Source organism: Pleurodeles waltl, chromosome 1_1, assembly GCF_031143425.1.
Source record: "Pleurodeles waltl isolate 20211129_DDA chromosome 1_1, aPleWal1.hap1.20221129, whole genome shotgun sequence".
Classification (NCBI taxonomy): Eukaryota; Metazoa; Chordata; class Amphibia; order Caudata; family Salamandridae; genus Pleurodeles; species Pleurodeles waltl.
The window spans coordinates 982,065,258-983,064,968 of record NC_090436.1 but is presented as its reverse complement, the minus strand read 5'-3'; the positions used below and the strand labels follow the sequence as shown (position 1 = coordinate 983,064,968).

Here is a 999,711-nt window from a genome sequence, read left to right as displayed (position 1 = left end):
GCATTTTCATTTTAAGTCCTTTGTGCCATTACAAATGAAAAACAAATCAATGGAAAGGAATCCGACCTTGCCCCAAAAGGTGTAGTTAGGCCCCAATCGTTATGCTCTGACACCTCTACTTAATAACATCTGATACATTCCAGCCTCATGGTCGGTATGTGGCTTGCACACTGGCATAGCAGTGAAAAGTGGAACTGCTGAACAAACTCACTTCACTTAGGTAGACTCAAAGCTTACAAGAATTGAGGAAAAGCTTAAGTTAACACTTCTAACGTAAATGGGACTACAGCAGGGCATCATTCCTTTCATTTTAGATTATCTGTGCAGCAAATTTCACATTGATAAAACAGCAGTCAGTATAAAGTGTCTTCTAGGTGGGGAGGATTCAGGGCAGCACCTCTTCTTTTGGAAATATTGTTCTAAGTGCATGACACACCTTTATATAGCACCAGATCGCGGTGGGGCTAAGTGGTAGTCGTGGTGGAGGTTCGCCCAAGGGATGGGGTCTCCATGTGACCAATGGTCCCTTATATGGGAGAGGCTAATGGGGTCCCATTTATCAATTTGGCAACTGTCTCAGGGCCCCTAGTATTTCAGTGGCCCATCGGAAGGTAGCTTGAGTGATTTTACCCCACCACTCCAGGGAATTCAGAACCTTGGGCCAAAGAGTAACCACAACTGCCCTCAGACCAATGAGGGAGATATTCTTGTGTTTGCCAAAAAGTGCCAGGTGGCTGCATAATAAATCTTCCTATTTGTAACACTGGTTCCTCCAGGAGAAGATGCACCCAGCTGTTGATAGTGGTAAACTGCACTGCCCAATAATACTTCTGAATGTCAGGCAGAGCTATCTCCCATTCGTACAATCCCATGGTAAATGTGTGAAGTGCAATCCTCGTCGGTCCACATCTCAGAGTAGTGTTCTGAGTTCTCTATCAATAGTTTTGAAGTAGGAATCATGTATCTGATAGGGTGTGTTTTGTAGGATATAAAGAAAACAGGGAAGGGACATCATTTTATAAAGAGCTACTCTACCTAGGAGAAACAGGGGCAGGGACCTCCAGTGACTGACGTTCCGCCTCAGCCCATCCAGTGGAAGCAACATGTTTTTAATATAGAAGAGATTGGGATCTGTGGTAATGCATATGCCCATGTATCGAAATCCCTCCCAAAATATTGTAGCCTCATAATCCCGGGGCAACCGCAGCTCTCGGCTGCTCAGGAGGTAGATCGGGGATCTGTTTCCAAAATATAGTGTAGCCCGAGTAGTTGCCGAAGGTGACATAATATGCATAAGCCTACTGAGTGTGTTAACGGGGTCTGTAACATACAAGAGGATGTTGTCCACATACAGTGAAGGTTTGTCCTCCCAGTGATCATCCCGGTATAATCCACGGACCAGTGGATCTCATCTGATCCAAGCCACCAAGAGCTCCAGTATTAGGGTAAAGATTAATGGTGACAGGGGGCAACCCTGGCAGGTGCCAAGCTGAAAGGGAAAAATCTGGAAACGACACTTGTTGACGTTCACCTGGGCCATGAGGCCCTTGCAAAACAGTCTAATCCAGCTGATTAAGCGTGGGCCCAAACTCATTCTGGTCAGGACCTCGAACATGTAGAGCCATTCAGCTGTGTTGAACGTCATTTTAGCATCTAGGGAAAGTACAAGTGCACTTTCCTGGGGTTGACTGACTGACTCAGCACACAATGAAGGCACCACAGGTTCAGAGTGGTACTTCAGCATGGCATGAAGCCCTATTGGCCTGGGTGGACCAGTGTTGAAACTACCCTGAGTAAATGGGAGGCCAACACTTTTGCCAGGATCTTGATTTCAGTTTTGAAGATTGATATAGGCCGATATGAAGAACAATTATCTGGTGGCTTCCCCTCTCTGGGGATTACCACAATTGTAGCTAGGCATTGGTCTCTGGGCAAGAAGCAGAGTTGTTGACTCTCAAACATGCACAGCAAGTAATGAGCTAGTTCGAGGCCATCATCTTATACAGATGAATTGGCACCCCAATGGGGCCAATGTCCTTACCTGGGTTAAGATCATATATGGCTTGAATTATTTCAGCTGGGGTTAGCTCTTCCTTCAGAAGAGCCCTGTTGAACTGGTCAAGGGTTGAAAAGCGAAGGTCGACAAGAAGTTCCTTAGAGTCTTCCGCCATGGTGATAGCCACCGGGGAATAGATCTGGGTGTTGTAAGTGGCAAAGGTGTTAGCTATATCTTGGGGCTCTCTCACTGGCGCTCTGGGATCTGTTTGTATCTCCAGCATCCAGCAGCGCATCCTCTCCCTTTTATCCAACCAGGCTAGGAGTTTACCTGCCTTATTATCCACCTCATAGAGGCAATGTTGTGATGCTTTGTGACTTGCTCTGGCAGCGTCAGTGGCCTCATCTTTATATTCTTTTTGCTTTAAGTATAAAACATAATGACATCAGTTGAGTCACAGGCAAGAAGATCCCTCTCCATCTCCTGCAGCTCTTTTTCAAGGGTCTCAAGTCTAGCCCGCTTGTCCCTTTTGTAACCCAGCAACTACAATTCTTCTCAGTGTGAAACACAAGCAAATCCCAAATTAACCTGTACCTGTGATAGCTTGGCATAAAAGCAGTCAGGACTAACTTAGAGCAACGTCTATAGAATTTATGCAGCACACAAACAATAATAAAGTGAAAATATAACACAAGAAAAATCCCAAACCAATTTAGAAAACTGGTGTAAAATGTAATAAATTACTTGACAACAAAATGACAAAAATCCAATTAGTAGAACTGGAGAGATGCATTTTAAAGATTTAGGTAAAAAAAATAGTGCTTAAAAGCAGAAAGCATCAACTGTGGTTATCCTGTCGCACCGGACCAGGATAAAGTCACAAGTTCAGGTTGACTACGGTGGAGCTTGGGCCAGATACAGGGACCACGTTTGTCCCACTGCCAAATGTACCTTAAATCCTGGTTGTAGAGCACTGCACCATGCAGCGGTGGTCTCGAACAGCGATGTAAGGCTTGCATCGGGGGTCTCCCAGCGGCAGATCCAATGTTATGTTACGTTATGTCTATTTGTATAGCGCACTAATCACCCATGAAGGATACAGGCGCTAGAGCAGGTGCGTAGGTGAGTGTCCTCTCAGAGCAATTCAAAGAGCCAGGTCTTCAGCTTCTTCTGTAACTCAAGAAGTGAGGAGGAGGCTCTAATGTGTTGTGGGAGGCCATTCATGTTTTTGGTGTGATGTATGAGAACTAACGACCTCCAATTTTGCTCTTGTGAATGCAGAGCATATGTACAAGTGAGAGTAAGGCTGACCATAGGAGTCTGTTAGGCTGGTGAAAGTGTATGCAGTTATTGAGGTATGGTGGACCAGAGCGCTACTATGCAGGCTTGTGTCAAGGCTGCATCACGCTATATTGGTTCCGATAAGGAGCTGCATGATCCACGTCAAGGATGAGTCACGCTCCCCTGAGCTGTGGGGGCTGTGATGCAGTCTTGCATTGAAGCTACATAACACTGCATTGGTTCCAATGAGGTGCTGCAAAGAGCTGCATCGTGTTGCATTGCGCTGTGTCGCTCCTGGTAGAGACCACAGCCTGGCTGTTGGAGCACCTTTAGCCCCACTTCCAAGGGCCCAGGACTGGAGGGGAACCACATAGGGGATAGGAGTCACAGCAGGCAGAGTTCAGGTGCAGGGTTCAAGATGGTTGGAGCCTTTTCTGTCCCTGAGTATCTGATCAGGAGGCCGGCCAATTAGCCCTTGGAGTACTCTGGTGGTCCATTGTTCAAGATGCAGGTCCAGTCCTTTTCACTCAGACAGCAGGGCAGCAGAGTAGCAGTCCTTCTTGAAGAAGAGCAGCACAACAGCCCTTCTTCTGAGTCCTGCACAGGTCGAGAAGTGTACTGAAGAGTTGGGTCTGAGGGTCCACTATATCCGGTGCCCACTTTGAAGTGGGAGAAGCTTCGAGGGTGAGGACTCTACAGAGATGTCTGGAACTGTCTGCTTCCCTGTCCTGGCCCCAACGTTTCTGGGGCACAAAATACAAGTGTGAAACACTATGTGAGTGTGCTGAGACAGAGGTGGTCATTACAACCCTGGCGGTCGGTGCTAAAGCGGCGGTAAAACCGCCAACAAGCCGGCGGGAAAAAAAATGGAATCACGACCGTGGCGGAAACCGCCAACAAAGACAGCCACTTTAACACTGCGACCGCCACGGCGGTACAAACAAACAGCGCGGCGTCACTGCCAAGAGACAGGCAGGAGTCAAAGTACCGCCCACAGTATCACAACAGTCCAATCAGCCACCTTTTCAGGGGCGGATTCACCGCTGATAAAAACACGGAGGAAACAGGCATTTCGAAGGGAAAACGCTCACCTCTACACACCCCACGAGGAACGAGGACACCATGGACCCGGAACTCCAAATCCTCCCAGCCATAGTCTTCCTGCTCCTCTACCAGGAGCATGTACGCCGGCGCAGAAGACAACGGTGAATACTGCACCTACGACACAGGGAAGGGGGGAGGGAAAAAACAGTGACACACACACGCAACACCCCCACCCCCACCCTCACCCACTACAACACACACACTAATACATATCTATACATCACAGTTACACCCCCAGGCCCCCTGGAAGAATGCAAAGACAAAAGGAAATGACTGTAACCATTGAAATATATTGAAATACAGCAATCAAAAATATATACACACTAAAAACTATTATATACACCAAATTTACAAGTCCAGGCATTGTACCAGGCATTGTCCGTGGACCACTGGGCCCAAAAAACATGGGCAAAGCCCACACCGGATACCTGACCTAAACGGAGAGAACACTGCAGGAGTGCAAAGCCACAGTCTCTCAAGTCTCTACAGTGGGTGGGTTGCCCACTGTTCCATCCTGGGGAGTGCAAAGCCACAGTCTCTCAAGTCTCTACAGTGGGTGGGTTTCCCACTGTACCATCCTGGGGAGTGCAAAGCCACAGTCTCTCAAGTCTCTACAGTGGGTGGGTTTCCCACTGTTCCATCCTGGGGAGTGCAAAGCCACAGTCTCTCAAGTGGATAACAGTCTCCACTGGTTCTGGAGGGTGCCTGTTGGCCAGAGTGCTTCTTCCTGTGCAGCAATGAGGTAGTGGATGCATGTCTCCACTGCTTCTGGAGGGGGCCTGGTGCCCAGAGTGCATCGTGCAGCCCTGTCCGACACAAATGCGGCACTGCCCCTGCCGCTCATGGGCCAGTGGTGCTTGGGATGGCGGTACCCTGTTCAGCGGTGCTTGGGATAGCCGTTCCCTGTTCAGCGGTGCTTCAGATGGCGGTCCCCTGTTCAGCGGTGCTTGAGATAGCCGTGCCCTGTTCAGCGGTGCTTCAGATGGTGGTCCCCTGTTCAGCGGTGCTTCAGATGGCGGTCCCCTGTTCAGCGGTGCTTGAGATAGCCGTGCCCTGTTCAGCTGTGCTTCAGATGGCGGTCCTCTGTTCAGCGGTGCTTGAGATAGCAGTGCCCTGTTCAGGGGTGCTTGAGATGGCGGTCCCCTGTTCAGCGGTACTTGGGATAGCCGTGCCCTGTTCAGCGGTGCTTCAGATGGCGGTCCCCTGTTCAGCGGTGCTGGCCATGCCGGGGTGCTCATGTGCCATCTGGCCTGGGCCTGGCGGGGCCCTCCTGCCCACCTGTCCTGTGGGTGCCGGGGCCCTCCTGGGCAGCTGTGCTGGGGCTTTTGGTGGCCTCCTGGCCAGCTGGGATGGGGCTTTTGGTGGCCTCCTGACCAGCTGGGCTGATGGCGGTGTTGTCGGGCGTGCTGCCCTTCCCAGCCTTTCCTGCTCTCCTGTGGCCCTTCCCCACCTTGGCCGGTGTCCCAGCTGCCTCGACACTCCCGCTGCGAGCCCTTGTAGGGGTTTTTGTCCCTGGTGTCTTGACCCTCTGCCGCTGTGCACTGTAAATTTTTGGATGTTTCTGAGGGGGTGGCTGGCTGTGCTGTGGCTCCGTACCAGACTGGCTGCCCTGGTGGGCGGTGCACTCCAGTGACCATGTACGACATGCACCACCGGGCCCGGTGATGTAGTGGCTGAGGTGCTAGCTCTGGGCCTATGACATGGACGGGGTGGGGAAGTTGAGGGAAAGAGGTTAAGTTTGGACAGGAAAAACTTTTGGGGGGCAGTGGGATGGGTAGGTGTAGTGGGTATGGGAGTGGAGGAAGAGGTTGTGGTTGTAGGAGGTGTAAGTGGGGTGGCTTTGGGTGCAGGTGCCTGGGCTGTAGGCTGTCGTGAGGTGGATGGCTGTTGGGTGGGTGGCTGCCTGCGTTTGTGTATCTTGGGAGGGGGCGGCACAGACACACTGGGAGAGGACACAGGGGACGTGTAAATGGCAGTGGGGGTGGTGAGTGCACGTGTGCGGGGTGTTCTGGTGTGTGTGCTGCTGAGGGACGTAGTGGCTGAAGATGCTGTGCATGCAGGTGTGAGTGGAGACAAGACTGGCAGGGAGGAGGGAGACGTGGAGGAGGGGGACACAGTGGAGGCAGTGGATGTTGGTATGTCTGTATGTGGATGTTGCTTGTGTGACTGCCTGTGGGATGTGTGGTGCTTATGTCTGCGTGAGCTGCCCTTGGGTGTTGAGGTGTGTGCAGGCTGGTCTGATGTTGTGCTTGGGATAGGCAGAGGTACAGGGGATTGGGTCTGGGTGGAGGAAGTTGGAGGGGGGAGGCTAGACACAGGGACAATGGCTGCCATCAGTGCTGAGGCCAGAGTCTGAAAGGCTCGCTGAAGGGCCGCCTGACCAGAATGAATGCCCTCCAGGTATGCATTACTTTGGTGCACTTCCCTTTCTACACCCTCGATGGCATTCAAAATGGTAGACTGCCCAACAGTGAGCGACCTGAGGAGGTCAATGACCTCCTCACTGAGGGCAGCAGGGGTGACTGGGGCAGGGCCTTAGGTGCCTGGGGCGAAGGAGATGCCCACCTTCCTGGGTGAGCAGGCACGGGGCAAACGCTGAGGGGCTGCTGGGAGGGGGGTGCTGGTGCGGGGGGTGGCGGCTGTACCTGTTGTTGCGGGGGGCAGAGATGTTGCCGCCACCACAAGGGAGCTCCCATCAGAGGACGAGTCTGATCCACTAATGTCCGCTCGTGTCCCCGCCGTGGAGCTCCCCTCGCCCTCCGTCCCACTGGCGATTTCAGAGTCGGTAGTGTGGCCCTCCATGGCCATGTGGGATGCAGCTCCCTCGTGCTCCGGTGCCACTGCTCCTCCGCCTGATGATGCTAATGCACACATGAACAGGAATACCACAAAAAGAGGGGGGAAACAGAAGAAAGACATGTTGAGTGCATGCATTCCCGCTACCGTTGGCGGACAGCACAGACACAGAAGCCCCCTGCACTACGCTGCGCACTTGGGGTCCACTTTGCAATCCCTGGGACATGGCCTACAAGGCTATGGACGACATCTGCACACATAGGTGACACAGGGCCATGAATAGCTGTACTTGGCACCCTACAGAGGTGGGGAGCGGGGGCACAGGGCCGTGCCTTACGGAGGGGCCTAGCTTACGAAACTCGCCCTGGCCTAGGGATACCCACAGCCCTCCTCCCCCACCCAGACACCTCCTCAGCACGCAAAGTTAGCAGAATGTGAGTGTACTCACCCCCTTGTGTCTGCTGTGATGCCCTCACGCGCCCATCCAACTCGGGGTAGGCCACCGCCAGGATCCGGAACATCAGGGGGGTCAAGGTCCGACGGGCACCCCTCCCACGTTGGGAGGCCATCCCCAGCTGAGCCTCCGCCATCTTCCTGCTCCAGCGGCGAATGTCCTCCCATCTCTTCCGGCAGTGGGTGCCCCGTCTGTGGTGGACCCCCAGGGTCCGGACGTCCTTGGCGATGGCACGCCATATATCCGTCTTCTGGTGGGCGCTGACCTATATGAAATGTACAGGGGGAGAAGAAAAGTAATTACCTTCTGCACCATCAATGTGAGTGGGCCCCCATCCCTACCCTTGCCATGTGGCACATGCACTCACCGTCGTTTCAAGCATGCCTCAATCTCTCCCCCCCCATCTTTCATCCACCCCACTCAACACAGGCATAGCCCATACAACATACTCCCAGTGTATTTACCTGTTTGTCTGGAGGACCGTAGAGTAGCTCATACTGGGGGAGGACCCCATCCACAAGCTTCTCCAACTCCTCCGATGTGAAGGCAGGGGCCCTTTCCCCAGTCGCATGAGCCATTGTCCCTTCCAGACCGAGGTCACAGCAGCACTTGCAGTGTAGGTCCTCTCCTGTCGAAGATCAGGTATCAAGTGAATTAACAGAGAGAAAATGGCGGTCACGTCCGTGGCGGTGCATACCGCGACCGCCGGCGCACATCGTCATTGGCTCCTGAGACCCATAGGGTCCATTGTTAACCAATGCAGCATTGCGCCGTGGTCTTCGACCGCCTACCGCCACGGTGCGCAACGCCAGCGCAGTTACCTCACATACCATTGTCACACTTTACAGGTCAGGCAGCAGCCATTTCAGGGGCCCACATGCCTTACTTTTTTTCCTGCGTCACACATACCTAGGCCTTGCATCCACACTCATACAAGCCATTTGATGGGTTAAGATCGTGTTTTTTTAAAGCTGGGGTTACGTACCTCTGGATGTTTGACTCTGTGTTCACTGTTGTCCTTCATAGGCACCGTCCGCTGGGACATGTGAGGAGATGGCGGCATCCTCCGGTGTACAGACCGCTGGTGGACCTGTCGACAATGGAGGAGAGACATCTCATCCTGACATACAGGCTTGACCGTGCCACTATTCTGGAACTGTGTGCCCAGCTGGAGCCAGACCTGATGTCACCTATCCGCCATCCCACAGGAATCCCCCCTCAAGTGCAGGTGCTGTCAGTACTCCATTTCCTAGCAAGTGGGTCATTTCAAACAACAGTGGCCATAGCATCAGGGATGTCCCAGCCTATGTTTTCCAACGTGTTGTCCAGAGTGTTGTCTGCCCTGCTGAAACACATGCAGAGCTACATCGTTTTCCCTGAGGTGGAGGATTTGGCTACAGTGAAAGGTGACTTTTATGCCCTTGGACAAATTCCCAACATCATAGGTGCCATTGATGAGTGCCATGTGGCTTTGGTCCCCCCCCCCCACAGGAGTGAACAGGTGTACAGAAACCGGAAGAATTCTCATTCCATGAATGTCCAGATGGTATGTTTGGCAGACCAGTACATCTGCCATGTGAATGCCATGTTCCCTGGCTCAGTGCATGACGCCTACATCCTGCGGAATTGCAGCATCCCTTATGTGATGGGTCAGCTCCAGAGGCACCATGTGTGGCTAATTGGTGACTCTGGTTACCCCAACCTGTCATGGCTACTGACCCCAGTGAGGAATCCCAGGACTAGGGAAGAGGAACGCTACAATGAGGCCCATGGGCGAACTAGGAGGGTGATCGAGCGGACCTTCGGCCTCCTGAAGGCCAGGTTTAGGTGCCTCCATATGACAGGTGGATCCCTATTCTACTCACCAAAGAGGGTGTGCCAGATCATCGTGGCCTGCTGTATGCTTCACAACCTGGGTTTGCGTCGCCAGGTGCCTTTTCTGCAGGGGGATGGTCCAGATGGTGGTGTTGTAGCAGCTGTGGAGCCTGTGGAGAGTGAAGAGGAGGAAGACGAAGAAGACGACATAGACAACAGGAACACGGTGATACTGCAATATTTCCAATGAACAGAGGTAAGAATACAAACCGGCCTACTACATGTACTTAAACACTACTACCTCTGTACTGTCTGTCCTTTTCACCCAGTGTATGGTAACTGAGTTGTCACTTTCCCTTACGATTTCAGAGATCTGGGTCCCACAGTGTGACATCTGCTTTGTTTCCCCATGGACTACAGCTGTGTGAGGCATCACAATGTAAATAAGCATTTTGGCACTGTAATTACCGATAACTATATTCACATTCACAGACAGACTCCTGATTGTTATGTGCAATAACGGTGTTTATTAAGGTGCTAATTATTGGACGTGGGTTGTAAATTGGTGAGGGGTGATGGTGGAGGAATGTCCATGGCAGAGTCCAGTCTATTAGTCTCACAAGTGCATTGTCCAAATGGGTCTGGGAAGTGGAGCTGGGGCAGTTTAAGGATGGACAGGGTGACAAAGTGGGACAGTGGGATGATTATCAGGGTGGTATCCTTTCTTGGCGGGGGTCTTGGCATATTACTTTGTCCTCTTCCTGGATCTCTGGGACCGCTTGCGGGGTGGTTCTCCTTCTGCAGGGGGTGGGGTGCTGGTGGCCTGTTGGTCCTGTGGCGGCACCTCCTGTCCACTAGCGCCGGCGGAGGTGGTGTGCAGTTCTTGGTCCATGCTAGTGTCAGGGGCCACAGTGTCCCTCAACGTGGTCACTACCAGATTCAGCACCCCTACGATGGTGCCCAGGGCAGAGCTGATGGTTCTGAGTTCCTCCCTGAAGCCCAAACACTGTTACTCCTGCATGCGCTGGGTCTCCTGAAACTTGGCCAGTACCGTAGCCATCGTCTCCTAGGAGTGGTGGTATGCTCCCATGATGGAAGAGAGGGCCTCGTGGAGAGTGGGTTCCCTTGGCCTGTGCCCACCCTGTCGCACAGCAGCCCTCCCAGTTCCCCTGTTTTCCTGGGCCTCTGTCCCCTGGACCGTGTGCCCACTGCCCCCAGGTCCCTGTTGTTGTTGGGGTGGTGGGTTAACCTGGGTGCCCTGTAGTGGTGAACACACTGCTGCTTGACGTGTCCTGGAGACAGAGGTGTGGGCCCGCTGGGTGGGTGCTGTGCTGGTGTTTCCAGAGGGGGGTAGGTCTGCAGTGGCCTGTGGCTGTGTGAGGGGAACCGACTGTACCGAGGTCCCCGATGGGCTGGGCTGGTCATCTAGATCCAGGTCGACAGAGCTGCAGTCATCACTGTGGGCCTCTTCTGGGGGGGGGTGGACATTTGTGGACCCTCCTGTGCGGTGACTTTGCGTAGGGGTCCTGCAGGGGTATAAAAGCATGATTATTGCATCTGTGTGTGGAATGGTGTGCAATGGGTGGGTGCCGGGGCCCCCAGTGCTTGCATTCCTGTGTGGGGGCTTTTGTGTCGGTGGTTTGGGGGGGTATGGGTATGTGCAATGGGCATGCTTTGGTGATGGGTGTCCATGCTTTGTGGTTGCATGCAGGGCTTGGTGTTGGGATGTGTGGGTTGTGATGGTGGGACATTTGCAAGGAGTAGGAGTGATGGGGGTGAGGCTGAGGGTGGGGGTATGGGTTGGCATGCAGGTGGGGTGGGTGGGATGAAGTAGTGAAGATGTGACTTACCAGAGTCCATTCCTCCAGATACTCCGCCGAGGCCCTCAGGATGCAGGATCGCCAAGACCTGCTCCTCCCATGTCGTAAATTCTGGGGGAGGAGGTGGGGGTCCACCGCCAGTCTTCTGCACTGCAATCTGGTGTCTGGATACCACGGAACGCACCTTCCCCCGTAGGTCGTTCCACCTCTTCCTGATGTCATCCCGATTTCTTGGGGGCTGTCCCACTGCTTTGACCCTGTCGACTATTCTGCTCCATAGCTCCATCTTCCTTGCAATGGACGTCTGCTGCACCTGTGCTCCGAATAGCAGTGGCTCTACCCGGGTGATTTCCTCCACCATGACCCTGAGTTCCTCGTCCGAAAAACTGGGGTGTCTTTGCAGTGCCATGGGATGGTGTAGGTGATGTGTGGGGTGGAATGTGTGGTGATAAGTGTGGTGATGTGTATTGGTGTGTTGTGTGAAGTGCGTGGTATTTGTGTGGGTGATGGTAATATGTGCGTCTGGGTGCTCGATTCTTCTATATGGTCTCTCTCTCTGTGCGTCGTCCTGATTTTTTTGTGGTGGGGGTTTGTGGGTGATGTGGGTGTGTGTTTTATATTGTATTGGGTGTGTGGGAGTGGTGTTTGTATGTGTATCAGGTGTGTGTATTTGGATTTTTCCAATGTGGCTGTGTTTTGTAGGAGTGTGTGTATTTTGAGCGCGGATTCGTGTGTTGTGATAGTGTGGGCGTATTTCTGTTGGCGTGACGGTGTCGGTTTGGTTATCGCCAGTTTATCGCTGGCCTTTGGTGTGGCGGACTTCTGTGGGTGTCTGTATTTTGGCGGTTTCCGAGTTGTGGGTCATAATGACTGTGGCGGTTTGCCGCGGCGGTGTGTTGGCGGTCTTCTGCACGGCGGTAAGTGGCTTTTACCGCCAGGATTGTAATGAGGGCCAGAGTCTTTATGATGTGCAAGTGTGGTAGATGACAGGTCTGCCCCCCAGTCATGTCTGAAAGTCAGAGGTGGTCCATCCTGCCAACACCTATTCCCCCTTTGTTTCACTGTCTGGGAGTAATATACAAAGAGCAACTGCCAGCTGCACCTAGGCATTTGACTCTTGATACAGGCTGCAGGCACCAAATGGTTAGGACAAAAAAAGGCCAACTTTATATAACAGTGCCATTTTCAGCATTGTCACTTAAATTCCCAACCTTACCATTAAAGAGGGTTTTAAATTATACTTCTTTAGAGACCAAACTTGAATTCCCGACTTGCTTCCAGTTGAAAGTTAGCACCTATTATATGTAATAAGGTAACCCAATGTTATCTTATGAAAGAGGTAGGCTTCACAGTCGTGAAAATGAATTTAAGAGTTTTTCACTATCATGACATGTAAAATGTAAAACATACATGTCCACCTTTTTAAATACAGTTCACCCTCTCCTGTGTGCTGTTTTTTAGACCTACCCTTAAGATGACTTACGTGTATTAAAAATTAAGGTTTCAGCATGGAAAAAGTTTTATTCTGCCAGCTTGAAATGGCAGTTTAAAACTTCTCACACAGCTTGCAATGGCAGGCCTGAGACATGTTGAAAATTGCTACTTAAGTGAGTGGCACACTAGTAGCATTTAATTTACAGAACCTGGGTTAATGTAGTACTGCTTTACTAGGGACTTACAAATATGTTAAATGTGCCAACTGGGTGTAAGCCAAATTCACCATGTTTAATCATTTTAGCACTGGTTACCAGTGGTGAAATGAACAGAGTCCTGAAACCCCACAAAAACAGATATAAGAAACAAGAGAGTTAGAGTGTTGTCCAAAGAAAAATCCAGTGGTTGAAGTTAATTCAAGCATTCTTTTGATCACTTTGTTGTCTGTTGCTGTGCGAAGAGAGGATAAACAGAGCACACTCTACTGGTTGCTCTACTGGTTTCTATCCCACCGAAGTGTTCTGAGTATATCAGACATTGCACAAGGCAATGGTACTAGCCACACAACTTTGTTGCACCAGTATGAGGGAAAAGATCAAATGAGCTCACTACGCTTCCCACCACAAAACCACACATCAATTTGAACTTTGGTCCATGCTCTGTAAGGTTCTTTTGTATCTGGCCATGGGGATGTGTCCACAGAGAGCAGGCAAACCTCATATTAATAATGATACACCCATTGTGTAAATAATTCATATTGAATCAATCAATAATTAAAAGAAAGGAACAGAATGGTAATCACTTCTATCTTTATAATATTTATTATTTCATATGAAAAATCAGAATAAATCTATTAAAAAACAATAGATCTTATTATCCATATAAATACAAAGATACATTGCATATCTATAGAATTACTAATTTTTAAAGACTAAAAACATTCCTACCCAGGCATAAATACACATTCACATGAACTATTTTTCCCAGCAGAGGGAGATTTACACATCACAATGCCATGAGACATTGCCCATTTTGTTCAATACACACGATGTGCGGTCATGTCTTGGCTTCTGTAAGATGTGCATGTGGATGCATGTTGAGAACATAACATCCCTCCCAATAAAAACCAAAAGAAAATAATGAATAGAGGCAAGGCAAAATCCACTTCAATGTCACCACATTTTTGTTGCTGCACACAACACAGGTGACAAGGGGTTAGGAGTGAGGTCAAAGCATACTTACCCAGGAGTATGAGTTCCATGCCAAATGAAAGCCCACCCCTATTTTTCTCAAAATCACTGCAGAGTGAAGCCCAGACCCTATGATGAAGCACATCCAGTCTAAAGTATGTGAGGGCCTAGTATCTTATAAAATAGGTGTCTCACTATAAAATGGAAATTGGAGGAAGGTACTTTCGGAAGACCAATGCTGTCAGACACAACTTGTCAATGTTGTCTGATTTTTCTGCGTATAGTGTGAGTTATTGATCTTGTAGGGTGAACATTGACTATTAAAATTGCCTCTTGTTTGTCTTTGTGGTTTATATAGTGTCTGTGATGGACAGGGTTAGTGGAGGAAATTGCATTCTCCATAGACCCTTACATGGATATAATACCTCTTCCATCAGGGGAAATAAAGCTACAAGCATGGAAGTCAATAGAGGAATCACACATGCATAAAAGAAATCATACACACCTGACAGCCATTCCCTTCCAACATAATACTGCCCACACCATAAGATCTAGGTGTTTCCTCTTTGTCTTGCTGATCCTTCAGCCAACATATTCAGCCAGAAGCATAAAGGCCACCAAGCTCCAGAGGAAAGTAAATTCCACTGATGAGAGAGCCCTTGCAGTTAAATCTGTGCTAAAATATTACAAATATCTACATGTGCTGTCTTCAGTCACCTACAATGGAAACCAGAAGGCAGCCTCATGGAAGAAAGTGGCAAACTTTGTCAATGATTTAGGGATGAGGCCAGCACCATGGGGGGTGTATTAAAAAGAAATGGCAGAATGAGATGGGGCAGGTGAAGGAGAAATTCTCCAGGATTCAGCTGGCTGGAATTCTTCCTGGAGGGCCAACTAGATCCAGTCTCTGTTTAATCCCCCACAAGAAGGCTTCCCTCTCCATGATGCACCCTCATCTGCTCTATGGACTTCCTCTTCCCGACAACACTAATGTGGTAACAAGTATGCGTCTAAACTACCCCCAATCTCTCCCTATATATAATTGCAAATCAACAATCACTAATCAATATCTGTCATTCACTCATACCTGCATACATCACATATGTAGCCCTCCAAAACACCCTCTAACACAAGCCCTGCAACTTCCTACATGTTGGATAAATATTTAAATACTCTTTTCATATTGCAACTCTTTTGAATATATTAGTTGCTTCTAATGGGGTAACAGCCATTGTAACTGCAGCAGGGCAACAAATGATAACACATCTGTAGGAGGCTGGACTGGCTTGTAGTGAGTACCAAGGGGTACTTGCACCTTGCACCAGGCCCAGTTATCCCTTATTAGTGTATAGGGTGTCTAGCAGCTTAGGCTGATAGATAATGGTAGCTTAGCAGAGCAGCTTAGGCTGAACTAGGAGACGTGTGAAGCTACTACAGTACCACTTAGTGTCATATGCACAATATCATAAGAAAACACAATACACAGTTATACTAAAAATAAAGGTACTTTATTTTTATGACAATATGCCAAAGTATCTTAGAGTGTACCCTCAGTGAGAGGATAGGAAATATACACAAGATATATATACACAATAGCAAAAATATGCAGTATAGTCTTAGAAAACAGTGCAAACAATGTATAGTTACAATAGGATGCAATGGGGAAACATAGGGATAGGGGCAACACAAACCATATACTCCAAAAGTGGAATGCGAACCACGAATGGACCCCAAACCTATGTGACCTTGTAGAGGGTCGCTGGGACTATGAGAAAATAGTGAGAGTTAGAAAAATAACCCTCCCCAAGACCCTGAAAAGTGAGTGCAAAGTGCACTAAAGTTCCCCTAAGGACAAAATAGTTGTGTTAGAGGGAAAATGCAAGGAAAACACAAATCAGCAATGCAACAACGATGGATTCCTGACTGAGGGTACCTGTGGAACAAGGGGACCAAGTCCAAAAGTCACAAGCAAGTCGGAGATGGGCAGATGCCCAAGAAATGCCAGCGGTTGGTGCAAAGAAGCTCTTACTAGGCTGAAGAACTGTGAATACTGCAGGAACGACAAGGGCTAGAGACTTCCCCTTTGGAGGATGGATCCCCCACGCCTTGGAGAGTCGTGCAGAAGTGTTTTCCCGCCGGATGGACGCCAACAAGCCTTGCTACACGCAAATCGTGCGTTTGGCGTTTTTGGACGCTGCTGGGGCCCAGGAGGGACCAGGAGGTCGCAAATTGGACCTGCAGAGAGAAGGGACGTCGAGCAAGACAAAGAGCCCTCACTGAAGCAGGTAGCACCCGGAGAAGTGCCAGAAACAGGCACTACGAGGATGCGTGAAACGGTGCTCGCCGAAGTTGCACAAAGGAGTCCCACGTCGCCGGAGACCAACTTAGAAAGTCGTGCAATGCAGGTTAGAGTGCCGTGGACCCAGGCTTGGCTGTGCACGAAGGATTTCCGCCGGAAGTGCACAGGGGCCGGAGTAGCTTGCAAAGTCGCGGTTCCCAGCAATGCAGCCCAGTCAGGTGAGGCAAGGACTTACCTCCACCAAACTTGGGCTGAAGAGTCACTGGACTGTGGGGGTCACTTGGACGGTGTCGCTGGATTCGAGGGACCTCGCTCGTCTTGCTGAGAGGAGACCCAAGGGACCGGTAATGCAGCTTTTTGGTGCCTGCGGTTGCAGGGGGAAGATTCCGTCGACCCACGGGAGATTTCTTCGGAGCTTCTGGTGCAGAGAGGAGGCAGACTACCCCCAAAGCATGCACAAGCAGGAAAACAGTCGAGAAGGCGGCAGGATCAGCGTTACAGAGTTGCAGTAGTCGTCTTTGCTACTATGTTGCAGGTTTGCAGGCTTCCAGCGCGGTCAGCGGTCGATTCCTTATCAGAAGGTGAAGAGGGAGATGCAGAGGAACTCGGCTGAGCTCATGCATTCGTTATCTAAAGTTTCCCCAGAGACAGAGACCCTAAATAGCCAGAAAAGAGGGTTTGGCTACCTAGGAGAGAGGAGAGGCTACTAACACCTGAAGGAGCCTATCACAAGGAGTCTCTGACGTCACCTGGTGGCACTGGCCACTCAGAGCAGTCCAGTGTGCCAGCAGCACCTCTGTTTCCAAGATGGCAGAGGTCTGGAGCACACTGGAGGAGCTCTGGACACCTCCCAGGGGAGGTGCAGGTCAGGGGAGTGGTCACTCCCCTTTCCTTTGTCCAGTTTCGCGCCAGAGCAGGGGCTAAGGGGTCCCTGAACCGGTGTAGACTGGCTTATGCAGAATTGGGCACATCTGTGCCCAACAAAGCATTTCCAGAGGCTGGGGGAGGCTACTCCTCCCCTGCCTTCACACCATTTTCCAAAGGGAGAGGGTGTTACACCCTCTCTCAGAGGAAGTTCTTTGTTCTGCCATCCTGGGCCAGGCCTGGCTGGACCCCAGGAGGGCAGATGCCTGTCTGAGGGGTTGGCAGCAGCAGCAGCTGCAGTGAAACCCCAGGAAGGGCGGTTTGGCAGTACCAGGGTCTGTGCTACAGACCACTGGGATCATGGAATTGTACCAACAATGCCAGGATGGCATAGAGGGGGCAATTCCATGATCATAGACATGTTACATGGCCATATTCGGAGTTACCATGGTGAAGCTACATATAGGTAGTGACCTATATGTAGTGCACGCGTGTAATGGTGTCCCCGCACTCACAAAGTTCAGGGAATTGGCTCTGAACAATGTGGGGGCACCTTGGCTAGTGCCAGGGTGCCCTCACACTAAGTAACTTTGCACCTAACCTTTACCAGGTAAAGGTTAGACATATAGGTGACTTATAAGTTACTTAAGTGCAGTGTAAAATGGCTGTGAAATAACGTGGACGTTATTTCACTCAGGCTGCAGTGGCAGGCCTGTGTAAGAATTGTCAGAGCTCCCTATGGGTGGCAAAAGAAATGCTGCAGCCCATAGGGATCTCCTGGAACCCCAATACCCTGGGTACCTCAGTACCATATACTAGGGAATTATAAGGGTGTTCCAGTAAGCCAATGTAAATTGGTAAAATTGGTCACTAGCCTGTTAGTGACAATTTAAAAGTAATGAGAGAGCATAACCACTGAGGTTCTGGTTAGCAGAGCCTCAGTGAGACAGTTAGGCACCACACAGGGAACATATACATGCACACCTATGAGCACTGGGGCCCTGTGTGACAGGGTCCCAGTGACACATACATATAGGCCACAAACTTATGAGCACTGGGGTCCTGACCAGCAGGATCCCAGTGACACATAACAAACATACTGAAAACATAGTGTTTTCACTATGAGCACTGAGGCCTGGCTATCAGGATCCCAGTGAGACAGTGAAAACAGTGACAAACACTCTGACATACACTCACAAACAGGCCAAAAGTGGGGGTAACAAGGCTAGAAAGAGGCTACCTTCTCACAACATCTCACCTACACACACATGTTAAGCTAACAATCTAATTCATTATAGAGAATATATATCACTTGTTTTGTTAAATCCTAACACTATATTTGAAAATGTGTTTTGGAATGGCATTTAAGTGTAGCCTTTTAAAGCCCGTGTTGTTGCCCAATCCACCACCTGCCACAACCTTGACTTCACTCTTAGAAGTGCACCGAAATTAAGCATGGCACCACACAGCAGATGGATGGCAGACACTGGTAAGTTAAAGGTCTACTCCTTTGCCTACGGATTTAACCTCTTTAATTATTACTGACAGGGTAGCTGTGTGTCTTTTGACATACTTCCCCATTGGCAGCATGCTCAGTACTTAATTCTATTGTTTTGGATAATACTTATTGTCTTATAAGATGTACCTTAGAGAATTTCATATGTTCCTTTATCCTCACATGAAACTTGAATTATTATTTATTTGTAAAACAATGCTTATTAACGTTCAGTGACAGTATGATGAGACTTTTCCTGTGTTTCACTTTCCTTGTCACCATTTTGATTCTAGTGTGTTTCATCATTCTAATTATTGTATTTCATGCCATTTTATCTAAGACGCAGCTGATTCAATAAATCTTATTGAACCATTTCCTACCTCTGATTGTCTTTGCATGTGTGAGACTAATGTAACTGAGAGAAAAGGATGAGATCTGATCCACCATGATTTCCCTGAGATGTCATCATGTCATGAGCCTGGTTGCCACAAATCATCACTGCTCTTGGGCAGAGATGAGGTGCTGCTAGGTGGCCAGAAATGGATTAGACCGACAGTTGTCAAATGGTGTGGGGCTTGATTCAGTTCCCCACAATTCAGGTGATGCTGCTGCCCAAATCCAGCAGTCTCATTAGTACAATGAGAGCCAATGCGACATGGTGCTGCCAATGTTTGGTCAAGAACTGATCTTTGGATCTTCCTGAGTATCTCTGTCTTGCTACGTTCTTAAGGCACCTCAATACTATATACAGAGGCATCCTTGATATTGAGGACTTCCTTATCAACTAGGTGGGTAGTACCTAACCGATGCTGTAGTTTTTTTCAAGCTTGACCCTTAAAAGGATTAATCCCCATTTGGTGTCCTTATCTCTGAACAGGCATATCCGCAGTGGCGAACCTGCAACAGGTAGCTATTGCAGTAAACATGCAACCTCCCCTCACTGTTGATTTGCTAGCTAATGACCTCACAGCCCAGGGGGGTCCTGTAACATTTGTAGTTGAGGCTCACCCAGCCTATAGAACAGAAAGAGTCTGTTCTTGGGTCAACTTTACAGCAGTCGATGGGAACTCTATTACATTTCATCATTACACACCTTCTAACATACCTGCACAAAACAGAGCATATGCATACTTAGAGATACCTCTAGCTTATCAAGACTTTAATAACTGGCTTGATGGCACCCTACCTAACACAATACTACATGTTAGGTTAGGTCCTCTGAGCAATGATGGTCCGACCTGGCCTTTATTGGTCACATATACACCGCATCCTGATGCAGCCAACTTGGCGGTAGCTGAGGTTCGCCGTTATATAGTGAGCTTACAGCAATATATAGACTGTTAGTACAGTTTGTAATGTAAACATAAAATACTAACCCAGTGCAAGCTGCCCTGTGCAACCACATGCAGTCACACCAGGCATTAACCCTGCAACTGTACATTCGATTACGGGTAAAATACCCGCCAAAGTGGAAGAAATTCCGTTTTGATTAGCTCAAAAAATAAATGCTCTGGAAGCAGTTTTTCCCTATACAGGACCTCAAGATAAACATAGAATTCTCACTATGTGCTTGCCATTTGGGATGGTTCCCACGTAGATAACTGCAATACATGGGGCACAGTATTTACCACGCTCTATACTACCATACACGGTATACCAACAGTTGACAATCTTCTGGAAGTGTTAAAACAAATTCAAGATGAACATGGGGCTGCCCAAGCACTGGATTTGGGGATGCAATTAATGAGCAATTTGCCACTGTATCTTCAATAATATTAAGCAATCTTAAAGGGGAAGCAGTTGCAGTAGTAGTACACATGCGGCTGCAGGACATTACTGTACAGGATCAAGAACGCGGGTTGCCAAAGATTATCGCCAAGACCTACTCTAGTATTGATTAAGATAGTCTGGGAACCAGACCTATTAAACCACAATTACACATTAAATCCAACAAGGATTCTACCAAGCAAGTCCCCAAGGGTTCTAAGAAACACTAGGATAAACAAAAACAAACACCTAAAAAAGAAAGGGGAGAATCTCCGCATTTGGCTACCCCTCAAAATTGCGATAATCTTAGAAATAGGGATAATAGAAAAACTCCTGATAGATATCAATATACTTATACACACCAATCTTGTTCCTTTCAGGACTCACCAGATAAATGCAGTGAGAGAGGTGGGCGGTCAGAACAGCGAACTGAGTATGTGAAACCGAGAAAGGAGTCACAATGCTCGACAGAAGTTTCTGTTAAGAAAGAAGAGAAACTCCCCCAACAAAAACCTCAATTAAAATTTTTAAAAGTGGCAGTGATTTCAGAGCTTTACTGAAGAACAGGAAGTGGGCACTGGCACGCTATACAGGGCGGCATAGGTCACAATAGTTTGCCGAAATCGTCAAGAGCATCTGGAGGTGAAAGCAACTGATAACTTTTTACAAGTCGAGACTGCGGACATGCGTGTCTCCACTTCCGATAGGGTGTATAAACAAAAAATACAATTAGAGGGAGACATTGAGCGCACAATAGACGATATCTTTTGGGATCGCGTAGTTACCATTTATGATATTCTATTGGTCGAAAGAGATTGGCCACCAGAATTTGTCCATATTCTCCCATGTGGGAAAGAGGTAATTGAACCCTCTTTCTCACCCCGTGTTCCAAGAGAGCTCAGGGAGTCTTGCACTATTGATTGGGCATTGGCGCACGCACCCACATTATAGTGCACCCATGAATGGGGGGTTATAGACTCTCCCTACCATATAATACCAATTAGATCCTAACCAAAATCTCAACCCCAATATTCAATAAAGCATGACCCTAGAGTATCCATGAGGGAAATCCTCACACAACTAGAGTAACAGAGCTTAATTGAACCCTGTGTCTCACCAATGTAGCTCCCTGTAGCTAAACCAGACCATTCATATAGAATAGTCTTAGACTACAGACTTTTAATTAGTCACACAAGCACATTTGCCATTCAAAATGCACAGAGTAAAGCAATTATTAGCAACATAGTGCACGAAAAGTACAAAACAATCTTGTATATTTCCAGCAGCTATTTTTTGCCAAAATATAGCACCTGAAAGTAGGGATTTAACAAGTTTGAGGGTTTTATGTTCATACAAAAATTTTGCCGACTCCCACAAGGGTATAAAAACAGTCCAGGGTTGTTTTCCGCTCGTGTTATTTCAATTTTACACAACATCGACCCTGAGGCATTGTCCTATGTAGATGACATCTACCTTATGGTTGATGATCTCATTCAACATGTAAAACGGTTGTGGTGCATTGTTGTGGGATTTGTTGAATTAGGCTACAAATTCAAAATAAAAAAAACAAAAATAGCATTCCTTAGTGTCCTATTATTTTAATACAAACTATCAGATGAAGGTAAGAGCCTAGCGCTCCAATTTGTAGAAATATGTGCACAAATGCAACCACCAAACACCATCAAAAAGCTCTAATCAATGTTGGGCTTTTTACAATTTGGCAGAATTTACATTCCAGATTATACACAATGCATTAAACCATTATATGACATCCTGCCTTTTCAAGTAAATATTGGACAGTCAAACACAAAAGCATTCTTAGAGCATTGCAGCAAGACATGCTTGCAGCTAAACACTTACACACAACATACAACAAAACACATTTGGTCATCAGAGTAATTGCTGGTGCCATTGGTTTCACCTATGAAATGTTCAATGAGGGTGATACCATCCCTATTGCATACAAATCACATTTGTATTCCAGAGCTGAACAATGCTTTTCTCCCACAGAAACAATTCTGACTGCTCTTCAGATGGCTGTCATTAAAGAAAGACCTCTGGCCCAAGGGAAACGCATCATTGTTGTATCTCCAATCACAGCCCTTGAGGCTGTCACCAAAGCCAGTGTTCCCAGTGCTAAGGCCCTACATCCACTTTGGATTCAATGGACACAGGCTCTAATGGCCACTGATGTATGTTTTTGACCCAAAATTACAAACTCAAGAATGTCTACAACAATATGAACCTGAATACAGTGCTTATTGAATAATATCAAACAATTATGTACACTGATGGCTCAGCCCAACCTGCAGTAGGCACCAAACACCAATATTCTGCCACCTGTGCAGTTGTGAGTGGCTACATAAAGGATGGTGAACTCCATCCACAACACACTTACACTCAGACCTTAGGGGAGTGCACTGCACAATTAGCAGAACTCAAGGCTCTGTAGATGGCACTGGAACAAACATATCCAGGACAGTTAACACTAATCGTCTGTGATTCATATTACAGTGTCCAGTCCTTCAATGAATACCTGCATTACTGGCACCAGAATGGGTTCAGAGATTCAAAAGGCAACACCATGAAACACAAAATACTGTAGGGGAAATTAGCAGATCTGAAAGAAACGCTACCCAATGTCCATGTAGTTTATACACTGGGACATCATCCTGGTGGAATACACGTTACCAGCAACACCTTGGCTGATGAAGTGGCCAAGTCGGCAGTAGCCACAGCTTCTGTTGCTCAATAACTCGTTCACAGACGAGATTGGATGATGAAACACTGGCTCCTGTGAAAGCTTCCGTTGAAGGCAAACCCATGCCAAAGACATACCCTGCCAAATATTCATACCGCATATCTAGCCTCAATACTGCCCTAGTAACAATTCCAGGGGTGGGTGATCATGTGATCCCCAGATCAAAGACCTGAGTTGATTAAAGCAGCATATGAGGGAGTTGCTTCTGCCCATGTTGGTGTGGCGGCGACTATTTCACTGCTACAAGCACGCTATGGTGGCCAGGTCTACACAAACAGACCAAGCAGTATGCCCTTTGCTGTGACATCTGTCAGCAAATAAAAGGTTCCACCTTCAAACGCCCACCACAGACACCCCTCTCAATATCCAACAAACCTCTACAATGTGTGTACTTGGACCATTGTGGTCCCCTGACACCTGATGGTGCATACAAATAAATTTTAGTCGCTGTTGACTCATGCTCCAGATTTCTATGGGTATGGCAACAACGCACGGATGATGCTCAAACTGTTATTAAAGATTTGCAAGACTTTATCAGCACATTTGCAGTTGTCGCTTTCCACTCGGACCAGGGCCCTACTTTTGCCTAAAGGGCATTCAGGGACACCATGGCTTAGTTAGGAGTCCAACTGTATTAATCGTCTCTGTAACATCCCGAGGGAAACAGTGTTGTGGAGCAATCCTTAACAACTAGAGTATTAGGCATGGGTCGGAGTTGGCTTAATCACCTGTATGGAGTCCAGAGAGCACTTAATAATCTGCGCAGAAGGTCCCTAGGAGGGCGTATCCCACATGAATGCCTGTTCAGAACACAAATGTATGTTCCACATCTTGATGGTCCTGGCGCTGAGGCGGCAGCTAAACCTTTTGACATAAATAAACGTGTCACTGTCTTGAGGACTTTCAACAGTTCCATGACGACAACACATCTACAAGTGCCGCCTCCTTGGGAATAAGGGATGCACTAATAACACCTACCGGCTGGATTCCAAAAGTTGGGGACCTAGTGTACGAAAAGAATTCTGTGAAAAAGAAGTTTGGTCCTTCTTATCATGCACCAGTTCCAGTCCTGGGAATACACAATACCAGAACTGTTACTCTACCATTGCTGCCTGGTTCTAAAGAAAATCGCTTTGTCGCCATTGACAATGTCAAGCTACACCATGGGGCCAATCCTGCACAGCAGACCTAGAAGACTCCTGGGTAGTACCCGACTCCCTCTCACTACAGACCAGGATGTTCCTCTGCAGGTTTTGAGAAGCAACACTGACACCTCTCCGAGCTTGGGGAGGGTGGAAAGTTTTCTTTCATTAGTCCCATTAACGTCTTCTGCGACAAGCAATGTCAACAATATTGAGCGATTTTACTCAAATTCAGCTCAAATGGACGGAATAGTCTATTATGAACCACCAAGGGAGACTTCTGCCAGTTCTCTTCTAAACACTCAAGTTTTTGCACGAACTGCTTCTGGATATTTTGCCAACGTCAACAACACTTTTACCCGCTCTTCTGCCTCTTCTGCAGCAAGACTGTCAGGAGCATGTAAGCTGATAAATTGGCTTAAAAATACCTATTTCATTCTTCCATGGAACTATCAGTGGCTTTTGTTTACTGTACTTGCCTTTCTTCTTTGGACTGGGTTTGTCATCGTCTTTTTCTTACTAATACATGGCCATTACCTTCCTGAGTGCTCTACAGTTGAACTGGTGGATGAGGTCCTAAAACTACATTTTTCCTCCCATAAAGTCTGCAGAGACTTGTCCCTAGTGAACATTTCAGCTATACCAGTTCCTGATGGGATTGTTTGGGATAAAGGTGGTCATTACAACTCTGGCGGTCGGTGTTAAAGCGGTGGTAAAACCGCCAACAGGCCAGCAGTAAAAGAAATGGAACCACGACCGTAGCGGAAACCGCCAACATAGACAGCCACTTTAACACTCCGACTGCCACGGCGGTACAAACAAACACCACGGCGGTAACTGCCATCAGACAGGCGGAGGACAATGTACCGCCCACACTATTACAACCCACCAATACGCCAACTTTTCCGGGGCGGATTCACCGCGAACTAAAACACGGCGGAAACAGGACTTCGAAGAGAAAACGCTCACCTCTACACACACCACGAGGAACCAGGACGCCATGGAGCCGGAACTCCAAATACTACCTGCCATTCTCTTCCTGCTCCTCTACCAGGAGCATGAACGCCGGCGGCGAAGACCACGGTAAGTACTGCACCTACGACACAGGGGAGGGGGGAGGGAAAAAACAGTGACACACACACGCAACAGGCAACACACTAATACATGTTGATACATTACAGTTATACCCCCCATCCCCCCTGGAAGAATGCAAGGACAAAAGGAAATGAGTCGAATAATTGTTATATATTCAATTACATAAATCAAAAATATTTACAAATATATACATTTATACTATATACAATTATATACACCAAGAACACAAGTCCAAGGGATTCCACCATCACAGTCCATAGATCACTGGGCCCAAAAGGCATGGGCGAGGCCCACACTCAATACCCGAACAAGACAGAGAGAACACTGCAGGGGCATCAGATAGAAATAAAACAGGCACCTCAGGGGGAAGGGAAGGGGGGGCACCTCAGCCGGTTGAGTGCATGACGCCAGATCCACGAGGGGGCTCCAGGCCCATTGATGTATCCTGGGGAGTGCAAAGCCACAGTCTCTCAAGTCTCTACAGTGGGTGGTCTGCCCACTGTTTAATCCTGGGGAGTGCAAAGCCACAGTCTCTCAAGTCTCTACAGTGGGTGGTTTGCCCACTGTTCAATCCTGGGGAGTGCAAAGCCACAGTCTCTCAAGTGGATGCCTTTCTCCACTGGTTCTGGAGGGGGCTTGGTGCCCAGAGTGCTTCATCCTGCCAAGGGCTGAGGTAGTGGATGCAACTCTCCACTGGTTCTGGAGGGGGCTTTGTGCACAGAGTGCTTCATCCTGCCAAAAACTGAGGTAGTGGATGTGAATCTCCACTGGTTCTGGAGGGGGCTTGGTGCCCAGAGTGCTTCATCCTGCCAAGGACTGAGGTAGTGGATGTGAATCTCCACTGGTTCTGGAGGGGGCTTGGTGCCCAGAGTGCTTCATCCTGCCAAGGACTGAGGTAGTGGATGCAACTCTCCACTGGTTCTGGAGGGGGCTTTGTGTCCAGAGTGCTTCATCCTGCCAAGGACTGAGGTAGCGGATGTGAATCTCCACTGGTTCTGGAGGGGACTTGGTGCCCAGAGTGCTTCATTCTGCCTGTGGCGGCCTCAGTAGCGTGGGAATGATTGGCGCTCACTGGCCTGCGATGCTGCTGGCGGCGGTGTCCTGGCCAGCGGTTCTGCTGGTGGCGGTCTTGTCCTGGCCTGCTCTGCTGCTGGCGGCGGTGTCCTGGGCAGCGGTTCTGCTGGTGGCGGTCTTGTCCTGGTCTGCAGTGCTGCTGGCGGCGCTGTCCTGGGCAGCGGTCTTGTACTGGCCTGCGGTGCTGCTGGCGGCGGTGTCCTGGGCAGCGGTTCTGCTAGTGGCGGTCTTGTCCTGGCCTGCGGTGTCCTGGGCAGCGGTTCTGCTAGTGGCGGTCTTGTCCTGGCCTGCGGTGCTGCTGGTGGCGCTGTCCTGGGCAGCGGTTCTGCTGGTGGCAGTCTTGTCCTGGCCTGCAGTGCTGCTGGCGGTGGTGTCCTGGGCAGCGGTTCTGCTGGTGGCGGTCTTGTCCTGACCTGCGGTGCTGCTGGCGGTGGTGTCCTGGGCAGCGGTTCAGCTGGTGGTGGTCTTTTCCTGGCCTGCGGTGCTGCTGGCGGTCTTCTCCTGGGCAGCAGGGCTGCTGCTGGCGGTTCTGTCTTGGGCAGCGGGGCTGCTGCTGGCGGTTCTGTCTTGGGCAGCGGAGCTGCTGCTGGCGGTTCTGTCTTGGGCAGTGGGGCTGCTGCTGGCGGTCTTCTCCTGGGCAGCGGGGCTGCTGGCGGTTTTGTCCGCCGTGCTGATCTTCCCAGACTTGCCGGTTTTAATGTGCCCCTTCCCTACCTTGGATGGTGTCGCAGCTGTCTCCACACTCCCAACTGTACCCCTGAGAGCGGCTTTGGTGGCTGATTTCTTTCCCCTCTCCCGCCGGGCACTGTCCAACTTTTTATGCTTGACAGGTGGGGGACTGTCCGTGCTGTGGCTCCTTGCCACACTGGCTGCCCTGCTGCCTGGTGCACTCCATAATCCGGTGACAACTGGCACCACTGGTCCCGCCTATGTTGTGGCTGAGGTGCTAGGTTGGGACCTGGAGAGTCGGGATCTAGGAGACTGAAGGGGTGGGGGAGGTGTGGGAAAGAGGTCAAGGCTGGCCAGGAAAAGTTTCTTAGGAACACTGGGACGGGTAGCTGGGGGGGTTTGGGAGTGGAGGAAGAGGTAGTGGTTGTAGGAGGTGTAAGTTTGGTGACTTTGGGTGAAGGTGCATGGGCTGTAGGCTGTCGTGAGGTGGATGTCTGTTGGGTGGGTGTGTGGCTGCGTTTGTGTACCTTGGGAGGTGGCCTCACAGACACACTGGGAGAGGACACAGGGGATGTGTGAATGGTAGTGGGGGTGGTGAATGCACGTGAGCGGGGTGTGGTGGTGGGAGTGCTGGTGATGGAGGTAGTGGCTGACGATGTAGTGCATGCAGGTGTGAGTGGAGACAAGACTGGGAGGGAGGAGGGAGACAAGGAGGAGGGGGACACAGTGGAGGCAGTAGATGTTGGTGTGTCTGCATGTGTGTGATACTTGCGTGAGTGCCTGTGGGATGTGTGGTGCTTATGTTTGCCAGAGCTTCCCTTGTGTGTTGAGGTGTGTGCATGCTGGTCTGATGGTGTGCTTGGGATAGGCTGAGGTACAGGGGTGTGGGTCTGGGTGGAGGAAGTTGGAGGGGGGAGGCTGGAGACAGGGACAATGGCTGCCATCAGTGCTGAGGCCAGAGTCTGAAAAGCTCGCTGAAGGGCTGCCTGACCAGAGTGAATGCCCTCCAGGTATGCATTGGTCTGTTGCAACTGCCTCTCTACACCCTGGATGGCATTCATAATGGTAGACTGCCCAACAGTGAGGGACCTGAGAAGGTCAATGGCCTCCTCACTGAGGACAGCAGGGGTGACTGGGGCAGGGGCTGAGGTGCCTGGGGCGAAGGTGATGCCCACCCTCCTGGGTAAGCGGGCACGGGGCAAACACTGAGGGGCTGTTGGGAGGGCGGTGCTGGTAGGGGGGGTGGCGGCTGTACCTGTAGATGCGGGGGCACAGATGGGGCAGCCACCGCAAGGGAGCTCCCATCAGAGGAGGAGTCCGTATCGCTGGTGTCAGCTCCTGTCCCCGCCGTGGAGCTCCCCTCGCCCTCTGTCCCACTGGTGACTTCAGAGTCCGTAGTGTCGCCTTCCAGGGCCATGTGGGATGCAGCTCCCTCCTGCTCCAGTGTCACTGCTCCTCCGCCTGATGATGCTAATGCACACAAGAACAGGGAGACCACATAAAGGGGGGGGGAGACAGAAGAAAGACATTTTGAGTGCATGCAATACCGCTACCGTTGGCGGACATGACAGACACAGAAGCCCCCTGCACTATGCCACGCACTTGGAGTCCACTATTCAAACCTTGGGACATGGCTTACAAGGCTGTGGCCGATTTCTGCACACATGGATGTCACAGGAGCCTGACTAGGTGTAGTTGGCACTGTACATAGGTGGGGTGGGGTGCCACAGGGCCTGCCTGAATAAGGGACCTTAACTACTAAACTCGCCCTGGCCTAGGGGAACCCACAGCCCACCTCCCCCACCTAGACACCTCCAATGTGCGCTGAATCAGCAGAATGAGAGTGTACTCACCCCCTTGTTGCTGCTGTGATGCCCTCAAGCGCCCATCCAACTCCGGGTACGCCACCGCCAGGATCCTGAACATCAGGGGGGTCATGGTGCGACGGGCACCCCTCCCACGTTGGGAGGCCATCCCCAGCTGGGCCTCCGCCGTCTTCTTGCTCCAGCGGTGAATGTCCTCCCATCTTTTCCGGCAGTGGGTGCGCTGTCTGTGGTAGACCCCCAGGGTCCGGACTTCCTTGGCGATGGCACGCCAAATGTCCTTCTTCTGGTGGGCGCTGACCTACAGGAATTGTACAGGGGAAAAAGAGAAGTAATTACCAACTGCAACGTCACAGTCATTCGCCCCCATCCCTACCCTTGCCATGACGCACATGCACTCACCGTTGTTTCATGCACGCATCATTCTCACCCCTCCCATCTTTCATCCACCCCACTCCACACAGGCATTGCTCATACAGCATGCTCACAGTGTACTTACCTGTTTGTCTGGAGGACCGTAGAGTAGCGTGTACTGGGGGAGGACCCCATCCACGAGTTTCTCCAACTCCTCCGTGCTGAAGGCAGGGGCCCTTTCCCCAGACACACGAGCCATTGTCTCTTCCAGACTGAGGTCACAGCAGTACTTGCAGTGTAGGTCCTCTCCTGTCGAATATCAGGTATCGAGTGATTGAACAGATAGAAAATGTCAGTCACGTCCGCGGAGGTGTGTACTGTCACCGCGGGCGTACATCGTCATTGGCTCCTGGGACCCATAGGGTCCAATGTTAACCAATGCAGAATTGTGCCGCGGTCTTCGACCGCCTACCGCGACGGTGTACAACGCCAGGTCAGGCAGCCGCCATTTCATGGGCCCACATGGCATTATTTTTGACTGCGTCACACAGACCTAGGCCTTGCCTAAACACTCATTCAGGCAAATGTCGAATTGCTAATATTTTCTGAGTAAGCTGTGTTTACGTACCTCAGAGTTGATTGAGTCTCTGCTCGATCTTCTCCTCCATAGGCACCGTCCACTGGGGCATGTGAGGAGATGGCGGCATCCTCCGGTGTACAGACCGCTGGTGGACCTGTCGACAATGGAGGAGCGACATGTGATCATCACCTACAGGCTTGATCATGCAACAATCCTAGAATTGTGTGCCCAGTTGGAGCCAGAACTGATGTCAGCTATCCACCAACCCACAGGAATCCCCCCTCAAGTGCAGGTGCTGTCAGTACTCCATTTCCTTACAAGTGGGTCTTTTCAAACTACAGTGACCACAGCATCAGGGATGTCCCAGCCTATGTTTTCCAACGTGTTGTCAAGAGTGTTGTCTACCCTGCTGAAACACATGCGGAGCTACATCGTTTTTCCTCAGGTGGAGGATTTGCCTACAGTGAAAGGTGATTTCTATGCCCTGGGACATATCCCCAACATCATAGGTGCCATTGATGGGACACATGTGGCCTTGGTACCCCCCGCAGGAGTGAACAGGTGTCAGAAACTGGAAGAGTTACCATTTTATGAATGTGCAGATGGTATGTTTGGCAGACCAGTACATCTCCCATGTTAATGCCAAATTCCCTGGCTCAGTGCATGACGCTTACATCCTGCGGAATAGCAGCATCCCTTATGTGATGGGGCAACTCCAGAGGCACCTGGTGTGGCTATTAGGTGAGCACATGGACCCAATACAGTGGGAATAGTTGCCTGGGTCTGTGGATGTCCCTATGAGTTAGTGTGTGTCTAGCAGTTGTCCCTCGCCATTTGCAGGTGACTCTGGTTACCCCAACCTGTCATGGCTACTGACCCCAGTGAGGAATCCCAGGACAAGGGCAGAGGAACGCTACAATGAGGCCCAAGGGCGAACTAGGAGGATTATAGAGCGGACATACAGCCTCTTGAAGGCCAGGTTCCGGTGCCTGCATATGACTGGTGGTTCCTTATTCTACTAACCAAAGAAGGTATGCCAGATCATCGTGGCCTGCAGTATGCTTCACAACTTGGCTTTGCGATGACAGGTGCCTTTTCTGCAGGAGGATGGTCCAGATGAAGGTGTTGTGGCAGCTGTGGAGCCTGTGGATAGTGAAGAAGAGGAGGCAGAAGAAGAGGACATCGACAACAGGAACACAGTGATCCTGCAATACTTCCAGTGAGACACAGGTAAGAAGACAATACTGCCTGCTACATCTAATTTAAATCTACTACCTCTCTACTGTCTGTCATGTTCACCTAGTATATGGTCACTGAGTTTTCACTTTCCCATACGATTTCACAGATTTGGGTCCCACTGTGTGACATCTGCTTTTTTTCCTCATGGACTTGAGCTGTGTGACATAGGTATGTTGACATTACATTTGAAAGAGCATTTAGCCACTGTAATTGCTAATACACTATTTCGAAATCACAGACAGACTCCTGATTGTTTGGTGCTTTAAGGGTGTTTATTTCAGTGCTCAATATTGGAGGGGGTTGTAAAATTGGTCAGGGGTGATGGTGGAGGAATGTCCATGGCAGAGGCCAGTCTATTAGTCTCACAGGTGCATTGTCCAGAGGGGCATAGGAAGTGGAGCTAGGGCAGTTTAAGGATGGACAGGGTGATAAAGTGGGACAAATGGATGACAATCAGGGAGGTCTCATTTCTTGGCGGGGGTCTTGGCATCGTTGTCTGTCTTTGTTTTGGATCTCAGGGACCGTTTGCGGGATGGTTCTCCATCTGCAGGGGGTGGGGTGCTGGTGTGGTGGTCCTGTGGCGGTGCCTCCTGTCCACTAGTGCCGGCGGAGTTGGTGGGCAGTTCATCGTCCAGGCTAGTGTCAGGGGCCCCTTGTTGTGCCACAGTGTCCCTCCTGGTGTTGACGAGTTCCTTCAGCACCCCTACAATGGTGCCCAGGGTGGAATTGATGGATTTGAGTTCCTCCCTAAAGCCCAAATACTGTTCCTCCTGCAGCCTCTGGGTCAGTACTGTTGCCATTGTCTCCTGGGAATGGTGGTAGGCTCCCATGATGTTGGAGAGGGCCTCGTGGAGAGTGGGTTCCTTGGGCCTGTCCTCCCACTGTCGCACAGCGGCCCTCACAGTTCCCCTGTGTTCCTGTGCCTCTGTCCCCTGAACCGTGTGCCCACTGCCACTGCCCCCAGGTCCCTGGTGTTGTTGGGGTGGTGGGTTAGCCTGGGTTCCCTGTAGTGGTGGACACACTGCTGATTGACGTGTCCTGGGGACACAGTTATGGACCCGCTGGGTGGGTGCCTTGCTGGTGTTTCCAGAGGGGGGAGGCTCTGTAGTGGCTTGTGCCAGTGTGAGGGGAACTGACTGTCCCAAGGTCCCAGATGGGCTGGGTTGGTCGTCTAGATCCAGTTGGACAGAGCTGCTGTCATCACTGTGGGCCTCTTCTGTGGGTGGATTGGACATGTCTGGACCCTCCTGTCCAGTGACATTGGGTAGGGGTCCTGCAGGGGTGTAAAGGCATGATTATTGCGTCTGTGTGTGCCATGGTGTGCAATGGGTGGGTGACCCTGTACCCCAGTGCTTGCATTCCTGTGTAGGACCTTGTGTGATGATGGTTTAGGGGGGTGTATGGGTATGTGCAGTGGCCATGCATTGGTGATGGGTGTCCATGCTTTGGTGTTGCATGCAGGGCTTGGGTTTGGGATGTGTGGTTTGTGATATTGTGACATGTGTGAGGAGTTGGAGTGATGAGGGTGAGGGCGAGGGTGGGGGTATGTGATGGCATGCAGGTAGGGTGGGGGATGTAATAGTTAAGATTTGACTTACCAGAGTCCATTCCTCCAACTACTCCTGCGAGGCCCTTAGGATGCAGTATAGCCAAGACATGCTCCTCCCATGTTGTTAGTTGTCGGGGAGGAAGTGGGGGTCCGCCGTCAGTCCTCTGTACCGCGATGTGGTGTCTTGAGACCACGGAACGCACCTTCCCCCATAGGTCGTTCCACCTCTTCCTGATGTCGTCCCGTGTTCTTGGGTGCTGTCCCACTGCGTTGACCCGGTCTACGATTCTTCGCCATAGCTCCATCTTCCTAGCTATGGAGGTGTGCTGTACCTGTGATCCGAATAGCTGTGGCTCTACCCGGATGATTTCCTCCACCATGACCCTGAGCTCCTCCTCAGAGAACCTGCTGTGTCTTTGCGGGGCCATGGGATGGTGTGGGTGATGTGTGGGGTGGTGTGTGTTGTGATGTGTGAGGTGATATTTTGAGGTGTGTTGTGTGAGGTGCGTGGATGTTATGTGAGTGATAATGTTGAGTGCCTGTGGATGCTAGTGTTGTTGATGGTGGTGTCTCTCTCTGGGCTTCTTTCTCAAATTTTTTCGTAGGGGTTTGTGGGTGATGTGGGTGTGTGTTTTATATTGTATTGAGTGTGTGGGAATGGTGTGTGTATGTGTATCAGGTGAGTGTATTTCGAATTGTCCAATGTGGTAGTGTTTTGTAAATGTGTGTGTATTTTGAGCGCGGCGGTGTGTACCGCCAATGGAATACCGCGGTTGAAAGACCGCTGCGTGGATTCGTGGGTCGTGATAGTGTGGGCGTATTCCTGTTGGCGTGTTGGTTTTGTTATCACCAGTTTATCACTGACCTTTGGTGTGGCGGACTTGTGTGGGTGTCTAAATTTTGGCGGATTCCGGCCTTTGGGTCATAATGACTGTGACGGAATTCCGCGGCCGCGTGTTGGCGGTCTTCTGCACGGCGGTAAGCAGCTTTTACCGCCAATGTTGTAATGACCCCCAAAGTATCTTTTGATATATATGGCCCGACGTATACTTTGACAGAACTTACATTGCTTCCATATGTATTTAAACTTTCAAAGCATGACGTAATAACACCTGGAGTTGTTTCTGATGATTGGGATGTAAAAACTGTTGATTCTATGTTATCTGAAATCGAACATTTTACAGTATTTGAAAGTGAAGATGTTTATCAATCGAAAGGAAATTATGGAGATATGTTCTGTTATAATTATTATGGACATCGTTACATTTACTAAGCAAGTACCCCAAAGATTATTTTTAATGACACACAATAGGAACATTGTCCAACTCCGCCAATGGGGAGTTCGAAAACATACTCTGAAAAGTTTGCATATTTTTCTGGGCACGATGTTAAAAATGCTGAGTTGTAATATTTTAAATTGCCAGTGATGGAAATGCAATATATCTTATTAACTGATACAAAATGGAATATGTCCTAAATTCCACTCTCCAGAAAGGCTGCCGCTCTTACTATGAGTGGCCCTACAATACTGAAAGCTTACCCTCAAATACACTACCGACACAATTCCTTAAGCCTCAAATATCCCATTACTGGGACTCCCCACGAATGTAGAATACAGGTGTGGACACAAGAAGGAGTGGATACTATTGGGGCGCTCTTCAAGGACAACCTATTACTCACACATACAGACTTCACTCATGCACACAACCTGCCCACCTCATTATTTCTATTATAGGTGAATATCAGATGCTATGTCAGGGATCACTGGGCACCGGATGGAATCGAACCCCCCCACACATGATTTCATATTCGCAATGTACATCATGGGACATAGGAGACACTTAATTAGAAGGCTTTATAGCGGTCTCAGGGTGCATTTAGTGAAACCCCTCACACCTCTTGAGAAACAAATGGGGGGAGGATACAGGTAGAGAACTCTCATAAAAGAGTGGTCCTACATATTCACATACCCAAAACAAGTATCCTGTAATACTCAATTTAGATTCATACAATACACCATATTACATAGCGCATATCTTACACCACATAGACTGCACATCTTATTCCCAAAGTTGTCACCAACATGTCCAAAATGCAAAGCAGAAGAAGCAGAACTACTCTATATGCTGTGGACCTGCCCTAGCATCACTCAATACTGGCACTACATTGGTACCATACTGGATAATGTGACGGGGAGGGACGACTGGCGGACAGCAGAGGCGTGTCTGCTCGGTCTCTTCCCACATACAAAGAAGGGGAAGGTGACGTCACGCTTTGTGGACTTGGCCTAGATACTGGCAAAGCGCCTTTTAATTAGACGTTGGAAGGCAACAACCGCACCCTCAGTGATGCTGTGGAGTACAGAGGTAAGGGAGAGGGGCACGGCAGAGGGCGCAACCCTCCAACGGAAGAACAGAGGTTTACGATGGTGCCCCATAGCATTAGAATGGGATGCACTCATAGAAGTCTTTAAGAACACCTGCGAAAACGACACGGGGAATAGGTAAGGACGTGGCTGCTGTCAACCACATAGTGCTGGGCCTTTTATAATTCACAAGTATGGAATAGAGATAGCAGACACAGGACATGACGGGAAGAAGAGAGTAGTTCCATAAGATATCAGCAGAGAAGTTACTAGACCAACATCCGACACTGATCCACGTCATAAACACATGACACATAACGAAGACCTAACGCTAACCAGTATTGCAGCAGTGCCTGCCACACAAGACCTCGATGTCAAGTTCATGGGGGCTGGGGGAAGGGGAATGTTAATGGTTATTAGAGGAAACATAAGCAGTTATAGAAGTTGTGCATGTTATGGACAAATGACTAACCTGTATGGTGGATCGAAAAAGACCACACAGGTATATGATATATGATGGTAACGTCGAGCGTATATATACAATGACTGTACTTTGCCTTGATAGTGATCTAGTACAGAAGACATGCTTTCCTGTGAGGTGTAACATGTAAATTGTTATCTCAACTGTGACGAAAAACAAAAAAAAGGTGTTAAAAAAAACAAAAACTGATGCAAAATGGTTTTATTCTGATTCCTTTGTTTCCCCACTGGCTATAGAAGGCTATCAATATTGGCTAAAGTTGATTGATTTAGAAAGTGTATGGAGAACTAAAAATTTGCAAATAATGGGAAAGGAAGCTTTATTTAGAGCATACCTGATACCTGTCCGAATGATATTTTTAAATGAAACTGTACCACAGACAAGTTGTTTAGGATTGGCAAGAATTCAGGATTTGAATGTGCCCCATATCCACGCCCCTGCAAACTTTTATAAATGGCAAAAATACATTAATGCAACTGAAGATCAGCTTGATGGGTGGGTCCAGAATGGAACATTTAACACATCACTTTCATGTCCTAGTGGGTGGTTATTGTGGCCAGTGGACACAAATGGTTGTCATACACATTTGGTTAACTTCACAGGGGGTTTTAGAACGAATAGACCAGACCCTCACTATGTGTCATCAGAACATTTGGGTATAGAAACAACATACACTGTATGGAAATTATGCCAGCAATGGTTTAAAAGTTCCTCACTAGACGCTGTTAAAGAACACTTCAGTCTCCTGTCTAATAACACAGACTTTCAGGATTTCCTGGTAGGCCCAAGAAGACAACGTAAAAAGCACTGCTTATATGCAGTCTATAATGAAATGTGAAAACTTTTTTAACAAGAAGCTGCTGCCTGGTTAAGACAAATGGATCAGGAAAACTTACATAAAGTTTTGGCCATTGTAGATAATGGGATTAACACCTTGTCCGACCACATATACACTTTAAACAACAGAATTTCATCTGCAATAGACATTGTACAAAGTGAAATGTCATTTTTAGTACATGGACAGAGTCAGCTAAGGTCCATTATGCAGCTGGGTTCAACACCGCAAGCACTGAAATCTGGTTGCATTCCCTGGCAACATATCAGTGCTAGGGATATGTATTCTGCATTTAATCTGACGTGACAGCAACAAATAATGGCTAGGAAGGAAGTGGCTTATGTTATGTTAAACATCGAAAAATTGGAAAAGTTGCCTTTTACTGTGGCTGAAATACCATATGCTGAATGGTTAATACAGAGGGTTATTAATTTGCCTATTTCAACACTGCAATTCACATCCTGCTTGAAACACATTCCAGTGGGCAGATATGAAAGGCTAGGAGATAGTTACATTCATGAGGTGTGGGAGCTTCCCTTTTTCGCACAAATGTTTCAATGGCATGAAAAAGGTCTTTCTTAGCGGCAGTAAAAGCATGACTTCTGATAGCCATTCCATGGTTTGTAAGCAGCTGCCCTTGCATGGGCGTCTAACGCTTTGGCAGTGAATTTAGCTTGCTATCTGAAGGGAGTTCCAGTCCCCTTGATTAGACCTGCGTTCCAGATGCTCTCTAATGGAAGCTATGTGCTTCTTAACAGTGAGAACTGTGGTGGAATGTGAGCCGGAATAGCTTATGTCGTTTCGGTCTCCCAAATTGTCACCTGTTGCAGGAATGCTCTTTTTCTTCCTACACAACAGACGAAAGTAGCAGATATTTGGCCTCACATTGCTACTTCAAATGTGAAAATTGACAAGTTAAGCAGACTAAAGGCTTTATTGTTTCAAAAACATGTGGCGCTGACATCTGCATGCGAGACCCATGTGCTCCAAGTGGCGAGGTCAACTGTAGAAATACAGTCCCTTTTAAATACAAACTTTCCAAGACACATTGGTGAGCTTGTGGGGTGAATTTTTAATGCGTTTAGTACTACTGAGATTGTACATTTTTTTTAGGCTGTTGGTTCTGGTTTTGTTAACACCTTCTCTTCCATATTTGGCTTAATACCTTCAGCCATACACTTGATCTTTTCGAGTATTTTCAGGGGATTTCTGATTACTTAAATAGGTGACATCTTGCTGTTGCTGTTTTTACTCACAATGGCTGTCCCATCGCAAAAAGGAGGGCTGAAAGCGCTTCCACCGTCGCAACTGTGTTGTGAACGTATGATGCAGTACTTCAGAGCACCACTCCTGGAAGAACTGTAGTGCAACTGGCCTCTGTCATTCAGACTGGTTTTGGATTGTGTGCAGCGCGTGTTTCGATGCCTCTGGTGCCTTTTCAAATGTGCACTGAAAGTTTGTCTTTTCTATGCAGCGCTTACTTTCATTGGTCACTGATCTGTTGATGTTCTCGCTGAGGGCTAATTACCAGACATTTGCGTTGAGGGTGTGTTTGCTTTGAGAAGCCGTTTATGAGCTGCTCTTCGTTGATCATGCAGCTCTTGACTCAACATCAGGCACAACATGGAATGCTGCTGCCTTGGCTGGAGCTCAGGCTTTGGAACATGAGTGCTCCTTGGTCTTCCTTGGAACCTATTTGGTCACATTACCACCTGCTGAAGTGGAACATTTCCTTGCTTCAATTGTCCCAGCTATACTTGGAGATTTTAAAAATTACATTGACTTTTAAATTTGGTTTCATTGGTGCCACTGCTAAACTTCTAAATTGAACTTTTCTAACATTTCACATGCTCAAGTGTGTTTTAACTTGTCACAATTGACGTTCATGTATATATGTTTTAAAGCATTGCATTTTAGTTGCTTTTTAATTAGGAACTAGGATGCTTTACCACTTCGGAACAGACAAGAGGAGGGTGCTGTGTAGCCATTTTAGTGATGACTCTGGGCACATTATTTTAGCAAATAGGTCTGCTGCTTGTGACCTTTAGCCTAGTGATATTTTATTCTGCTTTGTTTTATTATTTCAGAATGGGACACATATATGGTGGTGTTTTATTTTCTTTATCTAGTTTTTCTTCCGCCTAAGAAAACATTGCATTTCTTAGCACAACATTCTTTTCACTTTGTGCTTTCCTCAAGGATGCAGTGAGATAGGATTTTCGGCACAAGTTGTACACTGCGTCTCTAGCATTCACAGAAACATACGTATCTTCATGTAGGGACATTTTCTCAGAATATCAGCTGTTTCATCATAAAAAGGACTTCCCTGTCCCATGAATGTTAGAGGGAGGGTCCAGCCAGATGACCACGACTGCATGCTGTCTGACTTTTTTACAATTGCTTGCTGAGACCACCAGTTCCCTAGCCTACATGGGGATGGTGTTTCTGCAGATACAGGCATTTTCACCTCTGTCTTATTTAGGTATGGGAGATAATGTCTTCCCAGGGGGGAATCCTGAAGGGCATATTAGGGCTTATCCTGTTGTGCGCTAACATACCTTAGATAGGAATCGCATATATTTTGTATAAGTGATAGTTGGGTGGGACTTTTCCTGTGTTTCACTTTCCTTGTCACCATTTTGCTTCTACAATGCCCCATGACAAGACTGCCACATCCTCAAATAAATTAATCTCCTATAGTCCTTCCTGAAAATGGACAAAGAGATGATAAGGAAACTATTATAATCTTGTTTATGGGGAGAAAATACCAAATAAAAACAAACACAACCAAGATGTGAGATATAGAACTAAGGCCTCACTGTTACAGTGACTCAAAGGCATCCGTGAACATAATTTACAAATACCAATAACTACAGATGAAGCTGAGGCTTAAACTGACTTCTATAAAGACTAGAGGTTCGCAGGGCATTGTGGGTAAGAAAATGGTGTGCGATGGATGCGATGCACAGCACACTGGACTATAGGTATCAGAACTGTCTGGGTCTGGTAGTTTTTTTCCAGGTGGCAGCCTACCCAAGCCCAAAAACTGCATCTGTTCACAATTGCAAGTGGGATGATACTGGGAGTTAGCCAAACTCTCCTGGCCCATTTGTAAAAACAACACCCAAGAGAATCAAATATCTTCTTGCTTGCCATTGGAATGAGATGCTTTAGTCCGGAGTGGAGCAGAAAGACTGTTTCCCCATTTTTGATGGAGTGAGGCATGGCCATGCCCATGCAGGGCAATCCCCACCCCTACAAAAAAAGTAATCCCTAGTGTTTCTGCTTCCTCCACCCACTCCCCCCCCCAGGGAGGGACAAATGAAGGTCATTGTCCCCATCTACCCTCCCCCGCAGGGAGCCAGAAGGACTGTTTCCTTTCTTGGGGGGCACTGGGAGCATGGCCATTTCCATGCTGGGCAGTCCCACCACTAAAAATAAAAAAAATAAAGCCCTGGTGTCTAGTGGGCTTTCTGTCCACCCCTCCCTACCCCCCTTCCGGGGAGGGGCAGATGGGGATAATTGCCCCCATCTTCCCCCTGGAGGGGCAGAAAGACTATTTCATAGGTCTACATTTGTTATGGTCAACCTAAACATGTATAATACACAGTTTAATAGCATTTGCATGCTTACGTTAATGACCATAAAATGCAAAAAACTTAACCTGAAAAACTCCCTTTCAACATTTATCTATTACTGTACTATGCGCAGTGGCCGATGTGCATTTAAATAAGTATGGGAACTGTGATGCTCTGAGCAATGGGGTTGGGGTGCGCGAGAGTCAGGGCGTCATCAAAGGCGTGGCTAAAAATAGAAACATTCTGTATTTTTGTTCGGTCTTTCACCATCAGGTAGCTACACACACAAAAATAACAGCATAATAAAAATTAAATGCAAATTATGTTAATCAGTAGGAATTGACTATTGTATATTATGAAACCTGTTAGTTAATGCACTTTACCAGGAGCCACAGAATTGATCCTGGTTGGTGTGGTGGAGAATAATGGCTTGTGTATGTTTAATGCTAGAAAGCACTGTGAACATCCAAGTCGTTATTTTAAACAGTATAAGAAAGGCTGCTGCAAAACATGCAAAAAGTATTAAGATAAAAAAGTGCTCCCAATTTTTTAAAGGTCCTAAAATTAAAAAAAAAAGTATGGGCAAGCCGTGCCCCTCCGATCCATCCCACTTAAACCAATGCGGTTTCCTTGGGCTTGGAAAATAGAAATACAAAGGATAAGCTGCGCTGGGATACATTTTCTATAACGAATTTAACTTCTCAATGGAAAGTTTGCGTACTTGTAGTAAAAACAATAATCATTGAGTTTTATTTGCAGCCATAACAAAACACCTGACGAAACTGTTACCAACCACTCTAGCTTCAATATTCTTTACAGACGGTTGCGCAGCACATTAAGCTTTCCATATCAAGATGGCTGACTCACGCGCAGTGCTTTCGTTCTCCCTACTGCGGCCCGAGGCCAGTCTAAATAAAGGTGCGAATCTCCTACAAAAATGGCGTAAAGCCGTTCGTGAATAAGAGGAGAAGCAGTGCGCACGTGGAAAGTGTTTACAAACAGAGCGCGGCTGGAGGGTTAGGGGCGGGGCAGGAGCACCGCGAGGACCGCAGCAACCGCTGACCACGAGGAGCGCTCAGCACCGGGACAACCTTCCCTCCCTGCAGGTACTGGAGACGTGGTTGACGGGTGAGGTTCTTCAGGGGGTTACTATGAGTATGTCTTGGAGGCTTGTGGTGACGGAGACTTAGCGCATGTTTAGGATGCAAAGTCCACCTGTCGGGCTGTGCGATTAGTGGTTTTGTATAGCGCCTGATGTTATGTTTCATTAATATTTCAGATTTTGTCAACAGTTACCGACTCTCCACTAAGTATCTGATTTAATTTTGTGGTCCGGTCTCATGTCTTTTAATAGACTGATTTTATGAGTCTTAGTATTTTTTCTCCAGGGTTTCGTGGATTTTGTTTCATGAATGGGTATTTTCGCCATATGGGGTCTCGTAGTTGTATTCTGTTTTCTTGATTTGTCTTCTGCTTTTCTGTTCTTCGGATGTTATGGTTTAAAGAGTTATGATGTATAGTGGTGCGTGGGTGCGTTTGTGCAACAAGAGACGAAGTTGATGTGTCAGAAGCACAGCTCCAAACCTCGACTGTCCCTGTCCACCGCATTCTGTTACATGCCCTTCAAAAGTCCATCCAACCCAAACATAGGTACGAATCTCACTCCATTTCATCCACACGGTGCAGATTCTATTTTTCTTTCAAGACAACATAATCTGTACCCCGGCTTTTAAGAACAATAATGAAGATTCAAAATCTCTCCAGTATGACCGGCTGCACAGTCGCCGAAACAGTCCCAGCCGCAGAACGTGGTTCCAGGATTAGCCTGTGCTCCCTATCTCCTTTTCTGATTTGTGCAATCCACTGTCTGCTGTCACCCATTTGTTTATAAGCAGTCACCGAATTGACAGATGTGGAAACTAAAGGACAGGCCAGGAAGTGAAGCAAGTGAAACTGAGATATAAAGCGCAATATAACAACTCCGCACCTGGTTTACTCCAATTCGTGCAATTCAACATGTACCTTCGTGAATCATAATTATTAGACAGGTCATTAATCACGGTCCATAGGTGTTGACAGGTCATATCATCTCTGCCATGCATAAATCATTTTGACAGGATCATAAAACTTTGCTGCAAAACAAGGTCATAAACATCAATTGTTGACATATCCTTAATCATCTCTACCTTATATCAATCAAGTTCTTGTCATTTGCTTGTCATATTTCTGACACCTTTGTTGTTGAGGCCATCCACCATGCTGCTTTTTGGGGGTCATAAAGTTTTGTTGGTCTCTTGGTTCTTTCTCTGATCATGAGGGGGGTAGCCTCTTTCTGTTGTTAGGCTCAACTTGCTACCTTGTCTGTCCATTTTGTGCCCAGCCAACTGGCAGGTCTGGGCTGCGAGTGCTGTGCTCCGGTTACTTCCTCATCGGCCTACTTACCCTGCTGTAAGGCATCCTACGGTAAGTGACCTTCCTCCAGCACATCTCCCTCCGGTGTGCCTTCTTTACCATCCAACGTGGTACGTTTTCTGCCGTGCTGCTTGGGGGGCTCACGTCCCCAGGTGGCTCCTCTTTGCATACTTTGCTCCTTCTTCCTCTTTTCAGTACAGCCCTCAGCTATCCATACGGCTCTCAACAGTGCCCTTCACTGTCTCAGTCGTCAAGCCTCCCAAGAATCACTGTTATGGCAACACACCCCTTTCTGACGGGCTACCGGCTGTTTTTCTGCTTTAATGAAACCATTTAAAAGTACTGTCTCTGCTACCCCGGCTGTGGTCTCCCGACCTTTGCCTTCTCTTGTGATAGAGTACTCAATATATTCAGCCCAGATTAACTCATGCCTCCAGGATCCTTGGAGCTGGGGTACTTTGTCCCAGTCTCAATTAAGACTTTTGTATACTGTCTAGTGACTGGTACTTGTTGAGCAGCAGGCCCTTACGTGCCCGGCTAAGCTGCCTAACCAAGGGCCCCAGGCCCATTGTAACCCCGCCTGTCAACATGGAGGAATACCACACTGCTGAATGAAGCATCAGGGACTCTTCCTTTGTCCCCCCTCCCCCCCCCCCAAGTGTCATATCCCTGACAAGCCAGAGGAGATATCCAACAGTAGCTGTCCTCATCACCCTGATCTGTGACCCTGATATTCTGTTTTTGTTGCCTCTCACCAGCTGAGCCCTGATGGCCAGCTGTCTGCTTATCGGAACAGCTGTCTTCCATACTCCACTCAGCTATTTCTCCCAACCTACTTTGCCTCACACCTATTAGATTTATTCAGGATATTTCTCCTCTGCCCAGGCGTATCAATATCAGAGGGTTGGACCACTCCTGGTTATGCTTCCGGAGCCGAGTGAAGGACTTGGCTCTCCAGGCCTTTGCTAATATTGCATTACCACAGACATGGGAAATACCTTTTATACTGCTTACCATTTTTCCTTGTTACTCCCTTACCTTCAGTTGCTAGGTCACTCCCGTTAATATGGTTAGTCATTTTGGGAGTGTTACATATTGGATCTGATATAATATTTCCATTTTAATTTGTAATGACTTTTGTGCCGGTTTTAATATTAAGCCATGGCTTGGATTTATAGAATGCTGCCAGGGCTGGCTTCAGCAATGTTGGCGCCTCCCACTCCCAGTGATCTGTTTCCTTGATTCCACTGCTCGTAATCCAGTAGGGTGTCAGAGCCCTACATGTCACACACATATTGTATAGAGACAATGGATTCTGTATCTATAAATCTGTGTATAAGAAATGTTACATAAGCTAAAGAAGGACTCCAATGTGTAGTATGCCTTTCTCATCCGTATTACCTGCCAGGCGAAGCACTAGCTCGTGATTTTGTGAGTTGGCTGTACCCAAAAGGATGTATTTATACATCCCCACCTTTTTTTTTTTTTTTAGCAACCTTAAGGTCATAGACTGAGGAAGTCCTAACGTTCTAACATATTCCCTTGCAGTGCACATGTTGCCCTTTCATGCTGCCTATATTACCCTACTCTGGGTATCCACTATAGGATGACTGATGGATCCCTGTCGAGTTGTCAGCAGTTACTCATCCGTTATCAAGGGGAAGCCATGAAATACACTCAAGCACTAGATTAGCGGTGACTGAGGGAGGGTGAAGTATGTTGGGCTCCCTTGGTTATCTCCCATACGATCCGACTGTGCTCTGCTCTGTCCTCACAGTAATGCGTGGGCATGATCGGGTCCTCTTTGGCCTCTCAGTGTGTGGTTTCCACTCCAGATGTTATAAATGAAAGAGAAACAGGGGGGTGGTCAGACTCATGTTTTCAAGGGGCAATGCACTATGCTGTCATCAAACCAAAAACCATCTGCTCAACTAATGCCCATACCAGCTTGCACAGGCAAGTATAAATGTTTGTTTCCGTTAACTTCACCAAGGTGGCCTGTGGGCATGTGAACATGAGTGCAGATGTTCCGCTGAAGAGAATAGTGTGGCTGAAAGTATACCATGCATGCCTGCAGATCACCTTGACATGTTACCTGGTACTTCGAAGCCCACCAATTTACATTTATTGTGTTTAATGCCCTTAGGTATTTATTATCCTTCTAAATATTACACAGCATACTAACTACCAACCAGCACAGCAGTGTTACATACAAACTCAGGATATATAAGGCTGTTCTAGTTAATATCCCATCCCTCACATGCTGGTGTTTGCATTGACACACCAATCAAACTGCTGCTATAATATGGCCGGATGATGTCAAATGTCTCTTGCAAAGACACCTTTGCCTGTCTACCTGGCTTCCAACCAGGAAGTGAAGGCCTACCAGAACTTAACACCCTTCCCCTGCTCAGAACTTCCACAGAGGTACACAGATGCACGAAGTAGTTTTTTTTTGTTGGCCACCCAAAGAAAGTGGTGTCTTTTGCACCTTGTTTAAGATGACCTGCCGGTAGGTTTGTGGTAGGTTCTGTTGCTTAGCTATTCCAATAGTTAATGGCGTTTTCATGAAACATTTCAAAGATGCAGTACCAAATTCTTGTTGCATGTAAAGTATATTTGTCCCTTCGCTTCACTTCCCATCTAATGTGCCCGATACGTTATCTGAACATGCACATGCGCCTAAAAGCATTCACCTCATTTATTTGATTTATTGCAGTCTTATGTTCCCAGCAGGCCACCATCCATGCGTTATTGCCCATTTCCAATGGGTCGCAAATTGCGACCTGCCTCATAACTATTGATGAGGCAGGTCAATTGTGACCCCGTTGGGAGTCACTAAATGTGTCTATGACACATTAGTGCATTTCCTTTTACATCTCGCAAATTGTAAGTCTCAATAATTCACGATTTGCAAGTCTCAAAAGGAAATGATTGTACATCTGGCCTCATGTTATTGCCACAGATTATTGTTTGTGCGCTGTATAGTATTATTGATAAAACTGTATGTCTGTGCAAATTTAACGGTCATTTCAGTTGTACATGTGTATGCTACCACACCATGCATTGTCCACTATACGCCATTACACTCCAGTCTGCACCACTCTATGCCACTGCACTTTACTCTGCACCACTCAACTTAACACCACTCCATTTCACACCACAGCATTCTACTCCATTCCTCTCTACTCCATGCTGCACCACTCTACTTTGTGCTGGAGCACTTTACCCTTCTCTACTCTACACCACTGCACTCTTCGCAACTGCACTCTACTGCACTCTTCTTTGCTGAACTTCACTCAATGCCACTCTGCACCACTGCACTCTGTGCCAGTATATTCTATGCTAATGCACTCTACTCTGTACCACTCCACTCTACAGCCCTGCACTCTACGCCACTCTAATCAACTGTGTGCCACTGCAGTCGATGTCACTATACTCTACGCCAGTGCACTCTACCCTGCACCATTCCACTCTGAAACAATCTACTGAATGCCACTCTAATCCACTCTGGACCACTGCACTGTACTCTGTGCCTCTTGACTCTACTCTGTGCCACTCTACACCACTGCCCTCTATGGTACTTTACTGTGCACCACTGCACTCTGTGCCAATGCACTCACCACTCTACTCTTGATCACTGTTCTCTATGACACTGCACCTTGCAACAGTCCACTCTATGCCACTGCACTCTACGCCACTCCACCCTGCACCATTGCACTCTGCTACTCTACACCACTGTACTCAACACCACTGCACTCCTTGCCACTGCAGTCTGTAACACCGCACTCTATTATGCCCCACTCTAATCTACATCACTGCATTCTATAACATTGCATTGTACACCGCTGAATTCCATGCGGCTGCACTTATGCCACTGCACTCTGTAAAACTCTACGTCAATGCAATGTAAATCAGTCCACTCTACACACTACCACTCCACACCACAGCACTCCACACCACAGCACTCTACTCTGCATCACTCTAATCTGCTGCACTCTACACTGCACCACTGTGCTCAGCGCCACTGCACTCTGTGACACTGTATTCTGCAGTACTGCACTCTGCACCACCAAACTCTATGCTGTTCTACCCTGCATCACTCCACTCTATGCCACTGCACTCTGCAGCACTCCACCCTATGCCACTGCACTCTATGCCCCTGTACTCTACTGCACTACACTGTACTCTAAACCACTCTATGCCACTGCACTCTATGCCACTCACTGTACACTGTACTCTACACCACTGTACTCTATGCAACTTCAGTCTGCACCACTGCACACTACAATGCAGCACTAATCTATGCGTCTGCATTCAAACACACTGCATTGTATGCTGCTGAATTCTATGCTGCTGTACTCTACACCACCATACTCTGCAACACGCTACACCAGTCCACTCTTCTATGCCACTCCACTGTAAGCCACTCTACACAACTGCACTCTATGCTACTCCAATACACAGCACTCTGTCCTACTCCACGCTGTGACACTCTACTCTACTCTTCGCCATTCTACTCTTTGACACTCCATGCCACTCTCCTCAACGCCACTAACTTTTAACTGTGCTGAACAGCCACATTGGAGTACTACATAGCTAAAATCTTGCATATGTGAAACCTCTTGGCTTTGTAAATGCTTATTTTAAATGCTGCCTGCCACCACCAGTTTCTTGGATTCTATCCTGTGGACTTGTCTAGAGATTGACTGCTCTCTTAGTCTCAAATTGAGTTCACTGCTCATTCTGTGTCTGGATCGCTTGCCCTATCATTAGTTCAATTGTAGTGTGGTTAGTTTTACGTGTTCATTGCGCTTTAGCTTCAGGCTTTAGGCCTTTGTGCATTTTGCCCTGAATATATTTTATTCATTTGCTAATAGCTTAGAGCCTCTGTGCACTTTGCTTTACATGCTTTCTATTAGGCTTCGTACTGTTATTTTTCAAATAGCCAGTTCTACGGTGTTGTTTTTTATTCATATCACACTGTTTTGCCTACTTCAGAACTGGAGTTCTCCATAACATATTTACTCTGTGCTTCAGTCAAGGATACAGTCTGGTACATTGCCGATAGACGTGGTAAGAGTTTAGAATTGGCATTCCTGCGTAGGGACATTTTGTGATCACGCTGACATGTTAGTTATAAAATCACTTCCTTGTCCCAGTACACGCAAGAGGGAGATTCCGACCAGGGAACCACAACTTGACGCTGACTGCCTCGTTGCAGATGCTGAACCAAGATCACAGGTCTTTGCTCAGGTATGAGGGCTGATATCCCCATAATGATTCTAATAGGCAAACTAGAAGCTTAACATGCTGTGCTCTAGATAGAACAAGCAGAGGGAGAGTAGAAACTGTTTGACAATATGATAGCTTTGTTTTTATGTTTTACTCTCCTGGTAACTATCACAATCCTACTGTGTTGTATCGTTCTGGTTATTGCGGCTCACGCCTTAATATCTAAAATACAGTCGTTTTATTAAAAACATTATATAAAACTTATACTGTCTTTGTCATCTGTATATGAGATCATATTGGAAATAAGAGAGTTGGTTTGGATCTGAGTAACCACGACTTCCCTGAGAAGTTCCGAAGATGTCATGCGCTCGGCTGCCAAATCATTCCTTCCACAGGGGAGAAATGAGGCACTGCTAGTTAGCCGGAGCAAAAAACGGATTTAGGGTGACAGAGTTCTTTACACGTGGGTCAGACTCAGTCCCCCACACCGTTATCGATCCTGCTACCTAGAAATCCAGTAGTCTCATTTAGAATAATGAGAGCCCACGCGACATGGCGCCGCCAACGTTTGGTCTGGCTGTAATGATTAGGTCCGACTGACTCTCTTGGTCTCATATATATTTTGACTCCTCGGTTCCGTATACGGAGACGTCCGTGGGGCTGAGGGTTTCCGCCGCCACGGCATAGGTGCTTCCTTTGCTTAGTGGTTGGTTGTTCAAACTTGAACTTTGAAAGGAAAAAACCCCGATATTGGTGTGCCTTCTCTAACCTGCAGCTGTTTTTTAATAAAATGGTGAATCCTAATGTAGTGAACATAGCAATTAATATGCGACATCCGCTCACGGGACATCTATTGACACATGGACTGACAGTCCAGGGGGGTCCAGTCACTTTTGTGGTGGACGCCCATGCAGCCTATAGAACAGAACTTTTTTATTCTTGGGTCGCTTTTCCAGCAGTGGATGGGGGAACACATACTTTTCACGAATACACAGTTGCGAATGTTCCTGGACAATACAGGGCTTACGCTTATTTAGAAATACCTCTATCTTATCAAGAACACCATAATTGGCTTGATGGCGCCCTCCCACACACAATAGCACAAGTACGGTTAGGGCCACTGAGTAATGATGGTCCTACCTGGCCTTTATTGGCTACATATACACCACATCCTGCGGTTGCTCAATTGGCAGTGGTTGAAGTTCGTCGTTTATATACAGAATTAACGGCTACATATAGACGATTAGTTCAGTTTGTGATGCAGACATTAAATACGAATGCAGCGCGTGCTGCTCCAGCGCACCCACAGGCGGTGGTTCCGGGTCTTAATCCGGCCACTGTACACTCCGTTATGGGTAAAGTACCGGCTAAACGGGAGGAGACTCCGTTTTGGCTGGCGCAAAAAATTAATACGCTGGAAGCAGTATTTCCCCATACGGGACCTCAGGATAAACATAGAATTTTGACAATGTGTTTGCCGTACGGGATGGTTCCTCCGGTGGACCTTTGTACTACCTGGGGCACGGTGTTTGCCGCGCTCTACACTACGGCACACGGTACACCGACATTAGCTAATTTACCGGACGTACTTAAACAGATTCAGGATGAATATGGGGCTGCCCCTGCCTTGGATTTGGGCATGCAGTTGCTGGGCAATTTTGCCACAGTTTCTTCTATTATTTTGAGTAATCTCAAAGGAGAGGCAGTAGCACTAGCAGTGCGTATGCGTCTTCGGGATGTTCCGCTGCTTCAACAGGAGCGGGAGCTTCCGAGAATAATAGCGGAAACGTATTCTAGTATTGGTTGTGATAGCCTAGGGGCTAGACCACAAAAACCCCAGTTACAGGGTAAAAATAATAAAGATAATGCTAAACAGCAACAACCTGAGGGTTCGAAAAAGCGCTGGGAAAAGAAACAGCAAACATCTAAGAAGGATGATGGGCAGTCTCCGCAACCGGAGACCCCACAGAATAAGTATAATCTCAGGAATAGGGATACTTTGAAGACGCCTGATAGATATCAATATACTGATACACGCCAATCTCGTTCCTTTCAGGACTCCTCGGAAAAGAGAAGTGAGAGAGGTGGGCGGTCAGAGCGGAGGACGGAGTACGTGAAACCGAGACAGGATTCACAACGCTCAGCGGAGGTTTCTATTAAACAAGAAGAGAAACCGCTGCAACAGAAACAGCAATTCAAAAAGAAGAAGGTGGCAGCAGTCTCAGTTAGACATGCCGCTCAAGAAGAGAGTTCTCTTGACGAACAAGACATGGGCGTTAGCACTGTTAGACAGCGCGGCAGAGGTCACAATAGTTCGCTGGAGTCTTCTAGAGCTTCTGGAGGTGAAAGCAACTGATGACTTCATACAAGTCGAAACGGCGGATATGCGAGTCTCTGATCCTGATAGAGTATATGAAGTAACTCTGCGATTGGAAGGGGACATTGACCGTATTATAAACGCCATTTTTTGGGACCATGTGGTAAAATCATATGATGTTCTGTTGGCCGAACAAGATTGGCCACCTGACTTTGTTCGCGACTGTCCAGTTGGGGAGGAGGTTATTACACCTTCCTTCTCACCACTTGTTCCGAGAGTACTCTCGGAGTCCTATAGTAAATCATGGGCTCTAGCACAGGCTCCCGCCTTGTATAGAAATAACGTGGGGTGGGACAGACAATCACCTTATCATGTAATACCGATAAAGGGCGAACCTCAGCCACAACCGCAATATCCTATCAAATTTGAAGCTAGGGCATCGGTTAGACAAATTCTTACAGAATTGGAGTATCAGGGTGTAATTGAGCCCTGTGTCTCGCCGATGAATAATCCCTTGTTTCCGGTTGCTAAACCGGACCATTCATATAGGATAGTGGTGGATTACCGACATTTAAATAGTCATACACGCACATATGCAATACAGAATTCACACAGCGCAGCGCTTATGAATAATATAGTGCGTAAAAAATACAAGACAACATTAGATATCTCGAATGGATTTTTCTGCCAGAATATAGCGCCCGAGAGTCTGGACTATACCTGTTTCAGTGCGTTTGGCTCTCAGAAAATTTTTTGTCGTTTGCCTCAGGGGTATAAGAATAGCCCAGGACTGTTTTCGGCTCGTGTAACTGAACTGCTGCATGAGTTCGACCCTGAAGCATTATCATATGTTGATGACATATATCTGACAGATGATGAGATTCTGCAACATCTAAGGCGCGTATCGCGCATTGTTGTGGGGTTTGCTAATATTGGCTATAAGTTTAATTTTAAGAAATCAAAGATTGCCTTCCTCAGCGTCATTTTCCTGGGATATGAGTTGTCGAGTGAGGGCAAGAGCTTAGCGCCACATTTTTTGGAGAAATGTGCTTTATTGCAGCCTCCTAATACGGTTCGGAAGCTCCAGTCATTGTTGGGGTTTCTGAATTTTGGCAGAACTTACATTCCTGATTATGCTACGCGTATAAAACCCTTATACGAGTTGATTCGCCCGAATTTTTCGAGTAAACTTTGGACGATTGAACATACACACATACTGCGAGAATTGTGGAGTGATCTCTTAGCAGTTAAACACTTACACACACGGGACAATAAGACACATTTAGTGATCAGGGTGATACCTGGGGCTGTTGGGTTTACTTATGTCACCTTTAATGAAGGGGAGACTGTCCCGATTGCATACAAATCTCACTTGTATTCTGCTGCAGAGCAACGTTTTACACAAACTGAGAAAATTCTCACTGCAGTACAGATGGCTGTTATTAAAGAAAGACCGCTGGCCCAGGGTCAACGCATTGTTGTCGTTTCCCCGGTTCCGGCCTTAGAGGATGTTACAAAAGCGAGTGTTCCTAATTCGAAAGCTTTACACCCGTGATGGATACAATGGGCTACGTCTTTGACAGCCACTGATGTAGATTATGTATTTGACCCTAAACTGCAGACTCAAGAATTTCTTCAATACAAAATAGAATACCCTGTTCCTGCTGGTACATTGCCTATTGACCAATATGAAGTGGTCATGTATACCGATGGCTCTGCGCAACCGGCGGTTGGGACTAAACAACAGTATTCTGCTGCATGTGCGGTGGTGAGCGGCACTATGGAGGGGGAAGTGTTCTGCCCCCGACATACTTATACTAAAACCTTGGGAGATTGCACGGCACAGCTGGCTGAGCTCAAAGCTCTATTGTTAGCGTTGGAGCATGCGGATCCGGCACTTTTAACCTTGCTGGTCTGTGACTCCTACTACTGTGTGCAGTCTTTCAACGAATATTTACACTATTGGAAGACGAATGGGTTCAGAGATTCTAAAGGCAACACCATTAAGCATAAAATGTTGTGGGGTAAGGTTGCGGATCTGAAGGAAACGCTTCCTAAAGTCCATGTTGTGCATACACTTGGACACCAGCGCGTTGGAATACACGTTGCTGGGAATACTTTGGCTGATGAAGCCGCGAAATCGGCAGTGGCTGTCGCCACTGTGGCCGCAGTGACTCGTTCGAGTTCCAAACCAGACACAGAAATATCGGCTGCCATAAAAGCTACTGCTGATGGCACACCCTTTCCTAAAGGATTTCCTTCAAAATATAGTTGCTGCTTGAATGGTGCGCTACATGCTACTGTTACAATTCCAGGCATTGGTGTACGTGAAATTCCGAATAAAATAGAGAGACCTCAATTGATTTCTGCATCCCATGAAGGGGTGGCTTCTGCACATGCTGGGGTGGCTGCCACAATTTCGCTTTTACAGGCTCGTTACTGGTGGCCTGGTCTCTATAAAGAGACGAAGCAGTATGTCCTTTGTTGTGACATTTGTCAACAAATTAAGGCATCGTCGGCTAGACGCCTGCAGCAGACGCCCCTTCTGATTTCGAACAAACCATTACAGTGTGTGTACTTGGATCATTGTGGTCCGCTGACACCAGATAGTGCATACAAGTATATATTGGTTGCTGTAGATTCGTGCTCCAGATTTGTATGGGTATGGCCACAACGCTCGGCTGACGCTCGCACTGTTATTAAAGATTTGCGCATCTTTGTCGATATATTTGCAGTTGCGGCTTTTCATTCGGACCAGGGCCCTGCTTTTGCCTCTAAGGCATTCAGGGACGCCATGGCTTCGTTGGGGGTCCAACTCCAATTCTCGTCTCCATTTCATCCCGAGGGAAATTCTGTCGTGGAGCGTTTAAATCGTGATTTAAAGCAGTCCTTAACGGCCAGAGTTATAGGTACGGGTCGTGGTTGGCTAGCCCACCTATATGGAGTACAGAGAGCACTTAATAACTTGCCTAGAAGGTCACTGGGGGGTCGTACTTCATATGAGTGCCTGTTTGGAACACGAATGTATGTTCCTGATCTAGATGGTCCTGGTGTGGAGGCGGCAGATACGCCCTTTGACATAAATGATCGTGTCACTGTTTTACAGGATTTACAACAATTCCGTGAAGTTAACTCTTCTGCCAGTGCTGCCTCCTCAGGAATTAAGGATGAGCCAGTAACACCTACTGGTTGGATACCCAGGATTGGGGATCTGGTGCGTGAAAAGGTCGCAGTTAAAAAATAATTTGGTCCTTCTTATCGAGAACCTGTCCCTGTGTTGGGGGTGAGCGGCACGCGAACTGTGATTTTACCGCCGCTGCGAGGGGCCAAAGGAAATCGCTTTGTTTCCATTGATAATGTCAAATTACAACATGTGGCCGATTCTGCACAGCAGACCAAGAGGGACACCCAGTAGTTCCGGAATCCCTCTCACTACTGGGGAAGAAGTCCCGCTGCAGGTGATTTTCACCGACACTGTTTCCTCTCCGAGATTGGGGAGGGTGGATGATGATCTTGCGATTGTTCCACCGACGGCGATTAATATGGAATCTTGTGATCAAATTGCTGTACGTTCTACTGACGTTTCTGAACATGTGGTTTATAGCGTGCCACGGCGAGAGCCTCTGTCTGCTTCTTCGTTCACAGTTGCACCTTTTGCTAGAACTGCTTCTGGCTGCTTCAACGACGCTGATAATGATGGGTCCGGCTCCTCGTCTTCGATGTCTTCTGTCCACGGTCCACGACGGCTGCTGGGATGGCTTAAACGAACATATTTTGTTTTTCCTTGGAACTATTTTTGGCTGTTTTTGGCCGCGATAACTATTTTATTATGGTTGAGATTTGTGGTTACTTTTTTTCTGATAATACATGGTCATTTTCTTCCTGATCGATCTGACATTGAGCACGTGGAGACTGTGTTAAAACCACATTTTTCGTCTCATATGGTTCGAAGAGACTTGTCCACAGTGAACATTTCTGCTATACCAGTTCCGGATGGAATTGTGTGGGATAAAGTAATGTTTGATATATATGGTCCCACTGAATTGATTCAAATACCGTATGTCCTCAAATTATCAATGAATGATATTGTTATACCTGGCATTGTTTCTGATGATTGGGATGTGAAGACAGTAGATTCTATGCTAACGGATTTGCAATATTATACTGTCTATGACGATGAAGATGCTTACCAGTTTAGAGATAATCATGGTGACATGTTTTGTTACAACTATTATGGACACCACTTTATTCAAAAAGCTAGTAGCCCTAAGTCCATGTTTAATTATGTGCAATGGGAACATTGCTCGACTCCTCCCCAAGGGAGTTCAAAAACGTATTATGACAAATTTGCATATTTTACTGGGCATGATCCACGTAATGCTAGGTCCTACTATTTTAAAGTTACACCGTATTCTAATAAGCAAATGTTATTGACCAATACTAAATTACTGTATTCCAATTTGTTTGTATCTAAACTGTCGGTCGAGGGATATGAATACTGGTTTAAAACTGTTGACTTGCAAAGTGTTTGGGGTACGAAAAATTGGCAAATGCAAGGCAGGGACACGTTATTTAGGGCATGTGTTTTCCCTGTGCAGATGATTTTCCTCAATGACACAGTACAACAGACTAGCTGTTTGGGCTTAGCGACGATTAGGGAGTTAACTTTGCCTAGTATACCTGTCCCTTCTAAATTGAAAAATTGGCAGCACTATGTGAATGCCACTTTCAGTGACTTTACACATTGGGTCCAGAATGGTACACTTAACACTTCATTGTTACATCCAGGCGGGTGGTTATTATGGCCTGTAGACACTAATAAGTGTCATCAACGTTTTGTCACCTCTTCAGGGGGGTTCAGGACTAGTAGGGCAGACCCTCGTTATGTTTCACCAGAACATGCTGATATAATAACTACATACAGTGTGGGGAAGCTTTGTCAGCAATGGTTGAAGTCATCCACGCTGGATGCTGTTAAGTCACATCTCATGTTACTGTCTAATAATACTGATTTACAAGATTTTTTGTCAGGTCCCAGAGTACCACGGAAGAAAAGGTTCTTATACGAGGTTTATAATGAGATTTGGAAGCTTTCACAACAAGAAGCTGCAGCCCGGTTGAGGCAGATTGATCAAACAAATCTGATGCAGACTTTGTCTGTTGTAGATAATGGCATGCATACCCTTTCTGAACGTGTTTACACGATTGACAGCATTATTTCCTCTGCCATTGACATTATTAAATCGGACATGTCTTCTTTATATCATGGGCAGAGTCAGACGCGGTTCATCATGCAGCTGGGTTGGACTCTTCAGACCTTGAAGGCGGGTCGCGTTCCATGGCAGCACGTTCGTGCCAGGGAGATCTTTATCTCTTTTAATTTGACACGTCAACAACAACTGATGGCTAAAAAGGAAGCGACATATGTTATGTTAAATATTGAAAAATTAGAGAAACTGCCTTTCACGGTAGCTGAGATTCCGTCAGCTAAATGGTTGATCCATGGGGTTATTAATTTGCCTATCTCTACTTTGCAATTTACTTCGTGTTTGAAGCACATTCCGGTGGGTAGATATGAACTATTGGGAGACAGTTACATACACGAGGTGTGGGACCTTCCCTTTCAGTACAGATGTGTTAATGGTTTGAAGGAGGTTTTTCTTAGCGGCAGCGAATGCGAAGCTTCTGTCAGCCATTCAATGGTTTGTAAACAGCTGTCCTTGCACGGGGCGTGTAACGCTTCGATTGCTAACTTAGCTTGTTATCTGAAGGGAGTTCCAGTCCCGGTTATTAAAAACACTTTCCAGGTGCTTTCTAACAGCAGTTACATTGTTCTCAACAGCGAACGCTGCTGTGGCATGCGTGCCGGAATAGTTTACATCGCCGTTGTCAACAAGGCCGTTACGTGCTGCGGGAATGTGTTGTTTCCCCCCACTCAATTTAGGGAGGTAGCAGACATCTGGCCTCATATTGCTACTTCCAAGGTTGATTTCGACAAGTTGAGTCGGCTAAAAGCTTTATTGTTTCAAAAGCATGTGGCCCTTACATCTGCTAGCGAGACCTACGCACTTTAGGTGGCAAGGTCATCGGCGGAGATACAGTCCCTTTTGAATACTAACTTTCCGAATCACTTCAGTGAACTTGTGGGACGTATATTTAATGCATCCAGCACCGCTGGTATTGCACATTTTTTCAAAGTCGTTGGTGTTGGTTTTGCTCATACCTTCTCTTCCATATTCGGTTTGATACCTTCGGCTATACATTCTATTTTCTGAAGCATTTTTGGGGGTTTCCCGATTGCTTTGGCTTTATTGGCTGGAGTCTTGCTGTTGTTGCTATTTTTTCGCAATGGCTGTCCCGTCACGACGAGATCCTGTACTGCTGCTCCCATCAGCGCAGCTGTGTCGTGAACGCATGATGCAGCATTTTGGAGCGACACTCCTGGGACATTTGGAGTGCGACTGGTCTCTGTCATTCAGACCGGTTTTGGATTGTGTGCAACCCGTGTTTCGATGCCTTTGGTGCTCGTTTGAACATGCACTGGCTCTCTGTCTCTCATTGCAGCGCCCTCCAATGGTCGATACTGATCTGTTGATGTTCCCGATTAGGGCTCATTCCCAGACTTGTGCACTACGGATGCGCTTGCTTCGTGAGGCAGTTTATGAGATTCCCTTCCTGGAGGAAGATGGTATTGTCTCTTTCATAGGCCCTGCACGGGGTGCCGCCCTGACTGGTTTTGGGGCTTTGGATCACACCTGCTCCATGATACTTTGTGGCGTGGATCTTCCGATATTGACATATATCGAAGTGGAGGAACTCCTGCGTTCTATTGCTTCTATCTGACGATTGGGTTTTTACCAAAATTGACACTATATTGAATTTGGTTATGCTCACATGTTACCTAAATTTATGACTTTGTTGTCTTCTCACCTTGTCGAAATACTTGTTTTAGATATTGTTTATATTTAGGGCATCCTTTTATGTTATTGGAACCACTTGCTACCGTCAAGGGGAGGGTGTAGTGTGGTTAGTTTTACGTGTTCATTGCGCTTTAGCTTCAGGCTTTAGGCCTTTGTGCATTTTGCCCTGAATATATTTTATTAATTTGCTAATAGCTTAGAGCCTCTGTGCACTTTGCTTTACATGCTTTCTATTAGGCTTCGTACTGTTATTTTTCAAATAGCCAGTTCTACGGTGTTGTTTTTTATTCATATCACACTGTTTTGCCTACTTCAGCACTGGAGTTCTCCATAACATATTTACTCTGTGCTTCAGTCAAGGATACAGTCTGGTACATTGCCGATAGACGTGGTAAGAGTTTAGACTTGGCATTCCTGCGTAGGGACATTTTGTGATCACGCTGACATGTTAGTTATAAAATCACTTCCTTGTCCCAGTACACGCAAGAGGGAGATTCCGACCAGGGAACCACAACTTGACGCTGACTGCCTCGTTGCAGATGCTGAACCAAGATCACAGGTCTTTGCTCAGGTATGAGGGCTGATATCCCCATAATGATTCTAATAGGCAAACTAGAAGCTTAACATGCTGTGCTCTAGATAGAACAAGCAGAGGGAGAGTAGAAACTGTTTGACAATATGATAGCTTTGTTTTTATGTTTTACTCTCCTGGTAACTATCACAATCCTACTGTGTTGTATCGTTCTGGTTATTGTGGCTCACGCCTTAATATCTAAAATACAGTCGTTTTATTAAAAACATTATATAAAACTTATACTGTCTTTGTCATCTGTATATGAGATCATATTGGAAATAAGAGAGTTGGTTTGGATCTGAGTAACCACGACTTCCCTGAGAAGTTCCGAAGATGTCATGCGCTCGGCTGCCAAATCATTCCTTCCACAGGGGAGAAATGAGGCACTGCTAGTTAGCCGGAGCAAAAACCGGATTTAGGGTGACAGAGTTCTTTACACGTGGGTCAGACTCAGTCCCCCACACCGTTATCGATCCTGCTACCTAGAAATCCAGTAGTCTCATTTAGAATAATGAGAGCCCACGCGACACAATGGTAATTTGTGACTCCCCACTGAGTTTTTCAGTCCTTTCTTTAAATCATTTTTTGTAAAGGCTGGGGTTGGATGGGCAGCCACTGTCTCAAGTTCAGTCTCTATACAGTTGAAAGAATTAAGGGCCAGATGTAGCAAGTCGGCAATTTGCGACTTGCAAATTGCGAGTCCCTGCGACTCGCAATTTGCAAGTCGCAAATTGCTATGCAGTACGGTGTCTCAGACACCGACTGCGACTCGCAATGGGGTCGCAATGACCCACCTCATGAATATTCATGAGGTGGGTCGCAAATTGCGGCCCCATTGCGAGTATAGGCACTCGCTAACATGGAGGCCTGCTGTCGTCAGCAGACCTCCATGTTTGCGACCTGCTTTTCAATAAAGCAGTTTTTTTTTTTTGAAGTGTAGCCCGTTTTCCTAACAGGAAAACGAGCTGCACTTCAAAAAAACCGAAACCTTTTGTTTCGGTTTTTTTTCAGGGCAGGGAGTGGTCCCTTGGACCACTCCCTGCCCTGAAAAAATATTTTGGGGTCCAGTCACAAACTGGAAGGGGTCCCATAGGGACCCCTTCCAATTTGCGATTGGGTTACCATCCACTTGAAGTGGATGGTAACTGCGATGCCATTTGTGACCGCATATGCGGTCGCAAATGGTATTGCATCCCAATGCGACTCGCAAATAGGAAGGGAACACCCCTTCCTATTTGCGAGTCTGAAATGCATTTTGCGAGTCGGTAACGACTCGCAAAATGCATTTCTGCATTGGGATACGCGTTTAGTGAGTCGCAAACGGCAAATTTTGCCGTTTGCGACTCGCTAAACGTTTGCTACATCTGGCCCTAAGTTTGGCACTAATGTGGACATCAGTAATAATACTGCGATTTCTAAAGCGCATAGCTACCTCATTTGATGTGTCCCAGCGCTAGGTAAAGGTGTCCACTAGCCTCAATGCAGTTATGAACCCCCCTATATCCTCATATTAAAAAAACAGGTTTTACGTTTTTTTCCTGAACAGTTCTTCTGACTGGGTCTGACGCACTGCTAAGGGCAGAGCATTCCACAGTTTGGGCGCCAAGTAGCCAAATGATTTCCTGCCTATATGCACTTTCTTGAACCTGGGAACAATTGTCAGTATCTCCCGCTGATTTAACGTTCCTTGGTGGTATATAAAGTCTAACAAATGATTGCAAATAACGTGGACCTTTGTTATTCAGGGCTTTGTAGCAGTAGCACAAGGCTTTAAATGAGGCTCCCTGTCTCACTGTGAGCCAATATAGCTGCTTCAGCGCAGCCCCTGTAGATGCACGCTTTGGCAGATTCAGTATGAGCTGGACCGCAGCATTCAGCACTCTTTGTAGTTTGTTGATCCTGCCCTGTGCCACTCCGAAATATAGAACATTATAGTATTCCAACCTTGACACTATCCAGACCTGAACTACTGTCTTTCTTGCCGCTTCAGTAAGAAGCACAGTATTTTCCTCAGCATTTTAAGAAGCCTGAAGCATTTTCCTGTTACTGCAGTAATTTGGGGTCCAAATTCTGGCAAAAAAGGTGAGCATCTGTCCTAAGCTTGTAAATTCAGTCAAGAACTTGGACTTTAAAACTGATGTTGAACTGAAAATTACGCCTTAGATCTCTGACAGTTCTGTTTATTTCCTCTAAAGCTTTTAGTAGAATCCTGTCAGGCATCACTTTTCAGGGGAAGCATTCTACAGTCACTTCTTATTGCCTTCTGGATCGATTAAAGTATTGGGGCTAACCATGGTCTCATTTGGTCCTTCAGATGCTACAGACCTCTGCAGCTAACATTGTAGGAGGTGTTCACAAAGGTGGTTTGGCAACTCTTATTTTAAGGTCCCTCCACTGACATTGGGGATCATGGCATGCATTTACTTTAATGTATTATGGGGTGCGTATATGTGCTTTGAAAAGTACGCTTAGAAGTTATCCATCAGGTGCATCTTGTGCTCAGCTAACTAGGGTTAAGTGTCCTTTTGCAACTCTGAGAAACCGTTACCAATGCCACAAAGAGCCACCAGGGACAGTACATGGACTGTCCATTTTGTCACATCCACTTTGTTGAGCTCTTGCCCTAAACAAACTGTAGAATCACTAGCCATTTTCCACATCTTGTGCCAGGCCACATGAGGTGTCCCTTGGCAGCACCACCCGTATATGGCCTGCCCACGGCCATGTCTAATTCTCTTTCTTTTGTTAGACATTGTAGTTTGCGCATATGGTTGCTAGCTGCCACACCATTTCATACCATAGGATGTCCCGTTTATGGGTCGTCCTCCAGCAGCAACTCTGGACTTTCAGTGGAGCGTTTGGTCTAATTTCTCCTCTAATGTAGTCTAGAAACCTTTTTTGCCTTTGCCATGGGCAAAGGCTACTGACTTTATAGACTAAATTATACCTTCACCCTTGTCTTGTTAATTCATGATGTTGGTGGACACATGTTATCTATCATCTGTATTGATGAAGGTTTTGGTGTGATTGAGTGACTTTATGAAGCCTGTAACATTGAAATAATTCATCTAAACATGTAAGGTCTCCTTAGCCTGGGTGTTACCTTTGGCTGTCTGAATCTTTAGGATCAACAACAGGGAAGTGGAGCGGTCAGACCGGGCAAGCAACAATGCAGGAGGAGGGATGGTAGTGCACAGGAAAGGGGAAAAAAAGTACCCTTGAAAGCGGCAAGCAGTGGAAAGACTGTGTGAATGGAAAGCAGTATTTAGGCCAGGGTAGGGACAAACAGGTTAGGGACAAACACATGAAGAGGAAGTGAATCTGGCATTCGCTGACCAAGAGAAGCAAGGAAATGAGAGTGATGATGAAGCCGACGAGTGGCAAGCAATGGGTGTGCTTAATCCCCTGTAATTACACAAAATGTCTTGCAAGCATCAGTGAGTGCGCTGTCTCAGGCGAGACCTAAAGTATAAGGTGTGTGACTGGGAAACGAGAGGGGGGGGCGGGCAAACTGTCACAGGCAAAAGTGCCCCCCAAGCTTACTGAAGGACATAAAATGACTGTCAGTGCCCCCAAAACATTTAGGGGTACTAAGTTGAGGGCAGGAGAATGTTTAAGGAAATGTATGTATCCTGCGAGAGTGGAAACAGTCTTTACCTCCAAGCCATTACCATGCATGTTCTTCACCATGCAGTCTTTACCAAGCAAGTAAGTATTTGTACCTTTCGCACACAGCAATGTACTACACAGGTAAGTGTTTTTATTTTAAAAACAGGGGTGTGGAATTTATTAAAATATCTACTTGTCCAGGGGACAGGTTGTTTCTCAAATCTACTTGTCCTGTAAAAAGATCTACTTGTCCCTCTGGTGCCATGTAGTGTGGCGACAAATTATGGCAGCAATCTCATTATGTAAGAGCTCTGATAATAGCCTCTCTGATTATGCCAGGGCTACTACCATAGTAGGGCTTGAATACTTGCAGTTTCAATCCCTAGTGTAGCAATTTCCTTATTTTGCCACCTTTCTGCAGATCTGCATACTTGGGCTGGAGGAAGCAGTAAGCAATAGTTCCAGGGCTGGAATGCCTTTGAGTCTGCAAACCTACTAACCTGCATGTTTTAAAGATTTTCACCAGCTTCTCTCTAATATTTTCCCATAATAAGAAAGGTTGGAAATTTACTCCTGACAATGGCAGAATTAGAACTTCTTCCAGGGTTGGGAAGAAAGTGGCTGGAGGGAAAATGAACTTGCAAATGCTCAATATATTTTCACATGAGCAAATCTACACATGCATATTTACCCATGCTAAAATACAGTTCACAAATATTTTATAGGGGTACGATTTCCTGGTATACTTCTCTTGAAAGCCACTAATTCAAATACATATACCATGGGTGCACTTTTGTGACTTTCTTTAAGAATTTGGGGCCACATGTAGGTAGGTTCAGATTTGCGACTCGCAATTTGCGAGTCGCAAATCCGAATGTAGGATGGTGTCCCTGACACCATCTGCGATTCGCAAGGGGGTCGCAAATGCCCACCTCCAGAATAATCATGAGGTGGGTTGCAATTTGCGACCCCCTTGCGAATGGCGGCCCTCACAGGGATGGTGGCCTGCTGGAGACAGCAGACCACCATGTCTGTGACTGCTTTTCAATAAAGCAGTTTTTTTGTTTGTTTTTGTAATGCAGCCCGTTTTCCTTAAAGGAAAACGAGATGCATTACAAAAACGAAAAATGAAATGTTTTCGTTTCATTTTTTCAGAGCAGGCAGTGGTCCACAGGAACACTGCCTGCTCTGAAAAAATGTTTACAGTGACATTCACAACGGGGAAGGGGTCCCGTTGGGACCCCTTCCCTTTTAAGAATGGGCTAGCACCCATTTGAAATGGGTGCAAACTGCGATTGTTTTGCGCCTGCGGTCACAAAACAATTCTACATTGCACTGCGAGTCTCAATTAGGAAGGGAACACCCCTTCCTAATTGCGAGTCGCAAACCCGTTTTGCGATTCGGTAACCAGGTTACCGAATCGCAAAACTGGGTTTGTGAATCGCGAAGTGCTTTTTGCACGTCGCAAACAGCGAAATTCGCTGTTTGCGACATGCAAAAAGCTACCTACATGTTGGTCTTGGTCCCTAATTAGGTCTGGTATTAACAAAGACATTTTGTTTTTATTAAACTTCTATTTCTCTCTATTGGCTGGCTTTACTGTGAGTGATCGCATTCTGCTCTTCCACAAGGAGCATATTGGCACACAAAGTAGTTTTGTTCAGTGTCAGGAACTACAGTGGCAATCAGTGACGTAACAAAACTGGAGGGTGCCCCTTTGCAAAGAACATGGAGGAGCCCCCTCTTCAGACTCCCTCAGGGCAGGTGCTGTGCTGAAGGGGTCCCCTGGAGGGCGGCTGCGGGGCCTTTGTTATGCCACTGGTGGCAACGTGTGCTTTTAGAGTTCAAAAACTTTTGGGGGGGGGTTTGCCAGTGTTTGTTACAATGTTGAGGGCCTGGTAGCTCCCACAACAATAAAGTGTTACAAAAGCCATGTCAAAACAAGACACGCATTGATGAAACTAAAAGACATAAAAATATGTCGAATCAGTTGACTTTTTTCAATGTTTGTTTATTTTCATGCTTCCCATAATCGTGTTGAAAATGGTTACACTGATTTTCCATTAGAAATATTTTTGGGAAATACTAGCATGCATCAACACATTTTACTAAATGACACTTCAAAGATTAAGCACCTAAAATTTCTTGGTAGCGAAACTTTTTCCCTACTTGCATTTTTTCTGAACATTTTATTTTAAAAGCAAAGACTCTTCTCTCTTGCTTACAAGCTTCTGCAAACATTTGCATCTAATCAGAGAGCATTCTGGGAGCATTATACTTAGCCTCATAGCCTAAACTTTTCAAACATGTGTGTACACATTTTTTTTTTGGACTGGACCCAACGTCAGTAGTGAAGTGTGACATTAAAACATTTATTTACAGCACTCACCCTAATAATGAAGGCTTTCAAATAATGAACCATAAATACGAGTTCAAAGAGCATTATCTTTTGGAAACACATTACCTCAACTGCAGAGAGTTCCACTCTTTGTAAACTGGCAACCAAAGGGTTTGTGCTGCAGAGGGTTGGGCCTGCTTGTCCCAAGGACAAAGTAAACATGAAAACTTGTTGCCCTTGACCCGTGGACGTTATTTCACTCAGGCTGCAGTGGCAGTCCTGTGTAAGAATTGTCAGAGCTCCCTATGGGGGCAAAAGAAATGCTGCAGCCCATAGGGATCTCTTGGAACCCCAACACCCTGGGTACCTAACTACCATATACAAGGGAATTATATGGGTGTACCAGTGTGCCAGTGAGAATTGGTAAAATTAGTCAGTAGCCTGCAGTGACAATTTTAGAAAGCAGAGATAGCATAAACACTGAGGTTCTGGTTAGCAGAGCCTCAGAGATACAGTTAGGCACCACACAGGGAACATATATAGGCCACAAACTTATGAGCACTGGGGTCCTGGCTAGCAGGATCCCAGTGACACATATCAAACATACTAACAACATAGAGTTTTCACTATGAGCACTGGGCCCTGGCTAGCAGGAGCCCAGTGACAGAGTAAAAACACCCTGACATATGCTCACAAACCGGCCAAAAGTGGGGATAACAAGGCTAGAAAGAGGCTACCATCCTACAGGCCGTCATTGAGCATGCGGGCGTCAATGAAGGTGAAGTTTTTTTGTAACAAGGACAGTTCTCGCTTTTCAGCAGCGCAGGTAATGAGGGTTTTGCAAAAGGTGCTTTGGTTTTTAGGCTATGGGGCGTGGGATTTCAGGACCCACTCGTTTCATATCACGATGGCAACAGAAGCAGAGGCCTAGGGGCTAGTCGACGGGTGGGGCACATGCATTCGAACAGCTGTCAGCGCTATTTGCTTTTGGGTTTGTTGTTTCAAGGTCAGCATTAACATGAACTTGTTTTCTCCTAGGTTGAGTTGTGGGCCCAGCAGAGGGTTACATTGAGGTTTGGATATGCGGCATTTGTTTGTAAAGTGTGCACCGAGGCAGGTTAACTCAAGAAAAGGTGCTCATCAACTGGAACTGCCGGACATGATGGTTCAATTAAAGTGGTTTGGAAAAGGTGGCATGTACTGTAACATAAGATATGAAACTGTAGAGTTTTTCAGGGAGGATGGGGTACATGGTTCGGTTTTGGGGATGGAACTGTACCTTATGCAGATAAGGAATGTTTTAGCTGAGATCTTGCATATACCAGTGGGTATTGTTGGGGGTGGTTTGGGGGTCAGAAAAAAACTGTGGTTTTCCTGGTGGTGGGTTTTGATAAGTTTAAGAAGTTATTGCAATACAAATGTTAGACGGTTTAAGAAGTAGTTGAGATTTTGGGGGCGTTGGGAGGGGTAGGGGTAAAGGATTTGAGGAACGGAATAAAATCAAGGGCGAGTGGATTGACCAATTTTCCCAGGGGTGGGTGAGGGGTTAATTTTTATTGAATGTAAAGTGGTCCGTTAGCTGGTGCCATTTTATAAGGTAACTGCCAGCTAACAGAGTCAGTGGTTGAAAAGTGCCCACCTTACCTCCCTCGTTACAGGCTTTGATGAGGCAGGTTTGATGTAGTTTGGTGGTGGTGGGGTTGCTCAACGTTTTTCTTGGATTGTTGGCGTTCAGGGTAAGTTTGTCGCTGGCGGTGAGCAGGTGCAGGTTGGGTGTTTTGGTAAGAAGTTATTGAAACACAAAATTTGGACAGTTTAGAAACTAGTTGAGATTTTGAAGGGGAGGAGGGGTAGGGTAATGGATTTGAGGAACGGAATAAAGTCAACAACAAATTCTTAATGCAAGAGGTGGGGTGCAGAGAGCTGAGTGGCGAGAGTGCTGATTGGAGGTTTGACTGATTGGTTTGTGAAGGGCTCTTTAGGGGATGGGAGAAGCAGTTTGGGATAGTTATGATAATGTATAGTGAGGCCAGAGAAATATTAGGATGTGAGACGCTAGAGCAAGGTTTATTGGTATAAAGAAGAATGCACCTGGCTCATTAAAGCGGCTTATTACACACTGAGCTCCAGTTGTTCTTAGATGTACTGTCCCACCCGAATGGGGAACATGGCTTTTTCACTGGCTTTTCAAGTGCGACAGCGCAGCTGCTGTACAGCAGCTCGCCTTTGGAGCTGTGACGGTAGAGATGCGACTGCCATCTTGAAATGTGGCCTGTTCCAGTAACCAAGACATCCAGCACGACTCACGTACAGTCTGTTAATTTCAAACCACCCATTTAGTATGGTACATTTTTGGCAGTCTGCTCGTAAAGATTACGATACCAAAGCTCGGGACAGTTTCCCCACACTCGCTTCTCGGGCTGCTCATTTTGTAAACCGTGCACCCGGCAGGTGGGAGTTTGTCACGTATCTGTTTTGGAAGACAGCAGTGGGAATTGGTGCTTCTAACTTTATAGCATATTACGATTCTCTGGGTATAATCTGCAAGAGAGCTCAGGGGCTACTATAATGAGAAGTCTCAGCCCACCCACGCATACTGATATATAATCTTCTGGAACTGGAGTTATATAAGGCTATATGGACCACCATGCTCCTGCTACCGGACTAGCAGATCGTTTTGGGAATTTTGGATTGTGAGTTGGACAGAAGGATGTGCAAAATAAAAATTAATGGTTTCTATCCCATATGCTAATTGCAATACCGTTGTTGCAGATAGAACTGTCACCGCAGAGTGCGGTTGGAAGGGCTGACTACGCAGGTGCTTTTCGAAGGATGCTGCACCTAGTTTCTTAATAAACACCTGTGGTCGCATCTTGATTTCACATTCAAAAGACTAAATGTCATGAACGACAAAACGGGTTATAATAATATAAAAACGAACTTATAAAAATGTAAGCACTGATATTGCCAAAACCCAGTGCTAGTTTGTCTACTTAGTGTTGCGTTTGTGGTTTCACACTCATCTTCAACCTCTTGGGGGGAAAAAATGCATTTTGGTTATTTTCATTCTAAAACAATTGTTGTGGGCACGTGCATCGGTAATTACACTTTGCATTCTCCTTCCGAGCATCTATGACAGACATGCAGAGACGGCATACCACCTTCGTTCAGATAATGCGCTATGAAGATGCGGTGCCATGATCCATTACTTACGGCCCCTGGTAAATTGAAAGGTTATATAAAGACAAGTTATCACTATTTATTTTGCAAAGAAAGCAGTCATTTTCTTCAAATTCATGCAGCTACCAAATCAGGTGAGCTCCATGCACTTTGTGAAAATGCTGAGGTTTTAAGGACTTTACTGAAAATGAACACAAACTCTCAATTCAAGCTGCTCTCAAGAATTTCCCATGCTGCATCATCCACGGATTCCTAGTCTGGAATTCTTCAAAAAACTCTGACTGCCGAGGATCCCTTTTCCCAAAAGGGTTGCGGTGTCTATCTGTTCAAATCTCCTTTACAAAAATACTAGGCAGTATTCATAATTTTAATTTCTCAAATACGTAGCAAGTTTGCAATTGGTGAAAATCAGCAGATTTTGTGCTATAACAAAGTGAACCTTTACCCAAAAAAGAATTATTTTCATTTTGTTTGTCTTTATCAGACACATCCGTATACGCATATTTCAGGGCACTGAAAGATTGTTTACATTACAGCTGATTAGGTTTGCGGCATTTACCTTGAGCACATGTGTGCATCTGCCTAAAAAGAAGGCAAGGGCTGGTGGACCAACACTTTACTTTGACGATGCCTTTTTTTCTTTTCATTCTTTATCCTTTATTTTTTTTTGTTATCCATATGTGTTTAAAATATGGCTTCAGGTGACAGTAACTCAAAGCCAATGGTAACTTCTGTGTACCAACAAGAATTCTACTTTCCTACGATGTATATTAAATCTAAAAAAAAGGCTTCTATATATTTTTAAGTACCCATACCCAAGAGAAAGCACCTGTCATGTTCTATTAAAATTGCATGCAATAGTTAATGTTTCTTACATTTACGATATTATTATAACCATATATGTCTGCCACGTTTAGGCAGTGGCATGTTTCTTTGTTTTTCCCTTTTCATTTCTTTGGCATATGTTTGCAATAAAAATAAAAAAGCAAAGTACGATCACAGCCACCATCCACAGTCAGACACATTCGATTCGCCATTGCTTATTTTAAATTGTGTAGTTAGTTTAGCTTTCTCTTAATGATATGCTCCCCATTTAAAGGTGTGTATTAAAGATGACTAGTTCAGGTTTTACCCGTGATAATAAGTAAAACATATTCTGCCTTGCTGAACAGCCAGAAAGTACCTAAAGCTGGACCATCTTAGCACACAGTGAAGACAGCTTGTAAAATATCTGTGGCATACATCTGACATGTGTACAGGCAAGCGGGCTATGGAAGCACTCTGCGAATGACCGTGTCTTCCGGAAAATGCTATGGGGATTTCTGTGTGCCTGATGAACGGTCTTTTAACTAGTTAAAATGCTTTCCAATGCATCGGTTTGCTCACATTATGGGGATTTAGACAGGTACTGACTGCACTGTTAATGTACGGAGAACGTTCCAGTGGATTATTATATATTGTTAATAATGTAGCTTCCTGTGCTTTTCAGTTCTTGTTCTAATGTTTGGCTGTCAGACCTTGTTGGGTGCGGGAGACTGACCCCGCTGGGTGGGAGAGCACTTTTCAGAGTTATGCTATGCGCAGATCATAGGCGCACCGTGGCAAAGGAGTAGCCACAAAATGGAACGCCCCCCTCCCCCTCCTCACTACGATCCATACCTCCAAATGCATCGAAGAGGTGCTCAGTACCTGGCAGTACCAGCTCATTTAAAGCACCGGTTCCATTCATCCCTTTCACCCTTCTGTCCACTCGTCTGTTGTCTACCATCCAGCCAGTCGTTTGTAAACAAACCACTGATGCGAGGCCGGGCATGTGTGCGCTTGTCCTTATTCTCTGAAACAACGCTGTCTGACGTGACTCATCCTGACATCAATCTAAAAGGAGCCTGTACTCTCAGGAGAGAGAAGGACCCCCCAGCCCGTGTAAAGTGGGAGGGGGAGAAAGGACAGGCCCGCAGGTGTGTTGGGGAATGGAGGTGTGCGCAGGGGGAGGGGCGAGAGTCGTGGGTGTTCCCCTGGGAGTTAGTGCTTTCAGCAGGGAGTCATTGGTGTGCTCTTGCAAACTGCGGGCACTTCCTCGCCACGCATCCTGTGGGACCCGAGAGCGAGATTAAAGAAATATGCTAATGTGTTTAAATCTACAATCACGTGGTCCCTGGAGAGGGGATGACCAATAGACCGCTGCTGCTCAGATTACACCCCTTTGCTGTGATCCCTACCACGTGCGACCGGATCGCGCCCGCGAATCTCTGGTGACCGCCCTTCGCAAAACCCTGCGGATTATTTGCGATTTTGAGGAGAAGTTTTCGGCTTTGAGCTGTATTTGACAAGCGCAGTGGTTGGGATTGATTGCACCGTCTGCTTGGACTATTTTTCTTTTTAATGCTTTTTTATTCAGAAGCTCCTGTCGGCATACAAAACCTCTTGAGAAATGGGAGCAGGGGCGCTAACCGTCTGTGTAAGTAGCTCTTTGTGTTTGTATACGCGTTTAGGTGACTTTTATAGAACTAGTAATGCCGAGTGACATGCATTTTACAATGTTCGCCTAAATTTGTGTTGTTTCATCGTTGTACTGTTTAATGTTGTTTGCTTAACCGTGAGATTTGGAAACCACAACTCAGATGCCGCTTTGCCAACAGTTGCGTAGTGACGGTATCTGATTGTGGGCTTGTTTCTAAAGCGGGAGGGAGGGAGGAACTGTGTTGACGGTTTATTTAGCTTTCGTCATTTGCAGTTGTACTGCCCCCGTGGCCGTAGCTCCCACCTGCGCAGACACATGGGATGGGTGGGCTTACTGCTCCTCGGATTCGAGTAACAACACGGAGAAAGTAGTGAAGTAGAAACGGCCGGGTTTAAACCTTTGTGCCGTCTCATCCGCCGACTGTCTTTGGTCAACTCAATTTAAGATTCTTTCCTCGCTTTAGTCATCCACCTGACCCAACAACCTGTATTCCATACCCACTAGCCAGCTGACCAGGATAGCACACAAACCCCAGCATGGCAGCTTGGAGTGCTCCGCTGGCAACATGTGCCCATCACATGCCACCTCCGCAGCAGACTGGTGAACAGTTGTATCCATCATCGTAGACGAGGAAGCTAGGCAGATTTCAGTTTCACAAAATACTGTGGAATGTATCTTAGTTCTACATGTACCTTCGTTTTTAGTTATGTGTTTTTTTTTTTTTTTTACATTCGTGTGGCGTTCTCATTTCTGTGTAATGTATTATTTATCAGCGACTGGTGTTTATGCTCTGTCCATCTTGCGTCTCATGATGATCACATGTGTGCAACAAGTTTACTGTATTAACTTGTATATAGTGCAGCCTTTGGAGTAAATTGCCCCTAGGCATTTGTGCCCACGTGTGCGTTAAATGTGATTGTTTCGGTGCGTTGGAGGCTCGTTTCCTCTCTAGCACTGTAAGCAACCCCCCACCCACCGTGCTGTGCCGAAGGAATCATTGCTAGCATACTGGGAAAGAGTGGGCCTTGGAAGAATCTGAGAAGCCACTCGTACTCCTTTCCAAGAGGAGAGCAGTAGCTGGACTCTCTCCTCCATCATCGAGTACCTGAAGCCTCGCTAACCGGTCCCAAGAATAAACGTGTAGATTCCTTCTGACCAAGGAGAGTTTTGGGGCAGATCAAGACTAGGTGGATGTCTACACTGGCAGGCGATGACACATTGTGCCTACATGTAGCGGCAGTTGTTCCCAAGCTGGGGCAGAAACTAGAGCAGCACTCTTTTCTTTAGCTCTTGTATTGTGCTCCGTTCCAGAAAAGGAGATAGAATTGAAGGCCACCACTCTTTGAAGAGAAGGAAGATGTAGGAAACGCCCTACTCTTTCGCTTGTCCACCATCTGAATGGCGTTTGGTTTCTTTCTTACTGACTGCAATGTGTCCTGTATTTGAGATAGTAGTTTTCAAACTTTTTCCTGTTGGTAACACACTTACGCCGTGGTACATTGATTTTATTGTAAGATTGCCATAGAGTTTATACCTCTATGCTGTTCGTGTGGTGGAACCTTTTTACTTGGAGGCATTTTGTTCGAAGGCTACAGACCTCTTGTAGACCCACTTGAGTCTCGTAATGGTAGAAGAGGGTATGGTCATCTTTGGGGTGGGCAGCATCATTATGCATCATTCTGTGGATTCAAAGTATTTCTTAAGATGCTGTGTACAGAATTCAGCCAAGCCCTAAGGACAGATGTGCATAGCAAATCTATTGGAAATGGCCTTTTCTGCAGGGTTGCCCCCAAACCTTTTGCCTTTCTCCTCCTATTTTTCTGACCCTCTTTTTGTTGACTTTAGGACTCTGGGCACTCAACCACTACTAATCAGTACTAAAGTGCATGTGCTCTCTTCTCCTAAAACTTGGTATAATTGGTTCACACCTGTTTAGCATATTTAATTTACCTGTAAGTCCTGTGTAGAGTGGTATACCATTGATCCAGGGACCATAAATTAAATGCTGCTAATGGGCTTACAGCACAGATTGCGCCACACACAGAACTAGCCTTTCAACCTTGTCTCAGGCCTGTCACTGCTGTGCCTGCATGCACAGTTACTGCCACATTGACTTGGCAAGTCAAACAACTTGCCAAGGCCATAACTCCCTTTATGCTACACCTAAGTCACCTCTAAGGTAGGCCCTATATAGCCATCTGGGCAGGGTGCTATGTATGTAAAAGGTAGGGCATATATCTTTATATCTTTGTGTTACATGTCCTAGTAGTGACAAACAGCCTATTTAGTTCTTCACTACTGTGAGTGCTGCTCCTCTCACAGGTTTGTTTTGGAAATGCTCTCACATATGACTAAGTGGTATCTTCTGATCTATGAGGAGTAGCGTGGGCATGTTTGAAATGGTAGGGAGAAATCCTGCTAATGGGTGTAGGTGGATTATTTTTTACCATTGTAGAAATGCCACTTTTACAAAGTAGGCATTTCTCTGTGCTTATAACTCAATTGCTTTACAGCCTGACTCCAATACACATCTGGGGCAAAGTGACAGCTCCACTTGGTGCATACTTTCCAGACAGCCACCTCACAGGAGGGGCTAGATGTGACAGAAGAGGCATTTGCATACTGATAGTATTCCCAGGCTTGGGAGAGGGAGGGCCGTTCACACCTCACGTGTGAATAGGCTGTCTTTTGCCCTCACACAATGGTCTTATTACCTCCTACTGATGTCTGAAGACCGGGCCGGGTTGAGAGGGTGTTGTGCTTCACTTGAATGGGCTGTCTTGAAGTTACCCCCGATAGAGGCATTTCTGAGTATTAGAGGGGCTGTAGCCTCCTGATTTTTAGATCACTTTTGGAACTGGGACTGAACCTCTGCTGGACTGCATAAATGTCTCATCTAGACTGTTCTTCTGTTGTTGCCCTGCTGCCTGGTGTCTGCTGGGTGGAGAAAAAAGTCAACACTATAGGTTTTCTGCATGTTGCCCGTCGACCAGCTGCTCCCTGACTCCGTCCCAGTTGGAACACTACATGGACCTGGAAGCAGATGCTGCACCTGAGGACTGTGGTGCTGCCAGGAAGGAACCACTGTCTGGACTGCTAGACTTGTAGCCCTGGACTGCTGCCTGTACTTGTTGGTCTGCAGAGGGTACTACTACTTAGTCTGGCTGCCTAATGTGCTGGCCTTCTGCTGCCTTTCATGCATCTGATGCCCCCCACCCCAGTGTCTCCAGGGGCTGGGTGGTGTGTCCCCATTTCCCCTTGTTTTGCCTACTGGCTTGCGCCGAATAAAGCGCATGGTCAGCGCTGGGGAGGCACCGGAGGTCGTCTTGCATACTGCAGGGTGACCCTTCCCTGAATCGTGAGCCGCGTGTGGGGAGCGATGTGATCCGAGCAGCTAGGAGTGCTGCTTTGTTTTCCCACACTGGTAAGAGGTAGCCCCGATGGAAGACGAAGTGCGGCAGAGACGACCAACAGTCCCAGACGTGCAGATGAGGCACGCGCTGCGTGGTGTCCTTGGGGAACAAGCAGGCACCTACTATTGGTGTCTTCGCCGCCGCAACCTGGCAGAAGTGGAAGGAGGAGCACTGCAGCTCTCCGATGCGTCACAGGAGACTGCCGTCAAAGACCAGTGCCAAGTAAGTGGTGGTGCCTGGCAGGAGTGTGGAACTATGTGTCCCGGAGCCTGGCAGCGCTCCGGGCGCACTACAAAGGAGGTGCGCGGCTTGGGAGGTGAGTGGCTGTAGGACACTGCTGCCAGGAGGGCCGTACTGGAGCAGTACGAACTGCACCGCACTCTCGCGAGCAGCCACTCCACAAACCACAGAGTCATATACCGTAATTCCCCTAGTAGGAGAGCCCATTGTTTCCTACGTGGGGAGACTAGGAGTGGTCTCCCTACCAGTGTAGAGGGTGTGTGGGCTTTCTCCCCCTGCTTGCGCATATCTATGCAGGGGTGTTACAAACACGGCTCTCAGAATGGGAGGGAAACCCTCAACGGAGCCCCTTTAGTGCCACAGGCATGACAATAGGAACACAGGAGCTCCTGACTTAGTTGGGGTGGACTTTTGCACCATATATTTTCTAAAAGGAGCACAGATGGGCAAAGGCTTTTTTGTAGAGGGTGTTGTTGGTGGATGATCTACAGTTTACCACTGTGTGCTCTTTCCTCCGTGTTTCAGGCTCTGATATCTGATTACATGTCTTTTTCACCTTGTTGGGGATATCATATATGTGCCAGGATCTGCCTGTGGCACACAGGGATGGTAATGCTTTGTAACATATGCAATATGGAAAGGCTTCTCCTTATTTTGCATTGATGATGATGGTGGTCCGACAAGTGCTTGTTTGGTACAGTATTACTGATTCATGTCGTTATGATCGATGTTTATGTGCAATACAGTTAATTTATTTATACATAATCTAGTGTGAAGTCTTTTTTTTGTAGTGTATTTATTGCGCCACTGGGTTGTGTGTGTTATGCAAATGCTTTACACATTGCCTCTGGGATAAGCTTGACTGCTCTCGCCAAGCTATTAAGGGGGTGATCAGGGGTTATCTTAGGTGTGTAGATCCCTTGCCCTGTCTAGAGTGGTGGTTACTGCCTGGCTGAGGTGCCTACCTTAGTAGCCATCCAGGTACCCCATTTCTAACAGAGGTCAAGAAAGACTGGCTAAAGCAGGAGCTTTTTTTTCTTTCTGAAGGGAAGTTTTGGGCCTTTCTAGTTAATTTTAGCGTGGAACCTAGATTAAGAATTACCTTTTAACCATGAGTGAGGCGTAACTTCAATTTATCATCATTAACTTTGTTTTATTCCACGTACTAAGGCTGTGCTTAGTGCTGCCAGACTAAGAAATGCTAGCCTACGTTTGAGCTTCATCTTGAAATGCCTTGGGCAGAATAAAATGCTTTGACGGAACAGTGTACTTTTGACTGAAAAATATGGTAAAATGGGGATTGACTGTCCAAAATGGGGCAGTTTAAGAGATGTGCCCAACGCCGATCCATTTACATATGTGCCTCAATATAGTAGGCAGCAAGTATGGCACCTGTGCACAGGAGGAAAGACAGGATTTTAGAGCCTCTTTGTTCTAGGAATAATGGACAGCCTGTTCGGATTTAATTATCTTCAAAGTCCTCGATTCCAGTGCCCGTTAACTAGATCACTTCGTGAACGACTCGTGATCTCTTCCTTATAATGAGATTAGAAGTGTCTCTTTGCATAGGCTTTAATGTTCACATCTATTTTCTATTCCGTACAGACAACTCTTATTTGCTTTTTAAGTTGAGCCCAAAAATTTGATCTATGTACTCTGGATCACAACCTAAGCAAAATATTTCTGTTACTCAGCAAGTGCAACACTTCTTACTTCAGGGAGTGTCGGAGGGTTGGAGACACAGTACTGTATGATGCGTGCTATTGCATACAGTAATCTTAATGTCCAGGCAAAGTTCGATCTTTTAAGAAGAATAGGGCTTTTCTTCTTGGAGGGCAGAGTATGGCAGTTAAAGAACACCACAGTATATTCTGGGGCAGAGAACTACCCTAAACAATGTTCTTACAAAAACCATGAATGCAACTGGGTAGTAGAGTTTTCCCAAGCCATGCTTGAACTTTTGCCCTCTGTTGTGTCACCTGCTGTAAGGCTCAGAGTAACTTGTGTACCATTCAGGAGATAGGGGGATTTGTCAGAAAAGTGTTAGATATTCACTTTGCCACCCAGACAGTTTCTTTTCTGGAGCACTAAAGGCAGCTTCAAGGAGGTTATGTCTACATGAAGGATAAGGACACATTTCAATCTGTGGTTAAATTATGATGTACAGTACTTGGCAGTAAGGTCTTAACACAGGCACATATTTATGATGACCCACCACTCTGCGGTGCTATATGTATACAGAGCTCATAAGTAGGGTGTTCAAAAATGTATTATACATTAGAAAAATACAGGCGCGTCTTGGACATTATTACAGTTTTAGCTGACCTGAAAAGTTCAAATCAAGTTGCGTTAGTAGGTAGCATTGCTTCTGTGTCATTTTGCAATAGTACTTTAGTAAGTAGTATTGATTCTGGCATTTGGCATTTCTGGCAGGCAGTGCTTGAAGTGGAAAAATTAAAGTGCAGGTACTCTGTGCCAGAGTACCTGCTTGTTTCTGGGAAGTGCCGATACTCTCCAATTAAAAGTATTACGTTTTTGATGAGATGTGCCAGTACTCTTCCCTCCCAAAATAAAAAAGTGCCAGTACTCAGTACCGGACAGTACAGGTCTATTTAAAGCACTGCTGGGAGGGACAGCAGGTATCTTTGATGCCTTCTCAGATATCTTGATCTTTCTGATAGATATATATCCAAAACAATCCGGCCAGACGAGGCATCTTATCTCTCTGCTGACATGAATAATGAGTCTCCGTCACATATCATAGTTAAAGTGAAGATTCGCGGGCCCCCTGAGCAAGGAAACTTTGTTTCCGAAATGCGTTGGGTTTGCTTTTGCCCATTATAGGGGGTCGCAACCTCGTCTCTGCTATGTTGCTTGTGAAGGACACAGCGATTTTCTTCTTTCTTCCATATATAATAATATACATAATTCACACCAAACATGATCACCTATCCACATCTAGCTAACATTTATGCAACTTGCTGCATACAGCAAACTATATGCCAAGGAGTTTAGACAAAATATTGTGTTAAAAATATTGTGTCAAGGATATTGAGGACAAAAATGATGTGACGGTAAGTTTCTATGGGTAAGCAACATTTTACTATACTTAACTCCACATCTATGTACCTTGAAGATATATATATATATATATATATATGTTCGGTGGTATGTGTAGCTGCAGATACCCATGCTGTGCATTACTTCTACCATTTAGTGTTGGGCTCGGAGTGTTACAAGTTGTTTTTCTTCGAAGAAGTGTTTTCGAGTCATGAGATCGAGTGCCTCCTCCTCTTCGGTTCCATTGCGCATGGGCATCGACTCCATTGTTAGATTGTTTTCTTTCCGCCGTCGGGTTCAGATATGTTTCACCTCGCTCCGAGATTTCGATTCGGAAAACTTTGAAAACACTTTCTTTTCTTCGGTATTGTATCAATCGGGTTTACATCTTCCATCGACACATTGGTACCGTCGGAGAAGTCAACTTTACTCGCCCTTTGGGGCGCGCACGCCCAACTCGGGCCAACCGCGTGGAAGCCTCATGGATCGGACTCCATTCCGGTTCTGTCCTCGGTGCCACGCAAAATATCCGTATACGGAACAGTATCTTGTTTGCAATCTTTGCCTTTCCCTGGATCATCGGGAAGAAAATTGTGAGGCCTGTCGATCCTTCCGTTCCAAAAAGACTCTTCGAGACAGGAGGGCATGGAGACTCGAAATGGCGTTGAGAAGCAGCGAACATCTCGACGTGGAGGAGGAAGAAATCATGCAAACAGTGGTCTTGGTTCGAGGTTCTGACTCCGTACAGGAATCAGAAGAAGACAGACCGGTCACAGCAGGATAACATGTGAGTACGCCCACCCCTGTACCCTCACAAAAGCAAAAACATAAGGCCTTGGGTACGGCACTGCCGGAAGGCCATGGCTCAGCCCAAAAAAAGACTACCGGTGACCAATTTACCAGTTCGGCACCGAAAAAGGCTACTCCTCCCAAAACATCGGAGGCAACAAAAGGCTCCGTGCCGACTCCAGCAAACATCATTTTTCGGAGTTGAAAATTTTAAAATCGCTTTCGGAGCCGAGAGCATCAACCGCGTCATCTTTTTCGATCCTGAAAAAGCCTGCTTCGGAGCCGAGAAGGCCAGCATACACAGAGGAACATGGACTTTCAAAAAGACTTAAAGAAAGCCACAAAACCTCTGAAGAGGAGTAACAAGTACAAGCAATACTTGAAGTTATGGATGAAAGGCAATCCAGGATTCACATCCATAAGGAAACAGGCAGAATTCAGACAACACCTCCTCTAAAACCAAAGAGAAAGCTAGCCTTTCAGGAGGAATTGGACACTATGCAGCATCCAGCAAAAGTGCCAAAGCACAAGGAGAAACCACCACCTCCTCAGTCTTCTCCTCCTCATTCTCTTCCTCACTCTCCACACCTGCCTACCTCGCCTACTAGTCCTACACCAGTGCAGTCACCCACTCACTCTTTTGACTCACAACAGGACATTGTGGATCCATGGGACCTTTTAAGATCCAGATCCCATTCCTAGCAATGACCCAGACAGCTATCCCTCTAAACCTTCACCACCTGAGGATAGCTCTGTGTACAATCAAGTTTTAGCTAGGGCTGCAGCATACCATGGGGTCACCATGTATACGGAATCACTGGAAGAGGATTTCTTGCTTAACACCCTATCCTCAACACACTCAAAATACCAATGCCTTCCCATGCTCCCAGGCATGTTAAAACACGTCAATCAAATATTTAGTGAGCCTGTTAAGGCACGTATAACACCCAGGATAGAGAAAAAGTATAAACCTCCTCCCTCTGATCCTGATTACATAACCCATCAAGTTCCTCCAGATTCTGTGGTAGTTAGTGCTGCCAGAAAAAGAGCGAACAGTCCGTCATCAGGCAATGCGCCCCCACCTGACAGAGAGCAGAAAATGTGATGCTGCAGAGAAGCGAGTTGCATCCCAGGCAGCGAATCAGTGGAGGATAGCGAACTCACAAGCACTGTTAGTTCGAAATGACAGGGCCCATTGGGACGTGATACAAGACATAATCCAGCATCCTCCCAAAGAACACCAAAAGAGGGCACAATAAGTAGTGGAAGAAGGGCAAGCCATTACTAATAATTAAATTCGAACTGCCCTGGATGCAGCAGACACCGCTACTAGAAGTGTCAATACTGCAGTGACAATACATAGGCATGCATGGCTCAGATCTTCAGGTTTTAAACCTGAAATACAGCAGGCTGTGTTGAATATACTATTCAATAAGAAACAACTTTTTGGGCCAGAGGTTGACACAGCCATAGAAAAATTAAGGAAAGATTCAGAAACGGCACAGGTAATGGGTGCACTATACTCGAAACCATACAGGGGATCCTTTCGGAAACCTCAGTTTCGAGGTGGGTTCAGACAACAGAGGCATCCACATAACAGGCAAAACCAACCTACCAGCCACAATACAAACAAGGTGGTTTTAGGGACACATATAGAGGACAGAATCCCAGAAATAGAGGGAAATTTCAGACCTCTAAGCAATCTCCACAGCATCCTAAACAGTGTCTTGTCTCATTCCCTTCCGCTCCACACCTCTCCTGTGGGGGGAAGACTACAACATTTCCACACAAATTGGCAAAACATTACCACAGACAAGTGGGTACTATCAATTATCCGCAATGGCTATTGCCTAGAATTGATACACACGCCTCCAAATATACCACCAAGGTCACACAAACTATCCACAGAACACATCAGTCTGTTACAGGAAGATGTCCAATCTCTACTACTCAAACAAACAATAGCATTGGTACCACAATCTCAAATAGGGACAGGAGTTTACTCACTATATTTCCTAATTCACAAAAAAGATGGCACCCTCAGACTAATATTAGATCTCAGGATCCTCAGTCTTTACATCCTGTCAGAACATTTTCACATGGTAACTCTGCAGGATGTTATCCCATTGCTCCAAAAACATGATTGCATGTCAGCATTAGACCTCAAAGATGCGTATTTTCATATACCCATCCATCCTGCGCACAGAAAATATCTCCGGTTTGTCATTCAAGGAAAGCACTACCAGTACAAAGTGTTACCCTTTGGAATAACAACAGCTCCAAGGGTATTCACAAAGTGCCTAGCGGTAGTCGCAGCCTACCTAAGAAGACAACATACACATCTTTCCATATCTAGACGATTGGCTAATAAAATCAAACAGTCATATGCAATGCCAAAACCATATGAATTACGTAATACAAACCTTGCACACACTAGGGTTCTCAATAAGCTACCAAAAGTCACATCTACAACCGGCACAAATACAACAGTATTTGGGTGCAATACTAAGTGCTCAGAAAGTGATAGCATGTCCAAATACACAAAGAATACAAGCATTCCAAAATGTAATCACACAAATACAAACAAATCAACAGTACTCTGTCAGATTTGTCATGAAGATTTTAGGGATGATGGCATCATGTGTTGCAATTTTTCCACACGCAAGACTAAACATGCGGCCCTTACAACAGTGCCTTGCACAACAATGGTCACAGGCACACGGTCAGCTTAAAGATCTAGTGTTGATAGACACTACATGCATGTCCCTTCAGTGGTGGAATTCCACAAATCTAAGCAAAGTGCGGCCATTTCAAGACCCTGTGCCTCAGACCATAATTACAACAGATGCATCAATGATTGGTTGGGGAGCTCACCTAAACAATCACAACATTCAAAGACAATGGGATGCCAAACATAAACAGCTACACTTAAATCACTTGGAGTTATTAGCTGTATTCCTAGCACTCAAAGCTTTTCAACCTCTTCTCACACAGAAGAATGTTCTTATCAAAACAGGCAACATGACAACCATGTATTACCTAAACAAACCGGTAGGGACACATTCGTCTCAACTCTCCTTTCTAGCCTAAAAAATTTGGAAATGGGCAATCCACAACCAAATTCACCTGTTACCACAATACATTCCAGGGATAGACAATCAATTGGTGGATATCCTCAGCAGAAATCATTAACAAACACATGAATGGGAGATTCATCCTCAAGTACTTCAAAAATACTTTCAACAATGGGGAACACCAAACATTAGATCTGTTAGCCACAAACGAAAACACAAAATGCCAAAACTTTGCATCCAGACACCCACATCCCCTATCCAAGGGCAATGCTCTGTGGATCAATTGGTCAGGGATGTTTGCTTATGCTTTTCCCCCCTCCCACTCATTCCGTTTCTAGTCAACAAGTTGCATTAAACTTCACTCAACATGATACTCCTAGCCCCAACATGAACACGTCAACCATGGTACACAACAATATTAGACCTGTCAGTAGCACCACACTCCAAACTCCCAGACCGACCAGATCTGTTGACACAAAACAAAGGCCAAATCAGGTACCCGAATCCCAAGACACTCAATCTAGCAATTTGGCTCCTGAGGTCATAGAGTTTGGATATTTACAACTCCCATCAGAATATATGGAAGTTTATTAAACAAGCAAGAAAACCCACTACTAGACAGTGCTATGCAAACAAATGGAAAAGATTTATATATTACTGTCAATCTAAACATATTGACCCTCTTACAGCATCAATACAAGACATTGTATGCTATTTACTTCATTTACAAAAATCAAATTTAACATTCTCTTCCATTAAAATTCATCTTACTGCGATTTCAGCATATTTACAAAATTTACAGCACAGCTCCTTATTTAGAGTTCCTGTCATTAAAGCTTTCATGCAAGGTTTAAAACGCAACATTTTACCCAGGACACCTCCAGTCCTCTCTTGGAATTTAAACATAGTGCTTACACGACTTATGGGCCCACCATTTGAACCCATGCACTCCTGCCAAATGCAATTTCTAACATGGAAGGTTGCCTTCCTAGTATCATTTACGTCTTTAAGAAGAGTAAGTGAAATTCAAGCCTTTACTATTGAAGAACCATTCTTCCAGGTACACAAGCATAAAGTTGTACTAAGAACAAACCCAAAGTTTCTTTCAAAGGTCGTATCACCATTTCATATAAATCAAACAGTGGAACTACCAGTCTTATTCCCACAGCCAGATTCTGTGGCAGAAAGAGCTCTACATACATTAGACATCAAAAGAGCTTTAATGTACTATATAGACAGAACGAAACCGTTCAGAAAGACTAAACAACTGTTTGTAGCCTTCCAAAAACCTCATACAGGAAACCCCATATCAAAACAAGGTTTAGCAAGATGGATTGTAAGATGCATCCAAATGTGCTACGTTAAAGCCAAAAGACAACTCTTAGTTACCCCTAAAGCCCATTCTACAAGGAAAGAAGGTGCTACAATGGCTTTTGTAGGCATTATACCAATGGCTGAAATATGTAAAGCAGCTACTTGGTCAACACCACAAACATTCACTAAACACTACTGTGTAGATGTTTTATCACGACAACAAGCCACTTGTAGGTCAAACTGCTTTGTAGTCTATGCACAGCATGTGTATCTGCAGCTACACATGCCACCAAACGGAAGATGTCATTTACCCAGTGTACATCTGTTAGTGGCATGTGTGGCTGCAGATTCACATGCACCCTCCCACCTCCCTGGGAGCCTGTAGTTGTTTAAGTTGCAAACATTTGTACAGATATATATATATATATATATATATATATATATATATATATATATATATATATATATATATATATATATATATATATAAAAAATTGCATTAGCATGGACATCTCTTTTCTTTTACCTATATACTCTATCACTCCTACCTTACCCTCTGCGGTAAAACAATCTAACAATGGAGTCGATGCCCATGCGCAATGGAACCGAAGAGGAGGAGTCACTCGATCTTGTGACTCAGAAACACTTCTTCGAAGAAAAACAACTTGTACTACTCCGAGCCCAACACTAGATGGCAGAAGTAATGCACAGCATGTGAATCTGCAGGGAAACATGCCACAAACAGATGTACACTGGGTAAGTGACATTATATATATATATATATATATATATATATATATATATATATATATATATATATACACACACACACCTTGAATGTACTTAGATGTGGAGTTAAGATCAGTAAATCTAGACTCCACTGTTTTCACTTACCTTCTCTATATTTTGGGCCTCGATATTGTTGGTATGATATTCTCGCCACACAATATTTCTGTTATTGATATTCTGTAAGATAACCTCTACCTGCCAGCAGTGTAGCTGAAAAACCATTTGTCGCGAATTGACTGCCAGCAACAAACCTGGTACAGCAATTATTGTTGACTGTTGTGTCAAAGGCTTTGGCCAGCGCCTCCCCCACCAAGCAGCGCATGTCTGGTGGGGAACATGGTAACATTAGCAAGACACCGTGCACCTACAGCAGACAGTCCTAATGGAAAACTCAGTGCAAGCCAGAAAAAAATCACACAGGGGCATGGCGGCATACCCTCACTTGCCATGCATGCAGAGACGTTCTTCTTTACAAAGAGCAGCGGGGTGGTGTTAATGAAGGAATCTCTTCTCTGACATGTTTGGTGTAATATCAGTGAGAATTCTTCCAACAGTTCAGTAAAGTGTTGCTGGTCCTCCTCTTAGATGTTATGGTTGTGTGCCAGCACTGCCTGCTTCCACCGGTGTTATCACCTTCTTTTGAAGGGCTACTACCAAGTAAAATAGTCTGATGTACAGTCATCGCCACTGCACCCAGAACATGTGCGGATATTGCTGTATTTGCACGTGTTCTGCTGGCAGCGCTGTGCAGATCGGTGCACTAATCCGTGATAATGTATGTGTTAGTGGGGCACGTGCAAAACCTGCTCAAATAATTATACTGATGACAAGCCATTACTATGACAGGATAACCTGTCACTGGCCGATTTACATATTTCCCTTTAGAAAGTTGGCTTAAGAGCATGCCCAACAGCATTTCGGTGTATAATCGTGTCGAAAAAAACAGACGTTGACATAGAACTATTTTTAAATTCAAAACATGTACAGCCACATGAGTTGTGTTTTTTGCGGACAAAAGAATGTTTGTATTGTTTGTATTTCTGGTGTCGCCATATGATTTGATGTTTTGGGGTATCTTGATTTATTTATTTTGTTGTTTAGGTGGGCCCAACAAGTAGCCTGGCGGTTACTTAGTAGCACTTTTAGTTAAATGCTTGCTCCTGTCTACACCATTAGTTTCAGGGGTTGCAGAAAAACGTTTAAACAACGTGCAATAATGCACATTTGGGTATTATTGTCTGGAGTATTACCACCCAATATCATTGCAAAATTCTAAAATATGAGGTTGAGGTAATTTTCTACGGTAATTCTGCTTCTGATGATTTTTGGATTTCCCTTTATACTTTAAACGAGAGCCTCCGTGTTCCGACCTTGTGATAAATTGATACCTTAAGTCAGGGATCTTTAATCTAGGAGGCGGCCCCCCCCTAGGTGAGTCAAGTGATCTCAGGGAGGGTGCCAGGCACTGGAAAGGAGAACTGTGCTGATAACAGTACTTTGTTTTAAGGAGGGAAAAATTGAGCAGCAGTAAACCTTTCAGGAATGGACCATCACTAACATATTTTGTCATTTATATCCAAGCTAGGTGTTTGTGTCAAAAGAGAAGTGATTCCAAATATTCTTCAAAAAACCCACCCCCATTTCTAATAATCATGCTGTGGATACTGTTACACATGAATAGTATGTTTGTCAAACATGTATTTAATTGCATTTTATAAAAAGATAACAGAACTTAACTGCAGTGTTTAAATATGCATAGACATATTTAAACATTTCCAACTTAATAGAATAATTGTGAAAATTCTGAAGTGGGGCTGTCATTTTTTTTTCCACTGGGAGAGCGTGGCATTAAAAAGTTTGAAGACCACTGCCATAAGTCTTTGCACAACCAGAACTCTTCAGTGCCACATAGTACTGTGAGGTTATGCAGAAGTATTGGAGAATTTTTGACTGGAGAAGGGTGACACATGCTAACGTGGTGATTCGTAAACTCATCAAATGTAGTAGCTGAATAACCCACTTCTTAAACTTTCTTAGCCTCCTGATTTATACATGTGAATTATGTTCCACGTTTGATTGCAAATAAATTGGGTGCTGAACTAATTTGCTTCAAAGAGAAGATAATGGCGGACAAAAATGTGGTCTTTGGGTATGAGGTACCATTCCCCTTACGTCTTAAAGTATTGTTTTCTATTGAGCATGGCATTTGCCACACAAGCACCCATTGTGTAGCCACTTGACTCCCTGCCAGAAACCATCAAAGTCTGAGAAAGGCACCCTTTTCTAGCCACAGCATCATCCTGTACTACAGAAGTCAAAGGATGTTCTTCTTAACCACTGCACGAGGATAACTTCTGTTTTCTCCCTTTAGGACTCGGACAAGGCTAAATGCTAGAACTAATGCCTCCAGTGCGCTGGGAATGCAACAACATGCATATGCTGTTTTACGCCTCCCTAAACAATCATCACCTATACGTGCAAATATCAATCACATACAATATAACTGCACCTCAAACCCCAATAACCTCATCCAAGTGTCACATGCGCACCAGGCATTACACCTCATGCTTATTGGTGCATACTTGGAAGGTATAACCACACATGAGCAAGATTCAGTAGTCGTTGAAACTTGACTCATTGCCAGTTGCCCAAACCATCTACAATTTTTTGACCTTAAAGATAACAGGAAACAGCACGATCAGCCAGTTGCACATTACCAGTGAAGGAAGTACGAATGTTCACAGATCTACATGACCTAGCACAAACCCTTCCTGGATGCCTCAACTTAATACCAGTAATCCTATTTTGTCTTCATTTGTGCCAGCATCGGACAAGCACAAATATAACACTGACTCTGCAAGTTAATGTTGGAAGGGGTTATCGCCCCACCTCACTCTTTGCGCTTTATTATATGTATTGTAATGTCTTCCTTAAAACGCACATTGCCGAAAACTGACGTTTCACCCCGGTGTAATAAAACCGTGGGTATCATCTGGACAGTGCCATCATCTTGTCTCCTTTGGTGAAATAACTTTCCTGTGCACCAAGCTTGTTCATGTCCTAATGGGCTGCGCCCAAGTCTTGGATCTCCAGGTGTTGTCAAAGGCCTCTTTGCTATCAGAGGCTGATCACTGCATTTTACAGTGTATCAATGCACTCTACAGTGGGTTAATTATTATGTACGGTCTTTACAATGCTTGGAAACCCGAGATTTGAAAGCGTTTCATTTGGCTAGACAGACGGCATTGTCCTGATGAGACTTGTAGTTTTATTCCACAGGATTGGATCGTCGATGCAATCTCGGGGTGGTTACCCTGTGAATTTATACCAAACTTTGATTCAAATACTTAGTTTTTAATTTGGTACTTTCTACATCTCTAGGACACTGAGTGCTGTTCTGTTTTGTTTTGTCCCGTCTGCACTAGATTGTACGACGTACAGTATTATGTTTTTGTTGAAAACAAAGGCCTTTTCTTGTACACGGATTGTTCTGCTATTGTACTTAGTTAAAAGTGACGACACAGGGTATATAGATCATTCTGACTTAAATGTTTGTCATTTAAGGACGCTAACACAACACTCACAGCTATGACATTGCCAAGAAAGGAAGAAGTGTAGAAAAAGAAAATAGAAAACAAGCCCTCTTGTGTTACACACAAGACTTTCACAAAAAGGGCAAGGATTCTCCTTCCTGTTTCCATGACTAAAAGTAGCTGAAATGGAAAGTCCACATCCTTCTGGTCCCTGGGGTCAAGGTGGAAGAGAGCGCCCCCACCCCACATAGGTACAGTCCTGAGACATTCATTCTTACTGCTGCACACCTTGTGTCTTTGATTGCCCACTGATTTTGCGCTACATAAATCCTAAGCTATGCATATATCTATACTGAATACAAGCAAAGTGAAATTGACCTTTAACCACTTCGCTGCCAGGCCTTTTCCCCCTCCTGTGCCAGGCCTTTTTTTGCCTATTTGGGGCAGTTCGCGCTTAGGCCCTCATAACTTTTTGTTCACATAAGCTAACCAAGCCAAATTTGCGTCCTTTTTTTCCAACATCCTAGGGATTCTAGAGGTACCCAGACTTTGTGGGTTCCCTTGAAGGAGGCCAAGAAATTGGCCAAAATACAGTGAAAATTTCTTTTTCTTTTTTTAAAAATGGAAAAAGTGGCTGCAGAAGAAGGCTTGTGGATTTCCCCCCGAAAATGGCATCAACAAAGGGTTTGCGGTGCTAAACTCAGCAGCTTCCCAGCTTTCAGGAACAGGCAGACTTGAATCCGAAAAACCAATTTTTCAACACAATTTTGGCATTTTACTGGGGCATACCCCATTTGTGCAATTTTTTGTGCTTTCAGCCTCCTTCCAGTCAGTGACCGGAATGGTCATGAAACCAATGCTGGATCCCAGAAACCTAAACATTTCTGAAAAGTAGACAAAATTCTGAATTCAGCAAGGGGTCATTTGTGTAGATCCTACAAGGGTTTCCTACAGAAGATAACAGCTGAAAAAGAAAAATATTGAAATTGAGGTGCAAAAAAACATCAATTTTTCTCTACTTTTTACTCTGTAACTTTTCCCTGCAATGTCAGATTATCGAAAGCAATATACCGTTACGTCTGCTGGACTCCTCTGGTTGCGGGGATATATAGGGTTTGTAGGTTCATCAAGAACCCGAGGAACCCAGAGCCAATAAATGAGCTGCACCCTGCAGTGCGTTTTCATTCTATACCGGGTATACAGTAATTCATTTGCTGAAATATAAGGAGTAAAAAATAGCTATCAAGAAAACCTTTGCATTTCCAAAAAGGGCACAAGATAAGGTGTTGAGGAGCAGTGGTTATTTGCACATCTCTGAATTCCGGGGTGACCATAGTAGCACGTGAATTACATGGAATTTCTCAAATAGATGTCTTTTTTACACACACCCCTATATTTGGAAGGAATAAATGTAGAGAAAGACAAGGGGCAATAACACTTGTTTTGCTATTCTATGTTCCCCCAAGTCTCCCGATAAAAATGATACCTCCCTTGTTTGGGTAGGCCTAGCGCCCGCGACAGGATATGCCCCAAAACACAACGTGGACACATCACAGAAAACAGAGCTGTTTTTAGCAAAGTGACTACCTGTAGATTTTGGCCTCTAGCTCTGCCGCCACCTAGGGAAACCTACCAAACCTGTGCATTTCTGAAAACTAGAGACCTAGGGGAATCCAAGGAGGGGTGACTTGTGTGGCTCGGACCAGGTTCTGTTACCCAGAATCCTTTGCAAACCTCAAAATTTGGCTAAAAAAACACATGTTCCTCACATTTCTGTGGCAGAAAGTTCTGGAATCTGAGAGGAGCGACAAATTTCCTTCCACCCAGCATTCCCCCACGTCTCCCGATAAAAATGATACCTCACTTGTGTGGGTAGGCCTAGCGCCCGCGACAGGATATGCCCCAAAACACAACCTGGACACATCACAGAAAACAGAGCTGTTTTTAGCAAAGTGACTACCTGTAGATTTTGGCCTCTAGCTCAGCCGGCACCTAGGGAAACCTAACAAACCTGTGCATTTCTGAAAACTAGAGACCTAGGGGAATCCAAGGAGGGGTGACTTGTGTGGCTCGGACCAGGTTCGGTTACCCAGAATCCTTTGCAAACCTCAAAATTTGGCTAAAAAAACACATGTTCCTCACATTTCTGTGGCAGAAAGTTCTGGAATCTGAGAGGAGCCACAAATTTCCTTCCACCCAGCGTTCCCCCACGTCTCCCGATAAAAATGATACCTCACTTGTGTGGGTAGGCCTAGCGCCCGCGACAGGATATGCCCCAAAACACAACGTGGACATATCACAGAAAACAGAGCTGTTTTTAGCAAAGTGACTACCTGTAGATTTTGGCCTCTAGCTCAGCCGCCACCTAGGGAAACCTACCAAACCTATGCATTTCTGAAAACTAGAGACCTAGGGGAATCCAAGGAGGGGTGACTTGTGTGGCTCGGACCAGGTTCTGTTACCCAGAATCCTTTGCAAACCTCAAAATTTGGCTAAAAAAACACATGTTCCTCACATTTCTGTGGCAGAAAGTTCTGGAATCTGAGAGGAGCTACAAATTTCCTTCCACCCAGCGTTCCCCCAAGTCTCCCGATAAAAATGATACCTCACTTGCGTGGGTAGGCCTAGCGCCGGCGACAGGAAACACCCCAAAGCGCAACGTGGACACATCCAAAATTTTGGGAGAAAACAGTGCCTACCTGTGGATTTTGGCCTGTAGCTCACCCGGCGCCTAGGGAAACTTACCAAACCTGTGCTTTTCTGAAAACTAGAGACCTAGGGGAATCCAAGGAGGGGTGACTTGCGGGGCTCGGACCAGGTTCTGTTACCCAGAATCCTTTGCAAACCTCAAAATTTGGCTAAAAAAACACATGTTCCTCACATTTCTGTGGCAGAAAGTTCTGGAATCTGATAGGAGCCACAAATTTCCTTCCACCCAGCGTTCCCCCAAGTCTCCCGATAAAAATGATACCTCACTTGTGTGGGTGGCCCAGGTGCCTGCAACATAATAAGGCCCAAAACCTGAAGGGATAGAAGGGATAGCACAGCAAGTTTATAAGGGCATATTCTTTTATACATCTTTAGACGGACTCTGCTTTGGGGACCCACATAAGTGAGGTGTCATTTTACTTGGGAGACTGAGGGGAAAACTGGGGAGTAGGAATTTTGTGCTGGAGCGGTGATCCTACTAAGAAAAATCAGGAAAATATGCTTTTTTATGCAAATTGTGAGGTTTACAGAGGAGTCTGGGTAAGAAAATGTTGGGGGAGCCACACAAGCCACACCTCCCTAGACTCCTTGGGGTGCCTAGTTTTAAAAAGTTTCTGGGTTTTGTAGGTTTCCCTACATGACGGCCGCACCCAGGACCAAAAACATAGGTGGGCCCTCCCCCCCCCCAAACACAGGTATTTTTGGAATATATCACTTTGATGTGTGCACATACGTCCGTGATGTGCCAAACACTAAAATTGTGAAAAGAAACACACTTAGGTTATGTGAAGAAGACCCCTCACCCACCAACCAAGTTGGTGGCATGCTTCATCATCGGGGTCCCACCTGAGGCACCTAGCGTGTCTCAAGTGTGCTGCGACGCCTGATTACAGCGGAGCAGGTTTTGTCATTTGTACCACACATACTGGTTGGATTTGGCACGAGGGTGAGTGATGGTTCAGTAGATCAAATTTTATTAACAAGAGATTTCACAAAAGTGAAATGCACTGGTAATAACTGAAAGGCCAAAAAACTGAACCAATGACTCACAGCTCGTGAGCTGTAAAGCCACGACAAGGCACCAACCGCTTTACAGTCCATTCACACACCTTTCATACATGACATGCACTAGACCATTCACGCCGCCAGCCACGGGCCCAGCACATTACAAGACTCGCATCCACAGACAGCGCCAGTCAAGGGCCCATCACTTTCATACGCCCACATGCCTGATACAGCAATCACACCAGCTGATGAGTGTGTGGACTGGCGTTTGGCCGGCACTGCCAGCCAAGCGCCACACCACCAGCCAAGCGCCACCCCACCCACACCACCAGCCCAGCGCCACCCCACACACACCGCCAGCCCAGCGCCACCCCACACACACCGCCAGCCAAGCGCCACCCCACACACACCGCCAGCCAAGCGCCACCCCACACACACCGCCAGCCAAGCGCCACCACACCCACGCCGCCAGCCAAGCGCCACTCTACACATGCCATCCCCTTTTTTTTGTTTTTAAACAACAAAGAAACCACTAATCATAAATTAGTACAAAACTACAAACACAAAAGCTCTAACTGAATACATGACTAATGCCAACCGTGAAACCGAACATATAAAAATATAAAACACCAGTTTACGCTCACGGAATTTCCCAATAATTCTTCTGTGTGTGGTAGCTCCTGAAACAGCCACCCACACACAGCCCAGGCTTTGAAGGACAATCCGGGCAGTACATCCTAGTCTCCTTCCTGATACCTCTTCGAGCACAGACTCTACATCTCTTAGCAGGAAAGTTTTTTTTGGCCGTGGGAGGAATGTGCTCAGCAAAGTGACGATCTTTCAATCTAGCCACATCCTCCACCACTGCTTCTCTAGGAACTCTTGCCTCTTCCAGCACAACAAGGCTAGCTATGATAGACTCCTGAAATTTCACAAATGTCATCCTTGACTCTGGAGAACTATCCTTAAACACAACAAAAGCATTAAAAGTTGCCAAGTGGAACAAGTGAAGCGCTAATTTCTTATACCACACATAAGACTTACGAGCAGCAGTGTAAGGTTCTAACCTCTGATCTACTCTATCAACACCACCCATGTGCTTATTATAGTCTAAGATGCACACAGGTTTGCGCACTTCGGCAACCTGACCCCAAACAGCCACAGGTGAAGTACTCTCATCATGGATGGTGCTTAGCATGTATACATCCCTCTTGTCTACAAATTTCAGAGCTAGCAGCTCATCATTCCGCAAGGCACTGCACTGTCCCTTCTCAAGTTTTTTACAGACAAGCTCTTTTGGATAGCCTTTCCGATTAGAGCGGATTGTGCCACAAGCAACAGTGTCCACTCTGAACAACTCCTTGAACAACCGAACTCCAGTGTAGAAGTTATCTACATATAAATGGTGACCTTTGTTAAACAGTCGTCTACCAAGTTCCCACACAATTTTCTCACTAACTCCAAAAGTGGGAGGACAACCAGGGGGGTCAATATTGGAATCCCTACCAGTGTAGACCCGGAAATTATAAACATATCCTGTACTACTTTCTGACAGCATATACAATTTAATTCCATACCGTGCCCTCTTGCTAGGAATGTACTGCCTAAAAACCAAACGACCCTTGAACAGGACCAAAGACTCATCTACAGATATTTCTTTCCCTGGAACATAGATCTCTGAAAACCGATCTACCAAATGATCAAGGACAGGTCTAATCTTAAAAAGACGGTCAGAATCAGGATGATCTCGTGGCAAGGCTAAAGCATTATCTACAAAATGCAACATCCGAAGAAGAAGCTCATACCGGTTACGACTCATGATGGCAGGAAATATAGCAGTTGCCATCAAGGGACTAGTAGACCAATATGAAGACAGCGACGGCTTCCTTATCAGCCCCATCAAAAAAGTTAAACCCAAGAACTTTTTCAACTCTTCCAGATTTGTGGGAATCCTCCGGCTAGCTCTAGAGTGTGGCCTAAGTCTGGCAGCGTTGTCCCTCAAAAACTGCTCTGCATACAAATTAGTCTGCTCAACAATCTCTTCCAAAAATATATCGTCCATAAACAACTCAAAAAAGTTGACGGGCAAAAAGTTTTCCGTATTAACTCGACACCCTGGAAAACCAGTAAACGCAGGCAACTGTGGCTGCTCCATGTTTGGTGCAACCCATGCGTCAGGTCTTCCAATGGGAAGCCTTTCAGCCGCTGGCTCCTGCACCATTGGCACATCACTGTCGTCCTCTAAAACAGGCCCTTCATCAGCACTGAGAGTGGCTTCATCATCAGATGATTCATCTCTGACAGAAAATTCACTTCCAGAATCCTGCACTTCCTCCTCTGCCTCAGATGCAGAGTCAGTCTCATATTCATGGTCAGAAGATGACTCAAAAAGCACACTAACAACCTGCTGAGCGGTCATCCTACGGCTGGCCATGATCCTTCCTACTAAAATTAACTGGACAAATACACCACCAACAACCAGCACTGTGTAAGATAAGTAACAAAGTATAGGTTTATCACTAAGAATTATAAACTCAAAAACTATACTGCTCACTTGCCTGAAAAAGCTTGACTCACCAGCAACTACTCTGCACAGCCACAGCAATCACCAACGATATCCCACTAAAAAGAGAAAAAAAAAAGCAAATTAGACATAAGACAACACAATAATCATTGTGCATAACTCTAAGGACAATTTCACACACAATCCTGCATTCAGTACACCACCTACAAACATGTCATTCATGCATTGCAACAATACTCACTTGGAGTAAATTTATTTACTTACCTAAAACATGCAACTACGCAAACCGCAGGACAACTACTGCCAAAACTGCAACAAGCCACAGCAAAGTCAGCAAAAGCTTTGAACTAAAACAAAAAGGAGAAAAACTGTTATTATCATAAAAGCAAATACTTCGCCAGTTGACAAACACTCCGCCACTAACAATTTTTTCATTTTCCCCTGTGTCTAGTCTTCTCTGCTTGGGGGAAGATGGGCCTAAAAAAAAATAGGCCAATCTACCCCCAAGGGGAGGGGGCAGAAATCGCCCAGATTACATTGCACCCTTTGGGGGGGGCGACCCTTGCCCAAGGGGCCACACCCCCACACAAAGCACACACACACACATAGTATCCCTGGCGCTATGGGGATTCTGCCCCCCTTGGGGACAGAAAGGCCTAAAAAATAGGCATATCTGCCCCCTAGGGGGCAGAACTGCCCAAAAATACATGTGGGCCCCTGGGGGCGACCCTTGCCCAAGGGGCCGCCCCCCAACACAAAAAATAAAAACCAACAATAAAATCCCTGGTGTCTAGTGGCTTTCTGCCCCCCTTGGGGGCAGATCGGCATAAAAATAGGGCCAATCTGCCCCCAAGGGGGGCAGAAACGACGATAAATACATTGCGCCCCCGGGGGGAGCGACCCTTGCCCAAGGGGCCACCCCCCAACACAAAGCACACATACAAACATATCTTTCTGGCGCTATTGGGATTCTGCCCCCCTTGGGGGCAGAAAGGCCTAAAAAAAATAGGCCTCACTGCCCCCAAGGGGGGCAGAACTGCCCAAAAATACATGAGGGCCCCTGGGGGCGACCCTTGCCCAAGGGGCCGCCCCCCAACACAAAAAAAACACATCAACAATAAAATCCCTAGTGGCTTTCTGCCCCCCTTGGGGGCAGATCGGCCTAAAAATAGGGCCAATCTGCCCCCAGGGGGGGCAGAAACGACGTAAAATACATGTGCCCCCAAAGGGGAGCGACCCTTGCCCAAGGGGCCGCCCCCCAACACAAAAAATACAAAGCAACAATAAAATCCCTGGTGTCTAGTGGCTTTCTGCCCCCCTTGGGGGCAGATCGGCCTAAAAATAGGGCCAATCTGCCCCCAGGGGGGGCAGAAACGACGTAAAATACATGTGCCCCCAAAGGGGAGCGACCCTTGCCCAAGGGGTTGCTCCCCTACACTAATAAGCACACACACACACACACACACACATACTGAAATCCCTGGTGTCTAGTGGGCATTCCTGCTGCCCGATCGCATCGCGATCGGGCAGCAGGAATGCTCAAAGAGACATCGAGGGAAAGGAAAACCCTTTCCTTTCCCTCGATGCCTCTCTGAGAGCACCCCCACCCCGCACGAAGGTGAAAAACTTACCTTCTCCCTTAGACGCGCTGGAAGCAAATGGCTTCCAGCGCGTCTTTCCCCCTTTCCCTGAAATCAGCGCGCGATCGCGCGATGACGTCATGGGGGGGGGTGGGGGGGGTGGGCGTGAAAGGGGAAGGGATTCCCCTTTCAGCCCTGGCCTGGGGGTGTTGGGGGGCGGCCATTACGTCCGTGGCGGGGAAGGGGTTAATCTGCCCCTTGTTTATTTACACTAAAAGTTGGTGCTGGAAACTGATGTTCTGATTAAGCATGTGAAACGTCATCAAATTCTGGTTTCTGAAACTTTTTCTCATGCAAACCCATAACCCCAAATCGGGGACACACCATAAAGTTCACTTTTTTGTAAACAGTAAGTCATGAGTTACACAGTTCTGCTAGAGTAAAACAATATATTTGGAGCTAGGTCCCTACTAAATGAAATAACACCTAAAACATATTAATATATGTAAAGGGAAGAACTTGGTTTTAGAGCCATATTGTTGAAGATTAAAGTTGGGTCTATGAAGTATTTTTGGTCCAATAAGTAATTACACCCAGTGAGGTTAAAGGCGGCGTTTGCGTATAAACTTGGAAGCGTTGTACCTTATAGGCAACCTATCATGTTGGAAATAGAGGAACGTAACTGGCCACAACACCACTGAGCATGTCACAAAAGGGAAACGGCTAACCGTTTCGAGAAAACCTGTCGTACAGCAGCATGTAGAATTCTTTTGTAGACTCAGGTGGCCAGAGTTATGTTTTCCGTGGGGAAATGGAACCATATGTGTCAAGTGAATGCTTACGTTAATGGACACAGAATATTTATAGGTGGTATGGCAGGTGTGATGTTTGAAGTCTTCTTTGAGTGGTATCGGCTAAAAATAAAATAATGGTCTGTCAACAGGAGAGTGAACAGTTTGATGTGAATAGCTGATGTAGGAAGTTGGCTCTGTATGTGCTATTTCAAAGTAAGGAATAGCATGCACAGAGTCCAAGGGTTCCCCTTAGAGGTAAAATAGTGGTAAAAATAGATAATACTAATGCTCTATTTTGTGGTAGTGTGGTCGAGCAGTAGGCTTATCCAAGGAGTAGTGTTAAGCATTTGTTGTACATACACATAGACAATAAATGAGGTACACACACTCAGAGACAAATCCAGCCAATAGGTTTTTGTATAGAAAAATATCTTTTCTTAGTTTATTTTAAGAACCACAGGTTCAAATTCTACATGTAATATCTCATTCGAAAGGTATTGCAGGTAAGTACTTTAGGAACTTTAAATCATCAAAATTGCATGTATACTTTTCAAGTTATTGACAAATAGCTGTTTCAAAAGTGGACACTTAGTGCAATTTTCACAGTTCCTAGGGGAGGTAAGTTTTGGTTAGTTTTACCAGGTAAGTAGGACACTTACAGGGTTCAGTTCTTGGTCCAAGGTAGCCCACCGTTGGGGGTTCAGAGCAACCCCAAAGTCACCACACCAGCAGCTCAGGGCCGGTCAGGTGCAGAGTTCAAAGTGGTGCCCAAAACACATAGGCTAGAATGGAGAGAAGGGGGTGCCCCGGTTCCGGTCTGCTTGCAGGTAAGTACCCGCGTCTTCGGAGGGCAGACCAGAGGGGTTTTGTAGGGCACCGGGGGGGACACAAGCCCACACAGAAATTTCACCCTCAGCGGCGCGGGGGCGGCCGGGTGCAGTGTAGAAACAGGCGTCGGGTTCGCGATGTTAGTCTATGAGAGATCTCGGGATCTCTTCAGCGCTGCAGGCAGGCAAGCGGGGGGTTCCTCGGGGAAACCTCCACTTGGACAAGGGAGAGGGACTCCTGGGGGTCACTTATCCAGTGAAAGTCCGGTCCTTCAGGTCCTGGGGGCTGCGGGTGCAGGGTCTCTCCCAGGCGTCGGGACTTTGGATTCAAAGAGTCGCGGTCAGGGGAAGCCTCGGGATTCCCTCTGCAGGCGGCGCTGTGGGGGCTCAGGGGGGACAGGTTTTGGTACTCACAGTATCAGAGTAGTCCTGGGGTCCCTCCTGAGGTGTCGGATCTCCACCAGCCGAGTCGGGGTCGCCGGGTGCAGTGTTGCAAGTCTCACGCTTCTTGCGGGGAGCTTGCAGGGTTCTTTCAAGGCTGCTGGAAACAAAGTTGCAGCCTTTCTTGGAGCAGGTCCGCTGTCCTCGGGAGTTTCTTGTCTTTTCGAAGCAGGGGCAGTCCTCAGAGGATGTCGAGGTCGCTGGTCCCTTTGGAAGGCGTCGCTGGAGCAGGATCTTTGGAAGGCAGGAGACAGGCCGGTGAGTTTCTGGAGCCAAGGCAGTTGTCGTCTTCTGGTCTTCCTCTGCAGGGGTTTTCAGCTAGGCAGTCCTTCTTCTTGTAGTTGCAGGAATCTAATTTTTCTAGGGTTCAGGGTAGCCCTTAAATACTAAATTTAAGGGCGTGTTTAGGTCTGGGGGGTTAGTAGCCAATGGCTACTAGCCCTGAGGGTGGGTACACCCTCTTTGTGCCTCCTCCCAAGGGGAGGGGGTCACAATCCTAACCCTATTGGGGGAATCCTCCATCTGCAAGATGGAGGATTTCTAAAAGTTAGTCACTTCAGCTCAGGACACCTTAGGGGCTGTCCTGACTGGCCAGTGACTCCTCCTTGTTTTTCTCATTATCTTCTCCGGCCTTGCCGCCAAAAGTGGGGCCTGGCCGGAGGGGGCGGGCAACTCCACTAGCTGGAGTGTCCTGCTGGGTTGGCACAAAGGAGGTGAGCCTTTGAGGCTCACCGCCAGGTGTGACAATTCCTGCCTGGGGGAGGTGTTAGCATCTCCACCCAGTGCAGGCTTTGTTACTGGCCTCAGAGTGACAAAGGCACTCTCCCCATGGGGCCAGCAACATGTCTCGGTTTGTGGCAGGCTGCTAAAACTAGTCAGCCTACACAGATAGTCGGTTAAGTTTCAGGGGGCACCTCTAAGGTGCCCTCTGGGGTGTATTTTACAATAAAATGTACACTGGCATCAGTGTGCATTTATTGTGCTGAGAAGTTTGATACCAAACTTCCCAGTTTTCAGTGTAGCCATTATGGTGCTGTGGAGTTCGTGTTTGACAGACTCCCAGACCATATACTCTTATGGCTACCCTGCACTTACAATGTCTAAGGTTTTGTTTAGACACTGTAGGGGTACCATGCTCATGCACTGGTACCCTCACCTATGGTATAGTGCACCCTGCCTTAGGGCTGTAAGGCCTGCTAGAGGGGTGTCTTACCTATACTGCATAGGCAGTGAGAGGCTGGCATGGCACCCTGAGGGGAGTGCCATGTCGACTTACTCGTTTTGTCCTCACTAGCACACACAAGCTGGCAAGCAGTGTGTCTGTGCTGAGTGAGAGGTCTCCAGGGTGGCATAAGACATGCTGCAGCCCTTAGAGACCTTCCTTGGCATGAGGGCCCTTGGTACTAGAGGTACCAGTTACAAGGGACTTATCTGGATGCCAGGGTCTGCCAATTGTGGATACAAAAGTACAGGTTAGGGAAAGAACACTGGTGCTGGGGCCTGGTTAGCAGGCCTCAGCACACTTTCAATTGTAAACATAGCATCAGCAAAGGCAAAAAGTCAGGGGGCAACCATGCCAAGGAGGCATTTCCTTACACAACCCCCCCCCAAACGACAGAGGATGAGACTAACCTTTCCCAAGAGAGTCTTCATTTTCTAAGTGGAAGAACCTGGAAAGGCCATCTGCATTGGCATGGGCAGTCCCAGGTCTGTGTTCCACTATAAAGTCCATTCCCTGTAGGGAGATGGACCACCTCAACAGTTTAGGATTTTCACCTTTCATTTGCATCAGCCATTTGAGAGGTCTGTGGTCAGTTTGAACTAGGAAGTGAGTCCCAAAGAGGTATGGTCTCAGCTTCTTCAGGGACCAAACCACAGCAAAGGCCTCCCTCTCAATGGCACTCCAACGCTGCTCCCTGGGGAGTAACCTCCTGCTAATGAAAGCAACAGGCTGGTCAAGGCCATCATCATTTGTTTGGGACAAAACTGCCCCTATCCCATGTTCAGAGGCATCAGTCTGCACAATGAACTGCTTAGAATAATCTGGAGCTTTTAGAACTGGTGCTGAGCACATTGCTTGTTTCAGGGTGTCAAAGGCCTGTTGGCATTCCACAGTCCAGTTCACTTTCTTGGGCATTTTCTTGGAGGTGAGTTCAGTGAGGGCTGTCACAATGGATCCATATCCCTTCACAAACCTCCTGTAATACCCAGTCAAGCCAAGGAATGCCCTGACTTGAGTCTGGGTTTTTGGAGCTACCCAGTCCAGAATAGTCTGGATCTTGGGTTGGAGTGGCTGAACTTGGCCTCCACCTACAAGGTGGCCCAAGTAAACCACAGTCCCCTGCCCTATCTGGCATTTGGATGCCTTGATAGAGAGGCCTGCAGATTGCAGAGCCTTCAAAACCTTCTTCAGGTGGACCAGGTGATCCTGCCAGGTGGAGCTAAAGACAGCAATATCATCAAGATAAGCTGTGCTAAAGGACTCCAAGCCAGCAAGGACTTGATTCACCAACCTTTGGAAGGTGGCAGGGGCATTCTTTAAACCAAAGGGCATAACAGTAAACTGATAATGCCCATCAGGTGTGGAGAATGCTGTTTTCTCTTTTGCTCCAGGTGCCATTTTTATTTGCCAGTACCCTGCTGTCAAGTCAAAGGTACTTAAGAATTTGGCAGCACCTAATTTATCTATGAGCTCATCAGCTCTTGGAATTGGATGAGCATCTGTCTTGGTGACAGAATTGAGCCCTCTGTAGTCCACACAAAACCTCATCTCTTTCTTTCCATCTTTGGTGTGAGGTTTGGGGACTAAGACCACTGGGCTAGCCCAGGGGCTGTCAGAGCGCTCAATTACTCCCAATTCCAGCATCTTGTGGACTTCCACCTTGATGCTTTCCTTAACATGGTCAGATTGTCTAAAGATTTTGTTCTTGACAGGCATGCTGTCTCCTGTGTCCACATCATGGGTACACAGGTGTGTCTGACCAGGGGTTAAGGAGAAGAGTTCAGGAAACTGTTGTAGGACTCTCCTACAATCAGCTTGCTGTTGGCCAGAGAGGGTGTCTGAGTAGATCACTCCATCTACTGTGCCATCTTTTGGGTCTGATGACAGAAGATCAGGGAGAGGTTCACTCTCTGCCTCCTGATCCTCATCTGTTACCATCAACAGATTGACATCAGCCCTGTCATGGAAGAGCTTAAGGCGGTTCACATGGATCACCCTCTTGGGGCTCCTGCTTGTGCCCAGGTCCACCAGGTAGGTGACCTGACTCTTCCTTTCTAGTACTGGGTAAGGGCCACTCCATTTGTCCTGGAGTGCCCGGGGAGCCACAGGCTCCAGAACCCAGACTTTCTGCCCTGGTTGGAACTCAACCAGTGCAGCCTTTTGGTCATACCAAAACTTCTGGAGCTGTTGGCTGGCCTCAAGGTTTTTGGTTGCTTTTTCCATGTACTCTGCCATTCTAGAGCGAAGGCCAAGTACATAGTCCACTATGTCCTGTTTAGGCTCATGGAGAGGTCTCTCCCAGCCTTCTTTAACAAGGGCAAGTGGTCCCCTTACAGGATGACCAAACAGAAGTTCAAAGGGTGAGAATCCTACTCCCTTCTGTGGCACCTCTCTGTAAGCGAAAAGCAGACATGGCAAGAGGACATCCCATCTCCTTTTGAGTTTTTCTGGGAGCCCCATGATCATGCCCTTTAATGTCTTGTTGAATCTCTCAACTAAGCCATTAGTTTGTGGATGGTATGGTGTAGTGAATTTATAAGTCACCCCACACTCATTCCACATGTGCTTTAGGTATGCTGACATGAAGTTGGTACCTCTGTCAGACACCACCTCCTTAGGGAAACCCACTCTGGTAAAGATACCAATGAGGGCCTTGGCTACTGCAGGGGCAGTAGTCGACCTAAGGGGAATAGCTTCAGGATACCTGGTAGCATGATCCACTACTACCAGGATATACATATTTCCTGAGGCTGTGGGAGGTTCTAGTGGACCAACTATGTCCACACCCACTCTTTCAAAGGGAACCCCCACCACTGGAAGTGGAATGAGGGGGGCCTTTGGATGCCCACCTGTCTTACCACTGGCTTGACAGGTGGGGCAGGAGAGGCAAAACTCCTTAACCATGTTGGACATATTGGGCCAGTAGAAGTGGTTGACTAACCTCTCCCACGTCTTGGTTTGTCCCAAATGTCCAGCAAGGGGAATGTCATGGGCCAATGTTAGGATGAACTTCCTGAACAGCTGAGGCACTACCACTCTCCTAGTGGCACCAGGTTTGGGGTCTCTGGCCTCAGTGTACAGGAGTCCATCTTCCCAATAGACCCTATGTGTTCCATTTTTCTTGCCTTTGGACTCTTCAGCAGCTTGCTGCCTAAGGCCTTCAAGAGAGGGACAGGTTTCTTGTCCCTTACACAGCTCCTCCCTTGATGGTCCCCCTGGGCCTAAGAGCTCAACCTGATAAGGTTCAAGCTCCAAAGGCTCAGTTCCCTCAGAGGGCAGAACTTCTTCCTGAGAAGAGAGGTTCCCTTTCTTTTGCTGTGTTGCAGTTGGTTTCCCAACTGACTTTCCTGTTCTCTTGGTAGGCTGGGCCATTCTTCCAGACTCCAGCTCTACTTGTTCACCCTGTGCCTTGCACTGTGCTCTTGTTTAGTTTTCACACACACCAGTTCAGGGATACCCAGCATTGCTGCATGGGTTTTTAGTTCTACCTCAGCCCATGCTGAGGACTCCAGGTCATTTCCAAGCAGACAGTCCACTGGGATATTTGAGGAGACCACCACCTGTTTCAGGCCATTGACCCCTCCCCATTCTAAAGTAACCATTGCCATGGGATGTACTTTTCTCTGATTGTCAGCGTTGGTGACTGTGTAAGTTTTTCCAGTCAGGTATTGGCCAGGGGAAACCAGTTTCTCTGTCACCATGGTGACACTGGCACCTGTATCCCTCAGGCCCTCTATTCTAGTCCCATTAATTAAGAGTTGCTGTCTGTATTTTTGCATGTTAGGCGGCCAGACAGCTAGTGTGGCTAAATCCACCCCACCCTCAGAAACTAGAGTAGCTTCAGTGTGGACCCTGATTTGCTCTGGGCACACTGTTGATCCCACTTGGAGACTAGCCATACCAGTGTTACCTGGATGGGAGTTTGGAGTGGAACCTTTCTTGGGACAGGCCTTGTCTCCAGTTTGGTGTCCATGCTGTTTACAGCTATGACACCAGGCCTTTTTGGGATCAAAGTTTTTACCCTTGTACCCATTGTTTTGTGAAGAGGCTCTGGGCCCACCCTCCTGTGCAGGTTTTTGGGGGCCTGTAGAAGACTCTTTATTATTTTTAGTTTTGGTTGTCTCATCACCCTTCCCCTGGGGAGTCTTTGTGACCCCTTTCTTTTGGTCACCCCCTGTTGAAGTCTTGGACACCCTTGTCTTGACCCAATGGTCCGCCTTCTTTCCCAATTCTTGGGGAGAAATTGGTCCTAGGTCTACCAGATGCTGATGCAGTTTATCATTGAAACAATTACTTAACAGGTGTTCTTTCACAAATAAATTGTACAGCCCATCATAATTACTTACACCACTGCCTTGAATCCAACCATCTAGTGTTTTCACTGAGTAGTCTACAAAGTCAACCCAGGTCTGGCTCGAGGATTTTTGAGCCCCCCTGAATCTAATCCTATACTCCTCAGTGGAGAATCCAAAGCCCTCAATCAGGGTACCCTTCATGAGGTCATAAGATTCTGCATCTTGTCCAGAGAGTGTGAGGAGTCTATCCCTACACTTTCCTGTGAACATTTCCCAAAGGAGAGCACCCCAGTGAGATCTGTTCACTTTTCTGGTTACACAAGCCCTCTCAAAAGCTGTGAACCATTTGGTGATGTCATCACCATCTTCATATGTAGTTACAATCCCTTTAGGGATTTTCAACATGTCAGGAGAATCTCTGACCCTATTTATGTTGCTGCCACCATTGATGGGTCCTAGGCCCATCTCTTGTCTTTCCCTCTCTATGGCTAGGATCTGTCTTTCCAAAGCCAATCTTTTGGCCATCCTGGCTAACTGGATGTCCTCTTCACTGGGGTTATCCTCAGTGATTTCAGAGGTGTTGGTCTCTCCTGTGAGGGAACCAGCATCTCTGACTATTATTTTTGGAGTCAGGGTTTGAGGGACCCTGTTCTCCCTAGATAGGACTGGTAGGGGGGAATTTTCCTCCAAGTCACTATCCTCTTCCTCTGAGTTGCCACCCTCAGAGGGGTTGGCCTTTTCAAACTCTGCCAAAAGCTCCTGGAGCTGTATTTTGGTAGGTTTGGGGCCCATTGTTATTTTCTTTATTTTACAGAGTGACCTTAGCTCCCTCATCTTAAGATGGAGGTAAGGTGTGGTGTCGAGTTCCACCACAGTCACATCTGTGCTAGACATTTTGCTTCTAAAAGTTGGAATACTTTTTAAGAATCTACAACTGGTTCTAGAATCTAATTCAAACTTTTACAAACTTTTAAACTCTAAAAGAAATGCTAAACAGGATCTAACACAAGGCCCTAGCAGGTCTTTTAAGAATTTAGAAAACTTTTCAAATTGCAAAAATCAATTTCTAATGACAATTTTGGAATTTGTCGTGTGATCAGGTATTGGCTGAGTAGTCCAGCAAATGCAAAGTCTTGTACCCCACCGCTGATCCACCAATGTAGGAAGTTGGCTCTGTATGTGCTATTTCAAAGTAAGGAATAGCATGCACAGAGTCCAAGGGTTCCCCTTAGAGGTAAAATAGTGGTAAAAATAGATAATACTAATGCTCTATTTTGTGGTAGTGTGGTCGAGCAGTAGGCTTATCCAAGGAGTAGTGTTAAGCATTTGTTGTACATACACATAGACAATAAATGAGGTACACACACTCAGAGACAAATCCAGCCAATAGGTTTTTGTATAGAAAAATATCTTTTCTTAGTTTATTTTAAGAACCACAGGTTCAAATTCTACATGTAATATCTCATTCGAAAGGTATTGCAGGTAAGTACTTTAGGAACTTTAAATCATCAAAATTGCATGTATACTTTTCAAGTTATTGACAAATAGCTGTTTTAAAAGTGGACACTTAGTGCAATTTTCACAGTTCCTAGGGGAGGTAAGTTTTGGTTAGTTTTACCAGGTAAGTAGGACACTTACAGGGTTCAGTTCTTGGTCCAAGGTAGCCCACCGTTGGGGGTTCAGAGCAACCCCAAAGTCACCACACCAGCAGCTCAGGGCCGGTCAGGTGCAGAGTTCAAAGTGGTGCCCAAAACACATAGGCTAGAATGGAGAGAAGGGGGTGCCCCGGTTCCGGTCTGCTTGCAGGTAAGTACCCGCGTCTTCGGAGGGCAGACCAGAGGGGTTTTGTAGGGCACCGGGGGGGACACAAGCCCACACAGAAATTTCACCCTCAGCGGCGCGGGGGCGGCCGGGTGCAGTGTAGAAACAGGCGTCGGGTTCGCAATGTTAGTCTATGAGAGATCTCGGGATCTCTTCAGCGCTGCAGGCAGGCAAGGGGGGGGTTCCTCGGGGAAACCTCCACTTGGACAAGGGAGAGGGACTCCTGGGGGTCACTTATCCAGTGAAAGTCCGGTCCTTCAGGTCCTGGGGGCTGCGGGTGCAGGGTCTCTCCCAGGCGTCGGGACTTTGGATTCAAAGAGTCGCGGTCAGGGGAAGCCTCGGGATTCCCTCTGCAGGCGGCGCTGTGGGGGCTCAGGGGGGACAGGTTTTGGTACTCACAGTATCAGAGTAGTCCTGGGGTCCCTCCTGAGGTGTCGGATCTCCACCAGCCGAGTCGGGGTCGCCGGGTGCAGTGTTGCAAGTCTCACGCTTCTTGCGGGGAGCTTGCAGGGTTCTTTCAAGGCTGCTGGAAACAAAGTTGCAGCCTTTCTTGGAGCAGGTCCGCTGTCCTCGGGAGTTTCTTGTCTTTTCGAAGCAGGGGCAGTCCTCAGAGGATGTCGAGGTCACTGGTCCCTTTGGAAGGCGTCGCTGGAGCAGGATCTTTGGAAGGCAGGAGACAGGCCGGTGAGTTTCTGGAGCCAAGGCAGTTGTCGTCTTCTGGTCTTCCTCTGCAGGGGTTTTCAGCTAGGCAGTCCTTCTTCTTGTAGTTGCAGGAATCTAATTTTTCTAGGGTTCAGGGTAGCCCTTAAATACTAAATTTAAGGGCGTGTTTAGGTCTGGGGGGTTAGTAGCCAATGGCTACTAGCCCTGAGGGTGGGTACACCCTCTTTGTGCCTCCTCCCAAGGGGAGGGGGTCACAATCCTAACCCTATTGGGGGAATCCTCCATCTGCAAGATGGAGGATTTCTAAAAGTTAGAGTCACTTCAGCTCAGGACACCTTGGGGGCTGTCCTGACGGGCCAGTGACTCCTCCTTGTTTTTCTCATTATCTTCTCCGGCCTTGCCGCCAAAAGTGGGGCCTGGCCGGAGGGGGCGGGCAACTCCACTAGCTGGAGTGTCCTGCTGGGTTGGCACAAAGGAGGTGAGCCTTTGAGGCTCACCGCCAGGTGTGACAATTCCTGCCTGGGGGAGGTGTTAGCATCTCCACCCAGTGCAGGCTTTGTTACTGGCCTCAGAGTGACAAAGGCACTCTCCCCATGGGGCCAGCAACATGTCTCGGTTTGTGGCAGGCTGCTAAAACTAGTCAGCCTACACAGATAGTCGGTTAAGTTTCAGGGGGCACCTCTAAGGTGCCCTCTGGGGTGTATTTTACAATAAAATGTACACTGGCATCAGTGTGCATTTATTGTGCTGAGAAGTTTGATACCAAACTTCCCAGTTTTCAGTGTAGCCATTATGGTGCTGTGGAGTTCGTGTTTGACAGACTCCCAGACCATATACTCTTATGGCTACCCTGCACTTACAATGTCTAAGGTTTTGTTTAGACACTGTAGGGGTACCATGCTCATGCACTGGTACCCTCACCTATGGTATAGTGCACCCTGCCTTAGGGCTGTAAGGCCTGCTAGAGGGGTGTCTTACCTATACTGCATAGGCAGTGAGAGGCTGGCATGGCACCCTGAGGGGAGTGCCATGTCGACTTACTCGTTTTGTCCTCACTAGCACACACAAGCTGGCAAGCAGTGTGTCTGTGCTGAGTGAGAGGTCTCCAGGGTGGCATAAGACATGCTGCAGCCCTTAGAGACCTTCCTTGGCATCAGGGCCCTTGGTACTAGAGGTACCAGTTACAAGGGACTTATCTGGATGCCAGGGTCTGCCAATTGTGGATACAAAAGTACAGGTTAGGGAAAGAACACTGGTGCTGGGGCCTGGTTAGCAGGCCTCAGCACACTTTCAATTGTAAACATAGCATCAGCAAAGGCAAAAAGTCAGGGGGCAACCATGCCAAGGAGGCATTTCCTTACAGCTGACTCAACAGTTTATCGTATTTGGCAAATTGGCTACGGTTTGGGACGTCATGTAGCAGGGGTATTTTGATCGAACTGTTAACGCGTCCCTTTATGATAATTTATTACACATCAGGACTCGTTTTAGGCCAATGAATCTTTCGACCCAGTTGAGAGACACCTTGGGACGAGTTAGCTAATCAATATGTCAATCAATACGTCAATAATGTCATCAATATTTATCACAACAATACACTTCACATTGGTCGAAGTCATTAATCAATTCAAGATTCTACCATGACCTTCTAGCCATGAATAACCACACCAGTTTAATAGAATTGTATAAGGTTTATTCCCTATTAATTACAATCTAAAAGCAGATGCATTAATCTCAACATCAAGAAACATAATAGCATAGTCACAATATGGGAACTTTGGTAAGATTTCATTAAAGCGAGAACCACAAACATCAGAACATAACACGGCGTGAACATAGATCAAATTTAGCAGTGTGTCAATAACGCATCAATTCAACAAAGCATAGTCTCGGTAGTTTGTCTATTTGCGTCAGTTTTGGTGAACACCTGTCCTAACCACTGATTAGCATTCGCATGTTGGGCTTCATGCAAAACAATTTAGAACACTAATTTGGTAAACATCTAACTAAGGTCTCTGTCAAAAATAAGCAGTTGGTACCTAGAAAGGAAAAGCAATCAGACAAATCACAATTGCATTGTCATAATTACCCTCCAAAGTTTAGGTCAGCGCACAGGTTCAGTCTTCGTCTTCAGAACATCAGCCAATTTGCCATCAGTCAGAACTCCGCTCCGGACGAAAAGGGCACTTCCCTCATAAGGAGGTAAAGTGTAAAATGGACAATTCTAAGGGCGAGGATGGTTTTAAGTAAACCAACAAGTCACCAAACAGAGTGACAGTTTCTGGATAAAATCAATAGCATTCCCTAACCCACCTAAATGACTCCCTGTGACATGGGTTTTTATCCCTTTTCCAGAGTACATTTCCCCCAAAATTGTATTGGACATTTGTTATACCCCACTATCTTTAACCTATCAGAAAATACATTAGGTCACCTAACTCTTCACCCCATATTATTTTACAAGTCTTTGATTGGTCTCCATAATTGACGTCTTCAGAGGTGGCAGGCACCTCTGGTATGATTTCATCTTTCTGTAATTCTTTGCACATCTTTTGGTCAGTAACTTCATTGTCTTCACCGGTTTGAATGACCTTGTACATTACATTAATCTACACTGTTTCATTTTGTTTTAAACATTTATTCTGCAAGCAAGGAAAAGCTATGAGAACGGATCTAACATGGTTATATTCGTCTTTTAGTTTGAAGAAAAAATAAACATACGGGGTCATGTCCTTTTGTGAGTCAGCACACTGCAGAATAGAAAAATACATTTAATATGAAAGCCAAACAGCTAAGCTTCGGCTCATGCTAACTTAAGGCCTATAAGGATTTTAGCACAGATTCAATAATGCAATCATTAGTACAAACTCATTTAAACGTAATATAAACATTTTGGTCATCATTATTAGTCCGCGTATACATTGGCGGCCACTCCCCGCGGTCACATTTCAAGTACATGTTTAAGCAAAATTATCAATACAGTTTTATGCGGCAGTATCACACTAATTCATAAACATTTTATGTTAATATAAATTATATAAGCTACGCTCTCTCAGTCCCTCCTCTGATAACGTTCGTCATCACACAAACCTTTCCCTTTGACCTTTCATTTTAATTTTTTACCTTACGCATAATGCGCATTTCAACATCTTGTCCTTTATGTGAGCTTTCCCTAATTTCATTAAACATTTTCTCCCTTTTATTTTCTTTGTTTTTCTTATTTCTCTTTGTCCAATTTCTTTTAATTTTGTCATTAATTTTGCATGCTCACCATAAACCTAATAGACAGGCCAGAACAATTAATAGACCCCCTAATATTTTTGCAAGTACCCCATTCCAAATATTGCTAAACCAGCTCCCCACTCTGGCAATTTCTTTTCCTAATTTCTCCCACACTCCAGGTGCCTTCAAATCCTTCAAGTCTGCACTATCTTTAGTTAGGTTAGTAAGCATACCTCTAATCTTTTTATTATCAGGTACATATGAGCAACAATGATGCTCGTTGAGCATCTTGCAGACTCCGCCGCTCTTTGCTAAAAGAATGTCTAAAGCAAGCCGATTTTGAAGAGTCATAGCTCTTTCTGCAGCAAGTTCAGTATCCATCAGGAGTATAGCCCCTGTAAAATTTGTCAGCATGTTATCCACAATAGTAGACAACTTTCGAATCTTTATGGAGTTTAAGATAACCCCTACCGAAGGAATTATGGCTCCAAATATGTCACCAACGACAGCAGCCGCTGTCTCTCGTTTTTGTCTAGCATGTTGTAATTCAGACGTTTTAGGTAATTGCTTTAAGTCATCAATCTGGTAAATCTTTGGGAAAACTATTCCCAAATAACATGTCCCATACCATCCCTTTGGGAGACGGTAATAAGCATTAAATCCACAGATATAATAGATCCCAGGGATCGCTGGGTCCTGTCCATTTAACATGAATGTCCATTTACTCTGAAACAAAAACACATGCCTGCATTCACTCGTTCCCACAAATAAAGTGTCGTGTTCAGATTTCGGCCTATATATACAAAGCCTTCCTACATGCAAAGCATCTATAGCTATCTTGCCTTGTGTTTTTATTGCAGTGTAAGCATAATCATTTGCATATGTGCGTTTCTCTAGCCCCTTTTCTAATCTTTCTTTCAATGCTTTGCGTCTATCATCGGTGTGATCTAAGAAGCTTTTCTCTACAGGTGTCAATAAGCAAGTCAGATTATTGCGGTGTGCATAAGCTGTCCCAAATATAAGTGTCGGTTCAAAGAAACCTCTAACTAATTTTATACTATGTTCCTTAGCTAACTTATTCAGGAACTCAATCACAGGCACAAAAGAAAACACTACATCCAAATTTGAATAAAAATATTGCACATGCTCTTGATTATAGAATCTTGTTAATAGCAAGCTACAACATATCCCGTAAGTTAAAGGAAGACTATGATAGGTGACCCTTTCTTGTACTGATGGAGGAATCTTTGTGCACACATAACAGTTTTTCGCATCCATGGTCTCAACATATTCATTCAGCAAGCGATAGAAGACATTAGTGGAAAGTTCCCCCTTTGAGTTAGTTCCCTCATGCAAGTGTTTTGTGTCCTGCTCAAACTTTTCCCACGGTGTTAGTGTTGTAGTCTCAGGTTTTGAAGCATTGTTAGTTGCTTTCTTATCCAACAATGGCATTCCCACAATCACTCCTACAATTATTATTGCACACACAATACCTATTACAAGACTCAACCAACCACACACTTTACCCTTTTTGTTACTACCTCTATTATAAGCCATGTCTGTAAAGAATCAGATAGCAGAACAATATTCAACTTGAGGACAATGTAAAAATTCTTTTTTTTTCTCTTGATGCAAAAGTCTCTTTCTTTCTGCGTGTATTTACAGCGTTTCACTCACTCCAGGACCCTTTTGTCAAATCAGGTTAGCAGCTTGTCATAATCGTGTTTTCAAAGTCAATTCAGGTTATCAGTGTCACATCCGGTAAGTTATAAGTCTCTTTCTTAGTTTTTCAGCTTTCAACTTCAATATTTTAGTTTCAACACAGTCTCTTTCCCTGGTTGTTTTCAGGTACCGTAGTATTGGCCTGGTACTTCCCGATCAAAACAGAATGCTAGGAATTCTTGTTGCCATTCAGATGTCGTGGCATATGCCCATTCAGGACCTGCGTACCTTCTATTTGCGATTCTCTTTCTTTTCAACCTACGTTCACTTTGTAGTTCTCCTTCACTCAGATCTTCTGTTCTTGTGGTGTCGGTTTCTTCTGTTATTGTTTCACCTGGTACGATCCTTTCTTTCGCAGCCTGTTTCTCTGGCCAGCTATCTCCCTTATGCGTCTTTTTCCTGTTTGTCCTTTCAGGACGCTGAACAGCACCCTCCTCTTGTGCTATGGTGTTTTCTCTTGATGGACCTGCGACTGGCTCAGGGGATGCCGGTGTACTTTGATCTCTTTCTACTATTTCCCCTTCTTCTTCTGGATCTGTAACCGGTTCAAGCTCTAACCCGTATCCGTCTGCTTCTGGGAGAACCTCTCCTTGATTTAGTTCTCTGGCTGCCTCTACTGAGATAGGCACATTGTCACCTCTCTCAAACTCGTTTACTGTTTGAGGGACTAGGCTGTTCTCAGTGGGCTCTCCTGCAGTCTCAGTTCCCTCTTGGCTATTTTCGGGCCCTGAGACTTCCCTCTCTGGAACTGTTGAGTCAGAAACTTCAAGTTCCTCATCGGTTGGACACGTTACCTTCTTTGTGTGACTGGCATGTATCCAGTTTGGTACGCCTGCACATTTCACAGCAGTGATTGTTGTCCATATTACTTGATATGGCCCCTTCCAGCGCGGCTCCAAACACGACTTTCTCACGTGCTTCTTGACAACCACCCAGTCACCGGCTTGCAGGGTGTGACCTGGATCACTGATCGGTGGCAGTGTATTGGCTTCCACCTGGTGAGAAAAAGAGCGAACCACATCAGCCAAACCTTTGCAGTAGTCCAACACCATATCATCCGTGATATTCACAAGAGCATTTGCAGGTACTGCGGGCAGGCTCATAGCTCTACCCATAAGGATCTCGTGGGGGATAGTCCTGTCTTCTTATCAGGGGTGTTCCTCATCAACATCAGCACTAAGGGCAATGCATCTGGCCATTTCATATTGGTAGCTGCGCACATCTTCGCCATTCTCGACTTCAAGGTACCGTTCATTTGTTCTACTAGTCCTGATTCTTCAGGACGGTAGCTACAATGCAGCTTCTGTTCAATGTCTAATGCAGCACACAAGAGCTTAATCACCTCATTGTCGAAGTGTCTGCCTCTATCTGATTCTATAGAGACTGGAAACCCAAACCTGGGTATTAATTCCCTAAGCAGCAGCTTTGCAACTGTGAGACTGTCATTTCTACATGTGGGGTAAGCTTCAATCCAGTGGCTGAAAACACACACAATCACCAACACGTACTTCAATCCTCCACAAACAGGCATCTCAATGAAATCCATTTGCATAGCTCTCCCTATGTGGCTCAAAGTTACCACAGTCCCCTTTCCGGCATTCATCTGTTGACAGATGATGCACCTGTGACGAATAACTTCGGCCTCATGTCTGAATTTTGGGTTAAACCAATCAATCTTGAATGACCTGATCATTGCATCTCTCCCAAGATGTGCCTGTCCATGGTAAAGCCTCGCAAATTGTGACAGAAGACTGTTTGGCAAAACCAGTTTCCCCTCCTCTGAGACCCATAAGTCATCAGCTCTTTGTACACATTGCATTCTCTGCCAGGAGCGTTTCTCCTCTTTGCTAGCACGACCATGTAGTGTTTTTAGCTCATCTAGTGTATCAACCACCCTTAATGCAAGGTTCAAACGTGTCATTTTCGGTTTGTGGTAGCAATTCCCACTGATCCTTGAACGATATACAGTTCAATGCGCAAAACCTTGCGACTTGATCTGCATAGCCGTTTCCCATGGACACAAAGTCTTGTGATTTAACATGAGCATTGCATTTCACCACAGCGATTACGAGAGGTAACTGAATCCCATGTAACAAATCCTTAATTTGTTCACCATTTTTTACAGGAGAACCAGAAGAGGTCATGAAACCTCTCTGTGACCACAATTGGCCAAAATCATGTACAATTCTAAATCCGTATCTGCTGTCAGTATAGATAGTGACTTTCAGATTTTCAGCTGCGTGGCATGCCTTAGTAAGGGCAATTAGCTTCGCCACTTGTGCGGAATACACTCTCTCGAGCCAGGAAGCTTCAATGATACCAGCTATGGTACATACAGCGTAACGGGCTCTCAGCATTCCGACTGAGTCTCTCAAACAGGATCCATCGACAAACATAATGTAGTCATTTTCTTTTAACTGTGTATCTTGAATATCAGGTCGGGGCTTGGTACATAGTTCTGTTACCTCAAGACAATCATGCTCCACTTCCTCTTCATTATTAATCTTGGTACTTTCAACAGGAAGTAGAGTTGCCGGGTTTAATACAGTACATCGCTTCAGTGAAACATTAGGCGACCCCAAAATAATTGTCTCATATCTGGTAAGTCGGGCATTTGTCATGTGCTGAGTTTTGGTTCGAGTCAACAAAATTTCAACTGAATGCGGAACCATTACTGTTAGGGGATGTCCCATCACTATGCCTTCACACTGCGTGAGGCTTTGACCAACTGCTGCAACTGCATGCAAACAACCCGGTAAGGCTGCTGCGACGGGGTCCAAGGTAGCTGAAAAATATGCTACAGGGCGGTTTGCACCTCCATGGACCTGTGTTAAGACAGACAAAGAACAAGCATCACGTTCATGACAAAACAGTAGAAAAGGTTTCATGTAATCAGGCATACCCAAAGCTGGTGCCCTGCACATGCACTCTCTCAATTCCATGAATGACTCAAACTCTTCCTTGGATAAAGCTATGGTATACGGCTCATCCTTAATCTCTTTACCTGTCAGCTTTATCAATGGTTTTGAGATAATTGAAAAGTTGGGTATCCACTGGCAACAGTAACCCACCATTCCCAAAAACATCCTGACATCTCTCTTTGTTGTCGGGGGGTTCACTTGCAAAATAGCTGTTACCCTTTCCTTTGATATTCTCCTGGACCCTCTCTCAATCAAGTGTCCGAAGTACTTCACCTCTTTCTGACAGTACTGCAGCTTCTTTGGCGACACTTTATGTCTGTTCTTTCCCAAATTATTCAGTAAGGCAATTGTATCATACCTACAGTCATCTTTTGTCCTGGACACAATTAGCAAGTTGTCAATGTACTGTACTAGAGTCGAATTGAAAGGCAGTTCTAAGGATTCTAAGTCCTTTTTCAATATCTGATTGAAGATGGACGGTGACTCGGAAAACCCTTGAGGAATTCTGCACCAACTGTATACCTTGTCCAGGAATTTGAAACTGAATAAAAACTGGCTGTCCTCATGAAGAGGCACTGAAAAGAAGGCTTGTGACAAGTCTACAACGGTGAACCATTCAGCATCACACGGAACCTGGAACATGATCACTGCTGGATTTGGCACTATGGGGCAACACTTTACCACAATCTCGTTTATTTTCCTCAAGTCCTGCACAATTCGAACCTTCCCACAAGGCTTTTTCAGACCCATTATCGGTGAATTACATGGGCTGCTCAATACCTCCTTCAGGACTCCTTGTTTTACAAAGTCCGCAATTATTTGTGACACCTGAATAAAAACATCTTGTGCCATGTGATATTGTGGCACCTGGGGAAACACTGCATTTGGCTTCACTTGAACTTTAACTGGCTCCACTCCTTTTATTAGTCCCACTTCTTTTCCTGTCAAATCCCACACTTTCTCTGTCACCGTTCACTGTAACTCGGCAGGTAAGTCAGTCACTGTAAGCATCGGGAACAATGTTATCAAAGGGTAATCTTCATTCGCAGCTTCTGTCTCTGACTCTAAGAACTGACCATCATCCCCTTCATCATCACTGTTTGTCTGCACCTCAATTCCATCATTGGAACAGGTAATCGAGCATTTCGTCTTGCACAGTAAGTCTCTTCCCAGTAGAGATACCGGACTTGAATCGCAGACTAGAAACTTATGCAGTCCCTGGAAGTTGCCAATCTCAACTTGCACTGGATCTGTAATTGGATTTGTCAAGTACTGGTTTGCTACTCCGACCACTCTTATGGTACGCCCTGAAAGTGGTAATTTTGGAACTTCTGCACTTCTGACTGTGGAGCGTGTAGCTCCAGTATCAACCAAGAATGAAACATTGTGACCCATTACCTTTCCCTCTACATAGAGTCCCCTCTGATCTACCTCTTGGGACGCTGCAAGCCTGCACTCTTCGCTGTCTGAACTGTCATCCGACCACTCCTCATTCATTCCATCTTCACCACGCAATGGGAATTGCTGTACGGTAATATTGTGGCTCACCACTTGACCTATGACCTGCTGAGGAAGCATCACCTGTTGCTGTCCCATTGGAGCCATTGGTAGTTGCATTCGCTGTCTAGGTACCCTGGGACCTGCTGTTGTACTTGCTGCATTTGCGCTGGCTGAACACGTGGCATTTGCATTTGCTGCATGGGCTGTTACCCTTGCATCTGAACCATATTATTTTGAAAGTTCGGGTTTTGATTTCTCCACTTTGGACCTCTCATATCTTGCAATGTACCGACATTAGTGCTTTGTTGAATGCCACCATCCTGCACCACATTTGGGCATTCCCGCTTCCAATGCCCCACACCCCCGCACGCGTGACATGGTGACCTCTTTTTCATCCCTTGTGCGTCATTTTGAACCACAACTGTATTCAAGTCTGGACCACGATTCACAAAACCTCGACCTCTCGGTTGTGCCTGAAACACACCACTCCCTTGCGGTTGCTGCTGTATCATCTGCTGAATTCCATTTCCCTGCATTCCTGCCTGCGCAGCCCTTATCTGCATCACCATCACTTTCTCCTTCAACTTTTTCTGCTTCAGCTCAATCTCATCACTACAGTATTTTGCATACTGCAGCACCTCATCAATCGGCTTCGCTTGCCAACAGATCAAATGATTCTTAATCATCTGGCTAACCTCTGGTCTCAGCCCTTCAACAAATCTGAACACAAGTTGGTTCATATCTTTCGGCTCAATGGTCTCAGTACCACTATAATGTTTGAATGCCTTCAACAACCTCTCATAATAAGCATGGATCGATTCTTTAACCTCCTGTGAGGTCCGGTCGATTTTCTGCCAATCAGTCACTTTCGGCGATACTTTCTGCTTCAAAAACTCAATCACCTTCTGATAATACTTCATCACCCCCTCAGAGGGTGCTCCAGTCACCTTATCCCTTGCCGGTCCTGTGTCGGCCAGTCTACCCCTCTTTTGCACTCAAGCCATAAGTCGGGGGGAACAATGATCTCAAACAAGGTATTCAGGTCTTCTCAGAGACACTTCGCAAACTTCACAAACCTATCTGTTTGCTGATACCATTCGATCGGTTTCTCCCTCAACCTGGGATCATCATTTGTGAAAGATAGGATGTCTCCCCTGGACCACGGTACATGAATTAAAACCCCACCAGCTGTTTCTCTCATGGGTAACATCTTTACTGATTCCGTATCTGGTGAAGTTTTTGCTTTACTCGATCCCGGACTGTCACTTTTCTCCTTGTCTCTTTTCTTTGCCCATCTGCCTTCCCACTTTTCTAAAGCTCCCCAGATTTGCGCACTTTGCAGTATTTCCTTTAAATGCGCTTTCATTCCGGCAGACCTCATATGCTCGAAGTCTTTTGAATCAAAGTCTAACCTGTAACTTCTTTTCAAATGTTTAGTATTCTCGATATCCGTATTGTATTTGTCTGCCAGGTTCGCTAATTTCTGATGTACCTTGCCTACTTCTTTAGTAATCTTAGGGCACAGATATCTCAATTCTGCTTCTGTGTATGATTCTAATCTGTTTACCCCCAGTGTTCCGTCCACTAGTTCTGCAGCTTCCACACCCAGTCTCACAAAGTTCAGGTACTCATCTCTCCCCAACCTTTCCGGTTCTACTGCAGTTATTGTAGTCTTCTGTGAAGCATAGGTCTTCTCTAACCACTCATTCAACTGTTGTACCGTAAAACCTTGCAGTGAAATGTTCCCTGCATGCATCATTGGCGACTGTGAAGCATTCGTACTTATCGTTTGTGGGGTTAACACTCCTAGCCCTGCCTGTCTCATTGCCTCCAATGGTGCTTCAGCTGGGCTAAGGTTTAACAAAGACCCCGGTTTTTCAACTGCTTGCTCTCCTGGGGCCATTAACTGGGGAGTTCCTATGGACCCTCCTCTTATTGCTTCTTGGGTCATTATTCCCTGATCACATACACCAGGCTTATCTTGTGCATACAGTGGCACCGGTGGACAGTAAATCAGTAATCGGCAATGATATGGCCGCAGGTATCTGACCTGGTCCAAAACTCTGTGGAGCAGCGACTCCAAAGGTCTGATTCTCTGAAGCTGGGGCAGGTATTAATGGAGGTCCTGCTGCTGGATTATACCCTGGTATCAGTTGTGGCTGCGGCTGGGGCAGCAATTGTGGAGTAGGCTCAATCTGCACTAACCTCGATTTTGTATATATCGGGTCTGGCGGCACTATCAGATTCGTAGTAGTCTCTAGTACTGGGACGTCTGTATACATTCTCTGTATCTGCGGTGGAGGTTGCAACTGTATCTGCATGTCTGGCGCAGTGGGTACACCGACACCATTCTGTATCGAACTCGTATCACTAGTCTGTACTGTATCAGTAACTCCCGTCTCCTGCGTCTGGTTCCCAGGACGCGCACTAGTGGTTGGGACATTGTCGCTTACCGCATAAGGTGGCGGGCGATCATGTAATATCTGATTTAGAAATTCTTCGTTATCTGAATCATCTTCTTCCCAAGATCTCTTAGTTTCCTTAGGCTTACTAGAGTCTTTGTCTGTTTTACATGTGGCTTTCTTTCTCTGTGCCTCATCTCCCTGTGTTATTGCTGGGAACAATTTTAATCCATCAACTATTCCCTGTCTCCACATTTTGCTTTCATTATCCCACCTAGCTTCCGCTAAAGTTTTTTCTGCCCTTTTTAGGGTCGAGCCTGCGTTGCATGCGCTTGCGCATGCGTATCGCAGCGAGACGCTTTAGTTATTAGAAAAGGGCTCGGAGCCCTGTTGACGTCACGTCAGTGTGTTTGATTGGTTTGTGGGCTTGCCTATTAAAATCTGCTTGCTTTCATTAGTGGAAGGCATGCACACATCATGCCTTTTCCTATGGTTAGCCCTCCTCGAGCGCAGCGACCAAGTTCAGAAAACATGCGAGGCTCGCTGTTTTCTGTCGGATCGTGGACTACTTTTTCTCTATTTTCCTAGCCCGATTTCGCTTGGCAGAAGTTGAGCGCTTTACACAGTTAATTTCACTTTTTCGGGTTACGTACATAAAAGCACTTTTGCAGACAGATGAAAAGTCGGGTTAGGAGTTTACAACGCGAGCAGCTCTAACATGAGCAAACGCGAGACCCGTTGCCTTGCAAATGCTTATTCTTCTTTGGAATTTTTCTTGTCTCTGTTTAAGAGCCATTAAATCCCAAATTGCTAAAGCCTCATACTGAGCTGGCCTCGGAGGTGGCTTCTGTACACTTAACATCCACCTTAAATTCTTCAGAACTCTCGTATTGAACGTCCCGTGTTCTGGGAATGTCAAACATCCCTCTTTTTCTGTCAATTTGCACCACTGTTTCATCCATAAACAAGGCGCCACACCTTTTTCCTCCATGACTATGTAAGCTGGAGTTCCCTCAGGCGGTGTAGGCTCCCCTTCACTCGCCATAATGTATGTGTCTCCTTTCAGAGTACTCTTAAAAGCTTTGACAAAGTTCATTTTTATGTCTTTTCTTTTGTTTGTATATAATCAAGAAGTGACTTTAATTCCCAGAACACTCTTCACCCACCTTTCTTAATCTATTGCCTCTCACGGACGGCAGCCAATCTCTGCGCGACCCCTCTCGACAACTGACCTATCTCAGCGCTGCACCACTGACGTCACACTCACACACTGCAGCTGACAAAGTCTTGCGGTTCGTCCGGCCCTCACTGGATTCACACCAAACTAATGCAAAAAATTACTGCGAGCACTTTAACATCAACAACTCAAATTTGCCGGTTTACTACAGGAAGGGTAACACATTCGCTTCATAACTTTACAGAGATTTCACTTGAAGCCTCGGCAGCTACTCTCTCCTTCTCAGTTCCCGCACCTGCAAGCAGAATTTGACCCGCAAATCCTACTCTCCACTTGTCAATGGTTTGTTCAGGTGCACTTTAGAAATTGCCAAATCTCTATCGAAGGTTTCACACATACAATTAGACTCAAACTCGAATTGTCAACCACGCCCGATTGACCTATTAAACCGCACAAATTACAACATAAACCCAAGTGTCTCCCACACTTGTCAATATACTCCGGAGTCTTAGACCACGACAGGTCCGTACATGAACAACCAACCACGTGGATGATTTTGAGCACAAAGCGCCACACTCATATGAAGTACGCCGACTTCCCTACTCTCATACTGCGGAGTATGCCCACTCCTACTTAAACAACATTTACCTGGCCTAAATACACACAAACCTCACAAATCACCTGCAAAATGCATAAGCTGAGCAAGCGCAAAACCTACACCACACATGCTATGATGCCGAGAACATCCCAAACTCACTTAGGCAGGCTCTGCGATCCCGGGAAAGTCATGGGGAATTTAGAAACACATCATACCTCCAATTTGCATTATCTCAGAAAAAACAATTTAAAACAATGATTCTCCGTTCTAGGGCCCCAAAGGGCCAAACCGTCGCTCTGCTACCAGAACTGTTAATGCGTCCCTTTATGATAATTTATTACACATCAGGACTCGTTTTAGGCCAATGAATCTTTTGACCCAGTTGAGAGACACCTTAGGACGAGATAGCTAATCAATATGTCAATCAATACGTCAATAATGTCATCAATAATTATCACAACAACACACTTCACCTTGGTCAAAGTCATTAATCAATTCAAGACTCTACCATGACCTTGTAGCCATGAATAACCACACCAGTTTAATATAATTTTATAAGTTTTATTCCCTATTAATTACAATCTAAAAGCAGATGTGTTAATCTCAACATCAAGAAACATAATAGCATAGTCATGATATGGCAACTTTGGTAAGATTTCTTTAAAGCGAGAACCACAAACCTCAGAACATAACACTGCGTGAACATAGATCAAATTTAGCAGAGTGTCAATAACGCGTCAATTCAACAAAGCATAGTCTTGGTCATTTGTCTATTTCCGTCAGTTTTGGTGAACACCTGTCCTAACCACTGATTAGCATTCGCATGTTGGGCCTCATGCAAAACAATTTAGAACACTAATTTGGAAAACATCTAACTAAGGTCTCTTTAAAAAATAAGCAGTTGGTACCTAGAAAGGAAAAGCAAACAGACAAATCACAATTGTATTGTCATAATTACCCTCCAAAGTTTAGGTCAGCGCACAGGTTCATTCTTCGTCTTCAGGACATCAGTCAATTCACCATCAGTCAGAACTCAGCTCCGGACGAAAAGGGCACTTCCCTCATAAGGAGGTAAAGTGTAAAATGGACAATTCTAAGGGCGAGGATGGTTTTAAGTAAACCAACAAGTCACCAAACAGAGTGACAGAGTTTCTGGATAAAATCAATAGCATTCCCTAACCCACCTAAATGACTCCCCGTGACATGGGTTTTTATCCCTTTTCCAGAGTACATTCCCCCAAAATTCTATTGGACATTTGTTATACCCCACTATCTTTAACCTATCAGAAAATACATTAGGTTACCTAACTCTTCACCCCATATTATTTTACAAGTCTTTGATTGGTCTCCATAATTGACGTCTTCAGAGGTGGCACGTCCGGTATGATTTCATCTTTCTGTAATTCTTTGCACATCTTTTGGTCAGTAACTTAATTGTCTTCACCAGTTTGAATGACCTTGTACATTACATTAATCTACACTGTTTCATTTTGTTTTAAACATTTATTCTGCAAGCAAGGAAAAGCTATGAAAACAGATCTAACATGGTTACATTCGTCTTTTAGTTTGAAGAAAAAAAGAACATACGGGGTCATGTCCTTTTGTGAGTCAGCACACTACAGAATAGAAAAATACATTTAATATGAGAGCCAAACAGCTAAGCTTCGGCTCATGCTAACTTAAGGCCTATAAGGATTTTAGCACAGATTCAATAATGCAATCATCAGTACAAACTCATTTAAACGTAATACAAACATTTTGGTCATCATTATTAGTCCACGTATACATTGGCGGCCACTCCACGTGGTCATATTTCAAGTACATGTTGAAGCAAAATTACTAATAGAGTTTTATGCTGCAATATCACAAATTAATTCATAAACATTTTATGTTAATATAAATTATATAAGCTATGCTCTCTCACTAATAAGTATTCTTATGTGAAGTTTGATTTTGTTTATTGCTGTTGTGGACATAGGTATTCACTTTGACCAGAAGTATTTCACGCAGGTAATGTTATTGGCATCATGTTTAGCAACGCGGCTCCAAGGGCATGAAGTCAAATATCCAACAGGGTGTTTCTTTACCAGTCCTGCCAAGCTTCCCATACGCGACGTGCTGACCCATTCCATGTGTTTTCTTGAATTCTGGGACTTAGTTTGTTTATTCCATTACAAAACGGGACTACAAGCACCAAAATTAAAAGTAAAAACCTGGACCGGAGCAGCACATCACGCGCGGACCTGGGAAAATTGCCATTTACATTTGAGACTTCACCAAGGAAAAGCAACTCCGTGTTGATTCTTGACACCAGAGCTGTCAGACAAGAAAAAACAAAGTGACGTTTTAATGTGTATAGCCAGCGCCTAGTGTGTGAAACGCATCAGTTAACTCCTCGCCGGAAGGAAGCAGGGAGAGAGAGGCTCTCTCAGTTGTCTGAATGTCCTATGCGATGCCTGCAGAGTGTGAATTCCTTCCCAAGCATGCTGTTTGCACAAACCCGATAACACCAGGAATCTGCTCTTCCGTCTCTTTTTGTAGCTTCGCTACACTGTAGTCAGTGTATTTCAAAGTATCATAATCAAAAGCGTTAGTCTGAAATAAAGGAGGCAACTCTAGTTTTGACAGTATTTCGTTTTTTATAACACAGAATGATGTTAACTAGCAGGCGATTTGGGCAGACGGCGATAAAATGGCCTAAACTGATTCTCCACCTGAGTTCATATAAACCTTCAGGTATAATTTTGCATCTCATAATTTTTGGGTTTCCTTCGCGCCATAGTCCACACACTTGTGCTTCCGTGTTAGATGGAACAATAACAGGCTTGTCGACTGTGCGGAGGGAATATGGAGCTCCTTCCCGTTAGTCTCGACGCTCTGGGTAGGGTCTTCCGAGGTAAACCAGTGCTTTAAGATTGAAATTGGAATCCGACCGTTTCATTCCTTTTTGCTGAACGTTTAGTTGCAATGAGCCCATGGAAGGAAGCACGAGGGTACCGGCAGCTGAATGTATCTATCAGAACTTGTTTCTCATTTAACCATCGAAATACTTCTAAAAACGTTTGCCACAAAACATGTTTGCACAAGTAAGAACTTCAAATAGCGTAAGAATGAGACACACAAGTGACACTTGTTGTTAGTAACTCCTACGACAGTCATCAAAAGAGGAAAAAAACATGTTTGATAAAATTCTATACCAGTAAGTTGGCATGTGCCTTCCTAAACAAAGTATTTAAAAAATCACAACACAGAATCAACAAAAAAATATATAAGTGGCAATAGAGCTTGGTTCACAATTTGAATACAGGCAGTAGTGAAACTATGCTTTTATAAGAGAGGTTCTAGCGTAGAAGTTCAGGGGGTCACTTTTTGTCTTTGAACAGTGGGTGTTCTGCCACTCTTTTCTTATTTTACATTTTTTTGCTGTTCAACCCTTTGTCTTCAGGGTGAATTTAATTTTTTTAGAAATCAATTGATGATTAGACGAGCATGTGTGAACGTCTGAATTTTGTCACAGTACGAACTGATTTGGAGGTCCAGAGACCCTAAGGGTCTACTAGTCCTCGAACAAGGGAGTTGAGTCAGTTTACTACTGATGTCCCAGTAATATCCTACCGGGGCATTTATAATACCACAAAGTACACTGCTTTGGCCTCCATCAGTCTCTGAAAGATCCACAAAGCTTCAGCACATCACTCAAAGCTGTGGGGGTGGAGGTATCAAGGATCAGAAAACCATTGAGGTAGTAGAGCACCCATTGGTGTCCAGACTTCTCCCTAAAACCTATTCAATAAACGTACTAAACTTCTCAAAATAGGAACAGGACACAGAGCAACCCATCGGCATACACTTATCAATACGCCCCTTCAAACAGGAAACCCAGGAGATGGAAATCTTTGGGGCAAACAGGCAGCAGCCAGAAAGCAGACTCAATATCAGATTTTGCTGTCACATCCTCAGGCCCCAACTCCTGAAGCATCTGGATTGCTTGATCCAGGAACGTGTACTTTACTGAGCATAAAGCCCTGTCAGTAGTTTCATTTACAGAACTGGCCTTCAGAGCCAACAGATTATGAATCCATCTGAATTCCCCTGTTTTTTTCTCAGGAACCACCCGTAGTGGGGCGGGGGACAAACAAAGCCATCCATGGGGACTAGGTCAAAGGGGCCAGCCACGCGGCCCAGACTCCACTCTCTTGGGATCTTTGCCCTTGCCACACCCAGATTGGATCTGAGAGACTGCTGGTTCTCACCATGAGGAGAGCCCACATAGTCTTTTGCCGGGATCCTAAATCCTTCCTTAAAACCCTCATACAATATCTGAGCAGCTGCCTGGTTAGTATAAGTATTGAGCCAAGGGACAATTGCCATTAAGTTAACTGGGGAGGGAGCTTTGCCAAATTCCAAATTGCTACTCCTTCTTCTTGGTGCCCTTATCTCTGGACTCTTTATAACACTTAGATTCCGGATGGGAGGCCTGACCACAGAACGAACAGCAATGTTCGAATCTACAGGTCCCAAGAGGTCGGGTACAGCCACCGGTGGACTCTGCTCCGAAAGGGCAGACCAGTAGTACCTTATGGCTGATTCATATATCAGAACCAAGGGATTATATCAATCTGGTCCCACCCTAGGGTGGGCCTATTGGGTTTAATTCTCCTAAACTCTTTATCATAATCCTTCCGGGCTGTACAACCATATTCATCATGAGCACCTACAGTTCTGATAACAAGCCAGCTGTGCCCCCAGATCATTAAAACGCTCCTCCAAAATGGCCTGCTAGGTGGAGAAACCCTGCTACATTCCCCAGAGGGCGCACATTCTTTACAATGCTTAACTTTCTCTTTCTCAGACTTATCCACAATCAGATCTAAACTGTCCTTGTACGCCCCTTTCCATATTTTTCTTTCACCTCTGTTGGCACATGAAAACTCAATCACTCGTACTTAGAGCGAATATCACCCAAACCCTTAAGGGATAAAGAGGGCCCAGTACCTGAACTTGGTGTCCCCTGGACAGGGCCAGACACCACCGTAGCTGCGGCTCCCCCTGAAAAGGTTACACTCATTGCTGTTCTTGATGCAGCCGGCTTTTGACTCAGTAGCTGCGCATGAACCACACCCGCTTGTGGGGACGGACTCTCTCCCGATGCTGAAGAGGTAGCGAGGACAGACCCCCTCTAATTGAGCCTGTGCCCAGTTGCGTTTCTCTGTGCTTCCTGACCGTCCTTTCCTCTACCCAGGTGAGTCACTAGGCATTGTGCTTTCTCCATAACATCACCCCACCAGTTCCTGCCAGGGTGCCCCACATAAGAGGGGCAGACAGCATTCCCACCTCCGAGAGCCATGGCAACACAGTTGCTAAATTAGCCACAGGGTTCTGCTGTATATGTCCCCCTGCAGGGGTCGCCTCTATAGGCATACTAGAACCCAAATTCTGCACAACACCATCAGCCGCCGCTGTCCCAGTGACCATCACAGAGGTACCCTGCACGACCACCTGGCCAGAAGCACCCGCACCAGGGGTCGAGGCTCTTGGCATGACCCCCAAGGATGGGACCGGTGCATTTGCGGTAACTGGCTGCACTGTCGCCTGAATAGGAGCATCCAGGGCTGGAATCAGACCCTCCGGCGCTACCGACAAATGGCTAGAGTCCTGGTTCCCTTGAATGCCCTCGTAAATTTCATCCGGCCCCAGTAGATTCCTCTTATGCCGCCCCTGCCCACGAGCTCTCTTCAGGACTGGGAGGAATGCCTCCCTGGGAGGCCCTCCTGCCCTCCTAGGCCTCTCCACCTGCTCCCTAGGCACCTCAGGTGGCTGTGACTTCAATGTTACAATGGCCTGATCCATTCAGAGCATCAGGGCCTCCAACAGCGCCTTAGTCTGGGATTGCTTAACACCACATTGCCCACTTGCTACCATTCTGATCTATCCCTGGCCCTGATTAGCCAACCTACACCAACGAAGGCAACACTAATGTGAACAATAAAAAACACTATAGCCACACTAGCGTAAAAGTCACAATAGCCACAAACCACGCTGTTATCAAAGGCACCAGAGAACCAGAGCAAATATTAGTAGCAGATAGTACGCTAGCTCCAAGTGAAGTTGCCCTGCAGCTCCAAGCAAGAAGGGAACGGGAGGAAATGAACTTCTAAACAAGTGATGTAACGGCTAGTTGTAGGAGGCTGGCCTGGTTTGTAGTGGGTACCTAAGGTACTTACACCTTATTCTAGGTCCAGTTATCCCTTGTTAGTGAAATGTAGGCATTGTCTAGCAGCTTAGGATGTCTAGGGGTAGCTGTAGCTGAGCAGCCAAGGCTGAACTAGGAGACATGCAAAGCTCTTTCAGTATCACTGTAGTCACACAGTACTTACACACAAGAAAGACAATACTCAGTGTTACCAAAAATAAAGGTACTTCATTTAGTTACACAATGCCAAAACTATCTTAGAGGCTATACTCCCTTAGGAGGTAAGTATTATACACAAAATATACACTAGTAACCAAAATCAGGTAAGTAAACAGTCATAAAATAGTACAAACTGAAAATCACAATAGGTTGCAATGGGCCTTGGGGGGAACACAAAACCATATACTAAAGTAGTGGAATGCAAATGTCGGTTTCCCACCTAGGCAAGTGTGTGTAGAGGGGCACTGGGAGTGTAAGAAAACACCAAAGGTAAGTAAAATAACCCCCCCCCCGCCAGTAAAACAGGAGAAAAGTGCAGCAAGTTTCCTCAGAACACACTAGTAGTCGTGATAAAGAACTATGGAAAAACCAAGCAAGATTGGAAGACACCAACAATGGCTTCCTGGACCTGAAGACCTATGGAGAGAGGAGACCAAGTCCAGAAGTCGATGAAGAGTCCAGGAAAAACAGGAGCCCCAGCTAACCCGGATGAAGGTGCAAAAGTGAATTCTCGGGTTGGAAGAAAAAGTCAGAAATGCACCAAAGAAGACAGCTGCGAGTTCTAGCATGGTGCAAGAGATGTCCCACGTCAAGTAGAAGAATACAGGCTGGTTTTTGTAGTTGCATTCCGCCAACAAGCCTTGGCTGATGCAAGAAACGTGTTTGGCGGGAAAAGGCTCTGACCGGGACCTAGGGGTCTCAACTCAGGATAAGGAGAGAGAGGGTCAGAGAGCCCTCAGAAGACCAGGCAGCACCCGCTGGAGTTCCAGAACGCGGGGACAAAGGAGTTGCAAATGGCGGTCATCGCAGCACTACACAAAGGGATCCCACGCCGACGGAGAACAACTCAGGGAGCTGAGCATCGCAAGATAGAGTACTGGGGACCTGGGTTACGCTGTGACCGAAGGATTTCAGGAAGAAGTGCACAGAAGTCCTAGGAGCTGCAAAACATGTGACTGGGGTACTGTCTGGCACAGGGAGGCAAGCTCTTATCTCCACCAAATTTGGACAGCTGGACCTTTGGACAGTCAGGGTCACTTGGGTCCACCACCTGTGTTCTAGGAATCACGCTCGTTGAGAAGAGAGGGGACCCAGAGTACTGGTTGTCGCTGCAGAGAGGTGCCTGCTGAAGCAGAGAAGTGACTCTGTCACTCCACTGGAGATTGCTTCGGTTCTTCTGGTGCAGGATGAAGATAGGCAGTTGTCGGAGCATGCACAACGTGGAAACTGTTGCAGTTGCTGGCAGGAGCTGAAGTTACAGAGTTGCAGTAGCCTTCTTGGATACTTTGTGGTAGTTACAGGGTTCCTGGAGCAGTTCAGCGGTTGATCCAACAGTAGAAGCTGGAGCAGAGGAGTCCTGCTGGAGTCTTGCAATCCGAATCTGAGGAAACACCCACAGGAGAGACCCTAAATAGCCCTCAGGGGGGGATTGGTCACCTAACCAGGTATGGACCTATCAGGAGGGGTCTCTGACGTCACCTGCTGGCACTGGCCAATCAGATTCTCCCAGAGTATCCCAACACCTTGGACTCCAAGATGGCAAAACCCAGGGACACTATGGCGGAGCTCTGGGCACCACCCCTGGGGTGGTGATGGACCGGGAAGTGGTCACTCCCCTCTCCTTTGTCCAGTTTCTTGCCAGAGCAGGGGCCGGGGTGTCTCTGAACCGGTGTAGACTGGATTATGCAAGGAGGGCACCACCTGTGCCCTTCAAAGCACTTCTAGAGGCTCTGGGAGGAAACCCCTCCCATCCTGTAACACCTATTTCCAAAGGGAGAGAGTTTAAAACCCCTTTCCCAAAGGAAATGCATTGTTCTGCCTTCCCGGGATTGGGCTGTCCAAGCGCCAGGAGGGCAGAAGCCTGTCTTTGAGGTGGCAGCAGCTGGGGCTGCAGTGAAAACCTCAGAAGGATGGCAGTACTGAGGCTCCATGGTGGAGCCCCCAGGGTGCATGGAATTGCCCCCCCAATACCAGAATCAGATTGGGGGTACAATTTCCGGTTCCTAGACACCTCACATGGCCATATTCGGAGTTACCACTGTGAAGCTACATATATGTATTGGCCTATATGTAGTGCACACTTATAATGGCTTCACCGCACTCCTGAAGTCTGGGGAAATGGGCCTGGACGACGTGGGGGCACCTCTGCTAGTGCAGGGGTTCCCTCACACACAGGCACTATGCACCTAGCCTTCAGGGTCTGGAAGTTAGACATATATGTGACTTATAAGTTACCTGGTGCAGTGAAAATGGCTGTGAAATAGTGCTTGCACTATATCATTCAGGCTGCAATGGCATTCCTGAAGAAGTGTTTGTATGATCTTATGGGTGGCAAAAGAAATGCTGCAGCCCATAAGGATCTCCTGGAACCCCAATGCCCTGGGTACCTAGGTACCATATACTAGGGACTTATAAGGGGTGTCCAGTATGCCAATTTGAAGTGGAATACTGGGTTGCCAGCATGTAAGTACAAATTTGGAATCCAAGAGCACATAATCACTGGAGTTCTGATTAGCAGGACTCCAGTGACAGAGTCAAGCATACTGACAAAACAGTAAAACATACTAACATATAGGCCACAAAACTATGAGCACTGGAGTCCTGACTAGCAGGATCCCAGTGAGACAGTAAAAACACGCTGACAAACAGGCTAAAAAATGGGGGTAACCATGCTAGAAGAAAGCCACCTTCCTAAATTAGTGAACCAGGAATACACAAGGAAGGAATAAAATAGCACCAGCGGCACCAACTAAATCAGCCCCAGTGCTGATAATGCCCACCAATGCTGTTAATGCCCCCTCGCAAAGAAACCCCCAACCAGCGCCAGGAGATGGATACCAACAAAAACCTACTTTCCAGGGTGAGCACACTCAAAATTGCTGAACAGTTCCTCCCAGTCAGGCCCCCTTCACCTGCAGCAACAGGACCACTGCTGGAGCTGCCACCGAGTCACACTTGGGTCAGGTGAACGGAGCTCAAACCCGTGCAGCTCCCAGCAAGGTGCGGCTGGGCTGCTGCTGTGGTCCCATGAGCTGCAGAGCTCAAAGAGGAGTGTGCCTGAACCTGAAACAAAAAACAGAAGAAAAGAACACAAAGCAAGACTTGTTGAGTGCTGAGCAAGCGTGGTCCAAAACTTGCAGCACACGAAGTGTAGAGCCTTCCTGCGGTCGGCAAGCAGGAGAGATAGACCAGCTCGCCGACGGCGACCCCTTTTACAGGCGGGGTCGACTTGCGACATGCGTTCGCGCAACCTGGAAGCACTTGAAGTGCTTCCAGGCCCAAGCTGGTGCTCAAACCAATCCCCTTGCACCATGTTAGGGGGTTGGAGGAGCATTGCGTCCCCGCTACCCAACCAGGTGCCACGGCCCGGCGTGGTACCCACCATATGTGAGGCATCTCTGATGTGGGGAGCCCAGTGCAGACACTGAAGTGAGGAGGCTGGAGAATAAGTTACCTTTAGAATGCCATGCACACTTTATTAACAAGGGGGTTGCTGATTAGTTCTTTCTAAGCACTGCCATTTGGTGGGATATAACATATAGAGTGGAACTGCAGTTTTTGTTATTCTAGGTGAGGAAGTTTCTATATTAGGTATACATTTTAGATTTTCCCTGATTATTGCTTCAGAGCGGCTCATGCTATCCCGGTGCAGAGAACTCATACTAAATTGTGCCCATGTTGTTAGTGCTCTAGTTTGGAGAAAATACTTATCTAGAAAATATGTATAAAACTGAGATCCAGCCCACCCTGCTTTGTTAGTTTCATTTTCTTCATGACCAAAGAAGAAAGTCATCTGCAGAGTGCTTGAAAGAATGCTCTGGGTCCAGAACTGGTATATGTTGGGCTGCCATTCTCTTAAGGGAGAGGGAATATCACCTAAGATCTGCACATTCTGCTGGAGTGCTGAGGATCTAGGATCTGTGTAGAAGCATTGTCTGTTTCCTTAGAGTTGGAATGATTCTGCCTGGCTAGGAGGAGAAGCCAAGCTTGCTCAAGGTCCAAAGAACACTCTGGACTGCCTTAGCAAAGCCATGAGCGACCTGTGCTGCAGAGGGTCTACCAGTCTCTCCTGTGGATCCCAGCGAGAACTGTGGAAAGTCTGCATGCTTCCTCACATCGATCTAGCCAGGGCTGCCACTGCCAAGGTGTTCGCATGGGCCAAGTTTGAGGCCGAAACTGCTGTAGTGTTCATCATCTCGGTCTGGCTCAACCACATCGCCAGCCGGGACAGGACAGCGGCTGCTGAACCAGTGCCTCAACAGATGTCCCAGGACCGCAGATCAACACCAGACTAAACTGGACTGCGGTGTACAGACAGACATCGATTGTATCCAGCCTCCTCATAACTGGACCTGATCACAGCAGGCTTTAACCTGCCTTGGGATCAAGCCACAGACTTGATACTAGTCTAATGTGAAGGACTAAGACAGAATTCCTACCTGCTACACCACCAAGGGTAATAAATTGGGCAAATGAGTATACTGGTTGTGCATTGGACTTGTAGCGCACTCAAATCTGCACCTGGGCCTTATTCACGATTCTACTATAAATTGCTGGGGGACAGTTTCATCTGAGGTCACCCGGGTGAGAGATAGCACTGAAGGGGGATGAGAGCTGTAGCACCATAAAAGTTGCACTCAGGATGTATATGTACTGTGTATATTGGATCAAATTGTGTAGTATTGAGAACTGCAGTGAGATTAAAAAGTACTTTGTTTTCTTAAAAGACATACACTGGGCTGGACATTGAAGTCATTGTCAGTTAGCTGATTGAGTTTGGATCTTTTGCACTCTACACTGTCTTACTGAGACGCCAACTACTCGCCTTTGCTACCCTTGGAGTCCAGAGTGAAAAGGGTTATACTTGGCCTGGTTTGCAGATCTTTAATTGGATGGGCCTCAGGACACCAGTAAAAAAACTACCTCAGTCATAACGGTGGGAGCCTTGTAGCTTCTGTCTTGTGTCCTGTGTGCCTTAACTTCCCCATACCCATCCTCAACCAAAGGGGTGGTCTGACATCCTGGGATAGTCTAGTTAAAGTTCAGTGGGCTACAAAATTAGTACTGCCAAATGGCAAGAGCAGGTTTAGCTGGGTGCAGTGAAGTACGGGTCTGGTGCTGTTGCCTTCAAGCCTGGAAGGCAACCTAACTTAAGCAACCCACACATGTACACAAAATGTGATTGACAGCCTGGAGAAGGCAGCGCTAGCCGCAACAGGTCAATGATCCTGCATTTTCTTTTTTTTTTTTATACATTTTTTTTTTTTAAACAAAGCCACAGTGTCATTGTAAAACTCTGTGTGGGCTCTCAATAGGCTTAATTATAAGAGAGATGGCAAGCAAAAACAAAGTGATGGACTTCAAAGTAGACAGGCCTTCTAAAGGGATTAAATTGCTCGAACAGTTCTGACACTAAAAGAATATTGAATATCTAGATAACCTTAAATACTTAAAGTATGAGTATAACAAAACCAACAATAACCAGCAATTATTAATGCAATGGGTCTTGCATTTGCTCGTGTTAGCTGTTGATGTTGTAAATTCCTATCTGGACTTTTCTTGCCACCTAAATTGAAAATGAAGTGTAAAACATTAGTTGGCATTAGCAAGCTGATTCAAAGTGCCAGGGCCTCCATGAGCATGAGTGCAAAGGACAGACACAAAAGGAAAAAGAATTTTGCTCACAGTCAAACGTATCGTCAGTCGTGCAATTATCCATGTAATAGGGTCAGTCTGCGGGGCCCTAACAAAACTGCCCCAAGGTGGGACAAACGTAAAGCATTTATCAGTGATAAAAAGTGTTTTTTGAAAGGCAAGCCCATGAATGAGTGAAAGTGCTTGGTGTGAGGTGGGCGTGGTTAAAAGCCTACAATTCTTACAACCGGTCAAAGTTCAGGCTCACCTTGGAGTCCAGGCTCAAATAACAAAAAAATAGTGCTACCTAAACAAAGCATGGAAACACCACCATCCTGCCTAAAATATGAAAGAAACAAATTGTTCATTCCTAGTATCAATGACATCTGTGGCTGAACTCAAACTAAACACAGAGATCACCATAAATCTTTATGCCTGACTTTATGAAGCTAACAAATCCACCACAGCAAGAAAACGGTGCCACTTTTGTAAGCAATTTCACGATTAATAAAGTCCCTGAATCTGAAAGACTCCCTCTAAACATTCCGCTAGAGTAAAAAGAGATCTTGGATGCAGTGTTCGTAGTTCTGAGCGGCAAAGTCCTGGGCCCAGGTGGTTTTTTGAGCATCATCTATAAAACATTCTCTAAAGCAATCATCAGCCCTGTAGAAGCAACACTGAAACATTTTGCTCTCAGATGCAAAGTGACGAGAACAGCCAAATAAGTGACGATTGTAGTGATATTCACAGGGGGCAAAGGCCCATTGAACCAAAAGAACTGTAGGCTGATTTCACTAATCAAGGCAGAAGCAAAAATCCATGCCAAAGTCTTTGCTGCAAGACTGGAAAAAACATTGCAGAAATAATTCATCCTTTGCAATCTGATTTTGTTAAAGCCAGACTGTCCAGTGACAAAACATGTGCCTTTTGCCACATCATTGAGAATGCCTACCTCTCTGACTCGCCCTCAACAGAAATTGCCCTAGATACTGATAAGACCTTTGATATGGTTTCCTGACCTTATCCGTGTGGCTTACTTCAGCAGTAGGGACTTGGCAAGCATTTTATCAAAATGATACTGACCTTACCCACATGCCCAAAAAGTGTGGGTTAGAGTAAATATGTATAAGCATTCTCCCAAATCTCTACAACTTACAGCAGGGCACTTGGCATGGATGCACATGGTCCCCTTTGCTCTTTGTTCAAGCCTTTGACCCCCTCTTAAAACTTATAGCTTTGAAGCAATTAAGTTTAGATTTGAGTCCCTTAAACCAAAAGCATGTGCTGATGATACCCTAGTCTTTACCGAGGAGGTGGACAGATCAATCTGGCTGGTTATCAATTGTGAATGCTCTAACGTGTTTGGCTGCAGTCTAAACAAAGAAAAAAGTGAAATTCTTTCCCTGAACACTTGGTGCCTACATACCCGCATCGATTAGCAACAAAAATACATTAAATACCTAGGTTTTTTTGTTCTCAAACAATCTTCAGGAATCCATGAAATACATGATGAAAAAAAAACCTGTGTACATTTGAGACTTTCTAAATGCTTGGTCATCCAAACACATATAATGGTGGGGCAGGATTGAAACCTTGTAAATGATGATCACCCTGAGTGCCACTTTCTTGTCGAGTATGATCCCTTTCAGAACACTTTTTCACCTCAGTAGATAGACTCACATCAGAATTCCTCTGGAACAAAAAAGAGACAAGATATTACAGGGGAAACATCAGCTGGAGTTTAAGAGAGGTATCTGGTCCCAAAATTGATATAATTATTAAAGAGCATACATGCCGATTCATGGCTCTTGCGTTCTCAGAACGCACTGATGGCCAGATATCCTGGTACCAAATCCAACATGACCGCAACTACCCCTACCATATCCTCTCAACTTAACAATGAATCCAATCAATGCTCCTCTAAACAAAATATCTTGGATACCACTACGGCGATTATGCAAGTAGGCAGAAAAATGACTAATCAAAACATACTTCCACCTTAATATCCCTCTGAAATAATTAAGGAAAAAAATTAAAACAGGGAGTTCTTTCAAAAGTGGAGCAGAATGGTCCAAGAACAGAATATTTCATTGAAGACCATTATTCCTCCCACAGACCACTGTGTTTTGCAGAATTCCAATCCACCTATTTTTTTGTTCAGTGTGGACCTGTATAGTTTTTTAAAAGTGAAATCCAAAAGATTCAAACTAGGAACATTCAAAAACATTTATCAGCTGAACCGCTTTAGAAAACTGTTAGTTTTTGAAGCCAAGGCACCCAGTTTATTCAAATTGATCAACACATATACTGTTAAATCTCCCTCCTCACATCAATGTACAGGGAGTGCAGAATTATTAGGCAAATGAGTATTTTGACCACATCATCCTCTTTATGCATGTTGTCTTACTCCAAGCTGTATAGGCTCGAAAGCCTACTACCAATTAAGCATATTATGTGATGTGCATCTCTGTAATGAGAAGGGGTGTGGTCTAATGACATCAACACCCTATATCAGGTGTGCATAATTATTAGGCAACTTTCTTTCCTTTGGCAAAATGGGTCAAAAGAAGGACTTGACAGGCTCAGAAAAGTCAAAAATAGTGAGATATCTTGCAGAGGGATGCAGCACTCTTAAAATTGCAAAGCTTCTGAAGCGTGATCATCGAACAATCAAGCGTTTCATTCAAAATAGTCAACAGGGTCGCAAGAAGCGTGTGGAAAAACCAAGGCGCAAAATAACTGCCCATGAACTGAGAAAAGTCAAGCGTGCAGCTGCCACGATGCCACTTGCCACCAGTTTGGCCATATTTCAGAGCTGCAACATCACTGGAGTGCCCAAAAGCACAAGGTGTGCAATACTCAGAGACATGGCCAAGGTAAGAAAGGCTGAAAGACGACCACCACTGAACAAGACACACAAGCTGAAACGTCAAGACTGGGCCAAGAAATATCTCAAGACTGATTTTTCTAAGGTTTTATGGACTGATGAAATGAGAGTGAGTCTTGATGGGCCAGATGGATGGGCCCGTGGCTGGATTGGTAAAGGGCAGAGAGCTCCAGTCCGACTCAGACGCCAGCAAGGTGGAGGTGGAGTACTGGTTTGGGCTGGTATCATCAAAGATGAGCTTGTGGGGCCTTTTCGGGTTGAGGATGGAGTCAAGCTCAACTCCCAGTCCTACTGCCAGTTCCTGGAAGACACCTTCTTCAAGCAGTGGTACAGGAAGAAGTCTGCATCCTTCAAGAAAAACATGATTTTCATGCAGGACAATGCTCCATCACACGCGTCCAAGTACTCCACAGCGTGGCTGGCAAGAAAGGGTATAAAAGAAGGAAATCTAATGACATGGCCTCCTTGTTCACCTGATCTGAACCCCATTGAGAACCTGTGGTCCATCATCAAATGTGAGATTTACAAGGAGGGAAAACAGTACACCTCTCTGAACAGTGTCTGGGAGGCTGTGGTTGCTGCTGCACACAATGTTGATGGTGAACAGATCAAAACACTGTCAGAATCCATGGATGGCAGGCTTTTGAGTGTCCTTGCAAAGAAAGGTGGCTATATTGGTCACTGATTTGTTTTTGTTTTGTTTTTGAATGTCAGAAATGTATATTTGTGAATGTTGAGATGTTATATTGGTTTCACTGGTAATGATAAATAATTGAAATGGGTATATATTTTTTTTTGTTAAGTTGCCTAATAATTATGCACAGTGATAGTCACCTGCACACACAGATATCCCCCTAACATAGCTAAAACTAAAAACAAACTAAAAACTACTTCCAAAAATATTCAGTTTTGATATTAATGAGTTTTTTGGGTTCATTGAGAACATGGTTGTTGTTCAATAATAAAATTAATCCTCAAAAATACAACTTGCCTAATAATTCTGCACTCCCTGTATATGGGAAGTGGAGCTCAAAAATACAAATCGAGATTCCCCTTCCGGATGACATCTGGAATAAATTCTTTGATAACACATTACAATGCAAACTCATTCTAATTTTCTCAGTGCAGTTTCTTCACCTAACACAATTTGTACTGGAATCTCAACAACCTTGCTAAACTCAGCCTTGTTAATTCCAACATTTTGCTGGAATTGTGATGAAGCAACTGGGGAAACTGAGCACATGCTCCCGAGCTGTAAATTGGTCAAACCTTTTGGGGGAAAAAGGTTCCAAACATCTTTAAAACGCATATAGAACCGGACTGTGATATTGGGCTCATTAGCTGTTTCAGTACCGCCCACCTCACAAAATCAGACAGGAATGCATTGGACCTACTACTTAAAATTGCAATTAAGCTAATTTGGATTGAATGGAAATCAGCCAATCAGATCTATATAAATACTTGTTGCTTTGGGTTACCTATACTCAAGGTGTGCACAGTTCATATCACAGCTTAATTGACAATCCTAAGAACTCTGCCAGTCTAAAGTCAGATTCCGACAAAAGCTTGACGCTTCTTTCTCTCTTGCTTAGCAGCAGAGATTCACTTTAGGTCGTCGGCCTCCCACATTTCCACCAAGAATGTATAGCAATGGCTTCATTCACTTTTCCAGTCTGCTGACGGAATCTCCTCCTCCTTCCCTTTCCTATCGATTCACAGTGGCATCGGTATCTTCTCTTACTGCTCTATACTTTCTCTCTTTTTCTCTTCTTCCCAGTGCTTTAAATGGGCAGGTACTATCCTGTACCGAGTACCTGCACTTCTTTAATTTGAAAATGAGACTACCTGAACTTTTCGGCACTGCTTCAGTACGTTTAATGGCAGAGTACCAGCACTTCTCAGGCGATCAGAATCCTGGGGAAGGTCCAGCTATACAATGTCAGTCGCAGTGCACTGGTCTCAACTGTATAGCGTACACAATAGTATACCAGCCTCTTCGGTTACTGAGCTGTGTAATCCTTTGTACTTTGCGCCTTTGCATTACATGTTACTCTACACCATTCAGTAATCCTTTTGTGTACCTTGCTGCTTGTCATTACGTTATTCCACACATTTTATTAATATTGTATGTTGCCGTACCCCTTACCACCACAACTTTTTATATAGAAACAGGGATGTGGAATTCCTATCGCCATCTTGTTTGGGGTCAAGGGCAACAGGTATCCATATTTATTTTGTCATTGGGACAAGTAGGCCAAACCCTCTGCAGCACAAACCCTTTGGCTGCCAGTTTACAGAGAGGGGAAATGTCTGCAGTTGAGGTAATGTGTGTCCATATGTTAATACTGTTCGAACTAGTATTTATGGTTCATTAATTCAATGCCTTCATTTTTAGGGTGAGCGGTGTAAATAAATGTTTTAAGGTCACACTGCACTAGTGACAGAGATGCCAGTGAAAAAAAAAGAGAAAAAAGCATACACACGTCTGAAAAGTTTAACAATATGCTGCTAAGTATAATACTCCCAGAATGCTCTCTGATTAGATGCAGATGTTTGCAGAAGCTTGTAAGCAAGAGTGAGGATTCTTTGCTTTTAAAATAAAACGTTCAGAAAAAAATGCAATTAGGGAAAAAAGGTTTCCCTGCTATGAAATTTTAGGTGCTATTTCTTTGAAGCATCATTTAGTAAAATGTGTTGATGCATGCTAGTACTTCCCAAAAATATTCCTAATCGAAAATCAGTGTAACCATTTTCAACAAGATTATGGGAAGCATGAAAATAAACAAGCACTGGCAAAGCCAAGCGATCCGACATTTTTGTGAGTCTTTTAGTTTCATCATTGCGTGTCTTGTTTTGACATGCCTTTTTATAACACTTTTATGTGGGAGCTGCCAGGCCCTCACCATTGTAACAAACACTGGCAAAAACAAAACAAAAAATGTTTTGATCTCTAAAAGCACACGTTGCCACCAGTGGTATAACAAAGGTCCCGGAGCCCCCTCATGGGGTCCCTTCAGCACAGCACCTGCCCTGAGTTAGTCTGGAGAGGGGGCCCCTCTGTGTTCTTTGCAAAGGGCCCCCCTCCAGTTTTGTTATGCCACTGATTTCCACTGTCGTTCCTGACGCTGAAGAAAACTACTTTGTGTGCCAATATGCTCCTTGTGGAAGAGCAGAATGCGATCACCCACAGTAAAGCCAGCGGATAGAGAGAGAAATAGAAGTTCAATAAAAACAAAATTTCTTTGTTAACACCAGACCTAATTAGGGACCCTATTCTTAAATAAAGTCACAGAATTGTGCCCATGGTATATGTCTTTGAATTAGTGGCTTTCATTAATTCACAAGAAGTATGCAAGGAAATTGTACCCCTATAAAATATTTGTGAACTGTATTTTAGCATGGGCAGATATGCATGTGTAGATTTGCTCATGTGAAAATCTATTGAACGTTTACAAGTTCACTTTCCCTCCAACCATTTTTTCCCCAACCCTGGAAGAAGTTCCACTTCTGCCATTGTCAGAAGTTCATTTCCAACCTTTCTTATTGTGGAAAAAGATTAGAGAACAGCTGGAGAAAATCCTTAAAACATGCAAGTTAGTAGGTCTGCAGACTCAAAGGCATTCCAGCCCTGGAACTATTGCTTACTGCTTCCTCCAGCCCCAGTATGTAGATCTGCGGAAAGGTGGCAAAATAAGGAAATTGCTTCAGTAGGGATTAAAATTGCAAGTATTCAAGCCCTACTATGGTAATAGCCCTGGCATAATCAGAGAGGCTATTATCATAGCTCTTACTTAATGAGATTGCTGCCATAATTTGTCGCCGCACTACATGGCACCAAAGGGACAAGGTGATATTTTTACAGGACAAGTAGATTTAAGAAGCAGCCTGTCCCATGGACAGGCAGATATGTTAATAAATTCCACACCCCTGTAGAAAAAACTGAAATTGAAAGCTGTGTGAGTGGGTGTGTACTGCCCTTTGAATGAACTGTGGCCTAGTGAATGCTTCCTGTAGTCTCTGGGGCTTTCTTAGTGAGGAGGAACGTTTTTAGGTTCCCGGTGCTTAACCCCTGGACTCATCCTGGAATCATCAATGTCTGGGGCTCTTGCTGCCTATTCATACAGTGACAGTTGTCAGTCTTGAAGTCAAAGATAAATAATAGCCGGAAAAATGGTGCTTCGTTGAAGGGCAACTCTATGATTAAAAAGAATGTCTTCGGAGGACATTCTTTCCATTTTGTAAGTGATTTCATGGTCACCTAATATAATAGCAAGTTGGGATTCCCAGCTCAGCTTTAGAATTGCTCCAGTACTGCTTGCCCCCTCTCTTTCACTTGTCATTTGTACAAGCGTTAAACAAACACTATAATGACCCCCCCCCCTCAAAAAAAAAAAAGTGCAACATACATGCGGACTTGGGGTTGCGCCTTTCTTTACTTGGAAAACAGACCAAGGTAAGTTAGTGTAAAATGAGCTGCCTCTCTTGGTTACAGTTAGAAAGACTTCCTTTAGCAGTGTGTGCATTTACACACTAGCATCATTCCCCTTATTGTAATTTACACATGATGTTAGCAGTAAAACACAAAAAAACAGATGCACCTTTCACGAGTCTCTGAGCATTGGAGTGCCTCAAGTTCTGTAAGAAAAAAAAAATATTTATATAAATATCTAAAAGCCCTCGGTGAGTGTATAAGGCAGTCTAGGTCTGTGCCATTACCGCAAATGTTTGCCTCCATAATCCTAACCAGGCGGTTTATTGCAAAAGATTGCAATCTGCAAATGTGGACTTCTTTTTTTTGTTTTTTTTTGGCTGCCCTGCCTAAATGTGGCCCCAGTCCTACGCTGGCACTGTCCTGTATTTCACGTTCAGTTATGATTACTATTTGTACATATGATTGTGTTACTCTTTTCCTCCATTCTGTAAGTATTAAGTACCTTTCTATAAGAAGAGCACGATAGGCAGCATACTTTTTCTGATCTCTTGACTGCCCCTGGAGTGAAACTGGAAGAGTTTTGTGCAGGTCTTTAAGTGGGATGAAAAAACTGTGGGGTCTCTCAAAGGGGCGTGGTAGATATAATTAGGACGTGACTTAAATACATGTAAGCCAAAAACCTGTGTTTAGCATAGTGTGCCGCCCAACTGGTATTTTGCTGCTTCTTTCTGTTGGTACATCCAGATATTAAATACAAGTAACATTACACTTACAACATGCCCGAACTATTGGCTCTGTAAATGGTTTTAGTTGCATAAGATAAATAAGGAACAACAATGGTTTCTTTGTATAAACCTATTCAAAATGCTTCAGTTTTAAATGAGGGCACTGTGAAACGTCTGTAACAAGTCACTTTGAAGTTATATGAGGCAGTGAAGGGTGGTACTGCTTCCGAGTTAAGATTTTTTTTTTTTCCACCCTGACCATGAGGGCAAGAATAGAGAGCCCGATAGGGCACCTGCTTTTAAGAACTGCCGGTGCTGAGTACCGGCAGGACCCGGCCCACTTAAAGCCCTGGTTTTGTGCCTCCGACATCCATGCTTCCCAAGCGTTCCCAAACGACTCCCACCTTTGTGTGGCATAGTACTCAGGTCGGAGCCCACGTGGGCTACTATAGAGTGCGAGGCCGATTCTTTGGCACCTACCAGAAGCCGGAGCCGCAGGGCAGTGCTTGGGTATGCTCTCGTAGGCTAGTTATGCCGTTTCTACCTCTATGCTGCGTTTCTGTTTCTCCCGCTCTTAACATTCTTAATTCTTCCACGCTTCTACTCCAAACCCTTCGCCGCCGCCGAAAAAATCGCGCTACTTGTAGTGCTATAATTACATTTATATAACGGTTACTACCTCTGATGAGGGTTTGAAGCGCTTTACTGCGAATAGCACGCTACTCCGGATTAGTGGTTAATTGGTTATTAGGTTTAGTCTTGTGCGCTCAAAAAAAAATCATGCATTTACTGCGGCTTATCTAGTGATAACTCCCTAAAATTACAAAAGCAACAAGGCTGAAATCAATTATTTAAAGTTTAGCTGATTGATCGCTCCTTGTGAGTAGGAGGGAAACAGAACGAAAACTGCTATCCGACCTGTCGAGCTCTTGCTCAGTGGTAATTTACTTCCAAGCAGATTGGTCTGCGGAGCGGTCTGTTATAGCTGCGAATTCGCAACCGTTAAAGAAGCTGGAGGAGACTGAGTACACAGTGTAAAAATGAAGTCTGCCTGCAGGCGTTACAAGTGAGGACACTGAAGACGTGATAGTCAGCAGATTATATCCACGCAACAGCATGCAAATTAGTTCTCTGCCGTGGACTACAGAGATTCTCCCCGCTGCAGCCTGGAAGGGAACCCCCTCCTTTTCATCTTAATAGTGTGAGCTGCAGCCGAGGCCCTTGCCTCAGCTTGCCTTGTGCAGTGGCGTAACGAAACTTGAGGGGGGCTCCTGCAAAGTACCTGGAGGGGCCCCCCTTCCAACTGGGCGGCAGGCCTCTGACTGGGTCCTTGCAAACTGCTCTCCAACCACTGTTGTATGCTGCCACAGGGCCAGTGGCGTAACAGAGGCCCCCGCAGCCCAACAAGAGTGATTCTTCCCTGCCTCAGCTTTAAACAGTCTCCCTGCTGCTACATTGTGATCCGCCAGAAAGGCCTCTGCCCAGGTCTGGTGCTGGGATGTTTCAGGCTCTTAGCGGAAAGGGAAAAGGCGAGCCCACATAATTTGCATTTGCCGTGACATAGCGCAGTGTGACATCAGAGGACGTGAGGTCACCCCACAGTTCGTCCTCTGTGACACCAGGGTAGTAGCTTTACAAGAAGTAACTTTCCTGGTAAAACAATATCTGTAATACCCTAAATTCTTCTTTATTCTTAACCTAATGCCCCTAAACACATTTTCTCATCCACACCAGCTTTATATGCTATTTGTAAGACCTCCTGCAAAATGACCTCCAGATAGGAATGATGCAGATCATTGGAACTCCAGGTTAATATCCGTATATATATCTTTTTACCACCCCACCCCACCCCATCCCATCTACCCTCAACAATGCACATTCAGTCTTTCACTCTTTACCACCCTGTCTTGCAGCCTACCACCCACTTCTTATCCATGGCAAGGTACAGGTTCACTAGACACGCATATGTAAGTCTGGATCCCTCCACACTGCCATCCCGCTTCTAGTTTTCAGCAACCCTACCGAGGATGCACGAGCACTGAGTGGTAGGGCAGACTGCAGAGTCTGCTCCAAGATCCAGTCTTGCCTGTGAGAGGCGCACATCACGTAGGTCACCTCAGAGCCCTACTTCTGCCAATGTAGGTGCTAATGTATCCCCTTTGCCGCTGCTCTCTAGGTTTCAGCACCTGAGCAGGTGATGAATAAGTTGCAGAAGTAGATTGAAGGATGCAGGGGTACTTGCATATTAGGACTGAGGTGCTTTTTCAATGTTGTGTGACAGTCCCTTGTCTGGTTTAGCTATAGCAGTGTTAATCAGCATTGAGACACGTTGACAGAGCAGTATGCTGATCCTGATTTTGGAATAGGAAGAGGGGTACTGAAACAACTGAGGCACTTGCTGCAGTTCAAGATTCAAAGTTGTTGTCTGAACTGTGGTTCCCTTTGCTGGAAGACTGGTGAATAATGCAGAGGGGCCACAGAAAGATGTCAACTAGAATGTGGGGTCAAAGGCAGACATAAACACACTGGGGCATGTCGAGGTGCGAATTGCACACCCAGTAAACACTCCCGTGGGATGTGGCATTTACCAGTTGTGCAATTCAACTCCATTCCATGTTTCATTCCTCAGAAACTGATAACACACCCATTGTGCATCTTCTGTCCTATCTGCGGAGGGCATGCCCTGATTTTTGTGTAGTTTGCTCACTTGGTTTGCACCATGTTTTACCTGGTGAAAACATAGCACATACATTTCGGATTGCTCTATTAGCCTCAAGGTTAGAATCCCTACTCCTACACAAATGGCAGTTTTGGCCAATGCTTGTTTTTCCCCAGTTCGTTTCTATGTTTGGCAGTGTTCACCAAAGCAGGGTGCCTGATGTATATGTGACATGTGCCCCCATGAATCCACAGCATGTTTATCCATCATGATTTCTGAATTCCAGGGATTCAAATGTCTATCCATTTTTATCTACTAACCTGCATGGTATTACTTGTATATATTGTCTATGGTGATTTCCCTCATTGGTTATAGATCTTTATGTCTTCAATGAAATCCTCGGCACACTTCCTTCCCAGAGCTATTATCTCATAATATCACCCAGCTTGTGTTAAAAGGTCTCTTGTTTACAGGAGCCTAATCATTTTGAACAGAGCTGCTAGAGCTAACATGGACAAGGGAAGCGAACGCCAATGTAAGGCATCCGATCCTCTTTAGCAGCAATAAAATATTTGTGGGCTAGTGGACACCAAGATTACTAGGTGTTCATAGTCCACCTGTAGGGATATGGGGGTGGGTCTTGCCATCTGCTTCCATCCCCCTTTTTTGGATCAGTAGAGATTCTCCCAGTTCAGGAGTCATTTCCCTGTTTGTCAGATATACATTTTAGCCTGCTCATGGTTTGCGTAGGATCCGCTTTAAAGAGTAATAGGTCATCCTCATAGTAAACACCTTCAGGGTTATCATTAGAGAGGAATGGTCACAGACTCCTCTGGTTAGGACTGGACTGTGGTAAGTCTATGTATCAGTGTAGTTGCTCAAAGAGATAATCTATTCTGGAGTATGCATTATAGGCTTGTAATAAAGAGCAACTATGGTCTGTATTATTGAGTTTCCTCCAGATACCTATGAAGCCCATCAGCTGTGTGAAGTTCTCCAGTCTGGTGTTGTGAGGACCTATATGTGAAGCCCTATGGGACCTGTCTTCCTGTTCATTACGAGATTGAAGTTCCCTTCAAACTACAGCAGTCTCCTAGACAATTAGTGTCCTATGAGTTCATAGTGTGTTAACCTGCAGGCCAGAGGCTACTGAATACTCTTTCAGATGATCTGTTCAAGTTTGTTCTTAGTGGGATCTTAATGATTTCTTTTAGTACTATTTTAGCACTTCTGGATCATTTTGTCTTAGCCAGTGTGGCATAACTCCTTATGTCCCTTGCTCAATAAATGGACAGAGTTCCCAATAGGTGGGTTTCTTGGAGGTATACTATTTCCACTCTTTGAGCAGTATTTTTTTGTACCACCCCATTTTCATTTTTATTAATTAGCTATCCCCTTGACTTTCCCTGTCATAGATGTGAGAGTTTAGTAGTGTATCTAGAAGTCTGGTTGTCACCCCTTTCGTCCTTCACTAGACTAGAAGGCTTTCCCACCATACTTGTTATACCGCATTCATGGCCAAGTGGTGAACATTAACAAATTCCCCCTCCCACACAGAATCACCGTGTGTGCTCTTCACCTATCACAACCCCAATTTGCAATGTGCCCTTCACCCCAAATGTATAATATTTAACCCCCTTAATAAGCATAAGTCAAGGTATCACAACATATGCACCCAATGAGTACCAGTAGCAATTGGTATTTTATTTTTGAGGTCTGGATTTTCACTGTGTTCCCCCCCCCCCCTTCCCAAAGATGCAACCATGTTTGAGATTTTTGGAGATCTCATTTCTCCCTTCTTAAATATTTACTAGACATTTTTTCTCAAGCCTGTGGTTAACTATGAGTGGTCTTACATCATTATATGCATTCTCTTTAAGTTGCAGTGTCCTAGTGTGTTCATGCCATCAGTCTGGTTGTCTTTATATTACACACATTTTGCAGAGGAGAGAGCTTAGACGTGTACGTCTTCAGTTTTGTGGAAGCAGCTGGATTGATTCAGGGTTGTTTTGAGACGCATCACCAGTGTTTTAACAAATTTGATTCTGGGTTTGTAGGAGATTCCAGTGTCAGGTGAGCTGAGCTATATTTATTGTCTTTTGTGGCCTTCTGTTCTTTCCTCTTACAGCTAATCCCTTGTCTTCTATGCAGTAGTAATATATACCTTATGTCCTTATTTTGTTCTAGCTCACTGTATGCCACCCTTCCATCCAGATCCGTGCCTCTGCAGGATTCAAGAATTGCCATATTTTGTCCTCAATCACCATGCGCAATTTGACGTGAATCTCATCATGTATTTTAGTCCTTTCTCTCTTGATGGCAACCGAGTATCAGAGCTGTGTCATTGTTACCAAACTGCCAAGATACACTTTACCACCAGTAGGGTCTCTATGAGCTCTGGGTTAATCTTTTCCTGCAAGGTGTTGTCCACTGGGTATTCACCCCATGGTTCTACTTTCTCATCGTGTGTTCCATTGAGCGAAATGCATGTTTACCTAGTTTGTGATTTTGCGGCAGGCTTAGGGCCTGCACTTAAATGAAGTTGTCCAGTACCCCATGAGATTGTTTGGGTCTTTTCCAGTATGTTCTGGGCCTTCATTGCTGGACACTGTTTCCAATCAGGGTCAGCTTCTTCCTTCCAGGAAGTGTCTCTGGCTCTACCATCAGCCTTTCCTGCCCTCCCGGAGGACCTGCTTCCTCCTTACGCCAGGGACAGTTACTGCCAACTCACCCGCTCTTTTACCTGATCCTGCAGTCCATTAGTCGGGGATCCTGATACTATTTTCTTCTCTCTTGTCCCTCCTTTCTTTAATTCTCTTCTGTTTCCCCATTGAGTCGGAGCAGTACGTTGGTCTGCTTTCGCAATTTCTGTGTGCTTCCACAGCTTCTGCCACTGTGAGACCAGCTTTCAGGATATCGGGTGCAGAAAGACCACATTAGGCCCATAATCTGGGCAAGTGGGACAGTGTCTTGTGACATAACCAGTTGTGGGACTAACAATGATTATCACGGGCGGGATGGCATTGCGAGCATTTGTAGGATATTAGTGGGATGTTTAGGGATAAATGCAGAGCTCCAGAAAGCTATTTATATCTTGCCTGATGCATACCCATGAAGCCCAATCGATTTTTATTTTAGCAAACTGGGGCTTGTTAGTCCTCACACAAAATGTGAATAGTGAATCCATAAGTCCCAGAGTTTAAAGCTGCAGGATGAAAAAGTACCATAAACCATTACAATCCCTCTCTGTGTGTGCTAATGTACTGTTTCCTCTATTACCTAGATATATTCCTCTTTACACTTAAAGATCCTCTAGAAGAAATGTTGACCTAACAACTTTCATAACAGTTTCTTCCCTTTAGTGTTCATCTTTCATATGTTTTAAGGCCAACTCAAGCAACACCAAGTTTTAGTTGTAAAACCCCACCAAATCTTCACAATTTCAGTAACTTCATAGTATCTTATTAATGATATCAAATGTCCAAGGCAGTTTACTTGATTGTACGGTTTTAAATTTGTAAAAGTTAAGATTAATTTTTCAATATTAAATCCCTAATCTTAATTGAAAAAACTGATCCCATTCATAAAAGCAGCATGTTTACAACACAACTGTGGAAAAAAAGTTAAGTGAAGGAAATACTGTATATCTAAAACATTGTTTCAGTCATTGCTATTACAAAAATGCCTTATTTAGGATTTGACTGGTTTCTTTGGCATATTTTCCTCTTTTAATATTATTTTCATTATTTCACTGTAGTTCACCAACGTCTATACCTTCCTGGAAACATTAATTATTTCTAGAAGCCCTGCTTCACAACATGTGATGTTTAACGTGCAGTGGGCATTTGTTGCTTCATTCAATGACTCTCGTAGTCTTGCCCTTCTTTCTTTTTCTTTCTTTCATTCTCGGTTCTATTTCACCAGTTTTTTCCTTTACTGGGCAGATAGAAATAACAAAGGGGCAGGACTGCCAGATCTTGGCATATTCCTTTTGTTTCAAATGATTATTTTTGATTTGTGTATGGTTTTAATACGTCCTTATGCTCCAGAAGTCCATGGTGATGCCAGGCCTTCTTTTCAGTACAGGATTGAAATTGTGAAATACATGCTGCTACTCATGCGGCTACACCTTAATTTGCCATGGTGGCTAGGATTCTGAATCAGTTTAGGGTACTGCCACTGAGTTGACTGTGCTCCAAGTGAAACATGGATGAAACACCTCATCCAGCTGAGAAAAGCTAGCTGTGTTTAGAAACATGATAACAAATAGACCGTTTTAAAAATAGATTCTTCAAAAATGCCAAATAACAATAGTGTTTCTGAGTCCCTTAATGATCTAACGTTAGATTTATTAACAAACACTGACAGGTCTCGGATTTTGGTTACTTGTGCAGGCCTATTGGCTTTGACAGTGCCGTTTCCAGATGCTGTTCATCTTCAGGGGGTCCTGTTCAGCAGATAATCCACCAGACACAGGCACTGACAGCAGGTCAGAGAACCTAGGTCATTAAAACTGAGGGCCACAGCCTTGTCGTTAAAACGCCGGGTTTTATTTTTGATTTTTAGGGCGGTTGCATTCTAATGGTTGCACAGATATGTAAGTGTACGGCAAAGCAGTGATCGTGTGGCCACAGAATTTTGCAAGATTGTTATGCACCAGGTGCTGGGAAAATTGTGTTTTCTGATTGGGGTGAAGAGAACTGCACTGACGTGCTCGCTAGTGTGACACACTCAAGGAATCCTATTGTTGCTTAGGCACATGTGGGAACTACACAGCCTCACATTATTGTATGCATCACATCATATTCTTATGCAATCCCTTTTGCACAGTGTGCAAATTACTCCTGTATAACAAGTGCATTATTTTTTTAGGCAATCATCCCAGACCAGCAGGTCCTTGTCCCACCCAACAGCTATCCGTCATAAGCACAAGCAATGATTTCTTACTAGAGTGGCATTATTTCAATATGAAACATTACCTGGGTAAATGGTGTTGAATTATGCCTCAGAGAATGTGTACATTGATAGAATTGATACAATGTTCTACACCTGCACTAGTGATGTGTGTTCAGATGTCATCAGGGGAGCCTAGTTGCAACACGGACTACGGAACAATTGGGAAAATGGGTACCAGAGTAGAATGCTGCAGTGTATGCACTATTGCAATGTCGCCTCCATTGAATTGTTTACACGATGTATGTTTCTACACCATGTGGCTTGAAGGGATGCTTTTGTTGTTCTACATTTTCAAGCCAGGCACTTGTAGGGACTGGTAAAACTTTGCATTTGGCAAATCTCTAATTTTCTCTTGCTAGTGAACTGACGTACAAAAAGTAAATTTATCACCTTCTGTCTTCCTTTATCGAAGATCTGAGTTTATCATGATAGTCTCCTTGCGTAATTTGATTTCACTAAGATGTTTTGCTTTGTGTAGTATGTATATGTATGTTAATGGGTATTTATAGAGCGCGTTCCGGCCTTGGCATCGAATTGCTAAAAGAGGCATGAAGGGAAGAACCCCCTCAGACGGCATACCAGGATTACTGTGGAAACAACCACGTCTTCACCCGCTTCCTAAATGTCAAAAAATTCTGTTCTTTCCTAGCATCCAAAGGTAGAGAGTTCCAATACCTGGCTGCAGCTACCGTAAAGGCTCTATCTCCCCATCTGACTCTGCGAGTACGGCAAACCTGAATCCGGTAGGAAGTATTGGGTCTGAGAATCCGGCCAGGACAGTACCACCTCAGTCTCTCAGCCAAATATTCTGCTCCGCCCCCATGTAGCGCTTTATAAGTTAGGCAGAGGGTTTTAAAAATAATCCTCTTACCCACCGGGAGCCAGTGTAGCCGTTTAAGACTAAGACCGGGTGAGGCCAAAGGTGGAAGGTTCAAAATCAGCCTAGCAGCGTTGTTCTGGATTAGCTGAAGTTTCCCCAAGGATAACATATCAATATCCAGCAGCAATGAGTTGCAATAGTCCAGTCTGGACATAATCAAAGCTAAAATCACAGTGATTCTTTCCTCCTGTTTCAGGAAAGGTAAAATTTTCCTCAGGATTTTTAATGTCCAATAGCAAAATTTGACTATTGCATTAACTTGTGGCTTAAAGCTCAAAGTGTCATCAAAGATCACTCCCAAATTTTTGGTAGCCACAGTGGGGACTGGTAACTTCCCACATTCATCAGGCCACCAGCCTTTCTCATTTATTGGCTGCCTCACAAATATTCAATTTCTTTGGATGAATTGCACAACGACCTACTGGTTGAGGCCCGAATATGTGATTGTGTGTTTTGGCAGTGTTGCACCGCTTTTTTATAAACACATTTTTATTGATTTTTATGAAAAACATACAAAACACGGAAAGAACACACTCAATAAAGCCCTCACTTGTGCCGAAGGGGTTACCAAATCTGTTCTGCCTCTCCTTAATAATGAACACATGAGATTCTGCTGAAGTTATATATCGGAAAAACACCTGAAAAAAACAGGTACACACAATCGCAGATTAAATTTTAACCAATTAGACCCGTCCATTTCCCCCAGATCTTCTCATGCTTGTGGGGGCACCCCCTTGATTCATACACCACTTTTTCTTGGGCTGCACACCAGTCCACTCCCCGCCTCCACTTCTGGAGGGAAGGGCCTCTGGCTGTGTTCCATGCGGTTGCAATGTCCCTCTTTGCCACCAGTATAGCCCTTCCAACGAATGCCCGTTCCGCTCTAGAAACCTCCAGCTCCTCCAACGAGCCCAGAAGCACCATTTTTGGGGTCCGTAACTGCGTCTTCCCCATAGCTTTGTTCAGTTCCTGATTTATTTTATCCCAATACACTTGGATCACAGGGCAGAACCATACCATGTGAAAGAAATCAGCTGGGCCCCTATCGCACCTCGGGCATTGGGCGGAGTTCCGGATGCCCATCTTCTACAGTCTGTCCGGAGATAAATATGCTTTGTGTAGGAAGTAGAATTGTATCGCCCTCAACCTCGCCGAGACTGCCAACAATCGGGGAGCAATCAAATCCTCCGCCGATTCGGTGTTGTCAAGCGGCCCCACCCACCTCTCCCATCCACTCCTAAGGCGGCTGAGGTCCCTGGGTGCATTGTTCACTAACATTCTGTAGATTTGGGAGACACCTTTCTTCCCCAAATTCCCCATGAGTAGCTTAGCCTCGAGTGGGCTAAACTCCGGTATTGGGTCCGCACTAGTCAGGTGCATACCTAAGGCATGCCGGAGCTGCAGATATCTAAGGAATTGGTTCGGGGACAGCCGAAACTCACACTGTAACTCCTGGAATGACTTAATTGTGTTCCCTTTCCATATGTCTCCGACTAGGGAGATGCCCAGCGTATCCCACTTCGTGAAGCCCCCCAGTGTAGCTGATTCCTTCAGCCACTTGCCATGCCACAACGGAGTCTGCAGGGTGACTGTTATTCCATCCAGTGTACTGCAGTGCAGCGCGCCACGCCAGAAAAACCACCTTGGTGATTGGCTCTAATTCTCTGGGGATCGGAGTGCCGTAGAGGAGATCTAGAATACTAGCAAACCCCAGAGCATCCAATTGAACCTGGTAGGCTGGGTCCGTCCATCCCCCATTAAACCAGTCATGGGTGACCAGGAGTTGAGTCGCCAGATAGTACAGGTATGGATCGGCCATGCCAAATCCTCTATCATACACCCCTCTACGACAGCTTTGGGATGCTAACTGATGCCGCGCACCGCCCCACAGAAAGGAGACAGTGTCTCTCTCTAACTTTCTGAACCACGAGCGGGGAATCGTAAACGGCAAGTTTTGGAGCACATATAGGAGACGCAGCAGGACCATCATCTTATATAGGGCTACACGACCCAAGATGTTTAAAGGCAATGTTTGCCACCGCTGGAGGTCCTCCCGTGTGGGAGATTCAAGTGGTCTCCGGTTCAGAGCCCAGGATAGCTCCGGAAGCAGTGCAACCCATATTCTGAGGTATTTCAAACTCAGCCTACGCAGGGGGACCATCTCTTGCCAGTCAAAGCACTCCCGTGACCGTGCTACGGGTCCAGCACCGATTTGGCAGGGTTCATCTTGAGCCCAGATGCCTCTTCAAAACACCGAAGGAGATAAAAACTTTGGGGTCCAGTCACCCCAGGGCTCTCCATGTATAGCAGGACATCGTCCCCGTATAGGGCCACTCGGTCTTCACATGAGGTGCTCCACTTCCACCCACGATATATTTGGTCTTCCCTTATCATTCGTGCCAAGGGCTCAATGGCCAGAGCAAAGAGGAGAGGAGAAAGGGGGCATCCCTGTCGCGTTCCCCGGTGGATAGGGAAGGCTGAGGATAAGATTCCATTCACCTGTACACGCGCAGTGGGGTTTGCATACAAGGCCCGAACCATTCGGCAAAACCTTGGTCCGAAGCCAGCCTGCCGAAGCACCGAGAAGAGGAACCCCCAATCAACAGAATCAAAGGCCTTCTCGAAGTCTATAGATAAAAGAGCCAAATTCTGGGGCAGTCGGTGATGCCTCGCAAGGGCCACGAGGAGTCGTCTTATGCAGTAGCGAGTGCTGCGGCCGGTCATGAAGCCGCATTGATCACAGTGTATCAGCAGGGGCATCACCCTTTTAAGGCGGGAGGCTAGGATCGCGGCGTAGATTTTTACTTCGCTGTTAATCAGGGATATAGCACTGTAATCCGCACAGTGAGGAGACTGGGTTGAGTCTTGGGCAAAACGACAACTGTGGCTACGTCCAACCCCTCCGTGAAGGAGCCAACCTGGACCACCTCTGTATACAGATTCACAAGCCGTGGCACCAGGTCATCCCTGAATACCTTATAATATTCTGGTGGAAACCCATCTGGCCCAGGGGTCTTTCCCACCCCCATCGCCGCAATGGCCTCACCGATTTCCGTTTCCGTGAACGGCTCTTCCAGCATCCGGACCTCCACCTCGGGCAGCGCCGGGAGCGGAATGTCCGCCAGGAATTGTTCGGAGACGTCCGCCCTCCCTGGACTGGCCTCTCAATACAGGACCCTGTAGTAGGCAGCAAACGCCTCGGCCACCTCCTGGAGCTTGAACACATGCTCTGCGCGCTCGTTACAGATTTCGGGGACGATTCTAGAGGTCCGCTGTTGGGATACCAACCAGTACAGCAGTTTCCCAGTCTTGTTCCCCTATCCGTAGACCCGGGCCGTGGAAGCGCGCCACATGTGTTTACCCGCTTCTAAAGACTGGTTACGGATCTCCTCTTGTATTAGCAAGAGTTGTCTGGCTATCCTTTCGTTGGGATGGGCCTCCTGCTCCGCCTCCAGATGGAGGACACGAGCCTCCAGCTGGGCAACGTGGGAAGCCAGGAAGTGCTCCCGCTCACGGACAAGGCTTCTAGCCGCCCCCCCCTCAGTACCGCCTTACTTGCCGCCCACAGGGTCCCAGGCGATGCCACCGAGCCCTCATTGATACTAAAGTACTCCTGCACTGACCCTTTTAGGCGATTGACATAGTCTTCATCCTGCAGATACCATGTGTTCATCCGCCACTTGGGACGGACCAGCGGGTTCGCATGTCCCACCCAGAACTGGATTGGCGCAGCATGGTTGGAGATCCCCCTTGGTAGAATCTCAATGTGTGCAAGTTGACAACAATCCGAGGCCGGCATGAACACGAGGTTGATTCTAGATTGCGTACTGTGTGCCGCGGAGATGTGTGTAAATTGTCTGCGCCTCGGATGCCATGTTCTCCAAGCATCACAGAGCCCCGCCGACGACATCCACCCGGATAGACTAGAGGACATTGCCTGCGTATGGGCAGATGACCCCCCCGCTTGTGTCCAGCCCAGGGTTTGGAACTGCATTAAAGTCTCCCCCCAGTACTGTGACTCCGGAGGGTAACTCCATCAGCAGTCGAGTCAGATCCCCTAAGGTCCCGCGCACCACAGATGGAGGAGCATATACGCTAACAACATTCAGTGTTCGACCCTCTATTGTCCCTGATATCGCCACATACCGCCCCTGCGAGTCCCGCCATACCTGCATCACCACCATGGGCAGTGAGCGGTGAAGCAGTATCGCCACACCCCTTGAGCCCCACACAAACCCCGCGTGAAATACCCTGTTGAATCCTTTACGTGCCAAAAAGGGACAATGATTGCCTATGAGGTGCGTCTCCTGCATCAGGAGCATATCAGGTTTGTATCTGTGAGCATGTGTACGCACTGCTGACCGCTTAATCTTATCGAGGAGGCCGTTAACATTGCAAGATATATTAGTCGATCACATTCATTTGATTTGTTTGTGAACCCTCATCTTGCCCCTGTCCTTCAGCTCCCCATGTGCATCACGGGATTTGTACAGTGTCTCCTGCGATGAGTGTGTTCCCCGCCATGGCTTCTTTATTCTACTACTCCCTCTCAGCAAGTGAGGTACTAAATCGGCATTAACTTCAAACAGCATTAACAGCCATGTGGCCGGGCTAAAACTCCCACACACCCCTAACTCCCACCCCTCACCATACTTCCCCCAAGAAGCATCTGTCGCCCTTTTCAAGCAGCCCACTCCCGAACATAGTGAGCTGAAACCGCTTATTGTCTGAGCTGTGGTGGACCCCTCCATTCCTACGGATTAAGAAGTGTGAAGTTATAAACAGATACACTGCGACCACATTGTGTTTGTGCGTCATACTGGCCTCGCCCTCTCCTCCCCAGAGGGGAATCACAGCACCGGACTCCGGGACAGGTCGGTATCGTCCATCGTTGTGGGGCACAGTTCGCCCAAGTCTTCCGCTTGTGAGCCTCCTTCTGCGCCCCCCGTTTCGGCCACCGCCGATGGTCCCAGGGACGTCCCCTTTGTAGGCCCCACTGGAGAGCTTGAGTGCGAGTATTGTCTTTTCTTGCGCCTCCTGGAGCGCGTTCTCCGGCGGGGTACCTGCTGCCGCTGCGTTTGACAAACTGTCTGTTGCCCAACGTGGGTGTGCCGCTGTTCCCCTCCGGTACAACCCAGCGGAACCTCCTCCGTTAACCATGTCTAGGCCGCCCCAGGGCTCTCAAATTAGTAAGTCTTGTTGTTCTGAACCACCCTTAGCCTAGCAGGGAAGAGAAGACGGTAGCGCACCTCCATCGCTCTCAGTTTCTGTTTGACCTCTGTAAAAGAGCGGCGCTGCACCTGTACATCCCTTGTGTAGTCTGGGAACACCATGACTTTTGTTCCCTCATAATATAAGTCTCCTTTTGAGCGCGCCGCCTGGAGTATTGCATCCCTGTCTTTGAAGTTGAAAAGGCGTAGAATCACTGGTCGCTGCGGAGAGCCCGGCGCAGCCTGGCCTGTAGGGCCCTGTGAGCTCGTTCAGTCGCAAACCACGGTGTTAGGCGATCCTGGGGCATCCAGGATTGGAGCCATTCCTCCAGGAATGTGGCCAACGAGGAGGCCGCGTCATTCTCCATAAGTTCCACGATCCAAAGGTTGTTGTGTCAGGATCTGTTTTCGGCGTCCTCGGCCCTGCGGTACAGTTCTGCTTTGCGGGTTGTTAGTGTTGACACCTGCGTTTTAAGGGCCGTCAGCTCGTCTTCCATTGTGGAGATTCTGGACTCCGCTTCTGTGATCCTTGCTGTTGCATTGCGGAGGTCTTGGCGTACTAAAGCCACATCTACCCTTACTTCTCCGATCATAGCCTCTACTGCTGCCTGGGACGTCTGAATAGCCTCAAGGATGGCAGCCAGATCACCGGTCCAGGTCTGCTTCCCCTCACATCCTTCCACCGCCCGCTCTTCTCTCCATGCTCCACTGGGACACGTGGCAAATTGATCTATGCGCGTCTGCACGGGTGCCAGACGGTTCTGTCTGTCCTTGCCCATTATTTCTGAGGTGACCGTGCTTGCCTGCCAATCTGTTCCTGTCTTTCAGTTCATGTGTCCCCCTCGTAAGTCTATGGGGCCCGGACCTTGTCATACCCTCGCTAGTGGCCACTGCTCTGAGCCCGCAGATGTTTTGTAAATGGGTCCTCTTCTTTGCAGGTAAGCACCGCAGGGATCGTCTTTCAGGTCCCGCTGTCCCAATCTCGTCTTCCATGGCGCAGACTGCCAACTATGGTCTTTGGTGCCCCGGGGACTGAGGTCTGACGTCTCCATCCTGGCCACGAGGGGTCCCCTATGGGCCCCACTCCACCACCGGCACCCCGTCCTCGTGTCCTCAAGCTTCGGGCTTCACCCTCTCACCTCCAGGCCGTCCAGTTCCATGGCCTCCCGGCATCAAGTGGGACAAAGGGCCGTTGGAGAGAGACGCCCCTCGCCTCCCCTCCGGTGCTTTCCGCCCACCCCCGCCGGGGGGGGCAAGACTTCTTATCCGCTCTGTCTCCCCTCCGTCTTCCAGCAGAAACCTCCCGGCATGGAACCAGAACCCGAGGGGGAAGGGGGGGACGCCAGTCACGCGACCCCACCAATGCTTTCCGGATCCAGGGATCCAGGGAGGGGGGGGAGGGGGCCCCTGGTCCCACCACGGACTGTCTGCTCCCGCCCGCCGGGGTGCGCTGTGTTCCTTCTTCTTCTTTACCGTTCGTTCCACTTCGGTGTGCCGGCCCGGCGCTCCGTGCCCCTCTCTTCCTCAGGACCGCCGCCGGCTGTAGGCCTCATTGGATCAGTACCTCTCCGTTGCTCCTCCGGTCGGCGGGGGGAGGGGGAGAGGGGGCCCTCAGCCCCACCGCTCAGCCTCCGCACCTGCAGGGCGTCCCTAGTCCAGCGCAGCTCGATGGGGCCGCCAACAGCTGCTCGACTCGGCGGGAACGTCCGCCATTTTGCGCGTGGGATTCTTCCCTTGAAGAGCTGCGGGGCCCGGGGCGCGGCCCAGGCACGCCAGGAACCTCCCACAGCCGCCCAAAGCCTCCGTCCCTCGTCGGGGAGGGCCAACAATGGGCGCTTCTTGAGCGGATGTCGGAGGGGTCCGCAGCACTACGAAAGTGCGACCGCCATCTTGACGCTCAAGCCACGCCCTCACCGCTTTAAACATTTAATACTTATAGGTACACATCTGAATGTGCTCACCTGCACGTTCTTTGAAAACATGCCTAACTGAACTTTAACCTTGCGTAAAACACAGCTCATCGTTTCAGCATTATCCAGGAAATCTCCACAGTTTAGCTGTACCGCGGAAATGGTGCACAAAGACCGAGGGCCAGAATACAGCAGGAGCTTGGTTGGCGTTCTTCGTGGATTGATGCCTCATTCTCCATTAGTTCACACATTCACCATGGTGTCCAAGAGATGATGCGGAGGAACTTTACTGCTATTGACGGATCAAATGTGAATGTCTGGGCCGTCGATTCTGGATGCGAGCTGTGAGTTTTGAGGCTAGGGTTTTGTGTCAAAACAGTGGTAAAGTATCTAAACCCCAAGGGAGGGACAAACACAAGCAGAGGAGGGAAAGCCATCAAATAAGAACCAAGCAAATTAGATTGACAACGCCAACCAGGCATAACTAATAGTCTGACCCAAAGCCCACGGTAAAAAAAAAAAAGATTTTCGAAAATAGTTCTTTGCCAGCAAAAGATACCTGCAGGTGAGACCAAAATAGGGGTTTAATTTGTGCATTTACGAATTCCTTCCTGTGCTGTGCGTTGCAGATAAAATGTACGCCTCCACAACGTTGCCCACAGCGTTCATATTTGTTAGATTCAAAACCAAACCTTGCTTTTTATAAATTCTACCTTGAGCGTAATTGACCCATTTTATTTACCAATCTATGTAAACCCATATTCTATCATTGTACATAACTTTATGGCACCGATTTTTACCACTTGGTGCATGTATTTTGTGTGTGATATATATATATATGGATATTTGTATTTGTGTTTTATACTCGAAATATAACTTCTGGGTGATAACCTCTACTTTGGCCATGCCAGTTGCTGCAGCTCTTTCGAATTGCTCGATTTTATTTCGTAATTCTGTGAATCCCAGTTGTGGTGAAAAAAATGCTCTCTGCCCAAACTGCGTGCAGATTTGGGCGTCGTGCTTTAAGTTTTGAACTATGACCGGAAAGAAACCGCGGACATGCTAATTGGCTTGTAGCAAAATTCTTACAAATTGTTTACAGTTGCGCCAGGACGCACCGTCACAGAATGTAAAGCCCCCGTGTTTCAGGCGCTGTATCCCGCTTCCTGGCTGAAAACGCTGCATGCTCATCACCGTGACGCTCTCGCCTTGGCTTGCAGCTCTGAGATGCCGCAAAGTTTCACGTCTTGACAGCAACATTATTTCGCCCCAGAGCGCTCCCGTGGCAGGTTTCCTTGTCGCCACTGTCTGCCGTGCGTTGCGCAATGTCTGCTGAGTCACACCCTCGGTTGCCGTAGCGCTCATTCCTTGGATACAGTCCTGTGCCAGCTGTGACCGCACTCTATCGCTTAGCTACACGGAGACTCTTCCGAGAGCTCCTGCGCACGCTCGCCTGTCCTCTAAATAAAAGCTCACACCCCTTTGAACAGCAGCCAGCGGGCTTGTGCACTAAACCTCACTGAATTCCCATAGGATTTAAGGATACATGAGAGACGCGTGGGTTGTTTGTGGAACGCTGTGGTGTTGCAGCATGCAGCCGCCTGTTGTGAGTGCGACTGACTGCTCTCTCTTCCTGTGTTCCTTCAAGCAAAGCAAGGCGGCCGTGAAGCTGAGAGAAGACATGAAGAAGATGGTGAACCAGCCAATAAGCAGGCAAGCCGTCACGTCCCAGAGGAAGATATTTGGAGTGCACCTCCTGGAGCTGCAGCAGCAGGGCCTCCTCACCAATGGCGTCCCCCACGTGGTCTGGAATATTGTGGAGTACTTGAGGAAGGGGGGTAAGTTCGACTTTCTCTTCTCGTGGATGACTAGTTTTGTTTCAGTGTTGGAGCCAGGGCGAAATGTTTGAGCGAGGTTTATCTCAAGTTACGTCCGCGCTGTGCACATAACATTCATAAAATGAAAACATTGAGCCATCTTCAGCCGAATAAATATAGTTGCAGTAGTTCTCCTTTTTGACGTTGTGTAAGCTCCCAGAAGTAGTTGCTGTGCAGAGTGTTACAACATTTACCCAGTAGTTGTGAAATGCCGAAGTTGAGCTGAACACTAAGGGCCAGATGTAGCAAAGGTTTTTACCCATTCTGTGTCTATGGGAAAAAGTGTTGGTATGTTAAGGCGTCCTTTTATGATTTTTTTATTACACATCAGGTCTCGTTTTAGGCCAATTAATCTTTTGACCCAGTTGAGAGACACCGTAGGACGAGATAGCTAATCAATACATCAATAATATCATCAATATTTATCACGACAATGCATTTCACTTTAGTCAAAGTCATTAATCAATTCAAAAAAACGCTACCATGACCTTTCAGCCATGAATAACCACACCTTGTTTTAGTAGATTTTTATGAATTTTATTCCCTATTAATTACAATCTAATAGCAAATGCGTTAATTTCAACACCAAGAAACATAATAGCATAGTCACGATATGGCGATAAGATTTCATTAAAGCGAGAATCACAAACATCAGAACATAACACGGCGTGAACAGATCAAAGTTTAGCAGAGTGTCAATGTTGCATCAGTTCAACAAAGCATAGTCTCGGTCGTTTGTCTATTTACGTCAGTTTTGGTGAACACCTGTCCTAACCACTGATGGCCATTAGCATGTTGGGCTTCATACAAAACTATTTAATCACCAATTTGGAAAACATCTAGCTATGGTCTCTATCAAAAGCAAGCAGTTGGTACCTAGAAAGGAAAAGCAAACAGACAAGTTACAAAATGCATTGTCATAATTACCCTCAAAGGATTAGGTCAGCGCACAGGTTCAGTCTTTGTCTTCAGGACATCAGTCAAATCGCCATCAGTCAGAACTCAGCTTCTGGGGAAAAGGGCACTTCCCTCATAAGGAGGTAAAGTGTAAATGAACAAACTAAGGGCAAGGAAGGTTTTAATAAAATCTCAAGTCACCAAACAGAGTGACAGAGTTTCTGGATAAAATCAATAGCATTCCCTAACCCACCTAAATGACCTTTCTGATGGGTTTTTATCCCTTTTTCGTAGTACATTCCCCCAAGATTCTATTGGACATTCGCTATACCCCACTATCTTTAACCTATCAAATTAAACATTAGGTAATCCTAATCTTCACCCCATATTGGTTTACAAGTCTTTGATTGGTCTTCTTAATTGACGTCTTCAGAAATGGCACGTCCGGTGTGATCTCATCCTCCTGTAATTCTTTGCACATCTTTTGGTCAGCAGTTCCATTGTCTTCACCGGTTTGAATGACCTTGTACATTACATTAATCTACACTGTTTCAATTCATTTAAAACATTTAGTTTTCAAGACGATGAGAAGCAGTGGGAAACGAATCTACATGGTTACATTCATCTTCTAAGTTCGAAGGAAAAGAACAAGCAGGGTCATGGCCCCTTGTCAGTCAGTACACTGAAAAATAGAAAAATGCATTTAATATGAGAGCCAAACAGCTAAGCTGCAGCTCATGCTAACTTAAGGCCTATGAGGTTTTCAATACAGATTTAATAACGCAGATGTTAGTATAAGCTCATTTGAACGTAACATAGACATTTTGATCATTATTAGTTTGCTAATACATTGGTGGCCACTCTTCGTGATCATAATTCAAGTGCACGTTTAAGCAAAATTGCTATTATAGTTTTCTATGCGGCAGTATCACACCTTAATTCATAAACATTTCATGTTAATATAGATTATATAAGCTACGTTCTCTCAGGTACATATGGCCCCAAGTGCACTGCAGTTTGTCCAAGTTGTGAGGCATTAATGGCAGCTGGTATGAGACCAGTTTAGCGCCTGGTCTCACAGTGCTGTTTTCCTAGTTGGGCAATGTCATTGAATATTGCTGGAAATGTCATTTGCACATAATTACTTTGGTTCACTAAAGGAATTCAAACGTGCTAGTCTCTATTAGATTTGGAATCATTTTTGTCAATAATGGAGTTTAAATAACTTCTTACTGGTATCGCATGCTAAAATCTGTTTTTCGAAGTAATTGAAGTGCTTGTGGTTAAACATTTGAGCATCATTGAGCATGAATAGATACTTTTTGGATGTTGTCTCTGTGCATCCTTAATCATCAAATAGTATTTGCATGGGTTGATCACTGAACGTACTTAGCATTGGCTCTTTTGATTAGTCATTGGTTATCTAAACCGTGTCCATGGTCTGATGACAAGGTACTCTCCATGTCTGCTAGTAAAGTCTGTGTGATTGAAGCTTAGTGCAACTGTTAAAGTAAATAGAGTGACTTTGAAGTGGAACACAAGCAACAGAGAATAGCTTGTGTAAAAATATGTTGGAGAACTTAAGTAGTTATCACATCTTGTTTAGCAAATCTGTGATACATTAATGTGATTAGTCTGTATAAGGGTAAAGATGAAGCCAAATATGAAACTCTTGAAAATACCATGTATGTTTTCTCTTCCTATAAATCAAATTTTCTTTGTGATAATCAAGAAGCTGTACAGCTGTTTGAATTCTTCGCAATTAATACGGAGCTACACAAGTGAGTTGCTGGCTGGTAGGTGCAGCTCATTGCCAGGAAAAGCTTACAGACTGCTGGGAGCTGATGTCTGCAAAGTCCAATCCGAAATATATCTGGAGTCCATTTAGCACGTACATGGCATCACAACCAACCGAAGTACACAGCACTGACTGAAGAGGAAAATGAGCCAAGACCTGCAAAGCATTAACTAGGGCGATGATGTCATAGTGAGCTGAACTCTCAATTTACCAATCAGATGAACGTTCTACTTGAGCAGCCAAAACTGAGCAACGTGATGAGTGCACCTAGTACAGTATGAATCTGTGAAGTGCAGGAAGTGATGTGATTGCTGCAGAATGTGTTTTTTTTTTTTTGTTTCTGTTCATTTCTTTACCGTGACAATAAAAAGCCTTCAGTACTTTAAAAAAAAAAACAGCAAAGTTTCAGTGAATTGAACTTAGCTGGAGGTTATGGGACCTATTGGACTACGAGGTTGAGGGGTAGGTGCCACCTCTTGGTGGTTATACAACACACAGCTGCAGGTGGTCCCCATGCCACCCCATATTCCCAGCAAGTGCAGAGAACTAGCAACTACGGATAGGCGCCACCACTCAACTGTAGAGAAGGCGCAGGTACAAACGGAGACAACATTGCAGCAGATGCTAACCCCTGAGACACCTGATGCTTTGGACACATCTTATGCTGAACTGAAACACATGATTCTTGACAGGAATAAAGAAATAACCAAAAAGATAGAATCTTTTGCCGTCACGGTCACACTTTCAGATAAGACATCAATAAGCTGAGAGATCTACTTCTGAAGACAAAGGTCACAAGCGTTAAAGATAGAAAAACTGAACATTGCAGACACTAATGACAATAGGTGCCATTCTGTAAAGATCTAAGTAATAGATGGCAGATTTGGAAGACAGATCGCGGTGCATTAATGTGTAACTGCTGCCATTACCTGAAGGGAAAGAGAAGTACACTATGGAATCAATCGTAGTAGAGCTCATCACATTCCTGTTCATGATGCAGAGTCAGTTCGGGAATTGCCTCCGGAGGCACTACCTCAGATGATGATGATAATATGAGTGCGGAGATAGCAAGGCAAGGTGCACCTCCTAATGGTTGCAAAGAAGCAAGAAAATGTCAATTTCAAAGGAAGAAGTCTGTTTTTTTTTTTTTACCTAGGTTACAATTTTGAGAGACAAAGAGAGGCACTCACTTGACAAAGTCAAGAGTAAACCTGTAGAGTAACATTTCCTATGCTCTGCTTCCTCAGGCGCAGTTGTGTATTCATGTGAAATTAACAAAGCAGTTTTTTGACTGTACTATGTTCATACACTGAACCTGCCAGAAGTGGGATGGCACCTCACTCCTTTTCCTGGCTAAAGTTCAGTATGAAACAATATGTAAACTGTATAAGATTAGAAGGTACTGAAAGGCCTATACATAAATAGAGTTTTACAACATATGCATGATATCGTGGTGGACACAGAATAAGTACTAACATACCCTTTCCCTTTGTAGGCTACAACTTAATTGGCAGTACAAACCACTAGATATAATGGGGAAGATACGTAGACCTGCTCACTCCTTGTTTGTTTGCCAGAGCATGGCCTCTGAACCGTCACTTAGCTGGGAGTAAAAAGACAATTTTAGGCACTCAGCCATTTCCTGTCCAAATTTTCCTTTTTTTCGTTTAACTCGGTTCATTATACTTATTTGTTTGTATGTTGATTCGGTACAGTTGATGCGGTTGTGCACATGGCTAACACTACTACAGCATCATTTAGGGATTGTTGGGGCTTTGTGGGAGGGAGGTAGAACTAAAAATTGCATTGAAGACAGGGTGACACACTGATTTTGCTGCAAGAAAAACCCTTGACACAGAGTGAGCATGTATTTAGTCGACAGATGACTGAGACAAGTCTGATAATCTTGTTTCCTTCTGGGGAAGCGGAGTGGGAGAGGCGTGGGGGGGGGGGTTAGTGTTGTGGATATTCTGTTTAGGCAAGGGATGTACTGTGATGACAAGAAAGATACATGGGAGTCACTGACACAGTCTATGGGAAGTCGCTCATACTGTTAAATATATGTACCTAAGATAGATAGTGAAGTCTTCTTTACTGAGAATGAGTTGATAATTGTGCATATATGCAGATTATAACGTAATTTGGTTGGGTGACTTTCTCATTGTGCTTGACCCACTCTAAGACAGCTTTTGGAGAAATAACAGACTGCTCAGTAGAGCTCATGTAAACTACAAGCTGTAATCGAGGAAGTGGGTTTGATTGAGGTATCATGTGCACATCATACCAGACAGGAGATATTGTATTTTTGCAGCCCACACAACTCTTATTCCCATAATGAGTACATATTCAGTGCCTATTCAGAACGTAGAAGTTTGGTGAAAAGCTTATTTAGATAGGATACTGCCAGCAGAGGCTGTTCTGTCTTTTAATGTGTGAAATTCTCCACAGTTGTAAAGATACTACAAGAAAAAGTACACTTATAGTTTCTGAATACCAAAAAAATAGTAAACTTGTACCAAACGTTTGCTTACCTTTATGAATAAGGCCCATAATGTTTGAAATCGGTTGACAAGAGGGCACATTTTTAACCTTATTTCAACTGTTTGCACTATGTGCCTGAGCTTGTACTTTGACTGTGTCTCTAAACGGGAGAGAAGGCTCTATGCCTGGCCTTATCATTACCTCCTTTGATTCCAAAAGTCATTATTTCATTCTTATCAAGTCCTATTTTGTTCACATATAGACCTTTTTCATGTTGGTTACCTATGACCAAGAGGGGTCTAGAACATCCACCGCAGGAAACTCCCCAACGCACTCTTTGCATAAATGAGACTCCCCACGATATGCATGCCGCTTCCTTAATCCGTATCTCTCCTTACCAACCATACCTTGTTTCTTTTTGTTTCTTTGTTTGCACCTCCCATCACTGGTACATGTTTTTAAGTCGCAGCCTACCAGACAGCGCAGCTTTCTGGTTTGCTAAGACATTTTGGGGACATTCCGAAAATTAATCTAGGAATGCGTTCTGCTTGTTGCTTACTATGGCTCTGTGGTTTGTAACTCCCATTTTCTGGCTTCCTATTTGCTTGCTTTATTTGCTTTAGGCTTCCAAGCTTGAGTTTGTCCCTTCCGTTGCCTAGACCTAGTTTACTGTATTCTTCCACAAACTCACTCTGTAAACAGGCCTTTAACTCTATTCTTATCTGGGAGTTCAAAGACAGAGCTCAAGTGTCAAGCTGTGTTTTCCAAGGGAGCTTTGCGTTTTTCTTTGCTTTCACTGACTTCAAAGTGAGAGCCTTTATAGTGTGGTAGGACTCTTACCATGGGGGTAAGACTGCTTGGTTTCAGGCAGCACCATCACCACATGTGGATGACTGAGTCACATTGACTGGAAGCTGTTGGTCTGACCTTCTCGACTAGCACCAGCAGCTCACCGAAACCTAGAAAGTAAAGGTGATTTGTGGCAGCCTAAAAACATGACACTTGAAGAGAGAAATAGTGGTGGAACAGATCTTACCCTTTCTCTCATTTGCACAAAGTCTCACACATGTGAAAGCAGACCAAGGAATACAGGATACGTTTCAATGCATTTATTTAAAGAACAACATTATATGATAAAAGGCATGAGCTGCAATTATTAGGAAGATGAAACATAACACAGTGATGATTGTGATCATTAGAGTAAAACATAGAAACTGTCCCAGCATCGTAGCATAATCATTAGTCTAAGAATCCCTATCTACACTTCTAGCATTTAACATGAGAGCATAGCAGTGTTCGCCTTTCTGCCCGTACTAGTCTATGGAAGGAGCCCCTGACACCATACCTGGAAAGGCAGGGGTCTGCCTGTTGTTCTGCTAGCAGTCCTTTCTGTTGGCTGGAGACAAGGCCAAGATCAGTGCAGCTGTCGGCGAAGTGGCACACAGTTTAAGACGGTTGGCTGAATTGTTCCCTCTACCCGTCTTTGGCCTGTGCTATGTTTATATAACAAAACGTGTTGTGTTCTGTGAACAAGCCTGACTTGGTCTTGGTTGGGGATCACACAATCACCCACCCATGGTGTTGTTGCAGAGGCAATGTTTTGGGCACGTAAGTGATAGGAATATTTTGCAGAATACGCTTTTGGTTAGGACTTGCCATTAGCCGAAGTTTTCACGATAGCCAGTGTTTCATCATCTAGTCTTGTATGAGAACAAGTAATCACAGCAACAGAAGCTGTATCTATTGCATGTTTGGCAGCCTCGTCAGCCAAGGTGTTTCCTACAACATGTATAACAACACACTGGTGATCCAGTGTATATACTACATGAGCCTGTGACAGCTTCTCTTTGAGATCTGCTACCTTCCTCCAAAGAATTTGTGTTTTATGGTGTTTAATTTAGAGTCTCAATTCATTTAGGCACCACCTTCCCTCACAAGAATTTATATTTTGTTTCCTTTGGAGTCTCTGGACCCATTTAGGCACCAACAGTGTAAAAATTCCTTGAAGGAATGGTCACAGCAATATGAATGACACACAGAGTTGAATGTTCAGGATCCATGTGTTCCAGTGCCAAGGTTAGAGCCTTAAACTCTGCAAGTTATACTGTGCAGTTCCCTAGGGACTGTGTGTAGGTTTGTTGAGGCTGTAATTGACCACTCCTTATTACCCTGCAAACAGTTGCACAAGCAGCCGAGTAGTGATGTTTGGTACCTACAGCTGGTTGAGCTGAACCATCGGTGTAAAAGATGATTCAATATTGTTTAAGAGGCAAATTGTTGATAGGCATAGGATATTCAGATTCATATTGAAGGAATTCTTGGGTCTGGAGTTTTGGATAAAAAACATAATCAACATCAGTTGCAGTAAGGGTGGTAGCCCAGTAAGTCCAGCGTGGATGTAATGCTTTCGGATTTGAAACACTTGCTTTGGTGACAGCCTCCAGGGCTAGTATTAGTGTAACAACAGTAATACGTTTCCCTTGGGCTAATGGTCTCTCCTTTAAGACGGCCACTTGCACAGCAGTCAGGATTTGTTCTGTGAGTGCAAAATGCTGTTCAGAGTTGGAGTAAAAGTTTTATTTATATGATATGGGTACAGTGTCACCTTCATTGAATGTAACGTAGATGAATCCGAAGGCACCAGGAATTACCCGGATGACCGAACTTGTTTTTATTGTCACGTGTGTGCCAGTGTTTTGCTTCAATCATGTCTGTTTGTAATGCTCTGAGAATGCATGTGAATTTGAGTGTCCAATGTTTGCTTGAGAAATATGGATGAATTAAATCATAGAGTGGTTTTATGCGTTGTGCATATTCTGGAATGTAGGTTCTGCCAAAATTGAAGAAACCCAGCAATGACTGTAGTTTCTTGATGGTATTTGGAAGTTTTAATTGCACGCATTTCTCTGGGAATTGTGATTCCAGGCTCTTTCATTACTTGATAGTTGATATCCTAGAAATACCACACTTAGAAAAGCAATTTTTGTTTTCTTGAAATTGAATTTGTAGCCCTGTGCTGCGAATCCCAAAACATTGCGATCCACCCTGGCTAAATGTGCATTGAGATCGTCGTCTGTCAGATAGATGTCATCGATGTAAGACAACGCCTTAGCATCAATATTGTGCAATGTTGATGTTACAGGGGATGAAAACAGTCCAGGATGGTTCTTATACCCTTGAAGTAGTCTACAAAAGTTTCTTTGAGAGTCGAGCTCCGTGAAGGCGCTTAAATCCCTACTTTCAGATGCTAGATTTTGGCAGAAAAACCATTGAAAATATCCAAAGTTGTTTTGTATTTTTGAGCACTGTGTTGTTCATAAGTGCTGTGGTATGTGAATTTTGTATTGCACATGTGCGAGTATGACTATTTAGATGTCTGTAGTCTAAGACTATTCTGTATGAATGGTCTGACTTAACTATAGGAAACAAAGCATTATCCTTTGGAGATACGTAGGGTTCAGTTACTCCCTGGTACTCAATGTGTGAGAGAATTTCCCTCACTAGTGCTTTAGCCACATGTTTAATGGATTATTAAGGTTGTATTTGTGGAGTGTGCCTTAGTGGTATGACGTGGTAAGGGGAATCCCTATCCAACTCCACATAGTTACGGTACAGTGCTGGTGCTTGCTCCAGTGTCCAGTCTGCAGTGTAAACTTATTTTTACTGTGTCTGGAACAAGGATTGAGAAAGAAGGCAAAATGATATATTCCACTTGTGGGAGCATACGTACAAATTCAGGTGGCCAATCTATTCCTGCCTAGAGGATGTCATAACTTAGTGTTAATCTTCCCCAGAAGATCACTATGATGATTCGCTCAATCTCCCCCTCAATTTGAATTCTTAATTTGTGAACCATGTCGGGTGGGGAGACGCTCCTGTCCACTGTTTCGACTTCAAAGAAGTTGTTAGTTGGTGTTACTTCAAGAAGTTTTAGAAGATTCTGACGTACTATTGTGACATCCGCTGCACTGTCTAGGAGAGTCACTACCCATGCCCTGTTCTTCAATAAAGCTCTCAATATGTGTGGCATGTTTAGCCAAAATTGCCGTAACCTTTTTGTTTTTTAATTGGGGTTTTTGTTTTGGAAGTTCCTCTTCCTTTTTAACCAAAATTTCAGATGAGCACTGTGACTCATTTCTTTGTTTCTCATACTCTTTTTGGTGATCTGACCACCCTCCTCACTCATTGTGTTTGTCGGGTGTGTCCTGAAAGGAATGAGATGGGTGAGTGCCAGTATAATGGTATCTGTCAGGAGTTTTTAAAGTTTCTCTAGTTCTAAGATTGTAACGCTTTTCTGAGGTCTCAGAACACTGAGATTCTCTTCTTTGTTTTTATCTTTATTATTTTTCTGCTTATCCCAGCGATTTTTAGAAACCTCTTGTGCTTGTTTGATATTATCCTTATTAGATTTACCTTGCAATTGTGGTTTACCTGGTCTGGCTCCCAGACTATCGTGACCTATACTAATTTAAGTCTTGGTGATAATCTTAGGCAGCTCCTGTTACTGATCTTGAGGTGGGACGTCTCAGAGCTGCTGGTGTACTGCCAGTCCTACTGCTTCCCTTTTAGGATTAATTAATATAATTGATATATATATATATAATTAATATAAATGTGGCAAAATTGGCCATTAATTTCATCCCCAAATCCAGGGCTGGAACAGGTCCGTATTTGTCTTGAATTTGTTTTTAACACTTCCGGAATTTTCAAGTGTTGGTGTACCATGTGCGGTAGTATATGCAGGAGTATAAATTGCAACAAATACTGTTTCCTAAGTGGCACAGTTATCTACTGAGGGAACTATCCAAAGGGCAAGCACATTGTGAGAATTCTATGTTTGTCTTGGGGTCGCATATGGGGAAACAATGCAGGATATATCCCGTTTGTAGCCAAATGTGGTGCTGCTGGAGCAGCCCTCGCTGGGGCGATGTTTAAAGTATGTATGTATATATATATCTATATATCTCTCTCTCTCTCTCTCTCTCTCATATATATATATATCGTAAATCCGCTACTGGCATATTTGCTACATTGGAATGTTGTGTATATGTGGCTAATTCTGTCCAAATAGGTCCTTCATTAATTAGGGGACCAAGTCCAACGTTTTGTACAATGTGTGATAGTGAGCCTTCAAACCAATTTTGGTGTTCTTGATAAGATAATGGTATTTCTAAATATGCTTAAGCCCTGTATTGTGGAGGTGCATTTGCTATTGTGCAATTGTGAAACCAGTGTGTGTTTCTATCTGCTGCTGTAAAAGTGACCCAGCAATAGAACATTTCTGTTCTGTATGCATTGTGCACCTCTACCACGAATGTCGCATCCCACCCTCTTCAGTGAGTCCATGAGCTAATAGATGTTTTGTGAGAGGTTGTTTCATATTTATTGGTATTTTTACACGTTGAGTGTCCGCCATATTTTGGAATGATAAGTTCAGAGATAGATACACCAATTTGATAAAATCCTTTTAAGGTTCAAGCTTGAACAACTTATGGCCTAGGATAGGTACTACCTATTCAGCTGAGGCGGATAGTACCCTAACACCATGGACGTCTCCGTATAAGGTAATTAGCTCAGGAGAGCCATTAAGTTAGTGCTTTGCCAACGTTGGTGATGCCATATCGTAGGACTTTTACCATGGGGGTAAGACTGCTTGGTTTTGGGTGGCAGCACCACCTCATGTGGGTGACTGAGTCAGTCACACGCCAGTGGGAAGCTGTCGGTCTGACCTTCTCGGCTAGCTAGCAGCACCTCACCCAAAGTAAAGTAACTTTCACCCCTAGAAAGTAAAGGTGATTAATGGCAACCTAGCTACATGACACTCGGACTCCTCAGGAAGTCGTGGTGGAACAGATCTTACCCCTTTCTCTCATTTGCACAAAGTCTCACATGTGAGTGCAGACAAGGGAATGCAGGGTAAGTTTCAATGCATTTATTGAAAAGACTGCATTCTAAGATAAAAGGTATGTGCTGCAATTATTAGGAAGATGAAACCACACAGTGATGATTGTGACTATCAGAGTAAAACATATAAACAGTTCCAACATCATGGCATAATCATTAGTCAAAGAATACCTACCTACACTTCTAGCATCTAACATGAGAGCATAGCATGTTAGCCCTTCTGCCAGTACTAGTCTGTGGAAGGAGCCCCTGACCCCATACCTGCAAATTCAGCGGTCTGCCTGTTGTTCTGCTGGCAGTCCTCTCGTTTGGTTGGAGAAGCAAGGCCAAGATGAGTGCACCTGTCGACGACGTGGCACAGATCATAAAGATGGCTGACTGGAATGTCCTTGCTACCCTTCTGTGCCCTGTGTGGTGTTTATATAACAAAACATGTTGTGTTCTGAGACAGGCCTGATGCCATAGCATGTCTGTGGTGAGAAGGATTATTCTGTAACTCTTGTACTGGTAATACCAAGTAAGCTATAGTGTGCAATGACAGTCTTGAGCAGGGTACTGAGCGACATGTCACGCAAAAAAACACAACATTGCTTTCGCAAAAAGGCAGCTGATTAGAATATAAAAAGAACACTACTGAAAAGCAAGCTGTGCTAAAATATACTGAAATTAATAATACGAGTACATTTATATATAGGTGTGAGGACACAGGCCGCAGACCTGGAGCTAAAATAAAGATGCCCTGTTTAAGTGCTAAAAGGAACCCACAACAATAGTAGTTAGGAAAGCAGATTGCTCTCCCCATGGAGCCCGCTCATGCCCCTCCTATGCTTCCATTTACGAGGCTTTGACACAACCCTTAAAAAGGACATCGTGTAACACGCAGATTACTAATTTTTATTTTAGGTAGATAGGTAAGTTGGTTACTGATTTTTAACATCTTAGATCCTTTTACTTGGCAGTAAATAAATTGTAATCCTTTTTATGTAGCACAGTGAGTACATGTCACTACTACACTTTGTAATCCTCACTGTTTTATGCAACAACCATCTTAGACATTGATTTACATATTTAACATGATTTATTGTCAATGTATAATATGTATTTTATATAAATCGCTCTGACAGCCTGCTCTGGGATGAGAAGCACAATAAAATAAATAAAATAGTGGTATTTACTGTGTTATTAGTGCAAATACTGGGATAGACCAACACATCCAACATTCTTGCATTGCATGCATTTCCCTTATAAACAGGGACTGAACAAAGTAAAAAGCATGTCTCTCTTAAGCACCTGTGAATTGTTAACAAGCTGTGAACCTTTTTTTTCCAGTTGCATCTAAGTGTGAGCCTCCAAACCGCATCTAGCCAGGATCAGATAGGAACATAAGGAGGCCTGATGGGCCCCTTAACTTAGGCCTTTATCTTTGGCCCAACTGGAGGTGAAAATAAAATTTAAAAAATCCTCCCCACCTGCATTTAGCTGCACAGTATGAAAGCAGACAGCAGTGCAGGCTATGCTAAACTTGTCCCGGTGTCTGAAAATTACACCAGGAGAAGTTCAGCATAGGCAAACCGGCAAAGCTGTTCTTCACAAACAACATCCCTGTTGTACAGCATGCCTTAAAAAATAAAATTGAAAATAATAGTGAGATTTGGATTTATTTTACACGTTTGACCATATGGCACAGCAAACACACAGCTGTATAACTTGGCTTAAAACATTATAAATCCAAATAGTAGAGAGGTGTAACAACATTAACTGAATTATAGCACTTTAAAAAAAATCGTAATGCTGAGCTGCTGTGCAACATGGCTAAAAAAAATGAACAAGCCAAATCTCGCATAGGCAAGACCTACCAATGCTTGTATTATTTTAGGAAACCCTTCCACGTGCTGATTGATGACACCTACAGGTGAAAGGCGTATTTCCAGCCGGCCTGTTAATCATCCTTTTGGGAAATAATGAAATTGACATAGTGATGCTTGATTGCAGTTATTGTTTGCAGTCATGGTTTCGCCCCAAGTGGTTTACATTTTACAGTGTTCCACATTTCCCTGGAAGATAAATTGTTTTTATGTAGCTTGTGTGAATGAATAGCAGTCCGACTAAGCAACTATTAAAAGAGGTGGTTAAGTTGGAAACAACATTATTATTTATAAAGTGTTATGACTTCCTCTTCTAGGTGGAAAGTGATATTAAGGACAATTAAAGGGAAATTGTGAGGTTCAGATGTCCCTTTTGCAGAAGTTGTGCCATCCTCTTTTTACCTCATGGATGGATGTAAAGTCTCAGCTTGGGGCGCACTTGTCTTGTCCATGGCAGGTGGGGTGATTACTGACATTTTGCTGTTTTCAGAGATTGCTGAGCTATGCCTTGCTTTTGTAGTGTGAATAGAAAGAGTACACTGTTCCAACACATGTATAGACCGGTGCTGCAATGCCTGGCGGACCATCCCCAAAATTGGTAGTGGTACTCTACCAAAAATTGTGTTGCAAAAGTAAGGTCTGAAGTGAATCCTGACTCTGAGAAAGCAAGAAGGAGAGACAAGTGAGTTAAAATTGGCTATGAACCTTAAGCATCTTAATTTAATGGATCAGGGAAAGGTTCAAGCCAAGATTAACAATAAAATAAGGGGAGTGAATGCGGGGAATAATGTCCCTCTGCACTCCGTACAAAGGAAAAAGGTAGTGTACCTAGTCCTAAAGTATTCTGGTCAACATGTTTCGCGTCTCCACGGTAAAAAAATGATCCAATGACGCTTCATCAGGACCCTAACAGCTACTTCTCCTGTTTAAATATGTAGTAAATAAGTGCTGGGAAGTCACTTACTGCACGAGGACTATTCGTCAATGTCCATTGGTCAATCAGTCACCCATCCCTTAGTGAAGAATAGGCATCATAGGAACGCGCAAGCCTCAAGCCACAGAAGAATTAAGTCTTCCGCTGGTCTTTCGTTTTAACCTGCCCTGAGACGCGCGCCTGAAAGACCCTTTCCTTTGTACGGAGTGCAGAGGGACATTATTCCCCGCATTCACTCCCCTTATTTTCTTTTTAATCTTGGCTTGAACCTTTCCCTGATCCATTAAACTATAATGCTTAAGGTTCAGAGCCAATTTTAACTCACTTGTCTCTCCTTCTTGCTTTCTCACAGTCAGTATTTACTTCAGACCTTACTTTTGCAACACAATTTTTGGTAGAGTACCACTACCAATTTTGGGGGTGGTCCGCCAGACATGGCAGCACCGGTCTGACGAGGAGATTGCCCAGTGATGAAACTTGGCATCCTAGTATATGGTTGAGGGCTCTCCTGAATTTACTGACTCTGTCCACCCTGCATATACATGTGTTGGAACAGTGTACTCTTTCTATTTATACGTTCAGGCCTTGGGAGACCGTACACTGGACCAGAATTCTCCCAGTCCCTCTCTTTTCTGGTTGCTTTTGTTGTGGTCTTTAAATCTATCCGTTTTGAGGAAACAGCATATCACGTATATTTTACGCTTTCTTGGCCTTAACGTTATTTTTTTAGATCGAGCAGCACTCTGACCTGTTGTAATCTATCTGTGGGCTTTTAACCACGCACACCGCATGCCCATCACTATAACTTGTTCATGGACTTGCCTTTCCAAAATCCTTTGTTATAATTGATAAATGCTTTACGTCTGTTCCTCCTTGGGGCAGTTTTGTTACCGCCTTGGCCATTGACCATGTTACATAGATAATTGCACGTTTGCCGATATGTTTGACTGCGAGCGAACTTTGAATCGGCTTGCTTAGGTCAACTGTTTTACTTTTCATTTTCCATTTATGTGGCAAGAAAAGTCCAGTTAGGAATTTACAACGCTAATAGCTTTAAATCGGGCAAACGCGAGACCCATTGCATTGCAAATGCTTGTTTTCTTTTGGTTTATGTAACCGCTATAGCCTCGGATTGCCTCATACACGTGCTGCAGCTCTGAATTAAGCAGCCATGTTAAAACATTGCCACAGGCTGCAATGATTACACCTCTTTGTGGAATCTAAAAAGAAAGAACAACTGACATATTAATGTGGTCAGAGTATGTCTGACCCTAACCTTGGAGTTCGATTCGGTATTTGATTCTTACCGTGCAGTACATGTATGTGTCACATATGTGATTCTCTGTACATAAGCAGTCTGGCTTTCTTTTTTTGTCACTGATTTGCCATGAAGGCGTCAAAGCACAGGACTAGATGGCAGAGGTGTAAGTTATGCGTTAGCTGCAAAGTAATACGATAGAGGCAAGCCATAGAGCCGAAGGAAGGGAAGACTACATTATGAATGACAAATTAAAATACACAGAAAGCTGGTGACCAAATACCGACTCATTGATGTTGTATCTAGGTTGTAAATGATTTGGGTAAGAAATGCTGTGGCAACTTCACTACTTCCAGTTCACTCATTTACAGAAGCTCATACTAATACTAACCTTTTCAGCTCAGTCAGTGACTGTGTGCTTGATATTCTCAAAAATATGCCTTGAAAAAGAAATAATTTGTGGCCAGATTTAACCTGTCATCTAGGATTTCCCACGTAGGTCATGTCCACAGTCAATTGCCCTTCTTTTAAATAAGGAGATTAATGGTTTAACTAGAAGCCATATCCTCTTTTTGTTCTGAAAGGCGCAAGCCTATTGCTTTATTGAAAAGGAGAAGAGTTAGATTCAAAGCCAGTTTAAAAAACAAGAGAGTGATCGTAAATGGATAACTCTAAGCAAAACTGCTAATAACAAAGACTACCAGAAATTTATGATGGTTATCTCCGAGTGCTGTAGGAATAGAGTTAGATCTGTCCCAATTCCAATCAGGGACATTCAGTGGGGTAATTAAATCTCTGAGCTCCATGCCGCTAATTACGTGGAAAAGATGTCTTAACGACATATTGTTCCATCCTTAGGCTCACAGTTAAATATGGCCCACTATTATGGTAAAAATAGAAACTCTCATTCGGGAAATGAGATCCTTTAGAGCGATGAGCCCGAATGAGATCCAAATATCTGTTATAAAGAGGCAACTGGTGCTTTGGTACATTTTTTTTTAACCCAATTTTTGACTACTGTTCCCAACATTGTTTAATCCATTCATCTTATAGACGGAGTGTCATGGTTCTACTACATAAAAAAGGATCAAGAAATCAGCATAATAAGTATAGACAAATGGATCTTTTAAAATCGGTTGTAAATATTCTTTAGAAAAGTATCTTCACAGCTGGGTGAAAGATGAAAAGATAATCCTAACCAAACAAGATGACTTGAGGAAACATTACTGTATGCTTGATAATATTGCAATGCTTCAACTGATTATGGAAAAATACAACACCACTCGGGGTCAACTGGTCGGTGCACCATTCATAGCTTTATCTGTGGCGTCAATGATTGCCCAATGCTTTGGAGAAAAATTGCATAGGCTAGGCATTCTAGGGAACCTGTTGTGCTTAATTTACTTGTCAGGTCTCATCAGTGTCATCTGACTAACATATATAACTTGTGCTCCTCCTCCCCTTGTTTCCCAGATCTCACTCAGGATCTGACTTAATCTACAACCAATGTTTGCAATTGCATTTTCTCTCTATGCCACAGCTATCAGTGCAAGGACAGGGACTGACAAGTTAATTTGGACAATTTGTATTGATGGTCTGGAACATTCAGGTGGTGACCATTGTGAGTTTGTTTATGCGTGCACAGCGTGTGGTACGTTGGTTAAATGACTTTGGTCCTGATGAGACCCAACAAGTAAGTACTGGTTAAAACATCAGCACACCTCACTGGGTTGTTTTAGCATTGAATCTTTGAGGTGATATTGTTTACAGACAAGATATTTTTTACAACCTGGGGCTTTGTACAATGTCTTTGCATATGTTTTGTTTATATATGTTCATCATTTAAGCACTGTGTTGTCTGCTCTATTGTTACATTGTATATAATGCACTGAGTTCCTATAAAGCATATATAGAATCTTAAAAGAAGAGATAATTGTTATGTACCCGTCTATTATTATTCAATAAGAAATAAATGGCTCAATTATTGTGCATACCTCCGATTCATATGAGAGGTGTTTGATAAATGAGTCTAACAGGACAGTTGTTGCATAGTTTATTTGCATGACTGACACGAGGCTGGACAGGCCCAGGCCTCCATGGCTTTGTTCTGGCAGGTGTTAATGGATTTGGATTCAGTAGAGGTGTGGAAGCCAGAGGGAGTTGTCCTTTTAACTGTTACCTACATGACATACGTTTTAGAATTGAGTATGTAAATTCAGAATGAGAAAATTTAACAGGGTTTTGAGAGGTGCAATATCAAGGAGAACCCTCAGAAATCATGCCACAATAGTAAGAGGATTAATTACGGTAGTCTGACTAACATTCCCACGTGAGCTGAAGTAACTGCCGCATGCAACTTTTACTGAAAAACATTTGCAGGGAATCGGTGGCCTAGATGCAATTCAAAAATTAGAAATGCTGCAGTTCCATTAGCCCATCGAAGAGCCTGCAACAAAAGAAGATGAAACAAAATATAACGCGATCTGTACTGAACTAGGGGCCATATGTACGAAAGCTTTTTCCCATAGACACAGAATGGGGAAAATCCTTTCGTACATCTGGCCCTAGGTCCCCGATTACAAGGATTATGCCATTCATTTATCATACTTTATTTGGCTGTCCTGAGCTATCATTAAAAGAATAAAATAGATAAAATGATGTACAATAATAGTTACAATAAAAAAGAATTAATATGATCTGTCCAGGTCAATATCAGTATCAATTTATAATTGACAAGGAGGAGATGATAGAAATGTATCATGGCATAACACAGCGGGGGACTCCCTAGTTGCTGTAAAAAGGCAAAAGTCATCTTGTGGAATCTTCGATTTAAGTAAAATCGGGAGAAGCGTACGTTTCCTGTGTAAAGTGTACAGAATAATATAAAGTGCATTGTGCCTTGCATAAAACTACCATCGCAGAGAGTGATCAAACCATGTCTTTGGGATGGAGAAGGCCAACAAAAAGTGAAGTAAGTTACGACATCACCTAGTAAGAAGAAATCTAATCACTCATTAGGAATGAGTTGGAGGTAAAATGCTGGGGCCAGTCTCGTAGTGGCTTTCAGAGAAGTTGTACTTAAACCCTTGCCCAAGGATCCGCCCTGTGTACAGTGTGACACTGCTTATAAAACAAAGGCTTTACCAAAGTCTTGGCCAGATGCAGTGTTCTCTGGATGTAAAACAAATCTGAGTCCCCAGCTCGTTGAAACTTTTCTTAATGTATGACGACCATGGTATACCCACTTCATTGTCTAAAGCCAGGCAATCCAATATTATGGTTTGTACCTTAAGGTTCTTCCAGATTCTTAACCATAATAACAGGGGTTGTAGTTTAATATAATCCTCTGCATAACCAAGATCCACCTCAGTGTGACATAATGTAGTGGGTCAGGATTGGGGGACTGCCAAAAGTCTATGTACAAATGTGTTTTCTACCTTTTGTATGGAACAGACATTGGCATATCCCAACACTCCCGCCCCAAAAAGTGCCAGTAGATAGGCACTCACTTTTAAGAATCTGAACTGATTCCTTCACCGATTGGTGCTCTAGCTTTTTGGCAAAACGGAAAATAGAATCAACAGTCCCTTGAAATTTTAACACAGTAATGTTTAGCAAAAACGTCTTTCAGTTGAGTGTGGCAATAAACGGGATTTCCAAGTATGTAAAACTTTAGACTTTGGTGATCTCTGCTCCAGAAAGACAAAATTTCATAGATTTGGAAAACCTTGGTTGACACTTCATTATAAATGATTTAGAAAGGTTTGTCTTTATCCCAAGATCATCCCTAAAGGTGCCAAAGGCATCCAGAAGAGTCTGGTGGCCATTGCCAGGTCTAGCTTTAAGGACTGTTTCATCTGCGCACAAAAGTACGGGTACACGACGAGAGCCGACCTTAGGCAAATCTCTGCCTTTAGATCTAAGGAATTCAAGGCCATTGATATAGAGGCAAAAAAGGAAGGGAGATAATGCACAGCCCTGGTGTACCCCTACTGTGGAGTTAAATTTGGATGATAGGTTGCCCTATGGTGGAATGTATCTTGGCTGAGGTTTGTACATGTAGCCGGCGAAGTAAGTTAACTAAGGCCCTGCTAATCCACATGCCTTCCATGAAGTCTCAAAGTTTGGGCCGTTGGAAAGTATTGAATGTGCTTGTGAGGTCCACATATATAGGTGTATAGAACTTTTCTTAGCCTTGACATATTTCTAGGTAATGAGATAGAGGTGAAGACTCTGTTCCACTGTACACAGGCCTGGACGGAATTCATAACGCGTCCCTTTATGATATTTTATTACACATCAGGACTCGTTTTAGGCCAATGAATCTTTTGACCCAGTTGAGAGACACCGTAGGACGAAATAGCTAATCAATATATCAGTCAATACATCAATAATGCCATCAATATTTATCACGACAATGCATTTCACTTTAGTCAAAGTCATTAGTCAATTCAAATACGCTCCCATGACCTTCCAGCCATTAATAACCACACCCGTTTAGTAGAATTTTATGAGTTTTATTCCCTATTAGTTACAATCTAAGAGCAAATGAGTTAATCTCAATGCCAAGAAACATAATAGCATAGTCACGATATGGCAACTTTGATAAGATTTCAATAAAGCGAGAATCACAAACATCAGAACATAACACGGCGTGAACATAGACCAAGTTTAGCAGAGTGTCAATATCGCGTCAGTTCAACAAAGCATAGTCTCGGTCGTTTGTCTATTTGCGTCAGTTTAGGTGAACCCCTATCCTAACCACTGATTAGCATTCGCATGTTGGGCTTCATGCAAAACAATTTAGAACACCAATTTGGAAAACATTTAGCTAAGGTCTCTGTCAAAAGTAAGCAGTTGGTACCTAGAAAGGAAAAGCAAACAGACAAATTACAAACGCATTGTCATAATTACCCTCCAAAGATTAGGTCAGCGCACAGGGTCAGTCTTCGTCTTCAGGACATCAGTCAAATCGCGATCAGTCAGAACTCCGCTCTGGGGCAAAAAGTGCACTTCCCTCATAAGGAGGTAAAGTGTAATTGGACAGTCTAAGGGTGAGGATGGTTTTAACTAAAATATCAAGTCACCAAACAGAGTGACAGAGTTTCTGGATAAAATCAATAGCATTCCCTACCTAATTCTCCAATGACTTCCTGTGACATGGGTTTTTATCCCTTTTCGTAGTACATTCCCCCAAAATTCTATTGGACACTTGCTATACCCCACTATCTTTAACCTATCGTATAACACATTAAGTAATCCTAATCTTCACCCCCATATTGGTTTACAAGTTTTTAATTGGTCTTTGTAATTGACGTCTTCAGAGGTGGCACGTCCGGTGTGACTTCATCCCTTGGTAATTCTTTGCACATCTTTTGGTCAGCAGTTCCATTGTCTTCACTGGTTTGAATGACCTTGTACATTACATTAATCTACCTTGTTTCAATTAATTTATAACATTTAGTTTTCAAGACGATGAGAAGCAGTGGGAAACGGATCTACATGGTTACATTCATCTTCCAAGTTTGAAGAAAAAGAACAAAACAGGGTCATGGCCCCTTGTGAGTCAGCACACTGGAAAAATAGGAAAATGCATTTTATATGAGAGCCAAACAGCTAAGCTGCAGCTCATGCTAACTTAAGGCCTATGAGGTTTTCAATACAGATTCAATAACGCAAATGTTAGTATAAGCTCATTTGAACGTAACATAAACATTTTGATCATCATTATTAGTTTGCTAATACATTGGTGGCCACTCTTCGTGGTAACAATTCAAGTGCACGTTTAAGCAAAATTGCTATTATTATAGTTTTCTATGCGGCAGTATCACACCTTAATTCATAAACATTTCATGTTAATATAGATTATATAAGCTACGCTCTCTCAGTCCCTCCTCTGATGACGTTTGTCATAACACAAACCTTTCCCTTTGACCTTTCACTTTAATTTCTCACCTTACGCATAATGCGCATTTCAACATCTTGTCCCTTGTGTGAACTTTCCCAAATTTCGTTGAACATTTTCTCCCTTTCACTTTCTTCATTCTTCCTGGTTCTTTTTGTCCAATTTCTTTTAATTTTATCATTAATTTTGCATGCTCCCCATAATCCTAATAGACAGGCCAAAACTATTAATAGATCCCCTAATATTTTTGCAAGTACCCCATTCTAAATATTACTAAACCAGCTCCCTACTCTGGCAATTCCCTTTCCAAATTTCTCCCACACTCCAGGTTCCTTCAAATCTTTAAAATCTGCACCATCTCTAGTTAGGTTAGTAAGCATAGCTCTAATCTTTTTACTATTGTCCGGTATAAATGAGCAACAATGACGCTCATTGAGCATCTTGCAGACCCCGCCACTCTTTGCTAAAAGAATGTCTAAAGCAAGCCGATTTTGAAGAGTCATAGCTCTTTCCGCAGCAAGTTCAGTATCCATCAGGAGTATAGCCCCTGTAAAATTTGTCAGCATGTTATCCACAATAGTAGACAACTTTTGAATCTTTATGGAGTTTAAGATAACCCCTACTGAAGGAATTATGGCTCCAAATATGTCCCCAATGACAGCAGCCGCCGTCTCTCGTTTTTGTCTTGGATGTTGTAATTCAGACGTTTTAGGTAATTGCTTTAAGTCATCAATCTGGTAAATCTTTGGGAAAACTATTCCCAAATAACATGTCCCATACCATCCCTTAGGGAGACGGTAATAAGCATTAAGTCCACAAATATAATAGATCCCAGGGATCGCTGGATCCTGTCCATTTAACATGAATGTCCATTTACTCTGAAACAAACACACATGTCTGCATTCACTCGTTCCCACAAATAGTGTCATGCTCAGATTTTGGCCTATATATACAAAGCCTCCCTACATGTAATGCATCTATAGCTAGTTTGCCTGGCGTCTTAATTGCAGTGTAAGCATAATCATTTGCATATGTGCGTTTTTCTAACCTCTTTTCTAATCTCTCCTTCAATGCTTTGCGTCTATCATCAGTGTGATCTAAAAAGCTTTTCTCTACAGGTGTCAATAAGCAGGTCAGATTGTTGCGGTGTGCATAAGCTGTCCCAAATGTAAGCGTCGGTTCAAAGAAGCCTCTAACTATTTTTATACTATGCTCCCTAGCTAACTTATTCAGAAACTCAATCACAGGCACAAAAGAAAACACAACATCCAGATTTGAATAAAAGTATTGCACATGCTCTTGATTATAGAATCTTGTTAATAGCAAGCTACAGCTTATCCCGTAAGTTAGTGGAAGGCTATGATAGGTGACCCCTTCTTGTACTGATGAAGGAATCTTTGTGCACACATAACAGTCTTTCGCATCCATGGTCTCAACATACTCATTCAGCAAGCGATAGAAAACATTAGTAGAAAGTTCCCCCTTTGAGTTAGTTCCCTCATGCAAGTGTCTTGCATCCTGCTCAAACTTTTCCCACGGTGTTAGTGTTGTAGTCTCAGGTTTTGAAGCAGTGTTAGTTGCTTTCTTATCCAACCATGGCATTCCCACAATTATTATTGCACACACAATACCTATTATAAAACTCAACCAACCACACACCTTACCCTTCTTGTTACTACCTCTATTATAAGCCATGTCTATAAAGAATCAGATAGCAGAATAACAATCAACTTGAGGACGATATAAAACTCCTTTTTTCTTTTCTCTTCTTCTTCTTCTTCTTTTTTTTTTTTTCTTCTTTGATGCAAAAGTCTCTTTCTCTTTAGTTTTTCAGTTTTTGATTTTAACAATGTCTCTTTTTTTTGTTTTTGAATCACTTCAGGTACTGTAGTATTGGCCTGGTACTTCTCGATCAAAACAGAACGCTAAGAATTCTTGTTGCCATTCATATGTCGTTGCATATGCCCATTCAGGACCTGCGTACCTTCTATTTGTCGTTCTCTTTCTTTCCAGTCTGCGTTCACCTTGCAATTCTCCTTCACTCAGATCTTCTACTCGGGATGTATCAGTCTCTTCTGTTATTGTTTCTCCTGGTACGCTTCTTGCTCTTACAGCCTGTTTCTCTGGCCAGTTATCTCCCTTATGCGTCTTCTTCCGATTTGTCTTTTCAGGACGCTGAACAGCACCCTCCTCTTGTACTATGTGTTTTCTCTTGACGGACCTGCAACTGGCTCAGGGGGTGCTGGAGTACTGTGGTCTCTTTCTATTATTTCCCCTTCTTCTTCTTCTGGATCTGTAACGGGTTCAAGTTCTAACCCGTATCCATCTACTTCTGGGAGAACCTCTCCTTGATTTAGTTCTCCTGCTGCCTCTACTGAGATAGGCACACTGTCACCTCTCTCGAATTCATTTACTGTTTGAGGGACTAGGCTGTTCTCAGTGGGCTCTCCTGCAGTTTCAGTTCTCTCTTGGCCGTTCTCTAGCCCTGAGACTTCCCTCTCTGGCACTGTTGTGCCGGAAACTTCAAGTTCCTCATCAGTTGGACACATTACCTTCTTTGTGTGACTGGCATGTATCCAGTTTGGAACGCCTGCACATTTCACAGCAGTGGTCGTTGTCAATATTACTTGATATGGCCCCTTCCAACGTGGCTCCAAACACGACTTTGTCACATGCTTCTTGACAACCACCCAGTCACCGGCTTGTAGAGTGTGACCTGGATCACTGATCGGTGGCAATGTGTTAGCTTCTACCTGGTGAGAGAAAGAGCGAATCACATCAGCCAAGCCTTTGCAGTAGTCCAACACCATATCATCCGTGATATTCACTAGAGCATTTGCAGGTACTGCGGGTAACCTCATAGCTCTACCCATTAGGAGCTCGTGTGGAGATAGTCCTGTCTTCTTATCAGGGGTATTCCTCATTGACATCAGCCCTAAGGGTAATGCATCTGGCCATTTCATATTGGTAGCTGCGCACATCTTCGCCATTCTTGATTTCAAGGTACCATTCATTTGCTCTACTAATCCTGATGCTTCAGGGCGGTAGCTACAGTGCAGCTTCTGTTCAATATCTAATGCGGCACACAAGAGTTTATTCACCTCATTGTCAAAGTGTCTGCCCCTATATGATTCTATAGAGACCGGAAACCCGAACCTGGGTATTAGTTCCCTAAGCAGCAGCTTTGCAACTGTGAGACTGTCATTTCTATGTGTGGGGTAGGCTTCAATCCAGTGACTGAAAACACACACAATCACCAACACGTACTTCAATCCTCCGCAAACAGGCATTTCAATTAAATCTATTTGCATCTTGCTAAATGGACCACCAGCTCTCCCTATGTGGCTCACAGTTACCACAGTCCCTTATCCGGCATTCATCTGTTGACAGATAATGCACCTGTGACAGGTAACCTCTGCGGCATGTCTGAACTTTGGGTTAAACCAATCGATTTTGAATGACCTGATCATTGCATCACTCCAGAGGTGAGCTTGTCCATGGTAGAGCCTAGCGAATTGCGACAGAAGACTGTTTGGCAAAACTAATTCCCCTCCTCTGAGACCCACAAGTCGTCAGCCCTCAGTACACATTGCATTCTTTGCCAAGAGCGTTTTTCCTCTTTGCTAGCACGACCCTGTAGTGTCTTTAGCTCATCTAGGGTATCAACCACCCTTAATGCAAGGTTCAAGCATGTGTTATTTTCAGTTTGCAGTAACAATTCCCACTGATCCTTGAACGATATACAGTTCAATGCGCAAAACCTTGCGACTTGATCTGCATAGCCGTTTCCCATGGACACAAAGTCTTGTGACTTAACGTGAGCATTGCATTTCACCACGGCAATTTCAAGAGGTAACTGAATCGCATGTAACAAATCCTTAATTTGTTCACCATTTTTCACAGGAGAACCAGAAGAGGTCATGAAACCTCTCTGCGACCACAGTTGGCCAAAACCATGTACAATTCCAAATCCGTATCTGCTGTCAGTATAGATAGTGACTCTCAGTTTTCCAGCTGCGTGGCATGCCTTAGTAAGGGCAATTAGCTCTGCCACTTGTGCGGAATACACTCTCTCGATCCAGGAAGCTTCGATGATACCAGCTATGATGATATACAGCGTAACCAGCTCTCAGCGTTCCGATTGAATCTCTCAAACAAGATCCATCAACAAACATAATACAGTCATTTTCTTTTAACTGTGTATCTTGAATATCAGGTCGTGGCTTGGTACATAGTTCTGTTACCTCAAGACAATCGTGCTCAACTTCCTCTTCATTATTGACTTCAGTATTCTCAGGAGGAAGTAGAGTTGCCGGGTTCAACACAGTACATCGTTTCAGTGAAACATTAGGTGACCCCAGTATAATTGTCTCATATTTGGTAAGACAAGCATTTGTCATGTGCTGAGTTTTGGTTTGAGTCAACAAAATTTCAACTGAATGCAGAACCATTACTTTTAGGGGGTATCCCATTACTATGCCTTCACACTGCGTGAGGCTCTGACCAACTGCACACAAACAACCCGGTAAGGCTGCTGCAACGGGGTCCAAGGTAGCTGAAAAATATGCTACAGGGCGATTTGCACCTCCATGGACTTGTGTTAAGACAGACAAAGAACAAGCATCACGTTCATGACAAAACAGTAGAAAAGGCTTCGTGTAATCAGGCATACCTAAAGCTGGTGCCCTGCACATGCACTCTCTCAATTCCATAAATGACTCAAGCTCTTCCTTGGACAAAGCTATGGTATACGGCTCATCCTTGATCTCTTTGCCTGTCAGCTTTATCAATGGTTTTGAGATAATCGAGAACTTGGGTATCCAGTGGCGACAGTAGCCCACCATTCCCAGAAACATCCTGACATCTCTCTTTGTTGTTGGGGGGTTCATTTGCAAAATGGCGGTTATTCTTTCTTTCGATATTCTCCTGGACCCTCTTTCAATTAAGTGTCCTAAGTACTTCACTTCTTTCTGGCAGTACTGCAGCTTCTTGGGTGACACTTTATGTCCATTCTTTCCCAAATGATTCAGTAAAGCAATTGTGTCATACCTACAGTCATCCCTTGTCCTGGATGCAATTAGCAAGTCATCAATGTACTGCACTAGAGTCGAGTTAAAAGGCAGTATTAAGGATTCCAAGTCCTTTTTCAATGTCTGATTGAAGATGGACCGTGACTCAGAAAACCCTTGAGGAATTCTGCACCAACTGTACACCTTGTCCAGGAATTTGAAACTGAATAAAAACTGGCTGTCCTCGTGAAGAGGTATCGAAAAGAAAGCTTGTGACAGGTCTACAACTGGGAACCATTCAGCATCACTTGGAACCTGAAACATGATCACTGCTGGATTGGGTACCATGGGTCAACATTTGACCACAATCTCGTTTATTTTTCTTAAGTCCTGCACAATTCGAACCTTCCCACAGGGCTTTTTCAGACCCATTATCGGTGAATTACATGGGCTGCTCAACACTTCCTTCAGGACTCCTTGTTTCACAAAGTCTGCAATTATTTGTGACACTTGAATAAGAACATCTTGTGCCATGTGATATTGTGACACCTGGGGAAACACTACATTTGGTTTCACTTGTACTTTAACTGGTTCTACTCCTTTTATCAAGCCCACTTCTTTTCCTGTCAAATCCCACACTTTCTCTGTCACCGTTCCCTGTAACTCGGCGGGTAGGTCAATCACTGTAAGCATCGGGAACAATGTAATCAAGGGGTAATCTTCATTTGCAGTTCCTGTCTCTAACTCTGAGAACTGACCATCATCCCCTTCATCATCACTGTTTGTCTGTACTTCGATTCCATCATTGGAACAGGTAATTGAACATTTCGTCTTGCACAGTAAGTCTCTTCCCAGTAGGGATACCGGACTTAAATCGCAGACTACAAACTTATGCAGTCCCTGGAAGTTGCCGATCTCAACTTGCACTGGATCTGTAATCGGATTTGTTAAGTACTGGTTTGCTACTCCGACCACCCTTATGGTACGCCCCGAAAGTGGTAATTTCGGAACCTCTGCACTTCTAACTGTAGAGCGTGTAGCTCCGGTATCAACCAAGAAGGAAACTTTGTGATCCATTACCTTTCCTTCTACTGAGGGTCCCCTCTGATCTACCTCTAGGGATGCTGCAAGCCTGCACTCTTCGCTATCTGAGCTGTCATCCGACCACTCCTCATTCATTCCACCTTCACCACACAATGGGAATTGCTGTACTGTATTATTTTGACTCAACACCTGACCTGTGACCTGCTGAGGAAGCATCACCTGTTGCTGTCCCGTCGGAGCCATTGGTAATTGCATTTGCTGTCTAGGTACCATGGGAACCTGCTGTTGTACTTGCTTCATTTGTGCTGGCTGAATGCGCAGTATTTGCATTTGTTGCATAGGCTGTAGCCCCTGCATCTGAACCATATTATTTTGAAAATTCGGGTTTTGAATTTTCAGTCTTGGACCTCTCATATTTTGCAATGTATCGACATTAGTGCTTTGTTGAACGACACCATCCTGCACCACATTTGGGCATTCCCGCTTCCAATGCCCCACGCCCCCGCACGCGTGACATGGTGACATCCTCTTCATCCCTTGTACATCATTTTGAACCACAACGGTGTTCAAGTCTGGACCGCGATTCACAAAACCTCGATCTCTCGGCTGTGCCTGAAACACACCATTCACTTGCGGTTGCTGCTGTATCATCTGTTGAACTCCATTTCCCTGTATTCCTGCCTGTGCAGCCCTTATCTGCATCACCATCACTTTCTCCTTTAACTTTTTCTGCTTCAGCTCAATTTCGTCACTACAGTATTTTGCATACTGCAACACCTCATCAATCGGCTTCGCTTGCCAACAAATCAAATGATTCTTAATCATCTGGCTAACCTCTGGTCTCAGCCCTTCAACAAATCTGAACACAAGATGGTTCATGTCTTTCGGCTCAATGGTCTCAGTACCACTATAATGTTTGAATGCCTTTAACAACCTCTCATAGTAAGCATGTATTGATTCCTTAACCTCCTGTGAGGTCCGGTCGATTTTCTGCCAATCAGTCACCTTCGGCGACACTTTCTGCTTCAAAAATTCCATCACCTTATGATAGTACTTCATCACCTCCTCAGAGGGAGCTACGGTCACCTTATCCCTTGCCGGCTCCTTCGTTGGCCAGTCTACCCCTCTCTTGCACTCGAGCCACAAATCAGGCAGAACAATGATCTCAAACAAGGTATTCAAGTCTTCACAGAGACACTTTGCGAGCTTCACAAACCTATCTGTTTGTTGGTACCACTCGATCGGTTTCTCCCTCAATCTGGGATAATCATTAGTAAAAGATAGGATGTCTCCTCTGGACCACAGCACATGAATTAAAACTCCACCATCTGTTTCTCTCATGGGTAGTATTTTTACTGATTCCGTATCGGGTGAAGCTTTAGCCTGACTTGACCCTGGACTGTCACCTTTCTCCTTATCTCTTTTCTTTGCCCATCTGCCTTCTCCACTTTTCTAACGCTCCCAGATTTGCACACTTTGCAGTATTTCTTTTAAATGCGCTTTCATTCCAGCAGACCTCATATGCTCAAAGTCTTTTGAATCAAAGTCTAACCTGTTACTTCTTTTCAAGTGTTTAGTGTTCTCAATATCAATGTTGTACTTGTCTCAATATCAATGTTGTACTTGTCTGCTAGGTTCTCTAGTCTGATGTACCTTGTCTACCTCTTTAGTAATTTTTGGGCACAGGTATCTCAGTTCTGCTTCTGTGTATGACTCTAATCTGTTTACCCCCATTGTTCCGTCCACTAGTTCAGCACCTTCCACACCTAGTCTTACGAAATTCAGGTATTCATCTCTCCCTACCTTTTCCGGTTCTACTGCAGTCACTATAGTCTTTTGTGAAGCATAGGTCTTTTCTAGCCACTCATTCAACTGTTGTACTGTAAAACCCTGCAGTGAAATGTTCCATACATGCATCATTGGCGATTGTGGAGCGTTCGTACTTATTGTCTGTGGGGTTAACACCCCTAGCCCTGCCAGTCTCATTGCTTCCAATGGTGCTTCAACTGGGCTAAGGTCTATCAAAGACCTGGGTTTTTCAACCGCGTGTTCTCCTGGGGCCATTAACTGAGGGGTTCCTATGGACTCTCCTCTTAGCACATCTTGGGCCATTACTCCCTGATCACATACACCAGGCTTACCTTGTGCATACAGTGGCACCGGTGGACCAACAGTAATTGGCAATGATATTGCAGCTGGTGTCTGACCTGGTCCCTAACCTCGTGGAGCAGCGACTCCAAAGGTCTGATCCAGCGAAGCCGGGGCAGGTATCAACGGAGGACCTGCTCCTGGCTTATACCCTGGTATCAGTTGTGGCTGCGGCTGGGGCAGCAATTGTGGAGTTGACTCAATCTGTACTAACCTCGATTTTGTATATATCTGGTCTGGCGGCACTATCAGATTTGTAGTAGTCTCTAGTACCAGGACGTCTGGATAGATTCTCTGTATCTGCGGTGGAGGTTGCAACTGTATCTGCATGTCTGGCGCAGTGGTACACTGACACCATTCTGTATCAAAGCCGTATCACTAGTCTGTGCTGTATCAGTAACTCCCTTCTCCTGCATCTGGTTCCCAGGGCCCGTACTAGTACTCAGGACATTATTGCTTGCCACATAAGGTGGCGGGCGATCATGTAATATCCGATCCATGAATTCTTCATCGTCTGAATCGTCTTCCTCATCCCAAGGTCTCTTAGTTTCTTTAGGCTTACTAGAGTCTTTGTCTGTTTTACAGGTGGCTTTCTTTCCCTGAGTCTTTTCTCCCTGTGTTATTGCTGGGAACAATTTAAATCCATCAACTATTCCCCGTCTCCACATTTTGTTCTCATTATCCCACCTAGCTTCTGCATACGTTTTTTCTGCTCTTTTTATTCTTCTTTGGAATTTTTCTTGTCTATGTTTAAGGGCCATTAAATCCCAGATCGCTAAAGCCTCATACTGAGCTGGCCTCGGAGGTGGTTTTTGTGTACTTAACATCCACCTTAAATTCTCTAGCACCTTCGTATTGAACGTCCCATGTTCTGGAAACGCTAAACTTCCCTCTTTCTCTGTTAATTTGCGCCACTGTTTCATCCATAAACAAGGCGCGACACCTTTTTCCCCCATAACTATGTAAGCTGGAGTACCCTCAGGCGGTGTAGGCTCCCCTTCACTCGCCATAATGTATACATCTCCTTTCAGAGCACTCTTAAAAGCTTTGACAAAATTAATATTTGCGTTTTCTCTTATTTGTATTTAATCAGAAGTGCCTTTAGTTCCCAGGACACTCTTCACCCACCTTTCTCAACCTATTGCCCCTCACGGACGGCAGCCAATCCGTGCGCGACCCCTATCGACAACTGACCTATCTCAGCGCGGCACCACTGATGTCACACTCTCACACTGCAGCTGACAAAGTCTTGCGGGTCGTCCGCCCCTCACTAGATTCACACCAAACTAATGCAAAGTTTTACTGCGAGCACCTTTAACAACAGCACAAATCTGCCGGTTTACTACAGGAAGGGTAACACATTTGCTTCAGAATTTTACAGAGATTTCACTTGAAGCCTCGGCCGCTACTCTCTCCTTCTCAATTCCTGCATACGCAAGCAGAATTCGACCTGTAAACCCTACTCTCGACTTGTCAATGGTTCGTCCTAGTGCACTTTAGAACTTGCTAAATCTCCATCGAAGGTTTCACACATACAATTTGACTCGAACTCGACTTGTCAACTACGCCCGATTGACCTATTAAACCGCACAGATTACAACATAAACCCAAGCGTCTCCTACACTTGTCAATATACTCCGGAGTCTTAGACCACGATGGGTCCGTACATGAACAACTAACCACGCGCATAATTTTGAGCACAAAGCGCCACACTCGTATGAAGTACGCCAACTTCCCTACTCTCATACTGCGGAGTATGCCTACTCCTACTAAAACAACATTTACCTGGCCTAAATACACACAGATCTCACAATCACCTGCAAAAAGGCATAAGCTGAGCGAGCACAAAACACTATACAACACATGCTATGACGCAGAGAACATTCCCAGCTCCGAGATCCCGGGAAAGTCATGGTGAATTTAGAAACACATCATACCTCCAATTTGCATTATCTCAGAAAAACAATTTAAACAATGATTCTCCGTCCTAGGGCCCCAAAGGGCCAAACCGTTGCTCTGCTACCAGAACTGATAACGCGTCCCTTTATGATATTTTATTACACATCAGGGCTCGTTTAAGGCCAATGAATCTTTTGACCCAGTTGAGAGACACCGTAGGACGAGATAGCTAATCAATACATCAATAATGTCATCAGTATTTATCACGACAATGCATTTCACTTTAGTCAGTCATTAATCAATTCAAAGACGCTAATATGACCTTTCAGCCATGAATAACCATACCCGTTTAGTAGAATTTTATGAGTTTTATTCCCTATTAGTTACAATCTAAGAGCAAATTAGTTAATCTCAACGCCAAGAAACATAATAGCATAGTCACGATATGGCAACTTTGATAAGATTTCAATAAAGCGAGAATCACAAACATCAGAACATAACACAGCGTGAACATAGACCAAGTTTAGCAGAGTGTCAATATCACGTCAGTTCAACAAAGCATAGTCTTGGTCATTTGTCTATTTGCGTCAGTTTAGGTGAACACCTATTCTAACCACTGATTAGCATTCGCATGTTGGGCTTCATGCAAAACAATTTAGAACACCAATTTGGAAAACATTTAGCTAAGGTCTCTGTCAAAAGTAAGCAGTTGGTACCTAGAAAGGAAAAGCAAACAGACAAATTACAAACGCATTGTGATAATTACCCTCCAAAGATTAGGTCAGCACACAGGTTCAGTCTTCGTCTTCAGGACATCAGTCAAATCGCCATCAGTCAGAACTCAGCTCTGGGGCAAAAAGGGCACTTCCCTCATAAGGAGGTAAAGTGTAATTGGACAGTCTAAGGGTGAGGATGGTTTTAAGTAAAATATCAAGTCACCAAACAGAGTGCCAGAGTTTCTGGATAAAATCAATAGCATTCCCTACCTAATTCTCCAATGACTTCCTGTGACATGGGTTTTTATCCCTTTTTGTAGTACATTCCACTAAAATTCTATTGGACACTTGCCATACCCCACTATCTTTAACCTATTGTATAACACATTAGGTAATCCTAATCTTCACCCCATATTGGTTTACAAGTCTTTGATTGGTCTTCGTAATTGACGTCTTCAGAGGTGGCACGTCCGGTGTGACTTCATCCCTTGGTAATTCTTTGCACATCTTTTGGTCAGCAGTTCCATTGTCTTCACCGGTTTGAATGACCTTGTACATTACATTAATCTACACTGTTTCAGTTCATTTATAACATTTAGTTTTCAAGACAATGAGAAGCAGTGGGAAACGGATCTACATGGTTACATTCATCTTCCAAGTTTGAAGGAAAAGAACAAAACAGGGTCATGGCCCCTTGTGAGTCAGCACACTGAAAAATAGGAAAATGCATTTAATATGAGAGCCAAACAGATAAGCTGCAGCTCATGCTAACTTAAGGCCTATGAGGTTTTCAATACAGATTTAATAACGCAAATGTTAGTATAAGCTCATTTGAACGTAACATAAACATTTTGATCATCATTATTAGTTTGCATATACATTGGTGGCCACTCTTCGTGGTCACAATTCAAGTGCACGTTTAAGCAAAATTGCTATTATTATAGTTTTCTAAGCGGCAGTATCACACCTTAATTCATAAACATTTCATGTTAATATAGATTATATAAGCTACACTCTCTCAAAACCTTAGTTGTATGTCGGACAATACCTGGTTCTCTGTGGCCCAGTCTTCGAGTTTGGACAATATTACCCTGTCTAGGATTTTAACAATGCTGTCCAGCAAATGGGATGATAGCAGCAAAGTTGTTTTTTAATCAGTTTTTTTAAAATATAGGTACAATTACTGCCTCATGCCAGGTTGGAACCAGAGGGCCTACAACAGCTGCTCTGAAAACATTTGCAACCAGAGGCCCTCAAAATAAAACATGCTCATATTTAAATAAATGTGAGGGAATTCATCAGGACCAGGCGCCTTTCCCGGGGGACTGCTTTTGATAGCATAGATGACATTTGCAACTTCAATTGATTGACTCAAGCGAGCCACGGCTTTACAATCCTAAGGGATTCCTTCACCAAGGGAAGTGCCTGTTTAAGGTTATTAAGGTGAAAGATCATGCAGAAATGCATGACCCAAGTATCGGCTGTTATAACAGTGTCCATCTGTGGTCTCTCATAACTGGTGAAGAAGGGATGGTTTACTACTTTCCAGAAGGCACTAGGATCATTTAAATTATTTGCTATTTCCAGGTCTTCTCATGCTCCAGCCCTAATTTCTGCTTTCATAGCTAAAATGGCAGCCTTGTAGGCTTCCCTAGCTGAAGCTATTTCAGACCTTACCTGTGGGCAGTTCCCCAGAGCTAGCTTCAAATTGTTGTGCTCTTTGGAACATATTTGATTAAAACAGCTCTGTTTATTCATGTAGGGTGCTTTTACTTTTAGTTAGCAATGTATAAATATAGACACTTAAGGAGGTGGATGCCTTAACAATATCTTTGGAAGCTCCCTCCTGCTGTAGACTTTGGTTAATTAATGCCTGATTATTCGCCACTAGGTCCTGCATAAATTGTTCACTTTCCACCTCGTTCCACTTTTTGTTAGCAAGATTAATTGACAGCTGTAGAGTCAGCAGATTATGATCACTAAAACAGGTCATCACCACCTTGTGGTTCAGAAAAAAAGGTACTTAGTCTGGTGAAAACAGCATGTGATCAATTTTGCTACAGCAGCCATTGCCATTAACCTCTTAAGTGCGGGCGTCGGCCACTGGCCGACGCCCACACACCCTCCCTGGTGCGGGTCACGACCAGTGGCCGACACCAGGAAGGGCATTAATAAATCCTCGGGTGCATCGCACCCGAGGATTTATTTATTTATTTATTTTTTTCCCCCCCGGGAGACACGGAAGCTACCGTGTCTCCCCCCGCCCCCCACCCGCCCCTTTGTGACGTCAGCGCGCCGCGAGGCGCGCTGACGTTGCAAAGGTGTTTTTCCCATGAAAGCAGGAAGCAGCCTTGCGGCCGCTTCCTGCTTTCATGGGGAAAACGGCCTTTTACACGTTCGTGAAGGTGCTGCGATCGGGGGCCAGGAAACACTTTCAGGAAGGCCTCGTAAGAAAGGGGAGACTCTCCCCTTTCTTACGAGGCCTTCCTGAAAGTGTTTCCTGGCCCCCGGTCGCAGCTGTGCTGCGATCGGGGGCCAGGAAACACTTTCAGGTTTCCTGGCTCCCCCGATCGCAGCACAGCTGCGATCGGGTGGGTCAGGAAACATTTTGAAAAGGCCTCGTAAGAAAGGGGAGACTCTCCCCTTTCTTACGAGGCCTTCTGAAACTGTTTCTGGCCCCCGATCGCAGCTGTGCTGCGATCGGGGGCCAGAAACAGTTTCAGAAGGCCTCGTAAGAAAGGGGAGAGTCTCCCCTTTCTTATGAGGCCTTCTGAAACGGTTTCCTGGCCCCCGATCGCAGCACAGCTCCACTAGACACCAGGGATTTCACTTTTGGGGGGCGGCCCCCCCCCGGAAAACGGGCCACCCCCCCCCCTCCCCCCCCCCCCCCCCCCGGCATAATTTTCATAAAAAAAAAAAAAAAAGTAGGTGCCCCCTGGGGGTGGGGGGGGGGGGGGGCGCGATCGCGCCCCCCCCCCCCCCCCCCCCCCCAGGGGATTTTTTTTCAAAAATAAAATAATAAAAAAAAATAATGAAATGACAGGGGTTCGCCCGTGGGCAGGGTGACCCCCTGTGGGGGCAATTTTTTTTTTAGATGTTGTAGGGTTTCCCTGGGGGCCATTTTTACAAAAAAATATATGTATATCTATATATATATATCTATGTAGATAGATATATCTAGGTACATGGATATATCTATAGATATATCTATGTAGATATATATTTATATATATATATATATATATATATATATATAGGTAGATCTGTATCAAAGAGATTTATAAAGCGCGCTACTCACCTGTGAGGGTCTCAAGGCGCTGGGGGGGGGAACGGGGGGGAGGGAAAGGGGCTAGGAGGTTCACTGTTCAAAAAGCCAGGTTTTGAGGCCCTTCCTGAAAAGAAGTAGGTTTTGGGTCTTGCGAATGTGGGTTGTGAGTGCGTTCCATGTTTTGGGTGCAATGTAGGAGAAGGATCTGCCCCCGGTGGTGGTGTGTTTGATGCGGGGGTCAGAGGCGAGAGAGAGGTCAGCTGAACGGATGTTTCGTGTGGGGGTGTGGAAGGTGACTCTCGTTGAGGTAGGCAGGGCCTGTGTTGTGGAGTGATTTGTGTGTGAGGATGAGGATCTTGAAGGTGATCCTTTTGTCAATGGGGAGCCAGTGGAGGGATTTGAGGTGTGGAGAGATGTGTTCGTGTCGGTGGAGGTCGAGGATGAGTCGTGCTGCTGAGTTCTGGATGCGTGTAGTTTGCACTTGAGTTTTAGAGTGGTGCCGGCGTAGAGGGCGTTTCTGTAATCAAGCCTGCTGCTGATGAGTGCGTGAGTGACAGTTTTTCTGGTCTCTGTGGGGATCCATTTGAATGTTTTTCAGTATACGGAGTTTGTTGAAGCATGAGGAGGTAAGAGCGTTGATTTGTTGGGTCATAGAGAGGGAGGAGTCTAGGATGATGCTGAGGTTGCGTGCGTAGTTGGCGGGGGTGGGTGCAGGGCCTAGCGTGGTGGGCCACCATGGGGGGTCCCAGGTTTTTTTGGTGAGGGCCAAAGAGGATTATTTCGGTTTTGCTTGAGTTGAGTTTCAGGTGGTTGGCTGTCATATATACATCACTTTTGTCAATATGTGTGTGGTTTCCCTGGGGGGAAAAGGGTCCGACTTGTCTAGTGGCAGTTTTAGTGCCATAAAGAAGCGCAGAAGGTTTATATGCCTACTGCAAAGAGCACATCTGTATTTTATGTAAATAGCTGAGTACATTAGTAAAGTCTATGGAGAGATGAAGGGCACTTTTGCTGGGTGGTAATGAGGGAATCCGAGGAGGAGGGAGTGGGAGCACCAATAATGATTGTTGGACTGGGCGCAGGAGGTGCTAAAGACTGTGACGAATGGTATGTGACAAGGTGTTTTTTGAGTGTCTTGAAAGTACGTGCTGATTGAGGGAAGAAGCGCAGGTAAGGTGGCCTCTACTGTTGCACGTATCTCACACACACCATCGATTTTGTGACTGTCTACGTAGGCTAGTGTTTTAGAGCAACAGTTTAGCCAATAGCAGAGATGGCATCTTGATGGATGACTGCTGCCTGCACTCGGGTTATAGAGGACCGCTCTGACATAGGATCAGAGACTGAGACATCAGATACTGAGACAGCATCTGAGGGATAGGACAATGGCGCAGACTCTGGGAGTGATTTTTCAGTCAGAGGAGTCCCATTCGAAAACTCCTCTTCCAGTACATTATGAGGGAGGTGATGAGGACAGTCCTGCTGTCCCTTCGCAAGCTGTTCGTGCAACTGGGTAATAGTGGGTTAGGCCAACCCAGAGAGCAGGTGAATGCGGCGGCAAGCAGAGAGAGAGTGCTCTCTTGGGAGCTCACCAATTTAGTTCAGCCCCAAATTCCACCACCCAAATCATATTGTGGAGACATCAAAATTGTCTATGGCAAAACAAACTGGTTTTGTAAGGCAGGCACCTGTGTTTTTGGTCCTGGATTCGGCGGCCATATAGAGAAACACACTAAACCCAAACATTTCTGGAAACTAGACATTTGGGGGAGTCCACAGAGGTGTGACTTGTGTGGATTCCCCAAAGTTTTCTTACCCAGAATACCCTGCAAAGCTGAAATGTTGAAAAAAAAACTCAATTTTTCTCGCATTTCTGTCACACAAACTACAGGAATATGCTGGGATCCACAACATTCCTACCACCCAGTGACTCCTCACCTGTTCTGATAAAAACATTACCCCACTTGAGTGCCTACACCTAGTGCCTGTGTCAGGAATGGATCACCCCAGGGTCAACAGCTGCCTCACGTAAGGACCAACATTGACCGTTGTGTGATCTATTCCTGTCGCAGGCACCAGGCCTAACCACACAAGTGAGGTATCATATTTATCGGGAGACTTGGGGGAACGCTGGGTGGAAGGAAATTTGTGGCTCCCCTCAGATTCCAGGACTTTCTGTCACCAAAATGTGTGGAAAAAGTGGTATTTTAGCCACATTTTGAGGTTTGCAAAGGATTCTGGGTAACAGAACCTGGTCCGAGCCCCACAAGTCACCTCATCTTGGATTCCCCTGGGTTTCTAGTTTTCAAAAATGTGCTGGTTTGCTAGGTTTCCCCAGGTGCCGGCTGAGCTAGAGGCCAAAATCCACAGGTAGGCACTGTTTTCTATGAAAAAATGTGATGTGTCCACGTTCTGTTTTGGGGCATTTCCTGTCGCGGGCGCTAGGCCTACCCACACAAGTGAGGTATCATTTTTATCGGGAGACTTAGGGGAACGCCGGGTGGAAGGAAATTTGTGGCTCCTCTCAGATTCCAGAACTTTCTGTCACCGAAATGTGAGGAAAACTTGTTTTTTTGGCCACTTTTTGAGGTTTGCAAAGGATTCTGGGTAACAGAACCTGGTCCGAGCCCCGCGAGTCACCCCTCCTTGGATTGCCCTAGGTCTCTAGTTTATAGAAATGCACAGGTTTGGTAGGTTTCCCTAGGTGCCGGCTGAGCTAGAGGCCAAAATCTACAGGTAGGCACTTCTCAAAAAACACCTCTGTTTTCTGTTGCGCTTTGGGGCGTTTCCTGTCGCGGGCGCTAGGCCTACCCACACAAGTGAGGTATCATTTTTATCGGGAGACTTGGGGGAATGCCGGGTGGAAGGAAATTTGTGGCTCCTCTCAGATTCCAGAACTTTCTGTCACCGAAATGTGAGGAAAACTTGTTTTTTTAGCCACTTTTTGAGGTTTGCAAAGGATTCTGGGTAACAGAACCTGGTCCGAGCCCCGCGAGTCACCCCTCCTTGGATTGCCCTAGGTCTCTAGTTTTCAGAAATGCACAGGTTTGGTAGGTTTCCCTAGGTGCCGGCTGAGCTAGAGGCCAAAATCTACAGGTAGGCACTTCTCAAAAAACACCTCTGTTTTCTTCCAAAAATTTGGATGTGTCCACGTTGCGCTTTGGGGCGTTTCCTGTCGCGGGCGCTAGGCCTACCCACACAAGTGAGGTATCATTTTTATCGGGAGACTTGGGGGAACGCCAGGTGGAAGGAAATTTGTGGCTCCTCTCAGATTCCAGAACTTTCTGTCACCGAAATGTGAGGAAAACTTGGTTTTTTAGCCACTTTTTGAGGTTTGCAAAGGATTCTGGGTAACAGAACCTGGTCCGAGCCCCGCAAGTCACCCCTCCTTGGATTCCCCTAGGTCTCTAGTTTTCAGAAATGCACAGGTTTGGTAGGTTTCCCTATGTGCCGGCTGAGCTAGAGGCCAAAATCTACAGGTAGGCACTTTGGAAAAAACAGCTGTGTTTTCTATAAAAAAAAATAGGATGTGTCCATGTTGTGTTTTGGGGCATTTCCTGTCGCCGGCACTAGGCCTACCCACACAAGTGAGGTATCATTTTTATCGGGAGACTTGGGGGAACACAGAATAGCAAAACAAGTGTTATTGCCCCTTATCTTTCTCTACATTTTTTCCTTCCAAATATAAGAGAGTGTGTAAAAAAGACGTCTATTTGAGAAATGCCCTGCAATTCACATGCTAGTATGGGCACCTCGGAATTCAGCGATGTGCAAATAACCACTGCTCCTCAAAACCTTATCTTGATCCCATTTTGGAAATGCAAAGGTTTTCTTGATACCTCTTTTTCACTCTTTATATTTCAGCAAATGAATTGCTGTATACCCAGTATAGAATGAAAACCAACTGCAGGGTGCAGCTCATTTATTGGCTCTGGGTACCTAGGATTCTTGATGAACCTACAAGCCCTTTATATCCCCGCAACCAGAAGAGTCCAGCAGACAAAACGGTATATTGCTTTCAGAAATCTGACATCGCAGGAAAAAGTTACAGAGTAAAACATAAAGAAAAATGGCTGTTGTTTTCAGCTCAATTTCAATATTTTTTTATTTCAGCTGTTATTTTCTGTAGGAAAACCTTGTAGGATCTACACAAATGACCCCTTGCTGAATTCAGAATTTTGTCTAGTTTTCAGAAATGTTTAGCATTCCGGGATCCAGCATTGGTTTCACACCCATTCCTGTCACTAACTGGAAGGAGGCTGAAAGCACCAAATATAGTAGAAATGGGGTATGTCCCAGTAAAATGCCAAATTTGTGTTAAAAAATTTGGTTTTCTGATTCAAGTCTGCCCGTTCCTGAAAGGTGGGAAGATAGTGATTTCAGCACCAGAAACCCTTTGTTGATGGCATTTTCAGGGAAAAAACCACAAGCCTTCTTCGGCAGCCCTTTTTTCCCATTTTTTTGGAAAAAACAAAATTTTCACTGTATTTTGGCTATTTTCTTGGTCTCCTCCAGGGGAAACCACCAACTCTGGGTACCATTAGAATCCCTAGGATGTTGGAAAAAAAAGGACGCAAATTTGGCGTGGTTAGCTTATGTGGACAAAAAGTTATGAAGCCCTAAGCGCGAACTACCCCAAATAGCCAAAAAAGGGCTCAGCACTGGGGGGGGAAAGGCCCAGCAGCTAAGGGGTTAAAGGCTGGGGCTGGTTTGAAAAAACGAGGATTAAATTCTGTGCAAAAACTAAATTATTTGATAAAATTATTCTAATCATGGCATCCCCGTAGGGTAAAAGTCTTAAATGAGTAAGGGGTACATTCAAATCGCCCTGAAGCACACAATATTCCATTAATTTAGGATCACATGTGCAAACATTAAAATTTGATAATGTGCAAATATTACCCGCATTATACAAGTCTCCCTTTTTCTGTGTACTCTGCTAATTTTACAGAAATTAATGTTAACAGACCACCTTTAGCCCTTTACGCTGGTGACAGAATTGCAGGACTACAGAAGGTGGAATACCCAATAATGTGCTGAGGTTCTAGTTCCTATGTCTCCTAGTAACAGATATCATCATACTGACAGGCTAAGTGTAGCCAGTCAGTATTGTGCAATTTAGACTGCAAACCCTCCACGTTCCAAGAAATTACATTAAGGCACGGCAAGACAGCAGGGCCCGCAGTAGAAGAGGAGGATTGTCCACGTGGGGAAGGCAGGCTCCTGGGTCCGTGGGAACAGTCCGAACTGGGCTAGGTTGTTAATCCATTTGGTCCAGGGATAAAAGGGCTTCATACCTGTGAGGTACCTAGAGGTTGCGCAATAAGGTTGCATTAGAGTCACAATGTCAGGAGATTGAGTCTTGTACGGGTAATAGTCTAAAAGGGCTGCTTGCGGGGGTCATAGAAATAGCCTAAGGCTTTTGCTTTAATGTTCCCATGCGAGGTTGTTAGGGGATGTAAACAGTGTAACTTTGCCTGCATAAATGTTTATTTTTTGTATTGATTATTATGCAGTTCTCTGTCAAGGTTTTGACTCGCTGACCAATCAAGGAGACTCTTACGGATATAATCACAGCATACAAATTACTGGTCTAGCCTGAGTGCTTCCTGAGCAAAGTGAACCACTTTGTTTAATAAAGCATAGGTTTCAGGATTGGAATTCACCTACTTAGTAATATTTTCCAAAGCGATTATGTAAAGGGTACATTCTGATGGAATGAGGGGGCGGATGTCAGTGTCCTTGGATTGAGTGTTATGTTGAATACTTTTGTTGCTGTAAACTCTTCCTCTTATCTCTACAGTCTTTAAAATTACCCCCTGGTATAGTTTCATTTCCTTTATGTCTACAATGGGGGGGGGGCAGTTCATATGCCCCTGACACATCATTGCCCCCTTGCAAATCTGCATCAGCATGCAAATTAGTATTAACCGTATGCGCCATGCTGACTGATGCTTCAGGCTGCAACAAGCTACCAAGGTATCTTAATTGATCATTGCCAACTGGGGTCTGATTGTTTAAAACTGAATGAAATAATTAGAAAGATTAACCAGTGTCTTGTGAAAATCTTTTAACTTGGCCAATCCTGAGGAGCAAAAGTTATCAAACTCATTTTCCAGCTTGTCCAATTTATTAAGGCTTGTCAAACTAAAGTCATTAAAATTGTTTTCCAAATCCATGGAATCTGGAGGAACTTTGCTGCCAGATGTACTAGTTTGCCTTTTCGCTCGAGCACTTGGAGTAGGACACAAAATTGGGGTGCAGAGCGATGATGGTAGGTTCTCCCCTTTGGATCTTACAGGCTTCTTCCTGCTTCTTGTCAGAGGTGAGCTGTTTGGTGCAGAAGTGGAAACACATGAGTTAGATGGATTTGACAGGTGTGGATTTGCCGGGGCCTCCACTCTAGTTTGGGTGCCGCTATGATTTGAGGTTGGAGAGTGAGGAAAAAAGGGGGAGAAAGGGAATCAACAGTAGCTCCCTGACAAATAGCCGAGGCTGCCTTGTTTGGCTTTCACAACACTATCACCGTTTCCCTCACTGTGCATCCAACCTGGCTTTAACTCTGCCAATCTCATTGGCATTAGCTCCCATTACTGTCTATAAATAATTAGTTGTGGACTTGTGGTCCGTGTTCATGTTTTTTGGATCATGAATTCTAACACCAGGGACACCCCCATCCCTTACCAGGAGAGTTCCCGATCTCTGTACACTAATTGTGAATACCTGTACATGTTTTGGATGGTTTTCTGCAGGGCAATACATTGATGCACAATTTCTTAAACCTCTTCGTCTTTTTGCGTCTTGTGGATCTGTATAGTTCTGAATGATGACCATATCTGAAACTTGTTTAAGAATACAGCCCTTGAAATTTACTTAGAAGCCCTGAGGAAATTGTGGATTCGATTAAACTTGTGTTTGCTGTGCTTGAACTTAAACAACCTATATTTAATATCTACTTTTCAGATGTGAGGTTTATTTGGCGTACTATGAATGCAGTTTAAAGGCTTGACGTTGGATTAATTAGACACATATAGTTCAAATGAAGTTTTATATGACAAATGAAATCAATGTTTTTGTACAACTTATGATTGTGGTATGTGATAATTGGTGTTATATCAACTGATTGTTGTGCTCCAGACTTATGTTGAATTTGTTGTTTGGTATTGCCATTGGGAAGCGTCCATGATTGCACTTTATGCAGCAGAGGTGCTGTCTGTTGTAGCACTAGATAGTTTCACTCACTGTCCCCTCTTATTGGGGGGGGGGGGAGGAGGGGGAAGGGTTTCAGTGTGGGTTTGTTGTTCCTCTGCTGCTACATGTAATAGTTAGTGCTGGACTTAGATGGTGTGCTTTTCTTCTTAGCACAGTCTATGGGTTGATGACTCTTTTGTTTCCCCATTCACGGAAGCTTACAAATATCGATAATGTCTAAAAAATGCGCAAAGGGTTTTTACCTCACGTTTCCTGGATAAATCCGACGTAAGAAGTCTGAGAAGGGGCCCAGCCTGGCCTGTTCTGGCCATGGACAGACGAGGGCAGGCCTGCTTTTGGCCCAAGCTTGTGACACTGTGGGGTATGTGGGCGTGCTATAAGCGCGATCAGAAAACCCTCTTCCTCCACCATGGCCAGTCGGGTGCAGGGCAGCCTGGGTGATGTAGTCCCTTACATTAGCAGTAGTTTGTAGCGTAGGCATGTTTAACTGTTCATAACTGGGTAACTAATAGTACCTTTAATGTTGCATTTATCGTCGTTTGTTTTATTTCCTCATGCATGCGTCTGTGCACGAGAGCATTCCTTTCTATTCCATTTGGAATGCATTGTTTGATTAATTTGCCAGTCGCTTCTCAGTGCTTGTTCCTGTCAGCCAGCCGCTCCGTTGCTGGGAACTTTACTGAAAATAAACCAAACATTTTCCATCTTACTTATGGAACTTCATTACTACAATGGATATTACCATCATGCTGGGAAGGTTGCAACCTTCAAACATTGGAAATTTCGGCATCATTAGAATAACTTGAGCAGATTTATTTTTTACACCAAACAGGGTGCAAGTGAAATCAAAGAAAGTAATAATGTAACCTGGGAAATAGAGAAGAACCGAGCACCCACTTTTACAACTCTTATTGCATTGATCATTGAACTCAGCAATCAGGTGACGTTGTTTTGTGCAGATTGCCAATAACTGGCTCTGGTTTGGTCAAGGGAAGAACTTACTCCAGTGAGTGTAGACTGGCAACATTGCCAAGTTAAGTACTTTGAAATTAGAATATTACTTAGGACGTAGGATACGTGTTGGCAGCTCCTGAGCAGAGCCCTGAAATTATCAAGTCACTACTACTTCTGGTAGAATTACATTAAGCTCAATCTTAATATTACTGAAAATGCAGGCAAGAACAATGCCAAGCTCTTCAGAATTTCTGCTGCTCTCACATTATTCAGACATGAAGCAAGCACTGTGGGACGCACTGATCTGTTCCGTTCAGGGGAGAGGCTGCTCTCCCACACATGGTACCTACCAGGTAGTTTTACAAACTGCTATAATGACTGTGTCTCCGCTTACTTTTTAATCAAGATCTGAGAACAAGGCCACTCATTTCCATGTGTGTCTGTGTTAAGATTTTCCTTTTTTACTGAAACCACATTGAATAAAAGTTTTATAGAAGCTGAATAAAAGGGGTTCGTTTGTTACAAAATTAAACAAACTGGTAGTAAAATTATTGTAATTTTGTAAGGGAAAGCTGAAAGGCTAACTGGGGAGAAGCTTCCATCCTCTTATAGAGCAGGAGTCCGAGTTAGTTTATTAAAACAAGGAAGGTTCCCTGGGAAATGTTTTATTTTCCTATAAAGATGTTAAATAATGACTATAAAATCTTTGCCAATCTCCTTATACATTTTCAGTGATTTTACACAATCTAACTCACCAAGGTGAAAACGGGTTTATTTACAAAAGAAATATTGCTACAATCTCACCCTATCTCATAGAAGTTGTTGACCTACTTCAGACACAAAAAATCCCTGCTCCTGTAACATTACTTGATACAGAAAAGGCATGTTATCTCATGGTATGGAGATATTAGTGCACTACATAGACAAAGATGTGTCTTCAATTTCCCTCCCCAACTAATTAACAAAGGAAAGAGTGCTCTGTAGCATATGCTTCAAGTTCATAAATTGTTAAGCAGATCTATTCTGAATTCAAGCAAAGGAATCTACAAAGGTGTCCCTTACTATCATTGCTTTTTGACTTTCTTATAGAGCCACTCACAATAACCCTCCTCTCAGCCCTGGAAATCCAAGCTTCATTGGAAGGGATGGATAAGCTAAAACTATATTCATATAATATGGTATCTTTCAAAGCAAAGCAGAAGAGAAAAATATCACTCCTGCACATGAGCTAGATAGATACATTTTATTGTGTGATTCTTTACAATTGATGCTAGCCTCTATGGTTGCAAGAAAAATTGTGATATGCACTTGAGTTAATTTGCCAAGTTCTAAATTTGGCAGGCAACTATATCAACACTAACAAGACAGACATTACTGATTCATACTTCTATGCATGGTCGCTAAAATATTGTTATTATAGAAATCAGAAGAAATATCTATGGAAACTAGATTACTGGGATACTGGAAGAGATATATGACAATTGCAAGCCGTTACTTTGTAAGGGGATTAGAATGATGGAGAGATGTGAGTAGCTTCGTATTCCAATTTCATTGCTTTGGTGAAAATGTCTGGTCGTCTCCAAGGGTGTATATTTGCCTTTTCCTCAATACAAAAACAAGGCTCAGTAATGCTAAATTCCAAAAGAACTTAATGTAAAGAGAACTGACTTTATCTTATTTAAGAGGCTATTATGAAACAGCTTAGACACAATGTGTCATCAGACTCTCTTCCTTCAAATCAATTTTCTTTTATCAACCTCGTTATAAAAATCTAGAAGAAATCAATATTGATTCCACCCTTCTGACTCCACCCTCCCCCAGAGACAGAGCCTAACGTTAGTAGAGCATAAGACATTAGGATGAGATACAGCAAATATACTAAGTTTTGCACAAGTCTAGAAAAAACCACCAAACATGCAGAAATGACGCTTTGACAATGCAGAGAATGTGGCCTTCCAGAGAAAAGTATCCTTAAAAGATAAGACGAAGCAAATATGGGCTCAATTAAATATTTTCTTCTAACAGATACAATTGTTTCAATGGAATATGTGAAGAATAAAGTGGCAGAAGAGCAAGGTTGGTTTTTCCATATGTGCATATTAGGATTTGTTAAAAACCTGCCTACATGGCAGTCACTCAAATGTGCCTCTAAATGATGTCCTGAAAAGCTCACAAAGTGGAATCGTAGAATAGTGTGAATAATAAGCACCTGGTTGAAAAATGATCTTCCGGTATGGAGAAACAGTCCCAACTTTAACATGGTCAGACATCCTTCATTTTACTTCTTCCACCTACAGAGGACCAATTTTAGACAACTATAAATGTTCTTGATTATGCTGTTATACTTAACTCCTGAAAAACTGCACACATTTAAAACTTTGATCTCGGGCAAATGTCCAAAGTGCTTAAGTGACACTATCAGGACATGGGCATAGGTGATCTGATCCTGAGTATGTTGGTGGATAGTGTAATACTATGTTTCTAACATGATAGGGTATAATACTCAGCCCTGCTCAGTAACATCTATGCTGTGGTATATGCCTTTAGAAACTAATCTGTCTAAACAAGATTGCAAATTAATCTTTATAGGGATGATATTGACTTCATTGGACAAGATGGCCACCAGGACGTGGTCACCGAGCTCTCCCCCAGCACGGAGGATTTTACTCCCTAAATCCTGGATACTCCTAACACCCAGCGCACCCTGTTACAAGCACAAAAGGTATAGACATTTGGGAACACAGCGCACCCATAAAATATCCGCCTGCAGCCGCGGAAGGCAATGGAGGTCTTGTGATGGCCTGGGCGGATCTTGGAACTAGCTTTGAAACTCGGAGGCCTGGAGGCTGGGGGAGAAGACCTGGGGGCCGCCACCTCTTGGGGCGCTGGTAACCCTAAGAGTCTTGCTGCAGGGAGACCGGCAGTGACGAGAGTAGGGGGTCCAGGCGGGCCCCCTTGCACAGCTCCCGATGGAGGGGGTTCTCGCTCCTTAATGCGGGCCCTCTTGGAAGGTGTATCCTGGCATTAGGGTACCGGAGGGAGACCCGAGGGAGAAGCCGGCAGAAAGAACAGCACAGGCCGGGACTGCGGGCCTGCTCTAGCATCTGGCTTGCAGCGCCCTCTGCGGGTCGTGTAACCTGCCCCCGTCTAGGAGGCCTGGTGGGGGAAGAAGTGGACCAGCAGGCCGCTGAACTCCCAGAGACCTTGCAGCTCTTGGCGTTGTGCTGTGGGGGAGCCAGCGGTGCGGAAGAGCTCTGCTTGGTCGCAGATGGAGGGGGCTCTGGATGAGCACTGCGGACCCCCTTGAAAGGTGAGGACTGGCAGCGGAGGATCGGGGAGGAAACGAGAGGGAGACACAGAGAGAAAGAGGAGCATGAGCCGGAGTGGTGGGGCAAGCCCTGGAGTTAACCATGGGAAATTAGCAGGCGCCTGCAGGAGTGATTCATCAGGTGCTGCTCGGGCCTTGTGCAAGCGGAGCGCGTTTTGGCCATCTGGTGGCCTCTTGGACTGGCCAATAGTGGAGGCCGAGGTCTGGGGTGGAGGAGGGCCCCTGAGTTAACAGTGTGGCAGCTTCGGGGAGCACCCTGCCTGCCAGCCGACCGGGACCCCACTTGGGTAACCAGAAGACAGCGGACTTGTGCCAGGTGCCATGGAGAAGTGGCAATATCTAGGCCTTCTGCCTCTCTTGATGGTGTGGCACCTTGGGACGCTGATCGGTGACTCCGTCCGGGTGGCCACTGGGCTCCAATGAATGGGCACATTCTGCTGAGCAGAGGGCTTACTTGCTCGTGGAAGATATACCCCTGCCTGCCAGCGGAGACACCCTGGGCCTCCTAGGGAACGGACTGAGCGGACTGGGGGAAAGACAGGGTGGCGCGGGCGATAGGCTTGCACTCCATAACTCAGTATAGCACCCAAAGACAGCCTACACAGTGGCTCATCGTGAGGGCGACAGATCCGGGAGGCTTCTGGCACTCCTTAGTACTCCATCTTACAAACCCCCGGGGGGGGGGGGAGAGGCGAGAACACAGCACAGTATAGTCACAGTCATCAGGGATTACCTGGAGAGAGTATATGAGAACCCAGGGGACCCTGATCCAGAAAGTTTAATAGCATACCTTACTCTCTCGACTGAGTGAGACATGGGTACAGGCGCTGGAATCTGACGTCACACTTAAAGAGGTTTAAGTGGCCATTCTGTCTCTCCCACTGGCTAAAAGTCCGGGTAGTGATGGCTTTATGGCCGAGCTCTATCAGACATTTGCGACCGCACACGCTCCACGGCTCTTAGACGTACATAATGAGGCGCTAACTGCTAATGTATTACCAGACTCAATGCGTGTAGGCCTCATTGCTATGATCCCCAAGTCAGGGACAACCTCATCCGACCCAGTGTTTTACCGCCCTATCACTATGATTCACCTGGATGTAAAGATCTTATGTAAGATCTTTGCAACACTGCTTGCTCCTGAGGTGACCCACCTGGTGCATCCTGACCAATGTGGGTTGGTACCAGGACGAAATCTGATGCATGACCTCCATGGGGTTGAAGATAGGGAGGAGGCAATGGCATTGGTCTCGATAGATTTTGCTAAAGCGTTTGATACTGTCAACTGGGTTTATCTCCTCAGGGTCCTGGACGTCATGGGGTTTGGGCCACAATTTCAGAAGTGGGTCAAAATTCTCTACATGGAAGCTTCAGCTAGGGTCAGAATGGGGGGACGCTTCTCCGACGTACTGAAGATACGGAGGGTGACATGGAAGGGGTGTCCCTTGTCGCCCTTGCTTTTTGCAGTAGCCCTGGAACCATTGGCGCAGAGACTTAGGTGTGACATGGAGGGGCGGGTGGGACATGCCACCTACTGTCACTGTATGCAGATGATATTCTCTTTTACCTGAGACCCAAGATTTTCCCTCCCTATATTGCTGAAAGGGCTGTAAACCTTCAGTCAATTGTCTGGCCTACACATTAATGTAAATAAATCATTGATATTCCCTTTGGGGACCCTGGCGCGGCTCCCACTAGGGGGTTTACCGGTCATGTCCCTGCCCTGGGAGACTGACCATTTCCGATATCTCAGAATCATGGTGGTCCACACAGTCAAGCGCCGTAATCAGCTGAACATCGAGAGGGTACTCTCTGGATTAGAGGGGTCAGTGTATTTTCTGAACACCCTCCCATTATCAATAACTGGGCAAGTAGCGGTTGCAAAAATTGTATTTTTGCCTCGATGCTTGTATATGTTACAGAATTCACTTGACACACTTCCTTGCTCAGTCTTCAAGCGTCTGCATTCCTGGCTGGTGTCCCTGGTATGAGCGGGGGGCTGTAGCAGGGTGAAATGGAAAATCCTTCAACTCTCAACTCCCACTGACTGAGGGGGGATTAGCATTACCCAATTTAGAGTACTACTACTTAGCCTTCCAGTTACAACATGTGGCGCTGTGGTTAGCAGAGGGTGATAATTTGGAGAAAACCCTTCTTCTAGATGATGCCCGACACAAACGTTATCACAGCTGCTACACACTGGGGGTAGAGGGGAACAAACACTCCCATCCATAGTAAAACATACAGCAACACTGTGAATGCGGGCGATGAGAGTGGTCTTACACCGAGCACCATTCGCTCGGGACTTTGATTTTTGGGATCTTCCAGCATTTTGACACTTGACCTCTACAGTAGATGTTCGACCTTGGCAAGAGGATGGGTGCCTAACACTCGCAGACCTCTATCCCAATGAGACCTTTGTAACCTTCGAGGCTGCACAGGACACATTCGGGTTGAATCCGGGACAGTTCTTAACATATGCCAGTATATCCAATCTAGCCCGAGAGATATGGCCCACTTATCCAGAGGCCCCAGCCTCATCAGTATTGTTTAGGGCACTCCTGTAATATTGGGGGGAGGGGGGTAAACAAATTATATCCCATATTTATAAGGCCATGGTAGGAGATACGCCTAGGCCTACCTTGCGGGCTCAAGGGGCTTTGGACACTGAACTGAATACCCCTCTTGAGGAAACACAGTGGAAGGCAATATGTGCCTTGCTCCGACAGGGGACCTGCAATGCTAGATTTAAACTAATACATTTTAATGACATACATCGCACAAATGTCACCCTAGTTTTCCTCCATAGAATTGATCCTAGCAGGGATGATGGTTGCCAACGATGTCGTGCTCGGCTGGAAGCCTTCATACACTTAGCATGGAATTGTCTCACAGTACAAACATTTTGGGACTTTGTGGTCCGAACTTTAAGAGGAGTGGGGGGGTGAAACTGGAACGGACCCCCGTTCAGTGTCTATATGGGGGTGTTAAAAACAAAAAAACTAAAAAGAAAGGTAAAAAAAATGGAATGGAAATTTCATGCAGCTAGCCCTAGTATTGACCAAGCATCGGGTGGCGATTGCTTGGATGAACATGCAGGGACAGGCTCAGGGATGTCAAGGAATGGGCAATGGCAGAAGAAATACAGCTACAACAGGTTAGAAGGGACGAACACCTTGAGGAAGATATACAAACTTGGCAGGAGATACTTACACAAATTGAGGAGGTTGAAGAACCCAGGCATGATGTCTCTATGGGCACTCAGGGATAGATGATGTGCAAGCTATGTTATAAGGAACAGTACTTACACCACTGCAGGGAACGCAATGTCTGTATGTATGATGCAAACGCACTGTAACTCCAGAATTTGGTGTGGGGACTACTTCTGTGATGGATTGTCGCAAAGGAGAACGGGGGGACTGGCCTATATGTGCAAACGTGTTAATAGTGCAATGTTCAGAATGTACAGAGAGTTGAATAAAATGAAAATAAAGTTTTAGAAAAAAATCTTTATAGGGATGATAGTCATATGCTGTTTATTTACCCAAAGGCGGGAAAAAGGACCCTCTCTTCTCCCACTGACATGAAAATGGTAAGAACGGAAAGATTATAATACAGCTATGCCAAATGCATTAGAGTAATATATAAATTAATAATTTGTACAGGTGTGGGATAAAATGGATGAGTACATAAGAAACCTATCTCAGATTAGTTTAAGTGAAGATAAATGTTTTTTCTCCATCTTAGCAAAAGTATGGCGTTGCCCTTCCATCTGTCTCATATTTACCTTTTCCATTTTCAAAAGCAGGCCCTGTGAAATAAATGCTTGAGATAAAAGCTCAATCTTGCTGAAAAGTGAGGTGCTGTGTATTTCCTGCTCTTCATCTCCTGGGAATGTTTAAAAGTGTAGAAGAAACAACTAGGCCTAATAACAAAGGTATTTTGGAGTACATAAAGCAGTTAGTCTGTAGTGAATTAGCCTCAAAACATCTAAAATGGGAAGAAACAAGATAGCCATAGAGATTTAAAATAGAAATTACTTCCCTCTTTGCAGTTTTGCTAATATGGTGTTGGGTGGTTCAAGGCTGTTTCACAAAGCCATGTAAGAGTGCGTAAAAGGGTGTTACTTCCAGGACCCGAAATGTGTCCTCCTTCTAGCAAAGCTTCAGACATGCTTGAACATGTTTTATTTGGTTGTCTAATTTTTTACAGGATTGTATTTATGAGCCTGACTTTACCAGGGAAATCAATGCACCTACTTCTATTATGTGCCTCAGCGTATCGCTTGACAACTGCACTGATGTTGGCTAAAATTATACACTGATCTGAATGGAAATGTTGGAGAGAGAAACAGATTAATTTTATTTTTATGTAAATTATTCTGTTAATGATGTATTGAATATTGCTACTTGTGAAGTAAGATGTCATTTTATGAAAACATTTTAAAGGTTTGTCTTAGACCCGACAGGCTTAGGGCGGTCTTCCAATCAGACATTTTGCCTTTTACCTTCTGTTTATGCTGTATCTTTTAGTTGGCCTTAGGACTCTGAGCACTTTACCACTGCTGACCAGTGCGAAAGTGCATTTGCTTCTCCCCTAAACATGGTAACATTGGTGTATCCACATTTGGCATATTTAATTTACTTGCAGGTCCCTTGTAAATGGTATACCATATACCTAGGGCCTATAAATTAAATGCTACTAGTGGGCCTGCAGAGGGGATTGTGCTACCCACACAAGTAGCCTTTCAAACCTGTCTCAGGCCTGTCATTGCAGAGCCTTTTTGTGCAGTTTCACTGCCTCTTCGTCTTAACATTTAAAACCTCTTCCCAAGCCTTAAGCGCCTCTTTTATTAGTTATACACCTCTGAGGTAGGCCTTAGGTGACCCATAGGGCAAGGTGCTATGTAAATAAAAGGCAGCACATGCACTTTTAAGTTTTACATGTTCTGGTGGTGAAAAACTCCCAAAGTCGTTTTTCACTACTGTGAGGCCTTCTGCTCTTTTAGGCCAGCATTTGGAATTCCTTGATACACTTTTAAGCTGTAATTCTTGATCAGAAAGGAGTTGCTTGGTCATGTTTCACATCTTTGGAAGGGTAATGGTAAATCAGCTTCAATAGTAAAGTCGAATTTAGCATTGCTATTTTTTAAATGCCACTTTTAGATATTGGGCATTTCTCTGCTATTACTGCTCAGTGTGCCTTGCAGCCTGTCTCTAGTACACATCTGGGCTAGGTGACAGCTACACTTTCTCACACCCACCCTTCCTGTGTTTGTGGCTGTCTAAAGGGAATGCACAAAGCACTCATCTGCAGTCTGATGGGCCTTCCTAGGCTGGAAGGGTGGAGGGGATCTAACACTTACACTTCAATAGGGAAGTGCCTGCCCCCACACAAAGGGCTGATTTCATCCTATTGGTAGTCTGGAGCCAGGGCAGGGGTGAAAGGAGGACCTGCGTACTTCAAGGAGCTTGTTTGAAGTCACCCCCACTTCAGAGGCACATTTGGGTATAAGTACTGGGTCTCTAGCCCTACCAAATCAGTACACTTCTGGATTTGGGAAGAACTCTTCTTGAGCAAAGACTGCTGTACTGTAAGGATTGCCACTTTGCCTGAACTGAGTGTTCCATGGAACTGCTTCTCTGCTTTGCTGAGCTGCCCTGCTGTTTGCTGATCTCTGACCTGCTGAATACCAGGACTGGACCCATCCTCTTGAACCCAGAGTGACTCCCACGGGTTGCTGGCTTTCTCCCTGTTCTTCTGCAGTCTCAGGGACATTGACGACTGCCTGCAACCCTTCTGGTACTGCTGGACTCTGCCATCTCTGAGTCCTGTCCTTGTCTAATGTGCTCCCTCCAGTCCTGGACCTCAGAAGTGGGTTCTGCAGCTGATTTCTGCAAAAATCGACATATCCTCGAGTGCATGAAAAATTCCACCTCATCGCTCTTTCGACCTTGACGCAGTCTGTTTGACAACGGATTCACACCATGCGTGGCCTGGCACTGACGCTTTGTGCTGCTTGACGACGACGCATCACATTCAGTCCAAGGGAGTTCGATGTGGGATGCAACTTCTGGAATTGGAACCGACACATCGTGCCCTCCAAGTCGACACTTTGCTGCATCAAAGGTATTTTTGCAGCAGACCCTGCTTGGGTTCTGTAGCTGGCCGACTCTCCATCGTGGTCAGCCTGAACTTTGTGTGTGCACTGATCCCTCGTGACCTTTTGACCCGTAGTGACTTCTAAGCACTATTTTGTTTTGGTCTTGTTCTACTCAAATAAATATTCTGCAATTTACTAAACCTGTGTGGAGTCTTTTTGTAGTGTTTCCATTGTATTACTATGTGTGTGTTGCACAAATACTTTACGCATTGCCTCTTAACTTAACCCTGCCTGCTCTGTCAAACTACCTGAGGGTGAGCACAGGTTAATTTAGGGTCTATCTGACTTATCCTGACTAGTTTTCTGGTCCCCACTTGGACAGGGTGATACCTCTGCCCACTAGAGACCCAATTTCCAACATTGGTGATCAGCGGTGAGGATAGGACTTGTGTTTGTGCAATACCGTACAGTAATTCAGTGTACACTACTACTCACACATAGACCAATTTGAATCACTTGTCTCTGATTGCTATTGGCATATTTTCTACTCTCTTCAATTGCCAATTTAAATTTTTCAATTCTCCCTGATTGACATTTTTGCTTTTACTGTAAATCATGTCTGTGGTTGGAAGTTCTGCGTTGCAAGAATGGAGTTTGGGCTGGCCAAACTTGTGGGTTGTACTATGGCCCAGCTCAAGGATTTCTGCAAGGATTTTGGGCTTCCTGTAAGGAGCAGCACCAAGAAGGTGGAGCTGCAAAAGGCACAGAGCCTTTTTTAGAAGCCCAGGCTGCATTAAATGAAACCTCCCCAAGCCTTAACCTCCCCTTTTATTACTAATAAGTCACTCCTGAGGTAGGCCTTGGGTGAGCCATAGCGCAGGGTGCTATGTAAGTAAAAGCCAGGACATGCACTTTTACGTTTTACATGTCCTGGTAGAGAAAAACTCCCAGAGTCATTTTTTCTCTACTGTGAGGCCTACTCCTCTCATAGGCCAGCATTGGGAATTTCTAATACACTTTTAAGATGTAATTCTAGATCAGTAAGGGGTAGCTTGGTCATGTTTCATATCTTTGGAATGGTAATGATACATCCTCTTTCATGGTAAAGTCGGATTTATCCTTACTATTATAGAAATGCAGCTTTTAGCAATTGGGCATTTCTCTGTTCTTACTGCTATGTGTGCCTTGCAACCTGTCTCTAAAACACAATTGGGCTAGGTGACAGCTACACTTTGTTCATTCCCTTTACACCGCCACAAACACAAAAAAGGGTGGTTGTGAAAAAGGACTCATCTGCCTTCTGATGGGCCTTCCAGGGTGGGCAGAGTGGAGGGGACCTAACACTTACACTTCAATAGGGACGTGCCTGCCACCACACTAGGGACTGATTACCCCCTTCCTGGTAGTCTGGAACCAGGGCTGGGATGAAAGGGGGGCCTGTGCACTTCAAGGAGCTGCTTTGAAGTCACCCCCTCTTCAAAAACACATTTGGGTATAGGTGCTATGCTGGACTAAAGACTACTGTGCTGTAAGGATTGCCACTTTAGCCTGAACTGACTGTTCCAAGGAACTGCTTCCCTGTTTCGCTGAGCTGCCCTGCTGCCTGCTGATCTGTGCTCTACTGAGTACAAGCCTGGAACTGTCCTGCTGAACCTAGAGTGACTCCAAGGACTTGCTGGCTTGCCCCCTGTTTTTCTACAGTCTCTGGGACATCAGTGTCTGCCTGCAGCTCTCCTGGTCCTACTGGACTCTGCCATCTGAGAGTTCTGTTCCTGCCTGAGGTGCCCCCACTCTGCCTCCAGTCCTGGGCCTCAGAAGTGGGTTCTGCAGCTGATTTCTTCAAGAACTGACGCATCACCTCGAGTGTGTGAGAAAGTCCGCTGCATCACTGCTTCGACGCAGAAGCTGTTCGACAGCAGATTCCTGTCTTTGCATTTGTGCAGAATTATGGCTTTCAAGAATTTACAGAAGTAGACCAGGAAATCCTACCTCTAGAAAATATTTGTGAACTGTATTTTAGCTCGTGCAAATACCCATGTGTAGATTTGCTCAAACGAAAATCTGTTGAGCATTTACCAGTTCACTTTCCTTCCAACCACCTTTTTCCCAACCATGTAAGAACTTTTACTTCTATCAGGATAACATTTCTAACCTTTATCTGTATTGGAAACGTTTAGAGAAGAGCTGTTGGAAATCCTTAAAGTAGGTTTATGAAGCAGCCTGTCCTATGGACAAGTAGATATTTTATTAAATTCCACGCTCCCAAGAGTGTTTCAAACTAGGGGGCTCAGTCGAATAGCTTTTTCTTCAGGTTTCTTTGGTGGTCCAACTACTGAGGTAGAGTGTTGCACACTTTGAGAGTGATTATTGAGAACTCTTGACCGCTTTTTTTGCTGTATTGAATGGAAGAATCAAGAGGAGTCACTGGTCAGAAGAGTAAAGTGAGCTCTGTGGGTGTATTTGATAAGTTATGCTTCAAACCTGCAGGTGGGTGCCACATGAACACTGTGGTGAGCAATAGAAAGAACCTGAAAAGTGCCTTAAATGTCAGTCAGTGCCAGGACTCTCCAACAGATCAATAGGGAGCTACCAGTAGCTTGTAGGCTGCTACTGAGAAGCTTGTAGATGATAAATACCTGTCGGCAGCCTTGAGAATATACAGCTGCCCACGTGATAAGGCACTGAGCAGGTTTCTGTGAGGGCTCTAAAGCTGACCGTGCAATGATGATTTAGCCTAGCCTCTTCTGAAAAAAATTTCATTTACTTTTTTTCTCTTTTCTTTCCTGCCTCTCCTTCCTTCCTTCTCCTTCCTTTTCCTTGCTTTCATGTCTTTCATTTCTCAATTTCTTTAATCCCCTCTTCTGTTGCCTTTCGTCATCTTGCTATCTTTTTACAGTATTGTTCTGCTACTTTTTGTTTTCCTCTTTGCTGTCCACTCCTTTCCGTTTTTTCCCTTTCGTTTATTTTACTCTTGCTATTTTGAATTTTCGTTACTTATTTCTACTTTTACCTTTCCCCTATTCCTCCATTTGTCTTTTTTTCTTTTTCATTCGTCTCCTTTTCCATTCTCTTTATTTCTCCTCTGTTGTCTCCCTAATTCTCTCCTTTCTCACAATTATTTCTTTTGTTCTTTCATTCTTTTTCTTTTCTTTCAATCCTTTCTTGATTTCTCTCCTGTTCTACTTTCTTTTTGCTTTGTCTTTCTGTTTTTCTCTTCTTTCCCTTCTCTTTTCTTTGTCTCCTCTTTCTTCTGTCTTTCTTTCCTTCTCTCTGTTATTCTTTGTCTATTCATTTTCTTGTTACATTTACTTATTTTACTTTTCCTTTCTTTTCTCCCTTTTTATACAGTATGGGTTTTTTCTCCGTCTTTGTTTCTTTCATTTTTTTCTTTCTCTTTTGTCTCATTTTTTCTCTTCCCTACTTTCCATCCTTTTCTTGTCCTTTTTTCGTTCAATAGCTTTCTCTCCTATTTCTCTGCTGTTCTCTATTTTATTTTTCTGCTAATTCCTTAGTTGTTGTTTTTCTTCTCCTTTTCTTCATCCCTTTCACTTTTTTCTTTCTTTTGTTTTCTCCCTAATTTATTTCTTCCGTCATCGCCTGTATTCTTTAGCTCCTTTCTCTATTTAATTTTCCCCATTCTTCTCTCCTTTCCTTTGTTCTTTCTTTGTCTGTCTTTCTCTGCTTCTTTCCTTCTTCGTTTCTTGTCTTTCTCTCTTGCATTTTCCACAGGATGTCTTTGTTCCTTTATTTGCTTTTCTCTTTGTCTTCTCTCTTCCTCTGCACTTTGTCTCATGTTTGGTCTCTTTCTCCCTCTCTCTTTCTCTCTTTCACCCGCTCACTGTCTAAAGAGCAAAGGGACAAAACTGACTCTTAGGGACCCCAAATATAAACCTTTTGTGATAAAATTCCTGTGCCATAATGTTTTATGATTTTTGTTTAAGTGTTTTTGTGTACATTTATCTTGTCTCTATATTAGGCAGTAGCTCACAACACTTTCAGAAATAAGAAGTAGCTCTCACTAGAGGAAAGATTGGAGACCCCTATTCATTACAGTCTCTTTAATGGGGTTTTGACCAGCTAAATTTTTTTATATTGTGCTACATTACACAAGTTTCCTAAAGTGGATATTAATATTAACAAACTCCATAGTCTTTGTTTTAAATAGCAATGGGCAGGATGTCAGGCCTGCAAATTGCACAGATTTTCTCCCATAAAAATGTACCAGTTTACAGAACATTGCTCTTGTGGCTAATAGTTCTTACAATTCTATGACGATATGTTCCTCATTTTTAAGTTTCTGCAAAGGGTGATGCTGTAGATAGTAGTTGGCCTTGGGTTCATGAACCTTGAATGGGTGTGTTTAAGTGACACCAGCACCCATTGAACTTGGGAACTGGCACTGCTGTACTAGAAAACCCAACTGTGTTCTTGCTCTCTTCCAACCCATGCTGCCCTATTCCCTTCCCCTGTTACCCGCCTCCCCTAATCTGTTGCCCACCCCCACACCACCATCGTAGAAAGGTGCATTAGTGGCAAGCTGTTCTGCACCGTACAAGGCCTTGAAAGAAATGGCTGTCCCTCCTTATACAGCAGCCCTTTATGACGGTACTATTGGTTGCTGCTCATTTGAAGAGGGGGAAGTGACAGACTCTAAAATCAAGTGCATTTAATGACGCTCCTTTTTTATTAAATATTCATTTAAACGTAATAGCCTACAAAACCCAGGGCATGGCCAAGCAAGATGGCCGAGCCACCCCAATTAATCCTGCAAGGCAGGAGCTGGGGGGTAACATGGGCCTATTGGTGGCGGGTGGTGTCCCACCTGAGAACGTGACAGGTGAGTCTGTGGGGCCAGGGACCTGGACTAGACTGTCATCCTGGAGGGGGTCTTGGTGGTGGACCTAGCCTGATGTCCCCTCCTTTTCTTATAAGCTGAGCAGAGCGCAAGGGCCATCCATACAGCGCTGCAGCTGTTGTTTACCGGGGCCCAAGGAGACTGGAACCAGCGTTTGCGGACTGTTGGTTGGGGCCTCAAAAGTGAGGTCTGTTGCAGGACAGAGGGTACCCCTCCGAGGGGTCCTGTGCGGAAGATGCAGAGGGGAGGTCTTGCCAAACCAATCTTCACCTGCTGGGGAGTTCCTTGAGCGAGCAGAGGGGGCACAGACAGAAAAAATTGTGAAACACTGGATCCAGGATTGAGATAGTATTCTTTGAGCAGCCTGGGAGGCGGAAGGACCTTGTTTAGAAAATCATAGAATTTCAGTGTATCCTGATTACACTTGCAAATTTCATGACACCCGGAAAGGCTTCCTAGAGGTTGAACAAAAGTTACCATCAATGGGGCTTAAATATATGTTGCTCTACCCTGCTCATCTTCATGTGATATCGGTGGGCAAACCTCACTTTTTCAACTTGTCAGGTGTGGCAGTGGTTGGGGATGTGGGAAAATCTTCCCCTGGACAAGATGGCCACTCGAAGGGTGACCGTGCACCCCGACCGGAGACCACATGCCTCGAACTCGAGGTCCCATGAAGGGTCGGGGAAAGGAGGTGCCCAAGATCTGGAAACCCAGGACAGTGGGCGCATTGTGGTGAAAGATGAGGTCACCCTGACATGGACCTCCAAAGAGCTGATGTGCGGACCGGAAGATATTGAGCAGAATTCTGAGAGGTCAACTTTAACAGAACCTTCTGCTATGTGATGCTAGGAAACGGGGGGATTCATGTCAACCTTTGGTATTTATAACCGCTGGATATGCCTTTGTCTCCCTCAGTTTCATTATTATCTATGTCAATTTCCATTACGGGGGAAGGTGGACCAACATTCGGCTGAGATGCTGTGCCTATCCACTTCTATTGTGTAATGATGATGTTGCAACACCAAGTTAATTATGATGCAGCCAGTTCTAGGATGAAATGGTGTGGCGGGGGCGATTCCCACGTCAGTTGTAATAAAGGTTGGGGATGGGTGGGTTTAGGCTGCGAGTCTTGGCAGTGGTGAGATTTATGGATTGAACTGTTAAACTTGTTTTTGAATCGCAATGATATTCGTAGTTATGCTTGAAGGGGTAGAAACTCCGATGTATCCTTTGTTAGAGCAGCCTTCTTAAACTACCTGCCTGGGGGGGGGCGGGTTCAAGCTCAGAAAGAGGTGAAACGCTGTCATGATCGAAGGAGTATGTATACTTACCTGGAAAGGCCAATGCTTGCGTGATTACACGAAATGCTAGAGTCCACTTGTACCTCAGATGCCACAAAAATCAAATAGCCTGTCTCCACGAAACTCACCTTGTGACACAGACATGCAGAAGTGGATCAAGAAATGAAGGGGGCAGTTATGTTCCGCAACCTACTCCTCATATGCTAGGGGAGTGGTGGTCTGGGTGGCCCTGGAGTTACAATTTTGTTATACTTGGGGTGAAGCTGATGTTGAGGCCGCTATGTCCTCCTACAAGGCACGCTGGACATTAAAGCCATAACTGTCCTGAGCACTTATGGCCCCATTGTTGACTGCGGGAATTCTACCTCACAATGCAGGGATTGCCACAAGATAGCATTGGGTTTCCCATTGTCTGGACTGGGGACTTATAACTGTGTTTTGAATGGGGATTGGGACTGGCACACGACGAAACAGGGCACTATACCTAAAATGACAGACTCCTTAACTCAAGTTATGTAAAACCTGGGGCTTCTTGATAGGATCCTTCTCACAGGCCTTAATATCAGGACATTGCAGAGGCAGAGCTTCTGGGCAGGTACATGTCTCATCATGCTACAGTATTGATTTAATTGAAATAGAGAGAGGATATACATGCCACCAAACGCTGGTGTATGTCACCGGACATGTTAACAGATACAACTTGTTGGGAAACGTTGGGAGAAGCACTCCAGACCTATATTGAAGGCAACTGGGGATCAGCTGGCTCCAGGGCGACCATGTGGGAGGCTGTTCTGAGGGGCACCTGTATTGTGAGGATATGTGGGATGAAGACAACTTATTGCTGATATTGACAAGCAAGAACTGAAACTGGCGACGATACAGAGAGACGAGGCAACTCTGCCCACTGCTAGAGCTGAGGTAATGCAAACTCAAAGAGCTCTTGAAGGGCTATGGGCCTCGCTGGATAAATATACTCTCACCTTCTACAGACAAAGACTACATAGCGAGGGGGACAAGCCAGGTCGGTTATTGCCATAGATTTTAAAATGGGAACAAGAAACTTCACCTATTCTGCAGATACGTGACCCGAGCACTACTGTCCTGACTGAACACACTAACAGCCCTGATTCCCATTACCACACGGTGTATAGAGAAAGCGGGAAGACAAACCTCAATGAAATGAATAGGTTCTTTATAAGGGTGACACTACTCCGTTTTATGCCTGATGAGGCTCAGGATCTTGATGAGGATCTTGTAGTGGAGGAGAGCTGCAGGCAGCAATCCGAGACCTCAACAGGGCGAAGGCACCCGGAGGCGATGGATTCCCTGCTTAATTTTATCAGATGGACTCTGGGGTTCTGGGAGGAAAAACTGCTGCAGGTTTTCATGGAGGTGGTTGCCCTTGGTGTCCTACCACTGACTATGTGTGAAGAGATTATTAACATTCTATTGAAAGCCAAAGGGGGGACCTGGAGGATCCCTCCTCGTATAGACCTATTACCATGATCAACACTGACATAAAAATCCTTTGTAAAGTGCTGGCGACAAGGCTGCAAGGAGTAATCCTTACCTTGGTCCATGAGGACAACTGTGGGTTCATTCCCTCCCGGAGCACCTCATTTAGTCTGAGGCACCTAACACGTATTTTGCATGAGACTGAAAATTTGGGCCAAGTCCTGGCATTGGTGTCCTTAGACATACGAAAAAACATTTGATATGGTGAGATGGGGTTATCTTATGAGGGTCCTCCAGGAGATGGGGTTTGGACCGGCCTTCCAGAAATGAGAGTGCCTCTTGTACGCAGGACCTGTGGCTGGAGTAAGGGTGGGAGGCAGTATATTTGAACCTGGTCGGTGAAGCAGGGCATTCTTCAGGGCTGTCTTTTCTTGCCTCTGCTGTTTGCCTTGGCGATAGAACCTACGGCCATTCGGTTGCATAGGGAACTTGAGGCTTGGGGCATAGGAGTGCATGGGACTACTCGCCTCCACTCACTATACGCCAGTGATGCCCTGGTATACATTCACCCCCCTACAGAGGCAGTGCCTGTATTGATGCAGCAACTTGAGGCCTTCGGCCGGGCATTAGGTTTACAGATCAATGTGTGGAAAACATTACTTTTTCCCCTGGGGGTTGGAGGGGGGGCTGGCAGGGGTGCCCTGTGATCAATTACCAGCACTGGGGATTAAATGGGAGCAGGAGAGCCTCCGATACCTGGGTACTATGGTCCCTGGAACACAGATGGAACATCAGTGGGTTAAGGTTGACCGACTAATACACGACTTGCTAACTAGATCACCTTCTGGAATGCTTTCCCCCTGTCGATAATTGGCTGGACAGCAGTGGCCAAGAATGTATTTCTCCCCAGGTGGCCAGGGGAGATGGACAATGGTGAACCTTTAGTGGACCCAGACTGGGAACATAGTTGTGGTTTAGTGAAATCAGTCTCCTGTAATAACAGATGCAAACTACTTTACTTCAACTTCCTGCGTTGCACATATATAACACCGGCAAAAATTAACCAGATTGACCCTACCAGGAAGGCAAGATGTGCCCGTTGTGGGTCAGCGGGGGTCGCTTTCATCAATTTGGCGTGGTCATGCTGGAGGGTTTCTGAGTTCTGGGCAATAATTATACCCCACAATACTGAAACAATGGGATAGCTATTCCGCTAACACCTGTTGCATGCTTGCTGGGAGGAGTCTGACGACCCAAGGGATGCAAGATTGCATCAGATGTCTGCAACTAGCATTACTCCTTGCGGAATGTAAAGTATCGGTGTGATAGATGGGGGCATGGACTACTAGCGAGGCCCTATTAGTAAGGGACATCCTGGATTGGAGGGTGGCCGACGAACAACACGTGAGATTCTTCCGCACAGAAAGTAAGGTTGAGGGAGACATGATGGTCTGGGGTACGACTTTGGCCTCTTTTGATACACATGAGGACACTGACTCGGACAAAGAGGACTCTGAAACAGGGGACATGTCACCTCCTTAGACCGGAGAGAAATGCTTCTACCGAGCGAGATTTAATTGAATAACTGTCAGCTACTTGTATAGTCGCTGTCTTGGTATCTGTATTGTTTATAGATATCTTACACATTAATGATTGCATCTAAAAGTATGTGCCGTTAGAAGATGCCATGTCCATGTACTTGATGGGTTGCTATGTTAAAATGCAAAAATAAAGGTTTTTCTAAAATAACCTAAAAAACTCCAAAAACATGCAGGTATGGTGGCACGACAGTAGGTGTCGTGGCAGCCTTTTTATTCCGTGCATTATTGCCACTTTTCCGGAGCTACACTCTGGGCATGTGTTTCGGGACTTATTTAAAAAATACTGTTGTATACTTGTAAGCATTTAAGGTGTTTAAAAATGCATACATTTTTTCAGGAAAAGTCCATGAAAATTCCATGAAATAGCGCAAAATTGCCCTTTTCAAGCTAAATGTGGTTTGCAGGCATCTCGTGAAACCTTGTGTTACAAAATAAAAAAAGGTGTGGCCAGGTACCATTAGGAAGTTCGGTTGAGTAGAAAATGTTTTTAGCGAGATATTTTTTGTGCAACTAAGCGTCCTGCTGGTATTTTACGAAACGTATTTATCCGAGATGTGCGCCCCCTTAAAATTACTCAAAATTGCATAATGTGAAATTTGCGCATTTTGCTAGTGCAATCAGTTTTGATCTTTCTTCATCCAGGCAGTTACATATAATTATTACTTCTTTGTCACCAGAAAGAAAGTTATTTTCTTTGCAAACTGAGCCTTATTTTAGAGTCCGTATAGGATTGCCGTCTGGCCATTTTTCATACCCAGGCTGGTAAATATAATCGGAAATGCAGGGTAATCCGTTAATTTTATCCTTCTGAAACATTAACCTAAAACAGAAAACACATAAATAAATAATTTAAAAAGTATTTGAAAACTGTGTAAGTCCTTTCGGAATTATTATTAGAGCCAACAGCGATGGTTACATGTTACAATAGAATCCGTACATTTTTTTGTACAAATTCCTTTTCACCTAACAGCCCGTAACAGAAAAACTCAAACAAATTTCCAGTACATTTTTCTGGAAAATGTGGCATCCCTAACAAATCTTTACTTTATTTATGTTTTTTTGGAATTATGGGCCAGATGTAGGTAGCCTTTTGCTCCTCGCAAACGGCGAAAAACGCTGTTTGCGAGGCGCAAAAGGCCTCACGCGATGCAGAAACACATTTTGCGAGTCGGTACCGACTCGCAAAATGTGTTTCCGACTCGCAAATAGGAAGGGGTGTGCCCTTCCTATTTGCGACCGCAGCGTGATGTAGAGTTGATTTGTGACGCGAAAGCGGTCGCAAATCAACTCGCAGTTACCATCCACTTGAAGTGGATGGTAACTCATTCGCAAACGGGAAGGGGTCCCTATGGGACCCCTTCCCCTTTGTAAATGCAAACAAAAATATTTTTGCAGAGCAGGCAGTATAGGACCACTGCCTACTCTGAAAAAAACCGAAACAAAAAGGTTTCGGTATTTTTTATATTTGCAGCTCGTTTTCCTTTAAGGAAAACGGGCTGCAAAAAAAACTGCTTTATTCAAAAGCAGTCACGGACATGGTGGTCTGCTGTCTCCAGCAGGCCACCATCCCCGTGAGTGCCTAGACTCGCTATGGGGTCGCCAACTGCGACCCACCTCATAAATATTTATGAGGTTGGTCTTTGCGACCTCATAGCGAGTCGCAGAAGGTGTCTGAGACACCTCTCTGCATAACATTTTGCAAGGTGCAAATTGCGAGTCGCTGGTACTCGCAATTTGCACCTCGCAAAATGTTTTCTTCCTACATCTGGCCCTTTGTTCCTGACTGATCTCTTCCATAGAGCCTAGCGTTTCATGCAGAAGGTCTGCAGCTCCGTGTACACAAATACATACAGACTATTGATTGGCCTGCGAAATCCAAAAGATTACTTCTTGACCATTTATTTTATCACATTTAATTTGGACACACTTCCCCTTCTAGATTTCAACATGGATAGGCACTTAACATTCTGTGTGCCTCTTAATCGCAAAGTGTGTCAGCACAGGTCTAAGAAAAAGGAAGTTAGTGAAAGTTGTACCGGTTTGAACGTTGGGGTGCAAGTGTGCCTTCTGAGTGTGAACGCAGCCATAGCTAGAAGAACAAGACTAGAACTGGAGGCATCAAACGGCCCGGCTAGTTGTAGCAGGGGGGGTTGGTGTGGAATATGTGCACTCGTGTGTTTGTGCACATTAATGTGCCTTTGTACTGTTTAGTGTCGTGTGTGTCTGTATGGGCCTGAGGGGACACTCTGTATGTCTACTTGCCTGACTGTCTGTGTGTCTGCCTGTTTTGGAAGCCCTTCCTGGCAGACAGTGTGTCTCTGTATTGGCAGACCCTTGCATTTTGAGACAGCGGTGGGCATCTCGGTTATAATTGTGGCTATTCTTGATACATTTTGTGCATCGTTAGCATATTGGTGTCCAGCTAAGCACAGTGGTGGCTCTTTCATTGTGATAGTAATTGATAGCATACTGTGGTCTTTCTTTACATTATGATGACCATCCATGGCAAGTTATAGTGGTGCTTGGGCTTGCAGAGTAGAAACTTCACATGTGAGGCACACATACATATGAGTAATTAATGAAAATGACACGCTGATGTTTGAAGACAAACACGGTTATATTGGAAAATGAAAAGTGGTATCTTGAAGCAAACGTATTTTTTCCAGAAAATTACAACCTTCTTTGGGGGTGGGAATTTTCAAGGGTGTGTATTTTAAGAAATTGATTAGCTGTTTTTTGAAAACCAATGATAATGCATGTTGGATAGACATTTTGCTGATGTTTTTTCCTTGATAGAAACTTTCTGATATGTTATGTATTACTCATTTAGATGCATTTCATATTTAATCAACCTCTTATGTCATTACTGATGCTCAGCAGTGGTCACTACTGGTAAACCTGTGTGGTATGATGATCATTCTTATAACCTTGTCTAATGTAGCCACTGTTTGTTAGGAGCTCAGGATGGTTTTGCTGATTAGAAGTATCGCTTATGGAAAGGTTGGAGTAACCTAGATCTTAGTCAGCACACTTGCATTCCACATGCATATGTCAGCCTTGCCGCGGGTTGAACGTTGGCACACATACCATAACTGTCCATTAGATGGCGATATCATCATAATTTGTGAATGAGCTAGGGCCTTACAAAATTGCACCTGTATCTACAACATGCGTTTATCTAAATCTGGTGTGAATTAGCAGCCAATAATTGGAGCTCAAGGGAGGTGGATGCTATACTTAAGATTTTCAAAGGCTTTCGGACGCTGCAGAACCGGTGTCAAGAAAGATAGTCAGCTCTGCACTTGTTTCTAATACCTTTGCTGTTTTACATTGCTGATTAACAGTGACTTAGCCGCCGACTGTGGTGCACCATATTTGTTAAATTAGACTACCATGAGGTGAGGTTCAGGTTAGCTTTACATAGATACTTTGTTTCAGCTAACACCATTGCAGGTTGCTAATTACCACGTTACAGAAAAGGCACATTGCCTATTGTTATGGGGTCTGTATCTTCACATTTTAGGTACACAGACCAGAGAAAACATTGGGTCTGAATCGCTGGGCCCAGCAATGAGACTTGGATGCTTTAATGAAGAAGACTCTCCTCTTTGAAAGATGAGCAGTCTCCGTGCATCGAGGTTGTGCTGTCGTCTGTTTTTATTTAATAATGAAAGTTATTACATTGTGTAGAAATTCTGTAATAGTGGAGCAAAGGACAATGTGTATGTCTAAATGACAAAGGATATGAGAATGCATTTGATGCAGTATATGTTATATATATATATATTCAGCAAAACTAGAGTAAGCAATAGATAAACGTGATTTGAAGTTGGAAGATATGTGAGTGTCTTGTATTAGATCCAAGGGCACCCAACAAGAGTTTAAACAGGTCAGATTTCATGGTAGCTTTGCGTGCAGATGCATTATACTTATTTGTCAGGACAGCCATCACTTGTGTTATGTGTTTTGAAATGAGAATAAGTGTTCTTTTATCTAAGTTGTTTAGTTTAGTTCCTAGTTTAAACACATGCTTTATTCGATCAATCAATCATCAAAGCGAATATACAATAATAATAAGAATAAGGATAAGACCAATAATGATAATAGTAATATAAAACATAGATAACAATTATTATGGAACATGGATAAAAGCATAGTCTAATTAAAATTCTCAGTACACATAATACACATAATACGATTTCAACCCCCCTCCTACAGTTCTTATAAGAGTAAAAGTAGGGCTCTAGATTAAAACACAGTCTTTACAATGGAATTACGTATTCGCCATGCTACTAATAAATATTTACTAACAGCAAGTATTAAAACCGTAGAATGGTGACTTTTTAGAATCCTCAAAGCAGAGGCACAGTCTCTTATCCCCATTTCACGGCAAATATGACAGATCCACTTAGACCTGGGAAGGGAGTAAGCAGGGCAAAAAAACATAAAATGTTCAACCGTTTCCGATTTTGCACCACAAACTGGGCATGTACTTGTATCTGTTTTTGTACCCCATCTGCACATCAATGACTTCAACGGCAGCGACCAGAAACGGAATCTGGCATATAAGCTTTTACAGAGGATGTCAGGAATATTGTCTAAATATGGTTCAAATTGTGGATACCACTTAAAATCTGTGAAGCGATTTGTTAAAGTGCCATAAGTTCTGTGGGTAATATAATCATTGCATACATAGGACCAATATATGCGTTTCAGCACAATGGAGTGAGCCTTTTCTAGTTTATGGGGTTCCTCCCAAAAGTGACTGAGGCCGAGTTTGTTAAACTAACTGGATACATGTTTGACCCAGGGAATAGAGGTTGAGTTAGAACACATTAGCAGGTCGTGGAGTGAGGTCTTATAAACGTCTAATTCGGGGTTAGTCCATAGTCGTATCCAATATAATAATGGTCTTAAGATAATTAGATCGGCTATGCGTCTCAGGCCCAAGTCTAAGAACAGTGGTATCAGTGGAGTACTAGGAGGACAAGCACACAAGGACCTCGCAAAACTGTTCTCACTAATAGTGAGCCTGTTGCAGTCAGAAAAACCGCAGACCTCTGCTCCATATGCGGCGGCACCCTGTGCTCTGGCGATGTAGATCTTAATTGCCGGGGAGACAGTTTTTGTTGTCGTACCACTGTAGAAGCGCAGGATTGACGCCGCACCATGCTGCAGGCGACCCACACTTTTATTGATCTGTTCTCCCCAGTTCAGATTATCAGCAATCCTTACGCCCAAATAATCAATGGAAGAAACCTTATCCAGGAGGTTCCCTTCTAAATGGATAGTACATTTCTTCCGCACTCCTGAGCGGAACGCCATTAGCTTGGTCTTTTTATGGTTCAGCTCTAGGCCGTAATCTCGACAAAAGGAGTTAAATCTATTGATAAGAGTTTGAAGGCCCATGGGAGATTTAGAAATAAGAAGAGAGTCGTCGGCAAAAAGAAGGATTGGAATTTTTTGAGCGCATAGGGTGGGGGCATCATTCTGGCACGTCATTAAAACCTGTACAACCTCGTTAATAAAAATAGAGAATAAAAATGGTGCCAACACACAACCCTGGCGAACACCCCTATTTATGGGGATTTTGTCCGTTAGTTCGCCTAGGTTCCCCCATCTCACCTGCGCATATGTGTCCTCATGCAACCGCTTTAAAAGTTGGATTAGATTGGCCGGAGTCCCTATTTTTTGTAGCACCTCCCACAATTTTTCCCTCGGGACCAGATCAAATGCTGATCTCAAATCGAAGAAGGCGATGTATAATGGTTGTTTAGCCAGGGCTGTATACTTCCAGTACAGAATGGCCAGTCTAAAGACCTGGTCTACTGTACTGGTCCTTGGTCGAAATCCAGCTTGAAGAGGGGAAAGAATGTTCTGATCTTTGGCCCAATTGGTTAATCTACCTAGGAGTTGCTTGGCAAATATTTTTTGGATGTTATCAATTAAACTGATTGGTCTGTAGTTTGTCGGAAGGTTTACGTTACCCTTTTTATGGATGGGGATAATTTCTGCACCCTTCCATGTCATGGGGATCTGCCCCCCTTCGGCAATTTTATTGGAGAGTGTATTGATATACCAAGTCCAGACTATTGGTTCAGACGAGTAGAGATCCCCCGGAATTTTGTCTGGGCCTGGAGCTTTCCCAAGTTTTAAAGAACTAATAGCATTGGCTGTTTCTTTGGTAGTAAAGCAGATGTGGCTCTTAAAATCCTGTGAGCCCCCTACAAGAGGAGCTGGTCCATAATGCTCATCAGGGGTAGAAAGAAAATCTTGGCCTGCTTCCCCTGTAACTAAGATTGTGGGGGTCTCAATTTTCCTGTATAAGCCCGAGAAATGCTCAACCAATTTTTCTGGCTGTATATGGCTTCTCACACCAATCCTGCCCTCTTTCTTTCATTTACCTAACAATTCCCAAAACAATGTATTATTGTTGGATTGAGTAGCATCCAATAATCCCTGCCAAGTTGTATCTTCCCAGGTTTTTTTTGCTCAGGTGATGGATTCTTTGTAAGTACGTCTAGCTAATAGTATTTCCCCATGGGATCCGTTCATGAGGGCACCTTTTAATCCTTTCTTGGCCGTGTGGCAGGACTCGTCAAACCATGTGTTAGAAGTAGCTCCTTGGTGTCTTGTCCCAACCTTCCTATAGAATATACGTTGTAATCTTATGATCATATTTTCGTGTATGGATAAGAAGGGGATATCATTGGAATCGTGGTCACTGTATGGAGCAAGGATATCTATAAAAGCCTGATAAATCTTGCGTAACAGGTAGGGGTTTGACTGGACCTTTGGCCACCTGACCTTCGTAGATGTGATGTTCATGGTAGGAATAGGGACCAAAGTAGTTTGTTTGTTCAAAGTCCTACCAAAAACATCACCTGACATAGAGAGTAGCAAGGGATAGTGGTCACTTTCGGTTCTAACGTCCACCTTCATATCATTCAGAAAGGGCCACAGTCTCACATCCACTAGAAAATAATCGATTACGCTTGTAATTGAACCACGTTTAAAAGTGGGTGCAGTATCCAGGTCAGAGAGCATGCAGCCATTACATGCCCTGAGACCATGTTTCAAACAAAGGGATGCCAATTGGATAGCTACACGAGAGTCAACACAGTTATTATCACTAGTCAGCTGTGCAATCCCCCATGTTTGATCTTCATCCTCTGTGAGACCAGTTAGTATCACAGAGGGTTCAAAGGTGCAGTTTACATCCCCAGCTATTATTAGGTAGGAGGTTGATTGCAAGGTGTCTAGAAAATCAAGAAGCTGTTTTAAAACTTGGGACTCAGCCCCTCGCGAAACCGAGCGGGCGTAAATATTGACAAACGTTATGGTGAAATCCTGTTGGAACGTAATTTGTAGCCCCATCAGATCTGGGCTATCAAACTTTAGAGTCTTATATGTGCACTGCACAGTTTTGTTTATTAACATCAGAAGTCCTCCTTTAGCTCGACCCGTCAGTTTTGTGGAGGGTTGAGCAGCCACATTAAAAGAAAGAAACCCATCTAGGGTAGTCAGCTCTTCAGTCCATGTTTCTTGAAAAAGACATATGTCTTGGGTGTTGATATACGAGCACCAGTCAGTGTCGTCTAATTTCCTCCCAAGGCCTGCTAAATTCCATGTCATGATTGATATGCCTTTTTCCTCAAGGACCGGGGTTGGTGGCTGTGGGTTGAGCCTCTCGGGAATCAACTCTGTATCAGTAGGTCCATCAGAAATCGTCGGACTGGGTTCCGCTAAACTAATCCCGAGAATTGGTCCCTGGGCTATTGCCAGTCATACTGGGTTAGGCCGGATAGAATCGACATGCCTGGACTGAATACTAGTTGCATTGTTACGTGAGTAATCAGAAATTTGTAGTTGGCCTTCCATCTCCAGTGCTGTCTCTAAGGTGATATACCCCCTTCTTTGTTCCATAAGATGGAGAGTTCGGTCATTGAACAGAACAAGGTTTTCTACCAGGGATCTATTATGGAACTCGATTGAAATTACGTCGTATGTTGATCCTAAGGGACACCACTGCTTAGTGTTACAGATATCTGAATGTATCACTGATAGACAGTTTCTTTGGTGTCGTAGCCAGTGGATTACTTTGTTGACCCTAGACTCATGATCCTCACTGAGTCCAGGAAGCAGTTTCGGGACTTGTTTTAAAAAGAGAGTATTAGTTCCAGGCTTGAGGCATTGGGGTTTTTACAATAAAACTGGATCGTGAGGAGTCCTCTGAAGGGAAGGGACATTAAAACAACCGGGAGCGTGTTTGGGAGCAAATAGGTCACTGTCATTAGGAATGACATAGGACCTCCTGAGTGGGATATTGTCAATCTATTTATGGCTCTTTGATGGCAGGTAATTTGAGGGCCCTGAGGGGAATTTATTAATGGCACTATGGTTTCCCATAGTATCCGCCTCATCTAATGGTCTTTTACAATATTGGCTCGCCTGTGTGGTGTTGGATTCTGGGCGTATTACGTTCCCATCTGAGCCAACCCGATATATCTTCTCCTTTTGATGATCAGTAACCTTGCCCCCCTGTGCAAGCTGGATTGATAGTGTTGGATCAGGCATTGTATGGCCTATATTCGCCTCTTCATCCCTATGATTGCACTTGCATCCACACTCTAAGCTCTCCCGGAAGCATTTGGCCAGTTGTAAAACCAGGGTCCTAACTTCTTCTATTCTCTGAAGTATAAGGGCATTGCTGGGCTCAGTGGCAGGGTGCATTGAAAGGGAGACAGGGACTGGTTTTGGGGTGCAATGGATAGCTTCTTTGCTGATATCGTCTGTTGTTGTATCAAGAACTCTGGGAGTTTCGTCATCCTCGGCTAGGGCCTCAAACCGGTTTCTACAAGGTATATTTGAGATCAGATTGATCGCAGGACTCATTGATATGGCAGGATTAGGGATGTTGCCCTCTGTTTCCACATGGGGAGATCCACACCTGTGCACCAATGTATTTGTTGTATCATTTGAGGGGGGGACGGATAGCAGGTGCGTTGTTAATAAAGTTGCACTGTTTTTGGTCAACCCTGGGTCCAGACCTTGATCCTTTGACCTTTTCTTAAAATAGTCTTGTATCTTCCCAGGTGGGACTAGGGCATTTTTTCCGAGGGAGGCACCATTATGATTGGGTGAACAGTTTAAAATTGCCTCAACCTCATCAAACAACTGGTCTATCTCCTCAAAGGGTTTTTTGGGCTTGGTGACCAATTTAGCAGTGCACTTCCTCTGTTTTTTACTGTCTGACAAGGGGTCTAGAGAATCAGCAGCTTTCCTTTTCCCCATGGTGCCTGTAAGGTTGTGGAATACCAGAAAATATATAAGTTAAAGCTTACTTGGTGTATTTAGACAGTGGATGAAAGAGAGTAGGCCCAGCCCAGCCTCATCCGGACGAAGACGGGCGCAGGACGGGCCCGCCCTTGGCCCGGGCTTCGCCCGGGCGGGAGCGCGATAATAGCTTTTTAAAGGGCTCCTGCCCTTGGATCTGGCCGCCGCTGCCTCCCGGGTAAATGCGCTTCCCGCTGGGCGGGAGCGCGATAGTAGATTTTTAAAGGGCTCCTGCCCTTGGATCTGGCCGCCGCTGCCTCCCGGGTAAATGCGCTTCCCGCTGGGCGGGAGCGCGATAGTAGCTGTTTAAAGGGCTCCTGCCCTTGGATCTGGCCGCCGCTGCCTCCCATAAATGCGCTTCCCGCTGGGCGGGAGCGCGATAGTAGCTTTTTAAAGGGCTCCTGCCCTTGGATCTGGCCGCCGCTGCCTCCCGGGTAAATGCGCTTCCCGCTGAGCGGGAGCGCGATAGTAGCTTTTTAAAGGGCTCCTGCCCTAAGATCTGGCCGCCGCTGCCTCCCGATTAAATGCGCTTATCTAAGTTGTATAATGTGCTAAGAAGGGAAGATGTTTTGTAAATGGTTATTCGGCGTACTTATCTCTGTGGTGTAGATTCGCAATTTATAATGTACCTATTCAGTGTATAGAGCGGTTGTCATTCAATCTGAAGTTCTTCCATCCATGATTTGCTGCTTCTCAGAAGAACCTCTGCTGGAATAAACTTTATTTTGCCCACATCCTTAGAGCCATTAATTATTTCAATAACAAGGGCTTTGCCTAGTACTGTATATGTACATCCAATGCTCAGAAGGCAAGTGTCCGCATGCTGTCCGATGAATCTCTTTAAGTGGGAGGTCTGTGCCAAGACTAGAGTTCTGACCTTGTTGTACTGTAAATACTAAAGAGTCCCCGACCTCCGCTGCCCAACAAGGGTGAAACGTGTGGAGTTTGTTTTGTCTCACTCAGTTTGGGCTGAAATTCTCCTTTTTGATGGAAGGCAAAGAGATGCTAAAATATTGGATTTGAATGAATCTCAGAATTCACTATGTTTGAGGTTGATTAACTCTTTTCCATCCATTGTGTTTTTGTTTCCCATTCACACCTCTTCAGATCTGCTTTCCTGTGTGGATGGGACTGTTAAGATGTATACACTGGACAATCACTCTTTTGCATCAGTGCATGTTGTAGGTGCTCGAACAGTTTGTTACAGTTACAGTGTGCTCACTCTTCTCACACTTTGTTTATGTGCAGGGCTGACACAAGAAGGCCTCTTCAGAGTGAATGGTAATGTAAAAGTCGTGGAGCAGTTGCGAGTGAAGTACGAGAGTGGAGAAGACGTAGACCTAAGCGCAGATGGAGATGTGTACTCTGCTGCCAGTCTTCTGAAGCTGTTTCTGCGCGAGCTACCTGACGGGGTGGTCACCTCTGATCTACACCCCAAATTTATTCATCTTTACCAGGGTGAGTACGACTGAGTTCTTCCCTTTAGGTCTCCACTGCAGTGTTCTAACTTACAAAGTTATTCACTTACAGACTCATTGTAGAATTGTTTTGAACATTGAACCTTTAAAGAAAATTACATGAAAGTAACTGTCCACTTCCAGCCTGTGAAGTCAGCTTTATCGCCAATCACTCTGTACCTCTTGCTGTGCTTTTGAGCCTGTACATTTTCCGCTGTCTTTTGACTAGGTTTCTGCTTTACAAATATCATGTACATGTATACAATATTGTAACACAACAAAAATGTTAAGTTCTGCCATCATCACACAGAAGACTGTATGCAATCCTTTATGGACCAAACCTGGTTTATTGTAATATAGGTAAGTAAAATAAGGAATCATAGAGGGAAAGGGCCTGCAGATCTGAGGACCATCTTACAACTAACCCTAACCAACTCACCACTCAAACAACTTTATTTCACTTCCACATTCACTCACAGAAAACGCCTACATCACACATTCAAGCACTCATCTTTCCACATACCACACATAAGCTGCATACAGCACAAATAGAATTATTGCATGTAATTTAGTTATAGAGATGCATAAACTTGAGTAGTAGAAAGATTGCTATCCGCACGCGGTTCGTATGGCCCTTTATCTGCGAAGTAAACCAGATTTAGAAATCATGCTTACTGTCTATTTTCTGCCATTTGATTCATAGTGTGTTTAAGCATATGGGATTACAACTGATGTGCCACTCGTATTTGTTTTCACAGGCACATTATTGGCAGCAATGTTTTTCTAGTTGTAGAACTGCTTAGGTACAATACCAATAGGAGTTTTAAGGAACATGTCATTTTAAGTACACTTAGTGAAATCGGAGGGTGTAAGGCACTTTGATGTACTTCAAGCAGCTTCAGAGCGCAATATGTTAGATGAGTTAGAGGTTGGAGAGATCACCAGTAAAACATCACTTCAGTGGGCAAAATGTCAATATTTGGAAATCAACCTTAGACATCCGGTCCCATGGTATGATATGAACACTTTTGGGCGGTAGCCAGGGATGGTACAATGCAAAGCTTTGTGCTTATGGTTTTGAGGTTTGCCATGGCAGGTTTCTGCTCTCCCTGCAGTACCTTGTGGGCTTTCCTTCACATTGTAGATGTTGACGACAACTTCCTCATCCTGCTAGGTCACTGCTGCATTTAAAGTTGCCAACTAGCTCCAGGTCATCTAGAAACCATGTTTCAAGGCTTGCCTTTGTTGTCATGTGTTGCTTCCGTTGGACTGACCTACCAGATGAGATGATTTGTATAACACCGAAGAACTAGAAACATGGAGTTCTGGCAAGAACCTTAGCAGCATTTGATAGTCAACTATGGGCTGTTATCCAGGGGCGATGCCTCCATTAGGGCGTTGGGGGATTGCCCCGCTCATAATTTGGCCCCACTGGCTCCTCTATTACATGTAAATAGATATTTAATAATAAAACGTTAACTTTCAATTTGTTGATCTTAGTCAGCCCTCAGCAGTCAGCCTTCAGCCGGGGCATCGGGCGTCGGCAGCTCTGAAGGGGGTGGGGCTTCAGTTTACATGTTAGCAGCATACCAGTGGAGCAAGCCCACGGCACGGCTGCCTTTCTCCGGCCAGCCCGACATGCACAGTAGAGATTTCTTTCCACCTGCACATTAGGAGAGCAGGGGTTGATGAAAGCTGCAGCGCCCGGTCTCCTAATGGGCAGTGATTTTGCCTGCTCAAGCCAATCCTGGTGCTGCTCTTACGGTGTGTAACAGCAAGGGAGCAGCATTGCCAGGCCTAGTCTACGGCTATGGTGCAGTTTGTGGATATGAGAGGCACTGCGGGGGTTGGAGGCTCTGCCCACGGAGAATTATTGTGAAGCCATGCAGTGTTTGGCCATTTCTGCCATTGCTGAGCAGGGCAGTTCAGCCTGTCTGTTCCTCACCTCCCGGAGTCAGCTAGTGAGACGGAGTCAGAAGTTGCACACCCGACGTCGTGTTGCTGTTGCCAGGCTGGAGTCTGTCCTAAATTACTCCTCCGAGCCTGGTCAGTGAGGTCGAGTGGCCAGTGGTCTCGACGACACTTAAGAGAGCCCGCCACTTTAGGCAAAAGTAGGTTGCACGATATGGAACTGGGGAAAGGAAGGGCCCAGCTCAGTGAAGGCGAGGGTTTAGTGTAAAGGGGGGTAGGGGGTGGGGGGGGGGGCATAATGACGAGGTGAGTTTGGTGATTGTATTTTGTCTTCCTATGATTATTTTGCTGCGCGTCACTTGCATTAGTGACTACCTTTCTGTGAGGTCTTTTTTCCGGGGCTAAGAAGATCCAGTTTACTGCCAAATCTGAGTACGTCTGCCAAGTTTAACTATTTCCTCTCTGACATTCCACCTAGCCAGAGCTGAAATAAATAGTAGTCTGCACATTAATTGTATGGATGGCCACATTGTGCACTGCGTTCCAGCAGGCCCAATTTCAGCAATCTGAAACTGACCAGAGATTAACCCATTCATTACCGCTAGAACCCATTACACAAACACACTTGTTGGAACACACCTGAGTCGTGCTGAATAAATGAGGGACACGTTTAAGGAGCTCCACTTAATGCGCTTGGTTGTGGGGTCCTAGCTGTCTGAGTGGCAACCTTTTATGGATATTTTTGAGTTGACACCTATTTTGAACACAGTCCTATTGCCTGAGCTAGAACCTTTTATTCTGCCGTTGGTGGCGAGGTGGGTAAACGTGTGCCCCCGGACCAGCTAAAGCTGTACCCATAGTACTTGCATCCGAAACCCATGCTCGCTTTGCATCCTATGTTACAACCCCAAGACCTTAGCGATTTTCAAGGTCCCCGAGCCTTGGTGGTAATAAAACAACTCTAGTGGCTAGTGCTAAGTTGTGTTTCACGCCAAGCACTAGCCTTTCTGCAGGGCATTACTTCAGTCGGCAGGTTTCACACTACCAGAGTCTTCAGCTTCTTTACTTGTTAGGTGGAGCATAGCAGCGGGCAAGCGCTGCTTTTCCGACGTGTTGGTATGTATCTGGGTTTTTAACCACTCCCACCGCACGCCCATCACTATCACTCGTTCATGGGCTTGCCCTTCAAAAATGCTTTATTTTCGTTGATAAATGCTTTACGTTTGTCTCTCCTTGGGGCGGTTTTGTTACGGCCTTGGACATCGCCTTCCTTACATGGCTAATTGCACTTTTGCCGATAGGTTTGACTCTAAGCTAACTTTTTCCTTTTGTATGTTGCTTTACGCTGATGTCATTGCGCTTTGAATCGGCTCGCTTATGTGAAACTGTTTTACTTTTCATTTTCAATTTATGTGGCAAGAAAAGTCCGGTTAGAAGTTTCCAACACTAATAGCTCTAACTCGAGCAAATGTGAGACCCATTGGATTGAAAATGGTTGTTCACTTTTATTTTTAGTTAAAATGCGCCACCTTGTGGATGTTACAAATTAGCAATGTTAATAAGCATTACTCCTCAAAGATGTTACACACTACCTCATAAGCATCATCGGTGTCCAAATTGTCTGGTTCTCATTAGTAAGTCTGTTAGCCGCATTATTAATCCCACTGGAGATGGGGACAAGGACAATACCAATTTATTAGGGCTTAATTTGAGCCTGTGGTTGCAGGTGGGGCCCACCGGCGCTCACTTTTGGGACCAGCACTTATTTTGCCCCATCAGCAGACTTTGGGGAACAGAAAGAAACAAACACAAATGGGGAAATAAGGATGAACAAAAAGAAGAGAAACGGTTACAAAGAAGGTATAGATTAAAAAAAACGGAAGAGAGAGATAAAGAGGGAGAGAGTGTAGGGTAGAGGATAAAAGAGACACAGGGTGCAATCAGTACTGGACAACCCTGTTATTCCGCCTTCCCTGCCCCTTCAACATGTGAGAGCGCCGGACACGGGCTTAAGCGGTGTTCTTGTGCTTCTGTGCAAGAGAGAATCGTTATGTGTAAGTCTCCTCAGCCCTGCGCTCCCACCAGTCTCAGTAAACGTGAGCAGTGTCCATTACCACTGGGGCTAGGGAAGCTTGTTATGGAACAAAGACCCCACCTCATCCAGCAGTCTGGGGCAGAACAGCAGTAGGTGCAGTGTAGCCTCCTTAGCCCTGCATCCTTCAGCAGTCTCAGCGATGCTTCAGCAGCGACCGCTGCAGAGGGAGAGGAAATGCACTGTGTAGCACTGCGGGGAAAGCGCTCCCCTCCACCAACAGTTCGGGGCAGAACAGCAGTTTAGGAATGTGTAGTCTCCTCAGCCCTGCATCCTGAACAGTTTCAGCAGGCTTCGGCACCATCACCTAATTGCTGCCAAGTTCACAGATTGCTTATGTGTGACATTTCCTTGGTTTCAAGGTCATTATGAGTGACATTCTATTGTCCAGTGTATGACCCTCGGCGTCACGCTTTCTCATGTGACAGACAAAGCAAGAAAGTCTCAAAAGTATTTTCAAAGCTTCAAGTGGTATCGCACAGAGACTTACAGACAGCACAGTTTCCGTAGGAGTGGCCACTACATTTCCACAAACCGTTTTACCGATCAACCTATGTAGTGTGCAAACGATAATGTGTGGAAATAGGGTATTGTTATCTCGAAGTCTGTTATGAATTTCTGTATACTGAATAAGCAGCGAACTGCGGCATTATCACACGAAATCTCTTTATTGATGCCCCATCTACGCTTTCACAATTGCTTTATTAACCTTCTTGCTTTCCAAAGTTTACTTGAAAATGCACTAGTGGTCCAGTCTTTTTTCAGATTTTTATTGGTGGAGGAGAACCCCCCGCCCCCCGTTGTCTCACTTCTCTTAATGGTAACTCAGTTTGTTAAACTGAAGTCCTCCGTTTCTTCTTTCATTCTTGTATTCAGTGATGTGTACTAAGGTTCGGGTTTTAGCCCACGATTGTTTAACCTCTTCGTGTAACAGCTGAGAGATCTGCTGGAGGGCTTATGCATCCCTGGGCACCGGTATGTGAGTTACAACTGTCTCTGCCCTGAGAGGTTTTCCCCGGAAGGCATAGCACTCTTGGTTGGCAATGGAAGCTGGATAGTTGCTTCCTCCATGAAGCAGAGTCTATCAAAGATTTAATGCTTGCTATTTTCCCGCCCAATAAATACCTTTGGTGTAGCCCTGTGTTTGTCTTAGCTCTAAACTACATTGCCTCCTTTCTCTTCTCTTTCATATTTTTAGGCTTTTTTCATTGTAGTCTTGCTTTTGCACAGCGTATTTGGATCAGATATTTGAAGAAAGGTATTCATGAGTCCGAATTTCATGTTGCAATTCAGTCTTCTTTTCTTCTTTACATTGGTGGTAAGAGTTCACTTCTAGGTGGGGGTGGGCCAGTCCTTTATGAACTGTGTTCCACCGCACAGTCTGTTTAATTAAGGAAGCCTGGATATTTGTGGGGTCTTGGCTGTCCTGCAACAGATTTGATTCTAGACTGTCACCTGGGTTTCAGTTTAGAATTTACTTTGTTGTATACATGCTATTCGCATTTTTTGTATATCTTTGAAAGGCTTAGACCTTCCTAGATCAGCGTTGTACCATTTGCTCATTCTGATCTTCTTTGCCATTCTGATGTCTGATGTTTAACTTAAGTGCACTTATAGCATGTTAACAAGTCCATTGTTCCAATGGGGAACTCTGTGCAAAGTAGGTGTTAAGTTTGTGAATAGTCACAGGCTTTTTCAAAGCATATTTGCAACACTGGCTAATGTTAGGGATTTAGGGCCAGATGTAGCAAACCAAAAAATTGCGACTCGCAATTTGCGAGTTTGTGTGACTCGCAAAATGCGAGTTGCAAATCGAAATGCAGGCAAAACAACAGTGCCGAAATTGCGACTCGCACCCGGACTCGCAACGCAGTGTGCGAGTCCGCCGATTGCGAGGTCGCTTTTTGCGACTGTGCAAAAAACGAACTCGCAATTAGCGAGTGGGTGTCGCAAATTGCGATTAGCTTGTTAATTGATTACAGGTGCTGCAGAACACTCCAGAAACCACTCCAGAACACTCTGGAAACACTTCCTGGCACATGATGATGACATCACAGCCAGGAAGTTTACTAATACACCTGGGAGGAGGGAGGACCACACCCTTTTATAACTGCTGAACTACACACAGGAGAAACAGCAGCTGTCATGGAAGGAACTCCAAGGAAGAGAAAGCTGAAGTTCTCTGAGAGGGAGCTGGAGGTGCTGACAGACGAATGCTGTCAGCACTATGACGAATTGTTTGGAAAATCAGCCCTAAATGTGCCTGAAGCCACCAAGAAACAGCTGTGGCAGGACATCCAGGACAAAATAAATTCCCTGGGGGTGAGCCACAGGAGCATTGATGACATAAAAAAAAGGTGGTATGACCTCTGCTCCCGGACCAAGGAGAGGGTGGCTGAAAGGCTCCGGGAGATGAGAGGCACAGGAGGGGGACCATCGTCTGTGCCACCACCCACACCCCTGGAAGAAAGGGTGGAGGAAACCCTGGAGCAGGAGGCAGTCTCCGGATTTGGGGACCTGGACACCTCACAGCCCAGCACATCAACCGGTGAGTACCATGTGACATGCCTATACTCCTATCAATGCCATACCCCCTCCCACCATGTACACAGGGGCATGCTCAACCAAGTTAGCTCTATTTCAGGGTAGCAAATGCCAGAATGATGCATTATGGGAAATGTAGTCAAGTAGGCAGTTCATAGTCAAATGTTTATTAGGAAGTGTGCAACAGATAGTAGACACTGACAGTCTGTTCCCCATGTCCCACAGGTCTCCAACAAGACACCACCACTACTCAAATCAGCCAGCCCCATGAGGACACCTCAGGACCCGCCAGCACTCCCACCTGCACGGCCAACAGCATCCCTGCAGTATCCACAACTGCTGCAACTGTATCCCAAGAGGCTGCGCCAGCAAGAGGCAGGAGTGAGACAGTGGAACTCACAGGGCAGCCACCGCTGCGCAGGCGACGTAGATCCAGGACAACAGGGCTGCAGTCCGGCCAACAACCTCCCTGCATGGTCAGCGCCTACAAAATAGAATTTTAGGGAGGATTAGTGGTGTGCTGCACCGCTTCGTGCGCAATAACCAGGCCAGCATGCAGCAACTGAACTCCAGGATGGACATGATATGCACGAACACTGGGGACCTTGCCCTAGCCATGAGGGAACTGGCGGGAGGACTACTAGCCCAGGCCGAGGGTGGGCGGCGCAGGGACCGTCAGCTCCTGCACAGACTAGACAGGATGGCCACATCCATCGGCAGGCTCGCCATGAACACCACAGGCCTGTTGAGGGGGACAGTTGGGCTGCAGGTGGAAATGGGCCATTTCGCTGGGGATGTGGCTAGGGGCCTGGGACGTCTCACCCACATCATTGCCTTGATGGAGGCACGGAATCTGTCTAGGGGCACAGGGGAAACACCCCAGGACAGTGAGGAGGGCTCGACAGTGAGCAGTGTCTCTGCCACTGACAGTAGGGTGCTCAGGAGTACCAGGCAGTACACAGCAGAAGCACCAGGGACCAGCCAGGCTGGAAGGAGGGGCAGAAGGTCATAGAGATTACCCTGGTCCTGTAGAAGTGGTACATGACGTCAATGTGCCACATGCCTGGTTTGCACTTTCATACCCATGGACATTCATTACTTGTATATAGTTCAATTTCTGCAATAATAAAATAGTTATTTTTGTTCCACTTAACGAATGGTGTTATTGGTCAATAGGTGAGTATGGTTGGAGTTGACACGTACCTTCCAAAGTATTGGTTTGCGATGTGTTCCCGTCTCAGTCTGCCTTGATTAGCTATACTCCGATCCCCATGATGGCGATGTGGTTGTTCTTGCTCTTCATCATCAGGATCTGGGTCTGCAGGGGTGAGAGGTAGCCCACGTCGGGTGGCTATGTTGTGGAGGATGGCGCATGCGACCACAATTTTGAATGCTGTAATGCGGGTATACTGGAGGGCACCTCCACTGCGGTGGAGGCATCTGAATCTTGCTTTCAGGAGTCCGAAGGTGCGCTCTATCATGTTCCTGGTCCTCTTATGTGCATTGTTGTATCGCCTCTCACATTCATTGCTGAGTGTTAAAAACGGAGTCAGAATCCATGGCCTTAGAGCATATGCACTGTCACCTGTTGGGCACAAAAAGTACACTGTTAGGAAGTCCTGATTGTTGTGCACAGTGACCTGTGTGTATGTCTGCAAGGTGTATGTAGCTCTACCTAGAAGGTATCCGTCTCCAAATTCCCCACGTTCCAGGCATTGATGTATCCCACTATGCCTAAAAATGTATGAGTCATGGGTACAGCCTGGAAACTTAGCTACAATGTCAGTGATGACATAATGGGCGTCACAAACAACCTGAATATTCAGTGAGTGGGTACACTTTCTGTTGCGGAAAATATGTTCCTTGTTTGCAGGGGGGCATATTTGAATGTGTGTCCCATCTACACATCCTATGACATGGGGAAAGTTGGCAATGCGGTTAAAGTCCAGCTTGGTGCTGTTAATTTCTGCCTCATTCCTTGGTAGGTATATGAAGTGAGACATGTGTGTGACTAAGGCATCTAGGAAGGCCCTGAGGAACCTTGACACTGCACTTTGGGATACCCCACCTGCCACAGCAATGATCCCCTGATAGCTCCCTGAGGCCAAGAGGTACAGTGAGCATAGCACTTGCACATGCGTAGGGATGGCGCAGCCACGCAGAGTCTGGTGTTCTAGCTGTGGTTTCAGTAAATCAATTAATTCTAGTATGGCTGCGCTGCTAAGGCGGTATTTATCGTATATCTCATCCTCTGTTTGCTGGAAAAGAGTCTGCCTTGTTCTATATATCTTCTCCTGTCTGTGGCCCCTCCTCCTCCTCTGCTGTGCGGCGTGGACTCTCCTCCTCACTGCTATCAGGTATATCTCCGCCATCTTGAGTAACCCAGATACTTTCTGGGTCTCCTTTTATGCTTTGGTTATGGTTACCACCTGCTCTGAGTTAGTGGTAAATGGGACATGCAAACTGGGCTTTTTGCGACTAGTCGCAATTTGCGAGTTGCAATTGCATAAGATTTGTGACTTGCTATTTGCAGGTCGCAAATGTTGCGACTCGCAAACAGCTCCCATCGCTTTTTGCAAGTCGGAAATGGGGTTTTTGAATCCCATTTCCGATTTTGCATTTTCGCAAATAGCGAATTCGGCCCATTTGCGACTCGCAATTTTTTGCTACATCTGGCCCTATGTCTTATCTTGGGCATTAGTAACTACAATCTGTGTAGGAATAGAGAGTGCACCACCCTCTATAATTTGGTGGTGGTGGGGGTTGGGTGTAAAGTGTTTCTTCAGTAGGAAATAGAGTTAGCTAGTGAATTTGCATTGGGCCGGGGATTTTTGTATCGCAACTATATGCATGCATGTTTGCTCAGTGGTCATGCAAACATGGATTTCATAAAAAAAAAATCACAGGAGTACTTTTGTGAAAACTACACCTGACATAGCTTGCTAAAGTTCTCCTGAAAACCTTTATTAATTCATAAAAAGATGGAAATTTACTTCAGCAGGAGTAGTCCTGCACGAGTACATTTTCGACTGATATTTGCCAATATTGTCCTGTCGTTTTAGATTATGTCACAGCTCTTTGTATGCATTCGATTTAGTGTCCTACACTCTGTCACTCTACTCCTGCCGTTTTATATTCATGATCCAGAAATGAGTGCTCAATTGGTTTATTTCGACCCAGTGCCTCCTTTGATTGAACATGAACACTTGGAACTGTGGCATTGATTGATTACTATCTGTACACTGTGTCTCAGCACTATCACTGCTACTTCTGGCTTTTTTTATGAAATGTCTAATTTGCTGTACTTTTGTTTGGCATTCATCCTATTTTGTTTTTACAAGTTAAGTTTTGTAATGCAGCACACAAGTAAAGTTTGTGATGAAGGTGAAGGGAAGTAATTACATACCTCACAACATTAATGAGTTAAAACTGGAAGGCTGGGCGCTCCATTTGAGAGTCATAACGGGCAGCATTGAGAGCAGATCACTAGCAATTGTTAAGTATGTTTCTCCAGCGTTGCATCTTAAATCATTCACCATGATCAGCCTGAGAATCCCTGCTAACTTTAGATGGCTGTAAATGTGTTAAAATGGTATTCAGCCTCAAAGAGTTTGTTTAGTAGCACCCCCCCCCCTCATTTGAAACAACCCACCCTTTAGTCAATGAGATAGAAGTGATGGGATCTCTCCCCCCCCCCCCCCCCCCCCCCAACAAATCTACCATAGCTCATAATTCATGAAACAAGTGTGAGGAGTACATATGATAGAACTGAGCCTCTGATGGCGGGGGGGGGGTCGCAGGTGAATATATGAAAATATCAGTGCTGGATAGCTGAATTCACAGTTAAGTAACTAATTTCTCCTGCAATACTGGATCCTTTATATAGCCTCATGTTTGAATCAGAAAAGCAAGCATAACATTTGAATAAAGCAGGAAGCAGGCTCACTTTTACAGAAACATGAGGGGTAGAATTGCTTACACCTTCCTGAATTGGCTGCCACATCCAGACAGTAATGCCGGTAAACGTGTGCCTGCTGTTCCACTTTGGTGCTCTGCAAGTGTGTTGTTAAGGCACTCTGGCATAGGGTTCAGCAGTTGTCGCCATTCTTCCGGTTGAATGAATGTTTACTTTAACCAGCAGTGGACACTTTGTCTTATTGTGGCAGACAGCAATGAAGGCTGACAACCATTGTGCTATGTCCTGTTGGGACAGTTGGGAGCCTCTATCTAGATGTCCAAAAGACACAAAAAGCTGGTCTGATATGTGCAAGACTTTTATCTTGTCCAAGTAAAATCTGATGCACAAGTTAATTCAATTAGATGAACCACTGTAGGGCTTTATGGTATACATTTTAAGCAGAATGGCACATAACTTTGTCTTTGGTAAATTGAATAAAAGGTCTTTTATGGTAAATGCGTACAACTCCTTATCTCTTTACTGGTGTGAGGGGAAGTAATAAATAGCTCTGCCTTCCACTAGATGAATTTCAGGTGTACCTTATGGACTGGTTTGAAGGAAGCAGCATGAGCTGGCTCAGGTATATGGGTAGTTCATAGAGCACTGTGGTGGTTGTTGAGCAGATTGGAAATCTCTGGAAAAACCCTTTCATGATTTCCTTTGAGTCTTTGTGAAAACAGATTGAATCAATGTCTCCTGAACCTTGAAATTGCTACGAGGTGGGTGGACTCTCACTGAACAGTATTTTAGGTTGCTGTGGGCCAGACCCAACAAGTATGGATACACTTGATGGAGTTGCATGGTGATTAGGTTAAGGCTCCTACCTTTACACCATGTGCAAGAATGCTTCCTTTTGCCTTTGTAAGTCCTTGTAGTTGCTGGTACGTGTGTCTGTCCCTGAATGTTCCTGCAGTCATGTAGAATGTCCAAATGGCCAAAATCTTCGTGGTCAGATACCAAGCTGCCAGGCTCAATGATTTGAGGTTGTGTTTGAAAGATCTCTCCTGTGTGCTCGGTATATGAACAGTCTTATGAAGGTGGTATACCTGTGTTGGTAAGGCCTTGCTGGGACAATGAGAATAGTGATCCATCTTTGCCTTCCTCAGTACTCTGGGGCTCAGGGGAGATGGAGGTACATATGAAGATGTTCGACCATGGCATGGAAAAGGCATTGCCCTTGCATCTTGACTACCAGAACATGTTGGCTTGCTACCTACATTTCTTGTTATGCAGAGTGACAAACCAGTCTAATGTAGGTCGACCCCCATCTGTGACATCCACTCTGATGAGCATCACCATGTCCCAGAGCATCTGTGCCTCTTCTGATAAATAACAGGACCTCATTCCTTCTTGTTTTAAGAAGTTATCCATTGAGGTTATGTCGTTCTGATCAACACAGCTTGAATGGCTGACTGTGAGAGGAACCATTGAAGTCCCACCCTCCTGGCCTATAGCTGCAGGATGTTGATGTGGAGTTTCTTCTCCAAGTCTGAAAAGAGGCCTTCTAAGCTACTGCATGTGGGATCCTTAACACTTCACAGACACATCCATTGCTATTACTATCCTACCTGTCGAAGGTCAGAATTGGATGCCTGCACTAAGGTGTGATGGAAACCTCCACCTTAGCAATAGCTGTTTGTGCTTTTTGTCAGCCTAACTGTGTCATCCCATGAGCCATTTATTTCCTGGCCATTAATGGTCCAGGTCCTACTGTATAGGTCTTCTCCTGAGTCTGCAAAAGAGTATACACACTATAAAGGATGATTTCAGGTCCAGGAGGAATTTTTACAGTCTGACTGGAACTGTTTGCCTAAAGCAAAAGGTTTTTGCCATCATTGGACATTTCATCATCCTTTCTGTCAAAGGGAAGGCTTTCCCTCATTGAATATTAGAATTGCTCTCAAGAACTCGAATCTTTTCACTGGGTCAAGGAAAGATTTCTCACTGCTCAGCATCTGAGTCAATCTGTGGACCAGGGAGATGCAGGCAATTATAGAAGTCTTTGCCTCTTCTTTTGATTAAGCTTTCGTGAGCCAGTCATCTATTTACTGGTATACCTGCTGTCCCTCATATGCAAGAAGTTAGCAACCAATACCAACTACTTTGTAAGAATCCTGGGTGCACAGCTGAGTCTGAATGGGCACACTCTGAATTTGTATTGCTTCTCTGCCACTGAAAGTGAAAGTATTTCCTGTGGTTTTGATGTCTGAGGGTGTGAAAATGTGTATCCTGAAGATGGAGGAAGGTGAGGTATTCTGTGTCCTGAAGCATCAGAATGACTCACTGGAGGGCCACTACTTAAAACAATTGTTTTTTCAAGAGCTTGTTTAATTATCTGAGGTTCAGATTTGGTCTCCATTGTCCAGCTTTCTCCTTGCTGAAAAGAACCTTTAATAGAACCCCTGGACTCTTGGAGATTTTAGTAAGTCTCCATTGCTCCTCTTCGGAGTAGGAGTCTCTCCAGTTGGATAGCCATATGTGTTGTATGACCGCAGCTTCTACCAGTTGTCAGAAGCCTGTGTTGGACTTGTTCCTTGCCACAGCTGTGATGGCCATCGATGCATTAGCCCCTCCTTAACTGTGACCTTGGCAAGATGTCTTGTCACGTCTGTTGGTCATAATGGCCAAAGATCGCTAAGGCATTAGCAGCTTTTATAGAAGTTGCTGCTATAGAACATACTCTGGGGACCAGGTTATCTGTTTTTTTGCCCTGTGTCAGGTGGTGGTGAAGTTGGTGTGAGATGTTTTTTTCATTAGCCTTTGTGCTACTGTCACAATGAATTCCTGCATAGGATGGCATGCCTGACAGGTTGGGGACGAATCTGTGGCCCTAAACTTCTCTAATTGGAATACCGTTGACTGCACTATTACCCAGGTCTTCATTATTTCAAGTCCTCTGACTGTTGAAAATCCAGGCAGGGGATTGACTTCATAGCCCTGAGGTGTTTCTCTTTACAATTATACAGAGAGCATCATTGCTGCACTGGCACCATAGGGAGATAAAACATTTTGTCTGCTTGTTTCAGTAGTGCATGAAAGCAGGCCATATCTTCTGGGGGGGAGTCAGGTTGTGCAAGCAACTGGCTTCCCACTTTTGGTAAGATTCCTGCTTGTAGACTTCTTGATCTCCTTCCTGCACTTCACTTTCTTCTTCGAGTTCCGATACCTTGATAGAATCGAAAGTATCCTGTTCTCCCATTTCCCTGGTTGGGGGTGGAACAGGTTGTGAGGTTTTTGTGAAGGCACTGAGTGAGAGTGCAAAGGTATATACAACTTTGGGAGACTTACAGGCAGCGGAGGAGGTGGGCTGCCTTCGACTGGGTCATGGTCAATAGTTGGTTGACAGGCATTCGTTGTGTGGCCGCCAAAGGTGCCATCGGCGATGGCTTTGTAGCTGGACAGTATTCCGAAAGGTATAGAAAACTCCCAGATTCTCCTTATTCTTCAACCCCAATTATATAAAATTAAAAATTTCAGTATCCTCTGATAAGATATGTCTTTCATCTCATTCGCGAGGCCACGTACTCCTCCGTCCCTTCTGTCAGTTTTTGCTGATTATAGTCGGAATATATTGAACAACATACAGAATTGGAATGTGATTTGTGACCAGTGTCATGTATGATACATGTTGGATACAGATTTGAACTACAGATATTGAGAACATAATTTTATGACCTGAAGAAGGTGGTGAAAGAATTTTGATTAGACCACCGAAACGCGTCAACGCTAATTGGATTGCTGGACCTATTGGAACATGCCTCAATTCAAACAGAGACTGTGTGTAGCGATTGATTGGCCTAGATATACCAAATTTCAGACAGCCTCTAGACATCAGATGATAACTGATGCTCTTCTGTTTCTCTTCTATAAGTGGTGTTTTTAAATGTTGGGCTTTTATATTTATTTTTGTTTAACAATTTTTGTATTCATATGCTGTAGATTGATGGGGATTTTATGGATTGATTCATGAATGGGGTATGATTTTATTTCATTTATTAAATTACAATTTTCACTGATTCTTTTGTTGGAGATTCATCACTGCAGTTTTGAGTGGATGTGAGTGTTTGTTGTGTATTTAAGATTTTATTATTGGAGTAAAGGTTGAATTGTTTGATTATTCTAGATTTTGGGGATTTTCTCTTTCCCCTGTGTGCAGTTCAGGTATGAATTCAGGTCAGGGCCATAGGCAACAAAAGCTGCCAGGCCTATTGTGCACCAGCCTGCCCAGTGTGCACTACACTTGGGACAGGCCCGTGCACAAGAGGCCTGAAACTGCAGCTTTCACTGCCTACGGCCCTACCCTGAATTCAGGCCAGGGCAGTAGGCAGCAAAAGCTTCTGTATCATTCCTAGTTTGTGCATCCTTGTGCACAAACAATGACAAAAGAAAAAGACAAGGACTTACCTGGGTCTTCCAGGGGGTCCTCCTCTCCTCTTTATCTGACGGCGACTAGTCTGCAGTGGCTGTCTCCCTCTGTCCTCTGCTCCCGGGCTTGGGTGCGTGCTGCAGCCCAGTGAATGTCAGCGCTTGCGCTGTGCAGCCTCAACTGGGCTACAGACACTGGGTGAGGTCCGCTCCGCCGGCGGGGCTAGCGGAGTTTTTGAAGTAACTGCGCTCCAAGTGGAGCACAGAGTTCCAAAAACTCTGTTAGCTCTGCCAGTGGAGCAAAGCTCCCTGCACACCCCTAGTCAGATGCCACTTAACCCAGAGTTCCAGTAATGATTTGTCAATGAAAGTTAAAAGCAGCTTCTCCAGTATTGGCTCTTTCATAGCTCTTTCATATATTTTCAATCCCCGTTGTCGAAGTGGGAGTCCCACAGTAACCAAGAAAGCAATAGAGTACAATCTGCATTGAAGTCAGTGCTATAGGCATTAACTTTTATAGCTCATTAGTATCATTTAAAACAACCCAAAGTCCAGCCAGTCAGGTGACAGCATCCTTTAGAACCCTCACCACCGAGGCTCCAGTCCCTCAGATTTTCTACTGCACGTCGTGTGATAGGAGTCTCCCTGAGCTCTGCTCAGTTTATCTCCCAAAACAGCTACTTTCAAGAAGATTCTTCTTGGATCAGATATATTTTTCATCTTATGTCAGCCTAGGATTGCCTGACTATGTCAGAATATCCCAAAAGGGATTTATTTAAGCCATGCAAAACTTGTGGCAAGAAAAAACTATAGTCAGAGGACCCCATGATGAGTATATTTATTGTCTCTATCTTGATCACTTTCAGAGACTGTCAGATCTGCTGCACTTTCTCAGAGAAAACCCTGAAGGATATGGAGGGAAGACTACTTTTGTGGTTACAGAGACTTGAATCAAAAGATCACCTAGTCCTTGAGGAAGAGAGTGATGGGTCCTCAAAAACTGAAAACTCTCCTAAGAGAGACAGGTTCCAGGATAGCAAACCTTCAGAACAGGTCAGAAAGGCCCTTAAAAATGTCACCATGAACATGGTAAAGAATCTGAGGCGATTTTGCCAAAGAAAAGATTCTTCTAAGGTTCATTCAGAACCAACAAGGCCATCTGTTAAAGAAATTTCTCTCAGACGATAACCAAAATCACTTCCATTGACAAAAGACTGCCACCACTATGGCGTTGACATTTACTACGGCGGCTTCGCCAATGATAATTTTATCTTCTCCGATTGCATCAACGACCATAATGTCCTGCAAGTTACTGTCGATGGCACCATCAACAAAGAAGGCTCCTGTCTCTCCGACCCTGATATTGGAGTAGCTATCTAAACAATAGTTGATGACCTCATTGTTGATTAAACCACTGTCGTCAACTGACTCATCGACGGACACACAGATGACAGCAGCACCGTCACTGACGACAACATAGCTGACAGCATCGTCGAAGAGAATACCATTGACTCTAGTCCTGTCGACGAGAACACCGTTGACAACAACAATTTCCTCATTTTTAAAAATGCCTAGAAATTCTGAAAACCCTAAAAAAAAACATTGTCAACGACAAAGTCAGCAAACCCACAGTCGACAAAGACACTAGAGGCACCACCTCGCCTTTAATGCCTACTTCCATTGTGTCACTGAATGGGACTCCTCCAGTTGACGTCATTCTCCCCACCCACATGTCTCCTAGTAAAATTTTGCCATTCCCACTGGCTTACTTACTAGATGAGGAATCATACGACGAAGGCCTCTTTTGAGTGGCTCATAGCCCCTCATAATTGCATATCAAGTATCGGGATGATGATCTCAATGATGACCAATACTACCAAGATGAAAACTATGTGGATGAATTATCACAATAACAATAACTCGTCTGGTCTCCCTTACTGTCAGCAGGTGCAAACAATTCAAATACCACAGGAAATAATTTCCAATCTGCAGGACATGCTCCAAGATTATTACAAACACTTCCTAGAACCTACAGCATCTAAGCCTAAATTGTACCTACAAACACATATGAGGTCTATGTGACCACAGATGCCACTGACTCGACCTTGCACATTTCTTCTATCGGTACTCCCCCTTATCAACACCACCATTGGCAGATCCGCCAGCACATGACACCAACACTTCAGAAGGAGATCAAGAGGAAGAAGAGAATGTATTGTGCCTCGGCCACTACTATGTGGGCTGACTGTGTAATTCACACAGGTGGTTTCCATATTATCATGGAAAGGGCACTGAAATGGTTCGAACTACCTCTGACCACCAGACAGACGTTTTGTTTTGTTTACGACTTTAAGGAACCCATGAAGAAGTCTGTCAAGGCGAATCCCATAGTAGATATACATCTGGCAAAAGGGCATTTGCACAGTGAAGAACCCAGTCACTGTCTGCAGTCATGCCCAGGCTAGACAAAAAATATAAGGCACCAGATAATGCACCAGCATGCCTAGTAGGTCACCCGGAGCCAGACTTGTTTCATTCAAGCAGCTCAGATGCACTTAAAGAACCCTTCCACCTCTTTCAGTATGCCAGTGGATAGAAATGGGCAACATTGGCAGACGTTTTTCTAGCATGTCAGTCTTCACTGCGTGAGTAGCCAATTCCCTAGCAATACTAGGAAGATTCGACAGGCAGATGTGGTTGAATATGGCACAATTTATAGACCTCCTATGACTCTAAAGCGGATGCCAAAAAGACCCTCCAAGTGGGAGAACAAGCCTCTGTGGAGATAATAGACTACGCCATTGATATCTTCTCAACCAGATTCCAACAGCAGGAGCAGCAGTGCTCAGAAGGTAAGCCTGACTGAAAGCAACATAATTCAGACCAGAAGTCAAGAGTAAGATCCTGGATATGCCTTACAATGGAGAAGCATTGTTCAGAAAACATATTGATGGCGCTTCCCAAGCTATCAAGACTGATACAGACACTTCCATGTCCTTGGGAATATTACAAATGAAGAGGCAGCCCTTTTGAGGAGCTACGGGCAGAAGTTCTTTATCCTATCGGAGGATTCCAATCCTTTAAGCAACAATATCAGCCTAATACGGACAATATTGTCCACAATATTCACAGCAGTACAGACAACCACATTCAGCAGCATATAAACAGCTGACAAGAGGGAAGCAGCCCACCAGAGGGCGAGACACCACAAGAAAACAGTGACCTTACACAGGTGCTGGCTGCCCTGCACAATCAGATAAAACACCTTGGGAGTTGTATTTCCTGCTACCTCCACCAGTGGTCCCGTATAACAACAGACATGGGTCCTGGATATCATAGCTCAGGGACATACCCTCAAATTCATTAACAAACTACCAAATGTCCCACCCAGAGGAGCATCACCTCCTCATTTAAAGCAACTACTGATGCAAGTTTCTATCATGTTGGGAAAGCGGGAGATTGAGAAGGTCCCGAAGTCTCAGAAGGGAATCGGTTTCTACTCCCTTTTCTTTCTCATCAGGAAAAAATTAGGAGACTAGCGCCCCATCTTAGATCTTTAGAAGCTAAACAAATATTTGAAGAAGTAGTCATTTCGATGGTCACCCTACAGGACATTTTACACCTTCTCAATCATTGGGACTATATGACAGTTCTTGACTTCCAGGACTCATACTTCCATGTTCCAATTCATCCCAAACACCAAAAGTACTTATGACTCCAGGTAGCCGGCCCCTACCAGTTCAAGGTTCTCCCTTTCAGCTTAAAGTCAGCCCCACATATAGTCGCCAGATGTCTAGCTCAAAGAGGAGTGCAAGTATTCCTATACTTTGATGTTTGGTTAATAAAGGCTCCAACATCTCAATAGGCCACAGCGGATATGAAATTATGCCTCATTATCCAGGAAACTAGGTCTCGCAACGAATATGCAGAAGTCGTCTCTCAGTCCAAAGACAAGGCTAACCTTCCTCAGCTCACACCTAGATATCAAAACGGAGAAATCATTTGTCTCTCCGGAACAACAGAAAAAGATTCAGCAGTTAGCATAAAGGTTCGTCAAAGTCCATTTTAGTTCACTTGTACAAGTCACTCGTAGGAATGCTATCCTCCTGTATTCCACTGATCCCAAATTGCAGACTGCACATGCATCCATTGCAGGAAGAACTTGAGAAACAGTGGACACAAGTTTGTGGATCGATTTAAAGATATCATTCGAATTACCCCAGTAATAGTCTCATCCATGTAATGGTGGACTCTGAAATAAAATATAGCAGGGGGGGCTGATATTTCTCTCACAGGTAGCAGACTTTGTCGTCACTACAGATGGGTCCCTAAAGGGATGAGGCGCTCAGCTCCAGGATCTCTCAGTCAGGGGGAAATAGTCCATCTCCGAAAAGAGACTGCACATAAACCTTCTGGAACTAAGGGCCAGATGTACCAAACTTTTTGCACGTCGCAAACAGCGAATTTCGCTGTTTGCAACGTGCAAAAAGCACATCGCGATGCCCAATCCCCATTTTGTGAGTTGGTAACCTGGTTACCGGCTCGCAAAAAGGGACTGCGAGTCGCAATTAGGAAGGGGTTTTCCCCTTCCTAATTGCGAGTCGCAGCACGATGTTGTATTGCTTTGTGACTGCGAACGCGGTCGCAAAGCAATTGCAGTTACCACCAGTGTCACACTGGTGGTAACCCATTCGCAAAATGGAAGGGGTCCCCACGGGACCCCTTCCCCTTTGTGAATGGCATGGAAAACATTTTTTCAGAGCAGGCAGTGGTCCTATGGACCACTGCCTGCTCTGAAAAAATGAAACGAAAACATTTCATTTTTTCCTTCTGTAATGCATCTCATTTTCCTTTAAGGAAAACGGGCTGCATTGCAAAAAAAAAAAAATGCTTTATTTAAAAGCAGTCACAGACATGGTGGTCTGCTGTCTCCAGCAGGCCACCATCCCTGTGAATGCCGCCACTCGCAAGGGGGTCGCAAATTGCGACCCACCTCATTAATATTAAAGAGGTGGGCATTTGCGACCCCCTCTTGCGAGTCGCAGATAGTGTCAGGAACACCATCCCATATTCCGGATTGCGACTCGCAAATCCAGAATTTTGCTACATCTGGCCCCTAAATTCCTTCTTGTTCCTTCCCAGAGTTGCAGGATCATCCATACTGATCTGTACGGACATTACCACCAGCCAGCATGTACTACTTCAACAAGCAGGGAGGAGCATGATTGACAGCCCTATTGCAACAGGCTCAAGCAATTTGGAAGTGGGCTCTATAGAACCAGATATCGCTGAGAGCAGAGCATCTGCCTGGGGCCATCGTGTTAGCAGACACGTTAAGCAGGTTAACTACCAATTGTCACAAGTGGGAACATGATCAGCAAGTTCTGCAAAGCATTTTCCCTCACTGGGGTAAACCACATATAGACCTATTTGCGACCAAGGACAACCAGGAAGGGTCGTGGGGAAATGGATTTTTTATTAGATGGTCAAAAATCTTTTCATACGCTTTACTCCTGAGAATACTCAGGAAAATGAAGAGAGAACCATGCTGACTCATCCTCATCACTCCAAAATGGCCCAGGGAGTTTTGGTACTCCGAGCTCTTTCTTCTTTCAGAACAACCACACATTCAACCAAATGCCCAGTTACTAACAATGAACAAGGGCCAGCTACTCCATCTCAATCTGACTTCTCTGCATTTATCGGCCTGGCTCCTAAGATCCAGGAACTTAAAAAATTTGAAATTCAGACTGTAGAAAATTTTTCGCTAAAGCTAGAGTGGACTCCACCAACAAAACATATAAACTCAATTAGAAACATTTCTGTGTTTGGTGCCAACAAAAAAGTTTACATCCATTCTCTTCAACCCCAGAACAGGTTTCGCCATATCTCTTACACCTAGCAAATTCTGGCCTTGCACATTCATCCATAAAGTTGCATCTAGTGACAGCATCTCACTTTACGAGATTTGACAAGTCACCTTCGCTTTGTTGGGTGATGATCATTAAACAGTTCCTCAAGAGACTTTTCAGAGTTTTTCCTCCTGTGAAAGAACCTCTTCCTGCTTGGCAGCTCAATACCATTTTAAGCCAGTTAATGAAAGCCCCGTTTGAACCAGTCCACAAAGCAGACTTAAAATATCTCACTTGGAAGACAACGTTACTCCTAGCAAAAACATCAGCTAGAAGAGTTGGTGAGCAGCTTGCATTCACCATAAAAGAGCCTTTCATCCAATTCACAAGTGTATTGAGAACTAACCCGAAATTCATGCCTAAAATATCTTTGGATTTTCATCTGAACAAGCCCATTGTTTAAAAGATATTTTTTCCAAACCTTCAGACAATGGCGGAAAGATCTCTCCACACCTTGGACTTTAAAATGTGAATTAAGTTTTAATTACACAGAACAAAGCAATTTCGCAATTCAGACCGGTTATTAGTGGCCTGTGGAAATTTAAGAAAGGAATTTTTAGCTTCCAAACCAACTATTGCAAAGTGGTTTGCAGTCGCCATTCAATTTTGCCACATTAAAGCAGGAAAGCCCTTGAGACGCAGAGGAAGGCCCATTTTACAAGAGCTGTTTCTACACGGCTCTGTTTGCTGGTGTGCCGATCTGCAGATCAGCAACATGGTACAGCAGACACACCTTTACCCAGCATTACTGTCTGGGTGCTTCTGACAGGACTGATGCTGCTGTGGGACAACCTGTATTACGCCATCTATTTCAGTAAAGTGAGCCAATTCTAACTCATTCTTTTCCACCAATCGCTTTATTTTGGTAATATTGTTATTTACATATGCCAACTGCTAACTATTCTGATTCAAGTATGTGAATCTATGAAAGATCCGTTACTGGAGAAGAAAATAAGTTACTTACCTGTAACCGTACTTCTCCATTATTGGTATTTTTGATAGATTCACATGCGACCCACCCTCCTCCCCATAGAGGCTCCCCTTATTTCTCTTTACTCTTATCTCACTCTTGTGCGGGAAAATCTGAGGGACTGGAGCCTTTGTGGTGAGGGTTGAAAAGGGTGCTGTCACCTGGCTGGCCGGACTTTGAGTCGTTTTTAATGATACTTACAAGCTATAAAAGTCCATGTCTCTAGCATTGTCTTTTATGCAGATTGTACTCTACTGCTTTCTAGGTTACTGTGGGACTCCAAATTCAACGACGAGGAATGATTCATGCATGTGAATATTTGAAAGATACCAATAATGGACTACAGTAACAGGTAAGTAAATTATTTTCTTACCCTCTCAAGAATTGTCACCTTTTTAGATGGGATTGTGCTTATGTTGCACTCACATTGCATTGATGAGCTTGCGGACAATGCCTTCAGGAGGACTTTATCCACAGGTTACAGAAAGCAAGTAATGGGCTCTTGATGCCAGGTATGAAGTTTCCAAGTCCCTTTGGTAGTGATCAGAAGCTTCAATCCTTCATTCCTGAGCCTTCTTTCAGTCTTTTAACTCAGAATTCCTAGGGACCCACAACCTTTCACAACTACCGAAATACTAGGGCATTTATTGTCCTTCACGTAATGGGTCTAGCATTGCCAGATACTCAGTTTTAACTCGTATAGCGGTCTGGTTCCTGCGAAGCTGTCCACTGTACTGGCAATCCAGCATAGGCTAAACCTCCAACAGTGTGACACAGGGCTTGGCCAAAACCTATTAAATGAATCCCCATACGCACAGTATGCTATTTGTGTAGGGAGTAGAGCCCAGGTTCTTCAGGTGTACCCTTGCAGAACGTAAGCACCAGGTGCTTCTGAGGTCTACAATGTTTTCGTCAAATTCCTCCAAACATGCAAGGCAGATAGCTTGAAGAATGAGTTAAATAGCCAAGTATGTGATTATTCTTGGTCTAAGATAGACTGTCATAATTAAATGTGAGGTTGTTTTTTGCAACATCTAATAAAGAAAAGTCCAAATCTACAGACACAGTAAACTTCAGCTGCCAGTGCAGACGCCCACATGCTATCGTAGACTATCATTGTAAAAATAAATAAGTAAATAGAAGAGGAAAAGGAGGTGCATAGAGTGGGTGTATATAAACTTTCAGGGAATCTGAACCAGCATGTTTATAACGGGCCTAATCCAGAGGCCATCATATATAGCACAAGCTAAGCCAAAGTACATTCCTACAGATTTCACTAGCAATGATGGTAGGTATGACAGGAGGGGATTTGGGGAGAAGATGAGTCCCAGCACTATGAGGAGACTGGATAGAAGATTCTGTACACAGTTAAATATTCCTTTATTTAGGGATAGTGTAACTGCAAGTCTAGTAGTGGGAATGGGCGAAGTGAGGAAATCGGGGTAGCTGGTGTACAGTACTTAAGAAAGAGGATACTCAACCCTGGCCCTCGTTGTGCAGGAAGGAACAAGGTGAGGTTTTCTTGTAAACAACATCAAGCCGATGTCTTCAGCTGCCAAGAGTCAGACCAGTTTTATCTGTACAAATAAAGTTTTCTTTAAGTTAAAATTGCACAAGGGAAGTAATTTTGAGCCACACTCGAAGACTCTGAGTTTCTCACAAATATTTCTAATGCACAAGATGAGTATACGGTACAGGGGTGGCGAGGAGAAGACCCTAGTAGTTTGCAAAGATTATAAACCACAGAACACTTTCCACTTAATGGTTTCTGGATAAGGAATCAATAACCTGTACTCTTTCTGTATGTGACCACCGGAGAAGGAGTACAAATACAACTGATGTGCGATCCAAATGAAAATAAATAACAACTCTTCTTATTTTGTTTTCTTATTTTGTTTTCCGGGGCACCAGTCACTTTTAGCTCTAGACTCACCAGACACCATATTAAAGGGTTCTACATTAACTAAAATAGGGCAGCACGTGGGCTGTGTTGCTAAATCTGAAGGCAGTAGTTTAAAATATGGGTTTGTGTTGGAGGCAGCCTTTATTTCCTCACAGTTCTTTAAAACTGACATGAAGGATGCAATTAGAGTTAGATGAGATGAGTGTTTCCTGAGGATAGCTTTTAAATCAGCATGTGACTTCCATTTGTAAACCAAATACTCAAAACATTGAGGAGCATAAACTCAGAATCAGGCTCCTGTCCTTCGAAATTACAATTAAAGCAGTGACTGGGTTGTGGAAACTTCGTTACCCAGTATAACCAAACATAGTTCGCCGTGTTTTGTGAATAAGCTATTTATATATCATGTTGTGATTCTGAGGTTTCATTGACTTCACTTAGTTGATGGATAACTTTTGAAAAGAACATATGAAGTGACAAGCGCTTATAACTTTGTGCACGTGGATGGATGCCAAAATGCTATTCCAGACAACCTCTGTACTGCCGAATTGCTGTGGTGTACGTGATTTTTTAACAGGAAAAGGGAGCAGCATCCCCGACCTCATGTACACTTGTTATCCCAGAAGGCCTTTATGGTTTGATATTGAGTTTTTAATTGAATCTCTTCACTTGCGCTCCGCTAGTTCCCCTCTTCTTGTAAAATATTTGGGTGCTGCCTGATAACTTGCCAGTCCTGCTTTATCAAGTCCCATTTAAAGTGGAGCGCAACCCTCACCCCAAAGACATCGGTGCACTGTACCAGTAGAAACATTTTAAAAAGATACAAATGCTGAAAATGCATTAGAAAAGTAATTAAAATAGAATTCGAATATACAACGGTGCATAAAAGTAAAACATCATTAAAAAAATCATTATTGAGGTAAAGTTTAACAGATTGATGCCAGTAAAATACTACAGTACAGGCAAGGCTATGTTACCAAATACGTCTTGTTAGCTTTGAGGAAAGGTAAACAATAAAATAAAGTGTGAATTTCAGTGGGCAGAGTATTAACAGAAGAGGTGTATGAAAGTTGCGTATCTTGCTCTTATGTAATTATACAAAATGCCATCAAAGTTGCAATAAGTTACGCTTAATTTTGTGAAATCCATATTTGTCTTTTCATGCTAGATTTTAGCGCAAAATGAAACATTGTATCAATTTTTAACGCAAGGTGAAATAAAACAAAAACACAAAGCTGGGGGGGGGGGGGGGGGGCAGCCAACATGGTGGACCGGTTGTGAAGCCTGGAGGCTCTGCGACCACCTGCGCCTGCAGACCCCCTTTCAGGGTGTCTGGGGGGAGCCGTTCGCTGGTGTGGCTTCCCGGACGATGCCGTGAGTCCGGGGGAGCCGGTGGAGATTGCCAGGGCGGCTTGGAGGCGATTAACACCCGAGCCTGTGCTGGCAGCATAGTTCCCAGGAGCCAGACACAGGTGGAAGCCTGGAGGCCCGTACTTTGGGGGGAGCCGCCGAGTGAGGTGAGCCCCCACCCCCCCTTAGGTTTGGGAGCACGGAGGTGGCAGCGTGAGCGGGTGGAGGAGGCGGGAGGGCCCCTTTGTTGTTTTCAGGCGGTCGTGCAAGTGGAGAGAGGCGCGGCTGCTTCAGTACTGCTGAGTGCATCGGTCGGCCCCTGCGAGGACCATTGTCCGGGGACCGCGGAATAGGGCTTTTTGGCTTGTTGGGCATCACCCCCTCCCCCCCACACCCACACACACACATATTGAGGTCCAGGGGGTAGAGGGTAGGCCCCTAGAGGCCCTTCTTTTTTGTGGGGCCTGCCTCACCTGGATGCCTGACCTTAAGATGGCGCTCAGTGCCAGGCCTTGTGGAGCTTTCCTGAGGTGGCTAAACAGAGAGCCATTATAGGAGGGTCACTTCTCTTGTCCCTACATAGGGATCTGTTTTTTTTTGTGTGCCCACCAGCATTTTTTACTGTGGGAGTCATACTTCAGAATGCAAGGCGACAAGACGTGGTGTCTTTTCAAGGTGTTCAATGTGCGCTGTTCCAGGACATTGCCCCAGCTACACTGCTGCGGCGGCAGCGATTCCACCTGATCACGGATGAGTTGAAAGCGCAAAATATTAGGTACAGATGGACCTTCCCATTTGACATTGCTTTTGAACTTAACAACAAGTCGTATCACTTTGTGGTGTGTGGGGAGGTGGCAGCTGCGCTGGGCCTTCCGGAGACGAATGTGGACAATGGTCTTGCTGGACGAAGGGAGTCGCGCTATCAAGAGGAGTCTGTCGGGTCTCCCGTTGGGGACCGTTGGAGATTGCCGCGGAGGGGGAGGCAGGCCCTCAAGGAGTAGTATGTGATCTTCTCTGCCGCCAGCTGGGGAAACCCCTGGGGTCGGAGTCAGAGGCTTTTTGAGAGGGGCTATGTGGGGTTCTGCATCCCGGGGGAGAGTGTGGAGGCTCTGGACAGACTGGCGAACTGCTGGTGGCTTGAATGCTTTCGGGACAGATCTCTAATCATTCCTCCAGGGGCAGCAAAGGTAGTCTCTACACCAGACACTATATGTGCTTCTGTCAGGGGTCTGTAGGGGGTGGAGGCGGATGAACACCCCCTCCAGGTCATGAGGACTCATGGAGTTTCTTGTTTCAATGTCGGAGACTTAGTCGTTATGCTGTTATGTTCTGTGTTCTCATTCTTGATGTTTGATTACAGTTTTTCGTCCCCATTTCTGTTGGGAGGACAGTTTGGGGGAGGAGGCGGATAGGGGGGCATGAGATGGAGGGGGTGCACCGGGCTTTCAGGGCCACACATTTGGCCAGAAGTAATCATGAGAGAATACCTCCTAGACACCTTGGTATGATGGTACACTTTTTAACATGGAATGTTAAGGGGTTGAACTCGCCTAATAAGCAGTCACAACTGCGGAAATTCTTTGATCACCAATACGATATAGTAGCATTGCAGGAAACAGATCTCAAGAAGGGTGATAGCCATAGACTTGCAGCACAAACACTACCTGCAGACCTATACTCCATTTGCGACAACAAAGCATTGTGGGGTAGCCTTGCTGTTTCATAGATCCATGCACTTTCAGCTTTCGGGGTCACATCTAGAAGATAAGGAGGGCAGATTTTTGTTGGTTAAGGGATCCCTGGGCGGACGGGTTTGTACGATAGCCACACTCTATGCGCCTAATAGTGACCAAACACAGTTTCTATTGCACTTTCTGGATGTGGTGGGGGGCTTTGCGGAGGGTGAGATAGTGCTGTTGGGAGATTTCAACCTGATTTGGGATACCACTCAGGACACAACACATCCTCATAGACCGCTTACTAGTGTCTTTGAAAAATCCGTTAAGAAGGTATTTCACAGTTTTGGGCTTCTTGACTCTTGGCGCGCTTCACCCCACTGTAAAAGACTACACCTTTTTCTCCCACTCTCACAGGTCCAATTCTCGGATCGATTTATATTTTCATAAGCAAGCCCCTTCGACAGCTCCGAAGAATGGTCACTATCCACCCGATAATCATCTCATGTCACGCGCCGGTGGAGGTGAGTTTGGAGTGGAACTTCCCTAAATCCCAGAGGGGGCGCTGGTATTTTCCACACGTGTTAACTAGATACCCAACGACTCGAGGTACGCTGAGGAGAGCTATCAGGGAGTTCTTTCAGAGCAATGAACCTGGGGACACCCCTCTCACTACTATTTGGGACGCGTTCAAAGCGGTCATCCGGGGCACATGTATCTCTTTAGCGACCTCATTTTATCGGTTGAAAGCAGAAGAGAGACTAGGTTTGGAGAATGCATTGCAGGAGGCTGAACGGGTACACAAGCTCTCCCCTACTTGGCAGAATCAGAGGAAGGTAACCTCCATAAAGGGCAAACTCCAGTCTGTCTATATGAATAGGGCAGAGGTGGCATTGTTACGACTCCAGAGGTCTTATTATGAGCGGGGGAACAACATTGGCCCTCTGTAAGCCAGGGAATTGCGGGTTAAGCAATCTAAGGGCTATATCGCGCAAGTGCGGGATGAATCTAGGGAACACCATTTGAAAGAGGAGAAAGCGCATGCTTTCAGAAATGTGTATGCTCGCTTGTATACCTCAGATAACCAGAGTGCTACTGCCCAGGAGAGATATGTTCGATGGCATCTGTCGCTGTAGATACGCATGTTCTGCAATAGCTCGCCATCTGGTGTTGGGCCGGAGTGTTACAAGTTGTTTTTCTTCGAAGAAGTCTTTCGAGTCACGGGACCGAGTGACTCCTCCTTTTGTCTCCATTGCGCATGGGCGTCGACTCCATCCTCGATTGTTTTTTTTCCGCCATCGGGTTCGGACGTGTTCCTGTCGCTCCGAGTTTCGGAACAGAAAAAATAGTTAATTTCAGAAGATTTTCGTCGGTATTGTTGCGTTCGGGATCGGCATACTTACATTCAACACCGCATCGAAGATCGAAGAGCTCCGGTGCCCTTCGGGGTAATTTTTCGATCCTCCGTCGGGGCCTGGTCGGCCCGACCGCGTGCTGAAGAACGCCGATGGAACGGACCCCGTTCCGTTTCTGCCCCAAATGCCACAATAAATACCCCTACACAGACCAACACTTGGTCTGCAACCTGTGCCTGTAACCTGAGCACAGCGAAGACACCTGCGAGGCCTGTCGTGCGTTCCGGTCCCGAAAAACACTCCGAGACCGTCGAGCCAGAAGACTTCAAATGGCGTCCGCACCGACAGCCCGACGGGAGTTCGAGGAACAGGAAGAGGAAGGTACCTTCTCGATCCAAGACTCAGACTCCGAAGGATTCGACGATACACAAACCGTGAGTAAGACGTCGAAAACCACACAAAGAAACATTTACAAGGCCCAGGGGACGCCACTGCCACCAGGCCATGGCTCAACCCATAAAATCGGTGACCGACCGTCGGCACCGAAAAAGGCCCAAAAAGTGCCGAGATCGTCCGACTCCGGTCGAGACACCGGCACGCAGCCTTCTCGGGACCGAGAAAGTGCTGGAGACAAGCCTCGACACCGAGATGCCGGTGTGGACACGGCTCGACGCCGAGACAGCGGCACCGACACAGATCGACGCCGAGAGGTTTCGGCCCCGAAAAGGAAAAAAGTCACCTCGGAGCCGAAAAAACACGCAGACAAAGTTTTGACGCCGAAACAAACTGCAAGCGACCCAGCTTCAGGCTCTTATACAGAAGAGCACTCGCTAACCTCCCAAATGCAGAAGCATAGGTTTGAGGAAGAGCTACAAGCAACTGATGCGGACCATACGCAAAAGCGTATCTTCATTCAGCAGGGGACAGGAAAAATAAGCACCCTTCCCCCCATTAGGAGAAAGAGAAGGTTGGAGTTCCAGACGGAACAAGCACCACAACCAAAAGTGGTGAAAAGAGTTACACCACCACCCTCTCCTCCGCCCGTGATTAACGTTTCACCAGCACAAACGCCATCACACTCCCCAGCTCACACCACCATGAGCCAGGGTGACCAAGACCAGGACGCATGGGACCTATACGACGCCCCAGTGTCAGATAACAGCCCAGAGGCATACCCTACAAAACCATCTCCACCAGAAGACAGCACCGCGTACTCTCAGGTGGTGGCTAGAGCAGCACAATTTCACAACGTAAGCCTCCACTCAGAACAGGTCGAGGATGATTTCTTGTTCAACACACTCTCCTCCACCCACAGCTCCTACCAAAGCCTGCCTATGCTCCCTGGTATGCTCCGGCACGCAAAAGACATATTTAAGGACCCGGTCAAAAGTAGGGCAATCACACCAAGGGTGGAAAAAAAGTATAAGCCGCCTCCTACAGACCCGGCTTTCATCACAACACAGCTGCCACCAGACTCTGTTGTTGTAGGAGCAGCTAGGAAAAGGGCCAACTCTCACACATCTGGAGATGCACCACCCCCAGATAAAGAAAGCCGCAAGTTTGATGCAGCTGGTAAAAGAGTCGCAGCACAAGCTGCAAACCAGTGGCGCATCGCGAACTCCCAGGCACTACTTGCGCGCTATGACAGAGCCCACTGGGACGAGATGCAACATCTCATTGAACATCTGCCCAAAGACTTCCAAAATAGGGCAAAACAAGTGGTTGAGGAGGGACAGGCCATCTCCAACAACCAGATCCGCTCCTCCATGGACGCTGCAGATACAGCTGCACGGACAATTAATACATCTGTAACTATCAGAAGGCATGCATGGCTCCGAACGTCTGGATTTAAACCAGAGATTCAACAAGCAGTTCTCAATATGCCTTTTAATGAAAAAGAACTGTTCGGTCCAGAAGTGGACACAGCGATTGAGAAACTCAAAAAAGATACGGACACTGCCAAAGCCATGGGCGCACTCTACTCCCCGCAGAGCAGAGGGAATTACAGCTCATTCCGTAAAACGCCCTTTCGAGGGGGGTTTCGGGGTCAAAGCACACAAGCCAGCACCTCACAAGCCACACCGTCCAGTTACCAAGGACAGTATAGAGGAGGTTTTCGGGGACAATATAGAGGAGGGCAATTCCCTAGAAATAGAGGAAGATTCCAAAGCCCCAAAACCCCTACTACTAAACAGTGACTCACATGTCACTCACCCCCTCCACACAACACCAGTGGGGGGACGAATAGGTCATTATTACAGAGCATGGGAGAAAATCACTACAGACACTTGGGTCCTAGCAATTATCCAACATGGTTACTGCATAGAATTTCTACAGTTCCCTCCAAACATACCACCAAAAGCACAAAATTTAACAACACACCATTCCAATCTCCTAGAGATAGAAGTGCAGGCACTACTGCAAAAGAATGCAATCGAATTAGTGCCAAACACACAAATAAACACAGGAGTTTACTCACTGTACTTTCTGATACCAAAGAAGGACAAAACACTGAGACCAATCCTAAACCTCATAGTAGTCAACACTTTCATCAAATCAGACCACTTCCACATGGTCACACTACAAGAAGTATTGCCATTGCTAAAGCTGCACGACTACATGGCAACTTTAGACCTCAAGGATGCTTATTTCCATATACCAATTCACCCATCGCACAGGAAATACCTAAGGTTTGTATTCAAAGGAATACATTACCAATTCAAGGTACTGCCTTTCGGATTAACAACCGCACCAAGAGTCTTTACCAAATGTCTAGCGGTAGTCGCTGCACACATCAGAAGGCAGCAAATACATGTGTTCCCATATCTAGACGACTGGCTAATCAAGGCCCATTCGTTAATAGAGTGCTCAAATCACACAAATCATATCATACAAACCCTCTTCAAACTAGGGTTCACCGTCAATTTCACAAAATCCAAAATTCGGCCACGCAAGGTACAACAATACCTGGGAGCCATAATAGACACATCAAAAGGAGTAGCCACTCCAAGTCCACAAAGAATTCAAAATTTCAACACCATCATACAACGCATGTATCCAACACAAAAGATACAAGCAAAGATGGTATTACAACTCCTAGGCATGATGTCATCATGCATAGCCATTGTCCCAAACGCAAGACTGCACATGAGGCCCTTACAACAATGCCTAGCATCACAGTGGTCTCAAGCACAGGGTCACCTTCTAGATCTGGTGTTAATAGACCGCCAAACTTACCTCTCGCTTCTGTGGTGGAACAACATAAATTTAAACAAGGGGCGGCCTTTCCAAGACCCAGTGCCACAATACGTAATAACAACAGATGCTTCCATGACAGGGTGGGGAGCACACCTCGATCAACACAGCATACAAGGACAATGGAACGTACATCAAACAAAACTGCATATCAATCACCTAGAACTTCTTGCAGTTTTTCAAGCACTAAAAGCTTTCCAACCAATAATAGTTCACAAATACATTCTCGTCAAAACAGACAACATGACAACAATGTATTATCTAAACAAGCAGGGAGGGACGCACTCCACGCAGTTAAGCATGTTAGCACAAAAAATTTGGCATTGGGCAATTCACAACCAAATTCGCCTAATTGCACAGTTTATACCAGGGATACAAAATCAACTCGCAGACAATCTCTCTCGAGATCACCAACAGGTCCACGAATGGGAAATTCACCCCCAAATACTGAACACTTATTTCAAACTCTGGGGAACACCTCAGATAGACTTGTTTGCGACAAGGGAGAACGCAAAATGCCAAAACTTCGCATCCAGATACCCACACAAACAATCCCAAGGCAATGCCCTATGGATGAACTGGTCAGGGATATTTGCTTACGCTTTTCCTCCTCTCCCTCTCCTTCCTTACCTGGTAAACAAACTCAGTCAAAGCAAACTCAAACTCATACTGATAGCACCAACTTGGGCAAGGCAACCCTGGTACACAACGCTGCTAGACCTATCAGTGGTACCCTGCATCAAATTGCCCAACAGGCCAGATCTGTTGACACAGCACAACCAAAAGATCAGACACCCAGATCCAGCATCGCTGAATCTAGCAATCTGGCTCCTGAAATCCTAGAATTCGGGCACTTACAACTTACCCAAGAATGTATGGAAGTCATAAAACAAGCAAGAAGGCCATCCACCAGGCACTGCTATGCAAGTAAATGGAAGAGGTTTGTTTGCTACTGCCATATTAATCAAATACAACCATTACACACAACTCCAGAACATGTAGTGGGTTACTTGCTTCACTTACAAAAATCTAACCTAGCTTTCTCTTCCATTAAGATTCACCTTGCAGCAATATCTGCATACCTGCAGACTACCTATTCAACTTCCCTATATAAAATACCAGTCATTAAAGCATTCATGGAGGGCCTTAGGAGAATTATACCACCAAGAACACTACCTGTTCCTTCATGGAACCTAAATGTTGTCCTAACTAGACTTATGGGTCCACCTTTTGAACCCATGCACTCCTGCGACATACAGTTCCTAACCTGGAAGGTGGCATTTCTCATCGCCATTACTTCCCTGAGAAGAGTAAGCGAGATTCAGGCGTTTACTATACAGGAACCTTTTATACAACTACACAAAAATAAAGTCGTCCTAAGGACCAATCCTAAATTTTTGCCAAAGGTTATTTCACCGTTCCATCTAAATCAAACAGTGGAACTTCCGGTGTTCTTTCCACAGCCAGATACCGTAGCTGAAAGGGCACTACATACATTAGATGTAAAAAGAGCATTAATGTATTACATTGACAGAACAAAGAACATCAGAAAGACTAAACAACTCTTTATTGCATTTCAAAAACCTCATGCAGGAAACCCAATTTCAAAACAAGGTATAGCCAGATGGATAGTTAAATGCATCCAAATCTGCTACCTTAAAGCTAAACGACAGCTGCCCATTACACCAAGGGCACACTCAACCAGAAAGAAAGGTGCTACCATGGCCTTTCTAGGAAACATCCCAATGCAAGAAATATGTAAGGCAGCCACATGGTCTACGCCTCACACATTCACCAAGCACTACTGTGTAGACGTGTTATCCGCACAACAAGCCACAGTAGGTCAAGCTGTATTAAGGACATTATTTCAGACTACTTCCACTCCTACAGGCTGATCCACCGCTTTTGGGGAAATAACTGCTTACTAGTCTATTGCAGAACATGCGTATCTACAGCGACAGATGCCATCGAACTGAAAATGTCACTTACCCAGTGTACATCTGTTCGTGGCATCAGTCGCAGTAGATTCGCATGTGCCCACCCGCCTCCCCGGGAGCCTGTAGCAGTTTGGAAGTTACCTTCAATTATTTATATATGTATCATCTCAACCTTAAATAAGTGCATACTTAGTCACTCCATTGCATGGGCACTATTACTACAATTCAACTCCTACCTCACCCTCTGCGGGGAAAAACAATCGAGGATGGAGTCGACGCCCATGCGCAATGGAGACAAAAGGAGGAGTCACTCGGTCCCGTGACTCGAAAGACTTCTTCGAAGAAAAACAACTTGTAACACTCCGGCCCAACACCAGATGGCGAGCTATTGCAGAACATGCGAATCTACTGCGACTGATGCCACGAACAGATGTACACTGGGTAAGTGACATTTTCATTACGACACATTCAGCTTCCGCAGGTCTCCAGGGATACCAATGAGTTTTTAGAGGCCCCATTCACCTTAGACGAAGTACGGGAGGCCATTGACTCCCTTCCTCTGCACAAAGCCCCGGGTCCTGATGGTTTCACTGCGCATTTCTATAGGACTTTTGGGGCCGAGCTCATCCACCACTTAGCTGCACTGTTCAATTTCATACGATCCAAGCACGCACTCTCTCCTACTATGGGGGAAGCCCTTATCTCACTCATTCCTAAGGAGGGGAAGGATCCTCAGCTTTGTGCTTCCTATAGGCCCATTACCCTGCTCAATCTCGATGCAAAACTGTACACCAAAATACCGCCACTGAGACTTGAAAGGGTGATGCTGGATTTGGTTCATCCGGATCAGTCGGGTTTTATAAAAGGTTGGCAAACACATGCTAACCTTTAAAGGGTCATCCACCTGATGGAAAAGGTGGCAAAGAAGCAGGTTCCGGCAACGCTGTTAGCACTGGATGCTGAGAAAGCTTTTGACTTGGTGGAATGGTCCTTTTTGGTGGCGACCCTCTGGCGCTTTGGGTTTGGGGAACAGTTTATAGCTATGGTGATGAGCAGTTATTTGGGCCCCAGGTCACGGATATGCGTTAATGGGGTGATATCGGATTTTTTTTTACTTGTCCCGTGGAACCAGACAGGGATGTTCCCTTTCCCCGCTGCTTTTTGCGCTTAGTGTGGAGCTACTAGCGGCCCGGATAAGGGCAGATCCGAATTTTCATGGCATTCAATTTGGCTCCGATCAGTATAGGATTTCATTGTTTGCTGACGACATTCTGTTTTTTGTCACACATCCCCGCACGACCTTTTGGACTGTTTTGGAGGAGTTGCGTCTCTTCGAGCAGGTAGCAGGCTTCAAAGTGAATAAGGGGAAATCCTATATCCTCAATTCTTTCTGCAGAGATGAGTGTTTTGGCCTATACTTCTCCATTTGTCTTGGCCAAGAAAGAAATTTTATACTTGGGAATACGGCTCACCCCTAGGGTGACCGACCTATTTAAGGCAAATTTTCTGCCCCTCCTTAGGACATTGCGAGCTGATTTTAAGAGATGGTCAATACTTTTGCACTTTTGGTTAGGCCGCATTAATACTATTAAGATGACGGTCCTTCCGCGGTTGTTATATTTGTTCCAAAGCCTGCCCATTGACATTCCTCCAGACTTTTTTACCGAGCTTCGTAGGTTGTTTACTCAATTTATTTGGCAGAACGCAAGAGCTCGGCTCTCCAAACAATTGCTTATGAGCCCCGGAGACAGGGGTTAGCCCTCCCGGACCCTCTTATATATTATAGAGCAGCACAACTCCGGGTTATTGTGGAGTGGTCCCTTCGAGAATCAGGCAAGCTGTGGTTGCACATGGATAAGGCAGTGAAGGGGTGGACATTATAGGATGTGCTGTGGAAATTTAGGGGTGACCGCCAGAAAAATGCTTACCTTAGTACTCCCACGGCTACTACTCTCAAGGTGTGGGACACAGTGACAAGCACCCTCAGACTTGCAACCTTCCCCTCACCCCATACCCCAGGCCATTATTACATGGCCTTCCCTCCGGAAGCCACACTGGGACCTTTGGATAAGTGGAGAGAGAGGGGTTGTCTGACGATTGCTGATCTTTTTCATGGGGACCAGGTACGCACCTTCGAAAATTGTTGTAGGGATTCCCATCTACCCATTTCTGAGCACTTTCATTATAATCAATTACTCCATAGGGTTACTCAACCTCATATGAGAGCTGCGGCCGTTAGGGAGCTTCTTCCTATTGAGACATTTGTTCAGCAGGGTGGATTGGCTTGGGGGAACATCTCCACACTATACAGATTATTGATATCAGCACAACACACTTATACTCCTTGTCATGTAGCGTTTTGGGAGCGGACGTTGGAATCTCCGGTGGAGGAGAGTCTCTGGTCCCGCCTGTTTCATGATATAGTCAAATATAACCACTGCATGGGTACTAGAGAAGCTCATTATAAACTACTCTAAAATTGGTATCTCTATCCGGAGAAGCTTAAAAAACTCTTTCCTCTGATCTCTGATAGGTGTTATTGGGGATGTGGGATGTTGAGAGATTTTAGGCATATCTGGTGGGACTGTCCCTTTATTCGCCTGTACTGGAATGAAATTCTGTCACATCTAAAAGAGATTCTGGGCTATCCTATTCCGGCATCACCAGCACATATTCTATTGGGCCTGCGCGCTCCCGAATTGCAACATCAGACACAGGGTGATCGGTCTGTCCTTTGACTGGCATTGGGGGCAGCAAAGACGGTTTTAGCGTCATACTGGAAGAAAAAAGAACCACCCCCAATGGCGCTGTGGTACGGGCTTGCTATGGAGCGCTTAGCTGATAAACTGGATAATTCTAGAAGGAGCTTTGACTATATTTGGGACCCCCTAGTGAGGTTCCTTTCCAGGGGTTTACCCCTTACTGCCTGTAGCCCGCGTCTTAGGGCTTTACACCTTTTTCATGTATAAGGCTCAGTCCAGGTGGGGAACACCGGGAAAGGAGAGGGGAGGTCGCATCCTGGGGGCAGCTGAGGCCGTTATCTTCTCACGCTCCAGCCTCTGACTGTATAGAATACACTGTAGGAAATGGAACATAGAGTTTTGTTGTTAGGATTATGTTTTTTTTTTTGTTTCTTTTTTTCCTTTGTTATTGTTCAATTTTCTTGTTCCTTCTTCTTTGGAAGTGCTAATGCAGAAGTTATCGAGGTGGTGCATACTCCGGGAAGGGGGGGGGATGTTTAGAGATATGCTTACCCTTCTAGCGAGGGGGGACTGACGAATTTGGCACATTGCCGGAGTATATGTGTGGTCTGTAGTTTTTTAAATGATAAATGTCAATAAAAACAGTTTCACAAAACAAAAAACACAAAGCTTTGCAAACACACGCTTGTGTTCTGTTTTGCGGTGTGTTTGAGGTAAATGGCACACAAAATTACGCAAAGTGACATAAGGAGTGTAATGCAAAATTCTCCAAATTATGCATATTACTCCAACGTAAATTACATTTCACTGAGGCCTAATTCCAAATTCAAAAGTCCTCTGCAGAAAAAGCTTCCCTGCAAAATTTGAGGAAAGCATGTTATATGCAGATTCAAAGTATCATTTCTTTGAATACATCTGGAGAAAGGGAATGGAAAGTGAAGTGACAAATTTGAAATTGGTTCCTGAATTGTACCTGAAGCCAATAACGTCTAATTAGAAACTTAGTGTTATGATCACATTTTCAGGCAACAGTCTCTAAATGACGTAAAGATAGAAATAAAAGCTTTTAGAGGAGTTAAAGGAGACTGTAGACTAATAAGAAATGAGAAAAATATTTTCACGATCCAACCTTGCGAGAGGAAATGCCTGAAAAACAGAAAATAATTGCAAGAAGAAAAGCCTACATTCTAAACTAAAGAAGTTGAAAAGAACGTCTATTGAGTTTGAAAAAAGAAAATGAAACATGAATACAACTCTAGAAAAGCACAAGAGGAAAATACAGCCATGATGGCTTGATGAGAGCAAACACCTAGTGAAGACAATAGAGAGACACAATATTGCATTTGATGAAGAAAAGTATGGAAAGTGTCTTTGTTTGCTTTAACCTCAGCAACTGTTTTAACTCCCAGTCTTTAATAGCTTGCAGACAAGCACTCAATCAGTGAATCTCTTCCACAGACAACATCTCAGGTAAGCTGGGTATAGTCAGTGCACTGGTGGTTATATTCTTGTAGTTCCATAACACTAAATCTTTCATAGATTTAAAAGTTTAAACCTCCAAAATGCTTACTTCTCTATCCCTATGCTACAGAACCACATGAAATATCTAAGATTTTCTGTCGACGGACAGAACTGTCAATTCAAAGCCCTCACATTCAGCCTCATGCTATCCCCAGAAGTCTTTACAAAGTATCTAGCGCAGGTTGCACAAGGGCTGTCAGGTTTATCCATATCTAGATGACTGGCTCATAAGAGTTAACAGCAAGAAGTAGACGACTCAGTGGCAAACTATATGCCATTATTCCATTGCCTACAGCTCAAACTGAACATATTTAAGTCATCCCTATCACCAACAACTGCCTTGACTTACCTTAAGTATGCCTCAACACTTAACAGGGGGAAAGTACTTCCTTCACCAGAAGAAGTGACAAAGCTGGAGTCTCTTTTGGTCATGATTTTGTCCTGAATACTGCTAATCTGAAACTGCAGACTATAAATGAGATCAGTCCAGCCAGAGTTTGACAGGCAAGGGAAGCAGAGTACAGTATCAAGGCTTGACAAGGTGTCAGGTAGTTGCTGCTGAAAGCAAGAATTAGTTTGACGGTGAATGGTAGACAATCTTTCAAAAAGACCTTCAACAGATGTGTTGCGGAGAGGGTGGGGTTGACACATTCAATAACTAACAATTCAAGACAGGCTGTCGGAGACCAAGAAAAGTCTGCAGATAAATGTCTTGAAGTTCGAGCTATTTATCTAGATCTTCAAGCATTCCTTTCTCGCCTTCTGAATGCAACAGTCAATATTTGAATAGACAGCACAGCATCAGTGCATTATATGTGGAAGCAGGGGTGAAACAAAATCTACGCTCCTGTCAAAATGCTCAGCAGGTGTCAGTCATGGCCATAGTCAACAACATTGAGCTCAAAGTATTTGCATATTTATTAAATCTTGCTAAAGTTCGGTTTCAAATACACTTCCTTCAAAATCCATCTGGCTTCAGGTCCATCTTTCTTCTCCCATCAAACTATTAAGCAACTTATGAAAGGTCCACTAGTACCTTGAGAGCTTAACACTGCTCTTGGACCTCTCACGGCACCGCCATTTGAACTACTCATAAGGCAGAGTTTAAGTTCCAATCTTGGAAATTTGCACTACTTTTTGCCTCAAATTCTCACCAGAATGAGGGAGCTGCATGCACTAACTGTCAAGAAACCAGTCATTCACTTCTGAAAGGCTAAGGTGGTACTAGTTGGAATTTATGGCATTCTGCTAGAAGTACCTTTAGATATCCACCTCAATGAGCCAGTAGTTCCCTCCTCCGTTCGAAGTCATGCGTCTAGTGCTGAAAACTGTCTGCACATTCTTGACCTTTGCCAGTACCTTGTATTTTTCTTTGACAAAATTAGGTATCTAAGATAAACCAACCAGATATTGATGTCCTTCAGTAAGTCTGAGTGGGGCTGTCCCGTCGCTAAACAAGGACTATTGAGATAGCTCCCAGCTTGTCTTCTGTCACAGAAAGGCAAAAGGACATTTGATGGGAAGATTGACAGCACACTCTACCAGAGGTGTTTCAGCAACAACAACCTTATATGAATAGTGCCTTGGCACATGTGTTGAGCTGCAAACTGGAAGAACAAGCATATATTCACCAATCACCACTGCCTGTATATGGATGCCTCAACAGATGCTTCAGTGTGGTACGCAGCTCTCCTTAACCTCTTTAGAGAATGTGAGCCTGCTTCCTGATTTACGGTAGACTGATAACTGTTATAAGTAAAGCATATTAATTTATGAGAGAGCCAGAGTTTCTGTAGAAGAAACAAATTACCTGGAGCTAAGTTTATCCAGCATCGATATATTTCGTGAACTTGCACATGACCCACTTATCTCCCTGTTCAGGGGGTGGTCTCTGTCCTTGCACTCATGTTCTTTCAAAATCTTTGGTTAGCTCACGAGGGAGTCAGAGTGCTGGTCCATTTACTTGATTGACCAAAGATTGAGTGTTTTTCTGTGATGTGAGTGCCCTACTGAAAACACTCTTCATAGGCCTTTGACTATATTATTTGCCATTTTAAATTAGTGGTGATTCCAGCCTTGATGACAGATGACACTGCATCTGACTGTTAAAGATGGCAAGCCTAGATAACTGTTCTTACAGGTATGTAACTTATATCTTTCTTACAGAGTCACTTTCTGCAGTTACTCATTTAAGGTATCCGTATTTCATGGGCGAAATAGAATTTCAAACACAAGTGTTTCTGATTACGTAGAGTTAAAATGGAGTGTGTCACCAACCAGATTTCATATGCAAAGGCTTGATCCCTGCTTGCAGAAGGTGATTAAGACCAATGGTTTGTACTACAGCTGGCATTAATACATGTTTTATGGGTCAAAATATTAATTTGTTATCCAGTCTGACTATATTTGTTACTGAAATGAATTTTGCTAGACCGCAGCAAAAGCACACCACACAATGAGCATTATATCTATTGTGAGAATAGTGAGCATCCCTCATGGCTTGATTAATAATTAATTTTAGATTTTCTTTTGATGGCAGTAAATAATGTGGTGCATTGAAGCTGTTTATCTTAAAAGGAATAGCAAAATAAAGACTATAATAGAGCATTGATTCTTTGCTGTTAAGTTATAAAAAATAAATCCTGTCACGGGTTCTGACTATAGAGTACACTAATATTTTGCTTTCCGATTCCTACTTCTAACCGATGATTCCTCACTTTTCAAAAATAAGTCCGAGGCACCAGAGTGCCTCCAGAAAATATTTTTTCAGCAGGGCTCCCACACATTGGTATGTGGCCTGTGCAGCTCCGCACTGGCTCCATACCACCACAGACGTGGCAGAGCAGCGCTGCATATAAATGCCACCCCTTCAAGATGACATCAGTTCCTTTCTTTCTGCCCTTTCAAAGTAGATCCAGAGCTCCGCTTCGAATTTTGTCAGTCTTCCAATGGTTATGAAGTTCGACATAGCATAAGTAGTGGCGGTTGTCCCGCACGTTCTCCTATTCTAAGTCTCTAGGCTAGTTCTGGGTTCAAGGCCAATTGCCGCAGCAGCTCCACTTCCATTTCAAAGTCTTCAGGTAAGTCATAGTCCAAATGATAGCACAAGAAAGTAAAGCAGATGTCCGATAGAGACATCTAGTTGCAGATTTCTTACCTTAGAATTTCCCCAGGCCTCAGACTGGATCCAGAGAGTTTTCTTCGAGCAGTACTCCTGCGCGCCATTAGGTGGTGTCGGTCGAATCCGTGGACGTCGTGGCCACCGTGATGATGTCGCGGTTGTATATAGGGCACCACCCCGGTGCACTGACGTCAGTTTCTTTTCACGACTTTCCACGCCAGTAGCGCGGAGCTATGAAGAACACTGAGAATGGTGTGCCAAAACTAGGGCCCTTAAAGGGGAGTACCTGTCCCTAGAAATCAGTTTGCAGTGTGCGGAGGATGGGCAGGTCGGTAAGGAATCTCCAACTAGAATATGTCTCTACCAAATATATCGTTACTGAAGGTAAGTAACTTGTACGTCTGATAGAGACTTCTAGTTGCAGATTCCTTACCTTAGAATAGATACCCGAGCAATACCATCCCTGGTGGTAGGATGCTAGCTAAGATCACACCAAAAAGTCCTGCAGGACCGAACGGTCAAAATAGCCGTCTCTGTGAACATGGCTGTCCAGGCAGTAATGCTTGGTGAACGTATGCAAGGACGCCCACGTTGCGGCCTGGCAGATATCCAGGACTGGAGCACCGCATGATAACACTGTGGTAGCAGCAGTTGCTCTGGTTAAATGAGCGTGCAAACCCTCCAGGGTTTGCTTTTTCGCCAAAGCGTAGCACATCTTGATGCAGAGGACTACCCATCACGAGATGATCCTCTTCTGCACCGCCTTCCCTTTCTTCGCACCCACATAACCCACAAAGAGTTGAACTTCCACTCTGGATCCAAAGAGAAATTACGTGGTACCAAGATCCGAGAGCTACACTCATGTAACCGGCCATGGAACAGCTATCCCAGCTACTTTCAATGTGCCCAGAGTTCCCCGGCCCATTGTCAAACCCACTGCAGATTGAGGCCTTCGAAAAGGCCATGCTACAAATCTTTAGAGCGCTTCCAATTCCTTTTGGTGTGCCTTTGAGCCCCAAGAAATTCCTGGGGTTCTCCAGTCTGATTTTCACCAGTGGGTCCTCCCCAGATGCAGTCTGTGTCCGGGACTGATAACTGGGCTTCCACCGACTCCCATACTTGTGTCAAGATCTATGACAGTTACTGACACAGACTGCATTTGCAACAATAAAAGGCACCAGTGTTGTACACTGAACTGACATCGACCTGAACTCCCCCCTCAATATGCTGATGATTTTTTTACCTTGACTTACAAAATGCCAGTGGGTTTTGAACCTTCCCTGGAGTAGAGCATGACAGGGACACCACTGGAGGAAAGTGCCTCATTTGCAGTGGAGGGCAGCTGAGGGACTAGAATTGCAGATGTCCCTACAGATGCCTTGATGGCTACGTGATTGAAATCATGTTCTTGTTTGCACGGTAGTCTGCAAGTATCCAAGCATTTGGACTACCTTACCAAGAGTTCCACTGCAGAATGTCTTATTGTGCTGGCTTTGACCATTGAGGTTAATCTTACCTTGTTTCTGACCAATATCCCAGACACAAAATACAAACGGATTGATACTTTTGCTAAACAGATTTTTCCTTTTGCCAACCTGGTACTACAGACCATCGACACAGCTTGCCTGTTAGGCTACTATACGCATGCCTTATGGGACATGGCTAATGAGATCTTAGGGGTGGCCACGTAGGACTATATGGCCTCTCTGGCTCAGAGTATCCATGATGAGAAGGATGTGAAGAAAGGCTGACAAGGATGAAATGAAATAAGACATTTTTGTAAGTCTGGACACTAAGGATTGCATTAGCAGAGCTCTTCGTACTTATTCTATCTTTCACTGGGTTGTCTGATTTAAGGTTCAAAAGATTTTCTGCAAACTGCAAACATTGCTTATTCACCGGTATTTCGATGGTTCTAGACTCTTTGGAGAGAAGGTGGACTTTGCACTGGTTCAAAATCGGTAGGGCCACAGGGTTTTCCTTGGGACTTTTGACTCCTTCAAAACAAATCCCCCATCAGTTCAGGAAGTATGGGTGCTATTTGAAGGGGGTTGGTCCATAGACAGTGGCAGTCTCCACAGCTAGTGATGCAGCAGACAGAGCAGTCGTGCAGATGTCTCTAGCAGACATGGCATAGACAGCAAGGCCATCCAGCCCATCGCCTGCTAACACAGCCTATAGCTGCTTGAGTTTGTCCTTCACGACTTGCACCTAAGTGTTAGGGGGCAACATTTGTTATTAACTGGGTAGCCAGGATTGTTACGATTTTGAGGAACATATACAGTGTTTCTTAAGTTTCTTGTCTGGTATTAGTGAGTTGAATTGTCTGTTGGTTGGTATTTATTTCAAGGTTTGAGTTGATGCTTTCTTGTACTTTGTTATTGGGCCCTTAAGTAGTTCCTGGTAAAAATGTCTAGTTGCCTAATGTTTGTTTTTTCGTTTTAAGCCTCCATCCATTGCTGCTACTGCTTCTCCCTTGTCAGATGTTTGTATTGTGATATGTGTGTTCATGTTAAGTGGTTTACGTTTTTTGTCACAGGGGTGGGTGGTTCTATCCTAGTTTGTGTTGTCTGTTGAGAGTTGTGGAATTGTCTGTTTTCCTGAGTTTTGAGGAAGACAACAAACAGTACAGAAACATGTGTATCAGTCATGACATCGGCTAGTCATAGTAAGACCTTTGGCTAGGTCCTGCTGTACTCTGAGTCTTTGACTGCACCAGGGAACATTTGTGTCTCCATTGAACATTTGCTGTCACTTGTGAAAGACTGGAATTTACAAATACTTGGTGTTAATCTGTCTGCTGATAACCGTCTCCTGCCAGCACAGTAGTAATTTCCACAAAAAGTAAAGAGGCAGCTAACATTTTTATTACATTTATGGGCGTAGCTTTGACCCCAATTATGCCAGACCCTTTAGGTTTGTTGTGTATGCTTTCACTTATGCTGTCATATCAATTGGCGTTGTGAATAACGTCCTGTTCCTCTGTATAAAAAACACAGAAATGTATGCCCATGCATAAATGGTGTTTATCTGTATCTGAGTTGCCCTTCCACCCACCACCAGATTTAAGGAGACCTTGACTACTTTACCTCCCTACCACCTGATTGTAAAATTTCAAAACTGGATCCTTGTTACTTCTGAGATAAATCATAGTAGGTAGGTAATGCTTTTTATTGTGTATGATAAAAATCACAGTATGATAAATACGTTACGAAAGAAAGAATAAATAAACAAGATTAAATACAGCACATCATTCATTATTGACTTACTATGTACAGGAAATTCAAACTCTCGGAAAAAAAAGACTAAATTTGAAATAGTATTCACATCGTTGTACAAGTTTGTGTTAGGGAGTGTGAATATTCTAGTATGCCAGTTTTTTTTTTTTTTTTTTTTAAACATACGAATGTCCTATTCAGTCACGAATCAGACTCCTGTAATCACGCTTTGCCAAGTCTCTCTGCATAGTAGTCTGCCAGAACCTCATGAAGCTGCTGATTATTCCATCAGTTTTTCCCAAAAGACCGCTTCATGTGTGGGCCTATAGAGTTCTTCACTGAAGATTAGGTGCATGTATTTTTTTGCGCAGCTCTAGCATTTCAGGCTATACACAGATTAGGTGGTTGATGGATTCTGATTACTAGGCCCAGAAACGAGACACACAAGTTTGCCCCAATATAGCAATTGGTCTATATTTGCTTGCGCCGGATTTACTGCCTCTTTATGATTTTGTTACAAGCTTGAGGCCTCCCATGATAGTGGAAGGTCGCTATGTATAAAGACGTTGATGTTCTGTGTTTCTAATGTCACTGCCCATCCATTTGGAAACTATTTTGGAATTTTGACTCGTATCCCGGTAGAGCCAGCTCCTTTCAAAGTTTTAGTTGTGAGAATTAGTGAAATGTTCAAGATTTATGGAGTAAATGTAATTGGCTCATCGTGGCTGGATAATCTGGAGGGCAGAGGCAATTTACCACCACTGAGACTAATATCACCCAGTACAGCCTGGGCACAGGAGAGCACATATAATAAGGAAAATATTAGTGTATTTACTGAAGATGGAAAAGTGATTTTTATTAACTTGATAATCGCAGTATTTTCAGAAAGTGTTACTCTTAAGTTTGGGTAAAGTACTGCTAAAATGAAGAGCCTGTATTTGAGGGCTACGTCATAATGCAGTTTTAAAAAATGGCATGTTGATATTTTGGAGAAAATGTGGCTTTGAAGGTAAAGTTGTTAATAGAGGGCAAAGTAAGCATATTTGCACGAAGTACCAAATAAATGTTTGGTGAAATTGGTGCATCTACCAATTATGACAGGCTAGCATTGACTAACAAGCATTTGTAATGCAGTGGGTCTCGTGTTTGCTCGAGTTAGCTATTAGCATTGTAAATTCCTAACTGGACTTTTCATGTCACTTAAATTGAAAATTTGACCTAAGCAAGCCGATTCAAAGTGCCAAGGGCGCCAGGGGCATGAGCGCAAAGGAGAGACACAAAAGGAAAAAGAAGTTCGCTTGCAGTCAAACGTATCGGGAAACGTGCAATTATCCATGTAACTGGGTCGATGTCCAAGGCGGTAACAAAACTGCCCCAAGGAGGGAGTAACGTAAAGCATTTACCAGTGAAAACAAAGGAGTTTTGAAAGGCAAGCCCGTGAACGAGTGACAGTGATGGGTGTGCGTAGAGTGGTTAAAAGCCCACAATACTTACAACAGGTCAAAGCGCTTGTGCGCTCACCTAAAAAGGGCAAGAATCTATTTCCAAAGTGAAGTTAGAGCTGCTCTTTCAGTGATAGGTCGTACTAAGATGGAAATACTTTTTTTTTTTTTTTTTTTTTAAACAATTTTATTTGAATTTAAAGAAAAATATCATATCATGACAAAATGTTTTCAAGATATTAATGGCAGGCAAGTCATCACATAGCAAAAGCACTTCATTAGTACTGTCTGCCAAGACGTATAAGTCATACAATCACACCACGACCTTCATAGAGTATCTCCTGAAATAGTCATCCATTCCTAATCAGTCCTTTATACCCTTTCCCCAATATTATGCACTAGTCCATACTATTCTGCACTGCGAGACGGAGTGAATAGCTCCGGTGCAGTCTGGGGAGAGAATAGCTTCTGTACAATGTTGCAACCTTTCTTAACTATCATCATACCAATATTATAAAACAGCCCATCTTATTTCATGTAGGAGGAATTATCTGACATGCTGGGGGACAGTATGGAGCTGATTTATATATTGGCGGACAGAGTGATTGCCATGGTAGAGTACTTTACTCCTGCCATGAAGAGGGCACTTTCCCCACCGTACTTAGTTGTCCACTGCTCCTGTTGACATCTGTTGCATTTTCAGGCACCACCATCATAGCAATTCCTGGAAATATATTGGCAGTTTGACTGACTGCTCCGTCATACTTATCACTGTTATTATTTTCAAAAAGAAAACCCCAAATCCTGATATTCTTAAAAAAAAAAAAAAAAATGCCCCCTGCCATTCGAGTTTTCTTACATGGCATGAGATACTTGAGCACTTTTTAATGCCCCTTACTGCCACTTGTTCCTTTATGGTGATGGATATTGAAAATTGACTGTATGTCCACCCAACTATAGTAGATGGGCGGACATGGAGCTAAACCTCCGACAGTCCTTATCATCAAAGAAGTTTGACATGGCAGTGGACTGAGTAGTGATTGCCATTGTCAAACCTATGGTCCGTCCGACTCTAAATCTGGTGGGAAGACAATTATGTTGGCAGGTAGGGAATTCCATTGCAACGGAGATCCCTCTCTATCAGCATATAAATCAGGCCCTTAATATTGATGGATTAACACAATTATACCCTAATCTTTCAATGATGTTATTTCTAAATAGAATAGTTCTCCGAAGGCTGCAGTTGTGTAGTATTTCATTTCCTCGTTCTTCTTCTTTCAAGTTGATTCCCAGTCATACAACATGACTAAGATTAGGCAGGATGGTGCAATTTATAGAAGTTTTAAACTAGGAATGGAAAAGCCAATAGATTTTGCCTTCAAAGTGTGAGCTCTCGGCTTTGCCAGTGTTTGCCTGTAAAGTAGTTTTTTTTAAAAAGTACAATTTCAGAATACTGGAGGAAAACCAAACATATCTTACGGCATCTCAAAACCTGTACTTTGAATTCAGTGTGTTTAATCTTTATAAATGGAATGTTTTATTTTTCAAACACTTTTCACTCAAGAAACTGAGGAGGAATTAAAAAGAATAAGTGACAGAATGCAAAGGTAAACTCATGCTAAGACCTAATTTACTTTCCTCATGAATCAACTATTTAGTCCTCTGGTAGCACATGGAGCACACTTATTGGCCTCCAGGAGAAGTGTCAATTACATCTGCTTCAGATGCCAAGTGAGAGCGTATAGTATATTGCCCTTCCCTTAGCACCACAAAAGACCTTGTGCGCCAAAGCTTGTATTGTACTTCAATTTGTAGAATGCAGGTGAGAAAACAAAAGGAACTCCGAACGACTGCTCTTCATCTGCACTTTAGTGAAAATATCCTTGCTGCTGTGCTTTTACAGACAGGCTGGGAGAGGTGAGGAACAGCACAGGAGGTGGCCTGGTTCTTTATTGGGAACAGCACATGAATGAAAGAGCTAGAAAACACATGCACTCTCTTGGAGTGCTACATGAAATATTCAAATATTAAAAATAGTTTTCTAGATTTCAGCTGTGGAAGGATACAAGCCAACCAATCAAAAGGGTTGCAAGGTGACTATGCTCCAGACACAAGACAAACACAAGAAGCGGAAGGCAAGCCAATGAATAAGAAGCGAGGAAATGCGTGACAATAAAGCCAGCCACTGGTAAGCAGTGAGCAGGTCTTAAGCCCACTGTAAGTTTACAAATGTGTCTTGTGCTGTCTGGTAGGTAGGAACCTAAAAATATCTCTCTTACACCCAGCGAGAATGAGCATTTTAATTTACTTATCCATTGCACATACTCCCAATATTAACCCCTTAACCCCTACCACAAAGAGTGCAATGGGGCACACCTCATTCTGTCCCTTTATAGGGCTTGCCTAATTTCCTACAGGAGTCTCTCAAAAAGAGTTAAGGAGACACCGCACCCATCATTTGACAACTTGCTTCATCATGGGCTCGACCAGAACAAATTCAGGACCTTGAGATAAATTATCATTCCTGGAAAATGCAGGGTCCAAGTTAAAAATCACTATGAATAAACCTAAGTTATCTCTTTATTTTATTGGTATCCTTGACATTGTTAAATTATAAAATAGTGGATGTAACATGAAACTTAAAGGTTTTTTCTTTCAGAAATTATGCCTTCATGTTTCAGCCAAAATAATCCTTCCCTCATGGGTAAGATGGCTTTCTTCAGGGTTAGGCCTCCCTGCCTGTTTATCCTTAATGTTAAAGGAGGAAACATAAATTATGAGGCATAAAGGTCTCCTACATGTCTCTTCAGATGCTTAGGACCTGTATGGAAACAAATGCAACATTGTATGAATTTATTACTTGAATGTAAAATTAATTTACATGAATCACCCATCTCTGTGATCACTGCAAGAGGCACTTCTTAGAGTTATATAGAGTATCTGTTGCCCCATTCCAGGTGTAGTATGAACAGTCATACATAATAGTAAGTTGGAAAACCACTTGACACTCTTCACATGCATATGTTACATTGTCACAAATGCATGAAATTATAAAATAACAGTGCTGCATTGATTGTTGTAGTAGCCTGACTCACATTGAATTGGTTCCTAGGTCACCCAATTTGACCAAAAGGAAGAGGGCATTTCCCTGTAGGCACATTCCTTGTAGCTAGTTAGAGGAAAGTATCATCTGTCACATTTTATGTCTTTTTATTCACTTTTCTACTACCTAATTGTTTCAAGTCAGAGTAGTGTTAGGATCTTTTTAATGTCACGTCAATGCTCCTTGACAAATAGTATTGGTATATAGATAAATTATTTAAATAATCTGTGAGAGGTGTCCCATTGTACGCTTTCTTATATGAAAAGTACCAGGCGTAACTCGCATCAATTTATTGGCCTCTCCATTTATCATACTCATCAGTCAAGACTATACCAACATTTCAGTGGCTACCATCATTCACCAAAGTCCCTAGTTTTAATTTGTAGCATATGGGACTTATGACTTTGTCTCCTGTCATTCATTCTCTTTTCAACATTCCAAGTGGCTACTACATCAAGGGCACACTCCTTGTTTGTCACATATAGTATCGTGTACCTATATATATATATATATATATATATATATATATATATATATATATATATATATATATATAAACACTCCTGCTTGCGGATGCCGGTGTGCTTCCAAATCGCTGGTGCTGCTCGGAATGGCGTTCCGCCTTTGCCTTTTACATAAACACTTCTTCCTCGAGTACAGAGAAAGCCAGCACTCCAGTTTGAGGATCATAGCTTTAATTAATTAGTTAATCCACTTCAGGACGCGTTTCGGCTATTAAGTTAGCCTTTATCAACTGTTTGAAACGCCGTGGCACAATGACTTTAAATAGTTGGCACATGTGATAATGAAACCAAAATGGTAAAAATACTCCCGTCTGTTTTTCCTTAAATAGGTACGATCTCCATTTCATGTGCACTAAAACTTTAATTAGAATTCAACCAGCATTTCATAAGTGGTTTTGCAGTTCTTTAAAATATATAAGTCATTAAATCACCTTCATTGTTCAATCATTCCCAAGTGGGATATTCGTCTTTTGTTGGTGCATACTTAACATTCGTTTCTTAGCACTGCAAAATGAAATCTCTTGTTGCGGCATCCGCAAGCAGGAGTGTCTGTTTAAAGGTCGGAGTGCCCCCGGGGGCCTGTTTCAGACCTTCGGAGCTGGGCATCACGCAGATCTCTGCAACAGTGGTGGAGTGAGAGGAACTATGCTTTTCAAGCAACAAGAGATTTCATTTTGCAGTGCTAAGAAACGAATGTTAAGTATGCACCAACAAAAGACGAATATCCCACTTGGGAATGATTGAACAATGAAGGTGATTTAATGACTTATATATTTTAAAGAACTGCAAAACCACTTATGAAATGCTGGTTGAATTCTAATTAAAGTTTTAGTGCACATGAAATGGAGATCGTACCCATTTAAGGAAAAACAGACGGGAGTATTTTTACCATTTTGGTTTCATTATCACATGTGCCAACTATTTAAAGTCATTGTGCCACGGCGTTTCAAACAGTTGATAAAGGCTAACTTAATAGCCGAAACGCGTCCTGAAGTGGATTAACTGTAATTAATTAAAGCTATGATCCTCAAACTGGAGTGCTGGCTTTCTCTGTACTCGAGGAAGAAGTGTTTATTTATATATATATATATATATATATATATATATATATATATATATATATATATATATATATATATCATAGACTGGTGCCTCTTGCACACAATCTCTTGCTTTGATCAACTGGCTGCTCTGTTCATCCTGCCCAGCAACCCATAAAGCACCTCATTTAATGCTGAAACTTGTCCTTTTTTTATCCAAGCCCCCATATTGTTTCTCAAGCATATTTCCTTTTCTATATGTGACCCAATCTTCATTATGTACAGAACGTATCACTCTCATTCTCTACCATCCAGTACTTACTACGCCAGGGGTACAACGCCTCTTTTTCACCTAAGGTACCTTTTCTCTACAGCGCAGGACCACTAGCATGTGGTGCCTGTTAATCCCTCCTCCTGGGGTCAGGACGCATCACTCAATGTGCGCAGCTTGTCTCGTGCTCTGTCTCATTGGGGATTTAGTCAGTTGCCGCTTCTTGTATTCGAGACCAGTAGTTTTTAGGTCGAGCGCGCAAGTGCTCTGACGTGTTGTAATCTATCTGTGGGCTTTTAACCACGCCCACAGTACGCCCATCACTATCGCTCCTTAATGGACTTGCCTTTCAATAATCCTTTGTTATCATTGGTAAATGCTTTACGTTTGTCCCGCCTTGGGGCAGTTTTGTTACCACCTAGGCCTTCGACCCTGTTGCATTGATAATTGCACACTTGCCGATACGTCTGACTGCGAGCAAACTTCTATATTCTTTTGTGTGTCTCCTTTGCACTCACGCTCATGATGGCCGTGGCACTTTGTATCGGCATGTTTATGTGAACTGTTTTACTTTTCATTTTCAATTTTATGTGGCAAGAAAAGTCCAGTTAGGAATTTACAACGCTAATATCTCTAACTTGAGCAATCAAAAGAACCATTGCATTGCAAATGCTTGTTTTAGATGGAGCTTTCGTCAGTGGTCTCACCATGGTAGTGGATTAATGTACCCGTTGCACCTAATACGTCCTTGGCCCAAATAACTTTAGGTTATGTGCCCTTTAGGCACCATACGTACTCTTGGTACTCTCATATTATGCTCCAATGTAGCCACCCTTTCCTTGACTCCCTGCATCATGGGTTGTGTAGTCTAATCCCTGTTTAATAATTAATGCTTGCAAGTGGATTTCATTTACAACTCAACCCTTTTTCCTTGCATTTACACTTCTTGAATTTCCTGATATCTAACAGTTTCTCTTTCGAATACTTTTTAAAAGAGAATACTCTCCAATACCATCCCTATGCTCATTGTCATTTGGTCCTATGATAGTTTGTATATGCCCACTGTTTAGGGGATCTACTATGCTCCATATCATGTCATCTCAGATTTGTTGTTGTTTATTGCTGTCTCCATAAAACGTTGTTGAGTCCATGTCTGCCTGTCCCTAATCGATATATCCATCTTTGTTTATAGAAAAATAAACGTTCCTCCATTTTAACCGGGTTCCTGCTGATTTCATCCAGCACTCCTCATTGTAAAGCATTCTCAGCATGTTTTTATTCTAGGTTGTATCTTGTTAGCTTTCTGTTCTTTCTGCAACACCTAATGGTGCTCCTGTGCTCATTTATCCTAATTTTTAGGTTGAGCCTGGCAGCGTGCAAGCGCTGCTTTTCAGACGTATTGGTATGAATTTGGGGTTTTAACAACGCCCACCACTACCATTTGTTAGTGGGCTTGCCCTTCAAAAATCCTTTGATGACATTGGTAAATGGTTTACCTTTGTCCTTCCTTGGGGAGGTTTTGTTACCATCTTGGCCATCACCCCTGTTACATGACTAATTGCACTTTTGCCGATAAATTTGACTGCAAGTGAACTTCTTTTTCCTTTTGTGTGTCTCTTGACGCTGATGCTCTTGGCGGCCGTGGTGCTGTGAATCGACTCGCTTATGTGAAACTGTTTTACTTTTATTTTTCAGTTTGTGTCAACAAAAGTCCGGTTAGGAGTTTACAACGCTAATAGCTCCAACCCAAGCAAATGCAAGACCCATTGCATTGCAAATGCTTGTTACTTTTCCCGTGGTCATGCCTACATAATGTAGGCCACAAGGACATGTAAGACTGTACACCAGTAATGGTAATGTTTTTTCATTATGTTGGAAAGAGGGTTGTATGTTGTTGAACAGAACACCCTAGTCTGCTGTTCTTTGTTCTTATGTGTCAGTAATACTTCCCTGGGAGTATGTAATGCCCTTTTGCTGGCCTGCTTTACATATCGCATAGGGTATTCTTGTTCTCTTAGTTTGGATGTCAATTTTTTGTCATGTATTGGATAATCTCCTTTTTCTGTGCAGTTGCTTCGTAATTGTAAAAACTGCCCTACCCGGAGATTTTCTCTCTCTGATCTTGGGGTCAACTGTCGAACATTAGTAAGTTTTTGCAATCTGTTGATTTGTAATATACCTTACATATTAGTGTGTTTCTTCTCGCCATGATCTTCAGGTCTAAAATTACTGTTCCTCCCTACTAGAAGACATAGTGAATCTCAGATACTCATTTACATTATTTAGCCATTCATTTCAGGACACCAGAAGGCCCTCTTCATCTTATGGACTGCATTCCATAAGGGGTATTTGATCCTTTGGGCACAGACATTTTTCCCCTAAGCTGTTGAATCGAGTCTCCTAATATCACAGTATATTTTACTTCTAGTTCTCTGTGCCTGATTCACTTCCCTGGGTGAGGAAGTAGCATATGAATTTGGACAAAAATGCCTTAAGTTTCTTCTTGGATAAAACCAAGGCCCTGTAATGCACTGGCCAACTCATGTTGCTCTTTGAAGGCAGCAATGTCAGCAGTTAAAATAATTCCTTCCTCTCTTCCAAGGATTGATCCTTAATCCACTCTCTAGGCCCACTCAACAGTAATAATCAGGCCTTCTCCAGACTTGTACCTATCATCAGAGAAATATGTAAAATGGTTAAGTGGGCTAACACTGCAGGCATTAGACGTTTCCTTCCAAAACTACGCAAATGTCTAACAGGATTTTCTATATATCCTTTTTGATGCCCTATGCTACCTTCTTCTTTTCCTGTCTCTGTTCACAATGCCATGGAACCTACCCATGGGTTGGGAATGGGAGAAAGAACATAAGTGTGATAAAGTTGTCTTTGTGATATCTCCAACTATAGTCCAAAGGGTCTCTCCAATTATCAATATCCTCTGTCTGTCTTCTCAGCTGTTGGACAAAAATATAACCAAGATTGTGGTTTTTTGTTCATAAAAACAAAAGTGGCATGGAAGTTAAACCACATGACTAAAGGAGGGGTACACCCAATTTTGTGGTACTGGTGTGTAAAGCTGTTGTGCAACTGTGGAATTAAGGAAGCCATTTCCAGCCTTGCCGCTAGGTGGTTCCTTTGGTCACAGGTAGTTAATGAAGTGTATATAGATTACATAAGGATGGTTTGTAGTTAATATGCTTGTTCATCAAAATATACACTTTAAGTGCTCTGAGAAGTTAATATTGATTATCACCTATGTATTTTGAAATTCTGATTTTTATCAGAAAGAAATGGAGTGCCTAAGTTTAGTTGCAGGATCTCTTTCGAAATATTGAGGGAATAGAAAACGCCTTACAGTGTTTTAGGGTGATTTAGTACAGACTTCCCAAAGTCTTTAGTTTGAACTACGTTTGTGCAATGTGCTTCTCAATTGAATGGGGACTGAGATGGTTGGCAAAAGCTGAATACTTCTCAGTTGAAAGCAAGGTGACTTAAGCCCTTGCACCTTCCTTCCAAGCCCTCTCCAATGCCACTGTTTTACTGCCAGTATGTGTCCGAGTCAACAATACGCCAGACTATGCTACGTTCTCTCAGTAGACATTTGAAAAAGTCCAGTGCAAGGTCCACCTGGTAGCAGTATAGGCCAGGCTAATGATGGAGTTCTGTTGTCTCTGCTTTGGCAACGAGGGTAATTACCAGCCCACTTCGGTTCTTCAGGAGTCACTGGGCCATATGATAATACTCATTCTGATTTGAAAATACTTTCCAGGAATGTAACAGATTTGCAGATCTTTGAGAAGGATCAACATTGTTTGGAGTACCTATTAACTAATGATGTGTAGTTTTTGTCAGTCTTACCTTCTATGTTCTTTACACTTTTTTGGGCTTCAAGAAATCATGATCCTGACCAGATGAATGAGCACAAAGGGACATCCTTTAGGCAGCCTCTCCCTCTGTTTGCACAGTGTTTCCTTTAGGGGAGACACCATTATCCTAGAGTTTTAAGAGCATTTAAGCTGTACTAATAAAAAAAAAGTCTCCCTTTACACAAACATATTTTTTATTCTTATAATTAACATATTTTATTTTTTAAGAAAACCAAGAAGAATATTTTGGAGGCATATTTGATGGAATTAGATTTGTTACTGTCATCATGCTGAAGTTATAATAAGAGGACATTTTAATTTAAACCTGGTGAGATCTATGATGGGAGATCAGTCATTAGATTAACTTATTTACCATTATGGCATTCACCCTTGCATTCCAGTAGCTGGAGGGTCTGAAAGAGTAGGCTGTTTTCTTTTGGACTACCTGCCCGTTCTGGCCAAATCTCACTTGTTATGTAACTCATCTTGTATGTAATTATTGTTGTGTTTTATCACAATGATGGTCCACATTAGGCTATACCATTATCTTGTTGTTACTTTTTGAATTTTTTGTACGTTTCTCAATTCAACATCAGACTGAAATTGATAATTTCCCATCTGTCACCGTAGCTTTTTTGAGCTCATGTGTGGTTAGTAAAGCAACAGTGGCTGGAGACTTTTTGAGGTGTCTCAGAGGAACATCAAGTGAATGGTTACTGTAGAAAGTGTGTTGCTTGATTGGAGAACAGTGCTCGCAATAGATAGATGGTGTGTACAGTTGATGTTAGGATACTATGCTGGTCATCAGGAGGTGTTATGAGTGATGGTCAATATGAGCTGATCACGTTTTGGGATCGCATACAGGGCAATTACATGGTTTATTCCCACTATAAGACTAGAGAAAAAAACGTTCTGTAACATGCATAAAGCAGTCAACAAGTCCAAAAAAGAGAACGCCATATTGAATATTTGTTTGTTTAGTCATGTCTATTGTAGAAAGGTGTTCGATGCAGATAGAGGCTTACTATGAGAAATAGTGCCTCTATAGGCATGTCACTGAATATAATGGCCGGGGAGGCTTGTGGAAGTTTCTTAATACATTAGATAGGCTTAAGGAATCTTGGATATGGTGAATAAACCATCAGCCCTGCGCACCTGGAAGTTGGCCACAGTGGACTTGCAGACATCCAACCCACATTTTGTTTTTTATTTTTAAATGTATTTTTCAGGCACTGCGATCTTGCTGTGGTGACCGCTGCTCAAGTGTCACCCCCCATAGTACCTTGGTAGCAAGGGGTTGAAGCTGTCCTTTAGTAGCAGATGCAACATTTTCTTTTTACTTGAGGCCACCCTATCAGATCACTCAATACCCCTGGACAGGGGAATAGGCTCCTTCAGTCAATTGGAGAGAAAACTATTTTTTTAAAAAATTTCAGTACCTCAGGACTCCTGCTGGACCAGCCGTCCAGATATACCTAACTTTTTACTCCCCTCAGGCGAAGCCAAGCACCTCTTTAAACACAGATTGCTCAGAAACAGCTGAGCAGATTTACACCAAATCAGAAAAGGCACACTTTGTGGGTAAAGTTCTGACTTATTGTCAGAATTGGTGCAATTCCTTCAGCCATTTTTTCTGTATTGGTGAGCAAAGTTCCATAAGAAATTAACAGGAGGAATCAATGTTTTGGGCCCCCACAGACCCACTTTCAAAACTGTTCGTAAGGCAATCGAGTGATGCAAATTATGCAAGTTGGTGTTCTCTTTTCTTTTTTATAAAGTTTTGAGCAGATTTATCAAGAGGATTCAATGTTAATTACAAAATGCACTTCCTTTGGAAATTCCTACTTAACTTCAGCGACCTCCACTGTGTAATGTGCTCTCTCAATCTCTCTCTCGTGCACGCTCGCTCTCTTGTTGAGCAGTGTTTTAGAGTGTCATCGATTGGAATGGAGTAGAGTGTTATAGAGTGTTACAGAGTAGAGTGCCATGGAGTGTCCTCAAGAGGAATGGAGTGACTTAAAGTGGAGGAGAGTGAAGTGGTCTAGGGAGTCATGGAGTGGAGGGGCTTGAGTGGAGTGGCGTAAAGTGGAGTGGAGTAGTGCAATGGAGTTGAGTGGAGAGTCTTAGATAGGAGTAGGATATAGAGTGCAGTAGAGTGTGTGCTAGAGTGGAGTGGCATAGAGTAGAGTGGAGTGGCATAGCGCGGAGTAAAGTGGGGTTGAGTGGCATAGAGTGGAGTTGTGTCGTAGAGTAGAGGGTGCATATAGTGGTAGCATATAGTGGTAGCGCACTGCCATTACAACAAACACATTTTCCATTGAAACCACACACACACACACACACACACAAACGATAGATAATGTGTGAAAATCAGCATCACTTAGTGTATTAATTTCTTTTGAACCTGCTAAAATATTTGTTTTCACCACACTTTAGAATTACCAACAAATGTGCTTCAGTTGTGATTTCCTAATTCTGATATATTCTGAAATATTTGTACAGTTCATTTAACAATATTTACATTTTGTTGTGTGCTAGAAAATAACATCCTAAGGCCTTTGTACAGTCCCATACCTAGTAAGATTGCCACATAAATACTCTCATTTTACAGTTAGAAAAAGAAAAGTAAACACCAAGCTCCCTGGAAGATGGACTCTTAACATTTGACTGCACAGCAAATGGGAAAAGATCAAAACAAAATATAAAAGTATGTTTTGCTCATTCACTTCTGAAATCCAGCATGGTAATTTTGGGGTTGTTTCATTCCCCCCTTTCTACTTCCAGTGCGTATGGCATGGGCGTGAAATTGAGGAAGAGGATTGCTCAAGTTATGTTAAGAGTAAAGAGCACTGACCAAAATAAACAAGCTTCTAGACAGAACATTGTTTCTCACAGGCATCTGGTAGTGGCAAAGATAAGTAGAATCAGTTAAACAGAAAGATAAGATGTAGGAGACCTTATCAAAGAAGTAAAGCAGAGTTACTGTTTCCTCTAGTATCATACAAGAGAGACAGCTGAAACCACATCTACTCTCCTGGAGTGCCTCGCAAAAAAGAAAAAAACAGAGTTCCCTTAAAGTAGATACTTGTGGAAGAATACAAGGAGCCAGTCAAAAAGGTTGTATACAGTCTATGCCCAACGGGAGGACAAAGCCATACTGGACAGCCTAAAGCAAAAAAAAGCCGTCCAATAGAAAGTAAGAAAATGTGAGTTCCAAACCACAAAGCCAGTGGTAAGCAGTGGGCAGAATGGATTCCCAGGGAAGCTTTCAGAATGTCCCCAAGATATTGTCAGCAAACCAGAGATCTAGTGAGCCTCGACCTTAAAACTGGATATTGGGGCATATAAATATGGTGTCAGGGTGATGGTACATGTATAATATAGAAACCAGTAACATTTATTATGATATTGTTGTGATGTATTATGATTTCTTTCATTTATGAATTATGTACTTTTTTGGTCTATGGAGAATGTTCAATTTGGCAGTAGTGTTTATAACTTTGACGTTCTGTGGTTTTTAAGCGAAATGACTTCTGAGATTATGATCTTGTTGCTTTTAATTTTTGTTTTGCTTATGATTGATTAATATTTATAAAAAATCCTTCAGTAGAAATGTATTTAGTTGAGTTCCAGAGCAAGTTGTACATTTCATCTCTAACCAACAATGAACCATTTTTGAAACTACAATCACGCAGCGCACCTTTCAAGTGCAGAGGATTTACTGTGTTTCAGTACTGGATTCAGTGGCACTGAAAGTGCTCCTTTTTATAACTCTCTTCACATATATGTGAAGATTATCTTCATATTATACTAGCAAAGGGGAATCTGTCTGTGTTGCCTCTGTACTAATGCAGGTCAGATAATGCAACAGAACGTGGATGGAGAACAGGGCGCTAAAGTGGCAGGACTAGAATGTGTCAGAGAGTGGATTGACTGAAGAGGAAAACCATAATCGTGGTACCTTTGTTAGATTGTGAGAAAAAGGGTCCGATGTTCCTGAGATCTAGAGGTGAGAGGTGGTTGATATTGCACACTGCCAATATCGTGTCCACTGAATCGACCCACTACATTGCAGGCTGAGTATATAATTCCTATTCCTAACTCCACCTACTTTTGCCTTTGGAGCTAATAGGTGGAGTTAAGAATACAAATATATACTTAACCTAGTGATGTAGTGGATACGATTATATTGTACGCCTATGGCTTAGCCTCGATAGAGTGAGTGGCTAACTGTTGATTCAGTAAAGCCTACCTGGACATGGGACAGTGTGAGGAACTATACTTAATGTTTGGTTGTAGTTAGGAAGAAAGCCGAGTGAAGGGATCGAGTGAGATGTGGTGTTAGCGTTTTTAATTTTATCTGACACAATATTATTTCATGAACCACTGTCTTTCTACCTAGAAAATGGAAGTGAAACCGAGAGAGAGAAAGGACTAAAGGAATTACTGCTGGAACTGCCCGACATTCACTATTGCCTGCTGAAGTATCTCTGTCAGTTTTTGATGCAAGTAGCCAAGCACCACACACAGAACCGAATGAATATTTTCAATCTTGCGACTGTCTTCGGACCAAACTGTTTTCTGTAAGTCAATGTCATTATTCTTTATGTTTGCAGGTAAGGGCATTCTGTCATTCCATAGCATTCCATTTTGTACGATATTTAAAAACCTTACTTATTGTTCTACTTCATGTTTGTGCAATCAGATCAAGTCTTCTAGGCATCACGTTCAGGCTTCTGTAAAACAATAATCTTAGCTATGTCAGTGTTCCAAGACATATCTTGATTTCACAGAATGTACTTCAGTGGCCTTTGTACCACTTCATTCATGATTGCGTATGGTGGCTTTTTTTAGCCTGACTAGAGGGAAATGAGAGACTGGAATGAATTGTTGAGCAAAGGTTAAACTTTAACATACACACATGACTGTGGCACATTACTCATTTCACTTACAATTTCTTTTATATGAGTGTTAAAACTGAGGTTGCAGACATAACGTGGCAAACGGAAGCAAATAAAATGAAATAATTAAAGCAACAGAAACACATTCAACAAATGGACAAAGCTGAACATATTATTTTCGTTTGCCACCAGCAACATTTGGTATGTGCGGAGCAGGCCCAGACAGTTGGATGTGCATGTCTTGGCTCTTTCCGTGGCTTGGAAGACCTTGCCAATCCTGAGGACCTTCTGTTGTGTTGAAGGAAAGCATAGTTGTTAAAACAAGCTGGGCATAGTTGGAGTTTCACACTATATGCTTTTAGCTCCATCAGTAACTGGATCTGGAACCTCATATAAAGCAGTAGCCGATTTTGAGAGATATATTGTACACGGCCACATTAACTTGCCATAGTAGTTGATTAGTGAAGTTATGAACTTTAAAGAGTTTTCAGTTGTCCTTCACAATCCTATCTACAGATAGCATTTTTACAGAGTGCCTGTAGGACACAGAGTCCTTTGTTAAATTATTACCCCTGGATGTGCAACCTCTGTGTTCATTGTACCTACGATCATGTCTTGGCTCATTAATTGTCAGATACTATACTATATATATATATCTATATATCAAGGTACCTTTTATTCAGATGTATTCAGAAAGCTGTTTAATGCGTGAATTTTGCCACGTGACAACACACTTTCTGATCTTCTCTTAAAGAACTATAACTACTAATTCCCGGGGAAAGTGTGTGCTGTTTCAGTTGCATCCTAATATACTGCATAGTATTTCTGACTATTGTATATTAGAGGGTTGTTCTCTTATAACATATACAACATCGAATAGTTATAGAGATCTTAATTTGTCCAGATCCAGACAGATTTTCAGGCTAACCAATGATTATTGGCTAGAAATTACAAATGGGACACCAAGGAAATTGCTTTTTCCATTGCACTCAGGGATTCAACTTACTAATGTTTTCGTTGTAGAATTATTAGAACTGCATAGCAAATACACGAAAACAGTTATCTGTCATTTGCTGTCGAAATGTTTAAATCAAGCCTTGGAAGGAATTTGCATTCTTCTTTATGTATAAATTGCACTTTTTCTGCCACAGAGCTAGTCCTCAATTCTGAAAGTAATGAAGGTATGTGCAGTCTTCAGAGAAGGGATTTCGTTTAGGATTTCCTGTAGACCTTTTACTTCAGTAGTATTCAGTTTCTGTGTGATGCCTTGTCTACAGATCCTAGCAGTGTGCAATGAAATAAAAGTAGCTATGTCAACCCGGAGCAAGAAAGTGACCTTCTTAAACTGACCTTCTGTGGTGGTCAAACTCTGTATCAGAAAGCGGACTCTGCATTTTTATGACCTGGGGAGGGAATATGGAAAGGTATTGATCTAGAACATTGGAAGAATGGGGATCCATGTGGAGTTGGGAGGTGGTGGGGTTCAGGTAAGGTATGGGCTGGATGTGTTGCCCAGAGGAGAGTGCTGAAGAGTTGGCATGCACTATTCTCTCTTCTGTTCCCTATTCAGTTTTATCCAAAATCATTCACAACTCTAAAGGTGAAATAAATTGCCTTTATGCATCCAGAGAAGTGAAATGACATGATGCTCAGGTGTGAAGCAGAAATTTGTTTCTGCTCAGTGTCCCATTCCTCATAATCCATGCTTAGTTTGTAAAAAATAAAATAAAAGTGCCAGGGCCATTCCCAGGTGGCCCCTGCAGCCTGTATCCCACTGCCCCTGCCAGTGCTGCCAATTACAGTACAAACACAACTACTAACCATCATACTTCTACAAATGTGACCATTTAGACCATGGGTACTCTCAAACATTTGCCCAGGGGTCACAATGTATGGTCTGTGGTGTGACGGAGGGCCGCACTGATGACAGTAGGGGGTCCTGGTGGGTCAGGGATTGTGTAAGGTGGTCGTAGGGGAAATGCAGCAAGTACATCTAGTGGCTGAATTGCAGACTATGAAACAGGAAAACCTGAGCTAAATCCCTGCTTTCCCCCTTGACCAAACTGTGTGTCCTTGGCAGTTTTCCCCACTTTGCCTCCTTTTTCTTCTCATGGCATATAAGAGGACCTCAAAAGATATACGTTCAGAACGTGAATTGTACAAAACATTCTGCTGTGTTTGTTTATAATGCTGCCCACATATATTAGCAACCTTGGCCACCCAAAGGGCGCACATGACAACTGATTTTCCTCTTAGTTCACTATTTGCATGTCAGGGTGGGGTGGGAAATCATGAATGTTTCTAAATTTAAGTATGAAAACTAGCACACAAAAAATACCTCTCAATGCAGTGGTATGGTAAAACATGCATGTTAATCAAACACACTTTTTTGAACTTTGAAGAAACATAAGCCTATTTTTGCACATTTGTTGCAAGACGTTTTAAAAAATAAAGGTGTTCCTAAAGTTGAGTGGTACAGGACACCACCTTAGTTACTTCATAATTTAATATAAACTGCAAATAAATGCTTGTCCATTTACTTAAAAATGTTTTCCTGAATATTAGTGCTCAGCAAGTAAACAGCAGCCCGCGCTGCTGCTCACCAAGGGGCATGTAAAGGTCAAGAGGGCCGCAAGTGGCCCCCGGGCCGTACTTTGAGTATCACTGATTTAGACTATTCATGGCCACCCAACGCTATAACAGTGGAGTAGTGTACTATGAATTGTCATTTTAAATATATATTTTAAAAATATATTAAACACTGTGGATTTGCCCATATCAAATAAACATCTAGCTCCACCATGTTGACTGTTGTTAGTGCTGGTTTTGTAAAACCACCAGAACAAATTAAGCACTGCTAACGATCCCATGGGGCACATAATTAAAGAGACCAATCCAGTAGTTATAATACAGCGTGGCACAACATGTTCTTGGGTCCTGCCTGTTTACCCACCATCTTTTGCTTTCATTATTTACAAGTCAGTTTTGTCGAACTCTACTGACCAAACGTGTGACCACCAACTTTTTTTACACCCTAGGAGGTACTAGACACATTTCCCTCTCAATCACACAAGCATTTGCCTTTCATATTGATTGTTTGAACACTTTGCTGCATCACTTCAAATCGGCTCAAATGTAATTTCCAGCTCAGTTGCCTTTTGAAGACTGCAGGGGAGGTATCGGGTACTTTCAGTGGGGAGGGGCATACAGAGTAAAGGGGAAACAAAAGTATTTAGTGTGGGAGACAATAGGAGATAAAAAGATATTTAACGTTTTGTCCTGTACGTACTTCTTTGGGAGGAAGGGGCCTATATTGAGACCATTTTTTATGACTGTGGACCTCCAGTAATCAAACCTGGTGCCATGATGCTCAGTATCTTGGCCGTTGCAACTAGGTTATCTGGTTAGAGGAACACCAGAAGGTCTGAAAGTGAAGCAAAGTCCTAGGCTTAGGATAGTTGTTGATCAGCCTTGTGTGGAGGTGCAACAGTGGTCCTATGAGGAGGGAATAGGAACCTTTACGCAAAGTGATCTGACATTGGATATAGAGGAGGAGCTCTGAGGCAAATAGACTTGCTTGGGACACAAAATGAGACACAAACATGAGAAAGGCTCCATATGTTATATTGTTATGCTAGCCTTATTAACTATGTCAGTACTAATAAATAATTACTTACAATTTGATGTGTGCAAAGTCATTCCTGGAAATACATGGCATAGATGTGGACCTAGTGGGTCTATTTTTACCCACCACAGAGTCCTTCATAAGGACACCTCTTTGTTACATGTTATATATTTTCACCTACAGGAAAAATAAGAAATTATACTAGACTTTGAATCACTGTAGCATGCCATATGTAGCATACTTTTTATGTACTGTATTAAAGATAAGGAAATCTATCGGGACGGTAATGTAATTGTAATTCACTTTTCATCTCCAAAATCATTGTTTCGTTCAGTGAAAATGATGATCCCTGTCTAGCCCACATTAATGTTATGACTATGTAGAAAAATGTTGGTCTTGTTGTTGAAATATATATAGTCTCATTGCTATCTCATGAATGTATTCTTTGTCCCCCCTTCTAATACCCTATGTCCGAAGCTCACGTGCCAACATTACGGTTTTTTTCAACATGTTTTTGTGGCACGCCTGTTTGACCTTGTGTATCTTTACCTGTGTCTCACCTCCTTCATTCAACCTGAAGTGAAGATTGTATGTCTTTCTGACTGGCTTGGCACCAGGTTGCTTCAGTTTCTCTTCTGGAACATGAGCCTCTGTTTTGCCGGTAATTTTTTCACTGTAGTCTGTTTTTCATGCAGTAGCAAAGGGAATCTTTCTGTTATTTGTTTTGTCATCACCCACTGTTGATTTTGGCTTCCATCATCTACTATCTGGAAACACATTTGTGATAATAAATGCCCCTTTAGATTCAGATGTCGGCAAGTCGCAAACGTTCACCTTTTTAAAATACATTTTGACTTGTGTTCCATCCACCTATATTTTGACCTTTCTTATGGTTTCCCTTACATAGTACAAACCACACAGGAACTGTTCGGTACACATTTACTTATGCAGCGAGTCTATTTTATCTTGATCTGTTTTCCTATTTGCGGATGGGAAATGCTTATGGTAAACTTTGCTAATGGTATGGGGTTATTATATTTCTAAAGTGTGTATTCGCTGAAGCACATTGGCATGAGGTACAGCCAAAGAAAAGAGAAAACAAAGACACTAAAAAGACAAACCAAAAACAACCAGACACAATACATCACAGCATAACACTATTCGAGCTTTTCGGGAATAGAACTGCAATAGATTTATTTGTGAAAGATCTTTGTTGACAAGCACATTTGTCCAGCTTTAATTTGTTTTTCAAATGTTTACTTCATTCATGTACAAAGAGCAGAGGTGATGTTCTTGCCTTTAACCCCTATGGCTACCCAAGCCTACATAACCCCATACTTCCTCCTACGATCCCACCAATTAAATGTTTTTGTCTATAGAGAGCCAAGAGTCAAAACATAACTCATGTCAAAATATTGAAAATAGTATCTTTGGGCCACAATTAGAAAACATTTTCTGGATAAGTGTAACCCAAGCATAGAAAGTTGCAGTCTTCGTAACTTTGTGAAGAATCGCAATAGAACACATACATTGTTTGTGGTGATTCACTGATGAATGCCAAACTAGCGAAAGTTGATTTGAAGTGGCTTACAGAGACAGTGGCACGGTGAGGCAATGCAAGTTAGGTTAAAGTCCACACGAAAATAAGCTTATGCAAACTTGCAATATTTGTAATGTATTTATATGCGTATCTGCCCTTCTAAACTTAAGCCTGAATGATCCTGGGAAGACTGATGCAGAAATTGTGCAAAAGTGCACGAATATTCCCCATATTTCAAAGTTTTGTGAAGGAAGGGAATATTTCATGGAAACAAATTCTTGAACATTTCACAGAAGCGTAGCTAGGGAAACTGTCAGTATGCCAGGAATGTATGTAAATCATATATCAAAATGATCGCAACCTAACACAAACGTACCTTTATATGTTGTTCTTTGGCTTATTGCCATTACAGTAAGCTGACATATAACCCCTGACCTGCTTATTTAGGCACCGCACATTGTCGTTTTTAGAACATCCTTTATATCTCGTCTCAGTTGCACTACCTTTCACTCGTCTATTCATTCCTAGAAATTACTGTATTTTACAACCCCTGTAAGTCGTGTATATTATGATTAGGGTTTCCATTTTTCATTTGAAAACTGATTATAGCCAATAAAATGCCGCCAAATAGACCAAAGGCTCTTTCCTGTGATGATTACTCCCACTATCAACCTCTCAGGCTATGGTTAGCTACTTAATATGCCCATGTGAGTATCTGCAAGGTCTCTGGATCCCCAGGAACTATTTTGGGAGCCTGGCTCAGCTCTTGTTGCCTCAGCGCACTGTTCACTGCATTTTGCTGTGTAGTGGCCAGTAGGTCTGCAGCTGATCTCGGTCCAGGGCAGGTGGCACCTCCATGATGTCACCCTCCATCGCTGAGAGCATTACAGAGTTCTGCCGTAATGTCTAGTTCTAAGATTTTAGCAACAAAGATCACAATGTATAAAGATGTCTGGACACCTGATATGCCATTAACACTGCATCCAGCACTCGTATTCCTAGATTTAGTTCATGATGGTGTGAAAAGCATGTCTAAATGAGCCCCTTCCCCTCAAGCAAAAGGATCAGAGGCCATATTTAGTGCCCATGCCTCATCTCAGAAGAGGGTCATCACCTGTTTTGCTGAAATTGTGCTGCTTCTATCACCTATATTAACTTAGAAAAACTACAATTTAATGTTCGAGCTGTAGACAGTACAGCGCAGAATCACGAAGAGGCAATGACCGCATTGGGATTCTTAGTTTTTGCTTCAGACAGTGCAATTTCAGGAAAACGTGCATAGACCCATTCTTAGCCTGCACAACTTTCATTTCTACTTCCTCCATGTCAAATTGAAGCTTGGAAATGTTTGAATTCAAACAAGGCTTTATACATAGCAGCAGTACTTGAACAAACCTGGTCTGTATTTGCATTTGGTTGAGGCTTATTGAGCTTTGCTTATTCCCCCCCCCCCCCCCCCCCCCCCCCCCCAAGATGGAAGATGCACCAGAACAAAGGTAAAGTGCCTTGTGCATTTCTCATACAATGCCAATGTGACCATCATCCCCCACCGCTTTCAAATAAACAAAGGTCTGTATGTTTTTTAACAATCAATGCTAAGATGTCTTTGTGCTGGTTTTCAAATAAATACAACGTCCCAGAAATAAACTTCATTGCCAGCGTGAACTGCTCAGACAAATGCCCAAGGTATCCTGCAGTGAATTCGAAACACTTGAATTGTGATAATACACAAGCTGTGTGGTGAGTTGTATTACATGTCAATTGAATGCAAAGGGCAAACTATTTACAAGCCTTACCTTTGCTTTATGTACATGTACGTCTTAATGCATGCAGTGAAAAGCACAAATGAAGATATAATTTAAGATTGAATGATTTGTTAAAGTTTTTGCACTGTTGCTTTAACATCACATTACATGTTTTCTGCTTCTTCAGTGCTTCTGCTTAGCCTGGAAAGGCTTGTTGCTCTTGATTCTCAGTCCTTCCCCCTGGAACTCCGCTTCTCTTTTACTGGTACGAGAAGCACTAATGGTTTTAAAGACATAGCTATTCACTTAATATTACTTTAGACTATTTGACAAGTTTTTTTTCTGTTTCTGGTGCCCTGAGACCACCCTTATTGGCATGCTGGGCACCACGCAGATTTTTACAGAATAACCCAGCATCAACACGTTTGCAGTCTGCAGTGTTTTATTTTCAGTGTGCCATAGGATTGGCAAGCATTATTCTTAGCTTCAAATGTTGCTTTTGTAACAAGGCCTCAATTGTAGTGATGGATGTTATTAGTTACTGTTGGAAAGTGCCCCCTCTTCAGAGTCACTCCCAAAATTTTACCTTCCTCCTCCTATTTTTTTGCTCGAAATTTGCTTTTGCTGGCCTTAGGACTCTGTGCCATTTACCACTGTTAACCAGTGCCAAAGTGCTTGTGCTCGCTCCCTAAAACATTGTTTAATTGGTGTATACCCAACTGGCACATTTAATTTACTAATAAGTCCCTTGTAGAGCGGTTTACCATATACCCAAGGCCTGTAAAGTAAATGCTACCAATGGGCCTGCAGCACCTATTGTGCCACCTACCTAAGTAGCAGTCTATAACGTGACCCAGGCCTGCCATTGAGCCTGAATGCAGTGCCCCACGGCCATGTCTACTTGGCATTCAAAATCCATTGCTAAGCCTTAAACTCCTCTTTTATTACATATAAGTCACCCCTAAGGTAGGCCCTAGGTAGCTCATAGGGCAGGGTGCTGTGTAATTCAAAAGTAGGACATGTACTTTTAATGTTTTACATGCCCTGGTAGTAAAAAACTCCCAGATTCGTTTTTCACTTCTGTGAGACCTACCCCTTCCATATCAGGGACTCCATATTACTTTTAATAAGCTGTAATTCCTAAAGGAGAGGAGGTAGATATGCCAGGTGTGGTGCCTATGAGCAGGTAATTTTAAACCCTCTTTAATGGTAAAGTCAAATTTATCTTGCAAGTTTGAAAATGCCACTTTTAATAAGTTGGCATGTTCCTGCCCTTAACCTGCAGCCTGTTTTAGGTCACATGACTGGGTACAACTGACAGGACTTTGTTAATTCCTCCTAGACGGTGAAACGATAGTGGGATTCCCGGATCTTGACAACTAAGTCCAAAGGTAAAAATCTTCACTGTTGCCTGACTCCTCTGCTGTCCGATGATGACACTCCTACCCCGCTGAACTTCTACTTTCTCAGACATTTTCTTTTCAAAGTTTTTTTAAGTTAGAAGGTAAGCGCTGACCAGACCCAATCCACTTCTTGTATCCGAAATGCGCTCCATCATGGTCAGCCTTAACTTCTGACTTTGTCCTGGTCTAGTGTGGCGAGATCTCCACGGTTCCTGCTTTTCTCCGTTAGGTGCTATTTTCAATCTAAGACTTTAAAGATTCATAACTCCGGTTCTACTGATTGGATGTTTGTCCTTTAGGTGTCAGATATATTTTTTAATGAACTCTATTTGTCTAAATTGGTTTGGGATTTTTATTGTGTTGTATGTTCACCTGTATTACTGTTTGTGTGCTGCATAAATACTTTACACATTGCCTCTAAGCTAAACCTGACTGTTTTTTGTGCCAAGCTACCCAGGGTTAAGCACAGGTTAAATTAGTGACTTTTTATGGTTCGCCCTGAAAGGGATTGTGGCTATTGCTTGTACAGAGCTCACATCCCAGTCAACCAACAACCCAGTATCTCACAATACTCTGTGGTGTCCAGTCTGCATATCTGTGTTTAGTATCACTGCAGTTGAGGAATGTTGATGCACATCTACAGTGCGGCGCTTGCCAACTAAATCCTGCCCATTAGGAAACAAGCACTTGCCTTAAAGTTCTTCATTTTATTTATTACATAAGCATTACTTAAATGTATGGACATTTAAATTGGGAAAACTTCTTGTTATGAAGCAAGACACAAACTTGTACAAATATGCTTGTATTATAAAGCCACTCCATATATGCTTGTGTTATTGAGCCACTCCCACACCTAGTCTGCAGACAACAGGACTCATGATCTACATTACAGTTGCTCCAAAATATAAATCAATGTGGATGAACTATTTAACCTTCTACACGTAATGGCAATTTGTGTTTCCTGTCCAAGTATAGCTGATGGCTAGCTTCATGCAGAGGCTTGTGGATGCAAAGCTCTGGGCTAGTTAGTAAAAGAAGTAAAGAATATCATTAGGCGCCACAGATTCAGTTATAATTCAGTGATTGATGTAGACTGTCTGGAGTCAGTAAATTGTGCTGAACATCCTGCAGTTGAACATGCTGGCTAATTATACATCACCTTCATTTCCACAGTGAATAAGGTGCCTAACACATGTTACATGTTGCTGAAGATTGCAGTCCTACCCAGACTGAGGGCCCGGTTATGAGTTTGGCAGACGGGAGCACCCGTCTGCCCAATTCCTGACGGTGTGGTTGCCACCATGCTGGCTACCTCCCTGCTGGCCCCGTTAAGACTTTCCCCCGGTCTGATTTCCGCTGATCATCCCAGAGGAAAGGTGGCGACAGCATTGTTGCCGTATCGTAATAGAACCGGCGGAAATGGTGCCACCTGCAGGGGGCACCAGCACCCTCGTAATGCGCTCTGTCTGTACAGTAGACAGTGCGCATTACAATGGCATGGGCAGTGCAGGGGCTCCCCTGTGGCCCCCGTACCTGTTCTCCACCAGCTTTTTAATGGCGGTGAAACTGCCATGAAAAGGCTGGCGGAGAACCAGGTTGTAATTAGTTCAGTGCCGCCCTGGCTGAGTCCAAACTGCACTGCCATCAGCCTGTCGGGATCTCCAATCATGGCGGAGACAGTGGTAGGTTGGCAGGGCTGCCCAATAACCTCGTAATGTGGCGGTCGGACTGCTACAAACGTGGCGGTCTGAGAACCGCCACACTCGTGATTAGGTCATAAGTATGTGTTGGTATAGTCGTTGTGAGATCCAGGTATCATTATTTTCTCAGCATTTTGGCATGCATATCATACCACCTGTTTATCTGCAGCTAGTCTCATATAGTTTAATTCTGAGATAATGTCCACAAATTTTGAGTCATATTTATACCTAGTTTGCAAAGACAACCATGCAGAAAATATATTAATTTAAATACAGTTGCCATCCAACACTCCTGTTTTAGAAAATATTTGCAATAAAAAATAATAAGTGTTTTAAACCTTTACCTTTTAATTTGTGGAAACTTTTTATTTTTTTATTTTTTTTAGAGAAGAGCACAATGGCCTTTCTACCACTGGACTTCAGCTAAGGCAGGGAGAGATTGGCTGCAGTGAGAGGGGCTGGAGGGTGTCTAAAGGACAAAGATGCAAAGGTCCCTTAGATAAAAGGATATAGATTTAAATACCACATAGAATCACAATGAAATCTATGGAAAACATGCATTAAACCAGTATTTTTATTCCAAACGAAAGTAAGAAAATAGTGTAGTGGGAAAACAAAAACATCTTGGAAACCATAAATCATAATTGCTCAGGCATACCACATGTAACAGAAAGCACAGAGTCACAATTTTACAGTATGCTTGATTATGTCAAAACATATATTATTGTTCAGAGTCCAAGTACTAAATGTCGACGACGTTTTGATCCCTTATTTGATTGTTGGGATCATTATCAGGACATAAAAATTACGCCCGAGATGCACATAAGTAGTCGCTGACTATATAACCAAGACCTGTGAAAAGCTAGGGAAGAAAAAAAAGGCTAAGAGAAAGAAAAAAGGACTAGATTAGATATTGCTTCCCTTTGTGTTTTTTTTTTTTTTTTTTTTAATTTCTTGCTTTGAAATGTTCTATATGGGCTATGTCGTCCTACTCTTTGACTAGGATTCTAAGGCATTGTTAATTCGATATTTACTTTTATGTATGTATGCTATTACCTGACATGAAGAAATACTCCCTTCTAAGATGGCCCCCATGCTTTCACCAACTTTTTATTCAATTTTCTTCAAAATGTCCGCCATTCTAGCTTAAAAGCACTTCCTGGTTTATAATTTCTGAGCACTCTATGAGTGTCGGCTTTGGACACCAGGCATTTTTTTTCCTTGCATGCTGGCACATGTGCACACTTGTATATTTTTTTAGCTGAGAGATAGTGTTGGTATTATTTGGCTATCTAATGCTGATTCTGTTACAATTAGTAACTGGTTTGACCCGGCATAGAGGAAACTTCCTTTCCAAGATAGCCTCCACGTTTTCTTAACTTTTTAATCAAGTTCTGCTCAATATGGCTGTCATTTTTACTTAAAGGCAGTAACTTGCCTACAAACACTGGGCGCATAAGGCGTGACTGCTTTTGGCTCCAGGCTTTCTTTGCAAATAATTTGCTTGCATGCTGGCACATGCATACACCTTATACTGTTGAGGTGAGTGATATAGCTGGTAACATGGGTTACAAAATGTTGATTTTATCGGATGTAATAATTGGTTTGCCCCGCTATTTTTAGACTCCGTTGGTTCCAATGGGTACATCCGGTAACTTGTTTTGCCCTAAGGTCAGTTGGTAACTCCCATGCTGCACAATTGGTTCTGTTACTGATAATTTGGTACTAATTTGTTTTTTTGGGTTCCAGTAATTACTGCTAATTGCCCATTGACGTCCTTGATTGCGGATCATAACTATGGTCGATTATTGAGGCCCTCTTAATTGACAGATGTCCCTACAAAAGGTTTATTCTGATGGATACAACTACCTGTGGATTCCTCACCTGATGAATACTCCCATGGCGCCAGCATTTGACGGAAATCTTCTTACTAGTCTCTGCACGTTGACGAGGACGTCACTCTAGCCCACGCGACGCCGTCTGACGTCATACAGGCAATAAGAAGTCCTCGCCGACGTGCCGATGACAGTTCCCTTTTTTCCGTGCATTCGAAACGGTTATCTTCGAGGGAGTTACTGTTACCTTCGTGGTTACAGTGTATTGTCTGCTGCGTAGTCTTCTCTGCGGTAACAATGTCTCAGAGGAAGTCGGGTTTCAAGCCCTGTCGAGAGTGTGGGGGCAAGATGTCAGTTACAGATCCTCACTCCGACTGTCTATGGTGTTTGAGCTCCGACCACGACGTCTCGACTTGCGATTCATGTCAACACATGAATCCGAAGGCCCTCAAAGAGCGCGAGGCCAAGTTATTCATGGCAAAATCAAAGAAGAAGGAGAAACATCATAAGAAGTCTTCTTCGCCAAGGTCTCACCGGCGTCATCGAGACTCCCGGCGCCGTAGAGACTCACGACGTCACTCCAGCAAGGAGTCTCGTTCGAGGTCACCTTCGGCTCGGCGTCGGAGGACTTGGGAGGTCAGCCCCACGGTCACGCCGCATCCATCGACGCCGTTGCCCTCTCCGGCGTCACCGACTTCACCTGGTCAGGCGTCAGTGATTGAGGTGGTGCAGCCTCTTGTGTTTTCTCCGGCGTCGCAGACGTCGAGGCCGGCGTCGGGGTCGCCCTCGATCCAGGCACCCCAGTATCCGGCTTTTCCCACTCCTGGAGCCGATAGTACCGCGTTTCTTAATGCGATGTATACCATCTTTCAGCAGATGGCTCCAGGAGCTGCTCCGGCTGGTCCTTCGGGGCCCTTGGCCTTTTCGTTGGGTGATCCTGCGCCTCTTCGGCCGGCACCCTTTATGCCCTTTCTCCCTTTTGGGAATGTGGGCTCGGCGCCGGTGCCGGCGTCGGTGGCCGCTCCGGTGGCTTCGGATGTTTCGGCCCCGGAGGTTGCCCCTCCGTCGAAGTCAGGATTTTGCCCTGTGACTCCGGTTGGTCCATCGGCTCCAAGACCTCGTCCTCCGGCTCCTGCCTCGGCGCCGAAGCTGCCTGTGGCGCCGGACGCGGCGTCAGATGCTTCTGGAGATCGGCGCCGTTCTTCGACGTCGGCGGAGGCCATGTCGACTCCGCGTATCGAGGAGAGACTTCATTCGAGGAGGCGTGCTCTCCGTCTTTTAGAAGAGCAAGAGTACCAGCGAGTCCTAGAGGAGGGAGAGATTGAGGACTCTGGAGACGGACTGCATGGTCTGGATACAGCCAGTGGGCTGGACACTTCCCCTGAGTGGGACCTTTCATCTCCAGGGGAATATACGGAGGAGGCGGCTTCCTTTCATGCTGTGGTGAGGAAGGCAGCGAGCTTTTTGGACCTGCCTTTGCCGGTGGCAGAGGCAAAGCAGAATTTGCTGACAGAGGTATTGCATCCGGCCTCTGCTGCAGCTGAGCCTCTCTTGCCATTTAATGAGGCTTTGCTGGATCCGGTGTTGGAGGTGTGGAAGAAGCCGGTGTCTTCCTCGGCCGTTCATAGGGCTGTGGCCAGGAGGTATCGAGCTGCACCATCTGACCCTGGCTTTCTCTCTAGACACCCTACGCCGGAGAGCTTGGTGGTGCAAGCCTCCTGTTCCTCAAAGTCAGCGCCTGGTTCCTTCCCGACGGTGCCAGAAGACAGGCCTGGCTCCGAAACTCAGGGTTCTCTGCGGATGTGCAGTCGACCCTGCTGGACCTCCCGTTTGATGGGGACAGACTGTTTGGAGCCAAGGCAGATTCAGCCTTGGAACGATTTAAGGAGAGCAGAGCCACAGCCAAATTGTTAGGACTGCAAGCTCCTTCTTCCTCTGCCTCTTCTAGAATTTTCAGGAGGTTTCGGGGATTTGGGCGTGGCTCTTATTCCTCTTCCTTTCGGGGGAGGTTCCAGCAACCCGCCTCTTCCCTCCCCTATAGGTCATTTAGAGGGAGGGGGAGGGGTGGGGTCCGTACCAGAGGAGCCTCTCAACAGCACTCTGCCTCTTCCTCGTCCTCTGGAGGGGTGCAGCAGGGGAAGCAGCCTTAGGCTTCCACCGTTTCCCACTCACTCCTCTCCTGTAGGGGGAAGATTACAGCGTTTTCTCCACAAGTGGAAGTCTATCACAACGGACACTTGGGTTCTCGGCATTGTGGGAAAAGGCTACGCCCTTCCCTTTCGGGAGTTCCCGCCCCTCATCCCGCCCCGCCCATCTTATTGTTCAGAAGAACACCTCCTGTTGCTAGAACAGGAGGTTCAAGTCCTCCTTTCAAAGGGCGCGGTAGAGTTGGTCCCAGAGCAGGAAAAGGGTCGAGGTTGTTACTCAAGATACTTCCTGATTCCCAAAAAGGATGGTCAGTTGAGACCAATCCTGGATCTGAGGATCTTGAATTGGTTCCTCAAACAGGAAAAGTTCAAGATGCTGACCCTAGCACAGGTGCTTTGGGCGTTGAACAAGGAAGATTGGATGGTGTCTGTCGACTTGCAGGATGCTTACTTTCATGTCCCGATACTCAAGTCGCACAGGAAGTATCTCCGGTTTGTTGTAGGGTCGCAGCACTATCAGTTTGCGGTCCTCCCGTTTGGTCTTACTTCAGCACCTCGAGTCTTCACAAAGGTGATGTCAGTGGTTGCGGCGGAGCTCAGAAGGAAGGGGATAGCAGTATTCCCTTACTTGGACGACTGGTTGATCAAAGCCAAGTCCCCGGAGCTTGTGTCGCATCATCTGCAGTCAACAACCCAGTTGTTGTTCGACCTGGGCTTTTCGGTGAACGTGCCCAAATCTCACCTGGAGCCCTCTCAGCGCCTCCTGTTCATAGGGGCAGTACTGGATACAACATTGAGTCGAGCCTTTCCTCCGCCTCAGCGGATTCAAGATATTCAGGAATTGGTTCCAATGTTTCGAAATGGAGCGGTAGTTCCAGTCCTCAAGGTCCTTCGTCTGCTCGGTCTGTTCGCCTCCTGCATTCTGTTGGTCACGCATGCTCGCTGGCACATGAGGGCTCTTCAGTGGTGCCTCCGAAGGCAGTGGTCTCAACACAAGGGAGATTTAGAAGGTACTGTCAAGATCTCCAGAGATGCTGCTGTGGAATTGAAGTGGTGGATTGCGGGCAACAATCTTTCACAGGGGAAGCCGTTCGCGCAGTCGCCACCAGTGGCCACGGTAATAACGGATGCCTCCACCCTAGGATGGGGAGCTCATCTGGGGGATCTGGAGATCAAAGGGCTTTGGTCTCCAGAGGAACAGGTGTTTCATATCAATCTGTTGGAGTTACGGGCTGTACGTTTGGCTCTCAAGGCCTTCCTCCCATCCCTTCGTGGTCAGTCGGTACAGGTCCTGACGGACAATACTACCACGATGTGGTACATAAACAAACAGGGAGGAGTAGGGTCGTACCTTCTCTGCAGAGAAGCTCTTCGGCTATGGTCCTGGGCAAAGGACCATCAGATTTGCTTGGTGGCAAATCATCTGGCCGGGGTCTTGAATGTACGTGCGGACAGTCTCAGTCGCCAATTCTCGGCAGACCACGAGTGGCGTCTCCATCCAGATCAAGTCTGTTTAATCTTCCAGATGTGGGGGTTTCCTCGGATAGATCTGTTTGCCACTCGGGAGAACGCGCATTGCCCGTTATTCTGCAGCCTCCAGTATCCGATGCAGGGAGCGTTGGGGGACGCGTTTCAGATAACCTGGTGCGACCAGTTGCTTTACGCGTTTCCCCCCATACCCTTGATTCCTCGAGTGTTGATGAAAATTCGCCAAGACCGGGCCCAAGTCATCTTAATAGCTCCGGATTGGCCAAGGAGGGTATGGTACTCCGACCTTCTCCAACTCTCACTGTGCCCTCCGCTCCGTCTCCCTCTCAGGGCAGACCTCCTCTCGCAGTCGCAGGGGCAGGTTTTACACCCCAACCTCCAGAGTCTGCACCTACATGCTTGGAGATTGAACGGGGCAACCTGAGTTCCTTCTCTCTCCCGCCTGATGTAGTGGATGTTATCTTAGCGGCCAGGCGACACTCCACTAAATCTATCTACGCTAATAGGTGGTCTAAATTTGTTATGTGGTGTGGAGAGAGACAGATTGATCCCTTACATGCTCATCTGTCACATGTTTTGTCTTTTGCACTGTCTCTAGCGCAGAAAGGTTGTGCAGTAGCTACCATTAAGGGTTATTTGTCGGCCTTGTCAGCCTTCATTTGTCTTCCAGACCAACCATCGTTATTTAAATCCCCTATTGTTCTCAGATTCTTGAAAGGTCTTCTGAATCAATATCCTCCAAAACCATTCGTTATGCCTCAATGGGATTTGTCCTTGGTCCTGACTTTCCTTATGGGGTCCCCTTTTGAGCCTATGCATTCTTGCCCCTTAAGATATTTGGTTATTAAAACAGTATTCCTGGTAGCTATAACATCTGCAAGGAGAGTGAGTGAGTTGCAGGCCTTATCGGTTAAACCCCCTTATATAACGTTTTATGGGGATAAGGTGGTGTTGAGGACCAAGGCTGCTTTCCTTCCGAAGGTTGTTTCACCCTTCCATTTGGCTCAGACAATCACTTTGTCCACGTTTTATCCTCCGCCTCATCCTTCAAAGGAGGAAGAAAGACTACATCGCCTGGACCCAAAAAGGGCGTTGAGCTTCTATATCGACAGAATGAAGGATATCAGGCTGGAGGATCAGCTGTTTGTCGGATACGTGGGCAAGAGGAGAGGAAAGGCAGTCCACAAGAGAACACTCTCCAGGTGGGTTGTTCTTTGCATTAAAATCTGTTACTCTTTGGCAAAGAAGGATCCGCCTGAGGGCATTAGAGCTCACTCCACCAGAGCTAAGTCGGCCTCTTCGGCCTTGGCCAGGGGTGTTCCTGTGGTTGACATCTGCAAGGCCGCAACTTGGTCGTCCCTTCACACTTTTGTGAAACATTACTGTTTGGACTCTGAGGTCAGAAGGGACGGTCATTTTGCACGGTCAGTGCTGCAGGATTTCTTGGTTTGACCATTTAGGCACCCACCGCCGGGCGTGGTACTGCTTTGGGACTCTATTCATCAGGTGAGGAATCCACAGGTAGTTGTATCCATCAGAAGAACGAGTTACTTACCTTCGGTAACGACTTTTCTGGTGGATACATTAGCTACCTGTGGATTCCTCACGGTCCCACCCGCCTCCCCGTTGCCTTTTTGGTCTCTCCAAGCAATCCTTGAGTGTGCTCCTTTTGGTCTTCAAAGTTGCAATACATTTTGCATGTATGATATTTGTATATATGTGTATATTTATATATAAATCTATATATATATTGGGTATATACATGATTCGTATGTATAAATATATTTATTTGTTTAAAAAAAAAAAAAAAAAAAAGTTATATTAAATCTACAGCTATTTTATTGCAATGTTGTGTGATTTACAATATTAAGAGATGTTGATTTGCTCTTTCATTGCATTGGGTTATTATTATTATTCTCATGCACGTAAAAAATGTTGGTACTGTCATCGGCACGTCGGCGAGGACTTCTTATTGCCTGTATGACGTCAGACGGCGTCGCGTGGGCTAGAGTGACGTCCTCGTCGACGTGCAGAGACTAGTAAGAAGATTTCCGTCAAATGCTGGCGCCATGGGAGTATTCATCAGGTGAGGAATCCACAGGTAGCTAATGTATCCACCAGAAAAGTCGTTACCGAAGGTAAGTAACTCGTTCTTCTGGTGGTTTGTAACATTAGAACCCTTCTGCTGCGCTACTCACTGAGTGATTAGTTTGCTTAACCCCTCCCATGCTGGGGATAAGCTTGTCCTGCACTCGGCCCTCACCCCCCAGTCGGGGATGGAAGGGGAATCGCTTCCCCTTCCACCTGTGACCCCCACACCCCCAGTGACGTCTGATGTCAGCGTGAAAATCGCACTGTGACCTCATCAGAGGTCACCTCGGATCACGCTGGAAGCATGCTAGAAACCTCTAGACACCAGGGATAGATATATATATATATATATATATATATATATATATATATATATATATATATATATATATATTATTTACTTTGTTTTTATGTATGGGTAGCGACCCCTTGGGGGGCAAATTGTATTTAGGCCATTTCTGCCCCTCTTGGGGGCAGATCGGTCTATTTTTGTTAGGCCAATCTACCCCCAAGGGGGGCAGAAACCACTCAACACCAGGGGTTGGTGTGTGTGTTTTGTTTGGGGGGGGCAGCCCCTTGGGCAAGGGTGTATCCCCATGGGGACACATTACTGTTGGCCATATGGCCTATTTTTGGAAGGCCTATTTGCCCCAAAGGGTGGCAGAAAGCTCATCTTTTTCAAAATAAGAGGCTTGGGTTATGGCCATACCCCCACCCCAAATAAATGGGCAAAAGTTGTACTGCCCACCAGTGGGCAGATGGAGAAAATGCCCCCTCGATCCACACCCCGGAGGGCTGAAAGTCTACTAGATGCCATGGAATTAAAAAAAAAAAAAACAATTGTGGGGTGGTGGCTACCAACCAGTATGGGCCTGGTTATGCCCCCACCCCAACTGAAGAGGGTAACAGTCTTTCAGCTCTCCCCGCACACTAAAACAACTTATCCCATGGGCAAGCAAGAAGACATTTGATTATTTTAAATTTTGGTTTTACATTTGGACCATGAGAGCTTGGTAACTCTCATAATCGTCCCACTAGGAATGGTGAGGGCTGCACTTTTTTGGCTTTGGGACGCTGCCATGTAGAAAAATCCACAAGACCTAGACAAATCTGAAAACTAAACATCTGGTTTGATTCCAGGGTGCTGTGCTTCACATGCACCCTGCACCATTTTCTCACCCACAATGCCCTGCAAACCTCCAACTTTGCTGGAAATCGCACATTTTTCCCACATTTTTGTGATGGAACGTTTCGGAATCTGCAGGAATCCACAAAATTCCTACCACCCAACATTGTCTCATCTATACTGATAAAAATTCTGCTGCACTTGTCAGCCTAAACATTTATTTTTTTCAAACTGCCCTTTTGGACCCGCATTGGATCCCCCTCAATTTCGACATGTTTTTGGCTCTTCCCTTTCACAGGTACTTGGCCCACCTACACAAGTGAGGTATCATTTTTACAGTGAACGTTAGGTGGTAGGAAATTTGTCCCGATGCGGTGATCCCATACAGAAATGTGGGAAAAAAGTGATTTTTTTTTTAGCTAAATTTGAAGTTTGCTGAGGATTCTGGGTATGTAAACATTGGAGGATCCACACACGTCACACCTCCCTGGACTCCCTTGGGTGTCTAGTTTTCAGAAATGTCTGGGTTTGATAGGTTTCCCTAGATGGCAGCTGAGCCTAGGACTAAACTCAGGTGCTCCTCCTCCCCTCCCCCGCAAAAACAGGTAGTTTTCTATTTGATAATTTTGATGTGTCCAGATTTTGTTTTGGGGCATTGCCTTTCGCGAGCACTAGTCCTAACCACACAAGTGAGGTACCATTTTTATCGGGAGACTTGGGGGAACGTTGGGTGGAAGGAAATTTGTGGCTCCTCTCAGATTCCAGAACTTACTGTCACCGGAATGAGAGGAAAACTTGTTTTTGGGGCCAGATTTTGAGGTTTGCAAAGGATTCTGGGTAACAGAACCTGGTGAGAGCCCCACAAGTCACCCCATCTTTGATTCCCCTAGGTGTATAGTTTTCCAAAATGCGCAGGTTTCCCTAGGTGCCGGCTGAGCTAGAGGCCAAAATCCACAGCTAGGCACTTTGCAAAAAACATGTCAGTTTTCAGTGTAAGAATGTGATGTGTCCATGTTGTGTTTCCTGTCTCGTTCATTAGGCCTACCCACGCAAGTGATGTACCATTTTTATCAGGATACTTGGGGGGGAACACAGAGTAGCAAAACAAGTGTTATTGCCCCTTGTCTTTCTCTACTTTTTTTCCTTCCAAATGTAAGACCGTGTGTAAAAAAGACGTCTATTTGAGAAATGCCCTGTAATTCACATGCTAGTATGGGCACCACGGAATTAAGAGATGTGCAAATAACTACTGCTTCTCAACACCTTATCTTGTGCCCATTTTGAAAATACAAAGGTTTTCTTGGTACCTGTTTTTCCACTCTTTATATTTCAGCAAATGAATTGCTGTATACCCGGTATAGAATGAAAACCCACTGCAAGGTGCAGCTCATTTATTGGCTCTGGGTACCTAGGGTTCTTGATGAACCTAGAAGCCCTATATATCCCTGCAACCAGAAGAGTCCAGCTGACGTAACAGTATATTGCTTTCAAAAATCTGGCATCGCAGGAAAAGGTTACAGAGTAAAACTGGAGACAAATGGCTGTTTTTAACCTCAATTTCAATATCTTTTTATTTCAGCTGTTATTTTCTGTAGGAAACCCTTGTAGGATCTACACAAATTACCCAGCTGATGTTTGGGCACTAATGATTTGTTTTAATGAACACATGAAAAGCAGGTACCTTTGTACAAGATAGTTTTTCATGAAAAAGACAGTCTTGAACTTTGTGTCTAGGGGAATTTAGTTTATTTATCTTTAATGATGAGTACTTTTAGAAAAAGTCAAACTAATGTTTGGCAAAAAAAAATTGTATTTTCAAAATCTATTTAAAGCCACTATTTTGATGATAATTTAGGTTGAGTTTGGGAACAATGTTGCTGATGTTTTTCATTGATACCAGAAGGCATTTAATGGCACGCTTGTTAGTTCATGACAGCATTTCATCATCTGTATTGATAGGCTTTTATTGTATTACAACTACTGCTGTCTTGAGACCTGAACCTCTAGCTTTGGTGTAACCATAAGATTGCTTTAACTTGAGCCTTGGCATTGTGGTATGAGACTGTAAGATCTCTCTAGCCCCACTTATAGCATGGGATTGTTATACTCGAGTAACTGATTTTTCGCACTGCCCCATTCATGCAGATTTTATGTCAGAATATTTGACTGGCAATCTACTTAGAAATGTAAAGATGGTAAATGCAAGGTAACAGGATTAAGACGTGAAGAAATATTTTGAACTGCCTCTAATCCCAGTGACTTTTGGGCCTTTTTTTGGTGGTAGTATTTTTAACAAAAAAATAAAAGGTTTCTTCTGGCAGCTGACCTTCCAAAACCCTGGAAAAAGATTTGCTTGGCACACCATTGAAGCACTGAAATATGGCATTGGTGCCCTTTCATTATTTCCCACAGTTTGTAAATGATGCTGTATAATAAACAGTTAGGTCTAATTATGACAGCATTTTTCTGAGGGAAGACGGACAGAAGACATCCCTGTAGCATGTGCTACCCAAGTGGATTCCCTGGCACTTACATTAAGGGACCTGTCTAATCAAACTAACTAGTCTTCAGCTTTTTCGTGAAGCTAAAATGTGAGGCTGACAGTCTCATATCCATTGGAAGGACATTCCATACCATGGGAGTCTCTACTGAAAAGAACGACATGCAGAATTTGAGAGCTATAAACAGGGCCTTATTTTTGCTCTGAAGTTTGCTGGAGCTGACATACAGCCTGAGGTTATGTGATCACTAGCTCCTGGACAGGGGATTTGAGTCATTTGAAAGATAAGTAAAGTATGCTAAACCTAATGCAAGCTGTCACTTGTCATTGGTTAATGTCCATTGGGCAACAGAACGCTGATCTTGTATCCTAAGAACAGTAACAGCTCTGATAATCGCATTCTGTGCTCTGACGTTGATCAATTAGAGAGGTTAGAAGTCCTGCATATAAGGCATTGACGTTGTGCAGTCGCAAGTTAATATGTTCACTACTAGTGCTTGTGTTTCTTAACTGGGAAAACTACTACTCACAAAGGTTCTTAGCTGTGGCGTCACTATGGCATCCACATTCAAGAGAATGCCCTAATTTGTAACCTTTCCTGGGAGAGGCAAAATTAGATTAAAAGTCTTAGCAGCACTAGAGGTAATTTAGAGGATATCCCTTTCTGCCCAAAAAAGATTCACTCAGTTTCACCAGTACTAAGGGCCTAATTATGATTCTGGAGGTTTCATGACAGACGGACAGACTCACTGTGGCAGTCGGACCGCTGCACACTAGGCAGTCCGACCACCTAATTACGACCCTGGCATTTGGACTGCCAGGGGACAGCTGTCACCGCCAGGATCGTCAGTTCCTGACCACGTGACAGTGGTCGGAGTCGTGCTCAGCCACAGCGGTGCTTAAAGCAGCGTTGCTGTGCTGATCACGACTTCACTTTCCGCCAGCCTTTGGAGAACCTACCATGAAAAGACTGGCAGAAAGCCAGTGCCGTGGGCCACAGGGGAGCCCCTGCACTGCCCATAACCATGTTGTGGTCAGTGCAGCGGTCCCCCTGCCCAGCACCCTTAGAATGCACACTGTCTGTTACAGCAAAGAGTGTGTATTCTGTGGGTGGTGTGAGCACCCTCTGTTTGACGGCATTGGCCTCGGCTCCATGAGGAGTTGAGACCAATGCCGCCACACGGTTTTCACTGGGCTGACCGGTGGAAACCTCAGATTTCTGAGGTTTCCGTTGGTCAGCCCAACGGAAACCTTGTAATGGGGCTGGGGTGGGGGTGGGAGGGTCAGCTCTGTGGTGGTCTCCTCTCCACGAAGATGGCAGGCTGACGGTCGGCCTGCCAGCCTCATAAGGCATAGTGGCTATGCAATCTTTGAAATAGGGGTGGCCCCTATTTTGAAGACTTCAAAGAGGTGGAGAAGCACAAATGTTAAAACTGCCCTTTTGTCTGTGAAGCCCATATAGTCTCCTCAAAAGCCTAGTGCTGGAGCCATTGTTCCTGTGACTGGCAACAGAACTGAACTACACAGGTGAGAGAATATGGTGATCATTCTAGAAAGCATGGAGCTGGTAGATGACTGATCGTTCCAGTACCATGGCCGGAAAGATGAGGTTCCTGATTGGATAGAAATGATATGACAAATTACAAGGCTTTTTTCTTTGGCCAAAAACATGGTATTCTTCAGTGGATAAGTTAATACGGTGTGTACCAACTGGAGTGGGAAATGTGGCATGTTGGTTCAGCAACAAGGCTGGCGCTCAACCACTTAATGAATCAGTAGGATTTGAGTTTTGTTAAAGAAGCACAGATCTTCCGAAATGTAATTTTCCTCAGAATGAAAACGTCTATGTTGTAAGTGCACATGTCTCTGACCAAAGTAGACTCTGTTTGGTTTTAGCTGTTTATTAGGTGTGGGGGCTGGAGTTCAAAACGACACCTTTTACGCTGTTTATTGAAAAAATAAACAAAGCATTTAGGGTCTAATTACGAGTTTGGCAGTCATGAGACCGCCAAAAACTCAGTGGCAGTCGGACCGCTATGACTTTGGCAGTCTGGCCGCCAAATTACGACTTTGGCAGGTGGACCCGTCTGATGACAGCCATCCCCGCCAGAATCATAGACCCCGACAAGGTTATGGCGGTCGGGCTAGTAATCAGCCATGGCTGCGCTGAACTCAGCACCACCTGGCTGATTACAACCCTGCTTTCCGCCAGCCTTTTCATTATGGGGACCCCGCTATGAAAAGACTGGTGGAAAGCCAGTGCCGGGGGGGGCCTGCACTACCCATGGATTGGATAATGCAGGGGCCCCCTGCCCAGCACCATTCGGAATGCGCACTCTCAGCTTTGCAGACAGTGCACATTCTGAGGGTGCTGGACCGTTACGATATATGCCTCAGCTCCCTTAAGAGTCAATGCCAATATCCTAACACTGTTCCCGATGGGCAGTCCAGCGGGAATGCTTATTGCAGTGTTTTTGCCAGTCAGCCCGGTGGGAACATTGTAATACGCTGAGGGCTATGTCACCCCCAGGGCGGTGGCGTTTTCCTCATGAGTTTGGCAGGCCCATGAGGGGACTGGCAAACTCATAATGAGGCCCTTAGTTTGTTGCACAGTTCCATTGAAGTGTCCTGAAGGGCACATTTTGTATTGTCTTTGGCAGAGGAACTATTTTAAAAATGACATATGATTTGTTCTTGTAATTAATAATTGTGGAATTCCAATTGCAAGCCCTCAGTTCTGCTTCATGATATTTTCTAAAGTTTACTGTCAGTGGTCTATACCAATTTCTTTATTGTGCACCCCAGTGATGGAGTATTTCCCTAGACTTCTGATTACAGCCAGACACTTCCTGAACAGATGTCCTAATAGTACAGCATTCCTGGTGCAAACAGACCACTTCACAGCATGTAAGGACCTATTCTGCAAGCACTGTACTTAATCAGTTTAAAGTAAGACTGTGCAATAGGATCTAGACAACTTAAGCTTCCACCATTTTAAAATAAAGTCCTTTGTGTTTCCTGATCACGCTAATGTGAATTTGGGTATGTCATAGCAAATATTGCAGGTATAATGTCAGTATAACTATCATTCATCTGGGGTCTTGTCCCACTTTAGCATTAAGATAAATTAAACCTTTGCTCTTTTCTTTTTCTAAAAAAAGAACTGGGATATGCACCGTTTTATGAGCACCCATAGTACCAGAGCTCATAGACCCAGGCGTAAACTATATTTCTCTTAAATATATGGAGCAGAATTTAGTTTAATTAAGCTACGTTCTTAGAACTCCTTTGAGGAACATGCACCCCTGCTGCTTTGATTTTATGCACACAGTTTTTTAATCTTGGAAGTATTTAACAAATAGAATATTAGTTCTAAACCTCATCTTGGTAACTTTCCAGATCCACCCTGAGCTGTCTACCCTTTTAAATGATCACTCCATTTTCTTATTTCTCTTCTTTTGTGGCAGCTTTTTTTTATTAGTATATGTCCATTTTACCACCAGCATATTGATGGTGAAATGGAGTTGAGGATATGCATGGTGTTTAGACAAAATCTCAAGTTCAAAATATTGGAACACATTAATATCAGGAAAAACATTGTGATGCAAAAATATTGTGGTATTGAATACCGTTGTCAAGATTATCGTTTTTTGGGGTAAGTAATATTGTTTTGAGCAAATCATGTTTAACATCGATTTCAGTAATATAGTTGTAAAAAATATAGTTCTGTAATTATTTGCTTGCATTTTCGTTAATATATTAATTTGTGTTACTATTTTTGCTATATATTTTTTATTATTTTTTTATTTTATTAGCAATGGGCTGTTGGGTTTGTAAGGTCGTAGGGTGAGAAGTTATTTAAATTAGAAATTTGTATTTATTATTAATTTGTTTTGCATTAATTATAATTTGAATTGATATGTAATTTATTTGTTACAATTTCAATTGTAAAATCAAAATAAATTATATTTTTTATTGTTGTTGGTAAAGTATATTTTAGTAGCTGTTTTTTGGATGTGTAGAGGTATTGGAGTGGAAGTCAATTTAGTAATAATTAAAAATTAATTATTAGTAACCAATTATAAAATTGAGTATTAATGATGTAAACTGTTTCATACTGATGTATTATGGTTATATTTTAGGTATGGGTTGTTGTAGGGGTGTGGGGAAGGCCCTCAAATTAAATGTAGTTTAATTTTGATTTTAAAATTATTTGATTAGTAATTATATAAATTAATTTATTAATGATTGTGTAAGTGTTCTGTTTATTTGTATGTGCTTTAGTAGTTATATGATTATTGCACATGTGTTTTTAAATGTGTTTTCTTTGGATGAGTTGGTTGGGAAGAAAATAAATATATGTTTTATAATTGTGTAATATATGAATTGGTAATTATGTATATTTGTTGAATAGTTATAATTTTTCAATTTTGTTTAAATTGATTTAGCGGTGTTTGTAAAAGCTTGTGTTATGCTGTTTGTTATTTAAAAAGCTGTTTAGGTATTAATTTGAACTATACATCATACTAATGGTTTTATTTTTGGTAGTTCGGGAAGTTGATTTTTTAATATGTAATTTTATATTTTCATTTTTTCGTTCATATTTTTGATTGTTAGTTTTTAATAATTATATATATTTTAATGTAATAATTTTTATATTTGTAAAAGTGTTTCTACATTAATAGGGTTGATCATATATGTAATCCTTTTGCAGTGAAGTCTTTCCCTACTGTTGCGTAGATGCGATTGGGATTAGTAAATGTAACCCCTCCAAAGCCAACACTTTCCCTGCTGTTAGTTTAACTGGAGTGGGGATAGTACATGTTATATTTTTGAAATAGAAGGTATTTTAATATTATTTTATATTTAATGTTTGTTTTTATTTGTAATCTTTATAACATATTTACTACACTTTTTTTGCTTTCTCATATTTTAATATTTTGTATATTGCTGAAATTGATTCATATATTTTGTCTGTATATTTTTATGTATTTTTCTATATTTGTGTTTGATAATGGTATGTTTTTATAGCAGCAAATGGAAAATAAAATTGAAATAATGCACAATAAATATTTGATATATATATATATATATACATTCATTTATATGTCTTCATAATAATGTATTTTTATATATAGTATTACAAAATTAATGGAATTTATTTTTCATGATATTAACATTTATTAAAATGTTTGATTTTCTACTTTAAAGTCTAAATACTGTAGGAAAACTACATGTTTCTATGTTTTTAACAATGCTAATGCCAGCAATATTTTTTCAGATATTTTGTAATTTCCTTCATAATCATAAGATCACAATATTGTGGTAAACAATATTTTTTACACAATATTTTTGTCAACGATATTGTTTACCACAAAAGTGTTTGATTGATCCCTCAGCATGTTTTCTTTGCTTTGCTTAGGGGTCCCAATTTAAGAATATTGAACTTGCAGAATAGGTCTGTAAAAATCAAGTTTTTATTTCCAGGACTTTGGCTGAAGCCTGTGTTTGTGCACTGAGAACATTGAACTGTGGTGGGACAACGTAAGACTGACAGTGTAATCAATTTATATGCCTAGTATTCGCACCACGCAGGGCTGTGGTGCTAAGGAGCGTTCATGCTTTTTCCATCCACCACTAACTTTTGTGATTGATAGGGTAATGCATTTAAAGTCTCCCTTACTGACAGTTTTTACCTGTCTGTTGTCGAACACCTATTGTGGGCAATAGCAAATCTAACGGTGGACTTTAGGACGGCACATAGCTTACCATTGGTTAAATTTGGGAGTGGCTTTCTTGTCACTCCCATTTGCTTGATTTTTAATTGATGACTTTCCTTTCTGTTCTTATGTTTGTCTCCCCTGGAGCATAGCTTTACCATCCTTTCGATTGGATGACTTGCATCTTCCTCCCCTCAAATCTCCGCACCTGCTCCCTCCCCTTTAGGCTTCTTGGGTTCCTCATGCCCTCACACGAGCTCCTCGACTCTCACCACTGCCTGCTGCTTAATGAAGTGCTCTGCTTGGCCTCCCACATACGTCTCTATTGCTCCCCATTACTCCCTGGTTTGTGTTTTTCATACAATAATTTGCTTTTTGGTCTGCTCTAGAGGTGAAAATTGCTGTTGCGCTGTTCATTTCTTAAGATTTACTTTTGGACACATAGAACTCTTTTCTTATCTTCACATCTGCCAGAAACGTGGACTTAATGGCCTGCACCTATCGAAACGTTCATATAGAATCAACAAGGATCAGAGAATTCTATTCCAGTGCCATCTGTTTTGTGTTGGTCTTTCCTGGTCATGTATTGTATGTTTACTTGCCTAATGTAGGTCTTCTCGTTGTTCTCTTCCTCTTTCCTTATTGTTTAACTTTTTGTCAAATATCTCCTTAAGAAATATGTAATTATTATGTGGTAAAATTATAATTCGGTGTCTCGCAGCCTTAAAATAGCTGAGTAACGTATTCTTTATCAGTTCCGTTGAGGGCCTTGGAATCACGCAGCAAGGAAGGACCGAATTATGCGGCATGGGTGACTAAATTATGCGGAAAGAAAAGGCAATTTAGGCAGTGAATGGGAACATTTTGTGATAATATTACTTAGTTATTTGGTAATTGTTAATCATGGGAACACTGTCTGGGCCGATAATTCACCTCGGTACCAGTTTAAAACTAAATACAGCAATAAGCAACTAAAAGATGACTTGTCAACTTTTACAAAGGTTTTTCCACTGCATGGGAACACGTTGCATCATTTTGGTAATTTTTGATCCGTTAGAGCTAGAAACTATTTTTCTTTAAAATCTGCATACTATGTAGCAGGTGATGGGTTATATGGCAAATGTGGCAACCCCATCGTTATGCGGGAAAACACGTGTCCACATAATCGCATAATTCCGGTGGCCCTGGCTATTACTCCTGGAAGGTGGCATACTCTGGGAGTCATTTTTGTTACTATTCTGGAACTGACGTCAGAAGGCGAGCTGTTTTTTTCTGCAGTGGGTGTATAGGGTTGCTCCTTCAAGAGTGTGGCCCACCGCAACCCAATAAGTGGTAAAAGATACTTAAGTGACCTACCCTATTTGCCTACGCGAATGTGATGAGAAAAAGCTGCTACAGTAGTAAAATTGTAAACTTGATTTGTAGTTCGATGTGCTGGTTTACGTTGACTTTTTAATTTTTTTAACTTATCGAATGGGGCCAGCGGTGTTTAGTGGCACTTTATATTCCACAGACGCTGTGGGATTTTGTGGTCGTACTTAAATATGTGAATGCGCTAAATTGTTGTTCTTCAATGACGTTTTAGAAAACATTGACCAGTGGTTGTATTGCGTAGTCATGGCAGTGGAAAACTCATATGTTGAACGATCAGATAGGCGACCTGCTTTTAACACCCTTATTAAGATCAGGCATACAAAGAGCCCCACTCACACCGAGTCTCTGCAGGCAAGATCCAGGTGACAGGCCTAGAAAGCCCGAGGACACGGTCCTCGTGACCTCCCTGCTCATGTGGGGTTGAGTGTATCGACACCTCCCCATGACAAGTGTATCCGGAGACTTTTTCGCCACCACCCCTGAGGTGACATGTCACATAGCTAAGAATTCAGACTTATAAATATTGCATTAAGCAACCCGGTCGCTGGCGCTGAACAGTAGCACAGCCATTAAATGTTTATAGCATTTCCCGTTTGGATATTTTTAAGGAGCGACTGTAATGATGGGTATCCGGCGAGTGATTGTGTTCCCACATGGAGCTGCTGAAAACAGAGAGGGAGCAGGACGCCTTAGATAAGTGGCCCACCGTATACACATTCAGTGCTGACGCAGCTCTGAAAGAGAACAATGGCTGCAGCATTCGTACTTTGCGTAATTGTTTTTGTATTGCCAAGTACCGTGTAATGTCTGTATTTGTCCAGTGGCGGTGATTGGTTGATCTGCAGTGCATTGTCACGGCAGGAGCTTTGTGAATGCGGTAATTGCGTATCTTTGTTCAGTCAGCGTATGCAGCGTATTGGAGAGCCAGCAGGAGTGGCTCACCTTGTCCACCCAGGAGCTTAAGCTCTTTAGTGGGACCTTATAATTTCTTATTTGTTTGTTTGCTTCCCCCCCTCTATTTTACTTCATTTTGTGATGCTACCTATACTTGCTGGATGGATTTCACAAGCGTTTGCCATTCGGAATGCATTTTTCTGCTCCGAGAGCAGTTTAGAGAACTGATTGAATGCCCTTTTTTGCTATACATTAAATTACATCGAGAAAAGAAAAGATGCATAAACCTCACTGGTATAATACGTCATAGGATATTTGACAGTGAAATGCCTCTTCTACCGTTGTACACCATGATAAAACTCACTGGTAACGCAGTACATTAAGACAAATATTTCAAAAACTGTAATCTGCCGTTTCTTTCTAAGGTGTCACCATTTATGGAGTAAAGATACTGAGGGCTTAATTTACAGTTTAGTGGATGGGTTGGATATTGCAATAATAACTAATAATCCATCCCCCTTATTACAAATGTATTATGTCCCACTGCAGCACTTGCAATAAGATGGATGGGCTACCTGTCCCTTTTGTGACAGAATAACCCGTCCGCCAAACTGTAAATTAAGTCTTTAGTTATAAATAATTAACAGAAACTCGGAGGAGTAACCCTCGGATCTGAGGCACCTTGCCAGACAAACAGCAGCAATGAGTATGCAGGCTCTGTTGGACGGGTCATGAAGGGAACAAAATATTAGTTTTACAAAAACATCATGCACGAATACCTCTGGTGTTACAAAACCCCTTGCCCATTGAATGGATTGGTCATTGAACACTAATATTTGTTCCATTGCTGTGATAATTTCTGTCCGTGATTGCCAGTTGCAGATATTTCAAGGTCTGGCCCTTTTGAAAGGGGGAGGGAAGGATGAAGAATTTAGCGGTGTCCTCTGGTCTTTATGATCAGCTTTTACCCACCTCACTACTAACTCCCTTCATCCTAGATTGCTGAGCCCATTTTTATGGTCTGACTTAACAGTGCGGCTGTCGCCAGACAATCATGTGAGCGTCACTAGAGGGGCTTTGGCTCTGCCTTCATGTTGGGAGCCAGGAGTATATGTTTTGACGGGGCAGAAGTTGTGTGCTTCCACAAAAAATGCTTGCCCTCTATCAGCTGCGATCATTTTGTTCATTTATCCATCTGCCTTAGCTTGAACGTTAAGAGCCACACACATGCCATGCTATGAATGTGTCTTAGAGAGCCAGATAATTTATGTTTTTTTTCCCTCTAACAGCAGCACAGATGGGAGTAGGGCAGTCATCAACATACATGGAGTTTTAGGCCTGCCTTGGCAGTGCATCTGTCACTTGACCTTTAAGCCTACATCAGTATTATTCTACAGTTCTTTTCTTCCACAAAAATACATATGTATTCTCATGCTATTTACTTATAATGCATAGCGTACAGATTGGGATCTCCTTCTCTAAGAGCACTGCTGCTCCCCTCGAACCTCAAATGAAGTGTGAGTGTGCAGGACGGGCATATTTTCCCTTGTCCTGGAAGCCACAGCTTGCCCCCATCATGTGTTTTTCTTGGAGTAAGGCCAGATTAGGGTTGTGCCTGCCTAGATATGGTTCCACTACTCTCTCATAATCTTGTCACCCAGCCATTAACGTTCCAAGTCCTTATGGCTTATGTGGCTACAGTTCCAGGTGATGGTTTCACTTTTTGTCTGTCTTTGTTTTCATTGAAAGCAGGGAGATCAGGGATGTAACATCCGGTCTGTCTCGCTCTCTGTGTCCCCGTGCTGTTCCCTCCTACCAGAGTTCATAACTCTAATGTCTTCAAAACGAGCAACAACAACATAAACTTCCCATACTGCTTTGTCCTCCCCTAAACCCCCGTCCAACACTTCCAGCCAGTGGGCCTAGAACTGGTCCTCTGGTAACTCTAGATGCATATACTGTCCCTCACTTCAAAAACAATAAAGCTGGGCATGTTGGTATGTTAGAGCCATGTGTGTGCCCCTATCAATGTTCACTTCTGCTCGGGGGTATCCCTCAGTCAGATAGGACCAGAGTATGTTGCATTCCTGCCTCTCTCCTCCAACTGAGCACCTCATGTCATCATCTCCCCCGTCCTCACCTAATGATTTGGATCAAATTTTGCTTTGAGTCTGTTTGTCAGTTAATTAGCTCTTCTCGATGGGCGGGTCTTTGTGCTGGCTATTCTTCTGTCTTGCTCCCACACTCACTGTGGCCTCTCCATCTTTCCCTCATGCTGTATTTTGTTCTTGCTCTCTCTCTCTCTCTCTCTCCCACGACTCCCGTGGTGACTTGAAGTAGGTTCTGTTGCTAAGGATTACCTTGAGATTTGCCAGGAAGAGAAGCGTGTATTGAAAGCACAAGATTTTTTGCAGCACTTTTGGGAAACAGGCTGGAAATAACATTATATTGTCAGATTTCTCTGTCACTGTGCCAGATTTTATGAAAACCCTCAGGATCATGTCTCAGTCTCTGTAGTAGGACATTTTGAGGATAATCAGCACAAGGGCTATATGGGCTCTTTCTACTGCAAAACAGTAGGACAGCTCTTCTGGTGACATTAGAAACCTGCAGAGTCTGCCCTTGCCAAGATAGCAACCTGGGCAGAGATACATTTGCTGCCCTTGCTCATGATAGTGGATACAGTGAGGCAGCAGGAGGCCCCATTTGTGTTCACTGGTCAGTTACTGGCTGGAGAGTGAGTGGTCCTCCATCACAAACCTCTCTTGATCTGTCCCAGCTCACCTAAAGCACCTGTAGCTTAGCTGCTGAGGAGGGTATTATTGGTGGGAAAGGGGTGAGTGAGGTGTGAACTCACCAAAGTCCTCAACTCCTCGATCACTACAGCCCACTTTCCCCATAAATGGAAACCTGTTGACTTGAAGCCGTTACTAGATGAACCATCCGCGTACCCAGGAGAACTGCTGACCCATCTCCCTGCTACTTTTCCCAGCCAAGGTCATAGAAAAAGCTATCAACATCTAGTCAACCAGACTCCTGGAGAACCACAACCTTTTGGACTCCTCTCAAGCTGGCTTAAGAGCAAAGCATAAAACTGAGACAGCTCTAGTTGCAGCCACGTATGACATCAGAATGATGCTAGACCATGGAGAAGCAGCAGCCCTCATCCTTCTCGACCTCTCAGCAATCTTCAACTCTGTATTCCATCACACACTGATCAACAGACTCCACCAGATTGGAATCCAAGGAGCAGCCCTCATGTCGATCGTTTCCTACCTCAAAGGGAGAATGCAGAAGATCATCATCCCCCCTCCCTACTCCTCGACCCCTAAGAACATTAGCTGCGGAGTTCCTCAAGGCACATCCCTCAGGCCTACCCCTTTCAACATATACATGACACACTTGGCCAACATTGTCAGGAGTCACAGACTCAACATAATCTCCTACGCCGACGACACTCAACTTAACCTCTCCCTGACAAATGACCCAACAACCATCAAACACAGGTTTCAAAGATGCATGAAGGAGGTGGCCATCTGGATGAACAGCAACTGTTTCACATTCAGCACCGACAAGACAGAAGTACTCATTTTCAGGAAAGGCAAGGACATCCTATGGAACAACAAATGGTGGCCACCTGAACTAGGCCACACCCCCAAACCTTCCGAACACACCCGCAACCTCGGCATCATCCTCGACAGCCAGCTATCCATGAATAAACAGGTCAGCACGGTATCCTCTGCCGGTTTCCTCACCCTCCAAAAGCTCAAGGAGGTCTTCAGATGGCTCCCACCCAACATCAGGCGAACTGTCACGCATGCTCTCGTCACCAGCAGACTCAACTCGGGCTACTCCCTCTACGTAGGAATCACCGCCCAACTCATGAGGAAACTCCAGACCATCCAGAACACAGCAACCAGACTCATCCTCGACCTCCCCAGACAGACGCACATCTCTGTTCACCTCAGGAAACTCCATTGGCTACCAGTCGCAAAGAAATGCCAGTTCAAGCTGCTCACCCACGCTTACAAGGCACTACATAACGAAGAAGCGGCATACCTCAACAATTGAGTGACTTTCCACCAAACAACCCGAGAACTCTGTTCCAGATTCCTCTCCCTGGCAGCTACCCAGTGCATCTGCCGGGCTAAGAGTCGAGGTCGCTCCTTCTCCCACGTGGCGGCTTAGACCAGGAACATCCTCCCCCTGCACTGCAGAGCCTCACCATCTCTCCAAGAGTTCAGGAAGGACCTCAAGACCTGGATGTTCAACCAAAAGAAACAGACAGCGTGATCCCGCAACACGACCCCTCAGCACCTCGAGACCCATCACTGGTGAAGCAGCCACGCTATAGAATCCCTGTTTTATTGATTTATTGAAAAACATTGCCTATGGTATGACAATGAATGACCACTTTAAGCTGTCAAATCTTAGAGCGAAAAAGGTTGTAGGGGCATGGACAAGGCTTGAGCAAGATGAGTGGTGCTGCTGTTTGGATAATCTGAATGCACACACCTCAGTGTGCCTCTCAGAAGATTAGAGCCCTGGTCTGCGCACAGCTTGCCCATGTGAAAAACTGGCCCTGCCTGTGCCATTTCTCCAAGGTCTTCTCCCTCTATTCCCTTCAAGAGAAGCACCACTCAGAGATTACTCTATCTGTCTCTTCCTTTCACCGCCTCAATTCTGTCCTCATGTGTATTGGCCACAGCTTGGAATGTTATGATCTTTAACTCTGCTCCACCCATGTAATCTTCCAGGTTTAGCAGTATCTCTTTCTACAACTTTCCTTAAGTCCTAGTGGATCAGGTTTACATCGACAACCCCCATCCCCCTCATCCTATTTTGTCTTCCAGTCCTTATCTGATTTCTTGGATTGCATGTCACACTGTTCACATACCTGTGGCCCTCTGCTACGGACAGTGGGGCAGCAGTGTGGCTCACGTTTTGGCCTAAGTAATTATTTCTGTCCCCGATTGGGTGCTTTTTTTCATGGTCCTTTCCCTCCCTCCACCTTATTCCATTCTTCTTTTGTTCCTGATGTGTTCTAATTTGTTCCAGTGCGCCAGTCCTTCACCTGGTGAGGCCCTTCAAAAGGTGGCGTCAAGTTTCACTGTGGTCCGGGAGCCTCCTCACGCTGCCACCATACTGCAGGCCCCTCCTCTGTCTCTGGGTTGGTCCTCCAACTCCCCACCACCACCTCTTGCTTCCACGTGCTTAGGACCACCGTGTAGCCCCCAGAGCAGCCCCAGAATGTAGATTTTGGAGGTCAGGGGATTTGTCTGACCGCTGCTTTCTTTTGCCTTCTCTACGCTGCCTCAAGGAGAGGGCATGGCATGTGGATGCAGTTTGTAGGTACATCTGATCAATTCCTGGCCTACCTCCCACTCGTTTCAGTCCCCCAGTGATCTCAGCAGCCTAGGATCTTTCAGCAGTGAGTAGAAGGGAGGGCTTTGCTCGCAGCCTCCATCTAATTTCTCCTTAACACTGTACCAGGGGACATTATTGAGATGTGGATACGGCCCTTTGCTAAGCCTCAGATCGGTCATGTCACCCCATCAGCTTCACCTGCTTCATCAGAGGCTTCCAGACCACAGGTTTGTGTGGTTCTGCGAAACCAAGGATTATTATATGGTTTGGTTGTGCAACCTCACTGTTTAATGACGCAATTTCGTATCAGGTCCAGTTGGGCTCATTTGTAAAACTTTAGCTCAGTCCTGGATAGCTGTGGCACAGAGCAGTGAGATTTTATCAAAGGAATAAGTATAAAGTATTAAGAAGTCGAACAGTGAATAAGAAGAAAAGACAACACAATAAAAGTTCACCACCAGTTTATAAAAATAGGGTATATTTTTTCTTTAGACTCCTGAACAACAAAAATCCACCAGTGGGATCCGGAGGTATGATTTTAAATTAAACAATATAGAAAGTCTTTTTCATTCAATGCAGTAAATCATAGAAATCAACCATGTTAACAGTTTAGGTTTATCCACAACAAGCAAATTGAACTTGTTGAAGTTTGCCACCCTTGGACAAGCCAACTCATATAGTGGGCCAGTCACAGGGACCAAACGGGTCCAGGGGAAGAGCTGCCTGTCTCTTTTAGAAGTCTCCATTCTGGTTCTGAATTTTTAGATAGGACCGCTATAGAAGTCAATGGACGTGGTCTTGACACAAGGATTACGGAATGCTGGGCTGGTGCCTTGGGTTTTCCTGTGGCCATCCTTTGGTCCTCAAACTTGGGACGGCATCTTTGGCCCAAGACATTGATCTTTCACAATATCCAGGTGAAGTCCAGCACAGGTCCAGTTGCCACTAGTCAGCTGGTCTCCGGTTAAAGTAAACTCTGTGGTTTCCTTTGATAATTTTCTTGCAGGGCGGTCAAAATGCACTGGGCAGTCGTCTTGGGTCCAGTGAACTCTGGCTGCTAGGGGTAAGGGGTAGTGGTGATCAACCAACTAATAGGCTGCTAGCTCCCCCTAGCCATCACCCCCATTTGGTGACCATTTCCTGTGAGGTGTGGCATCCAGTTATCCTAATGCGCACTACTCTCAACGTGGCCAGACCCTTCTCTTGGTCTGTAGAGCTCCCTGGCAAAACCCAGTGGTGTTCAATATATTACTAAAGCATGGCACACTGTCATTTACAGACAGCACATTTTCGTTGAAATAGCTGCCAGACGTAGCTTTACTGATTATCATTCTTATGCCACATAGTATAATGTGTGCACATCGAGTTTTAGTGAATATCATTTGTGCATCACTAAGTGTTGTGATTTGTTTTGATCCTATTAAAATCTTAGTTTGTATCACACTTCAAAATTACAAAAGAAAATGCTTCATTTTTGCTTTCCTAATTGCTGATAGATTTTAGGATATTTGTACAGTGCACATGTTATTGTGTGTTATAAAAAAAATATCATCCTGCACCCTTTCCTTCCACACTCAGCGAGATGGTCACACAGTTTGTTACAAAATGCTCTCACTTTGCAGCCAAAAAAGAAAAGTAAACACCAATCTCTGTGTTAAAAATAAATAAATAACAATTTGTCAGAAGACAGAGACCTCTATGACAAAATAAAATGTAAAGATATTTTTATTGCTCATTCACCTTCTAAACTCACATGTTCAGCGCCAATAGTGGTGTAGCTGCTTTTGGGGGCTACACTTCCCTTAGAAAACAAGTTTGGCACAGGCTTTCCCTCTCTGTCTGAGATGCAAGCCTGTCTGCCTAAACAAAAGAGCAGTACTTACCAAGTGTGACTAGTATTTGCCTTTTAAAGGTGGCTTCCCTTTTAAGCCTCACCACCTGGGCTCCCACCCACTCCGACCATCCTGTCAGGATAAGGATGTCACATCTCATCCCTCCTGTTAGTCTTCCCAAGAGTTATTCTCACCTCTCCTGAGGAAGGCATCAGGCTGTCGCGAGGACAGCAGGTGTTTGCAACAGAAAACGGCTACTGTCAGATTTGGGCAACAGAGTGGCAACTTTCTGAAGTTACTATTTGTATAATAGTTACATTAAATTGGACTTGGGCCAAATCTGGTCTAATGCAATGATCTGGAAGTTAGGACTGCTCACCTACAGGGCTACTGCCTCACTACTACAACAACAACAGCATTGCAGGATTTTTACCATCAGGACATGTAAAGTCATCAATACACATGTTTATCTTTTTAACATAATGCACCCTGCATTTAGGGTGTGTTAGACCTAAATTAGGGGTGACTTAAAAATATTAAAATTGAAGGTTCAGACTCTGCGCAGGGTTTAAATGGGATAGTTGAGGTAGGAGTTTAAAAACTCTCCTAGCCTGCAATGGGAGGCTGAAATTCAGGCTTTGCATTGTCACACTTGCGGTAGCACAATAAGTGCCTCAGTCCTGAAGGGACACAACTTACAGGCCCTTGGTACATCTGGTACCATATATTGGAGACGTATAAGTAAGTTAACTTATGCCAGTTGGGGTTAAATTGATTAAGCATATACTTTCTAAGAGTCAGAAACTGGCACTTGTGCCAGGTTGGCAGGCCCCAGTGCACTTTCATGGTCGAGAAAACCAGCAGCATCAGTCCAAAAGATTGGAGATGATCACAGAAAAAGAGGCATTTCCTTACAGTTTCTACTTAAGTTTGATGGTAGTCACCATGAGTCAAGGGCTGATAATGCCTCTGGAGCTGGGTAATTGTCAGGTTTCCACCATCTTCATTGGCTGCCTGTGCACCCACCACCCAACCCCTCCCCCTATTTTTATTATATTGCTAAATAAGGCATGAAGCCTCTTCTATCAGTAGCGTCCTGTATGAGCACTAAAGAGGCTTCAGTAAACACCAACTTTTTTGCTTCTGTAATGTCAGCATGTTTGTATCGGTTTGTCGAGAAAGGTAGCTGGCTGTCCCCAACATCTCTGTGAGCTTAGAATTGGGGAAGAAGGACACCTCACAGGACTTTGTTGTGTGTAAAAGGCCGCTCTATTGGAAACAGGTGAACTCACATTTACTTATAACCCTAGGCCTTCCTCCTCACAAAACTAAAGCCTCACTATACATTAATTTTCCTACTTCCTCTCTCCCCCTCCCCTACTTTGAACCGCATGTCCTATTAACCTTTCGACTGTAACTCTTCTTGTCATAATCCAAACTTCAACGTTACTAGTTTCCTAAAGTCCAACTATCTGTCCTAATTGTCCTGCTGTCGTCCACTCCCTTTTCCACCTGCAAATATGTTGTCGGCACTGTCGTCCTTCCCTGTTGTCATATTCCTGCGATCTGGCCCAATCCCTGCCACCAGGAAAAGGCGCACCCTCGCATTTTCCTGCCCCCCACCCCCCCCCACTCCCCCCCCCACCCCCAACATCTCTGCTCCTCAACCTTAAACCTCCCGGAAGAGAGCCTTCAAAGTTTCCTTCAACTGCAGCAGGTATAGCTCCATGCCTATAAAGGACAAGTGCACCCCGTCGTCCCTAAAAAAAACTCTTTATCCTCGAACTTCAGCTCACCGTGCTCCAAATACATGATACCCTGACTTACACAAAAGACTTTCATCTCCTTGTTTATTTTCCTCCGTGCTTTCTCTATGGCCCCTGGTTTCCGTGCCCCTCTCCAAATTCTGCGGGGTACAAACGCCATCCAGACCAGATGACACCCATGCCAGAATCTCTTAATCTCCATTAAATCTCCCTTCATGTCCTTAATAACGTCTAGCCCAGTCCTCTGCACCAAGTCATTCTCCCCTAAATGCAGGAGTAACACGTCTGGACAAAACCCCTGGCCCTTCAAGTCCTTCCATGTCAACAACAACTGTCTCCACTTCATCCCCCCTTTCCCTGACCACCTCACCCTATATCTGTCCCGGTCCAAACCTAAATTGTCCCCTATTGCTGTACTCCGAGCTTGACGTTGCGCCCACTTCACAAAGGAGTGTCCAACGACCCATATGTGCAGAAACTGTACCTCCGGGCCCGGCACATAACCTGTGATAAAAGGAAATAATTCATGTCACTCTACTAAAGAGCCAAACCTGGCCCCCCTTTCCTCACATAACGCCTATACGCGTCCGACTTCCATCTCCCCAAAACCATTATGCGACTGTCCGCCCATCCCCTACACCCTGCTTCCATCACCATCCCCATCTGGAATGAATGAATGCCAAACTTCAACTCGTTCTGACCAATGCGCCGCAAGCCTAACCGCAAAACACCCAATAACTGATGGGGTGACACCCGCTCCCCTGATTGATGCCTAAAAAACCCTTGTCCTCTCTCCCCAGCCGTCTCTCAACTCGCGAGCCCACCGAATGGGGCACACATCCAAGTCCGGGTAAGCCGTCAAAACCACCCGCGCCCCAAAACCTTGTTGGTCTGTTTTGGAGCTCCCGATTCGCACAACCAAGTGTCCACGCTCAAAGGCTATGTCGTCCCACGTCACCTCCCTGTGTCCCCAGGAGCTCCGACACTCTGAAAGCTCCGAAAAACATCCCGGTCATCAAAGTACGAAACAGTAGCCATTCGAACCCATTATAGCAAATGCTCCCCAGAACATGCGTCACCCTCTTCAATAAATCCAGTGTCAGCGGTTTTCTTTTTGACCCTTGTCTCCCGTCCTCTTTTGCCCAACCGTCCAGAATACGCTGCCCCAACTCACCCGCCGATGGGGGATAACCCCATAACAGTTTGCCCATAAATGCAATGCCCGCCAATTTTGCGGAGATGGTAACCCTGGACTGTCATCTCTCAACCAACTCCATGATAAAACGTACCACATCGTCCACTCTATCGCGCTCGTCGTCCCTACGACAGGCTCCAGACCGCGTGAATTCCCTCCAAGCCCGCATATACGCCTGCTGGGTAGATGGCGCCAACGAGTTCAACAGCAATCGTATCATTCTGTCTCTCCTGCAGACCACAACGCCGCCAGCATCCGCGTCCTGCACAAGTCTTCGCCCGCAACCAGCCCATGAAATCTCTCCCACTGTGAACGAGATAAAGCATCCGCAATGTCATTGTTCACTCCCGGCACATGTCTAGCAGTAAAATTAATATAGCGACGTAGGCAGTGAAGCACAAAAACTTGTAGTAACCGCAGCACCTGCAGCTCCCTTTGCAGACTGTCTATTGACTACGTGCACGACTGCTAAATTGTCCACACGGAACAGTACCCTTCGATGCTCCAATAGATGCCCCAGACTCAAACCGCAACGATGAGTGGGAACAATTATAGGAAAGCAATGCTCCGTCCACCCTGGGTCCATGCCGCCGGCCACGACTCAGCACAATACTTACCGTCCCAGTAAACGCCAAACCCTGACCCGCCAGCCGCATCTGAAAAAATATGCACGTCCCAGTCCACAACCTACCATGTTTGTAATGGAATACCATTAAACTGTTCCAGAAAAACGCCCCACATCCTCAAGTCCTCCTTCACCCCTGCACGAAGCTGCACATGATGGTGCGGTAGCGGCTTGCCCGCCAGAGCCATCCCCAGTCTTCTACAAAAAGTCCGGCCTGTAAGCACGACCTGACACGCATAGTTGAGATGACCCAGCAGCACCTGAATATCCCTCACTGTTACCTTACGTCTCCTCGAGATCTCCGCAAGCGTCCTCACCATGACCTCTTTCTTCTCTTGCGGCAACCTCACCACCATCATGTGAGTGTCCAATTCAATGCCCAAAAATGTTAGAGCCGCACAGGGCCCAACCTTTTTCTCGGGGGCCAGGGGCACACCCAGGTCCCCCATAAGAGCCTGAAATCGCCACAGGACGACCGCACATTGGTCCGACGCTGGCAGCCCCACAAAAAAGAAATCATCCAAATAATGCGTCACAGCAGTATGCCCTGTTGCTGTGGAAAAGATCCACTGTAGAAACGTACTGAAGCCCTCAAACAAAGCACATGAAATGGAACAGCCCAAGGGAGCGCCCTGTCCACATACCAGTGGCCTCCAAACTGAATACCCAACAATTCATAATCACTGGGGTGCTCTGGCAACAGTCTAAAAGCAGACTTAATATCAGTCTTTGCCATCAAGGCCCAGGTCTGAAAATCTGCACCAATTCAATGGCCACGTCAACCGACGTATAGGACACCTTGGTCCTTTCCTCCGGAATGAAATCGTTAACCGAGGACCCTTCTGGCCACAACAAATGATGTATGAGTCTGTACTGACCTGGCTCCTTCTTAGGAACAACCCCAATAGGGGACACCATGAGATGCTCCAGCGGCCAGTCCCTTAAAGGCCCTGGCATGCGACCCTCTGCTATTTCCTTTTGCAGCTTTTCCTGCACAGTGTCGTCTTTTCCAGCCACCGATCGTAAATTATCCGCCAACCGGCACACCCGTGGCCCTTCGTATCCCAATGAGAAACCCTCAGCGAAACCCTGGAACAAAAGTCTAGCAGCCTGTCTGTCTCCATAAGCGCTCAACCACGGGTCCAATCTGTCTAATCTAACCGGCGTACAAGCTTTTTCCCAAAGGCCCTTGTCCGCCCCGATAGCGCCCTGACTGCTGATTCCCTGATTGCCCCCCTGGACTGCTGACCCTGCCCTGCGCCTGCAACCCCCTGTGTTGTTGGGGCATTACAATGCAAAATCGCGCGTCGTCCTGCGCATTGAGAGCATTCATGTCGAAATTTACAGTATTCCCTTGTGCACAGACCCTTGTTGTAGTCCCAAGACACCCCTGTCTTGGCAAGACTGCTCCCGGCGCCCGACCCTCCCTTTGCAGTGGTACCCGCCCCACCCTGAGTGGGTGCTCTCGAAAGGGCCGGTAGATGATGGGCAAACCACTGGCCGTAAATACAGTCTTGCCAAATTTTGCGGGCCCCATAGTATGCTGCCAAAGATCTGTGTCAATCTCACCCCATTTAACCTCCTCATCGGCAGCCATTCTTGCCTGAAATTCCTCGTCATACTGTACCCAGGCGTAACCGCCGTAGCTCAGGTACGCCTTCCTAATGACGTCCATATATTTAAAGAGCGCCACAGCCCTTTCAGGGAAGCGCTCACAATATACACTTGCATAGATTAAAAATGCAGCCGTCCAATTTTCGATAGTGACCGGCACCTTCAGACGCTTCGCAAGCTCGTTCTCCTCCTCCTTCGAACCCTCTTTCGCCCTGATTTCCCTATGCAACAATTTGAGCATCTCCACGTACTCCTCTTTCCAAATCTTCTCCTTAGTGGCCAACATTAAATGGGCCCCCAGAGGTTTCGCTGTCCCCATGTACGGCAACTTTTTGGCCTTGTCTGTCCCGGCATTGGGCTTGTCCGTCCCCGATTCCGCCGCCTTCTCCTCCTTCGTCTCCCCAGCCGCCGAGAATGCCCCCTTGTCCTGCTGCAACCCCTTGTCTGCTTTGCCCCCCTCCCCGTGATCCGGCCCGACCCAGACATCTGTGACGTAGACTCCCTTTATATAGCTGGTCTTGGGTATCTCCTACCTTCGCCTCCACCGCCACCGAGACAGCCCCAGTGCGCACTGCACTGCGCCTCTTACCTGCCTTCAACACGGGAGGCCGCTCCAGTGTCTTCCTCCGTAGTGGAACTTGCTGTCTGCCATCCTGCTCTGGGGTCTGAAACGACTGAACAACAGCGTTAGACTCTCCTCCCCCCACGCCCCTGGCGCTCCACCATTCAAACTCCTCCTCCTCCCTCAGTTCTCCTTCCTCCAAACTGTCCTCATAATAGTTCAATTCCTCCATCACGTCAAACCCCTCATCCTCCTCAGGCAGGGCTCCCCCAAAAACCCTTGCCTGTATCTGAGACGCATCCACCGAACCCTGCGCAGATCCAGGAAAAGCCTTACCAGGTTGTCGCTCCCGCAGGAATGCTGCAACGGGGGCGCAAAACCCACTCCGCCACGCTTTACTGCGGTAACCACCTTGGTCGCGGTCCCGCCTGACGCTACCTCTCTGGTTTTCCCCCGGCCGGCCGCGCTGGGCCCCGCCATCACTTCCTCTTGGGGTCCTCGGGCCGCCCCTGACCTGCACAGGTCCCGACGCAACCGCTCATCATCCTGCCACCAGAAGCCCGGAGTGCCGGTAAATCCTACATGCAAAGCGCTCCCCGAACCTTCAAAAATCTCCCAAACCCCTGACCTCTCACCCTCTACCTCCTCAAAATCCCCCACTCCCTCCTACCCTTCTCCCCTGCCATCCCCTTCATCCACCAAACTCTCCTTGTATTCCGCCTGGGCGTAGGTGTGCCAGGGAGGAAGCACCCGCAAAGTAATACCATCCTGTCTACCCCCTAGGGCCCCCCTTCCTCACCTTCACTCCAATCCTAACTCGCGGGCCCTCCTGAAACCATTACCTCCTCAGCCCCCTTTGACCTGCTTGAAGATTCCCCGTCCCTCCCAGCCAGGCCCCCAACCACGTGGCCCTGCCGCTCTGCCTCGTCTAAGGGCAAAAAACCCTCATCTGCAGTGGCCCCAATCCGCCTAGGGGCCCCCTGCCCTGTACCGCCTTTACTGCAGGCGTACCCGCCCTTCCCCGAGCTTGGCACAGAGCCGCGTCCCTGCGGCAGTGTGCTGCTCCTCTCAGCCTCCTCTGCGGGGAGGCCCGGGCACATGCGGCCCGCCGTAATCCTCGGCCCCGCGCAGCTTCAGACCCGCAGGGGGGCCGGGCCTCCCGCGTCCCTCTACAGCTGCGCCCCCAACCCTGCCCCTGCACCTCCCTCCGCCCCTCCTCCTTACCGCCTGCCTGCCGTACGCAGCCCGTGGAGAGGAGCAGGCGATCACCGCTGCCTCCACACTGCCGGAGGCCCGTCGCGGTGGGCGCGACGGGCCTCCCACGCCCTCCTTAAGGATGCCTAGGCGGCCCTCCTCCCTCAGGAGCCTGAGTGCCTCCTGCACCTTGTCCTCTGCTGCCATGCTGTGTAAATCGATAAGATGAGTCTTCAACTCCTACGAAACCTCCGCAAAAACTTTATTTACAGGGGTATTTGTTTTTTTTTAAGCAAGTTGAACCAAGGCTGCTATCCACTACACTAAACACTAATGCCAAAAAATGCCCTGCTACCGGCCACCGTGTCGCACCAAAAAAATGGTGCCGACACCTGAAATGGCCGGATTAAATACTTGCCGCCGTAGCCCAAAAGCGCTAAACGTCGCATGTGGGCTATACCACTTCCCCAAACCTCCCGGGGGGAGACCTCATTCTTCGGCGGTCCCCCCCGGGGCCTCCTTCCTAACTCACAGCTACGCCCCCACTTCCTCACATTATTTGTTCCATCCCTGTGGTGATGCGCGTGCCCTCTCCTGTGAGCTACTTTCCTTTCACACTTCTTCTTTGCCAACCAAACACCTGAGGTCATCTACTAAGTACTGCAAATTTTGGGGCAGACCATTCTGTTCACATGCCTCATCCTCTTTTTGTAAGGTGCGCATCTATTACTCCGATCAATGATTTACATAAACGAAAAACGTTGCAATTGAATACACAAGTTTCTTTAATATTGATGTACGGTACACATAGGTTTGCCAGTACGCGCCCCAGAGCCTGAAATCGTGTGCACCCAGGCCTGAGCGTTCAGTTTACAAATCATAACAGTGCGTGAAACTCAAGCCTAGAAGTATCAGCACTCACAATTCCAAGTTATCCACTTGTTGCTCAGAAATGCTGGCACTCTCCCTTTCGCACTGTGAAAGTTAATGTATTCGGTGTCTGACAGTACCTGTCCAGTTAAAGTATTGTTTATCATCAACTGCACTGGATAATAAAGCATGCAAAGAGTTAATACTGAATCTCCCAGAATGCACTGGTTTGCCAAATGAAAGCTTAAAGTATGTGGGTGAAGCTAGCTACTTGTTTTTTCTTGTTTTCCTGTTCCTGCTTTCATTACATTAAACGTGTTTGGCATTTTACATGATTCTCAATAAATTAAGGAGGAAAATGCCTATTTATTTGAGTATTTTTAACTGCTCAAAATATGTTTTATGTGCACGGGGTCTTATTTTCGTGGTTCTGCGTTCACGCGGATGGCACCTGCTGCAAACAATCTTTTTTTTCCATGCTATGGTATCTTCATAGGTTTATTTTTTCTTGATGACGACTGGTTCAATAAAACAGATCAGGGTAAATTGAGGGTGAAAATGCTATTGATTACTGTTGATATTGATACCTGTATGGATCATGCAGCCATGAAAAATGCCTGCCCCAAAGTGCTCTTTGTTTCTCTATCCAGGGCCCAGTTACCAGTGAAAGCAGCAATAATTGTTTTTAGCATGTGAGAAAGCTAAATTTTATTCCAGTGCCATGACCATTCCATGCCTCTCTCTGGACCAATCGCAAAACAATTCTACTGACTACGCCATTAAATTATGAACAATATGCAATACATGGCCATTGAAGGCATGCTTCTTGTATTAAACATAGCCACAAAGTTGCTTTTTTAAAAAAAAACTCAAACTACTCAATAAAATTGGGCTCTTTGGTGTTTTTTTCCATTCAGGCTTATGATTCTGTTATTCAGCAGTTCCAGGACCTACGAAGAACTGTTGTTGAACACGTTCTTTGTGAAAAGCAAGTTACCTAGGCTATAATGAATTGACATGTCTTTCAGGTTTGTTTGCCTCTGTTTGCTGGATTGGAATGATATTGTCTGCAAAGTACTGGTGGGTGAAGGCAATTGATCATATTCATTCTTGTTTATTGAGCAAATGGCTTTTATTTCCTTAAATTGTGCGCTAACAATCCACTCGCTCTCTATTCATTATGCTGAACATGCTTCGGATTTGACTGGGTATCGGAGATCAGAGAATGCATAAAATGTACGACAGCCAGCACAAAGCAACGAGATTTCACCAGAATAATTACCAGTATGTCACTCGTAAGTGAGTGACTGCACGATTTAGGTGTGCCCCACCTTCCTGCTCGCTAGACTTTTATCAGTCTACTCGAAGGTGGGCCAAAGTGGCTTCATATGAAGCGAGCCATACAACATCGGGGTGCTGCCACCAAAGGCTGGTGTCTCTGAAAGGTTAGCATAGCTGCCAGGTGTTCTGTAAGTAGATGGAACATTTCCATGTTTGCGTGTTATCGCAGTCAGAAATGTGGTGTAGCAAGAGATCGCTAGGCCAGATTATAGGTCGGATGTTAGTTAATGCCTTTTGATTTTTCTACGGTTATATCTATACTATACTTACTGATAGGGGTTTTCAACGCTCCCTCTTCATCCATTAGTCTGCCTTTGTGTCATTTTTCTTCCTCCCTCGACAGTGGGCATGTGGTCAGCCCACTTTAGCCATAAGCTAAGTTTACTGAGACATCATTGTTGTCTTTCACAAGGAGCACATCACACACAAAGTAGTTCTCTTGAGTACCAACACTTCTGTGGCAATGTGTGATTTCTCAAACCAATTACATATTTTGCTTTGTGCCATTTTTTTAAATATTGGGAATGGCCCAACAGCTTCCAAAACAATAAACTTATACAAAAATCATGACGAAACAAAGCAAGCATTGACAGATTCAAAAGGCTGTTACCCAATGGCACTGAATTGCCTATGCTTGTTTTCTTTGAAATTGGATACCTATTTATATGCTTTTGAAGAAAACAATAAAGCTACAAGCACATAACTGATGCACTGGAACAAGAAATGGCTAGACAAACTACTCTGAAACAGCATGAACAACTGCAAAGTTAATGTCAGATGATTAAAAACCAGACTTGATCTACTTATACGTGAGTTCTTCATACATACTTCGGTCGGATTCTCTGTATGCTTTTGTGTACCGTGTATTTGTGGAAGCTCTGTGAAACCCAGTGTAGTTCAACTTTCAATGTCCATTCGGCTTGGCCCATTATGCGTTAATTATCCATTAACATTGACTTAAATCATTCATTCTTTTAAATTACTTTTAAAGATGTTCTGTAATAAGCGTTTTTTTTCTTTAAATGTTTAAGTGTTTTAAATGTTTTGAGAAAACTCCAAGGTCTAGTGGAGAAGTGTTCCAAGTGTCTTCCCAAATATATACGGTACAAGTTGTCACAGAAACATTCTCTGTTCCAAAGCAACCATTTGAAGGCTTTAAGAAATGTTTGGCAGCATTAACTTTGTTTTATTTGTGAACCCTGTGAATAGTGGATTGTCTGCCTCTAACCCAGGATTCATTCTTCACAATACCCTCTCTACCTTGTAATCCTGAACTATAATTAAGAAAATCCATTGTAAAGCACAGTATTTCAAAAGGAGAACAGTGCAGATTTCAGATCGCTAGGAGTGTCAGTCTGGTCTGTGTACATTATTCAAATTCAACATCACAAACAGATGAACTGCTTAAAAACCTCACTACTTTATATCCAAAGTGATACTGACAGGACATACAGCCTCCTACAAACTGCACTTGGGTGTTCATTACAACTTCGGTGGTCTTTTGCGATAACCGTCATTGAAGCAGGCACGAAAAGACTGCCAGTGTTGGTGGTCCGAAGACCACCGTATCACGAGTCACCTAAGGACTTCCGCCCAGAAACAGGCAGAAATCATCTGACACCGTCGGCCTGACAGATGGCGGATGAGAGGCGGTTCCACCGCCACGCTGCAAAGACTCCACCCGCCATATTACGAACAGTAATATGGCACAGCGTTCCTTGCACGGAGGTGCGTCATAGGCAAAGAATCACCAACATCGACCCCCTTCTGGACGACCACCTCGACACTGGCTGCTGTGCGGCCCAGACAGGGAGGTGGACCTCCCGGAAAGGGGTGGGGTGGTAGGTGCACGTTCGTGGTGGGTGCGTGTATTGTGTGAACATGTGTGTGTGTGGGCATGGGTGTGCATGTGTGTGTGACTGTATGCGTGAGTGGAGGGGGTGTGTGCATGTATGCTGAGGGTGGGGTGTGCATGTATGCAGAGGGGTGTGTGTATGAATGAGGAGGGGGTACATGTGCGAGCGAGTGGGTGCATGTCTATGTGGTCAGGTCGGGGTATATATATGTATGTATGCGTGCGGTTAGGTGTGGGTGTTTGTATGTATTCGCTCAGGAGGGTTGTTTGTATCTATGCGTGCTGTCAGGTGGGGGTGTGCGTCTGCAAGTGAGTGGGGGAGTCTGTCTACAAGTGCGTGGGCGAGTGGTGGTATGTGTCTGCAAATGCGTGGGTGTGTGTGTCTGCAAGTGTGTGGATGAGTGGGGGTTTGTGTCTGCAGGTGTGTGAAGGTGTGGGTGTGTGTGTGTGCCGGTGTTTGGAATGGGGATTCCTGTCACCGGGTGCGTTACCGCCAGGGTTTTTGTTGCAGGGCAACCGTCGCAAAAAACCTGACGGTTGGCTTCCTCGTGATACGACCGGCGATCTTCGGTATGCTGCCAGCCCGGAGGTGCTCACTACCGGCCGCACCAGTCCGACCACACTGGTGGGACTGGAGGCGTTGTGGCAGTTTGTCTTCGGCCAAACCACCAAACTCATAATGCTGCAGTCTTTACTGTTGGGACAGTGGCAGTAAAACCGCTATCACAAGTTTGCCGGTCTTAAGACCGCCACACTCGTAATGAGGGCCTTAGATTTTACTTGAAAAATTAATGCAGTTAGTCAAATCATACCACAATCATCGTCAGTCTCTTACGTTTTATGTTTGCTTCTTCCCAGCCTGAAACTCAACCACAGTAAAATCCCATCAGAATTTAGATGGATCAGTCATTCAAGAAGGTGACACAGTAGTAGATGGGGAATTGACACTCCTGCATTGTATACTTTAAACTAAAACAAAGAGTGCACTCCCCTCAGTTTTGAAAGCCAGGGATGGAACCGTCTAGAGTGTAAGTTTCCCTTTTCCTGCAAGGATTTTTATTAGGCAAAAGTCCCAAAAATAGGTTAACTAATACACATCACAGGAATTATAAGTTCACTTTTATTGTGGGTAGGAAAGCCATCCGCAACATTGTTATACTGGGGGCGGGGTGGCCGTTGGTGGCTTGTGGGTGGGGTTGTTAATGAACTGGGAAGGTTATGGAAAAAATAGACACATGTCTAGATAGCCACTCAGTTTTCTCCCCCTTGTGATTTTGCGATTCCCATCTGCCAAGTTTAGCCATCTGAGAAAACATCTTTATGAGAGAGATGTGAGCCAGTGGCTGCCACCTTCTGACTCCATCTATGTTTTCCATCAAGATAGTTCCGGGTTATATGTAAGCAAGAGGTATTTCTTGTACCTAATAAATGGTGGTGGAAGCTTACATGCTTGATACTTCTGGTCCCTGGCTTATGACGGTAAGTTGAGCAAATTTGTTTTTTAATCTAACACAGTCAACCAGACTTACTTCCATAAAGCCAACACTACGATGAGCAGAAAACACTTGCTGAAAAAAACCCTGAGCGTGGCTAGATAGACTCCATGACTTATCAATCATACTCAACAGAATCACTCTCCAGAGAACAGGTTATAATGAAACGAGAGAAAAAAGCATCTAACAAATATTTCAAAGGCAAACTAATTGATCTAAAGTAATTTGGTTGGAAGCCATCATATCCATAGCACCAATTAAACTCTGAGAAAGACCTGGTTCATAGCAAAATACAAAGAAATGCTACTTCTCAAAAGACAAGGTGGCAAACATATCCTACTAGATGTGTATCAAGAAAACAAGAAATCAGAAAAGAGAAATCTTCAACATCTTCTACAATTGTATTAACCCCTGGACATTAGAATACAATAGAGGCCCACTGATTCTGGTCAACTACAGGGCAATCTATCTTCCCATGTTTGATCAAGTTCTTAGTAAGTGAAGTGACAGGGCAACTTTGTGAGTATGTGGAGGTAATCTCCTACACAGTCAACAGTCCAGTGTCTGACTAGAGAAAGAAACAGATAAGACATCGTTACTGATTGGGGGAGAATCTTACCTCTTACATGAAGACAACCATCATTGATCCTCACCAACCTCATGGTACTCTGTAGCAGGGTTGCCCATGAAATTCTGGTAAAAAGCCTGAGGGAGTGGCTTGGAATATTCCGGAGCGGCCTTAGAGTGGGTCCCTTAATTCCTTGAGGACTATCACTGTCAAGTCTGAGGAGTCTTGCAGATGCGCTTTCATGTGCAGCATAGCTCGAGTCAACCATCGCACTCCTCTTCAACATCTACAAGTATCTGTTCTTGGGTAATCAAAATAACTACCTTCAGTTCCAGATATGAGTATATGATTTTCAGCTGTACATATGTTTGAACATTCCAGAGTGCATAAACCACACATATTTCTGGATAAAGGAATATTATGAATATCGGAAGGGCCAAACCAAAGATCATTTCAGTGGGCAGTGCAGTGGGCAAGCCTCACTGTAGGATGCCTCTCAGCACAGTACAGTCAACTGTTATGTATGTTTTTGCCAGATACCTTGCCTTTTCACCACAAATTTAGTACGTGCTCAAGAAACCTAATTTACAAATTACCAGGCTTCGAAAAATCCTACATTATATTTAAACCCCTAATTGAAGCAAAGAGCATCCCTATTGCTGGTATATGTACCCCAGTCTCCTAAAAAAGCATAAGCTAACTTCTGTTGCTAAATACTCATCTATCGAGACAGACGTAATACAGATAGGCTGGTAAAGAAACCCTCTGCTGGTACACATTGGATCCCAGGATAGAATGAGATCTTTAGTGCTCTCTGACCTATTACAGAGTGCCTGCCGGTGGGGAGGCACAGGCTATCTAATGATAATATATGTATAAACCTATTAGAAATGGTGTCTCTAGTTAACAGTGGTTTGTACCCTGTCCAAGTAGGGACCCTCACTCTAGTCGGGGTAAGGGAGCCACGCACCTAAGATAATCCCTGGCACAAGCAGTCAGGCTTATCTCAGAGGCAAGGTGTAAAGTATTTGTACACACATACAATAACACAGTGAAGACACCACAAAAGTACTCCACACCATTTTAGAAACATAGCCAATATTTATCAGAGTAAAATGACCAAAACAACAACATTCCAACACACACAATTAAAGATACAAATGTTCAAAGATTAAGTCTTAGTATATCAATTAGAAACACTTTGGCTCCAACTGGGTCACGGTGTCTTGGAGTCACTTCCATCGGTCCGATCCCACTCGCGACGGAGTGCGGATCTGTCACCCGAGTCGCACAAGCCCTGGGTACAGTACCTTGGAAAATAATGAGGAAACAAAGATGTTGCATGGAGTCGGGTGGTGAGGTGTAGCTGGAGCCGGTGTGGTGTTGGTTCCTTACTGCTAGCGGGGAGGTGAGGCGTCAGTTCCCTATGGTTGCAAGGGAGGTGATGTGGTGTCGGTGGTGAGGTGTTGGTTCTTTACGACAAGGCGAGGTCGATGAATCCAGCAGGTCAAGATGCAAGGTGTCGACGTTGCGGTGTCGCAGTCACACCATGGGGCCACAGGTGCTGCGGCAGAGTCAGAGTCGGGTGTCATGGATGTCTGTGATATGGCACTCGGGACACGCGCTGTGGCAAGTCTTCGGAGGCACTATAGGGGCGCCGTGCCTGTGTTGCAAGTAGCGGTCGTTGCACTCGGGGGGAACCACGGTTCTGGTGCAGGCAGTGGCACGGAGTTGGAGTGTGGTGCCAATTCAAAGTTGCTCTGGAGCCAGTGTGCTTAGTTTTATCTTGGTTGCACCAGAGCTCAATACCAAGGGCCCTCAAACTGGGACCACTTGGCAAGTCAGGACTCCCAGCAAGAAAGCTCAGGCACTGGCAGATTAAATCTTTGATGGGCCTGAGATTTCTTAACAGGAGGCAGGCTCAGTTCAAGCCCTTGGAGAACCTTGGACAGCAGGATGTAGAAAGCAAAGTCAAGTCCTTTCACTCCCAGGACAGAAACAGCAGGCCAACACAACAAAACAACAGGCAGTGGCAGTCCCTCCTACACCATCTAGCTCTTCTTCCTGGCAGAATGTTCTCAATCCGGAAGGATTCTAACTGTGTTGGGTAAGAGGTCCATTACTTATACCTATTTCTGTCTTTGAAAAAGACAAATTTCAAAGAGAAGTCTTTGTATTGCACAAGACCCTGCCCTTCCCTCCCTTGGCCCCAGACCCACCCCAGGGGGCTGAAGACAGCAGTGTGTGAGGACAGGCACAGCCCTTTTCAGGTGCAGATGTCGACTCATCCCACCACTCTAGCTGAGGAAGACTAATTAGCCTGGTGATGGGCCATCAGGATATGCAGGGCACACCTCAGCTCCCTTTTTGTGACTGTCTAGAGTAAATACACAAACAGACCAACCAGCATCCTGACCCAGACGTGTATTCAGCAAAGAGGCAGAGGCACAGAATGGTTCAGCAACAAAATGCCCACTTTCTAAAAGTGTCATTTTCAAACTTAAAATTCGAAAACCAACTTCACAAAAAGATGTATTTTTAAATTGTGAGTCCTGAGACCCCAATTCTGCCTCTCTGTCCGCTCCCAATGGGAAATTACACTTGAATGCTATCTCATGGCAATCCCCGTGTTGCCCAATTGGAAAGACAGGCTTTGCAATAGCAGTATTTCACTATCAGGACATGTAGAACCCACCCGTACATGTCCGTCCTACCTTTTAAATACATGCACCCTGCCCATGGGGCTGCCTTGGGCCTACTTTAGGGGGGACTTAACATGTAGTAAAAAGGAAGGTTTGGGCTTTGCAAGTGGGTGCACTTGCAAGGTCAACATGGCAGTGTAAAACTGCACACTCATTAGACACTGCAATTGTAGGCCTGAGGCATGTTTGCAGGGCTACTCATGTGGGTAGCATTTTATCTACTGGCCCTGGAAAAGCTGGTGCACTATACTAAGGACTTACTAGTAAATCAAGTATGCCAATCATGGATACACCAATACATTTTAGAGAGAGAGCAAATGCATTTAGCACTGGTTAGCAGCGATAAAGTGCTTTGGTCCTACAACCAACCAAAACAACTCAGGAAAAAATAGGAGGAAGAAGGCAAACAAATTGGGTATAACCCTACAAAAAGGGGCCAGGTCCAACACAAACCTGTTCCTCAATACATTCCAATACATTCCAACAAGAGCACTTGGAATATCAGTCTCAAGAAGGAACCTTCCAGCAAAGTGTGTTTGGCACTCAGACAGATCTGTTGGAGTCTGAGGTCCAAGAATTTTGAATTCCCTGATTCTAACAATGAATGTGAGCACAGCCTTCTCTTTGGGAAGGCCTTAAACGAATGTGTTCATCAATCTGTTTGATTAACCTTCAATGATACAGAAAGGTTATCCAGCTGCAGTCAACATCAACTACCCTGGAACTCAAATAGGGCTAGAGCAAGTCAACACCCAACTAACAAGTTAACCAAGTGGAGAACACAGTGCCCCTGCTAGATTTGCAAGACGTGTAATGTAAAACTTGCCAGAATCATAACGTGTAATACTTGGGTCTGATTTAGAGTTTGACGGACGGGATTTCTCTATCACAAACATGACAGATATCCTGCCCACCTTATAACAATTATATTATGCCCTCTGGACATAGTAATAAGGCGGACAGGTAACTGTCTGCCAAACTTTAAATAAGGCCTGAGGGGATGTGTAGACCAAATGAAGCATCATTTAGATTAAGATGCAGCTGTCATTTATGTTAGACTTCAGATTTGAACGAGGCTAATTCATCCTCCTCAGTAGATTTCCCCAGCCCCTATTAATGAACCCCTCCCTTCTGCCCAAGTAGGTAATCGCACGCACCTACTGGTGGAATCTAGGATACAAAATGAACCAAATTATGTTCTAATTTGGAAATTCTAATTTTGTTAACAAGTGCTCTTAAGTGGGCCGAAAGCAGCAAGTATACACTGCACAATTTTCGACTAAACATAAGCATCACTCTATTGGAGATGTAGTAGTATCACAAAGTGGATTGTGTGGGTGAATACTAAATTTAAATTTGGTGTATTTTTTCAGATTGTGATAGCCTCACAAAAGCCCCCCTAACTCCAAATGTGTAAAGATGCAAGATCTCTGAGCATGTGGTCAAGCCTTCTTCATGTACACACCTAAAATTTGGAACAACATCCCTCATAATTCATTGGTAGCCCATTGCACCTGAAGCTCATGCAAGACATGAAAAGAAATCTCTCCAAGGTCCTATCAACCAGAAAAAAACACAATTCCTTTTTGACCTTGGAAGATTTCTGCTGCTTTACTAACTGGAATCTTCTCTGCTCCAAGTTCTTTCCCTTCAGTACTTCAGTTATCAAGGCTTTGTTCTCAGCTAGGTTCCATCATATACATACCAGAATATACATATGTGCACATAAAACTTTAGTAGGGTGCTAATTGGAGCCAAGCACAGTAGCAGACTTCCACCACCACTAAGCAACATCATATTTACTACATTATTTAAGGCGCATTCTTACCTTACAAAAATGCAATTACTGTAATAACCACTGAATTTATTGCTTGCTCATTCTTCTTATTGCTTACTGTCAGGACTGAGATTAAAAATAAGGAAGCAGTTTGTCATGGTACTGCTTCCTTTTTGTTGTGGGCTTAGAGCTGTGAATGTTGAAGTTGTAAATTATAACAATTCTCCTACTTAATGTACATAGACAACATATTTACATAATACAAATAATTAAAACTTTATTATATATCACAATTTGAACGAACGCTCAATGCCCACATATATTAAAAAACATTTAAGTAACAACACAATATAGACTCGGACCAACTACAATGAAAACAACGTAAAAACCACAGACTGAATCAAAAACAGACACAGTAATGCAGAAACAAACACGTGGAAAGCTATATCACGCTCCATACACGCTCGAAATGGTTTAGAGGATAATGATAGTAAAGTACATGATTTTGGTGGTGAATTTAACTGCCAAATACAAGAAAGGACATATATTGAGCTATCTTTTTTGTGTGAATTATTTTGCATTTTTATTAATATATATGCCATTTCACTGAAGATATTTGTGATGTATATACAGTATATATGTCATTATTTTGAAGATATTATTTTTGTTTCTGTGTTATTGTGTGTCTATTTTTGATTCAGTCTGTGGTTTTTACGTTGTTTTCATTGGAGGTGGTCCGAGTCTGTATTGTGTTGTTAATTAATTTTAAAAAAAATATATATGGGCATTGAGTGTTCGTTCCAAATGTGATATGTAATAAAGTTTTCATTATTTGTATTATGTAAATATGTTGTTGTCTATGTACATTAAGTAGGAGAGTTGTTATTGTTATAATTTGCATTTGTTTCCCTGGTCTTCTCTCCTCATCATTTCAGGGACCCCTTTTTGCCGTCTTTCCTAATGTTGAAGTTGTTACATGTGCCGTTCTTGTTTATACCCTTTATCTCAACACTGTTACCTTCATCTATCACTTGTGGTGCTAATGTGCTGATCATTCATTCCGCTTAGCCTTGGCTTTATTTGGCCGTAGCACCCAAATTGTTTGGGCCGCTTTAGAATGATCTGCCCAATTCAAGTAAGGCCAGGTTGGGGTGATGAGCATGGGTGATATAATTTCCAGTCTGATGTCTTGGTTTGCCATTGTAATGGGGTTTAGATTTGCAATATAGTATCTATGATAATACAATGCATACCTTTACCACACAGGCGCCTTTGCCTTTACCATGCATACCTATGTATATATCACTACAACATTTCGACTTCCACTTTCCTCAGGTAGTACAATATTGTTTGCTCAGTGGCTTAAACAATCTTGTACTACCTTAGGAAGGCAGAAAATGAAATGTTATTTTGGAATATATTTGTGTTCTTTGGTGACGCCATCTGTTTGAGTCACTTATTTCTTGGATATTTAATTTCTTTGTGACTCATTGTATTATTTGGGGTCTGAATTATTGCATTGACTGGCTGCTGTTTTCTTGTGTTTCTTCGTTTGAGAGAGAGTGAGTGTATGTCATAAAGTACCCCCTGCCATACATTATAAGGGATTTTGCAAGTCACTGGGGAGTTCCATAACCATACAGAGGAACGAGGTGGCAGATCGAGCTTATTCTTATCATGTACACAAGGGGTACTTTATCCCATATACTACATGGCCATACCATCAACTTTCCCACAAACCCCTTAAAACTGTAGTACATAGCTCTTTCATATGAAACATCTAAGGAGTGCAAAAAATAAAGATGCTTTCTCTGCTAGTCATTGTGAACTGGAAAATGGAGCAGTAGAAAGAAAAGCAACCTTCTGTTTTTGTTGTTTTTAACAGCTGTTTCGATTATGCTTGGTAACCCGACCTGCCTTTCACCTCAGCTGCTAGCTCTAGAAGTAGGCATTATGACATCAGAACTCAACTGTAATAACTCATAATATTCGAGTACTGACATTTATAGTTGGCAACTGGGTGTATCACAAGTTGCCGATTATAAAGAAATTAGAATCTGACATTTATACAGGGATTACAAAATCCTGTGTATCTGTGTCCATGTGCTGCTTATGACCTCACATATTACATCACTCATGACATTTTCTATGACATAATTTATGACCTACTGATGACATTTCAAATGACATAATTGATTACATCACTGATGATGTCATCCAATGAATGTCTTAGTTTGTTTAATAGTTTACACATTGGTGGGTAACTACCATATTATTTCTCTACCTAATTTTGTCCTGCCCCTGTCCAGCTAACGGGTGTAAGTATTTACCAAGGGCATGTGCTCCTAGTGCATTTTAGGTGAGTAGAGCTACTGGACACTTTATAAAGCTTTGTATTGAAGACTAACTCCGTGTGCAGGTGACAGCTGATGATTTCTGTTAATTGTGTTCCACACTTTTTTTTGGGTGCAACAGTAAAAGTTTTTAGCAGGACAAATATTTTACGTACTACATACTAACTGCTGTAAGCAGCCTTGCGTTATTAGACAGAATTGTCTCCGCATGACAATTTCTACTTAACATAGAAGATTGTGTCCACCAATTATTCAGCTATGTACATGTGCTGGTTTTGTTTCCACCAAAATAGGAACGCTGCAGTTAGTATAATCTTTAGCAACTTCAGGTGTTGCTTATTTTAAGTGAATAGTGTCTTTTTTGCCAAATGTTGCATAGAATGTACACAAGTGGTTCCCAGCCTGTGATCCAGAGACCCCTGGAGGTCTGCGAAGCATCTCAGGGGGTCTGCAACTACTTAGAAAATTAAACAATATTAACAGATTAATAAAGTGTATTTAACTAAAGTGGCTACATGTACAACTGAACATTTTAAATGTACTGTAAATGTCAAGGAATTTGAAACTGGAGGCTAAAAATTAAATTACTGTCCTCAGATTGATTCTTGGGAGCAGTGAAGTTGCATCAAACAGAATATGGTATGGAGGATGTGTGGCTTCAATAGAATTTAGGGAAACTCCACCCTTCCTATTAAAATGTTTATTTTATTTATATTTGTTTGCAAATTAAATAAAATGTGTTAACATATGTGTATGTATTTGATGAATGCTCGTTTGTGTATTTTTTTGTGTATTGTTTTGCAGTTCAAATCATCAACAGCATTTAGGCCGAGGCCCCCGGCTTCCAGTAATGACTCAGTTGGGGGGGCGCCCGGATTCAAATAATGATTCACTGGGGGTCCCCATGTTTTAATAATGATAAAGTGGGGGGTCCACAGAATTCAAAAGGGTGAGAACTACTGGTGTATACTGTTCTTAGAAGATACTTGTAATACTCTGTAGTGTATTTCCCATGAGAGTTTCACTGGCTGCAAAGAGTCTGGGACAGAGTAAACTCTCTCCATAAAGTGAATACTGTTTACAGTACCCACTGCTCTACTCATATCAACTTAATTTCTCAGGGTAGATTTGGTGGCTGTCAGAGGTTTGCTACAGATAAACGCTGTCCGTAGTAGAGCTTTACTTTTGAAACAGACATTAAGGTCCTCATTACAAACCTGGCGGTTGGTGATAAAGCGGCGGTACCGCCAACAGGCCGGCGGTAAGAAAAATTGAATTCTGACCACTGGGTAAACCGCCAACACAGACAGCCACTTTAACACTCCGACCGCCACGGCGGTAGCAGCAAGCACCGCAGCGGTAACCACCAACAGACAGGCGGAAGATAATGTACTGCCCACCACACAACAATAGGCCTATCCACCAGCTTTTCTGGGGTGGTACCAACGCCATCAAAAGCACGGTGGAAACGGAACACTGAAGGGAAACGACTCATCTCTCAACACTCAAGGAAGAACCAGGACGTCATGGAGCCCGAACTGCAGATCTTCCCCATGCTGGTCTACCTTCTCATACACCAGGAACATGTACGCTGGCGAACACGACCACGGTGAGTACTGCACCTAGCACACAGGGGACGGTAGGAGGAAAAAGAGAGTGACACATACACGCAACACCCCCACCCCCAACACCATACACACAAACATATGCAACAACATTACATATACACCCCGTAACCCTCAGGAATAACGTAAGGACAAAAGGAATTGAGTAAAATGAGTGTAATATAAGTAATTAATAGAAATACGTTCAGAAAGAAATAAACATTATGTACAATTTATACAAAAGGAGGGACAATGCCCACTCCAAAATGTCCGTGGCCCACGGCGCCATAACACATAAGACAAGGCCACACTTGACTCCTGCCTCAATACGGAGAGAACACTGCAGGGGGCATCAGGTCGAAAACACACAGGCACCTCAGGGGGAAGGGGAATGGGGGGGGGGGGGGGGGCACCTCAGCTGCAAGATGGTATAACACCACTGCTCCTCGAGGGGGCTCCATGCCCACTGCTTGGTCCTGGGGAGTGCAAAGCCACAGTCTCTCTTGTGGATGCCTTCTTCTAGTGGTTCTGGAGGGGGCTTTGCGCCCAGTGTGCTTCATCCTGCCAAGGAGGGGCTGAGTGGATGCCTTCTTCCAGTGGTTCTGGAGGGGGCTTTGTGCCCAGTGTGCTTAATCCTGGATGGGGCAAGGTCACAGTCTCTCACCTGGGTGTCACACCGACAGGTGTTGCAGGGGCCAGGACACACTGCAGCCCATGTAGTCACCACTACACACTGCTCTCCGACGGGGACGGCTGCTCAGTGTATTCCAGTTGCGCTGCAGGTGGCGGTGCAGGCAGTGGTGGTAGGAGCCACCAGGCCTTCACCTGCAGCCTCGGACGGCTACCCACTGGGGCTGCTGCTGCTGGCAGTGGTGCTGCGGGTGGCGGGGCAGGTGGCGGTGCTGGCCACGGTGCAGGTGACGGTGCTGGCCGCAGTGCAGGCAGTGGTGGTGGGAGCCTCCAGGCCTTCACCTGCAGCTATGGACGACTGCCCACTGGGGCTGCCAGCGGCGGGGCAGGTGGCGGTGCTGGCCGCGGTGCAGGTGGCGGTGCTGGCAGTGGTGGTGGGAGCCTCCAGGCCTTCACCTGCAGCCTCGGACGGCTGAAGTGCCATGGCTAATGTTCTGTGCCCCTTTCTGCCCTTGGCAGATGGTGGTGCCTCCCTGCTTCTGCCAGCTGGAGTCTTTGACTTGCCCTTGCTGGCTGCTGTCCGCTTCTTGCCCTTGCCAGTTGGTGGACCCTTCTTGGCCTTGGCAGGTGTTGCTGGCACACTGGCTGGGCTGACAGGTGCCTCCTTGGAGCCTCTCACACCTGCCTTTGCTGCAGAAACCACAGTGGCCATGGCCTGGGTGGCTGAGGTGCTGGTCTGTGTTCTTGGCACCCTGGCCCGAGGTGAAGGACGGGGTGGGGCCAGGGGGGTGTTAGGGAATAGGTCAATGGTGGCAAGGAAAAGTTTCTTAGGGACACTGGGGTGGGAAGAGGGGGAAGTTTGGGAGTGGAGGAAGAGGGAGTGGTTGTAGGAGGTGTAAGTCTGCTGTGTTTAGGTGCAGGTGCATGGGCTGGATGCTGTTGTGAGGTGGATGGCTGTTGGGTGACTGTGTGCTTGCGTTTGTGTACTTTGGAAGGAGGGGTCACGGACACAGTGGGAGAGGACACAGGGGACGTGTGCATGGATGTGGGGGTGGTGACTGCCAGTGAGGGGCGTGTACTGATAGGAGTGCTGGTGATGGAGGTAGTGGATGAGGATGTAGTGCATGCAGGTGTGAGTGGAGACGCTACTGGGAGGGAGGTGGACGAGAAGGAGGAGGGGGAAATAGTGGAGGCAGTGGATGTTGGTGCATGTGGATGGTGCTTGTGTGAGTACCTGTGAGATGAAGTGTGGTGCTTGTGTTTGCCTGAATCACTTCTGTGTGTTTGATTTGGGTGATTGCTGGTCTGAAGGTGTGCTTGGGATAGGCTGGGGTTGAGGGGATTGGGACTGGGTAGAGGAAGGGGGAGGCTGGGGACAGGGACAATGGCTGCCATCAGTGCGGAGGCAAGAGCCTGCAATGCTTTCTGTTGGGCCGCCATGCCAGAGTGAATGCCCTCCAGGTGTGCATTTGTTTGTTGCAAATGCCCTGCTACACCCTGGATGGCATTCAGTATGGTTGAATGCCCAACAGTGAGGGATCTCAGGAGGTCACTAGCCTCCTCACAGAGGGCAGCAGGGCTGACTGGGACAAGGCCTGAGGAGCCTGGGGCGAAGGAGATGCCCACCCTCCTGGGTGTGCGGGCAGGGAAACACGGTGAGGGGCTGCTGGGGGGGGCAGTGCTGGTACGGGGGTGGTGGCTGTACCTGTTGTTGGGGTGGGCACAGAGGTGTCTGCCAGGGAGCTTCCCTCGGAGGAGTCGCCGCTGTCGGTTGTGTCCCCTCCTGTATCCGTTGTGGTGCTCCCCTCGCCCTCCATCCCACTGGTGCCCTCACCGTCTGTGGATTCGGCCTCCAGGACCATGTGGGATGCAGCTCTCTCCGCCGCCGGTGCCTCGGCTCCTCCGCCAGATGATGCTAATGCACACAAGGACAGGGTGACAATACAAAAAGGGGGGAGAGGCAGAGGATACACTTGGTCAATGCCAGCAACAACACTACCGTTGGCGTACACAACACAAAGGGAACAGCCCTATGCACTAGGCCATGCACTACCAGTTACAATGCTAGTCACCAGCCCATGGGGTACAATGCCTAACACCATTGGCTGCACACCTGAAACCCACAGGACCCTGCCCAGTAGTAAATGCCCACTAACACTATTGGGGTTGGAGTGCTTCAGAGCCTGCCCAACATGGGACCTACCCTGCCATGTTCGCCCTGGCCTAGGGGCACCCACAGCCCACATCCCCCACCCACGTAAAACCTTAACACGCGCAAAGTCATGATTCTGAATCTGTACTCACCCCCTTGTGGCTGCTGTGATGCCTTCAAGTGCCCATCCAACTCCGGATAGGCCACCGCCAGGATGCGGAACATCAGGGGGGTCAGGGTACGACGGGCACCCCTTCCTCGTTGGGAGGCCAGCCCCAGCTGGGCCTCCGCCATCTTTCTTGCCCAGTGGCGCAGGTCCTCCCACCGTTTGCGGTAGTGGGTCCTCCGCCTGTCAAACACCCCCAGGGTCCGCACCTCCTTGGCGATGGCACGCCAAATACCCTTTTTCTGATGGGCGCTGACCTGCAGAAAAAGATGCATAGAAAAAGGTATGAGTCATACCGTCTGGCCTGTTACACTCATGGCCCACCATATACCTCCCACCATCCCCTTACTCACAGATATTGACAACCAGACATGCAGCACTCTGCCCAGGACCCCTCTAAACTTCCCCACCCCACTACACGAGGCTTAAACACACAGCAATCCATACATTCATGGCCCACGCATCATGCTCATAGTGTACTCACCTGTTTGTCTGGAGGACCATAGAGTAAAGTGTACTGGGGTAGGACCCCATCCACCAGTCTCTCCAACTCCTCCGAAGTGAAGGCGGGGGGCCCTTTCCCCAGACACTCGAGTCATTGTCGCTTCCAGACACAGGTCACAGCAGCACTTGCAGTGTCGGTCCTCTCCTGTTGAAGGTCAGGTAGCAAGTGAGTGCACAGATAGAAAATGGCAGTCATGTCCGTGGCAGTGCGTACCGTCACCGCCGGCGACATCGCCATTGGCTCCTGGAACCCATAGTGCCCAATGCTAACCAGTGCAAAGTTGCATGGCGGTCATCGACCGCAACGGCGCACAACGCCAGCGGAATTACCTCATTTCCACTTGTCTCTCCTCACAGGTCAGGCAGCCGCCATTTCAAGGGGGCACAGGCCATGGCACCTAACTGCATCACAGAAGACATTGACACATCAACTGACTCTCGAGTTCACATACTGTTTCTGTAAAGGAAGAAATTAATTGTATTTTTAACGTATTTGTGAATATGACCCTCTGTTCACCTTTTTCATCCTAGAGTTCAACCGCTGAGAATGAATAGGAGATGGAGACATCCCCACCTCCCGTGTTCAGACCCTTGGTGGACCTTGCGACAATGGAGGACATGCACATTATCCTGACCTACAGACTTGATAGGGCCACAATCCAAGAACTGTGTGCCCAATTGGAGCCAGACCTGATTTCAGCTATCCGCTACCCCACAGGTATCCCCCCTCTAGTGCAGGTCCTGTCAGTGCTCCATTTCCTGGCAAGTGGTTCCTTCCAAGCGACAGTGGCCATGGCATCAGGCATGTCTCAGCCAATGTTCTCAAACGTGCTGACCAGAGTGTTTGGTGCCCTGCTGAAACATATGCGCAGCTACATCGTATCCCCCCAGGTAGATAATTTGGCCACAGTGAAGGCTGACGTTTATGCCCTGGGACATATCCCCAACATCATTGGTGCCATTGATGGTACACATATGGCATTTGTCCCCCCACCCCACCCGGAGAAATGAACAAGTGTTCAGGAATAGAAAAAGCTTTCAATCTCTGAATGTGCAGATGGTGTTTTTGGCTGACCAGTACATCTCCCTTGTCAATGCCAAGTATCCTGGCTCTGTGCATGATGCCTTTATCTTGAGGAATAGGAGAAGCCATATGTGATGTCTCAACTCCAAAGGCACCGGGTGTGGCTAATAGGTGAGCCCATGGTCCCCACCCAGTTGATATAGGTACGTGGGTGTGGGTTTGGCCCTAAGGGTGAGTGTGTGGCTAACGGGTATCCTTTGATATTTACAGGTGACTCTGATTACCCCAACCTCTTATGGCTACTGACCCCAGTGAGGAATGCCAGGACAAGGGCAGAGGAACGTTACAATGAGGCACATGGGCGAACAAGGAGGATCATTGAGAGAACCTTTGGCCCCTGAAGCCAGATTCCGGTGCCTTCATCTGACAGGTGGATCCTTGTACTACTCACCCAAGAAGGTGTGCCAGATCAGTGTTGCATGTTGCACAACCTGTCCTTGAGACGCCAGGTGCCTTTTCTGCAGGAGGATGAGCCTGGAGATGGTCGTGTGGCAGCAATGGAGCCTGTGGACAGTGACAAAGAGGAGACAGAGGAAGAGGATGTGGACATCAGAAGTACACTCATTCAACAGTACTTCCAGTGACACACAGGTAAGACACTGTAACTTCACCTTCCATTGCAGTTTTGTGTTTGACATTGAACATGGCAGCCTGATTTCCCTATTTCTGTGGCCACTTACTGTACCCTTTGGCATCTCTATTTTCAGTTGTCTGTGTCCCACTCTGGCTCCTGGTGTGTGTACTGATGCCACTACAGGCCATACCTATGTAAATATTACGGTACATTTGAATTGCACTGTTTACAGTTTGTTGGAATATTACATATTTCAAATAATCGACAGACTCCATACTTGTAATAGTTCCAAGGGTGTTTATTTCAGTGCTGAAAAGTAAATGGGGATGTGCCATGGACTGGGTTGATGATGGAGGAAAGTCCAGGATAGAGTTGAGTCTATTTGTATCACAGGTGTATTGTCCAAGGGGCCATAAGGTGGACAAGGTGACAGAGTGGGACAGAAGGGTGACAATCAGGAGAGTCTTATTTTCTGGCGGGGGTCTTGGCAATTTTCTCTGGCTTCTGCCTGGATCGTAGGGACCATTTACGGGGTGGTTCTCCATGTGCAGGGGATGGGGTGCTGATGGCCTGTTGTTCCTGTGGCGGGGCCTCCTGTCCACTAGAGGCAGCGGAGGTGGAGGGCTGTTCATTGGTGTGGCTAGTGTCAGGGGCCCGTTGGTGTGGCCCTGCCTTCCGCATGGTGTTGGCCATGTCTGCCAGCACCCCCGCACTGGTGACCAGGGTAGTGTCTTTCAGGTCCTCCCTGATCCCCAGGTACTGTCCCTCCTGCAGCCAATGGGTCTCCTGCAACTTGCACAGTATCTGGCCCATGGTCTCCTGGGAATGGTGGTATGCACCTGTGATCCGAATAGCTGTGGCTCTACCCAGATGATTTCCACCACCATGACCCTTAGCTCCTCCTCTGAGAACCTTGGGTGTCTTTGTGGGGTCATGGGTGTAGTATGAATGGTATGTGTGAGGGTGTGTAGGATGATGTGTTGGGGTGTGTGCTGTGAGGTGCGTGGATGGTGTATGGATGATGGTGTTATGTGGCTCAGATTCAGTGGGTGCTCCTGGCTTGTCTCTCTCTCTCAGTTGGCAATATTTTATTTAGTTGTAGGGGGTTGTGGGTATTGTGGGTGTGTGCTTTATATTGGATTGGGTGTGTGGGTGTGGTGTGTGTATGTGTGTCAGGTGTGTGTAGTTTGAATTGTCCAATGTGGTGTAGTTTTGTTCGTGTTTTGTTCGTGTGTGTGTATTTTGAGCGCGGCGGTCTATACCACCAATGGTTTACTGCGGTTGAATGTCCGCCACGGTGATTCGTGGGTCCTGATGCTGTGGGCGTATTTCTTTTGGCGTAACGGTGTGGGTTTTGGTACCACCAGTTTATCACTGACCTTTGGGCTTGCAGACTTGTGTGGGTGTCTGTATAGTGGCGGATTTCTCTGTGTAGGTCATAATACCCGTAGCGGTATACCGCCGCGGTCACTGTATGTTGGTGGCCGTCAGCACGGCTGTAAGTGGCATTTACCGCCAGTGTTGTCATGAGGGCCTAAGTCTTTTTAGGAACTTGTGTTTCTCTGAATTGTTGTATACAGATTGAACACTATATGCAATGAGGATTTCCCATGGTGAATTGTTAATGTGAACTACATTACCCGTGAAGTGTATGGTATAGGGTCAGTATGGCATATAACCCATGCTGCCTCCACCTAAGGGGCCTTTTTATCACACCTAACTATAACGTTACTTTATCATTTATTTTTTTCTATGAATTTCTAAGGTTTTTTTTTTAAATGTAAAGCAATATTTAAGTACTATGTAAATCCAACCCTGCCTCGGCAGCCAACCCCACACTACACAGTCATGCACGTCAGAGGATTGGTCACAAAATCTGACCTGCGGCCAAACCCACGCTGCACATGGCCTTCAGCCGTGTGCAGTGGGAGTTTGGTCACAAGGCCTGTGACCAGGCCGTATGGCCAGCCACCACCCCCAGAGGCGGCTGGCCCTACACTGCACATATCTTTTCGCCATGCTTAGTTGGGGGTTGGCCACCGAGCCTGCCCTGGGGACCCCATCACCAGGACTTTTTTTTATTTTTTATTCAGGCTCCCTCCATGCCTTACAAGGCCCTGGGGACCCCATCCACCAGGGTTTTTTTTTTTTTTTATTTATTAAGGGGGAGGGTGCCATGCGACCCCTCTCCTCTAGCCTTATTAAGCCCCCAGGGCTGTTTATTTTCAATAAATGGTAGGGGGGTGGGGCTGCGTGGCCCCCCTCCCCAAGCCTGGTTAGGCCCTGTGTATCCTGTCCCCCAGGGCCATTTATTTTCAGGAAAAAGGAGGGTGGCTGAATGGCCCCCTCCCTGATCCTTGTTAGGCCCTGGGGATCCCATCCCCCTGGGCTAGTTCTAAAAATTAAGGTGATTGGGCCACGCTGCCCCCACAAAATTCATACAACCCAGCATTGCCCATCTGTACTGATAAAAAAAAAATCTTCCCCACTTCTTCGGGAGCCCCAAAGAAGGGTCAGCCTAAAAAAGTTTGGAAAAAAATGCCCCTTTGAATAAATTTTGGTTCCCCCTCAATTTCTACATGTTTTTGTCCGTTCCCTGTTACAGGCGCTTGGCTCACCTACACAAGTGAAGTTTCATTTTTATACAGAGGGGAACGATAAATGGTAGAAAATTTGTGACGGTGTGGGGATCCCACAGAGAAATGCGAGGAAAATGGGACTTTTTTTCTTAGCTAAATTTGAGGAATTCTTGGTAAAAAAAAAAAAACGTTGGGGGATCCACGTAAATTACACCTCCCTGGACTCCCTCAGGTGTCTAGTTTTCAGAAATGTCTGAGTTTGGTAGGTTTCCCTCAATGGCTTCCATGCCCGGGCCAAAACCACAGGTGCCCCCTTGCAAAAACAGGTAATTTTGTGATAAATAATGTTGATGTCTCCACAATACGTTTTGGACTCTTCTCTATCGCGAACACTATGCCTATCCACACAAGTGAGGTACCTGTTTTATCGGACTTAGGGGAATGCTGAATGGAAGGAAGTTTGTGACTCCCCTCAGATTCCAGAACTTAGCATCATCGAAATGTGAGAATGTTTTTTTAGGCACATTTTGAGGATTGCAAAGGAGTCTGGGTGACAGAACCAGGCGAGAGCCCCACAAGTCACCCCATCCCGGATTCCCCTATGTGTCTAGGTCTCTGAAATGTATAGGTTTGCTAGGTTTCCCTAAGTGCCGGCTGAGCTAGAGTCCCCAGCTAGGCACTTTGCAAAAAACACATGCTTTTTCAGTGGAAAGATGTGATGTGTCGGTGTTGTGTTTTGGGGCGTTTCCCATTGCGGTAGTGGATGGATTTGAGTGGTTTGATATGATGGGTCGGCAGATGGATTGGATGGATGGATGAATGGATGGCGGTTGAATGGATGGCAGTTGAATGGATGGCGGTTGAAGGGATGGCGGTTGAAGGGATGGCGAATGAAGGGATGGCGAATGAAGGGATGGCGAATGAAGGGATGGCGAATGAAGGGATGGCGGATGAGCGGATGGTGGATGAATGGATGGATGAATGGATGATAGTTGATGAATGAACGGTTAGTGGATGGATGGGTGAACTGATAGAATACTGGATTGGATGTTCGGACCCGACTGTGGACGTTCTCTACCCTGTGATGTGTGGCTTCTATTTCTGTACGTTCAGTTTCCTGGTAGTTTTAATTGCACTGCCATACTGCTGTCATTGAGTTAATTGTAAAGCATCCATTTAAACATTTGCTAGTACAGTAGTTTATATAAAGACAATGTCCTAATTCCTTACGTCTTTCTTATGGAGTTTCAGAAAAGGGCATTTTTCAATCTCACTGTAGTTTCCAATCGTGATCAACAGTTGCACCGGACTTGAGCTCGTGCATGTAGAAGGAGGGAGCTGTGGGCGCAAGGATGCGCCAGAGATGGTGGGCACGTGGCTGTTCTTGGAGTGCAGAATAAGTCCCTATGAGTAGGAGCCGTGAGGGTCTGTGAGGGTCTGAGCGTTGCCTCCTTCAACTGCACTTAGTAGACACCTCAGGTCGAAGTTCAGAATCCAACACAAACATAGGTACATGGAGGAAGATGACTTGCATGCACTCCATCTAGCATCGTGATAGTAAAAAGGTTGAACTGCATTAAAAAGGCAATGTAGCCATATAAACAAGCCACCTATTGTAACTGAAATGCATAAGGACCCCTCGGGTGTGCAGTACATGTCCCTTCCCTTGCTCACAACAGGCTTCTTCGGCCTGAAGCACCAGTTATATTTGTAATGAAGTGGGCGTTGCCTTGTTACATGTATGCCCTGCGGTTTATTATGCTCATAGTTGTACAAGTGAATAAGGAGAGGATGAGGTGCTATGGTCAGAGCTCCAGACTTTGGAAGTGGGGAAGCAAGCTCAAGTATCGGCGACAGCTCAATATACTGCAAATCTGGGAAAATCACTTAATCTCACTGTGCCTAAATGAGAACTTCTCCTGGTGCAGTGCAACTGGTGCTCTTGTAAAACCTTTTGAGTTTGCACTATAAAAAGACAGGAAACACATGTTAAAGATATTCCATGTTACTTTGATGTTGGCGAATCCTAACAAAGCCCTTGGAAAAGAGCTCCTAGCATTTGACCTTAGTCTTTGAATGTCCAGCTATCATGACAAGATAAGAACAAAATTTGAAAGGTCTGTTGACAGAAAACAAGTTTGTCGAAGAATATAGTGAACACGGCTGTAGCATTGGGCAGGACGGACTGAACCTGGACAGCCTAAAGCAAATAAAACCAGCAAATGGGAAGCAAGAAAAGGTGTGTTCTAAACCACAAAGCCAATGACAAGCGAGGGGCAGAACGCATTCTCAGGTCAACTTCTGATACTCCCCAAGATGTCTTTCACATAACAGACAGCTACTGTGTCTGGTAGGTTACGATCTAAAAATGAATTGTGCAGATGTTTCAGCATATATCAGAATTAGTACAAATGGAGCACATTTCTTTGGAATTCTGAAGAGAGCGGAAACAGCTACTTGAATACGATCAAAACACATCCGTGCACTAGGTGATGACATTTGCACACATTATTGTTCATGTGCAGTAAAACCATATTTCAGTGAAAATATAATGGTAAATTCAATAGAAAATGTGTAGTCTGTAATAGCAGTGCTCCACCCACACAGTGTTTCACCCACACCATGCATACTCCGCACTACCCCACTCCATGTTCTTAGACTTTATGCCACGCCACTCCAATCTATGCCACTCACTCCACGACATAACATGCCACTCTACTCTACCCCACTCCACTCCAGTTTACCCCACTACAGTCTGCCCAGCTCAGCCCCCGTTTACCAAACTTCAGAGTACCCACTCTAACCCAGTCTACCCCACTGCAGCCCAGTCTACCCCAGTCTACTCCACTACGATCCAGTCTACACCACTCCACTTCATTCTATCCCACTCCACTCTATTCCTATCTACCCCACTCCACTCTACTCCACTCAGTCTAACCCAGTCAACCCCATCCAACTCCACTCCAGTGTACCGCACTCCACTCAAATGTACCCCACTCCACTCATTCCAGTCTACCCCATCCACCCCACTACAGTGACCCCAATCCAACCCACCCCACTCTACCTGATTCCACTCCAACGTATCCTACTCCATTCTACTTCTCTCCACTCCAATCTACCCCAGTCCAGTTTACCCCACTCGTTCTAATTTACCCCACTATTCTCCAAACTCCACTGAAATCTATCCACCTCCTCACCACTCCATTCTACCCAACTCCTCTCCAATCCATCCACTCCAGTCTACCACAATCTACCCCATTTCAAACTACCCCACTCCAGTCATCCCTCTCCAGTGTACCACACTCAGTTCCAGTCTGCCCTACTCTGATTCACCCAAACTAACCCACTCCACTCTAAACAACCCCACTACATCCCTCTAATCTACTCAGCTGCAGTCTTCCCCTTTCTAGATCACTTCACTCCAATCTCGACTCTACTCCAGTCTATCTAACTCCACACCTCCCTACTCTACCCCACTTTACCACACTTGATTCCACTCTACCCAGTCTACCCAACTCCACTCTACCACATACCACTCAAATCTACCCCACTCCAGTCCAATCTAACCCACACCACTCCACCCCAACCCACCCAACAGCACCCTACTCCAGTCTACCTTACCCAACTCCACCACAAACTACCTTACTCCAGTCTACGCCATTCCAGCCAGTCCCACTTCAATCTGCCCCAATCTACTCCAATCAACTTCACTTCAATTAACCCTACCCAATCCAATCTACTCCACCCCAATCTACCCTGCCCGATCTACCCCACACCATTCTATCCAACTCCACTCCAGTTTACTCCACTCTACCCCACTTCACTCCAGTATACCGTACAATAATGCATCCAATCTGTCACACTCCAGTCTACCCCTACTTCATCCTAATCTGCGCCATTCCACTGCGACACTCCACTCCAGTCTACTGCGCCATTCCACTCCAGTCTACTCCTCTCAGTCCAAACTACCCCACTTCAATCCAAACAACCCCACTCCAGTGTACCTCCCTCCACTCGTTTCTACTCGAATCCACTGCACTTCACTCCTTCCCGATCTACCCCACTCTGTACCCAATATCTACCTGTCCACTCTACCCCGATCTACCACACTCCAAGCTACTCCACTCCAGTCTCCCCACTCCAATCTAATTTACCCCTCTCCAAGCCAATCTTCTCCACTCCACACCAGTCAGCTCCCTTCTATCCTAATTCAGTCTACCCCACACCCCAATGTACTGCACTCCAATCTATCTCACTCCAGTCTACCCCAATGTACTCCATTCCAGTAAACCCCACTCAACCCCAATCTAATCCACTCCACCTCACTCCAGTCTGTTACTTCATCCCATTCTACCGCACACCACTCCAATCTATTCCTCTCCCCTAATCTATCCCACTCCACTCCAATAGACTCCACCCCAATCCAGTCATCTCCACTCTTCCCCAGTTTACCCCACTCCACTCCAGTCTACAGTACACTCTACCACAGTCTACCCCAATTTACCCTAATTCTATCTACCCACCTCCAGTCCACCCCAATCTTCTCCACTCCAATCTACCCTACTCCAGTCTACTCAGTTCTGTCTAACCCACTCCAATCTACCACACTAATCTACCCAACTCCCTCACTCCAATCTACCCCAATCCACCTCACTCCATTCTACCCCACTCTACACTACCCCAGTCCACCTCATTCCACTCTTCCCCAATCTTCCCCACTCTAATCTACTCGACCCCTCCCCACTCCGCACCACAAACTTTTAGCCATGCTAAACGTCAGCCACACGTACATCATGGCTAAAACGCGTTGACAACGCCAATAGCTCTTGCACAGGTGAGACTTATTGACTTTGCCAATGCTTGTAAAATGATATGGTTCTTAGACATGAGCAAATCATGTGCTGGTAAGTGAACGTTGCTAATCTAAAATGAAATGTATTTTATTGAATAGAATTTTCAAATCAACCCTAAGGAAGCCACTGCATCATGCTTTTGTCTCCTGGTCTATATAGTTGCCTTTATAATTGAATAACTCACACAGCAGGCAGCTTAGAGAAGTCCTTGCCAAGTGGTTATGAATTCACTGTAATCTAATAGCTATTTTATTTGACAAGATGAAGCTTCGCAGTCGAAATGGGATTTCATTGTAAAAGCAAGTTAGTGTTCAGATTTCTCCAAAACCCTGTCAAGTGTTTCCCTGAATCTTTCAGCAGGACACTTGTGTTCTGTCCACTGCATATTTGCTGAGAATGTTTACATTCACAGACCCAGCAGAGGACCAGAGCAGGGCTATGCCATATTGCAGAAGGGGGCATAAATGGGGTTTTAACTGGTTGTTAAGCAGCCGATAGTTCTTGCAGGTTTGTTGATCTTAATCCTATGTGGTCACTGCTCAACTTGTAAACAAATATTAAATAAAATAATAGATAAATACAATTGATAACTGGAGAGCCTCTTAGTTGTTCTATGGAGCCCACCACTGATGCTAACGAGTGCCTGGGTTTCTGAATGCCAGGCTTAGCTAGTATTACCCCCCCACCCCCCCCTTTCCCCCCTCATGCTTCAGTTTTCTACCACCCAATACTTCATGAATGGTTATCTCACTCTTGAAGGGTGTTTTTCATCCTTGTTTTCTCCTTCTGTTACTAATTCCTAGCTCTATATACCTGCTTTGTTATCCCAAACCTCCCTTAGGAGTGAGACTGGAACAGAAAGTAGGCCTGGGCACCAAACTAAGAGTAGTCCTTACCGGATGAGATCGCTAAAAGAAAGTGCCCCACATTTGCAACTCAGTGCATTTTTTAACTTGTAAAGGCAAACTGTATATGTATTTTTGCAAGATTTGGGTGACTGCAAGTATCGGTGTTTACTGCAAGGCCTGTTTGTGGTAATACCAGCGAAACAAATCGGCCCACCAAACCATAAAACAGACACACAAACTGCTAAAAAGACGGTGCACACACTGACATGAGACCAACCCTTAACTTATAGGCCAGTCCGACCCCGTCGCCCTCTGGTTCAACCTCCAATAAGTCCATGTCCCCATAAATGAGTGCTGGTGCCCACTACTGGTACAAAATCCAACACAAGGTCTATTGAATTTGCTGTGATAAAAGGTCCAGAGCCCCATATCCTAAACAATTTTCTCGGCCTGCTATACAACAGCTCCTCATGGGCCTACAACCTTATCAACTTTGAACTGTTTGTAGAGGTAAATCCTGTTAAAAAAACGTTGACTCCTGAGATAAGATCCCAGAGTACTACATGCAGAAAAGGGAGGGGAGAGTGAAGGTGGCAGACCACCATATTTGGAAGATTGAAAATAGCATTTTAGTGACAGTGTGGGCCAAAAAGATAAAGTAGGGAGAGTAGGAACCTCTGATGAGAGACTGGAACAATGTAAGAAGAGCATGGGCCGTGAGGTGCTGGTGAGCGAGCGTGACAGAGAGATCTGAAGTAACATGTCCCGAACCTACTGGAAGAAGAGAGGTGAAAAGAAATAAAAGCCATGCCTTTCTGCCATAGTTGCACCCTTTGAGCAGCAGAGGCTTTTGTGGACCAAGGGTAGGACAATTTACTATTCTTACTCCAGTCTGAGGACATTTGGGGAAAATTCAGCTTTCATCAAAATAGTCCAGGAGGCTTATTTACTATTCTAACTCCAGTTTCGGAATATTTGGGGGAAAGTCAGAATTTTGCCATGTGTTTAAAACAAGCATTGGCAACGCCAGTTGGTTTTTCCTGTGCAGTCTTTTGAAATAGTTTTAAGCTGCGATGCTGTGCGGCATGGCTAAAGTTAAAGAAAATTGAACCTTTGACAGGGGCTCCTGTGTCATTTTTTAGGTGCACCACACGAAAAATGACAAGGATGTGTTTTTTTTCTTTTTGGTTACCGATCCGAGTTGGATTGGTAACTAAACAGTAACTAAAAAGAATAAACTTAAAAAAAGCATTGTTTAGCGGGCAGCGGAGAGAAAGCAACACAGGGAAGAAGGAACTGCAAGGAAACACAGGGTAGGGTGCGAGACAAACAGCAAAGCAACACGGGGTATGCGGATGCGATACTAAAGCAACGTAGGAGGGGACAAGAAAGCAACCGGGAAGGGCTGGAGGGGATGAGAAGGAACAAGGGGAGGGTGGAGTAAAAGCCACAAGGTGGTTGGGGGGGAAAACGACTTGGAGGGCGTGAATGGAGGAGAGGAAGCAATGGAGTGAAGCACATGGGCGAGCGCAAGAGGGAAGGGGTGGGGAGAATCATTTGGACAACAGAAAGCAACACAGATTGTAAGAGGAGAGATGTACACGAGGTATACGGCTAGAAAACACACACACCTCTCTCTCTCTCTCTCTCTCTCTCTCTCTCTCTCTCTCTCTCTCTCTCTCTCTCTCTCTCTCTCTCTCTCTCTCTCTCTCTCTCCTCTCTCTCTCTCTCTCTCTCTCTCTCTCTCCTCTCTCTCTCTCTCTCCTCTCTCTCTCTCTCCTCTCTCTCTCTCTCTCTCTCTCTCTCTCTCTCTCTCTCTCTCTCTCTCTCCTCTCTCTCTCTCTCTCTCCTTCCCCTTCCCCTTCCCCTTCCCCTTCCCCTTCCCCTTCCCCTTCCCCTTCCCCCCCCATAGAGCTGTCTAGTAGGCTCGATTAAGAGGGTGGAATCGTTGTAATTTTGCTTTGCCAGGAAATGCATCAAAGAGGGCACTGCTCAAGGCAAAATAACTAGTCCTACCACTGTGGAGCAAGAGGGATAGACAGGGAAAGTGCATATGGATAGAAAATGATTATGACAGAGAGATAATAGGCAGACAGGGCAACGTGAAAATTGAAGCTGCTAAATGAAGACTAGGGTCTGAGCGGATGTTCAATCTAGGCACTGCCTTAATGGCACTTTATTGTTAATTGAAAAAAAACAATGGAAGTTTAAAATGAGGAACCACCAGCAGCCTCAAGTACCATTGGGGACCTGGGGTAATTACTTATTTTATAAACGCAGTAGTCCCTAATATCACAAGGCAATGCACAGTACAACTGTATTCTTCATTTAATGAAAAACATACATTACATAATGGGTGCCAGTGAAAGCAAACAAGACCTGCTCGTGCTCTCTTTAGTCCAATACAAGCAAGTGAATAAAGTGATAAAAATGTGTATCACAGAAACAAGAACGTGGCCGGTTTGATTCAAACGGTGCAATCTATAAAGGGTCCATGTTATTAATCAACGAATTTTCGATCTAGTGACACAATGTGGGATCTTAATCAGCACTCTTAGAACTGGGGAGACTGAGTAGAGGGAGCAGAGAAAGAAGCAGTTGTGATGGACTGAATAATACGAAAGGCTCCTGGTGGCCCCCAGGGCAGAAGGAATAGAACCTGCAAATGGGTAGACCTTGTGTCCACCAGCATGGGACCCCTTCCAGGACCAGGGAATATGGTGGCCTCCTCTTGAACAGAGTACTGGTACCTGAGCATACGGCAGTGGGATTTAATGCTGGGGGTGGGCCAGGGCCAGAAACTGATGCAGGATTAATCTTGTGCTGAATCTATGTTCACAGTGGAAACCTTGGGTTGTTTCCATTGAGAAGTCCACCTTATTCCCTGGCCCGGGAAGAGGGCCCACACTGATGAGTACTAACTCTATGAATTTGCATGTTCTGCTCCTACTGCCTCGGGTTCCTCCTGGTTTCGTTCCTATTTATTCAACTCATCATAACTGGTTCTGTCTCTTCCTACATCCATCTCTCTCCCCAAGGCTTGCCAGTTCCCAGAAGCAATGATGAATATGGAGAATGGGAATGATGAGTTTTCTTAATCAGGCAAAAACAGCTCTCTGATGTGCTTTCAGTGTTTCTACTGAGGACAATATTCACTTTGAGCACGTTATTGTTATGTTTACAAATACATGAGTTTAGTGGTCCACTATAATTGTCCAACAACTACAAAGCGTATGTTGTGGGTGATGGTCTCTCTGCGGTAAAACATTTTTAAAATTTGATTCTAGGAGTATTGGTGAAGGTCCACTTCTTAGTTTTCAGTTGTCTGTTCCTGGAATGAAAGCCTAGGATGGTGTTAGTGCTGGGGTAATAAATATCCTGTAGAGTGGGGAACAAGGTAGCCAAAAAAAGGCTGTCTTCTCTTGGGATCTTGTAGGCTGCTGGAGATTCCTAATTTTAAACAGGCATCTCTTGGAGGGAAAACCTTTAAAATTTAAGGAACCACCTTCTGTAATAAACTTCTTCGATCTATTAGCGATGAAAGTGATATGAAGTTAAGGAGAATGTTAAAAACCTGTTGTAAAAAAAATAACAATAATCTATAATCAGTTAATGGATTTGGGGTGTATTTCTGTATTTTTAGTGGTTCCCTGCCAAGAGATACATTAACTTGTAGCTAGGCAGGCCTTTGTTTGAAGAGGCCAGTCCGACACCAAGGTGGTGCCTCTGATTGTCCATTGTTCATCAGTGCTTGTTTTGTAATTAGGGCATTACACCGAGAAAAACAAAAAAGGAACAGGAGAATGCTTAAATTAATCTCAGTAATCATTTTTTACCCCCACCCATGCCACTGCAGACGGGAAACAGCCATATGAAAATCGGCCTTGGTCCTGCTCCACTGTGAGCAGTCCAGCCATAATGGTCAAACTAAGCCCCCCCCCCCCCCCCCCCCCCCCCCCGGAAACAAAAGACAAACAACCCCAGACCACTTTGTCTGTTTGTTTAGACCTCGTTAGTAGGGGCAGCTGCAGCGTGAGACTTATGACCTTCCTGGCTTTGAAAAGCCTTCACTATCTTTCTAGGGCTTCTTTGTTTGTGGTGTACTGCAGGCTACTACTGTCTGGTTTGTGGTAAACGGTAAAATGACGTGCCATTCACTGCTTTTTTATATGTCCCAAAGATCGGATGCATCACGTTAGGAAGATCTAGATTACCGGTTCAGTGTTCCGTATTATAGCACTCTTTATGTATTTTCAAGCAATTTGTATTCAATTTGTGTTATAAAGATAATCAGGCATACACATCAGCATTGTGAGGCTGTTTTGGGTACATTCCGTTTGAAATCTCTGATCCCATGGTAATACAAATACATGATTTCTCATCATTTGAGTCTCTTGATCTCCCTACCTCTCTTCCAGAAGGTCATTACATACCTATGGGCAATCATCTAGGTGGCCTAGCTATAAAGTATCCCCACCCACTTTTCCAGCCTGTCCTGTAAAAAGAGCTTTGCCTAGAAGCACAGTAATCCGTGTTTTAAATTGACTCATTTACCCCTTTTTTACTCCCAGGTCCTGATTGTAAAGTATTTTTCTGAGTAGCTGCGTCTTATTCCGGTTGCAGATTTGAAGCAATTCTGGCTTTTCAGGTTTTTCTGTAAATAATTGTTTTACTCTACTCCTAGACATGTTTTCCCAGGATTAAGACCCGCTTATTGACCTGATTCATAAATCTATTTTTGAGTAAGCCTGTCTTACTTCTGAAAATTCATGAGCAGGTCTACCCCGAGATTGTTGTAAGAGCCAGCTACTCGCAAAATGCTTTGTGAATACGCCCTAGAAATTCGGTGTAATTCGCTGTTAATGTCCTTATTACTGCACCTCGGGTCCTAGTTGTGCAGGAAAACTTTATCGGACCTTACATGGTATTTTTGCAGTATTCTGGGGTTTCTCTGAGGAACAGCGAATAGCTATTGAGATCTATCTATTCACACTGTTTTCTGCATTTCACTGTTTTTCCTGGAAAAAAATTTGAACAAGGAAAATGTTCCTACACAACGTGTCATCCCGGGTAAATTTGTTTACCATCCAAATCAAAAATTGTCGAGAACCTCTTAAAAAGAAAAGTGATTTGGGCTTTTTTTCTGCCCTGATTTACTGACTTTGATGCTGTGTGAAAGGCCAACTTTGTAGTTCCAAATCGTCATAGGAGTTCGGAATTGTTTAGGCACTCAATGAAGACTTGTCTACCGATAGCAAATATAACAAGCATTGGCAAATCCAATAGGTTTCGCCTATGCAAATGCTATTGGCTTTTCCAATGTCTTTTGGCCATGTCGTACAGCAGCATGGCTGTGTAGCATGGCTAAAAGTAACGTTTGAGAAAAAACGCTATGCCACAGCCAGCGATGGCTGTGTAACAGTTTTTTTTTCTTCTTACAGGAGTGGGGCAGGAGCAAGACCGACAACAGGAGAGGTGGCCAAAGAAGAGAAGTGTATGATGGGTGGGAGGGCGCAGGCAAGACGGACAACAAAATAAAAAAAAAAGCCTTGGCAAAGCTATTAGGGCTTGCCTATGCAAGCTCTGTTGGCTTTGTCATTTTCTTTCTATGTTGTTGAGCAATTGGCAGCATCATAGCAATTTTTTAAAATTCATTTTAACTTTCAGCTAGAAGTCTGTCATCTTGGGTGCGTGCTTTCTGTGCTGTAGCCAGTGGCAAAGGCCTAGAAAGGATGCCAAGACCCTATTGCAAGCTCAGAAATGGACCTCCCTTGCTAACCAGTTGAGTAATAAAATCCAGGCACAGCTGAGGTGCAGTGGGCACGTAAAAAACCCCGGGCAGCACTGCAGCTGCTGCACCAGTCATAGCTACACCTCTGAATGTCACATTAGGATTGAACTTTCTTTCCCTGGAGTGCATCATGATACCCCCACCCATCCACAACAATGGTAATAACTTTATGGTCCTAATTTTATGGTTAGCAACTGTGGAACTGAGTGACAACCAAGTTATAAGGCGCCAAGTCCTGCCATGGAGTTTAGATTTCAGCAAGTCAGCCTTGCGAGGATAGCCCCAGAAGTTTTCCTCTGTAAAGCAACTGCGACATGGAATCTGCAAGGCAATAATAGTTGAATCCTCAAGGGATTTGAGGTTGTACTCTGATAACCATATGGAACTTGACTTTAGTAAAAGTGTCACGGTCCGGAGGAGGCAGTTTTGTCAGGATGTTTCAAGAAGTATTTCCTCTGGGTACAGACTAGTTACAGTTTGTTGGCAAAATGCGCTTTTGACCCTACCTGCCTACTAGTAAAGCCACTGTGAGAGGGCCTGCAGCACATTGTTATGAAATGCCCTCACCGTGCAGTAAGGTTGAGGACGTAACCGGAAGTAAATCCTGAGACAGGCTGTGCATATAGCTATACTGCTGAATGCAAACGTGGAATTTTGTCAACCATAAACTCAGGAAGTCTTTAGGGTGAAGCAGACATGTCACTTTTTTTCAAAAATAGTTGATCTTTCTCCTGCTGAGTAACAATCAAAACTTGGGGAACCTAATTTAGTGCAGAAAGAGAGATTTGTGTGTGTAGGACATGGTCCCGAGATACGTGTATAAAAGGTTTGCAAGAGTTCGTACATACTTTCTGATTAAGTAGTCAGTATATCACGCACCTACTACAGAGTCCTACATAAATCTTGTGGTACTCAGGTTCAAATGTTGAGGTAAGCCCTATTGTATGAGACAAGAAACAGTTCAGATTGTGATATGCACTATGAAAAAGCTCAAATTACATTTTCTTATTACTGATTATAATTTATAATCTGTGCAACGTCTTATGTGGTAACCAATAAACCTACTCAGCGCATGGACAAGTTCTGACCTACACAACAAAGGGACACGCCTTCAATGATCATAAACATGAACATTAGTTAAGGTAACTCGCTGTATGAGCTCCTGCTACAGAGATCTGCCTGGAGGCTTTGGGCTACGATTCTTTCTTCTGCGTCAAAAACATTATCACCATCGAGGTGGGTAAAGTTAGCAACTACTGCCAGCGCCTAGAAACAATTTGGTTGGAAAAATGTCTGCTATACAAATGTACACAACTAGGTTACACACCATATCATCCTATTGTAATTACTACTGCATAACTTAACACCGCCCGTGATAGTTATAACTTTACAAAACAAGCAAGAATGCTGAGTGGGGGCGAGTGGTTTGAAACACACGCAATCGCTATGGAGGAAGGAGCAGGGAGGGTGCATGAAATAGTACCTCAGTCATGTCTGGAGCAGCGACGGACACGGATTAACTTTAATTTGTGCTTACTCCCTGCTCCACAGCAAGCATCAGATGTGACGTTTCGTCTACACTGACCAATAACAGAGCTGGTAAAGAAGAGTGATGTGAGATAACAAATGGTAAGCAATGGGTGGACTCCAAGCCCTTTTCCCTATACAAGAGTGTCTCACAGGCTCGACCCTAAACATTTCTGGAGATAGTGTGCTTGAGGTGAGGTGTAAAATATATTGTAGTATTTCTTAAGGTAGTGTGATAGATAAGTACATCAGACTGTTGGCACCGACTTATAGAAAACACTCTTCCGTGTGTGTTCAGCATTGGAGACATATAGGGGTCCTCATTGGGGTAATTTTTCAGTGGAATAAAGAAATACTTTTAAGACCTATTTATAATGGAAAGAAACTTCTGGACGTGTACATACAGCTAGCAGGGCACTTTCTCCAAGCCAAGTGTTATCTAGGATCACTGCAGAATCTCGGCCACCTGAAAAACGTGTTTTTTTACCCATTGGCCTCTAGGCAGCCTTTCTGTTTAAGTATATCCCTTTGTCTCTTCTTCTGTCCATTCTTGTCTAACTCATTGCACCTTTGGTAATTTGACTTTTTTCCAGATTTTATTTATGAACCACCTACGATTAGAAATTCATGTCAGTGGATCTGTGCCCAGCGTAAGAACTTCATAAGGTCTCAACTGTGTAGTCATAGTTTCCATAGAAAGAGCTTTTTTATTTTCCTGACATCTTTGGCACTGTTGGAAGAATCGTTACAAAGCTTTCCAAAAACAGTTCAGCTAGCTCAGCTCCTTGGAAAGTTTTGAGATGATCAAGCAACTGGGGGCTGAGAAAATTGGGTTCTCAAAACTTAATTTTTCCCATGTTAGTTCCTGTAGAATATTTTGGTTAGCGATACAGAAAAAACGGATGAATGGAATTACGCCAAAAGTTATAAATTGTGCTTTTTGGCATTTGGTGGACGTCCACTCAGCTGTTTTTGATAAATTGACGTTTAAAAAAGTGCTTGTGGTGGGCTTGATAGTCTAGTCTAAAAACAAAAACAAAATAAAATCTATCTGGACGGTTGGTCATGCAAAACAAAAACAAAAAAGCAATGGCATTGGCCAAAGGAGTTTTTGTCCCCTGTCGGCCATTTTGGTTCCACAGGACCTGGAATGAACAATCTGATTACTGGCTACAAATTCAACAGAAATGTTGTTGCCATTACAGATTCATTCCTGTGTCCTGCAGGTAAATAAAATAAAAAAAACCTAAGGAAACAGGAAACACTGACCCCCTGGCCATCATGGGGGCAACACAGAGGGACCCCGCGGGGGACACAAAAAATTGTGTTGTGGGTACTTCAATATGCCTGCAGAGCCAGTACGGCCCTCCCATAAAATACCTCAGTAGTTCAGTGAGAATCATACCATGCAAGCTTCACTGAGTGAAGCTTGTACAGTTCCAATTGGGGAAGCTTGACACTTGGTCGTGGAACTGCTAGAGTACTGTGGTACATACATTTTTTGGGGGAACATGTGGGACATGAGTCTGCAGGGTTTGGTATGGTAACCCATGGTGTTTGGGCGCTTGGCTTGGCAAGCCTCACTCCATGCACCTCAGCACCAGTAAAGCAAAAAAAGTACATAATATTTACTTAATGTGGATGATTTTACAGATATGCTTACTATTCTGTTTGTGCTGCTTGTTGCAAAGGTTGCACCATTAGAACCTCAGTGGTTATTGAAAATGTAGTCTACATGTATCGTATAGAATACCTTCCAGTATGAAAAGCTTATAAGAAACTGTGATATTCATTGGATGATATCATTGGTGATATCTTCGGTGATGTCAGCAGTGATGTCTTTTGAGATGTCATCAGTGATGACATCAATGATGTAATTTAACATGTATGTGAAGAAATATGTGAGGCCATGAGCAGTGCATGGCAAGGGCGCAAGTTACAATTGTCTCATTAAATTAAACATTAACTGGTGAATTTCAGTGTTCTTGTTTTTTAAACATTTTGTAATGTTTCAACATCTACCTATATCATCTCTTTAACCTTGGTTTTTTCAGTACATTTCTAGGATGTGTGTGTGTGTGTGTGTGTGTGTATATATGTGTGTATATATATATATATATATATATATATATATATATATATATGTATATCTATGTTTGATGGCATGTGTAGCTGCAGATACACATGCTATGCACAGGTCCTGCCATCTAGTGTTGGGCTCGGAGTGTTACAAGTTGTTTTTCTTTGAAGAAGTCTTTTCGAGTCACGGGACCGAGTGACTCCTCCTTTTCGGCTCCATTGCGCATGGGCATCGACTCAATCTTAGATTGTTTTCTTTCCGCCATCGGGTTCGGATGTGTTTCTTTTCACTCCGGTTGTTTGAGTCGGAAAAATATTACAAACTCTAAATTCGTCTGTATTGTTTTTGATCAAGTCCATCTATCATCGACACCTTGGTACCGGCGGATACAGATCTCTACTTGCCTGTCGGGGCACCCACGCCCAACGTGGGCCTGGTCCGCCCGACCAAAAGTCTTGTCGAAGCCTCATGGACCAGACCCCGTTTAGATTCTGCCCTCGGTGCCACACCAAGTATCCTTACATGGACCAACATCTAGTTTGTAACCTGTGTCTATCTCCAGATCACCGAGAGGATACTTGTGAGGCCTGCAGATCCTTCCGCTCGAAAAAGACTCTGAAAGACCGAAGAGCGCGAAGGTTAGAGATTCCGTCCAGAAGCACTGAACGCCTCGACGCAGAAGAGGAGGAGATGATCCACGCCACCGTCTCCGTTCAGGGTCCGATTCCGAGCACGAGTCTGACATCGACCGACCGATAACAGCGGGTCAGCACATGAGTACACTTGCCCTGACCCAATCCAAGCCCAAATACAAGGCCTCGGGGATGCCACTGCCAGAAGGCCATGGCTCCCTCCGTAAGAAAACTACCCTTGACCAAGCAACATCTTTGGCACCGAGAAAGGCCACACCAACAACAAAGCCTTCGGACTCGAGCCGAGATACAGGCTCTGAAATTATAAAGCACTGACCCATCGAGTCGAAGCCCCAAAAGTCACTCTCGGAGCCGAGCCAACAAGTACTTCAGGCCTTTCGATCCTGAAAAAAACGGCTTTGGAGCCGAAAAAGCACACATACACGAGGAGCATGGTCTTTCAAAGCAATTAAAAGAAAGCCATAAATTTGCAGAACTGACCCAAATGGAGGATTTTGACGAGAAACAGGCCAGAATACAAATCCATAAAGACACTGGCAAAATCCTCACTGCACCTCCTCTAAGAACAAAGAGGAAACTGGCCTTTCATGGACATTTGGACACTGATCAGCCACCGGCTAAAGTGCCAAAACCAAGACAAAAATCTCCGACTCCTCAGTTTTCACCTCACCAGTCTCCTCCTCATTCTCCGCACCCAACTGTCTCCCGCCTGCTACCCCCACTGCACAGTCTCCATCACACTCTGTACAGTCACACCAAGATGACACTGATCCATGGGACCTTTATGATGATCCAGTTTCAGACATTAGTCCAGAGTGCTATCCATCAAAGCCATCACTCCCAGAGGATAGCACCTCATATACACAGGTTCTAGCCAGGGCAGCAGCATTTCACAACGTAGCCATGCACACAGAACCTCTTGAGGATGACTTCTTGTTTAACACATTATCCTCAACTCACGCCACCTACCAGAGTCTACCCATGCTTCCTTGCATGTTAAAACATGCACATTAAATCTTCCAGGAACCAGTTAAAGCAAGAACTATTACTCCAAGGGTAGAAAAGAAATATAAGCCACCACCTTCAGACCCAATTTTTACTACCCAACAGCTACCCCCAGACTCCGTAGTGGTCAGCGCAGCAAGGAAGAGGGCTAACTCCCAGTCCTCTGGGGACGCACCCCCTCCAGATAAAGAAAGTAAGAAATTCGATGCTGTGGGTAAAAGGGTGGCATCACAGGCAGCTAATCAATGGCATATAGCCAATTCCCAGGCTCTAATGGCCAGATATGACAGGGCCCACTGGGATGAGATGAAAGACATTATCCATTATCTCCCCAAGGACCAACAGAAGAGAGCCCAGCAGATAGTAGAGGAGGGACAAGCAATCACAAACAACCAGATCAGGTCAGCATTAGACTCCGCAGACACAGCCGCAAGAACAATTAATACGGCTGCCACCATTAGGTGACACGCATGGCTTAGGTCATCAGGCTTTAAACCTGAAATTCAGCAGGCTGTTCTTAACATGCCTTTTAACGAGCAACAACTATTTGGCACACAGGTTGATACAGCCATTGACAAAATGAAAAAAGACGCCAACACTGCCAAAGCTATGGGGGCGCTTTATTTAACCCAATACAGAGGCTCATTTCGAAAGCCTCAATATAGGGGAGGCTTTAGACCCCAACCATCTGAGCCATCTACCTCCCAATCCAAACCCTCTTACCAGACGCAATACCAGACGCAATACCAGAGAGGGGGGTTTCAGGGAACCTACAGAGGACAATTTCCCAGATCTAGAGGAAAATACCAGTCCTCAAAGCAACCCACTCATACCAACCAGTGACTTCATCCACATCTTCCCTCACCACACTTCCCCTGTGGGAGGAAGACTACAAAAGTTCCACACCAACTGGTTACCCATCACAACAGACAATTGGGTGTTATCCATTATCCAACATGGTTACTGCTTAGAGTTCACTCAAACTCCTCCAGATATTCCCCCAAAAACACACAAACTCCCATCTCAACACATTTCAATGTTGCAAACGGAGGTACAGGCACTATTACTCAAACAAGCCATAGAACTTGTGCCACATCATCAGAAAGGAACAAGGGTTTACTCCCTGTATTTTCTCATTCCCAAAAAAGACAAAACATTGAGACCAATACTAGATCTCAGAGCTCTGTCTCTACATCCGATCAGAACACTTCCACATGGTAACACTACAGGATGTAGTCCCACTGTTACAACAGCAAGATTTTATGGCAACACTGGATCTAAAAGATGCGTATTTTCACATACCCATCCATCCAGCTCACAGAAAATATCTCAGATTTGTAATACAAGGAAAACATTACCAGTTCAAAGTGTTAACTTTCGGGATAACAACAGCTCCCAGAGTATTTACAAAATGCCTTGCCGTAGTCGCAGCATACATAAGGAGACAACATATACATGTCTTTCCATATCTCGACAACTGGATAATAAAAGCCAACAGTCAAACACATCATACACGTTATGTAATAAACACCCTACACACACTAGAGTTCTCAATAAACTACCAAAATTTGCACCTACCACCAAGCGCAAATTCAGCAGTATTTAGGAGCCACATTAAACACCCAAAGAGCACTTGCAAGCCCAAGTCCACAAAGGGTACAATCGTTCAACAGCATATTGCCAAAAATCCAGCCAAATCAACAGTACACAGTCAAATTTGTCATGAAACTGTTGGGCATGATGGCATCATGGATCACCATTGTCCCAAACGCAAGATTAAACATGCGGCCCTTACAGCAGTGCCTTGCAAAACAATGGTCGGAGGCACATGGTCATCTTCAAGATCTAGTGTTGATAGAACGCCAAACACACATCTCACTTCAGTGGTGGAATTCCACAAATTCAAACAAAGGGTGGCCATTTCAAGACCCTGTGCCTCACGCCATTCTTACAACAGATGCATCAATGATTGGATGGGGAGCACATCTCAACAATCACAACATTCAGGGACAAACTGACAATGGGACACCAAACAAAAATAACTTCACATAAATCACTTAGAACTGCTAGCTGTATTACTAGCACTAAAAGCTTTTCAACCTCTTCTTGTTCACAAACACATTCTCATCAAAACAGACAATGTACTACTTAAACAAACAAGGAGGAACTCACTCATCACAACTTTGCCTTCTAGCACAAAAAATTTGGAATTGGGCAATTCACAACAACATTCACCCTGTAGCTCAGTATATTCCAGGGATTCGCAGTCAATTAGCAGACGGCCTCAGCCGGGATCATCCGCAAACACACGAGTGGGAAATTCACCCCCAAGTGCTTCACAAGTACTTTCACCAGTGGGGAACACCAGACATAGATCTGTTCGCCACCAACCACAATGCAAAATGCCAAAACTTCGCGTCCAGGTACCCACACCCTCGATCCAAGGGCAATGCTTCATGGATCAACTGGTCAGGGATATTTGCTTACGCTTTTCCCCCTCTCCCGCTCATTCCATTTCTGGTCAACAAACTGCGTCAAAACAAACTCATACTTATAGCACCAACGCGGGCACGTCATCCAGGGTACACAACATTGTTAGACCTGTCACTAGTACCACACATCAAACTACCAAACAGGCCGGACCTGTTGACACAAAACAAACAACAAATCAGGCACCCCAATCGAGCAATACTCAATCTAGCAATCTGGCTCCTGAAATCTTAGAGTTTGAATATCTACACCTTCCACCAGAATGTATGGAAGTGATCAAACAAGCAAGAAAACCCTGTACCAGACACTACTATGCAAACAAATGGAAAAGGTTTGTTTTTTACTGCCAATCCAAACACATAACAACCCTTGCCGCATCCATACAGGACATTGCGGGTTATTTACTCCATCTACAAAAAGCACATTTAGCATTTTCATCCATTAAAATACATCTCACAGCTATTTCAAGATTTACAAAATATACAAAACAAATCTCTATTTAGAGTGCCTGTCATCAAAGCCTTCATGGAGGGTCTAAAACGTATCATACCTCCAAGAACACCACCAGTACCTTCATGGAATCTTAATACTGTACCCACACGACTCCTGGGTCCACCGTTTGAACCCATGCATTCCTGTCAAATTCAATTTCTAAATGGAAAGTAGTATTCCTAATGGCAATCACTTCATTACGAAGTTAGTGAAATACAAGTAATCACTATTGAACAGCCCTTTATACAAGTACACAAACATAAGGTTGTACTTCGCACAAACCCAAAATTCCTACCTAAAGTCATCTCAACGTTTCATTTAAATCAAACAGTGGAACTTCCAGTCTTCTTCCCACAGCCAGACTCAGTAGCAGAAAGAGCGCTCCATACATTAGATATTAAAAGAGCTTTAATGTATTGCATTGACAGAACAAAATCATTCAGAAAGACTAAACAGCTGTTTGTCGCATTCCAAAAACCCCATACTGGTAATCCTATCTCAAAACAAGGCATATCCAGATAGATAGTAAAGTGCATCCAAACCTGTTACCTAAAGGCTAAAAGACAGCTATTAGTAACACCAAAAGCACATTCCACTAGGAAGAAAGGAGCAACAAAGGCATTTCTAGGAAATATACCAATGACAGAAATCTGTAAAGCAGCCACTTAGTCGACACCTCAGACATTTACCAAGCATTACTGTGTAGATGTGTTAGCAACACAACAAGCAACAGTAGGATAGCCTGTACTAAGAACACTATTTCAAACAACTTCAACTCCTACAGGCTAACCACCGCTTATTTGAGGAGAACTGCTTTATAGTCTGTGCATAGCATGTGTATCTGCAGCTACACATGCCATTGAATGGAAAATGTCACTTACCCAGTGTACATCTGTTCGTGGCATGTTCAGCTGCAGATTCACATGCGCCCTCCCTCCTCCCCGGGAGCCTGTAGCCGTTTGTTACATTTAAATTTGTACATATGTATACATATCTCTATTCCATTGCATGGACATCACTTTCTGTACACTCTGTCACTCCTACCTTACCCTCTGCGGGAAAACAATCTAAGATGGAGTCGATGCCTATGCGCAATGGAGCCGAAAAGGAGGAGTCACTCGGTCCCGTGACTCGAAAAGACTTCTTCGAAGAAAAACAACTTGTAACACTCCGAGCCCAACACTAGATGGCAGGACCTGTGCATAGCATGTGAATCTGCAGCGGAACATGCCACGAACAGATGTACTCTGGGTAAGTGACATTTTCCATATATACATAGTTTTAGTTAGGACCATGTTTCCATAGAAATAGCATTGTTTTAGTTGCCTATATCTTTGCCACCGTTTGAGGAATCTTAGTGAAATTTCCCCCCCAAAAAAGTGGCCTGTGATTCTTGTTGCTCATGGGAAGTTTTGGGGTAATCCGTAAAGTGGGGGCCGAGAAAAAGGGGGCTAAAAAAACATTGCGTTTCCCATGTTAATTCCCACAGGATCTGTCAACACGTCTGCAGCCAAAACCACTGGATGGAATTACACCAAATTTGGTTGAAAGCTAGCTGCCGGTACGTAAATCCGTTCAGTAGTTTAGGAGATATTTAAGGGGAAATAAATTTATATAACTCTGGCCGCTAATAATTCGCAAAATTCATGTTTTTTTGTGAATATGCTTGCGAAAAGAAGCCTTGCAATTGGCTGACCGCAACCTTACTAGAAAGTTGCGACCGCCATTTTATTTCACAGGACCCCAAGGGTGGATATTCAAAATGAAAGAGGCATAAGGAGTTACTGTGAAGGTACGCTTACCACAGAGTTGTGATAAATATGTGTTTTAGGGGCAAATTATAGGTTTAATATAATTTTGCATCACAGTGCATGATTTTTGTGAAAATTCACAAATTTACGTGAATTTCCATGATTTATTAGCAAAATAGTCATGGTTATGGACAAATTTAAAAGAAAATCCTCACTCATTCATACACTAATTAATTCACTCATACATACACTCAGAGGTGCCTACTCAAACACCCACTCAGACACTCCTGCTCCCACTCAGACCCACTCATAGACTCGCACTGCCACTTTTAGATTCACTCAGACATTCACGCACCCATTCACACATCCACTGACAGAGACAGGCTCTGTGGCCAACTTGTGTTGCGCACAGCCAAAGGCCATGCGTGGCGCGGGGTTGGGTGGTTATAAGGGCTTGGCTGCAAGGCCAGGTCATGCAACCAACCCCTGCCGCGCACGGTCTTCGGCCGTGTGTGGTGGGGGAGTTGGAATAACATATAGCAATTAATATTACTTTATGTTAAAAAACCATAGAAATTCAATGAAAAAACAAAGGTTACAGGGATGTTATAGTTAGGTTCAAAATTTACTCGTCCTTAGGTAACTTTAACTTGTGCCTTCGCCCAGCACAGTTACTTACTCCACATGCTATATCACTGATGAAATCTTCTATCTCACCTTACATATTATCACTGCTACGTTTACATAAATGATTGATCAGACAGCTGTGCATGGCAAGGGCGCGACTTCTAGTCACCAAGTTATGGTTACTTATAGAACTCTAACTATAACTGCTGAATTTCCATGGTTTTGTATGAGCAAATTCAGAATCTAACTAAAACGTATCTGTAACCTTTGTTTGTTCAGTGTGTGTGTGTATGTGTGTATATATATAAATATATATATAAATGTGTATATACACATGAAATGAGGGAGCCACCAACCCTGCAGGACGCCTTCAAAATGTAGGTACGGAGCAAATCGTGAATCAATAAAGAGAGGAATAAAGTGTTGAAGCCCAGTTCCAGTGCTGCATAGCATTTTATTCCATAATATTCAATTAGCACTCTTCATTTCCTTTCCTTGACACATATGATGAATCTTCATGACATTTAAAAAAAAAAAAAAAAATCTGGGGGATACGCAGTAGATCCGTTGCTAATCACAAAAAAAAAAAAGTGCGGCCTCACGGGCTTGCTTCAATGAAGCCCCTGGGTGTGCAAGGCCCAGGGGGCATTTAAGTTTCAAATAACTATAACTTCTGCCCTAAGGTAACTATAACTCACTCCCTCGACGTGCACTGCTAATTACCCCACAAATTACGGTACTCATGACACCTTTAATAACATCATTACTAATAGCAATGATATATTTGCAGTAAAAAGTTTGACTAAAAAAATTGTGCATGGCGGAGACTAGAGTTAGTTACCTTAGAGTATGAGCTATAGTTACTTGAGATAACTGTAGCTATAACAGGTGAATTTTTATGGTATTGTAGTTTAAAATGTGAGACTATCTATAACGTCCCTGTAAGCTTTGTTTTATTAAGCAAATTTCTGTTTTTTAAATTATTTTTTTCACTTCTGTTTCCTAACTCTAATGTCCCTGTTGCCTTTTTTTTCAGTGAATATATATATATATAGCCACTTGTAGTTATAGTCAGAATTCTGTAAGACAGGAAGTCTTCAGATTATTGCTTACTAATAACTGTGTCATTGTTTGATGAAGCACCAGGATACTTTGCAGACCTATTCGATTTTCAGAGGTCTTTGATGATGCAAAGTTTACTGTTGATTACTTGAGAGGATGCAAAGAAAAATGTGGGGTCAAAAACACATTTATTCCTCAATACATTGTCCCTAGACTTTTTAAACAGGCGTAACAACAAAATGGCTGAAAGCATTTACATGAAATTTGGAAGAAAAATAGATTATGCTGTGGGATCATTTCTGTTATTTGATCTAAATTTGTTCAGTTGTTTTTAAGTAATAATGAACAAAAATATGTTAGGGTGATATACTGCAGTACCTTCACTGCATACCGTGGTATGTGGCGATGATGAGGCACAGTATTATTGGTTAATGAAAGCCCTTGCAAAATAAAAACAAGCATTTACAATGGAACGGGTCTCGCGTTTGCTCATGTTAGAGCTGATCGCGTTGTAAACTCTTAACCCGACTTTTCACCTATCGGGCAAAAGTGCATTTATGTACATAACCCGAAAAAGTGAAATCAAGTATGTAAAGCGCTCGACTTCTGCCAAGCGAGATCGCGCTCGTAAATTTGAGAAAAAAAACTCCACGAGCCCGATGGAAAACAGCGAGCCTCGCATGTTTTCTGTACTTGGTCGCTGTGCTCGAGGAGGGCTGGCCACCGGAAAAGTCATGACTTATGCGTGCCTTCAACTAATGAAAGCAACAGATTTTATTAGGGAAGCCCACGAACCAATAAAAAACACTGACGTGAAGTTGACAGGGCTCCGAGCCCTTTTCTAAATACAAAAGAGTCTTGCTGCGATACGCATGAGCGAGCGCATGCAACGCAGGCTCGACCCTAAAGAAGCCATATTATTTAGCACTTATTGAATTAAAAATATGTATGACAAAATTAATCTTAGATATGTCATTAGAAACACATTTAAATAAAACATACACATTTGTGCCTTCCCCTTTCACTTCTTACCCCCTATCATATTACGTCACTTATGTCATTTTACATCGTTACATTCATGACAACACTCAATACATCTCAAATGACCTTATTCATGAGAAGAGTGAGCACGGTAGAGGGACGAGTTGTGTTAATTTAGTCTGCCTAGCGAGTTGACAACACTCTGTATGGAGGTGTGTTAATTATATGTTGTGGCGGGACATAAATTATAACTTTTAGTTATAGCTATAACCTTAGAGTTTCTAAGCTTTGTGTAGTGTAAGTTGGTTTATTATAGGCATAATAAATTGTTTTCCTAACTGTAGCTGATCTTAAACCTTTGTTTTTTTCATTGCAATATATAATTATATCACATACAGTGCATTGTGAATATGTGTGTGTGCCGTATCCCAATGTATTTACCATATTATTTGAATATCTGTGTGCGAGGCCACCTCCAAGGTACAAAATGCATCAATGTAATTAATAGTGTTGAGTGCTTGACCCCTACAAGGTCACTGAAGACTCCACAAGTTTGTACCAACATCATGTGCAGTTTGTTAGTTTACTCTAAGTACCAAATATATACATTATTGTATTTAATTCTTCTTGAACCTGGTGCATATGTGGTAGAAAGGGTAGCCCGTGCAAAAAGGCAGCCTATTTTTTAATTGTTCCATGATGCATTATTGATTAAACTTGTCTTTTGTAGGGTTCCCTCTGGATTTGAAGGCATGAAGGAACAAGGGATCTGCAACAAGATAATGGCGAAACTACTGTCAGACTGTGATACATTTTTTGAATCTGATCTCATAGCAGAGAAGGATGAATTCTGCACAGAGATGCCCAAGATGATCACAGTTAAGGTCAGCAGGTGCATTATTTCACCTTTCGTGTGACACTTCGAGATGTATTTGCTCGTGGAGCAGTAAAAGAAGGAGTTTTGTAATATAGTACAATCAATAGAAGTAACAATGACATGATCAGAAAGAAGTAAGTGCGGTGGAGGACCTTGCAATAATGAAAGCATACAGTGAAGCAGTACACAATCTTCTGAGGACACGTAGGGCCTCATTAGGAGTTCAGCAGACGGTTTTCACCGTCAGCCGAACTTCCGACAGGGAGGTTGCTGCCACACAGGCTACCTCCCCGCCGAACTCCTTAAGAGTTTCCAGCTAGGCTGGTGGGCGGAAACCCAGGTTTCCGTCCACCAGCCTACCGGGAAACAGGCTACAGCATTGTCTCCGGCTTGAACTCGTGTTGGCGGCAATGCTGTAGCCAGCAGGTTGCACCAGCACTCTTGCAGTGTTCCCTGTCTGTAAAACAGACAGGGAACACTGTGATGGTTCTGGGCATGGGGCTCCTGCACTGCCCATGCCAAGTGTATGGGCAGTGCAGGGCCCCCCTGTGGCCCTCTGCACCTGTTGTCCACCAGCAAAAGGCTAGTGGAGAACGAGGTCAAAATCCCCAGGGCAGCGCTGCATGCAGTGCTACCCTGGCGGATTAGGACTTCTGCCGTGCTAGAATGCCTGAATCCAAGATCCTGGCGCTCCGACTACCATGCTTTTAAGGTGGCAGTCGGACCGCCCCATTGGCGGTGGTTTATACCACCACTGCGAGGGTGGCAGTCGTAAGATCGCACACTCGTAATGAGGGCCTCAATATTTCCAAACATTCACTGCCCTGCGTCTTTTAACAACCAAACACGTTTAAAATCGATGGAGAAATTCATTCATCCCTTCAAGCAACGTGCGGTGTCCCTCTGGAATTTGTAAGCCAGATTACTCACTGTAACTAAGTCAGATCAGAATGTCCTGCCAAGTGTTACTCAGAGTTAGGTGTTGCGTCATTAATAGAGGACGTGTGATCTGAGAGAGTGGTTAGCCTGCTGTAATTTTATGTGTGTCTTTGTGTAGTGATTTAAACATGCTTCTAGCCATAATAAAATGAGGAGCATAGCACCAGTAATGCATGCAATTTATTACATGTTGTGACTGCAACAAACAATTAGAGAGCACTGAGAATGTATCCTGAGTACATGAGAACTGATTCTAAAACAGAAAAGTCCCAAAAGTATTTGATGCCTAGTGTCACTGTGGGTTTCCCAGCACTGGTGTTTGTTGGCTGATTACTGTCTACTGGTTGTTTCAGCTTACTCCAGTTCATCTCATTGTGCCAGGGACACTCTGGCTCTATTTCAGACCTGAAATGTGCTTGCCACAACGATTACTTAAAATCCAGGAAATGGAGGTGTCCATAACTAATCATTCTTACTTCCAGATTTCCATAATCCTGGTTAGTCGTTCCAGGCATGTTTTGGTGATAACTAACAGCCCCCTAAGATATCCTTATTGTTGCATGTGGTGCTTTATACATGTAAAATTAACAATTGGGGAGACCTGTTTGTGGTTTTCAGTCGTCCGTGCATTGCAGCAAATGTGTTCAAAATATAACCCCACCATCTCAAGGTACCACTCCTCCTCACCCCCTCCGAAGCTATAAAGAACATTGTTTAAAATGCAAAATTTTCTTTTTTTATTATTTACTTAAAACAGGTACAAATTATTTTTTTCAAGAGTAATGTGTTTAAAAGTACATGTTGCATAATTGATGGCCAAATAAGTTTTGTTTTGCACCTTTTAAATGAGACACTAGTAAACGAAACAGCCCCCCAGCAATTTTGTCTCACATAAAGGATCCACTGCATTGTAATGTTCTGGCGAACAAGCAGCTCAGTACCTCAGAACAGCGGGCGTTGGTCCACAGTTAATTTTTCATTTTTATAGAGCTTTATTTTTTATATTTTTTGTGTACTGCTTTTTCCTACTTCGAGGTTTTTTTTTTTGCGCTTGTTGAGGCCTGGGTACTCTGATACACCTCTGATCATTTATTTTATATATAATTCCATTGCTGGTTTTTCAGTTTGGAGTTGGTGAGTGATGGAGTTGAGAAGTTTCAGAGGCGAAGTAGAATATAAAATATGAGTGGAGAGCACAGGTCCAATAATACTCACTGCTGTGATAGTAAATGAAGAAGCCTTTGAAAAAAAATATTAGCAGTATTAAAGGTGGCACAGTGTCAATGGAGAAAACGTAGCCCTGCTGAGGTTTTTCTGGAGCCCTCTTCTAGTATCCTTTGGAGGACCTGTCACAGGGCATTTTATTTTACTTGTCCTTAGGCCACCCATCATTCAGGACTGCATTAGAGACATTGGCCTCTGTCCATCTTGGGCTGATTATACATTTGTCAGGTAATGGGTTGTTAAGGTGAGTAGTAACTTAATAAATCCACTCTGGTAAGTTCCCTAGAGAGAATCTGCTCAAGTCCTGTTGCTGTGGCACAAACAGCAAGCAATTCTACAGAGAAGCAAGCTAAGTTCAAGCAGTACCAACATTTTCAAAGCACAGAACATAACACAAAAAATTTAGAAAAATTGAGGAATGTTTAATGAGTCAAAAAGACACCAAGATCTAGGTTAAAAAGAACCAAAGCTATACAATGTTAAAGTTTTAAGGCAAAAAGTGACAAGAAAAAGAAACAATCAAAAAGCACTGTTCACAGTTGACTGGGACCTAGCAGTCATTTCAGGCTGAATGTGATGGAGTGGAGGTCAGAAATACTATGCGGGCTGTCCTGGCCAAATTTTTTATTTTCAAACATAGTGTCTGTAAGGTAAGCTCCAAGGCTATGTCCTGCGAGAGTCCATTAAAGTTGGTACGTCATTGTCAAGCTCCAGCTGAAGCCGTTGGTTTTAGCCCCAAAATCTGGATTTTGTGGTTGCCAGGCCACTTTGCTAGTCTAATAACTTTTCTGCCTCACCCCAGGATTTTACGTTTGAACGTAGTCTCTTTTTGGATGTCAGAATCCTCCTGTGGGGCAAGGATGTAAATATTTACCAGTCGGGTTCCCTCAAGGCAATACATTAGCTATGAGGTCCTTCTGAACCAGTTTCATCCCAGCAAAAACCTGCAGGTAGAACAAACCTGGTTTTCTTGTATATCCTCAATATTACCTTCTTGTGAAAGCCTCAGCTTCTGAAGAAAACTGTGACTTTGTTATTGTTGCCATTCAAGAGGGCTGTGATAAGGTGCTGAGTGTGTCTTCCTAGTCAGTCCTGCAGCTCATAGTTCCTCGGAACAGGCTGCTGTGCACCAGGTCTCTCTCCAGCCAGGCCTCCTACAAGGTCCAATCCTCTGTGGTTAGAAGGGCCCTCTTCCAGTCAGAAGCCATTCTGCTTTATGTGTCCTGTAGCAGGCAAACAGGAGGCCAACCACTTTACCCTTGGAGAGCAGTTACAGTCCCTCGGTGTCAGCAGGATTCACGAGCCCTTATGTGTCTTTTCCAGTGGGCACCAACTGTCTTCTTCCAGCAAGGTCATATTTTTCGTGTGTAGTCTTCACAGTCCAGGAATATTGAGAAGAGGATGTGATTGAGGTGCCATATTTATCTTGTGGCCAGCCTTTGAATGGAGAAATTCTGCAGCCCAATTCTAAGTGCGTTCTCGCAGTCATCTCACCTCCTTTTGCAGCCCTTTTTCTTTGCCTTACAGAAAAATTATACAGGGCCCTTTATTTCAACCCTTCTGCTACGGCAGAGGTCTATTTTAAGCTCATTGGTCCCTCCCCTTATTTAGATGAGCTCTCCTCTCTCCTGGTAGGGTCCAAACTATGACTAAAATCTGAATATGTGGCAGGGTTCTAGGAATGAAAATGAGAAGCCCTCTCTGGAATCTTCAAGTGAAAGGATGTAGTGCTAACCCCACACTTTGTACTTCCAACTTTTCTGTCCACTCCCAGATATGTAATCCCTGCTAATTTGGCTCAGAGGCAGTCTGTTGTCATTTGAGCCAGGCACATTGACTGTCTCATATTCCAGTATGTAGTATGCACTATTTTTATAATCTGACGCCTTGCAGGCTCGTGAGGAACAGTTTAGTGGTGACTTGTAAATATATAAAAATAGGCCTTTTCTATATGACAAAGGCACTTTTACTGTTGTGTGTCACTGTATTGCATTTAAACCGCAGCCCAGCCAGAGGACAGTGATGCTCCTTGCAGAGCTCTATTTTTGGGCATATACAAGGGTGGTATGAATACTCAGTGCAGCCGATGTGTAATTTTTACATTCTACACCATAGGGGCATTTCCTGCACCATCTACAATAGTCCAAAAAGGAGAAAAAAGGTAGGTAAAACCACATTTTACGAACAGCCACATCACATGCACTGGGCACATATTATCAGTGTCAAAGGGCACATAGTCCTAATACAAGCAAAAATAGGATCTAGTAAAAGGAGCAATATGTGGGGTGGCATATGGAAAAAGTGACAATGCCCTAAGACGCTTAAACTTCAAAAACAGCCTTATTTATATGTGTGTGTAATTACCGTACTCCAGGCACTACATGAGTTAAATCAGAGACTCTGTTGAATCCATATTGGCCAAAAAGAGGGGTAACAGCCTATTCGTTCTCCATCATATAAGGAGTTAATGGTAGACTTTCAGGTGACTTACATAAAATAGGAGAAGCAAGAATTAAATGTAGGCAGGGGTAGGCCAAAATAGTTTATTTCATCCATAAAATCCTAGCTGTGAACACCAACTGCACAGTAAGAGATAATATATCTCAAGCGTGGTGTTTTTCCTCACAACATCCATCTGCAGCAAAGGATATGGTGCAACAAATAGTTTGTGCTTTGAGGACTTGTGTGGGGCTGGGAGTGGCGTTTGGGGAAATGGGGATTATTTTGCTTCACTTTCCGAGTGGGGAAACAACATGCACTAAAGCATGCTAAGCATCATTAAGTCTGGGATGGAATTGAATTTGTAAAGAAGCTCTTTAGCATGTGTAGCTGACATCTAAAGAAATCTGTTTTACTACAGATTTAAAAAGCGAGCCATAATTGGACAATACAGAAGGACTCAAGATCTTGAGAACTTATTCCAAATTTCTTAAATATATTCTAGATAACAAACCAGCAATTAGACCTGCAAATGGGAAATTCAAAATCATCACTCTGGAATCCAATCCTTCATTGAAAAGTGAGATTTCTATCCTTAGTAGATCAGTAATATACTCATTTGTACATCACATTTTCATAGTTGACTTGCTATCTTTCATTTATGTGCCTTAGGGTACTGTTATTTGGACCCATGGGTCTTTACCACAATGACATTCCTTAATGTCAGTTAATTGAATAAGGGAGACTACACATAAAAGCTTATATTGTTAGTCAGACTATACAGGTTATTGTAGTTTAGAAAACAGAACATTTGGGGAATGTTTGCAATAAATTGCATGATAGAATTTACAGAACTCCTTATTTTGTATTTAATGCAAAATGGTTTACCTGCTTTTGGCATATATTTATCTTCAGCACCTATATGTTTCTGAGAGCTGTATAAAGCACTTTCTGTCTCAGTACTAAGGATAATTAACACAGCATGGATTACACTTCCTGATCAATTATTTAGTAATAAATCCAAATGGATTTCCATTTTATCCTTTTGAAGGATGAGTTATTCCATGATATTTGCCAACTTGTAATCCATACACCACATAAAGATAACAAAGCTGCTGAGGCGTGGCTAACCCAACCAAGACGGCAGGCAGATTCTCCATGTGCAAAACCCCTTTATTTGTCATTAATTCCACTAAGACAAAACATCCATTACCACTGCAGCCTGCACTGTATCCCTTTCACGGAAATGAAGCCCTAACTGCCTATATTGGGAGTGCGGGAGCGACCTGAGGAGCGCCTGCAGTGCCGATACAACCTGCTGCTTGCTGTCGGAGTGCACAACATGGAGTGCCTGGGCCTACTAGCCCAGCGAAGGTGAGCCGGAGAATGCATTGCTGCCTGGCCCTAAGACGCGGTCTCCTTACTTTGAAACGCTGCAGACTGCTGCAGACACATGAAAGTTCCAGGGTTCAATAAGCGTGTCATCTCACTGCCGCGCTGCCACTACGAAGATGGTGAAAGGGCCCAGGGCTGTGTCTGGACAAGGCCCAGGTTCCTGAACTCCAGCTGAGTGCTACCGTATGAGGTGAGGGGGCGCCACGCTAAGGCCTACCCTGTTGAGTGCACATTAAAGTGCTGGGAACCCACAGATGCTTCATCTCACCACCGCGCTGCCCCTGTAAATACAGATAAGAGGCCCGGGGGCTGAATTGGGCCCAGGCCTGAGACACTAAGGGCCGACTGACCGCTGCAAGCTGTGGGGCACAATAAGCAAGGACCTAAAAAGTATACTGACCCTCACCCCTCCCCCCCACATTTCACCTGTACTTAAGGCATTGCTGAACTGGACTGAGCACCAGTTATTATATTATTATACTGGCGATGGCTATTACACCAGAGGGGCAGGAGGCACAGAGGCGGAGCCGGCTTGGGCCTCTATATGGTCGCCCAAGACCCCTGCCTGTGAGGTGCATGACGGTGACCAACCCCTTGCCCTCTTCCCCCCTCTTCCCTCCCCTCCGGATTAGACTTTAAATTTGACAACCCCCAGGCAGGAAAAGACCAAACATTTGGATTGGGGGGCACATGAATTTGTAGTGGAAACCGCAGAGACATTAGGAAGGTGCACAGCTGAGGCGGCATGCAACCAACGCCTCCAGCTCGCTGCCTCTTGAGCAGTTCATCCTTGCCTTCATGAACAGAGTATATTCACACTGAGCTGTGGAGCTAACCCCCACTTTTGCATTAAACTGCTGCTCTTACTGCAAGCACCAGCCCCATCACTGACTACTCTCTTGGACATAAGAATTGGTGATACATGCCCTGTCTTGCTTGCTCCAGGCAGATTAACAGCATCTTGAAACAGACCCTTGCTTAACGGGTTTCTTCTTGTTGCTTTCTGCCCTCACCTAACCGCAGAATGATACCTGAGTTAACATACTGCCAATTAACGCCCTACATGGACTTGGGAGTGGCCCTTGCTGGCGTTCATCCTACCTCTGAACTGGCTGATTTTGGTGACATCATGATGGTTGGAGAACAGACACCTCCATCTCAGTAACTCACACAATCATTCCCCGAGGCACTCCTGGGACTCACTATAAATCCTGACGGCTCTGGGTGCTTCTGGGACGTGACAACTGACTATGGGTTGCACGCAGCCTACTGCGCAGAGTGCATCGACGTGTCCTGCGCTAATCTCTGCCGAACCTGGAACAGAGCTGTCAACACTGGAACTCCGCACCTCCCCAACATCTATGGAGGATAAATTAGTCATGGTACTAGCTTCAAAAGAATGCAACAGAACATCATTAGAAGCCAAGATAGATAGAGTGGCCTCGGATCTTACACTCTTACACACAGACCATCGCAAAATTGCAGACCGGATTGCTCTGATAAAGCAGACACCATGATCTCCAGCTGTAATCAAAGGAACTAACATAATCTCTGAAGTCGGTGTGGGAACTTGTCACCACCCTGGAACAAAGAGCTGAAGACGAAGAAGGGAGATCGAGAAGGAAAAATATCAGAGTGGTAGGACTTTCAGAAGATGAGGAGGGCTGTGACACTGTACGGTTTATGGAACAGTGGTTGCAGGAACTGCTCCCTATGCACTCGCTCTCACAACACTTCTCCATTGAAAGTGCATACCGGGTGCCGGCTAGGAGGCCTCCGCCTGGATCTAGGCCTCGTCCAATAATACTTATATTGTTGCACTTTTGGGATGGAGTATCGATACTACATGAAACCAGGAAAATCCCGGAGATTAAAGTAGGCAATGCTCAAGTTATGTTTTTTCCAGACTACACTGTCATGGTCCAGAAACAATGCAACTCTTTTACGTTGCAGTAAAGAAGCAACTCCATGAACTGGACATGAAATAGTTAGTACTCTTCCCGGTGCGTCTGTGGTGGGTGCTGGCAACACCACACATTTCTTTGAAGCTGTGGAAAACGCTTGGCACTGGCTAGACTCGCATAGCCCACTCACCTCTGGCCGATCACAGTCGGATGCATCAGTAGCCCCGACACAACCGGCAGCGTTGGATTGGAACAAACTGGCCATTCGAATCCCAGGCTGCTCCAGACTTGAAACAAATCATTGCGGAATGAAGTTTGGCGCTGTAACACGCTGCCACCTGACAAGGCGGGGCGCTCTGGCGTGTAAGACAAAGTGTCCAACTCCTCCAGTGATGAGAGCTCTGTCACAACCTGGCCCTCAAATGCAGCTATGGAGCCCCCGCCAAAGGTGACACCACAAACTTCCGATGATATCATGTGACCTGCCTAGGTTTCTGATGTTCAAGCAGAATCCCCTTGTAATGCAATGTAAAGACACAAGCTTCATACGCCTTTAAGCCCCATTCCTCTGAACCCACAACTCTAAGGTTTATTGTTCTTTCAAAGCTAGATAGCCACGATATGCTTACTTTAGAAATAATAATGTTTCGCTGATACTGCACACTACTGTTATATTATTGTTCTGAGGTCTCTGTGAATTGCAGGAGTTGTAGCCTCTCCCTCTTCTACTCCCCTCCTGCTCCCCCCATGCACATGTGAACTTCTTAGTATTCCTACAATCCTGTTATTGACTAGTTTGGGTAGGTATTAAGTTGGTGCTCTGCTCTCATGGTATTCATGATTATTGTTTTCATAGTTATTTTGCATTATGTTTTATTATACACGCTATAAGTTTTGATCACATTTACCCTCAACACTCCTGCACTCATGCTTTACTGTAACAATGTAGCACTGACATTACAACCCCGGGACCATCGTTCCCCTACTCCTTGTCGCTGCTATGATCCCCATTAAAGTGCTAGCATGGAATGTCTGTGGTGTTCACACCCCCAGTCGGAGATATGCCATTTACTCAAACCTCCACAGACATGGCATAAATATTGCCTTCCTACAGGAATCACTCCTCACAAGCCGTGAAGCCACTACATTGTAGAGACGCTGAAGGGAGCAGGTGTATGCTACTGATTACTCTTCCTTTGCCTGAAGGGCACTCCTTTGGGTTAAACCAGGTACTCCATTCACAGCAGATGAGGTGGTTGCAGACCCGGAGGGCAGATATTTTCTAGCAAAAGGCAGACTGGATGGTCACCATATGCTGCAACTTCCTTATGGTGTTTTTCTCACCTTACAATATGACATTGAGTATGTGAACTGTGTGCTAACCATAATATGGCATTCTGATGGATACAACTACCTGTGGATTCCTCACCTAATGAATACTCCCATGGCGCCAGCATTCGACGGAAATCTTCTTACTAGTCTCTGCACGTCGACGAGGACGTCACTGTCGCCCACGCGACGCCGTCTGACGTCATACAGGCAATAAGAGGTCCTCGACGACGTGCAGACGTCAGTTCCCTTTTTTCCGTGCATTCGAAACGGTTATCTTCGAGGGAGCAACTGTTACTCTTGCGGTTACAGTGTATATCTTGCTGCGTACTCTTTCTCTGTGGAAATAATGTCGCAGAGAAAGTCTGGATTTAAGCCTTGTCGTGAGTGTGGAGGCAAGATGTCGGTGACGGATCCTCATTCCGATTGCCTTTGGTGTTTGAGCTCCGACCATGACGTCTCGACTTGTGATTCATGTCAGCACATGAATCCGAAGGCCCTTAAAGAACGTGAGGCGAAGCTGTTTATGGCCAAGTCAAAGGAGAAGCATCACAAGAAGTCTTCTCCAAGACATCGGCGTCATCGAGACTCCCGGCGCCGTAGAGCATCTCGGCGTCATTCAAGGGAGGCTCGTTCCAGGTCTCCGGATCGGCGCCGAAGGACATGGGAGGTCAGCCCCACGGTGACGCCGCATCCTTCGACGCCGTTGCCCTCTCCGGCGTCTCCAACTTCGCCTGGACAGGCGTCGGTGATTGAGGTATTGGAGCCTCAAGTGTTTTCTCCGGCGCAGACGCCGAGGCCGGCGTCGGGGTCGCCTCCGAGTCAGGCACCCCAGTATCCGGCTTTTCCCACCCCTGGAGCCGATAGTTCCGCATTCTTGAATGCGATGTATGCCATCTTCCAACAGATGGCTCCAGGGGGTGCTCCGGCTGGGCCTTTGGCCTTTTCTTTGGGTGATCCTGCGCCTCTTCGGCCGGCACCCTTTATGCCCTTTCTCCCGTTTGGGAACGTGGGCTCGGCGCCAGTGTCGGCGCCGGTGGCCGCTCCGGTGGCTTCGGAGGGATTGGCCCCAGGGATTTCCATCCCGTCGACGTCGAGATTTCGGCCTGTGACTCCGGTGGGTCCATCCGTTTCAACTGCTCTTCAGTCGGCGCCGAAGTTACCTGTAGCGCCGGATGCGGCGTCGGTGGCTTCGGAAGATCGGTGCCGATCTCCGACTTCGGCGGAGGTATTGTCGACTCCGCGGATTGAGCAACGACTGCATTCAAGGAGGCGTGCTCTCCGGGTACTAGAAGAGCAGGAGTACCAACGAGCCCTAGAGGAAGGAGAGCTAGAGGACTCGGGTGATGGGCTGCGTGGACTGGAGTCGGCCAGTGGGCTGGACACTTCCCCTGAGTGGGACCTTTCGTCCCCGGGGGAATATACTGAGGAAGCTGCTTCCTTTCATACAGTGGTACGGAAGGCAGCTAGTTTTTTGGACCTGCCTTTGCCGGTGGTGGAGGCGAAACAAAACCTTTTGACAGAGGTGTTGCATCCGGCCTCAGCCGCGGCGGAGCCTCTGTTACCTTTTAATGACGCTCTGCTGGATCCGGTTTTAGAGGTGTGGAAGAGGCCGGCATCTTCCCCAGCAGTTCACAGAGCCGTGGCCAGGAGGTATCGGACGGCTCCAACTGATCCTGGTTTCCTATCTAGGCACCCTACGCCGGAGAGCTTGGTTGTGCAGGCCTCCTGTTCGTCCAAGTCAGCGCCTGGTTCTTTTCCGACGGTGCCTGGGGACAGAGATTCAAAAAAGCTAGAGGCGCAGTCGAAGAAGATTTTTTCGTCCTGCAGTCTGGCGTTAAAAGCCACCAATGCAACCTGTATCCTGGGGAGGTATATTCATGCTCTGATGGATGACATCTCCTCTTCGTTTACAGAGCTTCCCCAGGGTCTTTTGGATCTTGTCTCTGATGCCCAGGCTGCTGCGACCCAAATTATCCAGACGGGACTGGATACCACCGACTCGGTAGCCAGAGCAATGGGCACAACTGTGGTGGAAAGGAGACAGGCCTGGCTCCGTAACTCGGGCTTTTCGGCAGATGTACAGTCCACATTGTTGGATCTCCCGTTTGATGGGGACAAACTGTTTGGGGCTAAGGCTGATTCGGCCTTGGAACGGTTTAAGGAGAGCAGGGCCACGGCTAAGTCGTTGGGACTCCAAGCTCCTTCTTCCACGGCCTCTTCCAGATTCTTCAGGAGGTTTCGTGGATTTGGGCGTGGCTCTTCCTCCTCTTCCTTTCGGGGAAGATATCAGCAACCTGCCTCTTCCATCCCTATAGATCTTTTAGGGGGAGGGGTAGGGTCCGCACCAGGGGAGCCTCTCAGCAGCACTCTGCCTCTTCCTCATCCTCTGGCGGGGTGCAGCAGGGGAAGCAGCCTTAGGCTTCCACCATTTCCCACTCACTCCTCTCCTGTAGGGGGAAGATTACAGCATTTTCTCACCAAATGGGAGACTGTTACGTCGGACACTTGGGTTCTCAGTGTTGTGGGAAAAGGCTACACCCTTCCCTTTCGGGAGTTTCCGCCCCTCATCCCGCCCCGCCCTTCGTATTGTTCACAAGAACACCTCCTGTTGCTAGAACAGGAGGTAGAAGTCCTCCTTTTAAAGGGCGCGGTGGAGTTGGTCCCGGAGCAGGAAAGGGGTCAAGGAGTTTACTCAAGGTATTTCCTGATTCCCAAGAAGGATGGTCGTTTGAGACCAATTCTGGACCTGAGGATCTTGAATTGGTTCCTCAAGCAGGAAAAGTTCAAGATGCTGACCCTAGCACAGGTGCTTTTGGCGTTGAACATGGAAGACTGGATGGTGTCTGTCGACTTGCAGGATGCTTACTTTCTTATCCCGATACTCAAGTCACACAGGAAGTATCTCCGGTTTGTGGTGGGATCGCAACACTACCAGTTTGCGGTCCTTCCGTTTGGTCTTACTTCAGCACCTCGAGTCTTCACGAAGGTGATGTCGGTGGTTGCGGCAGAGCTCAGAAGGAAGGGGATAGCAGTATTCCCTTACTTGGACGATTGGTTGATCAAAGCCAAGTCCCCGGAGCTTGTGTTGCGTCATCTGCAGTCAACAACCCAGTTGTTGTTCGACCTGGGCTTTTCGGTGAACGAGCCCAATTCTCACCTAGAGCCCTCTCAGCGCCTCCTGTTCATAGGGGCAGTACTGGATACAACATTGGGTCGGGCCTTTCCTCCGCCTCAGCGGATTCAAGATATTCAGGATTTGGTTCCAATGTTTCGAAATGGAGCGGTAGTTCCAGTCCTCAAGGTCCTTCGTCTGCTCGGTCTTTTTGCCTGCTGCATTCTGTTGGTCACGCATGCTCGCTGGCACATGAGGGCTCTTCAGTGGTGCCTCCGAAGGCAGTGGTCTCAACACAGAGGGGATCTAGAGGGTACTGTCAAGATCTCCAGAGATGCTGCTGTGGATTTGAAGTGGTGGATTGCAAGCAACAATCTTTCACAAGGAAAGCCGTTCCAGCAGTCGCCACCAGTGGCCACAGTCATAACGGATGCTTCCACTCTAGGGTGGGGAGCTCATCTGGGGGATCTGGAGATCAAAGGTCTTTGGTCTCCAGAGGAACAGATTTTTCACATCAATCTGTTAGAGTTACGGGCTGTACGTCTGGCTCTCAAGGCCTTCCTCCCTTCCCTTCGTGGTCAGTCGGTACAGGTCCTAACGGACAATACTACCACGATGTGGTACATAAACAAGCAGGGAGGAGTGGGGTCGTACCTTCTCTGCAGAGAAGCTCTTCGACTATGGTCCTGGGCAAAGGACCATCGGATTTGCTTGATAGCAAACCATCTGGCCGGAGTTTTGAACGTGCGTGCGGACAGTCTCAGTCGCCACTTCTCGGCAGACCACGAGTGGCGTCTCCATCCAGATCAAGTCCGTTTAATCTTCCAGAAGTGGGGGTTTCCTCGGGTAGATCTGTTCGCCACTCGAGAGAACGCGCATTGTCCGTTGTTCTGCAGCCTTCAGTATCCGATGCAGGAAGCGTTGGGGGACGCGTTTCAAATGACCTGGTGCGGCCAGTTGCTTTACGCGTTTCCTCCCATACCCTTGATTCCTCGAGTATTGAGGAAGATTCGCCAAGACCGGGCTCTAGTAATCTTAATAGCTCCGGATTGGCCAAGGAGGGTGTGGTACTCCGACCTTCTCCAACTCTCAACGTGCCCGCCGCTCCGTCTCCCTTTCAGGGCAGACCTCCTCTCACAGTCGCAGGGGCAGGTTCTACACCCCAACCTCCAGAGTCTGCACCTACATGCCTGGAGATTGAACGGGGCAACCTGAGTTCCTTCTCTCTCCCGCCTGAGGTAGTGGATGTTATATTAGCGGCCAGGCGACACTCCACTAAATCTATCTACGCTAATAGGTGGTCTAAATTTGTTGCGTGGTGTGGAGAGAGGCAGATTGATCCTTTACATGCTCATCTATCGGACGTTTTGTCTTTTGCTCTATCTCTGGCGCAGAAAGGTTGTGCAGTGGCTACCATTAAAGGTTATTTATCGGCCTTGTCAGCCTTCATATGTCTTCCAGACCAACCATCTTTATTTAAATCCCCTATTGTTATCAGATTCTTGAAAGGTCTTCTAAATCAATATCCTCCAAAGCCATTCGTTATGCCGCAATGGGATTTGTCCTTAGTCCTGACTTTCCTTATGGGGTCCCCTTTTGAACCTATGCATTCTTGCCCCTTGAGGTATTTGGTTTTAAAAACAGTCTTCCTGATAGCTATAACATCAGCAAGGAGAGTGAGTGAGTTGCAGGCCTTATCAGTAAAACCCCCTTATACAACTTTTTATGGGGATAAGGTGGTGTTGAGGACCAAGGCTGCTTTCCTCCCGAAGGTTGTTTCACCCTTCCATTTGGCTCAGGCAATTACTTTGTCCACGTTCTATCCTCCGCCTCATCCTTCCAAAGAGGAAGAAAGACTGCACCGTCTGGACCCAAAGAGAGCGTTGAGCTTCTTTATCGATAGAACAAGGGATTTCAGGCTGGAGGATCAGCTGTTTATTGGATACGTGGGCAAGAGGAGAGGAAAGGCAGTCCACAAGAGAACACTATCCAGGTGGGTTGTTCTTTGCATTAAAATATGTTACTCTTTGGCAAAGAAGGATCCTCCTGAGGGCATTAGAGCTCATTCCACCAGAGCTAAGTCGGCCACTTCGGCCTTAGCCAGAGGTGTTCCTGTGGTCGACATCTGCAAGGCCGCAACTTGGTCGTCCCTTCACACTTTTGCAAAACATTACTGTTTAGATTCTGAGGTTAGAAGGGACGGCCATTTTGCACGGTCAGTGCTGCAGGATTTCTTGGTCTGACCATTTAGGCACCCACCGCCGGGCGTGGTACTGCTTTGGGACTCTATTCATTAGGTGAGGAATCCACAGGTAGTTGTATCCATCAGAAGAATGAGTTACTTACCTTCGGTAACGACTTTTCTGGTGGATACATTAGCTACCTGTGGATTCCTCACGGTCCCACCCGCCTCCCCGTTGCCTTTATGGTCTTGCCAAGTAATCCTTGAGTGCGCTCCTCTTGGTCTTTGAGGGTGCAATAGATGTATATATAATATATTTATATATGTATATATGTATATATGTATATATGTATATATCTTTATGTATATACTTGGTGTGTGTATATATTTTAAAAGAGAGAGTTTTATATATATATATATATATATATATGTACATAAAAAGATTTACAGTTATTCATACAATGTGGTGTATTTTTACAATATAATGGATGTTGCCTTGCTCTTTCATTGCATTGCCTGGTTGTTCTCATGCACGTAAAAAATGATTGGTACTGACGTCTGCACGTCGTCGAGGACCTCTTATTGCCTGTATGACGTCAGACGGCGTCGCGTGGGCGACAGTGACGTCCTCGTCGACGTGCAGAGACTAGTAAGAAGATTTCCGTCGAATGCTGGCGCCATGGGAGTATTCATTAGGTGAGAAATCCACAGGTAGCTAATGTATCCACCAGAAAAGTCGTTACCGAAGGTAAGTAACTCGTTCTTCTCTCTAATTGAATCCAGTATGGTCTCATGCGGTATGCTGGCTACACCTGTCTATCATGGTGCAGAATGCTTTTGATAAGACATACAATTATTGTACACTGTAACCCCTGTGATTGTGCTTGAAATTTTTTTAATGCAATAAACAAATTTAAACAAAAAAAAGACAAGGCTGCAGAATTATTCATTTCAATTAAGGAGTAGATTGTTATGTGCCTATCTACTTTAAAGTATGCCCCCTTGTAAAGGGGAATGTCTTTTGTGTTACACTCTGTAACACTCAACTCTCTCAGTCCACTTTACACCACTCTAATCTACTCTGCACCACTGCACTCTATGCCGCTGCACTTCTACTCCACTTTACTCTATGCCATTACACTATGCCACGCTACGCAACTTCGCTCTACCCTGCATCACTCCACTCTACATTGCTTCACTCTACATTGCTTCACTCTACTCTGAAATGATTTACTATAAGCAACTACACTCTACAACATTCTACGCCACTCCCCTCTGTGCCACTCCCCTCTGTGCCACTCCCCTCTGTGCCACTCCCCTCTGTGCCACTCCCCTCTGTGCCACTCCCCTCTGTGCCACTCCCCTCTGTGCCACTCCCCTCTGTGCCACTCCCCTCTGTGCCACTCCCCTCTGTGCCACTGCACTCTTTACCACTGCACTCTTTACCACTGCACTCTACACAGCTGCACTCTACACAGCTGCACTCTATGCCACTACACTCTACTCTGCATCACTGTACTCTATGCCACTGCTCTCTGTGCCACTCTAAATAAATGCACTCTGAAACTCTATTCGGCAACACTGCACTCTGCCACTGAACCCTTACACTACTCTACTCTGCACCACTCTCGACTACTGCACACCACTGCACTATACTGTATTCTGCACCACTGTGTGCTACTCTACTCTGCAACACTGCACTCTATGCCACTCAACTCTGCTCTGTGCCACTCTGTTCAATGCCACTCTGCACCACTCTGCACTGTGCCACTGCACTCTACTATGCACCACTCTAATCAATGCCATTGCATTCTACGATGCTGCATTGTACAATGCTGACTTCAATGCCACTGCACTCTGTGAGGTTATACTCTGCAACACTCTATGCCAATGCACTCTACACTAGTCAAGTCTACTAAATGCCACTGCATGCAACTCCACACTATGCCACTCCAATACACAACACTCTTTGCCACTCCACTCCACTCTACAGTACTCTACTCCACTATTCCCCATTCCACTCTGACACTCCATGCCATTCTCCTCTCCACCACTAACTTTTAGCCATGCTGAACAACAGCCAGGCTGGTTTACAACGTGGATAAAATACATTGGCAAAGCCAAATAGATCTTGCATAGGAGAGACCTATTGGCTTTGCCAATGCTTGTCCTAATTACTCCCACTCTACATTCTCTGGATGACTACGTAAGTACTCCTGGGGTGGGTAGGCTGATGCCTGGCTAACATTACAGAGCGAAAGAGGGAAGGAGAATAAGTAAATCTTCAGTGGATGTTTCCATCACTTACTTTGCTTTATAGTCTTTAGAAAGATACAGTGTTAATTTATGTAAATGTTCAACTGGTTTGCCATTACATTTGTTTCATAGGCATGCTATTTCTGCACCGTCTGTCAAGTCCTGCATCAATGTGTCCCTTACAAAAGTTGACCTTCAGCGCTTGTTTAGCATTTGTTACCTGCCCCATCCTGTGCTGCTTATTCATGTCGTAAATATGATGCCATTGTATTCATGAACACTGTACCATTCACCTACCTCATGCAAATTCAGTACAGGCGATGTATATGGGGAGTAGCAGTTAAAGATCGACGTACCTGAAGCACGTACGATAAAGGCCCTAGCAGCATTTGACATCTCGTTTAATTGTTCTGAATTTCGACTGGTCTGTTCCGTAGTTTAAATGTAAAAATGTGGTGTCATGTTGGGTTATAAATGTATGTGTTTTTTCGTTTTCATGTTAAATAAAGAACGCATTGTTCTCCCTCCTTTCCCTTTTGCTTGGCCACAGGCCAGGCTTCAAAACATGGTTTAACAACACGGTTGTAGAAAGGGTTAAACAGAACACTTTCATTATGTAATGGCAACAATTGGATGCACCATTATAAGTTGCAGTTTTAAAAGTGGTTTGTCCTGCATTTTAGTGCTTTCATTAATAGCCCTAACCTTAAAATATTTCCCTGCTGTATTTGGGAACCCAAGAACTCTTTGTTTTCCTCAAAGTATCCCCAAAATAGGTGGGCAAGTGAAAACGAGCATTGGCAAAGTCAATAGGTCTCTCCTATGCAAGAGCTATTGGCTTTGGCAATGTGTTTTAGCTATTTTCTACACATTATGGCTGCTATTCAACATGGCTGAATGTTTGTTGAGTAGAAGAGAGTGGCATGTCAGGGTGCCGTAGAGTTCAGTGGTGTAGAGCACAGGAGAGTGCAGTAACACAGCATAAACTGTAGTGACAGTGCAGTGGTGTTGCATGGTTCAAAGTAGAGTGAAGTGGAATTGAACGAAGTGGTACAGGGTAGAGCGCAGTGACATAGAGCGCAGTGACATAGAGCGCAGTGACATAGAGCGCAGTGACATAGAGCGCAGTGACTTAGAGTGCAGTGGCATAGAGTGGAGTGGAGAAGAGAGCATTGGTATAGAGTGGAGTGGTACAGAGTAGAGTGCATCACCACAGAGTGTATTGGCATAACATGCAGTGGCGTAGGGTCCAGTGGCATAGGGGTGCAGTGGTGTATAGTGATTTGGCGTGGAGTGCAGAGGCAAAGGCTGGAGGGGGCACAGAAGATAGTCGTGTCAAAGAGTGCAGTGGTGTAGAATAGAATGGCGTAGAGAGCTTTGTCATGGAATACTGTGACATAGAGTAATGTAGAGACAAGTAGAGTGGTGTAACCTTTTGTCCTGGACTTACCCTTACAGTGGTGCCAGTCAGACCTAAGATATTTGGGGATTACGATCTCTCACGAACTGGAGAAAGTAATATGCTCTAATTATGGCACTGCATTGTCTGCACTTAGTGAACCTATTACTTGCTGGATTTCGGTCCCTTTGTCGCTGGCAGGATGCATCACTTTAATGAAAATGGTGATACTGCCTAAACTTTTATATCTGTTCCTAAACTTACCCCTCCCATTAAGCCATTCCTGTTATTTGTTTTCAAGCGCTCAAAACTAAGAAGATAAGGTTAACATGGGCTGTCAGGCAGCCTCGGCTGCAATGAGACATTCCGACCTTGCAGGTTTCCAGAGGGGGATTTGAAGCCCCTGACATGGCCTTGCGCTATATATGTACTCAGGCTCACCATGCCATACACTGGTGCAAACCAACCCCATTCCGCCCTCATTTGGCGGTGGAACAGGGTTATATAGCCCCTATCCCTCTTCCTTGTTTTTGGGCTCTTTTTCTGGAGCGCCCGCTCTCTCTGATTCTACGGTAGCATGCACCTTGGCTCCCTGGCAGAGGCTGGGCAGAAAGATGGTTAAGCCACTCCTATATTCTCCCTTAATTGTGCTTCCCTATTACCCATTAATTCCAGTTACTCATGAGTCATCATGCAGCCTTCTGCTTCTGAGACTTGGATTCAAGCAATGGGGGAACCTTTATCGGGCGGATCCTTTCTGTCCCAGACTGAGCTCTCGGGTGATGAGGTGGCATCTCCCCAGGACATTTTCCTATATATTTGATTGTGTCACAATGTTAAAGTGGCCACCTCTGAGTTTGCGGCTGAGCTTCCCACCTTTGATACCCTTCATACCATATTTCAAGGATACTCCACACCATCTAGTCTCCCTCTTATATTGTACTGCGCGGGTTGAATTACCTTGTACTCAAGGGCAAATATGTACAAAGTGAGAAGCAGATCTGGGGGTTACTCTTACAGATGAACAGTGGAATTATTGCAGTGCATAGACTGGACGGATAGTTCCTAGTAGTCAACTCTTTATCATTCGTTATAAGTTCCTCCACAGGATATACTATACATCTGCCCGACTAAATCACTATTGACTGCCCTCAGATGATAAGTGTGACAGGTGTGGTTCGGCTAGGGCAGAATTCCTCATCTAGCATTGTCCTGTGGGCGATACAGGCTTAATGGGGCATGGTGACCAATGCACTTCCTGACATGATTGGGCAGGCCATAGCATTTACCCCACTCTTGGGACAGAAGGGGAGATCGAAGCTGGTTTCCAGAAATACGTGACCTAGGCACTTCTGTTGGCTAAGCGTAGAGTAGCTTGTAGATGGGGATGTGGGAGAGAACCAAAGTTCAAGGACTGACTTTACAACCTCACTTATTGTAATGAACAATTGTCCTTACATGCTGAACTGCTGCCTTCCACATCTAGACCTAGACACATTTAGTACCAACTGAGTAACTATTTGTTTCTGCATTGCTCATCAGCAGATGCGGGGGCTGAGTTAACGTATGTAGTGCAGAGTGCGACCCCTGAGAGCCTGAATACTTATATACCATGTGCCCTGTAATCGCTAAATGAATTTGCCTGTCTGTTGTGTGCACTCCCTCGGGTGTCTAGTTTTCAGAAATGTCTGGGTTTGATAGGTTTCCACAGATGGCTGCTGAGCCCAGGACCAAATACGCAGGTGGCCCCCATGCAAAAACAGGTAGTTTTGTAATAGATCATTTTGATGTGCCCATGTTGTGTTTTTGGACCTTTCCCTGTTGTGGGCACTAGCCCTATCCACACAAGTGAGGTACCATTTTTATTGAGAGATGTGGGGAGATGCTGGGTGGAAGAAAGTTTGTAGCTCCTCTCAGATTCCAAGACTTTGCAGCACCAAAATCTGAGAGGAAAAGTGTTTTTTTAGGTTTGCAAAGGATTCTGGGTGGCAGAACCTGGTGAGAGCCTCACAAGTCACTCCATTCTGAGTTCCCCTAGGTGTCTACTTTTAAAAGATTTATAGGTTTGCTATGTTTCCTTAGGAACCCGCTGAGTTAGAGGCCAAAATCCACAGCTAGGCATTTTGCAAAAAACAGGTCAGTTTTCATTAGAAAAATGTGATGTGTCCACGTTGTGTTTTAGGCCATTTCCTGCCGCAGGCACTAGCCCTTCCCACACAAGTGAGGTACCATTTTTATTGGTAGACTTGGGGGAACGCTGGGTGGAAGGAAGTTTGTGACTCCCCTCAGATTTCAGAACTTGCCGTCACCAAAATGTGAGGAAAAAGTGTTTTTTGTCAAATTGTGAGGTTTGCAAAGGATTCTGGGTAACAGAACCTGGTGAGAGTGCCACAAGTTACCCCGACCTGGGTTCCCCTAGATGTCTAGTTTTAAGAAATGAACAGGTTTGGTAGGTTTTCCTAGGTTCCGGATGAGCTTGAGGCCAAAATCGACAACTAGGCACTTTACAAAAAACACGGCAGTTTTCAATGTAAAAAATGTAATTCTCCATGTTGAGTTTGGGACGTCTCCTGCCGCGGGCACTAGGCTTACCTACACAAGTGTGGTACCATTTTTATTGGGAGACTTGGGAGAGTGCTGGGTGGAAGGAAAGTCTGTAACTCCCCTCATATTTCAGAACTTTCCGTCCCTTAAATGTAAGGAAAAAGTTAGTTTTTTTCCAAATTTTGAGGTTTGCAAAGGATTCTTGGTGCCAGAACCTGGTGAGAGCCCCACAAGACACCCCATCCTGGATTCCGCTAGTTGTGTTTTCAAGCATGCGCAGATTTGCTAGGTTTCCATAGGTGCCGACCGTCTTAATTCATAAATAAAAACGTGCAAGTGCCCAATGTCGTCCTCTTAAACACGCAGCTGCTGTAATTAAATGTGCGAACACCGAATACTGAGGCAGCATAATCCTGAAGCCATCTGGGATCTCTGTAATCCATTTACAGCCACTCCCTGCCCCTTCATCTCACTCTTAGTAGTAGTAGTTGTTTTTATTGCATAATTACTTAAAATCATTGCATAAAATACAATACAAATACTTCTAGACATATGCAATCTCCTCAGCCTCACTGCGTTCAGTTGCAAATGTCAGTGTGAAGAGTGGGAAGTCGGCTAGAATCAGAAGCCTGCCTTGTTATCCATTCTAATGACTTTAAGCGTATGAACATTCTACCTATGGTGCTGTCCGCATCTCTGTGTGGATGCTCAAGCAAAAGGCGGTTATAACATCTAATAAAATTAACAGTTGTAGAAGATCTAAAAACTTAAAACTAAAGTGCCAGTGATAGGAAGTGCATGATGTTGTTGCATAGTCTCATCCCTTAGTGTGCAGTCCACGGGCACAGCCATGGCGGAATGATTGCCTATACCAGACTTCCTTACAGTTTGAAGATTGAGATAGCCACGTGAAAGACCAAGTAAAGTAATGCACAATAATAAGAGCTAAAAGAAGAAACACATATTCCTTATCTGGCCTATTGCTCCAATGTCTAGCTAAGTCTCAAACTATCAAAGAACTTTCCATGGGTGAGGAAGGTGCGGGAAGCACAGTAGTAATACACAATAGTATACTCTGAAAGTTCGAACAGGAAGCCCAGTCTGTCCTATCAATCACATGTCTAGCTCGAAGCCTAATGCTATTGTGGGCCTTTCATGGGTGAGTAAGCCACTTCGTTAATGATGTTTCTTTAGTGGCTGCCTCTCCCCTTTTTGTTTCTGCACGTTTTAGGCTCTGGGCATTCTGTAGGGCCAGTCTCATATTAATAAAAAATTTCCCACAGCGGGCAGATTCCATTGGGATATCGGCCCTGAATATTAGCTTTCTGATGGATACAACTACCTGTGGATTCCTCACCTAATGAATTCTCCCAATTCGCCAGCATTCAACTGAAATTTTCTTTCCAGCTCTGCACGTCGATAAGGACGTCACTATTGCCCGACTCCCACGCAACTGTGTCTGACGTCATTGTGGCAATAAGAGGGCCTCGCCAGCGTGCTGACGTCAGTTCCCTTTTTTCCGTGCCTTCGAAGCATAACGGTTTTTCTCCTGGCTCTTGGGGAGCTACTGTTTCTTGAAGGTGTTACTTTCTTAAAATGTCTCCACCTCGTAAATCCGGATTCAAGCCTTGTAGGGAGTACAGGGTCGCATGTCGGTGACGGACCCGCATAATGACTGCCTGTGGTGTTTGAGTTCCGAGCATGACGTGGAGGAGTGTGGTTTGTGTCAAAAAATTTACCTGAAGGTGCTCAAGGAGCGAGAGGCCAAGCTGTTTTTGGCCAAGGCTAAAAAGAAAGAGAAGCATAGGCATCGGAGGTCATCTTCAGGGAAGTCCTCGAGGTCACATAAGAGACGTCGTCAGCATGATTCCCAGCGCTGTTCAGAGAGAGACCAATCCTGGTCGAGGTCACCATCTACTCGGCATCGTGCGACGTGGGGGGTCAGTCCGACGGTGACTCCTCAGCCTGAGAGCCCTCAAGCTTCTCTGGTGCCGTCGATTTTCGAGGTGGTCGAGCCTCACCAGAGTCCTTGCTTCTCGCCTGCAGCGCAGTCGGAGGTGCCTGATCCGACGCCGCAGGAGTATCCAGCATTCCCGGCTCCAGGACCGGATCCGGCAGCATTCTTGAATGCTGTGTTTAAAATCTTTAGCTCCGTGGCCCTTGGCGGTGCACTAGCTGGTTCCTCAGGTCCCTTGGCTTTTGGATTGGACGTTCCGTTTCCATACAAGCTGACGCCGTTCATGCCCTTCTGTCCAGCAGAGGGTGCTGGTCCAGCGCCGATGCCGTCGCTGAGGAGACCTTCGACGCCGGTGGCTTCTGTTGATCGGGTGGCGCCGATGACTTTGCCACAAATCCAGTCGACGCCGGTGAAGAGAGCCTGTTTATCCATGACGCCGATGGATCTGTCATCGGACGAATCCCAAGACCGGGGTGTGTCTTCTGGGCCGCGTCAGCCTAGGTCCACATCGGCCAATTCTGTGTCGACGCCGAGGATAGAGGACAGGCTGCGCTCAAGAAGAAAGGCTCAGAGTCTTTTGGAGGAGCAAGAGTGTTGAAGGCAGCTCCTGGAGGAAGGAGAGATCGCTGAGCCCCTGGGGGACTTTCAGGTTTTGGACTCCACGAGTGGTCTCGATACTTCCCCTGAGTGGGATTTAGCCTCTCCTGGGGAATTTACTGAGGAGGCTGCCTCGTTCCATACGGTGGTAAGGAAGGCAGCAGACTTTCTGGACCTTCCACTACCGGCAGCTGAGGTAAAGACTAACATTCTGACGGAAGTCTTGCATCCTGCTTTGGCTGCTGCGGAGCCACTGCTTCCGTTCAACAAGGCTCTCACAGAACCAATCCTGGAAGTCTGGAGGAAACCTGTATCTTCGACTGCTGCAAGCAGATCAGTGGCAAGAGGATATAGAGTGGCTTTTGGGGACCAAGGATTCCTCTCTCGGCATCCGACTCCCGAGAGTCTGGTGGTTCAGGCCTCGTGCTTCTCGCGTTCGGCTCCTGGTTCATCCCTGGGGCTCCATCAGACAGGGAGTCGAAAAGAATGGAGCAGTCTGCCAAGAAGACTTTTTCTCCGTGCAGTATGGCCCTTAAGTCTGCAAATGCCACTTGTGTTTTGGGCAGGTATATTCATGCACTGATGGACGCGGCCAAGGCTGTGCTACCTGATTTGCTTCAGGATATGTGGTGTCTCCTGTCTGATGCACAAGCGGCAGCAACTCAAGTTATTCAGTCGGGGCTGGATACGTCGGACTCGGTAGCCAGGGCAATGGGCACATCCATTTTCACCAGGAGACATGCATGGTTGAGGTCTTCTAGCTTTTCAACAGATGTACAGATGACCCTGTTGGACTTGCCATTTGATAGGCACAAGTTGTTTGGTTCCAAAGCTGACTCTGCCTTAGAGTGCTTTAAGGAGAGCAAGGCTACCACCAAGTCCCTGGGCCTGCAGGCTTCTATGACTACCCCATTCAGATCTTTTAGAAGATTCAGGGGGTTTGGACAAGGAACTTCCTTTCGGGGAGACCCCAACCGGCAGGCCAACAATCTTCTATTCTTCCCTATAGGTCCTATAGAGGGCGGGGTAGGGTTAGAACGAGAGGGGCCACCCAGCAGCACCCTGCCTCTTCCTCCGGGGCGGTGCAACAGGGAAAGCATCCCTAGTCCTCCATCCTTTGCATCCCATGCTTCTCCTGTAGGGGGAAGGTTGTTTCATTTTCTCCGCATGTGGGAGTTGATCACATCGGACTCCTGGGTCCTCAATATTGTTGGGAAAGGTTATGCCATTCCTTTTCGGGAGTTTCCCCCTCCCGCCCCTTCACGTACATCCTTTTGCACAGAAGACCATCTCCTGTTGTTGCAACAGGAAGTTCTAGTCCTTTTATCAAAAGGTGCAGTGGAGATGGTTCCAGAGCAGGAAAGGGGTCAGGATTGTTATTCAAGATATTTCCTGATCCCCAAGAAGGATGGTCAGTTGAGACCTATCCTAGACCTGAAGGTTTTGAATTGGTTCCTCAAACGGGAAAAATTAAAACTGCTGACTCTAGCACAGGTGCTTTTGGAGTTGAGCAAAGAGGATTGGATGGTGTCTGTCGACTTACAGGATGCTTACTTTCATATCCCTATTCTGAAGTCGCACAGGAAGTATCTCCGGTTTGTGGTGGGGTCGCAACACTACCAGTTTGCGGTCCTTCCTTTTGGACTTACTTCCGCACCTCGAGTCTTCACGAAGGTGATGGGCAAATCTCAGGAGGAAGAGAATATTGGTATTCCCTTACCTGGACGATTGGTTGATCAAAGCCAAGTCTCCGGAACTCGTGCTGCATCACCTGCAGATGACAGCCCAGTTGTTCGATCTGGGGTTTTCAGTAAATGTGTCAAAATCTCACCTGGAGCCCTCTCAACGCCCCCTGTTCATAGGGGCAGTACTGGACACAACATTGAATCGGGCCTATCCCCCGTCACAGCGGATCCAGGACATTCAGGCGTTGATTCCAATGTTTCAAAGTGGAGCGGTTGTTCCAGTCCTCAAGGTCCTTCGTCTGCTCGGTCCTTTTGCTTCATGCATTCTGTTGGTCATTCATGCACGCTGGCACATTAGGGCTCTTCAGTGGTGCCTTCGCAGGCAGTGGTTTCAGCACAGAGGGGATCTCGAGGAGTCAATAAAGATCTCCAGAGACACTGCAGCGGATCTACGATGGTGGGCTGCGGACAGCAACCTTTCCCAAGGAAGGCCGTTTTCGCTACCACCACCAGTGGCCACGGTTATAACTGATGCCTCCACTCTAGGGTGGGTAGCTCATCTGGGCGACCTGGAGGTTCACAGGTAGCTAGTGTATCCAGCAGAAAAGGCGTTACCGAAGGTAAGTAACTTGTTGTTCTGGCATCAGTGCATGATCTCATTCCATATTTCAGGAAAAGCGGTTTTAGTAGAAGGCATCTCTCCAAGGCCAAATGCGGGCAGCAAAATACTAGGGACCAGATGTACCAAAGGGTTTTTCCCATTCTGCGTCAATGGGGAAATGTGTTCGTACATATGGCCCTTGGTGTCTTGTAGATTCAGTATGCACAGTGCACAATCTTGAGAATCACCCCATTTAGACTTCCAGTTGCGTCTAAAATCCCTGACTTGGAGTATTAGGAGACGCATTAACAAAATATTCTGAAACGCACGTGCTCCCAGAGCTGTTTTCATGTATGGTTGAACATTGTGGGTCAGGTAAGTCTTAGCCAAGCCCTCTGCTCCGGTGATATCCTGATTATGGCTATATATCATTTTCTCTAGACATTTATATGCCCTGGTCTTTCACAGTCTTTTTGAGTGCCTTCGATATGAGAGGGTCCAGCGCATAGGTGGGAACTAAGTTGAAATATTCCTTAGCTTGCCTGAGATAGATGGCCCAACTACTTGCCTTATCCTTAAAGATTACAATCAGGGAACCCCTCCGGCTGTCCTCATTGGCCCCACAGACACCATGAAAGAGCTTGATTATATCCATTTTACACAGGTTGTCCATTTTTATTATATTAAACTCTAAACGTAGCCCTGCGTGTCTGGTTCAGATAGGGATCTGAAATATCCTTTTGTAGGCTCTCATCTGGCACTAAGATGCAGTTGTCCTGCCAGGGAATGCCAAATGTCCGTAGGTGATAGCCGGGAGTAGTTTTGCTTTAATGACCCTCTCGATTGCCTGAGGTGTTGGTGTCCATAGCCGAAGGTGAAGTTATGTTAAGGTGTAGGAAGCTCTTTCCTCTTTAGTTCTTATTGCGGCTACCTGGTATGATGTTTTCCCTGTATTCGATAAACAAATCTCCGAGGTAGTGATATTTATCTTCTGTATCTATTGTTAGTGGAACAACCTTCCACTCTCTTTGATGTTTTTTGGCCTGATGACCAAAGACCAACACCTTGGTCTTTGCCGCATTCGCCCTTAAATCATTCTTTTCACTGTACTTGTGTAGTAGATCCAAACCCCTTTTCCAACCTATTCTGGTCTGTGCAAGAAGCAGCAGGTCGTCCGCATATTGTGTTATGGGGAGCGCTGTATTCCCCAATTTCGGGGGGGGGGGAGTGTGTTTCCTCTCAACAATTCCGCTCCCAAGTCTGCCGTGTACAGGTTGTAAAGGGTGGGCGCAATGACACAACCCTGTTTTAAACCTTTATTGGTATACATTTTCCTGGTCACATACGAGTTTGTGATCTTGATTCTCACCCAGGTGTTGGAGTATAATGTGATTATGGAAGCAAAGAGTTTCCCTGGTATCCCCCATGCCGCTAGCTTCTTCCAGAGGATATGGCGCACCATTCCATCAAAGGCCGCACTATAGTCTATAAAGCAAACATACAGCAGCTGGGCCGATGGTTTCAGTGCTTTCTGACCAAGGTAAGAGCTAGGTCTGAAGCCGGTTTGGTATATTCGTAAAATCTTGTTCTCTACGATCCATTTTCCAGCTCTTGTAACAACACCCTTGCGTAGGCTTTGCCGTCCACATCCAGAAGGGTTATTAGCCTATAGCTTTCCGGAAGATTGAAGTCTCTTTTTTTTTTCTTCTTTTTTTTTAGATTGGGTGCAATATTGAGCCTTTCCATGCATCCGGAACCACAGAATGATATAAACAGTAGTTGAAGAGGGTTCTCAAAGGTTTGGTCCAAAAGTCTTGGTCATCTCTGAATATGCACCCTGGGAGGCCATTTGGTCCCGAAGCTCCATCCCCCCTGATGTTGCTAATCACTGTTTTCACTGATTTAATTGTGGTCTCTAGTGCCTTATCTACCGGGCCATCCAGATTCTGTGGCCACCCTGTGGTGCTCAGGGCTGTAGTGTGTTCTGGGTCCGCGTAGAGATTGCCTACGTGGGATTTCCACAAGCTGGCTGTTATTGCATTAGCCTTACTTATAGTTCCATTGAGTAGAGAGTTGACATAGTCCCAATATTCTTTACTTTTGCTTGGTGGTGATAATGCATGTAGGTGGATCCAGCATTCTTCAAATCTCCTTTTGTTTCAACTCCCATATTGCTTTTTTATAGTGTTTCCTCACCAACCTCCTAAGATCTTCCGCTTTGGAGGAATTATTCCTTCTGCAATATGCTTCCGCCCGCCTACATTTCCACTTACACTGTCTGTATTCCCTAGCTGTTGTGAACCTGGCTATTTTTTGTCTTTTGCTTACTGCAGTCCCTTGGTGCGTAGAGCTGCATAGCAGCTCATGTAAATTCCTAATCATATTTGCCCACTGGTCGCTAATCCTGCCTGTCCCACTTCCCAGGTTTAATGGGCAGTTGACCTGCTTCCATCATATTTCCTCTTGCAGGGCAAGCTCCATTTGATCCTTTTTGTCAGGGGGCATAGCTTGGTTGATAGTTGCAGCCTGCTGGTTTTGTAGGGCAGGAGTCTAGGTGCTTGGAGGTCAATCTCTATGGGATTGTGATCACTCTGATCCACCTATCACCTTATGGTATACACATCTGTGTAGTAAAGCTGGGCTTAAGAAGATGTAATCCAATGTGGATATATTTCTGAACGTAGGGATCTGTGAGCCTGCTACTGTATTGCTGCAGTTGCAAGTTCTCAGGTCATATTTCTTGAAAAAGGTTTCTAGGGTTGACCTTGTATCCTCTCCAGGGGGCTGTGCCTCCTGACCAAGGTGCAGAGTGTTAAAGTCTCCTGCTATTAGATGTTCGTGGTCCGGGTATTCACTTACGAACTCCTTTAGAAGTTCCATGATAGATTTGACCCTTGCCTTCTTGTTTACCCGCTTAGGATTTATGTACAAATTTATGATGAATATTGGTGTAATTTTTTGGGGAGAGAGCTAGACTGTGTATGGGTATCACATGCACGTCATAGGTCGATTTCTCCCAAGGCACCAACTTAACCGCTAGGTCTAGCTTGACATATGTTGCAAGACCACCCATGTAACTTCCAAACAGATTTTCTTTTGTGCAGGGGATTGTGTTGTTAAAGAGCCCGATATGGGCTAGGGCTCCGGCGTCCAAGTTTCCTGTAAGAAGTATTCATGAGGTGAGGAATCCACAGGTAGCTAATGTATCCACCAGAAAAGTCGTTACCGAAGGTAAGTAACTCGTTCATCTGCAGTACTTAAAATGTCTTCAGTATTGGGGCTAGCAATGAGGGTGGCCAAGCAAGCCACATTCCAGCTGAGTATTCTAATCACCTTGTTGGCTTAATTTGGATTGGGTCCTCTATTTCTAAACCTGCATTTCCCCTTTGGTGGCCAAAGCTTCAGGGAGCCAATCACAGTCGGAACAGGGGACGGAGTGGATGCAGTAAGGTGAGGCGCCACAGTGCTGGAGGAGGTGGGCGTGCGGATTGGCCACAGCCGGGCGCAGACCTCCCGACAGGATGATGATGGGAGCAGGGGCTGTTGAGTGCTGGCACCCCTGACTCCTGTGCCTGCCTGATGACGCCTGACTGGGCCCTCCCCTGCTGATCGTGGGCAGGAGCGAGCAGACACCCTGATCTCCGAACGCAGGGGAGCCCCCCGCCCTCTCTGAGTTGTAGGAGCTACGGCTCCCTCGATGGACATTAGCTCCTTACCAACTCGGTCTCAATCGCCATAAACAGTGCCCCCCCCCCCCCCCCCCCCCCCCCAAGGAAGTGACTGGAACTGAAATACAGGGCTGCGCAGTGACTGGGTGGCACTCCTTTGGGAGCGGAACAGTGGGGTGTGTCCCTCGGAGGCTGAGGGATCAGGGGATCCCCCCTTTAATCACTTTCCGACCTGAGAGGACTGACCGATACCCGCAGTTACACACTGGCCGACCAGGGGACAGCTTTTCTGCTTGCTAAGAATTTGATCTCAACTAGATGACCACGCTCGCCACCCGGGGGGGTCGAGGGGGGCGCTGCTTGGTTCACTGTGCTGTCATGATGGGGAAACCAAGGGGCAGTAAAACCCCCATGCAGGGTCCTGAAACAATGAGCCCCAAGAATCTACAATTGCAGCCTTCACACAACTGGAAACTACTCTAAAGATGCACTCTGCTCAATTTGATAAAGTACTCCAAGCTATCCTGGATACAAAGACCACCCTGGAGTCCAGGATTGATGCAATCTCCATGGATGTGAATCTGCTAAGGGTGGATCATCGCAACCTGGCAGAGAGGGTTGCGGAGACAGAGTCCACGCTTACATCTCTGTGGCCTACAGTCACAGAACTTCAAACCCAAATGATACAGCTTCAGGCAGGGGCCGTCGCTCTACATAAGCGAGCAGAGGACGCTGAGGGGAGGTCTCAGCGCAACAATATCAGACTGCTGGGCTTTCCTGAATGAACTGAGGGCCGCACCGTGGAGTTGTTTTGGAACAATGGGTGATTGACAATGTGCTAGGAGGTACTCCCTCCCGGTTCTTCTCAGTGGAGAGGGTTCACAGGATACCTGTGAGGCCTCCCAAGCCTGGATCCCCACCATGGCCCATCATAGCTCGCCTCCTTAATTTCAGAGACCGTGACTTGATTCTCCAGCTGTCTTGAACAAACTGTCCATGGCGACATGAGAACGCAGAGATAACGGCTTAGCCTGACTTCACGCGGAGGTACAGAGATAATGTAGCTCATATGGCAAGGTGAAGCAGCTGAACCTCAAATATGCGCTCTTATTCCCAGCCAAAATGAGGGTAGTAGATGACGAGGCTACTCAGATGTTCTCCGCCCCTGAGGATGTATGGACATAGTTACACGTCAAGGGTTTGGTACGCATTCCAGAGGATGAAAAGGATGAGACAACCTGGCTGACTCCCCAGGTTAAATGGCGACCTCGCAGCCCTCCTGGAATCAAACCAACTCGAGCACAGTCAGCTCAAGAGAGAGCAGAGACAGTACTAGAGGCCTCACAACTGTCACTTAACCCTTTCTATGTCCTTGATGACCGACCAGCAGAAGACCTGAGCTTCGAGATAGATACCCCAGCTTCCTCACAGGCCTTCGAGGGAGCTGGGCCGGTGCTTACTCCCTGTACAGCTGATGACGTATAGAGACAGGAACAATGATCCATGTTGCGCCCCATGGACTCCATACCAGAAAGGTGCCTATGTTATGGCAGGCACGCCTGCTGGCTGCCTATATTCCCCCATGTGGGCACCGGCTGCCTCAGTGCTCTTCTTATGGGGGCCCGTCCCTGCGAATCTTCCTTGATAGTACGTCCTTTGTCGCACCATGAAGGTGTGGAATAGTGTGTGGTCTGCTGCCCTCCGCATGGACTAGCAGTGTTTGATGATCACCGTTTTGCATTGGATGCACAATTTGGGAAGTTTTGGCATGCTGCTTGTTGTTGTTCAAAAAGTTTTTATAGTTCAGATGTGTCTGGTTGACAGGGGAAGTCTTCGACACTTGTGGAGAATGATGGGGGGGAGGGGATTAGGGATTGTGTTGGACATTATATACCGCTATTATGGGTTCTGATTACGCTGCATTAACATGGAATGTTCGGGGGATGGGAAGTCCGGCTAAGAGACACAGGGTCTACGCCTATCTCAGGCGCAGGCAGGTACGTTTTGCATGCCTACCAGAGACACATCTGACATATGGCGAACTGCTTAAACTTAGTCGAAGGTGGAGAGGGCAGATATATGATACAGGATACTCTGCCTATGCTAGAGAAGCTCTTATTTGGATAGCCCCAGAGGTGCCCTTCGTTTATCAGACGATTCATGTAGATACGGAAGGCCGTTATATCCTCTCTAAAGGGCACATTAGATGGGCGTTCTATTATGCTTGCGTCAGTCTATGCCCCCAACACAGCACAAGGCGCCTCCTTAAATATGCTCTCTCCAGCTCTCCTGCAGAACCCTGGAGCACCAGGGCTGTGGGGAGGGGACTTCAATTGCACACATGATACAGAATTAGATTGGTCAGTACCTCCCCTCCCGATTACCCCAGGTATACAGATCACCAGACACTTCTGGCAGTGGTCTTCCACTCTAAATTTACACGATGTCTGGCGCCTTCATCACCCCAGCGACAGGGAATACTCCTAATACGCACTGGGACACCAGATTCATACCTGACTAGACTTTTTTTTCTGTAACTCTGAGGGTTGGCCTATGATTCAAGACTCTGAGTATTTGGGCAGGAAGTTATCAGATCACGACCCCCTTAAACTCACATTTCAGTGGGGAAGAGTCAGGCCTCCCATCCCCACATAAAGAATGAGAGTGGAGGACCTGCATGATACTGCATACAGGAAAACTATAAGGAACTGCATCACAAATTAGTGGCAGACTTAGAAGATAGCATTCGTAAGTTTGGAAAGGAGGCGATCCACTATCTCCCTCAAACCCCCCCTCCCCCCACCCCACCCCTTGCGCGCCCTCTCCTGATAGCTAAACAAGGCTCATACTGTGAGAAGCTGCAGCACCTTTGCATCTAGATTATAAGTCATACTTAGTTCGACAGCACATGGAAGGCGATAAGCTTGGACACACATTGGCGTGGCTTTTGCGGTCTGAGACACCGTCCCACACTATTCTGGGAGCGATTCGCGACTCAAGAGGCCAGGTGGTACACACGCAAGAGGTGATCAATGAAACCTTTGCCTTTTATTATGAGCTCTACTCTTCACCAGCTTGCTCTGCCCCCTATCACACCCAATTGTTTTTGCAGGGTCTCACCTTACCTCATTTAACGCAGCCCCAGGTGAGTGAGTTGGAAATAGATGATATTAATTTAGCAATCCAACAAATGACTAGGAGGAAGACACCAGGTACACATGGGTTTCCAGTTGAATACTATGCCACCTTTAGGGGCATCCTTTCACCACGACTATTGGACATGTATGAAGTTGCCCACCAACAAGGGGAACTACCAGACTCACTTCATAAGGCACTTATAGTAGTGCTACCTAAACAGGGCAGGGATCCCCTTGACGTGAGCTCATACCGCCCATTGTAAATGTTAAACATCAACCTCAAAATTCTGAATAAAATCCTTGCAAATAGATTGATACTGTTAACTCACCACCTGATACACCCTGACCAATGTAGGTTTGTACCGTGCAGGGCCACGCATCATAACATTAGACGATTGTGCCATATTATGGATGTAGTGTCGAAGGAGACGGGCAACCCAGTGGCCGTCTCTCTAGACTTCAAATAGGCGTTTGATACCTTAGGTTGGCCATATTTAACGCAGATTCCCTGGCGCTTTGGGCTGGGTCCCAATTTTATGCGCTGGGCGACACTATTATACACCGCCCCACAAGCGCCGGTGCACACAGACACCCACAGCTCTGCTCATTTCCTATACAGAGGGGTACACGCCAGGGCTGTTCCCTCTCACCGGTGTTATTTGCACTAGACGATGGAAGGGGACATAGTACGGGCCACGCTAGGCGAGGGAGGGGTGCTTGAATGGCTGCTAGACGCTGGGTTGCGACACCCTAATCCCGTCCTGCTTATGCGAACAGCACGGTTAGTGTGGAAGCGATGTATCCCACCATCGAAGGCGGTGATGCCATACTCCCCGCAGCTTACGTTGTGGGAAATACCTCTATTGAGGTGCCTTCAGCGACTGTACATTTTGGCCCCCTGGAAAGTCGGTGAGGTACGATGTTTAGGGGATATGTACTGTGATGGTTTGCTGTTACCCTTCCGAGACCTTATGGAAACGGCCTGGGCCCAGGGCAATTCCTTGCCCACAATGCAGTGAGTACGGTGGTAGGGAAAATATGGCAGTTGTGACAAGCTGAACTACCAACCCATAGCGGACTACACCGTATGCTATCTCAGGGACACAACCGCAAAGCAATCTCAGCACTATATTTAGCACTGTGAGAACCTCAAACTGTCCGTCACCCGTGAAGTAAAACCAGATGGGGAGATTGCTTAGGCACGAACTTAACTAACGAGAAATGGGAAATGGCATTAGAACGGGTGAAGTATGTTTCATGTAAAAGCAGATTGAAGTATACACAATTCAACTATTTACACCAAACATACCTAACACCGCATTGCCTACATCAAATATTTCCAGGCACCTCATTCCACTGCCCAAGATGTGGGCATGATGATGCCACTTTTTTTTTACACATGACATGGGAGTGTCCTACATTACGCTCCGTGGGGTCCTGAGTCCTATTATATGTGACAGAGATCATAGATACTCCACTCACATGAGACCCACTCCTTTGTCTTCTAAGGCTCGCAGAAAAACTAAGACGACAAAATATTATTTAAAATTTGTAGACTTCACGTTAATACTGTTTAAGAGGCTTATTGCCATGTCATGGAAGGCAGCACAACCCCCCAATATTGATAATTGGCTACGTACAGCCTCAAGATGGGCCACAGCAGAAACCAATGCAATAGCGCACAATCACAGTCCCCGGAGCCGGAATGGAGTGGCCACACTATGGGACACTTACCTACTCAAATTAGCAGAAATACAAGCTTCACAATCTACTGCTGAGACCGGAACCTAGAACATATCCCCAGTAGCTGCAGCACCACCCTCGCCGTAAACACTAACACCACCCTGTTAAAGGCCTCAAAAAGACTCTTCCTTCTGAACCTCAATCCAAGACGTGATTCTCCCCATAACCCGAAATAATGATTCTGCAGGCCTGGCGAGTGGCAGGGGCCTTTGCTATCCTCCTGCCCCCATTGTGTTGCTCCCACGATGCAGAACCCCCTCATGAACAGCTGGTACTCCCACCATCTCCTACCCCGCCAGACCAGACACTAGTAAAGTTGTTATTACCCCCCACCCCTCCTGTCTCTCTCCCCCCCCCATGTTGATCACTCCTATCTCCCACCAAGATCGGTGGGAGCTATCAGCATGTATACATTTTAAAGATTCTATGATAGCACACATTATTGATGTAGAGTGATGATTATTGTTTACTGTTCAGAATTCCAAGTATGGCTGAGCATATATGGGGATTATGTATTTTATGTATATATGTTGACGTGTGATATATTATGTTCACCGCATAATGCATTGTTATAGCCATATGTTAACTAATTAACATCGCTGTCAACTCATGTTGATGATTGCTTCTACCCTTATATTGAAAATTCAATAAAAGATATTAAAAGAAAAAACTTAATTGCTTGCATCATTCACTTGAGTTCCTCCTAAGTGCCTTGTCAGGTGTATGATAATTATCTTGTCTGCTTTAAAAGGTTCAATCGTCGGGGTCCCTCTCAGGGTGCGGACAGATTTAGTTGGGCGTGTTGGTTTAAGTTCCCTGGCCAGAACTCGAGGGTAGCGTTGTGTCTCTGGCTTGCTAATTTTTATACCCAAGTTTTCCAATAAGCCCTCGTATTCGAGTATTCTTTCTACCGTGCCCTGGTCAGCTGTTGTCGTTAATATAGACTCTCTCTGAGTGATCCATGCATATCTGTTAAAATTTACTGTTGAAAGATCCTCCCAAGAGAGATACGCTAAAGCTGGTATATGATGCAACAGCCAAAGTATATTTGATCTATTAAGTGTATCCCAAGGTCCTTGAGTTGCATATTAGGGGGAAAAATAATTGACAATTGTTCCTTTGATAACTGTGGAATTCTAGCGTTTAATTTCAATGTACCACAGTGTTCCTGTACATTCTCATATATAGCAGAGGAATTCTCTCTGTTGACTACGGGGGTCGCTGTACAGTGATTTTGTTCATTGCTCCATGGATGCTCCTGTTCCTGCTCCGTTGCCTCTAGGAATGGTTTCCTTTCCTGTGTCAGTGTGGTGGCCTGATGGTCCCAGTTCCCATGTCTTGGTGCTGGAGGGCTTGCCTCCTGTCTTCCTTTAGGATATATTCTAATTGTTTGAGAATTCGTTCTTTGAGACGGTTCTTTCTGGTGTTGTTGCTAGGTTGCTGGGATTGCTTGTCTGGTTACCGGAGTGTGTGCCTCTCGCCCCCGCTTTGAGATCTTCTCTGTGTTCGATTATAAGAACCTTGTGTGAGTTCTTCCTGGAATTGTTGCCTGGTATCCGGGATTACTCGTGTAGATATGGGGGTGCGTTCCTCCCGCCTACCTTCCGATTCTATTCTGATTGTTCGACAAATTGATCCTTGCAAGGCTTCTTCCTGTGATTATTTCCCGGTTCCAGGCATCATCGTAACCTCTCTATTAGGTTTACTTTACAAAATTTGTTCTTGATTCTTTGAGCCTTAGATTAAACCTGCATTGGTACTTGTCCCATCCTTCACTAAAGGCTTATAATTCATAGGATTGTTCTCTAGGGAGGGGAGGTGGGGGGCCTCCCAGGAGAGTGTTGCCATCCTCACCCAAAAATTGTTCTGTCTCCAATCCAGGTTTTATAACACCAGACTGTGAGGATACCTGTTTGTTTGTGGTTGAGACCGTTGTGACCCTTACATGGCTTTCGCCATTGTGGAGCTCCAAGAAGGAGCTTACTCTGTCCCCTGACGTCTAGGTTGTGCCGCTACTATCCTCATGTTAGCCCATTTGGGGGTTGTTTTTTCATTTTCCGCCAAAGTCCTCCCCAGGATCTAGAATGGTATGTGCATTGGAGCAAATTTCGGGAGCCAGAGTAGATGGTCGTCTCTGCTTAAAGATTAGATAGTTCTCCAACTGAACTGGCCTAACCCCCGTGGCCTGTGATGCCTTTCCTATGCAGTTCAATCTGCTTGGTTTTTTTTGCACTTTGAGAGATTTTTTCAATTTCTTCTTCTGTCTTCTTGTTAGTTGCTGCTTGTTCATGGTATCAGATTTGCGCGATGTCCTTTCAAGTACTGATTCGGTAGAAGCGGAGGGTCCCGTTTATAGGTATGTTTAAAGGGCACCGTGATCCACTGCTTTTCTACTGGGGGCGCGCTTTCCATTTTGTTGGGTTTGTCTCCAGTTTTGCAATGTTGAATGAGACAAGCTAGTCGTTCTGGCAGGGTTGATAGTTTGTCTATTATTTTGCCGTTGTGCGTTACTTTAGACATATTGTCAACCTGCTATATGTTGCCCAGTTTGTCTGGCTTACCGCTTAATAGACTCAATTTATTGTCAAGTGCAAGTACACTTTTGGCCAAAATGTGGGTAAGTTCTAGATAGATCTCCATCTTATGTGATTGCCAGGTAAGTGTTTTGACTGCTGCAAAGAGAGATGCATTGATCAAATTTATAATGTGATCTGATCTACCCTCGGCTCCTTTTTCGTCTTTTAGCTGCTTTTCTTCCCCGTAGATACTTCTAGCCTCCCCTTCGTCTCATTGCCTCTTTCTGGCATTTCCACGCTGGGTTCTTGAGACACACGCATCTAATTCAGGTGTCAAAAAGGATCCCAAGGGCCCTTCCTTTGTGCCTTGTTGGGGGTAGAGGAGGATAGACTCTTGCCTAGGCTTTCATGCACATATGTATCCTCTTTTAGTGAATCCGCCGGCTGGTGAATCTCTGCCACTTTTTGCCATTTCTATAGGATCTGCCTGCCCTTTGGCCAGATGGTGACAGGTCGATGCTGAGGAAGCGGTTCTAGTTTCCTCGGGTCCACAGTCGTGGCCCACTAATGCAAACATTGGAGCTAGGTAGGCTGCCAAGATTGATGAGGAAATTGTTACTTTCTCTCCTTGTAATATCTGTGATGTCCGCCAATCTAGCAAATCACTAGCGAATCACTAGTGAACCAATTGGACCCAATCTAAACGTATATATCTGCATTTATTATCATGTATGAACACTGCAAAGCCATACAACACACTTGAGCAAGCTAATTGAGATAGTTGCGCAACAAGGATGCCTAGCAGATCAATCAGGCCCATGACGCTTCTGGAAGGGGGACAGACACATAAGACACAGAAACAAGCACGGGGACCAAGACTGGAAGAAACATCAATAACCCCTATACCTTCGGCAGCACACATTTCGCTTGGTAATTGGAAGTGTTGGAAACAGGTGGCGAAGGCACATAGGGTGCAGAATCAGCGAGAAAATTGGAAAAGAGAAAGAGCCCTCAAAATATTTGGAGGTTGCTGGAAACCAGCACATAGGATCTTTACCACCTGCAGAGCTTGTAGAAAGACGAGAATGCAATCCGATAGAGCACAACACATCCCTCTTGGGCACACGATTGACTAGTCAAGCATGAGCAAATTTGGATTGGAGAAAGTGGACGAAGGAGGCTGCTCCACATGTCCTAGCGCTATAGGCCCCATGGGGATCAAAGTAATTGATACGGAAATTACGGATACCACAGAAATTAATTGTCTAGATGGAAAAGACAAGGGCCTGCATGCTAAGGTTGCCCAATCGCACACAGCCCAGAAGGATCATAAGACAAGACTCAAATGAAAGGTTCTGATTACAGAGAAATAATTTACACATAACTACTTTACAAGAGCAAGGAGGGGAGCAAGAGAACCCAATGACCCTGTTGCTAATGAAACCACACACATAGTCCTTCACACCAGACCTCCCAATCCTACATTGGATGCTCCGTATAGCCCACCAGGATGTGTTAGAGACGCAATAAGCTACAGCCCGAACGCCTCATCATGATGAGCGCCACCTCACCCCTGCCACGCCCTGAACCCAGGCCTTCTGTACTATTGTTGCTTATGGTCCTATCGATTTAGCGTTTGCTACTGCAGACCTCAAAGCAGGGAGGGCACGAGTACGCTACTACACCCTGCAGGGTGTTTGAACAGTCTTAGTGAGCTTGAGTGGATGAATCAATGAGAATGCCCGCTACTGTTGGATCCTGAAGGTCCTATAGGTCGATACTCAGGTGTTGGATTGAGGCCGGAATTGAGACAGGAGCCCCTCACTTCTGGCTCCCATTGCCTCAAGAGTCTTGCGGCCACACTCTGATGGCGAGCGGTCTCACCAGTTCTCCTCCACAAGCCACACCCAGACCTGGCTAAGCCGCCTCCGCTGGGGACCAGACTCTCCCTTAGCACCAGCCGCCTGTGGCTGCTGCACTCTCACTAAACAGTGCACTAAACAGTGCTGATCTGCTGTAGTGCTGTGGTGTCCAAATGTCCAGCTGCGTTCAGTAGTATTTATCACTGTGCAACTTAGCGAGCGCTCCTCTTTCCTTGTTAGATTGCCTTGTTAGGTTGCTTTTCTTGGTCCAAGTCCTAGTCCAAGTCCTGGTCTCTCAGAACCAGTGCTGCCCACTCCTACCTCACCCATGTGCCACCTGCCCTCCTCCTGTGCCTTCGCTCACCACCTACCACCCACACTCTCTCACCTTCCTCCCTATGCTCCTCTTAGGAGAGGAGGTGGGGGAGGGGAGGGAGCCTGAAAGGAGGGAATGACAGAGCCAAGAGTCAGGGATGGGGCTGGGGCACTTTCCGGAGGAGATCAGGCAGATCAGGGCAAATCAGGACAGGTCAGACGGGCACTTACTTGCTGGGGTAATGGGATCTGGCTTGGTTCCGTGCCGCCCGGCTAGCAGTTCAATGTGCATTGCGGCAGTAGGACCGCAGTAGGTGGAGAGGGGGACCTGCGTCCTCAACTCTCCCACGCTCCACTCCGCAGTTTCACTCCTTGTGCGACCCATTGCCTGTGACCTGCTGTGGTTTGCTGCCAAGCATGGACTGCGCTAGCAGTGTGGTCTGGCGGTTCCGGGTCCACTCCTAATAGGTCCTGGTGAGTCCGTGGCTCAGCTCGGCCCGGCTGCAGTCTGCCGCTGCAACTACTGACGCCCCGTCGAGTCCTGCTTCCAGTTCCAGGGTTCCAAGGTCAGGATGGCTGTAAGTATGTAAGTAGCGGCAAAACAAAGAAACTAAAATTAGTTTCACAACTCCTGGTTTGGGTCTTTATTTTGCTTGTTACGGCAACTCTTTTCTAGGTGTAGGGCGACGAATGTCCAGTGGCATTTCCGCTTTTATTTCCTCTTTCCTCCCGGCTTAAAGTCGCTACTTTTAAGCTACTAGTTGGGCCACCTCACTCTTGCAGCTTTGTGCTCTCTCCCTTGGTGACGCTTTTCCGTCTTTCTCTTCTTCCATCTTTCCCATATGTGTCTTTTGCTCGCAGTAAATGCTTGAGGCAGAAAAATAAGTGCTGGCTCTCAAAAATAAGTGCTGGTGCTCCGCACGGGAAACAACAAGCACAAATTGGGCACTGGTGCCGGCTGAGCTAGAGGCCAAAATCAACAGCCAGGCACTTTCCAAAAAACATGTTGTATTTCAATGTAAAAATGTGATGTGTCCATGTTACGTTTTGGGGCGTTTCCTGTTGCGGGCATTAGGCCTGCCCACACAAGTGAGGTACAGTTTTTATTGGGAGACTTGGAGGAACACAGAATAGAGAACAAGTGCTATTGGCCCCTGTCGTTCTCTACAGTTTTTCCTTCCAAACATAAGACAGCGTGTAAGAAAGAAGTGTATTCGAGAATTGCCCTGTAATTCACATGCTAATATGGGGACCCCTGAATTCAGAGATGTGCAAATAACCACTGCTTCTCAGCACCCTATCTTGTGCCCATTTTGGAAATACAAAGGTTGCCTTGATACCTATTTTTCACTTTTTATATTTTACCAAATGGATTGCTGTATAGCCAGTATACAATGAAAACCCATTGCAAGGTACAGCTAATTTATTGGCTCTGGGTACCTAGGATTCTTGATGAACCTACAAGCTCTATATATCCACGCAACCAGCAGACGTAACGGTATATTGCTTTTAAAAATCTGCCATGGCTGGAAATCTTACAGAAGAAAATATGGACAGAAATGGCTGTTTTTTTCAACTCCGTTAAAAAAAAAAGAAATTCAACTGTTACTTTCTGTAGGAAAACCTTTAAGGTTCTAACACAAATTACCCCTTGCTGAATTCAGAGTTTTGTCTACTTTTCAGAAATGTTTAGCTGTCCAGGATCCACCATTGGTTTCACACCCATTTCTGTCACTAACTGAAACCACAAAAAATAGTAAAAATGGGATATGTCCTAGTAAAACGCCAAAATTGTGTTGAAAATGTGGTTTTCTGATTCAAGTCTGCCTGTTCCTGAAAGCTGGGAAGACGGTGATTTTAGCACCGCAAACCCTTTGATGAAGTCATTTGCAGGGGGAAAAAACACATGCTTTCTTCTGCAGCACTTTTGTACAATTTTTACACTGAAGCTGCACCATCATTCGATGACTGGAAGTTCTTCGAAGTAGAGCCATTCTGACTATCAAGCATCACCTTCCTACTCAAGGTCACATCACTTGTCATGAGAAATGCTGATACATGTATCTAAATTAAGGGATTCAACATTGGAGCATTATTTTGGACCATACAAATCAACATCAGGAGTATCATTATGTTCTGCATTCTATTCTCAGTTTCAAAGATCTTAGTACCAAGAAATAATCCAAGGTTGTCTTCTACTCCTGGGGCTGCAAAAGTCCCCGTTGAGCTTATATCTTTTAAAATTAAGGAGAAGATGCAGTACAAACATTGCTTAGACCTTTAAATTTGCTGCCACCTGTGACCTGAAGAGTGAGGGTTGCAAGGTCAACCACAATTTTACAAATCAGAAAGGAAGCCACTCTGGGCATCACCTTCTCCACTGCCTCCACAAGATATTCCTCCATAGCATTACCATCCTCTGTAAAAGCATAGGTGGGAGAGGTCACTTTCATGGTTCCCTTCAAGATTATTTGACTGGGACAGAAGCACGTCCTTCTATACCCTAACATCCTTCTCTGAGTATCTCCTGTAGACATCATCACGTTTCAAGATATCCTAGCCATAGAACCCCCAAAGCTAAATGCTTCTCTGGAACCTCGCTTGACAACTAGACCATTGCTTTGTCGAGTCCCCAGTCTTTTGGAGCTAGCAGAAGAAAAGGTTCTGTGGCATGTGTGGCTGTAGATACTCATAATTTGCATTATCCTGCCATCTAGTGTTGGGTCCTGAGTGTTACAAGTAGTTTTTCTTCGAAGTAGATGTTTTTTTTTAGATCAAATGACTCCACCCTCTCAGTGATACTGTACATGGGCATCGAGTCCTTTGTTAGATTGTTTTCTCTCTGCAGTCGGGTTCGGATGTGTAATTCTTCGCTCTGTCTTTGACTCGTTCCGGTCAGAGACTATCCTTCGGTCTTTTCTATTTGATAGTATTGTACATTCGATTGGGGTTTTCTGACTCTCACATCAACTGTTTTCTTGGTTCCATTTGTTTGATCGTACGCCCTTCGGTGGAGGAGGCCTGTTGAGCCGTTAGGCCTTGAAACTCTTGGCACCAGAGAGAATGTAAGCCTGATAGAATGGACACCATTTCGGTTTTACCCTTGGTGCCATTCGAAGTACCCCTACACAGATAGTAATCGGCGGATGTGTAACTTATGGCTCTTGCCAGACCATGAAGAGGTTACATGTTAGGCATGCTGATCCCTCCAGTCCAAGAAGACACTCCAAGACCGTAGAGCTCATAGGCTAGAGGTGGCATGCAGATCTCCAGATGGCACTCTGGATATCTTTGGGGAAGAATTTGCGCAGGAGGAGCCCCACCAGGAAGACGTCTCAATCCAAGATTCAGATTCAGGCATCTGATTCGACGTTGAGAGCCAAGGACTGACTTTGGTGCAAACTATGAGTACAGTGGCCCCACTTCTTATCACAAAACCTCCAAAAAGGCTCTACACCGAGGTCACCGGACAGCCACTGCATTCAAGACATGGTTGGTCTCGGAAAGAAATTTCAGATGGCCCTGCACATTGGCTCAGCACCAAAAACCATGAAGTCTGCAGCTGCATCTTCAGCTCTGACCTCATCTGCTTCGGCTGACCTTCCACCACCAAGCACTTGGCACTGACCACATCGGTTGCAAGCCATCAGTCTTCGGATCTGAGCTTGGCGTCAAAAAAGTTCTGACCGAAAAATCTAGTGCAGAAAACAAACTAAAATGTTCCTTCTGAGCATTTAGACTTGAGCCACTCCTCCACCGATATAACCAGTATTAGAGACAATGGACACTAGAAAACGCAAAATATATAGTCAGGAAGGCACAGGGCGAATTGCAGCTTCCCTTCCAATTACTGGAAGCTAACCTTCCAGGAGGCCCTCGACACCTCACCACCTAAAACCCCCCTAAGGAAAAGACTGCTTCCACAGGAGCTTGTTCGTCCTCTTCCTTCTCTCCCATCTCAATTACCTCCACCTACTTCTCATCCCCCTCATTCTCCCACTTCTCCAACTGAGGGCAACCACACTCCACAAGGTTCATCGTTATTTGAGGAACACTATTTAGAGTAAATACTACCAGATGAGGATCCCTGGGATTCTTATTATCCAGACCCAGTTATTACAGATCCAGATTTTTATCCAGCCAGACCTTCCCCTCCAGAGGATGCTGCCAGCTACCAACAAGTCATTGCTAGGGCAGCTGCATACCATAATGTACCTTTACACAAGGATCCTATTGAACATGGCTTTCTATTTGACACACCTTCCAGCACACACAGGGACATTCAGTATCTCTCTATGCTCTCAGGTATGATGTGGCATGCAATCAACATTTTCAAGAGCCTGTTTATTCAATATTAATAACACCAAGAGTAGATAAAAAATAAAAATCCGCTCCATCTGATGCTTTATCAGATCACAAATGCTGCCAGACTCTATAGTGGCTACCACCGCCAGGAAAAGAGCTAATAGCCAGACCACTGGAGACTCTCCCACGCCTGACAAAGAAAGTAAAAAGATTGATGCGGCAGGCAAAAAAGAGTAGCTTCACAAACCACTAATCATTGGCAGATAGCCAGTTCCCAAGCTCAACTCTTTAGATATGACAGAGCTCAAAATGATGAAATGGATGATCTCCTCCAATATCTCCCAGAAGAGCATCTCAAACTATTACCGACAACTTGATTAGATGTGTCCTGGATGCTGGAGACACCACAGCACGAGTCATAAACACAAGTGTCCTAATCAGAAGACATGTATGGCTTAAATGCTCTGGATTTAAGCCAGAGGTGCAGCAACTAGTTTTAAATATGCCCCTTACTAAAGCACATCTCTTTGGTCCCAAGTTGATTCCACTTTGGAAGAACTAAAAAAGAACACAGACACTGTAAAGGCCATGGGGGCTCTACAGTCACAGCCAGAAAGAGGATTTTATTTGTCGCCACTCTACAGAGCGGGGTTACAAATCAACAACTTCATCTGAGCCTTCCTCATCTCAAAATAAATAAACCTCAGGTTATTACACCGGAGGCTCCTTCAGAGGAGCATTCATAGGTCAAAATTTCTAAGGCAGAGGAAAGAACAACAACTCTTGGGCACTGCCTACCTCAGCATACCAAAGTCCTATATAACATCAGTTGGGGGTGGATCCTTCAGGACTTCTGTACTCAGTAGACACAAATAACATTGGACCAATGAGTCCTCTCCATTATCCTACATGGTTATTGCATGGCGTTCACAACCACACTCCAAATATCCCTCTTCGCACACACTGGTTATCTTGAGAACAGCCCACTCTCCCCAAAGAAGAGGTACAAGCTCTCTTTTCAAAAGTTTCACCAAAATATCAAGGAATAGGAGGTTATTCACTATATTTCCTCATTCCAAAAAAGGAAGTGCTAAAGAAACCAAAGGCAGACCCAGACGACCCCAAGAACTACCGGCCGATCTCCCTCCTCCCCTTCCCAGCCAAGGTCATCGAAAAAATTGTAAACAGCCAACTATCCCGGTTCCTGGAAGACAGCAAGGTACTCGACACCTCCCAATCAGGATTCCGCAGAAACCACCGCACTGAGACTGCACTCATTGCTGCCACAGACGACATTAGGACCATGCTCGACGAAGGAGTAACAGGAGCACTCATCCTACTGGACCTCTCCGTAGCACTCTCCGCACACGCCTTCACAACGCTGGAATCCGTGACAAGGCACTCGACTGGATCTCGTCAATTCTCTCAGGCAGAACCCAGAGAGTCCGCCTCCCACCGTTCCTGTCAGAAGCTTCCAGAATCATCTGTGGCGTTCCCCAAGGATCTTCGCTCAGCCCCATGCTCTTCAACGTTTACATGGCCCCCCTCGCCAACATCGCACGAACCAACCACATCAACATAGTTTCCTACGCAGACGACACTCAGCTCATCCTCTCCCTCACGAAAGACACTACAACTGCAAAGAACAACCTCCACAACGGACTTCACGCCATCACCAGCTGGATGGAATCAAGCCACCTCAAGTTAAACACAGACAAGACAGAAATGATCATCTTTGGCACCAACCCCTCAACTTGGAATGATCCTGGTGGCCCACCTCCCTAGGAACTGCGCCCTCACCCACCACCCACGCACGCAACCTACGCTTCATTTTGGACTCCACACTCAGCATGACTCAGCAGGTCAACGCCATCTCCTCTTCCTGCTACAACACTCTCTGCATGCTCCATAAAATCTTCAAGTGGATTCCCGTCGAAACCAGAAAAACTGTCACCCACGCCCTGGTCAGCAGCTGATTGGACTACGGAAACGCCCTATATACAGGAATAACAACCAAACTCCTAACAAAACTGCAAAGAATCCAGAACGCATCCGCCCACCTCATTCTGGACATCCCACGCCGTGACCACATTTCCCCCCACCTCAGAGACCTTCACTGGCTACCAGTGTCAAAGAGGATCACCTTCAAACTCCTCATCCACGCACACAAGGCCCTCCACAACACAGGCCCAGCCTACCTCAACGACAGACTCACCTTCCACACCCCAACCCGCAATCTTCGCTCCGCCAGCCTCGCCTCCATCCGCCGCACCACCGCCGGAGGACGATCCTTCTCTCACCTAGCCACCAAGACCTGGAACTCCCTACCGCTCCACCTTCGCCAGACCCAAGACATGTTGAGATTCAGGAAACGCCTCAAGACATGGCTCTACGACCAGTAGCTCCCGCCCCAGCGCCTTGAGACCCTAACGGGTGATTAGTGTGCTCTATAAATCCTTGATTGATTGAAGTGTCACTCAGACCCATCTTAGATCTTAGGCCCCTAAATCAATACATTCTTTCAAAACAGTTTCACATGGTCACTCTCATGGTCATGGTCATTCCACTTCAACAGGGAGATTTTATGACAGGTCTAGATCTCACATTCCAATGCATTTGGCACACCGAAAATATTTAAGTTTTGTATTTGGCCGCAAACATTATCAGTTCAAGTTCTACCTTTTAGGGTCACAACTGCTCCCAGGGTCTTTACCAAGTGCCTAGCAATGGTTACTGCACATCTACGATGACAAAATATTCATGTCTCCCCATACTTGGACAACTGGCTTATTGAAGCCAGCATGCTGCAACACCGTCAGCCCACACACAAATTAGTCATCCTTCTTCAGAAGTTAGGGTTCACAATCAACTTTGTAAAATCTCATCTACAACCTCTCCAGATTCAACCATATCTGGGGGCCATTCTCAGCATTCATCTAGGATTAGCATACTCCAGCGCAGTTTGGATACAAAACTTCCAGCATCTGCTCCCTCAGTTTCAACAGACACACACTCCAACTGTGAAAACTGTCATGCGGCTTTTTGGGATGATGGCATCTTGCATTGCCATCCTACCCCATGCCAGACTCCACATGTGTGAGCAACAGCAAAGTCGGTCTCGTCAGTGGTCTCAGTCACACGGTCATCTTCAGCATCTAGTGTTGATAGACCACCAAACTTAACACACTCTGCAATGGTGGAACTCCACCAGCCTCTTAAACGGGCAGCCTTTTCGAGACTGTGCCTCAACTCAATCTGACCATGAATGCATCCTTGACAGGTTGGGGAGCACATCTTCAAAACTTCACAGTGGAGGGTCTTTGGGCATTGTTCCATGCACATCAACTATCGGGAGTTTCAAGCGGTATTTCTAGCCCTCAAAGCTTTCTTACCTCACCTCACACACAAAGTTGCCCTTGTCCAGACATAATATGACAGCGATGTATTACCTGCAAAAACAAGGGGGGATACGATTGTTCCAGTTATCACAACTGGCACAAACAATTTGGAAATGGGCTCATCACTACCACACTCACTTACTGGCAGAATATCTCCCAGGAATGGACAATGACTTTGCAGACCTGCTCAGCAGGATACGTCAACAAGTCCACGAATGGAAACTCCACTCAAAAGTCATTAAAAAATGCTTCCAAGGTGGGGAATTGCTCAAATACATCTTTTTGCCACAGAAAAAAAGGAAAATGCCTAAACTTCGTGTCTAGATATCCTCACTCTCGCTCCAAGGGCAATGCTGTACGGATGAACTGGTCAGGGATATTTGCCTATGCTTTTCCACCTCTCCCACTCATTCCATTGCTGGTTCACAAACCCAAAACAGATGTCACTAACTATGATACTGGCAGCTTCCACATTTGCACGTCAACCTTGGTTCACAACACTTCTGCACCTCTCACTAGTTCCTCATGAGAAGCTCCCCAACAATCCGGATCTTCTCACAAAGGACCATGGACAGATCAGGCATTCAGACCCCAAATCACACAGCCTAGTGAAATAGCTCCTGAAGTCATAGAATTTGGTCATCCTAATTTATCTCCTGAATGTATTGAAGGAGGCATGCAGACCAACAACTTGAGCATGTTATGCAGAAGAATTGAAATGTTTTGTTTGCTGCTGCCAGCCCAAACATATTAATCCAATAAAAGCATCTGTCCAAGAAATGATTTGCTACTTCAGTTGCAGCAAGCTAACTTGGCTTACACTTCAATCACGTTACATCTTGCAGCTATAAACTATAACTGCATACTTACAAAACAGAGAACATACTTCATTGTTCAGAATCTCTGTTATTAAAACTTTCAATGAAGGACTTAAAAGGGTGACTTCACCTTGACTTCCACCTGTTCCATCATGGAAACTTAACATTGTACTCATTAGGCTTATGGGCACTCCATTTGAGCCTCTTCGCTCATAGCTTTTCTGGTTGAAATCACATCACTTAGACGTTCAGTGAGCTCGAGGCATTAGCTCTAGAGGAACTCTCCTTTCAAATTCATAACGTTAAGGTAGTCCTCTGCACAAATCCAAGATTTCGACCAAAAGTGGTGTCTCAGATTTATATCATTCAGACCATTGATTTGCCAGTTATTTTTTTTCCCATAACCGGATTCAGTAGCAGAGAAGGCATTCTACACTTTAGACCTAAAGAGGGCACCCGTACTGTATTGACAGAACAAAAAAGTTTTGGAAAACAAAACAGCTTTTTGTGGCTTATGCTTTACCATTTAAGGGCAATCCAGTTTTAAAAAAATGGCATAAATATATGGATTGTTAACTTTATACAAACATGTTATTTAAAGGCAAAAAGGCAATTGCCACAAACTCCTAGGGCACATCCCACTAGGGAAAAAGGTGCTACTGTGGCATTTTTTTGAAATATTCCTTTAGCTGACATATGCAGAGCAGCTACTTGGTCTACAGTACATACATTCACAAAACACTATTGCATGGATGTACAAGCAAATGCAGGACAAGTTGTCTTAAGAACACTTTTCCAAACAACTCCCATAGACTAGCCTCTGCTTTTTGGAGGGACTGCTTTACAGTCTATGCAAAGCATGTTCATGTACAACCACACGTGCCACAGAACGAAAATGTTTCTTACCCAGTAGACATCTGTTCATGGCATGTAGTGCTGTAGATCCACATGCGCCCACCCTTCTCCCTGGACGCCTGAGTAAGTTGCAGTTAACTTATATTTGTATATATATATTTGTACATATGTGGATACACTTGCATGGACTTCTTTCTCTGTTTCCTTCCCACATCTCTTTCCCACCCGCCTGCAAGGAAACAATCTAACCAAGGACTTGATTACCATGTGCAGTAACCGAGAGGGAGGAGTCACTCGATTCATTGACTCGAAAAACATTTTATTCAAAGAAAGACAACTTGTAGCACTCCAGACCCAACACTGGATAGCAGGATATTACAAAGCATGTGAATCTACAGCACTACATGCCACGAACAGATGTCTACTGGGTAAGAAATGTTTTTCTTTTTAACTCTGGCAGTGACTAAGGTGGAAATAATTCACAGATTATTTTATTTTTTATTTATTTTTTTAAGATGCAGACCTCTGAAACATGAGCCTTCATTTCTAAGCCAACGACCCAAGCCTAACTCAGTCTCAGTGCCCGAAGTTAGGAAACACCACTCATCAGGTCCAGAAACATATGCTTCCTTCGCCAGGGAGGGCAAAAGACTAACTGCAGCAGGAACAAAATTCTTGATAGTGCTGCTAATGTGTTTAAGGTTGTCAACACTATTGCCCTGCTTGAGAGATATGAGTGGGCCCTCTAGGAAACTTCTCAAAACTTTGCTGAGAGATTGCATAGAAATGATGGCAGGAGTTCAGTGAAGTTCTTCAGTAAGGTCTCCTGATTTCAAGTCAGCTAATCAGTGCCTGGATATACTCCCCTCATTTGGCAATATCAGAAATACCTCAAACACATATCCTCATATTTCCTTTCTCTGCATCTTCACTAGTTGGATAACATAGGTAGGAGGAAATGGCCCGTTTGAAAAATGAAGAGGCGACCTTAAATGCGGTGGGGCTGTCAGAGAGAAAGAAATATTACAGGCCTCCATATCACCATAAAGACCACAGATACTATCAGTGGAAGATCCCCTCAATAGCACGATCAACCTTGTCAGCAACAACACCAACCATGGCAAATATATTCCTATCACCATTAGTGACAGGCCAAGTCAAGAGCTTCCAACCAGCCATAGCCGTCTTAATACATTTGGATGACCATCATCCAGTGCGTTTGCCCATCCTCTAGTGGTGGTGGGGAGCTTATGTTCCAAAACCTAAGAGTGGCAGAGCGTAACAAGCGACAAAAGGGTCATTAAAGTTGTGCAGGATGGATACATGCTTCTTTTCAGAAAACCTCTACCTCCCTTAACACTGGTGACCATGCCATCACATCAGCTAGCTGACCTGTACAAAGAAAATGCTTTATTGGTAAGGGAAAATCAATAGAACCAGTCCTCCAACTCCAAAAATGGGAAGGCATATATTCAAGATATTTTTTAGTCAAAAAGAGAGGCCCAAAGAAAGACTTCAGATACATCCTAGACCTATTTTAGCCAACAAGCAGATCAGACAAATACATTTCCGACTACTAGAAGTAAATCAAATGTTCCCACATTTCACAGTAGGAGTTTGGATCGGTGGTATCTAACTTCAGAATGTGTATTTCCACATCCTAGTCATAAAAAGCATTTTTGCTGGGTAAGTTTCCATTCCAATTTGCTGTCCTTCTATTCAGCCTAAAGTCTGCTTCTCAGATGTTCTCCAAAAGCATGCTGGTGTAGTGGCCCATCTAAGTCACCTGAGAAAGAGTCTACCGATACCTCAATGACTGGCTTCTTAACCCCTTCGCTGCCAGGCCTTTTCCCCCTCCTGTGCCGAGCCTTTTTTTGGCTATTTGGGGCAGTTTGCGCTTAGGCCCTCATAACTTTTTCTCCACATAAGCTACCCACCCCAAATTTGTGTCCTTTTTTTCCAACATCCTAGGGATTCTAGAGGTACCCAGACGTTGTGGGTTCCCCTGAAGGAGACCAAGAAATTATCCAAAATACAGCAAATATTTCGGTTTTTTTTAAAAAATGCGAAAAAAGGGTTGCAGAAGAAGGTTGTGGGTTTTCCCCTGAAAATGGCATCAACAAAGGGTTTGCGTTGCTAAAACCACCATCTTCCCAGCTTTCAGGAACAGGCAGACATGAATCAGAAAACCCAATTTTTCAACACAATTTTGGCATTTTACTGGGACATACCCCATTTTTACTATTTTTTGTGCTTTCAGCCTCCTTCCAGTTAGTGACAGAAATGGGTGTGAAACCAATGCTGGATCCCAGAAAGCTAAACATTTCTGGAAAGTAGACAAAATTCTGACTTCAGCAAGGTGTCATTTGTGTAGATTCTACAAGGGTTTCCTACAGAAAATAACAGCTGAAATAAAAAAAATATTGAAATTGAGGTGAAAAAAACAGCAATTTTTCTCCACGTTTTACTCTGTAACTTTTTCCTGCAATGTCAGATTTTTTAAAGCAATATACCGTTACATCAGCTGGACTCTTCTGGTTGCAGGGATACATAGGGCTTGTAGGTTCATCAAGAACCCTAGGTCCCCAGAGCCAATAAATGAGCTGCACCTTGCAATGGGTTTTCATTCTATACCGGGTATACAGCAATTCATTTGCTGAAATATAAAGAGTGAAAAATAGGTATCAAGAAAACGTTTGTACTTCCAAAATGGCAACAAGATAAGGTGTTGAGAAGCAGTGGTTATTTGCACATCTCTGAATTCTGGGGTCCCCATACTAACATGTGAATTACAGAGCATTTCTCAAATAGACGTCTTTTTTACACACTGTCTTACATTTGGAAGGAAAAAATGTAGAGAAAGACAAGGGACAATAACACTTGTTTTGCTACTCTGTGTTCCCCCAAGTCTCCCGATACAAATGGTACCTCACTTGCGTGGGTAGGCCTAGCGCCTGTGACAGGATATGCCCCAAAACACAACGTGGACACATCACATTTTCAGAAAGAAAAAAGAGCTGTTTTTTTACAAAGTGCCTGCCTGTGGATTTTGGCCTCTAGCTCAGCCGGCACCTGGGGAAACGTAGCAAACGTGCACATTTTTTAAAACTAGACACGTAGGGGAAACCAAAATGGGGTGACTTGTGGGGCTCTGACCAGGTTCCGTTACCCAGAATCCTTTGCAAACCTCAAAATTTGGCCTGAAAAAACACTTTTTCCTGTCATTTCGGTGACAGAAAGTTCTGGAATCTGAGAGGAGCCACAAATTTCCTTCCACCCAGCGTTCCCCCAAGTCTCCTGATAAAAATGGTACCTCACTTGTGTGGGTAGGCCTAGCGCCCGCGACAGGATATGCCCCAAAACACGACGTGGACACATCACATTTTCAGAAAGAAAACAGAGCTGTTTTTTACTAAGTGCCTAGCTGTGGATTTTGGCCTCTAGCTCAGCCGGCACCTGGGGAAACGTAGCAAACCTGCGCATTTTTGAAAACTAGACACCTAGGGGAAACCAAAATGGGGTGACTTGTAGGGCTCTGACCAGGTTCTGTTACCCAGAATCCTTTGCAAACCTCAAAATTTGGCTAAAAAAACACTTTTTCCTGTCATTTCAGTGACAGAAAGTTCTGGAATCTGAGAGGAGCCACAAATGTCCTTCCACCCAGCGTTCCCCCAAGTCTCCCGGTAAAAATGATACTTCACTTGTGTGGGTGGGCCAGGTGCCTGCAACAGAATAAGGCCCAAAACTTGTAGAGATAGAGGGGATAGCACAGCGAGTTTATAAGGACATATTCTTCTTTTATACATCTTTAGGCTGACTCTGCTTTGGGGACCCACATAAGTGAGGTGTCATTTTACTTGGGAGACTGAGGGGAACACTGGGGAGTAGGAAGTTTGTGCTGGAGCAGTGATCGTACAAACGAAAGTCAGGAAAATATGCTTTTTTAAGCAAATTTTGAGGTTTACAGAGGAGTCTGGGTAAGAAAATGTTGGGGGATCCACCCAAGCCACACCTCCCTGGAGTCCTTGGGGTGTCTAGTTTAAAAAAATGTCTGGGTTTGGTATGTTTCCCTAGATGAAGGCCGCACCCAGGACCAAAAACATAGGTGCCCCCTCCCCACCAAACACAGGTAGTTTTGTAATATATCATTTTGATGTGTCCACATACGTCTGTGATGTGCCAAACACTGAAATTGTGAAAAGAAACGCACTTAGGTTATGTGAAAAAGACCCCTCACCCATCAAGCAAGTTGGTGGCATGCTTCATCATCGGGGTCCCACCCGAGGCACCTAGCGTGTCACAGGTGTGCTGCGATGCCTGATTACAGCGGAGCAGGTTTTGTCATTTTTACCACATATACTGGTTGGATTTGGCACAAGGGTGAGTGATGGTTCAGTGGATCAAATTTTATTAACAAGAGATTTCACAAAAATGAAATGCACTGTTAATAACTGAAAGGCAAAAAACTGAACCAATGACTCAAAGCTCGTGAGCTGTAAAGCCGCGACAAGGCACCAACCGCTTTACAGTCCATTCACACACCTTTCATACATGACACGCACAAGACCATTCACACCGCCAGCCATGGGCCCAGCACATTACAACACTCACATCGACAGCCAGCGCCACTCAAGGGCCCATCACTTACATACACCCACATGCCTGATACAACAATCACACCAGCTGATGGGAGTGTGTGGACTGGTGTTTGGCTGGCAGTGTGTTGCAGTAGCCAACAGCAAGTCAATATGTACACCCTCAGCCAAGCCCCACTCCACACACAATGGCATCATTTTTTTTTTTTTTTTAAACAGAGGAACCCCTAACTAATTAGAAATAATTACAAAACTACAAACACAAAAGCTCTAACTAAGTACATGACAGAAATGCTAACCATTAAACTGAACACATGAAAATACAAAACAGACATGAGTTTACACTCATGGTTGTTCCCAGTAATTCTTCTGGGTGTGGTAATTCTTAAAACAACCACCCACACACAGCCCAGGCTTTGAAGGACAATCTGGGCAGTACATTTGAGTCTCCCTCCGGATACCTCTTCGAAAACACACTCTACATTTCTTAGCTGGAAAGTCTTTTTTGGGTGTGGGAGGAATGTGCTCAGCAAAGTGGCAATCTTTCAATCTAGCCACATCCTCCACCACTGCTTCTCTAGGAACTCTGGCCTGTTCCACCACAATAAGGCTCTCTATCACTGACTCCTGAAATTTCACAAATGTCATCTTTGACTCTGGAGACCTATCCTTAAACACAATAAAAGCATTAAAGGTTGCTAAGTGGAAGAGGTGAATTGCTAACTTCTTATACCAAACGTAAGACTTAGGAATAGCAGTATAAAGTTCCAACCTCTGATCAACTCTATCTACACCGCCCATGTGCTTATTATAATCTAAAATGCACTCAGGTTTGCGCACTTCAGCAACTTGGCCCCAAACAGTCACGGGGGAAGTACTCTCATCATGGATGGTACTTAGCATGTAGACATCCCTCTTGTATGAAAATTTCAAAGCTAGCAGCTCATCATTCCGCAAGGCACAGCACTGTCCCTTGGATAGCCTTTCCGGTTACAACGAATTGTGCCACAAGCAACAGTGTCCACTTTAAACAATTCTACATACAAATGGTGACCTTTGTTGAACAGTCGTGTATCAAGATCCCACACAATTTTCTCAGTGGCTCCAAAAGTGGGAGGGCAACCAGGGGGGGTCAATATTGGAATCCCTACCAGTGTAGACACGGAAACTATACCCATATCCTGTACTACTTTCAGACAGCATATACAATTTAATTCCATATTGTGCCCTTTTGCTAGGAATGTACTGCCTAAAAACCAAACGACCCTTGAAGAGGACCAAAGACTCGTCCACACTTATCTCTTTGTCTGGAACATAGACCTCCGAAAACCGATCTACAAAATGATCAAGGACAGGCCTAATCTTAAAAAGACGGTCAGAATCAGGGTGATCTCGTGGCAAGGCTAATGCATTGTCAACAAAATGCAGCATCCTAAGAAGAAGCAAATACCGATTATGACTCATGGTCGCATGAAATATAGCTGTTGCCATCAAGGGACTAGTAGACCAATAAGAAGCCAGTGACGGCTTCCTTATCAACCCCATCAAAAAAGTCAAACCCAAAAACTTTTTTATCTCCTCCAAATTTGTGGGAATCCACTGGGCAGCTCTAGAGTGTGGCCTAAGTCTAGCAGCGTTGTCCCTCAAATGCTGCTCCGCATTCAAATTAGTCTGCTCAACAATCTCTTCCAAAAACACATCATCCATGAATAACTCAAAGAAATTGACAGGCAAAAAGTTCTCTGTATTGGCGCTACACCCTGGGAGACCAGTAAAGGCAGGCAACTCTGGCTGCTCCATGTTTGGGGCAACCCAGAGATCAGGTCTTATAACGGGAAACCTTTCAGCCCCAGGTTGCTGCACTAATGGCACATCAGTGTCCTCCTCTAAAACAGGCCCTTCATCTGCACTGAGTGTGGCTTCCTCATCAGAAGATTCCTCTCCAACAGAAACATCACTGCCAGAATCTCTCACTTCCTCCTCTGCCTCAGATGCAGAGTCCGTCTCATAATCATGATCAGACAATGACTGAAAAAGCATACCAACCACCTGCTGAGCGGTCATCCTGCGGCTAGCCATGATCTTTCCTATTAAAATTAACTGGACAAATTCACCACCAACAACCAGCACTGTGTAAGATAAGTAATAAAGTGTAGCTTTATTAGTAAGAGTTATAAACTCAAAAACTATACCGCTGACTTGCCTGAAAAAGCTTGAATCACCAGCAACTACTCTGCACAGACACAGCAATCACCATTGATATCCCACTAAAAAGAAAGAAAGAAGAGCAAGTTAGAAATAAGACAAAACAAATATCATTGTGCACAAATCTAAGGACAATTTCACACACAATCCTGCATTTAGTACACCCCCTACAAACATGTCATTCATGCATGGCAACAATACTCCTTTGGAGTAAATAGTTTTTACTTACCTAAAACATGCAACTATGCAAACCGCAGGTCAACCACCGCCAAAACCGCAAGGAGCCACAGCAAATAAAGCAAAAGCTTTGAACTAGAACAAAAAGGAGGAAAACATTTTTTATCACAAATGCAAATACTTCATCAGTTGACAAACACCCCACCATCAAACATTTAGAAATTGGTGCCTAAGTGGATTCTGCCATAGGGGCAGATGGGCCTACTAAAAAAATAGGCCTATCTGCCCAAATGAGGGTAGAAAATACCTTTAGTAGTGTGTCCCCATGGGGAGCGACCCTTGCCCAAGGGGACAGCCCCCAAACAAAAAAAAAACAAAAAAACACACACACACTATCCCTGGTGCCTAAAACAATAGGCCCATCTGCCCCCAAGGGAGGCAGAAATAGCCAACAGGTCAATGCCCCCCACAAAAAATAAACATAAAAAAAATCCCTGGCGTTCTAGTGGTTTCTGCCTAAAAATAATAGGGCGATCTGTCCCCAAGGGGTGCAGAAATGGCCTTGGTACATGTGCCCCCAAAGGGGGGGGGGCGACCCTTGCCCAAGGGCACCCCCCCTTCACTAACACACACACACACACACCAAGGGGACGGCCCCCCCACAAAAATAAACATATAAAAAAAAATCCCTGGCGTTCGAGTGGTTTCTGCCCCCCCCGGGGGCTGTTCAGCCTAAAAATAATAGGCCGATCTTACCCCATGGGGTGCAGAAATGGCCTTGGTACATGTGCCCCCAAAGGGGGGGGGGCGACCCTTGCCCAAGGTTCCCCCCCCCATCCACTAACACACACACATACACTATCCCTGGTGTCTAAGTGGCTTCTGCCCCCTTGGGGGCAGATGGGCCTAAAAAAATAGGCCCATCTGCCCCCAAGGGGGGCAGAGATGGCCAACAGGTCAATGCCACCCTTGGGGCGGGGTGTCCCTTGCCCAAGGGGACGGCCCCCCCACAAAAATAAACATAAAAAAAAGAAACCCTGGCGTTCGAGTGGTTTCTGCCCCCTTGGGGGCAGATCAGCCTAAAAATAATAGGCCGATCTGTCCCCAAGGGGTGCAGAAATGGTCTTGGTACATGTGCCCCCAAAGGGGGGGGGGGCGACCCTTGCCCAAGGGCCTCCCCCCCTCCACTAACACACACACACATACACTATCCCTGGTGTCTAAGTGGCTTCTGCCCCCTTGGGGGCAGATGGGCCTAAAAAAATAGGCCCGGGCAGAAATGGCCAACAGGTCAATGCCACCCTTGGGGCGGGTGTCCCTTGCCCAAGGGGACGGCCCCCCCACAAAAATAAACATAAAAAAAAGAAACCCTGGCGTTCGAGTGGTTTCTGCCCCCCTTGTGGGCAGATCAGCCTAAAAATAATAGGCTGATCTGTCCCCATGGGGTGCAGAAATGGCCAACAGGTCAATGCCCCCCAAGGGGACGCCCCCCACATAAATAAACAAATAAAAAAACATCCCTGGCGATCAGCCTAAAAATAATATGCTAATCTGCCCCCAAACGGGGCAGAAATGGCCCTAAAAGACATGCCCCCCAAAGGGGAGCGACCCTTGCCCAAGGGGCCGCCCCCCCCATCCACTAAACACACAATCCCTGGTGCCTAAGTGGCTTCTGCCCCCCTTGGAGGCAGATGGCCCTAAAAAAAAATAGGCCAACAGTTCTATGCCCCCTTGGGGGGGCGCCCCTTGCCGAAGGGGGCACCCTCCACATAAATAAACAAAAATAAAAACATCCCTGGCGTTCCAGTGGGGGGGCAGATCAGCCTAAAATAGTAGGCCAATCTGCCCCCAAGGGGGGCAGAAATGGCCGTTTATAACTTGCCCCCAAAAGGGGAGCGACCCTTGCCCATGGGGCCGCTCCCCGACACTCAACAAACACATCAACATAAAAAAAAAAATCCCTGGCGTCTAGTGGGCATTTATTGCGATCGGCCAGCAAAAATGCTCAAAAAGACACCAGGGGAAAGGACAACCCTTTCCTTTCCCTCAGTGCCCCTTTCTTTCAAACCCCCCCACCCACCGGCAAGAGAAACTCACCTCTTCTTCCGTTCGCGCACAGGAAGCAAATGGCTTCCTGCGTGACCGGCACCCTGTAATGAAGTCAGCGCGCGATCGTGTGGCTGACGTCATTATGGGGGGTGGAGGGGGTGGGGGTGGAAGGGGAAGGGGTTCCCCTTCCATCCCTGCCTTTGGGTGGTGGGGGGAAGCACACAGAGGGAGCGAGAGCGCTCCCTCTGAGCTGTGTGCCGAGGACGTAATGGTTACGTCCTCGGCACAGCAGCACTGTGTCGCAGGACGTAACCGTTACGTCTGCTGCACAGAACCGGTTAAAGGCAGTAACTTATCATATTAAAGGAAGATCTTCAAAACACAGTCTCCCTTTTAATCGATTAGTCATCGAAATCAGTTACCTGAAATCAACTCTAACTCCATTTCAGATCCTGGCTTACTTCGGAGCGACTGTAAACACAAAATAAGAGTGTTTCATTTGGAGGGAAGAGTATCATTCATGTGATGAAAGTGTCAACTTGTCAAGGAGATCTTCAAATACAATAGACCGTCAACTAACCGCCACTGTGGGTTCAATATCTTCATGTGTTTTAATTATGCCAAAATGCAAGACCTTATACAAGACCTCTTCAACAATGCTTAGAATACCAGTGAACTCAAGAAGGCGAACAAGTGGGATGATGAGCTCAAATTTTCTCAGACAGGAAAGCAGTTTCTATCTGGTGAAGTAGAGCAGACAGCCTAATTCATGGATGTTGCTTTTCATCAGGCACCTTCCTACCCAGACAGCTGTAACAGATGCCTTGTTACTGGAATAGAATGCACCCCCAGGAAGCCTTTCTGTTTAGGGCGTATGGACTTAAAGACGTTGACATATCACATTCTTGGAGCTGAGAACAGCCCACCTAGCACTAAAGGCATTCTAGCGGTCTCTGACAACAGATTTGATATTAGCATGATCAGACAGTACTGCTGCAGTGCACTACTTAAACAAGGTAGCACTAACACAAGATCCCTCTTGCTTGAAACTCAGAAATTCTGTTTGTGGTTGCCAACCAGGAGCCTGTTCATAAACACAGTACATCTTCAGGGCACAAATCCAAAGGCCAGCTTTTCTCTGCAGATTTGTCAAAGAAAATCACAAATGGGTCACAGATGCCAAGGAATTTCGACATCTTAGTGGCATGTGGTTTTCCAGAGATTTTTCAGATTTTCCAGAGATATTTGCCCCAGCTCTAAATGACAAAGCTTTGCCTGCAGGAGATGGCCCAGGGTCTCTGAGCGATGCCCTGTTAATTAACTTGTCAGAAGCACTACTATGTTTTCCCTCCTATCCCTCTAATATCAGCAGTGATCCTCAAACTAAGGCGCTCCAAAGCAACTCGGATAATAATCACAACCTAATGACCTGGCAGTGGTGGTTCCTGGACCTTCTTCAAATGTATGTAGACCCACACAACAGGTTACTGTGCAAACTGAACCTGCTGACAAGATAAGTGGGCCAGACATGCCACCCATCTCTAACAGCATTGCATTTGACAACACTGCTCTTTGGATCAGACAGTATGGACATTTTAATTTTTCTCATAATTGCATAGATATCCTGAGAGAAGCAAAAAGACAGTCTACAAGGACGTTTTACTTTTTAAATAGAAGAGATTTCATATGTGGTACAGACAAAAAGGTGCTGATCCATTTTGACTGGCAAGATGATCTTGCCTTATCTTTTACATGTGGCTAAGGCTGTATCCAACATTTTTTTGGCAACAATAACTACACGTAGAAAAGGTTCAATGTATCCTCCTTTCCAAACATTCATGGAGTAAAAGACTTTCTTGAAGGCTTAAAGAGTGTCTACCTTTCTATAAGATCACCTTCTGCTAGATGGGAGTTCAATTATAGTACTTTCTAAATTAATGAGCCCTCAGTTCGAGCCCTCTGTCAAGCTGTAACCCATCCTGTATTTTTCAGCATTCCAGCTGAACTTTCTTTACATTCATTAGATGTCAAGATTGTTTCACAGTTTTATTTACACAAGCATAATCTGATAAGGAAGTCTTAACAATTATTCCCCAACTCAAGTTCAGCAAAGACTGGTGTGGCTACGGCAGAGCAATCCATTTCCCAGTGGTTTGTGTCTTGTATCACACTTTGTTACCAATTGGCAAAAAAAACCTCTTTCTGCAAAACCTAAAGCACATTCCACCAGAGGCAAGGTAGCCACTACAGACTCAAGAAAAACATTCATTTGGCTGAGATTTGTAAAGTGGGCAAATGGAAATCTGTGCACACATTTGTGAAACAGTATTGCCCGCTTCTAACATAAAGGATGACTGTAAGATGGTCAAACTACTCCACTAAACCTATTTGCTTAAGTGCAATAGGAAACTTTGATGAGGCTGGTATTTATTCTACGTAGCAAGGAGCTGCAATTATGGGGATATGTTTGTTTCACTCTTCTAACATTTGACTACTGGTGATGATCCTGTAATGAAGAAGAAATGGTTAGTAAGTTGTAGTGCTGGTTTTGCTTTCTCATGATCTTCACTTAAGTCACAAATGACCCTCCCACTGCCCACTTTTCTTCTCATTCTTGGGTATGAACTGTACACATCTGTCAAAACGATCTGGGCACAGTCAACCTTAGCACTGCGTTATAATTCCTATCAGGCCTCATTTGCCATCAGTCAGTACATTGTCCAGCAGTGAACTAGGGTTAAGATACTCCAATATAGTTTTTGTATGGTATTTTGGTAGAGGAGTGTACATTTGGGAAAACATTTGACCTGCATAGGCATTTAAGAGGGTGACATTTTTACACTAAACATGTTTAATTTGTACACCTTTTTTGGAGATGAGGGAAAACTTTTCTGGTGTCCCTACTACAAGTAAGTAACCATTTTTTAAATATTCATGGAACTGTACTTCTAAATCTTTCAATTTTAAGACACTCTGGGGGTCATTATGACCCCGGCGGTGAGTGGTAATGTGGCGGCAGTACCGCAAACAGGCTGGCGGTACATACTGCCACATTATGAGAATGGCAGGTTGGCTGCAGCCAACCCGCCACTTCTCCACTCTGACTGCCATGGTTGTAGCAGCCGCCGGGCTGGAGATGTCAATCTCCAGCCCCGTGGCTGCTTTAGTAGCGCCAGCAGCATTTTGAGCCAGCTCACCACCATGGTTGTCATGGCATTAGCAACGCCACAAAAACCATGGCAGCAGGCCCTACCGATGACAGGGAATTCCTTCCCTGTCACTGGTAGGCGGCTCACCCCCCTCCACAAACACTCCCCAGAGGCCCCCCGTTCCCTCCATCCACCCCCCCCTTCTAATCCCCTCCCTGCCCCCATACACGCACAAACCGCAGACACGCACCACGCATACACCCACTCACTCACACTGGCATACACGCATACATCCAGTCATGCTCACACATATTCATACACACATTCACACTGACATGCAGACACGCACTCACATTACCATTCTTACACGCATTCATTCACATGCTTACACGCACGCAAACACCACACACACAGACGTATTCATGCACACAACCCCCCCCCCCCCCACACACACACACAACACCTCCCACCCACTCCCCTGTCGGAAGCCCAACTTAACTTCTTTCAGGTGGTCTTCCGGCAGGGAACGGGAAGGGGCGCTGCCACCACGAGGAGCACCCACCAGACGAACAGCGCCAGGCCGTATCACAGGTCATGATACGGGCAGCAGCGGTCTACTGGCGTGACGGTGCTGGTGGTAGCAGAGCCAACTTGCCACCATCCGCCAGTATGATCACTGTCGGATTTCCGCCCTGCTTGTGGTGGAAGTCCGGAAGTGGTCATAATCTGGCGGACGGATGGTAGCCGCGGTGACTGTCTTTTGGTGGCCGTAACTGCGGCGTTAGGTGGTTTTTACCGCCAATGACTTAATTAGGGCCTTTTATATGACCATGGTTCGATGTAGAGTATAAGAGATGATGTTGATGCAATGGAGAAACTATTTCTAAATAGAAAGCAGGGGTTATGCCAGGATCTGTGGGCTAGGCTTTCTTCGAATTTGACAAAGCACAAGGATTTCCCCTTTTTCAGGTCAGTGGAAGGCTCATCTTCGGTTGCGCCTCCTTTTATATATTTAGCTAGTAGAGTAGCCACAATATTAAATTCTTTGTATTTCATTGTACTTTGCTATAGTTCATTAGACTTCTACTTTGTAGACTTGTTTCAGTGCTCAGAGTTTGTCTCACTCGCCATCAAGATTATTTATTTGGCTTCTATAGATCTGATTTGGGTTTCAAAGTCCGATAGATTTTTTCTTTATTGCATTTGACATAAGCTGTTTCCGAGACTGATCTAATGGATTACTGTTTTGAATCAATGCTAATGGATTTGTTGCGGCGGATCCTAAGACTGATAACAAAGAAATAGCATTTCACTTAAAGCTTCATTTCAAATTTGCACACTTAAAATAATCACTATTACAGGTCATCGTGGGGAGAGAAACTTTCATCTGGGAATGACTTGTTAAAGGTGGGGCAGGGTTTCTTCTAATTGGACTAAGACGCATCTAGCAATATTCATAGTATTTTTTTAGGTGGAATTTGTGCTTTGTCAACAATAGTTAAAGACTGGCATGTAGTATATAGGGAAGTCAAGTTAAAGGATTTGGCTATATTTAGAGGTTTGTTTGTGTTATGTGATAATTAAGGGGTAGATTTGTGGTTCTCTTGGTTGTTGGAGGGCTTAATGATAAGAGATAATTGGGTCACGAGAGCTAGAAAGTAGATCTGATCGTTAAAAGATGTACAAAGAACCTTGACTCTGGTGTTAAGGTGGGTAGCTCCTATATTAGTAGTAAAGTATAGATCACAAGTACAGGTCTGGTTGCCTACCAGGAGCTGGGTAGCTCCACTAACTGTTCTACATACACATCTGCATACATGCCTACACCTCCTCTCTACCCCACATTCCATGTAAAACTAGTGTATTGAGGGAGGCAGTAGCAGACCATGACGGGCATAGAAGAAACATCCCCAACACCTTTCCCTCGTTTAAAATAAATACATGAACTGTGATATGTAGAGGAAAACCCAACACATATCTCTCCTTTACAGTGACTACAAAACTGGGAATGTCTGTACATTTACACTTTACGAAAATTAGTAAGCACTCTAACAAGCTCCCCTAAAATCACCAGACACATGATATGGAAGGAATTTGCCTCCAGCCAAAGTAAGTTGAATCGTAATGGTGGCTGCAATCACCCCTGTAATAAGGCATTCCTTCCAACATAGCCATGCACTCTCTGCAACATACATCACTGCACTTATCCCTTCACAGGGCATTTTATGCAGTCCAACTCCCACACACCGAGTAGGACCATATATACCACACTCATCTCTGTCATAGGACATCCCGCACAATATACTTCTGTACTCACCCTGTCATAGAGCATTCCACACATTCTGTTCTTCTTTAATCACCCCCTGCTGTGGGATACTTCGTGAATTCCATAGTTTCACACTCACTAGGACCCAAGGATATTTGTACTTAACACCACTTTACTCACCCTGTCATGTGGTATTATGTGAGCTCATAATACTGCAAATATACACAAACTCGTCACTATTAAAGGATGATCGGTACATACTACGCATTCAACCCACACATCACCTGATCAAAGAACCCAGTGCATGCTCCAGTTGCTCACTCCTAGTGAGCCACTTGTTCTATGCCCATGGAGTGACTTTTGTGCTTTGTTATAAACTACCCACTTTGCTCTATTGGGCACACCTTACACTTAATTGAACATCGTGTTCATGCACACTCTTAGAACCATGTCCTATTGCGCACACTGAACCCAGTGTTTACCAAATTCTCAAATCTTCCACTATTCTGCATATATTGAATTTAGTGATCCTGGTCAGCATAAACCATACACTTCAAAGCTATTAAAAGACACTAATGATTAGAACATTAAACATTACAAATCATCAGCATTATTATTTCCGATCACTGTCTTGCCATATCAGACAATGCAGAAGAGGGACACAAACTTCCCAGTGCTACTACACTGGTGTGAAAGTTTTAAGGCTCTTTTGATACCCATGGGCACCCTCGAGTTTATCCATTTTTTGTTTTAACAAAAAAGACTTTCACTTGGGGAAAAATTAATACATTTATAAAATATTTCAGTGTGTTCCTTTGACAATGCTTCCTAGCTATTGTCTCTATCACTTCCAAGAAGGTGGCAGGTCTGCATCACAATAAATTAGTATTTCCTCTCTTCCATTGGAGAACAGAACAAGTAAGTAGAATGAGTGCAATATAATATTACATGTAGGAATGCGCAGAAAGGGCCAGGGTGCTCAAGTCTCCCTGATTCTCAAAAAACAAATACTGCCAGACATGGATGCAAAAGTGTGTGCAGGAGCCAAATCTTCACTGAAAGTCGAACAGACATGGCAGTGGAATCCCTGCAAACTGGCATGAGCCTCGCACTGACTTTTCAGGCCAAGCCTTTTAGACATTTCATGCTCTGTCTGTTGCAAGGCATATTGAGGTTAGAACATAGGGAGGCTTGGGAACCTGTCTATTAAATACCATTTCCTTGTCACTCTCATTTGCCTATTTCTTATTTGTGTCCCAGCTTGTGTTTGCCCATTCAGTGAAGCATTGCCTGTTTGCAGTCTCTTTGATTGGCAGGCATCGATGCTTTCAATGCTTGCTTTTCAAGCACCACTTTTATTTTGTAAAGCACACTGTTCGAGTGCATGCACCTTTCTTATTTACTCCTCTTTTTCTGCACTCTATGTTGCTCTCTGTTGCCCAACAGATTCTTCTTGCTTTCCTCCCTCTTGCACTCACCTTTGTGTTTCTCCCCAGTGCTTTCCTCACCTGCACCTTGTGTTGCTTTCTTCTTCTGGTGTTTTGCTTTCACTCCCGCCCCTCTGCTGCTTTCGTGTTCTCTACTTTGTTGCTTCAGCTTTCTGCCGTTCCTCCGTGTTTCTTCACTGATCCTCCAGCCTCCCCGTTTTTCCTTTGCTCTACCCTCCACCCGTCCCCGTGTTACCTCTCCCTTCGCCTGTCTGAATTTAAAAAAAATCTTTTGCATGTTTTATTTTGTTTTTTAGTTACTTATCCAACTTGGATTGGTAACTAAAAAAATGTGCTCAAGTCATTTTGTAGGCGCTTGCATGTGTGGTGAGCAAGATGACGTCATAGGCTTTAATTTTAACTCTTTTATAAACTTCAGTTAGGCTGCATTGCATTTTGGATGGTGTGCAGCATGGCAAAGCCATTAAGTCAGAAAGGCCGAAGGCCTGGTGGCTTTGCCACTGCTTCTTTCCAAAGGATTCCCCTTGTGCACAGTAATTTCCAAGTGCTTCATAGTGCTGCACCATTCTTACTCATACATCATTCTTACCCGTACATCTGATTTTACTTAAAGCATAAATACCGCACCAAAAGGTTGCATGATCTGAGAGAAGTCCTAGTGGGACGTTGCAGAGACAACTTTTCCATAGGATCAAGAGATCATCAGCTTAGTGGGTGATCTAAATCCAGTATTAATTAATTTTCGTGGCTATGCAAATAAATAGAAACAGACAAAGGAATACCGCACTTACCATTATTAGCAAGAGTAAGCTGGCGCTACTGAGATGTGGTCCTCAATGTCCAAGGAGCAAGGAATTTGTGCTTGAGCTGTATAATCAGACTGCTGGCTTAATCATAACATGTATGCCTTGCACTATTCAACAAATTTCATAAAAGGTTCCTGTTTTGTCATTGCCTACTCACCCAGTTAATTGGCATCTCTTGGTAAATAAGCATTCCGGTTTTGAGATCCCATGCAGTATAGAGGGTTGCTCCTGGTTTATCCTTTTGTCCTAATGAGGAACCTCAAAAGTAATGTCATTAGTGCTGAAATGGCTGCAGTAAATATCAGTTGGCCAGCCCACTCAAAGTAAAGAAAGGTGGAAAGAAACAGTGACTACTCATCTGCTACTCAGATGTCTAATATCTGGAAGTCACTAAACCTTTTATATCATGTGTATTTGCCTTTTCTCTTGCTATGGTACATGAGTATCAATTGAGCACTGCACCGCCCGATCCACTGTTTGTTGCACGTTTTTAGATGAATACTTCAAGTCAAATATGCTGTGTTTGTGGGTCCTCAGTATATATTTGAACCATCATTGGTGCTTGTGTGCTGTATGTTTTAAATTGATTAATTCATGTTTGGAATCAATATATGTGTGGTCCCCTGTTTCAAAGATGTTTTCACAAAATATCAGTGAAATAACAGTTATTTGGATTGCCTTTATTACTCCCCGGTTCTCAGGGATATTGAAGTGCTCCTGTTTTGTATAGTGCTAATATTATAATAAGGCATGTGCAATTAGATTTTGAAATTGTAGCTTTGATTGCCAGATATTAGTAATCACAGATAAACCTCCCTTTGCAACTTGCATTCTTGTTCCAATAGGGAATATGAAAGTACTGCTCTGATTTTCACTATTCCATTTTCTGAAACCTGATAATTTTCTCCTTAGTGTTCTTAGCTGGCCATGCCCCTCCCCCCCCCCCCCCCCCCCCCCCACACACACACACACACACATACACACACCCCACACCCTCTTCTTTTGTTTTGTACATTTCTCATGCTAGACCCTGGCGGCCAACTGTGCTGAATATGGGAAGTAGGTGTGAGTGTGAGACAGGAGAAAGATTGAGAAGTCAAGTAGAAAGCAAAAGGACATTGAGACTGATGACCAAACGAGATAGGTGATGAATTGAGGGACATAAGTTAATTAGAGAAAGGTGAGTTAGTGCATAAGAAAGATACAAAGAGGAAGAAAAAGATTTAAGTAGAGAAAGAGAGGTAGGTAAGGTTTTAGAGAGAGATTGAGCGTTAACGATTATGATAGATATACAGAAAGAAATGTATAGAGAATGGGTGGCATTGAGAGCACCAAGGTGAGGTAGAGGCAGATTAATGTAGAAAGAGAGGCAAGTTATCAGTTAAGGAAGAGAGAAGTAAATATAAATGGGTAAACAGTTGAGGTAGAAATAGACAAATAGAGAGATGCATTTAGAGAGAAAATGGCAAGATGGGGACATCTGGAAAAATGAGAAGTCAGAGAGGGAAGAGTAAGTAAGGGGTTGAAATTGAGATGAGCTGGAGAAAGAAAATAAGTGACTTACAGAGGTGAAATAGAGAAAGGGAGGTTAGGTTCAAACTGCTGGGAGTGAGAGCAATGAGTTAGATGGAGAGGTAGGGATAAAGAAGTAGATATTTAAAAATAGAGAGAGCACGGTACGATAGATAGGGTGAGTCGAAGCAGAGAAGAAGGTACAGAGACAGATGAGAGAGAGAGAAGAGGGTGAGGTAATGTTAAATAGAGGAAAAAGGTAGAGAAAGTAAGGTAGCAAGAAAGGAGTGTGGTAGTGAAACAGAAAGAAAGAGGGGATTTGTTTGGAGAGACAATGTAACAAATAGTGAGGTCAATTGAAAGGTTAATTGATGTGGAAGAGAGGCAGGGGAGGAAGAGACTAGATAGTGAGAGGATGTGAGCTAGCTAGAGAAATGAGGTAGAGAGATTGGTCTGGTGAAGAGAGTGTAGCAGAGGGGTGAAAGATAGAGAAGATCCTAATAGAGTGATATTTGTTGAAGTAGAGGGAGGAGAGATTTAGCAAGATGAGACAGAGGTGCAGAGAGGAATGAGATCGAAGTTAGAAATAAGGGGTACATCTACAGAGGTAGGCTTAGAGTGGTAACGAGAGAGGCAAGTACAAGAGAGAGGCAAATAAGGATGGGGTGCAAAAGAGAAGTATATTGAGAAAGGCGAGGAAGAGTTAAGGTACAGAGATGGGATAAGAACATGGTGATTTACAGAGGTTGAGTGAGATAGGCAAAGAGGGTTGTTGTGGAAAAGGTAAATTAAGGGGAGAAGCACAAGACAGGTGAGGCAGAGAAAGTAAAAGTGTGGTAGAGAGAGTTGATGGAGGTTGTCAGAGAAGTAGGTAGAGGGAGAAGAGAGGTAAGGAAAAAAGAGGAGATTTAGTAATAGGCGAGATAGAAAAGTGTCATACAGCAAGATAGATGGTTATAAATTAGACAAAGGTGAGGTAGAAAAAGGGAGATGTAAAGAAAGTAAAGGAAGGCAACAAAAGATTAGAATATTTTACAGAGAGGTGATCAAGTATAGCGTGGTAAAGAGCAAGATAGGGGAGATGATAGCACAAGAGGTAAGTGAAGTTGAGAGAGAGGAAGATGAAAAGTTAGAGTGGTGATGTACATACATATCAAGAGAAGAAAAGGTAGGCAGCAAGAGAGGAAGATTAGTTGAGATAAAGTAAGTCAGTGGGGAGAGACCAAGATCACTCTTGAAATAATCCAGATCGCTTTACCACAGCAACACTTGGAAGGTGGAGGCCCTGGGCAATCGCTAACTTTGCCCATGTCATGAAACAAAAGGTGTCTACCAAATGTGCATATCTAGTTTGGCAATATTTGAAGATGCTTCTTAAGAAAATTGTTCAAGACTTGCTGTTATGTTATGGGTCTCCTGGTGCTGCTCTTTGGGCATTGGTGGACAGCAAGCTTCAGGTGCTCTCAGAAGAATATTGGGTTGAACCTTCTTTTCTGACTGAAATCTAGTTTCCCCCTTTAGTTTCTGTATTTCACCTGCTCTGAAGTAACTGGAAGGAGTTATGCACCGCCATATAAAATGAAAAATACTTAAAGGATTAAAAATGTAACTTCATTGTATGAGTGTTCATTCCATGCAAAGATGTAAAGCACAAAAATGTCTTCTAATAACAGCATGTTAATTTTTACATTTTTTTCATAACTGTTATTATATTAAAAGTGACATTTTTTCTGTATCTTCTTTTTGCAGGAAGTCACATCGGAATTGCAGTCCCCTCCTGTCATTATGTGTGATGTAGAAACGGATGCTCCAAAGCCATTACCTAGAAGAAAGGTAAGCTGCCTCCTCAATTAAGTCTCAATTTTCCACGTCTCCAGTATGTAGGACATGTAGGAAAGCATGGCTTGATAGGAGCATGAGCAATCTGTAGGACTGGTGGGAGTAACCAAGATATTTTTTTATAAGGTAATGACATTTTACATTGAGGAACCAAAGCTTGAAATGTGGTACCGGTCTCATTAATAGCGAGAAGTCTGTTACTTGTTTCTGAGTTTTGGAATCACAAAAATCTGATTCGCATCAAAAGGAATAGAATAATCGGTGAGAGTGGCCTGCCCAAAAAATGTAGCCCTTTCTATTTTTGTAGAGGTCTTTCTCACTATTTCTCTTAGGTACCGTCCTGTTTCTATATTTGTGATTTTCTCTTTACTGCTTTCTTTTTTCTTAGCTAGTGTTAAAACACTTTCCTCCATATTTTCTCTCTATCTTCCTGCCATAAAAGTATGTGTTCATACATTGCTTCTCTGCATCTCACCCCATCACCGAAAACACAACCATCCTTCTAAACCCTTTAACTTTATTCCTTATACTCTTGAAAAAACTGAAGAAATGTTCTTTGCTTTCCTTCACATTACTACCTTCACTAACTGTGTTTTCTTTACCCATAAAATAACACCTTATCAGTGTAGTACACTCCAAACTCTCCTGACTACAAGTAAGCAGTGTTGCTCAAACCCTCCTCAAAATACAGTACTCTGCACTCACAACTTTAGAACTAAGAAAATTATGCCACACTAGTCCCTCCTTCATCCAGATATACCACTGTATCCAATCCACATCATTTCTGCATCGTAGGTTCTTCATTGCTAGTCATAAAGCTTAGAATAATTCCCTTTTGCATGCGAAGACCCCGGAACACTTATGTCAAGTATATAAATATATCATAAAGAGATTAAGGGATCCAGCATCTCCACAAGTATAGAGACACCCTTCAAAGCATATTCAGGCAAACTTTTATGAGTATTACACTTTAAAAAAACTAAAGGTATGTAGCTCCTAAGGGGCCTACTACCATGTACACTAAACCCATGTTTGCCTACTGATACATGCAAGGCAGAGACGAGGACACTCTGGGCATGCAAGCTAAAATGAATGAGTTGCAGTTAAGATAGTGCCTGCGTCTGTGGTCAGGGCCACAAAAACTGAAGCAGCTGCTTAACAAGCATTTGCAATGCAAAACATCTCGACTTTGTATGAGTTTGAGTTATTAGGTAGTTTTTTTAAAACAAGGGAAACCCAAGGAAATTAGAGGGATCTGTGGTTATAGTATATTTAAATGAACAAAAGTTCCCTCATAAACAAATGAAAATAACAGCATCAACATAGAAATCTGATGAAGTCTATGTAGAAATGTACAATTTATTAAATACAATTTTTTTTTTTTTTTTTTTTAAAGTAATTTATGCAGACACAAAATTGCCCAGTCAAGCAATTAAGGCCTATCAGGCTGACATAACCTAATACAAATTGGCTATGTCAAAATAGTACTGGTACCTATACTCATACATGGAAATAAATCTAAATTGTAACATGAGTTATGGTACCAATGTTGACGTTTCGATCTCCTATACAAGGAGCATGGGATCATCATCAGGACTTGCAAGTTGTGCCTGTGAGAAATTAATATGTACACTGTTGCTGTACATAGTAGTCTGCAGTCTGATAGTGCCACCAAATGGGAGTCGGAGAAGGTACACGCTCTGATTTGCACACATTTAAGAATCTGATCCAAGGACTCCAATATGAACCATTATGGGAGCATAGGGCTCTCTTCAAAAGCAATGTTGGCTATGTTTCCGCTTGTATACAGTAAGGAGGAGGAACAAGACCTGTTTTTTCAGAATATCGCCAGACATCACCGATGCCCTGCGTCTAGCGCAACCAACTCTCTTCACCTGAATGAATGTTTATTTTATTAGTTAATTAAAGCCATAAAAATATTCCTTCAACATAAAATTAACAGAACAGTATTGATGCTCTAAGACATTTATGGTGCAACAAAAATTATGAAATCAAAATAATTTGATACATTCTGCAGATTTGCCCCCTCTTAATTCCAGTTGCTGGTACATGGCTTAATTACATGGTTGGCTGGATGCACAGCGACGTTACCGAAGATCCTTCCTCTCTTTAATACATTTATTCATAGTAGATGGATTTTGTTTCCATTGGCACCATCCCTATCACTAGCTTGTTTCGGCACATGCAATGTTGGAGGAATAAATTTCCAAAAATTGAACCAGCCTAATATTCAATATGATGTTTTGTGGATTAAATGCTTCAGTTAAAGCTTGTCTACATGATATGATCCCTAAAACATTTAGTTATTTTTTCAATAAGCATCCAGAGCTGGGCAAATGCAGACCACATGCACCAAGTTTTCTTCCGCCAGATGACATAGGTGGCACTCATGGGTGTCTGCTAGCGGCCCCTTCTTCCATTTTGGCATGAGTTCTAACGTTGGATCTTCACCCAGCCTTAGCCTTAGCCTTAGCCTTAGAAAGTGTTGTTTGGTTTTCCGTGAATAGGGGGCAGCCATAAGTGGTGATTCTTTGGGAGTTTTATATGAATTGAGAATCAACCAACCATGCCACCTTTTAGCCAGAACTTCCCTGTCTCCTAGCCAGCTGTATAATTTACTTGATTGATTCACTGCTTTGTTGAAAGCCAGGGTGGGAAGTGACTGATCCCATGCATCGCCTAAGTTCAAAAGAATTTTACTCTTTTCCAGATGCCTTTTGTAATTGCTATTCCCTCTTTCTAAATTAATTTACTGCCAAATGAAATTAGCTAGTTGCCCTTTTGGGGCTCGGCTCAGTTGTTAACAGCATTTGATATATGCCGCGGGGCGAGCCAGCGACTGCTTAACCAACATAAATTCCAGTGTGACCTGGGCTGGGGAGGCATGTCCTGGTAGCCGAAAGACATGCTTATATGTCTTTACCAGAAGTTTATCTAGGAGAGCTACCTCCGGTCCCTCATTATTTTGGCCCCATAGGTGAGGGTTGGAAATCATTTTGCTCTCATTATGGCTGACAATGGATTCAGAGCATGGCCACATATTGAATTTGCAAGCTTGCCAAAGGCGTGAACAAGTGCATGCGCCTTATTTTTTATTGCTTCTTTTTCTGGCGCATAATTACCTCTGACATCTATCACGACTCCTAGGTATCTGTATGAGCTTACTTCCTCTAAGGTCTTTCCATTCAGATACCATTTACGCTGGCTAGTGGGTCTGTGATTGAGAGTAATCATTTTAGATTTGCTATGGTTAATTTCTAATTCATTTGTTCTTGCATACTCTTCTAAATTGTTTAGCAGTTTTTGCATGCCTACTCTGGTGTCACTAAGCAATAATAGGTCATCTGCATATAACATGTTAGATAGTTGTTGTCCAACTAGAGAGGGGGAGTGGGCTGATTGGTCATTTAGCTTAGCGGAGAGATCTGCTATGTACAGATTAAAAAGTGTTGGAGCCAATACACCGTCTTGTTTAATACCAACTGTTGTTTTAACTGCCCTAGATAGGTGTGAACCTCCCCCCAATTTAACCTTCACCCATGTATCAGAGTAAATTAATTTGATGGCATTTAAAATAGTAGCTGGTAACCCACAAAGCTGTAGATAGGCCCATAATTTGTAACAGGGACACAATCAACATCAACAAAGTACAGATAGGTGGGAGTCCCAGTTTCTTTTGCTCTGTTGATGATCAGTCCAGTGCCATAAGGTCCGTTAACGTTCCTTGATACTTGGTGAAGCCGCTTTGATTTAAGAGCAGTATGTTGTTATCTGCAATTCATGTCTCTAAGTGTTGTAGCACGCAAGATGAAAAATACTTGAGGTTGATGACTAAGAAGGCGATTAATTTGTAATTGTGTGGCGAAGCAGCGTTCCCTCCTTTGTATTTAGGGTGGATTATTGAACCTCTCCAGGTTGCCGGGACAATTTCTGTTAGCACATTATTGAACATTGCAGCCAGGAAATTAGCCCATTTTTCTGTTGCTTGTTTAAACAGTGCCTGCGGTAAACCGTTTGGGCCAGGTGCACAGTCAGTTTGCGACTTCCCAATAATTTCTATTAATTCTGATGCCGTGATCTTCAAATTATTCAAAGCATCGGGTTCCCAATTTTTAGGGAACCCCCTGAGTTAGTGGTCCTTCTTCAGTGGACAACTCTTTTAGATGACACTTTAAGTGGCACACCCAAGCTTTCTCTGTAATATTTGCATTATTAGCTGCCTTTGGACCCTTATCTATGGTATTAATTAGTTTCCAGAATCTTTAGGAGTCAGATGTGTTGGACGTATAGTGTAGTTTGGCCCAAAGCGTGTCCTGCTGATGTTTTTTAAAGGACCATAGTTCCCTTTTAAGCAGTTTCCTTTGCTCTCGCAAGGCAGACAATAGTGATCATTTTCTGGGAGTTTACGCAGTTCTCTTAGCAGTTTACCTACAACTGCTTTTCTTCTTCAAACTGGCTGCGGTATATGTAAGCGTTTATGATAATTCAATTGTACCCCCTTTCTTGTATTTCCTGAGGAGTCTTTGTTTATGAGATCAATAGCAAAGTTATCCAGTATTGGATCTTTCATAAATTCACATGCTTGAATCATCCCCGTCGTCGAAGTGGGAGTCCTACGGTACATAAAATAGCAATAAATAATAAAAAAATTTTTTTTGCCATAGGCTATAATGGAGCCAGCAATTGCTCACATAGCCTATCCATGTCCTTTTGTGAAAGGACCCAAACCTGCCTGCTGTCCAATCAGGCACCAGCACCCTCTAGAACCTTCTCTCAGATTTTCTACCGCACGTCGTGTGAAGGGAGTCTCCCTGAGCTCTGCTCAGTTTTTTCTTCTACTTCAGAATTTTTTCTCTCAAAAGAGTTGAAAATATGTTGGATTCTTCTAGAAAAGACCTTTTCCGCCCTTGCAAGACCTGTGGAAAGAAAAGGCTCCATGTGGATGACCCACATAAAGACTGTTTGTATTGTCTCTACCCACAACACCAGGTTAAGGACTGCAAAATATGTCGCACCTTCTCCACAAAGACCCTCAGAGACCGTGAGGGCAGGCTCCTGACATGGTTACAGGCCAAATCCTATACTTCAGGTGAGGGGAGTGGGTCAGAGAGGCCGCACAAAAGGTCCAGATCTGAGGACCTGGGCCACACAGAAAAACCCAGGAAGAGGCAGAAATCACATCATGGGAAGGGCTTACAGACTTCAGTCTCCTCTGAGCCTTCCTCTCCTCTTCAAAAGAAGGAGTCCTACCGTCTATCTCCTTCTTCAGAGCCTTCCACGTCTGGAAAAATTACTCTAAAAATTAGATCGACGACGACAACACCGTCGACGACTGTGACGACGACGACGGTACCAACAACTACCGTCTCCACTACATCGTCGACGAGACCGTCGTCAGCGTCGACTACCTTAACATCGACGGTAAGGGATCCTATCCCCTCTCTCAAAACTCCGCCGTCGACGACTGCCCGTCGACTATAACGTCAGCGACGCCATTGTCATCGGCGCTTTCGCCATCGACGGAGACACCGTCAAAGAAGATACCGTCGACGGCACTACCGTCGGCGAAACCACCGTCGGCGAAACCATCGTCGGCGGAACCACCGTCGACGAGACCACCGTCGATGGAAAAATCTGTACCATCCACGGCTGCATCAATGTTCACGCCATCGACAGCACTGGTGCCTAGTAGACAGATTGAGGCCACTCCTGCCTCTTCCAGGTCTCCGAGCCATGGTCAGGATCAGATCTCTACCTGCAACGGACATTTATCCAACTGACACATCTCCAAACAAGGTGTCGGCTTTAGTACCCAGTCATCTTCTTGACTGGGAGGAATCTGACGAAGGTCCTTTCGGAGATGCACATAGCCCCTCGCAGCTCTATGTCAAGTACCAAGATGAGGATGAAGAGGATGAGTATGAACAGTACCAACCATACTACTCTCATCAGGAACAATATTACGAAACACGAGAGCCTCAACACAGAGATACTGTACAAATGCCTACCTCCTTAGTCCAGGATTTACAATCCATGCTTCAGGATTATAGGAGAAGGTTCCCACTGGCAGCGGAAGATCAACCACCAGCGCCAGTCTCTCCGGTGACACCAGTTAATGCTCCTCCTCCTCCAGCTACTCCAAGATTGACATCCCACTCGGTGTTAGCTGCACCCCCCAGAGATGAAGGTTCCACTTCAGGGGAAGAGGAACAAGAAGAAGGAGAAATTTCCACCCCACAACATCCTACCGAGGAATGGGATGATTACTTGGCCCCCACTCCTTCTCCACCACCTCCTCGCCCCTCTGATTCTCCGCCCGAGGACATAGGTGGTTTCCATAATCTTATGGACAGAGCCGCGGTACGTTTTCACCTTCCAACATCTGTCTCCCAGTCGGAATGTTTCCTACATGATTTCAAGGAGCAATCACGGAAGTCGGTACGGTCCATTCCAATTATTGATTTCATATGGAGCGAGGGCACAAAGATTATGCGAAACCCGGCTACGGTTCCTCCAGTTCCACAAAAACTGGATAAGAAATACAAGGCAACCCAAGATTCTCCAGCATGCCTTTCTGGCCATCCAAAGCCTGACTCAGTGATCTCACAGGCTGCTCAAAGGCGCTCCAAAAATCCATCGACGCCTATCTCTACTCCTCCAGACAAGGAAGGTCGCAGACTGGACAATATAGGCAAGAGATTCTCCTCCATGTCTGCAATCACTGTCAGGGCAGCAAATTCTTTAGCGATTCTAGGCCGGTATGACCGCCAAATGTGGTCCGACATGCAACCTTTCCTGGACCTCATCCCTGAAAATAAACAAGCAGAGGCACGAAAGATCCTACAAGAAGGTGAGCGTACGTCGGAAGAAATTATCGACTGCGCTCTTGACATAGCCTCTACTGGTTTCCGCCAACTAGCGGGTGCCGCGGTCTTACGACGGCAAGGTTGGCTCAAGGCCACATCTTTTAGACCAGAAGTGCAGTCCCGAATCCTAGACATGCCTTACGATGGCGAATCTCTATTTGGCAAACATGTGGATGACGCACTTCAAGCCATCAAGACGGACACCGCCAAGTCCCTGGGTACCCTGCAGTACCGGAAACAGCCCTTTCGAGGGGCTAGAGGAAGAGGTTTTACCTCATTTCGAGGTTCCTTCCATAGACCATACCAGCAATCCCAGTACAGGCCTTCATACCACCAGCAGTACAGGCAATCATCGACTGCCTCCTATACCAGACAAGGAGGGAAACAAAGGCAGGGTTCGCAATCCAGAGATCAACCCAGAAAACGATGATCTTCTACAGGCACCAGCTATGCTCCCCCAATGCCCACGACATCAGCAAATAGGAGCAAACATTTCCAACTTCATCCAGGAGTGGAAGAAAATAACATCAGACAGATGGGTGCTGGATATAGTGACAAGAGGTCATACCCTGGAATTCACACAAAAGCCACTGCTTCACCCACCAACATCAGGCAGGTCTCTCCATCTTCGTCTGCTTCAAGCAGAAGTATTCAGCCTTCTGGCCAAAGGGGCTATAGAGGCAGTTCCTCTGCAACAACGGGGTCTTGGATTCTACTCGCGGTTTTTCCTCATAAGGAAGAAGTCAGGAGAGTGGCATCCTATACTAGACCTCAGGAAACTCAACAAGTTCCTTCGAAAACAATCCTTCCGGATGATCACACTGTCAGATATCTTGCACCTCCTGAATCCAGGAGATTTTATGACAACTCTAGATCTCCAGGACGCCTACTTTCACATTCCAATACACCAAAAGCATTGCAAATATCTCCGTTTTACAGTAGCCGGTGCCCATTATCAGTTCAGAGTCCTACCATTTGGCCTCAGATCAGCTCCGAGAATCTTCACGAAATGCCTTTCCCCGGTCGCAGCCTCCCTCAGAAGCCAGGGTTTCCAGGTGTTCCCATACCTGGACGACTGGCTCATAAAAGCTCCGTCATCTCTACTAGCTTCCAAAGCGACAAACGCCTACCTAAAACTATTCAACGGTTTGGGTCTGACAGTGAACCTACAGAAGTCAGTCGTGCTTCCCGCATGCAGAAGAGTTTTCCTGGGAGCAGAATTAGACACTATCCAAAACAAGGCATATCTTACCCTAGCAAGGCAGCAGAAGCTGACCCAATTGGCTGCCACAATCTCCGCAAGAAAGTTTGTTTCAGTACGACTATTCAAATCGCTTCTGGGCATGATTTCCTCAGCCATAGTCCTAGTACGGCTAGCAAGACTCAAAATGAGGCCGCTGCAAGAAGAAATGCAACTTCAATGGACCCAGTCGCAAGGATCCTTCGATGACTTAATAACTATCACACCAAAGATTCGGCAGGCGTTAGAATGGTGGTCTCACATCAACCACCTCTCCCACGGTCTAACTTTTCTGGCACCAATAACAGATTTCGTCATCACCACGGACGCCTCCTTGGAAGGATGGGGAGGCCATTTACAGGACATGCGCATTCAAGGCAGATGGTCCAAGCTCCAAAAAGAGATGCACATAAACCTATTAGAGCTGAAAGCGATTCATCTCACGCTCAAAGCTTTTCTGCCACGCATCGCAGGATCATCAGTGTTAGTCAGAACAGACAACACAACAAGCATGTTCTACATCAACAAGCAGGGAGGAACAAGATCCCTCTCCCTCTCAAGAGAAGCTCAGTCTCTCTGGAACTGGTTCACACTGAAGAACGTCCGCCTCAGGGCGGAGCACCTGGCTGGGGTCAACAATGCTCTAGCGGACTCTCTCAGCAGGACGGACGACAACTGTCACCAGTGGGAACTCAACCAGACCATACTCGAGGACATCTTCCAACTATGGGGTCGGCCGATCCTAGACTTGTTCGCCACCAATCTGAACGCCAAATGCCAGTTTTACGCCAGTCGATACCCACTCCCGGGGTCGTGGGGAAATGCTCTTTTGATAAGATGGTCCGTGATCTTTGCATACGCTTTTCCCCCTATTCTTCTGATTCCCAGGCTCCTCAGGAAAATGAAGACCGAATGCTGCAGGATCATTCTCATAGCCCCCAAGTGGCCCAGGCAGTACTGGTACACGGAGCTCCTACTCCGGTCAGTAGCCAATCCAGTCCGCCTCCCTTGCAACCACAATCTTCTAACGAAGAATCAGGGTCTCATCTTACATCCCGACCCAACTTCACTACACTTGCTTGCGTGGTTCCTGAGTACAGAGAGTTCCAAGATATGAACATTGATCAAGAATGTAGACTTCTATTATCTAAGGCACGAGCAGAGAGCACGAACAAGACATACAAACTCAAATGGAAGAGATTCTGTGTTTGGTGCTCTCAGAATAATTTTCACCCATTTCAGATTAATCCTGAGCAAATTCTTTCTTACCTGCTCTCTCTCTCCAAAGCTGGTCTTTCCCATGCATCAGTCAAGATTCACCTAGCAGCTATAGCCTCTTACAGACGATTGGCTGACATGCCATGCTGGTTATTTCTAGACTGGACTACGGAAACGTGCTCTATCTGGGTGCGAATAAAGAAGTACTACACAAACTTCAAGTTGTTCAGAACTCTGCGGCCAGGCTTCTTTGCCAACTTCCCAGAATCGCTCCTACCTCTGGTGCACTTCGTGAACTACATTGGCTGAGAATTGAGAATCGCACCAAATTCAAAGCCCTATGCTATATGCATAGAATTAATACGGGCCAAGCTCCCAACTACCTCAAAATCTTGGTCCAACACTATCGGCCCTCTCGCTCATTTCGATCCTCCAATCAACAAAAATTCCAGGTGCCCAGAATCAGACGTGCCAAAATGGGGGGGACGTTCTTTTGCCTTCCTAGCTCCCTCTCTTTGGAATTCTCTTCCTTCCTACTTGCGTCATGAAAGGGTGTTCATTAGATTTCGTAAGGAGCTTAAGACATGGCTCTTTAACCAGTAACCTGCCCAAGTTGATCTCCTGATCTTGCCTTTGTCTTGCACTGTCTTAGGCGCCGGGAAACCTCCGGGTAGCTGTGCGCTATATAAATTCAATAAATAAATAAATAAATGCCATCTATCGGCTCATCCAGAGTCATCAAACAGTTTATGAAAGGGCTGTTCCGCACCTTTCCTCCGGTACGCTTACCTCAGCCAGAGTGGCATCTTAATATTGTCCTGTCCCAACTCATGAAAGCTCCTTTTGAACCCATTCATAGGGCGGAGCTCAAGTACATCACCTGGAAAGTGTCAACCTTGCTCGCTCTCACCTCTACCAGGAGAGTCAGTGATATACAGGCGTTCACTACTAAAGAACCCTTTTTAGTTTTCTCTGAAGACTTTGTTATGCTCCGAACCAATCCCAAATATATTCCCAAGGTTCCATCTTCGTTCCACCTCAATGAACCCGTTATTCTACGAACCTTTTTTCCAAACCCTACTACGATAGCAGAGAAAACTCTCCACTCTTTGGACATCAAACAATGCCTAAAATGTTATCTGCAAAGTACCAAACACATCAGAAAATCAGACCAACTCCTAGTATCTTATTCTCTGGGACGACAGGGAACAGGAGTAACCAAGGCCACTATAGCCCGATGGATTTCTTCGACAATCCAATTTTGTCACACCAAGGCAGGAAAACCCTTGACTAGGCGCCCGAGAGCCCACTCCACAAGAGCAGTCTCCACATCGGCTGCTTTGTTTCAAGGTATTGCCCTTGATAAAATTTGCCAGGCTGCGACATGGAAAACTACGCACTCCTTTACGCAGCACTATTGTTCAGAGTCATCACAAAGAACAGACTCTCTAGTAGGACAAGCTGTGCTACGCCATCTCTTTCATTAAGGTGAGACCTTTCCTTAGTTATAGACATATGGTTTGAAATGCAAATAACCATGTTTCTATTATGCTTCCATGTGAATATGTAAGGTGTATTTATGTATTTATAGATGTGCATCTATATATGCATGTGTGTATATATATATATATATATATATATGTGTGTGTATATGTATATATGTTTATATCGGTATTTACAGCATGAATTTAGTATTTATGTACACGTACTTAAAATATCTGTATTCCTTCGTAACTCACGATCAGAACTGTATGAGTTTACTATGATTATTATTATTATTATTATTATTTATATTGGAGATAGAGGGTCTTCATGCTCGCACCCTCCACCCACGCTGGATACAATGTTTATTAACCATACTGCTGTCTATTCAGATTCAAGCATGTGAATTTATGAAAGATCCAATACTGGATAAGAAAACAAGTTACTTACCTGTAACTACAGTTATCCAGAATTGGTATCTTTCATAAATTCACATGCGACCCACCCTCCTCCCCTTTGATGCTCGCATTTCCTCTAAGGTTCTAATTTTTCACTCGTGCTGGAAAATTTGAGGAAGGGAGCTTCTCTGGAGAAGGTTCTGGAGGGTGCTGGTGCCTGATTGGACAGCAGGCAGGTTTGGGTCCTTTCACAAAAGGACATGGATAGGCTATGTGAGCAATTGCTGGCTCCATTATAGCCTATGGCAAAAAAACATTATTTATTGCTATTTTATGTACCGTGGGACTCCCACTTCGACGACGGGGATGATTCAAGCATGTGAATTTATGAAAGATACCAATACTGGATAACTGTAGTTACAGGTAAGTAACTTGTTTTCTTCTCCCAGACCGCTGCCAAATTTGCCAAATTCATAGCCATTAATACTAGCCTTAATACAGCCTTGTCTGCTTGGCTTTCGATGCTATTAGATGACCATTTCAGTCGCTTTAAGGTTTCAGTACCAGTCACCCCTTTCAGGGCTACCGCTTCTTCTGGCTTATATGGTGATGATTGAATCCCGATTATCTGCGGTTTGTGATCACTTTCCACGCGGTCCATAATACTAAAGTTACTCACTAATGTGTACAAAGCAGGAGTTACCATTGTATATGAACAGAGAAGATGCAGCAGGCTTAAAGACAACGCACCAATCCCTACGGATATCCTGTTGACCACAATAAAAATAATATTTGATTCTGTTATCTGTAGTTTGCAACGCCACCTAGGCCCCTGCTGCAGAAAGGAGCCTAAAGGGCAAAAGAAAACCCCAAAAGTACAAAACATACAAGGGGTGCACCACTCCAAAAGCACTTATCAAGACAAAGTAAATAGTAAGAGTCCAATGCTCCTATGTTAGTGATGACACAAGACTTCTGTTGATTTCTTTCCAAATCCAGATACTTTTATTGGGACAGAGGACTTGTTGCGACATGAAGTACATAAAAAAGACACAGCCAACGCGTTTCGCCCTTCAACAAAGGGCTTCTTCAGGGCTGAAAAGTGACATACAACAATAGAAGGAATAATGTAATAAAATGAAATACACACCATACCAACATTGAAAAGATTTTTTTGTTGTGTACATGTAACAAACAAAACAAGAATATTTTTCGAAACATAAAAAGTACATAAACACATCAGTGTTACAATAAAAAGTGCGTAAGTAAAGTATTCTACTTAACACGTGCAAGGTCCAGTGTGCTAGAGGGAACCAGCAAGGAAAAATAATTGAAAAAAGGGGATCAAATAAAGGAGTCGAGAAACAGGACGTGAAAAAAACAAGTTCATCATAGAGTAAAAGTGCACAGGTAGTGTAAGGAACTCAGGAGAAGAACCTTTTACCCAGTGTCAGACTTCAATTTGTGACCAAAGGGCAATTTAAGCAGGTAAAGTGAAGTGAACAAACATACCCAAATAGTATCCAGTCGGTCAAAAACTATTTTAAATATTCAATTACACAGATGTGTGTAATGAGCCGGATGGGAAAACAAAAAGTTGATAAAACACTGATATGTGTAAATAGTAGAAACCAAGGGCACTAGCCACCAATCATATATATTTGGATAATTACAGAGATACTGAAAAAATATAAAGAGAAAGAGAGAATCATAAACTCCCATTTGGCAAGTAGAACCAAAATTCAGGAACAAATAATTATAATATATGTACCGATAACCAGTCATGAAGCAGCAATTTCATAACGTACCCCTTGGTAGTTATCAAATAAATTGCACCGTGAAAAACCGAGGGGCACCATCATAGACAGAGGTCTATGAGCAAATCCAACAATCAAAGAAAAAGATAATGCCACGCTCACAAATAAAGCAATCATTAAAATTATCTTACCAAAAAGTATCGACTATATGGTGCACATAAATTCAAAGGCCGGATCTGTAGTCAAAAGAATAATCCCAAAAGCAAACGGGCTTGGCCTCTGTCTATGATGGTGCCTCTCGGTTTTTCACGGTGCAATTTATTTGATAACTACCGAGGGGTATGTTATGGAATTGCTGCTTCATGACTGATTATCGGTACATATATTATAATAATTTGTTCTTGAATTTTGGTTTAGTATAATTCTACTCGCCAAATGGGAGTTTATGATTCTCTCTTTCTCTTTATATTTTTTCAGTATCTCTGTAATTATCCAAATATCTATGTTTGGTGGCAAGCGCCCTTGGTTTCTACTATTTACACATATCAGTGTTTTATCAACTTTTTGTTTTCCCAGCAGGGTCATTACACAGATCAGTGTAATTGAATATTTAAAATAGTTTTTGACCGACTGGATACTATTTGGGTATGTTTGTTTACTACACTTTACCTGCTTACATTGCCCTTTGGTCACAAATTGAAGTCCAACACTGGGTAAAAGGTTCTTCTCCTGAGTTCTTTACACTACCTGTGCACTTTTACTCTATGATGAGCTTGTTTTTTTCACACCCTGTTTCTGGACTCCTTTATTTGATCCCCTTTTTTCGATTCTTTTTCCTTGCTGGTTCCCTCTATCACACTGGACCTTGCACGTGTTAAGTAGAATACATTACTTACGTACTTTTTATTGTAACACTGATGTGTTTATGTACTTTTTATATTTCGCAAAATATTCTTGTTTTGTTTGTTACATGTACGCAACAAAAAATCTTTTCTATGTTGGTATGTTGTGTATTTTGTGTTATTACATTATTCCTTCTATTGTTGTATGTCACTTTTCAGCCCTGAAGAAGCCCTATGTTGAAGGGCGAAACGCGTTGGCTGTGTCTTTTTTATGTACTTCATGTTGCAACAAAGTCCTCTGTGCCAATAAAAGTCTGTGGATTTGGAAAGAAATCAACAGAAGTCTTGTGTCATCATTAACATAGGAGCATTGGACTCTTTCTGTTTACTTTGTCTTGATAAGTGCTTTTGGAGTGGTGCACTCTCTGTATGTTTTGTTATCAGTGTATATTCTAGGTAAGAAACCGTTTTCCCGGAGGAGCTTGTCCATGCAGGAGGGATGTCGGGCGAATTCCGACCATTTAGCACAAAGACACCTACGAATTCACAGATGTGTATAAAACTCTCCCCTAACTTATCTTTCCTACTTTTTATTGGGAGAGTTTGGTCGGGCACCATTGCCACTGTTTGAATATGATCTTCACCAGGATTATGGAATAGATAGAGATTAAAATCCCCCGAAATTAGCCAATATGCCGAGTGTACTGTGCTTTTTATCCTTACCAGTTGGTTTAGTAACTTGTTGGCTTCAACTGTTTTCTTTTTTGGATTAATGTATCTATTGACTAAGATCAGTGGTTCCTGTATATTCTTTCCCCATCCATCAAGCCTGACTAGTTGAAGGGTAGATCTTCCTCCTTATGCTCTGTGATCTTCACTAGGATGCTTGTGCTAACGTAGATTGCTAGGCCTCCCTTCGTCCTGCCAGACATATTGGTTTTTGTGGCTCGACTGAAATAAATCCTATTAACGGGGTTGATTCCTTCGCCCAGGATTCCTGTAGGAGTATAATGTCAAATGAACTAAAAAAAATGTGTTACTGCTGGGTCCTACATCTTTGCCAGTAGGCCACCTATGTTCCACGAGCAGATGTTTAATACGCCTTGTGGAGATTGTTCCTTAGCTATTCAGCTCTTGAGTTAGTGCTATTGGCATTGTAAATTCATAACTGGACTTTCTTGCCACATAAATTGGTCAACACTGCCTCATAATTCATCTTTTCCTGCCATATAATTCCAGTGGCCCTGCATATAACTAATCACTTCCATTAACCTTCTTCCTCTATCTGCAGCAAGAAATGAAAATGTTGTCATTTAGCATCCTAATTTAAATCTGCATGCTAATTCCAATAGAATGCCACTTTCACCACCCCATCATCAGAGTTGTTGGCTGGCTAACACAATTCCCCCCAAAAAGTCACAAGACAGCCATAGAGGAGAAATAAACCAGAAGTATCACCCATACATACCAAGAGTGTTCAGATAGGCATAGTGTAATAAGGATGTTATGTTTACTGAATCATGGTCATAACTGTAATAAGGAGAAATTGTTAAAACATATACAATATCATATAAACCTTATCAGAAATAAAGTTGGCGTTGACTATAATGCTCAAAACAGCCCATAGAGGGCACCATAACAAAAATATCATTTGTAAGAAACATGGTAATGTAACAATATTGTTAGCGCCCTAGAGGGCATAACCTTACGAAAAAAACAGCAGAAAGTAACGGAGTGTATTTATATTCTTAGCCCCTAGAGGACGTTGTTAGAGCTAGCAGGCCTACTGCAGTGATATTACAAACAAGGCCTTTAAAACAAAACTTCTCCCAGCTGTAAAACAAAAGTTATAGCCATGAGAAAGCTTTAAAGACATTGAATGGTGGGAGGGTTATTATTTTGGGGTCCCCACTAACCTAGTGTGGAGACCCAGAGATGATGTAGACAGAGCACATTGTGGTCAATGTTTTGAAGGTGGTCCCATCGTCCTAGGACAACCACAGGCTGAGTTCTGAGCAAAAATGATTTGTACAAGTAATGCCCTGCAAAGCATTATGAGGCGAGTTTCCTGAATGCAGTGAATATTGTAGTATAGACTCTCCCGCTGTGTGGGGAGGGCCACTTTCGCTTTGAGGATTTCTGTTTTATGTAAAGCATTTACCAATTTCAAATGTTTTAAGGGGAAAGCCACAAGAAATTACTCAAATTAGGTAACTGTGAACAATGTGACCAACGCTCCAATACCACCAAGTCCATACTGTTGTGCCTGTTCACATTGTGTGTGCCATGGTTGCCATGCAGCATGAAGGGGAGAGACAAAAGAAAACAATAGTTCGCCCACACTGAAGTATATTGCTGATCGTGCAATAATCCATGTAACAGGGGCAGTCTGCAAGGCGTGACACAACTAGCCTCACTGTGGGACAAACGTAAAGCATTTACCAATGACATTAAGTGATTTCTGAAAGGCAAGCCCAGGAACGAGTGAAAGTGATGGGTGTGAGATGGGTACACAATACTTACAACAGTTCAAAGCGGTTGTGTGCTCACCCTAAAAAGAAGTGGACAGATCCCATGCCTGGGGGTTTCTGGGCCATTTGTCTCCCCAGTGGCTTTGTGGGTGATGGACTCTGGAGGTGAAGTGGCACCATCCAACTGCAGTTGCGGGCGTCCTGAGGGAAGCAGGCTTAGCACTGTATGGAGGCAGATGAAGTCCTGAGACTTGTTGCTGAGCAACTTTGGAGTTGTGATGTGGGTGGATCCTTATCCCTATTTGACCCACTTGTTAGGGTGGCTGCACCTGTGGGGCCTGGAGGGCACCTGACAGACATACAGTGGAGGGGAAGAAAGAAGCACTTCTTCATTAAACTGGGCACTCCTTGGGCCTTTGATAGTTGAAGGATGAGATGGGCTGACGAGATGCAGGATGCTACAGAAAATGAGTCTAGGATGCTCAGAAGTAAAAGCAGTGTAACTTACACCTCTGTGGCTACAATACCCCCCAGATCTTTGGTTGAAAGTAGGAGAAGGTGACATCTGTAGTTAGGGTCACCATGGCTCACAACACCTAGAATTCATAACTGGGGACTACACTGAAGTGCAGTAAAGTGGAACCATTAGTTGCTGTTGTGATTGGAGACTGTCTTTCTGTTGGAAAAACAAGCATTAGAACCAGTCTTCGTGTTTCACAGAGGATGGGGCATTTACTCAAGATATTTTCTTGTTTAAAATAAGCCACAAGAAATAATTCCAGCTTACTCTTGACCTTCAGTTAGCGAACCAGTGGGCCACGAAGGAAAGGTTACACATGCTAATCCTCCCGCAAATCAGCCCTCATCTGAGAAAAGGGGTCTGGGTGTTATGCTATAAATCTACAGGAAATGACAACGTGAAATATATACAGCGGCACTGTTAATGAGAAACTAGATGCAGTGCTTAGCTAACAAAGAATACTTTGATCAAGTGATTCACCAATATTGAGTTGAATGACTGTAGAGCTTATTAGTGTCACTTACTAAAACCTTTACGCAGCCTACGGTTTTTGCTGCCACAGATACTAGATGGCATACTTGTTTACTTGGAGAGTTAATACCAGTTATTTCCTTCTTCCTTTCAAGTGCTTTACATAGAGACTGGAGGATTTTTAAACTTTAAGGCTCACAGTATTCTTCGTCACACAGATGTAATATGATCGCTGACACAAACGAAATCTAGGTTGCTACTTGTTCTTTTTTCCTGAGGAAGCCTGATCTAAGTCAGGTTGAAATATTGACAGTTTGTCACTTGCTCACTCATTAATCATGCACTGCATACTACTGAAGTTTTATATAGTCTGGGCCATGGAGACATTTGTGTGTTTCACATTGTCTTCACTTCCACCTCTCACTTGCGCTGAGTCTTCACTAGGAGCACCTATTTCCAATCTTATATCCCCATTAATTTTGTTACTTTGTCCATTGTATTGTTAATTCATTCATACGAGGGGTTCATATATTAGCAATCATTGAGGTTCCCTAAGACAGTATTGCTCTCGAAGTCATTCGTAAGGAACACATTTCTTGTTGACATTTGCTCTACCCGAGTTCCTAGAAGTACTGGGTTTGCCTCTTGGTTTGTTTTGAGTAAATCTACAGGGTGCCTATTTTCACTTCCCAGGAGCAAACAAGCCCTGTTGAAACATTTGATAATGCCACGCACACTTATATTATGCTTTTCTTTCCTTCAACGTGAATTCAGCACCTTCTACCTTCTCAAAATGCATGGCAGTAGTGGCAACCCATCCTCATTGTCAAAATAATTTCATTTAGCTGTATCTGAGCAATTGACTAGTAAAAGTTCAAACAAAGTTAATCAAGAATTACCTACGTGTTACCTACACCAGTTGCATTATCTCACCTTCTAGGCGCATATGTAAAGCCGCAGAAGTCTGTATCAATGCCATTTCATGTTATACCGTTTCTAGGTTCAACACTACGTGCAACTAAAGGAAGGTGTTTCTTTCAGAGGGGAGTACCATCAATCAGGAGAAAGCATTGCCTGCATTTAAACTCTTGAAATCCCACACCTTGGTATATATCCACTCTACCTAAATCAATTAACTCTTGCTCATTCACTACCCCCAGTACAAGAGGCTACTACAATATAAAAAAAATATCATTGGTCTCAGAAAGAAAAACGGTCTCCATATCAGTGGTGCACAAAACAAAATCAAGTACAGGGAGTTCAGTTTCGTCGAAATACAGCAACGCTGTCAGAAATCACTTGTGCATCCCTTGTGTACTGTAGGTCAGTAGACAATTTATCAGTAGTTTGTCTCTGGTGATTCTCCTGTTATCATGCAATGAGAATTTTGACTTTATTAAAGACAACAGAGGCTAACATTATGCAGTGACCTTTTATTGCTGTCCCAACGTGCAGCCCTTTAAAGAACAATAGCACATCATAAAGCATTAGAAAGTTAAAAACATATAAACATTTAGTGCATGCTGTCATCCTCTTTTAGAATGCGACAAAGCAGGATAACATTTTCTTCTTCTGCCAAATTTTATATTGCATTTTAGAGATGTGAAATTCCTATCGCCCGATGCCCGGGACACATTGTTAGGGGTCAAGGGCAACAAGTTTTCATGTTTATTTTGTCCTTGGGACAAGTAGGCCCAACCCCCTGCAACACAAACCCTTTGGCTGCTAGTTTACAGAGAAGCTAACTGCAGTTGAGGTAATATGTGTGACCATAGGTTAATGCTGTTCGAAATTGTATTCATGGTTCAGTAATGAAAAACTTCCATTATTAGGGTGAGCACTGTAAATAAAAGGTCACACTGCACTACTGACAGTGGTTCCAGTAAAAAAAAAAAAAAAAAAAGTGTACACACATTTGAAAAGTTTAACAATATAAGGCTAAGTATTATGCTCCCAGAATGCTCTTTGATTAGATGCAAATATTTGCAGTAGCTTGTGCGCAAGAGTGATGATTCTTTGCTTTAAAAACAATTTCAGCCAAAATCCAAGTAAGAAAAAACACGTTTTGCTACTTTGAAATCTACGTGCTATTTCTAAGAAGCATAATTTATTAAAATGTGTAGATGCATGCTAGTATTTCCAAAACATATTCCTAATGGAAAATCAGTGTGACCATTTTCAACCAGATTATGGGAAGCATTTTGATCTCAAAAAGCACACATTGCCACCAGTGGCGTAACAAAGGCGCCACAGCCCCGCTCCAGGGAGCCCTCTCAGCAGAACACCTGCCCTCTGTGAGTCTGGAGAGGGGGGCCTCCATGTTCTTTGCAGGGGGACCCCCTCCAGTTTCGTTATGCCACTTATTGCCACAGTAGTTCCTGGCATTGAACAAAACTAATCTGTGTGCCAATGTGCTCCTTGTGGAAGAGCAGAATGCGATCACTCACAATAAAGCCAGCCGATAGATCGAGAGAAAAATAGAAGTTTAATAAAAACAAAATGTCTTTGTTAACGCCAGACCAAATTAGGGACCAAATTCTTAAAGAACGTCACAAAAGTGCACCCATGGTATATATCTTTGAATTAGTGGCTTTCAAGAATTCACAAGAACTTACAGAAGTAGACCAGGAAATCATACTCCTAGACAATATATGTGAACTTTATTTTAGCACAAGCAAATATGCATGTGTAGATTTGCTCATGTCAAAATCTACTGATTGTTTACAAGTTCACTTTCAATTACTTTTTTCTCAACCGTGGAAGAACTTCTACTTCTGCCATTGTCAGGAGTAAATTTCCAACCTTTCTCATTATGGGAAAAGATTAGAGAATAGCTGGTGAAAATCCTTAAAACATGCAAGTTAGTAGGTTTGCAGACTCAAAGGAATTCCAGCCTTGGAACTATTTCTTACTGCTTCCTCCAGCCCCAGGATGTAGATCTTCAGAAAGGTGACCACGTGAGAAAATCGCTAGATCTTTAGCTTCTCCTGAAAGGCCTAAATATCTGCTAGTACCCAAAAATCTTTGAAACAAAAAGGTTTATTTTCCCTTCCAGAAAGAAAGGATACTCTTCCCCTTCTGAATCCATCAGAAGACCCAAAGATACCGGGACCAACCGGGATATAGCCACTGCGAGCTTCATCACCCCTGGGACCCAAATTTGTGACTTAAAAAAGGGAGTCACCAGAATAATGCTGCAACCTTCCAACCTTATTTTCATCAATACTCTCTGAATCATGAAGAAGTGGGGAAAGGCATAAACTCCCTTGCTTCCCCAATCTTGCAGAAAGGCTTCTACTACCATTTCCTCTGGACATGGCCTCTAACTGAAGTACTTGGATACCTGGTAAGTCAGCCTGCTCACAAACAAATCTACTTGAACCTGACCCCATAGCCCTTGAATCAGACTGAAAACCTCTGGAGTCAGTTTACAATTGCTGAAGTCGCTGATGTACCTGGAAATACAGTGTGTCCTTACCTTCTGAATGACTGGAATAAATTCTGCTGTCAGTACAATTTTGTGATCCCAACAAAAATACCAAATTTGTTTCACCAGATCTGCCAGAGCCTTTGACCTCGAACCGCCCAAGTGGTTTCTGTATGATACTGTTGTAAAATTGTCTAAACTAATCAGTGTCAGTGTTTGTCAGTGACTCTTTAAAGCTCATTGAAGCTTTCAGCCCTGCCAACATTTCTAAACAAGTTCTATGAAGTAACTGTTCCTCCCTGAACCATCTTCCACCTGGTTCTAAGCTGTTCAGACCAGCTCCCCAACCTAAACTGCTGGCATCGTATTACACCAGGTTGACAATGTTCCCAAAGATGGCCTTGCCATTCTAAGCCTCCATATTCTTCAATCGCCACTCTAGATCCTCTTGAATGGCCACTGACACTGAGACCACAAGCCATTCCTCTGACCCAAAGCTTTCAGCCTCTGAAAAAGCCTGAAATGTAAAGAACCTGGGGAAATGGCCTGGATGGATGGCAATAGCACCAAAAGTCTTGTATGATCCTTTAAAATGATCACCCCCTTTGACAAAACTTCTCTTTTCTTCTTCTTTATCTTTGTCACTTTCTTCTGTGGGAGAAACATTTGGGACAATAGAGTATCTACTTGGAATCCCAAGAATTCTAGATTCTCATTGGAGATCATGACAGACTTTCTGCATTCAGTATGAAACCTAAACTCTCAAAAAGTTTGATTGTCTATGCCAAGTGTTCTAGAAGTTCTAGCTTGTCCTGGGACATGAGCAAATTATTGTCCAAGTATATTACTAACCAGACATTCCTCTCACTAAGGAAGGCTACAACTGGATGCAATACGTTGATGAAACATCACAGGGCTGTGGACAGCCTGAAAAAGAGACAGCGGAACTGGTAAAGAATACTCCTCCATCTGAAGCGTAAATATCTTTGACTGCCCCTTGCCATGGGTATAGTGAAGTGGGCATCCTTTGGGTCTGACTTCACCAACCAATCATTTGTCTGCAAAATGTTTCTCAGCAGATGGATCCCTTCCTCCTTGAACTGCCTGTAGACCAGAAATGTGCTTAAATTCCTTACAATTATGACAAGGCACCAAACTTTGTCCTTCTTTTTTCACTAGAAAAACTGTACTCATGACACCCTTCGTCTCTTCACCTCCAACTCTAATCAAAGCCCCTTTTTCTATCATCTGGGCCACCTTTGTGTCTATCAGATCCATTTTCTCTGTGTCTAAGGCCAATTCATTTGGCTGCCTTACTTTTACTGGTGTCTCCCAGAACTTTATTCTAAAACTAGCCATAGATTCTAAAAGCTAAGCACTTCCTATAATTCTCTCCCAATTGTGAATGAAGAACCTCAACCTTCCCCCTATCTTCATCTGGAAAGAACCAGTGGAGCTCACCTTGGGATCCGGTGCCTGAAGGCCTCGATTTTCCACCATGTGATCTTGAATTTCTACCTCTCTGGGTGGTGTAAGTTTGTGTTGGAGTGGTAAAGTAATGTAAACAAACAATGAAACGGTCAGCGTTGACTGGGTTATACCACTTTTTTTATTTTATTTACAGTTATGTGGCACCGAAGCTAACGCTGCTGTACAATATGGCTAAAAAAACATTGACAATGCCAATAGATCTCCCGAAAGCGAAACCTATGGCTTTGTCAGTGCTTGGTATGGAACGCCATATGGTAAGTCATAAGTGTTTATATAGTGTTTACAAAGGCTGAAGTGGTAATGTTATAAAATTGAGAATGCCATTGCCAAGGTGTTACTGTGTCCAGATTCAGAAGCATTTTAGGTCCATACAAAAACTTTCAAAATGTTACATATAAATGCCCTGAATATAACATAGGTTGTAGGTAGACAGAAAAGTCCAATAAGTTAAAAAAATGTATTCCTGGTCCGGAACGAGACTTAACACGATCTTGGTCAGCAGGATTTACCCTTCACACTGTTTATTTTACTAGTGAATGACCTTACTTACTTCCCTACTTACTGTGTCGTCTCATAGCCTTGGAAAGGTCACCTGTTGTGATGAAACATGTGTTGGCTGTGTTTATGGAACTATGCTCAACTGACTACTTGGCTGTATTTATGGATCAATGCTCAACCGATCGCTTTTGATGCCCTTGTCTACCAATTAAAGCAATCCACCACAACCATCTCAACTGGAGGTCACCTTTATTATGAACATTGTTTTGGGTGCTGCAGCTTCTGTGATAAATTTCATGTTTAGAGTTTCTTGGAAGCACCACCGTATGCTCTTGGGTAGTGGAGCATCTTACTGCATAGCACCATAACCCACCCCATGTTTGCACGATTTTCGACATGAACTACTATTGACTATACTTGTTCAACATGTGGGAAGTGCACCACTTTCTACCACCACTACCCACCCTCTTTCTTGTTGTAATGAAATCAGTGAGACACAATACATTCTCAATATCTAAGAACTCAGAGCACTCCTCTTCCCTCTAAAGACAATCCTACCATCTCATGACCAGTGTCTTGATTTAGACTATGATGTGCTGGTTGTACAAATAGGGAGGTACCAGATCAAGATCTCTGTTTCTAAGAGCTTAGAAGATTTGGTCGTTGACCCTGGCCAGAGGTCTGGTGTTAAAGGCAATTAATCTACTAGAGATTCAAAACAGCCAAGCTGAAGTGTTATACAGTTTTTATGAAGAAAACTACAAGTAGATTCTGGACAATGGCATTCTTCAGAAAATGTTTGTGGTTTGAAGGGAACCTCAGACAGATCTATTTGCCACTTCTCAAAACACCAAATACTAAATCTTTTCATGTAGGCGGATCTCTTATTATTAATTGGGTACAGACATTTGTGTATGTTTTGACACCAATTACATTCACAGCAATACAATTGAAGCATTGACATTCCCAAGTACCAATGAACTTTATTGCTCCCAAGTGTTTGAGACAATGGTGGTTCTCAGATTCTCTGCAAGTCTGAAACCCACACATGTGACTGCCATGCAAGCGAAAGAGCCTTACCAGACTACAAGGTCAGTCAGCTGTTTCATCCAAAACACTACTGAAATAGTACCACTATAGACACTTCTATCTTCCATACTGTTCTGGACACCTGATGAAAGCTATGCTTTTAGGTGGAACAGGTTTTTCTTCAGATGCTGGCAGTGTTGCTACAACCCTAGCCCCTGGCAGTAAGAGTAATTTTACTCTACATAATTCATGTTGCCAAATCTAAGCTGCAGTTCACTTCAGTGTATGTTCACCTGGCAACAAAATCAACATTTAGAAAATGTCCTCACTAATTTTCCTCCGGGCCCCTGTGATTAATGACTACAAAGAAGGCTAAAGTCTTTGCTCCCATAAAAACACATATTCAGTCATAGGAGCTCAGCGTGGTCCTTTATATATTAGAGGGTCCCCCTTTTGACCTTATTCACAAGGCTTCATTGGAGCTTCTGACATCGAATTCCACTTTTTTATTAGACATCACGTCAGCATGCAGTGTTATCACGTTACAAGCCCTTTTTTTCTATCGAACTCTATACCATTTTCCATTTTCATAGAGTAGTCATAAGAACAATACTTATTTTCTTAGTCTTTTCAGAACTTCACATTAATAAGACTATGGTCTTGTATTTCTTTCTGTTAGCAGTTGGAAAACAAACCCTTACCACGTTCCCATCCCAAGACTCATCCTGTCAGAGGAAAAGTGGCTACTACGTTGTGTTTATCTGAGGCAGTGTTAACTGTTTATTTAAGGCAGCTTCTTGTTACGTCACGAGACACTACTGTCTTGATTCTGATAAAAGAGCTGGCTCAAACGTAGGTCAAGCTGCAGTTGGAGAGTGTTTTGGTGGAGGCTTCATTATTAGTCGTAAGGCTTACAAGTTTTATCTATTATGGCCGAGACACTCAGAAAGTATTTGTAATTCGCTTGCTACTCTAGTCTAGCAGTTATCACAATCAACGAAGATCCTTCGATGCAGAAGAAGTGTTTGTTTTTTTAAAAAAAAATGTTTTACTTGCAGTCCTGGTTTTACATCGCTGTGATCTTCATTGAAATCATAAATGACCTTCCCTCTTTCGCAGTTTATACCCTCTCCCCGTTCGGCTAAAAGACAACAATAGTTATCTAGTTCAGCTCCGCATCCCATCCACAAACAGCTGACTCTGAGATACTGCTAGCGCAACGCTTCATCGGCTTGGAAGTTATTGGACAGAGTGCTTTTTAAGATGTCTGTTGTCAAAAACCCATTAGACTCCTCTTTTTCTTATTTTTAGTCATGTTACACATCAGTGACTTTGTAGGTGCTGTAATGTAGTTCTGGAAAAAGATTTATTTTTAATGGTCTACTATTTAGAAAACCTTGCTCAAATAGGCTTAAGAGGATGCCTGTATATAGGCAGGCATGCTGGATTCCTCATCCTCTCTATGATATGTTTGTTTTTATATATTGGATGTAAAGCTTTCTGGAGACTTCGCGCGCAGCAGAGAATTATGCTAACATTTATGGCTTCATTGAAGATCACTGCGATGGAGAACCAGAACTACAAATAACTATTTCTTAGTCATGTTTCCGGTATAACAGAGCATGAGACAGTGTTTTGAAGTGAGCTGCACTGTGATAACGCAACACTAACAGTGTAACCGAATGTCTTGTACATCTTATGACTATTTACATGAGTATGCTGTATTGTTGCTTTAAAAAACAGTCAAATAAACGTGTTAAAAAGGAGCATGAGCCAAGGCCCTGGGGTCATCGTCTCAAACTGTAGGGCTGACTTGGATAGAATATTTTCATGACGAGAGACTGAATATAGAACACTGTCATATTTCGTGCTGGATGGATTTATTTGATTTGGCCGCTGCTAAAGTAAGACCAGTCAGTGTATGCAGCTGCCATAAATCTCTAATATAGGTTGGCAGATTGCAATAAATGGTTGTTACAAGCGAAAACTGTGCAAGTAGCAAAATACCACGATACTTGGGCCTCCGAAAATTCTTGCACTAGAGCCAGTTTGCTTTATACTGCGTGAAGATATTGCTGTTTGCCCATAAGGTAGGTTACAACCTGTAGTGTTTGTGTATTCATACGTATTCACATTTGTATGATTCGTCCCCACATAAATAGCTCCGCACCTGTAGCTGACGTGTGTTGGCTGTGTAAAGGGGTGGATTTGGGGCGGAATTATTTTCTTTAGCAAGATTAATTGGGGTGGTTTGTCTGGCATACAACATTTATGGGTATGTTGCTTGTACAAGCCATCTTTACAGCAGTTACTATAGATATGCTGTGTTTGGTTGTAAGCTGGAAGACGCAAATAGGTTACGTGAGGCAGTGGTTTAATGGGACCTTCTCAGCTGGGAACGATCATATAGCTGTAGGTTGTCCAGACATATTGTGTGTGGTTAGCCTGCAAGCATGAAATGGCATTGAAAGGGATGAAATCAATTTCAAGCGAGTTGTGATTTGGGTTTGTTGGTGTGTGGTTATCCTTCGTACATATTGTCTTCAGCACACTAGTAAATCTGCCATTTCTTAGCAGTGTTTCAATGAAAAACTCAACTTTAAGCTTTTCGTTTCTGTATTGTACAATAGGCAATAAAGCTGAAAATGTACAGGAATCTCTAATCAAAATCTAAATCTTGCGTACTATACTTGAAACAACTTTGATATTTGGGATCAGCTTGGAGTTGTAACCCTTTTACATTAATTGTTCTTAGAGACTGCATGATAAGTACATTTGCATTCGAGTCCCCCTTTCTAATTTAGGAATACGAAGGTGAGTAGCATGGAACGAGTAGGGGCGGAGAGTGGGGCGAATGAAAATTTGACTTAGCTTGAAATTGATCTGGTGTAGCAACAGAGTACTGTATTTCAAAAGCTATCTGTCGTGTTCGGTAGTGACGTACTTAAGATTCTGGCTGCAATTCCCAGATGACTAAGGGTGAGTCACAGGAAGAGCACCAAGAGCCTAGGTGGAGAGCCAAATGATTCTCACATGCAGGTCACTAACTCGGACTGGGACGCAGCCTGTTGCGGTAAATGAGCCCAGCAGCTGTCTTGTCAGTACATTCCGTCGTGAAAGTGGTCTGTGGTGCTGTGCGTGTTTGAAGCATGCAGGCACAAATCACAAAATGTACATCTGACAGATCTTCGCCCCTCTAAGGTCTGCTTGTTCCGCCCATTAATAGCGCAGAGCAGCACTTGTCGCTCAGGAATAGATGGCACTGTGGGAGGATGTGGCGGGGGCACTCGTTTGTGGATGTTGTTCTCGGTGGGCTGAGCATGCATGCCTCTAAATTGCTTATTGTTGGTCATGGATGTGCACTTCTGATAAGAGACATGACTATGATTTGAACAAGTGCTCACACCACTCAGATTACATGCAGATATAACACTGTGTTTTCTGCACGAAACTAGTGCCTCTGAAAGCACTTCTGTTTCTCTGCATTTGTTACAGGTAGTGCACAGGGAGGGTTGTTTCGCGGTAGCTCAGTCCAAATATCTATGGATTGCAGGTGGTCGAGGACTATCAAAAAATTGTGCACTTAAGATGATGCGTTTCATATGCTTTCTACTTCAAATAATTATTCATATGGCAGTCTTAACCCATTTATGACTAAGAATAACGGCGAGCATGTTCCGTGGGAAACAGTTTAGTTGTGTTTGGACCAATAGATGCGCACAGACATTAAAAAGCACCCATCAGTGTTGGACATGCCTTCGTAAAAGAGGGATTTTTAGTTGAGACCAGTAATTGTTGAAAACACCCTTGTTGAGTATGCGCCGATAAAACGCATTACATAGACACATTTAGAAATCACAAGATAACACCTCACAGTGTGTGTGCACCAACAGAACATGCAAGGCTGAACTGACCTTATCCGCAAGTCATGACATTCTTGCCGTCGTCCTTGCACTGTTAGAAAGGTCCTAGTATGGGACTTGTGTGCGCGTTCACACTTCAGAATTAAGAATCCGACTTCTTCTTTAGAGGCAGCAATTGCAAGTACTTGAGTAAAACAGGTAATGCACTGCAATTTTTTTTCTTAGTTTTTTTTTTTTAAGGTTGCTCATCATATGCGAAGTCCCTAAGTAATACAAAGGTGTACGATATTGCCAAACAAAACTATTGTCTCTTTATTTTTGGACTATAACCAAAATGTAAAAGTATATCCGTAAAAGTGGGCATATACTTAACTTGTATGTATTTTATGGCATATTTAGTTCCGTCTTTGGCCAGTATATGGGGTAAAGTGCAGTCATGGAAAGGTAATTACCTTAACAATGTAAAGTTGAAGGACGTGCTGTAGCTGTCTTTTCACCTGGGAGTTGTTCGAACTAATGTATTGATACAGCGGAACCTGCCATCAACGTCCACTAATGATAAACATACACAGTGCATCAGTAAGCCATGCGGGGAATAAGGTGCCATCGGTTGAGTACCTAGTTGCTGTTCCTGTTCCTTTTTTTGGCTTCAACAGTGTGTTTCTTAGCTCTGCTTGATTTGTTTATGGTAGTGCGGTGCCCAAGAGTTCAAAAGGACGTTGCTTGTTGCCATTGGCTATGTGGGATATAGAAGTGGAGAGAAAAGATAAACAAGCATTTTCTATGCACGGGGTCTCGCATTTGCTTGAGTAAGAGCTAATAGAGTTGTAAACTCCTTACCGGACTTTTCTGATGGATAAAAACTACCTGTGGATTCCTCACCTTATGACTCCTCACCTTATGAATTCACCCTTGCGCCAGCATCCGATGGAAAATCTTCTTCCCAGCTCTCCACGTTGACGAGGACGTCACAATTGCACGGCTCCTCACGACTCCGTCTGACATCACCGTGCCAATAAGAGGTCCTCGCCGGCATGCTGACATCAGTTCCCTTTTTTCCGTGCCTTCGACGCTAACGGTTTTTTCTTAGCTCTCGCTTCTGTTGGGGGTTTCCTCTTGTTACTCTTGTAGTTCCAATATCTCCACCAAGGAAGTCCGGTTTCAAGCCTTGTAGAGAGTATGGCGGTCGCATGTCGGTCACTGACCCTCATGTCGATTGTCTTTGGTGCCTTAGCTCTGAGCATGACGTCAAGGAGTGTCCGTCTTGCCAGAGCATGAATCCTAAGGCCTTAAAGGAAAGGGAGGCCACACTCTTTTTGGCAAAAGCGAAGAAGGGTCATAGGAGCCATAAAAGATCCTCTTCCCACGTTTCTTCGAAGAAGCATAAGAAACGGCGCCGTCATGACTCTTGATGCCGTTCGGCTCTGAGCCGATCAAGGTCAAGGTCTCCATCTCGCCGGCCACGTGGGAGGTCAGTCCGACGGTGACTCCGCAACCCCAGAGTCTTGAGGCTTCTCCGGCGCCGTCCATCTTTGAGGTTGTGGCACCTCAGGACAGTCCTCTGATTTCACCTGCAGCTCAGGAGATCAGATGGTCAGCAAGTACGGATGCAACAAGACCAGCAGTATCCTGCCTTCCCGGCTCCGGGAGCGGATCCGGCGGCATTCTTTAATGCCATGTTTGCTGTGTTCCATACCATGGCCCCTGCTGGTGCACCAACTGGTCCCATGGTCCATTGGCATTTTCTTTGGGATCCCCGGCTCCGTACAAGGCGGCGCCGTTTATGCCATTCTATCCGGCTGAGGGTACCTGACCGGCGCTGATGACATCGCCTCGAGGTCCTGTGAATCCCACGACGTCGCCAACTACATCTATGATGCTGATATCATCACCCCGTCAGCTGGTGCCGATGGTGGAGTCACATGCATCTTCGGAGCCATTAGGATCCGTGCTGGTGCCGGACTCGGGTGATGGATTCCAGCGGAGTCAACCCTCCTCCCTGACGCCTCGTCAGGTGTTGAAGCCGGTGTCTTCGACGTCGGCAAACTCCATGTCGACGCCGAGGTTGGAGGCTTGTTTTAGGTCGTGTAGGAAGGCCTTGCGCCTCTTGGAAGAGGAGGAATATCAAAGTCAGTTGGAGGAAGGAGATATTGTCGAGCCCTTAGGAGAGTATCAGGGCTTGGAGTCGGCCAGTGGGCTGGATACTTTCCCGGAATGAGACTTGTCTTCACCAGGGGAGTTTACGGAGGAGGCAGCTTCGTTTTACACGGTCATCAGGAAGGCAGCGGACTTTTTAGAACTTCCATTGCCTGCTGCAGAAGTTAAAACCAACATAGTAACGGAACTGCTGAATCCTTCTTCGGCTTCTGCAGACCCTTTGCGTCCTTTCAATGAAGCTCTTACGGAACCCATTTTAGAACTGTGGAGGAAGCCAGTTTCGTCTCCTGCGGTGAATAGAGCTGTGGCAAGAAGATATAGAGTAGCGCCTGGCGATCCGGGGTTTTTATCTCAACATCCTACCCCGGAAAGTTTGGTGGTCCAGACATCTTGCTCTACAAGGTCTGCTCCTGGCTCTTCCCCTGTGATTCCATCGGACAGGGAATCCAAGCGGATGGAGCAAAGAACACTTTTTCTTCTTGCAGCATGGTTCTTAAGGCTGCGAATGCTACCTGTGTGCTGGGTCGGTATGTCCACACCCTCATGGACTCTGCGAAAGCAATGGTTCCGGATCTGCTGCAGGATATACAGAAACCTTTTGGGGAACTCCTGTCTGATGCGCAGGCTGCGGCGAAGCAGATAATTCAGTCTGGCCTGGACTCTACGGACTCAATGGCCAGGGCAATGGGTACATCTATTGCTTCTAGGAGGCACGCTTGGTTAAGGTCCTCTGGATTTTCTTCAGATGTACAGACCACCTTGTTGGAGTTGCTGTTTGATGGGGAGAAACTGTTTGGAGATAAAGCGGACTCTGCCCTGGAGCGCTTTAAAGACAGCCGGGCCACGGCAAAGTCTTTAGGATTGCAAGCCTCCTCTGCTCAGACCCTGTTATCAAAAGGTGCAGTGGAGTTGGTTCCAGATTAGGAAGGGGGCCAGGGTTGTTATTAAAGATATTTCCTGATCCCCAAGAAGGACGGTCGTTCGAGACCAATCCTAGACCTGAGGATTTTGAATTGGACAGGAGAAATTCAAGATGCTGACTCTAGCGCAGGTACTTCTGGCGTTGAACAAAGACGATTGGATGGTGTCTGTCGGCTTGCAGGATGCGTACTTTCATAACCATATACTCAAGTCGCACAGGAAGTATCTCCGATTTGTGGTGGGGTCGCAACACTACCAGTTTGAGGTTCTTCCGTTTGGTCTTTCTTTGGCACCTCGAGTCTTCACAAAGTTGATGGCAGTGGTGGCAGCAAGTCTCAGAAGGGAGTGGATATCGGTATTCCCTTACCTGGACGATTGGTTGATCAAAGCCAAGTCTCCAGAGCTTGTGTTGCGTCACTTGCGGACGACAATTCAGTTGTTGTTCTGGCTGGGTTTTTCGATCACCGTACCCAAATCTCACCTGGAGCCTCTCAACGCCTCCTGTTCATAGGGGCAGTACTGGACACAACATTGAATCGGGCCTATCCTCCGCCTCAGTGGCTCAAGGATATTCAGGCGTTGATTCCAATGTTTCAAAATGGAGCAGTTGTTCCAGACCTCAAGGTCTTACGCCTGCTCGTTCTGTTCGCTTCTTGCATTCTGTTGGTCACTCATGCACGTTGGCACATGAGGGCTCTCCAATGGTGCCTCCGCAGGCAGTGGTTTCAACACAAAGGGGATCTCAAAGATTCGATCACGATCTCCAGAGACGCTGCAGCGGATCTACAATGGTGGGCTGTGGATGGCAACCTTTTGCAAGGAAGGCCATTTTCACTGCCGCTGCCGGTGGCCACGGTCATGATGGATGCTTCCACTCTAGGCTGGGGAGCTCATCTGGGGGACCTGGAGACCAAAGGTCGTTGGTCTCCAGTGGAGCAGACTTTTCATATCAATCTGTTGGAATTGCGGGCGATACACTTGGCTTTCAAGGCCTTCCTCCCGTCCCTTCGCGGTCAGTCAGTTCAGGTCCTGACAGACAACACTACAGCGATGTGATATATAAACAAGCAGGGAGGAGTAGGGTCGTATCTTCTCTGCAGAGAAGCTCTGCGACTCTGGTCCTGGCTTCAGGACTATCGGATTTGCTTGATAGCAAATCATCTGGCTGGGGTGCTCAACGTGCGTGCGGACTCTCTGTCAGCTCCTTTCAGCCGGTCACGAGTGGCATCTCCATCCGGATCTGGTCCTGCACATTTTTCTGATGTGGGGTACGCCGATGATAGATCTGTTTGCCACTCGGGAGAACGCGCACTGCCCGTCATTCTGCAGCCTCCTGTATCCGGTGCAAGGAGCGTTGGGGGATGCGTTTCAGATCTCTTGGTGCAAGCAGTTGTTTTATGCGTTTCCCCCCATACCCTTGATTCCTTGGGTTCTGAGGAAGATTCGCCGAGACCGGGCCCAAGTCATTTTAATAGCTCCGGATTGGCCACGAAGGGTGTGGTACTCAGATCTTCAACTCTCACTGTGCCCTCCGCTCCGTCTCCCTCTCAGGGCAGACCTCCTCTCGCAGTCGCAGGGGCAGGTTCTATACCCCCACCTCCAGAGTCTGCACCTGCATGGCTGGAGATTGAACGGGGCAATCGGAGTTCCTTTTCTCTCCTGCCGGAAGTGGTGGACGTTATTTTATCGGCCAGGCGACACTCCACCAAATCAATCTATGCTGGTAGATGGGCAAAATGTGTAGCCTGGTGTGGAGAGAGGGAAATTGATCCTTTATGGGCCCATTTGTCAGACATTTTATCACTTGCGTTGTCCTTGGCGCAGAGGGGTTGTGCAGTTGCGACTGTTAGGGGCTATGTTTTTGGCGCTGTCGGCCTTTTTGTGCCTTCCTGATCAACCCTCTTTGCTTAAATCCCCTATAGTTATAAGTTTCTTAAAAGGTCTTACTAATAAGTTCCCTCGCTCTCCTTTTATTATGCCTCAATGGGATCTGAATTTAGTACTCACATTTTTGATGGGTTCACCGTTTGAACCTTTACATTCATGCCCATTAAGGTTTTTAGTGTTAAAAACTGTTTTTCTTATAGCCATCACATCAGCTACACCCTTCCAGTTAGGGCAGTCTATAACGCTCTCATCCTTTTATCCTCCTCCCCATCCATCGAAAGAGGAGGAGAGACTCCATCGGCTTGACCCTAAAAGAGTTTTAAGCTTCTACGTTGAGAGAACAAGAGAGTTCAGAGTGAAAGATCAGCTCTTCATCGGCTACATGGGGAAGAGGGAAGGGCAAGGCGGTCCACAAAAGAACACTATCCAGGTGGGTCATTCTTTGCATAAAAATGTGTTATTCCTTGTCAAAGAAGGTTCCTCCTGTTGGAATTAGAGCCCATTTCACCAGGGCTAAGTCAGCCTCTTTGGCTTTGGCTAGAGGTGTTCCTGTGGCTGATATTTGTAAGGCCGCAACTTGGGCTTCCCTCCATACTTTTGTGAAGCATTATTGCTTGGATTCAGAGGTTAGGAGGGATGGGCATTTTGTATGGTCCATGCTGCAGGATTTCTTGGTGTGACCATTCAGGCACCCGCCACAGAGTGCGGTACTGCTTTGGGAATCTATTCATTAGGTGAGGAATCCACAGGTAGTTGTATCCTTCAGAAGAACAAGTTACTTACCTTCGGTAACGCCGTTTCTGGTGGATACACTAGCTACCTGTGGATTCCTCACGGTCCCACCCGCCTCCCCGTTGCCTGGTTGGTCTTACCGAGATCCTAGGGTGTATATGTATATAAAGAGGTGTATATATGTTGGATGATATATGTAGATATATGTACATATATGTGGTTTTTATATATATATATATTTGATATTTTGCTGTTTATATTTGATTAAAGGTTATGTTTTATATTTGACTGATGTATTCATGTCAAGTATGTATTGTCGGTAGTCACCTCTTCGCCTTGAAGGCACGTAAAAAATGGTGAAAACTGACGTCAGCACGCCGGCGAGGACCTCTTATTGCCTCAATGACGTCAGACGGCGTCGCGTGGGAGTCAGGCAATTGTGACATCCTCGTCGACGTGCAGAGCTGGGAAGAAATTTCCGTCTAATGCTTGCGCATTGGGAGAATTCATTAGGTGAGGAATCCACAGGTAGCTAGTGTATCCACCAGAAAAGGCGTTACCGAAGATAAGTAACTTGTTCTTGCCACACAAATTAAAAGAAGAAAAAAATGCAGCGCAATTGCCCTATGTAAAATGCAGCGCGATCACGCTGCGTGGAAAATAAACAGATGAAGTAGTCCGGAAACCATGCTGAAAACAACGAGCCTCGTATGTTTTTAGTAGTTTACCGTATGCATGCCTTCCACAAATGAAAGCAGGCGGATTTTAAAAGGCAAGCCCACGAACCAATGAAAGTGACTGACATGACATGGGTGTGGTTGGAAGCCCAAAGAGAGATTACAGCATGGGACAGAGCGCGTTGCGCTTGCCCATAAAAAGGGAGTCTTGGAGTAGCACCCAAATATCCTTGTTGTTCCTTGGCACCATTGGTGTCAGTGCAAAGATAATGTTGGATTAAAAGTTGGCTGTATGGAACATAAAACCAGCATCGCACGAAGGACCTTTGTTTATCAGCTGCAGCACGTATATGTGCTTTAGGTGTTCTTACGGATCACGTTCACTTATGTCCAAAGTGTTTTGTAATGTGTGTTTCTTTTTTCATCATGAGATATGCATCATTGATTGTTTAATGTGTTGCACCAATTATCCAGCTTTGTGTTGTTTTGAGAAAGTACTCTGTGCAGAAGAGATAGCAGATATTGAATATATTGACATATCTGGGGTGTATTCCGGATCTTTTAAATTTTGGTTCAAATATTTTTTTCTTGAAAGGGTACACACCCGATTACTTGGTGGTTTTTAAGCCGCCAAGGAATGGAGAACATCGCATAGTGTCTTTGTTTCCCATCCATTGTGAATGTGATTGTAGTTACTTTTTAAGGTCGAAACTCAAACCGTGTTCCCCAGCTCCAAAGTCGGCAGTTCTGGCCCTTAACCCTCATCCTCTCCTCTGGGGTTCTTTGGCTGGTACATTTTGGGGCAGACTGGCAATAACCCATCTTTGTTTTGTATAGCGCTTGGTAATACAAGTTCTGCCATTTCATAGCACTGCAAAGCAGGTGCCATTCTTAAAAATCACTATAATTAATTTGCATCAACCTTGCAGAGATGAAGAGGTGAAAAAGTTATTTCGGGATTGTAATCTGAGACATTTTTATTCAGTCAAGACCTCTACAGTGGGTGCATAAACCAACTGTCTTGAGTAGAGCTTAACAGTAGGCAACAGCACATGCCCTTGATAACCTCCTGAGGGTCATCAACCAAGCACATAGGTTAGTTCTAGGCAAGAAGATGGCGAAAGGTGTAGTCTCTAAAATGGTGGAAAAGGAGTCGTGATTTCAGACTCAAACACTTAATGGCCTCAAGCTTGATAGCAAAAAACATCTAGCCATCGGATGTAAATTGTGCCTCTTCAAATAGAGTTCAGTTAGCACGAACTCAATACAAAGATATTACAGCGCTTTACATGAGCACCGGTTACGTTACACAAGAAAACATTTGTTTTTGGTAGCAAGGGGAGATTAAGTGATTTGCCCAGAATCACAGGATTTTGATCCGGCGCCGAAACTCGACGGCTCCAAGGTTGGCAGCTCTGGCCCTTAGGCCACATCCTCTCTATGAGGGTTCTTTGTATGCTGCGTGTTGGGGCAGTCGGGGAATAACTTGTTGTTAATATAGCGCTTGTTAATACAGGTTCTGCCATTTTATGGCGGACAAAGCAGGTGCCATTCTTAACAAAATCGCTATAATTAATTTGCAGTTATGCTGCCTCTTCTGTTATTCTCTTTATATACAGTTAATGTTTTTAAATGTTTGGCTGGTATTGCCTATGTAGAGGAATAATTCCTTTAAAATGTCAACACACAGAAATATATGGGTGCCCCCCCTTTCTTTGCTTCTGACTCTTTTGACCTTGATTCTTCTGGTTAAGTGCCATAAAAGTGCATCTTTGTGGCTTTTTTGGTGCTATAAAAGTTTAGGTAATTACACTAGAAAGGGTTTGCATCTTTAGGGTATCACAGCCAGTCTGTAGGAATGAGGCAGAAACACTCCCAAGATGGCGGCCTTGTTGTGTCCTCTGTCCTGAGCGACAGGCCTGTGAGGGATGCTGTGGCACCTGGCATATATCCACTACTTTCCAAACCCAAACACACACATTTACAGTACCAATAGATCTAACTTTCACAAATGCAAGACCTATTGCATTGCAAATACTTGTTGTATAAGGTATGCCGGCGACAGATCATCACAGACCATTATTTAACCACTTTAAGAAGGAAGAAAAGTCACATTGGAAATGTCTTCCTCATTCCGTCAGTGAGCACACGACCATACCAGAAGACTCATCTGCTCAGAGCGTAGTGCACAAGACTGTTGATGTTTAATGAATTTGGCATTTGGAAATTGCTGATTACCCAATGAAAGACCCAATGTCAGGCCAAGCAATGGCCCCACATTGGGTCTTTTTTGTTTAAAACATTTCCTAATCACATTTTAATACTATACTGATAATATACGAGGATATAGTGAGGAGCACAGTCTGTAAGAAAAATGCACTTTCTAGGTGAGCGGTGTCAGTTTTTTCAGACCATTTTAGTTGTTGACAGAAGAGGGCAATGATTTTGTGAAGTTAACCAGGTTGGTGAGAAACTTGTCAGATTCATTAAGGATGGCCGGGATGGTTGATTGAGATTCCTATTGGTTGTGCTCAGCCTCAAGAAGGCTGCCAACTGTTTCAACCTGCTCATAGTGTTGTCAGTGCAGTCTGTACAGGAAGTATTCTGCCTTTGTTGTGGCTAGTGTGTTGAGATTATACTGTTTCCATTCCAGCATCCTAAGTAGTGTCTATTGTTTTTGCTTATTACAGATTGTAGCCAGATCACCAATTTCTCTTTCTGACTTAGTTTGTTCTGCATTTGACTTGTTTTTGTCTATATTGCAAGTCCCTTATAACTTGATGTCCTATGGACATCTTGCCAGCAACCCAGAGGCTGATGAATAAACATATTTGCCTAGGTCAGAGTAGTTACACAAGTGTCCCAATGAATGGCTTTTTCTACTGCCAGTTGTAGTTAGATGTGTTTGTTCTCCACCTCTAGGACAGAGGAGTGACATGACAGAGCCGCAAGTCATCAAAATCAGGAGTGGTTGTAGGTATGCCTTTTAGTATAGAGCAGAGCAAGATTGTCATTAGAACTGGGTTGAAAATGAGGAAATAGTTGATCTGAAGCATGAGCCAAAAATGCATGATTCACAGGTATAATCCCTGTCTCTGAAGTGGTAAATTGCCATGAATTCCAACAGACTATTAGGGCCTGATTTAGAGTTTGGCGAATGGGGTTACTCTGTCACAAACATGATGGATATCCCGTTCGCTGTATTACAGTTCCATCATATCATGCGGGAATCGTAATAAGGCGGACGGGATATCTGTCATGTTTGTGACGCAGTAACCCATTCGCCAAACTCAAAATCAGCCCCTTAGTTTGGAAACCATGATTACCATCTTTGCAAGCATTCATATTCCCGTAGGGTCAGTCTGTGTCTGTAGCATAGTGAATTAAAGTGTTTTCTAAATATTATAGTGACATCATATTTCTTTGAGTAGCAGTTGGCTAGTGGTGCTTCAGAAGTGGTCAAGGGCTGGGTTGTTTACTTTTGCTAACCACATTACCTACCCATTCCCTCTTTAACTTTTCAGATTCTGATGGCATGAGATGTGTTCCTTGGACCTGTCAATATCTGGTGATTGTCTAGAAAAACAGGATAGTACTTCCTTGATTAAGGTCCTCCCTGGACCAGAATCAAGCATGGGTGACGTGGGTCCCGTGCTCACTGCACCACTGGATTCAAGCTAGCCTAGCTGATGAAGGGTGATACCCTGAAACCGGTCTGAGGATGCTTGTTTCCGGTCCAGGAAGGACCTGGCTTGGCAGTTCGGGCTGGACTGTTCCCATGGGGAACAGGGTCAAGACTAATTTGCATATGGCTGGGTCTAAACTGGAGTGGCGTGGTGAGCAAAAAAATGTTGGATTAAACCCAGATCTTTATGACTGGGGGTGAATGTTTGCATTGTTCAGCATTCCGTCCATCATCTGTTCTTTTTGCATTTGTCGCCCCAAGTGGGAAGGGTATGCCCAGATGTGGGTCCCGTGCCCACTGCGCTACTGGATTCAATCTAGCCTAGCTGATGAAGGGTGATACCCTGAAACCGGTCCTAGGATGCTTGTTTCCGGTCCAGGGAGGACCTGGCTGGGCAGTTCGGGCTGGACTGTTCCCATGGGGTTCAACGCTCTTTGGCCAGACCCAGACGAGAACCAAAACTTTAAAAACTCCACAGTGAAACTGCCAAGGATATTTTATCACAAAGTCCAGGCTGTTGTTGACGAAAGAAAATCAGACACAGTCTTCTCACTGTAAGTAGGTGTAATTTCTTCCTATGTGGTTTGAAACTTGTCGCCACAATTTTTATGCGATATTCAAAAGATTCAAGACTGTTTGTAAAGCATATGCAGGTTTATTGCATTTTTACAGGACAAAAAACACTCTGAAAGGCACAGGCTCCCAGACCGCTTCAATCTGCACCAACCTTTATACATTTCAAACCATCAACATTCTATATAATTGAAACCACAAAATACTTCCACATAGAAGATTAGGTAACTGTGTTGCCAACGAGGCTTGTACGAAATTGAATGCTACACTTCTCGAGGTGGATAGTCTTCAGAATCAAAATCTGCTATGGACTAACTAAGAGAGGGTCACTGTTCTAGATCTCTACCAGGACGCTACATGCGTCAGTGCATATGTTTTCAAAACACTATTGCCTTATCAGTCAGATCCAGCTTGAAGGTCACTTTGCCTGCTCAGTTCTAAAGGACTTTTTGGTCTGAGTCCTCTCCCCAGACCCTCCACATCTGGGATGGAATGCTGTGGTATCTGTTCTAAAGGTGAGGAATCCGGGAGTAAAGTATCCATCAAAAGAATACGTTACTTACCTTTGGTAGTGCTCTTTCAAGTGGATGCTAGCTATATGCACAGATTACTCACTACCCTTTCACCTCTCCAGTCTGTGGAGTTGTGTCTTTGATAGTTTCAGTAGGTACTAAGGTAGAGATCCACACACTGTCACATATAATTTTCCTATGCTTCGTGTCTCAAGGGTCAGAAGGAGAAGGATAAAAGAAACTGACATCAGTAAACTGGAGTGGAGCTTAGATGCAGCTCTGCTTTACCATTTCTGGGGCTGCACAGAGTTATGAAGTCATGTGGCAGCACCTACGGGAACGCTGGAACATTGCTGAATTAGTCTCAGGATCCAGTGTGGCACTTGGGGCTATTCAAAGGGTGAGGAATATGTGATTAGATAGAGTACCCATCAAAAAGAGTGTTCGGGAAGATAAGTGACTTGTCTTTCTTTGTTCTTATATAATCTGGAGCTTATTCTCATGTGCTTATGGATGTGTTTCAGGTCTTTTTGGAGCCAGAGCCCCCTTCGTTGCCTTTGAAGTGTGATTTGGAAAAAGCTGCTCCAAAACCTTCACCGAGACGCAAGGTAAAGCTGAAACTCTGCTTCCTTTTTTACTTTCATACCCTTCTACAGTGGTACAAGCTTGTTTTTCTTGTTTATGAACAAACAGTTGATACTCTGTTGAAACTGTGAAGGCCTGCCTCAGAGGCATTCTCCCCTTTGGAACTTATAGCTGTCTTGCTGATTTATACTTATTGCCATCATATCCGCTGTTCGTTGAAGAGTAAACTTGAGTGAAAGGAGCAACCGCTTAAATTCCATTCAGTTCCCATATTGATGTGTCAGTTAAAATAGGGATAGCTGCGTCTTGTTGCATAGAGTCTTCCTTTGATCATTTCCCTTATGATGACTTTGGTTACAACCACATCACTGCTTAATCAGAGTTTTCTTTCTAAGAGCTTGCAGCAAGACAAGTCACAAATTATGGGGAGCCTTATCATAGTATTGATAGCCCCAAACGTCCGTTGTTCAGAATCGCCTAAAGAAAGGCGTAACACGTGCCTCTTTAGTCCTTCCACCCCCCTCCCTGTACCCCCTCCTGAACTTGTCAGGCCAAACCTCACTTTCAGCCAACAGGGTGGGGCCTCATACCCTGACAGGAAGCTAAAAGCTGAAGGGTCACACTGGTCTGTAGGTCAGTCCGATAGCACCTGAAGAGCTACTTTGACAGATCAGTTTGTGGGCTGTTTTTTGGCAGTTTGCAGGCCTGTTTTAAGGTCTTCTGGGCCCATTTTATTCAGATTTCCCTGATATTAAAACAAACATTGCCTGCAGCATGCTCAAATCCACAGTATTTCATACCTTGCAAAACAGCAATACAGTCTGAATACATGCCAACATCTTAGAACAGGTAAGTTGAGATTTTGAAAAATATATTGAGATTATGAATTTTCCCCATTGATTAGTATTGAAGCAGAGACAGCATGTTTAAAGCGCCTGAATCAGTTCTCTTGGTATTTATGAGTGTGTCTTCACAAGTTCAAAACTAGAGATAGGTGAGCCAAGAAATTAAAGGAGAGAACCAAGCCAAGGGTCTGACACATCTTAGAACCTGTTAACAAGCCGAGCCCTGAAAACGTTTGCTATGTAAATGATAGCCCAAACATGTAAAATATGATAAAGTCTCTTCAGAGTTAAAAAATGTTTATTTCTTTATCAAGTGAAAGCTTGGACATTAATATGTCAGAATATAGCACTGCACTGGGGGAATTATAATTTTCAAACATGAACCTTTTGTGAACTAAGATACAACAATCATCATGTAAACTCTGGACTGGTCCAGATTATTCTAGAGCAACATTCAGTGTGGTAAGGCTTTGTTTTTACCTGTTTGTGCACCGTTTGCCACAGACTCAACCACAAGTTATTGGAGGGCTTTACATAGGCACCTGTTACATTATACAAAGTCAGCATTCATTGTCTATATGGATGAGAAAACAAAGCAATTTGCCCAGAATCACAGGATGTTGATCCAATGCCAAGACTCAAATCGGGTTCCCAAGTCCAAAAGTTGTCCGCTTTGGACTCTAACACCACATCTAGGGTCCAGGGAGGAAGGCAGACTGAAGCCACATTAAAGCTCGGCTCGCCGTGGACTCGAGGTGGCAACAGGACCTCGAGCTGAGCCAGAGCCAGGCTTCATGCTTGCTGTATCCTGGCTTGAGCTTTCAGTGGCTCGTCCACCTCTATTCAAAACTACCCCAATTTGTAAAAATGGGCTAAGTTTTTGCCTATTCAGTTCTCAAATAGGGGACACTTTTTTATGTTGGTGACGGGCCTATTTTCTGTCCCAGTCCGACCCTGCATGTTAATGGCCGAGCCAGGAATTTCCAAGACCTCTGAGCACACTTAACTTTCGGGTCCTTTCATTTTGCCTCTTAGCCCTGCCCTGACCTCTATTTGCGATAATTGTACTGTGGGTTTCCCAGGTTTGAGTGAATAAGTGGGCTTTTGCATCGCAAGTTGCTTACGGAATGCCCTATCCATGCGTAATTTGCATGCACTGCTCAACGAAAGGTCAGTACATAATAAGTTCTGAGCTGAGAGGCGAATGTGTGACTCTAGGTATAGTCTTAAAGTTAAAACCTACCTGCAAATATTAATAACATTATGTAAAGTGTCTCCTTTTAGTTCCTGAGATAAATAGAACAACCCCAAACGTCCGTGAACATAACATATGTGGAAACCATGTGGTGTTCATTTGCCTGAAAGAAGACATCTGCAGTGTTTATGAAACATAAAGGTGGGCCATGCTTTACGTTAGGTAAGCATGCATTTAAACACTACTGAAACATTTGTGGCATTGAGAGCTTTTTTGTTAAATGGTATAATGCGAAGACACGAGGTGCAGTTGTGAGACATAGCAGGTATTGTAATTCTACAGCATTGGCAAAGCAAATTCGTCTGATTTGCATTTGAGTCTTAACTAAAATATTTTAAAACACCTGCAGATTTTCTTTTTTTAAACTATTTTCATATAAAATGCATTTGTAAGGTAAATCATTTGTGTCTTAATTCAGTTGCTTTCGAGATGGAAATTAGCTCCTAATATGTTACAGTGGAAGCAGTTCATAGGAGGCGCACATTGCTCCAAACAGTCAATAGCATGAGGTGAGATATAAATACTCTGGGTAGAGCTAAAGCCTACTCTATGAATATTTTAAAGAATTAGTTACACCAGAACCTACAGACAGATGTGCTGTCGTGAGTCCTAAAAAAGCTGGACCTTAATTTATTAGGTCTGAAAACCTCTGCCCCATTACTCTGCTGCTGGTTCTGACCAAATTATTGGAGATGCGTCTGGTTAAGTGGCTGCCAGCCATCTTTTATCTTTTTATCTCCTGGATAAACACCAGGAAGGATTTCGATTAGGCCATAGTACTGAATCTGAACTGGTGGGTATAGTTTACAAGCTTCAGGTATAACAAGGTGTGGATGAGAAAGCTGCTATTCTCTACCTACTTGTAGCATTTGGTATGGTTGGCCCTCTCAAAATTACTTCTTGTGTGCTTCAGTGTTTTTCCTCTTTTTTGTGGACAACCATACTCAACCTGTTTATCTTTGCCCATTTTGTTCTCCAGCCTGATTCTTGCCTGCACAATCCCCCATGGTTCTGGTCTTTCTCCATCGTTTCAGTTTATATATCCAACATTTGGGAGCTTTAATCTTCCCATTTGGCTTTAACATGTTCCTATATGCAGATGACACCCAGCTATTTCTAAAATGTAACCAAAAGTTGGTCATCTCTCTATCAGTAAGCATCCAGAGCTAGATGTCCTCTAATTTTATGAAATGAAATGGATACAAAATATAGCTTCGTCTGATCAGGGGAGGTCTCTGCTTCTGGGCCTCTAATCTGTGTCCCCTACTGATAGTCCCGTTACTGACACCTGTTGCATTCACCAAGATTTTGGCATTTCGATTTTCTGTGCAAAACGTCCCTCTTCCTAGTTTTAAAATATTGCCTTATATTCTATTTAAATCTAACCTTGGATTCCGGAGTACTTTGCTACTCACTGCAAAGCTCTTCAATTTCTCATCAGGGGTAATAAGCGCTATATAAATACAATATACAATACAATGATGATTTATCATTTGATTACAAAGCCAAAATGTGTGGTTCACTGGCTTTCTACGGCTTAAAATGTTGAAGACAATTTTCCCTTTCATCCCATCTTCCAAGCATACCTCAGTAGGCAGGGTTTGTGTATTATCATATGTAGACTACTGCAGTGTGATTTATCTCCATCCGTCAGTGTATAAGATATCTAAATGTCAGCTTTTCCAAAACTTGTTTTGCAGACAATGTATGGCTCTTATCCGATGAGTCCAGTTTAATTCTTTTTGTCTCCTGCGTTAATCCTTACCCAGAATACTACCCAATTTTCTCTTGCACAGACTGACTCATTACACCCCTCCCAGGACCCTAAGATCTAGTGCACATCTACTATTAGACGTCCTCTGCTTTAGGCTCTTCAGACTGGCAAACTGCGGGACATAAACCTTCATTTTTTGGTGTCCCAACTGTAGAACGCTCTTCTCCTAGTGTTTTGTGGCGTTCCCAAATGCAGCTGTTTCAAGTTAGCTCTGAAAATACATCTTTTATGTTAAGTGTTATTAGCTGTACCGCTATTTGTCCCTTAGTGTAGAGTGCCAAGATGCTTTTTAGGTCTGTCGTTAGTCAAGGACTTTTTATTTTACTAAATAAAATATACTCACTCATAGGGGCTTTAAGCTAGTCCTCTTTATCCATTGTTGTGTTATTGTCGTTCACATTTCCCTTCCTCCCACTGCAGCATATGGCATGGAGCAGTGGGTCAACCGAGAAAATCCATTGGGTAATTCCACTGTGACTGACGGTATTCCTTTCACAGTGAGCACATCCTCACACAAATGAGTTCCCTTCAGTGCCTTAGAGAATTAGGACAATGTGTCTTTTTGAAAAGTAATTTTTGCTGGTACCCAATGATTTCTTTTTTCATAATGATGAGGGCCTAGCAGCCTCTTCAACACTTTTTTGGTTTGTAAAGACCGTGGCCACAAGAATTAACAAAGACAAAAGCCTATTGGCTGTCCAAATGCTTTTTTTAGTAAGTGTTCAGTTCACAAATAAATACTAATAATTGTGTGACTATGATCAGAGGTGTTTAGCTGCCTTAGTACAGAGTAACTGTGTTGCTAGGTTTATTTTAAGAAAGCCAATCTATGTAGGTGAGTAATCTATTTATTTGTGCTTCAAGTTTTTCTACTTTACAGATAGCCTGCCTCATATTGAAACGAAAGAGGTACATGTTGGAAACTGCAAGAATTCTAGCAAAGAGATACAGGAAATACTATTTAACCCCTTTGGTTCCCAGGACGTAACGTTATGTCCTCGGCTGCACCGCTTGGGCGCCAAAGACATAATCATTACATCCTAGAATGGGCCCTCTGGGGAATGGCTAGCACTACCCCCGAGGGCCTCACCCCCCCCTCCCATGGGCAGGGATGGAAGGGGAATTGCATTTCTCTTCCGATTAATTTCTGTTCTGATCACAGGCAGGTGGTGGGAGAGGCATCAAAGGAAAGGCCTTTGCTTTCCTTTGATATCTCTCTGAGCATTTATGCAGCTCGGTTGTAAAGCGATCGGGCTGCAGAAATGCCCACTAGACAACAGGGATTTGTGTTTTTATGTTTGTATGTCTGTAATTGGCATAAAGGGAGCGGCCCTTATGGCAATGGCCGCTCCTCAAGGGGGGCATTTTTAGAAGGCCTTTTCTGCCCTTTCTCTCATCCCTCCCCCCCTCCCCTCCACAGGGGGTAGAGTGGCCTATTTTGATTAGGCTGATCTGCCCCCATGGGGGGAAAAGCCACTAGACGCCAGGGAGTTTTTAAAAAATTTTATTATTGTAAACAACGAAGGGGAGCGACCCCTTGAGCAAAGGTCACTCCTCTGGGGGGCAGTGTTTTATTAGGCCATTTCTTTCCCTCCCTCTTCCCACCCCGCAAGGGGCAGATCGGCCTATTTCAGTTAGGTCGATCTGCCCCGGGGGGGGTGGCAGAAGCCAGTAGGCACCAGGGGTAAAAAAAAAATTAAAAATGAACGTAAACAATGAAGGGGAGAGACCCCTTGAGCATGGGTCGTCCCCCTGGGGGGGGATTCTTTTTAGGCCATTTCTGGCCCGGGGGAAGCAGATCGGACTTTTTTAATTAGCCTTATCTGCCCCCAACGGGGGCAGAAACAACTAGGCACCAGGAATTTTTTGTTTCTTACAGATGGGGAGTGACCCCTTAGACAAGTGTCGCTCCTCTGGGGTTCACATTTATTTTAGCCCAGTCCTATTTCTATTAGGCCCATCTGCCCCCTAGGGGGTGTGTAGTTTCAGAAATGCCCAGGTTTGGTAGGTTTCCCCAGGTGCCGACTGAGCTAAATGCCAAAATCCACAGCTAGGCACTTTCCAAAAAACGCGTCAGATTTCAATGTAAAAATGTGATGTGTCAATGTTGCGTTTCCTGTCGCAAGCATTGGGCCTACCCACACAAGTGAGGTACCATTTTTATCGGGAGCCTTGTTGGAACACAGAATAGAAGTGTTATTTTTCTTCTCTTTCTCTACATTTTGTCCTTCCAAATGTAAGACAGTGTGTAAAAAAGACGAATCTTTGAGAAATGCTGTTATTCACATGTTAGTATGGGACCCCGGAATTGAGATGTGCAAATAACCACTGCTTCTCAACACCTTATCTTGTGCCCATTTTAGAAACACAAAGGTTTCCTTGATACCTATTTTTCACTCTTTATATTTCACCAAAGGAATTGCTGCATATCCGGTATGCAATGAAAACCCATTGCAAGGTGCAACTCCTTTATTGGCTCCAGGTACCTAGGGTTCTTGATGAACCTACAAGGCCTATATATCCCCGCAACCAGAAGAGTCCAGCAGGCGTAACAGTATATTACTTTTGAAAACCTGACATCGCAGAAAATGTTAGAGTACAAAGTGGAGAAAAATGGCGGGGTTTTTTTTTCACCTCAATTTCAATATTTTTTTTATTTCAGCTGTTATTTTCTGTAGGAAAACCTTGAAGGATCTACACAAATGACCCCTTGCTGAATTCAGAATTTTGTCTACTTTTTAGAAATGTTTAGCTGTCAAGGATCCAGCGTAGGCTTCCCACCCATTTCTGTCTCTAACTGGAAGGAGGCTAAAAGCACACAAAATAGTAATAATGGGGTATGTCCCAGTAAAATGCCAAAATTGTGTTGAAAAATGTGGTTTTCTGATTCAAGAGTGCCTTTTCCTGAAAGCTGGGAAGATGGTGATTTTAGCACTGCAAACCCTTTGTTGATGGCATTTGTAGGGAAAAAAACACAAGCCTTCTTCTGCAGCCCTTTTCCCCCTTTTTCTTTAAAGAAAAAACAAACTTTTCGCTGTATTTTGGCTAATTTATTGGTGTCCTCCAGGGGGACCCACAAACTCTGGGTACCTCCAGAATCCCAAGGATTTTGGAAACAAAGGACTCATTTTGGCATGGGTAGCTTATGTGGACAAAAAGTTATGAGGGCCTAAACGCGAACTACCCCAAATAGCCAAAAAAAGGCCTGGCACCTGAGGGGTAAGGCCTGGCAGCGAAGGGGTTAAATAGCCTCCAACAAGTGGTTTCCAAGAAATGCTTAATCTGTGTTCTTTGTATTCCGTTTTTGGCAGTGGAGAGGCACATATAGTAATTTTCTAAAGCGTACTCTGTGATTAATAGTCGGATGTTGATTATAAGGAACAATGAAGCATTCTTTTGTGACCTTGTACCTCTTTCGAGCTGTCCTGGTTTTTAATTGCGTTTTAATAAAAACTGATTTCTTCAGTGGAGTTACTCATTGTGTAGCATTGCTACCGTTGTGTATCAGGAACCCGTAGATACAGGATTAGAGTGTTATTTTATGTTACCTTGTCGAGGGCACTAGAATCTCTCTGCAAATTCATCTCTTGGATTAGGTGATCCTTACACAGACTCGCAGGCAATTTGATCAGTGCTGCAGTGTGTTATATTGCAGCATTTGTGCTGCAACTATAATCCTGTCGGCTGCACTAAGCACTTCGAGAGGTTCAAGTAAAAGTCTAAGCACTTTAAGTACGGTTGACAGTCTGTTGGGGTTGTAGCGTGGCCTATATTTTTCGTTGTGTGTGTACGTTTCCCTCTTGCAACATTCGCGTTTTTGACCAAGTTAAATTTTAATATGCTACCTGGTCCCAGTTTAAACCCACGACTTAACCCGTTGGCTGGTTTGTATTTGCTGCTTGTGGTTTATTCTCAGACACTTTTGCTTACAAACACCAATCGAGCTGCACCAGGTCTGGAGCAGACTCTCAGGACCTCACCCAGCACCAAAACACAACATTAATAGACCTGAACCCTACGAACTCCCTTCTGTCCCTGCGCTACAGATGTAAGAATTACTTTCCGTACCCTGCAAGAAAGTGCTGTATGGTCTCGACGAGTAAGGAAAGCATGATAGAAATGCTATCATATAACATGCTAACTTTGGGCAATCTAAACGTAAAATGGAAGCAGGGGTTTGGTTTCTGCTCGTGACAACCACTTCATTGAAACAGATCTTAGTACTGGTGAAAAGGAAATTGCTTTAGGTTCTTCTAGGATTGAAGTGCTGAGATTTATCACTTTGCATAATTGTGAAGGGATTGTGGCGGTCAAGGATGCGGGAAGTGTTTTTCTCTTTGGAGCATTTTTGAACATTTCTCGAAAATGTTAGTAATGACTAACACAACCTGCTGATTTCCCGAATATCTTGGGCAGCCTTTTCTGTCAAGGGAAATTTCTACTGAAGAACAGCGGAAACATGTTACTGTATGAAATATCTAGCAATGCTTAAAATATGGTGGAAAAAGCGCTGGTAATGTTACAGTCTGCCTTGCCATTTCTGTTATATTGTGCGAGAAGTTTAGCATTACTCACTAAGGTGATTTGTGGGTAATCGGGTGCTGTACTAAATGGAAATATTTCATTAGAACTCAAGGTACTTTAGTAATGTCAAATCTATCATGTATTGTGGTGCTAAATCAAAGTCTATGTGTAATACGAGACCAACAGTGCCGAGTTATTGCTTTGTTTAATCCATTTGAATTTAGTGATTAAAGACCTACCTTGTGCTCATATTTTGGCATATTAACTACTAGGAAAACTACCACACTGCTGATTAACAATTTGACAGTTTGTGAATATTTTGTGACATTCCGTGAATGTGTTGTTTACTTATTTTAATGTTGGCCTCTAAATATTTGTATTTTGTTACCCTTTAAAGCTCTAGTGACAGACATAACTGAAGTTGCTTCCTTGACCTTGAGGCTTGCAGGAAGTATATCCCAAATGAAGGGTTAACTGGTCCTAAAAAGCTAGCTAGGTTCAGGGATTGTGCAGAAAGCTTTTCATGTGGAGGGTGGAGAGTGAAAAATGTTAGGGTCACAGAGCTAGTGGTGTAAAGCTTGCCTCATGTTAGGAGTATGTGTGAGATCCCAGAATTAAAATTCGCTAATTGTTTGAGCCATGGTAGTGCTATTTACTTTATATGATTGCATTTTTTACTTTATAGAACTCATTTATCCCTCTTTAAGGGTTAAAGTCTCCCTAATCTTAAGGATAACTTCGTTCAGAGCAAGGGAGATTGCCACTTGGGCCTGATGGCATTTAATATGAGGACGTTCCTCTGGAAGATGGAGTATGAGTGCCTATCTAACCTCAAACAGTAAATGTGAAATCTTGGCCTGGTGGATCAAAACCTTGCAAAGGATCCTATGGTCCTTTCAAAGGCTCTGGATCCAGGGCACATAAACTGTCTAGTTTGTGGACTACCACATGCCTCTTCATTGTGGACTTATTTGCAGTCTGATAGTGCATTTGGTCAAACACCAAATGGGGCTATGGTCCCTTTTTGCAAATCCTGGGAGCAATTTTAACATTGGAAAGGAGACTTCCAAATGAATAGATTTGCATTACTTATTTTTTTATTTTAGCATGAATTCATATAAAGCACACACAAAGCGTGCTGTGATTTAACACACTGCCTATTCCGCTTAAAATAAAAAAGAGCAACCCCCCACATTCCTGCCCCAATACCTGTTAAATTACTATTGGTTTATTATTGCTCCAGAAATTGTACATTTAGACTGTCTCTATTTCCATCATCTTACATTATAAATTGATGCTTAAATCACAACTTCTTTGGATCCACTCCTCACTCCTTGGGCTAGAGTTTTCTCCAACTTTGTGTTTGGGTTACAGTGGAGAATTTCCTGCTAGATCGAAATCTGTATTTACCATGCTAGCTTCTCTGTTTTGACAACCACCTGCAGACAGTCCAGAAGCTTGAGTTAACAAAGGGCTGAATTCCTTCAAACTAGTCCAAACAATGGTTATGGATTGGAACACAGAAACTTTAGACAAGATGCAATATATTTGATATTTGCATTTGCTTGTGCCCATCTTGCTACTCTCATTCTTTTTACTTGTAACCTAGGGATCGACTCTCCAACATTAGTGCAACCATAGTTTTGCAGTGCCGTCAGTCTTAAGATATTGGTTTTATACCCCTAGGATCCCAAGATCTGTGGAGCTAAAGACTCTTCAATTTAGGGTAATCAGGACAAGAAATCATTCTGTACCTTATGTTCAATCAGAATTAATCTTCTATTTTGTCTTGTTTGTTCAAATGTTCCATGCGTCCTGTATCTATGCTGACAACTTTTAGGGAGTGGTTCATTAGGCTGAACATGCAAAGCCACCGTGTTTTTAATGATAGTTTCCTATTTAGTATATTAAAGTTAAACCCACGGCCTCAGAAAATGATATTCTCTTGATAGCTCTCCCCACACCGTTGGCTAGTTGTCGGTGATATCCGTGAAGAACCTGCACTTCGTTTTGTGTACAAATCTGTCCTGGGAGCTTCACTGTGGAACAGTGGTATGTCAGTGCTGTCTTCCTTTATCCAGGCTGAAGCACGTCACTCTTTCTTTAGGTGCAGCTATACAGTTGCACCTGGAATACTTTTCCTGACCCTGGCTTATTCCGTTATCACCCTTTTCTGTTCCACAGGAAGTGGCATACCTTGCAGGCTTCAAAAAGCAGCCTGACATGATTTCAGAAGCGTTCTTCTCTTGGTGGTAGTACTAATGCCACGATTTCTCTTCAAACCTAAGGTCTACGTACAGAAGCAGCCCTTCAAACGTTGTGGGGTTGTAGAAGGCTAACTTAAGGGCAATTCAAAGGAATGAGATGTGCAGTCGGGGCAGGATGCCTCTGTTACCTTGAAGCAACTGCTTTTGTCACTCTGCTACCGGCTGCTTTCTCCTAAATTCAGATCAATGTCAAGTTGCATTCTAAGACATCTGTTTTTTATTAGGATGATATTAATAACTGTTTTAATTTTGCATTAGTGTTCGACAACTTTACCTTAGGAGTAATATGGAAAGTAGAAAATTGACTTTGTGTCTTATTTGGTATCTCTAGTCTCTTGGGAACTTGCATTGGTATTGGAAAGGAGGACTTGGCAGAGTGTTTTGGCACAGTAGCAGTTGTACAGTGGCATCGCGTTCTTATGTGGTTTCTGTTGCATTTTAGAAGCACGCCCTGACTTGTCTTCTCACCGTGGATGAGCACCCTGCAGTACACTTCAAATTAAGAAATGTAGGCCACTGGCAAGTCGCATGATTGTGGGCACTGCACTTGGAACCTAGAACAGGACACCCTCTGGTGTCCAATGATTCAGTGGGAAAGGGTAATTAAGCTTAAATTCGGAATTTGTAGTTCCGCCGTTTGTGTAAGTGCTGGCAAAAAAAACGAAAGAGAACTGAATTCAGAAACTCAATCCCAACACATCCCAAGGTAAACATGACCTAAAACGCTAATACAAATATCAGTTATTTTAGTTTTCACTAAATGGCTTATTACTAGAGCTGACAAGCTAGATCTTTAGATTATAACGTATATCGCATATTATTTTATGTAGCAGGATGGTAGTTTTCTAGTACGTTTGACAGGAAGCATTTGACTGGATGCGTTTGCTTAGATGCACTTCTTTCGGCGGTTTAGTCACTTCAGCTGTTGAGTTATTCTGAGCATGTTCACTTTAGAACTGGTTCTTTTTTTAGGTAGAAGCCTACCAGACAGCATTCTGCCCATTGCGTACGATTCGTTTTGTGTTTTGTCATTCTTACATTTGCTTGCGTTATATTCCCTGGCTTTATTTGTTTTAGTACGCCTGACTCGACTTTGTTCCTCCCGTGGAGCATATCCTCTTTATCACCTCTGTGACTGGCTCCTTCTATTCTTTCACGAGTCCTTACTTTTGGGTAACTTTTGTTTTTTCCAGGCTTGCTCCACGTTGTTTTCTCTCCCATGTTCTTCTCTCAACTATTGTTCTTTGTATCTCCCTCTCCAGCCACCCTCTGTTGCTGTTTTCCCCCACGTCTGTGCCCATTTTGCTTTACCCAGTGCAGCTCTCTTGTTAGTTTGCATCCCTCTCCTCGCCCTCTGTGTTGTTTCCCTACACATGTAATGTTCCCGCCCTGCCATTTCTGTTGCTTCCTCTGCCCCCCTGTTACTTCCCCCTCCTGCACTCTGTGATCCTGCCTCCTCTCCCTCCATATTGCTTGTGTTCCTGCCCCACATTGCTGCCTCTTGCCCATGTCTCTCCCTTTGCGCTTGACTCCCACAGAAGCGTAGTATCTTGGAGCTGCTTCACCAGGGAGAAACTGACATGCATGACATTTGGATCATCTTTGTCAGGGGGAAAAAATACTGCAGCGCAACTTCTAATGTGGTACAGTGGCATCCTGGGCTGTCACAGTGAACTGGCCCATGGCTTTCTTTCACTGCTAACCAGAGACCCTGCAGAGAGTGTCGTCGGGGAGCAAAGCGTTCGCTCCCCCTCTCTGCTCTACAAATTTTATATTTGGATCCAAAGACCTTACAGTTTTACCACATCACATTATTTAGGTCTCGCATACGAGACAGTTTTTGCTATTGATAAGCAAAAACCTGATGTGGACCACAGTGCTTTAAGTGAGATGAGAAAGGGTGGGGCAGGGAGGATCTGTACAGGAATTGTGATCTAAATAATTGTGTGGCTTAAAACACTTCAATCCCGTGCTTAACAATTAATGCTGCCTGATCAGCATTTAGGCACATCTTTCTTAGTTTTCTGCATGTGCATCCAGGCATATCACACAACGATAAACACATCCTTAAAACAAGCCAGACATATTGGCTTTAGGAATGCTCAGTAGCCGTTTGATGTAAATGAGGAACAACAATGATTCAGTTGCAAGTTAATAAAACTAGTAAATTAGAAATGGAACTTGTGACCATCACTGTGTGCACCCGAGAGAGGCCAGGTATTGGATGAGAATATAATCTGCAAACTGTTATGGCCCACTGACTCGCTTTGTCCTTAACCCCCAGCTCCAGAGCTTTGTTGTGCTAGTCAGGAACACCCTTCCAAACCAGAACTCACTGAAACACCCAAGGGTGTCGCAGCTCGCATGTGCCATAAAAGCATTGGAAAACCCAGTAGCTCGGTCAAATCTAGCATCTTTGAGGAAGAACCTGAAAACCCACCTGTTTAATATTTTCTTCATGAATCACTATGCTTACCAAGTATTGAACTTTAGTATCACCATTTCTAGTTATGAAATATTTTTATTAGCATGTGAAAAGATAAACCATAAATAAAAAACATTCTGTAAAAAGCTTTTCTTGCTATCCTGTACTGCCTCCATCTCCTTTGTGTAAGGTCACCCCTTATCAAAATTGAATGTGCAACAAGCACTCCTACAGACCCAAAGCCGCAGAGTGCTGCATCTTAGTAGATTGCTAGCCTTCCCTCGTGGTTCTTTGCTTTTCTTTAGCAGCACTCAACCTGGCCTCTGAACATGACTCTCATAGATCTTCAGTACAAATGCCTTGTATTGCACCATTCTCTTTTCCTGAGCTTTCCGTAAACATTGGTGTTACGTTCTTGTCTTGGGTGGGCCCATCCTCTCTGTGTCTACTTTTTGTAATGAACATTGCATCATTGGCCTAGCATCAGAGGATAGCATATATCACAGTGTGATCTTAGGGGCCCAGATACTGTCTGTGACCTCTTTAATGTTTGAAAGACTCTTTGCTTTAAGATATTGACTATACTCTTCTCTAGGGTTTAGCTGTTTTTTCAAGCAACAGGCTTTCTCCGTCTTTGGTAATGGCATCAATACTGTATATTGTATTTCTAATGGGAGAAGCCGCCATTGACTAGACGGTCCTCAGCCCAAGTAATGTTCCAATATATTCACATGCAGGACCCGCGTGACCCTTTAATAAACGTACCTGCACTGGTGTGTTGCTCTGTCTGGTATCTCATTGTGAGTTATGGCTAATTTATCATCTTTAAGGTGACTGCTGCCAGTCTTGGCTCCGGTATGCAGTTGCTAAGGTGGGTTCTAATCATAGGTACTTTGCTGTCTCCAATTCATGACATTTTGCGGAAACTAGGGCTGCTGTTGTCATTCTGAGACCATGGTGGCATTAGAGCACCTCAAGAAAGATACTCTCTTAGTAACTGCATTACTAATCTTGAAACCCACACTGCTTCTGTCTCCTCTTCAAGTATTGAACTATTGGTCTTGATCAAATCACCACTCATTAGGTATCCTGCTGCTCTCATCTCTCCTTGTTGTCACTATCAACAATACGCCAGTCTGCAAAGAACTGGCTTTCTCTTACACATGAACCAATTGTCCCTTGTCACAAAGTCCCTATTATTTGTGAGGGAACAGGAATTCAGAAATATAATCTTCTTGAATATCTCTACAGGCTTATCAGAAGTATCTCAAGGTACAAGATCATTTCACCGTTGGTGTTCCTAATTTAGACAAAAAGGGATTTCTTAAATATAATGTCCTATGCTCAAAGAAATAAATCTCCACAAGGTGAGTTATTGTTGATGGTTTATTCCAGGATCCAAGCAGGATGCAGCCACAAAAACCAAGAGTGTAACTCCCACTGGAACCCTCCTTCCCAGATGAATCCAAACATTCTTTTCATAAAGAGACAAATAAAACATGTCTCTGCTCTAAAAAATAATTGAAAAACAACAGTATGAAAAAAACTACACATCTCTACAACAAAATATTAATATTAAAATTTACATTGAACCAGCAACCAAGAAGTCATGAGATATAGGACCACATTTAATTCTCGGCGGAGGGTTTACTCTCTTGCAACAGTGATGGATCTTATCCGCTGAAATCTAAATACAATAGAAAACAATGGAATTTAGATTTCAGCGTACGGGATATCCGTTACCATTCAGACAGAGTAACCCCTCCGCTGAGATATAAATCTGGCCCATAGTCTTTTAACCACTTAGGATATTCCCTCACTCTGTTCTTTTCCCTTGACTCATTGACTCTCTGAGGCAATTCTTTCCCCCTTTGCAACCCTCTTTGAGACACACCCTCCCACACAGTTCTTGAACTTTAATATCTTTCCTTACAAAATGAACCAATCTTTGAATTTCCCACTTCTCTCCATTTTCCATAAACACATTATAACCCAGCACATGCTTTATCTTTTTATGTGTCAGGAAAACTTTGAATGTCCCTTTAGTATGATACAACCCACTTTGACACTCACCCAATCACCAATCTTGAACTCCCAAACATTTCTTTTAAATCTGTTTTGATAGTACTTCTTCATCTCCACACTCTTTGCTACCTCAGTTCCAAAATTCTCATTCTGTACGCCTCTTCTCATCTATTCTGGTTAAACAAGCGTGTTTGGTTTCCTTCACCGCAACAAAACAAAAGGAGTTTCTCCTGTTGTTAAATGTGGTGTAGTGTGATAGTTCCAGGGCATTTCTTTCAGTTCTTCATTCAGTTTCCTGATGTCATTTGTAAACAACCTCCCAATACTAAGTTCAACCATATCAACTAGAATGTTCTCTCTTCAATGAGACAAGGCAGTCAAGTGATGTTTAATGCCATGTGCAACTAAAAACTCCTTGATCTTTGTAGGCACAAATTGAGGACCATTATGTGTGACCATCTCCTCTGGGATTCCTTCTCTCATAAACAAGTCACTCAAGAATGTTATAAATCTCTGTTTTTATTTCCTCCACTATTCACAGCTCTGGCCATATTAAATATTAGTCCTTCAGCACAATTTCAAACTTGCCACTTGCTCCTCTGCACCCAAAAGCCCTACAAATATCAACACCGACCTTCAGTCAAGGTCTGTCTGGAAATCTAATTGGCACAGTGGGGGACTCCCTGACTGACACAGATTTATCACTGCACGCAATCCATACACTCTCTCACACATCTTTCTTTTCAGCTCCCTGTCCATCCCTGGTCACCTACTTGGAACATCCTCAATAGCCTCCAGATGTTTCAGTGGTGGCTTAATGCCTTTTCCACTGACTATATGACCAATATATTACCCTTTAGGAACTGCAGATCAGCATTTTTTCAGGCTCAATCGATAACCTTTAATTCTTCAGCCTCTCCAACACCTTCCTTAAAACACGATCATGAGTTAACCTGTCCTGAAGTGTCCTGAAAAACAACCCCACAATCTAGTCCTAATAATACCTTTTGCATCACGCTGAAAACTGCTGAAGCTGACACCAACCCCTTCTTATACCTAAATACCCGCTCAGGGGGTCACAAATGAAGTTAAATTCCGCCTGTCATGATGTTCAGTCTGATGATAAGCATTTGGCAAATCTAAAGTTCTACAAGGTGAGACATTATTGACTGTTCAGTTTTTAAGCCGGATGCACCCACCAAGACCCTGACAGTACAACTCCCTTGTTCCCTCCTTACCAAATAAATCTAAACGTTCTTCAGCTAATCAAATATTCTCTTCCTAAAGAGATAAGAACACAACATAAGGAACAATTAGGCAGCCCTAAAAGTTGCCTTCATCTGGAGCTTCGCAGAGGATCACCACTTGACAATCATGGATAACTCCACGCTCAGTTTATAAGTCCTTTACTTTCTGTCTGGTTAAAATGTCTCCTTTTCTGATCAGATACTTACCAGCTCTTTGTGCGTAGCATGCAGCTCTCGAGTTGGGATGTACTGCAGCATTACTTGAATACAAGCAAATATTACTCTGTGCATGCTGAATTATGATTTGCATATGCAACGGCAGTGTGGTAGCAAACTGCATAATGTGGCAGTGATCTCTTGATACTGTAGCAAAGGATCTGTGCATATTGTGGCAGGGATTTCTTACTGCATCCTGTGGGTGTTATCTGGCTTGCTGTGACAGGAATATAAGAATCCTCAGGACACAACAGTCATGACAAAGCTTGACAAAGCTTATTGCAGTTCTACAGTGGTAGTCAGGTTAACATTGTGTAAGGATGTTGAGACTTGTGACACTACTGGCTTGATTTCTAATAAATATAGAATGTATGTGTCATAGGAATAGAAATGGTTTTAGGTTGAGTGCAGTCCTCTTTGGTTTTGTGCATAAATACTGATATTTGTGAAGCCACTGTTGCCGTACCATGAGTATTTAGTGGCACTAGTATGTTTGCGTCATGGCCAGTGGTACAACAAAGGCTACCAGAAAAAGCTACGTTGCCTGTTAGCGTTTGGATCTCAGTGCTTCGTTTTCTAGCTTATGGTTATTTTAATAACTTATTTTTATACACATCTATAAGTATTTATTTTCTAGCTTGAATATAACCTTGGTGATAGTGGATAATGAAACTATTAGGGGATGGTGAATTATAGGATGTGTTTAATCTGCTTCGTTAATTGGAACAGAATATGGAGACTATAAGATTTTTAAAACTACAAAGTTTCTTGGAGCAATTATTTGAAAATAAGTAGGAAATCAACATCCATACATGTATTCCTATGAATGGGTGTACATTTGCTGTTTTTTGGCATTCAAAAAATTCCTAGTACTGCACCTGAAAAGCAGTACTACTGAAATGTCACATTACTTGTTTCCTGGCCTCTTATTATCCCAACACACAATTCTACTTAGCATGCATTTAGACATTTTCTCTTTTCTCCCCTCTGCCCCCTTCCTCCGCCCCCCCCCCTCCGAAAACAAGGAAGAAGTTACTTCTTCAAGTTAAATGGTCCTTTTCGTTCCCACCCTAAAAGGGGAGCTGCAGGAGTAAATCTCCGACTTTCTCTAGAGTGACAAGAGGTGAGATTTGAAGTGTGTAATGCCCATAAACGTACAAATGTGTGCCCGTTGACCATCTTAAAAAGCTAACCACTTCTCTCGCCCACTTCCCACCCCTTTTGTGGGATTTACTGCTACACATGTTTCCACATTCGTGGTTGAAAAATATCAGAAGCCCATTTATGCTTGGCAGGTGCCCTTTTGTGAACTCCTGCAGTTGCACCTAAATTAATATATGCTTAGTGTCCGTTTTTAGTCTAGTTATAAATTATTTTTATTGAAACTCGGGTAGAGAAAGATAATGTTATTTGATCAGAATAGCAAAATTGTGGTCAAGTGGGGAGACCAGTATAAAAAAATCTAAGTTACCTGACATCCCAGAGTTGAAAATGTGGCTTCTAGACCTCATTGCCAGTACTTGCCCCTGTAATCACAATTTAAGTTATAATCCAGCGGGTGATAGGTCAGCATTTCGTAGAACTTGCCCCATCTCTGCTCTTGAAATATTTTACCGCCATATTTATAAAATGTATAATATTCCTTAATTGATCTTTCTGCGCCTTACATGGGCTTGTGTTGCTGTGATATATTTGATGCAGACCTGCCTGGTTATTCTGCAAATCTGCACTGACTTTTTGTGTTCTACATGGCCTCTGTTCCTTTTACTGAGCACTTTTTTGAAGTCTTGAGTTTGTAAACCTGCCACTCTGCCTTCCTCACAGAGATATGAGTGTCTGGGATTAATTTTCTTATGTGACCTGTAGCTTCTTATTACCTCCTATGTGTCCCTCCAGATTGTCTGCCCCAGGAACATGGTGGTACCACTGCCAGCTCCGGAGCCGGCTCCAACCCCTGTGTCACAGCCTAACACGTCTGATGGGATTCCTCAGGTCAGTGTCAGTGTCCGTTTAGCCAGCAGCAGAAGCACCTTCTTAGAAGACATGGATTTGGCAGAAGAACTATCACTCATTAACACGAGCAATGAGTCCACCTGCAGGTCAGTGTTTATTTCTTCCCTGTAAATGCAGTTGTTATGTTTTTTATTGTTTGCTTCATGCTGCCACTAGGCAAAACTCGAGCTCATTCTCTAGCAAGGACAATAGTCACCAGTAATCTTGACATTTTTATTGTTGTCTCAAAATTGCTGCACACATAAGGACCTCTGCAGCAGGTGATTTTCTTCACCTGTGTTATTTATAAACACGCGCCCTCGAAGGTCAGCGCCAGGTGCCTCAGCACTGGTCGCACCACCCTAGAGTTGGCCCTGCTGGGAAAACATCACCCATGACTTTTGCACAAGAACAGGCCTCCGAGTATTCTACATGGAATCCACAGGCCTTCATCACTGTGCCTCACATATACATACAATGCATATACTACTGTAGCCAGATACACAAACACAACATACACCTGGATGGGATAAGGGGACCAAGCATAGTATAGAATTGACTGTGCATTGGTGAGACTCTCTCAACCAGTGCCAAATAACACTTTTAAAGTGAATGAGGGAAAAAACTTTTAGGTTACGGAAGGTCTTTAATTGAGACATTTTTTTTCTGCGCTGCGGTCCCGATACTCCAGACTGTGTTCAAAAGGGCCATCCTAGGCTTTGCACACAACTGGCTAGGGCTCTTAATGTTTAAATGATGTGTTCACTCGGAATCACATGTATAAGCGGTCTGCTCAGGAGTAGAGCACTATGTATAATGTTGTTTCTTTCTACAGCTTACATTCTCTGATTGCTACCTCAGAAAGCCTTCCCCCACTATATTCCTAAAACCCTGCATGAAAAATTGATTATGGCTTAATTCCTTCAGAGTGATCCTCTTCTTACCCTCCATCGTCTGCATACACTCAATTTCTCAGTATAGCCTCCTCTCAGCCTTTTGCCTGCCAGGCCCGATCTTTCTAATTGTAATTCTGCGATTGGCTGGTATCTCATTTCATAGATCAGATCCTCTCCTCTTTAAAACTCTATCCCTGTAATCTAATATTGCCTAATCTCCGCCAACCTACCTTGCCACCTGTTCACCTGAAATCACGTAGACCCTGTTAAAGATTACACCTACCTGATATTAAGATATTGCAAAGTAACTAGACTAAATGCATGCAAATTTTTCTTGAGAACACATGACTAATCGCAGTAACCACTAGATTAACCACTAACCTTGGGTTCCATAGTAGTGCGCTACTCAACGTAAATCACTTCAATGCCTCATCAGGGGTAGTAAGCTCTATATAAATTAAATTACAATTATTTGGTTAAAGCAAAAAAACACTCTTCCAACCACATATCCTACACTTTTAGATTGCTATGCATTTGGGTAAGTGCTTCAGCGCCCAACATAAAGGTAAGAAGTGCTATACAGATGCTGTAACACAATATACAATACAATATGCATTCTCAATCAGTATAGCAGCATTTATATACATTGCCAGTACGTTGTGAATGGCCTTACTGTGGCATAGCTTGATAGTTCAGTAATTGGGAGTAAATTTCCCAAGCCCATAATAATACAAAGATGTGACTTAAATTTTAGCTCTAATAGAATATATCAAAGCATATTTGCCCTCTCCGGGACCTTATTCATTTTTGTGATATCTCAGCAAGGAGATATTCACTGTCGCAGTTAAGAGGCAAATAGTGGCTTCCTGATACCCTGCTGGCCGCCCAGGGTGACCTTGCCCCGCCACAGCTGACGTTAATCTGCCTCATGGTGCCCGAGTCACGCAGCTGGATGGAGTGAAGATGCTCTCTGTAGAGGACATGCCCTCCTCACCCAGCCTTCGAAAAATTATGCATTAAATAAAAATCACTTAACACGCTTTGAATGCATACTCGTAAGGGTAATAGCATTTGTATACACTGCTACTGGAATAATGTTATCTATTAATGTTGGACTGTACTCCGTCTTGGTAGCTATAGATACAGGTTGGCACGTATTTCACAGAATAAGTATAACAGTATAGTATTGTAAAGATGTGCCATGAAAATCCCAATTGCATTTTCTTGTTCGGTTCTGTTGGCTCGAGTGTAGAAAGCAACATTTTCCTAAATTAATTGTTCTCTAGATTGACAGTTCAGTGAATACATGTTTGAAAGTTTCCATTTCGTTTTCCTATGTTTTTTTTTTTTTTTTTTTTTTTTAAAGAGTTTTAACTATTTTTAAATGCATTTTTTTTGTATTTAATGTCTGTACTCGTTGCTGGTGGTAGTTCTTAGTGCCTCTGTTCTTTTGAATAATCATAAGAACTACGTACTTCTGAATATGTTTGTTCGTTTGTCAGCTCTCTTTGGCCGTGCCATTATGTTTTGCAGTGCCAGTTTGCATCCCTTGTTCTCCCACAAATAATGTAAACAATTGAGGCAGGCTTTTTGAGAAGCCATAGCTGAAAGTTGCAACTCATCTGCAAATTTGATAGTGTTCTAGGAAGCTGCCATGTCTCTTACCACGAGCGTGTGCCAGTTTCAAATACCTCCTTCAGAAAGGAGTTAGCTCTCTGAATAAGGCTGCTCTTTAAACATGGCATGGACACAACTGTTATTGTTTTCAACATGGCGCACCTAAATGCTATGTTGTTACTATGACTTTCAATTGTCTAAAATTGTGAACGTTATGAAATGTTGCTTTATTGTGAACGATGACTGATTTTAATCCCAGGTTGTATAATTGTCAAGCCTGTAGATACTGTTTCTTTGGTCTGCGATGCATTAGTACAATACAGCGCTGTTTCTGTACTATGCAGTGTTGTTTCTTTTCCTCACTGTAAATCCATGGAAGATTGCCTGGTTGTCTCATTGTGATTGTTCTGCGTTGCTGTGTAGCGTGACGCTGGGGGCCTTCCATTGAAGCATGTTTTACATAGTTCTGTGTTGTTTATTAAATCTAATAAATATCTCTTGTGGGTTACTTTGACCGAAGATAGAAAATTCATGGGTGTGGAATTCTTATCTGTCTGACGTCCAGGATATATTATTTAGGGTTAAGCACAACACATTTTCAGTTTTATATTGCTCACTGAACATGTGGACCAAAACCACTGCAACACAACCCCTTTGGCTGCCAATTTACATTTTGAAATTGTCTCCTTCTGAGGCAAGACATGCATCCACATTTAAAACATGTACAGTCCATTAATGCAAAACCTTTACTTTTAAGGTGGCGCCATAAGGAAATACAGTGAACAGTAAGCTCAGTTTGCATTATTGCCGGAGGTTACAATACAAAAACATGTACACTTCTCTACTGTGTCCTCCATTTGTGCATAGTTTCACTTAATGTGTCCTTCCTCATATTCAGGCATGCAGTTTGTACTTATAATTAGAAGCTGTGGCTGAAAAGCACCTGGGGTTGGATTCAAGGACATTTTGGTCACCCAAATTCAATGTAGATACTCAGCAATTTAAATGTAATGAATTTAAAAATCCTGTCTCAGAGAATATCCGGATTTTTTTATTTTTCAGCCCTCTATTTATTCCTGTAGAAAATGGGTTAACTAGGAAATACAAACCTAGTAAGGTCAGGTTTAAGTGTTTTCAGGGATGGTAAAGGTATGCAACTCAAAGTAAGAGTAATAAGGAAATGACAGAACAGGCTTATGTGCTCATATGTGTTCCTGCAGTTTGAGTAATCCGCAGAAGTAACTACAAGTCTGTAGGAGAATACGGAGAAATATACTATGCTTGGATTTCCATGTCTGCTCCTGTGTATTTTGTTGTGAACCTGTATATACTCATAATTCAACACTAATCATGGGAGGAAAACATGTCCTGCGTAGGTTTCTCACTTTTTGCAGTACGCTTTGTGATTCGGCCTTGAGTAAACATATTGTACTGGACTGAAAGCTGTCTTTTGATAAAAGGTTCCTATCCTTGTTTTTCAAGTCACTCAGTCACACCATTGATAATCTGGCAGATGATGGATGCACTGTGAGTTGTTTCAATATATGGTTATCCTTGATTCTTCAAGGAATGAGGATGTCATGAAAGGTCTTACTTTAAGGAGAAGACCTGAGAAAATCAGTTGTCTGCGAATTGTCTGTAAAGATAAACAGGCCGTGGCACAAACTGCAACTGTATTTTTTCATGGTACATAAAAATGCTACAGGGGCACTACACTGCTGCAGCTGCTTTGGCCACAACCAGAAACTCCAAAGGAGAAGCTACCTCCATTCTCACAGCGCCTGTCCCAGAGCGCAGAGGCCTGCTGACTGTGATTGTGCAACTGAGGGTTGAGTACTGGAGAGGGTAGCCATCTTCCTAGAGATAGATGTCTGCAAACAATATAGTAACTGCATTGGCAGACTCTCTTACAGAGTGCTGAAATCTGAACAGATTTCAGGATTTGCTGCAGGAGCAAAGTATTTGCACAATGCAGTCCCCCTCCGAAAATTCTGTAGCAGGGTCTTTTCTCTTGTCTCTGGTCTTGGTTTCATCGACTGGTTTCAAGCAACCCGGCACTGATTCTGTGTCATTAGTAAGAACCAGTATTCTTGCAGCCACTTGGGCCTTTCTACTGCATCATGCCTTGTGTCAGACCAGAGTGTGGCAGGAGAGTTTGGAAACGATCTGGAATCTAAACCAAGCCAAAACCATTCCCACAAAATTCCAAATTTGTGGATGTTTGCAGATATTGCTTGCGCATTTCAACTCTGAAAACATTTGCCTGGAGATGTTGAACATTTCCTTTCGGTGTTGGAGACGGATGAGGCGGTAAAATGTGGGCAGCAGGGTATGAAGTCTGAGACCCACTAGCCTACCAAGAATAGACAAAAGAAATCCTGATTCAAAGAAAAACATTAAAACGTATAGGAAGAATATTACAGTGTATTGTAAGCATCTTGTGCATAAACTTAAACACATTGCCAAGTAGAACATGACCTCTTCATAGGTATTTGCAATACCAGGTCCTTCCATATTCCCTGTGCATGTGAAAGGGACCACAAATGCATTTAAAAAAAAAAAAAAACGTGTAGATATCAGTTTAAAAAAGACAAACTAATCATACGTTCCCTTTTCAGTGCAAGCTTAGTTGGAGCATCTTCTCCCCAAGTGTAACTGTTACAAATCTGCCCCTGACTGTCAGTTTTTCTACCTGGAAACACTTCCATCTTAGGCTCAAAGCACAGAGAACACTATTTCAACCTTGCACCCACACGGAACAGCAAGCTACACGGGTACACTGCGACACGTTTTTAAGGGTCCCAGATAAGGCAGTAAGTGCTCTACAAATGCTAGAATGCAATACAATATAAAACAATTAGGCTGGTATCACTGAGCACTGCTTTACGTTACACAACGTATACTAGCTAGTATATGGAGTTAAGTTTCATTTTAGAGTGTTCAAAAAAATAAAGTATTTTGCCCACACTTGTCTTCAGTGGGACTGGTTACTGTGACAGATGCCAAACAAATAATGTGTTTCAGTTAGAGGCTGCTGACGTGGTCTATGGCTCTGGGTCCCTCACGCTGTCCACTACATAGACACTTTGCCAATCTTTAGACTGCGCCTGGAAACATAAGACTGCGCAGTAAGATCTCGTAGGCCTGCGCAGTAACAGCTCTTAACACATATATGTTTCTTACAACATCTCGGCTCAGGGACACTCTGTGACATGCTGTTTAGAAATGAAGCAGTTCGTTTTCTCCCCACAGTGGCGTTATTGCCAGTTAAGCCCACGATGGGCCTTGTTTTAACCACTGCTTGTTACTCTGGGAAACATTGCATACTGTGGGTGTACCATGAGTGAGATCTAAGCTTGTTCTTTTTGCGCATTATGAATGTACCAATCAGTTTCTGAGGGAACAGGGTGGCTCTGGGGCACATCATAGTTTGATCAGCGCGTAGTAACTCCCGGTGCCTTCATCGGTGGTCACTGGAATGATGAGAGGCTGCTGCTGGCCCGTGGCTGCATTGGAGGTGTCGACCACAGACCCACGGGAAGCGTCGTGCAGGTTGTCATGGCCCGTAAGTGCAGTTTTGTTTATGTTCTCAAGCACCTTAAAATTAACAAATCTGTGCAAGTGGCCAGAGTCTACCATCTTTCTGCCTAAAGAGTCAACGTGCCAAAGTAGGCGTTCTTTTCCCACAGAATAGCCAGCTGACAGACGTATTCCTTTTTATGGAGCAGGTGGGCACTTGCTTTTTCTCTTGTAACAATTGATAGGATGTGTACAATAGGCACATTGTGTTCTGTGTACGGTTTGTCAGTGTGTGCATCAGTTGTTTTTTTTTTTTAATCGGTTTATTGCTTTGTTGACTTTTGGAAACGAGTCCGAGGATAACTGATAGGAAGATGCCCACTCCACCCACCACCCTTCGCCCTGCTGGTTCCGGATCGGTCTCTGTTGTTATGCTGTTAACATTGGCTATCAGCGCTGTGTAGGAAAGTTGGCTGGATGGATTGAGCACTGTAGTTTCCACTGCTCAGTTAAATTCATATCAGGAACGCTAATACCAATAAACAACAAATGATGTGGGAAAATACTTGTGTTCAAGGACGGGCAGATATGCATAACAAAGTGGCGTGCCAACTCTTGGCATCGCCCACAAGTACCTTCTAAACGAGTTATGACTGAGATCACAAAGTGCTTTATCGTGTCAACAGTAGTGTCTTAAAACGAGTGGCATCTGGCAGGTGCCACGGCATCTCTGTGCCTTTGATGAGGTTGCGGAGACCTTTGTCGCCGAGTTTTCTTAAACTTTCTTGTGCTCCTTGGGTTTGAAAACAGCAGCTGACTTTGGAATGTAGCCTGATAAAACCCCGATTGTGTTCTGCTGACTGTGGACTAAACCGCATTTATTTTGCTGCGCCTTCGTGACTCGTTTGCTTTTATCGGTGTGGTATATGCGATCATTATGTCCAAAGTAACAACATGCCTGTCATTCAGGAGCCAGCAATCTGTCTTATCTTGTTGTCAGGCAAAAGTTATCGCACTGCAGTGCTCTCATTTGATAAAACAAGCGTCGGCCTTGCAGTGCGGCATGTTGGGCACTAAATCAACACAGCCTTGCTGAAATGCACGCGCATTTTGAATAGTTCAGCCTTTAACTTTTAGCCACGTCCGGCCACGGATGGGATTCAAGATTTCGACCACGTTGTTTTTATCTGCCCAGCATTGTGCTGTAATCGCGGGAAAACAATTAGGCCTCTTTCTATTAGATATGTTTTTTTAATTGTTGCTAGAACTCGTCAGTTTATATTGTCCCAAAATAATGAAATATGTTTTAGAATTTTATATTTTTTACAAGTTCTAGATCTTTCCTGTGACAGTACATGCGCTCTTGCTTGTGAGAGATATTGTATATAACATGGGTACGCACAAACACTTTCTCGGGGCCAATAAGTATGGCCAGTTTCATGCTCAATGGCCACATTGATGCCAGCAGGAGGAGGGTAGACTGGTGTAAGGTGGGCATAGGGGCAAGCGAAGCGTGTTAATGATGTGGACAACAAACCAAGCCTTTATTTGGCTCCGTCTACCTCCTACGTCTTAACCTCATGCCATGAAAATTAAAAACAAATCATTAACTTTTGAAGTAAAATGTGGGCGGGAAAGATATTCATCTAGTGGCTGAATTGCACAATGTGAAACCAGAAAACCTGGTATCTAGCCCGGCTTCCCCTCTGGAACAACTTGTGTGATCCTAGACAATTGTTTTATTTCACCTTGCCTCCTGTTTCTTCATTATCACAGGAGTTCAGTATGTGTGCTGTACAATACCTTCTTTGGTGTTTGATGTGATAAACTATAATGTAGATTTTCCTAGTAATTTATGACGGAAAGTCTTAATTTTATTAAAGACACGGAGGCGAATATTATGCGTTCTTTTCTTACTTTAATTCAAACAGCAGCAGTCAAGAAACTACAACTCCCAGAAAGGTTAGCTAATGACTAACCAATGGGAGCAGAACCATAACCCGAACTGGACCAATAGGAAGGGGCCATAAACCATAGAGAGCACCCTTGACTGCAAGCAGCCCTCTTTTCTTGAACGAGCAAGTCAGATAGTGTCATGGAACAAAGGATAAATAAGACCAACAATTGTTAGCGATAAAACGATGGAGCACAAGTCTTGAACCACGGCGATGAGCCGAAAGGGCGATGCTTGAGGATGCTGATCCTGTACAGGTTGCGATGACGCCTCCAGAAGTCTCTTCTTGAGGATGGAATCGATTGAACTAGCGGAGTTACCCGGAAGCTGGAGGCAGTGCTGGAGTCGCTGGGAGGGAAATAAAAAGTACATATTAGTAGAAGTACTGTGGTGGGATAATATTCGCCTCCGTGTCTTTAATAAAATTAAGACTTTCCGTCATAAATTACTAGGAAAATCTACATTTTATGACAAGACCGGAGGCTCTATTATGCGCGTTTAAAGCTGGTCAATAACTAAGGAAGAAGCAGTTCTAACAGGTTTGCAATAGAAAGTTTTGAAAACATTATCATTTGACCAGTCAGCCGACCTGAGAATGTCCTCTAAAGTGGACCCAATGGCGAACGCTTTTGAGGCCATAGCTCCCCTGGAGGAATGGGCTCCGAAAACAGAAATATCTATTCCCGCTAGGGACATAATCAATTTGATCCAGCTGGCTAAAGTTGCCGAAGTCACTGGATTGTGGGGTTTTCGAAAAGAAATCAACAATTGATTGGAAGAGGACGTTCTCAGGTTAACGGTTCTTTTTCGTATTCTTTTAAACAAAGACCAACACATAACTTTGGCTTGTCCGGAAAGAAAGGGTAGAAAACTGAGTGTAAGTTGGTTTTGGTGCGTTTGGAAATGTGAAATAGAACCCCTGAAGGTAAGAATTGTCGGGCAGAGACATCTAAGGACTTAAAGTCTGAAGTCCTTTTTATAGAAATTAAGCATAACAACATGGTAAGTTTAGCAGAGAGCATTTTGAGGGAAAGGCTTGGGTTATCTGGCCAGGAGAGGAAGAGATTTAAGACTAGGGAGACATCCCAGAGATATGAGTACTTCGCAGAAGGGGGTTTAGAGAGTTTGACTCCTTTCAGGAGACGACAGATTAACGGGTGAGACCCAATAGGGTTTCCGTCAATATTTGAGTGGTTCATGGAAATAGCCGATCTGTAAAGATTTATTGTACGGTATGACTTACCTAAACCCTCTTGGGCAGCTAGGAAATTAATAATAAGACTTAGATCCGCTGATAAGGGATTGGAACACTTTCCCAGACACCAGCTTGACTAAAGAGCCCAAGCTGATTTATAGGCTCTTCTCGTGCCGGGTGCCCATGCGTTATTGATGAACTCTGTAGCCTCTGCCGAAATAGCATGGGACTGTTGGGTAGACCGGAAATGAGCCAGGCTGAGAGTGTTAAAGATTGGTCGAGAATCAGATTGTGAGGTCGATCGAAAGGATCGAGAATGAGGGATGGAAATGTCGGGAGTAGAATAGGAAAATCTACTGTCAGTTCGAGAAGGGGAGGGAACCAAACCTGAGATTGCCAAAAGGGGGTTAGCAGGACGAGGGATGCCTTCTGGCGTCTGACTTGGTTCAGGACCCTGTTGATCAGGATAAAAGGAGGGAAGGCGTAGTTGAGGGAACCGGACCAATCTTGTAGGAAGGCGTACGTAGCCAGGGCCAGTGGATCGGGGCGCCAGCTGAAAAAATGGGGAAGCTGGGTGTTGAGTCTGGACGCAAAGAGATCTATTTGGAAAGGACCCCATTTCCTTTCTATCTGATGAAAGACCGACTGGTGTAATTTCCAGTCGCTGGAGTCTGTGAGGTGGCGAGAATGCCAGTCTGCATTGGAATTCAAAGATCCCGGAAGGTATTCTGCTAAGAGGGAAATCTTGTGGGACAGACAAAAATCCCAGAGACTCTTGGCTAGTAGAGCCAGCGGTCTGGACCTGGTGCCCCCTAGACGATTGATGTAACGCACCGCTGATATGTTGTCCATACGGAGCAGAATGGAGCATCGTGCTCTGTTTTTTGTGAAACTTTTGATCGCAAAGGAGCCTGCAAGAAGCTCTAAACAATTTATGTGCAATCTGGACTCCTCTGTGGACCATATACCGCCAGTCAATATCGAACCACAGCGGGCGCCCCAACCCGTGAGACTTGCATCTGATTCTAACACAAGATCGGGCACAGAGGGGAAGATGGACCTGCCGTTCCAAGCTTCTAAATGGGATATCCACCATTGAATTTCCATCCGGGATTCCTGATCTAAGGAGACGAGGTCGGAATAAGCGAGGCCTCAACGAAGATGAAGGATTTTGAGGCGCTGGAGGGCGCGGTAGTGGAGGGGTCTGGGAAAAATGGCCTGGATGGAGGACGAGAGAAGGCCGACGACCCTCGCGAGGGCTCTGAGAGAGATAACATCTTTTTGAAGAGTTAAGATTAGTTCTTTTTTTATTGCGGCGACTTTGGACCGGGGAAGGAACAGAGCTGCCGAAACGGAATCTATTTGAAAACCGAGGAACTCTATTTGTTGACAAGGTAGAAGAACTGACTTTTCGTGGTTTATAATGAAACCAAGATCTGAGAGGAGAGTGGACGTAATCTGCAGGTGAGATAGTAAGGATGATTTGTTCTGGTGCATGATCAAAATGTCGTCGAGATAAATAATCAGTCTGATACCTAGGGAGCGAAGGAAGGTTACAACCGGTCTCAATAGTTTTGTGAAGCACCAGGGAGCGGAAGATAGGCCGAAAGGAAGAGAGGAAAAGTGATAAGTTTTTCAAATTCCAAAGAAATTGCAAAAACTTTCTGTGAGAAGGATGAATAGGAACAGTCAGGTATGCGTCCTGTAGGTCTAGTCTGACTAACCAGTCGAACTGGAGCAAGATATCCCTGAGATGGATAATGGTTTCCATCTTGAAGTGTCGGTAGATGACAAACTGGTTGAAAGATTTCAGGTTGATTACTGGTCTTAGTTTTTTGTTCTTTTTGTGGACGAGGAATATGGAACTGGTGAATCCGGATGGGTCTGGCGTGCAAGGATGGATGGCGTCTTTTTTTAAGAGAGATTGTATTTCTAAAGAGATTAGAGAGGACATTTCCAGAGAAAATTTTGGTAGAGGAGGAAGACAAGATTGGAGAGGGGGGGAGAAAAGTTCGATTTGATATCCCTGACCAGTTGAGAGTACCCAAGGATCTGTAGAGATTGACTTCCACTTTTGAAGGAAGAAGCGTAGGCAACCTCCTACGGGAGGGCCAGAAGGTTGGCTTACCTTGGTTAATGGGCGGTCTGGAGGAGCGCTGGCCACGGTTGCGGAAACCCCTGGTTCTTTGAGGGTAGAATTGGGGTTTGAACTCGTGAGTGTAGGAATTGAATGAATTGGCGTATCCTCTTGAGCCTTGGTTCCTGTATGTACGGCCGGTAAAGCGGCTCCTACCTCTACCGGCCCGGGAAAAAACACGTTGGTTAAAAACTTTTTTGAGGTTTTGTTGGGCTTTGTCCAAGGATGAAAACGTTGAAACGAAACGGCTAACGTCTTTTATAAAATTATCTCCAAAGAGTTTCCCGACGGCTTGGATGCCGGGGTCTCGAGTGGCCAAGTTAGCCAACTTGGGGTCCATTTTGAGTAAAAGACCCTTGCGTCTTTCGTGGATAATAGCCGAGTTCGCATTGCCCAAAAAACAAAAGGCTCGCTGAGTCCAAAGGGAAAGGTCCAAGGGATCAATAGGTGATTCCTCCAACCTGGCTGATTCAGCTATGTCGAAGATCCTTGCAAGAGGGCCCACCACGTCTAGGAGCTTGTCCTGACAAGTGTTCCAGGCCTTATCCACTCCCTTACGGGGATCTTTACCGAACTTGGTAAAGAAAGTGATGAGAGAATCATCAATAGTTGGGGTTGCTGTAATGTTGGAGTCTAATGATGGTCTGGGGCATTCTGATTTTAATTTCGATCTGGTTTGCTTATCTAAAGGAAGGCGTAGACGGGAAGAGATCTAATCACCTACGTGGTCTAACGGAAGCCATTCTGTTGAGTTAGGGTGGTGAATGAGGGAGGGATCGAACATGGGAACACCCTCTGAGTCAACTACGCTGGTAGAGGGACCACTTGCCGCAGTTTTGATACGTTTGGGGGAAGGTGGGTACAACGTATCATTCGGATTGTCAGACTGAGATAAGTCATCCATGTCCTCATCGTCCGAGTCCAAAATCTTTGAAATCACAATCTTTTTAGGCACAGAAATATGCTTCATTTTAGATTTGCATTTTGATTGAGTTGCCGTATTTTTGGCTGAAATCCCCTCCTTTGATGGAGGCCTGGGAGGAATCAAGTCCTCAGTCTGGTGTGAGTCAAGCTCACTTCCTGTCTGTGCGCCTTTACGTGATTTGGAAGAGGATAGTTTCCGTTTTCTGCTTTCCCCCGCAGAATAGGCCATAGATTTGGACATCATGGACAAGACAGGATTTTCGATATTTTTTGACATTTTTTGCATAGACGCTTTCATAGCGTGCTTTACCGAGGACTGGATACATTTGTTCAAATCTTGAAAAGATTCCTCATCCTCCTGAGAGGAAGACCTTGAGGGAGAACTCCCTGATGCCATGGCAAAATAGAATTAAAATTAGCAGAAATGCGAGGTTCCAGAAATGTGTTGAATAAGTATCAAAGATGCAGGGCTGTGAAAGGGTTAACAGGAGCAACACGCTCCGAAAAATTAAACTTTGGCTCCTCCCCAAGGCAGAGACCTGAAGGGGGAGGAATTCAATTGCTATACGCGACGGCACCAAGGAGCGACAGCGGAGTGAACGCTATCCTCTGGGGCCGCGCGCGAAATTGCCAGGAAGATTGAGAAGCCGAGGCGAAGACGCGCCGAACCGGTAAGAGGTTCTCTGTCAGACGCGCGTTCAAACGAGACGCGCGCTGACAGAAATAAAACGAACTGTGCGATGGAACGCTCGACGGAGCGCGCGCATGGGAGCCCGGAGCTGGAAGGTGGTGGGGGGTGGGTGGGAGAAGCGGGATAAAGCCGCCGCGAAGCGGTAAACCGAAGATAAAATATACAATAAATGCTTAAACAGAAAAATTGCAGTAAAACTTTAAATGCCTGAAATATAACAGATAAGAAAAACAAGAAATACGTATGAGACGAAAAGGAAAGTACTTATCTTGACTGCGAGCAGCAAGAAAAGAGGGCTGCTTGCAGTCAAGGGTGCTCTCTATGGTTTATGGCCCCTTCCTATTGGTCCAGTTCGGGTTATGGTTCTGCTCCCATTGGTTAGTCATTAGCTAACCTTTCTGGGAGTTGCAGTTTCTTGACTGCTGCTGTTTGAATTAAAGTAAGAAAAGAACGCATAATAGAGCATCCGGTCTTGTCATAAAATTTGATTTCAATTTTACTAACAGCCTAGGGCACTCCTGTCAAATGGCTCTCCTCTTGGTTCACTAATGGCAGTGTTCCCCGAACGGGGCAGCATGAATGTCCTTAGTTCATATTTGAAGTTATCATTACTAATAATTGCCTCGATACAATGATATAATCTGATGTACTAAGGTAAATGCTTCTGCATGTTAATGAAATAGACTTTTTTGACTTTTCAAAAGAGCTTATCGTATTCCTACATATTTAGTGAAAGAGATCTTCAAAAATGAATGTGTTCCCAAAGATAAGTTGTGCAGGGCACCTTCTTTGCTTCTTTAATGTTACTTTAGTTAATATGTAAATAAATGCTTGCCCATTTAACAGCTTTTGGAATGTTTGTGCTCTGTCAAGTAAACAGCAGCCAAATGCTGCTGTTCACCAGGGTTCACTGGGGAGAGAGAAATAAGCACTAGAGAAACGACCCACTGTAGCTCACTGCAAGCCAAACATATATATATAGAAGTACAAAGAATAATGTTCCCCTATAAAATTACCAGGAACAGTCCTACCAAATGTCCTTGCAATACTTTGTCCTTATGATGGCCCTGATCCAGTTTACTGTTGGACTGAAACGTCGACTCTCTTTTATACACTTTGGACTGTCTAAATTGGTTCAGGTTGCAAACGCACTTTTTTTTAAATTAAATATCTGTTGTTTTCAATTGATTATTGGACATCATTTTTGTTTCAGTCTGTCTTTGCAGCCTGTTATTTTGCATTATACATTTTTTGTTTTGTTTGCACCAGAATTCCTTGATCGTTTGAATTATTGGTTACTTTGTTTTGCTTTGTGTCATTGTTGTATGCTTTTTCACAATTATGTATAGCTGTATTTAAACATATATCTTTCTTTGAAATTTGCCATTGTGTGTGTGTGAAGTCATTTTATAGGGGAACTTTATTCTTTGTAGATATTGTTTGGCATACCGTAATTGGTTCTCTAGTCCTCATTTCTCTTTCCCGAATGAACCTTAGTTCTTTGATATAGTATTGCTACCCTGGTTCTTAGGGTTACTAGGTCGACCCTGTACATTGGTATAGCTGTTCACCAGGCGGCTGCATATAAAGGTCAGGAGGACATATTCAGCCCCTGGGCCATTCTTTGAGTATCCCTGGTATACAAAAAGGGGCTTGCCGCCCTCCCATTTTTTATTATTCATTGATTTCATTGTCAGTCTTTTTTTGCAGCCTTCTAATGGGCCACAAAATGTTGGCTTCAATTTCCGCTTCTTTCTGCGTGAGAATGGACAAAGTACGGATTGCTTCAGCTTGATTACTGTCCTTCCGTAGCTCGTGCTGGGATTGGGGTCCTACTTTTATTTTTTCTCCCCAGTCGTCCTTGTTGAACCTCTTGTCATTTGTAGTTATGTTTTACTATGCCATGCATACTTTAAAGAAACCCTTTCCTTTTTTAAATGCATGTTTATTGTGACAACAGGTGTTATCTGCTTTAATGGTGAGAGCAGATGTTATCTGCTTCCAAATTTAGTTTCACTAAAACATGGATAGGAGAGCAATTACTTTCTTTATGTGATAGGATTTCTTTTGCCAAATGTCATACTTTTTTTCTTTTTCATGCATTGTAGATTAATTGATTTGCTCAAAATCACAGGGGTGTTGTGCAGAGACCTAACAAGCATTGGCAAAGCCAATAGGTCTCCCTTTTGAGAGTATTGGCTTTGCCATTGTCTTTTGTTCATGCTGTACAGCATGGGCATTGCCGACTTTTACAATGGTTTGTAGCCATGCTGTATAGCAGCTTGGCTGTTGTGCAGCATGGCTAAAAGTAATAAAAACAATCATTTGCAATGCAATGGGTCTCGCATATTTCAAACAAGTTAATTTTCATCTTCTGACAACAGCGCCCATCAGCAAAAACAAAAGAAGACACGAGTGGAAACTGAGAAAAGACGACTTGGCAAAATAAAATAAAGTTAGCTTTAAAAAAATACAACTTTGCAGTTTTGTTTGTCCTGCTGGACACATTTTTGCCAGTCATAAGCCTTCTGTTTGCAGGCACTAGAAAATAAAAAGAACAAATAGTGCCTCACTCATGTCCGGAGCAGCGGACAGGCACTAATTAAGTTGAATCAATTAGTGCTTGATCCTTGCTCCACACAGAGGAACGGAAATGATGCCAGGTGTGCCTTGACGAATTACAAGGCTGTAAAGAAGAGTGCCATGCAAATCAGCAAATGGCGAGCGACAGGCAGGCTCCAAGCCCTTTACTGAACACAACAGAGTCTCATGAGGTAGCACATGCACTCACAGGCTCAGCCCTGAAAAGGACCATGATACTTTCAGCACGAATACACTTTAAAAAAAAAAAAAGCTCATAAGATTGGCTGTGTCATAGCGCTTTTTAAAATTAGTTTTAGCAATGCTGAAAAGTATCATCACTGTTGTACAACATGACTGCAAAACATTGCCAAAGCCAATAGCTCTCATAGTGGAGACCTATTGCCTTTGCCAGTGTTTGTTGATATTGGTACTGAAATTAAATTAACTATTGCTTATATTTTCTATAATAAGAGACTGTGGATCTCAGTGAAGATCCAAATTCCTTAGAATAGTAAACAGTAAACAGTTCGGCCACGGTTTTGGGAATTACTCTAAACCCCGCTGCAGTCTTATGCGGTGCTCATTAGTTATCCTGCATGGGTGCAGATAAGGGGGTGAGGGTATTTCCCCTTTTGTTACCGTCATCAGACAAAATCTTTTCATTATCATTTATCTTTTCTCTCTAGCTATCTCAAAAGAGCATCTTTGTACGGAACCTCCACAACACCCACACACACTGGGCTATCATGCTATGTACCTTTATTGTTCTTTGATATTGTAGCATAGCATAGTATAGCATTCACTATCGCATGTGGGGCATTGAATCGCTTACCCACATGGATAGTAAGCTGCACCTTATTGGATGTTTAGTTAGAAGGGTGTTTTTTATGTTTTGGTCCTATGTGCAAAGTGTTGCCATGCCGCATGTGATGACTGCAGAAGTGCAGTTATCGTCTTATGACATGCCCGACATGCTTGTGTAATGCGTGAGGGTATGAGAGTGATAGACACACAAATTACAAGTGTGGTAAAGACTAACCGGCTTATCCAGAGGAGCAAGGGAATGCTATTTGCCTGTACATCAGAAAGGGAGCTATTCAGTAAAAGGCTCCTAATCCATATGGCGACATGCGCTAGGCAGAAATGCTTAGGCAAAGGGACAAGAATGGGAATTGGGGCATAAGCAGTAGCCATGTACTATTTGAATTTTTATTTGCATCTAATTGTGTATTTATTTTTTATTTAAAGGGCAGGGATATTGCCAACTGCTGAATAAATACACCCCATGAACGAGTAGGGAAATGGAAAAGCCGTCAAGGATGGCAGCCTGAGCAGGAACTACACAAGCTTTAAAAGAGCCAGATTCCACCTACTCCTGGTAGGCCGAAAGAAACCAAAGTTTGAGCAGGGGCTCAATCTCAGGTCCCCTCTTAACCTCCCAAGCTCTCCCAAACAAAGCAAGCCCTAGGTGGGTCATGACTGAGACTCCAGCCTGACTGGCACCCAGCACATGTGAGTGAGAAAGAATAAGCGCTTGGTTGGTCGATGCCCTGGCAGCACAGGAGGACATTAACCTGCCACATTTTACCTGCGTTCCTCATAGAGGCATGCTAGAGCAATACGTTTCTTGTATTCCAGAGATCCTCTTTCTTTCTATTTTACAAAAGGAGACACCCTGACCTTCTAGACGTTCCTCCCAGAGCTTCTTTCACTTTCATTATTAGTAGTGACTGACATTTTAAAAGAATAGTGTGGTGAAAATAGACTTGCCCTACTTCCATTGTTTGAGCTATCACAACAGCATGGCAGGGAATTGGCTGTTCTCATTTTGTCCTGTCTTACTCCAGCTTTTCTGAGACCTGTGAGCCTTGTGAAAAACACGTTATATATGTTAACTTCCTTTCCCGGATGACTTGCAGAAGTAGTGGGGTGGGCATGCACACTCACTTACACCCATTCACAAGCATACGCACTCACACCCATCCATTCACAAGCAGACACATGCACACATACTCACACCTATCCATTCGGCAGGGAAGATTCAAACATATGAATTCATTAAAGATTTCAGTACCGGAGCACCACAGTGTACTGGCAAGTAACTTGTTTTTTTCAGTTTTGGAATATCTATGCCAGCTAAACTGGCTTCCAGTTGAGAAACAGATCATTTTCATTAACAGGACCCAAGTTTCTTTCCAAAACATTAAATAAATGTAAACCATCTAGGTCAGTGCTCTCAAACGTTTTAGAACCACAACATAGTTGTTAGATTAACAAACATTTGGAGACCCACCTAGCTTTAATGGACACGAGGCAAGTAATTTTTTTAATATAACTAAAGAATCCCGTGGTAGTGCACTGTCATTTACAGAGAGCACAATTTTCATTGAAATGGCCACTAAATTTGAACAGACATTCAGTTTTACTGAAAATTCTATATTGCACACAAATGAATGTGTAGATATTGGGTTTCAGTGAATGTTTATCATTTATGCCCACCAAATGAAGTGTTGTGCTTTGTTTTGATCCTATTAAATTATTTGCTTCTGTCACACACCAGAATTACGAAATTTGTCCTATGTATATATCCCACTTTACTTTTCTTTTCCTGACTGCAAAGTAAGAGGAGTTTGTAAACTCCAATCCCTGTGTTAAAAAAAACGAAGTAGACATTTCTCATAAGACATAGCGTGACATTGGCCCTCTGTCTTTGAAGCAAATTGACAAGATAAATACATAATTTAAAGCCATCTTTACATATTGCTTGGCTTTCACGACCCACCAAAAATCAGCTTGTGACCAGCCAGTGGGTCGGCACCTACAGTTTGGGAAACACTGATCTGGGTAGCTCAGATCGGAAGACAATGCTCTTTTCCTGATCCTCCGTTCCAGACTGACAGTGGGGTGATAGAGCCTTTGGAACTCAGAACTCAGGGGCCCCATTCATGGAACAAAAATACTTTGATACAATATCTTATTACTCTCCTGCTAAAATTCAGAAAAGCTATAGAAGTCTGACTATGCTCTGAGTAACGAAACCACCGGTCTCCGGTTATCTTAAGATAATTTTTCGGTTGCAACATCTATAATGCTAAGAAATGCTTAATAAATAGCCATAAATAAGTAAATACAAATAGCAACCTCAATATAGCATTATGGAACCACCTTGGTGTCAGTGACATGGCAGCACTTACCAGGATAAGGAAAACATGCCCAAGAAAGGTGACAAAGGCAAATGAATTCAGAAATACTTAAATACAAAGTGATATGTAGATGATGGAAGAGGCAGAGGATCTTCCTTTGCGTTTTTGAGAGTCCAAGAATTTTGGTAGCTTGGCCTTACAAAAATACTCAAGTCTATGGAGACATTTAATAAAATGTCGAATACTGAGGAACAGGGGATGATGCCTGTTGGAGTTAAAGTGGAGACTATGACATTTACACTAGCTGGAGCAGAGAAAGGGACCTAACGTTGGAAAACAGGGTAAAAAGGTCATACTTGGAGACAGGACGACTCCATTGGATTCCAGGTCTGTGCGCCTACCTTAAAGGTTCAGTTTCAGAGTAAAGTGAATCTTTTTGAAAAGAGGGCAAGTAGGGGAACTATATGGATTTGGAAATACCCATACAGTTGCCTAATTACCCTTGGAGTTCTTCATATAAAACATTGTCTACTCTAGTAGACAACCTAGTGGTGTAGATAGATGGTAGACTTGTTTTCGGCCTTTCACCTTCGGACAAGAGTTACAGATAGTGCACCTAAACAAAGGGGCAGTTTGTGGCCATATTGAAAGAACTGGGGTGAGTGAAGCTATTGATCTCTGTGACAAAGATAAAGAACGTAACAACTTAAGCTGAAAAGGAAATCTTTCTGGCCATTTTCTGGAATTACCCTTTTTCTCATGAGCCTTCAGATGACTGGTGTACCCACAGCAGCTTAGTCAGCTACAATACCATCATATTCCTCTATTGATAAGTGTACAAAGCTCCGAAGTTTTGGAAGAAGGACTACAAAGGGGATGAACAAGGTGACCGGTTATAGGGCAGTTCTATAATTCAATTCAATTTTGCACCTTGAATTACCCAAACTGTGCGGTATCTTATTGTCATTAAAGGGGCCACTGGAATTGTGCGGCCATGGCATTTTTTTGCATAATTATGGATTTGCCGCATTTGCCACTTAATCCATTACCTGCTGCATAAGCTGCAGAGCGTAACACAAAAAAATGGTGTTCCTAGCTCCAGCAGTTCAAAACTTAGTAAAAACACAGTGATAGGTGTTGCCACGTAGTAAAAGACCCTTTGCAAAACTTTACTGGTCATTTTTCTGTTGCTTATTTCTGTATTTGGCTATTAAACCTGATACTATTGAGGTGTAACCAATGCCCAGCCATTGTTAACAAGTGTAAAAATGACAAAATAATGAAGTAGTACTATGACATAATGTGCTGCGTTACACCGCATAATTAGATTTTTCTGGCTACATAGTTTATTCTACTCTGCCGCATAATTTAAACCTCGCCTGCCTGTCGCATAATTCCTGTGGCCCTGGTCATTATGGGGAATGACTGCACATCTCTTTCCCATCACTGGGCTATTTTCCCACCCTCCGTTCCACCTGATTTGCGCGGGTGGAACTCGAGCCTTGTTTCAGTGCACCAGTTATTTTCGGTGTGATAAAACCAAGGCACTCGGTATTGGGGGATGTAGTACCTCTCATGAAGATACCACTCCTCCCAACTTGTGATCAGCCCTAAAACATTGGGAATATGAGACCTCGGAACTGGGCAGTGCTTTCCTTATTTTATGGTCTTTGCCCTGGAGCGCTCATGCTGTGAATAGTGAGCGGGGTGGGGGGGTGGCTGGGAGGGCACCTGGAAATCTGCTGTAGGAATCATGAGGCAGAAGCAAGGGGTGGAGGAAACTGAGCGGATGAATCCTGAAGACAAGCATTGAACTTGAACCTCCACAACTTCATTTTCCTATTCCCACGCCTCTCTTGCCCCTGTGGTCAGAGAAATACAAAGTTGGAACGGCGGTGGTCGTGTTCGAATGGATCTGATGAGAACTTTAACCATCGAGTTTTTTGCGCTGACTTGTAGAAGTGTGTGTTTTTTTTAAGTTGGCCTTGCTACGGATGGTCCCGCTTCCTTGTTGCTTTATTATAGAGTGACGTCACAAAGATCAATCGCAATGAGCTTCCAGGCACTGGAAAGTAAGTGCGCCACAAAGGGGAATTGGAAGGGCTGCTCAAGCGCTCTAGTAAGACCGCTCTCTTGCGAAGGCAGTGCCTGGGCGCGCACACGGCCGCTCTCAAGGGCTGAGAGTGCGCCAAGGTCGAGTGGCACAACTTATGTTATGAGTCACGAAAGGGTGAGTAGACAACTGAATGCCAAACCTGCCCTTGGGAGTTCCAAACCCCAACCCAATTACCTATCCTGCTGCCAACTGATAGCCCGAGATTAAAATATCTTTATTTGCCCGTGTCACGGTTGAACCCTTTACACAAACATTGCACTGTGCCGAACAGTATGTTCATAAACAGTTCTCCTCTAATGCTGAGAATGTGCCACTTTTGTTTATTCACTTCTCTGATAAACATAATGACCCCAGCAGTACAACCAGTGCGGGAATACAAGCTAAGCTTAGCTGCTTTGGAAATGTACTCAGAGAAAAAGTGAGATGTACAAATCCAACAGTCACTACCTACCCCTGAGTCGACTGCTGCACGTGTTGTGCGGAGCAACACTGTGTAAAGTGATATTATTGTGTGGACTCTACTAATGCGTTAGCATTAGTGCCTCTCAGCAATTTAAACGGGTAATAGGTTAGTGGCTAAAAAGGCCAGTGCGACACAACAGCATCGGTGCTATATTTTCCCAGGTGCCACTCCAGGTGTGTGTTCTGTGTGTGCATGTCTGTGTGTAAAGTGTGTTCAGAGCTACCAATCCACCTTGCATGAGTGGAGGAAGCTTCTCCTGCAGCTTCCAGCACTGAATGTGATGAAAGATTGTCCCCCTGCTGCACTTATTTAGTGTAGATGAAGCTTGGGCTGCTGCTGTTCATCAAGGGAGCTTGTCCTATTACTGGTCACACAACGTGTGTAGGAAATATGTTCTACTGTAGTTTATGCTGTGTGGAATTGTTTTCCCAGTTCTTACTTCTGTTGTGTGTGAAATGCTTCCTCACTAATGCTGTATGTGAAGGAAGCTTGCCTTCTGATCATGCTATGAGTAGAGGACCCTTTCAACATGTGTGTGCAGTTTGCCTTGTGGGGTCTGTATTACACAGATGGCTTACTGTCCCAGTCTGTGCTGGTGTGTACCTTTAACTGGTTGCAGACCAGAGCAGTATGCCCTTTAAAGTAGATGTGCAGATCATCATGCGCGCTCACCCACACCTAGACTGGCAACAGCGTGTTAGTGAAAGGCAAATAAGCTGTTTGAAGCTGCAGGTCCAGCTGTCATTGCAGAAGTGGATCCAGCTTCCCATGTTAGGGAATTGGAGCTATCACCCAGAGGTAGGTGTATAGTATGCAAATGCACCTGTCTACAGGAGGTGCCAGGTAGATGACTTGGACCCCTCTTTTCCTCATCCAAGAGGTACCCTCAGTGGATGTGGCACATTGAGTGCCTCCTACTATGTGGCAACTGTTCATTGCGCCTCCTGACTCAATTCGTGCCTCTGTGCCTGTCTATGCCACACCTTCATGCAAATCAGGGAATGCCTCTTCGCGATTCCGCGTGGCATACCTTTCACATTAGTGCGATCCATTTACAGAATGGGTTGCACATGCATCTGCAGTCTCTTTTGTAATACCTAAATTCTCAGAGGTCACAGAAAGCAGCTGCAAACGTCCCTGGGACACTTTGTATAATACCTCCCCTGCTGTTCATTTGCATGGGACGGAAGCTTGAACTGCTTATACCCCTGCTGCATTACTGTATGGAGCACTCACTCTGCTTCTCCTGATATTCCATCTGAAGAATCATATCCCCTCTGCTACTTGTATTGTGCTTGGGGGAAGCTTTCCCTATTGTGCCTCATAATGTTTGTTTCCCTGCTAACGCTCTTATACTGGTATGTAGCACACTTGCTAATGCTCATGTGAGGAAACCATGCCCTACTGTTGCTTACTCTAATGAAGTTGTCTGTCCTAGTGACCAGAAAATTATTTTTCAACATCAACACTTAAAGGTGAGATTAGGTGATTCCATTCCAATTACATTTTCAGAAAATGTGTGCCAAATGGGACAATTAAAATATATTGGGCCGCCAGTTATCCAATAATGAGTTAAATCTTACTAAAATATTTAAGACCACATTGGAAGGTTTCGAGCTGTTCCCCAATTAACATTCCGTAAATGGGTGCAAAAGAGTGCAAGTTAAATCACATTGGCCTCAAGAACACTAATTCAAACATGACATGATTTAAAGACCAGTTTGTAGGGGGCTTGCCACCAATGATGTGCAGAAAAATAGAGCTAAATAGTGAATTTTGAAGAAACTCACACACGAGGACAATACTATTAAGTTACCCAAGAAGGCTCTGCAGGAGGAAAGGGTTTTGGGGGAAAGATGTAGGTGGGAATTGCTTTCTTGGGTCACAGCTGTCTGGTTTGCTTAAGATATCTTGGGAGCTTTCAGAAAGTTGATCTCAATGCTTTGTTGTTTATAACTCACACTTTCTGGCTTTCCATTTACTGGCTTTATTTGCTTTAGGCTTTCCTGGTTCCACTACCTAAACCGTGTTTTCTGTATCCTTCCACAAATTCGCTTTCTGTTAAATCTTGTTCTTACCTCGTCACATTTGCTGTGCATTCAAAGACAAAAGACAAATGCCAGGCGCTGACTTCCAAGGGCACTTGTTTACTTTTCTTTCTCTGACTTCAAAGTGAGGATTTATGTGACAATCTTGCTGGATCAAGGTCACAAACGAGAGTACGGGGTTTTTTGAAATTACAAATGGGTTGAAAGTGTGCTAGTTGCGTCACTATACCAATCCTAAATCTCAACTAAAGCTAAAACGAGGGGTGGTTTAAGGTCTGTGGAGGGGGATTTCCTTTACGGACTAGGTGGTCTCACACACTATATAGTGTCATGCTTCATCATATGACCACCTAGCCCCACCCAGGTAGGACAATACCACCTGGGCGGACTCAACCGCGCTGTTAAAGGAACAGGAGGGAGTGCGTAAATTAGTTTGATTTCTGGAAAGTAGGGATCCAGCTATGCTATGGGAATAAAAACACCTACTCAGATACCAGGGTGAGTTTTAATAAAAGGTTCTGTGTGGTGTGATTAAAAGAAATTGGAGACCAGTGTGAGAACAATGACTCACAAGGTCACCTATCTAGCCGACATGTTTCTGCCCTTGTGATTGAGCTATGGAGGGTCTCTGGGCATTCATCAGGGCGTTGGATCCCTGTTGCAGATGCTTGTAGCGCGCTGCATTTTAAATCGCGGTAGGAAGAAACGTGGGAACGGAAGGAAGGGCCTACCTTAGCCAAGGGAATACCTGGGGAGGACCTATGGTAAATACAATAAGATAAACAGACCAAAATTGGCGGTGAGAAGGTAATTCACGGCAAACCACAGCACACGTGACAGAATTTCATGCATAACACAATAGTACTAGTTGCAAACAAAACGGTTGCAGCGCTGCAGGTTATGCGCGGCGAGTGGTAAGTCAGGGAAGACAATTCCTTACCCTAACAATAAAGGCTACTAGCCTCTGGTATCCTGGAGAGGGAGCGTCCCCTTATAGTCAGACTCTAGGGTTAGAAGGGAGAGAGCAGAAGGAGAGTAAAGATAAAGAAGTATATATCAGAGAATAGGAATAGGAACGGGAAAAGGAAAGGAAAGGAAAAGAAAAAGAAGGAGAAGGGAAGGGGGAATAAGGGAAAAATAAGGGGAAGAGGGAGGAGGCAAACAAGGGGGGGGAGAGCTGAGGACTAAGGAAGGAATAAGTCAGGCATAGAAGAGAAATTGAAAGAAAAAAGAAAAGGAAAGAAAAAGAGAAGAAGAAAAAAGGAAAAGAAAAACGGGGGAGACAGCTTGGAAAAAGGAAGGTGGGTGAAGTAAAAGAAGCAAAGAAAAGAAGAGAAGGGCTTCTTATCTGTGTATCCATCGATGGTAGACTCACTGCATCAAAGGTGGGCGCTCTCTGTGCGCCTATACCGACCTCTCTTTCAGGACCGCTTGGGTAAAGTGACCTGAAAGTCGTTGGTTTATATAGTACTCTTAATGGGGAGAATTGCCTGCGGCTGAGGTGATCACCGCCGCGGCCCGGGGGCCGGAAGTACTACGTGCTGTCAACGTTGTGCACCGGATTAGATTGCGGTCCCTCCGGACGTCGGAATTGGCCGAAAAGTGCCAAAGATGGGTGGGGTGCTCGTCAATAGCATAATCCACCTGATCGGCCCCCTCAGCGAGGGCCGAGGCATCCGCGGTCTGCGACCGCGGCTTTGAAAAAGCCCTGTACGGGCGGGGACGCGTGACCGCTAGTGCTGCCGGGAATTGTAGTTCCCGAGCAGCCATGCGGGTAGCCTGCACTCGCGGGCCGGGAAAATAGTATCCCGGCTGCGAGTAAGGCTAGAAGGGGGACAGGGAGTAGCCGATGGCGGCGGGGGGGGGGGAGAGAGATAGAGGGAGGGGGGGAGGAAAAAGGAAGGAGGGATGTTTAGTGCTGAGGGGGAGGAAAAAAGAAGGAGGGGGAGGGGGGAAAAATAAAAAATTGTTTTAATAAGCGAGGAAATCAAAAATAGAAATAAGGGCCGAAATGAAGCAAAAAATATATTGATATCCAAGAAACAAGGGAGCAGTGGGGGTGGGGGTGTTGGACAGAGGGGGAGGAGGGGAAGAGGGCAGACCTAGGAGAGGAGGAAGCAGTGAAAGAAGGGGATGGGAAGAACCAACAGAGAAAGGAAAAATAAAAGGAAAAGAGGGGGGGGAGAAAAAAGGAAGGGGGAGGAGGGGAGGGGGGGGGGAGGGGCGAGGCAGGGAAGGGAAGAGATAAGAGGAAAGAGGAAAAGAACCAAAGAAGACTCAAGGAGAGACTGCAGGACGAGGAGGAGGAGGGAGGGGAAGAGTGGAGGAAAATAGGGAACGTATGAGTGAAAGATAAGGAAGAAAGGGAAGAAAGAGAAAAAAGTGAAGAGAAAAAGAAATGAGAGACAACAGAAGAAGAGAAAAGGAGGGGAAACAGCACCGCCAGAGAGGCGAGGGGGTGGGGAACAAAGGGGGATCTAATTGTGAAGAGAGAACCACGGTATCTCGTCATTTAATCCAACCATGTCGGTGTGCAATCTCCAAATCCAGCGCTGTTCTGCCCTAAAAAGTTTATCGGACAAGCTGGGGGTTGAAGGAGAGAATTGTTCCAGGACCGTCCAAGACATGTCATCTGGAGAGTGGTTTCTTTTTAGGAAATGGCTTGTGAGCTTCGTCGCATCTCGTTTGCACCTAATTGTGCTTCTATGTTCACAAATTCTGGTGCTCACTTTCCTCGTAGTCATACCCACATATTTGAGTAGGCAAGGGCATTTGATTAAATAAACTAAGTTTTTGCTGTTGCAATTTGTCAGTGATTTTTGCACCCATGGAGTTTTGAGGTCAAGATCGATGGTGGTGGATCTATGAGTGAAAGGGCACACGCTGCAGTTACCGCAAAGGTAATGACCAGCGGGGGGGGCATTTGCCAAAGTGTAGTCTGTGCGGACCCTCGCTTCTCCTTCGGTCTAGTGTGGACCACCATGTCCCGTATGCTAGTTGCTCTCTTAAATGCATATAGTGGTGGTTCAAAGGGTAAGCCACCTGACGTCAGGATTTTCCAATTTTCTCTAATGATCTTCTGGATTGCATTGGAAAGGGGATTGAAAGTGGTCACACATACGATTTTATCCAAGCTTGGTTTCTGCGCTTGGGGCTGGAGCAACTGGTCTCTGTTATTGTTACGTGCCCGTTTTTTTGCCCTATTAATCAAATGTGTGGGATAATCCTTCGTGTGTAGTTTGGTAGACAGTTTCTCTGCATGTTTGCGGTAATCGGTGACGGATGAGCAGTTTCGTCTTAACCGGAGGAACTGCCCAACCGGAAGGTTATCTCGTAGGGCTCGTGGGTGGAAGCTCTGGTATTGTAATAGATTGTTGCAGTCTGTTGGTTTGTAATAAACTTCAGTTGCTAACCCGCCGTCTTGCTCGAAGATTAGTAGATCGAGGAAAGGTAGTTTATTGTCACCTATGTTCATAGTGAAGGTTAAAAACGGGTTGGCCCCGTTGAGCCAGATAGCGAATGCCTGGGCTTCTTCTTTACTACCGGTCCATATCAACAATACATCATCGATGTATCGCTTCCAGAGTTTAATCTGATCTCGGTAGGGGTTGTCTTCATGTAGGATCGTATGTCTTTCAATATGGTCAACATATAGACATGCTAGGCTGGGGGCAAATGTACTACCCATCGATGTGCCTTGTGTCTGCAGGAAGAAACTATCTTCAAACTTGAAGTAGTTCCTGGTCAGGGCGAGATGTGCTGATTACTTCCAGAGTAGCCTCTTGCGGGATGTTTGTGTAGAGTGATTCCACATCAAGAGTAATTAGCAGTTCCTTGGATTTGTCAAAGGCTATGGACTCCAGTAAAAGGAGGACATGGGTGGTGTCTTTAAGATAGGTTGGGATTCTTTTGACTATTGGCTGAAGAAAGAAATCCACAAACTTAGACAAGGGCTCAAGTGCCGAGCCTATCCCGGAAACTATAGGCCTACCGGGTGGGGGGATCTTTCCTTTATGTATTTTCGGTAGAATATAGAAGTACGGGATTTTTGGATTGGTTTGTGTCAAATATGATGCCTCATGATCTGTGATCCAGTTGTTTTCTTTCCCTTTTGACACTAGGAAGGTGATCTCTTCTTGGACATCAATTGTAGGGTCACGTGACAGCCGCTTGTAGTGTCTGGTATTCCCCAGTAGTCGCTCACACTCGTCTTTATACATTTTGTATGGTAGGATCACAGTGGCCCTGCCTTTATCTGCTGGTTTGATGATAATATTAGGATCGGCTGTGAGGCTCTTCAGTGACTCTATTTCGATATTACTCATATTATGGAATACTTTGTTGGATGACTCAGATAGCCCATTGATCTTGAGGGATACTGATTTTTCAAAAGCCAGTACCTCCGGGGGCATCTGCCCTGCTGGGGGGCAAAAAGTAGACTTCGGACGTAGTCCTGTGTTCTGTGCGGGAGTATCAAATTCTCTACCGAGGAAAAAGGTTTTTAGGCGGATCTTACGAAACAGACCTGCCAGTTCTTGCTGGATACTGGTGGTAGAAAAGATTTTTTTCTACCACACAACTTTTAGTTGAACTGTGTAAGTATTTCAGGATATATCAGAATTATGAACGCATAAATGAAGCACGTTTTTTGTTGTTTCTGAAGTGTGTTGTAAACAAATGCTTTAACATGATCAAAACGAACCACTAAACTAGGTGATGCAATTGCCACACAGTTTTGTCTGTGCACTATATAGTTTTATTAGCAAAACTGTATGTCTGTAAAAATGTAATGGTTATTTTAATTGTAAATGTTCTGTGTGTAGTGGCAGTGTGCTGCCACACCATGAATACTCCACTCTATGCCACTGCACTCTACTTTGCACCACTCCACCCTGCACCACTATTCCACTGCACTATACAGCACTTCACGCTATGCCTCTCTACTCTACCCTGAACTACTCTTCTCTGTGCCAATGCACTCTTCGCCACTGCGCTCTGCACCACTCCAGTCTGTCACACCAATCTACTCTGCACAACTCTACGCCACTATACTGTAAGCAGCTCTGCAACACTGCAGTCTGCACTACTGCACTCTATGCCGATACACTCTGCACCAATGTACTTTACGCTTATACTCAACTCTGTGCCCCTGCAGTGTACGCCACTCCTTTGTACACCACTCTAATCTGCTCTGCACCACTGCACTGTATGCTACTGCACTCTACACCACTTTACTCTTCCATTAAACTCGATGCCACTTTACACAACTGCACTCTACCCCACTCCACTCTACTCTGAAACAATCTACTCTATGCCGCTGCACTCTGGACCTCTCTTCGCCACTCCACTCTGTGCCACAGCACTCTATGCCACTCTACTCTTAACCACTGTGCTCTATGCCAATGCACTCTACAGAACTGCACTCTACTCGTCATCACTGTACTCTCTGCCACTGCTCTCTACGCCACTCCACTCCACTCTCTGCCACTGAACTCTGACACACTACTCTGCAGTACTCAACTCTATGCCACTGCACTCTATAGCACTATACCCTATTCCACCACTCAAGGCTATTCTACTCTGTACCACTCTATGCCACTGCACTCTACTCTGCTTTGCACTCTTCGCCACTGCACTCTGCGCCACTTGACTCTGCATCAGTCAAATCTAGGCCACTCCACTCTGCACCACTCTACGCCACTGCACTCTATTCTGCGCCACTCCACTTTGCACCACTGCTCTCTACTATGCACCACTCTTATCTGCACCATTACATTTTGTGACGCTGCATTGTACGCTGCTGAATTCAATGCCACTGCACTGTACACCACTATACTCTGTAACACTCCAAGCAGTGCACTCTACACCAGTCCACACAACTCTATGCTACTCCAGTATATGCCACTCTACATCACTCTGCACTATGCCACTGCAGTACACGACACTCTCTGCCACTCCACTCTACACCACTCTACTCCAGACTTCCCATTCCACTGTATGACACTCTACACCACTCTCCTCTATGGCACTAACTTTTATCCATGCTGAACAGATGCCAAGCTGGTGAACAACATGGCTAAAAACACATTGGCAAAGCCCATAGCTCTTGCATAGACGAGACTTATTAGTTTTGCCAATGCGTATTTCTTTTCTGTGTTATCAGCCTCTGTATCTCAGTATATTTTCATTCTCCTTTCCTTTGCTGATGCTTTGCGTGCATTCAAGAGCAGCACCCCCTCATGACCTTTCTAGTCCTCAGGATCTAGACGTCCTGCCTGACCTCTCATTCCTGGATGGTGTCCTAATTTGCCCTGGACATGCAACCTTACTTTTCCCTATGAACAGCTCACTGTGGTGTGTTCCTGTTACTGGTCTAAAAAACCTGGTTACTGATGAGGCGGCTCAGAGTTTCTTACAGCAGTTTGAAATCATCAGGTTTCAGGAAACATGGTGTATGGAGCCAATACAAATCTCTAGATATACTGGGATGGACGTGTCCGCAAAACAACCTCAAAGACACAGACACCCAAAGGGTGGCTCTTAACATACTGCTCTACAAAAATCAACTGGGTAATCAAACAGATTGACCTGGGAATTGATTGGCTGCTACCAATAAAGCTGAAACATCGGGTTTCATCAGGTAACAACAGAACTTTACTACTGATCAACGTATATATTCACCCAAACAAAACTCAAAACAGTGAAAATATGGAAACACTGATCTGTATTTTAAAAATGCTGCAGAAGCAACATAAGGATGCCATCCTCATCGTGTCAGGCGATTTTAACTAAGATTTGAAAAAAAGCAACACACAACCCCTCAACGGAACACATCTGAATATAAGGCTTGGAAATCTAGATTTGCGCTGCTTGACGCTTCTCCCTGAGGATGCTTCATCCGCACAAGTAACTTTCTCAAGTGGTACCGAAAAATCTAATATTGATTTTACATTAATAAACGAAACCGCACTGCAATTGATCTTAGCATATAGGATCCAACAACGCACAGAGCGATCACTTCCCACAACTCATTAAGATCCGGAACAAATGGAATCGGCTCCCCTCCATTAATACCATGATTTCTGCCCCAGTGACTTAAGATAGAAAAAGATTGAAATGGAAGGGACTGGGCCTGGAGAAAGTGATGGAAGAAGTGTATCGCTGTGCAGGCACAATTGAAGAGCTCAAAGAAACACTAAGAACACAGGAACAAAAAGAATACCCTCTGGATAACGGGTGACGGCTTGGAAGCACCTGTGCGATTCCTTAATGAACAAATTTACCATCAAAAAAGTCTCCCAATCTCGGTAATAGAGGAAAATAACAAAGTTAAGAGTGGCAGAGCGGATAAGCCATGGTATAATAAAATATTGCATAATCCGAAAAATCAAGTCTCTAGAGAAACAAAAAATGTCCTAAAGGACATACACTAGGGAAGGAAATCTGATAATACAAGGCTTTCTGAATTAAGAGCCAAATACAAGAAAAATTGCTGGGTGGCAAAACAGAGATATCACTAGGATTTGTGGACTAAGCTTCTTATGTCCAACAAACAGAAAAACAACAAAAAGTTCTGGGAATTGATAAATGGGCTAAATCAAGGAAAAACAACAAATGAATGCAGGTATTGATGCAGCCACATGGGACGCCCACTTACTAATAATGTATTTACTCCCAGAGCACCACGTGAAGGAGGAGGCAACACAGGCAGGAAACGATTCAAGTAAGACAAACCTCGGCTTCAGAGTGAAAATGGAAACTGACTTATCTCTATCTGACAACGAACAAAAACACGCTTTAATGAACAAGCTATTGAAAAACTGACAGGCCTTATTAAGAAACTAAAACTGGAAGGGGCAGCTGGCCAGAATGGAATTCCGAACTCCCTTTTCAGAGGAGATCCTTTAATCTGGGCTCACTATCTGGCGCTGCTTTTCAATGACCTCCAGGGCACTCCGGGGCTACCAGATGCATGGAAAGGCATTATTATTCACCCAATATACCAAACTGGGAATCCTGCAGCCCCCTCAAATTACAGGCTAATAGCCTTGTTAGACGTGGAAGCAAAACTCTATGCAGCCTGTCTATTGCAACAAAGTGCGGAATGGATTAATGATAGACATCTAATCCCTCAATGCCAGACAGGCTTCAGAGCTGGTATGCGAGCCTCAACCAACCTGGCAGTTCTGGACCTGTTGGAAAATAAAGCCAGGCTTAAGAACAATAAGGTTATTTGCGTGCTGCATTGACCTGAAGGCTGCTTTCGATTGTGCATCAAGAACCCGCTTATGGGAGAAACTGAAAGGTTGGGGCTTACCCTGCAGCCTTCTGAACACAATGATGGACTTGTATACAGACACTTGGGTGCAATAAAATTGGAGAGGGTGCCTACCTTACCAATAGAATATCAACAGCAAAAGGATTAAAACAAGGATGTGTATAAGCTCCCGTGCTGTTCAATTTATACCTTGCATACCTAGCTGAGGCTCTCGCACCTGTGAATATTCATCCACCTGTATTGGTTCTTAAATGGAACCCGGGTGGAGGTCGCCCCCACATACAAATATTTGGGATTCACCATGGATCGCCTTTTGACTTTTAAAACCACAGCTTGCTGTTGCTCAAGCTAAAGCCCACTCATTGATCTATGGATTTAAAGTATTAATTAAAACAAAAACTGAGCTGTCCGTCATACACATACCTGCTTTCTGTCATGGCAGCACGGCTAATGCCTACAGTTACTTATGGAGCTGAAATCATGCTGGGGAAGAAAGCAGTTTTCTACAACTAAGTCCAGTCGAAGGCCTATAAATCGGTTTTTCAGATCCCATGATCAGCATCTCCAGCCCAGGTCCGCTTAGAATTGGGTCTGAAAAATTATGAATATCAGAGTAAATGTGCCTTTACCAAATTTTGCTGGAGAATGCGTGCAGCAGAGATCAGTACCATCAACAACCTACGCTGGATCGAAATCGAAGAGCAACAGCGTCACAATGACAAAGGCACCTGGGGTCATCATCTAACAACTGTATTAAAGTGCTAGGTTTGCGAGAAGCCTGGGAGCGGAGTTAGGGCAAAGTGGAGATTTATCGGAAGGCAAATGCTATCACTAGGATGAAGTCTCTAATTTTTGATAAACAAAAACTGTCAAGAAGACAACACACTTGGACTGTAATAACATCATACAAAACTTTACGGGCTCAGAAATATCTAGCAGCATCCTTTAATCAGTCGTTGAAACACCAGTTTATGCTTTTTCGATTTGGGATGAGGGAAACAAGACATGGTCCCTTTATGGCGACAGCAAGCACCGACACAGTCTTGCCGCTTGTGTGGGTACAGACTAGAGTCATTAGAACATATTTTTTGCATGTGCCTGGCTCTGCAAGGCCTTAGGACATTGTTTTTGAAAAACATCTTCAGAGAATTAAATTTACGCTCATGCAGGCCGGCCATCATCAGCTGGCTTAGTGGCAAAGACCCAAACACCGCAGGGGCTGCAGGGGTCTTTGTTACACCCTTGAGTATCACAGAATATTTTGGAAATGATAATGAAGGTGAGGTAATTTCAGAAACATTTTAAAGTAAAGATGGGAATTGCAGTACAAGGAATTATCCTGCTTCTGGCAGCGGTGGAGGAGGAGGAGCAACCCTCAATCCTTATAAAATAAGTGACCACAGGAGCAGTCTACCTCTCCATATCCCAGTAGATCCTTAGCTTTAATGTCTGGGTATTACCAATTTGCTCCTGAAAAAAGCAAGTATTTTGTATACTTGGCCAAAACGTAAGAGAATAACGTGTTTTGCCCCATTAATTTTGCGACTAGCATATCTGTAAAGATTCACTTCCTGACTAATGCCCGAACCTACATGACATATCAGTTTGGCTGAAACATAATGATGATGATGAATGGATATAGAAGATATTAAGACTAAGATACATCAACCTTAACTATTTTTAGTCTTATGCAAAGAGACTCGAGTAATTTTAGGATTATTCTTTTAGACAATTTTAACCTCTTTTTTTCCCCCCCGGCGTACAGTCTTAAGCACTCCCTCAGAAGAGGTTGAGCATACCATGAATAAACATCACCAGGGTGCGACCAAGTGATGAAGCATGCAACACTATTGAGTGAGGGTCTCTTAAATAGGAGAAATTATGTTTTCGTTTTGTTAAAAAAGTAATAATAATTAGCTAAATATCTACAATTATTACAACATCTAAAAAAGCATTTGAGTAGGGCAGTGATACTGATTTGAAGTAAACATTCTAAAAATGTTTCCCTCCCAAACACAAGCAACTGGACAAACTGCAGATCTACCAGTGACGAAACTGCAAGCAGGAGTTGACACCATGGAAATCAAAAGCTTTGCACTTCAATAAAAAGGAGAAATAAAACATTAAGATCAAACATGCAAATTATGACAAGAATTATGAGTTAATGTTAGAAAACACTATATACTCTGCACCCAAATGCCCATCTGTATCACCAATGTCTGATCCTCCCCCTAGAGGGGCACAACACAAAGGCAAGACATTGGCACCCCAGAGGGAATGATCCTTACCCAAGCCAAATACCAGTTGACTCACACCACCATCCAAATGCTGGCAAGCACATCACCAGTCAGAAGCCGGTCTACACACACCACCAACAAAATCCCCAGTTAAAACAAACCATCATCCAAATGCCAACCACACACCAGTCTACACACACCACCAGCCAAATGCCAGTACACACATCCGCCAGCCAAACACCAGTTCACAAGCACCTAGAAACTCATGCCCTCATGTCTAGTGGTTTTCTGCACCCCTTCCGTGGGTAGATAGGGCTAAGAAAACTCTGATCTTTCCAGGGAGAGCAGAAAAGGGAGATAATTTTGACCAATGGGCTGCTCCACCAACAGATATAAAAATAAGATCCCTGGTGTCTAGTAGTTGTCCATCCCCACCCCTATGTAGACTGATTGAGTTAAAAAAATGTCCCCAGGTTGAGAGGGCAGAAAGCAGCCCAAACATGTCCCCAAAAATTGGGAGCAATCCTTGCCCAAGGGGCCTCTTGCCAGCATACACATACAATTAATTCCCTGGTGTCTAGTGGCTTGGGGAGCAAATTGACGTAAACAAATGGCCAATCTGCCACCAGGGCAGATAGAAAATGGTCATAACATGACCCAAAAATAGGAAACAACCCTTGTCCATGGGGCTGCTCCCCAGTATACCTGTACAATAAAATCCCTGGTGTCTAGTGCCCTCCTCTTTGGGGGCTGATCACCCTAAAAAAATGTCAATCTGCCACTGGAGGGTGGGGGGCAGAAACAACCAAAATAAATGCCCAAATATTTTGGGGAGCGGCCCTTGCCCAAGGGCTATTTCCCCACATGCAGACATTTGAAATCCCTGGTGTATAGTGTGTTTCCTTCCCCCAGGGTTCAGATGGGCCTAGAAAATGGCTGATGTACTCCTGGCGGGGCAGAAACAAAAGAAAATTGTGCCTCTGTGGGGAAGTGTCCCTTGCCCACGGGATCAATCCCCATAATATACACATCCACTATAATCCCCGGTGTCTAGTGGCTTTCCACTGCCCCTCACCTACACGGGAGCAGATTGGCCTAAACACATGGTCTATCTGCCTCCAACGGGGCAGAAATGGCTAAAACAAATGCCAAGATATTTTGAGGAGCGACCTCTGCCCAAGGGGTCACTCCCTGCACCAAAAAAACATCCCTAGTGTGTGGTGGGTGCATTCCAGCTGCGCTGCGCGATCATGGTCCCTGCCACGAACCCGCAGCAGGAATGCACCAAAGAGAGACACAAAAAAAAAATTATTTCCCCCAGGGTGCCGCTTCAACCCTGATCCCTCCCCAGCAAGCGGACCTACCTCAAAAAAGTCCTATTTCCATGCTGTGTTTGAAACAAATGGCTTCCAGCACTTCCAGGCTCCTTATGATGACTTTGGCATGCCATGCATGCTCTGACTTTGCCATCGTGGCAGGGGAGGGGGGATTGACAGTGGTAGTTCTTCTGCTGCCATCAGTGGTGGTGGCATGTGGCGGGGGGACCACAAGGAGAGAGTGCCAGTGCTTTCCCCGTGGGCGAGGGTTAAGACATGCTAGACACATCCTCAGCACCTGAGAGCCGGGGCTGAGGACATGTCAAGCACAACCTTAGCACCCAACACATTAACTCTTTCACTGTTAGCGCCCAAAGTCTCCCCAAGCTTCCAGAGGCCCAAGTGCTAAACCTGTTTTTTGGCTATTTGGGGTAGTTTGCGCTTTGGCCTCCATAACTTTGTCTGCATAAGCAATCCACGCTATATATGTGCCCTTTTCTTTCCAACCTCCTCGGGATTCTAAAGGTTCCCAGGTTTTATGAATTCCCCTGGAGGGGATTGAGGAAATAGGCAAAATAAAGCACAATTTTGAGTTTTTTGAGAAAAATAGGGACAAAGTGCTCCAAACAAGTGTCTGTTCTTTCCCTAAAAATGGCATCCATGAATGGTTTGCTGTACTGAAGTCACCATCTTCCTAGCTATCAGGAACATGCACAACTGAATCAAAAAACCTACTTGTATACCACAGCTTTGGGATTTGTCAAAGAGGTAGCCTATTTTCCCTATTTTTTGTGTTCTCAACCTATTTCCAGTTTGTGGTGAAAACCAGTGTGAACCCAGGGGTGAGCCAGAAAAGCTATATATTTCTCAAAAATGTAGACACAATTCCGATTTCAGAAAGGGGTCATGTGTGTAGATCTTTCAAGGTTTTCCCAGGGAAAATAACTGTTGAAACAAATAAATATTGAAAATGAGTAGGAAAAAAACGGCCATTTGTGACAAGTTTTTCAACTGTAACTTTTTGTCACAATGGCCAATTGGCGAAAGCAAGATACCATTACGTCCGCTAAACCCTTCTGGTTGCGGGAATACATAGGATTTGTAGGTTCTCTAAAGTACCCAGATCAAATAATTAAGCTGCACCATACAATGGATTTTCATTGAGTACAGTATATATGCTAATTTGTATGGCGAAATAGGCAGAGTGAAATATGGGTATCAAGGAAACTTATTTTTCGGAAATGGGCACAAGAAATAGAGTTTAGGAGCAGTGGTTGTTTCTACATCTCAATTTTTAGGTACCCATACTCGTATGATTTGGAGGTTATTTTTCAAAATGTCACCTTTCCTATACACTGGCTTACATTTAAAAGGCACAAATGCAGTGAAATTCAATTGGTAATAACAAATGTTATACTATTCTGAGCTCCTACAAGTCTCCCAATAGAAATGGTACCTCACTTGTACGCATAGACCGAGTGCCAGCGACAGAAAATGGCCCAAAATGCAACATGGGCGCCGCACATTTTTCCACACAACTCTTTTTCCGATGTGGGTAGCTCTAGATTTTGAACCCTAGCTCACCCGGCATCTAGAGAAACCTGGCCAACCTGTACATTTTTAAAGCTAATCACCTTGGGGTATCCAGGGTGGGCTGACTTGCAAGGCTCACACCACATTTTTTAACCCAGAACCCCTTTGTAAACCTCAAACTTTGAATGAAAAAAAACACATTTTCCTCACATTTCTATAATGGAAAGTTCTGGAATTTGCAAGGAGCCACAAACTTCCTTCAACCTGGGGTTCCCACAAGTCTCCCGCTAAAAATGGTCCCTCACTTGTGTGGGTAGACTTAGTGCCTGCTTCAGGAAATGGCCGAAAACGCAACATGGACACAGCGCATTTTACCACCGAAAGCAGACCCTCTTTTTCAGATGTGTGTAGCTCTAGATGTTGGACCCTAGGTCACCTGGCACCTAAGGAAACCTAGCCAACATGTACATTGTTGAAAAACAGACACCTAGAGGAGTCCAGGATGGCGGGAATTGTGTGGATTCTGTTAAGTTTTTTTTGTTTTTGTTTTTACACACAGTGCCCTGCAAACCTCTAACTTTGCCTGAGATCATGCATTTTCCTTACTTTTCTGTGATGGAAGCTTCCGGAATTCGCAGGAATCCACCAAATTCCTACCACCCAGCACTGTCCTATCTGTGTCAATAAAAACGGTGCCCCAATTGTGTGGCTGGGCCTAGTGCTGCAACAGGAACAAATGAAACCAAAGAGAATGGGAGCCCTTCCATGGAGACTCCTATTGACCTCAGTTGGATCAGATGAAAATGAAAGTAAATGTGCTGATTGGCTCATTTTACTTTCATTCTCCCTGTAATGAGGTTGGTGCGCATTACACGGAGGGGATGTTTTCAGCCTTGGTTCCTGGGGAAGCTCTTCCCCAGGAACCAAGGCTGAAAATATCAAAAGGAAATCCCTCTGCTGCCCGCACCAGAGGAATATCCTGCTCATGTGTAGAGGATGAAAAGGAGCGTCCTCAGCACACGAGCACCATGACTGAGGACGGCTCAGTTTCGTCCTCAGCACGGAAGGGGTTAAAGGGTGGTACCTTCCAAAATAGCACTTTAAATCTTCTGTGTACTTAGGTCCTTCTGAAAGCCTTCCATTTTATAGTGTACCGAAATTGTTGGCTGTTGTGCGGTGTACATGGTGAATTGACAACAGATATCTGATTATCACAGTTTGTGGTTTTCATCTTTTTAGGTGTGGTGTTACCCACAACCTTTAGATTTAACTAAAACCATATGTACAATAATAAGAGTGTTACAGGGCCTTCTAACAGCCCTTTTCATCCATTGACCTTTTACTAGCATTCACAATGGTCTTTCACCCACTCCAGCATAGGGCAGTGGGACCGCCCACTTCAGCCATTTCTAACATGACTGAGAGTGAAGGCATTCAGCTGTTTCACAAGGAGTACATCCGCACACACAAACTAGTTTACTAAAGCGTCAGGATCGATTTTGGCATTATGTGCTTTTGAGACCAAAACTATTTTTGTTTTTAGCCAGAGGCCTGTCTGCCGAAGACAGACCTACTAGTTGTTTTACCCTGCTGTAACAATTCATCCATTTCTTGCTAGGCCTCAGGCTTGCATTCGCCGTTTCCGGAATGGACGTGGAAGCATCCAGTCTTCGCACCACAAGTGTGGCGGAATCAGCCTCTCAGTCTTTTGTGAATCGAATGCATGGTTGAATGTTAAAAAATCGTCTTTTTTTGCAGCCACTATCCCGGTGTGGGCAGCTGGGGAGTCTCAAATGCTTATTCCCTTTCTGGCTTCTGACCAGAGTACATTTTTGTGCAAGTGGAACTGCAGGCAGCTTTGATATGTGTCTTCTCCACCTGCTCTTCTTCGGGAAGAGAACCACAGGGTGGCACCTGCATCATGTGCTGAGATGGCGCGCGGGCTGGTATTTGTGTGCCCGAGGCTGGCTCCCGCCGGCGCGGAATCCTACGCCGTTCCAAAGGACGCGGTCTCCTACGGTCCTTCTCGGCACTGAGGACAGCGCACTCCTTCCAGTAAAGCGCAGTGATTATTTCTGGACGGTGGTAGTCAGTGTGGCTGTAACAGAGGCCCGTGTGGCACGGGCTGCCTTTACCGTACTGCCTGTGGACAGTGCTTGAAATGCAAAATAGAAGTGAAGGTACTCTGTACCCGAGTACCTGCTTGTTTCTGAGAAGTGCCGTACTCTCTAATTTAAAGTATTAAGTTTTTCCTGAGAAGTGCAGGTACTCCTTCTCAAAATAAAAAAGTGCCTGCACTCAGTACCGGACAGTACCGGCCCATTTAAAGCACTGCATGTGAATAAAAAAATATTTATACCGTGCTGGAGAGAATCTACGTACACTGATAAATTATAGTTGTATGGTAATCAATCTCACCATAAATCCATGTTACCACATCTCTGCAACATGCATAGAAAACGTGGCAGGGTGCGTGTCTCTGTGGCTTCAGTGCTGCTCTCGAGCGATCCATGTATCTATTGTGCACTTTATTCGATCTTTCACTACCTCTTGGAGCATGGATTGCGAAGCCTTCTGTCAATAATGGCCTATTTATATGGAATGGATGACGTTTTATGAAAAAACTATTTCTAAATAGCAAGTTGCCCGATGAAAAGTCACTCTTTAAATCCAAGCTCGATTTAAAAACGATGTGTGTGTCAAAATCAGATTTCCTAATCATGATATAGTTACTTAAAACCTTACATTATGTGGCTAAAACAAAGAGATCAACTATAAAACCAACAAAGGCATGTTAATTAAAAGTTACTACAGACTTCTAAAAGTGCAGTGTCCTTTAGAAATGATAAGTTTGAGGTATTTGATAAGTGCTGTTGTCGAGCAAGTCCTTAAATTAGAGTCTCATTAGCTTCTTTACATTTGTGTAGTATTTTTCCCTTTTTTATTTCCTCACCATATCAGCAAAAATGATTGGGCTTTGTCAACCCTTCGCCTTTTTACCTGAAAGCATGTTAGCTACCGGGCATCAAACTGGCGAGCCTTGATCTAAAGTATTAAGTCACAAAGAAATTCACAAATGAATATCCCAGAAGTGCAACAGGATTCTTCTTTCGGATTAAACATATTTCAAACCGGGAACTTACGTTTCTGAGATGTAGGAAAGTTGCAGGAAATTGGAGTTCCAATTCGTGGCTGTTGCAGTGGCTCATGAAGGCACCTAAACATTCAATTTTCTGAAAAAAAGTAAGAGACAACTTTTTATGCTCGTAGGAGGGCTCAGTGGTCTCAGTGCCCATTCATAGACTTGAAAGCTAAATATTTGAACCCCCTTCAGGACAAATCAGTATTTCACTTGCCCATTGCCCTTAAAATAAGTACCTCTGAATTCCACAATAGTTCATACTTCAACCCCAGGCACCTTGATACAATCCTGTGTGTTGTGTGCCGTAATAGTTATTTTTATTATTATTTTATTGTTATTAATAACCACAACAATAATGATAATAATAATACCCGCTACCAATGGACTAGGTCTGCAGAAATGTGACCATGACAATCCGTTACAGTTATATGAAAGCCAGAGTGAAAAGCAACAGAAGTATTCCCAGTTTTGATAATTGAACTATAGGTAAAGCAGAAGCGGTCAAGGCACAAGTGTTTAGCACTGTGGGTGGGTAGTCAAACGTTCTCCTGAAGGTAAGAAGTTGGAACCAGCAGCTATTGTGATGGGGGTGATGAAATTCCTATCTCATTCTGTTCTTAAAACATGTCTAGGATTATAGACAAGTAGGTATCAATATATCACTCCAAGTGACAACAAATATACAAGAGCAAAGCTTAAGTTGTCTAGATTGATGTTTGGAACCCAGGTTGGAAAATATATTGTTGACAACTCTCTGTCTACAGTTGTGTTACGCATGTCCCCTCAAATCCTTTTTCTGTTCTCAACAGATCCCTTAGATTAGCTGCGCACAGGGCAGAAGAGTAATGGGGGAGTCCTTCCAAAACAGCTCTCTTTCCCTGATTGTACTTGAAATGTATTAACCTTGTGCTGTGCCACCCACCCCAATCACCCTTGTCAGTACTCTCTTCAAATAACACAAATTATACATGATTTTCTGCTACCCTCCAAAACCAGTCTTGTTACCGTCCTCCTCCATCAGTTCTAACATTTTAAAAACATACCTAGCACCTTGCCACCCAAACCCACCTGGTAACTCCGACCAACCTGATATTTAAAAAATGTAATGTGCGGCATCTCGACACCCTCCCTCTTCACTTTCCTGCCCGAAGCTGTCCGAAGCTACAGAAAGTCTGGGCCTCCCTGAAAGTGGATCTCCGAGATCTCTTTTGGCAGTTACCTGTTAGCACAGTCTGCTCGTATCACAGCTCATTGGAGTGATGGCCATTGTCATTGCAAGAGTGCTACCTGCTGTCCCTGCCTCCTTGAGGTCTCTGGAGACACAATGGAGGCCAGAGAAGGTGGTGATAGGCCATGGATCATTAGCCACTCTTTCACTGCGTTCTCCGGCTCCCTGGGAAAGGCAGTGAAACGGCATCTGCCAAAGCACGGCCGAACTTTGAGCAGTAATGCATCAGAACAACCTTCAGAGTTGAACAGCTATTAAGCAGTCAGAAATTTTTGTTTGCATGAGAACAGATCAGAATATCATTCCCCTACGACAGAACATGACCCATCTTGCTGGTGTGGTGCATCACTGTTGCTGAATAATGCTTGCATACTTGTCCTCTTCATAGGTATATGAATATATACTTCCTGAGTATATGTTTATAGAACTATGGAGAGTTGCCTAAAGAGTAAAAGTAAAACATGTAATTTTAATTAGTCAAATGTGTACAAATATAATAATGTTAGTCATGGTTTTCACGTATCCAAACCGCCCAATGCAGTCTTATCAGCTTTGGGTAGAAAGCTTTGTGTTGCTTATCTATCGAGATGATTCAATGTCCATCTTTTCTTTCAGCTAGAAATGGAGTACTCTGCTGTATTCAAAGCTGTCAATCTGTCTACAGTAGGAGATAGCTTGCCCTACTACAAGGTGTCTCAAAGATGCTGCAGTGCATTCCCTTTCTATCTTTTTAAGTAGTTCAGGGATGTGCTTGCTAGGCCTTGAAGATCACAACTGCCTTGGGCTTAAATTGGACATTGTTCTTAGAATCATTGTATGCTATCTACGACTTGCTCTACAAGTCTCAGTGGCATATACCTTTACCCACTCCTCAACTCCCCTAGTCTCTTGCCTTGTCCACCCAAAGCTTAGCTCTCAAGTCGCACACACACTGCAGTGAAGCGCACACTGGTCTCCATAGTAGATTGTCCCAAGGAACTGAATGGTCTGGTTTGTTTTCAGCTCTGACATATACACAAACTGCCTCAGCCCACTCACTGTTTGGGCACCAGAGGCGCAAGAGGATTTTCAAGGGTTGGGTTAGTGGTGCCCTCTGGGTAGAGCCCGCAGTGGTTGCTTAATGTATGGTTGTTGGAGCCTAGGTCTCGATTTCTCATTGTCTTTCCCTCTTTGTCCTAGAAGCTGTCTAGATCAGTATGTTGTATTGCATTCATACTTGAAGTAGAACTACTACTAGTCGATTGCCATATAGACCGCTGTAACTATGAATGCATCAAACTACCACCCTGAGGGCGTTAGTGGCTGCATTTTGTCTTTTCGAGCCCTATAAACACATGTACTTATTTGCAGAAAGGCCAAATTAAAGAACTGTAGACTTAGCCTGTTTGACAAACTCAAGTCTTAACATGGCAGAAATTATGCCTGCAAAAGACTTCCTAATGTGTTTGCATGGCGTTATTCATTCTTGGAACAAGAAACAATGCAGAGAGAGGCGTTGTTGACTTTCTGTAATGAATTGTTCACTTAGCACATTTCCTTTAGGAAAGAGCTTGAAGCCCTGTAACCGATGCTCCTAAGCAGAGCATTGCCTATAATGTAATTTTGGCACACAAGTGCCTCTACTAGGCATAGGGAAATTATTTTTATATGTGACTTTTAGGATTTTAGGTGTGGCACAGCTTTTTGTGAGACTTGTCTTTTAGTATGTTGTAGGAAGTTGGCTCTGTATGTGCTATTTCAAAGTAAGGAATAGCATGCACAGAGTCCAAGGGTTCCCCTTAGAGGTAAAATAGTGGTAAAAAATAGATAATACTAATGCTCTATTTTGTGGTAGTGTGGTCGAGCAGTAGGCTTATCCAAGGAGTAGTGTTAAGCATTTGTTGTACATACACATAGACAATAAATGAGGTACACACACTCAGAGACAAATCCAGCCAATAGGTTTTGTATAGAAAAATATCTTTTCTTAGTTTATTTTAAGAACCACAGGTTCAAATTTAACATGTAATATCTTGTTTGAAAGGTATTGCAGGTAAGTACATTAGGAACTTTGAATCATTTCAATTGCATGTATACTTTTCAAGTTATTGACAAATAGCTACTTTAAAAGTGGACACTTAGTGCAATTTTCACAGTTCCTGGGGGAGGTAAGTTTTTGTTAGTTTTACCAGGTAAGTAAGACACTTACAGGGTTCAGTTCTTGGTCCAAGGTAGCCCACCGTTGGGGGTTCAGAGCAACCCCAAAGTCACCACACCAGCAGCTCAGGGCCGGTCAGGTGCAGAGTTCAAAGTGGTGCCCAAAACGCATAGGCTAGAATGGAGAGAAGGGGGTGCCCCGGTTCCGGTCTGCTTGCAGGTAAGTACCCGCGTCTTCGGAGGGCAGACCAGGGGGGTTTTGTAGGGCACCGGGGGGGACACAAGCCCACACAGAAATTTCACCCTCAGTAGCGCGGGGGCGGCCGGGTGCAGTGTAGAAACAAGCGTCGGGTTTGCAATGTTAGTCTATGAGAGATCAACGGATCTCTTCAGCGCTGCAGGCAGGCAAGGGGGGGCTTCCTCGGGGAAACCTCCACTTGGGCAAGGGAGAGGGACTCCTGGGGGTCACTTCTCCAGTGAAAGTCCGGTCCTTCAGGTCCTGGGGGCTGCGGGTGCAGGGTCTTTTCCAGGCGTCGGGACTTAGGTTTCAGAGAGTCGCGGTCAGGGGAAGCCTCGGGATTCCCTCTGCAGGCGGCGCTGTGGGGGCTCAGGGGGGACAGGTTTTGGTACTCACAGTCGTAGAGTAGTCCGGGGGTCCTCCCTGAGGTGTTGGTTCTCCACCAGCCGAGTCGGGGTCGCCGGGTGCAGTGTTGCAAGTCTCACGCTTCTTGTGGGGAGTTGCAGAGTTCTTTAAAGCTGCTTCTTGAAACAAAGTTGCAGTCTTTTTGGAGCAGGTCCGCTGTCCTCGGGAGTTTCTTGTCTTTTTCGAAGCAGGGCAGTCCTCAGAGGTTTCAGAGGTCGCTGGTCCCTTGGAAGGCGTCGCTGGAGCAGAGTTCTTTGGAAGGCAGGAGACAGGCCGGTGAGTTTCTGGAGCCAAGGCAGTTGTTGTCTTCTGGTCTTCCTCTGCAGGGGTTTTCAGCTGGGCAGTCCTTCTTCTTGTAGTTGCAGGAATCTAATTTTCTAGGGTTCAGGGTAGCCCTTAAATACTAAATTTAAGGGCGTGTTTAGGTCTGGGGGGTTAGTAGCCAATGGCTACTAGCCCTGAGGGTGGGTACACCCTCTTTGTGCCTCCTCCCAAGGGGAGGGGGTCACAATCCTAACCCTATTGGGGGAATCCTCCATCTGCAAGATGGAGGATTTCTAAAAGTTAGAGTCACTTCAGCTCAGGACACCTTAGGGGCTGTCCTGACTGGCCAGTGACTCCTCCTTGTTGCTTTCTTTGTTCCCTCCAGCCTTGCCGCCAAAAGTGGGGGCCGTGGCCGGAGGGGGCGGGCAACTCCACTAAGCTGGAGTGCCCTGCTGGGCTGTGACAAAGGGGTGAGCTTTTGAGGCTCACCGCCAGGTGTTACAGCTCCTGCCTGGGGGAGGTGTTAGCATCTCCACCCAGTGCAGGCTTTGTTACTGGCCTCAGAGTGACAAAGGCACTCTCCCCATGGGGCCAGCAACATGTCTCTAGTGTGGCAGGCTGCTGGAACTAGTCAGCCTACACAGACAGTCGGTTAAGTTTCAGGGGGCACCTCTAAGGTGCCCTCTGGGGTGTATTTTGCAATAAAATGTACACTGGCATCAGTGTGCATTTATTGTGCTGAGAAGTTTGATACCAAACTTCCCAGTTTTCAGTGTAGCCATTATGGTGCTGTGGAGTTCGTGTTTGACAGACTCCCAGACCATATACTCTTATGGCTACCCTGCACTTACAATGTCTAAGGTTTTGTTTAGACACTGTAGGGGTACCATGCTCATGCACTGGTACCCTCACCTATGGTATAGTGCACCCTGCCTTAGGGCTGTAAGGCCTGCTAGAGGGGTGACTGACCTATACTTGCATAGGCAGTGAGAGGCTGGCATGGCACCCTGAGGGGAGTGCCATGTCGACTTACTCGTTTTGTCCTCACTAGCACACACAAGCTGGCAAGCAGTGTGTCTGTGCTGAGTGAGAGGTCTCCAGGATGGCATAAGACATGCTGCAGCCCTTAGAGACCTTCCTTGGCATCAGGGCCCTTGGTACTAGAAGTACCAGTTACAAGGGACTTATCTGGATGCCAGGGTCTGCCAATTGTGGATACAAAAGTACAGGTTAGGGAAAGAACACTGGTGCTGGGGCCTGGTTAGCAGGCCTCAGCACACTTTCAATTGTAAACATAGCATCAGCAAAGGCAAAAAGTCAGGGGGCAACCATGCCAAGGAGGCATTTCCTTACACAACCCCCCCCCCCAAACGAAAGAGGATGAGACTAACCTTTCCCAAGAGAGTCTTCATTTTCTAAGTGGAAGAACCTGGAAAGGCCATCTGCATTGGCATGGGCAGTCCCAGGTCTGTGTTCCACTATAAAGTCCATTCCCTGTAGGGAGATGGACCACCTCAACAGTTTAGGATTTTCACCTTTCATTTGCATCAGCCATTTGAGAGGTCTGTGGTCAGTTTGAACTAGGAAGTGAGTCCCAAAGAGGTATGGTCTCAGCTTCTTCAGGGACCAAACCACAGCAAAGGCCTCCCTCTCAATGGCACTCCAACGCTGCTCCCTGGGGAGTAACCTCCTGCTAATGAAAGCAACAGGCTGGTCAAGGCCATCATCATTTGTTTGGGACAAAACTGCCCCTATCCCATGTTCAGAGGCATCTGTCTGCACAGTGAACTGCTTAGAATAATCTGGAGCTTTTAGAACTGGTGCTGAGCACATTGCTTGTTTCAGGGTGTCAAAGGCCTGTTGGCATTCCACAGTCCAGTTCACTTTCTTGGGCATTTTCTTGGAGGTGAGTTCAGTGAGGGCTGTCACAATGGATCCATATCCCTTCACAAACCTCCTGTAGTACCCAGTCAAGCCAAGGAATGCCCTGACTTGAGTCTGGGTTTTTGGAGCTACCCAGTCCAGAATAGTCTGGATCTTGGGTTGGAGTGGCTGAACTTGGCCTCCACCTACAAGGTGGCCTAAGTAAACCACAGTTCCCTGCCCTATCTGGCATTTGGATGCCTTGATAGAGAGGCCTGCAGATTGCAGAGCCTTCAAAACCTTCTTCAGGTGGACCAGGTGATCCTGCCAGGTGGAGCTAAAGACAGCAATATCATCAAGATAAGCTGTGCTAAAGGACTCCAAGCCAGCAAGGACTTGATTCACCAACCTTTGGAAGGTGGCAGGGGCATTCTTTAAACCAAAGGGCATAACGGTAAACTGATAATGCCCATCAGGTGTGGAGAATGCTGTTTTCTCTTTTGCTCCAGGTGCCATTTTTATTTGCCAGTACCCTGCTGTCAAGTCAAAGGTACTTAAGAATTTGGCAGCACCTAATTTATCTATGAGCTCATCAGCTCTTGGAATTGGATGAGCATCTGTCTTGGTGACAGAATTGAGCCCTCTGTAGTCCACACAAAACCTCATCTCTTTCTTTCCATCTTTGGTGTGAGGTTTGGGGACTAAGACCACTGGGCTAGCCCAGGGGCTGTCAGAGCGCTCAATTACTCCCAATTCCAGCATCTTGTGGACTTCCACCTTGATGCTTTCCTTAACATGGTCAGACTGTCTAAAGATTTTGTTTTTGACAGGCATGCTGTCTCCTGTGTCCACATCATGGGTACACAGGTGTGTCTGACCAGGGGTTAAGGAGAAGAGTTCAGGAAACTATTGTAGGACTCTCCTACAATCAGCTTGCTGTTGGCCAGAGAGGGTGTCTGAGTAGATCACTCCATCTACTGAGCCATCTTTTGGGTCTGATGATAGAAGATCAGGGAGAGGTTCACTCTCTGCCTCCTGATCCTCATCTGTTACCATCAACAGATTCACATCAGCCCTGTCATGGAAGAGCTTAAGGCGGTTCACATGGATCACCCTCTTGGGGCTCCTGCTTGTGCCCAGGTCCACCAGGTAGGTGACCTGACTCTTCCTTTCTAGCACTGGGTAAGGGCCACTCCATTTGTCCTGGAGTGCCCTGGGAGCCACAGGCTCCAGAACCCAGACTTTCTGCCCTGGTTGGAACTCAACCAGTGCAGCCTTTTGGTCATACCAAAACTTCTGGAGCTGTTGGCTGGCCTCAAGGTTTTTGGTTGCCTTTTCCATGTACTCTGCCATTCTAGAGGGAAGGCCAAGTACATAGTCCACTATGTCTTGTTTAGGCTCATGAAGAGGTCTCTCCCAGCCTTCTTTAACAAGAGCAAGTGGTCCCCTTACAGGGTGACCAAACAGAAGTTCAAAGGGTGAGAATCCTACTCCCTTCTGTGGCACCTCTCTGTAAGCGAAAAGCAGACATGGCAAGAGGACATCCCATCTCCTTTTGAGTTTTTCTGGGAGCCCCATGATCATGCCTTTTAATGTCTTGTTGAATCTCTCAACTAAGCCATTAGTTTGTGGATGGTATGGTGTAGTGAATTTGTAAGTCACTCCACACTCATTCCACATGTGTTTTAGGTATGCTGACATGAAGTTGGTACCTCTGTCAGACACCACCTCCTTAGGGAAACCCACTCTGGTAAAGATACCAATGAGGGCCTTGGCTACTGCAGGGGCAGTAGTCGACCTAAGGGGAATAGCTTCAGGATACCTAGTAGCATGATCCACTACTACTAGGATGTACATATTTCCTGAGGCTGTGGGAGGTTCTAGTGGACCAACTATGTCCACACCCACTCTTTCAAAGGGAACCCCCACCACTGGAAGTGGAATGAGTGGGGCCTTTGGGTGCCCACCTGTCTTACCACTGGCTTGACAGGTGGGGCAGGAGAGGCAAAACTCCTTAACCTTGTGGGACATATTGGGCCAGTAGAAGTGGTTGACTAACCTCTCCCACGTCTTGGTTTGTCCCAAATGCCCAGCAAGGGGAATATCATGGGCTAAGGTCAGAATAAACTCTCTGAACGACTGAGGCACTACCACTCTCCTAGTGGCACCAGGTTTGGGGTCTCTGGCCTCAGTGTACAGGAGTCCATCTTCCCAATAGACCCTATGTGTTCCATTTTTCTTGCCCTTGGACTCTTCAGCAGCTTGCTGCCTAAGGCCTTCAAGAGAGGGACAGGTTTCTTGTCCCTTACACAGCTCCTCCCTTGAGGGTCCCCCTGGGCCTAAGAGCTCAACCTGATAAGGTTCAAGCTCCAAAGGCTCAGTTCCCTCAGAGGGCAGAACTTCTTCCTGAGAAGAGAGGTTCCCTTTTTCTGACTGTGTTGCAGTTGGTTTCCCAACTGACTTTCCTTTTCTCTTGGTAGGCTGGGCCATTTTTCCAGACTCCAGCTCTACTTTTTCACCCTGTGCCTTGCATTGTGCTCTTGTTTTTACACACACCAGTTCAGGGATACCCAGCATGGCTGCATGGGTTTTTAGTTCTACCTCAGCCCATGCTGAGGACTCCAGGTCATTTCCAAGCAGACAGTCTACTGGGATGTTTGAGGAGACCACCACCTGTTTCAGGCCATTGACCCCTCCCCATTCTAAAGTTACCATTGCCATGGGATGTGCTTTAGTTTGATTGTCAGCATTGGTGACTGTATAAGTTTTTCCAGTCAGGTATTGGCCAGGGGAAACCAGTTTCTCTGTCACCATGGTGACACTGGCACCTGTATCCCTCAGGCCCTCTACACTTGTCCCATTAATAAAGAGCTGCTGCCTGTATTTTTGCATGTTAGGGGGCCAGGCAGCTAGTGTGGCTAAATCCACCCCACCCTCAGAGACTAGAGTAGCTTCAGTGTGGACCCTGATTTGCTCTGGGCACACTGTTGATCCCACTTGGACACTAGCCATTCCAGTGTTACCTGGATTGGAGTTTGGAGTGGAACTTTTCTTGGGACAGGCCTTGTCTCCAGTTTGGTGTCCAGACTGACTACAGTTTCGACACCAGGCCTTTTTGGGATCAAAGTTTTTACCCTTGTACCCAGGATTGTTTTGTGAAGAGGCTCTGGGCCCACCCTCCTGTGCAGGTTTTTGGGGGCCTTTAGAAGACTCTTGACTATTTTTATTTTTGGCTGTCTCACCACCTTTCCCCTGGGGAGGTTTTGTGACCCCTTTCTTTTGGTCACCCCCTGTGGAAGTTTTGGACACCCTTGTCTTGACCCAATGGTCCGCCTTCTTTCCCAATTCTTGGGGAGAAATTGGTCCTAGGTCTACCAGATGCTGATGCAGTTTATCATTGAAACAATTACTTAACAGGTGTTCTTTCACAAATAAATTGTACAGCCCATCATAATTACTTACACCACTGCCTTGAATCCAACCATCTAGTGTTTTTACTGAGTAGTCTACAAAGTCAACCCAGGTCTGGCTCGAGGATTTTTGAGCCCCCCTGAATCTAATCCTATACTCCTCAGTGGAGAATCCAAAGCCCTCAATCAGGGTACCCTTCATGAGGTCATAAGATTCTGCATCTTGTCCAGAGAGTGTGAGGAGTCTATCCCTACACTTTCCTGTGAACATTTCCCAAAGGAGAGCACCCCAGTGAGATTTGTTCACTTTTCTGGTTACACAAGCCCTCTCAAAAGCTGTGAACCATTTGGTGATGTCATCACCATCTTCATATTTAGTTACAATCCCTTTGGGGATTTTCAACATGTCAGGAGAATCTCTGACCCTATTTATGTTGCTGCCACCATTGATGGGTCCTAGGCCCATCTCTTGTCTTTCCCTCTCTATGGCTAGGATCTGTCTTTCCAAAGCCAATCTTTTGGCCATCCTGGCTAACTGGATGTCCTCTTCACTGGAGTTATCCTCAGTGATTTCAGAGGTGTTGGTCTCTCCTGTGAGGGAACCAGCATCTCTGACTATTATTTTTGGAGTCAGGGTTTGAGAGACCCTGTTCTCCCTAGATAGGACTGGTAGGGGGGAATTGTCCTCCAAGTCACTATCCTCTTCCTCTGAGTTGCCACCCTCAGATGGGTTGGCCTTTTCAAACTCTGCCAAAAGCTCCTGGAGCTGTATTTTGGTAGGTTTGGGGCCCATTGTTATTTTCTTTATTTTACAGAGTGACCTTAGCTCCCTCATCTTAAGATGGAGGTAAGGTGTGGTGTCGAGTTCCACCACAGTCACATCTGTGCTAGACATTTTGCTTCTAAAAGTTGGAATACTTTTTAAGAATCTACAACTGGTTCTAGAATCTAATTCAAACTTTTACAAACTTTTAAACTCTAAAAGAAATGCTAAACAGGATCTAACACAAGGCCCTAGCAGGTCTTTTAAGAATTTAGAAAACTTTTCAAATTGCAAAAATCAATTTCTAATGACAATTTTGGAATTTGTCGTGTGATCAGGTATTGGCTGAGTAGTCCAGCAAATGCAAAGTCTTGTACCCCACCGCTGATCCACCAATGTAGGAAGTTGGCTCTGTATGTGCTATTTCAAAGTAAGGAATAGCATGCACAGAGTCCAAGGGTTCCCCTTAGAGGTAAAATAGTGGTAAAAAATAGATAATACTAATGCTCTATTTTGTGGTAGTGTGGTCGAGCAGTAGGCTTATCCAAGGAGTAGTGTTAAGAATTTGTTGTACATACACATAGACAATAAATGAGGTACACACACTCAGAGACAAATCCAGCCAATAGGTTTTGTATAGAAAAATATATTTTCTTAGTTTATTTTAAGAACCACAGGTTCAAATTTAACATGTAATATCTTGTTTGAAAGGTATTGCAGGTAAGTACATTAGGAACTTTGAATCATTTCAATTGCATTTATACTTTTCAAGTTATTGACAAATAGCTACTTTAAAAGTGGACACTTAGTGCAATTTTCACAGTTCCTGGGGGAGGTAAGTTTTTGTTAGTTTTACCAGGTAAGTAAGACACTTACAGGGTTCAGTTCTTGGTCCAAGGTAGCCCACCGTTGGGGGTTCAGAGCAACCCCAAAGTCACCACACCAGCAGCTCAGGGCCGGTCAGGTGCAGAGTTCAAAGTGGTGCCCAAAACGCATAGGCTAGAATGGAGAGAAGGGGGTGCCCCGGTTCCGGTCTGCTTGCAGGTAAGTACCCGCGTCTTCGGAGGGCAGACCAGGGGGGTTTTGTAGGGCACCGGGGGGGACACAAGCCCACACAGAAATTTCACCCTCAGCAGCGCGGGGGCGGCCGGGTGCAGTGTAGAAACAAGCGTCGGGTTTGCAATGTTAGTCTATGAGAGATCAACGGATCTCTTCAGCGCTGCAGGCAGGCAAGGGGGAGCTTCCTCGGGGAAACCTCCACTTGGGCAAGGGAGAGGGACTCCTGGGGGTCACTTCTCCAGTGAAAGTCCGGTCCTTCAGGTCCTGGGGGCTGCGGGTGCAGGGTCTTTTCCAGGCGTCGGGACTTAGGTTTCAGAGAGTCGCGGTCAGGGGAAGCCTCGGGATTCCCTCTGCAGGCGGCGCTGTGGGGGCTCAGGGGGGACAGGTTTTGGTACTCACAGTCGTAGAGTAGTCCGGGGGTCCTCCCTGAGGTGTTGGTTCTCCACCAGCCGAGTCGGGGTCGCCGGGTGCAGTGTTGCAAGTCTCACGCTTCTTGCGGGGAGTTGCAGAGTTCTTTAAAGCTGCTTCTTGAAACAAAGTTGCAGTCTTTTTGGAGCAGGTCCGCTGTCCTCGGGAGTTTCTTGTCTTTTTCGAAGCAGGGCAGTCCTCAGAGGTTTCAGAGGTCGCTGGTCCCTTTGGAAGGCGTCGCTGGAGCAGAGTTCTTTGGAAGGCAGGAGACAGGCCGGTGAGTTTCTGGAGCCAAGGCAGTTGTTGTCTTCTGGTCTTCCTCTGCAGGGGTTTTCAGCTGGGCAGTCCTTCTTCTTGTAGTTGCAGGAATCTAATTTTCTAGGGTTCAGGGTAGCCCTTAAATACTAAATTTAAGGGCGTGTTTAGGTCTGGGGGGTTAGTAGCCAATGGCTACTAGCCCTGAGGGTGGGTACACCCTCTTTGTGCCTCCTCCCAAGGGGAGGGGGTCACAATCCTAACCCTATTGGGGGAATCCTCCATCTGCAAGATGGAGGATTTCTAAAAGTTAGAGTCACTTCAGCTCAGGACACCTTAGGGGCTGTCCTGACTGGCCAGTGACTCCTCCTTGTTGCTTTCTTTGTTCCCTCCAGCCTTGCCGCCAAAAGTGGGGGCCGTGGCCGGAGGGGGCGGGCAACTCCACTAAGCTGGAGTGCCCTGCTGGGCTGTGACAAAGGGGTGAGCCTTTGAGGCTCACCGCCAGGTGTTACAGCTCCTGCCTGGGGGAGGTGTTAGCATCTCCACCCAGTGCAGGCTTTGTTACTGGCCTCAGAGTGACAAAGGCACTCTCCCCATGGGGCCAGCAACATGTCTCTAGTGTGGCAGGCTGCTGGAACTAGTCAGCCTACACAGACAGTTGGTTAAGTTTCAGGGAGCACCTCTAAGGTGCCCTCTGGGGTGTATTTTGCAATAAAATGTACACTGGCATCAGTGTGCATTTATTGTGCTGAGAAGTTTGATACCAAACTTCCCAGTTTTCAGTGTAGCCATTATGGTGCTGTGGAGTTCGTGTTTGACAGACTCCCAGACCATATACTCTTATGGCTACCCTGCACTTACAATGTCTAAGGTTTTGTTTAGACACTGTAGGGGTACCATGCTCATGCACTGGTACCCTCACCTATGGTATAGTGCACCCTGCCTTAGGGCTGTAAGGCCTGCTAGAGGGGTGACTGACCTATACTTGCATAGGCAGTGAGAGGCTGGCATGGCACCCTGAGGGGAGTGCCATGTCGACTTACTCGTTTTGTCCTCACTAGCACACACAAGCTGGCAAGCAGTGTGTCTGTGCTGAGTGAGAGGTCTCCAGGGTGGCATAAGACATGCTGCAGCCCTTAGAGACCTTCCTTGGCATCAGGGCCCTTGGTACTAGAAGTACCAGTTACAAGGGACTTATCTGGATGCCAGGGTCTGCCAATTGCGGATACAAAAGTACAGGTTAGGGAAAGAACACTGGTGCTGGGGCCTGGTTAGCAGGCCTCAGCACACTTTCAATTGTAAACATAGCATCAGCAAAGGCAAAAAGTCAGGGGGCAACCAAGCCAAGGAGGCATTTCCTTACATATGTGCATAGTGTGCTTTTAATTAGCCCAGTTTAACCATTAACATATTTGCATCAGCCCCTTTAAAACATTGCTTTTAGTCTGCATCACTCATATTTTGGACCAGCCCTCAGGATTATTATATCTGTCTCCTCCTGCTACTGGCTGTTTGGTTTATCCAGAGGCAGAACATCATTGCAGGTCCTGGGGCTTCTCTCCGTAACCCCTTTCTTCAAAGAATGATGAGAGGCAGAGGAAAAGGTCAGCCTGACAGACACTCACCATATCATGGGTCAGGCAGCTGATGCTTTCTATACGCTAATGTGCAGGCATCTGGCAGCCTGAGCCAAGCTTTTCCAGGCTGAAGATCTCACAATGCTGAGGGCAGTGACATTTCCAGCCCTTCACAACCCTGCTAAGTTCCTCTACTTCATGATGAAGGGGACCATCACTGACAGACGCAGCCGTGGGCGCTTGAGGTTTAAGCCTTAAAGTTCCCAATGCTGTCCATCAGTGACGCCTCAAGTCAGCCTTTGCTAACTCATCACAAAGTGGGGTGGGATTAGCAAGTCTCATTGACTCAACCCACTCTATAATGATTTAGAGAAGGTCTTCCTCTCATTGACTAACCATTGACAGTCAAGATTAGCCTATGAAAAGAGGTGGCGGATCTTCTGTTTCCTGCTTTTCTCATGAAGCCTCCAGCTACTCATGGACTGTTGTCCTTTTCCCTCTCACCACCCACTGGTCATGTCATCACCGCCTCAGCCCTGTATGTGACTCATTGAATGCCTGTGTGTGTATGTATTTGTGAATGGGTGGGTGTGTGAGTGTGCTTGTGAAGGAATAAATGTGTGTGTGAATGGATATGTGTGAGTATGCACAAGTGTGGGCTTATGAATGGATTGGTTTGAGAGCGTTTGCTTGTGTATGAGTGAAAATGAGTGTGCACAGCCGCCACTGGATTTATCAGTCACTCTCTTAGAAAAGGGTTCAATTTTAATGTATAAGCAGCTACTTTACATCTGATATGTTATGTGGAGCCCGGCTAATCACTTGTGAGGGTATCCAGGTGCTGAGTAATGAAAAATACTTACGCATTATATTTTTCAGCGTTTATTTGTTTCTTATCACACTTTTTGTCACATTATGTTATTTATCTCTTACATGCATTGTATACAAAAAACAATTGTTTGGCTTTTTCACTGAAAGATACATTGGTTCCCTTTGCAGCACAGTAACTGGTTTGCATAGGACGTCAAGTGCTCATTACTGTAATGGTTCCCCCTTCTTAGCAATCCCATTCAGCCTTTGTACTGCTGAGTTTCTGTGTGTCCAGCAGCAATTCTGCTCTTGCTGCTTGACTTCCTCTGAAATACAAACTCAGCACACCCAGTGGCTTTGGCAAAGTCATTTGATCTAGCATGCAAAATTCATGCCAGGCCTATTGGCTTTGTCAGTGCTTGATAGCTAGGCCAGCCCCAATCCCTCCTGCCCATTAGAATAATGTTTGACAGTACTGCTTTGTAATAACTAACTCACCCTGCTGATTAGACAAATAAGTGTAAGGTATTGTATGAAAGTTCATAGTCCAACATGCAGAAAATAGATCATTTAAAAAGGGCCAAATAAAATCAACTGTAATTGAGTGTTCAGAAGAAAATGATAGTTAAAAGTGTGGTATACCACTGAGGTCTGGTCTTGGTGTGCCTTCCTGAATAATTTTCCTTGGTATCGCTAATGGGGATGTTTTTAGCTATTTTATTTTCACTTTCAACGTGTAAGATTTTTTAATCGCCCGTAGACTTGTAAGGAAAAGAGAGCTAGGAAACTGCAAAGGGTAAAACCGAAAATCATCATAATAAACATCACTTATGCACTATAAATGTGTTTTTCAAAGTATGGTGATGAAGACCTCCCTCCACCAAACTTTAGGACACACTACGATTAAAATCACCCAAAATTTACCTCTGGTGATTCTGCTCCTTGTTATTTTGTACTACAATGCACCCTAACCAACATTGAACCAACTTAGTTTAGCAGAGTAGCGAGTAACTGGAACCACTCAATAACTGAGTTCTAGAGCAAGAGAAAAGTTAAAGGGCTTTACTACAAAATCTCAAAAATCAAGCAGTACAGAATAAATGCAAAGTGCTACAAGGGCCCCAGTGCAAAGTACTTCATCAGAAATCAGAATTATTCTGAGTGCCGAATGAACAGCAAAATCATAAATATATGGGGTGAGGAAAGTAATTGCAGAAATAAAATTGACAGATAGTCTCCAGTAGAATAGGAAACTCATCTGACTTACCCCAAAACCATGGGGGTTCTTATACATAGTTCTTGCAACCAAGTGAGAAGAAAAAGCAGTCTTGTGGCATGATCAAATGTAACAGATATTGTACAAATCATAGTCATAGGTGTCGCTGTTGATAACCACAGATGTGCACAGTAAAAATTAAATACTAGAAAAAATAACCCATTAAACAAGTAAATATTGCTAGGCCCCAGCAACTGAACTACAGGGGATTGACCTTGGAGAAAAAGTAACATTGGGAACACAAAGAAGTTAATTCACAGTGCATGCACACTAGGAAATATCCTTTGACTCGTTTTGTTTTCGATGTGGGTAGCCAGTGGGGAGAAAAGAAGCGCAGGGGAACGAGATGGAGGGGGAATGAGCAAGAGTGGGATGAACAGCATCAGAACAGCAACCATATTAACTAATACGGAGTTTTGTAAAAATGTGGCACAAATAAATTACATTAATAAACACACTTCTTTAAGTCATATTAAACGTGTTTCAGCTGCAACATTTTTAATTCAACATTTGCTGATCGACTCCCTCATAAAATCATTATTACTCAATATTGTCACCTAAAAATTATAAATCTAAAAAAACTCAAACTATATTCATCTTGGTTTCTAGAGGAATAAGTCTCAGTAACATATTCCAGAGTAATTTATGCAGAACGTGCTGCTTCTTTGGCAGTTCAGAATGCAAGTTTTTTCATTATTTAAAGCCACTGGAACGAGAGCTCCCATCTGCGTTGCTTGCAGGAAGACTGATGCTGTTGTCACTGTGGGCCTTTGTAAGGAGACTGCCAAATGGAGGAAACTAAAACATTAGCCTAGATTGCTGCTGCTTTTCAGAACTATGCTGATTACACCTTCCACAATTTGCTATGAAATTTGTGGCAGAATTAGGCGATGTAACATACTGGCTGTGGAACTTTCATAGTGACAAGTAAAATACTAACATTAATACAAGGTGGCAGGGCTATAACTTTCTGCTATTAGCTTGTCTCTGAAAGCCATGGTGCTGAATACCGGGGCTGCTTAACTTTGACTCTACCTCATGTCTCGTGCCACCACAACCTACACTTCTTGGCTCTTTATACCACTCTTGCAAGTTTTTTTCATTCCTGCATTCTCCCCTTGTGACTGTTTTTGTTTTTTAGTCTTTTCTGTTCTCCTGTTTCTGCCTTTCTTCGTCTTACCGTGGGTCAAAGTCTGATGATGAAAATTAAATCCTAGTTTTCGAAAATAAGTATTGGTTCCCATTACCAGCATCAATTAAGCACTGCAAAATGAGAATAAAGCACAGGAAATGTCAGACCCATTTATGGGGCCTTTTGGCCAGTCAGTGTCTACTTGAGCCATGGCGGCAGGACTCAGGTCATTTGCTTCTGTCGTCTCTTGATTCATTCCACTACGGCTCTGCAAACTAGGATAAGTACAATCCCTTCTGCACTTGACTGGCAGTGGTAGTAATGATGAGCAGTCACAGGTAGGGAGCTAGTGAAGGAGTGCACCAAGCAAAGACCTCAACAATCACCTAGTAGTGCAAGGACTTATTGACTAACCTAGTGCTTATCTTTTTAGAAAAGAAAGTACTTTAATACTCTAGGAAATGAAATACTACACATTAAGATATACAGGAACTAATACACTGTTGTGGGGCCACAGTACTGTGGATTACAGTCCCTCTTCTTCCCCGCCTTCTTCTTAACTCTGTGTGAAGATGACTTGAGCAAAGGTGTGGTACACCCTTTGGCATATAGAGTTCATGCACCCAGTCTTATAGTTTCTAGCTGCAATGTCAGTATCACCAGTGCAAGCCCGAGGTCCTCTCCCAGCCGCAGCGGGCCCTAGGCATGGCTGTCTCCGTCCTTTGGAAGATCCGCGTGCTGGCTGCCAGTGCAGCAGCACCCGGGCAGCTGTCTTGGTTGTAGCAGCGACAGGACCACTCCCCAGGTATTAACTGTCGGCAGGCCTTCATCTGGCCACAGTGTCCGGCGGCACCACATGTCACAGGCCAGTACCATAACATCTGAGGTGGCAGGGTGGCCAGACTCCGCCCTCTACAGTGACACAGCGGCTTGGTCCACTTTGTGGCAGAGAATTCACAGTCACAGCGGTGCAGCCGCTCAGGCATGCTTTGGCAGTGCCATGTTCCTGCTGCTCCACAATCAGTGGCGCAGTCTGCGTCGCGTACACTTCAAGGGTCCTACAGCCCCAGCTTTGTTCAGGGTCACAGTGGTGCATTCTGCCGAGGCACATTTCAGCAGTGCCTTGGTCCTGTCATTTCGGAATCAAAGCAACACAGTCCTCTTTGAGCACACATCAGCTCAGTGCCACAGTGTAGACCAGTGCAGGCAAGAGAGATGGGGCTCTGGTTCAGGAGCACGCTGGTTGTCTTGATTGCCACGTCATATATATTGTTATTTTGGCTAATGAAGTCTTTAAGGTTTTCATCACGACCTCTGGTCTCTGAGTGATCTGATATTCAAGTCCCTCCTGGCCACCATCATGGTCTGTCGCAGACCACCTTATATTTGTTTAAGAGAAAGTTCATACAGAATAATTCCTTGAAGGGGCCATCTGATGAATGATGTCACAGTAGAGTTCAAAACTCGAGGTGACTTCATCACACGAAGCTGCATGATAAAATGCATTTTGTTGATGATTGTTAGCAGTGCAGATTTTGGGTAAAGAGAAATGTTTACCTAAATATTGCATGGATCTTTAAGTTCCTTCGAGGCATAGTTTCTGACCACCATATTGGGCTTTGCAGTATTTTCCTCCGGCTATTTCCAGTCTTTGATTGAACTAGATAGCTTCAAAAAGAATGAGTTAAGCTTCAGTGGAGCCAGAGACATTTTGATGCACCCGTTATTTTGAATACCAGTGGCCCACACTATCAAGGAAATGAACTGAGTAGTAAAATGTATTAGTAAAACGTGTAGAAGTACAAAATAACCAACAATAATGCATTAGTCCAGCCATAAGTTATTGGATTAGATTTAAAAGAAGTGTTAATGTGGGCGGGAATTTAGTAGCACGGCAACTGAGTCTGCGATGCGTGAAAGAAATGAGTTCAGAAGGGCGAGTTGAAATATGATTTTGTAAATGTAGTTAAAACATCAATAGGGTTAAAACATTTGAGTATGAATACCTGCTCCATTCCTACCCCAAGAGGGAAAAACATTAATTTTGTGGCGTGGTAACGGATGTGGTAGGGGAGTTTAGAATATTGTTAGGTTTAGCAGTAGGTGAACCTACTAAATGTACATTGTCAATTTGCCCTACAAGTGTATAAAAGATACGAGGATACAGTTAGAATGGTACCAATGGTTGTAAAAATATAACATATGTATTTAAATGAAAAAAAGCCCCAAAAAGTACCATAAATCATGGCTTGGATTGTTTTATAATACCATCAGCATTTGTTTATGAAGTAGTTTGGCCTGCATTTCCCGCAAACCCACCGTTTAACTACACAAATCTCCTAGCACTATGTATGCATTCTTGGAAGGAGGGTGTTTCTTTGCATAAAGCATTTCAACTACTCTCCCTGCAAGACCACCTGTTCTCCCCTCAAAATTCCTAGCTTTACCCCTATGTCTGTGTGGGAGCTATTCTGAAGGAGCCTATCGGCCCCCCTGGAATTGGTAAATATCTCTTTGAGCAGCAGGCCACATGCACTTGACACAGTTACACTGCGATGTGTGTCTGCCGCATGTGTTGATAGAGAAGGACACAGCGCCTGTATCCCCACAAAAGGGGTTCTCTACATTCCTTAACAGTTTAGTTGCTCTCTAAGTGGTCTGGTGCTGTAGTAGCCATTCCATTGAGAACATTGAGTCTACCAGACAGAGGAAGCGGCCTGCTTGCAAAAGACGTATTGTGGGCTTACCAGGAACTTACAGGGGCGTACCATCTGCCCATTGCTTACCATTGGTTGGCTTTGTTGACACTCTCATTTAGTTGTTGTTATTCAATGGCTTTCCCCGTCCCAGCTTGTCTCTTGTGTTTTTCCTCTCCTGGAGCATATCCTCTTTACCCTCTCTTGCGTCGATTGGCGTCTATGCTCCCCTGCTCGCTTTTAGGGACATTTTGTTCGCTTTTTAGGTTTTGCTGTAAAGAGCGCGTGCGCTGTCCGCAGGGAACGGTATTGTTTACAATAAAGGGCTTGCGGCCTGCCCATCGCTTACCATATGTTGGCATCATTGGCACTCTAATTTGGTGCCTCGTAATTGGCCAGAGTGTGCCCTACAAGACTTAACTTTCTGTCTCCAGGACACTGATCTTTCTGTATGTAGGACACCGACCAAGCACAGATTTGTTAACTTTAGTTAGTGCCCATCTGCTGCTCACGCTATGTTTGAGGTACTATTTCTTTCTTTCTTCTTGTTTTGCACCTTTATTAACCCGTGAATCGAACTACTCCAAGCTATTGGGACCCGTTTCATGGTCACTAGTTACAAGTTCACATTCATACTTTATACACTGCGGAGATTTAGTGATATACAAAGAATCACAAGATGTTGAGCGGACGCAGAAACTCGAACTTGTTTCCCCAGTTCCGAAGTCGGCAGCTCTGGCCCTAACGCTGTATCCTTCTTTCCCCTCCACCCCACCAGCATCGACTCCATTTTGTGTATAAACGAGGCAGGGATGCTGTATCCAGAAGGCTTCCTTGTAGCTCCCGCCAGCCGGGCCCAGTGCGGGTTGCTGAACATGGTTGCTGCCAGGTGTTGATTCCGCAGCCATCACCCCTTCTTTTGTCGCCACTTCACTATTATTCTCTTGCTTCTTTATGTCCCTTTTCTGACTCTCGCTCGCTCTTGATTGCTGTGGGTCAAGGTGCGATGCTGCAAAAGTTCCAGGTTACAAAAATGAGTGCGGATGCCCACCATCTGCAAGCATTGAGCACTACCGGGACCTGCTTTGCACTACACGTTTCCTCGACCACGTGCACTCATTTACGTACTTCATCATAGTGTTTCGTGATCACTTTGCAGCGCTAACAAGAAATTTCGTGTTTTTGGTTCAGATAGTTCAGGAGTGCCCTTCTGCCACGACACTCACCCTTCTCCTAATGGCACTGTCTGGTACACGCGGCGGTGGATGTGATTGCACCGGTTTCGAGCCGCTTTTTATCCGCAGATACTTGAGATAGACTTGCAGGCTTCCGAGGCACTTCTGCACAGCTGCCTTTACCAGTGGGAGCTGTGCATGTGACACATGCTTGTATAGGAACATAGTCGGTGTGTGTGTCAAGCAGTGCCTCTGCCACCTATCATTGTCTCTTAATGCCATACAATTCAACTCCAATCAACACTGTGCCATACAATGCCAATCCACACTAAAGCACTCCACTTCGCTACACACCAATCCACTTCATTCCACGCCACACCATCCAATCCATACCACACAAATCCATTCCACGCCACACAATCTAATCCATAACACAGTGCCATGCAAATCCACACCAGACAAACCCAGTCCATGCCACATGATTCCACACAATGGCACATAATTACACTCCACACCAAACAATGACACACAGGTGCTTTCCGCTCCACACAATACTACTCAGTTCCACTCCACACAAAGCCACACAATTCAGCTCCACTTCACTGCACGAAATTCCATACAGTTTTGTTCCGCTCCACACAATGCAACTCCACTACACTCCAGTCCGAACAGTTCCACTTCACTTAGTTCCACTCCACGACAGTGCTATACAGTGCCACTCCATGACACACAATTCCACTCTGGGGCACATAATGACACACAATTCCACTCCATGCAGTTCCACTCCATTACACACAATGCCACACAATTCCGCTCTCCTGCACTCCAAACAGTGCCACACAATTCTGTGCCGCATGATTCCATGCCACACAATGCCACATAACTACATTCCATGCTGCACAGTGCTACACAGTTGCACTCTAGTCCACACAATGCTACATAGCTCCACTCCACGTCACACAGAGCCACACAATTCTACTCTACTCAAATCAAATCCACTCAGTGCCACACAATTCTGCTCCACTGCAGTCAACACAGTTTCACATAATTCCACTCTACGCAGTTCCATATAATTCCACTACATGTCACAAAATGCCAAAAAATGCACTCCACTCCACACAGTGTCCCACAATTCAGGCCCGCTCCACTACCCACAAGGCCATAGAATTTCACTCCATTCCAGGCCACACAGTGCCATTACACTGCACTGCAATCCACTCAGTTGCATGCCACACAATTCCACCCCATGCCTTACAGTTCCATTCTGCGCCACACAGTGACACACAATTCCACTCCACACGATTACAATCCACTCCACGACACACAATTGTACCCCACTGCACTCCACTTGATGCCACGTATTTCCACTCCACATTACACGATTACCTTCCACACAGTGTTCAAATAATTACACTTCATGCCACACAATGCCAAACAGTTGCATTCCACTCCATCGGCTGCACACAATTCCACTCCTCTGCACGCCACACAATTTAACTTCACCCCACACAATGCCATACAATTTCACTCCACCCCACACAATGCCAATCCACTTCACTCCATTCCACGTCACACAGTGCCACACAATTCCACTCCATAATTCCACTTCTCTGAATTCCAATCCACACCACTCAGTGCCACACAATTGTACTCCACTGCACTCCACACAGTTTCACATAATTCCACTCCACGCTACAGGATTCCACTCCATGCAGTGCCATATAATTCCACTCCACGTCACAAAATGCTAAAAAAAATGCACTCCACTCACACAGTGCCACACAATTCAGGCCCACTACAGGCAATGCCAAGGAATTTCACTCTATTGCATGCCACATAGTGCCAATACACTGCACTCCAATCCACTCAATTGCTTGCCAAACAATTCCACCCCATGCCACACAGTTCTATTCTGCGCTACACAGTGTCACACAGTTCTGCCCCACTGCATTCCACATGATGCCACATATTTCCACTCCATATCACATGATTTCACTCCACACATTGTCAAATAATTATACTTCATGCCACGCAATGCCAAACAGTTGCACTCCACTCCACACAGTGCGCACAGTTCCACTCCTTTCCACACCAGACAATTCAACTCCACTCCTCACAGTGCCATACAATTTCACTCCACCCCACACAATGCCACTCCACTTCACTACAATCATCACCAGCATTCAGTTCCACTCCACACAATGCCACACATTTCCAATCCATGCCACACAGTTCCACTTTACGCCACATAATGACACACAATTCCACTCTTCACATTTCGACTCCATTGCACACATACTATGTCATAACAATCAATATACACATACTCTTAAAACATACTCTAAGTGTATGTTATTCTATGCTTAACATGTTCATAGGTCGTTGCATAGCTCCCAGATAAGTTGTTATATTAGATACTTATGAATCCCTGCTCTCGTTCTTATATCACACTGATCAAATGTTTTATTATCATAAGCATTTCGCTATTCAAAAATTGAGAAAAGATAAATAAATGTTAGAAAAGTACACTTATCAATTAACTTCAAATAGTACAAATCTTGAAAGCCTGTGTTTATACAATACTACTTTTCTTCTCATATTAGTATACCCATTATTATATTCCTTGAACATATATTCCCTTCCTACGTATTTACATATCTATTTATTTATTACTCTAACCCTACTGTACTGGCGAAAAATTACATGAAAATAAATTTAAATAAAATCTATAAATAAAATTCAAATTATAAATAAATTAAAGGTAAATAATAGTGAATAAATAAATTAAAGAAACATTAAAATAGAAATAATGATAAAAAAAGTATATATAAATAATAATAATATAAATATATTCTCTTGTAAGCTTTACTTTGTCTACCCATAACCCTATGTTATGTCTCTGTCAATCTATCCTCCACCCCCAATCTGACTCATCCCAAACCCATTCTACAACTTTCATCTACAAAATAACCCTGCCTAAGCCTTTCCCTCCTCTTCCACATCTAGCTCACTCCAAACCTCAGTTTACTACCATGATCTCCCAAACAACCCTACTAAATTCTCCCTCATTTATCTCACCTTTGACTCATCCAAAACCCTTCCTGCTACTATGATCTCCCTAACCCTTTCCACAGACTCTTCCATCCTCCATCTCTCCTTTACTCATCCCAAACCTCATTCTACTACTTTAAACTCCCAATTAACACTTCTGGATTCTTCCCACCTCCATCCCTCCATTACTCTAGTCAGTCCAACTAACAAACTCACATATCCTCTGCTCACATTAACTCATAATAATACTAATACTACTCGTATTTCCCTATACTAATCCACTGCTAATTCCTCTTGGGTTCTGGAGTAGAATGCTACTTGCCGAAAAGCCCTTTGACGCCTTGTCAAGGGTAGTAAGCGCTATGTAAATTCGATTACAATTGCAATCCTTTCCATGCAATGCCACACAATTTCACTCCACTGTATCCAATGACAGAGAGTTTCAGTTCATTCCACACAGTTCCACTCCATGCCACACAATGCCTCCCAGTTCCACTGCATTCCACACAATGTGACACAGTTTCACACACAATGCCACATAATTCCACTTCAGATCACGCAGTTGGACTCCAGTCAGCAGAGTGCCACACAATTCCACTCCACATCTCACATTTCAACTCCACTGCACACATGGCTATACAGTTTTATTCAACGCCACACAGTGCAACTCTACTCCAATCCAAACCATGCCACAAATTTCAACTCCACTCCAGCCTGTGGCACACAATTCCAGTCCACACAGTTTCACTGCACTTCACACAATACCATTGCATTCTACACTGTTGTACATAGTTCCACTCTACTCCACACAGTTCCACTCCACACAATACCACACTTTCCCACTCCACACAATTCCACTCCATTCCACACAATGCCACATAATGTCAAGACTCTTCACACAATGCCACACAATTGCACTCCACACCATAAGGTTCCACTCAACTCCACAGAGTGCCCCTTCGCTCATTACAGTGATACTAAATGCCACTTCACCCCCACTCCACTATATGCCACCCCTCGTCACACAATGACATACCAAGCCACACGCTAAACCACCATAGTCCACACAGTGCCTCATACCACTCCACTCAACTCTACACAATGCCAGTCCACACCATACAATGCCACTTTACTCCACTAGACACAGTGCCACTCCCCTCAACACAGTGCAGCCCTTCTCCACACAGACATGCCACTTCACATCACACAATGCCACTCTACCAAAACAAGTAACGCTCACATAGTCAAGACCTATTAACCTTGCCAATGCTTGTTGATTGAGCACTTCATGAGAGTACATGATTCCAGCTCTCTCTCACCCCTGCTTATGTTCCCAAAAATGCCCTCCCCCTGTTTCTCGCTCATGTACTTTTCCCTCCTCCCCCTCACACAGTTTTTCTTGCCCTCGTGTGTTTCTGTGCCCGTTCCCTATGTTGCTGTTATCTTTGTGTGCTTCTATCTCTCTTGTGTACTTCTGATGCCGTTCTTCTCTCCGTGTGTGCTTCTCCCACCGACCCCTATGTTGCTTTGTCAGGCAGTGCTTTTCCCCTCCTCTCTCCCACCCACCCACCCACTTCCCCTATTTGCGCCTCTGCACCCTGACAGTCATTTTTAAAGGTCGAGTGCGCGGAAACGCCCATGCCATGCCCGTCACTTTCATTAGTTCTTGGGCTTGCTTTTTAAAAATCAATTGATTCCATTTGTGAAAGGCATGCATACGTCATGCCTTTTCCGATGTTCATCCCTCCTCGAGGGCACTAGTAAACTACTTAAAACATACAAGGCTTGGTGATTTAAGTGGTTTCTGGACTACTTTATCTTTTCATTTCTTGCGCAGCGCGATCTCGCTGGGCAGAAGTCGAGCGCTTTGCATGGCATCGACCCTGATACATGGATAATTGCACCTTTACTGGTTACATGAATAATTGCACTTTTGCCGGTTTAATTGCAAGCAAACTTCTCTTTTCCCTTTTCTTTGTTTCCTTCACTTTCATGTTGACCATTTGCTCGCATATGTGAAACTGTTTTACTTTTCATTATTTATGTGGCAAGAAAAGTCTGGTTAGGAGTTTACAACACTAATAGCTCTAACGCGAGCAAATGCGAGACCCGTTGCATTGCAAATGCTTATTTTAACTTGTGATTTCCTACTAAAAAAAAGCTTTTTTTTTTTTTAATTTAGCCATCCAAGTGGTGTAAAAAATTAAACCAAATCGCGCACATCTGCGTTCGAGTGCATTTGTGCACATACATCACCATGCATGCGCACACCAGTGAAAATGCCAACAGTGGTTGCATCAAGTTATTTGTTTTTTAATAATGCTGCACAGCATCAGGGGAAAGCGCCTGATGCTGTAGAGCACAGCAAGACATTGGCAAAGCCAAAAGGCAAGACCCATCGGCTTTGCCAATGCTATTTCAATGGGCTAGTTGCTAGCCAACACCCAAGACGTGTCCTTTGTACATTTAAGATGCGTACTCAAATATCTGTTGCTCCGCTGCAAACATCCTTTCTATTTGGATCAAAAAACACTAATTTTAATCAAAAGGAAACCAGTCTCATACTTACTAAGATGCAGGTAGGGCTGACAGCACCTTTTTAGTTGGCCTTAGTGGAAGAATGGAATGTGTTTTGTGTCCCCCAAAGGTTACTTGTTCCAAACAGTGAGCTAAAAGGCCTTCTGACGGCAAAACATGGCCAGTTTTGACGATTACTTTTTGTGCTCACAAGACAGATTAGCATGTTAATGTTTCTGTATAGCACACACCCCTTGTTTCCAGCAGCGCCCTGGTACTTTGTTTCCTAAGCTTGGCCTGGGATTGACCCACAATGGAGGATATTGCTATGGGGCAATAACGTCAGAGCCGGTGCCTGTGTGTTCAGAGCCCTAATTGAAATGTGGGGATCTCATCCCGAGAGGGTAGGTTTCTTACTTAGTCTTGCGTGTAGTTCTGATTCCTGGGTGGGTATTTGTATGTCCTGATTCTTGTTCTCCATTCGCTCTCAGTCCCAGTGACTGTTGTCTTCTGGTTGTGGGTTATCATCGTGGAAGTCACTGGGGTGAGTCTTGTCAGACGATAAACATCCAAAGTGAGCAAGTGTGCGCAGCTGAAGTACGCACGTCGTGTCACTGGCTTTTTCTTTGGGGTGTGGTTTGCCTGTTTCTCATCATTTGGCATCCGAAGTCTCCTGCGGTTATGTTGCTCCCGTTGCTGGGCCGCATCCCTCTCTATTTGTAGGAGTCAATCCCTCTCCCTACCACCCACCCACCTTGCTGCCTCACCTCCTGCACCACACTCACAGAATTGAAGAGACCAGCAGCAAGTTTGACCTTTCAGCACCAGTGTTTATAAATATATCGCTGGTGCCTATATATACAGATATATACTGTTAAGCACCATGGCGCTTGTACCTCGAGCTTCTACATATTGATGCTCTTTTTTGTTTTCATCTCCTTTATGGGGGAGGTTGGCAGCGCATATATGACTAATTGCACACATCTTCTTTATGATGTTACTCTGTTCCCTCCCAATATTGGAAACTTTTGAGGACTCGTCTCAGGAAGGCTAAAGGACCAGGCATGCTGTTTCGACGTCCATCACCAAAAGAATACTTTACCTACATAACCTAAAGACAGAGACATTAGAAAGGCGAAATAACATAAACACAGATATGATTAAAATAAATAATCCTTTTAAAATCATGAGAAATAGATTTAGAACTATCAGCTTCATATTTATTAAGAAATAACCTTTTCAGATAATTTTCCTTCTTCCCTCTACAGCATGTGATAGGTTATCTGGTATGAATTTATCTCTTCTAGCTGCTGGAATCAGAATATTTTAAGGAGCAGTGCACATCACGGGCAAAGAAAGCATAACCATCCTGTGTCTTACATGAACTGTGGCCTCAAAAATAGGCTCTACGATGAGATAGTATTACAGTCTGAAAATCACAGTGAACAGCAGGGCAGATCTGGGTGGAGTATATTTTAGGTAGTTATTTTCGGTGGTGACGATTTACTCAGAAATTGCAGGACCTTGCGATGTTTGTGTCTTCGTAGCTTCCTATCGGTCGCATTCAAATACCCTTGCAGATGTGGTGTGCCTCTTCATACCGGAGTCAAGAGGGTGTAAGGGATTATTTAATTTTTGTCAGGCTGTACTTTCCTCTGCCTGCCTGACAGAGATCTCTATGCTTTCACAAATGAGCTGCAGTCACTGCGTTTACTCTGAAGGCGTTCTAAGTTTGCTGAGCGCTTACCATATTTCCTACGGCCTCTCAGCAGAGTATTTTCTTTTTTTAAAACAAACTCCCAAAGGAGGAGTTTGTTTTTGAAAAGCAAAAATCTACTGGCCCTGACTCGTAGATTTCTCTTAGGGTTTGGGGTTAATTTAATTTTTTTTAAATTCTGGGCTGCCAGGCTTTTCTTGGCAATCCTGAACAGGACAAGAAGTACATCAGAATGTCCACTGGGAATGGGGCGGATCGTCTGAGGAACTTGGTCCGACTGAGATTGGACCCTTGGGCTGTCAGTCTAATTTTCTACCAGTGGGGTAGCGATATAGCTCTTTGTCCAGCTCTAAATACAGCAGTGGACCGTCAGTTTGCCATTGAGGGTACCCTGCACGCTTCTGGTGAAGTATGTTGTCCGCCAAACTCTAAATAGCCCCCCTTAGTTGTATATAACTGCCAACTCTTTCTTTACCAATTTCTGTTTCTTTGGTTTACCTCTGATTTTGCATACGTCTTCTTTGTGCGTAGAGGCTTCTTGGTGCAGTTTTCTTGCATTCATGTTCATCTCTTGCAGATATCAAGGACTGCATTTTGTAAGGTGGGGTATCATTATCTGAACTGGGGACCTTCAGCTAGGTCTTCCTGTGTCCTCTGTGAATAACAAGGTACCTTCATGGAAGAGTCACTGCTATTATTCTTTAAGATAGAGAGGGGAAGTATCAAGTTGAAATCTGCCATAGACATGGCACAAACACTGGGTTGGTGCTGAGAAGGAGGCAAAGGAAACTGAATGTTGAAAGTTAAGGAGACAATCGATTCTTATTTTGTATCAATCTGACTTTACTTAGGGTGAATTATAAACACACATATCGTGGCTGTGAGAATTCAGTAGCAGTCTCAGATTTGACTAATCATTAAATTGCTAAATAACTGGAGACAGGCTAAATGGGACACACAGGAGCTGCTGTTACCAGTTGAAAAAAAATTGAGTCTAGTTTAGCTGTACTTAGGTTTGTTGCTCCAGACGTTTCAGTGAAGGACAGTATCCAGACTCAGCCCGTCTTTTAGCCCAAAGCATATCTACCAGCAGCCTGTCGCACTTGTCTCCCCCTACCTAAAAAGAGTGGTATAAGTGACGTATGGCATACTCAGCCCTGTCTAAATCTAGGCTGACCAGCTGTGTACATGCGGCTTCCAGCTGGTGCCAGATCCTAGGGGGCCTACTCCGTTTATGTATAAATTCAAGCTCCCTCACCTTCCGCTTCAAGTCCTCCCGCTTTACTTGACAAAGTTTGTCAACCACAGAGATAGCTATTAATTCACCCTGAATAACAACTTTAAGTGTCTCTCACAGTCTGGCTATATTTAACCATATCATCAAAGGTCAAATAATAGGTAATGGCTTACATAACACGTTAGACTACATCTGACCGATGGAGAAGGCTTTTGCACATTTGCCATGGGTGGGGTATATTTTAGGATGGGGAAAGTGAAGGGCAAGTGTCACAGCAGCATGGTCCAAAAGGGTCTGAAGTTCAATCTCGACCACTGCCATCCTAGCCTGAATACCACTCGTTCCCAAAAAGTGACCAAGGCAAGCATAGGGTTTGTGTGTGTGGGGAGGGGGAGGTATAATCTCTAGTATGTGGGTGCACGACCCTCCATAAATCATGTATTCCCATCTCTTTGCAACCAGTTGGCACACTCCTGCGAGATTGTCCCAGTCTGGTCATACCTCTGCCCAGACTGGTCGACCTCATTACTAAGCACAAGGATGAGGTCTCCCCCAACCAATATCATGTGATCCGGAGAGGCTATCACCTCTGCCATAGCCCGATTAAGAAAGCGTTCTGGATTGTCGTTGGGGGGTGTAAACAGCCACCAATAAAAAGTTACGTCTGTTATGTGTAACTGATGAGCTATGAGTCGTCCTTTCATTTCAGAAACTCCACTGTGCCCTTAAAGGAGTGAGAGACTAGAATAGCTACTCCCCCGCTGTTGGTGGTGACCGAGGAGAAATACTGATACGAAGAGTGTTGGGGTTTCATTCTGTGCCAGCCCCCAAGTTTCAAATGCATCTATTGCAGAAGTCCGATATCACTCCCAGTTTGTTCTAGACAGAACAAGATAGCTTTGCACATGACTGGGCAGTTGAGCCCCTTCATATTCAAGGGTATTACCTTCAAGTCCTCGTGGGCAACATATAAAGAAGGCTGATGCTGTTCAGCTGGACCTAAGGTAGCCACCATCATCACACAACTCCTCAGTCCCAACCCTGGTGGTATTTGGGGCATGAGAAGAAGCAGTGTGTAGGCGCATACAAAGAAAGCAAGGAGTGAGTACCAACCCAACAGAAACCCCAGTAATTAAGAAAGAATAAAATAAACCACAGAACATTCAAGTCTCCTGCAAGTGCCAGGTAAGTCCCAAGGGTGTCCTTGGGTGGGGTGTGGGGGGGTCCACATATGTCACATCTGTTGTTGAGAGACATGGCCATCTGCCCTGGGGCCAGCTAGTGTACCCCATCTTGCTAGGGACAGTAAATGAAGTCCAGGACCATGCAGGACCATGCAAGTATAAGGGCGCCACCAGTCTGTCTGGGTCACCAGTCAGCGAGTCTAGGACGGTCTTCCTGTCCAGGGCTATAATTGCTTGATTTGGGTACGAGCCTGTAGAGGATGTTGGGACCTCCCACCAATGAGTGTAGCGCTGCCTTCCACACCTGGCGTCCCCTCCTCCAAGGGGATGCTCAGTAAGTGGCCAGCCTCCAAGAGATGTCTTTTGGTGGAGTTTCCCATCCCATTGGAAGATCAGATGGAAGAGTTGTCCCCAGCTGTAAGCATTGCCTTGTTTCCTGAGGTGGGTTGTTACTGGCCAGAAGTCTCTGCATTTCTGAAATGTCAAGTTGGAGAGATCTTGAAACAACACTACCTTGTGGCCTTGGAACTGAATGTGACGATCATCCCTTGCCTTCCATAGTATTGTTTCTTTTAGTTGGAAATCATGGACATAAGTAAGTGTGTCAGTAGGACAGTTGCCTTCCGTTCTCGTTAGGCCCACTCTGTGCGCTCTGTCCAGTTCCAGCTCTGTATCTGCTGGTGAGCTCAAGATCTGTAAAAGAAAAAAAAAAAGAGCCCCTCTATAAGTCCCAATGTCTGTGCCGTCTGCCTTAACTGGTGCCTCACGGATGATGATATTGTTCTTACTGGAACAATTTTCAAGGTCATCTGCATGGGCTTGTAGGGCAGTCTGCTGGCTGAATAGATGTAACACCTCTAGCTGAAGCTGTTTGAGCTCCTCTTGTCAGCTAGTTTTGGGATCATCAAGCATTAACACTGTCTCCCACCTCCATCAGGCCCCTTTCCATCTCTTTCCGGACCTGTGCAAGCTCCTGCTTCACCACTTTAATATTTTTGGGTAAAGACTTGTATAAAGAATCCACGAAAGACCTCGTGACCGGGCCCTCTTCGTCACCACCCTCCCTGCTAGGCTGGACTTCTGGAATTGGACAGTCTCCTTCATTGGTGTCCCAGTGGACCGGGTGAGCATCTCATTAAGTGACCTGTCCTGTGAGCAGGAACTGTAGCAGCAGCCCGACCGCCGTCAAATGTTGATTAATTACTGCGGGGAGGTGTCTACAGTGTCCCAGGCCTCTCCAGTCGTCATTGGCCTCGTTTCAGGTCCTGGTGTGTGGTAGAAGCAGCTTCCGGCAGTGGCTGGTTGGGCCGTGTCAGGACTACAAAAGTGTCCAGACTGTCATCTTCTTGACCACGCCCCCGTGCGAAAGGTTAAGAAAGGCTTAACCATGCTTCAGGCCCTAGAAGATCCCTTCAAAGATTGCTTATTCCAATTTAAAAGCTTCATTAGTTTCAAGCTTCACTGCTTCATACACAAGGTTATGTTCATGTTCACCTAAATGCCAAAAGTAGGCCAAATGCTCCGAATGTCTGTTATGTCACAGTATCAAGGGCAGCTTGAAAATCCTCCTGCTCAATTGCCACATTTTGGAAAAAGAAGCTGGAATAAATAACTTGCACACGTTTGAAAGGAACCTAATTAATCAAACTTTTAAAACATCGTAAACCTTTTCTCGGTGCTTAAGCTCTTGCTCCTGTTTTTTTTTTTTTTTTTTTTTTAAACTTTCCTTCCTCTGATTGTACTAAACTGCTTAATTAACTCATAAGAGTTCTGTTCTATCACTCACTGTGCCTTGTAATGAGTTTGCCAGATATTGGTACGGGGATATCGAGGGAGATGGTACCTTCAATTCCAACAGGTAATGGGAATAACAACACAGACCTGGGAAAACTGCGTCCTTTTAAATTTATTTTCCCCTGTTCTGGGGAACAGAGCAGATCATTTTCGCCTGCTCATCGTCTTGGATGAGGTCAGGGCAGGCCCTACCACTTAAGATTGGGTGGGGTGATAATGTTTGCTCTCTGGTGCTGTGTAGGTTGAGCAGGGGCCAGGCTGTGCTCCAGTACGCAGTCAGTGTCCCTGGCCGCGGTTTTCCTAGGTTTGTATTCGCACCTTGGCCCATATTTATACTTTTTGACGCTAAACTGCGCTAACGCAGTTTAGCGTCAAAAAATTTAGCGCCGTCTAACGCCATTCTGAAGCGCCATGCGGGCGCCGTATTTATGGAATGGCGTTAGCCGGCGCAAGCAGACCGGCGCTGCCTGGTTTGCGTGGAAAAAAACCACGTACACCAGACAGCGCCGGCGTAGGGGGAAAATGGCGTATGGGCGTCTTAAAATGGGGCAAGTCAGGTTACGTCGAAAAAATCGTCGTAACCCGACTTGCGCCATTTTTTTTCGACGCCCATCCCCCATCAACATGACTCCTATAATTGTAAAGATAGGAGTCATGCCCCCTTGCCCAATGGCCATGCCCAGGGGACTTCTGTCCCCTGGGCATGGTCATTGGGCATAGTGGCATGTAGGGGGGCACAAATCAGGCCCCCCTATGCCACAAAAAATAAAAAATAAAATACTTACCTGAACTTACCTTAATGTCCATGGGATGGGTCCCTCCGTCCTTGGGTGTCCTCCTGGGGTGGGCAAGGGTGGCAGGGGGGGTCCCTGGGGGCAGGGGAGGGCACTCTGGGCTCATTTTGAGCCCACTTGTCCCTTAACGCCATCCCTGACCCAGGCGTTAAAAAGCGGCGCAAATGCGCCGTTTTTGGCCACGCCCACTCCCGGGCGTCTCTTTTGCCCGGGAGTATAAATACCACGTAAAGGCCTGGGAGTCATTTTTTAAGACGGGAACGCCTCCCTTGCATATCATTAACGCAAGGAAGGGGTTCACGCTAAAAAATGACGCACACTCCGGGCACTTTGGCGCCCGAAGCGTCTAACGCCAGAGTATAAATATGGCGTTAGTTGGCGTTAGTTCTGCGTCGAATTTGCGTCGAAAAAAACGACGCAAATTCGGCGCAACCAGAGTATAAATATGGCCCCTTGTGTCTCCAGATTTGCAATGGTGTGGTTGGGAGACACTGAGCTAGTTGGAAATGGTGCGAGGCAGTACTCCACCCACACTTCATTCTCTGGGGAATACACTCGCTCGGGAGAAGGGCCTGTATGTGAAAACTTTAAAAAATTTGAAAACAGGATTCTCAGAAAGTGACTAAACTATTTCTTATACCGTGCAGGAGAGCAAAAGAGAAGCTGTTGTCAGCAGAGGCTAGTTTACCACTGACTCTGGTGATGAATATAAAAGGAACTAAACTCTCTGGTCAAGTTATACACAAAGGGACAGGGTTATTGGTGGCGTTACAATGGGGCACGTAAATGACCCCCCTTTGCCCTGCCTGCAACAAGCGAGTAACTTGTCGTTAACCTGTGATTTCCCTGGAGAAGGTATTGATTTCATCATTCGCTCCCACCTACGCCTCTCCGTACGAGTCACTGGTGCAATAAAGGAATTACTCGGGCAAAGTTCAAACATAAAATTCGCAACACAGTTAATATTTGTTGTAAATATCAGTGTAATACTCTGTACTGAATTGAGATTAAAAAAAACAATCACTGGCACAGGCCTGAGATTGCTGATTCATGTCCTCAGTAATGTCTTCCACGGTACAGAAATAATGCCTAAAATTGCTTTGTTTTGAAGAAACGTGTGTTAAAACCTTTTCATCAAATACATGCCTCTTTTGGAGAGAAAGATTACTTAAGGGGACTGGGACAGCCTGCTGGTGGGAACAGTAAGAACATGAAGCTTGTACAAGTTTTATCCAGTATACAAGCGGTCCCTTTACATAGGAAGTCCAAATCCAGACCTTCTCATGCATGGCTATCCATACATAAGTGCCTTCAATGTTTATTCTGCAGAGCCTCTAGTGCCTCTGTTGGAGCATCCAACGTCTCTCTTCTGGCACCTGAAAAGCTGAGAGAAAGAGCACCCTCCTTACCCTGCCTGTGTATCAGGCTGTTCCCATACAATCACAGAAGAGTCCTGAACTCCAGCAGCCTCCTCATGCTAAATGTCCGAGGTCCAGATGCGTCAGTGGAGACGACTGATGTTTCTTTGTTACATAATATAGCCTTAGAACCCGCCGTAGCGGGTTCTACCGGCCATTAAAGGCCTGCTCCTGCGTTAAAAGCCTGAGCCGAAGGCAAGGGCCTTTAACAAGGGAAAAGCCCTTTAGTGGCCGGTAGAGCCCGCTACGGCAGGTTCTAAGGCTATTAGAACATTCTGCCACTAGAGGGCAGAATGTTCTATCAATTAAAACAAATTCCTCACGAAGCCCGTCAGGGCTGCTAGCGCAGGTGTTTTAATTAAAATGTATTAATGAGTGTTTATGTATTTTGAATAATGAATTTATGTAGAAAATGAATAACGTAGGAAAAAATAATGCACGCATTTGAAAATGTGACCTCGAAGAATGGCCACCAATGTTCAAGAAAATGTACTAAATAATGATTAATATTTATGAAATATTGAAAATGTTCTAGACTAATGCAGTAGTATGTCATATTAAAAGTTATGAAGTATGCTCCAGCTTTATTAATTGTAGGCCTTAACCTAGCAAGTATCTTGGCCTATCTTGCCAAGCCTCATGTAGAAGCTGCATTTCTTAGCGTTTAATAAAAATACTGACCGAGTGAATTAAACTGTGAAATGTCCATTGTCTTGCTAAAAATGCTTAACAGAAGTTTTGATGAGAACCAACTGCAAGGAGATGATGTTCCCGTTAGTGTAACATTTTAGGTGTAATGTGTGTGAGACTGACTTTCTCAGGACGAGAACAATGAAGATACTGACTGGAGCTGAAAATGCAACAATATTTTTACCTGACAAGCCGGATGATAACATCGTAAGACGGACCAGTCAACTGCATGTGAATAGTGAAATGTTAGAATTTATAGATTTGGTATAGAAATATTATTGGGTAAAGTATGAATGTACAATTAACTGACCAATAGGGAATTAGGGGATAGTTTAGGTGACTTTGATATAACAACGCAACAAAGGAGAATTATTCAGACTTATTGAGAACTAGAGAGACTTGAGAGAAGAGACTTTGGAGAGGTTCGAGATTAATTCTGTCATTGGGCTCATACTCTCTGACTGAGCGTCTGATGCTTTGCTGATCGACTGATGACATGAGGACGAAGACTGATTCTGCTTTGCTGACCCATACCGAGGATAGGTAGATGAGACCCGACTGTTATGTATTTCATGCCTTTTCTTTCTAGGTACCAACTGTGCTGTTTTTTGATAGATTCATAGCTAGATGTTTTCCAAATTTTGTGTTACTAAACGTTTTGCATGAACCCCAACATGCTGATGCTAATCTGGTGCTAGTTAAGTGCTCTCACTAATGACTGACGATTACAGGGACTAATGATTGATGAATTACCTTGCTGAATTCCATGCATTTTATATCTTTGTCGCAACTGACTCTTCTATTGATTTGCACATTAGCTCTAGAATGTGTTGCGGTTCAAGCTTTGATTAGATTGCGTTTCTTCCACTGCTTTGGACAACCAGTGCTGTTTTTATATGGGTTTCATTTGATTTTGAGATTAATCTACATTACTTTAGCATTGTTAACATAGGGAAATAAACTTATTAAACTTTTATTAAAGGTGTGGTTATTCATGGCTGAAAGGTCATGGTGCGTGACATTTACTGACTCACTTGATTATTGATTTTATGGATTACAAATTGTTATTGATTATTGTGTATTGACTATTGATTTATGTACTCGAGCTATGGTAAGAACTTTTCAATAACGAGTCAAAAGGTTCCTTGACCTATTTGCGTCCCTTGTAAATTTACTTATTAAGGTCTGACGTGCTGACACTGCCCAAATGGCTGGTATTAGCCTTCTGCTCCAACATTCCAATGTTTTTTCTTTCTGTTTCTCTTGTTGTAATCTATAACATTGTAATCTCAGTGGATAGAAATGTTCTAATGCCTTACACCCCTCCTGCCTCGGTCTATACTGGTTGTTAAAAGCCCTCTCCCTTATTATAGGCATACACTGTGGCTCCGGCCTATAAATCAAATTCAGGGCCTCTAACAAGCATTATAGCCCCCAGAAGCTGGCTATAATAAGCTCCCGGTCGATATTATATCCACAAACATGCTGTATGGTTTGCAAGGAGTGTTGATAAAGGACAGTGCACACACAAAACCTACTCAGTGACCTGCATGTTTCAGATTCAAGTCCTGCAAGAGGAGACACCTCTTTTCATAATTAGTAACATGAGTGCCATCCATTCGGGTAATACATTTGATTATTAAAGTGTCTAAATAGTTTAATAATGCCGCCTGACCATCTCATTCTAGCACGTACAAACAAGCACATCGGTGCTGAACTAGTGAAGGCAAATATGATTGGGACATGTATTATGTACGTTTCATTTCTCTTGTGCTAAAGCTGTGCTGTCAAGCTTCTGCTAATAGCTGTGGAGCTGCGAAACAACTGTAAGGCTTCACTAAGATAGCATTTGGTGAGCTTTTAACAGTGGTGAAGGGGATGAACTATACACGATATAATATAAACGACGCAATAGTCAGAAGTTACCTCTGTTGATGAACCAAGTCGCCTCATTTTGCAAGCATGATTTAAGAGGGGGAAAAGCACCCCGCTCTCGGTAAAAGCGGGACATGTTTTAATTTATAGAAATGCCCCGGGATGTTGACACTGTCCTCGAAAACTCAAGACCGTCCTGGGGAATTCGGGACGTCTGGTCACCCTTTTTGCCACTTTGAAAGCGTGAAGGCCTCCTGCATTCTGTAGCTGGATGGATAGAAACTCTCTCTATTTACAAGATATATACCTGATAAGAGTGTGTTGTATGCAGATTAAGGTTTCTTTACTTTATGGGTTTACTGTGAATACTTTGCTGAATATATGATGTGTATTTATTTTTTTCTAAAGCATTCCATGTCGCGTTTCTCTTACTTAAGAGCGTTTATATGCTGTTGACGTAATCTGTTAATCACGATGAATGCTTTATTGGATCGCTGGATAACGGTTACAGATTAGGGGTCTCGCGCATTCTGTAGAAAGATGTCAAAACTTCGCTATTTACTAGATATATACCTGATAAAGGTGTGCTTTGTACAGAATAAGGTTTATTTACCTTATTTATGGGTTTACTGTGTATACTTTGCTGTATATCAGATGTGTATTTATTGTTTTATAAAGCATTGCAAATCGCCTTTCTTTGAATTCAGAGCGCTTAGATGCTGTTTTCGTAATATTTGGCTATTATATTAGAAAGCCGGATAACGTTTACAGATTGCTATGTCGTGCGACTACATGTTGAATTGGTTCTGTTTGTGGCTGTGGGTGTATTGCGAGGTTTAACGATAGATACCCTTCTTCCTAGACCAGCATGTTTTTTTTTCTGGTTCCTTTACATTACTTTACCTTCGAACCATGTCCCACACGGCACTGTTGTGCATGAAAGAAAATAAAGACGTGAAACTACTAGGCAGGGCACACGTAGGATGCGTTTTCCCAACAGAAGCGCCGAACCACGTGCGTGACTCCTTCGAAAGGGTTAACGGGGCTGTTGTTGGCTGCAGGCAGCAGCAGTGAAAGGCGCTCCCCCGGGGCTGCTACGTGCCGTGGATGATGTTGCCCGTCCGGGATGGTGTCTGCTCGTAAACGCGGTGTACGTGCGCTGCTGGCACGAAGGGACACACAAGATAACTTGACTGGACTATGTAGGGCGTGTGCTTTCAATTGGCGTGTTGGTGAAAGAGGAAACACATTAATATGTATTTTGGGTGGGGTATCCATCAGGGAGTGGCGACTCCCAGCTGCCTTGTTTTCTTCACTGTCAACTGCATTTCCTTCCTGGATTCCTGGGTACGCCACAGGCCTTGTCGTGTATTTCTATTGGCTACTTATCCCGATCGGCATTCCCGGCCACTTATGAGCGAGTACTGAATAGCTTGGTGAAGGAGGGGGCGGGAGTCTGTTTTGCTTCTCGCCTCTCCGATTGGGTAGTGGGTGTATGCAGCGGGGTAAGGAGGGCAGGCTTGCTGCGGCTCCTGCACGGGGAGCTGCTCACACTGCTCGGGGAGGCGAGGAGCTGCACAGCTTGTCCGGCACTTTTCTGTACTCATACCTTGATCCACATTCTGCATCGTTTCCCCCATCGTCTCACGCAGCATTTAGCCTGGGGATTCTTGTGAACATTTGAGGTGGTCTGGGAGTCTCTTCGGGAGACAGAGACGACTTCTGCTATTCTTGCGAGCTCTGGTATGGCTTGTGAAATCATGGCTCTGCAAAGGTACAGATACAATTTAATTTTTATTTAAATCAATTACGTATTTCGTAACATGTTTTTTTTGTATTCCTGTCTAACCGATCCCTTATTTCCCTGCAGCTTCCAGCCCACAAACCTGTAATATTGTAACTGTACTCACGAAGATCTCTAGTTATAGATCATTAATGGGAAGGACATGTGACCGATTCACAATACAGAATTACCGAGTTACAGAATCGCACATTGGATCTGTTTACTTTATGAGGGCATTAAGGCTCCATTTCCTCCTTGTTTATGCAATATTTCCTCCACCCATGCCTCGCATTAAATGTGTTGCATGTACCGCTGCTTTACTTTAGAACCCGTAGATTGTATACCTCTTCGGTAGAACCTCCAGATGCCATGTATGAGTCCGAGGGGGGTACAAACCCCCTCCCCGAGTTGATATAGGCTGTATAATGTAAAAAGGAGTACTTAATTCCACAGGACCGAACAAGACTAAATAATAGGTAAGCGCCGCACTCGAAAGGCCTGCTGTGAACTATAGTACACTTCTGAAGTAAGGGTTTTCACTAAACCATAAAAGTGTACTTGATGCTTCAGATTTATAGGCGCTCCCTTCTTTGCAAGTTGATACCACAATTAATATTTTATCGTCTTTGTCCTATGCCACTCTTTGCCTCCCTAATCAAAAACGTTGTACAGACAGATTGTATCGTGAAACTGAAGTGCGGTGGCTTTGTTATGCTACACGAGATAACAGCTAATGAAATATATTTAAATAGAAAACTAGGAGATACATACATGAAGGCACCTTCTCTTAAGAGCAATAGGAAAACATATTTTAAACAATGTATGCGAAAAACAACAGGATAGAATTGATATTTGTTTGATATGATATTGCCAAAAGCATATGCATGTAGGCATCCTTGTAGGAAAAGTTACGTCTAGTGAAACCTTTGGGTGTATCAGTGGTTAGGAAGGGTCTTTGCAAGATTAGCGTAAAAAAAATGTGATGCTAATCCTGCAAAGCACCCAGAGGCCCATTGTAACCAACGGAAGCCTCCTTTTAATGCCTGCTCTGAGCAGGCGTTAAAAGTGCCGGGAAAAAAAAAAAATTGCCACCCTATTGGGGGGATGCCCCCTTTGCATACATTATGCCTGACGTAGGCACAATGTAGCGCAAAGGGTTACAAAGTGGTGCAATACATCCATTGCACCACTTTGTAAATATGGTGCAGCGTTTTTGGCCTTCTAAGACCACATTAGCATAAAAAAAATGCATCAGAATCTTTGGTGTTAGTCAGGCGCTTTGCAGGATTAGCGTAAAATAAATAAATTGATGCTAATCCTGCAAAGCACCCAGAGGCCCATTGCAACCAAGGGAAGCCCCCTTTTAGTGCCTGCTCTGAGCAGGCGTTGAAAGTGCTGGGGGAAAATGACGCTAAGAAATCTGTCAGATTTCTTTGCGCCATTTTTTTGGCCCCCTAACCCAGGGAATGCCACCTTTGCATACATTAAGCCTGGCGCAGGCATAATGTAGCGCAAAGGTTTACAAAGTGGCGTAATGCATGCATTGCGCCACTTTCTGAATATAGCACCTCGTTTTTGGCCTTCTGATGCCACATTAGCGTAAAACAAAATTGCGCTAATGTGGCGTTAGAATGGCCCTAGGGGCTCTTAAATATGCCCCTATATTTTATGTGAATAGCTTAGTGGATTAGTAAATCCAGCCTTTACAAGTGCTTCAAAACACATGAATATATGTAAAAGGGGAGCGATGGAGAGATGAGGGGTACATTTGCCGTGTGGTAGTGAGTGAAACCAAGAAAGAGGTTATGGGGTGGGGAGCGGCAAAATAAACTGTCGCACAGGGTGCCACCAGTCCTAAAGCCAGCCCTGATGTATCTGTACTGGCCTGCAGTGGGTCAGTTCCATCCGTGGCTTTTGTGAAGTACTTGATTTTGTTATGCTCGTGCCTCCTTGACTAATTTTACTTATGCACCTTCTTTCAGTCCTGGGCCTCCATTGCCCTTATATCCTTCAGGTATTTAAATGCAACTATATCTTCACTCCCATTATTTGCACCCTTGGAACATTTCCATGTGAAGACGCTATTTCATTGCATCCAGTATCATTTGAATTCGTTTCAGTAGTCGACCATAGGAATTGACCTGGTCAACGTTGGAACCTGTGAATTCAGACATGTCAATTCACAAATAGCCTCTTTTTGAATGGCAGAGGGTGGCATACCTCTGCAGCAACACCACCACGGCCTTCCACGTTGGCTCCAGAGCCATAAAAAATATAATGGCATCTAAGTGGCAAGATGGGTTTGAAGGATTGTCATTGATTGTAAATGTTAATTAGTACTGCTAAAAGACAGATTCTGCTGTGAGTGTGGCACCCATGCACCTTGAGCATGTCCGATTTAATGAGCTGTGAAGTTTTTTGTTGCTATGGTGGGTGAGGGAGGAGAGCATTACAGAATTGCTTAAATTTTTCCTAAAGTTTTCTACCAGTGGCTATTGCCTGCCCAGTGTACATGAATGGTAAGTGTCTTTAGGAAGAAAATGCTTCTGGGCACCTTAATAGGAAATTGTTGGTGTATTCGGTCTGAGCTGGGTTAATACGATGTGTGCTGTTGTAAAGGTGGTGTGTAATAGATTTTTGTGGGTACTGCACCTGGATGTTGACTCCAAGATACATGTCATGTTGTTGATGTATTGTTTGTAGAGGGGTTTATATAATGTGCTTTGTCTGATGCAGTGGAAGTTGCATATGGAGTAGCTAGACGTTTTGGTGATCACCCTTGCAATAATGAATATTCATAAACAATCAATAGCAACGTGGATTTCCTCTCTGTCCCTGAATCCTTCTGTCAACTGTAGGACAGAAGCAGAAAGAATTGTGTTGAACAGTGTCCTCGGGAGCAAGCGCTCCAGCCCTGGGCTTTAATTGAACAACATATTGCATTGTGGGAGTTCTTCTTTTGCCCCACGTCAATTGAATGGATTGAACAAAATTACCGTATTACAGTGGTTTTCTACAGAAAAACTAGGTCTGCTGTGTTATTTTTCTAGTTATTGAAAACCGTCGGATAAGCTTAGTAGAAGGGACATGCAGCATTTTCCCCGCCTCCGCGCTTCTTTGCTCTATAGGAATGCATTCATGGACTCGTTTACTCATTGTTTTCACAGTTGGTGTATGTTGTAAAGGTCGTTTCTTTGGCTAATGCATTTGCTTCAAAGATCTTGTGAAAGCTGTACTTCAGAGATTTGAATACCTCTTGCTGTTTTACATCTCTAAACTTTGCTAAAATTAGCAAGTCAATCAAGTGATTATGGTTATAGTTTCACATCCTGAAACATTACCCTCCAGTTGTCTGGTACAATGGTTCGAGGTCATTGTTGAATATTGCATGACATCAAGCGCGCAACAGGATTGATTTCAGTTTTGCATGCTTTACACCCTTTGATAGATTCCCTTGCTTATGAAGTTGGTACTTGGTCTTTTATACTGGTTTTAGAACTTTTTAGATCATTTTCTTCAATTTAGACAGTTGAAAACTATGGTTCTGTTTAACAGTATTTTCTTCAGCATCCATCCATCTCGCTAACATCGCTTTTGCAGATTGCAGTTCTAATCTCTGAGACCTCACCTTCTCAATATGCCACTTGGACTTTCTGTTTGTTTAAAGTATGTATACCAGTAGTTTATCCAAAATTTTGAATATTTGAATGGGAGCTTTAGCTTCTCAGGACTTGGCTGTGTAATCTGTACAAGCTTATTCTTTTAAGGAAGCAAATTCGGTGTTAAAAAGAAGCACCACGAAATAGGACAGCGGATTTGGAACAAAGTGTGTGGTTGTTTGTTTTAATTTAGTTTTTCTACAAACTGCAGGATCACTACTCCATGATGACGCTATAACTACTATGGAAAAATTGTTGCACGTAGTATCTGCCAGTCTAATTGTGTGGATTAAAACAAATGAAAACATGTTCCTAAATAGAATAATTTGGTTCCATACCTTGTAGAAGATCATTGTCTGTTGAATAACAAATGCATGAATGTCTATATTGCATCTTGTAACTGCCCAGCACCCAATATTCCTGGTGGAATGGGTATACAGAATGCAAAAGAGATGACTTTCGTGTGCGGGGGTAGGGTTGTTAATCTAAAGGAGAAATGGTTAGGCTTCCTATGGTTGTTGACTGGAATCTCATTCAGTAGGTTGTTTAACTTCTGGCCTGTAACTTGTTGGGGGGCAATGGATTAGATTGTGGTAGCAAGCGCATAGGACGAATCAAGTTGGCAGTATTTTTCTTGTAAGGTATTCTGTAATTTCAGTAAATAATTGAAGTGTGGCTGACGACATTAAGGAAAACTGTTGCATGCAAGGGTCCTCCTTAGAGTGACATGATGAAAGACCTTAGTTATTATTCACAAAGCTTTAGTACATGTGGAGCTGCAGGTTACTCCTGGAAATTGACAATTAAATTGTTCTTATTTACATGGCAATCGTAGTTAATTGACTTGACAGGAGTGGCATGCAGGAGGCGGCTCCTTCACTATGACGAAGGAGCGTTGCCCCACTGGTTGTGCCATAAGCATACAAATAAAATAATAGATCATTTTATTTGTCTGCTTCAGGCACAGCCAGCAGTGCAGAGAGGGGCGGGGTAGGGCCACGGGAGGTGGGGGAGTTAGGACGGGAGAGTGCACCTAAGTGCACATGTGTGTTTGGCTGGCCGTTTGAGGTTGGCCAAACACACATGCGCACTTAAGTTTCTCCAGCCTCGCTGTGTTTAACAGCGGGCCGAAGAAACTGCCCAGGCCCCAGGGCTGTGTCTGAGCTGCTGTCACTGCTGCTCATACCAATCCTAGTGCTCCTTTCTTGCAAGCTTTTGCATGAAAGCAGCACCAGGATTGTTGGGGAGCCTGTGCTGGTGTCCCAGCAGTGAATGCTGGAGCACCAGAAGAAGAGGAGCGCAAGGCGGCAGAAAAGGAGGCAAGGTAAGTTATTTTTATTGTATTTTTTTATTTTTACCTTGTCTCTGTCCCTTCCCTTGCGTTATGCAGCAGTCGCTGCCGGTGGCAGGTTTCAAGTCACACAAAGGTGATCACAGAACTAGGTGTAAGGGAAGAGTTGGTGTAGTTAAGGCAGATGTTCATGATTGTTCTCAGAGATAGTTTTGCTGTCTGGAGTGACATAGGTTAGTATGAGCAGCACTGCCCACTGCTCAGATCTGTACATAGAGAGTATTTCATGTTTTTTAGTTGAAGATGACTTTAAGGCTTTTGACCTTAGTGCTCAGTGCGATGGATTTACTATGGTGACTTGATAGGCAAGGTTGGTGGGGCGATAGGTGTTGCTCGAGAGTTTAATTTTTTTTATTTTGTTATGGTATACACACAATGAAGCACAAGTGTCTAAAGCATCAGAATCTGAGTTCTTGTCTTCTGTGTCGTTGCACGATTACTTGACCACTAGTAAAATTGTCCTTTAGTCTTTCCCTTTCCCTGAAGTAATGTTCTCTGCCAGAAGCTGAAGTGTCAATGCATATGAGACATTTATGCCTTTAAAAAAAAATGCAGGGTATGTAGATGGATTATTTAGAAAGATGAAAAAGTCACAAGGTGGTTAAATGCAAGCCTAATGAGACTTGTACTAGTGTTTTTTTTTTTTATTTGTTTTTTTTAGGTATTATGCCTTGCACAGATGAGTGGTTACGTAAAGATGTATTGATATTAGTGAGACACGGGTACAGAAAGCACATTTTTTTCATATGGCATGGGACTACCTTATGTCATAGTCTCACTGTAGCATCTGCAGGGTAACTGCCAGCTGTGGGTTGGTCACGAGGGCAGTACTCGACTTTCCTTTACCAGATCAGAGGAAGGCCGCATACTGGAGACGAAGGCGGTGGGTAGCACCAATCCTGCTCATATATTTTTTTCTGGCATCTGTCAAGTGCAAAATTTGAGCTTCAAGAAGTAGCATAGTTTCTGCCCTCATTACAAACCTTACCATTTGTTCTTCTCTTTTAAACGGGCAACGCTCTGATGCCCTTTTGGCTAGAGCTGCACTCCATAAATATCCTAAATATTAACAAGTAAACGAAAACCTTAAGCTACATTATTCCTCTTTTTCCTCCCGAGAGGTATTTTTCAGATTAGCTATATTGCAAGATTTGTCTTGTTGATGCTTTTTGACAAGTCTGGAGTTTTTAGTGTATAATCTATGCACTTTATTAACGATTTACCCAGCTTGTACGAGTTGCACGAGTTTTCGTTACAACCGCAAACTTGCTCCCGTTCCTGGTCAGCTGTTCACTTGTTTTGGAAACACGTCTGATATTGGTGGCATGATACCAATCAGGCTCCTGTTGCGTTGTTTCCACGAAGTTTGGGATGAAGCATACAATTAGGTATATATTTGTAAAGCATACAAACCACGGGAGCTTAAATTATTCCAGGAATCTCTTGACGTTCCTAAAAGTACAGCTGGCTCTAGGGTGTACAGATAGATGTCTGGCAAGTCTTCCGCGGAGGCCTTGTTTCTTAGCTAACTTGTACAATGCAACTTGAGGGGCGCATACTGCGTGTGATCGAACAGCAAACTTATCAATCACCATATTTTCGACTTGTATAAGACATTTCTTCTACCGTTACTGCAATCCCAGAATCGTGCAAAAAAATTGGGAGATGCTGTTTATATAAGAACATACTGTGCGTGACTGCAAAAAAAGTATTAATAATGAATCAGTTAATATCCATGAACCTCAACTCAAGAATGTATGAAGTGTGTACATGCCTTGTGATTGCAGTACATCACCAGAGGTGTAGGATGCATCATAAAATTGTTTCGTATTTGCTGGAAGTGTTTTTATCTCCTTGGAAACACTTTCACAGTGTAGCTATACGCATGTTTAAACATCCGGCAACATTTCAAGGAAGTTATTTGGCGACATATACAGATTGCCATACATTCCAGATAAGGCCTTTCCGGCAGTGTTAGCAGTTACACAGCATCGCTTTAGGTCTGAATTAAAGGCGCATTTAGCTGGGCAAACAGCATCAAGTAACATAAAAAATCATTCAAAAAACACATACCTACATAAAGAGTATTTTGGGTAAATACCCGGCCTGCTTTTATGCGCTACTTTTTAAGTTAATTAGGTTCGCACTTCAGTAATTGCAAACTCCTGACTTGGTGAATGAGGATTTGGGTAGCCCTTTTCTCCACATTTAACTTCCTCCCCCCTCCGAATACAGCATCGGACAGTGGGCCAGGCTGCTTCAGCCACTAGCCCTGTTGCATTGTAATTGTTTTTTGCCTGATCAATTACAGGTTTGCCTAAAAGAAGTGCACTTCAGTGCCAATACATAACTTGTATTTTGCCAGTGTTTTGCCATTTATTTATACAACTTTACTTCTTATTTATGTTTAATCATACATGTGAATTTGCATTGTTTTTAGATTAAAGTCAAAGCCACGAGTACATTTTCTTTCTCCGTAGTGTATTTTCTTGTGATGTGGTTTAAAACTATAAATGATTTGTAATCTTTAGATTATTATTGCAAGTGTAGTATGGCTGCCGCATTTAGACAGTAGCATGTTTTTAAATCTTATTTTTGTGGTATATGCTTCCTACATACATTTTAATTGACCCCACTTGTAGAGGCCAGTCCTACTGGTATTCTCAGTGATGGTTTTGTTTGACAGAAAGACTTGGCAAGGAGTTAAATGTGCCACTCTTAGTATCTTTCTTTTGTTGAATCAGCTTTTAAGATAATCTGTAATCCTTTAATTAGTTTCTACAGCCTTGAACCACCACTTTCAGTGAATTAGTTGCAAGTGCATCACAAACCAGTAGTCTCTAAGCACTCGTCTCAGCCTTTGTAGATCTTCATTGCCACTTAACTGACAGCTTGTCTAGCTCTTTTAGATTGCGCCAAATACTACTACTTGGTCAGACATATCTAGTTTAGGCCAAATAATCACCAATTTCAGATAGATATGCCTTATCTTCAGATCCTCATAGATATAATATTTATCTATAGCCAATCACAGATAATGTTGATGGCTCTCCTGTTCATCTTGTGTTCTTCAAGGCAGGCTTAATGTATCGGTGCTGTAGCCACGAATCGTCCAGCTTCTTCAAAACCGTTTTGCTACCCTGACCCCCATCCCATTCCTGGTCTATCTTGTCACATTTTTGTATGGGCTAACTGAAGGGTACATCTGATCTGCTGCTCTGTCTCATTTGTTCATTTGTTTCGGCTCCATGAAGCCCTCTTGTGCCGTTATGCTACCATTGGTGGTGTTTGAATTAGGTTAGTATGTGTTTCTGTTATTGTTCTTGGTTTGTATGTTAAAACATGCTTTGGGGTGTGATAATCTGTTGCACTATTAACGTCTCCAGTTGGTTTTCTTCCAAAGAACTGAACCATGGTTTCAGTTTTTTGTGGTCCCCATAATTTCGTGGGGACCCCTGTGACTAGCTCATTGGCAGCTGGGTTCGTTGATTTTTAGTCACTTATTCACTCTAGTGGTTATGCGTTTCTTCTTGTATTATAGTGATTCACTGGCACAATGCGTTTTGCAGAAAATGAGTTTCTTGCATGAAATATTTAGAGGTCTATGATTGCTGCTGAATTAAACACCTCACCCATAGGTAATTGTGTGCTGTGGGGAACATACTGGCGGACCCACTAATAGTCACAAGAAGCTTAAAAGCTGGGAGAAGATTTTGATCGTTAGATGTTATGCACAATGAGTTGTAACAGTTCCTAGAGTCTTAAGAGCTTCCGGCCTGCTCCAGTCTTAGTGAACGCTTTTGGTGTGCTGAAAGTACTCCAAGTTCTGGCCAGCGCAGGACCGTAGATCAGGTGGAGTGAGTAGGATTAAGTGGAACACAGGCTAATAGATCTGCTCCTTGGGCTGACTTTCACGCCGATACTCATTAGAAAGGCAGAGCCAAACAAGGAAGAGCAAAAGGAATAGTGAAGTTAGTCTCCCGGTGTATGAGTGTGTAGATATTTACTCATGTGAGCCAGGGAAAGTCTGGGACAGTGCATGCATTCTCCTTTGCAAGACGTTTTCTTTGCTAGAAGGGCTTGCAGTCTGCCCATTGCTTACCATCCATTGGCTTCATTGTCATTCTTATTTGCTGCCCAATAATTGGGCAGTGTGTGCTGGCGTCACTGCCTCTTCTTCGGCTGGAGTCGGCATCAAGCACAGATTGCTTCAGCTTGATTGCTGTCTATCCACTGATTAAGGTGCTATTATTTATTATTATTTTTTAAATATATTCTTCATGTTGCTTCTTCTCCCTCCCACCCGCCAGACGAGACCTACAAAGCGTTATGGTGCCTCCAGCAGTGGCTGCGTCATATCTCTTTTTAACCGTCCAATTACCCATTCCCTTCCACCCTCTCTCCTGTTGTTCCTGCTACCCACCCACATTAGGAAACGAAAAAGTGTTCCCCAGACCAAAGAACAGGAAACATGCCTACCTCTCGTCTGTGTTTTTTTTTTTTTTTTTTGGTGTCCATTCCAGGTTTCATCATCTTCCAGGTCCATTAAAGGCCCGCTCCATCGTTAAACGCCCAAGCCGAAGGCGAGGGCCTTTAACAGGGAGCGGGAATTTAATGGTCGGTGTAGCCCACTTTGAAGAGCTAAAAGGCTGTTAGAACGTTCCGCCACTAGAAGGCAGAATGTTCTAATAAATAAAAAGAATGTCTCATGAAGCCCGAGGGGATTTCAATCCATGAGGATTTTACTCACAGCTGTTGCTGTGTGAAAAACATTACAATTTTGGAGCTCCGGGCTTCTACCAGCTGTTAGAAGTCCAGAGCACACCATTGTCTTCACTGGAGCTCCCAAGATTCCAGTGTTCTAATTAAGGTTGGTATTTGTTCTGTTTGCTTATTTTCACAACTGCTTAAGCATTTTCTTGAATTGTATGTGGTGATGTTTTGGCTGTTACTTGGTTTCAACCATGACTGGAGTAAAGTGCAAAAACATTATTTGTCCTGTTTATCGGTACTTGTGAAGAGATAAGCAGTGCTCTGGCCTGCTTTTATTTGAAAGTTTTTTCAGCTAATTAGGATTGCGCTTCAATAATTGCAAACGTCCTGGCTTTTAACATGCTGTGGTATTGTTCCATACATGGACGTGCTTTTCTAGATGTAACGACGCAAATATTTTGTGCGCTAGCTAAAAATGCTATGCTCAAGCCGCCTTTCTCTCTTTAAGCCTCAATTACTCTTAGGTTTTTGCGAAATGAGGATGAAACACAGAGAAGAGGGGTGGCCAGTTTTAGAGTGGCGGTTTGGTCTACTAGTAACGCTCTTCCTGTTTTAAGGTGTGGTACATTAGAGACAAAAGTCATGTTTCCAGTTACCAAAGTTTAAATCTTAACTGTGAAAAGTAAAAGTAATAAACTTGATTATGGGACAAGGTTAAAAAGAAAAAGTGCTATGACGTGGCCAGCACTGGACATGTCATAGCACTTTTTTAAAAAAAAAATATTTTAATCGTGCTGCACAGCAACTGCACTATTGTACAGCATAGTTAAGACATTGGCAAAGCCAATAGCTTGCACATAGACGAGACCTATTGGCTTTGCCAATGCTTGTTTTTCTTTTATCTCAAAACAAATCTGAACTCTTCGGCTTCTCTCTTTCTAGTCCCTCTCAGTAGGCTGATCTCCTGTATATTAATTATACTTCTAACTCATCGTTTCGTCCTAACATGGTTGAAGTATTGATGTCTGCTCTGGCAGAGGAAATTATTCTGAAAAGGTTTAGCAAAAATAGTTTAGTAAATGTGAGTATTTTTTTATTTTTAAGATAAAACATTTGGCACAATAATTATTTTTCTCCCCAAGGACATAAACAACAGTGAAACTTAATAACTTAGAGTTTGGCACAGAAATTGGCACACATCTTATTGTGATTAAAAGTAACATTGCCTTGACCCACAGTAGGTCAGTTACAGGCCTCTTTTTTTTTTTTTTTTTTTTTTTTATCGTTCATTCGTAGTTGCAGCTTGTCAGACACTGTGGACAAAACAAGTAAAATGTGGAGTTGACATATCATTTAGGAAATGTTCAATAAACGTATATTATGGTTTTAGTAACTCGTGCATTAAATTGACCTTGTAGTTAGCAGTCAGACACTTCTGGATACTCTGTCCTTTAAATGCCTATCGCCGTTGATTGCAACATATAGATCAATTGTATATGTAGAAGTCCTTGTAGTGGTGCCAGTCCTCGTTGTATGTCTGACCTTGTTCTGTCTTTAAGCCGTCTCATTACATTAACAGTGATTTTCTTATTTTGTGAGTATGTGCCCCTATGCAATGGTGCTCCTTGGCCTTTGGTCTTAGGCTGCCTGTTCAGATGCCTCCTTCAGCATCTGTCCCTGCTTGCTGCACGGCCCCGATAACGGGCCCGAGGTTGCAGAGCTCTCTGAAATTTGCCTAGGTAAGGGCTGGATTATCATTTTTGTTTCCTTGTTTTCTCAAGGTGTCTGTGCAAAAGTATTTTCAAAGTGCGGTCAGACTCATGTGATGTGTCTTCCAGAGATCCGTGGTCGCAGTAGTGCAGTCTTGACAATACAATGCCTTTTTAGTGAGTTTATATTGGGCGTGAGGGCTTTGAAATAACTCCTTACATTCAACTGGAAATATTGTGAATATTTATCACTCTCGGAATTCTTATGTCGTTATTTTTAGGCAGGTGTGATCAGGCACCATGCCCGCCCCTTTACAAAAAATAAATAAAAAAACTAGGTGATGGATGGAGTGCTTGAATTAACTGCAGCTACTGGCGATTGCCCGGGCTGCATCCTAATCCATAGTTTTTGCCACACCAGTTTGGACACAGTCTTATGCAAACCAGTCTTGATGCTGCTTCTCATGAGAACAGTCCAGCCCAAACTGCCAGGCCAGGTCCTCCCTGAACTGGAACACAAGCAACCTAGGACCAGTTTCACCCCTTTACAACAGCAGGTGCATCCCCTGAGCTGTCTCACATCCATTTTAATATGAATAGAAAAAAGTGATATGACTTATCTTCTCTTTTCCTTGTCCTTCAGGGGCTTCTCTGTGCAATTCTATATAGGGCTATCATTAATTAGCTGTTTTATCAAGGAGGTGTGTGTATTTGCAGTGGTGGAAAGAGATCCCTTGTTTGGTTCCGGGGAAAGGGGGTGGGGGGGGTTGGTAACACAATTTGGTATGTACTATACAGAAAGAGTGAGGATTGTGGTTTATTATATGGATGTGCGATCTGGCCATGTAATAGACTTGCAAAACTGTCTTGGGTCCAGTCAGGCTCGTTTTGTAAAACCTTTAGCTCAACCCTGGTTAGCTGTAACTTTAACAGTTAGCAAAACAAAGGAACTAGTGTCTTTCTTTGGGTGACCAATCTGGACTCGGACGGCACTCCCGTGTTCAGACTTTCCGGGTAGGCTACTTCAGCTTTGATGGCCCTGGTGCTAGTCGTTGGTCAGCTGACAGACCCTTGAAGTCTCTTCTTTGGTCTGTGTCTCAAGAGTATCTTTTCCACTAGCTAGGAGCCACAGGCACAGTCCTGTCTTTGCTGGCCAGAGGTGCAGCTTTTGCCAGGTCCATGTGTTAGCAGGGAAGTCCTTATTTGGTCCTCTTTCTGGTCCAGATGGGATTCGCAGTTCAGGGCGCCATATTTATGCCCATAAAGTGCCTTGGGGGATGATGCGGTCACTAGCCAATATGCTACCAGGATATCTCCTACCCTGTGACAACTTCTGGCTATGGGTGCCATCTAGCAATCCCAGAGTGCACTAATCTGTCCACTGTCAAGATTAATTAATTCTTCTGTGATGTTAGGAGCTTGGCAGCCCACTGTATAGGTATGGCTACCTGCGGGCTATACATCCATGGGGAAAACCGGCTTGGCCACTGGTCTCCCCTCGCTGTTTCTGCTGCCAACCTATCTACCTGAACAAAGTGGCAGCCCTTCTGGTTTGTGATCACCACCTGCCCACCAAAGGCTTTTCTAGCTCGCCTTTTGCGCCAACACTCTGAGTGGCTTCCTGCAAGAGAGAGGTGACACCTTCCTTTGTAGTAGGCTGCTGTTGTTCCTGAGTCTGGGAGTCGTTCACACTACTCCCCAGCAGGGCAGAAGGCTGTCTGGTGGCGAGCAATCATGCACGGCCACTAGACAACTGAGTTACAGAGTGACAACTTTCTTACCTTAAAAGTGACATTAAATTCTACTTGGTCATCCAGTCGGGTTTAATGCCACCATTAATTTGATAACTTGAAGTATCCATTTTAGTAGTGCCTATCAGAAGTCAGCCGGACTGTGAGGTCAGCCAGTAACTCTTAGTCAATGAGGTTACAAACTTTTTTTGCACAAAAACAAGGACATATCAAAAGTACTTAGCCTATATAAGAATATTCGACTCCCTGCTTTTAGGGTTCCATGGGCGTTCCTTAGGAGAGACTTACATATATTGTTAAGGGAAGTGAGAGCTTTGTCATTGGTTTAAATGGCAAAGTTGAACTAACAGTTTTAAAACTGTTCTTTGAGGCTGCAGTGGCAGGCTGACAGCCATTTTGTACTTTGTCCCTCACAGGGTGGCACCACCAGTGCTGCAGCCCTGGGAATATACTGTGTCTTATGTGCCTTGGGCACTAGGGACTTACAAGTAAGTAAGCTTATGCCAAATGGCGGTAGCCAATTCAACATGCACTTTGTTAGGGGTTAGAACACTGGCATTGATGGTTAGCAGGCCTCAGTGCATTCTGAGTCAGAAAATGAGCAGCAGTCCAGAACTTTGGGGGTGATCCAGAAAAAGGTATTTTCTTAAAGAACAGGAATATTTATGCCCACCCCACTCCCAAACTTGCAAAACAAGGAAACATAACAAAAGTATATTTTGTTTTGTTTTCATTGAAATGCAAAAAAAATGCATGTTTGGGGTCTTCAAGGGCCCAGTAAAGGCATCCGGGCTCTAAATGGTGTATGGCACACAGGAAATGGATTTTAATGTTTTTAAAGATGTGTGTTTTTAGATTTAAAAGCCCAGCCTTTTAATTTGAACAGAGAAATGTTAAAAAAAAATAAAAAAAAAAAAACGATATTTTTGTTGATGATAACGGCATTTGGCGAAAGTGTTTAAGCCATTTTGTGCAAATTTTTTGCTTCCTTGGGGGGCTTCTTTTAGAAATACTAATTACTGTCGGAACTTGTGATGGATTGTTTCACCGATAACCTGTGGCTATTACTATGCGGTTACTGGGTGCCCTCTTGCAATAAGCACATTAAATTCTCAGAAGTATGTTTGTGTTCGTTGTTTTTTTTCTGAACGTGGGAGTGGTCTTGGTTTGCCCGTGGCATCGAGGTGTGCAGGCCCGGCCCGGTCAGTGCTGGATAACGTCTGCTCCAGTTTGTGATTAGTATTGGCACTGCATTAGATTAAGATGGGGCGACTTGGCCACTTTTACCCTGAGTGTTGCCCAAACTGCGTCCCGTCCGCCAATTTCAAATTTCACGTGGTCTGTCAACCCGGTGCATTGAACCATGCTCCGTACCAATGGACCCTCTTCTTACAGTCGTTTCTCGCTCCTTACTGTCTTGGTAAGACAGTGTTTTGGTACAGAAGGCCGGTCCATCGGCTCTGGGTTTCCCACCCCTGGTTTTGCGTGTCTTTTATGCATTTACCGTAATAGCGACCTGTCACACAATGATCTCAGAGCTCTGGTATGGCGGGACGGACTGGTGCGGATTCCAGCACAGAATGGCGCCTTCATGACATACAGGCCAAGGCTTTCTCCTCTATGTAGCGCTCTCCCCTGGTCCCCACTGCCTTTCGTGCTGCTGCTGCTGCGTCTCTGGTGCGAGGTACTGACCTGAATTGATGCGTACCATGAATTTCTTTCAACACGTTTTTCGCATTGAAGAAAGCACGTTGTGCAGATTCAAACTGCAGGAAGGAGGCTGAATGTGAATAGTACATACTAGCCTTGTGCCTTAGCTGACTTTTTAATTCATGCTATATACAAACGAAACGTGGCATTTCTTTTGAAGTACAAGCTAGGTTTGAGCTACGTTACACGCAAAAACTGTGAATATACAGGTATCGACACAAAGAAGAGGAGAAAACTCCGTTGATACTCACTTCAAAGTTTTCTCCTCTTCTTTCTGTCACGTTTCGTTTGTGTATGCCATGAATTAAAAAGTCAGCTAAGGCACAAGGCTGGTTCAGTGAGCTAAGCGCTCACTGAGGAGTGTTATAGTCAGTTTCGAACCCCTGCAGAGGAGATTGTCTTTTCATGTTGAGGTTGGTAAATCTAGTGTCATTAAGTTGAATCATACTTTTTTTGTACAGTGCTACCAAGCCACAATATACTGTGTGGGACGCGCTATATGAAATATTATTTCTGTGTGTTTTTCTAGCCCACAGCACTAGCTTTCGTGGTGTATTTTGAAACACTGTTTCAGTATTGGATGACGAGATTAGGGCAAGGGCTTGCATGTTGCTGTTTCTACTTCTGTCTGTATCTGGAATACAAGTTTTAAGTCTCAGCCATTACTATTAAAACCACCCCATAAGCCTTCTCCTTGTCTCAGTTTGATGAGATGTTACAGAATTACGCGAACCATAAGGCAACCATTCGTCGGTACCAGAAGCATTGTGCACTCAAATTGTTTCACCTGTTGAGACAACAGTCCCAACACTGTTTTTGTTTGTTTGTTTGTTGTTACTCTGAAATAGTGGGTTTTCGAGAAGAAGCATCAGTTGGTATATTCAGTTTCCAAGCTTTTCTCGTTTTCTTTCTGGAAAGCTTTTTATGAACTAAACACAGTTTTTGGTCTTGCGGGAGCTTCGACCTCCCTGCACCAGCTCCCCTCCCCTTAAGACTGGACAGTGGACTCTAGTGGCTGACCCAGTACTAGCATCCTCAGCCAAGTCCACTGCATTGGACGTGAGCCTTGTACATGGATCTCTTGCATGTTGCAAGGGACGCAGCTGAACCCACGAAGATAAGAAGGGCTAGTGTTGAGAACCTCCCACTTTTCTTTCTGTGGCTAACATCCAGAGTTCCAAGAAACTAGCGTTCTTTAGGGGACGCCTCGGACCATATTATGCAAAGTCTTTCACGGGCCCCTCCCGTGGTTTCTTAAACTTAACAGACGAGGGCTCATGTGCCTGTGCGGCTCCTTCTGTAATATGGATCACGCCACGCAGGCGCAGAGGTACGTCAGTACAATCACAAGAGGCCCCTCCTGATTTGTATGGTGACGTGGCCCCATGCGGATGAAGTAAACTTTTGCCATTGAGCCAGTGCCATGTTGCAGACAGTAGCATGTCAAGCCGTCCGGAAGTGCACTGTTTGCTCTCCTATGAGGTGGCATAGTCCGTGTTCCCCGAGGGTGCTTATTGCACCCCTCTGCTGGGAATCCCTTCAACCCCCTTCAAGACAGTCTGGTCTCTAACCAGTGCGATTTCAAACTCCAGCTCTTGCGCTAATGCACTCTACTAAAATGTCAGGAGTTCGTGCTTGCGCTGATGATGGCTGACCTTTTAGTAAAATGAGCCGCACTGTCTCACCCTGTGGCAGGTACACTGAGTAAAGGGTGCATCGTGGCACATGTCGAGACAGTGCACCTAATATATAATTAGGGCCCTAATCCGAATGTCTCAATTGGCATACCTGCCTCTCCCCAGGTTCACCCTTCTCCGGAGTAACATCATACCCAGGCAAAGAGTTGAAGGGTTTACACAGTTGAAGGCTCGAGATCTTCTGTTGTCTTTTTTTCTAGGCACTCTTAGTTATGTTTGCTCTAATGTAGAGTAATAAAGCATTGCAGCTGAGTGCTACAGTGATGGTTACCTTCGAGGCTGAGTCGGTTAACCTCTTTAATACATGCAACCTGCTACCCCTTAAGTGGCACATGCCATGCCTATGTCAGTAGAAAACCAAAAAGGTGACCAGTGGAATGCTTGAGTCTTCTCATCCACTGCTAATCACCCTGGGATTCTTTCCAATTCAGCTTCTTTGCGTGCTACATCCGAGACCAACTACATCCAAATCTGCCTGTGCCCCGCCCCAAAACAGACAATCTAGCCCAAACTAGTGAGCCACCTGTCCTGTGCATGGGAACCCAAGCAACCCAGACATGTTTTGGCATCAGTGGGCCTTTTTATTGAAGTACAGCTCACCTTTTATGGTGCCGTAACGTATGTGACTTATGTCTGGACATATGTTCGTCCTCAGGGCATCTCATTGGAGAATATTAAATAGGTGTGCATGGTACTTGTGATTCACTGTTGGAGATCCCCAAAGCTCTTCAGCTCTGCATTGAGATTTGATCTGTTTTTAGCAGTGAAACAAACCTTTCCACAGATATAGGGGTGGTGGTGGAGGAATGTCTAATTTAGAGATGCTGAGGTTCTTCTGGGAGAGACTTTTAAGCGATATGCCTATTTTTCTCACATTCCAGGGGCTCCTCTGCCATTTCTGAATAATGAATGTTGCTTTACTGAAGTCCAGTTGTCTTCACATCACAAATGGTTGTGCAAAGTATACAAAGCAATAAATGATTCTCGTTCCTATACTACGAGCATGGGAATACTCTTTCTATGCTAATCCCGGTATCCACATGCTTGGAGCCACACAGGATGAGGAAACTGGCTTTTACTCTCTTGTATAGATACTTGGGTTAAGAGAGACTCTGGAGCCCTGATTACTGTTAATTCATGCCTACATCCCAGTGAAATCTATTAAATTCCTGCTGGTCTTTGTCCAGAGAATCCAAAGCAAGATGTGATGAGGCTCCAGGGCCTGCTAAACACTAAACTGGTTTTAGGGAGTAGTGGTAATGAAGGCTCTTGAAGGGATGGGGCAAGAGGCAGATGCATCTGCTTTGTGAAGCTGTTGGGCAATATTAAGACATATTACCTGGTTCCTTGCAATTACAGGGTGGTATTAATAGCGCATCAAGAATACATTAAATGGTGTCAGGGTTGACTGTAAATGTAAATTGTTCTCAGTCTAAGCACCCACGATCTGAGAGGAAATCCCCATATTGAACAGGACCACCTCAAACCTGCTGTAGTTTGGATGCTGAAGACCTACTTCTTTAAAGAACACCATAACATGACAAAGTGACCATCCAATACCAGCCTCAGAACCCAGCTACCTCTCCAGTCACTTGTTACCGCATGCTTACATATGTTCTTATTGCCTGCATGTGGCAAAGTAGAGCATTAATAACACAACCTAGCGGCCATGTTCAGGCAAGTTCCGTCTGCCATTGTAAAAGGCAGCAGCCTATGATAGCCCAAAACACTTTCATTGTATCTGGGTGCAGGATGTTTCCGCGGTTGACGTTCACTGTTTCCTGTACCAGCCCACAAGTCCCGAAAGAGACCACATAGTCCAATGAGTAATCTGAGTCTGTGGTTTTTAATGCATATGTGCTTCCCCTGCGGCGATGTGAAACCTGTCATGTGTGACACCACACCATAAATCTGAGGCACGATTAGCCACCTGTGGTCGGCAGTCTGGAGTCAATGCAACACGTCTCGCCTCAGGCATATTGGTGGTGAGCAGAATCTCTGCTAAGCAAAGAGCTGCCTGTGCCACTGTTACACAGCCCTTCGTCATTCTACAGTACACTGTTATTAACATGAATTGGAAGCACACACTCTGTCATCAGTTACTTAATGGAAGTGGTGCAGCTGTGTGTACCGTGACATACATTAATGGTATGTCTATTACTCCAGTACCATGAGGCTATTCATTCTGTGTAGTGGTCAACTCTGGTAGTCAGTTTAGGGCAAACGAGTATCTCCTTCAACGTTCTACATATTTACTATAGGAGTAAGGAACATGACGTATAACATGTTCACTCCTCTACACTCCCTTCCTCCCCCGGCCTTTACATCACTTGCTTGTAGCACTCTGAAGCAGCCTGATGACCACCTGGCTCAGTGGGTTCATGCGCGTCACTAGCTTCTGCTGGGATAGAGATGATGAGCTGAAATGCTAGCAAGGCCAACACAGCCTCTGATTTGTTGGTGTCAAAAACAGTGCTATTCAAGTGGGATGTAGGAATGCCTGATATTTACAGCGATTAGAAATGGCAAAAATGTGATATGCAGCGTTATTTATGAAAACCATTAGAACAGTTTTGTCGGGTATCATGCATGTCATCTACATGGTGTGACATCGTGTTCTCTCTTTCTCTTATTTCCTCCTGTCTTCTCTGCTGCTCAGTTTCTCTTTTGTGCTCCTTGGAGCTTTGATACCATCTGACTGCGATGCTAAAACACTGTAGAAACTCGAAGGTAACTGAGTAGTTTAGGGAAAGGCAGCAAGAACTTTGTGACTCTAATCTGTTTACGATGGGTAGTTTTCTGCAACTCCCACGGTCGCTCAAAGTCCGTACCATGATTTCCAACTATAATAGCTCTCGTCAGGCCGGAAATTGCTGTCACTCAAGTGTACTCCGATTTGTGCCTCTATTTCTTTCCTTCTCTTCTTCTCTGCATATTCCTCCCTAGCTTCCACATGCCTTTGTAACCCCTGGCCAAGTGAATAAGACATTTATGGATGGCAGACTTCCACACACTCCCTCCTTTGTGGCCAAGTTTAATTATTATATCATTTGTTGAGGGCGCGATTAGTCCATGGGGTGTGCTGTTGGTAAGCTAAGAGCTTAGGTTAGCCTGTCACCACAACGCCCCATAAAAGAATCTCACAGTTAACAAATACTTGGATGGGGTAATAGCGCGGTGTAGCTTGTTATCCATAGCTGTCTTGTTCATATTCGATGGGTTGGGGGGGGGCGTCATTCAATTCACAAGACTCCTTCCTCACTTCTTGTCCCTCCTTCCTGTCCCACCACAGTAGTACAGAGGCCTTGGTGCAACCAAAAGGGTCATAAAAGCACCTGCTCTAACCTTTTACTGCAAGCAGCTCTGCATCCTCATTTTGTAGCTCATCTTCACATGACTTGCAGCATGTTGTTGTAAGCAAATTAGTAAAAAACAAATGTAGCATTCCACATTTTCTTAAATCGATCAGATAGATGCCTTTCGTTTCCCTTGGTCACCACCTCTTCTTGGCTGTGTCTTTCTGTTGCAACCATGGACACTATGATATGTGAAATAAATCCTTTCGATTTTGCCTATCCACTGGCTCAGTGTTTTCAGTGTACCATAGTGAGAGGACTGTGATCAAGTCTCTCTATCTTTGGCCATTAAAGCTTAGGTGTACTGTTAACTTTGAGTCACATTCTACCACAGAGCTGATTTCTCGTATCGCTTGCGGGGAGCATCTTGGGTGGAATGCAAGCAGTTCGTCCAGCACCCGACGTGGACAGCTTATTTGTTGTCTCTGAATTTCTAATCCTTAAGTTTACAGCACTGTTTACAGCCACACCGAGTATACTCCGTTCTTGTTGAAAGTTCCTATCCCATTAAATTTCTTTAGGACGACTTGACTTTGTTGACCGTTTCCAATACACATCTCAACAGTTAGGGCTTCTGGTAGCCTTGTTGTTTAATGTGTGCACGACCTGTTTTTTTTGCAAGGCACTTAGACATCTGTGAATTTCAGTTAAATGTGAAGACCCAGATTGCAGCTGATCCACTCAAGCTAGTAGAAGGGGATCTCGGGCTCGCATTTTCTAGGTCTCTTCTAAAACTACTAGTATGCGTCTACCCATTCTTTGGTAGTGGTCCTTTGTTTAAGGTCTGAAATGACCGCGCATATTGTTTTAAGTTCTTTTAAATATATGTGGAGAGGGCTTTTGCCCCAACCAATGGAGCCGCACTCACACCTCGTTCTGTTGGCTTTTTGGTGTATCTCCACCTTCCACTGGAATGGATGAGGAGCTATTTTAAATCTATAAAGCACACTGTCCTCATGCTGGTTCTCTTAGTTATCTCCTACATGCATTGTCTAGAAAGCTATCTTTGTTCTTTCCCTGCATTGGAAGTCCAACGGATCGCCCTTTGATTTGATAAACAGTGTTGTGCAATGCATCTAAACAGCATTTGCGAATAGCTCAATTGTCATGCAGTATCCTAGTAAAGCCAGCCCTATTAGCTTAGTCAATCATTCAGTCAGGACTTGTAAAGTGCACCTAATCACCCATAGGGTCTCAAGGCGCTGAATGATGTCTGGCGTGCTGTTCAATCGAAGAGCCAGGTCTTGAGGTCCTTCCTGAACTGATTCAGTGATGCGGTCTGCCTGAGCTTGAGAGGTAGTGCGTTCCATGTCTGGGCTGCTAGGTAGGAGAATGATCTTCTTCCTGCTGTTCCAGATCCTGGGGACGGCTGCAAGGGCGAGCTGGGAGGAATGGAGACGTCTGTTTGGTACATAGAAGGTGAAGCAGTGGCTGACGTATGCCGGTCCTATGTTGTGCAGTACCTTGAAGGTGTGGATCAGGAGTTTGTATGTGATGCGCTTGTTGACTGGGAGCCTGTGTAAGTCTCTGAGGTAGGAGGAGATTCGGCTGTGTCAGGGGAGGTCGAGGATAAGTCTGACTGCTGCTAGTGGTGGCTCCACCATTTGGGTGGAGGAGCTCCCCCCTTTTCCCCGCCGCTGCGGTAGCTGCAAATCCGTTACCAGAAAACGATTATAAATTTTGCTTATGATAATTTTCTGGTAAAGGGGGTGGGGCTACGGGGTTGAAGAGCAGTGAGCGGAAGTGCTGAGCACTCTCACTTACTGCGCATGTATGTTTGCCCGGCCATCTTGGGCCAAAAAAAACACACATGCGCAGAAGGCTCTCTCAAGCCCGGCACACAGTACCCAGGCATGAGAGAGCCTGCACAGGCTCCCAGGCCGCCTAGGAGTGCCCTGGCTGGGCGCTTCCAGCCAATCCCGACGCTGCCCTGAACAGCGTCAGGATTGGTGCAGGGTAGACTGGGAGCTGTGCCTGCAGCATCCAGCTACGGAGAGGAGCGGTGAAAGGTAAGTGTTTTCTTTTTTATTACATAAAATAAATGTTTATTCCCCCATCCCTCATGTGCTGCCCTACGAGCCGCTACTGGCTGCTGCATTCTGAACTCGTAGTCTTGATTGAAGTTTCTTGGTAATGCCGACATACAGTGCGCTGCCGTAGTCCAGTTTGCTGTGATGAGTGCGTGAGTGCCCCTCAGTACCACAAAGACCTCTGCTCGTTTGTGAACCCTTTGGGATTTAGTTTGTTTTTATCAAGTTGGCCACCTCCGTAACAACGAGATTGTGCACTTTTTACTCGGATTGTATCCCTGTTCAGCGGTTTTTATATATATATATATATATATATATATATAATAATTCAGTGAGTGTTGAGAACAGGTTCGGCAGGTGCAGTACCTTGCATAACACAGAGTACTTGTCTGAATGTTCTGCGTCTGCCTGCTCCGAGATTGATATGACCTTTCCCATAGGAATGATGCTGGGAGCAGCGTGCACATGTCCGCCACATTCCCACACGTGTGTTCACGAGCAGGCATCTCAGCCACTGCACTCGCTGTGAGGCGCCACCCGCTTTGTCGGTTCTCCTCGCAGTGCCGGCGGGCTGCTGACATCTCGCGCACACAGTGCCTTCACAGGTCCTTGCCTACATGGCCTTTCTTCGGTAAATGTTTGTTTTTCTTCCTTTCCTAGAAGTGCAGGCGAACCGTTAAGCTCTTCCAGTGCATTGAGGACTCCGGCGCGCCTCGCTTTACCTGGGCAGTGCCAGCGATCGGAGGCCGGCTCGCCTGCTTGGAGATGCGGGAGCACACTGTGATCCAGACACAGGCTGGGTACAGGTGAGCCCTCGGGACGCCAGGCTAACCGGGCCAACTCGTCCGGGTAGACCTCTTTCTCTTGGCTGACAAAATGTGCGTTACTTACAGTGCTTTAAATGGGCCGGTACTCTCCGGTACTGAGTACCGGCACTTTTTTATTTTGAGAGGGAGAGTACCGGCACATCTCAAGAAAAACGTAATACTTTTAATTGGAGAGTACCGGCACTTCTCAGAAACAAGCAGGTACTCTGGCACAGAGTACCTGCACTTCTGTTTTTCCATTTAAAGCACTGCTTACACCCTTGGGCAGAAACGAATAGGATGTGAGGTTTTTTTTACGTGAACTGCGAGGGGAAAAACGATGCCACTCACTGAAAAGAGAGCAGCCAATTTCTATATTTTAAAGTGCAGGATGTAAGCAAACGAGGTTTTCTTGATTGAAGATATTTTGGAGCACTATCGAGGTGCGTTCTGATTTCTTGAACTCTAGATTTATCTCACTATCTTATGTTGCTTTTCTTCTGCTCCCGCTCTCCGAGTTAACGAATTATGAGTGAGGCTGCCGGGTTTTCTCTTGTAGCGTGCTACCCGCCTCACTGTCATTTTCTTTGTGTTTAAAATAGTTTTCATTGAAAAGTGAAGACCTCTGTTCACGACAATGGAGAGCGCCGGGGCCAATAAGGGCTGGTACAGAGCGCCTGCTTCAACATTCCAGTGTTTGACTTTCTGTTTCTTTGCTTTTTATTTCACACCATTCTGCCCTCAGCCCTCCTGCCTCAGGCTACATTTATTATCAAAGGTCTGCACTCTAGTTACAGACCCTCTCTTGTGTCTGGGGCCTATTCCTTGGGTTTTGGGCCTCTAACAATAGTTGCAGCCCTCAGCAGCATGCTGTAATGTTATTTTAAAATGAGATACACAGATAGGCCATCTTAATAAAGCGTGGGCAGTATCAGAAGTGTCCCCTCCCCCAGTAGTCCACCCACAGTAGCATTCAGTAGAATATTGAGTGTGTGTGTGTGTGTGTGTGTTTTTTAACAACCTCCTCACATACATTTTTCCCGATTCTATATGTTTAACACCCTTGTGGTTTGCTCCACTATGTGTAGTATCATGAGATTAATGGAGGCAAATTCCCTGCTTCCTGCAACCTAGGACGAACCAGACCTCTCCATAGTACAATGTCCTCCTCAGCTTTAGGATCTCTTCTCACCTTTACCACATCCAGTTCTTCTGCCATTGCCCATTCCAGGACGTCTTTGTGCCATATGTATGGGCGGTCCAGTCCTACAGGCTGAAAAACGATCTGTAGTATTTCTGGCTAAATGATAAGCTTGGAGGCAAACATTTACTTTTCCTTTTCCTTCACTTTCACTTCTTACATATTCCAGCAGATAGTACTTTTTAATTTATTCAGTCTACCTCCCATCCCCCTGCAATTCTTTATTACCCCCTCTCAATAGTTCTCTTATTCAGCAGCACCATAGCATGTGTATGAAAGTTGTGTCCTACCTGTGGCACTTGGGATAAGTGCCTACTCTGGAGGGATATATCGTTTGGATTGTTTTGGGCGGAGTGCACTCCCTATGCAGGACTTAATCCCCTGCTTACCATTCTTTAACTTTATTGTCCTACTCTATTTTTGTTATTATTGGTTAGCTTTGTCCATCTTGTTCATCCCTTGCCTGGAGCATGCCCTCTATACTTGTGTGCTTCCATTGCTCAATTTCAGAGAACCTATTTTTTGTTGGCTTGAACTCTGCATGATAGTACATGTGTTTTCCAGCTGCGTCCCTTGCTTGTCTTTATCCGTGTCCCGAATTGCTTACTGTAACGTGTGCTTCTCTCCCCCTGTGCTACACGTTGCTCTCCCCTCTGTGCTTCTCCTTTTGCGCCCCCCCATGTTCACATTCTAGTGTGCACCTCTCCTTCCACTCTTTATTGCTCCCTCCCTTGTGTGCTCCCTTGTTGCCTCTCATCTCCCTTAGCGGTCCTACAAATTTACTTGATCCAGTCATTATGCCTTTCCCCCGCATTTTGTTCATACTCTATATAATTTGCATTTCTGAACATGCTGTACAGCATGAACAAAAGGCATTGGCTAAGCCAAAACTTGATTTACGTGATTGCTTGCTTGTTCCCACTTCAAGTTAGTCGAGGCCCTATCGCAGTTTAGCTCCAATGTAGTCTATCCCCCAGCATGAATCCTGGGGTGGCATAGCTTTATGCAGGAGAGATAGTGCATAGTGGCTGTTTGTCTAGTTTACCGCTGGCCCCAAATGCCCTGGATACCGAATGCTGCTGAGGGAACCTTGGCTCTGTTAATCTAGCTTCACGTCACCTTTTGACTCTCAACAGTGTTTGCACTTCTTTAAATGTCAGAAACCGACCCCTCTTTAAAATGTTGCACAGTAGCCCCCCGCCCCCTCCAATCCACCTAGTCTATTTCATCCAATCATAAAGTACCAAAGTGATAGAGGCACCGCAAGGGATCCTGTGAGAGATATGAGGTGTTTCCTCCTAGTTTTCATATGTACTTACTCCCTGTACAACCCAATAAATAAACCGGGCTGAGGGTTTCTGGGGCTTCTCTCCCATCTGCAGTCACACTTCTCCCAGATCTGACACTCTGCTGGTGCTTGCAGTTGGAGACATTTACAAGGTACACCCACCCTGCCACCATAATACTAAATATTGGAAGTTGGCTTCTCAGTAGTGTGTCCCCAAATCCAGGACCACAAGCCCCTCCTGCAGGCATTTAAATGTAAGTAGTTAAACAGTAAATTAAAATTGCGAGTCTGCATGTTAAGTCCTAGGCTTACCCACAAGACTATGTAGTTCATAGAAACCGGGGCATAGCCCGGTCCCCGCATGTAGCTGTCTAAAGAAAACGGCGCGCTCAAAGCGCAATAAGGTGCATGGTGCAGAGGAGAGGTGCCCATCAGCAGGTGGCTAATACGGAGAGTGTTTGGGGCTCTGGTAGCTGTGGCCGAGGGGGACATCTCCTGAAGGCCTTGAAGGGGAGGGACTTGTATTTAGAGTGCAGGTTATGCTTGAACCATTTTTAGGTCAAGCATAGCAGCGCGCAAGCACTGCTTTTCCGACATGTTGGTATGTATCTGGGCTTTTAACCACGCCCACCGCGCGCCCTTCGCTATCACTCGTTCGGGAGCTTGCCTTTCAAAAATCCTTTCTTTTCATTGGTAACTTCTGTACGTTTGTCCCTCCTTAAGGAGGTTTTGTTACCCCCTTGGCCATCGACCTTGTTACATAGAAAATTGCATTTTTGCCGATAACTTTGAATGCAAGCAAACTTTTTTCCCTTTTGTGTGTCCCCTTCACGCTCACGGTGGTGCTTTGAATTGGCTTGCTTATGTCAACTGTTTTACTTTTTATTTTCAGTTTGTGTGGCAAGAATAGTCCTGTTAGTGATTTTTAACGCAAATAGTTCCAATTCGAGCAAACACAAGACCCATTGCATTGCAAATGCTTGTTCTTAATCTGCTGGCCAGAGTCACAACAACATTTTGGATTTCCTCAACACTGTGCTGTAGATAAACCGGGATGCCTCAGTCCAGTATATACACATAGTCAAATTTGGGCACAAATAGGCCTTTATAATTTGGATGGGCAGTTGTGTTTTCTTCGGTTTCTTACATGAAAGCGACAGTTACATGTTCCACAATAGCTATAACAAGTCGCACTGTCCAAACATGTATTCTTTTATGGATTTCTTGATAATAAGAAATGTTACTGTACTGCTGTGTATCACTAGGATGTATGAGAAGCTATTTGCAAAGTAGCAACATACTCAGTCTTGGTAGTATTTTGTTTTAATTGCATGTAAATGCTATTTTAACATACCATACCTGTGAGAAATGGACTGTACTTGGAATACCCAGTCGCCATTCCACAGAGATGAACACATTTCCCAGAATTATTTCTGATGGCTCTTTCTTGGCTAACCCAGAGCAGTCACACCGCCCTTAAAAATGTGAGATTATTTACTTTACAGCACCTCAGATGGCATGAATTAAAGAACTCTAGGTCCGCACAAATTTTGGAAAAATATTTTAAAAAAATAACAATGGCTGTATGTGGTTGCAGAAGGTGTTCAATGGGTCAAAGAGAGTAGAAACGTTATCTATGTAACAAATGAGAAAATCCCAGAAACGCATAGTTCCTGGCTGCAAGTTTTTTTTTTTTAAATAAGATGGTTTTACACCTCCAAATCCGCAGTCTTTCAAAATCGAGTAGATCAAGCTTGCTATTGGTGCGCACAGAGGTTTCATCTAATTGTGCTGCAGGTGGCTCCAAGTTGGGGGTACCTAGGCTTGCAGCCGGTTGACACTGGCTTGATGTTGTTGAACCTTTGGTTTGATGAAGTCGAGGCATCCATGAGGAAGTAGTTGAACAAGCTACAGATAAACCACAATGCAGAGCCCATCCAGGAAAGGTTTAAGCTGGATATGGCTCATGCAAACACTAAGGCCATCAATATGAGTAATATGTTAAAATCCTCCTTAGTACCCCACTCTGGATTTACTGGGAACAGCAAACTGTGTTTCCATGCCAGTTTCCCCCTGGAGTTTCACACAGAGATTTGGGGTTACCTTGTTATGGAGCCATTGAATTTTACTTGGCACTAGTAACAAGGCCTCAGTCTGCAGCACTGTATCAAAGATATTGAAGTCCAAGCTTGAGGTTGTGTGAGGGGCCAGTACGTCTGCAGTAGGACAACTAGGTGAAGAAGCTTTTCTGAGGCTACAGCATGATGCTAGTTTGACAGGAGTTTCAACATTATCCAGGGCTTAATGTGGATGCTACTGCTGATTCGAAAGGGTAATTGCAGTTTAGCCAAAGCCCAGCCCAGGTGCTTCTTCTTAAGAACTAGTTCTACCAAGCCCTGTCTTCTTTCTTCATGGGTTCTCTGATGAGCACATTTGTCTGGGTTCAGCGGCTTTTCAGCACCTGAAAGAGGCCTATCCACTAAGCAGACTTCCCAACATCTTCCCAAATTCCCCAGTGGATAAATCAGCATGTTCAAGCTTCATCACCTTGAAGACTCTGCAACACATCCCCCCACCCCCACCTCGTATTTCCACACAAGATACAGGCTACTATCTCTCTTGTGCTATCTAAACTGGATTATGCCAATGGCTTCTACCATGGATCATCTCTATCTGTTATGAAAAAACTACAACGTATTCAGAACTCAGCTGCCAGGCTACTATTACATGTAAAGCCACAAGCCCACATTTCCCCTGCCTTGAGAGCACTACACTGGTTACCGGTTACCAGAAGTTCCACCTTCAAGCTGCTTTGTATCACCCACAAAGTTATACATGGGACAGGACCGCTTTTCATCAGAAACAAACTAACCAAATACATTCAACAAAAACTTCTGCTCAAGATTGGCACCCCGCCATAAAACACCCCATTACAAGAAAAAGACAATAGGTGGTACATCCTTCTCTGTTGAAGTAGCCAAACTAAGGAATTCATTACCCCCAAATATAAGATCCACGGATAACTATCTTGTCTTCAGAATACTACTCAAGCGTTGTCTCCTTCCTTCATAACCACCATATCCAAACAGCAATGGACTGCATATGCCTATTTTGGTAAATATTTATAATCTGATTGTGTTTTTTCTAGATATGTATGGTTCTTTCAGAAATATGTATAGTTACTATTTCATAATAATAAATTATACACATACACTTTAATCCTGTTTAACAAAGGTATTTTTAATCATGGTTAAATATGTGTCTGCATGTGTAAATGGATATATATATATGTGTGTGTGTGTGTGTATGTACATATATGTGTGTATATTATTCTATGCTTAACATGTTCATAGGTCATTGCATAGCTCCTAGATAAGTTGTTATATTAGATACTTATGAATCCCTGCTTTTTTTAAATATCACAATGAGCAAATGTTATCTTAACTATTTAACAGCAAGCATCTCACTATTGGAAATTTGAGGAAAGATAAATTAATGTTAGAAATGTACACTTATTAATTAACATCAAATATTACAAATCTTGAAAGTCTGTGTCTATACAATACAACTCTACTTCTCATATTATGATACCCATTATTATATTCCTTGTACATATATTCACTCACTATGTATTTACATGCGTATTTATTACTCTAGTCCTACTGTAGTAGAGAAAAAAATATAAATAAATCCAATTAAATACTTTAAAAAAAAAAAAAAAAAAATAACTTTCTCGTATGCTTGTCTCCCCATCACCGTATGTCTCTATCAATCTGTCCTCAGTCCCCACCTCTTACTTATCCTAAACCCATTCTACTACTTTGATCTCCAAAATAACCATGCCTAAGCTCTTCCCTCCTCTACCACTCCTGGCTCACCCCACACCTCAGTTTACTATTGTGATCTCCCAAACAACCCTTCTAAAATCTCCCTAATTTTGACTCCTCCAAAACCCCTTCTGCTACTATGATCTCCCTAACCCCTTTCCACATACTCCTCCCTCACTTTTTTACTCATCCTAAGCCTTATCCTATTACTATAAACTCCCAATTAACACTTCTGGATTCTTCCCTCCTCTATCCCTCCATTACTCTAGTCAGTCCAACTAAGAAACTCCCATATCTTCCATTCAAATTACCTCATACTAATACCACACTCATATTTCCCTATACTAATCCACCACTAATTCCTCTTGGGTTCCGGAGTAGCGTGCTACTCACTGAAAAGCGCTTCAGAGCCTCCTCAGGGGTAGTAAGCGCTATATAAATACAATTACAGGGCCAAGTATTCCTTGGATGCTAGTCACAAAACAGGCTCTCATAGTTCTGTATTCAAGTTTTGGAAGCACCGATTCAATCCAGCGTGGTGGCACTCAGAGTTCCCATGTCCGTTATTACAAAGACTCATTGCAACTGATAAGTGTGCTGCACAAAAGTTTTTAAAAGGAAAACTGATATGTATTGGTAGGTGATCCAAAATTAGTCCCATGTATCTCATTGCATCATAGTCTTTGTTCCTTGTGCTAAAAATCTCCCATAGTCCCTAGTGGTCACTTCCAAGATAGCTAGGGACATCTCTGAACATGGGAACGTCCAGCTTTCTGTACATCTCCACTCACCATGAACTAATTAGGTTTAGCCCCCTTAGAGTGTTTCAAGGCCATATTCCTGGTGCTACCTCTAGTAGACAGTATATTAGATACCTTCTACTGAAAGGGACAGGGCTAGACCGTCAGAAGTGGAAGGGGCAGTGAACTCAAGTCACCTCCCTTTTTGAGGTATGTATGTTTCCTTTGTAGCTTGAGCCACTAATGGCCATTCACAGAGATTGTAGCGTTGTGTAAATACGTGTGATGCCCTGTTGTTACAAAGGTGAATGTCATTTAGCTTCTAAAGCTAGATGAAGTAACCAGAAGACAGAAAAATGGGTAACACAGACCACACGTCACATTTCAGCCCAAATAAATGCATGCTGTAATTTTGGAGTTGATCACATTTATCAAAGTCTATACACAGACTGATAGTGCTGTTTGGTTTCTTTGACTGAAATGTACCTGCATTGCAGCTGTCCAAATTAAGCAAAGCCCGAGCTGTCTGTCGTAATCAGTCGTATGGGGATAATTCATCTTGCTCTACAGGTGTCATAACTAACTTCTGTGGGACAAAACATTCTGTTCTTGGGCACCAGCTGTTAATATTTCAGACAGGCCTCATAGACAGCCTAACGCCTGGACAAGAAGTTAGGTGGGCTCTGAATACTTAGGCTGCACCAAAAAGAATAAATGGCATTTTATCAAGCAAATAGGAAAGTGGTCTTTGTAAGCAGGAATGTAAACAATAAGAATTCAAATAGAAATAAGCATTTGGAAAGGTAATAACTCTCCACTGTGGGACCTATTGGCTTTGCCAATGCTTTTTAGCCAAGCTGTACTGCATCCTGTGAATCATGGCTAAAGGCACTAAACCTGAAAACAATAAAGTGCTATGCTGCAGTAGTTGTGGTGTTTTGTAGGTGTGCACACCATGCAGGTTCACTTCTACAAAATGACACATGATTTTTAATGGAGCTCTGGGGGGGAGCCAATAACACAGAGAGCCGGGGTGTCTAAGCAACATAGTAACAAAGGTTTGGAAGCAGTGGACGAGAGAGAAATCGGGTGCAGATTGGGAGCAGCAGGGGGGATAGAAGCAACCTGGTTAGCGCAGTGAAGGGGAGAAGCAACATGGAGTGTTTTGGTGAGCAAATGGGCAAAGCAATTAAAGTGAGGCTGGGAGAGATGCACACGAGCGAGAAAACAACACGGAGAGAGAAGCAAGAGCATTACGGAGGGGGCAAAGAGAAGCGTACATTGAGAAAGTGCAACATGTCACACAGTGCAGGAAGTCATGAGAAGCACACAAGGAAGACAGCTGGAAAACCCATGCGCTCTCATGAAGTGCTTAGGTCAAAAGCATAAAATAGGTCTTTAAAAGTGGGAAATGGAAGGATGCAATTAAAAGGAAATACTCTAAGGGAGGGTGGACCCACAATAGGCAAAGCAAGCTATTGAATAAGCAGCAAGCAAATGAGTGATAGGAAGGCCCAACCGATGGTAAGCAGTGGGTGGGCTTCAAGCTCCTGTATATTGTTGGTAAGCCCATATTATGCCTTGCAAGAAATATCGCCTGTGTCGAGTAAGCTCAGCCTAAAGAGAAAATCATACAAATAAACATAGATGGTTTTCTTCTCAGTCTCAAATTAAATAGTTGAATCGATGGCCAGTTTGGATCAACAATGAGGGTCAAATATGACTCTTAATTTAGAATTGTAGTGTGCCTGTCACCAATAACGCCAATTGCGTACTGTAATTCATGAGTGTAGATTTTGTTGTGCCTCCTGTGGCTTGATACTCGAAGCATGTGACATATGACAAAAACGTGCTAGTGTAGTCTTCCTTTTTAGGTCGAACGTGCAAGCGCTTTGACTTGTTGTAAGTATTGTGGGCTTTTAACCATGCCCACCTCATGCACATCACTTTCATTCGTGGGCTTGCCTATCAAAAATCACTTGATGTCATTGGTAAATGCTTTACTCTTGGGGCAGTTTGGTTACCCCCTTGGAGACCAACCCTGTTACAGGAATAATTGCACGATGGGCGATATATTTCAGCATGAGCAAACTACTTTTTTTCTCTCTGTGCTTCTTGGCTGCCATGGCACTCACAGCGCGAATTCTATTTGCGGTATCGTTTGTACATTATGTGCAATTTGATCTGCTTAGTACACGTTCTTTGCAGCAGGTATATTAACCCTGTTCGCTACTGTATAATGACTCCTAGCTTCCACTATACAAAAGTACGGTCTGTTGGCTGCCATGGCACTCAGAGTGCAAACTCAAATGGCTGTATCATTTTTACATTTTATGCACTCTGATCTGCTTTGTATACTTTCTTTGTAGCAGCCATATTAACCCTGTGTGCTACCTTTTGATGACTCCAAGCTTCCACTAGACAAAAGTATGTTCTCTTTCCAGAAAGAACATAAATCAGCAGTTAATTCGACACTTTTACATTACTTGCAGTTTGTGATTTGCTAGTACAGGCTCTTTGCAGCAGACGCATTAACCCTGTGCGTTACCTTATGAGGAGTCCAAACTTCCAATGAACAAAGTACGTTCTCTCTCCAAAAACAACATTAATCACCGGAGTTATTTTTAAATGTTTACATTATATGCACTTTGATCTGCTTAGTACACGTTCTTTGCAGTACCCCTGTTCATTCTGGGACTTGTAGTTTTATTTTTATAACGGGATACAAGCTGGAAACCAGCCCTTGGAGTAGTATTCGTACTGTTGTCAAGCTACCTAGTTTGATGCATAATTCGTTCATTTACTTTAAGTTTCAGCTTTCAAATCTGGGACTTGTAGTTTTATTTTTATAACGTGATACAAGATGCGAATACAAAGCAGAAACCCAACTAGATGAACTGCACAAGTTTGACTCAGTGAAACTTGAGCTGTGTGTGTGTGTGTTTATAAAACTAACCTCGATGAGAGCTTACATTTGATTATGCTATGCAGTGGTCACTATTTTATAACTAATATTTCAGTACAAGACCGACTGAGTATCATTAATATAATGTGAGTTGGCTCTCCTCAAGCGTGTGAAAAATCATGGGTATTTTGTTTGACTCCCCAGACTGCAGTAAAGGGACAGTGACCCAGTAAGCATGCATTCTTGGAGTACAATTATTTATTCATTGCCCCGTGGGCAATGTCGCCTGTACCAACTGCCAAGTAAAGTAAATATGTTTTGCACCTGGAAGCAGTTTGGGTTTTAAGAGCCTTGTTTAAAAAAATATTCCAGTAGGCCTACTAGCCCTTTAGTTATATGTCACTGGAATTATGTGGCATAAAGGACCAAGATATGCGGCATGGTTGACCAATTAATGTGGCAAAAAAGTCCAGTTATGCATTTACAATGCCAGTAGCTCCAGCTCAAGTAACTGCAAGACCTATTGCATTACACATGCTTTTTTTGTGGGTTTGTTTATGAATTTTTTTTTTTTTTACACCAAATGGAATAACAGTTATGCATATAAAATGCCTTTGAAACAACTCATCTGGAAATCAAACACATTTTCTCTTGCCCTACCTAGTATATTATTTGACTTTGTGTTGAAGGAGGCCGTACTAGAGATAAAAGTAACTATCTTAAGCATATGTGTAAAACAGTACTGAAATGTTGCAGACAATGTTGTAGCTGGAATGGGCTGACCTTTACATCAGTGCCACTTATAGAACGATACTAGTGGACGAGCAGACAGCAAAAAGAAAAAAAATGTTTAATACAAAAAAAGTCTCACTTTAAGATGGAGACTGGAGAAAGGTGTCATAGTTATAGGACAGATTTCCTGCATTGGTAGAAAAATATTTTGCCATGAAACTACTCCTTCAGTCGTGCGTGCAGGAGAGTCCTGAGCAGTATATTTTAGGCAACAGCTCTGTGCTATTGTGCTAAATAAACATGCACCACCACCTTGAGTCATCAGTCACTGATCACAGTTGTGCGAAGGGTGGTGACAGATGGTGTGCTTATCCGTACACGTTGCTCACGTAGGCATTAAAGCAAGTGGGATCATCAGTTTTGAAGTAGCTGTACACACTGGTGCAGTTCTGTATCTTAAACTACAAGTAAGCATGTCATAAAGAAAAAGTCAGCATTACACTGATAGAGGGTCCTGAGTAGCAAAAGGGCACATCTCCCCTTGCTTAACACCTGCATTTTGTCTCCTGTACCATCACATCTTTTAAAAAAATTAGGGAAGAATCCAAAAGTGTTAATTGGGAGATCATATTAGTAAGATGAGGTTTGGGATAAGTAAAGGAGAGATGGAGGAGTGAAGAGTCTGTAGAAGGGGATTAGGGAGATCGTAGTAGTAATATGAGGTTTGGGATGAGTCAAAGGGGAAATAAATGAGGTAGATTTTAGTAGGGTTGTATCTTAATATAAGAAAATGTAATTCAGAGTTGGTGGGTTTAAGGTCAGCCCTTTTTATTAATTGGCTGTTGATGGATTTTACATGGCTTTCTATTACTTGAATGGGCTGCCCATCAAGTCCATTCACAGTGACATTTTGGGGTTTGTTTATTGCGCCATTTGTGTTCTCATTGGTGGCAGTGCCCAAGAAGGTTTTTTCAGGGGTGATATGATATGTAGCTTTTAATTCAAAGCCAGTGTGTGTTTTTTAATGTATTAACCTACAACGGCTGTCTTTTGGATTTTTTTGTTTAGGAAGTGTGTCCAGTTTGTGTTTATGGCAGGCTAATGCTATTCATTAATCACCCTTGCAAGGTCATTTGCTTTTCCTAACTTGATAATATGTTCTTAGATCTACAGCTGGTTTTGTTCACAAAGTAAAGACATGCAGGAAAGTAGGCTTTCTTACAGCACCACCAAAAATACTGACCCATTGTCAAAAGTGTTCAGTATTGAGTAATTTGCTGTTTTCACCACTTCCAACACAAACTTAATTTTCTGACATCTTTCCATAACACTTTTCTTTGAGCATACATGTTTACTCTGCTAATGGAGTCCATTTAGCTAAGGTGCTCACTCCAAGCTTCCATGTAGTTGTGGATGATGTTGCTTTATTTTTAGGTCTCTGCTAGACAGCACGTGCTATCTTCAGGATACATGTTTACAATTCAGTGGGCTTCATCCTTCCAACAGGCATACCATTTGTTGACGCCTTCGTCGCTCTAGCATCCGGTGTACCCGCTTGTCCATAGCATTAATGCATCGGGCCTCTTCCTGTTTTTGGCAATCACCCAGAGCGTGGACCAAGTACTTGTTTCCATCCACTGCTCCTGATTTAGGAGCTGCTTTTCTTTGTCTTTCAGACTCCACACAAGTGCTTGTGTTTTCATTTGTTCTGTCTCCTCCAGCAGCACAGTGTGTAACATTTGTTAAGCTAGTATCATGGATTTGGGTAGTATTGCAAATCTGTTAAAAGGTAAGCTTGTTCTTTAGTGCTATTACACGAGTTAAAAAGCTAAATAACTCAGTTGAGGAAATACAATTCAAATGCCATGCACAATTTCATCTTTTATTTTGTACACTATAATATTGATTTAAAAAAAAAAAAAGAAGTTGCTTCAATATTCCATTTAATATATATCATAACATGTAGAGTGAAAGTGAATGAAGATTATACATTGTGTAGAATTTTTTTAATGTTTCTTTTTTCAGAAGCTTAATATTGAATTGTTGACACCGGGTAAGCAAAAATGGCGACCTTGCTGACGAACACCCCATGCAGTAGACTAAATAACATAAAACCTTGCATGCTGTTAGTAGCCGTACCGAGGCCAGGCAAAAGGTATTCCACTTCTACCCAACCTTCATTCTGCCTCACCTCCCCATGTTCATAAACTCAAGTGAGTTGACTGACCCTAACGTGGCCTTTTTAGGGGCAAACGCAAAGGTCTCCGTCCCCTGTAGTAATCTCTCTTTGGGCTTCCAACCACGCCCATGTCAAGTCAGTCACTTTCATTGGTTCGTAGGCGTGCCTTTTGAAATCCGCTTGCTTTCATTTGTGAAAGGCATGCATATGTCATGCCTTTTCCGGTGTTTAGCCCACCTACACAGCACCGATGTTTTCATCATGGTTTCATGGTTTCCAGACTATCTTATCTGTTTATGTAAACCCCAGCGCGATTGCGCTAATTTTTTCCATTTTCAATTTCAGCACGATCGCGCTGCATTTTACATAGTGCTATTGTGCTACTTTTTTTTGTTTCTTTTAATTTGTGTGGCAAGAAAAGTCTGGTTAGGAGTTTACAACGCTAATAGCTCTAACTCGAGCAAATGCGAGACCCGTTGCATTGAAAATGCTTGTTTCTCGTTTGCAGTCAGGATGGTTTTGCACAGATGCAGAAATGAATTGTTAGGCTCAGTCCTTTGTCATTGTTTATGGCTGTCTGCTTATGAGTACGCTTGAAGGTTGTTGCAGTATCAAGTAACATGTCTGGGCTCCTTGTGCGTTATCTTGTGAGCCTTGGAAAAATGGTGTGTCACATGCTGTGAGAGCCCATGCGGGATGGGGTCCTGCCTTCTTTAGCACATGTGGTACCTGCTCATCTGGAAGTGGGAATGTACCTACAAACGATTGTGTGAAATACATACACGCCTTACATTCTTATACAACGTTCTGGGTGCAGGCCGGGTCACAGCCCTTCTTGACATGACCTTCAGTCGTGCTGCTTGCTAGTCAACATGTCTAAAAGACATTGCAATCCGAGAACTATTGGCGTTGTCAAAGACCTATTGGCTTTGCCAGAGCTTTTTTAAAAATTTTCTTTCTGGGATAGCTGTTGACAACCCACACATTCGCACAGCTGTTTAAGAATCACTTCCTATAACAAAAAGACAGTCCTATTGACAGTGCTTTTTTTATGATTTGTTGTGGGTCCCTATGGTACATTGTGTTAAAGCAGTTTCACAAAAGTCACATTGACGACAAGCGGAGGTAGGAAATGAAGTCCGTCTGCACAAAAAAAGAATAACAAGTTTTTCATGTTGAAGTTACAAAACATGACAAAGACCGCGAAAATGAATAAGAAACATCTCAAATGTGCGTAGCTACACTATCTTCTAATGATACGATGCATCAGCTATATGTAGCCTTTCTTACAAGGAAATATAAAAGCAAACATATTGAAAGGTCGTCATTTCATAATATGCTTGGTGATCTCCGATCAGTGAGATGCTGAAGGGAAGCTTCGGAAGGTTTATCTCAATGTTATATGCATTGCAAATGTGGGTTACAGTAGTAAAAATATAGACATTTTGACAGAACAGGAAACGAATTGGGGGAAATATTTAAGCTGTGTGGCCAGCCTCGAGGCTGCGTAAATATGAGGTGTAATTAAGTGGCTTATTTGCAGACTGTGTACGCAGAAACCGAGGATCTGTTGTTTCCACCCTATACATGCCAATGGTCCCGATTCAGACGGGGGACTCTTGTGTTTTTTTTTTTTTTCGCCAAAATGGGCTTTATTTTGGCTGTCTTCTGCCTGAATGTGCCTCTGCTTCCATATAAATCAATGGGGGAAATCCATTCCCACGATTATTATTTTTTAATGTCCCACTTTACTCTTCAAAAATGTTTGTATGTATGCCACTTAAAAATGTGTGTATTCCAAGACAAATCCCTTTCTCCCAATGCATCTTTTCGTTACCTGACATAATTGGGAGCGTTGCGGAACAAACTGACTCCCGGAGTGGAGATCTGTTAAAAAAGGAGGATGTGTTTACATTTAAGCGGGGACAGATAGCACGTCCTAAGTCGCTACGACTACTCCACTTCTATGAGCGTGCACTGGGACTCAGCGCTTATACAGCGCTACGTGATGTCACACTTCCTTTGTGCGCGTCCCCTGTGTACATCCGCCTGTCAGCGCGCTGCCTCCTTTACTGCCCTAGTCTTGCTCCCGAGAACAGGATTAATCTGCTTTTTGTCGGAGTCGTGCACTCACTGCCGCGGGGAGCCACCATTGGGACATCCTCACTCATGCTGTCACTTAAAACAACCTTTTTTAACCGTCGACCCAGCGCTTGTGTAGTCGGGCAGTTCATACCGGTTATTTTCAGTCTGTGGTAGCGCCGGTCGCACCCCCAGGCCCGCCGACACACTCGGGCCGTTGGCTCTCCCTCCCGTTTGGTGCGGTTCCTCACATACTGGCTTTTGAGTTTTCAAGACATCCCTCGCTTTCCGAGGCCCGGCAGCCTGAGCATGATTCTCACGGAGCGAATGTCGAGGTATATAAACTCTCCGACCTTTCTTCGTTTATATGTTTGTAAGCTTTGTGTGAAAAATTGGTGCATATAAACGTGTCCCGTCACGGGCATTATGTAGAAAACTCTTAACTATGCTCTTCTCTGTTGTTTCAGTGTCAAGGATGAAGAACGGCCCATGTCCCCTTTCTACATGAGGTAAGTCATTTTACCGCCCGCGGAGCCCTTTTAAAGGAAGATGAGTTACCTCCAAATGTGTGCAGGAGCTGCAGTGACGCAGTGGTCGTCATTGTGGTTCCGTGCCTCCCCTGGCTTTGGTGTTGTACGTATAGCTTTTCTAAATCAGGCAGGAGTTTTATGGCGCACAATTTAGGATTGAGTGCATTGTTAAGTAAACGTTACTTTCATAAAGCCAAGGGATTTTTGTGGATAATAGTTTAAAATGTTATATGCATTTCTTACACAAAGCAGTGAGCGGCTTTCAGCATTCTGTGTTTCGAAACGGGGACTTGGACAGTGGGTGTTTAACTTAGTTATTCTTTGGCTTCTGCACAGATTAAGGTCGATGTGGTGAACTAAACGTGCATAGCGTGTTGTTAACGAGACGTCATTAATGATAGAGTTGATAGAAACGATTCTAGGTCTCAGTTCAAATCCTAAGTGCCTTGATTTACTATTTTGTAAATTTGATGTGGTACCTGCATTATATTTGTGATAGGTGATAGTACGGCCTGTTACTAAAGTACTAAGAGACTGCCCAGTATCTCGCCTGGATTATAAAAGTGGCTTAAAGGATACCTCACTTCTGCCCATCTCCACCCACAGTGTTTGTGTGGGGTTGTTATTTTAGCCTCTTGGATCCACCTGGATAGGCTACAAAGTTACATAAATGTTGAACTGCATCAGCGGCATAGGATAAAAGTGTCAGGTGTGACCTGAACACACATCATGCACCTGCCCTCCTTGCTGAGGAAATTTGGAAGCTACTTAGAAAAGACAAATGTTTGGCACAATGGGTGCTTCATTATAAGCAAATGCCCAAGCCAAGTTAGAATTCGTGTGTCGTTTTAATTGAAAAGGTACCTGAAAGGATAAAGTCGGTGATGCCACAAATACATAATCTGATTAAGCAGCCTTTGACCAAAAACAACAAAGTAGATAGTACGAATACTGGATAAGGAGCTTGAAACAGCCAGAGCATCGAAAAACCAGTGGTTGATGTGTTGAAGAGGAACAAACTAGTGGCTAGAAAAATGAACACTACTTTACCACACTCCTCTAATCGTACCAATCTTACCTATAAAGAAATATTTATTTATGAAACAAATGTAGTTGCTCATGTTTAGTTCGAACCATACACAGAGAGACCCTTCCCAATTTTTTCCATATAAACAAGTATTGGTAAATCCAGTGCCTCTGGCTGTAAGCCTTTTGGCTTTGCCAGTGTTTGTTTTGTCATAGTTCTTCTAAAAGTTTTTTTTGTTGGGGTATCTGCCAGTCCCTCTCTAATGTCTGCCGGTCGTGTCCTGGGCCAGTCTTCAAGTACTGTGCCTTACCTTCTTCCTCCACCCTAGCAGGGACCCTGCTGTCTGACATCACAAGACCTCTGGGTCAGAGTGCACCCCTTCGCTTACTGACTGAGTACATTACCGAGAATGATCATTCACCCTGGCAACTATGGCATCCGCTGTTTTCTGAGCCACCCCTCCGTCATGCCGTAGGCGTGGGTGAGTGGATATCACGATGTGTTGAATTGATGTTGCGTGGGTCTGTACCCCCTTTTTGAAGTTTGGTGTGCCAGCCTATATTAGCTTGTTCGAAGAGGGCTGCCCAATTCAGGGATGCTTCTTTTCACGTCCTTCACCCACTACGGGCAGTTGCTGCCTGCCACTCTTCTGGGCTGTGTCCAGTGGGCCCTAGGCTCCGGTGAGATCCCCAGGGCCCCACAGGCCTGCGGTGCTGGTACGGGTTTTGCCATAACCTGTTCAGTCCCTGCCACTTGACCCTCTTCCTTCCTCCTCAACTGACCCCCTGCTCGCATATGCTATGCAGTCACTTGTTGGCGAGAAGGCTGCAGTTTACGGACAATAATTGCACAACTATTACCTACATAAAGGTGTTACACTTATTGGTATATTCTGCAATATCAGTACCACGATTTATTGAGGGGGCGCTTCTGCAGGTTTGACCAGTGTCTACTTAATGGCTGGTTCTGTCCCAGGCGGTCACAAGTGCAATGCCTGCCTTGTGGCTTACCTTTATTCCTCCACCATGGAGTCCCTGCCGCCTGACATCCAGCAGTCCCCTGGGTCAGAGCACACCGCTTCGCTTCCTCTGGTGGTGCCTTGCCCTTGTAAAATGACCATTTATCCTCCGCCATGCTGCCCGGTGTTTATGCCTTTGGTCAGCTCCCCAGCATCCGCCCGTGCTTCAGGAGCAGTCTGCTAGCTCTGGCATCCATGTACTGCTGAGTAGAGACTTGCCTAGCTCTACTCCTGAGAGGTGGGCCTCGTCCTCTAATAGTAGCCTGGCACTCCAATGTTAATCGCCTGTGAACTTCCAGCCCATACTTATGCAACGTGTATTCATTGCAATGTTGCTCTTCCTTCTGCATTTCTAGGTTGCTCCACGCTTCTGGGCGCCCCTCCACGGGATTCTGGATATCTGCTCTGACCATATGGTGCTAGCTAGCCGGTAGATACTGTTCATTCTTTTTCGGTGGCTACTAAGAGCCGTGTGAGCTTGTTCCCACTTAAGTGAACCACCAGTACATCTAGCCTGCGCTGATTCCCTCGGCGTGCTAGAGACATCTCTTCCTGGGCCATGGATATCAGCACCTTTGTACCTCTGCCGCGTATGTGCCCATTTCTCCGCCCGCAATACGTAGGCCACCCTAGCGCCCTCGGAGTCCTCCAGTGGGACACTTCTCCCGTATAAATTCAGGTTAGCCATGCTGATCTGACATAGATTCTTGAGGCTTTCTTTTTCCGTCTGCCCACTTTCATTATTTCTGCTGGCCATGCCTTGCCACTGCTCCTTTCCCTATTATAAGCGAATGCGCCCTGAAACCAACGCCCGGTAAGTCTGCTCCACTCACCACGTGAAGCATTATCGTGGACTGATGTCCATGGTCCGTTCCGCTTTTCAAGTGCGGTGCCCTCGCCCCTACTGACTCGTTTAAAGGGCACTGCCCAACCCTCCGACACGTTTTCACTCCCTTCCGTACTTCCGGTCGCTGCTTGCGTTTGGCACCAGGGCGCCTCCTGTCCCCCACCGCTGTTCCTGCCTGGCACGGATTAACGCTTTTGGCCGCCAAGACCCACCCCACTGGTTGGGCCAATACTGAATACTTTTAGAACTTGCAACCAAAATATAGTAGGACTTTAGTGCCTTTGACTTAAAATAAAAAAATTACACAACAATGCTGTGAAGTTCAGTTGAGTTCATTCGAACAATGGTCCGTGTTTTATATTAAAAAAAAGTCAAATGAATGACGATGTCTTGCTTGTAAAACGGTTGCGAACTTAATTACCGGATTAATGTTAATGACCGGAAACTAGTAAGAATCATATTTTGCCACATGGGTAATTGTTCATACGTTGAGGTGTACATTTCTTTGAAGGTGAAACAGTTTCAGAGCTTGATCTCTTTTTACTTCAATTCATTTTAGTTTAATTGGCTTAATATTTTATTATCAAAATATTATATGTATACCAATCAAGGCCTGTGTTGACAGTAAACGTCTGGACTGGTGATTAGTGGTGGGAGAGTGTTTGGTATGAGAGCCTGGAGAAGACCTCTGTGTGTTGGCTGGCTCGTTCATCTAGCAACCACTCAAACTGCATTAATCCGTGATGCAGAAGAATATAAAAGCCGTGGACGCTGAACATGAAAACTAGATATAGATTTCTGGCCAAGGAATACATTTCAGTAAGCAAACCGATGTAAATGTGAAAAGTGTCAACATCAGAATCCAGAACAAGAACCAAGCCCAAAAGTACTCTGGTTTTACAGTTCTTAATACTCTGTCTTCCCATAAAGACGTTCTGAAAACTATGTTGATTTTCTTACCTGTACCAGTGATGTCTTAACACTTTTTTTCTGTGCTGCATAAGCTTAGGGCACATTCATATAACATCCATTGGCACAGACGATTGGTCTCGCCTTTAAAATGTAAATGCTGATCTATTGACTTTGCTAATGCTCGTTTTACATGACCACTCCTGCGTCACAACACATTCATGTTCACTGCTTACAACCTATATATGCATATGCATCATGACGCATTAAGAAGCATGCGTGTTGACAGTGGCCATTTTGTTTTGTTTTACTTGCCTGCTCCAAAATGATTGACAGCCATTTTATAACAATGAAGTAAAAATAAGCATTGACAAGGTCAGTACATCTCGCCTTTGAGACCTGTTGGCTTTGTCAGTGCTTTTTAGGGACTGCTGAACAGCGAGGATAAAGAGAGATTATTTTTTTCAGAAGCTGTTAAATATCGATAAAAAAACAAAAAGCGCATCGATGCAGCTATTGTTGGTGGAATCGCATTCTGTATTCACAAGCGTGTCACCACGTAGCTTGTGCCTATAGAATAATAAAAGCATCATTTTCTTCTATTTTATGTTGGTTGATCTAAGGTGATGCCATTTGGATCTGCCAATAAGAAAGAAAAAATTGCAGGTGTGCAAATGGTTCAAAACGCTGCAGCCGTCTCCTCTTCAGTCTGCCCTGCCACTCTTCTCTAATTAATCTCACTGGCTACTTTTAGCCAAACTTGTACTGTTCAAACCAATCTGCCTTTGTCACTATGCTTTTACTACGCCTGATTCTGCTACCTTCAAGACCGAATTCAACCACTCCACTCTTCCTTTCTACTCTGCCTCGTCTCATCATTTGGTGGCTCCTATCATTCCAGATGCATCCTATTTTGGCCCCAAACATTGGAACTCGCTCCATTTTAGTATCTATATGCAAAATTGCTTTCCAGTTTTCTGCTCATCTCTGAATACCTAGTTGTTTCCATTGTAATTTATTTCTATCCTCTGTCAGTCTTTTTAGGTCTAGCCTAGGCAGTGCAGAAGTGCTGTCTCTCGACATGTTGTAATCTACATCTGTGGGCTTGCACCACACCCATCTAACGCCCATCACTTTCATTCATTCCTGGCCTGCCTTTCAAAATTCCCTTGATTTCGTAGGTAAATGCTTTACTTTTGTCCCGCCTTAAGGCTGCTTTGTTGTGACCTTGGAGACTGACCCAGTTATATGTAATATTGCATGATCGGCCATATAATTTAGCGCAGCGCACTACTTTTTTGTTTTGCCTCACCGCTTTGCGTTGCATGACCATATGTTGTTTCTTCCTTGTTTTGGGTTTGTGGTGTCTGAGCACAAGGGCTGCAATCTGGAGGAGGGTTATTTTTTTAAATTTATTTAATATATTTTTTTAAAGGTTTGTATAGCGCAAATGCGATCGGAGGAGTGCTTTACATAAGTACCATTTACATACATTTTTAGCAGTAAAAAAATGTACAAACTGGAGCTTTTACAACAGAAAAAAACACAGAAATCCTCAACACGCCTCTCCCAGTACAGCCGGAGAGACGTTACTACATTATTCACTGCACTCGGGAAACTCCTGCATAATGCTTTGCGGGGCATTCCTCAAAACATTTTTGCCCATAACTCAGCATGTGGAGGTCTTATGACAGTGGGACCACCACCAAATGGTTCAGCACGACACGCTCTTTCTGTCTAGTTCATCTCTGGGTCACCTCATTAGTTTGAGGGGGGAATCCCAAAATAGTAGCCTCTCTCACCATTGTGTCTTTTTAAGCTCTCTCATGGCTTGAACTTTGTTTTTACAGCCAGAAGTAGTTTGTTTTTAAGGGCCTTGTTTGTAGTAGTGTTGCAGTAGGCCTGCTTGGCCTGAAAATGTGTAAGGCACTGTGCCCTCTAGGTTACACTGCATTACTTTCTGCCATTTTGTTTTCATGTCGTTATGCCGTCTAAGGGCTGATAATATGGTTACATGACCATGTTTCTTACAAATGCAATTTTTATTATGGTGTCCTCTTGGGGCGGTTCTGAGCATTGCAGTCAAAATATTACAATATTTGCAACACTAAAAAAATCGCCCCATAATGCTTTGTGGGGCATTACTTTTACAACCCATTTTTGCCTATAACTCACCATACTATGGAGGTCCTAGGACAATGGGACCACCATGAAAATGTTAGCACAGCACACTCTTTCTGCCTAGGTCATCTCTGCGTCCCCACACTAGGTTGGGAGGACAAAATAATAATTCCTCCCACCAGTCAGTGTCTTTTTCAGCTCTCTCATGGCTAGAACTTTTGTTTTACAGCTGGGAATAGTTTGTGTTCTAAGGGCCTTGTTTGTAATATTATTCTAGTAGGCCTTCTATGCCTGAAAATGTGTAATGCACATTGCCCTCTAGGGTCTAAATAATATGGTTACAGTGCATTACGTTCTGCTATTCTGTTTTCGTGTGGTTTTGCTCTCTAGGGCCTCACTATATGGTTACATGACCATGTGCATAACAGCTGTAATTTTTATAGTGGTGCCTTCGTGGGGCTGTTGAGCATTACAGTCCAGATAGTACAATATTCTTTACTGCACTACAATATTACAATATTCTTTACAATATAACTCACCGCACAATGTGCTCTTTCTTTGTAGGACATCTATGTGTCCCCATGCTAGGTTGGGGGGGACCCCAAAATAATAATATAGAAAAAAAATATAATACATAATCGCAATAATTTCAGTTTTTGCTGCAGACAGGGGAAGAAGGTAAATGGAAGTGTTTGTAATACGCAGGGCCACTTGAATTATGCGGCAGAGAGGACCAAATCATAAGGCAGGGTTGACCAATTTATGTGGCAAGAAAAGAAAGTCCAGTTATGCATTTACAACGCCAATAGTTCCAACTCAAGCACATGCGAGACCTGCTGATTTGCAAATGCTTGATTCCCTCTGTAGATTAGCGCTAAGATAGCCCCTGGAGTACTTACACACTTTACAAATTTCCATCATTATGCCACCCTAGAAACCCTCAACAATATCTACAAGGCAGACGTAGATAAACGTCATTTCGCACCCTGATCTGCCTAACAAATGAGGAAAAGCAGTTCACAGAGAAAAGAATCCTTGGTACAAACGTTTGACTGAGGCTGCATACACCTGAAACGTATCTGTACATATATATATATATATATATATATATATATATATACACACACACACACACACACACACACTGCAGAGGGCTAAGTAATTAATGCAATGTGATGTCAAATGCTACTGAGATGTGTGTGTGGTCTAATCCGACTGCCTGCACCTGCAGACCTTTCCAACATCCTTGCGTCACCGAACCTAACATGCTGGAGGTGTGACATCTTTCCATCCTCCTCCATCCCAGTTCCTTCACTGTAGACTACCTCTGCTGTAGTTATACAGGCTTCCCTGCTTCACAGAAAGATATCTCATGGGGCTCACATAGTTGCAAACCTTTTAATCTTTTTTTCCTAACAGTTGGGCGCACGTATCCATATGTAATAGAAAAATGGTTCTGTATAAGACGTACGTACTTGGCTGAAGAAATTGTTCATCTGTGCAGTAACATTGTTCTTAGAAAAACCTCACAAAAGATAAACTGGGAGAGCAAAAGTGTGCATACATTTGTGCGTAGAAAAAAACTCTGCAAACGATAAACCTGCAGAGAAAAAACATGCACACATTTTTCAGCTTGATTCAAATCGATTACAGTTGAAAATACATTTGCAACATTGTTTCATTTATCCATCAATACATATAAAAACTGCACCACTGAGGGTAAATTATTTTTTGCAAACTGTTATAAGGGTGCAAATCATTAACTTCAAAAATATCTACTGTTGTCAGGAAAATACTTGAGAATGCAGTTGAGGACCATAGCGGCATCCACACCAAACTGAATTGCTATCAGTTGTGCTTCAAACCCGGTTTTCTCAGAGGCGGTCACCCTCCTGAGTCTCGACTTTGATGAGCTGTTCCTGATGGTATTATTAGACCTTTTGACTACCATTGATACTACGGCTCATCTTGCTTTCATAAACACACACTCCTGATGCATGAGCGTAAAAGGCAACGTTTTAGAGTAATGTTTTTGTACTTCTGGAAGATAAAACACCTAGGTTTTCAAATTGGGCTATCCAGATCCCACCTTCTGCCAGTCACTGTCATCTGTGGTGCATACCAGGACTTCTTTTGTCTCATTTGTGGGGAGTTGGTGATATGTCTTTCTTGTCATCTACAGCTTCCACTAATGCAATAATGACACATAACTTGGCCTAAAGACATTGGACAGTAGTGACCATCTACACAGGACAAGCCTCTTTCTCATCAAAATTGGTGTACAACTGACCTAAATACGTTTATTACTAACCTAGTAAGTGTTCATTATAAAGAACTGCAGAGTTAACTTTCTTGTGTAGATGACACTATTAGAATCTTGAAAAAGTTTGGGATAATCATAGATGCTATATTTTAGCCATTTTACCCCAAGTTAACTTTATAAAGAATGGCTGGGGCCCTCATGGTTTAATCATGAGTGCACATCAGCCTCAAAACTCTTAAAAGCAGTGACAAATTTCACCCCGCGTGTAAGACTTGCCAGGTTAGGTTATAAACTTGCCCATCAACAAAGGAAGGAAGGCATAAAGAGAAGTAAGTAAGTAAGTTTGTATTAGCCTGGTTAATTGAAACCAATGCCAATTTTAAAACTAATCACATTGGCGGACTAATAAACGCACGCAAGCTCTTTAGTTAATAATAAAAAACACACAATTACCAGAACAGTAAATGCAATCCCCGATAGTGTTAATGTGCATCTAGATTGCGCACTGTCTCGTGGATTGGGCCCGCCGGTTAGTAATAGCGCTTAAAACTTTTCTTCAGAATAGTCCAAAAGCGGGGTCTTAAAAACAAGACTTCGCTTGTAGCCATGTATATACAGTAACAGCACAACCTAATTAGCAATCCTAAAGTGCCAACAATGTCAGGATGGCTGGGGCATAGTTTCCTTGTTCCTCAATCTAAAATCTAAAAATACTTTATTACACCACAAGGTAGATGCTAACCCTACAACTAGACTTTGATATGTCACCACCCGCTCGGTTTCCTATGATAAGCCGAGTGACTACCCATCCGCAAACACCCGTAGGCATTTGAAACAGCAGAACCCATATCCATCCTGGCTTTGCGCTACCTTTTCAGCAATATATGACAGTTTTTTAAAAGTCTGCACCATAAATTTAGTCTCCCTGACAGGCAAGAGGAATTGAGGAGCCACTTAACCAGATAATCATGGCTGGCCCACATGAGCGTATACCCAGGGCCATGAAGATGTATTTCAAGTATGTTTTCCTTTGTTCAGTCAACACGAGCATGCACAAAAAACGTGAACAAGTGACTCTTGTTTGTGCCCACGGAGGTGTCAAGTTTGAGTACTAAACTGCTGCTTCCAAGAAGGGGCCATGTCTTTAGGTTCAATCGTCCCAAATCGCAGAAGCATAAATTGATGTTTCAACAATTGCGTGAAAAATACAGATAAATATTCCTGTGCTCGGAGTGTTTTATATGATGATAGTACGGTCCAGGCGTGTCGACTTTTGGCAAGCATGTTCTTGTCTGTTGTAAGCGACAGTAACTGAGTTGCAGTGCTCAAACTCATGCCCCAGATGTTTTGCAGACCCAATTCCTTTATAGAGTTATTTAGATTGTATACCCATGAGCTGTTAGCGTTGCTGTACTGTTGCTCCTCGATTTCACACCAGCATAGATTGCTTATAGTTCCTGTCTCTGCTGCTCCCAGTCTCCAGCAGAGTTTTACGTACACATTTTTGCTGTGAAATTTGTAGATTTTTTAATCCAAATTCTAGGTGTACCTGGGCTGGTGAAGTAGATTTTGGAATCTGGAACACTGTTTTATAGTCCTTGGTTTGAATTTAATTTAAAACTGCTATTCCTTTGCCCAACATTGTTTCAGCCCCATATGTAACTGTTGGCATTAGCCGTGCTTCATTACAGAGAGCAGATGGTTGTATGATGGACAACTCATTTTTTTGTTTTAATATCGTAAATAAATAGGTCAAGAATTGTGTTTTTGCTTGAGCAGCAACAAGCTGTGTTTAAAGGCCAGGTTATGGTCCACTATGAAACCCAAGAATTTGTGGGAACGACCTCCACCTGGGTTCCGTTGATGAACCATGAGAAAGATTTAAATTTGGAGTCCACCAGTCTGACCACTTTAGTTTTATTCAAATTCAGTTCCAGACCTTGCTTGACTAAATATCCAGTGAGTGCATCAATGCTGTGCTGCAGACCAATTGGAGTTTGTCTAAGTAAAACTGTCCTCTGCGTACTGTAGCCATGCTATTGCTTCCTGATCCAAAAAACGGACGGGTGCTTGTTTATAAGAGAAAGAGCGTTGGCCAGGTCTGCTAAATATAAATTAAAAAGCATAGGGGCTAAAACACATCCTTGCTTTAGACCATTAAAAGTTTTAATTCTATTGGTAACCTGGCCACCTTCTCCAAATCTTGACTCGCGCCCAAGTACCTGTATATAGTTCCATCATTGTGTTTAATAGGCTGCTGGGGAGATTCCAGCTTTTCAATTTTTTCCGTAGGCAAGATCTTGGGACACAATCAAACGCCGACTTAAGATCAAAACAACAGGCTAATAGTCTGCTTTTCTTATGCCTAGACTTTATGCCTAGCAAACCCAAAGCAGTCAAGTTGGTTGAGGTCCCCATGCCTACTCTGAAGCCAGTCTGACTTTGTGGCAGGAGATGTTTCTTGTGTATCCAAACTGATAATTATTGCAGCAGACAGGTTGCATAAAGCTTTGCTTCGACATCGATCAAGGCTATTACCCTGTAATTAGCAGGGAGGCAGAATTGATGGTCTTATAAATTGGATGGAAGATGTTGCCTTTCCAGGCGTCTGGAAGCAGCTTTGTGCCGTGGAGATCATTAAAAAGGAGCGCCAAGTAATAAGCCCAGTATGTTGGATCACCTTTAAAAAGGGCGGTGGGGATGCGGCTCCTTCCATTTTTAGCTTCGTTCAAATGCCTATTAGCTGCTCAATGTCTATATCCAAGAGAGCGTTGTCTTGATCAGAATCAGGCTGGGAAGCGTCTGTTTTCAACTTTACTCTAAAGCCAAAGTCAGTCGAACTTGAAGTGCAAAGACTTGTAGGCGGAGGGACCTTTACCATCGCCATATGGTCTGAGGACGAATACAATGCTGAGACATGGGTTTCCCAAGTGGCAGCCTCAATGCCTGCATTAGAATGTCGATTTTTTCCCATGTACCAGCCCATTCACCACTTGCCAGAACTATTTGTTGTTTTTCTGTTTATTAGACATCAGGAGCTTAGACCACATCTTCATAGTACTGCCTTTTTTTCATCCAGCAGTCTTTCTTATATTGTGATCTCAGTTTAAGGAGCTTTGTTTTGTCGGGGTTCTTAGCCCTTTGTGCCTCCTTTGCCACTTTTTTTGACTCACGTGAGACTTGATTTTTTAATTTACACAGAGATCTATTATACCATGGATGTTCTTCTGTAACACCTTTCAGGTTTTTATTTGCAGCAATTGCGGAGCTTGAGAAAGGGATTTTATTAGGAAATTTGTTCAGTAATGAATCGCATAGGTGCTTCCATGCCTTCACCCGTGCTCCTGAACTCAATGCAGTTTGTTCCTGATTCTCAAATTCTTTCTTGAGCTCTTATAGTGACCCTGCACAGCGTTAGACTTCTTCCATCACTTTCTCAATACCGGGCCCCTGGCATTTTAACTTTTTTGTATTATAGGTCATCGGGGTGGCAATAATAATGTTTGCAGTTGGTAGTCTCTTCTATTCTCGTCTTAACTGTATAGCTTGTGGAAAGTGCTCACTTTCTGGGCATGCATAAATATTGTAGGCAGCGACTAGTGCCAGTGCTGCTTCATTTATTAACATGAAGTCAATTGTTAATTTTATTGATCCCCTTGAGAAAGTTACTGGTGTAGGGGTGTCTCCCCCTAAGTGGGTCATCAAGCGACGGAGTCCAAGATTTTCAAACGCATTGTTCAGGTGCATTCCCTGGTGTTTTGTCCCTGTTTTGTATAGCCTTTGCTCAAGTCAGCATTAAAGTAATCAGACCCAATATGAATGGCCTCCTTGCACTGCCTCTGCAACATTTTTAGGATGTTTAACAGCATTTCCATGTTTTCTCTGTTTTGCTCTTTGTTCAGGTGAATGCACACACTGGTTAGTAGCAGAGGTGTTTTAGCACTGTTTAGCTCCTGAGGTACCAACTTAATTGGCAGCAGCCAGTCAATTCAAAGGTCAATTTGTTTGAAGGCCCAATTGATTTTAGTTGAACATAATGTAGAGAGGCCGACTTTGGGATGCCCAAATGTTTGGATCTTGACTGCCGGAACATGCCAGCCGACATAGCCTGATATGAATTGTCTCTGTACACCAAGTTTCCTGAAGCATGATGATATCAAATTGCTGTAGGAATGTCAACGCTTCCGCATCTGTTACCATTTGTTTCAGACCATGGCAATTCCAAGAGCATATGTAGAGGCTGTCCTCTATAGCAGTTTCCCGTCTTTTGTCAGGACCAATTGCTACTGTGGAATATTATGGATTGCCCCTCTGCCTGTTTCCAAATCGGAGGCCAGCCTATATATACACTTGGTGGCTTCTCCCCAGCTGAAGCGAACTTTGGTTCCTTACTATAGTTAAATTTTCGCGTGTACTTGGAGTCTCCTCCACTCCAACTGCTCCTTTCAACACTGAGGCCCCTCTCTCATTTCCCTGGAGCAGGGGACTAGGTTATCGACATGGTTCTTGTATTTGTAGCGTGATGCCCCATGGACTAAAGGTGTCCTGGTGTGCCAGGGTTTGGGCGGCGGTGGCTGGAGATGGCCAGGATGTAAGTGTTGCCTCTTTGACTCTGTTATTCGGATGAGGAACAAACTCCACTGTCTGCAGCTCAGTCGTAGACATATGGGCTAGGGGCTGAATTTTATTTATCAGCTTGATGATTGTTCCCCTGTTTAAGATATCAAAGGCCCCTTTTGAATTGTACCGGGGGATGAAGAGGAGTTTGTTGTCGTGAGGTATGTGCTGTTATCCTCAAAGTCACCCTCATCTTTTCCCTCAGGGTTTTTGCCCTGCTTGCCAGTGCACTTTGCGAATGACTTCCGGATAGTGTTTTGCTGAGCCACCTTGGCCTTCTTCCGAGCTTTCCTTTGCCGTTTCTTGTCCCCTTTAGTAAGAGGGCCCTTATTTGCTGCTAAGGTGTTTGAAGCTTCTCCAGCAATCCCTTCCTTGACGGGACTTGTTGCAGTTTTCACTGTCAGAGCCTTTCTTGTCAAGGTAATTATCGTGCTCAGACCCTTCCCTCCTACAAAGCTCGTCCTGAGATGTGGGGGCCTGGGCCCTGACTTCTTTCAAGATGTAATTTAGAATTTCAATGGTCTTGAGTGAATTGTCTCCTATAGAAGGACATTGGCATAATGCTTGCTGAGTATAAGAATGGGTCTGAGCCCTTCTTATCAGGTCGTTCAATGCTTGAAGCTTCTTGTCTATACTCACCATGTGCACTGCCAAGACATATTGAGTAGGTCCACCTGAGTTTCCTGTTTGTCAGCTTGAAAATAAATCGCCGCCAACATTGCATCCATGGTCGATAGGAGGGCCTGCCAAAAGGCACCAGCTTCCCCTGAAGCAGGCCGGTCCTCCTTGAGTTTAGCTTCCAAAGAAGGGTCCGCTGGGACATTTGTCTCCTCTAAACAGCCCAACACAGTGCCCGTTGCCTGCTCGGCTAGGGTACTGGGGCCCAGGGGTTGGAGGAGGGGTATGCCTCCACCTCTGCCAATGAGCTGCTACTGCTGGTGTTGCACTGTTTCAGGGTAGCTGTTAGATTTTCCAAATGCTCCTCCCCCCCTTGCGTAGCATTGGAGTTAGACGGTTGGGTCATATTAATAGATCCCTTGCAGGCCACCGGCCCAGTTAAAGAAACAGTGGCACAAGTGTCAGAGAGGTCGAATAAAGGTGGATCATGCATCATTAGGCAGTTGGTGATAATTTCCCCTCATCCCTCCTCCCCCTTTCCACCCCCCAGTGATTGCTGTAATAGCATTACATGTTGAGTCTGTAGATGGGAGTTCTGGCTCCAGTTATTCCAGTTGCTAAGATTTAAAGTGGAGAAGGTAAACTGTTGGTTACCAGTGTTTACTTCTGTCATAGTTATTGCATTTGGGGCGCTTGGCGTGCTACTGTGGAAGCCTTCCCTATCATGGAGGGACCTCTCTGTCACTGCAAGAGTTGTCCCAGTATCATCGTTCATATGCCGGGATGCCAACTGTATGCCGTTAAGAGCTGGGATGGACTTGTCCGCCGGCTTAGTTAACAGAAAGATTATGTATCCCTCTTTTTTGTGATGTTCAGCTGATTTATTTGAGGTGGTGACGGGTTTCTTGGCTGCTATTGGATTAGTGGAAGGGTTCCACTCAGTAGTGTCCCTCGGTTGGACCATTAAGTCCGTTGGTCCTGGGGAGCTTTGCCTTAACCTGTTTGCTGCTTTTCTCCTCTCCGTCATCCTTGCTCCTTTGCACCTTTACCGATAGTTGGTGGTTGGGCGACCAAGCTAGAGTTGAGTGCCTGTGCCGGTGATGAAGTGCTTGTCAGCTTTCCTTCCTTTGGCACAAGCCGCACCAGTCTAACACCGGCTGCTTCCGTGCAAAAGGTGGCTGCGGCCTAAAGCCCTGCAGTAGCTTGGTTTGTGATGTATAGTACTCTGCAGTTACTCACTGTTGCTTGAACCACCTCCAAGTCTCTGTTAAGGCCTGTGCCGTGCTGGGTCTATGCTGGTGGCAAGGTGCGAATTGGTGCTTCGTGCTTGCTTTCTACTAGCTGAGTGGTGTGGTTAGGTTCCTGGATGCCTAGACCTCTGGACTCAGCCTCTACGCTCCTGTGTCTGGGTAGAGGTCGGGACCATCAGCTCTACCACATCCGGTCAACTGGGGACTCAATGCCGACCCACAAGCCCCCCGGCCTTCCTGCTGGCTCCACGTGGTGCCTGGCTCCAGAGACCGCACTGCTGGCCCACTGGCTTGGGCATGGTCGGCGATCGACTGAGGGTGGGTGAGGGCTTGAAGACACCACACTCCCCAACCACCGTACCCGTGCCGCCTCACCTTCAACACCTTCAACTCCCCTTGATGTGTTTGCCTCTGGGCACAAGCTCCTCCTATTGCCTGCCCCTTCACGTGCTAGAGCACCGGACCGGGCCAAGTCGAAACCGGATGCTGGCGCAGTATGCGGCTTCGGTAGAGTCTGATAGTACAGGGGAACGCTGAGTAAGGCTGGGGACAAGTCAGGCCGCACCGTACTTCCACTGCCGCTACCCCTCCCCTGTGCCTTGCCCCTTGCGCCACCGGGCAATGGTGTCCAACGTCCTGCGTCGTTGATTTTGCAACCTCCTGAGTGTGAGGAAGGTGTCTGAAGATGTCAGCAGAACTGTGAGGCGTCACATCTGCAGAGCCTAATTTTCTTCTGGGTGAATAGGAGGCGGGACTTCCTGTCCGAAAAGAGTATGAGATTAACTAATTAAAGCAGCGGAGTTAAAAGATGTTAGTCTGTTTTGAGAAGTAGTTAACCACCCCCCTTTTTTCCGAAAACCAACTATCAAAGGTGGTATGTCACTTCCTGGCATGTAAATTGACTTATTTTAATTGCATTTTTAATTCTTAAATGTTGGTAGGGATGTCATTAAAATTAGGCCTGAATCACCCCTCATGGAGAATGCCTGCAGACAGGCTCAGTAATGGAAGCAATTATCAACGCCAAAAATAGGAAGGCCCCAGGTCCTGATAGGGTTCCAAGTGATTTGTTTAAATCAAACGTTGCCTTTTGGGCCCATCTAACTACTAATGTCCTTAGGGCAGCTGTGAGGAGCGATTTGATAGCTTCATGGAGGGAATATGTAATTGTTCCCATTTTCAAAAAGAGCAGTCGGAATTCTTCTAAATGTTCTCGCCCTATTTCTCAGCTGACTTCTAAGGTAAAGATCCTTGGTTGTGTCATTCTGGGGAGACTGGAATCCTGGGCAGAGGCAAATACCTTTTTTTGACTCCTATACAATATGGTTTTTGCCTAGGTTTAGGCACTGTGGAACAATCATTAAATTTGGTACTTATAAAGGATTAATATGTTTCTGCTAAGAGAGAGGTTTTGCCTATGGCCTTAATGGATCTCTCTTGTGCCTTCGATTTAGTGGACAGGGAGAGGCTATGGGATTTGATGAGTCAGGCTGGTATTGAGCCCCCTTTATTAAGCTTAATTAGAAACATGCACCAGGACTCCTTAACATGGGTTTGCTTTTCTCAATATGGTGTCTGTACTGGACCTATAGGGGTGACAAGGGGAGTTAGGCAAGGGTGTATATTAGTCATTTTTCTTTTCCTTATTTATATTAATTCACTTGACGCAGCCCTAAAGAGATGCAGTGAAGATGTTCCTAGGTACCCGAGCAATTCCAATGCTGCTATATGCCATGAGGACATACAGTGAAGATGTTCCTAGGCACCCAAGCAGTTCCAGTGCTGCTAAATGCCATGATGTGGTTCTTTTAGCACGCACGGGATACGGGTTACAAAAATTAACTGGTTTTAGTGCTTTTATTTCAGATCCTTAGCCCGAAAGCAAATCAACAGAAATTCTTTACAATGTCTTGTGGGCCTAGAAATATTACATTGGTTTTTTTTTTTTTAATTGATGGGAATTCCATCGTGAAAGTTAATACTTTTTATTATTTAGGCATTTTATTAGATGCTCGAGGGCGTTGGTACTGCTTGGTGGCTAATAGGGCTCTGAAAATGGAAGTTGTTTCCAGTGACATCTGTAGACTTGCTAAAAAGCTGGGGAAAAAATTGGTTAAGGATTTGATCCATCTATACAAAAGTAAATGTCTTTCGGAGGGAATGTATGAAGCAGGGGTCTGGGGTTATGCAGCAGCTGGGAAACTTGTTGCAGCTAAGAATGGTTTTCTTTGCAGGTTCCTGGCCCTCCCGAGAGCCACAGCAAGCTTCATCACACATGGACGTAAGCCTGAGGTTTATAGAGGATCAAATTAACTTGGCCCCTCTTTCTTTATGGTTAAAAATATGGAATACCCCAAATGCTATTTTTTCCAGGCGGGTGTTAGTTGACTGTCAATTTAAAAAAAAATATGCCTGCTACTCCATGGTTGTCCTATATTAAAAAACCTTTAAAAAAATCCTTCTCAAGTTTAGGGTGTGAACATTTTTTGTCAGCTCTGAAACTATTGGCAAAAGGAAAACAGACATTTACGTATTTGGGATATGCCCTTAGTAATTTCATACATGCAAATCTGTCCAACAATAGGCCAGGAATCATATAGCTTGGGTAACAAATCCACAACATAGATTTTATCTTAGACGATATCGGCTTAACACCGTACAATTTTTAATGGCTTTTCCCACAACGGATTCTTGCCACGCTTCTCTTCCGCCCTGTCCCTGGGGTCTGAATTTGGCTCAGTCCACTTAATATTATTCTGCATTTTATATGAATCCTTGCTGTTGCTGTTTTTGCATCCAGTTCTTCTTTCAAAATCGTTTTACTCTCATAAAGATGGATTTTACTTCTTACAGTCTCTCCCCAATGTTGAAACATGTACTGCTGTCTTTAAATTTATTATTGCTGCCATAAATTTGAGAAAACTTCTATGCACTTTGGGCTTATGAAATTGACATTTTGGCTATTTATATCTTGGAAACTTTTTTGTTCTGATGGAGTTTTTATTTGGTTTTAAATTAGTATTATGTTTTTTGTGTGTTTTTATGGTCATAATTTCATAACCCATTCACCCTTTTTGATGCCTCTCCGGATTGGTACATGGGTCAGAAGCATGGACCCTGAGTTCTGTGTCACAGAACCTGCAAACCCCTTAAGTGGCCCTCTCTAGTGCAAAGTTGTTCATACAAGGCCTTCATGTGTCAAATTGTGAGATGTAAAGTTTCTCAAAAGTATTGAGAAACCTACCGTGGCCACTGTTATTAGCCCTTCTCCTCAACTCTGTCGTGGAAGCAAACAGTGTCTCAATGACGACTTGTGTTCCCTGTAGGAGGCTGGACTGGCTTGTAGTGAGTACCAAGGGGTACTTACACCTTGCACCAGGCCCAGGTATCCCTTATTAGTGCATAGGGTGTCTAGCAGCTTAGGCTGATAGATAATGGTAGCTTAGCAGAGCAGCTTAGGCTGAACTAGGAGACGAGTGAAGCTCCTACAGTACCACTAGTGTCATATGCACAATATCATAAGAAAACACAATACACAGATATACTAAAAATAAAGGTACTTTATTTTTATGACAATATGCCAAAGTATCTCAGTGAGTACCCTCAGTATGAGGATAGCAAATATACACAAGATATATGTACACAATACCAAAAATATGCAGTATAGTATTAGAAAACAGTGCAAACAATGTATAGTTACAATAGGATGCAATGGGGACACATAGGGATAGGGGCAACACAAACCATATACTCCAAAAGTGGAATGCGAACCACGAATGGACCCCAAACCTATGTGACCTTGTAGAGGGTCACTGGGACTGTAAGAAAACAGTGAGGGTTAGAAAAATAGCCCACCCCAACACCCTGAAAAGTGAGTGCAAAGTGCACTAAAGTTCCCCAAAGAGCACAGAAGTCGTGATAGGGGAATTCTGCAGGAAAGACCAAAACCAGCAATGCAACAACAATGGATTTCCAGACGAGGGTACCTGTGGAACAAGGGGACCAAGTCCAAAAGTCACGATCAAGTCAAGAGTGGGCAGATGCCCGGGAAATGCCAGCTGTGGGTGCAAAGAAGCTGCTACTGGACAGTAGAAGCTGAGGATTCTGCAAGAACGACAAGGGCTAGAAACTTCCCCTTTGGAGGATAGATGTCCCACGTTGTGAAGAGTCGTGCAGAAGTGTTTTCCCGCAGAAAGACCGCAAACAAGCCTTGCTAGCTGCAAAGCTTGCGGTTAGGGTTTTTGGATGCTGCTGTGGCCCAGGAGGGACCAGGATGTCACCAATTACGTGAGGGGACAGAGGGGGCGCCCAGCAAGACAAGGAGCCCTCTCAGAAGCAGGCAGCACCCGCAGAAGTGCCGGAACAGGCACTACGAAATGGAGTGAAACGGTGCTCACCCGAAGTTGCACAAGAGAGTCCCACGCCGCCGGAGGACAAATCAGGAGGTCGTGCAATGCAGGTTAGAGTGCCGTGGACCCAGGCTTGGCTGTGCACAAAGGAAATCTTCGTGGAGTGCACAGGAGCCGGAGTAGCTGCAAAACACGCGGTTCCCAGCAATGCAGTCTGGCGTGGGGAGGCAAGGACTTACCTCCACCAAACTTGGACTGAAGAGTCACTGGACTGTGGGAGTCACTTGGACAGAGTTGCTGAGTTCAAGGGGCCTCGCTCGTTGTGCTGAGAGGAGACCCAGAGGACCGGTGATGCAGTTCTTTGGTGCCTGCGGTTGCAGGGGGAAGATTCCGTCGACCCACGGGAGATTTCTTCGGAGCTTCTAGTGCAGAGAGGAGGCAGACTACCCCCACAGCATGCACCACCAGGAAAACAGTCGAGAAGGCGGCAGGATCGGCGTTACAGTGTCGCAGTAGTCGTCTTTGCTACTTTGTTGCAGTTTTGCAGGCTTCCAGCGCGGTCAGCAGTCGATTCCTTGCAGAAGGTGAAGAGAGAGATGCAGAGGAACTCTGATGAGCTCTTGCATTCGTTATCTAAAGAATTCCCCAAAGCAGAGACCCTACATAGCCAGAAAAGAGGGTTTGGCTACTTAGGAGAGAGGATAGGCTAGCAACACCTGAAGGAGCCTATCAGAAGGAGTCTCTGACGTCACCTGCTGGCCCTGGCCACTCAGAGCAGTCCAGTGTGCCAGCAGCACCTCTGTTTCCAAAATGGCAGAGGTCTGGAGCACACTGGAGGAGCTCTGGGCACCTCCCAGGGGAGGTGCAGGTCAGGGGAGTGGTCACTCCCCTTTCCTTTGTCCAGTTTCACGCCAGAGCAGGGTTGAGGGATCCCTGAACCGGTGCAGACTGGCTTATGCAGAGATGGGCACCATCTGTGCCCATGAAAGCATTCCCAGAGGCTGGGGGAGGCTACTCCTCCCCAGCCCTGACACCTTTTTCCAAAGGGAGAGGGTGTAACGCCCTCTCTCTGAGGAAGTCCTTTGTTCTGCCTTCCTGGGCCAAGCCTGGCTGGACCCCTGGAGGGCAGAAACCTGTCTGAGGGGTTGGCAGCAGCAGCAGCTGCAGTGAAACCCCTGAAAAGGCAGTTTGGCAGTACCCGGGTCTGTGCTAGAGACCCGTGGGATCATGGGATTGTGCCAACAATGCCAGGATGGCATTGAGGGGGCAATTCCATGATCATAGACATGTTACATGGCCATATTCGGAGTTACCATTGTGAAGCTACACATAGGTAGTGACCTATATGTAGTGCACGCGTGTAATGGTGTCCCCGCACTCACAAAGTCCGGGGAATTGGCCCTGAACAATGTGGGGGCACCTTGGCTAGTGCCAGGGTGCCCACACACTAAGTAACTTAGCACCCAACCTTTACCAGGTAAAGGTTAGACATATAGGTGACTTATAAGTTACTTAAGTGCAGTGTAAAATGGCTGTGAAATAACGTGGACGTTATTTCACTCAGGCTGCAGAGGCAGGCCTGTGTAAGAATTGTCAGAGCTCCCTATGGGTGGCAAAAGAAATGCTGCAGCCCATAGGGATCTTCTGGAACCCCAATACCCTGGGTACCTCAGTACCATATACTAGGGAATTATAAGGGTGTTCCAGTATGCCAATGTAAATTGGTGGAATTGGTCACTAGCCTGTTAGTGACAATTTGGAAAGAAATGAGAGAGCATAACCACTGAGGTTCTGATTAGCAGAGCCTCAGTGAGACAGTTAGTCATAACACAGGTAACACATACAGGGCACACTTATGAGCACTGGGGCCCTGGCTGGCAGGGTCCCAGTGACACATACAACTAAAACAACATATTTCTGATGGATACAACTACCTGTGGATTCCTCACCTAATGAATACTCCCATGGCGCCATCATTCAACGGAAATCTTCTTACTAGTCTCTGCACGTCGACGAGGACGTCACTCTAGCCCACGCGACGCCGTCTGACGTCATACAGGCAATAAGAGGTCCTCGACGACGTGCGGACGTCAGTTCCCTTTTTTCCGTGCATTCGAAACGGTTATCTTCGAGGGAGCAACTGTTACTTTTTTGGTTACAGTGTATTTTTGCTGCGTAGTCTTTCGCTGTGGTAATAATGTCGCAGAGAAAGTCTGGATTTAAGCCTTGTCGTGAGTGTGGAGGCAAGATGTCGGTGACGGATCCTCATTCCGATTGCCTTTGGTGTTTGAGCTCCGACCACGACGTCTCGACTTGTGATTCATGCCAGCACATGAATCCAAAGGCCCTCAAGGAACGTGAGGCGAAGCTGTTTATGGCTAAATCGAAGGAGAAGCATCACAAGAAGTCTTCTTCTCCAAGACATCGGCGTCATCGAGACTCCCGGCGCCGTAGAGAATCTCGGCGTCATTCGAAGGAGACTCGTTCCAGGTCTTCGGATCTGCGCCGGAGATCAGTTCCACGGTTACGCCGCATCCTTCGACGCCGTTGCCCTCTCCGGCGTCTCCGACTTCACCTGGACAGGCGTCGGTGATTGAGGTATTTGAGCCTCAGGTGTTTTCTCCGGCGCAGACGCCGAGGCCGGCGTCGGGGTCGCCTCCGAGACAGGCACCTCAGTATCCGGCTTTTCCCACCCCTGGAGCCGATAGTTCCGCATTCTTGAATGCGATGTATGCCATCTTCCAACAGATGGCTCCAGGGGGTGCTCCGGCTGGGCCTTTGGCCTTTTCTTTGGGTGATCCTGCGCCTCTTCGGCCGGCACCCTTTATGCCCTTTCTCCCTTTTGGGAACGTGGGCTCGGCGCCAGTGTCGGCGCCGGTGGCCGCTCCGGTGGCTTCAGAAGGATTGGCCCCGGGGATTTCCATCCCGTCGACGTCGAAGTCGGGATTTCGGCCTGTGACTCCGGTGGGTCCATCTGCTTCAGCTGCTCTTTTGTCGGCGCCAAAGTTACCCGTGGCGCCGGACGCGGCGTCGGTGGCTTCTGAAGATCGGTGCCGATCTTCGACTTCGGCGGAGGCATTGTCGACTCCGCGTATTGAACAGCGACTTCATTCCAGGAGACGTGCTCTCCGTGTATTAGAAGAGCAGGAGTACCAACGAGCCCTGGAGGAAGGAGAGCTAGAGGACTCGGGTGATGGGCTGCGTGGACTGGAGTCGGCCAGTGGGCTGGACACTTCCCCTGAGTGGGATCTTTCGTCCCCGGGGGAGTATACTGAGGAGGCTGCTTCCTTCCATGCAGTGGTACGGAAGGCAGCTAGTTTTTTGGACCTGCCTTTGCCGGTGGTGGAGGCTAAACAAAACCTTTTAACAGAGGTGCTACATCCGGCCTCAGCTGCGGCGGAGCCTCTGTTGCCATTTAATGACGCTCTGCTGGATCCGGTGATAGAGGTGTGGAAGAGGCCGGCATCTTCCCCAGCAGTTCACAGAGCCGTGGCCAGGAGGTATCGGGCGGCTCCGACTGACCCTGGGTTTCTATCTAGGCACCCTACGCCGGAGAGCTTGGTGGTGCAGGCCTCCTGTTCATCCAAGTCAGCGCCTGGTTCTTTCCCGACGGTGCCTGGGGACAGAGATTCAAAGAAGCTAGAGGCGCAGTCGAAGAAATTTTTTTCGTCCTGCAGTCTGGCGTTAAAAGCCACCAATGCAACCTGTATCCTGGGGAGGTATATTCATGCTCTGATGGATGACATTTCCTCATCGTTTACAGAGCTTCCCCAGGGTCTTTTGGATCTTGTCTCAAATGCCCAGGCTGCTGCGACCCAGATTATCCAGACGGGACTGGATACCACCGACTCGGTAGCCAGAGCAATGGGCACAACTGTGGTGGCAAGGAGACAGGCCTGGCTCCGTAACTCGGGCTTTTCTGCAGATGTACAGTCCACATTGTTGGATCTCCCGTTTGATGGGGACAAACTGTTTGGAGCCAAGGCTGATTCGGCCTTGGAACGTTTTAAGGAAAGCAGGGCCACGGCTAAGTCGTTAGGGCTCCAAGCTCCTTCTTCCACGGCCTCTTCCAGATTTTTCAGGAGGTTTCGTGGATTTGGGCGTGGCTCTTCCTCCTCTTCCTTTCGGGGAAGATATCAGCAACCTGCCTCTTCCCATCCCTATAGATCTTTCAGGGGGAGAGGTAGGGTCCGCACCAGAGGAGCCTCTCAGCAGCACTCTGCCTCTTCCTCATCCTCTGGCGGGGTGCAGCAGGGGAAGCAGCCTTAGGCTTCCACCATTTCCCACTCACTCCTCTCCTGTAGGGGGAAGATTACAGCATTTTCTCACCAAATGGAAGACTGTTACAACGGACACTTGGGTTCTCAGTATTGTGGGAAAAGGCTACACCCTTCCCTTTCGGGAGTTCCCGCCCCTCATCCCGCCCCGCCCTTCTTATTGTTCAGAAGAACACCTCCTGTTGCTAGAACAGGAGGTACAAGCCCTCCTTTCCAAGGGCGCGGTGGAGTTGGTCCCAGAGCAGGAAAGGGGTCGAGGATGTTACTCAAGGTATTTCCTGATTCCCAAGAAGGATGGTCGTTTGAGACCAATTCTGGACCTGAGGATCTTGAATTGGTTCCTCAAGCAGGAAAAATTCAAGATGCTGACCCTAGCACAGGTGCTTTTGGCGTTGAACATGGAAGACTGGATGGTGTCTGTCGACTTGCAGGATGCTTACTTTCATATCCCGATACTCAAGTCACACAGGAAGTATCTCCGGTTTGTGGTGGGATCGCAACACTATCAGTTTGCGGTCCTTCCGTTTGGTCTTACTTCAGCACCTCGAGTCTTCACGAAGGTGATGTAGGTGGTTGCGGCAGAACTCAGAAGGAAGGGGATAGCAGTATTCCCTTACTTGGACGACTGGTTGATCAAAGCCAAGTCCCCGGAGCTTGTGTCGCATCATCTGCAGTCAACAACCCAGTTGTTGTTCGACCTGGGTTTTTCGGTGAACGAGCCCAAATCTCACCTAGAGCCCTCTCAGCGCCTCCTGTTCATAGGGGCAGTACTGGATACAACATTGGGTCGGGCCTTTCCTCCGCCTCAGCGGATTCAAGATATTCAGGATTTGGTTCCAATGTTTCGAAGTGGAGCGGTAGTTCCAGTCCTCAAGGTCCTTCGTCTGCTCGGTCTGTTTGCCTCCTGCATTCTGTTGGTCACGCATGCTCGCTGGCACATGAGGGCTCTTCAGTGGTGCCTCCGAAGGCAGTGGTCTCAACACAAAGGGGATCTAGAGAGTACTGTCAAGATCTCCAGAGATGCTGCTGTGGATTTGAAGTGGTGGATTACAAGCAACAATCTTTCACAAGGAAAGCCGTTCCAGCAGTCGCCACCAGTGGCCACAGTCATAACGGATGCTTCCACTCTAGGGTTGGGAGCTCATCTGGGGGATCTGGAGATCAAAGGTCTTTGGTCTCCAGAGGAACAGATGTTTCACATCAATCTGTTAGAGTTACGGGCTGTACGTCTGGCTCTCAAGGCCGTCCTCCCTTCCCTTCGTGGTCAGTCGGTACAGGTCCTAACGGACAATACTACCACGATGTGGTACATAAACAAGCAGGGAGGAGTGGGGTCGTACCTTCTCTGCAGAGAAGCTCTTCGACTATGGTCCTGGGCAAAGGACCATCAGATTTGCTTGATAGCAAACCATCTGGCCGGAGTCTTGAACGTGCGTGCGGACAGTCTCAGTCGCCAATTCTCGGCAGACCACGAGTGGCGTCTCCATCCAGATCAAGTCCGTTTAATCTTCCAGAGGTGGGGGTTTCCTCGGGTAGATCTGTTTGCCACTCGAGAGAACGCGCATTGTCCGTTATTCTGCAGCCTCCAGTATCCGATGCAGGGAGCGTTGGGGGACGCGTTTCAAATAACCTGGTGCGGCCAGTTGCTTTACGCGTTTCCTCCCATACCCTTGATTCCTCGAGTATTGAGGAAGATTCGCCAGGACCGGGCTCTAGTCATCCTAATAGCTCCGGATTGGCCAAGGAGGGTATGGTACTCCGACCTTCTCCAACTCTCAATGTGCCCTCCGCTCCGTCTCCCTTTCAGGGCAGACCTCCTCTCGCAGTCGCAGGGGCAGGTTCTACACCCCAACCTCCAGAGTCTGCACCTACATGCCTGGAGATTGAACGGGGCAACCTGAGTTCCTTCTCTCTCCCGCCTGAGGTAGTGGATGTTATATTAGCGGCCAGGCGACACTCCACTAAATCTATCTACGCTAATAGATGGTCTAAATTTGTTGCGTGGTGTGGAGAGAGGCAGATTGATCCTTTGCATGCTCATCTATCGGACGTTTTGTCTTTTGCTCTGTCTCTAGCGCAGAAAGGTTGTGCAGTGGCTACCATTAAGGGTTATTTATCGGCCTTGTCAGCCTTCATATGTCTTCCAGACCAACCATCTTTATTTAAATCCCCTATTGTTATCAGATTCCTGAAAGGTCTTCTAAATAAATATCCTCCAAAACCATTCGTTATGCCGCAATGGGATTTGTCCTTGGTCCTGACTTTCCTTATGGGGTCCCCTTTTGAACCTATGCATTCTTGCCCCTTAAGGTATTTGGTTTTAAAAACAGTCTTCCTGATAGCTATAACATCAGCAAGGAGAGTGAGTGAGTTGCAGGCCTTATCAGTAAAGCCCCCTTATACAACTTTTTATGGGGATAAGGTGGTGTTGAGGACCAAGGCTGCTTTCCTCCCGAAGGTTGTTTCACCCTTCCATTTGGCTCAGGCAATTACTTTGTCCACGTTCTATCCTCCGCCTCATCCTTCCAAAGAGGAAGAAAGACTGCACCGTCTGGACCCAAAGAGAGCGTTGAGCTTCTTTATTGATAGAACAAAGGATTTCAGGCTGGAGGATCAGCTGTTTATTGGATACGTGGGCAAGAGGAGAGGAAAGGCAGTCCACAAGAGAACACTATCCAGGTGGGTTGTTCTTTGCATTAAAATCTGTTACTCTTTGGCAAAGAAGGATCCTCCTGAGGGCATTAGAGCTCATTCCACCAGAGCTAAGTCGGCCACTTCGGCCTTGGCCAGGGGTGTTCCTGTGGTTGACATCTGCAAGGCCGCAACTTGGTCGTCCCTTCACACTTTTGCAAAACATTACTGTTTGGATTCTGAGGTTAGAAGAGACGGCCATTTTGCACGGTCAGTGCTGCAGGATTTCTTGGTTTGACCATTTAGGCACCCACCGCCGGGCGTGGTACTGCTTTGGGACTCTATTCATTAGGTGAGGAATCCACAGGTAGTTGTATCCATCAGAAGAACGAGTTACTTACCTTCGGTAACGACTTTTCTGGTGGATACATTAGCTACCTGTGGATTCCTCACGGTCCCACCCGCCTCCCCGTTGCCTTTCTGGTCTTACCAAGTAATCCTTGAGTGCGCTCCTCTTGGTCTTTGAGGGTGCAATAGATGTTGTATATAATATATTTATATATATGTATATATCTTTGTGTATATACTTGATGTGTGTATATATTTAAAAAAAAAGAAAGAGTTATATATATATATATATATATATATATAAAAGATTTACAGTTATTCATGCAATGTTGTGTATTTTTACAATATAATGGGATGTTGCCTTGCTCTTTCATTGCATTGCCTGGTTGTTCTCATGCACGTAAAAAATGATTGGTACTGACGTCCGCACGTCGTCGAGGACCTCTTATTGCCTGTATGACGTCAGACGGCGTCGCGTGGGCTAGAGTGACGTCCTCGTCGACGTGCAGAGACTAGTAAGAAGATTTCCGTCATTAGGTGAGGAATCCACAGGTAGCTAATGTATCCACCAGAAAAGTCGTTACCGAAGGTACGTAACTCGTTCATACAGTGAAATATGGGGGTAACATGCCAGGCAAGATGGTACTTTCCTACATTCCCTGACAACAAACTAATCCCATCCCTGTGGAACATGTTCAATTTATCACATTTTAGTGAATAAATATCACCTACCAAGGCTTCAAAGCGAGATTTGAGCCTTTTAACTGATGGACTTGAGAGCCTTGGGGTGCAGCTCACTACTCCAACACCTCTTTGGGCTCATGGGCCAACCATGCTTCCACAGCGGTAGGAACTAAGTTTTGTAAGACCTCAAATTGTTTTAATACTGCATTCAGTACCTATTACCCAGAGGAATTGACTGTGTTGTTATATAAGTGAGAAATATCCACCTTTGACAGCACATGCCCTATGATGCATAATTCTCATTACTAGCTCTTCGTGCCTAGAGGATCTGAATCCTCCAACACTGAAGCACTGGTCATGTAAGCCTCGTGTGTGCCTTTTCTCGGTTTTCATTCACATCCTGTACCTACACAGATGCCGAAATACCCAATTTGGCCACATCAGGAAAAACTAGACAAGAGATGACAGAAGATGATCGGTAGCTGAACACAATGAAATCACAGCAAATGTGCCCCGATTTACCTCTTGTAAATGATCGGACTCCCACCTACTAATTCTCTTTACACCCCATAGCTCGAATGCCATCCCAGCTTCTTTGGTTGCTGCCCCTATCCTGAGGTATGTGTAGTAAACAGCCCAAGGTTGAACCCTGTCCTTTTCAGTACCTTTGAGCACACTCTTGCAATTTGAAAGCAGGCCAAGGTATTGGGATCTAAATTAATAAACAGTCAAGAGATTGCACTGCAGGGCACGCCTTTATGTAATCTTTGAGGGCTGCCATTGGAGCACAGTGACTGGGAAGGCACTACCCGTAGTGTATACAATGTCCCTATCTTTCAGATACGGTTTTTACTGATCAAGCTAGACAGTGACCTGATCTGACCCCAACTTGTGACATATTCCCATATTAAGCATCCTTATATATTGCTTTTCACTTTTGTCACCATTTCTCCAATACAAATTACCCCATAAAAGGCCATAGTAAAGGCTGACTTGGAGTGACCAATCTGTGTCAGAGAGGCATACTGCTGGCAGGTCTTCATCAGTGATAATTTCTTAAAATAAATAGGTCCTCTCCTGTCATTCGGGCTCCCCCAATGCGGCTACATCCAACCGAAACGTTCCTCAAAATTAAGTTATTGTTGGGAGTGTACAGTCTTCCCTGCAGTTTAGTGAAAAATGCCATTGCGGCATACTGGCTGCGTGCAAGCTGAGTGCCCTACTTCGCTCAGATGTCTCATGTATTCTATCCTAGCCTCCAAGGAAGGTAAATCCGTAATATTTTTTAATTCTAACAAATGCGGTGTCTGAATCCAAAGCACCCTTATAAGCTTTCTTGGTCTTGACGGATAGTAATGCTACAGTGAGCCTCTGTAACTAGGGCACCAAGGTTCCCAAGTTTTTCTGGGAATGATATCGTGTAGTGTGCTGAGCTTTGTGAAAGGCCCAGAATCCCTTCATCTTGGAAGGAGCCAACACAACGGCAACATTATTAATTTCTCTGTAACATGCCATGCTGTAAATAAAATTATCTTCCCTCAAGTTCTCTTAGGACAGTAGTCCTGTCACTTCCCTATTTGGGACACAGACTTGTTTACCCACTCAGTGCAGCAGTGTGTGTAGTCTACAAACTACCATACCTGGTGTGATTGAGAGCATGCGATTAGCGAGGATGTGCAGTAGCCTTGCCTCCCACTCTCTCAGGTGTTAAAAAGCCCAAAACTGGACATATTGTTTCTCTGTGTAGCTAGAGAGACTCCCAACATGCCCTCCAGAGATATGAGTGTCCAGAAACTTCTTGCATGTCCCACTATTCAGGATGAAGAGGACTATGAATAAGAAATGACCATGGTAGTGAATTAATTCATTTAAACCAGGAAGCTTGTGAAGACCTCCCTCTGATGAGGGACGGAAGGGATAGACGCAAGCATGTGACATTGAGAAGCATATAAGCATGCACTTTAGTAAAAGAAGCTCTGTATCTGAAATCCTAATTCTCTGAAATCCTGAAGATGCACAGACAGTAGCCTGAAAACAGATTCAAAATTAACCTTTGCCAAACATGCCATTTTTCCTAACTGCTGTAATATGAGTACAGTAGTGTCCACGGGGGCTTATCTAAGTGAATACAGTTCTAGGTCACTAGCATCATTTGCTGATCAGCTTCCCCTTGATGAGGGGGTGGATCTACCTTATCTCTTCTGAGTCCATATCTGATAGAGACTTCTAGTTGCAGATTCCTTACCTAAGAATTTTCCCTAGGCGTCAGACTGGATCCGGAGACTTTTCTTCGAGCAATACCCTTGCGCCTCCGTAGGTGGCGTCTGTCAACTCCGTAGGCATTGTGGTTGCCGTGATGACGTCGGGAGTAGTACATAGACGCCGCCCCCGTGCAGTGACGGCAGTTCTTTCCTTACCGCGCCACTCACTGAGCTGAGCGAGAGCTACCCTCGTCAATTTTTTGGCTGAATTAGATTGTTCTGTCGAACTCTTTTGGTGCGACACTTAGTGCGTTGAGGATTTCCCTGAAGACCGGGTTCAAGCCGTGCGAGGACTGCCACCGCATGATGTCGGTGACGGACCCTCATCGTGTTTGCCTGTGGTGCCTCGAACGTGACCATGACCCGAAGTTGTGCTCCGAGTGTCGGGCAATGCATCTGAAGGCTTCGAGGGACCTAAAGCTGATGGTGGCCCGGCACTCGACTCCGTGTAGATCCCGATCTCGCTCAAGAGGAAGGTCTTGAGATCGGTCACGAAGCCATCACCACTCGGCTTCTTCGAAGTCTTTGGGTCAAGGTAAAAAGAAGAAGAAGTCAAAGAAGGCCCATCGCTCTCTGTCTTCACCCCGTCGCTCGGCCGACGCGATGCGGGACGAGCGTCCACGCACTAGGCCTCTGTCCTCGGAGCCTACGTCTGGGTCGACTCCGCGCTTCCCCGTGTTTCCCGGAGGTGAACGACCCCCGCCCAACTCAGAGTTCTACGAGGCCATGCGCCTCATCTTTGGGCGTGCCGACCCGATACGGCTCCTTCCGGCCCAAGGGGCTTGGCTGAGGGGCTTTCGTGTTCCTCGCCGTCAGCTTCGGCCCCAGCCACCGAGGTCGCCTCCGGATCCGTGCGCGGATCCGTACCGACACCGGTCGCACAATCGAGACCTTCCCCAGCGCCGGGTAGTTTATCGACGCTACCAACGTCGGTAGTGCCCACTATCGACGTCGACTTGATTCTCATTCCTGACGACTCGGAGTCGGAGTGGCATCGGTGGATTCCGCCATCGGCTTCGGTGGGCCCTATTTGCCCGAGGCCGGATTCTGACCCATTTTCCTATGGGTACGAATACGGGAAGGAATTGGAGGGGTCCCTGGACCCTTATGAATACCAGGAAGACCCTACTATGGACTTGGGCACAGGACTTGGGCAAAGCCAGTGGTCTGGATACTTCTCCTGACGCTGTCTACTCCTACCGTGGCTGCGGCGGAGGGAGCTACCTATAGTATGGTGGTCAGTAGGGTGGCTGAGATCCTTGGCCTTGAGCTACCTACTGTCCAAGTCAGGTCTAATCTCCTGACCGAGATGCTTCAGCCTGGGGCTTCTACGTCTGAACCCCTTCTCCCATTTAATGAGGCCCTCACTGATGTCCTTTTGGGTACATGGTCCAAACCCAACACAGGGGCTCCTGTGAACAGGACTGTCACTCGCCGCCATCGGCCTGCGCCAAACGACCCAAAGTTCCTGTCCCAACATCCTACGCCTGAGAGTCTTGTCATCCAGGCGTCCTCTTCTTCTGCCGTGTTCCTTCCGCTCCCCCGGATAGGGAATCCAAAAGCCTGGAACAATTTGGTAAGAAATTGTTTTCTTCCTCCAGCCTTGCGCTGCGGTCCGTGAACACCACATGCCTTTTGGGCCGTTATTCCCGCTCACTGTGGGATATGGTTGCGCAAGTCCTGCCGCAGATACTGGAGGATGCCCATGCCATTGTCTCTCAAGCAGTCAAAGATGGGAGAGACGCGGCAAAGTTCACGATCCGTTGTGGGCTGGATACGACCGACTCTCTGGGCAGATCAGTTGCAACGACAGTGGCCTTACGGTGCCATGCCTGGTTACGTACTTCTGGCTTCTCGGGGCATGTCCAACAGTCACTCATGGACATGCACTTTGATGGCACCCGTCTCTTCAGAGACAAAGCGGACTCGGCCTTGGAGAGGTTCAAGGATTCCCGGGCTACGGCTCGGTCCCTTGGCCTTTCTTCCGCCACACGCCCCCACAGTCTGCTTTTCGTCCCTTTCGTGGCCACTGAAGGGGCGCCCTGTCGCATCCTCAACCCAGCCACCGGGCCATGCAAGCTGGACAGCCTATGCGTGGCCGGGGGCGTGGAATCCCGCGTGGCCGTGGGACAGGGAACCAGAGGTCTGTCCAGTCCACCTCTGCCCCGCAGCAGCTTCCAAACCTTCCTAGTCTGTCCCCTCACTCCCACCCAGTTGTGGCAGAGTCCGCCATTACCTGCCCCACTGGGAACATATAACCATGGACGGGTGGGTTTTGCAAATAATTCGGAAGGGCTATTCCGTCCCTTTCGAATCTGCACCACTTCACATGCCACCATTCTTCCATCACCTTTCGGAGGATCATTTGGTGCTTCTCCTCCAGGAAGTCGTGGCTCTCTTGGCCAAGGGAGCTATAGAAAGGGTGCCTGTGCCAGAAGTAGGATGTGGTTGTTATTCCCACTACTTTCTGATTCCAAAGAAGGACAAAGGCTTGCGCCCTATCCTAGATCTTTGGGGCCTGAACTACTTCCTCAAGAAGTTCAAAATGCTCACTTTGGCTCAGGTTCTGTCTGCCTTGGACCCAGGAGGCTGGATGGTAGTGTTGGACTTGCAGGACGCTTAATTCCACATCCCCATCCTGCCTGCCCACAGACGTTACCTACGATTCGTGGTAGATCACAAGCACTTTCAATTTACCGTGCTCCCTTTCGGCCTTACCAGTGCCCCTCGGGTGTTCACGAAAGTGATGGTGGTGGTTGCAGCTCATCTGCGCAGGTTACGGGTCTCAGTCTTCCCCTACGTAGACAACTGGCTGTTGAAGGCGCCTTCGCCCCTGACAGTAGTCCCCCACCTCCAGACTACTGCGGACCTCCTGCACCAGCTGGGGTTCACTATCAACGTGCTGAAGTCACACCTGACTCCCTCTCAGACACTTCCTTTCATCGGAGCAGTTCTGGACACAGTGCTGTTTCGGGCTTATCCTCCCCAAAAGCGAGTCCAAGGCATTCAGGCTATGACTCTGATCTTTCAGCCTTGGTCTTGGGTTTCGGTGAGACAGACTCTGAGGCTGCTGGGCCTCTTGGCCCCCTGCATCCTGCTAGTAACACATGCCAGGTGGCATATGCGGGCTCTGCAGTGGGACTTGAAGTTCCAGTGGGCACAGCATCAGGGGAATCTCTCTGACATGGTCCAGATCTCGGAGGGGACTGCGAAAGACCTGCAGCGGTGGCTTTCGAATCCCAATTGGGTCACTGGCAGATCCCTCTCCCTTCCCCACTCAGATATCTCTATAGTGACAGATGCGTCGCTTCTGGGTTGGGGCGGCCACATGGGAGAGGCGGAGATCAGAGGCCTCTGGTCTCCGGCGGAGTTGGGACTCCACATAAATTTGCTGGAGCTCCGAGCGATCAGACTCATGTTGAAAGCATTCCTTCCCTCTCTCAAAGGGAAAGTAGTGCAGGTGTTCACGGACAACACTACCGCCATGTGGTACTCCAACAAACAAGGCGGGTAGGGTCCTGGACCCTTTGTCAGGAGGCGCTACGCCTCTGGACAGGGCTGGAACATCAGGGCATTACCCTGATGGTTCAACATCTGGCGGGCTCTCTCAACGCCAGAGCAGACGAACTCAGCCGCCGAGGCACTGTCGATCACGAATGGCGTCTCCATCCGGAAGTGGGGCAAGGTCTCTTTCTCAGGTGGGGAGAGCTTGGTTCAATCTGTTCGCCTCCGCAGAGAACGCACAATGTCAGAATTTTGCCCCTTGGAGTTTCCAAGGCGGCACTCGCTCGGAGACGCTTTTCGTCTCGAGTGGAACTCCGGCCTCCTTTGCGCCTTCCCGCCTATCCCTCTTCTGCCCAGAGTTCTAAAGAAAATCAAGTACGACTGGGCCCAGGTTATCTTGGTGGTTCCGGACTGGGCTCGAAGAGTGTGGTATCCAGAGCTATTGAGCATGTCCATCGATCCTCCACTCAGACTGCCTCTTTGGGCGGATCTTCTGTCGCAGCAGCAGGGGACGGTCCTCCACCCGAACCTGTCCAACCAACGCCTTCATGCGTGGAGATTGAGCGGCAACAGTTGACGGCATTTGCCCTTCCACCCGAAGTCTGCAATGTTATCTTGGCAGCCAGGCGTCCATTGAATAAAACTGTATGCGCCTGTTGTTGGAATAAATTTGTGGCATGGTGCACCAACAAATCTGTTGACCCCCTATCTGCCCCTCTTTCAGAGGTTCTTCTATTCATTCTTTCTTTAGCCCAGCATGGCTCTGCATTGGGCACCCTTAAGGGGTATCTGTCTGCCATTTCTGCCTTTCTTAGGCTTCCTGATCAGCCCTCACTCTTTAAATCTCCTCTTGTGAGTAAGTTCTTGAAGGGGCTCACCCACTTATTTCCTCCCACTCCCTTCATCATGCCTCAGTGGGATCTTAATCTTGAACTTACTTACTTGATGTGTACCCCTTTTGACCCAATTCATAATTGTCCCTTACAGCTCCTCACATTCAAAACTGTCTTTCTCATCGCCATCACCTCTGCTCGCAGGGTGAGTGAGCTTCAGGCCCTTTCTTCAAAGCCTCCATACTTGTCGGTGCACCCCGACAAAGTGGTGTTACGCACTAGGGCTTCCTTCGTTCCTAAGGTGGTTACACCATTTCATGTAGGCCAGTCCATCACTTTGCCTACCTTCTACGCACCCCCACATCCTTCCCATGAGGAGGAGAGACTCTACTGTCTGGACCCAAAAAGAGCATTGGCGTTTTATCTCAGTTGTACTAAAGACTTCTGGGTGGGCGATCAATTCTTTGTTGGCTATGTGGGTGCGAAGAAAGGGAAGGCGATGCAGAAGCGTACCATCTCTCGATGGGTGCTTCTTTGCATCAAAATGTGCTACGCTTTGGCAAAAAAAAAACCTCCTGGTGGATCGCGGGCTCATTCTACCATGGCCACTGCTGCATCCACTGCGTTAGCACGCTGAGTTCCTGTCCTGGATATCTGTCAGGCAGCTATGTGGGCGTCCCTGCGTACGTTTGCTAAGCATTACTGCCTGGATAGTCAGGTCTGTCGGGACGGCTACTTTGGTCGTTTGGTCCTGCAGGACTTTCTAGTATGATCTTAGTTTGCAGCCCACCACCGAGGATGGCATTGCTTGAGTATCTATTCTAAGGTAAGGAATCTGCAACTAGAAGTCTCTATCGGATGTACAAGTTACTTACCTTCGGTAATGAAATATCTGGTAGAGACATATTCTAGTTGCAGATTCCTTACCGCCCACCCATCTAGGGACAGGGATTCCCCCCTTTCAGGTCCTTAGCTCTGGTGCACCAAACTCATTGTTCTTAGCGGCTCTGCGCTCTGGCGTGGAAAGTAGTTAAAAGAAACTGACGTCACTGCGCAAGGGCAGCCTCTAAGTACTACCCTGGACGTCATCACGGTGACCACGACGCCTGCGGTGTAGACCGACGCCACCTACCGACGCGCAAGGGTATTGCTCAAAGAAAAGTCTCTGCATCCAGTCTGACACCTGGGGAAAATTCTAAGGTAAGGAATCTGCAACTAGAATATGTCTCTACCAGATATTTCGTTACCAATGGTAAGTAACTTGTACTTTAAGCACTTTGCTCAGAAGGTAGCATACACCGTGAATAAAGAGAAGGGAGGGAAATGGGTTTTCAACCTGCCTAGTGACATCTGCTTAAGTATCTTGTTTGTACCTACATTGGGATTTGGTAAACAACTGTTCTTTCTTCTCTGCCACCCTGCCGCTGTCCTCGCCTGCTGGGATTCTTAAACCATGTGTAGAACTTAGCTAAGCCTCCTTTGCTTCGACACATACGCTGAAAGCCAATTAACCATGTTATCTGTCATTACCAGGGGAAAGGAGGGAGATATTTTTACAGAGAAATACCCCCTCTTTTCTAAACCATAATTTTCTGGGATTTTTTTCTTTTTTTCTTTTCTGTTCCACTCAACCTCTGGTTTAGAATGAGACCACAGAATAGACAGGGATGTTTGAATTTACATGGCCCAAGAGGTCTAGTACAGGCTTTGTAAGGAGCAAAAGGAAAAATGTATTTTTAGTGGGGTGCCCTGTGGTGCATGTACTCCAACCAGAAGTAATTGATTTCTGAACTACTTTTGCCAGCCTTTTCCAGCTTGAAATATGTCACTCACCAGCCAGGCATACTCCCCAAATTTGCCACTGTTCTGATAAGTTTTATTTCCATGTACATCACCATTTCTGCACTTTCAGTTAAGTCTTTATTCCCAAGAATGAGGTGTCAAACAAGCAGGCAAAGATAGTGAACTCCGAAATCCCCTAGTCTTTATAGCCACTCAGGTATCCTCAGGACCCCAACTGACGCACCCTTCTGACACATCCTGGTTCCCTTGCTCCAGTGATATGCACTTGGAGAAAACCCCACAAAATGCAAGAGCAGAGGGAGCTGGAAGCTAAAACCATATACACACAACATTTCAGGGACATAATACCTCCCCCCCCCCCCATGCCTGCCCAGCCTTGGAGATCCCTCACCACCATCTCGTACCTATCCAGTGTGGCTCCGTCCATGAGCTTCAAAGGCTTAGCTTCACATTTGATCACTTCCCCCAAATTACTCAGATTCAAAATATGGCCATCAAGACCTAGGTTGCAAAAGAAAATTAAGACAACCTAATCACAGCTGTCCCTGTGTAAGATAAAACCTTAACTTGTGAAGAATTACTACACTATTATGCAGGTCCTAGTATATTACTATCAATGCATGACAACCCCCCATCTATAACCAAACTGAATGAATGTCTGGCATCCATCAGAATTGTTCTGATGCTGTAGCACAACTCCTCAAACAGCATAGAACTTGCTGCCACCCTTGCAACCCCATAACACCTTTAAATAGAGCTGCATCCACGTACTTGGCCATTATGGCAAAACCCTCTGCATGAGTGACCGAGAAACCCGTCAACTTTGACAGTCTGAGCAACACCAGACATGAACTAAAACATAAAACAAGACACAGAAGCCACCATTCTTACGCAACACAGTAGGATTTTGTCCCCTACCACCCCAGGTTTGCCCACATTCTCCTGTTGAGAACCTGTTTTACTGCAACTCAATGTCAGCCTAACTAATTCAAGCCTCAAAGGAGCTTGTGCTTATCACCTGCTTGTCACTGACAATCAGACCTTATTCCACTCTCCTAACCAGTTACCCACACTGCTCTTCAATTGATCTCGTGTTGTGCACCTCTGCCGAGATGTTTAGACTTTCACTTCAGAGTATCATGAGATATTTTGGGTTCTTGTTTGTGTTGTCTATGTAAAAATACGAAAACAATTGAGAAACGCCGAGAAGCATGTGCCACAACGAGTATAGCACTGAGGCAATGTCTTTGACTTTCCCCCTTCGTCCATTAACTTCTCCTTTGCGTTTATTTTTGTGCCCAGGAAAATTGTGTAAACGTTGCTTTAAGAGATAGAGCTCAGCTTTGTTTACTGCTAGGTTTGTACGTGATAAATATGAAAGCGAGCCGTGCACCTCGAGTGCCCTTGTGCAATTGCTCACACATAATTGAGGTCAACTGAAAGTGCAGTAAGCAAGCACAGCTCTGTGGGGCCGCACTCCGCATTCTAGTGTGGAGTCGGAGGCCTTGATGGTCGCTGCTGTCTTTGGACAGTCGCACCTCGTAGCTAACAGCTTAGGAACAGCAGCGACAAAAGCGAGCAAACCCTCGCAGGCTTCTAGCACAGCAGCGCTGTTCGGAAAGAATCAAGCTGACCACTTTCAAAGTAAATGTTTCACGTCTAAAATCCCCATGATTTACTCTGCCTTTTTCAGATTGGGATGCATGTCTAAGTACCTGCAAGCACCCAAGTGACTTGGAACAGGACAAAAATGGTTAATTGTGGAGATTTAACGGCATTATGCCATTGCTCACCAACTTTTTTGTGACTTATCTAGAATTTTGTGTTGCCTCTAAAGTCATAATCAGTCATATCGCCAAATGGATTATTTGTAGGTTGCAGAGTATCCTGAGAGTCGATTCGGGTTGTGTTTTGCAAATGTTTATGAAATGCTGCAAACACATGCCGATCTGCGAGTGACAACAGACCTCTATCTGTTTTTACATGTCATCATGTGTTTTTTAAAAGCGGAAACTTTCGCTTTAATTAGCACAGGTTGTTTTAAAAGACAAACGAAAAAATGGTATTGACCAGTCATTATCTGGTTGACTTTCTCCAGCCCACCCTCCATCCCTAGCCTGTTCGACGTGATTCACACGTTGACAGCTGCCCCACAACTAAAAAGTTGTCTTTTGTAATGAGTTACCATCCCAACTCCTGTAATTAATCAATGTGTTGCACCTGCAGCTGCTATCACAAACCTTTGGAAGATCCCACTGCAACTCGCCAACAAAAGGGGATGGGGAATGGGGGAAGGGTCATGCTCCCTCTTATTTGCAGTTTGAAAAGGATTGCAAAGCTGCTACGACATCAATTCGTACTTCCATATAAGTCGGTAATTTATGTTCATTGTCTTTTTGGCCCAAAGTTCATTTCTTTTATACAATTACTTTACTCTAACCCCGGAGTTAGTGTTTTTGGTAATGGTGATTTTCTCCCTATTTTGATTGATATTGAGTACCAGAGATACCTCTATCCCCTTTGTTATTTGCCCTGTGTTTGGAACCTTTCTTGGAATGTATTCGCTGTAATGAACATATCTCTGGCTTCAAACATGGTTCTCTGGAAATTAAGTGATCTACATACACTGATGATATCGTAAATATATATGTGCAATTCTCTAACCTTTCCTGATAAATTTTTTAAATAAATTTCCCTATACTCTAGTATCTCGGGCTATACATTTAAAATGTTAATGAAACTGAGATCTTACCCTTGAACTCTCCCTGTTACCAACACATGTTTACAAATACCAATTTTACATGGTGTCCTTCAAAACTTAAGTATCTTGGTGTTTGGTTCTCCCTCACTCTAAAAGAGACACTTTGTTATAATTTTGTTGTGTTGAAATCTAAACTCCAAGCATTATTGTCGACTTGGTCTCTGTTACATTCATCTTGTGAGAATGACTTGATGCTATTAAAATGATGATTGTACCACACATTTTCTTCATGATCTCTATGTTACCTTTTTTAAATTCCTGATTACTATTTTAAACAACTTAAATCTATTTGTCATAAATGTTCATGGAATAACAAGACTCCACGTATTGCCCTTTCTCAGCTCAAACATCCAGAACTTGAAGGTGGTGTCTGTACTGGATACATTTCACTGTTTCTTTCCGCACACTTTGCAGATTTTTAATCTAATCTCTTCTTTTCTCCCTTCTCTACCTCCCTCTCTCTAGTTTTCTCTCTATTCTCTTATTCCATTATTTTCCCTTTCTCTTTTTATACAAAACAAAAAACTCTTCCTCTAATCTTGTCTTACTCATGTTTGCAATCATTTTAATGTGCATATACTTTTCAGTTTGTCCTTTTTTGTATTGTGAATGCCTCATGAACTTCAAATAAAAAATATTTAACAAAAAATACCTTTCTGACTCCTAAAAGAACTTCTGTACATTATTTAAAAAAGAAACTCAAACCCTGTGATTTTTTTTGAGTGACTGACTGTGCCACTTCTAAATATTTTTAAAATTATTTTCATCAAGTTTTTAGTATAACAAAACAAGTACACTCCATTTTTATGAGTAGCAGTAGATCATCTTTGGGGAGCTATTACTAAATGCTTTAGAGCGTGTGACCGCTAGTTCTTGTTCTGTCTTCTTTAATCCCTTTCCCGTTCAGCTAGCAAACACCCAATGGTGTTGTGTATAGAGCAGTGCCGCTTGTAAGGATACCCTGAACATAACGTGCTCATGTGCTTGCATGTAAGGAGCTGATTGCAGTTCCATGCCTGATTATATAACTAGGTTGATGCTGCTCTGGGTCTTGTGAGAAAAATCTGCGCAGGCGTTGTTTGTTTGCCTGTGTGTGGAGGAGCTGATTCTTGGCCAGGTGTGCTTGGTTATTTGACTCGAATGGTGCTGCTTTTTGTCCTGTGACAATATTCTGAGTATCCGCTGGTTTTGTCTCTGCTTGTCATAAAGCTGTTTGTCTAGTAGTACTCAGTTATTTAACAGACCGAGTATCATGGAATGTCTTTTGAGAATTATCTGAGCATCAGTTGTTTGCTTGACATGGAGATGTTTGCTTAGCTTCGATCAGTTGTCTAATCGTGTTGCTGCTGAGCTTGATGGCATTCCTGTGACTCCAAGGCAGCATCAGGACACAGGATGATTGATTCCAAATCAGACGTGAGAGGAGAGGACAGTGAGGCCAAGTTGGTTACTTTACACAGTTTTAATTGATAGGGCAGATTTATGTACCCTTTTTTTTTTTTTATTGGAAGAGAGGGTGTTTTAGTTCGATGCTTGACACGAGAATTATTGAGTTTTTTTTCCTGGTCTGCATTGTGAGTTTCCAAACAACCCTTTTGCTCAGTGACACTATTTTTCGTTTCTTGTTCACCGCATTAGTATAATGAGAACGCTTCAACTACAAACAGTTCCGATTCAAGAGCTAGGCTCGCTATGTGAGTCAACCTCTGGATCAGCGGCTGTGGGTTGGGGAGGAGGGTGGGCAAAGTTTGCCCAAGCATTGTGCTGCGTGCATTACAAAGGGTGGTTTCTTTCATGCAAGTATGCACACGATGCAGCATTTTGTTGACAGGTCTTAACCCGGAGTTATTTTTTGTGTCTACCGTATACAGTAGTGTAGCTGTTCATGGGCAGAATGTCTCGTGTGCTCCGTGCTTGATTTGTGAAAGCAAGAGTGCCGGTGCCTGAAGCTCTGCTAAGAAGCCTGCGGCCCGTGCAATTCAAACGCTGGCACGCAGAATACTAAGGCTGGTCCTCTTTAATCCACTAGCAGACACTCCCAGCACCTTTTTCTCACTCTTGCAGTTTCCTGCTTTCTCCCTTTGTGATGGTTTTGCCATCTTTCTCTTCCTCAGTCTTTCTGATCTCTGCTCGTGCACTCAGCATTCATTTCCCCATATCAGATATTTACTACTGAAGCTCCCCCCCCCCCCCCCCAACACCACCACCACCCCTTCCACCCCCTGTTACTGTATTTCTGGTTGTTAATCTATTGAACCGCAGAGTCCTCACCACCCTCCCTCCTAATAATTCTAAAAACGGGTTACACTTTAGGTTTGGCACACTGCCCTCTATGAAGTCAGTCACAGTTTATGTGCCCCTGTACTTTAGGTTCCTTCCTGTTCCTGTATTCCCTGCACCCATAGGACTTATGGGTGTAGTCTCTTGGTACTGGCCTGGGTGTGCAGAAGTGGTGACTGTGTGCAGCTCTGTGCTGTTTGTTCCAGAGGTAGTGTGTAGGCACCACCTATCCGCTCATCGGGGCAATTGCTACAAAAGTTCCGGATCCACCCTGGAGCCTGGAGGAGTTCCAAAGGTCAGACATCTGTAGTTAAAGTATCCAGCAGAATGTCATACAAAAGGTAACTAACTTCGTCTTTACCTCCTTCAGTGTATGGTGACTCCAGCCTAGCCATGCTGCTTGAATCTCATCCACAAAACTCAATAAAAAATCACGTCCATCCCTTAAAAAAAAAAAAAAAAGAGTCCATGCAGTTTTTATGTCTGGGAAAAAAAGTACTGAGAAAAATACATGCACATATGCGTACATAAAGGGGATTTTGGTCAGCTCTTTTCAGCCATAGGTAGGTTCGAGTATTATTTACATTTTACTTATGCCCATCACCGCATTGAGTCGGTGGTCAGCAAACTTTATTCATTCACTGTCTGTCACTGTGAGTGACAGCAATTTTCCAGCTCACAAGTACAAGTCCTCCTGAAAAGGAGTTCACTGGTGTGTCTGGCCTCCCGGGCCACTCATTTGTTTTTATATTTAGTTATACTTTAATTGGTTTGATTGGAAAAAAATACATTTGTTGCAAGGCCAGGTTTACTGACTTTCTCAATGCTTGTTTAAAGAATGTAGTTGGGGCAGAAGGAGAATGTATTTTCCAAGTAAGTAAGAGCACAGACGTCTTGACGATCGTTGTTTCTCATTACCAGACTAGTCACTTTAGGGAGTAAACTGTACCTCTTCAGACGCTTGTGAGTAAGTAGACTTCACGGGTGAGGGTAAATAGAGTGCCCTACACTGCAGGACGTTTACAGTTAGGAGTGTTGATCATCCACAGAACTTGTTTGAAGAGGACAGGCCCATATGGCTTTGTTAGTGTGCAAGGACCACCGTTTTCGTTTTGTATGGTGTTTTTTTCAAATAAATACTAGAAAAACTGTTTCAAAGTCTGTTTCTTTCTACGCATGCAAAAATGAAGAAATGTCTTCGTGTGAGTCTCTCCGTGATTTTTCATGACTGAATATCGACATCGTGCAATGTTTAAAACAAAGGATGAATTTTCCTATCGAAGTGTAAATGGGTGCAGGTTTGTACACGTCCTCGTTCTTCAGCGCTGATATATTCAGGTGATCTGTTGTTTCATTGTGCACGACACTTAGTGTACTAAAGTCCTACACACACCAAAATGTTCGTGAACATCAGTTAAATACATGTAAAACTATACTGCATGCAACCTACGAAAAATAGGCATTCGGAGACACCAATTAAATAAATAAATAAATAAATATAGATGAGAACATGCTGAAGTGTTAGAAATGGATACCATGACACACGGAGCACTATTGAAGGCGGGGCCACTGGAATTATGCAATTCTGGTGCTGCGGCTTTTTTCACTCATTTATGAATCTGCTGCATTTGCCACAGTCCACCATCTGCTGCATAATCTGTAGATTTTACCCCAAAAAAGTTTTGTTTGTAGCTCATGGTTTGAACATTACTAAAATCGCAGTGACGTGTTTCTGCACAGTGGAAGGCCATTTGCAAATGTTCACTGGCCACCTTTCTATTGCTATATTTGGGTGTTAAACTAGTACTAATGAGGTGTAACCTTTGCCTAGACCAGTGGTTTTCAAACTTTTTAATGCTGCACCCCACCCAGTGAAACAATAAAAATCATTGGGCCCCTCTCAAAAATTTTCACCATTATTTTTTAAAGATGGCAATGTTTAAATGTGTCTAGACTTATTTAAACATTGCAGTTAAGTTATGTTACCTTATTAAAAATGCAATCAATTGTTTTCTGCCTAAAACAAAGCTCATTTATATGCATAATGCTTCTTTTGGCTGGAGTTTGCATCCCCCTCTCTCACCTCCCCCACCCCCGATCACTCAGTTTGAAGACCTCTGGCCTAGACAGTGTTAACAAGTATGTTAAGTATTTGCAATGTAACAGGTCTTGCGTTTGCTCGAGTTAGAGCTATTAGCGTTGTAAATTCCTAACTGCACTTTTCTTTCCACATAAATTGAAAATGAAAAGTAAAACAGTTGACATAAGCAAGTCAATTCAAAGCACCATGGGCGCCATGAGATGGCTAGAAAGGATCACAGCGGGGATGAAAGGCAGACCTAAAAAGGAGGAGGGGCCATCACAAAGGAGGAAGCGTGACACAATGTGATAGCCAACAAAATTGTTCACTTCGTGAAATCGCCAGGGAGGGAACTCATCACACAAAGGGAGGGACATTTCACAAAATGCATCAATAAAAATGGAGCATTTAAAACAAGCACAACAAAGAAAGAATAGCTAGAGTGGGTGTGGTTAAAAGCTCACAGAACGATTACAACGGGCCAGAGCGCTTGTGTGCTCAATCCCAAAAAAAAATTACAAAATGAAGTAATACTATCAGAAATTGTGCTGCATAATTTGCATTTTCTTGCCACATAATCTAATGAACAAAGCCACTTAATTTGACCCTCTCGCCGCACAATTTCGGGTGCCCTGACTATAGGGGGTACAAACTGACCTAAGCAGCAGCTTGCCTACAAAAGCGATATCGGCGTGTGCAGCTGGATGACTTGAAAGCAGTTGAAACCCCCAGACGTGTGGTGTATATTAGTTTCATCAGTCTTAACATTGTGTTTTTTCAGTTTAAGACATGGTTAAGATACTGACAGGCTGAAATGCGTTAATTTGTGCACTTAACATCACTGCATAACTAAGTACCCATATGGCATTTAATTGTTAACAGTTAAGAAAAGACTTAACAGAGACAACGTTGAAACTAGGCGATGGTCTTACCCGCAAGATATGGGGGAAGTCTTCTGCCAACCACTTCACATTCTAAAGGCAATCTCCAGTGGGATGTGCCCTAGATACGAATGTCTGGCTGGCTCATTCTTGCATCAACAGACCGTATTGGGAAAAAAAAAAAAACCTTTGTGTCACAGGACCAACTGCAGGCTAAATCCTATTTTCTTGTCATTCTTTAACTGTATGAAAGTGGAAAAAATGTTCATCCGGGTTTAAGAAGATTAAAATGAACCACGGTCTGGCTTTGGATACACACATTTTTCATGTGTTCTGTTTGTCGTGAATTAATTGTATTCTGTAGCCTGTCCAGGGATGGATGGGTAGGTCACTGTGCCAGAGCTTTAAAAGGAAAAAAACAAAACAAAGCCAGACAACCTTGGGGCGAGCGGGAGGAAGAGCATAAAAGTTCCTGGTGAGCATCCAAGCACCATGATTGACATTCAGGCATTGCTCCTCCCAGTCTCAGCCTGTCCTGCGTGAGCCCCGCTAGATATGCCCCTGGGTGGCACAAGGCTGGCCCCTGTCTGACTTCAAACAGGGATGTATGCCATTGTAGTCGTGGGACATGGGCTTATATGCTCCATGCACTACTGACCTCAACCAGTCAGTACTGAAGTCCAGCACTGACAGCCTCTCTCACGGCGACTACTTTTAGTGAACTCTGGACTATGGATTACCGACCTCCGAAGGATGGAAGGCTGAGTAGGCCATGTGGATTTGCACTTGTGTCCTTCTGGTCGGTACATGTTTCAGTGGTGGGCGTTCAGCGTTCCCTGAACCAGATGCCTCTTGTTAAGTGTAAAGAAATGGCTCCCTGTTGCAGTTACCTCCCACTTTTTGCCTGATACTGATGCTGACTTGACTGAGAAGTGTGCTGGGACCCTGCTAACCAGGCCCCAGCACCAGTGTTCTTTCACCTAAAATGTACCATTGTCTCCACAATTGGCACAACCCTGGCACCCAGGTAAGTCCCTTGTAACTGGTACCCCTGGTACCAAGGGCCCTGATGCCAGGGAAGGTCTCTAAGGGCTGCAGCATGTCTTATGCCACCCTAGGGACTCCTCACTCAGCACAGACACACTGCTTGCCAGCTTGTGTGTGCTGGTGGGGAGAAAATGACTAAGTCGACATGGCACTCCCCTCAGGGTGCCATGCCAATCTCACACTGCCTGTGGCATAGGTAAGTCACCCCTCTAGCAGGCCTTACAGCCCTAAGACAGGGTGCACTATACCACAGGTGAGGGCATAGGTGCATGAGCACTATGCCCCTACAGTGTCTAAGCAAAACCTTAGACATTGTAAGTGCAGGGTAGCCATAAGAGTATATGGCCTGGGAGTCTCAAAAACAAACTCCACAGCTCCATAATGGCTACACTGAATACTGGGAAGTTTGGTATTAAACTTCTCTGAGTAATAAACCCACACTGATGCCAGTGTTGGATTTATAAAAAAAATGCACACAGAGGGCATCTTAGAGAGCCCCCTGTATTTTACCCAATTGTTCAGTGCAGGACCGACTGGTCTGTGCCAGCCTGCTGCTGAGAGACGAGTTTCTGACCCCATGCGGTGAAAGCCTTTGTGCTCTCTGAGGACAGAAACAAAGCCTGCTCTGGGTGGAGGTGCTTCACACCTCCCCCCTGCAGGAACTGTAACACCTAGCAGTGAGCTTCAAAGGCTCAGGCTTCGTGTTACAAGGCCCCAGGGCACTCCAGCTAGTGGAGATGCCCGACCCCTGGACACAGCCACCACTTTTGGCGGCAAATCCAGGAGAGATAATGAGAAAAACAAGGAGGAGTCACTGGCCAGTCAGGACAGCCCCTAAGGTGTCCTGAGCTGAGGTGACTGACTTTTAGAAATCCTCCATCTTGCAGATGGAGGATTCCCCCAATAGGATTAGGGATGTGCCCCCCTCCCCTCAGGGAGGAGGCACAAAGAGGGTGTAGCCACCCTCAAGGACAGTAGCCATTGGCTACTGCCCTCCCAGACCTAAACACACCCCTAAATTCAGTATTTAGGGGCTCCCCAGAACCAAGGAACTCAGATTCCTGCAACCTAAGAAGAAGAGGACTGCTAAGCTGAAAAACGCTGCAGAGAAGACAGAGATACCAACTGCTTTGGCCCCAGCTCTACCGGCCTGTCTCCCCACTTCTAAAGACACTGCTCCAGCGACGCTTTCCCCAGGGACCAGCGACCTCTGAATCCTCAGAGGACTGCCCTGCATCTAGAAGGACCAAGAACTCCTGAGGACAGCGGCTCTGTTCACCAAAGACTGCAACTTTGAAACAAAGAAGCAACTTTGAAACAACTTGTGTTTCCCGCCGGAAGCGTGAGACTTGGCACTCTGCACCTGACGCCCCCGGCTCGACTTGTGGAGAACAATCACTTCAGGGAGGACTCCCCGGCGACTGCGAGACCGTGAGTAGCCAGAGTTGCCCTCCCTGAGCCCCCACAGCGACGCCTGCAGAGGGAATCCCGAGGCTCCCCCTGACCGCAACTGCCTGCTTCTAAGAACCCGACGCCTGGTAGGGACACTGCACCCGCAGCCCCCAGGACCTGAAGGATCCGAACTCCAGTGCAGGAGTGACCCCCAGGAGGCTCTCTCCCTTGCCCAGGTCGTGGCTACCCCGAGGAGCCCCCCCCCCCCTGCCTGCCTGCATCGCTAAAGAGACCCCTTGGTCTCTCATAGAAACCTATTGAAAACCCGATGCGTGTTTGCACACTGCACCCGGCCGCCCCCGTGCTGCTGAGGGTGTACTTTCTGTGTGGACTTGTGTCCCCCCCGGTGCCCTACAAACCCCCCCTGGTCTGCCCTCTGATGACGCGGGTACTTACCTGCTGCCAGACTGGAACCGGGGCACCCCCTTCTCCATTGAAGCCTATGCGTCTTGGGCACCACTTTGACCTGTGCACCTGACCGGCCCTGAGCTGCTGGTGTGGTAACTTTGGGGTTGCTCTGAACCCCCAACGGTGGGCTACCTTGGACCCAAACTTGAACCCCGTAGGTGGTTTACTTACCCGCAAAAACTAACAAACTCTTACTCCCCCCAGGAACTGTTGAAAATTGCACTGTCTAGTTTTAAAATAGCTATATGTGATTTATGTGAAAACTGTATATGCTATTTTGCTAATTCAAAGTTCCTAAAGTACCTACCTGCAATACCTTTCATTTGAAGTATTACATGTAAATCTTGAACCTGTGGTTCTTAAAAAAAAAAAGTGTGTGTTCCTCATTTATTGCTTGTGTATGTACAACAAATGCTTAACACTACTCCTTTGATAAGCCTACTGCTCGACCACACTACCACAAAATAGAGCATTAGCATTATCTCTTTTTGCCACTATCTTACCTCTAAGGGGAACCTTTGGACTCTGTGCATACTATTCCTTACTTTGAAATAGTACATACAGAGCCAACTTCCTACATTAAGTATTTCCAAACCAAGCTCACCTTGTTACAGGGGCATGTATCCTGAGGGTATGGAAAAGGGTTGGTGGTTGCAGTTTATTTGGGGCGTTCTACATAGTTCCATTTGCACAAGAAGCTACTTACAAGTCCTAGTACAATGATCTGTCTGTCTACAGCATTATGATTTGAAATAAAGGGTCCAGTCTAATTACTATCGCGGATGCAAGTATTTGCAAAGACTGGTTTTGTACTTAGCACCTTTAGTCTTTGGGTCACCGCAGTATTGATTTACTTTTTTGATTGTTTAGCCGCAAGACGTTTTACACATTACTCCCTTCTTTCCATTCACAGGTTTACAACTATTTAGAATTCACAAAAAAATTCTAGGAAATGTCCCAAAAGATACACCAGTTTCAGATCTTCAGGCGTCAGTTTTCTAAATTCTCTTTTCTTCAAGCATCGGATCTTACTCAAAAGAACATTGACAGTGGAATGGAATTGGGAACATATGTCACCTCTTTAGATATCTGAAACACCTTTCAGCTGCTGGAGAACAGTTACATTTTGCAGTGTCGAGTGCGGCGTTGCACCATCTGTAAAACGATTTTAATACTTAAGAACTAGAAATATTTTTTTATTAACATTTGCCATTTATGCAGCCTATGCTGGACCACATGGCAGGTGTAGCAAATTAATATATACATGGAAAAAGCTTTGGCTTCACCTTTCTCCAGAGTCCCCGTTTAGTGGTAGTTTGTTACAGCCTTATTTGGACAAGGTATGGAAAGCTGTTTTTTGCTTGACCTGAGGCGGTAAGGCTTCCACGCAGCTTCCCGAGCTCTTGTGCGCGGTACAACCCCCTCTTTCTCTCCCAGTGGCACATGTCCTTGTCTTTGTTGTTAAGCTCCTTGTCCTGGAAAAACAGGGAGCGTTGACTACATTATGCAGCAATAGAAGGCAGCAGTGTGCCCCGTATCTTATCTTAATGACATTCATACTGTCTGGACACAAATTACATACCTCAATCAAGTATTCAGGAATGGAATGTGAGCGGTTATATTCTGCAATAGTTTTGCCACCTTGCAGCTGTACGTTGCATATTTTTTTTAAACTACAAACTTTAGATCAATGTGAGTTAGAAACTATTATGTTAGACTCTGCAAATTCTGCAAAAGATGGTAGATCGTTTGGTAAAGCTACAATTATGCGGAAAACACCACATCTGCATCATCCCATAATTACGTTGGACCCAACTACAGGGACCAGCGGGCCTACCTCTAAGGAAGCTCAGTTTTAAAGCATTATATTGCAGTTTTATGAGCAGCAGTTACTGTGTTCCCTTATCTTGCCAGCAGTAGAGATGGGTGCCTCACAGACCCGCTCCGCAGTTCAGATCCAAACGGGGGATCTAAAGCCCTTTTATGCTGCATTTGATTCTTCTGGGAAAGCAGGGCAGTTGTTGATCTGTAGACCACTGGTGGTGCCCCTTGAGGTGCGGGGGGTGGGGAGGCATGGCTTCCGGCACTTACACCTCAATGGCAGTTGTGTGCCATTGAGCCCTTTGAAGGATTTGTGCTAGCATGACAAATCGGTTTATCTGGAGAAAGCTAAAATCTAAACTACCGTCTTCAGTAGAGGGTTCTCAACAGTACTGTGTTTTGGAACAAAAATGTGATGTTTCCCAGATGGGAGAATTAAAACTGGATACTTCAGTTAAATTTTGAGATTTTTCTTCTTGATACTACTTCTTCACTGCCAATCTTCTTAAGTGACGTGCAAGCGGATCCGTGTGAGACATGAGCCCTGTATCCTATAGTCACCTCAAAAACACCTCTACGATTAGTCTGTTCGAGTATTTTTTGTTTATAGTTTAATATTTATTTATATAGACCATTTTCCTTTGGAGTATCCACCCTACAGAATTGTATGTTGAAATACGCATAATAAAATCATTACTTTAAATATATGAGTGTGTTGTATAGACAGTTTAAAAAAGTATTACATCCATTATGTTGCCTTCGCTCAATTTCAGACGAGTAGGCCAAGCCATAGCCCTACAGAACTTGCTGAGGGATTTAAAGTCAGATTGTCGTCCTCTGCAAGTGTTGTTCTTATGACTGCGTTAATGTGGTGTATATTTGTGTGTTTGCCTGAATGTGTGTGTATCTGCAGCTTTGTGTGTGTCTGAAGTGATCAAATGCCACCGGAGCACCACTTTTGCAGTCCTCTGTTCCGTTTGCCAAAGTGTGTTGTAGGAGTCGTAGTCTCTTCGTACTTGAACTAAAAGAAGTAGCGCGGATCGTAAACCCAAACTGGAGAAGGTGTCTGTCGAAGATTAGGAGCCATGCTGTCATATTGGAGCCAGGATATTGGATCATGAGCGACTGTCTCTGTACTGCTGTACTTAAACGGTGCACATTTTTTTAAAAAGTGATAATATTTCTGTTTAGGTGCATTGTCGAGCAACTTTACATTCAATTAGTAAAGAAGCACCATGGGGTATTTGTTCCTGTTTGATTAGGGTCGTGTTCTCCGTTAAAAATGGGCTGTCTTGTTTCGTCACTGTTGGTTAAAAATTGAGTGATATCTTCCTCTGGGTTTGTGTGTGGCTCATAATGTCATGCTTTATTATTGTGCTTCTCTGTTTTATGTGGCAATGCATGCATCTGTAGTCGACAGGGAATAGCTGCAAAGATGTTGGGATTATTACCTTCTCTGACGAGATTTGTGTTTGATCGTAAATACATCAAGATGAATATTGTTCTTTTCTGCTCCTACAGAAAGGGAGAACGGGAAGAAACGCAGACCCCATTCTCCTTTTGAGCCTTGCATGTGCCTATGCAGGCTCAGTTAACCTTTGTGTTTGTATCTCCTTTTCCACAGCACCCATCCACCTCAAGCCAGCGACGCCCCTGCTGCCAGTGGAGAGTAAGTAATTCTAGCCGTTCTTCGTATTAGTTTTGCTGTTTAGTGGGATAAGGGGAGAATGATCTTGGCGCATGTAGGTATGAATACGTCTTGCGTCAGAAATGGTTAATTTATCCCAACCCTCTTGTGTTACCAGACACACAGATTCAGATCCTTCACAAGCAACTTCGAAAAGGCACTTGAGGCCTGTGAGACTCTGTATTCAGAGGTTGTGTACAACTCACGATTTCCATCCCGTGTTTTATTTTTATGTAGTTTTCGAGAGCATATTTTGTTAATGTTTGATTTAAAGGGAAATGAGGGTTAGAGCAAATAATCAAACGGTAGATCCATCTATTCGCTGGCAAGATTGCATAAATGATTAACATTATTACGACCAGTCAGTTACAGATTTGAGTGTTACATGGCTCATCATTTATATGTGGGGCAAGCACCTTTGAAGAAGAGTTTGTGAAATGCATTGTAGAAGGATCAAGCATTTCAGGGCAACAAGTGCAATAAGCACAATGGCATCGGCAAATGAATGTAGTGATCGTAAAGGTAAATAAAAACTGCTTTCCTAAAGCCAGGGCTGTCAAAAAAATGAACCTTTGGCCCCCCACATGTGTGAATTTCCTTACTTAGTAGTACTAGTGCCAAAAGAGGATTGTTGGGAGGTGAAGAGGGATTTACCAGATGTGACATTTCTATAAGATTCTAAGTTTTCTGAATCAATCAATCAGGGATTTGTAGAGCGATGCTATTCACCCATGAGTATTTCGAGGCGCTGTGGGAGGGAAGGGGGGAGGGGTGATGAGGATCAGTCGAAGAGCCAGGTCTTGAGGTCCTTCCTGAACTGAGACAGGGTGGGAGATTGCCTGAGGTGGATGGGGAGGGTGTTCCAGGTCTTGGCGGTGATGTGGGAGAAGGATCTTTCTCCGGCTGTGGTTTTCTGGATGCGGGGGACCTTGACGAGGGCCTGGTCGGCAGAGCAGAGTTGTCTGGCGGGAGTGTAGAAGGAGAGTCTGTGGTTGAGGTAGGCTGGTCCGGCGTCATGTAGGGCCTTATGCATCCGAATGCAGAATATCTTTAGGAATCTGTGTTAGTTCCCCGATTTCCCACATATGTGTTTTTTTCTGGACTTTTTACTCACTCCATTAAGTAAATATTTTTCCTGACAAAAATGTGCATATAGAAAAATGAGCCAGCTGTAGTGTTCTGCACAATTTATAATCTTGATTGCACCAGTAATACCACAACATGCCAGATTTACAAATCCATCTGTAACGAGGGCCTTAGGATACCTGTAGTGTTGCCTCTAGTGAGGTTATATGAAGGCCTAACTGGTCCCTGGCTCGAAGGGGTTAATATAAAAGTGAACTCTTCTTCCCTGTGCATGTTTCAGGGAGCATGTTATCCACTGGCTCTCCTATTATGTTCTACACAACCATAACTGCACTAAGAAGGCAAGACCTAAGCGTTTATTGTAAAGATCATTTATTTTTTCTGACAGTATGTGACTGCTTGCTAGTAGAAAACGTGCCGCCTATTTTTAAACTATGATGAAGCGAAAAAAGGGCCCCAGTACACTTGGATCTACAATGTAATAGATAAATCAAAGAGGATAATTGTATTCAAAGATGACAAATGTATTAATATGATATGCATAAAGCCCTCTATCCTGCATAAATACGTTAGTGCACAGAAATCATAATGCAGGTACCTAATATTCGTGCAACACATTTATTTTGAGAAGCCATCATAAATACAAGGTTAAAGGTTTTGGTACAGAAGTGCTTTATTTTTGTCCTGCATATATTCACATAGAAGTTCTAGGTAGAACGTGTTTCCAGTATCATAGCGGTTATGTATTTTTTTTTAGAGACAATCAGTGTGTGTTTTCCATTTGCCGTGCCTCACCACTGCGATGCACATGAATAAGCGTGGACCCCATTTTGTTAATGTTTTTAATCTTTTACCATTCATGTGGTGATTTTGTTCATGTTCTTTGTCAACTAGCTCCTTTCATAATACTTTCAGTCTTGAAAAAGCTCGGGGCCTCCATGCCAGAGCTGCAGGCTTACCTCTATGATTCTGAAAACAAATTCTACATACAACTCCTGTGTAAACTTATGGAGAAGAACTACAAATACACGTCTCATTTGAAAACTCTTGACTTTGGATTTATAATGGATTGCCAAAATAGTTATTTTTCATGAGTATTAGTGATGAGTGCCTTGAACGTTGGTACCCATGTTCTGATTTTGCTGCATTGTTCTGAAATTAAGCCAGTGATGGGAAAACGTGTAAGTAATGAACCAGAGAATTAGGTGTTGGAAGTAGAGAGCAGCACGCCGTTGCTTGTTTCCCACTGTTTACCCCCGCTCTTTGTTCTCAGGTACCTGGAGAGGACCATCAGATCTGCAGTGGAACAGCATATTTTTGATCTACATGGCTCTGGAAGTCACAGTTCAGAAGACTCTGAATCTGGAACATCTTCGACCATGACTACATTGTCTGCCAGGCAGAGAAGGAGGCATCTCAAGGAACAGGACGAAGCCTGGAGGAATAGAGATGTGTAAGACGAGAAATATCCATATGAGTAGCTAAATGCAGTGATGACATGGACCAGCTTTAATTAAGAGATCCTTCACTAGCTCCCTGCTGCACACCTTGGGCTCATTCAGACCTCTCACTCACTGAGCAGTTGAATTTTAAACTAACACTGCCATAACACATGTGGCTCATAGACTGCTTAGTCATTATTCATGTTGTGTCGATATTCAAATTCATCAATGTCTTGAAAAAGTGGTTCTTAGTGTGCTAATGGGATGGCAGACCATGTCTCTAGGTAATAGCCCAATTGGGATTACATGTTTTAGATGGTAGGGAAATTGTGCACTCCAGAAAGCAAAGAATCCTTAGCGAGTAAAAATGATCCCTTGGCCAACAGTGTTTATCAGACGTAGACCCGGCCTTAATCAGTGGATCCTAGATCAGTGCTCAGTGTTGTTTCTCATGCATAGTCTGAGTCCACAGATCTCCAGCTTTGACGCAAATTAGGGCTGCTGAAACCGTACTCTGGACGTTTTGACATCTTGGGTATAGCCACCATGGGATGTGGTCATTGAAACATCATTTACTGCAGAATCTTTGTTGATGCCCTGGAAAGATAGTTTGACATATCCAGTTCAAAAATCAAAGAAGACTTGTCGGCAGTGGCTCAAAAAGATGTAAATAGGGAAATATAAGTTATGAAATGCTGACTGACCATGGATCACAATGTAAGTAGGCTGGAGGAGGGTGAAACCAGAAGGCTAAAGCAAGCTTAAATCAACTCCTTATACTATCAAGCCTTTGACTTATCCATCTTGCACACAGTGAAATGGGGAACATGGTGAACAACTCTTCACCTCACCCTGACTTGACAAAATGTACCCTTTGCAGAGAACAGATACTGCTAGATAACATGTTAAGCCACTTTTACTGTGTTGTTAGTTAAATTTTTACCTTGATTTGATTGTTAGAGAGGACCATTACATCTGATAATAGTCATTGTTTATAATTGGTTAGTCCAAATTCAGGTTTCTTAGATCGTCACATCAAGTCACATTTTGTTCAATTAAGAAAATAATTGTGAACATCTTTTCACAAATATCATAAAATTGGCAACATGAGGAGCCGACTCAATCCCTAGACATTGAGGCCATTGATATATTGAAAGCATCCACTACTACTCGGAAGCACCCAAACATAAATTTTGTTTACCCGGAGAACTGTTAGATGTTTTCCGAAGAGCCTATTGCTACGAGAAAGTCAAAGAGCTTGACACGTACTTTGTAGTTTGTTCCTATAATCAAAGAGGCTTCCCAGTTGCTGAAGGAAAAGTCTACTTTTCCCTTTTGTCTCCTTGTACCCTTGTGCATATTTAAAGACTTCTATAATGAACAGCAGATAATTACTAAAATGTCTAGTCAGCCTGCCAGTGGACTGCCACCTTCAACCCAGATATGACATCTTATTTTTTTTTAACTTATTTGGCCTTACAAATACATGTATACTGTTCCGATATTGATAGCTCCACTCAACCACTTAGGTGTGGATTTGTTAGATCATCACGTATGTGTAGTTTAGAAAAAATGCCCTCACTCACCCATGGGTGACATGCTTCATCATCGGGCTTTGCTCCCCATTAGGCCGGCACTGCAGTGCCTGACGCGCACAGCAAGGGGGCTCTGTACCAGAGATCTTTTGATCATTGTTGCCAGAAGGGATGGGAAATAAGAAGAGGATTGTATAATATGAGATTGAAAATAACTACTGGAACAAAAAAACAAGTCTTTATTTACAGTATATGTGGGGACCTATGTCATTATTAAAACCAGAAGGAGAAGCATATCAGGTATAATGACCTAACTTCCCACAGATGCAAAGGTATCCTCTACTTTCCACCTAATGTTGGGTGTGACTGCTTATCTATACTCCAGATATCATGGTCATGATATCATGACATAGGCCCCCACATATACTGTAAATAAAGACTCGTTTTTGGTTCCTATAGTTATTTGTATTCTAACACTACGCAGTCCTCTTCTCGTTTCCCATTCCTTCCGGCAACAACGATCAAAAGATCTCTGGTAAAGAGCCCCCTTGCGGAGCACGTCAGGCAATGTAGTGCGGACCTGAGGAAGAGCAAAGCCCAATAATGAAGCATGTCGCCCATGGGTGAGTGAGGGCATTTGTTCTAAACTACGGATATGTGATGCTCTAATAACTCCACACCTGACTGGTTGAGTGGAGCTATCTATATCGGAACAGTGTACCTAAATTCGTAATTACATTTTTGGGAGGATGTACATTGGACTGACCAATTCCTGCCTTTCCCTCTCTTTTTGCTTCCAACTTACTTGGCCACCGTTTTACGATTCTCTTCTTCAGTTCCGTGCCAACTTACATTATAAGCAAATAGGCAATTAAATCTCTATATATCTCTTGAAGGTACTGCCTGAACAAAGGAGGCGGACCAAGGAAATATAAAAGCTTGTGTGATTTGACCAGGTTTGCCTGAAGGAGTCAAGATTAGTTTGACGGTAACATGTTTATTTTGTAACCGTCACCTCCTTCAATGAAGACTGATGCATGGAGCCCATGAAATTATGTTTGTAGAGTAATTTCCTTACATGTCTCCTGAGTCTTTCATCCCAATATTGTATTATTTTGTATTTATAATGCCAATCATGCATGCATGCCTTTGTCATGTTTCTCGTGTCCAGGAACAGTTTGTACTGCTAAGTCCTCAAGTGTCACTTATCTGGTTTTAGTCCCATTCCTGTGTTAATTGGGTCCCTCGCCATAGGATTCCTTGTACTTTGTGCCTCCGAAGGGCCTAGCTCCAAAACAAGATGAATTATTGTAGATGAGCTCACACCGTTGATTGACAGTGCATCTTCATAACTTCCTCGTCTGTGCTAGCAGCCCTCTGTAATGTCATACAGTCTCTTGGCAGCCATGAGCTTTGACCATTCTAGAGCCATTTCTTGTTTGGTGCTCATCAGTCGTCTATCTCTCTCCACAGCCAATGACAAGTGTATAACGTTTGTTATTATGCAGGTGGTTTTGTAATGCAGGCAACATGCTACGTACTACTGATGCATTGAGTCCACTCTGAATATCATCTCCGTTAAATGTAATTTTAAAGAACAAATGCATTGAGCTTAGTCTGTAACTAGACGGTTCCGTGTTTGAATCTTGGCAGGATAGACTCAGCCTTCCATTCTTCTGCAGTTTGTTAAACTTGATTCCTTTGAATTGTGTATTAATAATACATAACCATTCTGTTGCCTATGGATAGCGTTGTGGCGTGTGCAAAGTAAATGGGCAGTATTAGCATTATAACATTGTACCCTTAAATATTGACTCACTCTGCTCTGGTCTGTTCTGGCCAATACTTCTGAATTTAAGTCTTTGCAGCTAATACATGATCTAAACTACCCTAAGAAATCTATATGCAGGCTGAACCTATGCTTGGACAATCCGTTAGAAAAATTACCCCTAAGCAAGCTTCCTTCAGTTCCCTCAAATTGGGAATCCTGGAACTTGATGACTGAAAATGACTACCCACCCTCATCTACCGTCTACTTGCCAACTCTTCCTCCTTATTCAGAATCCACTAGGTTTGGTTCAGATTTTGTTATTGTTTCATCTTTTCACTGATATGCAAAAAAAATCGCCATGCAATGTGATCGAGAGCTTAAAAACTCTTTAATTGTTGCCTTTAAATTTCCCGAGTTGGACTTCTCACATGTTGACACCAGTCTGGGTTTCCTATTGCACTGTCCCTGTCTTTTTCTACTTCCATGTATTGCTTTTAGTTGTTCATGTAAGGCTTATCGGGAGAGGGGCATTGACCATGAAAAACCCACGTTGGTCTCAATAGAAAAGTGGCTTCAGTCGTTCAACAAATCATTGTAGGGTACCTGGCATCAGTGTGCTACCTATTAAATAAGTCCTTATTTCAAGGAAGGTAGCGTTGCACTCTGGAAATAATATCAAATGTATTCTTGTTTCTTCTGAGAGCGACACCTCGAAAAAGACCGATAGAAAAATGTGATTGTTTACTATGCATTTGTTTTTTTCTTTCTGTAAGTGGTGGATTGCCAGGGTAGTTGAGCTCTAGACAGTCCGTATGCAGCTTCTTTTCAATGGCTGAGTGCTTACACTACCAATTTGTGACCTAGCCCAGGTGACATTGCAATACACAGTGTTAGGGTAGGTCACGGAAACTGGATTTGAATCGTGACTCAGTTTCAGAATTATCGATGGGCAGATAATAGGTAGCAGGCGGCACCTGGCAGGTGTTTATCGCACTGTTGCGCACATACGATAAAGTCCTTCCCCCGTTGGAGACGTGAATAAAGTAGTACTACCCTGGACCTTATGAAATACCCATTCTTATTCGTAAGCGTTTAGGTGGCGTGCGTGCAACAAGTTGCATTTTAAAGTACAGACCTCTGACTTTCAACTTGGTTTCCTATTTTATTTAGAGAGGTCATCAACAAAGAAAATATCCCTTCCAAGTTCGGGAGCCTAGATGAATGCATTCTGACCGCGCAGGAGGCGGAGAAGCTGCAGGAAAAAAGCTCTGGGTACCTCGAGGAAAGGATCAAGCCCAAACGCCAAAAATCCAGCACAAAACTCTCTGAGCTGAATGATAATCAGGACAGCCCCCTGGTAAGTGGAATGATTACTTTCCTCAGACTGAGGCCTGTGTTTATGCTCGTGAGTGTCAGAACTCTTTCACATGTTCTGTCCATTGTGCAGGTGGGAAGGAGATGAACTCGGTTTTACCCATTACATGACCCCTAAAGAGCCCTGTGCTGGATGCCGTGCTTCAGATCAGTTCATTTACAATACGGTATCCGAGCTGCCATTATATTATACATGGCTCATGAAGCATTTTGTCTAATTTATTCAATTAGAAATGTGCATTTTGACAAAAATCCTGCACGTAGCAACAGAACCTTCGCTCGAAAGGTAGTAAACACATATCTGTTTGTTATGTGCATGATAGGAGGTGAGTGAGAGGCCAATTAGAGAAGACAAAGTGCTAGAAATAGACCTAAGATATCTACATTATTACATTAGAGTATAGTAGATGGCATGGTAGTGCAAAAGTGGTTCGGTAAGGGTTAGTTGCGACTACTTTCTAGCATCTGAGTCTTTAAGGCATGTTTAAAAGTAAAAATAAAGAGAGAAGGAGCAGAGTTAAACCGGAAGTATAGTCGCAGTAGCTCACATGATGGTTATGGTAATCAATCTTACTCAGGACGTTTGCATGCAGAAGTATGCTATCTGTATTAAAGACGATATGGGGATAGATTTTGCATAGGTTGGATACTTGGTATCGCACAGAGGCTGTGCAATTGCTGTAGGATTCTAGGTTATTAGATTGGCTGAAAAACACCGAGATTTGAGTGTCAGGGAGTTGGTAGATAAGATGGTTCTGGTGTAGCGAGGGTAGTAAATAAGTTCAGCCTGTGTGGAGTTTAGCATAAAAGAGAGGATAGCCATCTAGTCACTAACAGGTGTGAAGCAGTGGCAGACTTTTTATTGAAGCGTAGTGGTATAGACAGGGCCACTGGAATTATGCAGCAGGAGAGGGCCAAATTACGCGGCATGAAAAGTCAAATTATACGGCATAATGCAGCATATTTTATAATAGTATTACTCCATTATTTCTTCATTTTTAAACATGGTAACACTGTCTGGGCTTCGATTATATGGCAAATGTAGCAATCGCTGATTATCTGAAATTCACAGTGGCCGCACAATCACATAATTCCAGTTTCCATGGGTATGGGAAGGAGCAGAAACTTTGCTCCGAGAATGGTGAACTGTTGTCTTGTATGAATGTAATGAGCGAAAACCACACAATTCTGTTTCACGATGATGTGTGCTTTAAATGCCCAAAACACATCAGGATGTTTATGCATGCTATCTGATTGTAAGACAATTTTTTGTCAGGTTTGTTTAGGAATTATGACTCCAACTGCCTTTTACATCTAGGGCTATTTGACACAGTTGTATTCCTACTTTAAATGAGCAAAACCCATTGTTAACCAATCTTGAATAATAGTGGCCCTGCCTCCTGTATCTCAATGGATCATATCCAATCCCAATCCCTATCAACTAGTTCTGCAAATGCTTTTGAAAATTAATGGAAATTTGCTGTTTTTGTGTCTGTTAGGGGCTCGGAAAATGGGATTTAAGATTAAAGGCTAAATGCGCCCCAATATGTTTAAAAGGCAGTTCTTTTCTTTTTGATTTACAGCCTGTAAGGCGTTCGTAAAATGACCTTGAGTCGTCCTTAGCTTCCCTTGAGGATGTTTTTTGCTACTCTTTAGTGGGATAGTCCTCACAAGTAGATGTTGTGTCCGTGTGTATTTACGCTTGTACATTTTTCTTCACTGTGAGAATATTTGTCCTGTGAATAGCCTTCTACCCCACTCCCCCCTTCCTTTGCCTTCTTTGAATATGAGGGCCAGGCTCGCCCGTCTTGTAAATACAGTACTGCTTTTGGAAGACAATTATTTAGATCCTTCCTTAGTGGGGAAACGTGAAAATACCTTATGATTACTAACTTTGTAGGTTTAAATAAGCTGTTACTTGGCTCCTCCCGTGACATGTCTTTGCTCCCCTTTTCTCTCCCCTAATGCAGACATATTAATAGAGAAAAGTCTGTCGAGTGCATGTATTTTCCTCATGAAAAAATCTGATTTCTATTAGTCAGAATTTCCATTTTACAATCTCAAATACAGTTTTTTGTGCACTCAGGTAACACTTGAGTGGAGCATTTCCCGTTTACCCACTTGGACTCCAATTGTTTCTGTGAGTAATTTGCAAGGTTTGTCAGAAATACAAATACTTTTTGATTGAAGAGCGCGAAGGATGGTTTATGTCCCATAAAATTCCAGCGACAGTGGGGACACAAAAATATGTTTGTCTTGGGCTCCGTGGAGCATGAAAAGATTCTTCATTTTAGCTTCTTATGAATTTGATTTGTTAAATAGATTTATCCTCTCCACCTATAACAAAGAAAATTAATTCAGACCGTAGCCAATCACAACAAACCACGCAGACAAAAAAAGTAGCTTAGGGCTGTTCAAGAACAAGTTCTATTTACTTATTCTGGTGTACACTTAAAGCGGCAGCCCGAGAATGCTACAACAGCTACTGGATTAGGACAAGAAGTTTCACAAATGTATAATGGAGGAGGCACAGAGACCTGGAAGACCCTTTTCATTCTATGTCCCAAGTGTGGCCATAGCAGGTGCCTCCCTCGCAGTTTGGTGGAATACATGGGGGGCATTACATGACAAGACGTAACAGTACACGCAGATTAAGATCATCTACTTGATGTACTATAATTTAGCGATATTTCAGCCATGGAAAACTTTTCAGGTTCTTTTGTGCCGTGTGAGATAGTGATCAGTATGTGCCATACAGCAATGATATATCTTCACCTATCACAGGTGGCACAGGAGTTTGGCACTGGGTGTTACATATGAAGATACGCTTGCAGATAATATACTAAGAATGAACAACATTTGACACATATCACAGTGTTGCTAGTCACTATAAATAAATAAATATCTCGGCTATTACAGTGTTTCTTGGTATATGAGGTTAATAGGCCTTACCTAAACATCATAAGCTGCTAAACAGGGAATGAGAGCAGTGCCTGCAGGTGGCTTTGGGCCACCCACCCACATAGTCCCAACAACATACCTGTTGTACATGGAGTGGTGCTTTGACACAGACCAAACGGTCTGTGCAAGCAGAGGTTGCCCGAAAAAGTTTGATCAATTATGGGAGCTCTCAAAACGACATGGGGGCCTGGATTTACCTCCGGGGGAAGGGAATAGCTGCATGCCTCGGGGGTAAGAGCTCACAGAATAGATTTCTGTGTGTGGTCTAATGTATTGGTTGTTTCATCGCAATAAATATAATGCTGATAATGGAAGGTTTGACTGATGAGACTTGGTCGATAATCAACACAGTTAAATTGCATGTTTACCTTATTAAGTTTTAAAACTTGAAAAGTAATATAGTTAATTAAAATAAAGAGTAAACAACCCTCTCAGTTAGACTAGGATGAATTGGAGAAATATACAAGAGGCAGCTATAGCAGAATATTACAGAATTACTTGTACGAGATTGGGGAGCAGAAGTCAGACTTAAAAAGAGAACTAATGTTAAGAATCAAAGCTAAATTATTTGGCGATCACTTGGTACGAATATTTGCATCCCCCTTTCCACCAGTTCTACTGAGCCCCAAGTGAGCAATTAAACTAAACTCTCAACAGTGACATTAAAGTGCATTGCACCGACTTGAGTCAGGCAGAATTGACTCTCACACCTAGTAGAGATGTCTGAATTACCACACTGGGAGGTAACAAACAGTCAAAGCCTATCGACAATGCACCAGTCAACTGTACTTCACCCAAAACCGAGATTTTTAAATTTAGCATCTGGAATTTAGCTATTAACATTTACTACAGATCTGTGCAGATGAATACCAACATTGTGCAACTTGTTAATATGGAAGCAGTTTATAGCTTGGCGTTTGCACAGAGCTTCCACTACTGCACACTGGTGTCCCACACACATAATAAAGCCAGCTAGTAGTTGGAGGGATTAGCATAAGCTTCGTTTGTGGGTACCTTATTTGCAAGCATGATGCTACGAAGATGGGTAGAATCATCGCCCCCCCATGTAGGATCTATAAACACTGTTTAAGCAAATGCACAATTGCTCAATAAATTGTAGTTCATGGTTACATTGAATTACAGCCTCTTACATGTGATGAACCCTTTATTCAGATCAACAATTACAGGGTTCTTCGTACATGTCCAGTTTTCTTGGCAAGTGTAATTTCCCTTTTTCGTGTTGTAAGCCAAACATTAGAATCACCAACATTCTTTCCAAACCCTCAGTCTCTAACCAAGAGATACCGCCATACTTGAGATGTCTGAAGTGGACTAATGTGGTATATGAACAGAATATAAACTAGCAAAAACACAAATGAGCTCTTGGTAAATATTGGACTACTGTCCCCTAGACTGCATTTCATAACTATGGCGTATAATGCTGGATGAATGAGAACCTGCATTCAGACATGTTCTAGATTGGCAAATAAACATCGTGCAGTAATGTCAGGTGCTTTTCCTTCATCAAGATGATTGCAAATGTACCTTTTTTGGGTCACCTCCCTCTATCAAGTGTGCATATATACAAATAAGTATAAAAGTGTATTCAAATCATCAACGTGGAGTTCTAGTAATACTGTCACATGTCAGTAGTGCTGTCAATGGATGCAAGAGTCATAAAGCATCTAGTGCTTTGTTTCTACTCCAGTTAAGGAGAAAGAATTTGGCTTTATACCATAGGTAGAACATGTGACTCTACAGTAGGAGTTTTACTGCGAAATGATGTGTGATGTTAGTTTTTCACCTTATGTCAATTGTAGATTAACGCGCAACGTAGGCAGCCATCCCCTGAGGTAGGGGAAGCGAACATGGCTTTTGTAACAGTTACAGATTTAATATTCGTGACCGTTTACATAAACTGATACAGGATAGACCTAATCTAAAGGTGATAGCACAGTCGCTGGGGAATAATAGCGTGTGTGAATGACGTGTGAAAATGGCAGCAGCCCATTGAAATCCAAACTGCATAGAACAGTGTCCACATATTAGGAACAGAAAGGAAACACAGCATCTTCTTTTCCGTGTTATTGTTTGACTGCAGGGATCAAGGCGCTGAAAGCTATTGTTGGAAGAGGGTACTCTTTTCTGTAGAGTTTCTTCTGAATATTTGCCATTATCAGAGGTGTGATGTGTGCCATTTACACTTTAATTATTTTGTATCTATGTAATTTCCTTAGTGTGGTGTATTGTGTTGCATGACAATTTTCACATTCAAATGTATGTGCTAGTTCCACTAGTGGTGAGGGTAAGAGAATAAAGTCGTCACCCACATGGCCCATGACGCTAACAGACCTCAAGGGTTGTGTGTTAACAACCCATGTAGCTCTCGAGGAAGCCTTCTGCATTTCCCCTACTAAATATCTATGAAAAGACCTGTTGCTAACATACGCTGATTGGCGGGTACAGCCGAAGCCAAACAACCCCACAGCAACTGGTGTGTGCAAAGTCAGTTGCTGTGTTCTCCTACCACACCATTTGTCAAATAACTGAATTTTCCAGAACAGTTGTCAGATTGTCTTTAGTAGTGCTGTAAACAAAATAAATGTACTTACGGATCCCCTCAATGTGGGCTCATGGGATTGCATCAGAAAGGGGGAGGGGTTACAAGAGCCTAAGCTGACATTCAGTGTACACATATATTTAAAAAACAAAACTCTGCTGCGGTTTGAAACACTCTGCAGGTTAAGGGCACCTGCTATAGAGATCTTGATGTACCAAGGAATTTCCAAGGTATTATGACGGCAAGCCAGTAACGATAAAGTAAATGGGTAATTCACTTGCAAGAGAAATCTGTGTGTAGTTTAGTCACAGGTCTGACTTAAAATGAATACATAAGCGATTTAATCTTCCTGCTGTAAAGCTTAACATAAAATGCAGGCGGCACATGTGTATTTGATGTAGACAGCTCATTCGGTCGCTGCTTTTGCAGCAGAGATCCTGTATCTGAGGGACATAGGGTTCAAATCCTTGTAATTTAGCTCAGCGAGGTATGAACTGACATCAAAGACATTTAGAACCTTACTTTTTTTTGTCAATCTTTCATTATTCTAAGATTGCTCAAACGAGTTTCTTTGGGTGGTAATAAAAACGTCTTAGTAGGTTGTTAGTGTAGTTATTCATTCAATTTTTTTTTATTTGGCATCAAGGACCTTTATGCAAACTGCAAGGCATAAGATGAGAACCTTTCTCTTTTTCATCAGTTTTTCCTTTTTTTTAACATTGCTAACAATGTGTCTTACGGTGGTAATGAAAACTTTTATTAAGTGCACAATAAATGGTTATCAGTGCAGTTACACATAGAAATGTATATATTTGAACTAATTACAGTGCTTGTATATCTGTTACATATGGAGCTTGAAAAACTCAAAAGCCTGCCTACACATAGTTTTTCTTTGTTTTAGCTCACGCACATGTGACGTGACCGTCTGAATGTCTTTGCTGCCTCGATGGCATTGATGTGTTGATGGCCCATTAAGTGATGTGATTGTGTTTGGCCCAGTTGGAACTGAAAATGAAAAGGTCTCCATCTCCTCCTGCAGGTTGCTGCCCTGACAGGCGCCACTGACTTTGTCCTTGTGTCAGCAAATTGCAGCAGGACCAAGTCAGCACGTTTCACTGACGCCAGCCTGAATATGGCTCAATAATAGTTGTCGGATCTGTACGCAACCCCCTCATTTCCAATGCTGGTCTTAAGGGAAGTGTATGGCCTTTGGTTAGGTTGGCAGAACTTGAACATGGTGGTAACATCAGTTACAGCTTTCAGATTACAGACACCCAGCACTGGCCTCCAACTTGATGCTGCAACCAAACTCTAGAAGATGTGTGTTGTGAAACTAAACCAAAGTAGACGAGCACTGAAACTCAAGATGCATTTCTTTCTCTTATTTTATGTGGCATAATCCGTGCTTGTAATTTCTGCCAGATCAACTGATGAAGAGCACTTACCAAGTAGATTTGTTGTTTGTGATGGAGGTTAGTGACTTAGTGCTAGAACTGCTACACGACTCAGGAATGCAGATATCACTGTACTATGCAGCACACCCTGGAAGCTGATTCAAAGATGAACTAATATTGTAACGCATAACATTGAGCCATATACAAGCTTAGTCTGCTGGCCTGCAGAGGGCGTCAAACCTCAATGTACTGCACTACTGCTAACTACGTGGTTCGTGCCCAACTGATGAGAATGCAGGTGCTGACTTCCACAAGCCATTAGCAACGGTGTCTCGCTCCTTGTGACTTGTTTGACTCCAAGACATCATTTATTAGAGATGAAATAGATAGCTAGGTTAGTTAAACATGTTCAAAGTCTGTTTTCTTGAGTAATAGCAAACAGAAACCCTGGTCTGTCTGATCTAAAGTGATGGGAGTAACTAGTTTTGCGAACAACATTTTCATGCTTCAGCAGAGTTATTTCTTTCTCGTTATTGTTGATTGAAAGTGTTTCCATGTTCTTTTAAGATTGGCTCATTGAGTCCCCTAGTGACAAAGCTAAGTTTGGGCCTTCCCTGAGTGGGAAGAACCCTAGAGAATTGCATAATCGGTATGTAACAGAAATTATGTGCTCCTCACTCATTCGACTGGTTCCCAGGCCGGATGCATGCAGCACTGAGACAGCTGCCTTTTTGGATGCTTGATAAGCCCATCTGTATACCTTGCTCAATGGCATTTATGGATCGTTGAGCGATGTGCATCATGATTGCTTGTAGGCTAATACAGCAGCTCTCAAAGGTGTAATAGGAGAATGGTGAACCAACTCGGAGGAGCTTGTCACTTTCCTGTTGCTAGCAGGTAGAAATTGGCGCAAATTGATTTCTGATTTACTTTGTCACCTCCTGTAGAGATCTTTAAGGCTCTGTTAAACTTCTATGCATTTCAATTCTGAATGTTGACTTGCTGGAGGATGGCTTTAGTGCCCACATGAATTTAAAGCCTTGATCCGTAGCGGTATCAGGAACCAGATGTATTGTGTACACATTGGGTATCCAACAATTTCCTTAAGTTAAAGTCTGACTGCATCGGAATGACTGGCAGGAATTTCTCTAAAACAGTAGATTGGGGAAGCAGTGATAAGAGGTGTTGCAGCATACGTTGTGCTTTGTTTTTAAGTCTCATTTGCATACATGCCGCCTGATGAAAGTGACCTTGGATCAAGATGCCTTACAAGTTAATTATTGTGTTAGCTATCTTATATATTGACTTGTTAATTTATATGAGAAGTTGCTAATTAGATATACACTTATAGGGTGCAGCAAGGGTAATAGAGAATCCTAGTTAACCAATATTCATATGATAACCTTTTACATCTGATGTACTTCTTCATAGAGGGCATCAGACAATTCAAGCTCTGTTTGCAATACTCTGACTTCACCGTGCTGTGTTATTTTAATGTGCAGGAAAAAACGTTAGTTGCCTCCAGGCTTCCCAGTTGATAAATGTATTTTCAGTTCTTAATCAAACACATCTGGTCTCGGACCCTTCCCACATAGCCAGCAACACACTAGATCTTATTTTCTAAATTTTTTCAGCTCTTCCATTAGGCTCTACTTCGTGTCAATCTAGTCTGATCATTATGTTGTGCCTTTTTGTGTTTTTTCAGCAGTCTGATCAATCGCGAAGCCTGAAATATTCCAAAGACTCAAGTGTGGCACATGATTAATGAAAGTAATCTCTTATTACAGCTTGCCTCCTCTCAGCCTACATGTTGCAGATATTGGTGAAGATGTGTGCTCTAAAATCAATTGCGATTAATTGCCATTGATAATATTGCTTGTCTGAAAATTCAGAGTTCCCAGAGAACCAAACCATCAGCCCCTTGATTCACAGCAGAGCTCCAGAATAAAAGGAGCTACTCAAAATATTCAGAAAGAGTGTGGTGTAAATTGTATGATGTGAGTGATGAAAACTCCTAAAAAATTGCTTTGAAACAATTACATAAAGCAGTACATAAAGTGCAGACCAATTTCATTGCCGAACAAATATCTGTACCATCAAATGCCTCCAGAGATATGGTGTTCTGCTCTGCTGCATCAGTCCTTATTGATGGATGCCAGAGAGTCTTCATTCCCCTTATTACTCCACTACTAAGCCATTGAGCCGTAGTGTGCCCCAGGGTTCATCTTCAAGGCCTACTTTATTTAATGTATAGATGGCGCCTATTGCCACAACTATTCATCACATGGCATCAAGGTGATGTCATAGGCAGATGACACGCAGCTTATGTTTTCTTTTCAGAAACAGAACAATGAACTTCAAGAGGCTTTGAAATCTCATCTCATATGTGTGCCAGATCAGATGAAGAGCTGTCTGAAATTAAACCCCTAAAAAACGAAGTTCTGTTTTATGGCGTTTCCCAGGCCATAATGTGCAGCCTGTGTTGGCCAAGTGAACTAGGAGAGCCACTCTCCTCAACTGCTGGAGCGAGGAATTTGGGCTTTAAATTTGACAGTCCGCTGTATTTTGGCTCTCGCATGTTGCCAGTGGACTCCTTTGTGCCCTAAGAGAAATCATGAACATGCTGGCTGATAACACTTGTAAGACCATGGTCCACTTGTTGATGACCGTGAGTTTGGATTATGCCAGTGCTGTAATCTTTGTCTGCCTTGATGCGTGCTAAACTGGCTTCAAGTGGTGCAGACTGCTGCAGCGAAGGGATTACTAAATGTTCTCCATCAGCAGACTAGTTCACATCATTTGAAAGGGTTGCACTGGTTACTGATTGTAAAGCACATCCATTTTGAATACATGGCGTTGACTTAGAGTTTTCCATGGAAAAGGCCCTAAATATCTGAGGTTTTTTTTAGCAGTATAAGCTTAGCACCAGGACACTGAGGATGTTCGCGGTATAAATTCAGTCATTCATTCACAAGCCCTACAGACATCTCAGATCTTATAGCAAGCTGCTGTTAAACACTTGAAAGATCTATAGGACGAGAAAAATAAGTTCTTCCTTTTTGTTTCTCGTCTTCAAACCGTGGAATGAAATGTGACTCGATCTCGGAGCTAGCCCTTCTGAACCGAGTTTCAATAAGTAGTTGAAAACCTGGTTATTTCAGAATGCTTAAGACTAATGATCTGTCTCCCTCTACTTTAGTGCTGAGACACCCTACGGGACAGCTGTTGTGTGGTATAAATGTTATTATTAATTCATTCATTCATACACTTGCTTTTTGCCGACATGAAAGTAGAACTATAGTCTAAGAAGTGCCTTTCCTCTTTTTAGTGTAAATCTGTTCAAGAAATTGGCGTTTAAAAATGTTTTTTGTCCACAGACCCAACTGAAGTTGCTGCATGGGTCCATGAGTCAGCAAGGGTCACAAACCTTATGGCAGGGTCCGCAAACCCTTAAAAAAAAGAAAAACGGACTGCGCCAAAGCCCATGCACTGTGATCACTGGCTATCCATGGCGAGTTGAGCACAAGATACAGTCAGATGTGATGTAAATAAAACACAGTGAGAAAAGTAAAGTTGTTAGGGAAGTTATGGTTAGCTCTAGTTTCAACACCTAACCTTAGGTTTACAAAGACTTCAGAGATTCACTGGAAACACTACTGTTAAAGTGCTATGACTCTTGTGATGCATTGACTCCTGATGTACCTACCTGAAATGTGCTGACTGTAAAGTAATTATGGTGACTGTAATGTGCTGGTGATGCACTAAAAACACGTTACAAGAGGTAAGCAAATATTTCTTCAGTAGGAACCCACATACATTGTATTCCTTCACTAAAATATTCTCTGTAATGCACTACATACCTGCATGCATACTATATTAAATACACAAATAGTATAAAATAAGAACGTAAAATGTAGAAATATGTCCTTCTCTGAAACTTGCTCCTAATATCTGAACTGCTGCACCTTAACTCAAATTAATAAAATAAAATAAAAAGCATTGGCTACGCAAGTAGGTCTCACCCATGAAAGCTATTAGCTTTCGCAATGTTTTTTTAGCCATGCTATCCAGCAGGGCGGATGCTTTGCAGTGTGGCTAAAGCTAATTTAAAAAGTGCTAAAATGTACCCGCAGCAAATTTAATATTGTTTGAGGTGCAATAGTGCTGAATGCATCATTGTCCATTTATTAAAATTATTATTTTAGCCATACTACACAGCAGCCACAGTGCTCTGGAGCGTGGCTACAAATCATTGCCAAAGTCGGCAATGCCTATGTTGTACAACATGAGCAAAAGCGAATGACCAAGCCCATAGTCTCAAAGGCGAGACGTATTGGCTTTGCCAAAGCTTAATACGTCTCAGCACAAAATTCATTGATTCTGAACAAATCAGTTAATCTCCCCATGTGTGAAAAAGAAAAAAAATGACATTTGGTTTTATTAACATGAGAATTGTTTCAGTTGTTAACTTGTTTTGAGAATTGGTTATAGATAGTTACTAGTTTACACTGCTTATGTGCCTCTGATCAATGCATGTGCTTTTTGAGAACTGAGAAATATACAAATAAATGGTGATAGTTGTTTTTGTCCAACACTTAATTGTGGTTTCCAGCTTTATGATAGCACCGGAGAAGCGACACAGTCTACAAATCGATCAAGCGAAAGGAATACCCTTGAGATTAGATGAATCGTCTACATAATTGTTTTTATCTTGGTATCGAAATGAAAATAGAATATATACATAGAATGGTAGCAAAAACACAAAATTCCAACACATTTTGCCACTTATATTGTTCCTTTATGTCTGGTTCTTTCTCCCTTTGAGTTTGAGAATTTTCTAATAGGCCAGGTTTTAATTGAGATTGAGCCGTAATGACGGTAATGCATTTGTTTTTCTGTTGTGGTTTGCCTTATGTTTGTTTTATTAATAGATAAATTAGGGAATATAATGAGTGCTATCATAGGTCTTACCCAAAGTGTTCAGTTAAAATGTGGGTTATTTGATTTGGTCATTTCCAGGTGTTTAAGTGTGCTGGATAAAGTTAGTAGTGTTGTACGGAACCATGATCCTAATCTATATAGATAGCCTTTTGGTTATGTATTAAATGGTTTGTGTTATGTTGGTTGGTTGGCTGGTGTGTGAAATATCAGTCAGTGTGGGTGTTGTTACATGCACAGGATGTCCAAGTAAATGTCATGCCTGCATTGTGGAATGTACGCAATATGTTCTAATAAGCCATTTTGTGTGTTTTAATTTCACTGAAACATTTATTAGGTTGTTTTTTTAAACATCGTTGGTGGTCCTGGTGGTTTCTATTTGTTTTCGTCAAATGACATATTCCTGCCCAATCCTGCACTATAAAAATGAAAGCAGCAGGGCTTGTTCTGTCATATCCCTAAAATCTTTATTAGAAAAATGTGTTATTGGCTAACATAGAACACAGCAGTCTATTACATTAGCCGGATTTGGGGGGAGGGGTGGCTGGCTGCACGAGCCCTCCAGATCTCGTGCTGAGATCTGATTGGATGCCAGCACTTCAACAAGGAAATGTTAACAGCCATCTTGGGACTCAGCCAAGTCCCAGAAGAAAAGATTAAAAAAAAATAAGTAAAGGGGCCAGGATAGCTCTGGTGCTTTAGACACCCACTCAGGCAAAAAAGTTATTTAAAAAAAAAAAAAAGTGTTTGCTGTGAATTCATGATGGGGTCTCGAATTCGCTGCAATTTTTTTTTTTAAGTCTGGGATTCTAGTGGTTCCCAGGGGATGGGGTCCCCGGGCCAAAATCGACTGGGGAAGAGGGGCTGCGAGGCCCCCCTTCCCCACACTGGACATTTAGCTAACAAGGTAGCACTTACTAACTCACCAGTAGAAAGTGATCCAGTTGGATAGACATTTTGTGCAAACTTGGACTCTTGTTTGAAAAACGAGCAAGTGAGCCTCCTTTCTGGCCATGATGCTCATTTCACAGAAATTAAAGCTCAGGAAGAATTTACAAATATAAATGTAGCAGGCTCCCCAGTTAAAGCTCCACTTCTGGAAAGGACAAATGATCCTCGCTCCTGGGCTTGCCGAAAACAAAACAAGTGTGTTTGCTCTCTGATTCCATATTGAAAAACAATCTGAAATCCTTCATGAAGGTAAATGCATCTTTCATCTTTTGGAGCACAATCAGATACTCTCACACCCACTCTTAACATCCACATAGACCCTCTCACACCCAGACAGACACACTCAAAGCCACTCTCTCACTCAGAGACAGCCTCTCATACCTATTCTCACACCCAGAGAGACAGGCCCTGCTGCCATCTCCTGCTGTGCACAGCCAAAGGCTGTGCTCGGTGTGGGGTTGGGTGGTTAGTGGGGGTTGGATTAACATATAGTACAGAAAATTACTTTGATGTAAAAAAAAAAATTAAAAAAAATGACATTCACAGAGAAACACAAACGTTACAGGGACATTGTATTTAGGAAATAGAATTAAAAAAAAAACTTTGAAATGCACTTAGAAAACCAAAGGTTACAGGGACATTATAGTTAGGTTCTGAATTTACTGGCACAAAACCAGAAAATTCAACAGTTCTAGTTAGTTATTTCAAGTAACTATAACGTGCACCCTATTGCAACTATAAGGCCTGCCCTAGCCACGCATAGCTAATTTCCTCAGATACTACAGCACTCATAAAAACTTCTATAACACCATCGAAAATATAAATGAAACGTTAGCAGTCAAATTATTAAAGAAAAAACTGTGCATGGCAGAGGTGCGAGTTATAGTTACCTTCAGGCGCGAGTTCTAGTTACTTGAAATTACTCTTAACTATAACTGCTGAATTTCTATGGTTTTGTGCAAGTGCATTCAGAACGTCCCTCTAACGTTTGTTTTTTAAAGTGAATATATTTATATTTATTCTGATAAATCATAATTTATGTTTATTTGTAAATTGACATTAGGTTTTTAAAGCGTGTCTCAAAAAGCAGGAAGCAAAACTTCAGCTCATCAAACAAGCTGTGACTGTGCCAGCAGCATGTCAGCATCTCTAGTTCATTAAGAGAGCATCTGTGCTTAGATATTTAATTGCATACATTAGGAGGGTAACACAGTCTCAACATGCTAGTTCCAGATTGCATTAGGACAAATTCTTCCTGTGTTGCAGAAAGACCACTTTGCTGATACTCATTTTTCCGTGGAGTCTGCCACACACCAAAGCGCCTGTCTTGCTTTTTAAAAGCTGGTATGGTAGCTGTGAATGCCTAACAGATGCTCTGTGGAATCAGAGGCTTTTGAGCAGAGGAAACACATGGTTGCAGCAAGAATCTGTTTGAGATTCACGTTATACATATACCATGTACACATTGTCTGGCAAAGTGTGCCGTGTTTTTCTCTAAAGATTTAGTTGTGATCCTTGACAGTAGGTTTTTCAATAACAAGACTGCTGCATGATGTCGACTAAATGTCCGCAATCTCAAATGTTTAGATTCTTCTTTAATCTGTTTTCAGTCTGTCACATTAAACAAGTATGGAATTTATTTGAAGAAGAAATCAGTCAAGACCTCGACATCGTGATTTGGGATTACTCTTTTTCAGCAAGTGACAAAAGACAGTTTATGCAACACAATGAAAGACTTCGTATTTTCTATTTATTTGGTAGTTTGATGAAAGAGAGTTTCTGCCTCTGAACACAGTTTTGTTTTAAACTTGGGTTAGATGGCAAATTACATTTTGCTTTTTTTTAGGTAAGTGCAGTCAGCAAAGGGTACTTATTTAAATTCGGAGTACCAAATTGACCTTAAAGCAAGTTTGCACTGAAAGCTGGTGGTTCAGCAGCGATATCTTTGGGTGCTGTATGCTGTGTCTTCGTATAGGTGCTCAGCGTTTGTAACCCTCAAAGAGAAGGGTCAGGCCAGGCTGTTGTAAAATAAGAAAGAGTTAAAAAATTTCACCAGGGTGAACCCATTTGACCCAGTTGCATATTCCATAAAATAGAAAAAGTTTATTCAGGGCCACAGATGGTGAAAACAGTTTAATATCCCCCAAGGTGCAAATCCCCATTTTTGTGACAGAAAAGCCCTTCAAGACTCACAAGAAGGTACCATTTCATATCGGGAACACCCATGCAATCAGCAAAGCCCTTTGACCTCCGAAAGATTGGGGTTTAGGGTACAAGAAGGCCCTAGGAGGGTTGTCATTGCCTGGACAGGAAAGCTATGCAGATGCACTAGCAGGAGAGTATTACTAGCACCTCCGCTGCCTGTATTGCAGGGATCGCCTCAGGTCAGAGCATCACCTGATTGACCTAAAGATCTTGTGCACATGGCTAAGAGGTGCACAACACATTGCTCCATTGCATCATCAAAATCCAGGGAGCCACTCACTACATGTTTTTATGCGGGTTGCCTGTTATTGTGCTTTAAGTAAAACTTTTACAGCTAACAGGGGACGATGGCTTTTCGAACTTGAATTTCTTCCCAATTAACTAAAACATACTTTCGGCACAGTATAGGATATACTAAACATTGGCAATAGAGGGCTCTGTTATGTTGTAGTGGATCCTTAATGCACCCTGGAAGAAATCATGGTCCTTGGATCTTCATTTTAGGCCAGTTAACGGCAACTTAGTGCCAATCACATCGCTCTGACACGAGCAAGGTGTTGCATTTTCAGTGGCCTTCCATGTTTTACTTTTATCTAGCTGGGTGTCCGCTGAAATGTGTAGTGCCGTTATAAACTCGTATACAGTCCCGTGTGCTGGCCATGGTGTGATCAAAGCTGGTGGCACACCCTCTAGAAAGGAGGGGTGTGTGCTGTCGATTGGAAAACATGTGCCATCTGACACCAAGGCGAAATGTCTTAAATCCCCCTTGTCATGTCCAGTCAGCGTTGTGAGACTCAATATAGTCCCTGAAGCAGCCAGGTTGTAAATCAACCTCTCATGGTCTACAGATCTGGAGAGGTCACTGGGCTCCTGTTTTAGATAATGTACACACGACGACATTTCTAAGACGTTTGACGGTGCAGACAGCCCTGCTGTGCGTCGTTTCATTGGAAAGCTGAGCCTGCTTCACAAACGTACCACTTCGAGGATGCGTGCACTATTGACAGAAAGTATATAAATATAGAAAGTGTCACCTCGCGGCCCATCGGGATACCGGTGAGTGAACCGTTCTGGCTGCGTTTGCTTGTTCCTGGGCCTCGGCCAGTCCGTGACCCCGCAGTCTGCGCCCAGCGCGCGCCACTTCTTAAGAATGCGCTGCATGCTCGCTTTTGCGCAGGTGTTGAGGCGCGTCAGGCGGACAGAAACGCGAGCTGACGAGAGGCCGGGCCGTACGAGTGTGCCATCTGCTGCCTGTTGTTGTGGCCTGGGGCTTCTTCGTCATCCCAGCCAGACCCCCTCCATGACCAGCGACGCAACACATTTTCCCCTTGTGCTTTGTGGACGTCTTTGTGCGTCATTGGAGAGCTGGTGCTACGTCACGGCAAAATGTTGTGAGGTTCTGGAGAGTAGGGATACTGGCACTGAAACAACGTCTGTTATTAAACTGTAATGTCTTTAACGTACAGCCCGCTTCCCTCGGGATGACGACGCCATGGTCATAAAATGCCTTCTATAGTAAAAGGAAAAAGAATAGAAATCGAATTTACATTGGGACTTGAGTGAAGGGATGATGAAGAGCTAAAGGAGTGAGCCAACAGCCGAGGGAAAAAATGCACAGTGAGCAATTCTGAATTCCAGCCTCATATTGCAAAGTAAGCTAGAGAATGATTCTAATCAAGCTTAAATTTGATTTCACATACTACATTATTTTAATCATAGTAAAACAATTTATTTACATATTTTTGACTGCAGACCGTGTCACCTGTACGCTGCTTGTTTAGCGTTTTTAACGTGGCAGGAGAACAATAGATGGAAGGAGAGGACGTAAAAATAGAGAAGCGAGGAGTAGAAAGGAAAGGCTTACTATGTGTATAGTTTGACTGTCGGGCCCTCTGTGCCCCGGCGGACACGGACATCTTGCTGCATCGCCGTTTTAGCGACCTGTAGAACACCCACTTTTAAGTTTTAAGGTAGTATGACCGTAATGGTGAGAATAGCGGTCAGAAAAGCAGTGCATAAGGGTAGAGGGGCTGGTGATCTCTAATTTTTGTCGCAAAAGTCAAATTACTCTAAGAATTGATTGGGGGGCCAGGGGCGATTCTGTCATTCCTATGTGTGCCCACAAATCCAACATTTAGGGGCTCGTGTTTTTTTTTACCTGTGGATTTAACAGCATCGGTAAATCAGCATTTTTTTTATTTGAGTAATGTGATAACTGTGTGGTTGTTGCAGAACCGAAGCACACGATGGCAAGGAATCTCCGATTACTATTTTCACCCGAACCTCGAATGTTTGGGCCCTTTTTTGTTTGTTGAAGGTTTCTGTCTGGCCCTGCTCTGCATCAGTCCTGTGCTGGTGCTTTCAGCTATGCACTAGGCACCCACTGTCCGCCATAGTAGTGAACAGAGCAGTTACAGCCCTAGCATTCAGCAAGGGGTGAGGAGAAAAGATGTCAATGAACGACGTCACGCTCATTCTCAAGGTCTAGCGTGCAGAAGCCAGCGGATATTCATGGTGTTCATTACATTTGCCACATCCATCCGAGGCTTAAAGTTTGGCCAGAGTCCTTTGCAGATTGTCAAGTAACATTTGCCAGTGTTTTAATGCTGTTTTGGCAACTTTGCCCGAATCCAGTAGCAGCAAATGGGAACATGTGGACAATAGCTGTAACTCGGGTTCCTTAGATAGATATGTCGAATTAAAGGCTTGCCATAGAAAGCTGTAAGCCTTTATTTTATGGAGTGATTAAGTATGTATGATTGAAATGCCAAGCATGTTGGTATGGGCAGTGCAGTATGTGCGACAGACACCTCTGGGTTGATCCTTGACACAGCATAACAAGCACAGGGAAAGACGAAAGGTTTCTCCTTTCAAAGGTAGTAGCCAACCGTTTGACATTACCAATGTTTATTGATGATGCCAAAGAGCAGTAATAAAAAGAATGCTGGTTGCCAAAGCTGAACAGAATTGACCAAAAAAAAGTCAAAATGCTTCCTGTAGCGGGATGATGCTTCCGTGCACAAGCAAATGTTTATGATGCTACAGCAGATGTTTTGGCTTTTTTTAGGGTCAAGCCTACGAGTACATGTGCTTGCACATGCGACTCGTCTGCGAGATGCTGTTGAGATCAGTAAAGGTCTTGGAGCACGCCTGTCGCTCACCATTTGTTGGTTTGTGTGACTCTCTTCTTTACGTCCTCATAATTCATCGGCATGTCTGGCATCATTTGTGTTCCTTGGTGTGGAACAAGGATCAAGCACTAATTGATTTCAACTTAATTAGTGCCGTCCGCTGCTGCCGACGTATTGTTCGAGGGCACTGTCAAAACATGACAATTAACTTGTTCGAAATATGCGAGGCCCATTGCATTGCTTGTTTTAAAATTGATTTACTGTTTCAAGGTGGACACCTATCTTGGATTGGTAAATTAAAAAACACAATACGTGAAAGCGCAGTATAAAGCATGGAACAGGCTAGCAGCAGATTGTAGCTGCTGAATCCTCCAAAAAGGTGAATACAATGTGGAAGGGTGTGGGAGAAAAGGAGGAGTGGGGGAGGCGGGCGAGCAAGTGTACACCACTTAGTGGCAGAGAGCAAAAATGTCAAGCAGGGAATATCTAGGGGGAAGTGGTGTGGGGTGTGGAAGAGATGGAAGGAATAGGAGAAGGTTTTGAAAAACATAAGTAGAACAATACAGGGAGGGTAAGGAGAAACAACAGACGAGCTGGTGAGGGAAAGAGCAACACAAATCAAAGGGGTGGGGATATAAAGGTATGTAACGCATACAGGAGAAAGCAGGAAAATACATACACGTCTTTAAAGTCCTCAAAGAAAAGAAAAAAATGAGTTCTGCAAGGCAAAGAAAAATACAAGTTATCCATTCAAAAAGATGATAAAGAAGCTGTGCTCCAGTGTAGAGACAAACACAAGAAAAGTATGGAAAGTCCTTGAGTAAGAAGCAGGTAAACAAGATAGACTAAGTCCACCAGTTGTGGGTAGGGGCCGACCCAAAGCCCTCTGCGAGTGTTGGCATTGTACTCAATAAGCCTTTAACAAAAGACACCTAAAAGCTGTCTGTTGGAGAGACCTGATAACACGCATTGAACGGGGACCCACGGGAGACCCTTGAGGCTATTTGTGTCCTTTGCTGGCTAGCAAAAAAGCTGTATCTGCCTTCTTGACACATGGTGCAACTGTAACACAGCGCCACCAGAAGTGCATGTTATGTCACGGGGATGAAGAGATAACTTGCCTATTGTTGTTTACCATTGGTACCCCAGTACCTAACACACTTTCAGCCTAGTTTAATAACCAGGATATCAACAGTTACATCTCAGTTTGCCTTAGCAGGCATTTTATACTGTGTAATCCAGTTTTTGTAGTTTATAAAATAGGTTAGTAGTGCACTATAAACTATTAAATGAATATCTTATTGCCTACTGAGTTCTTTTAATTTTGGTCCATTAAGTCTCTAATTTGTTAACCGCAGAATTCTGTTTCAGTTGTATTAGGCTGCTCCCTTTGTTATATAAGCAACACCTTTTGTTGACGTCTCTTAGCTATGCGTCTTAAACTACCACCCTTTTATTGCCTCCCACATTTTTCATCCCACCTAAAGTACTTGGTGTGAGTCACATTTTTGCTCGACCTAGGTAAAAAAATATAGTGTTTGCACTTCGCACCTCCTCACATGTCTCACCTCTTTCATTTCAACTCTCTGCCTCATTCCGTCTCTTCGTGCTACCTCCAAATCCCACTACACTCTGCTACAAACTTAATGAACTTTTTATTTAAAAAAAACTTAAGTTGACTATATAACTTCTTTGAAGCATATCTTTTTGCATAAAATGGATGCAGCCAGTAGAAGTAATTTCCACTCGTTGACAGAAATACTTTTCTAATGTAATGCTTCTTGAGCTGTTTGCTGCACTCAGGCATCTTTTTTGGACAAACCCATGTCAGTTCATGAAGCAAGTTGTTTAACTTGCCTTCTGCATTTCCTTGCAAAAGTGTTCAACCTCCTTATGCGACCGCAAATCAATATTCCCACCTCATGGATCGAAACACCAGAAGGAGGCTAGATCACCAACTGTCATAAAAAGTATGTTGCTTTGCTATTGGCAAAGGGCCATATCCACACTGATGTCCAGAACTCCGATCCAAGGCACCATAACCACGTTGTCATTAAAATGGACCGGCAATAGGCTAGAAATTCTTAGTCGCTTATTAAAGTGCAGTTTTATTGAACTATGAATGTATCTTTCAATTGTCTGTCTTTGTGAGAGAAAATTAAAACGCATTTTTCTGCAGTGGTGTGGAATACCTCTAAATCTTATCAACTGGTCTGCTTATCAAATGAGATTTGAGGGTGGTGACGAAAACCAATGTTCAGAACTAATGCTGCATCTAGGCCTGCCTACTCATTGGAGTGATGATGTAAGGGTCAGTGAAAACAGGATTTCAAAAAACATCAGGAAAAAACGAAAGTGTAAATTATTGTTTCTCTCTCAAGTGTGGGCTTGTTCTGTTGACGTCATGGGCACCGGTCGTCTCCCAGAATGTCCATCTTATCCTCGCTTGTCTAATTCACCAGCACGGCCAGACATAGCTTGATATTCTTTTTTTTATGTGAATGGTATGATGTAGCATTGATAACCTCCAAATATATGTTGATGTGTGTGTTTTGCAGAACATGGAAACTCTTGGCTCCCCGAGGTCAGCAGATACAGTTGGACCCGACAGCATGGAAGTGCTGGCTGAAGAAGGGTAATTATTCAACTGACCTTTTTTTTTTTTTTTATATTCATGTTATTTGCTCACTTGTAGTTGTTAATGCTGTGACTGAATTCCTTGTTCCGGTACAAAAGAGAATGTGAGCTGGGAGCAGGTGAAACCCAAAGAAGGTAGCATTTCCTCGGTAACAGACGGCTGGCCAATTATGTTTTTATCTATTAAGGTCCTTATTTCTTTGGTTCGTTGGAAAAAAATGATATTAATGCAGTGTTCAGGAAAGACCCAACTGGCTAGAGCAGGGGTATGCCACGTAAGCCTAATAGTGACAAATCTGTGCCTAAATATTCTGGATTACCACTGACTCCATGTGAGCTCTGTTTAGGTTTATTGAATGCAAATTTCTTAAATGGATACCCTGAAAATAAGGCCTGGATCTGGCACCCAACCCCAAATTGTGCACCCCTGGACTCAGTTTTTAGCCTGACACCATTGTTTGCAAAGCCATTGTGTACTTCTGCTATTAAAGGTGGTTGGGTTGACACTGCTTGACTAAACATAAAATACTGGTGCAGGAAAGAATGACATTTTATTAACACTGTTGAGGCAGAAGATACTGTGCCTCACTGATTTGATTCCATGGAATGTTCAGGAGTTGGGCGCAACTAATGTGAAGTACAATAGAAATTGTTCTGCAAAAATTGGGTGAAGGGTATACAGATCACTGTCACTTGCAGGTGTCCAACAGGCAAGAATAGTGTAGGACTAAGGTGATAGAAAACCAAAGTGCAAATTAATGCTACCAAGCTGGAAATGAAGAGGCTAAATCTCAAGTGTTTGATGATAAACATAGTTCAAAAGTAAAGGGCAGTTCAGACATATTTTCATTTTTTACCTGCACCACCTCGCCAATCACTCCTCTGCTTTGTCACCTGTCTTATCAAGGTCTCATGTTCTCCATGTTTTTCAACAGTGGCGTGGAAGTAGGAAGAATTAATAAATGACAGGATGTTGCATTGCAGTAGGTGAAGTGGAAGCTTACAAAGCGACCTAATGTTCTGGATAAGGCACAAGGGCCTATTCCTGTCTTTCCATGTCACCTTGCTTTATTCCAGTAATAGGGCGACAAGAATGATACTTTTTTTGTAGTTATACTGAGGTAAAACGCCTAATAGTATAAGAGTGCAGCTGCGACTTGATTGCTAGTGGAAAGAAGCCTGTGATAAGAAAAGAGAGTAAAGTATCTGTATTGGTCGCAAAAACACTGAATCCAGTAGCCTTTATCAAAAAAATCAGTTGAGGAGATTCACTTTTCTCTGTTTTACCTGTAACACAAACAAGAAAGGACCTGTAGATTGATTAGTTTCTTTCATTTTTAGGCTAAATCCATAGCAACTGTGCTGTGTGTCCTATTTTCTGTTGAGTAGTTGAGCAAATATCAGTGTCCTGCATTTCTGCCTGATGCAAAAATAGAATATGGGTCATCTGTATGTGTCTGAAAAAACTTGTAATTGCGCTATCTGTAACTCATGTACACCATTGAGTTTTGTAAAGCTAAACTAGATTTATACCCTTTTCTTTTTAGCAAAGACAGCGAACCGGAGTCACACTGTGGTAGACATTCGCAGGTTAGTATTCAAGTGTTGTCCATTGATGATAAAAATTATGGGTTTCTAGAAACATGCCTGTTTACCCCATTATATCTGGGCTTCTTTTTGATAGTTTTTTTGTTTGAGGGCGCACTGTTGCTTACATTACTCAATGAAAACATAATCTTCAGTTGAAACTGCTTCTCTCCTCTATTTCACTACATGTATCCTTTGCGTCGCCCTCAGTGTCAATGTTTACTTCACGCTGCCTTGTTTCAACCTTCCCTCTTTCTTCCACTTCCTTTCTTTGCTCCTTCAGGTTCCCCTGCCTGCAAAGCTCCCTCTCTCTAATAGAGTGTGTTTAGCGTTTGTCTAGTGGCTATTTCGCCTCCACAGCCTGGACAACCTTTCCCCTGAGGGCTGTCCTGAGCCTTATGTGCTTTTAGACTTCTGTCTCCCCTGATCCCTATTTACTACCAGGTATGAGCTTTGTCTTGTACTTACAGCTGAGCACTGACACTACATCGTCACCAGCTCCTCTGTTGTGTTCAAGCTGGGAGCATCATGCGATGATCACTCCAGACTCGTGTGTTGGGGAGAAGCGCATGCCTAATGGAGAAATTCCAAAACCTTAAGACTGATTTTCACAATCGGAATTCTGTTGAAATTATCCTTCAAAATGTTTAAACATGAATTCTCATCTTTCTCAGAGTTGATTAATCATGTCATTTTAAGTCTCTATATCTAATTTACTTTGTGATGCAAAACTGATCTTCAGTCTCAACACAATTCTTAAGATCAACCCTTCACTAGGAGAGACTGGTCAGCTTTTCTACTGTTACCTGCAAGAAAAGCAGGTCACAACAACCCCTCTCATGTGGATATAAAAAAACACAGTATTTGAATTGAAGGCAGTAGTTGCAGAAGCAAACGTGTGTCGACAAGCTCAGTGTTCTCAAGGTTATGGTGACAGAGCTGGTATTTGCAATGCTGTCGCCATCAATGCTCATTTCCTCCCCACAATCCCTTTCTTTTATGTGTATCATGTGAATTTGGAATGTGTCTTATCGCTGTCTCTGAAATGTAGAGGGTAGGTCTTGCCACATGTACAACTTGTGGGCCAGCCTAGTCATGTAACGAGCATGGTGTTTGAAGTGCTCTAATGACACCACGGTTCACTGCATAACTGGGAAAAAATGTTTGTTAGTTGTTGCATCACATGTGTGATTGGACTATACCCAAATCGACGTGCACCATGCCTTTAATTGCAGTTCTAACTATACTTTTAACAGGCAGATCCAAATAGTTTTTTTACTTTATGCAATTCTGGTAGCATGTTGCAGATTGTCTTTTTATGGTACTTCGACATCCATTATATTATAGACAAAGAAGCAAAAAGTTCATAACTAAACACTCTTATGAAGTGAACTGTTAATTGTCATTATCTGTCGTCATGCCTGGTAAATGTGTGCTCATCTTCATCAGCACTAGAGTGTGTAGTGAAGAGTGAGAACAAAGAAATAGATGCCGGTGAAATAAAATCAAGCTGCATATCGGATCCTGCTCGTTTGAAAATATATCTTTATTTGCTACATACCAGAACCATGTCAGATTAGAACACTTAGACCAATCCAGTCTGAGCGTTCTTCTAGAGTCCCTGAGAATAACATCCTAACTTTATTTGAAAACAGCCTATATAGAACATTATTTCTGGTTGCTCGCACCACTGAATTTAATATCAAAGCAATCTAACTAGTCGTGTCCAACCACAGTTCATTCATATTTGGCACAGTAAAATGCATCTATATTGTTACTGTTCCCTAAATTGCCTGTATTTCCACTATCTATCTAGTAGTGGATACCAGGATCCTGGTTTTTTAAAGTTCCACACCATCAAGTAGTAGGCAGGCACACAGAGATGCCAGTTGCACACGGCCGTGCCTCATGAAAAAAAGGTATGCCACCACTATGTAACAATTTGATATTGCAGTGTGGTGATATGGCAAATGATTCACAATTAGGCTTTTTTCTGCTTTGTATGTTAGTAGGGCATGTGTGAGGCACTGGTCTCCACAAAGCACATTACCATGCACCCAATTGTGGAGCTGTCAGAAAATGGTCGGACAGGTATGTGAAAAGACCAGTCGGGCCTTTTTTTCTTGCATTGCTTAGGGGAAGAAAAGATTACCTTTAGCAAAGCTGCTTTGCCCTGGCAGTATAAAACCTTATTGGCTTGTTGGATCAGTTTATGTACAAGTTTTCAGGAGTTTCCATTAAGGTTTCGCCGCTCAGAACTACTGATCAGTTACACCTCCTTCAGACTTTACTTTTTTTAGTGCATTGCCCTGGTGATTTGTTCAGAAGTTTGTATGTACATGTTAGTAAATGGCTTATTAGGTGTGGAGGATGTGAGTCCTTCCCATGTAAGTCCAAAAGCCTGTCTTGTTCAACTCACAGGCCAATAAATGGTGAGCTCAACTCCTGGTAGCCCAGAGCATATGGCTTAACTGAAGGAAAAGTAGTTAGTAGCACCAAAACAAGTAAAAAGTCAAACTATATCACAATAAAAACCCTCATCCCGTTTCTGGCAGTGGAGAAACAATGAGGAAAACGACATCAAAACGACTAAAATTCAGTAAGAGGAACCAGCGAGATACTTCCTGAAAGATTTTAGGGCAGAAAGAACCAAGGAAAAGTAAAGTGCCAATCAGAAGTCGGTGTTCATGCTTGACCGGGACCTAGGTGCAGTTTCAGGCTGACTACAATAAAACAGAAGTCATGGTGAAAGATTTCACTTTCTGATTCAGGGCCTGATTAGGATCTTTGCAGATATCCTAACGTTTGTAGCGGAGTGACCCCGTCCGCAAAGATCATAATCAGGCCCTTGGTATCTAAAGTGAAAGTTAAACTCCTCAACGCATGGCTGTAGGCTGTATCCAATGAAGTCCTCTCAAAGTCGTATTGACATTGTTTCAGAGAACCTCGTTCAGTTTCTTATGCTTGGGGAAGCTCAGAGCGGGAACATTCAAATTTCGCGGCTGTTGAAATCCTTTCTTCGTGCGGCTACTTTTCGCACCTTCAGCGAGTCAAGATTTTTAACATCAATCTTCGTCTTTTTTTTATGGAGCTCAAAATCCTCCATCGAAGCAAGCCTGAAGATGTATCTGACGAAGTTCTCTTGAAATCAAACACCTGTGCTGTGAGATATCACTAATGCTCCAGAGGGTTTAGAAATCCAATCTTTTAATTACTTTTTGGAGCAGTTTTGTATGCGACTTCTATCAGCTCAGAAAACGCTGATGGAGAGCGTTCATGAACTACAGTAACTTAAAGGAGAGCAGGTATAGGCCTGTCCGTTTATTTCTAAATGAAAAGGGGGCCCTAGGGAAGAGAAACGTTCTCTGGGCAATTTGTAGTCCGTTTGGCATTAGTCCGGTGGAGGGCGGGGGGGAGGGGGTTATTTCCAGAACAAGTTTGGTGTAGTCGAAGAGGAGTAGATTGCTCATTTCCCTAAACTCACCAGTGGCCCGTACACCAGCAGCATGCAAGGGCCAGAAGGTGCTTCCTTATTTGGGGTGTCATGGAGTAGTGCACCATGGCATGGTTTGCAGTAACACAAATGTGATAGAAAGAGGGATTTTCTCACAGTGCATCTATCAGTCTATCTATATTTTGTTTAGGAGAAGGAAAGGGTGGGGCAATTTATTGATTTTGTGCCCAAACAAAACTACATTCAAAAAGTGGCATTCACAGCAGCGCAGTAGTATTAAGAAAGTCAACAGTACAATATTTGAGGTAATTCCAAAAAATGTAAAATTCCTTTCCCCTAATCTTGTCACAGTTTAATAGCCTTTAGAACTCGGAGTCTGTTTCAGTTTTGGGTCGGATCAAGCTTTATAACTCTGTATTGGCACCACTACTCCAAATCTTATCATGCTCTTTAGGCATCCACTTGTCTTATAAACTGGTACTTCTAAAGTCATACTGTGGTCCATCTTGTTTCACCAGGCTTCTGCAAAAGGCCTTCGGTGGCTTGCCTATTTCTGGCACTGTCCTTCTGGGTACAAGGAAGCCCAACCACAGTAAGGCCTATTTATAGCATTTCATATCTAAATCAGCTGATCTATGAAGCAGTGCTAATTTAGGATCAGGCACTATTTTCCATCCCAGCACCAGCTCCAATTTGTGATGTACTCCACTTCAAAAGGGTATAGGTTTGGTGCATTGCCAAGTTGTGTGTAAGAGGTATGCTTCTTGGCTTGTGCATCTAAGACATTCTGGGGAGTGAGCACGGACCCTTTTCCAGAGCTTCTCCGTGGTCAGAAAGGTAAAGTGTAGATGTGTAGGCTGGATCAGTCTGAATGTTGATGCTTTTGTGGAGTCTGTCCTCATTTGTCAGTTCCTCAACATCTCTCTCTCCTATCAAAAATATCAGGGTATTAATGACAGGTGATTGGTACTGTGGGGATATCTCGTGCTTCTTCATTTGCCCTGTTAATAATTAGGCTTCAGCTAGGTTGAAGTCCCCAAGTTGGTACCTCAGTAATTTCGAGAACCAACGTGTCTCTGTACATAATTGGGGAAACTCTTTTTTGGCTTTTTACCAGGACAGAACTGTTTTTAGAGTGAGGGTTTCTCAGTAGTTGAAGGGGGCAATTAATACTTTTACATTAATTCCCATTATGGGAAAATTGCACCATTGTGTGAACGGAAAAGGAGCATGTCCTCTTGCTACGGATTTTTAGGCACAGTGCTCATGTCTATCCTACCACACTTCACATCCCTTCTTGGCTCTGTTTTTTAGTGATTTTCTAGCTGAGTATTTACCATATTTCGGGGTTTTTCTTTGCCACAGATGAGCTGTTGTGAGTGTTTGCCTCTCAGTCACTTATACAAGTCTGAGACAATTGTATGCTATCTAGGAATTGTGTTAAGAAATCTCTTATTGTGATTTGCCCCAGTTGAACAAGGCTTTTTTTCATTCCATTGGATTCTAGCACTTTGAAATTCACAAATTGACAGATATTTTCTTTGGAACCAGAGACCTTTGTGAAGTTAACTTTTTGACAGCCTAATTTCCCATATGTCTTTGGATTTGCCAGCATTCACAGGAGAAGGATGCACTTATAATGGGCCCATAAGTGGAAATGTTGATCAGTGGGCAAAATACACTCATAGCATCGGGAGCATAAAAATATTCACCAGAGTGATCACATCGGTACATGCTATCTAAGTTGATGAGAAGTGCATAGAGGAAACGCTAATAGCGTGCCTTCCTTTCACAGGTTCCAATTTCAGTCCCATGTTTAATTTTGTTAGTGGCTGTATTGAAATCTGAAAATATAAAGAGGTTCCTGGTCTCCCGCAGTAAGCGGCCCAAGACAACCTTTCCCTTCTATGCTCACATCGAGAGAACAAGGATACAAAATTCAGACACAGAGTGCCACAGTTAAAAGAAAAAAAAAGTGCTACCGCACCTTGTACTGGACCATGGATTCCCTTAAGGTGAAAGCACAATTTACTCACAAGCGTTTTTCCTTCCCTTTTGGCAAGTAGAAAATACCAGAACTGTTGTCTGGCCAGCCTAAAACACTAACCGTTGTTCGATTTGAAGATGCTCAGGACGAGAAATCTAAGCAGAAAGCAAGCCCGGCCCTTTATGCAACTAAATGTGTCTGTCATTAGTCAAAGAAAGAAAAAATTGTGATTTGGGAATAATTTCCATTAAAAGTACACAGGCTGTTCCTAAAATGGCACATGAGCACTCGGAAGTAGTGTCTTAAACGTGTAAGTTGGCTGAGATGACTGCAAGGCATGTGACCTCTGGAATCACCAGTAGTGACACAAGTCTTCCATACTGATCCTCTGAGATGGAGGCCAGCAATATGTTCGGCAAAAGGTTCTGCCTTGTTGCCTAAATCAGCACCTTTGTTTTTCCTCCAGATTCTTTGTGATTACTAATACGGACACTTTCTTGGGTTTTCTGAATAGGAAGAAATCCATGAAACCCCGCTCAGCGGCCTAAAAAGTAAGTGCTCTACGTAAGAAGATTGGAAGACGAGGAAACTGGGGCGGCCCCTTGGGCCAGCGGCAAACCAGAAATCTCTAAACAAATGGCATGAAACGGGCCGCAGAGGGGAGAGAGGAGCTGGTCCTGCGACGCTTGCCGAAGCCAGTGGTTTGTCTTTTTCCCATCATGTGCCTCCTTGCAGATACACCAGTAGAGTGGGGATGGCCCACGGAGGTCCAGGAGGACTGGGTCTTTGCCAGATTTTCACATTGTCCTTTAGAGGTCCATTTACGTACAGTTAATCTGAACACTACTTATTCGGATAGTCAATGATTCACTCAGACTAGGCATGTTTCTCTCATCCTGGTCCTACATCGACACAGTTGTGGAGGCCGACAAGCATCGGTTTTGAGGCCTCAGTTCACCCTGGGAGAGCAGTAGAGAAACACGCGAGGAAGCCAAAGGGCTGGAGGGACTCCTAAGAGGTGGTGAAAGGACAATAAGCCCAGAAGTATTCCCCTGTGGAGTTCCTTGAAGAGAAGACCCGTGATGGAATTGCTGTGAATTGCTGCTGGAAAGAAAGGTACGGAATGGAGGTAGCAGGCCAGGCTGATGTTACATGCACCGGATTTGAGGCGTGATCATTAAGCTGCATGAAGAAGTTGATATGGAAGTTAGCGAATACATGTTAATTGGAAAATGGAGTTAAAAATATTTTTTTTCTTTTGCTTACGTAGAAATGAAAGAGCGAGCCATGTAACGGACTCCCTCGGTACCAGTGACTTTATGCTGAAAGCACTGAGCAGCATTCAAAAATTAATTTCTAAGCGGGCAAGTACATCTGAGACGCAATTAAAAATGTAAATTAAACAGTAGTCGGTGTAACTGTAGAAAATTACCCTCTTCGTCTTGAGATGTCACGTGATTTACTTTAAATGCGGGATGCATTTTTCGAGCGAGAGCTGAACATGGTACTGATTAAAAATCAAAATCAAAAATCAATCTTTTCGAGCTTACCACGCAGGCACTGCCAGAGCAATATAGAGGCAGTTAAGACGTCAAGTAAAGCAGTCCCCACCGCCCCCAGCACGCTTTCCTAGCGCATGATTGAACCTGAAGCCCACCGCTGGCGATGCTGCACAAGGGGCAGAGCACTGCTGACACGCTTTTGCGCTTTCTTCTTCGTTGTATTGTAATCGTATTGTAATCTTATTTATATAGCGCTTACTACCTCTGACGAGGCGTCGAAATGCAGAAATGTGAAATAAACGACTGATTTTTAAAAAAACAAAAAAACAGGAATCTACCAGCGTCAAGCAAAGTGAAACATGTATTGTGTTACAATTGAAGCTTCTAGGAGCAAAAAATGAAACGTGAAAGTCGGAAGGTTCTCTCTTCTTGTTGTGTCGGGCAGTGAATTTCCATTGCCTGACTAGCATATTCTCTTTCATCCTGAGCAGTGGAAGCAGGCTTTGAAGTTAGTCACCACCTGCCCGCCTACCATTCTAGAAGGCTCTAATCCTAGCAAGTAAGAAAGGCAGGTAGACAAATGCATCTTTGTGGAGGACTGTGTGTGACCTGCAGGAACATGTGCCGCGAGGGTTCGACGCAGCCTTTCATCCTTCCTAGGTCAATAAAATCAATATCACTGAGTTTGCAATAGTAAAACTTGTTAATGAGCTCCTAAAGCCTGTCACATACACAGTATAGTTGTAAACTACATACTGGAGTGGTTTCCTTACCTCCGTGCATCTTCCCCAGTCACCACCAAAAATGACTGGGCACAAGGCATCTCCCAGAGGCAGGTCCTGCTTTTTTTCAAATCTGTGGGCGTGAACAGGTTCTATTAACACAGGCTTGCACTTAACTGAGGCGATGTTACATATGTTTAACCAGCTTTTCTTCCTCCCCATTAGTCTCCAAATTAAATTCAGGGACTAGTGCAACATAAATGAAAAGGCATTGGCGAAGCCAATAAATCTTGCCTTTGCTATCCAGCAGTGATTTGCTGGTTTTACCACTCCATGCTTTGCAGCCCACTTGTAATGGATTTTCTAGTGTTTTTTCGTACTCAGTTACAAGATGACCACAGTGCATGTACACGCATATGCAGCTTTTATCTTGTAATGGAGTTTAAAAAAAAAAGAGAAAGAACGAACGAACCTTAAGAAACCTCGTTAAAAGGTGGCCAGAATATACATATGCATGGTGGCCATTTTGAAAAGCTTGACTTTGCCAATGCTTGTGCATCTATTCAGTAACCATTGGCAGTGCTGAAATACGAGTGAGCTGGTGCCAGATATCACTCCCAGGGGAGATCCACGTCCTGCAAAAGCAGTTGTGGGGGATATTGCCGAGGTGGAGCAGAGACAGTAAGGGGTTGTAGCTCAGTGGTGAGTAACAGGGACTACTTAAAAACCCAAATAACGGCCCACAATACTCTATGACTATAAGGACAATCCACCCACCCTGCTAGTGGCAAAAATGTCACTAGCCAGAGGTTGACATAGCTGGGCAAAAGATCACTTTTCTGTTATGTATGTAGGTGTATTGGTAAAATGGGGTCTCTGACAGACAGGCACACATAAAACGACAATAATCCTTGCACCAGTGCCACTAAATTATCAGAACTTCCTTTGACCTCCAGTCAGAGGCATGTCAGTTTGCTTGCTAGTGCTACTCCCTCATCTTGACACAGGCCTCAACCACAGTAATAATCCAGAACTGCCAGTGGGGCTTGGGTAGCCCTTCAACCAGCATCCTGAACACAGTTCTCCAACAGCACTGTAAAATCCCCTCCATCACACAAAATAAATACTGGCAGCATTTCACACCCCGATCTCCTAAATGTTGGACCATATGGAAGCAACATTCTCCTTTTGCACATTTAGAAAAGATATGCCTTGTTGGGTCTCCTTGTTACCTCCTACAAAATGTTTTAAATCATACAGCATTACTTACATGGATGTAATGCTGTAAAAAGAAAAGTTGTCTGGAAACAAATGGGCTATCGTTCTGCAAACTTTTGTCATTTGCCATTAATGTGTAGTGCTATAATGAATTATCGCTAGAGGGAATATGCAATCTTGTGTAAATATTGTGCATGGGCAAGGGAAATAAAATTATACACAGACAGCGCAGTAATAATTATTGGAACCATTGGCCTCCTGTAGAGAACATTTTGCTTTCGGACTTGTTGAATTTTATGAGAGTTAATGCCTTTGACTATTTTATGCTTCGCTGAGACCCATTGCATTTACTTTCAATTGTCTGTTATTGATTTGAAATAAATGATATATTTTTAAATATAATAGTAATTGACGGGCTACACCCCAGTTAAAAGAAAAAAGCATATGGGCCCAGCTGATACAATGATCTAGGCCCAAAAAGAATAAAAAGAATCTTAAACTGTTGAACATAGTGGTCCAGCAGCCATGTTCTCAGACCAGAAACGAGTCTTGCCCGAGATTAACACAGTTGGAGCACCTGTTTCTTAGTATGCAGAATTAAAGGAATTCATGGCTTGAGGGTCACAGAGACGTTTGCTCAAGCCTGTAAGTACACAACTACTTGCCGTGACCTACTCCTGACTCCACAGATAATGCAATCATGTGGATAATTTTAGGTTGGTTTTCCAAATCAACCTAGTCTGTAAACCCATTGGATATGTGCTGGGGCTTTCAGAAAAATATCGAAGTAGAAGGCAATTTTTGAGGTCTCACTAAAGACCGCTTCAGCTGTCTGTCTGGATACAACATTGTATACCATACACCACAGAGCCAATCCTTGTCAAGCCTGGATGGCCTTCGTTTCAATCTCAGTTATTTTGCTCCTATTTGTGTCTTTCCTCCCTTTCTGTTTTTGCCCGTCCTCCCTCCAGGAGCTTTTAATGTAGTTGTCTCTAGATGCAACATTCTTCAAGCATTTTAAAGAAATCTACGTTTAAACACTAGTTTGATGTATCAGAAATCAGGAAGATTCAGGGGGGTCATTAAGAGTTTTTGTGAGCAGCCTCTTCCCTCCATTAGACTGCCTGTGCGGCCTGAACCCCACCGGCCCTGATAGGACTTCACCACAGGGCTGGCGGACGGAAACAGTGTTTCCACCCGCCTGTCCTGCTGTGAACAGGGCCTTAACATTGATGCCGGCACCAATGTGGCAGTGCAGCAGCACCCGTTGCGCATTCCACTGCGCGTAATTCAGGCAGTGGAATGCACAATGGGGCTGTGCATGGGGGCCCCTGCACCGTCCATGCAAAGTGCCCCTCCCCCTTCGGCCATTCTGCCAACCTTTCCATAGTGGTGTGAACTGCCATGGAAATGCTGGCGGGTGGGGACTACTAATCCCCAGGACTGCGCTGCAAGCAGCACTGCCCTGGAGGATGTGAATCCACCGGGACCGCCAGGCTGCCGGCTTGGGGCAGCCTGGTGGTGTCGGTGGTCTGACCGTGGCAGCTCCGCACAGTCATATTGTGACAGTCCCACCGCCAGTGACCCCCTCAGTTTTGATCTTGACCAGCTGTTCAAACGAGAATTGGCAGTGCTAGTTTGCTTTACATGTATGTAAAGATAAGCCAGGCCAATTAGCATTGCAAAATGCTCGTTAAGAATTGTGCTTAACTGAAAATGTTAATGTTCCACCATATCACATTATTCATACATAGCTGTACGAAGAAGCTGAGCACTGCATTCTAAAACAGACAGCCCTGAATAATATTCAGAAACAATCTTTCAATTTTTTGCGAGCCCTGCTCTGATTACCTTCCTTGCTTTTATGGTTGTTATTGAAAAATAAGCCAAGCCTTCAGGGTTTAAAGATTGACATGAAAATAATCCACATTGCTTGCTGCCAGGAAAGACATTTGATATTGTGTGGTCACTAATATTGCCTTTAGATAAGGTGAGTTGAAAATAGTAATCCAAAATGTCATCTGCTGGAGGAGGTGTCGTGGTGTTTAGAAGGTAGGCAGACAGTTAATATCTACTCTACTGCTCACATTCACTCCCCTACTGTGGACCTCCCAATCAAACCCCCCCACCCTTCCACCCCCACCCCACTCCTAAAAACAACCACTTATTCAGATCGAATTATGAGGAATTAAAAGGTCAGGAACATGTTACATTCCTCCAGGATAGTTTTACATTCCTTGTGCCTGGTAAGCCTGATGCTTGTTGCTGCGGGGCGAAAATACATACCTACAGTAAATGAAAAGGCATTCAGAGTTGTCGGGATGTAGGGCTAGCAGATACGCTCGATTAAGGCAGCAGAAACTTGGGTAGAGTACCGAAAATTGGATTCCATTAAACCAAATCATCGCTCAGCAAATTTTGACGACTTACACAGCAAGTGGAGTTGCCGTGGCTATGTTATCCTCTAGTTGTTCGGTTTTTACAGTACCTAAGCAACAACTGGCTGAAAAGTATTGCGAATGGATATGGTTAACCGTGGTTCCTAAAGGAACACCTTTTATGAGTGAGGGTGACCGTAGCTGTCAACTTTAAAAACAAATTAACTAGTCTGGTGGGTTAGTACATCTGCTGCAGATGTTTGTGAACTGTGAAGGTTGTTTGTTCAATCTGAGCTGGGCCAACACGATATTTCATCTTCCCCAAAGCCCTTAAAAAACAGTGACATTGATTTGGGTAAATGTGACACCTGCTATTTTAATGTTACTAAGTTGCAAGCTGATTATGTCAGCAGACAACACCTAAAAAAAGGTTGTTTCTGTTTTTCAAATCGTTTTATTAAGATTTTATAGATAAATGTAAGTACAGCCATTTTAAATGATTGAAAACACAGGTTAATCCAGAGGGAGGTGTGTACAGCTCTGCTGAGAACACCAACATAGCTTTATTAATGGTGAGGTTCAGAGGTGAGTAAGAGTTGGTTATGTGGGTGTGAGTTGTAGCATAGGTAGTTGGTGAAGTTTGGTAATGTTTGTATTGGTGAGTTGATGTATAATAGCAAGGGTGTCTTAGTAAACTTAGGTTCCCCACCTTTAAACTGTGGACGCTCAGTGTATAGAGAGCAGAAAAGAAGATAGAGAGCATTAAAGATAGAGAAGGGGAGCTTGTGTGGGGTTAAGGTAGATGGAGGGGGCAGGATGGGGGAGGGAATTGTAGTGGGCAAGGGGTGTGGGTATGGAGGGTGTTTATGCACAAAACGTATCAAGCTTGGGATATATTTTTTCCTTTCTTCTATAATTTGTGTTCAAGTGTGAGTTTAGGGAGTTGTCTGCTCCTCTAATGAAAAGTAGTGATTCCCACCAGGCATGGGGGGAGAGTTTGTATAAATCTTTCCATTCAGAAAGTATGGTTAGAAGACTACATACTATGGAATATACTTGTCTCTACAGGTCTCAAAACCTTACTTTCTGAATGGAAAGACATCTAAAAAAGGTTTATATTCAACACAGGGTATTTGAAGTACATCGATACTATAGGTCACATATATGTCTAATATGTAATCTCGTTTTTATGGTCGCGCGCACAAGCGCTTAGTCCCTGTTGTAATCGCTCTTTGGGCTTTTAACCACGCCCATGTCATGTCTGTCACTTCCATTGGTTTGTGGGCTTGCCTTTTAAAATCCGCTTGATTTCATTAGTGAAAGGCATGCATATGTCATGCCTTTTTCCGTGTTTAACCCTCCTCAAGCGCACCGGCCGACTGCTGAAAACATAGGAGGCTCCATGTTTTCAGAATGGTTTCCGGACTCCTTTATATTTTTTGTTTTCATGATCGCGCTGGGTTTTACATAGCGCGATCACACTCGGTTTTTTGGTTTTCAGTTTCAGCGCCATTACGCTGCATTTTACATAGCGTTTTTTTTTTGCTTTCAATTTGTGTGGCAATAAAAGCCTGGTTAGGTGTTTACAACGCTAATAGCTCTAACTCAAGCAAATGCGAGACCCGTTGCATTGCAAATGTTTGTTTCTTAAGTATTCACTATTAACACTTTCCAGTTACTGTGCATGTACCACGTAGTGTCACTGTATCTGGGCATAAAGTAAAGGCTGTGAAAGTCCAGACACCGTTAGAATGTTAAAGACGTGACTTTCCTCTCGATGTTCCTTCCTGATTCATAGTGAGTTCCAGGTTAAGAGTGCCGCATTCAGCCACTTTTACCCATAGTCAATAAGGTAGTTTGTGAAAGATTATCAGTTGAATATTTGAGAAAGGAATCGCTTTGTAAACTACCAGGACATTTTCAGTCCTCATTCAAGCAGATCCTCCCTCAATTTCACTGGCGCACGCTAGGTCAAATGTTACTAGTATTTTGACCGGTGTGTGGAATTGTGTCCTATGAGAAACAGAAACTTTGTTGTTGTTCTGTTCTATTCTACATCCTCATATTCCATTACTGCCTAGTAATCCTCCTGAAAGAAGTTCTTCCTCAAGCATGAAGTGAGGCTCCTCATGTGCCTGGCACCCTGCTCCTAGCCTTTCCCAAAGTCTATATTAGGCCCCTAAGTCTTTGGTAAAATTTTCCACTCAAGTGACTGTATCTATATGCCATATAGGTACTCTCAGCCCCATTTCCACTTGTCCTGAGCAAATAGAAGCACCAGAGCCTATTGTAGGGTTGACCCTCCAGGAAGATCGCCCCCAGGGATTTCTGACCTGGGCAGACACAGCCCCTTGCCATGGAAAGAAGCGGCACTGCTTAGGCACTTTCCAATGTACAGGAGCCCTATGCTCTTGTAAGACAGCAATTAGGAACAGCTATCCGGAACTAAGAGAATAGACTGAGTACAGTGAAAATGAGCAGCCACTAGATAAAATGTATCAAGTTGACTTTCACCCGGTATACCCAACTCAGTGGAAGGCAATGACGCACTTATACCACGAGTGTACAGCCTCTTGGTTGCCTGGTTTGTTAAAAATGAACATGAGTTTGTGGCTATCCACTTCGTGTGAACTGACGGTCTAATGGTCTGTTATTTGGATTTGGGGGGGGGGAGGGGTCACCTGAGGTGCTACCACTAAACTGGATCCTCTTCTACACCCAGAGATGCTGTATTCCAGAGGCTGTTTAGCTATGTGCTGATAGCCAAGCAACTTTGCACGTGCCGCCCTAGAGCTCCGTTCACGTGAGAACCTGCTCAAGCCAACAAAGCTACTAAGCACGAATGCCAGGAGACGAAATAAGGTATTGCTTCGGGCCTTAACATAGTGTGATATCTGCTTGGAGGACTCACCTGGTTAGACCGAGTAGCATGTTTGTCCACCTGTGTGTGTATGGGCAAACTGGAGCCTAATCCACCATTGCTCCTGTATGGTTCTACTCTTCCTGGAAGTAGGTTTTGCCTTTTACCAGAACGGTGGGGGAGGGTAGTCTTATTCACTCTGATGGCTCCTTGTCCTGAAACTGACAGAATATCCTCCTCACCTCAGTAGAATGTTGAACCTGTCTGTTATATTCATCTGCTAGCATGTGCTTATCACTGGGCCAGGAAAAAAAGATGACAATAACAAAGGTTAGCACTTTTACAGTGAAGGTTCAGGAAGTCACAGAAATTCTGAATTGTTTTGACAGACTGCACACATGAAGCCCTTTGCAAGAAGCTGCTTCTTGTAGTTACAGACCCACAAGAAGAAGGAATTACTAGTATAATAGACCTGTATTCGACCTCAAGAATCTCATAGTCTCATAAGGTGGTCTAATCTTGTTTGTCCGACTAGGAAAACAGAATTGGGGTTATAAAATTGCAGATTAGTAATTGAGGCACTTTGTTATATCCTTATCAGTTTAAAAAAAGAGTATATACTGAAACAATTATTGTACAGTAGAACATTTGGCTGTCACACACACTACCACAAAATCAGTACATTGAGAAATGTATATCAGAATGCGTGTTTGTGGTGCAGATGCATTATTTGGGCTAGAGAGGGAGCTTCTGTGGCCTTCCTGTATGGTCACATATTAAAATAGCAACTGTTATATTTTGTCTGTGTTTTGACATCATAGCTGCCAGATAGACCTTTCACTTACAGTATGAGTGAGCTTTTAATCCATCCCATTTCAACCATCTGTTTTCATGTATCAGCTTCTTTCGGTCATAGGCTTGAGGCCTTGTCAATCATGACTTTGTACATCCTGGTGGGAGTAGTCATCTCTCATCTATTGCTTATTAGCATTATCTATTGTCTGCTCAAGTGCTTGAATTGAACTGCATGCAGGACTAGTTTAGTCCTCTTTGTACACCCCTGCTGGCTTCCTCCTGGATGTTTTGCTGCAATGTGCTAACGCAACATGTGTCAGGACATTAAACCCAGGCCAGTTGGCTTTGCCAATAATGCTTTTTCTCTTGTGTCCATTGCTAGCTTAATTGTACCCTGTATGCTTTTTGGATATTGACAGGGCTACTGTAATTGAGATTGTGCGGCTGCTGGGTTTTCCACATAATGATTGATTTTCCGCAATTCCCACCTAATTCATCATCTGCTGCATAATCTGCAGATGTTCATGAAAAAAAAATTGTTTCTAGCCCAAATGGTTCAAAGGTTACTAAAACGGCAGCTACACGTGTTGCTGAGCAATGGAAAGTCCTTCAGCAAAGCTGGACTGGCCCACTTTCTGGTGGTTATTGCTACATTTGGGTGTTAAACGGGTACTAACGAGGTGCAGCCAGTATCCAGATAGAGTTACTGAGTTAAAATATGATGAAATAATAAAGTAATACTATTACAAAATGTGCCGCATTAAGCTGCATAATTTGCCTTTTCTTGCCACATAATTGAGTCAACCCTGCCGCATAATTTGACCCTCTCCTGCCACATATTTCCACTGGCCCTGGTTATTGATCGAATAATGAAGAGGATTTCAGCTACCACTATGATGAATCTTATTTGGGGACTTAGCTACGATGTATTTACATTTGCCACATGTTCTACTAAAATCCACATGTATGCAATCATATTCTTTCCTTTACTACCTGTAAGTAACTAATTTGGTAAATTGTGTTCTTTGTGCCCGTAATTTATTATTGCATCGATCCATTTAATTTGTTATTACCAGGTTAATTTATTGGCTTAAACCGGACTGTTGTCTTTGTGACCTGTACTTAATTAAGACTCTGCGCTTTGGAATTAAACACAGAACTAAAGACTTTTTAGGGTAACCAAAACAGTGTGTCTGGACTTCCACATTATTTGCCTTTTTTCACTAAATTTGTTCAAAGACTAAGACAGTTGTGCTTTCAAGCAGAAAAATGCTTGCAGCTAAAACACTGTTAAAGTAGAGTTAAGGAGTTAAAGATTTGATGAAAAAAGCATTTAGATTGATGGAAGGCTGGGAGTATACCTAAATTAATATTCAGCATTGTTTTGCAGGGAGGTCAAACCTTTAATAACAGTAATAATATGCCTTATTTCCACTTATTCGATATATTTTTATTTTGAATCAAGTTATTATGTTTTTCCACTGACCTTGGCTGCCCTTTTTAGGTTGAGCATAAGCATACCACCTCTTGCATACTTTTCAGTATACTTCTTCTGTGAGCTTCCAGCTATTTCATTTGTTAGTTTCAGTTTAATTTAAAAATCCTTACTTACTAGTGGTCAGTCATGCATCTTTGTGCCTCCTTCTTTTGTGTGGAGCAGTGTCTAACTACTGTTTAATTACACTTTGCCCGGTGTATATTGTCTGTAGGGTACTTTTTTGTCTTTTTTTTTATTTTGTTTTTTTTACTTTGTTTCCTGCTCCTGTCCTGGGAAGCCTCCCTTTCTATTTGCAAAGCATTCTTCCTCGAGGTTAGCTGTAATCAAGGCTGTAAATCAGGCTGTTATATTGGTCACATTTGGTCTTTTTGTGCTCTGTGCACCTTCTCTCATCTGCCTGGCTCCCGCCCTTCCTTGACTTGGATTTTCTTTACCAAGTGTGCCTACCTGTGTTCTGAGAGCAAGGGCGGAGGATTGCTTGTAATTGCTTAATAGCCTAGGCACCCAGCTCCACCAGGGCTCCGCAATCCGTAGAGACAGTGCCCACTTCTGCTCCATACTGAGATCCCACTTGCAGCTCCATCTGTGCACCCCAGTTCACACACCCAATCCCTCAGCTGTGCTAGGAACCTTAAACACACTGTCTGCCAGAGCACCTCAATTCTTGCAGTCAGCACACTCTGCTGCTCCAGTACTAGGACCTCGGACGCAACTCCGTCAGTGCACCTCACTTGCTCGCTCAAAGCCCTCAGCCGTGCCAGTGCCAGGAACCCCACACATGCTGTATGCCAAAGCACCTCAGTTCTTGCAGTCAGTACACTCTACTGTTCCAGTACTGGGACCTCGGGCACAGGTCCATCAGTGCACCTTGGTTCACACACTCCAAGCCCTCAGCCATGCCCGAGCCAGAACACCGCTCACTGTCTGCCAGAGTACCTCAGTTCGTACAGTCAGTACACTCTGCTGTTCCAGTAGTAGGACCTCGGGCACAGCTCCATCAGTGCACCTCAGTTCTACCCAAGCGAGGTCACTTCCTTTCCTATACTGAGACCCGCTCACATAGAGTTCCATTACAGCAGCTCAAATCTAATATTCAGTCCCACTGCCAAGCCAATACCAGACCCAAAAGAGCAAAACACAGCTCAACCACTGCACCTCAAGTCTAACATCTAGTGCTATTGTTGATGGGAACCACCACAGCGCCGGCAGAATCCATCATTTCTAACATTCAGGGCTCATTTCTTCTTATTTTAAAGGCTCACACACACGCCTTTCTGGACTCGCTTCAGAGACAATGACACTCCCATACTGGCCCCAGTCGCAGCTTCTCCTTGGCACCTCCATTCTAACACGTTGCAACACTAGCATACCAATAGTAGGTTCTACACATAGCTCCATTAACGTACGTCACTTCTGACCTTGTTTCCCTTTTGCTATTCCAATACAGCAGCCCACATACAACTCTGTCAGTGCACCTCAACCCTAACCTGCAGCGCCCCATTATAGTTACATGGTGCTCAGTTTCTCGTTCCTCACCCGCTGCCTTTCTATTATTCCAGCACTGGGCCAGGACACAGCTCTGTCTATACCCCCAATTCTGATCTTACGTGCCCCAATATTGCTGTATTGGGGTTCACACACAACTCCTGCTATTCTGCAATGCCCCTGCTGTTCCACAGTCTGCCTTCTGTTTGAGACCACGGGGGAGCCTTTTAAATCTATTCTTAGCTGCCACCTTTATTTGGGCGGGGCTGTTTCACCTATTCCACTCCGTTGTTTACTCTCAAGTTTTTTCTTTCCAGCTCTTAGGGTCCACACATTAACAGTTCCGCTCTTTCTTTGATCTGTTTATTTTTTCTTCTCTCACTTTTTTTTTTTTTATTTCCCTCTTCCTCTTGCTACCTCCTTTTTCAAACTTGCAAAAACGTGGTTATTTCTTTCCTTGTTTGTTCCTCTCTTTTTTCAGGTGTTCGTTCTTTCACAATTTTTTCTCTTCCCTTCATTCTTTCTTTGTTTTTTTTATTTGCTCTTTCTTTTGACTGATCATGTGTCCTTTCTCTTTTTTTTTTTTTTAGAATTTTCGTCAATCCTTTCTCTGGTGTTTTTCTTGTCTTTAGCTGCCAATTAACGTTTTACTATAAATTCCTTTTGTTCTCATCTACATGTGGAAGCCACAAGTTATGTGTCAGGACCCAAGGTGTCAAACTGGTTTTCCCACTCTGTATCTGCTTGAATGTGTCCGTGCATACTTGCCATGGTTCTTTTGCTGTTTGTTTCTCTCACCATCTCTCTTTTTTCTCTAGTGTTCATTTTTCTCTTTCTTTTCACACTTATTTCATTATTTTTTCCTCTTTTATCTTTCGTTCACTAGCTTCCTTTCCTTTTTTCTTTTGCCTCACACGTTTGCTCTATTTCTTCTTAGTTGTGTTTTCATTTTCTTGTTCTTTCCATCCCATCTTTATTTATTTTTTTACGACCCCTTCTCTTCCTTTTGTCTGTTGAATTCCTTTGACTTCTCTTTTTCTGCCCCATCTGCTTTCTCTCATGAGGCCTTGTTATCAGTGAGCAACAGGTGCAGTATCACCGGGCCCTAAGACCTATGGATCTCAGTCAACTCTAATTACTGCTGTATTTTCTTACTGAAATTGCAGTCAACCATTTTCCTTTCTTACTCCAGGGCCTATGACAGTTACTATGCCATTTGTCCTCTCTATCTTGACTCCCAACTCCCTCTTTCCTTTCACCCTCCAATCCTTCCCAAATTCTATTTTTGTTATGATGTTTTGAGCATTACACTCTAATGCTGAACATTTATTTCCGAAAAAGGTTTACATGATAATTGTATATGTTTTAATATAGAGGAAGAAGGTAAATGGAAGTCCTTTAGTTAAATGCTGGACCACTTGAGTTATATGGCAAGAGAAGACGAAAATATGAGGCAGGGTTGACCAATTTATGTGGCAAGAAAACTCCAGTTATGAATTTACAATGCCTATAGCTCTATCTCAAGAAAATGCTAGACCTATTGCATTGCAAATGCTTGTTGGTATGTGTGATTGGAAACCATTGCTGGGTCGCAACGCTTTTGCTGCTGACAGTACTGGATCGTTTCCCTGTAAGTGTAAAAGTGTGGGTTCATCCAGACAGTTCTGTGAATAGAAGGCACAACCAGTGCAGAAGTAAGGACACAGATTTAGTAGCATGTTGTGAGCCCCTTGGATTTATGGCCTCTCCTCCCATCAATCACCCTTCTACCTGCAGTTGACCTTCAGCAGATGTCTCATGGAATGGTTGACTGTTTAGGGGCAGGCAAGGTGTAAGAAAGGGGCAGGATGTAAGAAGGTGGAATACGCCATAGAGAGGATATGAATGCCACTAAATGGATGGAGTGTTATGGCAAGAACAACAAGCATTGGCAAAGCCAATAGGTCATGCCTGTGCAAGAGGTATTGACTTTGCCTATGTGCGTTTGCCTTGTTGTACACTAGCATGGTTGCTGTTCAGCATGGCTAAATGTTAGTGGCTTAGAAGAGAGTGGCGTGGAGTGTTGTAGAGTGGAATGGCGAAGAGTGGAGTAGAGTATTATAGAGTGTAGTGGCAGAGTGTTGTGTATTAGAGTGGCATACTGTGGAGTTAAGTAGAGTGGCATACACTGAAGTAGAGTGGACTGGTGTAGAGTGTATTGGCTTAGAGTGTGGCAAAGTATAGTGGCCTAGAGTGCAGTAACACGAATGCAGTGGCATTGAATTCAACGGTGTGCAGTGGAACATTGTAGAATGCAGTGGTGTAGATTAGAGTGGTGCATACTAGAATAGAGTGGCGCAGAGTGGCATAGAATAGAGTGCAGAGGCACAGAGTTGTCGAGTGGCATACAGTGCAGTGGCATAAAGTGTAGAGTTGAGTGGCATAGACTGCTGTGGTGTAGAGTAGCATAGAGTGGTGCAGCATATTGTATATTGCTGTAGAGTGCACTGGCATAGAGTTCGGTAGAGTGAAGTAGTGCAGAGTAGTGTGTCATAGAGTTCAGTGGCGAAGAGTGCTGTGTTACGGAGTAGGATGCAGTGGCATAGAGTGCAGTGGTTAAGAGTAGAGTGGTGTAGAATACATTGTTGCAGAGTAGGGGAGTGACTTATAGTGGAGGCGTGCAGCTTAACTAAGGGGGAGTGATACCCCAAAATAGTACCAGGGTGCTTATTTCCAGTCCAGCGAGGACTTGGCCTGGCAGTTCGGGCTGAACTATTCTGATGGCAAGCAGGGTCATATGGTGGGTCCAAACTGGGGTGGCATGGTGGGCAAAAAAAGATAGGTTTAGGCCCAGATCTCTGGCTGAAGGGGGAGAGGGTTGACATCGATCAGCCTTCCGTCCTTTATCTGTTCTTTTTGCAAGGAACCATCGGTGACATCACTGTATCAACTAATGGGATTGCCGTGGTGAGCAAAGGCCTGTCTAGAGGCCAGGCTTTGTGCACAAAGTCCTTGGGGCTGAAGATCAGTGTTTAAAATGTTTAGGCCCAGATCTCTGGCTGAAGGGGGAGAGGGTTGACATCGATCAGCCTACCGTCCTTTATCTGTTCTTTTTGCAAGGAACCATCGGTGACATCACTGTATCAACTAATGGGATTGCCGTGGTGAGCAAAGGCCTGTCTAGAGGCCAGGCTTTGTGCACAAAGTCCTTGGGGCTGAAGATCAGTGTTTAAAATGTAGCTACAAGTTGAATGACCAAAATGGAAGAAGACTGGTGTTCTGTCAGTGGCAGTGGGTACTACCCACTGCAGAAGGCATTAATCACTTTTAAGTGCCTGCCTTGAAACTTTTAAGTGCCTGCCTGATCTGAAGGTGCATAACGACCACAAGGGCATTTAACATCGTTTAATGGGCAACTGCAGGTGAACAATAAAGCCATTGGCTACAGGTCCCTTAATCTCATATAACAGTGATAAATAAATGTGATCAGGCTTTTCGTCTGTGCCACAGATCTCAGAATGTAGAGGCAAGCAGTAGTTAGTGTCAGCATCATCACCGTTTTGATTATCTGAGCCAGTATCCCGTGTTTTGTATTTATCGTGCCAGCTGATTGCACTCAATTGACAGCCCTTCCTTAAGGTTCTTCAAAGTCACGAGGTCAGCGGCAAATAACATTCAGTGTAGCCCTCGGTAGCTGTCTACAGTTGTACGTTGTTATTCTGCTGAAAGCTGCATGTCCAGTATTACCGTAAGGATGTAATTAGGCGCCTAGACTAGTGCATCGTTGCGTGTGCATTTGAGCAAAGGACCGCTGCGCGATGTTTGAAAGGCAACTTTTGGCCTCACTGATATCACTTAACATGTAGAATGCAACCACGTGATGACGTGCACTCAAACTTTGGTAGGACGAAGACAAGCGGTAAACCATCCGTCATACAAAACACCACACAGAATGCATGCTTTGAGTGAGGAGTAAATGCGCAGGAAGAACTTCATGTCTGTTGGCACATTGTTTTCTGGCACGTCGCCACGGCTTGCGTTCCTTCCAGCTGAGGTGCTAGGCCAGACCCCTGCAGCCGGCGGAATTTGTGTGGTTGCTTTAATACTCCCCTCCGTCTTCCCTAAGTACTCCTGCGTCTCCCCGCGCAGGGCCCAGGAGGAGTGCATGAAGCCGGGGCACCGTGCAGCGCCCAGCGTGGCGCGGCGATTGAGGCCTGGCGGTCGCCGCGCGCTGTGCTGCCAGCATCGCCCTAGCAACAGCAGCCGCGCTATTTGTGGTGGTGTTAGTCCCAGAAAGCGCCTGCGTCCCCCGGGACCGCGGATGATCAATACTCTGTCTGAGCCCCCTCTTAAGAAGCCGGGGTCGGGGAGGGCCGAGGGGCGGATGTTTTCGCATTCCTCATTAGCCGCGTGAGTCACTGGCCGGGGAGCGGGCGCTTGTGAACCGGGAGCAACAGGCCTTGTTGTTGTGGCTTTGAACTTTGCTGAGGGCTGCGCGGTGGTTTCTGGCGCGTGTCGCCTCTCTAAGCCCCGCTCTTGGGTTGTTGCAGGTTTCCAGCATGAAGATTCCGGAGCATCAGGGCGGCGGCGAGGCCCGGCCGCAGCGGGACCAAGAAGCGGAGGTGCCTGCGGGAGAGGGCTTCGCCCACGAGGTGCCGCGGCTCGACTTGACCTCTCTCTCCGAAGACAACCACTGGGAAGGTAAGCTTTTAGACGCTTTATCGAAATTAGGAATCAATTCTGGGTGTCTGTCCTTACAGCAGTCTCCCCCCCCCCCCCCCTCCTTGCATGTCCTTTACTGGTTCGAATCCTGGCTCGGACTTAAACACCTGCGCAGTCGATAAAATCAGCGCAGTTTAGCTAATACAATATACTATCATACTACGAAGACAGTGTTAGACCAATTCAGGGTTATATACGTTTTCACCAAGTTATATTCATGGCTGTTTCATATTAAATTATGTTATGTTAAAAGGACATTAAACTTACAGACACCATAAAAGAACAGTTCCTGCACAAATCCTGGCTGTTGTGCACTATAAACGCACAGTGTGCCCACGGTTAATAAACTGTCGAGTTTGCATCCGAGTGCTGGATTATATTTGTGGATACCGAAAGACTTCAAGAAAGAGACGGACAGGGGTTTCATAGCACTGATAATGCGTTTCCAGTACAGCCCACCCTCTCCCCCCATTCTTTTAAGGCTTCCGTCCATCCTGGTCATTTCTTCTTCCCGCTCTTCGCTGCACAAGTGCAGTACATTTGGCACCGTGACTAGACACGCTTGTCAGGACAAGTAAATGTCAGCAGTTACATAACAAGGATCTGTGCGTTTGCTCGCCCCTCCCCCTCATCTGCGTCCATCTATTGTTGCTGTTTTGGAAGTGGCTCCCCCTTTTCCTTTTTTATTTTTTATTTTATTTTTTAAAGAATTAATTATGAAAGAAAGAGAAACGCACTTGACTTCACCCCTCCCTTATTGTTTTCGCCTGGCTGTTCCGCACCACTGAAGCAAAGCACCCCTCCCTCTGTCTCCACGGATGCCGAGCAAGATACAGGCGCTGTTTTTGAACTTCTCCTGCCTGGGCAAATGCTGCCGGTTGTTTGGGCCCTGTGTATTTTCTTCTTTATCTTGTGTAACCTAGACCCGGCGAAACACAGTTGAGTATGCTGCTGGGCATCAATAGTGATATTCCGGATAGCCGCTTAGGTAGTTTGGTGGGTTAATGATCCTGCTGCTAATACATGTAACTTGCATGTTTACATTTTGGGGAGTTAGGTTGATGTGTAGGGCTTGGAACTGTATTCAACTTTATTGAATTGGGGGAGCACCTTTGGCATGAGGGGGACAGGAATGCACCATTCTTCTTGTCTTCCACATTTTCCTAGCTCCTGCAGCAGTCACTGATAACCGCTTGCATTGCCTCATCTCTCCAGGCTCCTGCACCACCCCCCCCTATCTGTAGTGTCACCACCCTTTAGACTCCTGCAACTTTACCTTCCTGACGGCCCTTGCACTGCTCCTACCCCACATCTCCAGCCTACCCCACACAAGGATGCTAATAACCTTAGCACGATAATTAATTGGGTTTTGGTTATCTCGAGGTTCTTTCAAAAGCCAGCTGCGAAAGGTAGCTTTTTCCACACTTGTCTCATTAAAAGGTAAGAGCTTACAAGATTCTTAGATGTGTAAGTGCATCACTCTAAAAAATTAAGCCACAGCCTCCACGGGGTGACCCCCACAGTTGGAATACCTGTGAAATATATTTTGCATGTGTATATTAAAGAACTGGCCCATCACAAAAATAAAATAAACAATGACATGAAGGCAGAAATTACAGCAGAGTTGGCCTTCTTAGCTTGGCACAGATGTGACTGATATTTGCTAATACAAGTAATATGCTAACACTTGCATTGAAAAGACCCAATGGCTCGAGTGGACTTATCTGTTTCCCCCTGCTGTATGCAGTGGTGCTTGGAAGTACAAAATATGATTGACACTTGATGTAGGCAAAATACCTCTTTGCCTACATAGATGCATGTATTTTTATCATGATTTTTTTTGGAGCACACAAGGCTGGCGAGACAGCTAGAACTGTCTCCATCACAGACCAAAAAAAAAGTAAAGGTTTCAGAACACATGGACATGAGAAAAGGTGTAAAGCTTCTTTGGTGAGTCTCTTCCTCAATATAGTTTCATACTTGTTAATGTATAGTACAGATTTTTTTAATTGTACTCTTTGCTCATAGTACGTAGATATGCGTTGTTTTATGAAACGGACAGTCCGTGTGGAATTTAAGTGGCTGCATCCATCAAACGTTTCCTTGCGCTCTAATGGTGGTGTGGTGGCCATCACGATGCTGCAGGAACATAACGTCCTCTCTTTTACAGCACTCCCTGAGCCTTTTGGCATGAAACGTTTTCTATTGTGTTAATATTGTTTTCATGAGGCATTCCCAGTGTTCTTCAGTGTAGAATAAACCCACTGTCTGCAGCTGGAATCACAGCAAGCCTTGTGTGTAAGTGAGCTCCCCCAACGTCATTGTGGGAGGGCGAAAACACTCTTATAAAGATATTGCTGTTTATTTTTCCAAGAATTGTGCTGTATTTCGTTAATTATTGTGTCGCCCGCCCCACTCGCTTGGTGTTCAAAACTTGCCATTTGTTCCTGTTTCCTCCTGTGTTCTTTGCCTGGGATGACGCCAAAGGAAGGATTGTTTGCCTTCCCTGAAGTAGTGCCACTTTGCTACGTCCCTCCCTTTCTCACCACAGGCAGTCATGCATTTTTGATGCCGCTCTGCTGCTAACACCCTTTCCATAGGTCTACTACCCCCCCCCCCCCCACACCCCCACCCATCCAATTGTGTGTTGTCCGTTTAGGTGGTGAACATCGCAGTAGTGTGGAAGCATAAATAGACACTGCAGGGGAGCAGGGCATCGTTTCTCACACGCCGACACTGTCTGATATTCTGAAGGATAGAACCCCCTCTACAGATTTAGATTTTGTGAGCTTAATCTAGCAAGTGGCATTATAAACGTAATACTTGACCATATAATGCCCTCTTCCTTTTTATCCCATGTGACCTCCAGTGAGTCTTAAATTAGAGTGCGTAATTAAAAGCAGTCTTTATGCTGTTACTGATAGCTACAACCCACCAAGTATAGTGGGATTTTTGCAGAAAGTATCCCATGGGATGTGTGCATCTTTGGAATTCTGTAATTTTGGGAACCGGACTTGTGCATATTTATAAGCCGGAGTACTCTATTGCCCCCAAGGTGAGGCCTCATTGCAGAACAAGCTTTGCCAGTAGAGCAGGCTCACATATGCACTGTCGACCTGGATCTAAAAATACATGTAGGTTAATGACTGCCCTCACCCTATATGTGCTGTTGCCAGAGGGTACACCATAAGTTATCTAGGTAATTAAGACCCTTTATTAACATTCCAATGTAGTGTGCGTGCCCCTGAAAGTTCAAACTCTAGACAGCTGTGATCATTTTGTTTATTTGTCCAGCTGTCTTGAGAGTAAGCACATTTTTTTGGAAGTGCACAACTGGTGTCCAGTCAGAACATGTATTCCTAGCTCCAAACATGGTGGGTCTCACGTAGATGTCTATCGACAGTTGTGCTGTCTAGCCAGACCATAAAAAGCTGATCCTCTTCTTCATTTCACTTTTTTCGTTCAGTTTATAATCCTTGTGACCAAGGTTTTTCGTTTGATTTAGTAATGTATTATTGAAATCATGTTTGTTGAGTCGTACATTCAGCTAAGCCTTTAACTCAAATACAAAAAAACATGGGCAAAAAAGCATGAGTAAATTAAAGTGCAAATTTTAGTAAGTGCAGATGTCTGTCAAAGTTCAAGTTGCATATATAGCATGGAAGAAACAATGAGGCTTTGGGATGGGAAGCGGGGTCGTGGAGAGATGCAACTATAGTCCAAATTTAGAAAAGAACAGTTTGGCATCACACTTGCTCAATTCCTTTAAATGTCTTCATCTGAGTGTTTTTAGGTTGCCTTTTACAGACTAGACCTTTCATTTGTACTGAACATTTTAGGACTGAGTGGGTTTGCCTCGACCAAATGGTTGTCTCTCTGAAATATATTTCTGAGAAGGCAGTATTACTATTCCAGTACCCCCGGGTTTACTTTTTACATGGACATTAGGAAGTTGATCTCAAGGGATGTAGTTTTCAGTCTTTGTGAAGCAGTAAACGTGAGAGATTTTTTTACTCCATTGCAGGCATAAACATATTTGAAATTCCCTGTTGTTGCGCACTCCCGATTTTGAATAAATCGATGCCAACATTTTGCTTTCTCAACCATTTCTAACCACTATTCATTGCCGTTTTCAGCAATTTCATTTTTTAACTAACGTAGTGTACCAAATCTCTGTACACAAAGCACCACTTCAGTACAAGGCTTGGAACTGTTTGCTCTGTCAGTATATGGAATTAATTGCACATAATAAAATTATGTTTAGTAAATATTTTTATATGGTACGTTTGTCAGCAAGCTATGTCATCTGCATGAAAAGTCTCACTGTGTAAAATTGGGCACCACTTCATACAAGGTATGTAATAATTGGCAGATACATGAAAGTAAAATGGAGCCCTACTTGAGATGCCTTTAAGGTTCTGCTGTGCCGGTAAACTGATTACACATAAAAGCAACACATTGCATACTTTAGTGTTATATCCCACCTAACTCACACCAAGCATACTCTCCTTAACCTTTGCATAAAAATAGGTACTAAACTGACGAGCCTTATACAAGAAATAGGTTTTGCGATCAACTAGTTTTCTCTTTGCAATATGTAGTAACATCGGAGAACAGGGCAGCCCAGAGTAACAAAATGGAACATCTTATTAGAAATCAGTTAGTACAGTTGGTTGTGGGACAATAGATGGGAAGAGTGAAGTGGCTAACTGCCCAAAAACATTGAGCAGACATAGGAAGCAATAACTGTGACAGAAGTACGAAATCTGTGGACCATCCAGTATCTGCAGTTTTAGAGTAGTTGATGAACCAGGCACAGGGCGTAAAATCCTCGAATACAATCACATTCTTTGTTTCAGTCACATATACCACAACAGCGCTCACTTGTTTCTCCCCCTCACCAGTAGTCACTGCAAAGGATTATTTCCAGATTAATTTTGATGATTGTTAAAACCATCAACAGAGATCAGTTGCAACATACTTTGCACAGCTTGCTGCTTGAATGCAGTGAAAGGAAACTAGGTAAGAGGTAAACATCTGATGCAACTGCGACACACAGATACTTCTTTATTCCAGGCAGTTCCTACCAAATGCATAACCTTTGATCAACATTGTGCTTAATATCAGTACATGTTTTGATTTTAACATAATTCCTCAGATCTCTCAAAAGTAAGAGGTATTTTCACAGCGGTACAAAATAAGTGACCCTTGTTTTTGACAGGAGATGTGCTCTGGTGGTAAAGCTTTTGACTTTGGAACATAGTTTGAATCCTAGCCTCACCACTGGCTCGAAAATCATGTGATTCTGTGCAAATCACATAATTTTTCTGTACCTGAAAGTGTAAACCTGTTGAATAAAGTTGTAGCTCTGCAATTGATGTCAATTATCCTTTATTGTCTGCAATATCCTCATACCTTACCAGTTCTTCATTACTGCCCTTCAAGTTAATGCTTTGTAAATGCTGACACCCAAGGACAGACATTTTGGGTTAGAAGGAGAATTATGATGGGGTTAGGGTTTGAATGTTGTATTCAAAGTACCATACATACTGTCTCCACTCTGCAGAGTACTGACTAATTCCTTTATTGTAAATGTGTATCAGAACCATAAGTAGGACTACTCTTGCTTTCTTTTTTTATTGATCATTGGGTACACTGCTACCCAGTGCTAATGGTAAATTGGTTCTCAAAGCTATTCACCAAAGCTGGGGCCAGATATGCAGCCATAAGCAGTATGTTGTCAGTCACTCAGTCTCTAGTTGGATACTCGCATAGGCAGTATGTTGTCAGTCACCCAATCTCTAGTTGGATTTTCACCCTATACTATTCCCCTTTTCATAGCAATTCATGAGAAATGGAATCTGCTTCTCTTATGTTTGTTTCCATCCCATAGATGATCTGCTCCCTTTTCAACTCTCACCTACAGCTGTTAGCAGTCTTGTGGAAGGCTTATTGTGGATGATACGGATATCTACACTGGTTATCTGATAGAGACTTCTAGTTGCAGATTCGTTACTATAGAATTTTCCCCCAGGTGTCAGACTGGATCCGGAGATTTTTTCTTTGAGCAATACTAGGTAGGTGGCATCGGTCGACTCACCGGGTGTCTTTGGCGTCGTAGTCGCCTGGGTGATGTCAGGAGTAGTACATAGATGCAGCCTCAGTGCAGTGACGTTAGTTCTTTTCTTTCCGCGCCATGCGCTGATCTGGAGAGAGCTACCCTTGGTCACTTTTTTGACCAACTTTGACTCTTTTGTCGAGTTTTTGGTGCGTCGAGGGATGTCCCCAAAGACCAGCTTCAACCCGTGCGAGGACTGTCACTGCATGATGTTGGTGATGGATCCGTATTGGATCTGTTTGTGGTGCCTGGAGCGCGACCACGACCCGAAGTCATGCTCCGAGTGCCAGGGCCGGAGCCATCGCCACTCGTCTTCTTTGAAGTCTTCGGGTCAAGGTAAGAAGAAGATGTCGAAGACATCCCGTTACCCTTTGTCTTTTTCCCGTCGCTCAGCTGATGTGACGTCGGAGAAGAGTTGACTCTCCAGGCCTCCGTCTTCAGAGCCTGCTTCTGGGTCCGCTCCGCGCCTCCCCGAGTATCCGGGAGCTACAGTGACCCCAGCCCTACTGAAGGAGTTTTATGAGGCCATGCGCTTTATTTTTGGGCAGTACGACCCTGCTACGGGCCCTTTGGGCCCAAAGGGTTCGGTCAGGGGGCCTCCGGGTTCCGCACCAGCGGCTCTGGCCACCAAGTACCCTCCGGATCCACTCTCCAATCCGCACCAGCACTGGTTGTACCATTGAGACTTTCCCCGACACTGGTTTGATTGTCGACGCTTCCGACGTCGGTGGTGCCCACCATCAACGTCGACCCGATCCTGATCCCCGACGACCCAGAGTCAGACAGGCGCCGGCAGACGCAGCCTCCTTATTCAATGGGGCCTATTCACCCCAGGTTTGGATTTTGACCCTTATTCTTATGGGTTTGAATTAGAGGAGGGATTGGAGGCTTTGCTGGACCCTTATGAATACCAGGTGACCCTAACTTGGACTGGGCACAGGAGTTGGGTGAGGCCAGTGGTCTGGATACCTCTCCAGATGCTAGCATGCTGTCTCCTCCTACCATGGCTACGGTGGAGAGAGCAACTTATTCCATGGTGTCAGTAGAGCGGCTGAGGTCCTCTGCCTTGAGCTCCCTACTGTTAAGGTCAGGTCTAATCTCCTGACGGAGGTGCTTCAACCAGGGGCTTCCACATCTGAGCCTCTTCTTCCATTCATTGAAACCCTCACCGATGTCCTTTTGGGTACTTGGTCCAGACCCAACATAGGGGCTCCTGGGAACAGGACTATCGCACGCCATCGGCCAGCACTGAATTACCCTAAATTCCTGTCCTAACACCCCATGTCTGAGAGCCTTGTCATCCAGGCATCCCCATCATCGGATGCATTCCCTTCAACACCTCCAGATAGGGAATCAAATAGGCTGGAACAATTTGGGAAGAAGATGTTTTCTTCCCCCAGTTTCGTGCTGCAGTCAGTGAACACTGCATGCCTTTCAGGCCGCTATACCCAGTCTGGGATATAGTCGCACAAGTTCTGCCACAGATAACTGAGGAGGCCCATGCTATCGTCTCCCATGCTGTCACCGATGGGAGAGACGCGGCAAAGTTCCTTATCAGATATGGGCTGGTCACAGCCTACTCTCTAGGTAGATAGGTTTCGATGACGGTGGCCTTGAAGCACCACGCCTGGTTATATACATCTGGTTTCTCAGGTGACGTCCAACAGACTATTATGGACATGCCCTTTGATGGCTTCCGTCTCTTTGGATACAAGGCAGACTCGGCGCTGTAGAGGTTCAAGGACTCCCAGGCTACAGCTTGGTCCCTCAGCTTTTCCACTGCCCCTCATCTCAAACAGTCTGCCTTTCGTGGTCACGGAAGAGTCTCCCTGCTGCGTTCCTTTCCCAGCCCCTGTGCCACCCATGCTGTTCAGCCACTGGGTGGCCGGGGACACGGAATCCCAGGAGGTTGTGGGGCAGGGAACCAGAGGTCTGCCCAGTCCAGCCCTGGTCCTGCTGCAGCCTCCAAACCCTCCTAGTCGGTCCCCTTACTCTGCTCCAGTTAGCGACAGGATTCTCCATCACCTGCCCCACTGGGAATCCATCACTACAGACAGGTGGGTTTTGCAGATCATTCGAAGGGGCAACTCCTTCCCCTTCGAATCTGCCCCACCAGCCATGCCTCCGTCAGTCAGCTATATAACGGAGGATCATTTGGCACTTCTCCGCCAGGAAGTCGCGGCTCACTTGGCCAAGGGAGCCATAGAGAGGGTCCCTGCACCAGAAGTAGGTGGTGGTTATTATTCCTACTACTTTCTGGTGCCCAAAAAAGACAAGGGCTTACATCCTATCCTAGATCTTAAGGACCTCAATCTCTTCCTGAAGAAGGAGAAATTCAGAATGCTCACCCTGGCTCAGGTCCTGAATGCCTTGGACCCAGAAGACTGGATGGTAGCGTTGGACTTGCAGGACGCTTTTTTCTGTATTCCAATCCTGCCTGCCCACAGACGTTACCTATGATTCGTGGTAGGGCATGAGCACTTAAAATTTACTGTGCTACCCTTCAGCCTTACCAGCTCTGCTCAGGTTTTCATGAAAGTGATGGCAGTGGTAGCAGCTCATCTGCGCAGGTCGGGGAGTTTGTTTTCCCCTGCCTCAACGACTGGCTGTTAAAGGCAGACTCGCTCCAGAAAGTCGTCTCCCAGACTATGGCGACCCTCCTGCACACACTGTGGTTCACTATAAACGTGCCAAAGTCACCTGGCTCCCTCTCAGATGCTCTCTTTAATCTGAGCTGTTCTGGAAACAGTTCAGTTTCAGGCCTATCCTCCCGGAAAGCGAGTCCAGGATATCCAGGCTGTGATTCCGATCTTTCAGCCTCTTGGATTTCGATGAGACTGACTCTGAGGCTGCTGGGCCTCATGGCCTCCTGCATCTTGCTAGTGACACATGCCAGATGGCATATGCGGGCTCTGCAGTGGGACTTGAGGTTCCAGTAGGCGCAGCATCAGGGAAATCTCTCCAACATGATCCAGATCTCAGAGGGGGCTGGGAAGGACCTGCAGTGGTGGCTTTCAAATTCGCACTGGGTAACAACATATCCCTTTTCCTTCCCCAACCAGATCTATCCATAGTGACAGACGTGTCACTTTTGGGATGGGCGGCCACCTGGGAGAGGCGGAGATCAGAGGCCTCTGGCCTCCGGCGGAGTCTGGGCTCCATATCAATCTTCTGCAACTCCGGGCAATCAGGATTGCGTTGAAAGCATTTCTTCCCTCTCTTAAAGGGAACGTAGTGCAAGTGTTCATGGTCATGTGGTACTGCAACAAACAGGGTGGAGTAGAGTCCGGGACCCTTTGTCAGGAGGCGCGCGCCTCTGGACATTGCTGACACATCAGGACATTACCCTGGTGGTCCAACATCTGGCAAGCCCGCCACGCCAGAGCAGACAAACTCAGCCGTTGATGCATAGCCGATCACAAATGGCATCTTCATCTGGAGGTGGCGCAAGGTCTCTTTCAGCAGTGGGGAGAGCTTTGGTTAGATCTGTTCGTCTCCGCAGAGAACGCACAATGTCAGCTGTTTTGCACGTTGGAGTTTCCAAGGCGGCACTTTCTCTGAGCCGCTTTTCATCTCGAGTGGAACTCCGGCCTCATTTCTGCCTGTACCACTTCTGTTCAGTGATTTCAAGAAGATCAGGAATGACCAGGCCCAAGTCATCTTGGTGGATCTGTACTGGGCACGGAGAGTATGGTATCCAGGGCTATTGAGGATGGCCACCGATCCTTCACTCAGACTGCACCTTCGGGAGGATCTTCTGTCGCAGCAGCAGGGGACGGTTCTCCACCCAACCCTGACTAATCTCTTCCTTCATGCATGGAGATTGAGCGGCAGCAGTTGATGGCTATTGACCTTCCACCTGAAGTCTGTGATGTTATCTTTGCCCCTCCACCAAAACGGTATACGCCTGTCATTGGCATAAATTTGTGGCATGGTGTACCAACAAATCTGTTGATCCCCTCTCTGCTCCTCTTTCTGAGGTTCTTTTGTTCATTCTCTTTAGCCCAGCAGAGCTTTTCTTTGGGCACCCTTAAAGGTTATTTATCAGCTATTTCAGCCTTTCTTAGGTTGCCTGATCAGCTCTCACTCTTTAAGTCTCCTACTGTAGTCGATTTCTTAAGGGTCTCACCCATTTGTTTCCTCCCACTCCGTTTATCATGCCTCAGTGGGACCTTAATCTTGTACCTACTTACTTAATGTGTAGTCCCGTTGAGCTGATGCACAATTGTCCCTTACCGCTCCTTACATAAGGAACTTTGAATTAGAGCAGTAACATACAGTTTTAGTTAAAATGGCAATAAGCTATTTTAAAAGTGGACACAAAAATCAACACTTCCTGGGGGAGGTAAGTATTGGTTAGTCTTTCAGGTAAGTAAGGCACTTACAAGTTCAAGTTCCTGGGATAGGCAGCCCACCGTTGGGGGTTAAAGACAATCCCAAAGTCACCGCACCAGCAACACAGGGACGGTCAGGTGCGGAGGTCAAAGGAGGGCCTAAAACACATATGTGCCTATGAATAACAGGGGTGCTCCGGTTCCAGTCTGCCAACAGGTAAGTACCTGCAGGAGGACAGACCAGAGTGGTTTAGTAGAGAATTTGTGTGGGGGGGGGGGGGGGGGTGTACAAGTAGGCACACAAAACACACCCTCAGTGGCACAGGGGCGGTCAGGTGCAGTGTGCAAAGCAGGCATCGTGTTTTCAATAGGAATCAATGGAGGGACCCGGGGGTCACTCTAGCCGTGCAGGCAGGGCACAGGGGGGCTTCTCGGGCCAGCCACTGACTGGGCTAGGCAGAGGCTCGCCTGATGGTCACTCCTTCACTGGAGTTCGGTTCCTTCTGGTCCTGGGGGCTGCAGGTGCAGTGCTTGGTCCAGGCGTCGGGTTCTTTGTTCCAGGCAGTCGCGGTCAGGGGGAACCTCTGGATCCTCTCTCCATGCATCGCTGTTGGAGTCCAGGGGGGTCGTCTCATGTAACTCACGAGGTTGCAGTCGCCTGGGAGTCCTCCCTGCAGTGTTAGTTCTCTGGAGCTCGAGCCGGGGGCATCAGGTGCAGAGTGTGAAGTCTCACTCTTCCGGCAGGAAGAGTGAGGTCTTTTGAAAGTTGCAAGAAAGTTGCAAAGTTGTTGGTGTTTTTGAACAGTGACGCTGTTCTCTGGAGTTTCTCGGTCCTTCGGGTTCAGTGCAGTCCTCTGAGGCTTCAGAGGTCGCTGGTCCCTGTCGGATGCGTCGCTGTGCAGGTTCTTTGAGTCTGGAGACAGGCCGGTAGGGCTGGGGCCAAGTCAGTTGTCTCCATCGTCTCTGCAGGGCTTTCAGGTCAGCAGTCCTTCTTCTTGTTGTAGGTTGCAGGAATTTGATTTCCTGGGTTCTGGATCGCCCCTAAATACTGAATTTAGGGGTGTGTTTAGGTCTGGAGGGCAGTAGCCAATGGCTACTGTCCTGGAGGGTGGCTACACCCTCTTTGTGCCTCCTCCCTGAGGGGAGGGGGGCACATCCATAATCCTATTGGGGGAATCCTCCAAACTCAAGATGGAGGATTTCCAAAGAAAGGGGTCACCTCAGCTCAGGGCACCTTAAGGACTGTCCTGACTGGTGGGTGACTCCTTGTTTTTCTTATTATCCTCTCCTGCCGTGCGCCAAAAGTGGGGGAAGTGGCCGTGAGGGGCGGGCATCTCCACTAGCTGGGATGCCCTGGGGTGCTGTAACAAAAGGCATGAGCCTTTGAGACTCACCACCAGGTGTTACAGTTCCTGCAGGGGGAGGTGAGAAGCACCTCCACCCAGTACAGGCTTTGTTCCTGGCCACAGAGTGAAAAAGGCACTCTCCCCATGTGGCCAGAAACTCGGCTGGTTGTGGCAGGCTGGCAGAAATTGGTCAGCCTCGCACTAGGAGTCAGACTGGTATTCAGGGGGCATCTCTAAGATGCCCTCTGGGTGCATTTTACAATAAATCCCACACTGGCATCAGTGTGCATTTATTGGGCTGAGAAGTTTGATACCAAACTTCCCACATTTCAGTGTAGCCATTATGGAACTGTGGAGTTCGTGTTTGACAAACTCCCAGACCATATACTCTTTATGGCTACCCTGCACTTACAATGTCTAAGGTTTTGCTTAGACACTGTAGGGGCGTAGTGCTTGTGCACATATGCCCTCACCTGTGGTATAGTGCACCCTGCCTTAGGGCTGTAAGGCCTGCTAGAGGGGTGATTTGCCTATGCCACAGGCAGTGTGAGGTCGGCATGGCACTCTGAGGGGAGTGCCATGTCGACTTAGTCATTTTCTCCCCACCAGCACACCATCTGTGAGGCAGTGCGAATGTGCTGAGTGAGTGGTCCCCAGGGTGACATAAGACATGCTGCAGCCCTTGGAGACCTTCCCTGGCATCAGGGTCCTTAGTACCAAGGGTACCATTTAGAAGGGACTTATCTGGGTGCCAGGGCTGTGCCAATTGTGAGAACAAAGGTACAGTTTAGGGAAAGAACACTGGTGCTGGGGCCTGGTTAGCAGGGTCCCAGCACACTTTCAATCATAACTGGCATCAACAAAAGGCAAAAAGTCAGGGGGCAACCATGCCAAGGAGGCATTTCCTTACAGCTTCCCCATTCAGGGCCTTAGGTCTGGCACACCAATTTCAGTGTTTTTCGTGGCCCTGCGCTTTGGTGTGGAAAGTCACAAAAAGAAACCAAAGTCACTGTGCACTACTCCTGACATCATCATGGCAACTTTGACTCTACCTGCCAACGTGCAAGGGTATTGCTCGAAGGAAAAACCTCCGGAGCCGTTCTGAGGCCTGGGGGAAAATTCTAAGGTAAGGAATCTGGAACTAGACTATGTCTCTACCAGATATATCGTTACAGAAGGTTACGAACTTGTACGTTTGGTCAGCCCATTGCTCAGCATTGGTTAGCTTTCTTGTCACTTATTTGGTTGACTATTATTTTATGGTCTTCCTTCCTCTTCTGTTTGGCCCTCCTTAGGAAACATAGCTTTCTTTACCATCCTTTTGATTGAATGACCAGTATCCTTCCACTGCTAAAATTCAAGTAACTACCTTTTTTAATTTGTTATGAAGTAGTTCATTTCCCAGTGGGCCCTAGTCCGATCTCCTTACTCTCCATACGGAGGAAGAATAGGGGAAAATCATAAACGGATCAGGCAGAGGCCACTTCTGTGGAACATCTTCTTGACTGGTGGCTCCTATTTCAGACCTGCTATAAGAGGATAATTCATATTACAGAAGTTTCTTAACTACGTATCAAGTAGATCCACAAGTGTGCAGCTTAAATGGATATACTGGCATATACTGCAGTATCTGTCAAGAGTATTTTAGCAGTTCAGCTTCAATGGCAGTGTTCTGGACACCTTCATCGCAAGTCTTCATCTAGCCTAATCCACTGGTGGACACCCAAGGTCACACAATGGATCAGGATAGGTCTGATTTGATTTAACCTACATGCCACCTTACTAATGCTGTGTCCCATTTGTGGTTGTTGCACCCCTGACCATCTTGAGAGACAAAATCAGAACTATGGAGCCAGCTTCTATTCATCTAGCCCTACAAACCTCTGTGCTGCTGAATTATGCTGTTCCCTTAAACCATGAGCTCACCCCTGCTGATTCTTCACTTAGGTCACCTTTGACAGAGAATCAAAGAATGCTGTAGTAGACTGGGAAGCCTCAAACAGCCTGGGCGTCATCGTTCCTCGAGGGGCCTTGGATGACGTCTCTTGAATGGCCCCTCACACTGTTAATACAAGATGTGCAGGGATGCTGGTGAAGTGTTGACATTTTATTACAGAGTGTCAGGGAGGGAGAAGCTCCAGCACAAAAGGTGCCCTGCTTAACACAATTCTTAAAACTTGCTTTCATCTTTGGCAGTCCTAATACGTAGGAATGTGGGCCCCAAGAGAAGTGGCCCCAATCGAGCCAGGGAGCCTTTCTTGCAGGTCGGCCTGTCTGGAATTCTCCTTATTGAGTTAGTCCATCTTTAAGAAATTGGCCTATCCCTATAGGCGATTGAACCAGAAGTCTTGGAAACAGACTCAAGTGATGTGGAATATGTTGGTCTCCGAGCCCACCAGGTCTAAATTTTGGCAAATGAATACAGTGCACCAACAACAGTGTCTGGGCCCACACTTTCAGTTCAGTTTATGGGAATACCAGCGGCCTTCCTAAATGAGAACAGTTTCTCCTCCCATGTGGATAAAGAGCCTTGGTCCCTACTAAATATGTCAGGAAAGCCCACAGACCTTGCTAATGTGATTATTTTAATCTGATCTGGGCCCTGACTATGAAGATCAGTCCAAAGTAGTTTATTGAACACTTAAAATATATTACACCAGAAGTCTGCCAAATTTTAAAACAATCATTGTGGCATTACTCACTTCCTTCGACTGTGGGATGTCCGTGGAGAATGGCCCTTCTCCAAATACGACATCTTTCTGGGTCTCTACCTTGCAGGAGTCTTCAGCTTGTATGAGCAAACAGCTACACAAACATCACTGATGGAAGATTAGCCGGACAGTTCTTGACTTAATCTTCGATGTTTAGTGTTGCATGGACATATATGTATGTGCAGCTCCTCAAAACTCAGATGAAAATTCAGCACCTGCTCCTTAGTGTGTTTTCATGATTTTTTCTCAGAGGGTCCTCTGTACCCTGTCTCCAATCATCCTGTTTCTTAGGGTCCTTCAGAAAGTCAAGATCATTCTGGGAGTGTTCAGTTATTCTTATTGCTCTGGTGCGACACAGCCAGATATGGATCTTGGAGCTCCTATTCCTCCATCAAGTAACCCACCCAGCTCCTCTTGACATTAGACATGTAAGGGATTTAGTGACGGGGCCATCATTCCTTCCTGGAATCTTTTATCATAAGTTCCTGGTTCTAGAAACATTAGCTTTTGTCACGTTGAGCCTTTTGGCTCTGGCACTGCCAAGAAAGCTATGATCAAGTCGCAGTACAGCTGCAATTAGTTGAGGGTCACCTTGAATATTACCGAACGGGATATATCTGATAACTTGCTCGGTGGACAGTTAGGTTCTTCTCCAAACACTTTGTGGGTTCTAAGGTTCAGGTTAATACAGCCAAACCCTATTTGGCTGTATATGTGTCTAGAGGAGCAAACCAATTAGTATTTCTCCGACTCACGGATCCTTTTTATCTGTCTTAGTTTCCTTTTCCCGTGTTTTCAATAATAGCCTCAATTGACCTCATATCGCTCTATTTGCTCAACTTCCCAGGCTGCCTTTTCCTCGTACATTTAAACTGTCTGTCCAACTTTTTCTTGCTTCATGCGCTGTCCCTTGTCTTTTTTTCTTGTGTTCTGTCTCTTTCCCTGAGTTCTTGTTTTTTTATTGCAATGTGCTGTGCATCTCTCTACCTGTAACAGAGATTTTTTCCCAGCACCTTGAAAAATTACATTCCATAGATTAGATTACAGGATACTCGATCACAATAGTGGAAAAGTAGTATGTTACCCACTATCGATAATTGGTTTATAAGTATCCTTTGTAATCACAGTGGTAATGCAGGAGACCTTTTCCTGCCGTTTTTAAACTGCACACCCTGAGATACACGATGTTTTGTATATTCTCTCGAATGGCAGGAGTAACATTTTATCATGACTTCACAACTTGGATGATCCTAACCCTCATAGGTAAAACGTTTATGGAGAGTTCAAACACATTTTCTACATGTGTAAAAATATGATTTTACATATAATTTCTGCGGCATTTGACTTGAGTTAACAAAACTTTCTTGATTAAGTACCTATTGACAGATCTTGAACCACCCACCTCGAAAAGCGTACAGCAGTGTGAATTACAAATATAAGCTCTATTTAAGATTCATTTTACTTCTTGGGTTCCCTAAATTTAAGGTACCAAATGCTTTGTCTGCTCACATTTTTTTAAATCTTTTTAAAAAAAATGTTTAATGTTTATCCTGTGATGCTCCATGTCTGATGTAGTATGAGCGTACCTGTTTGTTGCCCAGTGTGGGATTTTCCCTGTTGGAAATCACTTTTAGTGTGCCTAAGAAGTTCTTTCTTTTCTGTCCAAGCCAGAGACCAAGACATGAAAACCTGTATTTGTTTTCTTTACGGAAAATATCTATTGCTTAGAGAGAGTTCCCTTATAACGTCCCACCTGGAAAAGATCAGCCATGCTTATTTCACTCAGTAAAATTGTGCCTGCACTCCTTTGTTTCAACCCTTAAGCCCATGAAATCAATAGGAATAGTCTCAATCATATATTTCAGTGAAAGTTCATCTGTTTTGCGACTAACCAGATCTTTTTGTTTCTCAGTGGACTTTTATGGAAAATTGTTTTGCCTTTATCTCTCATAAAAAAAGGCAGGGGATCTTGACCAGTAACTTCCTATGGATCTCTGTTCCACGATTTAATATGCAATCAGGGCTATTGTATCTAACTCTCATCAAGAGCTATTAGTTCGGCATCGCTGTTTAACTTGTTTGCCCGTCCTGGGAGCAAGTAGAATTGCATTAACCTAACCACACGCTAAAAACACATGTACATGGCACCTGAGTAATTAGTTAAAACTTAGAAATCCTTTTAACTCAATCATGTAGGAAATACACTTGAAGCTAATACTGAGTTTACTGATATCTAAGGAGTCTTCACCTTCCTTATATTTTTTATTGATGATATTTCAAATTATATTCGTCTATGGAAGAGCTCCTTTATAGGCCAAGTTTATTCACTAATAACTATCTTCTAACCTTGATGGCTGAAAAAGATAATTGTGATGCTGAAGTCTGTGTGTGGTGCCTTTCGATTCTCTGAGCAACATCGTATAAACACATGTTTGGAAGTAAAAAGTTATAACTTTACAAGAAAATCGCATATGTTCACAGCAAACGTACCTTCACAAGAGACAAACGGCGTAATATTGGTTGACGTTTTCATTTATCACAGTTGTTCACCATGAAAGTTCGTAAATCTGTGAAATCATTCTTCAGTCTTTTCTTTCAGTTGCCCCTGGTAAACCGAGCTAGGTTAAAGTGCAATGACCTTCACCTCTACATCCACCACACAAGACTTTTACCTATTGTTTTTAAGCTCTGCGCTTTAAAGCTGCCCATCACCCTCTTGTTAGCGTTATGCATTGGTCATCACTATGATTCAAGAGCAACAACTGTATATTCCAAAAACATCTCTGAGAAAACTTCTGGGAAAGGATCTTTTGTTCTTTCCAGAACTGATGCCCAGTTTGATTGATTGTCCTCTGCTTGTCCCTCTACTGTAGCCACATAAAAATATGACTGATTGACGCGCAGTACCAACCAATCCACATATTTCTGAAAATAGAACCTTTTAAACCATACTTTTTTTCCCAGCACACTCCGGCCAGACCGGTCTCATCTGTCCAGTTCTTAACATGAGGTGCCGTCATGGCTTAGCAATATTTCCACATCTAAATGCAAAGAGCATTCCAGGCTGTAAAATGACTGTCCATTATTTCGAATGTGAGTTATTGTTGAATGTTTAGGCCAGCTGCTTTCACAAACAAGTTGTCATTATGAGCTTAAGTTACAAGGTTACTTCTTTCAGCTAGTCTAATTTCTCTCCCACATCCTGCCTGAGAAAGAAAATGCAGGCTTAAAATGTTATTTGTGGCAGCAGTACTGTGCAAGTAGTGTTGAGAAGAATTGCGATAGTCTATTTCTTCTCGTCAAATTTCTTGAAATTCTGGCGCACCCGCCACATACTCCCTGTGAGACAAAGCACACATGCGCTGGTGTGCGAATGAGATATGTAGCACACATTGTACACTGAATCAGGTGTAGGAGTTTGTAGTTTATTAGAGTGTGAACATATTGTTGCTTGAAGCAAAGATACTCGAGCCTCAACAGCTATGCATGCTTCCCCACAGTCAGCAGTGCCCCTCAAACATGTTCAATTGAGAAAGTAGGTCAGTCTCTGCTCAATAAATGTCTTTTGCAGCTGTGCTAAGACTTACAGCAAGGTTACGAAATTGTGCCAAGTATCAAAGAGTTTTTTTTTTTTTTAGCAGCAGGCAACTGCCCCAATGAGAATTGGAATGCGATCGGAATTTGTTATCTTAAGTTCTCAAACAGATCACCAGAAGCTAAAACAAATATGTTGAGGTGTACCAATTTAGGTCACTATTGAAGATCAACATCTTTCCCCATGCAGTTCGCCTAGAAACTGTGAGTGGATAAGTCTGTAAAGGATCTGAAGCTGGCATGTGCATTTATTAGTCATCGGAGTATGGAATTGTGGCAGGGAGCAAAAACTGACCTAATAATAATTGAGAGAAGGCAGCAATAACATTCACAGTTGGTGATTGAAGACATTCAAGCCTCGTCCATGCAATAAAAAATTCTACCAAGCGACACGGGTGATTGTAAAGCAACAGGGCGTTAGGCAGCTCGAAGGTATCCTTGTTCATTTTAGACGCTTCATTTAATTAAATGTTAAGAAATTAAATCCGTATACTTTCCTTACCACACAGGCTTATTAGCGGCTAGGACCCTTGGTATTATCAGTGTTTAAACATGTCTCCCCAATTAGTTTAGTAGTTCAAAGTCTCTAGTACCTTTCCAGATTGAAAAGTGGTTCTGCTTCTTAATTTAGATGTTATGCTTTGCATTGCCTCTTCTCCAAAGAGGAAATGCAGTGAAACATTTGTCCCAATGGTTTCTTCAGCACTCTCGGGAGAGCCAATTCCACTCATTCATCCTAAACGTAATCTGCTCCCTTTTAGTTTGCGTTGATTATCCTGACTACGTAGCTGCTTGTTCGTATTACAGGGTCACAGCACAAATCTAATCATATGGTGTGCTAAGAAGGAGCATGCAAACCAGCTTAGGATCGTTACTTCTGGATGAATGGCACATGGTAAGGACATAGCAGCCGGTCTGAAGCTGTTGCCCCATTGTAGGTTCAGTACACGTCATTTCACGCTCTGCATGCTTAAGACTGACCCAGAATGAGACAGACCATACAGCCTTCCAGCATTCAATTGTTATAATAAAGTTGGTACTTTTGCGTGGTTAACAATGAGGTTTTTAAATCACTACTTTTTATCCACAAAACATTGTGTGTGGCGCAATTCTGGTAAGGACAAAGCAGCCAGTCTGAAGTTGTTGCGCCATTGTAGGTTCAGTATACGCTATATCACGCTTTACATGCTTTCACTTATCCACAAAGTACTGTGATTGTTCAGTGCAGTTGGGAACGATGAAAGATCACCTCTTAATTTTCCTAACCGTAGCCCTGAAGACTGACCCAGAAAGAGACAGACCATACCGCCTTCCAGCATTCAATAGTTATAAAGTGGGCACGTTTGCGTGGTTAACAATGAGGTTTTTAAATCACTGGTTTTTTTTTTCACTTAGATACTACCGTTTGTAGCAGGAGTAAGAACAAAACATTCAGTGTGTGTTTTGCAATTCTAGGGATTTGCTCACCTTAAGGGTGTCTTTACATGTTAACTCCTTGCAGTTCTGAAACAAAAGGCACGGTTCAGGTCAAAAGTAGTTAAACTGCATTTGGTTTTATTGGAGTTTAGTTGCTGGTTCCAAAAATTGAAAACAGCTAATTTGAACAAAAGATTCATGGGGCAGTTGAATAATCAATTAACAAACTTGAAGTCAGGCTTTAGAGAGAACTTGCTTTTAGACACCACAAATTGTCAGTCTAGTTGCACAGAAACTAGTAGGTGACAAAGGAGAAAAGTACATGTAGTAAGAACACCAGGCAGTTATTTTTTCCTGAGTTGTCTATGCCACCTAAGCCATCTGGAACATATAATTTCTTCAGCTGTGGCTTCTTGAAAATTCTAGACTTGGAACAGTGAGGTAGAATTTTTAACAGGTGAATGCATTTACAATGTTGTTACTCTGTTACAGGATAAATGGCTTGCAAATCTTGTGACTGTACAAAAAAGTGTTAACTCTGTTGAGCATGGCAGGTTCAGAACGGTTACAACTATTTTATAAGGTAGATGTGATTGAAATTCTACTTTCTGGATCACGATTCTCATTTCCAGTTTAACGACTTCATTGACGAAATAAACTCTGAATACATTATTGATTTAGGGTATTGACCAAGTCAAAGTCGGTACAGTGGCACATTTTAGAGCCATTCATACCCCAGTCTGCTTCACAGCACAAAGCTGGAGCACGCTGCGAGGCACTGGTCAGGCTTACAGTTGAGTAGTTTGGCATCGACGGCAGCTCTGGCTGTCGAAGCTGCAGCTTCAAAGGGTCAATTGTCTGTGGTATGTTGACATAACTGTACCTGAGTTCGTTGATTTGGGCCATCAGTGCCAACATTCATGCCACCTTGTTTGGCACTCAGGTTGCGATTGGTGCCAAAAGCTGTGCATGAAACGTAGCAAGGTCATTTTTCCCTCTGAAGGTCTCACTTTCACATTGGTGAATGGGGTGTGCATTTTGCCAGACCCGAATGCCTCTACACTGAACATGAAGGAGAGAATGGAGATAGATGGTGGCAGGAAAGTAAATGTGGCACTGCAGGATTTGTCAATGTCAAGCATGTTGTAAACATATGATGATCATCCTCTTCACCATAACATTTCTCGTTTTTGCAGTGTGCCACTGAAACCATATTCACGAGGGGTAAAGTGGGCTTTCCAGCGCAGTAGAGTAAAGGTGAAGATACATGTAACACGGTTGATGATGCGAACGGCATAGGTGCTTCAGTACTCTTTTTAAAGTCAAAAGCATAACTTTGTAAACATATGCCAGATGATCTGAAGAAAAATAGCTACAAATATGTAATTGCACTTTCCTCGTATAGTTACATCTGAACATAGCACTGCACAAGAACATGATTTTAGGAATCCCTTTCACTTAAAAGCTCTGAATTGGAAATACTGAAAAAAAGAAGCTTCATCCACGTCCTTGTGTAACTCTGTGTCATCTGAAAAAAATACTTTTTGTGAACCAGCATTTGGAAAGGCACTAAGTCTGATTTTAATTTTGAGTCCCAACTAAAATATAAAAAAACATCTGCTGTAATAAAAAGGGATTGACTTCTTATGCCGTATGGCTTTTAAATAAAGATTTTATTATGTGATGACTCAGTATACCTTTAAGATATTAAGTTGTCACCCATGCTTTGCTATAGAAACACTCTGTCGGAGTTGAAATAATAAACCAAATACCTAAGAACATGAAATGAGAAGTACTCCTCTGCAGGGAGTCAAAGCCCAGTCTGTAAGAAAAGATTCTGAATTGGACTTAAATACCAAGTTGTATGAAATGTATGTATGCAGCAGGTGTGTAGAGTCGCATGCTGTGCTTTCTCCTGCCTTATACTGTTGGGTTCCGACTAGTACATTTTGTTGATCTTTCAAAGTCTTTGGTGGTCGATGCATTCATCCAGTGATTACATTCCATCGTACAATGGGTTTGAATTTGTAATAAATCAGTTTTCCTGCAGGCGAATTTTGACGAAAATTAAATTCAGCAACATGCTGATACCTTATAATAAAGTTTACAAATATGAGTTTGCCAGTTACTAACTTCTTATTCTTGATATTTTCTTTATTGAAATTCCGGACATTTTAGTGTTCCTTATTAATCCATTTATTCTAGTTTCAAATTCTAGGGTTGGCGTATTGAGACATAAGCGAAGTTCTCCTTGATTTAGATTTCTCAGATGTAACTCATTCCTAACTATGATACCTCTTTTATCGGAGCCCTTTAGTTGGATGGTATTGGATAATCATGTCCTAAAAATAAGCAGATCCTCTTTCCCAGAAGAGCTATTGCTCAAATTGAGCTTAAATTAATTTCCCTTGGCTAAGGTGTGCTGATATCTCCTCAGGCCACAATGCACTCTGAGGGTACATTTGGGATCCGTGTCTTGACTTCCTCGTAACAGATATGGCTTGCCACTTCGTAGACTGAGGTTACATAACTAAGATCTGCTGGCACCCCTGCCCTTAGGAGCACAAATCATGGGAGAGCCTTCATAATGGCAATACATTTTTCACCAGTCTAAGCTGTTAAGTGCAAGAAGTAATAGGGTGGTCAATTTCTGTGTATATTATCAATTCATAGTCTAGGTATAGCCCCATTTTATTCACCTCCGACAAAATCTGTGGTGGTTAGTCAAGTACAGTGAACTACCATAGTGTACGAGGGACTAGTCCTGGAATTTGTGTCTTACTTCTGGTATGGTTTGTAGATTAAAGGTCATCCCGTCCTTGCCCTCAAAGGAATCCTTGTGCTTTCAGCCAGAAGCAAGACAGCATATGTTGGTTTACATAAACGTATGAAAACACCTGCACTTGAACATAGAGACCCACATACTGCACAACTATGCTTGTTACTATCAGTACTCTGAATTACCATTTGTGAGTCGATGCTCAGTTTGTCCAGGCTGTACTTTGAATTGTTTCCTTGTAGGCTGGCTTTTACTTGTTCTGTTGCCACCCAACAAGTTATCACTTAAAAGGTAGTCCAAATACAATTTTAATTTATTGTATACTTAATAAAAAACCATTGCAATTTAAATCACGAGCACACATAGTCAAGCCTGGCCCAAAATTACGTAAAGTAAAATTATTATTAGTCTCAGACTTGAAAACAATAAACAAGAGCACACCTTCAACATAAAAAACATTTATTGTGGTATTTTTACTAACTCCAGGAATTTCACAAACCTAGAGGAATCTTCTAGTGAGTCTTCCTTCAAGCACGGTAATTCAAATTCTCAGTTTTTTAATCCTAGGTTCAGGAACTTCGGGCATTGCTATTTTCTATGTATTTCAGGTAAACCTGCACAGGTGCATAGAATATGAAAGAAGTTCACAAATGTGTGCTCACATATTCTGCACTTGGGGGTTGACACTGGTTTCCAGCTAAATACCTAATCCAAATTCGAGATAAACTGAGCCGAAGCCTGATTAGTTTGTTCTTCCTCTTAGCTATAAATCGTACTATAAAGAAAGTTTGCTCTTCATTAAAGTGATTCGCGCTACACACAAAACACATAATCTCCAAACAAGCAAAATTTAAAATAATGGTTGCCTGACTGCTTCAAAATATTATAGCTCCCATGAGTACTCCAAATGTCAATCACTTTTTCAGTAATTATTGTCCAAGAGTAAAGAGTGGATCAGTTATTGTGTACTAAGCACTCAACTGACTTTAACCATTTAATCAGTGATATTCAATTTAATTTGTACCACAGTTGCCTCAAATTTGTGCTGTTTATTTACTCGTACTTGCCTGAATTTGTAACTTGTCATCACTTTTGCAGAGGTTTTTTTTCCCTAAAAGCTGCCTCATGCATTCGATAATACATGTATTTACCACTTTGGTTTTAATAATAGTGTTATGTATGTTTAAATTCCCTTTGTCTGTTATTTTTGCAGAGCCTGTTCCAGCTTTCACATCCTGGCAGAGGGATGCACCTGAACCCGATGAGGCCCGACTCTCGCCACAGGCTGGACGGCTGATTCAGCAGCTTCTAGAGGGAGATAATGATCCCATGTTGTCTCCACGCTTCTATGCCTATGGACATAGCCAACAGTTTTTAGACGATACTGAAGTGCCCCCCTCTCCTCCAAATTCACATTCATTTATGAGGTACGTTTGGATGCTTGCCATCATGGCAGGGCAATGTTGGTCTGTAGTGAGTTTTGCCTTTGTTAGCTGTGCTGTGATGGTAACTATTTTCATTTTCAGTAACTGTAAATTTCTTTTTTTTCTTACGGTGTGCAAGTGACTGACTGACGTGTAGTTGTTTATCTGTATTGCTATGAATTGATGCTGCTTGTAGTGCACAAGCCAGCCTCTGATACATTTGTATTTGTCAAATGCTTCACATTTGTCTGCGTTTTGGCTCAAATACCTGTTTAAGTGCTTCTACAATGTACACATGCAACTGCGCAATAAATCAGTAGTAGTAGATTCCCCTTTCACTTTCAGTGGAATGCTGTTTTTTCTAATGTACAAATCTAGGTTTGCACGAAACGACCACGACTTCAAGGAAGCAGTGGGTTTTTTTTCTATTACTTTTTGTCTGTTTTCATTTTCCAATCCAATAAGCCACTGCACTCCTGCACTTCGTGTCTATTAATTTAGATTGCGTAAGAGGAATCTTAATAGCTGAACTTTTGCTCTTATTTTATTGCTCTGTTACATAGCTCATTTCGATGATCTGTACCATATTTCTACCTTCACATTTGTGCACCCCCAGAGCACATTTGTTTTACCCCAAGGCATCCCCAGTTTCCGTTCTTCATAGGTAGCTCTCTATCACTTCGTCTTCATATTGTTTCACATTTCCTCAGGTGAGTTGCTAAGAAATTATTCAAGAAAATAAAATACAATGTGAACATTATTGCACCCAGAACAAAACAAAAATGTGGCGATACCTTGTCACTCCTCCTTTGTATGGATTCTGTTATACTTTTACTTATTTGCCCAAAAAGTGTAAATCCATGATCTAAAATATGACAATTTGTGATTCACTGCCGTCTTATCTGCAGATATACAATATCCATGTAACATGCAATGGATTCAGTGGCGGTTTCTCCATGGAGAGCACAAGGGCGGCGTCGCCCTGCTTTTTACAGACTACAACTTTCCATGAAAACAAATGATTTGCTGATTGTTTACATCCAAAACCTGCAACATCACCTTGCATCAGAAGAGGGCTCCCTTGGGCTGTACTGCGGATGTGTCAGGCGTGGGCTTACAGCCCGTCCTTTCACAGATGCAATACATATCTGACATGCTTCACTAGCATCAGGCACTGCATCCTATCGGATTATGGTAATTTGGAGCACCTTTATGCCCCATCAGAAATCGCGATAAAGGAAAAGAGACAACCTCCCATTCTCTTATTTGGCATAAGGTTGAGAGTTTCGCTCTAACGCCATTTGTTGGATCTGGCAAACTGAAAAGCGCGAAGTACGTGTGGAGGACTACCTCTAGCTAAGTTTCCAGCTCTTGTGTTTAAGTGACAGCACAGTTATATTCTTTAGGTATGTGCCTGCGAGTGTGCGCCATTGTATGTGTATGTGCCTGTATTCCTGCGATTGTACATAATTTTATGAGCAAAGATTATGTTACAAAACAAACAGTAGCTTTCTTAAACAGTACACGTTTAAGTCGTCGGCTTGAGCAGGTCTGAGAACAAGCAAGGGTGTGGAGAGACATGATAGTCACCGGGTTTTGACCTGCCCTGTTCTCATGACTCATTATTCTTTCAGTGGCCATATCCCCAAGTTGTACCTCTACTGATTATAAACCCACATATAAAACACATGTGGTGCAACCTCGGAGCAAGTGGTCAACAGAATTACCAAGAAGTGCCTGACATCCTAGGGAAAGCAACCCACCTGTTTCTCTGCTACAATTATATTTCAGAAAGGTTCTAAAATCATGATGAAATGCATGTTTTCTAGAATAAACCATGGACTCGCCTAAAATACTTATCATAAATGTGACTATTACTGCTAAATAACACCTACTGCATAATACGTATACACATTTTAACCTTTCATATGCTTTTTTTCTAAACCTTCATTTGAAACATCAGTCATTCAAGTCCAATCGGGCTTCGGGTACTGATGCCCATATCTATCTATATATCCCACTTGCCCCAAATCTTTGTGAATTTCGTTGCGCAGCCCCTCCCTTGGTAGACCTTTCGTTCCATGATTTTGCAGCAGTTCATACTCTCCTCCCATCGTCGAAAAGAGGGGGCACTCTCACTTCCCCACAGCTGGGTAATGTCTCGTTTAGCCTCCAAGAAGCCCAAGTTAACTAGGAGTTTTTGATATCTGTTTAGCTAAATACCCAAAAGGGTGAGAGACAGGGTCAGGTCTACAGTGCTACCCACAGCTCCCCCAGGGATCCGGCAACTTGCTCCCAAAATCATCTTCTGTGAGGGTACTGCCACCATGTGTGGATGACAGTATTCTCCAGTCTGCAATGTCTGAGCAAAGGACATCCGTTGTTTTACCGATCTTATGCAGGAGCATACTGGTGTAATATACCCTGTGCAAACGTTTTAGTTTGTTAAGTCTGTAGCTAGACTTTATTGCTCCTGCCGCGGGAAAGCTCAGAGCGTTGCTCCAGTTTTCCTACTCTAGTTTTCTGAAGTCAGTAACCCATTTATATTTCAGGTGTTCTCGGCCTCTCCTCATTAGAGTCCCATATGCCAGCGAGATCAGTTTTCGTGTGACCTTCCCATCTAGGAGCCTGGGGCCAGATGTAGCAAAGGGTTTTACCCATTCTGTGTATATGGGAAAATGTGTTCGTACATATGGCCTCAGCTCTTTACAGGGACTTCTGTGGTGGTGTCCTGTGCGATACAATATGTGAGTGTCTCTCTTAGCAGTCGATATTTAAGCCACTGCGTGTGAGGCATGTGGTACTTCTCCTGTATGTGTGTGAACGGTGCTACACCATCAGCATCCCAGATAGCCTCAAGATGGCTAATTCCCATCTCGTCGCACCCTTAAAAGCCAGTGAGGGCCGCCACCTCGAGCTGTCACATGCTTTCCCACAGTTGTCACTGGTGTGACTCTGGTATCCCATTGCATTTCCCGGGGAAGCTCTTGCCAGATTTTAATGATTACCTCCGTTGTTGAGCATGTGGTATTCTCCAGTTTGCCTCCATATAGTGTGTGCCGGTAGCTATGCTCTCCCATCCTCCACCTATCGAGCCTAACTGCCGGGTCGTCTGCGTGCGCCCAGTCATCAACCACTCCTACCTGAGCAGATTCATAATATTTTCTAACACTGGGGAGTGCGATACCGCCCCGAGTTTGGAATGCTGAAGGGTTGTTAATGCAATTCTCGGTTATCTCCCCCCGCCACCCCCCCCCCCCCCCCCCCGCACCCCCCCGGTTCCCCCATAGCAATGACTGCAGCTGGGAGTCCAGCCTATTAAAGAAGGAGTTTGGCAGTGGGTTTGGGGTGTTTTGTAGGACGTATAAGAGCCGTGGGAGGGCTATCAGTGCTGCCAACTTTAAAATTTGTATTTATTTTTATTTAAAGAGGGTTTTATTCTTAGTGGTATTTGGGTTGCTCCTCTGTTACATATTTATCGTTCATCTCCATTGATTGCATACATTCTCTGTGACTCCTATCCCTTTCTGACATCAAGTGTTAGTGCTTTGTCCTTAATTCTTGGATGATGAAATTAGAGCATTGGCGAAAGGTAGAATTGACATTTTATTTTTGGCAGTTTTACTTAAAGGGAACTTTGTCCAAGGACATAAAAGCGATTCAGAAAGGACACAGACTGCTTTGTTTTTTTGGCATAAGGACGTTTTCTTGGTTTCAAAACTGCTTCCTGATGTTGAATGGTTGGAGCCTGTAGTCACAAGGTCACATCGCCTACTACTTTTAAATATACACCTCCACCCCCAATCTGATGACAGTGTGATTAATGAACTGAATGGGAAGTCTGTTGTAATATGCACCCTATATTTCGCCTAGAAATGTAGCTCATACTCTGCTGTCTTGACCAGTCAAAATCTTTTTTGTGCCCCACCACTTTCTAAATTCACCAGCAGCCACTGGATGGATCCACAGGTGATTGTTGATGGAATAAATTCATGAGTAGTGCACAAGCCAAAAGTGAGTTGGCTTAGGGCATGCTTGACAGTCACTTCTTTCAATCATTGTGTCAATCTACGTAAGGGAGCTTTGTATGATACATGGTTATGCCACATGCAAAGCGAAGCAAAAACATTTGTGAAGAATTAAGGTCCTTTCGACATTGCTGTGTGAGAACTTTATGCTCGGTTTGCATATTTGGTTACCTCATGTTATGTCTATGTAACAGTGACAGCTTCAAGAGGTTCCTTAAGAAACATAAATAAATGTCTGATTTAATTGGGCTGTTTGACTAACAGGAGACGCAGCTCCTCCCTGGGATCATGTGATGAGGATCATGAAGATCTTTCACCTGTGCAGTTGACGCGGAAGATCCAGGGTCTGAAGAAGAAGATCAGAAAGTTTGAGGACCGCTTTGAAGAAGAGCGGAAATACAGGGTGGGTATTTTCTCCTCTAAATACTAGCAAAATAACTTTTTTGACAGCTGCAAATTGATGACAGTAGGTTTGTGGGGCCAGTATTCTGGTAAGCAGTACAGATAGAGAAAAGACTGTGTAGCTAAAGCATGTTTTAATATCTGTGACCATGCTATGTTCCTTTCAGATGGCAAAGTTAATTTGGCGCACTAACTCAACTCAAAGGTAAGAAGTAACAGATGCTGTTGGGTAAACTCGGCAGTTTTATTTAAGAATGAAAAGTGAGCAAAATAATTCAGGCTTTAAAGGAAAAGCTCCTACGATTTATCTTGTGCCAAAACTTTGTTACAGAAGCTGGTGCCTTATGTAGTTGGGATTTTATTGCACACTAATTTGAGTTTGTCCTTCAGTATGACCCATGTATTGGTTGTTCTATTTGGACATACTACAAAAAGGACATTCATAAGAAGTCACTGAACTCCTGCCTCATTCATATTCATGAAACCAGTTAGCTGGGTGAATGCATGGATAAGGGCCTGCGAGGGACAGCAGACCTCCAACTCTTTAGTCACTTAATGAAATGCTGACATTGCAGCCATTGTAACCTAAAAGGACTGGAATGAAAAAAATTGTGGCACTATGTTGGACAGTAGAGAGAGCGTGCATTGACCACAATCATTCACATTGTGTGAGCTGTCCCTCAGGATCCCAGCCAAGTCAGGTTTGACTATGCTATCAATGTTTTGTGACCGCTGGATTGGGCACAGACCATTTCCTTGAGCGTCACAAAGTAGACAGGGGTAATGCCAATTACGCACCACCCTTTTCTTGTGATTTGCAACATTTCTCAATGTGGACATTGCAAATCACAGACCTATTGTAGCTTACAGTGTATCTTCAGTATATTGGATTGGTATTTTTGCCCTTAAAAAGCCAACAGTTAAGCGCAGTGCTGATTTTATGAGTGGAAAATTTCATAATATCCTGGACCGCAAAAACTGGTGAGGCTCCACCTCACGCACTGGAAGCAGCTCGCTGCTTGGGAATTCCAAATATTTTCTTATGGTAAAGTCTTCTGCTTTTGAATTCCCATTGAAGGAGGTGAGGAAAGAATGTGCGTTCTGTTCTGTCAACGTCGCCAGAAAGAAATATCACAGTTTTGACTTACTCAGCTATTTTTCTGGCTTCTTTGGTTTTTCTGATAATATTAGTGATCAGGATTGATCCAGTTAATTGCATTGTTGCCTAGGAATAAGCTATCTCTAAAGAGATCCACAGCCACTTTCAGTGGTTTACACTTTGAATCTTTCTTTTTTATGTTACTGTTAAGGTCTCTGTCCCTCAAGGCCAGAGGGTATATTCTACAAGATCAAAAGCAGATACTTCACTGATCTTTACAATATAGTGGCCATTTTCACTGTGATTTATCATCCACATGCTTCTTTTTCTAGCTTGCTTGGTTAGGTGTATCCTACCATTGTACTTCAGTAAACAAACTAGATTTCATTGACACCAGGCGGCTATTGTGTGGAGGGAAAAACCACCAGTGTGAGAACAGTTGAGATCAAGATCAGAATGTGTAGCACCAAATGACATGTCCAAGTTTTTCATAGTGGAAAGAGCACATAGGGTGCCAGAGACATACAATACCTGCCCCCAAACCTCCCCACTCCCTCGCCTCCCCCTCTCCACCCACCTCTTCCCACCCCCACCCCACTCGAGACAGGGGCTGCCCCCCAAGGGTGGTGGTGATGAAATTGATAAACTACAGAGACAACCTCCTACATAGGAAGGAAATGGAAGTGTGCGCTTCTAGCCAGATTACCCTATGCAGTACATCACTAGTGGAATTAAGTGAAACCTTGATGTTAAATATTTGTTATTATACCCAGCAAAATTGAAAGTGAGATACGAGGCAGGAAGTGTGGGTTGTGGCATTGCTATCCATTCAATATCTTGAGAGAAAAAAATGGAGTGCCTCACTACAGGGAGGAATGATGATGGAGATGGTGTATCGCCTAGATGGCAATCTTTGTATGAAAAGTGGAACATGCCTATTGGTTGTTGTCAGTATACTAACATGTTTAATACAATAATTTAAAAAACGTTTTCTTTGTGTGTGAAGTGTTATCTAATATTAGTTTCTATTATGAAATGTAACCCTAACCTTACCATGTGTCAAGCACTGGGCCCATCCTCATGTAGCTTGTGGTTTTGCACAGCACGGGTTGGGCGCAAGGCCAGACATGCACCCAGCTCCTATTTGAGTATGACCTATTGTGCCACACAGCTGTAAAGATTAGATGCATGCTTTGTGCCTCTACTCCACATAACAGTTGTCTGTGCACAGTGAGTTAAATACCTGGCCTGGCCTTTGACTACGGCCCGTGCTGAAACAGTGTGTCCAAAACCCACAGCACACCACTAAGCAAATCATAAGCTGGCATCAGGGCTTTTCCCTGCGCTCATCCCTGGTGTGGACCCATTCCTGTTGATCAAAATAGGCATTGTTTGATGGCATGTGTGGCTGTTGATACACATGTTCTGCATACTTCTGCCATCTAGTGTTGGGTCCGGAGTGTTGCAAGTGTTTATCTTCGAAGGTTTAATTTTTGAGTCACTGTATCAAGTGACTCCCTCTCGGTGATACTGCGCATGGGCATCAACTCTTCTGTTGGATTGTTTTCTCCCCGCCGTCTGGTTCGGAACATGTGTATCTTTACTCCGTCTTTCAGGTGGCTCTGGTTCAATATCTCTCTTTCTGTCTTATCTTTATTGCTGCTATTGTTTCTCAATCTTGTGTTTACATCTTTGCGTTCGTCTCCACTCGTCGGACTGGGTACCGACAACGCACCCTACTGGGCGGCATCGCCCATTTTGGTCCTATCTCACCACGCTGCACCAACCATTATGCTGAGCTGATTTTTGGGACAGAAGAGCTCATCAGTTGGAGATAGTGCACAAAACTCCAGACAACACCCGCACATCTTTTTGGATGAACACACCCAGGAGGAGCCGGAACAAGAGGAGGCCTTTTCGAGCCACAAGGTGACACCTGCGCAACCAGTGAGTACTTTGGCCCCTCCTGCCCACCCTAAGATTATTAAAAAGCCCCTTGCAGAGGTTGCCAGACAGCCAGTGCCACCAAGCCATGGCCTGATCAGAAAAAGTTGTCAGCTGCCCCGCCTTCCAGCTCTGCTTCAAAAATAACTAAGACCAAAACAACGTCTTCGACCTCTGGCATCTCAGTCTGAGACATCATTGCCCACTTGTTCCGAACTACTTCAGGTCCGGGTCAATCAGCTACCACCTCCACTTCAGTGCTGACCATATCACACCAACCAAAACCTTTGGTGCTGAAAACCACAGAGCCGAGAACATTGGCACAGAAAGACCCCAGCCAGTCTTCAGCTACGCCTTCATCTGGATGATGGACTCTCGTCAGCGCCGCCTCCATACCCAGGAGGGTATAGGGTGCATTATTGCTTCTCCCCTGTACTTTTCAAGAGGAAACTGTCCTCCCAAGAGGCTGTGGACACTTCTCCACCTCTAAAGAAGGTAAACAAGACCAAAGCTAACACCACACCTCACATGCCTTCTCCACCTCTTCCTCCTACACTGTCACCATCGCCTGCATTTCCTCCACCTCCCTCCTTATTCACCTACCTCCCCAACTGCAGGAGATTTTACACCTCAGGGATCCCCTGTATACACTGGTGAAGATTTGGTTAGGATACGGCAGGACCCATGGAACACATATGACCCTGATCCCATATTGACAAACGGTCCAGATTTGTACACCTCATGACCCTCCCCACCAGAGAAAAGTACATCCTACCAGCAGGTAGTGGCAAGGACAGGTGCCTTTCACAATGTAGGTTTACCAAGGGACCCCCATCGAACAGGACTTTCTGTTCAATACCCTTACATCTACCCATTGGGATATCCAATTTCTCCCTATGCTCCATGTCATGCTTCGTCATGCCGTCAAAGGTTTTGAAGAACCTGTGGACTCTAGGGTTATTACCTCTAGAGTAGATTAAAAAATATAAGCCTGATCCCACAGATCCCATATACATTAGGTCACACGTCCCTCCACACTCTATAGTTGCCACCACTGCACGGAAACCTGCTAATAGGCAGGCCACAGGGGACTCTTCCTCTTGTTATGGAGAGTAAAAAGATAGATGCTGCTGGGAAAAGGGTGGCTCCACAGGCAGCAAACCATTAGCGTATCGCCAATTGTCAGGCCTTACTTACCAGGTATAACAGGGCTCACTGTGATAAAATGGAGGAACTCCTCCAGTTTCTCCCAGAAGAACAATGCAAAAGAGGGCACAAAATTGTTGATGAGGGGCAAACCATTCCAGATAACTCCAAACACTGTGCCCTTCATGCCGCAGATACAGCTGCATGCTGCACTAATACCAGTGTCTTGATAAGGAGGCATGCATTGCTTTGATGCTTTGGATTTAAACCAAAGGTCCAGCAAGTTGTGCTTAACATACTCTTTGATAAGAAGCATCTTTTCGGCCCTCAAGTGGAATTCTACCCTTGAGAACCTGAAAAAAAGAGACAAAGCGAAAGCCGTGGGTGCTTTAATGTCCGTCGCACAAAGGGGCACTTCTCGTCACCACACCTTCAGAGCCGGTTACAGATCCATGACCTCAGAGGCATCTGCCTCCAAACCCAGACAGCCTTCAACCTCCTAGCCCAGAGCTTTCTTTAGGGGGTCCTACGGAGGCAATAAGAACATGGGTAGAGGTAAGAGCACTACCTCCCAAGGCTCTACCTCCACTGCTAAGCAGGACTGCCCCCTGCCCACTCCACACCTTTTGGGGGAAGACTTAACATTTTTCATCCAGAATGGGTCAACAACACCACAGACCAATTGGTCCTTTCATTTTATCCAACATGATTATTGTCTGGAGCTCATTGCTACTCCTCCAAACCTTCCCCCTCGATCTCACAGACTATCCTGTGAGCACCTCACCCTTCTCAAGCAAGGGGTTCAGTCCTTTTTTCTCAATAGGGCCATCAAGCTTGTTACTTACAAACACAGGGGATCAGAAGTATGCTCCCTATACTTCCTCATTCCTAAAAAAAGATAGCTCTCTCAGGCCTGTTCTGGACCTCTGTCTCTCGGACGCTTTTATATGGTTACTCTTCAAGACGTTATTCCATTTATACAAGGTGACTTTATGACAGGCCTGGATCTGAAGGACTCCTTCTTCCATATTCCCATCCACCCTGCACACCAAAAATACCTAAGGTTTGTGGTTGCAGGCAAACATTACCAATTCCGAAAACAACCTTTCGGGGTCACAACTGATCTGAGTCTTCACAAAATGCTTAGCAGTAGTTGCCGCTCACCTCAGAAGACAAAACATACACATGTTCCCTTACCTAGATGACTGGCTCATCAAAGCCAGCACTGTGCCAATATCACACTCAGATGACAGTGGACCTGCTTCATATGCTAGGCTTCCCAATCAACTTTGTCAGATTCCATCTACAACCTCTTCAGATACTGCCCTATCTGGGAGCTGTTCTTAATGCAGAGTTGGGGCTTGCATATCCAAATCCAGCTCAGGTTCATACTTTCAGTGTCTTCACCCCCAGGTTCAGGAGAATCGTACATACTCAGTTGTGACGACCATCATTCACATGTTAGGAATGATGGTTGTATTAATCTGCACGGACAATATGACAGCCACGTATTCCCTAAGGAAACAAAAGGGTACACAGTTGTTCCAGTTTTCACAACTCTCTCAGACAATATGGAAGTGGGCTCACCACCACCAGATACACCTGGTGGCAGAGTATCTTCCAGGGACAGACAATGACTTTGCAGACCTGCTCAGCAGATCTCAGCAATAAGTCCATGAATGGGAACTCCACCCGCAAGTTCTCCAAAAATATTTCCGAAAGTAGACACCTTCTCAGATAGATCTTTGCACCACAAAAGAAAAACGCAAATTGTCCAAGCTTTTCCACTAGGTACCCACACCCTCTATCCAAGGGCAACGCTGTATGGATGAACTGGTCAGGGATATTTGCTTACACTTTTCCACCTCTCCCTCTCATTCCATTTCTGGGTCAGAGGAAGAGGCAGACATCTCACCATGATCCTTATAGCTCCCACTTGGGCGTGTGGTCCATGGTTCACAGCACTTCCAACCTCTCAGTAGTTCACCACGAGAAGCTCCCTAACAGGCCTGACTGTCTCACTCAAAATCAAGAACAGATCAGACATCCAGACCCTAAGCCACTCCACCTTGCGATATGGCTCATGAAGTCATGGAGTTTGGTTACTTAGGATTGCCTGCAGAATGTATGGACATTCTTAGGGAAGCTCATAGACCCACAACCAGAGCATGTTATGCTGCAAAATGGAAAAGTTTTGTATGCTACTGCAAACCCAAACGTATAAATTCCATTACAGCTACTGTCCAGGACATTATTTATTTGCTTCATTTATAGAAAGCAAATGTTCGATGGCATATGTTGCTGCAGATACACATGTTTGGCACAGTCCGCTGCCTGGTGTTGGGCTCTGAGTATTACAAGTTGTTTTTCTTCGAAGAAGTCTTTTTGGTCACGGGACCGAAGGACTCCTCCCTCCTCGGCTCCATTGCGCATGGGCGTCGACTCCATCTTAGATTGTTTTTTTCCGCTGTCTGGTTCGGACGTATTCCTTTTCGCTCCGTGTTTCGGTTCGGAAAGTTAGTCAGAATCTCGGAAGAAAGCGTCGGTATTGTTCCGTTCGGTATCGGGATAGTTAGGTACATCGACACTGATCATCGGAAGACTTTGGGGTAGTTTCGATCCCCCACCGGGGCCTGGTCGGCCCGACCGCGTGCGACATCGAAGCCGATGGAACGGACCCCGTTTCGTTTCTGCCCAAAATGTCACAGTAAGTATCCTTATACAGATCAGCACTTGGTCTGTAACTTGTGCTTGTCCCCCGAGCACAAGGAGGATACCTGTGAAGCCTGTCGAGCCTTCCGGTCCAGAAAAACACTCCGGGACCGAAGAGCCAGGCGTCAACAAATGGCGTCCACGTCAACAAAACAACGTTTCGACGAGGAAGAGGAAACATTCTCGGTTCCGGAATCAGAATCCGGAGACTCCGACGTCGAACAACAGCAACAAACTGTGAGTAAGACGTCGAAAAGTAAATCCATCGACAAACCGAAAGCCCAGGGGACGCCACTGCCAACAGGCCATGGCTCGACCCATAAAACAGGCGACCCGTCGAAGGCGCCGAAAAAGGGCACGCCCATAGCGAAGACACCCGACTCCGGTCGAGGGACTGCCATGGAGCAACCTCGGAGCCGAGAAAGCGGCTCCGAGAGACAAAAACAAGATACCGGCACCGAAAAACATCGGCACCGAGAATCCATGCCGAAAGGAACAAAAATTCTGTCGGTGCCGAAACCGAAAAAAGATTCTCTCTCGGCGCCGAAAAATACCACACCTTCATCCTACTCAGAGGAACAAGGAATAAGTGGCCAAATGCACAGATTTGGACAAGAGCTCCAAAGTGTAGAATCGGACTACACACAAAAGAGACTGTACATCCAGCACGACACAGGGAAGATATCAACCCTTCCCCCAATCATGAGAAAAAGAAGGATCGAACTTCCAAAGGATGACGCACAACCACAAGCCAAAGTGGTTAAAAAAGTCACGCCTCCGCCCTCTCCACCACAGGCATCGCCGGCACAAACACCGCCACAAATGCACTCACCAGCGCAAACTACCATAAGTCATGACGATCAGGATCAAGACGCTTGGGACCTGTATGACACCCCAGTGCCGGACAATGATCCCGAGTCATACCCCACAAAGCCGTCACCGCCAGAGGACAGTACCTCATACTCGCAACTGGTGGCTAGGGCAGCAGAATTCCACAATGTCCAACTGCATTCCGATCCTATAGAGGATGATTTTTTATTTAACACCCTCTCGGCTACACACAGCCAATATCAATGTCTCCCAATGCTACCAGGGATGTTACGGCACGCAAAACAAATTTTTGAAGAGCCCGTAAAATCAAGAGCCATCACCCCAAGGGTGGATAAGAAATACAAACCACCACCCACAGACCCAGTGTTTATTACTTCGCAGTTACCACCTGACTCCGTGGTAGTAGGGGCAGCTCGCAAGAGAGCAAACTCACATACATCTGGCGACGCCCCACCTCCGGACAAAGAAAGCCGGAAATTTGATGCGGCAGGGAAAAGAGTAGCATCACAGGCAGCCAACCAGTGGCGCATCGCAAATTCACAAGCGCTGCTGGCCAGATATGACCGAGCACACTGGGACGAGATGCAACTTCTCGTAGACCATCTTCCCCAGGAATACCAAAAAAGGGCGCAGCAAATAGTGGAAGAGGGACAAACGATCTCAAACAATCAAATCCGCTCTTCACTAGACGCAGCCGATACTGCAGCAAGAACAGTCAACACTGCTGTCACCATAAGGAGACACGCTTGGCTACGCACTTCAGGCTTCAAACCTGAAATCCAGCAGGCTGTCCTTAATATGCCCTTCAACGAGAAACAACTTTTTGGCTCTGAAGTGGATACAGCCATTGAAAAACTTAAAAAGGACACAGACACGGCCAAGGCCATGGGCGCACTCTACTCCCCGCAGAGCAGAGGCTCTTTCAGAAAAACTCCATTTAGAGGGGGGTTTCGTGGCCAACCCACAGACACCACCAGCCAACAAACAAGAACCACACCATATCAGGGTTCCTTCCAAAGGGGAGGTTTCAGGGGATATCGGGGGGGTCAATTCCCAAGGAGTAGGGGAAGATTCCAGACTCCAAAAACACCTCCACCTAAACAGTGACTTTCAAGTCACGCAACCCCTTCACTCAACACCAGTGGGGGGAAGACTAAGCCAATTCTACCAATCTTGGCAACAGATTACAACAGACAATTGGGTATTAGCAATAATCCAACATGGCTATTGCATAGAATTCCACAACTTCCCACCAAACATCCCCCCCAAAACACGCAAAATGTCACCACAACATTTAGAACTTTTAGGACTAGAAGTTCAAGCACTACTGCAAAAGGATGCAATAGAGTTAGTACCAGTACAACAAAAAAACACAGGAGTTTACTCCCTGTACTTTCTAATTCCAAAAAAAGACAAAACATTAAGACCAATATTAGATCTCAGGACACTAAATACCTACATCATATCGGACCATTTTCACATGGTCACACTACAAGACATCATTCCACTGCTCAAACAGCAAGATTACATGACCACATTAGACCTAAAGGATGCGTACTTTCATATACCAATACACCCTTCTCACAGAAAGTACCTACGGTTCGTATTCAAAGGAATACATTACCAATTCAAAGTGTTGCCATTCGGAATAACAACTGCACCAAGAGTGTTCACAAAATGTCTAGCAGTAGTAGCAGCACACATCAGGAGACAACAGATACATGTGTTCCCTTACCTAGACGATTGGCTAATCAAGACCAACACAGTAAAAAAATGCGCAAACGACACCACATTTGTCATACAAACCCTTCACAAACTGGGGTTTTCCATCAACTATACAAAATCACACCTAGAACAGTGTCAAACACAACAATATCTAGGAGCAACCATCAACACATCAAAAGGAATTGCCACTCCAAGTCCACAAAGAGTGCAGGGATTCCACAAGGTAATAAGTGCTATGTTTCCAAACCAAAAGATACAAGCAAAACATGTGCTAAAACTTCTAGGCATGATGTCATCATGCATAGCCATTGTCCCAAACGCAAGACTACACATGCGACCCTTACAACAGTGTCTAGCATCACAATGGTCACAGGCACAGGGTCAACTTCAAAATCTGGTGTTGGTAGACCGCCAAACATACCTCTCGCTTCTATGGTGGAACAGCAAAAATTTAAACAAAGGGCGGACATTTCAGGACCCAGTGCCTCAATACGTTATAACAACAGATGCTTCCATGACAGGGTGGGGAGCACACCTCAATCACCACAGCATTCAAGGACAATGGGATATACACGAAACAAAATTTCATATCAATTACCTAGAACTGTTAGCAGTATTTCTAGCGTTAAAAGCCTTCCAACCCATAATAACACACAAATACATTCTTGTCAAAACAGACAACATGACAACAATGTATTATTTAAACAAACAAGGAGGAACACACTCAACACAATTGTGCCTCCTAACACAAAGAATTTGGCAGTGGGCGATTCACAACAACATTCGCCTAATAGCACAATTTATTCCATGAATACAAAACCAACTAGCAGACAACCTTTCGCGAGACCACCAACAAGTCCACGAATGGGAAATTCACCCCCAAGTTCTGAACAAGTACTTTCAAATTTGGGGAACACCCCAGATAGATTTGTTCGCAACAAAAGAAAACTCAAAATGCCAAAACTTCGCATCCAGGTACCCACACCGCGAATCACAAGGCAATGCTCTATGGATGAGTTGGTCAGGGATATTTGCGTACGCTTTTCCCCCTCTCCCTCTCCTTCCATATCTAGTAAACAAGTTGAGTCAAAACCAACTCAAACTCATACTGATAGCACCCACATGGGCAAGACAACCTTGGTATACAACTCTACTAGACCTTTCACTAGTACCGCATGTCAAACTACCCAACAGGCCAGATCTGTTAACACAACACAAACAATAGATCAGGCATCCAAACCCAGCATCATTGAATCTGGCAATTTGGCTCCTGAAATCCTAGAATTCGGACACTTAGACCTCACACAAGAATGCATGGAGGTCATAAAACAAGCTAGAAAACCTTCCACTAGACACTGCTATGCATCTAAGTGGAAAAGATTTGTTTACTACTGCCATGCCAATCAAATACAACCATTACATGCCTCTACTAAAGACATAGTAGGATACTTACTACATTTGCAAAAAGCAAATCTCGCTTTTTCATCTATAAAAATACACCTCGCAGCAATATCTGCTTACTTACAAACTACTCATTCATCGTCTCTATTTAGAATACCAGTTATTAAAGCATTCATGGAAGGGCTAAAAAGAATTATACCACCAAGAACACCACCAGTTCCTTCATGGAATCTTAACATCGTCTTAACAAGACTCATGGGTCCACCTTTCAAACCCATGCATTCCTGTGAAATGCAATATCTAACCTGGAAGGTCGCATTTCTCATTGCAATCACATCCCTCAGAAGAGTAAGTGAAATACAGGCATTTACCATACAAGAACCATTTATTCAAATACACAACAATAAAATAGTTCTAAGAACAAATCCAAAATTTCTGCCAAAAGTAATCTCACCATTCCATTTAAATCAAACAGTAGAATTGCCAGTGTTCTTCCCACAACCAAATTCTGTGGCTGAAAGGGCACTACATACATTAGACATCAAAAGAGCACTAATGTATTACATTGACAGAACAAAGCTAATCAGGAAAACAAAACAACTGTTCATAGCTTTTCAAAAACCACACATAGGAAATCCAATCTCTAAACAAGGCATTGCTAGATGGATAGTCAGATGCATTCAAACATGCTATCTTAAAGCCAAAAGAGAATTGCCTATTACACCAAAGGCACACTCAACCAGAAAGAAAGGTGCTACAATGGCCTTTCTAGGAAACATTCCTATGAGCGAAATATGTAAGGCTGCAACCTGGTCTACGCCTCATACGTTTACTAAACACTACTGTGTAGACGTACTAAATGCACAACAAGCTACAGTGGGCCAAGCTGTACTAAGAACATTATTCCAAACTACTTCAACTCCTACAGGCTAAACCACCGCTTTTAGGGGAGGTAACTGCTTTATAGTCTATGCCAAACATGTGTATCTGCAGCAACATATGCCATCAAACTGAAAATGTCACTTACCCAGTGTACATCTGTTCGTGGCATTAGTCGCTGCAGATTCACATGTACCCTCCCACCTCCCTGGGAAGCCTGTAGCCGTTTAGAAGTAGATCATAAATCTTAAACATCTGAACATTTGTAAATAATTATTAGAAACTCTTAACGTACATACATATTCACTCCATTGCATGGGCACTATTTATACCAAACAACTCCATCCTCACCCTCTGCGGGGAAAACAATCTAAGATGGAGTCGACGCCCATGCGCAATGGAGCCGAGGAGGGAGGAGTCCTTCGGTCCCGTGACCAAAAAGACTTCTTCGAAGAAAAACAACTTGTAATACTCCGAGCCCAACACCAGGCAGCGGACTGTGCCAAACATGTGAATCTGCAGCGACTAATGCCACGAACAGATGTACACTGGGTAAGTGACATTTTCATTAGCTTACACTTCCATTCGTTTACATCTCGCAGCTATAGCTGCATATCTACAGAATAGACAACATACTTCTTTGTTCAGAATCACAGTCATTGTAGCTTTCATGGAAGGACTTAAATAGGTTATTCCACTTGGAGTGCCTCCTGTACCGTCCTGGAACCTCAATATTGTGCTTACCAGGCTCATGGGCTCTCGTTTTGAGCCACTTCATTCATGCCCTCTTCAGTATCTTTCTTGGAAAGTAGCGTTATTAGTAGCTATCATATCAGTGAGATGTGTTAGTGAGCTTCAGGCCCTAACCTTGGATGAACCTTTTCTTCCAAATTCACAGAGACAAGGTGGTCCATTCCACAAACCTGAAGCTCCTTCCATAAGTGGTTTTCAAATTCCATTTTAACCAATCCATTGAGCTACCATTCCAACTCAGTTGCAGAAAGAGCTCTCCACATTCGAGATGTTAAATGATCACTTATGTTTTACATTGACATAACCAAACAAAAACTAAACAGCTCCTTGTAGCCTTTTAACTTCTTCACAAAGGCAGACCAATATCCAAAAACAGCATTGTTAGGTGGATAGTAACGTGTATACAAACTTGCTATGCTAAAGCAAAGAGACAGATACCTGTTATTCTTAAAGCAGATTCTACTAGGAAAAAAGGAGCCACTGTGGCATTCCTTGGAAACATACCTATAGCTGACATTTGTAAAGCAGCTACATGGGCTACACTACATACATTTACAGAGCATTAATGTGTGGTTGTACTAGTACATCCAAGCCAGTGTAGGTTAAGCTGTGCTACAAACACTTTTCCCGTCAACTGCAACTCCCACAGGCTAGCCACTTTTTTTTTATGAAGAAACTGCTTTACAGTCTGTGCAGAACATGTGTATCTACAGCCACATTTGCCATTGAACGTAAAATGTTACTTACCCAGTAAGCATCTGTTCGTGGCATGTAGTGTTGTAGACTCACATGCACCGTCCCTCCTTCCCGGACGCCTGCAGCTGTTCCTGTTACTTTATATTTGTATAGACTTATACATATGTAGTTACATTTGCAGAGACATCTCTTTCTCTATACTTTCTCTACACTCCTTTTCTCACCCGCCTGTGTGAAAACAATCAAACAAATGAGTCCCATGTGCATTGTCGCCAAGAAGGAGTCACTTGATCCAGTGACTCGAAAATGCTTCTTCAAAGAAAAAAAAATTGCAACACTCCGAACTCAACACTAGATAACAGAAGTATGCAGAGCATGTGAATCTCCAGCAGTACGTGCCACAAACCAATGCTTACTGGGTAAGTAACATTTTCCTCAAAACTTTGTCTGCACACTATAATCCTAGCATTTTTGCACTGTTTTTTTATCTTATTTACATCTATTTCCTCATTCCTGTCCATATGATTACTTTCCTTTCTTCTGAGTAACTGAAAATGATGAAACTCCTTAATAGTTAGCATGAAGATCAGCAAAGTAGATGCCAATACCACATGATTGTCCTAATCATTTTGGCCCTGGAGATATCATGCTTCATCTTTAAGGTAATGACGGGGGCTGGTAGGGACCATTTCTACTTTAGGACGCCAGATGGCCTATTGGAAGGCTATAAAAGTAGTTTTCTTCTCTCTGAACGTTTATTTATTGATGGCCTTGTGAAATAATGAATATGTACTTTGAAGTTGTTGAGTAGAACATTTCATTAGTCATTCCTTTTTCTTCCTATCCCTTCTAGCCTTCACACAGCGATAAAGCAGCCAATTCTGAAGTCTTAAAATGGATGAATGAGTTGTCGAAGTTCCGTAAGCAACTTAAAGGTATGTAGGACGTATATATTTGTTTAAGAATTGTTCATTTCCACTGTATCTACATTCCATTGGTATTGTTTAACTTAAATGCTTAAAATACATACTGTACATATACATTACATCTTGGCTCATAGTTATAAATATATGTCCACTTTTTAAGTGGTTGTCCAGGGAGAAACAACTAAAAGATTAAGTTTAAACTGTAATAGACCCTTGACAAAAACACCACCTTGAAATTATTTCAGTGAGAAGTCATGCTAACCCGTTCCTAACCTCAGTCACTTGTATTCCAGTTTATTTGTACTACTACTGGGAAGCTCCCATCCCCAAGATGCAAGGCGTATACAATAATAGTTTGTTCTGTGCACCTGCCAAGATCTGGATGTAGACAGTTTTTTGTATAGATTGTCTTTTATGTTATAGCACTTATAACACTGTACTCAGTTCTTGACTGTTCTCTGCTCCACCAGAGTCAAAATTGAAGATCTCTGAAGAGGACGTGGTTCCCCAGGTGCGCCAACGGAGCAACACACTCCCAAAGAGTTTTTTCTCACAGCTGGAAGAGGACCGAAAGCAAGAGGCACTCGATAAAGTTGCAAAGCCGACAATAGAGGAGACGCTGGAGTCGATCCAAAAAAAGCTGCAGGAAAAGAGGGCTGAGACTAACCGGTCAGACGACATCAAGGTAATAACTTGAAGAGCAGACTTTGAAGTATTTGTGATCCAAACCATAGCCTGACAGTTCCATTCTCATTGTCATCAAGTGTGCCTATTACAACTGTGATGTGATGGCACAAGAAAACAATAAAGTTATACATTTAAGAACAACCTAGTGTGTCAGTGAGCCAGGAATTTTCAAATATGAAAAGCTTCAAATAAAAGGGGTGAATTAAATAAGAAATTAACATATTTGATAAATTCAGAAAATGAGTGCATAAATAATCTTTACGTCCTCTTTTTACTCCATGTACATTTGTTTAATTTTGCTTTAAAGGGATACCTGTTAATGCAGAAATAAATGTTGCCTGAAACAGTTCTACTTATAATTTAAAATTAAAAAAGAAAATAAAGATCCCCATTGCTGCCTTTCTACTGCTAGAAATATTGTCCATTAGAGAGACATACTGATTTCAACTCATTTCCTGAGTAGTAGATCCTAAGCGAACAGTTTTTCCCATTGTCTGCCATGCCTCAGGTGGCTTTACTCTTTCATATTGTAGGATGCTGGCTATCTATGTAGTGTAGCAATGTAACAGGACACTATGCAGATTGTCCAGGGCGACCACTACTGGCTGACTGGGGTTAAAATAATTACCTTAAAAGACCTCTTGTGGCATTGCGGGTGAGCAGTTAGGCTTATTAGATGACAGTGTTAGGCATTTATCTCGCACACACAGCGAGACACACACTCAATAAATAAATCCAACACCTTAGGTTCTCTTCTCCTTGGGCCAGGGTGGCCGGATGCAGAGGTGTCCTGAGGCATCAGGTTTCTGTCACCGTGGCACTCACAGTTAAGGGTGGGACTGCAGAAAGATGCTGCAGGCAGAAACTGGGAGTCCAGCCTTGCCAAACCCAAGAATGGGCACCGCTCCAGAGGGACACTGGACTCTGGGCCCCATCAACTCCCCCGGACTCGGGCTGTGGGGTCCTGGTGCAAAGGTGCTTTGAGGCATCAGGTCGCAGAGGTCAGAGACTGGCTCTGGGTCTTGGTAACCTGGTGAAACGGAGAAACGGGGCAGTGAAGCCACTCTCCTGAATGACCTTGTGGATCCTGACGTCCCTCAACGGTAGATCTGCTTTGGTGCTTCTGGAGTACGGATTGAGCCACCAACAAGCTTTGGTTGCTGCAAGGGGTCCAGTACCCCAGGAAGGGTCAGCTTCTCTCGACTCCAGCAAAGCGATGGGGCTGACCTCTTGGGCTCCAAAAGTCTTCTCCTAGCTCATTGGTCCCTTGGGGCAGAGTACCGGCTTTGCAAACGGTGTCTGCAAATGTAGGGAAGAAGCTCCTCTGCTCCAAAGGAGCTCTCTTCCCGATTGTTGAGGTGCTTGGCAGTCCTCCAAGGGTTTTGGGGATGGTGTCCAGCTTTTGGTGAGGTTGGTCCCGCGATTGTCGAAGCACTAGCACCCTGGTGGTCTTTTGTGGCAATCTTTGGTGCAGGTCTTCTGTTCTCGCTCTCCTTGGGCCATCCTAAATCTTCCTCGGTTCCCAATAGTCGAGTCTTAACGTGGCCTTGATCTCAGACTTATTCTGCTTCCCTGGTGTCAGGGGGTCTCCTTAAAACTCAATTCAGGGGTATAAAGGGGAGTAGAGGGTAGTACCCAATGTGCTACTTACCCTGGGGTCCCTACACTCCCTAGATGACGACTTCCTGTGGGGAGTCGGCATCATCCTGCTCCGGAATTCCTAATTCTACCACACACAAGATGGTGGAATTCTTAATTTTGTGTTCACTTTAGGCTGCCCCTCTCTAGGGGTGTGTCCAGCCTGCAAGTGCAACACGCCTCCTGACTAATTTTTCACTAATCCTGGTGCCAGATGGGCCTCAGGGCAGGGGCTCAGCTCTCCCCGCTCGAGGAAGGCTGAGGGTTGCATACCAAAGGCGGAAGGGCCTATGAAGTCCTAGGTCTTGGTAAGCAGAACTGCTAGCCATCCTGTTGACAGAGATGATAGCACCTCCTGCCAAAGCTGGCACTGTTTCTGATCTCTGAGAGATGAGAAAAGGCTTTCACCTCCAGGGGGTCAGAAACTCGTCTATGGTGGCAGGCTGGCTAAAACCAGTCAGCTCACCAGTAGTTGGTAAGTTTTCAGGGAGGGGTGGGGGTCTCCTCTAATGAATCCAATACTAGCATCAGCATGGATTTATTCGGACTAGGTGTTTGATATCAAGCATCGCTATTGTCCATGCAGCCATATTGTAACTGGGTCACTCGTGTTAAGCAGTGTCCAGTACATGCTTTAAGATGGCTGCCCAGTCACATACAATATCTAGTAATAGAACTAGACACCACAGAGGCATATCTGCACATGCAGATATGCCCTCACATGTATTATAACGCACCCTGCCTTAGGGCTCTCAAGGCCCTCCTCCAGCTTAGATGCAGCTCACTAAGGGTTTGCACCCTGACACACAGTCTGCAATGGCAGGCTGTGTGCAATATGTGTGTGGGTCCTTTAAGGTGGCATAAGTTAGGCTGCAGCCCTTAGCAGCCCTCTTTAGTACCTATACCCTAGAAACCAAGGGTACAATTTACTAGGGACTTACAGGGGTGTGCTAAAGTCCTGTGCCAGTTGTAAGCCATTAGACATACTTTACTTTTAAAGAAGATGCACTGGCAGCAGGCCTCAGTGCACTGTCTGAATCAAAAATCAACATTTAGTAGTTCTAAAAGGAGGCAATAAGTTGGGGGCAGCTTCAAAGAAGCCCAGTTTCCTACAATAGTAATATTGGGTTCGATGGCATCTGTCGCTGTAGATACGCATGTTCTGCAATAGCTCGCCATCTGGTGTTGGGCCGGAGTGTTACAAGTTGTTTTTCTTCGAAGAAGTCTTTCGAGTCACGGGACCGAGTGACTCCTCCTTTTGTCTCCATTGCGCATGGGCGTCGACTCCATCTTCGATTGTTTTTTTTTCCGCCATCGGGTTCGGACGTGTTCCTGTCGCTCCGAGTTTCGGAACGGAAGATTAGCTAATTTCTGAAGATTTTCGTCGGTATTGTTGCGTTCGGGATCGGCGTACTTAGATTCCACACCGCATCGAAGATCGAAGAGCTCCGGTGCCCTTCGGGGTAGTTTTTCGATCCTCCGTCGGGGCCTGGTCGGCCCGACCGCGTGCTGAAGAACGCCGATGGAACGGACCCCGTTCCGTTTCTGCCCCAAATGCCACAATAAATACCCCTACACAGACCAACACTTGGTCTGCAACCTGTGCCTGTCACCTGAGCACAGCGAAGACACCTGCGAGGCCTGTCGTGCGTTCCGGTCCCGAAAAACACTCCGAGACCGTCGAGCCAGAAGACTGCAGATGGCGCCCGCACCGACAGCCCAACGGGAGTTCGAGGAACAGGAAGAGGAAGGTACCTTCTCGATCCAAGACTCAGACTCCGAAGGATTCGACGATACACAAACCGTGAGTAAGACGTCGAAATCCACTCAGAGGAACATTTACAAGGCCCAGGGGACGCCACTGCCACCAGGCCATGGCTCGACCCATAAATTCGGTGACCGACCGTCGGCACCGAAAAAGGCCCAAACAGTGCCGAGATCGTCCGACTCCGGTCGAGACACCGGCACGCAGCCTTCTCGGGACCGAGAAAGTGCTGGAGACAAGCCTCGACACCGAGATGCCGGTGTGGACACGGCTCGACGCCGAGACAGCGGCACCGAAACAGATCGACGCCGAGAGGTTTCGGCCCCGAAAAAGAAAAAAGTCACCTCGGAGCCGAAAAAACACGCAGACAGGGTTTCGATGCCGAAACAAACTGCAAGCGACCCAGCTTCAGGCTCTTATACAGAAGAGCACTCGCTAACCTCCCAAATGCAAAAGCATAGGTTTGAGGAAGAGCTACAAGCAACTGATGTGGACCATACGCAAAAGCGTATATTCATACAGCAGGGGACAGGAAAAATAAGCACCCTTCCCCCCATTAGGAGAAAGAGAAGGTTGGAGTTCCAGACGAAACAGACACCACAACCAAAAGTGGTGAAAAGAGTTACCCCACCACCCTCTCCTCCGCCCGTGATTAACGTCACACCAGCACAAACTCCATCACACTCCCCAGCTCACACCACCATGAGCCAGGGTGACCAAGATCAGGACGCATGGGACCTATACGACGCCCCAGTGTCAGATAACAGTCCGGAGGCATACCCTACAAAGCCATCTCCACCAGAAGACAGCACCGCGTATTCTCAAGTGGTGGCTAGAGCAGCACAATTTCACAACGTAAGCCTCCACTCAGAACAGGTCGAGGATGATTTCTTATTCAACACACTCTCCTCCACCCACAGCTCATACCAAAGCCTGCCTATGCTCCCTGGTATGCTCCGGCACGCAAAAGACATCTTTAAGGAGCCGGTCAAAAGTAGGGCAATCACACCAAGGGTGGAAAAAAAGTATAAGGCGCCTCCTACAGACCCGGCTTTCATCACTACACAGCTGCCACCAGACTCTGTCGTTGTAGGAGCAGCTAGGAAAAGGGCCAACTCTCACACATCTGGAGATGCACCACCCCCAGATAAAGAAAGCCGCAAGTTCGATGCAGCTGGTAAAAGAGTCGCAGCACAAGCTGCAAACCAGTGGCGCATCGCGAACTCCCAGGCACTACTTGCGCGCTATGACAGAGCCCACTGGGACGAGATGCAACATCTCATTGAACATCTGCCCAAGGACTTACAAAATAGGGCAAAACAAGTGGTTGAGGAGGGACAGACCATCTCCAACAACCAGATACGCTCCTCCATGGACGCTGCAGATACAGCTGCACGGACAATTAATACATCTGTAACTATCAGAAGGCATGCATGGCTCCGAACGTCTGGATTTAAACCAGAGATTCAACAAGCAGTTCTCAATATGCCTTTTAATGAAAAAGAACTGTTCGGTCCAGAAGTGGACACAGCGATTGAGAAACTCAAAAAAGATACGGACACTGCCAAAGCCATGGGCGCACTCTACTCCCCGCAGAGCAGAGGGAATTACAGCACATTCCGTAAAACGCCCTTTCGAGGGGGGTTTCGGGGTCAAAGCACACAAGCCAGCACCTCACAAGCCACACCGTCCAGTTACCAGGGACAGTATAGAGGAGGTTTTCGGGGACAATATAGAGGAGGGCAATTCCCTAGAAATAGAGGAAGATTTCAAAGCCCCAAAACCACTACTACTAAACAGTGACTCACATGTCACTCACCCCCTCCACACAACACCAGTGGGGGGAAGAATAGGTCATTATTACAAAGCATGGGAGGAAATCACTACAGACACTTGGGTTCTAGCAATTATCCAACATGGTTATTGCATAGAATTTCTACAATTCCCTCCAAACATACCACCAAGAGCACAAAATTTAACAACACACCATTCCAATCTCCTGGAGATAGAAGTGCAGGCACTATTGCAAAAGAATGCAATCGAATTAGTGCCAAACACACAAATAAACACAGGAGTTTACTCACTGTACTTTCTGATACCAAAGAAGGACAAAACACTGAGACCAATCCTAGACCTCAGAGTAGTGAACACTTTCATCAAATCAGACCACTTCCACATGGTCATACTACAAGAAGTATTGCCATTGCTAAAACTACACGACTACATGGCAACTTTAGACCTCAAGGATGCTTATTTCCATATACCAATACACCCATCGCACAGGAAATACCTAAGGTTTGTATTCAAAGGAATACATTACCAATTCAAGGTACTGCCTTTCGGATTAACAACCGCACCAAGAGTCTTTACCAAATGTCTAGCGGTAGTCGCTGCACACATAAGAAGGCAGCAAATACATGTGTTCCCATATTTGGACGACTGGCTAATCAAGGCCCATTCGTTCATACAGTGCTCAAATCACACAAATCAGATCATACAAACCCTCTTCAAACTCGGGTTCACCGTCAACTTTACAAAATCCAACATTCTGCCGCGCAAGGTACAACAATACCTAGGAGCCATAATAGACACATCAAAAGGAGTAGCCACTCCAAGTCCACAAAGAATTCTAAATTTCAACACCATCATACAACGCATGTATCCAACACAAAAGATACAAGCAAAGATGGTATTACAACTCCTAGGCATGATGTCTTCATGCATAGCCATTGTCCCAAACGCAAGACTGCACATGAGGCCCTTACAACAATGCCTAGCATCACAGTGGTCTCAAGCACAGGGTCACCTTCTAGATCTGGTGTTAATAGACCGCCAAACTTACCTCTCGCTTCTGTGGTGGAACAACATAAATTTAAACAAGGGGCGGCCTTTCCAAGACCCAGTGCCACAATACGTAATAACAGATGCTTCCATGACAGGGTGGGGAGCACACCTCGATCAACACAGCATACAAGGACAATGGAACGTACATCAAACAAGACTGCATATCAATCACCTAGAACTTCTAGCAGTTTTTCAAGCACTAAAAGCTTTCCAACCAATAATAGTTCACAAATACATTCTCGTCAAAACAGACAACATGACAACAATGTATTATCTAAACAAGCAGGGGGGGACGCACTCCACGCAGTTAAGCCTGCTAGCACAAAAGATTTGGCATTGGGCAATTCACAACCAAATTCGCCTAATAGCACAGTTTATACCAGGGATCCAAAATCAACTCGCAGACAATCTCTCTCGAGATCACCAACAGGTCCACGAATGGGAAATTCACCCCCAAATTCTGAACACTTATTTCAAACTCTGGGGAACACCTCAGATAGACTTGTTTGCGACAAGGGAGAACGCAAAATGCCAAAACTTTGCATCCAGATACCCACACAAACAATCCCAAGGCAATGCCCTATGGATGAACTGGTCAGGGATATTTGCTTACGCTTTTCCTCCTCTCCCTCTCCTTCCTTACCTGGTAAACAAACTCAGTCAAAGCAAACTCAAACTCATATTAATAGCACCAACTTGGGCAAGGCAACCCTGGTACACAACGCTGCTAGACCTATCAGTGGTACCCTGCATCATATTGCCCAACAGGCCAGATCTGTTAACACAGCACAACCAAAAGATCAGACACCCAGATCCAGCATCGCTGAATCTAGCAATCTGGCTCCTGAAATCCTAGAATTCGGGCACTTACAACTTACCCAAGAATGTATGGAAGTCATAAAACAAGCCAGAAGGCCATCCACCAGGCACTGCTATGCAAGTAAATGGAAGAGGTTTGTTTGCTACTGCCATATTAATCAAATACAACCATTACACACAACTCCAGAACATGTAGTGGGTTACTTGCTTCACTTACAAAAATCTAACCTAGCTTTCTCTTCCATTAAAATACACCTTGCAGCAATATCTGCATACCTGCAGACTACCTATTCAACTTCCCTATATAAGATACCAGTCATTAAAGCATTCATGGAGGGCCTTAGGAGAATTATACCACCAAGAACACTACCTGTTCCTTCATGGAACCTAAATGTTGTCCTAACTAGACTTATGGGTCCACCTTTTGAACCCATGCACTCCTGCGACATACAGTTCCTAACCTGGAAGGTGGCATTTCTCATCGCCATTACTTCCCTAAGAAGAGTAAGCGAGATTCAGGCGTTTACAATACAGGAACCTTTTATACAACTACACAAAAATAAAGTCGTCCTAAGGACCAATCCTAAATTTTTGCCAAAGGTTATTTCACCGTTCCATCTAAATCAAACAGTGGAACTTCCAGTGTTCTTTCCACAGCCAGATACCGTAGCTGAAAGGGCACTACATACATTAGATGTCAAAAGAGCATTAATGTATTACATTGACAGAACAAAAAACATCAGAAAGACTAAACAACTCTTTATTGCATTTCAAAAACCTCATGCAGGAAACCCAATTTCAAAACAAGGTATAGCCAGATGGATAGTTAAATGCATCCAAATCTGCTACCTTAAAGCTAAACGACAGCTGCCCATTACACCAAGGGCACACTCAACCAGAAAGAAAGGTGCTACCATGGCCTTTCTAGGAAACATCCCAATGCAAGAAATATGTAAGGCAGCCACATGGTCTACGCCTCACACATTCACCAAGCACTACTGTGTAGACGTGTTATCCGCACAACAAGCCACAGTAGGTCAAGCCGTATTAAGAACATTATTTCAGACTACTTCCACTCCTACAGGCTGATCCACCGCTTTTGGGGAAATAACTGCTTACTAGTCTATGCAGAACATGCGTATCTACAGCGACAGATGCCATCGAACTGAAAATGTCACTTACCCAGTGTACATCTGTTCGTGGCATCAGTCGCAGTAGATTCGCATGTGCCCACCCGCCTCCCCGGGAGCCTGTAGCAGTTTGGAAGTTACCTTCAATTATTTATATATGTATCATCTCAACCTTAAATAGGTGCATACTTAGTCACTCCATTGCATGGGCACTATTACTACAATTCAACTCCTACCTCACCCTCTGCGGGGAAAAACAATCGAAGATGGAGTCGACGCCCATGCGCAATGGAGACAAAAGGAGGAGTCACTCGGTCCCGTGACTCGAAAGACTTCTTCGAAGAAAAACAACTTGTAACACTCCGGCCCAACACCAGATGGCGAGCTATTGCAGAACATGCGAATCTACTGCGACTGATGCCACGAACAGATGTACACTGGGTAAGTGACATTTTCATTACATACCGAGCTATTGGGGTTATTTTTCTCTTTTTGCTGGCTGGAAAAAAAAAAAATCAGAAAACAACTTGCTGAAAAGATTTCTCTTAACGAAAAAGTATTATTTACAAATTCAAGTCAAAAGAATAGTGTGGATGCTGATTTTGAGACCATGCATTAGTGTTAATGCAAAAAGTTGTAATACGTGAATGCTTAAACAAAGATATCCATTTAAAGTGACGTCAAGATCATAAATACTTGAAAATCAAAAGTTAAACCAAATGGTTGTAGGGGATATTAATCCTATGCATGCCCACAAAAGAACAATGAGAGCCCTTGTTTGTCCAAAAGAAGTTTGGAAGTAATTTCTCAGTTTGGAGAGTTAATAGTTTTTGAGCCGGTTCTTCTGGTTCCTTTTGAAAGTATTTGTCAGTTTTCAGTTTAACACATAGGCCCTCATTATGACCCTGGCGGACGGGGGTATTTTGGAGAAAGGTACTGCCAGCAGGCTGGCAGTACCTCTCCCCAAAATATGACATTGCCAATGTACCACTCCGTCCGCCAGGGAGGTAACAGCCGCCGGGCTGGAGACTTCAGTTTCCAGCCAGGCGGCCGTCACTGTCCCACCCGCGGGATTATGACCCCGCCTACCGCCATGGTTTTCGTGGCTTTCTTACTGCCACGAAAACATGGCGGTAGGCACTATCAGCGCAAGGGAATTCCTTCCTTGACACTGATAAGGGTCTCCCCGGCCACCCTCCCCAGAGTCCTCCCCCTCCCCTCCCCCACCATGACATATACCCACATTCATGCATCAACATACGCACACACCCATGCATACATATATTTACACACACACTGACATGCATACAAGCACTCACGCATTCACACAACACAACATACATGCATACATACAACCATACACCCGCATACATGCACACACAAACATACACCCACACCACTTCACACACACAAAACACCCCCACCCCTCCCCTGTCGGAGCACCCGACTTACCTGCTTGCAGGGGGTCCTCTGGCAGGAGACTGGATGAGGCACTGCTGCCAGCAGCAGCATCCGCCAGCAGAACACCGCCAGGCCGTATCACGTGTCATGAAAACGGTCTGCGCCGGTCTACTGGCGTGGCGCTGCTGCTGGCAGCAGCGCCGCCATCCACGGCCATGGCCGCAGCCATAATTCCGCCAGCCTTCTGGTGGAATTCCGGCTACGGTCATAATATGGCGAACGGTAGGTAGCCGTGGCTATGGTGTTTTGGCGGCCGTCGCCGCAGCGGTAGGCGGTCATTACCGCCAATGACATAATGACAGCCTTAGTCTTAAATGGTTGCTAATTTTATTAGCCCTTTTCCAAGATTGTTCATATAGAGTCATTGTTCTCTCAGCCGCAGTTATCTAACAGACAGTCTTCCTTTATTTCCTTCTCCTGCCAGCAGTCTTTTTTTACCACAATCTTTACTCCACCAGCTTAGATGCAGCTCATGTGGTGAAAATCTGTCTTGTTATTTTATCCTTCTTTCAGAGACTGCATGAGGGGATTGGCAATACTCTCAGTAAAAGTACAAACTTCATTTATACTCGTCATTCTGCACCTCAGACACTAATAAGGTCACTGCTGTGCAGCAATTTGAGATAAACATTCATTACTTGGAAAGCAGACCACATGAAACATTGTGTTCGATGGCATCTGTCGCTGTAGATACACATGGTATGCATGAGCTCGCCATCTGGTGTTGGGTCGGAGTGTTACAAGTTGTTTTTCTTCGAAGAAGTGTTTTGGAGTCACGGGACCGAGTGACTCCTCCTTCTGTGCTCATTGCGCATGGGCGTCGACTCCATCTTCGATTGTTTTCTTTCCGCCATCGGGTTCGGACGTGTTCCTGTCGCTCCGAGTTTCGGAACGGAAAGATAGCTGAAAACGGAAGATTTTCGACGGTATCGTTGCGATCCGGTTCGAGTTAGACACATACGACGACGCGTTGAACATCGAAGCGCTTCGGTGCCCTTCGGGGTAGATTTCGGCACCCCGTCGGGGCCTAGTCGGCCCAACCGCGTGGAGAACAACGCCGATGGAACGGACCCCGTTTCGATTCTGCCCCGAATGCCACAACAAATATCCTTATACGGACCTACACTCGGTCTGTAACCTGTGCCTGTCACCCGAGCACAGCGAAGAATCCTGTGAGGCCTGTCGGGCGTTCCGGTCCCGAAAAACTCTGCGCGACCGTCGAGCGAGAAGACTGCAGATGGCGTCCACGCCAAAGGAGCGTCGACAGTTCGAGACAGAAGAGGAACAGGAGGAATCCTTTTCCATCCAGGATTCAGACTCCGACGAGCTAGACTCTACAAAAACTGTGAGTAAGACGTCGAGATCAGAACTTAAAAAAGGAAAGAAGGCCCAGGGGACGCCACTGCCAACCGGCCATGGCTCCACCCAAATTCTCGGTGACCAACAATCGGCACCGAAAAAGGCCCATTCAGTGTCGAGATCGTCCGACTTCGGTCGAGACACCGGCACGCAGCCTCCTCGGGACCGAGAGAGTGCTAAACAGAAGCATCGACACCGAGAGTTCGGTGTCGACACGGATCTACGCCGAGACAGTGGCGCCGAAGCCCATAGAGGCCAAGAATTTTCGGCACAGAAAAAGAGGAAGGTTACCTCGGAGCCGAAAAAACAATCAACAGGGTTTTCGGAGCCGAAAAAAGCGACATCAGACCCTGTTTCAGGCTCCTATACTGAAGAGCATTCTATGTCTTCACAAATGAAGAAACATAGGTTTGAACAAGAACTGCAATCCACTGAAGTGGATCACACGCAAAAGCGTATCTTTATTCAGCAGGGGACTGGGAAGATCAGTACCCTTCCACCTGTCAAACGAAAGAGAACGCTTCAGTTTACTCCTCAGCAACAAACAGCACAAAAGGTAACACCTCCTCCCTCGCCTCCACCTGTAACTCCGGCTTCGCCAACTTGCACCCCGTCACATTCGCCAGCTCACACCGCCATGAGCCACGATGACCAAGATCAGGATGCGTGGGACTTGTACGACGCACCAGTGTCTGATAACAGCCCAGACACATACCCAACTAGGCCATCACCACCGGAAGACAGCACAGCCTACTCACAAGTGGTGGCTAGAGCAGCACTATTCCATAATGTGGAACTACACTCGGAACAAGTAGAGGATGATTTTTTATTTAACACCCTCTCTTCAACCCACAGCTCCTACCAAAGCCTGCCGATGCTCCCAGGCATGCTACGCCATGCAAAGGACATTTTCAAGGAGCCAGTTAAAAGTAGGGCAGTGACGCCTAGGGTGGACAAAAAGTATAAGGCGCCTCCTACGGACCCTGTATTCATCACCTCTCAGCTGCCACCAGATTCTGTGGTGGTAGGGGCTGCCAGAAAACGGGCAAATTCACACACTTCTGGGGATGCACCTCCCCCAGATAAAGAAAGCAGGAAGTTCGATGCAGCCGGGAAGAGGGTTGCTGTCCAAGCAGCAAACCAGTGGCGCATCGCAAATTCACAAGCGCTGCTTGCGCGATACGACAGAGCCCACTGGGATGAGATGCAGCATCTCATTGAACATCTCCCAAAAGATCTGCAAAAAAGAGCAAAACAGGTTGTTGAGGAGGGTCAAAACATTTCCAACAATCAAATACGCTCCTCCATGGATGCAGCAGACACAGCCGCAAGGACCATTAATACGTCGGTTACCATCCGTAGGCACGCATGGCTCAGAACGTCTGGATTCAAGCCAGAAATTCAGCAGGCAGTGCTTAACATGCCAGTCAACGAAAAACTTCTGTTCGGTCCGGAGGTCGACACAGCCATAGAAAAGCTCAAGAAGGACACTGACACTGCCAAGGCCATGGGCGCACTCTACTCCCCGCAGAGCAGAGGATCTTATAACACCTTCCGCAAAACACCTTTTAGAGGAGGGTTTCGGGGTCAGGCCACACAAGCTAGCACCTCACAGTCCGCACCGCCCACCTACCAGGGACAGTACAGGGGAGGTTTTCGGGGCCAGTATAGAGGGGGGCAATTCCCTAGGAATAGAGGAAGATTTCAAAGCCCCAAAACCACTACCAACAAGCAGTGACTCACACGTCACTCACCCCTCCCACACAACACCAGTGGGGGGGAGGATACGTCAATATTACGAAGCATGGGACAAAATAACTACAGACACATGGGTCCTAGCAATTATCCAACATGGTTATTGCATAGAATTCCTGCAATTCCCCCCAGACATACCACCAAAATCACAAAAGTTATCAAAATACCATTCACAGCTTCTAGAGATAGAAGTTCAAGCACTACTGCAAAAAAATGCAATAGAATTAGTACCAAGCACACAAATAAACACAGGAGTTTATTCACTGTACTTCTTGATACCAAAAAAGGACGAAACACTGAGACCAATTCTAGACCTCAGAGTAGTAAACACATTCATCAAATCAGACCACTTTCACATGGTCACACTACAAGAAGTGTTACCATTGCTCAAAAAACACAACTACATGACAACCCTAGACCTCAAGGACGCATATTTCCATATACCAATACATCAATCACACAGGAAATATCTAAGGTTTGTATTCAAAGGAATACATTACCAATTCAAAGTATTGCCTTTTGGTTTAACAACCGCTCCAAGAGTATTCACAAAATGCCTAGCAGTAGTCGCTGCACACATCAGAAGGCAGCAAATACATGTGTTCCCGTATCTAGACGACTGGCTAATCAAAACCAGTTCGCTCACACAATGCTCAAACCACACAAATCAAGTCATACAAACCCTCTACAAACTAGGGTTCACCGTCAACTTTGCAAAATCAAACATTCTGCCAAGCAAAGTACAGCAATATCTAGGAGCCATAATAGACACGACAAAAGGAGTGGCAACGCCAACTCCACAAAGGATCCACAATTTCAACAGAGTCATTCAACACATGTCTCCAAACCAAACAATACAAGCAAGAACAATACTACAGCTCCTAGGCATGATGTCCTCATGCATAGCCATTGTCCCAAACGCAAGACTGCACATGAGGCCCTTACAACAGTGCCTAGCCTCACAGTGGTCTCAAGCACAGGGTCACCTTCTAGATCTGGTGTTGCTAGACCGCCAAACTTACCTCTCGCTTCTATGGTGGAACAGTATAAATTTAAACATAGGGCGGCCTTTCCAAGACCCAGTGCCACAGTACGTAATAACAACAGATGCTTCCATGACAGGGTGGGGAGCACATCTCAATCAACACAACATAAGAGGACAATGGAACATACATCAAACAAAACTGCATATAAATCATCTAGAATTATTAGCAGTTTTTCAAGCACTAAAAGCTTTCCAACCAATCATAACCCACAAATACATCCTTGTCAAAACAGACAACATGACAACGATGTATTATCTAAACAAACAAGGAGGAACACATTCAACGCAGTTAAGCTTGTTAGCTCAAAAAATATGGAAGTGGGCAATCCACCATCAAATTGGTCTAATAGCACAGTTTATTCCGGGGATCCAGAATCAGCTGGCAGACAATCTCTCTCGAGATCACCAGCAAGTCCACGAATGGGAAATCCACCCACAGATTCTGAACACCTACTTCACACTCTGGGGAACACCACAAATAGACTTATTTGCAACAAAAGAGAACGCAAAATGCCAAAACTTCGCGTCCAGATACCCACACAAGCAATCCCAAGGCAATGCCCTATGGATGAACTGGTCAGGAATATTTGCTTACGCTTTTCCTCCTCTCCCTCTCCTTCCTTACCTAGTAAACAAATTGAGTCAAAACAAACTCAAACTCATTTTAATAGCACCAACGTGGGCAAGACAACCCTGGTACACAACACTGCTAGATCTGTCTGTAGTACCACACATCAAACTGCCCAACAAACCAGATCTGTTAACGCAACACAACCAACAGATCAGACACCCGGACCCAGCATCGCTGAATCTAGCAATCTGGCTCCTGAAATCCTAGAATTCGGACACTTACAACTTAGCCAAGAGTGTATGGAAGTCATAAAGCAGGCCAGAAGGCCATCCACTAGACACTGCTACGCAAGTAAGTGGAAAAGATTTGTTTGGTACTGCCATAATAATCAGATACAACCACTAGACGCAACTCCAAAACATATAGTAAATTACTTGCTCCATTTACAAAAAGCAAAGCTAGCCTTCTCTTCTATTAAAATACACCTTGCAGCAATATCTGCATACCTGCAAACTACCTATTCAACTTCCTTGTATAGGATACCAGTTATCAAAGCATTCATAGAAGGGCTTAAAAGAATTATACCACCAAGAACACCACCTGTTCCTTCATGGAACCTAAACGTGGTTCTAACAAGACTCATGGGCCCACCTTTCGAACCCATGCACTCTTGCGGAATACAATTCCTAACCTGGAAAGTTGCCTTTCTCATCGCCATTACATCTCTAAGAAGAGTAAGTGAAATTCAAGCGTTCACAACACAAGAGCCTTTTATACAAATACATAAAAATAAGGTCGTCCTACGACCTAATCCAAAATTTCTACCAAAAGTTATTTCACCATTCCATCTAAATCAAACGGTAGAACTACCAGTTTTTTTCCCACAGCCAGATTCTGTGGCTGAAAGAGCACTACATACATTAGATGTCAAAAGAGCATTAATGTACTACATTGACAGAACAAAGAACATCAGAAAAACTAAACAGCTATTTATTGCATTCCAAAAACCTCATGCAGGTAACCCAATATCAAAACAAGGTATAGCCAGATGGATAGTTGAATGCATCCAAATCTGCTACCTTAAAGCAAAAAGACAACTGCCCATTACTCCCAGGGCACATTCAACAAGGAAAAAAGGTGCTTCAATGGCCTTTTTAGGAAACATCCCAATGCAGGAAATATGTAAGGCAGCCACTTGGTCTACGCCTCACACATTCACCAAACACTACTGTATAGATGTGCTATCCGCACAACAAGCTACAGTAGGTCAAGCTGTATTAAGAACTCTATTTCAGACAACTTCTACTCCTACAGGCTAAACCACCGCTTATGGGGAACTAACTGCTTACTAGTCTATGCATACCATGTGTATCTACAGCGACAGATGCCATCGAACTGAAAATGTCACTTACCCAGTGTACATCTGTTCGTGGCATCAGTCGCTGAGATTCACATGGACCCACCCACCTCCCCGGAAGCCTGTAGCAGTTCAGAAGTTACCTTCAATTTTGTACATTTGTATATATATTACTTAATCCTTTAATAGGTACATACTTATATTTTTCATTGCGCGGGCACTATTACTATAGTACAACTCCTACCTCACCCTCTGCGGGGAAAACAATCGAAGATGGAGTCGACGCCCATGCGCAATGAGCACAGAAGGAGGAGTCACTCGGTCCCGTGACTCCAAAACACTTCTTCGAAGAAAAACAACTTGTAACACTCCGACCCAACACCAGATGGCGAGCTCATGCATACCATGTGAATCTCAGTGACTGATGCCACGAACAGATGTACACTGGGTAAGTGACATTTTCATTCTGGCACTGACGGCCTGCTGGCCCTCCACCAGTCCAGTGACTATCAACCCTTAGAAAGTGTTTATACAGAAGCACTTTTATACCCCTTTAACTTCTGGCCAGTCACATGATTCTTTTCCTTCCTTTACCAAAGAGCATTGTGCTCTCAGGATTGACCACAATTGCTTACTTGCTTTGAAAAAGCCATAGGCTTACTTGCAACTATAGGGCGAAACACGTTTTGGCTGAACCTCTGCAGCCTCACAAACAACCTGTTCTTTATGGATTGCATCTCTACAGCTTTCAAAATTACTGTCAATTTATTTATATATCTATAGGTATAATACATGTTTGGTGTCTATGCGTGGCTCTAAATACACATGCTGGGCATAAGTCAGCCATCTAGTGTCGGGCTTGGAAGTGTGCAAATTGTTTTTCTTCAAAGAAGTCTTTCGAGTCACAAGGAGTAGTGACACCTCCTCTTGTTTTCAATGCAAATGGTCTTCAACGCCATTGTTAGTTAGTTTTTTTTTCCACCATTGAGTTTGGACATGTGCTTTTCTGCTCCATCTCAGTATCGTTATTCCTGCTAGTTATGCTTTAAACGTCGGTATTGGTATTGATCGCAGTTATGTAGTCATCTGTGGGTTGCTCACCAACGCGTTTTGGAGGGCCTTCGCCCTTCGGGTCAAATCTTCTTTTTCGGTATCCTGACCACACCATGTCCATCTAGTGATGGAACGGATGCCATTTAAATTCTGCCCACGCTGCTGCTCCAATTTCCCACACATCAACTAACATCTGGTGTGTAACCTGTGCCTTTCTCCAGATCATCACAAAGACACTTGTGAGGCATGCCAATCATTTCAGTCCAAGAAAATGCTGCGCAGTCAATGCGAAAGAAGAGCTAAGATGTCTCAACAGGCCATCGAGGAGGCACACGACATATTTGGAACCGAATACTTCCAAAATTATGACCGTGTCCGCAGCAGATAAGGGCACCTTCTCCCACGACGACACCTCTGGGTCAGTACTCGAGATCCAGAACATACCAATGAGACTAATGGTGAGTACTGTGTCCCCTCTAACTTGACCACAACTACATCCAAATATCCCAAAAGGTTGACCCTCAACTTCAAGTCGACCGAAGCGTTTGCATGGGCCACCATGGCCTCTGGCTATGGTTGACACCGAACCACTGTAGCAGACACACCGATCCTCGACATTCAAAGACTCTTAGCCACGAGCCCAGATTCGGAGTAGAAACCTCTGGCGCCAAAACATCACAAATCCTCTGCATCAAAGGTCGCTACCTCGTAAAAAGTTTTGGAACTGAATTCACACAGCAGTTGGAAATGCAAAGACGCACCAAAAGTGTCCAACCTGTGCTACAGCGTTTACAAGATCATCTGAACTCTGGGCAAAACAGCTGCTGATACATCCAGATGCTGGACACATCTTAATTACACCTCCTCAGGTCAAGGAAAAAGCTGCTTAAAGACATTTAAGCATTGAAGAAGCTATACAACCACCACACCCTCCAAAGCACAGTAAAGGATCTTTTAAAGCCACTAGCCCACCATCCATTAGCCCAGTACTACCACCACTTGTGGCTCCCTGGCAGTTTCACCACCTCCTGCAAGCACACATTACTTTCCATAGGAGTCTATACATTCCTTCCATGAGCAGGGGGATAATGATGATAACTGGGGATGACGGAGATCAATACTCCATTCCACCCCAAGACCACCTGTGGGACACTTATGGTACAGACCCACATACTAATACAGATACTGACCGGTACCCAGCATAGCACTCCCCTCCAAATAATACCACCACAAACCATGATATCATGCAACAGTTCACTAGCTGTCATAAGGTTCAACTCCTCATGCGACCTTTGGAAGATGACTTCCTGTTTAAAACACTTTCCTCATCACAAATGCCCAATATCTACTCATGCTAAAGGCATGCTAAGACACACCCCGGATATTTTTAGTTTAAGATCTCTTTGTTAAGATTTACACAGTCAACAAGGACATCATCAGATTGTCTGGTAGACAGGGCCTTTGTGTGGACTGCAGCTCTGTATGGTACGAAAAAGATCATGCGCTAAACGTGTTAGGTAGCAGTGTAACAAAGTCTTAAAAATCTGGTTAAACATTAGTACCATGATCGTAATTGGCACACTGTGCTCTGCAATGGGAGAAAGAGGGGAACTAGGTATTTAAACAGGTAATCAACAGTTACGGACAAAAGAAGGAATAAACAAGGGGAATGGAGCAGGTCTAGTGCAGGTGTGTGATCATGCAAAGGGGAATAGGTGTTTAGAATCAAGAGGTCCAATGAGGACAAGTGTTTCGGGGTGGGGGGAGGTAGAGTAATATCTGGTTGTTGCAGTGGTGATGCGGCTGGGGCGGTTAGAGAAAAATCTGCAGTGCTCTTAGTTTTGGTTGGATAAAAGCATGTAAATTCCAGGCGTGATGGGTAGCATATTCACGGGTGCCATATAAACTGGAATCTTGCGTCTGTGTGAGACAATGTTCGAGAGAGCTGTTCAATGGCCATCACATGTCAGTCGTTTAATCCACTGTGGTATAGTCGAGGGTCTATTATTTCCAGGCCAGCACAGTCAACTTGCCTGGCTGTGTGGAGCATATAGCTAATAGGCGACCATTCCACATTTGTTGTAGTTTGCAGTAGAGGCGAATGGAGTCCTAGAATTGCAATGTGGTATGTATTGGGAAAGGAGTAACCTATCACATCTTTTATGTAGCTGAAGACTTCCTTCCAAAATGTCGCAGTAAGAGAACATGACTACCAAATGTGGCAGAAATCACCTTGGTCTGTTCCACACCACCAACAGAGGGCAGAAGTTTCTTGATAGAATGTCCGCATCTGAGAGGGAGTATGGCACCACGGATACATTAGTTTGTAGGTAGTCTCCCTAAGAGAGAGACAACGGTACATTTTAGGGAGGTCATGCCACAATGTCTCCCATTGTGTATGGGAGATCCCCTCGTTTTTTGAGTTAAACATCGTTTGGTATGTATGTGTATCGAGAGGGGTAGAGCGTTGAATTGCCTAATAGGTGTTAGAGACAAGCCTCCTCAAGCCATTGTAAGTAAGACCCAGCGTCTCAAAAGGGGTAAAGGGATGAATGGCAGCGGGGTAGATGGTGATGAATGGCAGCAGGGTAGATGGTAGGGTGTAGTACCCAATGTCTCAGTTGCAGATATTGTAATCTGGCTACCTCAGGGAGGTGATATTCTTCCTTTCATTGCATGAAGGTCTCCTTACGTGCCCCGCAAAGAGGTCTTGTATGGTCCTACAGTCTTTGTCTGTCCAGTCACGGAATGCATGATACACTGGATATTTTTAAAAACCCAGTTTAGTTAAGAGTTACAACACCAAGAGTAGATAAGAAGTATAATGCGTCTCATACCGACCCAACATAGATAAAAGGCCAGTTATCACCTGACTAGTTAGTAGTCACTACGGCAGGAAGAAGGGCAAATTCCCAAGCATTGGGCGGGGCACAGGCCCTAGATAAAGAAAGCAAGAAAATTGCTGCTGCGGGAAGGAGTGGCAGTGCAATCCACAAACCAATGGATAATTCCCAACTCCTTTGATCTCTTCTCCCTCTATAACAGGGCACACTGTGATGAAATGGGCTCCTCCAACATCTCCCAGAGCAATATACAAAGAAGGCATTTGAGATTGCCACAGAAGGAAAACTAATTTGCCAACACTTCTATTAGATGCTCTCTTGATGCAGCTGACACAGCTGCCAGAGGAATGAATACTAGCGTGCTCATCAGACACCATGCATTGTTTAAAGTTTCTGGGTTTAAGCCTGAGGTGCAGCAGAACATACTTACACTGCAATTTGATGGCGAGTACCTTTGTGGCCCCAAATGAACTCCCTACTTGAAAAAAATAAAAAAGACAACAAAACAGGTAATGCCATGGGAGCATTATAGACATCAACACAAAGAGGTACTTTTTGTCACTCACCATATCGCGAAGCAGCAAAACCCTCATGCATAGACATCTCTACTTTGTACCAGCATCCCAAATCATCTAGAGGATACAGTAGGAGTTCCTATAAATGTAATAATTCCAGAGGGTGGGGGTGGAGGAAAGCCCTCCACCCCCACCACAAAACCATGGCTTGCCCACCATACCCCCCCAATCACACAAAACTTGTCGGGGGATGACTTCAGCAGTTCTCTCCCATCTGGCTGACCATCACCTCCAACCAGTGGGTGTTGGATATTATTACACATGGTTATTACCTGGAGCTCACATCCACATCTCCAAGCATTCCACCTTGTGATCACAAACTGTCCACAGACCATCACCAGCTGGTCAGACAAGAAATCCAAGCTCTCCTACCAAAGGGAGAAGTAGAACTTGTGCCTTTACAGCAATAAGGCGCCGGGGTCTATTCAGTATACTTCCTAATACCCAAAAAAGGAAAAGTCTCTCAGGCCAATCCTGAACTTAAGTCCCACTACCTCAAGAAGGTGACTTCATAGCAGCATTGGACCTAAAGTATGCTTATTTCCACATACCATTTCACCCAGCACATCACTAATTCCTCAGGTTTGATTTTCAAGGTCAACAGTTCAGAGTGCTTCCATTCACAGTCAGTACAGCCCCAAGGGTATTTACAAAATGTTTAGCGATAGTAGCAGCTCATTTGCGATGGCAAAACATAAACATTTTTCCATATCTAGCCAACTGGCTCATCAAAAGCAAAAAGTATCAGAGCCGTTCCCAAAACACTCAAACAACAAATAAACTTCCTTCACAAACTAGGTTTCACCAATCAACGCGGTTAAGACTTACCTGCAAACTCTGCAAATCCAGCCTTACCTAGGAGCTATCCTCAACTCATACAAGGCGGTCCCGAATGCAGCAAGGATCCACTTCTTCCAAACACTTATTCCACAGTCTCAGCATCTACTCTATCTACCAGTCGGAACTCTTATGTTTCTAAGAACGTTGGCATTATGCATAGCAATAGTACCTCATGCTAGACTCAATATGCACCCATTGCAACAAAGCTTAGCAAACCAATAGTCTCAAGTGGGAGTTCATCTGGAAGTTCTAGTGTTGATCTGCCATTTAGCTTGCCACTGTGCAGTGGTGGAATTCTCACAATCTCCTAAAGGGACGGCTTTCCTAGACCCAGTTCCACTGAGAACCATAACAACGGACTCATCACTTACTGCCTGGGGAGCACACTCACAGGAGTTGACCGTATAGGGTCCCTGGACACCCAACCAGACTCTTCGCCACGTCAGTCACCTAGAGGTGTTAGCAGTTCATCTAGAGCTAAAAGTATTTCTCCCTCACCTCACAAACAAGATGATTCTCATCAAAACATGACAACCATGTATTATCTGCAGAAACCGGGGGCACCAAATCACCCCAATTATCTCAAGTAGCCAAAAACATTTGGACATCTGCTCTACAGCACAACATTTGCATTTTAGCAGAGTACATACCGGCCGTGGACAACCATCTTGCAGATCTCCTCAAAAGAGGCAGCAACAAGTTCACGAGTGGGAGATAAACCCACATGTCCTATTCCCATTCTTCCAACAGTGGGATCACCCATACATACAACCTTTTTGCAGAAACTGCTAAATGCCCAAACTTCCTACAGGTTCCAACAACCACAGTTCATGGGGAATGCACTACAGATGAGTTGGTCAGGGATATTTGCATACACGTTTTCACCTCTCCTACTGCTTCAGTTTGTGGTCACAAACTTTGGCAGACATCTCTGACCGTCATCCTAGTTGCTGTCACGGACAACCCTGGTTCACCACACTACTAGAGCAATCAGTAGTCCCACATCAGGTACTTCTCAGCTGGCAGGACCTATCACAAAACCAGGGACCAGTACAACATCCAAATCCCAGATCTCTCAGTCTTGCAATCTGGCTTCTAAGGTCTTAGAATTCAGATTATTTAAATTTACTGTGATAATGTATGGATATTCTGAAAGATTCTCCGCCACAAAAGCTTGATATGTGGCTAAGTAGAAACACTTTGTACATTATTGAAACCAGAGGATAGTAAAACATTAACAGCACAAGTTCAAGACATTGTTTTTACCTGATGCATTTACAAACCTCAGGGTTAGTGTTCACTTCTACAACGATACACCTAACTGCAGTTGCTGCATAGCTACAAAATAGAAGAACACACCTCTATCTTCAGGATTCCTGTAATTAATTACTTTTCGCAAGGCCCCAAAAGTTTTATTCCGCGCGGTCAGTCACACTCCACCTTGGAATCTTGATATTGTGGTAACAAGGCTAATGGGTGGGTCGCCCCATTTGAACATCTCTACAAATGGCCCCTCTAGTTTCTTTCATGGAAAGTTGCATTACTCATTGCAGTCACTTCACTCAGACGTGTCAGTGAGCTTCCAGCACTAACTCTAGAAGAACCATTCTTCAGAATTCGCAAAGACAAAGCGGTACTATGTACCAGCCCAAAATTCCTTCCAAAAGTGATTTCTCAATTCCACTTGAACCAATCTATTGAGTAGCCCGTATTCTTTCCTCAACCTGATTCAGTTGCAGAAAGCGCTTTACACTTAGTAGACGTAAAAAGGGCACTTATCCAGTATTGGATCTTTCATAAATTCACATACTTGAATCATCCCCGTCTTCGAAGTTGGAGTCCCACGGTACATAAAATAGCAATAATTAACAAATATATTTTTTTTGCCATAGGCTATAATGGAGCCAGCAATTGCTCACATAGCCTATCCATGTCCTTTTGTGAAAGGACCCAAACCTGCCTGCTGTCCAATCAGGCAACAGCACCCTCCAGAACCTTCTCCAGAGAAGCTCCCTTCCTCAGATTTTCTACCGCACATCGTGTGAAGGGAGTCTCCCTGAGCTCTGCTCAGTTTTTCTTCTACTTCAGAACTTTTTCTCTCAAAAGAGTTGAAAATATGTCGGATTCTTCTAGAAAAGGCCTTTTCCGCCCTTGCAAGACCTGTGGAAAGAAAAGGCTCCATGTGGATGACCCACATAAAGACTGCTTGTATTGTCTCTACCCACAACACCAGGTTAAGGACTGCAAGATATGTTGCACCTTCTCCACAAAGACCCTCAGAGACCGTGAGGGCAGGCTCCTGACATGGTTACAGGCCAAATCCTGTACTTCAGGTGAGGAGAGTGGGTCAGAGAGGCCACACAAAAGGTCCAAATCTGAGGACCTGGGCCACACAGAAAAATCCAGGAAGAGGCAGAAATCACATCATGGGAAGGGCTTACAGACTTCAGTCTCCTCTGAGCCTTCCTCTCCTCTTCAAAAGAAGGAGTCCTACCGTCTCTCTCCTTCTTCAGAGCCTTCCACTTCTGGAAAAGTGACTCTAAAAATCAGATCGACGACGACAACACCGTCGACGACCGTGACGACGACGACGGTACCAACAACTACCGTCTCCACTACATCGTCGACGAGACAGTCATCAGTGCCGACTACTTTAACATCGACGGTAAGGGATCCTATCCCCTCTCTCAAGCCCCCGTTGACGAGTATACCATCGACGACAAAAACATAGTCGTTTATAACACCGTCGGCGACAGCCCCGTCGACTATAACGTCAGCGACGCCATTGTCATCGGCGGTTTCGCCATCGACGGAGGCACCGTCAAAGAAATCATCCTCGACGAAGACACTACCGTCGGCGAAACCATCGTCGGCGAAACCATCGTCGACGAGACCACCGTCGACGAGACCATCGTCGATGGAAAAATCTGTACCATCCACGGCTACATCAACTTTCACGCCATCGACAGAACTGGTGCATATTAGACAGATAGAGGCCACTCCTGCCTCTTCCAGGTCTCCAGATCTCCGAGCCATGGTCAGGATCACATCTCTACCCACACCGGACATTTATCCAATAGACACATCTCCAAACAAAGTGTCAACTTTAGTACCCAGTCATCTTCTTGACTGGGAGGAATCTGACGAAGGTCCATTCAGAGATGCACACAGCCCCTCGCAGCTCCATGTTAAGTACCAAGATGAGGATGACGAGGATGAGTATGACCAATACCAACCATACTACTCTTATCAGGAACAATATTACCAACCACGAGAGCCTCAACATAGAGATTCTGTACAGATGCCTTCCTCCTTAATCCAGGATTTACAATCTATGCTACAGGATTATAGTAGAAGGTTTCCACTGGCAGCGGAAGATCAACCACCAGTGCCAGTTTCTCCAGTGACACCAGTGAATGTCCCTCCTCCTCCAGCTACTCCAAGATTGACATCCCACTCGGTGTTAGCTGCACCCCCTAGAGACGAAGGTTCCACTTCAGGGGAAGAGTAAGGAGAAATTTCCACTCCACAACATCCTACCGAGGAATGGGATGAATACTTGCCCCCCCCCTCCTTCTCCACCACCTCCTCCCCCCTCTGATTCTCCACCCGAGGACATACGTGGTTTCCATAATCTTATGGACAGAGCCGCAGTACGCTTCCACCTTCCAACATCTGTCTCCCAGGCGGAATGTTTCCTACATGATTTTAAGGAGCAATCACGGAAGTCGGTACAGTCCATTCCGATTATTGATTTCATATGGAGCAAAGGTACAAAGATTATGCGAAACCCGGCTACGGTTCCTCCAGTTCCGCAAAAACTGGACAAGAAATACAAGGCAACCCAAGATTCTCCGGCATGCCTTACTGGCCATCCAAAGCCTGACTCAGTGATCTCACAGGCTGCTCAAAGGCGCTCCAAAAACCCATCGCCTATCTCTACTCCTCCAGACAAGGAAGGACGGAGATTGGACAATATAGGCAAAAGATTCTCCTCTATGTCAGCAATCACTGTCAGGGCAGCAAATTCTTTGGCAATTCTAGGTCGATATGACCGCCAAATGTGGTCTGATATGCAACCTTTCCTGGACCTCATCCCTGAAAGTAAACAAGCAGAGGCACGGAAGATCCTCCAAGAGGGTGACCGTACGTCGGAAGAAATTATCGACTGCGCTCTTGACATACCCTCTACTGGTTTTCGTCAACTAGCGGGTGCCGCGGTCTTACAACAGCAAGGTTGGCTCAAGGCCACATCTTTTAGACCAGAAGTGCAGTCCTGAATCCTAGACATGCCCTATGATGGCGAATCTCTATTTGGCAAACATGTAGATGACGCGCTTCAAGCCATCAAGACTGACAATGACACTGCCGAGTCCCTGGCTACCCTGCAGTATCGGAAACAGCCCTTTCGGGGGGCTAGAGGAAGAGGCTTCACCTCATTTCAAGGTTCCTTCCACAGGCAATACCAGCAATCCCAGTACAGGACTTCATACCACCAACAGTACAGGCAATCATCGACTGCTTCCTATACCAGACAAGGAGGTAAACAAAGACAGGGTTCGCAATCCAGAGGTCAACCCAGAAAACAATGATCTTCTACAGGCACCGGCTATGCTCCCCCAATGCCCACAACATCCGCAAATAGGAGCAAATATTTCCAACTTCATCCAAGAGTGGAAGAAAATAACATCAGACAGATGGGTGCTGGATATAGTGACAAGAGGTCATACCTTGGAGTTCACACAAAAGCCACCGCTTCATCCACCAACTTCAGGCAGATCTCTCCATCTTCGTCTGCTTCAAGCGGAAGTATTCAGCCTTCTTACCAAAGGAGGTATAGAGGCAGTTCCTGTGCAACAACGGGGTCTCGGATTCTTCTCACGGTTTTTCCTCATAAGGAAGAAGTCAGGAGAGTGGCGTCCTATACTAGACCTCAGGAAACTCAAAAAGTTCCTTTGGAAGCAATCTTTCTGGATGATCACACTGTCTGATATCTTGCACCTCCTGAATCCTGGAGATTTTATGACAACTCTAGATCTCCAGGACGCCTACTTCCACATACCAATACACCAAAAACATCGCAAATATCTCCGCTTTACAGTAGCCGGTGCCTATTATTAGTTCAGAGTCCTACCATTTGGTCTCAGATCAGCTCCAAGAATCTTCATAAAATGCCTTGCCCCGGTCGCAGCCTTCCTCAGAAGCAAGGGTTTCCAGGTGTTCCCATACCTGGACGACTGGCTCATAAATGCTCCGTCATCTCTACTAGCTTCCAAAGCGACAAACGCCTGCCTAAAACTATTCCACGGTTTGGGTCTAACAGTGAATCTACAGAAGTCAGTCGTGCTTCTCTCATGCAGGAGAGTTTTCCTGGGAGCAGAATTAGACACTATCCAAAACAAGGCATATCTCACCCTAGCAAGGCAGCAGAAGCTGACCCACTTAGCTGTCACAATCTCCGCAAAAAAGTTTGTTTCAGTACGACTGTTCAAATCGCTCCTGAGCATGATTTCCTCAGCCATAGTCCTAGTACGGCTAGCAAGACTCAAGATGAGGCTGCTGCAAGAAGAACTGCAACTTCAATGGACCCAGTCGCAAGGATCCTTCGACGACTTAATAACTATCACACCAAAAATTCGGCAGGCGTTAGAATGGTGGTCTCACACCAACCACCTCTCCCAAGGTCTTACTTTTCTAGCACCAATAACAGTCTTTGTCATCACCACGGACGCCTCCTTGTAAGGATGGGGAGGCCACTTACAGGACATGCGCATTCAAGGCAGATGGTCAAAGCTCCAAAAAGAGATGCACATAAACCTGTTAGAGCTGAAGGCGATTCATCTCACGCTCAAAGCTTTTCTGCCACGCATCGCAGGATCATCAGTGTTAGTCAGAACGGACAACACAACAAGTATGTTTTACATCAATAAGCAGGGAGGAACAAGATCCCTCTCCCTCTCAAGAGAAGCTCAGTCTCTTTGGAGCTGGCTCACACTGAACAACGTCCGCCTCAGGGCGGAGCACCTGGCTGGGGTCAACAACGCTCTATCGGACTCTCTCAGCAGGACGGACGACAACTGCCACGAGTGGGAACTCAACCAGACCATACTCGAGGGCATCTTCCAACGATGGGGTCGGCCGATCCTAGACTTGTTTGCCACCAATCTGAACGCCAAATGCCAGTTTTACGCCAGTCGATACCCACTCCCGGGGTCGTGGGGAAATGCTCTTTTGATGAGATGGTCCGGGATCTTTGCATACGCTCTCCCGTCCCCCCCCCCCCCCAGTTCCACTGATTCCCAGGCTCCTCAGGAAAATGAAGGCCGAATGCTGCAGGATCATTCTCATAGCCCCCAAGTGGCCCAGGCAGTACTGGTACACGGAGCTCCTACTCTGGTCAGTAGCCAATCCAGTCTGCCTGCCTTGCAACCACAATCTTCTAACAAAGAATCAGGGTCTCATCCTACATCCCGACCCAACTTCACTACAATTGCATGCTTGGCTCCTGAGTACAGAGAGTTTCACGATATGAACATTGATCAAGAATGTACACTTATATTATCTAAGGCACGAGCAGAGAGCACAAACAAGACATACAAACTCAAGTGGAAGAGATTCTGTGTTTGGTGCTCTCAGAACAATTTTCACCCATTTCAAATTAATCCTGAGCAAATTCTTTCTTACCTGCTCTCTCTCTCTAAAGCTGGTCTTTCCCATGCATCAGTAAAGATTCACCTAGCAGCTATAGCCTCTTACATACGATCGGCTGACAGGCCATCTTATCGGCTCATCCAGAGTCATCAAACAGTTTATGAAAGGGCTTTTCCGCACTTTTCCTCCGATGCGATTACCTCCGCCAGAGTGGCATCTTAATATTGTCCTGTCCCAGCTCATGAAAGCTCCTTTTGAGCCCATTCATAGGGCGGAGCTCAAGTACATCACTTGGAAAGTGTCAACCTTGCTCGCTCTCACCTCTACCAGGAGAGTCAGTGATATACAGGCGTTCACTACTAAAGAACCCTTTTTAGTTTTCTCTGAAGACTTTGTTATGCTCCGAACCAATCCCAAATACATCCCCAAGGTTCCATCTTCGTTCCAACTCAATGAACCCGTTAGTCTACGAACCTTTTTTCCAAACCCTACTACGATCGCAGAGAAAACTCTACACTCTTTGGACATCAAACGATGCCTAAAGTGTTATCTTCAATGTACCAAACACATCAGAAAATCTGACCAACTCCTAGTATCTTATTCTCTTGGACGACAAGGAACAGGAGTAACCAAGGCCACTATAGCCCGATGGATTTCTTCGACAATCCAGTTGTGTCACACCAAGGCAGGAAGATCGTTGACTAGGCGCCCGAGAGCCTACTCCACAAGAGTAGTCTCCACATCAGCTGCTTTGTTTCAAGGTATTGCCCTTGATAAAATATGCCAGGCTGCAACATGGAAAACTACGCGCTCCTTTACGCAGCACTATTGTTTGGAGTCATCACAAAGAACCGACTCTCTAGTAGGACAAGCTGTTCTACGCCATCTCTTTCATTAAGGTGAGACCTTTCCTTAGTTATAGACAAATGGTTTGAAATGCAAATAACCATGTTTTCTATTATGCTTCCATATGAATATGTAATGTATATGTATGTATTTATATATATATATATATATATATATATATATATATGTTCGATGGCATGTGTAGCTGCAGATACACATGCTTTGCACATCCCGCCATCTAGTGTTGGGCTTGGAGTGTTAAAAGTTGTTTTTCTTCGAAGAAGTCTTTCGAGTCACGAGATCGAGGGACTCCTCCCCTTTCGGCTCCATTGCGCATGGGCGTCGACTCCATCTTAGATTGTTTTTTTCCGCCATCTGGTTCGGACGTGTTCCTTTTCGCTCCGTGTTTCGGGTCGGAAAGTTAGTTTGAATCTCGGAAAATTCGTCGGTATTGTTTGCGTTCGGTATCGGGTTAGTTACAACAGATCGACACCGACTTTTGAAGAACTCCGGTGGCCCTTTGGTGTTTTTTTCAATCCCCTTTCGGGGCCTGGTCGGCCTGGCCATGTGTCTCCAAGGCTGATGGAACGGACCCCATTCCGCTTCTGCCCAAAATGTCATAACAAGTATCCGTATACAGATCAGCACCTGGTCTGTAACCTGTGTTTGTCTCCAGAGCACGAGGAAGATACTTGTGAAGCCTGTTGAGCGTTTCGGTCGAGGAAGACATTAAGAGACCGAAGAGCGAGAAGACTGCAGATGGCGTCAGCGCCGACAGGACAAAGGCATTTGGAGGAGGAAGAAGAAACCTTCTCTATCCAGGAGTCGGACTCGGACGAGCTCGATCCCGAAGAAAAGCCTAAAACCGTGAGTAAGACGTCGAAACATAAAACTCACGAGAAGACCACAAAAGCCCAGGGGACGCCACCGCCAACAGGCCATGGCTTAACCTGAAAAATAGGTGACCGATCATCGGCACCGAAAAAGGGCACGCTGGTGTCGAAGTCATCGACTCCGGTCGAGATACCGGCACACAGCAATCTCGGGCCCGAGACAGGGGCTCCGAGCAAGTCCAGCACCGAGAGACCACGACGCCGAAAACGAAGAAAGTTTTGTCGGAGCCCAAAAAGGCGACCGAAAAAAAGGTTTCGATTCCGAAACATCCAGCCTCGGAACCGAAATCAGGTTCCTACACAGAGGAACAGGATTGTCCTCCCAAATGCAAGGACATAAGTTCGGACAAGAACTAGAATCAATGGAGCCAGACTACACTCAAAGGAGGCTCCACATTCAAAAGGACACAGGGAAGATAAGCACTCTTCCACCAATTAAAATGAAAAGAAGACTTGCCTTTCAAGAAAAGGACAAGCAGCCACAGGCAAAGGTGGCAAGACAAACAACTCCGCCACCATCTCCACCACCATCAATGCACACATCACCGGTAGCAACTCCACCACTGATGCAATCCCCGACTCATACTGCAATGAGTCAAGATGATCCTGATGCATGGGACCTTTATGATGCTCCGGTATCAGATAACAGCCCAGACTGTTATCCAGCGAGACCGTCGCCACCTGAGGACAGTACATCCTACACGCAGGTGGTCTCAAGGGCAGCTGCTTTTCATAACGTCACCTTGCATGCAGAACCAATTGAGGATGACTTTTTGTTTAATACACTATCCCCCACTCATAGCCAATACCAGAGCTTACCTATGCTACCTGGAATGCTAAAACATTCAAAACAAGTATTTCAGGAGCCTGTGAAAGGCAGGGCAATAACTCCAAGGGTGGAGAAAAAGTACAAGCCACCACCAACAGACCCTGTGTATATTACGCAGCAATTAACACCAGACTCTGTGGTTGTAGGGGCAGCTCGCAAGAGAGCAAACTCACACCTCGGGAGACGCTCCACCTCCAGACAAGGAGAGTCGCAAATTCGATGCTGCAGGGAAAAGGGTTGCAGCACAAGCCGCAAACCAATGGCGCATTGCCAACTCACAAGCACGGCTCATTGGGGCGAAATGCAGCATTTCATAGAACACTTACCCAAAGAGTTCCAAAAAAAGGGCACAACAAGACTGGAGGAAGGACAAAGTATCTCAAATAATCAGATACGGTCAGCAATGGACGCAGCAGATACAGCTGCAAGGACAGTAAATACTGCAGTAACAATAAGGAAACATGCATGGTTGCGTACGTCAGGATTCAAGCCGGAAATACAACAAGCCGTGCTGAATATGCCTTTTAATAGACAGCAGTTGTTTGGGCCGGAGGTGGACACTGCTATCGAGAAACTTAAAAAAGACACTGATATGGCAAAAGCCATGGGTGCACTCTACTCCCCACAGAGCAGAGGCACATTTCGCAAAACACAATTTAGAGGGGGGTTTCGAGGTCAACCTACAGAACCCACAACCTCACAAGCAAGGCCCACTTAACAAAGCCAATATCAGCGGGAAGTTTTCGGGGGCAATATAGAGGGGGACAATTCCAAAAGAATAGAGGGAAGTTCCAAAGCTCCTCAAAACAAACAGTGACTTCCAAGCCACAAATCCCCAACACATAACACCTGTGGGGGGGAGACTAAGCAATTTTTACAAAAATTGGGAGGAGATAACAACAGACACTTGGGTACTGGCAATTATCCAGCATGGTTATTGCATAGAATTTCTCAAATTCCCTCCAAACGTTCCACCGAAAACACACAATATGTCAAAACAACACATGGATCTTCTAGGACTAGAGGTCCAGGCATTGCTACAAAAAAGAGCAATAGAATTAGTACTTATTCAACAGAAAGGAACAGGAGTTTACTCTCTGTACTTTCTCATACCCAAAAAACACTAAGACCTATATTAGATCTCAGAACATTAAATACCTACATCAAATCAGACCAATTTCACATGGTAACATTACAAGACGTAATCCCACTGCTCAAACAACAAGACTACATGACAACACTAGACCTAAAGGATGCATATTTCCATATACCAATACATCCTTCACACAGAAAGTACCTAAGATTTGTATTCAAAGGGGTACATTACCAATTCAAGGTGTTGCCATTCGGAATAACAACTGCACCAAGAGTTTTTACAAAATGCCTGGCAGTAGTAGCTGCGCATATCAGAAGGCAGCAAATACATGTGTTCCCATACCTAGACGATTGGTTAATCAAAACCAACACACTACAACAGTGTTTACAACACACAAAGTACGTCATAGAAACCCTACACAAACTAGGTTTCTCAATCAAATATACAAAGTCACACCTTCAGCCGTGTCAAACACAGCAATACTTAGGGGCAACAATCGACACAGCAAAAGCGATTGCCACTCCAAGTCCACAAAGAGTACAAGCATTTCACAATGTAATACAGGTCATGTATCCAAACCAAAGAATGCAAGTCAAAATAGTAATGAAACTCCTAGGCATGATGTCCTCATGCATAGCCATTGTCCCAAACGCAAGCTTGCACATGCGGCCCTTACAACAGTGCCTAGCATCACAATGGTCACAAGCACAGGGTCAACTTCTAGATCTAGTGTTGATAGACCGCCAAACATACACCTCGCTTCAATGGTGGAACAATATAAATTTAAACCAAGGGCGGCCTTTTCAAGACCCAGTGCCTCAATACGTAATAACTACAGATGCCTCCATGATAGGGTGGGGAGCACACCTCAATCAACACAGCATTCAGGGACAATGGGACTCCCGGCAAAAACAGTTTCACATAAATCACTTAGAACTATTGGCAGTATTTCTAGCGTTAAAAGCATTTCAACCAATAATAAGCCACAAACACATTCTTGTCAAAACAGACAACATGACAACAATGTATTACCTAAACAAACAGGGAGGAACACACTCAACACAGTTGTGTCTCCTGACACAGAAAATATGGCATTGGGCGATACACAACCACATTCGCCTAATAGCACAATTCATTCCAGGGATACAGAATCAATTAGCAGACAATCTCTCTCGGGATCACCAACAGATCCACGAATGGGAGATTCATCCCCAAGTACTACACACTTACTTCAAAAATTGGGGAACACCACAAATAGACCTGTTTGCAACAAAAGAAAACGCAAAATGCCAAAACTTCGCATCCAGGTACCCACAAGATCAGTCTCTGGGCAATGCGTTATGGATGAGTTGGTCAGGGATATTTGCATACGCTTTTCCCCCTCTCCCACTCCTTCCATATCTAGTAAACAAGTTGAGTCAAAACAAACTCAAACTCATATTCATAGCACCAACTTGGGCAAAACAACCGTGGTATACAACACTACTAGATCTCTCAATAGTGCCTCATATCAAACTGCCAAACAGACCAGATCTGTTAACTCAACACAATCAACAGATCAGACACCCCAATCCAGCATCGCTGAATCTAGCAATTTGGCTCCTGAAGTCTTGGAATACGGACATCTAAACCTTACACAAGAATGTATGGAAGTCATAAAACAAGCTAGAAAACCAACCACTAGACATTGCTATGCAAATAAATGGAAAAGGTTTGTTTATTATTGCCATAATAATCAAATTCAACCCTTACACGCATCTGCTAAAGACATTGTAAGCTACTTGCTACATTTGCAAAAGTCAAAACTAGCTTTTTCATCCGTTAAGATACATCTTACCGCAATCTCAGCTTACCTGCAAATTACCCACTCATCTTCACTGTTTAGGATACCAGTCATAAAAGCCTTTATGGAAGGCCTAAAAAGAATTACACCACCAAGAACACCACCAGTTCCTTCATGGAACCTCAACATTGTCTTAACACGACTCATGGGGCCACCGTTTGAGCCCATGCACTCATGTGAAATGCAATATCTAACATGGAAAGTTACATTTCTAATTGCCATCACATCTCTAGGAAGAGTTAGTGAAATCCAAGCATTTACCATACAAGAACCATTTATTCAAATACACAAGCATAAAGTAGTTCTACGGACAAATCCTAAATTTTTACCAAAAGTCATATCACCGTTCCACCTGAATCAAACAGTAGAACTACCAGTGTTCTTCCCACAGCCAGACTCTGTAGCTGAGAGGGCACTACATACATTAGACATCAAAAGAGCGTTAATGTACTACATTGACAGAACAAAACAAATTCGGAAAACAAAACAATTATTTGTTGCTTTCCAAAAACCTCATACAGGAAATCCAATTTCCAAACAAGGCATTGCTAGATGGATAGTTAAATGTATTCAAACCTGTTATTTCAAAGCAAAAAGAGAACTGCCTATTACACCGAGAGCACACTCCACTAGAAAGAAAGGTGCTACCATGGCCTTTCTAGGAAACATTCCAGTGACTGAGATATGTAAGGCAGCCACATGGTCTACGCCTCATACGTTTACCAAGCACTACTGTGTGGATGTGTTAACAGCACAACAAGCCACAGTAGGACAAGCAGTACTACGAACTTTGTTTCAAACAACTTCAACTCCTACAGGCTGAACCACCGCTTTTGGGGAGATAACTGCTTACTGGTCTATGCAAAGCATGTGTATCTGCAGCTACACATGCCATCGAACGGAAAATGTCACTTACCCAGTGTACATCTGTTTGTGGCATGAGACGCTGCAGATTCACATGCGCCCGGGAGCCTGTAGCCGTTGCGAAGTCTTGAACATTTGTAAATTTGTAAGTATAGCATTTTAACCTACATTATGTACATACATGTTTACACCATTGCATGGGCACTATTACTATCATACACAACTCCTACCTCACCCTCTGCGGGCAAAACAATCTAAGATGGAGTCGACGCCCATGCGCAATGGAGCCGAAAGGGGAGGAGTCCCTCGATCTCGTGACTCAAAAGACTTCTTCGAAGAAAAACAACTTGTAACACTCCGAGCCCAACACTAGATGGCGGGATGTGCAAAGCATGTGAATCTGCAGGATCTCATGCCACGAACAGATGTACACTGGGTAAGTGACATTTTCCCTATATATATATATATCGGCATTTACAGCATGAATTTCAGTATATGTGTACATGTACTTAAAAATATCTATGTTCCTTCGAAGCTCACGATGAGAAATGTATGAGTTAACTATTTATATTGGAGATAGAGGGTCTTCATGCTCGCACCCTCCATCCACGTTGGATACAATGTTTATCAACCATACTACTGTCTATTCAGATTCAAGCATGTGAATTTATGAAAGATCCAATACTGGATAAGAAAAGAAGTTACTTACCTGTAAATACAGTTATCCAGTATTGGTATCTTTCATAAATTCACATGCGACCCACCCTCCTCCCCTTTGATGCTCGCATTTCCTCTCAGGTTATAATTTTTCACTCTTGTGCTGGAAAATCTGAGGAAGGGAGCTTCTCTGGAGAAGGTTCTGGAGGGTGCTGGTGCCTGATTGGACAGCAGGCAGGTTTGGGTCCTTTCACAAAAGGACATGGATAGGCTATGTGAGCAATTGCTGGCTCCATTATAGCCTATGGCAAAAAAAAGTTCTTTGTTAATTATTGCTATTTTATGTACCGTGGGACTCCCACTTCGACGACGGGAATGATTCAAGCATGTGAATTTATGAAAGATACCAATAATGGATAACTGTAGTTACAGGTAAGTAACTTGTTTTCTTATGTACTACATTGATAGAACCTCAACCATTAAGAAAGACATTACAACTCCTTGCATTCAACAAGCCACACAAGGGAGGAGTGATTTCTAAATCCGGCGTTTAATAGTGGATTGTAAAATGCATCCAGACCTTTTTATGCAAAAGCTAAACAAGCTCTCCCCATCTCTCCCAAAGCTCACTCTACACACAAAAAGAGGAGCTACTGTGGCTTTCTTAGGAAGCTTACCCATGGCTGACACATGTAAAGCAGCTACATGGACTACACTGTACACATTAACCAAACGTTACTGTGTAGATGTCATGGCCCGTCAATAAGCCACTGTAGGCCAAGCGGTTCTATGCACATTATTTAAAGTAAATGCACCCCTCACAGGTTGGCCACCCCTTTTGGAGGAAAACTGCTTTACAGTCTATGCTAAGCGTGTATATCTACAGCCACACATGCCATCAAATGGTGAATGTTACTTACCCTGTAAGAATCTGTTTGTGGCATGTAGTGCTGCAGATTCACATGCACCCACCCTCCTCCTGGGAAACCTGCATGGCCATCTCACTAGGATACATCATCCTTTATACTCCATCCTCATCCACCAAACAGAAAAGCAATCTGACAGTGGAGTCGAGGACCGTGCACATTGCAAGTAACAGGACGAGTCACTACACCTCATAACTTGAAAGACTACTTCAAAGAAAAATAGCTTACACCCTTCCGAGTCCAACTGTAGATGACAGGCTTCTGGTAAGCATGTAAATCTACAGCACTAGATGCCACAAACACACTTACATGGTAAGTAACGTTCACCATGTATGTGTGTATACAGGCCTCAAACAGTCTACTCGCCCACTTGCTACGGCGAGTGGGATTTTATCAGGTTGGCCTATTTTTAGAACCTACTGGTCTCTTCTGACAAGTGAACTTGAGCTGGAAAGGAACAGGTGTTCTGTTCATTCAGAAAATGAATGAGCAATAAAGATGCCTTTAAATCTTCTTTTATCTTGACACATTTGCTGTCTATTCAAGAACATAAGTCAAATGTCAGTTTGTCTTTTTGCTAAGTGCTGCCTAATTTATCCTACAAAATGGTGTTTACTTGTTTTCTTATTACACTTAAATAATTTTGTAGAGTGAACTGTCTGACAATTATTGTGAAACAAAGGGATGTAGGATGTCAGTTCTTTCCTGATACTCAACATTTAAATAGCTTATAAGTAAATAGTACAACTATTTTCAAAATATTTCAGGAATTACTAATGCACTATTTTTGTAATTCAGAAGTGTGATGCAAGGATTTAAATAGGAGCAAAGTAAATCGGAACGCTTTACTTGGTGATGTCCAAATGACAAATATTTGCAGAAACTCAATTTCTAAACTTTACTGTTTGTGCACTATATAGTTGTATCAGTAAAATAGCATGTCACTTGGAGAGTTTGTGGCCATTGCAGTGTAAAATGTGCTTGTTGGAAATGGCAATACACTACCACTTAATGCTTTATTTACATATTCATTAAATGTGCTAGTTTTCAACCATGTTTAGAGAAACATTCTTGCCCAACCCTGATGACAAAGCTGTTTGTGAACTAAGCAGAGTAATTATTTTGTCATTTTTACACTTGGTAACTCTCTCTGGGCATTGGGTGTACCTCATTAACACCAATTTAACACCCAAATATAGCAATAAGCAACAGAAAGGTGACCAGTCCAGCTTTGCAAAAGGCCTTTCACTGTGCTGCAACATGTTGCATATTCAGTAACTTTTTAACAGTTTGAACTAGAAACAACATTTTGATGACCTGTGGCAGTAGATACGCATGCTCTGCTTACTCATGCCATCTAATGTTGGGTCTGGAGAGTTTCAAGGTGTTTTTCGAAGAAGCATTTCGAGTCACAGGATTGAGTATCTCCTCCTCGGTGATACTTCGCATGGGCATTGATTTCTTTGTTAGATTCCTTTCTCTCCACCATCTGGTTTGGACGTGTGGGACTTCGCTCTGTGTTTCAACTCCCTCTGGTTCGAAATATTTCTTTTCGTCTTTTCTTTATCAGTGGTATTGTTTCTCGATCACATATTTCCATCTTCACGACTCGTCGATCCAGTCACTGACCGTGCGCCCTTCAGGCCATCCTCACCCATATGTGGCCTACCTCACCACTGACCATTATGCTGAGCTGATGGGACAAATGCCATTTTGTTTCTGTCCTTTGGTACCTTGCAAAATTCCCCCACACTGACCAGCATCTGGTGTGGAACTTGTGCTTCTCCCCTGATCACCTGCAAATTATTTTTAAGAAGAAGACACTTCAGGACCGCAGAGCTGGCTGGTTGGAGATGCGCACAAAACTCTGGACAACCCCCTAGACATCTTTGGGGAAAACATGCCAAGGAAGAGCCTGAACAAGAAGAGGCCTTCTCAATCCAGATCTCCGGTGTGCAGTCGGCTATCAAAAGCCATGAGGTAACATAAGCGCAACCCGTGAGTACTGTGGCCCCTCCTTGCCACCCTAAGACTATTGAATACCCCTCGCAGAGGTCGCCGGACCGCCACTGCCACCAGGCCATGGCCGAAACCGAAAAATTGTTCCATCTTCCCCGCCCGACTCAGCTCTGAAAATAGCCAAACCTAAAACAGCATCTTGGTCCCCAGGCACCTTGGTCTGAGACACTATTGCCATCTCTGTCCTGACTTTGGCTCCAAATGCTTTGGGTCTGAGCCGATCAGCTACCACCTCTCCTTTGGTACAGATGAAATCGCACCGACTGAAAACGTCTGTGCCGAAAACCACAGAACTGAAAACATCGGAGCAGAAAGACTCCAGTCAGTCTTCAGCTACACGTTCGCCTGCCGAACCCATTTTGGAGATGATGGACACTGGTCAGCGCCGCCATCATATCCAGGAGCGTACAGGGTGCATTATTCCTTCACCCCCTGTACTTATGATAATGAAGCTGTCTTTCCAAGAGTCTTTGGCCACTTCTCCACCTGCAAAGAAAACTATCAAGGAAACTGCTGCCAGCACGCCTCACAAACCTCCATCTCCTCCTCCTCCTGATTCATCTTTTCCACCCCACCACCCCTTTCTTCTCCTCCACCCCCCTTCCCTCCTTATTCACATGCCTCACCTATTACAGGAGATTATACCCCTTCAGCTATTCCCTTTATATACTGGGGAGGTTGTGGATGGGACACAGCTGGACCCAGATCCATGGGGCACATACAACCGTCACCCCTTACTGACCAATGTCCCAGGTTTGTACACCCCTCACCACCAGATGATAGTACATCCTACCAGCAGGTAGTGACAAGGGCAGACACTTTCCACAATGTGGAGCTGCACAGTGACCCTATCGAACAGGACTCCCTGTTCGATACCCTTATATCTACTCATAGGTTTATCCAGTTCCTCCCTTTGCTCCCTGGCATGCGTTGTCACGCTGACAACATTTTGAAAGAGCCCATCTACTCTAGGGTTATCACCCCTAGAGTAGATAAGAAATATAAGCCTGCTCCCTCCGTTCCAGTATAGATTAGGCCACAGGTCTCTCCAGGTTCTATAGTAGCCACCGCTGTACAGAAACGTGCCAATAGACAGACCACAGGGAATTCGCTTCCTTTTGACAAGGAGAGTAAGAAGTTAGATGCTACCAACAAAAAGTGCGGCTGCACAGGCAGCTAACCATTGGTGTATCAACAATTCTCAGGCTTTACTAGCTAGGTACGACCGGGCTCACTGGGATGAAATAGAGAAGCTCCAAATTGTTGCAGACGGGCAAACCACAACTAATAACTCCCTACGCTGTGCTCAATATGCTGCAGATAGAGCTGCGCACGGCGTTAACATGTGTCAGGCACATGTAGCTTCGATGCTCTGGTTTCAAACCAGAGGTCCAACAAGCGGTGCTTAAATGCCCTTTGATAAGGAGCATCTCTTCGGCCCTCAAGTGGATTCTACCCTTGAGAAGATGAAAAAAGAGAAGAAGAAAAAAGACACAGATACAGCTAAAGCCATGGGTGCTCTACAGTCCCCATACAAAGGGGCATTTTTCGTCGCCCCCACTTTCAGAGGTGGTTACAGACCCACATCCTTCGAGGCGTCTACTTCCCAAACCAGACAGCCTCTACCCTCCTATACTAGGAGTTTCTATAGAGGGGGGTCCTACAGAGGCAATTACAACAAGGGCAGAGGTAAGAGCACCGCCTCCCGAGGCTCTACCTCCTCTGCAAAGCAGTGACTACTGCTGTCTTCCCCCTACCCATTCCATACCTGTCAGGGGACAACTTCAGGTTTTTCATCCAGAATAGGTCAACATCACAACGGACCAATAGGCCCTTTCCATTATCCAACATGGTTATTTTCTGAAGCTCATTACCTCTCCTCCACACATTTCCCCCTCACTCTCACAGGCTATCCCACGGCCACCTCACCCTTCTCAAACGGGCTTCAATCATTTCTTTTTTAAAACGGGCCATCGAGCTTGTTTCCTTACAACACCAGGGATCAGGGGTATACTCTCTATACTACTTCATTCCCAGAAAATACAGCTCTGTCAGGCCTAATCAGGACCTCTGACCATTAAGCCAGTACATTCCCTCAGGACACTTTCATATAGTTATTCTTCAGGCTGTTATTCCACTTCTACAACACAGCAACTTTATGACTGCCCTAGATCTAAAGGACACCCAATTCCATATTCCTGTCCATCCTGCACACCGAACATACCTAAGATTTGTGGTGACAGTCAAACAATACTAGTTCAAAGTCCTGCCTTTTAAAGTCACGACTGCTCCCAGAGTCTTCACAAAGTTCCTAGTAGTAGTTGCCACACACATCAGATGACAAAAAATACGTGTGTTCCCTTTTCTAGGTGACTGGCTCATCAAAGCCAGCACACTACCACAGTGCCAATATCACACTCAGCTGACAGTGGGCCTACTTCACACTCTGGGCTTCACAATCAACTTTGTCACATCCCACCTCCAACCTCTTCAGATACAGCCCTATCTAGGAGCTATTCTTAATGCAGAGTTTGGGCCAGCATACCCCAATCCAACAGTTTTCAGTCTCTTCTTCCCCAGTTTCCGCAAAATCACACATACCAAGTCAGAACTATTATACACCTGTTAAGGATTATGGCCTTATGCATTGCCATCGTTCCCGATGCCAGACTCCACATGCGTCTCTTACAGTAGTGTCTGTCTCGTCAGTGGTCTCAGGGTTACCTGGAAGATCTAGTGTTGTTAGATCGCCATACTCACCACTCTGCAATGGTGGAACACCAGACAACCTGTTGAAACAGCAGCCTTTTTTGGACCCTGTGCCTTAAGTCATTCTGACCACAGATGAATCACTGACGGATTAGGGCACTCACCTTTGGGATCTCAGTCAACAATCCCTACATATCAGTTACCTCAAGCTTCACACAGTATTCTTAGCCCTGAAAGCATTTCTTGATCACCTCTTTCACAAGGTTGTCTTACTCTGACTGGACAACATGATAGACATGTATTACCTATAGAAACAAGGCGATGCCCCAGACCTCAAAGTATCTCACATGAACAGACAACAACTTTGCAGACCTGCTCAGCAGGATGCAGCAACAAGTCCACAAATGGGAACTCCACCTGCAAGACCTTCAGAAATACTTCCTAAAGTGGGGTAACTCTTCAGATATACCTGTTCGCCACAGAAGAAAAGGCAAAATGTCCATGCTTTGCCTCAGGTACCCCCACCCTATATCCAAGTACAACGCTGTATGTATGAACTGGTCAGGGATATTTGCTTATGCCTTTTCACCTCTCATATATTCCATTTCTGGTTGGAGGATCAGGCACACATCTCTCACCATAAACCTTGTAGCACCTACTTGGGTGCATCAGCAATGGTTTACCACACCTCTGGACCTCTCAGTTGCTCCCCACAAGAAGCTCCCCAACAGGCCATACCTTCTCACTCAAAATAAAGGGCATATAAGACATCCAGACCCCAAGTCATCAACCCTGCGATATGGCTCCTGAAGTCATAGAGTTAGGTTACTTAGGAATGCCTGCAGAATGTATGGACATTCTCAGGGTAGCTCGTAGACCCATAACCAGATCATGTTATGCTGCAAAATGGAAACTTTTTGTGTCCTACTGTCAACCCAAACGTATTAATCCCATTGAAGCTACTGTTTAAGACGTTGTAGGAAGTTGGCTCTGTATGCACTATTTCAAAGTAAGGAATAGTATGCACAGAGTCCAAGGGTTCCCCTTAGAGGTAAGATAGTGGCAAAAAGAGAGAATACTAATGCTCTATTTTGTGGTAGTGTGGTCGAGCAGTAGGCTTATCAAAGGAGTAGTGTTAAGCATTTGTTGTACACACACAAGCAATAAATGAGGAACACACACTCGGAGACAATTCCAGGCCAATAGGTTTTTGTATAGAAAAATATATTTTCTTAGTTTATTTTAAGAACCACAGGTCCAAATTTTACATGTAATACTTCAAATGAAAGGTATTGCAGGTAAGTACTTTAGGAACTTTGAATAATCACAATAGCATATATACTTTTCAAATAAATTACATATAGCTATTTTAAAACTAGACACAGTGCAATTTTCAACAGTTCCTGGGGGAGGTAAGTATTTGTTAATTTTTGTAGGTAAGTAAACCACCTACGGGGTTCAAGTTTGGGTCCAAGGTAGCCCACCGTTGGGGGTTCAGAGCAATCCCAAAGTTACCACACCAGCAGCTCAGGGCCGGTCAGGTGCAGAGTTCAAAGTGGTGCCCAAAACGCATAGGCTTCAATGGAGAAGGGGGTGCCCCGGTTCCAGTCTGCCAGAAGGTAAGTACCCGCGTCTTCGGAGGGCAGACCAGGGGGGTTTTGTAGGGCACCGGGGGCGGGGGGACACAAGTTAGCACAGAAAGTACACCCTCAGCAGCACGGGGGTGGCCGGGTGCAGTGTGCAAACACACGTCGGGTTTCCAATGTAAATCAATGGGAGACCAAGGGGTCTCTTCAGCGATGCAGGCAGGCAAGGGGGGGGCTCCTCGGGGTAGCCACCACCTGGGCAAGGGAGAGGGCCTCCTGGGGGTCACTCCTGCACTGGAGTTCCGATCTTTCAGGTCCTGGGGGCTGCGGGTGCAGAGTCTTTTCCAGGCGTCGGATCTGGGAGTGAGGCAGTCGCAGTCAGGGGGAGCCTCGGGATTCCCTCTGCAGGCGTCGCTGTGGGGGCTCAGGGGGGGCAACTCTGGCTACTCACAGTCTCGTAGTCGCCGGGGAGTCCTCCCTGAAGTGTTGTTTCTCCACAAGTCGAGCCGGGGGCGTCGGGTGCAGAGTAGCAAGTCTCACGCTTCCGGAGGGAAACGCAGTTGTCTTGAAGTTGCTTCTTTGGAAACAAAGTTGCAGACTTGGGTGAACAGAGCCGCTGTCCTCGGGAGTTTCTTGGTCCTTCTAGAGCAGGGCAGTCCTCTGAGGATTCAGAGGTCGCTGGTCCTGGGGAAAGCGTCGCTGGAGCAGTGTCTTTAGAAGTGGGGAGACAGGCCGGTAGAGCTGGGGCCAAAGCAGTTGGTGTCTCCGTCTTCTCTGCAGGGTTTTTCAGTTCAGCAGTCCTCTTCTTCTTAGGTTGCAGGAATCTGAGTTCCTAGGTTCAGGGGAGCCCCTAAATACAGAATTTAGGGGGGTGTTTAGGTCAGGGAGGGCAGTAGCCAATGGCTACTAGCCCCGAGGGTGGCTACACCCTCTTTGTGCCTTCTCCCAAGGGGAGGGGGTCACATTCCTCTCCCTATTGGGGGGATCCTCCATCTGCAAGATGGAGGATTCCTAAAAGTCAGAGTCACTTCAGCTCAGGTTGCCTTAGGGGCTGTCCTTGACTGGTCAGTGACTCCTCCTTGTTTTTCTCATTATCTCCTCCGGCCTTGCCGCCAAAAGTGGGGCCGTGGCCGGAGGGGGCGGGCAACTCCACTAGCTGGAATGCCCTGTGGTGCGGTAACAAAGGGGGTGAGCCTTTGAGGCTCACCGGCAGGTGTTACAGCTCCTGCAAGGGGGAGGTGATAAGCATCTCCACCCAGTGCAGGCTTTGTTACTAGCCACAGAGTGACAAAGGCACTCTCCCCATGTGGCCAGCAACATGTCTCGAGTGTGGCAGGCTGCTAAAACCAGTCAGCCTACACGGGTAGTTGGTTAATGTTTCAGGGGGCACCTCTAAGGTGCCCTCTGGGGTGTATGTTACAATAAAATGTACACTGGCATCAGTGTGCATGTATTGTGCTGAGAAGTTTGATACCAAACTTCCCAGTTTTCAGTGTAGCCATTATGGTGCTGTGGAGTTCTTGTATGACAGACTCCCAGACCATATACTCTTATGGCTACCCTGCACTTACAATGTCTAAGGTTTTGCTTAGACACTGTAGGGGCACAGTGCTCAGGCACTGGTGCCCTCACCTATGGTATAGTGCACCCTGCCTTAGGGCTGTAAGGCCTGCTAGAGGGGTGACTTATCTATACTGCATAGGCAGTGTGAGGTTGGCATGGCACCCTGAGGGGAGTGCCATGTTGACTTACTCGTTTTGTCCTCACCAGCACACACAAGCTGGCAAGCAGTGTGTCTGTGCTGAGTGAGGGGTCCCCAGCGTTGCATAAGATATGCTGCAGCCCTTAGAGACCTTCCCTGGCATCAGGGCCGTTGGTACCAGGGGTGCCAGTTACAAGGGACTTACCTGGATGCCAGGGTGTGCCAATTGTGAAAACAAAAGTACAGGTTAGGGAAAGAACACTGGTGCTGGGGCCTGGTTAGCAGGCCTCAGCACACTTTCAAATCAAAACTTAGCATCAGCAAAGGCAAAATGTCAGGAGGTAACCATGCCAAGGAGGCATTTCCTTACAGACGTTATTTACTCCATTAACAGAAAGCAAATATAGATTACACTTCCATTCTCTTACATCTTGCAGCTATAGCTGCATATCTACAGAACAGACAACATACCTCCTTATTCAGATTCCCAGTCATCAAAGCTTTTGTGGAAGACGTTAAAAGGGTTATTCCATTCTTGAACCTCAATATTGTCCTTACCAGGCTCATGGGCCCTTCTTTTGAGCCACTTCATTCATGTCCTCTTCAGGACCTTTCTTGGAAAGAGTCGTTCTTAGTCACCGTCACATTAGTGAGCCCCAGGCCCTAACCTTGGAAGAACCTTTCTTAATTGATAGGTGGTCCTTCGCACAAACCCAAAGTTCTTTCCTAAAGTGGTTTCCCAATTCTAATTCAACCAATCCATTGAGCTACCAGTCCTTTTTCTGCAGCCTGACTGTAGCAGAATGGGCTGTCCACACTCTAGATGGTGAAAAAAAGCACCTATGTTTTACATTGACAGAACCAAACAAAAAAACTAAACGTCTCTTAAAGCTTTTTCACCACCTCACAAAGGCAGTGCAATATCCAAAAACAACATAGCTAGATGAATAGTAAAGTATATACAAACTTGCTATGCTAAAGCAAAGAGACAGTTACCTGTTACTCCTAGAGCACATTCTACTAGGAAAAAATAGCCACTATGGCTTTCTTTGGAAACATACCTATAGCTGACATTGTAAGGCAGCTACATGGTCTACACCACATACATGTACAAAGCATTACTGTGTGGATGTACTAGCACGTCAGCAAGCCAATGTAGGTCCTGCTGTGCTACGAACACTTTTCCAGTTAAATGCAACTCCCACAGGCTAGCCACTGCTTGTAAGGAGGGACTGCTTTACAGTCTATGCTGAGCATGTGTAGCTACAGACACGTGCCATTGAACGGAAAATGTTACTTACCCAGTACCCATCTGTTCGTGGCATGTAGTACTGTAGATCCACATGCATCCTCCCCGGATACCTGTGGCCGTTGCAGTTACTTTATATTTGTATATACTTGTACATATGTAGTTACATTTGCATGGACATCGCTTTCTTTTTACTTCCTGTACACTCTTTTTCTCACTCACCTGCGGGAGAACAATCCAACAAAGGAGTTGATGCCGATGCGTTAGTATCACCGAGAAGCAGGAGTCACTCAATCCAGTGACTCAAAATGCTTCTTTGAAGAAAAACAACTTGCAACACTCCGGACTCAAGATTAGATGGCAGGAGTATGCAGAGCATGTGAATATACAGCACTTCATGCCACAAACAGATGCTTACTAGGTAAGTAACATTTTCCGTTTTTGTTAAAAATTTTCATAATATGCAGCAGATGATGGATTATGTGGCAAATCTATAATTATGAGGAAATCCCTACGCAATTGCATAATTACAGTGGCCCTGACTAAAAGGCAGGTCAGCGGTCACATGTCCTATATGCGGCTAGATTATTGTAATATATATATATATGGAGCAAACATTTAGAATACTAAACAAGAGTTTTTTGTACAGCAGGCATGCCTCACTAACATATTTAAAGGTCTTATCATTTGTAATAATGTAAAAAAATTGCGGCTCAGTGAATTAAAATATTTGCCTGGAAATACATAATTTGAAACCAGTTTATGGGTCAGGAGCATAACAGGTCGAGAAGATTATTTAAGTCACTAGACCTGCACGTCTGCTAAAATGTTTGATTTTTCTAGGACTGGTATAGGTGTGTGTGTGTGTATGTGTATATATATATATATATATATATATATATATATATATATGTTCGATGGCATGTGTAGCTGCAGATACACATGCTGTGCACATCCCGCCATCTGGTGTTGGGCTCGGAGTGTTACAAGTTGTTTTTCTTCGAAGAAGTCTTTTCGAGTCACGAGACCGAGGGACTCCTCCCATTTCGGCTCCATTGCGCATGGGCGTCGACTCCATCTTAGATTGTTTTTTTCCCGCAATCGGGTTCGGACGTGTTCCTTTTCGCTCCGTGTTTCGGGTCGGAAAACTAGTTAGAATCTCGGAAAAATCGTCGGTATTGTTTGCGTTCAGTATCGGGTTAGTTACAACAGATCGACACCGACTTTTGAAGAGCTCCGGTGGCCCTTTGGGGTTTTTTCGATCCCCCGTCGGGGCCCGGTCGGTCCGGCCACGTGTCTCTTCAAGGCTGATGGAACTGACCCCATTCCGCTTCTGCCCAAAATGCCATAACAAGTATCCATATACAGATCAGCATCTGGTCTGTAACTTGTGTTTGTCGCCGGAACACAAGGAAGATACTTGTGAAGCCTGTCGAGCGTTTCGGTCCAGGAAGACATTAAGAGACCGAAGAGCAAGGAGACTGCAAATGGCGTCGGCGCCGACAGGACAAGAGCGTTTCGAGGATGAGGAAGAAACATTTTCCATCCAGGAATCGGACTCGGATGAGATTGATCCCGAAGAAACGCCGAAAACCGTGAGTAAGACGTCGAAACACAAAACTCATGAAAAAACCACTAAAGCCCAGGGGACGCCACCGCCAACAGGCCATGGCTTAACCCGAAAAATAGGTGACCGATCATCGGCACCGAAAAAGGGCACGCTGGTGGCGAAGTCATCCGACTCCGGTCGAGATACCGGCACACAGCAATCTCGGGCCCGAGATAGTGGCTCCGAGCAGGTTCGGCACCGAGATAGCGGCACCGAAATGGGTCGGCACCGAGAGACCACGACGCCGAAAGTAAAGAAGGTTTTGTCAGAACCGAAAAAAGCAGCCGAAAAGGTTTCGATACCGAAACATCCGGCCTCTGAATCGAAAACAAGTTCCTACACTGAGGAACAAGGACTGTCCACTCAAATGAAGACACATAGATTTGGGCAGGAATTGGAAACAATAGAGCCAGACTATACACAAAGAAGGCTCCATATCCAAAAAGAAACAGGGAAGATCAGTACTCTCCCTCCGATTAAAATGAAACGCAAACTTGCCTTCCAAGAAAAAGACAAGCAGCCACAGGCAAAGGTGGCTACACACGTAACCCCGCCACCATCTCCACAATGCTCTCCGCAACCATCACTGGTAGCCACTCCACCAATGATGCAATCCCCAACTCATACGGGAATGAGTCAAGATGACCCTGACGCATGGGACCTTTATGACGCACCAGTGTCAGATAATAGTCCTGAATGTTATCCAGCTAGACCGTCGCCACCAGAGGATAGTACAGCCTACGCACAGGTGGTGTCAAGAGCAGCGGCATTTCATAATGTCAGCCTGCATGCTGAGCCCATTGAAGACGACTTTCTTTTTAACACACTGTCGTCCACACACAGCCAGTATCAAAGTCTCCCTATGCTACCCGGAATGCTAAAACACTCCAAACAAGTGTTTGAAGAGCCTGTAAAAGGAAGGGCCATTACTCCAAGAGTGGCGAAAAAATATAAACCGCCACCAACAGACCCCGTGTACATCACACAACAGCTAACACCGGACTCAGTTGTAGTAGGGGCTGCGCGCAAGAGAGCGAACTCACATACTTCAGGAGATGCACCACCTCCAGATAAAGAAAGTCAAAAATTTGACGCAGCAGGCAAGAGGGTGGCGGCACAGGCAGCAAACCAGTGGCGTATTGCCAATTCACAGGCTTTGTTGGCCAGATACGATGGGGCCCATTGGGACGAAATGCAACACTTTATAGAACATTTGCCCAAGGAGTTCCAAAAGAGAGCGCAGCAAGTAGTAGAAGAAGGACAGAGTATCTCCAACAATCAGATACGGTCAGCAATGGATGCTGCAGACACAGCTGCTAGAACTGTCAACACAGCAGTAACAATAAGGAGACATGCATGGCTGCGTACATCAGGATTTAAACCAGAAATACAGCAAGCTGTGCTGAATATGCCATTCAACGGACAGCAGTTGTTTGGGCCGGAGGTGGACACTGTGATCGAAAAACTTAAGAAAGACACTGACACGGCCAAAGCCATGGGCGCACTCTACTCCCCACAGAGCAGAGGCACATTTCGAAAAACACAGTTTAGAGGGGGGTTTCGAGGACAAAGCACAGAACCCACAACCTCACAAACAAGACCCACTTACCAGAGCCAGTATCAGCGGGGAAGTTTTCGGGGACAATATAGAGGAGGACAATTCCAAAAGAATAGAGGGAAGTTCCAAAGTCCCAAAACTCCTCAAAACAAGCAGTGACTTCCAAGTCACAAATCCCCAACACATAACATCTGTGGGGGGGAGACTAACCAAGTTTTACAAACATTGGGAGGAAATAACAACAGACACTTGGGTCCTAGCAATTATCCAGCATGGTTATTGCATAGAATTTCTCAAATTCCCTCCAAACGTCCCACCGAAAACACACAATATGTCAAAACAACATATAGATCTTCTAGGGCTAGAAGTTCAGGCATTGCTACAAAAAGAAGCAATAGAATTAGTACCAAACCAACAGAAAGAGACAGGTGTTTACTCTCTGTACTTTCTCACACCCAAAAAAGACAAGAGTCTGAGACCTATACTAGATCTCAGAACATTAAATATATACATCAAATCAGATCACTTTCACATGGTGACATTACAGGACGTAATCCCACTGCTCAAACAACAAGACTACATGACAACACTAGACCTAAAGGATGCATATTTCCATATACCGATACATCCTTCACACAGAAAGTACCTAAGGTTTGTATTCCAAGGGGTACATTACCAGTTCAAGGTGTTGCCATTCGGAATAACAACTGCGCCAAGAGTTTTTACAAAATGCCTGGCAGTAGTAGCTGCACATATCAGAAGGCAGCAAATACATGTGTTCCCGTACCTAGACGATTGGTTAATCAAAACCAACACGCTAAAACGGTGTTCACAACACACGAAGTACGTCATAGAAATCTTCCACAATCTAGGTTTCTCAATCAACTACACAAAGTCACACCTTCTGCCGTGTCAAACACAGCAATACTTAGGGGCGACAATCAACACCGCAAAAGGGATTGCCACTCCAAGCCCACAAAGGGTTCAAGCATTTCACAATGTAATAAAGACCATGTATCCAAAACAAAAGATACAAGTCAAAATGGTGATGAAACTACTCGGCATGATGTCCTCATGCATAGCCATTGTCCCGAACGCAAGGTTGCACATGCGGCCCTTACAACAGTGCCTAGCATCACAATGGTCACAAGCACAGGGTCAACTTCTAGATCTGGTGTTGATAGGACCACCAAACATACACCTCGCTTCAATGGTGGAACAGTATAAATTTAAACCAAGGGCGGCCTTTCCAAGACCCAGTGCCACAATATGTAATAACAGATGCCTCCATGATAGGGTGGGGAGCACACCTCAATCAACACAGCATCCAAGGACAATGGGACACTCAGCAAAAACAGTTTCACATAAATCACTTAGAACTATCGGCAGTATTTCTAGCGCTAAAAGCATTTCAACCCATAATAAGCCACAAACACATTCTTGTCAAAACAGACAACATGACAACAATGTATTACCTAAACAAACAGGGAGGGACACACTCAACACAGTTGTGTCTCCTGGCACAAAAAATATGGCATTGGGCGATTCACAACCACATTCGCCTAATAGCACAATTTATTCCAGGAATTCAGAACCAGTTAGCAGACAATCTCTCTCGGGATCACCAACAGATCCACGAATGGGAGATTCACCCCCAAATACTAAACAAATACTTCCAGAATTGGGGAACACCACAAATAGATCTATTTGCAACACAGGAAAACGCAAAATGCCGAAACTTCGCATCCAGGTACCCACAAGATCAGTCTCAGGGCAATGCGTTATGGATGAGCTGGTCAGGGATATTTGCTTATGCTTTTCCCCCTCTCCCACTCCTTCCATATCTGGTAAACAAATTGAGTCAAAACAAACTCAGACTCATACTGATAGCGCCAACATGGGCAAGACAACCTTGGTACACAACACTACTAGACCTCTCTGTAGTGCCTCATGTCAAACTACCAAACAGACCAGATCTGTTAACACAACACAAACAACAGATCAGACATCCAAATCCAGCATCACTGAATCTAGCAATTTGGCTCCTGAAGTCCTAGAATTCGGACACTTAGACCTTACACAGGAATGTATGGAGGTCTTAAAACAAGCTAGAAAACCTACCACTAGACATTGCTATGCAAATAAGTGGAAAAGATTTGTTTATTACTGCCATAATAATCAAATTCAACCCTTACACGCATCTGCCAAAGACATCGTAAGATACTTACTACATTTGCAAAAGTCAAAGCTAGCTTTCTCTTCCATAAAGATACATCTTACCGCAATTTCAGCTTACCTGCAAATTACGCACTCAACTTCACTATTTAGGATACCAGTCATAAAAGCGTTTATGGAAGGACTAAAGAGAATTATACCACCAAGAACACCACCAGTTCCTTCATGGAACCTCAACATTGTCTTAACACGACTCATGGGTCCACCTTTTGAGCCCATGCACTCTTGTGAAATACAATACTTAACATGGAAAGTTGCATTTTTAATTGCCATCACATCTCTAAGAAGAGTGAGTGAAATTCAAGCATTTACCATACAAGAACCATTTATTCAAATACACAAGCATAAAGTAGTTCTACGGACAAATCCAAAATTTTTACCAAAAGTTATATCACCGTTCCACTTGAATCAAACAGTAGAATTACCAGTGTTCTTCCCACAGCCAGACTCTGTAGCTGAAAGAGCACTACATACATTAGACATCAAAAGAGCGTTAATGTACTACATTGACAGAACAAAACTAATTTGAAAAACAAAACAATTATTTATTGCTTTCCAAAAACCTCATACAGGTAATCCAATTTCTAAACAAGGCATTGCTAGATGGATAGTTTAGTGTATTCAAACCTGCTATCTTAAAGCAAAAAGAGAACTGCCTATTACACCAAAGGCACACTCAACCAGAAAGAAAGGTGCTACCATGGCCTTTCTAGGAAATATTCCAATGACCGAAATATGTAAGGCAGCTACATGGTCTACGACTCATACATTTACCAAACACTACTGTGTAGATGTGTTAACGGCACAACAAGCCACAGTAGGTCAAGCAGTACTACGAACATTGTTTCAAACAACTTCAACTCCTACAGGCTGAACCACCGCTTTTGGGGAAATAACTGCTTACTAGTCTATGCACAGCATGTGTATCTGCAGCTACACATGCCATCGAACGGAAAATGTCACTTACCCAGTGTACATCTGTTCGTGGCATTAGTCGCTGCAGATTCACATGCGCCCACCCGCCTCCCCGGGAGCCTGTAGCCGTTAAGAAGTTGATCTTGAACATTTGTAAATTTGAAAATATATTACTTTAAACTACATGATGTACATTACTCCATTGCATGGGCACTATTACTAGCATACAAAACTCCTACCTCACCCTCTGCGGGGAAAACAATCTAAGATAGAGTCGACGCCCATGTGCAATGGAGCCGAAATGGGAGGAGTCCCTCGGTCTCGTGACTCGAAAAGACTTCTTTGAAGAAAAACAACTTGTAACACTCCGAGCCCAACACCAGATGGCGGGATGTGCACAGCATGTGAATCTACAGCGACTAATGCCACAAACAGATGTACACTGGGTAAGTGACATTTTCCATATATACACATATACATACATATATAAACCCACGCACACATACATACCAATCGACTGGCATTATCATTTTCTATATGAGCAGCTTGAGGATAAATAATAAATGAATATCAGTTTTTAATGTTTACTATGTATATGCATTCTGTTTTTAATAGTAAGATAAATATATCTAGTTCTATGGGTTTTAACCTATTCAAGGTATTTTAGGACAGCAGGACCAAAGTGAATATCCCATTACTTTAGTGTGTGTGTGTGTGTATATATATATATATATATATATGTATATATATATGTTCGATGGCATCTGTCGCTGTAGATACACATGTTCTGCATAGCTCGCCATCTGGTGTTGGGTCGGAGTGTTACAAGTTGTTTTTCTTCGAAGAAGTCTTTCGAGTCACGGGACCGAGTGACTCCTCCTTCTGTCTCCATTGCGCATGGGCGTCGACTCCATCTTCGATTGTTTTCTTTCCGCCATCGGGTTCGGACGTGTTCCTGTCGCTCCGAGTTTCGGAACGGAAAGTTAGTAGATTTCGGAAGATTTTCGTCGGTATTGTTGCGTTCGGGATCGGCGTAGTTAGATTCAACACCGCATCGAAGATCGACGCGCTCCGGTGCCCTTTGGGGTACTTTTCGATCCCCTGTCGGGGCCTGGTCGGCCCGACCGCGTGTCCAACACCGCCGATGGAACGGACCCCGTTCCGTTTTTGTCCCAAATGCCACAACAAATACCCGTATACAGACCAACATTTGGTCTGTAACCTGTGCCTGTCACCTGAGCACAGTGAGGAGACTTGCGAAGCCTGTCGCGCGTTCCGGTCCCGAAAGACACTCCGTGACCGTCGAGCCAGGAGACTTCAGATGGCGTCCACGCCGACAGCGCACCGAGAGTTCGAGGAACAAGAGGAAGAAGAAACCTTTTCGATCCACGAATCGGACTCCGAGGAATTCGACGATCAAAGAACCGTGATTAAGACGTCGAAAACAACACATAAGAAAAGTGACAAGGCCCAGGGGACGCCACTGCCACCAGTCCATGGCTCCACCCATAAGTTCGGTGACCGACCATCGGCACCGAAAAAGGCCCAAACAGTGCCGAGATCGTCTGACTCCGGTCGAGACACCGGCACGCCGCCTTCTCGGGATCGAGAAAGTGCTGGAGAGAAGCAACGACACCGAGATAGCGGTGTAGAAACGGCTCGACGCCGAGACAGCGGCACCGACGAAGATCGACGCCAAGAGGTTTCGACTCTAAAAAAGAAAAAAAACCACCTCGGAGCCGAAAAAAGATACAGGCAGGGTTTCGGTGCCGAAACAACCCGTAACCGACCCAGGTCCAGGCTCTTATACAGAGGAGCAATCACTGTCCTCTCAGATGCGAAAGCATAGGTTTGAGGAAGAGCTGCAATCCACCGAAGTGGACCATACGCAAAAACGTATTTTCATACAGCAGGGAACAGGAAAAATAAGTACCCTTCCCCCTATTAGGAGAAAAAGGAGACTGGAGTTTCAAACAGACCAGGCGCCACAAACAAAGATGGTGAAAAAGGTGACTCCGCCACCCTCTCCTCCACCTGTAATTAACGTCTCACCGACGCAAACTCCGTCACATTCCCCGGCTCACACCACCATGAGCCAAGGTGACCAAGATCAAGACGCTTGGGACTTATATGACGCCCCAGTGTCGGACAACAGTCCGGAGGCATATCCAACAAAGCCCTCACCACCTGAAGACAGCACAGCATATTCTCAAGTGGTGGCTAGAGCAGCACAATTCCACAACGTAAACCTCCACTCAGAACAAGTCGAGGATGACTTTTTATTCAACACCCTCTCCTCCACCCACAGCTCCTACCAAAGCCTGCCTACGCTGCCAGGTATGCTTCGGCACGCAAAGGAAATCTTCAAGGAGCCGGTCAAAAGTAGGGCAATAACGCCAAGGGTGGAAAAGAAATATAAAGCACCTCCTACAGACCCTGTTTTCATCACCACACAGCTGCCACCAGATTCCGTCGTAGTGGGAGTAGCTCGGAAAAGAGCCAACTCCCACACATCTGGGGACACACCACCCCCAGATAAAGAGAGCCGCAAGTTCGATGCAGCTGGGAAAAGGGTCGCAGTACAAGCTGCAAACCAGTGGCGCATCGCTAACTCTCAAGCACTACTTGCGCGCTATGACAGAGCCCATTGGGATGAGATGCAACACCTCATCGAGCATCTACCCAAGGAACTTCAAAAAAGGGCAAAGCAGGTGGTTGAGGAAGGACAGAACATATCAAATAACCAGATACGATCTTCTATGGATGCAGCAGACACAGCTGCAAGAACAATTAATACATCTGTGACCATTAGAAGGCACGCATGGCTAAGAACGTCTGGGTTCAAACCAGAGATACAGCAGGCAGTGCTCAATATGCCATTCAACGAAAAACAACTGTTCGGACCAGAAGTGGACACAGCAATCGAAAAACTTAAAAAAGACACTGACACTGCTAAAGCCATGGGCGCACTCTACTCCCCGCAGAGCAGAGGAACCTACAGCACCTTCCGCAAGACACCCTTTAGAGGGGGGTTTCGGGGTCAGGCCACACAAGCCAGCACCTCGCAGGCAACACCGTCCAGCTACCAGGGAAAGTACAGGGGAGGCTTTCGGGGCCAAACAGAGGAGGGCAATTCCCTAGGAATAGAGGAAAATTTCAAAGCCCCAAAACCCCTACAACCAAGCAGTGACTCAGGTGTCACTCACCCCCTCCACACAACACCAGTGGGGGGAAGAATAGGTCATTATTACAAAGGATGGGAGGAAATAACTACAGACACTTGGGTCTTAGCAATTATCCAACATGGTTATTGCATAGAATTCCTACAATTCCCTCCAAACATACCACCAAAAGCACAAAAATTGTCAAAACAACATTCCGACCTTCTGGAAATAGAAGTTCAAGCACTATTGCAAAAGAATGCAATCGAATTAGTACCAAACACACAAACAAACACAGGAGTCTATTCACTGTACTTCTTAATACCAAAAAAGGACAAAACACTGAGACCAATCCTAGACCTCAGAATACTAAACACCTACATCAAATCAGACCACTTTCACATGGTCACGCTACAAGAGGTGTTACCATTGCTAAAACTACAGGACTACATGACAACCTTAGACCTCAAAGACGCGTATTTCCATATACCAATACATCCATCTCACAGAAAATACCTATGGTTCGTATTCAAAGGAATACATTACCAATTCAAAGTATTGCCTTTTGGTTTAACAACCGCACCAAGAGTCTTTACAAAATGTCTAGCAGTAGTGGCTGCACACATCAGAAGGCAGCAAATACATGTATTCCCGTATCTAGACGATTGGCAAATCAAAACCAATTCACTAACAAAGTGCTTACAACACACAAATCAAATCATACAAACCCTCTACAAACTAGGTTTCACCGTCAACTTTGCAAAATCCAACATTTTGCCGTGCAAAATACAACAATACCTGGGAGCCATAATAGACACAACAAAAGGAGTAGCCACTCCAAGTCCACAAAGAATTCAAAATTTCAACAAGATCATACAACGCATGTATCCAACACAAACAATACAAGCAAAGATGATATTACAACTCCTAGGCATGATGTCTTCATGCATAGCCATTGTCCCGAACGCAAGACTACACATGAGGCCCTTACAACAGTGCCTAGCATCACAATGGTCACAAGCACAGGGTCACCTTCTAGATCTGGTGTTGATAGACCGCCAAACTTACCTCTCGCTTCTATGGTGGAACAGTATAAATTTAAACAAAGGGCGGCATTCCAAGACCCAGTGCCACAATACGTAATAACAACAGATGCTTCCATGACAGGGTGGGGAGCACACCTCGATCAACACAGCATACAAGGACAATGGAACGTACATCAAACAAAACTGCATATAAATCACCTAGAAATGCTAGCAGTTTTTCACGCATTGCGGGCTTTCCAACCAATTATAACTCACAAATACATTCTTGTCAAAACAGACAACATGACAACTATGTATTATCTAAACAAACAGGGGGGGACACACTCAACGCAGTTGAGTCTTCTAGCACAGAAAATATGGCGATGGGCAATTCACAACCACATTCGCCTAATAGCGCAGTTTATTCCAGGGATCCAGAATCAACTTGCAGACAATCTCTCTCGAGATCACCAACAAGTCCACGAATGGGAAATTCACCCCCAAGTTCTAAACACTTACTTCAGACTCTGGGGAACACCTCAAATAGACTTGTTTGCAACAAGAGAGAACGCAAAATGCCAAAACTTTGCATCCAGATACCCACACAGGCAGTCCCAAGGCAATGCCCTATGGATGAACTGGTCAGGGATATTTGCCTACGCTTTTCCTCCTCTCCCTCTCCTTCCTTATCTGGTAAACAAATTGAGTCAAAACAAACTCATTTTAATAGCACCAACTTGGGCAAGGCAACCCTGGTACACAACACTGCTAGACCTATCAGTAGTACCCCACATCAAATTGCCCAACAGGCCGGATCTGTTAACACAACACAACCAACAGATCAGACATCCAGATCCAGCATCGCTGAATCTAGCAATCTGGCTCCTGAAATCCTAGAATTCGGACACTTACAACTTACCCAAGAATGTATGGAAGTCATAAAGCAAGCCAGAAGGCCGTCCACTAGGCACTGCTATGCAAGTAAATGGAAGAGGTTTGTCTGCTACTGCCATCATAATCAGATCCAACCTATACACGCAACTCCAAAGGATGTAGTGGGTTACTTGCTTCACTTACAGAAATCTAGCCTAGCCTTCTCTTCCATTAAAATACACCTTGCGGCAATATCTGCATACCTGCAGACTACCTATTCAACTTCCCTATATAGGATACAAGTCATTAAAGCATTCATGGAAGGGCTTAAAAGAATTATACCACCAAGAACACCACCTGTTCCTTCATGGAACTTAAATGTTGTATTAACAAGACTCATGGGTCCACCTTTTGAACCCATGCACTCTTGCGAAATACAGTTCCTCACCTGGAAGGTTGCATTTCTCATCGCCATTACATCTCTAAGAAGAGTAAGCGAAATTCAGGCGTTTACAATACAAGAACCTTTTATACAACTACACAAAAATAAAGTCGTCCTAAGGACTAATCCTAAATTTTTACCAAAGGTTATTTCACCGTTCCACCTAAATCAAACAGTGGAACTACCAGTGTTCTTCCCACAGCCAGATTCCGTAGCTGAGAGGGCACTACATACATTAGATGTCAAAAGAGCATTAATGTACTACATTGACAGAACGAAAAACATCAGAAAGACTAAACAACTATTTATTGCATTCCAAAAACCTCATGCAGGAAACCCAATATCAAAACAAGGTATAGCCAGATGGATAGTTAAATGCATCCAAATCTGCTACCTTAAAGCAAAACGACAACTGCCCATTACACCAAGGGCACACTCACCCAGAAAAAAAGGTGCTACCATGGCCTTTCTAGGAAACATCCCAATGCAAGAAATATGTAAGGCAGCCACATGGTCTACGCCACACGTTCACCAAGCACTACTGTGTAGACGTGCTATCCGCACAGCAAGCCACAGTAGGTCAAGCCGTGTTAAGAACGTTATTTCAAGCCACTTCCATTCCTACAGGCTGAACCACCGCTTTTGGGGAGATAACTGCTTACTAGTCTATGCAGAACATGTGTATCTACAGCGACAGATGCCATCGAACTGAAAATGTCACTTACCCAGTGTACATCTGTTCGTGGCATCAGTCGCTGGAGATTCACATGTGCCCACCCACCTCCCCGGGAGCCTGTAGCAATTTGGAAGTTAGCTTCAACTTTGTATATTTGTATATATATTATTTTAGCCTTAAATAGGTACATACTTAGTCACTCCATTGCATGGGCACTATTACTACAACACAACTCCTACCTCACCCTCTGCGGGGAAAACAATCGAAGATGGAGTCGACGCCCATGCGCAATGGAGACAGAAGGAGGAGTCACTCGGTCCCGTGACTCGAAAGACTTCTTCGAAGAAAAACAACTTGTAACACTCCGACCCAACACCAGATGGCGAGCTATGCAGAACATGTGAATCTCCAGCGACTGATGCCACGAACAGATGTACACTGGGTAAGTGACATTTTCAATATATATATATATACACACACACACACACACACTTGCATGACTGTGAGTGGAACAGCTTTTAATAACCAGGCTGTTTAAGGTGTTCCTGCATGCAAACTATACTGCCTGCACTTCAGTCTACTACAAATAAGAGCATCTCTCTCAAGTCAAGAATACATAAATATCCAAAGGTAGCCTGGAAAGAGATGCTGGAAGGCTGTGAAAATGTGATTGGTTCTTACAGTGCCCCTTCACATCCCAGTGTGTGTAGAGGCAATTCCTTATGTGTTAAGATTCCGATGTCAGCATGCACTCTGCTCTGTAAACTTTAGAGGCTTCCTGTCCACTAGATGGACATTTCCCATGTTACCTCAAAGCATATTTGCATCTACTACTCCTTGCAGTTTCTTCTTAGTGACACATTGCACTCTTGCATGATGCAGCTCTAAGTCGAGCAAATGTTAATGGGTTCTGGTAGTTTCCTTGGCTTTTACTGTCCAGAGGCAAACATCTCATCAACTTCATCACATTTATTCTGAATGTGGAGGCTCTTGCCCGTCGTAAGCCAAGCCCCCTCTCATGCCCAACTTTCCTGCTGCAGAAAGTGCTAGTGGCAAAACACCACCAGATCTTTTCTATGCTGGTTATGACCTCACATTGGCAGGGATGATCGCTGTGTACCCTTTAATGTCGCAGGCACTGAAACTAGGAAGTCTTGTGTTCAACCCATTGCTCTGTAGTTAAGGCACGTACATCTCTTTCAAATGTCTTTGCTGAGATACCTATTTTTTCAAATTTGCATCAAAGGTTTCTCTTCCCTTTGTATCTACTAGTGTTGAAAATCCATGGTATGATATAATAAAGTGATTGGAAACGGGCTGTATCTATTGCTTTTCAAGGGTGTAAAGCACTGTGTGCCATGTAAAAATATCAGCTGTGAATTAACTATGCGAAAATGTGGTTAACTAGATGACTAACCTACTGGCAAATATGTAAGGCGGAAAATAAATAAGCTTAATAAAGCTGAGATACTGTTGCTCTGCTTTTTGCCACTGGTGTGCTCACTTTACACTCAACACTTTTTGTCGGTAGTTTATGCTCTGCTCTCCCATTTTTATTGAAAGTAGTTCTAGAAGGAAATCCAATTATGGAAACCTATTGTGTTGTCTCTTTCTGATGCATGTTGAAGTTACAGAAGCTGTACGGGCTTGAGGTTATTATATATGCATATATCACCATAATACAATTGTTCCAGGAACTGAACAATTATGCTTCCATTACGAGCGGTCCATTAATTCTGATGATGCTGATAACTTGTAATTCCTGTTAACCCCATACACTGAAATTTCCAGGCCTTTGGGAACAGTATTTCCAGAGTAGGGAATTAAAGCTTATAATTCTAAGCAACACATAACTAGGGCCTTCGTCATGGTCTAAAATGCCTTTAGGCAGTCTGGACTTCACCCAATGAATCTTGATAGCAAGGGACTGAAATTGGGAATGTATATATTTGCAGGTTCTACAGAAAACCTGAGCTGTTGAATACCTAAGTACTAGAAGAATGTTTTCCTTGAATCAAGAGCTGCTAAAGGCTTTCTTTAGCCGCAGATCTGAAAATTACTGATTTCATGAGCGTACACCTTGGTGAGACGAATTAAACTCTAAAGGATGAATTGAGCTCTTGTCAGGATGGACGGAAGATTAAAGTAGATTTCATGCTTGCTGTAGTGTTGACAGTAGTGTGTTAAAGTGATTCTTCCACTAAAAAAATAGAGTGAAAAAAATAGCAACTAGCCATACTTTCAATGCCCCATGTTTCAATGTCCTGGTTTTAGGAAGGTTTAAACCCTTTCAAATTGACTAGTGAACATGTCCATCAAAGAGTAATAGCTCCTATTACCCTCACCTTTTATAAATTTGCATAGAATGCGCCCCAAGGCTGGGCAAGAAGGAAGTGCTCCTCTTTTGCTGTGGTATGTGTGTTTTGTGTGTATGTATATGGTATTTCTATAGCACAAGCCTAGCCAAAAGACAGCCAATTGCTGTATATGATAAGAGATGAGCATAAAGTCAGTGGAAACTAGTAGGAGAGGAACCTGAGTTGTTTATGATTAATACGTTGTGAAGAGGTGAGTCCTCAACTCTCCCAAATTGGAGGAATGTTGGAAGGGTCCTGATGGATATGGAGATATTGTTCCTGTTGTTGTTTTCTGTTTTATCCATTTTAGTTTGTAATCTGATGGTGTGCTGACCGCGGATGTGCCTAGAAACACCAGAGATAAGGGGCTTGTCAGCAGTAAATGCTGGGGTGCTGGTTGTGATGGCTTTGTAAACAATGCATCTGGTTTTAAATACGCATCGGGCTACCAAGGGAAGCCAATAGAGTTCTATTATGGTGGGTTGATGTGGTCATATTTCTAAAGGCCCTGGATGAGGCTTGCTGCAGGATGCTCCTGAAGGGGTGCCAATTTGGAGTCTGTTAGTGCAACATATTTCTGGTACGTTTGCTAATCTTTTTATGTTGTCACAGTGTTCAGAATGGGAGTTTTTTGTTTTCGTGATTCCGTAAGTTTATCATTGACAACCTGAGTACTCGAGATAGTGCACCCATTTAATTTAAAATCGGTTTTTCAATTAAAGTGCCAGTCAAAGCAGATAGCATTGTAGCTTAGTCTGGAGAAGTGATATTTTAATGTGACTAAGTGGCTGCTGATAATAAGTTGTCCTCTTTTCTCTCACAGGACATGACAAGAGACGAAATTGCTTCCGAGAAAGTGGCTCTTCAGAAAGCTCTGCTGTATTACGAAAGTATTCACGGAAGACCGGTATGCATATTTTTCATCACCACCCTTAATTGTGTTTGCGGCCTTACTGTTAGAAATTAACTTTCAGCTTTATCGCTTCCGTAGCTTTCTTTCGTTATTTGCTACCAAAATGCACCAAAAGGCCTCCAAATGCCTCTTTGTGGTTTGACAGACTGTTGAATGAGAAAACTATTCTAGGTAAACCACACATCAACTGCAGTCATTGTGGTGCTTGGAGGACTTTTATTTTTTTAAACGTTATTTTAATTTTTAACCATGGAGCAATGTAACTCAATTGGCAGAATTATGTTTTGACCCTCAGTAATGGTATTAGTCATCACAGTTCTTCATTCTGCATCCCATTAAAGGGCTATGCATATAATATTTCAGCTCCTCTACTCTCAAACTATTCTGCACTTGGGTTTAGATTTAGGGTGGGTCATGCACCACAGCATGCTATCTGTTTCATAAGTTTGGTGTGCATCTCATGGTGAATTGTTCAGTTTGAGAGCCACTGGGCCTGATCTTCACTGATGAAGGCCTTCAAGCGTGCCTTTCTCAGTTGCAGGTGTGTGAAAAGTAAGACATCGTCATCATCCTGGACTAACCACTCGAGAGGTTTGTGGCACTATGCTGCATCACCCATTTAATCAAAACTTTTGATGGTGCTTGTAGGATAGTGCCCGTCTTGGCATTGTTTCCTTCCCCTGCGCAACCACACTTTTTGCCTGATATCTGATGCTAACTTGACCGAGTGTGTGTGTGTGTGTGTGTGTGTTGGAATCCTGCTAACCAGGCCCCGTGCCTGTTCTGTCGCTACACTGTACCATTGCTTCCACAATAGGTACACCTCTGGCACCCAGCTAAGTCCTTTGTAAAACGTACCTGTGGTACCAAGGGCCCTGAGGTCAAATAATTTTCCCAAGGGCTGTAGCATGTGTTATGCCATCCTAGGGGGCCCCTCACCAAACACTTGCACACTGCCATTGAAGAATGTGTGTGTGGGTGGGGAGAAAGAGGTAAAGTCGACATGGTGTCCCTCTCTGGGCACCATGCCTGTGGCATAGGTAAGTCACCACTGTAGCAGGCCTTACAGCCCTAAAGCAGGGTGCACTATACCACAGGAGAGGGCATAACTGCATGAGCAGTATGCCCATACAGTGTCTAAGTCTATTCATAGATCCTGTAAGTGCAGTGTAGCCATATTGAGTACTGGGCTGGGAATTTGTCATTACAAACTCCACAGCTCCGGGATGGCTTCACAGAAGGCTGGGATGTTTGGTATCAAACGTCTCAGCTACATAAACCCACACTGATGCCAGTCTGGGATTTATTGTGAAATGGACACAGAAGGCATCTTAGAGATGCCCCCTGAAATTCACCAAACTCTCTAGTTTGTGGCTGACTGGTCTATGACAGCCTGCCACTACCAGATGGGTTTCTGGCCCCATTGGGTGAGAGCCTTTGTGCTCTGGGTGGAGGTGCCTCTCTTCCCCCCCCCCCCCCCCCTTCTTTGCAGGAACAGCAACACAACACTTGGCGGTGAGCCTCAAAAGGTCCTGCCATTTGTTTTGCTGCCTCAGGGCACTCCAACAAGTGGAGATGCATGCCTCCTAGCCCAGTCCTCACTTTTGGCTGCAGGTCTGGTGGGAAAATTAGTAAACTCCAGGAGGAGTGTCCACCCCAGCTGGGGCCACCCCTAGGGTGTCCAAACGCTGAGGTGTAAACCCCTCCTGGCAGAATCCTCCAGCTTGTTTTGGAGAGTAATAGCCAGGAGGGTTACTTATGTGCCCACTCCCCAAACAGAGTGGGCACAGGAAGAATGTAGCCATCCTCAGGGTCAGTAGCCATTGGCTACTGCCCTCTGACTCCTGTAACACCCCTAAATCTAGTATTTAGGGTCACCCCTGAACTTTGCTCTTCAGATTCCTGGCGACCTAAAAGAAGAATGACTGAACAGCCGCACCAGCAGAGAAGACTCCAGATGACAACTCATTTGGCTCTAGCCCTACCGGCCTGTCTGCAGCTTCAAGACTCCTTCTACAAATAGGCGACGCATCCTGCAGGACCAGCAACCTCAACAAACCTCCAGAAGACTGCCTGCCTACCCAAGGACCAAGATTTCCTAAGGGACAACCCTTTCCACTCTACACCTGACATCCACGACCCAAGTCCATGTGGCCCACCAGTTCAGAGGAGGTTGGCAGGCGATTCCGACCTCGAGTCCACCCTGGGTTGACCCCTCCTGACCAACATGACGATGCGTGCAGCCTAAATCCAAAGGACCTGACTGCGACCGGCTCTGGTGAAGATTTCCTGACGTGTAAAGGTACCCCTGCACCCACAGTCTCCTGGCCTTGGGGAACCCAAACAACGGTCCAGCAACGTCCAGTGGGCTCTCTATATACCTGCCCAGCTGTTGGTTTTCTTCAGCCGACTCCCTGGACTAAGCTTGCAGCATCTTTGTGATCCCGGAGTTTCTCCATTGAAAAGCATTGGGCACGCAATGCTGAGTTTGCACCCTGCACACAGCCGCCCCCGTGCTGCTGAGGGGTGCTGACCCCTCCTCATCCGTACCCCCACCCCCAATCTTCCTGGTCATGGACTAGACCTCCAAGGTCTGAGCCCTGAAGTTGTAGGTACTTACCTGCAAGCTGTTTCTTTCTAAGTGACCCGTCTCCATAGGATTTCATTGGGTGCCCAACACCAACTTTGACCTCTGCACCGGCCGGCCCCGTGTTGATGGTGGTGCACCCTTGCTGTCTTTCTGAACTTTGCCCTGTGGGCACCTTTAATCCCGAAGACTGGGATCATAAGTCAAGTACTTACCTTCAAATTGTGTTGTTACTTTCCCTCCCCTGGGACTGCATTGCTTTCTATGAGAAATTGCACTGTCTACTTTTGAAATTGAAAAGTATTAATTACCTGAAAATTGTTTTATCTGTGAATTCCAAACAAAGTGCATTTGATACGTGAAATTGATACATTCTTGAAACTGTACTTACCTGCAACAAAGATCCTTTTGGTTCTAGAAATAAAGAAACAAAGTATATTTTGTGATACATAAACATTGGCCTGGAGTTAGTCATGGAGTGTGTGCCTCATTTCTTGACACTGTGCGTAGAACAAATACTTAGCACTACCATCTGATAAGCTTAACTGGTCGACCACACTACAACAAAAGAGAGCATTAATATTATCTACTTAGGCCTCTGTAAAGCCTCTGGGGATCCACTGGACTCTGTGCACACTATACCTTACTTTGGTATAGTATATACAGAGCCAGCTCCCCAGAGTGCTTCTCAGCTGACAATGTTTATTTCAGTAAAAAAATGTGCAATCACTTTTCCTAATTCTTGCTGCACCCTTATTACTGTATGGATGTCGAATGGTTGGCTGATTTTTTGCTTTCTTTCTCCTGCTCAAAGCTAGTCCCCACTCTGCTTTTGGCTCTACCTTCACAACCGATCACTGGCCTCATCCGATCTTACTATTGGAAGAACAGTGTGACCAGACTAAGCAAACAACTTCAGTTCCCTTGGCAATGTTTTATAAAAATCTTTTGTAATAAATGATTCCAGTCTGTTTGACATTTTTTTTCCTTGAACAAATCCCCCCTAGCCGAGATTCTGTAATCCACTGCATCAATCCTCAAAACAGGATGTCCTTCAATTTTACTCAGATCTCTGGTTCACTAGCCTGTAATTGCCTTGTCTTTTTTAGCATACACTTTGTGGATGTATCCACATTGGCTATTCACCAGTATCTAGAAGGAGTCGAGTGAGTGATGCAACTGACAGCCTGTGATGCCATACAACCAGGCACACCATACAGCCTTACTCCTGCCTTATCCTCTTCAAGGTGGACGAGCTGAATTTACTCATCTCTTGTGTTGCATCTCTGTAGTCCACAATAATGAACAAAATTATCTGTTCACGCCTTCTGAATGACCCTGAGTCATATTCTACTTTCCTTTCAAATGCAGATTGAAGGTGTTGCAGTGTGTGTGTGTGTGTGTGTGTGTGTAATTGTCAACCTCGCTTTAGCCACTGGAATGAGTGCTCTGGAAAAGTACTAAGATTGGCAAATGCCCTGCACAGGTTAGCAGAACAAAAAACTATTAAAGTGAATACACAGGTTCAAATCCACGTGAAGGCCCCTCAATAGGAATAAATTGTCTAAACATAGTTCTACCCCCCTGGTGTCTGGACCAGACACAGCTTTCAGGGGTGCACTCAAATGAGACCAGCATTAAGAAAACCACAGGGGCAGCCAGTACAGGAATTTGCACACCGTTGTGGAATTTTAATCCATCCGCCTTTAGCATGAAGCAGTAAAAATGTCTTGCTGCTTTGCCACCTTCTAACAAGGCACCTAAACCTTTCCCTGTCCTCATCCAAAGTCCAGTCATTTAATTTTTATTTGTATTGAAAGTATTTTAGCCATGTCAGTCTTTTTTCAGCACCTCATGCCACACGATACAGCCGTGCTGCTTCAAACATATGTCAAGATCTCCATTAACAAGGGCATTGTTATTGAAAAGATTTTCATGGGAGCCGAAATTTGTTTAGAATTTGACTGAAGAGGCCTGCATAGACCGTATAGAAATGTAGAAACTGGAATTAGTGGGAAAGACAAATATGGCACATCTCTGGAACACAATAAACATTGTTACCTTAAACTTTGTTACTCAGTGGCCAGTGGGTCATTATTTCATTTGTAAGCAGGCAACAAAACTCTGCCCAAAAACCGAAGGAAAAGTCTTGGTCTTTAGTGTGTTTCAGAGGGGGCACAAATGTGTGGGTGCAATTTGTTGAGATGGGATTTAAGTGAAGGAGCCAGGCTAATGAAGCATGGGGCACAGGTTGCAGTGAACACGAGGAAGGATAGGGTTGAGGGAGGTGTGGCACACAAGCAGGCACAGTAGAAAGAGAACTGGGCAGGGAAGGTAGCAGCAAGTCATTGCAGACTGAAGGAGGGCTGGAAGTGAAGTGGCACTTGCAGATTGTTGGGCAGGAATGCAACAAGAGTTGTCTGGCATGGTAAGTAAAAGGTTGTCGGCTCGAACATTTATTTTTTTGGCATCGCACACAAACGTGTTGCATATGGGTCTCTCTCCAACTGTGTCTTTCTTAAGTTGTCTGGTGCCTGTCCTCTTTCTAGGTGTCTTTTCCTTCCTTTCAGTCTCTCGGTTTCTTTCTCTCTTTTTCCCTTTCCCTCTTTCTATTCTTCTGTCTCTTCCCTGTACCTCTGCTCATGTGGATTTCAGAGCTCATTCTTTATCTCTGGTTCCCTCTAGTTTTTTTTTTTAGTTTTTTTTTATTTGGAAAGCTGGGTAAATATGGAGTTTAGACAGTGAGAGGTCAAGCATAGAGAGCAAATTGAGAAGACAGGGATGAGAGAGTGCAAGTAGAATCAGAGGTGAGAGAGAAACTAGAATAGATAGAGGTAAGAAGTTAAAACCAGTAGAGATGTATTAGGAGATAACACATGTATCTTGCAACTACACAAAGGCAGTCCTGTTCTCTAACCCTATGCGTTGCCATGATGGCTTCAGCATTTCGACCATAATCCCAGTTAAGTACTTACATAAATGTAGATTATTTTGTGCACCACTGGCTCAACTGTGGGTTTTCCTGTTTTTTTATTTTTAAATTTAAATTTTTATTTTATTTAAACACAGCTGAGGACAGAAACATGACGTACAGGACTCATAGACATTATACAGACGGCATGCTGTGCACAAAGAGGATACCTCTCTGAAGTTTGAACATGTTAAAGTCATTTGGGACTAGGGAAAGCACAGTCGCAGTAAAATGTTACATAGGGCTTTGAGAGATGCGTAGCAGTCACAGACATTAGAATTATTCCCAAACCTCACAAATACCATTTAGTGTAATAACACTTCTGTAGACATCAAAGATCTAGCAACGAAGGATGAATGGGAGTTTGACTGTGGTGAACATTTTCAAACGAAGTGGGATAAAACGCTCAAAGTGGCCACAAAGTATCTCGTAACACTAGATTTAGAAATATATGTTTTACTATATTGCATATAATGTATTTCACGCCACAGACTTTACATAAGATGCAAACCTCCTAAGCCCTTGAAATACCTCAAATACAATGATCAGTGGAGGCAAACTTGTTCCACATTCCATGATTTTGTCCCAAAATATAAGAGTATTGTATGGAAGTTGCTGATAGATAAGAATAGTAACTCTTATTTCCACCTGATGAACATCCCTCATATGGCGATTATACAAGTAATCACGATATACTGCTTTATAAAGGGTCGATCTGAATATTAAAAAAGTAATGTTATCTGATGTGAACTGTTAAATTAATGATACATTGCTTAAATCGATTTTTTTGGTACTAAGCACAATGGCTCTATTTTTTGTAATACAATATTTCTGTTTTCCAAATGTACTGTTGTAAATGTTTCTATTATGTTATATTGGAAAATAATACAAAAACAAATAGGGAAAATACTAGCTGTCACTGCTTTGCAATTATGAAGGAAGTGAAAGGGATATGGATTCCCTGTAATATGTTCATGTCTTGTTTCTTGCCTAAAGTTATGTAGACTATGTAAATTAATTGTTTACTTGTAAATTTATAAAGCAAAGCGTTCTTGTTCATAAATTTGAACTTTCACTCATAGCTTCACCTTATTAGTTCAGTTTCTAAGGGTCTTGACCTCAAATACATTTACTTTCATAGATTTTGTGTCCTCTTTTCATCCTACCTAAAGCATTTTTGTCAAGAGTCTGATAAGTTGTACTGTACTTACGATAGCCGTGGTCAGTAAGTTGTTCAGATATCTTGGAAGACACATATGTATAAGTAAATAAATATGTCCTCTGCTGCTTCTCCTCCAGAGTCTGTCGCCCTTAACAGATCCTACAGAGAGCACAGTAATAAGAAGCTTCCCTACTGACTTTAAGACAGATGCTGGTCATGGATGTAAAAAGTCTCTGACGCATGAAAAGTTTTAGTATCAGACATGCAGTGCCAACACAGAAACATGGAGTTACAAATTACTCCTACTAAAGTTCCATTCCATTATTAAAGTGCAATAATTCTTTCCTGTAATGTGTTCCCTCTGTCCTTTAAAAATGTTTCTTTCTCGATCTGTATCATTTCAAGATACTGCCAAGCTAATTTAAAGTACACGACTCCATTTATCAATGACTTCCACCGTCTTCTCTTATCCTTCCTCGGTGCAAGAATCACTGCTGCCTTCCTGACTGACCCTAGCACATTTCTGGAAGGGCAAATAGCTTCCAGGGAAAAGACAGTATTTACTTGTCATTATATCAACATTGGCATGCAGTCTTGTGATTTTGAGGGAGCTTTGGTTATGGCCTTAGCCTATCTTAATTTTAGTTGGCCAGTTTAAAACGGACAACTAACCTATTCCACACAGGCCACTTGTATTGAGCAGCTTGAATTAAGAATTCTAGTTTAGGAAATCCACCTTTTCTGCATGGTCACCCTGATTTTTCACCTTTTGCAGGACCCCATATTTTTGCTTGTTTTAGAACTCTGCTCACTTTACTTAAACCCCTTATAATCAGTAGTGTCTGTGCTCCCCCTTCAGATATGGGTGAATTGGCATGTTCCTAATTAGTATATTTAACTTACTTCTGAGTCCTGAGTGTATGTTACAAAGTATACTCCAGCCTGTTAATTTAATGTCATTAGTAGACTGCAACACCTCTTGTATCGTCCCATACAGAGTGTGAAATATAGCGTCAGACCTACCAGTGTAACAGAGTCAAAACTGCAGTTCGAGCTGTCAGAACATAGCCTTTTAAAAGGTTAAAACCTCCCTTTAAATATTGTTTCCAACAAGGCAGGATGCATTGTCTTAAAAATAGGGCATGTAGAAATTTAGGCTCTCATTATGAACATGGCGGTCCGTCCCGCGCCGGCGGCAGAAACCGCCAACAGAGGAGCGGGCCGGACTGCCAAAAAATGAACCAAAACGAAACACAGGGATCCCGCAAACCACCCACCGCCAGTAGAGGAGTGCCGACGACGACGGCAGAGTCCGCCCAAAGGCCCAACCCGCCCATCAAATAATGAACCACCAGCCTGCCGTCAGTTCCGGGGCGGGAACCACCACCACGCAAAGCCAGGCGGAAATTAACCAAAAATAAGGAAACACTCACCGGAGGCTAACACAACGCACCGAACCAGACATGGATAGAGAGCTGCAGATCGTGCCAGCCCTGCTCCTTGCCATATACCTCCGAGACAGCCAACGATGACGGTGAGTACCGCAACCTACAACACAAGGGAAGAAAGGGCATGTCATACACCCCACAGCAAGAGGTACTTACCTGACACAAGACTAATCCAACTTGACCATTGTACACACAAATGCCCCATACCCATGAACAATGAAACAAAAGACCAGGATTCAACGGCGTGCCGGCGAAACACAGGCGACACAGAAACTTCATTGCTGAAGCTCACAGAGCTAAACAGTACAAACAGTGTCAATGTCCAGTCTGTATGGCTACAATCGCCATGGGCCACAACTGAGCCAACGTGACTCCCACAAGTGCATGGTACTCCACCTAATGGGGCAACATATGGTCATCCAGGCACCTCACGGAACGGGGGCAGGAGGTGGTGGGGAAGGGGATTTGCGACGGGGGTGGGCCTTGGACTTTTGTTTGGAGGGGGGGGAGGGTGTCCTTTGAAGGGGGTGGGGGCTGTTTTGATCGGGTGGATCCAGATGGGCTCAGCTCAGTCCCGGACTTCTTTTTATCTGGGGAAGGGGCACAGGAATGTGAAGGGCGGACAGGGGTGGGCAATGATGTGGAAGGAGTGGAAAGGGCAAGGAGGTGGGCATGTTTGGGGACAAGACGGGGTGGGCCAGTGGGTTGGAAGAGGTCAGCACGGGAGAGGAAACGTTTTTTGGGAGCAATTGGGGTGGTCGTGGGTGAGGGCATGGGAGTGGAGGCAGAGGGTGTGGATGTATGTGGTGTAAGGGTGCGTGTAGTGGGTGCAGGTAACTGGACAGTATGCTGTAGTGCGGTGGATGTCTGATGGGTGGGTGTCTTGGTGCATTTGTGTGCTTTTTGAGGAGGGGAGTGGACACAGTGAGAGAAGACAGACAGCTAGTGTGGATGTATGTTGTGTGGGTGTCTGCAGGTCTGGTGAGTGTGCTGCATGTGTCAACTACAGTAGCAGTGGTGAGTGCAGGTGTGGTGTATGGGGTGCATGTATGGATGTCTGCTATTGTGATGAGTGCAGGAAGAGTAGCAGCAACAGTGACTGAAGGTGCAGTGCATGAGGGTGTGGATGTAGAGAGGACAGGCAGGGAGGCGGAAGAGGTGGGCACACTGGGGGAAGTGGATGTTGTTGTGTGTGCATGTGTCTGTTGGCTGTGTGAATGCTTGTGGTGGGGGGGTGTGCTTGTGTTTAGAAGTGTGTTGATGTGCTTGACTGCATGTCTGTATGTGTACCTTGGACAGGTGAAGGGAGTGGGGTGCTGGAAGGAGTTGAGGAGGTTGGGGGGGGGGTGGAATGGCCAGGGAAACTGGCTGCCGTCCGAGAGGAGGCCAGAGCCTGAATAGATCTCTGTAGGGCAGACACGGCACAGTGAATGCCATCCAGATAGGCATTTGTCTGCTGCACCTCTGATGCTAGCCCCTGGATGGCATTGACGATGGTTGTCTGCTCTAAAGAGATGGTTCTCAGGAGGTCAATAGCCTCCTCTGTGAGGGCAGCAGGGCTGACTGGAGCAGGGGAGGAGGTGCCTGGGGCGAAGGAGATGCCAAGGGCAACTCAGTGGGGAGCTGAAAGGAGGGCGGTGATGGAATGGGGGTTGGCGGAAGATCTCACGGTAGTGGTTTGGCCACTAGGGTCTGCCACCGCCGGGGAGCCCCCATCGGAGGAGATCTCGGAGTCACTACCTCCTGTGGTAGTTGCCTCCCCCATGGAACTCCCTCACCCTCCCACCCAGTGATCCCCTGGGCGTCGGTTGTCTCTGGCTCCGAGGATCCGTGGGTGGCTGCCTCCCCACTTGCTGCTGCCTCAGCTCCCTTGCCAGTTGATGCTGTTGCAAAACAACACAAGAGAACAGGGATGGGGAGACAAAACAGGATAGACACTTGTAAATAGCTGAACGGAGGTAAATAATGGCCAGACATACACCCACCCAGAACACACACCCAACAGGCAGCACCATACACTATGCCAATGGCCATGCCCCTGACTACTGACCAGAGTACTGCTCTACACCCATCCCCTGGAATACCTAAGGATGCGAAGTATGGGAGACCTGGCAAAGACACCCCTACACCCTTTGGGGACCATAGAGTTGATGGACACCAATCAAAGTCCCTGCCTCTAAGCAGCATGAACCCTAATGCACACCCAGACATCCTTCCAGACTGAAGTCTGTGAAATGAGTACTTACCCCCTTGTGACTGCTGTGCAGCCCTCAAGCGCCCATCCAGGTCTGGGTACGCCACCGCCAGGATCCGTCGCATGAGGGGGGGGGGGGGTCAGTGCCCGACGGGCACCCCTTCCACGTTGGGAGGACTTCCCCAGCTGGGCTTCACTGATCTTACGCACCCAGCGCCACAGGTCCTCCCACCTCTTTCGACAATGGGTGCTCCGCCGGTTGTAGACCCCCAGGGTCCGCACCTCCTTGGCGATGGCATGCCAAAGTGCCCTCTTCTGGTGGGTGCTGACCTAAAAGGGTGGCACAGAAATGGAACACAGAGGTCAGGCACTTGCATGATAGGAACAGCTGGCTAATTGTCCACTATGGGACGGACAGGACTGTCAGACATACATGACATACGCACGCAGCATGCCATGCCTCATGGCCCATGCAGGCACAGAGGTGCACACATAAGTCCAATCAGCACCATCCATTACACACACACACACACACACACCTACACACACACTGCCCCCCAAACCCAGACTCACCTGTACCTCTGGCAGTCCGTGCAGTTTTGCATACAGGGGCAGGACCCCGTCCACTAGCTTCTCCAGTTCCTCCTGGGTGAAGGCCGGGGCCCTTTCCCCTGCAACACGAGACACATCCATAGCCAGAGGCAGGCCACAACAGTACACACAGTGGAGTACCTGTCCGCACGAGATCAGGGATTCAAGTGAATAAACAATGACGAACGCGTGTACGTTCCTCGGTGGTGTGCACCGTCACCGCCGGCGGCGATCATGATACGGCAGGATTCCCCATTGCCATCTATGTTAACCAATGAGGGTGCGAACGGCGGTAAACACTGCCTTACGCTGTGACGTCAACCGCTAGCGGTATGAGGTCACTTCCACAACGAAAGGGCAGATTTACAGTGGGCAGACATTTTGCCATGACCTACGCATATAAAATTAAACACTTCTCACAGTGCAGGCCCTACTAGCCACATTAAGCACCTAGGCCTCTGTCAAGTCACTATTGTAGCACACATGAAAAAATCTGTGATGTACATATATATCTGTCAGGTAGCAGTTAATGTAGAGACACTACAATGAACAGTGAAGTGGACAAGAGATGAAAAGTGTGCCTATGTATGTGTCTTCATCACACCTTTTTTAAAACCCTCGTAGGTACCGACCCTTGTGGCGAGGAAGGGCACCATCGGTGTACAGACCACTAGTGGATATGAGGACCATGGTGGCGCATCATATCATCACTTACAGACTCACACGTGCAACAATTCAGAAACTTTGTGCTTTACAGGAACCTGCACTAACTCTGGGAAATCGTAATCAGCATGCCATCCCAACTGAAGTGCAGGTGCTCTCTGCACTCCATTTCCTGGCTATGGGCTCTTTTCAAGTGACAGTGGGCATGGGTGCTGGATTTTCACAGCCAATGTTCAGCATGGTACTGACAAGAGTTCTGAATGCATTTGTACGACATCTACAGTCCTATGTGAGGTTTCCCCAAAGTACTGACCTCCCTGCCATCAAGTCGGAGTTCTATGCCTTTGCCAACATACCCCATGTGGTAGGTTCCATCGGTGGCACCTACATACCGATCATCCCCCCCCCCCCCCCCCCCCCCCCCCCCCCCCAAAGAGTGAGTGAACAGGTGTACAGAAATAGAAAGAACTTTCATGCCATGATCATTCAATTGGTATGTACTGCAGACCAGAACATCTCACATGTGAATGCCATGTTCCCAGGATCAGTCCATGATTCTTTTGTGTTGAGGAACAGTAGTGTGCCACAGAAGATGGAACAACTCCAAGAGTACAGAGGGTGGATCATAGGTAAGTGTGCCTATCACTAACTGACACATTGAAGAGAAGCAGCCTGTCTGACTAAGGGGCATAACAATGACGACTGTATTGCACCTTTTTCTAGGTGATTCTGGATATCCAAACTTGTGTTGGCTCCTGACACCAGTGAGGAATCCTAGGACGGATGCAGAGAGGAATTACAATGAGGCCCATGGACGTACTAGGACGGTGATAGAGCACACAATAGGTCTCCTGAAGGCTAGATTTCGCTGTCTGCATCTCTCTGGGGGTTCTCTGGCCTATGGGCCTGAAAAGGTGTGTAGAATAGTGGTGGCCTGCTGCATGCTGCACAACGTGGCAGTGAGGCATTCTATCCCCCTCTTGGAGGTGGAGGGTGATGTAGGTCCTGATCAGCAACCTCAGAGAGGGGAGGAGAGTGATGGTGATGATGAGGAAGGGGAAGATGTCAATTCCAGGAACCAAATGATACAACTCTACTTCCAGTAACTGTGTGGAACTTGGGCCTGACATTGGGGTTTCGGACACAGACTCAGTGTGGTCAGTCATATAGGGGGGTTGCTAATGATATGCAATACATGGCCCACTTCTGCATGGGATGGATTGAAATTATATGCTTTTCCTCAATGCCACCGATTTGCCTCACAGGACTCCCTTCATGCACACAGTTGACAATAAAGTAGTTCTCAGCCAGTTGCATCCATACTTCACTTTGTTCACAATTTAACACAGGGGGGCAGTGTTACAGGTGTGATATGTGATTTATTGTTTGCAGTGAGTGAATAGTACTATTTACAGTGATGGCAAGTGGTTGGGGGGGGGGGGGGGGGGGGGGAATCCTCAAGACCAACATGGTGGCAGCCTTGTTGGTATCCTTCTTGTCTTACAGTAGTTCATATTGCCTCTTAGCAATGTGTGGTTGGTGATTGGGTGGGATGGTTGCAGTGCATATTGTTGCAGAGTTACTTTTTGAAGGGGGCCTTGTTCTTAGCTGGGGTTCCAGTGCCATATCTAGGCCGGAGGGAACATTTGGGTGCCTGCTGTTGATCTTCCGGAGATGACATGGTAGGTCCTTGGGTTTCCTGTGAGGGTAGTTCCTGGAACGTTTCTACTGTTGGGATGATCTGATGCTGGTTGTCCGGTGCTGTTGTGGGGTCCTCTTGTCCTGTGTGGGTGTCAGGCTGGTTTTTGACCAGCTGCAGCAGTGCTCCTGCTATGGTGGCCATTGTGGCTTTGTGCTCTTTCCACTGCTCCATGGCCTGTTGGTGGTGTTCCGGCTGCATCCCCTGACTGTGCTCCAGGGTGGACACAGTCTGTGCCAACCTGTCATGGGTAAGCTGGTAGGCCCCCAATACCTCTGATATCACGTCCTGGGCTGCTGCATCCATCCTGTGGCCTCCCCCCTGGCCCACTGACAGCCTTGCACTTGCCCTAGCCACCTGCGCCTGTGTCCCCTGAACAGGTCTGGCAGTACCACTTGTACTGGGACCCTTGCCTTCCTGCATGTTGGGAGTGGGAGACTGTGGCCTCTGTACCTGTGTCCCACCAGTCTGTGGCCTGGATACACTGGTGTGGTGACGCCTGCCCTGGGCTGCTGATCTTGACTGGGTGGTAGGGGTGGCAGTGGTTTCCTGGGTGGGCCTGCTGCATGGTGAAAGTCCAGGACTGTGTGAGGGGCCTGCTTGCTCATCGGTGTCCAGGGATCCTTCACCAGTGTTCTGTGAGGTGCCTCTGTCTCCCTGGGGGGCACTGGCAGTCCTTGTCCCGTCCGTTAGGGGTGCATGGGTGGTGGTGCCTGTTGGGGGACACAAACATGTCTGTAACAGCTGCATGAACGTTTGGGGTGAACAGGACTGAGATATTTTGTGCTGGTATTACTTTCAGTGGCCTCCCAGGGTGCCTTTGTGAGGTTGACATTGCATTTGGCACCAGTGTGGGGTTGCATTGTGGTGGGGGGTGTCGTTCTATTGTGGGTACGTACAGGAGTAGGTGCCTGTGCAGAGGGGAAGGGATGTGGGCCTGTTAGTGGATTTGTGTTCTGGTGGGGGGGGGGGGGGGGATTTAATGGCTGATGCCTGGGTGGGGTGTTGGTCCTGGTGGGAGTGGGTGTGGGTAGGGTGGGGGTGGTGCATGCATTACAGGTATGGTGTATATGGGGTAATGTAGATGACTTATCTGAGTCCATTCCTCCAGTGAGTCCCTCAGGGTGCAGGATGGCCAGTACCTTTTCCTCCCAGTCTGTGTATTCTGATGGTGATGGTGGCGGACCTCCCCCAGTCTTCTGCACTGTGATGTGGTGCATTGATGCCATGCCCCTGACCTTCCCCCGCAGGTCGTTCCTTCTTTTGCGGATGTCGTCCCTGGTGCGTGGATGGTGTCCCATTGCATTGACCCTGTTCACAATGGTCTGCCATAGCTCCATCTTCCTTGCGATGGGTGTGTGCTGCACCTCGGCCCGAATATTTGTGGCTCCACCTTCAAGATCTCGTCCACCATGGTCCTTAACTCCCTTTCGGTGAAGCGTGGATGTTTGGGGGGGGGGGTGATATGGTGAGTGTGGTGATTGGTGTCGGGCTGGGAACGAGGTGAGGGTGCTCTGCTGTGGGTCGGTATGCGTCTCCCGTCTGCTGGCATTCGCTGTCTGCCTTTAGTGCTCTTCGTCTTCTTGTCCTAGTTTCCTTGCAAAGGATTGTGGGGTGTGTCTGGGGGTGTTTTAAGGTGTTGTGGATGTGTGTCAGGTGTGTGGCTCATTTGCCTATCCAACGTGTGCCCCTCTTGCTTTTGAGTCCACTTGCCGCCCATGGCGGTCGCAGCCACCAATGGTCATCCGGCCTCCACTGTCTGCCAAGGTGATTTGTGCATCATTATTTGGAGGGTGGGATGTGGGTGTGCTTGGCGGTGGCGGGGTGGGGAGGTCCAGGATTCCCGCCGACAAGGTCATGGCGGGGAGTGGTGGTCTGGTGATTTTTGGCGGCAATGGGATTTTTGTTCATTATATGGCGGGTTTCCATTCACCGCCAACGGCGGGATTCTGTTTACCGACGCCATGGCGGTCGACGGTGTTTCATAATGACCGCCTTAATGTTAAAATGTCTTTACAGTGACTACCACCCAACAGTTATTTTTTCTACTGTTACTGGTTTAGCTCTCGCATGTACAAAACCAAAGCACAGATTTAAAATTCTAATACTGTATCTCAGGAATGAGAAGGAATGAGACTAGCTAGAAAAATAAGTCAACAACTATTTTGAATAGCTCTTAAAAATCCAATTCAATGGTGAAGTTGGATTTTTAATGCATATTAAGGAATAGTAGGTTTTAGAAATGTATACTTTCCCTGAAATCTCCAAAGGCTAATTTTGTATTTGCTGTCACACTCCTGCCAGCTAATAATTATCACTGAAAAGGTGTGAAGTGCATCCCAGGAGCAAACAATAAACTGACATGAATAGATGGAGAGCACTCCTCTGAACCTCCCAGAATATGAAGGATGGGGGCTGTAAGCACCCTTTTTGACATTGCAGTGTCACTTTAAGGTTTCATTTGACAAGAGTTGTGATTTTTCCTTGAGATGGTTAGTCACTCACCCCAAATAATAATCCAATTTCTTTCAGCTAGCCATACCTCTCACCCTTTTGCCCCCCAGTAGTCTAGTGGTCTTGTTGCTGATCAGTGTAGCCAAGTCTACCACACCCCTCCCCTAAATACACATGCGCACAAAGACACCACCCTCCATGCCACACTCCGCTGCGCCCCTCCCCCTCCCCCCCCCCCCCCCCCCCCCATCCCTACCACCACCACCAACATTGAGCCAGTGGAAGATAACTTAATGCTTTCGGCTTGGTAATTAACATTTGCATGCAAAATATTTTAGACCTGTTCTCAGATTGCACATGATTATTTATTGACAAACTATTTTATATTTCAGTTCCCTGCAAGTGTTAATTGTTGTCTGATTCTTGCTGTATAGGCTTAATATGTAGATTGTGGCTATTGTACAGATATACCCTTGGTAGGACTAAAACGTTGCAACACAGGCTAGCCCTAAAATGAAAAATAATGGATTTTTTGGGAAGGCAAACCTGCAGCATCTTCATTCCCAGCCTACAGTTGTTGTGTCTCTAATAGTTGTAATACTCTGTAAGAGACTGGTGCCATATTTGCTTGAACATTTTGCCACTTACTGTCATTATTCCTCTGATCCACTGTCAGCTTAATATTCACTAGTGCTTCTTTTAAAATGTTGAATAATTTTTTACAGTAAAATCGTGCATCATGTTGATGTTGAGGATGGTATTCTTTATCAGCTGCAATGTTTCCTTTCATCTGACTTTCCTTTTAGTTCACATCTCTTTAGAAGCAATGAATAGTCTTTGAAACACTTGTTTTTTTAATAAAGAGACTTAAAATATATGATCTCTTACTTTATTTTCTTTCCCTTACTAAAAATTCAAATATTCATAAGCCACACCTTAGCCAAACTTCAAGACGTTATTGCTTTGCAGGACTGTCTCCTATATTTACTGGTCCTGCAGGGCATTAGCACTATTTACACTATTTATTTGTACTTCGCTGCAAGACGTCTGTAGGGGATACCTACGTTTTATGGCCAGGTGTGTAAGAGTCCATAAAACTTCCATCCCATCTCGGGTAGATCATGTTCTGATCCTCTGTATGAGTGTCACAATTGCATGGATGTACTAGACCCTGTAGTGGCATTGTTAGTAGGACAGGTAGGTATGTATTGCAGAGAAATTGACTGCTAAACAATCTATATCCTGTATCTGTCCTTTTCTAGGTAAGCAGGTTATCTGTTAGTCAGGCAACAAGTCTGTTGAGTAAAGGATACCTTTATGATAGGCATGGGTATCTGCTGATCCACACAATAAAATTAAACTCTGTTTCATTCTTCTGTTTTCCTAGGTAACAAAGATCGAAAGGCAGGCAATGAAGCCTTTGTATGACAGATACCGACTAGTCAAGCAAATTCTGTACCGTGCAAGCACCATTCCTGTCATTGTGAGTACAGCTTATCGGTTACTTTGTCTTTTCTTCCTTTTCGTTTTTCTAACTTGTTATCTTACAGATATCTTGTTTATTAAGTATCTGGCTGAAACGATGCCTCTTATACTGTGCCTACTAGCCCTTCTTTTTCCCAATACCAACACAAACTGCCATTTATTCTGTATATAAATAGATTGTGCCCATTTTTTATGACTTATTGTCTTTGAGCAATACAACTGGTAGATAAATTGTAATGTGAAATAGAAGACCTAAGGTTTTGCATTGATATATGATGAGTTTGTGTCTCCAAAGGATACGATCATTACCTCCAAGAACTGGGTATTGGCATTCTCAAAGATATAACTACTTTGTTTCATGCTTCCACAGGATTCTTGCATGTGGCTGCTCTGGAGATGTAATTTCCCAGTCTATCGCCTCCACAGTGTTTCTGTCAGCTGAGAGTTAACAGGCTTATTTCTTAATCTCAGACATCCTTTGGATGAAAGTGCTCCTTTCATAGGCTGGAGTTGAATAATTATATAAAGCAGGCCATCCAGCAGTTATTCCCTCAACTACTTATGAGCACTGATATCAATCTCATAGTCTAATAAACTGCTTTCCCCATGTAAACTATTAAATCAGTGCTGGCCTCTAAAATAAAGGGAAAGACACTTTCCTCATAGTGATTTGTAACTCTGTGAATCTTCTGATGATTACTACCATCAATTTAACAGAAATATTGATTCTTGACTCACTCAAGCACAACCACTAGCTATAGCCAGGTGTTCAAGAAGCAGTGTCCTTCAAATTTGTGTCTGCTGTAGTGTGACAGTTCTCTTAACTCCCAAGATATTTACACAAATAGACATTCAATGGTGATTAAGATAACAAAAGTATACTGTCATATTTTATATGAAGTAGTAAGTAGGCCACTCTTCTGTCAGTGTAAATAATTATTGAAACCATTGGTAGAATTGTAAAATTAAAATATATTTTGTGTCAGCAACATTCCCAGTTCTCCAACAGTAGTAGCCAGTGATTGGCCAACTCCCAAGACTGCCGACCCTCAGATATTTTTCCACACAACTAGGACCATTGTTTTATTCCACTGAGCTTAAAGTATAGCTTGATCCATTAGGGTTAGAGTCAACATACAATGGAGGTTCCATGATGATGAAATATTGTGAACTGTTTGAAGAAAAACCTGTGAATCGTAGTTCAAGATTAAGTAACGAATTCCAGAATTGGCATTCTAGATTGCTTAAGACTGAGCATACAAACTAATCAACAAAAGGGTCCACACAGAACCTTCAGAAACTCCATAGGTCAGTAGAAACAATTGCAAGACAGAAGGTGACCAAGAACAGTACTATACAACCTTATATAACAGTGAACTGATTCGTTGATGGATTGCACCTCCAAACCCCAGCCACGTTTTGACATCAGCTTAAACTTTTAATTGATCAACTATTTTTATATTCTAGATCATGCATTCCCTTAGCATAAACCAACCAGAAGAAAGCCTGGTGCTTGCAATATACAACATAAATATTCAAAATCATACTTGTTCTGGGTGCTGGAAAAGAAGCATTTGTTGAATAACATCAGTTATTCATAATCCCCAGAAAAGCTTATGATCTCAATAGGAACTATCCCGAGTATCTTAGAAAGAGTCTTCTAGATGTTGTTTCAGTTCTTGTGCACCTACAAAAGCACAGAAATTCCCTTCCCAGTCATCATCACTTGTCCAGCCTGTTGCACATATGTTTGTTCAACATAAATGGATAAAGATGCCCAATTGCAAGAATGTGCTGCATGTTCAATACATGGACATCTTGCTATTTATAGTTGAAAAATCAGGATTGTAAATCATCCTAAAGTTTAGGATAACCAGCACAATGGGAATCTGTGTACAATTAAAGTATTGGAGAGGACAATAAGAGCATTAGAGAGAACACATTCTAGCTTATTGTCCAAGAGAATCATGTGTCCTGAAACCTAGAGAGGAAAAATGAAAGTAATTCACAATTTAGTCCACTTTACTGTTGTGTAGCAGTTTCAGAATAAACCAGTTGTTTTAAGTTACAAGTATACCCCAATCTAAAAGGAAAGTGAGCACTTCACCTTTGATACACTACGATGTGCAAAGGAATGCCATCACAAGAGACTTACGTTTCTCCAGTATTGGATCTTTCATAGATTCACATGCTTGAATCATCCCCGTCGTCGAGGTGGGAGCCTCACGGTAAATTTAAATACATAAAGCAGTAAGTCAGTAAAAGTAAAACCAGTAGGCCCCAGTAGGCCTCATAGGGTATTTTACAGTCTATCCACTTTGTTTTGTGAAAAGACCCAAACTTCCGTATCAACCAATCAGGATTCAGCCCCTCCCAAACACTCCCAACAGAGGCTGAATTCCCTCAGATTTTCTACCGCACGTCGTGTGAAGGGAGTCTCCCTGAGCTCTGCCCAGTTTTTTCCTTATTTCTGACTGAAGATTGTTTTCTCTCAGGAAACTAGCTCCACAGCTTTACCATGTCTGAAAAGACAAAGAAGGGTCTGTTCAGAGACTGTGACAATTGTGGGAAGAAGAGACTGCATGTTGATGACCCCCACAAGAAGTGTATCTACTGTCTCCATCCAGACCATAAGGTGAGAGACTGCAAAATCTGTCGCACCTTTAGTCAAAAAACCCTCAAAGACCGTGAGGGTAGACTTCTCTTATGGCTGCAAAAACAGAAAGCCATAGAGCATCCTTCCTCAGACGACAGCGAAGTGTCATCACAGACTTGTCGCCCTCAGAGAAGAACAGGTGAGAGAAATAGAGGGTCTGATGAACCACCAAGGAAGGTGCCCAAAAAGACAAAACATGTCTCTACTGAGGCAAAAAAGGATGTTTCCCACTCAGAGACATTGAAACATTTGCCAAAAAAGGTTCATTCAGAACCTACTACGCCTTTGCATCGAAAAAGCACCTCAAAAAAGGCATCCCTGTCTCTGTCACCCCAAAAAGAGCCAGAAAAAGTCTCTTTGGGGAAAAAACAACCGTCGACGACCACCCCGTCGACGACGGTAACAGCTACTACAGTATCGTCGACGTTCACAACACCGGTCTCACCAATGATTATGACGTCGTCGCCGTTATTGTCGACGACGATAATTACGGCAACATTTTTTAAGAAAGCTTAGTCTGCAACCACATCGTCGACGGCAGAGGCCTCCTGGGTTCACCAATCAACCAGGGCACTCCCATCTACCAAGCACCTCTCAATGAGGTTTAAAAAGGCACTGCCGACGACGGCACCTACAGAAGATACGTCGGCGAAACGACCGTCGTCTATAAAGGGCCCATCGACAAAGGGACCATCGACGAAGGACCCGTTAGCGAAGACACTGTCGACGAGGGAGTCGTCGACGAGAGATCCGTCGACGAGGGAACCGTCAACGATCATATTGTACACAGCACTAACAGTGTATAAGCCATCCACCTACCTGGATACTTAGCCGCACCATTCCTCATATCATCAGGACGACTCCACTAGATTCATACCCCTTTCACTTATTAACATGGGGGACAAGGCGTCTAATATTCTGCCAATGCATACCTCACCAAGTAAAGTGTTGCCATATCCACCACAACATCTTTTAGATGATGATGACGATGATGCATACTCTCAAAACGACGGAATGTTTGGGGCAGCTAGTAGCCCGTCCCAACTCAATGTCAAATGCCAAGAGCTTGATGAGGAGGAGGATCAGCATTACCAGCCTAGTTATGCCTCAACATCTTATCCACAGGCAGAACAACCATCGCCCCTCGCTATGCCTAGCGCACTAGTAGCAGATCTACAATATATGTTGAATGACTACTATAAAAGGTTTCCACCATCAACTCAGTCCACGCCACCTAGACCTGAGAGCTACCAGACACCTCGGCAAACTCAGACTACTAATCTTCCGGAAACACCACAGGCTAGCATACCGGTAACTAGCCAAACTCAGGAAGCTCACCCCTCGTCAGACGACGAAAGGGAAGAGGGTGAGCTAAGAGATTCGGCGGCTAGTGAATGGGATGATTATCTTGTCCCCACACCATCTCCACCGCCAGCAGGTCCGGTAGATTCTCCTCCAGAGGACATAGGAGGTTTCCATAATTTAATAGAGAGAGCGGCAAAACGTTTTGGCCTTGCAATTGTTTCTCATGAAACCGAATGTTTTTTGTACGACTTCAAAGAGCCATCAAAGAGATCTGTAAGAGCCATACCCATTGTAGATTTCTTATGGCAGGAGGGTTTGAAGGCAATGAAAAATCGGGCAACAGTTCCTTCACAAATGCCAAGACTGGAGAAAAAATACAAGGCCCCAGATGATTCTCCGGCCTGTCTAGTCTCGCAGCCGAAACCTGACTCTGTTATATCACAGGCGGCTCAGCGACATTCCAAAAACCCCTCCGCACCTATAGCGTCTCCCCCAGACAAGGAAGGAAGGAGATTAGACAATATTGGCAAGAAATTCTCCTCTGTTGCAGCAGTCACAGTTAAGGCGGCTAACTCCCTCGCCATCCTGGGAAGGTACGATCGCCAGATGTGGGCAGACATGTCTGCCTTTTTAGATCTACTGCCAGAAGACGTCAAGGTGGAAGCAAAAAAGGTCTTGCAGGAGGGAGAAAAGGTCTCTGCGGAGATTATAGACAGCGCAATAGACATTTCTCTCACTGGCTTCAGACAATTAGCTGGTGCAGCAGTCCTGCGCAGGCAAGGATGGCTTAAGGCTACTTCATTCAGACCAGAAGTCCAGAGTCGTGTTCTCGACATGCCTTTTGATGGAGAAAGCTTGTTTGGTAAACATGTCGACGACATGTTGCAGGCTATCAAGACGGATACCGATACGGCAAAATCCCTAGGTACCCTGCAATATAAAAAACAACCTTTTCGTGGAGCAAGGGGTAGAGGTAATTACTCCTTTCGAGGTGGATACCAACAATACAGATCCCAATATCGGTCTTCCTCCACAGGATCACGACATCAGTACCACCAGCAACAGCAGCATTATTGATTACCACCGGCCGCAGCTTACAAACACCCAGCTAGAGGAAGAGGAGCTGCCAGAGGAAGAGATACAGGCAGAAAACAATGACCCGCCGATCATCTCAACGCTTCCCCACCAACCAACATCAAGGGTCGGAGGTCGCATCACTTCCTATTTCCCCCAATGGAAGGCTATAACATCGGACAGATGGGTACTCGATGTAGTGGCCAGAGGTCATACTCTGGAATTCACACAAACACCACCAATTGTTCCTCCATCGGGCCCACCACCTCCGAGGTTGAACCAACTCCTCAGGGAAGTAAGAGTGATGCTGAGAAAAGGAGCAGTAGAACCAGTCCCTTTATCTCAAAAGAACAGAGGATTCTACTCCCGTTTTTTCCTTGTAAAGAAACCCTCAGGAGACTGGCGCCCCATCCTGGACTCGAGAGCACTAAACAAGTTTCTCTAGAAACAGTCGTTCAGGATGGTAACACTGCAAGATGTCCTGCGTCTGTTAAATACCGGAGATCAGATGGCATCCCTAGACCTCCAGGATGCTTATTTTCATATCCCCATATATCGCAACCATCGCAAATTCCTAAGGTTCAGAGTGGGAAGTATGCACCTCCAATTCCGGGTTCTCCCATTCGGTCTCAAATCAGCCCCCAGAATCTTCACAAAAATGTTTGCTCCGGTGGCAGCACATTTCCGTCAGTCAGGTATCCAGGTCTTCCCTTACCTGGACGACTGGCTTATAAAGGCACCCTCAAAGTCGCAAGTAACAAGTCATATCTCCTATTCCCTTCCATTGTTACACAGCCTGGGGTTTGTAGTCAACTACCAGAAATCTCAGCTCCACCCCAAACAGGTATTAAGTTTCTTGGGAGCAATACTAGACACAGTCCGCAACAAAGCGTACCCATCTCACGAGAGGAAACAAAAGTTAACCTCCTTGGCAGACAGGCTCTCCAGAAAAAAGTTCGTTTCAGTCCCCATCTACAAATCATTGCTCGGGATGATATCATCATGCATTCCGCCAGTCCCAGATTGCAGGCTCCATATGCGACCCCTGCAAGAGCAATTGGACATACAGTGGACCCAGGTCAACGGTTCCTTCGAAGACAACATTCGCATAACGCCTCTAATGAAGAACACCATGAGGTGGTGGGCAACTCTAACCAATTTGTCAAACGGACTGTAATTTTTTCTTCAAACACCAAGTTACATAGTAACAACGGATGCCTCTCTCGAAGGATGGGGTGCACACTGCCAGGACCTGCAAATCAGCGGAACCTGGAATGCGAAAGAGGGTCAGCTCCACATCAATTATCTAGAACTCAAGGCAATACACTTAGCTCTAAAAGCTTTCTTACCAAAGATACAAAATGCAAGCGTCTTAATCAGGGCAGACAACACAACCAGCATGTTTTATCTAAACAAGCAAGGAGGCACGAGATCCCTACAACTCTCGCAGCTAGCACAGCAAATTTGGACATGGGCCATCAAGCATAATATTTCACTCAAAGCGGAGCATGTGTCAGGACAAACCAATGTTCTAGCAGACATCCTGAGCAGGACAGTGATTCCTTATCACGAGTGGGAGCTAGATCAAAAAACTCTCAACAGCCTTTTTCTATTATGGGGCAAACCGAACCTAGACCTATTTGCCACTCTCGAGAACAAGAAATGCCAGTTCTACGCAAGTTGGCTTCCCCAAAAAGATTCGTGAGGGAATGCGTTTTCGATGAGATGGTCCGGAGTTTATGCCTACGCTTTTCCTCCGATCCCGCTCATTCCGAGAGTCATCAACAAACTGAAGTCGGAGGGGTGTCGCCTTCTGCTCATAGCTCCCAGATGGCCCAGACAAGTCTGGTACACGGAGCTCCTCTTGCTCTCCGAACGGCCACATCTACGACTCAGACAGAGTCCGACTCACTTAACGATGCACCAGGGACAAGTCAGACACCCAGATCCGTTGTCTCTTCATTTGTCGGCTTGGCTCCTGAATACAATGAATACTTGAATCTCAACATTTCCCCGGAGTGTAGAGACATCTTGGCAAAAGCTAGAGCTGACACTACCAACAAAACCTATAAACTTAAATGGAAACTTTTTTGTATATGGTGTGCAGCAGAAGATATACATCCTTTGTCCTCTACTCCAGAACAGATACTTCCATATCTCCTGCTCCTGGCAAAATCAGGACTTGCATATTCCTCCATTCGGGTACATCTGGCAGCAATCTCCAGATACCGCAGATCACCAGAGTCTCATTGTGTTCCACAAGAATTGTCAAGCAATTCATGAAGGGCCTTTTTCGGGTCTTCCCGCCAGTTAGAAAACCTCCACCACTATGGTCCCTAAATGTTGTGTTGATGCAGCTCATGAAAGCTCCTTTTGAGCCGATCCACAAAGCTGATCTAAAATTCATTTCATGGAAAACAGCGTTACTGCTAGCTCTTACTTCAGCCAAAAGAGTCCGACATTCAGACTTTCACTGTCAAACAGCCTTTCCTCCAATTCACAAACTCAGGTGTGATCCTGCGAACAAATCCTAAATTCATCCCAAAAGTTCCCTCAACGTTTCACTTGAATGAACCAGTCGTCTTAAAAACCTTTTTTCCAAATCCACAAACAGTAGCCGAAAAAATATTACATTCCCTTGATATTAAAAGATGTTTAAAGTTTTATCTACAGAAAACTCAAGCCATCCGCCAGTCTGATCAATTATTTGTAGCATTTGACGGAACAAGAAAGGGGCACGCGGTGTCCAAACAGACTATAGCAAGATGGATTGGCCTGGCAATTCAATTCTGCCATTCAAAAGCAGGAAAACCGCTCCACACCAAGGTGAGAGCCCACTCTACAAGATCGGTAGCCACTTCAGCTGCACTCTTTGCAGGTGTACCATTACATAGCATCTGTAGAGCAGCAACATGGTCCAGCCAGCATACATTCACGAGGCATTACTGTCTCGAGGAAACTAACAACGTCGATACAGCAGTGGGACAGGCAGTGCTGAGGCATCTATTTCGTTAAGGTGAGCCTCTTACACATCCCACCACCACACTCAAGGTATGTTCGATATTGGTTTCTTAGTCTCGTTAATATCTAATTTTATATCACAGTGTGTTTTACTCTAATTATGTGCTTCAGATTATTCGCTTTGTTATATTGTGTTAACATGTCGTAGACTTCAAAATAATAACAAAACAGATTGTGTCAGGACTTTCTGCCACACAGCTTTTTATTGCTCTTCTATTCAGATATCTATGGATATATATATATATAGATATGTATATATATATATATATATATATGTGTTTATATATAGATATATACATGGATATATAAAGCTGAACTAATGTGAGTCACATCACTTATAAAATTACGATAAAATTACAGTCAATGTAATTTACTAATTAAGAAGACATTTCTACTCGTTATTCTGATTCAAGCATGTGAATCTATGAAAGATCCAATACTGGAGAAGAAAGTTAGTTACTTCCCTGTAACTGCAGTTCTCCAGTATTGGTATCTTTCATAGATTCACATGCGACCCACCCACCTCCCCTCAGAGGCTCTCCTATTATACAGATATTAAACTTCACACTCCTACTAGAAAATCTGAGGGAATTCAGCCTCTGTTGGGAGTGTTTGGGAGGGGCTGAATCCTGATTGGTTGATACGGAAGTTTGGGTCTTTTCACAAAACAAAGTGGATAGACTGTAAAATACCCTATGAGGCCTACTGGGGCCTACTGGTTTTACTTTTACTGACTTACTGCTTTATGTATTTAAATTTACCGTGAGGCTCCCACCTCGACGACGGGGATGATTCAAGCATGTGAATCTATGAAAGATACCAATACTGGAGAACTGCAGTTACAGGTAAGTAACTAATTTTCTTATCTGACACAAAACAAGTTAAGGTCATCTAGAGGTCAACCCTTTGTGCTTCAGAATCTGTAACTCAGGCCACTTGTCATGCTTGCTAAGAAAGAAATTGGGGAAATGAACACCAGGTGGAGACCACATAGTATCTGGAATCCTCAGACGTTTTTGAAATTCCCGATCGATGTCAATTGTAGCTACTGAGGATAAAGGATATTTAGAGAAGCAGCTCAGCTATGCTGGAGGCTATTCATCAGTGAGAGGGAACCAGATTTCCATCTGTGAGGTCAGATTTTTCTGATCACAACAATCTCTCAGGCAATGAGAGACTCTTCTTCCATAAGAGTATTTTTAGAGTTAATACAGGATTGCACAGACCACAAAGGAATGGAAAGTATCTTGAGGCCTCCTATATGAAGTTGGGGATGAGAGAGGAGTAGTAGTTTATCAGGTCCATGATGAATATGGAAGTAAAGATTAGCCCAATATAAAATAAAATTTGTAAAAATACACTAGTTTTCCCAAATTATTCCCTTCACATCCCAGCTGTTGAACTACACAGAGAATGGGTACTTTTATATTCCCAACTATCTGAAACTGTCTCAACTTCTCCACCAGGGGTAAGAACCAAGAGATGGGAGAGTAATTTCTGGTGAGACCAATGTGTGCTTGAGACACATTGGCTCATAAGACCAGGCTGTTAACCAGGAGGTACAGCCACCTCTTGGTTCTCACCCTGAATGGAGCAGTCAAGACACTTGAGTAGGCAGGACGAATGGGTCTGGCTAGCCTTTTTAGTATTAGCTGATTAACTGGACCTGATGAAAGGGTTGCAGTATGAACAAACGCTAAATAAGTCAACCTCAAAGATAAGCATGACTGAAAGCTGAACCCTTGAATCCTTTGTTTTAATTTTCTGTTATCAGGGGTATAATCAAAATTGATACCAGAGAGGTAGTCCTCTCCTCATGGAATTTTAGTACACTAAGGTTTTATTCACTACTCGTCCTCCTCTTCCTCCAGTAAAACATAATCAGCCCAATGTATAGGAATACCAATGCCAGTATCTGTTAAGGCTTAACTGGGATGCTTTCCAGTGGTAGATGTGGAACCCAATGTTTTAGGTTACCACAGTAAATGGGTGAGTATTGTATTGTACTGTGGAATTAGTATAGCACTTACTAGCCCCTATGTGGGGGTATTAATGCAATAACCCTTGCGGATAGCAAGCTACACCATGTAGGGTATGTAGATAGGAGAGTGTGTTTTTTTTATTTTTGTTATTATTATTAGCCTAATTGGGAAGTACTTTCATGTTGTGCATGAAGACTACCAGGGAGCAGTTATCTTGCAGTGAGACACTGCACTTGGGAGTCTGAAGGTTAAACGGTATGTGAGAGATACTCGTAAATTCTAATTATGATAGGTATTGACCAGCTTAGCCATAGAGGCAAATGGATGCTGTGTGCTTGCAGACCAAAAAGAGAGGCTTTAGGAAAAGGCCCAGTTATACACATGTGCAAGGCAGCAATGCTGTTGAATGCGTAAAGGGATGCCAAAAGGACAAGAAAGTGATTGGTGATGTAAGCAATAGCCATGCAACACTTTTTATTTTATTTTGTACTTCTTTATTTTGTAAAGACAGGGCTACTGTCTACTGCAGAATAAATACACCCCATGAAAGTGGAAGGAAGTGGAAGAGTAATCAAGGGTGGCAACCAAAGTTAAATGATCAGTTCCTCCTATTTGTTCTAGGCTGAAGCAACCCCACATTCTGAACAGGGGCTCAGGTCCTATGCCCCTCAAGCTCTAGAAGTCTATGAGATGCAGGAAAGCACCAGTCAGTCTAGCCGTAATAGGGTCACGGCTCAGACCCCAGGCAGCTGCACATGAGGATTAGAGGAAAGCACTTGGTAGGTTAACTGCCCTGACAGCACCAAAGCGATCAGCCACCCTCCTGTTACCCTGCTGTTCTCTCCCCTCTGTGAGTCCAATACATTTCTTAGATCCCAACATGATTAATCTTTGTAGTTAAAATAAGGAGACCTCATCCTTGCCTTCTAGAATTTCTTTCCAGAGCAACTTCCACTTTTATTAGTAGTGGATGAGATTTCAGGGTAAAAAAGAAAAAATGTGGTGAAAGGAGACTTACCCTGCTTCCATCGTCATCCTGGCAGGTACCATTTCCCCCAAACCTAACAGTTGGAGCCCCATCACAAATAATTGGATGAACTGTACTTTATGGTATGCATTTATTGGACCAACTCATAGAAATAGAAAATGAAACTGCAAACACTGCAAATAACTACATACATTGTAGATGTAGGTCAAGGCCCTTGCCATACAGGCTTTAAAGAAATATGTAATGCTCAGATGAATGATATCTTCCACCTTATCCATCAGTTGATGCAAGAGTATCTGATGCAGAAATGCAAAATGATTCATATTGTGGTGATCTGGAAAGGAACACCTGGTTTTAGGAGCCTTATCACAAGTTGGGAACATTCACTATGTACATCGACGTCTTCACTCTAGATACAGACGAGATTACTTATAGCAATGTGACATTGCTGAATTTGGGACTTGGCTCATGAGATCCTGGAATATAAATGGCATGATTTTGAAGAGGACCCTCAATGGCAGATGGCCACAATAAACTATTTAAGTTCCATCAACACACAGTGGCATTTGTAAATGCAAACGGTTTTATGCTATTTTGTAATATTAAGGTGAATAGAGCACTATAAGGCTCTGCTGATGATTTGCCACTTCTGTCCACCGTGACATACAACATTTTTTATGCTTTGGTGCAGTGGAAGCACCTACATGGCAAACCAAGGCTATATGATAGATCCAGCTACTTTTTGTCGTATTACTCAAGTCTTTCTACTGTAATAATGTTTCCAAAATTGCACTAAAGTACCACTGTTCCAAGATGTAAATAGAATACAGCTCTATGAAAGATAAAGATGGTTACAGGTTAGGTAAATTATTCATGCTATAACTAGTAGCACTTTAGTAAATAACCAGCCTGCTAATGTGCTGAAGAAACACGATGAATCCTGCAACGTTACTTACCAGCTCTGTGAAAGCATTAAAATTTCCCTTGTTGCTTGAACATTCTTGGGGGGAAAAACGCATTGTTATGTTGCAGATAAATGTGGGTTTTGTGGGAACACTGCTGTTCAGTGGTATTCACCCGGGACATTTCACATTCCACAAGCAGGTGAAATATCTGGGTGGAATGCCATGGGAAGCCATGCAAAATCAGCACAATAAATCGGATTTCCATATGCTGTTTTCCAAACCCTCATACTCTCTGTTATAGCCTGCACCTTCAAGATAACAGGGACCGCATTAACTGTAAATCACAGGGAGGAAAAATAATAGGGATTTTTACAGGACATCTATAATGAGTAACTGTGTAGCCATTTCTCAGCGATGAATGAGCTCAAGTATTGACTTTAAAGGTCTTGTTATAGGCGTCTTTTGCAGTTTTAGGTTGTGACTTTTTCCATATCCATAGGGCACATCGACACAAATCAAGCAAAATTGGAGGAAAGTTTGGCTTTGCTACCGGTGGTTCACTTGGCATCATGATGACTGTTTTTTTTTTTTTTATATTCTTGTACAAATCTATCATTTATGCAATGCTGAACAACAAGTATTATCTTCTAGGGATGGAGAAGGGAGCAGTCCACCCCGGTATGAGCATGCTGTGTATTGTCAGCTTCTACAAAGCATGGTTAAAGCAAATTCTATTTACGTTTGTGTTGTGCATTAGCACCTGGCACCAGCAGCCAGGTCCATATGAGTAGTAGAATAGTAATGTTTGCCTGGGAGCTAACAAATGTGTATTCCCTGAAAGGAAACTCCAGGCTATGATGGTCACTGCGAAGCACAGGTGAAGTGAGGGAAAAGGCATTAATGTAACAATACTTGTTAACACCTGTCACAGGGATCCCCTACCAGCAAGCGGAGAAGCCCTTTGCTGCAGCCAATTATCGAGGGCGAAACAGCTTCTTTCTTCAAGGATATAAAGGTGAACATCTCCAACTACTAACTTTCTGCTGAATCAGTCTCAGTCCCTCACCAGCCAATGAAATAGAACACATTCCCCTTCTTAGTTTGTTGATTATTTGCAATGGCACCTGAAAATCAGTAGCTGCTTTTGAGCAAAGCTATCATGATTTATATCCTTCTCCTAAATCCTCTCTCATCACAGATTAGCATAAAATGCTGCCTTTGCTTTGTGCTCTTAAGCAATTTCACTGTGCAGAAGTGTGCTCTCCTCTTGCTTTTTTCTTGGGTGTTTCTTGCATTTCCATATCTGCAAAGTGTGTGATATCTGCAGAATTAACATGAAGCTTTGCTGCTTCCCATGGATGTAAAACCTGGCGAACACTCCATTTTCATTTGTATTTTGAGTCTCAGCTTTGTGCATTGTTCTATGTACCTATTCCATCACACCTTCCATTTTGATCTGGGGCACTAAAACATAGCTAGATGAACAGTGGTGAGTATTGAAATCTTTGCACAGAACAACTTTTGGGAAATTGTGGATTTTTGATTGAGGTTTATTGTGATGTATTTGAAAAAATGTTATAGATTTGTTTTTTAATTGCCTCACCCAAGTCTTGTTTCCACTCGTTGAGTTAGTGAGCCACGTAACAGCTTTTAGCTTTCCAGAACGTACTTGTGAAATAAGGCTATAGCAGATGCCTTGCTATTCAGGGCACTCCTTCAGTGGTATTCTCTGATCATTCTCAACAGTATGGTTTTACTTCGCAAGTGTGTTAGTAGATGGCAACAGTTGGCGTCCACTTCCAAAAGTCTCTGTCCTCGGTAAATATTGCTTCAATAACAAACTCCAATTACAACTTTCTAGTTAAAGCCCCCTTAATATAGGTAGTAACTTTGACTTTTTAGGTCTCGGCTAGACATCGCATGTACTGGCTTCTCATTTGCAGGCTTCATTGTTCCACCCATATTCTTTCTCCCCGTTTGTCCATGGTATGCATGCATCATGCCTCTTCCTGTGTTTAGTGCTCCCCGAGAGCATGGACCAATTACTACTATCCATCCACTGCTCCCATTTTAGGAACTACCTTTTTCTTCCTTTTATAGCACTTCACAGGCGTGCTGATGTTTTCAGTCACTCTGAGCGTCCTGTAAACCCTGTTCTTCTCATCACATTTGCTGTGCATTCCGAGATTGAGATCAAATGTCAGACGCTTTATTCCAAGGGCATCTGTTAACTTTTCTTTATCTGACTTCAAAGTGACAGGATTAGTTTCTTTTTAAACTGTTTTTTTTATCGTTATGGATGCACAAAATCAGCATTAAGCATACATCATCCAGCAACCAAGAGGCAGAACAAGAAGTTAGTTAAAATGATAAATTGATCGTAAAAATATGGAACAGGTAAATAACTGTCGTACATCCTGGTAGCAAAACCTGCCTCTCTTCATTAGTAACAAAGAATAATACAGTGTTGTGTGCAATAAGCTTATGGATCCGTAAAATGAGGTGGAAGGGGTCCAACTAAGGGGAGGAGGATAGGAAGATCAATAAAGTAAAACATGTCAACAAACAACATTCAGGTCTGTATTGCAAAATAAATAGGTTAATCTAGTATCAGGAGAAGTCGACTGTCCAGTATTAGGCTGTATCATAACCTAGGAGGATGTGAATGTGGGTTAGGCGGTTGGCAAGGTAGAGAGTTATGAGTCTCAGAGGAACAGCACCAACGCCTTCAGTCTCTTTGGGGTGAAGCAGGCAAAGTCTATGTGGGTGAGGTGAGCTAGAAGAGGATGTCAGATTTTGCGGAAGCTCGCATCCATGCCAGATAATTTATGGCTGAGTTGCTCTAGTAAACTACCATAACAACTGGGGGACAGGAGGTTTCATCCTGTCCTCTTACTCCCTCTGCATCGCAGGTCCCCAACGAGTAGCTGGGGAGCTACTGGTAGCTCGTCAGCATCCTCAAAGTAGCTCTGAGAGGTGAAGCAAAGCCCAGTATCTCATACAGAGAATGAGGGCTGTTACAGAAGGCAGCATTGCTCATTTCAGCACCCTTAGAGTGACAGCCAGCCATCTTAAAGGCAGGGCCTTATGATAGCACTCACACACATTGTGTCGGCCTATGGAGTTTGCCACATGACCATCTGCATCCAGTCTGTCTAGCTAAGTCACAAGGAGACTGACCATGTCATAGGCTGTTGTCTATCAGTCTCACCATGCGTATGAACAAAGGACCACGTAGACTGAGCACTAACTGGCGCCGACCCTCTGACGTCTGGGACTGCAGGCACCAGAATGAAAACATGTTAGTTGGGTGCATGATCAGCCGAGGAGATGAGGAGATCAAGGTGTGGATCCAAAGCAGAGAAAACAAAGAGCCTCATTTGCATTCATTTATGTGTGCATCTGTGTGACGTGTCCCTCTCCAATAAACATTGTCGCTCCCTGGACTCTACACCAGGTTCAAGGCCAACCAAAAGTATATTCAAGCCTCCATTAAAAGGGTTCAGTCTGTGGCACAATTGTGTCTGTTCATAGCATAATGGTGCCAATGTTCACCCTTGACTATTTTGGGCAATCTTGTTTTAGTTGTTGCATACTGACAGCTGTCATTGATATATTGAGGGTATGACTGGTCTACTTTAATACATCCTTGCATAATGATGGTGGCTGCCACGATCCTAGTTATGACCATGAATGATATATGGTGGACATCTTGGCCATTGTGGTATCCAGCCTTAGCACAGTGGTGGCACTGGTATAATGGCAGGCATTATTAGCATATATAAGGTATCCTTAGTGTTATGGTGAGCATCTATGGGCTGTGATTGAAATCCCTGGCCATTTGAGGCAGAATCTGTCTCTCTGAAGTATTTGTAACTATGAGCACTAGAAAATTACAAGCAAATGTTTGGGGACTGTATATTTCCTAAAAATGAAAACTGCCATTTTACAGGCAAACACATTTTCTCAGAAAAAGTTTTTCTTCTGGGAAATTAAGTTTGTTTGTCCAAAACTGAAAGTAGTAGACAAATATGTGTATTTTCAGAAACTGATATGCTGATGAAGGCAAAGGACTGCAAATCTAAAACACATTTAAAATTGAGACTTGAATGATAATTCCAACAGAGTTAGGGAGACCTGTTGCTGTGGTTGTGTCATTTGTACCAGATGACATGTAATGATTTGAATATTACTTCACCAGTCAGGTGGAGACTTTGAACATTAGCAGTAATCTTTTTCCTGGCATTTCTTCAGGTAACCTTGCTTGGAGAGCTTGTGCAGTCACTACCCATTATCCTTCATACAGAGGTTATTGTACAGGGGTCTTCAAACTGGGGGTGGGTCCCCGTAGGGGGGCCTCAAGTGATCCAAGGGTGGGCACTGGGCTCTGGCCAAAAGAAGCATTATGCAGATAACAGTGCTTTGTTTTAAGAAGAAAAGCAAAATACTGCATTTTTCAAAAGGTAACAGAACTTAACTGCAGTGTTTAAGTCTAGACATATTTAAACATTGACAACTTAATAGAATAATTGTGAAAGAATTCTGGGGGGGGGGCACTGATTCCTTCCCTCCCCCAACAAGGGGAGCAGCATTAAAATGTTTAAAAAACACTGTCATAGTATAACCTTAATGCACATGATCATATTTTTCAGCGATACAATCCATTAGTAGCTCAGGAGGATTTTGCTAGAGCAGAAGTAGCTACCACTATGGAAAAGGTTGGAGACCCCCGCTCTACATAGACAATTCACACACTAAACAGAGAAACTGGGTTAGATATACTCGTCTGGAATTTACAGCCTTTATTCAAGCCTATGAACGCACAGGGTTTGAAAAAATTGCCCTCACCCACTAGTTAGTGGCATGCTTCATTATTGGGTTTGCTACTGCGTCCAGGTACAAATCAACATACTGGACGGAGCGGTTTTATCCACCAGCTTTTATATCAAAGAGGATACCACTTTCATTCCTTAGGGATCTGCTATGTAAATCCTAATAAACTAAAACTGTCTAGGAGGTTACGCTGTGGACTCTTTATTAAGATGCACCCTTGACAGGGTGAAAAACCAACTGTGGGGCAAACGGCGGTTATTAGTTTCCTGGACTCCTTCTGTCATTCAAACCAATATGTTTCAACCCTTGTCTCAACCGCTTAGGGTCTACGGGCCGTCACACAATCACCCACTGGCTCATTACCTCCACATTGCTGAGTCAGAAGTGGGGGTGGATTGCCACTTTAGCCTCCAGGTCAGATGGCAGTCCGCACCCCAGGGGTTTGCAGGGGCTGTCTCTTGTGGCCTGTTACCCGGCTTTGAAGCAGCGGCAAGCCTCCCAATGCTCTACCCCCATCCGCTGCAGTAACTAGCCGCTCACTTCCGCTGAGGCAACATGGATCTCCTCAGCTCATTCACCCAGGTCTCCTCCAGCCGCAGCCTCATTGTGAAGGCACAATGTCCAGTCATCAGTGCTACTTGTGTTCTTGTTTCTTCACATCCCCTGCGATCAGTTCTCGCTATCACTGTGCCCCGTCTTCATCTTTTCTTTTCTTGTGTGTTTTTTTAAAAATCTCCGCACTCTGTTGGTCACCCTTTGATGTCCGGCTAACTTTCTACCCTTAAAAAGGTTGTCAGTGCTTCTGCGCCACCTTGTTTTTCTGCACATCCTAGTGGTTTGTTTCCCTTAACGTTATGCACACTGCGACGGGCAGACTTAGATGTCCTGCTGCCCTTCTATGTTTATTCAGGTTGTTGACACTTTCACATCGTGCAATTTGCAGGCACACTTTGCTGTGGTCTGGGTACTCCTGTTTCGAGTAGCAGATGCGGGGAGCTCAGCCAGACTGTTCACATGCCAGTCACCTACTCAGCTGTTGTGGGAGTGGTCCTCATGCTATGAGGGTCACAAAGCCCCCTCGCCACCAAAATGGTATGTCCACTGTAGGAAGTTGGCTCTGTATGTGCTATTTCAAAGTAAGGAATAGCATGCACAGAGTCCAAGAGTTCCCCTTAGAGGTAAAATAGTGGTAAAAATAGATAATACTAATGCTCTATTTTGTGGTAGTGTGGTCGAGCAGTAGGCTTATCCAAGGAGTAGTGTTAAGCATTTGTTGTACATACACATAGGCAATAAATGAGGTACACACACTCAGAGACAAATCCAGCCAATAGGTTTTGTATAGAAAAATATCTTTTCTTAGTTTATTTTAAGAACCACAGGTTCAAATTTAACATGTAATATCTTGTTTGAAAGGTATTGCAGGTAAGTACATTAGGAACTTTAAATCATAAAAATTGCATGTATACTTTTCAAGTTATTGACAAATAGCTGTTGTAAAAGTGGACACTTAGTGCAATTTTCACAGTTCCTGGGGGAGGTAAGTTTTTGTTAGTTTTACCAGGTAAGTAAGACACTTACAGGGTTCAGTTCTTGGTCCAAGGTAGCCCACCGTTGGGGGTTCAGAGCAACCCCAAAGTCACCACACCAGCAGCTCAGGGCCGGTCAGGTGCAGAGTCCAAAGTGGTGCCCAAAACGCATAGGCTCGAATGGAGAGAAGGGGGTGCCCCGGTTCCGGTCTGCTTGCAGGTAAGTACCCGCGTCTTCGGAGGGCAGACCAGGGGGGTTTTGTAGGGCACCGGGGGGGACACAAGCCCACACAGAAATTTCACCCTCAGCAGCGCGGGGGCGGCCGGGTGCAGTGTAGAAACAAGCGTCGGGTTCGCAATGTTAGTCTATGAGAGATCTCGGGATCTCTTCAGCGCTGCAGGCAGGCAAGGGGGGGATTCCTCGGGGAAACCTCCACTTGGGCAAGGGAGAGGGACTCCTGGGGGTCACTTCTCCAGTGAAAGTCCGGTCCTTCAGGTCCTGGGGGCTGCGGGTGCAGGGTCTCTCCCAGGCGTCGGGATTTAGGATTCAAAGAGTCGCGGTCAGGGGAAGCCTCGGGATTCCCTCTGCAGGCGGCACTGTGGGGGCTCAGGGGGGACAGGTTTTGGTACTCACAGTATCAGAGTAGTCCTGGGGTCCCTCCTGAGGTGTTGGATCTCCACCAGCCGAGTCGGGGTCGCCGGGTGCAGTGTTGCAAGTCTCACGCTTCTTGCGGGGAGCTTGCAGGGTTCTTTCAAGGCTGCTGGAAACAAAGTTGCAGCCTTTCTTGGAGCAGGTCCGCTGTCCTCGGGAGTTTCTTGTCTTTTCGAAGCAGGGGCAGTCCTCAGAGGATGTCGAGGTCGCTGGTCCCTTTGGAAGGCGTCGCTGGATCAGGATCTTTGGAAGGCAGGAGACAGGGCGGTGAGTTTCTGGAGCCAAGGCAGTTGTCGTCTTCTGGTCTTCCGCTGCAGGGGTTTTCAGCTAGGCAGTCCTTCTTCTTGTAGTTGCAGGAATCTAATTTTCTAGGGTCCAGGGTAGCCCTTAAATACTAAATTTAAGGGCGTGTTTAGGTCTGGGGGGTTAGTAGCCAATGGCTACTAGCCCTGAGGGTGGGTACACCCTCTTTGTGCCTCCTCCCAAGGGGAGGGGGTCACAATCCTAACCCTATTGGGCGAATCCTCCATCTGCAAGATGGAGGATTTCTAAAAGTCAGAGTCACCTCAGCTCAGGACACCTTAGGGGCTGTCCTGACTGGCCAGTGACTCCTCCTTGTTGCTTTCTTTGTTCCCTCCAGCCTTGCCGCCAAAAGTGGGGGCCGTGGCCGGAGGGGGCGGGCAACTCCACTAAGCTGGAGTGCCCTGCTGGGCTGTGACAAAGGGGTGAGCCTTTGAGGCTCACCGCCAGGTGTCACAGCTCCTGCCTGGGGGAGGTGTTAGCATCTCCACCCAGTGCAGGCTTTGTTACTGGCCTCAGAGTGACAAAGGCACTCTCCCCATGGGGCCAGCAACATGTCTCTGGTGTGGCAGGCTGCTGGAACTAGTCAGCCTACACAGACAGTCGGTTAAGTTTCAGGGGGCACCTCTAAGGTGCCCTCTGTGGTGTATTTTACAATAAAATGTACACTGGCATCAGTGTGCATTTATTGTGCTGAGAAGTTTGATACCAAACTTCCCAGTTTTCAGTGTAGCCATTATGGTGCTGTGGAGTTCGTGTTTGACAGACTCCCAGACCATATACTCTTATGGCTACCCTGCACTTACAATGTCTAAGGTTTTGTTTAGACACTGTAGGGGTACCATGCTCATGCACTGGTACCCTCACCTATGGTATAGTGCACCCTGCCTTAGGGCTGTAAGGCCTGCTAGAGGGGTGTCTTACCTATACTGCATAGGCAGTGAGAGGCTGGCATGGCACCCTGAGGGGAGTGCCATGTCGACTTACTCGTTTTGTCCTCACTAGCACACACAAGCTGGCAAGCAGTGTGTCTGTGCTGAGTGAGAGGTCTCCAGGGTGGCATAAGACATGCTGCAGCCCTTAGAGACCTTCCTTGGCATCAGGGCCCTTGGTACTAGAAGTACCAGTTACAAGGGACTTATCTGGATGCCAGGGTCTGCCAATTGTGGATACAAAAGTACAGGTTAGGGAAAGAACACTGGTGCTGGAGCCTGGTTAGCAGGCCTCAGCACACTTTCAATTGTAAACATAGCATCAGCAAAGGCAAAAAGTCAGGGGGCAACCATGCCAAGGAGGTATTTCCTTACACAACCCCCCCCCCAAACGAAAGAGGATGAGACTAACCTTTCCCAAGAGAGTCTTCATTTTCTAAGTGGAAGAACCTGGAAAGGCCATCTGCATTGGCATGGGCAGTCCCAGGTCTGTGTTCCACTATAAAGTCCATTCCCTGTAGGGAGATGGACCACCTCAACAGTTTAGGATTTTCACCTTTCATTTGCATCAGCCATTTGAGAGGTCTGTGGTCAGTTTGAACTAGGAAGTGAGTCCCAAAGAGGTATGGTCTCAGCTTCTTCAGGGACCAAACCACAGCAAAGGCCTCCCTCTCAATGGCACTCCAACGCTGCTCCCTGGGGAGTAACCTCCTGCTAATGAAAGCAACAGGCTGGTCAAGGCCATCATCATTTGTTTGGGACAAAACTGCCCCTATCCCATGTTCAGAGGCATCAGTCTGCACAATGAACTGCTTAGAATAATCTGGAGCTTTTAGAACTGGTGCTGAGCACATTGCCTGTTTCAGGGTGTCAAAGGCCTGTTGGCATTCCACAGTCCAGTTCACTTTCTTGGGCATTTTCTTGGAGGCGAGTTCAGTGAGGGCTGTCACAATGGATCCATATCCCTTCACAAACCTCCTGTAATACCCAGTCAAGCCAAGGAATGCCCTGACTTGAGTCTGGGTTTTTGGAGCTACCCAGTCCAGAATAGTCTGGATCTTGGGTTGGAGTGGCTGAACTTGGCCTCCACCTACAAGGTGTCCCAAGTAAACCACAGTTCCCTGCCCTATCTGGCATTTGGATGCCTTGATAGAGAGGCCTGCAGATTGCAGAGCCTTCAAAACCTTCTTCAGGTGGACCAGGTGATCCTGCCAGGTGGAGCTAAAGACAGCAATATCATCAAGATAAGCTGTGCTAAAGGACTCCAAGCCAGCAAGGACTTGATTCACCAACCTTTGGAAGGTGGCAGGGGCATTCTTTAAACCAAAGGGCATAACAGTAAACTGATAATGCCCATCAGGTGTGGAGAATGCTGTTTTCTCTTTTGCTCCGGGTGCCATTTTTATTTGCCAGTACCCTGCTGTCAAGTCAAAGGTACTTAAGAATTTGGCAGCACCTAATTTATCTATGAGCTCATCAGCTCTTGGAATTGGATGAGCATCTGTCTTGGTGACAGAATTGAGCCCTCTGTAGTCCACACAAAACCTCATCTCTTTCTTTCCATCTTTGGTGTGAGGTTTGGGGACTAAGACCACTGGGCTAGCCCAGGGGCTGTCAGAGCGCTCAATTACTCCCAATTCCAGCATCTTGTGGACTTCCACCTTGATGCTTTCCTTAACATGGTCAGATTGTCTAAAGATTTTGTTCTTGACAGGCATGCTGTCTCCTGTGTCCACATCATGGGTACACAGGTGTGTCTGACCAGGGGTTAAGGAGAAGAGTTCAGGAAACTGTTGTAGGACTCTCCTACAATCAGCTTGCTGTTGGCCAGAGAGGGTGTCTGAGTAGATCACTCCATCTACTGTGCCATCTTTTGGGTCTGATGACAGAAGATCAGGGAGAGGTTCACTCTCTGCCTCCTGATCCTCCTCTGTTACCATCAACAGATTCACATCAGCCCTGTCATGGAAGAGCTTAAGGCGGTTCACATGGATCACCCTCTTGGGGCTCCTGCTTGTGCCCAGGTCCACCAGGTAGGTGACCTGACTCTTCCTTTCTAGTACTGGGTAAGGGCCACTCCATTTGTCCTGGAGTGCCCTGGGAGCTACAGGCTCCAGAACCCAGACTTTCTGCCCTGGTTGGAACTCAACCAGTGCAGCCTTTTGGTCATACCAAAACTTCTGGAGCTGTTGGCTGGCCTCAAGGTTTTTGGTTGCCTTTTCCATGTACTCTGCCATTCTAGAGCGAAGGCCAAGTACATAGTCCACTATGTCTTGTTTAGGCTCATGGAGAGGTCTCTCCCAGCCTTCTTTAACAAGAGCAAGTGGTCCCCTTACAGGATGACCAAACAGAAGTTCAAAGGGTGAGAATCCTACTCCCTTCTGTGGCACCTCTCTGTAAGCGAAAAGCAGACATGGCAAGAGGACATCCCATCTCCTTTTGAGTTTTTCTGGGAGCCCCATGATCATGCCCTTTAATGTCTTGTTTAATCTCTCAACTAAGCCATTAGTTTGTGGATGGTAAGGTGTAGTGAATTTATAAGTCACTCCACACTCATTCCACATATGTTTCAGGTATGCTGACATGAAGTTGGTACCTCTGTCAGACACCACCTCCTTAGGGAAACCCACTCTGGTAAAGATACCAATGAGGGCCTTGGCTACTGCAGGGGCAGTAGTCGACCTAAGGGGAATAGCTTCAGGATACCTGGTAGCATGATCCACTACTACCAGGATATACATATTTCCTGAGGCTGTGGGAGGTTCCAGTGGACCAACTATGTCCACACCCACTCTTTCAAAGGGGACCCCCACCACTGGAAGTGGAATGAGGGGGGCCTTTGGGTGCCCACCTGTCTTACCACTGGCTTGACAGGTGGGGCAGGAGAGGCAAAACTCCTTAACCATGTTGGACATATTGGGCCAGTAGAAGTGGTTGACTAACCTCTCCCACGTCTTGGTTTGTCCCAAATGTCCAGCAAGGGGAATGTCATGGGCCAATGTTAGGATGAACCCTCTGAACAGCTGAGGCACTACCACTCTCCTAGTGGCACCAGGTTTGGGGTCTCTGGCCTCAGTGTACAGGAGTCCATCTTCCCAATAGACCCTATGTGTTCCATTTTTCTTGCCCTTGGACTCTTCAGCAGCTTGCTGCCTAAGGCCTTCAAGAGAGGGACAGGTTTCTTGTCCCTTACACAGCTCCTCCCTTGAGGGTCCCCCTGGGCCTAAGAGCTCAACCTGATAAGGTTCAAGCCCCAAAGGCTCAGTTCCCTCAGAGGGCAGAACTTCTTCCTGAGAAGAGAGGTTCCCTTTCTTTTGCTGTGTTGCAGTTGGTTTCCCAACTGACTTTCCTGTTCTCTTGGTAGGCTGGGCCATTCTTCCAGACTCCAGCTCTACTTGTTCACCCTGTGCCTTGCACTGTGCTCTTGTTTTCACACACACCAGTTCAGGGATACCCAGCATTGCTGCATGGGTTTTTAGTTCTACCTCAGCCCATGCTGAGGACTCCAGGTCATTTCCAAGCAGACAGTCCACTGGGATATTTGAGGAGACCACCACCTGTTTCAGGCCATTGACCCCTCCCCATTCTAAAGTAACCATTGCCATGGGATGTACTTTTCTCTGATTGTCAGCGTTGGTGACTGTGTAAGTTTTTCCAGTCAGGTATTGGCCAGGGGAAACCAGTGTTCGATGGCATCTGTCGCTGTAGATACGCATGTTCTGCAATAGCTCGCCATCTGGTGTTGGGCCGGAGTGTTACAAGTTGTTTTTCTTCGAAGAAGTCTTTCGAGTCACGGGACCGAGTGACTCCTCCTTTTGTCTCCATTGCGCATGGGCGTCGACTCCATCTTCGATTGTTTTTTTTCCGCCATCGGGTTCGGACGTGTTCCTGTCGCTCCGAGTTTCGGAACGGAAGATTAGCTAATTTCGGAAGATTTTCGTCGGTATTGTTGCGTTCGGGATCGGCGTACTTAGATTCCACACCGCATCGAAGATCGAAGAGCTCCGGTGCCCTTCGGGGTAGTTTTTCGATCCTCCGTCGGGGCCTGGTCGGCCCGACCGCGTGCTGAAGAACGCCGATGGAACGGACCCCGTTCCGTTTCTGCCCCAAATGCCACAATAAATACCCCTACACAGACCAACACTTGGTCTGCAACCTGTGCCTGTCACCTGAGCACAGCGAAGACACCTGCGAGGCCTGTCGTGCGTTCCGGTCCCGAAAAACACTCCGAGACCGTCGAGCCAGAAGACTGCAGATGGCGTCCGCACCGACAGCCCAACGGGAGTTCGAGGAACAGGAAGAGGAAGGTACCTTCTCGATCCAAGACTCAGACTCCGAAGGATTCGACGATACACAAACCGTGAGTAAGACGTCGAAATCCACTCAGAGGAACATTTACAAGGCCCAGGGGACGCCACTGCCACCAGGCCATGGCTCGACCCATAAATTCGGTGACCGACCGTCGGCACCGAAAAAGGCCCAAACAGTGCCGAGATCGTCCGACTCCGGTCGAGACACCGGCACGCAGCCTTCTCGGGACCGAGAAAGTGCTGGAGACAAGCCTCGACACCGAGATGCCGGTGTGGACACGGCTCGACGCCGAGACAGCGGCACCGAAACAGATCGACGCCGAGAGGTTTCGGCCCCGAAAAAGAAAAAAGTCACCTCGGAGCCGAAAAAACACGCAGACAGGGTTTCGATGCCGAAACAAACTGCAAGCGACCCAGCTTCAGGCTCTTATACAGAAGAGCACTCGCTAACCTCCCAAATGCAAAAGCATAGGTTTGAGGAAGAGCTACAAGCAACTGATGTGGACCATACGCAAAAGCGTATATTCATACAGCAGGGGACAGGAAAAATAAGCACCCTTCCCCCCATTAGGAGAAAGAGAAGGTTGGAGTTCCAGACGGAACAGACACCACAACCAAAAGTGGTGAAAAGAGTTACCCCACCACCCTCTCCTCCGCCCGTGATTAACGTCTCACCAGCACAAACTCCATCACACTCCCCAGCTCACACCACCATGAGCCAGGGTGACCAAGATCAGGACGCATGGGACCTATACGACGCCCCAGTGTCAGATAACAGTCCGGAGGCATACCCTACAAAGCCATCTCCACCAGAAGACAGCACCGCGTATTCTCAAGTGGTGGCTAGAGCAGCACAATTTCACAACGTAAGCCTCCACTCAGAACAGGTCGAGGATGATTTCTTATTCAACACACTCTCCTCCACCCACAGCTCATACCAAAGCCTGCCTATGCTCCCTGGTATGCTCCGGCACGCAAAAGACATCTTTAAGGAGCCGGTCAAAAGTAGGGCAATCACACCAAGGGTGGAAAAAAAGTATAAGGCGCCTCCTACAGACCCGGCTTTCATCACTACACAGCTGCCACCAGACTCTGTCGTTGTAGGAGCAGCTAGGAAAAGGGCCAACTCTCACACATCTGGAGATGCACCACCCCCAGATAAAGAAAGCCGCAAGTTCGATGCAGCTGGTAAAAGAGTCGCAGCACAAGCTGCAAACCAGTGGCGCATCGCGAACTCCCAGGCACTACTTGCGCGCTATGATAGAGCCCACTGGGACGAGATGCAACATCTCATTGAACATCTGCCCAAGGACTTACAAAATAGGGCAAAACAAGTGGTTGAGGAGGGACAGACCATCTCCAACAACCAGATACGCTCCTCCATGGACGCTGCAGATACAGCTGCACGGACAATTAATACATCTGTAACTATCAGAAGGCATGCATGGCTCCGAACGTCTGGATTTAAACCAGAGATTCAACAAGCAGTTCTCAATATGCCTTTTAATGAAAAAGAACTATTCGGTCCAGAAGTGGACACAGCGATTGAGAAACTCAAAAAAGATACGGACACTGCCAAAGCCATGGGCGCACTCTACTCCCCGCAGAGCAGAGGGAATTACAGCACATTCCGTAAAACGCCCTTTCGAGGGGGGTTTCGGGGTCAAAGCACACAAGCCAGCACCTCACAAGCCACACCGTCCAGTTACCAGGGACAGTATAGAGGAGGTTTTCGGGGACAATATAGAGGAGGGCAATTCCCTAGAAATAGAGGAAGATTTCAAAGCCCCAAAACCACTACTACTAAACAGTGACTCACATGTCACTCACCCCCTCCACACAACACCAGTGGGGGGAAGAATAGGTCATTATTACAAAGCATGGGAGGAAATCACTACAGACACTTGGGTTCTAGCAATTATCCAACATGGTTATTGCATAGAATTTCTACAATTCCCTCCAAACATACCACCAAGAGCACAAAATTTAACAACACACCATTCCAATCTCCTGGAGATAGAAGTGCAGGCACTATTGCAAAAGAATGCAATCGAATTAGTGCCAAACACACAAATAAACACAGGAGTTTACTCACTGTACTTTCTGATACCAAAGAAGGACAAAACACTGAGACCAATCCTAGACCTCAGAGTAGTGAACACTTTCATCAAATCAGACCACTTCCACATGGTCACACTACAAGAAGTATTGCCATTGCTAAAACTACACGACTACATGGCAACTTTAGACCTCAAGGATGCTTATTTCCATATACCAATACACCCATCGCACAGGAAATACCTAAGGTTTGTATTCAAAGGAATACATTACCAATTCAAGGTACTGCCTTTCGGATTAACAACCGCACCAAGAGTCTTTACCAAATGTCTAGCGGTAGTCGCTGCACACATAAGAAGGCAGCAAATACATGTGTTCCCATATTTGGACGACTGGCTAATCAAGGCCCATTCGTTCATACAGTGCTCAAATCACACAAATCAGATCATACAAACCCTCTTCAAACTCGGGTTCACCGTCAACTTTACAAAATCCAACATTCTGCCGCGCAAGGTACAACAATACCTAGGAGCCATAATAGACACATCAAAAGGAGTAGCCACTCCAAGTCCACAAAGAATTCTAAATTTCAACACCATCATACAACGCATGTATCCAACACAAAAGATACAAGCAAAGATGGTATTACAACTCCTAGGCATGATGTCTTCATGCATAGCCATTGTCCCAAACGCAAGACTGCACATGAGGCCCTTACAACAATGCCTAGCATCACAGTGGTCTCAAGCACAGGGTCACCTTCTAGATCTGGTGTTAATAGACCGCCAAACTTACCTCTCGCTTCTGTGGTGGAACAACATAAATTTAAACAAGGGGCGGCCTTTCCAAGACCCAGTGCCACAATACGTAATAACAACAGATGCTTCCATGACAGGGTGGGGAGCACACCTCGATCAACACAGCATACAAGGACAATGGAACGTACATCAAACAAGACTGCATATCAATCACCTAGAACTTCTAGCAGTTTTTCAAGCACTAAAAGCTTTCCAACCAATAATAGTTCACAAATACATTCTCGTCAAAACAGACAACATGACAACAATGTATTATCTAAACAAGCAGGGGGGGACGCACTCCACGCAGTTAGGCCTGCTAGCACAAAAGATTTGGCATTGGGCAATTCACAACCAAATTCGCCTAATAGCACAGTTTATACCAGGGATCCAAAATCAACTCGCAGACAATCTCTCTCGAGATCACCAACAGGTCCACGAATGGGAAATTCACCCCCAAATTCTGAACACTTATTTCAAACTCTGGGGAACACCTCAGATAGACTTGTTTGCGACAAGGGAGAACGCAAAATGCCAAAACTTTGCATCCAGATACCCACACAAACAATCCCAAGGCAATACCCTATGGATGAACTGGTCAGGGATATTTGCTTACGCTTTTCCTCCTCTCCCTCTCCTTCCTTACCTGGTAAACAAACTCAGTCAAAGCAAACTCAAACTCATATTAATAGCACCAACTTGGGCAAGGCAACCCTGGTACACAACGCTGCTAGACCTATCAGTGGTACCCTGCATCAAATTGCCCAACAGGCCAGATCTGTTGACACAGCACAACCAAAAGATCAGACACCCAGATCCAGCATCGCTGAATCTAGCAATCTGGCTCCTGAAATCCTAGAATTCGGGCACTTACAACTTACCCAAGAATGTATGGAAGTCATAAAACAAGCCAGAAGGCCATCCACCAGGCACTGCTATGCAAGTAAATGGAAGAGGTTTGTTTGCTACTGCCATATTAATCAAATACAACCATTACACACAACTCCAGAACATGTAGTGGGTTACTTGCTTCACTTACAAAAATCTAACCTAGCTTTCTCTTCCATTAAAATACACCTTGCAGCAATATCTGCATACCTGCAGACTACCTATTCAACTTCCCTATATAAGATACCAGTCATTAAAGCATTCATGGAGGGCCTTAGGAGAATTATACCACCAAGAACACTACCTGTTCCTTCATGGAACCTAAATGTTGTCCTAACTAGACTTATGGGTCCACCTTTTGAACCCATGCACTCCTGCGACATACAGTTCCTAACCTGGAAGGTGGCATTTCTCATCGCCATTACTTCCCTAAGAAGAGTAAGCGAGATTCAGGCGTTTACAATACAGGAACCTTTTATACAACTACACAAAAATAAAGTCGTCCTAAGGACCAATCCTAAATTTTTGCCAAAGGTTATTTCACCGTTCCATCTAAATCAAACAGTGGAACTTCCAGTGTTCTTTCCACAGCCAGATACCGTAGCTGAAAGGGCACTACATACATTAGATGTCAAAAGAGCATTGATGTATTACATTGACAGAACAAAAAACATCAGAAAGACTAAACAACTCTTTATTGCATTTCAAAAACCTCATGCAGGAAACCCAATTTCAAAACAAGGTATAGCCAGATGGATAGTTAAATGCATCCAAATCTGCTACCTTAAAGCTAAACGACAGCTGCCCATTACACCAAGGGCACACTCAACCAGAAAGAAAGGTGCTACCATGGCCTTTCTAGGAAACATCCCAATGCAAGAAATATGTAAGGCAGCCACATGGTCTACGCCTCACACATTCACCAAGCACTACTGTGTAGACGTGTTATCCGCACAACAAGCCACAGTAGGTCAAGCCGTATTAAGAACATTATTTCAGACTACTTCCACTCCTACAGGCTGATCCACCGCTTTTGGGGAAATAACTGCTTACTAGTCTATGCAGAACATGCGTATCTACAGCGACAGATGCCATCGAACTGAAAATGTCACTTACCCAGTGTACATCTGTTCGTGGCATCAGTCGCAGTAGATTCGCATGTGCCCACCCGCCTCCCCGGGAGCCTGTAGCAGTTTGGAAGTTACCTTCAATTATTTATATATGTATCATCTCAACCTTAAATAGGTGCATACTTAGTCACTCCATTGCATGGGCACTATTACTACAATTCAACTCCTACCTCACCCTCTGCGGGGAAAAACAATCGAAGATGGAGTCGACGCCCATGCGCAATGGAGACAAAAGGAGGAGTCACTCGGTCCCGTGACTCGAAAGACTTCTTCGAAGAAAAACAACTTGTAACACTCCGGCCCAACACCAGATGGCGAGCTATTGCAGAACATGCGAATCTACTGCGACTGATGCCACGAACAGATGTACACTGGGTAAGTGACATTTTCATTCTCTGTCCCCATGGTGACACTGGCACCTGTATCCCTCAGGCCCTCTATTCTAGTCCCATTAATTAAGAGTTGCTGTCTGTATTTTTGCATGTTAGGCGGCCAGACAGCTAGTGTGGCTAAATCCACCCCACCCTCAGAAACTAGAGTAGCTTCAGTGTGGACCCTGATTTGCTCTGGGCACACTGTTGATCCCACTTGGAGACTAGCCATACCAGTGTTACCTGGATGGGAGTTTGGAGTGGAACCTTTCTTGGGACAGGCCTTGTCTCCAGTTTGGTGTCCATGCTGTTTACAGCTATGACACCAGGCCTTTTTGGGATCAAAGTTTTTACCCTTGTACCCATTGTTTTGTGAAGAGGCTCTGGGCCCACCCTCCTGTGCAGGTTTTTGGGGGCCTGTAGAAGACTCTTTACTATTTTTAGTTTTGGTTGTCTCATCACCCTTCCCCTGGGGAGTCTTTGTGACCCCTTTCTTTTGGTCACCCCCTGTTGAAGTCTTGGACACCCTTGTCTTGACCCAATGGTCCGCCTTCTTTCCCAATTCTTGGGGAGAAATTGGTCCTAGGTCTACCAGATGCTGATGCAGTTTATCATTGAAACAATTACTTAACAGGTGTTCTTTCACAAATAAATTGTACAGCCCATCATAATTACTTACACCACTGCCTTGAATCCAACCATCTAGTGTTTTCACTGAGTAGTCTACAAAGTCAACCCAGGTCTGGCTCGAGGATTTTTGAGCCCCCCTGAATCTAATCCTATACTCCTCAGTGGAGAATCCAAAGCCCTCAATCAGGGTACCCTTCATGAGGTCATAAGATTCTGCATCTTGTCCAGAGAGTGTGAGGAGTCTATCCCTACACTTTCCTGTGAACATTTCCCAAAGGAGAGCACCCCAGTGAGACCTGTTCACTTTTCTGGTTACACAAGCCCTCTCAAAAGCTGTGAACCATTTGGTGATGTCATCACCATCTTCATATTTAGTTACAATCCCTTTAGGGATTTTCAACATGTCAGGAGAATCTCTGACCCTATTTATGTTGCTGCCACCATTGATGGGTCCTAGGCCCATCTCTTGTCTTTCCCTCTCTATGGCTAGGATCTGTCTTTCCAAAGCCAATCTTTTGGCCATCCTGGCTAACTGGATGTCCTCTTCACTGGGGTTATCCTCAGTGATTTCAGAGGTGTTGGTCTCTCCTGTGAGGGAACCAGCATCTCTGACTATTATTTTTGGAGTCAGGGTTTGAGGGACCCTGTTCTCCCTAGATAGGACTGGTAGGGGGGAATTGTCCTCCAAGTCACTATCCTCTTCCTCTGAGTTGCCACCCTCAGAGGGGTTGGCCTTTTCAAACTCTGCCAAAAGCTCCTGGAGCTGTATTTTGGTAGGTTTGGGGCCCATTGTTATTTTCTTTATTTTACAGAGTGACCTTAGCTCCCTCATCTTAAGATGGAGGTAAGGTGTGGTGTCGAGTTCCACCACAGTCACATCTGTGCTAGACATTTTGCTTCTAAAAGTTGGAATACTTTTTAAGAATCTACAACTGGTTCTAGAATCTAATTCAAACTTTTACAAACTTTTAAACTCTAAAAGAAATGCTAAACAGGATCTAACACAAGGCCCTAGCAGGTCTTTTAAGAATTTAGAAAACTTTTCAAATTGCAAAAATCAATTTCTAATGACAATTTTGGAATTTGTCGTGTGATCAGGTATTGGCTGAGTAGTCCAGCAAATGCAAAGTCTTGTACCCCACCGCTGATCCACCAATGTAGGAAGTTGGCTCTGTATGTGCTATTTCAAAGTAAGGAATAGCATGCACAGAGTCCAAGAGTTCCCCTTAGAGGTAAAATAGTGGTAAAAATAGATAATACTAATGCTCTATTTTGTGGTAGTGTGGTCGAGCAGTAGGCTTATCCAAGGAGTAGTGTTAAGCATTTGTTGTACATACACATAGGCAATAAATGAGGTACACACACTCAGAGACAAATCCAGCCAATAGGTTTTGTATAGAAAAATATCTTTTCTTAGTTTATTTTAAGAACCACAGGTTCAAATTTAACATGTAATATCTTGTTTGAAAGGTATTGCAGGTAAGTACATTAGGAACTTTAAATCATAAAAATTGCATGTATACTTTTCAAGTTATTGACAAATAGCTGTTGTAAAAGTGGACACTTAGTGCAATTTTCACAGTTCCTGGGGGAGGTAAGTTTTTGTTAGTTTTACCAGGTAAGTAAGACACTTACAGGGTTCAGTTCTTGGTCCAAGGTAGCCCACCGTTGGGGGTTCAGAGCAACCCCAAAGTCACCACACCAGCAGCTCAGGGCCGGTCAGGTGCAGAGTCCAAAGTGGTGCCCAAAACGCATAGGCTAGAATGGAGAGAAGGGGGTGCCCCGGTTCCGGTCTGCTTGCAGGTAAGTACCCGCGTCTTCGGAGGGCAGACCAGGGGGGTTTTGTAGGGCACCGGGGGGGACACAAGCCCACACAGAAATTTCACCCTCAGCAGCGCGGGGGCGGCCGGGTGCAGTGTAGAAACAAGCGTCGGGTTCGCAATGTTAGTCTATGAGAGATCTCAGGATCTCTTCAGCGCTGCAGGCAGGCAAGGGGGGGATTCCTCGGGGAAACCTCCACTTGGGCAAGGGAGAGGGACTCCTGGGGGTCACTTCTCCAGTGAAAGTCCGGTCCTTCAGGTCCTGGGGGCTGCGGGTGCAGGGTCTCTCCCAGGCGTCGGGATTTAGGATTCAAAGAGTCGCGGTCAGGGGAAGCCTTGGGATTCCCTCTGCAGGCGGCGCTGTGGGGGCTCAGGGGGGACAGGTTTTGGTACTCACAGTATCAGAGTAGTCCTGGGGTCCCTCCTGAGGTGTTGGATCTCCACCAGCCGAGTCGGGGTCGCCGGGTGCAGTGTTGCAAGTCTCACGCTTCTTGCGGGGAGCTTGCAGGGTTCTTTCAAGGCTGCTGGAAACAAAGTTGCAGCCTTTCTTGGAGCAGGTCCGCTGTCCTCGGGAGTTTCTTGTCTTTTCGAAGCAGGGGCAGTCCTCAGAGGATGTCGAGGTCGCTGGTCCCTTTGGAAGGCGTCGCTGGAGCAGGATCTTTGGAAGGCAGGAGACAGGCCGGTGAGTTTCTGGAGCCAAGGCAGTTGTCGTCTTCTGGTCTTCCGCTGCAGGGGTTTTCAGCTAGGCAGTCCTTCTTCTTGTAGTTGCAGGAATCTAATTTTCTAGGGTCCAGGGTAGCCCTTAAATACTAAATTTAAGGGCGTGTTTAGGTCTGGGGGGTTAGTAGCCAATGGCTACTAGCCCTGAGGGTGGGTACACCCTCTTTGTGCCTCCTCCCAAGGGGAGGGGGTCACAATCCTAACCCTATTGGGCGAATCCTCCATCTGCAAGATGGAGGATTTCTAAAAGTCAGAGTCACCTCAGCTCAGGACACCTTAGGGGCTGTCCTGACTGGCCAGTGACTCCTCCTTGTTGCTTTCTTTGTTCCCTCCAGCCTTGCCGCCAAAAGTGGGGGCCGTGGCCGGAGGGGGCGGGCAACTCCACTAAGCTGGAGTGCCCTGCTGGGCTGTGACAAAGGGGTGAGCCTTTGAGGCTCACCGCCAGGTGTCACAGCTCCTGCCTGGGGGAGGTGTTAGCATCTCCACCCAGTGCAGGCTTTGTTACTGGCCTCAGAGTGACAAAGGCACTCTCCCCATGGGGCCAGCAACATGTCTCTGGTGTGGCAGGCTGCTGGAACTAGTCAGCCTACACAGACAGTCGGTTAAGTTTCAGGGGGCACCTCTAAGGTGCCCTCTGTGGTGTATTTTACAATAAAATGTACACTGGCATCAGTGTGCATTTATTGTGCTGAGAAGTTTGATACCAAACTTCCCAGTTTTCAGTGTAGCCATTATGGTGCTGTGGAGTTCGTGTTAGACAGACTCCCAGACCATATACTCTTATGGCTACCCTGCACTTACAATGTCTAAGGTTTTGTTTAGACACTGTAGGGGTACCATGCTCATGCACTGGTACCCTCACCTATGGTATAGTGCACCCTGCCTTAGGGCTGTAAGGCCTGCTAGAGGGGTGTCTTACCTATACTGCATAGGCAGTGAGAGGCTAGCATGGCACCCTGAGGGGAGTGCCATGTCGACTTACTCGTTTTGTCCTCACTAGCACACACAAGCTTGCAAGCAGTGTGTCTGTGCTGAGTGAGAGGTCTCCAGGGTGGCATAAGACATGCTGCAGCCCTTAGAGACCTTCCTTGGCATCAGGGCCCTTGGTACTAGAAGTACCAGTTACAAGGGACTTATCTGGATGCCAGGGTCTGCCAATTGTGGATACAAAAGTACAGGTTAGGGAAAGAACACTGGTGCTGGAGCCTGGTTAGCAGGCCTCAGCACACTTTCAATTGTAAACATAGCATCAGCAAAGGCAAAAAGTCAGGGGGCAACCATGCCAAGGAGGTATTTCCTTACATCCACTCACTGGGAGTACCTAGAGTCGGCAAATGAATACATAATACAGTGTGGTGCATGTAGCAGAGTGCAAGCCGCAAGCTTATTCAAAGGTAGACTTACGGGTCACCAAATAACACTTCACTCACACAGGAGTTAAGTCTTACCTAGAGTAGCGCAACCATACTAGGGTCTTACTCAACATTCATGTGGCTCTGAATTTGTTCTGCAACATAGATGAGAAAGTCATTTGTGCAGCCTTTGAGGAATGACAACTGCATGGCCCGGCTCTGATAACAGATGCTGCCAAAAGATACTAGATGAGTTGTCGGGCATCTAATGTTGTTCTCAATACACTAAACAACTCTGACAATTCAACTCCATGCTTTCTGTTGCTATTATTTTCTTTTTTTCATGTCCTCAGATTTGCTTTGTTTGCAGTGGCTCTGGTTAGGATCTGTTTTCTCTACATGTGTTTTTTTTTTTAATACTCATTACTTATTCTAATTTTCTATTAGAGTTTCTAGTTTCTCCTGTTATTGAAAATCTCTGCCAGGCAGCCATTATGGCTGTTTATTTTTGTTTCCTCTTCACTGCTGTTTCCACCCGCCATCTCCTGTTGCTTACCTGGCTTCCCATTCCCTGCGACTCCCTGTGTTGTGTTAATTGTCCTGCCCCTCCTCACATACAAGAAAGCACTATAATGTGGCATATGATGGCCGCATCTTATTGCTTTTTAAGTGACTTTTAGCCATGCTGAACAGCAGATGTGCTGCTAAAGACCTTCACATTAAAAATACCAATTGCTCGGGCATTGTTGAGATCTGCCGGCCTTGCCAATGCTTGTTTTAAAAAGTTACCATTGTTTTATTAATTCTAAGGCTCCGTTTTGGTACAAAATGAAGATGTGCCAAATACCACAAGAGTAAAGCACATATAATGTGATCACCTTTAAATCTGTCTTTGTTTTGGTTCAAGTAATACCAAAAATGCAGTTTTGAGCTTGGATTGTTTTGGTTGTATAGTTTACAGTATCAGGTTTGTTTGGGTAGGAATGCTACCTCCATTGCGACCAGTATGGACCCCTGCTCTTTGGGCCCGACTGAATGTAAAACTTGTATCCTGACTTTTATTTCGTCCCAGGAGTCACACTAATATACCATGTGCATTGAGGGCTAGGCCTGTCCCTGGTAATGCTAAGCCCAGAGCCTTTTTTGTGATGTGAAGGGGAACCCATGTTCTCACAGTGGCCATTGGCCTACTATTCATGCCCCTGAGCCATCACATAAAAAGTTGGTGACAGCATACAGTGTTATTTAAATCTATGGTGTCAGTTCTTTTTTCTGTGTTAAGCAGAGGTGTGTCTATCAGCTCCTACAAAGTTCTGCTCTTATGTGAAACCCAGAACCTTGCCCTGGTATCGCGTGGACATGTATGTGTGGTGAGTGTTTAACATGTGTTTGGAAGTAGGACTCTTATGTAGGGTGAGAGTACTGAGGCCCATGAGATCCAATTTGGACGCCCCAGGTTGCAGTATGGGACAAGGTGGAACATAAAAACCTCTTCTCCCAGGCAGTGGAAGTATATTGCCTACATTCCTGTAGCTGGAGGGTGGAGAACCAAACATTGAAGTGAGAGAGGATGAACCCCAAGTTGCCTTTCATTCATTAAGGACCTTATTAGCAAAGTGCTGCTGGTTAGTTTTTCTTGAGCACTGCTGTTTGATAGGTAGTTGGGGTAATGAATGGAACTGAAGTTTCTGTTCTTCAAGGTGAAGATGTTTCCAGGAAAAAAAAATTCTTTTGTCTGTCCTCAGTTACTGCTTTAGGTAAGCTGATGACAAGCAGGTGAAGATATCTCACACTTCAAACAGTGTCCCCCTTTTTTGGTATTCCTGGTTGGAGATAGCCCCATTGCTAGCTGCTGAGACCCATCACTTTGTACACAGGGTGTCCGGGAGAGCAAATCTGGGGGGCATTTTATATTGACTCTTCTGTAACCTTAGTACGTTCACATCCCTTGTCTGGAAAATGTTTATAAATGTGTGATCAAAACCATCCACCTTTTATCAGGCTCAAGTAATTCTTGACCAAAGAAGGGCCTCTTCTGCAGAACACACAAAGAGCTGCTGTGCAAACAGGGCTACTATTTGCATGAAAGCCAGTCATTTACAGGTGAAGGGAAATTATATCACCTGAACCTTCCACTTTTCTGCTGGAAGAGAGTAAAATGTTTGTAGGGAGATATTAAAACTTCAAAGGTTTTGGTTTATTTTTGAGTCTTTAGTTTTGCAAAAGGTGTTTGTGGTCTGTCTTGCGCAGATTGCACAGAAACTGTGAAGAGTGACTGGGGACCCTTCAACAACCCAAGCAATTCCTGGCTTGCCTCTTGGGACACGTCTGCTTTCTCTGAGAACTCCTCGCCTCACTGGGCTTTTTCTCCTGGATATTCTTTCCTTCTGCAAAGCCAATACTTGAACCGAACCATCTTTCCTGAAATAATTTTATGTAGAAAAGTGTTTCACACTATAATGCAGTTATGTATTACTTGAAGAGGACTTCCACAAAATGGATCAACTGTTTGGTGCATTTGGACTTGCTGAGACGTAACATCCTATGTTTAGTCAAGGTATAGCAAAGTGAATAGTGACTTGAAATCCGCCTTTGCTGTGCTAAAGTTAATTGAAGAGTTGGAGTCAGGATAAGTGTGCATTCTTTAAAAAAAGAATAGTCATGACTGAAGCTCTGCAGGCACTTAAATGCCTGTACATCTGCAGATTAGGGACATAGATAATGCCACATTCCTTTCGAAAACACTTCTGCTAGGACTTGCATTCTCGAACAGAACCAAGAGTGCGACAAGCTTTACTATAGAGCCTGTATAGAAAAGGTAACACATCCCACTTCCATTCTTTGCTCGAAATACACGTGGTTTGTTTTCTATGATTTTATGAGGTCCAGTGCTGAAGAAGCCAATGTATAACTATAGTTAGTATGTTCATAGATTCACAAGGGACTCGCTCTTTATTAAATCCAGCTACATTGTATGTGTTTCAGAATCTGGAAACAGCCTTGATCGGTGCAGCTTAAGTTACAGTACCTTTAAGTCTCAAAGCTACACAAAAAAACTCACACAGTGAGTGAACAAGCTATATAACATTAAAATAGATGATAATGTTATTGCAGTGTTCATTTTTCAGAGGATTCCTAGCCAGGAGTTATTCAAAGCATGTGAACCTATGAAAGATAACCACTGAACAAATATAGTTACAAGAAAGTTTCTTTCTTTTGTATTTTTAACTACATTTCGGCCCATTTTATAAAACACACAAGTTTGGTTGACCTAATACGTTTAGCCTTTAAAAAGGCATTATTTGGGGGTGGGGGATAGCCGCGTGGCTTGTACTGGCGCAGTGATGGCACTCTAGTCGTGAACTCATGGCTTGCACTGGCACGATGAAGGCACTCTAGTGGTGAACTTCCTGGCCCACCCTGCACAAATGCCCTGTGAAATGCGCTTCCTTCTTGGGAATCGATGGCTCTACCAGAGCAAGAACTCTGAGGCAAACCCCACTTTCTCATTACCCAGAGGAAGAAAGTTACTACAATGTGGAGCAGCCAAATCAACATGGTGGCCATCTTGGAACTGCAAAGTGCACAAACCGAGGCCTAAAAGTGTCTTGCATGGGAAAGCTGGCCGCGCTGTTACTGGGAAGCACCTGAGGGGATATGAAGAGTTGGAAGACCAGCACACTTAAACATCTCACCAAACGCCATTGCGAAATGGGGGGAGGAGGCACTGATTCCCCGTGCTACGCCTCATAAAGTCTGCACAATAAGAGGGTGAGACAATTTCCAATTTTAGGAGGGGACCTGTGGTAGTAGTGAGAACTTGATATGAGAACTTATCCCTCAAGAGGCATCAGGCAGCTTCCCAAGCCTTTAGCAGTTCTCTGACCATGCAGCTCCTAGCACAAATCACCCAAGTGCAAGTGTGATCTTCACATACCCAGCACACTGGAGGGAGCGAAAACCACAAGGCAGAACCTAAAATTAATGTGCAGAATCTACACAGAAGGGAACAACCAAAACCTCTAGACCAAGAAATACAGCACACATGACATCTGACTGTAGTAATGCCAAGAATCTCTGGCGCCTTGTTCATAAGGTTACACATTAAGTGACAGCAAGGAATCAATTGTGGAAACAGACTGACGTAGAAGAAATGCAAACCATACTGTGGAAAACTACAGAACGAGCGGAGGAGCTGAAAAGGAAATATAAAGATTTGGAAGATCAATCACTGGGAGATAACATACAAATCTGCAATGGTAGAAAACACATGAAAGGCACAAATATAGAGACGTCTGCACAGACCTATTCACACAAATACTGGGAGAAGAGCATATCACCACTATCAGAATAGTGGTAGTGTATAAAGTTGTCTCGAATGGCGGTGAACCTGGTGAACGCCCAAAAGACATTTTATCTAAATTACCCTCAACAGACTTGAAAGACAGGATATTGCAATCAGCTCTCTGCCTGGAAGCAATTTTGGTTGAATGCACCATGCCACTCTATCAACTCCAGTAAAAAGAACAACCCTGGGTGAAATCACTTCTGAACTAAGAAGCAGATTAAATAGAAATGGGCCTTCCCCTTTGCGTTGCTCAATATTTAAAAAACCCTGAAGCAGTCCGACCGTTAAGCGGTAAGAGCCACCAGGTTCTGCTTTCAAAACAGAGCGTCATGGGATTGGTCAACCTATGATTGGAACTTTAAACTCTAGAAAAGGAATATAACTTATTCATTTGTAGCCACTGCTCGTTTTCCAGAGTCAGTCAAGTCTGGAGCACTCACACTACTAACCCAGTCAAATAGATTAGGCATTGTCTTAATTGTGATCTCCGACCATGCATCTATTATTTCTGACCTGGTTTCGGGCGAACATTGCAAACATCCGGGCTCATGGAGACTTGATTTATCTGTACTCAAAAACAAAATCCAAGAAAAAGAAACAAGACCAGATAGAAGTATTTTAATATAAATGTGGATTGGCTCCAAGTTAAGTGACTATTCCAATTCCTGTTCACCGTCTTCAGATAAGTCCAGCATGAAGTCAAGAAAAGCACAAGAAGTCCAAAGCAATGCTCTTCAGCTTGTAGATGCTCCTACTTTTCTAAAGAGGTCTCATAGTTGCCATTCAGCAAATCCGGCTACAAACCCCAGCTCCAGTCTGATGCTAATCCTTGAGCCAATGTGCCCCAAGTACTCTGGGACATTGTCTACTTCCAGAAAATGACAACTTTCAAAGAGGCCATGCTGCAAGAAATTTTTAAGTTGGTTCTGAATCTCTATGACTTGCCCTCGGGTCTGTTGGGTCTCAGCCTGGCTTCCACAAGCAGGCTTTGTCACTGCAATTGACCTTTGAGAACCTTAACCCATTCCGCCTTGGTGTTGAGCCTCAACTCCCTTAACCCACAGGCCTTACTTTTTGTTCTGGTACCAGATACCAGCCTGACATTAATTTAGGATGCAGCTTCATCACTGGCCCGCACCTGAAACAAAACTCAGCCTCGTACTAAGTAGGATCTTCAAATCCCCATCGCCCCCCCTTCCCGGTCCTGTACAGCAATGACACTTTTTCCAGAGAATGGAGGTTTTCTTTAGTTTGGACCCCTGATGCTTTGCAGAGCCTTGAGCACGTCTCCTATAATGAGGATGATGCCAAGGAGGCAATTCACTTGCTCCCTCCCTGTCCCTGTTTTACTAATGCTGGCTTATGTTTTAACCTCCAACATTCCAGGGTCCTGGATGCTGTTCTTAATTTGAAAATAAAAACATGCCAGTGCCCAAAGTCCTTCTCTGAAACTAACAGCAACTGCTGCAGTTAAATGTGCAACCACAGGATACAGAGGCAGTGTAATCCTGAAGCCATCTCGGGCCTCTTTAATTCATTTACTGACATTCCCTGCCCCTTCAGCTTACTCTAGCCACTTTCTGTTTTCACCCTTTGTGATGCTTTTTCGTTTTTTGCTTCCTCCATCTTTCCCATATGTTTATTTTGCTCACAGTAAATGCTTTAGGCGGAAGAATAAGTGCCGGCCCTTAAATATAAGTGCCAGTGCCCCGCACCGGACACTGCCGGCACTAATTAAGCGCTGCCTGGATGCTTCACCAGAGTCTGCTATATATCCTCCTACGGAAGAGATTGCTTCTTTTGCAGTGGTAGTTTGTAGGGCTGTGGAAGTCCTAGAATTACCGTTATTACAGGAGATAAAGGTAAGTCTCCTTCCAAGATCTTTCCACCTGTGCCTTTGGCTTCGGAACCGGTGAACGATGCCCTGACTGATTTGATTATGGCAGCCTTTTTAAAAACGTGTTTGCAACACTGCCCATGAATAGAACTACTGAAAGGCAACATAGGCCAGCACCAGGTGACCTGAAATTCCTCATGCAACATCCTGCTCCTGAGAGCCTAGTGATTCAGGCCTTCACAAACAAAGTTAAGCCAAGCTTCTTTCCTTCGACCTCTTTGCACAGGGAGCTTAAATGGATTTAGATGATGGGTAAGAAAATTAATTTTCTCATTGGGCGGCTTAGCGCTGCGCTTCTTAAATGGTGTTTGTTTCCTGAGTTGTCATACCCCATGCCCAGTGCAATAGGATGCCCGAAGTTTTGCCCCCAGTGATATGGAATTTTCTCATTGCTTTTGCCCATATGGTACATGATGCGTCTAAATGCATATTGTGATCTGGTCTGGACAACTCCAACTCTGTTGCTTGGGCCAGGGCACTGACATCATCAGATACCATACATGGAAGCGCTCCAGTGGGTTTTCCTTAATGTCCAAGCTGTCCCTGTGAACACTGGACCAGCTTCCTTGGTTCAAAAGCAGATTATGCTCTCAAGAACTTACGAGAGCCAAGTTACAGCTCATTCTTAGAAAAACTTTCTCCTGCTCACCAATTCCACCAGCAGTACAAGAAATTTGGGGCATATTTGAAAGACACTGCCTATCAAAGATATCCCTCACAGCCTGCCCAGCTTTTTGTAGCTCTAACGGTAGGGGCGCTGCCAGAAAATTGTGGCCAGCTGTACCTCTTGCCCTTTAGCTCTCCCATCCATTGGGTGGGGACACTTGGATACTGGATCGAGGAGTGCGGTTTCTACTGGTGGTTGATTATGTGGTGTCGGGTCCTTCAGATGGTTCAGCTTGGTTATGGTCTTCCCTTTTTGTATACGCTTGCCACACATTCCTTCATTCGTTTCTCAGACATTGGCATATCATGCTGCTAACCTCACCAGAATAGTACTGCAGTTGCAATCAATATTGTGCCAGAGGCTGAAAGAGGAGCAGGCTACTGATCTCAATAATTCCTGGTCCTCAAGAAAGACAGAGGTCTTAAAACGATTTTAAATCTCAGATTGCTACACTTGTTCGTAAAGTTCAAAATTATGACTCTTGCAAGTTCTTAAGGCCTTAGATGCAGCAGACTGATTGATGTGCTTCAGTTCTGCAGTTCCACAGGAGGTATCTCTGCTTTGTAATGGGTTCAGACCACTTCCAAGTCACTGTTCTGCCTTTTGGCCTAACATCATCCCCTCTGTTCTGTACAAAGATCACGTCTGTGGTCAACGCCAATCTTTGTAGGTCAGGATACACATTGTTGACGAATTGCTAAACTCCACTAATGTCTGAAAACTTGCAGAAGATTGTTCGGTTGGTGCCTGCCCTGGATTTCTCCAAGGAGTTCAGGTCACATCTCCTTAGATCTATAAGGTTACATTGGCTCTTACCCACCACGTAGCAAGTCCAGGACATTCAGGCTATCATCTCAATGTTTCAGGTGAGAGTTGCTGTCCCATCCTTGATAGTTTTGAGCCTTCCTGGTCTTCTGGCATTTTGCATTTTTGTACTGCTACGTCATTTGGATTGTATAGATACAACTACGGAAGTACTGGTTGGATGATCAGCTTACTGTTGGATTCACTCTTGTGAAGAACAGGTGCAAAGAAAGGAAAGGAGGTCCAAAAACAGACTTTGTCAGATGATTTTTTTTTTTTTTGCATCAAACTGTGTTATGCCTTTGCCAAAAAGACCCTTCAAAAGACTTTCAGGCTCATTCCACCAGAGCAAAGGCTGCAAGTATGGCTTTCACTGGGGATGTTCTGGTTTTGAACATCCGCAGGTATGCTCCTGGGCATCCGTCTATGATTTCACGAAGCACTACTTTATAGACTATCAAATCCATATGGACGGTCAATTTGCCCGCCCTGTTGTACCTGGTGTAACATCCACTCCTTAGACCTGTTTCCTTGTAAGGGCCATTGCTTTGGTGTTATTTCTCATGGTGAGGAATCTGCAGTTAGAAGTATCCATCAGACGAATAAGTTAACTTTGGGAACTTTCTATTTTGTATCAAACAAATAATTCCTCACCAACTACCCACCTCCCTGTTCTGTGGAGTGGACTATTGAAAATTAATAAGGTTGGATAGGTTTGTATACTGTCTGCTCGTTTCCATCTATAAGTACACCTCCACATTTTAGGGTGCCAAAAAGATGGAGAAGCTAATGTCAGCTGGTCGGACTAGCCCTTATATTGTGCTCCATGTTGTCATGCCTCAAGGCAGATGGAGTTGTGGCTGAGGCTGACGGCGCCACCTGTCAGCGCACAAGAACAAGAACTTCTGTATGGAGTCTGAAACTTGGGGATTATGACTTTGTGATTAAAATACCCATTATAAAGAGCATTACCAAAGGTAAGTACCGTTCACTAGTGACAAATGTTTCCAAATTCTGAGCAAACCTTACCTGTTTTTCCAAGTCTGAAAAAAATCAAACCTTTGATATCTTTTTAACTGTTCTCCACTAATGTGATGTTCGATGGCATATGTTGCTGCAGATACACATGTTTGGCACAGTCCGCTGCCTGGTGTTGGGCTCGGAGTATTACAAGTTGTTTTTCTTCGAAGAAGTCTTTTTGGTCACGGGACCGAAGGACTCCTCCCTCCTCGGCTCCATTGCGCATGGGCGTCGACTCCATCTTAGATTGTTTTTTTCCGCTGTCGGGTTCGGACGTATTCCTTTTCGCTCCGTGTTTCGGTTCGGAAAGTTAGTCAGAATCTCGGAAGAAAGCGTCGGTATTGTTCCGTTCGGTATCGGGATAGTTAGGTACATCGACACCGATCATCGGAAGACTTTGGGGTAGTTTCGATCCCCCACGGGGCCTGGTCGGCCCGACCGCGTGCGACATCGAAGCCGATGGAACGGACCCCGTTTCGTTTCTGCCCAAAATGTCACAGTAAGTATCCTTATACAGATCAGCACTTGGTCTGTAACTTGTGCTTGTCCCCCGAGCACAAGGAGGATACCTGTGAAGCCTGTCGAGCCTTCCGGTCCAGAAAAACACTCCGGGACCGAAGAGCCAGGCGTCAACAAATGGCGTCCACGTCAACAAAACAACGTTTCGACGAGGAAGAGGAAACATTCTCGGTTCCGGAATCAGAATCCGGAGACTCCGACGTCGAACAACAGCAACAAACTGTGAGTAAGACGTTGAAAAGTAAATCCATCGACAAACCGAAAGCCCAGGGGACGCCACTGCCAACAGGCCATGGCTCGACCCATAAAACAGGCGACCCGTCGAAGGCGCCGAAAAAGGGCACGCCCATAGCGAAGACACCCGACTCCGGTCGAGGGACCGCCATGGAGCAACCTCGGAGCCGAGAAAGCGGCTCCGAGAGACAAAAACAAGATACCGGCACCGAAAAACATCGGCACCGAGAATCCATGCCGAAAGGAACAAAAATTCTGTCGAAACCGAAAAAAGATTCTCTCTCGGCGCCGAAAAATACCACACCTTCATCCTACTCAGAGGAACAAGGAATAAGTGGCCAAATGCACAGATTTGGACAAGAGCGCCAAAGTGTAGAATCGGACTACACACAAAAGAGACTGTACATCCAGCACGACACAGGGAAGATATCAACCCTTCCCCCAATCATGAGAAAAAGAAGGATCGAACTTCCAAAGGATGACGCACAACCACAAGCCAAAGTGGTTAAAAAAGTCACGCCTCCGCCCTCTCCACCACAGGCATCGCCGGCACAAACACCGCCACAAATGCACTCACCAGCGCAAACTACCATAAGTCATGACGATCAGGATCAAGACGCTTGGGACCTGTATGACACCCCAGTGCCGGACAATGATCCCGAGTCATACCCCACAAAGCCGTCACCGCCAGAGGACAGTACCTCATACTCGCAACTGGTGGCTAGGGCAGCAGAATTCCACAATGTCCAACTGCATTCCGATCCTATAGAGGATGATTTTTTATTTAACACCCTCTCGGCTACACACAGCCAATATCAATGTCTCCCAATGCTACCAGGGATGTTACGGCACGCAAAACAAATTTTTGAAGAGCCCGTAAAATCAAGAGCCATCACCCCAAGGGTGGATAAGAAATACAAACCACCACCCACAGACCCAGTGTTTATTACTTCGCAGTTACCACCTGACTCCGTGGTAGTAGGGGCAGCTCGCAAGAGAGCAAACTCACATACATCTGGCGACGCCCCACCTCCGGACAAAGAAAGCCGGAAATTTGATGCGGCAGGGAAAAGAGTAGCATCACAGGCAGCCAACCAGTGGCGCATCGCAAATTCACAAGCGCTGCTGGCCAGATATGACCGAGCACACTGGGACGAGATGCAACTTCTCGTAGACCATCTTCCCCAGGAATACCAAAAAAGGGCGCAGCAAATAGTGGAAGAGGGACAAACGATCTCAAACAATCAAATCCGCTCTTCACTAGACGCAGCCGATACTGCAGCAAGAACAGTCAACACTGCTGTCACCATAAGGAGACACGCTTGGCTACGCACTTCAGGCTTCAAACCTGAAATCCAGCAGGCTGTCCTTAATATGCCCTTCAACGAGAAACAACTTTTTGGCTCTGAAGTGGATACAGCCATTGAAAAACTTAAAAAGGACGCAGACATGGCCAAGGCCATGGGCGCACTCTACTCCCCGCAGAGCAGAGGCTCTTTCAGAAAAACTCCATTTAGAGGGGGGTTTCGTGGCCAACCCACAGACACCACCAGCCAACAAACAAGAACCACACCATATCAGGGTTCCTTCCAAAGGGGAGGTTTCAGGGGATATCGGGGGGGTCAATTCCCAAGGAGTAGGGGAAGATTCCAGACTCCAAAAACACCTCCACCTAAACAGTGACTTTCAAGTCACGCAACCCCTTCACTCAACACCAGTGGGGGGAAGACTAAGCCAATTCTACCAATCTTGGCAACAGATTACAACAGACAATTGGGTATTAGCAATAATCCAACATGGCTATTGCATAGAATTCCACAACTTCCCACCAAACATCCCCCCCAAAACACGCAAAATGTCACCACAACATTTAGAACTTTTAGGACTAGAAGTTCAAGCACTACTGCAAAAGGATGCAATAGAGTTAGTACCAGTACAACAAAAAAACACAGGAGTTTACTCCCTGTACTTTCTAATTCCAAAAAAAGACAAAACATTAAGACCAATATTAGATCTCAGGACACTAAATACCTACATCATATCGGACCATTTTCACATGGTCACACTACAAGACATCATTCCACTGCTCAAACAGCAAGATTACATGACCACATTAGACCTAAAGGATGCGTACTTTCATATACCAATACACCCTTCTCACAGAAAGTACCTACGGTTCGTATTCAAAGGAATACATTACCAATTCAAAGTGTTGCCATTCGGAATAACAACTGCACCAAGAGTGTTCACAAAATGTCTAGCAGTAGTAGCAGCACACATCAGGAGACAACAGATACATGTGTTCCCTTACCTAGACGATTGGCTAATCAAGACCAACACAGTAAAAAAATGCGCAAACGACACCACATTTGTCATACAAACCCTTCACAAACTGGGGTTTTCCATCAACTATACAAAATCACACCTAGAACCGTGTCAAACACAACAATATCTAGGAGCAACCATCAACACATCAAAAGGAATTGCCACTCCAAGTCCACAAAGAGTGCAGGCATTCCACAAGGTAATAAGTGCTATGTTTCCAAACCAAAAGATACAAGCAAAACATGTGCTAAAACTTCTAGGCATGATGTCATCATGCATAGCCATTGTCCCAAACGCAAGGCTACACATGCGACCCTTACAACAGTGTCTAGCATCACAATGGTCACAGGCACAGGGTCAACTTCAAAATCTGGTGTTGGTAGACCGCCAAACATACCTCTCGCTTCTATGGTGGAACAGCAAAAATTTAAACAAAGGGCGGACATTTCAGGACCCAGTGCCTCAATACGTTATAACAACAGATGCTTCCATGACAGGGTGGGGAGCACACCTCAATCACCACAGCATTCAAGGACAATGGGATATACACGAAACAAAATTTCATTTCAATTACCTAGAACTGTTAGCAGTATTTCTAGCGTTAAAAGCCTTCCAACCCATAATAACACACAAATACATTCTTGTCAAAACAGACAACATGACAACAATGTATTATTTAAACAAACAAGGAGGAACACACTCAACACAATTGTGCCTCCTAACACAAAGAATTTGGCAGTGGGCGATTCACAACAACATTCGCCTAATAGCACAATTTATTCCAGGAATACAAAACCAACTAGCAGACAACCTTTCGCGAGACCACCAACAAGTCCACGAATGGGAAATTCACCCCCAAGTTCTGAACAAGTACTTTCAAATTTGGGGAACACCCCAGATAGATTTGTTCGCAACAAAAGAAAACTCAAAATGCCAAAACTTCGCATCCAGGTACCCACACCGCGAATCACAAGGCAATGCTCTATGGATGAGTTGGTCAGGGATATTTGCGTACGCTTTTCCCCCTCTCCCTCTCCTTCCATATCTAGTAAACAAGTTGAGTCAAAACCAACTCAAACTCATACTGATAGCACCCACATGGGCAAGACAACCTTGGTATACAACTCTACTAGACCTTTCACTAGTACCGCATGTCAAACTACCCAACAGGCCAGATCTGTTAACACAACTGTAGGAAGTTGGCTCTGTATGTGCTATTTCAAAGTAAGGAATAGCATGCACAGAGTCCAAGGGTTCCCCTTAGAGGTAAAATAGTGGTAAAAATAGATAATACTAATGCTCTATTTTGTGGTAGTGTGGTCGAGCAGTAGGCTTATCCAAGGAGTAGTGTTAAGCATTTGTTGTACATACACATAGACAATAAATGAGGTACACACACTCAGAGACAAATCCAGCCAATAGGTTTTTGTATAGAAAAATATCTTTTCTTAGTTTATTTTAAGAACCACAGGTTCAAATTCTACATGTAATATCTCATTCGAAAGGTATTGCAGGTAAGTACTTTAGGAACTTTAAATCATAAAAATTGCATGTATACTTTTCAAGTTATTGACAAATAGCTGTTTTAAAAGTGGACACTTAGTGCAATTTTCACAGTTCCTGGGGGAGGTAAGTTTTGGTTAGTTTTACCAGGTAAGTAAGACACTTACAGGGTTCAGTTCTTGGTCCAAGGTAGCCCACCGTTGGGGGTTCAGAGCAACCCCAAAGTCACCACACCAGCAGCTCAGGGCCGGTCAGGTGCAGAGTTCAAAGTGGTGCCCAAAACACATAGGCTAGAATGGAGAGAAGGGGGTGCCCCGGTTCCGGTCTGCTTGCAGGTAAGTACCCGCGTCCTCGGAGGGCAGACCAGGGGGGTTTTGTAGGGCACCGGGGGGGACACAAGTCCACACAGAAATTTCACCCTCAGCAGCGCGGGGGCGGCCGGGTGCAGTGTAGAAACAGGCGTCGGGTTAGCAATGTTAGTCTATGAGAGATCTCGGGAACTCTTCAGCGCTGCAGGCAGGCAAGGGGGGGGTTCCTCGGGGAAACCTCCACTTGGGCAAGGGAGAGGGACTCCTGGGGGTCACTTCTCCAGTGAAAGTCCGGTCCTTCAGGTCCTGGGGGCTGCGGGTGCAGGGTCTCTCCCAGGCGTCGGGACTTTGGATTCAAAGAGTCGCGGTCAGGGGAAGCCTCGGGATTCCCTCTGCAGGCGGCGCTGTGGGGGCTCAGGGGGGGACAGGTTTTGGTACTCACAGTATCAGAGTAGTCCTGGGGTCCCTCCTGAGGTGTTGGATCTCCACCAGCCGAGTCGGGGTCGCCGGGTGCAGTGTTGCAAGTCTCACGCTTCTTGCGGGGAGCTTGCAGGGTTCTTTCAAGGCTGCTGGAAACAAAGTTGCAGCCTTTCTTGGAGCAGGTCCGCTGTCCTCGGGAGTTTCTTGTCTTTTCGAAGCAGGGGCAGTCCTCAGAGGATGTCGAGGTCGCTGGTCCCTTTGGAAGGCGTCGCTGGAGCAGGATCTTTGGAAGGCAGGAGACAGGCCGGTGAGTTTCTGGAGCCAAGGCAGTTGTCGTCTTCTGGTCTTCCTCTGCAGGGGTTTTCAGCTAGGCAGTCCTTCTTCTTGTAGTTGCAGGAATCTCATTTTCTAGGGTTCAGGGTAGCCCTTAAATACTAAATTTAAGGGCGTGTTTAGGTCTGGGGGGTTAGTAGCCAATGGCTACTAGCCCTGAGGGTGGGTACACCCTCTTTGTGCCTCCTCCCAAGGGGAGGGGGTCACAATCCTAACCCTATTGGGGGAATCCTCCATCTGCAAGATGGAGGATTTCTAAAAGTCAGAGTCACCTCAGCTCAGGACACCTTAGGGGCTGTCCTGACTGGCCAGTGACTCCTCCTTGTTGCTTTCTTTGTTCCCTCCAGCCTTGCCGCCAAAAGTGGGGGCCGTGGCCGGAGGGGGTGGGCAACTCCACTAAGCTGGAGTGCCCTGCTGGGCTGTGACAAAGGGGTGAGCCTTTGAGGCTCACCGCCAGGTGTTACAGCTCCTGCCTGGGGGAGGTGTTAGCATCTCCACCCAGTGCAGGCTTTGTTACTGGCCTCAGAGTGACAAAGGCACTCTCCCCATGGGGCCAGCAACATGTCTCTAGTGTGGCAGGCTGCTGGAACTAGTCAGCCTACACAGACAGTCGGTTAAGTTTCAGGGGGCACCTCTAAGGTGCCCTCTGTGGTGTATTTTACAATAAAATGTACACTGGCATCAGTGTGCATTTATTGTGCTGAGAAGTTTGATACCAAACTTCCCAGTTTTCAGTGTAGCCATTATGGTGCTGTGGAGTTCGTGTTTGACAGACTCCCAGACCATATACTCTTATGGCTACCCTGCACTTACAATGTCTAAGGTTTTGTTTAGACACTGTAGGGGTACCATGCTCATGCACTGGTACCCTCACCTATGGTATAGTGCACCCTGCCTTAGGGCTGTAAGGCCTGCTAGAGGGGTGTCTTACCTATACTGCATAGGCAGTGAGAGGCTGGCATGGCACCCTGAGGGGAGTGCCATGTCGACTTACTCGTTTTGTCCTCACTAGCACACACAAGCTGGCAAGCAGTGTGTCTGTGCTGAGTGAGAGGTCTCCAGGGTGGCATAAGACATGCTGCAGCCCTTAGAGACCTTCCTTGGCATCAGGGCCCTTGGTACTAGAAGTACCAGTTACAAGGGACTTATCTGGATGCCAGGGTCTGCCAATTGTGGATACAAAAGTACATTTTAGGTGAAGGAACACTGGTGCTGGGGCCTGGTTAGCAGGGTCCCAGCACTCTTCTCAGTCAAGTCAGCATCAGTATCAGGCAAAAAGTGGGGGGTAACTGCAACAGGGAGCCATTTCTTTACACAAGCCCCCCCCAGCCCACAGGCCAGGAGACTCAGCCCAAGCTGGGAGAGTCTTCCTAGTCTGTCAGGCGAGGAAGAGTAGGAGAAATAGGCTGGTTAGTTGCAGGGCCTACTCTGCCTTACATCCTTCTGTTCAGGTCATTCCCTTTGGGGAACTGACCTACTTCCACAGTGATAGGACCTAGTCTGAATTGCCTCTTGTCTGCCTCTTCAATGTCTCCACCCATTCTTTCTATTTTGGTCTTAGAGGTACCCACCTCTGCTAACTTTATCTTGGCCAGGGTTACCCCTAGCTTACCCAGAGAGGTTACCCAGAGCTGGAGTAACCCCACCATGACCAATAGGGTCAGGGGGCCTAGCTTGCTATTTGGCATGGGGTCAGACCACCATGCTAAGGATAGTGCAGCCATAAAGGCTAACACCCAGCAGAGGCCACTGACAGCTGTCAGTGCCCAGAACCACACCTTTAGCTCTTCACCTAAAGGGGAAGGGGCTAAGTTACAGGCCTCTTTGGGTTCAGGTTGCCTGTCTGCTGTATTAGAGTGGGGGGTTACCACATCTTGTAGTAAACACCCTTCTTCCACTCTTTCTTCTGTTAGCTCAGGAGCCACCCACTCAGGTTTAACAGTTGCCTGACTAGCCAGGACTTCTTGTGGGTCAGGTTGGACTTTATCAGGGCCATTTTTGGAGTTCTCCCCTACTGGAGCAGAATCTCCTTGGCTTGCTGTAACCTTGGCTAAAGGTTGTCCACCCTTCCTACTCTGTTTTCTTTTCTTCTTCTTCTGGGGCCTGCTTGCATTTACTGCAGAGGCAGGACTTCCAGAATCCTTGGGAGAGGACTGGCACTGGACCAGTTCCTCTCTTGGGCTCTGACTAACCTCTGGGTAGTCATTTCCAAGGAGACAATCAAGGGGGAGGTCTGTACTGACTACTACCCTTCTCCAGCTAAGAGTGCCACCCACTTCTATGGGTACTAAAGCCACAGGCCTCTTAGTGACCCTGTCTAGGCTAACTCTTACCCTGGCAGTCTCACCTGGGATGTACTGGTTTGAGAGCACCAGCCTGTCATGCACAATAGTGTGACTGGCACAAGTGTCTCTCAGGGCAGTGGTTGGGATCCCATTCACCAGTAGGTGGTGGAAGTGTCTACTTCCCTCTGGAATCTCCAACTCACCTGTTGGGCCCTGTTTCCAGTTGAAGGCTATGAAGACCTCCTCATCTGAGGAGTCATCTCCCATGGCTACACTGGTTACCCCTGGAATTTTGTTCTGGGGTTTGTTTTTGGGACAAGAAGTGTCCTTGGTGTGGTGCCCAGACTGTTTACAGTTGTGGCACCATGCCTTAGTGGCATCCCAGTTCTTACCCTGGTACCCACCTTTGTTTTGGGTTGTGTCTTGGGGCCCACCCACCTGTTCTGGTTTTTGGGGGCCTACAGAGGACTCTTTTTCTTTGTTTCTAGTGTCACCCACTTTCTCCTGGGGAGGTTTTGTAACCCCTTTCTTTTGGTCACCCCCAGTGGAAGTTTTGGTTACCCTAGTCTTGACCCAGTGGTCTGCCTTCTTTCCCAATTCTTGGGGAGAAATTGGACCTAGGTCTACCAGATACTGATGCAACTTTTCATTGAAGCAGTTACTTAAAATGTGTTCTTTCATAAACAAATTATAAAGCCCAACATAGTCACACACTTCATTTCCAGTTAACCAACCATCTAGTGTTTTTACTGAGTAGTCTACAAAATCAACCCAGGTCTGGCTCGAGGATTTTTGAGCCCCCCTGAATCTAATTCTATACTCCTCAGTGGAGAATCCAAAGCCCTCAATCAGGGTACCCTTCATGAGGTCATAAGATTCTGCATCTTTTCCAGAGAGTGTGAGGAGTCTATCCCTACACTTTCCAGTGAACATTTCCCAAAGGAGAGCACCCCAGTGAGATCTGTTTACTTTTCTGGTTACACAAGCCCTCTCAAAAGCTGTGAACCATTTGGTGATGTCATCACCATCTTCATATTTTGTTACAATCCCTTTGGGGATTTTTAGGATGTCAGGAGAATCTCTGACCCTATTTAAGTTGCTGCCACCATCGATGGGACCTAGGCCCATCTCTTTTCTTTCCCTTTCTATGGCTAGGAGCTGCTTTTCCAAAGCCAATCTTTTGACCATCCTGGCTAACAGGGGGTCATCTTCACTGGAGTTATCCTCAGTGATTTCAGAGGTGTTGGTCTCTCCTGTGAGGGAACCAGCATCTCTGACTATTATTTTTGGAGTCAGGGTTTGAGGGACCCTGTTCTCCCTAGATAGGATTGGTAGGGGGGAATTGTCCTCCAAGTCACTATCCTCTTCCTCTGAGTTGCCACCCTCAGAGGGGTTGGCCTTTTCAAACTCTGCCAAAAGCTCCTGGAGCTGTATTTTGGTAGGTTTGGGGCCCATTGTTATTTTCTTTATTTTACAGAGTGACCTTAGCTCCCTCATCTTAAGATGGAGGTAAGGTGTGGTGTCGAGTTCCACCACAGTCACATCTGTGCTAGACATTTTGCTTCTAAAAGTTGGAATACTTTTTAAGAATCTACAACTGGTTCTAGAATCTAATTCAAACTTTTACAAACTTTTAAACTCTAAAAGAAATGCTAAACAGGATCTAACACAAGGCCCTAGCAGGTCTTTTAAGAATTTAGAAAACTTTTCAAATTGCAAAAATCAATTTCTAATGACAATTTTGGAATTTGTCGTGTGATCAGGTATTGGCTGAGTAGTCCAGCAAATGCAAAGTCTTGTACCCCACCGCTGATCCACCAATGTAGGAAGTTGGCTCTGTATGTGCTATTTCAAAGTAAGGAATAGCATGCACAGAGTCCAAGGGTTCCCCTTAGAGGTAAAATAGTGGTAAAAATAGATAACACTAATGCTCTATTTTGTGGTAGTGTGGTCGAGCAGTAGGCTTATCCAAGGAGTAGTGTTAAGCATTTGTTGTACATACACATAGACAATAAATGAGGTACACACACTCAGAGACAAATCCAGCCAATAGGTTTTTGTATAGAAAAATATCTTTTCTTAGTTTATTTTAAGAACCACAGGTTCAAATTCTACATGTAATATCTCATTCGAAAGGTATTGCAGGTAAGTACTTTAGGAACTTTAAATCATAAAAATTGCATGTATACTTTTCAAGTTATTGACAAATAGCTGTTTTAAAAGTGGACACTTAGTGCAATTTTCACAGTTCCTGGGGGAGGTAAGTTTTGGTTAGTTTTACCAGGTAAGTAAGACACTTACAGGGTTCAGTTCTTGGTCCAAGGTAGCCCACCGTTGGGGGTTCAGAGCAACCCCAAAGTCACCACACCAGCAGCTCAGGGCCGGTCAGGTTCAGAGTTCAAAGTGGTGCCCAAAACACATAGGCTAGAATGGAGAGAAGGGTGGTGCCCCGGTTCCGGTCTGCTTGCAGGTAAGTACCCGCGTCCTCGGAGGGCAGACCAGGGGGGTTTTGTAGGGCACCGGGGGGGACACAAGTCCACACAGAAATTTCACCCTCAGCAGCGCGGGGGCGGCCGGGTGCAGTGTAGAAACAGGCGTCGGGTTCGCAATGTTAGTCTATGAGAGATCTCGGGATCTCTTCAGCGCTGCAGGCAGGCAAGGGGGGGGTTCCTCGGGGAAACCTCCACTTGGGCAAGGGAGAGGGACTCCTGGGGGTCACTTCTCCAGTGAAAGTCCGGTCCTTCAGGTCCTGGGGGCTGCGGGTGCAGGGTCTCTCCCAGGCGTCGGGACTTTGGATTCAAAGAGTCGCGGTCAGGGGAAGCCTCGGGATTCCCTCTGCAGGCGGCGCTGTGGGGGCTCAGGGGGGACAGGTTTTGGTACTCACAGTATCAGAGTAGTCCTGGGGTCCCTCCTGAGGTGTTGGATCTCCACCAGCCGAGTCGGGGTCGCCGGGTGCAGTGTTGCAAGTCTCACGCTTCTTGCGGGGAGCTTGCAGGGTTCTTTCAAGGCTGCTGGAAACAAAGTTGCAGCCTTTCTTGGAGCAGGTCCGCTGTCCTCGGGAGTTTCTTGTCTTTTCGAAGCAGGGGCAGTCCTCAGAGGATGTCGAGGTCGCTGGTCCCTTTGGAAGGCGTCGCTGGAGCAGGATCTTTGGAAGGCAGGAGACAGGCCGGTGAGTTTCTGGAGCCAAGGCAGTTGTCGTCTTCTGGTCTTCCTCTGCAGGGGTTTTCAGCTAGGCAGTCCTTCTTCTTGTAGTTGCAGGAATCTCATTTTCTAGGGTTCAGGGTAGCCCTTAAATACTAAATTTAAGGGCGTGTTTAGGTCTGGGGGGTTAGTAGCCAATGGCTACTAGCCCTGAGGGTGGGTACACCCTCTTTGTGCCTCCTCCCAAGGGGAGGGGGTCACAATCCTAACCCTATTGGGGGAATCCTCCATCTGCAAGATGGAGGATTTCTAAAAGTCAGTCACCTCAGCTCAGGACACCTTAGGGGCTGTCCTGACTGGCCAGTGACTCCTCCTTGTTGCTTTCTTTGTTCCCTCCAGCCTTGCCGCCAAAAGTGGGGGCCGTGGCCGGAGGGGGCGGGCAACTCCACTAAGCTGGAGTGCCCTGCTGGGCTGTGACAAAGGGGTGAGCCTTTGAGGCTCACCGCCAGGTGTTACAGCTCCTGCCTGGGGGAGGTGTTAGCATCTCCACCCAGTGCAGGCTTTGTTACTGGCCTCAGAGTGACAAAGGCACTCTCCCCATGGGGCCAGCAACATGTCTCTAGTGTGGCAGGCTGCTGGAACTAGTCAGCCTACACAGACAGTCGGTTAAGTTTCAGGGGGCACCTCTAAGGTGCCCTCTGTGGTGTATTTTACAATAAAATGTACACTGGCATCAGTGTGCATTTATTGTGCTGAGAAGTTTGATACCAAACTTCCCAGTTTTCAGTGTAGCCATTATGGTGCTGTGGAGTTCATGTTTGACAGACTCCCAGACCATATACTCTTATGGCTACCCTGCACTTACAATGTCTAAGGTTTTGTTTAGACACTGTAGGGGTACCATGCTCATGCACTGGTACCCTCACCTATGGTATAGTGCACCCTGCCTTAGGGCTGTAAGGCCTGCTAGAGGGGTGTCTTACCTATACTGCATAGGCAGTGAGAGGCTGGCATGGCACCCTGAGGGGAGTGCCATGTCGACTTACTCGTTTTGTCCTCACTAGCACACACAAGCTGGCAAGCAGTGTGTCTGTGCTGAGTGAGAGGTCTCCAGGGTGGCATAAGACATGCTGCAGCCCTTAGAGACCTTCCTGGGCATCAGGGCCCTTGGTACTAGAAGTACCAGTTACAAGGGACTTATCTGGATGCCAGGGTCTGCCAATTGTGGATACAAAAGTACATTTTAGGTGAAGGAACACTGGTGCTGGGGCCTGGTTAGCAGGGTCCCAGCACTCTTCTCAGTCAAGTCAGCATCAGTATCAGGCAAAAAGTGGGGGGTAACTGCAACAGGGAGCCATTTCTTTACAACAACACAAACAACAGATCAGGCATCCAAACCCAGCATCATTGAATCTGGCAATTTGGCTCCTGAAATCCTAGAATTCGGACACTTAGACCTCACACAAGAATGCATGGAGGTCATAAAACAAGCTAGAAAACCTTCCACTAGACACTGCTATGCATCTAAGTGGAAAAGATTTGTTTACTACTGCCATGCCAATCAAATACAACCATTACATGCCTCTACTAAAGACATAGTAGGATACTTACTACATTTGCAAAAAGCAAATCTCGCTTTTTCATCTATAAAAATACACCTCGCAGCAATATCTGCTTACCTACAAACTACTCATTCATCGTCTCTATTTAGAATACCAGTTATTAAAGCATTCATGGAAGGGCTAAAAAGAATTATACCACCAAGAACACCACCAGTTCCTTCATGGAATCTTAACATCGTCTTAACAAGACTCATGGGTCCACCTTTCAAACCCATGCATTCCTGTGAAATGCAATATCTAACCTGGAAGGTCGCATTTCTCATTGCAATCACATCCCTCAGAAGAGTAAGTGAAATACAGGCATTTACCATACAAGAACCATTTATTCAAATACACAACAATAAAATAGTTCTAAGAACAAATCCAAAATTTCTGCCAAAAGTAATCTCACCATTCCATTTAAATCAAACAGTAGAATTGCCAGTGTTCTTCCCACAACCAAATTCTGTGGCTGAAAGGGCACTACATACATTAGACATCAAAAGAGCACTAATGTATTACATTGACAGAACAAAGCTAATCAGGAAAACAAAACAACTGTTCATAGCTTTTCAAAAACCACACATAGGAAATCCAATCTCTAAACAAGGCATTGCTAGATGGATAGTCAGATGCATTCAAACATGCTATCTTAAAGCCAAAAGAGAATTGCCTATTACACCAAAGGCACACTCAACCAGAAAGAAAGGTGCTACAATGGCCTTTCTAGGAAACATTCCTATGAGCGAAATATGTAAGGCTGCAACCTGGTCTACGCCTCATACGTTTACTAAACACTACTGTGTAGACGTACTAAATGCACAACAAGCTACAGTGGGCCAAGCTGTACTAAGAACATTATTCCAAACTACTTCAACTCCTACAGGCTAAACCACCGCTTTTAGGGGAGGTAACTGCTTTATAGTCTATGCCAAACATGTGTATCTGCAGCAACATATGCCATCGAACTGAAAATGTCACTTACCCAGTGTACATCTGTTCGTGGCATTAGTCGCTGCAGATTCACATGTACCCTCCCACCTCCCCGGGAAGCCTGTAGCCGTTTAGAAGTAGATCATAAATCTTAAACATCTGAACATTTGTAAATAATTATTAGAAACTCTTAACGTACATACATATTCACTCCATTGCATGGGCACTATTTATACCAAACAACTCCATCCTCACCCTCTGCGGGGAAAACAATCTAAGATGGAGTCGACGCCCATGCGCAATGGAGCCGAGGAGGGAGGAGTCCTTCGGTCCCGTGACCAAAAAGACTTCTTCGAAGAAAAACAACTTGTAATACTCCGAGCCCAACACCAGGCAGCGGACTGTGCCAAACATGTGAATCTGCAGCGACTAATGCCACGAACAGATGTACACTGGGTAAGTGACATTTTCATTACTTCCTCTGGGATCACGTAACCCATTCACAACTGAAGTTCCTATTGGGCTTATGAAAAACTGTGCCTTCGACAAATAAAAAATGGTAGTAAGCCTCAATTTGAAATGGATGTGGGGAAAAAGATCTGATCTTCTGGAGTTAAGTCTCAGCAGACCATGTACAGTTCCACAGATGAACGCTACAATTTTTGTAAACTATTGTTGATGTATTACTCGTTTCACTCTGTGGTTTTAACTCCTGATTAAGCTATCCGCAGTTGCACTAACAAAGCTGATTTTGTTTTGTGAAATACTCAATCCTGTTTAGGTTTGTCTCGGGTTTTCTCAGTGACAGCATCTAATGTGCTTGCTCTGCTGCCTAATCATCTATTGCTCTGCATGGGTGTGCATCTCTGTTTTATGCATCTGTATGCGCACATTGTGCCTTTCTTGAAGTTGACGTCCATGATGAGACCCTCACAAGTGATTTGCCACACTCTAGAAATGTTCAATTGATTAATAAAACTCAGTTGTTTTTCTGTTTATTATCTTGATGATGACAATTTTTTTTACAGGAAGAGGAAGATGGATCAGATGATGAAAACAATGTGAAAGAGGATTTCACAGTCACCATGAAAGCAAGTTTCAGCATGAGAAGTTTTTTGGAGCAACTTGAAGATGATCCAGATGGCTTCATCTCACCAGCAGATGACAAGACACCGTCCAAGAGCAGCCAGGACCTGGGTCTTTCTAACCTTCATTCTGCATCAATGTGCGTAATTTTTTTGGGACTAGATGGCATCCAAAAATAATGTTGAATAATTCTTTGTTTGTCTGCTGAAGGGCCTGCAGGTTGTGAACTGATGGTTATCCCCTGCATACACAATGATTTATTTTGTATGAACTAAGACATCCAGGTTAAAGATTAAAGCACTGCTTCCCATCTCTCCTTGACCATGTTAATAGAGGGGGCCCAAGTGTCCCCTTCTTTCAGTGGTTCCCATTATGAGAAATCGCTGGTGTGGTGAAGAGGTTGACATTTGAATCCTTCTCACATGATCCATATGCCCACTACACACTTATACCAAGGCTTATTCTTCAGCACCCACTGCTACAGGACAAGTACACTATGAGGATTGGGAAGAATGCGAGCCACTGCATTAGTCAAGCTCTGCTTTCACCTTTATCCTGTAAGTAGACCTCCATGTAGAATAAAACATGAATTGAGAAACAAGAGCAAGAAGCAAGCGGCAGCTGTGATTTAAAAACTTGCACCCAAAAGATTGTACTAAGGCAAAACAGGGAATTGATAACTAGTAGATAAGACTAGGTGCATGGCATTGGGACAAAGAAGGAAAAACATGAATAAACCACACAATTAAAAGAAAGGAAGTCTGTTTTTTCGGCAGAGGCAGCTAGTTCAAGGATTGGCTCCTTCTTGATTAGGTGTATATTCTTGCTTCATTCTTGATACTTTAGTCAAACTGACTTTTTTGAGCCACTTCACCAACTTCCTGAACTTCTCTCTCTTCTTTGATGGGAACAAAAGAGAAAAATGATTCTCATTTTTTTTACCAGAATCTTTGGATGTTTTAACCTTTTGCACACAACGAACCTGAGCCTTGTTGTCACATCCCAGAATAAATCTGCCCTACCTGAAAAAGCAGTGTGTTGCTGTAGAAGTCTAAAGGCTGTTAAAGAAAACTATCTAAATGAGAGGGCATGTTCTTATATCGAGGTTCATTATTAAAGTTTAGGTCACTGTTAATTGAGGTTAAACACTATCTATAAACCACCTTAATGCATAACATCTGTTCGGTGGCATGTGTAGCTGCAGATACACATGTTGTGCATAGTCTGGTGTTGGGTCGGAGTGTTACAAGTTGTTTTTGTTCGAAGAAGTATTTTCGAGTCCCGAGACCGAGGGACTCCTCCTCCTTTGTTCCATTGCGCATGGGCGTCGACTCCATGTTAGATTGTTTTTTTTCCGCCATCGGGTTCGGACGTGTTCCTTTTCGCTCCGGGTTTCGGGATGGAAAGATAGTCTTAACTTCGGAAAACTACGTCGGTATTGTTTCGCTCGGTATCGGGTAAGAATAGAATCGACACCGAATCGTGAAGAGCTCCGGTAGCCCTTCGGGGTAATTTCGATCCCCCGTCGGGGCCTGGTCGGCCCGACCGCGTGTAACATCGACACTGATGGAACGGACCCCGTTCCGATTCTGTCCTAAAAGCCACAATAAATATCCATATACAGACCAACATTTGGTCTGTAACTTGTGCCTGTCGCCCGAGCACAAGGAAGAAACGTGTGAGGCCTGTCGTGCGTTTCGGTCCCGAAAAACGCTCCGTGACCGGCGAGCCAGAAGATTGCAGATGGCGTCCACGCCGACAGGACACCGAGAGTTCGAGGGACAAGGAGAAGAAGAGGAAGCCTTCTCCATCCATGAATCGGACTCGGAGGAATTCGACGTCGAAGAAACCGTGAGTAAGACGTCGAAGCAAGCACCACACAAGAAAACAGACAAGGCCCAGGGGACGCCACTGCCAACAGGCCATGGCTCAACCCATAAAGTAGGTGACCGTCCATCGGCACCGAAAAAGGCCGAATTGGTGCCGAGATCGTCCGACTCTGGTCGAGACACAGGCACGCAGCAATCTCGGGACCGAGAAAGTGCTGCCGAAAAAGATCGACGCCGAGACAGCGGAACCGAAGCTGCTCGACGCAGAGACAGCGGCACCGAGGAAGATCGACGCCGAGAAAGCTCGACGCCGAAAAAGAAAAAATTCTCCTCAAAGCCGAAAACAAGCAGAGACACAGTTTCGGTGCCAAAACGACCAGCAACCGAACCAACTGCCAGCTCATATACAGAGGAACAATCACTGTCCTCTCAAATGCGCAAACACAGATTTGAAGAAGAGTTACAGACCACTGATGTAGACCACACACAAAAGCGGATCTTCATACAAAGTGGGACAGGGAAGATCAGCACTCTTCCCCCAATCAGGAGAAAAAGGAGACTCGAGTTCCAAACACAAGAACAAACACCACAAAAAATGGTGAAGAAGGTAACTCCGCCACCCTCTCCTCCACCTGTAACTCGCACATCACCGGCACAGACTCCGTCACATTCACCGGCTCATACCACAATGAGCCAAGACGACCAGGACGCTTGGGACCTATACGACGCCCCAGTATCAGACAATAGTCCTGAGTCGTACCCTACCAAGCCCTCACCACCTGAGGACAGCACAGCGTATGCACAGGTGGTAGCTAGGGCAGCAGAATTCCATAACGTGTCGTTACACGCAGAACCTGTCGAGGATGACTTCCTTTTCAACACCCTCTCCTCCACCCATAGCTCCTACCAAAGCCTACCTATGCTTCCAGGAATGCTAAGGCACGCAAAGCAGATCTTCAAAGAACCTGTCAAAAGTAGAGCGATTACTCCAAGGGTGGAGAAAAAATATAAAGCACCGCCCACGGACCCTGCTTTTATCACCTCACAACTGCCACCAGATTCAGTCGTGGTAGGGGCAGCTCGCAAGAGAGCCAACTCGCACACATCAGGCGATGCACCACCTCCAGATAAAGAGAGCCGCAAGTTCGACGCAGCTGGGAAAAGGGTCGCAGTACAAGCTGCAAACCAGTGGCGCATCGCGAACTCTCAGGCGCTCCTAGCGCGATATGATAGAGCCCATTGGGACGAGATGCAGCATCTCATCGAGCATCTACCCAAAGAATTTCAAAAACGGGCAAAACAAGTGGTTGAGGAGGGACAAAACATCTCCAATAACCAAATACGCTCCTCTATGGACGCAGCGGACACAGCGGCAAGAACAATAAATACCGCAGTAACCATAAGAAGGCACGCATGGTTGCGCACATCTGGCTTTAAACCGGAAATACAGCAAGCGGTGCTCAATATGCCGTTCAATGAACAACAATTGTTTGGACCCGAAGTGGACACGGCAATTGAGATATTGAAAAAGGACACGGACACAGCCAAGGCCATGGGCGCACTCTATTCCCCGCAGGGCAGAGGCACTTTCGGCACCTTCCGCAAAACAACCTTCAGAGGGGGGTTTCGGGGTCAAGCCACACAAGCCAGCACCTCACAATCTACACCGTCTACCTACCAGGGACAGTACCAAAGGGGAGGCTTTCGGGGCCAGTATAGAGGAGGACAATTCCCTAGAAACCGGGGAAAATTTCAAAGTCCAAAAACCCCTCCAACCAAACAGTGACTCACAAGTCACTCAACCCCTTCACACAACACCAGTGGGGGGAAGACTAAGTCAGTTTTACAAATCTTGGGAGGAGATAACAACAGACACTTGGGTCTTAGCAATTACCGACATGGTTATTGCATAGAATTTCTCCAACTCCCTCCAAATGTCCCACCAAAAACACAGAATATGTCAAAACAACATCTAGACCTTCTAGAACTAGAAGTTCAAGCATTACTGCAAAAGGACGCAATAGAATTGGTACCATGTACACAAAAAAACACGGGAGTTTACTCACTGTACTTTCTAATACCAAAAAAGGACAAAATACTGAGACCAATCCTAGATCTCAGAACACTAAACACCTACATCAAATCAGAACACTTTCACATGGTCACGCTGCAAGACGTGTTACCACTGCTAAAGCAACAAGACTACATGACAACCTTAGATCTAAAGGACGCGTATTTCCACATACCGATACATCCCTCGCACAGGAAATAACTAAGGTTCTTATTCAAAGGAATACATTACCAATTCAAAGTGTTGCCGTTCGGTATAACAACCGCACCAAGAGTATTTACAAAATTCCTGGCAGTAGTAGCTGCACACATCAGAAGGCAGCAAATACACGTATTCCCGTACCTAGACGATTGGCTAATCAAGACCAACTCCCTAGCAAAGTGTTCACACCACACGGATTATGTCATACAAACCCTCTACAAACTCGGTTTCTCCATCAACTATACAAAATCTCACATTCTGCCGTGCAAAACACAGCAATACTTAGGAGCAACAATCAACACAACAAAGGGAATAGCCACTCCAAGTCCACAAAGGGTTCAACATTTTCACAAGGTTATACAAGCCATGTATCCAACACAAAAAATACAGGCAAAGATGGTATTAAAACTCCTAGGCATGATGTCCTCATGCATAGCCATTGTCCCAAACGCAAGACTGCACATGAGGCCCTTACAACAGTGCCTAGCATCACAATGGTCACATGCACAGGGTCACCTTCTAGATCTGGTGTTGATAGACCGCCAAACATACATCTCGCTTCTATGGTGGAACAGTATAAATTTAAACAAAGGGCGGCCTTTCCAAGACCCAGTGCCACAATACGTGATAACAACAGATGCTTCCATGACAGGGTGGGGAGCACACCTCAATCAACACAGCATCCAAGGACAATGGGACGTACATCAAACAAAGCTGCATATAAATCACCTCGAATTGTTAGCAGTATTCCTAGCGTTGAAAGCATTTCAACCCATCATAACCCACAAATACATTCTTGTCAAACCAGACAACATGACAACAATGTATTATCTAAACAAACAGGGGGGAACACACTCGACACAGCTGTGCCTCCTGGCACAAAAGATATGGCAATGGGCAATTCACAACCACATTCGCCTAATAGCACAATTTATTCCAGGGATCCAAAATCAACTAGCAGACAATCTCTCTCGAGATCACCAACAGGTCCACGAATGGGAGATTCACCCCCAAATTCTAAACACTTACTTCAAGATTTGGGGGACACCTCAAATAGACCTATTTGCAACAAAGGAGAATGCAAAATGCCAAAACTGCGCATCCAGGTACCCACACAGGCAGTCTCAAGGCAATGCTCTATGGATGAACTGGTCAGGGATATTTGCGTACGCTTTTCCCCCTCTCCCTCTCCTTCCATATCTAGTAAACAAATTGAGTCAAAACAAACTCAAACTCATACTAATAGCACCAACATGGGCAAGACAACCTTGGTACACAACACTACTAGACCTGTCAGTAGTACCCCATGTCAGGTTGCCCAACAGACCAGATCTGTTTACACAACACAAACAACAGATCAGGCATCCAAACCCAGCATCGCTGAATCTAGCAATCTGGCTCCTGAGATCCTAGAATTCGGACATTTAAACCTCACCCAAGAATGTATGGAAGTCATAAAACAAGCTAGAAGACCATCCACTAGACACTGCTATGCAAGCAAATGGAAAATATTTGTTTGCTACTGCCATAATAATCAAGTTAAACCATTACATGCATCTCCAAAGGATATAGTGGGATACTTGCTACATTTACAAAAATCAAATCTAGCCTTCTCTTCCATAAAGATACACCTCGCAGCAATATCTGCATACCTGCAAATTACCCATTCAACTTCACTATTTAGGATACCTGTCATTAAAGCGTTTATGGAAGGCCTGAAAAGAATTATACCACCAAGAACACCACCTGTTCCTTCATGGAACCTCAACATCGTCTTAACAAGACTCATGGGCCCACCTTTTGAACCCATGCACTCTTGCGAAATGCAATTCTTAACGTGGAAGGTTGCATTTCTCATTGCCATCACATCTCTAAGAAGAGTAAGTGAAATTCAGGCGTTTACTATACAAGAACCTTTTATTCAAATACACAAAAATAAGGTGGTCCTAAGAACCAATCCAAAATTTTTACCAAAAGTTATTTCACCGTTCCACTTAAATCAAACGGTAGAACTACCAGTGTTCTTCCCACAGCCAGACTCAGTAGCTGAAAGGGCACTACATACATTAGACATCAGAAGAGCACTAATGTACTACATTGACAGAACAAAAGAAATTAGGAAAACAAAACAACTGTTTATTGCATTTCAAAAACCTCATACAGGAAACCCAATATCAAAACAGGGTATAGCCAGATGGATAGTTAAGTGCATCCAAACCTGCTACCTTAAAGCAAAAAGAGAACTGCCCATTACACCAAGGGCACATTCAACCAGAAAGAAAGGCGCTACCATGGCCTTCCTAGGAAACATTCCAATGAACGAGATATGTAAGGCAGCCACATGGTCTACGCCGCACACATTTACTAAGCACTACTGTGTAGACGTGCTATCCGCACAACAAGCCACAGTAGGTCAAGCCGTACTAAGAACTTTATTTCAGACTACTTCCACTCCTACAGGCTGAGCCACCACTTTTGGGGAGATAACTGCTTACTAGTCTATGCACACCATGTGTATCTGCAGCTACACATGCCACCGAACGGAAAATGTCACTTACCCAGTGTACATCTGTTCGTGGCATTAGTCGCTGCAGATTCACATGTGCCCACCCGCCTCCCCGGGAGCCTGTAGCCGTTTGGAAGTTATCTTCAACATTTGTACATTTGTAAATATATTACTTAAACCTTAGTTGGTACATACTTATTCATTCCATTGCATGGGCACTATTACTAACATACACAACTCCTACCTCACCCTCTGCGGGGAAAACAATCTAACATGGAGTCGACGCCCATGCGCAATGGAACAAAGGAGGAGGAGTCCCTCGGTCTCGGGACTCGAAAAGACTTCTTCGAACAAAAACAACTTGTAACACTCCGACCCAACACCAGACGGCGGACTATGCACAACATGTGAATCTGCAGAGACTAATGCCACGAACAGATGTACACTGGGTAAGTGACATTTTCCATATTGTTCGTTTCAGAAGATCGAGAAATAGGGGAGGCTGCTCAGGGGACTCATTTTTTTATGGCGGTCCGCCATTTTTGTGTGCTGATATGTGTCTGTTAATTTTCCAATTTTTTTTTCTATTCCTTCAACCGTTACTAGAGGAACTTTTAATCTTTTATTGATTACCCTCCAGCTGGCATCTGGCTTCTACAATCTCATCCATTCGTGTGTTTCTAACCTTTAGGCCAGAACTCATGGAGCAGCTGCACGAAGCAAGGGAGGAGAAGAAGAAAATTCGAAAAAAACTGAGAGAATTTGAAGATGACTTTTTTAGACAAAATGGAAGGTATGTACATTTCGATTTATTGTAATTTTGTGTGTGCACGTATGAGGTGGAAGGCCCAATTTGGATCCTATTACTATTTTTCTTGTTAATAGCTGCAGCATGTATGTCCCGCATGCTTAGTCAAAATGAGGTGTAATGTTGAAATGGTAATGAAAGGAGGATTTCCAGTCAGTCATTCATTGAAACCTTTCTTCAAGAAATAGTGTGTTTGATGGCATGTGTAGCTGGAGATACACATGTGATGCATAAGTTAACCATCTAGTGTTGGGTTCAGAGTAATACAACTTGTTTTTGTTCGAAGAAAGTTTTCGAGTCACGGGATCGAGTGACTCCTCTCGGTAATACTGTGTATGGGCATCAAGTCCTTTGTTAGTTTTTCTCCGCCGTCGGGTTCGGACATGTGTTCCTCCCGCTCCGAGTTCTCGGCTTCAAACAGTCAAAACGGTATTCTTTCCGTCTTTCTATCATCGTCAGTATTGTTTCCAAACGTGTATTCTTTAATAATTCAACTTTCGGTTCCTTTTCCATACTCTGAATCGAATTTCTTAACACTTTTGGGAACAGAAAGGCCCTCCCTGGCCCTCTTCGGGCCTACCTCTTCCACGTGGTATTGAAGAATGCATCCCTAATGGGAACGTACTCCATTCCGTTTTTGCCCTCAATACCGTTCAGAGTTTCCACACACCGACCATCATCAGGCATGTAATTTGTAACTTCCACCAGACCTGCCGTTCTTTTTGATTGAAGAAGATTCTAGAGATTGAAGAGCGTGTCGAATGTAAATGGCGTGTCGACATCCAGATGATACACTGGATATCTTTGGCAATGAGCACGCTCAAGAAGACTTGGAACAGGAGAGGGTCTTCTCAGTTGAAGGTTCGGACTCTGATATGCAGTCGGACATCAAGAGTCAACTATTACAACCAGCACAGTAAGTAAAAAGCCCCCTTTCCCATCGGACAAAACAACCACAAAAGAGGTCACCTGTCCACCACTGCCTTCCAGCAATGGTCGGAGCCGAGAAACTTATTTGGATGCCTCATACCACTTCAATACCAAGGAACAGGAGTTTACTCCCTGTATTTTGTAATCCCCAAAAAAGACAGGGCTCTTAGACCAATATTAGATCTCAGGCCCTTAAACCACTACATCCTATCAGAACATTTTCATATTGTCACTCTTCAGGATGTTATTCCTCTATTACAACTAGGTGACTTCGTGACAGCATTAGACGTAAAGGACGCTTACTTTCACACTCCAATTCATCCTGCACACTGCAAATACCTAAGATTTGTAGTGGCAGGAAAAAATTACCAATTCAAAGTATTACCATTCTGAGCTACAACTGCTCCCAAGAGTATTCACAAAATGCCTCGCAGTGGTTGCAGCACATCTAAGAAAACAAATTAATGTTTTCCCTTATTTGGACAATTGGCTCATCCACGCCATTTCATTCGAACATTGTCTAAAACATACTCAAACTACAATTTGTCTCATACACTCTGGGGTTCTCCATCAACAACGTCAAATCTCATCTGCAACCTCTCCAGATACAATCCTATCTGGGAGCTATCCTCATTACACAATTAGGAATAGCCTTTTCCAACCCAAACCGGGTCCAGGTTTTTCAGACATTAATTTCAATATTAAAACAGAACCAAACACACAGTAAGAACTGTTATGAAACTGTTAGGAATGATGACATCTTGTATTGCCATAGTGCCTCATGCCATACTTCATATGCGTCCTCTTCAACAATGTCTCTCTCATTAATGGTCTCAGGCACAGGGTCAAATGGAAGATCTAGTGTTGTTGGACCTCCAGACTTAACTCTCTACATTGGTGGAATATCACAAACCTTATGAAACGACGGCCGATTGTAGACCCTGTGCCTCAGATCACTCTCACAACAGATGCCTCAAACAACGGTTGGGGAGCACACCTCCTCAACCCAGCAATTCAGGGAATATGGGACAAAACTCATCAGTCTCTTCATATCAGTTACCTGGAACTGAAAGCAATATTCTTGTCAATGAAAGTATTCCTTGCAACACGAAACAGTATTGATACGTACAGACAACATGACTGCGTTGTATTATCTTAAAAAACAGGGGGAGGGGGGCACACAATCTCATCAACTGTCCCATCTCGTACAAACGATATGGAAATGGACGATTCGTCACCACATTCACATAGTGGCACAATATCTCCCAGGGACAGACAACCACTTAGCAGACCTACTAAGCAGGATGCATCAACAAACACACGAGTTGGAACTCCACCCACAAGTCCTTCAACAGTAATGTCAAAACCTCGCCTCCAGATACCCACACCTTCAGTCCAAGTACCATGCTCTATGGATGAGTTGCTCATGGATGTTTGCTTATGCTTTCCCCCCTCTCCCACTCTTAGTGGCCCCTACATGGGCACATCAACCATGGTACACATTACTTTTGGAATTCTCAGTTGTTCCTCATCAAAAACTTTCCAACAGACCAGATCTCCTGACAAAAACAGGGACAGATAAGACATCCAAATCCCAAATCACTCAACCTAGCAATATGGCTCCTGAAGTCATAGAATTTTAATATTTATAATTACCACAGGACCCCAGGAATGTATGGATATCCTTAACCCCTTCGCTGCCAGGCCTTTCCCCCCTCCTGTGCCAGGCTTTTTTTTGCCTATTTGGAATAGTTCTCGCTTAGGCCCTCATAACTTTTTGTCCACATAAGCTACCCACGCCAAATCTGCGTCCTTTTTTTTTTTCCAACATCCTAGGGATTTTAGAGGTACCCAGACTTTGTGGGTTCCCATGAAGGAGGCCAAGAAATTAGCCAAAATACAGTGAAAATTTCGGTTTTATTTTTAAAAAAATGGGAAAAGGGGGCTGCAGAAGAAGGCTTGTGGTTTTTTCCCTGAAAATGGCATCAACAAAGGGTTTGCGGTGCTAAAATCACCAGCTTCCCAGCTTTCAGGAACAGGCACACTTGAATCAGAAAACCCAATTTTTCAACACAATTTTGGCATTTTACTGGGACATACCCCATTTTTTACGATTTTTTGTGCTTTCAGCTTCCTTCCGGTCAGTGACAGAAATGGGCGCGAAACCAATGCTGGATCCCAGAAACCTAAACATTTCTGAAAAGTAGACAAAATTCTGAATTCAGCAAGCGGTAATTATGGTAGATCCTACAAGGGAAGGGTTTCCTACAGAAAATAACAACTGAAAAAAAATAATATTGAAATTGAGGTGAAAAAAACTGTAATTTTTCTCTACGTTTTACTCTAACTTTTTCCTGCAATGTCAGATTTTTGAAAGCAATATACCGTTACGTCTGCTGGACTCTTCTGGTTGCGGGGATATATAGGGCTTGTAGTTTCATCAAGAACCCTAGGTACCCAGAGCCAATAAATGAGCTGCACCCTGCAGTGGGTTTTCATTCTATACCGGGTATACAGCAATTCATTTGCTGAAATATAAAGGGTGAAAAATACCTATCAAGAAAACCTTTGTATTTCCAAAATGGGCACAAGATAAGGTGTTGAGGAGCAGTGGTTATTTGCACATCTCTGAATTCTGGGGTGCCAAACTAGCATGTGAATTACAGGGCATTTCTCAACTAGACATCTTTTTTTACACACTCTCTTATATTTGAAAGGAAAAAATGTAGAGAAAGACAAGGGGCAATAACACTTGTTTTGCTATTCTATGTTCCCCCAAGTCTCCCGATAAAAATGATACCTCACTTGGGTGGGTAGGCCCAGCGCCCGCGACAGGAAATGCCCCAAAACACAACGTGGACTCATAACATTTTTTGACAGAAAATAGGGGTGTTTTTTGCAAAGTGCCTACCTGTAGATCTTGGCCTCTAGCTCAGCCAGCACCTAGGGAAACCTACCAAACCTGTGCATTTTTGAAAACTAGAGACCTAGGGGAATCCAAGATGGGGTGACTTGTGGTGCTCTGACCAGGTTCTGTTACCCAGAATACTTTGCAAACCTCAACATTTGGGTAAAAAAACACATTTACCTCACATTTCGGTGACAGAAAGTTCTGGAATCTGAGAGGAGCCACAAATTTCCTTCCACCCAGCGTTCCCCCAAGTCTCCCAATAAAAATGATACCTCACTTGTGTGGGTAGGCCTAGCGCCCACGAAAGGAAATGGCCCAAAACACAACGTGGACACATCACATTTTTTCACAGAAAACAGAGGTGTTTTTTGCAAAGTGCCTACCTGTGGATTTTTGCCTCTAGCTCAGCCGGCCCCGGGGGGGCAGAAATGGCCTAAAATAAATATGACCCCCTAACCCCTCCCGGAGAGCAATCCTTGCCTACATGGTCGCTCCCCCTGCGTTGCCTAAGGGGTCGCTCCCCATGGTGCCTAGAGGTTTCTGCCCCGGGGGGGGGGGCAGAAAAGGCCTTAAAAAAGAAAATGCGACCCTTGCCCAGGGGGTCGCTCTCTTATGCCAATTTCCAGTTTCAAAGTAAATCCCTGGTGTCTAGTGGGTGTTTCAAAAGCCGGATTGCTTTACAATCCGGCTTTTGAATCGCTGAGAGAGACTTCAAAGGGAAGGAAATCAATTTCCTTCCCTTTGAAGCCTCTCCGGCCTCCTCCAAGTGATCGGAAGAGAAATGCTTTGCATGTCTCTTCCGAGCGCGCTGGAAACTGAGCTTCCAGCGCGAAGGAGGAGGCCTCTGTGACAATCAGCGCACGATGCGCGCTGATGTCACCGGGGGGGGGAGGGTCGGCAGGGGAAGGGATTCCCCTTTCATCCATGACCGGGGGGTGTGGGTGGGGGGCCCACGGTTCCCTGGTGCAGGACGAAGTGATCACCTCGTCCAAGGCACAGAAGGGGTTAAACAAGCATGCAAACGTACGACTAGACAATGGCAAAATGGGAATGTTTTGTTTGTTACCCCTAAACAAGAAAAGTTGACCCTCTCAAACCAACAGTACAAGACATTGTACAATATTTATTACACTTACAAAAAGCAAATTTAGCCTACACATCTATTTGTTTACATTTAGCTGTTATAGCTGCATATCTTCAAAATACACAACATATTTCTTTGTTTAAAATGCCAGTTATCAAAGCATTTATGGGAGGACAAAAAATATTAATTCTACCAAGGATTCCTCCAGCTCCATCTTGGAATCTTAACATTTTACTCACAAGGCTCATGGCTCCACCGTTTGAGCCACTTCACTCCTGCCTGCTACAGTTCCTTTCATGGAAAGTAGCCTATTTATTTGCTATCACCGCACTTAGACGTGCCAGTGAGCTCCAGCCATTAACTTTAGAAAAATCTTTCTTTCAAGTTCATAAAGAAAAAATTGTGTTAACAACAAATACAAAATTCCTTCCACAAATAATTTTGAAATTTCATATTAATCAAACAATAGATTTACCAGTTTTCTTTCCAAAACCAGATTCAATAGCAGAAAGAGCTCTACATACTCTAGATGCTTAAAGAGCTCTTATGTACTCTATAGATAGAACAAAACATTTTTGTCTTTCTCCTTACCACACAAAGGGAATCCCATATCTAAAACAACCATAGCAAGATGGATAGTTAAATGCATTCAAACTTGCTATACTAAAGCTAAGCGACAATTACCTGTACCACCTAGAGCATATCTACCTAGGAAAAAAAGGTGCATATATTGCATTTTTGGGTAACATACATATAGCAGACATTTGTCAAACAGCAACATGGACTACACCACATACATTTACTAAACATTATTGTGTAGACGTCTTTGCAAGACAACAAGCAAATGTTGGACAAGCTATACTTGAAACACTTTTTCAGACAATTGCAACCCCTGCACAATAGCCACTTCTTTATGGTGGAACTGCTTTACAATCTATGCACAGCATGTGTATCCACAGCTACACATGCCATTGAACAGAAAAATGTTACTTACCATTAGACCTCTGTTCGTGGACATGCGCCCTCCCTCTTCCCCAGACGTATGTAGATGTTGCAGTTTAGTCTTATATACATATATAAATAATGTGCAAATGTAAATACATTGCATGGACATCTTTTCCATATATTGTTCACTACTTCACTCTCCCACCTGCGGAGAAACAATCTAACAAAGAACTTGATGCAGTATTACCGAGAGGAGTCACTCGATCCCGTGACTCAAACTTTCTTTGAACAAAAACAAGTTGTACTACTCTGAACCCAACACTAGATGGCGATCTTATGCACAGCATGTGAATCTACAGCACTACATGCCACGAACAGATGTCTACTGGTAAGTAACATTTTCCATACCTGGAGACAGACTGAGATTGTAGGCACAAATGACTTGCTGTTCATTGGCCTTTCGCCCAACCCACCTCCTTCCGATATGTGACCTCTACAGAACATTCTTTTCAATGTTTTAACTAAACAAGAAGTAGGCGGTGTGCTACCTTTTGAGGTTAGTGAGAAACAGTCGTTCATTTCTGCCATGTTTTTCCTCACCCGTCTTTGCTCGTTTGTTTTTCCTCACCCGTCTTTGCTCGTTACAATGATTTTTAACTTTCTTAGATTCAGTTCCGTCATAACCGCTTGCTTGGTCAACTGAAATGGCCAAGTCTGCTGCAGTTATATTTTACCATTGTCTATGGGTTGTGGCTGTGGTTCTAACAGAGGGTTTCTAGTTAATTTAGTCCTGTGATCAAAATAGATGTGCTTGTACAAGCATCTGTGCAATGAAATGTCAGCTTATTTGCAACATCGATAGTTGGACATTGAGTATACAGTTTTATGTCAACTTTTCCATTGAAGTGTCCTTTCCTAAGACAGTTCGTTCACTTTGATAGCCCAGAAGATGAGGATTGTCTCTACAACTTGGTGCTCATTGTATAATTCAGGTGATGGTTATTTTGCTGAGTGAGTCTCACTGAAGTCGTTTTTTTTTTTTATAGAAACAACTGCTTTTACTGCTGTATTATTTACTAGCGCAACAGATTGAAGATAGATTTGTTTGCACAATTGGAAGTGTGACTTGTTTGTAGGATTAACACAGGTTAGTTTGCTGGATCAGCAGGGTTGAGCTGGCTGTCGTGGGCTATCAAGAGACTAGGTATGAGTTGGCAGTGTATTCATTTTGTAAGTCTGCTAAATGGAAGCGAGTGTTCCTGCTGGGTTGTACTATGGAGGTAGGTTAGCACCGTCAGCTGGTTAAAAGTGTGGGTGTTCACTAATTCAGGAATGAAGGGGTGAGTTGGATCATAAGGGAGTAGTTGATAATTTTTACTTAATTAGCATGACCATTTCTGTTTGTTCGCAAGAGGCACATTGCAGCCTAAACATGGGTTTTAATCAGTGCTTAATTTGTAAATAAAAACGTGCCGGTGCCCAAAGCTCTCCTTTGAAACAGGCGGCTGCTCCATTTAAATGTGCAAGCACTGACTGTTTAGGCAGCATAATCCTAAAGCCATCTCGTGCCTCTTTAATCCATTCACAGCCACTCCCTTCCCCTTCAGCCCACTTCTACTGCTTTCTGCTGTTAACATTTGTGACGCGTTTTCGTCTTCCTCCGCCTTTCTCATAGTGTCTTTTGCTAGCAGCCCCGGAAACCACCAGCCCAAATTAAGCACTGGTTTTAATTCTATTGCCAACAAATGAGTGGGGTTGCAGGATTTACCGAAATGCGTTAGTACAGCATGGTGGAGATTTGTTCAATTTTCAAATGCAGTTCTACAGTTTCTATTACAATTGGTGTAAATTTCAACTCCAGTTTGTGTTTCTGTTGATCCAAGGTAGAAGCAAATACTATATTTGTTCATATAATTTGTATTTCATTTTAACATTGAGTACATAATATCACACTACCACATAGTCTTCTGCAAATGTGACAGATAAAGAACACTCCCCAACTCCTCCCTCCCCACAACTGCTCTCCAAGAACATTTGCACACCGCTGTTAACACAGTCTTCCTAAAACGTAAGAAAACATCCATTGGGAACTAGCCCTGAAGCAAGTATTAACTTATGAATTACAAAAAAGGAAGATCAGAGAAGTAGGAATGAAAAATCCAAATATCCCACTGTTTCATATACCACAATCAGTTAGACAAAAGTTACTTTTTTTAAATGTGTTCCATTAATTCACGAATTTTACTCTCTTCTTCACATAATACAAATGCTTTGGGTGATTAGAATAACTGGAGGAAGATGAAGGTAAAGGAAATAACAAAATGGACTAAACCGATTTGACTTCAAATGGAGCACTACATTGTTGCTATTGATAAGAAACTAGGAAATTAAATTGACAGTGGTCAAATCCTAAACTTCTTCAGAACTCCTTCAAACACAATGAATCTTCTTACGCGGATGAATGCATTTTTTTCATAGCCACCAGTGTACATATTATCTTCTGGTTAAAATTACATTTCAGACCTACAGATTCCATTGCCATCTTGTTATTCTTGTTTTTTAACTGACATTGATGCCCCCTGAGAAGCATTCTCTCGGCTCTGTTGGATTTGCTCTGTTGTTAACATGTATGTCTGTCATGATCTTTCTACAGGAACGTTCAGAAGGAAGACCGCTCTCCAATGGTGGAGGAATACAGTGATTACAAACAAATGAAGGCAAAGATGCGACTCCTGGAGGTACTCATCGGCAAGAGGAATGCTTCAAAGCCTGTGTAAAGTGTGGGATCTTAGAAGCGAGACAAGACGTCATGATGTAAGCACAGAAAGAACTCCTCAAGAACCTGTCGGAGAGAGCAGCTTTTCTCCAAGACCTGCAACACTCCCTTTCTGGACAGCAGAGGGAAGAGGACGGCTGTCTCTTACTCGGTGCTGTTAAGCCTCTGTGGTGTGCACTGCCTCTGCGTCAGCCTGACCTGCTCCTTCTAGAGGGGGGGTTGGGTCATCATTTGCTAAGAAGCAGTGGCGTTTGATTGGTAGCAAAAATCGTTTGTGTTATGTCATATGATGTATTCTTCCTTCACTATCACTATAATTTCAAGTGACAAACAACGAGATGAGCAATCTTTGCTTTTCCCCATTGTGCATTGCTGCACAGCGCCAACTCGCAGGTAGATCCCAGCTGAATTTGAGGTTGGCCCGGGGCGAGAGGGGTCGTTTCAGTTTCGTTTACACTTCCACTCTTGTGGGGGAATGCTGCAAGCAGCTGCTCAGCAATATGTGTTTTATTGCAAACGACCTCCGTGCCTCTCAAGATGGTCTTTTTGTCAACGATGGTAATAAAAGAGAAGACGCTCCCGCAAAACAGGTGGGCATGCCAAGTAATGATATCTGTGGATCATTCTACCTCTGGAATAGCTACTTGGCATTCACTGATTTATGTGCAGTTGTACAAGCATTGCTTCGTGAAGTACTGAGAGTGCTCAATCAGAGGATGTAAGCATGTACACACCCTGACTTTTTTCAGGTCTGAGGAATGTCATCAACATTCAAATGTTGCATGAAAGGGACAACGTTCAGGCATGTAAAGAGTAACTAGAGGACGGGGGACAGTGAGCTGCCTTGATGCTGATTTACAGACAAGAAAACATGGCTTAAGTTGGTGTATATGAGAGAATAGAATGGATTGTATTCTTGGTAGTCCAATATGGTAGCTACTTGTGCTTTGGATACATTTTGGACATGGATCTGAAAGTCGAGAGAATTTCCCTGACACCTTCAGCACATTTGGTTCTCCATTCAAGATGTGAAAATGATACAAGGACACTGCTCCTGGATAATGAGATGGCTTTATTATTGGGTGGTCTGAAGCCATGTCGTGGGTAAAGAATCCTCCCACGTCTCCTTTGCAATGCAGGGCATTGTCTCAGGAAGATGGTTTAATGATAATGATGTACTGTAATGTGCGGTAGAAAGCCCCTCTGTACAGACCCAACAGCACTGTTCTTAGCCAGCAGGTTTCTCAAGTGCCGAGCAGCAATACTGATTTGAAGACTTATCTGTGATGAATCTTTCAGACCTTTACTCTGTAAACAACTCATGGTTTATAGCTTTTTCTCGGTAGTTAAGGTCTGACCCTCCCAGTGGCGGCAGTGAAAAATTGTGGTGACATTGGGAGAAGTAAGTGAGCTACACGTTTCACAAGTGAATGGGGATTACTATGTAATTAGGGGGCTTTGCTTTGTCTGTGAGAATGCACATTTTTGTACTAACTCTTTACATTTTCCACAGAGTTCTAAACCTTATTTTGTTCCAAAGATCCAGATACCCTTTTAAATTTTTTATGGGAATTAGCAGATTCCGTAACAGCCCATGTGTTCTTGTGCACTTTACGAAGGTAATGATTTTAACACTCAGAAAACAAATTGATAGTATGAAAAGCTACATATCCTAACTTGTTTATCATAAGTAGATTGCACTGGTGGCTGGAGTAGGGGTAAAGTGGCGGGGTTGGGGGGAGGCACAAAACAAAAAAGAAACACAAAAAAGAGCCACAAAAAAAACTTACTGCAGCATCACAGCTGCTCTTCTGGGTCGCTCGCCGAAGGCACAGGCTCCCAGCCTTCCTTGCGGCCAAACCTAACGCTGATCTCATGCTGCTGGCAGCATTAGAGCAGCATCAGCATTGGTTGAGTGCTCTCGACTTGCGCTCCCAGACAAACTGGGAGCCTGTACCTGCTCTCTCCAACCCGGCAACACAGTGCCAGGTTGGAGACAACTCAGTGTGCATGTGTGTTTGGCCGTCCTGAGACGGCCAGCCAAACACACATGCACACTGAGGAGAGTGCTTCTACCACTCCCCCAGGTGCCTGTTATCTCCATGGCCCCACCCTGAAAAATAAAACAATAATAAACATAGTTTTATTTACATATCGTTTTATTTTTCATGTTTGCAGCTGCTGGCAGGAGGGCGACACTCCGCCATAGTGTAGGAGTCCCCGCTGGTAGATTCCAACATTATCTATTGTTAAACCAGATATTTGTGCCACTTGGTAAAATGGTAGAAACTGGAAAACCGCAAACAGGTCACATTTTAAAAAATACTCAAAGGATAGTAAAGCAATACAGGCTGGAATAATATAGATTGATTAACATTTTAACTTTTTTTTTAAATGCAAAAAAAAGTGGTGTGCCCTACATAACATAGTCTCTTCTATATTGATGAGGAGTAACAAACAGTTTGCCTGTGCCTGGATCAGATGTAAATTTCTGAGCGCTAGCAAGCGCTCGCTTTCAAATGAGTATTCACCCACCCAAGAATATCATCTTTAAAAATCATTTTTTTTTAAACTGCTTTGCTGTTATGAAGATATTGTAGAGGTGCAATCAAACTGCATAGGAGACTCTGAGGGTGCCTCGTATATAGGTAAGACACAACATTAAGTTATCCAAAGACAAAGAGTGCTTTCTGTAGTCATAATAATGTCATAATCGACATTAGTGCATCCTTCACATCGCAGTTTATGCTATGTGATCGTGGTGATGATATGAAATAGTTCTTTCTTATCACTTCAATAAATGACATATCTAGCAGTTTGAATATAGATACAACAGACTGCAGGATATTAAATAAACTCAACAGAAACAGACTTGTAATGTTTGATGTAGCAGCAATAAATAATAGGTAATAGTATCTTGTGATTCATTGTCTAAAGGTTTTACCTTACGTTTTATGCTCAATTATTTTTGACAGACCATGTCTTACTCGTTAGTTTTCCCGTGATTTCATACAAGAATGTGGAGAGAGACCTATGTGGTGTGAGAAAACCGTAAACTTTGTTCTAATGTCCCCTACACTTCCTACGCAATAGCGTGCCTTCTTACAAGGGAGGATTTTTCAGATGACGAGTTCCTGCTTTACATCCAGAAGTTGCCCAGAAGGCAGGAAAATGTTGGTTAGGCAGGCCCAAAGTGTACTTATCCTAGTTGACCTCAAATAATAGGTCCTGCATTAAGAGTATATGTTTCTTTTACTAAGTGGTGGGGGAAATTATGGTTTCTGTGAATATTTCTACAACCAGGGGCCTTCTCTTCTAATCTTCTGTAATTTAGAGGAATATAGCGTTGCAGCATGTTCTGCTTTCTTGTAATATCGCAGATGCACTGCATAGAGAGAGAACAGTGTGGTACTACTCTTCAAGTGATTTGCTTTTCATTCATATTTTTATTGTATGCCATGTCATTTGTTTTTGAACGTATATCGAAGGTCCCAGTGCCTCACACAAGAGCAGCATTTTAACACTAAAAGTTAAGTTTTGCATAAGGCGCTAACCAAAATAGTTGGTCAAGTATAACTTTAAAGTCTTTTTATTGTTTTCAGATTGCTCAGTAATGGCAGTCTTAGTGCATGTCAGTTAGTTTAATATTAGTTGTCTGGAATTATCGCCATTTTGTGTGTGTTTGTATGTATTACTGTTTTGCTGAGGATGCAGCATTAATGCTGAAGGGCAGACTACAATAATTCCCTAATTCATTGAGATCTACAGATTGTTATACTATGGTGCTGAAGAAGGAAAACAGCTGTTCTAGAGAAGTAGTGGTGGGTGATTATTTAACTGTCACCTGTAACTTTTCTAAAGTGGATGTTGTATGTTGGTTTGCTTCGAATTTCTTTAGAGATTTGTCAGGACAGATCAGTTGTCTTGTTTTCTGTCAGTGTGTTGGGCGCGCAGTTACATGCTTAGTTGCTTCAAGTGGATACTGAAATTAGCAATGGGCGTTAAATGCACCAGTACTGCTTAAAGAGGAACCTTTCCTGACTTTGTCCTAAAGGTTTTTTTAATCTTTGCCTGTGGTGCTGGTGCCTGTAAATGTATACCGCTGTGTTTTTTCCAAGTGAATCTGTCTTGCTGAATATAATTAAATTTCCTAAATGGACGAATATTTAAGCTGAAGGAGTGAGTAATTTGGTCAGTTTTTTTAATGCGTTTTCAGCGAGGATTCATTGATTACAATCAACTGTAGTGACACAGGGCTTCATGCTAGCTGTGCTATTTGGAATACCCAAAAAGACTGGAAAACTCAGCCTCGGTGTTGCAATGCTAGAATCTGGACTGAGTAGACCAGCTTCTTAACAGTATCCAAGACCATCTTAACTCTGTTCTCCGTTTCTCAGTATACCATGGAGTATGTCAGTGCACCTTACAATAGACAGACTGACTTAGGGCCTGATCAAAAGTGGGGGGACGGTATTTACTCCGTCAGTGCGACAAAGTATTTTACCCGTAATCTTCATTTAGAGATGTCTGCCAGCCCGGCAGACGTCTCTAGTCCATGGCCGGGAGTGCCATCTCAGTGGTTTCTGATAATGTATTGAAAGCTTGACGCACTGCTCCGGCAAACATAGCAACTGCCCTTTTAACATGGGTTTGTTTTCTAAAAAACTAGATCCCATAAATGGGATATTAGTTGAAAAAAACTAAAACTAATGATTCCCCCATCCCCCCACAGCATGACAAATAATAAAGCTAATAATAATGATAACAGCGTCCACTCTAAATCAGGCAGGCTGTGTTATATGTAAACCTCTGAAGATCTGTATTTTGCTGGGTTGTTGAAGGACTATATCAGGGACAGAGCCAGAGTGGCTCTGTCGCAGACATACTTAAGATCTGCCCATCTCTAAATCAGGCAAGTGGACAGAGAGTTTGACGGAGAGGGTACACCACCAGTTGCCACAAAACATGCTCTCCGACAAACACTAAATCAGGTCCTTAATCTTGTCCCAGATGACATTTATTACACACAGTCCAATGTCCGTCTCTTAGGTTTACAGCATGTGCTGCTGTAAATCACATGCTTGCATACAGATGGTCTCGTATTGGGCTTTGTACAGTAAAATTTGTTTTGCTTCAAAAAAAGTTTCAGGATCGAGATGACTTGTGGTACCTCATCTGATATCTGCAATGCACTGGCCTGTAGAGTCCACCTTAAATTGTTTTTCTTCCATCGGGTTTGGGCATGTTTCAGCTGCCACACCATCGCTGTTCACTGAAAAACAATATTTAAGACGCCGGAACACAGATTATTTTGTAGAAATTGAGGACATTCTTTTTCATCAACCACCTCAGAATCAGACCATGTGACAAGTTCACTTAAGAGCAACTCATTTAGGTAGAGGGTTTTGAGAATACAGTATTTACACTTTGCCCATGCTTAACAGTATATTTCTGTAGAAAAGCCAACTTTAGGTCCATGACCTCTTTCTGCCAAGGGACCACAAAAGCACCTGTTAGGAGTGCAGTGCTTTGATATCTAGAAATACCACAACAGTAAATATACAGAACATTGGCAGGTTACTCCACAAGCCAGTTCGCTGACTCTACTAAATCATTTGATGCAGCTACTCAGGACACTGAAAAAGTCAACTCTGGTAACGAAAGGGGTTCTCTTCCGTTAGTTTGAGATATGCATATGTATCCACAGCACTATGACTCTAGATATCGAGACATGGCAGGGCCTGCATAGAAATCTGCACCCAGTACTAGGGCAGGATCTCTAGTTTCAGGGCTGGGCACAGTGGACCTGGCACAACACCCTCTGCTTCAAACTGAAATTGCCCATCCACATGCAGAGCTTTCCTCTGGGGATCGATCTTGAAAAGAGCCTTCGCCCCTTAGCAAGGAATGGCCCAGAGAGTGCCATGCCTTGACCAAGGACCCTCTGCAGATTTCTTGTGCTCACCCCTTCCACTTAGGAATGTAAGCATCCCCCACCACACTTTATCACAAGCTTACTTTAACATCTCTGCTAATTGATCAGTCGCCTGCATGTGTCCTCTAATGTACCCACAGAGGTGCACAATCACTGTGTCTAAACACTGCCTCGCCAAACCACAATCAAAGAAACTGAACACTCCCATGCTGGATTTCTGTATTATAAGGACGTAGAGCTGTTGCACTGGCATTGATGATTCTACTTCTCTTACTTATCAAGAAGCCTCTGTTTACCACTCATGATCATGGAAAAAGGTTTAGACCGTAGCTGATCTGTTAAGTTTTTGGACATGGGCCCTTTTGTGATGGTTTATTTTAGTTTTGACTGAATGAGAACATTAAGGAAATTAATTTTGTTATTTGTTGAGTTGATTTAAACAGAGTAGGCACACGTTGTTCTCCCTCTGGGGATTCAGCTTTGAGTTGCAGTGTCTTTGGGCCTTTAAAGTGCACATTGGACTACATTTGAATACATTTCCTTTGTACTCAAACCTCTTGTTCTATAAAGTACTTGAGTTCTGTTGGCATAAGTTCCATTTGTTTCTGCTTCCAGTTGATTTGCAAGGAGAATGTCTGGAGTTAATCTGGGATAGGTTTTGAGTGCATTATTCTATCGTCATCTGTTCTCCGTATGCATGTCCCTGTTTTAATAGATGTTATCCTAATTGCAAAGACATTATAAGCAGTTTTCTTGCTTATCTCGGCCAGCATGCACTTGTCAATCAATTGATTAGTTTGTGTCAAGATATGTTAGTTTTGTAAATCCCAAAATTCTAGATTGTAGATAGTTGTGATGTAAACACTTTTGTGGCTACTTATCTGTTCATATGTGAATACAATCCACGACTAAGTTGTTGTTTTTAAAAAAACATTTTTGTATAGCTCCTCAAAATGTAGCTCCTACTGAGCGTCCTTCCACTAGACATTCTGATCTCTTTTTCCATTTGCACCGGGTTATCATTAATCAAACATCTCCAGAGCTGGAGTGTGAGTACTATGTAAGTGTTTATTCCACTTCAAACAAACGAACAAACTGTTGCTCTGGTTATTCAGGTCCTCAATCTTTGCTTCCCTTTACTCTCAACCGTTTTTTAAAATTATTTTTAAGCTATGTATGTTGCAGGGGTTAATATTTATTCCCAATTATAATTTATTCAGGTAGATTTTGGAATTTAATACTATGGGATAGGACTGTTGTAGTGGCCTAATATGAACCATGATCGTTTCTAGCTTTTCAACACACTATTTTATGGAAAAGATCATAGCATCTTAATAAAGTACTGTGGTAAAAAGTAACTGTGGACAAAATACTCTTCAGTATTTGCATAGAGAATGCCTTCCAACACAGTATTTTTCTCCTACGTTTTCTCAAGCAGCCTGCCAACTCAGCAGTTGAAAGTCTGCGCTAGGGTTTCTCACAGCATGGGTAGAACCCCCTTAGTATTGGCAGAACGGTGTGGGACCTTTTGCTGGGTCTGGTAAAACAATTATAAACATAACCATCTTATTTATCGTAAGGGCAGATGTATGGCGATCATGACATTATCAAACTCAAGTTACTAAACCTAAATGGGGTCGTTTCAATGAAAGGTATGGGAGAACGGTCTTAGATTTTTATTCTAATGTATAACTACATAAAGAAATTACAGTGGAACATTTAAAATAACAAGATACCAACACTTAACTTTTTCGTGAATGGGAAATATTTGATTGCATAGTCGTAATTGTAAAATGGCGTGGGGTTGGTGTGGGCATGTGAAAGGTATAGGGAAACAGGACACATGGGTGTAGATGTACGAGTTCACCCTGAGTCCTACAGTTTTCTGACCTGTTAAACACAGCTGTGCAATACACATCACCTGCAGAACTGAAGTTCAGCTAGGAGCCAGTCTACGTGCTGTATCATAACAGTGCCACCTAGATAAGATTGTATCTACCAATCCGTTGGAAATAGGCCTCAAGTATGCTTTTAAGATAGATTTTGACAGACGTGAGAATGTTTTAAGTGTCTAGGTAACATGAATAAATACTCTACACAAACATATTTTGCAGGAAAGTAGACTTCTAAACTTTAGATCATACATGAATATCTCCTTGTAAAAAAGTGAAACCCTCCCTCCCCTCGCCCCATCCTAACTCCAGGGAATGCTCGAACTGCAGGTAGAAAAGGTAAATTAGCATAGTCATAAAATAAGTGGGCAGTACGTTTTGATGGATATAGGAATTTAATACAAGTGAAAATGTTTCAAGGGAGATATTTATGCTCAGGATTTTGCCAAGCAATATTTATAGTCTAGATATTTGCTAATTATGATTTTGCTGTTTATTTTTCGTTTCTTCCACATGAATCTAGAGGATTGTGACCTCACTGTTGAGGGAGAATGAAATTCTGCTTAGAAAAATTGGAATAATGTTTTGTCTGCTTCTCTCCAAGACACATAATTTGTGATATATGTAAAAGGTGTGATCGGAATAACCCTGTGTGTGGAGAGCAAATAACACTGAAGACGTGCTGATTGATTGCCTATGCTTAAGTCATGGGTACAACAGTGGATTTTGGGAGACAAAACCATTAACTGTGGATTCAGTTGATATGTCTTTATTTCTACTTGCCTTTAGTTTGATGATTCTGATTTATTTTTCGTTAGCACTCAATTCAAGCACACCTGGCATTGTTCTTGAACATATTCTTATGAGTCAGAATTTTGTCTAAGGCTTTGCTTCTATCTTAAAAAAGAGGAGTTTCCAATATGTTTGTGATGTCTGGACCAATAATGATGGTTAGAACGTCAAACACAATATACAGCACACCTGACACTTCACCAGCTCTCTAGTGCACATTTCCCTGTGTTTCATTTTGTGAGCATGAGTGATGCACTGTCAGTAGTACCACTACCTTCCAGCCCTGAATCAAATCTTGCTTCAGTGAAGCATGACATCCAATGACACCACAGTTTTTAGTAGAGCGTGATAACACCAGCACCATGGACAACGCAAGTGACTGTAGCAGGAGAAGATGAATACACGTTAACACTGGAGAGGTTGTGCCAGTGTTATCAATCATTGAGCACTGGTAATTTGTAAATATATTTATCTACCAATTTTTGTAGTTTTGAAGCCAATAATAGCCATATACATAATAATTTTACAGATTCCACCCACTCTCTGTATAAAAGCAACCACCAATATTGTACAAGTATATATAACCAAAATATTTTCTTTTCCGATAATGGGCCCAGCTTTTAAAGTTTACACGGTCTATATAACTATAAAAGAAAATTGAAAGGAAAGTGTTGTTTTGTATGTAAATGGATCGATTGAAAAATGTTATGTACATTTTCGTACATGATTGTATTTTGTATAAAAGAAAGGAATAAAAATTATTTTTGACTGGACATGTTTATCCCTGTTTGTCCTCCATGTAATAATGGTACTGGGAAACTTGTCATGTGTTGATGATTGTGTGAGCAAGAGAGTTCTGTGCTGGTTTTTTAATCAAGTATTTAAAAAATTGCAGTCAATATCTTCTTCGTAGCTTGCTGTTCATGGCCGAGATGTATTTTCTTGCTGAGCATACTGCTTTCGAGTGACTCCTGTGAGGGCTGAATCTAGGAGGTTAAGAAAGACTCCAATTGCAGATGACACCTTGCTTATTTTTTATTTGATGAATTTTAACATAACCAAAGAATATGTATTATTCAACCACTTTAATGTTTCTGATTTATTTTTCTTTAAACTATTGAACACTTCAAAGTCCGAAAATGTCATTTACATTTGCCAGGAATTTCCAAAATAATTCCTGCTAGGCATAAATTGATTTATCACTGTGGATTTCTCGTGCAAGAGTGTGTATGTCTAAAGCAAAGAGTGGGAAGTAAGCACTACAAAGGGTGGTGTGCTTAATAACTTTGGTAAAGCCCACAATCTTATGTTTCGGGCATTCACAAACTAGAGCCTCAGCCCTTTGCGCCATGAAAATGGTCAGTGGTTTACTGTAGAGTGATGGAGTAACTCACCTATCTGATAGAGACTTCTAGTTGCAGATGCCTTACCTTTTGAACTTCCCCAGGGATCATTCTAGATCTGGTGATTTTTCTCAAGCAGTAACCCTGCGTGCTGTGAGGTGATGTCTGTCAGCTCTGCGCCCGTCATCTGTCGTTCGTACTGGATATAATGTGGGAGCCACTCCAGCGCAATGCCTTTGGTTTTTTTCTTTCTTCCCAGCCAGCGCTGATTGAAAGAGAGCTACCCCTCAGTCGTTTTGACTGGTCTTTTTAATTTTTTTATTTTTTTTTTACTTTTGGTGATTCTTTTTATGAGTCGTATAACTCCTGGTGCGTCAGTGATGTCCTTTAGGAATACTGGGTTCAAGCCTTATGGGTCCTTTCACTGGGCGATGTCAGTGACAGATCTGCACCTCCTGTACCTTTGGTGTTGGAGTGCGACCACAACCTAAAGTTGTGCTCCGAGTGCCAGGCCATGAATCTGAAGGCTTTGTGGGCGCGCTCCCTAAAGCTGATGGCGGCCCTGGCTCTCCCCTCCGTGCAAGTTCTGATTTCGGTCGAGAGGATGGGATCAGTCGCAGAGCCTCCCCATCTTCGTCCCACTCCAAGTCATTGGTACTTTCTGGTAAGTCGAGGCATAAGAAGTTGAAGAAGGCCAAACATTCTTAGACTTCATCCCGTCTGTTGACCGATGAGACGAGGGAGAGTGAGGGTCGTCACTCAAGGCCTCCATCTGCAGAGCCTGCATCTGGGCAGATTTCGCACTTACCCAAGTTTCTGGGAGCCAGAGCGATCCCTGCCCAGCTGAAAGGGTTTTATGAGGTCATGCGCCTCACCTTTAAACAGTCTGAATCTGCTGGTGCACTTTCAGGTCCCCACAGAGTCAGAATTGGCCCCTTTGGGTTCTGCGCCAGTGGCTTCAGCCTTGGCTCCGAGGGTAACCCTTTAATCCATTCCCCACCCCGACGCCGGTCATACCACCACAACCTTTCCTGGCAATGGTTCCGATATTGACGCTCCCGGCACTGCCGTGCTCCCGGGCAGTGCTACCCCATCCCCATTACTGACTCCGACACGGAGCCGGATGGGCATCGTAAAACTCCGGTAGGGGCCTTGCCTCCTATGTCGAGTCCTGATCCCTATTGATATAGGCTAGGGTACAGTGAGTAAGGGGAGGAGTCACTGGACCCTTTAGAATACCAGCTCCAAGACCCCATGGACTGGGGTATGGATCTGGGTGAAGCCAGTGGTCTGGATATCTCCCCAAATACAGGAAAGCTCATACATGCTTCATATTCATTGGTGATGTGGAGAGTGGCCGAGGTCCTGGACCTTGAGTTGACTTTGGTGGCAGTTAGGGCTAACCTCCTGACAAAGGTACTTCAGCCTGGGGTTCATCCTCTGAACCTCTTGTCCCTTTTAATGAAGTCCTGAGGGACATCCTTTTGGGTACTTCACCTAAGCCCAGCACAGGGCCATCGTCCTGCCCTGGGTGACCCAGGTTTCCTGACGCAGCCCCCTGAGAGCTTGGTTATCCAAGCCTCCACAACTCAGGCTGCATTCCCTTCCGCATCCCCCGGATAGGGAATCCAAAAGGCCGGACACAGTTGGGTAGAAAATTATTTCTTCCGCCAGCCTGGCATTGCTATCTATGAATACCGCATGCCTTTTGGGTCATTATTCCCACACGCTGTGGGGTATGGTTGTGCAAGTGCTGCCACAGGTCCCAGAGGTTGCCCGGGCTGTACTTTCCCAAGCCATTACTGATGGGAGAGATGCTTCGAAGTTCACGATTCAATGTGGACTGGATACGACCGACTCACTGGGTAGAACGGTTGCATCGACAGTGGCCCTTAGGCACCCACTCTGGACTTCTGGCTTTTCGAGTGATGTTCAAGCCACCCTTATGGACGTGCCCTTTGATGGCACCCGTCTCTTCAAAGGCAAAGCAGAGCTGGTGCTGGAGCGCTTCAAGGATTCTCGTGCTAGGGCCAGGTCCTTGGGCCTTACTGCGGCCCCTTGTCCACCTCAGTCTGCTTTTCGTGGCTACGGATGGCGTGCCCAACCACATCCGTTACCCTCCAGCCACCATGCTATGCATGCTGCCTGGCCTCTGCGTGGCTGGTGACGTGGGATCCAACATCCTCGTGAATCAGCGAGCCAGCGGTTTGGCCAGTCCACTGCCTCCACCCTGTGCAGCTGCCTCCAAACCTTCCTAGTCTGACTGGTCTCTAGTGGAAAAGAGTCAGAAGCAGGAATCGCCATCACCTACTCCACTGGCAGTCCATCATGTCGGACAAGTGGGTTTGGCAGATAGTCTATTCCCTTTCCTGGGAAACTAACCCTCCTTCCATGCTGCCATCATACGATCGAATGACGGAGGATCACTTGTCACTTCTCCGAGAGGAAGTCATGGCTCTTGACCAAGGGAGCAATAGAGAGGGTCCCTGTGCCAGAAGTAGGTTTGGGTTATTATTCCTTCTACTTTCTAGTGCTCAAGAAGGACAAGGGCCCCTTCCTTATCCTAGACCTTCATTCCCTCAGTCCCTTTCTCAAGAAGGAGAAGTTCAAAATGCTCACTCTGGTTCAGTTTTTATCGGCCCTGGACCAAGGAGACTGGATGGTAGCGGTGCACTTGCAGGACTCTTATTTTCATACCACCTTCCTGCCTGCCCACAGATGTAACTTGCGGTCCATGGTAGGCAACGAGCACTTTCAGTTCACCGTGCTCCCCTTTGGCCTTACCAGCTCCCATTGGGTGTTCATTAAGGTGATGGCGGTAGTCGCAGTTCATATGCGTAGGTCAGGGTTTCAGTCTTTCCCTATCTCAATGAGTGGCTGTTGAAGGCAGGCTTGCCCTAGGCTGTCTTCGCCCACCTCCAGGCAACGGCAGACCTTCTGCATCCACTGGGGTTCATTATAAACATGCCGAAGTCGCACCTGATTCCCTCTCAGACGCTTCCTTTCTTGGGAGCAGTTCTGTTTGCAGTGCAATTTCAGGCTTAACCTCCAGAGCGGCATGTCCAGGATTTTCCGACTATGATATCAATGTTTCAGCCTCTATCCTGGATTTGGCGAGAATGACTGACGCTACTGTGCCTCCTGCATCCTGCTAGTGACTCATACCAGATGGCATATGCAGGCTCTGCAGTAGGACCTGGAACTCCAGTGGGCGCATTATCAGGGGAATCTCTCTGACATGGTCCAGATCTCAGAGTGAACTGCGCAAGATCTGCAGTGGTGGCTAACGAACTGTGATCCCTACCAGGTCTGACAGCAGTGATTGATGCATCACTCCTAGGATGGGGCGGCCATCTCAGAGAGGCAGAAATTGGAGACATTTGGTCTGCAGAGGAGCCGAGGCTCCAAATCAACCTGTTGAAGCTCTAGGCGATCAGGCTACTATTGAAAGCATTTCTTCCCTCTCTGAAAGGGAAGGTAGTGCAGGTTTTCACAGACAACACCACTGCCATGTGGTACTGCAGCAAGCAGGACGGGGTGGGGTCGTGGACCCTTTGTCAAGAGGCTCTGCGCCTCTGGACATGGCTGGAATATTGGGACATTTCCCTGATGGCTCAACATCTGGTGGGCTCTTTGAACATCAGAGTGGACGAACTCAGTCGACAGTGCTTAGTAGATCACGAATGGCGTCTCCATCTGGAGGTGACACAAGGTCTCTTTTAGCAGTGGCGAGAGCTTCAGTTAGACCTGTTCGCCTCCGCAAAGAACGCGATTTCAACAGTATTGCACGTTGAAATTTCAAAGGCGGCAATCGCTCGACAATGCTTTTTGTCTCGAGTTGAACTCAGGACTCCTGTACACCTTTCCACCCATACCGCTTCTACCAAGAGTTCTCAAGAAGATCAAGAATGACCTAGCCCAAGTAAAACTTGTGATGCCAGACTGGGCACAAAGAATCCGGTATCCTCAGCTATTGGGCATAGACGTCAATCCTCCGATCAGACTGACCTTTCTGGAGGATCATCTGTCACAGCAGCAGGGGAGGGTTCTCCACCAGCACCTGTCTAGTCTCTACCTTCTTGCGTGAAGATTGAGCAGCTGCAGTTGACAGCATTTGACCTTCCGAACCAAAGTCTACAATTTTATCTTGCCAGCCAGGCGTCCCTCTACCAAAATGGTTTACGCCTTTCACTGGAAGAAATTTCTGCCACTGTGCCTAAACAAGTTTATTGACCCCCTTTCTGAGGTTCTCTTGTTTATACTTTCTCTGGTCAAGCAGGGCTCTGCTATGGACACTCTCAATGGTTACTTATTGTAGGAGGCTGGCCTGGTTTGTAGTGGGTACCTAAGGTACTTACACGTTGTATCAGGTCCAGATACCCCTTATTAGTGAAATGTAGGCAGTGTCTAGAAGCCAGGCTGTCTAGAGGTAGCTGTAGGCAGAGCAGCCAAGGCTGAACTAGGAGACATGTAAAGCTCTTGCAATACCACTGTATTCACACAGAACTTAAAAACAATAAAGACGATACTCAGTGTTATCAAAAATAAAGGTACTTTATTCTAGTGCTACAAGGCCAAATATACTTTGGAGACTATACTCCCTTAGGAGGTAAGTAAATCACACAATATATATATATATATGTTCGATGGCATGTGTAGCTGCAGATACACATGCTGTGCACATCCCGCCATCTGGTGTTGGGCTCGGAGTGTTACAAGTTGTTTTTCTTCGAAGAAGTCTTTTTGAGTCCCGAGACTGAGGGACTCCTCCTATTTCGGCTCCATTGCGCAAGGGCGCCGACTCCATCTTAGATTGTTTTTTTTCCGCCATCGGGTTCGGACGTGTTCCTTTTCGCTCCGTGTTTCGGGTCGGAAAGTTAGTTAGAATCTCGGAAAAATCATCGGTATTGTTTGCGTTCGGTATCGGGTTAGTTACAACAGATCGACACCGACTTTTGAAGAGCTCCGGTGGCCCTTCGGGGTTTTTTCGATCCCCCGTCGGGGCCTGGTCGGCCCGGCCACGTGTCTCTTCAAGGCTGATGGAACGGACACCATTCCGATTCTGCCCAAAATGCCATAACAAGTATCCATATACAGATCAGCATCTGGTCTGTAACTTGTTTGTCGCCGGAACACAAGGAAGATAGTTGTGAAGCCTGTCGAGCGTTTCGGTCCAGGAAGACACTAAGAGACCGAAGAGCAAGGAGACTGCAAATGGCGTCGGCGCCGACAGGACAAGAGCGTTTCGAGGAGGAGGAAGAAACATTCTCCATCCATGAATCAGACTCGGATGAGATCGAACCCGAAGAAACGCCGAAAACGTGAGTAAGACGTCGAAACACAAAACTCACGAAAAAACCACTAAAGCCCAGGGGACGCCACCGCCAACAGGCCATGGCTTAACCCGAAAAATAGGTGACCGATCATCGGCACCGAAAAAGGGCACGCTGGGGGCGAAGTCATCTGACTCCGGTCTAGATACCGCCACACAGCAATCTCGGGCTCGAGATAGTGGCTCCGAGCAGGTTCGGCACCGAGATAGCGGCACCGAAATGGGTCGGCACCGAGAGACCACGACGCCGAAAGTAAAGAAGGTTTCGTCGGAACCGAAAAAAGCAGCCGATAAGGTTTCGATACCGAAACATCCGGCCTCGGAACCGAAAACGAGTTCCTACACTGAGGAACAAGGACTGTCCACACAAATGAAGACATTGATTTGGACAGGAATTGGAAACAATAGAGCCAGACTATACACAAAGAAGGCTCCATATCCAAAAAGAAACAGGGAAGATCAGTACTCTCCCTCCGATTAAAATGAAACGCACACTTGCCTTTCAGGAAAAAGACAAGCAGCCACAGGCAAAGGTGGCTAAACAAGTAACCCCGCCACCATCTCCACAATGCTCTCCGCAACCATCACCGGTAGCCACCCCACCAATGATGCAATCCCCAACTCATACAGGAATGAGTCAAGATGACCCTGACGCATGGGACCTTTATGACGCACCAGTGTCAGATAATAGTCCTGAATGTTATCCAGCTAGACCGTCGCCACCAGAGGATAGTACAGCCTACGCACAGGTGGTGTCAAGAGCAGCGGCATTTCATAATGTCACCCTGCATGCTGAGCCCATTGAAGACGACTTTCTTTTTAACACACTGTCGTCCACACACAGCCAGTATCAAAGTCTTCCTATGCTACCTGGAATGCTAAAACACTCCAAACAAGTGTATGAAGAGCCTGTAAAAGGAAGGGCCATTACTCCAAGAGTGGAGAAAAAATATAAACCGTCACCAACAGACCCCGTGTACATCACACAACAGCTAACACCGGACTCAGTTGTAGTAGGGGCTGCGCGCAAAAGAGCGAACTCACATACCTCAGGAGATGCACCACCTCCAGATAAAGAAAGTAGAAAATTCGACGCAGCAGGCAAAAGGGTGGCGGCACAGGCAGCAAACCAGTGGCGTATTGCCAATTCAAAGGCTTTGTTGGCCAGATACGATAGGGCCCATTGGGACGAAATGCAACACTTTATAGAACATTTGCCCAAGGAGTTCCAAAAGAGAGCGCAGCAAGTAGTAGAAGAAGGACAGAGTATCTCTAACAATCAGATACGGTCAGCAATGGATGCTGCAGACACAGCTGCTAGAACTGTCAACACAGCAGTAACAATAAGGAGACATGCATGGCTGCATACATCAGGATTTAAACCAGAAATACAGCAATCTGTGCTGAATATGCCATTCAACGGACAGCAGTTGTTTGGGCCGGAGGTGGACACTGCGATCGAAAAACTTAAGAAAGACACTGACACGGCCAAAGCCATGGGCGCACTCTACTCCCCACAGGGCAGAGGCACATTTCGAAAAACACAGTTTAGAGGGTGGTTTCGAGGACAAAGCACAGAACCCACAACCTCACTGACAAGACCCACTTACCAGACCCAGTATCAGCGGGGAAGTTTTCGGGGACAATATAGAGGGGGGACAATTCCAAAAGAATAGAGGAAAGTTCCAAAGTCCCAAAACTCCTCAAAACAAACAGTGACTTCCAAGTCACACATCCCCAACACATAACATCTGTGGGGGGGAGACTAACCAAATTTTACAAACATTGGGAGGAAATAACAACAGACACTTGGGTCCTAGCAATTATCCAGCATGGTTATTGCATAGAATTTCTCAAATTCCCTCCAAACGTCCCACCGAAAACACACAATATGTCAAAACAACGTATAGATCTTCTAGGACTAGAGGTTCAGGCATTGCTACTAAAAGAAGCAATAGAATTAGTACCAAAACACCAGAAAGGAACAGGAGTTTACTCTCTGTACTTTCTCATACCCAAAAAAGACAAAACTCTGAGACCTATATTAGATCTCCGAACATTAAATAGCTACATCAAATCAGATCACTTTCACATGGTGACATTACAAGACGTAATTCCACTACTCAAACAACAAGACTACATGACAACACTACACCTAAAGGATGCATATTTCCATATACCGATACATCCTTCACACAGAAAGTACTTAAGGTTTGTATTCCAGGGGATACATTACCAATTCAAGGTGTTGCCATTCGGAATAACAACTGCGCCAAGAGTTTTTACAAAGTGCCTGGCAGTCGTAGCTGCACATATCATAAGGCAGCAAATACATGTGTTCCTGTACCTAGACGATTGGTTAATCAAAACCAACACGCTAGAAAAATTTTCACAACACACAAAGTATGTCATAGAAACCCTCCACAAACTAGGTTTCTCAATAAACTACACAAAGTCACACCTTATATCGTGTCAAACACAGCAATACTTAGGGGCGACAATCAACACAGCAAAAGGGATTGCCACTCCAAGTCCACAAAGGGTTCAGGCATTTCACAATGTAATACAGGCCATGTATCCAAAACAAAAAATACAAGTCAAAATGGTGATGAAACTCCTAGGCATGATGTCCTCATGCATACCCATTGTCCCAAACGCAAGGTTGCACATGCGGCCCGTACAACAGTGCCTAGCATCACAGTGGTCACAGGCACAGGGTCAACTTCTAGATCTGGTGTTGGTAGACCGCCAAACATACACCTCGCTTCAATGGTGGAACAGTATAAATTTAAACAAAGGGCGGCCTTTCCAAGACCCAGTGCCACAATATGTAATAACGACAGATGCCTCCATGATAGGGTGGGGAGCACACCTCAATCAATACAGCATCCAAGGACAATGGGACACTCACCAAAAACAGTTTCACATAAATCACTTAGAACTATTGGCAGTATTTCTAGCGCTGAAAGCATTTCAACCCATAATAAGCCACAAACACATTCTTGTCAAAACAGAAAACATGACAACGATGTATTACCTAAACAAACAGGGATGGACACACTCAACACAGTTGTGTCTCCTGGCACAAAGAATATGGCATTGGGCGATTCACAACCACATTCGCCTAATAGCACAATTTATTCCAGGAATTCAGAATCAGTTAGCAGACAATCTCTCTCGGGATCACCAACAGATCCACGAATGGGAGATTCACCCCCAAATACTAAATACTTACTTCCAAAGTTGGGGAACACCACAAATAGATCTATTTGCAACAAAAGAAAACGCCAAATGCCAAAACTTAGCATCCAGGTACCCACAAGATCAGTCTCAGGGCAATGCGTTATGGATGAGTTGGTCAGGGATATTTGCTTACGATTTTCCCCCTCTCCCACTCCTTCCATATCTAGTAAACAAGTTGAGTCAAAACAAACTCAAACTCATACTAATAGCACCAACATGGGCAAGACAACCTTGGTACACAACACTACTAGACCTTTCAGTAGTGCCCCATGTCAAACTACCAAACATACCAGATCTGTTAACGCAACACAAACAACAGATCAGACACCCAAATCAGCATCGCTGAATCTAGCAATCTGGCTCCTGAAATCCTAGAGTTCGGACACTTAGACCTTACACATGAATGTATGGAGGTCATAAAACAAGCTAGGAAACCTACCACTAGACATTGCTATGCAAATAAGTGGAAAAGATTTGTTTATTACTGCCATAATAATCAAATTCAACCCTTACACGCATCTGCCAAAGACATCGTAGGATACTTACTACATTTGCAAAAGTCAAAGCTAGCTTTTTCTTCCATTAAGATACATCTTACAGCAATTTCAGCTTACCTGCAAATTACGCACTCAACTTCTCTATTTAGGATACCAGTCATAAAAGCATTTATGGAAGGTCTAAAGAGAATTATGCCACCAGGAACACCACCAGTTCTTTCATGGAACCTCAACATTGTCTTAACACGACTCATGGGTCCACCTTTTGAGCCCATGCACTCTTGTGAAATGCAATACTTAACATGGAAAGTTGCATTTTTAATTGCCATCACATCTTTAAGAAGAGTAAGTGAGATTCAAGCATTTACCATACAAGAACCATTTATTCAAATACACAAGCATAAAGTAGTTCTACGGACAAATCCTAAATTTTTACCAAAAGTCATATCACCGTTCTACTTAAATCAAACAGTAGAATTACCAGTGTTCTTCCCACAGCCAGACTCTGTAGCTGAAAGAGCACTACATACATTAGACATCAAAAGAGCGTTAATGTACTACATTGACAGAACAAAACTAATTCGAAAAACAAAACAATTATTGCTTTCCAAAAACCTCATACAGGAAATCCAATTTCTAAACAAGGCATTGCTAGATGGATAGTTAAGTGCATTCAAACCTGTTATCTTAAAGCAAAAAGAGATATGCCTATTACACCAAAGGCACACTCAACTAGAAAGAAAGGTGCTACCGTGGCCTTTCTAGGAAATATTCCAATGACCGAAATATGTAAGGCAGCTACATGGTCTACGCCTCATACATTTACCAAACACTACTGTGTAGATGTGCTAACAGCACAACAAGCCACAGTAGGCCAAGCAGTACTACGAACATTGTTTCATACAACTTCAACTCCTACAGGCTGAACCACCGCTTTTGGGGAGATAACTGCTTACTAGTCTATGCACAGCATGTGTATCTGCAGCTACACATGCCATCGAAAGCTACACATGCCATCGAACGGAAAATGTCACTTACCCAGTGTACATCTGTTTGTGGCATTAGTCGCTGCAGATTCACATGCGCCCACCCGCCTCCCCGGGAGCCTGTAGCCGTTTAGAAGTTGATCTTGAACATCTGTATATTTGTAAATATATTACTTTAAACTACATTATGTACATTACTCCATTGCATGGGCACTATTACTAGCATACACAACTCCTACCTCACCCTCTGCGGGGGAAAACAATCTAAGATGGAGTCGACGCCCATGCGCAATGGAGCCGAAATAGGAGGAGTCCCTCGGTCTCGTGACTCGAAAAGACTTCTTCGAAGAAAAACAACTTGTAACACTCCGAGCCCAACACCAGATGGCGGGATGTGCACAGCATCTGAATCTGCAGGGACTAATGCCACGAACAGATGTACACTGGGTAAGTGACATTTTCCATATATATATATACACTACTAACCAAGAACAGGTAAGTAAACAGTCATAAAATAGTGCAAAACACCATAGATTACAATGGGCCTGGGGGGGGAACACAAACCATATACTAAAATAGTGGAACGCGAATGTCGGTTTCCCACCTAGGCAAGAGTAGTGTGTACAGGGGGCGTGGGAAGTGTAAGCAAACACCAAAGGTAAGTAAAATACCCCACCCCAGAGCCCAGGAAACCAGTAAAGTACAGCAAGTTTCCTCAGAACACACTAGAAGTTGTGATAAAGAATTATGCAAAAACCAAGACTGCAAGACACCAACAATGGATTCCTGGACCTGAAGAGCTGTGAAGAGACCAAGTCCAAGAACAGAGGAAGAGTTTAGGAAGAACAGGAGCCCTGCTAGCCCAGATGAAGGTGCAAAAGTGGACCCTCCGGTTGGAAGAAAAAGTCAGAGATGCACCAAAGAAGACAGCTGCGGGTTTCTGCTTGGTGCAAGAGCTGTCCCACGTTGAAGAGATGAATGCAGGCTGGTTTTCGTCGTTGGATTCCGCCAACAAGCTTTGACTCACTCAAGAGATGCGTTTGGAGGGAAAAGGTGCTACCTGGACCCAGGAAGGACCTAGGGGTCTCAGCTTGGATTGAGGAGAGAGAATGGACTCTCAGCACTTCAGAGAGCCCTCAGAAGACCATGCAGCACCCACAGGAGTCCCAGGACACTGGGACAAAGGAGTTGCAAATCATGATTGTCGCAGCACCACATAAAGGGATCCCACGCCGCCGGAGAACAACTCAGGGAGCTGAGCGTCGCCGGATAGAGTGCTGGGGACCTGAGCTATGCTGTGCACGAAGGATTCCTTGGAAAAGCACACAGAAGCCCTAGGAGCTGCAAAACATGCAGTGCACAGGGCTACTGTCTGGCTCGGGGTGGCAAGCTCTTACTTTAACCAAATTTAAACAGTTTCGACCTTTGGACAGTCAGGGTCCCTTCAGTCCACCACCTGTGTTCCATGATCCACGTTGGAGTCAGGAGAGGGGACCCAGAGTACTGGTCATTGCAGAGAGGTGCCTGCTGAAGCAGGGAAGTGACTCCGTCACTCCACGTGAGATTCCTTTGATCCTTCTTGTGCAAGATGAAGACATGCAGTCCTCGGAGCGTGCACGACCTGGAAACTGTTGCAGTTGCTGGAAGGAGCTGGAGTTACAGAGGGTCTCTGACGTCACCTGCTGGCACTGGCCACTCAGATGCTCCCTGAGTTTCCTGACCATCCTGAAAACAGGATGGCAGAACCCCGGGAGACACTGGAGGAGCTCTGGGCACCACCCCTGGGGTGGTGAGGGACAGGGGAGTGGTCACTCCCCTTTCCTTTCTCCAGTTACGTGCCAGAGCAGGGACTGGGGATCCCTGAACCAGTGTAGACTGGATTATGCAAGGAGGGCACCATCTGTGCCCTTCAAAGCATTTCCAGAGGCTCTGGGACGATACCCCTCCCATGCCTGTAACACCTATTTCCAAAGGGGGAGGGTGTAACACCCCTCTCCTAAAGGAAATGCATGTTCTGCCTTCCTGGGGTTAAGCTGCTCAAGCCCCAGGAGGGCAGAAGCCTGTCTGTGAGGTGGCAGCAGCTGGGGCTCCAGTGAAAACCTCAGAAGGTTGGTATGGCAGTACTGAGGGGCCATAGTGGAGCCCCCAGAGTGCATGGGATTGTGCAACCAATACTTGAATCAGTATTGGGGTACAATTCTCACTTGTTAGACACCTCACATGGCCATATTCGGAGTTACCACTGTGAAAGCTGTATATAGGTATAGACCAATACATATAGTCCACACTTATAATGGCGTCCCCGCACTCACGAAGTTCAGGAAAATGGGCCTTGACGACGTGGGGGCACCTCCGCTGGTGCAGGGGTGCCCTCACACACAGTTACTATGCACCTAACCTTCAGGGTCTGAAGGTTAGACATATAGGTGACTTATAAGTGACCTGGTGCAGTGAAAATGGCTGTGAAATAGTGCTTCCACTATTTTACTCAGGCTGCAATGGCCGTCCTGAAGAGGTGTTTGTATGAGTTCCTTATGGGTTGCAAAAGAAATGCTGCAGCCCATAAGGATCTCCTGGAGCCCCAATGCCCTGGGACCTAGGTACCATATACTAGAGACTTATAAGGTGGATCCAGTATACCAATTTGGAGGGTTACCAGTATGTAAGTACAAATTTGGAATCAGAGAGAGCATAAGCACTGGAGTTCTGGTTAGCAGGACTCCAGTGACACAGTTAACCATACTGAGAAAAACAGTGAAACAGACTGACAAGTAGGCCACAACCTATGAGCACTGGGATCCTGACTAGCAGGATCTCAGTGACACAGTAAAAACACACTGACAAACAGGCCAAACATGGGGGTAACCATGCTAGAAAGAGGCTACTTTCTCACACTTATATGCTATATGCATTTTTGAGGTTGCCTGATCAACCCTCTTTGTTTAAGTCTCCAACTGTAAATAGGTTCCTTAAAGGTCTTACTCATATGTTTCTTCCATCCCCATTCATTATGCCCCAAAGGGATTTGAATTTAGTTCTGATATTCCTAATGTGCGCTCCTTTTGAGCCTCTCCGCAATTGTCCTTTCAGGCTTCCCACCTTGAAAACAGCTTTCCTTGTGGCCATTACATGTGTCCGAAGGGTGTGTGTGCTGCAGACATTGTCCTCTAAGCCACCTTACGTTTCCAACTGTCCTGAGAAAGTGGTGAGTCACACTATGGCTTCCTTTTTGCCAAAAGTGGTCACACTTTTCATGTAGGCCAACCTGTCACCTTGCCTACTTTTTATGCACCCCCACATCCTTCTAAGCAAGAGGAGAGACTCCACCACCTGGAACCAAAAAGAGCTTTGGTGTTCTATCTTGATCGTGTAAAAAGAGTTCCAGGTGGATGATCTACTCTTATCAGTTATGTGGGTACAAAAAAAAAAAGTTGGGCAGTTCAGATCGAACCATTTCCTGACGGGTCATTCTCTGTATTAAAATATGCTACGCACTGGCCAGGAAGCAACTATTCGAAGGTTTGCATGTTCATTCTACTAGGGCAACAGCTGTGACCACTGCGTAAGCACGCGGAGTTCCAGTCCTTGATACCTGTCAGGCGGCAATGTGAGCATCCTTGCACACGTTCGCCAAACACTACTGCCTGGACATTCAGGTCCGTAGGAACAGGTACTTTGCCCTTTCGGTCCTCAGGACTTTCTAGCTTGAACTTGGTTCGCAGACCCACCTCCGGGGATGGCATTGCTTGGGTATCTCTTCAAAAGTTAGGGAATCTACAACTAGAAGTCTCATCAGATGAACAAGTTACTTACCTTCGGTAACGCCTTATTTGGCACAGACATATTTTAGTTCCAGACTCCGTACCGACCCACCCATACACCCTGCTCTGCAAACTGATTTCTAGGGACAGGGACTCTTTTCAGGGCCATAGTTTTGACGCACCAGTGGTCAGTGTTCTTCATGACTCTGCCCTTCTGGCGAGGAGAGCTGTGAAAATAAACTAACCTCAATGTGCCGGGGTGGCTCCTATATAGGGCCTGCGGTGTCGTATCTGGCATGGATGACTCCAACATATGTGGAGCTGATCGACGCCACCTAACGGCACTCTGTGGTACTGCTCAAGAAAAATCTCCGGGTCCAGACTGACACCTGGGGAAATTCAAAAGTTAAGGAATTTGCAAATAGAATATGTTTCTACCAGATACTGCGTCACTGAAAGTAAATAACTTGTTCAACAGGATGAGAAAGGAAGTGGTTCACCTCTACATTTGATGGGAGTGTATTAGAAAGGGTTTTATTCATATAGAAGGATGTTTTACCCATGAAGAATAAATATGCATACATTTGCAATGAATTGTACACTCTGTTCAGTTCTGCACAGGGAAACTACAAATCTAGAGTAGATGTTAGATGACATTGCCTGGAGTAGGCCTGGAAACCTGTGCCAGAAGTGGCTTTCTTGTGCACTTCTGCGTTTGTCTGTCAATTGGGAAAACAAACATAATAGTACATTCAGATGAAGAGGTAATTATTCATTCTTACATTTAAATTCTTTTAAATCAGGCTCATAGTATTTTTTGTGAACTTAAACTCTGAAGACACAACTAAAAAATAATGAAATCCACCACAAGACTTCATATCCAAAAGTCTGAGGTAAGCCCCCTCAGTTGAAGAAAGGATATGTTGATCACTTTTGGAAACAAGTCCAAGAATTCCAATTAATGGATCTACTCAAGGCAGTTTTCTATATAATTTCTGTTCTTAAAACAATAATTGCCTGAAAATTTACCTTGTTACATCTTTACATCAGATGACCTAAGGTGCCGTGGTATGTCAATCAGTGGCTATCTATTTGCTTCATAATCAACTTGAAAATCTGGTGGAGCCCAAAAACAGTTATGTTGTGTAATTCCACTTCAAATATATGAATAGCACATCCTTCAGAGTGTTTAAAGCTTGTAAAACAAAAAGTGGTGCTATCCCACAGGAGTTTAAAAATATTCATGTAATACTGAGCGCACATAAAAAGAAATAACCTGAAAATATGAAAATGGCATCATGGTGACTTGCAGACCCTGAGAATGTAGATGAACGGAGTACAGCCGCAGACGTTTACTTGTCTGAAATACAGGCACTATCAAAATCTCTGAAACACTTAGGGAGGCCCACAATGCCACGAGGAGAGGGAAGTTAATATCAGGATATTACTTTAAGGGAAAACACTAAATCCCACTTCTGATGGATACGCCTAACAGCTGTTTCCTCCCCTTTAGAACATCACCAGGTACCAGACTGAATTTCTTAATAGGTGTTGTCATGCAGCTTGATGTTGAACCCGTTCCAGGCATCAGTTACTTTTTTGTGCCCTTGTTTGTGGATCTGGAGCTAGGTCTTAACTTTTTACTGTCAGTTGACTAGTTTCTTCTTGAAATTCGTCTCCAGTGTGCAAACAAAACTACAGTGTTTAAACCTTAGAAAAAAATGTCACAAGCAGATATTGGTGACAGATCCCCAGCTGCTAGGTCTCTGGTGTTTGGGTTCAGTGTAAAACTCCAAGTCATATGAGGAGTATGCCCATATGCACTCAAAGGTGATTTGGGATTGCAAAGCCAAGCTGTACATCACTGCAAGCCTCAGGAAGTTGCGTGGGCCCTGTTCTCTCTCGAAGTCGAGAGCATTGGACTAGTTCATACTGTTGGAGCCTATCTCGTGGCAGGTCTTCATAGGGGTTCAATTATTCAGGTATGTCTAATTCATAAACAAAAAGAAATCCAAGCAAGCCTGGCCCCAGCCTCACCAGTTGCAAGGATGTCAGAGTGCTCCTCCATCTAGTTGTGAGGGCATCAAGGTGCTCCTTGGTTTTGCTCCCAGTCCCCTGCAGAAGAGGCAGTTCTGCAGCTGATCCCAGGGCACCTGAATTGCAGGAATGTCTGCAATGCTATAACAGGTTGAGGCATTCAAAGAAGCAGTGTTGTGAATTTTCAGTACCTTGCTGGCTCCCTCTCGTGCGCCTGGAACCCTTCAGTCAGGTTACCACCAGAGGGTCCACACTCTGCACTGTTAATGCCTTCTGAACCTGCTGGGGGTTCAGTTCCGATTTCAGAGCTCACGTTTTAGAGCCCAGCTCTTTTCATATCTGGCTCCATGATCCATGGCAGTTCCTTCCACGTTGACATTGGTGCTGATGATACCGACACCGGAGGCTGACGTGGATGCTATTATCCTGTCTGAAAACCAAATCAGTCTCTTACTACTAAGGTCACACCCCATAGCAGTTCATACATACCCGGCCCCAGTTCATTCTGACTTGACAAAAAAGTTGGAAATCCTTTATTCCAGCAGTATGTTCTTGAACAGTAGTGGTAATAACACAATTCCTCCCAGCACACTAGCTTCAGCCTGCTCTCCCTCTCCAGCCTCCAGTCTCTTCTCTCTCATCCACCTAGAATGCTCATTCCTCTACATTCCATTATCCTCTTACAAGCCTATCACTACACACACCTCTACCAAAAAGCTGCCCTCCAGCACTCCAACAACATTATGAATCATTATTTGACTAAAGTTAAGCTTTTGATGACTATGGTGATAACGGGAGAATTTTTGTCTGCAATATGATGACTGATTTTATCTGGACCTACAAGATGCTAGTGAATTGGACAATTCCTCATACAAAAACCTTGGTTCTTCTTCTGGTACAACGGAAAAGATCGCTACATTCACTGTAGTCATCAGACGAGCAGTGGAAGTCCTGGACTTACAACTACCATCTGTTGAGATGAAAAATAACATCCTCACTGAAGTCTTGCAGCCCGGGCCAGTCTTGTCCAAGCCCTTGCTGCTATTCAAGAAGCCATGACTGACCCTCTCATAGGTACTTGGTATAAACCTTGCATTTGCCCACCTGTGAACAAATTGTAGCACAACACCCTAGGCCTTCTCTAAGTGATCTGGCTTTCCTGACTAGCACCCAAATCCTGAGAGCCTGTAGATCAAGCATCTCCTTGCATGATTAATCCCAATTCCTTCCTTAGATCCCTCACAGAGTCAAAGAGAAATTGAGGCATTCAGAAAAGGGATGTTCTTCTTGCCCTTCAGTCAGTCAACCCCAGTTACTTGCTGAGTAGGTACTCCCACGCATTATAGGACATGGTTGTGAATATGTTGCCAGCAGTCCTAGAAGAATTCCATCCCAACGTGGCACAAACTAAATAGGATGACCAATATGTGCTAAGTAGGTCATCCAGAGGTCAACCCTTTGTGCTTCAGAATCTGTAACTTAACTGCAATGTTTAAATAGGTTTAGACATATTTAAACATTGCCATGTTTATAAAATAATTGTGAAAAATTCTGAGGGGGGCCCAATGATTTTTATTTTTCAACTGGGGGGGCGCGGCATTAAAAAGTTTGGAGACCTCTGGTCTAGAGGGAATTCAAAACAGCCTGTCAAACCAACCCAGATGGGGAATCCACAAACAGGCAGAGTCACAGAATGGTTTAAGCAAGAAAATGCCTACTTTCTAAAAGTGACATTTTCAAAGTTACAATCTAAAAACCAACTTCACTAAAATATGTATTTTTCAATGGTGAGTTCAGAGCCCCCAAACTCCATATTTCTATCTGCCCTCAAAGGGAATCTGTGCTTTAAAGTTATTTAAAGGCAGCCCCCATGCAAACCTATGAGGGAGATAGGCCTTGTAACAGTGAAACCCGAGTTTGGCAGTATTTCACTGTTAGGGCATGTATAACACACCAGTACATGTCCTACCTTTTACATACACTGCACCCTGCCCATGGTGCTACCTAGGGCCTACCTTAGGGGTGCCTTACATGTACCAAAAGGGAAGGTTTGCGCCTGGCAAGTGAGTATACTTGCCAGGTTGAATTGGCAGTTGAAAACTACAGACACTGCAGTGGCAGGTCTGAGCCATGTTTACAGGGGTACTAATGTAGGTGGCACAAGCAGTGCTGCTGGCCCACTAGTAGCATTTGTTTTACAGGCCCTAGGCACCTCTAGTGCACTTTACTAGGGACTTACCAGTAAATCAAATATGCCAACCATGGATAATCCAATCAACAGTACAATTTCCTCAGAGAGCATATGCATTTTAGCAGTGTTAAAGTGCCCAGAATCCTAAAGCCAACAAAAACTGGTCAGAAAAATTTAGAGGAAAGAGGCAAAAAGATTGAGGATAATCCTGCAAAAAGGGCCAGGAGCAACATAGTCCCACTGGCGCTGTCAAGCCCATGAATCAGTCTTACTACACCAGCAGGAAATGAGCGACCAGAGTCTTTGAGCGCTCCCCCTTTGTGGGCACTGAAGCTGTCACGGCTGTGTAGGAAAGTGCCTTTTTTCACATGGTCACACCCACTTTTTTTGCCTGCTATTCGATGCAATTTTGACTGAAAGTGCACTGGATTCCCGCTAACCAGATCCCGAAAGCTAGATCTATTTCCCTATAACTGCAACTGTTCCCCAGTTGGCAATACCTTTGGCCCCCGTAAGTCCCTACTAAATGGAACCCCTAGTACCTAGGGCATGGGTACCAAAGATGGTCCCCAAGGTCTGCAGCATGTATTGTGCCACCCTCAGGGACCCCTCACGTAGCACACACAGACTGCCATTGCAGGCTGCATGTCTTAGTGCAGCGAAAAGGGAAAATACGACATGGCACACAGCCTGAGTGCCATGTCCCGATACACTGCATGCATTATATGTAAGTCACCCCTACAGCAAGCCTTACAGCCTTAAGGCAGGATGCATTATATTAAAGTGAGGACATATCTGCAAGAGCAGATATGCCCCTGCTATGTCTTAGTTGATTCTTATACATAGTGAGTGAACAGATAAGCCTTTTAAGTACATGTGCTGTACACAGGTCACTATAGGTTTCCCAGCTACATGATGACTTTCACTAAAAATAGGGTTGTTTGGTATCAAACATCTTGTATTAGTAAACCTTACTGATAATAATGATGGATTTATTAATACATGCACCCAGGGGCCACATCAGCAGTGCCCCCCTGAAAACCTACCAACAACCAGTGTGCAGGTTGTCTAGTTTGAGCCAGCCTGCCATCAGCAGACACAATTCTGACCCTAAGGGTGAGAGCCCTTGCTCTTGGGTGGTCTGAGACAAAGCCTGCTCTGGGAGAGGTGTTTATACACCCCACCCAATAGAATGACCTGTGAATCTCCATTCCAGGGCAGGGGGTTTCAAAGAAGCCCACCTCCCTTGGTATGCAGATCTGGCTTCACTCAAAGGAGAGCTGCCAAACCCCCTGCCTCAGGGCCTATTTGGCACCTGGACAGGCAGGAACTTTAGCATTCAGAGAGGTGTGTCCACCCCTCAAGTCAGTCCCATCCGTAAGGTGCGCTGCCTGATGTGGACTGAACATTTAGAAATGCCATATTGGTGTTGGCAGATTTAGGAACTCTGAGACAGGGGCAGGCCCACTTCCCACAGGAAGAGTTCATATATGGGGTGTAGTGACCCCTGGGGCAAGTAGCCCATTGACTACTAACCTACACTTCCCGAAGTGCCCCTGAATTCAGTATTTAGGGGAGCCACTTGCACCAGGAAATCAGATTCCTGCTGACCTACGAGGAAGGACACTCAAGAGCTGCAAAAGCAAAGTCTGAGGAAGAAGCACCTAACTTGGACCCAGCCCTGACAGCTTGTCTGCTGTTCCTGCCGATTTGCCCCAAAGTTGACTCGTTCTGCAAGCTGATGTGCCTCCAAACGCCTGGGAGGACTGACTGCCTTCCACAAAGATCCAGGAACTCCTGTGGGGCAGCATAGCTACTTCCTTGTATCTTGCAGGCACCCCAAGAGACCTAACAACTATTACAAGAGGGCAGCAATAGAATTATCTCCTATGCTCCAACCCACCCACTACAGTGGTTAAAGTAAAAAAACACCTGAGCGCTAAAACAGATAGTGCCCCTGCTGCAAAGGTAAAGTGTGAGAAGTGCCACAGAAGCACAGCCACATACACTAAGATATTTACAAGTTAGGAGTTTTCAATTAATCAATTAGAATCTGCACCAAAAAAATATATATATATATATAAGAATTTTGTTTTATCGCTGAAAAGTTTATACAGAAGAACATATTTATTATTGGTAACACCCTGTATCATAGAAATAAAAAGATAAGCATAATATAAGTACAAAATGCACACGTCCCTATATTAACCCTTTCAATGCGTGTGATGGCCAGTGGCCGTCGTATGCACACCCTCCCAGGTGTGGGTCACAACCATTGGCCAACACCAGGGAGGGCTTTAAAAAAAGCCCTCAGGAGATGTGGAATAGCTTCTGTGTCTCCCCTGCACCCCCTCCCTCCCTTCTTTGACGTCACAAACCCCCACCAAAGCAGGTAAGGTGTTCTCCTGCGTCCGGTGAGGTTTTGGGAGTGTTTTAGATGCCCCCACGTTTGTGGGAGGCATTGCATGAAAGGAGAGCGTCTCCTCTTTCCAGCGATGCATCCCTCAAACAGATTCCCGATCATGGATTGTGGCGCGCTGCGATCCTTGATCAGGAATCCCACTAGGCCACCAGGGATACGCAAGAGGGGGGCAGCCCACATGGCAACGGTCCGGCCCCCCACTCACAGCATTTTTTTTTTTTTTATTATTTTTCCCCTGGGGGTGCAATCGCACCCCAGCGGATAATGAAAAAAATAATTAAATATGAAATTTGCCAGGGGGTCTGCCATCAGATCAACCCCCAGGGAAATCACACTTCTAGGGGGAAAAATGAATTTTTTATGCATTTGTGGTTTCCCTGGGCGTCTATTGTGGCCACTAGTGAAACTGCAGCTTTTTGCACAGAGGGTTAACATGCCTGCTGCAAAAAACACATCTGTATTTTATGTGTATTGCGAGTTGATTAGTAAAGGGAGCCATTACCAGTGCTTTAAAAACAAATCAAAGTTATGTAAGAGAGGGGCCATGGAGAGATGAGTGACCCTTTTGCTGGGCGGTAGTGAGGGAATACAAGGAGGAGGTCCTAGGGCGGGAGCGCCAAACATTAATGTTGCACTGGGCGCCACCAGCACTATAGGCTGTGATGATGGGTATGTGGCAAAGTGAAGTAATAGTGTCTTTTTTTGTATTTTTCAGTGTCTTTAGAGAACTTGCTGATTGACTGAAGAAGCTAAGATAAGGTGACTGACATTTACTGTTGCACACATCAAACACAGACCCACCAACAATTTTGTGACCATATCTGCCTTTTACGTATGCTAGTGTTTTAGAGGGACAGCTTAGCCAGTGGCAGAGATGGCATTTCGTTGGATGACTGCTGCTCAAGCCCTAACTCAGGCTATGGAGCACAGCTCTGAGGCAGGATCAGAGACTGAGACAGCAGCTGAGGGATAAGACAAGGGAGCAGGATCTGGGAGTGAGTTTTCAGTTGGCGGAATCCCATCCGATGACTCTTCTAGTGATTCTGAGGGAGACGATGAGGACAGTCGTGCTGTCCCTTCGCAAACAGTCTGTGCAGCGGGACCACAGCTGGTTAGCCCAACCCAGAGAGCAGGCACGTGTGGTGGCAAGCACAGACAGACTGCTCTCTTGGCAGCCCCTCCCAACTTAGTTCAGCCCCAAATTCCACTTTTTACTAGTGATAATGGATGTAAAGTCGATACAGCCAACTTTTTATCAATTGACTACATCCATCTCTTTTTGGATGTTGACTTCCTTCAGCAAACTGTGCAGCAAACAAATTTGCAAGCCAAACAATTTCTGAGGGAGCATGGAGGCACTGTAAGGCCCCGTCTAGGGCACACCAGGGGACTCCCACTTCACTGAAGGAGTTGATGATATTATTGGGCCTAACACTCAAAAATTGGGTTAGTGCAAAAACCCACCTTGCAGTCCTACTGTTCTAGTCACATGGTTTGGGTAACAACCAGCTTTGCACCATACATGAGCAGAGATTGTTTTTTGCTATTGCAATGCATGCTCTGTTTCAATTACAATTCTGCTGCATTGCCAAGGGACCATCCAGACCATGACCGGTTGTTCAAAATTCAGCCTCTCGTGGAACAATTGTCTGCCAGGTTTCCAGAGATCTATACTCCTGGAAAGAATATAGCAGTCGATGAGTCCTTGATCCTGTACAAAGGGCGGCTGCTGTTCAGGCAGTACATTGCGAGCAAAAGAGCTCGCTGTGGCATCAAGCTGTACATTCTGTGTGTGAGGTCTACTGGCTATGTGTACAGCTTGAGAGTATATACAGGGAAGGACTCCATGCTAGACCCTGTGGGTTGCCCTCCCACTTTAGGGGTTACAGGAAAGATATATGGGAGCTTGTCTAGGCACTCTTTCACCAAGGTTATAACCTTTATTTTGACAATTTCTGTAAAGGAGTAGAGCTGCTCAGTGAGCTCTAGAAACCTGGCACTGTGGCCTGCAGTACAGTTCGTCGTCACTGCAAAGGATTCCCACAGGACCCTGTTTGCAAGAAGTTCCAGAAATCTCAGAATACTTTGTTGTGTTCCAACAAACTGCTCACAGTCAAGTTCTCAGGTGTGATGTGTACGTGCTCACTACAAATCATGATGCAAGCACTTCCCCCATTACGGTTTGGGGTCAGATGGCCCAAGTCCACATGCCCACCCGTGTACTTGATTACAATAAGTACATGGGCAGAGTGGACAAGAACAATCAGGTTCTTCAACCATACAATTTAAATTGTAAAACTCAGACTTGGTACAAGAAACTGTTTACCCTCCTGATCCAGATGGCAACACACAAGGCATTTGTGGTTTATCATCAGACAACCACAGGAAGACTCATGTATTTCCTTGACTTTGTTGTCTGTGGTTGAAAGCCTTACTGCTGCTATAGCACCAGCAGCCTCCACTTCATATGTTCTAGGGGATGTGGCAAGGCTGCTGGGGTGACACTTTGCTGATCACATTCCGAAAACACCCAAAAAGATCAACCATGTCATTGATGTAAAGTGTGCTCGAAGCAGGGAAAGAGACAGAGGAGTAGTGTTTATTGTCCCAGGGGGCCACCTCAACCTGGCCTTTGTTTTCCTACTTTGTTGTATCATACTAAAATAAACTTCTGGGAGCTGCCTCTGGGTAAACTTTTCGTTGGCTGTGCATGGATACCTAAATTCATGGGCAATTACTTTGTTAGGCAAGCAGCCACAGAAATTTAGTTAATCTACATCAGGAAATCATAGAATTCCCTGTGGCCTGCTCGACACCTTTATTTGCCATCGGAACGTGATAGGTGTTCTGCTCAATGATTAACATGCGTTATAGTCCCCACAATGTACTTACTAGTGGACAGAACATATGCCAGGTTGTCACGGAGTACCCGTTGTGGCAAAATGTTAGAGGCGTGACTGAATTTTGAAGTGCTTGTTATGGAACATATGTATGCTACTCAAGGACCACCCTAAGTGCCAATAAGAACTAGAGTAAGTGTAATAAGTCAAACAGATGTCCTGTGGAACATCTTCACCAAAATTTCTAGTTGTTTGAAAGGGTGCAAACTCAATTTGTAGCTTAATTTTTAAAGCAAAAGTAGAAGTGTTGGTGAATGAGCCCCACTGGACATTTGTTTGGCTTTTTACTTTAGAGGCCTTAGGTAGTTTTCACCATCATGTCTGCCTTAGTTTCAACAGTAGATATGCTTGCTTAGTTCGAAAAATAGGCCTCAAAAGGCATACCCGGACACCCCCAACTTGCATCCACAAACTGGAAGGAGTTTGATTTAGCACATTAAGTGCGCTGATGGCGCATGAAAGACATTTTTTCATGAGCTTCAAGTAGCTAGGGTTGGAAGGCATTAGTATAGTTTCACTTGGCAATTAAACAGGATTAGTCAGGACTTTGATGCAGACAGAGACGGGCACACGAGTGGGGTAGCGTGTTTAAGCGTTTTAAGTTTGTGCATCCCTGCGTATTGCTGTAGTTTATGTCACAGACATGTTTTTATTCAACATTTTATCTTTGCAGGATTTTCTGGGTAACAAAACTTTGGGGAATCCACACAAGCAAAACCTCTCTGGACTCTCCTTGATGTCTACTTTTCAGAAATGTCTCGGTTTGATATGTTTTCCTAAATGGTTTCCGATCCTGGACTACTTAGTATACTCACCTTGGTTATCATTATTGCCACAATACATTTTGGGCCCCTCCCTTTCGCTGGCACCTGACCTACCCACACAAGTGAGGTACTATTTTTATCAGGGGACCTGGGGTAATGCTGGGAGAAAGAAAGTTTGTGGCTCCCCTCAGATTGCAGAACTTAGCAGCACTGAAATGTGAGGAAAATGTGTTTTTTAGACAATATTTGTGGTTTGCAAAGGATTCTGGGTGACAGAACCTAGTGTGAACCCCACAAGGCACCCCTTCCTGCATTCCTCTAGCTGTCTAGTATTCAGAAATGTACAGGTTTGCTAAGTTTTCCAAGGTGCTGGCTGAGCTAGAGCCCCAAATCCACAGCTAGGCACTTTGCTAAAAATACATCCGTTTTCAGTAGAAAAATGTATCTGTCCACATTGTGTTTTAGTGCATTTCCTGTCTGGGGCACTAGGCCTACCCACACAAGTAAGGTACTATTTTAAAAGGGAGACTTGGGAAAATGCTGGGTGGAATGAAGTTGTTGGCTCCTCTCAGACTGCAGAACTTTCCATCACCGAAATGTGAGGGAAGTATGCTTTTGTTTAGCTGAAGTTTGAGGTTTGCAAAGGATTCTGGGTGACAGAACCTGTGAGCACTCCACAAGTCACCCTATCCTGGACTCTCCTAGATGTCTAGTTTTAAATTCTATACAGGTTTGCTAGGTTTCGTTAAGTGCCGGCTGAGCTAGAGCCCAAAATCCTCAGCTAGGCACTTTGCAAAAAACACTTCTGTTTTCAGTGTAAAAATGTGTTATGTTCATGTTGCCTTTTTGGGTGTTTCCTGTCACAGGCTCTAAGCCTACCCACACGAGTGAGGTACCATTTTAATCCAGGGACTTGGGGGAAAGCTGGGTGCGGGGAAGTTTGTGGCTTTGCTCAGATTCCTGGACTTTCTATCACCAAAATGTGAGGAAAAGGTGTTTTTAGCCAAATTTCAAGATTTGCAAAGGATTCTGAGTAGCACACACTGGTGAGAGCCCCACAAGTCACCCTATCCTGGATTCCCCTAGGTGTCTAGTTTAAAAAAATTTACAGGTCTGCTAGGTTTTCCTAAGTCCTGGCTGGACTAGAGCCCAAAATCCACAACTAGGCACTTTGCAAAAAAACACATTGGTTTTCAGTGGCAAAATGTGATTTGGCCACATTGGGATTTGGGTTGTTACCTGTTGCGGGCACTAGGCCTAGATACACAAGTGAGGTACCATTTTTATTGGGAGACTTGGGGGAACACAGAATAGCAGAACAAGTGTTATCACCAATTGTCTTTCTCTTTATTTGTGCCTTACAAAGGTAAGACAGTGTGTAAGAAAGAAGTCATTTGGTGAAATGACCTTTAATTCACATGCTAGTACAGGGACATCCAAATTCAGAAATGTGCAAATAACAACTGCTTCTAAACTCCATATCTTGTGCCCATTTCGGAAATATATAGCTTTCCTTGATACCTATTTTTCACTCTTTATATTTTACCAAATGAATTGTTGTATACCTGATACACAAAGGTGCAGCTCATTTATTGGCTCTGCGTACCTCTGGTTCTTGGTGAACCAAAAAACCCTAAATATCCCCACAACCAGAAGGGTCCAGTGGAAATAATGGTATATTGCTTTTGAAAATGTGCCATAGCTGGAAAACGTTACAGATGAAAACGTAGACAAAAATGACTTTTTTTCCCCGACTCAATTTCAATATTTGTTTTATTTCAACTGTATCCTTCCACAGGAAATCCTGGAGGAATCTAGACAAATTACTCCTTGCTGAATTTAGAATTTTGTCTACTTGTCAGAAATGTATAGCTTTCCAGGATCTGCCATAGGTTTCACACCCATTTCTGCCACTAACTGGAAGGAGAATGAAAGCACCAAAAATAGGAAGAATGGGGTATGTCCCAGTAAGATGCTGAAACTGTGTTGAAATATTTGGTTTTCTGATTCTAGTCTGCCAGTTCTGAAAGCTCGCAAGATGGTGATTTTAGCACCGCAAACCCTTTGTGGATGCCATTTGCAGGGAAACAAACAGTGCTTTTTTTTGCAGCACTTTTCCCCCAAAAAACGAATTTTAGCTGTATTTTGGCTAATTTCTCGGTCCCCACCAGGGGAACTCTGGATACCTTTATAATCCCCAGGATGTTGAAAAAAAGGACACAAATTTGGCACGGATAGCTTATGTAAAAAAATATTTATGGAGCCCTTAGTGTGAACTATCCCAAATAGCCAAAAAAGGGCTCAGCGCTGGGGCAATGGAGGGGGAGGCAGCAGCTAAGGGGTTTAACAGCCATATCCGCTGGTGTGATCCTTATGTATCTTAAAACTTAGGGATCCTTTTAATGGTATAAAAGGGAGAAATCAAAGTAAAGCACTTCACTTGGATTTTCTTTTTGGGCCTGGCACCAGGATATCAGACTCCTGCTGGCCTGCGAAGAAGGAGGACACTCAAGAGCCACAGAAGCAAAGACTAAAGGAAGAAGCACCTGGCTTGCGCACAGCCCTGCCGGCTTGCCTGCTGTTCCTGCTGATTTGCACCAAAGTTGACCCATCCTGCAAGCTGCTGTGCCTCCAAAAGCTTGGCGGGGACTGCCTGCCTTCAACAAAGTCCCAGGAACTCCCGTGGACCAGAGGAGCTGCACGCTAAGAGACCTGAGAAAACTCTGGACCGCAAAATCCCAACACTACAAAGCACCACTGCACCAGAGTTGAAGTGGGTCAACGGTGCCAACATGATTCCCCCAGCCCTCCAGAGACAGAGCTCACCTTGGACTTAAACTGTGGGCTTTCCTACGCCATCTGCAGCCTTTGCCCGCAGGCCCCCCTCAACCACGAGTGCTCCCGGTGAAGAAAACCTGATGCAACAGGACACCTCTGCGCCCATTGCCCCTGGCCAGCGCAGAAGATGCCCTAATATGTCCACATGTCCCTGAGCATCTCAAGACTTGAACCCACCTGTTCTCCTTGACTGGACTCCTTGTCCAACCCTGCAACTTCTGTATAACTGGACCAATCCCCATTGACCAACATTGGGCACACAATGCTAAAAAGTACCTCTGCACATGACCGCCCCAGTACCGCTTGAGGTGACATGTTGGTGATGCTTTAGACCTCACCCCATACTTACCTTAAGTCCAGGAGATTGGTCCCATAAATTGCTGTACTATACATGTATGCAGTATTAGTTTTTCCTCCATATGATAACATTGTCACTTCTGAAAAATGCACTGTTGACTTTTGCAGGCCTCGAAAAATCATAAAAATGTTACTAGACCTGCAGGTCAAATAACTTGAATAATCTACTTGACCTAACTGTAATATACTCGATCTGTAAACAGGTCTCAAATTGTGTGATCCTATGCAAATATTTTTATTTTATAGTCTAAACTTTTTCTTCATTCTTCCATGAGTGTACTTTCAAATATGTGAGTTCAGCATTTCTGATGCACAAAAAACCTCTTTTGTTTGATTAAATAAACTAAACATTTGCTCCATGTATAATAAGAATGTAACCCACATGCAGCGCACACATGATCCATGGCTTTCCTTTTAGTTTCTTATAGCATTGCCATCAGGGCAGGAGTGTTTCTCGGTCTGTTTAAACACTCAATTTTAATAAATGTCTTACTAAACCATGATGTAGCAGAACACTGTCATTTACAGACAATAAGTTTCCAAGAAATGTCCAAAAACCTTCCCACTAACTAGTGGCTTTACTGATAAAACTATATAATGCTTTAACAATCTGTGAAAATTGGGTTTCAGAAAGCATATTTATCATTAGCACATCACCAAGTAAAGTGTTCTGATTTGTTTTCATCCTATCAAAATATTTTTTTCATCACACAAAGTACAAAAAAATTGTCTTTCACAACTACTGAAATTTATTTTGAAATGTTTGTACAGTTGAATTAGTTATTTAAATGCTGTGTGTTAGGAGAAACCTGACACCCTGCAGCAAAGTAAGTTTAAGAAGGCATACTGACTTTTGACCTCTGTCTCTGAACACAGAGCAAATGTGACATGATAAAAAGATTTAAAGGCATTTTTATTGCTCCTTCATTTTCTGACTGAACAGAACCTCAGTTCTTTACTCGCTAGAAGGGTCGAGTAGGTCCTAAACATAGCTCAACCTGCTAAAATATGACTCGCCATAGCAAATGGGCGAGTAGATTTTTTGCGGGCTGCTTTGAAACCTGAAAGCATTTTTCTTGTGAAACGTACTTGCCTGATGATATTGCTTCTGTTGCCTATATATATGATACTTGTTATTTTTTTTATTTGGTGTGGATCCTCTTATTGAGTTGTGTGCCTCATTTATTGACTGTGTGTATTTGCAGTTGTCTAAAACTCTTCTCTGATAAACCCAAGGCTGCTCGACCACACTACCCCTAAAGAAAAGCACCTTGGGATTGCTAGAGCAAGCCCCTGTCCAATAGTAAGGAAACACTTGCACAATATATCTCATTTTTATATTCCATATAAAGAGCCAGCGTCCTACAGGCTGCCTCCAGTACGTTCCTTACATGCTGATCAGTAGGGGGAAGTGGACATTTGTCCTCAAGTTCCTCAAACTGGGCCCTGTAGAGGCAGCACCTGGGGTGCTCCGGGATGCTGTTCCAGTGCTGGTATGTTTCTTGGGATCCTCTCCACAGGTTGAGGGAATGGAAGGTGACCATCTTGGTGCTGGTCATCAGTCACAGCTTGGGTCTGCTCGGGTCACCATAGTATCCTCCTGATGACAGTCTTGACCAGACCACTTTCATTGCCTTGTCCCGGTGGCTCCTTCTGACATACACGGTTACCAGTTTAGCTCTGCACATGGGTTACAGCCTAATCAGCACTGTTCTTGGCAGATCGACCTGGCGTACAGGGTTATCAACTTAGCTCTGAACACGGGCTATGGCCCTGTTGGCACAGAAGCAATCTTCACAGCAGCCCCACCTGGCCTATGCCATTTGCAGGTGACTCTGGTTACCCCAACCTGTCATGGCTACTGACCCCAGTGAAGAATCAGGGCAGAGGAATGCTACAATAAGGCACATGGGCGAACTAGGAGGGTGATCGACCGCACCTTCGGCCTCCTGAAGGCCAGATTCCGGTGCCTCCATCCGATAGGTGGATCCCTCTACTACTCACTGAAGAAGGTGTGCCAGATAATCATGGCCTGCTGTATGCTGCACAAGCTGGCTTTGCAACGCCAGGTGCCTTTTCCTGCACGAGGATGGGCCAGATGGTGGTCTTGTGGCAGCTGTGGAGCCTGTGGACAGTGAAGAAGAGGAGGAAGAAGAGGATATCGACAACCGAAACAACATCATCCTGCAGTACTTCCAGTGAGACACAGGTAAGAAGATGCCACTGCTTCCCACATCTCATTCTATTGTTGGAACTAGCTTAAGTGTGTCATTTTCATTTAGTGTATGGACCCTGACTTGTCACTTTGACTTTCCATTTCACAGATTTGGGTCCCACTTTGTGCCCTCTGCTATGTTTACTGCAGGCCTACAGCTGTGTTACATTGGTATGTGAACAAGTAAATTGACATTGCTATATTCCATAGTTGTTGCATTTACACATTTGTGAAAGCACAGACTGACTCCAGATTGTTTTGTGATTGAAGTGTGTTTATTCCTGTGCAAATAAGTGGAGGGGGTTGTAAAATGGGCTGGGGGGGGTGGGGGAGGAATGTACATGGCAGAGTCCAGTCTATTTGTTTCATAGGTGCATTGTCCAAAGGGGCATATGAATTGGAGCAATGGCAGTTTAAGGATGGACAGGGTGACATGGTGGGACAGAAGGGTGACATTCATGGGGGGTCTCATTTCCTGGCAGGGGTCTTGGAATTGTTCTCTGTCTTGTTCCTGGATCCCAGGGACCGTTTGTGGGGTGGTTCTCCATCTGCAGGAGGTGGGGTGCTGGTGTCCTGTTGTTCCTGTGGTGGTGCCTCCTGTCCATTGGCGGAGGTGGAGGGCTGTTCATCGTCCAGGCTAGTGTCAGCGGCCCCTTGTTGTGCCACTGTGTCCCTCCTGGTGTTGGTGAGGTCTGCCAGCACGCCTGCAATGGTGACCAGGGTGGTGTTAATGGACTTCAAGTCCTCCCTGATCCCAAGGTAGTGTTCCTCCTGCAGCCGCTGGGTCTCCTGAAACTTGGCCAGTACCGTTGCCATCGTCTCCTGGGAATGATGGTAAGGTCCCATGATGTTGGAGAGTGCCTCGTGGAGAGTGGGTTCCCTGGGCCTGTCCTCCCCCTGTTACAAAGCAGTCCTCCCAGTTTCCCTGTTATCCTGTGCCTCTGTCCCCTGAACCGTGTGCCCACTGCCACTGCCCCCAGGTCCCTGATTTTCTTGGGTTGGTGGGTTTGCCTGGGTTGCCTGTAGTGGTGGACACACTGCTGATTGACGTGTCCTGGGGACAGAGGTATGGGCCCGCTGGGTGGGTGCTGTGCTGGTGTTTCCTGAGGGGGGAGGCTCTGTGGTGGCTTGTGCCAGTGTCAGGGGAACCGACTGTCCCGAGGTCCCTGATGGGCCGGGCTGGTCATCTTGATCCAGTTGTGCAGAGCTGCTGTCATCACTGTGGGCCTCTTCTGTGGGGGGGACTGGATATGTCTGGCACCTCCTGTCCGGTGACGTTGGGTAGGGGTCCTGTTTTGGTGTAAATGCATAATTATTGTATCTATGTGTGCCATTGTGTGCAATGGGTGGTTGACCCTGTACTCCAGTGTTTGCATGATTGGCTTGGTCCTTGTGTGATTGGTGATTTTGGGGCATGAGTGAGTCTCTCTACTGGACAAGCTTGGGTGATGGGTGTCCATGCATTTGTGTTACATGCAGGGCCTTGGTTTTGGGATGTGTGGGTTGTGTTGGTGGGGTATCTGTGGGTTGTTGGGATGATGGGTGTGAGGGTAAGGGTGGGAGTATGTGTTGGCATGCAGGTAGGGTGGGAGGGATATAGTAGTAAAGATTTGCCTTACCAGAGTCCAGTCCTCCTGCTACTCCTGCGAGGCCCTCAGGATGCAGTATAGCCAAGACTTGCTCCTCCCATGTTGTTAGTTGTGGGGGAGGAGGTGGGGGTCCACCACCAGTCCTCTGTACAGCAATCTGGTGTCTTGAGACCACGGAACGCACCGTCCCCCGTAGGTCGTTCCGCCTCTTCCTGATGTCATCCCGTGTTCCTGGATTCTGTCCCACTGCGTTTACCCTGTCGACGATTCTGCGCCATTGCTCCATCTTCCCTGCAATGGATGTCTGCTGCACCTGTGATCCGAATAGCTGTGGCTCTACCCGGATGATCTCCTCCACCATGATTGTGAGCTCCTCCTCAGAGAACCTGGGGTGGTCGTTGAGGTGCCATGATGTGGTGTGGGTGATGTGTGAGGTGGTGTCTGTTGTGATGTGTGAGGGGATGTGTTGGTGTGTGTTGTTTGAGGTGTGTGGATGTTGTGTAAGTGATGGTGTTGTATCTCTGTGGATGTTGGTGTTGTTTTTGGTAGTGTCTGTCTCTGGCGTGATTTCAAAATTCAGGTAGTAAGGGTTTGTGGGTGATGTGGGTGTGTGTTTTATAGTGGTGTGAGTGTGTGGGTGTGGTGTGTGTATGTGTATCAGGTGTGTGTATGTCGAATTGACCCATGTGGTTGTGTTTTGTATATGTGTGTGTATTTTTAGCGCGGTGGTGTGTATCGCCAATGGTTTACCGCGGTTGAAAGACAGCTGCGTTGATTCGTGGGTCGTGATAGTGTGGGTGTATTCCTGTTGGCGTGACGGTGTTGGTTTTGTTATCGCCAGTTTATCCCTGACCTTTGGTGTGGCAGACTTGTGTGGATGACTGTATTGTGGCGGATTCCGAGCTGTCGGTCGTAATACCTGTAGCGGAATTCCGATGCCGCAACGGTATGTTGGCGGTCTTCTGCACGGCAGTAAGCGGGATTTACCGCCAGGGTTGTAATGAGGACCTATATGTCCCATAATGCACTTGGGTGGTAGTAGGAAAACAATAGTATAAATGGAGACTTATGGGAAGGTGTTTTTTGTAAACTGTGAACAAGACCGAGAGGTTGGAACGCGTTGGTGGTGTCTTTTTGTAAATTCTTTGGATATAAGGAATTAAACTCCTGGAGTGCAACAAATCAATTGTTTGACAATTGTTTGTTTTGGAGATTGTGGAGGAATGGTCCCTTCCTCACGTTTGCACCCATGAAATTTGCGCGCCCCAAGGTGGACCATGGACTGTGTGTGTGTATATATATATATATATATATATATATATATATATATATATATATATATATATATATATATATATATATATATATATATATATATATATATATATATATAATACTTGTTATTTTTGTGATTTGGTGTGGATCTCCTTATTGAGTTGTGTGCCTCATTTATTGACTGTGTGTATTTGCAGATGTCTAAAACTCCTCTCTGATAAACCCAAGGCTGCTTGACCACACTACCCCTAAAGAAAAGCACCTTGAGATTGCTAGAGCAAGCTCCTGTCCAATAGTAAGGAAACCCTTGGACTGTTTGCACAATATATCTCATTTTGATATTCCATATCAAGAGCCAGCTTCCTACAGGCTGCCTCAGGTACGTTGCTCACATGCTGATCAGTAGGGGAAGTGGACGGGTGTCCTCAAGTTCCTCAAACAGGGCCCTGTAGAGGCAGCACCTCAGGTGCTCCAGGATGCTCTTTCAGTGCTGGTATGTTTCTTGGGATCCTCTCCACAGGTTGAGGAAATGGAAGGTGACAATCTTGGTGCTGGTCATTAGTCACAGCAGGGTCTGCTTGGGTCACCCTAGTAGCCACCTGATGACGGTCTTGACCAGACCACTTTCATTGCCTTGTCCCGGTGGCCCCTTCTGACATACATGGACACCAATTTAGCTCTGCACATGGGTTACAGCCTAATCAGCACTGCTCTTTGCAGATCGACCTGGCGTACAGGGTTATCAACTTAGCTCTGAACACGGGCTATGGCCCTATTGGCACATAAGCAATCTTCACAGCAGCCCCACCTGGCCTATATGACCACCAGCTTACAACCGGCACATGGGCAATGACACTGTTGATGCAGCAACCGTCACAGCTCACTTCCCGATGGCCATCCTCTGGCATACAGGCGTCTCTGACTTTTTCCTGCATCTGGGCAGCAACGTGATCAGTGCTATAATCACATCCTCACACCTTGCTAGAGGAATCAAATTAACAGGATCCCCCACTGAACTTTGCTCCTTCTAGTGCTCTCCTCTTCCTCAAAGGGTACTCTGATCTTGGCAAGTAGGTAGGCATTGATGTTTCAGGCAATGGGGGCAGGTGGTCCTTCATGTATTGTACCTTTCACAGGCACATATTCAGCCAGGACATGCATATAACATGCACACACTGCACATCACTTCATCATCCTTATACTGTATCATTCCCAGGCACTCATACACCCAGCACCAAAGTAATGTAGGCCAAGGATGAGTTAAGCACACTGTAGGAAAGTCACTGTTTGTAGCATGGTTACCCCCACTTTCGGCCTGTTTATCAGTGTGTTTAGACTGTTTTCATTGGTATCCTGCTAACCAGGACCCCAGTGATTGTGCTCTCTCCCCTAAATTTGGTTGCTTTGGTACCCTGTACACCTCATAATTACACCCCTGTAAGTCCCTAGTACATGGTACTTAGGTACCAGGGCATTGGTACACCAGGGGTCGCCCATAGGCTGCAGCATGTATCATGCCACCCATGGGAGCCCATGCAAACTATGTCTGCATGCCTCCCATTGCAGCCTGTGTGAAAAGGTGCATACACCTGTTCATTACTGGTCACTGTAAGTCACCCCTATGGTAGACCATCCTAGCCGAGAGGGTACGGTGCAGGTGCCTGTGTGTGAGGGCACCCCTGCATGAGCAGAGGTACCCCAACGAACTCCAGTTCCAAAGCACTGGACTTCATAAGTGCGGGGAAGCCATTTTATCCTTGTTCTGGATACAGCACACTACCTGTGGTCCAGCTACATAATGGTAACTCCAAACCTAGGCATGTTTGGTATCAAGCATGTCGGAATCATACCCCAATACTAAATGCCAGTATTGGTGGCATGATTACATGCACTCTGGGGGCTCCTTAGAGGAACCCCTGTATTGCTCCTACCAGACTTCCAGGGTTTGTGGGCAGCCCACGCTGCTGCAGCCCCTCAGACAGGTTTCTGCCCTCTTGCTGCTTGACCTGCTCAAGCAGGGGAAGGCAGAACAAAGAATCTCCTGTGGGAGACCCTCTCTCTTGGAAATAGGTGCTACAAGGCTGGGGAGGAGTAGCCTCCCCGCTCCACCGGCTTGCTTTGCAGGGCACATTTAGTTTCCTCCTTGCCTAAACTGGTTTGCACCAGTCCTGGGACCCCTGGTGCCTACTCTGGCATGAAACTGGACAATGGAAACCAGCACCACCCTAGGGGTAGTGCCCAGAGCTCCTCCAGGTGGCCACTTCATTCTGCCATCTTGAATCCAAGGTGGGCAGAGGCCCCTGGGAGTATCTGAGTGGCCAGATGACATCACAGTCCCTCCTGATAGGTGGTCAATCTGCTAGGTGACCAATCCCCCTTCCTGGCCTATTAATGGTCCCTCTCTTGGGTGGGTCCTCAGATTCAACATGCAAGATTCCAGCAGGGTTCCTCTGCATCATTGACTACATCTTCTGCCAACCGGCACTGCAATTAGACCCTCCAGGAACCGACAGTCTGCAACTCCAGCGACGACTCCACTTTGCAACATTGTTTTGCCAGCTCCTTCCAGCAACTGCACATTTCCCTGTCTGTGCATCCTCTGAGCATGACGGGTCTTCAGCCTGCACAAGAAGCAAGAAGGAGTCACTCCCCTGCATCTGCAGGCACCAACTGCAACGATGACCGGCTGTGTGTATCTTCTCTCCTGCAAAACTGCATGGATACTGCAACACAGGTGGTGGCCTGGAGTGGTCCTCTTGATCTTCCCTACCAGCTGTCCAGCTTGAGAGACGGTAAGTCCTTGCCTCTCCTTGCAGGCCACTACTCCTGTGCACCACGACTCTTGCAGCTACCAAGGCTTGTTGGTTCTTCTTCCAAGGGATCTTTAGGCTCTGTGTAGCCCCGGCCTCCATCATTCTTCCCTGCAAAGCACAGTCTCCTGCCTGCTGCTCCAGCGATGTGGGACTCCTCTCCAGTGTGTTGAGTAGGCCTGTCTGAAACTTGTATGCCTGCTGCCTGTGAGTAGCCTGTGGGAGCTGCCTCTTTGACTGCTGACTCTCCTTACTGCTGAGGGTCACCTGGGACACTCCTCCATGGGTTGAGTCCCCCTGGACCTTCCTGGTCCACGACAGCTCTGCAACTCTTCATCTGTGACTCTTGCCTTTGCCAAGGCTTGTTGGTGATTTTTCCACACCACTGACTGACTGCAACTTTTCTTCCGACGTGGGACATCAACTGCATCACTCCTGTAACTCTTCTCCTGCTCCTGTGTTGCATAGCTGACTCCTGATCTTCACTTTTGACCTGGTCCTGCATCTCCAAAAGAGTGGGTACTGTCTCGTGCCAGGCCAGATGCTTCATCTCGAACTGGACTTGGTCCCCTTCATTGCAGGTCCTCTTCTGTCAGGACCCATCATCTGTTCCTTCCAGTCTTGCTCGGGTCTTGCACAGTCCTTTTACAAAGTTTACCTGTGAGTTTGAGGAAAAACCAGGTACTTACTTTTCTTTCTTGGTCTCTGGGGCACTCTGGTACTTTCCTTTTTGGAGTTCCTAGTTCCTCCAGCTCCCCTCTACAGGTTCCACTTCCTTGGGTGGGGGACTGACCTTTGCATTCCACTTACTTAGTATATGGTTTGGTCTCCACTTCGGGTCCTCATTAATTACTGTTATTTCACAGTTTTCTATAGCTTTTTATGCCAATTCCTGACTTTGAATATGTATACAATAGTGTGTTTACTCGCCACCTAGGTATTGCCTATACAGTATTTTAGTATTTGTGTTACCATAATAAGCTACCTTTATTTTTGTAACAATGTGTGGTTCTTTCATGTGTGTAAGTGCTGTGTGACTATAGTGCTATTGCATAAACTTTGCATGTCTCCTAGATAGGTCTTGGCTGCTCATCCACAGCTACCTCTAGAGAGCCATGTCTTTGTAGACACTGTCTACATCTCACTAATCGGGGATACCGGAACCTGGTATAAGGTGATAACACCATAGGTGCTCATCACACACCAGGCCAGCTTCCTACACTGTACTGATACTGGCCCAACAGTGGAGAAACTGCAAATTGGGAAGTAGTGAGGGTGGTAACTGACAAAGATATAAGGGACACGAGCATGCTGCAGTACAAAGCAGCAAGGGACATGCTCACAGTGGGTCATGGAGGTAGGTGAAGGCGGAGCACCTGGCTGGGGGCTGCTTGATTACAGTCTTGCAATACTTACAACACTGGAGGCAAATTGAGCAGAAGGGCAGTATTGTGGAGGGGCAGTTAGCATTGAGCTGGAGGTACAGCCCTGGCCTTAACAGTGTGGCCTAAGACGCTATTGGTGAACAGTAGCAACAGAAGGGATGATGCGCTCGTCTTTGGACTAGTGAGACTGGTCTTAATTGCATCTGTGCTTCCGGAGAGTAGAGGATAGGCTTCAAAGCGATTTAGGGGCTGATTTAAGTAAAGTGGCACTGCACCCAGTGCAGCAACACTTTCCTTGTGCCCCTTAGCACCCCCCCACCACTACCATCTGTGTGCCGTATTTAAAATACGGTGCACAATGGCACAGGGTAGGGGGCAATAGCGTCAGAATTCCTGACGGTATTGATGTACTCTGCAGGAGTACTTAGGGGCTCATTGTATTCAATGGTATGCCCCCTTTTAAAACCTGATCTGAGCAGGTGTTAAAAGTGCAGAAAACAATGGTGTAAGGAAATCTCTTAGATTTCCTTGTGCCATTTTTTCCAGGCCCCCCTAACAGGGGAACGCCCCCTTGCATACATTATGCCTGGCGCAGGCATAAGGTGGAGCAAGGGTTTACAAAGTGACGCAATGCATACATTGTGCCACTTTGTAAATATGGCGTGTGTAAAAAGCCACTTTAGCGCCACCTTAGTGTAAAAAAATGACCCTAAGCTGAAGCTAGGGCATCTTAAATCAGGCCCTAAGTGACTGGCCAGTGCCATAAAAGTGAAATTTCTGACAGGTGAGAATACCACCCAGACAGGGTTGGATTGGGAAGTCGGGCATTCAGCCGGTGCCCGAGGCGAGAGTGGGCTGTTTTTTGCCACATATGTTTGCCAGGACTGGGGCGAGCTCACACAGCTCTTCTGACCTAGAAGCCTCAAGCAGACCCTGTCCAAACTAGGACAGACTGCATACATGTCAATATTTCAGAAGAGAAAAGTTTGAGATTTTTAAAAAAGAATCGGGAGAATGTATTTCTCCCATTGACTTCCTTTGGGGCCTGAAACAGGTTACTGTTATGTATAGAATTTGCAAGTCTGCTGCTGCAGGATCGGGTATTAGGTATGCACATGTACATTTTATATCCTTACCTGTCAGGAGCACGGAGAAAGCGCTAGTGCACGCAAAGAGAGGGTGATGCAAGTGCTGTGCATCAGTGTCACCCCGCCCCCAGCAGCAGAAGCTGCAAAGCTTTCAATCGGTATTTATATCAATCAATCAATCAGTATTTATAAAACGTGGCTACTTACCCATGAGGGTCTCAAGGCGCTAGGGGATGGGGGAAGGGAGGGGCCTCATCCAAAGAACCACGTCTTGAGGTTTTTCCTGAAGATAGTGAGTGACTGGCTTTGTCTGAGGTGCAGGGGCAGGTTGTTTCAGCTCTTCGCTGCAGTGTAGGTAACAGATTGTCCTCTGGCTGTGGTTTTGCCGATGCGAGGGACAGCGGCCAAGGCCATCTGGGTGGAGTGGAGGGATCTGGTGGGGGTTTCGAAGGAGACGCGGTGGTTGAGGTAGGATGGTCACGCGTTGTGTATGGCCTTGTATGTGTGGGTGAGAAGCTTAAAGGTGATTCGCTTCTTGACTGTTAGCCAGTGGAGGGGCCTCAGGTGTTGGGAGATGTGTTCTTGGTGAGGGAGGTCCAGAATGAGTCTAGCAGTGTTGTTTTGGATGAGTTGAAGTTTTTATTGTTCCTAGTTGAAGTACCGGTGTAGAAGGCATTGCTGTAGTCGAGCTTGGTCATAACTAAGGCATGGATGACTGTCCTGCGACAGTCTGCTGGGATCCATCTGAAGATCGTCCGGAGTTTGCAGAGTGTGTGCCAGCAGGAGGGGGTGAAGAGTTTGCCTGGCGGGTCATGGATGAGGAGGAGTCAAGGATGATTCCTAAGTTGCGGGCGTGCTCGGTCGGCGCAGGGGGGGGCGCTGAGGGATGTGGGCCACCATGAGTAGTCCCAAGCTGAGGTGGAGTTTCCGAAGATAATGAGCTCCGTCTTGTCGGAGTTGAGCTTGAGGCAGCTTTCTCTCATCAAGGTGGCGACGGCTTCCATTCTGGTGTGAACGTTCCTTTTGGCCGTCCGGGTCTTCGGTGAGGGAAATGATGAGTTGTGTGTCATCGTCATATGACACAATGTTTATACCGTGGCTTCTGACAATGGCAGCAAGAGGGGCCATGTATATGTTGAATAGCGTGGGACTCAGTGAGGATCCTTGGGGACCTCCTATGGGTCTGGAGGTGTAGGGTGGGAGTCTGATCCTCTGCGTCCTCCCGGAGACGGAGGTGTGGATCTATTCCAGGGCTGTTCCATGGATTCCTATGTCGTGGAGTCTGGTGCGCAGAGTGCTGTGGGAAACGGCATTGAAAGCTGCTGAGAGGTTGAGGAGTATGAGTGCTGCGGTGTGGCCGCAGTCTAGGAGTAATCAGATGTCATTGTTGGCTGCCAGGAGTGCTGTCTCCGTGCTGTGAATGCTGCGGAAGCCGGACTGGGAGCTGTCTAAGGAGTTGTTGGCCTCAATAAAATTCCGTAGTTGTGCGTTGATTGCTTTCTCTAGTACTTTGGCGGGGTAGGGTAGTAGCAAGATGGGCCGGAAATTCTTTAGTTCTGGTGGGTCAGCCGAAGGTTTCTTCAAGAGAGGGCATATTTCAGTGTGTTTCCAGTCCTCAGGAAAGGTGCCCGTGCTGATGGAGCAGTTGATAGTGTTAGGAAGCTCGGGGGCGATGGATGCACTGGCTCTGATGTATATGGGTGACCTGTACACCAGGGTGCCGCGGATGGAGGAGTTGTGGTTAGAGTGGACCAGGAAGTGAAGGTGTTCCATGGGGGTGTAGTGATCTTCTTGGACGGCCTTGATACGTAGTGAGGACTTGTGTAGGATGGCGAGTCCTCCACCTGGGCGGGAGGGCCGGTCCTTCCTTAGGGTACTATAACCATGGGGAATGGCGATGGCGATGTCTGTACCTGAGGTGGGGGTTGGTCCAGGTCTCGGTTAGGAAGGTGATGACCAGTCGGGTGCTGTCGATCAGGTCCCAGAGTTCGGTGGTGTGTTTGTGGAGGGAGCGGATGTTCAGGAGCAGGCAGTTGATGGGATTGTGCAGCTTGTTGGTATCTTTGTGTGCGGAGAGTACCTTCGGTTTGTTGAGGTTAGTGCTGAAGTTGCAGTTCCTGCAGGTGAAAGGTCCATGGGTCTGTTTTGGGGAGATGGTGCAACGGTTGTTGAGATGTCCGGTGTTGAGGCAGAGGAGTGTCTCGTTGTTGTAATGGAGGCAGTCCAGGGGGTGGTTTAACAGAGAGCCAGGGTTCCTGGCACTAGGCGCCGACCAGGCGCGGATGGGTGCAGACGGCTGTGTGCGGCTGCCATTAAGAAGGGGAGGGGGTGGGGTAGCAGTCAGCTGGGAGGCGGAAGGGGAGGAAATGTGCTTCGCAGGGGTAGGGGGCAGAGAAGGAGGGGAGAAAGGAAAAAGCACCAGGGAGAAACGAGGGGTAATCAAGGAAAAAGGCAGAAAATGCAAGAGTGAAAGAGCGACAGAGAGAAGAAAAGAAAAGTAAAATACTTACCTGTGATAGTTACTAGACCACCAGGGATGATGCACAGGGACGAGCCTGCGGATGGAGGAGGGCCTCGAACTGAGGGTCAGGAGACTATCAGTTAATTCCAGGCAAGAGGCAGCAGCAGCCAGAGGAGCTGGGGAGGACAGCAGACACTGACCAGAAGGTGGGTGGAGTTTCCCTCCTGCAGCGCTGCGACCACCATTAAGAAGGGTAGGAGGGCGGGGGGAGCAGTCAGCTGGGAGGCAGGAGGGCGAGAAAGGTGCTTCTTGGGGGGATAGGGCAGAGGAAGAGGGAGGAAGGAAAAAGCACTAGGAAGGCCTCGAACTGCGAGTCAGGAGACTCTCAGGGGCATATTTATACTCTGTTTGCACCGAATTAGTGTCATTTTTTTTTAACTCTAATTCGGTGCAAAACTAACTCCATATTTATACTTTGGTGCTAGACCCCTCTAGCACCAGATTTATGGAGTTAGTCATTTTTTGAAAGTGGAGACCTACTTTGCCTTAATGAGATGCAAGGTAGGCGTTCCCATGCAAAAAATGACTCTATGGCCTTAACGCCATACTTAGGGGCATATTTATACTCTGCTGCATATTTATACTCTGTTTGCACCGAATAAGTGTCATTTTTTTTTTACTCTAATTCGGTGCAAAACTAACTCCATATTTATACTTTGGTGCTAGACCCATCTAGCACCAAGGCCCTAATTTAAACTTTTTTTGCACCGCATTAACGTCATTTTATGACACAAAAGTGGCGCAAACTTACAAAATATTGGCCCTTATTTCTACTTTTTGCTGCAAAACTGCACTAACTCAGTTTTGCACCAAAAAGTTTAGCACCGGCTTGCACCATTTCTGTGCACCAGCCGGGCACCATATTTATGGAATGGTGCAAGCCGGTGCAAAGGGTAGGCTAGAGTTTAAAAAAATGACTTTAGTCGGGTGGGGCTGGCAGTATAGAAGAAAAGGGTTTAGCACCAAAAAATGGCTTTAGGCAGGTTAGAGTAAAAAAAAATGACTCTAACCAGATTAGCGTCATTTTATGGTGCTAAACCTACCATGCCACATGACTCCTGCCTTAGAAAAGGCAGGAGTCATGCCCACCACCCCAGTGGCCAGCACAGAGGACAGGGGTCCCCTGGGCATGGCCATTGCACCCTGTGCCATGTATGGGGGCCCATTTCAGGGCCCCCTATGGCACTTTCAAAAATAAAATGCACTTACCTGTACTTACCTGGGATGGGGTCCCCCATCCTCGCAGTCCCTCTAGTGTGGGTGGGGGTGCCCCTGGGGCCTAGGGAGGGCACCTCTGGGCTTATTCCATGGTGTTCCACCATGGAAATAGGGCCACTGGTCCTCTAACGCCTGCCCTGACCCAGGTCTTAAAAAATGGGGCAAAGCAAGCTTTGCCCCATTTTTTGACCCCTCCTCCCTCCCTTGCACCATTTTTACATGGGAGTATAAATATGGTGTTAAGGCCATAGAGTCATTTTTTTGCACGGGAACGCCTACCTTGCATCTCATTAAGGCAAGGTAGGTTTCCACTTCCAAAAAATGACTTTAACTCCATAAATTTGGTGCTAGACGGGTCTAGCACCAAAGTATAAATATGGAGTTAGTTTTGCACTGAATTAGAGTAAAAAAACCTTGACGCTAATTCAGTGCAAACAGAGTATAAATATGCCCTTTAGCGTAAAAAAATGATGCTAATCTGGTCAGAATAATTTATTTTGACTCAAAACTGCCTAACGTCATTTTTTGTTAATCTAGCCTACCCTTTGCACCGGCTTGCACCATTCCATAAATATGGTGCCCAGCTGGTGCTAAAAAATGGTGCAAGCCGGTGCAAAACTTTTTGGGGCAAAACTGCCTTAGTGCAGTTTTGCACCAAAAAGTATAAATAAGGCCCTCAGTTCGTCCCAGGCAAGAGGCAGAGGCAGCAGCACCAGCCAGAGGAGCTAGGGAGGGCAGCAGACGCTGACGAGGAGGTCTATGTTTATTATCCCTTTATTGTGAAAGGGGCAGGGCCATGGGATGACAAGCAATGAGGGGAGTGCATTGTGCACTCCCCTCACAGCGCATGTGTTCTTGGCCGGGTGTCTCGGGTCGGCCAAACACACATGCGGAGTGTGCTCTCTCCAGCCCGGCACTGTGTTGCCAGGCTGGAGAAAGCCTGGGCGCTCCCAGCCAATCCTAATGCTGCTATAAGTAGTGTCAGGATTGGCTGCAGGGCAGGCTGAGAGTCTCTGCCTGCACTGCAAGACTGAGGAGGAGCAGCAGTGAGGGAGAAATGGAGCAGAGGTAAGTTTATATATATATTTTTTTAAAGTTTATTCAAATTCTACCCCGCATGCGCTGCCACGCCCCCTGTAACCCTGGCCAGCTGCAACTGCTGTGCACTGGCCGGCAGGAGCAGGTTACTGGCAGTGCATAATCAGAGTTACACAAGAGCAGACCCTGTCAGCTAAAGCCAGCATAGGAGTTGGGTTTTTACATGTAGGAATTGGGAGGCGGGAGACTAGCCTTGAAATCATTAATCTCCCGTCTGAATGGGGAGGGTTGGCATGAATGAAACTGTCAGACGGTCCTACTGTTGCGCACAGAATAACAATGGGCCATCCTGAGCAGGCACAGCATGCAGTGCCCCTCCTCCTGCCCCATCCAGCCTTAGGGCATGACAGGGAGGCCTTGCCCCTACCATGCCTTTTAGAGCAACGTAGCTCACACTTAGCTCATGGTGGGGCCATTTGAGAGGGTTCTGCCTTTGACCAGGGGCCTGTCATTGACGCAGCCTGTGTAGTGGAATCAGGGTCTGAGCCAAGCCCCCCCACTGACTTGTTTTATTTATGTAGCAGCTGTGTAAGACTCCTTAAACGGACCTTAGAAATAAATAGTGTAGGAAGGAATGCAAGTGGTAGCAACACAGTAACTGATTATGTTGAAGGTCTGTAGGAAGTCGTAGCCTGATTTTATTGCAAACGGTGTTTCTGTGCGGCTTTCTGTTTCAATATTTGAAGTCAATGGAGACCGAAGAGCCCAACTAGAATAGATTAATACAACATAACTGGTGTGTGTTAATCCTATAACTTGCATTGTTGCCCTGTAACCTGCCAGACAGATGCTCTGTGCTGAAGGCGTGGATTTGTTTTTCTTTGAAAAAACCTTTTCTTAAGAAGCAGTGATTATCCTGGGTAAAATGTATAACTGAACATCTGTGCCAAAACAGCATATTGTAGAAGAGTTTCTTTAAGCTGGTAGGCACCAAGGTTCCCTGATGCATTCTGAGAAGACATGGTTCAATAATTGGCACTCTTACCATAGAGTGCTGCCAAGAATCATTGACTGGTCAGATTCTGTCAGTCTTTTTTCTTTTTTTAACCAACAGAGAATTGTATTCTGGAGCATTTAGTTTCACTTTCTGGTATAACTGGAGGTGTCACGCATAACATGGGGCTGCCTATTGATAATGTTCCTTAATATCTCCATATTTCAATTGGCAGTACTCTCTGCAAGTACTCCTGCAAAGTTACAATCCACAATAGTGGCCCACTTTTTTAGGCCGCGCCTCTATGAGCATGCACATCTCTTGTTTTTAGTAATGCTAGAATTACTTACTGGTAAGTTCATTACTGTTCTCCCACCATGATGACTCACTTAGTGAGGCCCCTGTGCCTCCACTCACTACCATTTTCCACATATAAAAATCCCTCCCCCTCCTTACGTCCTTCTTTGATACCAAGCCCAAACACCACACAGTTGGACTGGCCGAATAGGGCGGTATGGAGGTGTTGAGTCATCACTGCGAGAGAAGGACTCAGAGTAATGCTATTACCGATAAGTAATGACAGCATCACCCCTGCGTCCCTCTCACTGTGATGACTCACTTAGTGAGCAAAAAAGCGGACCAAGACATCTCCACAGAAAGGCAAAACAAGTTGAAGCCATTGGCAAAAACTGGTTACAACACAGACCCCAGCACTGAGAATCCCAACAAATCCAGAACCTCCAGACCCTGGTCCACCAGAGGACTCAAAAAGTCAGAAGGAACAGCCCAAGAGACAGCCCAACAGAATTCCTGCAAAGAAGCCCCCTGTACCTCAGGCAGGGAAGTAGACATGCCCCTAGCAAACCTCCCCTGGATCACTGGAGGAGAAGACAGACTAAACTGCTGATACACCAGCAGAACAAAGAAATGACCCACCTGTATAAGAACTCAGAGGAACACTCATCCCCCATCCGTGAGGGACCAAAATGTACAAAGAAAGTAGAGGTGACCCCAAACATCACCACTCGCACCAGGAAGATCAACACTGCCCCCGCACAACAGGCCAAGGAAAAGACACTGCCTCAGGAGACTGAGGGCCAGGAAAGACCACCTGAAGAGCACCTCCCACCGCAGAAGAAACAGAGAATCCTCTTCGGGCACAAATCCCAGACCCAACCAAAGCACAAGCCCATCCTACACATCCGAAAGTCAGGATACAACAAATAGAGCGCGCACTACCCCAAGGCGGCGCACCAAAGTTACGGCCACCAGGAAAAAACACCACCAAGGTTAACCGACCTCAACCCACCGAAGACAAGGGCATAATGGAGGATACTAGTAAACCTGTAGTACCAACTGCAGAGCCCAGGAAGGACACACCACCAGCCGGGCTGGATGTAAAAAAGAGAAAGCCCCTAGAATCCAGGATACCATACCCCTGTTGGTCATCAGACCACCTCAAGAGCAAAGGAACACCACCACAGCTGCCCACCAACCTATAAGAGTGGCAGGGCGAAGACACAAGTGAAAATCATCCTTGAGACTCCAAACCCTGAGGAAGAGAAACGGCATGAGGAACCAGATTTGGTCAGGTTCAGTGACATAATATCGACACAATAAATATCAATCACAAAATTATGGAGACATTAATATTGTTAACAAAAATCATTGTACCTAACTAAAAAATCACAATTAGTGTACACAAAAATATTGACGACAAAAATATCTATACTAACCTGTATCTGACAGACTTCTAGCTAGTTGCAGATTCCTTACCTTAGAATTTTCCCCAGGCTGGGGAGACTGGATCTGGAGATTTTTCTTTGAGCAATACCCTTGCGTGTCGGTAGGTGGCGTCGGGCGACTTCGCAGGCGTCATTGGTGTCATAGTCGCCATGATGATGTTCGGAGTAGTATATAGATGCAGCCTTCGCGCAGTGATGTCAGTTCTTTTCTTCCGCGCTACTCGCTTAACCCGCAGAAGAGCTACCCTGGTCTCTTTTTTACCAACTTTACTTTTTGGGAGAATTTTTGGTGCGTCGAGGATGTCCCCGAAGACCAGTTTCAAGCCGTGCGAGGACTGTCACTGCACGATGTCGGTGACGGATCCTCATCGGGTTTGCCTGTAGTGTCTTGAGCGTGACCATGACCCAAAGTCATGCTCCGAATGCCGGGCCATGTACCTGAAGGCTTTGAGAGAGCAGTCACTTGAGCTAATGGCAGACCGGCACTCGACTCCGCGTAAGTCCCGGTCTCGATCGAGAGGAAGGTCTCGAGACCGTTCGCTGAGCCATCACCACTCTTCTTCTAAATCTTCGGGTGCAGGTAAGAAGAAGAAGTCGAAGAGGTCCAATCGCTCTCCAAATTTGCTCCGTCGCTCAGCTGATGCAACGCGGGAAGAGCATTGATGCTCAAGGCCTCCATCCTTGGAGCCTGCCTCTGGGACCGCTCCATGCTTCCCTGTGTTTCCCGTAGCTGGAGCGACGCCCGACCAACTTAAAGAGTTCTGTGAGGCCATGCGCCTCATCTTTGGGCGGACCGACCCCAATACGGCTCCTTCAGGTCCAAGGGGTTCGGTGGAGGGGCCTTCGGGTTCCGTGCCGGTGGCTTCGGCTCCGGCCACCGAGGTCCCCTCCGGATCCTCTCGCGGATCCACATCGGTGCCGGTCGCACCCTTGAGACCTTCCCCAGCACCGGGTCGATTGTTGACGCTCCCGAAATCGGTAGTGCCCACTATCGGTGTCTGTAGTGAAATATGTGTTTTTGACCACTGACTCTGTGTTGCACAACTTTGCACCTGAATTAGTTGTCTAGTGTTCACCAGTTGCAGATTACATTTTGTATTCAGTTTAGCTGCCTATTGACTTTATTGTAGCGTTAGACACTGCCATGTTAAAGGCTTCACATTGTAAACTGTGCTTGTTTTCGTATTCTCTCTCACCAAAGAGCTGGGACATATTGGCCCATATTTATACTTTTTGACGCAAAACTGCGCTAACGCAGTTTTGCGTCAAAAAAATTAGCACCGGCTAATGCCATTCTGAAGCGCCATGCGAGCGCCGGATTTAAGCAATGACGTTAGCCGGCGTTAGCCGCCGGCGCTGCCTGGTGTGCGTTGAAAAAAACGATGTACACCAGGCAGCACCGGCGTAGGGGGATATGGAGCTTGGGCGTGAAAAAATGGGGCAAGTCAGGCTGAGGCAAATTTTTCGCCTCAACCCGATTTGCGCCATTTTTTTCCACTCCCAACCCCCATAGAAATGACTCCTGTCTTAGCAAAGACAGGAGTCATGCCCCCTTGCCCAATGGCCATGCCCAGGGGACTTCTGTCCCCTGGGCATGGTCATTGGGCATAGTGGCATGTAAGGGGGCACAAATCAGGCCCCCCTATGCCACATAAAAAAAAAAATATATACTTACCAGAACTTACCTTATTGTCCCTGGGATGGGTCCCTCCAGCCTTGGGTGTCCTCCTGGGGTGGGCAAGGGTGACAGGGGGTGTCCCTGGGGGCATGGGAGGGCACCTCTGGGCTCCTTTCGAGCCCACAGGTCCCTTAACGCCTGCCTTTTGCAGGCGCTAAAAAACGGCGCAAAAGCGGCCGTACGTCATTTTTTTTGACCCGCCCACTCCCGGGCGTGAATTTTGTCCGGGAGTGTAAATACGGCGCACATGCCGCGGAGTCACTTTTTTAGACGGGAACGCCTACCTTGCATATAATTAACGGAAAGTAGGTGTCCACGCTAAAAAATGACGCAAACTCCATGGACTTTGGCGCTAGACGCGTCTAACGCCAAAGTATAAATATGGAGTTAGTTTTGCATCGGAATTGCGTCAAAAAAAACGACGCAATTCCGGCGCAAACGGAGTATAAATATGCCCCGTTATGGAGGAGGTAGGCGCCAGCATGATAAGAATGTACCAGATTAATTTTTTTAGTGCAAGCAGGGAACAGTTTGGCCTTGATAGAGACAATTTGGGAGTTCCAACCTGTTTATTTCAACTCTGACCTACATTAGCCAGCATGTTTGAATATTTCTTTTTTATGGGAAGGGTTTTTCCAGAAAGCCCTTCTACAGCTCTTTAAGATATAAAAAAGGTGGTCCTGCTCAGTAGCGGTGGAATTTCCAAGACCTCGGTCAGGATTAGACGTCAAATGCCTGACATCTGTCCCATGAGGGTGGACATCTCTTTCTCGCAGTGGAACAGGGTCATCTTCTTGCTGGGATGAGAAAGATGAAGAGCTTGGCAGGCCCTACAGTGATGAATTTTTACTTTATTCTTTGCTTTGCATAATTATAACTACATATATTTGCTGTGTACATTGCAGTTTAGAATCATTTTGGTATATTTTCCTTTCATTGCTGTGACTATTTTTAAACATGTGCTTTCAATCTACTAAACTCCTTTTTTAGGAACATTGTGGTGAAATAAGAATAAATGTCTTCTTTGAACTGAAAAGTGCATTCCAGAGATTTTTGTCAGCTCGGTCATTAGTGAAAGAAAAACAACGTCGACCCATTCCTTATCGCTGACGACTCGGAGTAGGAGCTGCGTCAGCAGACTTCGCCTTTGTCTTTGGATGGGGCCTATTCGCCCCAGGTCGGATTCTGACCCTTTTCCCTATGGGTACGAATTCGGGGAGGGATTGGAGGGGTCCCTGGCCCCTTATGAATACCAGGATGACCCATCTTTGGACAGGGCACAGGAATTGGGTGACGCCAGTGGTCTGGATACTTCTCCTGACGCTGGCATGCTGTCTCCTCCTACCGTGGCTACAGCGGAGGGAGCAACATACGGTATGGTGGTCAGTAGGGCAGCTGAGGTCCTTGGCCTTGAGCTTCCTACTGTAGAGGTCAGGTCCAATCTCCTGACGAAGGTGCTTCAGCCTGGGGCTTCCACATCTACCCCTTCGGTCATTCAATGACACCCTCACCAATGTCCTTTTGGGTACTTGCTCCTGTGAATAGGACTATCGCACGCCGTCATTGGCCCAATCCGAATGACCCTAAATTCCTGTCCCAACACCCCACTCCTGAGAGTCTTGCCATCCAGGCCTCCTCTTCTTCAGGTGCATTCCCTTCTGCACACCCGGACAGGGAATCAAAAAGGCTGGAACAGTTTGGTAAGAAGTTGTTTTCTTCCTCAAGTTTTGCGATGCAGTCTGTGAAGACCGCATGCCTTTTGGGCCGCTATACCCACTCTTTGTGGGATACGGTTGCGCAAGTCCTGCTGCAGATACTGGAGGAGGCCCGTGCTATCGTCTCCCAAGCTGTGAACGATGGAAGATATGCGGCAAAGTTCACAATCCGTTGTGGCCTGAACACGACCGACTCCCTGGGCACATTGGTTGCTACGACGGTGGCCTTGAGGCGCCACACCTGGTTGCGTACTTCTGTTTTTTCTGGGGATGTCCAACAGTCCCTCATGGACATGCCCTTTGATGGCTCCCGTCTCTTTGGAGACAAAGCTGACTCTCACCCAGCCACCGTGCCACTCATGCTGCCCAACCTCTGCGTGGCTGGGGACGGGAAATCCCACGTGGGACAGGGAACCAGAGGTCTGCCCAGTCCACCTTTGCCCTGGCTGCAGCCTCCAAAGCCTCCTAGTCCGTCCCCTCACTCCCATCCAGTTGGTGGCAGGATTCTCCATCACCTGCTCCACTGGCAATCCATCACTACGGACAGGTGGTTTTTGCAGATCGTTCGAAAGGGCTACTCCCTCCCTTTCGAATCTGCTCCACCAGCCATGCCTCCATCATTCAGCCACCTTCCAGAGGATCATTTGGCACTTCTCCACCCTGAAGTCGCAGCTCTCTTGGCCAAGGGAGCTATAGAAAAGGTCCCTGTGCCCAAAGTAGGTCGTGGTTGTTATTGCCACTTCTTTCTGGTGCTGAAAAAGGACAAGGGCTTACGTCCTATCCTAGACCTTTGGGACCTGAACTACTTCCTCAAGAAGGAGAAATTAAAAATGCTCACTCTGGCTCAGGTTCTATCTGCCATGGACCCAGGAGACTGGATGGTAGCGTTGGACTTGCCGGACGCTTATTTCCACATTCCCGTCCTGCCTGCCCACAGACGTTACCTACGATACGTGGTAGGTCACAAGCACTTTCAGTTTACTGTGCGCCCCTTCGGCCTTACCAGCTCCCCTTGGGTATTCACGAAAGTGATGGCGGTGGTTCCACCTCATCTGCGCAGGTTAGGGCTGTCAGTCTTCCCCTATCTCGACGACTGGCTGTTGAAGGTGAACTTACCCCAGAAAGTCATCTCCCACCTTCAGACTACGGCGAACCCCCTGCACATGCTGGGGTTCACTATAAATGTGCTGAAGTCACACCTGACTCCCTCTCAGGCGCTCCCCTTCAACGGAGCTGTTCTGGACACAGTGCAGTTTCGGGCTTATCCTCCCGAAAAGGGAGTCCAATACATTCAGGCTATGATTCCGATCTTTTGGCCTCGGTCTTGGGTTTTGGTGAGACTGTCTCCAAGGCTGCTGGGCCTCATGGCCTCCTGCATCCTGCTAGTAGCACATCCCAGATGGCCTATGTGGGCTCTGCAGTGGGACTTGGAGTTCCAGTGGGCGCAGCATCAGGGGAATCTCTCCAATATCGTCCAGATCTCGGAGGGGACTGCAAAGACCTGCAGTGGTGGCTTTCAAATCCGCATTGGGTCCACGGCAGAGCCCTCTCCCTTCCCCAACCAGTTCTATCTATAGTGACAGATGTGTCACTTCTGGGTTCGGGCGGCCACAAGGGAGAGGCGGAGATCAGAGGCCTCTGGTCTCTGGCGGAGTCTGGGCGCCATATCAATCTTCTGTAGCTCCGGGCGATCAGACTTGCGTTGAAAGCATTTTTTCCCTTCTCTCAAAGGGAAAGTAGTGCAGGTGTTCACGGACAATACTACCGCCATTTGGTACTGCAACAAACAGGGCGGAGTAAGTTCCTGGACCCTTTGTGAGGAGGCATCACGCCTCTGAATATGGCTGGAACATCAGGGCATTATCCTGGTGGTTCAACATCTGGTGGGTTCTCTCAATACCAGAGCAGACGAACTCAGCCGTCGATGCACAGCCGATCACGAATGGCGTCTCCATCCGGAGGTGGCGCAAATTCTCTTTCAGCAGTGGGGAGAGCCTTGGTTAGATCTGTTTGCCTCCGCAGAGAACGCGTAATGTCAGCTGTTTTGCGCGTTGGAGTTTCCAAGGCAGCACTCGCTCAGAGACGCTTTTCATCTCGAGTGGAACTCTGGCCTCCTTTACGCCTTTCCCCCTATACCGCTCAGAGCTCTCAAGAATATCAGGAACGACCAGGCCCAAGTCATCTTGGTGGCTCCGGACTGCGCACGGAGAGTCTGTAATCCAGAGCTATTGAGCATGTCCATCGATCCTCCACTCAGACTGCCTGTTCGGGCGGATCTTCTGTCGCAGCAGCAGGGGACGGTTCTTCACCCGAAACTGTCCAACCTCCGCCTTCATGTGTGGAGATTGAGCTGCGACAGTTGACGACTTTTGATCTTCCACCTAAAGTCTGCAATGTTATCTTGGCAGCCAGGCGTCCCTCCACCAAAACTGTACACGCCTGTTGTTGAAATATATTTGTGGCATGGTGCACCAACAAATCTGTTGATCCCCTCTCTGCCCCTCTATCTGAGGTTCTTTTGTTCATTCTTTTTTTGGCCTAGCTGGGCTCTGCTTTGGGCACCCTTAAAGGGTACTTATATGCCATTTTGGCCTTTTTGTAGGTCACCTGATCAGCCCTCACTCTTTAAATCTCCTATTGTGAGTAGATTCCTACAAGGTCATACCCATTTATTTCCTCCCACTCCATTTATCATGCCTCAGTGGGACCTCAATCTTGCCCTTACTTATTTAATGTGTACTCCCTTTGAGCTGATGCACAATTGTCCTTTGCAGCTCCTCACCTTCAAAACTGTATTTCTTGTTGCCATCACCTTTGCTCGCAGGGTGAGTGAGCTTTCATCCCTTTCGTCTAAACCTCTATACTTGTCTGTGCACCCTGATAAAGTGGTGTTGCGCACAAAGTCTTCCTTCCTTCCAAAGGTGGTTACGCCTTTTCATGTAGGCCAGTCCATCACCCTGCCTACTTTCTACGCACCCCCACATCCTTCTCATGAGGAGGAGAGACTCCACCTTGTGGACCCAAAAAGAGTGTTGCCGTTCTATCTTAATCGTACTAAAGATTTCCGGATAGACGATCAACTCTTTGTTGAGTTTGTGGGTGCAAAAAAAGGAAAGGCGGTGCAAAAGCATACCATCTCTCGATGGGTGCTTCTTTGCATCAAAATGTGCTACACTTTGGCCAAGAAGCAACCCACTGAGGGCTTGCGTGCTCATTCCACTAGGGCAACTGCTGCTTCCACTGCGTTAGCACGCGGAGTTCCTGTCCTGGATATGTCAGGCAGCTACGTGGGCATCCCTGCGCACGTTTACTAAACACTTCTTCCTGGACAGTCAGGTCCTAGGGATGGCTACTTTGGTCATTCAGTCCTGCAGGACTTCCTAGTATAATCTTGGTTCGCAGCCCACCTCCGAGGATGGCATTGCTTGGGTATCTGTTCTAAGGTAAGGAATCTGCAACTAGAAGTCTCTATCAGATGTACAAGTTACTTACCCTCAGTAACAAAATATCTGGTAAAGACATATTCTAGTTGCAGATTCCTTACCGCCCACCCATCCTCCCCGATTGCAAACTGATTTCTAGGGACGGGGATTCCCCCTTCAAGTCCTTAGCTCTGGCGCACCAATCTCAGTGTTCTTAGCGGCTCTGTGCTTTGGCATGGAAAGTCGTTAAAAGAAACTGACGTCACTGCCCGAAGGCGGCATTCATATACTACTCCCGACGTCATCACGGTGACTACGATGCCCGTGGAGTCAACCGACGCCACCTACCAACGCACAAGGGCATTGCTTGAAGAAAAATCTCCGGATCCAGTCTGACGTCTGGGGGAAAATTCTAAGGTAAGGAATCTGCAACTAGAATATGTCTCTACCAGATATTTTGTTACCAAAGGTAAGTAACTTGTGCATCAAAAACAAAAATATTGGAAACAAAAATATTGTGACTTATAACTAACCATAACTATATCACAAATATCAAAACCAACAATATCGATTACAAAAATATTATTAAAACAAATAATACATACCAATTTAAAACTCGAAAGATATAGTATATAAACTGAAAAACATAAAAAAAAAAAAATCCAACAATAATAAATTTAATTTATAAATAAACTAAGCCAAAAAATTAACATTTCAAACATAATGACATAAAACACCTCTAGATTACAAATTACACATATTTACATCTCACTTACATACAACACATTTATTTTTACAAAGAAAATATTTATTAACCTAAAATAAATGATATAACCTTAAATTAAATAAGTTAACTTGAATATGAACATAAAAAACCTTAATTAGCGTTTTCCAAGTAAGGATATATGTAAAAGAATAATTAAAAGGAAACAAAAGTAACCCATCATATAAAAGTATTAAAAAATATGCCCAATAATATAGCTTCATCAATTAAACAAACAATATAAAAGCCACAGTAATTTAAACAAAAAAATAGGTTAAAAAAATGCCAAACTTTTCAAGAGGAAGAAAATCTGCCGGATTTTCCCTATAAAAGAGGAGCCTAGAAGGTATTCAATTATCCATTCACTTATCCAAGTAAGTAACAATTATGCTAAAAATGTAAACTTAATTAAATTCACCTTTAAAAAATTAAGGGCCTGATTAAGAGGTTGGTGGTCTTGGTATAGCAGTGGCAGTGGAATCACTGCTGCAGCGTTGGCCGTCTGACCACTGTTTTACGATGCATGCAGTCACATAGATGACAGACTGCCGCGGTCCCAGCTCCTCCCTCTCGACACCCAAATCGACAGTGGTCTTCTTAGGACCGCTGCCACGGTACGGTGATACGACCTCCAAACTCGTAATTAGGCCCTAATTCCTAATATATTATTACTTACAAAATATTTAACATCTATCCTTTTCTACAGATTACTGGATCTTCAACTACAGTCCATCAACAAAACCTCAAAGACCTGCAAAACAAATGTAAATAGATTTAAAAATGCTTCAAATGAACTAAAGCAACAAAAGTTAAAATTCTCACCTAAACGACCTTAAACACCAAAAATGCAAAAAATAAAACTACCTCTCATCTTCCAACAGAAATAAACAACTGTTTCAAAAAGAACCTTGCCTAAAAGACAAAACATTACTCAATAAAAAACAAGTAAATACCGCATTAAGAGATTGGCGGGCCGTAGACCATCATGGTGGCAGTGGCGGTCCGACCACCGTCAGGTTGGGTGTTGGACCACCGTATTACGAGTCATGCTGGTCTATGGAGCAAAGATTGCATAGTTTCCACCGGCACCGTCAGGCAGCACAGCCTGCTGCGGTCACGAGGCAGCACAAACAGGTCAGCAGAGACAGTGTTCCTATTGGACACATTACAAGGTTGCACACCGTGGGGGGCCAACCACCATGTCTCAGAAGGTGGAAATGGACATTATAAAGGAAGACACTCGCCTCTAGGCAGCTTTACACGTTTGACGCCGCCATGTCACCTATCACACACGTCCTGCCGCTGCTGGTGGTCATCGAAGGAGACCCAAAACAACGCTGTTGTGGACGCCACTAACCATAAGTACACCCACTTACTTGTGTGATTAACCTTAACAACAGACCATAGCGCCGTCATCCACATCATATGGGGGGCATGCTATGGGCAGCAAGTACATTTGGCATTGTGTCCCGCATCTGAACTAGATACCAATAAGGACACATGCACAGTCACAATACGCCCCCTTTGGGTAGGCCACTCACACTGCACTGCAAAACTACACAAAAACACACAGCCACACATATTGGGGACAGTGAAGGCTACACAACATTCTCTCATCACCAACAAAACATACATCACACATACAAATACAACTCACACACCCACTTTCCACACAGGCCAGGGACTGTCGTCACATATACAGGGAGTGCAGAATTATTAGGCAAGTTGTATTTTTGAGGATTAATTTTATTATTGAACAACAACCATGTTCTCAATGAACCCAAAAAACTCATTAATATCAAAGCTGAATATTTTTGGAAGTAGTTTTTAGTTTGTTTTTAGTTTTAGCTATGTTAGGGGGATATCTGTGTGTGCAGGTGACTATTACTGTGCATAATTATTAGGCAACTTAACACAAAAAAAATATATACCCATTTCAATTATTTATTATTACCAGAGAAACCAATATAACATCTCAACATTCACAAATATACATTTCTGACATTCAAAAACAAAACAAAAACAAATCAGTGACCAATATAGCCACCTTTCTTTGCAAGGACACTCAAAAGCCTGCCATCCATGGATTCTGTCAGTGTTTTGATCTGTTCACCATCAACATTGCGTGCAGCAGCAACCACAGCCTCCCAGACACTGTTCAGAGAGGTGTACTGTTTTCCCTCCTTGTAAATCTCACATTTGATGATGGACCACAGGTTCTCAATGGGGTTCAGATCAGGTGAACAAGGAGGCCATGTCATTAGATTTCCTTCTTTTATACCCTTTCTTGCCAGCCACGCTGTGGAGTACTTGGACGCGTGTGATGGAGCATTGTCCTGCATGAAAATCATGTTTTTCTTGAAGGATGCAGACTTCTTCCTGTACCACTGCTTGAAGAAGGTGTCTTCCAGGAACTGGCAGTAGGACTGGGAGTTGAGCTTGACTCCATCCTCAACCCTAAAAGGCCCCACAAGCTCATCTTTGATGATACCAGCCCAAACCAGTACTCCACCTCCACCTTGCTGGCGTCTGAGTCGGACTGGAGCTCTCTGCCCTTTACCAATCCAGCCACGGGCCCATCCATCTGGCCCATCAAGACTCACTCTCATTTCATCAGTCCATAAAACCTTAGAAAAATCAGTCTTGAGATATTTATTGGCCCAGTCTTGACGTTTCAGCTTGTGTGTCTTGTTCAGTGGTGGTCGTCTTTCAGCCTTTCTTACCTTGGCCATGTCTCTGAGTATTGCACACCTTGTGCTTTTGGGCACTCCAGTGATGTTGCAGCTCTGAAATATGGCCAAACTGGTGGCAAGTGGCATCGTGGCAGCTGCACGCTTGACTTTTCTCAGTTCATGGGCAGTTATTTTGCGCCTTGGTTTTTCCACACGCTTCTTGCGACCCTGTTGACTATTTTGAATGAAACGCTTGATTGTTCGATGATCACGCTTCAGAAGCTTTGCAATTTTAAGAGTGCTGCATCCCTCTGCAAGATATCTCACTATTTTTGACTTTTCTGAGCCTGTCAAGTCCTTCTTTTGACCCATTTTGCCAAAGGAAAGGAAGTTGCCTAATAATTATGCACACCTGATATAGGGTGTTGATGTCATTAGACCACACCCCTTCTCATTACAGAGATGCACATCACCTAATATGCTTAATTGGTAGTAGGCTTTCGAGCCTATACAGCTTGGAGTAAGACAACATGCATAAAGAGGATGATGTGGTCAAAATACTCATTTGCCTAATAATTCTGCACTCCCTGTATTGCACATATGTATCAATGTGGCACGGAACACAAACAACTCCACCATCAAACAACCCTGCAATGGACACACACATCACAGCACAATGGAAGGACAATGGTGTATAAAGCTGGCCCAGTGTGTAGTGGACACCTAGGCCCTGATTTATACTTTTTGGTGCAAAACTGCGCTAACGCAGTTTTTCACCAAAAGGTTTAGCACCGGCTTGCACCATTTCTGTGTACCAGCGGGGCACCATATTTATGGAATGGTGCAAGCCGGTGCAAAGAAGAGGCTAACGTAAAAAAAAATGATGTTAGTCGGTGGGGCTAGTGGTATGAAGAAAGGGGGTTTTGCACCAAAAAATGATGTTAGGCAGGTTAGAGTAAAAAAAAAATGACTCTAACCTGCCTAGAGTCATTTTCTGACGCAAAACCATCCATACCACATGACTGCTGTCTCAGAAAAGACAGGAGTCATGCCCACCACCCCAATGGCCAGCAGAGGGGACCAGGGTCCCCTGGGCATGGCCATTGCACCCAGTGCCATGTAGGGTGGCCCATTTCAGGGCCCCCAATGGCACTATAAAATAAATATATATTTACCTGTACTTACTTATACCTACCTGGGATGGGGTCCCCCATCCTCCGCTGTCCCTCTGGTGTGAGTGGATGTGTCCTTGGGGCCTGGGGAGGGCACCTGTGCGCTTATTCCATGGAAATAGGCCCACGGGTCCCCTAACACCTGCCCTGACCCAGGCATTAAAAAATGGTGCAAAGCAAGCTTTACACCATTTTTTGACTCCTCCTTCCCCCCGTGCGTGATTTTTGCACAGAAGGATAAATAAGGCGCTAGGGCCTTAGAGTCATTTTTTGCACCGGAACACCTACTTTGCATCTCATTAACGCAAAGTAGGTTTCCACGTCTAAAAAATGACTTTAACTCCATAAATTTGGCTCTAGACAGGTCTAGTGCCAAAGTATAAATATGGAGTTAGTTTTGCACCAAATGTGTGTTAAAAAATGAAGCAATTTTGGTGCAAAACAAGTATAAATATGCCCCCTAGTATGTTACACTTTTTAGTGAGTCCAGGTAACCTTGTTTAGATAGTGTTACAGTGTCTGGACAGCCAGGGCTAACTAGGGGTAACTGTGGTGAGCAGCCAAGACTTATATATAAGGCATGTGAAGCACTTGCGATAACACAGTAGTCACAAAGAAACTTATCACACTTGAAAGGAACCACACTGTGTTGCGAAAATAAAAGTACTTTATTACAGGCACACCAAACTAGACTAACATTGGTATACCTCCCTCTGGAGGTATGAATGCACAAAATATACGCTAATAAGTTCTCTGGAAAAGCATAAATTAGTAAGTGCCCTATAGGGGGGCCAAACCATATACTAAATAAATGGAATGCGTAAGGGTGTCCTCCACCAGAGTGTATGGAGTAGTTACCTAAGCGCTGGGGAAGAGTGGAACTCCCAAAGGTAAGTGCCTAGAAAATGCCGAGCGGCAGGGTGCAGCGAGATAAGTTACCTGGCCGTCACATAAGCTAACGTGGGGCCTTGGTGATTGGAGAAACGCAGTTTTGCGTCAAAAAAATTAGCGCCGGCTAATGCCATTCTGAAGCGCCATGCGAGTGCCGGATTTAAGCAATGATGTTAGCCGGCGTTAGCCGCCGGCGCTGCCTGGTGTGCGTTGAAAAAAACGATGTACACCAGGCAGCACCGGCGTAGGGGGATATGGAGCTTGGGCGTGAAAAAATGGGGCAAGTCAGGCTGAGGCAAATTTTTCGCCTCAACCCGATTTGCGCCATTTTTTTCCACTCCCAACCCCCATAGAAATGACTCCTGTCTTAGCAAAGACAGGAGTCATGCCCCCTTGCCCAATGGCCATGCCCAGGGGACTTCTGTCCCCTGGGCATGGTCATTGGGCATAGTGGCATGTAAGGGGGCACAAATCAGGCCCCCCTATGCCACATAAAAAAAAAAAAAAATACTTACCAGAACTTACCTTATTGTCCCTGGGATGGGTCCCTCCAGCCTTGGGTGTCCTCCTGGGGTGGGCAAGGGTGACAGGGGGTGTCCCTGGGGGCATGGGAGGGCACCTCTGGGCTCCTTTCGAGCCCACAGGTCCCTTAACGCCTGCCTTTTGCAGGCGCGCAAAAGCGGGCGTACGTCATTTTTTTTGACCCGCCCACTCCCGGGCGTGAATTTTGCCCGGGAGTGTAAATACGGCGCACATGCCGCGGAGTCACTTTTTTAGACGGGAACGCCTACCTTGCATATAATTAACGCAAAGTAGGTGTCCACGCTAAAAAATTACGCAAACTCCATGGACTTTGGCGCTAGACGCGTCTAACGCCAAAGTATAAATATGGAGTTAGTTTTGCATCGGAATTGCGTCAAAAAAAACGACGCAATTCCGGCGCAAACGGAGTATAAATATGCCCCGTTATGGAGGAGGTAGGCGCCAGCATGATAAGAATGTACCAGATTAATTTTTTTAGTGCAAGCAGGGAACAGTTTGGCCTTGATAGAGACAATTTGGGAGTTCCAACCTGTTTATTTCAACTCTGACCTACATTAGCCAGCATGTTTGAATATTTCTTTTTTATGGGAAGGGTTTTTCCAGAAAGCCCTTCTACAGCTCTTTAAGATATAAAAAGGTGGCCCTGCTCAGTAGCGGTGGAATTTCCAAGACCTCGGTCAGGATTAGACGTCAAATGCCTGACATCTGTCCCATGAGGGTGGACATCTCTTTCTCGCAGTGGAACAGGGTCATCTTCTTGCTGGGATGAGAAAGATGAAGAGCTTGGCAGGCCCTACAGTGATGAATTTTTACTTTATTCTTTGCTTTGCATAATTATAACTACATATATTTGCTGTGTACATTGCAGTTTAGAATCATTTTGGTATATTTTCCTTTCATTGCTGTGACTATTTTTAAACATGTGCTTTCAATCTACTAAACTCCTTTTTTAGGAACATTGTGGTGAAATAAGAATAAATGTCTTCTTTGAACTGAAAAGTGCATTCCAGAGATTTTTGTCAGCTCGGTCATTAGTGAAAGAAAAACAACGTCGACCCGTTCCTTATCGCTGACGACTCGGAGTAGGAGCTGCGTCAGCAGACTTCGCCTTTGTCTTTGGATGGGGCCTATTCGCCCCAGGTCGGATTCTGACCCTTTTCCCTATGGGTACGAATTCGGGGAGGGATTGGAGGGGTCCCTGGCCCCTTATGAATACCAGGATGACCCATCTTTGGACAGGGCACAGGAATTGGGTGACGCCAGTGGTCTGGATACTTCTCCTGACGCTGGCATGCTGTCTCCTCCTACCGTGGCTACAGCGGAGGGAGCAACATACGGTATGGTGGTCAGTAGGGCAGCTGAGGTCCTTGGCCTTGAGCTTCCTACTGTAGAGGTCAGGTCCAATCTCCTGACGAAGGTGCTTCAGCCTGGGGCTTCCACATCTACCCCTTCGGTCATTCAATGACACCCTCACCAATGTCCTTTTGGGTACTTGCTCCTGTGAATAGGACTATTGCACGCCGTCAGTGGCCCAATCCGAATGACCCTAAATTCCTGTCCCAACACCCCACTCCTGAGAGTCTTGCCATCCAGGCCTCCTCTTCTTCAGGTGCATTCCCTTCTGCACACCCGGACAGGGAATCAAAAAGGCTGGAACAGTTTGGTAAGAAGTTGTTTTCTTCCTCAAGTTTTGCGATGCAGTCTGTGAAGACCGCATGCCTTTTGGGCCGCTATACCCACTCTTTGTGGGATACGGTTGCGCAAGTCCTGCCGCAGATACCGGAGGAGGCCCGTGCTATCGTCTCCCAAGCTGTGAACGATGGAAGATATGCGGCAAAGTTCACAATCCGTTGTGGCCTGAACACGACCGACTCCCTGGGCACATTGGTTGCTACGACGGTGGCCTTGAGGCGCCACACCTAGTTGCGTACTTCTGTTTTTTCTGGGGATGTCCAACAGTCCCTCATGGACATGCCCTTTGATGGCTCCCGTCTCTTTGGAGACAAAGCTGACTCTCACCCAGCCACCGTGCCACTCATGCTGCCCAACCTCTGCGTGGCTGGGGACGGGAAATCCCACGTGGGACAGGGAACCAGAGGTCTGCCCAGTCCACCTTTGCCCCGGCTGCAGCCTCCAAAGCCTCCTAGTCCGTCCCCTCACTCCCATCCAGTTGGTGGCAGGATTCTCCATCACCTGCTTCACTGGCAATCCATCACTACGGACAGGTGGTTTTTGCAGATCGTTCGAAAGGGCTACTCCCTCCCTTTCGAATCTGCTCCACCAGCCATGCCTCCATCATTCAGCCACCTTCCAGAGGATCATTTGGCACTTCTCCACCCTGAAGTCGCAGCTCTCTTGGCCAAGGGAGCTATAGAAAAGGTCCCTGTGCCCAAAGTAGGTTGTGGTTGTTATTGCCACTTCTTTCTGGTGCTGAAAAAGGACAAGGGCTTACGTCCTATCCTAGACCTTTGGGACCTGAACTACTTCCTCAAGAAGGAGAAATTAAAAATGCTCACTCTGGCTCAGGTTCTATCTGCCATGGACCCAGGAGACTGGATGGTAGCGTTGGACTTGCCGGACGCTTATTTCCACATTCCCGTTCTGCCTGCCCACAGACGTTACCTACGATACGTGGTAGGTCACAAGCACTTTCAGTTTACTGTGCGCCCCTTCGGCCTTACCAGCTCCCCTTGGGTATTCACGAAAGTGATGGCGGTGGTTCCAGCTCATCTGCGCAGGTTAGGGCTGTCAGTCTTCCCCTATCTCGACGACTGGCTGTTGAAGGTGAACTTACCCCAGAAAGTCATCTCCCACCTTCAGACTACGCCGAACCCCCTGCACATGCTGGGGTTCACTATAAATGTGCTGAAGTCACACCTGACTCCCTCTCAGGCGCTCCCCTTCAACGGAGCTGTTCTGGACACAGTGCAGTTTCGGGCTTATCCTCCCGAAAAGGGAGTCCAATACATTCAGGCTATGATTCCGATCTTTTGGCCTCGGTCTTGGGTTTTGGTGAGACTGTCTCCAAGGCTGCTGGGCCTCATGGCCTCCTGCATCCTGCTAGTAGCACATCCCAGATGGCCTATGTGGGCTCTGCAGTGGGACTTGGAGTTCCAGTGGGCGCAGCATCAGGGGAATCTCTCCAATATCGTCCAGATCTCGGAGGGGACTGCAAAGACCTGCAGTGGTGGCTTTCGAATCCGCATTGGGTCCACGGCAGATGCCTCTCCCTTCCCCAACCAGATCTATCTATAGTGACAGATGTGTCACTTCTGGGTTCGGGCGGCCACAAGGGAGAGGCGGAGATCAGAGGCCTCTGGTCTCTGGCGGAGTCTGGGCGCCATATCAATCTTCTGTAGCTCCGGGCGATCAGACTTGCGTTGAAAGCATTTTTTCCCTTCTCTCAAAGGGAAAGTAGTGCAGGTGTTCACGGACAATACTACCGCCATTTGGTACTGCAACAAACAGGGCGGAGTAAGTTCCTGGACCCTTTGTGAGGAGGCATCACGCCTCTGAATATGGCTGGAACATCAGGGCATTATCCTGGTGGCTCAACATCTGGTGGGTTCTCTCAATACCAGAGCAGACGAACTCAGCCGTCGATGCACAGCCGATCACGAATGGCGTCTCCATCCGGAGGTGGCGCAAATTCTCTTTCAGCAGTAGGGAGAGCCTTGGTTAGATCTGTTTGCCTCCGCAGAGAACGCGTAATGTCAGCTGTTTTGCGCGTTGGAGTTTCCAAGGCAGCACTCGCTCAGAGACGCTTTTCATCTCGAGTGGAACTCTGGCCTCCTTTACGCCTTTCCCCCTATACCGCTCAGAGCTCTCAAGAATATCAGGAACGACCAGGCCCAAGTCATCTTGGTGGCTCCGGACTGGGCACGGAGAGTCTGTAATCCAGAGCTATTGAGCATGTCCATCGATCCTCCACTCAGACTGCCTGTTCGGGCGGATCTTCTGTCGCAGCAGCAGGGGACGGTTCTTCACCCGAAACTGTCCAACCTCCGCCTTCATGTGTGGAGATTGAGCTGCGACAGTTGACGACTTTTGATCTTCCACCTAAAGTCTGCAATGTTATCTTGGCAGCCAGGCGTCCCTCCACCAAAACTGTACACGCCTGTTGTTGAAATATATTTGTGGCATGGTGCACCAACAAATCTGTTGATCCCCTCTCTGCCCCTCTATCTGAGGTTCTTTTGTTCATTCTTTTTTTGGCCTAGCTGGGCTCTGCTTTGGGCACCCTTAAAGGGTACTTATATGCCATTTTGGCCTTTTTGTAGGTCACCTGATCAGCCCTCACTCTTTAAATCTCCTATTGTGAGTAGATTCCTACAAGGTCATACCCATTTATTTCCTCCCACTCCATTTATCATGCCTCAGTGGGACCTCAATCTTGCCCTTACTTATTTAATGTGTACTCCCTTTGAGCTGATGCACAATTGTCCTTTGCAGCTCCTCACCTTCAAAACTGTATTTCTTGTTGCCATCACCTTTGCTCGCAGGGTGAGTGAGCTTCAAGCCCTTTCGTCTAAACCTCTATACTTGTCTGTGCACCCTGATAAAGTGGTGTTGCGCACAAAGTCTTCCTTCCTTCCAAAGGTGGTTACGCCTTTTCATGTAGGCCAGTCAATCACCCTGCCTACTTTCTACGCACCCCCACATCCTTCTCATGAGGAGGAGAGACTCCACCTTGTGGACCCAAAAGGAGCGTTGCCGTTCTATCTTAATCGTACTAAAGATTTCCGGATAGACGATCAACTCTTTGTTGAGTTTGTGGGTGCAAAAAAAGGAAAGGCGGTGCAAAAGCATACCATCTCTCGATGGGTGCTTCTTTGCATCAAAATGTGCTACACTTTGGCCAAGAAGCAACCCACTGAGGGCTTGCGTGCTCATTCCACTAGGGCAACTGCTGCTTCCACTGCGTTAGCACGCGGAGTTCCTGTCCTGGATATGTCAGGCAGCTACGTGGGCATCCCTGCGCACGTTTACTAAACACTTCTTCCTGGACAGTCAGGTCCTAGGGATGGCTACTTTGGTCATTCAGTCCTGCAGGACTTCCTAGTATAATCTTGGTTCGCAGCCCACCTCCGAGGATGGCATTGCTTGGGTATCTGTTCTAAGGTAAGGAATCTGCAACTAGAAGTCTCTATCAGATGTACAAGTTACTTACCCTCAGTAACAAAATATCTGGTAAAGACATATTCTAGTTGCAGATTTCTTACCGCCCACCCATCCTCCCCGATTGCAAACTGATTTCTAGGGACGGGGATTCCCCCTTCAAGTCCTTAGCTCTGGCGCACCAATCTCAGTGTTCTTAGCGGCTCTGTGCTTTGGCATGGAAAGTCGTTAAAAGAAACTGACGTCACTGCCCGAAGGCGGCATTCATATACTACTCCCGACGTCATCACGGTGACTACGATGCCCGTGGAGTCGACCAACGCCACCTACCAACGCACAAGGGCATTGCTTGAAGAAAAATCTCCGGATCCAGTCTGACGTCTGGGGGAAAATTCTAAGATAAGGAATCTGCAACTAGAATATGTCTCTACCAGATATTTTGTTACCAAAGGTAAGTAACTTGTGCATCAAAAACAAAAATATTGGAAACAAAAATATTGTGACTTATAACTAACCATAACTATATCACAAATATCAAAACCAACAATATCGATTACAAAAATATTATTAAAACAAATAATACATACCAATTTAAAACTCGAAAGATATAGTATATAAACTGAAAAACATAAAAAAAAAAAAATCCAACAATAATAAATTGAATTTATAAATAAACTAAGCCAAAAAATTTACATTTCAAACATAATGACATAAAACACCTCTAGATTACAAATTACACATATTTACATCTCACTTACATACAACACATTTATTTTTACAAAGAAAATATTTATTAACCTAAAATAAATGATATAACCTTAAATTAAATAAGTTAACTTGAATATGAACATAAAAAACCTTAATTAGCGTTTTCCAAGTAAGGACATATGTAAAAGAATAATTAAAAGGAAACAAAAGTAACCCATCATATAAAAGTATTAAAAAATATGCCCAATAATATAGCTTCATCAATTAAACGAACAATATAAAAGCCACAGTAATTTAAACAAAAAAATAGGTTAAAAAAATGCCAAACTTTTCAAGAGGAAGAAAATCTGCCGGATTTTCCCTATAAAAGAGGAGCCTAGAAGGTATTCAATTATCCATTCACTTATCCAAGTAAGTAACAATTATGCTAAAAATGTAAACTTAATTAAATTCACCTTTAAAAAATTAAGGGCCTGATTAAGAGTTTGGTGGTCTTGGTATAGCAGTGGCAGTGGAATCACTGCTGCAGCGTTGGCCGTCTGACCACTGTTTTACGATGCATGCAGTCACATAGATGACAGACTGCCGCGGTCCCAGCTCCTCCCTCTCGACACCCAAATCGACAGTGGTCTTCTTAGGACCGCTGCCACGGTACGGTGATGCGACCTCCAAACTCGTAATTAGGCCCTAATTCCTAATATATTATTACTTACAAAATATTTAACATCTATCCTTTTCTACAGATTACTGGATCTTCAACTACAGTCCATCAACAAAACCTCAAAGACCAGCAAAACAAATGTAAATAGATTTAAAAATGCTTCAAATGAACTAAAGCAACAAAAGTTAAAATTCTCACCTAAACGACCTTAAACACCAAAAATGCAAAAAATAAAACTACCTCTCATCTTCCAACAGAAATAAACAACTGTTTCAAAAAGAACCTTGCCTAAAAGACAAAACATTACTCAATAAAAAACAAGTAAATACCGCATTAAGAGATTGGCGGGCCGTAGACCATCATGGTGGCAGTGGCGGTCCGACCACCGTCAGGTTGGGTGTTGGACCACCGTATTACGAGTCATGCTGGTCTATGGAGCAAAGATTGCATAGTTTCCACCGGCACCGTCAGGCAGCACAGCCTGCTGCGGTCACGAGGCAGCACAAACAGGTCAGCAGAGACAGTGTTCCTATTGGACACATTACAAGGTTGCACACCGTGGCGGGCCAACCACCATGTCTCAGAAGGTGGAAATGGACATTATAAAGGAAGACACTCGCCTCTAGGCAGCTTTACACGTTTGACGCCGCCATGTCACCTATCACACACGTCCTGCCGCTGCTGGTGGTCATCGAAGGAGACCCAAAACAACGCTGTTGTGGACGCCACTAACCATAAGTACACCCACTTACTTGTGTGATTAACCTTAACAACAGACCATAGCGCCGTCATCCACATCATATGGGGGGCATGCTATGGGCAGCAAGTACATTTGGCATTGTGTCCCGCATCTGAACTAGATACCAATAAGGACACATGCACAGTCACAATACGCCCCCTTTGGGTAGGCCACTCACACTGCACTGCAAAACTACACAAAAACACACAGCCACACATATTAGGGACAGTGAAGGCTACACAACATTCTCTCATCACCAACAAAACATACATCACACATACAAATACAACTCACACACCCACTTTCCACACAGGCCAGGGACTGTCGTCACATATATTGCACATATGTATCAATGTGGCACGGAACACAAACAACTCCACCATCAAACAACCCTGCAATGGACACACACATCACAGCACAATGGAAGGACAATGGTGTATAAAGCTGGCCCAGTGTGTAGTGGACACCTAGGCCCTGATTTATACTTTTTGGTGCAAAACTGCGCTAACGCAGTTTTGCACCAAAAGGTTTAGCACCGGTTGCACCATTTCTGTGTACCAGCAGGGCACCATATTTATGGAATGGTGCAAGCCGGTGCAAAGAAGAGGCTAACGTAAAAAAAAATGATGTTAGTCGGTGGGGCTAGTGGTATGAAGAAAGGGGGTTTTGCACCAAAAAATGATGTTAGGCAGGTTAGAGTAAAAAAAAAAATGACTCTAACCTGCCTAGAGTCATTTTCTGACGCAAAACCATCCATACCACATGACTGCTGTCTCAGAAAAGACAGGAGTCATGCCCACCACCCCAATGGCCAGCAGAGGGGACCAGGGTCCCCTGGGCATGGCCATTGCACCCAGTGCCATGTAGGGTGGCCCATTTCAGGGCCCCCAATGGCACTATAAAATAAATATATATTTACCTGTACTTACTTATACCTACCTGGGATGGGGTCCCCCATCCTCCGCTGTCCCTCTGGTGTGGGTGGATGTGTCCTTGGGGCCTGGGGAGGGCACCTGTGCGCTTATTCCATGGAAATAGGCCCACGGGTCCCCTAACACCTGCCCTGACCCAGGCATTAAAAAATGGTGCAAAGCAAGCTTTACACCATTTTTTTACTCCTCCTTCCCCCCGTGCGTGATTTTTGCACAGAAGGATAAATAAGGCGCTAGGGCCTTAGAGTCATTTTTTGCACCGGAACACCTACTTTGCATCTCATTGACGCAAAGTAGGTTTCCACGTCTAAAAAATTACTTTAACTCCATAAATTTGGCTCTAGACAGGTCTAGTGCCAAAGTATAAATATGGAGTTAGTTTTGCACCAAATGTGTGTTAAAAAATGAAGCAATTTTGGTGCAAAACAAGTATAAATATGCCCCCTAGTATGTTACACTTTTTAGTGAGTCCAGGTAACCTTGTTTAGATAGTGTTACAGTGTCTGGACAGCCAGGGCTAACTAGGGGTAACTGTGGTGAGCAGCCAAGACTTATATATAAGGCATGTGAAGCACTTGCGATAACACAGTAGTCACAAATAAACTTATCACACTTGAAAGGAACCACACTGTGTTGCGAAAATAAAAGTACTTTATTACAGGCACACCAAACTAGACTAACATTGGTATACCTCCCTCTGGAGGTATGAATGCACAAAATATACGCTAATAAGTTCTCTGGAAAAGCATAAATTAGTAAGTGCCCTATAGGGGGGCCAAACCATATACTAAAAAAATGGAATGCGTAAGGGTGTCCTCCACCAGAGTGTATGGAGTAGTTACCTAAGCGCTGGGGAAGAGTGGAACTCCCAAAGGTAAGTGCCTAGAAAATGCCCAGCGGCCGGGTGCAGCGAGATAAGTTACCTGGCCGTCACATAAGCTAACGTGGGGCCTTGGTGATTGGAGAAATGCAGAACCAGGACCAGACCAATGGAATCCAGGAGAATAAGGAGGACCTGCAAAAGAAGGGGACAGAGTCCAGCCCACACAGGAGTGTCCAGGTGGGGCAGAAGGCAATGCCCACCCTTCTGCGACTGAAGAGCTGGGTCAGTGGTGATGGATGAAGTCCAGCTGCGGGGTCCAGGAGCTGCAGAGGAGTCCCTGAAGTCACCTATGAGCTGTCTCCCGTCGGTCGCCAGATTGCAGACTGGTTAGTGGTCAGAAGGACCACTAACAAACACAGGCAAATGAAAGAGAGCTGTTGGAGGTTTTGCAGCACTTTGGAGGACCAGCAAGGTCCTGGGGACTCAACCCTTGGAGGGGAGTCCTGGCTGACCCTCAGGATGCAGGAGAGCTAGAAGAAGCAGTCAGAGCCTCCACAGGCAAACCACTGGCAGCAGGAGCAGTAAGTCACAGTAAGGCCCAGTCAACACACCTTAAGAGGAGTCCCACGTCGCTGGAGCTGCAGACAGGAAACTTCCTTGCAGAGGTACAGTGCTGGGTGCTGGAGCTACTTGGAGCCTGAAGATCCCTTGGAGCAGGAGTCAACAAGCCTTGGTTAGTGCAACAGTCACAATGCACAGGGGTTCTGTCCCAGTGGCAGAGACAAGGGCTCACCATCTCCCACTTTGGACAGAAGGTAGAGAGGAACCAGGGGACGCCTTAGAACCACCACCTGTGTTGGAGAATCTTCACAGATCTGAGGGACAGAAGATCCCACCAGCCAGACATCATAGCCTTAGGTACCTGCGGATGCAGAGGAGTGACTCCTTCACTCCAAGGGAGATTCCTTCTTGGTGCAGTCAAAACCTTGCCGATCCCCGAGGATGCACAGCCTTGGAGATGTTGAGAATGCTAACAAGAGCTCCGGAAACAATGTTTCAAAGAGAAGTCTTCTCTGGTGGTGCAGTCTTAGCCGGTTCCTGTGTAGCCCAGCAGTGGTTCCAGAGGCCAGGAGCAAAAGATGCCTTGCTGAGAGTTCCTCCCGGTATCTTGGATGACGAATCTGGGGACCCACCCTCAATGGAGGCCCTAAATAGCCCAAAAAGGGGTTTTGTTCAGTCTCTGGGGTGCCCACCTATCAGGAAGAGTCACTGACTTCAGCTACCTGGCTGCACAGTCAGATGCTCCCAGATGCCCCTGCACATCTTGTTTTGTTTCCAAAATGGCAGAGACAAGTGACCACGTGGAGCAGCTCTGGGCACCACCCTAGGGGTGGAGATTGACTGGGGAGTAGTCACTCCCCTTTCCTTTGTGTGTTTTGTGCCAGTGTGGGAACCAGTGGGTTCCTGGACTGGTGCAAACCAGATTATGCCAGGAGGACACCAAATGTGCTCTTTAAAGCAGTCCAGTAGTGTGGGGAAGCTACCCCTCCCCAGCCCAGTAACACCTACTTCCAAAGGAGAGGAGGTTACATCCCTCTCCTACAGGAAATCATTGGTTCTGCTGTCCCCTGCGCAAGCTGGTCAAGCAGCAGGAGGGCAGAATCCTGTCTGGGGGCACCTCAGTAGCATGGACTGCCCACAGACCCTGAAAGGCAGGTAGGAGGAGAACTGGGGGATCCTCTAAGGACCCCCCCCCCAGGGTGCATGGAATCATGCCACCAATACTGGAATCAGTATTTGGGTTTAATTCCGACATGTTTGATACCAAACATGCCCAGGTTCTGAGTTACCAATATGTAGATGGACCACAGTGGCAAGTACATATATAAAATGGCTTCCCTGCACTTACGAAGTCCAGGGACTTAAAACTGGAGCTGCTAGCCAGGACCCCAGTGCTCATAGTCTGTGGCCTAATGTGTGTGTTGTCAGTAGTGCTTGACTGTGTCACTGAGGCTCTGCTAACCAGAACCTCACTGCTTATGCTCTCTCTGCTTTTACATTTGTCGCTATAGGCTAGTGACTTCATTTACCAAATTCAATTGGCTTACTGGACCCCCCTTATAAGTCCCTAGCATATGGTACCTAGGTACCCAGGACACTGGGGTTCCAGGAGAACCTTATGGACTGTAGCATTTCTTTTGCCACCCATAAGGAGCTCAGACAAACCCTTCCACAGGCCTGCCATTGCAGCCTGCGTGAAATAGTGCTCACACTATTTCACAGCCATTTTTCACTGCACTTAAGTAGCTTATAAGTCACCTATATGTCTAACCTTCACTTGCTGAAGGTTAGGTGCAAAGTTACTAAGTGTGAGGGCACCCTTGCACTAGCAAAGGTACCCCCACATAGTTCAGTACCATTTCACGGGACTTTGTGAGTGCGGGGACGCCATTACACGCGTGCACTACATATAGGTCAATACCTATATGTAGCTTCATAATGGTAACTCCGAATATGGCCATGTAAGGTGTCTAAGATCATGGAACTGTCCCTCCATTCCAAATATGGTATTGGGGAGCCAATTCCATGGATCCTGGGGGCTCCACTGTGAACCCCCAGAGTTGCCAAACCAGCTCTCTGAGGCTTGCACTGCAGCTACAGCTGCTGCCACCTCACAGACCGGGTTCTGTCCTCCTGGGGTCTGAGCAGCTCAGTCCCAGGAAGGCAGAACAAAGCATTTCCTTTGGGAGCAGGGTGTTACACCCTTTCCTTTGGAAATAGGTGTTACAGGCTGGGGAGGGGTAGCCTCCCCCAGCCTCTGGAAATGCTCTGAAGGGCACAGATGGTGCCTTCCTTGCATAAGCCAGTCTACACCGGTTCAGGGACCACTTGTCCCTGCTCTGGCACAAAACTGGACAAAGGAAAGGGGAGTGACCACTCCCCTGTCCCTCACCACTCTAGGGGTGGTGCCCAGAGCTCCTCCAGTGTGTCCCAGACTTCAGCCATCTTGCTGTGCAAGGTGTAGGGGCACTCTGGAGGCCTCTGAGTGGCCCGTGCCAGCAGGTGACGTCCGGGACCCCTCCTGATAGGTCCTTACCTGATAAGGGCTATTTAGGGTCTCTCCTGTGGGTTCTCTTAAGATTCTACTTGCAAGTTTCCAGCAGGAAACTTCTGCAACTACTACTCCATCCTCTGACCTTGGATCAACCGCAGCCTGCTCCAGGAACTGCTGTAACAGCAACAAAGTATCCACAAGGGATACTTTTCCTCTGCACTGGCAGCTCCAGCCAGCAATTGCAACAGTTTCCACGGTGTGCACGCTCTGAGGACTCCCTGTCTTCACCCTGCACCAGAAGGACTGAAGAAATCTCCTGTGGGGTGATGGTGTCACTCCCCTGCTGAAGCTGGCACCTTCTAAGTCGACGACCGGTTCTCTTGGACTCCTGTCCTAGCAACGAGCCTGCACCTTGGAACACAGAGGGTGGACCCCATCGACACAGGCTGTCCTGAGATCGACACAGGCTGTCCTGAGATCATGCTGTCCCAATTTGGAGGAGGTAAGTCCTTGCCTTCCCGAGAATGACAGTACCCCTGTGCACCTCGTCTTCTTCACCTCCTGAGGCCTCTGTGCACTATTTGTAGAATTCCTTCATGTACAGCTTGGCCCAGGTCTCCAGCACTCTATCTTGCAACGCTCAACTCACTGAGTTGTTCTCCAGCGGCGTGGGACCTTCCTTTGTAGTGCTGCACCAACCGCACTTTGCTCCTCCTTTGTCCTGAGACTCCCGTGGGTACTATCTGCTCTGAGGGCTCTCTGAAGTGCTGAGAGCCCCCTCTTCCTCCTCACAAAGAGTTGAGGCCCCCAGGTCCCTCCTGGGTACAGATAGTGCCTACTTGACGCAAAACACAACTTTGCCGGAACCAAGGCTTGTTGGAGGAATCCAGCACCAAAACACGCCTGCATCCAACTTCTCTCCGCAGGACATCCGGTGCATCATGCAGGAACCCGCTGACATCTTCCTAGGGTGCATTTCTGCAGTCTTCGTCCAACTGGGGACTCTTCTTTTGCACCCTCTTCTTGGTTGGCAGGGGCTCCTGTCCTTCCTGGAACTTCTTTCGACTTCTGGACTTGGTCCCATTCCTTTGCAGGTCTTCAGGTCCAGGAATCTACCAGTTGCTGTTTGCAGACTTGGTTGGTTCTTGCAATACCTCTAATCACGACCTGTAGTGTGTCCTAAGGAAACGTGCAGTACTTTACTCCTGCTTTTTTGGGCTCTGGGGTGTGGTAATTTACTTACCTTTACTGTATTCTTACTCTCCCAGCATTTCTGCACACACTACACTTGTCTAGGGGGGAGTTTGTGATTCGCATTCCACTTTCTTAGTATATGGTTTGTGTTGCCCCTAGACCTATTTTCTCCCATTGCATTCTATAGCATTTCCTATTGTTTGCACTATCCTATGTCTAATTACTTACCTTATTTTGGTGTCTAGTGTATATATGGTGTATAATACTTACCTCCAGAAGGAGTATTGCCTCTAAGATATTTTTGGTACTGTGTCACCCAAATAAACTACCTTTATTTTTGGTTACACTGAGTATTGTCTTTACTTGTGTTTAAGTACTGTGTGACTATGAGTGGTATTGCAGGAGCTTTGCATGTCCCCTAGTTCGGCCTAAGCTGCTCTGCTATAGCTACCTCTATCAGCCTAAACTGCTAGAACACTACTACATTTCACTAATAAGGGATAACTGGACCTGGTGTAAGTACCCAAGGTACCCACTATAAACCAGGCCAGCCTCCTACAGTGTGCACAAGAAAGGGTCCTACATGTGCCTCGGGGTCAAACAGTACCATTAAAAAAACACTAATGTCCACCTGCACACTGTTGAAGTACAAGTCTACAAAGCACATGCAAATACAAATGCATAGAACATACCCCTATAGGAACCAGCTGCAAGGGACACAAAGATAAATGGACACATGCACAGTCAACTGCAAACCAAGCTAGCACAACTGAACTCACCTCATGTCTGCACTAACAACAACTGACACATATCAGATGAATACATAAGCCATATCAGGGGTCACGTCCAACACCTTACATGCCCACACGTGACAACACAAGATGAAATATTCCCCATAACAAACACCACAAAATTCCATGACACCACCATTGCAGTCACACCCACGTATCCAGACAGTCAACATATACCCTTGTCTTGGGGGACACCAACACTGCCCACAAAGTCACATGTTGTAGACAACAGCAAATGAAGCAGCAAGCAGGCCTAAACACACACAACTGTAGCCACACAACACAAGTCAGTCATGAACAACATTAAGGTAGAAAAGAAATTGCAGGGCACAGGTGTACCCAAAACAAAACAACTCTTCGGGTTTATCAACTTGTGAATAGTCTCAAAGTGCAAAGACCATTGGCCAGCCCATATATGCCCCAAAAAATAGCACTGTTTTGAGCCCAAACCTGACTCCCAGCTGCCAGGGAATCTCTACAGGAAGGGGATCAAGGGGTCAGGCAGTCACCTCTGGGATTATCTGGGGGAGGGGTTGATTTTGTGAGGGGGGAGGTTTGGGTTTGGGAGGGTGGTGGTCTTCTTGGGAGGGGTGGGCTTCTGCTTTGGAGGGGTGGGCTTCTTCTTGGTTGAGTGGGCTTCTTGGCAGGGAGAGGTATGGGTGCTTGCGGGGGCAGGAAAGGCATTGGAGGTGCAAGGGACAAGCTGGTGGGGTCCTCTTGGGTTTTAAATGGGGGGTGTAGGAAACAGGGCAAAGGTCCAAGTCAAACAAAAAAAACTTTCTTTAGGGACACGAGGATGGTCATCAGAAGGGGGGTCGGGATTTGAGGAATAAGGGAGGAAGTCAGAGCCTCAAAAGATCTCTGTACACCAGCTATTGCACCATGAGTGCCTTCCAGGAACACGTTTGTCAGTTGGAGTTGGCTCACCAATCCCTGGATGGCATTCACAAAGGCTGACTGACCCACAGAAATACTCTCAGGAGGTCAATAGCCTCCTCACTGAAGGCAGCAGGGGTACTAGGGGCTGGAGAGTAGCTCCCTGTGGCGAAGTAGACCCCCACCCTGTTGGGTGAGCTGGCACGGCCAACTGGGTGGGGAACACAGGGAGGGCAGTGATAGAACGGGAGAGTGACGGACAAAGATGGTACTGGGGGATCCCCCAATGGGTCCGCCACCACTAAGGAGTGGCACCTGGAGGAGGACTCTGATGATGTCGATCTGGTCTCCCCCGTAGTACTCCCGGCCACTGGGTCCCTCTGTATCAGTGGTGTCTTGACCAGAGGTCCCATGACCAGATGCTTCCCCAATTGGCTGAGACCTATCTCCTCTGGTTACTGGTGCAGATGCTGTAATGACAAACAGAAATAGGGTCATCACATGTCCAGGGACACACTTGAATAACAGCTCTTATTCGGAAACATTATCATGATGTCAAGTAGGCCTCAGCTACTAACTCCACCTAAGTGGCCAATACATGTACCATACAGTATGCACACATGTCAACTGAACTGTCAACATCTGCCCACAGGAAAATCAGGATCTCGTACAACTACAATTGTATGGCTGAAGTTTTGGAATCACAGTAACCAATGATCAAGTAGGAGACCTCATCACCTTCAATGCTTTGCCTCATGGAGCAAACCTCAGTTACCTGTTGGTACACAATCACAGGCCAATGTCAAATGTATTCCCACACAAGGCCATGTACACATCTATTTGTCACATA

The 999,711-nt window shown here is 44.8% G+C and overlaps 1 protein-coding gene across 6 annotated transcripts; it reads left to right on the top strand.

The window, feature by feature from the left end:
- The first annotated feature begins 68,758 nt into the window (after window positions 1–68,758).
- Window positions 68,759–917,686, top strand: FAM13A (family with sequence similarity 13 member A). Of its 6 annotated transcripts, XM_069230260.1 has the most exons (25): window positions 68,759–68,903; window positions 153,895–154,084; window positions 226,646–226,855; window positions 285,293–285,473; window positions 376,278–376,431; window positions 444,564–444,647; window positions 483,916–483,999; window positions 502,451–502,653; window positions 619,297–619,338; window positions 669,074–669,118; window positions 671,496–671,675; window positions 676,141–676,327; window positions 697,043–697,119; window positions 698,669–698,711; window positions 721,137–721,287; window positions 744,820–745,033; window positions 749,323–749,461; window positions 763,500–763,581; window positions 764,043–764,257; window positions 824,859–824,942; window positions 842,105–842,200; window positions 855,065–855,148; window positions 899,822–900,018; window positions 907,178–907,279; window positions 915,818–917,686. In XM_069230260.1, exons 1-25 carry the CDS (start codon window positions 68,877–68,879, stop codon window positions 915,939–915,941), a joined length of 3,195 nt encoding a protein of 1,064 aa, XP_069086361.1. In that variant the 5' UTR covers window positions 68,759–68,876; the 3' UTR covers window positions 915,942–917,686. The 6 variants fall into 6 exon arrangements, with proteins under 6 accessions (XP_069086361.1, XP_069086360.1, XP_069086362.1 ...); XM_069230259.1 differs by lacking the exon at window positions 68,759–68,903 and having other exon boundaries at window positions 153,705–154,084; XM_069230261.1 differs by lacking the exons at window positions 68,759–68,903; window positions 855,065–855,148 and having other exon boundaries at window positions 153,705–154,084.
- Window positions 917,687–999,711: the final 82,025 nt, after the last annotated feature.

Excerpts from the sequence above, each read along its gene's own strand:
- FAM13A (XM_069230259.1), top strand. The coding sequence starts at position 153,793 with ATGAGAGACGCGTGGGTTGTTTGTGGAACGCTGTGGTGTTGCAGCATG. Across the intron at positions 285,474-376,277 it reads TTCGGACCAAACTGTTTTCT|GGTTCCCTCTGGATTTGAAG; the intron begins GTAAGTCAATGT and ends TGTCTTTTGTAG. Across the intron at positions 749,462-763,499 it reads AAGAAGAGCGGAAATACAGG|CCTTCACACAGCGATAAAGC; the intron begins GTGGGTATTTTC and ends TATCCCTTCTAG.